Source organism: Monomorium pharaonis, chromosome 1, assembly GCF_013373865.1.
Source record: "Monomorium pharaonis isolate MP-MQ-018 chromosome 1, ASM1337386v2, whole genome shotgun sequence".
NCBI lineage: Eukaryota > Metazoa > Arthropoda > Insecta > Hymenoptera > Formicidae > Monomorium > Monomorium pharaonis.
In genome coordinates, this window is record NC_050467.1 from 25841054 (window position 1) to 26857800 (window position 1016747).

General features: G+C 35.6%; 33 protein-coding genes, 7 long non-coding RNA genes, 4 other non-coding genes and 1 pseudogene across 87 annotated transcripts; 23 read left to right on the top strand and 22 right to left on the bottom strand.

Moving 5' to 3' along the window:
* The first annotated feature begins 3231 nt into the window (after positions 1-3231).
* On the top strand, positions 3232-154995 carry LOC105836206. 4 transcript variants are annotated; one of them, XM_036282983.1, is made up of 8 exons: positions 3246-3309; positions 30424-30559; positions 31964-32215; positions 145402-145879; positions 150721-151011; positions 151241-151391; positions 152082-152322; positions 152402-154711. In XM_036282983.1, exons 3-8 carry the CDS (start codon positions 32120-32122, stop codon positions 154709-154711), a joined length of 3567 nt encoding a protein of 1188 aa, XP_036138876.1. In that variant the 5' UTR covers positions 3246-3309; positions 30424-30559; positions 31964-32119. The 4 variants fall into 4 exon arrangements, with proteins under 4 accessions (XP_012535539.1, XP_012535541.1, XP_036138876.1 ...); XM_012680085.3 differs by lacking the exon at positions 30424-30559 and having other exon boundaries at positions 3232-3309; positions 152402-154995; XM_012680087.3 differs by lacking the exon at positions 30424-30559 and having other exon boundaries at positions 3232-3309; positions 150721-150969; positions 152402-154995.
* Positions 65369-73641, bottom strand: LOC105836207. The gene is made up of 2 exons (XR_003626139.2): positions 72450-73641; positions 65369-71807 (listed from the first exon to the last, which is right to left on the bottom strand). It is a non-coding gene; the product is annotated as an uncharacterized LOC105836207 (long non-coding RNA).
* A 1135-nt stretch (positions 154996-156130) lies between the features above and the next one.
* Positions 156131-167981, bottom strand: LOC118644485. The gene is made up of 2 exons (XR_004962262.1): positions 167893-167981; positions 156131-161856 (listed from the first exon to the last, which is right to left on the bottom strand). It is a non-coding gene; the product is annotated as an uncharacterized LOC118644485 (long non-coding RNA).
* Positions 164227-320985, top strand: LOC105837396 (LIM domain-binding protein 2). Of its 7 annotated transcripts, none has more exons than XM_036283018.1 (10): positions 164227-168527; positions 169036-169684; positions 278180-278279; positions 297720-297822; positions 298858-299030; positions 299600-299803; positions 301356-301488; positions 302302-302426; positions 302527-302766; positions 303167-303300. In XM_036283018.1, exons 1-10 carry the CDS (start codon positions 168503-168505, stop codon positions 303266-303268), a joined length of 1854 nt encoding a protein of 617 aa, XP_036138911.1. In that variant the 5' UTR covers positions 164227-168502; the 3' UTR covers positions 303269-303300. The 7 variants fall into 7 exon arrangements, 6 of the variants coding, with proteins under 6 accessions (XP_036138911.1, XP_036138915.1, XP_036138906.1 ...); XM_036283022.1 differs by having other exon boundaries at positions 278198-278279; XM_036283013.1 differs by lacking the exons at positions 164227-168527; positions 169036-169684; positions 303167-303300 and adding exons at positions 226519-231201; positions 302916-303032.
* LOC114253986 lies at positions 250691-258315 on the bottom strand. Its single transcript, XR_003625414.2, has 2 exons — positions 256755-258315; positions 250691-256558 (listed from the first exon to the last, which is right to left on the bottom strand). It is a non-coding gene; the product is annotated as an uncharacterized LOC114253986 (long non-coding RNA).
* Positions 303398-305034, top strand: LOC114254516. The gene has a single exon (XM_028191036.2). The coding sequence runs from the start codon at positions 303398-303400 to the stop codon at positions 303836-303838; it is 441 nt and encodes a 146-aa protein (XP_028046837.1). The 3' UTR covers positions 303839-305034.
* Positions 315931-317592, bottom strand: LOC105828310. Its single transcript, XM_036289917.1, has 4 exons — positions 317375-317592; positions 317131-317197; positions 316314-316371; positions 315931-316205 (listed from the first exon to the last, which is right to left on the bottom strand). The coding sequence occupies exons 2-4, from the start codon at positions 317161-317163 to the stop codon at positions 315931-315933; spliced, it is 366 nt and encodes a 121-aa protein (XP_036145810.1). The 5' UTR covers positions 317164-317197; positions 317375-317592.
* On the top strand, positions 317935-322398 carry LOC105828487 (stAR-related lipid transfer protein 7, mitochondrial). 7 transcript variants are annotated; one of them, XM_036283053.1, is made up of 7 exons: positions 317958-318778; positions 318850-318998; positions 319105-319373; positions 319450-319577; positions 320481-320620; positions 320699-320968; positions 322236-322398. In XM_036283053.1, the coding sequence occupies exons 1-7, from the start codon at positions 318372-318374 to the stop codon at positions 322262-322264; spliced, it is 1392 nt and encodes a 463-aa protein (XP_036138946.1). In that variant the 5' UTR covers positions 317958-318371; the 3' UTR covers positions 322265-322398. The 7 variants fall into 7 exon arrangements, with proteins under 7 accessions (XP_012522288.1, XP_012522287.1, XP_036138946.1 ...); XM_012666835.3 differs by lacking the exon at positions 322236-322398 and adding an exon at positions 321090-322089 and having other exon boundaries at positions 317960-318778; positions 320699-321004; XM_012666838.3 differs by lacking the exon at positions 322236-322398 and adding an exon at positions 321090-322089 and having other exon boundaries at positions 317970-318778.
* On the bottom strand, positions 322228-331719 carry LOC105840931 (DNA-directed primase/polymerase protein). The gene is made up of 4 exons (XM_036283062.1): positions 331107-331719; positions 323890-324148; positions 322687-323471; positions 322228-322527 (listed from the first exon to the last, which is right to left on the bottom strand). Exons 1-4 carry the CDS (start codon positions 331163-331165, stop codon positions 322305-322307), a joined length of 1326 nt encoding a protein of 441 aa, XP_036138955.1. The 5' UTR covers positions 331166-331719; the 3' UTR covers positions 322228-322304.
* A 789-nt stretch (positions 331720-332508) lies between these two features.
* Positions 332509-336158, bottom strand: LOC105840930 (cuticle protein 16.5). 2 transcript variants are annotated; one of them, XM_036284771.1, is made up of 3 exons: positions 335045-336158; positions 334102-334640; positions 332509-333643 (listed from the first exon to the last, which is right to left on the bottom strand). In XM_036284771.1, the coding sequence occupies exons 2-3, from the start codon at positions 334111-334113 to the stop codon at positions 332843-332845; spliced, it is 813 nt and encodes a 270-aa protein (XP_036140664.1). In that variant the 5' UTR covers positions 334114-334640; positions 335045-336158; the 3' UTR covers positions 332509-332842. The 2 variants fall into 2 exon arrangements, with proteins under 2 accessions (XP_036140664.1, XP_012543474.1); XM_012688020.3 differs by having other exon boundaries at positions 334102-336158.
* Positions 336159-336567: 409 nt separating this feature from the next.
* On the bottom strand, positions 336568-336649 carry Trnas-gcu. Its single transcript has one exon. It is a non-coding gene; the product is annotated as a tRNA-Ser (tRNA).
* Positions 336650-338377: 1728 nt separating this feature from the next.
* LOC105829433 (serine-rich adhesin for platelets) lies at positions 338378-351607 on the top strand. 6 transcript variants are annotated; one of them, XM_012668273.3, is made up of 18 exons: positions 338378-338866; positions 339833-340029; positions 340100-340276; positions 340356-340492; positions 340576-340757; positions 340854-340984; positions 341110-341229; positions 341342-341635; positions 341717-341813; positions 342121-342196; positions 342271-342540; positions 342651-342833; positions 342966-343121; positions 343256-343392; positions 343466-343810; positions 343891-345601; positions 346308-347114; positions 350434-351607. In XM_012668273.3, the coding sequence occupies exons 1-18, from the start codon at positions 338528-338530 to the stop codon at positions 350724-350726; spliced, it is 5652 nt and encodes a 1883-aa protein (XP_012523727.2). In that variant the 5' UTR covers positions 338378-338527; the 3' UTR covers positions 350727-351607. The 6 variants fall into 6 exon arrangements, with proteins under 6 accessions (XP_012523727.2, XP_012523729.2, XP_012523730.2 ...); XM_012668275.3 differs by having other exon boundaries at positions 342651-342827; XM_012668276.3 differs by having other exon boundaries at positions 341717-341801.
* An 818-nt stretch (positions 351608-352425) lies between these two features.
* Positions 352426-358970, bottom strand: LOC105841133 (cell death specification protein 2). Its single transcript, XM_012688263.3, has 4 exons — positions 357494-358970; positions 354888-355115; positions 353930-354108; positions 352426-353674 (listed from the first exon to the last, which is right to left on the bottom strand). Exons 1-4 carry the CDS (start codon positions 357600-357602, stop codon positions 353471-353473), a joined length of 720 nt encoding a protein of 239 aa, XP_012543717.1. The 5' UTR covers positions 357603-358970; the 3' UTR covers positions 352426-353470.
* On the bottom strand, positions 354200-354272 carry Trnam-cau. The gene has a single exon. It is a non-coding gene; the product is annotated as a tRNA-Met (tRNA).
* Positions 355273-355345, top strand: Trnar-ccu. Its single transcript has one exon. It is a non-coding gene; the product is annotated as a tRNA-Arg (tRNA).
* Trnah-gug lies at positions 356417-356488 on the bottom strand. The gene has a single exon. It is a non-coding gene; the product is annotated as a tRNA-His (tRNA).
* An 8853-nt stretch (positions 358971-367823) lies between the features above and the next one.
* Positions 367824-369463, bottom strand: LOC118648909. The gene is made up of 3 exons (XM_036295483.1): positions 369095-369463; positions 368535-368884; positions 367824-368149 (listed from the first exon to the last, which is right to left on the bottom strand). The coding sequence occupies exons 1-3, from the start codon at positions 369166-369168 to the stop codon at positions 367944-367946; spliced, it is 630 nt and encodes a 209-aa protein (XP_036151376.1). The 5' UTR covers positions 369169-369463; the 3' UTR covers positions 367824-367943.
* Positions 369464-369664: 201 nt separating this feature from the next.
* Positions 369665-375524, top strand: LOC105841132 (WD repeat-containing protein 60). 2 transcript variants are annotated; one of them, XM_012688262.3, is made up of 16 exons: positions 369665-369761; positions 370511-371266; positions 371474-371593; positions 371662-371828; positions 372027-372177; positions 372253-372396; positions 372456-372596; positions 372998-373309; positions 373456-373628; positions 373707-373920; positions 373999-374150; positions 374236-374375; positions 374463-374521; positions 374585-374739; positions 374812-374944; positions 375026-375166. In XM_012688262.3, the coding sequence occupies exons 1-16, from the start codon at positions 369750-369752 to the stop codon at positions 375146-375148; spliced, it is 2952 nt and encodes a 983-aa protein (XP_012543716.1). In that variant the 5' UTR covers positions 369665-369749; the 3' UTR covers positions 375149-375166. The 2 variants fall into 2 exon arrangements, with proteins under 2 accessions (XP_012543716.1, XP_036151371.1); XM_036295478.1 differs by lacking the exon at positions 369665-369761 and adding an exon at positions 369768-370000 and having other exon boundaries at positions 375026-375524.
* A 2327-nt stretch (positions 375525-377851) lies between these two features.
* Positions 377852-396488, bottom strand: LOC105828284 (transferrin). 5 transcript variants are annotated; one of them, XM_036295479.1, is made up of 18 exons: positions 395969-396488; positions 392697-392788; positions 388208-388455; positions 387237-387463; positions 386619-386721; positions 386096-386229; positions 385729-385856; positions 385509-385653; positions 385018-385175; positions 384287-384408; positions 384036-384187; positions 383048-383294; positions 382818-382966; positions 382554-382721; positions 382246-382353; positions 382035-382165; positions 381806-381961; positions 378753-378941 (listed from the first exon to the last, which is right to left on the bottom strand). In XM_036295479.1, exons 4-18 carry the CDS (start codon positions 387346-387348, stop codon positions 378753-378755), a joined length of 2202 nt encoding a protein of 733 aa, XP_036151372.1. In that variant the 5' UTR covers positions 387349-387463; positions 388208-388455; positions 392697-392788; positions 395969-396488. The 5 variants fall into 5 exon arrangements, with proteins under 5 accessions (XP_036151373.1, XP_028044688.1, XP_036151372.1 ...); XM_012666534.3 differs by lacking the exons at positions 392697-392788; positions 395969-396488 and adding an exon at positions 388540-388682; XM_028188886.2 differs by lacking the exons at positions 392697-392788; positions 395969-396488 and having other exon boundaries at positions 388208-388684.
* LOC105834551 lies at positions 381368-395934 on the top strand. Of its 2 annotated transcripts, XM_036295482.1 has the most exons (10): positions 381368-381480; positions 391230-391568; positions 391835-391868; positions 393000-393126; positions 393337-393430; positions 393693-393808; positions 394053-394286; positions 394450-394652; positions 395308-395373; positions 395463-395934. In XM_036295482.1, the coding sequence occupies exons 3-10, from the start codon at positions 391853-391855 to the stop codon at positions 395606-395608; spliced, it is 1002 nt and encodes a 333-aa protein (XP_036151375.1). In that variant the 5' UTR covers positions 381368-381480; positions 391230-391568; positions 391835-391852; the 3' UTR covers positions 395609-395934. The 2 variants fall into 2 exon arrangements, with proteins under 2 accessions (XP_036151375.1, XP_036151374.1); XM_036295481.1 differs by lacking the exon at positions 391835-391868.
* Positions 396489-398397: 1909 nt separating the features above from the next.
* LOC105835052 (nicalin) lies at positions 398398-401767 on the top strand. The gene is made up of 7 exons (XM_012677997.3): positions 398398-398714; positions 398789-398976; positions 399107-399436; positions 399909-400118; positions 400251-400655; positions 400989-401209; positions 401297-401767. Exons 1-7 carry the CDS (start codon positions 398540-398542, stop codon positions 401433-401435), a joined length of 1668 nt encoding a protein of 555 aa, XP_012533451.1. The 5' UTR covers positions 398398-398539; the 3' UTR covers positions 401436-401767.
* A 369-nt stretch (positions 401768-402136) lies between these two features.
* On the top strand, positions 402137-404923 carry LOC105835050 (2-amino-3-ketobutyrate coenzyme A ligase, mitochondrial). The gene is made up of 7 exons (XM_012677995.3): positions 402137-402443; positions 402517-402722; positions 403236-403522; positions 403711-403917; positions 404004-404196; positions 404340-404517; positions 404665-404923. The coding sequence occupies exons 1-7, from the start codon at positions 402425-402427 to the stop codon at positions 404817-404819; spliced, it is 1245 nt and encodes a 414-aa protein (XP_012533449.1). The 5' UTR covers positions 402137-402424; the 3' UTR covers positions 404820-404923.
* A 4-nt stretch (positions 404924-404927) lies between these two features.
* Positions 404928-407831, bottom strand: LOC105835051 (ATPase ASNA1 homolog). Its single transcript, XM_012677996.3, has 6 exons — positions 407448-407831; positions 406759-406967; positions 406419-406521; positions 406119-406269; positions 405700-406008; positions 404928-405289 (listed from the first exon to the last, which is right to left on the bottom strand). Exons 1-6 carry the CDS (start codon positions 407570-407572, stop codon positions 405170-405172), a joined length of 1017 nt encoding a protein of 338 aa, XP_012533450.1. The 5' UTR covers positions 407573-407831; the 3' UTR covers positions 404928-405169.
* Positions 407832-408265: 434 nt separating this feature from the next.
* LOC105835049 (mitogen-activated protein kinase p38b) lies at positions 408266-413943 on the top strand. 5 transcript variants are annotated; one of them, XM_012677992.3, is made up of 10 exons: positions 408271-408849; positions 410040-410169; positions 410242-410300; positions 410372-410513; positions 410582-410744; positions 410863-410934; positions 412132-412211; positions 412873-412951; positions 413027-413200; positions 413269-413943. In XM_012677992.3, exons 1-10 carry the CDS (start codon positions 408746-408748, stop codon positions 413355-413357), a joined length of 1092 nt encoding a protein of 363 aa, XP_012533446.1. In that variant the 5' UTR covers positions 408271-408745; the 3' UTR covers positions 413358-413943. The 5 variants fall into 5 exon arrangements, with proteins under 5 accessions (XP_028046291.1, XP_028046290.1, XP_012533446.1 ...); XM_012677991.3 differs by lacking the exon at positions 412132-412211 and adding an exon at positions 411425-411504 and having other exon boundaries at positions 408272-408849; XM_012677994.3 differs by lacking the exons at positions 408271-408849; positions 412132-412211 and adding exons at positions 408900-409104; positions 411425-411504.
* A 191-nt stretch (positions 413944-414134) lies between these two features.
* Positions 414135-416152, top strand: LOC105835047. The gene is made up of 6 exons (XM_036295484.1): positions 414135-414897; positions 415143-415291; positions 415394-415517; positions 415605-415643; positions 415724-415841; positions 415908-416152. The coding sequence occupies exons 1-6, from the start codon at positions 414562-414564 to the stop codon at positions 416138-416140; spliced, it is 999 nt and encodes a 332-aa protein (XP_036151377.1). The 5' UTR covers positions 414135-414561; the 3' UTR covers positions 416141-416152.
* A 1227-nt stretch (positions 416153-417379) lies between these two features.
* LOC105835046 lies at positions 417380-419380 on the top strand. Its single transcript, XM_036284980.1, has 3 exons — positions 417380-417431; positions 417887-418616; positions 418917-419380. Exon 2 carries the CDS (start codon positions 417913-417915, stop codon positions 418510-418512), a length of 600 nt encoding a protein of 199 aa, XP_036140873.1. The 5' UTR covers positions 417380-417431; positions 417887-417912; the 3' UTR covers positions 418513-418616; positions 418917-419380.
* Positions 418636-424715, bottom strand: LOC105835048 (trimeric intracellular cation channel type 1B.1). The gene is made up of 8 exons (XM_036284962.1): positions 424324-424715; positions 421120-421276; positions 420833-420928; positions 420513-420601; positions 420274-420361; positions 420040-420160; positions 419794-419955; positions 418636-419705 (listed from the first exon to the last, which is right to left on the bottom strand). The coding sequence occupies exons 1-7, from the start codon at positions 424442-424444 to the stop codon at positions 419800-419802; spliced, it is 828 nt and encodes a 275-aa protein (XP_036140855.1). The 5' UTR covers positions 424445-424715; the 3' UTR covers positions 418636-419705; positions 419794-419799.
* A 2953-nt stretch (positions 424716-427668) lies between these two features.
* Positions 427669-430726, bottom strand: LOC118644973. Its single transcript, XR_004962740.1, has 8 exons — positions 430712-430726; positions 430243-430482; positions 430063-430167; positions 429843-429977; positions 429492-429701; positions 429334-429400; positions 428409-428593; positions 427669-428338 (listed from the first exon to the last, which is right to left on the bottom strand). It is a non-coding gene; the product is annotated as an uncharacterized LOC118644973 (long non-coding RNA).
* A 2052-nt stretch (positions 430727-432778) lies between these two features.
* LOC118644964 lies at positions 432779-434774 on the bottom strand. Of its 2 annotated transcripts, none has more exons than XM_036284974.1 (5): positions 434549-434774; positions 434375-434475; positions 433926-434134; positions 433596-433664; positions 432779-433415 (listed from the first exon to the last, which is right to left on the bottom strand). In XM_036284974.1, the coding sequence occupies exons 1-4, from the start codon at positions 434559-434561 to the stop codon at positions 433661-433663; spliced, it is 327 nt and encodes a 108-aa protein (XP_036140867.1). In that variant the 5' UTR covers positions 434562-434774; the 3' UTR covers positions 432779-433415; positions 433596-433660. The 2 variants fall into 2 exon arrangements, with proteins under 2 accessions (XP_036140867.1, XP_036140868.1); XM_036284975.1 differs by having other exon boundaries at positions 434375-434472; positions 434549-434772.
* A 1725-nt stretch (positions 434775-436499) lies between these two features.
* Positions 436500-444117, top strand: LOC118644974. The gene is made up of 4 exons (XR_004962741.1): positions 436500-436562; positions 440950-441037; positions 441610-441699; positions 441980-444117. It is a non-coding gene; the product is annotated as an uncharacterized LOC118644974 (long non-coding RNA).
* A 2351-nt stretch (positions 444118-446468) lies between these two features.
* Positions 446469-451677, top strand: LOC105833950 (UDP-glycosyltransferase UGT5). Its single transcript, XM_012676079.3, has 6 exons — positions 446469-447127; positions 448009-448245; positions 448934-449347; positions 450016-450238; positions 450721-450940; positions 451180-451677. The coding sequence occupies exons 1-6, from the start codon at positions 446894-446896 to the stop codon at positions 451466-451468; spliced, it is 1617 nt and encodes a 538-aa protein (XP_012531533.2). The 5' UTR covers positions 446469-446893; the 3' UTR covers positions 451469-451677.
* A 144-nt stretch (positions 451678-451821) lies between these two features.
* On the top strand, positions 451822-456945 carry LOC105833954 (UDP-glycosyltransferase UGT5-like). The gene is made up of 6 exons (XM_036283210.1): positions 451822-452878; positions 452949-453179; positions 454436-454849; positions 455226-455448; positions 456044-456263; positions 456540-456945. Exons 1-6 carry the CDS (start codon positions 452648-452650, stop codon positions 456832-456834), a joined length of 1614 nt encoding a protein of 537 aa, XP_036139103.1. The 5' UTR covers positions 451822-452647; the 3' UTR covers positions 456835-456945.
* Positions 456946-459015: 2070 nt separating this feature from the next.
* LOC118644526 (UDP-glycosyltransferase UGT5-like) lies at positions 459016-463836 on the top strand. Its single transcript, XM_036283205.1, has 6 exons — positions 459016-459320; positions 459569-459802; positions 461256-461669; positions 462240-462462; positions 462945-463164; positions 463429-463836. The coding sequence occupies exons 1-6, from the start codon at positions 459087-459089 to the stop codon at positions 463718-463720; spliced, it is 1617 nt and encodes a 538-aa protein (XP_036139098.1). The 5' UTR covers positions 459016-459086; the 3' UTR covers positions 463721-463836.
* Positions 463837-464275: 439 nt separating this feature from the next.
* On the top strand, positions 464276-473943 carry LOC105833218. Its single transcript, XM_012674779.3, has 12 exons — positions 464276-464694; positions 464879-465115; positions 465281-465697; positions 465794-466016; positions 466207-466426; positions 467199-467490; positions 468737-468994; positions 469388-469624; positions 470473-470883; positions 471337-471559; positions 471904-472123; positions 472591-473943. Exons 1-12 carry the CDS (start codon positions 464461-464463, stop codon positions 472883-472885), a joined length of 3267 nt encoding a protein of 1088 aa, XP_012530233.3. The 5' UTR covers positions 464276-464460; the 3' UTR covers positions 472886-473943.
* Positions 473944-477712: 3769 nt separating this feature from the next.
* On the top strand, positions 477713-531293 carry LOC105833215 (tachykinins). Of its 4 annotated transcripts, XM_028192281.2 has the most exons (8): positions 477713-477882; positions 512877-513020; positions 523654-523846; positions 523967-524233; positions 525349-525621; positions 525812-526037; positions 526766-526999; positions 528694-531293. In XM_028192281.2, exons 3-8 carry the CDS (start codon positions 523655-523657, stop codon positions 528702-528704), a joined length of 1203 nt encoding a protein of 400 aa, XP_028048082.1. In that variant the 5' UTR covers positions 477713-477882; positions 512877-513020; position 523654; the 3' UTR covers positions 528705-531293. The 4 variants fall into 4 exon arrangements, with proteins under 4 accessions (XP_028048082.1, XP_012530225.1, XP_012530226.1 ...); XM_012674771.3 differs by lacking the exon at positions 512877-513020 and having other exon boundaries at positions 477714-477882; XM_012674772.3 differs by lacking the exon at positions 512877-513020 and having other exon boundaries at positions 477715-477882; positions 525364-525621.
* Positions 508839-512722, bottom strand: LOC118644716. Of its 2 annotated transcripts, none has more exons than XR_004962460.1 (4): positions 512344-512722; positions 512104-512264; positions 510398-510609; positions 508839-510251 (listed from the first exon to the last, which is right to left on the bottom strand). XR_004962460.1 is itself a non-coding variant. In XM_036283879.1 (4 exons), exons 1-4 carry the CDS (start codon positions 512430-512432, stop codon positions 510170-510172), a joined length of 525 nt encoding a protein of 174 aa, XP_036139772.1. In that variant the 5' UTR covers positions 512433-512722; the 3' UTR covers positions 508840-510169. The 2 variants fall into 2 exon arrangements, 1 of the variants encoding a protein (XP_036139772.1); XM_036283879.1 differs by having other exon boundaries at positions 508840-510251; positions 512123-512264.
* A 728-nt stretch (positions 531294-532021) lies between the features above and the next one.
* LOC105833217 (COMM domain-containing protein 4) lies at positions 532022-539525 on the top strand. 3 transcript variants are annotated; one of them, XM_012674778.3, is made up of 9 exons: positions 532026-532225; positions 537264-537314; positions 537573-537644; positions 537837-537902; positions 538049-538088; positions 538189-538389; positions 538579-538725; positions 538863-538935; positions 539028-539525. In XM_012674778.3, the coding sequence occupies exons 2-8, from the start codon at positions 537312-537314 to the stop codon at positions 538898-538900; spliced, it is 567 nt and encodes a 188-aa protein (XP_012530232.1). In that variant the 5' UTR covers positions 532026-532225; positions 537264-537311; the 3' UTR covers positions 538901-538935; positions 539028-539525. The 3 variants fall into 3 exon arrangements, with proteins under 3 accessions (XP_028048084.1, XP_012530232.1, XP_012530231.1); XM_012674777.3 differs by lacking the exon at positions 539028-539525 and having other exon boundaries at positions 532028-532225; positions 538863-539007; XM_028192283.2 differs by lacking the exons at positions 537837-537902; positions 539028-539525 and having other exon boundaries at positions 532022-532225; positions 538863-539007.
* On the bottom strand, positions 532700-536474 carry LOC105833216. Of its 2 annotated transcripts, XM_012674776.3 has the most exons (5): positions 536350-536474; positions 535559-535626; positions 535177-535376; positions 534493-534711; positions 532700-534399 (listed from the first exon to the last, which is right to left on the bottom strand). In XM_012674776.3, exons 2-5 carry the CDS (start codon positions 535622-535624, stop codon positions 533127-533129), a joined length of 1758 nt encoding a protein of 585 aa, XP_012530230.1. In that variant the 5' UTR covers positions 535625-535626; positions 536350-536474; the 3' UTR covers positions 532700-533126. The 2 variants fall into 2 exon arrangements, with proteins under 2 accessions (XP_012530230.1, XP_012530228.1); XM_012674774.3 differs by having other exon boundaries at positions 532700-534711.
* Positions 539526-543905: 4380 nt separating the features above from the next.
* Positions 543906-665144, bottom strand: LOC105837171 (protein tincar). 5 transcript variants are annotated; one of them, XM_012681720.3, is made up of 17 exons: positions 664219-665144; positions 641859-641907; positions 627714-627749; positions 603924-603969; positions 578487-578574; positions 574804-575083; positions 573447-573671; positions 573148-573279; positions 555041-555556; positions 553868-554055; positions 553029-553222; positions 550701-551203; positions 550254-550455; positions 549402-549534; positions 549031-549081; positions 547878-548084; positions 543906-547418 (listed from the first exon to the last, which is right to left on the bottom strand). In XM_012681720.3, the coding sequence occupies exons 6-17, from the start codon at positions 575075-575077 to the stop codon at positions 546342-546344; spliced, it is 3702 nt and encodes a 1233-aa protein (XP_012537174.1). In that variant the 5' UTR covers positions 575078-575083; positions 578487-578574; positions 603924-603969; positions 627714-627749; positions 641859-641907; positions 664219-665144; the 3' UTR covers positions 543906-546341. The 5 variants fall into 5 exon arrangements, with proteins under 5 accessions (XP_012537174.1, XP_012537172.1, XP_012537173.1 ...); XM_012681718.3 differs by having other exon boundaries at positions 554969-555556; XM_012681719.3 differs by lacking the exon at positions 549031-549081 and having other exon boundaries at positions 554969-555556.
* On the top strand, positions 569925-588640 carry LOC118648908. Its single transcript, XR_004965499.1, has 4 exons — positions 569925-569936; positions 572173-572176; positions 578322-578325; positions 586841-588640. It is a non-coding gene; the product is annotated as an uncharacterized LOC118648908 (long non-coding RNA).
* Positions 627763-628596, top strand: LOC118648910. The gene is made up of 2 exons (XR_004965500.1): positions 627763-628206; positions 628272-628596. It is a non-coding gene; the product is annotated as an uncharacterized LOC118648910 (long non-coding RNA).
* Positions 665145-670124: 4980 nt separating the features above from the next.
* On the bottom strand, positions 670125-713018 carry LOC105829148 (dynein heavy chain 2, axonemal). The gene is made up of 64 exons (XM_036289930.1): positions 711469-713018; positions 710478-710935; positions 707306-707515; positions 706626-707078; positions 705672-706188; positions 704902-705044; positions 704506-704651; positions 704266-704404; positions 703587-703597; positions 703240-703450; positions 702820-703012; positions 702414-702510; positions 701764-702015; positions 701024-701151; positions 700612-700730; positions 700047-700161; positions 699128-699261; positions 698849-699042; positions 697447-697675; positions 697213-697364; positions 696880-697130; positions 695613-695833; positions 695419-695533; positions 694558-694729; positions 693295-693470; positions 692067-692223; positions 689679-689903; positions 688886-689174; positions 688511-688648; positions 688113-688283; positions 687506-687797; positions 686896-686987; positions 686600-686803; positions 686320-686525; positions 685835-686020; positions 684918-685137; positions 684673-684839; positions 684326-684546; positions 684144-684253; positions 683934-684049; positions 683760-683860; positions 683262-683440; positions 682720-683019; positions 681560-681847; positions 680410-680600; positions 680097-680272; positions 679765-679916; positions 679175-679339; positions 678937-679103; positions 678285-678456; positions 677274-677486; positions 676834-677049; positions 676484-676634; positions 676025-676174; positions 675820-675952; positions 675333-675677; positions 674545-674817; positions 673661-674005; positions 673341-673475; positions 672741-673017; positions 672131-672541; positions 671387-671905; positions 670652-670802; positions 670125-670523 (listed from the first exon to the last, which is right to left on the bottom strand). The coding sequence occupies exons 1-64, from the start codon at positions 711677-711679 to the stop codon at positions 670369-670371; spliced, it is 13206 nt and encodes a 4401-aa protein (XP_036145823.1). The 5' UTR covers positions 711680-713018; the 3' UTR covers positions 670125-670368.
* Positions 713019-713842: 824 nt separating this feature from the next.
* LOC105839556 (dynein heavy chain 2, axonemal-like) lies at positions 713843-715133 on the bottom strand. Its single transcript, XM_028192149.2, has 2 exons — positions 714617-715133; positions 713843-714329 (listed from the first exon to the last, which is right to left on the bottom strand). The coding sequence occupies exons 1-2, from the start codon at positions 714692-714694 to the stop codon at positions 713916-713918; spliced, it is 492 nt and encodes a 163-aa protein (XP_028047950.1). The 5' UTR covers positions 714695-715133; the 3' UTR covers positions 713843-713915.
* A 10955-nt stretch (positions 715134-726088) lies between these two features.
* Positions 726089-728853, bottom strand: LOC105839544 (annotated as a pseudogene).
* A 13381-nt stretch (positions 728854-742234) lies between these two features.
* LOC105834776 lies at positions 742235-842953 on the top strand. The gene is made up of 6 exons (XM_036295099.1): positions 742235-742684; positions 805494-805708; positions 811969-812104; positions 812938-813071; positions 820695-820938; positions 842046-842953. Exons 1-6 carry the CDS (start codon positions 742612-742614, stop codon positions 842213-842215), a joined length of 972 nt encoding a protein of 323 aa, XP_036150992.1. The 5' UTR covers positions 742235-742611; the 3' UTR covers positions 842216-842953.
* Positions 842954-1016747: the final 173794 nt, after the last annotated feature.

Below are 1016747 nucleotides of genomic sequence, written 5' to 3' on the forward strand. Positions count from 1 at the left end.
CCTTCTTTTTTAAACTGGAGAACTTCCTTAGGAAAGAATCCTTTTTAACTTTCTCTTGTTTCAGCTGCAATTTCTAAATCGATTAATCTTCTCTAAAACGAGAGAGAGAAAGAGAGAGAGAGAGAGAGAGAGAGAGAGAGAGAGAGAGAGAGAGAGAGAGAAAAAGAGAGAAATTTTATTATTACGCACAATATTAATACAATTAATTTAATAGAGATATTAACTCTAAAAACAATCCCGAAAGACTTCCCAAAGACAAAGATCCTTTTTAAAGATCCACTTTTTTCAGGTTTAAAAAGATTTAGTTGTCAGCGTTTAATAGCATTAGTGTACCTATTTTGTCCACTATCAAATTGCCGACAGAAAGTTATGGAGGGATATTATGAAGAGATCATTACAAACGCAAAAGAGAAAAAAAAAACAACGAACTTATTACTACACGCTACTAAAGCTTGTACGTAGTATGCTAATATAGCGCTGTGTTAATCAGTGTCTCGCAAATTAGGCCTAAATCTAAAATTCACCTCAAGAGAGGCATACAATACGTATTATAAATATAATACATATGTTACACTGAGAGAAAAGTAGTTTGTATTTGTGACTGGATTGTGTTAAGATAATTATTTTTTATTCAGAGAGTTCTATTTTTATAGTTATTACTATAATATTAGTAATAATAACAAGCAATTTTTACACTGACAAAAGAAATTACAATTATTACAATTTAAATATGATTGGCATTAAAAATAATTATAAATTATAATTATTTCCCGAAGTTATATAACTAACTATATATATTTAAATTATAGTACTGGCAACGTGTTTTTTATGACACGTTGCATGTTATTATCCTTATTACTGAAAAAATGGAACATCTAATTATAATTATTTTAATATTCAATTATAGTCACAATACTTTTCTCTCTCGATACATTCTTTTCTCCTTCTCGTGCACGTTGCGCCTTTTCTTGCAAAAAAAGACCTTTACAACAACCGCAATTAAATCTTAGTCCTGCGAAAATTGCGAAGAACGAAATAATTGTGCTACCGATGTAAAACATCTCAGATCTACCTGTTATACAGAGCGATTACACGAAGAGGAGAATAATGTTCGACGTAATATCCTCTTCCTTTTTTTTGTCAACGAGCGAGAGGAAATCAATTACGAGAACCGATTTTTGTGAGAAATGGACGATTGGAAACTGGATAAAAGAGCTTTGGATAATAAATGGGACAAACAAATATGATTTTTCTAATGGCAGTGTCGTTTATTATGCGTCTGAGCAGCATACAACATTCTTTCATATCGCTTAAGTTCATCGTAGTATTTGCAAACAATTTGCAAACAATGCACTGTGCATATTTTTCGCAGGAATATCAATTTCATTTCGTTTTTGCGAGAATATCAACTCGGCTGAATAAATTACCGGATGGAACGTTTTCAATGAATCCGACGTTAATTTAATTCGAATTTAATTCAAATTTTTCTTTACCTTGCTGCCTGAATTGACTTAATGAAAAATTGAAGTCTCTGTGTTTTCAATATTCTTTTTTTATACACACATCTGCCATAAACGTCGAATCGAGAATCACTCCGGTGTCGGTGAAAATCGGGAAGCAAAACTAATCACGATTTAAATTTACATATGCAACACGTTACTTGGGAAAGCGGAAATTTGACTTTCAAATACAGGAGATTCCTATCGCGATCGACGGACAGGACGGTTACGTTAACGTGATAAGAAACATTCGCGCACTGTCACACGTCGCTAAACGTGTCTGCTTTTATTTTCGGCAAAACTTGCGCATTAGTTGGCGTGTAATACAACCATCACAATACAGTAATGTGTTTTCTTTGATGCACCGGCATTTTTTTTTAATTCCGAACGAAGGGAGAAACAAACGCACAGATGAAATCACTTTTCAGTAACAATTATTGCACACTTAATGCGCGTTATCTTAACGCCTACCCACATAGTATATAATATCACTATGATATCATTATAATATTACTGTGACATTGAAATATTATTGATACTACTGTAATATTACGTGCTATGTAGGTAATACCGCAACTTGGGCTTGTTTGCACCAATATAAATTTAGATAAATTTTGATTTCTTATATATTTTTTAATTCTCTCACTCTCACTCTCTCTCTCTATCTCAGAACAAGAAAAAGATAGAAAGCGAGTTAAACCAAGATAGAAATTAATTTATATTGATGCAAACGAGCCTTGCTCACGAATTTCATAGAAACCTTTGTGCACCTTCGCCTAAAGATAGCCCAACGGACACGAGAACGTAGAACTACGTAGTTTCACAGTTTACAACACAGCAGCTTTAAACTCGTCGATACGTGAATTCGAACGACAGACATTTCGCGTGAAAAATTAATCGTAAAGGTGAAAATATCAACCGGATACACGCGTGTGCGCACTGTAAGAGAAACGACACGAGATTCACTCACGCTCGAGACGTCACACGGCAAGTCGCAGAAGATCCTCGCCGCCATCATGTCGAAAAATGCTTCGGACGGCACGATTTGCACGCGCCGCTGTTCACGAATAGAGAGGTACAAAAATCAGAGACCGGCTCGTCTCTGCGATAATATCGTCGGCGTACGAACCTGCGAACGGGAAAGGAAACGGTGCGCGTTTGATCGCTACGCGAAAGCTGGAGTAACGAGCGACACGATCATGCGTGGCTGTGCAGGAACGAGCAACGACCAACGACTGCGAGCGGAGAGGCAGAACGAGGAGGAACGAGGACTACTGGCACTGGCTGGCACTACTGGCAGCAGAAAGCGCCGCGCCGCGCCGCGCCGCGCGCGCACAACGATGCGCGAGGCGAAACGACAGGTGACTAGTCGGCGAGTCCGACCGAGTCCGACGCTACGCCATGCGCGCCGGACCGGACGCCACGCTCTCGGGCGTGCTCGGCGCCTTTCGGCCGCCTTCGCCGGCCTATGGTGGGGCGAACAGTGTATCCGTGACGTCACATAATTAGAGTAAATACAAAGTAGTCTTGATGGGACAGCGGCGTGCGCCGCACCGTGAGTCGCTGGTCCGAGCGCGTCAAACCTATATCGCTCCGATACACGCACACCGCGTTCTCGCGAGTAGCTCATAATATATATATATATATATATTTTTATTTATATATATATATATATATATATATATATATATATATATATATATGCCCGCGCGCACTATGTGTCGTCAGTGTGTATGTGCATCAAAGCATCCTAGATGACTGTGGGAATAGTGAGCAACACTCGTGCTGCGAAGAAATGGAAAAGATAGAGGTGAGAGAACCGAATGGAAGCCGGGTATATATACAAGAGACACACGAATTTTCCGTGTCGCCACTGTTAATTTTGTACCACAAATAAATTTCGCGCTTAACGTTCTCTTCTACTACTCCCTCTTCTCTCTCTCTCTCTCATTTTTTCTTCTTTCATTTTTTTCTCTCTTTTTTTTCCCCTTTATAATCACCGCGCTCCCCCCTCCCGCGCTGCTCCGTTCACCCTCACCCTCTCGTTCCTTCTCCTCCTACATAACCGTCAGATTTACCTCGGCAAATACTCGCTCGACCGTAATGCAGAAGTGACAGCGTGGTGACGAATGGGGTGGGGGAGGGAAGGGATAGCCGACAGAGTGGGGAGATGATCGTGTAGTTAGACATCTGGCAACGAATACCATTGTATGTATCTTCGGTGTGTACCATACTATTAGATGGACTGGTTACTTCTCGTTCTCTTCCCCACTCTCTCTCTCTCTCTCTCTCGCTCTTTCTCTCTCTCTCTCTCTTCTCTCTCTTCTTTAAGCCCCGTCATCGTCTATCCGTTCATCTCCGTTTCATTTTCGATCTTCTCTGTCAAGTTTATGATTCCGTCCTTATCTCGCGCGCGCGTCTCCTGACTCTGCCTTTTGCTCCCTCTCTTCGTCGCACTCGGTACTTCTCTTTCTCTCTCTCTCTCTCTCTCTCTCTCTCTCTCTCTCTCTCTCTCTCTCTCTCTCTCTCTCTCTCTCTCTCTCTCTCTCTCACTCCGTCTTTCCCCTCTTGTATCTTTCTCCGTTTGTCTCGCGATCCTTCTCCGTTTACTTCATTTTGTGCATCTCTCTCTCTCTCTCTCTCTCTCTCTCTCTCTGCGTCTGTTTTCTGTCTTCATCTCTCTCGCGCACCGGCTCTACTCCATACCGTCCTTCCTCTCGTTCCCTCTCATTCTCAGTTAGTGAGGTATTTATAGATGTGCCTTAACCCGATTTAACGCAGCCACCTCAACTGGTATTGTCCTAACGACTATTTAATGAGAAATTGCATTGTTTTCGGTTTCTCATTTCCTTCACCACAAATCAGCTTTCACTGAACGGTAATATCGCATCCCGCCGGTGACAAATGTCCACGCGCGATATAAAAGAATAGAAACGAAAGAAAGAAAAACAAAAGGTAATAGAGAGCGGAAGCATTATCCGTCATATGTCCAAGAAACGAATCGATAGAAGGTTACATTGTTATCGCTGATGGAATAATATCGACGCGTTTCGCGTACCATGCCGAATTGGACAAATCCAATTTCGATGCTTTTAAGATCATCTCGCGAATAAAATCGTGGTTACGGCTACGAGTGCTATGAGGACTACGAGGACGAGGACGAGGACGACGACGAGGACGACGACGACGACGACGGCGACGGCGACGGCGATGGCGACGACGGCGGTGGTGGTGGCGGTGGGAGGCGGGAGGTGACGGCGTCGGAAGAGAGAGAAGGAGGCGGGGGTGGGAAAAAAGAAATGTTTTCGTAGTGCTTTGTCGAAAAAGGCATGTACAGTCCACGGAGAAAATTGATCGCAAGGAAAGTGTTATTTTCGCGACATCGTTTTCCTCTCCGTGCGTCGGAAGAGCGCACGGAACTTGTTTATTTACTCTGCGAGAGAGGAATATCGCCGGTCCAGCTATTCGCTTGCAATACGCGCGTGGCGAGTCATTGACAATATACGGATGTTATACCGATAAATACTCTGTGTGTGTGTGTGTGTGTGTATGTTGGCGCGCGCGCGTGACATGATTTTCTGGCGAATGCAGTTTTTTCAGCGAGCTCTCCCTTCCTCCCCCGTGCGTGTGGTGGTGCTCTGGTTGAACTCTTTCCGCCCCCTTCCTTCTTCCCGTAGGTCTCTCCCTCCCCCGTCCCTCCTCGTCATTCGTCCGGCTCCCCCTTCCCGCATATCGCTCGCATTCTAGCGGATGAATTCTAAGTATACGTTTGAGAATTAAATCGATAAACGAGGACTCGCGGAATTGTAGCAATTATTGTATCGGTGGTCTGCATTTAATTCCGTTGTCGTTTATTTTATCTATTTCGAGAGTGCGGGTAGTGAAATTTTGGGAATCTTGCCAGAATAGATATGCATTACGTAAATTAAATTGCATTAGATGAAATATGAAAAATGAAATATTGTTTTAAGTCGAAATAAACGACTTGTGAGGTAACGTGTATGACTTTTAACGATTTCTATATTCATCGCTGATGTGGGTTACATTCGTCTGTTTCACTCGCGCTCGAACAATGGAGCAGCGCCGTGCCGGCCTGAAACCGTCTCCCGCGAACGAATTCTACGACGAAATCAAATTCCAAGGTGGAAGACGATCGCCGCGATTCCGAGTTGTCCTTGCTTTCGCCTCAGAGTTTTGCGCGATCGGAACTGCAAACGAATCGCGCTCGCACGCGCACATACGCGAAAATAAAATTCACGCGTCGAAAACAATGGGTGGTGATTTATGTCGTTCGTGCGCGCCTAATTCTCCCTCGAATTCTCTTCGTGCCACAAACAAATTTTTCGACCAAAAACGGATTTTTAAGTGCGTAGTGGGATTTTTATGCGTCGACCTTCTTTACGATTATTTTTACATTTAGCTCACGAAAGGATTGCAAGACACATGAAATAAAATGTCGCGAAGAAGGTCACGCAGCTGCATTTATAATGTCACGTATTTACTAACGCGAGATGCATCGTTTCATAAGCAGATCGGAAAACTGATGCGTAGAAAATAATAACGCGCGGGCGTGTGCGCGATTTGCCTTCTACCTTGTATTTTTTCGCATTTAGCAAAAATCGAGTTTCTACAGAAAAACGATTATATTCTATTCAATCATTGTCTCGCAATAATCAAGAATATAAAATTTTCTTTAAAGAATTTCATAATCGTAAACAGACGTGTAATTTGTTCGCGTAAAGAAATTTTGTATAGGTTTATGAAGAAACATACATAGTCATCTTTATCTATTAATAAATTTTCATGAGTGAAGAGGAAAAAATATCGATTAAGAGAAAAATAGTAATATTCCCAAATTAAAGAATTGAATCTTTTTAGTATTATTATTAAAATCATATTCTTCTCTTTAGATTATTATGGAAGTAAAAATATATTTTATTAAAATGTAAGATTATAAAATTTTTTATATATTCTTGCTTATATATAAGACAATGATTGTTGAATAGAATATTATAGAAAGAATAGATTCTCTCTCTCTCTCTCTCTTTCTCTCTGTGCGCGCGCGCGCGCGCGTGTGTGTGTGTGTGTGTGTGTGTGTGTGTGTGTGTGTGTGTGTGTGTGAAAAATGGTAAATTTATCATATTGTGTATTTTGACGTACGCGGTAAATGTGACACTGGCGAATTACGTCGTGATAAAAATGGACATTTTTCCGGACGATCGACGAGAAGAGGGGATCGCGCGCGACCGGTTCGCACTCGCAATAGAAAATACATGTGTTTCGAAATTCGCGCAATGACGCGGCCGTTCTCTCTTCGAGAGTAAAGAATAAAGCCACCGCGAGCGTTTTCTCGCGCATTTATTTACGCGCAAGGTTACCTAACTCTACTTTAATCACCACGTCGATTCTGTTTTTGAAATGGTATCGAGCACCAAGAGCTCTGGAACGATATCACAACATTAAACGCTCGAATATCACGGTTCGTCGCGCGTAAACGGAGACACTGTACGCGAGTTTAATATTTTCGTTACGCTAATCATGCGGAAAAAGCGTAACTTTTAATTCTCTTTGAGTCTTTTTTTTAATCGCATCGCGTGTTCCACGTTAAATATCATCACATTATCTTTACTAATATTATCGTTATTTAAACAATGCAAATGTAGCGTGTTTATATTTATTCATTTATTCATGAATTATTATTGGTTTTGTCAAAGAATGATAAATTTCTTTGCTTCTATATTTCTATATAAATTGAAATTATAATGTATAATTAAATGTTGTTCATTTAGCGTGCACGACGGCCGACAATATTCCGTTTCAGCTAGAAAATTGCTAATTCTCGCTTAAATTTGTAATTATAATATATCTGAAGACACATACACACATGCAGGCGCGCATGTACCTATATTCACGCGGTGTATTTGCACCTGCATACGGAAATTGTCCTTCCTATTAGCCGCGAAGGCGGAGCACGTAGACGAGTTTCTTTTTGTCTCGCTGTTTTCCAAGTATCTTTTTTTATATTAATTTATCCAGTAATCGCGCGTGCATACATGCGCCTGTTACGTGGAGTCGCATATCCGACATGTTTACACGCCTGTATCTCTGTGTGAAATCATCGGGATCGCGTTCGTGTGCGTGTTGTGTGTATGCGCCCGCGCACAACACGCGCCCGTACAGGCCGAGTTGTACAGGACGAATCAAATTTGGCCGACCGAGTGACTAGGACAGGTGTCCCCTCCCCTTCCCTCCTCTCCCCAGGTGCTGACAATAGCCAGGGCGAACAAAAGTACGCTCTGTACGTAATAGGGGATTATATGACGAAGAGCGCTCTTTTTCATTGCAGAAAAATGCTTTCTCTGAAATGTGACCGCGTGCAGGTACTTCTATCTATTACTTTATTATTATGTGTTTAAAAACGCACATTTTTCATCGTTTATCGCAAAACTTGACTTTGTGAGAAGATATTGGTCTCATTTAAATTTAATTTTAATTTATATGTGTGTGATGTTGTGTTTCAAAAGTAAGTCTTGCTCATCTTGTTACCTTGAACATGTATATATACCTATATACTTGTGTGCGCGCACGTGTGCGTGCATGCGTGTATTTGCATGCGCGTGTGTGTGCGTGCGAGCGTGCATGCGCAATTTTATGATATATATTAAATAATATATATTATGTACACGTTACGAAGCTGTTACTTTTTGATTAAAATATAAAATAAGTCTGGCAACGAGTAAAATAAAAACAAAATTAATCACGTTGATGGAAAAAGTTTCACCGTATTTATTCGAATTTATAGCTCGGGCGGACGTGCGTGCATTTATTGATCTTTTTGTGCCACCCATTATCCATCCATAGAATCTACCTTGCTCTCCCCACTCTCTCCCTACTCTGTTCTCTCTCGCCTATCTCTCCAACCTTTTCATCGTAGCACCGCGTCAATGTCTGTAAATATTAACGGCGTTAATCTAAATCCTCGACGTTGACTTGACCCATCTCGTTTCTTTTTCGACCTCTTTTATTTTTCATTTCTCTTAGCTAACGACATTTAAACAGAAGTACCCGTTGCAGCCTTAATAAAATTTACTTTTCAAGTTTCGTAGAGAGCTCAAGTGGCTTGGATTGCATTATGTGAGTTTGAGAGAGAGAGAGCAATGACAAGTCGTCTGTCGACACTAGTTAATTAATCGAAAATTAGGTATCGTTTATTCGTGAAATTACATATTGTCGTTTGGACGGCATTTGATTGTGCAAATCTGGCGCGTCACATCCGACGTAATTTTAGCTGATGTGTAAATGCTGAATTTTTGGTAAGCCGTATCATGCTCTTCATCAAATTGTCGCCTCAACCGCGACGTCAAGGTTATCCCTTCCCTGTCCCGCCCTCCCTGTCCCTCTCTAAACTGTTTAATCGGTGTAAAGCTCAGATTTCTCCTTCTAAACTCTCATTCGAGCGCACGCTAGATTCTCGTCGAAATAAGGAGCGGGCGATAAGAATCTTTTATTCAACTGAATGATAACGTGCGCTAGTGCGAAACAAGGCGGCCAATGAGCGTGCGATGATTCATTCGAATCCATTACCGTTGAAAAATTCCGTAAACCCGAACTATGTATATAACTTTTTAATTGAGCCACATGGTGCATCTCGACCTTACGATCGTACATTGTTGTCCGCAAAATTGCATTTAAATTTAAGTTCCACAGAAAAAAACATTTGTATCAAATTAAAATGAATATATTTTATTTAACAACTATTGTTTTATATGAGCAGGAAATTATATTGTTTTGCTTAGATATTTAATCTATTATTTTTTAAAGAAGTTTAAATTTTAACAGCATATATTTTTCCATTAAAATTATTATCTCTAAAGAATATATGCTTATTTTGATAATTATAGTATTAAAAAATTTCAATTTCTGATTTAAAAATTGATATCTTTTTTTTACACTTTCCTCTCAACTTATGAAAATTATTGTTCAATAATAACAATATATTTTTCTCAATAAAACTATACGCAAAATTTCTTTATATAAACAAGTTATGTCTGTTTAACGCTATACAATCTTATTTTAAGATTTAGCATTTCAAAAACAAAGAGAATTTTCGAAACAATCAAGTTTTTCTGTATACTCCGTGCTCTGCTCTCCTCGCGCGTTGAATCGCGCTCGTCGTGACATTTGAGTTAATGTAATAGAGTTAATGAATATATATGATTAGATATTGTGTCGCATTGCATAGAGAAAAATACTAACCGACGAAGCTTGTTAAGCGCTCGAAAATTCTGCGACGGACTGTACATCATGCTAAAATTCTAATCGGTAAAATTAGTCGGGAGGGGGTACAGTCACGCCAGAAAGTCTGACTGACCGCGATTCTATGCAAGAAAGTTAGGAAATCAATTTAACGTAGGCGCGACTTATATTATATACATATACGTTGTTTTCCAGAGGTATAAATAATGAATAGATTAACAAGCTTAATACTATTAATTAATGAAAATTTTGCTTTTGTAATTAACAATAATTTCGAGAGTAACGAAGATTAATTGTAAATATTGTCGATCTGAATTAATATTATTTAATAAATAGAAAATTGCAAGTTGTTTTTTAATAAATTTGTGTCAAAGAAGCGAGTATAAATTAAATACTAGATATCACAATGTAAAATATCTATACCGATAAATGCGTTGATAAATGCACGAGTACTTTGCTCTTGACTCTACAAATATTTATATAGTGGTTTACATAAATGTCCTTCTCTAATAAGCGCGTTATCACGCGTATCATGTTTTTCTTTTCTCTCTTCCCCCCCCCCTCTCTCTCTCCCCCCCCCCCCTCTCTCTCTCTCTCTCTCTTTCTTTTTTATCGATTCTCCTCGCGCCGCGTTGAAATAATTCGCTGTTCATTTAGTTTCGCGGATATAGCGCGCAAGGTCAACATTCGCAAGTGCAGTTATCGTGATTATGGCCGCAAACATAACGGCGGCGCTATGAATTTTACTGCGATACAATTGCAGCGCTAGATGAATAATCGTGAAAGCGCGTATGAACATCGGTCATTTTGTTAACAGGCGGTAATCTAGATTCGGACCGTGTTGTAGAAATTTTGTCATTACGGAGATAAAGGTACCAAATGCTTTTCCACTTTGAGTCATTAGTCACGTTAACTCGCCATGATCGTCCTCGCAATTACACGGACACGTCACTGCTATTTAAAGTCCGTAGCGCTGTTATTAGAGAATTATTATTTCCATTATTTATTGCTTCGTATATCCGATTCTATCGGTATCTCGATAATATTCACGTCAGTTTGAATCGTAATGCGGCACCAGATTGAATAATATTTCGTCATTAACGTTGCGTCAAATTGTTCTTTCCTTTTTTTTCAATGAGACAATTAACATATAATTTTTTCCTGTGCGATCGATAGTCGTTCACCGAAATGAGAATGTCACCTTCCATTTCTGTTCCGTATTGATATTCCATGGTTATAATCGTAATATAATTCCTTTTACATTTCTCGTTAAATCTTTTTACATTTCGTTTCGTATTACTTACCATTCTACCTTCCTTTTCCGATTCGTTTGCTGCGTACCTGCATTAGCGCGCTTATACGTTTCATAAAAGATCTTATTTCAAAAAGTGTAATACATATATACTCATTTTATTGTGCAGTAAAATCCATACGCTCTCTTTTTATCTACATTCATGAAATTGCGTTCTGTAATTCAAGAATATGTTGACATCTCTCCGTTATGATTTATCACGAGCAAATATTTAATATTATTTTATTAAAATTATAATTAATTTCCTCAAATATTATACCTAGGTTGTATAAAGTTCACCTAATTTATTTATTTTTTAATCTATCAAAGAGAGAGCTTTTTTTAAATTTAGACAGTGTTTTAAAAAAGTGAAATGAATTATAAGTAGAATTTTATTTAGCCTTAGCACCATAGTTATTTGAATCCTCGTTTATCATACTTGTATTACAATGACTGCTACAGTCTTCGTCAAGGGACGGACGCTGCCCTGTGGTGCTTTTTATTTACGATATCCCTCTTATCGATCAATAACAAATTACAGTTCTCTCGTACGTACCGTTTACTTGCTGATGGGACTGTACATCTATACGCGAGTATACGTTCGATTACATTACTCGTTTCAATCGTCCGAAATGAAAAAGTAAAAAAAAAAGGGAAAAGACAAAAACCACGATACATATGTAAGGAAAGAACACGATCATATATTGACGTAATTCTTTTATATCTACGTAAATTATGATGGTGTGTTTGTGAAAGTTTCCAACTGCATTATCGCGAGTGCCGAATCACCGATAAATAATATAAGATCTAATTCCGTAGTTATGTGCTATACGTATAATCATTCTCTCGTCAGGTGATTTAAATGAATAAATTTTCCCACTGTACCCCGCCTGTAACGCCTTCAATATGAATTGGATACAAACATACATTATGTAACAAACTAAATTGAAAAAGGTAAAGTGTAACTTCAAACTTTCTCTCGTTGCGGCAACAAGCGTTTTTAAATTATCTTGTCATATTTAAATTTTATATTTTACTTTTTATCTTAAGACAAAAAACGACACACACACACACACACACACACACACACACACACACACACACACATGTATATATATACATATATATGAAGATGCTGCACCTTTATATAGTTGTAGCTATAAAACATTTATACTGCTATCGATCCCTAGGCATCTAACACTTGTATCTTCTCCCTTGTACGTGCTATCCACATACAGTCGATTCAGAACCAATCGATGGCCTGCTACTCGCAGAGTTTGGCTAAATCATATATCTCGCTTTTGTAGAAAAGAGTGAAACTTGGCCGATTTCTACAATTAGATCTGTTTGTCCGCTTAAAACGGCGATAAAGCGTGATTTGTTCTTTATTCTTTTTCGCCTGACGTAGTCACGTCGGGCAACGCATTGTACAGTTGAATTAATGTTTATTCAGCCTTGACACGTACGCTCTTATCGAGCTGCTCTCTCTCTCTCTCCTCTCTCTCCTCTCTCTCTCTCTCTCTTTCTCTCTCTCCTCTGCTTCGAGTATCGTCACCCGCTCTAAAACGGCTTTAATGAGTCTCGGCAACATTCTCTCCTCGCGCGCTTTCTCACGAAATTCGTCGGTGAACCTTCCGTGTGTATATATATATACATACATATATATATATATATATATATATATATATATATACATACACACATACGAAAGACTTCGCTATACGATTATGCGCTTCAGAATCGAAGTATAATTTAATGCGGATACAAAATGGATATTAGAACTTTCAATAAAACGCAGCATACCTATATATTGGCACGTAATTTTAATAACTAATGTTTTGATACAAAATAGTATGTATAAAATTATAATTTTTTAATATTAATATATTAAGCAAGTAAATAGTTAAGTATACTTGATTAATAATATATAACGATTATTATTATTAGTATTATTATTATATAATTAATATATCGCTTTGTTATACCCATATTTTTTCACAACACACATAATTAACATTGTCCTCGTTTCTCAGTTCTCAAAATTGAAATCAATGATGGATAAAGATTAGAAATGTGTGCTTAAATGATGATGCTGTTGTGAAATTCTTTTGTTATCTGTCCCACAAAGCGCGAAGAAATTGCATTTGCGTAATGCCTCTAAACTCTAAATGTAAAATCAAGCGTTTCGCACCAACATACTAAATGAAACCTGAATAGCTCCTAGTGTTTTGCGATTTAATCAATATCTTTTGTACATGTCGTGAACCAAGAGAAATCAATGGAAACCGTGAGAAATTTAAGAAAGATCTTTAGATTATTGTTTGAGTTTTGCAAGATTCGCCATTTTGCAAAATGCGATATAAATAATATATACGTATATATAATATATACGTATACATATATGTATTTATAGTGTAATTATAATAATATTGGTATATATTTTTATTTACGTATTTATTTATACTTGTACAAAATATTCAGAATCTATAATACGCGATATAAAATCTCTCTTTATGTTTATCTCTTTTTATATATAATTACAAATTATGAATTTTTTCAAAATAATTTTTAGTAAGAAACTTATAAATAGAGCAAATTTTTTTCTTTGACTTTTATTTACTTTTACTTTATAACAAATTTGATTTTCTCTTTCTCTCTCTTTTTCTCAGTTATTTAAATATTTTATATATTTATAAAATGTGTAAATAGAAAAAAGTTATTTTACATTTTTTTCTTATCGAGTGAATTTCAAGTTACTTATTAATAATAACTTAACTTAATTATTTAAATTGTTGAGATTTCTATGCGCATTTATATGGTTACCTAGGCGTGTCGATCCAATTCTTTATTTTTAGTATGCGAGAAAGACGCGCCAATATGAAGAAAGTGCGGTACATGCAATGTTTAGTTGCCGAATATAATCTAGCCGTTAAGCATTACATCGTCGTCTCATTGGGCTTTTCCTTTGCTCTCGGTTTCTCTCTGTCCTCGTTCGTTCGCTGCCGCCTTCCTCATCAACAGTTTCCAACGTAGTCTGGCAGGTAGTCACAGGGGAACGAGGTATCCGTATACAAGGCAAAAAGTAATTGGTAGTAAATTTCCTCGATTCTCGAACTGGATATTACATTGATGCTAAACCGTTATATCTATCAATTCGCGACTGAAGAGATTGTATAAACAACCGAATGCACGCGTCTAATTGATATTTTTAGACATGACTCAAAATCGACGGCTATGCGCGATTGAGAGATGCGCGGATGAATACGTCGTGTTCCATTGTAACGGAATATTAGTTATGTAAGCCGGTCGGGGGAGAATACTGCGCGTTGTGTCCTGATTGTGCGGTATCGACCTGCGACACTGTATCCATTATCTGGTTCCATTTTCAACGAACAGCTCTGTATGATATTTAATTGGTAAAGTGAAAACGCGATGAGTGGCTTTTCAGGAAAACAGATTAATTCTGCGTTCACCGAGCATGCCGATGTGGCCAAGTTTTCGAAATTCCCATTTATTTACTCACGATTTATAAAGAACGGATTTTTTTGCATCGGTTTTATTGCAAATCTTATTAATTGTTTCGGAAAATTGTATCATATATTTTACATTGCATACATCATTACTTTGTGATATATCTACAACATGTAATAACTTATTTTGTATATTTAACGTTTAGCATTCCCCTTTCCCCTCCCACTTTAATGTAAAAAAATTTGAAAATTTTTACTACCGAGTTATATATTAAATTGTTAGTCACAAAAACTTTTTATTTAAAGGAATTATTTAATTAAAGGAATTATTTAAAGGAATCCGTAAAATCCGATAAAAGTAGATAAGCATTCAAAGGTCTTAAAATAATCTTATAACCGAAAAATTTTAACCGTTTATTTAATTAAAAATAACAAAGAAATTGCTTGAAAAATAAGAATATTAATTTTTTAAGATTAATATATAATATTAATTACAAAATTATTAAAATGTTTTATTAAAACATACATAATATCTTGAAAAATGCTGTCGATAAAACACTTTAATATACTATTTTTGAATAATTTGAGATTCTTTGAAATATAACTCATTAATGAAAATATATTTTTCTTGAACATAAAATCTTACAATTGTGACATTCTTCAATCATCTATTACGAAATGATCTAATAAATTGTTTAAAGCGGCTTTGTCTATCTTGTTAACATAATTATGGAAACGAAGCCTAGAAAGAGAGAGACTTTGTGCAGTTGAATTGAATAATTTCAAGCTTCCCGGATTTGCATACAATTACAAAATTGCTCCGCAGTCAATTACCCGAACTGCATTGTGATCGCGACAATGCCGATTCTATCCGTCTCACTATTTTTCTTACTCATTTTCAGAGCGTTCTTCACGTAAAGAATTGAAGTCCTAAAGCCTCGCCGAATCGGGTCAAGTGGGAAAATTGTTCAACCGACGATAAGCATTTCGTTCACGAGGGATCGACGAAGTCCCTCTCGCGCGTGCCGCTAAAATCGATACGCTGCGCGTCAATGAAACTGCCATTTTTCTCCATATTGCTTATTAAATATTGTTTTTGAAAACTTATTGATCTTAGTTATCATTCCAACTTCAGTTTCACAGTTACACAGAAAAAAATATTAATATGAAATTAAAACTAATCTATTCTATTTAACGATTATTATCATTGCTGCTTTATATATAAACAAGAAATTATATTTGTGAAACAATATGACAATTTTGTTTCTATATAAATTAATTTTCTGTAAAAAGTTTGGTAATTTTAAATTTCAACAAAATATTATATTTTTATTTCAATACTACAGTCATCTAAAGAGCACAAAATATAATGTTATGATGATAATAATATTAAAAAATTGTAAATCTTGGATTGAAGATATTTTCTGTCCAATATTGTGTCTTCTTAATTCACGAAAATTATTGAATATTTTATATTCAGAACATTATAGAAGAAATTTTTCTTAATAAAATTATACAAGATTTCTTCAGGTACACAAGTTACGTCTACTTAACGTTACGTAATCTCACTTCAATATTTAACACTTTCAAAATAGATTCTCGAAATAAAAATGTTTTTTGTATGAAAAAAATTGTATTGTGTTTTTGCTTATTGATATAATTTCGTTATCGGTTTCAATTTTGCTTTTATTGATTTTAATTGCATTTTTATTTTGCAATCTTGCAGCAACGGACTTAATAATAATGCTATCTATCTCGTTGACTGAATGTTTTAGTAATTCGAAAGTACAGCTTTTGATTTGCGCTCGAAACAAATCTTTATTTTTATAACGAGCCTCATTGCTCGCGCGCGAGCAAAGAGTGCGAGAATTCACCAAAAATGTGTACAGAAGCAATTTTTGCTTTGACGGCAATGTTCGGGGACTCGGCGGAAGGCGAGACTGGGGCGAGAACGGTATAGTGAGGGAGGATGAGAGAGAGAGAGAGAAAGAGAGAGAGAGAGAGAGAGAGAGAGGGGGGGGGGGGAGGACGGAAACGACGTACGGTGGCACAGCCGATAGAAAGGCCCGATGTAATTACTGTTGGGAATTGGACCAATGGAAAATGTATTCTATTATTGTGCCAAGCTTCTTCGAAAAGGCAGAAGCCGGCCACTAGAAATGTGTGTTCGTCTTCGTTCTCGCATGTACAGACTTTTGTTAATGGATTTACAATTCACGAATCAATTCGTGAGCTTGATAAATAATTCAGATGCGATAAATCCGATAAACGATGCTACACAAAAAAAATTATTAGTATTAAAATTAACAATTATCATTATTTTCACATATACATGTGTGTAAAAATATAAAATTTTCGTTAAAGAGTTTGATATTATCTTATTTATCTAAATGATTCATGGACCATGTGGTTAGAGATTATAATGATTAACTTATTAAATAATGCATTTTTCTCTTAATAACAATAATATTATAACTGAAACTTTAGTGGCGTTTCCAGACTACATTTTCATCTTTGAAGAAGCAACGCATTGATACGTGTTAATATGTATATTGCAAGAAATCTATATCTCAATAAAAATGCGCGCGTAACTAATTAACCGCGATTTATCGGACTTTACGTCACGAATTGAATACGTATATTCTTGCTGATACAGCGACAATCATTTATTTAAAAATAATGATAACGCAATATGCATGCTTAATATCATCCGCAAATATAAATCAATCGAAGCAAGATAATAATTTTAGAATATATTTCATATTCCAAAATTATTTCAACGCTACGAGCAATGAATTGCGACACGAATCGCCGTGTCTTCTAGCTGATGCAACTATATGTATACGCGTCAGGTATGCTTAACCTTGCCGCGAAATGATGTGATTTATAATAATGTTGATTTATAGGTATTGTAAAAGCGAATCTGTTATCTTTTCTTAGATTTTTAATCGTGCAAATGCGAATTTTCGGTGACGGGAATGATGATGAAATATGTTGTTACGCTTGATAACATTTGATCTCTTGTATCTTTTTTCGTTGCTACTATTAATTGTCGCGTTGTAAAAAATTGTTTGCCCACCTTTCGCGTACGGATGAATCGAGGTATAATCGGCGATAACGTATCTATTATACCTTCGTGACAGTTATGATAATCATTCTGTACCGCGCGTCGCAACGGAACACGAGTGACGACGACTCTATTTTCGGGATAATAAAACGTTCAATCGCATTGCATTATTGCGTGCCTCCGAAAATTCCTGTCCGCCATTCGCGCACATTCTATCGATCGTCCGCTCCTCCTATCTGCTGCGGGACCTGGCAAAACAAGCAAACAAAAAAGTGATAAAATATCCCCGTCGTTTATTATTAAAAAAAAGAGAGCGAGAGAAAGAGAGTGAGGGAGAGAAATGGTAAATTGAACTATTCTGAAAAATAATACGCGCCTTCCGAGGAGGGGTAGGTAGGTTTTTATCGATCGAGTCGCTTTTTTACAAAATGTAATATAAACGTTAACCGCTTCTCTCTCTCTCTCTCTCTCTCTCTCTCTCTGTGCGAGTATATCGCGCGTGTTTGCATATACATATGCACGTGTGTGTGTAAAAAGTCACCTCTCTAAAATTTTCATATTAAAATATTTGAATTTTTGAAACCTGTTTGTTTTATATTAAAAATAAGACAAAATTTTAATTTTTTAAATTATCTTTTTACATTTTTTTAATTATTTGCTAGTCACAATTTTGTTGAAAGAAAAAATTTGTTTCTTTTAATATAAAGTCACGTCTTGTATTTTGTGTACAGTAGGACACCCTGTATAAACAAGAATATATGGTAATTTCTCGTTTACATATGAAACAATGATTATTTCACATGTAATAGAATATATTAGTTTTAATTTAATACTAATGTTTGATATACTGTTTTTGTTCTGTGTATATACGCGTGCATAACATTCTGTGAATGCAGTGCGCGCGCAGCAACAAAATAGAATGGTCGTATAGCATCTATAAGGCAGAAAATTAAACCACCTCTCCCATTCTCTCCTTTTTCCTTCTGTCATAACATTAATGCATAAAAAAATTGAAGATCGCAAACAGCTTCGCGTTATTTTTTCAATCTAGTAGAAACTGAGTGTATACAAAATCTTGTGATTTCCCAAATTATTATTGATGTTGGATGGAGTTATGAAAAACGAAATGCGTTCGATTGTGTTCGCACGGCGCTGGCTACGCCTAGCGAGTACATTAACTCACTGCACAAATATCGTCTTGATAGAACGCGAAGAGAATAAACAGCGCGTCAATTACTCCTCGGCGAGTTAAGATTCGAATTGAGACTTTCAGTATTCGCCCGCGTGCTAAATACTTTGCGCTCTTTCAAAATGCGCTAGAATCGCGTCAAAACTCATTACAAAGGAAACCTTCTGAGATTTGTGATTTTCGTTTGCCTTCGAACTGTCAGTCCGTTTGCTTTTTGAGTGTCAGTTTATTTAACGCGATGTCCCTGGGGTGTCGCCTGGGATGCGCGTATACAGTCGCCATCCATGGAAGAGCTTTTTGTCTTCAACAGTCCCTTCGTATTCACATTTCCTCTACTTTTAGTTCTGCTTTCTTGTTCTTTCTTTTTTTCTACACATTTTTCAATATGTTTTAACATATTTCCCAAAAAGAAAATAATATTTCTCAACGTTATTGTTTTAATCTTAAATCTTTTGCATACATACTTCCGCAAATTTGTTTCTTGTGTGTGTGTGTGTGTGTGTGTGTGCGCGCATGTGCGCGCGCGCATTTTTAATTAAACTATTAAAATTAAAATTAATTTAAATAATTATTATACAGAATAAAATTAGGAAATTAATATTTTAAACAATTCTAATTTTTTTGTATTTTATAAAATATAAATATATAGAGGCCAGTGTTAATAAATATTAATACTTAAGAAACACAGTATTGTTTGCAGAGGTAATATAATATGATATAAAATTTATTATTAAAATTTTACTTTGGAATTACTTTTAATTTTTTTTTTTAATATTATTCATAATTATTGTTATATCTCTTTATTAATTTTAATTCTAATTTTAAGAGATAAATTTAAAGAATATGCATACAATTTTGTTAATAAATTCGCGATGCGTGCAAAACTTAAAAGAGATTTATTTTCAATTATCATATTATATTTACTCTTATTGTCAAACGTGAATTTGCTCGTATTTCGGAATATCTAATGCAAGCCGAAAATAAATAAACGAAGCGAGAAGTCATGCAGCGAGAGTTGCTTTTCGGAGAAAAGTGAATTGAATCCAGTCGATGGAGTAGATACGTAGGTGAGAGGAAAGATGTCTCGGAAAGAGTCGGATCTGTGTCGTGGGAAGAAGAGAAACGAGAGAAAGAGAGAGAGAGAGAGAGAGAGAGAGAGAGAGAGAGAGAAAGAGAGAGAGTGATGGGGACAGAGAGGAGGAAGCAGTAGAGGAAAAGGTTGTGTGCACGGAGACGGTGCGGGCAAAATTAATCTCTTCATGAAGAGCAGAATGAAAAATAACGAAGAATAATATAAATTAACCAACGCGCGGCGCGACAGAGTTGGCGAGACTACTCACACAAAATGGAATTTATAAAATTACATTTCTTTTTTGTAATTTTTAAAATTTCTTTCTTTTTCTCTTTCGCGTTACATGGTAACGCGTGAACGTCATTATGTCGAGAGTGTTGTCAGCAGCGTTGTCGTTAATGGCGTGGATTAATTCGAGTCCGTGAGGCACGTAACACTAGTTAAACAGTATTTTAAATTAATAAAAACGTCGAATTTACATTTTACATACAGAAAATTCATGAGTGAGGTAGGCTTGAAAGAAAAAGAAATGGAAGAGATAATAATTCACCTTGTAAGGGAAGTTTCTCAATCATTGTGCCTATCGTAATCTGTTAATTTTATAATTCGAGCTTGCTTCCCCCCCCTGTGTGTGTGTGTGTGTATGTGTGTGTGTGTGCGGGCGGAGTGAGTGTGAGTGAGAAAACGACGCGTTCTGATTTAATTTTACGCGAGATAAAGAGGAATAAATGCAATTCGAGAGCGCACGCTCGTGGCAGTTCAATAATGTTTTTCTTGTCTCTTTTCTTTCTTTGTTTTAGGATTTAATAATGCTATATCAAAATGTATGACGTGTGTATGTGTGTGTGTGTTTATCTATGCGTATGTATGCGCATGCGTGGGTCGCGTGCGATCATGGATAGCCCTGCTTGTCTGTCTTCTTTCCCTCTATTCCCCTTCCCCACACGTGCGCACGAAGAGAGAGAACTTGGTAGACAGAGTATATCTCTTCTCCTCTCCTCTCTTCTCCGCACATTCACTTCTTCAACCATGCGCGATTGGGAAATCGTAACTGCAATAGCACATTGCATTATCTGCGCGGAACTGCATGTAAATGCAAAAATGAATCTGATGAGGCTGTATGTACTCAATTGGTAATATTGATTAATATTATTGCAACTTTCAATTTTGCTATTGTGATGCACGACAGTAATGCAAACACGATGCTAAATTAGCTTTTCTTTTTTTCTATACGGAAAAAAACATTAATAATTATGTCTGTTCAATGCTACGTAATCTCATTTCCATATTTAACATTTCGAAAATAAAGATTTTCGAAACAAAAATGTTCTTGTTTTTTATTTATGATTTTGAAATTAAATGTTTTGAAGCTGTGATTCTTCCGATTTTTAATTGGTAATTGCATTTTAACGTAATTGTGTATTTATTTATTCTCGACGCGTTTTGTACCTCGTATCTTATCATTATTTTCATTGCGCATAAAATCAGAATGCATGCTGTCCAAACCGCAAAATCATTTCGCAATATTTTTTGCCATCGATAATTTCGTCTTTCTTCATATAATGTATCTTGGTTGGTATTACTTTCTCTCTATTAATGTTGCTGGTAATTTTTGACATTCCACATACTCGTGCCGTAATTGGTTTTCTATATTTAAGCACGAGCATCGTAAATTTTAACAAAGATCGCAATTTGCGATTTACGAACTTACGAATTATTACGTCGAAGTCGCTTTGTAACGTTGATTATTGTTAGACGCGACTTGAAAAATTCCGTCCAGGAAATATGAAACCTTGATCATGTCAGGAATCGCATTGTTTGAAAATTCCAAGAATGACGGACAATATATCAAAGGAACTCATAAATATTAATTATTTATTTTTATATGTTTCTAATTATTTATTCTTATTATTCATATATATGGTAACTCACAAATTGCTTTTCACAAGATTACATTGGTATATTCTTTTATTTACAGGTTATTATAAATTATTTACAATATTTTAAAATTTGATATATTTTTATTATGCAATTATTGACTTTATAATTTATTCTCTTTGCAAAAAAAGATATTTTTTCTCGATTTGCGTTAATTGTTCAGTTTATTCTGACTCGCTGTAAACGCTATCACGTGCAACATCGTTAAAACGAGTATTACGTAAATGAGAGAGAAACAGTTCGTCCGCTTTTATAACTGTTTTACAAGCGTTGACAACATAAAGAACATGCAAATTGGAAACGCAACAACAATTTTACGTAAAATTTTATTTTCGAGTCGCAAACGAGGAGGGAAGCATCGTATTTAATGTAAAATAAATTAACGGTCGACGAGTTGAAAAGTTAAATGTTTTGAAGAACGTGTATTATTTTTTAATAAAAGAATATTTTCCTGTGTCTACACACAATTATATTATAAGCTAGTTGGTCGAGATCATATTAAACTCGTTTATCATACACTTATCGCTGCGTCAAAGTATGTATTGTAGATAATCAGCGGACCATAATCTAAATGCGCTGATAATACTACATAATGACATTGCATTTTTCTCGTGCCTGATAAATGTGGAAATAAACATTGATTGAGAGGCCCCCGACCAAAATAAGGACCCAATTTCATATATTTCGAGAACCGGTTTTATTTTGCTTGCCATCGTCAAGGTGACTTCTGATCTGCAAAATGGGAACTCATCTCTTTCTCTCTCTTTCTTTCTCTCAATTTTATTTGCCGAAGTTTAGATATCTTTTATTGACGATCGACGCGATGTGCCTTTCGCGAATGAGAACCTTCCATAGGAATAACGACGATAGTGACCCTATGCCGTGTAATAATAACTCGATGAGAACGATGCCAAGGGACTTTAGTGAGGAAACGAGAAAGAACGGAATAAGAGGAGGCAGGAAGAGGGACGACGATACGGTCGCAGTAAGAAAACGAACGCTACAAGCGCAACGCGTGCTTTTGAAGGGTTCGATATACATACTCTCGCACGTTTTTTTTTTTTTCATGTATGAATACTTGTTGTACGTAGTTTTTTTTTATTGAGAAGTTAATGATTAATTTTTAATTTAAATTTAAATTGATTTATTTGTAAAATTTTATTATTTTGTTTAACATTTATAAATATTTAAGCACACACACAACGATATTGATAATAAATGTTTAATTAAAACAGCAGGAAAAACAGATAACGTAGTGATTGACACCATTGTTTAAATATATTAAATACAGCTGATAATTTCGCTAAACAACTGCCGATTCCGAATTAAAGGATCTGTAGATTCCGAAAGAAAAGTACAGGGAAGCTTGAGGCATCTTGAGATTCTAGATTTGACATGTACTAATATTATACGTCCTTGGTAGCTTTCAGCGAATGAGCTTTCATGATAACAATCTTGATATTAAGAGATACGTGTCTAATAGCTTCATTTCACATCTAATCTTTCGATGTCTCTGATATTTATTTTCTTTTTTAAATAACAATACAATTTAGAGTATGCTGCTTACAGAACCAAAGGAGTTTTGCTATTTCAATAATTTATTAAATAAATGTACAAGCGTTTCGGCACTGTTTTCGGCCATTCTCAGTGTACAAAAAAATTTCAGTATACAAAAAAGTTTTAAACTTTCTTTTTTTTAATTAAAAGAGTCAATTTTGTTATTGACAAATGATTTATTTATGCGATTTAGTGAATAATTCAGCTTGTCAACAGACACAAGAGTTAGACGTGTGCATCGAGACGTACGCATCGAAGGGATATATTTGCCGGGTTTACAATCGATTTCTAGATGTACTATGTCTGCATATCATTGAAATATATTGTGGTTGGAACTATAGCAGTTTTCTTTGCTATTAAAATTGTTATTAAATCCATAATATCTTCAAATTAAGAATTGCAAATTATTAATATTATTCAACAAAACAATTATATATTATATATTGTGTTCTTTAAATAAAAATATGTAATAAGATATAATATTTTGATGAATTATAAGATTGCCAAATTCTTTAAGAAAGGTTAATTTATATATATATATATATATATATATATATACAAGTAAAGTTACCATTGTTTCATATATAAGAGATGAATATAATTTCTTTATATGAAACAATGATTGTTGTTGTTAAATACAACAATATTAGTTTTAATTTGATACTAAAATTTTTTTGTGATAATACATAGTGTACCAACATCAATTTAACCAAGTGTGTCAAAAACAAGTATAATCATTTAAATTTGTACGGCGTGTGCATCGTTCGTATACGCACTCTTCGCAAACGCACATTACATTTGTTAGTAATATCGTATTATATTCGCTCCTCTATCTTCTACATGTGTGCTCTACTCGCTCAGAATATCTAATGCAGCACATTTCTTTGCGGTATATCGTTTAGCGGCGCGTAATTGATTCATAGCACGCACGAAGGATGAGGTATGGATCAGTAACGGACATAGATAAGCAAAAATCCGGCGATCCGTTTTACGAGACGCAAATCGATAGACTTATTTCGCTATCGCGATGCAACGCGAGGCGAGTAGCGAGTATTCGTTCAAATGAAATCTTTAAATGCCTACGAGCGCTTTGTGAGGTTGACGAGTCAAGTGTGCCTATCCGTTGATTCATGGGCGTCCGTTTTGTCTGTGTGTGTGTATGTGTGTGTGTGTGATGTACCTAAGTCAAATTCCACGTATATTGTGTTTGACCGGTCTATATGCGTTCGTGTGTACGTGTGTCGACGACGGCTACTGACACGCACACGAGAGGGGGACACATATGGGATTCTCCACGTTGACGTGTGTGCATCGTTCAGGGTTAAAGGTTCTTTCACACGTTGCACCGCACAATGCAGTTGAAAGTTTTTAATTAAAAGCTAGCAGGGCAAGATATCAATTTTCTACATTTTAAAAAATTATAATGAAAACAGGACACACACACTCGCGCGCGCGCCGCGCGCACACACCTCGCATTTTAGTCTCAAAGTCTTATCTTTCGGTTTGTTACGTTTAATTTATGAAGCGCTAATTTAATCCGAAGAAACATAAACGCAAATAAAATATATCGCCGATGAGAGAAATATTATATTCGTATTAGTATTTAGCTTCGATATCACAAAAAATAGTTACATATCTAATCGTTGTATAATCAAAAGATGACTTTTATTTTTATTTTACTGCGACTTATACTATTATTTATCTTTAAAAGAAAAAATGTAGAGATGATAAAATAAAAAAGAAGTTTTAAAATATTAACTCTCCTGCGCGCGGCATATAATATTATCATGGAGAATAAACGAATAATGTATTGTCATCTTAACGTTAGTCCGATTATTTTCTGTTCGCTGGATTCTTGAATCTCGGTATTATCGGACGACGTCATTCCGCGCGTTTCTTAATCTCCTGACCGCGGTGATTCATGCGATGTGATGAACGCTTTAGAGAGCGGTTAGTAAAACTCATTCGCTGCGAATGAAAGAGGCGAGAGGAGGAGGACACAGTGAGGCGAAGTCGTGCGAGGGTGAGAAAGACAGCTCGACACGGGTTCTGAAGGAATATCATCGGAAAGCGAGACAGATGGGCAGAAATATAGACATGGTAACAAGGAAGGGAAATAGAAAAGGGGGGAGGAGAGAGAGAGAGAGAGAGAGAGAGAGAGAGAGAGAGAGAGAGAGAGAGAGAGAGAGAGAGAGAGAGAGAGAGAGAGAGAGAGAGAGAGAGAGAGAGAGAGAGAGAGAGAGAGAGAGAGCGAAAAAGTGAGGGACAACACGGCGCGGAAGGCTTACGGGATAGCTTCGTATATATGCGATTACATGCGGCAAGGGTATACAATGGCGGAGGGTAAGCGGGAGAGATGGGGAGCATTGCCCTATATCCCGTCCTTTTTTTTTTTCAATCTTGCCGGGTGTGCGACCACTTTTTTCCGCGCGCTGACCGTAAGCGCGTGCGAGTATCTCTTTCCGCTCTGGGGGATGAGGATACCTACTCGATTCATGCGACGAGAAAGGTTAATTACATAATGCCAACGTCATTTCGCGCAATCACGATCGTCTTAAATGTCAGTCGACGTGGAATATTAAATATTTTAATTTTTAGCGATTTTTTGAGCTGAGAAAATAAATGAGTGACGCCTTCTCAAGATAGTGGAGCGCTCTCGTGTATGAATGGCTCCGATTGCAATTTACAGTTGCTTGTCGTGCGATTCTATTTTTCTCTTTCCTTTTTTTCCTCTCATTTCATTCTTCTTATTCGGTCGTGTTTACCCTGCCGATAAAAGTATTTTGACGATCAACATTTATATTTGTACGTAATACGCGAAGATTGTGCGATGTTTTTCTTAACATATTATATTGTATTACCGATGGTATATACGTGTTACATAAAAACTAATGATCTCGCGGCAAATTATTCTGATTGTGTGGATTTGTTTTAATTTCGTGCCGCAGGATCTCACTCATCATCGTTTCTTTGTAAACATTTTCTTCTTTTTCTCACACAATGTGTTTTTATGATGTGTTCTTATGATACGGTAAGAGTGCTCAACATCTTTTGATCAAATGGTCAATGAACAAAACGTTAATTATTTATAATATTTATTTGTTCTCATTCGTATGTCTGCTTAGTTGAATTTCATTAGCTTTGTATTGTTTTGTTGTTTTTTATCTTTTTTCCCCACACGTTTGTTCCGTATATATTTACTCGGTTCAAATAAAGCAAGATGTAAGTAATAAGATATAAACTTCATGAAAGAGGACAAGATGCAGAATAAACATGATATGAGCATAAATTATAGATATTATTTCATTAATTATGAGCGATTTTTAAATATTATGTGATATTTTAAAATCGCTCATAATTCTACCTTTTTTGTATTTAGTTATTTTGGATTCGATCAATATCATAATATTGTTATTCTTATTGATTCATTTCATATACTTTTTTATTACTATACTAATTTTTATTATTGTACAAATAGATTTAAAACATTAAAACATGAGATTCTCTCTTTCTTCGTTCTTTCTCCGTCTCCTTTTTTCCCTTTCTCTCTTTCTTTTCTCCTCTTCTAATTTTTGTTATCTCTCCTTCTCTCTCATTCTTCTCTTCCTTCCCTTCCCTCCTTCAGTTGCTCTAGAGTTCCGAGTGTTTCTGTTACAAGAGGAAAACAGACAACGATCATTATATAAAGCTGCAGAAGTTTCAGGCGTAATATTACAGTATCCCCGACGGAGAAACGGATAATGCATTATTAAGAAAGATAACAATTATTTCTCCGCGTCATATATATGCAGAAAATAAGAACGTTTTAAATGTTTTTTGTTTTTAATGTTCTTTGAAGAAGGGTTTTAATCTCAATGTATAAATATTGATAGTAATATTATATAGCATTAAACAGATATAACTTGCTTACATGGCAGCATTTTATAGTTAGCTACAAGAAAATATATTTTCAATATCTAAGAATTTTTATGGAAAGGAATATCTATTTTAACAGAGAACAATATAACTTTACACAAACTGAAAATTATAATATTTTTAATTTATAATATTTTTAATTTTATTAACAATTATTTCAATTTGATTATATCTGACTTTTTAAAATGTAGCTGAAGCTAGCAGCCAAACGGCCAGTGCCGAACGTCATATAGGCGTTTCCAGGGGGCACCATTCAATCAAACGTTAAAAATTTCCTGGTTATGAGTTTTTAACAAACTTTGAAAAATTTGCATAAGGTTTAGTCATTATAATACATAATCGATCATTTGCGACAAGACTTGTAATTTACCAATTGTTATAAATTTTTTAAACTAATTTTTATCGTTTTTTGCGCCTCACGCCTAAACGCAAAATACGATTTCCACCAAATTTGGTGGAAATTTTGACTGCTAGCTTCAGCTACATTTTTTTAAAGTCGATTTTTGTATTATTAAAATAAAAGTTTTAATAATTAAAAACATTAATGTAAACTGTAATGTATTGTTGTTTATACATGAAGCAATAATTGCGGTAACTAAATTATATTAGTTTTACGTTGGTACTAATTTGTTTTCTGCATATAGCGACAGAAAAGAAACATTTCTTCAAACATTTTGAATTATGCACGCCTTTAAGGAATGAAAAATATACCTCTCTGCTTTGTTTTTTCGCGCTATTAGCGTTGTCCTGTTTCGAAGGGTAAATACCCCAAACTGTAATTGTAGAAACGAAAGACGTGTTCTACTCGTTGTTAACGCAACACGACATAAACGTCCGGTTGCGCTTCAATACGTTGTTCCTCTTATTTTTAAACAATTCGCATCGACATGTGGCAGCATTTTACATAAAATTTATGCTCGACATGCTTAGCCGCTATTTCGCTCCTCCCTACAGCATCGAAAAATAATTAATAGCAAGTGAATTGGCTCAGAAACACGACGCCACATCTGCGCATTGCGACAGATATTTATTTATGTAAAAGTGTTTTTAACGAAAGGAAAGAACGCACGTATGTCATCCTCTGAATAATGCATGACGCACCATTGTGCATTCGTGCGTGGAGAAAAATATTTGGTGACTTCTAATAGGACATCTAATTGGCACGTTCCAATAAATGATAACGGTAACAGTAGGATTGAAAAATCGGTGCGCGTGCGCGTGTGCTTCACGGATATACACGAAAAATTTTTCTCTTAGAATTTACCGCATCATGATAATCATGGCTCAATATAAACATCGAAGAATTTTACTGTAATTTTTATAAATAAAGAAAAAATTATATTATGGGTACAGATTTATAATATAATTAATAATTACAAAGGCTTAATGAATAAATTATTATAATTTTTGTAAATAAATTATAGTAAAATTGAAAATTTTTAATATTTTTTAACTTTAATTCAATGAAACTTTACTAAAATTTCCATAAAATTTTTCAATGTTATGTTGTCTTACGATTACTATGATTTTAAGGATAATTATTAAAAGAAAATTTTCTCCATGTGTATGTATATATGCGTTTGTCTCGCGCCAATGCACTTGTCCATGTAGATAAAAGAGCGTCGTAGATGCAATCGCGATATCAATGGCGGTAAGTTTCGCGTGTTGTGTAGCGCGCGCGCGGTGGCGGAGAGAAACGAGATTAACTACTATAAATACCATCGCCGGCTGATCTCTCTCTCTCTCTCTCTCTCTCTCTCTCTCTCTCTCTCTCTCTCTCTCTCTTTCTCTTTCTCTTTCTCTCTCTCTTTCTCTCTTTCTCTTTCTCTTTCTCTCGGTCGGCGGGCCGCGCGGCCGTCCTTAAGCGGAACTCTTGGCTGCGACTGTACTCTTAAAACATTGGAAATAGTTATGGCAGTGGTGCTCACTCAATGTTGGAATCATCCGGTGCCATTATTGATTCAATTATGTAATGCGAACGTGATTGATAGTGCGACGCGCGACACGCTCGTCGATTTGTGCGCGGTAATAAGCGACTTTACGACAGTTTTGCATCGAAACGCGCGCACTCGCTCGTTTTCATCGAGCTTCGATTGGCCAACCCGCTCACGCCTGAAGACTAAACGTGACCCAATATCGGATTCACTTAGTCGGCAATTAAAGGACTTTGTTATTCGAGACATGCCTTTCGGAATCATCTTTCTCCGTGAAATCGATACATCGCCGGAACCGCGCCACGCTCGCGTTACGCTACAATATAAAACGTTAAAGCAATAAAAAATCGCGCGAGAGAGAGGATTTCTATATTGATTTGGTTAAAAATATGGGGCATTTTCACGTGAATATTGTAGCATCGATCTTTGCACGGCTGTCTCTTTTACATCCAAATCCGATCCATTTGAAATTTCGCCCGGATAAATAAAGCAAAGAGAGTAATGGACAAGTCTCCGCTGCAAAGCAGCAGACGCCCGTACAGTCCGCGCTACAAAGCACCACTGAATCTCCCATCTCATGTTTTCATCTTCACCCTTCATAGATCAGTTTGAGCTGTATCGAGTACATATTCTCAATTACGACAGACCGATCGATCTCACAACCACGAAAAAGCTTGCACCGGTATTGCGTCATATTGACATCTGCAACCGTTCTATCGCGTACTTGACACATAGAAAAATAAAATATTAATGACGAATTATTATCTCATATGAAAGAATATAAAATCTTGTTTAAAGAGTTTGATTTTTATTTTTAATTTTAACAAGATATAATTTTTATTTCAATATTATAACAGTCGTCTAAAGAGTGCAAAGAATATGATGTTTTGATAATAATTTAAAAAATTCTATTTCTTTGGTTTTCAACTATTGTTATTTGTTATCCGATATTTTTTTGTTTTCTCTCGGTTCATGAAAAACTTTATTAAATCAAATATTATTGAATAAAGATGAATATATTATTCTTAATAAAATGTACAAAAAATTTTTGTATGTAAGCAAGACAATCCATTTAAGGTCATAATTTTGATGGTCCAACAATGAAATTATTGATAAATTCTGTATTTAGTTAAATTTTTAAATACTTTAGTGAAACCATTTTTTCCGTGTATGCAAAATTGAAACGGCGCATCTGAAGCCGGCGTTGTACTCTTCACGTACTTTGTTAATTACAGACACACTGACAATCTTGAATCTAAACGAAAAGAAAAGGCAGCGGAACAACATGAAAGATCCAAGCGAGTCATCGTTGAGCATCGAAAGGGCCATTCATCGGAAATTATGTGATGGACTGTACGCGCCGCGTGCACGGTTCGTTTGCTCTTTCGTTTGCGGAATTTTTTTCAGCAGCCGGATAATAAACATTTTTCTCATTGAATAATAAATAGTTTTTCTAGGGCACAACGGGGAAAGAAAACTGCAACGTAAAATCAACGTCACGTATATTGTTCGAATCTTTGTTTATATCTTTATCATTTATTTACTTCTTTCCTCGCGAAATGCGAATTAATCGCATTCCTCTGCCAAGTGCGAGAGTCATTCTTATCGGATGCCTCGCATATGGACAGCACTTCGACAGGCAGTTAATTAATTTTTTATACGCACCATTTATTATATTTTCGGTCACGCTCTATCAATTTTAATTGCACGCATTCCAACACAAAAGACATTCATGTCTTGAGAATATCTTTATTTTTAAAATGTTAAATATTGAAATAAAATTATATAGCGTTAAAGACATAGACATAATTGCTTACTTGAAAAAATTTTGTATGGTTTTATCAAGAAAAATGTATTTTTATTATTTAAAAATAATTTTCATAAGTTGAGAGGAAAAATTATTGAATAAAAAATAGCATTATCTTTAAACCTTTAAGAATTAAAATTGTTTTTAATAATATCAATATCAATACAATCACATAATGTGCTCATATATATATTTTTTTTTGCATCAATGTGAAATAATGATTGTTAAATAGAATATATTAGTTTTAATTTAATGCTAATGTGTCTCTAATACGGTCTTTATGTGGTTCGAGTTGCGGATACCTGCGTCACTTTTAATGCGAAGATTTTCTCTCGTTCCGCGAACATGTCCGGATTTTATCTCACGTTACGTATGTGCGTGCATGAATGCGTGCGAACGTCGCCTTGATGTGCACGTGTTTCGTGTTCCGTGGTACGCTGCAAATACCCTTTGGGGAGCCGTACCCTCGTCTGTCCGCAGTCTCACCCCCCACACCGCCACCGAATCCCTCGTGACGATCCCCCGCGATTTCTGGAGGAAGGAAAATGGTATTTTAAAAATCGACTTGAACGAGCTCTTGTCGGTTCGAAAAAAAAGGAAAGCAAGAAGGAAAATATTTTGTAATCAAATATTTTTTGAAATTTATCTTTTGTTGTCCCGATTTTTCTCATTTTAACGCGCATATCCTGTCTGTTTATTATTCGATTAATATTGTATCGTAATACATTCTAATATTCAAACGCATATTTCTCGTTAAATATTAATATATGTTAATTATAATATATTAATAACACGATACGAGAATAACTATTAAATGGCATGTACCGCGAGCGTGTTATTATAATAGGAGCGACGTTGCGGGAAATTATATAGAGGGAACATATTTTCTTTGTATATGAAACTTATTTTTTCGTTAAATTCAAACGTTGAATTTATTTCTAATGTTGAATTTATTATTATTCTTTCAGTTATTAGGCAGTGCTTGCTTCAGCCACGGCCCTTACACATTTTATAAAGCAGTAAGGATAAGTAATGGTCGCGTCCTTCGTCTCGGCAGTTTCTTCCTCACGAAATTGTGGAGCGATGCCGATCTCGTCAGTATCGGCGAGCTTCAGCTACTGTGGATGGATAGTCGCGGACCGAATCAGCCTCTGGCATCGTTGCGGCTCTATTTCTTACCTGAAAACACGCCGGATGGAAGGAGGGACACGCACGGAGAGGTATGTTTCTTGAAAAATAACTAAACGAGCGGAAAACGAACTCGAGAGAGAAATTTTAACAAAAATTCTGGTCAAATAAAATGCAGACTCACGTTAAGGGTGGACGTCGTTTCATCTCATTGTGAGTTTACTTAATCCTTCTTAATTCTAAAACGACACGGTAGGTAGAACCAAACGTTTCTTTCAAAGGTTGACACTCCTTTAATTTTGAAGGATTGCTAATCTACTTTGTAAATTTAAATATGTTGGAACACTTTTTTTAAATAAAGATCGGCACAAATCTCGGTTAATTGGCAAATAATCTTTAAATAATACCCCCAAAAAGTACATTCTCGTTTTGAGAATATATTAATTTTTGAAATATTAAATATTTAAATGAGTTTAAGAAAAACATAACTTGCTTACATGAAGAATTTTGTATAGTTTTATCAAGGTAAATATATTTTATTATTCAATAATAATTTCCATTGAGTCGAGAGGAAAAAATATTGAATAAGATTGTATAGCAATCTCTTTAAACTCTAAGAGCGTGCTCTTTATACATGATATTATAATATTAAAATACAAACATATTATTTTATATTATTTAAAAAATTTTATTTTAAAAAAATTGAGAAATTTGGTAACTAAAAGACTTCTTAAAACAAAATCTCGAAGAAATTAATTTTTAAATCAAAGATAGAATCCAATCTGGCTTACATCGATTTTAACTTAATTTAAATTTAACATTTTATGAACGTTGTAAAATTTTGATGAACACTTGATAAGAAGTTAAGCAATATAAATAATAATGATAATGATGATTTTAGTGATTTTTTTAATGATCTAATAAAACTTTAAGAAAAATATTTTACTCAGGCGACATTATATTTTATAAAAGAGCGCTCGCAAAATCGTCGATGAATGAGAAACAGATTAATATAACACTGTCAAAACGGGGTTTAAATAAATATTCCATATTTGAATGGGACTTGTTAAAATCACTTCATCGGCGTATATTCATCACTGCGATACGTGTAAACAGCTTCACTGCTATAATTTCTGCTTTACCGACTATCGTTGATAACGAATCTTCGCGTGACACTTTTGGCCTTATCATTTTTCCATCGTCTCGTATTATTTCATCAATGCCGTTTCGATGCATATGACTCTATGGAAATTTTATAGAACGCCGCTCGCCATTTTCATAGTCGAATATATCGACTTCTTTATCCGTTTAGAATACACGCGGGCATATATGCACCCAAATTATTTATCTTGTTCTAATATAAATTCAAATATATTGTTGTGTATCTACCGTGCAATGCACATTGTATCGTCACATGTATCATTAATTCAGTCGCATTATAATGCAATCGAAATGATTACGTAATCGCGCATTGTCGCGCATCATTGTAACTATTTTCGTGTGTGAGATGAAATCGAACGATTACGCGAATCACGAAGGAGGCATTATTCAAATATGCGGAAACACGTTGAGCGCCCCGGGGCGAATAAGTGAGCGGAAAGGCCGGGCAAACGAAACTCGTGAAATATTGGCATGGTCTTAAAGCCACTTCGAAGGCTGAAAGGATACGACCTACGTTCGACTAACCCCTCGCCTCGTCGATGTTAGGGTGGGCTTTTGGGGTCGTCATGCTCTACGCCCTGTTGTTCCATTGAGACATCGTCAATTAAGCGCACCCCTTCGCCTCGTCATTTTCACTGTTTGCAGGGCCGATTATTTCGGAAGGGACAGCCAATGCTCGACTGTAATCAGTATCCGCCCCTCGAAAACTGCCGTCTTTGATCCTTTGCTTCCACTTTTATTTATTAACTATAAACGCGTGTGTTCTTGGCTGTTTATCAAATTTAATTTTTTTCTATTTTTTTCTCCTCGTTTGAATTCCGCGAAATAAAATGTTTTTGTTGCTCCCTTAAGGCGATCGATACGCGTTTAGTGTGCGATGAGGGAACAAATCTATATACAACGGAGAAAAATGTTGTTTCTCTTATTCGTAGCGTGTAGGAGAAAAATAATGCTGACGAGAGAGAGAGAGAGAAAGCCTAGTGAGAAGGGTGCGCGCGGGTTCTTCTTTGATGAGAATATTATTACGGACGTCGATAGCACGAGTATCTCTCCCTTCACCGTCGCGTCGTCGTTGTTTCGAGTTTGCGTGCGAGTTCAGAAACTGTTCGTAATGACCACTTTTTTAAAAAACAACAGGGTAGAATATAATCCACAGAGAGAGAGAGAGAGAGAGAGAGAGAGAGAGAGAGAGAGAGAGAGAGAGAGAGAGGGGGAGGGAGGGACAGCGAACGACTAGAGATAGAACCTGTAATTGTGGCTGTTACTTTTGACCCCTTTGTTCTTCGTAATTGCTCCAGAAAGGAACAGAACATTTTCTCGCCGATAATCATGTCGAACAACGCGATAGAACAGCATTGTCTCGAATCGGCGCCATTGTAGTACTTTCTTTGTCTCATCTTCAAAACGATATCATGATAAATTAGGTATTTTACTTTTTTAACTCTAATATATATACGTTTTATATACAAAAGTGTATGTATACACACACACACACACACACATACACACATATATACACATATCTTGTCCTTTTATTCTCTCTTGTGCGCAAGCGTGATATCCCGAATCGACTATGTCGTATGTAATTGACGTGATTGATGAGCTCGACTGGGATAGGGACTTTACTTCATCTTGACTATCGAAGTAAAATATTTGTCCAACAACTGCTGGTAATCCGGTTTTTCAGTTACTTTGCAATAAAGAGAAGATTTTTTATGAAATTTTTCGATAAGTCGCGTAACAATCAAAAACTATTTTGTTTTTTTTTTACAAAAATATTATATTGTAAATAATGAAATGTTAAAAATTGGAAAGTGCATAATATGAATTATTATTTTAAACAAAATAAATCAATCACGTTAATTAAATATCTCGTGCGCATGTTTAACATAACAATAATTTATATTGATTCGCTATTCTAAATAATATACCACATTGTCTTTTCTGTCACAACATTAATGTATATTTGCAAAAATAAAATTCACTTTTATTGTCACAATTTGTACAAAATTAAAATATATTGTAATTTCTGCAAAATATTTTAATTACCTCGTTTAATTATTTCGTAATAATATTTCTTATATTAATTTAATTATATATTTTTTAAATTTCAATAGTTTGTAATTCGAATAAATTTTGTAACTAATGAATTTGTATACTAATCTCGAACGGAGAGGAATGTTAGTGCAGGTGCAATATTCGCATGATACAGTTGATTATTGGAACGGAACCTGTGTGGTTGCATTAGCCAATAATTATACCTCGTATTATCGCAATCGGCATTTGCGCTGCAATAATACTTTTATATTATTCCATCAGTTTGGCTCTAATTAAAATTTTATCGAGATTGTTTACTCCGCAATTCAAAGTTGATTACATTGCATTCTCTATTTTTACTCCACGATGCTGCCAATCGAAAGTTGGCGCAAACTCAACGAGAATCCGTTTCACGAAACTTGCTATTCGAGTAACCGCTATTAGTTTGCATGAAGTCATGAGAAGTTTCACTATGGTTAACATTTATTTACAACATTACTAATCTGCGAATATATATAAATCGGAACAAATTCAGAAGTATTGAAAGGAGTATTAACCTTCTTCTTCTTCTCCTCTCTCTCTCTCTCTCTCTCTCTCTCTCTCTCTCTCTCTCTCTCTCTCTCTCTCTCTCTCTCTCTCTCTCATACAAATGGATTTTTATTCGTTAATACAATCCTTTAACAATAAATTTGAATGAAAAGTGATTTTACATTAATTATTTTATTGTATTATATTATTGACCTGTCTCGATAGTTTATAGTGCAACACTTAAAACATTTCTATTACAAAGCTGTCTGAAGCTGCAGTTAATCGACTTTAAAATCTAGAATTACGGGATAAGATTTTATTAAATTCTGCAAGAAAGCGAATATTTAATTAAATCGTCCAAAATAAAAGTAAAACATATTATCTCGCTGAATCGCCGTCGTGTTTGTTTCATAAACATTTTGTTGCGATGAAAAATTTCTTCGCTACCAGTTTAGCCAGTTTAGAATGGCGAGACGTTTTTAACTCTGTCTAAAGTAATGCAGAATAAGCTAATTAATTATTCGAGCGTGATTACGTGCAGCAGATACACCTAGTCCGCGTGGAATGCGACAGACTTGTTTACGTGTGTCCAACACCGACACGCGCGCTTGCGCGCGCGTGCACCCGCCTGGCTTTTATCAGATGCAGCAACGATTTTACTTTCCTACCAACGAAAAAAAAGATAGCGCGCGCGCGTCCCGCCTCGTTACTTTGTAATAGTTCAAAGAACACCGCGTGCGCCCACACTCCTCCCGTAATTTTCGTAATTTTAATTAGCCTGCTCGGTACGTGCGCGCGCGGCCGAAAGTATCTACATTTTTATCCGTCGTGCAAAATTTTAATTAAAATTCTCGTTCTTTTGCTCGCCCGATTCGTTCGATAAAGCAATTATGCGTGTCATTATCTCGGCCGTACGTGCAGTAGCAGGCGAACGTGTAGAGGAAGAAAGTTCAATCCCCCGAAGTAAATCCGAGAGATAAGATAATTTTTCGCCCCGAGTTCACTCGCGAAAAAAAGCAAACGCGTTATTTTTTCGGCTCTGTCCCTCTTTCGTTCCCTTCCTTTCTTCATCGATTCGAGTTTACGATGTACCTCTTCATCATGCTATGAACAATGTGTTTATCGCTCTATTGTTTTTTTTTTGGCCCCGCACACATGAGTATGTAAGCGCAAACTCGTCACGTTAGAATAATTCGATGTTCTAAATAAAACTCGTGGAATTCGCGTGCACATGCGGTTGTTCGGTCGCTGGAGGATGGTGGAGAATCCACGATAGGTGAATGTACCCTTAAGCCCGTCACACAATGAAAGATCGTATGATTAAGACCCATTGCTCGGGCGGTCCGTCTTGACAAATGTCGAAAATTTAACAAGGTTCTCCAATCCTTTCACATGATATAAAAAGGAAATCTTGAGAAAACTTAAAGATTAGTTTACGATCATTTATATAGATATTCCTGAATTTTTTCAAATTTTAATCCGTAAAGATTCTTTTAAATAACTTTGTAAAAAAGTAGCATTGAGAGGGTCTTATGAGAAGGAAAGAGAGTTTAAAATAATTTATTTGCCAACATTTTTCCTTATATAAATTGCGATTGTCGTTACGTATTTTCTTTTTCGTTGCAAAATCGCGATATTGAATCTTCCTGTTTAAATTGGAGTTAGCTTTACATGCGAAAAATATATTAAATTTCTTCCTGAAATACATATTTATTGAAATATAATTATTCTATACGCCGTACATTAAATCCACTCGAATGGAATAGCTAGAATTAATAGAATCATCGAATATTTCATAGCGATTCAATTAAATGGTAAAACGTACGTCTATATATGTACGTTATACGGATTAAATTGCAATCCATGAAATTATATTACATTTATATACATTGCTGCTTCTATGATTTCAATCTCGTAAAAATTTCATTTTTAGAGATTTCATTTTATGCGCGCAAAAACAAGCAGAAAAACAAGTTTTTTCACGAGACATGTTATGTTTCCTGCATTACAAATAGCAAAGTAATTACATTAAGGATAAGGCAATCTGAAAATCTACACTAATTGAAGCTAAAAATTAAACTACGAGAGCATACTTATCGTGATTATTTTTTCCATTATCTGTCAATTAAAATCAGATATTCTCATGTATTGCGCGCGCTTTTCTCGCAGTGAAAACACTGGAAATAGAATCCGATATCTAATTTCATATTCCATTGAGATAATTTAGTTTCCCGAATGCAAGGCGGAAAACGTAGGTACGCGGAGGTATTAAATACGATATACGGGGAATAAGTCAACATTATATAACGCTCCTCCTTGCGACATTATCATTAGCAAAGCTCTTCTCATTAACGACAACAATGTCGACGTAGTTACCAGTATTATCATTATTATTGTCGCAACTTTCCTCATTAACGAGAAAATTGAAATACTTCGTTTATGTGCAGCAACGTAATATTATAGAGAAAAAACGGATCTCTCAAAGAACAATTTAATACGTAATAAAACGATTATTCTTTTTTTTTTAAAGAAAGGTTTGAAGTAAAGGAAATGTTAACTATTGACACTTTGATGGGAATCGATAATCGATTGAGCAAAATAAATGATTTCCATGACATACCTATGTAAAGGCAGTTTTCGTACGCGCGTGGAAAAACACAACTATTTGAATTTTTCAGTTGGTTAACTGTAAATTAATTCTAGAATCATACTAAAAAGGGACAGAACTCTTAACTTGACGAGCGCATCTTAATATTAAACAATTTGTCTGGTATATTTAATTAATCGATCAATTCAAGAAGCACGTTGTGTTTGCATCGGGAAAGCACAATAGAGTAGTGCACGTCGATAGAAGGTCAATGAACGCGTAATTTCATCAGTCAGCCGCCGTTGTGTTACAACAAGGCAATTAATATATTCATCGAGTCGATTTGATGAATTAGCAAAGCAACGAGTGGTCGATCGTTGCCGAAGTTCGGATTTGGACGACATGCCGGACATGTCGGCCATCGATTTTCGGCCGCGCCGCATAGCAATGTCTCTCCCATTTTAATAATTTGCATCTCTCTCTCTCTCTTCATATATTAATATTGAAAATATTAATTGCGACTTATAGTTTCCTTTATTACATTGCATCTCGCCAACGAGGATTAAATCGCCGAAGATAATAAAATAAAGCATAGATTCTCGCTTTTCTCTGGCGACTGGTATTTGGCGGGTATTAGGCATTCGAGTGGATTTATGCGAATGCAGTTCGGCGTGTACGCTTTGCTATGATACAGTAGAGCGCGGCGCTCGCAGTAGTATTAGTGCGTTGCCGTTGCAACGTGGTTGGCATGGTTGGCGGAGTGGGCGACCGTGGGCATGGAAACTGGGGAAGGGAAACGAGGACAGGGGGATAGGCCACGGGGGTGTCGAAGAGAACCTATAGAACCGGGGGAGGTGAGGTAGTCCGAGCCACCGTGCTGTACCGGGTAACTCTGTGAGAGAGCGAGGGAGAACGAGGGAGAGGTAGTGTTATTGGTTTTTGTTGCGCATGCCTACTGCTGGCGCCAATCTGGCGAATTATTAGCCAAGTTTAACCGGCCGGAGGTGAGATAGATTATGACAGGAGCTGGCAATTTAATACCTTCCTCCCACTTCGTGCAAACCTCGAATCTGGAATCGGGAAAGAATCATTCGATAAGTTCTCGATACGATGGGAATGGGCAAGAATTCTACTCGTCCCTCCATTCTTTCTACGATATTTCCTTCCTGTACAAGTAGCAATACTTTTATAGAGTCTTAACAGGTTTCGCAATCATTTCACGAGTTTTACGATACATTAATCATTACATTTGAATGTACAAATTGCTTTTTATAACAAATAAATAATTAAATACACTGACAGAAAAGGATGCTTGATTTAAATCAATAATTTTTTGAATAGTACCAATGACATATGGTATTTTATTAAAAAATCAATAATTATTTCAATCAGGTAATATTTTAAATTGTATAAAGTATTACTTGTTTGAAATAATTATTATTAATTTTTTTATAAAATATTATTGGTATTATTGTTATTAGTACTATTCAAATAACCATTTATTTGAATAAAATATCTTTTTCTGTCATATATTAAAAGAATTAAGCTATATGTGATATTTCCTATTTTATTTTCAAGCACCATAATTATTTACGTTTTATCAGTGTTCTTGATAAATTCATTTAATTTACACGTCATTACGAGTCACAAGCTAATGCACTCTGCTAATGCAGAGTCACAAAAGTTTATCTCAAATGTGGTTTTGTGTAATTAGACTATAAAGTAATAATAATTATTATAATACAACAATAATAATAATAATAATAGACACACGTAACACATTCATAAGAAGCAATAAATAATTTTAAATCAAAAGATCCTTAAAATATCTTTGAAAATTAAAAATTTATTTGAGCCTACTGCTACATTGAGATGTAGCAGTGATATCAATGATGATGATGATAATGATACAGAAGAAAGCGTTGCCCCTAACAGTGACATTAGCCTTTAAATTGCTGCAGGTTGCATCCAAACGATTCAGACGAGGAACATCTTGACAATAAATGCGCGTGCATGTGTACATAAGCCAGTGCTGTACGCTCGTGCGTGTACGCATACATATATGATGCGTCTTAACCACTTTCACGGTGTGCATTTGATACCTGCAGCGGTTCTTTAAGGCGCATTCACAAGCATCTCGAGCGTATTTTGCTTACTTACGATCAACGAGATGAGATCCTCGTGGAATTGTCGAGACTTGCTCTACTAACAGTATATCCGCTCGCGTTTGAATATGCAACATGTTTCCCACGAACACTGAAATGTAGATGGAGTAAAAAGCTTTTAATGCTACACAAGAAAAAGAACATATCTTTCTTTTTGAAATGTAAATATTGAAATAAAATTAATATATGTTAAACACAGATATAAATTTTATAAAGAAATTTGGTATAATTTTATCAAGAAAAATATATTCATCTTTACTCAGTAATAATTTTCATGAAAAAATGTCGAATAAAAACTAGCAGTACTCTCAAACTAAGAAGATTAGAATTTGTTAAATACTATTATTATTAAAATAATTATCACATGCATATTTTAATGCTATTTAAGGCTATTAGAATATTGAAATAAAGAGATTTTTTGTTGAAATGTAAGATCAAATGCTATAAAGATTATTCTTATATGTGAGACAATATTATTATGTTAGATATAGAATATATTAGTACTGTTTTTTGTAGTAAAAATTTTTTAATTTTCTATTTTACATCTACACACACACACACACACACACACACACACACATTTTGTGCTTTCTTTTATTCTTTTCTATTCTTAGGGCTAAGGAAAAATTTGTGATTAATTTTGAAATTAATTTACATAATAAATTTGATGCTTTTTTGCCATTTTTAATGACAATGACGAATTTGTTTAACATATGCGAAATTTCTCGTTGGTAAACATTGTTTTTAAATCGTTTGTAACGTGCGTGTTTGATTCATAGGTACGATTAAATGGAGACATGTATTTTGATGCTAGCGATCGGTAATTTTCGCAAGATGGACTAAAGTTTATATATACCGTGTACATTCTCCCGAGCGGGAAGGGTCGGAGGACGTGGCGTTTCCTCGAAACGTAACGTAACTCCATCGAAGTTTGCGCGTAACATTACGCTAATAGCTTTATTACGTTGCCGCACCGCGAGCGACTTGCTTGCCCAAACTGTTTCCATCATTTTCAAGATTGTCTGATCGGCTAATTCCAACGTGATACGATATAACCGTAGAGATACGTCAGCGTATTCCGACATGTATTATAATTCTTCGATCGATCGGCGCGATTTTGCCAACTCGTACGTTGCGCGTAATACTCTTTGCTTATGACATCTCATTAAAATTCACAGCTATAATAATTACAATTAAAAATCGCATTTATATAATTGGTTTTATGTTTACGATTTTTTTTTCAATGGAGACTACGAACCTGTGCAGTTTTGTTTTATGCATTTTCTCGTTTTTGCCTGCAGTTGAAAATTGCAATTACTTTGTTTGCCATTTCTCGACGATAACAAAAATGTGATTTATTGATAAATTGATTTATACATCTATTGACATTTTGCATGTAACAAATTTATTCTTTTACATTTTAGCTTTTAAATTTATTATTGTTTGGATTATTTGATATCGACATAAAAATAAAGTTTAAAATTGCGAAAAAAGATGGGCGATACGTGGTTTAAAAAATGATTTTTACGCACCGAAATGTCACTCTTCACAAATGCACTCATGCAGCTCAATGCGTATCGCACGGGCGTGGTAATAATTATTATACTAATATCATTAGCGCGGTGCTTGTTTAAAATTCGAATTTACAGCTCCCCGTGCGGCCCGGCGATCGATGCAGCATTAAATTACCCCCGGAGTCGGGGCTAAAATTCCGCGCTGAACGAGTCTCGCGGAGTGCTTGGCTCCGTAATAAAGTCCGGCGTTGTAACAAAACATTAAGCTCGCCGTTGCTCGACCAAATTGTTACGCCCAGACTGACAAACGGAAGAGGCGCGTTTCTTCGTGGTTTTTTGACGCTTCTTGATACGCTGTTGACTACGAGTCTTATTGATTGAGGTATTAATCGAAGCGCAATTCGCTTCGATATTAAGATGGAGGAAAAGAGGAAGCAATGAGGGGGGGGGGGCGTAGAAATAGCACGAAAGAAGCAATATAATTTTACATGCTGCCTGTACATTCCGTGTGTATGGCTCACGCAGTCCTTTGACGAGATTGGATAATTCTAATACAGAGTCACGCGCACACTTGCTTGTATAGCTTGTATAGCTTGTATGCTTTGACCAACTCCAACAACTGTACGGATTCTCCCTACAGGAATGTGGCAGGGATTTCTCCTTGCTGCCCTCTTCGTGCCCACTTCTCTCTTCATCTCTCTTCTCCCCCTTCTCTCTCTCTCTCTCTCTCTCTCTCTCTCTCTCTCTCTCTCTCTCTCTCTCTCTCTCTTGCTCGCTCACTCGCTCTTTCTATCCACTTTCTCATCATCCTCAGCTTCTTCTATTTTTATCTTAAATAAATTTGAAAGAAAAACTTTGAGCTTTTCTGAACTCTTTCTAGCTTTGTTCTCTCTATCTATATTTTATATGTATATCTAGCATACATGTATGTATATAGATGCGTATATGTACAGGTATATATACAATTGTACATGTATATACATTTGTAAAAAAATCCAATTTATATTCATTGAATAGAAAATTTTTTAATTAAATCTATTACTTTCATAAAAATCATAACCTTTGTCACTTTAATGAGAGATAAGGATAAAGATAAGATTATCGCCCACCGAAAATATTTCAAAAGTTTTTGTTATCAAAAAAAGCAGTTACATTTTTCTAATTATTTAAGATAATAACACTTAAAAAACGTTATACTATACTCGTTTTATAAATCAATTAGCTATGAATAGGTATTTAAAATATGAATAATTGTCCTCTAATGAAAATGTAATGAGTTTTTTTATGAGAAATATTAATTATTACACCAAAATTCACACAGTACCTGTACAAAACAAATATTATATTTTTTATATCTTTTAGATCTGAAATTGTTTAAGAATGTTATGAAATAACGTAATATCATCGTAAGATCTTTTCCGGACATTTATATGCGGTAAATTAATTTCGTTATTTATCGCTCGCACAGATTACGTACATTCGCGCTCTAATTGTGACAAACGCATAAATACTCGAAATGGTGCGTTTTTTCATCGTTTTTAACCGCGCTACAAAATATATTTGCCGATTCCCTTAATCCTCGACTGGCGGATCGACCGCCGCGCCGCAACATTTTCGCGGTTGCAATTTTTCTCGCGCGGAGATTTTATTTAAAGCTCCGGGTCGCAAGAGAGTACCGGTTATTTTCGTTTCTCCCGGTATTTTTAAAGCCGATGCTCTCTCCTTTACAGCGAACTGATTACTTGTAGCAGCGGGTATGGGCGGAGTGATAACAAATTCCGAAAGTCTATACCAACATCGGTGTCGCCGGTTTACTCTGCGTATTATCGGCGAAGAGAGTTACACGCTCACTATTACATATACACGTATATACACACCACATACCAACTATCCTCGTTTGTGAAGATCGTTACCTTGTGTGCTCGCCGAAGAAACGGCTTTCCTCCGTCTTTATATTTTTTCCCCCTTAAAAGTATTGCTAGTACTGCCGTTACACCTATTATTTCGAAATAACGTCTAATCGATCGAGAGAACCACATCGTGCAATCGTTACAGTTTCTTGCTATCTTATGAATAAATTTTGCCGAGCAAAATTTTATTTTTATCATGTACCTGACGCAGATTTAGCTACTTTTTTCCTTCTTTTAAAGTTGATTGCAATCTCGTGATAAATTGTTTTTTGCTCATTGTTTTTAACGTCACGTTTGAAGCGTATGTACGCGCATGGTGGAATATTCAGTCACCGAACACTATCCGGCGAAATGGAGCAATTGGATCTGTATTATTTTATATCGCAGAGTGTCCCGCCCGGGTGTGGCCTCATTTTCGTATTGAACCATTTGGACGAGCCCGAACACGCAAACGTGTTTCGAGCTTTGCTTTCGATAATCATCTGCCGAATGAAAAGCACGTACGCGCCGTTGCGTATCAGCTTACTGTCCATTTATTTTATACCGATCTTTACTGAAAAATGTTTACTAACAAATGTCTAGAAATTACAAACATAAACCGATTATTTAACAGACAGAACAACGAAAATTTTCAACGGTAAATTGAGTTTGCTGCACTGATTTTATAACATGTGTTTTTCCGTAAATCGGGATTTCTGCGCACATTACTTTCGAAACAGAGATTTTTTATAAATTTGACAATCTTAACATTTCTTAATGTTTTTTATAATGCACGTTTTTATAAGATAAATTAATTATACTCCAATATTTGTAGGTACGCACGTATGTATTCAAAAAATATTTTTTAGCCAAAGATATTAGAATAAATGTTAAGATATCAAATAGATATGTTATATATTATATAATAAATCTTTCTTTGGTATAACTCGTATATTAAATAAATATATAAGTTATATCAAAGAGAAGAATCTTCTAAACTGATATTCGTAATAACACGAAAATTATTATTTCTGTAACTCTTTTATTTGCTCAAGAATAACATTTCCATTTCATTTTTGTTGTTGAGACTGAATTGATGCGCCCTAGAAAGTTTCATTTAATTTTCTAGTCGTGATATATCTATATATCTATATCTATACACACACACACACAAACCATATATATATATATATATATATAACTTTATATCTTTTCCTTTGAATTTCACTTTATTGAAAGATTGCATTTATTTCTCTGGCACAATGTATTATTGAGATAAACTGAATGTCGACGTATATGTACGTCTAAACATTAATTCCGAAATAGAAACGTTTGTCAATTATGAAATAAATTTATAATAATCTATAATATATGATATCTATATCTAATATAATTACTAATATAATATCTATAATATATAATAATATACAATATATAATCTATAATAATCACAAACGCACGCGTTTAAACGAAATTGAAACAAATCACGGAACAAAAAGAAAAGAATTTTCTACAATAGCAATAAATCTATTTTAATGACACAAGTGTTATTATTATTATTATAATTAATAATGAAACATGCTCTATCATTCCATAAGTGAAGATAAAATCACGGTTTACGCCTATGCGGCTTGCCCTGTCGTCCATTAAAAGTCGTCGGCCCTTGTCTCCCTCTGTGAGGAGCACAAAAACCAGAAAACGTAAATGGCATGGCACTCGTTCGAAACCAGTTCACGCTCCGGGGGAAGCTGTGCGTAGCACAGAGCGAAATAGACGATTGTTAACGAATAAGATGCGGGGGAAGGGGAAAGCTTGACATTAACACGTGCAGGGGAAACAATCACATCTCGTTAATGATGCGTTCATAGGGATACCGATAATTATCGAGTGTCTCGAAACGCGGTCTCTTAATCTATTTAAAGAATGGAAAATGTTATAAAGCATTGTATTTTATAACTAATGACAATTCTTGTATTAATAACAAGAAGAAGAAAGTGTAAAGAAAGCAGCAATTTTTTAATTTAAATAATAATAACAACAATAAAAGCTATTGTGCTATTAGAGATGGTAAATAGATAAGTAGAGAGAGAGAGAGAGAGAGAGAGAGAGAGAGAGAGAGAGAGAGAGAGAGAGAACATATAGGTATTAATACAAATAAAAATATTCGCAAATGTGTGAAACAGATTCACGAAATAACGAAAGTTGTAACAAATTAACGATTGACAATGTATGAAACTTTTTGTGGTTGTAAATAATACTTAATTTTTTATACTCTTAGTAATTTTTTATACTTATTTTTTTATTTGCAATTTCTTCATAATTACTTGTATCGTTTGTGTATATTTACGACAAAAATTTGATATTCCGTTAAATTTCTTAAAGTTAAGTCGCCATTCAGCCTTCATTCGATGGGTCTATAGAGCATTTTTTGGTTGTATCACTTGTTTTCTTTGCTTTGACTTGAGAGATCGATACATATATTTACACACATACACACATAGGCGCGCGCGCGTTGGGTATTCAACGAATTGGAATATTATGGCAAGCTTTTCTGCATGCCTCACTCGTACATTTACGAGTAAGTATTTTTAGGTTGAAAATATTCATAAATATTTATGAATTTAAATTTAACGTATATTAATCAGATAAATTGTTATTTAACGTTGTATAATTATATATATATTATTCGAAATACAGTTAAAACATCGTTTTAAGATATGCTTTTTGATTTTTTCCAAATTTCTCGAGCATGAAAAATTAAAATAATTTTATAACATCAGATTTTTCGTTAATAAACTTTCACATATTGTATTAATTTTATGATAAATTTTTAATCAAGTTATAGACTAATTTGAGTTTTATAATATAAGTGCAAAAGGTATTCACGCGAAAAATCATGATTTGCATTGAGCGGCATTCGCGGCTGTTGACTCTTAGTCCATATGACACATCGAGCAGGCAATTCACGTCGGCGTGTGTCACATAATCGCTTTTAAATTTATTGAATTTCTATTTTCGTCGACGTTGGTCTACGCCAATGTGCTCTCCTGGAGTCCGGCGTGCGCGCGCGCGGCCGGAAGACATGAGAACGTGGTATTCCTCCTCGGAGTATCCCTAAGGCCCCATTGACCTACGAATCGTTCATCTTTACACGCGACGCCTTAGATTTCCACCTTTGACAGGTAAATGAAGGGCTGATGAGATTCGTCTTGAAAATTTTCGCGAGCAAACCGGATTACCTTATAGCACTCGTAGCAATTAACGCAATATAATTTCGGTGCAGGAGGGCTACGTTTTGGTTTTCTTTTTGTCCAGCGCTGACTTGACTGTCTTAATGACAATCTTAATCCGCAGGACTAGAGTAATAATTGCTCTTGAAAATGTACAATTGTAACTTTTACAACTGTTATTGCTAAACAAATGCCACCTTTCTGTGTCGTTTTGTTATTTTACTTCCCTCTTTTTTTTTCGCTCTGACGCTGCAAAATTTTCTCGAGTTTTTAGTAAACGAATAATTATGCCAGAGTAATTTCGATTTTGCCATGACTCGAAAGCATTATGAAAATGAGGAAGGTTAATTTAATATAAATGCTAAGTAGTATCGGTGTGCACACTCCACCGTGTTCAACGCGTCGCAATCTGCTACACGTTTGCTCAAAGCGAATGACTCGAAACTCAAAAGGCGGATAGAAGAAATCTCGGAAATACGATCATTTCTTTGAATTGTCAATTTATTCACGATGGATCTTCCTTATATTACGCTACCGCGCTGGATACGTAGAAAAAGAAATTAGTATTAAATTAACAATTATTATTTCATGTATAGGTAAGAAAATAAATAAAATCTTTAAAAAGTTTAATCTTGAATTTCAGAATATTATATTGCAAAATATTATATTTTTATTTCAATACTATAATAGTCATTTAAAGAGCGCACGATATAATATTGTTTTGTCATTTCCTAGCAAATATTTTCTCTTTTCAAATCATAAAATTATTATTAAATAAACATGTAAATTTATTTTCTCTCTTGATGAAATTATCAAATTTTTTCATGTAAGCAAGCTGTCTCTCTGTTTAAGATTGTGAAATTCTTCAAAAAAGATTTTAGATTCTTGCTTGTATATGAGACAATGATTGTTGATTTGATGCTAATTTTTTTCTCTGTGGATGAATTCAACGTACATCTAGAGAATCATGATTAATAATTCTCTTTCTCTTTCTATCTCCTGAAAAAAATGCAAATTAAATCCCACAACACGTTGTAACGCAATCCCGAACGAGAAATCGCTTTATAAAATATGACCTCTCCCATACGAATGCTTGCCACTTACACTATATTACGGTCCAACGTATGTATATAATACAAGCGTGTGTAAACATGTACACCTATATATCCTTATTCGAGTTGGATGGGAGAGAACGACGCGTTTCCATGGTAACTCACCCCTCCTATCAAATTTCTCTCTTTCTCTCTCCATCCTTTACTCTCCCGTTTCTATCTTTTCCTCTCTTCTCTTGCTTGCTCTCCGTTTATTCTCGTCTACCAGTCTCATCTCCTACTCCTCACATCCCTCTCTCTCTCTTTATCTTCTCTCTCTTCGTGCTCACCCTCTCCAGCTTTTCGCTGCGGAAGAAAACTATTCATTGTCAATACTCCAAGCCCGACATTCTCCGACCGTGAAACCAACTTTCTCTTTTTCTGTTTCTTTTCACGGCGACGAATTCCCTGGCTAAAGGCATCCTTCCTCTCGCCTTCTTCTTTCTACCATCGTTCTTTCTTTCCTTTTTCTAACGGCCCTACCCTAAGGTCGATGATCTTTTATCATACTTTGAAGAGAATTATTGGGGAGAGCAGAGGAGAGGGAGGAATAGGAGAGGGAGACCTCGAATACGAGATCTTCTCGTGATTACGCACTACGAGCATTGAGCGAGATAAACTCACTCTCCTGGATTGATTTACCTCCAAGTAATTACGAGAACACGATTACGGCTACGTAATTGTAAACGATCTGGGGCTCTATTCTTGAATTCATTCACAAGAAAACGTATGCGCAAATACCCGCTCTAACAGAAAAGTTGCAAGTTTATTGGTTAATAGCCATACGATAGCCAATAAATTTCCAACTTTTCTGTAAGATCAGAATTTGCGAATACGTTTCTCTTGCAAATGAATTCAAGAATCGAGCCCCTGGCGCGTTGCATGCGTGCATTATCCCATCATGATTTTCCGCTATGCAATCATTCATAAATTGACACCGAGAAATTTATTAGATTGGTGGAATATCCCGGTAGGGGCAGTAAGTATGAGAAAATACCTAATCTACAAAAAAGGAAGGAATCAGAAAGAATGACAGAGAAAGAGACAGAGAGAGAGAGAGAGAGAGAGAGAGAGAGAGAGAGAATATGACAGTTATGGTTTCGAATTTCACGTATCCACGTAATTCATATTAATTGGTATTCAGAAGGGTCAGCCATTGGTGTATCTTTCAAAAACAGCCTGGATCTGTCCGCCCGTCGACAGCTTCTAAACCTGACCCTCGACATCCCTCTCGGGAGTTGGGAGTACAATCAGCGGCTTCCCCCCTTCCACTTTAGTCAATGCGGAAATCTTTCGCTTCGCGACTGATTTCGATAGCTGACTTCGAGAACCGACTTGCATTGAGAATCGCATTGAAAAACCGGAGTAATAATTATACGCGTTCACTTGGACCGTGTCCATGAGATGCATATTTCGAGAATCACCTTTATTAAAGCCGCAGAAGATGGAGGGAGATAGAAGCGAATCTTTCGCGCGCTACGAGGGTCGCATTCAGTCATCGTTCAGCTTAATAACTGGCGTTGACAGAATTGCGAGTCATTCCGCTTTTAGGACTTTAAATATGTAGATAATTGTATTATTTTTAACTTGTTAAATAAATTTGCATACACGACATTTCCTCATGCAATACATTGTATTTAATATTCACATCTTTGAGAGAAACCCCGGAATATTTTATTGCATATGTGGGTTTATCAAACGTTTTTATTTGGTCGTATATGATCCAAATATTTAAATATTGAAATCAAATTGTAATATTTAAATATGCTAATTGACGAATAATAAATCAACATATATTCAATAACCGAATGCTTTAAATATTTCGAACGTTCGGATATTACTTCAATTTGATTGTAAAATGATTCTCAATGTTCTGAAACTAAATGCTATTTGCCAAATTAAATGAAGGCTGCGTTACGATTAGCGCTACACAATGTTTATCAAATACACTCGTATGTTCAAACTTTGAAACATACGAGTCTGTTTAAACTCCTACAAGTGAATCGACCGCGAGGATGAATTTGCGTGTCACGGTTATGATCTCGCGCATTTATGCGGATAAACGGCAGAGTCATTCAATCTTGAGATTAAAACAGTACAATTATGAAGATTGAATGTGATTCGACGTGCGATTTTCTTTGTCGAGGTTTACACAGTCGAGAAACAATTCAGTCAGTACATTTTGATTCCTCGGAACATCATTTGCTATTTTAAAGTATCTGTAAAAGCTCGAAGAATTGCTCCCATGAGACTCTAACACGAGAGTATCCAAATTATTAAGTATGTATGTGTCACATCTCACACAAAGTATTACTAAAGGTATATAAATTTTTTAATTTTTTAGATTGTTCTATTATTATTTTTGATTTAGAAATTACTTATTTACAAATTTGACGAGAAAATAGCATTACGAATTAAATCTTCTTATATATGTTAATAAAACTCTAATAAATATTCATACAAAAGTTTATTTAAATCCATTCATTTAAAAGTTATCTCTCTAAAACCGCAGCAAAATATAGTTATTTTTTATGTGTAAGCCAATATAAGTCAAATTATTGGTTGTTTTGTTATTTGCAATTAGTTTCAGAATATTCAAAGTTCGAATATTCACGATTAAAACTTTTTGTTATCGATTATGAAAAAACAGAATAAGAAAATTAATAAATTTTTACAGATTTATTAATATATACTATAAACACCCTGCAGACACTCAATATTATTAATCTGGGAACTGTGTTGGTTTTTTTTTTCCCCCGAATGTCTGAATGAGAGGAATAATGTAAAATATTATTTTACAATATTATTGATCATCTAAAGACTAGAAGTCTGCAGTTTTCAAATTTTGATAACTTTCTGCTGATAATTAAAACATCCTAAGGCGAAAAAAAGAACGTTATTTGGGTAACTTATAATTAGCCACGGAGGCGACGATCGATAATAAATCTCGTCCGTGTGTACATAGAAAAAGAGGCATACATGTAACATTTTCTTTCGCGTATCAAAATCGCGTGATTTCCCACTGGATTACGGTAAATAACTTTCATTGTTGGTTTATTAGTTCGCCGCTTGCATAATCTCGGTCAAGTGAAACGATGGATTAAATACTCCAGCGTGAGCGTAAAGTGGCGCGGCGTGTCCCTGTCGCGAAATGTTTTGCATATGAATACATAAAGATGACCATCAAGAAACGTCTTTTTCGGCGATTGTTCTTTATTCGGATGTAAATTTCAAACGAAACTGTATACCCAAGAATACATTTCACGGAACATATTATCGTAGAAATATTTCCTACGGAAATTTTTATACACTGTCACGAAGAGATAAACGAAATTTTAACATCTAGTTTATCTTGCGCGCGTCGTCTTTTCGTTTTGCGAAATATCCTGTATGCCCTCTCCCTATGCGATCTTTTAAAATATTTAAACGACCACACCAATATATTGTTTCCACTGTGAGAGAGCAAAAAAAAGAACTGAGAACGTAGAATACGTTCATTTAGGTAGCTTGCCAACGAAATGGCGGCGCCACATCGATGATACAGATCTTCTTCATATTGCGTAAGCTTAATTTCAAACTGAGAAAATTACTGTAAAATCTGATGTCCTTCCCTCTTTCCTGATATCACGCAAGACGAAACATGTATACCAAGTAATATCTAATGAATATTTTAAAATCGAAACGTCGATTGTACATTGTTTTATCCGCGCAACTTTTTTTCATTTATAACGATGGCGAACGTTAGCGAAACATTCTTCGTGTTTTAGTAAAAATTCTCGGGCGAAGTATATGCGTCATTAAAAATACTATGAAATTTACCCGTCCGTTACGCGCCGGAAATATAACTTGCGCGCGTACGAGGCAGAATAAATATGCCGGCTAAAGAGATAACAGTTATGATAACGAAAATATGGAAAATGTAGAATACCGCACTGGGCTTAATGTGGAGTGCTTCGTCGAAAATATGAGTGTATTTCTCTATATATTATTTTATATGTTATTTATGATTTACATATTCGTCCGCGGTGGATTTAATTAAGCAGTCATATGAAATATTCTCGTATTAATATACATGCTGCAAAAATATGAGAATAATGGAAAATAAAATGACAAACTTTTTATTAACAGTGATTAAACTTTATGAATGTTGTTTTGTCTCTAATCGTAAATAACGCGAGAGAACGTTTGCGCAATTTTATTTCAGAAATAACAATTTCAAACAAAAAGAGAGATAATTAAACATTTTAATTATTTATTTTAAAAATGGTATTTTTTTTCATTCAATTTTGCGAGTCAAAGCTAAAAACAATATAAGTTGTAAGTTGTGTTTATAGAGATTTTGATTTATTTTAAAATGCGCTACACTAAAACTCGATTAGTTTTGGAAATTTCATATTTGGTCACAAGCACATAATAGTTAAACGAAAACAACGATTTCGATAGGAAATGATTGTGGTAAACGGGTAACGTGTTACGCCGGCAAACACAGTAACGATTAGCGGGACGTTATACGCCAATGGTGATACAGGCGAGGCTGCAGTCTGTTTAAAATCATTGGCGTGGCAGCACGCATTTTGGTGCTCTGCATCGTAATCACATGTTTTTTTTTTTATTTACGAATTGACAACTCGTCGTTGATAATCAACGCCTTGGTCTTCCGTTAAAATATTCTTATTGCGCAAATAACTCGCATTAATTTTTTAATCTTACAATCGATCGACTGGGAACGAACGAATCGGCGCAGAGTTAGTTTTGAAATATTTTACGATCAACATTTATTATTGCAAAAGAATAGAAATGTATATGTCATAAAGGGCTTATTAACGATCTTCGAACCGTGGCGAAATAGCCCGTTTAATAAATCTTGAAGGTACCTGCGCTTTACCATTAGTAAATACAGTGGTAACGCGCGCGCTCAAAGGAATATCTCGTTGCCTATTGCAAGGTATGTGTATTGTATGAATCACCGTTCCGGTGTGCATTCTTTCTATATTTTATAAGCGTTCCAGCAGAAGTTGGGCTCTTATATCGATAAAAAAGAAAGTTTATGAAATAATATATTTTTGCAAATGTATTTTAGTTATTTGAAAGATACATTATTCCTCATCTATTTTGTAATTACTTGACGCGCACATACATGTACAATTGGTATTGGGTGATCGATAAATGCAATTTCCGTTGCTTCTCCCATCGCCGATAACGCTGCAACGTTGCAAAACTTGCGTAAAACAAATGTTTCCAATGTTAAGAAAAACATTTTTCTACACTTAAATATAATCTGTCGAGTAATCGCTGGCGGTGTTTGTTTTTCTTTCCGATGCGTGTATTTCTGTAGCACAAGCAGTTTCTAAAGGCTCGGCTTTTCTCGCGCGAATTAAACGTAATCTGTGCCCAGCCAGCTTCTCATCTCCGAGTTTTTTGATTTTATACGTGTAAAATATAAAATCGGTTGAAAAATAGAAAAAGCACGACCGGACTCGCAGCCACTAATGCAGACGCCTATGTACCGTCCTTGGTACTCGGCCACGCCGATCAAGTATTGTCCTCACGTAAACTACTCAACGTGATCGTCGACGGACGAAACATCGCCAACACGCTCGCCGAGGGTTTCACAATAATAGGAAAAAAAGACGACCCTCGCTATTCAGACCCAAAGCGGTTATTTCTCACTATAATTTAATAACGATCTGTATTTTGATAACGATATTATTTCACATTGTTGGAAAGAGGATCACTTTCAAAATTTTATAAATGATTTATACAGCACGAATAATTATATTACGATGTAAAGAAATACTCGAATTCATAAAGGATTTCAACGAAAAAACTTATAATCTTTCCAGTTATCTAAAACCAATTAATACAAACGATACGATAATGCGACTATTTTTGAGACTTTTCATCAACATTATTCATGTTTTCGCAGAGCAAGATATCGGGTCACGCGAATAAAAGTGGAGCGAAATGCTTCTAGCAGAAGATAAAAGTAAAAGCAGTGTTGTTTTGAAGTAAAAGCATGAAGCGAGAGCGTATCCTACATTTCGCATGAATAATCTCTTGCTTTTACTGCGAAGAATTTGTCTCGTATTTTAAAGTACGTACGCACCGATATCAAAAAGTTAGTTATAATAACTAACTTTAATAAACATAATGATATAATATCCAATTTTTTATTCTTTGTACCTTTTATGTATACAATATTTTCTGCAAACTTTTATGTATATGTATATCCAATATAATATCCAATTTTTTTATTATTTGTACTTTTTATGTATACAATATTTCCTGGAAACTTTTATGTATATGCGAGTCTTTTCATCGCAATTGCAAGAATATCGTTATTTATATTTTTCAAAAGCATTTGCTCTAGAATAGCAATACACTAAGGGAAAAACTGATTGTAATTGCTATAATTTAACTGTAATTTTGTCGCCATTTCCGATGTCAACTAGGTGTTAATTTATATATTTGTAGCTGTTTTAATCTTGCAAATAATAACTATTAGTTATCATTGTTACGTAAATAGTAGGCGAATGTTTGAATAGTTATATACATTATGGTTGAATTTCTTACAAAAAAATGTTTTATCGTCTATATTTTACTATATTTAAAATTATTATAATTTATAAATTTTTTTACAATTGACAGAACTATAAAATTCTTGTTACTAACATTATGTAGTAGTGGCTACATAACTGTAAAAATGGGAACAATTCTAGCCACAAATACTAAACATCGTTCTTTTACATCGGTGCATCCGATCCATTTTATTATCTACATGGCCGGTTATTTGAGAAATATTCTTATTAATTTCCGTTTGTGTTCGTCTAATCAATTCCTTTATTATATCATAGATCATCGTCGATGATTGAAAAAGTTTTTCACGACCGACTGCAAAAGCAGTTTAGCGTCTCTCGCACACGCAACTGTAAATGTAGACGCACACTTAAGCGAGCCATCTCGCCGACGATGACACATTTTGCATGTGCGTCGTGCGTATAGTGCCAGAGGCTTACAGGTGTCGCGATGTATCGTTCACACACGGCGCGCGCTCACACGGCCGCATGTGACAGTGACAAAACGGACAGTGACGCATTTACGCGTACGTCGTCCGCGTGTGTACGCTATGGTATATAGATGTAGACACGCATCTTCCCCCTCCGTGTGGGATAAAACGAAGAAAGTAGCGAGCGATCTGGCCGCCCGAGAGTAAGAGTTCGAAGATCTCTAAGCGGTTTCTCTACATCCGCGAGAGAGAAGCGCGATCATTACCGCACATCGTGATTATGCGTGAACACGGAAAAAAGGAACAAAACTGCCGGGAGACGAGAACCGTGGCGTGTAATTAAAGTAGGAAAGAGGGGGAAAAGAGCAAATAGCGAGCGACGGTTTAATTAATGCGCGGAGCTTTGTGTACGGCGCGTTTCTGTGTGTTAATTAAAATTAACTGATTAAACAATTCGATGTTCTCTCTCTCTCTCTCTCTCTCTCTCGATTTACCTCTGATAACGGGTGACACCATCTTGCCAACTACTTGATTCGTATAAGAACGACGTATTATCTGGGTGAGAAAATAACTAATTAGTAATGCACTATTGTTGTCAATTGGCGACAGCTGTTGCAATCATTTTTCGACGAGTTACTCGACACAGCATGGCCGCGCGAGCGTATCGCTCAAAGGAAAGCGTCGGTCATATTAGAGTAAAAGACTATTATTTAGCGTCAATTCTCAGGAATGTATATCTAATTGAGCCGTGGCGGCGTCATATATCCTTACCTCGACGATCGGGTACACGCGAGCTAAAAACTTTCTCGCGCGTTACTTATTCAAGCAGGATGACTTAAATAACACTTACTTGTGTAAAATTTTGTATTTCTAGTTTATTCTTTTTCTAACATGCATAATTCAAACTGAAAGTCTCTCATACCCGATTTCATATCAAAAGTTGTTTTTTTTTGTTACGCTATGTAAAATCATCAAATCGTTATGTTAATTCTTTTGCCTCTATTATTATTCATATTAATTTATACTAAATACAATTATGTTATTAAATTCTATATTAAATTATATGTTGAATTATATACTCAGGTTAGAAATCAAATTAGTATTTGCTGTGACCTCACCTCTTGTCTGCAATTAATATCTGTATTTATACTACATATATAATACATATGTATTATTCAACAAGCCTGCTTATTATCATTATTTGCATTCTATAAGGTTATTATTATTTTAATTAAAAAGTTAAATTAAACTTTAAATTATTTAAAATTCTAGTATTTCTGGATATCTCTCTTAACGCGTAAAGCCACGCTTGCATTTATATTTTTGCAATTTTCTACTTGTATTTTTTAATTCTGTATTAAATTTAACGATGTGTACGCGCGCGTGCGGAATACCGTTCGCATTGCACAAAAACTTTCGCGAAGAAAAAAAAAATTTGTCGACGCTCCAGTTGCACGTCGCGCGTAATCTCGCGATCGCACACACTTTCGCAAATAAATATTATACCATGCCGTTTGAGAGAAAAACATTCAGGCATTCTGAAAATGCGCTAGCTCACAACGAGAAACGACTAATTACTTGTTTTTGATCATTATTGCACTATTGGAGTTTCTCTATGTACTCCCCCCCCCCCCCTCACTTTGTACGCGATACGCGTTAATCTCGTATATCCGGAACACGAAAACATAAATATAAACGAGAATAAGATATAAAATTATCAAATTTAATAATCAAGATATTACATGGAAAAAGATACGGCAAATGCATATAATCAGGAATTGCGAGAGAGAGGGAGAGAGAGAGAGAGAGAGAGAGAGAGAGAGAGAGAGAGAGAGAGAGAGAGAGAGAGAGAGAGAGAGAGAGAGAGAGAGAAAGGGAGAGAGAGATTAACAATATGACTCTTATTAGTTCAAATTTTTACAATAGCACAGAATGCAATGAAAAATTTGATTGTACACATATATAGTTGCAAAAATTTGTGTTAAATTTAACATCGATATATCGCATGTCTACTCCATTTTGTTGTTCAATAGTAATTTAACACAAGATGAATATGTTAGAAAGTAATAGAAATATTGCACTTTGACATAATTTGAGACAAATTTTGGAAACATATTTCTTAAAATTAACATTTATAATATGTTGACGCGCATACTTACATACTTATTTATTTTAAAATGTCAAAACTTTATTATTTTGTTATTTGTTTGTTTTATTTAGTTAAATGACATTTTAATACTAAAATGCTGAATTATCAATTTAACATAAAATTTTTAAATAACAATTACGTTATGTAAAATTAATATTTGAGCGTGTCAAAAATTTAACGCGAAAATTTTAACAAGGATTAGTTTTAATATAAAACTTTATGTATTATATAATTATTTATTGCAATTCTGAATTATAATTTATGAAGTGGAAATGTTACAATTCAGTATTGTTATATTACAAGTATTGAAATCTTAAAATTATAGTTAAGAAGAATATGATATGGTATAAATTTTAGTTTTTTATTTTTGTTTCGTGAATTATTACGTTCTTACTGGAATTCCATTTTGTGCTCGCGCTGAACCTCGAAAGAATCATTATTCGCGCATATTACGCACACGGGCACGTTTGCACGCGTGCGTATATGCTCTGGCGAATGGGCAGAGGGGATAGAGGCAGACCGAGAAAGGTGGATAGGAACGAGATAGAACGAGAAGGAAGAGAGATACCGTGGGATCGGAATTTCTCGAGAACATTATTATCATTGGAAATAACGCGCGTCAATTTGATCCAGTCGAAACGCGGTCGCATATGTATCTCCACGAGTACGCGCCAATCACTTTGCACACGCGTTTGTATGTGACGTATCGTAGTAAAAATTCACCATATTATGTTAATCCCAGACGGAAAGAGACATGAAATCGAAAATGCCTGACATTCTCAGTATATATAATGTTTTGTTACGATACTTTCGACATTTAACTTTATAATAATATCATTTTTAAATTATTTTCTGATTTTACATTTTTAGAATATATATCACTATAAATGTAGCATATTTTTGCGTTCTTACTCAAATAATGAATTTAAAAATTATTCCAGCGTTTGCTTGATTTTATTTTTTTTCCTCTTTCTTTTTTACTTTGCTACTTCAGTCCTTTGTTTCACGGTTGAGATAATTTTGCGGGAATTAAACGTTTATCGTGCATATATATAGAAATACATCGAAGGGATAGCTTCGTATTAGCTGGTGGGCGTAGGTCAGGAACGAAAATTATTTTCAGAAGTTATTCACGATCAGAGAAGCATGGGCGCGTTATTTCGCAAGTTATTTCATGTTGCATATCAAGATAAAGTTATTTTCGCTTTGATTGATCCATGATCAATGCGAGTCGCGGTATCACGGCCATTAGCTTCACAGATACTGTTTTCGTGATTACGTGGTGAACGAACAAGTGGAGGATGTAAATGGAAACAAAGAGGAAAAGAACGTTTCTCTCTTACATTTTAATTGAAAATAGTGTTCCATATGGGTCGCGTGATGCTTCTGTCATTTTTTTTTCTCTATTTTTCTCCGCCCACAACGTTTACATATTCTTTCGTCTCACTTTCTATTTGATATGCGAACAAGAATCACATACCTAATCTGCGCCGCCCGAGCCATTTGAATAAATTGAAAAAATAAGATTGACGAGTTTATCGCTGCTTGAAAATTAGAGCACCTCTTTTTCTATCTTTCTTTTTTTTCTTTTCTTCTCTTTTCGTTTCTTTTCTTTTCTTCTCTTCTCTTCTCTCTCTTATCTGTCCCTGTCTATTTACTTTACCGCATAGCCATAATTTGGTTACGCGCGCAACGCATGAGGAACTTATGAGGAGAGACTGCGGTTTGTTGCGCGCAGCGCGAGCAGCTGTTCTTCGAGTGGTTGAACATGATGATATCAAAAGTTATTTATAATGCGTCATTGCTCTCGATCTGTATATAATGGAATGGTGTGCGATCATGATAGATCACCATCGCGCAATACTATCGTCCGTAAAAATACACAGAAAACATTAAGTATTAAATTAAAATTAATACAATTGATTTAACAATCATGAATTGTTTTATATATAAGCAAGGAATTATATTCTAAAACAATAATGATCTTGTTGATATATATTTTTATTTTATTCAAAAAAATTTGATATATAATCTTAATTTCAGCAAAATATTATATTTTTATTTAAATATTATAATAAACTCATCAAAGAACACAATATGATTATATGATAATTGTAATAATAATAATGTTAACATTAAAAATATTAATTCTTAGCTTGAAGGTATTGTTGATATTTTTTCTCTCAACTCATAAAAATTATTATTGAGTAATAACAACATATTTTTCTTAATAAAACAATACAATTTTTTAATATAAGCAAGTTATGTCTATTTAATGCTTTAGAATTTCATTTTAATATTTAAAATTTTGCCGCGATAAATCGGACGCAAAAAAGGTAGAAGGACATTGGAAGAAGCGCATCTTTCTCTCGTCATGGTTGACGAGAGCAATACATTACTGAGAATCAAGCGTCGATTGTCGATTTCTATTAGGCAGGAACGTGAACAGAGAGAGAAAGAGAGAGAGAGAGAGGAGAGAAAGAGAAAGTTGATAGTATTTGTTATGTGCTTGAATACTATGTATGATGTGTCGTGTGCAAGTACGTGCCTATACACGTTGCACTTCGCATAAAGCGCAGTTAGGTCGAATCAATAATCCGTTTAACGCAAAAAATATCACGCCCCCAATGAGAAAGAAGCCACAAATGCTAAAAGTTAGTTTTCCTGAAGTTGTGATTGGAAGAGAAAAGCAAAATTACGTTAAATTATGCATTGAACCTTTTTTTTCGCCAGCCATTGTTAAATTATGCATGTGGTCGTTATGCATGAGTTAACCGATTTGGAATGCTCGTTTTATAAAATGTTTCCATAAAGCAATATACATAAAACGTAACGTATTCATAATATGCGCAAATAAATTTTTTAATTTTTATCATCTATTTGTTTTTTAAAATTAATAAATCAAAGCCGAATAATATTTTATATTATTTTATTTTATTTTCTTCTTTCCCTCCCTCCCTTCCTCCCTCTCTTTCTCTCTCTCTCTCTTTTTAAGACAAAATAAATAATATTCTTGAAATTAATGCAATTAAAAATGTATTTAATTTCTATCGAATTTATCTAAAGGTTAATAACTATCTAATAAATAACAGCCATTCCACGCGCCTGATAAATAGCTCGAGAAAATGGCACTATTACTCTCCCGAGCCCAGTAATGGCGTCATATTCATGTTTCTAGTCGAAAGCTCGATCGTTGCCAATGTTCACGATACCTTTTTCTGTGTAACAACGATTTTGCAATTGTGATTCGTTTTGAAATGCACCCAAAAATGCTAATCGATGATCTTTGAGCAGTTAACCGAAATTGAAATGTCAGGGTGCGACGTTCGATTTATACGATCGATTTCCGGATGATAAATATCGAGGGAAATGCTCGGTTGTTTAAACGAATTCTCTTCCTTCGCTTCCATGCTCCATATCTCTCTTTCTTTCTCTCTCTCGAATTTCTCTTTCCTCCATCAGTTCTACGCGTCCGAGTTAAACAAGCGAAACCACCTAGTGTCGAGCAGCAATGCGGCTGATTTGTGAGGAACAACTTCGAGACCAGATCGGAAACTCGCAGAGAAGTCTAAACGATTCTCTCTGCTCGTGGTTGTCCCACGATTTTACAGCGCATACGAAGATCAGCAACGCGTAACAGTGACGTTTACAGGAAATTTGGTTAAACTATTCTCACGTAAAGCTGGAGTCAGGAAAAACTTCAAATCGGATTTTTGTCATGACAAAGCCGCGAAATAAACTAAACTTTTGACCGTCAACGCAAAAATCTTTTCTTTTAATCTTTGTAACATCAACATTACGTGAACTAAAACAAAATACGTTTATAAAAACGAAGTTGTGTGTGTGTACACGCACGCAAACACACACACACACACACAATTTCATTTTTCAAATGTTCTCCGTGCTTTGCAGACAAAGGTAAAGCGACGAAGAAATATTCGAAAGTAATATTTCAATCTGTAGTTAAATTACACGATTTTGCATGATGCACATGCATTGATATGTACATATATTCGGTTAAGAAATTAAAGTTTAGTTTAAAACCGGGACAGGGTTAAATGCATTCAAGGTTTGTCCATCATTCACGTTGATTGCACGCGAACGCTAAATTCGTCTAGCCGGAGAATCGCGCAAGATCACTCGAATCAACTTCGCTCTGAGGAGAACAAACGTGTAGCAGCGGCGTTTGCAATCTCACGGACGTATTAATCGAACGTATTAACTTAATTAGGCGTCCGGTCAGCTCTTCCATATGTGTTTGTTGTCACGGAGCTTCGCAGATCGATAGAGCTCGCGCGTAGAATTCTTCCGCGCGTTTTCTCAACTTCGCCTCAAAGCTCTCTTTTACTGATTCGGAAGAACTTTCATAACTTTGAGCACGGTCACTGCTTGTCGTTTCACCTCAAAAACAACAATATACAATGGACAATAATAAAGTAGCATAAAAATGTGAAGTAGATATCAATATACTACCAAAATCGAATACCGTCACACAATACAAGATAAAGATACAAAATGAAAAAATATTAATAATTAACTTTTATTATAGAATGCATTAATTCTCTAAAATGCTTAATTATGTCGTGGAATAAATAATCTATTTAATTTTTAATAAGAACATTGTTCATTAAAAGTTATACTTTAAAATATTTTCTGAGCAATATTTAATTGTTCAGAAGTAACTGAAAGAATAATATATGTTATTTTATCACTTCCAAACGACTAAACTTTGTGCTATTGACAGAAACAAACAGCAATATTAAAATTTTTTTATTAAAATAATAGCGCTTGCAAGGTAACGATTTTCTAAAATTACTCTCATAACATGAAAACGCGGAAGTGTTATAAAGAGGAAAAAAGCTGAAAGTTACTTCTGAATAAGATTTTCTGGTAGTAAAGCTTGACTTTTTAACGAGTCCCTGTTGTGAATACCGTCAGAATCGATATTCTCGGAACGTTCTTATTAAGAGGACGACATAAAAAACCAACTATGTTTATTTGTAGTACAAATTTTGCACTCGTATTATAATTAATTCTCCATAAATCATATTTAATTTATTTAGAAATTTATTATTTTATAAATCCATATATAACCTTTTACGAATATTTTTAAGTGACGGAATGTTTGAACAATTACTTACCACGACAAAAAACACGAATTATACTGCAAAAACTTGCCCCAAATAATTTCATAATGAAGTCGAATTAAGAAAAAGAGGAATAGAAACGAGAGACGAATTGTTGATTATACGATATAAAATATAAAGGGGAGAGAGAGAGAGAAAGAGATGAAGAAGAAAAGAAAAGAAAAAGGAAAAACGAAACGGAGAAGAGGATGAAAGATAAAGAGGATAGAGCACAAGCGGAAAGTCGAAATGAATGGCGCGAGAATTTTCTTTCGCATAAGCAATATACGAAACATTACAAGCGTTGCAGATGTATGCTCGTTTATTCGATTCTTGGGGAAGGTTCACGAAGCAATTGGGCCACAGAAGTCTCGTGTCTACTATTAAATGTTCACAAATTTGTATAGAGATGGAATTCGCGAATCGGGACAAGCGTGCACGTTTACTTCGAAATATGAAATATAACTGAGAATGGAAAGAAGGGCGAAAAATTAAATTTAAGCATTTATTGTAATTAAAAATCTTAATCATAAGCGGAATGTTACAGTGCTACAGTAATTGCCTCTACATACACAACCGCATACTTAGAAATTTTATTTTAAATTTAACATATATTACATGTTTTAAATCATTTACTCAAATTTTTGTGCTAATTTAGCACAAGTTGAATATATTAGAAAGTGACATAAATACTATAAATTATGAAAGTATATTTCTTCGTTGAAATTAACCTTTATATGTCGAAACACATACATTTTATTCATTTATCTTAGAATTATATTTCAAAATTACATTAGTTTAACGTTATTTATTCATTTAGTAAAATTGTATTAGGAAAAATTGATTATCAATTTTTTAACACAAATAACAATTACATTATATTAAAGTAACATTAAGGTATGTAAAAAATTGAAGACAAAAATTTTAATAAAGACTGGTTTAATACAAAATGTTTTCTACTGTATAATATACACGCGGTTTTTAAGTCATATTATAAATATTACGATGGGCGAGACACGTCGATCTCGAAGATTTATTACGCGCGACGAAACATAAAACCGCGGGTGACACACGCTGTAATTTACGCAATGGGAAATATAATTCTTTGTGGCTCGTCTGGACTTGCGGCTGGTCGCAATCTAATTTGAAAATTCTAATTCTCGTTATTATACCGAAGTCGACAAGGAATATTTACCGTGAAAACAACTAGGAACGGTCAATAGCGAATGATATAATGCGGCGCGGCCCAGTAGCGCGCGCACGCCCGGCTTGTTCTAAATCTGAATTTCATGTTGCACGAGAGGACACTAAATTTGCACGTAATAATCTGAAAGTCAACTATCCCGTTAAAGGCGAAATAGAACAACAACAACGAACGCGGCGACACACTGCGTCTGGCTAGTTACGACGGTGTAACATTTACGGAGAAATTGTAGAAACGTTTGCGCGACACAATACCCGTTCGATAATTTTATCTAAATTGCAAAAATAGCTTGCCATTTAACATGTACCGAACGTATTCTCGTATACGCGTGTTACAACTTGGATGATTCTCGATCGAGTGACTTATCCTTCTCGAAATCGATGCGATCGTTTGATGCTACAATGTGATTGTGCGTTTGTTATTTCGCGACTACACACTACATCATTGACACTAAGATCTTTCTTCTTTTTCTGTTTCAGGTAAGACGCATCAAGTTGATACTTAAAAAAAAAAATAGATCGTTTCCTTCTATACCGAGAGGTAATGGGATCGACATAAATCAGCAGCGTGATGTTTACGGGAAGTTGAGATACGTACGTTTTGTTAGACCGCAATTTCGCAGGCTTTAGGTCACTTCAATTAGGTCGCTTTAATGTTTTATCATACCACTGGAATATTCATGTTGGAAACCTGACTTTGTCGATATGCTTAATTTTGCAAATTGCGGAATTACTACGACTAATAAAATAAAAATTCTTGCGGATTTTAGTGCACTAATTGTATTCATCATAATAATCATACATCAGGAATATTAAGAGCCAATTAAACAGAATAGAATATTATAATAATATAGAACGCAGGTAGAATTTATTCGCGCGAAATAATTAATTTATTAGTCATCGAAATGTTTGCATAATTTAAACGGACGTTCGGGCACAATCGCAGCGAGGTCGAAGTAAAGATTAAATACAAGCAATTGCATCATTCTCGATTAGTCACGTTAGTGTCGACGTCGACAAGCTGGAATTTTAATTACATCCATCAAAATTATTATCAATCTATTATACTTTTTGGAATACATGTAACGATTTAGCACTAATTTCGTATTAACTTCGATTTGCAAAATATACACGCGCGCGCAGTAATAATTTCCCTAAATACAAATTAATTATTCCATCTACATGGCGCCATTTCCGCGGAATATTCGCTGTATCGAGCAAGTTTATTCACAGACTGGCAGTATTATCAGCCCGGGAATAGTGCACTACTGTTGATTGCATGTTGAATTTAAACTACATTCAAGCGGTATCTTATTCGATTTTGAAAATGAATTGCGTGGCAACAATGTTATTCTTATAAAGGAAAATATAGAATGCATAATAATGCAATAGACGTCCGTATCTTTTTTCTTTTAATTATTAAGGAGGATATTAATGTCCGTTATCGCATCCATTATTATTCAAGCATGTTCAACCTTCATTACAATTCTTCCGCGAACGGTCTTCGCCAAGACTAACCGATAAATTCTTTCACGATGCGGTTTGAGATAACAGTTTCCTTTTTTTTATCGTACACTATTAAATTTATTAATTGTATCCAATTCGAATTATTTGTTGATCATTCCTATAGTTATCATTGTCATTGTTGATACTCAATATGTCATTGTATTAATTTAAGATTAAACAAATGCAATTAATTAATTTAATCTGAAAAATTTATTAAATTTAATTAAAATTGAAAATTTAGTTATTTTATTATTTACATTAGGTATATATGTTAATATAAAATAAATACCACTTACTTTGAAATTAAACAATTCAATCACAAAAATGGATTGATTATACGAGTTGTTTTTTTAACTACATTTGCTTTTATTAAAATAATAAATCTTGATATATATGACGGTTAAAAATAACAAAATATGTCATTTGATTTATGGAATTGATTATTAAATTGGACTTTTTAATATTTAATATTGCAAAATTGTATTTACGAGGAAAAAAGAAAGAGAAGCAGCCGTGATCGACATTGTGTATTAGACAGTGGATGCTTGATGCGACGACATCGCGCTTTTTATCGCCCCGGCGCACTCGGGAAATAGCTCTTTGGCTTCCGTACGTGATTGCATTTACAAGCGCACAAGTCGCACATACAGCCGCGCGAGTGCAAACGTACGTGCGAGCCTCTGTTCTTGCATTTGTCCTCTTTTATTTCACTGTGTGCTTTCATACAGCGAGCACAAGCGTACGATCCTATTCGCAAGATATCGTAATTTACATACACGTTTCGGCCGAACACGTTAGCCCGTGCGCGCGGATATAACGAGCGGATCATTATTTAATATGACGGAACTTACGTCATATTTATTTCAATCTATCGCCACGTAGCGTGCGTCGCGTGTATACTCGGCTTTTCGCTAGCGAATCTGAAACGAGTCACGGAGTTGACGCTGATTATACTGACGAGCGTATGAGTAATTCCCAGAGCGAAATTTTCCAAGTAAAAGTAATTTTCTGGTTGCGTAACCATTTTGACGATACTCGTAATTATCAATCTCGCGTTTCTCTCACATCTCGACTAAATTGAATAAATCTGTCTAACAGAAAGAATGAGAAAAAGCAAAAGAGGAGGAGGGAGTGTGGGAGAGGCAGTAATAAATGTCAACTTGTTTACCGGGAATGGCATCGATTGCTACACGTTGATTGGGTGGATAATTGTAAATTACAACATTTCCTATAACTTTTATATGTATACGAACGATATATATCTTTTATAAAGAATTAATTTATATGATGTTACTAATTAAACTTATTGAATCGTGATGTTAATATGTTACACTATATCGCGATTCAACTCCGTCGGCAGCTAGCAATCTAAAATGAGCAGCAAAAACCTGTTTCCTACGTATGCGTATCAAAAGGTGTTAAGTATTCCAACAAGCGAATGAACGAGCTCGCGAATGCAAAGCAAGCAAAACGAAAACGGACTGCATGTCGCTATAATGGCTACGAGAGATCTTATTTCGTTCTTCTTCGTATTTTGCCATAAATATTCATAAGCGGGTATCACACTGCCGCGATTCTCTCGCATTTTACAATCGCGCTGCATAAAAACTAATGCCAGATAATTTATCATTTGCAACGATTTGTGTATATAAAATTAATAGCATTAGAGAGAAAGCGGATCTTTTTCAATATTTTATAATATTTTCACGCGGTTTAAAAACTTTTTTGTCTAAAGGACATGGCAAATTTTCTTAATCAAAAAGCGAGAATAAGATAGTAAAAAAACTTGTAATATTAATAATTTATTAAAAAAATTAATTACGAGGATAAATTCTATATGTTAATAGAAAAATATTTTTAACCTATGTAAAATAATTAATCATAAGAAGTGTGTGTGTGTGTGTATGTGTGTGCTTTTAATAGATAATACACGTCAGGTGTTTTTAACTGGTGAAACATTTTTGATCCAATTTATTTACACTATTTATATTTTAAAAAATATGCAATCATACTTTTATGATTAAAAAAAATATACAATGTAAAAGTAATTTTAATTGGTTATTTCAAACTGCTAAAAAACACAATATGAAATTCATGCTATAGCCTGAATCAACATGTATAATTACGCATTTGTGTACATAAGAAATATATGTATTCTTCCTATCAACTTTTATGATAGCCACAATGATTTATCGCGTCTCCACTTTCCTGATTAGGAATGTCTAACGTGCGTATGTGTATATCGCGCATCGGTATCGGCACACATGTATCTGTTTGTGCGTGTACACGATATTAAAAGAAGAGTAAAAATGAATGTAACAGCGATATGCTCGTTTCTTTGTGCCGTAAACGCATTAATTATGCAAGTGCGTTACGTCCACAAGAAGATTAAAATCAACGAAATTGCACAACGGAGCGGACACGCATATCTCAAATACGGCAAACAAACTCTGCTGATCATCACTTTCGATCGCGTATCGGTTATATCGTATAAATAACGCAACCGCACATCGTAAATATTCTACAGTCATCAATTGTCGATGTTACGTTTTTCTTCTACTATTGTTGTCTTTTAATGCAAACAAGAAATAAAAATGGAGCATACGGAACATACCACGTATTTCGCGATATTTTCTCTTTTATCGATGCATCGTTGGAGATTAGTATTATTACAATATTTTTTATATCGTTATTTTATAATTTTACTCCGTAACGTTTTATTCCATTTATTTTTGTTAGTTATTTTAATTTTATTTTTAAATTATTAATCTCAATATTTTTGTTATAGCATGTACATATACGTATAATTAATATAAATAGTTTACAACACGTGTTGAATGATAGAATGACGTAGATTTTACGAGATACGTTATTTTTACATTATAAAATTTATTTAAAAGGTAAATAACGACCGTGTGATATTTTCATTTTATTTGGAATGCCATTATTTAATTATTTGACAAGATAAAATAAAAATTAACGTCGATTGATGTTATCGATCTCTTTTCCATGAATTCGTCTTTCATTGTGAACTTGTTAATCCTTCTCTAAGCGGCTAACATTTATAAGTCACGCTTGTTCCCACTCGCTCTTTATCATTCACGGTTCTTATTAATTTACAGCGTGAAATTAAACGGCAAAGCACAAGAGTCTTTGAAAAAAATTCGCAGGAAGAGTGTGAAAGAGGATAAAATAAAAGTGAAGACACTAAGGGAAGACAGCGAAAAAACTTGCAAGAAGGAAAGAGACATGCAAAGAAATTGCTATCGGTTGATTATTGGCGAAAAAAAGCAAAAAAGATAGAGATGAGGATAGCATAAAAAAATAAAGGTGATGAGGATGGAACTCAAATTTATCGAGTTTTTCTTTGCTGTGGTTCATTATTCTTTGTATTACTTTGTCGCAAGCGCGCGCGCACACACACACACACATCATTATTCTTTGTCCCATCTCGATGCCAGAACATTGCATTTGTTTTTACGATCAATATATTTGCATCTGCAAGTTAAACACAGGCGTTCTTTAAAACGATGACTCTTCATCTTTCCTTCATGTTGTTTTCTATAACTTCTTCCGGTCGATTATCTCGTCGTTAATTTGGTTTCGACATTGTCTCTATATCGATCGATGTCGAGTCAGCGTTTCCGCGCGTGGCGGTAATCGCGCGTGAGCGAACCAAACGTCGTGCAAACTTAACAAAGTCGCATTTCAAGGCAGCTCTTCATTTTCCTAAGTGTCATCGGCCTGATCGATGGGCCTACTGTCGAGCGCGCGCGCCAAAATAATTGCTATTACAGATTCTTGGAACACAGATTGCGTGTTCTACTGATACAAATATTTTCTATTTTTCTATTTTCTATTTTGAGAGATAATTATTAAAAATAATATTTTTTGCACACACATATGCGCGAAAAAAACATTCATTTTAAGTTAACTCATTTTGAACAACAATCTTTTCGTGAAATATTATCTCTTAAAAGAAATAATTACTTGCAATATTTTTTTTTAGTAATAATAAAATATTATCCTTTAAATAAATAATTTTGCAATAAATTAGAAATTTTACTATAGAAGAGAGAAAGAGAGAGAGAGAGAGAGAGAGAGAGAGAGAGAGAGAGAGAGAGAGAGAGAGAGAGAAAGAGAGAGAGAGAGAGAGAGAGAGAATCTTTTCTTGAAGCAAGAGAACTATCATTTTCTTTTCCGGAAAAATAATTTAATTAAAAGTAATAAATCTATATACCTAAATCTAAAAATGATGAATAAGTAAATATGTTTTTTTAAATTAAATTTCAGTATTAAAAATAATTTTTATAAGGACATATTTTTACTCTAAGATATGTACAATAATAACACAAAGATTATGCTCTTGAATACCTTAAATATTTTTTAAGGATTATTAGGGTTTCTTTGAAATAAAGTAATATTATTAAAAAGTAATACATTTTTCTACCATATATGATTATTAGACAAAATTAATGGATCAACTAAGATGATTAAGTGATATGGAAACTTGGATAGGTTACTTAAAATAAATATATGAGAACATAAAAAGTTTGGAAGTGATCATTTATTTATCACGGAAAGAAATAAAATTTCTCGCCACGCTTTCTAAAAATTGAATTTAACCTTATTATATGCGCACTGATCTACTGCTTTTTAACGGTCGTTAATTAGGTTTTCATCTTTCACAAGCTGAATTAGCAAAATGCACATAGTCGCTATTTTGGAAAACTCTAAAAAAAATTCTAAGAAAAATTCAAAATTTCTAAAACAATGGCGAATTAATAAAGAAAATAGCGTAAATAAATGATCCCATCAGAAAAGCTGAGCTAAATCGCAGTATCAATACGATAGGCACGCGTTTGATCATTTGTATAACATGGATGCAACGCTTTATCGATATATATATCGCGCGTTTGATGCGTTTGTTTCAAGTGCAAATGCTTGTTCTTCTCCCCTTATTTCTGTTATTATAAATTTTTGAAATAAGAGAAACAATTTAATGTTTTTTAACAAAATATATCCTGCTTAAAGACGTATTGAATTGCCTGTACAACGCTTAACGCAATACAGTAACACAGTACAATGCCTTCATTACAAATGCATCGTGTCTAAACAAAGTTTACAATCACTATTCTTATCAGCGTTTTTCGCTACGCTCTCCGACATTATTTATACTAACATCTCACTCCTTGCTCAAACGGCACTCGCGTTTCTCGAGATAGTTGCACAACTTTACGAATGCATTAAGTCTTGCGAGTGTTATATGCAGACGAAACTACTCGACATACTCGACGTACTGTGCGATTTAATAATGCGCGGAGTACACTTGGGCGCGAGAGATAAAATCCGACCAGCACGATAAGAGCGATAAAAGCGTCGAATATCATTATTTTCGTATGCTATTGCGGGATACGGACGTGCCAGAATAAATCACCTCGTGGTGCCGCGCAGGATTAAAATAAAATTAACGGAAGCTGAAAATACATTGCGGCATATCAATCTGAATATTCACTATTACGTTCTAATGCACTGTTTTCGCGCGCGTAGAAAAAAAAACAATTTGACCGATAATTACATATTCAATCGCGTGGCATTCGCAATTAACATTGTACAATAACATTTTTTTGGGCGTCTTTCATCCTTCAATTATGATCTAACGTAACGTTCCACAGGATAATACGTAATTAAAAAATTATATATATATATATATGTGTGTATATAAAACCGTAAGGTAACACAATCAAAATCTAGATAAGATAGGTCAACAAAGAATTTTGGTAGAGTACTCAATAATATATTTCGTATGTGATATTTGTTTTTTTTTAATGATTATAATAGATGCTTGTTAGCATTAATATTATTAAATCAATTATCAATTTAATATTGTGATAGTATACTATTCTGATTCAATTTAAGAACGTTTTAAAATTGAAAGCGCGCTAATGGCGTGCAGAAGAAGAATTAGAAAAACTAGAAAATGTATATAAAAATTACATATGAAATATATTCTTCGGTACTCTGCTAAAATCGCTGCTGACTGGCTTCATCCAGTTTTTAATCGTAATATGTAATTTGTTTTGCAAAACTCGAGATAATCGAAGAATCCGATCTTTTCCTTCATTATTCCGTCCGCGGAAATACATTTTATGAACTGACACAGATCGTTAAATTTTAGATCCTTGCATTTACCTACATGTATCTTCGTATAGTGAACAATTTCTTCAAGTTATCTCTCGACGAACAAGTAAACGAACGAACTCAATGAGTTGTAATATTTTTATATTTTTATATTTGCGATGTGCGACACGTCTTTTTCTGTGAATCCTGTACATTCGATTACAAACTAGTAAAGGATGAGCTCGTCGTGACTAAACATGAGTGTGTTCTATATTTTATCTTCAATACGCGATAAACATGTTGTTGAAATAAAAAATTTTTACGCTGTTTCCAAACGTCAATTTTAAAAAGCGGTTCTTCCATCTCTTCACTCTGCGAAGTTAAAATTAAACATATGTTAATATTTGTACTTAAAAAAACTATATATATAAGAAAGTTGTTTTGATTATATTTTTATCTTAAATAACATATTTTGCTTTATTTGATATTAAACATATTAAATTATTTTTTTAATATTGCACATATAAAAAATCTCGCTTTTTTTGTATAAGTACTTAGACAATTTAATTTTAGCAAAGTTCTATTGCAATTTTGAGTTGTTTTGTAAACAAATCTTGTTTATTTGCAGAGCAACTAATCTCTGCATCGCAATAAGATTGATCATCATAATGTTAGATTTCTAGTTCTTATTAAAATAATTTTTAATCTATAAAATCATCGTCAAATATTTATTATTTTCAAATATAAAATAATGCAATTTTTTCATTTATATTTTGTAAGAAAATTTTGTAAATGAGAATAACAGATTCTTAAATAACATTTTGTTATCTTTAACTTCTATGTGTGTAAAAATAATATTTTAACACAAAAAATGTCGCTAAAAATTACATCTAATCTAAACTCATTTAACTAAATTGCTTTCAAAGTAACCAGTTTTTATATTATATTGATAAATAATAAACTAAATTTCAAATTTAGTATACATTTGTTGATTTAAATTGTTTAACCACTTACTTTAGTTAAATTAATGGTGTGAGGAGAAGCAGTGGTTATATAAAAATGATTAAAGAATAACTCAAATTAGATGCCATTCAACATTAGGAATTTACAGTATGATGAATCTCGGTTCCCTCCAACCACCGTTAGTTATTCCTACAATTGTTTGAGAAATGTAACACCAGCTAACACGCGTTACTTTATATCGCGCGTTGTATTAAAAATTATGACGAAATGGACGTGCGCGTAACGATAACACAAAAAAGCGCGGCTGCTCGAAGAATTACCGCGACGTACGTCGTGATGCAACTGGGGCTGAGACCCTCAGGGAGGAAGAAGGAGAAATGCATCGCGCGAACGAATCGTGACTGTATCAGACAGATTATCCGGTCGCGACGGATTATTCGTCCGGACTGCGTACGGACTGCTGTACAACTCGATTAAATTTCATCGGGACTTCCGTCGCGCTACGGTATAATTAGTATCGCGAATGTTACACTAGAAATTGTGTACGCGCGACGACCTCGCCCATCTCGCCATTCTATCTATTATTAACGAATGATCGAGCAGCGTCGAAACTACGTGATATTATTAAGTATGACAATACGGGCGTGGTTTTACGTGGAGCAGCGACTAATGTGCTGTCGCAGAATGTTTCGCTACTACTAAAGTTGCATTTATATAGAAGCTGTGCTGTAATTACATCAGGGTATATATAATCATGAGACACTATTTGCTACAAATTTAAATATTTAACGTTATGCATTTTGACGATGACGGTATTAAGATTGAAATTAAATTTCGACGCTATAATTTGTTTAAGATTAACTGTACATTCTTAAGTGATAAAAGATTAAATTTTTAAAAATTTCTCGAGTTAAATAACAGTTTGTTATTTTTAAAACGTCCATATATAAAATATAACTATAATACAAATAATACAAAACAATGTGCTTAAAAAAACAATCTCATCTTACCAATGCATTTCTGATTTTCATTTATTTTAAAACTAGCGATCATTTTAATATATAATACCGTTAATAAATAATGAATTAAATTAGAGTTAAACGTAATTTTTTAATTGTTATATTTTATTGTTTTTAATTAAATTATGTAGCTGAAGCTAGCAGCCAAACGCCGAGCGGCCAAAGCCGAATGTCATATAGGCGTTTCCAGGGGGCACCATTCAATCAAACGTTAAAAATTCCCTGGTTATGAAATTTTTAACGAACTTTGAAAAATTTGCATAGAGTTTAGTCATTATAATACATAATCGATCATTTGCGACAAGACTTGTAATTTACCAATTGTTATAAATTTTTTAAACTAATTTTTATCGTTTTTTGCGCCTCACGCCTAAACGCAATGTACGATTTTTTTCAAATTTGGCTGGAAATATCTTTCCGTAACGTACAATCGACTGATCGATCATTCGCGAGAGAACGTTCATTTTCCTAATTGTTATAAATAATTAAAAAATTAATTTGTATCTTTCTTTGCGCCTCACGCCTAAACGCAATCTACGATTTCCTTCAAATTTGACTGGAAATATCTTTCCGTAACGTACAATCGACTGATCGATCATTCGCGAGAGGACGTGCATTTTTCTAATTGTTATAAACATTTAATTAATTAATTCTTATCGTCTTGTGCACCTCACGCCTAAACGCAATGTACGATTTCCTTCAAATTTGGCTGGAAATATCTTTCCGGAACGGACAATCGACTGATCGATCATTCGCGAGAGGACGTGCATTTTTCTAATTGTTATAAACATTTAATTAATTAATTCTTATCGTCTTGTGCACCTCACGCCTAAACGCAATGTACGATTTCCTTCAAATTTGGCTGGAAATATCTTTCCGGAACGGACAATCGACTGATCGATCATTCGCGAGAGAACGTTCATTTTCCTAATTGTTATAAATAATTAAAAAATTAATTTGTATCTTTCTTTGCGCCTCACGCCTAAACGCAATGTACGATTTCTTTCAAATTTGACTGGAAATATCTTTCCGTAACGTACAATCGACTGATCGATCATTCGCGAGAGAACGTTCATTTTCCTAATTGTTATAAATAATTAAAAAATTAATTTGTATCTTTCTTTGCGCCTCTCGCCTAAACGCAATGTACGATTTCCTTCAAATTTGACTGGAAATATCTTTCCGTAACGTACAATCGACTGATCGATCATTCGCGAGAGGACGTGCATTTTTCTAATTGTTATAAACATTTAATTAATTAATTCTTATCGTCTTGTGCACCTCACGCCTAAACGCAATGTACGATTTCCTTCAAATTTGGCTGGAAATATCTTTCCGGAACGGACAATCGACTGATCGATCATTCGCGAGAGGACGTGCATTTTTCTATTTGTTATAAATATTTAAATAATTAATTTGTATCTTTCTTTGCGCCTCACGCCTAAACGCAATGTACGATTTCCTTCAAATTTGACTGGAAATATCTTTCCGTAACGTACAATCGACTGATCGATCATTCGCAAGAGGACGTGCATTTTTCTAATTGTTATAAACATTTAATTAATTAATTCTTATCGTCTTGTGCACCTCACGCCTAAACGCAATGTACGATTTCCTTCAAATTTGGCTGGAAATATCTTTCCGGAACGGACAATCGACTGATCGATCATTCGCGAGAGGACGTGCATTTTTCTATTTGTTATAAATATTTAAATAATTAATTTGTATCTTTCTTTGCGCCTCACGCCTAAACGCAATGTACGATTTCCTTCAAATTTGACTGGAAATATCTTTCCTTAACGTACAATCGACTGATCGATCATTCGCGAGAGAACGTTCATTTTCCTAATTGTTATAAATAATTAAAAAATTAATTTGTATCTTTCTTTGCGCCTCACGCCTAAACGCAATGTACGATTTCCTTCAAATTTGACTGGAAATATCTTTCCGTAACGTACAATCGACTGATCGATCATTCGCGAGAGAACGTTCATTTTCCTAATTGTTATAAATAATTAAAAAATTAATTTGTATCTTTCTTTGCGCCTCACGCCTAAACGCAATCTACGATTTCCTTCAAATTTGACTGGAAATATCTTTCCGTAACGTACAATCGACTGATCGATCATTCGCGAGAGGACGTGCATTTTTCTAATTGTTATAAACATTTAATTAATTAATTCTTATCGTCTTGTGCACCTCACGCCTAAACGCAATGTACGATTTCCTTCAAATTTGGCTGGAAATATCTTTCCGGAACGGACAATCGACTGATCGATCATTCGCGAGAGGACGTGCATTTTTCTAATTGTTATAAACATTTAATTAATTAATTCTTATCGTCTTGTGCACCTCACGCCTAAACGCAATGTACGATTTCCTTCAAATTTGGCTGGAAATATCTTTCCGGAACGGACAATCGACTGATCGATCATTCGCGAGAGAACGTTCATTTTCCTAATTGTTATAAATAATTAAAAAATTAATTTGTATCTTTCTTTGCGCCTCACGCCTAAACGCAATGTACGATTTCTTTCAAATTTGACTGGAAATATCTTTTCGTAACGTACAATCGACTGATCGATCATTCGCGAGAGAACGTTCATTTTCCTAATTGTTATAAATAATTAAAAAATTAATTTGTATCTTTCTTTGCGCCTCTCGCCTAAACGCAATGTACGATTTCCTTCAAATTTGACTGGAAATATCTTTCCGTAACGTACAATCGACTGATCGATCATTCGCGAGAGGACGTGCATTTTTCTAATTGTTATAAACATTTAATTAATTAATTCTTATCGTCTTGTGCACCTCACGCCTAAACGCAATGTACGATTTCCTTCAAATTTGGCTGGAAATATCTTTCCGGAACGGACAATCGACTGATCGATCATTCGCGAGAGAACGTTCATTTTCCTAATTGTTATAAATAATTAAAAAATTAATTTGTATCTTTCTTTGCGCCTCACGCCTAAACGCAATGTACGATTTCCTTCAAATTTGACTGGAAATATCTTTCCGTAACGTACAATCGACTGATCGATCATTCGCGAGAGAACGTTCATTTTCCTAATTGTTATAAATAATTAAAAAATTAATTTGTATCTTTCTTTGCGCCTCACGCCTAAACGCAATCTACGATTTCCTTCAAATTTGACTGGAAATATCTTTCCGTAACGTACAATCGACTGATCGATCATTCGCGAGAGGACGTGCATTTTTCTAATTGTTATAAACATTTAATTAATTAATTCTTATCGTCTTGTGCACCTCACGCCTAAACGCAATGTACGATTTTCTTCAAATTTGGCTGGAAATATCTTTCCGGAACGGACAATCGACTGATCGATCATTCGCGAGAGGACGTGCATTTTTCTAATTGTTATAAACATTTAATTAATTAATTCTTATCGTCTTGTGCACCTCACGCCTAAACGCAATGTACGATTTCCTTCAAATTTGACTGGAAATATCTTTCCGTAACGTACAATCGACTGATCGATCATTCGCGAGAGGACGTGCATTTTTCTAATTGTTATAAACATTTAATTAATTAATTCTTATCGTCTTGTGCACCTCACGCCTAAACGCACAGGACGATTTCTTTCAAATTTGGCTGGAAATATCTTTCCAGAACGGACAATCGACTGATCGATCATTCGCGAGAGGACGTGCGTTTTTCTAATTGTTATAAACATTTAATTAATTAATTCTTATCGTCTTGTGCACCTCACGCCTAAACGCACAGGACGATTTCTTTAAAATTTGGCTGGAAATATCTTTCCAGAACGGACAATCGACTGATCGATCATTCGCGAGAGAACGTTCATTTTCCTAATTGTTATAAATAATTAAAAAATTAATTTGTATCTTTCTTTGCGCCTCACGCCTAAACGCAATGTACGATTTCCTTCAAATTTGACTGGAAATATCTTTCCGTAACGTACAATCGACTGATCGATCATTCGCGAGAGAACGTTCATTTTCCTAATTGTTATAAATAATTAAAAAATTAATTTGTATCTTTCTTTGCGCCTCACGCCTAAACGCAATCTACGATTTCCTTCAAATTTGACTGGAAATATCTTTCCGTAACGTACAATCGACTGATCGATCATTCGCGAGAGGACGTGCATTTTTCTAATTGTTATAAACATTTAATTAATTAATTCTTATCGTCTTGTGCACCTCACGCCTAAACGCAATGTACGATTTTCTTCAAATTTGGCTGGAAATATCTTTCCGGAACGGACAATCGACTGATCGATCATTCGCGAGAGGACGTGCATTTTTCTAATTGTTATAAACATTTAATTAATTAATTCTTATCGTCTTGTGCACCTCACGCCTAAACGCAATGTACGATTTCCTTCAAATTTGACTGGAAATATCTTTCCGTAACGTACAATCGACTGATCGATCATTCGCGAGAGGACGTGCATTTTTCTAATTGTTATAAACATTTAATTAATTAATTCTTATCGTCTTGTGCACCTCACGCCTAAACGCACAGGACGATTTCTTTCAAATTTGGCTGGAAATATCTTTCCAGAACGGACAATCGACTGATCGATCATTCGCGAGAGGACGTGCGTTTTTCTAATTGTTATAAACATTTAATTAATTAATTCTTATCGTCTTGTGCACCTCACGCCTAAACGCACAGGACGATTTCTTTAAAATTTGGCTGGAAATATCTTTCCAGAACGGACAATCGACTGATCGATCATTCGCGAGAAGACATGCATTTTTCTATTTGTTATAAATATTTAAATAATTAATTTGTATCTTTCTTTGCACCTCACGCCTAAACGCAATGTACGATTTCCTTCGAATTTGACTGGAAATATCTTTCCGTAACGTACAATCGACTGATCAATCATTCGCGAGAGGACGTGCATTTTTCTAATTGTTATAAACATTTAATTAATTAATTCTTATCGTCTTGTGCACCTCACGCCTAAACGCAATGTACGATTTCCTTCAAATTTGGCTGGAAATATCTTTCCGGAACGGACAATCGACTGATCGATCATTCGCGAGAGAACGTTCATTTTCCTAATTGTTATAAATAATTAAAAAATTAATTTGTATCTTTCTTTGCGCCTCACGCCTAAACGCAATGTACGATTTCTTTCAAATTTGACTGGAAATATCTTTCCGTAACGTACAATCGACTGATCGATCATTCGCGAGAGAACGTTCATTTTCCTAATTGTTATAAATAATTAAAAAATTAATTTGTATCTTTCTTTGCGCCTCTCGCCTAAACGCAATGTACGATTTCCTTCAAATTTGACTGGAAATATCTTTCCGTAACGTACAATCGACTGATCGATCATTCGCGAGAGGACGTGCATTTTTCTAATTGTTATAAACATTTAATTAATTAATTCTTATCGTCTTGTGCACCTCACGCCTAAACGCAATGTACGATTTCCTTCAAATTTGGCTGGAAATATCTTTCCGGAACGGACAATCGACTGATCGATCATTCGCGAGAGGACGTGCATTTTTCTATTTGTTATAAATATTTAAATAATTAATTTGTATCTTTCTTTGCGCCTCACGCCTAAACGCAATGTACGATTTCCTTCAAATTTGACTGGAAATATCTTTCCCTAACGTACAATCGACTGATCGATCATTCGCGAGAGAACGTTCATTTTCCTAATTGTTATAAATAATTAAAAAATTAATTTGTATCTTTCTTTGCGCCTCACGCCTAAACGCAATGTACGATTTTCTTCAAATTTGACTGGAAATATCTTTCCGTAACGTACAATCGACTGATCGATCATTCGCGAGAGAACGTTCATTTTCCTAATTGTTATAAATAATTAAAAAATTAATTTGTATCTTTCTTTGCGCCTCACGCCTAAACGCAATCTACGATTTCCTTCAAATTTGACTGGAAATATCTTTCCGTAACGTACAATCGACTGATCGATCATTCGCGAGAGGACGTGCATTTTTCTAATTGTTATAAACATTTAATTAATTAATTCTTATCGTCTTGTGCACCTCACGCCTAAACGCAATATACGATTTCCTTCAAATTTGGCTGGAAATATCTTTCCGGAACGGACAATCGACTGATCGATCATTCGCGAGAGAACGTTCATTTTCCTAATTGTTATAAATAATTAAAAAATTAATTTGTATCTTTCTTTGCGCCTCACGCCTAAACGCAATGTACGATTTCTTTCAAATTTGACTGGAAATATCTTTCCGTAACGTACAATCGACTGATCGATCATTCGCGAGAGAACGTTCATTTTCCTAATTGTTATAAATAATTAAAAAATTAATTTGTATCTTTCTTTGCGCCTCTCGCCTAAACGCAATGTACGATTTCCTTCAAATTTGACTGGAAATATCTTTCCGTAACGTACAATCGACTGATCGATCATTCGCGAGAGGACGTGCATTTTTCTAATTGTTATAAACATTTAATTAATTAATTCTTATCGTCTTGTGCACCTCACGCCTAAACGCACAGGACGATTTCTTTCAAATTTGGCTGGAAATATCTTTCCAGAACGGACAATCGACTGATCGATCATTCGCGAGAGGACGTGCGTTTTTCTAATTGTTATAAACATTTAATTAATTAATTCTTATCGTCTTGTGCACCTCACGCCTAAACGCACAGGACGATTTCTTTAAAATTTGGCTGGAAATATCTTTCCAGAACGGACAATCGACTGATCGATCATTCGCGAGAAGACGTGCATTTTTCTATTTGTTATAAATATTTAAATAATTAATTTGTATCTTTCTTTGCGCCTCACGCCTAAACGCAATGTACGATTTCCTTCAAATTTGACTGGAAATATCTTTCCGTAACGTACAATCGACTAATCGATCATTCGTGGGAGGACGTGCATTTTTTTTATTGTTATAAATTTTTTAAATTAATTTTTATCATTTTTTGTGCCTCACGCCTAAACGCTAAGCGTGAGGCACAAAAATACGATTTTCTTCAAATTTGGCTGGAAATATCAAATAATCGATTATGTATTGTAATAACTAAACCCAAATTTTTCAGAGTTTGTTAAAAATCTCATAACCAGGGAATTTTTAACGTTTGATTGAATGGTGCCCCCTAGAAACGCCTGTATGACGTTCAGCCCTCTGCCGCTCGGCGTTTGGCTGCTGCTTTTGGCTGCTAGCTTCAGCTACATCTAAATTTTATTTAAAAATTATAGCAAATAATTATTTGATGTTTATATGGTTTTATGATTATTATAATGTTAAAAGTAAATTCTGGAAGAAAATTCTTTCTATGTGAGAACAATAGCAACTTACAGAAATAATTAAATATGAGTCAAATTCAATATATTATAATTTGACGTTTCGAATTTAACAATGTTTATCGCAGCACGACATTGATGACTGAATTGAATTCTTATACGTTTATACAAATATGCTTTAATAAAAAAAAAGTTGGATCATGTGCCAACACGTTAATGAATAATTAAATAACAACGATATCAGATCCAACTGTCGTCAAAATATATTTTGTGAACGCATACGTATACGTGATTATTACGCGTTACGCTGCCTGTTCGTCTGTAATCGCAACGTAGTCTGTATCGATTCAATATATTTCATTTATTTGCAACATATATGATTCTGTATACCGCATGCTACATCAGCAAGTAATTCGTAGGTTTTAAACTCGATAAATAAATGAGGAGCACCTCGTTTTCGGGATGTAATGGATGTGACTTGTTTTGAATTCACACGGAAACTTGACTGCAGTAAATGATGATCCGTGCAGTAGTAACATGTTACACATATGGTCGCAGATTTATGTATACCGGAAGTGTTTATTAATTTCGTTAAAGATGGATAAATATATATATATATATATATATATATATATATATATAGAGAGAGAGAGAGAGAGAGAGAGAGAGAGAGAGAGAGAGAGAGAGAGAGAGAGAGAGAGAGAGAGAGAGGGGAGAAAGGGAGGGAGAGAAAGAGATCAAATTACAATAAGGCACAAGTCTAACATTTGTCGGTAATAAAACAGTTGATCGTTAAACATTTAGGGCCGGTTCCAACTTTTTGATAAACTTACTTATTAGGTAAATATATGTCTGTATTTATTTAAGAAAGAAAAAATGAAGATAGACACGTGGTTACCTAATAGGTAAGTTTACCAAAATGTTGTAATAATTTAAAACTTTTAAATTATTAATTTTTACGCGCTAATATATCAATAATTGTTATTGTAATATCAAGAACCTCGATAAAACAGATATCATGCTTGTCGACGGTCTTCCGATATCTTTTTTTCTTCTTGAGGTCATTGGTATCAATATTTCATAGTGTATTGTAGAGAGAGGATAATATTTTTCATATAGACGTTTATCATATTTTTCTAACGTCAATAAACATATTAATTATTAATTAATCCAATTAACTTAACGTGTAGTTTTTATAAACATGTATTTTTTTATAATTGGATATCTCAACTTCTATAAACGTGTAATGCTTTTAGTTTTCGATGTTTACATTGAGAGAAAAAAATGATTGCAATTATAATAATTTAACTACTAATTCATTTTCAGTGATTTAATTATTTTCAATAATTATATATTTGCTAGTTATACTTACAGTTATAGTTATATTTATGGTTGTTTTAACTACCCAATTTATAGCTTATTATTGCAATGTAAAAGGAGAGGAAATAAATGTTTAAAAATTTAATATTCTAGCTAATACTATAAAAATTGACTCTTAACCATAATTATTTTAACTTGGATTTCATGCAATTATAATTACAAAATATCAAACTTTCTTCTCAGTGTAGGACATATTTTAATAAGAACATTTCTTGATAAATATTTGCATTATATTGAAATTTGCATAATAAAATGATAAATGGATGTTGTACAAAAGATCACGATGAATAATAAAGTCATTTGTATTTTACACGAATCAATGCATGTGTTGTCTGAACGTTTAACCGTGAAGCAAATATTGTCATGATTTACGATAAATCTCATAAATAAAAAGTATTGCAAAGCAATCGTATGAAATGGAATGAGTTTCATTCTATTGAAACGAAAGCGCACGCATGCAAAAACAATGTGGCAAACGACAAAACGGTATCCCTAAAAATACGTTCCCTCATCAGCCCTGTGTCGCCTCAATTAAAATTTGAATTTTGCACAACGCCTCTCTCCTTTCATACCGACGATTGACGTATTGCAATATTAATTTACTGTATCGAAACAACGCATCAAGCACGAGAATGCGATGTGTCGGACATGAACAGCAATCATTTGATGATCTCAATGACTTCTCTGTCCGATCTTCATCACAGCTATTCAGCGAAATGCATTATTGATTATCGATATGAAAAACGAAAAAAGTAACTTTTAAATGGGATAGAAAGGAAGTCAAATAATTCAAGCAACAGCAGTTTAATGATAAAATATAGCATTTTATGAAACTTCTTTTCGAATAATTTTACTGCAGATATTACAAAAAGAAATTCCAATTTCATTTTATGCATATAGCTTAACAAAATTATTTTTAGATCTGTGTTCCTCCCCTCTCCCCCCACACTCACACAGAGAATGAGAGGGGGGGCATACATACATATATAGAGCTAATTTTTTAGATATTTGAGTAAAAGCTTCTTTTTTAATACAGATTTCATAATTCGTTTTTCTGTACATTTTTGTAGTAATTGCGATGTTTGTGATATCGCAAATTGCAGTCCTCTATGCAATAGCATAGAGTAAACGAAAAAAATTGACACGTGACAAATCGAAGGAGTGCCTTTTCGGTAAGAGACAAATATTATGAGCGGTCAATAGTTTCGCGATGGCAGGCGAGAGACTCATATTTTCGGTGAACGTAGAAGATTTAGGTCACGTTGGAAAATTATCGACCGAAGTGAGGTAAAACGGAGAGATGGCAGAGAAGAGAGAATACCGGTGTGTACGCGTGCGTTCACGTGCTTACCGAATCGAAATTAAGTTGGTTTAGTGTAGTGTTAGTTTGACAAAAATATAGGTAAGAACGAAAGAAATGATATTGTGCGCGCTATATTGACGGAATCGTAATTTTTTACCACACGATTAGCCAACGCATATGTTAATAATTATAAGAACTCAAACGAATTAGATTCTAACGAATTGTCTCGTGACTGATTAATGTTCAGAAATGGAAAGTAATACGTTGTAAGTAAAGAGAAGGAGGAAGAAATATTACTTTTAATTTTTAATAATAACGATTTAGTAATGACATCTCAATTTTTCATAATGATAACGAATTACTTGTCAAAAGTTGACCATTTCATCCCTAGTTTCACTATTACTGTTATGAAATACTGTAAATCAAATCGTTATTACAAAAAGTAACGATAAGTAAGCGTTACTTTTTATAATTTTATTAATGTTAATTCGTTACTTTTCATCTTTATGAATGATGTATTTGTTCGTTACGATGACATGTATTGTTACAATGACTTTAAAATTATTCTTTATATTTATTCTTTATTTGCAAAAATATATATCTCTCTGTTGGTATATAACCAAATAAATTCTGTAGTAAAAGAATAATTTATAGAAAAACAGATTCTATTTATATTTTATTTACTTTCGAAAATTAAATTCTATTTAATTTGATAGAATATTGATAGAGAAATTTTTGTTTTCAAAACGACTTTATTTTTGAAACATAAAAATATTGAAATAAGATTATATAGCGCAATAAACACAATTTGCTTAAATAAAGATATATCCAGTTATAGTTATAGTATTAGCAAGAAAAATAGAAATTCTCATTATAATATTTTTTATGAGTTAAGAGAAAAAAATATCGAATAGGAAAAAAATATTTTTAACTCAAGAAATTAAAAATTTTTAACTATTTAATTATTTAAATAAAATCACATTGTCATTCTCTCTTTAGATAACTATTGTAATCTATTGAAATAAAATTATAATATTGCTGCAAAATTATAATATTGATAAATTTAAAATTATCAAATTCATTAAAGATTTATGTTATTACTTATACATGAAACAATGCGTAAAATATAATATGTTGGTTTTTTAATTTATTGAATTTTATTTCTATGAAAACAACAAGAAGGGAAAATAAATATTTTAAATTTATTATAATTATTATATATATAGAATCTTCCTTTTTAATAGTAATTATAAAAACAAATGTGCACAGTATGTGTAATTAATGATATTTATATTTCTAAATGATGATTAGTAATATATTTCGTTAATCATGCCTTTAATCATTGTCGCGCAACCTGTTATGTCTTCACTTCCGTGTCGACATTTTTTGCATAGATCCACATAGTCTAGTGTCAACGTCACTGATGAAATAAAAGACACAGGCGCGACGCAACGATAGTGAAACACAGATGGTTCATGACCAAAATTAATTCTAATGATTCATTCAATCTCGTTACGACAAAGCAGTGGCTGCGCCTAATCGATTAGTGATTGGAATAATGGTTAGCAGTTGGACTAATTCGCATAGTCAATCGCGCGATCGGTAATTCGACTTGTTTGATTGTATCTGTATTGTATCTTCTTAATGCCATGGCATATATTCAATTCAGATACGTAACAGTTTCATTTATTAACTTTAAAAGTATTAAAATTTATGCCTTTATTTCAATGAGCTTTGAAATTGAAGTCGTTGTTAGAAATAGCAGTGGATTTTAAGAAAATTAAATTAATTAAACATCACAAAAATAACTTTTTGACATAATTAATTTAACCGCGTACGATGTTCAAAGAATAATGCCGTATAAATTATATGACAAATTTCTCCATGATATGGTAGCTCCTCATTTAAATGAAAATTAAAACTGAGAAATTATACTAAATTATCACGTAGATTTTTTAGATAAAGAAATAAATAAATCTAACGTTACTTTTTCATACTCTTGAATCGATATCGCGCTAAAACTTGTCTAGAAATAAATCTATTCAATTTTCACGTAATTCCGATATTGGCATTTATACACGATAAATGTTGTAATAATATTCCATGCGCGCTCGCGTTGAGAGCCTTCGGCAAAATCGTAACTTTAATGAGATTGCGTGTACCAGTTACGAAGGTTCATATTAAAACAATAATATTCAGAGATATTCATCATGGCAAAGGTTAAGCGTCGTTAGCGCATTCGACTTTTAATATCGAATATAATGGGAGAGTACTAAATGGTATATTTGTTCGATTTCTGAATTTTCCGCGAGAGGAAAGGCAAACCGCACGCGTGGAGGCCGGTGGCGTGCGAATTTCCGATAAAGCGTATAACACTTAGAGCGCGAGATAACGTCGCGAGACGAGAGAGGAACAGCTAGGTTTTTTATCGTCAGGCCGCGGCGCTGCGCTTTATTGTCGTTGCACTCGGAGAGAGTGCAACCTAGCTCTCGTATGGCTGATTAATCACCGCACCAAAAAAGCGTGTTGTACCGCGCGCCTCGCGTTGGCGTGTGATGATGCGCGTGACAAACAAGCGCGCTTTACATAATATATTTTCATTCCGCGGCTTTTTAGTTTTCGTCCCGGAAACAACTCTCTTCCTGAGTACTTGAAGAGCTTATTTAATAGCCGCGTGTATATACGCGTGTATATATTTGCCGGTTACGCGCGTAATTACGTCGCGTTAGCGCAACGGGAGTGCGCGCAGGCCATGTTTGAGTAAACGCATTAATCCGCGCCGTCGAGTCCCCATTTTGATTATTTCCAAATGAACGGTGGGCGAATAATTACTTCCAACGTTGGCAGTTTACCTATTGGGGAGCAAACAACTATTCCTAATCAGGGCGTAAATGTTGCCGGCTGGAATGGCGGTGACGTAGCTTTCGATTACGACTCAAGTGGACGTTATTGCAATATTAAATCCGCGCGGTGTCGTCGGGTTCATATTACTTTTTAACGAATAAAAGAGTACCCACGCGCACGGCGCGCGATGCGGCGCGGCGGAGCTTTGATATTTCGCGAATTTATTTCTCTCGACTGTGCAGTTACCCGGTGAAAAATAACCGTTTCGAAGAAGAACGGGAGAGAAAAGGAGAGAGAAAGAGTCGCTTCTGCTTTAGTTCCAAAGTTCTGACAATGATATTCGCGAAGGAAAAAGAAAATCTCCCTGAGATGCATCAGCGGCAGTAGCAAGTGCGAATTGATAATATAAAATTTGTAATCTTGTACATGGAAATAAGAACGGTCTTGGTTTGAGAATATCTTTATTTTCAAAATATTGAATATTGATGATGAAATGATAGATTATACAGACGTTAAACAGACATAATTTGCTTAAGAAGAAAAATTTTGTCTAATCTTATCAAGATAAAAATATATATATTCTCATTATTTAATAATAATTTTTATAACTTGAGAGGAAGAAATATTGAATAGAAGAAAACAATATAATAGCTTTAAGTCGACAATTGGAATTTTTTAATATTACATTGATATTTTTGTAATAGGATATTATTATGTTACCATAATTATTATCAAAACAATTATATTGTACTTTTTAGATAGAATGTTATAATGACTGTTATATTGAAATATAAAGTAACATCAAATTCTTTAAAAAAGATGAAGTAAAATATACGAGCAAGATTATCATATTATTTATAAATAGAAAGTAAACAGTAACAGCAAATTAAAATTAATATATTTTCTCTAATAATCATTATTTTACGTATAAACAAGAATCAAGAATATAATTTTTCGTTTGTCTTTGTTGTATATAATTTCTCAAACTCTATCTTATTGTGAGGTGCTTTTATTCGCTCGCGCGAAAGGACATGTTGAGCAAGGCACATACTATTCTATTCAACCACGATACTCTGGGAAATTGATAGGTGTGGCTCCGCTCTAGCTTTATTACATTCTGATATAAACTCATGAAACGCGATATCGACAAAAATGGAGGTAGAAATGCTCGCCAATATTACCTCTAAAAAAAGATCGTATATGCATATAAACAAGAGTGCAAACTGTGGCTTGCGATAAGGGATGAGAAATCAAATTATAAGCAGATAACGATGCGCGGGGAAGAGGAGGGGGAGGGGGGATCGTTGATTCACGCATTACGCATTGGCCGGTGGAGGATTTTACCGCAGGCAAACGCAAAATTATTTTTGGCGTTTATCTGCCATCGGCAGAAGCAGCTGGATATCTATCCAATTAATTTTTACGCGGCACACGTTGTGTGCCGCGCGCGACCCTCTTTGCGAAGATGCTTCTAATGAATCCGATTGTGTGAGCTTTAAAAAAAAATGTCCCTCCCCGCGCGCGATCAATCGCGCCGCAGCGCCGATTACATTTTCGGTAAATGACACGCTCGTGGAGGTCGGGGGATCGCGAAGTGTACGACAAAGGGGACGGATCGGTTCGGCTGTGCTCGTAAAAGCGATTTACCGTCCGTTCTGTCCCTGTGTTTGACATATGCATACAGATGCGCGTCATCGGCCACGGTGCGCGGCGCTCAAAAGTGTATACGCGCGATATGCCGATCGAACTGGCCGTGTTACGCGTGCATACACGGTTACGTCGCGGCCAGAAACCCGTTTTGCACGCTTAATAAAACAAGTAATAATAGTCTCGGCACATCCAATATTTGTTCGTCCGTGCAGACGGGCATAAAATTGCGAGACGCCGTAAAAAAAAGATCACTTGCATTTGTGTGTTTACGCAATATTATTGATAGATAGTTGTTTATTCGCCGTTAAATATCACGTAATATTTTTTTGTCCGTTTTGTATAATGCATGTTTACCGCTTTAGCATATCGAATATTCTTGTGCATGGTGCGCGCCGATTTGTGTTGTGCAAATTACAGCTTAACGAGAAAAACATTGATAATGCGACAGTACGTGAAATAAATAATAAATAATAAAAGACGATCGCGCGTAAAATGCATTATTTTGCAATAAATCTATCAGGAGATTTCTTCGCTTTCTTAATTATGATTATCTCTTAATTATGCTAATAAATCCTAGTTTTTAATATCTCTCGTCAATTGTGTATACATATTACTTAATAAATAAAATGTGTTTCAATTCTGCACAACAAACATGACAAATTCATAGTCTATAAGTAAATTACACGATACACACTGCGTGATAACGACAATCGCTAATAAGTCGCTCCGCGGACGATTTAAATCTCTCAATACTCGCAGAAACGTAGATCGCGATATGATCGCATCGCGAAATGTTGTTGCGCGAAAGCGCTTAGAGATAAACTCGATAAACAGGTTTGCGGACGGCTATGCAGATCGTTAAGGAGCCATTGAAATGTATATCGCATTGTTATCCGTCACGCCGAGTATTACCAACGGCCGTTCGCCCACACCTGTGGAACTTCATTTTTAACTCGATGGAGACGCGCGCTCACGGGAAAATCTGCGCGCTTCGCAGAACAGATAGTTGAATAAACTGTTAATTACGTCCCGCTGACGTGGCATATGACGCCTTTCCAGACTTAACATTTTAAAAGATCATCTTTTAATTACTGTTATTTTAAACAGGCTCCAACTAATTATTGGAAAGCGCAGCCAAAATATTTATTTATATAATATAATGTTATTCTATTAATTATAATTATAATATATAATAATTATATTATAATATTCCATAATATAATAATTATAATATTATAATGTTATTGTAATATTTAGCCGTTTTGAATAAATAAACAGGTATATTAATTATAACAACATAATTACATATTAAATTCGATAAATAATTAATTTTCCTTTTTATAATTATATATATTTTTATATTATACTATCTCTACATTTCTCACGCGATATATATATATATATATATATACACCCTTATCAAATATTGTTTATTTTATTATAAATATAACTCTGATATTAATATCTCAAGCCTTGGTGTAAATCGATTATTATATTTAACTAAAGAAAACGGTGCTAAATCCAATAATGTAATTTCTAGCATCAACAGCAAATTAGTGATTCTCGGATATTATATTACCTTTTATTGAATTTAAACGAAAATTGAATTAATCTAAGATTTGAAAGTTAATTTGGGATTTTGGTTGTCATGATGAAATTTTATGCCTGTGACATCTCTCTATATGTTTTAATAAAATTTTAGAATGTGCTACCAAGAGCTACCTAGCTCGTGTATGCGTCGATCTCTACCCCAGCAATAATTATTTTGCATTGTATGCATAATAAGCAATAGCAGCACAACAGTCCCGCCATCGCGCAATTTGAACTACCGACGCACACGTGGCACACGTGTGTGCTTGTGCCCGCGCACAACGGACGCGGTTACACTCGAGAGCATGATTCATATGCCAATTATCCTGCACACACTTAAACGGGTTTCGATGCACGCGCGCACGCACGGATTGCAGCGGTTTATCTCTTTTCGATTATCTACATATCTCTCTTCCCTCGCACCCCTTCTTTCTTCAATAACATTGTCATTATCTGTTATTCTTTTTTAATTTAACTAAAATTAGAAAATTTAACGATAATTGAAGAAATTGATCTGCACGACAGGTATTCGCGATTTAATATAAAATCCACTTTATTGATTTTGTTTCTTTTAACATTTTGTTTAATAGAATTTTTAAAAATGGAATCTTTAATACTTCCACTTAATAAAATTTCTTAAAAATGAAGTAAATTAAGTGAACCTTCTTCAGCCCAGATATCTTACATAGAATATTTCATCGATATTTTCTTCTATTTCCCGTATTACCTTTTTATATTTATAGATCCAAACTTGATTAAATATCAATAAATGGGAAGATTAAGATAATAAGATGTTTCTAAGAAAGAGAGATATATCTCAGAAAAGAACAGATAGATATACTCCAATTTATTTATCGGAGTTGTGTCGTCTGACGCAGCGTGACTCATACACAACGATGACGAGAATTTCACGAAAAGCGACTGACACAAATAGCTACATAAATGTGATTGTGCGCGTCAAAATATTGGACTCTTCACCGTCGATATGGCATTTATTTTAAAACGCTACAGAGATCCGAGAAAATTCCGCCGAGAAATATTGCTGCCGAGATATCTGGTGATTTTGCTATTACGCTAGCTATTGCGGATTTTATGGATAATGCATGAGCGTGCGCGAGATCAAAGTTCGCGTCCTCACGTGTATTTATTATATGTTCGCAGTTTTTCTTGGACTCATATTTAATCATTTAATACATGTATTTCGCTTTAAACATTATTATTAATACTACAAAACTACATTGTTATATCTTCCGAAGGATAAATAAAACAAAGAGAAAAAAAGAGATAAATTTTACGTAGTTCTAAAGAGTTTATATTCTTCGCTTATATATTGATTCGCTTCAGAAAGGACACCTGCAGAATTTAAAAAGAATTTACAGAGTATTTTGCTGCAGCTGCCATGACGGAATTTAAATACCAAGCGTCTAAAGGACCCCGCCAAGACACGAAGACAGTCTGAAGAGTGATCAGCTAAGCTTTATAAGAATAAAGATTTAAAAAAGTAATTTGTAATCCTCTCCCATAAGAAAAGTTTACAGGCGCGCAATTGAAGAGTCTGAAAAGTAATCTGAAACCTTACATCGCAGATATCTCGACGTCGAGATAACTTTTAATTAATTGATCATGCGGGGTCATGGTCATTCGCTTGTACATCGAGCAAAAAATATGCTGAGTGAGAAAAAAGTTATGAATATATAATATCTTTTCTTATGTGAAAAATGATAATTTCAACAAAATATTACTATATTTTTATTTCAATATTATAATAATTATCTAAAAGGAGCAATATACATATATTTGTTTTGTAATAATAATAATAATAAGTTTTTGGTTGAAAAACGTTGCTATCTTTTATTCAAAATATTTTTCCTCTCAACTCAATAAAAATTATTGAATAATAAAAATATATCTTTTTTCTCGATAAAAGTGTATAAAATTCTTCATGTAATGCAAATTATATTTATTAACGCTTTGTAATTTCATTTCAATATTTAATATTTTGAAAATAAAAATATGCTTAAAACAAGAATGTTCTTTTTATGTGTAGCGACTATGACATAGTAAAAGAAATGTAATACCGTGAGTAATGACTTGATACGACTAATTGTGCTACACGAGCTGACCGCGAGTAAAAGTTAAATGATGAGCAAAATTCGGGATTTATTCGCGACGCGGCCGCACGCTTTGTCACGCATGACGCGATAAATCGCAGCCGTCGTTCGTGCGACTATCATCCTCGAATATCGGACGTATGACGCCGGAAAATAAATCTAAACGGATCCGATTTTTTCTCCACGGTATCCAACGTTTATTTCGGAAATTTTACGAAATTCCACGGATTTGCTATGTTACTTTATCCGTCGGAAGAAGGCGGCCGTCTGTTCATTCGGGAGCAATTACGGAATTTTCGCATAATCGAAACTCTCGGAAGGGCTGTTGCTCCATTATTTCCGATAAATTACGGGGCATCGCGGCGATTGACGGCCGTAGATTTATCACAACGATAACTTTCGCGATAGTCATCACGTGGAAGGACGAAATTAACCGGATGCTTCGTAGCATTCCAAGAACACTTGCGAGTTGCAGATAAATATAGAAATTGCATGCTTCTTACAACGTTTTTCGGTTTTTCAATGCTACAAAATTTTTAATGTAAGTCTGAAAATGCAAAGAGTCGTGTAAAAACGGAAGAAATGAAAAGTATAGAAAGGCAGTTGAAATATATCCTTTTATGGACATAAATAATGAAAAGATAATTCACACGGCACACATTAAAAGAAAACGAGTGAATCGTTCGTTCTATCGAAACCACATAAAAATTGCCTTTATCTCCGACGATGAATAATCTTTCAAGGCCACTTTTTCAATCTGTAATACATCGGTTTACCATCTGTTTCCTCAGTTTAATGCCCTCTAAATCCTGCACACTTGTGTTTCATATTCTGTGCATCACCATCTCTACACTGTGAAGAGGTATAACATCGGCGAAATAATTAATTCTAGGTCTATATAAAGTATAAGCTATGAATAAAGTATAATCGGAAAATTATACATACTCAAATACACTCGGAATTAGTAGTGTTGTTTTTAACACCTGATTTGAAATATTTCACTGAAAGTGAAACGAGTATATTATAGGCTCATGTATGTAATTAAACCGTCCAATTAAAAGCCACGCAGCCGCTAATCACCGTTTCGTTTTAATGGACGTTCTTGCCATATAAAGCCGCTTAGAAATACAGAATCGAGTCGCACGCGCGATCGACTCGCATTTTTACCGCTCACATGAGAAATTCATCGAGCATTAAGTGGAGTTTCGCGGAACGCCCCGTAGGAAAGTAAAATGCTCCATTGTTTTACGCAAAATCGCCTCGTAAACGGAACACAACGCAAATTTCCCGCCTATTTGTCCGTACTAATGGTAATTTGCGTTCATGCTTTCACTCTAGTTGATACAACTCTTGTTCGATTTCGTAAGTCGTACAATTAAGAAGATCATGGTAAATGTAGTGTTGTGTATGTGTGTTTGTGAGTGAATATATAATAACTGTATGTACGCGATATAATAATTAATAAATTTTATGAACTTTGAGAAAAAATGACATATAAAAAATGACTCGTACTCTACGTAGAAAGAAAAGAACGTTCTTGTTTTCTAAGAATATCTTGGAAAATTTTTGAAAATATGTTTCTTTAATGTTGAAATATTCACTGAAATATTCACACAACTTGAAAAAATTTTGTACGTGTGTATAGTTTTATCAAGAAAAATATTTATTGAAGAGAAATGAGTCGAACGTCTGCGTTCTAAATGTATATACATGCGTTATAGAATTTGAGTAACAGCCTTGTTAATTTATTTAACTATTTAAGTCATATATTCTCATACATAAATCCGCGACTGTGCCGGCTGTGCTTGGCATTTTTATTCATTGATTGAATTTAATTCGTAGCCTATGATGTTATACTAATGTAAAAAATGTTTACATTACATTGTTCATTATATTAAAAACGGGTGGAATTAGGACAGTCTATATATATTCATGTTTATTTAATAATAATTTTCATGAATCGAGAGAAAAAATATTCGATAGAAAATAATAATTTTTTAAACCAAGAATTAAAATTTTTTAATATTATTAATAAAAGCAATCATATTATGCAGAAAAGAACCGTTAATATCAAATTAAAATTAATATATTCTATTTAACAATTATTGTTTCATATAAAAGCAAGAAAATAATATTTTCTTTCTGTGGGATATGAAACAATAATTGAATAGAAGAGATTAGTTTTACTTTGATAATAATGTTCTTTTCTGATATAATAATTAATAAATTTTATGAACTTTTTTTTAGGAATAATCCTTTCAAGACTGATTTGTTGATAAATACCGTAATGTTGGTGTGCTCGATGAAATTCAAATAGAAACGTTTATTCCGAGATAAACGACTCACGGTTGCTTTTATTGGCTCTCCGCAGAGAAATCTATCGCTATCTGGAAATACATCCTGAGTAGTTAATCGCTCGTAATCCACTTTGGCGTGATCTATGCCGCTCAGTCGTCGGTAGGTAATGCTGCTGTTTAGAACGCTGTCGTGCCGACCATCGCACGGCCGGCAAGCTCGGCTGGCTACAGTTTCGCCGCTATCGATTCGCGCTGGCTTTACTCAATAACACACTATTCGGGAGCTTTGTATGTATTTGATAAGCCAAATTGCTTGAATCTTTTCAATTTGTTACTTTATTTTATTTCTGCGTGTGCATATTAAATAATAAATATGTCAAATACCTCCAATTCAACAAACGTGTAGACACAATTAAATTAGATAGATAATTAAATGTGCGTTGATTGTTACGCGGGATATGGCAAAATCGATAGATTCCGACCTCATTTTGCTATCCCTTGGAATACAGCCTGAGGAAACTAAATGTTGCCATTTGAAATCTTGAATATCGTGTGGCTTGAAAACCACTGGGATACGCAGACAGTGCCGCGCGTAACATACACGCGCACACGCACACGCACACGTACACGTAGTACAAATTTACGGAGGAAGCCGCACGATCTTGACGCACGTTCTTAAGCTTCTAATTAAAAGCCACGATGCCTGGCTTTAATTTGGCGTGCTTTCATTCACGGTTTCTCGCGATAAGTAAACCGGAACATAGTTCGCGCACTCGCGCTAGCATCTCGAAAACTAATCTCACCTAACAATTTCATGATTCATGTTAACGAGAATTTCATTTCTTGCGTTTCATTGTCTTCTATCCATCGTGCCGAAAATAAATAATACCGTAACCACGATCGTTTTTTTTTTCAAACTCGCGCAAAAATGTGCAGAACTTGTACATGTATTTGTAATTCTATGTAGAAGAAAGAAATTTATTAAAATTGCGATTTTAGCCATTTACCTTCCGGTGACTTTGATAAACGTACTTTATTAAAGATTTAAAGCGTGCGCCTCTTTTTTAAGTAATTACGATTTAACTTGGAAGGATTAAGGAGATTCTCAACGACTCATTACTCTTGCTTTTGTAATAGCACGCTGATCGTGATCGATTCGAAACATCTTTCATTCGCGATGACACATCGGGCGTCTTTTGCTGATTAATTATGTGGAGACGTTTCCGTGGCTTTTGTTCCGTCGGAGTGATTTATCGCTCGGTGTTAAATGATGAGCGGGGTCATGCTAAATATCGGAGGTTTCATCGGCCGCGTATTTTAAACTAAACAACATTGCGAGTGACATTAAACACCGTCCAGATCGATACTTGCATCGAGGCCTCCACGCTCGTGTTGTATAATGAAATAAATCCGAGAATAGCAAATGGCTGCTGTGTATACAAAAGCTACATATTATATAATTAAGATTTATATAATTAAGATACTCTTGTGTTGAGAGATTAATTATTAGAGCTGTTGTTTATTTCACATATATCTTCTCAGCGTTTGTCATTATTTATGGACTTATATAAAAGGGTTCATATACATGTATATGCTGAAAAAAGTATATTTTTCGAAATATATCTTCAAAATAATTATATTCTGTATTTTGCAAGTATTTTCGAGCGAATAAAAAATGAAAGATCAAGGGATGAAAAGCTCTAAAAGCTTCTTCATAAAACAGCACATTTTTCAGCGTGACTAATTTTATTCTGCGAAAATCGCTTTGCAAATGTTGTACCCCATGTTATTACACATGTTTCTACATGGTTGAGAAAATCTGAGCACAAAAGAGACACACGTGTATGTTCCGCATTTCGCCAATTTATTTTCGTCATAATGACAGCTTGAAGATGCATTGGTTCGATCTACTTTCAGCGATAGACACCCGGTAGATTGAATACATCACACACTATCAGACGTAACACACTCGAGTGCAGCGCGGACTGCGGTTAGGGGGAAGTGCTATCGGTGTGGGAGACCCTAGGAGACGAACGGGAAAGCATGCGGGGCATCTGTTTTGTATGTGCAACGTGAATTTGAACACGTGTTTTATTTAAATATTTGTACCTGAAACTCTTATACCACCACTACCACTCGTCGCCAATTTACACAAACGGAATCCTACGTGTGTGTATTATCGCACGGATCTGTCTCTAGTAGCAATGACGCCTATAAAAACTGACACGACCTGAATTTTATCCGAGAATGATGACAAGTATACAATCGCCTTCGTGGAAAACGAGTCACCAATTGTACCGATCCTCTACGTCGCGTCGCGTGGCTTTTCATTTCGTTTCGTTTTGTTTTGTGCGGGAATCTGATGTCACTCTCGGCTAACAACCAGGAGAAGTCGTCAGAGAAATTAAATGTAACACTTACTTTTCGAGATCTACAAATACGCGGTATACGTGTACGGTATTGTCAACTTAGATTTGCGAGTCAATTTGAATTAAAATTTTAAATTAAAATTTATCTATTGGTCTCTACGTGCTTTATTTCGCATTTTGTCTTGTCATGATTTTGACAAACAATAGAGAAGAGAAATTACGTTCTCTTTGCAACAGAATACACATAAGAGTTAATAAATAACAGAAAAATAACAGTAAATTCAATTGTTAAAAAAATTTCAGTTGTTTCCAAATGGTTTGCGAAGTAAAATAATTATTTCAAAGATTCATTTTTTTTCATTCATTGTTTTTAAATAGGCACACTGATTGATTTATAATTTTTCTGATGTAAACGATAATATAAGTTTTATAGATTTAGTAATTAAAAAAAGAATGCCTAACTAATAATAGATATTGAAGGAATTTGTGTGTCTGTCTCTCTTAATTTTAAATCCCCTAATTTCAATTTTGATAAGAAATGACTTATGTTATTTTTTAAATGACCAATTTAAATATTTAGGTATAATGTGTATACGTGCCTAATATGTAATCAATTTGATACATATATACTATATTGTACATATATATATACCATAGATATATGTATATAAAATTATATATATTACATATATAAATTTTTAATACTTTAAATAAAAAAGAATTTTAAATTATGCAGTCCTATGATATATTATAAAAAATCACTGCATTTTTGTAGTTGGATGTAACATTGTTTCCTTTGTCACGAAAATTAATTCCGCGTCTGCGATGCATCTGATATCATCGCCATGACTGGTATATAAGAGAGTTGAATTGGAACTACGCCAGCTGCTGGCAGGTCCCGGATTTGTTCCGTCGAATAAAATAGGTATGAATGAGCGATGAATTTAAAGAGTGGATGGCGCGCAGAAATCGTCGACTCTGTGGCGAAAAAAACAAGATTTTTTTACGAGCGTCCGTCGTTGTTGCTGCTGTTGCCTCGTTTCGTTAGCCTTGAATGGAAGTCGTCCAACGTGACTAACGCAAAACCATTGTGCGCGAATTTTCGATCCGTTGTGTAAAAGTTTACTCGTTTACGTGTCGTTGAACACGAAGATATTGAACCGAAATCGTTACTTTGTATCAAACTATATTTGAATGTTGTAAAATAATTTTTTTACTGTTATAAATTTTTTTCTTAGATCAATTTTATTCTTTCTTTTGTATCTTTGCACATATATATTTGCAAGAGATATTTTACTTAAAATTATTGTACTTTTAACGAAAGAAAAAGATAATAAATTAATTCAAGTGCACATAAATAATTTCCACACAAATTGCTGTCTCGGCTTCCCATGTTTTTTATTTTTATCGATTTATTTCGACGACAATGACAACTATCTTGAAATAATAGACATTATAGGCTTTCTCTTTTCCTTTTCCTTACATGTGTTAATGCGACCCATATGCCTGTTTAAACACGCTTGGATGGATAAAAGGAGAGAGAGAGAGAGAGAGAGAGAGAGAAAGAGAGAGAGAGAGAGAGAACTTTTGTCCTTAAAAGTTATAAATTGAACACAAAACTTGTGCGGATATATTTCGATTTTTTATTTATTTTTACACATTACACGATTATTATATAAAAGAATTTTTATAACTGTTTATTATAGAAAATTCTTTGTTATTTTATAATAATATTATTGTACATCTTATATAAGTAAAACATTTAATTCATTATTCGTGATGCTCAAACTGAATAATTAATACCTGTCGCTTTGTGACGATGCATTGATGTAATTAATAAACGCAACGGACCGTGGAGTTGTTTATCGTGCAATATTATTTGGCTTCCGATACGAGAAAATATCGTATGCACAAAATTTTCATCGCATAATAACGCTTTATTTTCCACAAAAACAAACTACCTATAGATCTAAAATTACTGTGCAATATTTAATAACTACGGCGCTGGTTTGGAACAAAATTGTCGTTATTAAAATTCACTAACTTTGAAAAGAAACACTTTGAAAATTATATGGAATAAAAATATATAAATATCTTATGTGGAAAATAATAATTTATTAATAATTACTAAATGAATTTAACCTGTGATATTTGCGGTAATACAAATATATATTTGTATATAATATATATTTTATTTTACAAATATTTAAAATTAAAAAAATAATAAGTTTCATATTATAACAAATACAAATGATTTTAATACAATGAGATTAAAATCATTCGTTCATGCAACACGCTTTTTCTCATTTGCAATTTTGTTATTTTGTCCATCTTGAACGTGAGTGAGAGAGAGAAAGAAAAGGGGAAGGAGAAATAAATTTTCACTCAAAACGCCTCAAGCTTAATTGTATGTATTTTGGTACGTGCACATTCGCATTCCGCGCGAAGAAACGAAATCGCGAGATATTATTGCGGTATGCTGCTTTGTATCATCCTGATATTAAATTTCCATCGTAAACCAAAACGTTTGCGTAGAATATCGGCGGCGATATTCCATATCCCGAGATATTCTACACTTGCATAAACATACCGTCGAATGTTATTACGCGTCACGTTCGCCCCGTTGCGCTCCCCCCCCCCTCTCTCTTTCTCTCTTTCTCTCTCTCTTCCCCTCCCGCTATCGTCCGTTATTATCTGCGCGCGATAAAAGCTTTTAGTTGTCCTGCATTGACCCAAATAATCAACAGATACAAATTAGTTTATTCATAGTGACTGATAATGCCAAGTGAATATCCCCGCCCTTTCTCCGCGTCCCATACACGTCTCTTGATTTCAGATTATCGAATTCTTTAAGGAAAGTTTTACATTATATAATAATTATTAAATCAAATAAATATAATTTTTATTTGATTTAATTTGTATTTGAATATTTAATTTGATATTAATTTTTCCAGTGATTTTTGTTGCCGTTATTGAAATTTGTCCATGTATGCATTATCTATGCATACCAATTAAATGAACATATTTTACGTAACTCCTCTTTTCTTCTGCATGCTCCCTCAGCCCTTGATCTACTCCGGTCTTTCATACCTTGGTATCGCCTTCTCGCCACCACCGCGCCGTTTCCTCGGCATCGGCGGCATCCAACTCGTCGGAGGACAATATTTTATCGGTTCTTCTAACATGTTACTATAGCAACCCTCTTGGCGACTACCGAGTTCCCAAAAGCTCGAACTCTCTGGCTCCTTTTTCACTTGCGAAATTCATATTCCGACCGATTTCTTACGGCCATTATGCGACTATTTGTCTCTATCATTGATATTCGTCGACAAAATTTGTACGAAATACTGGAAACCGAAAGTGCTTTCGAAGCACGGGCCTGATCTTAAAAGAATCATAGATAATCCCGAAATTTTGTCGAATCTCGTACACGCTAAACCGCGCGCGCGGCCGATACATATTTATCAGAAAAACTACTACTTGTCATGAAGATTTTCACTTAATTTTTTCGATTTCCCTGCTGCGACATTCCTTTTAATGTTTTTAACATATACAGCGAGAAAAGGCAAATTAAAAAAAAAACATACGGAATTTTTGCATTATTCTATATAAAAACTCGGAATAAATTGTATATTCTGTCTGATACAGAATCTCATTTGCTTTGATATATTTTGTTATGTTTTGCTTGGTAAAACGACATCACAAACACATTAATAAATGCAAAAATCAAATTTAAATTATTGTTGTTCGTTTGGGAACGGGTTTGCCCGCTCATTTTTATTAATCACAATTTATTTCTGTTAAAAAAAAAACCGCTCGCATTCACCGGGCGTGCAAACGAATGAATGCAACGCGCCATATTTTATTTATGCCGAGAAACAATACGTAAACAGAAGGAAAGAGATCGAGCGGGAAGATGGATGAAGAGTTCCCGTTCGACACATCGATTTGACATATGTTTGTATAACCGTATTAAACTTTCAACAGTCGCTGGTTTGCATATGCACGGTCAAATGGTAAATTATTCACAAGTTATAAATTTGTTGTTGATAAATTTCATATTAATATGTATATCAGCGAGAGAGAATCGAGTGCATAAATTATTTATGCGCGTTACGCGCGTTATGTGACCATTAATGTCCGTTGCGATTGGCCGCATATAATAAACGCATTATTCGCGATCAACGTTATATTAATACGTATGCGTGTACGATTTCATTTGGTCGGTTTCCCTGCGCCGCTACGCTTGAATCGGCGACGGTTTAAATTTTTCGGAGGAACGCGTCAAGACAATAATAACTCTGTATCCTCGCGAATCTGTCGAAATAGAGTTGCTATGTTGAAGGATTTTCCACCAAATTCGGGTTTTGTTATCATCAGATTTAAAGAAATTTTTAAGAGGGAAAATATGAAAATCTTTATTGTGAAATAATTTAAATTGCGAACATTTAAAATGCCTGTAAAGCACGCTCGATCGTATCGTAGCATTTTATTTCGAGGAACGATCAGCTCTCTTGAAATAATTACAGGGATTTTAAAGGTAACATATATATCTCTCTGTCGTAAAAATACCGCCGGAGATTGCCATATCTTTCCAAAAATTTTCTTGTAACAATAACGAAATCTAAATTTGAGAAAAATTTCTTAATTTAATAACTCTGTGACTCGAAATCACAGTTGATCAGCGTGTCGTGTCCACCTCCACTCGTCAACTCTTCCATCCATCCGAATCCGCGCTTCTGTGACCTGGTCTCTCACGCAGTCTGCACACAAGTGTCTGCAGCCATAATGCCCTCTGGCTCTCCATTCGACATTATTTTGTACAGGTCAAATCAAGTTAAACCGAAGTTCGTGCTGTTGTAATGAGGAACATTCCGCTAATGTGCTGGCGCCACTAATGACACAGCCGACGGACAAATTTTCCGCCTTCTTGTACGTATGTACGATGTAATTGAATTCCGTATAATGAGCGTTATTATGCGTTTGACGTTGAACCGAAGAATTTGTGTTTTATCTGATAACGCGAATTAACAAACGTAGATATCGGTTAAAAATCTGGGAGACGTGCAAGGAGCTTCTTTTAAATATCATGGAAGAAGAATAATGCTGTGTTAAGTCAAAAGCAGTCTAATTAAAAATAATCTTCTCTAATTAAAAGTAATGTAGGTATATAAAATATTTTCAAACTAATGAAAAAATTACAAATTTTTTTCTGTATTGTATTTGAAAGTAATATAAAAAATTTGACAGCAATTTTACATCTGGATCAAAAATTATTTCAATAGGAAGTAGAAATGTGCTCTAAGAAATTCAATTTTAAAAATAATGATAAAAATCTGAATTTTTTAATACATATATATAATATATATATTTTTTTAAAGTATATTCAATACTAATTTATATAAAGTTTTGTAACAGTTATAAATAACAGTAATAATAGTAATTAATTCAAAAACTATTAATAATAGACATACAACATTTTATTCGAACAAAAGATGATGTGTTTGTTTTATTAATATTATTATTTAATTAACAAGATTATTTCCAATTAGAAGATGCTGTTGACTAATACTGTTAATACAACGTCACTTTCTCTTGTGTAGCAATTATTTTTTTCTCACATTTCCTATATTTTCAATTGAATTTTTTCTTTCTGATAATTAATGGGATATTCTTGATCCTTTCCCGATCCTCAGGGGGAACATCATAAATTTCTTTTTGCCCTATTCAATCCTCAATCGGACATCATAAATTTCTTCCTGCTTCTGATGTCGGAAATGTCGCGACATGTCTCCTTATGTGATCTCCCCGCTTTTTAAGTTTCACAGTAATTTATAGATTACATAATTTGTTTATTTTTCAACCATATTTCATGTCGTTCAAACCTCATTTAACGCAGATGTAATAGGGATGGAGTTGTAGAAGAAAGAAACGGGAGAGAAAACTTAAAAACCATCTTTCTGAAGTACACTCGATTGAATAACTCGAAACTTCTGAGAATCATTTCTCACTTGTTACAGCTTCCGTGAGTCTTCATTGCGAGACTGAGTTCTACGGTTAACACTAAGGAATAAGAGCTATCTGTGCTTAGAGAACGTCATCTCTCTCTCCCTCTCTCTTTCTCTCTCTCTCTCTCTCTCTCTCTCTCTCTTGATTATGTTTAAATCAATCGCAGACGTTGTTAAACAGAGAATCTCTTCAAGAAGCCGTGCAACGAGCTACCAGCTATTTGATCACGTTTTTTTAAGATTATCGATTACCAACATCTCGATTAATCCACGACGACTCCACAAAAGAAAAATTCAAAGTGACAGCCGCGTAATATTGTTCTTAATTTTCTAGAAAAATAAAATTGAAGAAGAAAGGAAAAGAGAAAATTGAATTATCTGTCCCACCTTTTCTTCTCTCCTCTCTCTCTCTCTCTCTCTCTCGCGGGCGCGCGCGCGTAAAAAAACCAAAGCTCTTTTCCGCCTCGTGTAATCGGGGCTTTACGCGTCGGTTATTCATATGTTCCAACGCGTATACGTATGTACGTACGAGCGTCCGCGCATTCTCGCGATCGCCATTCATACACAGTGAAAGAGGTATAAATACTACGTGCGCTGCGCGCACGCGTACGCATGCACACACGCACACGAACGAGACATCTAACGACCCCGTAAATTCCCGCCCTCCCCTGCTCTCATCCCCGCTACCCGTCATAGCTTTGTTGCCACTCGAGGGGCTTTTATTTATTTACGGAATACATCCCGAGATTCAATTTGGTACATGTGCATGCTCGCTCCGCTAGTTGCCCGTTTGTTTGTCCATTTTATTCGTCATTCTCTCTCCGCGACATTTTTTCCTTTTTTTCTTCCTTTTATTTATAATATTCGCAACGACGATTATGAAATATCTTCTTGAATCAACGGAATACCTTGTGTGTTTTCATTCGCTATTTATTACAGCTGTAAAATAAAGAAGTCGTGCGAAGAAAATCCAATAGCGTATAACGAAAATTTATGATACAACAGTAAATTGTACATAAGTATAAAAATTATGATAGAACAGAAAATTATATATAAATGGCGAAGCATCTAACGTTTTCCAACGTTTGAGCGGGTTGGGTTGAAAAATTTAAATTTTTTTTGTTTGGGCAAAATAATGTTATTAAAATGTTTTTTATTGACATTGAATATGAGTTGTTATAAATCACGAGTCAAATATTTTTAACATTAGTCATTGGCTAATTTCTCTCAATTGTGAGAAAATGTGATTCCTTGTACTTTGTCTCTTAATAAGTCTTCTGTTATAAAATTACTTAATAAATTTCACAAAACGTTTTGTCATCATAAACTAACTCACTAAGTAATAAAAATTTTTTTTAATCGGGTATTTATTTTGAGGATGATCTTTGAACTCGATTGAATGTCACATCTTTGTACAAGCTTTTCACATCGAGATAGATTTCTCCGTTTTCTTACAACGATCTCATCCCCCTTTTGATCTGCGCTTTCTCATCCTCGTAACTCCAACGATAGCTTCTCTTTTTGCGGTTCCACGCTCGTACAACTTGGTCGAATTTCCGTTCCCACGTCCCCCCGTCGTTTCGTACTTAGTTTCCACTAATACGTTTCCATCCCTTCTTTCTCTACGTACGATGAGAATTCTTCTACTTTGAAAGTCTTGAATTTTGACACGGACATAGAAAGATCATTACAAGTGCGACACGTATCGAAAGTACTTTTATACTAATCATACATTTGAGCCGTAAGATTAATGTCCTAATATCTGTATATATCCCTATATACAAAAAATACAGAGAGAAACATTATATTACATTAATCTTAAATGTGTCATTTATTATGACATTAAAATGTAATTGTAATCTTTAAAGGTTTAAAGATATTTATAAAGTAAAATATTTTAAATAGAAAAAAACGTAGCAAAAAAAAAAATTGAAAAAAACGTAGCATAAGAATAGAGAGCCACAGCAACGCGTGGCAGGGAATAGTTAGTATATATATAAAACTTAATTTCATAATAAGATTACTTTATATTGTAAATCTTAATACAAATTTAACAATTTTATCTTTGAGATTATTAAATGTCCGGTTACATTTACCTTAATCACTTGACGAAATTTCTCGTTCTAAATGTTCGAATCGATAGAAATCGTATTGCGATTATCTTGACTGACTTAGTTTCAGAATTAGTTTCACGATAGATACGACGAATATACATTGCTTTCGGCTAATGCGAGTAATATACTCTATCGATTATCTCTCCTTTGTTTCATCCATGATCCAATGCGTGTATTAATGTGCGAATGGATAGAAAGGGAACGATAAAGGGTATGCGCGCGGCCTTCGGGAAATGCAGAAAATAGGATAGAGCAATTTGCGAGTGAAATGTAATTTCAGAATGATTTCTCCAGGGCGGCGCGCGCGGAACAAAATTATAGACGAGTCATGACGACACGTATATAGTAATATATATTTTCTGTTGCGTTTTTCCGTTATCCGACGCTTATACACCGAATCTTTTTTATCCTGAAGTCTGTTTTATGTAAACGTCCGGTTTACCCGGAGCACCCGCGACAGGTGCGGATAATTGTGTAACGTTGCAGTCAATGGGCGTTCCCACAGAGAATATCCTCTCTTCTCGCGTAAGACTTATTTTTGTAACGTTAGATGCGGAAGAATGTGACTATAGCATAAAAGAAGCTGCGTACAACATAGACTTTGATGCGATTTCACGATCCCTCAAATCGCACGATATTATTTTTATAAATCTAAGTTTATTTTTCATTTTCGTTTTAGCAAGATTCTAAATATTTGAAACACATTGAAACTAGATAAATGATCCATCTATTGATAGTGTCCTAAATATTAGAAATCACATTTTAAATACTTTTTTAATTAAAAGAGATTGAAGTTTCATTTTTAATGAAATGTTATAACTATAAGTAGATTCCTTAAGAATTTAAATAACGTTACATAATATAATTCATATATGTATATTACATATATTTTTTAAAAATTCGATATTAAAAAATCTAGTATTTGAAACTGTCAGTAATTGGGTCATTTATCTAACTGTCTATATTCTACTCGAATTTTCTTTAGCGGTAATGTTAGTCAGAGTTTATTTAATCAGCGGAATTTGATAATCAAAAATTTATAAATTTACGTTACCGAGGTTGCCAACGTGTTGAACAACGTAACTTAAGTAACAAGCTTTTCATAATTTTATATTATATTTGGTTCGGAGTTCGAGATTACCTGTACTAAGGCGACGGATTAAAGACAACGCGCGCAGGGCTTTATAAAGTTTTCCTACTATTCAAGATTATTTTCCGCCTGGTATTACGGTACCGGTATCTAACGATGCAAACGCAAACTCGCAACGTAATTAAAGTTCGTTTCGCGTCGGCCGAATGTCCTTTTATATGCAAAGCAAGTCAATTAGAATATCAAACGTGACCTCAAACGGGGACATACGACGCCTGTAGTAGAACGGCACGGACACCCTCCATCGCAGTCACCTCCGCACCCCCTTTATGACCCACCGTAATCATAGCTCTGTTTAAAGCGATTTTTAAATTTATTCGCCCTGATAGACAAAATGAACGGCGTTGAGGGCTTGATGCATAAACTGCAGATGTCGGTCGATAATTGACTTTGTTGCGTTTCGATACACTCGCTCTTCATTATGTAAACGGAACAGAATTATGAATAAGAAAAATGTAAATTTACGAACCATTGATTAAGGAAGTTCTCATCGGTGATTTTAGTATTCATCGTTGTTTTAAATTGCTTATAATATTGGCCATATGGCTATATCACGTCATCAATTTCAGCGCTCCAACGTAAATGAGAGATTAATAATTGTTTGTAATATCAGTTTTGTGATATCACTTTGATTACAGAGGAGAGATTAATTTATCAGTCAAATAATTATTTTGTATTCATAACAAGTCAATCGAAGTAACGTCGCTGATGAAGAACAATAGTTAATTAAATCACGAAACAGTTGCAATCAATGAGTTAATTAATGAGAGATGTCGAATGATTTGCAAAATTATTTGACAATTGTCGAAAAGTCAAGATAATTTTCATCCTTTTTGCTTAAAACTTTCAACCGGGCTGATTTAGGACGGTCGATCAAAGCAATCACGTTTAGCGGTCTAAGTTAAAGCGTCATACTTAAGGTCCTCTAATGTATGAACATAATGTATAAACTTGACAAAATTTTGAAAACAAGTTTGATTATTATGTAGACATTTTAGAATTTGTTCAAATTTCTCAATAGTTTTTATTAAATAATTTTTTAAAATAGTATTGAAAGAGAGAGTCCTGAAACTACAACAAAATATCGTCATTTACGCTACATATAAGCCATTATAAGCCAAATTATTTGCAATTTTTTCAAGGATCCATATTCAGGTATTTTATGACGAAAATACTTGTCGTTGATGAAGAAAAACAAAAGAATAAATCTAGAAGAAGCCTATAGTTAATAAATTTCAATAACGTTTAGCTGATATTGTATCGTTAAAAGCATGCACGTGTTTAAAAATGACATATCCTTACAAAGTTGCGTGGTATAATGAGGCATATATTATAATTTACGAAAAAGTACAGGACGACGGAAAATGGCCGGCGGTGACTCTCGATCAGATCGCTGATAAAGTTAGTTAAACGCGGGGAGTAAAATGTTGGTAGCGCGCGGCTTTATGCTTTGTCGCTTAAGCCGAACACGTGCCGGTTCCTCGTTGCAATTTGCATACTTTTATCCGGCGTGGCGCGAAGTTTACGACACGCACGTACGCGTGCCATGCCGCGTCACTCGGCGGCGAAACTCGTTGCTTTTCTTCCGGCTGCTCGCGCGCAACCAAACTGATCCTAAATCGCGTGACACGAGATTCACGGCCAAGAGGAATCTCGGTCGGACGTAGACCTGTATATCTCGGCGCGCGATACGACGCGTAGATGTGTCGTGTCTCTGGCTGTTCCAAATTCCCGACTGTTAGAATCAATCCATTAGCCCGACTTAGAGATTATTTCCATTTGCTCTAATTATTTCGCTTGACAGATTTAAATGAAAAATCTGTGACTCTATATCCGCGGCACGTGCCGCGCGGAAAGAGGTACTCTTCGTAATTAAACTTGTCAAACGCTAACTCGATCTCAGAGCGAGTTTCCAGTTTGTTCGCGCGGAATAAATAACGACGTGCAACGGAGACAGCGGGGGTGATTTATACGATTTGATACTCGATATATATGAGACAGCATTACGAGCGTATTATTAATATTATTCCCGTGTTATATATCGAACGTTCGTCGAAAGGCAAAATTTCCTCATTTGTTCTCGATAGTGCTCGACATGCTAACGGTGCCTCCACACCATCACACATCAAAGCCGCGATGCCGACTGTCCCAGCCCTGTTCGCATTAATTATTGCTATTGTGACTAATAACCTTTCGTTAATCTCGCGGTAATTAGCAGCCGCACAGTCCCCAATCTGTCTCTGGCTCGTTCGAGCCAAACGTGATTTCGTGTGGCATAAATGCCGTTGACAATGCGCGTAGAGTGCGTAATTTTGCGTAATTACACGTTATCGTCGGGACACGAAATCGAGACAATTCGCGTAAATGTTCATTCGTCATTCGTTTGAGAGCCTCTGTCTGCGATCGATCGGCACATAAAGAAAAAAAATTAAGCACCTCTGTAGGCAAACAACTTTGGATAGATTTAATTTCGGAACAAATGCCAAGTGAGAAATTATTTACTGTTAGGTATCGAATAACGATTATTACGCTCAAAAATGAATTTTACAAAGACGCGATAATGAATATCGCGATAATGAATAAAATTCAGATACTTAATATAAATAAGAATTTCACTAACGTTTAGTTGCAAAAGTTCAAGCGTCATACTTTTTTCATGAGAAAATTTAATTAATCCGTAATCTTGATCTAATTATATCATAAAAATAAGCTGCGCGGATACGTGGAGGATAAAAGTATAAGTTAAGTAAATTGTGAATTAAGCGACGTACGCTCTGAAAAACATGTAAAATAAACGAAGGCGAGTATTGACAGAATATCCATGTCGAGAAAACAGTCGTCTTGTTTGAGAAACAAGAAGATTATTGATTCTTATATAGTCAATTCAGGTCTCTCGGGTTCTGTGTGTATGCAGAGACAGTCGGACAAGTTTTAAGAGAAGGTGATGTGCTTCGAGGAGCGGGAGGGGAGAAGGTGGAAAGAAGTTGCAGTAAAATAAATTATGCAAAATACTTTCCTTCCTCGGAATATGAAATCGTGGCAGCGAGTTCGCTTTACACGAGGCGGAAGCTGAATTTACTTTCCCACTGCAAATTATATAGTTTGCGTAAAAAGATTACTTCATTCTGTTTAATGAATATTTCACTAAACCAAGTAAATTGCAGCGGAGCTACGACAAACACGCATTAATGCTATTGTTTCATTTTATTTTGGATTATTTATTACTAAATTTAATTAAGTAATGTTTTTACTCCGTAATTTCTCAGCGAAATTTACTCGAAATTCGTCTGTATATGGTCGGAAATATTTTAGTAAAATTTTAAATCAAGAAATTATCGATATTTTATGGGAATATTCTAGATTTTTTCTTTTTTATATTACTAGCATATTATATAATATCTAATACTGATGATAAACGATGCTTGAATATCAAACATTCAACTACAGACAAGATCTTAGCAATTCATTATGTCGGAAAATGTGTTGGCAAAATATATTTTTCACCACAGATGATATTTGTTTTTGCACTCGCAAATACAAGTTTCATATATACATAAGATATACAACATAAGTTCTTTCAATCGAGTTTTTAGAATATTTACATAGACTTCCGTGACTACCTACATTCCCACATAAATTTTCTGTCGACTTACGGGAACGGAAGCGTCAACGCGTTCGTCGTGACTCAACGAAGGAATCAGCGTGTGGAATTCTTTCAAACATCATGCAGGAGCGTATCAACAGTACAAGAATAATATCATTATTTTTTCAACGGAGGAGAGTGAAATAGGAAACAAACCGGTTTCGATCGAATCAGAGATATCAATAAAACATAACAAAACGGAGTCGATTATTTTCCTACATATTTTTGAAAGTTTTTAATGAGTACCAAATATTTTTTTAAGTTTTCTATGGAATTTACGAAAAAGTAATTTATCGATCGTGCCGGCATTGTAAAAAGTTTTTATTTTACGTAACATTTATTATGTTGAAAATTTATCAAATTTATTTTGCACAGACATTCATATAAAAAACAATAACGAAAAAATACAAATTATAAATTTTAAGACTTACCCCTATCCCTCTCCCTCTCTCCCTTCTCCTCTTTCCTCCTTCTCTCCTTTTTACTCAACTGAACCAGAAATGTCAAAAATATCACAAATCACCCTACGTGTGTACTTGGCGATTTCTTCATTTGTGGTAAAATGACAATTGATTTCGCCTGACGAAAAGATGTAAGTTTTTGTAATCAAAAAGCAAGAAATTGTCTTGTCTCTTTTCTCAATTGCAGAGTAAGATTCTTAGGGTAATAAATGTCGGAAAAGAGAGATGGCAAGGGGAAGTTCTCAGAATGAAACGAAGCGCGCCGTGTGGGTGGAGAAAATTGGCGATTAATAATGCCAACAGTCGGTCGCAATTGGCTCTCACGAGGGAATGATATTCCTTATTATTAGAGGCGTATTCAGTTCTACTGTTATTTTCACTGGTTATACCTCTAAAAGCCTCTATTGCGTCTCATTCATGAGTGATGAAGGAACAGCTTATTTGCAAAGCGAAAATGCAAACTTCGCAATTAATAAGACTTAGAAATGTATGATTGCCGACCGAAGTTTATATTTCGAAATGAGACTCAGCTCTCTCTCTCTCTCTCTCTTTCTCTCTTCCTCTCTCCTCCTCCCCCCCCTCTCTCTCTCTCTCTCTCTCTCTCTCTCTCTCTCTCTCTCTCTCTCTCTCTCTCTCTCTCCCCCTCCTTCCCTCTCACTTCTTAACATCAATGTTTGTATTTTACAGAGGAAACTTTCGTCGCTTTGGAAAATTTATGAACTTTTCCCGCGTCTCTGTTCGCTTGCGTAAGCTCCTCTATGTGAAATCATGAATTGGGCATTGGGAGAGTTTACGATCACTTCGACGGAACTATTCGAGCGGAACAGCAGTCGTGGATTGAACTTTCGCTAAGTTCGACAATTATTTTTATATGTCGGACGCGTGGAAATCAATATGCTGGGACGAGATGGCCGAGAACGCGACGGTCGGCAACGATCGATACATCCTCTTCTTGTAATGCTTATTTTTTTCTCTCATCCATTATCCTCATTCAGTTTCCGGGTTCTCAAAAATCTCGAATATCGTCGAGGTAATCGTATAACGAATCTCGCTATTGGTTTATTAGCGAACACTAAATATATGTTATATAATGCATATTTCTTTCAAGACATTCGTACATCTGGATATTATATAATACTATAATAAAAAAAATTTTTACATTTTATAACCAAGTCCAACATTTTTTTTACAACAAATAAATTTTTACAATCAATTTTTTTAAAGGCATATTTTTGTATGAAGAAAATATTTTTCTTTTTTTGTTTTTTTTATTACACGCTATAAAAATGTATAAAATTACATAAATAATATGCAAAAATTATACAATTTATAATAGAAACACATAAAACTGTGCGTTTTTACAATGATAGTAACAATAGGTTTTTATATAACATCATGTAAAAATAATATTATGTATATTATATTTGCATTTTTATGTTTATACATATAGTTTACGAAACAAATTCATTGGTAAATTATTCATTGGGAAGTTAATAATATTATTAATCGAATAATATTAGCATGGAATAATAAATATTAATGTAAATTTCTATAAACTCAATTTTAATTGTAAATGTACTTTGCAAATTGTTTAATTATTATAAAGAAGAATAATTTTATTTGTTAATTATAATTTTCGCGTGTGTAAATATACATCTTTAATAACAGATTTCGAAATTACTCACTATAACAATTGTAAATTGGATATGGTTTTTTAACTTATATATTCTTTGATCTTTTTTAGATCAGTTATATCACGTGTCGATCAATTATCATTGTTTCTCAAGAGACGATAAAAAGTATATTGTTCGAGAATGAGGAATTCTCTCATCTTATCCTCCCATGAGATTTTTCGTCGCAAAGAGACTAGATATGGCTCGCAAACGAGCTGGAAAATACTGCTACTCGCCGCTGAAACTCGTTACTGCCGAAGCAGAGTGGGCGGAGCGGGATACAATGCTGTCCTTGCAACGAGATACGTCGTTAAAACTGTTTAGTAGTCGCTGAGATAAATTATAAATTTCTCGTTACCCGCAAAGGTGTGCCGTAATATGATATTGCCTACCAAAATGTAACGCGGGAGTACAGCTGATATGATAAGTTTAACAAGGTATATCACGGAGGAAAAGTACCTGTTACCCAGCGATAAAAATGTTAATACAATTCGCACCAGAAAACCTCATCGCACATTATACGTACATATACATATATAGGCCTTGGTCCCAAATATTTGGATGCTCTTAATTTATGAAGCACATCTTTATAAAAATGTAATACCAGGCAGTATTAAGTTAGTTAATAATTGTTTATTTTGAGCATTAAAAGTAGTAACAACAGTTTTTAGTACTTAAAATGAATATTAATTTAATACTGCTCGGTATTACAGTATTTTTATAAGGACATTCAAGTTGTAAGGTCCTATTTCTTCTTAATTTTTTTCTTGGAAATAAAAACAGGTAAAAATATTCACATATTTCAAAAGACGCAGTTAATGAGGAGATAAATAAAAGAATTGGCAGCATCATTCGATTCAGAGAATATTTGTCGCTTTCTAAGAATACTGAAAAAATTTCGTCATTTGCAATGTGTGTTGTGTGTGTCTAAAATTTCGAACTTTAAGCGGCCTCACAAATATTCTACGACAATGTTGCCAATTTATTTTACTTATCCTCAACTAATATCTGCATATGTTAAAACGCATCGAATATTTTTGTCTATTTTCATTCCCGAGAAAAAAGTTAAGAGACTTTATAACTTGAATGTACATAAAGTGAAGATGTCTAATACTTTTGGTCAAGACTGTGCATATATATCACTATTATTCTCTGATTAGAGATTGCCTTTGATTAATTAATGTAGCCGCAAGGATACTTGCGTATATTATACGTTATGATTATAGTGGAATATATCACATAAGATAATATGATACAAGGTCAATTCTATAAATCGAGAGAAGCCAATCTCATTTCATAATAAAGATAAAGGAACATCTTATAATAATTCCTGTCCAAATCGCGAAATGGCAATGACGTTGTTCATTTCAAATATATTTCAGTCTTATGTATAAAGGTACTCCAATAAAATTCTCATCTTTAATATAAATTTATATACGCTGTTATAATTCAGACTTACTTTGAACGTTGGCTATCCATGACAAGTCTGGATGAATTCTCCATCTGTGATAAGAACCCCAAAGCAATATCGAAATTCCATTCGGCTTCAAAGTGTCTCATTTGCATACGTAGTGAGCTTTGCTCGTTGCCGCATTGGCACACGTATATGGTATACGCACACGCAAAATGCATGCACGTGTGACGAATCCTCGAGGAGACGGTGACCACTCCGCACGCACACACGCAACGCGACCAATCTTTACACATACACACCGCCTTCATCTTATTTATCACAGTAATTCTTAATAAACTACTCGCTTCCCTTGTCTCTCGCTTACTCATGAAGCAATGGAAGCTAATTTACGCCATTCTACACATCATTCATTCGCGCGTTTGTCTTCTTCTTTCTTTCTTTCTTGCTCTTTGTTTGCTTCGTTTCTAAACTTTTTACACTCGAATAATTCAACGATATATTATACTTGGTCCAACAGAATTCAACGATATATTATACTTGTTCCTCGATTATGTTAAAAAAATCGTATCAAAATATGTATTTTTATCAACAGAATCTTTTTGAATTTATATTATTACATCATTTTTATATTATATTATATTACATTGTGTGATATTGTAATTTATTATTTTTATAATTATCACGAGAGACTATAATTTGTTCATTAATTTATAGCTCAGTTTTGATCGAGTTAATGTTATATCTTAATTTTTAATAGTCGCATGTAATAATAACAATAAAATAATTGTCTTCATCACTTTGCTGTTTAACGAGCAAGAATTATCCTAATGTATGGCTCATGAGAGCAACTAACGCTAATGACGCACTATCGATGCGGAGAATATCATTAATGATTCATATTTCTCAATTACACGATGATGTCGCAACCATAAAAAGTATTGAAGGCAGTGGATAATAGTTGACGACTGCACTCAGGGAATCTCGCGAATCCGAAAATTCTGATTTTAATGAAACTTGGCATAAATGTAGAGGAAGGTAAATACATGAATTTAGAAATTTTTCGTTTGGGCTTATAAACTGTTTAAAGGATTGAAACCACCCTTCAAAGGTAAAGACATTTTTGCTTTTTCTCGATACATCTCGTAAATCAAACGAGATATCAAAAAATATTTACAAAATTTTAACAGTATAAATACCTTTATTTAACTATACTGTTTATTAAAAAAAAAAATTGTTTCCAAAAAACAATTTTCTTCAAAAAATGATTAGCATAGTTAAATAGAGGTATTTATGCTGTGAAACTTTTGTATAAAACATCTTTTAATATTTTGTTTAGTTTACATCGAGAAAAGGCAAAACTCCTTCAACTTTTGAAGGGTAGTTTCAATCCTTTAAACCGCTTATAAGCCCAAACAAAAAGTTTCTAAATTCACAAATTGTATTTACCCCCTCTACATTTATGTCAAGTTTCATTAAAAACAGAATTTTCGGGTTTGCGAGGTTCCCTTATCAGTCGAAAAATTTTAAATTACTCATTAATAACTACGACAGTTTTGCTACAATCATAAATGTATAATATTTTATAGTATAAGGACTATATAGTTACAAATCACAGTATTAAATAAAATTTAATATTTTTATTTAAAAAAACTGAACAAACAATGAAATATTTAATGATTATATGTAATTATGATAATTAATCAATCAAAGAGAGTAGATAATTTTGTATCATTTTATTACTGTCTTATATTTTTTATATAATGATTTTATTCGCGAATCTGTTTAACCTCACATCGTTCGGGTTCTATTCGACCTCATTTTCGCTCGACGCCGTAATACCTTCTCATATACATGACCTCGGACAAGCGAGCTCGACGAAGTGAAATCTGCGTTACGATGAAATCAAAACGCGTATCGCTTTGTGTTTTTGTGAGAAGATCAAAACGTACAAATGCTAATGTCGAAAGTATCAAATTCTTTCGAAGAAAAATTATCACAGACAAAATGGTAGAAACAAAAAAGGTAATTAAATAAAAATGGTAGTTTACAATTAATAATAGTTTTATAAATAATATTAAGTTATAATTTTAAACAGTTAATAATTATAAAAATTATAACGATTATAATTTATTTCTGAAATTGAAAATGGAATTTTCCGAATAAAGCCGAATGAAATTTTCAGTCATGTCCATATACGTAAACGAAGAAAGAAATTGAAACTGTATCAAACTATGTCATATTTCTTTTTTATTTTGCCTCGGAGATATTCTTCAAAAAAAGTATTTCTCGATAAGGAAATTGAATAAACTTCAAACCCTTGTATAACAACGTAATGTCTTTTAGGAAAATGGAAATTTCCAAAGCTAACATGTGAAAGAGAGAGAGGGAGAGAAAGAGAGAGCCGTTGTTGCCTATCGATCATTGGCACCCGCGTTTGGCCCACAAACAGATACATTTCACGTTCATCGATTGCTATTGCATACACTATGCTTGCATGTCATCACAAGGCGGAAACGCCACGTTGCAGACCGACCATCAATATCGGAAAGGTTAAACGGTAGGAAAGGATAAACACAAACGCTCGTAAAAAGATAAAAAATAATGAGACAGAAAGTACTTTGAAATGTCGAAATGTTTTCCTTCTTGTCTTCAATTTTCCCTCTTTGAAAACGATTCACTTTCTCCGCGTTCCCATAATTTTTTACACGTTTTATTCGACTTTCTTCGAGGTCAGAATAATTTATCCGCAGTTATCTAAAGATCATTGCGGGAGTAAACTGTTGTGGAAAATTGCGTAGGAGGAAATATAGAATGCTCGGAAATTATCATATGCTTTGTAGCGACAAATATCTCAATAATTTTAGTAGATGAAAGTAATTTTTTATTATGAAATAAAAAGAATATATATTATAGAGTATAATAGAATTATATTATTATATTATAGAATTATTAAACTTATAATCAATACTAAATAAGGTTGCTTAATAAAACCTATATTCCATGTATGGCAGTAAAAACTTGAAATAGATTTCATGTATATATTTGTGTGTGTGTGTGTGTAAAAAATCAATGATGTAACCAATAGAATATACAACAAGAGATTCTCAGTATTTAAAAAATTAAATAATGACATAAAGTCGTCTTTCATTTTCCAATTTATTTCTTTCGCGTTAAATATTGATAAATAAATTATTTCGTATCTAACTTAAAGTTTAAACATCGGGTAAACCAATAGAGAAACCATTCAATTAAAGGAAAGATCGAATAAATCAATAGAAAAGCTTTTCAATTAGAGAGGAAAGCTTATATTGAAATCATTATTTATTTTCTTCTATAAAAGGGAAAATGCGTCACGAAGAGTTCTGCGAATTTTCATTATAGATATCCATTAATAGTGAAGTTTCTACGCGGAATTCACTGTCGGATTATTTTATGTATTGAGCAATAATTGCAAGCTTGATTACATTGATATCGATGTGCACGCACACGCACGCACGCAGTGTTGTATGTCGGATGTCGAATAAATATTTATAATAGATAAAAAATAATGTGTTAATAAATTAATAAATAATTTAATAAAGTAATAGAATTTCTAAAAAATACTGCAGAGATCTTTATATTCTTTTCCCTTAAAAAAAATACTCCTAAATTTTTTTTCAAAAACTTTCATGTGATAATACAAAATCCAAAATCTTCCAATCTGACAACTTTATGTATAAATGTATAAGATTATGGAAATACAAAAATCTTTTTGATAATTCGAGAAGCGAATATACCGCGAACGAAAGTTCTGAGTAATCGGGAACATTCGCAATCGATTAAAACCCAAATATGTCCGCCGTTAGAATTGATCACGGCAATTTCTCGAATGATGCCTTCGCAATTCATGTGCTAATATTGAGGTCGACGCGGTCGACGATAACGTATAGCGACATTTCTGTGTTATATTGTGGTTGATACATAGCTATCTAGAACATCGTAGTCGATAACAAGGAGATCCGTGCAACTCACAGTCGGTTAATTTAATCATATAATTTTCTCTGCTTGTATACATTTGAACCATTTGAAAAACAACATAAATCACTTTTTGTAAAAAATGAGATATTTGAAGGAAATTGTGTATCTATCTCCCTTGATTCTGAATCCTCTAATATTTCAATTTCGACAAAAATCAACTTGTGTTGTTTTTCAAATAACTGATTTATTTGTTTACCAGACTGCATTGCGTATAAGATATCGGCTTTTGTATGAATCATCAAATGATACAACGAAATACGACGTGTGTGTGTGTATGTATGTTTGTAAAATTAAGAACCTCAGTAATCTATTTCACAATTCTCAGAAAAGGTTATTTAATTAGTGTTCTATAAAACACTATAACTTTCAAACTGCGACATTTCATGCGCAACGATCCAACATTAATAATATATGTAGAAACTTCTTAATTATAATACTTAGACGATATCAATATTAATTTTGACATTTATGAAATTTATCGCATTCTTTTTTAATCTTATTCAAATGCATTCGCGATCCATCCGTCGGACGACTCCAGTTATTTATTTTTGGAACGTGACGGCAGTATTTATTTAACAATATAACGACGAGACAATTATATGTTTTATATAACGCCGGAGATATTTTTAGTTGATGAAAAGGAATATACGAATACACGCTGCGTTCCGCTTTCTCCGCTTTTACGAAGTGAGCCTGATTTTAAGGTCATCGTTTTACCTGGTAATCGATACTATTATCTTTTTCGAGGAGCGCGAGAAAATACGTAGGTGATAATTGTACAGAAATCCTAACTTACAACTCGCCCATGAAGGCCGTTGCTTTTATTATCGTTAATCGTTGATAACGCGTTAAGTATTGTTTTATAGTTCAAGGCTAGCGATGCATCGTCGTTGAACTGTTAGTAAGCTTTTAGCAAATAATAATGACCACGACACTCTTCACATAAAACTCGAATAGATTATGACTTCCTTTTTGCACTCGAGAAAAAATTAAAATCAATATTAAAAAATTACAAGGTTACCAAGCGAAAGAGCGAAGAGCCACATTGAATTAGATTAATACGAGAAACGCACAAATATTCCGTACGAAGGCATTCGCTCGTCCGTTAGTTTATTTTAAATGAAGCTGTGGGCGTCGTGTTATAAATTCCACGCGGCTTAATACAACGCTGGCACACAAGAGGGTTCGCACTTACATGGATGAAAGTATTTATGGAAACGTGGTGTATATAACGGTTGTGTAATTAATCACGAGAACTTAATTCCGGACACGAACGTGCGTCGCGACGAGTATTACGGAACGGCGGGGTATGTATACATATACACATAATATATGTATTTTTTTTCTCCCCAATATACAAAGATCCAATTAAAGTTTAGGGCATCTTGAAATTGAATATGTACGGTCGTATTATCGTTGTGCCAGTCAACATTTGACTGGCAGCGGTAGATATAATTGACTCTGATAGAGAGACTTAAGGTATGCCATTGAACGTTGTTTGTTCGGTGAGACTTTCTCGCAAAATTTTACGATTCATTGGCCATGGCTCGCGCTTATATAACGAGATACACAATGAGAGGAAAAATGCAATTCGCTGTGCCGCGCTGAATGAGAACCGCTGCAACGAGCAGGTTGACTGTCCCCTCTTCCCCTTTCCCCCCTTTAGTCCATGAAAGAGCGCAGACCACGTTACACGTTGCGCGGCGAATCTTGCATCTTCTCGCCGGTCGATACGCATTTAATTAATTAAGTCCGTAATCCAGCGCACATTATTACTAATTACTAGTTTGTTGGCAAATGCCGTCTTTTCCCTTCCTCCTCCCGGTATAAATTTTCGCCGCTGTTTAACGGTTATTTAAACGCGAAAGTACAGAGTGTCGTGAAAATCAACGAGGCTCCTTTTCAAAAAAATCGGAAGCTGAATTTTTTAAATGTAATTTACGTGATGCCACGTATAACGACACACTCGTAGTGGATATTGCACTCTCGTGTTGCGTGCTCGCCGCCGGTATTTCTTTAACGTAAACGCTTTAGCGTACAAATAACTTCGTTTTGCGAGTAATTTGAAGTCTATTGCGGAGTTTGTCTTCATTGTTGGACGAGTTTAACTTTCTATCGAACTTCGCTTTAAAGAGCTCCGCGCAGCATTAAAGAGCCCGGGTTTGCTTGTAAATCTTGCTTGTATCTTTTTTGTTCTTTCTCTCTTTATTTCTCTTTCTCTCTCTCTCTCTCTCTCTCTCTCTCTCTCTCTCTCTCTCTTCCCACTCTTTTTCCTCCTCACTCTTCTTCATTCAATTTCAAGAAGGACGGATCGTGCCATTTGCTCACTCTTCTCCACTGGAAACGACCATTTCCAAGCAGCATTCTTAATGAAGCGTTATTATACAGATCACGGGACAGTACACGTACATTTTGCAAATTTATATTTTCCAGCTAATGGACCGTATCGCTGAACGCGGCTTTCGTTAATAAACAGACATTAAAAATTGTAATCGAAGATTATAGCTATAAAAAAGAATATTTTATAAAGAATTGACTCTCGTTGAAAATTTTGTCGCGTTATTTCGTTAATAAAACTGCAAAGTAAACTTAATTTAAATAACGCTTATGAGTATAAGGTAGCTGAGTAAAAATGAAATAAAAATGAAAAATAATGACGGCGCTCTTTTTAATTTTATCGTAAGATGCAAGCTATTAAAACTAATGATTGTTCTCGGATCCTTCGCAAACACGAGTTTATAGATTTTTCCAAGTTATTTCTGCAAATTCTATAAATTATATAATAACAAAGAGTACATCTACGATTCGAAAAAAAATAGTATAGTAGAAAGACATCTTATTTTAGAGCTTGTCCATATAATACATCTTGAAAAGCATATATCACGGATATTTCTTAGTGGGAAAAAAATCTGACAAAAATGGTCGTTTCTCTTGATATTTTATCCGAGAGAGAGAGAGAGAGAGAGAGAGAGAGAGAGAGAGAGAGAGAGAGAGTCCCTCTCCTTTTTCTCACAGTGAAGGAAAAAGATGTATCAGAGATAGCAATATTTATAGTCGGAGCATTAGACGCGCGTGTATGGAAATCATCCGTGTACGTGCAGCAACTTGGAAAAGTTTCACACGAAATCGTGGACGTGGTGTTAACGTTACCACGATGAACTCGATTTGGGTCAAATCGTGCCGACGCGCTGCCGCCGGCTAACCCTTTTCTTGTGTCACTGGCGTCTACTGGGTGATTATGCAGCGTGAGAGATGTTGCCTCACGATACAGCTTCGTTCGTAAATTCGGTCCCGGCAAGATACGATAGCCTTATTCATATCACATTCAGAGACATATTATACATCGCCTTACGTATTTCGGAACGTCTGTGAGAAATATTGAATTTCAAAAGTATCGTGTTCCCGTATTCCATTCTCGACCGATTCTTTTTCGGCTTTTAGACTCTTATCGTAATTACGTTTTGCGATTACAATTTATGAAGTTAATTAATAAAAGATACCCTCGCGAAGAAACGAACCCGTCAAGTTTACCAGTCCGCGAGAGGTTGCTGGAAATTGCGATGTCAATTAATTTAAATTACTCTCGCGTGTATACAGATTATTATAATTTCGATGTAATGACGATGTACAACTAATTCGCACGGCGCGTAGTAGACGGCGTTGAAAAGTTTAAAGGCCACGATATCGTTGCGACAAGAATAAACGAATTATGCTATCCAGCGCTTTGCCGCGCGATGTGCGAGGCTATAATTAGTCACGAGTTATAAATAGCCCTACGCATGTAATTCGAATTTCGAACTTTCCCGACGAGACCGCTGATTTTTCTCTCCCTTCCTTTCTCTACGTTCGACAAATTGAAACTGTCTACTTCTCGTTAGAAATACGACGATGAAGTTAAACTTCGTTAAATCGGACGAGTCGATGGTGATTCTATTCCCGTAATCAAAGACAATGTTATTCGCCGGCGTGACGGCGTGCCGGTTATTAAAACTTTAATAATTTGTATCTCTGTCTCTCTCTCTCTCTCTCTCTCTCTCTCTCTCTCTCTCTCTCTCTCTCTCTCTCTCTCATCTTCTCTCTCGAGATACAGTCTGCATGATAAGCCAGCCGCCGACTTGCAACGAGTACAGTCGACCGCAATAGTTTCGCCTTGCTTTCAGTTTCATCGATCCAGGTTTCATTCGCGTCTGTTTTCTCCTCTACGTGCCTAAACTACGTGAAAAATATGTTTGACGATATACACGACAAGCATGATGATATATTCTGCCCTTACGAGCTACGAGATAAGCATAGAAATAATAAAAAAGCATGAAAAATGTATATCATAAACCAAGTATTATTTCGGGTCGTGTGCAGTTAATAAAACGTAGCTATCTCCGTTATACATTTTTAAAATATTTATTCGTGAAATTTGGTCGAAGAGCATTTGCAATAAAATCGTAATAATATTCTCTTCGAGTTATTTTTACAGAGATAACTGGAAGATGTGCGATGTAACATTTTCATGCTTATCCCGAGGCTAAATAGTCGATTAAATATAAATTTATCCGTGTGCGTGAGCGCGCGCGTGCTTTATTCTCTCTTATAAAACGACGCGAAGGTCACGCTTAAAGGCACTTTTTCTTCGTTATGCCGTCGCAACTTTGTTGCACTATTTATATGGAGCTGAATGCATTTTATACGCCGTCTCTTACACTTCTCATAAATCATTCCCGTCTGCCAAGGCGGCCCGGTTAGGCTCCTAACGCAGTCACCTTAATGTTAACGACTATCGATCACAGTTTGCGCATTAAGTAGTCCCTCCTCCTGTATTCGAGTGCGCGCTCGCTTACGTAATTACTAATTAGCACGTGAGTACACGAGGAGGAGGGACAAACCTCGGTGAAATTCGAGCCTGTGACTCTGCAATCTCTTCCGTGGAGCCACCGCGACTTTAATTAACCCATCCGGTTACTTTTTCGCGAATAAACTCGTTAAGAATGCTCCACTCCTGTCGTTCTCCTCCTCCTCCTCCTCCTGCTCCGCTTCTCTCTGTCCTCTTCTCGTCGAGGCACGCGACCGCCAACGGGTGGGTGATTACAGTCCCGTTTTATCGATGGTCCCCTTCCTCCTCGACAATGTCGCCAATCACTATGAATTTAGTAACGCTTAATTAATTAATCACGGATCTATCGACGGACCGTCACGGCGTTTGTGGAATGCAGCGGTTGGTCGCTCATGATAGTTTTATCGAGCTCTTCATTAAAGACATCTAACGATGTCGTCGATGACTAATTTCGCTAGATCGAATAACGAAGGACTCGCTCCCTGAGTTTAATAAGCGTCGAAAGAAACGCAATGATTCAACTTTTGCTGGACGTTTTTTTTTTATAACGTGCATTGATAATGTTAATGATATGCTGCAGCCTAGCAGTGCGAGTAATTGCGGACAACTTTTTTTCAGTGGCCACTCGGCCTGATTGCTTCGTAAAATCGGACAGCGCCAATTCCGCGTCTGCCAATATTAACGTCTCCCGTCGCGAGTCTATCCCATTTGTCAGTATATGTCGTCCGCAATGGGGAACGACACTCGTTAACAATCCATTGTGACAGGTACAGCGCGAGGCTGTGCACACGAAACACGTTTAAAACTACATTTCGGATAACGTCATCAAAGATACTTACGATACTTCGAATCGAATGGATATGTGATCAATCTATGATAGATGAATTTCGCGACGCCAAATTCGATCGTGCATTTCATGATAAATCGCATGTACGTCGCGTTTCAATCTCGCATTCAACATAATATAGTAACTTGATCATATTTTGAAAATATGAATTTATGATAAATAAAATATATATAGGCATTTCTGCCTAAATTGTTTTCAGATTTTTTGACCGTACAGTTTTCTTTAAATAATTTTCTAAAATAGTATTGAGAGTCTTATGGGAAAGAGAGTTTTGAGTAATTTATTCGCAAGTAAAATGTAAGAATGTTCAAAAACTATATTTATAAAAAGTGAAGTTTAAAGAACATTTTGAAATAAAAAAAATGAAATTTTACCGTATAATTTTCGTGCAAGAATATGAAATGTTTCCAAATATACAATTCTCCTTAAATGTGACGTTATATTAATGAAAATGTGACGACGTATTTTGCACATTATTGCTTTTAAATCTTTATTATAAAGAATTTTCTTCCAATTTTTTCCCATGTCAATATTTATTACGTTACGATATTATGAAAAATATTTTTAAATAACAAATTATTATTTTTAACACTTAAATTTCATTTATTATTTATAATTTTAAAAATTTATTGCTAAAAATTCCTTTATTAAGAGATATGTGTGAATAAAAAGTGATATGACCTTCCTCCATTTTTTGAAGTTGGAGAATCTTTTTAAACCCCTGAAGTTATCATCTTTAAGATTAATTTTATTCTACCGAATAAAATCAAACAATGAGTTGGTTTTATTGTGTGATAAAACGCGCATCTATTGTACAACGTAAAATTACGTTTTACAATTAAAATTTCTAGAATTAACATTTGAATTACGTTTGTAATACAATGAAAATTAAATATTGTATTTCAGTGGAAATGAGAATTTTTCTTCACAAAGAAAAATATGGTACCGTCGAGCATCGCGGGGTACAGTCCGAATCACTTTCCTCAATCGTAGTCTTAGTACTACCAGGTATATTCATAAAAACGTTGTTTCATATTTCGCTTGATCGTACGTTGCATCAGATTCCATTAGAATTTGCTTCGCGAAACGCTATTGTTTGTAGTTCACTCCTTTCGAAACTACCAAGTTAATTAATTAGTTGGTAGATTACCGTTTACTAGATACTACTTGCTATTTGGCAAATAGTAGTTTTGAACAAATACCTAAAACTCAAAATGTAAAATTTTACTTGCGCAACTTGCCTTTGGCAATTTTTTTTTCTTTCCTTTAATTCTATGCATTAATTCACTTTACCGTAACGCGCTGTCCAATTATACCGCTTTTATTGCGGTCGGTATTGAAAGGGAGGAGGGCATCAACCACACGAGTGCGCACGCGTGAGCCCTCTCGGGGTTGTGAGTAAGGCTGCCCCTGCACTGCTGCTCGTCAGACACGACGAAGGGCAAAGTCCCTTATGATTAATCTGCGCCTCGCATCGCGATGTCAGAATTACCTCCGACTTTGTTCCCGTCTACTATCTGAACAGATAATCTGTGTAATTTGTAATAAGGGCCGCTCAAAAGGCGTCAAGCTCGTCTCGCGCGGACTGCGCAACGGTACTGCTTTGAAATCGCGTGAGTCTGCTCACAGACTTTACAAACTACCGGCGAATCACGAAATATTTCGTAATAATATGCAGCGCGGGATCGCGCGGCATATATGAATATCCTGCAGCATGGCAGAAAGGCACGGGAATTTTGAAATAAACCATTATCGAAGGAAGGAGAAAACATGCTCGTTTCAGTAGGTTCTCGATTGGCGACAAATTGTCACTGTGGCAGCGTTTCGGCATTCATTCTCGCGAAAATGAAAAATCCATTATTCACTATGCGCGGCAAGGTACACATTATAATCAATTTAAAGCGCATAAAAGTCTTTCGCGCGCCGTGTGATTTATTTACGTTCTGTTACCGGCGAATGAAATATAGAGCGTAGAAATTTTTTTTATGTAAAAACCTCAATTCCTACCTTTTCCCATCGGCTTCGAGTGTATGTGGCGCGGATACGGAAAAGCTGCCATTTATAAACAAAACCGTCAACGCGATATAAATATTTGTCCATGGGAACGTGCTCTTGACGCACGCCTGCTCGCCCGCTCGCCCGCTCTCTGAAATACAATACAATTTTCCAATTTTGTTGTACCATTTTGAAGGACTGGTAAACGCGTCCGGCGATTCTTTTTTCATCTCGCCTCGCACGCGGTCGCAGTTTCGACCGAGGCCCTCAAAAGCAACGTTTGTCGCTGTCGTGACAAAAATTCTCCAATTTCCATTGAAAATCGATCGGCCATCACTCATCGCTTTTGAACGAGCTTACTGGGTGAATTTAAGCTTCGGAATATTTGATGGAAACTCATTTCGGTTGTTGCACGGTGATGTTAATTATTTTACCGATCTAACTGGATACTTGTCTAACTGAACCTCATCTCGACAGATTTGTGCGCAAAAGGATAAGCCACAATCCTGGTTAGCGATTCGCCATTTCTCTCTACCAATATAGCATCAGCTATAAAATAGATTAGGAATGAACGACTCACGTTACTCATGGTTAGCTTTAACCGGGATTGGTGTAACTGGCGCTGAAACGACGCGTCTCTTGCTTGCGTGTTATCGACCCAGCGTGGCGCGGCGGAGAGCTACATCAAGGTGATTTCATAGATTAGCATGTTCTCACAAAGGCGCGGGGTAAGTTAGCGCTGGCTACGAGTGTTTTGACAGCAACAGATGTCAACCTAGCTCTCGCAGCGCCAGCCAGCCTCGGTTAATCAATGACCTAAATGGACATGTTGCTCGCCTCATCGTGACGCTCCAAACGAAACACTCCGTATGATCGATCCGCGCGAGAAGAAATTTTTTCCACCGTGGATGAAAAACACACATCACTGACTGAATATTCAAAAGAATGTATTACATCTATTTTCTAAATAATTTCATTGCGATGCAGAGATTTATTTAAATAGACAATATTTATTTATTTATTTATTCATTTATTTAGAGAGAACGACTAAGCTCAGAATCGCAATAAAATTTCGCATAAATTATCTTGAATATTTTAAGTACTTGTACTTAATTATTATACTAAAAAATGATTGAGATTTGAAATTCATTATTTTAAAAAATGTTAATATTACAACACTACATTAATAACACATAAAGTAGATAAATTATAAAAATACGTTATTTAATAAAAATAGAATGTTATAAATACAACTTTCATATGTATAAATATGTCATTTAAAGTATAAATATTAGCATATTTATAAAAATAGGTGTAATACATCGTTAATAATTAAAGCGCGCGGCTTTAATTACACGTTTTCCTTCTCGTCATGTCGTGTAGTCTTAATTCGACAGATTCTCTTGAATAAGCTTTATGGCAACGTGCCAGGTCAAGTCGCGCTCCTCCGCGTGTCGAGCGCCGTGGAAAATTGTTGGATTCAGCAGGTATAATTGAATGAAGAACGTGTTAAATGTTAAAACGCTCACAATTACGTGAACGAAACCAACGAATTTTACGGAAATGTATACACGGGTGCACTAAAATCACCTGGCATACATGCGCAAATTTTAATGCCCGTCAGTATATAAAGATGTAAATGCGCCCGCGCACTTTACCCCTTATTTCTTATACTAGGGAAAATTGTATTTCGAGCATAATTATACTCGAAGCGTGAAGATGTAGAGTTGTACGGAACGATATTCTGTGACATTCCGTAATGTAACTAGATTGATTCGCTTAACCAATTTGATTAATTTGCAATTTCCTTCTTAGTACGCAACAGTAAATAACAACATCAACTAAGATAACCTAGTTACGCTGACATGTTTCAAATACGTTTTACGTTTAATTTACATTTAATAGCTTCACGGTTTATTCTCATTCTGATTTATTACGACTATTGATTCGTTTCTTCTTACAATTATAATAATATCATTACTTTATTATTATTATTATTATTATTATTATTATTACCGCTAATTAAAATATTTTTCACGGCATCACATGCATTCATCTTTTAAATTTCCATTTTAATAGCTCGTATCAGGAACGCATATAAAGTATGGAATATGCGAGGTGGATTTCAACAATATCTTTCGCAGCGCGACGCCGCCGTACCGCGAATCCTATCTCGCTGAAGAATTTAATATGACCAGAATAATCTTGGAAGGTCTTCGGTTTCGCTGTCGACGAAAAAGAGAACGATTCTACGCACGATGGAAAATCGCTCGTCTAAAAGTTTCTCAAGCAAACAAATTTCTAACTCCATATTGGTCTTGTTCTGCCACCCCGGGTAATTCCTCAACTATCGCCCTCCATTATACATATGTATATTTTCCTTCATACTATACCTAAACCAACGTATATAATAAATTTCTTTCCCTTGTTTCTCTCTCTCTCTCTCTCTCTCTCTCTCTCTCTCTCTCTCTACTTTATAATCGCTAGATTTTAAATACGTTATATTGTCAGTCATTGTTTGCCAGCTTTTTTTCGTTTTTCGAGATTGTTCCGCACTCTTTTTGCAATATCACGCTATAAAATACATGTAGCATTACATATTTTAATATATAATAGTAGGTAAATTTAAGACCCAGTATTAGTGATGTATACATTTATACACATATGAGAATAAAGTTACAACTTACAAATAAAATTAATCTTCTTCATAATAATTAAAAAATTTGCAATTAGAGGTAGAGAAGTACTAATTTTTATAAAAATGTACGATTTAATATTTTCGCTGTAAATTATATTATTTTTACATATATTATTTATGTAAGTTTATATACTACTTTTTACAGTGCAAAACTTTTTTATAGTACTTTGATTCACTAGTCTTTTCGAGGATATCGAATGTCGGGAATGTAGATTTTGCTGCAAATAGGATTCAGAAACTTTTGACATTTCTCTTTTGAATGTTACAATAGATTTTTTTAAGTTAAATATGCAAACATTTTTATGTAATGAATAAATACTTTTCTTTTATTACAAAAATATTAACATTTAAAAAACATCTAGTACAAACGATGTTTATTTCAAAGAATATATATTAATTATTGTATCGGGTTTAATTACGTATTGTAAGGATTTGTTTACTGGTCCGCAATATACATGAACGAATATTTATTATACATAGGTAAATATTTCGTCGTACAGTAATTATAAACGCATATTTAATGAAGTAACGTAATATCAATATTTTTGAATTAATTCTCTCGTTACGGAGAATTAATTACCAGATTAAATCGTGCGTCAATTTCTACATTTCTGTGAACTGCAATATTTATTTTCTTTTTTTTAAATATCAATTTATATATAGATATTATACATGGATTCGGTTATTTGGGGCAAAACACAATATTAATATAACAGCAACAGCATTAACGAATTATTAATCAGTGTAGTATTAATATTATATAGTCAATAAAATATTAGATGATATCGCATATTACTCTGTAAAAGAGACGCTATTTCAATTTATGCTATTTTAATTATTTCAAATGTGTATGTTCGAATTATTTGGAAATATAATATAATAATATATTTAACTTATTATAAAATTATATTGTCGTTATTAATGAATTTTTAAACATAAAAAAGTTAATGGAACTAAAATGCTTTGATTTTTAGTATTGATTTTAAGTTACGTTCGGTCACGTAACGCAGTTGAAATTAATACGAAACGTAAGGTTCGTTTGTAACGCGTCTGGGCTTCTCGCTGTTCGCAGAGTTGTTCGTGATATTTAGGAGAGAAAGATGTGTGTATTTAATACCGTACGCTTTGTACGTTAGTCGACACGACTATGCTAAGCTATTTCATTTGGACGAGCTCTTTAACGAGTGACTCGTGCGCTATAACAGCAACTATAATAGCCAGGCTTCTTCGTCGCTCCTATCTGAATTTCGCCGTGATGCGGTATCGCCAGTGGCTCTGCGGTATTAACTGACCGACATAATCGGATCGAAAACAGTCTAAAGTACCTTTAGCGCCTTCCTCCATCTCCACCTTCCCTCCCACTCGCTCTTCCCCCTCGTCTCGCGCAATATTACGGCAATAAAACATTAGCAATTTATAGCCGGGTAAAGATCCTTTAGATCTTTCCTTTCATCGCTACGGCATAGCCCGGTGGAATCTTTTATGCGAACACGTCTTCGTCATCAATCAACGTCGCGAAAGAATAACTCGGGAGCGTTTGAAAAATGATAGCGGCCGCGAGGCCGGTAGGCGACTGCTGCTTCACCGAATGCTCCTCTTCCAACTGCGGCGGCAGCGGCAACGGCAGTCCGTTGACTGATAATGGGATAGAACTAACAATCGAGCCGCACGCTTCACGCAAAGTGCAACGAGCGATCGCTGTAACGTGCTGTTTGATGCGGTGCAGCGGGATAATTTGGCAAATTTATGTCGCGTGTGTGTCGCGCCGCGTGTTAAAACCCACGCGGAGAAGGGAAAATCTGCGAGACGTCTCTCTCTTTCTCTCTCTCTCTCTCTCTCTCTCTCTCTCTCTCTCTCTCTCTCTCTCTCTCTCTCTCTCTCTCTCTCTCTCTCTCTTTCTATCACTGGAAAATCATAATGTCCCTATATAGCCTACATCACCGCGCAAGATATCTCGAGAATATTTTTACTTTTATAAAACTACCATCATATCTATCGGTGTATATTCTAGTATCCGATAGATACTTTCAAAATGTCGCATGAATTTCTTTCGTATAGCCGTAATTTCATATAGCGTGTCTTACTGAAATGTTTTCTGAATACTTCTTCTATACGAAATACTTTCTACATTTTGATAATCAACGTAATATTTTAAGAAAATTTAAAACATTTACAAATATAATATACATGCGAGATAATTTCCGAGATACATTCCCACTGCTGTGAGAAAATCTGCATGAAATCACATACGTAGTATTTCTCTTGCATTTTTAAATAACGTAGTGATTATACAAAGTAAAAAAATTAATACATTTATATTTGTGTTAAAATTATTATGTTAATGATGCAATTGCGTTATTTGAATATTTTACGTTAAATTAATATTCAACATTTCTTAGAATTATGTTACATACCTTATGGATCAATGAACAAATAACAAATAAAAATAATATAATTTTAAAATGTTATACACATTTTATTTTAAAATAAATGAATAAAATTTACGTATTTTAATTTAACATATTATAAATGTTGATTTTATTGAAGAAATAAACTTTTACAATTTATTTCCAAATTGTATCAAAGTATAATTACCTTTTGTGTAATTGTGTTAATTTTCTACATAATATTTCTATTCAGTGCCACATTAATTTCTTTACTTTTCACGTATGGGCTGAAAGATTTCTCAAGTGTTTTCCTTTTATATGATACGATATCATCTGGGTAAAATTTTTTTCAGACATTATGTTAGATTATCAGAAATTGTTAAAATTATTATTATTATTTACATATTTCATAAGCCTAACGTTTTATCAAGTAGCCATCAAAATTTTATAAAATTCATAGTTTTTAAAAATTAATTTTCTCGAGATCTTGTTTTAAGAAATTCTTCATTTATGTTAAATTTAATATATTTTTGGATATATATTTCTTTTTTCTTTCGATATTTTCTAATTTTCTAAATACTGTTCAATTCTTTACTGAAAAGAATTCTTTCTAAAATTTGCCGCCTTGGAGTATAACCCATTCAGCCTATGTCTTAATACGACACTCTATTACTTTCTAACATATTTATCTTATGATATATTAAATAAACACAAAAATTTGGGACATGTGAAATGTATTGAGTTTAACGCAAAATTTTTGCACACATAAGGACGATATGTATTTTTCTAACATTAAGCTTCCCTCGTTATCACGAGAACTAAAGACGATGCGTGTAGCTCGTTATCCTTTATCGGCCAGCGTAATTTCAAACCGTGATTCTGCGATTTTCGATTGTGCTTACAAAACCTATCCGCGATTAACGCAAATAACTGCTTGAGAGCGTTTACGTGTAATAATCATACATTTGTATGATTACGGCAATACACAAAGTATCTAAGAACTGACATTTAATTTCGATAATATAATCGTTGATAAAAGTATTGAATTCTTTGAAAAATTAAAATAAAGTTCGCCAATTTCTAAGGCTTCGTTCCCTTTGGCTTGTAAGCGTTATTTATCCTTGTTTAATCATGATGAACAACAAGGATAAAATAATGCGCCAAATGGAACCCATTCTAAATATATTTATATAATTCTGAATACATTTATTATATAATTCAACGATAGATTTACGCGTAACAGCTTACATAAATATTTACAGACACATACATTTTACGTTCTGTTTCCTCATGTATTCTTGACTCGATGAGAGTGCTTCGAAATTGTGGGGAAGGCGGGAAGGAGTCACGACAGCGACTTTAATGCGAATTTGCGACCCTTTTTGCCGCGCTTTGTACAGCATAAGGGGACTGCGGCGGCATAGGAATTGTCCGAGGTGTGCTCAAAGGGTGGATGAAGTAACTGAGGATAAAGAGGAGGCGAGTCAAACCAGAATTTGCTTATTACTTTTACATCGCTACAAAGGACTGACGCGCGCGATCTTCCATCTTATTTAGGTAAAATATTTTCTCCTTCGTCCTCTGCGGTTGACGTGTTATTAGCGATAAAACTTTCCCATTTTGAATAGTTCAAGTTTTTTTTTTATAGAAATAATTAATGTAATTTAAAATCAGTAATAAATACACGAAAGTATTTAAGAATTCCTGTTATATATTTTTTCTTTCACTTAATTTTGGAATATAAGTGAGCTAGACGAATTGAATTAATCGAATTTGTTTTAGAGCCGGTAGAGAACCGCTGGAACGAATTATAGCGCGGGAATAACATCGCGCCCGCCAATGTTGCATGACTACGTTATGCATGTAATCTATTATGTTTTTGAGACTTATAGAATTAGCTTTCAGTTTAATGGCGAACATAAAGGTCCGGTCACAAGAACTTGCCTCATCTTGCGTTCGAGACATGTTACTCTGATATTCCGATTGAGCATTAGCCTCATTAATTCCCACGCTCATTAACCGCTTCCTAATTGGCATCCGACGAAACGCGTCCATCGGTTATACAATTGAAGCTTCATTATGAAGAGACGTGATTATACATTCAAAATGTTTTCTATTATTATCATTATCAATTATTTCTTTACAAACACACAAGAGTATTCATGTTTTAGAATATCTGTATTTCCTTTTTTTTTTATTTATTACTAGCTATGCCCTGCCACGCGTTGCTGTGGCTCTCTATTCTTATGCTACGTTTTTTTCAAATTTTCTTTACTTTGCTTGTTTAACTTTCAAGAGCCTTGCTTTACTGTTGCTCTTTTTATTTTATTTTTGAATAAGCGTTTATCTATCTTTAATAAATCTAATATTCATTTATTCACGTACTTCTAACTTTTTTTTCTAAAAGCTGCCATGGATAGAAATCCATTCAAAAGACTGTTTTAAATAAGTTCCTTTTTTTCAATAAAATAACAGCCATCTTTATTTTTCTTATTACCTTAATTTAAACGCAATAGAAACATTCTTCGTCTCTCCCGGTCTCTCCCCGTCTCTCCCGGTCTCTCCCCGTCTCTCCCCGTCTCAATGTGTCAAAATTTCAATAATATTAATGAAAAACTATTTTTTACACTTAAATTATGGCTATCATTTTTGAAACACCGGTATATCCAAAATCAAACCCCATAAGAACACTCCCGGTTACGAATGCAACGTTGTGTCAAAATTTCAAAGCAATCGGTGAAAAACTTACGGAGATCTTAGATAAGGAACAAACATTTACATTTTTATTTATATAGATTTAATAATAATATTTAATAAACTTTTATGAATTAAGAGAAAAAATATCAAATGGAAAAAATACTATTTTCAAATTAATATTTTGAATATTTTAATACTATTATTAAATCAAAACAATTATATGTATGTATATATAAAAAAAAAATATATATATATATATACATTTATATATACTGCTTTTTAGATGACTATTGAAATAAAAATATAATATTTTACTGAAATTTAAGATTATTAAATTACTTCAAAAACATTAAATATAATGTAAATAAAATTATTATTGTTTCATGTATAAATAAGAGAGAGAGAGAGAGAGAAATTATATCCCTGCTGATAAAAAATATATATATATATATACATTTATATATACTGCTTTTTAGATGACTATTGAAATAAAAATATAATATTTTACTGAAATTTAAGATTATTAAATTACTTCAAAAACATTAAATATAATGTAAATAAAATTATTATTGTTTCATGTATAAATAAGAGAGAGAGAGAGAGAGAAATTATATCCCTGCTGATATATACAATTATAATTATTTAATAGAATATATCAGTTTTAATTTGATAATAGTTTTCCTATACACGTATATCTAGATTCATGTATAAAGAGATAAATAGATCAATTTTTTGTTGCGCATTTAATTTGTCAATAAATTTATTATTTTTATGCATATAAAACTTTTCGATTCTCGTAAATTGTGAAAAATGTGGGTATATAAGAGTCTTATCATTATTTTATTAGCAAAACTTCCGTGCACATTAACAATTGAGTCGTGCCGATTCGCCTTTCGTGGAATCTAAAACAGGAAACAAAATGGTTCTCACGCGGCCTGCTGAGCTTTCCGCATGCAACAACGTGGCCGCTGAACCATTTTTAATTGCCCCGAAGATCGAGACGAGACATCCTGGCATTACGTCGTTTCCGGCATTGCTCACAATGGGATGATTATCGCGCATATATACGGGTGAAAAGGGCGAGCTGCGGTAATGGCGTCACGTCGAGCATTGTTTCACAACTGGAGACAAGATTTTTAATTTAAATAAGCGGCACGATCGCACATCCTTGGAAGGAATTTTTTTTATCAGTTTTTCACGCGAGTTATTCACCTTTCTTTTTCCATAATAGCCATAGGCGTAATGCAATTTATGTGTGAGGTTGTTAAATAATTTTTCCTATTGAAGAGATGTAAAATTATTATATAGCTACAACGGAAAATCCTATAAGCAGTAACGAGCGCCTGGTATATTTCTCGATTTTTTTTTTTCATTAATCGAACATTGAAAAACAGTTTGGTAATGATAATAATAAAGCTTTATAGACGTGATAGTTATTACATAAATTTTGATGAAATTATTTTACCAAAATGCAGTAGTAATTATCACACACGTTTAGACTTGATCATTTTACAGGCTCTTTTCCTTTTCAATGTGATAACGCCTTGCATAACTTTTATTACGATTATAATTTCTAGTACATACAAATAATAATTTTACATGAGAAGATTGGAACAGGCGAGATACTCCACGTTCTCCCGTAACGCTTTCATACACTTTCATAAATATTCATGGAATTGCTCGTCGCTGAGACAATTCGACTGTCGTAGATAAAATATCTCCTGTTGAGATATGACTGTTGCATAATTTACATAATTCTTTATTTAACAGTGATAATTATCAAATGGTAAAATATTAATAATATTATTTGTTAATTCAAATTTCTTATCTTATACGATGCAATTTATACTTTTAAATTTCTTTGCTAATAAGATTCTGTATCAAACAAAACACGCAACTAAAATAACAATCATCTTTATGTTACCTTATTCTCAAGTCAGAAAGGAATATTGTTTTCAAGATGAAAAGCATTATTCTCGGACAATCGTCCTGTACGTTTCACTGATTCTTACATTGTTAGTGCTTCAATTCTTTTCGCATTACACATCCCTTCCCCCCTCCCATATAATATCGTTTATTAAAATATTCTCGGCACCTTCGCGGGAAGAAAACGAAAAACATGCGCGCCTCTCGTCGAAACTCGTTCTGAACGGCCTTACAATGTTGAGATTACCGAGCGAGATGAATTCCGCGATCGGCAAAACAACTACACCCGATTTGATGTACGTACCGGTTTACATTAATCCCACGTAAAACCTGGCTACACGACGGAGATACGTATCGAAAAACGTTCTGTGAATAACCCGAAAAGTCGCGTTTAAGGACGTCGCTCGCAAATCACAACGCGTTTTTTTGCGTGCGTAAATTCGCCCTTGGACGTTTCACAATAATGTGACGGTAACAAGAGCCGTAAAAGAATATGATCAATCGGATGCACGAATCATCTTGACCTTGCGTGAACACCAACACACGTGCATGGGTAAATGTATATGTGCATCGACCGCAACACGCTTTCTCATCCGGCTCTGTAGGCGAAACCTTCGCGCGTTTATATCGTCGTTTCAAGTCTCGCCAATAACAACGATAATGTTATACGAAATACATAAAATGCGTATTCCGAAATATTTCGTATGGATTTATTGCAGTTTCAAAAATATAATATAATTCTAATCAAAATATAATTTCAAAAATATAATTGTAGCCAAAAAGTAAAAAATAAGTAGAGTTATTCGCAATTTTTTCTCTTCTGTTCCGTCAAAAATCTCATTTAATAGTTGCATGCTATTTTTCCGTAGAAACTTTTCTCCACTGAGCATGTTTTCTCGTTAAAAAATCTCATGCTGCCCTTATATCCAGTTTTATTTTTAATTTGTTTCAAGAGAGAGAATTCCCCCTTTTTTTCGCATAAACTTAAGCTATAATTTTATTCAAAACTTATCGTTTAAAAATTGCATTGGAGAATTGTATTCGGTGCCCTGAATTAATCTGTACACTTGCCAAGGTAAACGTATTCCAGCATGAAAATAATATACTTTGATGTGGATAATTAAAGCGTTAGTACGATAATTCATTCGCTCTCAGAAGTCCCATGGTTACGACAATTTACAGCGAAGAAGGGGACGAAAGGACGACGGTCGACAATCGCTGCGCGCAGTTGAATATACTCGTTTGCATTTGATATAGTCAGACATTTCGCCGGAGCGCAAATTCAAAGATATTCTGACTAAATTTACTTTCAAACGAAATCCTCACTTAAAATCATCTTTTATTTTCATCTGAATAACCGATGCCGCGCGATCTAGTCGTATGGATCGTCGTTAATAACAATTTATATTCAGAGACGCATATGTATGTGCATGTGGGTGTACGTGTGCATGTATTTGTTGCTGCAAAATGATAAAATCTTGATATATCTTTTTATTTTTATAATATATTTTCTTCATTAAGACTGGAATTCACAAAATGAATTAAAGCGATATGTGTTCTATGGATATATTTCATTTTTCTACCGCTTTTTCAAAAACATATAAATTCTACACATAATTTTTGAAAAATCTATTATTAAATTAGTCGAGTGAACGTAAAAAAAAAATCGCTGTCTGTTTTAATCTGAAATGCCGCGCACGAGTATCGATCGCCGAGAGCGCCGCTGCAATTTCCAATGTGGACGTTTCGTATCAGTTTCACGAGGTTATTGAATTAAAGAAGCAACTGCTCGACCCTCTGTTATTGCAGTTGTCAAGACTTATGATTATCTATGAGTAGAAAGATCGAACGAAAAAAATTTACACATACGTACAATTTTGTCATTATTCAAATAGTATATATGTATATATATATATATATATATATATATATATATATATATATATATATATATATATATACACGTATGTATGTATGTATTTAATTATAGTCTGAGTATAATTTGACTATAATAGTTTGACTATATAATTTGACTACAATAGTTGTAATTAAACGTATGTAACAGTTTATTAATTAATGATAAAATTGTACGTATCTGTAAATTTTATTTGATCTCTTATAGACGCAGTCCAAACGATGTTTTTTTTTCTATATAAGTCTCATTGGAAACTGTAATAACCAACGGTTCGGGGAGTTACTACAAAAACTGAAATAGTATAACGCAAGTAACGGATACATTTTGTTTCATTGCTACGTATCTCTATCACGTTATATTAGCATTGCATAATATTCCAATAAATATTAATTTAATTAATTTCGAATGCGCGAGCTGATTATTCTGAAAGCTTATTAGCAAATGTCTGATTTTAATAATTTGATGGCGTGCTATAAACTGGCCTTTGTGACGTGATATTACGTATGCGAATGAATCGATAGAGCTCGGTTTAAGGGCATGGGCGAAGGACTGCAATCAATTATATTTAATCGTCCAACATTTCCTACTGGTTTAATGAAATACATCTCCAGTTACTTCGTTAATCCCTTGCATTATACAATGTAGAGGATTGCATGTGTATCACATGTTAAAATGCATATCTCAGGAAAGAAATGGCGTTTCTCTTATAATAGCGTAATTTTCCTATAGCATACTACAAAATCGTGTTTGCCGTTTAATGTTTATTGGATCACTAACGGGAATGATGTTGTAGCGTTATCTACACGTAGAAAACGACATTGTATAAATTTAAATTAAAATAAAAATATAGTAAAATATTTTTGTGTGCATGTCCGCGCGCATATTTGCATACCACGCAGCAATACACGGTAATACTTGGAGCTATATAATATGCAACGGACGAAAAAGGCAAAAGGGCAAATGGTGCGAAGGAGAGGAGCGGAGACGAAGAGAGGATGATGAGGGAGAGAGGGAGAAGGATAGAGATAGAATGAGAAGGATGGAAGGGAGAAGGGGGGGGAGAAAGAGGAAGAGGAGGGAGCACGAGGCTGCATCGATCCAGAAGCACCGTGTGTAAACCATCGAGCATAATCAAATTCCTTTTAGCCCGAGCTCGTGCACGATACACCAAGGTAGTTCTGTTTTTATTCAGAATTGTCAAATTGTGCAAAAACCCATTTATCGCTCTCGAATTAAGATTCAAATTAAAGTTTGACTTTTGACTCTGGCAAAAGAAGTCTCCGTTATGCACATTCTAATTATCTGCCTAGTTTTAATTGCCCCGTTTAATAGTAATTTTGTAATTTTTATAATATGTCCCGCACAAGCGTGAAAAATTAGAAAACGGTAGTGATGCATATAATAAAGTTGATTGTTAATTCATGATTTATACATTGTTTCACAAATTTCAGGTTATCTTTCGAACAAGATTCCTGACTTTAAATTCTGACGTACAAATTTCTGACAGAGATATTTTGGAGAAATATTTTAAATACTTTTCTTTACCTTTATCTAATACATTTTAAAAATATTATCAAATTAAAACTGATTATATTCAATTTACCGATTATTATTTTATACATAACAATCAAATAACCAAGAAATTATATACAGAAGCAGTAATAATCTTGTTGCTATTACATATAATTTAATCTTCCTTAAAAAAATTTGATATTCTTAAATTTCAACAAACTATTACGTTTTTATTTCTATATGTAATATTGCAATAACTTTCTAAAGAAATGAAATATGTATGATTATTTTAATAATAGTATTAAAGGATTCTAATGCTCGTTTTGAAGATATTACTATTATTTTTTCTTTATATTTTTTCCTCTCAAATCATGAAAATTATTATCGAGTAAAGAAAATATATTTTTGTTGATAAAACTATACGAAATTCTTCAAGCAAGATATAAATTTAATATTATATATTTCATTTTATTGTATTAATTAACATAATATTTCATTAGATTTATGTTTGAAAAAAATATATTCTGAAAATAAAAGTTCTTTTTTTTGTGCAGATTTCCAACTCAATGACAGATTAATAATCAGTATTTGAGCACCTAACATAATTAATCATAAAATTATTTAATAATTATTGGCGTATATAAAAATAATTTATAAAATATTGTGTGTGTGTGTGTGTGTGTGTGTGTGTGTGTGTGTGTGTGTGTGTGTGTGTGTGTGTGTATGTGTGAACAAGTCTCATATATTTACTATTTTGGCAATTTAAGACAATAGTCTATTAATAGATCGATAGATATTCGTTTTGACCTGGCCTCGGTTAATAGAAACTATCTCGTAGATCGATAAAGTATGGATCGGATCTTTTGGGTCACCCTATATTTCCTGAAAGCATACCATTGGCCCATCTACTACTACTGCGTGCTCCAGGGTTTAATCTAACAGTGATTTATGTTTCTCAGCGGCTCTCAATAACGCTGATTCACATTACTTGCCGTTGATTCTGATTAATTCTATCGATCCTGTCAACGCGTTTATTTTTTCAATTTTGCGACAAACGCATTTCGCTCGACAACGGTTTATTATTATCTCTAATTGTGTTTGCTCGTCTCTGCGCGCAGTGCATTGAAATCACGCTGGTATTGTTGCGATCGTATTGCAAAAGTGCTCGGTTTACATTTTGCCTCGTATTGTTAGCTTTTAAAAGAACAAACGTGCGATAGGAATAAATACATGCAAACTTTCAACATTTGTACTCGCGTATTGTCGAAAAATACATTGCACCGAGCACGTTATTTGTCTCTTACTTTCATTCGATTCGATATAACAATCTATCAAAATTCAAAAAATTCACAACAGTGAAAATTGTAAAATTTTTTAAAAATTCCATCACTTATATTATTTATAATTTTCCCATTTTTATTGGATTTAACAAAGTTGATTTTTTTAATCGTAAATACATTTGCATATAATAATTGTGTATATTTTCTAATACACAAATTTCGTCAAAAATGGATGTCCTCATATTTTATCTAAAAACTCAATTTTCTACAGTATGTAGCATTTATAGAAGAAATTGACCACCACTGCGCCGAGACGCTACATATCCCGTTCTGTGTATGAATGTGTTATGTACGCTCGACGAATATGTCAACTGCAGTTTCACGGATTTAGCCTGCGACTCTGATTCTCCATCTGCTTTTTCTTTTTTCCGTTATTTTACAATTAGTCGCACTTGTACAGTGAATTTTATGTGGTTCGTAACGGAGGACGTCGGGACGTAATTCAAGCGGCAAAAAGGACACAAAGACGTTATCTAATCAATAACGCTTCGCAAGAATGTATTCATTATCGGCGATCAAGCGGCTGACGTGAATTTTAATCGACGGTTATTATTTTGTAATTATGCCTTACATTTACATGACTAACTTTAGATAACTCGAAAGCGATAAGAGTTATGACTGACAAAAATATTTTTTATCATGTCGCGCTTAAATTTCAATTTAAACTAAAATTTTCTCAGTACACACAGCTATCTCTTTTTCCTTTTCACTCGCACAACACGTTTCTCTCTTGGAATCTATTTTCATTTAAGTTACAAAAGCCCATTTAAGAAGTTTGGTGAGAGGCGCGAGATAAAGAAGTCCTGGATACGAGATGATATTACGCAGTAGAAACTTTCGCGGCTATGCTAATAATATGCTGGACATGTTCTTCGTCTTTATTTATACTTGATGTAACATACGTTTGTAAAATTATATCCAGCAGCTACGTTTAATGCAAAAGGTCATTTATAAAGTGGAAGGTTGCATTTTTCAATAAAGATTTTATTACTATATACATACATACATATATATATATATATATATATATATATATATGTATTAGATATCAATTTATATACGTGTGAGAAGCCGTACTATAATAATAATACTGACCGTTAATAAATATATGGTAATATTTCATAATATAAATATATGGTAATATATAAAATAACAACAAATTTGTCACACAATTTCCATATATCGATTACAAGTTTTACAAGTGTTTGTATAACGTTATAAATTTTCTTCAACTTCTACATAAATCTCTCGGTTTCTCTTAAAATTTTTAGCTTCCTTTGAAAGTCTTGAAACGCAATGTAGTTTGCATCCTTCTGCTCGCCCCATCCGCTCTTCTCATATTGATAATTAGCCCCACCCAAACCTTGGCCTAAGCCCTCCGACTTTATCCCCACTCTTTACTGCGTCTAGCAGTATGAAATATTGTCGTTTGTGATATCTCATCTATTACATAGTTCTAGTGGAGATACACATATATATGTATATACCTATATCTCATTTATTATCAACGTTAGTAAATCATAATGACGTACGTGATTAGTATTTTAAGGAAACTCTTCGTTAAGTCTTTTTATTCTCGTTATTTGTATTTTCATACAATGGTGAGAAAAGTAGTTGAAAGAGAAAATAGTAATAGATACATTCAGTGCTGGGGAAAAATTAAAACAGATTTAATAAAAATATTTATCTCTAGAAAATGCAGTTTAAAATAAATTATTTTGTGATATAAAAAAGTAAACAGTATATGGTTTATTTATTATTTTATTTTGCAGTTTTAAAAAATAGAAAAAAATAAGAACTTATTTATCCACAATATATTGAAATGTGAAGATAAAGATTTTATTTCAAATAGTGTCGTTTATAGATACGTCCTTTAAATAAATATTTCTGTTAAATCTATTTCAATTTGCCCCTAGCAATGTTCGTTTGATTGCATATTTTTCTACTCATAGAGCAATATTATTACATTTATTGTATGATAACTTGAACCAAATTCAAACAACAGAATTTAAAAAGTATAAAAAGTATATAAGATAATGAAATTTTCCCTGGCAGTTTAATAATTATCACAATAATTATTGAGATTCTTGCAAGCTAATCTTTTGGTTTCTCTTTCTACGCCGAAGAAAAGCATCTGAATTAACCGTGCGCTAGTTGCATACCGAAGGCTTGCAAATTGATAGGTTATCGGTGTGTTTAGGACGCATACGAATCGGCCGCGCCGTAGCAACGTCGGAATACATTATCACTCCGATTCGACACGCAGTGTGGTGCATCGACTCGATGTCGCGGCGTATCCGTGTGCGTGCATCGCCGCGAGGTTGAACCGTAGCGTCCGTACCCGTAGCCGGTGCGTCGCGCGTCGTCGCAATTCGCATTCGACCGCGCACGGCTGCAGCCGCGTCAGAACAATCGCGATGATGCTACACGCGCGTGTCTACACCGCTCATCCCTTACCCCTTACCCCTCATCTCTCACTCCGTTTCTCTGGTGATACACGCGAGTCAGAGCGAGATATATTGCTATATATTGTAATTTCGCGTTTCATCGAAATTCATTACGGTTATCGCGGCAGAAGTTTTTTGACGCGGAGGAGCACGAGAGATTTTATTAAAGAACGCCATTTTATGAGATGAAATTCCCTTTTTACATGTCGTAAACTTCATACGATATGTGCAACTTTTCTCTTGCCAAGTACTCTAACTTCAAGCCGATATATTTGTTTCGCATACATCGTTTTGCCGCTGACAATGCCGTTTTCCGTTAAATCTGCGACTTTGCGAACTTTAAAATTGAATTACACGTGCTTGCGGCGAAAACTCATGGTCGCCTGGCGCCGCAAGTGCGAACAAAAACAATCGATCAGCGGAATCGTGCTCGGCAAGTCGAATAACCGTCTCGTAAAATTCGGAATCCCCGACGGACACTCCTGGGAAATCGCTCACATAACAAATCCACTAAAAGTCGAGAGAATTTGCCTTTGAGTCAATCGGAATAATGAACTTCCCTTTAAAACACAAATTTTCCTATCCAATGAAAATTATTTCAGAGCAAGGAAAAGATAACGTAAAAAGAGAAATGTTTGAATATTCTACAAACTTTCAAGAGGAGTTTGCAAAATGTTTAATAAAATTTTAAGACGGTTTAAATTGGAAGAATGCGCTATGAATAAATAAAGACCAAGAATTCTAAAAATCCTTTCATGACAATTTTATTTCATGTCGAGATACGACATATTCTATGATATATTCCATATTTAATCATGGTTTTCCGTCCTCGCACGGAGGTTTATTTTCAGCATTGAATATTTGCCCGGAGAAAAGAGAGGGGGGCGGGGGGAGAGAGAGAGAGAGAAAAAGGGAGAAAGGGAAAGAGAAACGGAACAAATTGGCACGCGCGGACACGTAGGACCACGCAGCGATAGGATCAAGCGTGATCCAAACGGTACCGATATTTTTTTCGTCGAGGTATCTCAATACGGGAGGTTAATCGCAGCCTCTCCGAGGTCGCAACCTTCTCTTCCGTAGAATTAACCTCTTGCATTCGGAATTGCTTCGTAGAGTAAAACCTACTGCGAGTTATTCTGACTTGAACAACATACATTGTGCCTCGCTAATAATTTTGCTTGCGATTATTAACTCGTGTGCTTCAACGATCGTAAGAGTATCGAAGAATTATCATTTTCAAAATCTGCTTTTTGCAGGATGATATTTAAATAACAACGTGGATATAATATTTTTAACGTTGTCTTGTATTTAAAAATTGGACATGTTAAAATGTGTAAAATAGTGTAACAATGAATGCATAAAGATAAAAAAACACGAAAAAAAATACGAGATTTTATATTTTTTCAATTGTTATAAAAGAAATAGATTTTATAGAATTATTTTAATGGAATTATTATAGTCAACGGTTAGAATCAAGTCGGGGCAAAATTAACGTTACCGTATTGTACTATAAAAGAATTTCCATTGCCCGTGTCTTAAATGGAAATTATATTTGAAATTATTTTTAAAGCTTTTACAACATTTTTTCAACGCAACGTCGCGCAGGGAATTAACGAAGCGGGGTAACGAAACGCGATGCGAGCGTTGATTCAATTATTAGATCGGACAGCGATTATTCTAATGTCCGTCGATGGCTTTCGACGACGAGAGCCGCTTGTGAATCGATTGAAAATTACAGCTCGGGAATTGGATCGGGCCCATCGCTAGCGCCGGTGCCGCCGGTTGCGAGCCGAAGGGAGAAGAGACGAGAAACACACGTCGGGGAGTACCGCGGGCGAATAAGTGGGGACGACGGAATGAGGTGCATGGTAGGAGGAGGAGGAGGAGGCGAGATGAGCGAGCGAGAAAGGGGTTGAGGGGAAAAGACCGAAAGGGAGGATGGCGAGAGAGAAAGAGAGAGACGACAGAAGCCGACCGGTAGAAAGGTTATAGTAGAAGGGAAACTACTATTGGAAGAACTCTCGGATGAGGGTGGGAAGGAAGAAGAAGGGCGAAGGGGAAAGACGAGGAGAGGCGAGCGGGGAGTTAACAGAGAGGGAATACGGCGAATACACACACAGAGAGAGAGAGAGAGAGAGAGAGCTAAAAGATGAAAGTATAACCCGAGCAACACACAGTGGCTCCCAAGCCAAATAGAACATTATGTCACGTATAAATAAAGTCGTTTCCGAACTTCAGCCCGATAGATATTGCAACGCCAATAAATTATCTTCCGTTAACCACTATATAAAATCGCCCCGGGCGTGTACGAGGTAAATCACGCTCCGCTTGGCGCGTTGCACAATTACCGAAAGAGTGTGTGTCTTTCTTACGGCGCGCGGATTTTCACTCGTGTGGAAAATTTATCGAATTACATGGAGTCACTGGCCATAGAAGCCACGCTCGGAAACGCGAGGAAAATTATTTTTGTTCCTGTCAAAGCTGAAAGCTCTTCGAAATAAACTTGTACATACCTGTATAATTTCAGTGGACCGCTATCGTTTCTTTGCTAAAGGTGCTAAAAAGAAATCGAGAAATCAAACATATCGTTAGTTAGAGAATTTTTATCTACATTAAGAACAGATAATGGACGTATAATATTGTGTATATGCAATTGGCGCTGTTAGAAGTAAACAATGGGACAATGCGTTATATAATAATGATCAATAATACAAATTTATGTATACATAACGCGCGCGCGCAGTTATGACAGAGTCATTCGATTACATGCGGTATCGTTGAGGTTGCATAAGCGTTTGAACTCTGCTCGAATGGGCAATAATAATTTATGCGTCTAATGCGGAAAGAGCAGAGGCATACGGGGCAAGTAATAAGTCAAACTTGGCGAAAATGACGTCGCGCTGCAAGCACCGGCGAACAATTAAATTATCGTGGAGGCGGAGCAGATAACGATGCACTCGAGATGCAGCATAAACCACAGTTTATACCGCGTGGATTATGTACGTACATAACGTATCACACATAGTAGAGAAAGGAGAGACTATTACACATACTCTCGTCTTTCTCTCCCCTTTCTTCTCCCTCTTCAGTTCCCCCTCGACAGTTACATCTCTCCGCGAAAGCTCTCGCTCGCGAGTTCCTGGGATTCCCATGTAGAGTCGCTAGTTCTCAATTGAAAGTCGATATAAATACGACGGAGCCACGTAGGTAAATGAGAATTCTATCGGGAAAATTTCTTCCCGTTAATTCAAATCGCGAATTTGACGCACGTAATTTTTATTCACATGCTAATTTACTCTCTTGATGACAATTTTTTTTATTATTTGCGCAATTATTGCGTTAAAATAGTAGAACAAATTAAAACATTATAGTTTTTCCTCCTATTATGAAATAGCAAATTTATGAAATTTATGAAATAGCAAAAATATTTTAATTGGATGGCAAATACTCCACGTATTTGGAGAAGACAAAATTATTCTAATAATGTAACAGTCAATTATAATGTAATGACTCTGAAATATGTATATTTAAGTAACACTGCAACTAGTTTTTTTTTTTTTTTTTTTGTAAAGTCACGAGAACGAAAATCAAAACATAATCATAGCAAGGGAAATAACGTTAGATATTAATTATCATTTGATTAGGTTTATATAAACAACAATCAAAATATAATGGCAACAAATATGACGTTTTGGAATATGGACGTTAATATTATTTCGTTAATTTTATATAACTAATATAACATGAATGAAATAGCAGAATAATACGACATGTAATATGTTTTAATATGTTGTAATTTCATGCATATTGTAATTTATGTAAGTTTTGTATAATAAGGTTGTAATCATCATATTGAATTATAATGGACAAACATTTATCTAAAATAAATTACGCCGTAATGATATACCTATGATATACCGTTTTCCATAACAGTAATATATTTTTCGTTAAAAAACTAGTTATCATTTGCCATTTTTAGTGATTAATTATAAAAAAATTAAAAAGAAATCACAGTTTTATGTAAATAATGAGTTAAAAATAAATTTTTTTTGGACAATTCAATTATTTATAATTCACACGAGTTATATAATATTTCGCAATATTTTTGTTTGCAGGACGAGGTGCTGACGATTTCAGAAAAAGTAGTCGTCCGCGTGCACGACCTAGTCACATGGCTCTCACCTACGTTAGAATGGTCGTGGGGCCGGGAGGTGTCCTATCCGACAACCCCGACGTCGTCCCCGGAGACCAGTCCGCTCAGATACGAGATGCCACAACCGCAGGTGCTGACGGACCCGGGGATCGACTTCTCGGACGTGGACAAGCACCAGAAGGACTACGAGACTAACCTGAACTCGTCGAAAAAATTGGACGGCTTCCAGACGAAGGTAGTGGTACTCTCGTATCCCAGGTACTGCCGTTACCGGGCGCTCCTACGTAGACTCGAGGGTGCCGAGCCGTCCTGGCTGTGCTCGTCCATCGCCGCCGCCTTAGGGGGCTTTACCGCGACCCCCGGCACCAGGGTGCTCTTCTGCAGGGACACATTTGACTATCCGGATCTCGAGACTCACGAATTGCTGTGCAATCACTTGGGTATGTATGATGTCGGTTTCGACTTGATTCGTAAAAGAAACCTTGCGTAAAGAATTAATCTCACGTCATCGTATGGTTATGTATACTTGTTGTTCACTACTCGCACGGAGTAAGAGTAGAGGAGTATGATCTTCGTACCGTGCGAATAGCAATATTTATGTGATCACAGTAAAAGTAAAAGTGATCTCGTTTTTAAATCCCTAATTGGAAGGAAATCCGATGAAATTCATATTCACGGTCGCCATTTGTAAAGACAGAGAGGGAGAAATAATGTCAGCTTTCTGAAAATGCAACTCACAGATGCGACTTATTTTCCCTCTCTCTCTTTCTCTCTCTCTTTACTAAATGACGACCATGGATATGAATCCATTCCTTTCAGCAAATTCCCTCCCAATTAAGGGTCTAAAAACGGTATCACTTTTGTTTCACGGAGATCGCCCTCCTTCTCTCTTACTCCGTGACTGCCCGACAATGACTCATCGTATTTCGATCCTATCGAAACCTCTCGCTAGGTAAGAGGGGCGTTGATCTTTATCGACCTAGCGACTATTTCGCAGCGATCGATAATTAGATCGATAAATGTGTCCAGTCAGTCACCATGCCGGCTGATGTCATAGTTACTTTCTTTCTATGTTTCCCTTACTCCGCGAGGGATGCTTAAGAACGAATCATTGTCGAGCAGTGTATATGTACATCTGTTTACAATTTTATGCTATAACGGATATAGTGCGAGATGTCTGACAAATCATAATACACGTACCAATCAAGAGATAATTTCTCTTCTTCAAAAAAAAAAAAAGAAAGTGTAGAAGAAACTTTTCTTATTATCTACATAGAAATATTTTTAAATATAAATTATTTTTATTATCAAATTATTAAATATTACTTTATTGATTGCATGAGAAATTTAAAAAAAAAATTTAAATAAATGTGTCGTATGTTTTTAAACATTAATAAGAATTTCTTTTCTTTGATTTCTTTTGCAAAATTCACAATTTTCTTTAAAAAATTGAAAGAAATTATTTTGCGAAAATATTTTTATTCATGTGTACGTTTAACTGGATGCTGATGGCATTTACGTACATGCGTTTGACTTGTAGACGTTTGTAACATACGACCTTAGAGTTTGTTTTGATACGAATGTATATTATATTATGTATAACATGTTACTATACATAGTATGTTATCTATTAATACTAAGCACTGACATCGTTATTAACTTTTACTTATCTCTCGAAAAAATGGCAATATATAGCAATTGCGAAAATACTGATATATTTTTAATACTGGAAGGTTATGGCAATAATATCTTAATTGCGGTTATTTATTACCAGTAACAGTAATCTCTCAGCACAAGATATAATTAAGCATACAAACATGCAGCATAATATTTTCGCATCTAAATTAATTACTCTTGAAAAATGCGCAATCATTAAAAAGCTTTGTTCCCCTTTTCTTTTGTCTTCAACAATGCGCATTGCTTTCTATCAGCCTTATTATGATTCATTAAACATCCTTTATAACTTTTATTTGACAGATTTTTTGAATCGGCATTATTTTATCGTAAATAATTGGCAACTATGCGGACAATAAATTTGTGAAGGAAATATTAGAACGTTTCGATTATTAAAACTATACAATTAATATTTTGCAGCTTCGATAAGAAATTAATAAATCTATAATCTCGATTTTGCGATGCAATTAGCAATGTTAACGTAGCGCTTTTTTTTAACGATAGATTTTAAGGTTTCGCGCGATAACAAATTGATTTTACGCATCGATATATAGACGCGTCGAGAAAAATCTGGACATGTATGAAACATGAATTGAGTGATATTGTTTTCGATTCTCCCTCTCGGATGTTTCCCTCTTTGTATTCGTTTGATGAAACGCAGAGATAATACGAAGATACCGATCGGCAAAACATAACAGCTCGCTCGTTTAACGATGTGTACGAGAGAGACAGAGAGAGAGAGAGAGAGAGAGAGAGAGAGAGAGAGAGAGAAAGAGAAAAAGAGAATGCAGACTAGCTCGCGCCGGCGCCAGGAAAAAAACAATTTGCGATGTGGCGCGTTTCATTGGGCTGCGCACGCTCGATGCGAGAACGATCCCGAGGGATATAATAGACGACGAGAGATAAGGCCCAACAAACTTAGAATCTATTGTACGCTCTCGTCCGTTTGTCGTCGTTTTTCGACGCAACGTCGGTCGCGCGCGTAATCCGGACAGGACGGACGGGGAGCGGGAGAGCAGGGAAACGGGTGCCGAGCGTGCACGCATGATCCTGCACGCTCGCATGCATTCGTCCGGTGTTCGTCGCGTGCCTGTAGTCAACCGATCGAGAAAAATCGACGGCCCTTCTACCCCCTTCCTTTTTCCTCCGCCACGTGATATACGTATGTATTGATGTTCGTGTCCGAAAATCCGATTGTCGACTACGCCGGTTAGTGGTGGCGCCGCTCATTGCCCAGCTTCTATTGGCCGCGATCAAAATTGCGGTTTTTTGTCGCGATAGTGCGGGTTTTTTTTTTGTCGCACGCGCGATCTGGTTTGTCGCCACCGAGACGTTTTATCGCGTGTATGTATATGTAGTATCACGTGCATCGCGATTCGACGAGCGTAACGAGTATCCTGTACGTGTATATGTGCTAGGTGGACAGTCGTGCAAATTGTACAGTTCTAACGAACTTGTATCTCGTACGCGGACCACGGATCCTAGTCCCAATCGTCGTCGACTGCAGGACCGTATGTACGCCGTGTTGCGGAAAATATCGCTTCTGGAATGAACTGATTGAGTGACTAGCCGCTGTAAGAGGATCGGAAGAGAGGCTTGCGCGCCCGAATTCGTCGCTTCGTGACGCAACCCGCAACTCGAATTGACGACGAATCTTGTGACTCGTTTGTTTTGTCTGTTGCGTGCCCCCCGTCACATTTTCGCCAAGTTCCTTTACGTCGTACGTGAGAGGGAAAACAAAAAATCACGTGCGACTGTCGGTGGACCTGTAATCGTGAGTGCCTGCCGAACCTTCACGACGAAAACGATGGCCATTGTGATGCGAATTCAAAATAATAAAGTGGTTTATCTGAATATATGTGGTAAGGCCGGTAAATATATTTGTAATAACTTTAGAAAGAAGTTAGGAAAAGTTTAGATCCCACGTTCGAAAATCGATTCCGTCGCCCGTCGTGTCGCGCGCCCGCACCTGTTGCCAGCATAATACGCATAATTTTACTATCGAGTCGAAATAAGTTAACTGACAATTGATTAATCATAAATGAAACACGAGCCATCGTTGTCGAACCTTTTCGTGAAGCACTTGTCAAGCGCAGTGCACTACATTTCTTTTATTTTCCTGAACTATTGTTATTAATAAGCAAACAATTTATTCAATACTTCAGCTTGCAGTTATTGCACAATTGAAAATGATTGCTGCAATGTTACATAAATTTCTGTTCAAATTATCATACACAAACATATATATCAGATATCAATAGAGATCAAAGCTCTATGTTACGATGATTGCTGTGTAGTATTCGTGCGATATATTAAACAAATGAAAAAAAGACATTACCTGGAAATCAATTGAATTTTACAAGGTATAAAGTGTTACACAAGGAATATTGCTTAAATTAATAAAGTTAAATGAATAAAGCCACAAATGGTTGATCGTATTATTGCATTCTACAAACATTTTGAATCATTTAGACATTCAAGTCGACTTATTGATTGTTTCATATGAAAATAAATGAATACTTTCTCGACCTTGTAATCCATACACAAGATATTCAACAGGTTACATGTGCCTATCCTATTCATAAGTCTTACTACATATTGTGCTTACGACATTAGTGCTGGAACAATTGTTTTACATAAAATACGTTTATTTTATTTGTTTCAACATTTGCATACATTATGACATACATGAGTATATATCTTGATCTTAACCCTTATGATACACACTTATTTTTTTCTGTCGATTCATACACCTGAAGTTTAGGAAACCCTACTAACGGTTTTTGATGCACATGCCAAAGGGCCATATATCGGATACATTTCTTAAAACTTTAAATCTTTTAAAATATGTTTGCACTAGATTGCATTGAGGATGCAAAGTTTATTTACGAAAAAGGCTTTATGCCTCAGGCTATTTTTATAGATGATATATAAAACAGGTATCATTGGGGTACTGTGAATCTCAGTGTGTTGTATTGTAAGGATTAAAAAATGCATTACAGAAAAATTAATTTTTTGTAGACTTTATAAATAACTTGCAATGTACACAAAAACTTTTTGTTTTTTCTGTACCACACACATTTTACAATTCCATCTCTTATTCTTCTATATAGAAATAATGCATGAAAAAAACATTAGTATCAAATTAAAACTAATGTGTATATTATTAAAATTTATTATTTTATATAGCGAGATATATTATATGGAGCAATGATAATTTTTGCTTATATGAAAAATTTGGTAAATCCAAATTTCAACAAAATGTATTTTTATTTCAATATTGCAATAGTCATTCAAAAACAATAGATGATTGTTTTGATAATAACAGTATTGGAAAAAAAATCCAATTCTTAGCTTGAAGATATTGTTATTTTCCATCCGATATTGGTTTCTTCTCAATTTATGAAAATTATTGAATATATTGAATAAAGATAAATATATTTTTCTTACATACTACAAAATGCTTTTATATAAACAAATTACGTTTGTTTATAATAGAGAATTTTTTCTATGTGATATGTTTCTAGTCGAAACATGAAAATTACATGCAAAATTTAGATGAAATTGACATTGCGCAATGATTGAGCAATATGTTTGTGATTTTCAGCGCCAAAGTTAAAGGGCAGACCACGAAGAAAGCGTAAAAAGCGCAGCGCTTCGCCAGGCGAATCTTCGAACGAGAGCGAAGCATCAGTAGCGTCGACGTCGAAGAGCACGTCGGCGGCCAGCAACACCAGCTTGGTGATTCCCACAGTTGGGAGGCCGCCTTCGTCCGGGGTACGGCGGAGTGATAGGAAGATCAGCGTGGAAGAAAAGAAGTTTATCACCGACGTGCACAATTTTATGAACTCTCGGGGTAGGCCGATCGGAAAGATGCCACTGCTGGGCTACAGGCAGAGTCAGTATCTTGTTATTTTTCCTCGGATTTCCTATCCGATGACCGGTCTTGCCACCGGAAGGGCAAGACCGATTTCTCTCATTTTTCCAATTTCTATCCGCGCAATTCCGGCGACGATTTGGTCGTCAGACTGCAAAGAGCTAAGACACAGCAGGGTTTCCTTCTTGCTCAATTTAAATCGCATTCGTCCTGTGATTATGATTCTAACGATCTTGTTCTTTCTCCGCAGTTGATCTGTTCCTGTTTTACACGAAAGTGCAAATGCTCGGTGGTTACGATTCCGTCACTGCTGGACGTCTTTGGAAAACTATCTACGATGACATCGGTGGCAACACGGGTTCCACTAACGCGGCGACTATTACACGTCAACACTATGAAAAGTGAAGTATTTCCAGCAAATTCTTATCACGATTGTCTTTATCTAATTAAGTTTTAACATCTTTACAGTATCTGTATCTAGTTGTGTTTAAAATTATTAACCACCTTCTAATATTGCGTCTGCTTCTTAACATCTGTATGTAAAAATAAATAGAACCAAAGTTATAATTTGAAACAGGTGAATGCCAATAAGAGCCAACATAGATTCGTCGTGTATAAATTTATGTATAAATAAAGTACAATAATATACATATATAAATATAGATGTTTCGGTTCTACGTTTGGATCATTAGTACAATTTCAAATTAGTGGAATCTAGCTAAGTACGAATTAATCAATCTTTATGGTATTCGAAGTTCAAGTAGTGAGTTTAATTATTAAAATTAACCGAATTGGATGTCATAATCACGCCAATTAAAAAGACCGAAAATATTGAGTCCAACATGAACAATTATAAATTTCTTTTGATTATAAACGGACGGAGCATATGACAAGTCTATGAAGTTATAAATAAATTATAAATAAAAATCTTAAAATCCACGTAAAATCTCAACATTTCTTTCTACATATTTAGATGTTAACTTGCTGAAAAACATATTCCTTAATAACTTTGAACGTAGCTCCATTTAGAGATTTTTTATGCACATAGATTATTCAAATTACATCCAAATTATAACAAAATTTTGTTACAGATTATTATTATTGTATGAAAAGTATCAGCGAGGCGAAGAGACAAAAGTGAGACTGAATCATGGACGACGTACTAAGAGTATGAGTATGTCCGAGGATTTAGATATCAAGGAGGAACCGAACGATATGTATACGTCGGAAACACCTCCGCCTATAGATGCAATTCCTATGACTACAACATCGCCGTTGCAACCAATAATAGCAGCAGCAGTAACAACAACAACAACAACAACAACAACAACGGTAAATGGCACTAATTTAATTAATCCGAAACAATACTTAATGCAGTTTAGATTATTCATGTATTTTTTCTTGTGCGCAGACTTTATTCTCGAGTGAGAAACCCAAAGCCGAAACCGGTGGCAAGACATCCTCGTTACGTAGCGTGCGAGTAAAACCGGAACGCCTGAAGTCCTTGAATACAATAATCGCCAATAATGCGACACCTTCCAGCCAGCAAGCTAGCCAACTGCCAAGTCCACCGCCATCCTCCAATGCGTCTATCTCAACGCCCAATAGCACACCCTCCACCACGCCGACGAATGGTACCAGTAACAATCAGAGCGTCTTGGAGCGGCAGCTCAACAGTCCTTTAATATCCCAACAAGTTCCACCGTCGTGTTCGCCACCAGGCTTGCCCGTGACTAGTGTACCGACGAACGCGTCGACGGTTGTCACTTTAACGCCTCCGCCGGAAAAGGATATGAAGGAGATCAAATTGGATCCCAAGCAGACGACTCTACTAGCACAGGGGAAGGAAAACATACCACTGTTCAGCGGCGAGAAATTTGCGGAGAAGACGACGGTACCGCCGGTTTCTAGTAGATCGCCCGAGGTGATCGACCTTGAAAACGAGAGTGACACAAGTCGAGACAAGATAATCATTCCCAGCTTCAAGAAACGTAAACTCGAAATTTTGCGAGAAGGCGGTCTTGAGGTCACCGCCGTCGAACTGGAAGCACGACCAAGCGTGATTCAAAGCAACGTCGGCATGTCGCCGCAGCATCACCATCACCAGCACCACTATCAGCAGCAGCAACCGTCCCCCTTACCGGCTACAATGAAGTCTACTGAAGAGAGACAACCATCGATCTCGCCGTATCCGCTTCCAGTCACACCCAACTCCATTCCTAAATTAATATCCGTCACTGTTACACCCGACATAGGACACATGCTATCGTCACCGCAAGACCATCAAAATCATCAGCCGCCGCGAATACCAGCGATCAAACAACTACCGGCTCATCATAATAATAACAACATTAACATGATGAATAACAATAACGTGACGAATAGTCGGGTGATAAACCTCGGTAGCTCGAACAATGCCGCGCTGTTACAGTTGTACGCGAATGCGAATGTTGTACCGTCTACACAGCAACCAAACCGTTTCGTTCCACCAAATATTCCAAACGGCAGATTATTTCCACCGAAAGTGACGCAATCACGATCGATATTTGTCCATAATGAAAAGACAGTTTATGGAAATCCCAAGGATATTCTTGTTTCTCCACCAAAATACCATTTGTCGCATTTACATTCACATCCGCAGCAGCAGCAACAACGCTCGCAGCATCCGCACATGAGCTCTAACGATATCGGGCAAGGAGGAGCTGTTCTCGATCTGACACAAAAGTCTAGCGAAAAACTGTCGTTCCCTAGGCCCAGTCTAGAAATAGTCAGAGTACCTGTAGTGCAGAGGCCTAATCCGTTAAATCTCGACGTGCGAAATTCACCCGCCAAGGATAAACCGTCGGATAGGCCTGCTGTCGACTGTCCAAAGCAAGTACCTTTTCCCGCCTACCAAAACGTAATCGACAGTCGAACTATTGCGTCGAATAATCTCGAGATTACGTTAGTGAATCCGAAGCACAAAAACAATCACCACCTAAGTATACCGTCTCACGTCCAAATACCAAGTCCACCTAACAAAAGCGGTGCGATAGGAACGATAAATAGCACGCAAAGGAGGCAACCACCACCGCAACAAATAAATGGAAAGTATACGGTGAGAAGCGAGCCGGTTTCGCCATATACACCGAGGAAACCCAGTCACCCTATTATACCGAATGTACCCAATTTAAATCATCTGAATCATCACAGTGCGAGTTCGTGTCCTAGAATGCAAGCAACGACGTTACAACAACAGCAACAAATGAACATCGATAGGAGGAAAGCAACTGCGGAGGTTAGCAGGGATCATCAACATCGTAGGATCAGCGAGGGCGAGAAATTATCCTTGACAGCACAACAACAACAACAACAACAGCAGCAGCATCAGCATCAGGAATCCGTCAGGCAGAGCGAGACTGGACGGCGGCATAGTTTACCCAGCATACCATCGGGATTTGTGCCGCAAAACAACTCTACCCCCTTCCCGTTGCCGCAACTGCCAAACGTGTCTGGCAAGTTCCTACCCTCGACAATCCTGAATCCTATGTATTATCCCGCGTTCTACAACGGTTTGTTCCCACCGCCGATTCCGCCCACGACCGCCGCTGCTGCGTCGTCGTTTCTACCGCCGGAGTTTACATATTATAAGGAGTATCTCGCTTCCTCGCAACCAAGACTGACGGGGATGACGGGGCAGCCGCCACCGCATCAACAGCCGGCCGCCCCAACATCTAAATAGACAATGAGATCTCAACATGTAGGGTTTCCGGCATAGCGAGAGATGTTTTGATAGAAAAGACTATAGAAAAAGACAAGGATCCGTCGGACTTCTTCGCTGCCGAAATGTATATCAGCGAATGAAGCGATATAACGATAAGAGTATGCGGTTCGTTCAAATTACTTATGTTCAGTTATATATTGTTTTTATTCGATTAGAGCAACAGAATTACAAAATTATTCACAGTTTATTCATGATAGAACAAAGACCATCCCACGGAGTCTCGTGCAAAAAATAGAATAAAATATCTAACCGTAGATTTTAAATAAAGATATTTCAAGTTACATCATACGTTCCACATTATGAATATTTTGACAACCAAGATTACAAAGATATTCATAGTACGTTTGATGAACAATGCAATAATTTGTTGATTTTGTTGCTTGAGATAAAATGCGCAGATTTAATATAATTAATATTAATAGTATGTTATACACACACACACACACATACATATATATATATATATATATATATATATATATATATATATATATATAGTGTCTAATATATGCGGATATATTACAAGTTTTCTCTTCGAAATCGAACACGTTCCTGCACGAGACTCTAAAGGATTATCAATTATTAAGAAAAAGATCCTGTGATAAAAATGCGACAAAATGTGTTGCTATTTAAGGAGACGGTCGATGGAATCCACAGAAAAAATCGTTATTTTTATATGTTTATTTTATATAAATTGTTTACGCGCGTTTTTTTGAGTTTCAATGGATGTTACGAGACATTCAATATTCTGCTTTCGAAGCTCGCACTGTGCCATGCTAAGAGCTTTCGAACGTTCGAACGAATTTTGTTCCCTGAGCTCCCTAAGAGAATAATAATTTTTTTTTCCTCACGCATGTTCAGATACGTATTTTAGTAATCGTTAATCTCAAGTTCGTCCGATTCTTTATTTTCGAATTTTGTTTTGCAATTCCACATTTTGATTTATTTTTAATGCACATGTGATAAATCCGATGCAAGGAAAAAGAAAAGAGTAGCAAACATTTGACCGGCGGATTATCGGAATGTATAATTGTTTACTGTGTGTAACGGAATAAATCTTATGTAGTAACGCTCGCGAAAACCCTATGTATTGTATAAGCTAGACAATTTTCATTAATAATAAAAGAAAAAGAAACACTCATACACAATCACATACATCGCTCTGTAGTCACTTCTAATACGATATAAGCGCACGCATGCAATGTTATAGCAGCGACATGTATATAATGTATATAATCACGTAAATCATTAAGCTAGGCAAATCCAACATTATCTTTCAACATTTACGTAAGGAAGTTAAGTTTAGTAAGTGTACACAGGCTGTCTTGCTCGCGTGGCCAACGATTGTCGTATCGCTGTTTTTTTATTTTTTTTTTATTTTTGGAGAAATGAAAAGAGGGTATTTTACAGAAATATTTCCGATGGTCTTTTTTTTCGCTCGAAAGACATTTGTAACGATCTTTCGTTTTCTAACGCCGTGTCGATGAAGCAACGCAAAGCAAACTTCCGTTTTGTCTTGGGGTAAAAAGAAACAACGGCAACCATACAGTCGAACTAATTGTTACGCTATTGCTACCAAATGTGATCGAACATCGCGGGCCACCAAAATATTTGAAAACAGATTTTAAAAAATTTACTGACGGTATATTCATGTTAAATGTAGACATATTGATAGAATTTGTTCGTTTTAGGATACTCTGATTAAAAAAATTCTAATAAATATGAGAGTAACGTTAAAACATTCGTAATCCTAAGACGTACAAGAGAAAGAAAGATCCGCTTCGGATCGTTCGGCGAAAAAAAAGAAAATCAGATTTCTATATTGATGTCTTTCAAGAATAATGAATTGTTCACGTTTTTTCGGATGGTTCTTTCGTGATAACAGGCGTTCCGGCGCCGATTGCGAGACCGCGGCAATTGATTAACAATAGCCTTCCAGTGGTATTCAACGAGTCGTGAAACGGAATTATCGACAACGCGCACGAAATGACGATGACTATGACGATAACATAAAAGAATGTTCTACCACTGTTGTTATTTTTGTAAGACCGCGGCTGATTTCCGGCGACCCGGGCGCGTTGCGACCACATCGATCGCATCGCGTCGCTTTTCGACATGGTGCTATGCGACGAGAAATTCTATTGTAAGTCTTTTTCGAGAATTTTAACGGGCGTTGTTGGGTACCAGTGGATCTCTGGCGCGATCGCCCGAAAGAACTAAACTACACATACAGGCAGACACAAATACACGTGTACACATACACACACACACACATACACACACATATAAAATCTTAAGATAGATCTTCACGTCCAAGTCTGATAAACGTATACAGAAGCGAAAAGTTGAAGGGACTCCACGGGTTCTAGCGTATGTGTAAAAAATTAATAAGAAAAGAGGCAAAGATAGTCGAGTATACGGATCCGTTATGATTGCGATTCGATATAATATCGCGAGGTTCATGTAGTGACGAAGAAGACTAATATTATCGAGTCTTCACGAAAGGAAGGGCTCTTACGAAAATACGTGCCATAAAAAGAAAAATTGATTAGATAGCGAGTACGAAATTGAACAATGGCGATAGTCATTTGTACGTGCTTTTGCGAGCCCCTCGACAGTTCGAGAAACTAAGAAGATAGACGTGAATCGCGTGAAATGATAAAAAGATAAGGGAGAATAATAAACAATGTGCAAAGAATTCCACGTGGAAGATTTTATATGATTTTTCGTTTATATATATTCTGTTACCGCGATTATTTTATAAATCTCGAGTCCTTTTTTAACGCGTGCGAGCGAGTGCGACGAAATGAATGAGTGAGTGAGAACTTTGGAGAGTGTTTCGAGGAAGAGTCTACGATTGTTTTCGTTTTTTTTTTCCGAAGTTTTCTCTTCATTTTGTAAACTTAGTAGAAACGATTTTAGCATAACCCTCGTTTTCCCACTTCAATAATAGTAATTATTACGATACAAAATATTTTTTATTATATGGGCATTTCAGTTCCTAAGTTGGAAATAAAATATCTACTTCAAATGGAGTTTCTTATTACGAATTCAACACGCACCGAGTGAGAGCGAGCTATCCATGTGTATTCGCAAGCTTAAGAACGCATTTTTGCTCTTTACGTCTTTCCCAAAACATCTTAAAAGACGCATTTGTAGATTTTATTCTGAGAAGATTTTTACCGATATCTTTTTCTCTACAATAAACCTATTTATAATCGTAGATAAATATCCTTAAATTTATTTCCTCTTTTGGGAAAATAATCATTTACCATTTTTCTTATGTCTTATTATTATTGATATAATACGAAAATGTTTATCTGTAAAATATTCGAATAAGGCTCACTTAATTTATTTGAATTTTTAAAAATTATTTATGGAGATATTGAGATCTAGCATTCTTATAAATGAGAGAATTTTCTTTTACAATTTATTCTTAAAATTATGGTAGTCGCAGAATATGGACTTCAAAGAATTTTACTAGTAAATTTTAGTAAAATTTAATCAAATTAATTTCTACTAAAATCACAATAAAATTCTTTAAAGTCTACGACAGTAATTTAGAAGAGTGAACTCAAAGAAAATTTTCCGTGTAGAATTGAAATAAAGTATATTAAAAAATATATATATTTCTATATTTTGAAAAATAAAATTAATTACGTGGAATTTATTTAATGCAGAAAATATCGTATATTAAAAAGTTCAGCAATAATTTGAATGAGCTCTCTCTCCCCCTCCCTCTCCCCGTCTCTGTCTTCGTTTCAATAATACTTTTTATTAGTAATTTTATATAATTGCATCTTACATATTGGCAACTTACATATGCATGTTAAAATCACAAATGCAAATTGCTAATTATGCGCAAGATACGACGTCAAAGCTGCAGCAAGGCTGCACATTGTGAATGAGATTCGTAAGAAATGAAGATACCAGAATAAAGTTTTACTTATGAGAAAGTATATACGCTTCTCCATGAATACGCTTGTCATGATCGGAAAACTGCTTGCCATTGGCCCTGACCGTCAACGCGTGACGTTATGAACTCGATAAAACGACTGAAAAACGAAGGAAAAAGTATATGTAAAGTACCGTGGTGAGGAATGCAACGGGCACATGTGCCGCGAAATTTAAAATCTCTTTACAGCAGCCATAAACCGATAACCTGTTTAACCAGTTCGGCGATGGTAAACCGCGCGGATATACATTTTACCATCGCAAAATTATTCCTATTCCTATTTTTTACATTGTTCTTTCCCTTTTCTTGCTCCTCTTTTTGTTCTCCTGCTCCTGGAACAATCTTTGTTTTACAATTACATTGTTCTATGTATTGTACATAAAAAAGAGATTTTTCGAAGTCATGCGTTTATGAGCTCGTCCGATTGTAAGCAATTCACAAACTGAGAAACAACAGCTCTTCGACTAATCATTTCTAATAGGAAAGATTAATACACGCAAAGTATGTGACACAACTTAGCTCATGTAAACGTTCTTTCGTCAATTAACTTTGGATGTGTAGTACTATTGAAGAGCAAGTGAAATAACAGTCTCTCTCTCTCTCTCTCTCTCTCTCTGTCTCGACTTGTTGAAATTTTCGACTTGGCGTTTGCTACAATAGTCAAAGTATATGTGAACGGTTGGTATCTGGGATGCAGGCGGGTGTCGATCCTCGCACTCGTATCTACAGATGTGCACGTCGAGCGAGGCAAAATTGTATTTACCTCTCCATCCTCCCCCAGTGACAATCGGCAAACACGCGCGGTCGCTGTGCAGTATTGTTGCGCATCGCCGCATGCCAAACCGCCCCTATGTACATACAGTACGGAATCGCAGGTAGATCCGCATTTGTCAATCGGGAATCTACTGGAGCATTCGCGGAGCGTCATCGTTGTCGAAGTGACGGCAAGTCGCGGCGAGCGGAATTTCTTCGTCGAGGAGAGGAGCGAGTTTGCGCGGGTGGTCAGGCGGGAGCGAACTTGGGTGGTCGCGCCGATCGTCGGTGACATCGACGTTCGCGCAGGAAAGCTATTTACGCCGCGGCCGCCGATTGTTAACCCGTTGCAGACGTAAATTTTTTTTAAAAAGGATTAATGACGTGAAATTATGCGAGAGCGCATTCTTACCACCATTTTAATCGCAAGGGGTACGCAACGACGCTACGATACAAACTTTTACGACTCTTGCATGCGCGCGCGCGCGCGCGGAGAGACGAATGTTTAACAGTCGAACGTTTAATCATCCGCGTGGAGAAAAATAAAACAATTGCGCGAATCGAAATCGAAAATAACAAGTCGAATTACGTATAAAGAAAACCACGTACGCGATTGTATGCGCGAGTAAAAAACGAATACCTGCGTTTCAAGTGCAAATAAAGCTGAAGACATCTTTCAGTTTATTCTCTAAGTGGAACATTAAAATCAGAGTGCGTCATATGACGCAAGTTTAATTTAAAATGATAGCGGTGCTCGTTCAACTAAAATATTGTAGCTAGCGAGTCGGATAAACAAACGTCCCGCGATATTCTTCGATGTTATGACGTCATCCAACCTACGTAATCTTTATTTTCTATTCGTGTAATCGGAACTTGCGATAAAGCTAAACGTCTGTCGAATATGTCTGACGCATATCGGATATATCTCTCGTTCTCGTGTTCAAGATGTAACATGCACAGAGTATCGGAACCATCGCTGTCGAGAAAGAAAGACAGTGCCAACTTGATCGCCGTACAGAAAAAAAAACATTCTTGTTTCAGAATATCTTTATTTTCATAATGTAAATATTGTAATAAAATAATATAACGTTAAACGTACACAACTTGCTTACATGAAGAAATTTTGTGTAGTTTTATTAAGCAAAATATAGTATAATCCTCCAATAATAATAATTATGAATTGAGCAAAAGTATCATATAGGAAATAATGACATCTTTGAATCATTCTTTAAAGATTAATTAAATTATATGTGCAAGCAAAATATTATCTGCAAAATTATCTACGAAAATCACTTGCGACATTTATAGGCTTTGAGCGATGTATATAGTTCAATATTCAAATATGAGAATATTTTATATTATCTAATGACATGATAATTCCAATCATAATCTCATCATTATAGTTCTCTTTACACATATTATGTTTAATAAATTTTTTAATATAGGAATAAAAAAGAGTATTTTTATACTCAAATTGCGAAAATACGAACGCAAAACTACGCAAAAAAATATGTTAATTAATAAAACAACAAATGTATCGAGCTCCACGAATAAATTCTGCTAACATCTCGACTTCTCAATATATTATAATGCAGGGGATATGGCTGAAAACAATTTTATTAATTTATATAATAAAAATAAAATTTAAAAGTTATTATGTAGTTATGAATTTTATTTGTAAAAACGTCTAATTCTGCAATATAAGGTCAAAGAGATACATTAGATAGACAAAATGTTTGAAGGGTCGATTATTCGTCTTTGTCTATCTAATCCACCTCATTCCTGATTTAGCACGGAAGTGAACCGTAAAATCGACATCTGTCTACTAGATTCATAAACATTGACGACGGTTTAATGTGCACATTTTATGACATAGAAGATATAGAAGCACTCTAAACTAAAATCAACATGATTGTGATCGTTTGTAAACTGCGGACCGTTTGTAATCGACAAGATTGTAAATGTGGCGATATCGATTGAAAGGCGACACAAATGTCGCGTGGACATAGGGGTAGGTTTCTTAATTGCGTGAAATAACGAGTCTTCGGATTTCGTGTGAAATTGGTGGACTGCTGTGGACTGCGTATGAAGCCGAAGTCGTCTCTTTCGCCCGGTTTTCTCACGAGCACTTCACCCTCCAGACAATAGTTTACCGTATCGACCTATTCCCCACTCCTCTTCCTCTTCCTCCTCCTCCTCCTCTTCCTCCTCCTTTTCCCTCTCCTGTCTCTCGACTCTGCCGTGCTTGTTCACATCTACTTCCAAGTGCCACTCCGCTCAGCCAACCACGAACCTGCTTCTTCTGGTCTTCCCTTCGTGCCTTTCCACGAATTCAACTTGCTTCTGTGTATCGTGAACTCCGAGGCTTCCGAGTTCAGTTAGGAATGGCTGCGAGCTGCTCTTGGAATCAAGAAGTTTTTCTTATTTTAACGCAACGGGCTGTACTTTTGCGAACCTCTTTGTACAAAACGTACGAAACACGATATAATTTTATTAGTATGAATTGCGCTTTCATGAAATTGATAATTTGATGATGAATTTGTTTTTACGTTGAAAATATTTCGGCCGAAAAGAAAGTACAACCTTACAAATTATTATCAAAAATAACGACTACGATTGTACATATAACTTAAATTCAAAATCTCCCATGACGTTCATTATCATGTTTACTGTAATTCTACGGCAATCGTTACAATTCTTCTCGCAACGCTACTTTTATGCGATTATCGAGCTTGGAGGCTTGGACACACGTTGAAATGACGGTTGTTCATTTCGAGCTCGAGAGTCGTTCGCGCACTTTGCCAAGAGCGCGTGGCCGACAGTTTCCGAAGGTCGAGATTTGTTCCAAAGTTTGTATGAATGAAACTTATCCTAATATCTCTGAACGGCGTGCGGTTTTCTTCGGCCATTCCGTTGGTAGGGTAGCGCGCGGCCACGAGAGGCGGCAAGTCGACGAGAGAGCGAGAGAGAGAGCACGTGCGAGCTCGCGAGGATCGACCACCGGCGCCGTCCTATCGCCCGCCGTTCGAGCAGGGTCACTGGAACGTGCTTGTGTACGAACTGTCTGCAACTGTCATTCACCTCGCGGTACACCACGCGTGTGTATGTGTACGTGCGACAAAACGCGAGAGGTAAAAGGATGCTGTCGACGAACAACTGGCAAACTTTTCGCCACGCGGAACACGCGCGGGGGTGAATGTCGAGGAGTCGCTTCACGATCCGAGATCAAGCTGAATCTTCTACCTGGTCTTTTCCGATTGATCGATACACGTACCGATATAGGTATCGTGTTCACTCCAATTTTAGACTCATCTTATCATTCTTTCAATTAGAAAAATCTAAAGAGCAACAAAGGTAGGATCAAAATTAATCTACGTTGATAGAAATAAACATTCATTTTGGATCGTTTTGAGCCAGAGATAAATCGCGAATCGATTGTGTCACGATGAAGTGCAGCAATCGGAATCAATTCGCAACGACGAAAACGAACAAAGTTTGAGTTTAAACCTCGGATCGGTAATGTTTATCGAAACTAGGTTTATAGAAGCCTAGTAACCTTAACTAAGAAGACTCATAGTCTTTCGCGTGATTCGTTATACGTCGAGAAAATTGTATCGAAAAGCCGAATGAATTATTCTCTTTATCCCGACGTGCTTGCGCGAAAGATCATTTTCGCGATAAATAAGTGGACGAGGGTGAGGGGAATCTCGGCGTCGATGTCACTCGCCGCCGACTATACGATCGTTTTATCGCGATGTAATCGTCCAAGTCGAGCGAATGGCTGACGCATCGACCATCGTCGGAGGCGACTTCCCTTCGTCTCCGACGCGTATGAAAGGCAATCGCGCTGACCCCGAATCACGCGGGTTATCGAGTCGCGCCTCCACGCGCGCGACGGTAGGCGACGCATGGCGCCTCGTCGGCAGATACGCATCGAGATGCTGCCGCTGTATTCACTCCTGCTGTATTCTTAATGCGACCTTGAACGAATCCCATGCGGCACCGATGGCCGCCAAAGCGGAAGCTGAATGCCAAGACGAGACGTCGATCGATCATTTTTTCAACTCTTGCAGATTTTCGCTGTCTACTTACTGGATAAATATGTTCTTATCGAATCGTATATAGAATCGTTTTTTAATAATGTAACAATCATTAATGTCACGTTTCTACAGTTCTGAAACGGCTTAGTTTCAAAGATACAGATTGTCAAGGTTGAAGAAAAATTTTTTTTATAATTAGTTTTTTCTGTCCAGATAATAAATCTCTTTTGTGCTGATTTGTCTCATTTATTATAGAACATTTTTAAATCGAACAGAATCAGTGGTGTATAATTTTCCTTGTAAAAAGAGCAGGTCATCTTTGAGTCTGTCCTTAATTGAATAAAAAATTATATATATATATATATATATATATATATATATATATATATATATAAAAGTCCTGAAAGATTAGCTTTCGTGCCTTTGAAACATACACAAAGTTTTATCAAAACAATTCGAGTGGATTTTGAAAAGACAAAATTTTTCTTTCAGTTTGGCACTTTGTATTTTTTAAATTAAGTCGGACGTATAATCACATAAAGTTTTCGTCTTGAATTAATATGAGGAATCATCCCTTAAACACCTTTAGAATACGTAAAAATATATAATTTGCAGCATAATTCTAAACATACTGAAATCTTTCTATATAATATTTGTTTTCTTCTTAAATGTAAATCTTTTTTTTTAAGTATAATTTCTCATTTAAGAGCGAAAAATCCATTTCGAACGATTATAACGATCGTGACATAATACTTCATAATTGCGCCTTAGCGACGTAACTTCCGCAGGGTAATTCTCCTAATTTCCTAGGCAGTGAGGTAGGTCGGTATAATCTTCCGTAGCGTCGTGTTTCTATACGAACTACTCGCGGAAGGAGCAAGGAACCACAACAGCGCGACAGAGTGGTGCCTCGACGTGACGTACTCACATGCACGGGTAAATCGTAGGAAAAAGAACCTCTCTTCTCACACATATGGCATATATTTTCGATAATTTTACTCTGCACAAGCGGGCGGACTAAATCTTTCAGAAGAAGCAGCAACATTGAGTTTTCGTAATTTAACGTGAAAGCAGTTCGAGTGCGTCGCCGTCGGAATCTTACAGAATATCCTTTTTTTCATCGTGATAAAATCTCATCAAGTAGATTTGAACGGGTAGTCGAAAGAATCTTTTCGAGAAATAGCTTTTCCAAATGGTTTTTATTTAAAAGACGAAAAATGTCAACAATATTGCGCAGCGTAAACTTAATCCGAAAGCAATAAGATAGATTCGATTGTGTCTACAAAATACACGCGTCTCTGGCTGGGATACACGCGATACTCGAATCCTTTTATTACATTGACAAGCGTTGATGTTATCGTTTTCGCGAATCACTTTTGGATTCCTATATTTCCAAGAAAAGAAATACTCGTAAGACAATAATCGTCTTTACGCGGTCTCGCCCGTTGCCATCTCGTAAATTTAAAGAGAATAGCGCTTCCTTGCACCGTCGCTTAATAGAATGACGTGCTGCCGTCCAGTCGCCATAACTTCCGCGACCGGTCGACTCCCCCTCCTCCGCTGTCGACGTTCCTGGGACACGGGGGGTAGGAAGCGAGAGAGCGGAGAGGAGTCGCGTGGAGGAGAAAAACGAGGAGGAGGAAAACGAGGAGGACGAGGCGACGGAGGAGGAGGAGAAGGAGGAGGAGGAGGAAGAGGGCGACGGGCAGAGTGAACCCCTTATTGATTTTTAGGGTGACACTGTCAACCGGCGGCGTGTCCCGCGCGACGGGCGACTTTCAAACGACGGGGCGAGGGAAAAAAATGCACCGGCCGGCGACGCGCCGTTGCATGCTCGCGTAGAGAAAAGTCTCTCGATCTGTGGTGACGGGCAGAGAGAGAGAGAGAGAGAGAGAGAGAGAGAGAGAGAGAGAGAGAGAGAGAGAGAGAGAGAGAGAGAGAGAGAGAGAGATAAAGAAAGAGAGAAGACACGCTCCGTCGACGGGCCAACGATAAACCGTCCTCCGCCTTGGTTGGTACGCGCGCCGGGCGAGGCCGTGCGACGTTTTTTCGCCGTGCGTCGCGGTGGTTGGCGGCAGCGACAACGACGACGACGACGACGGTGGCGGCGGCTGCGGCTGCGGCGGCACCGACGGGAGGAAAGAGTAACCGCGGCGCAGTCCCGTTGCGGTCGAGGGTGCGCAGCTCGGCGCGCAGGGCCGTACGCAGACAACGTTCGTGGGCAGCCGATCCACGTGGGGTGATCTCGCGGCCGCCTTTCGCACGCGTTCATCTTTGACGTCTTCGTCGTGGCGCGCGGCATATACGTATACACATATAGATATATATACATCTCGTACACCCCCATCTGCCGAGGACGGGGACGGGGGTGGTTGCCACCTTGGAAACGCGAGGGGAGCGTTACACGTTACACAGGGGGAGGGAGTACGCGAGTCTCCGCGAGCGAACGGCGAGTCCGTAGTAGTGATCGTCGTTGCCCTCTTTTACGCTATCTCTTTCTCTCCTTCTCTCACCTTTTTTATTTCTTCCGTTCCCACCCCGAGCGTTTTTCCGCTCTCCTCAACTCTCCTGGCCTCGAGGTAGGCGTCGCGCGCTAGCGAGTGACGCACGACGAGTCGCATGGGGAAACGTGCGCTCCCCGGATTCGCGCGACGCGTGGGATCGTTCGCTCGGGAGGTAAACGTGTGTGATTCGACGTAAGAGCACCGGCACGCGCGGGATTGTAATTATGAGGCATTGGAATGATCTTACGTGCTGCGTGCCCGAAGTGAAGTGCGCGAGGAAGGAAGCGGCGCCGTCGTTACGTAAGCCTCTCCGGGAACCGGTCGCCGCGATTTAACGTTACGTGTGCAAACACAATTTCGACGTGGCTGTCGCACGCACGGCGTTGCGCTCACATGCAACAGGCGACACCGCGCTGCCAAAGTTTCCTCTCGCGATTAATCGATCGTAGAAATTATCGCTGGTCCAAGTAGTAGAAGAGAAAGCGAGGAAAATTTCGCGCGCGCGTCCATCGTTTCTGTCTGCCTGCCTGCCTGCCTTCCTTCCTTCCTTCCTTCCTTCCTTCCTTTCTTCCTTCCTTCCTTCCTTCCTTCCCTCTTTCCGTCCGCGGTCGGGAAAGTCATTCGTTCGCGAGCGGAGAAGGGCGACGTGGTCGTCGTGCAGGCGCCGCCGAGAGCGTTATAGCTGCGAAATTACGCGTGCGGCGCACGCGAGTGACAATCGATACCGGTGTATGAGAGCGCGAGGTGTGTAGCAGCGACTTGGACAGCGTTTCGCAAAGGTGCCGTTGTACGTCACGATCGAGCGCGGAGCGACAAAACAACAAACTACACGGGACTGAGAAGGGGCAGACAACCAGAGAGAGAGAGAGAGAGCGAGCGAGAGGCGAGGAGGTGCGTGCGAGTGTCCGTGCACCCCGTCAACGTCATGAGAACGCGGCGCGGGTGTGAACGCGATCAAGTTTCAGTCGTCACCACGCTATCCGCGCTCGGCAGAGGGAGGAAAAGAGCGGAAAAATGGCAACCCTCCTCGGAGTTCGCGCGTGGGATAGCAATTATTGTCTGCGGTCGAGGAAGAAATCCAGTTGACACTCGGGCGTGAGCGGCGGCGGCGGCGGCGCCGACGACCCCGACCGACACCGGCTGGTGGAAGGAAGGCGAGAGAGAGAGAGAGAGAGAGAGAGAGAGAGAGAGAGAGAGAGAGAGAGAGAGAGAGAGAGAGAGAGAGAGAGAGAGAGAGATAGATAGATAGATAGATAGATAGATAGAAATAGAAAGAGGGAGAGAAAAGGAGAGCGGAGGTGGAACACGTGGTCCGAGAAGAGGAGCAGTTACGAGGTGCGTGCGTGGTTTAGTTACGCCCCTGGCGCACGTGTGTACGTGCACATCCGCAGCAGCCGCCTTCGCGGTGGCGGCACGCGGTGTGAGGTGTGAGTGACACGAGTCGGTGAGTGTCGACGAGAAACGCGCGCGGCGCTGCCGAGCTTGGCGATTTCGTGTGCCTGTGTGACCGCGTACTGTGCACGTAGCTTTCGTGACCCAGGGAGACGCGAGAAATTTTTCAACGACCGCCTCGCGCGCCGCGATCTCGCAGGCGAGTCAGTCTGTTGACTCCGGTAGTGACGATTCGCGCTCCGCGTCTCCCTTCCATCCTCTCTCAGAGGTAAGAGAGAGAGAGAGAGAGAGAGAGAGAAAGGGAGCACGCGCGCGCGCTCGCGCGGGCAACGAGTGCACTCGCGACTCTCGCGAGGTCGCTCTTGTGTTTGGAACGTCGTGAACTTTTCTGCAATGTGACGACGCGGGGATCGCGGGGAATGAATGGCCGCACTAGCGTCATGTCGCAACGGTGCACGCGCCTGAGAGCGGGTGCAGAGCGACCGGAGTACGTACGAGCACCGCCGGCCGTGGCCTCCTCCTCCTCCTCCTCCTCCTCTTCCTGAGTCGCGGCGACACGCGCGGCCGGAGCGGACAGCGGAGCGGAGCGACGACCGTTGGAAAGATGCCGGCGGCGGCGACGCGACCGCCGCACCACCACCGTCACCACCACCACCACCATCATCATCATCACTACCACGACGACGACGACGGGCTCTTGTTGTTGATGTTGTTGTTGTTGTTGTTGCCGCTGCCGCTGTTTCGTCGAGACGACGTCGACGACGACGACGAGGAGCTCGCGCCGCGGCGACCAACGATCGACTCCTGAAGCGCGGCGGTCGAGTGTGTGCCTTCGCCGCGCGGCGCGAGTACGTCTCTCTCTCTCGCGTCTCTACTGGTGCGTGTACTGGTTTAGGTTAGGTGTGCCGGCACATAACCTTCAAGCGCGAGCGGCACCGAGAGAACCTGAGGGCCTCCGAGCCGCCTTACCGTCCTGAAATCGGGCACCACTCGCGAGAACGATCGGCCAACGAGTTTCCGCTGCTCTCGCGTCTACTGTTTTCGTTGCGAATTTCTACGCAGTTGATGATCGCTCCGGTGGAATGAATTGGGTGACCACGGGACAATGAAGGCCAATGGGACAAACAATGGTGATTTTCTTTTACATATGTTCACGTCTGGCAGTGCACTCTTCGATTCTCTCTTCGTATTCTCTCCATATATAATTAATGTACAAAACTTTGTGATAACATATCCAAGTTTGATTGTTGTTTACCTTGGATGAATCCTTCGACGCCGTCATAATTGTCCAAAATGTGAAATATAAGAGTTTTTGTCACGTATGCAAGGTACATTTTTAGGACAGTTCGTGAGAGCTGCTTTCCATCACTTTTTCTGTCATGAATGCGATACAAAATGGGATACTTTTGACTGTCGATGGATCATCTACCCTAAACGTGATCATTCAATCTCGATACTATATAATTTGCACATATTATTAGTCTACTGTAAATGAAGAAATGTTTGTCTTGCGTATAATATCACATTGTATTTTTTGTTACATACATCTTCCACCTGTCTATATTTTAATTATTCATTTTCTATCTTATCGAGTTGTGTTGCAGTTAGCATGTTAACAATTATGTCGTGTGGTTGCAGGCTGTAGCCGCCTAAACACGCCATTGGCAGCCACCACGCTGGAGGATCCCGGTACCCCAGCCTCCTGGAAGGGCCCGCCGCCCGGTTCGGAGGCATCGCCCTTCACACCCAATTCCGTCAGCCAGGGTGGTGGTCCTGGCTCGGGTCCATACAACAGCACGGGTGGTCCACCGAGTAATGCGGGCTTCCAAGGACCGAGTCCATTTCCCGGGAGTGCCGGCAGTCCAGCCGGGGCCCCGCCGTATCAGGGCCCGCCGCCCGGCTCGGCGACGCCGCAGTACACCGCCTCCCCCGCACCGAGCGGCTCCTCGACGCCCGGTCCTGGACCGCCGCCTAATTCCACCGGTTTTCCACCACCTCCGAACAATTCCGGTCCACCGTACAACGGGCCCGGGCCCAGTCCGTTCGGCTCACCTTCCGGTGCGCCACCGCAATTTGTCGGGCGACCCGGCTCCTCGGGACCACCGTTCGTTCCACCGGGTGCCGGTAATCCGCATTTTCCCTCGCACGGCCAGCCATTTGGCGGTCCACAGTACGGCATACCGCCTGGGAGTCCGTTTGGACCGGGAGGACATCCTATGGCTGGACCTATGGGACCTGGACACCCGATGATGGGACCTGCCGGCCCTGTCGACAGACTGGATCAAGGGTAAGTTTTTACTTTGACTTGTCCTTTACAATACATTCGTTACAAAGCAAGTATTTCTTCTATATCAATATCCAAGTATGCTATCTAAGTCGTTAATAAACCATTAAAGATCCAACAATATGTTTTATATTCTACGTAACATTCATAGGAAGGGAGTGCTGTTTCCACGCATACACGCCGACAGCATCATAGATATTGAAATGAAGCTTTACTTGCTCTGTTTTGCATGTATAATTCGGATCACCGACGTTCGACATTACGCTCGCAGATCGAGACAAATGGTTTACTGCAAACGATAATATTTTTAAAATATGGTTCCTGCCACAAATCGGGGTAAACTCTGGTATCCGGGTTACGGATACTCGCGGGCGTATTACTTAAAATTAAGCTGCAGTTTCTAATTACATAGAAAACTTTGGAAAGATTTTATGCACTGAGAAATGGAGCGCGATTTGTAGAGAAAGTTGCACGCAGTAGCGGTTACGCTAATGATTATTAATCGCAGTGAAAGTTGCTATTATTCTGATTTGCAGTAATTTTAGGTCAGAGAATGTGGAATATTTAGGAAATATGAACGTAAAGTTTTACGATCTACGTTTTTACGTGGCGAGTCAACGGAAACGCATATCTTTTTGTAATCGCAGTATATCGGTAGAAAAATCTCTTTTACATATATTTCTATATTAATTAAATTACACGTCTAGTTTTACTATTATTTCGTTTGTTTAACGTTTTTTTTTATTTTCAACCATTCTAATATGTCACGATAAGAAGAGAAACTCATTCCTGTATCATATCATATCTTTAGAAAAATTATACATTTTTAAATTTAATTTATCTCCATATTTTGTCTCTATGTCTTTTATGTTATTGTGCTTTCTTTTAAAATTTCAAAACAGAGAAAGCTGAAACGTGAAAAGAAAAGAAAACGTCGCTCTATTAAACGACCAGAGCTTGAATACAATAAAGATATAACTGAAAAGTGTACAGGCAGATAAATAAAATCTGCCGAACAAATGTCTCGTTAGATTTTTAGCATAGGACTGAAATTTTAATCACGTATGAGATGAATATTATTATACACTGAGGATGGTCGAAGAAAATGTGCCGAAACGTTTGTAATAGGATTTTCCTGTAGAAGAAATATATTATATAGCAAACACCAACCAGCTTTGGCTCTATCAGCATTTCTATCACACTAACTCGTATTAAATTAATACCAAGTGCCTTTATACACATTGTCATTATTTGAATTGTAAATAAAATCTGTAGATTAGAAATATTTTTGGGAGGTTTGGAAAAAACGTTGCATCGTCAAAGCGCACTTTTTTCTTAACGATGCAAAAGCGACACGACGCGCGAGAATGTAAGAGAATAGGGAGTTTACACGTCGGGTGTGTTGACATTCCTAGATAACGCGGACCACAGGTAGCTAACGTTATTTACCGCTCGTCTTCCAGTCGGTCCGCATTCTTACTGATAGTCCCGCTCACAGGTACGCTCACATTTACACCCCTCGGATCCGTCTTAATCGCCTTTTCATCGAGTCGTCGTGATTGTCGTTGTCGGAGACAAACACGTGGAGCGCCCGACTAACTTATCACGTGCTTCGGGCGTTGCACGCAGCAGCTAGCTTGAGGAGACTCCTCTTACTACATTTCTCTCTTCACGCGCACGTATTACGTACGCGGTGAGGCACGCGGGGTTGCTTGGTCGAGCAGCGGAAACCAGTTTTTCGAATAGTTTTGTAACAAGCATTCGGGGCTGTTACGCGTCCCGGATTCGATCGGTCGAATCGGGGAATGAGGCGGAACGTATTATTCGAAACTTGCACGATGCGCGCGATGTGCCGGGAATGCGAGATGGATCGGAGCGGAAAAAATCCGTTACGGTTCTAATAGTTCTCAGTTAGGTACATATGCATGTGGCACTACGGGGGAGGGGTAATACCCGCGATATATAATCGAGGTCAATTTTAGGCGCGGACACGTTCGGCGGTAACATAGGTATAATATCCGTCAAATATGAGCGGGAAGAAGGATGCATTTGCACGTGTATGCGCGCGCGCCCACGTGCGTTGTGTGGGTGCGAACACGCGCGGTCGCGTCGGTGTGTGGAATATTCTAAATTCCGCCAAACCGCCGAACCGATTGCGTCAAACATGCGGACAGACGCGGTACGCGAGTAACGCGAAGGAACTTTGCGCATTTTTAAACGCGACAATGAAATTGCATAAAGGAAACCCTTGATATATGTATATGTCGCTCGATACTCGGAGAGAGAAAACAATGGTAACTTTATAAGAGCAAATGCTCCAGAATGGTAAAGTGTTAACTTTCAATGGCGGATTTTTAAAAGAAATCGGAGTTGCTTATTATCAAGATACTTAAAGTAAAAAAGTTTGACACTTTTGGAGCATCTACCCGGGAATATGGTCGTTTACTTTTTTATCGCGTAAAAAATTATTGCATTTTTACACTCCAATTAAAATCACTGTTATTAATATATGTTGTATATATTATTGATTGTTCTATAATTTGAGATTATTACGTATATAAATCTATGCAGTATTTTCTAAGAAAAGAACCAAAAGGATATTAAAAAATAGGTGTCAATTTTTTTATTAGTAAAGACAATTCTTGCCAAGCTTTATTTTCTCATTGAGTGTGTATAAAAGCATGTAAAGACAATTTTATGTGAATCATCCTGCATTTCCAAATTAAATTTTAAAAGAGCATAAATCGAGTTATTGCGCGAGCTTAAGGAGTTTCGTAGAAAGAAGCGCTCTAGTTTGCTGTTTAATTGATAAATAGCCTAAAAACTCAATCGAGCTTTTATACAAATTTCCCCGAAAGGAAAAGTCTACTTGAAATTCGCGAGAGACTCGAAAGAACGATACAGTCGGGAAATATACTGTACATTAACACGGTATTTTTTAACCTTTGACATTTTGTAAATGTATCCATACGTATCGTACTCGTAACGTATTCGATATCGGCGCGTTTCAAAAACTCGATTTTAAGAGATCGAGTTTAGCGGTACGTCGATGAGGAATGCGTGGGAAGTAGAACAACATCATTAGCGAACAGTGCTATAAGCTCTCCGCTGTTCTCCCGAGGGAGTTGAAACGAGGTGAGCCGCGAATAAACGTAACTTAAAAAGGAAGTTTTGCTAGCAAGGCGCGCCACGTGGGTGGGTGACGACGTACACATTCATTTCTATCGTGCCATCGAGCGGCCTTAGAAAATTAATATTGCGAGTCAAATGCCGTTTGTTCTTTCCGTATTAAAATGCTCTCGGTATGGCCGACCGATCGCGTCCGATGGAAATTAATATCTCCTATTTCAACTCCTACTCCGGCGCTATTATGCGAGACAAATAACGCTCGTATTTCAAATGAAAGTTGCGAGACGCGCAACAATTATCGATACCTTCTTAGTGAAATGCATGTGAAAAGAAGGCGAATTGATAATGGTGAAATTTACGATAAGAAATTGTTTCGCATTTCTCTCGGAGATTCTAATTTTTCCCATTTTACAGCTTTGTTTGGCGTTGCACAAATTTATAGCGGTAACGATGGAAGATCGTTCAATTGAGCGACGTATTGAATTACTTGAATATTTTTCAGAGAACAAGGATTAATGCACTGGCACGCGAGCATAATCGGCGCGGATGTGCATCTAGATGGAATTTATTATAGCCTCGCGGTACGCGGAAGTCGCGCATGTCATTAATCAGCTCCGCCGCATCTCGGAGACACGATAGATTGCCTTTAATCAGTCTAATTAGTGATATATACGAAGATTATAAAGTAGCCACGGGCCGAGACGGTGGCGCGGCGCGTTACCGCGGACGATTTATGAAATTGAAATGACAAAGTCGAGCGAGATGCAGTTTCGCTAACATGAATTTTAATTCCTGTCCACTCTTAATTAACTTACATAAATTATAGGGTAACCCTATAATTTCGTCGACATTGAATAATCGTCCACCTGTCACAACTTTGTTAACACTTTCCCGAGAGAATACATACACGCGCTCGGCCGGAGAAATTGCAGTAAGATAAATTAGCCGGGATAAAGTATGTGTTTCTCTCTCTCTCTCTCTCTCTCTCTCTCTCTCTTTCTCTTCTTTTTCCCGTTATAAGTATCCCCGGCGCATTGTTCGCTAGCAAGACCGAAATAAAATAATGGACACGAGCTTTTGGCACGGATTGTACCGCGCGAGGTGACGTCAACTTTTGTACGGTGTTGTACGCGACCCACCTCCTCCCTCTTCCTTTCCTACTCTCCCCCCTTTCACCCTAAACCCTCCTAGTCACCCCGGAGGGGTTACAGAGGGTGAGTTGGGGTTTGAGGGTGGCGGAGGGGACAGAGAGGGGGAAGAGTGAACGGAGGTTCTCATATTTCCAGTGTTTTAATTTTTCACGATATCTCTCCGCACTGCTGTCTGCAAATTATTTGTCATCCTCCGTTCTACGCCCTTCGCCTTCTAACGCGCTTGCGGATGCCGTTCTTTTGTCGATTCCTTCAGAGAATGAGATGCACGACGGACGCGCGCAAGAACTTGATTGTCGTAACCATGACGCATGGATCGATAGTTAGCGCGTGTTAAAGGTGGTACAAAAATTGCAGCAATTTCACAAATCTCGCGAAAGCGCTCCTTTTTTTCCGCCTCGTTGTCCTTTTTGTACGGCGTGTGAAAGATGGAGGAAAACTGTATTTTTTAATATGCTCGCAGGTAATATCGCCAAGAAAAAGAAATTCTCACAATTGCAATGATATATGATATCACAAATCTTTATTTCAATTTTTTAATATTTATACAAAATATATAAAAAACATCTTACTGGAACAACGTAAAAAATTGACGCTACAATTTTGTTGTCGATCATTACATGTTGGACAAGGAGCAATATAGTAATATAAATGTTGCTAGACTTGTTTAAAGATTAGCAGCTATTCTATTTTAATGACGAATTATCGTTCAACAGAAATCGATAATAGAAACATCAATTGCATGTATACGTTGAAGATGTCCTGATGTCCAATACTCGTGCCAGGATCCTCAATAATCTCGATAGGGCAGGAAAAGAATTATTTTTCTATAAGGCACTCGTTGAGAACCACTTGGATCCCTTCTCCTTTTTACTTCTCCTTCGGTGGTAGGGACACAGAGAAGAGAGAGGAAAAGCGCCGATAGTAGGAGGAGGTTGGTTGGAGGTTGGTTGGTTGGTTGGATGGTGGTTGGTTGGATGGTTGGGTAGTTAATTGATTAGTCAGTTGTTTGGTTGATTGGTTGATTGGTTGGTCGATCGAAATCTCGGTCTCGGATCGAGGCAGTTCTCGCTCGTGCGTTCACCATTGTCGTTTACACTTTCACGTGCAAAGGGATCCCTCGGAACGTTGGGGATCCTCGGCGTCGGCGGTGACGGCATCGATTTCGTTACCGTTTGTCTCAGGTCGTGGTCGAGTTCGCGATTCCATGCCGTTACTTCCGCTGCATTTCGGAGAAAGACGAGCGGAAATTCGTATGAAGCGATCTTTCTCCTGTTCTTCTCTCTTTTTCCTTCCTTCATTTCTCACTCGAAAATACAGCGAGCGAGGCAAGTCGCCTCGGTTCTGTATCGCGCTGGTCGCTACGACGACACGTAAATCGCGTCGGCACTCGAAAAAGTATCAAATCTACGGCCGGGAAAACATTCGCGTGTGCGACACGCGAAATGGATTTTCTTCGAGAGATTTACGCGGAAGACGCGAAGGTAGTTCGCTGATGGACCTCCGGCGTAATCTTTGGTATTTTAGTTGTGCAAGGTTCTAGGCGGACTACAGTTTGAACTAGATTCCTTTGGTAAGACGAGCCTGGGACTCGTCTTTGGCTATTGCGGAAATTCAATTGTCGCAGGAAAATATAGGTAGTAATCGATAGTTTTTGTGAGAACGGATATTTATATTTATTTTTATTGCTGTGAAGCCAAAAGTAATGTTAATAAAGATAAGCAAAGTATATTTTGGACAAGAATAAATGTATTTTTATCCACGCGTGTATTCAGAAAATCTGAGTAAAATTCTTAATACAATTTGCAGTAGATTAATAGAAACATTTTGTGAAATAATGTATATTAACATACTTGATATATAAAAGATGAAATCTCTAAATGTAAAATACCGGATGGATAACGTTTTTATGGAGTCATTTAATACGCTACGGCGTAGAGATGCAGCTGCATAGAAAACACGTATAAGTTGCATTGCACTTGGAAATGGCAACGAGGCGCCATGTATCAGACACTGTCTCGACCTGCCTTGAATTTATGGTTGATAATTTTCTCGGGCTGCAACTTGTTTCCCCTGACTCGAATATCTTGCCCTTCTTACGCGAGTATTTCCTCGCTACCTTGGTAGCAACTTGCTCGTACTATACGACAGTCGTATTGGTATTCGTCCGCTTACGACCAACTTCCTTCGCTGCATTGAAATCACTCCCAAACTGTCGTGTTACGGAGAAAGTTGATAAAGATTACCTCACGTTTACGTAAAAACGTTTAATCAACACGGATAATATCCATATCATATTTGTATCATAATCTTTTCAATTCCTGAAAGATATATTTTTATATATCGAATATATGTATATATTAATTAATATACAATTTCTTTCTCTCTCTCTTTTTCTCCCTTTATCTGTCTGTCTCTTTCTGTCCAGAGAAATTATTTTGCGGAATAGCAACGTAAATTTCTATTTCTATAATTTCGCCGATGACGAATGTTTTCGTCGATTGTAGAACGTTATCCAGAAATGCATTTCACACGAGGGAATTCTCGCGATGGAAGCACGCGCACCGCGCGATCGATGCGCGGAAAATCGTTGAGAAATGATTTATTGATCGTCCTTTAGAGTTGCGCTCTTTGCGTGCATTATTAGCTACGACGGCAGTGCGTCGAGAAAAAGAGATAGTATTGATTTTTACCGATATTTAGCCGTGGAATTATCCCCTCTCCCCCTCCCCTTTTCTCTCTGTCTGTCTCTCTTTCCCGTTTGCTCTTTATGGCTACCGCTTTCTTTTCCCTTACTCCCCTACAGCCGCTTTCTACCCGTCCCGTCCTGCCCCCGTCGCGTTCCGTTCACCTTCCCTTCCGTTTCGCGCGTTCTGGCTCTATCGTTTCTTTCGAGCCACCCTCCGCGAGCAGCACCCTTCACGTATCCCGAAGGAGAAAGAATCCTCGCTGTCAGGGATAGAAAATCTGAATACCTATGACCCGGAAGGGGTCACCGTTTCTATGCTAAATGCACGTTTTGAACAACGGCAAAAAAAAGATTCTTTTCCTTTCCTTGCGTGAACGCGTGGCCTTGTTAACTAAAAACTACTTTCTGGAATTTCCGATTCTCCGAAACACTTATGAAATAAATTTATCCCGACGAAATTATGAATAATAAAAATCATTTGTACAAATTTTGCATTCTGATTTTTTTACTTTTGCATCTCTTGCATGCGTTATCGCGACTTTTCCATGGTACCGCGCCTATGTCCAGCGATTCCAATGGAATTTTGGCTTATCGCATATTTAACACGAAAATTAATTATTGATTGACGTGATACGTCATTATTGTTAAACTATCAATCTGCAATTTAAAAGCAGTTCCGTGCCTAATCTGCCTAATCAAATGTTTCAATATCGTAATGCCCTATATATTTTGGCAAAGATGCTAAATTGACGCTCCAAACTCATCAACACATCGATGCTCGCGCGTTATCAATAAATTATTGACTTATCGCGCTTTCGCATTATATCGTCACTTGGGGGAGACTTACCCCTTTGGGACCGTATTTCTTTCTTCCTGTTTTTTCTTACTTATCTCTCTCTCTCTCTCGTTCTGGCGACCTCTGCCGTCTTCGATGAGGAACTCTACGAAGATCTCCAAGGATATGTTAGCTCGCTACGATGTTCCCTTAATCGGCGCTGGTGTGCGAGCGTAGGTAGCACAGTCGCAGCCGGGTAGGAACGGGATCCCCCTAATTTATAGAACTGAAGCGCACGCGCGCGAGAGAGAGAGAGAGAGAAAGAGAGAGAGAGAGAGTGATGAGAGGGGGAAGAAGTGGTGCCGGCCGAAATCGGGGTGAGAAAGGAAGGGTGGGCAGAGAAGGAGAGCACCTCTTACTAAAATTCAAAAGTTTCTCGCCAGAGTTTACGATGCCGTCTAGCCGGCGCGTCGCTGAGATTCTCCGTCTCCGGCCGTTTCCTCCGTCTGCTACCCTGCTCGCTTCTGTCGCCTCCGTCCTTTTTCTACCCATGTTCTTCCTAAATGTTCTTCTCGTATACGTGTACACTGTATGTAACTATATGAGTAGATCTTAATTTTCGGAGCACATCGCTCAAGCGAGCTTTTCCTCAGAAGCGAAGGTTCGATGACTCGGGAAATTTTCAGGAAGCACGTGATTTTTCCGGATTTTTCAGTTAGAAAGCTTTATTTACAGGAATTGTGCTTTATTTACAGGACCGCTTTTGTCGCATTTCACACGGTTATGGTTTATCGTGGGAATTCTGCGCGTAACTTGTGGCTCTCATCGAGGTGGTCTGTGGTGATTTCGAAAAATCCGTTTCAATTCATTTATTGTATGGAAAAGCTATTTTTTGTAATAATATATACAGTTTTAGTTCCGAAGTTATTTCAATTGTGCTCGAAACTACATCAGTTTCGAGTATAGCTATATATTCTAGCAACTGTACTAGTTCAGGTTACACAAGCCAACTGTTTTGTCCTCTAAGATGGAACTGTAAATAGATGTTAAAGAGTGAGAAACATCTTCAATATTTTATTTTTATTCAATATCTTAATTCTACTTTGCAATCGATATCTTCTTACTATAAAATAAATAGAGAAATTTTTCCGAAATCTAAAATCGTCGATTTACAAATTTTATTTATTGTCACGACGATGGCTGCTAGGCAATGTCTACGCATTGATACTCGCCGTGGAATAATTTAATTGTTATAAAATTATTGCCTGTAATCATCGGGTGTTTTACTAAAAAAGTTTATATTCACGTTACCATTATATTCGCTATTACATTAGGTTAGGTACTTTACAAGAAAAAGATTAATCGTCCTTGTTGATTGAAGAGTTGACTGGAGACGTGCAAAGTATGCGCCTAGCATACGTTTAAATCGAGCATTCCTAAAAGAGAAAATTACGCGATTGATCCACCGAGATCCCCGCGACTGACACGACGTCGTCGGAAGACGATCAGTTACGATCAGCTACATGCAATACCTGTGCGGTAATGCGTGTGCGCCGATAGGTAGGAGGTGGTCATGCGCGTATCACAGGTCTTCCGACGTCTGTGGCTCCCTTATGTCGACACCATCGCTCGGGGCATGAGTCACACTCCACGATTCCGCGCACAATCGGACATCTGGTCACGCACGGGTTGTCCCCGACTGCCGGGGGGATCGTATGGATGCTGCGACACCGACCGGCTTCTTACTTCCGCACACGGTGCACCAAGGTGTCTCGCTGCGCGCGACACGTGTATCTCGTTACGTCAGTTATCCCTTAGATACTCGCTCCGATGAAAAGTTACACGGATATCCGCGTCTATAAGCCAAAATGTTTGTCTATTATTTTAATCTGGAGTGATTTGTTGGATTGCATTTTATTGCATCACATACGATTTAGCTATTTAGTCTATGTTATCTTTATTTTAAGTAATTTAAAAAAAATTTTTTGTTGTCCACACCTGCGATTTCTTATTGTGTTCTTGCTATTTTCTTAATTAGGAATTTTTTGTTCCGTAAGCTAAATAATGTTCGATTAAATGCGTCGACATGGACCCATGAGCGGATAATTTAAGAATAATAATTGATACTTATTAAATAGTAAATAATAATGAGAAAGTAATGATGAATTTTACATCTAGATAACATGCCTCCTTCTTTCCGCTGTAATTTTTTTCACAGAGCGCTATTTGTTCCGGCACTTTTAGAAAAATACAGACTACTCGCTTTAATTGCTGCGCCTTTCACGAGGAATTACGCGCTTGCTTAAAAATTTCCCTATTCTATCTAATAATTAGTAATTCTCACGGGACATTGGGTGGGATCAAGTGCGTACCAAGTGTGTAACCCTTGTAATATTTTCAACCTTTTCGTAATCTGTTAATCTATTTCTGATTTATTGAATTTCTGCCAGTATATCCATTAATGTATTATATTTGAAACTGACAAATTTAGAAATGGAAATAGAAAAAAAAGACACGTTTTAAATTTACGTATTACGTTTGATGTAATGCAAGTGCGATACTTGTGCTAATTGCAATGTCAAAAGTCGATCGATAGGATAATCTCGAGGGAAGAAGAAAATGCAAATGTGAGACAAATGACAACGGCAAAAGTGGAAACTCGTTCGCGCATCTCTGATCTGGGGAAACGTAAGCATATTTGTTGCATAACTTTTTGAGCCACGTACTTGAAGAACAACGTTCACAATGAAACGTTATGCACGTTTCATCGGCTTTTCGATTCTTCAGGTATTTAGAATGCGCAAAGTTCTCTCGATCCTCTTCATTGAGCGCTTGTCGTCTCCCTTTCCTGACGAATGCGACGTGAGTCATTAGCGCAGGTCACGGCGTTATTAAAGACAATGAAGCAAACTTTATACGAGCGGGGGTACGGGGCCAATTACTTGGCAATTAGTCGAGCGAGCAACAAGTGAGCATCGCCACGGACCTCTCTCTTTCTCTCTCTCCTTCTTGCGCCTCCCTTCTCTGCCCTCTTCGTCTTCTCGGCCCACCTCCGTTCGTTTCTCCGTCGTGGACCGACGTCATCTTCCCCGAGATAGGTCGCGAAATACGCGGAAGAGCGTGTTTTCCGATTGTCGATCGATTTGTCTGACCTTAATGCTCTTTTCGTTACTCTGCACTAAGAGAAAAGTATTTGATACTTGTGTATCACTATAAATGTTAAAATAATTATGATTAAAAGCGTTATATTTTCATATGTTATTATTGATATAATTTTAGTAATAATGACGCACAATGTGTTGCAATAACCAAAAATTATTGTAATTTTTATACTTTAAATATGGATTATATTTTTATTATGGTATATAAACTATATATTTTCTATACCTCATATTCTGCCAGAAAAATATATAATAGAGTTTTACGTAGGAAAACGCTGGAAGTTAAAGGAATAAATGAATAATCAATTGAGGACACATGTCTCTTCTCAAGTAAAGGTAACGTACCAAAATCCAGATACAAATAAAACGAGGTCATGGTCTTTTTCATCGAGCAAAATGGTTGCGCGTAGCGGCAAGCTGAGGGCACATAATTCTAATTATAATTTTTAACAAGTCGCACCTACACTTCCTACATGGTGCTTGACGAGGTGGCCAAGCGCGAGAGTCGTGGTACAGGAAATTCATCCCTGCGCACTTTCGCGTTTGCGATTTTTGACTCACACTCCGACTACCGCGTTATGTACACCCTTGAGCATTCAGGTAGTTGTAAGAGGGAGGGAGGGGAGTGTGGTAAAAAGTACACTCCAACTCAGAAGTTGACTTGTCCTCTAATTAGAGAGAGGTAGTTGTATTTAGAACTAATTTTAAAATTATTTTTTTACTAGTTGCCACTCTTTCAGAAAAAAGTTGTAAGAATTTACATTCCTTCCTTTTTTTTCAAGGATACATGAGTAAATAATATGAATGTTTTGTATCTTGGGTTTTGTGTTAACTTCTAGATTTGTTTGTTACGTGTATTTGAAAATTGCCTCAGGAAATTTTGGTGCGAGAAAATCTTGGCAGCAAAATAGAATATGTATATTTTAATAAAGTTTTTCATAGGTGCAGGAAATTTTTTCCAGATTGAAACAGGTGCAAAGAAAAAAAAATATATATATATCTCGGCGAATCGTTAAATTCCGTATGCTGCACGAGCGATAATAATTGCATTCGTGTAGGTAGCAGTCGTTTTAATATCATTACGATTGATTACAAGCATGTGGCGGATTTATATTGCGCGCGGTACGCGTATATTATATACTCGTATATTATAAACGATAAAATGGTTAAATCCAAGAACGCCATTGTAATAATCGTCGAGTGGATTTCGTTCGTCACATTCCAATCACATATCTACCGGAAAAGGCTAGAATCCGAAGCGCACAAGCGTATGTGCGTGCATACGCCGCAGTTAAACCGCTGAACCGATCGCCAGGAAAATTGGCCGAAAAATTCAGAATCCAATACGGGCGCGATACGCGGATTTACGGATTGCCACATTGTGGATCTCGCGGCCGAATCCCCGCGAGTTGAATTTTCGCCCGAAAATAGTCGCTACTCTCGACGGATCCCCCGTGGAGATCGCAAAAAATTTGCGACTAAAATTTCGCTATCTCAAAAAGCGGTGAGAAATTTCGCATTTAATTATTTCGAGCGAACCAATTTACGAAGCGGAAGCCCGCATATTTATTGTACAGTCCGCGACAGAATCCGGAAGTCGGTGTCCAACGGTGCTCCCTGCGATAAAAAGTTCTTACGCAATAGTTACTTCCGGACAGTGCATGTTGTAACGGAAATTGATAGATCGTTTTGCCGTTTTGAATTGACTCGGCTGGACAACGTCCTTCCTCGGAAATTTTTTGTTGATTTGGTGTGCTATTCGAACACGAGCTGGATCTCATGTAGGTGATGACATTGATCATAGCCCAGCATACGGATGCAAAAGTCTACCCGACTACTTTTGCATCACTCTGTACCTGGGGGGTGGCGGGTGGAGGGTTGGGGCTGCGGCGGGCGTTTTTCAAATAATTACATCGGGCTGCGGTGGTGGTGGGTCGCCATGGCAACCGCAGTGCCTTCAGCATCCTACGACTGAAGGCAACCGAGCAACCGAGCGGCGCAACCCGGTTCTCTTGCTGCGGACTTTGGAATCCGGGTGCGCGCGCGAATGGAAACGGTTTCCGCGGCGGGCATCGGCTAACACCGACGTTCGCACCCCGTTGCTGATGGAATTGAATAAACAACCACGGATTGGTAATCCGCGAATGTACTTTCCATTTTTTTTTGCTAGATCTTATAATAAAATACCTTCTCTCTCTCTCTCTCTCTCTCTCTCTCTCTCTCTCTCTCTCTCTCTCTCTCTCTCTCTCTCTCTCTCTCTCTCTCTCTCCTCTCTCTCCTCCTCCTCCTCCTCCTCCTCCTCCTCCTCCTCCTCCTCCTCCTCTCCTCCTCCTCTCCTCCTCCTCCTCCTCCTCCTCCTCCTCCTCCTCCTCCTCCTCCTCCTCCTCCTCCTCCTCCTCCTCCTCCTCCTCCTCCTCCTCCTCCTCCTCTTCCTCCTCCCCCCGCTTCCTTCTGTGATTATTTCATTTCATGCTAACATTTTTTGTTTGTCAAACGTTTCTTGATTAATTAATGATTGAGGGAGAGCAAGATATATAGCCGTGATAGTATCTTTTATACTTCATTATCGACTTTAAAGTTTAGTTGATGATCGTGCTATGACGTAATATTGTAGAAAGAGATCTTTCATCCACAAGTTAATTTTATTGATTATCATAGAATTAAAATTTATAATACTAGATATTCGAAAATTGTTCATGAATTTCAAGTTTCTCTTGCGAATATTTTTTGAACAAACCGTTTGAAATAGCAAACTTCAATATCTTGGTAATTTTGTTTTGTTCAAATTTCCATTATAAATTAAAATATATTTTTCCTACTCCATTAAATAAGAAACAAATATTACAACACAAAATAGCAGTTTTTTACTTAATTGTAACTGTAAACGTGATTTTTAATATTACAGAAAAATATTATATTTCCGTATGAAATTTGTAATTATTACAATTTTAATACAAACGAGAAATATTGGAGAGTAATTATTGTTAATATTCATATTAAATTGATATAATAAAATTTTATTAATACGAGAATAATTATTGTTAATGTTAATGTGAAATCGATATAATAAAATTTTATCAATTGTAAAATTCTTATTACAACACATTCGTTCTCCAAAAATTTCCCCTTGTATCTGTATATTTTACCGAGTATGTCAGAAGATCTTTTTTGACGAATCGCTCTTACACCGTCTAGCGCGAGACGGAATATATATCTGAAGCTTTGACATAACGCGGCCTTGAGTTCCTCGTGAAGTTTGCCAGGCTACTTGACGCAACTCGTGCCGACACAAGAGCCTCGTGGCTATTTCACGATCATAAATACTAAACACTGACTGACTCACAAAGGCAACGCGAAGATAACTTTTATCTACCGGATAACCGAAATTAGGTCGTGCGAAAACTACGGTTGGACGGATTTTTTTCTGTGAGGAAGTGTCTCGAGTTGGAAAAAAACTTATTCGCAGTATGATAGTCAAATATGTATACATTGGTTTCGTCGATTTTTAATAAGCTGTGCTATCTATAAACAAAATAATTTTTTTTGCATTCAAATGTTGCACTTGATATGTTTGATTATAAATTTTTTTCCATTGTTTCCCGTCGAAGAGGTTACATAGAATCTTGTCTTTGAACTAAATTGTATAAAAATTATTCGATTTATTTTTATTACGTTTTCTGGTTAGTGGTTCAAAGATATTCAAACGTCCTTGCTATGGAAGACAGAAAATCAGGGCTTTCTTACTTCAAACGCAAACTAGTCGAAATGTTGGGAGGACTTTAAGGATGGTAGGTTCTCTCGGCATCACCCTCTCCTTCACTCGACTATTACGTACTTGCTTACCTACACATCTAGCATAACATGCCACGGGTCAGCAAGAGCGAAAGAGAAGAACAAAGAAATAAGAGAACAAAGAGAAAAAGGAAACGAGGGCTTTGGGACAAGAACGCGAGGAAGGAATAGCAACAGAGGAACATAGAAGAAGTAACCGGGAGAAAGAATCTTTCTCTCTCTCTCTCTCTCTCTCTCTCTCTCTCTCTCTCTCTCTCTCTCTCTTTCGCATGAGGAAGGAAATGCGAAGGCGCGAGGGAGAGAGAAAGAGGAATAAAAGGAGAGAAAAAGAGAGATTAGAGTAAGTGAGAAAGAAGGAGGGAGGGAGGGAGAAAGAGCGAGAGAGAGAGAGAGACATGGGCCGGTGGAGTGGGGTCAGTTCGTGACCCGACCACCTGTGGAAGCAGCCAGTAGCTACTTCTTGTTTGCCGTTTGCGCATACCTCTACCCACCACTTATACGTAGTACGTATTACGTAGGCGAACCGCCAACCGATGACCGCGGTCACGGCTATCTCCGAAATTACGTTCTTGGTTCCCTCTGAATCCGCGCTTCGCGCCGTAATCCTGACGAGACACCGCGGTATTCGGCGCGTCGGGCAGCTTAGGTGTTACAGGCGCATAGATAACATAACAGTCTCTCTCCTGGATTTCAATCTTCAAGATATATAATTTAACGGCTGTCCGCATCGATCATTAGACACACCTCGTTGTCAAAATTTTTATGTTTTAATATTATAATATTGTTGATTTTTTGCAAAAAAAGCAATGTTTTGAAAATTGAAAACGTTATCTGTGCTCTGGGGTTGTAAAAGAACATTTAAAAGATTTAATTTTAATTATTTTTAAAAAATGGAAATTTTTACAAAATTAAACATTACTGCTTATATGAGTGCAATTGCTTTTTTAATTGACAAAAAGAAAAATCGAATCAGATTTATCGTTTTATAAAGCATATTTATTTTAATCACAGATTGATTATTAATTTTGTTTAGATGTAGTTTTAGAAGCGCGGTTAATTCAACAGCGTGACAGAGGGCCACACGAAATCAGCCTACGTAATTGTGTATAATTTAGGGTGTACAATTATTAATTTCATGATAAGTAAATGTGTATACGTCTTGCAGATCGGCTAACGTTCGAATTCACGCGACGCGATACGATGCGATGCGACAGATCAGATAATGGTCGGACGTGCATCTACGGAATCTCGTCACGCCGACAAAATTAGCCGTGTGCTCCGATACACAACACCGCGCGCCCGGGCTCTACGCTTACCTCGTATCACCGTAGGTGTAATATAGCCAGCCGTTTAATAGTACTACGGCCATTCATGCGGCGGGCGCGCCATCGCTATGCCGCCGTTGGCTTAGCACTCTATTAATCACGGATTATTATTCACGCGGCCGCGTGGCGCTTTTAGCGTCGGCCGTCTCTTAGCGACTTTTGTCGCGTCTCTCTTTCTCTCCCTCTCTCTCTCTTTTTCTCTCTCTCTCTCTCTCTCTCTCTCTCCGCCGCTTTCTTCCTTCCTTCGTCCTTTCCCCTTGAAAAACCAGACCTCCGATTCTTTCCGGTTCCTCTCCCCGTCGCGCCTCATTAATCGGCACGTGGGTAGTGGCACGAGATCGAGTGGCGCGCATGTCGTCGGCAAAAAGAAGGAAGAAAAAAAGATGAACGATAAAAGCGCTGCGCTGCGCGCGGTCCGGTTAATTGGTTCCACGGCGGTATTTATCGCGCAACATTGTCGGAGATAATAGCCGGTATGAATAAGGAAAAGCGTTTGCTCTCTCGTCTTGCCTCGCCTCCGGGAGTATTTCCTTCCGAGTGAGAGAGACTCGCTGGGTGAGCGCGAAAAAATGGAGCAGCGAGTGTGAGTCACGGATGAAGGCTATAGCGGGAATTAAGTTTCTTGACCGCGACCACGTGTTTGCTAATTGACACCGCTGTTGGACGCACATATATGTCTTGTGTTCAGAAAATATTTAAGATAAAATTTAAAAATGTATTTAGATCGCGCAGTTTATCATTACGTTTTATTTATATATGGTATTACACAGACACTACCACACGGGTATTAATGCAGAATATTACGCCAGGTGATTTCTCTGCGATACATATTATATTTATACATATTTTTTTATTGAAATATATACGGACAGCTTTTTGATCCGATAATATATTATTTCGCAACATTTGCAACATTTTATGTCAAAAGTATTAACGATTTTTATTGGTGCACTCTTCGAGCGTGGATATTTAGAGTACAGCTATACTCTATACAGGATTTCTACCTTTGGACCATTTGGTTTATTTATCACATGATTTTCACTTGAGTTTTTGCTGCTTATCCGTCAGAATGTTTTTCTACTTTCGATTTGGAAACTTTGGTATTGAAGGATACATGTTATTTCTTGAGACAGAATTTTTGGGGCAGTTTCCATCTATTTCGAAAACTCCTGATTTCTGTAAAAAGTTAGCCAATGAATCGAAAAACTACAGCCGCCACTTCAAATTGACCGATTGGTTTTCGCACGTTTATCACCTCGTAATTTCTTCTCGACTCGAAATGTTCTTTCGAGCGACGCTCGAACGGATCTCGTTGTTATTCAGGGTATCTGTTTTGTTCCGGCATCTTAATTCGGCTAATTGGCGCGTATTTTTATCTTCCGTTTATTATTCAAGACGCGTTATCCGGTACCTACTTTAAACGAACACGGATGACAGCTTTATTTCTGGAACGACGTGTAGCGTCCGCATTCTGTTCTCTCGGCAGAACGATTCAACTTTTTGCGAAAGGTGCGGCGAGTATCATTAATTATTGTGGTGACTCGTCGTCTTACGAGTGCCGCCAATACTTATGTAGAAGAAAAGAAAAGGTTGTCGCCCTGATGGTGAATAATATCGACGCGCCGTGTTTCTAAATAAATACACAATTAAATTAAATTACAAAAACTCTTAGATATGAGTTATATCTATTTACAAGAATGTGTATGTATCTCGTTGCAATAGAATATTGCTGGACACGTGTTCTATAAATTCTTCAAGGTGTTCTTCTTCAGTTTTTTTCACACATAAGACGACTATATTTTGAGAGTAAGTTTATAATTAATATGTATATTTTTTATTCATGAATATTTTTTATTATTTTAATTGTACAGTTTTCTTAAAGCTTTCTGAAGTAGCATAAAGTTCGAGAAGAACAAATTTGTGTAATTAATCGTAAACCAAATGTAAGAATTGGAAAATATGTTTCTACTTGTTAATATTTATACAAATGAATAATTTATATGAATAAAGTTTAAAGAACATTTAACATTAAAAAATAAATATTTACTGGTATTAATTTCGTGTAAAAGTATGAAATGTTTACCTATACCATTTTTTTTAATATAATGTTATACTAATGAAAACTTGACAATATTGCTTTACAAATCAAAAATTTGAATAGTTCATAATTTATTATTTAAAAGATAGCAATGGCCAAAAGGTATGTTAAAAAATTTGAAAGTCACGTGGCTACTCCTATTTAAGGAGAATTTTATTATTTTCGATAAGTGCATAGCATACGTAACGATGTCAACAGATACAGGTGCCAAGAATAGTTTCTCTCCTCTTTCCCATTGACGTTCACCTTAAAAAACTGTATCGCTGTGAAGAATACCTACCTTTCGCCACTTTATTATCAAGCCAGGAGGACCGATTGTGACGTGTTGTGTGATCGTTGAATCACGTTAGGCATCTTGAGATGATCGTGCCGCGTCTCGTTAATCTGACAAACACAGTCGTGCATACGTACGTATAGTACGGAAGATCGCTAGCGCGTATACGCGCATGCCATTCAGTTAATTGACGCTTAATTGACCGTAATTAAGTTAACTCCGGCGGCACGTGGGCGCGGTCCCCACGGAGATTGGTCGCGCGCGTACTCAGACAGACTTAAGCAATTAGCGCGAGCAAAACTGAAACACGGTGAAGTTTCTGTGCCACGTGAATACGATTCGGCGATAGCCTCGATACTTGGGTCATCTCCTTCGTCTTTTTCTTTATTGGCACGTTGCGATTGCTCACGTTGTCGTTCAACACTTTCTGGAAGTTGTGATCAGAAGAATTGGATTTGTTTTCCAATTTTTGTAATAACGGCATGCATTAGAAATATAAGTAGTTAAGTGAAAAAAAAATGTTGTGAATCTATAACTATTTAAATAATATCTCTCGAGTATGCAAGTTTTTCATAAATTTTTTATTTTATTTTTACGAGTGAAAGAATCTCTCATAGAGCCATACTGAATCGATTGCCGAATACTTTACTTTGGCGAAACGCGCGCGCGTCGCATCGATCAAGGATACGAATATATCGATAGGATACTCGACGGGGACAGAGAGAAGGAAGCTCGACAAGTCAGGGCCACTCGGGAAGGTGGCGACCTAGCCTTAAATCCCGGCCAGGTAATTCACCTCCACCTTGAATTCCGTCTTCGTGCGTATATGTGATCACCTGTCTCTGACAGAGACTGACCTTCTGCGCACTTTCGCCCCGTTGACTTCGCCATGAAGCGAATATATTTGCATCTCGTTCGCCATTTTTCTCATCTCTCGTTTTTTTACGTCTTTTCAACAAAAGGCCGGGTATTCGATGTCCTTGAGATCCCGTCGGCTCTCATGGAGAATATAGCTGCGCGAAATAATTCGTGTCCTTGCGCGTACGGAATCTGCGTTCTTTCTCATCTCTTTTTTCAAGGCACCGCTGTCGGCTGTCGATCCTAGCTCGATTTCGCTTCTTTCATTTATTTTTAACACAGTTTCCTGGATGATCGCGGCCATTCTATGTGACGTAACTTAGCGTATATTGATTAAATTGGTACCGTCTTGTTTCTTTCATCTTTTTAAAGCTAGTTTACTTCAGCCGAATAATACGTCACCGATGTGATCAAGAAAATTTCCAGGAAAAATTGAAATTTTTCTGGAAAACTAATTGCATCCGAACGTAATGTTAACAGGGTTTAATTATCATATCTGCATATTTAACGTAACGTTGAGGATGACGTATAAATTGTAATAAAAATATTAAAAATAAAAATTGTAAAAATGAAATTTCTTGTGAATTTAAAACGTAATTTCCATATTTTGATTATTTTAATTTGAAGTTTTTGAGCCTTATTACCATGACCTGGCGCGTATGAAGAACCACATTAAATTAAGGTTAAAATTACAAAAGCAGAAAGAAATGAGTTATTAGTCGATGCTATCTCCTAGCAATGAATCTTTAATACGGCGCATTGTTCTTGTGCGCCTATGATAAGGAGAACGCTCGCGATTTGATTCGCGCACGTCAGCGGCACGTCTAGCAGGAGCGAGGTGGAAATTCGCGGTGAAGTACCGGAAGGCTGTTCGTTATACTCGGCCGCTTTTCGGCAGAACCGACGGAAACTCGCGTTTCCTCGTTATACGCGAATACGTTGGATAAAACTCGCGAATAATGTCCCTTTGCAACTATTTAATGTGGTCGGCTGTGCCGTCAGCCGTATCCAAAGAGGATTTAATCAGCATTTCTCGCTGCTTTCACTCCTTGGAGGGGGGGTTCCTTTTAGATCCCTCCGACAGCTAACCGAACCCTCTCTCTTCTCGGCAATGTGTACACATAAACGCGGGAGATCATCAGGCCGTCTTCGCCGTCGCCGTTGCCGCTGTCGCAAAAGTCGAGTAGTACGCTGAGTCGAGATTCTTGGCTGGAAATTTCCAACGGATGCCGGATTATTACTTCGCCTAGTGGCGAAAGGGAGGGAGGTTCGCTACCCGTGTCAACCTTGTCTTCATCTTCAAAGAGACGGGAATCCGACGCCGCTGAACTCTCGTTGCTTTGCCCGATTCGCGTGGATCGAGAGACCGCGGCCGCGAACGCGCGGGAGAGGATTCTTAAATCCGCTTAAAGACGATAATCGCGGCCGCCACTTCCGTCCCGAAACTTGTGCAACACCTTCCGACTGATTCGCCATCTTCTCTTTTCCTATTTCTCTGTTGTTGACGCGATAAATCCACACATGTTCTCACGAGGAAGAACACCTTCTTCTTCTTCTTTTTCTTCTTCTCTCTCTCTTTTTCGGACTGTTTGTCTTCTCGCCGACTAACCTCCGCCTCCGTGACTTCGTTTCCGATAATTGGCAGCAGACGTTTTGTTTTCGGGTTTGTATCGTCTGGCGGTATAAAAATTCCGTCGGTTTCTCGAGATATAGATGCGTTCTCGGAAGCAGGCTAGGCTTCGGACATTGGTATACCGGGCCCAGGTGAGGAGGTGGCAGTTTGGCAGCGCGCGGAGGCGGGTAAAGAAAGGGATCTTGCGTGGAGGACCAGTCGATCCTCCTATAAAACCGGACAAAGTTTTGTCGCGCGACGCTCTGCGTCCGGCGGCGATAGCATTGTCCGACGGCGCAAAAGTTCACGTTGCCCTCCAGCAGGGTAACTATTGTCCTTTGTTGCGGCATTGCCTGCCTGCCTCCCTCTTTTCCCCTCTTTCTCGTCGGCAGAGAGAGAGAGAGAGAGAGAGAGAGAGAGAGAGAGAGAGAGAGAGAGAGAGAGAGAGAGAGAGAGAGAGAGGGGGGGGGTCTTCCTCTACATCTCCTTCTCCCTTTCTTCTCACAGCGCTTCTTTTTCTTCTCCCTCGTCTCTTTCCGTATTCTCTATCTGCCTACACTCGACTCTTACACTTGTTTGTTTCCACGCGTTTTAACGAATTCCGACCTTCGCGAAACGTAACGGCGTTGTTACATCGCTTTCCATCGCCTTACGTGGTCTCCATCGATTTCACGGATACTGTCTTGAATCCAGACACATTCCGAATGACCCGTGGCCGATTTTTCGGGCGTCGCACCGACGCGCGACGTGGCGCCATCCGTGATCATGACGTTTCGTCGGCGGACGTCGCCGCGAGAAAATATAATTATCAGGGGCGCTTAATGTGCGCGGAAAGCGTGACCTACATTCGAATATGGGTTCGGCATTATCGGGAAAGTCGTGTAGAGCTCCGTGAAGCGTTGGTCGCGTGGAAACGTACACGCGATCTATGTATTGCGATAGCGCTAGAGCTGGGCGCGGACATTTTAATCTGCCCGCTTGCAATAATAATAATAATGAAAATTTACGTTTCCAACAACGATGGCAAAACTTATCGACAAATCATATATGATACGAAGATACCCATAATTTGGGTTTATGAAATCTTGATTTTACAAATTAATTTCTTCTTTTTTACTACGTTTTTCTTTACTTTTCCTCTCTTAATTTTCATGTATGCTGGTGCTATCTGGTAGAAATTTCTTAATGCAATTTATGTGATTGAATTAAAAACATACGCACTTACACGTAGCACCCATAAGAAACACGATCATTTTTCGAAGCCAAAATACATCCCGACAAAATATTAAAATTAATATACGTTATAGGACACGAGTTCTCGTGCCGTGAGAAATGTGACAATACCGGTGAGAAGGCTCACGAGGGACTCTTGAGAATCTCGATATCGCTCTTTCGAAGCTTTAATTTCGTCTCTGCGGTACCGCTGGTAAGGAAAATATGGAAAATCGTTATAAGAAACGCGGGAAATATAGGACTTCCATCTCGCTTGGACCGCGATGGAATTGTCCGCTCTCGCGAACTGACCGTAAAACTATTGCCCCACGCGATCTTTCGTTCTCTTCGTAGTGGTTTCTATCGTTTGTGTGCCGTTTGCGTCCGTCGCAATATTTTATCCGCCTCCGTTAAAGGGCAACGGGCAGCGCCCTCGTCCGACCGGATTCGCATCGTGCGCGACCCCCAGATAAATAGATGAAAAATGGAAATAATTAAAAAACCCTTTTAACATTCGCAAAGGATTCTCGGCCGTGTCTTTTGATTACTCGATCGCGTATCCGCTCGCGAGTTTTATTTTCGCGACGTACGACACCCCGCCGTGCGCGATTCGTAGAATAAACTATTTTCCCTCCGTCTCTTCTTTTCTCTTCTCCTGCTATTCTATTTTAATATTTCGTTCGTTTTCAATTCCGCGCTTGTTCCGCGAGACGAGAAAAAGTTGCGTCAAAGGGTACGGCCGCATCGGCAGAGTTCATTTTTTTGCGATAATTAGCAGCGAATGACCTTTTACAATGCTGGTCACACGTATATTCGCGTCGAGGACAGAAACGTACTTGTATGTGAAAATAACATATATGTATACATGATTTTTATTTTCTCGTGCAACGGTTGTTACAGTTTGGTAGCCATCTTTTTAGAAACGCTGCAATTGAACTAATCTCATTACTATTTTTGTGTTCTCCGCAAGAACTTGAATGTATTTATAAAATTTATCTGTTTTATCCTTTCTCTACGCATTCAAGAAGAAATGGAATTGCGCATGAGAGAAAGTTTCTAAAATATGTAACATTTGTTTTAGGATATTTCCAATCTTCAATTCCTTCTATAATAATTTTCTTACTTTTACTGTCACACGGTTTGACGTTCGAATTACGTGAATGGGGATTGATTCGGCTCTCTCTTTACCCTTTCTCGTTACAATGACGCCCCCGTTTTTTTCCACGAAGAAATTCGGTCAACCGTATTCATGTCCGCGCTTTTTCGATGCCTCCGAGGATCTATTGCGTCGCCGGCAGTTTTTTGTTTCCCTTTTTCTCGATGTTCGGACCGATCTCTTGTCAATAGCATTGCTGCTCGTTAATACCTCGTCCGGCCAATAGTTTCCCTGCGGCTTTTCGCCCTCTCTTCTTCTCCTCTCCCCCCGCCCTTCTCTCTCTCTCTCTCTCTCTCTCTCTCTCTCTCTCTCTCTCTCTCTTCCCCTTCTCCAATCTCTTCTGTCTCCCTGTGTTTCTCCTGCTTTCCTCCCTCTCTCTCTCATCCACACCTACGCGCTGGCACTGTGTACATATCCCGCCGAATACATGTGTTTATATCACATTATGTATAGGCGCGTGTTGGTCCACATATCTACGGTTTATATATATGTATATATATATATGTGTGTATATATGTACATGAAATACACAAGTTACTCGTGCGATACATACGATATACGGTGTACTTGCCTCGGATGTACGCGGTGGTGGCGAAGAAAGTAAATGACACGCGTACTTCGATTTCGTGGCCCGTACGCAGAAACACGTTGGAGAGATTCTTGGGGTGTACCCGATTGAATTTAATTGCGAGCTTTATATTGGGCGAAATGAACGTAATTTAGGAGAACGTACCCCCGAGTTACGAGTTTTTTGCTTCTACATGTCTCTTATCGTCATCTGGTACTTGACTTATCATAATTACTTGATCGAATCAGGTTATCTCACGATTATTTTTACGGAACGCGATTTTTTATGACTCGGGCGTGTCCACAGAAATGTGTCTAAAGGAGGGGGCGAGAAAGAGGGGGGGAGAGAAAAACCGAAATAATCAGAGACAGAGGTCGAATTTTTTTCGGAGACACCCTGTTTGTGAACGCTCTTCCCCTTTATTACCTCCTCTTCCTTCTCCTCTTCTATGTAACGAGCTTATGTATTACATTATGTGCAGGATACTTTCGTACATGGCCAGTTAGGTATATACGAACGGAAGGAGGACGCGGGCGGAGCTGTCGGTGACTACACGTTCACGCTCGCGCGTTCACGTGCACGAAAACGACGTTGACGACGTATATAAGCGTTCGTACACGCGCATATATATGTGTACACACACACACACACACACACACACACACACACACACACACACACACACACACACACACACACACACACACACACACACACACACACACACACGTGTACATATACACGCGTCGATCGGTGCACTTGTCCGTGCTCCGCGCGTCCCTCAGTGACACTCAACCGATTTAATTCCATCCGCGAGATAATATAAAGAACTTTTTTTCGGCAATTTTACATTGTCGTTAAAAAATTTTAATTAATTTTAACTTTTACAAAATCCATTTTAAAGAAGACAAACTAAATATTTAAAAAATAAACAGTAAATATAGTGTGTGATGAACTTGGGACGGATATAAGACCCCGGATTGATTTTATCTTGGAAAAAAATTCCTTTTTTGTAATGTTATACGCCAAATATAAATATTTTGATATACTTTTTAAAAACTTTACTTTGAAATGCTCTCTCTCGAGACATTGACTTTAAATTTGCTTGAAATATAAACGTATTAATTTAACGTAAATAAAATATTGTATCATTATACCTTTAACCTTATGATTTTCTATAAGTAAGTTAATACTTATTCAATGAATCTTCGCGACTACGTTTGTGTATCGCGCATAAAAAGCTAAAACATTTACATCTAAGTACTTTTTCTGTGATAATTTTTTCCACGTGCCTTGCGATATACGATTACGTAATGCGTGGTTTATCGCTTACGCTGGTGGACGCGTGTGTGTGTGCGTGTAAAAATACTTTGGCCGTCGTGAAAAAATACTTGGATGGCAAATATTGTACCGCGGCAGATAAACAATTGATGTTGATTTATACCGTATCGGCTCCTACCTAAATATTACTCGAGCGTAACACACACACATACAGACACACACACACACACGCGCGCGCGCCTATATGTGCAATTGTACATACCGTAGCATTTAAAATTCAGTGAAAGACTAGCGAAGCACGCGCGCAAAGAAAACGCTCGCGTTGTCGTTGCTTTTTTTATTATCGTTTCCGCGAATACGGTAAAATAATATCGTTTTGTTATCAGGTCCGCCTTAATTGTAACAACTTTTCTCCTGAAAGCCGTTAGGTCCAGTTTCGTCGTAGTTAGCTATCGCTCCGGGCGGGGCGGCACCCCGCGCGCTTACGATCCTGTTATCCGCAAACTCGAATCGAGATTTAAGCAATGTATGCTAATACGAGACTTAGTATGCGCCGTGATGGCTCTGCATTATAAAGATTTTCAATTTTACGCTGCCGCAATAATGATGAATAAATATTTACTATGGCACAACGGCATTAGTTTTCCCGTTACAACTTCGATCTAGCCATTGATCATTTTGGTTGATGTTGTTTCGCCTTTTTTCGTTCTTCTTTCCGAACAACAGCGACACGAGATTGATGATCGCTTCTCTCCTCTGTAGATTTAATTTATTACACCGTTCGTAAAATTGTAAATAAATTTGTCTTTCTGCGTTACAAAAGGTCTACTTAAAAATTTACAAGATATTTTACCAGCAATTGCTAAACTTTGTTACACTTATATTAAACTGTGTGACCGAATTATAAGATTATGGTATTTCTTGCTTGATATATAAATGAGCTCTGGTTGACAGTGCGCGACGACGCGTGTCGTTGATGACGATGAAGGCGGAAAATAATGTCCTTGGTCGAGGATTGACTTTACCAGCGTTATATAATATCGTGCAGTGTCGCGTGTTGTTGCACAAGTTGGTTTATGTTAATTATTCATCGAATATGTTTCTATTTCTTGCTGTCGATTGAGACGAGATTTTTTCGTTCACATTACTCAAGGAGATCGCACGAGTCATTCAGTTTAACTTTTCATAATTACCCTCATTAAAATCATGAAATTATTTCATCGAATTGATCTAACGTTCCTTGTAAACTTGTTAGTCGACGTTTGTCATTAAACCTTTGTCATAAATATTGCTATTCTTTCGCTTAGAAGTGAAAGCATTCTGACATCACTTCTATTTTAGTAGATATTTGTACAAAATAAAAATTTTGTAATCATTCAATTGACCTTTACATTGGAAACGAGATAATTCGAGATAGAGGAGCATTTGCGAACGTTTGATCGAGAAGGAGTAAATTTCTGGCTCGATAAAATCTTTGAGATGGAAAATGTATACACTTCGGTTCCATTTGATTTTATCATTGAGTATACCTGCTCGTTAGAACCGTAGCGCGCTAAACAACATCCTCGGGAAACAATGTGACTTAACAATGGAGAATCCACGCACGCCAGTAATATCGCCTGAGAGAACTCATCATTCACCTCAGTGCGACCTTGACGAGGGCGTTTCCGTGGAAATGGTCCGTCTTCTCTGTCGTATCCCTTCTCGCGTCCGCTGTCCTTTCCCTAGGGACACTTGCTCGTGTATACAACGCGAGATATCTATCTCGACGGCGAATCTATTGCCTAAGAAAGTCAGGGTACAGATGTGGCGCAAGTTGTAAAACCGCAACGACAGAGCCGCGTTCGTTGGACCGCGTGTTTTATGAAGGGCATCTGAGATCGACATCTCGTTATCATTTATCATTATATGCAATTCTACGCTCGATTGACCTACCTTTCACCCATGTATAAATTAACTCTGTCAAATCGTGTCAAATCACCAGGTTTATAGCACACACGATGTCTTATCGATTTCACATAGGTCGTTGAGTTGTGCATCTTTGTGCGGCCTTTAATTTAGCTACGCAAGTTTTTACTTTATCTCGATATGCACCAATGAAAGCGACATTCAAGTCGCACTTTGATCGTCACGTATGTAAAAGTTGCACGTACACGTGCAAATATATTTATCAACGACGAATTATATGACACGAATTGATTTATCGCAAGTTCAACTATACAAATGTGATGAATTTTTACCGAGTTTTACTTGTTGATATCATCATATTCCGTCTCCGCTGGCTGATAATATTATCGGGTGCCGCGTAACGCTGATACGGTCAATCGACGTGGACCCAAATTAGGGGGTTGTGACATCCTCGTTATCATTACTGCGAAGCGGTAACTTAGTTAGTCTTCGCAATTACGCGCGATGCCGATGAAAAGGCCGGTCTTCTCGCTGTACACCCGGACCTCTTTTGCCTACGCGAATACATTGGACGTTATTACATTAAAGCTCCCTTTGCGAAATGCCACGGATGTTGCGCTTTGCAATTACGAAAAACTTGCCGCCTTTATGACGACGACTCGTAACTCGCGTAATAGAGATGACTCAAAAATATATCGAGAGTCTTCAGCCCTGAATCACGAAAACGATGCTTCGAAATATTCAACTTTATTTCAAATTATGTACAAGACGATGAAAAATGTTCTTAATATGGTGTCAATAATTTTGATGGCAATATAAAGTATGCCGCTAAAAAGAGATATCGCAGAATACTGAATAGAAAACGGTAAAGGAAAAAGTGGTGTGTGCGCCCTTAAATTAGGTATTTCCAAGTTGTTTATTCTCTCGAGTTCCGAGTCGACAAAGTTGGATATTAATTTCTGAGTAATCGATCAATATCTCAATGACGCGCTACGCTTTCACTTTTGTTTTACGAAGCTGAATGAGAGAGAGAGAGAGAGAGAGAGAGAGAGAGAGAGAGAGAGAGAGAGAGAGAGAGAGGGCTAGAAAAATGTTTCGCGAGCTTTCGCCGCAAATTGATTTTGGATAAGTCGCTCGCTCGTTCGCTCGTACTCGGGGGTTACACTTTGCGCCGCGACCGGTTCTAATTAAGAAACAGAACGGCACGGTAATTGGCTTCCGCGATGTACTCGTGATGAATGGAATGTTTTTATTCTGAACGAAAGGAACAGCCATAAGTACCACGGTCGTAAGTGCCTTTGATTCTTGAGGATGCGCGCTGGCTGCCGTAGCCTCTCTTTCCGCGAAGCAAGCTAGTGGCCTGTTGCATGCCACTGCTTCGCGCTGCTTACCGGCCCTCCGGCTATGCACCGGGCGTGTTTCTTAAGCCGCTCCTGCGCTCACGATGATCAATTTAAGCCCGGTTTACACTCGTCAGGCCGCTCAATGCAACGCGTGTGTCCCGCAGCCGCCTCTCCCAGACGTCGACAAAGTACTCTCAACAAGTCACCGCGTCTTCCTCGCGCCTTGTCTACCACGCGCGCTCGTAATCCGTCATGCAGCGACGAAATTGATTAATCGAACATTTCGCCGATATTCCCTTCTAACGAACATGTAACACGAGCGTGAGACGGATTACCTCCGAGAGGCTTACCTGCTTACGTATCAGCGCCAGTGTATTACGTGATCAAACTGAATGCTAATACGAATTTATATATTTCCTAGTGATTAACTGGTTTTGTTATATTTTTGCTGCTATTTTTTTAGCACGTGTTAAATAGGTATTTAAAAACTCTGTATTTTGACAGAATGATTGAACAAGAACCTTTAGCTTGAGAATAAGCGGGTCTCTATTTCTGATAAGACCGACTTTTATATGGAAATGATGATTTGGGTACTTGAAACTTTTATGGAATATAATTTCATCGATGGCTATCTTTTTCGCTAACACCTTCGTGTATCTATATTGATATTTTCGTGAATAATTTTTGGTTTTTGCAAAGACAGCTTCGAAAGCATCAAAAAGTAAAGGAAGACTGAAATTTATGTACAATACTTGTGAGGAATGGATGCCGCGATCGTGGATTGCGAGAGGAAGAGCCTAGGTTCTGCAGCTAGCTTTAAATATCGTCGTCGTGCACCTACAGCGCGTGAGGTAAACGTGGAACGGCAACGACGAAGGTATACACTCGCTCGAGATTGTAACACAGGGTGTTCTATTAAAATCATTCGTCGGTTGGAAAGTTTGGGGAACATTTCGACACGCCGTACCTTACGGGCGCTCGATTCGCAGCCACGGATAACTCGGGTGATTTATGTACCTCGCAAATCTCGGACAAGACTTTACGAGCCGCCACGATTTTACGAAGGATAGAATTTTTTGGAATTGAATTTCAAAGGACTGAAAAGTGCAATGATCAGTATTTACGTTTGCGAAAATGTTATGTTAATTTACATTACGACATCGTAATGCACGACACAGAAAATCCTCATTTCCTCGGCGTATAATGTCGGTCAAGGGTCGTAGGAACCATTTAAACTCGCGCGGAGTCTGGCAGAATCTTGCTCCAAATATAACAAAGTTCTAGCGACAACGACATGTACTACACGATAGTTGCATGGCGTCATCTCTCCCTCTCTTGGTTTTCGTCTCCTTCCGCCCTTTTCCGCTCGCCGAGTCGCGTCGGGGCATCGTGAGGTGGTTCAGACTCTGTGGGGAATGAGACGAGGGATGAAAAGGGGTACAGCGGCCAGAAGGGAAACGCGGGACAATACTATTCCCGCTGATTCAGTTTATAGCTGATCATTCGACCCTGGATTCTCTCTGTCTCTCCCTCTCCCCTCATTCGTCCTCCTCTCGTTCTTCCTCCCGCGTTATCTCCATCTCTCCGTATGTATATATGAACGATGTACGACGCGCGAGTGCGCGCGCGCGCGCACATACACACGCATACGTACATTCGGTGTATATATGTAAATACTCGGGTGTGCGGGCAAATATGTAGATATCCCCCCGTGTGCACATAGCTGGGCATGTACGCGGGATACCTAGCTCTATATGCTACTCTCGCCGGTGTACGCGGACACGGGCCGTGTGCGCGCATACGATGCTTCGCGCTGTTACACGCGCGCGCACGCCACATCTCTTCTGTCGTGCTCAACGCACGATGCACGTGCTTCTCTCGCGCTCGCTCGCGTGTCCCGCGCGCAAAAGCCGCGTGCACGCGCTTCTTCGCGCTCGCTCGCGTATGCTCGGTATGCGTTTACCGCGTTCCGAAACGAACCGAGAGGGAGAAAGAGAGCGAGAGATACGCACTCCGCTCGGTTTCGTTTCGAGATGATGCTTCTGTAATCTGCTCGTTATCCCGCTCGAGAGAACAGCGGAGGATTCGCCCGATACCGGACCATACGCGATCATACGCGAATAAATTACGCGGCGCGCTTTATCGGCCAGCAGACCGTCGCGCGCGTCTCGCTCGCGCGGAATTACGTTACTTTCATCAAGTCCCGAGAGCGTAGAACCGGTTTCCCCTCGCGTGTCTCCACGTCAAATTTCAGCGAAACACCAGGGTGTAAATTCACCCGCGCTTTGACGTTAAGCCGTACTTTAAATTCCATTTCGATCTTAACTAGCGACAAATGCATACGCCTTGTGACAAGGACAATCGAATATCTGCTTCGTGCGTTTGTATTTACCAATTGATAACTACGCTCCGCAGTCATGTTCCAGGTTTCTCGTATCTTGCTAATTATATTCAAAAGTGGTATCGAGGGGGAACATAATTAGACTAAGATTTTACCTCGGACTTGACGCAAATTTACTTTATGTTTGGATAATTTAACAAATTCTTTTTATACACTGAATCTTAACCTTAGAATATCCGGTTCTTGATAAAGACGTCCGAAAATAACTAGGAAATAAATTGTGGCTATGTCAAACAGATAGTTAATAGGGAATACTGATAAAGACATCATTAGACATCGTGGACATTACCATTGTAACGTGAAATGTAGCAAAGATTTTATTCCGGATTAGTGTTGGCATAATATTTACGAGACCATGTCGTCTCGTGTACGCAACAATTTATGTGCATCCTATGTATGTGTAACGTCTCTTTTTACTTAAACCGCTGATATCCCGCGGCGAATTGTCTCAGAGCGAGAGGGTTCCAATCCTGTCGGCGTATGTTCCGCGTAACGGAGCTTCTTTCTGTTTCCTTCATTCCGTTTCCTTTTTCGCATTGCACACGAACATAGGTCAAAATATTCCGCTGGATTAGATCGGACTAAACTGACTGATGATGCCGCCACCGGCTTAAACGTAGAGTGTCCCGCTCCCTCTGTATTAAATCTTAATGACGAATCTTCTTAACGTTATCTCATATATAAATTTAGCTCAATTGTTCTGTAGAATTCTATACTTTGAAGATATTCAACATTTAATATTACCAATTTGTATTATAATAAGTAAATAAATTTTACAAGTTACAAGTGCGATAAAATAAAGAAGTTTTATGATTGCATCAGAATATGAAAATTAATTGAAATAATAGAATATTTCAGTTTTGACTCGTCTCGTATTTCGGTTGATCTAAAAATTTAAATCGAGATAATATACATATAACTCGTGGAATATTTTCAATTAATTTTAATCTTTGGGCCCAAATTATATCAATATAAAAATTTAGTAAACTACAAAATTATTTTAAATAATTATTACACACATACAATGACGAATACACAGTAAATATAAAAATATAGCCATGTTGTACTTAGAGTTGTCATTTTCAGTGTTATGGTAACGTCGAGTTAAGGATAACAGTCTATCAAAATTTTTACTGGCAACAATTTTTACGTCAAAGCCATTAAAATTGAATGCGGGATGGAAGGGGCGTTTCCTGTGTACGTGGATCTCGTCGATCTCTGTTTTTCTCTCGGTTCTTCCTACCTCCTCGACCTCCGTGGCGACGTGACGCGTCGCGTCGCGACGCGCCGCACCGCGCGTCCGTTGCGGGCGGCCGCTCACAATCCGGCGTTAATCCGGTTGATCGCCACGGCGACACGGAGATCCGTCAAAGGGAACACGTCGTTCTCATTTTCAGGATCTCTCTCTGTGGCTATCCTCGCTCTTTTTTAGCCGCCTTTTTCCCGTTTTTCGAAATAGCGCTCTCGATGCCGCCGCGTCCGCGAGCGAAATAATTTGCGTTGGGGCACTATACACTTAGTTTTCTATCTGGCGATTCTTTGATGTATCTCAAATTCATTTTTCATCGGTAAAAGCGCTAAGGTACCGATAGTACTTAAGTAGCAGAGAGTCTGCACTTTTGAGTACGTAAATGTAAAATTAACTTAAAACTCTGGCATTTTTATAAATTAAGTTTTAATAAGTTTAAGCGAATGAATAATGGAAACCGTTACTTTATAACGCTGATAACTTAATGTTGCGATTTGTGTTCAGATTAAGGATGCTAATTATTTGCAGTTGCCGAATGTAAACTTGGATCACGTTATTCCGTGTTGATTTACGCCGGCTGGCGCCGTAATAATTATTGCTAATGCATCCACGAGAAGATACGAATGGTATCGCTAAAAGCCAGTGAAACATTGATATCGTATACGCGGAATACGCTTAATATCGACACAGGCGGATCGAGAATAACTTACGAAACATGACTGATGATAATGAAATATCGTATGTAAAACAACACGTAATAACAAAAAATTTTAAAAATGGTCATATATAATTGTATACGTAAGGCTCCAGAAAAATTGTCGCCGGTGTGTTTCATTTCATAACACACGCGGATGCGCGTTTTCATTTCCTTTACGCGCGCACGCGCGCTCTATCTAATTTAGTTGCTCGGATCTCACGAAACTAGAATACGGTTTATCCGGGCGCGTCAAAGGCTAATGAGCCGTTTCTCTAAAATACTTAGCGGTTCTTATTTACATTTCTCGCCTTTCGCGGGCGAGCGGTGTCGCGCACTCGCGCGAACTACAATTACCAACTCTCGCAGGACTCATCCGCGAACTTGTTAAGGACACTTTACTCATTCGGGACTCGACAGGAGATCCCGTGCTACTTCTTTCCTTCTCTCACGTTGTAACAACAATTTCTTTTTGGATCGCTAAATATACTGATTCGTCATTAGCGCGACGCGCTAGAAAAGTAATTATTAGGCAAACGAAACTATGGTTTTTTGCAGTATCCTTGGCGTTCCTTAATCTTGGGACTTTTCTTCTTGCATAGCCCCAAGGATTAAACGTGGATACCCTCGGATATAGAAGATACGCGAAATTTCCAACCGTTTTTCCTTCTCTTTCTCTCTCTCTCTCTCTCTCTCTCTCTCTCTCTCTCTCTCGTCTGTCTGTGTGCTCTTTACGTTCCTTTCTCGACGGCGCGTTACTCTCCGTCCTCTTTCCCTCTTTCTTTCTAGCTCGCGCCCCTCGCCTTCCATCCTCCTCTTATTTTTTTCTCCCACTCCCCGACGCCCACCCTCTTGCTCTTGCATTTTTTGTTGCCTTCTACAACCGCGTACAACGGTGCGACGCGAGTCAATTCCATCGCGGTCGTGGCATCCGCGCGTCTCCGTCGCTACGCACAGTTGCTACGGGCAACTCTCTGCCACGACTGCAAAAGTGCTGTCCGCGGGATAACGGAGGGACGGGACGGTAGCGGGCGGATGGAGGCTGGGAGAACTGCTGGAACCCGGGTATGGGTTACGCGCGGAAGGGGGAAAGCGTGGCGGTACGGGGGAAGGGGAGGGGAGGGGTGGCGGCAGAGTCGTGCGCACCCTGTGCCAGGAGCTCTCCGCGTCGGGGAAAAATTCAATCCCCCCGGTTAAAGGGGATGACGCGCTCTTCAGGGCCGTACAGCCGAGGCGGTAATTTTCGCGGGACTCTTCTTGTCGTGCTTGTGCTCCTTCCCCTTATCCTTCTCTCTCCCGTTGATTCCCCGCCGCTTCTATGTACGGCGTAGGAAGGAATGAATGGGCACGGATATCGTACGACTTTGGTGCCTTCCTCGAGAAGGATGCATGCCGCCTGCTTCTAGCCCCTCACCATGCGGACATCCCCAGTTTGTTATTACACAGTCCGCGTGTCATAAAACTAATGTAGTTCAGAATTACGCGAAAATTTGGAGAGAGTTTCCTCTCTCGAATCAAGATTTGTGAGATTCCCGAAGGGCAGATTTTCCAGTGAAATTCATTTATCCGTTATTACGCACGAAACACTTACAAATGCCTTTTCCTAGTACAACGTAGTTTATATGGTTTTTGATAACGAAAAGATTTCGCCTTTGTTCGTCTTTAATTGTATTTACATCTCTGTGTGACATAGACGTGTACATCTTTCAAGAGCAGATTGATTAAATTGTTGCCGACGTAGGTTTCAACGTAGCAAGAATTTGCGTGTTGATGCCAGATTGGAATGCCCCTTCTATTTTTCTAATTGTTAATTACTATCGTACACACGCTCACGAATCAGTAATAATCACTAAATAAAAACTGCGGACCAAGTTATCAATTCCGAACGTTAAAACTATTTTCGTGCGAAAAATTGATCGCGTATGCGGCCAACATGAGGTCGACGATCTCGACGCGATATTTTATGCCGTTTGTTGTGCTGTTTCAAGATTACGGATACGGCATGGGCCACGGGAGCCGAGATTAATCGGAGGAACGCGGCGAAAAGGTCTTGGGAGAGAGTCTGATTCAACCTGTGTCGTTCTTAATGTTTAATCGCGATTTCAAGCCGATGCGGAGCCACGCGGGATTCCGTAGGGGCAGCCCGCTGCCGCCCGCACGACAGTAAAACGAACGACCGAGCCGGCGGGTTTACGATGCCGCTGCTCCCCGTTTCAGGGTCGGACACTGACGAGCACCTGGGGTGAATCCGTGGGATGAGTTAAAGGGGTCAATCTCCATCGGCGCTTAATTCGCAGTCTTGCCCCGCTGACACCCTTCCGCGATTGTCCACCGGCCATTAGCTGTCCCTCGCATCTCACATATCTACGTGTACGATAATTTGATTACATTATGATACCCCCTATATTAACGAATTGCTTATTATTAATATCAATTATAGACTTTGCGGTTACACTGTAATTAATTTTACATCTGTGATATTTATGTATGAGGTATGGAGAAATGCCAAAATAATCAGAGCAAATATGTCGCACGTAAAAGGAAAATGTTTACATTTATGCAATGCTATTCGTAACTTTGTTACGAATACACTTTGTGCGTGTTGATACTAAAATAAGCTAATTTCGAAACTGTACGAGACTCGTATCTTTCGACACCTAGCTCTGAGAAATTTTTCCTCGATAATCTACTTGATAAATCTTGTCCAATTAGTCTATGTTTCGTCAACTACTAAATGTTGCATATTATTTATTAATATTATTTAAAAAGAAGCTTTATACAATTAAAGCGCACATTTTGTATGCTACTTTGTTGAGTCGCTCAAGGATTCGCACAAGTAACAAGTAATTTTAAATCTCTTTCGTTACAATTCCGTTATACGTTGGGTCTAACTGTTTATGCATCGCGCGCACGAGTGTACTGTGGTCGTATCTTATCGCCGATAAATAACTACACATTCGCGAGTGTATATGCATTCTCCTACATACTGACATTTCCTTCTCTGTCTTATCGCTTTTGCCTTCCTATCACGCTTGTTCCTTCTGCCACATTCGCCCCAAGGCTACTTTGATAACACCTTTGACTCGATGGGGCACGGTAAACCGAAATGTTGCTAATGCTCGTTATATCACTACTGACCTTTCGTTGAATATCTCTCATTCGTCAGTGCCTAAAATTATTTGAGATGATAATTGATTGTCACGTCTCCCCATGGAAAATAAAGAACTGGAGGAAAATAAATAGCTAATAAAAAGCGTTGAAGTATAAAAATAAATATGAAAAATATATGAGGTATTTATCGTGTGAAACGTTGGGTACTCATTATGTAACTATTTTCAATTTCGATCGAAAGTGCAATTGGGTTATTATGGCTTTTGTCGAATACGAATAAAATCGATTTTCCACGCTTTTCACTAAGTATGAAATAAAAATAAGTGGGATGGTCGGAACGGGTATTTAATCACCAATTATATAATCAGTTACAATGACCAATCACAATGCTTGAAAGATGTGTTGTTTTAAACATCACATATAGTAGCCGAATGGCGGATAATGTAAATAAAATATTCGTATTTAAATCATTTTCATTTTATATATATTTATGTACAATATAATAAAAATAATAAATTATATGCTGTAACGAAATAAAATAACCATAAATCGATTTGTCGTATACTTCTCTCTCTCTCTCTCTCTCTCTCTCTCTCTCTCTCTCTCTCTCTCTCTCTCTCTCTCTCTCTCTCTCTCTCTCTCTTTGAGTGTTGTTGACGTTATGAGATAATATTTAATATGCTACATGAAGAAAATGAAGAAATGATAAGTATTTTTCAAATGATCCAATGAAAAAAATAAAGTGTCTTAATATTTTTAGATTTGGTTGCACATTTGATGACATTAACTTCTACCACAGCTATTGCATTTATCTAGAGTTACTCATATTTTCAAAGGTTCGGATAGTCAAGCTTTGATATCCGTACCGTAAATAACGCACATGTACATTTGAGTATTATGAATAGTACACATTTTCTGTTAGAGGGAGATACAATGGCCGCGCGCGTACACAGTACAACAAAATTAGAATGTTTAACCGGCTACAAATGCAGAATTTGAATACGTAGAACGTTGACGATCCTACAATAATTGTTTTCACTGTATTCGTCGTAGCCGTCATGCAAAATTATATTATATATTTCAGGTTTGTTATACACCTCCGTTTGTTATGCAAATTACATTATGAATAATTGCGTGCGTGCATATAGTTATGTGAATTTACTTGTTATTTATATTAGGGAACAAGCACAATATTTGCTTATATTTTTGCATTTTTTGTAATCGTAGAGTTTATTTTAGGATAGAATTGTAAACATTTTTATCTTTTTTCAAAAATTTGACATGTCGCTCATTTGCTATAACAGCGGCATAATTCAAAAAACAGTTTTTCAGTTTAAATGTTTTAAATCATCAAAATTTTGTAATATTTAAAATGCAATTCTAGCGTAATAATATATGGTAATTGTATAAAGGACTAAAAAGGACTATTATTTTATTAGCTCTTCACTTAGCGTGTTGAATTCATATTAAAAAAAATTTTTTTTTTTTAGAGAGAATTAGAAAAGGGTGATGTTTTCGTTATTACTGTAACCAAACAATTTATGTCATTGCTGTAGCAAATGAACGATCGATGTATGAAAAATTACACAATTGGAAGATCGTTTCTAATGAATATTTGTATATTCTTTATTATACAAAGAAGAGTCTCGCTTCAAGATGTGAGTTCGATTTTTGTGCTGTACACCCGAAAGAAATATAGCAGTAAGAAACGGTAGCGCGATGCATCTCCGCCATGCAACAGGTACAATTTTTGCATCCGCGGAATGCCGATGCTAGTTATCGTTTTATTATCCTCGTAAATCGGCGATCTCGCTTGCGCGCGCGTCATCCTCGTGTCACCGGGATGACTCGTCGCGGTAACCGCGCGCGATCACCGCGCGAGAAGCGGGTCGGAAGAGCGTAGAGGGCAGAGAATGCAGAGATATGCGCGGGAGAGATCGTAGATGTACAAAGAGGACGAGAGGTTTGTGAGGCAAAAAACCAGAGGAAAATGCGGCGCGGTCATCTCGCTCGAGCCTCCCTTCGCTTCGCGCCTCCTCGACCTGCTTGGCTTCGACTTCTTCTTCGCCTTCTTCATCGTCATCTTCTTGTTCTTATCGTATTCCTTTTCTTCTTCTTCTTCTTGTTCGTTCGTCTTATCGTTTTCTTCTTTACGTCCCGCGAGTTGCTTGCACGATCCTGTCTCTCTTTCTCTCTCCCTTTTCTGTCTCCTCTTCTCCCGCCGCGAATCCCGCCAGCTTCGACGCTCTCGAATACGTCCATCCATTGGCGCCAAACAAGCGCACCCGCTCAAAAGATACGCGACAAGCTTATCGACACACGGCGAACGCGAACGCTTTACATCCCAACAATATTGGTCGAATGTAAAACCAGTTTGAAAGCCGGTGCGAAAAAGAGAAGGTTTTCTCCACTCTGCGTACGTGTTTGCTCCTCTGCGAAAGGGCCGTACTCCCGCGTTCCGGTCACGCATTTAATGCCAAACGTGGACGACAAACTGTTACTTGCCTTTAGATCGCACGCTAGGCGTCAAAGAGAGATGAGAATCGCGCGTACGCATTTACCGTCGAATGTAGCCATCCGGTTCTGAGTTTCCACTTGCTTGCAACATGAAACTCGTGATGTAAATGTGTCATGTTTAGCGATAAATGTATGAAGCGGTGAATACTACGGACCTTGGTGTCTTGGAGTCGAAAGAGATGAGTCTGCGTCTCTACGGCGCGGAGAGCGAAGCGTATGAAAACTGGTTTACAAGATGCATCTACGTAGACGAAAAGAAGCGATATTCTTCTCCGTCATTCTCCCCGTATCCTTGTAGCTTTTCTGACGATTTATCGCAAATCTCAGAATTGTGAATTATTTTCGCCGAAATCTGGAAAAAATTGCCCTTGCAATTTTAGCCAAAATTTTGAAAAGTCGCATGGTCCAAGGAATACGATCGATCGATCAAAACTCATTTGAAATTTCTCAAAGTTGCTCAGCGTGTGGCCAAGTTTTAGAAAAGTCATCTAAAAAGTTTCAATGATTTGAACGATTCGAAAGATGTAATCGATCGATTTTGAGATTCATTAAAAATTTTCCGAAGCCGCTTCCGAGTCGGAAACACGCGTACAAAACAAAATTGCGAATACGGTCTCGTCTCGTGTCGGTGGATCGATCGACGGACCGGGAGAAAAAATCCTACCGGAGATCATCGTCCTGGTAACGTCTCTCCTTGGCATCGAATCTCCCGTAGCGTCGGCGAGAACAACGAGGGAGGGTAAACGAGGGAGAACGAAAGAGTAGCGCGAGGGGACGCGCATCGGAAAGGCCGGGAGGAGAAGGGGGGGCCGGGTGCTGCATCCGCGGACGAGGGACAGAAGCTGAGAGGGGCACAAAAGGACAGGAGCAGAGACACGTTGGGTACGTTATGGACAAAAAGCACAACGTCTTCGCAAGAAAGGTCGCGCGCGCGAGGAGCCTCGGGATTTCTCTCTCCGGGAGGATCATCGCCCTAGTTACGTCCTTCTTCCAGTAACCTTGCTTCCTCCCACTCAGCGCCGCATCTTGCTTGCCTCCTGTCTGACCCCCCCCCCCCCCCGATCTATCGGTACTCTTTTTTTTTCTTTTTTATTGTTAGTTTTCGCGATTCGTAAGTGATGAGAAAAAATGAAAGACAGAGAACTGCTCTCGGAATCGATTATAAAGATTTCGTAGTTGCATGTGAAGAACGCGACAAAAATTGCACCGATTCGAAAAAGGGACCTGCAGCGGCGCTGCGAGATGGCAGGGATGAAAGTGTGCAAGGGAAAAAATCGAGAGTCGAATGCGAAGAGAGAGAGAGAGAGAGAGAGAGGGGGGGGAGAAGATAGAAGGAGAAAGAAATCGAGATACGGGAAGAAGTGACGAGGAGAACGACAAAAGGGAAGGAGAGATGCGTAGGAGAGACACACGCTGCAAACAATGGAAGCGCGTGCACGATGTGTCTTTCTCTTTTCTCGTTGTTTCTCATCTCTGTCTCTCTTTTATTATCTCTCTCTTCATCTTCTGCTCGGCACTTTTCTTTCTCTTTCTCCTCTTTTCTCTGTCACTCGTCACATATACATATATATACGCGCGCGCGCATACGCTCGCATATATACTCGTTTATCTTTCTCTCTCTCACTCTTTACCTCTTCCTTCTCTGTTTTTCTCTTTCTCTTCGTGCCTCTCATTCCATCTTTGTCTCTCTTTCCATCGCACACGTCAGAGAAATACAGTCGAGGTAGCAGTCGCAGCAGCAGCGGCAGCAGCAGCGGCGGCAGCAGCAGCAGCAGCAGCCAGATACGTGAGCGAAAGAGAAAGAGAAAGGGAGAAAGAGGGAGAGAGATAGATGGAAAAAGAGCGAGAGGGACGTAGAGCTAGAGAACGACAGGAGAGGTGAGAGAGGAAGGACGGAACAGGTTCCAGCTAGAGGTGGGTGGGGTTGCCGGAGGGCGCGGGGTTTGGACCTGGAATCAGAGGGGGGTAGAAGGGAAGGGGATGGTGGCTCGCAGGGAAAGGGGCGAGGGGATGGGAGAACTGGAATCCTGAGTAGCAACGGCGTAGCCGCGAACCATCGTACCTGGGCTCAACCTTAAAGCGATGGATCACTTATGGTCGTCACCGCAGTACCAAAACGCTACCTGGAGAACGTGTTTTTCAGGGTAATTGAAGGTAATTCGAGCTTTTGCGCCAAGTCGGTTGAAGAAACCGTGTTCAAGTTGTTACACGGGATCGCGCGCGATCGAATTCCGCGGTCGTGATCGTTCTTTATGTTATCTCGATGAGAGAGATTTACTTGACGATCGATTGGTCGCATGTGACACCTCGAGCGATCTTACAAATCGACTAAAAGGACTGTTGGCTTTAATAATTTTGCGGGAGTTGTTATACGAATCATCTATGCGAATAGCTTTTTATTAATTTTATTATTTAAACATTGAAAGAAAAAAGATCTCTGCCCTGAATATACAATCAGTTAGCGTTTATGCGGAAGACTGGTTTTCAATTAATTTAGTCTCAACATTTTTGTTTTTAATTTACTATAGTATATCTTTGAAAAAGCATTTTTGCGTCAGATAATTTAAGAGGCAAAAACTATTATTGGATTAGTCGAAAGTATCAAACGTATGTAGCATTCAATTGAAAGACATTCTTATCATGAAACAAGTGATTTCAAAATTGCAAAATATATTAATTATAATTTGACTTGTTCTAATAAATTATTTCTAACAACTTAAAAACTATTTCTTTCTTAGAGAGAAGTTAATATAATAAAAATTTCCCGAATTTGCAATGAATTATGAAAGAAATCTCTTCAAAGATAGCCCATAATGAAATAAAAAAATTTCTTGACACATCTCTAGGAAGTAAAATAATCATTCATGTTGCGGTTTGAACAATCAGAAGCTAACTCGTCCAGAGTCAATTTTCAGAGAATTGACTGTGAAATTTGGCGCGCATCTAAGCAAAATTGATATTGTTGGATTATTTATTCAATCGTGTATACCATTTAACTATCGCCCTCAGTATCCGATCGCAAATACTTGTTGGAACAAGTACGGATGAAGTATTCCAATAATCGTATACAAACTAACAATAAGTCAGGTCGATCAAAGGTTGGCAACCCAAGACGTCAAGAATTTCGTACAGTGACCGGCAACTGAACACAAACTGACAATATCTTCGCGATTAATTCTAGATGAAAAATTATTTACAATTTTCGTCAAACTTGGAGCATATTTATACGTTGCAATCATTTTTGGTTTGTCCACGTTCAGTCTCGATACAAATTGTGTATTAATATCGAATAGAAATCTTTCGGTTGCAGACCTCATTGTGAGTTTTTTGGTCAATAAAAATCAAATTTTTCTACTATTTAGATTTCCATCGCCTTTTACTACTATTCAGAGTATGAATTTTTCATTTTTATTTTCTCAGTTTGTTGCGGCAATTGTCTTGTAAAGCGTACTATCTGTTATCGATTACGAGCGATCTATGAAAAATTACAGGAAAACTTTCATCTGGAATAAATTGTGGCCTTCCCTCCCCAGAGATGGTCTCTACTCGTTAATGCTCGGACACTTACGCTCGACGCCGGTAGTAGATTACAGGCTAACGGCGGGGGCAGCGCGCTTCATTAGTTTCGAAGATGATAACAAACGGCATTATCACTTAGCACACAGGGTCAGACGGATAACAGAAACGGTGTCGCTCCACGTGTCGATAGCGTAAATACGCACGTTAGATAGCAAAAACCATATCGTCGCTCATAGTAATTAACATTGGCGCTCGTGCCGCTATTCATTGAAATGCTAATACTTAGTACACATTGTTCATAGTTGATTTATGCCTGCGAACGAGCCGACCGTGGCGTACCTCGCGATCCGCCCGTTCGCCGCCGCGCGTTCACGTGCGTTGCTATCACGCGTATGATACGTAAAACGAGTCATTGCTACGGCAACGCAAGACTTCCTTCCCCCCCCCCCTCGTTTCTCGCGGCGAAGAAACGAAAAAAATCCGAAAATAACTTTAGGAAGTACTTACAATTGGATCCTGAAACGTGCCTCGCATCAATTCGATCCGGCTGCCCGCGGTTTCGGACAGGAAGATAGACGCGTGACGCGAGGACGATGCCAGCCGTACGTCCATCGATGCCGTAAATATGTTCACGCGCGTACATTCTCGGCTTAGCATAACATTCGTATTTTCCGACCGTCCATTTCTCTATGGCGGAAATTCTGTTTGCCTCGTGTAGCATATTTTTGCTGCGCGATAAAAGTGCCCTGCGGCTCGCGCGAGCGGCAATACGGCGCGGAGCTGTGCGGCGCGGAGATTGTTTTTAAATCCGCGAACAAAAAAAAGACAAACGTCCGCGCGCCACGGCTTTGCGGTTTTAATAGTAAGTCGAATCGGTCGTATTTTAGGTAAATATTGCGGAGGATTTATGTGACGTGAATAAATTGATTGTTAGGAACGTATTAGTAACGTATTCGGCACGATGCATCCATTCTTTCTTGAGTACTTGATTTTCCATGGAATTGGAAAAAGGTGAGCTGCATCCTCTTTCTTTTTATATCTCTAAAGTTGTATTTAAATTGATTTTGTGCGAATGTATATTTAATTAACTATATTGTTTTCATGATTTTTTTCGAAAAGATAATCTTTTTAAATTTTAAATTTAAAAACATACTCGCTTTTACATGCGAATGTTCCGTATAGCGTTATCTTTCTTTTACATTTCAAGGATGCGGAAAAGTAATAAAGTAACAGCTCTCGATCTCGGGCTAACCTAAGGAACGTGTACAAAGTTGGAGAAAACCAAATCGAGGTCTCGCTCGGTTTCCCGCTTGCCTCAATTGGGACCTCAAAGAAGCTACGATGTAGCGAGTCAGGACCAGTATCGTCCCTCGAGACCCCTTTCGTTCCTCGCAACCCTGCGTAGCTTACAACTAAATTAACGCCTAATAGCGAACTGTCGAGCCGCCGACCCGACACGCATAACCGATTATTTTCAGATCCTAGGGTTTATCACGTTGTCTCAAACTATTGCGATTTCACGTACACAATTTTCAACGCTATATGTTACACGCGCAAGAAACGCGAGTTTTGATATTTCCATTTCTTCAAATGAGTACACATTTCATTTTTATATAATTATTGGTTTTTTGACTAATTAGGTCAGTCGTTTTCGATTTCTATCTTTTTCTCGAATCGACATATCAATTTAGAGACGCAGATCGCACCGTCTCCTCACCGGCGAGGTAATCGCGCGTTGCGCGTGCTATTTTAGTCTTCTCTTTTTTTTTCCTCTCTTGTCGCAACGGCAAAGGATTCGTTCACGATCGGCGGTGTTGCAAAACGCTCCCCGGGGGGACGTTGTCCTTGTACGGTTGTATGAGAAGGTCTCGCGGGAAAACGTGAGATCGGAATGCAGTGGAAAAGGGGGTTTTCCGTGCACACACGTACAGCCAAGTTACACACGACATTCACCCCCGCTCCCAATAGTCTCTCTCTCTTTCTCTCTCTGTCTCTCTCTTCTTCGTCTACCCCTTTCAGGCCGGTGGTGCGGCAAATCAGTCGTTCTTACGGGAACACGATGGTCGACGACGTTGAAAGCGGTGGTGGCTGTTAAAGAGGAGGTTGTAGGTTGGAGGGAAAGAGATGGGCGGATAGGGTACACGAGGGAGGAGGGGGTGGTTTGATCGTATGGTACCACGATGTATTTAATCTGCAGGCCGCTATATGGTCTTGGTTATTCATGGTGGTCGGGTGATGGGGTTCTAGTGGGGGCATGGTGTACCGCTACGAAGGGTGGTGGTGCGGTGGTGTGGGGTGGGGGCGAGATATTGATCAAAACCTACCCTGGCACCAACCCCTGCCGCCTCTCCCCCTCACTCCCTCGCTTCATCCAACCCCACGGCACCCCCTCCTCTTCTTCCTCCTCCTCCTCTTCCTCCTCCTCCTCCTCCTCCTCCTCCTCCTCCTCCCTCTATACCTCCCTTGCCTCCTCTCTCGACTGAGCCGAGCGCAGCCAGTGACTCTCACGCGGGAATATTTCGACCGATATTTTGTTCATTACAAATTACATTGTCGGTATGTAATTTTGTATTCTCTGCTAAATAATTTTTTCTAACAAAGTTCTTGCAAAATGACCCACAACCGAAGCGCTTGTCCAGTTTTTAAGGATCCAGATGATTCGGTGAAAACGGAATTTTCATATAAAATTTGCTTGAGAAGAACGAAAATAATAATATTAAATTATAATGTAATATTGAGAATAATAACGGAATAATGATATTTGATGTGATAAAGATGCATTATTGCGTATGCGTAAATCAATTTGTATTAAAATAAGGCATATTAATTAATTACTAAAATAGACACATTAATTGATTTACAATTCTTTTTTAATGTCTACTTGTATTTTTATTTAGCAGCGTCGGAGCTGGAATAGTAAATTGTTATTAATTTGTGAAAATCCGGCTATCCCGAGAACGCAGTTTGCTTTCGCTTGAATTTTTCAAAGGTATTTTACCTTCTATAACGACTGCGTTAATTTACCATTAACGCGTTCGAACATGGTTTTAGGCGGTGTTAGTATGTGAATCCGCGAACTACATTTACATTGGTTTCGCTACGGCCCACGCGACGGTGTTCATATATTTACATTTAAGTTTAACTTTGACGATATCTACGAGTTTTGATAACTTTTATCCAAATGCCATAAAATTATGTGTTTTCCTAGTATCACGATTCCGCCAAATTCACGTAATTCATGTATGAAATTCTCAACAAAAATATATTTCAACAGAAAAATTTAATGATTTAATTTAAGAAATTTTTAAATTAGCTGTGATTTATTATTATTTTTATATTGGGAATTGCAATAATATATCGCATATACATAAAACGTTTCAAGAAATATTCGACTCTTTCAAAAATATTTTTATTTAAATGTAAAGATTATTTGTACATGGCAATCCCCTTGATTCTTTCAATATAAAATAGGAAAATTAATTGCCACTTAATTTCTATAGTATCAGATATCTAAATATTCGGAATAACGAAGACAAGAATTCGAGACATTGATCTCCGGCCGACAAATTTTAACTCGGTTCACAGTTGCTCGCGCAAAACCTCGAAATTACAGGCAAGCCCACGTATCGTGCACGCCCGTGTGTGTGGGCGGATATTCGAGTGGATTTACCGGCGCAATGGCGGGATTTTTTTCATCCGCGGAACGATTTTTAAAGGCTGAGCAAAAAGAGATACGAAGTGCGGAGCGAAGAGAGGGAGAGCAGCGCGGCGAGCGGGGCAGGACGAAATAAAAGAGATAGGCGTGATTTCGGCGTGATATCCCGGCCGACGCGACGTGCTGGTTTTAATCCGACCTTATTCGATCGCTACGAAGATGTATCCGTTGACTACGAAATTTCATGCAGACTCCAACTACCTTGCTCTCCTTCTCTCTCTCTCTCTCTCTCTCTCTCTCTCTCTCTCTCTCTCTCTCTCTTTCTCTCTCTCAACACCATCTTGGCAATTCTAACGGAATGATTGTGCGATCGCGCGTTTAATGGAAAAATGAAAAGTCTCAATTGAAAAACAAATCGCAATTTTTTGCAACTGTCATAAACATTTTGTTTAACATTTTGTTTAATAATTAATATTCTTGTGTTTGGATACTTTTTTTCTGTGAATTATTTGCATAGTTAACGATAATAATTTTTCTATTTACAATTTCTGAAAAACTGACTTTTAGCTTTAATTAATTCAATGTTTTCTTTAGAATAAAAGTTAGATGCATTTAGCATTAATATGAATGAGTTGTGAAACAAAACTTTGAGTTGTTCTTCCGTAGATGAATGACTCATATTTGTCATGTTAGAGTTTATTTGACGATTTTGTCGATTTGCAAAATCGAGATCCCTGTGACATTCTTGAGGCGACGCGGTGCCATAAAGCGCGCAAATGTCACCTTTGTCGCTTGTCGGTGACGATTGATCATGCCGATGGACATTGGCTACGCGCTAATGGCCGGGAATGTTAATTACGATTCCGGGACGCGTGCGTGCCTGATTTCGCGGTTCGAGGCTCCCGCGATTCTGGAAACGCTTTCGTGAGGGCGAGAGAAGCGTCGCGCGTCGGCTCGCTCGCCACTCGCCTTTACGTGTAAGGGCCATACGTGACCTCGCATCCCCCGGGAGACGAAGGGCCGACGGCAATCGCAACCCCAAATCTCCCAAAAGAGACGTCTTCGTCGTGTCGTTCGCCATGTTCGCACCGTGCATCACGGTAATCTACGTCGCTTAGGGGATACGTCGCGCGGAAAATTAAAACAAATGTACGCGAACCCTCCGCGATACTCTTCCCGTTCCTGATTCTCTTAAATTACGATAATGCGACGCGCGAAATTATCGCGGAATACTTTTTATTTATTCCATCAAGCAAGTAACTAGATGAATTTGTGAAATCTCGCGCTGTAATTGCTTTTAGTTGCTAAGAAAGGAAATTTTCTTTAAGCCATTCCTTTTTTTTAAGTTTTGAGATTAAATTATTGGCTGGATTTTGTTTGACAGTCATCAATAAGAATCTGCGAATCTATCGATTTTATTTTTTGCAGGTGTAATCTGAGTTGAGAACTAACACAGTATTATCTTTTTTAGAATGTGTAAAAAGACTTGAGGATTATTTTTAATAATTTTTAATAATTTATTAGTAGACAAAGATGACAAGATGATATTTATTCCATTTCTGTATGTCTTTTTTGCATTAACTAGAGGAAATAGAGAGTTTGTTGCCTTAAATATTTATTAGTATGGAATCTTGAAACGACGTCATCAAATATTTTAATTTCTCTGTGCATATGTCGATATTTTAATATATTTGCAAACTAGCATTATAGATTGAGTATTTTGAGATAATTAATTCTTAATAACGTTGATTATTTAATCACACATACATATTTTACTTAATTATTTTATTTTGTAAAATGATGTAAGAATATTCATATTGTTTGGAGTTAAAGATTACTCCGTTCGACATTAACGAAAAGTTTACAACGAGGCTTTATAGCTTGATTGCACGCTCGTTCCAAGGTACACATGCCCTTTTTGTATAATTTCAGTTGTAGTCATTTTCACAAATTGACAAAAATTCTTTTCTTTTGATATATAACATGTTTGTCGTATGGAATGTTAGAGCAATCACAAAACTAGCAAGACTAAATTTGCGAAGAATGGTAAATTGGAGAAACAAAATAATCCAGAGATACAATTTGTAAGGGCAATTTGCATAAATGCATAATAAATCTTTCAATGTAAATTAAACGTTGAAAGTTAACTTGCATTACTTTTTTTTCTCAAATTATGCCAAATATGATTGTACATGTTAATTTTTTATACCCTAAGAAAAAATATTTGATATTTGCAATTATAATTGCATAGCAAAATAATTATAGTTAGGAATATTATTTTTATAGTAATCATTGCTATAATAATGGTAATAATAACTATATGATGGATGTTTATAGTAATTGTTTTATGGTACAGTTTATTATATTACTATTTTTAAAATCCCCATTTGGTTATGGCAATCATATCATAAGTTGTATAGACCAATATTATAATTATGAGACCTTTAATAAATTTAAACAAAGTCTAAAATTTAAACAAACTATAATTTATATTGTGGAATACCTATAAAACTATGATTGGGTTTAAAAATGAGTATATATAAATTATAGTGATATTATGGTTACTGTAATTATTTTTTTTCTTTCGGTGTATACTCACAAATTTCAGTAGTCAATATTTCTATTAATATAGACGATTCTTGCGTTGTAAAGTCTACAAAATTGTTGTACAAACGGAAGATAAAGTTGGCAGTCTTAGTTGTAGGTCTGTCGGCCGTGAGTGAATTGCGCCCTTGTAGCGCTCGGCGGAACGGCGCGCGCGCGCGGTAAATAAGATTCATAACGCCAGTCGCATCTATTATTTCCGGAATTTCCGGCGAGAAGCAGAGGCGGAGGCGCGTTGTATAGGAAGTTTGGTCGGAGGGAAGTTTTTCATCCGTTTCTCGCTACGCCACGTTGACTGTGACTAATTGGACCGCCGCGCCGCGCTGCGCCGCACGGATAAGGATGAGACCTACTCCGCGCGTGGGCGTGTGCACGCGTGTGCGTACAAACATACGGCTTAACGGTACGCGATTTTCGTTCGGTGCTGATGATGATTTGTACCAAAATTATGCGGCATACCGAGGGGATTCGGCATACGCGATTATGCCATTTTAGGATATGTTCCAGCGTTGAATACGAGCCGTTAAGGACTGAAAAAGAAATTAAGACTTTCTTTATTATAAAAGTTTTTATTTTTTATTATTTTTTAATATATAAGAAAGGGTAGTATCGTTATATTATTTTTATTAATTTATTGTGACACTTGAAATTCTCTTAGTGCAACATTTTTATCTTTGCTTTCGATTCATAGTTTCATATTTTCCGTCACGTACGTGTGCGAGAGCAATTTTAATCGTCCGGATCTTATTTCAGGCGGATTAGCATCACGCTTTCTTTGAATCAGCTGGTCAAGTGACCTCTTCCCCTTGCGCCGCCGTGGGTTTTAATTATGCGCCAATTAATTAACACAGCTTTCGCCTTTTTTTTTTACTTACCCACCCACTGGGCACTCGGACGTAGCCACGTGGAGCCATTAGAGGTTCTAACGCAACCGCGGCACGATGTTGCCTCCTCCCCTTCCGTCCTTTACCTTAGCGGGTGGTGGTGTTATCTCGTTAAGAAATTAACCGCGAATTAACGCTGTTTTGCCGCATAATTGGATGACCTCTAAAGATAAGATTACGAGTTTTTAAGTTAATTCCCCGAACACTGTCACCTTTGGGCGTAAGACTATCCCATTGCCTTATCGTCAACGATCATTGGCTTGTCAATTTTCTTTCTCGCTATATACATAAAAATTTAGTATAACACTGTAGTGTCTCTTTAAAAAATGAGACTATTTACGAAAAGTTTGATTCGCGTATATTCAGAAAAAAGATAAGTGGCAACTATAAATGTGACAATCATACAGTTATGTGTAACATTCTTTTTTTTCATAGTATCAAAGAGGAATAGGATTGATAATAATGTAGCTATTATTTAAGTATAAATTGTGACGATGTGATCGTTGAAGTGAGGTAACGAGATATTTCCAGGAGTCTCACTCGTCAAAGTAACCTAATGGATTAAGTAGCTTCCACCGTCCGCAAATGTCGGCAATTAATTTATGTGGAAAGGAACGTCATCGCGCGGAGTATTAATCGTGGACAGAGGATAAGCGCAAGTTTTTCATTCTGTCAGATATCCATTTAAAAATCCTCTGATACTCTTTGAAACTTTTATTTCTAATATCATGAACTTCCTTACTGTTAATACACACGATCGTAAAATAAGGTAAAGGATAAAGGGCAAGCAATTACTTGTCAAATTACCACGCTTTTACAATAGATACCTTTCAATATTCTTTTAAGAGAAATATACGTTTATAATGCAAATCTGACGCATCTGTCTGGCTATCATTCTATTCCATAAAAGCCGAAGTGACTACGTACTAAACAGTTTCAGAAACAGAGCAGGAATATTGCCGATTAGAAGATATCTATTACAAACCGAGATGAATGAAAGCAAAACACACGTATGCGTGGAATTGGATCACATTTAACGAAATTTAATCCGGCCCACAGATCGATCAACTAATTGGCGTTTGTTGTAGAAATCCGGGTCGTGGTACCGCGTGACTATCGTCGATAATATCATTGTTCCGCCGTAACTGCAGATGTAACTGCATTCATCGGCGGTGGCGCGCATCAATTTCGCGCTGTCGTGGATCCGTTCATCGCCAAAGATGCGGCTGATCTATCGTCCGACGCGAGGCACCACAGTTGTCACAGATAAAAACAAAAGCGACTCTTGAGATCACGCGCGCATGTTAATGTTAACTCCGATCAATTATCTCATTGGGTTCATCAATTAGGACTTAAGACTAGGGACACATTTGTCGAATGATACAGCTCGTTCCGCGCGGTACCTTCAAGAATCGAAAGTGCAAACTACACGAATACGCAATACAGGAAGAGGCGCGTCAGAAAGGGACGCTGGACCGTTTCAATGAACGACGTTACATAAATTAATTAGCGGAGCGCTTGATGTACTCCCATAAGAGAGCGCATATCTTTGGTCAGGCGCGCGCGGAATGCTTTATTACGTTCGCTCGCGGGAATGATGAGGTTGTTTATGTTCCGACAGTAGCAGGAAAGGCTTCATAATGTTGCAGGCACGTATGTTGTATACAAAAAACAATTCTTCCTGTCTTTCTGCAAGCTAGTTTTTCATCACGGCTGTAGCATATTTATATAACATCTTTTCAAGTTTTTTGATGCGTTTAAAAAGACGATTTTTCTTTGATGAAAATTATATTAGTGCGTGTCACGTATTCATCGAACTTTACAGTTTTTATTTTTAATTAAATTATTAATTAAAAGTGTGTATTTTTTAAATATCTCTTTGGTTTTTAAGTCGCACGATTAAATATTATGATCGATTAAATGTAAAAATATAATACACAGCACTCGCTCTTTGACGTCCGTACGGCTTTGAAATCTTCGACGGTGCGACAAACCAATCGCTTGTCTGTCCGCAAAGAAGCAAGTTGGAATCTATAATGAGATCGCCTTCAGCGTCGCGACCATGAACTCCAAGTTCGGTTGCATCCTTTACGGATACACCCGACGCAACGCGTGCGACGGTGTCACGGAGGAGTTAGTAGATAGTTGTGGGCTAGATTGAGGGTGATTGGGTAACCGCTAAGTATATCGAACTTAGAGTACTTCTCGTCCTTTGGACAAGGACGTGGTACTTGTTTGCTCAATGACGACGCGCCACAGAAGTCTACAATTTACTAACGGAATAGACGAGAGAGCGCTTACCGGTTGTCGCGTAAATTACGTTAAATTATTTTACGAATTAAGATTTATTTATTTCTTAAATTATTTCTAACAGGAATTTTTAATTAACATCACCGATTGAAAAGTACCAGGATATCAAATTAAAATGCAAATTTGAATACACATTGAATGTATTATTCAAGTTAAATGATACTTGATACTTGATGGTGACGCGCGAAGTATATTACTGTTTTTGTAACCTTTATCCACTCGGTCTTGCCGATATTTGAACGATTTCGGTTCAACGTTGGCACGCGGATGTATGATGCAGCGGAGAGCGATTTTTTTTTTGATTATTTGATTCGAGCCGACCGCCAAGTTATACGTCACACGTCACTGCGAATTGTTATCGTATACCTTGTTAAAAGTGCACAGAGCTTTATTTTCATCGATTCGATGACGCAATGATGCGCCAACGAACGAAAAAAAAACAAAACTTGTCACGTTAACAAGGAACCTGCGATCGTGTCGGTAAAGGAAGGAAAAGAGAGACGATAACGAACGGCAATGTGAAAAGATTTACGTCCGTATTTTTAGTATCGCGCTTTATTTGCGAGGGTAACCGATCGTAGCCAACACGCGAGGACCTTCTGAAGGTAAACGGAGCGAACCGCGATGTCTTGATAAAAGGGAATATTTTCGTACGTTGACTCGGCATCGATGCGTGTAATCATTCGGTAATGCCGCAAGCCGCGTACCGGTCTGCTTCTTACGACGATGCTGTGTTGCGATCTCGCATTCTTTCTCGCTGCTTCATCAACGGTGATGCAATACAATTTTCTAACGCGGCATTCACACAGTACCTCGTAAAAATTATCCATTGGTAGCAAAGAAATTTTTTCGTCACCTCTCTCTCTTTCTCTCTTGTATTAATTATTAATTATTTATTAATTATACAAACGTTAATATAGCTGTCTTGAAAAATAATTCTTTAAAAAATTACCTGCTCGTTTATTACTACAGTGTTGTATGAATCGTGCGTTACTAAAACGACTACGATCTGCTCGCAAGAAAATGATTGTCCCGTCCGTATCTTAGTCTTCGAAGAGAGGAGAACGTTGCTATTAGCGACACGGTTTCCGTGCAATCTTGCTAAGCATGCGCGCGTTTTCCGAGAGCACCGACTCCTTTGGCTGAAATTTCATTTCACTGTGAGACTTTCACGAGATTCGTCTCCGCGTAAACAATCTTGGCCAGTTATGGTACATTATTTTTCAACGGCCACGTGACGCGGCCGTAACGACCGCTTTTCCGGCAGTGGCAACAAAGTTTCTCCGGGTGTTCACGGATGTACATCATCGAATACGGCGAATGAGTTTCTCTCTTTCTGTTTCTTTTACCTGCGTACACACGCAGAGACGTGTATACCTTCGGTCTTTCGAGAAGTGAGTTCTCAGCCTCCACGACGTATCTCTCTGACCGCTCTCTCGCGCCGCTCGGCTCTCTTCGGTCTCTCCCCCTCTCATAGTCTTTCTATCTCTTTTTCACATTATCTCTTTGTCTTTTCCCTCAAACGTGTCCGCGTTCCATCTCCTTTCTTTGGCCTGTTTCTCCAATGGTGGCAACGAGTTCGAATCGAGGCGAGTCGAAGGGCTTTCTCGACTGGGGGGGTGGGGACGAACGTTGAGTAAATGCTATCCTCACAGTCCCTCCTTACCTCTTTCCCTTCTTTCTTCCTCTCTTTCGTTATGCCGTGTCGTCTCCTTTTCTCTTCCTTCTTCGGAGATTTCTCTCTCTCTCTCTTTCTATTTCTCCTGTCGAGCGGAGGTCAACGTACAGGCGCACGGCGTGACCGAAATCACACACACGCTCGTTGCGAACTCACTCGACTGTGACTCTCCTCGTCTTTATTTGGCCTCTAATTGTTCCTTCTTCTGTGACGCCCGCTGGTCTACTTGGCGGTCCCAATCGTGCAACCGTACGGCCCTGAACGACAAACTTTCGAGAAGTCGCGTAAGGATTTACTTCTCGCTGAGCCTTCGATAGCTCCGAGGAGACTTGGCGCGTGGCATTTTGATGGATTCGAGGTGAAACACGCGCCCACGCGCGCGTGTGTGTGTGTGTGTGTGTGTGTGTGTGTGTGTGTGTGTGTGTGTGTGTGTGTGTGTGTGTGTGTGTGTGTGCACGCGCGCGCGTACGTGTGCATGTAGCGTCCACAGAGAGATCCATTCTTTTGAAGTAAAACCGAACTTTGATTTTGGATTCTGCAGATAACCTTGAAATGATCTTTTAACTTGAAACAAGTTTAGCTTTGTTGAATAGTTATCACCTACGATTATTATAGTTAATATTATTTTTATTAACTCTTCAATATATCGTGTCTATCATCTTGTTAATATACTTGTACGTAATCTAGAAATATCAGAGATTCAAGAATATTAAAAACGTCATGCATTTTTTCCATATATGCGAAAATGAGATCATCTTGTCTGTAAAAGAAGTACTCGTTAATATTTCCAACGCAAAAAATACGATTCTCGTATCGATTGACATTCACACAGTTCCTTCGCGGGCTGTCCTACAATCGCGTCGGCCAACTCTTTTTCAACTGCGTATACATATTCGCGCGGCTGCCGAAGAAGCCGTCAGGCATTAACTCGCCGCGAAGCGCGAAGGTAAATACACACCGTACGTCATGTATAGACGTGATACGTGAGCGGTTCGCTCCGCGAAGGGAGAGATAATCGACTCCCACCGCTCACTCGGCCGGCCTGCGTGCCGTGCCGGGGTGCAAACCACAAATCAGCGTGAAAGAGGCACAAAGTACCACATCGCTCTTACGCAGGCGCTCGCTCGCCGTCCGTGATCAATTATGCCGGGTGTATAGATCCACCGAGGTCGATCTACCGCAAGGAAAAAGGAGCCCCTTTCGCGCGAGCGTTTTTGCGAGCCCGGGTGAAACAGGTGCCATTTCCTATCCACTGGAAATCAATGCGATCGACGACATAATATGCCCTTCCTTCTCTGCAGCTATTTATCATCGTGTCTGCTGACATATCCATCCAGCTTCGTTTGTTTTCGAGAACAACGAGTAAATAAATAAGTACTGAATATTATTGCATTAAAACTATTTCGTTACAAATTATCGTATAAGAATGTCGTTTGCTTTCCTTGGATCAAGACAGACTTGGGTTAGGTGCCTACCTGTTTCGAATACGAGACCTTGAATAACGGGGGTGCGAGGGACAAAAGGGAGGAGGAAGGTAGGGGGACAAAAGGGAAAGTTGAGGGAGAGAAGACCTCGGGTGTCACACTGAAACAGATTAATGGTTCTGAAAAATTCCTGGTAGTTCGTCCGGACACCGGTTCTTTCTCTCAATACATTCACATAGGCCATCGAAAGCCGTACGTGATGTGTAAGCTAGAAATATCACTATGTTTAAAAAATTTTATTTTTAAATCTTGCAAGTGTTATCTCGTTCATTCGCTCATTTGCGACTGCCAAAAATGAGAAAAAAAAAATGAAAAAAAGATTACCGAGATTGAAGTCGTTGCTCTTTAGAGAATTAAAGAGCCTAATGTCAAAATTTTTTGTCAATCTATTAAGCTAATTGTTGTTGGAGATTATGAAGCAACTTGTAGAACTAAACGAAAGAAAATCAGTGAGGGAACGTAGAGGTTCGATGAACTCAGGATGGAGAAGTAGAATGTTATTATGGTAACGGGTTCTAGACTTCTCTGGCGCGATTCTGACTTTGAAAAAAAGAACGCTTGTGATCGCGTTTTGTACCTGAATGCCGAGTCATTCTATTTTTGATTCTTATACGTTTTGCTGAAGACAGTTAAATATGTGTTAAATATATCAATGTTTCTCTTCGATCCCCCTCCTCACTCCCTCCCTCTCTTTCTCTTCAACAATAGACGAATAAATTTTGAGGCGAGAAGGTGAAGGTCAAAAAGGATTACAGCGTACTTTCCGTTAAACGGTAGAAGATAACCGGAATTTCCCCAGCGCTTTGTAAGCGGTCGACTTGCGGCCTCTCCGCACGGACAATGATACCTCTTATCTCAAACTCTACCTACGTAGCCAAGCACCGAGTTACTTGAGTCTTTACTCTCCGATCGACTTAGATCGCCAAGCCTGGTTGTTGATTCAATACTGTTTCAAACTTGTTTAGTCGCGTTTTATACCATGCTATTTCAGAATTTTGAAAATACAGATATAGATTAGCTACAGATACAGATGAGCAAATAATTTGATTGAATCATCAAAATAATTATGAAAAGCGTGATGAGTTATATTGAAAAAAATATGACATTCTAGCAATTAACTCGAGCGTTCTTGAGATAATTATTTTAATGGTTTAACAATATTATTTTCAAATCTGTATCTAGCTAAATTTCTAGATATTTCAACAAAACCGTCATTTCAGGATACAGCTCTTGTCCACCTACTTCTGAAATCACAAGATACATTGTAATTAAATTCTTTTTTAAGGAGGATATAAAATTCTTTCATTATATTTAATTCTTAATTAGTATACAATTCCACGTAATTTTTATTGCAAAACAGTGTATCTTACTTTTTGCCAGATAAACCAATTGTTTATTAATATAAGTAATTAATAGTAAGTATTAAATCGCGTGTTAGATGGCGAAAGAAGAAATATAATCGAATAATTCCAGTGGCATTTAAATTTCTGCGGATTTTAAAAATTTTCCGTCTTTTCTCTATCTTTCTTCATCTACCTTAATTTGCTGTCCGCTTGGCGACGATACGCAGGCTATTCCCTTAACCCGCAGCCACGAGAACAGCGACGTGGCGAGTCGATTACTTTTTAATCCGAAATTACTTCATCGGTAATCCAGTTAGTAAGCTGCCACGGTTCTTTTGACACGGCGTTCAGAAAAAAGCGGCGTAGAGAGAACGATTGTCGCGGATAAGGCTTACGTTAGTATTCGCTGCATCACTGAATTTCAAATCTGCGGACATTTCTTATTTATTAAAAATTTGGTCGACACTTATTATACATACAATTTAATATAAGATATATATATATTTAAAAACTGTTGCTACGTGTTGGATATGCAACGCGTTTAAATCAGTAGTCGAATCCAGAGAATTTTGTATCACATTAATTTTGACGTGTCAGTTTAATGTGTGCTATAAATACCGAATTTATTTATTCTACATCGCGCTGTGCGCATGAATTAACATCAATTTTGGTACTTGCGAGACTTCTCCCGTGGTAACCACGGAGAAAGAAATCAAGATCGCGCACGGGTGCGGAAATCGATTCGTGTTTTCGAGAAAACGACCTTCCGGTTTGCAGATGACATGGCTTGTCGGTAGCGACAAAAATATTTCACTGTATCGGAAAAATATCCTAGTGCTTACCTGCTCCAAAATGCGATTTTTCTACCGTAAATCAGTAGATTTCTGCATTAAATCTCCCTCTCGCGCATCGAATGCGTGGTACGTATCGATAGGATTAACCCTCTCTCTCTCTCTCTCTCTCTCTCTCTCTCTCTCTCTCTCTCTCTCTCTCTCTCTCTCTCTCTCTCTCTCTCTCTCTCTCTCTCTCTCTCTCTCTCAATCTGTCCAGTTTCTAAAAATGATTGAAAAAATATATATTTCCAAGATTTTTCATTTTACATTAAAAAAAAGTGATTCTGAACTATTATATGATTAATAGAACAAAAATATAAATTCCACATGAATTACGTAAAAAAAATTATGTAAGAAAACATCGCATATAGATTCTTGAAAGTGTGATAAGATACGCGTGAAAAAGTTGCTCGTACAATTAGGATTCTTTCTTTATTATTTTTTTTCTTTATACCAATGTCATTCGAAAGAATGGCGAATGAATGAAACAATGTTAGAACGGTGAGGAATTTTCGGATAAGCGCAGTTGCGTGGGTGTTTACGCTTATCGATCGATTGGTCAATTCGGCACGTCGCGTCGGTGCACGTCAAGACAACGAAGGGTGATTCTTCTTCCTCCGTGCGGTACAAATACGTTCAACTTGACCTCGATTACGATGAATCGGATTTCCGGACTACGGTGATCCTAGCGGACACCCTCGAATCAATCCTTACGAGAAGGTGGGCGGAAAGGGGAGAGTTGGGAGAAGTCGAGCGATTCGAATCGCACGGAAAGTGAAACTTGGTATCCTACCGCCGACTTTGGCCGTAGATACCGACTTCCTTCTTCACTTGCAATAATTTACCAAACGGAATCGGACACTGGCGTTTCCGGATCTCGTTACGCGTCGTACATACGTTCGAATTTCCTAAACACGGCCGCGTTAAATGTAACTCGCGACGGAAATCCTTTATATCCTGCGATACGCGAATTTTATCTACGTTCGAGAAAGAAAAAATAGATATATCCATGTAGTCTTTATATAGGCGGGCATTACGTTACGAGCGAGTCGAAACACGCGATACGACGAGACTGCTTAGACATAGTGCGATATCCCTGAATTAAACAATAATTTAATTTTAAGAAAAAAACAAGAACATAGATAATTTGATTATTAATCATATCATTAAATCAAATTACCTATGTTCTTGCTTATAAATTATTATTTTGACACATCAAAACTATATAAATTATCTTCTTGCTTATATGAGAACCAATGATAATTTTGTTTATATACATAAGTTAATTCTCTTTAAAGAGAATTTGATAATAATATTAAAAATGCTAATTTTTAATTTGAAGATATCATTAGTTTCTATCCGATATTTTTTCCTTTCGACTAACATGAATATTGTTTCTTTTCTGTAAAAAAAAGGCAAAGGCAAAATTATGCCAGTCACCTACGCAATTTCTATCAAATTCACCTGATCGGCTGTAAATTAATTTCAAACACGACTCGCATAGCATAGCACCGATATTTCCTATCTCCTCGAAATTTCATATCAGCATTATCAAACTCCGGTCGGTGTTGGCAAGTAGAAGAACAGCTTGCGCTGCTCTCTCGAGTTGGCGAAATCCTCGAAAGGGTTCGCCGGGCACATGACACGTGAGGTTGGAACCGTGTCCGCTTGCGTGGACGCCGGGCGTCGCGTCGGACGCTCACGTGGCACCCCTCTCCACCTCTCTTTCATTCTCGGGAGCGTCGTGCATGAGGTTTCCTCGCCGCCCGGCGTCCTCTCCTCTCCTCTCCTTCGTACGGAACAGTGCGGTGCGGTGCGGTGCGGTGCGGCGGTCCCACGATCTTCCATCCCCTCTCTCCTCACTCTCTCGCGCGTCGCTCCCCCTTCCCTCACTTCCTTGCCTCACCCCGCTACTCGCTACTCGCTACTCGCAGCGTCCTCGGCAGCAGCCGAAGAGAGCCGAGAGCTGCGCCGTCGCACTCGTCGCCGCCGCCACCGCGCCACGCCGCGCCGCTCCTCAGTAACGCGAGCGCCTTCGTGGAGTTTGGTATTTCGTTTCTCTATCGCTCGTGCCGCGCGTCATCGTCGTCGTCGTCGTCGTCGTCGTGGTAACGCGTAACGCGGCGGCAACGCGCGTTTCTCGTTTCGTCTTTCTTTGTCCGTAACAATCGCGTGTTCCATACGTTTACAGTGTACTACAGCTTTACTCATCGTCGGGAGTACAGTGTTTCTCGAGCACATTCTTCGTTAATAATTGTAGCGTCGAGACGAGTGGTTTGATAATTGAGAAAGAGAGGTAGAGAGCCTTGCTGCTTGCGCGCGCACGCGCGCGCGCGGGTGCGACGTCTTTTGCTCGGTTGAGAATTCGGAGCCTGTCGCGCGAGGTAAACAAAGCGCCACGCCGGGGCGGAATCGAACGAGTCAACATTTGGAAACGGCGCGTCTAACTCAAAGTCTCTAATCTCGCAGTGTGTGCGGTGTGTGTGTGTGTGTGTATGTGTATGTGTGCGTGTGTATGTGTGTCTCGCGGGTGACGACGAGTAGTAGTGTGACACCGGTGGTGTAAGTCGGTGTCGTAGCCGCGCGCGGCAAACGAGAATGCCGGGACGGCGCGTGACGCGGTCAGTCGGGGAGCAGCGGCGTGCTCGCGCCGGTTTGATTTTCGGGTCGCCGAGCGGCGACTGAGAGGAGGGGGAGTGAGGGGAGAAGGGATGCGAGAAGGATCATCCCGCGGGAGCAGCAGCCGGCGCGGTGTGTTGAGTAGCAGCGGCGTGCCGCGCGCGTGTAGGTGCCGGGCGAGTTGTAAGAGTGCTTGGTAGAGGTGGAGGTGGTGGAGGAGGAGGAGGAGGAGGCGGAGGAGGAGGAGAAGAAAAAGAAGAGGGTGATCTCTCTCGGATGGCCGGCGAGGATGGCCGGCCGGCTGGCGGCGAGTGGCGCTGATCCGCAACGACGTAGGTGCTGCTGTTGCTGCTGCTGCTGCTGCGCGCCTCCGCGACTCCGACGACACGACGACGTGACGGCCACGTGCCGTAGCGGACGCGTCGTCGTTGCTCAGTGGCGTTAACTCTCCCCCTCTTGTCCTAACCGCCGTGGAGATTGCGTGCCGAGCGTGTCGTAACCAAGCGCGTTTCAGAACACGCGATCGGAGTGTATTCGCCCGTTTCATCCATCTATTTATTAAGTAAAACCGGCATCCCCCGAATCTACGAGAAGGCGAAGGAGGAGAAAGAGTTGGAGTAGGAACACCGAGTGGCCGGCGAATCGAGTGCAATCGCAGGAAACGCAACGAGAAAAGAGGGAGATTCGTCGCTGTGCTCTTTTGGAAGGATTTTCGCAGTTTCTCAAAGGACGAGAACAGAAAAAAGTGTGTCTCTCTCTCTCTCTCTCTCTCTCTCTTTTAGAAGTTAGGATAGTACATGAAGGATTCTTGTTTGCGTGACTGTGTATACGTGTGTGTATTTGTGTGCGGAAAAAGTTGATCCAACGCTTCGATATGAAAATAGTGAACCGCGCGACGCGATACCTTCCGTCCGAAGTGCAGCCTGGGGTAAGCGCGCGCCAAATCCAAGTGCAGTGATACGTAACGTCGACGTCCCTTCGCAGTGATCGTTCAATGACAGAGAGAAGTTTTAGCGACGTCGCGTCGCTATTTCGAGTTTGAGAAATGTAATCAATTTTAAAACCGTGAAAGTTTCAATTGTCAAGGAAGGTGGAAAAGGCCTGGGGTGATTCGCGCGTGTTGTTGACGCGTCGCCGCACGTGTGTCTCTGAGGAAAATTGCTGTTTGAACTTGACGTCGTCGAGGGTTAGCTAAACTAAGATTCGAAAGATAGGACAGTGGAGAAAGTGAAGAAGGCAGGGAAGGCGTTTGATCCTCTCTAGTCCAAAGCCCAGCGGGAGTTCTCGGGCGAGAGAAAGAGAGAGAGAGTGTGTGCGTGCGTGTGTGTGTGTCTGCGCGCGAAAGAGAGAGAGAGAGAGAGGAGGGTGAAGAGCGACGTGGAGGGGAGGAAGTGATGCCGGCGGTGAGCGTGGCACAGCGCCCTCCAGGTGGAATCCCACTCCACGCCGGCGTGCCGGTAGCGCCCAGCAGCGTAACCGCCCCCGGTCCGTCGGGCCGGTGCCTCGGGGGCCCGGCAGCACCCCCCGCCGGCTCGCCACCGCTGCCGCCGTCCTTGCAATCCCTTGGCGGCGCGGGCCAACTCGCCACTAACAGCAACAACAGCACAAATCCCAATCCCAACGGCAACAGCAACAACAACAGCGCGTTCGGTGGCGGCAACCCCAACGGTCACCATCTCGGCAACAACTCGGCCCTAGGTATCAACACGGCGAGCGGCGCCACGAATCCCTTGCAGGCGATGGCGTCGGCGGCGGCGTCGCTCACGCAACTCAACAACATGGCGAACGGGCCGCTGCCGCCACTCGCGGGCACCGGCCCGGGCGGACCGCCGAGTCTGCCGCCGCCGCAGCCAGCGACGACGCCGACGCACGGCGGCCCACCGACCCCGCACGGCGGGGTTAGCGCGGCGCCTCATCTTAACGGCGCCTCTCCGAGTCCCCATCCAATGCCGCCTCATGGCATGATGAGCGGCTCCCCGCATACGCCTCACCCTCACATGGGAGGCGGCGGACCCTCGCCTCATCCCCATCACCCGGGGCCTCACATGGTCGGCTCGCCGCATCATCCAGCGGCGCCGCCCGGCCATCCGGCGACGATGGGCCCGGCCGGCATGATGGGCCCGGCCGGGATGCAGCCCCAAGCCGCGCCCGGAATGTGCGGACCCGGACCTACCGGGCCCATGGGTCCGCACGCGCATCCCCAGGGACCGGGAGTACCTGGACAGCCGCATTTGCACAATGACCCCTTCTTCAACTGCCAGCCTTTCCCCTCGCACTACTATAACAGGTAATTTTCATCGTTTTCGCGGTTTGCTCGCGCATTTTACGAAGAAGCGGAGAAAAGATCCTAATAAGAATCGCTGGACTAGACCGATTCATTCGTTTCATGTTTCCGAGAGGCGATGCAACCTGTTGTAATAAATCTGCATTTTTCAATCATAATTCTATCGATTGTAATTTTTTACATATGCCATTCAATTTCAAGTTATTTCAATTTCAAGTTATGTATGAATATGCTTAATAACTTTTATATGTTAGGTACATGCATGTGTGATTTGATAATATATCTTTCTTAAACTGTATTGCTCTTATTATACTTTTTGTGAGAAATTTTGTGTACTTCATAATCGAAAACATTAACATCTATTACAACACATTGATTCTTGGTCTCTCTTTGTGTGTGTGTGTGTGTGTGTGTGTGTAACATTTAATAAGAACTGAAGATGCATGCTGGGCACATATATGCCATAAAACATAACGATTACCTCTAACAAACATAATTTTCTTCTGTCACACGCGAATGTGACACCTCCTGGATTTTTAGAGCAAAATTCGAATTAAATAATTGAATTTATTATTTAATTTTTTTCTCTAAAAATCCTGATTTTCTTCTCATTATTGGTTAACATTATTAGATACAAATAAAATTTTATGACTGTTTTGACGACAGATATAAACGGTATAGCCGACAATTCTTTTTAAATATCTGCTCTTTTTTTTAATTATCGCATACTTTAAGTTGCAAAATTGGATTGCTATAATGCTGGAAGAAGCGTGATTCAACGGTTTTAGCACCTAAAATCGACGTTACGTTCTAGCCGCCAACAAATTTTTTGTCGCGTTTGGGAGGCGTGATTTTCATAAGATCGATACGGTTAATAGTATTTTCTTGCCGCGGCGACTATAACGAATGCGTCATAAACGTCAAAATTACGACAGAAGGAATAATTTGCATACTCAATCATACGTGAAAATAAATACTTACGTCGCCAATATCTCGCTCGACATCGAGAAAGCGTCGAGTGTTTCCGCTTATTTTTCTTCAAAGAAAAGATCTTTGATATTTCAAAGCAATTTCGCGGATTGCTTTGAGGGAGGAATAGAATTATACAGAATTTATTAAACATTACACATTTTCTTTCTATTATTGTTTTTTTAATAATTTAAACTTTATTTTTACGTAACGAAAATATCATTAATTGTCAATACTTTGATTTAAATTTTTGAAACAAAATTTTACGAAGGTAATGGTTAGACTTAAGATAAATTAAAGTTTTGTTACTTATTGGCATTTTGAAGTTAGAATTATGTCATCGGATAGTTTTTTTGCTATTAAACTTCCTTAAGCCATTTAAAGGCTTGTTATACCTCGATAATGTATATATTTTTTTAAATTTTATTTCTATTCTTTGTGTATAGAGAAAATATCAAGTTTCTGAGACGCCCCGTACAATGATATAAATAGGTAATCTGTCGTCATACCGGCCATAACAGTCCACCGTCACGCGAAAGAACACTCGCACGTGCGTCCCGCCAGTTGGGGTTGGAACTTTGCGTGAAGGCGTATGTAAACTTTTTCTTGGGCCCGCGCGAGGAAGCGAGAAAAGAGTAGAGGAGGGAAAAGAGAAGGGTTGCCGGGTAGTCACGCGAGGTTTTACGAAAAACTGTATCGCGTGGCCGAAGAAATCTCCCGCGAAGCTTAGCTCTTGCCATGCGCTTACGCGCTGTCTTTAGTTCTGTGCTTCGTGCCGTCGATAATCGCGACATACTCCAACATTCGCACAAAATTGTTTTCCAATCAACGATAAACTTGTCTACGTGTCGAGTTTTTTTATTCTTTCGCGCGTTGTCTCGAGCTCGTGCTTTTAAGCTAGAGACTAACTGCTGATAAAATAATCTTTCGATCCGTAATCGATACTATCGGTCATGAACAGTCATAGAGTTGCACATTCATTGACCATTCGTTCTTTTTGTATCTCTTTTTCTGAATAGGATCATAATTTATAATTTTATGTAAGAACACAATAGCATTACATTGTATAAATTATTAGATAAAAAGTGTAAAGGTGCACGGTCACACTTGCGACTAACGTGCGATAATATTTCTTAACGATTAAAGTAATGGCTGTTCAATGTTCTTTCTGAAATGATTTCTGAATGAGTGTGATTATTTTAATATTAGTGAAATTTACTGTCGAAAAATATTCCAGTTACGACATACACAGTTTACATATATACGGGAAAATAAATGAGAAGAGTAGCGGATAGAAACTTTCGGGCAATGTTAAGTTGAGATTATTCACGGCTTGTCTTCGATTGGTTCGAGATTATTCCGTGACTCGGTCACGGACCGACGAGTTTTTTTCTACCGCGAGTATTTTTAGACAATTGTTTTACGGCTCGATACTTCGTTCCGTGCCAATCGTCCGGTAGTCGCTCACTAGTACGTTCTCTCAGGCGTAGTAACAGTATACCACGAGAATCCGTTACCTCGGCTAGGATCTTCCTGGTCACCGTTGTACAGTTGGCTCCTTGCAATGCGATTGAAAATAATATAGCTTGAAAAGTCTGTAAAGATTTATCGAATATCGCCATGATGGCCAAATTGTCAATTTCAACGCAGGGTTGTCAAAACCGTATCGACTCGTCAAAATTTCACTCGTTTACACAACGCGTTTATAATGAGACACGCGTAATAAAAATTATCCCATCTGCTTTCCGCGATAATAGAATTTGTTGTTTGTATTTGTACGTGAATAGTAGCAGTTTTCTTTGATGGTAAAAAACGCTACGCGTGAGATTGGAGAAAGACGATTATCGGTTTTACTACAGAGATACCCGAGTGCCTGTCGTCGTCTGTCAGGTGTGTCGAAAAATCGTCTTCGTCGCGGTATCTCTCGATATCTCAGGTGCCCCGCAGGTGGGAGGTGCCCCCGGCGCAGGTGTACGTTCCGTCCACGACTTCCTCCTTCGTCGTCAGGGCTCGTTCTGTCAGGAAAGGTAGTCAGGAGTTAAGAACGTCGATACCTGGTAATGTGCATGACTACGATTATCCGGTACTTCTCCTTCTCGGCCTTCTCCGTATCCGGTCTGGACGTCTCTATCACCTCGACATCATCTCTACGCTCACCGTCCCCGTCTGGTAATCGCACGGGCTCATTAACATAAGCGTTCCACCCTGCTACATTCGTACGAATGACGATGCTACTTTGCTCGCAAAGTTGTGCCCGAAGATTTCTGTTTGATGCGCTTGACAATCCCATTTAACGTACGCGTTTAAGTACACTATCGCTCGTGTAATGTTTCTTATTAACGTCACCTTGACAAAAGTTCTGTCTCAGTGGAGGCTTCATCATACGAAGCTTTTTCACAACAAAATTTCATGTGGGACATAAAAAAGTTCCCAAGTGTGTGGCGATTAAAGTATCTTTCGACCGTTCTAACGGTCCTCTATTACTACTCTTTGTTATATTTGTAAATGATAAATTTTTCAAGCATGATAGTTGGCTGCTTGGAAGATTTGTTCTACGGCAAATATACAGTATTAGCCTAAACTCGTGTCTTTTCGAGCGAATTTGCTTTTAATCGAGTTAAGCTCGGCTTATATCATCTCGCAAGATTATTATCGCGATATGTAATGCGGATAAGAAAACCCGCGTTTATGTACTGTCGCCGAGTTGCTTTGACTAGTTTGCGACACTCTTGACTGATCTCCTTAGCATACGTGTAACTTTGTAACTTGGGAAAACCCAAACGTTGTCGCATCTATATAGTAAATATTGCTTCAATATCGTTGCATTATATTCTATATATCTCTAATCATTTCTCTGAATGAACTTTGAGTCGTTGATTTTTCTGTTAAAGTCGAGATTGTACAATCTTGAGATTTGTCTGAGGATCGGAATTGTCATAGACGATACGGTTACAGTTAACTAGAATGATTTGATAATTTATGAAAGAAGATACAGTTATAAAATTTCGCGTTACTACATACGTAAATTCCATAACTTTTAAACTTGAATTCTTTATTTTATAACAAGACGTTACGTGAAGATAAGTACTGGTTTGTCGTTCTTACGAACAGAAAGCACAGCTCTGATAATCTGCGCAAGGCGCAACCTTGACGTTCTGCTTCTAAAATTCGCTAGGTATAATGTACGTTGTTACATCATTCAAATATTTGCACTGGCTGCATACCGAGATTACGCGTACATACGCGCAAGACGGGGTTTCAAATTTGCTTGAAAGAAAAATACACAACGTTATCGCGAGACGAGCGATGACGCATCGGATAGTTTAACCGATCTAACCGAGTTCTCGAAATTTGTAATCGTTGCCGCAAAACAGTGGTCTGCTGGAGCACGTGTGTGCAATGTGTTGTAAAACATTTACGAAGCACGGACGGACAGCATGGAGCCTCGCTGTGACAGTTTCGCGCGTCGATATCGCGCGTTGATGTCGTCGTAAAAAAAAATACTTTATCGTTAGATTTGCGATGCGGAGTAAGTAAAAAAATTAATCGCGAGTAGGTCGAAGAATATCGAAGCGCAGGCGAAGTGTTTAAAGCACGATCGGAAGTACGAACACCGTCGGTGGCCTTATCTTATCGCGGGCTTCTCGGTAGGATAAGAAGAACCTTGATCGCCTCGCAACAAAAGCGAATCGACACCTTGCCTCTCTTTCAGGGTCTCGAAACGATAATTTTGTCATGATTTTTAAAATTTACGAGATGCTTCGTCAGATTCAATTACGAATCCTTCTTTCACAGACTTTTAAGTTTAATCTAACGCTATGATTTAATATCGCGTATCAAATGATAGACCTTATTCCTATGCTTTTAAATACGCTTTCAAAGTTGTAATTTGTTGATCTTTTCTCTTTTGCAAATATTTAATTTTTAATTTTCGTCAATTAAAAGAAATAACGCTGAAGGAATTTTCACGGGAGAAGAAAGACTTTTCCCCACGTATGTATTTATCGAAGCGTACGTACTCAACTTTGATGCAAATTTTATGACATAATTTATATGTGAGGAAGGGGGAAATTGCAAGGATAGATTGTCATTGGATGCAGACTCATTATAGATAACATGCATGAGATTATGTTATTTGGTATCAGCAGCTATCTCCAGTTACCAGAACACACTCCTTACAATTAAGCGCGTACAATAATAATAGTCCTGCCTGCTGTTCGATGCAGGGCTCGATTCTGCTCTTGTTTTTGCAACGTAGTCGTTTCTCGTTTCAAACGAGACAGCCGCGAGTTGTCTTTCTAGTGGCTTTCCGCTAGCGCGACTAGAACGGGATTAGCGTGTGGCACGTACGTCGCACGGTGTTCTTAGTTACAGGATATATAAAGTAAGCGTTGGTGCGATGTAACCGGCGCACGTGCAAATCATTTAGAGTATCTGCAAAAACTCAGTACGATCGCGATCTTGCTTTTACATCGGCAAGAAACTATCACTGAGTGGAATTGTAGATTTATTGCGGTCTGATTCATTAATTCGTTATTCAATCGAGACTTTTTTCCGTTATCGATAACACTCGCATATAGTAACATATTAGATACGTAAAGATATTTTAAGCATTGTACTTCCAGCAAGAAATGATTAATTTAACATATCTTTACTGTACTTTTTGAATCTTGTATTCTATGTCATCCTGTTGAAATTGTCTATAAATTTTTAATCGTTGTCTGTCTAGACAATTGAATATTTTTGTTGAATCTCTTGTGTGCACAATATGGTCGATTTAGCTACCTTCTTTTGAAATATAGGTACCGTCTTTCGAAATGTTAAAAAAAATGCAGAAAGTATATCGATATGCATCTACAAAACTGTACCAGACTGTGCATTGAAGATTGAAAAAATTGCGAATTGCAAATATTTTAAGATTTTATTAATCAAAATGAAACGGATTAAAATTAAAAATATTTGATTAATCAAATTCTAATCTTTAATTTACAATTCTCACTCCCCGATGCATAATCTGATGCGGTGACATCTACTTTGTCAAGGAATAAAGGTATCTCTTTTGAATAAAACGCTGCTAAAAATCTTTGCAATTCACATTTATTGAATCAGGTATACAACGTTTTTATAAATACAATATATGTCCCATTTACACAGTTAAATCGGCGCTTTAGCGGATGCTCTGCCATTATAGATTCTATGATTAGCATAAGGGGAGAGGAAAAATTTGGTAGCTTTTTCCTTCGCAAGTCTGGGGCACGTGAAAGAGGGAAGGGCTCGTTTTGCCGCGGAGAGATACGCGAGGAGAGAGATGCACCGGTCGCCGTTGTTGTGCATAAAGTCGTGCGCAGGGAGCGTATCAGGCCGGTATCGTTGGTCGGTTCCAGTTTCTCGTGAAACTTCTTCGCGCAGCCCAGCAGGTTCAAGGCGAGCATTCGCGGAGACGCGCACCTCCATCGCCTAGCAAGGGGGAACGTGTACACGTACGCGCATACACATACGCACACGCACGTGCATGATGCATATGGATCGCGCGCCGGAAGTCGTCGAGGCGGCGAAAAAATTATCGAACCGGTGAAATGATTTTGTTGCTACAATGTTACACTCCAAGATTTCTTCCAGTTATTCCATCGAAACTGATTTCCATGCAATCAGCAATTCGTATCGGTTACATAGATGTTAATCTTTTTAATAAACAGTTAGTTCGTCCGTCTGTCAGGAGTAAGGCTCAATCTTTATAATTGGGTGACCAATTACGGATGCGAAACATGGTACGAACTTTGTGCCGCACGTAAATCATTGGATCGTGTCTTACATTGCATGGTGATGAAAGAAGATATAGATGTTACAATTTTTCAGACTAAATTGCGGTTTAAAAGTTATCATGAAAAGTAACATTTTACTCCTTTACATTTTAGCCAATTATTCGCGTACTGACGTAAATGTAACAAGTAGATTGTACAAACAATTCAGTCTTGAATTTCTTTTTGGTGCAAGCATATAATTTAATTTCTTTTTCTTCATTCGTTGTATAGATATTTGCACTGAATTACACCGATTAGTCGTTACAGAAAGGGAGATTCTTCAAGCTATCAAAAAAAGCCGGGGTTCTTTTTTAAACAGACAAATGTATGAATTGATACAAGAGTTCCTTGAACTTTGAGTGGCAGACAGTATTGTTAGAGCACGGCGAATGATCGAAAGGAGAAAAAAATGGCAGAGGTACAGACAATAAAGAGGAGAAAGATCTCCCTGAGTCACGGTTTACCTAGAAACATCGATGCAGGTGTCTCTCGGGACAGGTGTAATTTGGCAAACGTCTCCCCGGATTGTCAAGCTTTCCTCCTCGCAGGGCCGCATCCGTCCCAGCACCATTCGCTGAACTTAGCAAACGAGGCTATGTTTATTTTAATTAGAAACCTCGGTGTAATAGCACACCAAATGTAAATTACTAGGGTTTGCTGGGTAATGAGTTTTAATTTAATTAACACGATCGTGGCCAAAATTTCTGTTGGAGCTATGAATTTCTTAAGCGTACAACGTTCCGCTATTAAAAAATCCTCGTTGATAAAATGACGAAATATTTTAGCAGGCTATATTTTTGCGCGCGCGCGCGCGAGGGAGAGAGAGAGAGAGAGAATTGCGTTTCGTAACCAATTTCGCAATCACGCGTGCGTTCCTTTCACAATTTTCCCAAATTAATAAAACGTAATTATCCAGTACCGTGGTAGATGTACAACCGACAGAATTAATATGGGTGAATTAATTCCGGGGTCGATAAAACTCGTGATCGATGCTCAGCCTCTGCTCAGCGAGCCGATTAGGCTTTACGAATCGATATTCACCGAACGATTATGATTTCAACGCGCATAATCGCTTCGCGTGTGGAGATTCGCCGTGAAACGACGATAGCCTGGCTCTCGTACTCGTGCCGAGTTGCGCCGAGATGCGCCGCGAGATCAATGGCGCCACGAGATTCCCTTGATTTACCCGACCCGCTCATTTACCCCCTTATCTGAGCTCGATACCCGATAGTCGATCTATACACACGTACGTCGTACCCGTTAAGTTTTATGGGTCAGGTTGCCTCGAAAGGTTCCTCGATTACACCCACTTAAAGAAGATCTCTTACGAATCACTGCAGCGCAGCGGCGGCGGCGCGTGTTTACACGTAGGCTGCATTTCTCGGACGTCACTGTAAACATCCCTTATCTCCGAGCGTTCACGAATCCCCGCTGTCGGATGTCGCCGACGCGCGAAGGGACTCACCTCCGCCTCCTCTCCCCGAGATGCACGATTGGCTTGACTGCAGGCCCGTTAGGATCTCGTGAACGTGCCCGATGACGCGTAACGATACGCTCGATATTGTTCGCTTGATTATTTTTCGACACCACTGTTGGTTCTTCACGCTATCTCGTTTCAATTTAGATCGATTATACGAGAATAAATAAACTAAGACAATTACTTGCTTGTTTAAAATATTTGCAGTGCTGAACAATAAGATTTTTACGAGCAGAAGTATAAAACTAATTAAAATTTACAGAGAAATGATAACGTAATATTGAGATAACTGTACGACACGGAGGAAAATATACGTATGAAAATATTGATGATAAGGTAAAGAAGGCTAAGGTACTTTCCCGCGACTAGGCAATCAACCAAAAACACTTTGTTCTATGAGGAGCCTGATAGAGAATGTTGTAAAAGAAATATATCAATAAGCAAGACTAAATTGAAAAGTAATGATTTTGCTAGCACTTGTTGAATAAGACAAAAACAATTGCCCTTAGCTTTTCGTTTAATCTCGTATTCATCTCATATTCGAAGCTTCGTTTATTCAAAGTTAAATATGGCATAATTATATAGAAGTAAGGATATCGGTGGTTTGTCTTCATTTTGTTACGATTCGTTGTGTGCAACTTTGTGCGCGCGTGAATAAGCCCAAGCAAGAATTTATTCTCGAAATCTTTTGGACGAGTTCGAAACAGTGTTTACACGGGACCGCCAATGTTGCGAAAGCATGTTGGCGTCTCCTCGGAGACTCGCATGGATTTGATAATCGGGCCAGAAACTAAGCTAAACATTGACTAACTCGTCGTGACAGTTTCTCTTTTGTCTTGCTGTTAACGGCAAACGTGCGACGCGTGTGCCGCGCACGCTTATTTATAAAATGTCGTGTAGGTACGCTCGCGCGTCACAAGCTTCGTTAGCTCACTCGAGCTTGTTGCGACAAAGCGCCCGTGTTTAATTCATTCGCTCGTTCATTCACAGTTTCGACAGCAACGTTTATCCAGATCCTGGCCACGCGAATGTGCCTAACGACCTGTCTCCGGCTCGCGCGATTAACATCGTCACCTGGCATTGGTACGCGACAGAAAGAAACGGCAAACGAGCTCTCGTGGTCGTTCAACAACCAACACTCTCACGACCTCGACAATTCGGATGGTTTATTTTTACGCGCGCGCCGCTATTTCAACTTGATGGTCTCCCGTAAATAAAGAAGCACTTATGTGCCTGCTCTTTCATCTCCGAACGAATAATTCATTCTCGAATAAGTCGGCAGTATGTCCGCTATTCTCGTATTACGCCTATCAATGGTTGTTTACTTAATGGAAAAATTCTTCAGCAAACAAGGAATTATCTGTACAATCAATTATACAGTCCATACTACTATAGACAAAAATTAGAATCAAATTGATAATAACTCTTTCATATGTAATATGTAAGCAAGAATATAGTCATCTTTAAAGAATTCGATAATCTTAAGTTTCAGCAAGATATAACTTTATTTTAATATTACATCAGTCTAAAAAGGACAATATGATTATTTTCATAAAATAGATTAACAAATTCTAATATTCGATTTCAAGCTAGATTGTTATTTTTTACTACTTTTATTTTTTTCCCAATATTTTTTTCTCCCGACTTATGATAAGCATTATTGAATAAAGATGACTATATTTTCTCTTGATGAAACTATATAAAAATTTTTTATCTGAGAAAGTTATGCTTGTTTGTCAAATTTTTTTACAAGATTGTATATTATTGCTTATATATGAGATATAGTAAGTGTTGATTTTATATTAATGATTTGTTTCTGCGTATAATCATTTATTCACAAATTAGGAAATAAATAGCATATCTTGCATCACATATATGTCGATTTAACTCAACATTCGGTGAATAATTGTCAAAAGTTTCAGGATATACGTCGTAAATTTTATACATCATGAGGACGAATAGGAATTTTAAGTATCGAGACCGGTAAATACTTTCGGCGTCAAGAAGTATGCGGGTGTAGTCAGTGTCGTTACGCTGAAATAACGACCAATCGACTGAAATCAAACATTGAGCTATAAATAATAGGATTAGCGCTGCCTGTCCAAATGCAGCGCACGCGACCTCGCGAACCTCGCCAAGTGTCCGTATATTCCGTAGAGAGCCGTGGGTTCAAGCGACCTACCTGCGCCGAGAGCGCGCGCTCTGCTTCGCTTCAGCGGTTCTCATCGCGAAGACGCCAAGTCGAACGAAGGTATCCTTTAACCAGGAATCGCTAATATCGCGTCTCACAAACTTCATATACGTCAAATTTTGCTTATTCTAGCGCTTCCTATAACTTGTGTTCTGTAGTTTTGGTTATGTAATAAAGTGGGAGAGATAAATTTAATCGGCGCTGGCAAAATCTATCTGATATTTATATAATTTATAATCTCGTAAGTTGTCCGCAGCTTGTTGGCTATCCGACAAATTTGTTGTATAACACGAGAGATATTAGCCTAAATTGTCGGCTTCTCGCGCGTCATGCAGCAGGACGTAAGTCGACTTGCATCGATGCGCGTTTGCCGTGTCGCCATTGTTGCATCATCTCGATTGCGTAACGCGCGCGTTGCGTCGGTGCGCGAGATTTTAAAATGTCAAGAATTTACCGCTGGCGCGTCCAGATCGATCGGAGTGTATCTTCGAGCAATCGTCGTTCGATTCGATCCCACCCTTTCGCGGTACTCGGGGAGAGATCCTCGGAATATCGCGCGACCATAGATTTCGAAGCCGGACCTCCGATGGCTCGGGGATTTCTTCGCCCCATCTTCGCCCTTTCTCTCCTCACTGCTCGATTTTCAAAAGAATCGCGAGGCAGGATGAGAACCGCGAATGATTTGCCAGTGAAGCAGTTCGTTCGCGTTGAAGTTGGCTCGGCTGGTCTCTCCCGTCTCTGACTCCCCGCCCGTTCCGTTTCTTTCTCCGTCTTCCCCTCTGTGTGCGTTTCCCTTCCTCTCCCTCTCGCGCTTTGCCTCCGCACTCTGGTCTCTCCGTGTTCTCAAGGCCGCCTCCTCGAATCCTCCTCCCTCGCCTCCTTCTCTCCACGTTCTCTCGTCTCCTCCTGCTCCTCCACACCTTCAACTCGGTCTCTTCTTCCTCTCCGTCGGTCTCTCGCGTCTCGTCTCCTTCGTCGCTTCCATCTCACCTCAATCTACCTACCTCTATCTTTCGATGCTTCGCCTCCTCTCTCGCTCTTTGCCCTCCCCCCTCACACTCTCTCTCTCTCTCTTCTCCCGGCTTCTGTGAGAGAACTTAGCTACACGCGCTACGGCACATCGAAGTTTCGAGTGAGCTCAAAGTCGATCGTAGTTTGAGTTTGCCGCCGAGGCACCGAGGCATTGGCGGGATGCATCTCTCCCGTAGAAATTGCAGGCACCTTGCAACGTGGAAAATGTCGTTTGACCAGTTCGCGCTCTACGACCGGGTTGCTCGCGTCGGATCTGGTAGTAGGTCCGGTTGCGAATCTTCCGAATGAATTCGAAAGTTGCTTCACTTCGTTTTTCTCTTTGTTTTTTTAAGGTCTCTTCATTTTTTTAAGGTATGACGTTGGAGATAATAAAGTTTTGGTATTTACGATCTTTTCGTGCCTTTCCGTCAACTTTATGATTGATTTCGAGCAGATCGATATTTTTGTAATCGTGGGAATTTATATTTTTTAAATTGATATTTTGTAAAAAAACAGTTGTATTTTTATGCGAGAGATATTGTAACTTTGATAATTTTTCTTGTTTTGTAATTTATGTACGAAGGAACCAGAGGGGCTATTGAATATTTACGTAGAAACTAAATTATTTAAGATTTTTACAACGTATGAGATTTAGGATAAATTATGAGTAAAGGAAACAAGTTAAAATATAATTGTGCTTCTATTTCATAACAAGACGCGTTACGCGCGTGTATATTTACGTTCGTTTCTTACTGTTCCTCGCTTTTACAATGAAACGAAGGCAAGTATCTCCCCTTCTTCCTGTTGAGCACATATCATTTTACATATCGCGATTCACAATTCCTATACCGTGAAAGACTTGGTGGTAGGCTCTCGCAGAACTTTTTCTTTTTACCGGACGAGCGATCTCGACCGTCGAGATAAGAGCTGTCGCATTAACAATGCAATCAGAACGTTGAATCACGTTGCATTTCAGCCAGAATTAAATCGGGACTACTTAGTGTAGAAAAGTTATGAGATACGAGGTTACGAACCATAACCGTTCAAATTAGAATTTCTATACGCGGTATTCTCGCGTGAGATCCCCATTTTTCTGTTCGCTGCTTTTATCGAGGAGTTATTTATTACAAGACATAAAAATCTTATATTTTGCCCGATAAAAATTTCATATGCGTGGATGTCTAGAGCTACTTGAAAAAGAGGAGAGCGAGAGAGAGAGAGAAAGAGAGAGAGAGTGAGTGTGTGAGAGACCTCCGCCGGTCCATTCGTCGATGTTTTTTTTCGGAAGACGAATCCCGCTCACCTTGAAAGGTACGTCGCGTGGCTCGTCGTTCGGCCATTCGTCGGATAAAGCCCTTCAAGCGACGCGCGCAGGAAACTTTGAAAAGTCAGTCCCGGGTTTCGTGTCTCGATGCACTTTTCCCCGGCGTGAGGTGAGGAGACGCGCGCGTGCATTTTCAAGGAGATCGCTCGAGCCGCCGCCTGTATGCACCTTCGCGCATAAATTTTAGAGACACTGACTCTCATATAAATTATAAGCCGCGCAAATTATTCTTGCAGAACCGTCAGTGGGCTCACGAAAGATATGAGAGAGATGGGAGAGAGGATTTTCGGGTGCTCAGGCCGAATGTCGTTTTCAACTATAACTGCAATCGGAACTACAACTGCAACTGCAACTGGCGTGTTTTGTTCGATCGTAATTTTTTTTCGAGTCCGGCGCTTTTTCCCGTTCCGAAACTAATAACCACGATACGTCGTTATTTGATGCTCAGGCATATTTGATCTAAAACTTCACATTGTGCTTATTAATCGATCTTTTTTTTTTACGTATTGCTCATATATCACGATTCCGTTAGAAAAAAAAGTTACAATCGCTAAAATGTGAATTAGAAATGTTTCTGCAAAGTGATTAGTTTCGATCGGAAAAACAATCATAGTGGAAGCGCAGCGGGAACACATGTGTTCATCTTTCCAATATTTTTCCGGCCGTCTTTTAAGGTGAATCAATTTTTGATTGTGGTGATACTTTAATAATTTGTGACGATCATGATGCACATCGCTATTTAAGCAAAAGCTCTTTCTTCGAAAAAGAATATGTTTTGTTACCCCGTACGTTTCGGAGAGGGGTCAATTCCAACGTTACGTTTCTTCACCCTAAATCAGATTTATTGGACGGCTTTTATTCGTGAAATTGTAGCACGCGAGTCGCGTATTCTATGTGGGACTGGCGCGAGGGTAGAGCTCTTTCTCCGCGCGCGAGAAGTGCTCGCGTCCGCGTCATCGCAGGAGCGTAAGGCGGGATAGTATCTTGCCGTCGTGTTGTGTGGGTCGAGTCGGGGATCATTTCGGAAACCAGTTCCGAGCGGTCCACAGTGCACAGGTCGAAGCGCCTCGTTGTTAGGTCCCGCCGTGTGTGATCATCCAGCAAGGATTAATCCTTCCAGCGTGCTTGGGGTCACGGCGAAGCGATTCACGAGGCTCTACATCTTCATTCTGCTTTTCGCGTTCGATCGCCATTCTGCCCGCGAACATAGCAGCAAAGTTTCTCCGTTTTCCGAACATCGCGCGACTCGCTCCTCGCGAAATTAGAAAATATCGATTTCCACAGGTTTTATATCACATCGAACACATTTGCGTGAGACACGGATTGATTTTCCGAAAAATAGATGTACGTTCCGAATAGATAATTGGGTACCGATAAATGATATTGAATTTGTCAACACGACTACAGTAAAGTATCTCCATCGATAAAGTTAATTATTTCATACTGCTGAATTAAAGTAAATAAATGAAAAGTAAAATGTATCTTTAAAAATATTCTGTATAGCTTATAGGATGAAAATAGTAAATGCTTACTATTTTTGTATTACGCACGATATGATTTGTCATTATCACATTATAGTATTCGAATTTTTTGTTATAAGAAATCGTATTTACATTTGGTGTATTTTCCTCGATCGAATAATTATAAACAAATCTGAGAGTGAGCGCCACACAATTGAAAATATTCCCTGGAAATTAATACGCGCGACGCGGACGCGGAAAGTTTATAAACTTTATGACAGCCGAGTCCATCCTATTGTACCAATTAGAACGTATTTCCATTGGAAGCGTGTACCGTGATTGGCCCAACGATGGAACGAACCTATCGAGAGATGGAACGACCGGATTCTAGTCATGCAAATTTATTCCAATAATTACGTTTGTAGCTAACTCGCGGAATACCGCGGTACACAATTTTGATATTATTGACAGGTCGATGGGCGTCAGCCGTTTAAACACGGGCGAGTCGACGATACGTCTGCACGAAAATGCGACGCGAGCGAATGGACGAACGGACGGACAGACGGACGGATGAACGTATTAAACGGCTCCTGATAAAATGCCGATGGATTCTCTTTTCTCATTACAAAGTAATCGGGACTCTCGGGTCAATTGCGTTCATTCCACTTACGTACTTGACAAATGGCGAGACTTTACGCGATCATTTGTCTTCACTCGATCGACTTTGCCGTGCTCGCGCCTACAACTTCAGAAATCATATCGAACTCGATTCATTAGCAATTACAATTTGTTATATAATTATACAAGTATTGTATAATGTTTTGTTTCCGCAATCATGTAGACACGGCGTATCGTTTGTCGATGGGTGTTGTTCGAATCGGACGGAATTTAACGTTGATGCTGAAATCCATAAGAAATGACATACACACACGTGAAAATTAAAAATAACAAAACGTTATTTAATTTAAGAAATTGATTTAATTTAATCTTCTAATTTTTAAAAATAAACTACTTTACTTGATTTTGAATTTTTTAAGAACTTTTTAGGGATTTTACGTTTCGATAAAGTATTCTCATAATAAAACTAATTAAAATGTAACCGAGCTGGCACACATCTTGAACGTTAAAACTAAGCGTAACTCCTGGATGCAGCTTTTGTGCATTACACCGTCGTCGTACATATAACAATAAGATTTTAACTAGGCGGTTATGCCCGCCGCATTTTTCTCAACGCGCAACATCCCGGTGTAGTACACGCTAAAAGCACAAGATCGTTTCAAGTGCTCCACGAGTTCCGCACGTGTACTAGTCTACTCCTTCACTTCCTCCGTTATAGGGATTAAAGCTTCTAGCGGAGGAGGTGGGGTCACGTGGAACTAGTACACGCGGAATAGTTCTCTAAGTGCGGCCAGCTTTTCAAACTTTCATACCCTCGAAGCCCCAGTCATATTTTGTTTCCGGTTATCTTCTGTCGGAGACGAATTGTCTTATATTATGCGTGTGGTTGTTTCTGTCACATTAACCTTTATTAATTATTCTCATTACTGCAAAGAAAAGTCATTTGCATCCGATGTGTTGCAGATTGCTGACTAATTTACTTATTATCGTCACAAATTGTAACTTTATTTCTTGTTGCAATGTACATTGTCGTCGACAAATCCAGAAACAGCTTGTGAAAGCAATTGTAATAAATATCGCGATATTACTTATTATAAGTGGAAATTAAAGGAGTTCTCATATTTGCAATTGAATACAATGCTAATTTTACTTATTTGTGATGCAATCGACTTATCGAACTTTCATAATCTTGTTAAACATTTTTTAAGTTAACTTTTCGTGAATTTTGAAACTGTTAAATCTTAAATTTCTTTATTATCTTCTACCTAATATTTTTATTTTATTTCATCTGTCAAAATGGAAGAAGAGAAGGACTTATCGATTACTTGAAAAAGTTCAATTCACTCCTTTATGACTTGTCAGTATCGTTTCGTGATTGTACTTACAAGACGAGCCTGATGATAACTCTTGCACAAGACCGTACGGGAAACAAAAAAAACTGCTTTGAGAAAAAATTGGTTTATTGTAAATTTCGCGGTCAAAGCAGAAAGCGACCAAAGAAGAAATTTCCGTGGGGACGATGATATTTTTCGCGTTAACTCGTATAAAACGGGCGAGGCGTGGCGGATGAAAAAACGGCGGGATTTTATCGAACCCTTCACACGGACGTGTCTATCGCCTTGCCGCTCGCTACCTGCGTCGCGTACCACGCGAGATTACGCCCGCGCGAGTGCAAAGCTATTTTTTATGCAGCAGCAAGCTGCCGCGCCAGGTTTATTCTGGATTTGTAGGAGCTTTGCGCCCGCTCCGAATCGATTACCTGTGTCCTCGACATCGGACAGTTCGACAGTAATTTTCGCCGATCTGTTTATGCATTCTTCCTTATAGCTTGGAATAAACACAGCAACCAAGAAAAAACTTTTCTTTCTAAGACAAAGATTTTTTTCTAGAATCTGTGGCGAATTTCTTAAAATAAAAAAAATATATGAACTTAAATACTTGAAAAAAAATTTACTTTTTTAATATAACAAATAGTATACTAAAAATTAATATGATATATAGAGCCAAATATATATTTTCTACAATATATTAATATTATAATGCATATAAAAGCAATTGTATGTTTTATTTTTTATTGAGGGTATATTATTTTCTGTAATGTGTATTAACATTAAATATATACAAAAACAGTATTACGCGATCTCGCAAGGAATCAAGTCTCGGACGAATCCTGTTGTGCAATTAAAATCCCCCGAAAAAGTTTAATCCTCGGTTGCGCTTGGGACGATCGTGTAGGCGGGCGATCGACGGATTTTTCACGATCGAAGGACGACGATTTCCACGTACCGTTGTAAAGCGACGTCCCCGGAGCCCCGCGTAGGAGGAAAAACACGGAAGAAGAAGGGATTTATCGGGGTGGCAGGGGCCCACGTACCGGGATGGATCACTTTTGTGCCGTTCTTCGCATCCTTCTGTCCCTCTTCTCTTTGCGCGGTATAGATTCCCACGGGACGTTGGCGCACACACGATGCAACGCCGTCACACGTATGCACGCGCGCACCCGCCGATACGCACAAAGGCAGAGGAACCTCCTCTCCCTCGGGTTCCCACGTGTTTCCGACCGCAAGCCGCAGTTATAACGGCGCAGTCGCGAGTCGTCGACCAAGAGGACGACGTGAACGAGCGAGCGAACTGCCGCTCCTGCCACTCCCGAGTTCGTCGTCCTGTACCAAGCGGGACCGTCTCCTGCAATGTGCCTTCCAGCGCGCGTTGTTCTCCCGGAAGCGACTGGGAACGTCGGCCGCGACCTCGAGGTCGAAGAAGACGCCAATACTTGGCGATTCTCTTCTCCTCATGTATAGACTCCTTCGTCTCGACTCGCTCTCGTTTGCTTCGCGATCAATTACTGTTCTTCTTTCCGCAAAAACATATTTGATTATTTGATATATTAGGAGACAGCGTACGTTTTGTTGTATATATATTTATTTAATTAGACGATATTTGGTCGCGATAGCATGTATGTGAATATTCAAAAATATGAAATTCTTATTTGTTTCACTCTTATTTAATAATCCTCGACAAAATTAATCTTATTTATAAAATTAAATAGTTGACGAGATTATCATGAAATGTCTGAATTTTAAAAGATAATCTTCATAATAATTCTGACATTCTCTTTTAGATATGTTGTGCTAGGTGATCACTAAGATAAACATACATTTTTTCAAAGTTTGCATACCTTATTTAATATGATTGATCGATATTTAATTTAAACCTCGTGTATTTGCGCAATATATTTCTCATGCTTGATAAATGGTTTCTTAACTCATTAATTAAATATCCTATCTTGTATATTGTCGTGTCACTTTCGAATCTATGCATATTAGCATTTACTAATCGAGAAATATTCCCCCAGAACAAATTGCCCTCTTTCTCTCTCCTGTGCATTCTCACGCGTATCGACGCGTATACGCAGGCACGTATCCATTCTCTTATTCTTTGCGAGGAGGTGGCTTGAAATGACTCACTCTTGCCTCACATGGGTGAGTTCTCGCATGTACCGCGTGCCGGGCAAGGCCGTGTTTTTACGTCGCCTCTCCTTCATGAGATAGAGAAAGAAAGAGAGGAGGAAGAGAGAAGATTGGTAAACGTTTGCACTTAGGACGCTGTTATACGGACATTCTATTTTTATTGTCGCGTCTGGCGCGCGCGAACATGTCGATTTTCGTGTTGGTCACGCGGTGGCGGTACGCGCGAGGGATGCGTTCACGTAAAATAAACGTCACGATGCTGCACCGAACATTCACCCGTGTCGAATTTATGACGATCGAACGATCCTCGTTGGCGGTCGTCGTTCAATCGTGTTTGTAGCGTTCCCTCGCTAACTGGAATTAATTCTAGAAACAGCTAACCGTTGCAAAAATTGCCCCCCTAACTGCTTTTATACATCTTGAAAAAAAGAAAATAATTAAAAAAGAACATGCGTTCAATGCATTTCGATGCGATTAAAAATACATCGTTGGTAGCAGTATTTGATATAAATACGTGGCTAAAAAAGTCAAAGTAGAAGAAGAATTGCGCGTCTTATTTGTGCATACGTCACGTTTGTTTTTGGCCGACGAACCGAGTTACATCTTGTCAGAAGAGAATCGAAAATTATAACAGATCATCGTTTAACATCACGATCATGATATTATCTATCCAAGCCGAATGAATAAGAGCAGCGATGCGAAATGTTCATCCAACTCAATTCCGTATCTGATGCATCTTGTGCGTGCACACTTTTCAGCGCGCGTTGATTCGCGATCTGCTCTGCGGCGGGACGATGGTCGAAAGTCTCGCGAGGGGATCTTATCGGCACGTTACGCTGCCGCACCGCTGGTATCGCGTGGTAATATCACGACGTAGGAAACGCGACGGGACACTTGGATTCGCGGAGTAACGGAACATCCGGCCCGATCAGACCGCCGATCAGATTAAGAACAAGTCGTTCTTCTTGATCTTGACATTGCGGTAGCTTGTCTGGGAATCTAGCACGACGGTGATAGAGAAGTCCGGTCGGAGTGACAGCAGGTCGATCAAATCCCGAACATTACGACGTGTGAAATTATCACAGTTTTAACGACGCATGCGATGACACATTTCTTTTTTTTTTTTCTTATTCTCGGATTTTACTTTGCTCTCTTCTTTTTCTTGGAGGGGTTTTTTTTTTAAAGAAACCATTTGTTATCACCAGCCGGAAACGCAGTGATGGGCCACTCTGAAATCACAGAGAGACCGCGATAGCGGAGTCTTGATTAGGCGACATACTTTAACATCTTGTACGTGTGTCGTGACGACCGTGTTACAAGTGTAAAAGCCTGCATTTTTCTACAATTCCCTTTTTTCGACCGAATTATCATCAAACTGCCTTTTACTGCGTTAATAATTAAATTGCGATTATTCTCGCTAATGAAACGAAAAAATGTTAATGGAAAATACTGATATTCTACAATGCGACATATCGGGCACTTGTATTTTGTGTAGGAAAAATCGTAATACGTAAAATTGACAGTTGCATAACAATGGGAATGTTTAATGTTGCTTTAGTATCTTTAATTTAGCCAATTACATATTTTTATCAATCAATGTGAGCATTTAAATTATGAACCATCAAGTATCAAGTTTTACTTGACCGTACATTTAGTAATTATTCGTAAATGAAAAAGTTTATAATTTATTATTTCTACTTATTTTTGTAATAATTTTCATGAGTCGATAATATATTCAAATACTGCCTATTTATTTTATGGATGTAAAAAATGGAAGAATTCACGTACTTTAATGACTTTTTCCATGTGCTTCAACCGCTTTTTAATTCAAAATTAAAGTTTTAAGGATAGCCTGCCCGCAGACGAAGTCGAAGAGACGAAAGCTTTGATTGCAGCGATGATTTGTTGCGATTTAACGTCGTCCGAAAGAAAGAAAGAAAGACACCTAACGTTATATATTCAATGTTATATTTACGATTTCTGTGTACTTCTAAGTACTTCTAAGTAGAGAAGAAGAAAGTAATAGAAAAAGAGATTTAGGATTTAAGAAATCAAATCGCACAAATCGCGCGAGTTTCTTTTTTCATATAAATGTAGAAAAATAAATTATCTCGTATCTTTATAATCGATTAAATTACTATAAAATTGATTCACGTACCGTCCTTCATTCGATCACTTTGTTGCTGTACGATGTGATATCGCTCGTGATAGAGAAAATGCATAATTAGTATGTTTGTTTAGAAGCGAGGGGCAAAGGTGAAACGATACGTATATATTATGCTATAAGTATGTAGGAGTGGTATAATGAATGCGGAATAAATGAATGGCTATGTCTCGAAGTGAAATACTACGATCTTTCTTGGTAACTGAACAGAGTAGTACGGTGCATCGTTGCTATTCGGGAAACACCTGACCACCCACTAGGCTAGACGTTTCCTAGAAGGTCGTATTCCCGGTTTTCTTGAGGCCGTTAGGCCATAGATTCCGCTTGAATGTAAGTCTGGAATACCTCGATTATACTTTATAAAGATTCTTTATACAAAAAAAAAATAGAAAACATTCTTCGTTAAGAAAATCTTAAATTATCACAGCTAACGAATATTAGCGATTTATCAAGTGAAAAATAATCCCGGATTATTAATTAGGATGTAACATTATTTAACATAAAAGACTTTTTTTATTCAAAACTTCTATATAACGTTGAACTGAACAAGCGTATTTTAGCGCTATGTCCGTAGCGATATTCAGAAAGCAATATTTAGAGCCAATGCGACTACGAATGTCCGCGGTTGTAGCGAAAGAGGAAACAGGTTGGCAGAACACGGGAGTTTTTATGCGAATCTGTGTCGAGCAGCAACGGCGATAGTGGAGCTTTACTACCCCGTGCGTCTGTCGGGTGATTCGCCCTCGAATCGAATTCAAATTACATTCCCTCCATCTCCCTCTGCGGAAGCTCTTTGCGGTCATGGGACACCGCCCTATGGTAGTACGATTATATTGTACGGTCCGCTAAAAGCGGCTAGGAGCTGAACCGTTCGTCCGAAAAATGTCCGCGTTATCGCCGCAATACAAACGATTGGTGTAAACAAGGGCGAGCGCTATTAACAAAGCACCACGTGAAGCAGCAATAAGCGGTGCATCTAAACGGCTCATTTCGGTTACGCACAATATGTGCGTTTAATGTACGTTTCTAATGTACAATACAAATCATCAAAAGTAAAGTCCTCTGTTTCTCATATTTCGCGAGATATAAGATATCCTTAGCAAAAATTCTCCGCAAGATACTTGATAATCAGATAATCTAGCACGTTGTCTGATTTATGAAACCGTCACATCTCAATTACGATTTGACAAACGACACATACATACATCATAATTTTGGATTGGGAAGTTTCTAAACACACATTCCTCTATGCGTACATACTATATGTCTGTGTTCTTTTCACGCAGTCATTTTCTCGATAAACGTCTGCGAATGTCTGCGTGTCTCAGGTATCGAGGATGATTAAATGTTATTACGGCTTACGCCTCGTAGCAATTAAGATACAGCGCTTGCCTCAAGGATCGTACGTCGATCACACTGCTAGAATAACGCGACTTCGCGGGAGGAAAGCTATTCATTTCTACGGTATTAATCAAGGGATCTCTCGCCCACCTCTCTTTTTCCACGAGTGCTCCTTTGCGGTTACGGGACACCCTGGGGTATCCCGAAGAAGAGCCAGCCGGTGCGGCCCGTTAACGAGTAGTTACGCCCCGGATCTCCTCTTTCTTCCTCTTGCTTCTTCTCTCGCGATTCTCTTCGGTAGCCACCGGAGCGACGGCGGCGGCGGCGGCGGCGACTGGTATGGCGTTCCGTATAGGAGGTTTACCTATATTTAACCCGATAAAAATACCATCGCGCCTCCCGCATGACGGCCTCCCGGCCCGCCATTCCCGATTTAACTTATACCGATGACTGCGCGACCGAGAGAGGAAGAGAGTCTCAGAGCTCCCTGGCTCGTGCCTTGCCGACCGTAAATCCACGAAACAAATCGGTGCAGCCGTGACAAAAGGCCTAAATGCCCGTGGCGACTGGCTGAGATAGCTGTCTAAACCTTTCCTGGATGGACGGATTCGCGAACTGGCTGAGAAACGTTTTTGTCGGAGGCATCTCTGATCGAGTCGATTAGTGACAAAAAAACAATGTCAATTAAACTCTTACAGACACTCTTGCAGAACATCCGTAAAAACCCATCTTTATTCTCTGGAATTTTTTAAAAATAATTTACATAATCTTATTGTAATTGTAACTCAAAAGAATAATTAATTGATATAAATAATTCTCTCATTTTCGCGTGAAAACTAATTTTTACCCGAATACAAAACAGTTAACATCGTAACAAACTGTACAGATTTTGAAATTATGTGTGGAAGTGTATTCATTTCTACCAATTTATTTTCTCTTGTAGCCATTGGGCGATAAACTGGCTCGAGATAAACGGGGCGCCGTGTCTTAGAGGATAAAGATACAGTTATATTTTCAGAAATGTCACGGTTGAAAGATGACTATTTACCATTTCCTTGACTGGAATTTAGTATCAACTTCGACCGAATTGGTTCGTGTTTCAACATTGTAAATCTGCGGGAAAAGACAGATTATTATCTCCATAATAAAATACCCAAAGAGGCTCTCGATGTAACATTCAACAAATACGATCAACGAATGATCATTAATCTCACGCGGCGGGACGAAAGATTCGCGACGAAATTGTTAGACGCCATCCCACCCGCTCGCACTCTCCTCCGTTTAACTTTAAACACTGAATCACAATTTCAATGTATCGATTATTTTAACAGCGTGAAGGATAAGTGCGATTCTCGATTGAGTGACGTATCTGTCGGAGACAATTGCTACGCGTCAGCTACGTTGTTGATTGATGTATCGAATTCTCGAATTAGACATTGACTTGGAGCATCGATCGTCGTGGGGCTTTTCTTACCGAAACAACCGTAAATCCGCGAAGCGGATTGCTGCGAGATAAAGTGTGCCGCGACGCGATCACTTTGCCTGACGCGTTGTAAACCGGCAATTGTTGGTTTGTCGTTTACGATACTTGTAAATATTTGTACAGATTTTTGGGAAAATCTAGTAAGAAGATGAGTATAAAAATCAACGATTCCTTATCAAATCAGTACAAATTTTGAGCGCGGAAACATAATACATCGCCGTTTCGTTGATTCAAATTTAAAGCGAGAGGAGCAGCGAATACTTCCGAGTCATCTTCTTGGCGCGTGCCGCTCCGATCATAAATCCACGAAACAAATCGGTGCTTCCACGACAAAAGGGCTAAAGACCCTGCTGGCGATCTACCGTGGAAAGCGAAAGATTTCCGGACCTCTATAAGGAAGAGAGAGTCGTGATATAGCGGACAGTAATTTATTTCATATTCTTCGGACAAAGAATTTCTTTCAAGGTCTTTTTCACGAAATAAAAGGTAGGCAAGAGACGAATGATAAACAATAAATATCAATGAAAAAGTTTTATTAGTAAGTGAATTAATGTTTACATGTCATTAACGTACGCAGTAATGAATATACGTTTTCAAAGCACTAAGGGTAAAGAGAAAGAGAGAGAAGAGAGACTTTAATTGGCGGACATCGATCCACGGTTGATCGCAACCACGAATCGAAATGATAATAATATATTTTATGTCATTATCTAGAAATAATTACACGTCGGTAACTTCTATTAGCGAAATTAATGGAACAATTGGCGTATTCTGCGGCCACTATCGCATCAGAAATCGATTATCGAAATACTAAAGTATTTCGTATCAATTATAATTAAAATGAGGCTATTTACAGCTCTCATCCTGTAGCTTGAATAAATGAGAACCTACCGAAATATTGACCGTATAGAAATTTGTGATTTTTTTTTGTAAATGTTAATAGAACGTGTACACTTTTTTTTAATTTTTATACCTCTTCTCTTTTAGAGAGGAGAGAAATGCTATAAACTGTTAAACCTAGAATACCTGGCTGCTGTAATGGAATTTTCGCCCAAGCGGTAATTCAAGTTCTGGTATAATTTCTGATATTAAAAATTTGATAGCTTAAAATGACATTTATTATAATAAGATTTTTGTACATTAAAAGAGTTAGTTGAAAGAACTAATTATTTTAACAATCTGTAATATATAAAAAAAAGACATGACAAATTCTTAATTATGTTGGATTTTCATCCAGTTATCGTTGATTCAAGAATATGAGAAGTATTCTAAGGTTAATTAAGATAATTCTTCTGGTATCTAATTGTAGTGTCATTACAGTTCTCGTTAATATAGTCACCGTTATTTTTTTTTTTTTTAATATTACGAACGCTAAACATTTTAAGGTGTCAGTTGTAACTTTTTGTGAAACTTAAATTAGCGTGAAAGTTCGTAAAGATACGCGAGCTGCTCTCACTCGCGTGGAGATCGCGCGTCGCCACGACGATTACGCGCAAATGCGTCCCCGGTGGTCTGAGAGTTGCGCAATGATAACGATGACAAAGACTCCAGCGACACAACAGCGCGATAATGACGGTGGTAATGAGCGACGCTCTTTCGCCGCGAACCGAGACAGGATCGTACAATCTCGTCTTTCACGTTTAGAACTCGACTATCGGCGACTTATGCAGCGTATTTTCTTAGGCGTGCCCGCAGCACCTTAGTCGTGTGGCACAAGAATTTGCCGCATATCTATTTCTCGTTGTACGTACGTCGGTTTTACGCGTGCTGAAGCTTCTTCTTCCGCAGAGTGCCACGTGGGAAAAGAGAAATTTCTCACGTACACGTAACAACGCGCGGTGTAACGTCGTGTGCGCACCGATCCGCGCTGTCGTGTATTGCGTAAACGAATGATTGACGTGCTGCTGTTTACGCCGACATTTCGCCGTCCGCACCTATGCCGCTTACATGACAAACGTAATGAGCCACTACGCTTCCAGCCGAGAACCAAGTCACGGAACGTGATCGAGATTCGTGCGGGTATCGTTGAGTATCTTCCTTCATGTTACGTTCTGTAAATTCGCAGTACGTCAAAAAACCAAAAATATATTTAAAAAGAAACACTTTCATTATTATGAGCTATTATTAGTATTTAACACGTCTATCACATTGAATCACTCTGTTGTACTACACTACGTAATTTTATTTACATTTTTAAGTAAGTGATGTAAATATCAAAGCAGATGCGTATTGTCGCAACGTGGTTACCTCAATCTGAAATTAATGGCTCCAATTTTTTCGTATCGTGTCTCGTAACCGCTTGCTCTCGCGTTCACGTTCGTAAATGTGCGCGTGGCTGACATACGTTCGCACATATAGCGGAACTCGAGATTTCTGTTCGAAGATTGCGTAAACGATTGACTGACGTTCTAGGAACGGTGTTTTCTAAAGTAAGTTGTCTGCGGCAGGCTTGTAGCGATATTACACCACGGTGAACGTCTGCTCGTGTGTAGCTGCTTCGCGTACGTAATTTTGCGCGCGCGCGTTGTGTGCGTGCTGTTTATGCATTCGTGTACAAGTGTGTGTGTGTGTGTATACACGCGCGTCATCAGTGCCGATAAGCGTAGCGCTCGAAACTTTACCTATTTTTCAGTACGGCGCACACTTCCAAGTTGGTTCGATTCGTTTGGCTCGATTCGGTTAAGTGCGATCCCGTCGTGCGAGTTCCGTCAAGCGTACATTCTCATGTTGGCTGAATTAGTCAGAATTGAATTAATTCATAACCCTAACTGTCCATGATTCGATTACATCTCGGTTGCGTCACATTCCGATTTATCGAGATCATATGTCATGATACGAGCGAGACGAGTAGAGTACAGCTCGAAGAAGTCGAATATCCGTATCAGCAAGTAATACACGTGTGGGAAAAATCTATACTATTATTACATTGATATTTGCAGTGGAAAATTACAGCGTGAAAAGAAGGTGTTTTGTCGATCTGTCTTTTAAATATTTAAAAAGGCTTTTTCGCGAAATATTTTTCTCGTTCGCTTTTACAAACATCTTCTTTTCACGCGCAATGTGAAAGATATAGGATTGCTGTGAAAGCGGTCGCGTGACTTGGCCGTTGAGTTTCATTGTGGCCTGCGAGAGAGAAAAAAATCTGTCGCTCGATGACGATTGCGTATAACTCTCGGCGTCGAAATTAAATTCAGCGAACGAATCCGCGACGTTTGGGAATGTGAAAGTATCCCTTATGCTCTAAGACGATCGCGGATGAGTCGCATAACGGTCGCTCATTGCTCGCCGCTGTGAAATTTTCAAGCATTCATCACCAGTCGACCCGTCTCGTGGCACAAAGGAGTGAGAGATGACCGCGCAAGGAGAGAAAGAGAGAGAATGTGCGAAGCTTATCTTAGCATCACGTACGCATTGGCGTGTTGTATGTATATTGAAGATTACGCGTGTATAGGTGGAGTACCAGTGAAACACACTACGTATATACAGGGGATTATTTTTAGATTCGCCCCGCGCGCGGTCCGGCCGGCGATTATTCCTCGCTAAATCATAACTTTCGCTACGCGATCTCGTATAGCTCGCGCGAGCCGGTCCGAATAAATCGTTTCGCAAATCCGCCGCTCTTCGATGTGCTTTCAGGGCCAGGCCCCATCCATTTTAATCATTAATTGCCGACAAACAAGAAGAGAATAAATAACAGTCTCTTAAAGTCACAAAAAGTTTTATAATTAATTGAAATTGTTGATTAAATTAACGTCTTAATTGACATTTTTAATATCAAAGAAGAAAGAAAAGAGTATATATATATATATATGAATGTGTAATGAAGAAAAAATAATATTATAAGTTATCGAATGAAATTTTATTTTTAATTAGACACAAATGCGATCTCTTTTCTCTATATCTCTATTTCTATGCATTTTTCTCAACTGAGCGTCACATGTGTCACAAATCGATAATGGAATGCCTTTCGACAACGACGTCAAAAGTTTCCTACGTTTTATTTAGCTTATTCTTCTCTCTTTCTCTTTTGGCCTATATCTTACTGGTATAATAACTTTGTGTTCGGTTTACACCGCTCAAGTGTAACGACATACTTGAATTAGGTGCGAAATGCGCGCAGCAGATCTTTCTACGCGCTTCCGGGATCACGATGTCATTTCCGCGTGTACACACCAACGGGATGACCGAGTGGAGGGAAGCCGTGGTGTCGCACCTGCTACACACGTGTTCGTGAAAGGCACGTGTCTCTTGGCGCGGCGGCGTCTCAGCCACGTCTCATGTTCCAACGGTGTCGGGTGAGGCAGCGGCGGCGCTCTTGTTGTTCACTTTATCATCGAGATCTCGGCGGAATTAATCGCACGACACGATTATTCGATCATGATCAACATACGCGCATCCTTCAAGTGAATTCGTTATATCGCGTTACATTGTAATCGAAACGTTTAACTTTTTGATTATGCGAAGGAACATATATATGAATTTATAGAGAGAAAGCTGTCGTGAGCTTAATTTTAAAAACAATTTTTTTATAAATACATTTTTTACAATATGGTTGTTCCGTATAATATTACATCTATCGTTGCTTTTTTTATTCAGAATTATCGTTAATTCCATGGAACCATTGCATTGTAAATGTACTGAAAATTTTAAATTAAGTACATTCCTTGATAAAAAATCTCTAACCAGTTACGTGTGGATGAAATGTTAAAATAAAAGATTAATCAAGAGAATATTTTATAAAATTACAGATAATTTTATAACCAAATATTTCAATTTTTTACACTAACATAGCCAATTATTTTTGGCAGGGTTATTGAATTGTCGAATTATTGAATTCAATAATTTTATTATAATGTATTTATATTAATTCGATTGCCTTTATTCTCGCGCTAGTAATAACTATAACGTTTATAATACTAGTAATAATTATAACGTTTTGTAACGTATCTTTATCTTTATCACGTAATATGTACTAAACGATTGTTGACATAAAATTGTAATGAATACTTATCAAGGGGAAAAACTAGTAGAAAGGTTTTCCGTTCAAGATTTTGTATACGAAGTAATTTGGTCGACTCGCATCTTCCAGCCTCTTTCCGACTTCTTTGATCGACGCTCGTTTCCGTCCAGCGAGAGAGAAACGATCAGCGCTCGGCGGTCACGAGCCGCGATCGATAAATCAGTCGCGACGACGTTTACAAGTGCCGCGCGCGAAATCTCCTCGCTACCGATCTCGCGCGCGCACGTGGCACGCGCGGCGGCCACGTGGCACGCGCCCGAGCGAGCGCGATATCAGGCACGAAGCGCCTTCTCTTTCGTCTCATCTTCCAGGAGACGACGACGACGACGTCACCTTGTCTCGCCTTAACGGCGGATCGCGTCTTCTTCACGCCTGTCATGTCTCGCTACGGCACGGATAATGTAAAGCAGCCGGTCTCCTATCGTTCAAGCGATTCTACGTTTTTCAGTCTCCGATTTCTCGCGATCGTCACTTCCAAGGATCAATGACGATGGACTGTGGTAGCGTCGGTGTGGCACACACACAGCGACCTTTTTTCTTTCTCTCTCTCTCTCTCTCTCTCTCTCTCTCTCTCTCTCTCTCTCTCTCTCTCTTTCTCTCTCTCTCCCTCTTTCTCTCATTGCTGGCTAGATTCCGCTCTCGTCTGCCTCCTCCTCTTTTTTTCTCACGCACCTTCTTACGTCCGTACCTCGCGGCCGTTCCTATTACCTGAGGACACGTGTCGACCGATCTTCTTCTGGACGGCGATGCGCTCGGAATAAGGAGGGCTTTCTTGCGAAACCGAAGAGGATAATGAGGCGCGACAGGACGCCAATCGACCGATGTGATTTTACGGAGGTGCGTGTCGATTGCGAAACGTGTTCTTCTCTTTTATTTACCATTGAGTACGGTTGTCTCGATTACTTGAGTTTACATCAAGACGCATTCTTGAAATAATGTGAACCAAACTTATCGTTAAATTTGTGATATTTCTACCTTTGTCGCGCATCATTAGCTTTGTTTTATGTCATAATCCACTCAGAATTAGACAGGTCTTTTTTCAAAACCTTGAGTTAATGTTTTATAATTATTAATTCTGCAATTTTATTTTTTAATGAAATATGAAAAACATTTAAGATTTTTATAGGAAAAACTTTAATAACAAACTATATAAACTAAAATAAAAAGAGACAAAAAGACAAAGAGAAATATTGAATATGAAAAATGTGGCAAACACTTTGTTTCATTGTTGTTCCAATACAATCAAGATAAATTTCCTGGAAAGATTTAATCGTTTTAGAAAGAAAATAGGATACAATAGGGGAAAGCAGGTAGGAACGTTATACCTTAAATTCTCTCTAATATCTATTGTATATATCGTGTCACCGAAGGGACTATCAGTAGGAGGAAAAGAAGTATTTTATGACCTATGGTCGTCGGCTTATGGTATAAGAAATATTGTTGAAATAGTTTAGGTACGGCTAAAATGATACAAAATTGAAATAAAATCTAAATAAAATTAAAATTGATTTTTTAATTCTTTTAGCTGTTGTTTTTTTTTTTTAGGATTTTCTGTGAATAAATTAATTTTATATATGTGAGAAATAGTTACAGATATTGAAATATTTTACAAATATACAAAATACACGAATATAGAACTCTACTGTAGAAATACACGAAACTTGTATGGGACGGATGTCTTGAGAAATTTCAACGCAAGTGGATGGAGCTGACTCACTGTTTGTTATGCAAAGTAACCGGAAGTCTTTGCTTTGTATTTTTCAGCAAGTCGAATATCTATCGCCGCATTATATTTAGGTTCATACAACAGCACGTGCTTCTCTCAGAAATAGGGAATATAAAATGTGTTCCTGAAACATCCTTGCTATTAGAATTAAACATGAGATTCTTCCTTTTAGAATTTCAATTTGTCTCGTAAATAATCATATTCTCTAAAGGAATTTAACCCTTGAATGGCTGTGACTGAAAAGTGTAATTTTATGAGTATTATTTTTATTGAAACCCTGTCTATAAAATTTTCTAAAATAAATCTTTCGTACATTTATTTGTACATACATTTGATCGTTAAACGTTAAATTATATGTGTGTGTGCTAGTTTATTAAAGTTTTAGTTTTATATAGATTTTATCGGCAAAACGAAATATTAAATAGAATAATTTCAAGTAATGTCGGCTACGCGCCCGCTCTAGAATGAAGGATATCGTAATGAATTTCTTTAGGCAATTGCATCTCTTTTAACGTCGGGAATATTCAATAATTGCGCGTCAAAGCGATACTATGCAGAATTGTTGGAATTAATGGAGCACCCTGGGCAAATGGGATTGGTAACAGCTGCGACGGAAATCATTCTCTCTCTTCTTCCTGGCCTTTTTTTCTTTTCCACACCCCCTCGATTTTCACCCTCGAAGTTTCCGACAGACGACTGATAGAGACATCTTAAACCGCGCGAGACAAAACGTCGTTTCTAAAATTGGTCTCATGTGCGCCATGCACGACCTATGTTTACACGCATCATCGGGAGAGAGGGAGACTGATAGGCAGGAGGAGTGCGGTGCGGAGGAGAAGAAAAGGAAAACGGCAAAAGAACGACTTCCATAGCCTGGACGCGGTTCGGGAAACCGACGAAAAAGGGAAGAGTAGAAAAGGAGGAGGAAGAGATGGTGGCGATGAAGGAGGCTGAAGAGAGGAAGAGGGGTATCGGCGGCTAATTTCATCTTCGCACGTGCGTACGACGCCTAACAGCAGCAGCAGCAACGGAGGCAGCGAGTAAGCCAGCGAGCAAACAGGCAGACTCCTTACGCAATGCGTACGCACGCGCACGGATAATCCCAAAATTTACGCGTGGCGACACACGCGATTTTACACACGTGTGGGGTGTACTGCTCAGTAGAAGGCGATGGTTAACCGATCATTATTAATAATAGAACTAACCGGCCGAAATCATGGGCGCGTTCTGGCGTATCGCGGTTCCCCACGTTCGAAGGTTTTTAACCATCCGGGAACACGCGTCTGTCGCGCCGTCGATGCGCGGCGACATTCCCGATCAGGCTGAGCACCTCATTAATTTCGCATTGGTTTCCATGTAGAAAATATATATAAATGTACATACATATGTATATAGAGAGGCAGTGGGACCTAATACAGACATAGAAAGACTTTGAAAACTTGGAAAACTCTTTCATAACGATGGCATTGCCACTGTTATCGGTATGAGGGGGTGGCTTGTTTGAGACGAAGAAGAAAGGACAGAAGTACCTCTTGACAATACGTTGAACACGAGAGCGATTGAAGGATTCCCGAGGCGGAGGAAGTTGCATTTATGAATGCGTGTACAAGGCGTCTCAACATTATTCGATGTACATTTTACAATTACTATAATGGTCTGCAATAGATTCTTTGATCATTTTGAAGTCAATTTTTTTCATCGTGAAGACGTCGAGAAAAGTCATCCTTTTTGCATATATCTTTGCAAAGAAGTCGGAATAACAATTTTGTTAAATTTTGCTTAACATTATGTGAAGAAACGAATATGAAATTTTTTTTTTGTCCATCCAAATTCATTGAACAGAAAAGTTCTTTTTTTTCAATTATTGATAACTTGAACATTACTTTGACAATTTTCATTATTAAGAGATTCTGTTTTAAGACACCCTATATATAAATGGAATGCCGACGAAGGGCAGAGGGATCCTGCAAGAGCAAAGTTATAGAAGCGCCTGGAGGCGTATTGCGCGAGAATAGACGAAGGGATGGCGATGTGGAGAGAGAGAGGGAGGAGGAAGGGAAGAAGAAGAGAGAGGGGAGAGAGAGAATTACCGCCATCTCTTCCTTCCTCTCTCATGTGATATATACGAGAGAATCCATGTCCTCGACCATTGCATTGCCTGCGACATCGTGAAACGATATCCTCGAATGATAATCGGTTCTTGGCGTTGATAATCTTCGCTCAGACGGCTGAATCTATTGCATAAATTAAAAATTATCACATAAAATACAGAAACAAATAACTATACAGAATTTTTCATCTATTTTTTGTTAGTTTATTTAATTTGTATGCTGTTACGTTTTATTTTATTTATTTTTACTTGTCTGCATTTTTGGTTGCAAATATTTTTTGATTTAATTTTTTAATTAGTCTCCGATTTATCTTGTATCTTCCGATATTGGTTAACATTAGAGATAAATAGTAGTAAATTTAGTATTTAGTTACACCTTTAGTCAAGTCATTTTGGGTTTATGCATATTGCACGTTTCAAAACGCGCATCCTTTCCATTTCGACGGTAAACCTAAATTAACTTAATGGAATTGACTCGCTTCTGGCGTCGTATCGTATTTCGACGATACGTCGAGCAGTAACAACTGCTTGCGTCTTGCGTCACTGATCGCCACAGATGTTCTCGATTTCTAGTTTCGTCGTTTGCGGATTGTTGATCTTGGCTGCAGTTTGCGAATTCGGCGTTTCGGACGCGAGTTTGTGTCGCGATCGTTCAGCGATCCGTTTATCTATCCTCGAGTAACGCGTAGACGCACGCGGTATCGCGAGCGATAACGAATAGCGAGCTATCTAATGGTGCCATCAAAAGAGGCACCGACAAAGTCGCGGGAACTCGACAAGTTGCATTGTGCATAGGTGCTTGCAACAAAATGCAACTTTTTTCTGCAATAATAATAACTTTGGCCTTGCGTTTACGTATCGACAACATATTTACGCTTTGCCGCTTTTCCATCCTCGAATTATATTACCCTTTCGCGAACAGAAGAAAAGATAGGAGATAGAATCGCCTATCCGCCATTTGGTTTCTCTCTCTCTCTCTCTCTCTCTCTCTCTCTCTCTCTCTCTCTCTCTCTCTCTCTCTCTCTCCTCTCTCTCTCTCTCTCCTCTCTCTCTCTCTCTCTCTCTCTCTCTCTCTCTCTCTCTCTCTCTCTCTCTCTCTCTCTCTCTCTCTCTCTCTCTCTCTCTCTCGATGATCCATCTTTTCATCTTATTGCATCGGAAAGCAATAAAGGTTAGTTTGAAAGTTATGCAGTCGATAGAGGATATCATATCATGGTATTAAATTCTTGCTTGTGTACTATATATAATAAATTTTCATTCGTATATTTATATGTATCTGCTAACTATATATATAAAATTCTGTACTTTCGAAAACGTATGATAGCTTGGTAACTGCCAAATTAGCATAATTAAAATTTTATTTTGATTTCTGTTATATATCTGTAAATAAAACACAAAAGACATATCACTGAATGATTCGTAAGCCGCGTATAATGCGGATTTTTACGTTTAAAATTTTTTAAAATTAAACGCGCGGTATTTAAATTAGACGACCCTAAAAATTTTTCTAAACACCGGTAAATGACTCCGATATCCCGTAACGCGTCCACCTCGCATCAGCTTATCCGAGGTAAGCCGACGGAGATGTAGCTTGCTCTCGGGGACGCGGCTTTGCGCTTTAAGTGCCGTAGGCAAGGCCTTGCCCTCTTTAAGGCAATTAATGACTCAATCGGGATCAGACTGATTGAGCCTTTATAAGGGCCCGCTGGGATAAGCGCGCACAGCGCGTGGCTGGACTTCGCGATGCGTAGAATGCACTTGCCTGGCCGCATTTATTAACGCGGCGGCGACGGTAATGGTGGTGGTGGTGCACGAACCCAATTAAGGACGACGGAGAGTGTGGCTGAGGAAGAGCCGGGGATTCCTCGTTGTCATTGCGTGCTTTGCCGCGCTCACTTTTAACAGACTAGGCAGAACGATACCGAAACGCAAGCGCGGAGCGAGAGCGCGCGATTTTCCTCGCGATCGCATCAAAAGTCACGAACCGCGTCCGGCGAAACGGTTGCCTTTGGTGCCAACCTTCTTCCCGTCCTTCGTCCCGAATTATCACGCCAAGAATAGCGGGGCATACAATAGCGAGACGCGCTAACCTGTACCGCGTACGCGAAATTTCAACTTTGTTATTTTCACGCTGATGCATTATCGTTAGACTTGCACCGGGCGAAACCAGCACGAATATCCGGCTCAGATGGCTGTTTTGTGCATAATGATGTGTACAACATAATGGTAAGCAACGCGGTCACTTTTTGATATTAATTCAATTACAGACTTATCAATTGCACAAGTTCGTTGAAGGCGGTGATCTCTCTGACATAGTTGCCGCACGTAAGAACGTGCGAGGAGCACTGAAATCAGGGTTCGGAGCCGATTTAATTTCAGCAAGTTCGTATTTCGATGCCACGGTAAATTCCGTGTCCGTTCGCAACAATGAAATCTGAATATCTGGCGTAAAGCTCGTCTTCCCATATCTACGTGGCAATCGCACCTGTATGGAAATTGAACTCGATTGCGTTCCTTGCCTCGAAGCTTGTCTTTTAGCGGCGATCGATCGATAATGTAACTGTGTCATGCGTCTTACGACAATTTTCGAAGTCACGTTTCGGTGACTAGGCGCGTTCGCGACATATCATCACGGGACGACGGATTAATACGGTAATAGAATGATTCACCTCCTCTCGTTTGCGTGTGTCGCTCTGGCATCGGCGCATCTTTTCTCGATAGTTTAGGCAATTTCACGTGTCGCCTGTGCGTTGACTGACTCTCTAGCTCGTGCGCGAAGACGTGGTTTCCCCGCGCTCGCATTTGTTCGCTTGCTCGCTCGTCAGAAGCAAGTGACGTTAATGTGCAATAAATTAGCAGCCTCCCACGCACATGGCGCGAAGTCCGAGCATTCGCGTCGTCCGACTCGTCGCGTTTTACGGCGTGGTGCTCTCAACTATGGAAAAAGTCGTGGGGATGCCGTGTGCCCTTTCTCTCTCTCTCTCTCTCTCTCTCTATTCCTATCCCTATCTCTTTCCTTCTACACGGTCGGTTTTCGTTTTATTATTCCTTCGTGCCAGAGATACACATCCGGCTCTCTCTTGCTGTTAAATTGCAAGTTGCATTTCTAATACGGATTTATTTTCGGATCGATTTGGCATCAACAACGTTTTACAAAATTTTACCAAAGCATCCGGCGAGAATTTTTGATTAAATTAAATTTTTTTACATATACTAGTAAAATTCTAATAAATAATTTGTGCAAAGTTAATTGAGATCCATTTATTCGGGTAAAAATTATTTATCTAAGACTGCATTAAAATATGATCATTTGCGTTACGTAAGTCATTATACGTCAAATTATTCGCTACTTTATTCTTTGCAACTAGTTTCAAGGAAAAAAAATGTAAGTATTTGCAAGCAAAATTCATGTTGATTAGGAAAAAAAGAATAAAAAATACAATTAAGAAATCTGCAATGTTTAAATTTTGATAATCTTTAGCTGGTACAGTCAAAACATCCTTGAAAAGCAACTTTTAAAAAGCATCACTATACTTAATTCGGTGATATTCTCATTTAAATTGACAATCGTTCTTTAACGCTCTTTCAACGGCTACGTCGTTGGACGTAGAGTTCGAAGCCGCGCGTTAATCCTAATCCCTCGCGATGTTGTCAGGTGATAATTATTTTATCAATAATAGAGCGACAGGTACGCGCAATTATCGCTCGTCCGTACGCGCGGTAATCATACCGCGCGGAAACACATAAATTTATTCGCGAATCAATCTCGGCGGTTGATTGGGTACGTCTAAATCGACCGAGGATAGCCGAATAAACACCGGAGGAGGTAGTTTATCGGCGTAAAGCCGACGGGCCCGCCTACCATAAACCGGTATAAGCCTTCCAGCCCCGTGGACAACGATGGACCGTGACACCACGGATTTATCGCGCCGTCATTTCCGTGTAAACAGACGCTAACGCGCCGGTAATAAGAGAGACGAGCGCGGCACGCGGTGCCTTTCGTTTTGCATTTCCTTTGTCGCGCGCGCGCGGTTCTACTTTACGACGATAAATTACTCGTGCCGTTTTAATCGTGCGATATGTCGCGTGCGCGCCGAACGATCCCGCACCGCGAAATCGTGTCGTTCCGTTCGAATGACGAGCCGCTTGAGTGGATTTAAAGCCGTGACTATCCGCGACACGCGTTTGTTCATTCTATGACTACTGTTGACCGATCGAATCGCTGTACTCAATCTCTGATGTCTCTCTCTCTCTCTCTCTACTACGATAGCGAGAAACGAGAATCAAGTGTACGATACATCAAAGTATCGAATTGATAATGTGCAGTTTTATATCACGTTTGCCCACAGACTAACAACTAGACTAACGAGAAGTCGAGATCGAGCGATGATAATAATATGTTTGCAATGATGAAATTTAATACTGCAATTACATGGCGGATCTTCGTTTCTCCGTGGATTGTAGAGATTATCCCAATCGTTGACCGCGCCACATAACCTGCCATTTATTTCAATAAGAGCGTAGGGGGTTACATGCGAAACATTCTGTTAGGTGTTTGGCGCAACGATTGTTGATTCTCGTACATTTATGTTAACATGGATTTTTAACTTACGTTTGCGTGCACACACACACAAGTGTATTCGCGAAAACTGGTCGTAGAAGTGTCCAGACTAGAAACGAAGGCGAAAACGAAGGTTGAAACGAGGTTGACACGAAAGGGGACAAACGATCCACGAGGTCCTTTTTCGCTCGTATGACTGAACCGGTTCAGCTCAAGATCGTGTAACATCTTTAAACCCGGTAATCCCACGGCAATTTAGCCCGAACAGATGTGTCACCGTCATTTTGTCCGCACGCGTAGATCACTGCCTCGACAATCGTGCTCTCGCTTTCTTATTACGAGGATACACGGTAAATGAAACCGATATTGTTACAAACTATTTATTACAAATCAATTACTTTATCGTTAGCGCGTCTCGTATTTAGAATTATACCGGTATTTGCTATTATCCCGTAAACCGAATTTTAAAAAATGTGTCATCGCGGCCAAGTTAAAAGGCGCCGTCCGGCGATTTCGCGGAGCACAAGCGGTAACGCAATTTTCGATGTACGTTGCGAAAATCTCATTAGTAGCAAAAATTCAATCTAACACGCTCGCCAAACACTACTTGCGTCGTGTATATTTACTACAGTTAAAATATCGCGTCTACCAATTTTCGCGGAGCAAAGCAAGCGATAATGCGATTTTCAATGTGCGCCAGTAAAACCTTGTTACTAGCAGCAGAAATTTAATCTAATATTTTCATTAAACTACTTATATATACGGTATATATCTGTGCTCGATATTGTTTTGTATGCCGACCGTAATTATAACGTGCTCTCTCCGAATTTTATGATGCGACGTAAGCGACAAAACGAATTTCGATGCGTGTCGCAAAAATTTTGATTAAAGTCGAGAGTTATTTGAGGTAAAAATATTTGCCGCGTGTATTTCACTATCATTTCGGGGACTTGAAAATATAGAGCCTGTGTGACCTTTCGTCAAAGTACATTGATATCGATAAATTTTAACATAAGTGCGGTAGTAATTAAATAACCATTACCTATGTTGTAGTTTAAATATGGTAAATATAATGGATGGTTATTTAACACATTTATCATTCGTACATATATTCATCAATCACGAAGACACGATCGCGAGAAATTCCACGGCAAAGGTTAAAATCACGGGATCACGGACCGTCTTTTTTATCGTTTAGTATTAATTTTGCGGCCTGTCTTTTAGACTTTCATTAAAAGAGGGCTCGCACCGCGCTAATTGATACCTAATCGCCGTGGGTCAAGGAGCAATCGGGGTAGCAAAACAGTAGCGAACGAACTGTAAAATTTGCTATCTTTTTCCCGTTTCTCGGTGCATCTTGCTTGTATCGAGGAACATTTGCCTTATCGAGTTGCGCATAAATCACGAAAGGCGTCTGCTTATATCTCACGGCATATGCGATCGAATATAAATTTCATTTTTCTCTTTCGTGTTGTCGTCACGTCGACAACTCGCGTTTCGTTATTGTTTGCAACAATATTGAGACAATAACTATAAAATATAGCCATTCGAGAGTATAATGTTGAACGCATTCGCGTTTCTTTATAGTTCCGCAATTCTAAAATCGATGTGACGAGCGAATACAACGCGAGATTTGCTCGTATTAAAATTACGAAAATAATTAAATGTGCACTTTATAAACGGCCAAAAGAAGAATATTGTTCGATGCAATGAAGATGCTTCGATCATTTCTAAAGCCGCGTGTAAGCGCACACACTTACGTTCTACGTAAGTGAAGAAATAAGAATTCCTCCTTTCCGTCTCTCCTTAGAGGACAGTTTCACCTGCCTCTATAGATTTCTACATAATATGTGACGAAACATCCAACGTCGAGCATCAAGTATTTTGCATTACTGAACAATACCGTGAATATTCATAACGTTAGCCATCTTGTAGTTGAATATTTTTTACAATTTTTTTTTACGAATTGAATATTCCGATGAGTATTCCAATTTTATTAATTGAGAAATCGCCGATAATATTTGTTACAAAATCATGTAATCAAACTTCCTCCAAAGAACAATCTATTAATCTCTTGTACAATCGTCGGCATTTAAAGAATAATTTTTTCTCTGAATGTAGTGTTTGTAAATATCCCACGCGATTCGGAGTCGTTTCTTCCTGTTCGATGGTGCAACTCTATAGCCTGCTGCTGTTCGCGCGCGATTTCATCACAGAGAGGCGCACGCCGCTCACTTTTCCAGCAACGGCCAGTCGGAGTTCGAAGCGAGCCTCGTGTCGCGATTATTGCTCTTTTATGGCGCTGCGGCGAAACGATGGTGCGACGCGGTTCTCTTCAGTCGACCGAACGACCGCTTTTCGTCCTTTCCCACGACACGTTTGTCCATCAATCCGGTCAGTATCTGCGAGAAACTCACAATTGCGAGGCTCGCACTATAACTTCAGAGATTATATTGGCCATAGCGGTCAGGCCAAGGTGCCAACAAAATATGCCGGAGGAAGAATCGTCCGCTCCTCATCTATCTCCGTGTAGGAGGAGGAAGAGGAGGAAGGAGGAGCGAGAGTAGTCTGGATTGCCGGGTCCAGGTGAATTATCCAGGGTCCGGGCGGAAAAAGGGACGAATATCGCCGATAAAACGCCGTCATGAGCAGCGATAAATTGCTGGCGTGGCGGCACGATTACTGCTGCGCCAGCGACGGAAAGTCCTTGCGAGAGTATAAGGTGGTGGCTCAACGGTCGTCGTTGCTGCTTCTGCTTCTGCTGCGGCTGCGGCTGCTGCTGCTACGGCGGCGGCGTCGGCGGCGAAGCTGAGTCAGCTGTTATCACGAACCTAGACCAGCGAGTGAATTTCTGCGTGTAATTAAGAGCAAAAGGGGCCACACGTTATCCGCGATCTGAAAGATTTTATTTATTGTACTTGCTCACGGGATGGCATCCAAAGTACTTGGCAGTTGGAAAAAGTACTCTAGTATTTGTTTCTAAGAAATGATGATAACGACGATCGTGTTTATTATTTAATTTTATTTCACTAAATCTTAATGCAAGGAATTAGACATTAGATTTAATAACGTTTTTTTTTATTGCAAAAAAATGTCCTTTCTTTGCTTTTTCAACTTCAATATTTCCTTTTTATATATATTTATCCATTATAATTTTGAAGATGACAATGTGTCAAAAGCTCCTTCGTCGAAAGATATATACGAATGAAAAGTTACGTGTAACTTTCTTCAACTTTTTTCAAGTTGAAGAACCTTTTTAACATAATTCAATTGCTTTTTTCTTTAAATGACTTCTTGATCCTACGCTATATCATAATCACATCGCGTATATATTTGACAAGAAGATATTCTTACGCTAAATGCCATTATTTGTATTTGAACGAATTTCTCTCTTCTCTCTCTCCCTCTCTCTCTCTCGTATGAGCGCGACAGTAACTACGCGATTTTAGATTCGGCAGAACCGTCCCTTCGATCAATACGAAAGGTTCGTTAATAGCGAATGAAAGCTACGTCGCGCCGTCCTTCGATAGTTAGGCCATCCCGGATTGTCGCGCCATGCGTATGCCATGATAAAGCTAAAGCTCGTGATAACATCCCTGAACGAGCTTGCTCGTGCCTTTCTCCATTATTATCCTTATGATATGCAGATTGCGCATTACACGCGGTGCATCACTTTGAAGCGCATAATGCACTGTGTATACGCGAGTGCCCGTCGGCAAAGCATCGCGCATTTCTCCCCGGGTCAATTTAACGTTTTATCTACAGCAATTAGCTCTACCATCCTTTCTCTCTAAAAAGATGACAAGGAAACCGTTAAAGAATGTTACGACACACGTGCAGATTATATCATAACTCGTGCTTTCTCTCTATATTGCAGAAAGACTATTACGTTCCAGAGGCGAACAAAACAACTGAAAATAACATCAAGTTTCTTACGATAAGACAAAAGAAATACTCTTTTACGTTACTGACGATTACAAGTTAAAAAAAACCGTGATGCGTAAGGTGAATGTGGCAAATAAACAAGCAGCGTTTAGTTAATCGTTTTCCCAGTCGTGAATTAATTTGAAGCCAAAGTCTGCTACAACTAACCGATCTCACTCTTCCGCTCGAAGCTCGATAATATAATTGATGGAGGTAGTGCGAGCGATTTGCACGCAAAATATCACCGCGCGAGACACTATTCCGGCGCCGAACAATCCGGCGGATCCGCGCGCATATCAATGGATTCGATCGTTGTTGTAGTAAATCTGCTCGTCGAACTCGCTCGCGACGTACACGCGGAAAACACGCCGCGCGCGCGCGACGTGGATAATGCCCCCGAGTCCGCGAGAGAGTTGAAAATATCCGGTCTGTGCACGTGCGTTTCATTCTTCCTCCCCGCTTTCGTCTCGTCTCTCTCCTCTCTTTCTCTAGTTAGTAGAAACTAACCCCGTGCGTACACACGCACGACGCGTACACCCTCGTGACGCTTTCGACATACTCCGGCTACGTGCGAACTTGCATACATGTGTGTACTCGCACGCTATATATAGACTTCGGGGGAGGGGTTTGGGGACTAGCATGACTCCCTGGCATTGATCGTACCGCCACCCCATGAGCAACCCCTAATAACACCCTCCTGCTGTCCCCCGTTTCCCCGGTTCCCGCGTCTACCTCTCTCTCACTCTCTTTCTCCCTTCCTCTGTCTCTTTCTCACTCCTCTCCCTCGGCGCCGCCGCCCCCTCGCTCCAAACTGCGCCCTTTCTGCTAACCCAATCTGAGACCCCTGCAGGCGGCGGCTCTCAACCGGCGGTTCCGTGCGACGCGCGACGTGCCGAGCTGAGCCACGCGGGCCAGCTGGCTGGTCAGCTGATTCCCAGCGGCGCGGCACGACGCGTCGCTCCGCTCCGCGCCGCGTCGGGACGCCCATTAGCCACGCGAACTAAACTAAAGCCATTAACTCCCGCGGCTTAATAACGGGCGAAGCCACCCACGGCGACCTGTTTGCAAATCCCGCGGACTCCGACGAGATATCGGCCACGCCGCGCCGATGCCGCGCTTCCGGCACGAGCACGTGGGGCGTCGTGCCGAAGTAATCGGACACGGTCTGACCCCTTACCTTAACCCTTTCGAGCACTCGGCAGTTAGCGCGGTCGATAAACATGCGTCAAAAGTGGAAGGTGTAGAGAAACATAATTCTGTTAGAAAAACACAATCTTATTTTTATTCTAAAGAAATTGAAAGTATTACGTATATAATTTTCAATAAATTAATTAGAGAATGTCTTTTCACAAAATCGAGAATTTCTCTCGAATGTTCGTAATTACATGTATATTTGCGAACTTGGGAAGAGAACTGGCTTAATGACTGTTTCACGTGCTATAATCTAAAATATTTTCGCGTTGGAGAAGTAAACAGATTCTCGAAAACTTGGAATGTCTAAACTTTCAGAAAGGGTCGTGGACTTGTCGACGTAACCGTGTTCGATGCCATAACCGAGTATCGATGAGGAACGAGTCGTCGCACAAGATAATCGTACGGCGATCGATATCCGTGCCAATGTTATTTTAGTAACTAACGATGAATTATGTCTGTCCTTTGCAATCGAAAGAAGTAACTCGTGTTACCTCAACGAATGCGTTAAGTTCATATAAGACTTACACGATATCATACAGTGTGTACACAAATTTTACAAGTTGCCAAATTATAGCTCAAAAAAAGTTTATTTTCTTTAATGAGCATGAAATTCTTAGGAAAGCTCAAGTTACTTTCATTAGGAAAGAGAAATTACGTAGAGTTGAATATTATTATATCCAACACGAACCGCGACAACTTTCAAAATCGATCAATGCTCTGATTAATGGCTCTATCTTATCTGTGTTGAGTGTTTACGGTAGCCTAGCAGTATTAGACGCGCACTGAATAAATTCATATTAAACTAGTCACCTCAAGTGCAAGGTTTTCTCTTATAGAACCTAAAAAGATAAAAAATTTCAGAACAGAGCGAAACTTGTAAACATTCAGTATAGTAAAATATAGTGATACACATCTGCTTTCTGTGTCAAAGATTCATGTTCAAATCCATCTAGAACATATTAGATTGTTTTAATTGATCGAGAGTACCTTTGCCAAGTCACGCATGCATTAAATGGAGATCACGGTCTTCAGTAATGACTTGAGAAAGAGAGAGAGAGAGAAAGAGAGAGGCTACAATAAAATATAAGGTTTTAAAATTAAAATTATGGTAAAATTCTCCGAAATACCATGCTATCTTACGACTACCACAATTTTAAAGATAAATTCTAAGGGGAAAAAACTCGTCTCTGTGATAGAGAATTAATCAATTCCTTTTGGTTGTTTTATTACAAGGTCTTACAAGCGTATACTTGCCGTTTTTGGAGGAACAGCCTTGAAAAATTCCAGGCCGCGTGCCTACTCGAGCGCGCGCGTGCGAGGCGCAAGTTTTTCACTCGGCGGATTAGTTCCGTATCGGCGGAATGATCTGTCACGGATTTGATAGACGAACGCAGGGATGCAGGAAAGGCGAGCAAAAATTCTCTGGCAGGCTCGCGCGTCACCCATACGCCGCGGTGCCGTGCAACGAATTAATTAGTTTGATCGTGCGGCACGTCTTGAATGAAAAGCCGGGCGTTACATGCGCGCACGCCGGGGTTATTGCACGACGGCACTCTACGACCGCTACGTGCCTCGCGTGAAATTACGTTATCGGACTAAATTAGCGCGATTCAATTTCGTCTTACGAAGTCGCGACCGATCTGTCAAGCGACGATACGCACTCGTTTCCGATTCGTGTCCGCTAATCCCGGAAACGATCGCGTCCCGTTACATCAGAGTTTACGTACGATTACTATTCGATGTGACCAATTGCGAGCGATACTAAATGAAGCAACGGTCTAGGATATTTTTTAAGAGAAAACAAGGTTTCTATTCCATTCTCAACTAAACTTTTTACGACTAGTTACTATTTTATCTAAAAGAATAATAATTTGGCGATTTGTTAAATACGTGTTTTAAAATAACTCGAATGATTAAGTTTATAAAAATTTTTAATTTTGATGTGTGATGTTCATCAATTAATTTCCTAACTTAATTTCTATCTTTTTCCTAAGTTTTAAGAATTAGAAAAAGATTATGGCCCACATACTTAATGTACTTTTATCAATGTAAATTTATTTCTAAGATTTTCTAATATATGTAACGTAAATGATATGTTTAAAAGTGAATTTATCGATAAAAATGAGTTGAGAATATAAGCCAAAGAGAGTAAATTAAACCTAAAGTAATCACAATCGATAGAAATGAACATTAGTGTTTTATTTAATAATGCTTTTTTTTTTAATATTCAGTTTATTATTCGTAATACGCCGTGTCGGGCGATCGTTCTTGATCGAGCGATACAACAAACGGGACGAAAGATTTGTCCACGCGTCCCGTCACTCCCCAATAAACCGTACACGACTAGTGGGTTACCCCTGCAACCCTTGAGATCTTGACTCACCCCTTGGTAAATCTGCCCCGCACACATACACACGCGTATATGCGCGTGCGACAGTGACGTGTCGCGCCGAGGTCCCATGGCGTCGATTCTCTAGAGAAAGTCCAACTTCTTTCCCGACACGATCGATCTTAGGATGAGATGTATTTTCTCGCACGTGAAAAAAAGAAAATCATGTCGAACTTCTTGTCGCGTCTCGACCCGATCTGTCAGCCATTCACAATTATTCATTCCATTAGTTGATATATTTGTCAGCTTCATTCAATTTGTTATCGACCATTTCTCAATTTATTCAATTGCGCTGCTTTTATTTTCGTACGTGAATAAAGTGTATTCGCATATCTGTTTGTCTATATATATTTATCCATCATGTAGATCACAAAGTTGGACACTTATCTACCTGTATGCAGTTTTCAAAGCTTTTTCGCGACATAGATTTCGAAGAATCTTTGCTCGAGTGATTTATCGATTATCTTATCGATCGCGTCGAAGTAAAGATTCAAAGGAACCGTCTTATCTCTTGTTCATTCGCCGAAAGCCAACTTTTCTTTTTTCTTTTCTTTCTAATACTGAAATCTTGATTTATCGAAACCCATTTAAGTGCGTTTGTATTAAGGGTAAAATTAGCTTAGTGGAAAAAATGATCGTTCCTTCTCGTATTATTATTCACGTTACACCGGATGTCATGGTGATATCACGAGTCCGATGGAAAATCACAGAAATTCCACAATGGAATCCATAGAATCTGAATAAGACAATACTGTATACCTTTTTTGCGACGTCAGTTAAGGAATAAGTCCGTCTCTCAATCTCTAAAACACATATACGTTAGCAGTCCGCGTAATTATCATTCTCGCATTATCGCAACGTCTTATGTCTACTCTGTTTATCTTTGTCTCTCGCTGCAACTATGCGCGTTATAATTAGCATACCGATTTTATCAAGGTTACCAATATGCGAAGAAATCTACGTGGCACGTGCATCATGAAGGTCGATATCACGAGTTCGGGGGAAAGTCCGACTTCATTCGACTTGCACAAAGCAACAGTTAGATCTCTCGAGCTCTCGATGATTTTACGTCCGACAAAATTCGATGTTTACAACTTTTTTTCCGAAAAGATTATCGATTCGATCTTTAGTCTCTCTTCTCTTTGTTGTAGGCTAGAATGCGACGCGTCATCATGCGAAATACCGCGAGTGAACGCGTAGTATGCTAAATGCAATATCGATCGTGAGTCGAACGCAGTAGTCCCGAAATTCGTTACCGGAAATGCGGCATGCTCGGACTCTGTGCCACTGGAATATTCTGCGTACTCTTGTTATTAATCACCACACCGCGCCCGCTTCTTAATGATCGCTCGTCCGGCCTCGGGGCGCGAATATGCGCGCGGTACGCTCCAGCCCGGGCATTCCGAGCACTAAATATTATCAACGCGACGTTAATTACCCGCCGGTTAACCAACCGCTACTCCATGGGCGACCGGCAGCCGAGGGCTTGATCCTCGATGATTTGGAAGCCGTCAATTAAGGCATCCAACAACATCCTCTCTATCTTTCTGCGTCAAAAACTATCATCCATATTCTCAACTCACTTTTATCGATAAATTTATTTTCGCGATTCTACAGTACACAAGGCAAACTGTTATATATGCTTAAAGGCGCATTGATCTATAAAAGTGAGTTGAGAATACGAACTTGTATGTACGAATGAAAAAGAAAGCCGCCGAATGAATGTTTTAGATGCTTTTAATTTTAAGCTTTAATCTCATACAGACAAAGAGATAAATCGTCCAATTAAATAAATTATCAATAAATTTCAATAATAAAGCGATAAATATAACAACACTTGTGTAAGAGTAAGTAAAATATAGACTAAATTAGCGTTTATGTTCGTCATAGTAAAATTATTGCAATCAGTTTGACGTTGTACCAGCTAATTCGTGAAAATTGGATACACTGTGTAATATGTTTGATTATGTTATAATTAATTCGTGACATTAAATTATTGGTGTCTGGATGATCGCCGACAATTGGACTGACAGTATAAATACGATGACCTTCGCGTCAGTATTGATTTTGATTTGTAGCAACATTTTGTCAAACAGCTGAGTGACCACATACTCTTGTCATTACATACATAATTATAGCGTACTTACATGCATATATAAGAGGAATATTTTAGTAACGTCTACAAATTATTCAGTTATTGGAACATTTATCTTATGTTTGAAAAATATTTACTAGCAGTTCCACTAAAATAAATTTTCAACTTTTGGAATATTTGAATATCGGAATACGGCCATTTAACATTCTACAACTTTGAAAAATTAATTTTGATAATATTGCGCAAACAAAGAAAGAAAAAAAGGAATCCAATTTTTTCGAAGAAACCAGTGTTGCGCCGGCTCCTTCGGGTACTCTGTGCCGTTGAAATCTCCGCTTCCGTAACGCGGCGCAGCGTGGTGAAAGTCGTAAACTACATTTCGCGAATTTGTGTCGTGTCCGAGCGCGCGTTTTGCGGCGTACATGCCTGCACCCGGAAAGGGTCAATCGGTAGTGTAGTCGCACCCCTCGGGGCGCCTTACGAAAATTCGCGCAATGTGGCGACGCGACGCGATGCGACTCGATGGGGATGATGGAAAGATGGGAGGGCGGGAGAAAGCGTGTCGCATGCATGAAACATTCGCGACGCACACACGCGAAAGTAACGCGCTATACACAGCACACCTAACATGAGCGATCGGTCTGATCTGACAGATCGTTGCCTGTCCCCAGGAGGCATACTCCAGCCTTTGGCTTCAGCCAACCGGACTACAGGCTCCACGAGTTGAACAAGAGGTTATCGCAGCGTACGGAGGTGAGTACACTTTTAAATTCATTTCACTTTTCTCTACATTTTTATATATTATACACAAAGAGAAAAGTTTCTTTGGATTTAATAAATTTTTTTTACGTCAAACAAATTTGATCATTGATATACGCCAATGAAACTGATGTTTGAACTAACAAATACAATTGTTTGGACTTTTAAACAAAGTAATTGTTTCTTTTAAATAAAATATTTTTTGAAAGAATTTAGTTTTTTCTTTGATTCAAATTCTAGTGTTATTCAACGATAAAACACTATTTGAGCACATATTTTTCTTGCAAGGAGACAGAAGCTCGTGACCGAATAGGTGATTACTACTACATGCAGAAAAAATATTCGTTATCGAAGTAGGCCCAAAGAGCTCACCACGATGTCATAAGTTGATGCGTTTTTTGTCATCGTGGGTGGTCTGCTTATATAGCCTTTGGAGTGTAAATTGCATTACGAGAAAGGTGTCACGTGCATCGTCGCCTAGTGGCGGTCCGCGAGCTACATCGCGGCTGCTGCGACCATATAAGATTGAATCTTATTTGAATCAAATAATGTTTTTATTTAAATTAAATATTTAAATTAAATTGTTTCAAATAATAGTAATTATTCCGCCAAACAATATGATTTAATGTAACGAAACAATCAAATTTTTATTCAATAAAACAATATTTTGTAAGAAATAAATTTTTTCCAGTGAAACAAATATAATTCAAACAAATACATATATTAAATTCAAAGAAACAGTTCTCTCTGTGTACATGTGTTATTGCGAATGTGTAATCGGAAACAGATTTATCAGATTTTCTCTCAAAGTTGGACTTGTAATTACGGAGAATTTTTTTTAGGAGAATAAAAATTTAAGGGGAAAATGTTAAGGAAAGAATATAAGGATATTTATATCTATATAGTATTTTTTAAGAAATTGTATTGATTTACATTTTAAATATTTATAATCTGACAGTATTGCTAGAGAGTCCCTTTTACCCTTCGTCGGTCTTTCAGCCGCTCATACGATTCATCTGCCGCGTCACGCACGCACGAATGTGTTCGTATGTTCAACGCGATCGATTCGATAAATTATTCACGAAACAAGCAGGTCTTAAAATCAGTCCCAAAAATGAAGTAAAAGGTTGCTTTAACAAGATTAGATATATCAAAAAATTAACTTAATATCGTTTAAATAAAATTTATAATTATAAAATTTATCATTCCTACAATTAAATTAAAAATCTTGTCAGTTTGCAACGTAATCTAAAATTATTGATACTTAATAGATTACAATTATTACGCGATATTTTTGTCAATTTTCCTATTATCGCGCAAACAAAGGGAATGTTTTTTTTTTTTGAAAACCTGGAAAATAAATATTCCTTTGAACGATAAAAAAATATATTCGTAGTACTGAAATGGTCAGCGCGACGAAATTTACGGTATGCTTAATCGAACACGCTATTTATCGCAATTCGAGATGTGTCGTTATTTTGATAAAGGTTATTGCACGCCGTTTTGTTTAATCGCGTTTACTAAATCGTTCGCAATTTTCATTCCCTTCTGGCGTTTGTGTTGCGATTTGTGTTGCGAATAAGCTTACATGACTTTAAAATCAACTTTTTTGTCATGTTTACGCGAGAAACGTAGCGGAAAAGATTCTAAGTTTTACATTCGTATATTTTAATGGAATTATTTACAAAGCATGTATAATTCGCGAAGAGATTAATAAATGAAAACAATAGAATTAAGTGCTATGTGTCTATCTTTAATCAGCTTTCACAATTATTTTGCTTTTAACAGAGCCATGACGAACTATTTGCTCGGGAAATACTTTTGTCCGAAAAACGTAGTATACAGGAAATCTTTTTCTCCAAAGCCCCATGCGACTTTTTGTTACATTATAAAATTATCTGGCCCATATTTCGCCAGCAGATAAACTCGAGCTCTTTTGAGAGATCCGCGATAATGGCGATAAGATATGATCCAGGGAACGCATTGTTGTTCGCGCACATGTCGTTCTATTCGTCGGGTCGATTTTCAGCCGTTGAAGATTAATAGAGGCTACATGCAAAAGAAAACTGTTTCCATTATTACATATATAGTGTCGCAAACTTATCCTCGATTTTTTATGAATGTTGAGAATAAATTACAGTTGCATTATATATATATTTATTGAATATATAATAATATTTTTATTGAATGATAGAGTAATTGAAAGGGATTACATGATAACAACTATTTAATTAAGGTTAGCAAAAAAAGAGAAGAGAATAATACAAGAATAAAGCTACACAGAATATTCCTTTTTTTATACATATTTGTAAGTGTAGGACGGATGTGCACGTCGAAGAATATTCCCCGCCAATGATATGCAATTTATAACAGGCTTCAGTGGCCATATTGGTATATTGATATTCTTTTTTGAAGGTTTGATACTTCGCGGAGTAGTGGTCAATATGTCATTAGGATTGAATAATGTGAAAGAAAAAAAAAAGAAAGTGCCCGGGGTTAATGCGTTCTAATGAGCCTTCGCTTCTAGCACCGTGTTCATTAATCTTCAAGTCGCGGATGGACAACCGGTCTTCTTCACTGGGAGGTCTCGATAAACGGCCCCGAATAAATTCTTCGGTTTCTGTCGTTAGCGTCGCATAAGAGAAGCGGCAAAGTGGTGGGCTGTCAGCGTCTCTCGAGATTGTACGCGTGCCAACACGAAAAACTTTACCGCATGTTTAGCTCTTGTACGACGAGTTTTCGGAGCAAATTCTCGTAACGGACGCTTGATGGAGGTTTCTTTTTGAACGGAGGCTTTTTAAGTTTTTACTTTTTGACTTTTTCGATTTGTAGTTTCATTACAAATATTATTATTGCGCCAAACCAGCTAAAGCAACTGTCCGAGTAAAGTACTTATCGAGCTGCCATTTTTTGACATCTTTTAATGACATCCGTCAGTTTCAAAATTCTGATAAATTACACATCCTACGAGAGAAAGATACAGATTCTTTTTCTATACGTCTTTTGTGTTTAACAAATATATAACAAATATATAACGTAATTGTAACATAGGTTATCTAATCCACAAAATCCGCCGTGCATATAATATGTCATTCTTTATCTCTACCCTATTTAACACAACTGTCCAATTGCTTCAATCTATTCTCCTCTTTATTCTTATCTTTATCTTTCTTCCTCTTAGAAATATATAACGTATAATATTTTGATGGAGCAGAAGACGGAACGAATTGGTTCCAATGTCTTCGATTTTTTGAAAAATTTTTTCCATTGCTCTCTTTTGCGATTGTAAATGCGTAAGTCATTTCGTCCAGCTGTATTTGAAAACGTACCTACGAGAACTTGCAATTCGTAACGAAAGGAGACATTTTTTACCTGACCGCGTTCATACACCACAACAATCATCTCGGCGAGTGCAGTGCTATTCGGGAAATTTTGCTTTTCTCTCTTTGGTCATTCTCGTGCGCGGCGCACAGGGGACTGGGCGTGTGCGAATTATATTTCGCTGGCACAAGCATATATGAGGACGAGAGAGAGAAAGAGAGAGCGCATACATGTCAATTTGTACGCATGTATACATGCGGTCCGCATCGATCGTTACGATGGAAGAAAGAAAAGGGCAGAATCGAATAGGCATATTGCAATTGTTTTTACTTATGCATATTCAAGCTATATGTATATTCTGCGTACTCGACCCGAATTCTCTACTTAAATTGTCCATCTAAATAATTATCAGTTTTTCTTTCCTTCTTTCCCTTACAAAGAAAAAAAATCTTTTACTTTTTTTTGTTTGTTTTTACCAATTTTATTGGTCTTTCTTGAGCTAAAAACCGGTTTTATCCCAAATAGATGATGCGATCGGCGGTCGAAATTCAGCGATCCGCGTTTGCGTGCGTTCAACAAGCAGAACGAAAGTTCGGGTAGTGTGCGTTGATAGATCAAAGCAAAATAAATTTTTCATTAAAAAAACATTTACGTATACTATCAGAATATTAGCGCGCGCGTGAAAGTGGCGCCTCTCGGTGAAATTACGGTGTGTCGTATGGCAGTTAAAATGAGCGCAAAAGAGAGTTAACATGCCCGCTTGTAAGCCCGCGTTTATTTCGCCTTTTAATGCTACGGCGCATTTCGACAGGCCAATCGGACACTTTTGCACGCGCTGCTAGTTTTATTTTACGAATCGCGCCAGTGGCAATTTCAAATGAGAAGCATAAAAAGCATTTTTTCACCGCGGCGATGTAACCGAAGTACCATTACGTCGTGGTCATCGGCCAAAGATTGCAACCCCCCTTGTACAATCTCTTTGCTCGAACAAACCACTGGTGATCGTTTTTGCAGTAAACGTGTTGTTTAATTGTAAACCGGAGGCTGCGGTCAAACGCGTCTGTAGGGAAAAATACAGGGGAAATCGGTCAACGACGCAACGCGTTAACTCGAGAACCGCGCAAAAATTGTTCCCTCCCCAAAAAATACATTTCAAAGAAAACTTATTGATATGTAAAAAATACGTTGCAATTAAACGTAACGATAGCGAGTTATCGCAATGGAGAACAAAACATTTTTAATTTTTATCAAGCTCGCGTACCAAGATTAAAGGAAAAGAAAATAATATATGAATTTTTCTCGGAAATATTGCGAGTCGTTTGATCTAGCACGCGATCACAACGAGCGACTCCATAAACTGCAGTTGTACACGTGAGTCGCACGGTGCTCATGTGTTTTAATCTGTGCGTTTCACGACGACAGGTGTAGGTACGAGACGCTTTTAAACACGACCACGTAAAGTCGACAGGAGTAAACGAGGCGTGAAGCATCGCAAAGACAGCAGTCCAAATTTCAATGTTACAATTCTCTCGAACCGTGGCGGGATTGCTTTTCGTTATCACCCTTTGTTTTGTCTCGGTCCCACTTGGTTAACAATGTATGTAGAATATTTTCCAAAATTGGATAAAATTTAATTCTTTGATTGACTCTGTGTCGAGATTTTTTAAATAAAAATTTTATTTGGCCAGCTTTCTTTCGTTTTTTTTATATGCAAAATTAGATGTCTTTGTAGCTGTTTTAAATTAAATTTCTGTTCAAGAAAAGTTCACTTATTAAAATTTTAACACTTGTTTAATTTTAATTGAAAACTTGTTAGGAGCCCCACGTATTAAACTTATAAATGGTTGTGCGTTCATGTATATTAAGAGTTGATTCTGGTTTAGCCTCGATCATTGGGCAGCTATTCCATTTTTTGCATAGTAACATGATGCTACATTCTTAACTTAGTCACACAACGTATGTTTTTTTCATTTTACACTACTTTCTTGTAGATAACATACGTTGTTATCTATCTTTCTTTTTTCTCTTTGTAAGTTTTTCTTTGTATTTACTATTTGTCATGTATACTCATATATCATGTATAGTATCCTGAGAAGGTTTATTGCTTTTCATCCCTCTCTCTTTCTCTCTTTGGAATACGAAATAAATTCTACTTTAGTCTTTCTCTCTCTCTCTCTCTCTCTCTCTCTCTGCTCTCCAATTCTACCTCGTTCTCTCCCTACTCTTCGTGTTTTTCGTCCAGTCTGTCTATTCTCCTGTGCACGTGGACACACGCGTGCACACGCACACGTCCTCGCGCCCGTTCGCGAAGTTTAGCAAACGACATGGCGTGTCCCACGGTCATAAATCATCTTTCCTCGCGCTATCGTCGCATCTCATGCGTTGTCAGCATGCGTTTGCAAGGTTCACCGCCGTTTCTTCCGTTGCTTCCGTCAGCTCCGTGCTAACACCGCCACAGAGATATTCCTATATATAAAAGAATATCCGAAGTCTCGAACCGTCATTGGTCACTCTTCGATTTCTAACGATACTGAAGTAATAAAGAATCGATCGGTTCGCGCGTTTGATTAAAATCCAATCTAAAAGAGAGAAGAGATTGACGAGCATTGCAAATGCTATCGCGCAAAATATTGTACGTATACATAGACATAGTATAGCAAGGTACGCTGTTTGATTATGTCGAAGTTAAGTCAGTGATTAAATATATTTACCGTTTACCCTTGCTTCATCAAATGTATATTTAAGAGTGATTGATGGAGGGCAAGTAAAGAATAACACTGTTAAGAAGAAGGAAGTGAAAATGAAAAACGTAGATTATCTAAAACTATTGTACTTGGTAAAAAGTCTATTATAAATGTACATATAGGAAATCACAATGATCAGCAAATGAAAGAGGAGAAATTAATGGTGTTCCTACTGGAAAATGATAAAAAAAGGATCATATTCTACATACGAATGTAAGAAAATTTATATGGATGCAAAGACGTGTAACTTATATGGAGACAAATTATTGATCAGCTAACTTGTAATAAATCTTTGTTATAGCTATCCGATATACTCATAACTGCATGCATAATTAGCATCCTGCATAATTGGAATATACGTAGGCAAAATTTTCGCGTTAATATAAATGTAAAATGACATCCAATTCAAGAATCACTGATCGTTCGTCTTGAACTGCTTATAAAACGAATCGACGGTGATTCAACACTTGATTCTAATCCAACCACATAAACTTTACTGCTGAACTTTATATATATGCGCTGCGTATTAATAGTAACAACATTATAAATATAGTAGTGGTATTAATAATATGATGTTAATAATAATAATACTAAAATTATTGTAATTGTTTGCTCGCAACGCCTTATAATATATTTAGGTATTATTAACGATCGTCAATCAATAGATGGAACATATTAATTTCGATGAGCAAGGGATTGCTAATGATCATTGATAATATTATTCGCAGCATCTTTACATTATAGTCGACAGAAAGCGCGAGGAATAGGTGGGGGAGAGAGCGATGGCCGAAGAGCTGCCAAGTGTACCGTAACTACAAGGTTTGGCGTAGTTCTGCCTACGCCGAAAGTTACCTAGACGAAGGCGAGGAGAAAGAGAGAAAAGCGGGGGAAGAGAAAGAGAGATCGACCGATTTAGCCGAGAACGAGAAAGCCGGTTAAAACAAAACAAAGAAAAAGAGCTGGTTGGCACGGATATAGGAAGACGCAACTACTAGTCAGCAACGACCGCTTCGGTGTGTCGCGAATATGTGCCCAAGAATTCATATTCCTTCGTTCTTTTTGCGCGGTAAAGAAAAGGTCTCCGTTAATCTAATATAGAACGAGCAGAATCGCGATCGATTTAATAAATACTTGGTTGTACATATACGTAAGAACTTTCAACGAATTAAGTTTTCAATTAACGTTAAACAAGTATTAACATTTTAGTAAGTAAATTTTTCTTGAACGCAGAAATTTAATTTAAGACAGTTATATCAAGACAACTAATTTTGCATGTCCAAAAGAGCGAAAGAAAATTGGCCGAATCGTGATCGTGATGTAAATATTATAGTACTCGGACCAAGCAGAAATCGAAAGATCGAATAAAACTTGCGTTAGCAATTGGCTGTTTTTCTAAATAGCCTCTCTATGCTATCTTTTACTTATAATGTGAACAATGAAAAAGATTAAAGTTGTTGCTGGTGTTGGTTAAAGCTAGTGTTAAGCCATCGGCGCATCCGGGCTCAACTTACCCTCGCGAATTCTCGATATTCTCAATTTAAAGTATTGGTGAATCTCAGCTTGCGACTTTGCTTTAACGGAAATTTCATTTGAGACTTACTTGCCAGGAGGAAAGTTAAAGCCTGAGAGGTTCCGAGACACTTGGTGCAGAGAAAACTTCAAATTCATCAAACAGAATACTTCTGAAATATTTTAGGTTTCTCAAGACGCCTACAAGACAAATACTTTCGAATACGTACAAGACGTATTATTAATTGCTAAAAATAGTTCTTAATTGAGGGATTCAAGAATGTATCAAAACAAAAGACGAGCAATAAAGTAAATGTTCGAGAGACGATCGAGATATCTGCAAAGAGAAGCGAAGATATATAGAGATCGATGAAATTTGAATCAAAGTGGATGAGTCTATTCTTCCGGACAAATACGATAGCACATAGGAAGAGATTCTAGCTTCTCTCTCTGCCCTTTCTCTCTCTCTCTCTCTCTCTCTCTCTCTCTCTCTCTGTTCTTGTTCGTCAGTACCGGTTAGGGCTAAATCGATTTCCGAACGCGCTGCTTCGAATCGGTAGGATCTAAGCTTGAAAGAAGCTTATAGCACAATCGGATAGAACACGGCGTCACTAGGAAGCGTGGGCGTGTAGTTGACGACGGCTCGGACCACAATTAATGCGTGTGGCGGTTGCGTTAAACGCGGGATGACTGAAACGAGTCTCTGTATGCGATAGACAGAATTAATTATAGATATTTTCAATCTCCTCAGAGATAATAAAAATATCTTTTGCACTGCGCGGGTCATAGGTGCGCGGTCAAACGAAGAGTCTTATGCAAAGGCGAATCCAGTCAAAATATGCGATTTTCATGTATTTTCTAAAAGTTGGTTTACATTGAGATAAAAAAAGAACTTTGAACAATCGTAACGGACCAAATTCCAAAGTGTGATCCGAGAGGAAGTAAAAATATCTAATAATAAAATCGGAAAAAGATCTTAACGGAAGCGGATGAGAACTCGAAGCAATATAATGACGTACTAGGGAGGCTCTGGAGATGCACTGGTGGTACTTGGATTCAATAGGAAACACTATCTTTACGATAAGGTTGGTTTCGATGTATATTACATCGATTTTATCTTAGGACCTGAGAAAAAGATTTAATAGACGGAGGGGGAGGAATGCGGCTGCGAGAGAGTTAGGACCGAATGCACGTAATGACTTAATAGAGGGAATGCGTTGCTTGGGAAATTGGAACGAAATAATTATTTCGAGTTCTGAATATACAACGTTGGCACATAGTTACCGACATACTGTGAATTTCGCGTTTTGAATACGTTTATTGTGTATTTGATATTTCCGATAGTACAAGTTAATTACTTTGCAAAAAATTATGACAAATATATGGCGTACATAGAAGAAAAATATTGATGATATTAAATTGTATCTATTTGCATCCAAAGATTTACAAAGATTCGAATGCAATAGCCAAGATTTTGAAATCGAAAAAAAGAAGATGAAGTAAAAGTAAAATTCGCGACAGACGTGACAGACGAAATAAAGATTCTCGCATAAATCGTTCAAATTAAATTAGACGAACGAACAGATGTGCCGAAAGTACGTAAGTTGCTGCCAAATCGGCAATCTTAAAGTGGATTGACCCTCGCATGCGGCGGTCGTACTTCCTATGCAATTTTTCACTGTCCCTCTTTCTCTCCGTCTCTCTTTTTCTTTGCTAGCCGTTCGTTGGTCGCGTTCACGATCGTCACGTTTGCGTCGGAACCACTACCCAGTTCCAAAGTACGTATTACGTCGGAGAATGTGTAACAATGAGGCCGATGGAACCTTAATGGACGCGCGAGAGCACATCGAAGGGAAGCTTCCGAGGACGGTCAGGCTCGAGACGAAAGAAAGGGCTTCGAGCGTGCGCGTTCTCCGCTCGCGTCTTGGAACCGAGCGGAAACTTGACGTGCTTTCTCTTCGATACTTTCTCGGGACCGTCCGTCGTTTCTTCACTGCGAGGCGCGACGTGCTGCCTTTCCCGATGAACCGAATACGCGGAAACTACCTTCATATCTACTCGTTACCATTAATTGATATAAGTTACAGTCTTTGCGGTATATATTTTTTTATATTTACGATCGCAAATAGACGATTTTGATATTTTTTAAAAATATTATGTAGTAGAAAACGAAATAGCCTTCCATTACGGCAAAGACTTGGTTTAACGATTGACAAATGATCTCACGGACATTTCAAATATCAATTAGCCCCAATCAATTGGCCAGAGAATCGGGGCGTGAAGCAAGAAAATGACACACATTTATTCGCCATGGCCGCGATCTTAGCGTTGCGTTACACCGGCGGCCGGTCGGTTTGCGTAAAGCCAAGACGATAAACGTAAATAAGAGTGAATGGCGGGGAGTATTAAGGAAAAAAGGAGGATGGAAGATAATAAAGGAAGGACGGGAACGTATTATCTCGTCTCGCGCGCGGGAATGATACAAGCGAGTGGAATAGCGGGTAAAAATGAGAAGAACGAGAGAAGAAAGAGAGGGAGAGGAACCGCGCGTGTAAGGAAGATGCGCTACAAAAATGGAGATGATGACTGTAGCTGCGAGACAAAAGACGAGAATCGCCACACGCACAATATGAGAGAACGTTTAAACGAGTTCCAATACATTGTAAAGGCAAATGGCGCATTCGCGTATACTGAATGATAATTAACAGTGCAAGAAGAAGAAAAAGAAGAAGAAGAAGAAGAAGAAGAAGAAGAAGAGGTTTCTTAACCGGTTCGCCACCGATATGAAAACGAGTTTCTCGGGATTATGTGTATTTTCTCTGTGTAACTCTTTACATAGTTTATCGAGGTGATACACAGCCCGGTCGTAATAATACGGAGATTTTTTACCATCTCGCTGAATTAATGAAGCAATCGGGGATATTTATATGCGTTTCTGACCGTTGTAAATTTTGCGGCAAAGTAATCTCGTTACCATTAATCGTAATATATTCGTTACGACATATCAATATCTTGGAGTGATTACAATCTCCGCGTGAGTGGAGTTCCGTGACTCGAATATGAAAAATGTCTTACATCTCTGCATATAGATAACGCACATCTTTCTATAGTACTTCCAGAGTTTGTCCTCGGAATTAAGAAGCCGTAAATATCGGGATTTCGCGTATCTTCGATATGACTTATATTTTGACAGTGGAACAATTAGTCCGACTAGTTTGTAATGTCTGTGTGTCTGTGCGATTTTGCTGAAAATCACCTACGGGATAGGAATGAAATAAAGTAAAAATGTACGAATAAATTGTACTGTCAAAGGGCCACCACGCATCGATACTACGTACGTTATAAAGATATTCGCGAGATTATCGTTTCTTCACGACTCGAAATATTGATGTCGTGTCGCACAGTTGTGTTTAGATATGTTTTTGTGGACCGAGCGTTTCGTGGTTCTTCGTTATGATATAAAGAAAAAAAACTATAAGAACAGAATACGCGACATGCTTGAAGAAAACCTGTCCACGGTACCACGTATTCCGAAGTAGCTTAACGTAGAAGCGCAGAAGTGTTTTACATGTAAACATGACGAATTGGAGCTTAAAAGGATGGGGGTGCCGCGAGCGGATCTCTTTTTCGCGCGATCTCGCGGGCATCTATCGTTTTGGCACTCGCTACTCGATGAAAGAAAGCGCATTAATTTCTATCGCTGGACTTTGACGTACGCGAGAGAGATCCACTCCCGGCTATGACGTGAAGCGTTTTGACTGTGACTGATGACACCTCATTTACCCCTGCCCGCAGTTTCCTGCTGCACACTCGCTACGCGATTCTATCCGCACACGCGTTTCTTTCGCTAACGCGCCCTTTTTTCCCCTCGATTTTTACACATTTCGGCACAATAATTTCACAATTACGATAAGAGCGAGGAATAACGCTGGTGAAGTAGCGTCATGGCTCGTTAACGATTTATACGGACATGAATTCTGGATTTCTCGAGTAAATTTTTTTTAATAGAGAAATTAGTTTAAGTCTATCTTAATTTCAAGTAACTCGGTTCACTTAAACATTCAAGAACGTTTTGATATATATGTATAAACTTTTGCACAAATATTAGAGTTTTATTAGTACATATAAAAAAATTTGATTGATTTGTAATGCTACTTAACAAATTTATAATTAAGTATTATAAAACGACATAAAAATAAAGAACAAACAAGAAATTAAATTAAAACTCTTAAACCGTTAAGAAAATTGTGCTAAAATTTTATACAGATAATCACGCTTAATAATGCGACAATTTGTGAAGTTATTATATTTTTGATAATAAAAAATTGAGATATATGACACATTCTTAAGGTTGTCAAATTTATCGTATATCTTGATTTATATAAAATTTTTAGAACAATTACATTGTTAATATCACGTGAAAATAATTATATTTGAACAAGTAACTTTTAACGAGGGAACTCAGGAAAATTAATTTGGATTTTCATGTATTTACGATTGAAAATGAAAACTCGTATAATCATATCCTGCATTTACAGAAAATAGATGAAAGAGAAATGGCAAAGGCGATTATAAACCGTATCAACGATATATTTCAAACTTAATTTCAAAGAAACATTTTTACAAATTGTTTACAAATTTTATAATGAATTTTACTTTTGTTAGGAAAAACATTGATAAAAATTATTATTTATTACATGAATTTTTAATGTCTTTGGTATCAGTACTGAATACGGCCAGTCGCTGAATAATATCACAGTAAATAATTGTTTAAGAAAAATATTAAAATAATAAGACTTGAAAATGTAATTGCATCAAATTGTTTTTCTTTGTTTATCGAATTGATACAATTTCTTACTTATTCATTGACTAATACGGTAACCCTATCAAATTTCATTTTTATATATAGACATGTCTCAGATAGAATATCTTAAAGTCGATTTAAAATATTTTGCTTGAAGAGTAATTAGTCTGTAATTCGTGCCTTTCTATACTTGAGCTTTATAGAGAGAAAACGGCTGTGAAAATTTTGTTTTGAGAAAAATTTCTCTCTAAGCGAGTTCTCCTCTAAATCTAATTTTCTCGGTACATCCGGAATAGCCGCGAACGCGAACTAATAAGCACCGTCAATACATTATCGCGTCTCGCGTATTACAAGAGACGGCGAAACCTTTTGTAGAAATGACGGATTTCTACGGAAAAATTGGTTTTTTCCGTGAGGGAAACTTGAGACCCCGAGGGAGAGAGAGCAAGTCCGCGCGTAGCGTGTGCGGGTGTCGGCGCGGTGACGTCGTTGCGCGAGATGACGTTATCGAATGCAAAAGCCTCCGTTACACGGTTATCGAACACTTTTCACATTTTCCATCGCGCGCATCCGTCACGTCGCCCGCTCGCTCGTCGTGCTACTGTACTCTCTCGTAGGATAAAAATAGAGGCAAATATCGTCGCGGTTGTTCTTCCGCCGCGGCGTGCCCGCTCGCCCGCACGCACGCACGCACGCACGTTTACGCGTGCATACGGCAATTCGACGCACACCTTCTCGACCTGACCGAGATGAGTAGAGGTCGGTTTTGCGCGGATGTTTACGCTGAAACTTAGGCGCGAGTGCGAACGTGCGAGACTCCGCTACCAGCAGACGCTCGAGAGGACGAAGATCAAGTTCGGCCAAGGTTGAGAACCGTCATGGGAGCCTGGGTAATAAAATGAGGGCCCCTGCTCTCCCCTGGGGGTGGGGCCCCCTCGATAACCCATATTGTACCCCCCATCCCCTCGTTCTTCCCCCCTACGTTCGTCCCTCGCGCCGCCGCCCCTGGCCGTATATACTCCGATCGGCCGGAAGAGTTTTGTCCGGGCTCGTCGCGCCAGAGAGAAATCCTACCGAATCTATCTGCGGGCGAGCTGACTGTCCGAAATTTCTCAAAAATGATGGTTGTACGGCGGGGAATTTTTGCGAATTTTCGATATAGCGCGCGGTCACCTGCGCCGCGGACTTGCCCGCGAAAAGGATTTTCGCGAGAAAATCGAGAGGTGGAGCGCGCCGACAATACTTTCACGGCGGCGTATATACACGATCATATACCACCCCTAGTCTCCCCACACCCCCCTAACAACAGTGGGGTGGTACAGTCCCGGCGAAGAACCGACGGCAACCCCGGCGTATAGTCCGCGCTGCCAGTCGGGACGCGCGAAAAATCACAAATGTGAAGAATGGACGCGCGGGATGAAAAAGGCGGATTTCGACGGTCGATTCGCGACGAGCAGGTTGGAAAAAATTAGAAATTTTTACCGACGCACTTCTCCCTTCCACCCGGCAAACGAGCGAGAACCCCTCTACGTTTATTTCCGAGTAAACGCCACTGTTGAACGGTAATATGTATACAAATATTAATTAATTTACGAAAAACAGTACTTTTGATTATTTTTAAAAATATATAATTTGATATTGCACACGTAGCTATACGTATAATTTCTTTCTCTTTTCTCTTACATTCCCTAAATTGATTTACTTTTGTGTAAATTTCACAATCGTGAAAACATTTTTCCCAAATTATAAGAGTTGGTTCATTAAATTGATCTACATCCATTAACTAATGTTAATTACACACACACACACACACACACACACACACACACACACACACACACACACACACACACACACACACACACACTCGTTAAATGCTTTTCGTTTTTTTTATATTCCGTGAATTAAATAATTTTTATAAAATATTATCCGTGAAACTGTTATGTAGCACCAAAAATATTTTTTTCAAAATTATAAGAATCACAATTAAATTGATTGACTTGGAATCGTTAACCGTTTCGTTAGCTTGAGAAAAATTGCGAGCAAGTCCAGTATCCGTAGAGGCAAGATCAAGAGAGAGCTGTGTATTCATCGTTAAATGTGACTATTCAGTTTCTGTACCTCGTCGATTTAACGCGGGTTAAACGCGAAGACGTTTGGTGCTAATGCGAGACGAGAATCAAAACGCAATGTTAAGTTACAAGCGCGCTTAGCCGGCGAGAATACGGGGGCAAGGGCGAGAATTTTTGGGAGACCGAGGACAGAAGGGAAAGGGGGCAAAGATACATCGGTCGTGGGCAGTCTCGAGAATGGTCGGCACGGTCGAATCGATGGAAAGAAATTTATTCGTCGCGAGCGCCGGCGGCGGGTTTAAAGTACGGCGTCAACGTTGAGACGTCGCCGTCGCCGCCACCACCGCCACCGCCACCGCCACCGCCGCGTTCTCGGGGTAACACCGCGTTGCGACGCGACGCGACGTGACGCGCGCTACCTGGTAACACCGTGGAATTACAACGGATTCTTTCTCGTCGCGCCGGTATGCCGGAATCGGATTGGAATTCGCGGAGACTCGATGCCAAGCATTTTTTTCAACGACGGCGACGTCGAGCTGAGTCGTGCCCGACGATGGAAGCGTAGCTTCGCGCCGACCATTCGATTATTACGACGCGCGTCCAAACGAACGGACATAGGACGACTCGGCACTAGCGTGCTGGATCTTTGCTCCTCTCCCCACTGCCCTTTTTTATCTTTCCTGACCCTAGACAAATTGAATTTAACTCCACCACTAATACGGTCGCTCCGAAAAACGCGCAAAAATCACGCCGCGATTTGTTTTCGTGTTCTTTTTCCTCCTTCACGGAATCTGCGTCGATTTCTTTCTACGTGAAATTATAAATGCCCTGGTGCGTTAATATCGCGACGAACGTGAGGGGATGTTGCATAAAATGTCCTTCTATTTTTCGCAATTTTTTGAAATAATCTCTGGAAAACTAGAAATATGTTAAAAATGCAGGGACACTGAATTTCGTACAATTATTTGTTAATAATGTTGAAAATATATTTTGAATATTATTAATGTTTTAATATTCAAAACACTGCGGAATATGTATAATACTGTATGCCTTTTTTCGCGAGTTTTTTTTTATCGGCGGGGATTCAAGCGTTGTACTCGTCGTACTTTTCTGTATGTTGCTCCGCGACCATCGCAATTTTCGCTGTTATTAACTTGGGTGAATGAAAGTATACGGTACCGTATGTATGAACGTCGCTTTTTGTTATTTCCTTGTCACTCGCGCGGCATATAGTTTATAGCGGAGGGAGCCAATTTTTATTGCGGGAATAATATTGAATTTCGACAGTACGCCGCGAAGCGAGAACGGCGCAAATGCGAATTTCTTGCATATCGTCGGGGATAGAGTGTGGTTTTTGTTCAAGACGAAAGAATTATCGGACAGAATATGTAGAATCGGATAGAATGGCCAAAACGTGGGTCAAATTGTAAAAAAAATTGCAAATATATTATTTTGTGTATATCGTACATCATTCGTTCGATTGCATGACTGGTTAATTGATACACAGTTGAACAATTTATTGAATTTAACATATGTCGTACGTTCCAAACGATCCAAATTTGTGTTCACTTAATACAAGATGAATGTGTTAGAAAGTTACATATTGATTAATTTCATTAAATAGTGAATGTAAAATATTGCGTAAAGATTTTATTTTATTATTAGGTCTTAACCAATTGGACTGTAAGCGTTCGATAATACCGTTTCTGACATGCTAAAAAAATACACCAACGTCATCGGACTATTAAGAAAAAAATGTCAGATCCGTATTGTGTCGGTCGAAGGTTCGAATGATTAACGAGCAGTTAATTACCGTACTGAAATATGTATGACAAACGTTAAACTTTCGCGATATTCGACAGTTTTGAGAATCGCGAGAAGCTAACCGAGAAAGGCATTAATTATATGACTCGTAAAACTTCCTCGATTTTTCATTCGCGACAAGCTTGAAGTTAATTCAAGGTAAATTTGATTCTCATTCGTTGACAAGATTAGCGTGAACAAGAAAACATTGATTATGAAATGCGTCTGCGAAGTTTGTTCATTTTACGCGTTCATAGAGACTGTTTGCGATTGAAGTAATTATCGTGCCGCATTATCGGCACGATATTTGCTGTATATGTGAATGTCAAAATAGTATAGAATTAAATTTTTAGCAGAAAATATACTAAACGCGATATTCTTTTTATTAATTTAACATAATGTGATTATGTTATTTGAATATTTTATGTTAAATTTATATTCAATATTTTCTTAGTTAAAATTTGTTAAAATAACATTATTTATGAGTAAATGAGCAAATAACAAAAATAATATACTCTTGAAACGTCAATTCTCAGATAAATGAGTAAAATAAAGAAAATTTATGTATCAACACATTATAAACGTTAATCTTTCTGAAGAATCTGTTTCCATAACTTGTTTAAAAATTATATAGAGAGTGTTGCATTTTTAAGTTAATTTTTTAATATAATATCAGTGTTACGTCCAAACAGGCATCTTGTATTAAATTAACGTAATTTTGAGTTGACCGTTTGGGGCACATGTGATATATATTAAATTTAATATAAATTTTTAAATTATGTAATATGAAAATTGCCATCTTGTATAAACCTGCATTGCGCATATTGCACGTGCGCCGGAACAGATTACACATATTACACATGTATCGAAGCGCGTGTCATTTACATTAGACTTATGACAGAATTCATATCGCGTACGCAAATGCGGATCTCTCGTTGCGTTACTATACAGTGATTTCGCGAAATATATATACTCATGGCGATCGAGTTGCGGCTCGTACCCCCAGGAGGCATTTTTCTCCCCCGGTCGCTTCCACACATTATTGAATATCGTCTATTTGTCGAGCAACGTCTTCTTGCTTGTTCCGCCACGCTTATCGCGTCACTGTTTCGCCGACTTTTCCTTCTTCCTCTATCTCGGCGTCCCTCCGCCCGGGCCAGAGGCGCGCTTGCCAGAAATATCAATTTGCGCGGGAGTGGTAACAGTTTGCTTGATTTGGCACGGCGTAGCTTATGTCCGAAATAAATCTTCGCGAGTGCAGAGTGTCGGTGCCCGCCCCGGAAACCGATTGTCTATGCGAATTTGACATGAGTAGCGCACTCGTCCTGACCTCGCGGACGATATCTCATTCCCGCGTTTCGATTCGCATCTTATTTATCTCCGATCGATCGATGTTCCGGTAGAAAAAAAAATATGGATACGCGCTACAGAGACTTTGCAGTTTTATTAGATCGTCTTCTTTAAACTCGCTAATGACATAGCGCGCGATTCTGTCATTACGCTAAGGCCGAGTTTGTCCCCCGATGTAAAATTAAAAGTTGCCCATTGACAAGCGCGGCAGTAGAAGTGCATAATAAATTAAAATGGCAAACACAGTAATTGTTGTTGCGACAATGAACGTTCTGTCACGAGGAAGTAAACGTGCTCAGAAAACAATCCACATTGCAACGCGTATTGATATTTTGGAATGTATAGCAATGTCATTTTCATACTACTTTTTCATTTATACTTTTTAAATTACTTTTGCACTTACTTGATCATCGAGTTTTCTTATAAAATTACTTATTAATTCATCTTTAATACAATGTATCTAATTTCAGCACGTTGAAAAAATAAACAGAAAAAGAGATAGACATAATTCTATACAAATCTTTTACAGTTGCAAGTAATCAAGCGAAAAATTGTTGTAATTGAAAAAATTTTGTAAGAAATTTTATTGATCTTTATTTTTACAGTTCCTCTGACTTGTATTTTATCTCGGTGAAGCTAAGAATCTTGGACATCTATTGATGAAAATAAATTGAAAAAGTTGAACCATTTTTTAGAAATTTGTCTTGCAGACGAATAGAAACGGACAAGTAGACAAATAGACGGCTAGACCAACATTGTAAAATAATAAAATAGTTTGCTACGTTGAAGTAATTAACAATTACAAAATGATATCTACTTTGTATCATTTTTATTTTAGTAACCTATCACACAAAAAAAAATAAAACGTGAGACGTTTATTTTTGAATTTATATTGTTCTTATTGTATTATTTAGGAATGCAATTATCTTTCGGAATAATGCTACCAAGGATTTTCCTGTACATATTGAAAGAATATTATTTTACTATAAGAATTTTACTTACAACTATAATTAACTGTAATAGAATCATATCTTATGACACATGAATGAATATTATTCTAAATCATATTACGCAATGCATTTGCAATTAAATTAGATTGAAATTGCGCATCCAAAGAATTCTCGATTCGTTATTCGTCAAACGAATAATCTCGACCGATCGTGAAGTAATTCGCAAGACACGTAGCCTTCCTTGGAATCACGGTCGTCGACAAAAGCAATTGATGACGGCAGTTTTTCGTGCGTAAGAAAAGCCGACGAGAGACCAAGCCACACGCGGGGAAATAATAACAAGAGGAGTGCCCGCGGGGTTTGGGTGTAGGTAGACCAGGCGCGGAGACGCGAGGGAGATAGTGGTAGATGCATAATTGAATGAAAGCGTGGCGAACAGAGCCAAGGGGTAGTTCCTACGACTGGGAGGGGGTGGAATGCTATAATTTCAAGCCAGACAGTCATGCGTTATTCAGCATTGAGGTACAAGCTCTCTCTCGCTCGCTCTCTCTCTCTCTCTCTCTCTCTCTCTCTCTCTCTTCTCTTTACCTCCATCCCTTTTCTCATCTTTGCCTTTTCTATGTGATTCTCTGAAGGAGAGAAAGTGCCTCTTCATTCTCTTCTCTCCTTTTCATTTTGTCGCACTTAGGTCCCTGTCCTCTGCTTAATCCTTAATCGTTTGTTCATTATCTACGATCGTTTTCGACTCACAAGTGCAAAATACATCGGCGCAATAGTAATAATCAGTGCAATGATATTAAAACACACATGCTCAGGACTAAGTTTACAAAATCCTCTCATCACACAAGCTAATTCTTTCTCCATTTATCTGTTACATTCAGGAAAGCGACAACGTCTGGTGGGACTCCTTCGCGAGCGAATTCTTCGAAGAAGACGCTACTCTCACCCTTCATGTCTGCTTGGAGGATGGACCGAAAAGATATTGTGAGTATCACAGTGATTTGACCGTACATTTACGTTTCTTGCAATCGGCGACGATGTGGATCGAAAAATATTAAAAAATGTTATAATGAAATCATGGACGGAATCCTATTGTTACATTTTATTTTTAAAATTAATAAGAAGTTATTTATTTCTAATCAATAAAAGAAGTTGATTTCTGTCAACCAATAGATCTGTCTACAAATAATGCAGCATAGACGAGTGAGAAGCATGTTTATTTTTGTGAAAAAAGAAAATGCAAAAAGAAAAGATTAAATTGCAAATGAAATATTTTTCAAGAGTAATGTGATAAGATCTCGAATAGAATTTCTATCACATCGTTATCTGTATTAATATAATTGATCTCTGTCAATGCGAGATAATTTCTTATATCTTTGCAATATCACGGTTCGCAAATTGTCACCAATACTTAATCGCCGGTAAACTCGTGTCGTACCATCTCTATTCTAAATAATGACGTGCCACCGCGTGGCAATCTTGCAGTCGGTGGATTTTAATGTCTGTTCCGCACACCGTCTCGAAAATATACGACGACAACGTGATTACATGTCGTGCGGATGCATGTCGTCGTCATCCGGGTATAAATGATGAGGCATCCACCATTCGCGCGGTAAGATGCGTGCGAAACAACGATCGATGATGCGAAATGTGTCTTGTAATTAAAGTTGAAAAAAAAATTCTCGTGTGTTTTTCCGTTATCACTACGTTTTAATTTATTTATATTTGTATTGTTTCTTAATGAAAGTTTATTCATTCTTTTGCGGCAAGGAGTTTGTGTTATCGAATAAAATTTAAACATTGAAAATAATTGCGACAATATTTTACTTGGCGATAGTTATTCAAGAAAACGCCAATTTTGTAGAAGTGTCACATATATATTCGCGGAAAATATTCATCACGCTCAATCATCAATATCGATCAACTTAACAGACTTGTTGATCTTAATCGTCACCTTCTGCATCTCTTTCAAGTATTTGTGGTATTTATTTCTGATTGTTCCCATCTTTATTTTTTTAGCGATAGGAAGGACGTTAATACCCAGGTACTTCCGTTCGATATTCGATGGTGGTGTGACGGAATTGTACTACACTCTAAAGAACCAGAAAGAGTCGTTCCACAACACCACCATCACGCTTGACTGCGATCAGTGCACTATGGTCACGCAATACGGAAAGCCAATGTACACCAAGGTACGAACATTTTGTAGAATGGATCGAACTTGTAATAAAAAAGTGAATTTTGATTGATTTACCGAAAGAGAGAGAATAAAAAAAGTGACAGTATGTTACTCTTTTTGAAGAATCTTGCTTATACTTGCCTTATGGCTAGATTTTGATTATAACTATCTCTATATCTCTAGCCCGATCAGAATTAAACTCAAGTTTTATAGTTTAAATAAATAATGACCACAAAAAAGTTTATTACTAAAGTTTAGTAAAATTGTATAGAACATATAATTTTAATATAAATAAATTATATTGCCTTAAGGACTGCTGCTGCGTGCCGTATCTTGGGTTGATACAATTGGAAAAGTCGATTGTTCTTTTCTTGAAGAAAAGAGAGAGAGAGAGAGAGAGAGAGAGAGAGAGAGATATCATAAAGATAGGAAGGATTAAAGTTTAATTGGATCTTCGTAATTTTGGTAAAACTGTTTCCTAGCAGGAAGCTCAAGTTCCGCGAACTCTCTTTCGGGCGACGTGCGAAATCAAATGCCCTCGAAATAATTGGAGCTGATATTGTCATTTGAAACTTATTTTAGGTGTTAACGGAGGGTAGGTTAATATTGGAGTTCACCTTTGACGACCTCATGAGGATAAAGTCGTGGCATATGTCGGTAAGGACGCATCGGGAGCTCGTACCGAGGAGTGTTGTCAGTATGCAGCAGGACCCAACGATGCTTGAGCAGATTAGCAAAAACATCACCAGGCAGGGCATGTCCAACTTTACTCTCAACTACCTTAGAGTATGTATTCTCCGCTCTACCAGCACTTGTCTTAATTCTACATTGATGCATCAGTGTGTCAAATTAATCGCGTCCAAATTGAATTGAGATTTTTTGTCTTGTTAAATTATCTTGACGATAAAATTTGTTAGCGAAGCGGTCGAGTCTGAAAGACTCACGGACTAAAAATAAATATAAATCAAGTTGTATTTTTAATTATTGCAGTGAGGTACTGTAGGAAAATGGATTAAATAAAGAAAATAAATTCAATGAATTTATTTTTTATAAATTTTATTGAATAATAAAAGTGGACCTTATTCATTCTAAATATTTATAAATAAATATACAAAGATCTCTGAAACATATCTTTACACCGTTTGAAAATGTTTCAGATAAAAAGAGAAAAACGCATGCGAAATCATCAGGTTGTTAAAATATCAGGAAAAAGTACTCGTTGTATATTGATTTTTATAACGGGAGAAAAAGTATCGATCACAAACGTGATAGTTGGACAATTGTTGCAGTAGGAAGGTGTGTCGATGCGCGGCTAGTAGTCGGAGAACACGGCGTGTGTACGCCTGTCTTCTCGAAAGTATCTCTGACTATCCGGGTTACAAGCCACCTTCTTTCTGCGCTCGGAAGCGCTTTCACCGGGGTGAAGGGGAGAAGGGAAATCGCCGCGCATTCCACATGTATCGTCTCGAGCCACTTAAAAAGCCCGTCAATTGTTACGTCGAGAAAGTCTTCGCCCATTGTTGAATTGGTACACGATGTTCGGAAACGCGTAAGAACGACCGCGTCTTGAATAATTTTTTCACACGAGCGAAAAATCACCGATGATGAAACGATCTTCAGCTAGGATTTATGGATAAAATGTATTGATATCGTGCGAAACTCAAACTCATTCCTCAAGTGATAGTTATGTTATTTACCTTCCACACCCGCCGCATAATTAATGATGATCACACAAAAATAAGGATATACTCAAATATAGTTTTTAGATTAAGAATGTGTACAGAACGAATCGATAAATTTGTACATTTACAAGAACTTTTTTAAAAAATTTATCTTTTTACACAATGCAAGTACACAATAACAAGTTAATCTAACTTTGAAAATAGTTTATGATTAATATGTAAGCATTTCTTAATTATTTCAAAGTATTTGACTGTATTTAAAACATTTTTCTATATCTTAATATTATACAAAATGTTTTTTAAGAACAAATTATTTTTTTATTGCTTCAATTTTATATATTATTATTTATTATTTTGAAGAGATTATAGCAATGGCAAGAGCTTTATTAAAAGGCATATACATACATATGAGTGAAAAATCATGTAATTCTTCTCTACACTTTTTCAAGCTGAAAAATCTTAAGTCTTTAATTCAAAGAAATTTTAATTTATATTAAATATGTTAGGATGTTGTAGAAACGTTTAGAATCACTTAAATTTTTCTCTACACATTTGCTGGTACACTCAGGATCCCCGCAAGAGATTTTGTACCTTACCAATGGTTTAGTAATTTTACATCAAATTAAACTGATGTTTATACAGCGATTTTTTTACAGTTATGCGTGATTCTGGAGCCAATGCAGGAACTGATGTCGAGGCATAAAGCGTATGCTTTATCACCCCGCGATTGTCTGAAGACGACCTTGTTCCAGAAATGGCAGAGGATAGTTGCCCCGCCGGGTAAGAGAGGTAGACGAACAGTTGCTTTACATGAGAAGCACCAGCCAGTGGACGAATGATCGTCGATCTTAATAAACAATGTGAAATCGATTCTTGCTATCCGCGAAATGGCGCATGACAATTTATTGTCGCCATCTTTTTTATCACTTTATGTCGTGATTCTTGGTTCCGCCGGTTTTTCTCTTGTTGAGCATGAGACTTGGCAATTTTCTATTTGAAATCTTCTAGTAGTTAGACTTTCCTATGAACAATTTTGCTTGCTTGATCGAATTCAAGCCAAATGTTCGAGTTATTCTGCGATCAAATTACTTGAGTCATGATTAAAATTTCCATTTTCTCTTAATTTTGCAAATTACATTAATTGATATTAATAACTCGGTTATTTTTCGTTTAAAATTGTGTGATACTTCTAGCGTCCGCTTATTGTACCTGTACTTGTGCGTAAAGCGCGTTTCTTATTTTACTTTTAATTCACATCTCACATGCAATTATTCGATATTCATTCAAACTCAATAAAACCGTGGAACCAAGCTTTGTATAACGTCAAATAGTCTGATGTCAAACGTGTTTCTCTGTAAACATCGCTTGAGAGTGCAAAGTAGTTCGTGAAAGAAGAATAGAAATAAACTTGACACATATGCCTATGTGTTTGTTTGTCCATCAATGCATGCTTGTGCTTGTGCGTGTCAGAGACCTTTGATAATGATAAAGGTCCACAGCTGGATAGTGCTCTTAAGTTTATCAGTGTGTAGTTACACACGTGGCCGAGCGTGGCCGACAAGTGTGCGCGGCATCATATTCATGACGCGTCTTCTTTTCTAGAGTCTCAGCGGCCAGCTAGTAAAAGAAGAAAGCGGAAGGGCAGCACATCCGGACCAGGCAACAATGCACCTCCTGCACCTAGCAAAAAGCGTTCACCAGGACCAAATTTTTCTCTAGCATCGCAGGTAGGTTTTTTGATTGGTTTTCTCAGTCAAGTCAGCATATCGATCGTGCAACGTTGCCGAGAAGTAAACGCTAACTAAATGTCTGTTTATTTCGATCTAGGATGTGATGGTCGTGGGTGAACCATCTTTGATGGGCGGAGAATTCGGGGACGAAGACGAACGGTTAATCACAAGGTTAGAAAATACACAGTACGATGCCGCAAATAACCTGGACCCTCATAGTCACGATGCGTCCGGTGGACCGCCACCTCATCCGCATCAATTCCACTCGGAGCCAACACCAGGCAATTCCTGGCCACCAGATCGCGGTCCTGGTCCACCACAGGGAGGTCCCTCTCAGGTAAACCTGTTTTTCTACAGCAAATTAGTTTCAGTTTAAAGAATGTACCTATACATGCCCACAATTTATTTGAATAAATAAAAATATTTCAACAAGTTTCAAATTTTGTTAAATTAATTGAACTAATTTATTAAAATAACTGATATCAGATATTGAAACAATACTTACTTTCCAACTCAATTTGGAGATCGATCGGTTGATGTATTCAGTTGCTATCTCGGAAAAACCAAAAACTAAAGAAAGATGCTCTTGGCTCGAAAGAAGATTAAAGAAAAGAAAAATAAAATTTAAGAAAACGGTATTAATAAAAGGTATATCAAAGGAAAGGTCAGTTATCAGAATACTCTTCAAAGCGCGTCGTAATGAGGTACTAATGCACCCTTATGTGTTGCTGCTTTAGGGAGTCCAAGGTGGTCAGACGGGCGCGGCCGCGGGTGTACAAGGGACGCAGGATGCCAGTCAGCAGCAGCAAGACAAGAAGAGCCCCGCGGTGAGCCAGTGAGGCCAGGAGTCCCCGCGCCCCCCCACCAGGGGGCGACGGGGGCGCAGGCCCAAGAACGTGGCTCCCTAGCGGGGCGAGAATCCTAGCCTCCCCACTGCCGCCGCCTATTTGGCCTCCGCGGCTGGCTCCATGACTGGCAGGTTGTCACACGTTGGCATGCTCCCGACGTTGGCCTGCCAGCCCGGTGGCTTGCCAGCGATAGCACCACCACCGGGTCATCATCATCCGGAGCAGCATTCGCAGTTGGGTCACGTGGCCGCCGCCGCCGCCGCCGCCGCTGCCGCCGCCTCGATGGGCATGGAGTCCTCGGAATTAATGGCGGTGGCTCATTATCAAGCGCAGCAATTGCAACGACAGTTGTTGGCCGAGCAGTCGGGTCCGGGCACTGCAATGCTGCCGCCTACGTCTGCTCAACCTACTGGTGGAGGTTTGATGCAGCCGCAGGGGCTCCAAGGGCAACAGCAACCAGGCCAACTCCAGCCAGGCCAGGACCCGCTACAGAGCTTGGTGCAGCAACTGCTCTGTCTACAGCAGATAGAGTATTTCCTCGCGCAGCGCGGTCACAAATGATTATATTTTAACAGAACGTAATTAACGGTCATTTTGCGCGGAAAAATGAGAGGATCGGACCAAAAAACGACGTTTAGAACTCTTGATGTGAGCAGGAAACGTGGTTTGTGCTGGCGCAAAAGTGCTCCGATTCACCGATAGGTAAATTTTACGCCAGATTGTACGACCCGCTGATGTCGTTGTTGGTGCTGCGATACTGTCGAGGATGAAAACGAGGACGGATAATACGCGGCGGTATCTGCTCGAGTTTTTATGGTTTTTCTAATTCTCGAACGGAGGGGAGGTGACGCGCGGTGTTTCCGAATCCGGCACGACACAGGAAGATTGCTAAGAAACTGGATGACGAGGTCTACAAATAGGAGAAAGTGAGAATGGCGGTCGCATCCGTTTATTGTGTGGATCGCTATATCGCTTCGAAGCACCGTGCGGACAGATGACGATCTCTAGGATAGAGGAGATCGAATGTTTTAGTGTGTGATACAAAAACTTTATGTCAAAAATTATGTTAAATATAAAAGATGGAACGATGTAACTGGGCGGTTGAAGAATATTGCTTGCAGATGAAGAAGATGACAAAGCAAGCAAAAGGAATATTAACGCCACGTTACGCGTCAGAGACGATTGTTCGCTCTGATGCGATCTGTGAATGAATCTCTATCCGTCAACAGTATTGATATAATTAATAGAGTAAATGAATATATATATATATATAAATATATATATAAAATATTGTAAGAACTATATCGTAAGTACGTATTTGTGCAAACGTCGGTGTGCAAGTTAGGCAGAATGCGTGTTGTGACAGTAAATTCGGGGTATATGGAAGAGAAAACGAGAGAGAAAGAGACCTATGAATGCAAGAGGGTATGAATGAGTAAAACGGAGACAGAGAAAAAGTGAAGAGGAAAAAGTGATAGAGTCAACTTCGACTTGAAGATTTTTAAGCGCGGGGACCGAACACTATTGCGCAGCCTCGTTGATTGTCCCGAAGACTCCTTATAGAATTTTATCCTTTATTACTACTATATATAATAATAATTATTTGATGAACCACGGGAAGAATATTTTGCACACTAAATATAAGAGAGACTTCGTTCCAAAGGTTCAAACCACGGTTGGAATATAAGAATAAAGCTTTCTTTTAAAATTGAGACGAGATGCGGAATCGATCCCCACGGTGCAGGAAAGAAAAAAAATGTAAAAATGTTTTTTCAAATATTTGTAAACACAAGCCTCGTGTTTTACGTTTAGAATATGTTGCGGTACGACACACATAGCACAGCACGTACCCACGTCTTACAAGTTATATGTGAATTCTAACTTTATATACCTAAGTGAATATTTTACGTTCACTAATCCGATTATACTTTTCGATTTTTAATGAGACTTTTAAACGACAACATTAGGACCGTATCGTTTTATTTGATAGATAAGTAATGCGCGTGATGATTCGATACTTCATATATCAATGTATATCAGGCACATGAATGCACACACAAAAACGTACAATATATACACGTAAATCCGGACCAAGTTCCTTGCGTGTTACTTTTAAACATCATGTCTATGTTCCTCATTTTGTTTATATTCGCATATGTTCCTATTTTTATATTGCTGCTTGTGATTCATTATGTTCCCTTCTTTTAACATTCTCAGATGATTTTTGTAAGAATTTTAAAAAGAAACTTTTTATTTGAATCATCGATAAAATCATCGACTTGATGATTAATTCATAAAATATTTAATTTTAAAATATTAAAATGTTAATTTCTCGTCTCTGTTTTTTAAATACTTAAAACTTTTAAATTATATAATTAGTTGGAAAAAATATTAAAGCATTTTAAATATCTATTATTTGTAAACATTTGTTTTGGGGAAAAAAAAAACTTTAACTTATGTATAAACTTATATATAAACATTTAAAAATATTTGTACACGTAAAAAAGAAGTGTTTAATTTTTAGACGTTAAAACGCTTTATTTCTGTCTTTTTTATTTGTTAAAAATTTCAACTTTAAACGTTTTAGTGTTTTAAACATTCTAAATATCATTTGAAACTAAAACATTTTTAAATATTAATATGCGGAGACAGATATAAAACATTTTAATATCTTAAAATTAAATACTTGTTTAATGCAAGCATTTAAAAAAATGGAACCGAGAAATAGCCATATTGTTATCTTGAAATTAAATACTTCTTTTATGAGTGAATGTGGCTCTTCGGGTCTTGAATCATTTATTTTATTGTCATTTATGCACTGACTCATTGCAAATGATTTGTTCCAATTTTAGAGAATTAACGAGAAATCGAATAGTTTTAAATTGTATTCATACGCATCTTGTATTCTGATATATCGTATCTTTCTGATATATGTATGATGATGTCTCTCATTGTATTGTGGAAGAAAAAATGTTTGACGAGATTCGAAGTTACACATGCGTCGAAATGTAAGAAAGGGGAACATCATTTTAGTTATAATTACTATACATCACATGAATTGCGATTTGTCAGTGTTTTCCCGCGTGACTGACGTAAATTGCTTGGGGCATGACGTAGGTACGAGCTCTGCTTCGATTTTGGAATATAAGCTCTTTGTATGTAACATGGTACACAATACATGGACATAAGTAAATAAGTAATTTGTCTCTCAAAAATGTTGCTTTGATCTCGCAAATCACTCCGCGTTAACAAATCGCGAAGCCTATTCGTGGATTGTGGCGCACACCGTTTTCATATCATTGTTATTAACTAATTTAACGAATCCACGCCTCGTCGCAGTTGGAGAGAAAGTTTCCTTAGCTTTCGATTTTTTCTGTTTCATAGAAGTTTAAGCCTGAATTACGGTTTGTCCAGTTACTGTTGGATTTAGTGTTCAAAAAACGAGCAATAAGCGGCATTTTGAGGCTTAAATCAAACTATTCTTGGGAATCTTTAAACGGACGGATTATAGTTTGTCCTACATTCGTCGGATTTTATTGAGGGAACAATAGGAGGAAAAAGACGACGAGGGAGCGATATATTTTACATAGAAACACCGACGTTTCGTTACTTTTGCACTAAACAAAAATGTTTAATTTTAAAATAAAATGTTTCATTTTTTTCCGTTTTTAAATGTATTAATTTTAAACGATAATTAAATTTAAAACACTAAAACGTTTAAAGTTAAAATTTTCAGTTTTAAACGTTTTAATGTTTTATATGTAAATACCATTTAAAATTAAAATATTTTAAGTGTTTAAAAAATGGAAGGAGAAATAAAATAATTTTTTCATATCTTAAAATTGAACATTTTTTTTTTGAACGCATGACCTCGACGTCTTCCTAAGACGAGAGCATCTTTCGCATCCTCGTTATGTCAATATCGCGCGGGAATACATTTGAAAATATGTACAAAGATCATTATTTCACAAAATACACACACATGCACACACACACACACACACACATGCGCGCGCGCGTACTCATACATGTACACGTACATACGACATAAAAGGATTATTTGTATTATTTTTGTTTCTCTCTCCTTTTAAAGAAGGAAATGTCATGCTTTCTTGTTGTTTCCTCAGTTTTTGCCACACATTAATTTCATACCTTTTTTCTTCTTTTGCAACAAAAGGTTACACATATGAATATATACTTACATGTAGAATGTATCGAGAGACAAGAATACGCTTGTAATTGTAATAAATTTTCAAAGAAAAAAAAATACGTGTGCATGTCAATGTGCACGAATTTATACATATATACGTACGAGTACATGTTTACATACAGATACACACACACACACACATCTAAATCACACTTGAATCATGAATTAGTTAGATAAGCCACGCGTGAAGCCAGTACAGTCCCACGGCGTGATAGTGTGCGAAAGTAGCAGAAAGATATACTTGGTGAAATATACTTGAACGTATAGAGAAAGAATGAAAAAGAGCTCAATTGAGATCGCATAAAAGGAGCGAGAGAGATAGAGATAGATAGATAGATAGACAGAGAGAGAGAGAGAGAGATAAGTGCACGTGTTAAAAGAGCGTATGTGTATGCATGTCGGCGCATGTATGTACGCACGGTATGCACACGTGCATGCGCGAGAGAGTGTGGGAGAGAATGCAAGTAACTTCGACACGAGCATGCAGTGGGTTTTAGCATAAATGATCTATTGAAAAATGTTGTATATTATTACGAATTATAATGACACTATTATAATTAATTAATTAATTAATTAATTATTATACCCTAATATGTGAATTGAATTTACGACAAAAAATACACGAAATGATAAGTAATAGGCGAACAAATTTTTAATTGTTAGCGCAGCACACGAAGGCTCCGGAAATTATAACACTCCACGGGCTTAGAGCCGAACTCGAAAGTAGTAGACCTATCTACACGATGAGGTCGAAAATAAACTAATAACGTGATAAAGCGCGGCAGCGTAACGTTGCGGCGAAGTCGCGCGGGGAGGCGGCAAACGTATGGGACTTTTAAGATCATATGCCGGGAGAAAGTGCATCGCCCAGCCTCGAGCGGCACGACTACTCGCTCTCCATATAAGGAAAGGACGTACTCTCGACGATCTCCTCGTTCCTATCTGTAACGCGTCCATGAGGTACGATTAAAGGCGCCTCGTCTCAACGCAAAGCGAAATCTTTCTAAACATTCCGCAGTGTCGAACTAGTCACATTATTCACAGGGAAGCAAGCAATCGCAAGATGTGAACTAATGAACATTTACGGCCGGTTTTATCGATTACTATTGATTCTAATCGATGAGTACTTTATCGGTTCCTCGTCTCTTTTTATGTAGCTTCGAAAAGATATAAAGAACCGTTCAAAACGAATTAGCTACTAGTTGGCTCTGGTGAGATTGGTCCTCGGACATTGGAACAGACCGATGAAAATTTAAAACAAATATCTCGTTTCTGTTAAATTTTTTTCTCTTAAAGTTATTACCAGCATTAATCATCTTTTTTGCATTTTGGTTGTTAGCTAAATCTCTATTGCTTTTTTCATATCTTTACTAAAAGTTATTTTAGCCTGAAACAAAAAAGTTTTGCGATAGAGTCATCATCTTCGTGATTGAAAGACTTAATTTTGAAATTATTCCGTTTTTTAATTATGCGCAAGGAGAGTTGAATGGATTGTACAAAGAGAGAATTTTCTCTTAGAATTTATCCTCAAAATCAGTAATTGTATGACAACACAGTCTTTAAAGAACTTTATTATAATTTTAGTAATACTTTATTAAAATACAATTAAAATAAATATACGTTTCATATATTAATTATACTTTATAATTATATGAAAATTTTTTTTACTATATTTTTTTCTAAAAGTTTAATAAATACAATTAAGTTTTACTACCATTATAATAAAATTTTTTCAAGACCACGTTATATATAAAATCTATTTCGGAAAAAGATGAATTGCTTAAAGCGAATTAAGACTCTGATTGGCCCTCGAACATTGGAACAATTCCATGACTGTCATAATTTTGACGATGAATTCTAAGAGAAAATTCTTTTCGTACAGGTTCTTGACAAACTCGGTGAAAGTATCCATCACGAATGACAGTTGATCATAAACGGATGACTTACGAGGTCACGTGCGTTTTGCTTCTTTTTTTGTGCATTTCTTGGAACATATGCATCTACGAGGTATGAAAAACGCATTTTTTTTTGGAAAAAAGGAACATATTTCGATTTTATTGTAGTAATATACGAGTTTTCGCTGTGGCAATCAGGGGAATTGTCAGGATGATATTTAAACGCTTTTGCCTTTGAAGTCGCGCTTTTTATTTTCACGCGAAATGCGCAGCTAACTACTTGTAAAGGTCCACGAAAACGAAAGATACGCGTAACATACTTGAAAAAGTCATCGACATACGCATAATACTTTTAATTATTTAACGCAAATTCGCACTAATTGCGGTCTTTGTTGCATAATCCTCGGTATTCGGAGCAATCAAAGAGCCGTTTGCAATTTCATTGATGAGTCATTCTATTTTCATCTAATTCGGTTGAAATTACCTTTGATTCGTACATGGCGCAATATAATGCAGCTTCGAGGCACGAGTATAGCACTCCTCACATATTTTCTGATTAGCATTTCTTTTCGGAAATTTTTTATCTATAATTTATTATATACATAATTATTAATTTCTGATCTCAAGCACATATTTATCTTTTTCAAACAATCATTTAAGAGTGTAAGTGGAATAAATTGAATGATTTACATTATAATATATGTCAATAAAAATTGTAAAATTCTCTCTAGACTAATAGAAATCAAGTTAAACTGAAGTTATGTACTCAGAATCGATTTTAATTTTTAGATAAATTTAATTGATAAATTCAAGACGATTAACATGCATTGAGTCTTGAATCTTTATTTCATTTAATAATACATAATTGGAAGTATCCTACTTCGTGGTTACTACAGGATGCTACAAAATCACGACAGAGAAATTTAATGTATTCACGCCAGATTTACATGGTAAGCTGCATCATTAAACGTACTAAAACGATAACGTTCAATTAAACCTTTTGCGAACGCGCATATCACGTGCGATTCACGAAGCCGCCGGTTGATAAACAGCAAGCGCTCGATTAGCTTAATTTCTATTCATCAACAAGATTTAGCACGAATGACATTTGCCAGCCGTATTATCGCGATGTCGTTGCAATTCGCGATTAATAGATATTTGATAGACTGTTAATAAACGAACTGTTCATCTAGCGTTCATCAGCAAATGCCGCGAGTACCATGTTCATTTAATTGACTCATTCACTCCCGTCGTACCATACGCTTGATTAATGATACATGAGCTATGGTATGTGAAACGATTACTATTTTGTCAGAAAATGAGAAATTGTAAAGGAAAATAGAATTATTTGTCGAGTCCAAACATTTATCTTTTTTTTCGCCGTAATCAGTATTGTTGTTTTTTATCCAAACAAAAGTATAATTCTGCGCATTCTCTTTTTAAATAGTTGATTAATTTGAACTAAAATTTTACTAACATCATATTATTGTAACATTCTTCAAAAATTATATTGTCTCACAATTATGATTTTAATGGTAAATTTTAAGAGAAAATTCTATATATACAAAATTACTTTCCGAGAATGTAATTATGCACATGTGAATTTCAAATTTTACTATCACAATAGTTCGGTTTTTAAATCAAAAAGATCTCGAGTACATGTTGGCTCAGGGAGAAGAGTATGTCGTATTCAAAAGTAATATTCGCGAGTTTTAGATGGAGCAACTGAACGACTATCGCAATTATTTTTTTTACTTTCGCCGTCTCAATTGTACATTGACCAAATCTCGAAGTCGTTGGACTAATCTTTAAAATTAAAACATTTTTTAATATTTAAAAAGACAAGAAATAAACTTTTTAATATTTTTAAATTGAATTAAACTTTTTTTTAAATGTAATTAATATTAATTTTTTTTCTATGTATGTTCACACAATTTAAAACTTTTTACAAATCAAATTGCATATCACACTCACCAACCGGAAGAAATAGGATTAGCATTATGGAAGTCGCGTATCGCGTCCACAATCCTGGACCGATTAGCTTCGTCACTCTTTTGTGCATCTTGATACTGTTTAAGGGATGTTCTTAAAGGATAATATTCGAAATAATTATTGATGATAATTAATTATATTTATAATGATAAAGGGAGAAAGAACAAGAGATAACGTGCCACTCGTTGCTAAGTGCAATGTACACGTGCATAAAGGCAAACTGCCGTTGTTGTTCCAAGTTCAGAGGACCTCTTCTCAAACGCGTCATCGATTATTTGGTATTTCCCTAAGTTTCACTTTGTCTTTGCAGATCCGAGTACACATGTCAACAACGGCTATCAAATTCGAATCGTTTGATCACACGAAAGGAAAATGTGATTTTGAGAATTGTGAAGCGGACATTTTTGAACGACTTTTCATCAAATTACAATTACACACAGAAAAATGTTGTAAATTACTTGAATCAAGTAATTATTACTTGTTTCAAGTATTAGTTTCACAAGTTTATATATTTGCAAACCTATCATGCATTTATCATAAGCATCCAATTTATTCAAAATATATTCTAAATCTTGATAATTTAGTACTTTAATCTCAAGAATATTAAATTAATAAAACTATAATACGATTTGCTTATTTATTCCAATTCTTTTTTTCAATAAAATTTTATGATATTCTCTGAAAGTATATAAATCTTTTTTTTTAGTTTGAAAAGACAAAAAGTTGTTTTTTGAAATTTGCGTGTGATAACATCAAGAAAATATTCTTTGTTAAAGATAACCGTTGCTGAAGAATAAAACTTAATTGAGTAAAAAAAACTTGTTTTTTTGTAAGTAGCAAAACTGATATTTTTCTGTGTGTGCAGTTTCAGATACACACGTTTCATATTGACAACAAAACTCTAAGGAACTGTACGTCAAGAAGAGAGTGTTATTTACAGAGGCTGCTTAATCGAGAATGTTGATACAGCTACCTTCCATTGAATGTAACTATTAGTTTAGATAGAAAATTCTTTGATTTGCATTAGCTGGAGCCGAATTGAAATTAATTGATAACAAGATCGTTGGTGCACGAAATTCCGAAAAGACGCCTCGGCCTTCTAGATATTCCTCGGACGTCTTTTGGACTGGCGTATTGTTTCCTCGACATCTACAAGCGAGAGACGAGGAGTTGTTCCGTGTAAATGTAATATCCCTCGCGGCGAGACGCGTTTGCCGGCCTCGACCCGCTATATTCCGTAAATTCCCTCTGTAAATACCGTCCTCTGAATTTGGCACCCGGAGGCTCTCGGTAGCCTCTCTCCGTGGTCTCGGTGTAGGAAACGTGATCCCGAGATTGGGGCTGGGTCGATCGGACTCGTCTAACGCCGGGCCAGTCTTGAGCGATGATGTCGCGCACCGACATTGCGTGTAAAATATTAGTGAATTAGGGACGATTTAATTGCGATCAAGGATATCATACCTACCTACCCTGTACTCTAGTGGACATGGGCCAAAAACTCGGTATATTATATTAATATACGTTCAAGGTTGGCCCATCGCCATGACCAATGAAGTAGCAAAAAGGAGAAGTGGCGAAAATACGGGGGTGGAAGGGAGGGAGAAAAGGAGGGAGAGAGGAGCAAAAGAGCGAATTGTCATCCAATCACATTTTTACGCACTCCAAATTTTTATCCTCGTCATTTGTATCATAGCAGCCGTGTGTTTAAAGACGACTCCACATTATGTGTATGTAATCAAAATTGTAACTGATAAAACGTTAATAAAAAAACGATATCCGAAATCCCGCCTATTGTGTCATCGTTGTCCCTGATCTTCTGGCAATTCCGACTGCTACAATTAAAAGTATCCGCGTGATTCGATTTTGGTCCAATTTATTATTATTTCTAACATTAATTAATTTTTTTCGCACGACTTTGTTTAAACATAACGCTAGTGGAAATCGATGACTAGAGTTTCTCAAGTAAGATTTTGAAAATTGTTCGCCTTTTTGAGACTAATAAGAATCTTTTCAAAAACGTTTATCAATTTAAATCTACAATTAAAAGTAAACATTACAAGTAAAACGATTAATTCAATAGTTTACATGTGTATACATCACTTTTCTTCATCTTTTTGGATTTGGAAATAGATAAAACACGTTAAATCATGTCTAAAACTATTATAAAGTATAAATCTAACAATGTCACCAAATTGGCCTACCAGTGACGTGGTCACAGGCTGTAATATCGGAAATATGTTTATATGGAGAAAGATTATCTCTACGTCTGTCTATTTAGTAACTGTCATGCATTCTATGCGAGCTGGGCATACGGATAAGGCACAGAAATATACAGATAAGGCTTTTAATCAAATCGAAAACTAAAAAGTAAGTATTTAAATACTTTGTTCCCAAAATAATTTATTCTAATTAAGACAATTCTTTTCATACATTTACGAAGATCACATTCAAAATTATATTTTTGATTTTTTAACTTATTTTTTGTAAATGGTACAATACGTCATCCCATAGTTTATTTTTTATTTTCTGTACATTAATTTAATATAGCATTGTATTTATTGCTATTTTACAGTTAAGATTGTAGTTTAATTGTAATGGTACATTTATAATTATATTGATTGATTTTTTTCACGGTTGTTGATAATAAATCTACTTTGCCCATGTTTTAATTAATGCTCTTGGAACATATAATCATGTGCCGGCTTGTAATGGGAAATAAAAGCGTGGCTCTTACGGAAATTTCTCAGATTTATTAACTTTGCAGGTGACAGCCTATGTTACTTAAAGACTATAGACCACATTCACAATTTCCATAAAAGCCCCGCTTTTTCCCATTACAAGCTGGCACATAAATGTATATTTCAAAAACATTAAGTGAAACACGGACAAAATAGGTTTATTATCAATAACTGTAAAAGAAAATAAACATAATTATAAACGTACAATTATAATTTAGCTACAAATAACAAATTTTTTTAATGTGATCTTTGTGAATGTATGAAAAGAATTGTATTAATTATAATAAATTGTTTCGGAAACAACAAAGTACTTAAATAATTACTTTAAACAATTAATTTTTCAATTTAACTAAGAGCCATATCGGTATATTTCTGTGTCTTATCCATATATCCGGCTTACATAGAATGACAATTACTAAATATATTAAGACAATTCTTACAAATAATCCTTAACCATCTATATAAACATATTTCCAATATTGCAGCTTGTGATCATGTCATCGACAGGGTATCGATCATGTAATTTTTCCTCTAGGGCGGAAAAACGAAAAGTTTCAAATTACTATCTCTTTCTATTTAACACTAATAGAAAGAGATAGTTACATGAAACTTTTCACGTTTCCGCCCTAAGGAAAAAGTTACATGATTGCTGCCCTGATCAGCGTGGCATTATAGTCTGGAAACTTTGTTGTGTTTCAGACAATTTCAATATATTGCAAAAAAATAATAAACCGTACACTTTATCCTATTATTTTTATTTAACTACGTTATATTTGGTACCTTCAAGTAGACACGTTCAGTCAGCCACACTGTTAATTCCGAGCTTTGAAGTTAATTATGTTATATAATATTCAAGCGAGAATATCCGATAAAAAATACAATAATAATAATACTTAAATACAAAATTATTTATAAAAAATACATTGTGACACTTACTCGTAGTAAACATTTAACAATTAAGACATTTTCTATATTGCATATGCATTGCTGTTGAACAATATTTTATTTAAGAAAAATTATTGTAAAGAAAAAAGTTTGATCATATTATTTAATCCTGAATATGAAGGTATAAGTTAACAATTTTAACTTATTTCTATTTGATAGATTAAAATATATAGATTGCACAAGTAAAATTAATTTTCGTTGTAAATATTTTATTTTCTTATGATTAATAACTAAATTATTTGAAATAATATAATGAATAAATTTCTTTAAATGAATTGCTTTTGAAAAAAAGTAACTTAAAAAATTTATTCGTAGACTTTATAAAAAGAAATCCCTTTATATTAACTTACTTAAGCCTTGATAAAAAATATAAACATATTCTTTTTTCTTTGATAAATTAAAATTCTTAATTGATATTTTTACAACAATCAGATTTTTAGCAATTATAATAACGCAAATATCTGCTTGTAATATTAAGTTACACACTCTAATATTACAATATGAGATAATAATTATCAAAAATAAAAGACAGGTCTATTATTTACTGTTCAATATACGGAAAAAAATATGTGAAATTAAAAGCGCAATGCTTTTGTCATATATTATCGGCTGATCAAGTACTGCAATGTAAATGCTACTTACCAAATAAATATCGCAATGTCATCCGCCCCGGAAGCGATCTATATCAAGATTGTCACGATCTGCAAATGAGAAAAGAACGCACATTAAGATAGCGAAAAAATTCCTTTCCCGCGCGATTAACGTTGCACGTCACAATTGATCGAGTGTCGCGCAATCGGGCGATCTTCACTTGAACGAATATTAATAAATACCGAATTATAACGTAAAATTGATATGTGTTACACTTACCAATTAAGTGATTCGCGATGCCACTTGTTCCGGAATCAGTCCATTCTGCGTTCGTCGCGATCTGAAAGTGATACGCAAATTAAGCTGACGTGAATGACTTCGTCTCTTTCGCGCGATCAACTGCAAGCGAGTGACGCCGCGACGCGCGATACGCCGAATCTTTTTGCAGCATCCATCCTCTCCGTGTAATACGACGATGGAAAGTTTCGATACTGGCATCGCTAGATACGCGTCTCTACATGTCGATTGCCCACATGAATAATCGATGATGTGACCGTCTTTTTCCGATATTACGAGTAACGCGTATTGTCCAATATATAGAAAATGCATAAACAGAAAGTTAAGATTGGGAACATAGCTCAAGTTACAATGCAGATATGACTTACCGAGTAGATATGGCGCGACATTTGCCCCGGCACCGATCCATGTCAGACTTGCCGCGACCTGCAAATGAGAAAGAAATACGATTAAGATGGCGGAGGGATTCCTTCCCGCGCAATCGACTTCGCAATATCACCTATTGACATGTCGCTACGAGTCGCGATCTTCGCTCGAACAAGCGTTCACAGATACGCGTTCGAACGAATTACAATGCAAGCTTGATGCGTGTTATATTTACCAATTAAAAGATTCGCGATGGTTTCCGGAGCCGATCCACCTTGCGTCCGTTACGTTCTAACAGCGACACGCAAAAAGGTGGAGTGAAACGGCTTCGTCACTCTCGCGCGGTCAACTTCACGCGTCAAAAGTGACGCCGCGTCGCGCGATTAACTTCACGCGCCAAAAGTAACGCCGCCCCGCGGGGTCGGTACGCCGAATCTTTTTACAGCAACCTTGCTGCCAGTCATCCTCTCCGTGCAGCACGATGGTGCAAAAAGATTCGATACTGGCGTCGTTGAGTACGCGTCCTTATATGTCGATTGCCCACACGAATAATTGATGATGCGACAACTGTCTTTTCGATATTACGGGCAATACGTATTATTGTCCAATATATGGAAAATGCATGATGCCTCGTCTACAAAAGTCGCAAGCAGCCAGTTGCGACTTGCGACAGCCAATGAACGTCTAGTTTTTAGTTCAAGCTTCGACAGTCATTGGCTGTCGCGAGTCGCAACTGGCTGCTTGCGACCATTGTAGACGAGGCTTGAGTGCAAATTAAAACTGGAAACTTAGGATCAAGTACGATTTGACTGTACTTACAGAATAGATATGGCGCGACATTGGCACCGGCATCGGTCCACATTCCACATATCAGACTTGCCGCGATCTGCAAATGAGAAAGGAATGCGATTAAGATGGCGAAGGGATTTCTTCCCGCGCAATCACCTTCGCGTATCACGATTGACATGTCGCTACGAATCGAGTTTGATCTTCGCTCAAACAAGTGTTGACAGATACGCGTTTGAATGAATTACAAGGCAAGAATGATACGTGTTATATTTACCAATAAGAGATTCGCGATGCCGCTTGTTCCGGAGCCAATCCACCTTGCGCCCGTTACGTTCTCACAGCGATATGCAAAAGGATGGAATGAAACGACGTCATTCTCGCGCGCGGTCCGGATTTACTACTTCAACAGTGTTACCAACCTGCGGAAATTGAAATTGCATTGCCTAGAGAATTTTGTTAGTACCAACATTTTCTCATCTAGGGTGCGTTCCACTTAATGCCCGCAACGCTCGCGAGCGTTGCTTATATCCTTGTTTAATATTTGATAACCAACAAGGATGAAATGATTCCACGGTCGTTGCGAGCTTTAAGTGGAACGCACCCTTAGTTTTCGGGAAAATGTCGTGTAAAATAATATATATCTAAAAAATAATATTGTAAAGGTTTAGAGAAATTAACAACATATATATTTATATAATATTTATATTTAAATAATAACTGATGGTTTATCATACACATTCTATTATACATACATATATATGTATATATATCTGGCAGTTTTCTAGCAATATATTTTATACATAATATATCTGGCGCGATTTTTTTCTAGCGGTATTTTAAATCGAATTTAGCGGATTATTTTTTCAGGAGTTGGGAACACTGCATCGAGCACATGCTCGCGCAATTGCTCCGCTCCTTCGCCGTGTCCTCGACTCCTCGTCCTCTTGCGATCAATGGTTATGTATGCGCGGTTATGTGTCGCGGACGACGACGACGACGGTCGCAGATACCTGGTATAATTAGCTTCACGACGACTGATCAGGTATGTCCTGATCTGGGGAAAAAAGACGACACTTCTCGTGTGATATTTCTTTTATCGGCGACGGTGAATAGAAAAAAATCGAGGTCGGGAACCGGAGCATAAGAAGGTGTTACGCAGCAATCGTCGTCACGAGTTCGCGACACTTATCTATAGATCCCGAGATTCGTAAATGAGACGACGGATGAACTGATCGCTCTCCGTGCGAGGAATTCGTAGTCGAGAACGAACGATGTACACGTGGAAGCTGACCGGTCATGTTCTCAGGAAATTTAGTCCCAGCAGTAACAACAGCAGGTTAGCACTTGTTTTGCAGCACTGCGGTCCGAAGACGCAAGGTCGCGGCAAGCTGCTCGGCAATTATCGCAAGAAGATAAGCTCGTGGTTCCGGGAGCAGGGCACGCAGGTAGCCCAGGCCTGCAAGAGGCAGTTTGAATTTGTGGCGGCTCAGCGAATTAGAAGGTGCATACAGGTGTTTCACCTTTACACAAGGATATGGGACGAGGTGGCACTAAGAGAGTTCATGCGGCTATGGAGGCTCAGACTCGCCAAGAACGCCAAGAGTTTTCTAATAAGCGCAGCTGGCATCAGCGTTTACAATTGGGATTGTAATAGAATAAGCGACGAAGAAATTTATAGGTGATTGCTTGTTAGAAAACAAAATATGCAAATAATCTAAAAATAATCCTTTTCGATATTTTATATTGCAGGTATAATTGTGAAATTGAAGGTATTTATAGATTAAGAGATTCTACAGTAGTCTGTGCAAAGTGTCATTTGCGCATTATTATTGATACCATACAGCCTGATGTAAAATATTGTAAATGTGGAGTTCAGCCTTCTGCTTCTAATGAAGATTGTAAGTTTTTATTTGGTAAATTATTTAATATTGAAATATTTTTTGTTTATATATAAGATATCTCTGTATTTATGTTAAATTTATATGTGATACAAAATGTGTGCAGTAGATGGCTGGCAACCTTTTATTGAGCGACAGGATATGTTAATATGGAGGAAAATAGAGCCTGATTCGGGTGGATTATTTGCCTACAAAGTATACGGTTCATTTTCCGACGTTACTGCCGAGGATTTTCTGCAAGTACAAATTGATGTAGATTACAGAAAGCAATGGGATCCTACTGCTCAAGAATTACAAATTATCGAGACTGATCCAAAGTCTGAATCATCTGTTAATCGCAGCACTGATGTTATCCATTGGGAAATGATTTGGCCTGTAGGTGTAGCATAATATATAGTCTTTTTTAATGAGTTTTTTTCACTTAATGATTTATTAATTTGATTTTGTGCAGAAATTATTTTCTAACAGAGATTATGTATATCAACGACGATGGGTGGTGGATAAAGAGAAGGGTCTTGTAGTCATTGTCAGTCGAGTGACAGAACATCCTGATGTACCAGAAAGACGAGGAATTTATAGGTATATAAGACAGTCGACATACAACATTCAAGAGTCTATCTACATTATGTGTTTACACTGCAGGCAAAAAAAGTTTGGAAATGTACTATGTAATTTTTTAGCACCTTACAAAAGATGTTTGTAAATTTGTTATACCTTTCATGAAATGCAAGAAAAATGCAAGCGTGTCCTAACTTTTGATTTGTGAATATATAAAGAAATTTTTAATGTTTTTTTCTACCGAAGTATATTAATTTTAATCTCGGTTTATTCTATTCTTTTCTAGTTTTAAAAATTAAAAATTGATAAAAATGGACATAAGTTGATTGATTCAATTCTTGACTCAATATTTTTTAGTATTTTATCATTAAATTATTTACCTCAATAATTAATTTAGTAACTAATAGAGTAGATTCCCAATGTGGGAATTTTTAAAAAATATAAAACTTTATCATAGCAATACATAAAAAATATCTTAATATGTACTAAAAAATTGTATTTTTTGCTGGCCAAATTCAGTCTGAAAAAAAAAATTACTCTAAAATTTGACCCATTTTTGTTACTGTTTTATTATTAATTACGATTTTATAAGTTTTGTTGACAAATTAGTCGTTAAATCTTGTTTAAAAAAAATGAACTTTTTCCATGAAATTTTGTTCCATCTCCTTTTTTGTAAATAAAACAAAAATAACTAATTTTTATAAGTTGATGTTATCCCTTCAAGATGAATTCAGGTAGCAAAAAAATAGTTTATTACACATTAGTATATTCTCTTTGTATTGCTCAAGCTTCATAATTTTCGAATTGAGGATCTTCTCTTGTAAGTAGTTGAAAAGAGTGTAGTAAAATTAAACATTAAAATAAGAGAAAATTATTTCTTTTTTATTAATAAATAATTAATAAGTTAATATTTTTATGTAACAGAGTCAAGACATATTGGTCATACATGGTGATAAAGCCTTACACAAATTTCCATGAGCCAGGTATAGAGTTTGGACTCACTTACTTTGACGATCCTGGTGTTGCTGTACCATCTGCTGTCACTGCATGGGTAGCATTGAGAGGTTTGTCACAATAGTGAAATAAATTGAAAAACTTTCAATGCATTTATAATATATCACTAATTCTAACAATTATTTTAGGTTTACCAGATTTTCTCATTCGTATGAGACAGGCCTCAAAGGATTACAAAAAATATAAACTGATAAAAAAGAATACATCCGACAGTAATCTTACTTTGTCTGAAGAGAACGTTTCCAAAGAGCAAATCAAACTTGATATAGAAGATAAATTAAAGAGCAATAAAAAATCAATGAGAGACTATAAAGATCAACAGGACGATCCTACTAACAGTACTAACCAATTAGATTTAACGCATGGCGCACAAGATCCTGATTTGACGGAAAATGAAAGTAAGGATACCACTGCTACACCCAAAGAAGAGCAAGGTTTATTGCATTATTTCTATCTTACAAAATTATTTGCATTTTTGGATTTTTGACATATAGATTTAACGTAGTAACTTTTGACTAGTAGATGTTTTAACGTGATTTCGCATGGAGGAAACAATAATCTGCTGATAAAGCTATTGAACATATTCACCGATGACATTGTGGAACAAGTGACATTTTATTAACGTATATTGGATAATATGTGATTTCACACATGGATAGATAATAAGAATGAAATTATGAATACGTTAACTATTTACCTTCCGTTTTTAAAAAGTATGGTTTCCATTTTTTATAAAAAAAAGAAACAAAAATATTAATCAAGAAATGAGACTGATTAAACATGTCATCATCTTTAGTTCATTTGTTCATCAAATTTGTATTGTGTCGTAAGATAATTAATAAGAGTAAGCAGAATGTAATCTAATTTTTAGACTGTGGAATGCAACATGTCGAGAGCTCTGCTTAATTGATATAATTTATGTAGTATAAAAGTATATTGTACAAAGCAAACTTGAATTTATGGTATCACTAAACACAAAATACATGTAAGATGTATTTGTATATGTGTATATCTATATATTCTTTAACTCATTTATTCACTGTGTTTGTGTGTCTGTGTGTGTGTGTGTGTGTGTGTGTGTGTGTGTGTGTGTGTGTTACAAGTGCAATTTATCATAATAAAAATTTTAGTCTCTTTTTAATCTTATATTTTTTCAAATTTTTTAATTAATTAATAAAGTTTTTTTATTGCTATTAAATTCCAGACTTGATTCTAAGAAACATTAGTAAAATTTTGTTATTATAGCTGAGCAAACTTTTGTCTTTGTCATTTTGGAGGCATAAAAAGTATATATGTATATAGTATACAAATATATCTTAGTGTTTTGTATTGTATATATAATATATAATATAAACATGTACACATAGTGTAAATACATATAAATATATTTAACATATATTTATACACATATAAAAATAATGTTGTTACACTTTTTGAACTGTGTAATAATGATTACAAAAATTATAATTATGTCATGTAAATAAATTATATACGTTAACCATTTGAAGGTAATAATAAATAATGAACTTTATATCTACTTTTCATATATATATATATATATATATATATATATATATATATATATATATATTTACATATCATTTTTTAATCATTTATCAAGGGGCATTACAGAAAGATATGCTAAAAAATAAATTTATTTTGCAGGACAAATAAAAACGTTTATATATTTTTAAAAAAATACAAGTTATATATTTATAAAAACGTATATAATCTTTATATCCTTTTTATATTATTTTCATCTATTATTGCATGAGACATAAAAGTGTCACCTTCTATGTCTAATTGAAATAAAATCTCTTCTGGTAAATTCTTCGGTGTAGATGTAAAACCTGAGCAATCCTCATCGTGACATTTCTGAAATATCTGTTTTGTATTTAAATCCACAATCCAATATACATTATTGCTTTTATGATACCTGCCAATGTTTTCACAGTACCTGTTAAATAATGTAAGTATTATACTATGTGCTGTCTGTTTAACAAGATGCATATATATATATATATATATATATATACATATGTATATATGTATATACATATTATAGAAAAATAAGAGATTTTGTAAGTATTTGATTATAGATTACAGTTATAATTACCTGTTGCCGTAAATTTCATATCTCAGTGTTTTTTCCAAATACCTAACAATACGTATCTTGCCAGGGTCAATGAGACTGCGAATGTACCTATCTATCTCAGGATATGGTGAGGTCTGGTCGTTTTCCTCGCTTTTAATGGATCGCATTGGTGTTTTCAAGTAAAGTTGAGCTTTTACGTCGCTTCGATTAACAAATTCGAGTAGAATTAAATTCTGCTTGTTTGGAAAATACGATATCAGAGAATCCAGGAAGATTCCTAGCTCCTTCTCTTTGCACTTGTTCACTGCGTTGTGCACACAATCTGCAGAGACTGTTAGGTATGATTGTTTTCCCCATTTGGTAGATAGATACAGTCTGAAATGTCTATTCTTCGTATAAACGCCATTATCAATAAACAATTTTTCACCATGTTGTGTCATCACTAACATCTCCTGAATATCTGCCTTGTTAAAGTGATTCAGAATTCCATGTATTGGCATGTCTGACCTCAAGTAAAGCAGAATATCGTTGCATATGGTTTTAATAAACTTTCCAACATGTGAGTTGTCCTTAAATGCCATATCTTTCATAGTAAAAATCACGTGCCTGCTGAATTTCTTAATGGACGTAGAATCCAATATTAGAAAGTTACTTCTGTCGCATAACAGATGATAATGATTGAGCAAGTACGCTCGTATGATATCTATCAGCGTCTTGGTCATGCGTGGTCCATTACAAAGTGGATTTAGCTCAAGTGGATATTCTAAGTCCAAGTATAACCAACATGGTGAATTCTTTGGTATTATCTGTTGGAGTTATAATAATTTTCTGTAAGGTGCTATGCATTTTTAATTCTTTATATGTGTACATAAAAAATATAAAGTATAAATACACATTTATATATTAAAATATATCACTTATATTAACACTTATTGTCAAATAATTCACAATATTTTAGAATTGATTGTACACGATACAATTAAAATTTTGAATAGAAAAAAAACTTTATGCATATTAGAATAAATTCTCTCAAACTTTACTTAAATTAAGCATAATTACATAAATATATTTATGTTCGATAAATAAAGACTAGAATTCTAATAATACTTAAAAGGTGATTAAAGTGGAAAGGGATTATTATCCTTGGAATCTAAAGCAGATGTCTCTTTTACATCCAAGATAAACATTTAAATGTTCTTCTACACTGTTGTTCGGCATGCTCACCTCGTACGAGCATCTCTCTTCTTGTGGCTTGATTTTGTAATACCACCAATAGACCTCCGGATGCACAACGACGAATCTGCGACCACCGTCACTGGGCCGCTCGTACACGAAGGTGCATAGCGTGTCCGTTCTGGTGCTGTGTTCGGCAGCCGCAGCCAGTGCATCAGCCTGTTTGTAAAACTCCTGCCAATACTGAGTCGGGCCTAATATGTGCGAAGGCATAACCCGATACTGTTTCACCCAGCAAATGTTAGACCTGGTGTAAGAATCGTCGTTTTTCTTCTTATAAAAAAAAAACTTTATTTCACAAATTTTTACAATTATTACTTATAACTACGTGATTCTGAGTACTACGTACTGTGAACTGTTAACTGAGAGAACTGACTCTGTCGTCGAAGGGTGCCCTATTTATATGGGTAGAATGACGTATTATGTTTACTAGAAAAAAAGGGAAATTCCATACACTCAGAGGAGAACAATGTAAAGTATTTCTTAAAAACAGAATAATGGAAAATATACATTAGGAGTATATCTCTAATCCTCTGTAAGTGCATTCCGTAGATGATAAGTAGTTTTATGCTTAATAACAATATATCTTAATTCTGTCTAAGTGCATTCCTAAAATACGTGGACGATGCTCACACCTCCCTCCTTATAAAGAAATTTGAGGTTTATTCAAATTTTGGTTCGGACTAATCGTCTAATTGCTGGTTCTAGTTCATTATTAACATGTAGAGCATGAGGCGTGTAATGTACATGTTGCGTAGGTGCGCGATTTCCAAAGCTGCACTGATTATAGCAATTTCCACACAGCTGTTTCAATAGATAAATAATGCTTGAAAATAATCCGATTTTATAAAGAAATACAAACAGGACAGAGCCAAGGGCTATATATCCTGCCAATTGAAGATAATACATAAATTTTTCTTTCCATGTAATGGTTCTTTGATGTGTTGATATTCGTTCCGCTATGTTATCTAATTCTTCTAAAGTTTTGCCTAAAGTTTGCAATCGTTCCGGTTCAATATGAGTTTCTTTTATTAAGTCCATAGGTATATCTGTTAATTGATATTGAAAGAGTGTCTCATTAATTGATTTTTGATCTATTAAATGAATAGTCTTGTGTATTTCGATTTCGTCTACAGCTATATTGTCAGGTTTTAAAGTAGCTGTATTGGAAATTACTGTACAATCTGGTTCTAAATGAAGTATAAAATTTCGAAAGACTCGTGCGCTACGAGGTATTTTATCGGAACAAAGTACATGCACCAGCTCTTCTTTTGGAGCTATACCAATCCAATCCCGATTTGTATGGAGTTGGATCCATAAAGTGTTTTGAATTTGCATGTACTTAGTTGTACATTTTTCTGATTCGCATACAATTTATCTAGCTCGTTATTATAATAGGTCGCGTCGGTATCATCTAAAGTTCCAAATAATGTTTTGCTGACTTCACCTATAAAATTAAATAATCCGCGCTTGGTTCTATTTAACTTTTGAAATCCGGCTAAATATTGAACGTTCTCTACTTCGTTTTCTATTTCGCTTAGTTGATCTAATCGCTTAGTTATTCGTTTTTGGGAGGAACATATCCATTTCCTTTCACTAACACAATAATGGTTAAGTAAATCAGTATACGCTTTTTTAAGTATAGCAAAGTTTTTCTCTAAATCCGATAAATCATATCCTACTACAATCTTCCATTGTTCGTGGTATAATTTTACTTTATCTAAAGTTTCAAGGTAAATTACTTCACTATCATCTAGCTGAGCGATCTTGAACTTCTCTCTCTCTACATTGTCAGTAAGATGACCCTGGGGAATCAGGAGAAGAAGTATCGGAATGATTCGTATCAGATCCATTCCCGTTGCCTGAAACGAAAGGTTTAATATCACTTCTGTGATATTGTTTAATTTCTCCGTTTTCTCTAATATGATATGTTATGAATTTGTCATGTCGAACAACAGGAAAAGGACCTTTCCATTGTGGCTCGAATGACTTGGCATTGAAATTCTTTACAAGAATCAACTCATTGCTTTCAATTGGTACGTAATTTTTGATAGGAATATTGGAATTTTGATAGTCGCGTATGCTCCTACGCGCTTCTTCCAATTTATTTTCGTGTTGAAAACGTGAGTCTTCAATTTGTTTTTGAAGGGTTACCCTTTCATCTTCTTCACTGAAGATGTGATTTGGTTCCCTACCGAATTGTAACTCGTAAGGCGTATAGCCTGTATTTTTATTAACTGTGCAATTGTATGTGAGCATTGCTTGGGGTAGTATCATATCCCATTGCTCTTGTTCGTTAATGTAATGTCTAATATATTCGGTTAGTATTAAGTGTGATCTCTCATTTTTTCCGTTCGATTGCGGGTGATAAACTGAAGTTAGTACGTGTTTTACATGCAATTTATCACAAAGTGTCTTAAATTCGTTAGAAGTAAATTCTAAAGCGTTATCGGAAAGTAGTTCTTTAGGTTTTCCGAAATATCTGAGCCAGGAGTACCACAAGGCTCTAATAATCGCGGCCGTAGATTTATCTACTAGAGGTTCTACGAGAATATATCGTGTCAGGTAGTCTTGGGTAACAAGGATATACCGGTTTCCTCTGTTTGTTATTTCAAACGGTCCCATGATATCGATGGATATTTTGTCATTTGGAGTTTGTGGGATATCAGGAGAAGAATAGATGTAAGGTTTTTGAGTACCTGGCTTGTTGAGTTGACATAATTCACACTTGTCAATGAATTCTTTGACGTCAACAGTTATGTTTGGCCAATTGTATTTTTGTCTAATCTTTTGAAGCGTCTTTTCTGTTGAATAATGACCGCCTAATATGCCGGAATGTGCATCCGATATAATTTCATTTTTATTTTTAATTTCTGGAAGATACTGAGAAACGTAAATGTATAATTTGTCTCCAAGATAATATTCGTCGATAACTGAAATCAATTTACTAACTTCCTTCTGATCGTGTATTATATTTAGATGATGATCGTTCTCAGTTAAAAAGTCATGTAGTTGAATACTTAATTGTCTGTGAGTTGCGTGAGGAGATACATAAACTTCGTTTTCTCTAGTAATTTCAGGAGGGGTTTCGATAAATAGTATTGTTTTATTGGTTTGCCTACCGACTTGATTTCTTACTATTATTTGTTTATTCATTTTTGGTTTGGATGAGGATGGAATTGAGGGAGAAGATGATGGTCCCTTTTGTATTTCGTAATCGTTTTCAGGTAAGTATTCGTTCGTTGGAGTTGGTAGTGGAAACTTATCTTCAAACCATTGAGACGGTCGTTCTTCTATTATCGTCTTAGTTTTAGACTGCAAGTTGTACGTGTTAATTAAAGCGTCTATAGTGTTTCGTGTCTTGGTATTAATAGGTCCTATGAAATATAACGTCCATTTGTCAGGATCAGCATTTGTATCCTCAATGATTGGTGATATTAAAGTTAAGAGATTTTCCAAGGAGACAGATTTCGGATCAATATTTAACCATCCCGGAACTGGATCTTTGTTAAAAGCAATCTTAATTTCGCGTTTCTCTTTTATTATGTCTGATAATATGTGTTCGATATCTTCATCGGAAAGATAGGAATCGATTGCATTTACTGGAATTCGTGACAGTCCGTCGGCGTTAGTATTAGTTTTTCCCGGTTTATAAACAATTTCGTAATCGAATTCTTCTAATTTAAGTCTCCATCTCATTAATCTGGAGTTAGGATCTTTCACGTTCATTAGCCAGACTAAAGGTTTATGGTCCGTTACGATTGTAAATTTTTTTCCGTATAAATATTGTCTAAAATGTTTTGTCGCCCATACAATCGCGAGTAATTCTTTTTCCGTAGTGCTATATCGAGTCTCTGCTTTATTAAGCGTTCTAGAGGCAAAAGCCAATGGCTTGTCTTTGCCTATTGTTCCTTGTGAGAGTATTGCCCCGATGGCCTCATTAGATGCGTCAGTGGTCAAAACAAACGGTCTGTTCCAGTCAGGATAAGATAATACAGGTTGCGTTATTAACTTGGATTTGAGAGATTCAAAAGAATGTTGTTGTTCGTTAGTCCATTGAAAGGTTGAGGATTTTTGGAGTAATCGTGTTAACGGTTTCGCTATCTTGGAAAAGTCTTTGATAAATTTACGGTAGTAACCGACTAGCCCAAGGAATTGTTTGATTTCTTTCGGATTTCTTGGTACTGGGTAAGTTTTTACCTTCTCGATTCGATTAGGGTTAGGTTGTATGCCTTGTTCCGAAATAACGTGCCCTAAATATTCAAGTTCCGGTTTGAGGTATTCGCACTTATCGGGTTGTAATTTTAGCCCGACCTGTCTAAGTCTTTCAAATAATATTCTTAAATTTTTGTTATGCTCTTCGATTGTTTTTCCATAAACTATTATGTCGTCTATATAAACTAAGCAATTATTACCAATTAATCCCTTTAAGCCCCGATTCATCATTCTTTGAAAGGTAGGAGGTGCATTTTTTAAACCGAAGGGCATTCGAGTGTATTCATAATGTCCGTTTGGAGTAGAAAAGGCTGTTTTCTGAATGTCTTTGGGATGCATGCCGATTTGATGGAAACCCGATGCCAGATCAAAAGCAGAAAAATATCGCGCATTACCTAACTGATCTAATATTTCGTCTATATTTGGAAGCGGATAAGCGTCTTGAATGGTCTTTTCATTAAGTTTTCTAAAATCTATTACTAATCTCCATTTGGGTTTACCAGAAGCATCCTGCTTTTTAGGTACAATCCAAAGGGGTGAATTATAAGGTGAATCTGATTCCTGTATAATTCCCTTTGCAAGCATGTCTTTAATCTGTTTCTTAATTTCCTCTTGGTGTATTGGAGGATAACGATATTGTTTTGTGTTAACAGGAATTTCGTCCGAGGTTTTAATTTCGTGTTCAATTAATTTAGTAAGAGGAAGAGGGTCTCCTGGTAAGGTAAAAATATCATGGAATTCCGTTATGATATCCCAGATCTCGCTGGAATGTTCTTGAATATGTGAAAGACGGGTATTTTCCTTCAATAGTTCTAAACGCGTGTTATCTAATATCTTTTCTGAAATGGGATAGATTGATGTCTCGTAAAAACTTTCAATGCCTTTTATCTCAGAATGTAAGTGTGACGGCAATATAGGTTTGTTAGAGTCATTCATTCTCGTGATCGCTCCAGTGTCATCTTTGAATATTACTAACACGTCTTGTTTTCTTTTCACGTTATCGGGATGCGGTTTATCGCACCTTTTAAATTCTTTTCCGCTTAGAATTAGTCGCTCGTTTGAAAATATAAAATTGTTTGCTGTGAGAAAATCAATACCTAGTATTCCCTGATGCTGTACTGGCGAATGATCATCTAATACATGAAATGTATGTTTCTTTTCAAATACCTCTACTACTACCGCGTATTTAGTTTTTATGGAGTGCGTAGTGACTCCAGATACAATTATTGCGTCTAACTTTAGTAAGTTATGATTTTCAATAAACATTTCATGTATTAAAGATATGTCTGAACCTGTATCTACTAAGAAAATAGTATCTTTGAAACCTGGAATCTTCAATTTAATTCTGGGTGCTCTGACGTACGTGCCGCCGGGTCCTTGGTAGACTTCTCGTCGTTGCTGTTGTTTAGGTCCTGATTGGCTGCATACAAATGATGCGATGCTCGGTCCGGTGGTTGATTGGGATGTTGGCGCTCGCGAAAATTTTGCTGTCCCTTTTGCAGGTGGAATGCCTTCGTTCTGCACTCCTTTTCTTCATGTCCACGCTTCTTACAATAGCTGCATTCCTTGGGTTGAAACCGTGTTTTTTCTTGAGAGAATCTTTTTGAAGATTCATAGCGTTGCATTCGCATTTTTCTTAGTCGGAGCTCTCCCTCGAAGGCTCTCGCTTTGGAGAATGCCTCGTTGAGCAGGCTGAACTCAAAACAATACAAATGATCACCAATCTCAGGTTTTACGTTGCGGCGAAACACTTCCACAGCTTTCTGCTGGTATAGCTGTTCCTGTACACAAATAGTTGCGATGCCAGTGCCCTGTGAATTTACTGCGTGAATGATTTCATCATGTATGCGAAGAAATCTATTTATGAATTCATCGATGGACTCGCTCTGACGTTGGATGCAGGTGTCTCTTTGCACTTCTAAAGCGGAGATATTCTGTGCTTTGCCGTAAAGATATCTCAGTTTTTCGTAAAACTGTGGAAAGTTTGGCGTAGTGTCTGTTCTAATTGAGTTTTTTGCTCTTCCCGTGAGTTTCTGTGCCACAATGCTACAGAGAAGCAGCTCATGTTGATCGACTGCTAATCGTTTTACTGCTGTTTGTATGTGGTTTATAAAGGTTTCCACATTATTTCCATCAAATTCCGGAATTAGTTGCATAACTTTATTGTAATTTTTTATAATGTTTTCAGGTTCAACAGTCTCTTCTCTTGTCGTTTGCAATGGAATTTGATTCGCATGTCCGTTTATTTTAATTTCCGTTATTTGATTTTTGAGTTCTCTTATTGCGTCTGTCATTTCGAGCATTTTGTCGGTTAATATGTTGAAAGTGAGCGTTTGCTCGCGGTTAGGACTCTGTGCGCGCGACATTGGAGCGGTAACGAAAATTCTTGATTCTAGAATATTGCTACCCTCGCTTGATTCCGTTTCAGAGGCAATTATTTCTCTTACCCCTCTGTACTCTGTCCACGCCAGTCTGTCCCCGTTGAGTTCGATACAGCAGGATAATCTTCGGGTCCTCCTCGGAGGTAACTAGTGCAACTAGTATATTGTCCTCGAAGTAAAAGCACTTTTCACTATTTGCTAATTATCCCGCACCGCTGCCACCAATTGTAAGAATCGTCGTTTTTCTTCTTATAAAAAAAAAACTTTATTTCACAAATTTTTACAATTATTACTTATAACTACGTGATTCTGAGTACTACGTACTGTGAACTGTTAACTGAGAGAACTGACTCTGTCGTCGAAGGGTGCCCTATTTATATGGGTAGAATGACGTATTATGTTTACTAGAAAAAAAGGGAAATTCCATACACTCAGAGGAGAACAATGTAAAGTATTTCTTAAAAACAGAATAATGGAAAATATACATTAGGAGTATATCTCTAATCCTCTGTAAGTGCATTCCGTAGATGATAAGTAGTTTTATGCTTAATAACAATATATCTTAATTCTGTCTAAGTGCATTCCTAAAATACGTGGACGATGCTCACACTGGATAGTGATCGCTTGTGTTGTATCTTGCCGTAAAATCTGTTCGGGGAAATTGGAACCATTTCGATCGGAATAAAATTGATGCGATTGTAACGAAATTTGCGCGATTACTGTCCACGTTCTGTCACGACTTCAAGCGTGCAGTGTATTGTCTTTCACGATCACGATATGTAAATATACCGTAGAAGCGGAACAGCTGATCGTGGCGTTTCCCGCCAATTTCAGCTAATGTCCACACATGTTCACGTGAGAGTCGAATGGAAGGAAAGCGCAGAAAGCGCTTTTACATATAAAAATATTCTATGCGCTTTCCCTCCATTCGATTTTTATATGAACAGTATCTTCAATCTGGAAACCCCGGTCTCTATGATGGTCTCTTGTGACAATCGCAATTAATAGGCTCGAATCTTGAAATCAGTTTACCCTTATTGTTATGAAATATTAAACAAGGATTAATATGCTCGTAAGCGTTGCAAGCATAGAGTTTCTGGTGGACAAATTTTAATAAAATTTTAAAGATGCATACATGAGTTAATCTTAAACTATTACTATTTATATTATTACGTTTAAATATTTATTTTATATATAGTAAACAAATATTTATATAAAAGAGAGAATTCTTAAAATATTGTTAACGTGTATATGTATTTTTCAAAGGTTTGCGTTATTTTTTGTTATTTAAATTGTTTACTTGCACAGGAAATTACATGTTATATATTAATTAAAAAGTAAAAGCGATTTTATTATGTTATACTTTATTCGCTTTCACAATTTTATAAACCTGCAGTTATTGATTTGCAACTGAGATATCTTTCATCACTCAATAAATATAAACGTCATTAGATGAAATTATAAATTTATTATCAGAAAATTTATCGTTGTAGCGGAACTTATTTTATGAATTAACGTAATTTGAACGTTGGCTATGAATTTTGAATAAGAAACTAAATCGCATCGATCATTTCAACATCGCGTCTGTTGTGAGAAAACCGGTCATACGTGAAAGTTTGGCTGTCGAGCCAACTATTCAAGTGAATTCGTGTAGCAATATTGCACGACAATCGACGTATAATTTTTAATCATCCATTGTATGCAAATTCTTTCAAACTTCAATTGAAAATTAGGCGACACGTTCATTCTCTTATACTCCGAATGTTTTCAGCTAGTTTTATTTCCTAGCCTTTTGTGCTCGCTGCTCAATCGTGTGTGGCTTTTTCCTGTATATACATCCCGGATTAATGATATTCATATAGATAAAGAATATATAAATGGGAAAATAAAACAAAACTACTTGTGTCGATTTCATAAAAAAGGATACTAATCGAAAAATCACTTTCCATTGCTTAATTAAACCGTCTGCTTATTCGTGTGAGAAACCATGCGTAAATTAAAAAAGTAAAGGTGTTTTGTGTGTTAACAAATTCGTTTTATTAATATTCTAATACAGCACGATTCCTATTGGCTAATATATAAAAATGTAGGTATTTTAAGAAATATGTTTTACGTGAAAGTTTTGTGTGAGGAATTCTGTTGAAGATTTTTTTGTTTCCGTTGAAGATAGAATAGGGTAGAATATGTACGTGTATAAAATGTGAGAGATATAAATATAAAAAAATTATATAATATAAATATATTATATACACATCTACGTAGAAAATGTTTCGCGTGTACCAGTGGGGAAAATACGATAACTATCGAGGCGGTCGTGGCGAGAATGATATGTCTTTTCGAAATCGCGTTTACCAGGCATAGCTAGTGCCGAAGCCGCTGAAGGTGGCGTGTGCGACCACGGGTGCGACGGCCGTTTCGTACGAGTAAGGGGCGGCATAGGTCTTGGCGATGAGCGGCGCGGGGGAATAAGTCTTGGCGACGAGGGGAGCGGCGTAAGCGGCCTTGGCGACGAGGGGAGTTGCCGCCGGTGCGGCGTAGGTGGTGTACGCGGCGGTCTTAGCAATGAGCGGGAGCGGGGCCGGGGCGGCGTAACCGTAGGTCTTGGTCAGGAGCGGGCTGGCGTAGCCGTAGGCAGCGGGTGCGGCGTAGGCCGCCTTCGCGGCCAAGATCGGCGCGGGCGCGGCGGCGTATCCGTAAGCGGGTGCGGCGGCGTATCCGTAAGCTGGTGCGGCGGCGGCGGCGGCGTAGCTGTAAGCGGGTGCAGCGTACGCGGTTTTGGCGAGTACCGGGGCAGGGTGAGTGGCGTACGTCGCCAAGGCCGGCGCGGCGGCGGCGTAAGCTGCTTTGGCGATCACCGGCTGCGCGGCGATCAGGGGCTTGGCCAAGGCTGGCGCGGCATAGCCGTAGCCGATCGCGGGATGCCCCAGCAGGGCGTCGTTGCTCACGTGGCTGTTGCTCACGCGTACCGACGAGTGCGCGGAATCCTCCGCGCGACTGTACGTCGACACCACGTTCTGACCAGCGTAACCCTTCTGCGTCGATTCCTGGCTGTAACCGATGCTGCCGAGGTCGGCGGACACCGTGCCGATGTCGTAGGCTGCTGGCCCACCGGCACTTGCTGCCGCAACGAAGGCTGCGAGTAATACCAACTACAGAGGAATTACGAGCGATTATTCAGGACACATCAAATTTAATGTATCAAATATAAATGTGAAAACGAAGGAAATTTAATGAATGTATTTTGTGCTACTTTATTTACAGGTTTAACTTTTAAAGAAATAATATTGCTCAATTGCAACATAATAAAAAATCAGAATTTATTTACTTGCCTATTTTATTTTACTCTAAAATAAAATAGTAACTATAAAAATATCTTATATATAAATATCAGATCTGTGTAAAATTATGATAAGTATAAATGAATGCAGAGTATACGAAATAGATGCTTTAATTAATATGTGATCAATATATGAATTGTGAAGTTTTTTCGTAAACTTTTATTTCTGTATTTTTTTTACACAAAATGCTATTGCTCAAATTTTTAAATTTGCATTTTTTGCGCTTGATGCTAAATACAGAAATAATTTTCCGAAATTAACATGCTTACCTTGAATACCATTTTGCTTGTTTGAAGTGGAACAACTACTGGGTTTCTGCCGAAATGGGCAGCCGTCTGCCACTATTTATATGCAGGTAAAGTTGTAGGGGGTTCAATCGAATTTTGGGCACCTACCTTGCTCGAGGTGATTGGGCATGGTCGATGGGAGAGGGAGATGTATATGGGACTTCTTTGTGGGAAATCATTAAGAAAGGAGCATGCGAAAGGAGAGGTAAAATAGTCGCTCGAGGGGAAATACGAACGAATTGCGGGCGTGGCTCTCTACGAAAAATTCAGATCGCGGATCTAAATTACACGGTTTATTAAAAAATATCTCGAAGGTACGACATTGCCAATAATTACTCTTCATTCTTGATAATCCGACCAATATACAGTGTTAACAAATAAGATAAACACACACTGGTAACACACTGGTGATGCACTTGTACTTTCGGTTTCATCATCGATTCTGTTATTGTCGTTTCTCCATGTGTTTCTCTGAATAATTTTAGTCGTAATAAGTGAAATATTAGAATATCTTTCTTGCGCTAAAAAATATAAATACTCACATAATTAAATCCTGTATGCAATCAATAACTTTTTCTTGCACTGAGTGCAGACATTATGATATTTTTTATGAGTTACGTAAATCTTAAACTGTTTTGGATATAATTGCTACAATTGGATGATTGTTTATCTCTTATATTTATTTCTATAAATATAAATTAACTTTAATCTTATTTTAACTTCTTTTATCAAATTATTATTAAGAAAATAAAAAGTGAGATTAAAGTTAATTACTGCTGCATGTTGTTTTAATATTATATATAAATACGCAACATGAGATTAATCTAATTCGTTTGAAAAAAAGGAACCTATAAGGTGGTGCGATTTTCATGTATCGCTTTGCAAGTCTCTCCTTACGTAATATGATACATTTATATAAACTCACCATGATATTGTACTGACTCGCCAAGGCCGCACTTTCTCCAAGTTTTCGTATCGGCATAAGCGATGTCATATGTGTAACAGCGAAGATACGTAATACTTTTTGCTCTTGTTATGTTATTAGATACAAAAAATATGGGCGTGATTGCCCGTGGGCAATTTCGCAGTGTTGAGAATTATGTAGATTTTAATTTGAACTCGAATTATATGTCGTATACTTTTTGAGAAAACGATTGTTTCCGTTATAAATTAAAGTGAAGCAAAGCGAGTCTCGTGTTGTAAATTCGCTCTTTGACAATTTTAAGGATCGAGCATTATCTAATCAAATCAAATGAGCGCGACTAATCTTAAATTAAAAATGTTGAACAAATGAAAAATTTTTAATAAATTTGCAAAAGAACTTAATCTCTCTTCTTCGAAAATACACAGACAGTATCGGTGCGGTTATGTCAGGGGACAAATTAAAATTAATGAATGATAAATGGAATGAGAAAATAAATGATTAAGATATCGATGCGATTGGCTTTTTGTCATAAAGTTGATCACCACTGCGCTTTAGGTGATGGTGCTAGGTCACGGACAGGCGTACCCCTTCACATAAGTTGTCGAATTTTTTCCTTTGTAAAAGTACACCGCTCGGAGATTATATATTTGTCCGTCTTTCCGTCCGTGACCCAATATCATCCTAAAAATTGGTTATTTTCTATAAAGGTAACGTCACTAAAACTTGAATTCCTACAAAAATATAAAAATATTTTATATGAAGCAGTTTAATGTTCTCATTGTTATATATAATATGTCTCTGTATATATGTACATATATACATATATATTTGATAATGACTTGTAAGTGATTTAATAATGACTGTGAAGTAACTTATAAACGAGTTATCATTGACAGAATCTCTTACGTGATTAATTTACAAGAGCACTTTAAACGTGCCTGAATGAATTGGTATAATTTACGTATAAACAACACTTCTACTTGATATAAATTTGTTTTAGAATTCTTGAAATATTTTTTTAGAATTTTTGAATAGTTTTATAATTTTTAGAAAATTCCTTAAATTTTGGTTTACAATTTGGAACATTCTTCAAAAGTATTGAGAAAAAAATCTTTAAAAATTCTTTTATATAAGTAAAAAATTTCTTAGTTTATAATTTATGAAGAAAACTTGTAAAATTTGGAAAAAATTATTTGAAAAATATATATAAATTTAAAATACAAGGAACTTGAAAAAATTTTATTAGAATTTTATAATGAGATTTTTACAATAGAAAAGCAAAAATTTATCGAATTACTTTATTTATTATAAAGTTTTGATTGTTTATGTATACAGTTATGTTTATGCCGATTATTTTAGATATAGTTTTATGTAACATTTAGATTGCGTTTGTCTTAATCGCTCGTAATGCTTTAAGCACTCATTTTCATTGTTTATAAAATATTAAACAAGAACAAATAATGGTTATAAACGCTGATAAACCTTAAAGCAAATGCACCCTAAATTTGAGTAAAAAAATATGACGACGAGGATGGGATTCGAACCCACGCGTGCAGAGCACATTGGATTAGCAGTCCAACGCCTTAACCACTCGGCCACCTCGTCGCTCGAACTGAGATATCAATATGTTTGTAGTAAGTCATAGCTTCTCATATAATTCCATTGCTCTGTAACTTTCATAAATTACATAAGATCTGAGTAATAAAAACTCTACTCTCCGGTGTAAAATATATTAATATTGGTCTGCAGATCTGCAAGTGTATCTCGTAGCGTGTACATTTCAACAAGTGATTCCGGGCAATCAGCTGACGTGTTATAAAAAAAATATCAAAAATCACTTTTATTTTTATTGAATTAAATAACGCAATTTCCCAACGCGGTTTTGTTAATATCTGCAAATATCATGATATCGTGCGTCGAATCTTTTATACAAAATTCGACAAACACATCAGTCAAAAGAAAATATTTATTAATCATAAATTTAAATTAAAAAATACTATTTATTTAAATTCCTTTAAATGTATATATATATATATATATATATATATATATATATATATATTCACTACATTTGCTGATATTAACAAAACTACGTTGTAAAATCACATATCATATATATATATATATATGATATGTGATTTTATATATATATATATATATATATATATATATATATATATATTTATATATATATTTATATATATATATATATATATGATATGTGATTTTACAACGTAGTTTTGTTAATATCAGCAAATGTAGTGAATCTGCACACGAAATATCTTTACATTGAATCGCTTCGTGTTTGTCGTCACTGGTTGTTGTTACTTGAGAGGGAGACGACTCTGGCGAGAAACATCTAACCCCGAAGGGAACCTCTTATTTTTAATTACAGACTTATTTGCTCATTCTTATGTCAGAAATGTCGAGAGACGCGGAGCGCCGAATCGAATCATAGGAACGTGATTCGATATATTTTGCATTTTTCTCTTTTGTGATAGAAAGAAAAACGCGGTCGTGGGCAGTGCTGCCAGACCCCCCGCCATGGGTCAAGCCGCGCATGTGTAATGGATGGCAAATACAGTTATGTGTATTATGGGCGCTTAATTTTGGCGGGCCCAGTACTCTCAGTACAGAGGATATCTCAGTAGTATTTTTGCCAAATAAAATATTTTTCTTAATTACAGAAAAATGTGTATTTTTTATCATTATGTGAACATTCTACTCTCTACTTATCCACGCACACCTGAGTGTGTAGTCACAAGAGTCTACAGATTTGTGATACGTTACTGTATTTCAACTCGTAAGCGCATGCGTCGGCCTACCGTGCCGGGCAACCCGGCAAAATCTGGCAGCTCTGGTCGTGGGGTGTTTCACTCCGATGTGAGAGAAGCATGCAATGCGTGCAAGTGAAACCTCGTTATGCCTGCGTTATAAACATAATACGCTCTTCACGTAAATTTCTTATAAATATATATAAAATACATACAAGCAATATGATGTACAACACGATGCACAAGTGCACCATGTACAGTGACGCGCGAGGAATCCTGCTCTTCTTTCGCGACAAACAAGGAAGAAGATAGAGGGGAAAAAGTTCAAAATGTTCAATCCTGTTATCCATAGAGTACAAAATAAAAAAATCTCTATTATAATTTCGAGGCGACTTACTTTACCGACTGCCAATAATATCCAAAGGACTTGTAGTTTTAAACTTTGCCGTGGTGTTACGCCACCATATCACATGGTCGATGTCGCGGTTGCGTAGATAGGACGGTCGCACGCGAGACGCCATATTGAGAAAGGGGTTGCGAGTTGTGGCGAGTTGCGAGTGTCGAGCCGAGTGTGTGAGCTGTGGTGTTTACGCGGTTCCGCGGTTAAAAGCCGTGATACAGTTTGCGCATCGATTCCGTGGCCATTATCTGCGGAGTACGGTGCGTCGTGACGCGTGTGCCATCGGAACGGCCGTGTAGCGATATTGTCATGAGCGGCAGCGACGGCGAGGACGGTCGACGCGAGGAGAGTACCGCCGCCGCCGCCGCCGCCGCCGCCATCGCCACCGCCACCGCCACCACTACCACCACTATCATCACCACCGCCACCACTGTCACTACTATCACTGGGGAAAGCGACGGCATAGCCGGAGCAATGGGTGACGAGTGTGACGGTCCAACGGCGATTGCGACGGAACGATGCTGTAACCAGGATTCCATCGGTGTCGCCAATCGGAATGAGTCCGCAACGTGGACACACCGGGATACGGACGCGCCGAACGACCACGAAAATGTGTTCCCCACGGTCACAGATTATGATCCCACCGGGGTATGTCGTCTCCGTTTTTGCCAATTTCGACGCAAATGTCGGCAATGTGGTCGAATGATTCAATTTCAATGAGATTTTTGTATACTTTTCGCCGCAGTTTGAAATCTGCGAAGAGATTTCACTGTAATCATCTTTTATTAAAAAACTTGATCATAGACTTAGTTTAGGAGAATACGGAGACTTCTTTTTTTTCTTGAAAATCTATTATAAAAAAAATATGCTATCAATATTATAATCCTATATATTGTTATAACTTTGTTAATAATACGAAGTAAAGTAAAAAATGTGATAATGATAATTAAATATGAAGAATTTTATATTCAATTATAATTTTAATATTGTAATGCATATAGATATTTGTTCGTGTTGTACAGCAATTTTTTTGTGTTATTTATTTTGGAATCAGAGTTGCAGCGAGCTCAGAAATCATGTATCAATCATTACTGTTTTAAAGATAAGTGATTTAAATGACTCCAAAGAAAAAGTTGACAAAATAAAACTTGTGCTGATAAAGAAATCTGTCTTGTTTACACAACAAAAGTATATATCACATTATTATTATATTATTTTCAAAACAATACATTCCTGTTTTACATTCAATGAACAGCAAGGTTAAAATAATGTGATAACATTGCTAATCACAACCTTTAGATGATGACACATTCTTGATATATATATATATATTTTTATAGTGTCATGCAGAGACACATACAAGATTAGTCTATTTAATAATCTTTTGATTAAGTATTTTCACAATAGAAATTTTTCAATATTCTCTCAAACTATTAATACAATATTCAATTGATTTCATAAATAAAATAAAATAAATCTATTGCAATTTTGTTGTATAAAAGTTATATTTGCACATATGCAACTCATCATTTAATGAATAAAAATATATCAGCCTTTATACCATTATTAATAAGTTTACTACTTTATTTATAATGTTAAATACTTTATTTGTAGTGTGGGACAACTGATCAGCGTGTGATTGATGCGTTTATCAGAGGCGCAAGGGCGGCTGATGAGGATCGTCGTAAGTCGTCTCGAAACAGTGATGCACTCGCCAAATTGTACTCCTCTGCGGCAGCTATAGATAGTCAGTCACGTTTCGGAAAAGAATCGTGTTCGTGTGATAGCACAGCTGATTACAAAGCTAAACGGTAAAAAGACAACAGTTAGATTTTTGAGAAAGAAGAATGCGTAATATTAATTGATAATGTCTATGTGCAGAGACATGTTTAGAGATGAGCTGCAAAAGGCTATGAACTTTCAAAATCTGTGGACGGAATTGCGGCAGTACATACGTACTGACTTTAATGTCGCTCTAGAAACGACTCATATATTTGATTCCCTGCAGTCTTCTCATCGTGACAAATTTCCTTCCGATATGCATGAGACTGTTATCCAGTAAGAAACTTCTACGTGTGGAAATTCTTTGCATCATTATTGTAAAACAAACTGTTATGCAATATGTCTTTTGTTATAGATTATGCAAAAGAGATTCCCATCAACTGTTTATGAGATTAGTGAGCCAGGCGCAAGAGTTTGTGATAGAAGTAAAAATCCGTTTGTTTGCTCTTCTACATGATCATAGTGTGAATTTAGCTGAAATTTTTCTCACTGGTTAATATTCTACTTTTCATAAACAGAAATTTCGAAATGTTTACTATAGGATAAGATATAAAATTTATCTGTGCCTTTTACAGGTCTTTTGAATGACTATGATGCCCTTGTATCAACGGCGATTTTAATTTCTGAATTAGTAAAACCATTAAAAAAGTGCCTCAATTTTAATTTAACGTGGGATTGCTTTATCAAAAAATTATACCAGATTTATGTATATAATGACGCATTAGTGCAAAACAATTTACCTACGTTTATTGGCCAGGTAAAATTAAATTATATTTTTCTGAGAAAAATATCTAATGGCGTTTGTAATTTTGAATTTAAACATTTCTGGATTTGTTTTCTTTTTTTTTTTAAGCTGAGGAAACTTCTACCATTGAAGGGCTCCAAATATCAAGCTCTTGTTCATAGATATTTATCTTTTGATGATGAGATGACTAGGATTGGTAATTTATGGCCTGAGACTGAATCATGGATGGATAAATATAAGTAAGCGAAAGAACATGCTTTTCAAAATTTAATAACTCCTTTTGCTGTTTAAAATAATTTTTAAACAATTTGATGGAGTTGACTAGATTGAAAAATAGGATTTTATAAACGAAGTATGATTTTAGTGCAGAACAAGCTGTTCGTATGGCAAGACTTAGACAAATTAGAGAAGCTTGGGAATTGTTTACAGCAACACGTAAATTTATGGAGCGCAGTATGTTGAATAAAACATCTGATATTGGAAAGTAAGAATACATACATATACATACATATGTGTTTGTGTTATATATATACAATTCTGATAAAATTTCTTTTTTGTAATTTTCTCTTTCTAATCTATTGCGATCAATATTTCAGTGAAATGCAAGAGATTCATGGACAGTTTTCGTCGCTCATCGCGCATACATCTGGAAATGACAGTCCTCCTTTAAATCCAGTATTAGATTTTAATTCGGATTCTATGCCATCGAGTATAGAGATAGTTCAAATATTGTTAGACGATTGGAATAAAGCTCAGCATCAAAAATTAGCGGACATAGCCGGGGCATTGACTGCCACTGAAGCAGATGTCACTGGACAAGGTGATTCTAATTGTTATGATTACACACGTACAACGTGTCAATTGGCGCAATACGCCATCAGATCAGTGAGGTATGTAGATGTTTGAAGAAAGTATATTTTAATTTTTATTTATTGTTTTAGTATATATGTTAATGGTCTGATTTATTTTAGGTCTCACAGTGATGACTCCGGCGATACGGAGAACGGACTTGAGAATGGAAAAGCGTGTGAATATTCTACATGCAATGAAATTGGAGTAAGTTGTATGGTAAAAAAAATTCAAATCTTAACGATTTATTAATTGTTGTAAAACAACGATTGTTTTATTTTTCATTTTTAACTTTAATATTTTTTTCCAAATATATTAAAATATATTAAAATAGAACAAAATAAAAATACATTATTTATTTAATGTTGTGTTTCTTACGTTACTTTATAAACGTCAGCATATAAACTTATTCAAAATAAAAATAATGGCTATATCTTTTTAGATTATGATTTATATATTATGCCTTGTAAAAACTTTTCTTGAAAGTAATTTACATTAATAAATACCATATACTTTTTTTCTGCAGGATATACAATATAAAAACGAAACTATTGAGAAGGTCGAGGCAAATTCATTTTCATCTCTTAGTAATGGATTTCCAGGTAATATTGAATAACAAAAAATTAACAATGAAGGAAGTGTCTTAGAGAAATAAAACAGCAATAAATATTTACAGAAATACCTACAAATTGTACAATAAATCAAGTTAAAAAGAAATTAGATAATTCAAATGGTGAGGACAGAAAAAAAAAAGAATTGGACATGCGGGACGCTTTGCACAAATATACCGGTTCGAAGACGGCCGAATCGGATACTTGTCTGTGTGTTTATCAACATGCGCAAGAAATAGCGGAGAGAAAGAAAGAAATTCTAGAAAGTCCGCCCTGTCCATGTTTGCTCAATTCGAGACGCAAGTGGGATGGAAAATGTCCTTGCCTGCCTAAATGTGAGCGATATAAAATGTCTCTATTGGATTGTTACTTAATTTGTTATTTAATTTAGCTATTCAATTAAAGCTTTTGTTTAAATAATATAATATTTCTCTATAAAAAACAGCTATACCTGAAACGATTGTGGCGAATGGCCGTCCTAAAGCGACGTCACCGACTTCTATTGTAAAGACTAATCCAGAATCGAATCAGAAACCTGCTGTAAAAGCTGGTTCCACACAATCCGCCCAAACACAAACGAGACATTCTACAACGCAAACTCATAATCACAGCATGCATCAGGGTAGGTGTAAGTAATGAGTCGTTCCTAGAGATTGTGTCGGCGTCATCGTCGTCATCACAAATCTCTTTTCTGTGCGACTTTGTCATTTTTATTACGTGCGCATGTTTTCACATACATCTTTTCTTCACGCGACTCCAGGTAACACTCATTCGCACGCTCACGGACCGCTACCAGATCTGACGAAAAACACAGGTCCGTGTTCTCACCCCAGACTTCGTCCACTTAATCATACACCGCATGCGTGCCACAAGCAAGCCAACGTCGAACATATCAAGAGAATGTCTTGTAACGATTGTTAGTAAAAAAAAATACACACACACACACACACACACACACACACACATATATATATATATATACACACACATCAAAGTTATATCTATTATTTATGTATTACGTTATATATACTTTAATCTAATTTATTTCAGTAAGTTCAGGAGATGGGGACTGTTCGGATTCAGGGAGCAGTCAGGGAGACTCATGCTCAACTAGCAGCTCCGCACAAAGAGATACCAACATGAGACATTGCGACTGTTGCTACTGTGAGGTTTTTGGTCATGGGATGGTAAGTATGATCTTTAAAGAAATTAGATTTACTTGGAAGAAACGATGAGTATTAACGAATACATTATTTCTAGCCATCGGTCGCGCCAGTGAGTCGAAACTATAAGGAAATGCGGGAACGGCTACGGCAACTTCTGACGAAGAAAAAAGCTAAAAAATGCAAGACTGTTACATCTGGATGTAGCCCGCAGAAAAGTCCGTCGCAATCGTCGATTTCTAACGTCAACTCCGAATCCAAACCCGTGACAAATTCGATTGTCAGATCAAATACTCCAATTTCGACGACGCCCACAATTCAGTATGATCAACAACGAGATCAGCGAGATTTAGAAGAATTATTAGAATTTATTGAAGGTAATCAAAGTGGGAAAAAAGACAACAAAAAGGCCGAGAAGAAAGCAAGGCAGAAACAACGAAAGGTTTGTTTAATTATAAATTATGCTTGTGTGCTATATTTAATTTTATGTAGACTATAATAATTAGGTTGATTTTTTTATAGCTCGAAGAAAAATTAAAAAAGGACAGACAAGAAGCAGAGAAACAAAAATTAATAGAATTACAAAAAAAGACACCAGAAGTGACGATCACTGTTGTTGATCCTCAAAAGCCCATGCCTCAAAGATTATTGCCTCAATGTAATTTACCGGAAGTTTCTATTTTACCAACATCGCCATCAGTATCTTTGCCCGTGGTAAAACAGTTAAATAATAGAAAAAAAGATAAGCAAGACGTTTGTAGTAATAGTAACTGTGGTAATAATAGTATTACTAATCTGAGTAACAAGATAAAGATGACGTCAATGAATTCAAATGCAAAAAATAAGACTATTAATAGCGCAGAAAAGTGTGACGTACGAAATACGAATTCTAGCCAAGGGAGTAAGAATAATGTGAAAAACGAAAAAGTTGAGAGCAATAATAAAGGTAGCAAGCCACTAACAAGTATTAATAATATTACAAAAAATAGTTCGATTAATAATGTGAATAATAAGTTATCCGACGTCGATTTACTCGACAAAAAGTTGACGAAAAAGGAGCGAAAAAAATTGAAGAAAGAAATGAAAAAATTGGAAGAAGCAAAGGCAAAGGAAGCCGAAAATGCAGCACAAACCGAATCTCAACCACAAATAGTTACTATTAGGAGGGAGATAAATTCGAATAGCGCTGAACCTACAGTCACGATCACTCTGAAAGGCCAAACGCCGGCTGAGGACAAGGTGCTATTTACATTGGTGAATGGACAGACTAAGGAACCTCATAAGTCAGAACAAGAACAAAACCAAAGTAACAACGGAAAAAAGAAGAAAATTAAAGCGATTAACAACAATAATTCCTTACAACAGGGAAATAAGTTACAGCAGTCAAATAATTCGAAGCAACAGACTCAAACTAAAGCAAATGACAGTAAAAATTTGAAGCAACAAGGAAGTAGCGACAAATCGAAAAATAGTAAACAGACAGAAGAAAGAAAAGTCCAGCAGAACGTCAATGAAGGCAAAAATTCCAAATCGAAGAGAGAAAAGAGAAATACAGAAAATAAGGAAAATGTGCTGCAGCAACAAAATATAGTAAACAAAAGTAAGAATCAACAAAGTGCGACCAGCAAAAAGCAAAATAAAGCGAATACTCCTCCTCAGACACCGGTATCGCAGAAGAAGCAGCAGCAGAGTCAGATTATAAATGAATCCACGATTAATAAGAAAGCAAAGAAACAACAGCAACAGCAAGATAAAAATTTGCAATTGAACACCAGTAAGAGCAATAAAAATAATAACAACAATGCGAATAATAAGAATGTATCAAATAAGAGCGATTCTCAAAAAAATAATAATATAAATAAAACGAATCAAACTACCGTCAGTAAGCAACGTGTGCCCGCGGAGGTCCAAAATACATGTTCTGAACGAGTTAGTTCGCCATCGCTTAGTAGTCAGTTTAAGGACATTGGGCCGAATTCCAAAATTAATATTGAAAATCTTAAGTTGCCACCGGGCATCACGATCACGAAAGTTGACGCGCCGCCAAAACCGCTTCCAATCAAAACTGCTCCTTTGCCCAAACCAGTGAATCCGCCCAAACAAACTACCATTATTGCCGCCCCGATGAGTGGCGTTCAATCGAGCTATGCGAGTCCACAGGCAGGTGGAAATGTTATTGTGGTGGACACGGGCAAGCTCAAGCAAGATCTGCTGCCAAAAGACAATGAGAAAGGTAAGTTTTTCAATTAATATAGATAAACTGAGATAATAGGAGAAGCAGCAGCAGAAGTACAATGAATCTAATATTTAATTTATTACCAGGAAACTTTGAAGTTTTGGGGGGATTTTTTTAATCTTGAAAATCAGGGATTTTATTGAAAAAGGAATATTTGTCTCAGGATTTTTTTTTATTTTAAATTATATCTCTAATAAATTTATTTTAAATTATATCTCTAATAAAAATGTTTTTTCGATTATTTTTTTTAATAATACAAAACGTCATAATTGATCAGCAATAAATATAGTATACATATTTACATACATTTTTAGGTGAATAACTCTTGAGATTTTAAAAAAGAATCAGTGATAGAAAAAACATCATTCTAAATTAGTGTTGTATGTTTAATCATTTTTCGAATTTTACATTTTTGGTGAGTTAATGTGTACAAACAATGCCATTTAGATTATATTATTTTTGTAAGTACTTTCTGAAATTTAATATTTAAAACTCTTAAGTGATATTAATGGCAAATCTGCCGCAGCAATGAAAAATTTCAAACAATTAAAAATTTATTAATGCTTACTGGAACTATAGTTGTCTCCAAAGACTATAAGTTTTTAAACGCACCCTTTTTAATATAAAAATTGTCTTTTAGTCAATTAGTTTTATTTTTATTAATAATTTATATGAATGATTTTTTGTTCTTTTCATAAAACAGATTCGTCGAAGGATTCGCAGCATCAAAATACCGTTACCGGTAAAAAGAAGAAGAAAAAAAATAAGAATTCAACTAATTCGGGCAACACGGCAGCCACACCAGTGCAAAACAGCGACACATTTGTGAATGACCATATGGACGAGCCAGCGAGGATACTGCATAATCCTGGGACGAATATGGTGACTATAAGGAATCCATCATTCGGACCGATGAAAGTGCCGCCGACACAGCAAGCTGCGATCATTAAGGTTTCAGAGAACGGTATGGTGACAATTCGAAGTCCAGCTTTGCAGCAAGCGATCAATGCGGGTTTGACGTCACCGCCTAAGCCGGACTACATAGTCAAGGGCGATTTGTCGTCATCGGCAGGCAGAGCGACGACGACTGATTGTGGTCAGCTGAGCGTGAAACACGCGAACGGCGTCATATCATCTAGCTTGGCGGAATTACGCAGCCGATTGAGCAGCGCGCAGCCGGATTGCGCGTCGTCTCTGTCCGAGCTCGCCAATATGCAAATCAACCAGATGACGAACGGTCAACCGATACCGGAGAACGGTATCAATCTCAAGGGTACCAGTGTCACCTTGACGAAAGTGAGATCCGAAGCAACGAACATGGAGGATGCACGACAAGCATCAGCCAAGTATGCTTCGGTAAAGGAGGCGACAATAAACGCCACCTCAGTGGCCAATGGTGGCAGCGGCATCAGTGGTGGTGGCGTTAACGGTAGCGGTAGCGGAAAGAGCAAGAAAAAGAAAAAACGCGGAAGCGGCACGGGACAGTGTGGAGATGACTTGGACCTCGTTGGTGAGAAACAACAATAATCAAACTTTAACATGTAAATCTGCTTCTTTCATTTTGTTTGTTTTCTTTAACACACGTTATACATTATCACAGGCACGCATCCTTTTTCGGTTGCTTTTCACGTTTGCAGCGGCTAGATTTTGTGTCTTTCTTTTAGGAAAAAAATTACTATACACACTATGTGTATCTCTCTCTCTTTCTCAGACGTCTAGGTTCATCGCATTAAGGATAACTTTTTGTTTTTTTCGCTTATCAGGAGAAGGCACTGCACCGCGTTAAGATGCTTGCTCTCGTCTGCTAGGTCGAGAGATTTTTGAGAAACCGTATTTTCAAATGAAAGAAAGAATGTGAGAAACAGAGAAAGATGCCCTTGAGAGTAACTTCCGCGAATTTCTTGAGGAAAGAAATTCTTTCTTTAAAAAGGAAAAAAGGCAAACGATTAGTGATCTTCATCTTTTCTTTATTTTTTTCTAGTTATGGTTTTTCATCCAAGATTTGTTCTGAATCATTTTCTTTTCTTTTTTTGAAAGTTGTGCGAAGTAATCGATTGTTTCTGGATTTAAGTGCGGATTTTTACCGATATTTGTTTTATTTTCCACTCGAACGCAAGGCAGTGCCGTCTCGATAAGATATCGCACAAATATGGACAGGACGAAAGAGTAATAATGAAAATGCATGATAATGAAAAAAGGAGGAAATCTGTACACGATACAAGATTATCTTAAATCAAGGATTGAATGCTGAAAATAATTTCATTGGGTGACTACATTGCGTGCACCTCTATTTTGATAAAATCGAAATTAAAAACTTGTAATTATATTGGGTTAATTATTCCGAATATTCTATAATTAAATTAGAATTTTATAAAATAACTATATAGAAAGTTCCGGGTTTATTCAGGTTCTTGTTATTTCGTTTTTTACTTAAATGTAGAATCTGTTGCACAGTCTTACATGAACATTAAATTATATTGATATTATCAAAAAATTATTCGCACATTAGTATATACATTGTATCGATTATTTTTTTATTATATGAAAAATAATGATGATACAAAAACAAAATGTATATAGGTAATTTCATCTCAGATCGACTATCACCCAATTAATAGTGAATTCGATTGGACGCACTACGTGTAATACTGATGCACATTAAAACCGTCATATACTGTAAATAGTGTATAGACATGTAATATGTGATATGTTATTTTTGTACATATTTGGATTAGATTAGTACACAGTAGTTTTAATGTAGTGCGTTAGTGCCCGCTAGTTCAGTCCAATCAAATTTGCTATTTAAACGCTAATTAAACGTTTTATAATTTAATTAAGTGCAACCTGTTAGATATTAAAATTTAGGTTAAAGCTTTTAGTTTTTGATGCTATTTATTTAAAAATATCAATATCAATGATTTCGATTTTAAACAGAAAAAGTTAATTTTTTCTTCATTATTTCCTTATTTAAATTTTCAATATTGCTTGCAGATAAAGTACAATAGCCATTTTCAACGTAATTTTTGCGAAATTATTTTTCTAAATCAAAATCACATTTGATATTTTTCAAAATCGCCAAACGGCATCAAAACTAGAAGCTTTAATCTAAATTTTGATACTCTATAGATTACATTTAGTTAAATGCAATTTTAGTCAGGAAGATCGATTTGACATGGAATAACTATATATAATTGTAAATTTTATAATACACACATATCATACATATATATATATATTATACGTATGTATACATATATAAAATTATTTTTATTGATTAAAAAATGTGTTACAATAAAATAAATACAAATAAAACATTACTATTATATGTATGTATGTACATGTGTGTGTGTGAAAATACCAGATTATTTTATAACAGACATTTTCATCTTTTTCAATTTCTGTTTTAAATGCAATCAACGAAAATATGAATGGAAAACTGCTTGACTAAATTTATATCGACTATGTAGGGGTCATCTTATTGTGATGAATGATAAACGAATGTGATATAGTATACGATGTTTTTTAATCTGCTAACAACATTTAAATAAAAGAGTAAGCTACTTTTTTAAAATGTTATACTCTCTTTTCCCCTGTATCGAAGTAGACGTTTCCTGAAATGCTGCACGAGTATGAGTAGTCACGCTCTTCACGGTCACTTTTTTTTGTTTCTTTTTTACCTTTTAACATATGATTTTACTGCCTTGCAATAAATTTTGAAAAGACGAATTCCTAGGAGAATTTTTTGGAAAAAAGTTTTGAGCACTGTTTTATTAATTGTAACGGCAATAAAAATTAAGAAGGAGAAAGAACGGTAACAATTGTAATAAGCATAACAATCCGAAACAGAGCACAGTTACTCGTATTGATTGTTCCTCCTGCGTAGATGAGTAGGATTGACAAATTTTTATTTCTTGTAGATAATGTCCATATAATAAAAATCGATATTTTCCGCGAAAAATCGGAAAAAATTGATTGTTTTTTTAATATTACTAAAAATGCTTTTTTATTAAAAAGATAAGTAGCAAACAACGAGAGAGTGCAGTATCAATGGAAAGGCTTTTTTAATTTAAACTTTATTTAAAATAAAATTTGTAATAAAAAATTTTTGTAATCAAAAATTCGTAATTATTTTAAGAATCAAAGTAGCAAATAAATTTTTTATTGTATAAGATTTGAAAGTAAATGCGAAACAGACTATACGGGTAAACATGTTTAATTTTGTTATATTTTTTAAATTAAAATTAATATAAAATTTTGTAACATTTATATCTCTAAAATTTTTTAATTTTAGTAAAATTAAATTAAATTTTAGTTAAAGTTAGAAAAAGTATTTTTCATATCTAGAATTTCATAACTAAAATAAAAAACTTTATTATTATAAGATTTCATTATTATTAATTATTGGTCGATTTTATTTTTCTTTAAACTACAGTGATAATATGATTTAGTAATTAAAAATATCTTTGTATATAAAGTCGTATAGACATCTTTTAGTGTTATATTGGACATTATTACAGTTTTTGCCAGTTTATTCCATTGAATAAAATTTGGGATAGTAAAAATAAGAATTTACCATGGTTTTTTTTCATTGAACTTCCCAATCAAGTGGCGGAAGGCCTCGATGATTTTCCGGACGATATTTGAGTCATTACAATACAATATGTCGGCGCAATCGTCCTGCTTTTTTCTTTTTATCTCTTTATACTTCTACCCATACCCACACAGTAGACAAGAGAAAAAGAAGTAATGCACAGCAGATTTTGCTAATCATTGCCGCGCTCGCAGGCGGGTTGTCGGTGTATCCAGTATTCAGAGCGTGTCTTTTACAGAGGTATTCACGCCCAAAGATATAGACCTCGAGAATGATGAGGAGATGGACGATGATGAGCGCGAACTGGAGGCCTTTAAGCGATTCTGCCTGCAATCGGTGCCGCCGCTGCACAAAGAAAAAGTCAACCTCAATATCAAGGACATCGTGTTGAAGAAGAAATCGTCGTCGTCATCATCCTCGTCATCTTCGTCAACATCATCATCATCATCATCGTCGTCGTCATCGTCGTCGTCGTCGGCGACAGCAGCGGCGGCGACGGCCGCAGCGGCTGCTGTAATAGCGGCCAATTAATTTGTATAATGATAATTTAAATAGTTCTGTGTTACCATCTGTGTGCCCTGGCACGCGATTACTGCCATTTTCGATGATTTGACGTGTGGTTTGAGAACGCGATCGTATTGCGAACAATTTGCGAGTCTTTGCCAATATTATTGTCGTCATCGATTCCGGGTTTTTACAGAAAGACAAGTATGTATGCCTTCGTATATAAATATTTAAATGTTAATGTATTAGAGTGAAAAAAACGAAGGTCGGAACTCTGAATGACAGAATTGATCGTATAACGATTAGACGATAATGATCATTGTATATGTGTATCGTTAAATGTAATTATAGATATAAGTTTCTTTCGAAATGATGACGAAACGATGAGTTCTCTTGCAAGACGTCGTTTCGAAGCGTTATTTTGGACGAGATCAACGATATTTGTAAAAATTCAATCTCGCCGGCATTTTAAAGATGATTGTAAAGACCCTTAGGGTTGTAAAGTTAAAGTTATGATAAATTGTTAAAATAATTGTCACGAGAGGATACATGCTGCGTCTGCAGCTTTGCAAAGTTTTGCATCGGCGAGGGGTTAGAGAATTTGATGTAAAAGCATACAGATGTAGATGTGCGTGATGACAGATGGACGTACACATTGTTCTTTTTTTTTCTTTTTTTCCTTAATAAACGTAGTTGCGCGTTTCTTCTTCACTTAAAGCGTCTGCGTATCATCTTTATGTGTCTCTGTATTTACATTCTTGTAGGAGTAGCCTGTATACTCGTATAAGTCTCTATACTAACATAGGGCGCACACCGAGAAGGTTTATATATACATAATTCAACAAATGTACGTCGCAATGTTTCTTATTGTATTATAATTAAAGTACTTTTTATACGGTAAACCGGACTATAGTCGTGTGAGATGAATTTCTTATTTTTAAATGTGTATACCTTTTATTCTCCTATATATACTGCGAAAAAGAATTGAGAATATTAGTACGCACACACACACACATACACACGTGCGCGCGCGCCCATATATGTATATATATGTAGTATCCGAGATTTGCTAATCAAAATACCATAGCAAAAAAGTAACTGAAATATTAAGTAAAATAGTTACTTGTAGATTTTTAATTTAAATAGTAATTTTTAAGATATAAGAACTTAAAGCTGGCCAATATAAATATAAACTATGTTTAGATGATTGTCATGTGATCACTTGCTTGACTCGTGAACATATTACTAAATTTGACTAACTTTGAATCTTTTTATCTTAAAACGTAGTTTGGCTAATTTTGAATCCTTTTTAAATTTTATCTTAAAAACTTAAAATAAACAATTATGTGTCGGTAATTTTTCTATAGAAACAAAAAATATTTAAAAAAATTTGAATTTGGATTAATTGTACAATATTATAATTAAACATTTTAAAAATTGTTTACAAACAGCGTGTCTCCTTGTGAAAGTATACGCGCATCGTAAATATTTTTTGTCTAATGTTATCTAGATTTTTATCTGTTCTTAAATTATACATATATATTCATTCCTTTCAAATACAAAGACGCAAGAAGATATTAAAATGTCATCTTTCAAGTACATACTGATTGTTGATTACTTTACTATAGTTTTAATGTTTTACTATGTCGATAGATAACTTGCAAATATATATATATATATATATATATATATATATATATTATATATGTATATTTCTTTTTTTTTTATTACGAAACACGACATTGATTTCACGCACAATTGTTTTCCGTGAGATATTGGATTAATTAAACTTCTTGAAACATATTTTTTTCTTTTTCTATTGAAAAGATAAAAAAAAGATGAATTTTATAAATTTAATTAAAAAGAACAGATCTACTTATGAGATAACTAACTTTCGACATGATTTCATATAAAAGCATATGGGTTTTTGTTTATGTATCTTAAATTATCTTTTTTTATTAGTATTCAAGCAACAATTATATATTACACTTAAAATGAGTAATAATATAATTCCAACAATAATTAAATTAAAAAAAATTTGTTATACAAATTTTTATATATTAACATTTGATTCCTTTACAATAAATTGATTTGACTTATATTTTGTTTCGGTGGAGTTAAGATTTGGATATCTATGGACGTAAACAAAGTTTGAAAAATTAAACTGTTTCTACAAAATTTTGCAGGTGAACAGACCAATACTATAAAATTATAAAGTTTTAAAATTCTAAATTGCACTACTTAATAATAAAATCTTCGAAATCTTTGGATATTATTCTAATTTCTCCCGAAATTTCTTGCTTGACTAAAATCGGTCTTTTGTTTGCGTAATGTAGAGAGAGACTTGGTAGAGATGTGTGAATAACGTAAATTCGAGTCGAATCGCAGTGGATTTGTTTTCTAAATTGAAAAGTTTGAATTGGTATAGTTAGATCTAACTCTCGAATCGATCATCTATTAATTATTTTAATTATTTCTTTGGCGAAACTACTTTTGTATTAGCGTGTATCAATTCTTGTACCTGATTGTTGGTCTTCAAGTTTTCTATTTTTTAAATTCTCGATTTAATTCAATTTTGAATACGTCATCAAAGATTTGATTCGATCTCACAAATGTTTAATTCGCACAATTCTAGTACTTGGCAATTCGAGATGCTTTCCAAATTATCGTACTTTTTTCATATTTCTACGTAAAAATGGTTTTATTTTGCATGAATTTAAACTTCCCATTTCTGAACATTCGTACACGATTTTCGAAGAAATTTTCGGGAATTAACAATCTAAACTCGCAGTCGTTTGCGGAGGAGAAAGCGTCACGGGTGTTATCGACGAGAGCGATCGTTCGATTGATTGTATCGCCGGAGCGTGTTGTTTGATCAACATATGTCGCAATGATTGTGCCTCCTCTCGAAGGGTCACTATCTGTGCCTTTAGGATCGCGTTCTCGTGTTCCAGCATTGTCGCTCTTAGTGCGATCTGTGAATAAAGAAAACTGTCTATTTTTTCCTTTGGGAAAAAAGGCCAATATTGAATTCAGTCTACCGCTATTATTAACTTGAACCATAAGAGAATTGACAATTCATTAATACTTTGTTAACAGTCAATTAACAATTAGTTACATTGACACTTTTGTTTGATTGGTGAAAAAAAGATAATAATGACATAGCTTGAAATTGCCAATTAAATAAATTAGAGAGAACTTTCATAATTTAGTTAAAATTGTGTCTTTACGTGATCCTCTCTGATTTTGCGAGCATCCCGCGATTTTTTCGCTGCTTGATTATTTCGTTTACGTCTTTCGTAATATTTTTCATCCTTCTGCTCGTCCGGAATAGGTTTCTTCTCGCTTCTAGGTCTTCTGTGGAGAGCGGTTATGCCATTTGTAGTGACGAAATGACGGCTCATAGTACCTATTTTGGTCACCGACGATACAACATACGCATTATTACCGTGTATTATTACAAAATGCAACAATTGATATGATTTGTTAGGAAAAAAAATTGCCCCGGGTGAGGATCGAACTCACGACCTTAAGATTATGAGACTTACGCGCTGCCTACTGCGCTACCGAGGCAGTTGAGATCCTGACTTTAATCAGAGTGTTATAAAGAAAGCACTTCTGTGCAAATGAATGTAAGATTGAGAATAGTTAATTAAAAAGTCAAGTGTTAAATAATAAAATTAAAAAGTTAATAATTTTCATCTAATTACTTTTAAAGCGCAAACGTTAATTATTTTTTTTCTAAGTTGAAACTCAATCAACTATTTAGAAGCAATTGTGAAAAAATATATTTCTATATAAAATGCAATATATTTCTTTGTTATCTTATATAAGATAATATCGTATAAATTTAACAGATAAATAAACTTCACAAATAGAATATTTTTATTTGTCGATTCATAATTGTAATAGTTTTGTTGTAGAATAACTTGATTTCAAAAGATTATGACACTTTAATTTAATATAAATAAAATTAACTTTTAATATAACTTAATTTAATCCTAACACAACTTTTAACTATATAGGTTTTTTAAGTTTTTTAGTGTAACTAAATTAATTGTATAAGCCATTAACTTTATTTTAATTTAGTTTAAGAAAATATTAACATGCTGAAACCTGAATAAATTAGAAATGGGAAGGTTGTGTGAAGCGAGAATCGATTTTTAAAATGAAAAGAGATTAGCTTACCTGTGGAAGGAGTCGAAAAGGATTGCGGCATACTGAGAGATTGCACTAGGGGTGGCATTGTCGCTAGAAAGGGTGGCTGAAGCAGAGTTCCCGGAAGCGAAAACGTCGCCGATAACGAGGAAGATGTTAACGGCGAAGAGGGAGAATCCGCCGGCGCGGAACTAGACAAAATATCCGGCTCGACAAAACTGTAGTCCCGAGACGGATATGCATCGTACCTGCACAGATCTACTAATAAAAACAACAACTTTTTATTGATTAATCATACAAATGGATCGCACATTTAATCGACCGCATCTTATCTCGTATCTTATATTACAAAATAAAAAAGAAATAAATTTCTAAGTAGAAAGGTTTATAAGATTTAGAGACGCTTCCATCGACTGCCCCTGTGGCCTAATGGATAAGGCATCGGTCTCCTAAACCGGGGATTGTGGGTTCGAGTCCCACCAGGGGTACATTAATTTTTTTTGCATTATTTCTAACAATATATTACATATGTATCGTTGGCGTAAAATGTATGTAGAAAAAATCAAAATAGAAATAAAATTTTGTCGACAAAATGTTAATTTTTTTATGTAAAATTATTTTTTTTATTATAATAATAAATATTGTCTAAATATTTTCTTGAATAACGTTATGTTTCATTAATTTCTAGTTTTATTTACAACTTTTCACACAAATAAGTTCTTATGTAGATAAATTGTAATGAACAGTTCGCTTCTCTCCCTCCTTTTTCTCCACGGTTAATTAGCTGCATGTGAAATGCAGTTTGTTCGCTTGGCTTGATCGATGGAAGATTTATTTGACACTTGGATACTTTTCCGCCGGTTCAGAGCTGAAACTTTTACTCCGTCCGGCTAATCACACGACTAGGTGCATGTTACCGGCGATGAAATATCGGGGTCCGAAATGTGATGAAAATGCAACGATTCGTCGTGGTTCGTGCGAAACTGCAAAAACATTAGCATTCGCGCGAATTGCCACAGCTATTAAGTTCGAGTCGTAAAACTCGTTCAAATGTTAACTGGTCGAACGGTAGTTACAACTTTAGGGAAGAAAATATTGATGTAATGGGAAAGCTACGAATATGATGGTCGTTTCCAACTATAGAATGCGCAATCACAAAAATCAGTAGACTTAACAAGATAAATGATTCGTTTTACATCTTTTTTAACTAATATGCAAATAACAAATAATATTACTATCTAATAATAGTATAAAATTCATGGATACTTTTAATTTAAAAAATAATTATTTTTAAATTAAAATTATTTTATTTTACAATAAAAATTATATCATTATTTTATATATTTTATATAAATACCGTAATAAATAAATTAATTAATCGGCTTGTCTCGAGCCTGAATTTATTATTCCAAGATTTATTTTTTCATTGTTAAAATTTAATATAATAAAACTTTTTTATTAATATATATTATTTTAATAATTATAGGTATTAATAAAAAACACGAAAAATAAAATTTGTTAAAAAAAAAAAAACCTCCACCGTGACAATGTTTTCACATTGCCGTGACCAGGATTCGAACCTGGGTTACTACGGCCACAACGTAGGGTCCTAACCACTAGACGATCACGGCTACTGGAGGACTTGGAACAAGGTTGCAAAATATTGAACATTAATAGAGATATCGGTCAACTTGTTCACTTAAGCATAGCAAAAACTAATAAATGATAAATAAAAATTATAATATACGTGCTTAAAAAATTTAGTGTAATATTGGGAGAATATATATTAAGTAAAAATATAAAGTATAAATAAAAAAGCTTAAGTAAGTTATAATTTTTGTTAAGATAAAATTAATTAAAGTTAAAATAAAAATTAATTTTGAGAACCATTATTCATATTAAAATGTTGCAATTTTTTAAAATTATGTTTTACTTTAAATAATAGAATATATATAAATTATCAAATCAATTTAATATTTTATTTATAAATTAAGTTTATAGAATAACAAAAAAAAATTTTTCTTATGAGAATGTATTTTTCTTTTACAAACAAAAATTTTTAACTTAGAGAAAAGTTAGTAAGTTAAAGTTTGTATATTTAAAGAATAACTACTTGAAGTTAAAAATAAAGTTATTTGAAATTAATTAAGTTAAGTTAATTAACTTAGTTAATAATTTATGAAAGATAATTAACTTTATTATTTCAGTTTCAGTCACTATGCAATCTTAAAAAATATAAAAATATATAACATGCAAAGTTAAAATTTAATAAAACACAATATAAAATTATTAATTTTTATTATTTTTAATTATTTTATTATTTAAATTAAAATAAATTGATTTAAAAGATATTCATACGATTCAAGGTAAAATTTTAACTACTCACATAGGATAATAGCAGAAATATAAAGTAAGAAAAATATAATGAGAATTTTTTCAACTTTTCGTGACATAAACGAAAAAAATATTCCATGTTGAGTGCCAAACATTTACAAAGTAATACAAATGAATACAAGACACTTAATTTTTAATTAATTTTAAAATTCTTAAAAACAAAAAAAATGTATGATACTTTTCAAATCATGTTTTTCTTTTTCTTCCCTCCGGTAAAGAAACTTCATGTACAATTTACAAACCTGAGTTTGGAGCGAAGAGGCTGTAACTCCGCAGGAGATGCAGCGCCGAAAATGCACCAGAGACTGCGTTTCCGGTGCACAACGTCCTCGCATGAGAGTGCGAACTCATTTCTCAAAAAATATCTCTCTTAACGCGCGAGATCAAGATAGATTTTATGCATTTTCGAACGATGTGCTTTTAATTATCAAGAAAAGTACAGGCGTTACAATTTAAGTTACAAATAAATAAACTTTAAAATCAGTCAAACCATAAGAGTCGCTTCAGGCATAATTTGTGCCGCAGTTGCCGAAGACAGTTACATCTTTCATGAAATCGAAAGGTTCTGTTCAACGAACGATGCTTGATCACGGCGAGAAAATCTCTTCTCGGCAACATGTACTTGTTTTTCCGTTTTATGATATATATTTCACTATTTATATGCGTGTTTTACATGTTAAACTGTTAAGACATATGAAGATATGAAACAATGTTTGAATAGAAAACTTTGAATTCGACGTTTCATACATTATTGACAATATCTACGCAGAATTTCTTCGGCGACGACTTGCAAGAGAATTTAAACTTTCTTTCACTATTTATATGTGTTTCATACGTATGATTAAAGAATTCTTTCAATGCGAAAATTAGGCGTTCTGCTTATATCCTTCGCGTAGCGACGTTCACATATAAATCACTCATCATGTCTCAATTAAAATTAACAATATTAAGAATTAATCAAAATTACTGCGGTTCCACAAAAAGTCGGACTTTCTCACGACAAAGTTTCTATCTTTCGTAACGAATTCTCTGCTGCGTTCGGTCTAGCAGTTTATCCAGACTATTAGATATTCACCTCATCAAGTGCGATAACGCGCTGTGTCACGTCACGTGTTGCAGCATTGTACGAAGCACACACGGGGGCCACTCGATTCGTTGAAGACGATTAAACACCCCGCCCCCAAGTGCATGCGCATTATCATGCCGCCAGTTGATTCGTTACCGTTGTCGATGCGATCACTGGTCATTGGTCAAGACAAAACACGGGCGCGGATCTTTCTAACGAATCGCAACATGCCTACCTACTCTTCCCCTTCACCGCTCTATCGCTGTATCGTGAAGTTAATCTGCAATCCGCGGCACATAATAGGTCACGTGAGAGTACGATGTGCGAAAGAACGCGCATAGATAATCCGCGGCAAGAGCTCTATATAATGTTCTCGTGCTCTTCAATACTAATGGATATTAATGCGTTACTATTTATTTCGCTGTCACGTCGTTACTACCAGAGAAATTACGTCGAGAGATGATCGAGTCTGTAATTTGTAAAACCTCGTTTTAAATTTATACAAATTTAAAATTTAAATTCTATTTTACCTAATTAATTTATTTTATATAAATCGTAGAGGAGAAATTTTTATATATTGAATAATACTACAGTAAGCAGTAAGCGTGGAACAAGAAAGAAATTATAATTTGTACTATGTTTTTCATCAAATTGCTATAGTATTTATATTATTTATAGTATTCTTTGAAATTTCTTCTCGTGGCCTTATTACTATACATAGTAATTTTTTATATAAAATTTTTTTTCCGTGTAATTAGGTTATAATTTAATCATATACTAAGTAAACGGAAAAAAAGTTAATCTTATTCTTTCAGAATAAACAGATTTAGAAACTGTCAAATTTATTTCGATAAATGTAACACAAGTATTCAAAATTGATTCTACACAGACTATACAGATTTAGCTCGTAATAAAGGTGCGCTGTAGCGTAATATAAAATATTTATTGTCGCAAAAGAATAACGATCAGTACCGCAATTTCAGGTAACCGGAGAGATTTTGATCTTCCAATCATTATGCTTCTATTATCTGCGATTCGTGTGGTTCATCGCTCGACGGAACACGTCGCGGCCTCACAATGACTGATTGTCGGCGCTTATCATACATACACATCTTACACGGCCTCGATCTGTAATTCTTATGACATGCATAATTTTTAAAGTCATTCGTCATTTATTTCTCATCATACTTCGTCGCATTTAATATGAAAAAAGAAGGAGAGAAGAAAAATCGGTTTATCTTAGTCCTAAAGCAGTAAATTTTTTAAGAAGAGAGGAAAAAGCGGATGGTAAAATAAAGGTAAGAAAAAAAGAGGAAGAGAAAATAAAAATATACTAAAAGAATATTGCACGCGTTAATCGACTTCAGAGTTCCGAGAATTACGGATGCATAAAACATCGTAAGTGATAGAAAAAAAATCTTCTGAATTATTTAGCTGTAACTTTGGACTTTCGCAAAAATATGAGGAAAAATCACGAGAGATCGCGCGAGGCCGAAAGTAAGTTTGATCGAATTGGTACGGAAATTCAAGAAACTTTCGCACGCGGATGGGCGGACGAGCGAGGTTAACGCGATTCTTCGGCTCTATTTTCAGAGAAATTACGATCTTCTTCCCTCATCCTTCTGGGAGACCTCGGGCGGCAATGCAGGTGCGAGTCTTACACATGCCAGGCGGAAAGGCACGTTTATACGTTATACACGCTCGCCTCGCAATAGACCCACCATATAGCTACAACGTACGTACGTAGCTTCGTTGCCTTCTAATGTTGCCTCTGGGACAGTCAGCACCTGACACTTTCATGTTACCTACGTACGAATGTTTAATGCGCCGGTAATTATTATGAAGTAAATTAGCTGGTGGCGCGTGCTGTACTAGATCGCTCCTCCCCTCCTCTTCCCTTCCCATCTCATCGTTCTCATTAATGTTGCAACTCGGCTGTCCTGTAATTATTCTCTAGCCCGCGATTAACGGTCAAGAGATCGATTGCTTTACTGCCTCGCGATCGTGTTCTGCGTCCTTTGACCTTCGCGATTATTTCCACGTGTGCGTTTATACTATAGCTTGGTTCGCGTTTATCTATCTTGATATAATGTCGACAAGAATCTACGAAACATCTCAAACTTGCGAAAAAAAAAAAACGCCGCCCCTCTTAGCAGTCTCTGAGTCATGTTTTAGGCTCTCGCGCCGATTGGCCGAATTGCATTTTTTTCTATACGTACGAGCGCTCAAATGTCAAATGGGAGTCGTGTTAATCGGTACGGTAAGGATCAGGGCGATGAGCTATCTCCGTTGTACACCTGCGCGCAACAATGTCATAGACCCCGCATAAATTCAACTCCCAGTACAGCGCACGCACGAGCGGGTTAAATAACGTCATTTAGTATCGTAATATCTAATTTACTGCGGAAGGGAGTGACGAGCCTCGGATGGACACGCCGGAAGGGAAGAGCGAGACGAGGAACCGAGAACCGAGGCCGAGGGCTGGGGCCACGTGGTCGTGATCCCACGGCGCCGCAATTACAGGCGCCTTCGAAACAATCGGTGTGTCCCTCCTGTCCATGTGAGTTCAGCGTGTGCTATGAAGAGAAGAAATTAAACGCACGTTTTCGAGTATCTAACGCCGCGCGTCGCCTCCGTGGAATTTTTCCCTTCCAGGAAATACTCCGAGATCTTTTCGCTTTTTTCTCTTAGAGAAGTCTGAGCTCGAGAGTCTTTTCGGGACGGACTGAAAGGCGTTCGCATTTTTTTTGTTGACAACAAAAAGTTTTTTTTTCTTTTTGTAAAAAAGCCAACCCTTGTAAAAACAGATCGATCGAAAGCATTAATGTTAGGAGCGCGCTTCTTGTCGCCCGTCCGCTCGGATGTGCTCATTACCATTATGTGGCTGGATTTGTTGCCGATAACGGGCCCCGCTTCTGCACCTAGTTCTTGTTCGCGATCGGACCTGGCCGTGCGAATCCGAACATCTGTCAACGACCATCAGGTAACGTGACATCACGTCACGTGATGAGCCAGCAAACTGGCGGACGTACGCCCGAACCCACCCCCCCTACGACCCTGGCGGTAATCGGTCTAATCGAAGTCCCCCGCTCGTGACGTACGTGTAGTACGTATCCTTTGTACATGTATCGAGGATTCGCGCGATTTTTCATTTCGCGTAGGTCGTTTGCCGCACTCAAGTATGCATTCCCTTCTTTAAAGGGACATTAATATTATAATATCTTAAAAGATAGTACACGGAACGAACGATTTTGTTGAAGTGTCTAAAAGTTTAACTGGATACAGATCTGACAATAATTTTATCAGGCCATGAAAATAATTATGTAGAATGTTCTAGCTAATGTGAATGCTTTTTCATTTATAATTTTTTTCTTTTAGGTACATAGATATATTTTCAACTTTATAAAAAATTTAATAAGTTAAAATCTATGTATTTTACAAATAAATAGTTAAAGTTAACAATTAATTTATTTAAAATTAACTAAATTAAATTTAAAGTTTTATTTTTTAACTTTATTATTTAAATTTTAACTTTTTAACTAGTTATTACTCAAATCTAATTGCTAGAATATCAAAACTTGTTTCAGCATTGCTCATCTTGCTTAAACGTTCTTTAAAATTATTTTAATAGTCCAACAAAGGTATTTTCAGATTTATATCCGGCTAAATGTTTAGATTTTGTAACGTCCTATTTATTTTAACGCTTGTATATTGGTATTTCGTGTCAAACACGTTCGCGATAATTTGCCAAAACTTTATGCGAAAATATCATGTGGACTGTTGTGTTAACATTTCGTACCAACGCGGAAGGATTTATAGGCATTTTCTCACGCAAAAATGCGCTTCGTTTTCTCGCACGAAACGAGAAGAAACCGCTTCTCACGCAGTGTAAACGCCATATACGATTGTCGTCATTACACATACATCTCAGGAACAAGACAGGACGGTATCCAAGGTGGTCGCGTGTCTGGCCCCTTAGTCTCGTTCCGCCATTGTTCCCCTCTGCACCTGCAGGGAGCACGGATTCTCCTTTCACCCTCGCATGAAGTCACGTGTATCGTGACGCCCGTTGTTTCACAACTTGGGCAAAGTTATCTCATCAAGTCGTCACGAGGACGCTCCCCTTCCCTCCTTCTTTCCCTCTTTAGCCCACCTGCTCTTCCTCCAAGTCCTGATTAAACTTTTCTTACTTCTGCGGCTCCGGGAGACGGAGAAGGGGGTGGGTATTTAGAATCCAGCGCCCGTAATTCAGCACCGTAGAATTGTTATCAGGACTTAACTAATTAGCGTTGTTTCGGCGGAAAAATTCATCAAAGTGTATGGTACGATTCTCTTAATACTCTTATTACTTGATATTTAAATCTCGAAATGTTATGGAACCAACAAAAATTTGGTTTTGATCATAAAGAAGTCATCCACTTATTTCATAATTATATTTAATCTTATAAAGTTGTAAAAGATTATGAAAAGAAAACATTTAAGAATATATAGAAGATTAATATTATAATACAACAAATTTTAAAAAAAATTTTTTTAACGTTTCTTTCGTTTTTCTCTTGGAAAAAAAAACTACTAGTTGCAATTTCAATCGGAACATCAGCATCGAGTTGATACATGCTTTCGCGCAAATAGACTTCAATGCTCACGTTTAACATGGCAGGCGTGATACTTGCTATCCAAGAAAAAAAAAGACTTATCGGAGTTTAGACAAAAACTGGAGAATGCCATTTTGAGAAGAAATAATTTTCCAGATGAAAGCATGCATCAGCGATGTAATCAAGTGCAGATTGCGGCCGCGAAGAGGTAACTAATAAACGATAGAGAATTCACCTGATTTCTCGAGCGAACGACGTGCTCCAAGCTACAGTTCACAAGAGCGGCACCGGGGGATTTAATCATTTAGACTATTTGCCCCCGGTGGAGCACGCCAGACCATCTACAGCCCTTCGGTTCCCAGGCCGTCGGCAAATTGCGGCGGCTTACCGCGCCGGCACCGGTATTCTTATCCTCCCGCACGTTCGTTCAGGTAATTCTTGGCGGGCCTCGGGTATGTCGTTCTTATCGGAAACGGCGCGAAACAACAAGCAAAATCGCTCACACCACCGCCGTGGCGCGCGGCGTCGTTTCTCCGTTGGCCGAACGAGGAAAAAGTGGAGCGTGGTACCTGTTCAAGCCCGATTTGCCCTTTACTTCTCCTGACTCATGTAAACTTCGTTCGGATAATTTTATTTTTACCGCGAGATCTTTCCCGAGGCATTGATGGTTGTTATCACAAGCCCGAAAGATACAATTCGTAAATCTTTTTGCAAAATATAAGTATTATTAAATGAATATATTGAATAAACGTATAATTTGGTAAAATGGACGATTTTTATAATGCATTACAATTGTACCGGTAATCGCAAAAATAGACACAAGCCAATTTTCTTTAGATAACTTGGAAAATTATTTGCTTCTAAAGTTTTTCTTTCTAATTTATGAAGCCCTAGACATAGTTAGCGGAATAAGGAACAGTTCAATATATTGGATAAACGCGCGCGCGCGAATGTGAAAAATTCTTCACTTGACATATTAAATTATTCTTTATTCGTTATTTTTTATTCTCGATCCCTTATTCTGTTTGTTGTGTTTGGAGCTTAATCGTGGTTTCTGCTAGACTATCTTTCTTTTCTATATAAAATTATAAAAGACAATATTATCTGTATAATAATAAAATATCAGTTAACAATAATAAAATGTTATATTATTACAGGGATCTCTTTTTACTTTCGAATTTTTACTCTCACTCTTTTAGTTCTTCACAAGAGATACAAATAATAGTGCGTCAATATGTGCGGATCAACGGGGAACAAATGGAAAGTTTTTTGAGTTGAAATAAGATGGCAGGGGGGGAAGGGAGAAATTTTCCATGTTATAAAAAACAGTATTAATACATATAATTTTATTATTATCGAATCTATCGTGCTAGTGAACGTGCATCCGTGCTATACACGGAATTTTATATTAGTGATTTGTACACAACAATAAACATATCTAATCTTTAGTTGAGGAAGTCGAGAGGTATATATCAATCCATGTATACAAGATGTGCAAAAACACTTCCGCGTGCAGTTCAGTCACGCGTTCCGCCGACTATTCTCTCTATTAATATTTTACGTATGTGCTTGTTCCAATCACCTACGCCATGTCGACTGCTCCTCCTACTTTTTTCTCTTTACACACCTATTTACGCCCCTTGACCGTAGCACATTCTCGTGGCGTTTCGATTGCAAATTGGTAAATATGGGGATTGCGAGTCTTCATTCTTCAATAAGCAAAAAGATAAAATTTGTTTTTAAAATCCACTTCGAAATTAAGCCATGGGATACATGTAAGATCGTCGCATTGATTTCGATAAGAAATCTTTAATTTCAGCACACGTAATTTATATATTAAAGTATTAGATATTAAATTTATAAAGTGTATCATACATTATACGTATATTGTATTATGTATAGTTTATAATATATAAACATACTATATAGTATAATTGTATATCGAGGAGAAATTTTATTAGTTAGGCGTTATTTAAATGGATATTCTTGTTTTTAGTAAAAGAGAAGGTATTATGGGCTATATAAGAATGATCATTTGTATTATATTCTCCATTATTGAGTGAGGAACTCTAATAAATACTTATGTTCATTTGTAATAGCCTGCCTTTATGTAGTGGCACTAATATGTTAATACACATACAATATACTAACATTTGTTATAAGGCATTATTATTAAGATACATTTTAATATTTAATTATATGCTTCTTCATTCTTTTTAAACTTGAGCATATTATTACATATTTGCATGTATATTTAAGTATATCAACATTTTGTTATTTAATTTTTTATTCGGCTGTACATTTTATGTATACCTATATTTCAATTTTTAATGACATTTTCACTAACCTTTTGAATAAGTTAAATTAATAATAAAATGACTAAACATATGGAAAGAAAGATTAATACGATAGTTGAAAACATTCTTGACGAAGATCAGGAAAACGATTTCGGTGTGACACGAGCTGAAATTTGTCCAGAAGATTGCGAGGACTTAAATAATACTTCTAAAGAAGAAAGCCATGCTCAAAAAGTATCATTTTTCAGTCACGTAATTATTTTAATTAATCTTTTTCATCATTTGAGCATTAACTTTATCTTAAGTCTTTATTAATATGAAAAAACAATTATATCACAAATACAATTTGTTGTATTTGGTTGTACAACGAAGAAGATTTAAGACCCGAATAAAAAAAATTTCTTTCTACACAGACACCGCGGCAATGCAAATGCGGCGTGGAAAACTCATCGAGGTTCTCGTTGCGCGTGATGGAGGCGATGCGCTCGTTGCAGCGCGACGTGGACCAGCCATCTACGTCCAGCGCCGAGGAGATTGCCGATTATATTCGGTCGCATTATCGTTACGACGGTGATCTTTACGCTCAGGTGCGGACCGCGCTGAGACAGGTCTGTTCTCAAGGGTTAGTTTCTGGTGTCGCTTTGTCGCAAAATTAGACAGGCGGTATCAGATGAAAGGCATTTCTCGCAAGCAAAGTCATGTGCATACTTGTACAATTCTTATGCACCAATTTATTTTTCTTTAATTTTTATCCTTTTTTTTAACAACACACACACAATATCGTTATATTTTGCAATATACTTTAGAACAATGTATGAAAATATTTGAAAGAATTCTAGGGCGAACAAATAACGATATTTCTATCTTTATCTTGGATATAGAAAGACGCAATCATGATTTGTTCAAGGTAACAGTTCTACTTGCGCGACTTATCTCGTTTCCAAGTTATACATCTATCGACCGATATTTCGATGCTAATTGGACAAAGATTGCTTAAAGCTTGCTGCTTAAATCATCCCGAAAAAACATATAGTAATAAAAATATGAAATGAATAAAAAACGAGTGATATAGACAAAAATTTAATAAGTCACAGCTTGTGCGTGCTAACAATGTTTTAAGAAATCAGATACAATTAATGTTAATTTTTAATCAATAATGTAGCTAATAATTACTTAATATATATAATTATATCAGCTAGAAATATTAAATTAATAGAAAATATTCAGTTAATTCGCATTCTATGGCTACAAGAGTTCTATGATGTTAAGACACTTTAATGATATTAAGATAAAAGCAAACGCTCTGAGTAAATCCGACATTTTTTCTCTTTTCCTTTAATATATATTCTAATAGATAACACACACTCTTCTTTAGTTTTAATAATCTATTAACAAATTAAAAATACAAATATTTCTTGCCTTGTCTAAAATTTCCATTTTCTTCACTTAATTTTCTTAAAAAGACTTTGCTGTTTACTCACAAGTTAATAACACCGACGGCGTTGTAAACAGATTTGTCATGGAATTATTGAGCAACGAGTATCACTTGGTCGGCCCCATTGCTAGCCAGACGAAACGGAATGGCTGTTCCTTGGATTGTACTGGTCGCACGATAGACGACACGTCGAGAAGACGAAAAATCGTCAACGATCAAAAAAACGGTGCACGATTTCCCAAAAGTCGCCAAGGTCCAAGAATGCCGCGTGCAGAATTTTTTAGGACTTCCATTATCGATCGCCCTGAGGATTTGGAACCGGTTTTTCATTCGACCGACATAGTCGACGAAAGGGATAACGCGGACCATCGCGACACTATCGGGATGGAACGTGACGCTTACGCAGAATCGATCCCCGGACCTTTCAGAGAATTCTCAAGGGCTCCTTCGCCAGTTCCAGCCAGAAATATGAAGAAAGCGCGAATTGAAGATCGAGGAGCGCAACCCGCGAACGAGAAAGATGATAATGATATCACGATGGAGGAGGATGTGGACTGTACTTGTGCGAGTATTCGACCTCTCGATCGTCCTCGTGCTGTCAGGAATCAGCGGAACGGACGTCGTCGTAATGACGCCGAAGAAGACGAAGAAGACGTAAGGGAAAGAATGGAAGAAGAGAACGAAGACGCGGAAGAAGATAGCGCATACGAAGAACTGAGGGCGCGAGTTCCTCGCAGAACTGCGACGCGCGAACGAGAATTGAAAAGGTGGATCCGACGATGTCGTCGCGAATGCGAACGACGTGGACGGAGAAGGCGATAACGCAAATAAAAAATTCTGGAAAGTCAACTAAATATATGCTTAAGAATATCAATCTGGTTATTATTTTCTTAACTTGATAATTAACTTTCATAATTTAAAACAATAAATAAAATTAATATAAATTTGCGATTCTAATAGGATTCTATTTTTCTCTAAATTCTTAAATTTAAAATAAAAAAAATATTATGTACACTTCTTTACCTAATTTAAAAGAACTTTGCATCCTTGGTTGAATAAAATGATTTTTTGTCATTTAAAATACGCTCATATTAAATTTTAAATTAAAATTTACAGAAATAAAATATAATATAATATATCTTTTCTAATGCCGGTTTTATTACTTACATTTTTATATTATTTAATTATTTTTATTTAAATAATTTAATTATAAAATTATAAGAAATATCAGTGTAAAAATTGCAAACCATTGTTACATTATTCTTTTGACGATTGAATTTGTGATCAAGTTTGTCAATTCTAAATAGAATAGTCAGTGTCGCTAGTCGCGATATTTAATGAATCTTCATTGGCCTCTCTTGTATTTTTCGACAAAAACATTCCCAACTTTCGGGAAACGCGTAACTCATTCTTTCGTCGATCAATCGGGATTAACAATCCGGATTGTAAACCATACAAAAGCGCTTTTCGCAATTCCCGCGCATAGAATTTCGCGCGTCTTCGCCCTGAACAAAAGGAATCAATGCACGTTATAACAATCCACGTTTATAAAAATTACGCTTGTAATCTTTAAACGTCCCAAACTAGCTTCCCTTTAATAAATAAATATTTGACATTTTTAATAGCTATTAAACTGTTAAAATATATTTAGAAACAAAGACAAATAATTAATGAAATAAAAAATTTTTTAGATAAAAAGCGCCCGTGGCATCGAAGACCATAGATAAATGAAACGCTACTAATAATAATTAACTCTATTCATTTATACATTTATCTCTTTTTTTCTTCATCCTGGAAAACTTTGGAAGATTATACTTTACAAATCTATAGTTCTTTGATCGGTCGAGCTAGATTCGATCTCTAAGCATCTTTAAGTGAATTTGTGTGTACCATAACGGACAGCTCTCGTATAATCGGCAATACATTCTCTCGACGAATTTGAAGACACTCTCTTAGCAAGTATATTTTTATCCGCGCGTAATCGAGACCACTTGCTACTGTTATCGAAAATTCCTTTGTCGAGATTTGTACGAATTGTCGCTACGTCACGTCCATGAACGTCTTTCTTCCTCGCGTGTTGTTTATTGAATTTGTTACACGCGCAGTTTCGCTGCCTCCATTTCATGTTCTTGTCAGCGCATTTACTCAAATATGCGTACACCAAATCAAATACCGTCGACTCCTCAATGTCCTGCTGGGGAAAATGCTCTTCGTTGTGTCGCGCCAAGACAGCTGACTTTCTTAGTCGAGAATAACGCAAATTACAATGAATAAAGTTATTTCTTGCCTTCTAACTCTATGCGTTATTTTATTTCACAATTGTTTAATGCCGTGGCACAATTATCGACACGACTGGTCGGTTGGCGCGAATTTTGTAAAAAAGAAACAAATAAGAAGTCTTTTGATCAATCTAATATTTTCATGTTAGAAAAATTGGTGTGCAACTTAACCTGTGTACATGATCGGGCGCAGCGTAATATCGGCGCACGTTTCTTGGACTACACAATTTTCGATCTTTCGTCATAATAAACCGACAGAATATGTACGATCGTTATAAAATTAGGAATTAATCTATTCGTAAAACCTGTGTAGAAGAAAGACCAAAATTTAACGGTTTAACCAAGGGTAACGGTTTAAGTGAAATTGTGGAATAGTATTTTATTTTATTTTGTTTTTTATATAGTCGGTTCATATAACGCAGCGTAATTGCTAATTGCCATAAATAATGTTTCGCCATTACCCAGACATCACATAATAGTAATAATAAATATTTATTTCAATGCGCGAATATTATAGAATGAAAAAGAAGAAAATAAAAACATAAAAAATTATGAAAACCAATAGGTTTTATATTTTATTCACTTGAGTTGTGTTTTATCACCATCGATAAAAGAGAATCTTTGCATACAACGCCAATGCGTGAAATTTACTACGGCCGGTAAAGAAGTAAAGAAAGAACGTTATCGTTTGTCGGTAAAACAAAGTGCATTTCCGTTCGCAAGTACAAGCAAATTCCTCTCAAAGCGTTGCAGTCGTTGTGTTAGTTTACATCATGGTTGCCTTAGGATCCTATGTAACTGTCAACGCCGATCAATTAGCGGTATAATGTCCAATAAAGTGAGTGTCTCGATAATTTTTAACATATTAATCGGATTGTGTAATGACGTGTCGCGTATTGCATTCTATTGCGGAGATGCAAGCCTGCGAATTTCACTCTTTTTCGATTCGCATTAGTTAATCGCGTAAATTTGACATTTGACACGTCAAGGGTCTACTTCACCTACACGTCAACCTCGAAACTATTGACATTTTTCTACGTAAAGAACGTTATGATGATAATGCACAAAAGAGAAAAAGAAAGTATCGATTTCGTATAATTCATTGTCATTAATATAAAAAGATTTTGTTATGCGCATTCTTTATTAATTATGAAAAACAGTTTTGTATTATTTTTATTTATAAGTTTCAACGACGTAAAATCCAGACTCTAGAAATTCGAACGTTGCTTGTAATTTATTTCATACTCTAAAAATGCACAAGTAAAGTAATCTCATATGACAATGCCTGATATTAATGAAATTTTTCCTTTCAAAATGATGCCTAATTAATTTCATTAATTTTATTTAATTTACCAGTTGTTTATTAGTTATTGTATTAGTTATTGTTCTTTAATATACTAGTTAAATATTTATTAGTAGTACAATAATTAGATTATTATGTTGTCAGATATGTGATATTTATTACAACATTACAAAATTATATTTTGACAGACTATTTATCTTAATTTAATTTTATTAAGTATGTATAAATTTTATATTGCATCAATAATAATTTCTCTCTTTTCCCCCCTCTCTTTCCCTTTTTAGGGAGCAACTAAAAAAACTACACCTAAAGATGAACTCAAGACACGAGTGCGATTGAAACCAAAAACATCATCCAGTAATGAAGGCAATGTGGAAATGTTGAAAAAATTAAATTCTAATTTTTCAAGGAAGTTTCAAACTGTCGAGCATAAAGGAGATGGAGATAGAGGATCTAAATTATTACAGAATACCCTAACAAGAACACAATTGACTAAAAATATTACCAAGTCGTCCATCAGACCTTCTCAAGTTAAAACCGTGAAACAAGTATCTTCAACATCAAAATCTAGCTCGCTTAATACTTCATCCAATTATTTATTAACGAAAAACAGTACAACATCAAAAATAAGACCCGAAAATGCTACTAAGTTGAGCGATGATAGTATAGTCAAGAAGAGAAAATCTAGAGAACAAGTAGGATATTCAGAGAAGAGAGGTCAGAGTACAATATATAAACCAAAAACAAACGTGAGCAAGCTCAATACTAAATCTTCCGAAAAGATTACATGTCGAACGTCAAAAGATGAGGAAAAATCGCAAAATCCTCCTGTATCTGATCAAACTAAGCCACGAATATCATCTTCTGAACGTAGGAAATCCAGAACACTAAGTCCAAGCGAGATAAGAATGTTGCACAGTGCTGTAAACAGACTAAATGTTGAGGAGAAAACAGAGCAGAAAAAGAACATGGTAACAGTCGGTCCTGATATGCAAGCCGATTCGGATGACGCGAATTATGATTACGAAGACGATTTTGAAGTAAGAAAGTAAAAGAAGGGAAAGGACAATGAGTAAAATGGGCCTCAATTTTGACCCCCAGAGTGGCAAATAAAAGTAGTATGTTATTTCTGAGCTGCATGCTATTTTTATTTACCACTCTAAGGGCCAAAATCACTTTGAGATCCATCGTTCTTTAAATAAAGATACACTTATACTACAATTATGCTATTTTGTATCGTTTTTTAGGATTACGAGTCGGACTTTCAAGAATGCACTGACAGTGATACTCCTTCAATTAGCGAAAAATCAGATAGCAGTGGAAGCAATTCTCACTTAGAACCTATCGAATTACACACCCGAGAGAAGGTATCACTCGTTTAACGCTTATTTTACATGTCGAGATGTATATTTTCACAAAAACGACTTTCTTGCAGAGAAATACAGAACAGGTAAAGGTCGAAGAGGAACGTATGCTTGATTCGGGACATTACGATCTCACAGAAGCAAAAAAACGAGCAGCGCGAGTAGAATCTATGCTTTTAACACAAACCAACACACCGCCATTACCTGAATTAAGAGAACCGGTTGGCAAAACGTTTAGGTTTGTGATAACTAAGATCAAGTATCAGGAAGAATAAATGGATATTTGCTTGCAGACTTATTGTTACTCGTTTTTTATCATATATGATTGTTATGCTTTTCTAATTGGCATCCTTTGATCTCTAAAGCATTTTGTTTTAAAAAGAATAAAGTAAATTACGTGGATAAAATTTAATGTGTTTGTACTTATTTGAAACAGCGACGACAGACCGGCGGAAAATAAATCTTTGCCATTGTCTACCGATGAGGGCTTTGAGGATGATCGCTCGGGGGACTTTACTAGATCTCCGCCACTGTCGCAAATACCATTAATTGATTTTCGTAAATCAAAAGAAAATCGACATGAAGAGGTAATCCACCCTTCTACAAGAATATATTATAGTGTTAAATACATTGTTAAATATTTAAATCGATATCTTTTGCAGAACGCTTTACGAAAGCCTCGAAACAGAGGCGAAGAATTGTTGGAAATGATAAAACTGGACTTTATGGAATGGTCATTATTAGAATGCAATCCTATACCCTATGATGAATTTATAAAAAATTACGGAAAATTAAATACACAACAAGTATGTAACGTGGTAAATTATAGCGCGATCGACTGTTCATTGTATAAAGTATTTTATAGGTTTTTACTCAAACTGGCGACGATAATATAGACATTGAGATACAAACGGATGAGGTATCCTGTAAAAACAAATGGACACAGTTTCCCATAACTTGCAGAAAAGAGCTGCGTGATAAACAAGATATAAACTTATTTAAAATGGTAATAGTTTATGTATGCCTATGCAATATCCAAATATTAAGAAATAGCATTACTTCTGATGTTACCATAGGTTTGTTTCTTGGTAGCTGTACTGCTGTACTGGTGCAATAAGTTAGAATGAGAAAAAAAATATTTGTCTCATTCTAACTTATTGCACCAGTGCAGCAGTGCAACGACGAAGAACAGGCCTCATGTCATTATCGTTACTTAAAGCGTTTTCGATTGCAATGGTTTTAAACCGACAGTGTTCTATTTGAGTTTTAGCATGTGATATCATTAATCCACTCGAAAATGCTTTGAGTAATACTAATGGTAATGGAAACACGTTATTTTTATGCAGTAATATTCTAATTCTAGAAACGTCGATAAATGTAATTCTGAACTTTTTAAAAAATTTGTAGGAACAAGTTGGTGTTGGAAGTGATTTAGATGAAATAAACGATATAAATTTTTTGCCACCGCCGTCGTATGATATATTGCAGTTAAACGAGTTTCTTAATTGCGCGGGCGCAGTTGTGTTGTCGTTGCTGGAAGAAAAAGAACACGGTGGTACCGTTTTTCAAAACGACGTAGGTGAATTATCGTTCAGTGACGGTTTCGTGGAGCTCTCTGTGAATACAGTAACATTCTTAGCTACCAGACCGGTTAAGATTGTACATTATTCGAGTGTCTTGAACAAAGTTTTGCTCACTATACATGCTTCTGTGGAAGAGGTACGTGACAGCTATACTATTTAATTGGAATGTTTACCGGGAAAACCTGTAATTTTCTTTTAGGGAATTTTTTTACAAAATTTTAGTAAACATTCTGTTAATTTAGGTCGAAATAAAGCGTAATTATAATTTGTTACATTAAACAGGAAATAGAAACCATCAGCAAACAGGATTATATCACTGATTGTTGCATCGGATGCGTTTGGAATATTTGCGAACCCTCGATGCCAAAAAAATTATTCTACTCACAATGTCCTATTACCGCTTGTTGTTTTCACTTAACAAATTGCAATATAATATTCGCCGGACTTGAAGATGGGTATGCAATTTGAATTTAAAATTTCTTTAAAACTTTTGCGATTTTTACACTAATTTAAAAATGTAATATTGAAACTAGATCATTAAGTTTATGGGATCTAAAAGAAGACGAAATGTGGCATCAGAAAATTACTGATAAAGCTAACGAGTTAGATTGGGTGATTAGAACGCCTACTTACACGACAACGGCGGAGCTGGATGCACATATGTCGCAAGTTATTACAATACGTGTGGTGTCTAAGATTGAAACTGCCTTCGCTAAAGAAAGAAGCAACAAGTTTGTCCCTATTCAGGTTGCGATTATTACATTATTAACATTGACCTATTAAAATATAATTTTACCTACATCTTTTAATCTTTAAATTTGACAGATATGTAGTTTAGACGAGGATGGTTGCCTTATAATATGGAGTATTGTGCATAACATGGGTATAAATATCGATGACTTGGGACTCTCTCACTGGGGTGACATAAGACTCATAAAAAATCAGAAAATGTTTCTAATGAAAAAAGATGTTGAAACGTAAATACAATAGATTTAAGTGATTTTTTGTGGAAAGCATGATATATAGTCTGAGAATCCCTCCTAATTGTTCGTTTTCTTTTAGAATGAACATGTTTGTCGATATGCATGTAGACAGTGCGAATACAAATAACATTTATATCGCGACTAACAGTACTAATATCTTACATGCTACTTATATCAGTAATAGAACTAATCCACTAACATACAAACCAGCTGAGATAAGTTAGTGAAAATAGTCTTATCACTTCGATGTATGTATTAAACGTAATAATGTTTCAAAATTTTAATTATTTCAATTAAATATTACAGGTGAATGCGGTACGTCAACTTGCATTGAAGTTTGTCCTTTCGGTCAATCTTTTTTCTGGGTAAGATTTTTTTGGAGCTTTAAAATTTTATTTTATTATTTATTTAATTTTTATGTTCATTAGGTTGGCTGTAATGATGGAACGATTCGACTTCATTATTTAAATGTGGAGAGACCTATCGTGCAACTGAAAAACGAACAGTATATGGATGAGATTAAAGCCTTGCAATGGTCGAAAACAAAACCATTGACTGTATTTGCTTTGGACAACAAATCTCGGTAAGAACTTCTCATAAAATAAACAAAATTTCAAATGAAAATGGCGCAATAACGAAATTATTAATTTAACAGAGTTCATGTGTGGGATTTAAGTAAGAGTGATATCTGTCCTACGTATACATTCTCTATGAGAAAGTGGGGAAAGATAAGTAGCATGCAACTGTCCCCTTGCATAACAGATCAAGATATGACGAATCAATATCTAGTGAGTTTAAAAAGTTGAATATAATTTTAAGGCTCAAAAGAGATTTTTATACGTTATAAATTTCAAAATATCTTTTTTTAGGCTGTTGGTATGGAATCTGGCTATGTGGAAGTGCACAAGTTGAAAAAAGGCTTTTACAATTCAAAGAACGAGGAATTTTTGCAAGAACTGGACATATTTTCGCGATACGTTTCAGTATCTTAAGTAAAAATAGATTGTCAACAAAAAGAATTGCATAGACACTAATAGTTTTCCAAGAATTACAATTGTTATTTTGAGGAATTTGAAAAATTTACATAGGTATAGAAAGATTTACAGATTTTATATTTTTTGTGTATACATGCACTTACAATTATTACAATACATAATTGAGATACTAGTCATAGGAAATAATACTTAAAAACGAGTTAAAATTCATGCACTTATTGATAAGGGATATAAGTTTTATATTATCCTGAAATTATAACTCATAAGATTTTTGCAAAATAACAGTGATAATCTTTGATAACTTTGAATAATATTGGATTTTTTAAATGTACAATCTAGTTGTTACAAATACATCTAAGTTGTTAAAATTTTATATACTTTACGCGCTAAGTATAATTAGAGAGGGTCATCGTTTTAGGTGTTTTCATCCATCAGTGCCTCTATGTGTACAAAATGTGCACATTGAACTATGTAGTCAAATCTATGAATCCCGTAGGTAATGCGCATGACTTTTTGGGTCTCTTCTATAGACCTGTTTTTTGTCGCTGCATTGCTGCACTGGTGCAATAAGTTAGAATAAGACAAATATATTTTTTCTCATTCTAACTTGTTGCACCAGTACAGCAGTGCAGCGACAAAGAACAGGCCTTATGTTATGTCCACGTTTATTTAGTTCTGTTTCATGCTATACCCGTAAATTTTATAATTATATGCATTCATATTTTAAATGTTTTATGCAAATGTGCATAATCGTGTTCTATAAATGTGCAATATTGACACTACTGATATAGCATGGAACAGAACCAATATTTTATCTCGCATCACGTTTATTACATATTATTTTGTTCCACATATACATGATAAAAATTCACTCACCGATTGTTGTCGCTGCTCCTGCTGCTGCTGCTGTTACTGTTACATTCCTTTTCCGGAATACCGAGTCGCTCCATGGATGCCACTTTCTGCTGACATCATCCTGCTATTCTCGAACCGCACATTAATAACGATCGCCCGATACTTTATTCGGCAATCCCGATATTATATCACACGGCAATCCGGATAACATATCACACGCGAGTAAAACGTAAACCGCGCGCGAGAATTTCACTTGGCACGACCGTTACATTTGAAAAAATACGTGAAAAAGATGGCTCGTCTGATTGGCGGCCAAAAAATAAACATGGCACGAAAGTGGCGTGACGTCACGTAACTTCGTGGAAACGCAGGCCGAGGAAAGCGGTTGAATGAAAATTACGCGCCGAGATACAACAAACGGAGACAAATTCGTTTCCAGAATTTTCTATTTCGTATGCTCGCACGACGACTAGTAGCACTTCACTTAATTGGCACTCGCGATATTCTACCGAACGTATTCTCTTCACACTTTGCTCGAATACGCACGCGAACACTTCACTCGAAACTGAAGGCAAACGCACGATGCCGCGCTTTAAGCCTCGTCTACAGAAGTCGCAAGCAGCCAGTTGCGACTTGCGACAGCCAATGATTGTCGAGCTTTAACTAGAAACTAGGCGCTCATTGGCTGTCGCAAGTCGCAACTGGCTGCTTACGACTTCTGTAGACAAGGCTTTACACATGAATACGACCTCTGTTGCGTACGATCTCACATGGGTCGCGTATCGTTTGCTAGCACGACGGCACTCTAAACACAACACCGTAGACCGTACCTGCGCACAATGAATTCTGAACACGCACGGAGTCGACAGAACGTCTGACCGGCGCTGGAGTGGCGTACGTGACTGCTGGCAGGCAGACTCGGCGGTACTCGGCGCTAGTCGGCGCCACTCGCCGCGCCTGCGCCGCTGTCGCCATGTTGCTCCGTTGCTCCGCGCTCCAGTCACGTACGCCACTCTAGCAGCGCCGGTCGGACGTTCTATTGACTCCGGCGTGTCTCGTGTATTCATTTGTGCGCAGGTACGGTGTTGAGTGGTTTTGAGAATGCCGTCGCGCTAACAGACGAGCCGTCCTTTTCACGTATTTTTTCAAATGTATAACGGTCGCGCCAAGTGAAATTCTCGCGCGCGGTTTACGTTTTACTCGTGTGTGATATATCATCCATAATATCGGGATTGCCGAATAAAGTATCGGGCGATCGTTATTAATGTGCAGTTCGAGAATAGCAGGATGATGTCAGCAGAAAGTGGCATTCATGGAGCGACTCGGTATTCCAGAAAAGGAATGTAACAGTAGCAGCAGCATCAGCAGCAGGAGCAGCGACAACAATCGGTGAGTGAATTTTTATCATGTATATGTGGAACAAAATGATATGTAATAAACGTGATGCGAGATAAAATATTGGTTCTGTTCCATGCTATATCAGTGTCAGTATTGCATATTTATAGAACACGATTATGCACATTTGCATAAAACAGATTTAAAATATGAATGCATGTAATTATAAATTTTACGGGTATAGCATGAAACAGAACTAAATAAATGTGGACATAGCATAGAAGAGACCCAAAAAGTTATACACATTACCTACGAGATATTTGACTATTACATAGTTCAATGTGCACATAGAAGCACTGTGGAGATGAAAACGCCTAAAACAACGCGATGACCACTCTCAGGTATAACGAATAAGACAATGAAACTTTTGTGCACTTATTCATATCTTTCTATAGTCTAAATCTTATAATATATACATTACGATATTCCATCCAGGGATAAGTCAAGATGTAGGTAAAAATGGTGTGTATTCATATATCATTTATATATACATTTATATAGCATATGGTATACAACATATATAAATAAGGACAAATGAAAAGATTATACAATTAAATTATATATTATAGAATTTTTTACATAGCTCAGCCAATTTGATATCGCGCTTTGAATGTAGGCGGTCCATTATTGATGATATAACTAAGATCGTATATAACTTTATCTTGAAAATGAATGTGGAAAACTTTTTATAAAAACTTTGTTTAATAACTTCAATATAATTATTCAACATCATGACGTAATTGTTCAACGATTTCAATAATAACTTCGTTTTTGAGTTCTATTATTAAACAATTGTTTGTCATCGAGCTTAGATAATTTTTTTAATTATCTTTCTACATAATCATAATATAACAATTATACAAATAAGAGAAATTAACTCATATTCAAAGAAATATAGGAAAATTATTGAGACGTTGAACAAGATACATATAATACATATATGCGAGATTAGTGCACATATAATGTATATAAAGAATAGAGATGTACATGTATGTATATTATATTTACATATATACACATATACATATAAAATATATATACAATACAAATACTCGAAGCAAACGCATGTATCAAAATTGTCAAATAGAAAATATACGTTATAAGAATTTTTATATTTATATAGCGTGAAAATTTTACTGTCGAATCATTTTTTCATATGTAACACCACGTTGCTAAAAAATATGCAAACATAATTGTTATTAATTTGGCATTTTCCTAATTTTATTTTCTTAAAAATTAAATTTGCTTAAGAGAAAGAAGATTCATCCTTTTATACGAAATTACCACCAATAATGAACTACCTTATATTACACGACATTGTATTTTTACAGAAAGCATAGTTTATCCATTGTCAGCATTTCAATAATTGATCTAGAATAAAGATTACAATTATGCATAGGAAAAAAGTCTCTGATAAAGGAGAGATCCGTCTATTAGTGGCATTGCAAGCTTCCTGCTTCATAAACTCTTCCACGATTTGATTGTAATTGCGTCCCTTTAATGTCTGATGACCGTGTAACTCTAAATAGCGTGTGCCTTCCTGTAACAATGAAACTTTCATTTATTATCATTCGCAATCGTGTTATAACGCTTGTTATGTGGTAACAACATATTTCTCTGTCAAAAATAAAATAGCATCATTACATTTTTTCATATGTTGACACATACATAAAAAAGATACACTTTTGTGCAATCCTAATTTGAGCAAAATTCGTCGGTATTTGACTCTTGTTTAATAGACACTTTAAAAGATTTTCGCAACAAAATGTTAAGTAATAAAAATTCTGAAAATGATAAGATATGCGTTAGCGTTAGTAATATAACATGTGACTATTGCTCCTGGATTAGTGAGATTTTGGCCAGAATTAGTGCTGAGACACGGATCAAGAAGAAAAAAAAGCGAGTGGATCCGGTTATTATTGTTCATGGAGGTGCCGGGAGGATTCCTCGATATGCACGAAAATTTGTACTCAATGAGGTTATTCGTTATTTACATTAAATAATTTAATTTTAGAAAATTATGTAAAGCAAGCAAAATATGGTATTTATTACTTTTACTCACAGATACATACATTACGTTTAAAATTTTAAATGAATCAATATAGTATCCGAATATCAGTATAACCCTCAAATTTTCGAAATAATAATGCTTTCTTAAATATCGTATTCGGGAAAATCAGAAAGAAAAGATTCTTTTTCGGAACGATAAAAATGTCATTTGTAACAATGTTGATGGTTAATGTATGCAGGTGAAGAATGCCGCAGTAATGGCATATCGCGACCTAATTAAAGGATGTTGTTCGCTAGACGCGGTCGAGCGTGCGATTTGTCATATGGAGAGCAAGAAATACTTTAATTGTGCGTACGGAGGATCCTTGGATGCCAATGGGGAAGTCGTGATGGATGCTGCAATAATGACAAACGATTTTCGCGCGGGTTGTGTGGGTGCCGTTCGTAATATAGCACATCCCATAACGTTAGGTCTATGCCTTTTTTAGTAGAACAGATATCAGATATTTATCTAACTGCTAAAAGCTCAAGAACGCTTAATACTCTTGTAGCTAAAATGGTCTTACAGCAAACGGAACATGTGCTGATAGTCGAAGATGGTGCACAAAAACTTGCCTTGGAGTTAGGTATTCCTACTTTGTCACCTGACCAATTAATCGTTGCATCCGATTCGAAGACATTGCACGAAGAAGAAACTGATGGTAAAGAATAAAAAATAAGAAAAATCATTTTAAAGATTCTAATGGCGATACTAATAATAAACATTAAGAAGGACAAAGTATGAAACAGAAGCAAGAGCTTCTACAAGATGGGGACAAACCATGTGGTAAAAAGAAATGTATACCGGAATGTGTGATCGAAAGGCACAGAGATAAGGAACAAGGCGCTATCTTTGAAGTACCTGGATTAGATGCATCTTTGGAAATCGAACCTAATTTTGTTCAGGTTGATAAATTTATCACGATATTTAATACATATGAAATATTCAAGTAAAAATTTGATAAAATCCAAATTTTGAAAGCTTTTTTTTAATTTTTAATCAAGATTTCTCAAGTTTAAATTTAAAATATGAAAAATTCTTAAAAATATTATATATCATGAGAAAAATTTTTTCTAGGGAAATATTTTTAAAAAATTTTGAATTTATATTTTTTTCTCGCCCTAAATACAATAAGTCACAATAATGTCAAAATGACATAAAATGAATCGTGATTATTATACAAAAAGTGTCTTAAAGTCACTTTAAAATTATTGTAATGGGCGCATTCGGTAGACAGAGCTGATTAGTGAGCTGATCAGTGATTCTCTAATTACTTTAATATGATTGATTCTTGCCTTTAGTTCTTTGTTGGATTTAGAAGCAGAAACCAATCATAGTAAAGAATCACTGAGCGCTCTGTCTGCTACTGGACGCGCCCAATATCATTTTGTGTATGATAATTTTTTATTCTGTTTGAGGTTTTTCTTTTTTTATCGACCTAAAATATTTTTGTCCTGAATGCTTCATGCATTTGGAATATTTTTATATTATAACTACTGTTATGAATATAAGACTAAAAAAACTGCATTAGCTCGGCGCGGTTGGAGCAGTAGCGTATGACCGGAAAAAACGTCTCGCTAGCGGAACTTCGACGGCCGGAGAACCAGGAAAACTAGATGGAATCGTGAGTGCGACTGGCACGGCGATCGGTTGTGGTATTTATGTTGATCAATGCGGCTCCGTGTCTGTCTCGGGTTACGATAAGGCTATCTACAAATACGCGCCAGCCCAACGAATTTTACGGCGACTGCGGCAAAAGGCGATGTTGATCGACGAAGCGATCGCTGAGGTATTGAAGGATTTCGAAGAGGAAACATCCAGCGAAACATTTTCGCCGGAGTCCAACGTGGGTGTGATCGCGTTGACCGATAAAGGAATACCGTCGATAGCCTTCAAGTGCGTGCACTTTCCTTGGGCTTATTGCGACAAGGGCTACGTGTACTATGGATGCACGAGGAATGAGAAGTTCTCGGAGAAGATCAATGTCCCCGAACAACCGTCGGATTGCAAGTGCGAAGATTCCAATTAGGTAAAAATGACTCTTCAATTAAAGAACCAGTATCAAGTCAAGATCAGAACTGCAGCAAACAGTTTCCGGATCTCTGGCTAAATGTACCTTTTGTACTTCAATTTACTTATATGTTTAACATTCAAGCAATAATTTAACACTTTTTTCTTTTATATTATATGTATATACCTTTCTATTGCATTCTGAATCATTTTTAGTATCGATTAAAAACTCCTCTACTATTTTTTTTTATGATACTGTCTTTACTTTGATTTTGTCTCGCTGAGTTTCCTAGATTGAGCTATAAAAATTTTTTCATGATAGAATTGTTCTGTGTTCAACTTACGGGAAAGATAACGCCATGGTTTTCTTCGTAAGGCCCATATAACAAGAATGTTGGCGCTTGTCCATTGAACTTTCTTCCAAATATCTTGTCCATTTCGAGCAACATTGCATAGATTTCCTGGCGCCTCAGATCCGTGATATTCTCATGTGCCATTATCTGTTAAAATAAAAAAAAATCGCAATACACATTTAACATTAGCTAAATCACATTAAGGTGGAAAGAATTGTACCGAGCCAAGAGGCGTCCAAGCAAGCAAATATGGAACTTTTTTAATAGCTTCTGCCAAAGTTGGGCCTAATATTCTGTATCTAGGTAACCGATTTATATTCTTAGTATCAATCCTCTCGTAATAAAAATCACCTGTGACATCAGGAAGTATTAGATACACAGAAACATAATACATAGAAGACAGTCAAATTGGAACAATCAATGCAATTTACCAGGTTCTGTTTTATTTTCTATGATTTTTAGATTGACAAAGGCAACATCTACAACTCCAGAGGCCAAATATTCAAAAGCGCTTAGATCGTCGTCCTTATGCTCCGCACCTGCAAAAAATCGTAGTTTTGATATACTCATATTTTTCTTGCAATAGTATCCCGTTGTATATCATACATCTCTTTTGCATGCATTGTTTTTAGCAAGTCGTAAGAATTTAAACCGTCTATTACACAAGTTTGTATTATATAATGCATCTACATCTTTATAATAGTTTATTTACAACTGTCACGTGTTCGTCATGTCTCACCTTCCTTGCATAACGAGTGTAAATTAGCTGGGAGCTCGTTGCCATTATTTTTGTTGTTCCAGCCGAGGACACAGCTATCTTTGAAGAATTTCGAAACAGCCTGCGCATCCGAGCAATCCCAATTTCCATCCAATTCGTTTTTCATTAACGTTACAAAAGCGTTCCAACCTAGGGCCAACAGAGACCATACGGCAAAATGAATTAGAAGCAATTCAGAACTAAAACTGCGAAATACAAAATTATATCGCATTTATATAATCTCACCAACACTTCTGTAGCCCGTAAAGACTGCTTTGGCACCTTTGAGATCTTTTATAACTTTAAATCTAGAATTCCTCTTGACAACTGCAGCGATCCTGTTTAATTCTTGCCGGTTGTTCGCCATGGCGTGGATAATAGGCTTCAAACCCCTCCTGTAAGAAAGAAATAATTTGAGAAACATTAGAAAAACAGTTGAATTTTTAATTGTTGCGTTCAGTACGCTCTTCACTTACATTCTATTCTTGAGAAGCTCTTCAGGACGCGCCAAGAAGATATCCACCTTTCTGTTCCGTACAGCTTCCACGCACACTTCTCTACTATCTTCCTGGAGGCAGGAGATTAATGGTTCCACACCATAAACGATGGAAGCATCTCTTAGCCAACTGCACTTGCGCTTCTCCAGATTGGATACAAGACACCAACGTACGTCTCTTGATGGCTGACAACCCGTCCGAACATTGGCGCTTAGAAAGTTTGGATCTTTAATTAGAACATCCAATTGTTATTAGAACATGGGACTATTATTATATCTATTGTCTGAGTCATGTAGAATGCAGAAAAATTATTCGAAAGTTAATTTCGACTCTCTATAGAAATGAATTTTTACTTTATAAAAGTGAGTTTTTAAATAAATAATATCACTATTTTCCCGATCAAAATATTTTTAGATGTTTTGTAAAACTTCTATCGATTCTAATTTCTACTTTATTTCATCGAATTTCATGCAATCTTATTATTAGTTAATAATCTTATTGTTAATTAAATTAGTAATTAATTTGTTAACAGAATTAGTCTTAATAACTGATATTGATGAATTGGATATTTTAAATTTATGTAGTTTAAAAAGCTACATTAAAAAATTGACATCGTTGTTATAATAATGTTATTTAGTGTGAAAAAAGTTTATGAAATTAGTTTACAAATAATTATCAACATTTACCATTGTTCAGCTATTAGTAAAAAATAAGTTACACATTTTAGATAAATAGATTAGTTTTTACAGTGCCTTGTTATAAGAAGTTATAAGAAGAAAAATACATGTTCAACAACATGCATGTCCTTAAGATAATTTCTGTCGATTTTTTTAAGCATTGCGTGTTTAGAAAACAGTGTGCAATATATATGTGTGTATATATATATGTGTGTGTGTGTGTGTGTGTGTGTGTGTGTGTGTGTGTGTGTGTGTGTGTGTGTGTGTGTGTGTGTGTGTGTATATATTACATCGGCGTAAATAATCGTCGGGTGTTTGCAATTCTTTTACGTCAGTCGAGGTGATGTAATAGTTCTCCATCAGCTGTAAGGCGTTCGATTCCCAATTGTATGTTCTGTTCATCATAGAGTTCATCATTTGGGCGATATTCTCGGCATTCATTCTAGTAAGAAGGAAGTAGATCTTTTCAATCTTTCAATCAATTCTATACATTTCGATATTACAAGGCAACTTTGCTGAAAAAGTGACACATAGTTCTTACGGTTTAGCTACGACGACCGGCCACGGTTTTGATATCCAGACACAGGGTTCGTTGAAATTGAGCGGTTTTGTGGTGCCATCCGGGCATAGAAACTTGTAATCTTGCATACCGATCGTCTGGACCTGTGTCAAATCACGGCCTAGTCAGAAATTGTTCTTCGATGTCGTTTTTACGTCAAAAAGTTGTAGATTCGAAATTTGCGTCGAAATGTTAACGTCTTAGAGTAACAAAAAGTTACGTGTATAGAGAGTGTATTGGGAATTTGCAATGTATTAGTTTGCTCAATATTGCTTGATTATCTGAATGTATTCCAGTAAACACTAAGTAACAGCAACATAATATCAACGTTATAATTTCACTCAATATAATTGTTACATATGTGTTGGTTGGTGTTTACTGGAATATGACAGAATTTTAGCAATATTTTTTCAATGTTGTTTTGAAAGATTGATTTAAGAATTTATTTCTAACTTGAAAATTAGTCAAAATTAGATAAAAAATCTATTAAAATAAACAGAAATTTCGAAAATTTGTTATTCAGTTTCGATATCAAAAAACATTTTTTCGAAGAATTATTTTTGACCGGAGATAGCTGAATAATACGCAAATTGCGTTGCAATTTGTTTTAATTATCTTTGAGTTCGACTTAAAGCAAGATAAATTCCTTCTGACCAGTTCGTTATTTCAAGAACATCGTTATCAAATTAATCATAAGCTAATTTAATAATTACTTTGAAATGTACGCGAGCATCTCCTAATCTAACCCAGGCAACATCGCCCATGCCATCGGTAAGACACATTAGAGCACCTTCCCGTCCATAGTATTTATCAGTATTGTAACAGCCAGCCGGTTTTTCGCAAGCAGTACACAGATTTCTATACCTCGATTCTGCAAATACATAATAAGAACTTTTGATTTCTGATACGATAGTGTTTATTCGTGCTGCACTATGAAATAGAAATTTTTATGCCGTCTAAATCGTAATTAAAAATAAATCTTGAACATACGTAGAATGAAACATCACTCTAAAAGAGTGAAAATTGAGTTTGTACAATTTTTCAAATGATTTGTTTTAGTAAGAAAAATTCACTCCTACATAAAATAAAAAATTGGTCTTGTGCAAGTTTCATGTAATTTTTTATTCTACAAGATTTAGAAATTATATGTAGGCATCTAAAATATAGTTTGCATTCGCATATGTTTGTATAATTAAATACGTACTCAATTGATAATCAAATACTGTGTCTGCCGACCAGGGGCCAGCGATACAAGCAGTTTCGAAGTAATTAGACAGAGCATGCATTCTATTCTCGAACAGTGTCATGTTCGCGTTGCATTCTTTTTTAATTATCAGGTTCTCGAAGTACTAAAACACGAGAGATCGATGGATAAGCATAATCATTTTAACGAAGAAGATTGTAATAAAAAAAAGCTTACCAACCATCGAGAAAATTTTAGTCCAATCATCGATAGTGTCCAGCCCAGGATGACATAATCGCTTGCCTTTAACATCCCATATACGTTGCACATTTTTGTGCGCTATGGCTACTATTTCAAAACGATGATCATCTGAAAAAAAGTCTTCTTTAAGGTTATTTAAATGTGTTTCTTCGATGTCAAATTGGTTTCGAGTAATTCAAAAAATAATTGGTAATTATTTTTGGCAATTATAATAAATTATAATTAATTTTTAAGTGAACAGAGATTCCTTAATTAACTATAATTCAAATTTATAAAAATTATTCGTTGAAATTTAATCCGACAAAGACTTTATGTGTTTCTGTTGCGTAATCTTTTATCTTGATTACCGTCTGAGAAGAGTCTTAATTCGTTCGTGACTAGTACACTGTATAGTTTGTAGTTTCTTATCGCTACGAGTTCTTCTGGCTCCAGTACAGTGATATCGACATCACCATTGGCTACGCGACGTAAACAGCCAAATCTATAAATCAGAATTACTTTTATATAAGAAATATATTTTTAATGTATTTGAAAATATATTTCAATTGTATTTGAAATAAGTCAATCGCTATTGAATCAATCCCCCCCCCCAAAAAAAACAACTTTTTTTACTGGATCTTTTACAAATAGAGAACTACTTTTTAAACGATTTACATATACATATATGATATATATGTATAATATGCATTATTACTATTATATTTATAAAGTGTAATTTTTTACCTTTTGGTAACGAGTGTAAGTTCGTACTTGATAGAAAGGAAGAATAAAAATATAGCTTTTTTGAAAAGAAAATATAACTTCTAAGCGTTAAAGTTGAAAGAAACATTTATTATATCAGAAAAATACGTCATTACGCATTATACTTGCCTATCAGTTTCTATGACACATTCTATCGGACTCGTAGCTAGTTTCGGGCAGAGCGAAAGAATTCTTTGCGTAGTATGCACACTGTCGACTAAACATAATGTCCCTAAAATATACTAAATTTTATTTTACCAGTTTTCAAAAAATGGACACAAAATATTTTGATATTTCAGACTGTATGTATATTTTATATTAATTAATTATTTATCATTTTTTACACGAAAACAAATCCGGCAACGTAATTCGTAAAAATTTATTATTTATAATACTATTTTTATCTTTATTTGTTATGTTTAATAAATACACACACACACATCTTGCTATATTTTTTGTGATAAAACTTGCATGTTTTAATTAATATATATTTTAGCAATTTAACCGAGAAATGGAGAACTATCTTTTTCTCCAGTGATATACATTTTTTACTAACACAGATTAATATTCACTTTGTTAGATTATTGTAAATAATTATTTTACTTAAACAATAAATTTAAAAAGTAAATTAATATATTGTAAAAATAATATTTTACTTTATATTTTATTTTTATAGAGTTTGACACTAATAGAATAAATTAATTAAAATAAGTTGTTCAACGAGAGATTGTTGCGATTCCTACTTACACTTGTTAGCAGCATTGATGTATTCGTAGTTGTCTACGAAAGTTGTCACGATAGAAAGAATAAGCCAATAAGAGATACGAAGATTAACGATTGATCTTCGGCCCGTTGCCATTTTTTTTTAATAGAATCTTCTATTTAAATTCTCAGAATTCTACGAAAAGAAATCTTTCGAACTAACATCGTCGCACTTGCATGATTTATTTAATACGGTCACTGTTATCGCACGTCTAGAACAAAGTATGTTATAATTGTGTTATGCTGTGATACAGATGTCATTAAATAATAGCGCAATCAAAATTGCCGGTTTTCCAAGCGTCACGTATAATTGCAATAAATTATTATAGATTTAATTTAATGTAGACTTATATGTGACTGAAAATTGACGCTTTAGTTTTAAAATTGAGAAATATAAAGTATATATCTAGAAAGGACGTCCGGAATAATAACGATCATTTCTAAATACACATTCTCACACGATATCTAATCACCAGACAAAAAGTTTCAAGTCATTTTCAAACGTAATTGTTTTTAAGGACAACAGAAACGACCAAATATAAGACACAAATATATACGTATAAAGTAAATAAATAATATATGGCGTGAAGAATGTATTTTTCTCTCTTGAGAGAATATATACAGAGAGAAGCCTGCAATAATTGATTGTCGAGGCTACTTTTATTTGAAAAAGAATTCAATTTTTTTATGATGTATCATTTCATACGTGTAATTTTCGCAGAGCAAGTTAGATCGACAATGTGATTTCTTTCACCGGTGCCGAAATATAGTTGGTGGAACTGTACACTTTCATTTTCTGTCCTTGAAACTTTTTGCCGACACAAGGAATGCCTTTTTGTAGAACCGGCCGGACCGCTCATATTACCGAATCCACGCTCAATCCGTTACCAACCGATTATAATTAAAAACTAGGATTAGCTTTGCATCAAGCTATTTACCATCAGTTCAACACTCACATTGATTAAAAACTTGAAAATACATTCCTCGGGTGAATTTCCAAATATTGTCGATCGCTTGAACTGCTCCGAAAATTCTTGAATTTAAATGTCTGAAGTTCTTCTATTCGGTAGAACACTGATCTGATTCACGTTGGATCTTCTCTTCCATCGCGAATCTTTATACCAAGATTCTCGCCATGCTTCTCGCTCGTCTTCTTGTTTATCCGCGGCGCTCCGTGGGCAGGCAAACGCGAGAGACGCGTGTTCTGCTAAGAATACGCTCGTGAGAAGACCGTGAGAACTCACTATTGAAAATACCATCTGACATGCGAATATGAATATAAAACAACCGCAATGAACATGAAAACCCGGGAATCGGTGAATAAGACGGATGGACAATGGTTGATTCAAGCTTCCGACTGTCCAGCGGTATCACGCGTAGCTGATGATGATACCCGGCGCCAATTTGACGGAAAGTCCAAGTATGCGGGGAGTTGGAATCATCAAATCTGGTGGGAGAGAAAGAGAAAGAGAAAGAGAGAGAGAGAGAGAGAGAGAGAGAGAGAGAGAGAGAGAGAGAGAGAGAGAGAGAGATCATCAAGCAACGAGAAACTTCTGCGTAATACGCGCGCGCAATGCGTGTAGCGTTACGAAAGCACTAGATCATATTGAGAAGAAAAGAGATAGAGAGAAGTAGAGAGAGAGAGATAGAAAAAAAATTAAGATAGAATTGCTTTTAACAGAAGAAATGTTGCGAAGAATTCTTATAAAATAAGAAAATAATGCTGAAGAAATCTTCAAATCGTTAAAATTATTTTGTTTTTAATTACATGTATATTTGTTCTCTATTTTTTGAGACTTAATTTTTCCTTAGAATTTCTAGTTTCTTATAATGTCTATTCTCTAGATATATCAGATTTCCTAGGAATTCGCAGAAATTAACAATTAGAAGCACATACAGTGCGTTTCATGTTATTAAAATGCTGGTGAATTGACGAATATTAGATAATAAATTTACTATCATACATGATTAATTTCAATTATTCACTATAAATATCGATGTGTATCTCACTTATAAATAAAGATCGCCTATTAAAAAACTTCTTATTAAAGTAGTCTCTTATTCGTACATCATGATCAATTCGTTTATGGATGACAGAAGTATAATTTATTTGCTTTATCTTTTCCTACGTATCTTTTTAACCGAATAATTCATTTCAACGTTCGATCACAATGTCTGGGAAATTCATATACAACACGTGCAAGCGAGTCATACTATTCATTAGTAATGCTGCAATAATTTTTATCATGTCTTGTCCTCTTTCTTTGTATTAATGCAATGATTATTAATTTAAATTGTCAGGAATATTATTAAATCGACAAACGTCCTTGTGTCAATATTACAATCAATGAGGATTGATTGTAATATTGATAGACGATGAAATGGTAACAGTTACACAAATGTATTACAATTAATTGTGTAGCGAGATAAGATTTTATCTTGTCGCCAGCATTCAAATTTACATTATGCATAAATGTGTTTTATTCACCGAGATTCATATTTTGTAGCAATTTCTCATCGTTCAGGGAAGAAATTCATAAATATGATACTCGCCGTCGTCAATAATACAATCATATACATATATTGCGCATTGTTTTAAAATTAGGATGCTATATATAGAGAAGTGTTTCTGTAAAATGTGGTATAATATATATGTTATGGTTAAAGCCCGTAGCGCGGGCGTTCCTAGGATTGACTGGTCAATGCGCGGAACAACCAAGCGTTTTGGTCAAAGTCCGAAATAGTTTTGTATTTCGGCTTTTGACTGATGTGTTTTTAGTCCATCCTAGGAGTGACTAACATGGTTGGCTAAAGTTAGAAACTAAAAAAATTACTTCGGATTTTGACCAAAACGCTTGATTGTTCCGCGCATTGACCAGTCAATCCTAGGAACGCCCGCGCTACGGGCTTTGACCATAATATATACATTATTCAAGAAAATTAAATAGAGACAAGTTGCTAAATACATATTGCTTCAATTATTTTTTATTATATTTTTTATTTGATACGTCTGGTATCAGTTGTTTGATAAGTCTGGTAAAAAGTAAGTAAAACACATTTTTTTGGAAAAAATTTTTCACTTCTCAACATAGTCTTCACATTTCGTTCAGCAAATTTTTATTCTTTTTAAATCGTTTGAAAAAAAGTAGGCTGTCTTAAAGCCTATAAAATATCATTGACGACGGCGCGAGTGATGACTTTCTCATTTGACGATAATTTTTTCCGCCGAGTCAGATTTTTTCAAATTTGGGAATTTGAACAGGAAAAAGTCGTATGGGATCAAATCTGGAGAATTGGATAGATGAGGAATCAATTCTAAGTCCAATTCGTGGAATTTTGCCATTGCAACGATTGAAAGTTTTTTTTTCATTTTTGTGGCAACTGCTAAACCACTTATTTCAAATGATTACCAAACGTAAACAACGTCACTTCTGGGTTCTACTATATAAAATCAAATTCGATAACATTAAATTTACAATTTTAAATAAAAATCAAGTATTGTTGAGTTCTACATACATATGTATATGAAACATTGGAATAATAATATATCATAAAATTAATATTATATTATCAATATCTTACTTTTAATTATTTAAATTTTAATAGATAACTTTCGTTGATGTTCTTTTAAAATCAAGCTTCTGGAAAATTATTTTTTCTTGTCAGTAGTAAAATTTTTTTACGTTTACGCTGGTATTTATATAGTCCATTCTTATATTTAAGATTGTCTTAAGTACAGTCTTCTTTGGAGTTTTACTAAGGGTGAAATTCGCAATTCGTTCTTTGTAATAAAACTAATATTTCTCATTCTTGAGAAATGTTAGTTTTATTACAAAGAACGAATTGCGAATTTCGCCTTTAGTAAACCTCCAAACAATTAATGTTATGATTTTAGGTATAATTTCTGACAAAATGTTTCACTTTTTTATTTTTTCCTAATAAATTTAGTGATTTTGTATTTTAATTTTGACCTTATAGCGAATCGAGCGAAAGGTGAATGATCTCACTTGAATTGACAGAATCGGGAATCTTCTGAACGCAAACCACTCTTGGATCAAAGGAGTAGAGGGGAGAAGGTAGAAGATCAGGAGAAAGGAAAGCGAACAGCACAATATACCTGTTCGCAGTGTCTGAAGAGAATATCGTGAAAAAGGCTTCATAAGTATCATTTCAGTATCAAGTTAGTTGCTCAATTAGTAAGAACACATGTGCTCTAATCTGCACATTTCTATATATATAACACGCGTTTTAATACCACAAAATCTTTCGTTATTTGTACATATAAAATAAAAATGAAGAAACAACATATTGACGAAGGTAAGCCAAGACTTTAAATTTAATCATAGATGAGTGCTATATATGTGAAGGACGAATAGTTTTTAATCAGCAATGGATTTGAGTTTAAAGATTAAAGCTAGTTTCTGTCAAATTTGCGTTAATACAGAGTTTAACAAAACTTCAATTAGAATTAAATGTTAGTTTAATCTATTAATTGGTTTTTACAAACATCACGTACATACATTGGAAAAAAAATTTTTTAGCTAAACTTATAACCTGTATAATATAATTTCAAAAATTTTTAGAAATAGGACTGTGGTCAAATGTCTGTTCTAACAGGTAACGTAAAAGTTTGTCTTTTTAATAGTAGTCATAATAATAATTAAGTGACTATATTATTAAATATTATCATGAACCTTGTCGACAAGCAATTATGTAAATTATTTCTAACTTGCTGTTATACATTATTTAAGTATTTAAAGAAAAATAATTTTTCATTAGAAAACAGTTTAACAGTTTTCCAGTTGCAATAATAAACAAATTTTTAATAATAAAAAATATAATACATTATAGACAACAATAAAAAAATAGTATAATAATAATAATACATTGTAAAAGTAATAATTTCACATAAAATTAATTTAAACGATTAAACATACAGATATACTATGTACAATCTATATAGCTAATTATTTTTGGAAAATTTGCAATATTATAAAATTGCAATTGTTTATGTCTTATCTGTTTTTCCACATTTGAAAAATGAATATAACTGTAATCAAGCAATAGCTAACTTTATGTACAATATAATATGCTGAAAGTCATAAAAGTTTTAAATTGTTATGAAAAATGATCGTGTAGCATAAATGTGTAGCTTGAATAATACTTGTTCCAGGAGATTTGCTCTGTTCCAGAACAGAGCAATATCTCCTAGAACATAAAAGTTTTAAATTGTTATGAAAAATGATCGTGTAGCATAAATATGTAGCTTGAATAATACTTGTTCCAGGAGATATTGCTCTGTTCTGGAACAGAGCATAACATCATAACACCATTTTTCATAACAATTTAAAACTTTTTATGAGAATTTCGATTCAGTATATTATATTCAGTACACACGCGTGCGTGCGTGTGTGGTGTATATATAAGGATACATATTCCTCTCACCAATTCTGTCAGCTCCTCCGTCACCTCTCTCATTCCTTTCATTTCTCTCTTTATCTCCCTCAGCTCTTCCGTCTCCTCTCTCAAATAATAAACTATAAGAAATAAATAATAAAATTTAAAACATAAATATATGTATAAATTTATAAGTATAAACGATTTATTTAAAAATAAATTTTTATATACATACAAATATATGTGTAATATAAATACATACACATTTTACAATTTATTTTCGGTATACTTTATGTATATAAATTTGTATGTATAAATGTATAATGTATACAATATGTAAATGCATTGCAGTTCAAACGCAAACAGTGGATGAACATTTTAAATTACTCCTTAAAGATAATAGTGTGATTGATTCAGAAGCGACTGACGTAACATCCAATGATCTTCCAGATTGGTACAATGAAAAATTGTACAAAGAGTAAATATTTATATTAATTTAAGATGTTAAAATTTATATATAATTCATAAAGTAAGCGAGAAAATTATTCTTTATTTTCATTAAACTTTAAAAAAACACATTTTATTAAAAAAAGGTTTAATAAATCATTAAATATTTATTTTCAATTATACAATAATTTTTTTAGCACTGTCCTATTTTATATTTATAAAAATTAATATTTAATTTTAGAGCTCAAAACTATTTTAAACGAAACATGATGTCGATAATATCGGCAAGTACAATAGGACTTATTATAGTATTTTCAGTGGAGACAATATTAAAGGTAATGAAATTCTTATTAAAAGGTATTAATATTTGTATTAACAAATTAATATATACATTTGTAAAAATAAAATAAAAATATTTTTTAAATAATTAATTTTTTATTTTTAGACGTTTTAATTAACATAAATTTAACATTAAAAAAATTGTCATACAAACTACTGCTATTTGAGAATTTATTATGTTAAATATATAATTTATTGTAATAAAAGGTAATAAAATATTATTTACCATAAAATAATTTATTTTTTAATTTTTAATAGGTACTCATATGCACAAAACGAAGTAATTCAACTTGCTTGGCTTTTAAAAGATATATAGAAACTATATTACATTTGTATAATCTATTTATATGCGATCCAAAAGATAGCGACTCCAAGTGAGTTTTTCCAAATTATATAATTTGTTTACTTGTATTTTTATTGCTAAGTTATTTATTATTTATGATACAAATATCATAAGTCATTTATTCGAAAATACATAAAGTCAAACAAAAAAGTTCCTACATAAAATCAAACAAAAAAGCTACAATTAATATCATAAAATTGCAAATTATCTGAGCTGTTTGGTTTCATGTATACATAAAGTCAAACAAAAAAAATTCATACATAAACATTTACTAGGTGGTACAAATCAATAAACACCATTCGTTGGCATCACAAAATAGGATCCAAGAAATCAAAGAATGCTAATATTGGAGAAATTTCTCAAAGAGATATGGTTCTCACCCAATACGGTTTCCTCGCATTTATCTACATTGCACCTAAATCTTTTGGACTATGCAATACACCAGAAGAAAACGAGGCATTTAATCATTTGTGGCGTGTAAATGGCCACATGTTAGGAATTTTTGATAGGTAATGCATAAAATGATATTGAAAGATAATTTTTATTAAATAGGTTTGGCACAAGTTTAATATATTCTATTATACAATCTACTAGTTTATGAATTTGACAAGAATATGTGTACATACATCAATTTTACAATTTTAATTTTATTAGATATTTGTTTTTATACAGATTTAATGTGTGTCGTAAAAATGCAAAAGAAACCACTGAATTATGTCAAAAAATCAAAGATCTATATAAAACTTGTTTGAGTAAACCTTCACCTGAGTTTAATAATATAACGTCATATGTACTAGATGCATTATGGTACCTTGATATCACCGTAAATAAAGATGCTTTCATGGCATTCACCTATGAATTACATGATCTCCCATGTAAGTATTCATTTTTAAAATCAAATTTTTTAATCAAGAAAATTAGTAGTATTACAATATTAAATAATATTATAATATTAAATTTAATATTACAATATTAAATTGACAATCAATTTAATAAAATTGATACTAACAAGTTTTCTGTTATCTGTTTTCCTTTTTCTCCTAAATACTAGTAAATAATTCTGTTGTAAAAAAAATAACACACTTGAGCCAGCAATTGACTACTCAGTTATTGACATTAAATGAAAAATTTTTTGCCAAATGATTATATATGATTATATGTTTGAAGTGGCTTACAATTACTTTAAAAAATATTCGAGTATTAAAATTGAAAGAAAAATTTCAAAAGCTATGCAGGTTATGAATATCACTTTTTTATACTGATTTATTCTACTTATTATTAAAAAGGTAGCATATTTGAAAAAGGGCATACTATTTTTTTTGCAACAAGATACCTGCTTATCCTTTGATTCATTCCTAATTGAATAAAAAATAACGTATAACCCCATTTTGTTCTTGAAATTTTTTTTAATTTTTCAATGTATGTTATAACAATTGTTATCTAAAACAAAATTAGCTGTTTTTTATTTATCTAATTTTCAACAATAAATATATTATATAAAATTTTTATTAAAGATATTTTACGTTTTAGACAAAAAGCTTGGATGGTATAGTTGGTTAAATATGAAATATCGTGCAGGAATGTTTTATCTGTTTCGTAAGTATATAGATATATATATATATATTTGTGTGACATTACATTGTATCACACAGATGCTAATAATTTGATCTGTGTCTTTTTGTCAGTTGTTCCTTATGTTGGAGGAATAGTCAGAACATGCAATAATTATTTAGTTTTATTTATTCTTTGGAATTCACAACATTTTCCTCTACTTGCGTGGCTGAAATTTGGGAAAGATAATGTTTGGCTCAATCTATATCCCAAACATTAAAGCTTAAAAAAGTATAAATAATGTATGTTTATACAAATGAAATAAATATTACTTAATTTTAACATTATTTTTTTATTATATATGTATTAAGCCTTCGGTACACGATTTTTTTTAATACATCTTAATACGTGTCCTGGTTGGCTTGGATGATTATGTCACTAATCGTAAGCCAATGAGGATACGTAGTAAGACGCCTCGTATGCGATCTAGCATGAAAAATCATATCGTGTGCCGAAGGCTTTAGTTTATACATATATTTAAAAAATTTTTATATATTTAAATTTATTTTTAACTAATAAAGACAAGCCTTACTCAGGCATAGCTAATTTTTCATGTGTTATTTCTTGTGATTTTATATACCTTTCACAGTTTCTCAACCGTTTTATACAGCAGTCTATCTATCTCCGACGCATATTAATCGTGTATGACCGTGATCCGATTCACGCTCAAAGCGCTTTTGGCATCATTCCATCTTTATCATTCTATCTTGGTAAATAAAGATAGAATAATACTAACAGCGCTTTGAACCTAAATCGGACTGCGGCCTGTAAGTATGCATACTTTATAAATATAGCATGAAATAGAATAAAAAAATTGTGGAGATAGCACAGATGAGACTAAAAAAAATTGTGTACGTTATCTACGGATTTCTGTAGACGTTGGTTATGTAGTTTAAAGGTGTACGTTTTTACCATAGACATAAGGCTTGTTCTTGGTAGCTATACTGCTGTACTGATGCAATAAGTTAGAATGAGAAAAAATATATTTGTCTCATTCTAACTTAATTATTGCACTAGTGTAGCGACGAAGAATAGGCCTATAGCAAGTTATAGACCGAGCATGCACTGTATAAGGCTGCGTTTCGATATTCACTGTCAGTACTGAAATTCTACAGTGTATGTGACGTAAACTATAGATTTTCAGTACTGGCAGTGAATATCGGAACGCAGCCGAAAAGAAACTCATCTGGGGCTCGATTCTTGAATTCATTCGCAAGAAAACGTATGCGCAAATACTCGCTCTAACAGAAAGTTGTAAGTTTATTGGTTAATAGCCATACGATAGCCAATAAATTTCTAACTTTTCTGTAAGAACAGAATTTGCGAATACGTTTCTCTTGCAAATAAATTCAAGAATCGAGCCCCTGATATCTTTTGTCTTTCTTTTCGTATGCATCAACGCTTATACAGTGGATGCTCGGTCTATACTTACTTGTCTATGGAATTATGGATACTACTGATACCTAATCCAATCTGATAAGAGGAAAAGTGGGGTTTGTCTAGGTTCGTCAGCCTTCGTTTAATCGTCTGTTCGTGTCGTCACCTTATAGACCTTATAGATATGGACTAGCAATACCAAGCGAAACAGTGTCCATACTACTCTCTCTAAAGAGTCCGGAAATATGTTTCGCATGCTTGCACCAGAGAGAAGGCTGAGAGACGACACGGCCCGGTTTTAGGTGATTCTCAAACGCGATACGCCCTCTGTGGACGTTGAAAATTATGTGCACATAAACTACGTAGCCAATGTGCACGTTTGGTAAAGCGGGTAATGCTAAAATTCCATGTCTGCGGTGAGCTCCGGCAAACACATGCGGTGACCAATCAGCAATTAGGCGCAGGTCGGGTTCCGGCAAGTCACAGCAAGCGCTTGAATTCTGATTGGTCACCGCATGTGACCGCATGCGTTTGCCAGAGCTCACCGCATACATGGAGTCTTAGGGTGCAGTATCGATGAAGCGTAGTCCTCTGTTAAAGGACCCTATTAAGCACGGATCGGAATGACGGAACGGATTCTGCTAGAGATTTCTAGTGAATTCTTGACCCGGCTGTTCCGTCCGATCGGAACGTGTATATTTTCTCAATTCCGGACGGATCGGGCGAGTGTTTCTGACCGCACAAGTTTTAAAACATCATTGTATTGGAAAAACATCATTAGTAGACCTATTCTGTAACTCTTAACAACAGTTCGGTATCGTTTTATATTGTTATAACGATACAAATACGATACAATACGATACGTATCGTTATATTGTTATGTTGAATACAGCTTTCGCACTCTCTCGAACACCGATACAGCATGTTAAGTTGACAAATTCTTCGCCGTTTGCAGTTTTTTAAACATAATTAATAAGATTGTTTTTTCATTCATCGTTTTATGTGTTTCAAAATATATTTTCATACAAGCTCCAGTAAGCTGATGTTCGGCAATATCCAGATATAAATGTAAAATTATCCAAACAATACGACTTCGCCAAAAATATGTAGTTGAAATCATAAACTTTGGGTCCAAAGAGCACGCACTCCCACGTTAAAATTAAACCTGTCTAATAATACAAAGTATTGTTTACGTTTCTTACAATTTCTTATCTCATGTTCCGTTCACGCATGTTCCGTTCCGTAAAAAATTTCTCTACCCGTCCCATATAGCAAAAACGGAACGGAATCTGGTTATAAAATATATTTTATTCTTACAATTCAGTATTTTAGAGTACTCACATTAATGTTATTGGCAAGATAATTAAACAAATTATGTATGTGATCGCTTCAGTCGCATCAAAATAACAAAATATCGGTGAATTATGCATATTAACCTGCGACCGATGTGACATTCCGTTCCGTTTTGGCTACATGGGACTGGTAGAGCAAACTTTTACGGAACGGAACTGGAACGGATCGCTCAATTCCAGTGAGAAATCCGATCCGTCATTCCGATCCGTGCTTAATGGGACTGCACCCTTAGCATAACTCATATGTGTACAATAGTACAATTCTGGTTGCGTGGGTCCATATCTATAAGGTCTATGCAGGTCTATGGTCGTCACACGATTGAGGCCAGACATTGAATTGGATCCACGGTGGACTTAGGTTAATGAAACTGCGAAAGCTGTATTTTCGTTTGAGTCGGTCATAAAATTCTCTCGTGAAAAACATGTGGCTAGAGGAATGCGACAGCTTTGCCGAGCTCTGCCGGGGATACTTACCGTATTATCTGCTAATAGTTCTGCCGATCTTCATCATCATCTCCCCGGTGAACCCGGTGACTGCCTCCAACGAGTTTCCTGTGTATCGTATGCACCAGTATGATTTGCACGGGGTTCCACACGGTAAGACATCGGAATTGTCTGTAATGATCTGCCGGAGATCGATGTCTCATCGGTCTTTAATCGTGATGTATCAGGTTGCCGAAGCGCGCCCATTTCTTTGGAGGCGAGATCTCTAGCTGGATGGAGCACTTCCAGGCACTGCGTCGTTGCGAGAGCATTGGATATCACACCGTCTGTCTTCCAGTCAATTAGAAGTAAGGCTGGTGCATTGATAATCATTCTACCTAAGAAGATAAACGAACTTATAGCAGAGGAAAAACAAGTTGGTATAATAGATTGGATTAAAACTATTGTAGTTCAAAATATTTCTTCTAAAATAAGACTGATGTAAACAAACTAGATTTGTTTGTTGGAAATTAGAATAAATTGACAATACTTGATATTGATTTTAGCACATTATGAGTCTAGAAGAGTCCATGATGTATGGTTCTGAGACATTAATACCAGTGTACTTTGCCCTGTGGCATCCAGAACTTCAAATGATTCTGGATGATATTGCAAGTGGTTTTATTACAGATGACAAGACTGGCTCAGCAGCAGAGGCTATATATAATTCAATTTCAGCTAGCGGTTACCAAGTGGTAGTAACCACTGGACAAGCGCTTCCTAAAACAGATGTTAAAGTTGCCACCCTACATGGCAAACTAACTGGAACTGGCACTGAAGAGAAATTACCTACCATAGCGATAGTGACATATTACGATAGTACTGGTGTGGCACCTGTAAGTCCATTAGTGTCCTGTGTCATTTATAATATAAAAATGTTTACTACTAGGAAAACTTAGAATTTTCAGGCAATTCTTTAATTTTTTACTCTTAAAAATTATAAATTTTTATGGAATTTTACTGGTATTTGGTGAAATTTTTAGAATTTTACTTTTAAATTTATGTCTATTTTAAATAGTTTTTAAAATTATTTTTCTTGATAAAAATTGATTATTAATAAGTATGGGATCCACATACATTCTCGTTAAGACTTGTGAAAAAGATTCATATAAAAGATTTATATAAATAAAACTAAATAAAAAATAGATTGATTAAGGAACATTAAAAAGTATAATAAAATTAATTTACTTCAAGGATGTGTTAAAAAATTCTTTAATCTTACTTAGAGTATCAGATTTTTAATTTGAGTAAACACACTGAGTCAACATAGATAAGTCATGATTCATGTTTAAATATATGGTATTACAGGAATTATCATTTGGTGCGGACAGTAATGCTTCCGGTGTAGCTATGCTATTAGAAATAGCAAGACTATTCTCCGCTTTATATTCCACTAGTCGAACAAGACCACAATATAATCTCGTTTTTATCGTGACTGGAGCTGGTAAATTAAATTATCAAGGTAGTAAGAAGTGGTTAGAGGATCAATTGGATGGGGTTGAAGGCTCTGTTATACAGGTAATACAATATTTACGACTAATTCTATTCTATTTCCTATATAATAAATTCTTTTTTATATTTTTGTTTTTTTACATTACACTATATAGAGATTTTCTGTAATGTAATTAATGTTTGGAAATATATTTATAGGATGCAGCTTATGTAATATGTCTTGATACAGTTTCCGCTAGCAATAATTTATATGTACATGTGTCAAAGCCACCTAAAGAAAATTCTTCGGGTGGTTTGTTCTATAAGGAACTTAAAACTGTTTCGCAAATATTCAACACTGTCACTGTTGACGGCGTGCATAAGAAAATAAATCTTGCGGAAGAGACATTAGCTTGGGAACACGAGAGATACAGCATTCGGAGATTACCAGCTGCTACATTATCTACGTTAAAAAGTCATGAAGATTCAACTAGAACTACTATATTAGACGTTTCTAGAGAAGGACAAGTAGACAGATTATACAAACATACCCAAATTGTAGCAGAAGCATTGGCACGTCATGTATATAACTTAAGTTCTAGTCAAATCTTTGCTGGACCATTGGTATGTTTATTGCTATAACTTACTAACTTTTACATTCTTGATTGTATTATCTCTTTTTATTTTATATATATTTAGAAAATATAAGAAAATGTAAGAGTAAGAGAACTATTAGATTATATTAGAAGATAATTTTAATCTATGTTACATACATTTAATAATATAAGAAATGTAAGAGTATAAGAGAACTATTAGATTATATTAGAAGATAATTTTAATCTATGTTATATAAATTTGATAATTAAATATATTATAGTAAATAATATTTAGACAAAGCGCATGAAAATGTATATAACATCTTCATAAATCATACTTTAGATGAAATTCTTTTTATAGGATGTGTCAAAAGAATCACTCTCCTTATGGTTTAATTACTTTGCTTCTCAACCAAGAGCAGCATCATTACTAGTGGATAAAAATAATTTATTAGTCGGTACTTTGAAGGAAGCAATGGCAAGATATTTAGGAGAAGTAAAAATCACTCTCCATACTCCTGATAAACAAGATCCAGAATTTGTATTCTATGATGTTACAAAAGCATCTCTGAATGTATATAGGTAAAGTATATATATTTTATATGTATATTTGTAATACACAGCATACGATATTGATTACATGTGTAATTATTTTTATTTTATTTACAGTGTAAAGCCGGCTGTGTTTGATCTTTTTCTTACTATTGGTATAGTTTTGTATTTGGGGATATTGTATATAATTGTGCATAATTTTCCACATGCCTATGCTCTGGCAACTAGACTTTCTGCGAAGAGTAAGACGACATAAATCTTATTCTTTATGTTTACATGCAAAAATACCTGAGCTTTTTTTAATATCAATTTTCAATAATGTTGAATAATCTATATTGTAAAAAAGTTGACTAGTTCTTAGATAATGTATTTCTCCTAAAGTACTCCAAAACTATGTATACTGATACATATATATTGTATTTAGATATTTAAAAGCAAATGAAATCCAGTACATATTTGTTGTGTGTGTATGTATATATATTTATTTCATGAATTTTTAATTATAAAATAATTATGAAATACTTATAATGTTCAACAATATGTTACCATCATTAATCTCTTCCAATAAAATTCAGAACATTGAGAAAATTAGCTTTTTTAACTTTTAATTAGCTTTAGATAGTTTATTTTTTAGAAATTTGCTTATGAGAAGGAATGCGTGCGCGCGCGCGTGTGTGTGTGCGTGCGTGCGCGTGCCTGTGTGTGTAAAAAGTAATTTAATTTCAGTAATTTTAACAAATTTTAATTATTATTAAGAATAAAATGAGAAAATGTTAAAGTTTTCTTTTTAATATTTTCCATACGGGAATATTTTTTTCTTTTATAATTTTTTAAATATTGGCAAATTGTTAATTTAGGAAAAAGTAAATAAGTTAATGTGTTTTAAAAATAACTACATAATTAAAGTTAAAAATTAATTTATTTAAAATTAACTTACATAATTAAAGTTAAAAATTAATTTATTTAAAATTAACTAAGTTAAATCAAACGTTTTTAACTTTTTAACAAATAATTTTACTTATTTTAGTAAATTTATATTGCAAACATTTTACGAATGTTTTTAATCATGAATATTATAGTTGCATAATAATTGTTTGGAAAGTGTGTTTGGCGCGACAAGGATATCTTACATCTCTAAGTGTGAAACTGGTTTGACTACTTTAGACTCACTCAGGTATGCTACTATATTTTCATCTATAAGTTATCTGTCTGCTGTATTCAGGTCTAAATAATACTGCGCGTAAAATGTATAGAAATATAAAAAGTATATTTATTTTGTGATTATCATATTTATAAAGTAAATAAAACTATTATGTAACTTAATATTTTTTATACAGTTTTTAAATATCAAGATGTTAAATGGAATATCAGTCGGACAGTGAATTCTTTAGTTGCTTGCATTGAGCCTCAATTAGCAGTTATAGTGAAAGCTGGTACATGGAAAAACGAACGCATAATTGTTTCACCTCAACGAACGGAGATCGTATTATCAAATGGGAGAAAAGCACTTAATTTTTGTGCCAACAATTACCTGGGTCTAGCGGTAAGATAAGAATAATAAACTTAGCAATGTATTTGTATTGCTGCTAGCATATTGCTCATTATATCACGTGTTACTATCAAAACTGCAGTAACTTTTGCATCTATTGGTAAATTGATGCCTTTACGATAGAAAAATTTTACGATAGAAAAATTTTGGATAGTAATTTGTCAAGCAACTTTAAAATCATTATCAAAATTTGTGCTATTACCGTTATATTGCCATGATAATTTATAGAATTACACTTTGTTGTTATATTGCTGACAACATGAGGTAACTTTAATGCTATCTTGCTGTTAAATTGTTGACGATACTTACAATGTTGCCTGTGTGTTGTTTTAATGTTAATATATTCCAAATCGTTGAAAACGAATATAAAAGCAAGTTATCAACATAAGCAATCACAGATTTGGACGATTTTGCTTAGACATATTTTATCTGAATATCAAATGCGTAATAGAATATTATACGACATGATTTTATAAAAATTGAATAATGAAATTTTTTTAAGTGCAGGATAATAAGGACGTTATTAATGCAGCAAAGATTGCACTCGATAGATACGGTGTAGGTTTAAGTTCCGTCAGATTTATATGTGGAACACAGGAAATACATGTCGAATTGGAAAGGATGCTTGCCAAGTTCCATGGTAGGGAAGACACGATACTCTATGGGTCCTGTTTCGACGCAAATGCTGGTATCTTTGAAACTTTGTTAACTACCGACGATGCGGTGGTGAGCGATGAGCTAAATCATGCATCTATCATCGATGGAATACGATTGTGTAAAGCAAAAAAATACAGGTGGCTTTTTTTGTGATTGCACGATTAAGAAACATTAAAAGATATAACGAAATAAATTTCAAAGCTGCATTAAAAAACTACCTCTTACCTAGAAATTTTGAATAAAATTGTTAGAAAATCTGTTGTAAAAATTTGTCGAGAATTTTTACAAAATTTGTATACTTTCTCTTCTCATTTGTAATGTTAAGGTACAAACATAGAGATGTGATGGATTTGGAAAATAAGCTTCAAGAAACCAAGTCAGCACGTTTACGCCTTATTGCAACCGACGGAGTATTTTCTATGGATGGTACCGTCGCACCGTTGTCGAAGATAATCGAGCTCGCTAAGAAGTACGATGCTATCACATTCGTAGATGATTGCCATGCCACTGGATTTTTTGGCAAAACCGGCAGGTATATCTGTAAAATTACTCTATCTGTTAACAAGCATTGTACAACTATTTCTCTATTTAATTTCTTTCAATTTCATTCCAATCTAGAGGTACAGAAGAGTATTTTGATCATCTAGGAGACATTGACATTATTAACTCTACATTAGGAAAAGCTCTTGGAGGTGCGGCTGGTGGCTATACGACCAGCAAGAAAGAGATTATAAGTTTGCTAAGACAAAGAAGCAGACCATATCTGTTCTCGAATTCGGTACCCCCGCCTGTTGTTGCATCAGCAATTAAGGAAGTATTATATTATAGTTATTATACTTAAGCGTTTCTATAAAAAGTGTATATTATTTTAAAATAGGAAAAAAAGGAAATAATATATTAGGCTTATTCTATTTAAATTTTTTAAATTTAAATTACTTTAAACGTTACTAATAGGTGATGGATCTTATAACGGACAGTACAAAATTTTTGGATCGTTTAGCAGGCAATACTGAGCATTTCAGGAATGCGATGATCTCTGCTGGCTTCACTATCAGCGGTGATAATCATCCTATCTGTCCTGTTATGCTAGGTGATGCAAAATTAGCAACAACATTTGCAGATAAAATGATGGGTATGTGTATATGTGTATAAATTATAAAATTCCCCCTCCCCAAAAACAAAACTAAATGATAAAATATACAGCGGCTGTACCATGTTGCGTTCATCAAAGTTTTACGATTTGTTTTGCTGCATTATATGAAAATGTTTGTTCTTATAGAAAAAGGAATTTATGTCATTGGGTTTAGCTATCCTGTAGTGCCGAAAGATAAAGCAAGAATACGTGTTCAGATTAGCGCAGCGCACACAACTGAAGATATAGATCGTGCTGTGAATGCTTTCATACAGATTGGAAAAGAACTTGCAGTAATTTAATAAATATATTTTCGATAACGGCACAAAAACTGAGTAATCCAATCTATCTTCAATATGTATAATTTTATTTCATTATATAAATAAATAAATTATAATGTTAACGCTATATATATTTATATTGATTTGTATTATACAAATTAGATACAAATTAAATTGTAAGTATATAATGCATGCGAATGAACATTGAGTTTATTAACACGTGCAATAACAAATATCTTAAAATCAAGTAGTATATTAAAGGTGTACCTCTTCTTTTTATACAAATTTTCAACGCACCAGGTTGCAAATGTATAAAACCTTGAATTAGATGTAAAGTATTATATTGTTATTTAACATTTATTACATCGATGCTAAGGTTTATATGGCTTAACGAGATTTTCCGAAAATTCTTTGACTTGTTGAACTCCACGCACTTCCCTTTCTAGTAATGGAAGTTGTGTGACGTGAAAATCTTCATAAAGATCCAATATCTTAAAATAAAAAAAATTTATCCTTAAAAAATTTATAATATATATATATATAATATATATATATATATATATATATATATATATATATATATGTATGTATGTATAGAATATTATATATGTATATATATAGATGTGTATAATTAAAAAAAAATTACAATTAAGAAGGTATTCTCTTTCGAAAGGTTAAAAAAACGTTTAAATTTAATTTTATTAATATTTGATGTTTTAAAAATACAGCAGGAATAGCATAAATAGCGACATACATTTTTTTAATATAAAACAATTATCAAGATTTTTACAATAAATCATAAGATTTTTAAAAGGACTGTCATTTATCAAGTTTATTCATTTGTCAATCTTTCAAAAGAGAACATTCTTCAAACATTAGTCATAAATTCAATATTCATTACCTGATCTAGATATTTATCTTGAATTTTATGCCTTGCAAGACACAACCGACAAGGAGTATCTCCCTCTTTCAAAAATAACAGTTGATTCACGATAATGTTATGGGTATCAATACCATATTTTGTTAATTCTTGTACAAGTCGTTCTGTCTCATAAAGCGACAAAAATTCTGCTATGCAGACACATATAAATGTCGTCTGATCGGGATTTCTGAACTGTTCGTTGACTTGTCGAATGACAGCAAGCATCTCCTCCATCTTATTAGAGAATGTATCTACATTGAAATCTGTTAATCCCAATAATGAACTTATCTGTAATAGAAAAATCTTTTTTGAATTATATAATTAGGGTAAAATATTTGATATAATTAATTTACGTATTAATCTAGATCAAATAAATTATTATTTATTTTAATTCTAACTTGTGTGATAAAGGGGCTAATCTTCATTTTTAAACGCATCAATTTTCCCAATCCTTTTTCAACCACTTGTGGAAACGATAGTAGCCTCAATGTATGCCCAGTAGGTGCAGTATCAAATACCACAACGGAAAAATTCATTCCTTTTACAAGCCTATTATCAAGTAAATATTAATTAGTATAAAAAAAAGATAGGAAATCGAATAGATCTTATATATCTGTAATTTTATTTGATCACAGAAAGAAATTGTTCTATTGGTAAATTTGAGAAAAATTAGAAAAATATAAAAATTATAAATTTACTTCATAACTTCTGCATAGCTCATTGCTTCATCTATACCAGGAAATGCACCAACAATTTCTTGCATAACATTTTTACTTAATCTCATTGCTTCTCCTCCTGAAACTTTAGTATTTGTCTAGTAAGTTTACTATGATAAAAATTGTACAATTGCTTATGACATAAAAGATATTTAGAAATTAACAGCATATTATGTATAGTTTTCTTTATTATTTATTTTAATTACATTTATTTTATGTTATAATTATGTACTTTTAATTATCATATTGATAATTCTTAATGAAAATTATTTGTTTTGAATGTAGACTCAAATAGTTGAATAGAAGTGTTTTAAAGACAAACCTGCTTCACTATCAAAGTATTCCTCTGGTAATTCTGTAATGCCAACATTAGGATCGATCTCCATTGCAAATAAATTGTCAAAACCTTTAACTTTAGTGGGTACTTTGCTAAATTTCTGATCAAATGCATCAGAGATATTGTGTGCTGGGTCTGTGGAAATTATAAGTACACTCTCCCGAACTTTGGACAGCTGTACTGCCAATGAACAACTGTAAAACAGAGATTTAGATTAGTTTAATTTATTTATTTAGTGCAAAGCAGATAGAGTATGTGACACAAAAACTTTTTTTATTTCAAGAAAAACTTGTAAAAAATAAATTCAAAGAAAAACACAGATGGTTCAGAAATTTTTAGTTTTGTTAAAAAAGAGAATTTTTTAAGATTGTGTGATAATGACAAAAAATAATTATATTATTTAATATTATATCTTTTTATGATTATTTTCTAATATAAATATTATAAATAGAAAAAACAAAGTTATTTAATTATATGTAATAAAGTGATAATAATTTTAAATATAATATGACAAAAAAATAAAGTAGAAAGTGGAAACTAATGGACGCGCACAGGAAGGCGAGGTTGCAGGTGATACGCCGATTCGATGAGAACGTCAAACGAGATCTTTTTACTGATTCCCATCACCGCGGTAGGTATAATTGACAGGATGATAACTTTCAGGTTATGTGTACCTGCAAGTCGTCTTTCCGACTCCGCCTTTGCCGCCCACAAATATCCACCGCAAGGAACGTTGCTCGATCACGTTCTTGATGGAGGGTTCGTACTCCTCCATCGCCTCGTTTTCGGCAGTACTCATTTATTTGCTGTTGATAATGCGTAACACACCGGAGAAAATTTAGCGCATACCTCTAAAAAATCGTTGCGTCACCGTGTATGTATTGGATAAAATGTAAAAAGCACGCACAATGACACGATCTCGGACCTCGGACTGAAGCTTCGCGCACAACGTGGCGCGTCATTAAATGCCAAGATCTGTTTGCAGTTACACCTTCTGTACCTCGACGTCCTCGACTTGTGTGTTCTCTCTCTCTCTCTCTCTCTCTCTCTCTCTCTCTCTCTCTCTCTCTCTCTCTCTCTCTCTCTCTCTCGTAACACTTGTATTATTTTATTAACATGGATAAAATTATTAATTTATTAATTATTTGTTGCTTAATATACGAGAAAAATTAGATTAAGAATAATGAATTATATTATATTATAGTTACAAATTTTACTACGCGCATATTAAAAAAAAATCTTTTAGAAAGCAACGTTAAATAAATTAAATTCCCTTTTTCCATTAAAAAACTTGTATTGTAACGTTTAAAAGAACATTAATCTGCATTGATTGATTTATATATATGTATAAAACTTCTTTTGTATTAATAAAATAAAAATATTTAACATTAGAAAATTTTTATTATTTTAGATAAAACATAGTTTACACAGTATGTATGTAATATAGATTATTTATATTTTATACCTAAACGCTTAATCCTGACTTTTATACGTATATATAAACTCGAAGTATGAATACTTAAAATATTTATCTGACGAATAATTAAAAAATGTTCCTTTAATTGCGTTTTAATCGCGCGCTTTTCTTTCATTCGATATATCGAACGAAGAAAAATATCGAATAATCGATAATGGCTAGTGTCGAGAAAGTACACTACGCCTCAACCTCACGCGATTCTCTCGCGGATGAGTTCCGAGTTCCGAGAGAGTCCGAGAAACTCCACCGAAAGCGAGTAGCACTGTAGCACTGTGTAGCACTGGAACACTCGCACTGTCTGTACCGTGCAATGAATTCGTAGTGATTTGTACTATTTGTAGTGCTGGCGATTACAACCTAAAGGAGAAATGTGGTGTTGTGCGTGGTAAGCGAGTAAGACCGAATCGGTGAACGAGATAACGAAGGGACGCGCCGTTTCTACATCGCCGTGTTCCTCGCCGGAGCGAGCGTGACGCGTCGCCGCAGGAAGGAGGCATGCCGCAGTTTCACAAGATCGAGATTAACAGAACGGAATGGGAGGTACCGGAGCGGTACCAGTTGCTTACTCCGGTGGGCTCGGGTGCCTATGGCCAAGTCTGGTAAGTGCGACAACACCCATCAACGGCAATGAACGACGTTGGCAAGATCATCGTGCGATGTTTCTTCCGCGCGCGCGCAACGATCATCCGAGATGGAGAACCTTGGCGATACATGCGACGGGGACTTTGCCAAGAAGCCGTCGACTAAGTCGCAAAACAAGTTTTCCGGTCTCGTAGATCTTGTCTTTTGGACATTTCGCAATGCAACATGTGATTCTCAGACATCTTTATTTTATTGTTCTATTTAATGCTAATGTAATTTGTAATTTAATGTATAATAATCCAATGATTTAGGTATAAGTTTTATTATTTTGTCACAAAAAAGTTTCTTTTAAACTCATACTTGTCTTGCGTTTTGTTCAACTTGTTAATTATTAGTGCTCAATCGACAACTAGATTGAAAATTGTTAGAACCAGTGACGTCCCGCGCTACCGAGATCGTGAACCAATTGTAACCTTGACATTTACATCTTTGGGTTTTAGAGCGGCAAAAGCGTCGCCGTGTGATTGTTCTCTATCATACGGAAAAAGTTCTGGATATAATTGTTGCGGTAGTTGTGCGCGCATTCTGCATTTTTACGAAAATAGAATGAATTACATATTTGGAACGATGCGCGATGTTTGTCAATGTAAAATGATTAAAAAATAATGTAAATAAATACGAAATCTCATATGATAGATTAAGGTTTGAGTTAAACATTTATTTTTCTTGTATTTTTTAAATCAAATAGTTGTATTTTGAGTTTGAAAGAAAAAAGATGAAAGGAACAATCTGTAAAATTATTATTAATATTAGTACATATTTATAAAGTTACATACAACATCAATTGGTACAGAAAATTTCAATCTTTCATATTTCATTGTAACAATTCTGAAAATGTCATGTGAAATATTGCAACAGAAATGTTTTTAAAGTCTACTACATACAGTAAATTTAAAAATATACCCAAGCAGAATAAAAATCATGATATTTAATTCATTAATATGGTTGTTACCATATTATAGTTTAATTATATAAAATTATAAAATGTAATTTATGTTGCATTGAAACACTATAGATAAATAAATATAAGTGTCAAAGTGTTATAATAATCAGATATGAATATAATACAATATAATAATAGTTTTAAATTGTGCCAATGAAGAATGTAATCAGAATTGTGTGAAAAAATTTATATTTTGCTTTTCAGTTCAGCAGTGGATACAACTACTGGGCAAAAGGTAGCGATTAAAAAGTTAGCTAGACCATTTCAGTCAGCTGTGCATGCAAAACGCACATACAGAGAGCTGCGTATGCTAAAACATATGAATCATGAAAATGTGGGTAAACGCAATCGTCGAGGTATATTACATTTACAGTTAATCTTAAAGACATATGGTTTTTTCTTGTAGGTCATAGGACTGTTAGATGTATTTCATCCATCTTCATCTTTGGAAGATTTTCAACAAGTGTAGGTATCGCATTTGTTATGTGAAATTAGTCTTACTTTATCCATATTAATTGTGTTATTCATTTATGAAGATATCTAGTCACACATTTAATGGGCGCCGATCTGAATAACATTGTCAGAACTCAAAAGCTTTCCGATGATCACGTGCAATTTCTTGTCTATCAGATCCTCCGTGGTTTGAAATACATTCATTCTGCAGGAATTATACACAGGGTACGATAGTGCGTTTATGTATGAAATACAAAGAAATATAGGAAGTTTTTCAAAGATTTAATTAATAGGACTTGAAGCCATCTAATATAGCGGTTAATGAGGATTGCGAATTGAAAATACTAGACTTTGGCTTAGCTAGGCCCACGGAGAATGAAATGACTGGTTATGTTGCTACTAGATGGTATAGGGCACCTGAAATTATGCTTAATTGGATGCATTACAATCAAACAGGTTGGTAATTACAGCAAAGAAGAATTAGTGAAAAGCGATATCTTATCTGTTTTATCTTTGAGGTACCGAAATCTTATCAATAAAGTACTGTAATATACTTTATTATTATACATTTTAGTTGATATTTGGTCAGTAGGATGCATTATGGCAGAACTATTAACTGGAAGAACACTTTTTCCCGGAACAGATCGTATCCTTTGTTATTATTGATGAATTTTTGTTGTATGTCACTTCAATTTCCAATATTTTTTTACACACTTGATTTTTTTCTCGTAAGTCACATAATTGATATTTTACGTTTTTAACGCAAATTATTAATCAGTTTTGATAAATGTTTCTATTTGTTTTATTTAATTGCATTGTATTTTAATAAATATGCTTTTTGCTAAGGATCTATTGTAACTGATATCCCTTAGTTGCACTCTTATAGTTGAATTCTTAAATCTATTGCATATATTTTACTTAACATGCTTTTAGAAAGCATCTGCTTACATTTTGCATCGTCAGACTAAGTTAACTGCAGATTCAGCATGAATAAAATATAATAAAGATAGTATATATAAAAGCATTAATTAATGATATATTTAAAATACGCACATGTTGCTTTTAAAATTAGTAAATAATAAAGGGGATATTTAATGTCTTCAAAGAAAAATGTAGTGGAGCCTTAGCAAGAGCAGATATTCATCAACTGAATTTAATTATGGAAATTTTGGGTACTCCACGAGACGAGTTTATGAAAAAAATATCGTCAGAATCGGTAAGTTGTTTAAATTATTTTAAAGTAGTTATTTTATTTATAGAGCATGAAATGCATGTTTTATATAATTTACATTTTTTTTTCATGAAATATGCACTATGCTTAATCTTTTTTTTTTGTGTTTATATGTAAAATAAACAATAAAAATGAGTATTACATCTTGGCAAATTCGTGGGTTCAGTATATTATTGATACGATATTTAATGTAATATTCTATTAAAAAGTAATCTGTATTTTGATCAATTATATTTATAGATAACACAATATAGATAATAATTAAAAATAGTATATATTTATATTATTATGAAATTCATAAAAATTTAAGAAAAATTTAAGCAGTATAGATTTTTGAAGTTGTAATATATCTCAATTAAAAAAGGTTTAAATTTTAGATGAAATTTTATTTATGGAAATACAACATATTAAAATATACCACATAAAATTAAATCTTTTTCGCATTTGATATTTAATTAAAGCTTTAATTCATGCTGCTTGATAACATGTATGCAGCTTGCCTTCGATATTATCACTTACAATGGGAATGGTTTTATGTATTTAGCATTAATAAAAACACTTTTTGTTATTTAATTAATACTGCTTTTTCAAACATACCTTAACTATAAGCAGACATTGATCATCTAACACGAGTGTTAGTACTCTGTGGGACACCCACAGAAGGAACATTAAGTAAAATTACTAGCCAAGAGGTAAATTTGTTTTTTTAGTTAAAACACACATATATATTAAATTTTATGTTAAAGAAAATCTAAAGTGACCGATATTATAGGAATAATTAAATTTTTAATTCTGTAAAGTCAATTTGAAGAAAATTTGAATCTGTAATGTTGATAATACTATTACTTTAGGATCCCCTTAAGAGTCTCTATCCACTATGCTAGATTTCTAGTTTGAATTGAATGCTAAATATAAAAACTACTAAAAAATGACTGTAAATGTTAAAATAAAAATATTAATAAAAATAGTAGAAAATTATTGACAGTATATTTTTCAAATATTTGCAATATTTTTCTAGTAGCTTTTATATTTGATATCCAACTCAGATCAAAATCTAAAATTGTAGACACAGGCTGTAAGTGTACACAGGCTGTAAATGTATATATTTACTTTTAAACAATAGCTTTTTTAAAAATATTTTAATTTGATATATAATTTATATCGTTTATGTTTTATAATAAGTATTTCATACTTATAAGTTTCATGATTTTATTGTTAAAATTTTTTAACTTTTTACGAAATTTATATAAAGATAAAGATTATAAAACATACAGAGAAAAACAATATAGTATATGTATATAAAAGTTTAATAAATAATTCTATATAATTTTTAAACCATAATTTTTGTTATAGGCCAGAAATTATATTCAGAGCTTACCACCGTTGAAGAAAAAAAATTTTAAAGACGTATTTCGTGGAGCTAATCCTTTAGGTAAAATAGCAAAATGTAACTTATTATTGGTGAATATCAATTGATGCATGCAGAATTATATGAATTTTTGTTTAGCTATTGATTTGTTGGAACTGATGTTAGAGTTGGATGCAGAAAAAAGAATTACAGCAGAACAGGCTTTAGCACATGCGTATCTTGCACAATATGCAGATCCAACTGATGAACCTGTGTCTTTACCATACGATCAGAGTTTTGAGGATATGGATCTTCCAGTAGAGAAATGGAAAGGTATTCATTTATACCAATTCATAATTCGAAGTTTGTCACATTATGAATATGAATATTTTTACTTGTAGAACTTGTGTACCATGAGGTTGTAAATTTCATCCCACAGCAGCTACCTACATTGTCATCGACAATTGAAACGACAATTGAAACTTCTTAAGAATAATTATAATACGCGTAATATAGATTTAAGCACAGTAAGATACAATAATATAGAGTAACAATAGGCAATTGTGAGTGAAGATATATATAAGATTATTTACAAAAATATTGTACATAATTTATAAATAATATAGTATACTGTTGATTAATCAAGCTAATCTGTTCAAAAAACGAGATATATATTTTTGTCGAAGAAAAAACTAAACTCACTATTTAATTATGTAAATCTGTTATTAATTGATTATCAGGTATGCATGTTACGCAACACTCTCGTTGTGTATAAATTTGTATATTTTTTAGTCATTTTATTAAGTATCAGTTCTCTCTTAGCTGTGAGAGAGAGAGAGAGAGAGAGAGAGAAAGAGAGAGAGAGAGAGAGAGAGAGGAGAGCATCATGCAATTTAGATTTTATAATATAATTATATATAAATTATGATGAACTTGCCATATGATGTACAATCAAAGTACGTAATATTAGATATATATGTAACTTTAGACTTAAACACATAGTAATATAACACATGTAGTACTTATTATTTTTAAATTATACTAAATCAAAAATGCAATATATTTCTAACTATAAATCCGCCCGTGTTTGCAAACTTAACCAATATATACTGAAACGACCAATATTTGCTGAATTTTAAGAAAATATCAAATTTCTACTGCAATAGAGCAAAAAAATTGTAGCAATAAAGTAGAATTAAATATAGCCATTGTTATAAATTTGGAATTGCATACTTCATATAAAGTAAAGAATATATTGCCATATAAATATAAGATTATGAAATTTACAAAATAAATGTACAATTTATATTTATAACTCCTAATAATTGTGTGATAGAAAAAAAGAAATATGAAAATATATTTGAAAAATTGATAAATGAGATTTTAATACCTCATTTCCTTCCAAACTTTTCATTTATTTTCCAATGGTACATACAATGTATCATTTTTCATCTTTTTCTTTATATCATTTCTACATTTCTGTATATTTGTAGTCTAACAGTACAATAAATAGGCATGATAAAACATTTGTGAAAATTTTTTCTCAGCAGTTTCACCCGTACTTAAAAAAATATATATCCACTGCATGCAAATCTTGTGATTAAATTTATATTGAAATGTATTTTTTGATCTGGATCTTAAAAGTGATTGAGAAGGTTAAATAACCTAATTAGTTTATCGAAATATTCTTTAATATGACATGGACCGAAGATGATACTGAGAAATTAATAGCACTTTATGGACGATATCAGTGTTTATGGAACCCATTTCATCCTGAATTTAATAACAAATCGTTGTATTATAAAGCGTATAAGGAGATAAAGAATTCCATCAATATTCCTGGATTAACAATATGCGATTGTATTCAGAGAATTGCAAACGTAAAAAAGGAATATTGTTATGAATTATCAAAAATTGCTGCAGCTATATTTTGCGAAAAATTATACGCGCCAAAAGTGAAATGGTTTAAAAGGATGCATATACTCTTCTTTCCATACATATCAATATCTCGTTACAATAATTCTAGAGAGGTATGGTGTAATAGAAGTAATAAGGAAATAATGAAAAAGAAAAATAAGAAATTATTATCAGATTTTTGAGAGTTAAATTATACATATGATAAGAGATATTAGTAATTATAAAGACATAGAATTATTTGCTTTTAAAATTACTATTGTAACTTTTATTTATGTTTATGTGTGTATGTTGTTCTTTGTATTACATTTATGATATGTTAATTCAATATATACAATAAATAATATGAATGTATTTTTAGCAAGATAATAGCTCACCAAAATTTAATGACAGCAATATTCAAGATAAATTTTCATATTCTGTTGAAAAATTAAAAGGCGAACATATTTGCTCAAATAATACCTGTGGAATGTGTCAACTCCAAGAAATCGAATTGTGTTTAAAATTGAGGTCATTTACTATTTATATTGAATATATATAAATATATAAATTTCTTATAGTAATTTTATAGGCGTTAAGAAATAAAATTATAACAATATTTCTTAAGCGCAGAGATAACGCTCCAAAATTGCAAGATGCCTTTGTACCTTCTGAAACAATTCAAGTGATTGATGTAGCGACAGAAATGAGTAATAGTTTTAACATAGAACACGAAACGCAAACGGATTTGCTTCATGTTAGAAATGAATATGAGAGAGATATATTAAGTATATACAAGTATTATTGATAATATTGTATTGTTAAACAATTATTATGTTAATAGGAACGAAAATATGTCGCGGACGATAATGACGGAAAAAAGGTTTATACTAAATAACAGCAAGTAATTTATATCGTTAATTTTATAAGGGGAACTGGGAAAAATATAAATCTTTTGAATAGGATCGTTCTACATGCACGGATGATATTCCTGTAGAAGTGCACGATAGAAAAAAAATTGAAAATAAGTTCGAAATATTTGGGAAATGTGTAGCGTTCCAATTACAAACTATTGATATTCGTAAGTAAAATCTGTTGCTGATAATAATTGTCACTATGAATTTAATTAATATGACTTGTTTTTTAGAGACTGCTGTGGAATTGGAAAAAAAAATACAAAGTTTGATAACAAAAGCGCGATTGAAAATCTTAGAATCTAAATTAGCAAATCAGAGTAGCCACTCAATTTGCTGTTGCGATTGTAATAATTGTAAAGTAATGTATAAAGATGAAACTTGTAGCTGTGGTCTAACATTAAAGGAATGTTTATTGCTCACTAAAATTAAAGAGAGCAAAAATTATGGATTTTATTACAAATAAAAAGTAAAAAAAGAGGAAATAATATTGATAATATGAGGTACTAATGTAATTGCAATTCATATTTTTAGTACATATTGTTATTTAAATTTAAATTTATATATAATGATATTATACATTAATATATTAATAAAATTCTTTGCGTTAATCAATAAATATATAATAGTATTTATTTTTTGGTGACAATACTTTTATTAATGTATAGACCAAATATGAAGAAAAAATATATTCGGCAAAAAATTTAGTTAATTATATACATACATATTATTTAATAAATTAAGTAGTAATCTTATGCGGATTACTCATTATTTTCGAACAATAGAAAACTCGTTGTATCGAATATTGATGTGAGGATTGCAGTTTCCTTCATGGGGCTGTCATACAAAATTATTCAAGTTCATAGAACATGTAAATTTTAATTTTGTATTATACTACTAAATAAATAATTATGTCTTTTAAGTAGAACGAAAATTTCATTCTCATTTTTTTAAATGCATCTTGAAAGTATTCGTGTCTTCGGAATCCATATTATGTGAAATATTACGTTTAGCCAAACATGAAGTACTGCTGAACATCGTTAAAAAATTTGACATACCTAAATTGAATATATCTGATTGTTTAGAATGCAGATTCCAAAAGCATAAGTACTTTTGATATATATTTAAATAAACGAGAAATTTGTTTCATTGAAAAGGCATAGTTATTTAATAAGATTTAATTTGTATAATTATATAAATATATTTTTTCTCTGTATATGTTATAACACTTTTTATATAGGATGATGTTTGTGAGCAAAATCCATGCAAATTTATAAATGAGAATATATAAGTGTATGTACTGCTGTTGAATTAACAATTTCAAGTTATTAACTGTTGTTTGAAAAAAATAGAGTAGAATAATGCTGTAGCATTTACCGAAACTTTCTTAACGCTAAGGAAGCATACATTAAATAGTAAGAATGGTCGACACTTTTGGACATTTTATAAACAGTGAATGTATATAATTAATGTATAGCTTACAAGAATTGTTAATATTTTTTATTTTTTTCAGTGCAAGAGAACTGTGTAAAAAAAGAAGATGCAATAGATAGATTTATCGTTTTAAGTCAAATAAAAGAATGTGCAGACGAAATTTTAAAGATATGTACACTTGTAGATTATTCAAAAAAATTGTTATTAAATAAATTATATTCTAGAACCAACTCGAAAAATAAATGTTTTTCGAAGCAAAACTTTGCTTTAAATTCAACTCATTGTGAGATTCAAGATACTACATCGAAAAATAGCAGGATTGAGTAAGTCAATGTCTCTATTATATAAATTGAGTTAAAATTAATAGCTCATCCCGATCAAAAATTTTTCGAATACGAAAAACTAAATTCAATTATAAAAATTGCGTTAAGATTAAATTAATTAGAAAGTTAATTTTGAAGAGCATTGTATTAAATTTAAATGTAATTTTTAAAAATTTACTCTAAATAACAAAATAATTACAATATTATCAAATAAATTTATTGTATTATTTATAAATTAAGTGTATATAAATTAAAAGAAATATTATTTTTTATATAAAAATGCATCTTACTTTTTTTTAACGTAAGTAAACGTTGAACTTAGGAAAAGAATTAATAAGTTAAAGATAAAAATTAACAAGAAAAAATAAACTAAGTTAATAATTTATTATTTATAACTTTTAATTTTTTAACTAGTAATTATTCAACTCTGAAAATTAGACATCACAGTTTTTCAGAAAATGGCATTACATACGCAGAAACGATGAAAAAGCCTTTCGTTAAGGATAAAGATATTACCGCACGTACAGAGAATCATGATATTGGTTTGAATGTATCATTACCGCAGGTATCGCTTCGTGATTCAGGAACGCAATACACTTCGAAAAAATTGCAAGATATAGGCGTCGTAACTGATTGCAGTTTTGAGGAAAAGATAAGCGTTGCCACTCAAAATCGCGAGCCTATTTTCATTCGCGTTATCAAGTCTAATCATAGTGAAGATATTCTAAAATTGGATAAGGAGACATGCGTTCGCGATGCCCACATTCTACGAATGATGAGGATCGAGAAGTGCTCAAAAAACAGATATCAGAAGTACTCGGTTCGAGAATATGATGAAGAGTTGCATCCTGGAATTTATCATTTATGCGAGAGAGAAGTGAATTGCATAGATTATTATATGTCCCTATTGTCAAATGGAATTTATGGATACAGTAAAAGTTTATTGTCACGCAATTATGACTGGACCAAAGCAAATATTCCAAACCTTGGATTACCATCGAATCAAGGCGTCTCTAAAATTCCATTGTATGCGAAATCACGCAAGTATACACGGAGGATTGATTTGTATAAAATGTCCTAGTCAAATGTATAAACAGTATCTTTAATTCGTGTTAATGCAATATGAGATTATCAAATGTGAGTCATTTCATACAAATAAATTTTAGCTCGACAAGTAGTATCAAGGTAATAAAATAAATTATGATTTTTACTTCAAATACCATTTTATTACATGAAAACGTATATTTTCACAATTAGAATATGGGTATTCCTAATTGTAAAGGATACATGTCTATTAATAAGATTAAAGCAAATTCTCATATGTGTAATATACAGTTTCAATATTTATATTCAGTATTTAAATTTCAGTATTTAAATTTAATAAAATAGTATAAAAAACACATTTTTCTCTATTTTTTCATTATTGTTCGTTTTACATAAATGTTATTGTATTTTTAATATCTTATATATTTTATTTCTTTACAGAATTCACAAATTAGTAATGCAGTAATTTAACAGTAATGTTAATAAAATTTTTCCTAAGTATTTATTACTTCTCTAAATGGAAAAAAATATTATACAATGAATAAATAAAAATAATTCCATTAATTTAAGATGCATGCTACAAATTGCTAAAATGTATTCTAATATGTATTTATATAATAATAAAAGCTACATATTGTACTATAAATTTGGTAACAACTTGGTAATAAATTTCAAAATTAGTTATTGACAAGTTTTATATGATTATCAAAATTGGCAAGAAGAATACACTTTTGGTACTTGCTAATTAAATCATATATCTTTTATTGTTTTTAATGATAATTTAAATTAAAGATAAATAATTCACAAACATAACGTTGTTATAATTGGTAATGAACAGCAAAAGTTTTTATGTATATATTTGAAAAAAAAATTTTTATTTATTTAAAAGTGTATTATGAAAAAAATTAAAAGTATCGTTTACGAGTCTATTGTGATTTGTATTACTTGAAATAATACTGTTGATATTTTTATAAGACACACTTTTTAACAATTCAATAAATTTCACTCCTAAAGTATGTACACATCTGTATATATGTAGAGATGTGTGTAAAATTACCTTTTTTCAATATTTAATGATTTGTCAAGAATCACGCATATTTTTTAATATGTTGACTAGTTTTTATTAGTTTTACTTGATCGTTTGTTAAGTAGCCGATGCTAACTTTTAATGAAGTTGTGACATATAATATAAATTATAGCTCATGGCTGAAGATAAAAACATAATGTTTTCTGAAAAAAGATAAGATTGGATTTGTTTTAACATTTTATTTTGTAACAATTTTATTTTGTAATATTTAAAAATAAATATCGTATTTACTGTTGTTTAATTTGTTTTCTTTGTATCCGCCTTTTCATCTTTAGCTTGACCACGACCAAACAATCTAGCTGCTGCGTCCCAAATTCCTCCCAGGAATAAGGCACAGAATAAATTTTCAAATGGTACAAATGGATCATGAATACCAAGCAAAATTGATGATAACTGAAAAGTTTTATTATTATTGTTAATATTAATCTTGTTTTGTATGCATATAAAATGTTTAAAGGATACATATATAGATTTTACCTTAAAGTATACGAAAAAGATGACAATGCCAAAGTACACAAGAGCATGGGGTGCAGAAATGAGATCAGTCTTCTTATCTAACACAAAGATAATTGATGCAACCATGGATGCTTTTGTGGGACTACAAAAAAAAATAATTTGTTACCACATTTATGTGTCAGTTCAAAATAATTGTATGTAATAATTTTATAATTTAAGTATTTATTCACATAAAAATAATGATGAATTACGTACAAACTAGGTTGCATAAATTCCATCGCGGTCGGTGTCCATACGCCACGTATAAGACGCTCAAATAATTTTGTGAATCCAGCTCCATTACCTGCATAAATGTTATGACACTTTATAATGTAACAACACATGCGTCAATTGTTACAAATATATTAATTTCTATTTTTCAGCACGCGTTACACGTTTCTTGTTGTAAAGGCAATGGAATATATATTCCATTTAATATTCCATATTTTACTAACCTTTGAGCGTTCCAATCAATATCATAATAAGATATGCATTTGGATAAAGTTTTCCTGCGTGAGTCACTCCATCATATACCTTTTTACACCTAAAAAAAAAACAAGGATTATTTAATTTATATACTGACAACTGAAACCCATTCTACAATAACATAGTTATAAATTATAAAGTACTGTAAGGCATAGTTGTTTATTCATGTAAATTAATTTCTCGATATATATATATATATATATATATATATATATATATATATATATATATAAGTTTGTAAGTATATAATGAAATAAAAGATATCTTAACAAGTAATAACGATACTTACCTATAAACTTCCTTCATAGCAGCACATACTAATTTTACTGGTAAAAATTTGGCTACTTTATAACCAATATCAAATGGTAAATAAAATATCACATACCTGAAACATTTAGAAAGATTCTTTTAAATGTAAGTAATTTTCTTATTAATATTATTAATGTCTCGAACTTTAAAAGAGAATTCTATAATTACTTCTTGAATAATTCTTATGAAGTCAACACATTATCGTAAATAAATAACGAATTTTATAAAATACAAAGCACTACAACGAGTCATACAGATATTACTGACCAAACAATAGTTGCGACTACCACTTGGGGTGTATTTTTCAAAGGTGCAAGAATTGATTCCCCTAATAATCCATTGCACAGCATTCCGCTTGCAAAAACGACCAACATTGTAGACAGCCAACATGATAAAGGATGCTTGCGAGAAAATGCCTGTGCACCTAAATATTAGATATTATAATTATTTTCCAAAAATATTTTATCATACTATGTATGATTAAAATTTTTTGCATATTCTAATCTATAAACAAAATATAACAATATATATTTTAAGTAAAAAAATAAAAAAAAGATAATTATTTGAAATTATATTTACATTAGACAGATTGGGGGACAGAGAGAGAGAGAAAGAGAGAGAGAGAGAGAGAGAGAGAGAGAGAGAGAGAGAGAGAGAGAGAGAGAGAGAGAGAGAGAGAGAGAGAGAGAGAGAGAGAGGGGGGGGGGGAGCTTAGGTGAGTGAAAAATTCATTTGTAAAATATTTTTCAGAAATGTAACACATAAAATTTTATTACAGTGTAGAATGTAGAAGATATATCGAAGATACTGATCAAGATAAGTCAGTTAAAGAATCCTTACAAGTAATACATTTCACATATGCAGACTCAGAGATATTACTATTAATAAAGTAATGATACATTACATCAAATATATTTAAATAAAGTAATTTAAAATGTTAAAAAAATCAATGAATCGGTTTTTATTTAATTTCAATTCTGTACCCTTTACTGCGTTAAAAAGATAGCTTGCAATCTATTCAAGATCTTTCATGACACCAACATGGTATTAAATTAATTAAAAACAAAAATAATCTAATTATCTAATAATATTATCTAATTAAAGAGAAAACTTTGTTGCTATTCTTATTTATTGTTATTGTAAGTTTTATTCAAATTTTATTTGAATAAAAAGGCATAAGAACATTTCTATATAAAATAATCAATCTTAAAGTTTATGATAAGAATAACAGTTTATAATAGAAAAAGAGAAAGACTTGAAATAATAAATAAACAAATAATTTTCTATTTAACAGCAAAAAGCATGTTTTTCTTAGAGAAACTGATTCCGAAAGAGCCTATATTTTGAATCCCTCTGGATCTAGCTGTGTACGCGGGCACGGAAAATACTGAAATAGATCAGCTGGGTTGTTTGTGTCATTTGCTTTGAGAGATAGAATTATATGATAATTGTGCCAGAAAACAGTAAAATCTGCTCTTGATTTTTGGTTAATTTTGATCTTGTCTCTTAATAATGCATTATTTTTCTTATCTCTTTTTTGCATATACTATTTTCTATTATCATTTATCATGTTCTCTTTCCTCAAATAGATACAGGATCCAATGAATTATGGAAACCAAATAGCTATCAAATTCTATAACAAAAATGGATAGAATGAAATAAATTAAATACTGTTTTATAGAAAAGTCAGTTAATTTTATTACTAGCATATACTATAAAAAAACTACATAAATTTGTGTCTACATTGTATCTACATAAATACATTTGTGAAAATAAACATTATAAAATTCAAAAAATGTAATATAAAATTTAAAATATTATTTAGTTATTAAATATTATATATTAAAATATTTTAAAATATTATCAATATTATTTAAAAAATAACTATAAAAAAGAATCAATTTGACTGAATAATATATTTTCAGATTTACAGTACCATATATTTTCAAAATAATAATCATATAAACTTGTATAATAATTGGGACATTTTCGAAAATTATACATACTTTATCATTAATAAATGTAATTATTTCTTTGAAGAAATCAAAGAAATAGTTATCAAGATTATCTGACATATTATTGAGCAGTCAATTGTATATTTAATTTTTTTATAATATTAATTTTTATAAATATATGAATATGTATTTATGTGAATTTTTTTACATTGTGTAACAATAAAAATGACGAGTTTCTTCTATGGAGTTAAATTACTTTACTCTTTAGTTAGCTCATTCGTTAGAGAATTATAGCTATATTTAATTTCAGCTACTTTCCAATTATTACTCTGCAGATATATAAATAGCTGTTCAAATTATGTAACAGCGATTACGACACGGCAAATCGAATATCATATGTAATTCGTGCGGTAATATATTTACATAAACGAGAGATTTTTCCTATTATCATCATTAGTGTATAATTTGATCGAAATTAATTACTTATGAGACGCTCGAAAGCTGTCGAAAGCGATCGATTATTGTATTGTATTATCACAATAAACAGCTAGGTCTTTTATAACTTCGAGAAATGGACGGACAATAAATATCTCTTTCCAACTGTTATCAACATTACGTAATAACATGAATAACTGTCATTTGTCGTTTCATGAAATTTCATAGAATACAATCTTTCATTATTTATCAGTCCTTCAGTGTTTGTCAGTTTATTACTTATTCAGAGTGTGTCTAGTGTTTATACTGATATGTGTAGTACAGTTTATGCCAACTGTGTATTCCAGTGAGAATGTGATCTTGTGATATTTTTAAGAATTTTTCATATTTCAACTTTATGAAGCTTTATAAAGATTTCTGAAGAAAACTTAAATTTTTTCGGATAAGTTTCTTTTTTTGGAAATTATAGAATAAAAAATCCTAAATATCTTAGAATATTTTGGATATATTTATGTATATAAAGAATTCTAGGGGGAAAAAAAAGACACTTTCAGCACTAATGAAGTGTCCCAATTCACATAAAAAGTCCGAGTTTTCTAGAAACTCACGTAATTAATATAGAGAAATTTTGAAATATTATATAAAGAATTCTAAGTTAAATTTTCAACAGGATATTCTTGCCTATTTTATTTTGACATAAAATAAACAAATTATTTTATGTTTGTCTGAGATCAATGAAATATTATCATAAGAATCTCTCTATCTATATTTCACACTAACGTGAAAAAAAATTCGACATAGTGAAAGAAAAATGTAAGGTAATGGGGGCGGGAGAAGGGAGGAGAGAGAGAGAGAGAGAGAGAGAGAGAGATCAGAGCGTAAATATAAAAATATTCGCGGTTGAGCGTGGGATGTGGTCGCTGTATGGTGTCACAGGAATAGCGAGGTCGCAGGGAAACTGTTCCACCGCGAGTCACGGTGCGCCGGAGATGTCCGGGCCGGGCGGTCCGGGGGGACAGCATCGTCAAGGGAATGCTACAAATTTAGAAATGCGGCCGAAGCGCGGGCTGGCGTAGCTCACCGGGTCCTAGATCCTCCCTGACGTGTAGCGCGCACAGCACGCAGTGCGCTATGTCGAAATACGGGTACATTTTCAACTTGATGACCTGATTGGCCATGTCCAGGAACGCTTCCGGATCCATCGTCGCGGTAGCGCCGATCACCCGTTCGCTATCTATCCGATCGTATCACGGCGTTCACGCGCACACACCTCGACGCACAAGCCGCACGAGCACTACGACGCGTATGCGGAATGCTCTTATTTTGAGTTCTCCGATTCAAACGCGAGCGACCGAGCGCCCGCGAGCGACGCCAGTTACGTGCTGTCTGCTAACAGTCCGTCGTCTGCTAGGATAACCGGACTAACCCAACCGGTCCCAACCTCGTGTCTCGTGGTCGACAGAAATTAAAAAAAGAAATCGATTTTTTGTCTTATCGATAAAGTAGAATGCTTATCTGCGCTGTTGTTTGTTAAACTGCATGCAGATGGCAATGAGAGACTACATAGTTGTAGCGTATTCGCAGGGTAAGATAAAACGAATGGATTTTCATAAAACACTTTACTTCTTACTTTATTCGTGAATATTGTTACAGAAGATTTCTTTTAACTCGCCTTACTTAAAACCTACTACTGAAACTCAAGACTAGCTACTCTATCTATACTCTTTCTAGGGGGATTTCGCCTTGGCCAATCAGGCCCGTGGACAAGTTGATTGAGCGCTGCAACGCCACAACACTCCCTCCTAATTTTCTTGGAATGTTACTCGTTTATTCGTCTTTTTTGCAGATGTGTAAGTACGAATTGGTGGTGGTGGTGCAGCGTCTGTCAAATTTGTTGCGTTTTCGGTTTCCTCGGTAGGTAGATATGCCGGTTTTAGTCTTTCTGTTGAAATATTGCATGGTCTTCCGTTAACTAGAACAGTATATAATTTTTCATTAATTTTAGCCAATACTTCATACGGTCCTTGGTAAGGTGGTTGTATGGGGCGTCTTACTGTATCATCTCTAAGAAAAACATGTGTTGCTATTTTTAGATCCTGGTGTACAAACGGTTTTGGAGAACAGTGATGTGCGACTGGTTTGGCTCGAATTTTTCTAATTCTTTCTCTTAGTTCTTGGACGAAGATTTCGGGCTTAACTGGCTGCTCCGGGTCTTCAAAAAATTCTCCTGGAACTCTTAACGTTGTTCCATATAGTAGCTCTGCTGTAGAACATTTTAAATCGTCTTTGAAAGCTGTGCGTAAACCTAAAAGTACTGTTGGTAAAGCTGTCATCCAGTCCTGATCGTTTTGGAGGTGACATGAGAGGGCGGACTTCAGAGTGCGGTGCCAACGCTCTAATATGCCATTAGAGGCGGGATGATATGGTGAAGTTCTCGTTCGTTTGCATCCTATGAGATTAGTTAGGACTCTAAAAAGCTCTGCTTCAAACTGAGTACCCTGGTCAGTTGTGATAATTCTTGGAGCGCCAAACCTTGAAATCCACGCTGAGAAAAAGGCTTTTGCAACAGATTCGGCCGTTGCTTCAACAAGTGGAACTGCTTCTGGCCATCTGGTGTATCGGTCCATCATAGTGAGACAATACCTGTAATTACTAACTATAGGTAAGGGTCCAATGATGTCTAAATGTACCTGATTGAATCTTTCATCCGGAATTGCGATTTTGTCGGTTACTGCAATCATCGAATGTTCGTCAAGATGTCTGACGACTGCACTATATTTGATCTCGTCTGAGCGTATGCGGTAGGCAGTAAATTCGCATTCAATGGCCGCGAACCATAATTTTGGCCGATTTCGCCAGAATGCAGCCAATTTCACGTTGCGAAATTCATTTGCTTGAATTTCAACGGGTGTGATTATGTTATCTTGCATATCCTCCGTAGTTTGCTTGTCCCCTGGAGAGGTATTACCCGATTTTTCACTTCCCGAGGCTTGCTTGGGCGAATGGTCGACCGGCATGTTTACTTGCAAAATTTTTTTGAGGCGAGAAAGATGTTCGTGTCAATCGTTATCTCATTCGAATTACTTTCGTCGCGGTCACCAGTTTTATGTAGCGTATTCGCAGGGTAAGATAAAACGAATGGATTTTCATAAAACACTTTACTTCTTACTTTATTCGTGAATATTGTTACAGAAGATTTCTTTTAACTCGCCTTACTTAAAACCTACTACTGAAACTCAAGACTAGCTACTCTATCTATACTCTTTCTAGGGGGATTTCGCCTTGGCCAATCAGGCCCGTGGACAAGTTGATTGAGCGCTGCAACGCCACATAGTTATTGTCAGGTAACCGAGCGGCCACCGCGACCCCTTTTTCGTGCGACCGAAATGTGGATGTGTAGCATCAGCGCCAAACGTAGATGTAGACAGATGTATAACTACGTACCACGTCCACTTTTCGACACTGTCAATAAAAGCGTTCCGTGCTATATTCACGTTTGGGCCAAAGGGTAGAAATATAAGCTATAGAAATACAATTTCGTAGAAATGCAAGATCTATAAATGCGAAAATTCAAAGCTAAAAACAAGACAAATTACCTTAGCCATGTCCTGTGTTGTTATCCATTGGCTGAGATATCGCTCTCCCCTTAGCCACCTAAAAAAAAAAAAAGTTGAAAAGAAACGAATTGATTAATCGACAAAACAAAGTTAAAAAAAAAATTAAAAGTACAAATTATGAGAAATGCATATTATGTAAGATATATGTCTTAATTACTAAGTTGCTTTTAACAACTTAATTTGTTTGACATTCCTGCTGCTCACCCAAAACCACTCCTCAAATTTTCTCGCTAGCTTGCATCTGTTTCCTACACCATTTTTTTAAATACAACTACTTCCACAAAGTCTAGCTGTTTCCTACATCTATTTTTTTATACAACTATAGTTGTATACTTCCACGAAGTCTCTACCTATAAATATCAACTGAAAGTCCAATTCTTCAAATATTTCAAAAATCAAATTCCATTGTTTTTTATTTGATATTTATAAAAATATTGCAATAGCCATCTGTAATAAAATATATACCTATTTATTATAAAATTTGTAAACCATAAAAATATGAACCTTACTATAATATAAGTAGCAATTCAAAATTAATAAAAAATTTTACTGAAATATATTGTAGCATATAATATATAGATTATTAAGAATATATTAATTCAGATACTTATATATATATATATATTTTTTGTTGTTTAAGCTAAATTGTAAGTTAAATTTTTCATTGTTTTCTTCTTTATATCTATTCATTTTAATTAAAAAAATTCGAATATTTACAACCAAAAATAACAATAAGCAAGCAAGCAAGACTATCTAAATCTAAAGAGATAACGAGAGATACTATTGTGTTAAAAGTTGCAGAGCAAAGCTTACTGGAATGCACATAATTTAATGGATGCCTCTCGATGGATGATATATATAATATATATATGCGAATAGAAATAAAATTATCGTAATATTGTATTGTTTTTTTTGTTTCTTGATTCTTAAATTTAAATTACAATTACAAAATTAAAGTATCGAACAGAAGAAATCACAGTAATTAATTACATTGGCATTGAGTACGCAATCGCACCTTTTCCATCATGCATGTAGAATAATGATTACGAGATGACAGTTGTTGCTACCAACAAGGAACCAAGAAATCTCAATCGCAGCACTTACGGTTGCAAAGTGACAACATTTAAAAGGTGAAATAAACTCTGCAATTATATTCAGCCTTTCCGTAATTGACATACGTTACAATATACACATAATCTTGCTACTTATTTTAATGATACAGCTAGATCAGGCGAACAAGAAAATCACATAGGGTGAGAAGTCGCTTTCTTCATCTGTATCTCTTGATAATACGGTATCTCTTGATAATATAGTCGATTAGCTTGTTTAATCGCTGATTTTGACAAACATGAATTACTATGTGGTTCGTTACCACGAATCACTTGAAAGAGGAGAAAGAAAAATAGAATACTCAGTATTATAGGCCATATTAGTCTTCTTCTTCGTCGTTTTAATTGAAAAGAATGTGACGATTTTGTGCTGAAAAAAAAATTACGTTAACAATCTTATGTAATTTAATAAAAAAGAAATTAAACAAAAAATTGATTACCTTAATCTTCTCTCAGAATATTTTCATTATCAAAAATTTCGGAAGAAACTGCTTCCATCTCTTCCTTTCTTTCCTTTATGTCCGCCAAACGCTGTCTAGATGCCATTTCGTTATCGCTTGTTGCATAATTTATTGTATTTTGGTTGTTTGAATAACTCAGTCGCGTGTTATTCTCTTCCCTCAAACTACGACAAGATTGAGTTTGTTCGAAAATAGTCCATAATTCATTAATGCTATTGAAGATTCAATTAAAGAATATTTTTTAAATATTCAATAGATTTCTTTTAAATTTTTTAATAGACATTTGGTAGTTATAGATTCTTACAGTACTAATATGTAAAAAAGAATACCTTAATGGTATAATCATATAAATATGTATCTCGTATACGATCAATGTTTCATCTATTTAAAGTAATTTAAAAAACGTAAAAATTTATAAACATACACTTTTAAGTTTTTAGAACAAATATACGTTTTTGAAAAAAAAAGTAAAATTATATTTATAATTTATAATAATTTAATTATCGAAGTTTATATCATATAATGATTGTATCGTAAGAATTAATAGATATTTTAAATACTAGTGCAAGATATTTATAAAAAGAAATCTAAGTCCACAATAATATTACTAACTCGGTACGTATCTAGGTTTTCAATCTCTCACTTCAGCGATTTGGAGCTAAAAAATAGCCTTTTGCGAATCATACATTTGGAAATAGAATTTCACTGCCTCACAGTGTTCTATATACAGCACAAGACATAAAATGTAGACAATGTAAAGAGAACAAAAATAAAGACAGGTAATCTTTATGCATCACTGTGTTAGTAGGGTGGAATGTAAGAGAATATAATCACATTGAAAAATTCAATAGAAATAAAAGCTCTATAAAAGTAAAAATTCAAAGCTAAAAACAAGACAATTTACCTTTGTCATATCCTGTGTGCTATTTATTGGGCGACATCGTGACTACACTGGCTTCCTTCCTAGCTACCTAAAAAAATTTGATGAAAAAAAGTTAAAAAATAAATAAAAAGGCAATTTATGAGAGCTGCATATTATACATATTAGGTAAGATATCTTACCAAGTTACTGTTAACAAGGTAATTCGCCCAACATTCCTGCTCCTAGACCAAAATCACTCCTCAAATTTTCTCGCTTAACTTGCATCTAGTATTGTACGCAATGCTGTTTCCTCTAGCAAGCAATATGATCCTTTATCATTATTCGTACTATTCATTGCATCATTATTATTTTTACTCTTACACTTCGACAATTCTTCTACATAATTGACCCTGTAATTAGAAATAGTTACATAAAAATATGAGACATGTAAATGCAACAATTAATAATTCCAGTAAAATACATTCTTTTATCGCTGATTAAATGTCGATAATAAACGTAAGCGAGAAAGAATCAAACGTCGTCGTACGTACATTTCTTCGTCGCATTTATTGGTCTCCATATTAAATTGAGTTCTAATGCTGGTGTCCTACGAGTCATTCAGCTTATATTTTGTATTCTTCAGCACAGTCATATTTTCCTCCAGTTTTCATATTAAAAGGATCCGACTAAATTAACATAGACCTCGCGTTACTTCTCTGATCTATCGTGAATTTCACTTTTATTACATGTACATATATGTGTTTTACTGACAACACATTGGATACAACACTTTCTCCGAGCGCCAAACCGATAATATTGACGCCAGGCGGTCTCTCGCGGAGTTTCTGAATAATCTTTGTTTCCTCGACTTTCTCCCTGAAATAAGTTTCCTCTTAATCTAAGTTCTACGCTACACAATTAATTAAAAACAGAATAATGTGCAATCCTAACCTGACGAACATTTTCTCTCCCTCGCTGTCAATGTCTTTTGCTTCGTATTTCCTTAAAGTTTTTGTCTTCTTTTTCTTTTTAAACTGGATATCAGGTGCTTCGTCGTCGCTGCACCCTAATATCCCACCTAATCACCCTCCACGTAAAATCAACATAAACCTCGACAAACGGATTAACGTTTAATCACCGAATTCTAGAGACTCTAGGTGGCGTCGCGACAGATTCAGTCCCCAAAAACAACTGCAAAAAAAATATTGTAAAAAAAAGTATATATTTTTATTAAAAAAAAATATATATTTTTATTAAAAAAAAATTTTTTTTTATAATTTTATATAAATTTAATGTATAGATAAAATAATTCATTTAATAATATAATATTTAATGATATATTATTGTTCTCATAATATATTGAATCAATAATCGATCGATGTGGGAAATCGATTTGACTTATATTTTAATTTACACATACTTTCTATTTTTATGGAAAAGTAATTACAATTTGTGAAACATAATTTAAACACAAATTAATAATAATTAGCTTTATTAGTGTAAAAAACGCAAAGTTCAAAACGGTATATATTGCAGAAGCACTCATCTTGACGCGTGAAGTTAGCACTAGAGATGATCATCTCTGGCTCGAGCCAACTTAATACAGTTCTCTGTTATAGGGGTTCACATGCCTTCCGGAACGGAACGGGACGCTGGGTTCACTTTCTTTCCAGAACGGGAGGGGGCACGGGACAGATCAACTCCCGATCGAGTGGCATCGCAATTTGTCTAATTGGTAATTATAACGTATATTCATCTTGTACTGTGTTCCGTTTGAACGCGTATCCTCGTTCGTAACGTAAATCGCGACGTGTGGAGCGGTCGCGCGATTGTAACATGCGATAATAATTCCGTGCAAAAGTCGATCGCGCGGGAAAGGCCGCGAGTGATATCGCATCGCTAAAAATCGCTTCATCGGTAATTAATCTTGCATTGTCCGAAGTGTATTCCTCATTTAAACGTAGATCGCGATGCGTGGAGCGGTCGCATGCAACCGTAATATCCGATATTCGCATATTCGTGCGAAAGTCGATTACGCGGGAAAAGTATCTCATTCCTTCGCCATGTTAATTAACAGAGTTCCTTTTTCACTTGCAGAATCCGTAACAATCCTGAGATGCATTGGCCCTGGGAGCGGATATCGTTGCGACGTTCGATTGGTAAGTAAAATTTACATTTAATTCGATATTGTAACAAAAGTCATTGAACGGTCGAATAAGTCTCATCGCGCTTCACGTCTCGACACATTTTATTTCACATTTTGATATTTTTTGTATAAATTATTCTCGCGAGCGATTGGAGCGATTAACGTGATAATCGCATTTTCGCGATAATGCGACAATTGTTGACTTATATACAAGTTAAAATTTCTTTTGTTATTTTTATAAATAATGTAATTTTTATTAATATAAACCATCTATAAAAATATGTTGCTAAATATATTATTCAGATAACTTATATATGTATGTAATTTAATAAAGTATAGATAATAATATAATTTTATCTTAATTTACTTTGCAGGAACAATATGTGTAATACATCCTTAAACTATTTCATAATTTATTTAAAAAATTGTTTATTATATATTGTTCTTACAGAAATTTAATACTGACAGTATTAAATTAGCCAATGATTATAATAATTACTTATTATTTGAGTATTAAAACAGTATTAAAATAGTTGTAATTTTAATATTTAAAATAAATCACTGGTCGTCAATATTTAATACTGCCAATATCAAATTTCTGGGTGTATCATAAAGATATTTTGCATCTAAACTAGTGTGAAGATCCTTATTCCAAGGAAACTGATCGTCACTGCATCCCGTGGGCATTCCATGTTGTATCCAATTCCAACAATTTTTTTGTCACTATTAAAGATACACGCACTGACCTGGGTGCAAGGATCTTTGCTCCGTTTTGCAGAAAGGAACGCAATAGCCATGAAATATTCATCCCAATCAATGTATGACGTTCTCTTAAAATTATTTCTATATTTACAAAACAGAGATAGGTATCAATAATAAATCAGCATCTAAAATACATGTATTTCTGTACATTTATTACAGGAATATTTTTCAGATTGAAATAAAAACATACCGTTCGCACATTGTTTTCACCATGAGTAATTAAGCCTTTACTTGAATTTCTCACAAAAACACAGATCTAATATTTACATATTTATATATTTGAATAAATAGCGCTATGATAACGAAATCTTAACTTATATGCAGAACAGAAAGGTAGAATTCCCGCCAATTCTTGTTCAAAACTGAGAATCGTTTATCACAAGAGCTAAAAAAGAGGAGTTTTAACAGAGCAGCTCAAAGCAGCTAGCTAGTTTATCGAGTGAACGTTGCGTGGCTAATAATCAGCAGCATCGTTGAACATGTATATATTTTGAATTATAAACTATAATTTTTCTTAGTAAAAAGTTTAGAAATTTTAGAATTTTTTAGAATTTATAGATTTTTTGTATAATTTTACAATTAAAAATAAATTTCTCATATTTATTTATACGAATTGAAATATTTTTCATACATGTTAAGGAAATCGCATCTTTTCTGAAATTCTTCATATAAACTATTGATTTTTACATCTATATAATAAAGTGTACATTACAATTATACATCAAATATTTTTATAATTATGCATAATCATGTGTAATTATATATACTATAAAAAAATTTTACCAAACAGTTATCTATATTCATAATCTATCACTTAATTTTTATTACTCAGCAATCCTGACAGAAAAATTCTATAAATATATAAAAATATTTACTGAAAGCAAAAATTTGTAGGAGTTTTTAATGTTTTATATAAATATTAATTTTTTGTAAAAATTTTCAAAAAATAATCAAATTACAATGTTCTCAATTAAATATAAAAAAATATCTTCCAATTTTTATTTTTTTATGAAAACATAATGATTGTATCATAAGGATCAGTAGATATTTTAAATACTAGTGCAAGATATTTATAAAAAGAGATCTAAGTCTACAATAATATTACTAACTCAGTATGATTTAGTTTTTCGATCTCCCATTTCGGAGATTCGCAGCTGAAAGATGGCCTTCTGCGAATCATACGTCCAGAAACAGAATTTCACTGCCTCACGGTGTTCTGTATAAAGACAAATGTAGAAAAATGTAGACAACATAAAAAGAACAAAAATAAAAAATAAATACAGATAATCATTGTGTTGGTAGTGCGGAACGTAAGGGAACAATCGCATTGAAAAATCTCATAGAAATACAAGCTCTATAAAAGTGAAAATTCAAAGCTAAAAACAAGATAATTTACCTTTGTCATATCCTGTGTGCTGCTCATTGGCCGAGATATCGTGGCTACACTGGCTTTCCTCCTAGTCACCTAAAAAAAAATTGACAAAAAAACGAAATGATTAATCGAGCGAACAAAATTATATCTAACATGAAGAAGTTATATGTATAAAAACAAAAAATGCGTAGTTAGTAAATGTCAATGTAGTTAATAAATTTTTGATAACTTAAGAATACTACATGTATCATGTGTATTTCATATTTTGACAAATTAATTCTACACATTTGCATGTAATATACATTTAACATTTTAAAAATATTTATTGTATAATTGTAATACAAATGTACTCACTCTATGCCAAGATTGACTTCTGGACCAGATAACATTTGATTCAAAAGCATTTCCTCGCTACAATTGGTTGAGCTCTGCCTCAAATGTTGCAGTACCACACGCAACACTGTTTTCTCTGGTGAACAATGTGATCCCGTATCATTACTCATACTATTCGCTGCATCGTTATTATTTTGCGCTTTGACAATTCTTCTTTCATATACTTGACCCTGTACAGAAATAATTACAAGATATACAAATGCAACGATTAATAATTTCAGCGATATACATTCTCAATGTCAGTGTCGTGCATCATTGAGCTTATGTTTTGTATTCTTTAGCGCAGCCATATTCATTATTCCTCCGGTTTTCATTAAAGGGATCCGACTAAATTAACATAGATCTCGCGTTATCTTTCCTATCTATCGTGTATTTTACTTTTATTACGTATACATATAAAATTATCTTACCGTCAACGTATTGGACGAGACGTTTTCCCCGAGCGCCAAACAATATCGACGCCAGCCAGTCGCTTGTGGAGTTTTTGAATAATCTTCATCTCTCCTTTCTCCTTGAAATAAATTTCTTAATCTAAGTTATATGCTACACATTTAATTAAAAACAAATTAATGTGCAATCCGAACCTGACATTGTCATCCGAGAGAGTTTCACGTTTCCTCAAAGGTTTCGTCTTCTTCTTTTTAAATTGAATATTAGGCGCTTCGTTATCACCGCTCCTCATTCTTTCTAAATTAATAAAACCTAATATCTCCTCACAAATAAAATCAACACACAAACCTCGAAAGATAGGTTAACGTTTAATCGTTAAGAAGGTTAAGACAGATGCACTATTCAATGTCCTCAAAAACAACTGCAAAAAAATATTGTAAATAAAAAAATACATTTTCATTAAAAAAAAAACAATATTTTTCTATTATTTAATATAAATTTATGCATAGATAAAATAATTCATTTAATAATATAATATTAAATGATATATTATTGTTTCGATAATGTATCGAATCAATTATCGATCGATGTGGGATATCGATTGGACTTATATTTTAATTTACACATACTTTCTTTTTTTATGGAAAGTAATTATAATTTATGAAACATAATTTAAACATGAATTAATAATAATTAGTCTTATTAGTGCGAAAACGCAAAGTTCAAAATGATATATATCGCAGAGGCACTCGACTTGACGCGTGAAGTTAGCGCCAGAAATCATCATCTCTGGCTCGAGCCAACTTAATATAGTTGTCTGTGTCCCGTTCCGTTCCGGAAGGAAAGTGAACCCCTATAATAGTATATTTCTTTCCGGAACGGAACGGGGCACGGGACAGATCAGCTCTCGATCGAGTCTTCTTGGCAAATCATCTAATCGGTAAATATGACGCATATTTATCTTCTACTGTGTTTCGTTCGAACGCGTATTCCTCGTAGCGTAAATCGCGACGCGTGGAGCGGTCGCGCGATTGTAGCATGCGACAACAATTCCGTGCAAAAGCCGATCGCGCGGGAAAGGTAACCCCTTCTCCATTTTAACAGCTTCCTCTGTTTATTTCACTCGCGGAATCCGTGACAATCAATGGCAATCCCGAGACGTATCGGCTCTGCGACGTGTAATTGGCAATAAATGATGTTTACATTAATGCTATATTGTAATATTTTAACGGTCGAAAAAGTATTTCGTCTTTTTCTTTTCGTAAGTAACGTTTCGAAAAGTAACGGACGCCGGGACAGTTCTCGATCAAGTGACATCGCATCATTAATAATCGCTTCATCGGTAATTAATATTACATTGTCTGAAGTATATTCCTCATTTAAATGTAGATCGCGATGCGTGGAGCGGTCGCATGCAACCGTAATATCCGATATTTGCATATTCGTGCAAAAGTCGATTACACGGGAAAAGTATCTCATTCCTTCGCCATGTTAATTAACAGAGTTCCTTTTTCACTTGCAGAATCCGTAACAATCCTGAGATGCATTGGCCCTGGGAGCGGATATCGTTGCGACGTTCGATTGGTAAGTGAAATTTACATTTAATTCTATATTGTAACAAAAGTCATTGAACGGTCGAATAAGTCTCACCGCGCTCCACGTCTCGACACATATTTTATTTCACATTTCGATATTTCTTGGATAATTATTCTCGCGAGCGATCGGAGCGATTGACGTGATAATCGCATTTTCGCGATAATGCGACAATTGTTACAAAAAAGTGTCGTTCAAAAAAATTACGTTGGTCGGTATACGGAAAATTCGTGTACGCGCATAGAGTTGTATCAGGTGATAATGAAATATTTTAATCATTTTAAATCACATTTATCTGTTATTTTCAGAACGCAACGAATGTGGAACGACTCGCCGTTGCTAGAACAAGTGCTATCGCAAAGTTTTTAATCGTCTTATTACGGTAAGTCTTATTACGTTAAATTTGTGTCGCAATTCGCTCGAACGTGTATCTATACATTTATACTCGTTCGAACGCAAATCGCGACACGTTAATCGTGGCCCACGAAGTTGACTGTGGGCAGAAAAAAAACTTCTATCGCCATTCTTAATTACATTTTTTTCTCATTTTCAGAACGTGACGGATGTGAAACGACCCGGCGCTATATAGAACGGCATCGCAAATCATCATAAGTGGTAAGTGTAACGTACACATCCCAGTAAGCAAGAAATTATTTAAGATTTTGTAAATCATAAACTAATATTAAGATTTTATTTAATTATAACTTTATCGTAGTTTATTATAATATTAAAATAATATTAATATGTATCAAATTTGTTAATTCCTTTTATGAATTGTGATAATGATTTATTTGATGTTTTCAACATCATTTTAATTTTATACATATAGCTTTCAAATAGAAGACAACTAAATTTATCCAGTGAACCAAATTTTCTTTACATCTTTTGTTAAATGAATGAGATTATGAACATTATGATTTATAAATTCTTATCCATATAAGTCACCAAATTTTTTTACAAAATATTATAATAATTTATTTGCCTAAATACATTTTGTTATTAAATCGTCACATATTAGTATCTGAATTGCGCAATGTAAAAATAGAAAATGCAGATAATAATGCTTTTTAAAATATGGTTTTATCATCCATGGACCATAATGTAACAAAAAGTTCTAAATTTAACCGCATGCCATCTGTCATATTCTGTTATTAGTCTAGGTTTTCTTGTAAACTTATGACGAGTTGAATTGTATATTAATTTTAGTTTTTTATTAATAGCAACGATTTTTTTTTATTAGACGAGTTTCGTGAATGCCTTTAATCCAAAAACTTAACAAGCGTTTCATAATTTCTAATAGTACAAAATGCATAGTTTAAAGAAAAATTTGTGACAATTTTTAAATTACATAAAATAGACTTTTCTTTGTGATAATCTTTATTAGTCCGTAAATAAAATTCATTTGTTCCTAGTTCTGACTTTAATTCTGGGAAAGTCATTAAATTGTTTATAAACAGACTTTGGTTAAATAATTAATACAGCTATGATAAGAGTTAAAAATTTTACACACATACAAAGGCATCGCAAAGAATCTTACTAATGTTTACTTTTAAAACTCGATTATTTAACTGCAAACATTCTGTTTGAAAAATTTACATTTTTTAAATGAATTAAAAAAAATTAAATGTTAAAAAGATATAATAGTTTTTAAGCTTATATCCATAACAAACAATTGGGAAGAACCTGAGAAAAGCAATTGGGAAGAACCTGAGTTGCTTTAATTCACCAATTTTAATTAAAATAGGCCAAAATTGAATACCACTACTTTTTGTTAGAGGAAATCCGCAGGAAAAGATTATACAAAAATTAATGCACAAGAAATTGCATACTTTTGTGCATGAATTTCTGCAGTTTTTATACATTTTTGTACAAAGATTTTGCCTTAAAAATTTTTCTGCAGAAAATTTTGCAGAAATTTATGTAACCTTTTCAGAAAGCAAGAAATTTCAGAAAACATATATAAAATTCTGCAAAATATTGTGCAGAAAAATTCGGAAGGCGAAAACTATGTACAAAAATCTGTAAAAGCCAAAGAGATTCATGCACAAATATATACAATTTTTGGTGCAATAATTTTTGCATAATTTTTCCTACAGAAATCTATCAATATTAATTGATATGTTAACTCCATTTCTTGAAAAATTACGTTGAATTAATTGTAATAATAAATTTGATTTAATCTAAAGTGACGTGTTGGATAGTTATAACAATTTTAGCGATAAATATCAAAAGTTCTTGTATAATTTTGTGCTTTAATATCGTTTCTAAACAAAGTTCTGACTTTTAAACGTGTGCACATAATGCCCGAAATCAGCACGATACTCGAATAAAAGTGTCGTGCTAGGTAGACATATTTGGCGACAATTCTCGGTAGTTCTCGTATATTGCTGTGTTTTTCAATAATTTTTCAACAGAGTTCTATCGTTTAAAATTGTGCACATAATTTTAAATGATCGAAAACAGCACGACACACGAATTAAACTGTCGTGCTGGATAGTTTTTACATATCTGGCGACAATTCTCGACAGTTCTGGTATACTGCTGTGTTTTTCTATAATTTTTAAACAGAGTTCTAACGTTTAAACTTGCGTACACAATTTTAAATGGTTGAAATTAGCACGAAACTTAAATTTAATTGTCGTGCTGGATAGTTTTTACATATCTGCCGACAATTCTCGACAGTTCTCGTATATTGCTGTGTTTTTCTATAATTTTTAAACAGAGTTTTATTCTTCAAACTTGTGTACACAATTTTAAAAGGCTGAAATCAGCACGAAACTCGAATTTAATTGTCGTGCTGGATAGTTTTTACATATCTGGCGACAATTCTCGTCTGGTTTTGTATAGTTCTGTGTTTTTCTATTTTATTTAAACAGAGTTTTATCGTTTAAATGTGTGCACATAATTTTAAATGCGCGAAATCAGCACGACCCTTGAAAAAATTTGTCGTTCTTGGTAGTTATGACAATCTTACCGACAAATCTCCGTAGTTATTTACAGCTCTGTGCCTTAATTTTATTTTTAAATAGAGTTTTTGCGATTAAACATATTTAAAAATTTTTTCATTTCCGTAATCAGCACGACACTCGGGTAAAGGTGTCGTGCTGAATAGTTATAACAATTCTATCAACATTTTTTGATATTTCTGGTATAGTTCTTTGCTTTCATACCATTTTTAAACAGAGAATACATTCTTGAATGGAAAATTTCCAGTGGCTCTTTTCAATTAGTCTTCCCTTTGGTGGTAAAATATAACAGAATTATAAACTGTTTTACAACTTTAGTATTTGTCACAAAAGAGATACGTTACATTTTACACAATTGTACTAATGTAGAATATTTATTAAATCTTTTATCATATTTGCATTAAAACCTATTCTTATAACTACAGTTTATATTGTATGTTTGTAAAAATTAACTAAGATTGAGAAATAATGAGAAAATATTGTGATATGTATATGTACCATATTACAATAAACAGTACAAACATGTGCAGAGAGATTTTGATTTACACTTACTTTATTCCCTTCAGTTTTTTTGTGAGCAAAAACATAATATTTATTTATCTGTAGAGCCCTTAATTTGTTCGAGACTAGTTGTTTTTAGTTTATAAGATAAAGACATTAAGAAACTTCTTTTAATACGTAATCTGTTTGTTATTTTTTATCTTATGAATTAATTCACTAGTATACAAAATATATTTCAAATTTATTAGACAATTTTTTTTTCAGTTATTGCTAAATATAAATTATAAGGAAACTGCGTGTTAATGTGTATTAGACTTTAGCATCTTTTTGACGGATAGACAGATTAAGGTCTATATAAAAAAATAAATGTTACATTTTTTTCACAAAAAAACCAAAGGGATTGTCAACTCTAAATCAAAATTACTTAAACATGTGGATAGTGTTCATTGTTACTTAATTCAACCGGCAAAACAGAAATTACAAATACTATATATAACAGTAAAAAATCGAATACATAAAAAAATTAAAGAATAAATTTTCGTCATGACATTGAGAAATAGATCAATATTAGCGGAACATTTTTTTTCGTTACAATGTAAACGTTTTTTATTCGGTTTAATATAAGTATATAATATGTATTCACTTTCGGAAAGTGAGTTTAAATCTTCAATGTCAATTTGTATATTTTCTTTGTTACGAGTACTTTTTTTGTAATTGACTCTGTCATGAAAAATAAATTCTAATAATTGTACAGATTACAAAAACGATTTGTAAACAGCTGTTTAAAATTATAATTTATTTGTAATAAAATATATTATTAGCAACTTTGAGGGAGAGAAATCAGAATTTTAATAATTATTATTTTACCAGAATGTCAACATTAGATCGATTTAAAATAGGCCATTTTTCGATAAAATGTGCAGTGATAGCTTCTGATTCTTGCCTCAATTAATAGATATTTTTTCAATAGATAAAAACTTCTTCCTAAGGATTATTTTTTATGTTTAACCATCATACATAGGAATCATTTAAGAATAAATCTGAAAATATTACATTAATGTAATATAATTTTTTTATTTCGTTCTTCATTTCTAATTTTATCTATTATTTTTTGGTTGGTATTTCGTTTACGTTTTCTGTTGGTTTAATATTTTGTGGTTTTATGCAACTACTTTAAAACATTAAATTATTGGCTTTATCAACTAATTTTCCCTTTGCTGCAATTATCCAGTTGAAGATTTCTGTTTTTGAAACGTACAGATATAGTAGACCGTTGTAGATTTGTCAGAAAATAAGTTCTTTTTTATTTTTACAATGGTTTGATAATTTTGTCTTATTAATTGTTTTATAGTAATACATTAAAGTTTGTTTTTAATTATTTAAGTAAAATGTGAAATTTATTATTAATATAATATACATTATCGTACTGTTTGCAGTGACAACTAAATAAATGACTCATTATATTCCATTAATGTGTATAAAATTGATTATTTTAAACACTATTTTAATGTAAATTTTATATTTGTGTGTTACAGTATCATCGTTGCTAACTAACGATCCGCAGTTTCTGAGAGGAGGAGGAGGCCTAGGAGAGGCATCGGGCATCAGTGGAGCAACTTAGCGGTAAGCATTATTATTTATTTCTGTAAAGTAAAATTAATATTTTCTTTGTATTTGTCAGTTTTATTTCGATTTATCTTTTGATTTATCTTCCAATGTTTTATTGTTTGACGCAATATTTCCTATCTTATCATTGTGTGAAGGGATGCAATCGCGGAGCAAAATTTTGTATTTTGGTTAGAATCGGATATGTTTATCTCTATTGTGTGTATAGTTGGAACATTTACTAATTTTTTAAAATATTTATCAAGCTCATAAGTAAAAATGTGTTTTATAAAATTACCTTTTCTGTGAAAGGTTCGAAATCAATTATTAATATAACAAATAAAATATCTTGTTTATGAATATACTTTAAATGACATATATATTTATGAATGTTTTTAAATATTATATTATCAGAATAAGGACAATTCGTTGTTAAAAAATAATAATTTGGCTGTTCATATACATCATATACATTATCGTACTGTTTGCAGTGATAATTAAATAAATGTTTTGTTATAATCTATTAATTTGTATCAAATTGATTATTTTAAACACCATTTTAATTTAAATTGTATGTTTGTGTGTTGCAGTATCATCGTTGCTAACTAACGATTCGCAGTTTCTGAAAGGAGGAGGAGGCCTATAGGAGAGGCATCGGGTATCAGTGGAGCAACTTAGCGGTAAGCATTATTATTTATTTCCGTAAAATTAATATTTCCTTTGTATTTATCAGTTTTATTTCAATGATTAAAAAATATCAATTAAAGAATTAAAATTTAATTTAAAATTTAAAAAAATAAAATAAAATTTTATTTTTATATAGATCTTAAAAATTGCATAATTATTTTAATAGATATTTAATTAAAAAGCAATTATAAAATTATGTGTAGAGTAAAAGTTAAGAATTATTGATTCTTTTGAACGCTAATTTTATTTTAACATTATGTTTCTATGTTGCAGAATCATCGTAGCGACGCTGCTGCTGATAACTCCACTGCTGCGCATCGGTCGGTGAGAGATAAAGATTGTATATTAATAATTAATTGCATGTTGCATGAATTAGATTTATATAAAAAATTATGTGATATGAGAGTTTATAAATTGTTTTTTTTACAAAAAGAATGTGTATATAAAGTTTAGGAATTTTAACGCATTAAGTTTGATAAAACGCAACGTCTCTTGCAACCAAGAAGAGGCTGAAGAGGAAATTTAAATAAGAGACGAATAATTAATTATTCTAAGATGTAAGATGAAACATTGAAAAGGGAGAGACGTCCTCGATTAATGGCTGATCATTTTTAATTATCCTGAATTATTAATCACTCAATTTGTAATATTTAATTGTAATTATTAATTAAACAATTAATTAAATTTTATCTGATACTGCTGTATATGATTTTAAATCTTATAAACTTTTCATCTTAATCTTGATTTGTTGTTACTTATTATGTTTATTCTCAAACGCATTTTATATAAATGTTTAGAAATAGTGATGTGAGATTCAAAGAGAATAAATAATTTTTATTTTAATTAATAATTTTAGCTTATTTATATATTTAAGTTTTAATGACGTTTCTTTACATGTAAAAATATATACTTTTTATAAATTACATTATTGCTTTATTTGGTCTTCAGCAAGAGAATCTTGGTGTTAAATAATAATTTTTCTTTGAACTTAATATTTGTAGCGTACATAATTCTCGCCGACAAAGAACAATTTATAGAAATAATATTTTTTAAATTATATATTTTTTAGTGAATTTAATATTTCCAGTTTATGAACTATTCGCCACTTTTTTAAATCTTGAAATACCATTACTACCTAGATATCGGTACTCGGGAGCATCTATAAAATTTCTTTCTTTTTCTAAACTATTGGCAATAATTATTGCGAAAAACTAATACCTCAATCAGGACTGGCCATTCTAATTGAGATATTATTTTTCGCAAAAGCCGTAAATAAATTATTGGGGAAATAATACATACCTTAGCCAGGACTGACCATCCTGGTTGAGGAATTATTTCTCGCAATAAACTATTTACAGTATTGCAAAAAATAATATCTCAGGACTGGTCATCCCGACTAAGAAATTATTTCTAGCAATAAATTATTTGCAGTAATTCGGGAAAGGGGGAACTTACAGATGCATCACAGCACCGAGCTAATCCAGTGCATCATAGTATTTAGCTAATAACTGTTTCAAGACTAATAAATCGGCGCGGATTATATACGCTACAAATATTAAGTTTACAGAAAAATTATTATTTAGCACCAAGATTCTCTCGCTGTAGACCAAGATAAAGCAATAATGTAATTTAAAAAAGTATATATTTCTACATGTGAAGAAATGTCATTAAAACTTAAGTATATAAATAAGATAAAATTATCATATTAATTTAAATAAAAATTATTTAAGTATTCCCTTTGAATCTCACATCGCTATTTCTGAACATTTACATGAAATACGTTTGAGTATAAACATAATAAGTAACAACAAATCAAGATTGAGATGAAAATTTTATAAGATTTAAAATCATATACAGCAGTATTAGACAAAATTCAATTAATTGCTTAATTAATAATTACAATTAATTATTACAAATTAAGTGATTAATAATTAGGGGTAATTAAAAATAATCAGCGATTAATCGAGGACGTCTCTGCCTTTTCCATCTTTCATCTTATAATCGTGATTGATTATTTGTCTGTTACTTAAATTTTCTCTTTATGGCCTTTTCCTGGTTGCAAAGAGGCCATAAAAAAATTGCGTTTTATCGCACTGCCTCTTAATGCGTTAAAATTCCTGAACTTTATATATTACACATTCTTATTTGATTTGCCATCGGGGCATTACGAGGCAGTACGCAACCATTTCCTGCTTCTGTTGGTAACGTTAAAAACAGAAACTTTTTAGCTTCTTTTTTTGCTTAATATTTTCGTACTGGGGCGCGTGAGCGATTCTCAATGTAAGGGCGCGTAAGCGAGTTGTAATGGCACCGTTTGCCATTACTTAAATTATCTGGCTGTCGTGCAGCCAGAATTGATTTAGCCAGGATCAACGAAAGGTGAGTCCAATCTGGCCGGAAGAAAGAAGAAATTTATTAAAAGTTGGGTGTCAAAAATTAACGTAAATATATTCAGTGATTTTTCTCGCATTTTTTTGTAATGATATACTTGATCGCATGGTGGAAGTAATAAGGTATGCTATTACCTCGAACGAATTTTCGTCACATTCTGCGCAGCACCAAGTTTCTGCCATCTTGCAAAATTACCAGAGCAACCGATTGACAGATTATTGTAGGTGATGCGCAATTTTGCAGCAGTAAAATGTAATATAAAGAACAATTATTTAAAAAATGTCGTCGTGTTTATTTATAAACATGTAGAAATACGTCACAAAAGAATAAAAATATAAAATATTTTTCATTTTCAAAAAATACAGAAATGATTAAGAAATGGAAAATATTTTGCAAAGAAAACGTCAATCCAAACAACGATATGTACAATAATATTGACAGCTCGTAAATGGAATTTTACAAATAATAAAATATAATAAAATTGATAAAATACATTATTTAAAATTTGTTTATCTAGCTCGGATTTGTTTCCAACATTTCCATTCTTCACAATACAAAGATCGATCTTTGTTACGTGAAAGATATATATTTTATTATATCATATATTGTTTCTCTGTGTTTATCTGTATTTATGTCTGTGTTATATTTGTATTTATGTGTTTGTATTTTGTTTATTAATATATCCACTATAATTACAATTACATACAAAAAATCTTTCATTATAATAATAACTCTTTTTTGCCCGATTTTTCGTTTAATATCTATTTAAATTATACAAGATGGCGGAATCTTGGTACGCTTTTTTATTGGTTAGTAGAAATGCTTGCGCAATAGCACACCTTATTACTTTCACCATGCTCGATCGTAATGTTCGCGTTACCCGTTAAAATTTCTTGTCATTTTCATTAAAACATGTATAAGTGTATATAAATTATATACGAATTATGTTCATGTATAATTTTGTTCATTGCTTCTTTTGTAAAATTTCTGTTTGATGTAAAAAAATGACAATCATACTGAAAAGACAAGAGTTAATTAACAATATAATTTTTGCATTGCTTTTTTTTACAAAAGTATAAGAAATGAAAAAATTATACACCGATGATTTTTAATCGTTATTTATATTTAATTTTGTAAAAGAAACAATGCGAAAATTATGTTTTTATTAACTTTTGTCTTTTTAATATAATTATTAAAAATTAATTGTAGAGGAAAACTGATTACATCAATTAATTCTACAGGTAAAATTATTAAAGAAACATGTGTAATTTTTTCTTAAATCGTACTTTGTTTAAGTAAGAGAAATAAAAATAGTATACATTATTGAAAATTGTTTTCTTGGAAAATTGGAATTCGCGATTAGATTGACTTGTAACATTATCTAAACAACAGAAACGAAACATTAAAAATCATTTTTGCCTATTTAAAAATACATTCTTTGCAACTACAGAATAAAAACATGTTATTTAATACTCATAGCTAGATTTGGAAACGCTTGGTTTCTCTGTTGAAATTTTTTTCTAATAATTTATTTAATAGGCGCACGTTAAATTGTTTTTGTTTAAAATGTTTGGAAATATATATATATATATATATATATATATATATATATACACACACACACACACGCGTACGTTAGTGAATTTAGTTAATTACACATCCTCTGGACCAACTCATTTTATTTGCAAAGCTTGTATTTGTGCTTTTAATAGGTATTTTTTATGCGATTCCGCAGATTTTTTGTGACATAGATTTAATACTTCTTAAAAGCACTGTTATCAATATTTTTAATACTTAAAATAAATATTAAATAATTATTGATTAATTTAGTCAAATTAGACGGATTTGTATTTAACAAAAAAAAAAAAACATTTGAAAATAACTATTTACACTCAATATTACAAGAAAGTCAAATTTCAAACAATAATTTGTTGTCATAGTCACTATAAATTAGAAATCTGAATATTGTATATCTAAAGATGAAAAAAAAACATTAACATATTTATTACATAACATTGAAATTCTGCGATATTTTAAGATTTTAGACATGATAAAAAATCATTTATTTCGTATTCATCAGCGTCGATAAGCTGTCTGCTATAACTTTTAAATGTAACGGCAGAATCCCATTACATTTAAAAGTTATAGCAGACAGCTTATCGACACTGATGAATACAAAATAAATGATTTTTCGTCGTGTCTAAAACGTTTTTTTTTTGTTAAACACAAATTTGTCTAAATTTGGCTAAATTAATCAATAATTATTTATTTTAAGTATTAAAAATATTGATAACAGTGCTTTTAAGAAGTATTAAACCTATGTCACAAAAAATTTGCAAAACCGCATAAAAAATTATCCAGGTTATATAAATTGCGTGCCTACATGCTCCTTGTCACTCTTGAAGTATAACTTATTATTGTATGCATATAATACACGTTGTTTAAAAAAGAATTTTTTTTAATATTAATTATTGCAATGAATAATATCATATGCCTCAGTATTTGAATTAATAATTTTTGTTATTTATAATTTTTTTTCTTGAAGTGCGCATATTTTTTATTTGCCTTAAATGTCAAAATATCTAGTTTCGGTTCTAGATGTTACGATACCGCAACGTTTTAAAATAAGAATGAATACTGGCCTGTGATTGGTTATGAAAACATGAAAGTTACTTAAGACTACGGTTTCAAATATAAGAACTGATTGTGAACGGATGTGAGACAAACTGTGTAAGACATTCGGTCTCTTGGGATGTGAGTGAAAGGACAGAAGATTCTTGCTTATTTATTACAACAATGTCGAATTTTTTTACTTTGTTGTTTTATCTTGTTTTCTGTTTATTAATCGGTTTTGTGACAATGTCGAAACCATTATCGATTTTAGTAATAGAGCCTTTACTATCAACTAGTCATCATATCTGGACGGTAAATTTGATTAAAGGACTGCTTCGTAAAGGTCATCATATACACGCAGTGAGCATTCATGATATCAATGTTGAAGGTAAACTCGCGCAGAACTTAACATACACTGTAAGTATATATTATAAATTATTTATGAAGGCCTTTTATGTAAATAAATAATTTTCAATTTATAAAACAAATAAGAAAGAATATAATTTTATAATCTGTTAAGGAATAATAAACTACGATACATTATGTTGTTATAAATAAAACTTAATTTGAAAACAAAGTCATACGCTTTGATTTATAAGTTGGTCATCTTCAGTGGACATATAATAATAACAATTCGACAAAAACAAAAGAATGAAATTTAAATTATAAACATAATAAATAATTAAATAATACTGTAAGAGAAACAAAGTTTTTTAAATAAAAATTTTATAGAGACTGTGACTTAATATTTACATGCGAAGATATCGTTCTGTCCAAATATTATAAAATAAAACAATAATTAAAAATATCAGAAACCTCTGGATAAACCTCTGGATAAACCTCTGGATAAAATTCACCCGTCATCTTGACATATCAGATATTACTTCTAATCAATTAGGTTTATGTACAATTTAATAGAATAGATATATCTTATATGTAATATTTGGCAGTAACAAAACGAGAATTTTTTGTCTCAGATGTATAATATTTTGCAAGTTTGTTTTTGAATTGATAGTTTTATTTATAATAGCATCTAGCGTGACTCGTTAACCTTTGACATATTAATTTTTAAATTTACTGAGCCTATGCAATAATTTTGTAATTTTTAAACATTAATTATAATTTTTCTATTTTAGAATATTATTTCTTTTAATTAAAAATTAATATGTTTCCAAAAAACCCAAATTTATATTTTATATATTCCAACTTCTCATATTTGATATATCTTTTTATACATATTTTTTTTTATATATAAAAAGGTACTTATTACAGATTTTTGATGAACACTTTATTATCAGGTTTTTGAAGATGTGATAAAAACTTATGAAAATTCTGACAATTATAATCCGGTTGAATGGAAAGAGCACAGTGCATTTTATATGACGTATTTCGTACATGAGTGGGGCATTCAAACATGTGACTCAGTAATAAAAACTAAAGGAGCGAAAGAGCTTTTGGAAATGATCAAAACTGTTGAGTTTGATGTTATAGTGCAGGACATTAGTATAAATCTATGTTTCTTTGGATTGTGGGAGGTAAGGATAAAGTAACAGTCTATTACCTGTGGACTAAATTTTGATCTTTTTTGTAACATGAATATGAATAATTATTTCTGATGTATTTTTGTCCGTTTTACACAAATCTGTTGGACAAATTTGATTATTACACAATTTAGTCACAATTTATAAATTGTTCTGTTGTTTTGTTTACATTAAGTAATAAAGTATGTTTACTATAAATATTTATTAATGATAACATTTAATTAAAAATTAATGATAACATTTACAATTTTTTTTACTTTTAAACGGCACTGAAATGAGCAATTTTATTATACTTTTAATATATTAGGCGTAAAAATAAAAAATTTTGTGATACTTTTTATAGCAAAAATTATTGAAATTTTAATTGTTTTTAAAATCCTTTTTTACTCGCGCAATTCTTTTTAACGTAATTTCCTCGCACAGAACGTTTCTGACACTCCAATATTATGTCTTAATTATTTTTAATGATATATAATTAAATAAAAAGTGATAATGTTCTGATCTGTACATTCTTTACGTATAAATAAATTCAAAAATGTCTATAAATACAAAAAATAAAAATAATGAGTCTTTCTTGCAATATAATACTTAATTTATTTTATTTTGTTTTTTATTATAAAATAACTGTTTTTCAAAACTCTCGCGCTATTTCCATTGTTACTCGATAGATATTGTTTTTCAGGTTGCTAAAGGTAAACCACCTGTAGTAGGATATATTCCGTATGGTTCTGCACCTTGGCTTAAAGATTATATTGGTGGTTTAAGTTATCCGACAGTACGACATTATCCTGCAACTATTATGAAACCTGTAGGTTTGTGGCAGAGAACATGCAATGTTCTATATTACATTTTAAATGATTTTATACGATATTACTATTTCTTGCCTGTTGTTCAACAACTTGCCGAGAATTACATGGGCCATGCAATCAGGCCATTACGTGAAATAGAAAAAGACAGTATTAATATAGTATTAATTAATACTCATGCTACACTCGAATCTGGAATCCCTTTGCCACCAAACACTTTAGAAATTGCAGGACTAAATGCTCAAACTGTAGAACCGGTTGCTGGCGAAGTAGTTGTAACATGTCCTGAGGTAAGAAAATTTATTTTCTTTATTTGAAAATTAACGAAAATTAGTAGAGGAATATCACTAATACTAGCATATCATACGTACAGAAATTTCATACTGGCAGTATTAAATTACCTTTTAATTAATTACATATTTTGAATATTAAAAGCACAGTTGCATGTATATTACATGACTTTACGTACTTTACATATGTATGTAAAGTTTTTCCTTCTTTTTTTTTATAATGTTCTGTCATATCCTATAAGTTCTATTGCATTTAAATTTTATTATATTCTATAAATTTTAAGTTTTATTGCATTTAAGTCCGGATCCATTGGAGAATATGAAAATAACGAGATGTTGTTTTCTGACAGAAATCTTCTGCTCATGCTGCTGCTATAGCAGACTTAGAAGAGGCACTGTGTTAATTTTGAAATAAAATTCTCAATCTGTAGGCTTATTTTGTAACTATCTTACAAAACCTTCTTAAAAAATGTTTTATGTTAATTATTTGCTGAATAATTATGACTTAAAAATTTATTGAGGAAAAATGATCTTCTAATTTTTTTGAATAAATGTATTTAATTATTAATATCTATCACAATTACTGAATTACTTAGCACTAATTGTTTTGCAGTTAAATACATATTTTTGTACATTATTCAAATGTTTAATTAATTATTATTTTGTAGAGTATATGTGTATTTCTTGACGAAGCAAAGAATGGAGCCATTGTAATATCGTTTGGAACAAACGTAAAATGGAAATCTATCGGGCTAGATAAGATTAAGACTGTTATATCGGTTTTATCGAAACTGAAGCAACGAGTGCTATGGAAATTAGATATTGAAGTGCCATTTCAAATACCGGACAATCTAATGATTGTGAAATGGATGCCACAAAACGAAGTTATGTGTAGGTCTTCTAATTTAAAAAAACGAAAACATGAAAATTAATATATATATTTTAATTTATTATTTATTAATTAGTTTACAAGAATGTATAAAAATTATGTTTTTATACATTTTTGTATCAGGATAAGAAATTCGCATTTCTTTATTTATATAGTCCAAAAATTCTAAATTTGTGCCTCAAGTTTTCTTTATTAATAATTTAAATCTATAAAATTAGATTTAGACATTAATAACATTCTTTTATTAAAGCACAGAAAGTTGTGTTTATTAGTTGCTGGTTTCTATGCTTAAGACTCGGGTTTATTAATTTAATTGGTAGAGATATTTTACAATAAAGTGTTTATATATTAATATAAGATTTTTTTAATTCTTTCTCTTTCTCTCTCTCTTTATATATATATATATATATATATATATATAAACCTAAATTATATATATGTATATAACCCAAAATTAAAATTTATTATAAATTTTTGTGTTTAGCTCATAAAAACGTAAAAGCAGTTTGGACGCATGGTGGTCTTCTCAGCATGCATGAAGTCATTTGGAAGGGTATACCAATGATCATTACGCCTTTCTTTATGGATCAAAAATATAATTCACAAATATTAGTATCTAAAGGCGTTGCCATTCGTGTGGATATTGACACTTTGTCTATGCAAACTATATTATACGCAGTTGAAGAAATACTTTACAATGAGAGGTGTTAAACTTTGATTATATTTTAGAATTGCAATTGAGTTAACATATAATTATTTAAAATGTTTAAATTAATATAGTACAAACAATACAATATAAATACTTAAAATGTTCCTGTTAAAACAATGTCCAGAAAATGAAATTATAAAATTTGATTTCCGTGTTTATGAGTTTTGCCTTTTTCTTTACTTCAAATGTATAAGTTTATTTTACATTTTTAATTGTAAAACATTTTTGGTGCAGTTATACAAGAAACATGAAACAATTATCCAGTGAATTCCGAGATCGACCAGTACCGCCGTTAGATTTAGCTATTTGGAGCATCGAATACACTGTCCGTCATCCAAATGGAACTTTAGCAACGCCGCTTAGATCTCAGAGCTGGGTGGAACAGAATTTAATAGATATTTATGCATTTTTATTTTTTATTATTGCCACAACGTTGTTAAGTTTATTCTTTATAATAAAGATACTAATTGATTTTTATTGTAACTATACTGCATTTACATTGCATAAGCGGAAACAAGCATAAGCTGTTAAAACATTAACATGTATGCGTATAATTATTACAGTTAATAAATCTGAGGAAATAAAATTCATGTACAAATGTAAAAAATGTGATGTAATACAAATACAATTAATATATTAATTGTATTAATGTTATTTCTATAATTGATACTATGTTGTATTGCATTTAATTGTAAAAATAATCTGATTAATATAGAGATAGATATATATTTATATCTTTTTGTCTTTATTATAATCATTATGTCGAATTTATTTCTCTCTGCGTTTTTATTGCTAAGATGCTAAGACGAGATATGTTTAAATTTTATTTCTCTTTGCGTTTTTCACAGAAATTATTGTACTACTTGTACACGCGTGACTTTATTAGTATTTTCTTTTTAAAGTGTGCACTTAGTCTACATAGAATTTTTACGACTTTAATACAAGAAACTTGATAACGAAACTTGATAACGAAACTTGATAACGAAACGTTACGCAACAATATTCGATATGATCTGTTTGAACATAATGATTACAGAAATATCTAAGGAGCCATAACTATCTGTATTTCAATATGCATTTTTAGTACTGAAAATAGTTTATGTTACATATAATGTAGTATAAGTAAACGTTTTTTTATTCTCAATATAATTTTTAACACAGTTTCTTACATATGTATGATAGTAGAGAATTATCTTATTGTTATGTATTATATTATATAATGAATGATACTAAATCGAATGACATTCTGCATGTAAATGCACGAAATTTTGTAGTAAAAATTATTATGTACGATAGTAGCTATGGACTATAAGAAAAAATTTCAGAGAGTTATACCGTAAGTACTGTAATTACCATATCAATTTGATGAACACATAGTAACAATTTTTATAATTCTTTCTTCTGCGCTTACTATTTACCATAGTGATTTTTACTATAAAATTTTCTCCATGTGTTTTTATTCAATTTTAACAATGATAATAGTACAGAATAAATAGGTACTGCAATTTATCCACACGAGATAAGAAAACGTAGATAGCAAACCGTGCCTAAGCAAAATAGCGATAGTTGGAAGTCTTTGACGTAATGTTACGAAAACTGCAATTCATTTTAAAATAAGGAGAGGAGGGCTGTGTTATCAGATACATTACTACACTTAGTCCGAGTAACTGATTAAATAGCTTCTTAGTTATTCGTTACAACAATGTCGTATTATTTTATTTTACCGTTTCTTGTTTGTTGTATTTTAATAGGATTTGTGACAGCGTCGAAATCATTGTCGATTTTAGTGATAGAACCTCTTGCATCTTCAAGTCATCATGTTTGGACAGTGAATTTAATTAAAGGATTACTTCGCAAAAGCCATCATGTACACGTAGTGAGCATACATGAGACCAAGATCGATGGCAAACTCTCGCAGAACTTGACATCCGCTGTAAGTATAGATTACAAATTACTTAAATAGATATCATGTATATACAAATTATTTTACATTTTATTATTAGGTTTTTGATGGTTTAATGGAATCTTATGAAGAATCCGAGGATCGTTCTGAATGGGAAGACTACAGTGTACTTTATATGACGTATTTTATATATGAGTGGAGCATTCATAAATGTAACACAATAATAAAAACTAAAGCAGCAGAAGAGCTTTTGGAAACGATTAAAACTGTTGAATTTGACGTTATAGTGCATGACATTACTCTAGATCAATGTTTCTACGGATTATGGGAAGTAAGATTAAAGTAATCCATTATTAGTAAACTGTAATGTTTTCTAGTCTATTTTTAAATTATAAGTAATTACGTTATAACTTAAATTGTGTCGCATAATATTGTAAACTATAAGTTTGCAATTATTATTCATATTAGGGACAATTGTTTCTTACATCAAAACAGCATTTAGTAAAAGTTTAAAAAGAATGAGAAAGTATGTCTAACTAGATGTTAAAATGTACCTTAAAAAGGTTCAAAATTGAGACTAAAAATTTTTATCTAACAAATATTGGCTATTGTGTACTGCTACGTCATATGTATATATGTAACAGCAGGTTACTAGATAAATGATTCTATAAGTAATTACTAGAATTTGTCACCTAATAACGGAGATAACACAAGTGACTATAATTTTTCATGACTTAGGGCCGGTTGTTCCAACTTCTTGGTAAACTTACCTATTAGGTAAGCATGTGTTTATCTTCATTTCTTTTCTTAAATAAATAAAGACGAACATATATTTATCTGATAGATAAGTTTACCAAGAAGTTGGAACAACCGACACTTATACCTATAATACTATCTTTTACTCTAATTTTATAATTTTAATATTTTTATCTTTTAGTATATACTTATCTTTACAGAAATTTTGATTATTTTTAAACGCAATTTTTATTAAATTTTATGTAAAATTTTCATAGTTTTTAAATATTAATATATATTGTTATTAAAAATGTTTGATGTTTATTATCAGTATTAACAATTTATAATTTACATTAATATTGAACAAGTTAATATTATTATTATTATTACTTGTATACTATGTGACTTTTAGATCTGACAATGACTAACGGAATACATTTAATATAATTTATATTTAATGTAAGGCATTTAATGTACGTAATCTTTGATTTAATACGTCGATTATGTATGTATTTACATAGTAAAGAGATGTGCGAATCTCTTTCTCTCTCTCTCTCTTTTTCTCTATTGAATAGATAATTATAAAGATAATCTTTTACTTAATCCCTAAGAAATTAAAATAACAAGAATAGTAACTTCTAAATTTGTTACTATTATTGTAAAAATATAAAAATGTTATTGTTATTATTACGGATAGAAGAAAGTAACAATAACAGTAATAGTAATTTATCTAATTTCCAATCCTGTTGACCACTACAGTGTAATCTTTGCATTATTTGCTAATACAAAATAACAATTGTGTTTTTACTTTTAAATTTTTTAATTATTGCTCCATTAGGTATTGCTTTTCAGATTGCTAAAGGTAAACCACCTGTAGTAGGATTTATTCCGTATGGCTCTGCACCTTGGCTTAAAGATTATATCGGTGGTTTTCATTATCCAACTGTCCGGACTTATCCAATAATCTCGACAAAACCCGTTAATTTGTGGCAGAGAACATTAAATGTTTTATATTACATTGCGGATGATCTTATGCGATATTATTATTATATGCCCATTATTCAACGGCTCGCTGAGGAATACGTAGGCCATGCGATTAGGCCATTACGTGAAATAGAAAAAGACAGTATTAATATGGTATTAATTAATACTCATTCTTCATTTGAGCCTGGGATTCCCTTGCCGCCAAACACTCTAGAAATTGCAGGATTGAATGCCCAAACTGTGGAATCGATTGCCAATGAAATAGTTGTAATGTATCCTGAGGTAAGAGAAATTGTTTTTCTTATTTATGATCTAGCAAAAATTAATAAGTATAAGAATATTAAGTTATATACGTACATATATTAATGATACATATGTACGTAATAATATATACGTATATAATATGTATATAATAATATATTATTAAGTTTAGAAGTACGAAAACATTTCTTTATACAATAATACTTAATTTTAAACAATAATTTATAAAAACTTAAAAAAGTTTGTACAATTTTTATTTAATTACTTTCTGCTTAAATATAATTCTTTTGAAAATGTATCAGTTATTTAGAGTTAGTTATAATGATTATTCAATTTTTGTCAATAAAATATATTTTTTTACATAATATGTATCAAAATGTTTTACATTATTTCATAGAATATACGCGTGTTTCTTGATGAAGCAAAGAATGGAGCCATTATAATATCGTTAGGAACAAATGTGAAATGGAAATTTATCGGGCTAGACAAGATTAAAGTTGTTATATTGGCTTTGGCAAAATTGAAGCAACGAGTACTATGGAAATTAGATATTGAAGTGCCGTTTCAAATACCGAACAATTTAATGATTATGAAATGGATACCACAAAATGAAGTTTTATGTACGTCTTCTGATTTATTAAAAAAATATAAAGAAATACCAAAAATAATATATATTTTCTGGTGCTTATTTAATTAATCATTTTATTTATATTCTTAATCTTAATATAAAACATTTTTATGATTAAGTTTATAATTTAAACTTTCCTTCTTTATTAACTATTAGATGGAAAAAACAATTTTGCCAAACATCTAAAGATTTAGCTTGGTACAGATCTAAAAATAATTTTGTTAGATTATTAAAATAATTATGTAAAATTAAAGTGATCGCTAAAATGCCGGAATTTTTGCAGCATATTCATCATGTTCTTTTATAACTGTTTTGCTAATCTAACAAAATTATTTTTACATCTGTATCTAACTAAATTTTTTGATATAGTAAAACAGTTCTTTTGGTATAAAAAGTCTATAAAATTTCAATTTTACATGTCACTGTAATACCATTATCTTAAAAATAGCATTGAGCAAGATAAAATTGAAATCAATTGAATGACATTTTTAATTGTAAGAATGACATTTATATAGTATTGATTAAAATTGTTATTTTAATTTAGTATAATATATGGTAAACATTATTTTATAACTTTGTATGTTTAGCTCATAAAAATGTAAAAGCAATTTGGACACACGGTGGTCTTCTCAGCACGCAGGAAGCCATTTGGAAAGGTATACCACTAATCGTAATGCCTTTTTTTATGGATCAAAAATCCAATGCACAAATGTTAGTAGCTAAAGGCGTTGGTATATATTTGGATATTAAAACTTTGTCCATGCAAACTATAATACACGCAATTGAAGAAATAATTTACAATGAAAGGTATTATATCTCAATTATGTTTCAATATTACAATTATTATTTAGACACAAAATTAACAGTTCTTATTTTATAATTATTTCAAATAATGTCTAATATGGTATATGGTCAGTTTTAAAGGTTTTTGTTAAAACAATTATTTTTAAAATAACTAATTAAAAAATTTTTTTCTATATCTTGCTATATCTTCTATATTTTGCTATATCTTTTATAGCTTTTTTTTCAGTTAAGATGTGTAAGTTTGTATTATATTATTAATAATAAACCATTTTATTGCAGTTATACGAGAAACATGAAACAATTATCCACCGAATTTCGGGATCGTCCAATACCGCCGTTAGATTTAGCTATTTGGAGTATCGAATACTCTGTTCGTTATCCAAATGGAAGTTTAGCAACACCTCTTAGATCTCAGAGCTGGATGGAACAAAATCTAATCGACGTTTATGCATTTTTATTTTTTAATATTATCATAATATTGTTAAGTGTATTTTTTATTATAAAGATACTAATCAATTTTTGTTTTAATTATATATACATGACATCTAAATTAAGTAAAAAGAAACAAGCATAAGTCTTTGAAAATTAACAGTCGCATACAACTATTTTTACACCGTAAAAGACATCCTCATTGGCGCCTTTTTTATTAATAAATAAATACAATAAAGTAATAAATATAAATAAACGTAGTATTATTAATGATCTACACGGCGTGGTAGTTAAATTACTAAGTTAAAATTGGCTAAAATTGATTAAAAGCCGATTTATAATTGCCATAAAGTCAATTTCTAAATCGACTTATTGACTGATTGAAAATCGGCACTTGTCGAGTCATTTTTCTGCTAGTCAACTATAAATTGACATTTAATTTGACTTTGAAGCCAGAATAAAGTCGACTTTTTATGCTGACAACAGTTAAGGGTGTATCGGACATACAATCTTAGACAAAAGTGCATGAAATTTGAAATACTTAAATATCTATGCCTAACACATAGTAAATTTAGATATAAGAAACTTGAACGATAGTTGGAGTCTTATTTTTACTTTTACAAAGATATTTTTTACGTATTTGCGATTTTTTTTACTTATGAGTTTAAACTTTTGACAGTGAAAATGCACAATTATCTCAAGTTATATTTTATTTCTTTAAAACGGTGTAGTGAAGACAATTGAAACTTGGCAGATATTTTCATCTATTCATATACTAGATGTACAAAAAAATTCAAAACACTAGTACTACTTCTTCTATATTTTTTTAGCTGTTTCATTCGTCAAGATCGTCCTTTTCCATAAGATAGAAAAGGATACCATGTAAAATCAGTGAAAATTAAAATAGTTATAACTCAGCAACCGTTTAGTGGATGCGTTTTCAATTTTTTGTAGTACATTAGGGAAACTAACACAACAATTTCACAAATTTTTAACAACTTTGTACCATTTTGAACTTCAGTCCGATACATCCTTAACTAATAGTTAACTTGATACTGTGAAATTGATGATATATAGGATATCCTGTTTTAATAGTAAAATATATTTAAAAATATAGAAAATACGGAAAAATATTTCAGATAAAAATTATGTTTTAAAGGGGAACAAATAATAATAAAATTGTTTTTTTGTAAAAAATTACTTTTTCAAAATTTTATATAAACAATGTTTTTAAAATAAATTTTTTTAACATAACGTAATTTTTTAATTATTTTGTATATAAAAATATTAAAATAGAGTTATTAAAAAGTTGTAGTTTACAAGATTTTTAATATTTTATTTTACATTTTTCCATAAAGTATAAAGTATATAAAATATCTTCTAAAACATTAATTTTTTGACAATTATATCTCAAGTGTTTTTATACACAAAATAATAAAATAAATCAATTAGTTTAAAGAAAACATTATTTTTTTTTAAACATATGTAATTGTAAATTGCATATTTATACATTCTAATTTCATAAAATAGACCTTTAGTAGTTTTAATTTTATCAAAAAGAATATTTGTTACACTGACTACGTATATTAGAACACTGTGTACATCGTGAGAAGACATTCTCACATCTTATTCGGTGTAATCACATATAACAGACTTAATTTGCATCTATACATAAAGAAATCTTATTTATATTTAAAATATCCACATATTCTATTCTTTTTATTATTCATTTGTACATTTTTATACATTATGTAATACAATATTAAGTTTTTTATACATGATAATAATTATTCTATTATCTCATGTGTTATGTAATGATCAATTGCATGATTATTCTGCATGCAAATGATTTCATTTAATTCAATAATGATAAACGATGACAGGAGCTGTGATTAATGCACTTATACAGAGTGTCCCTAACTTATCGCAATATATCAATGGTAGATCTTTAAGATCACCCAAAATAATTTCAAGCATCTATCTTAATAGATATCATGATAAGTCTGGGACATTCTAGATATTATTAATAATTTATTATTCTCTAGACTATAATTTGTACAGTTTTTCTGTTTTTTTTTTTTAAATTGTGTATCTCAAACACGTATTCAGAACGTATTTATAAAGGCGTTTTTTCGTTATTTTATCTTTATCATTCGTTAGACAAAGATAAAGTAAAAAAACTGCGTGTTATTATCTTCTTAAATGTGTTCTGAATATGAATTTGAGTTGACAAGAAAATATCGTTGTGATGGTACTGATAGGCTATGACGTAGAGCTATATCATGATAAATGGTGTTCACCTTGAAATAAGAAGAGAGGGAATGATTATACTAGACGTTACTGATACATTCAGTTCTGTGATATCTTTGAAAGACTTGCGAGAGGTTTTATGGAACAATGTTACGCTGGTTTATTTTATTGTATTATTTTGTTTGTTATATGTTAATGAGCTTTGTGACAGCATCGAAACCATTGTCGATTTTACTGATAGAGCCTGTCGCATCTCCAAGCCATCATGTCTGGACGATGGCTTTAATTAAAGAACTACTTCGTAAGGGCCACCATGTACACGCAGCAAGTATATATAAGCCTAAAGTTGAGGGTAAACTTGCGCAAAACTTGACATACACTGTAAGTATATTAAATTATTTGAAGACATTACGCAAATAAATTATTTATTTTTAATTTATAACACATGTTAGATAAAACATTTGAAAATATCTTTTCTGTTTTGTAATATTGTTTTGTACAATAATTTTTGTAATTGGTTGTATTATCTCATTGTGTTTTTGGAAATAATTTATCACATTTTTTAATGCCTTTTCTTGTATGATAATAAGTATTTATTATCAAGTTTTTGCTGGGTATTTTATTATTAGGTTTTTGAAGAATTGATGAAAACTTTTGACAAAGAGGAATATAATCCAGCTGAGTGGGAAACCTATAGCACACTTTACATGACTTATTTTATATATGAGTGGGGTATTGAATCATGTAAATCAATGATAAAAAGTAAAGAGGCGAAAGAGCTTTTGGAAACCATTAAGACTGTCGAATTTGATGTTATAGTGCATGACATTTCTCTAAATGAATATTTGTATGGATTGTGGGAGGTAAGAATAAAGCAATATCTATTATTAATAAACTGGAAGAATTAAGTAAATTTAATAAAAAATAGTTTACGAGATATTTATACACTTTATATTAAAATACATTAGAATAAATTATAATATATCTCTTAAACTACTAATTTTTTATTAACTTTTTTAAACTTTTTTAACCTTTATATTTTTATATGTATAGAAGAGCGTCATTTTTTGGTTGAGGCAAAAATCTAGTGCATAGTAATATTTGTGTGAATTGATAAATATTGTTATAGGCCTAGGTTGCGGTATTTATATCAATGATGTATTGTACCTCGGATATTCACACTTGTAAACTAAGTTAAACGATCATAAAATTGAGTATTATTGATTCTCAGGGCCACTTCAATCAACTTTGATTGACTCTAATTTATTGGAAAAATTGCTAACATGAAGAGTAAAACTAGTTTATTATTAGAACAAAGTAAAAATTCTCTTATTTTTTAAATATTCTATATTTGATTGATTTTTGCATTTGATATTATGCTTTTAATATATAAATAAAATTATAATTTTATTATTATTTGACAAATTATTGGTAACACTAATGTCTAATCGCTGATTAATATTAATCGAAGTTGATTAAAATTATAATTTTGAACATAAAATAATATACAGAACTATGTAATAGTCTCAGGAAATAATATATAGTGTCAGAATTAATCACAATATCTTTGTATATACAACATTATAAAAACTCTTACAAATCTATATAATATTTCATTAATAAATTTTATGTAATATTTCTTTCAGTTACTACATATTTCTTTGAGTTACTAAAAAAGTGATTTTATAAGTAATCACTAGAATTCCTTATTTAATAACAGAGCTATTATGATACCTGTGATTATAATACCTGTAAGAGCCATGATACTATTTTCTCATTTAATAAATTATGTTATTTATAAAGTACACTTTCAAATAATCTCGTGCAGTCATGAAGGCATTGTATATGAGCATGTAAATGCATTAGGTTGTTGCTTTTTGCTAAAACTGATTTGTTTTTATTAATTAATTTCTTATTAAATATTGAGAACTTTGCAAAACGTTTTTATTTTAATTTGCTCTACTTGGTAATATAAAAAGTAGGACACTTAGAAGTAATGGCACTACTTTTTGTTTTACCAAGTAGAGCAAATTAAAATAAAAACGTTTTGCAAAGTTCTCAATATTTAATAAAAAATTAATTAATAAAAACAAATCAGTTTTAGCAAAAAGCGACAACCTAATACATTTACATGCTCATATACAATGCCTTCATGACTGCACGAGATTATTTGAAAGTGTACTTTATAAATAACATAATTTATTCTGCTAATAAAAATAACTTTTTAACTAATTTTTGTTTACCTTATTTTTTATAAAATAACAATTGTTTACTTTTATATTTTCTATTGTCACTTTATTAGGAATTGTTTTTTAGATTGCTAAAGGTAAACCACCTGTAGTAGGATATGTTCCGTTTGGTCCTGCACCATGGCTCAAAGATTACATTGGTGGTCCAAATTATCCGTCTGTTCGACCATTTCCAGCAAGCATGATAAAACCCGTAAATTTGTGGCAAAGAACATGGAATGTTTTATATTACATTTCAAGTGATGTCTTACGACATTACTATTATTTTCCAACTCTTCAACAGTTTGCTGAGAAATTTATAGGTCACGCGATCAGACCATTACATGAAATAGAAAAAGACAGAATTAATATTTTATTACTTAATACTCATGCTGCATTTCCGCCTGGAATTCCCTTACCACCAAACACTCTGGAAATTGCAGGATTGAATGTCCAGGCCGTACAACCAATTGCTGGTGAGGTAGTTGAATCGCTTCCCGAGGTAAGAGAAATTATTTTTTTTTTATTTGAAAACTAGCAAAAATTAAAAAGTATAAAAATATTTTAGCAAAGAAAAAATTGTATATTCTAAGAAAACGGAATTTCTCAGAAATGGAATGAAATGGAAGCCTATAAACCGAATTATGAATTATCTATATTCAAAGATTTCAGAGAACTTACCTTTCCTTTTTAAGCTAAGATATATAATTAAATAAATAGAGCAATTAAATAAAAAATATTATAATTTTTATTTAATAATAAATTATTAATTAATCACACATAATGAGAACATCAAGTAGAAGATAAATTTTACACGGTATATATTATTCAAATAAGAAATACAATACAATAGAATTTAATTTTTAACGATAACTTATAAGAAATGTATAAATTTTATTTAAATAAATTTGATGATGACTTTCTACTTACAATTAGACATCCACTTGAAAATGTATTATTTACGACTGGTTATAACAGTTACTTAGATGTTTTAACTATAAAATACATATTTTTATATATTATCGATTATTTTTATTACGTATCGAATGTTCACTTTATTATTATTTTGCAGGATATACGTGTATTTCTTGATGGAGCAAACAATGGAGCTATTGTAATATCTTTAGGAACAAATGTAAAATGGAAATCTATTGGGTTAGACAAAATCAAGGTCGTTATGCAGGCTTTATCGAAATTGAAGCAACGAGTGCTATGGAAACTGGAGATTGAAGTGCCATTTCAAATACCGAACAATACAATGATTGTGAAATGGATGCCACAAAGCAAAGTTTTAAGTATATTCTTTGATTCTTTACATAAGAATTGAGAGTGACCAAAAAATTAAACAACTTTTAAATTAATAAGAAAATTATGTTAAAATTTGAGATAATTTAGAAGTAATTAAATATAATGATACAGCAATCTGTAAAAGTTTAAAACTTTTTAAATAATATTTTGAACTATGTCACATATATTCAATAATTTTGTTTTTGCTTACAGTTTTTCTATCTAAGCTAACTTTAGCTTTTAATTATAAATAAAAAATTTAAATTGGTCTTTTACTTTTAACCTGTTTGTTTATAATAAAAGAGCTTTTTATTAAAACAAAGATTTTTAATAATTTACTTGTGGCAAAGTTGTTGACTGAAAAATATTATTTTGTTACGTTAATCAGGATATTTACAATTAATAAAATGTTTATATTAATATAAGATTTACATGATATTATAATAGCTGAAAGTTAAAATTTTATATTATGATAAATTTTTACATCTAGCTCATAAAAATATAAGAACAATTTGGACGCATGGTGGTCTTCTCAGTACGCATGAAGCCATATGGCATGGTGTACCGATAATTGTAATGCCTTTCTTCATGGATCAAAAATCCAATGCACAAATATTATTATCTAAAGGTATTGCCGTGTATCTGGATTTTAACACTTTGTCTACGCAAACTATATTATACGCAGTTGAAGAAATACTTTATAATGAAAGGTATTATACTTCGATTACGTTTTAATATTATAATTATTATTTAAGCACTAAATTAATAGTATAATTATTTAAAAAATTGTGTAAACTAATATGGTAAATAATTGGTTCAAAACGGTTTAAAATAATTATCTATTGGTTTAAAATAATTATCTATAAAATGATTAATTTTTGAAATTTGAATTTTGTTTTGTCTTGTTATGTATAGCTATTTCTTTAGTTATGTGTAAGTATTATATTATTAATAATAAAACATTTTTGTTGTAGTTATATGAAAAACATGAAACAATTATCTAGTGAATTCCGAGATCGGCCAGTACCGCCATTAGATTTAGCAGTTTGGGGTATCGAATACTCTGTTCGTCATCCAAATGGAAGCTTAGCAACACCTCTTAGATCTCAGAGTTGGATGGAACAGAATCTGATCGACGTTTATGCATTTTTATTTCTTAATTTTAGTATAATATTATTAACTATGTTCTTTGTAATAAAAATACTGATTAGTTTTTTTTGTAATCAAATATACGCATTAAAATTGCGTAAAAGCAAACAGGCATAAGCGATTTAAATATTAACAGATTTTGGATGTAATTACGGCAATTCATATTAATTAATCTAAAAAATGAAAATTAATGAACAAATTTAGAAAATTTAATATTAATTGTACCAATGTTATATATCCCTTTCTTTCTTTCTCTTTTAGAAAACAATTATAAGAGATATTATAATAAAAAAATATATATTAGCATGTAATTTTATAAAAAAATATTTTTAAAAATTTGTCTTTTTTTATGTTTTAACTAGCTCGTTTATTGATTGTTTCCATAACTTAATTGCATTTCTACATATCAAACTTATTAATTATTTAATTATATTTTATATCACTTAAATATTTTTGCTAAATTTGCTAGTAAAGATTCTGTATTCGATACCATAATAAATAATTACAATTTTCTGTGTAAAATAAGAATGATTTTGTTCTTATATATTACATAATGATCTACATTGATTAAATGATCTTTTGCATGCAAATGTTTTCGTTTTTAATGACAGTAGTAGGGCATGAATAGATACTGAATATTATGTACACAGTATTTGTGCATTTTTTGCATTTTTTAATAATAATTATTTAGCTAAGTAAATCGAGAAAATGTCAATGTGTCATTTTGCTATTCTGTTACGTGAAACGATATTATACTATTATCTTGAAATGAGAAGAGGAGGGTACTCTATTAGATGTATTGATATATTTGGCCCTGGGATTTGATTGAAAGACAACGCGAGAGGTTTTTTGCAACAATGTTAAGTTATTTTATTTTATTGTTTCATCTTGTTTTTTGTATTTTAATCGGTTTTGTAACAACGTCGAAGCCATTATCGATTTTATTGCTGGAACCTATTCCATCAACTAGTCATCATATTTGGGCAGTGAATTTGGTTAAAGGATTGCTTCGTAAAGGTCATCATGTACACGTAGTAAGCATACACGAAGTTAAGATCGAAGGTAAACTCACGCAAAACTTAACATACGCCGTAAGTAGATATTATGTAACTTAAAGATGTTCTAGATAAATTATTATTTTCAATTAAGAAAAAAATAAGGGAGAATATAATTTTCCTCCGTTTCTCTTGTTTTAAAATATTATTTTAAATTTTACACACGTAAGATCACAGTTTTCTTCCGAACTGTAATAAAGAGTATTTATTATTATTTCAGGTTTTTGATGGTATGATGGAAAGTTACGAAGAAGCTGAAGATTATAATCCGTCTGAGTGGGAACGGTATAGCGTACTTTATACGGCATATTTTACATATCAGTGGGGTATCGATGGATGTAACGCAATGATAAAAACTAAAGGAGCGCAGGAGCTTTTAGAAATAATCAAGACAGTCGAATTTGATGTTATAGTGCAGGACATTACTTTAACTCAATGCCTTTATGGATTGTGGGAGGTAAAAGTGAAACAGCTTACTATTAGTAAACTGAAATTGTAAGATTAATTTTTTAATTGCTAGCGATTAAAATATTTTAATTTATTTATTCTATTTTGTCTATTTATTATAAAAAACTGTTTTGTCTAAGCTTTTTCCATTGTCACTTTATAGATGTTTTTTTAGGTTGCTAAAGGTAAACCATCCATAGTGGGATATATTCCGTTTGGTCCTGCACCTTGGCTCAAGGATTTTACTGGTGGTCCAAGTTATCCGACTGTTCGACCTTACACGCATGCAGCCATTGCTAAACCAATAGGTTTATGGCTGAGAACATTGAACACTCTATATTATATTGCGGATAATTTTATACGACATTATTATTTCTTGCCTATTCTTCAACGGTTTGCTGAGGAATACGTGGGCCACGTAATCAGACCTTTACACGAAATAGAAAAAGACAGAATTAATATTGTATTAATTAATACTCACTCTGCATTTGAGCCTGGGATTCCATTGCCGCCGAATACCTTGGAAATTGCAGGACTGAATGCCCAGGCCGTGCAACCAATTGCTGGTGAAGTAGTTGAATCGCTTCCCGAGGTAAGAGAAATTGTTCTTTCAAATTATTTGAGAGAACTGTTGAATATTAAAAATACTTTAGAGTGTAGAAATGTTTAAATTATCACTATTTTGCAGGATATGCGCGTATTTCTTGATGAAGCAAAGAATGGAGCTATTGTAATATCGTTAGGAACAAATGTGAAATGGAAACCAATCGGACTAGAAAAGATCAAGGCTGTTATAGTGGCTTTATCAAAATTAAAGCAACGAGTGTTATGGAAACTAGATGTTGAAATGTTATTTCAAATACCGGACAATATAATGATTGTGAAATGGATACCACAAAGCGAAGTTCTATGTACATTTTTCGATTCTTAGTAAAATACTTAGTAAAATACAATAAATATCCCATACATACCTACATGATTATATGCACAAAGAAAATTATCCAATAACAATTTTTATGCACATTCTTATAACAGAAATGCAAATTAGATGCACCTTATAGTTGATGAGAGTTAAAATTATAATAAATTTTTTATTTTTAGCCCATAAAAATGTAAAAGCAATTTGGACACACGGTGGTCTTCTCAGTACGCAGGAAGCCATTTGGAAAGGTATACCACTAATCGTAATGCCTTTTTTTATGGATCAAAAATCCAATGCACAAATGTTAGTAGCTAAAGGCGTTGGTATTTATTTGGATATTAAAACTTTGTCCAAGCAATCCATATTACACGCAGTTGAAGAAATATTTTATAATGAAAGGTATGTCATATTTTGATTATGTTTTATTATTACAAGTTATTATTTAAACACTGAATTAACATAATTATTTTAAATAATTTGTAAACCAATATAATCTTATTAATTAAAAAAGTTTAATTAAAACAATTATTTATAAAAGAAAGAAATAAAAAGAAGAATGTTATGAAAAGATTTGTTTTTGCTTTAGAGTAAAAAAAACATTTCAAATAAACATTTCTTATAATTTTTGAGGTAAAAATCTGATAATGTTAATTAAAATTATGTCGTATAATAGAAACACATAAAAAATTAATTTAAAATGATCATACACGTAGCGTTGCAGTCATTCGCGATACAAGATAACTATGTTTTATATATTATATTTATATATATATACTGATGATTCATAGTATGATATATTACATGTGAGTGTGTGTATGTGTATTCTGACATTAAAAATATAGATATCTTATAATAATGTTATATTTAATAGCAAGAATATCAGGCAGAATTGAAATTTTCCGTGCGTTTGCATAACGGTCTTGTAGGTGAGGGAAGTTGTTTCGTGCACATGCATTACATTTGATATTTTTGCTATTAAATATAATATTTTTATGAGATATTTATGCTTTTAGTATCAAAATACACACACACACACATACACACATCTATGGTATAATCTATACTATTAAAAGAGGAAAGGGTGACATTATAGCACCTCATTTATCTTTTGTACAATAACTTTGTGAATAATAATTTGTATTGAATTATTAACAATAAAAAATTTTTACAGTTATACAAAAAACATGAAGCAATTATCCAGCGAATTCCGAGATCGGCCATTACCGCCGTTGGATTTAGCTATTTGGAGCATTGAATACACTGTCCGTCATCCGAATGGAAGTTTAGTAACACCGCTTAGGTTTCAAAGCTGGATAGAACAAAATCTAATCGACGTCTATGTATTTTTATTCCTCAATTTTATAATAATATCGTTAAGTATATTCTTTGGAATAAAAATATTGATTAATTTTTATTATGATCGTATACATATTACGTCAAAATTGCGCAAAAACAAACAAGTGTAAGTGGCAAAATATTAATACAGATTATACTTTGACACTAAATAAAATAACTCATTAATACGTAGCAAAGTTTTTATTCAAAGTAATATAAGTAGATACAGACATATTTAAAAAATTCTGTTAAATATAACGACAGAGGTATATGCACGTTTAGTCGTAATCTACTACAATTGATACGAAATAAAATGAGGAATATTTTCACAGAAAAAAATAATGGTGTCGTTGATAACGTGATTATTATAAATAAGACTAAATTACAACTTTCACTGCGAAAATATGTAAATGTAAATTTAAATTTGGACATTCATATTATTGTTAACAATAAGTTATAATATGTTTATTATTGGGAATTGTCTATATTTTTCGTGTTTTTTTAATCTCGTTTCACGATTCTGTTCTAAGTTTTTGCACAAATCAGTTATTATAATTAAATTACAAGGCAAAGATAATAATTATTACATGTATAAGTACGAAATATTATTTACACAGCTTTAAAATATTGTAGTTATTAATTAAATTTTTAAGTTCATTAATTTGCGATAAAACAGATTTTTTATTTGATTGTTTGTTTTTCTTATTACTTTTTTAAATATTTTTAATATCTATACTAAGATTTAAAACGTGAATTTTTTATAGTTATTATAAAATAATGAGTAGATTGGGAACAATACATATAGACATCTTTATATTTTTCAACAGTGTAGAAAATAATTATGTTATACAATAAACACATTAAAAATTTTTTTTAAATAAAAGTTTTAAATTTTTTCTAAAAATATATTTTACAGTTTTTAAAGATGATGGTAAATGTATAAAATTTACCAAAATTTAAATACACGCGTAAAAATTTTATAAGTCTTATTTAACACATTTTTGCATATTTTTTATCGTAAGTTCTTATCATAAGTTCCATTTTAATTATTAATGAATTACATTTAGAAATGTAAAAGTCGACTTTGTTAAGTAATTAGTCTTCATATTTGTATTTTTAAGTATTTTAATTCGTTAACGTGAATAAGAGCACTTATAAATAAATTTACCATTTTTAATATACTAGAACATATCCAAGGCTAATAAAAATTGGAAAGAATTTTTAAGTTTATTTTCTTGTAAAATATCGGCATGTCAATATTATCAGTTAGTTACGTGTCGTTGAGTTTATCGTTTTTTTAACGTTAAAAGTTATTTATGTACTAGAGGCGTTGGAGTGCTTTCGGTTTTAGTATCTAATTGAAAGACTATGTAAGAGACTTGCGCGTCTGTTTCCACAATGTCAAGTTATATCATTATATTGTTTTACGTTGTTTGTTACATTTTAATAAATTTCGTGACAGTGTCAAAACCACTGTCAATTTTATTGATTCAGCCTCTTCCGTCACCTAGCCATGATATCTGGATGAATAGTATAATTAAAGAACTGCTTCGCAAAGGTCATTATGTACACGTAGTGAGCACAATCGAGACTAAGATTGAAAATAAACTTGCTCAAAACTTAACATATGCCGTAAGTATATTGGATATTACAAGACTCGAGGACACATTTTGAATGTACAATATGTTCAATAAGAGTCAATTTTGGATGGAAACATACATTTATTTTTTATAATAAATAAGTATTAATTCTTTACAACACATAATAATTAACATTTTGACCCAATTTTAACTATGCGTCTATTTTTAGTCATTCGACGTGTTTAACTGTAAAGTTTTTATTATAAAATAATATCTTCATTAATATTTTTCTTTTTGCATTAAAATATTTTTTCAACAATATTTTTATTAATATTTTATTTTTACAAAAATTAAGAAAAACTGATACCTTATAGTTCTCATCTTGCCTCTTTTTCTCTTATTGAATTTTCTAGATTTACAAAATTTACAAGATTAGATTTTATAGATTTTTGAAAATGAGATGACCCCGAGTGACGAATTTGCGGATTATGGTCCTGACGAGTGGGAAAAACTCAACGAATTTTATACGGCTTATGCTGTATATGTATGGGCCATCGTAAAATGTGATAAATTGACACAAACTAATGCAGCGAAAGAACTTTTGGAAATGATCAAGACTGTCAAGTTTGATGTAATAGTGACGGATATTACTTTAAGTCAATGTTTCTATGGATTGTGGGAGGTATATAACGATATGCAATACTTAATAATTTATAATTATTAGCAAGTAAAGGTTTTTGGGCATAACAATATATTACTGATTATATTGCAGTTATAGTATATAATACAGATTATACTACAGTCAGTTAGATTTTCGGATCTTCTTTATAACACTTATTTTTACAAATTTATACATGCTTCTTACATTTTAAATTTCTTTTTCAAGTTGCAAGCGACCAAAGTAGTTTTGTAAGTCAAATTTTGTTAACAAGATATTGCGTAGCTTTGAAAATGTTTAATTATAGTCAGCGATACAAATAATTATTTACGCTTGTTACTTAAAAATACATTGAAATATAAGTCGTTCAGAAAAAAATTTAAGAAAAATTTTGGAAAAATATATAGATAATAATTAATTTTTCTACTTGTTAAATTTATATACCAATTATTTAAAAAGAGAATTCTTACAACATAAATTATAACGCATTTTAAAACAATCTGTATTTGATCTTATTCTTGCATAAAAAGATACCTTTTTAATGGTAATTATGCCTTGAGAGAAATTTAGATAAATTTTTTTTATGTACACCGTGCATATCTATACTGAGATTTTTTAAATTTATCAATGCGTTATATAGCTAGCCAAAATTATAGTACAGTATTTATTGAAAAATACGATTATAATTTTATATTTTTAAATACGTATGTTTGTTATACGAAATGTATAACTGTATTGTTTGCTAATAAAAATGACCAATTTTTTTTTGTAAAACAGCATTTAATTATCTTAATTTTATTTATTCATTATAAAATAACAATTATTTAATTGTAGCAATTTTGCCATTATTATCTCATAAATGTTTTTTACAGATTGCCAAAGGTAACCCACCTATAGTAGGTCTTATTCCGTTAGGTACTCCACCATGGTTGAAGGATTTTATCGGTGGTTCAAGTTATCCAACTATTTATCCTTATATAAGTGCAAACATTGCAAAACCTATAGGTTTGTGGCAGAAAACATGCAATACTCTCTATTATATCGTGGATGATCTCTTGCGCCATTATTATTATTTGCCTATTGTTCAACGGACTGCTGAAAAATACATAGGCCACACGATCAGGCCATTACATGAAATAGAAAAAGATAGATTTAATATCCTATTAATAAATAGTCATTCTGCATTTCAACATGCGATTCTATTGCCACCGAACGCTCTGGAGACTGGAGGATTGCATATTCAAGCTGCACAACTATCTACTGGAGATTTAACGTATCCTGAGGTAAGTCAAATAGAGTTTTAGTTAAAAAATAGTGAAAATAACAATAAAGATAATATATTAGCAAAAAGACTACGCGTCTTTAAGAAAATGCAATTTGAATAAAATTATGTTGAAATACTATTCAAAGATCGTTAAAATCTTATTATCTTTTTCCTTGCATCGGATATAAATGAAGTTCAAATTTCTACAAATATTTATTTTCTATTTAGAATATTATAATAAAGAAATGTTCTTTATTATATATTAAATAATGAACAATTAATAAGATTTAACATAAATAATAAAATAAAAAAAATCTGATTAAGACAAATCTTATATGTGTAAATGAATTGAAAATATATCCGTTTATAAATAATTTGGTTTGTAAATGTATCGGTTACTAATAACTAGTTGTTTTGATATTATATTGTATATTTTATATGTCATCAAAATGTTTTAATTATTATTTTGTAGGGCATGCGTATGTTTCTTGACGAAGCAAAGAGTGGTGCCATCGTAATATCGTTAGGAACAAATGTAAAATGGAAAACTTTCAGGCAAGACAAGATAAAAGCGGTTCTACTGGCTTTTTCAAAATTGAAGCAACGAGTACTTTGGAAGTTAGATAATGAAATATCATTTCAAATACCAAATAACGTAATGGTTATGAAATGGATACCACAAAGAGAGGTTTTGTGTATGTAATTTTATCATTTGATTCTTAAAAGAAACATGAGACTCGATATATTTTTTATAAGACTTTAATAATCGACATATACATTTTACGTTTATTTAATTAGCTATTACTATTTATACATTCTAAAACATTTTTATATTTAAGTTAATGTGTTTGACCTATTCTTTTATTGACGATTGGAATCTGTAATATCTAATTTTTTGGATATTATTGTGATATGTTCTCTTATATGCATGTAAATGTATGCGTAGTATTATATGTGTGTGTGTGTATATATATATATATATATATATATATATAGATAGATAATAAATTGAAATTTTTTGTAATAAATTTTTTTTTAGTTCATAGAAATGTAAAAGCAATTTGGACACATGGTGGTCTTCTTAGTACACAAGAAGCAATCTGGGAAGGTATACCAATGATTATTACACCTTTCTTTTATGATCAAAAATCTAATGCGGAAATATTAGTAGCTAAAGGTGTTGGCATACGTTTGGATTTTAAAACTTTATCTACACAGTCCATACTACATGCGATAGAAGAAGTACTATACAATGAAAGGTATATTTTAATTAATATTTCAAAATAATTAAATAAATTATTATTTGATAAGTAAACAATATAATCTTTTCAAGTAACATCTATCTAAACAAATCATATAATAAATTGATAATATATGTATTATATAATAAATATAATATATAATTATTATATATATACAAAGAATAATATTTTATAAAATTTTCTTTTTGTTTATGCGTATTTTATATTTAGGCTTATTTTATAATATTCTGTTATTTATAAAATTATTGATATTATTGATATATTATTAACCTTCGGTGGTCACACTTTGGATTTGCAACAAGTTGGTCACCGTAAGGTGTGTCACACCTCACTGACATTTTTGGGGTTTTATTATAATTACTTTGCATTTTTTAATTTTTGGTGTTAACACATTATTAAGGGGTTTAAAAATATGTTCCGACAATTAAAATAGTGACCATAAAGGTTTAATATCTTTTGTGTAGTTATACAAAAAACATGAAACAATTATCCAGTGAATTCCGAGATCGGCCATTACCGCCATTAGATTTAGCTATTTGGAGCATCGAATACGTCGTCCGTCATCCAAATGGAAGTTTAGCAACGGCGCTTAGATCTCAGAGTTGGGTGGAACAAAACTTGATTGATGTTTATGCATTTCTGTTTCTTAATCTTTTCATAATAATATTTAGCATATTCTTTGCAATAAAACTATTGATAAAGTTTTGTTATAATTATATATACATTGCGTCTAAATTGCGCAAGAAAAAGCAGATGTAACATATTAACAGATATGATGAGTAGTTTAATATTGTAAGTAATATTAATTCAATCGTTTAAATATGGATGAGTTGAATGCGTACCACTGTTTATGTTGCTCGAGTGTGGAATTTATGTAATTATTTATAGACGTAAAAAGTAATATTTAAATATTTTACTACATAAATTATATACTCTTTTTTTGTTTTATTTGAAACCTTTCTCTGTTTTTCGGGATTATGTGAAAACAATTTTTTGACATATTGATACGCATACTGAGGATTGGTCTGATTCCATTATATCTATGTGACCTATTCTTTAGAATTTTCACAATCGTATCCTTTACCCTTTGCTTCCGTTTACGAGAAAAAGCCGATTGAACGATCCTGCTAAAACGGCCTTGTTTAGAAGATGTACTTTGTATCTAACGCGATAGCTTAAGAAAAGACCAGATCGAAGTGGTATGATATTTTTCGCACTAAACTATGAGTATCGAAATGTAAGGAGACAATTGTATGAAGATTAAAGTAATAAAATAATGTTATATATTTCAACAAATAAGTGGCTGTACAAATGTATTAAAAAAGCATTGTAATTTTTATTAAGTGAAAGAAGTATAAGCAGAGATACAAAGTAGAAACAAAAATAAAAAAAGTTTAAAGAGAAAATATAAATAATTTTCGTTTCTATTGTCGATTAATTTTTGCCATTTTGATAAAAGAATATAAAAAAATTTCAATTTAGTTTAAAAATATCTTAATCCGTAAAGTATGTGAAGAGTTTTTTAGAAAGTTTAAATTTTACTTTTTATTTTTTGTTTATAAGGATAAATAATTAAAGTTATCAATATAACATTTTTTTAATTAATTATACAATTAAAAAGAATATTTTATTAACAATATTTTATTAACAAAAATGGACATATCTGTTACCTGTTTAAGAACTTTTAATACGATATAAATTGTATTAATTAACTGTGTAACTTTTTAGCGTATGATTCGTAAGAAATATTTTATTATATGTAAACGCCATATGAATTTTAGCGAAAAAATATGGAAATAAAATGTCTGCGAGAAAAACAGTAGTGGTAATACATTTTTAGTTTCGACGTTAATTAAATTTACGATATAAATCTAGCGGACGTTTGCATTGTGTGATGGGCCACCTGCTCGTTTGTATAGTACATAAAACAAAAGGATGGTGCAGCAATACGTAAAAAAAGATATTTTAAAATTAATAAATAGATATGCTTAAATGAGATGAAATAATAAAAAGAAATTTACTTCAAATAATTTGAAATAATATCAAGAAATTCTGTAACAGTATACATCTCTCTAAATTCAATATAAAATTATATATTGTTAATTCCAATTAGCGAAATTTTTAAACATATTTTATACATTTAAAATTAAACAAAAATACAAAAAAGTAATTACAATAACAATAAAAGTACAAAATTTAATATACACATATATGTATACACAAACAGACAGATAACAAACAGATAGAACAGGTATTATGAAAACAATTCGATAAAAATTTAGAAAATATTCTATGTATAGATTACATGTGTCACATAATATTCGCGAAGAAGAGCATTGGAGACAATCACTCAAGGATATTTTCTTCCGAACGCTAGTAACAGTTCTTGTAACAGATCGTCTGTGAAACTGAAGCCATTTTATTTTCTTGCAAATGTCGCAATCGCATCTCTCAAACTCCTTACAAGCTATCGTTACTTTTTTAATCGGAAAATTTTGTAATGTGTATAACACATAAATTTTTCGATTTTAACATGATATGTAACTTATCAATCTGTTTTTAAGAATTTTAATTGTAAAAAGATAACTTATATCTTAAAAGATTTGTAAATTAAAGAACTTGAATAATTGATAAAATTTGTTTCTTGATTAACTGCAGCTATAACTTTACTTTAATAACTTTACTTTAATTACATTGTTATTTTGGATTCACTTGTTAAGAAATTTAACGATAAGAAATTAAAAAATTATAACAGAAGAAGAGAGTTATTTCTTTTCTAAAGTTTCTTAATATAATATAAATAATGTTATTTTATAGTATAATACTTTGTAAAAAGCGACAACTGGTTTCTTTTCACGATTCGACAGAAAAGATGGAACACCGAAGATAATGCCTCTATCGACTTCTTTTCTATAAACACACAGCTACAGATACACACACACACACACACACACACACACACACACCAATTTAAGGATGCTACATACAAACTGTTATGTATGCGTTCGTAAACCGCACATGACACGTTTTTCTCAAAGGTCAGTATAATGGCGTCGACTACCTTCTCTTGTCTTTTATGTAATACATCAGCTCTTATAAAAATACTCTACAAGAGTGTTATAAGGTAACTTTTTCTTCGTTCACGAAGAACTCTTCTTCGTTCGCGGTTAAAGGCGTAAATCGCGAGTGATCGATCGGATACACTTCTGTTGCTTTCTTCTGTTTGAAAAGTAAAATAAACGATGTTTTTGTTAAAACTGCAGAATAATATAATTCTAATTAGCTACTCTTACCTTTTTGATAAAATATGTTTTTAAACCATCAAATGTTTTAGAACTTTGTAACCAAATATTATTTTTTATCTTTTTTAATTAAAATTGACTAAAAAAATACATTACTTTCTTTCCAACTTAATATATATAAGTGACATATATTTTTGTGCACTTTTATATTTACTTTTTATTTTATCGCGGCAGTTTTGTAACAGTTGGATAACAAGATATATTGTAATTGCGTAATGGGAGAATCTTGTTAATCGATAATGACGAACATATGACACGTTTGATTAGCAAATGCTTTTTTCTTCATTCAAAATGTGCCATTAAAATTTACATGTCAACGCATTAAAATAACATTTATCTTTAAAGGGTACTTTTGATGTAAGACAGATGCTGCTGAATGTTACTATATATAATAATTAAAAATAACAGATCAATAAAAGTCAAAGCACTTGGTATAAAAGTTAGTACAAATGCTACAAATGTCTGTGCTTATTAAATTTTCAATGCAAACTTCAGAACAATAAAGTTACTTACTCAAGTTGTATTCTATAAATCTTTATAAAAATTTCCATAAAGATTTAAGATAACAGAGATAGAAAAGAAAGCGATTAGCACGAGCTTTGCGATTCTAATTTGGTTATCACATCTATTTTTTCGAGCGACATTTATATCTCTGCATTTACAGCGTTATTACGATTTTAGACTAGTATTACAAAAATATTACGCACAAATGTTACACATTTTATTATTGATCACGTATCATTACTAAAAAGAACCGTGTTGGGAATTTGTTTGCACCAATATAATTCAACTTTAAACTCGATTTCACTTCCTTTTCATTTTCTTAGAACTGCTTTAATACTAAGAACTTGAAAAAGATAGAAAGTTAAATTGAGTTTAAAGTTAAGCTACATTGGTCTGGCAAATAGGCCTAATTTATATTTTTGCTTGTCTGCTTTAGAGAAGCATAATAAAAAGTGTCTGATAGTTCGAAGTTTAATGCGAAGATGAGAACAGTGTCTTTCTAGATACATATATCTCTTCATAAATAATTCTGGTGAAATTCTCTCTCGGTTGGTAATATCGAGAATAATTACATGGCTCGGTTGCTCAATGTATTCTGATTAATAGAAAAAAGGACATTTGCAAACATTTATTGTTTTTGGTTGCAAAACTTAATGAGCCAGTAGACTTTTATAGGGACTTTATAATGACTGTGGCTTGCTATAAAAACTGTACTCCTTTATAGTGGTTTTTTTTTATAGTATCTGTTTCATGTCCTGTTACATCATGATCACTCTTGTGTACATAATTTTATGTGTGAAGTATTAATAACAGTAATTTTTTTTTACGTAAGAATCTGTTGAAATATGATGACATTTATCTATTTGCTCGCATATAATCGATTTTAATTAAATTAAAACGTAAAGATAAGATTAAATATAAGATATATAATCTTTTAAATGTTTTTTTATATGTGTTTATTGTCATTTTTTATTATATTTTTAAATTGTAGCATAAGCAGAAAGAGAAGAATAATTTAAATACTTTTTCTTATTTTTTAAATTCTGAATTAATAAAATGTTGACAGTCGGCTTTTCCTAGTCAAGTTCTCTTATTATAAACATTGAAACTACAATTTCATAAAATATGAGGAGAATCTCATTTTCTCCGTTTTTTCGACAAGTTTAAGAAAAAGATTAATTTACGTTAAAGTGCGAAAGAAAAAAACGTCTTTGAGTGTAAAAGCTATATTGTTTGATCGTCAATTATTTTAACATTAACTGGCATTTATTGTGCAAGGTAATTAGAGTGTATATTTTTCTTACTTTGTTTAATTTGTAAAACGTAAAAAATTGTAACTAATTCGTTTTTTTTTTTTTTTAGATAAGTCGGGCGACGATCATCAATCGAGACGTAAACGACGAGGATAGCAGAGATAGCAAAGTAAACTCATCACACCAAATGCGATATCGTGTGCCATCCGTTTAATAACGACAATTGGTTTTATAACGCCTTTTCATTCACCAGCGTGCGACGGCACGTCATCGACGCTACGGTTGAATATTTTTCACGTGGGCGAAGTACGCGATCGAGGATGTGAGCAAAAAGAGAGGGAGGGGGGGAGATCGCACGCAAAAAAGGAGAACAGGCAATCGCCGTTCGAATCACCGTTCATGTCCAGGTGCAAGCTCCCCTTGAACCGATCGGTGGGGGCCGTCCTACCCCTGTTTAAGGCGCAAGCTCAGCCTCCGATTGGTCTCTGTGTTCCATGACGTCATCGCGCCGCTGGCGTTACGTATAACTTCAAGCACGCGGAGCTTTGAATTGAGTCAGTTGACGGGTATTTGCCATACCGAGCAGGTCTCCCTTTGAGATATTGAGGATTGTCGAATTTAAACGGATTGTCAAGCTCCTGAACTTACTCTCACTGATCGCCGTATTTTTTGACGTCTTTGGTCTTATTTCCGAAAGGTAAGTGATTTTAATTTTTAATTTTGTAGGCATGTATTGTTTAAGTGCTGTTATTAATTTTTCTAAAAAGTAATATGGTTTATAGGATTTATAATTAATTGCTAATGTATTTCTTTTTATCTCTTTCATATATTTTTGTAATATATTCTTATATTCAGTTTTACTTAAAAAATACATGAAGACAAATATAAAAATTATAAATTTTATTATGACAGTCTAAATAATGTAATTTATAGGCTAAATTAATAAAACTTATATTTTATAAAAGGTCTAAATATAAATTGTTAAAATTAGAAATATATGTAAATTTGTATTACAAATATAAGAAAATGTTTAAATTATTGACAACTATAATATGTATATGTTACGAAAAAAAATTTTTTAGTGAAATAGAAGTAATTTTGATTTCTTTTAAACAGAATTAATTTATAAGAAGAAATTGCGGAGATAATAATTTTTATTACTGAATAAATTATAATAAAGTAAATTTATATATTAGTCTCTTCTTAAGATCAAAAGTTCAAGTAAATATTCGCGTCCAGTTGATAGATTTAATATTAATTTTCCTAGAGTCTTTAATTTTCTTGCTTTTCGTAGATTAAGAGTTTATGAGTTGTGTGTATCTTATAAATTTGACTATTATACTCATAAACTACACAAAATGTATGGTTATTAAGACGAAACTGCTTGAAGAACTTTCATGAAAAGTTAATTATTTCTTATGTGAATTTTCGAACACAAAGTCAAGGAAGAAGGGAAATAATGAGATTAATAAAAAATAAATAAATATACGATAGATAAGTTATGTACAAATGATCAGAGTAATTTCTTGAAACTAACGATGTACAGTTAATATAATTGTAGTCTTTTAGCATAATATTCTTAGATTTGGCTTAGATATTCATATATCTACACACTCTTTCCCTATTGCTTAAATTATTTCTTTAATTGTTATTACCAAATATTTATTATTTTTATGGAAAGATAAGGGTTTCTCTTTGACTAAAGTGAAGTTTGTATTGGCTCGGTAAATTATTGACACATTACAAGTGTTACTTCATTTTTTTATCTTATTTTTGGGGAGAATAAACTGTAAGGCCTTTTCAAATATTAAAGTATATACAAACTATACTTTGTTGTAATAACAAAAATTTATTGTTCCTTTAATTTAGTTTTGTGCAAAGTTAATTCAACATCTCGTTTAATCCGCAGACAAAAGTCGAGTTTCGTGCCAATGTTCGATTATATCATAGAAGCAACAGGCTTCCGATGTAATATGTAGCCTTATATCAAAGAGACAGATTTCTTTTTATATAAAGTTGATTAAGAGCGTTACATTAATTTTATTTTGATATTCTTTACTGCGTAAATTATCTCTTAAAATTTAATTTTAAATATCTATTAAATCTTATGAAAGAATAAGTCTTTCTTGAGTTGAGGTAATAGTTAGTGTATTGAACCGATAGAAATCATTGATATTAGTATTATTGTATTATTGTAGTCATACCGTTTTGAAACAGAAACTACCAAAAGCTTGTTTAAATATCAAATTACATGTACAAGTTACACTTTGTTCAAAATTGATTGGGAGAATTATTCTATATTGACATCATTTTTATGATTTAACTATGCTTTATTTTTACATGATATAAAACTTAAATTACAATTTTTTAGAAATTTATGTTACTGTGTTATATTATGTCATAAAAATATTGCTTAACAAAGTTTAAATGTTTTATATTATTTTATGTTGGAATATACAAAGTTTAATTTATCACATATTTTAGCATATTTTAATATGTGATGAAAAGTACAATATCAAACAGATTCCTTCACAAGGTCATGTCTGAATTTATCGGAAGCTTTTGAATTTTATCTGTGTCAGTTGTGAGGACTCAATTTCTTAGACGTTTTTTTTGGATTATGTTATGAAAATATTAATTACTACAAAATACGAAATAGTATTATAAAACTATATTAACTAATAAAAGACACTTTTGAGTTTGCATTTATTTTTCACAGTTTTATTTTTTGGCTTTTGTTTAGGAAATATAGTCTAAAAACAAAGTGACGTACTGGTATTGATATTTTTACACACACACACACACACACACACACACACACACACACACACACACACACACACACACACACACACACACAAAGATAAAAAGACAAAAAATGTTATTTTATATAGTTATAGAAATATAATACATGCAACATAATATTAAAGTATTTTTAACATTTTTATTTAATATATCTTTTATTTCTGTGCATTGACTTTTTGTGCATTAATATATCGTTTCGCATTTTCTACGTCAACCTTTTCTGTCTTTCCAGTTGGTACAAATATTCTCTAACATTTTAATGCAGCTGTTTTTCAATTAACGTATGACCTTTAAATAATAAAAAGAATAACCAACTATTTAACTAGTATTTTTTTTTAAGATTTGCTTTTATCATATTTCAACTATAAAAATATTTTGCAAAATAAATTTTTTAATCAAATCTTCTAAATTTAAAACTTATATTTCTTTGCAATTTAATGACTGTTGAAATTTATTTGAGTTCTCTATGTTCTTTAATCTTTAGTAATCAACATAACTATATGTCTTTAATATTCTAAATCGGTTTCTCTCTCTTTTTTCCCCTCTCTCTCTCTCTCTCTCTCTCTCTCTCTCTCTCTCTCTCTCTCTCTCTCTATTTGAAGCTATTCTGAAAACTGCTCATTTATTATTATTGCAATACACAGATAGCTTTACGCAAGATCACAATTTCTTTATTCACACAAAAAATAAAAACACGGAAAGAATCCTGAATTGCATGTCGCAATTTTATGTTTTATACGGCGCAAGAAGCGATCGAAAGCAATTTTGACATGCGCCGGAATGCCGCTCTGTTTGGGGAGCATGGAACAATCTCACACGGAGACAGTCTTAATTCCCAATGCTTTACGATTGCGATACCTATTCCCGCGCGGTCACTTCAAATGCGGTTTTACACCAACGTCGATGAGATATACCTTACGTCACGAAGTTAACGCCGCTACTGTTGCTCGTTAGCGCGAGACCGAGTCATCTGCTACAATAAACCAATATTCTCCGAGGGGAACGCACATTGTATTTATCGGACTCTGCAGGACATGAACGGTATAAGTGCCGAAGTTTCTATCGAATGGAAGTATATCCTGGGACGTGGAAAAACTTTTAAATTTCATCGTACTTGTCCATTCCGCGGACCTTTCTCATGTTTTTATCAATTCGAAAATCGGCGAGTAAACTTGCTCTCTCACTGATTCTACGTATGCAACTCACGATATTTTTTCATGGTGAAAATTTTTATTCGGGGAAGTGGTCATCTGTCTAGGAGTTTGTAGACAGATCTTAAGATAAGAAATCTTTTGAGCATTGGAGCATTATTTCGATCTTATCGTTGGAGCGTTAAAATTTTTTAATATTTGGTATTTTGCGGAAGAAAAACGCTTAAAAGTTAATTTTCAGGCTTTTTATTTAAATCGTGATTATGTGTAAATATGACTAATTCTATTAAAAGCATTATTGCTGCTTTTAAAGAGAATAACAAGAGAAATATAATGCTCTTGTTTATATATTAAGTAAATATATAAATTTCTTTTCTTTTCTTTTTTTTAATATTTTGTGTGTGTGTGTGTGTGTGGAAATAAAGAAAGTAATTAGCAAGTTTTATATAATATAATCTCTTACAATAATCTCTCTAGTAATCCAATTAAGTCAGAAGATTAATTACAAACTTATAATTTATTCAAATGTTTTATTATCCAGCTAATTCTTATGCAATATGCGCGCTCTCTCATGATCAACTGTTTTAATTATTTGATTACGCAATTATGTCTGTGATCTGTGCGATTTGCCAACTTTGCTGTAATCATGACTTGATTACAATATTTTAACAATAAACAACGTTGTCGTATTTTTAGTAAATATTTGATACAGCAAATATTTAACATAATTATTTTTATAAAATACTAAAATATTTTAATAATTTTAAAGTAAATTTTAAGAGTAAATTAAAATTACTGGATTACTTAACTTATTTATCATTTACTGTTTCACAGGACTTTTATCTTTAAAGTTTACATAATATTAAACTGTTTATATATATATATATGTATGTATAAGATTTTACATAGAATTTTTTTAAGCTACTTGTTATGACATTTTGAAATAATTAATTGATTTAATTAACAGAATAATTCATTAAAATAATGCCAAAGTGTAATCAAACCGTAACGTTAATGAAATTTGCAAATTTTAATATTCATGAGGATAAATAAATGTTATTTTAAGCTTAATCGTAATTCAGTTGAGAAATCAAGATTCATAATCCATTAAAGTATCTTTATTTTGTAATGTTAAACTGTAAAGAATTGCAAAAATTACAAATTTATATCTTTGTAATATCTGCATACAAAAGTTATATTTTATAGAATTTTCTAGTTTTTAGAATTATTATTCTTATAAATACAAGTTTGCTAATTGCTAGTAAACTTTTATTTTTTACTTTATTTTAATTTTGTAATTTTATGTATTATTTTTTTATCTTTGTTCTGTTTATTTTTGCATATCTATACCTAAATTATTGAATAATTTTCTTAAAACAAAAAAACAATTTATTTTAACATTTAACATTTAACATTTTTTAATTATTTAATTTATTTAATTAATACATTATTGCAATGCGCATATAAATTAGTGAGAAAGAAAATAATGTTATTAATCCTACTACATATCCTTTGTTTATTTGTTATTTTTGCATAGAAAATAGCAGACATAGAAAGGCAATTGGATGAGTTTTCAGAACAACTTACTAAAGAAATTACAGCTTAAGGAATGATAAAGATAAGGCAAGGAATGCAAGAGAATAGCGAATTATAGACTCAATTTCTGGAACTTCTCCTTATGAGAGAATTAGTAATCCTCATCGGGATACATTCGTTGAATCTAATTAAAATTGTGATTAGTTGCGTAGTCAATAATGTTAAATACTTTTCTATAAGTTTTATTAGTGTAGAAATTAGAATAACTAATGTTTCTTCTTGCTTTAAAAGCTGATAAAATATTATGTGCACAGATTTAGTGTTGTATATATTTATTATTTTATCTTTAAGTCATAAAATTAAATAAGTAATTTAATTTTGTGATATTGATTATGCATTTTTTTTGATACTTGATACAGATGATACTTAAGCTTTCTTTCTTTCTCTCTCTCTTCCCTCCCCCCTCTCTCTCTTTCTTTCTTGATATAATAACGTTATGTTTCACTGCAATAGGCAGAGAAATATTTCAGATTTTGAATATTAAAACTCTATTAATGATAATCACTGATAACAAATCATTGAACACCTCGTTTTGACATATTCAGGGATTTCTCGTCCCATTGAGTCCATGTAACCATAGATTGGGTATTTCAAACAATAGAATGAAAATGGCTTTACATTCCTAAGCGCATTATAATGCTCCGTCAACTGATTAAACTTTCTAAAACAGAAATAATATTTTGAAATCTTGTATTCTGATGTTCGAAATTACGTAATATAAAGGGATAAAATGATGAATAAGAATTCCACGTTATGCATACATATTACGTGACTTAATACGACGTTCCGAGATGTTACCGGCAATATGCACGGGAATACACGAGCTTTTTTGTTATAATAATAAGCTTTATATTTAAAATATCAAGACTGATGTTATTAATTTGATTAAAGTTCAATAAGGTTGTATTTCCACTGTTTATTGCGGATCAAATTTGTATGTTATATTATTTAATCTTTAGTAAAAGTTCTGTTAATGTACAAAATTTATAATGTATATACCAGCAATATGCAAATGTTTATATCGAGTGTTTGCATTGTATAATGCTTTTGTTTCAAATCTTCGTGATTGCAAATTGATTCTTTAATTTTAATTGGCTTTTGTTTCATATTCTATTCGTACAAACAAAATGCTATATTGTACATACACTATTATACAACAAATTTTATTACAAATTATTACATTTAATTGACAATTTAAGATTCTATTTTTTAAAATAAAGACTGTTTATTATTAATATTTTAAAAATATGATTTGTCTTTTTATATCGTGACTATCTTGTGACATTTAGCAATTTTAATAAATTATTTTATAATTAACTCATTCAATAAAGATTTGGTATTTGGATAATATGTCAGAGTGCCTTTTTTTTGAAAAATATCATTTGTATTATTCTTCGATCAAATTGACATGAATGTGCGATGTTGTGGGAAACATTCGTTATAAAAGCTGTAAAACAATCTATGCCGCACTCACAGATTAGCATTGATTTCCATGTAACTTTAATCTAACCTTCACATAGAGAACTCGAGCTTAATTAAATTAAAAAAATAAAAAATAAAAAAAATAAAAACGTTTCTACCAGCAGACAAATTTGTAAATTGCTATTTCCACATGTGCGCACAAGAGATTACTTATCCATAGATATATCAAATTTAACCGCAGAACGCAAAATATCAATAAATGTCAAAGTTAAAACTATTTACATTGGTTCGTATATATTGCAGTATTCGCTTATTTTGCGTAAATAGTACGTATATTACAACTAGTGCATTTATACTTTATTGTCCATTTGTTCATTTTTATCCAAGTAGCTAAATTCAAATCGCAATTTTATGCTGTAGAGCAAATGTACCGAGTTATTCGGTGACGGCAAATGCTTTGTCGACATATTTGTCTTCTGATGTATTTGTCTAAAAGCTCTTATGAGGCTATTTCTTTGTGCAAATATGACAGATTTTATTAGTTTTATATATCGTTCTTTGTTTTAAGTTGAAATTCTTTTTACTTATTCCTAATTCAGTTTATAATTAATCCTTCTTTACCGAAAATTTTTGATAACGTGCAATACCATTCTCATGCGTATAATTTTGTATATTACGTACATCTAACAAAACAATAAATTAGAATTTTGCTAAAGCCGTATATTGTGAGACGAGATAATAAAAATTGTTGGGGTACTTTACATTCGCTAGTCTTTCTCTCATAAATTTATTAATTGTTCCTATTTGTTTAAACGTGTTTAAACTGTCACGTTGTTGTCAATAATACGGGAATAAATTCACAATTATGTACATAATTTTCAGTTATATTGAAAATTGGACATAGTTAATTGGATGAATTCGTATAAGACAATTTATCTGTTTAAAAAGTACGAAAAATGCTAATTATGTTCTGACTGTAAAGATGGGTAGTTAATTAAAATTTTTTTGCTGCGATATATATATATATATATATATATATATATATATATATATATATAAAACGCCTAACGAACTTGGTGAAAATCGTGAAATATCAGTAATAATTAAGATGATAATTATCGTCGCTCTTTTTGCAAAAATTCTATTTAAAATTATATAAAATTACGTGATAAGTAACAATTAATTTTGGATATTGCTTAGTATGTCTGATATATATATCTCAGACATACTGACTTGCTCGTACTACTTGCTTGCTAATACTTCTGTCGTACGATCTACATTATTTCATAGAATGTAAAATTAATAAACATTTTTTAAATAAAACATTTTCAGCAAAATTATGTTGTCTTACTGTAAAATTTATATAATTTCTATATAAAATTAATTTATATTTTTATATGTTACACAGTTTTTTAATGTGCGCAATGATAATTAATATACATATACGTTACAGTAGTTTATCACACGCTTTTCTTTTTTAAAAATTTAGTTAATTTTTAATCTCTTTTTTATAAATTCTTTAATAAAATGCCCAAATATTTAAGATTAAAAATTAATAAAATAAGCAAATTTTTTTTTATTAATTTTGATCGCTAACAAATTTTCTCTTTCTGTCGTATAATTTTAAATGGATCTAACTAGTAGAGAAATTTAATTTAAAATTTTTGATTGCAAATCTATTCAATTATTTACTATAATTATAATTGTAAATTTTTATGTCAGTATATTCTTTGAAATAAAATTTTTTTCGGTTTAATAAATTTTTTAAAACGTTTTTTGGATTGCATAGTATTTTATATGTTTAATGAATTATATTTTTAACAAATGTTTTAACGGAATTAATTTTTATTATAAATGTGAAAAAATAAACATTGAGCGATATTGTTTGACGTTTGATGCTGATTCTGAGGGACAAAGGAAAAATAGTAGTACACTTGTTGAGCCTGCTGAGTCTCACACTTTGCATTGTGTACGTGGATGTGTAAAGTTTCGCAACAGTGTTGTCCATTACGCACGATGTGTTACAGGATTTTTAATTATAGAACTACATAAAAATATTAAAATGTTGAAATTTATTACGCTGAAATATCGATTGTATTTATTGATACTTTTATTATTTTAGTTTATTATAAGCACATAGTCAATTATTATTATGTTAAATAATAAATTAATCAAATTTGATAAAGGCACGTAAAACAATAGTAGGGATAGAACAAAGTATAAATAATTAATTTGATATACTGTATTCATCATACAGTATTACTGTTTATTAATTTGATGCAATATAGCACGTATGTTTTCTACAATGAACTATTAAACACGTAAGTTCTATTGCATTGACCACAATTGTTAAATAATTATTAATAGATGTGCAAGATATTTGACGCATTACATTTGTGTCACAGCCATTAATACAAGCATTTATAACTACAAAGTGTGTTCTTTTCTAATTACATTATGACACTGCTTTACATTGCATATTATATTAAACAGTGTATTGAGAGAGAAAGAGAGAGAGAGAGAGAGAGAGAGAGAGAGAGAGAGAGAGAGAGAGAGAGAGTGTGTGTGTGTGTGTATTTTAAAATTCTATATAATACGCATATTATTTTATATTTCGCGGATTAAGACATTTTTATTTTATAGTTAATACGATAAATCGTGGTTCATCAAATTTTGCATTTGAGTCTTTTTTAGTATCAATGCTGAGTGGTATAGCAACCGTCGATGGGAATACAGATGAATTCGGTTTCTCTACGGTGAGGCAGATAATTTAAAAAACATTTTAAATCTCAATAGACTAGGTACAATTTAGATATGAGTATATTCTTATAAGATACACGAGAGAGAGAGAGAGAGAGAGAGAGAGAGAGAGAGAGAGAGAGAGAGAGAGAGAGAGACGTCAGATAAATATCTCGCGGTATGACGAAGGTAGGTCCTCGGAGGATCTGCACGAAAACTTCATAAATCACTCTTTTGAGGAGAAGAGAAAGAAAAAGCAGGCATGTTTTTCTTGAGACAGACATATAAAAGAATATATTCGTTTTCTCGTATCGAATGACAATGATGTGACTGAAAAGAAAGATTTGTAGCACTTAAGAGTAAATAAAGACATTGCTTTAACTTAACAGTTGTGTCTGATTCTGTCATTAATTAACGGAAAGATCTATGCTAACTACTTCGCTACATTTAATTAATTAATTTAAAAAAGAATAAATTAAGTGGAAATAACAGTCAATTTCTTTTGCATTTAACAGATGACAAAAGAAAGCAATTAAATTCTTATTATTAAATAAATTATTATTAATATATAAAAATACATTATTTATATATTTTATATTTTTATCTAAATTTTTATCAAATAGTCTTTCTCTCTCTCGTTCTCTATCTCTATATTATTTTATTATTATATATTTTTTATTATTGTAACTAAACCTTTAATAAATATAAAAAAAGGTTTTATTAAAAATATCATTTCTTGTATTATTTAGAATAAAGAAATGAAATTTTATGTAATAATAATAATGTAGGTAATGTAATTGAAACAAGAAATCAGAAAAGATATTGCAATTTAATAAAATTATTTAAAATTTTTTTAAAAACTTAATTTGCAATAATATTATTTGATTAGAGAATTAAATAATTAATATATTAATTTAATTGCAGTTATAAAATGTTTGTATATCAAATATATATATATGTATGTATATATATATTTTATATGAATAAGAATTTTTACGTACTTTATATAAAGTATATGAATATTCTTACTTTTATAGTAAAAGAGTATTTAAAACAAGCAACACTCTTGGGGTGCATAAATGCATCACAAACAAATGGATCGTTTCATATACGTGATTTTTCATTGCACTATTTTGCTTCAGTTTTGATTAGGTTGTTATCATCAGAATAACTGTTGCTAAGAAAGTAGGCAATTTTCGTGGTGGTTCTGTTATTTTATAACTAAAAGAATAAATAAAAGCGCAGAACGTATTATCGATTTTGAAGTTTTCGCGTATTTCATGGCACGCAACAGCTTTGCATATTTAGAGCTTCGCGTTCACAGACTGTTGGATATAATCGCGCATTACTTCTTACTCCCTTTCTTGGGAAAGCACAAGTTTTCGTTCGCTGAGGCTATAACTTTAAGAAACCAGCGCATTCCGTTACGTCTAGGAGTGGTCGCATCGCGATGCAAGATATGCGATGGCCAAACACTTGCAATCCCAACATCGACAAACATGATGCTTGTGCCGCGGAAATGCCTCATTGATCTATTTTGCGTGTGAGCATCAGCATCCTACAGATAGATTGCGAGATAAGTTCTGGAATTCCAGAAACTTTCGTATTTTTACAATAAGTTTGTTCATAATAATATCATTTTGTCATTCAACTATAATTTATGCATTTGATTCTCATTTGCATATGCGCTAATGTGCAAGATCGCTCGCGTGATTATCGAATGTTAATGAAGGAAATGGGAGGAAAAGTAGGAGAAGAAATACTCTTGCGTTAGTACTGCGAGAGGGAAGGCTACATTAACTTAATAGATAATATTGACCTTTAAAATAAATTTAAACATTTATTTAAATATATAGATTATCCTTTTCTTTATATTATAGAAATATTTATTTTAATTTATTTATATTTGTAATTAATACTTTTGATATTTATAACAAAAAAGTAACGCACTACTTCATTATTCTATCACTTTAAACTGTAATTAGTAAACTTTAACAGTTATGATTGTGACATTTTATCAGTGATATATACATCGACAGTTAAATGTTGATGGTATGAAATGTATTCATACAGAAAGACATTGGGCTTGAAAGATAGCTGATCGTAGAATGAAATGATGATACCAGGGAGATTTCAACGCATCATATGATGATGTACAAGCGGGGTGTTATGTCGCGCGTCAAATGCTCAACATTTCTGAGTTATATGACAAATAAAGAACAGATAAAAACAAATGATAAACATTTGAATTTCTCGAAAAATTTTAAAAGACGATTTTACTTGGTAAATAATGTCAAAAATTAATTTTAGGAAATAAAACTTCTGTAAGTAAACACAAAGAGAAGAAAATATAAAAAGTATATACGGATTTATATCTGTATATGAAACAAAGATGTTTTAGAATATTTTTTTATTACGTATTTAAAGTGAATTATAATAGGTTTGTTTGCTTGCATTTTTTATGTTTAGCTTCTATTTTTTTTTTAGTGTCCAATATAATATAATAAATATATGTAAATGTTGTTTTATTTTAAGTGTAAAAATTTTGGGAGTTTTGAAACAACGCGAATTAAATATTTTCTTACGTATTTAAAATTACATCACAGATTTATAATGTATAAATAATAGATATATAAAAATTATTATCGTCATATTTATTTCTAAAACCCACGCGTACATTGCAACAGATAAAGTGAGCAGGATGTTGCGGTAAGATGAGATTCTGATTGGAAGCTTGTTAGAAATTTACTCGCAGTAAATCGTGGATTACGAAGCTCGGAGTAAATATAATTTGGAGGCTCTTAAGCGGTAATCGTCCTAAGCAGACAAGTTTTCTCATTGCCAACTAACTGGACGCTAATCCGACGGTAATTGGATAGCACTCTGTTATTGCTTAAACTTAATTAGCTTCGTAAACACAAAGATGTAATTAAAAAAATAAGACTTTTGTATTCATCAATCGTAAAATACAGTTTTTGATATAAAATAATTTAATAATAAATATTTAAATATTTTAACCTATAGTCATATAATAATAATTGTATAATAAAATTAAAAGGATGTTAAAATATTATACGATATAATATGTAATAAAATTTTATTTTTTAGCAATATTGCAAAAATTTTCAAAGTTTCTGCGATATTATTACAACGTTTTATATGAGTATATAGAATATATATAGAATTGGAAACTTTAAAGTTATTATAATTAAAGTTTTTAAATTACATTTTCTTTAAATAAAATATAAAGTTTTTTCTATACTTACATAAAATTCTATTTGATGTAAGTACAAAAGAAGTTTTATTAAAAATACATTTATACATTTATACATTTATGTAATACACAATATATATATATATATTAAAATTATAATTACCATACATAATTAGAAGCATTTAATAATATAACAATTGTAAAGTTTTTAATTATGTACATATATATAAATATAATTTTTTTGGAAAGATTTTCGAGGAAGCAACTTAAAGTTTAATCGAAACCTACCGAGAGATAAAAGGTCGCGATAAGTAAAAGCGGAGTATCGTGCGCGCGCTTTTGCGGCTTAGAGAAGTGTGTATAAATTTAGCGTACAGAAATGGACGCTTTATCCCATACGCAATAAAATGTAACAAGTTGAATCGTATTTTCTTCTCTAAATATGAGAAGATTTATATCATGTCAGTCAATATTATAAATTGTTTAATGAGTTCACAATGAATGATTATAATAAACGTTATTATTAGTACTAATATTAAAAGATATCTCTCACGTACAAATTATAAATATTAACATGATATTCTTAACTGTTTAATAATAAAATTTTTAAAAGTTTATAATATATAAAATAAATTATTCTATTCTTTTTGAAGCTAAATTTAAATAAATATTTGTATAAAACTTTTATATTATTTATTATTTAAAAAAGTATTTAAAAAATTTAGATGCATTTGTCCAAAGATGTGCTTAGCTTACAGATATATAGTTTACAGGTTCATCAATAAGAATTTTTAAGTAATGACGAACATTTGTTTTGCATTATTTGATTATATAAATTTTAAATACATAAATCTTTGAATATTATACATATACATATAATTGAGCACAATATCTTTATATCTTGTTCCAAAAGCAATTCAAATATCCTAGATTGAGAACCATGCAATCATGCATTTGAAAAGATCGAAAGAGCTACAACGACGAGGTTCATGAAATTGCTTTGTGATACTTAAGAAAGGCATTGTAATTGTAAATTGCTCTCCGAATCTCAATAGTTTTCTTCTAGTTCACGATATCTTGAAGCAAATATGAAATTTTCTCTAGAAAACGGAATATTAACAATTCACACAATTTGCATGGTTTAAAAATATTACCATTCATTGTTGAATAAATTTATTTGTTTTATTATATTTAAATAAGAGTGGAATAATATATAGAAAAAAGTACATAGAGTAATCACATATTAAGTCGAAAAGTTTTTGACATGAATTAAAATTGTGTTGTGCTTGTGATTCGTAATAATATATATAATAAGAGCATATAATTGTATAATTATTGCAATATGTATGTATTAATGTAGTAATTCTTAATTCTAAAACTCAATAACACATATGTTATAATAATTAACACTAGATTGCATAATATCAGCAAAAGCAGTAAACTAGCAGTTTATTGTGCAGAATTAGTTTACTGATCTATCAGTGAAGCATAGTAAGATCGAATAAAATTTCATGTTTCAAAAAAGACTACAGACTAATTTATTTTAATGCGGTTTTTAAAAAATAAAATCTAATGAAATGAAGAACAAAACAACTTTTTAAGCTAAATAACTAAATCTTTGTTTTCTTCTTTTCTTTTTTATAAAATCAGGCGTAATAAATAAATTTCGAGACTGCAACTCTTTTTAAAAAAACATGAAGTTTTATTCAAGCTTACTGTACGACGGTTGTCTCATGCTAATTTCCCTAAAATTGCCATTTCTGCAGTTTGCGTGGGCACTTATGAAGCGCATCAGCAATTAAGGTCACAACATTAAATGTTCAAAGGAGATGTAATAAAGTTGACATTTTCAAGTGTAAAGAATAAATATGCGATTGAATATAATGTAAATAATATTGTATAAGTTTGATAATTTTATTTTGATTAAATATTTATCAAAGCATTTATTAACTCGAATTTTATTTACTTGTTCACCATGCGTAGCTTAAATTTATAGCAAATATTGCTTGTTTAATAGAATGGATTAGACTTTACGCCCTTATTAAGAGATACGTAATTTCTGGGAGTAACACTGATAGTTCTTTTGAAAATCGTTTTATGACAATAGACAAAAAGATACGACGATAAGGCTTCTTTAAATTTGATATCGATTTACATTGAAGTGTGATCAGACGCGTGTGTCTCTTAGGAGCTATTCTGCAGATTTATGTAGCGCCGAGAGAGAAATGAATATTCTATAAAATCACGTATGAAAACGTATATAAATACGCGGCACAAGGGAGACAGATAGGAATGAGACGTAGATAGGTTGACACTTATAAAACCGCTATATTTTTAGTGTGTCTTAACTTTTTCAGTTTTTAATTTATTGTTTTTCATATAACCCTATATGTTTTAAATGACAATGCATAACATATTCGCGTCTATTTAACGTGGTGTGTGTGTGTGTGTGTGTGTATGTGTTATGTTTTATATATAACAAATACACTTAAAATAATGTTAAATTACATAAAATTATTATATTTCGTAAAAGGATAGATGAGAATGAATTTCAATATTAAATTAACGTTATTTATTATTATACTTTTATACTTTCTATTTTGCTTGGATAATTTATGATTTATTTATCTTTCTCATCTAATAAATCACATGGAATGTCAAAGCAACCAATAAGTAAACACTATTTAATAGCAAAATTGCGAAAAGGTATTAGCGATAAGAATATGAATTTGACAAATTGCTGTTTCTGAAAATTAGCTTTATAAATTATTTTTGCCTTTTTTTTAAGGTATGTGTGTGTGTGTGTGTGTGTGTGTGTGTGTGTGTGTGTGTTTGCAATATTAATACTTTTATCAATCAGCTTAAGATGAAAATGTAGTTGCTATTTAAATATAAAATATTTAAATTTAAATTACTATACATATTTATATGGAGAGAGATATAAAGATTTTTTGTAACTTGTTATAACAGGTAAAGACAGAGTAGTATACAAATTAAATATAACAAAAAGGAATAAAAATATTTTGACAAAATTGTTTCAATTTCTATGATTGAATAGCTCTACTGTACGAATGTGTTCGAATCAAGATTCACGTTTGGAATGTTTCTTCGCGAAGAAAAAGCTGTGGATTGTACCTTATCGTTATATTGAAACATTACGGTTTTTGTGTGCCTACTCAGGATTGTAAGCAAGATAAACACAATTGACGAGCGCAGAGGTTGAAACCAAACACACAATCAAAACGGTAAAAGCTTTGTGACGCTACCCAAGCTAAACATTGGATAGCGAAAAATTACAATTGTAATTTCGAAATACTTTGGTATCTTGCATCCTGATAGTGTATCCACCTCTGACTCAATAAGTAGGAAACTGAAATAGTCGTGAAATTTGTATATTAGGGCAATGCCGCTTTCTGACATTTAGCGAATCCTGAAAGCTGTTTGCATGCTCTTTCTGCGTTACTTAATGGAAGCGAAGGTGTAAAGCGGTGCAAAAGGCAATGTATGATGTTATAACAGTACCGGTCCAATCTTTATGATTACTACGTAAAGCTTTCGTAATTACTGAGTAGAACGTTTCGCGCTGCTTATCTCACGTTGTTAAATTCTGACTATACCACTAATTACATGTGTGCGACGTGTGCGTCGAATCTCTCTGAATGAATAATTGGCTAAAAATAGAAGTAACTGTTAATAATAATTTTAAAATATTATCGAAGGTTACTGAATTTAATTTTGTTCTAGAAATTTATTCTAGAATTCTGTTAAAGGCTACACTGAATTTAATTTTATTTAAGTAAGTCTTTTTTTGTCACATAATTAGTTCTCCATAAAATTCAATCTATTTTTCACTACTTAACTAGATCAATCAGTTCATTGATAAGTAGTTGTATTCTCAAAAAGTTTTTGAGCTCTAAAAAATCTAAAAGATTCTAGTATACTCTTTAAATATCTTGGAATACTATTATATGGATTCGAAACTTTTTACTTCTTTTGTATACATTCAAAAATTTGAGACAATCGGCAAAATGCATTGTTACAATAAAAAATTTATAACTTTTGCTTGTGCTGAATAATTAACAAGCAGATCTTGAGAATATAAATATGAATGAATTATCAAAGGACATACAAACAAAGCAATAAAGTTTAATTGACGTCCTGTAAATGGGCTTAAAATGAAAAACATTATATGTTGTATATTTAATTAAAAAGAGATTAATGTTCAGGTAATTAAATCTCTCTCGCAAGAGCAGTTAAAATTATTAAATACTTATATATCGAATATCTATATATTGTATATCTATACTGACAACAGTTAAGCACAAGTTAACCCTTTTTTACAAACCTGGATACCCTGGATAACATTTGTGCCTGATTAATTGTATTCATGAAAATTTCTCTTAAAGAATCCTTTACTTTTATCTCATCGTAAAAAAGTTTGGAGGGGTTTTTTTTACGCGGTCGAGTGATCGAAGCCAATTTCTTTGCAAACAGCATCAAATTGATTTCTGCATCAGACATTAGTATCCAGGATTAAGACAACCTGTTGCCTTTTTGTAAAAGGTAAAAATTTGATGAAAATTATTATAAATTATCTACTTTTATTGTAGATTAATGTTTGAATAACTATATTTATTTAAAAGTTTATTGAAAAGTTATTTTTCTTAAAAAAGGTATGTATTTTAAAAAAACTAGCAAATATTAGCAAACAAAATTGAAGTGTCAAATTGCATTATGTGTAAAAATTTTTTTGGTAAAAACATAATTTTTGCATAAAACAAAATCTTGTTACTTAATTTTTCCTATTTGTCTTGTATGAAAAATGACTTGTTTCTATGTGCTTGAATAATTTTTAATAACTTTTATAGAATTTGAAATTTATGTATTTTTTCAAAGTTTTTAATCATTTAAACTAAAAAACTCTTAAATTAATTATTTTTTACATACATTTATTATAATAAATATAGTTTCTTTAATTAATTCTTTTATCCCATTTGTAATTAATCTTTGGCAATTAAAAAGTTATACATATTTTATTTTCTAAAATAATGCACAAACATGTGTTCTAGAAATTTAAAAAATGTTTATAAATATTTAAAGATTTTTTGAATTATTTGAAATAGATAAATAATAATTGGATGCAAGTTACCCAGCTTTGTAAAAATAAGGTGTTTTATATCATATTGTAAGCGTTAAAAAAAGAAATTTATTTAAACGTAATTTATAAAAACAAAGTAATGGAAATAAACATACAGTTATTATTATTAAATAATCTTTCATGATTTTAATGCTACTCAGTGCATTTGAATTGTTTTTCTTTTAGTATCGAACTTTTTTTAGCGTTTTCTATATTATTAACGCGATATACAAAGTTGTTTTATATTGAAATTGGAGAATATTCAATTTCAAAGACTCGGCAACTCTGTCGTATGTACTCGGGTATCTATTAATTAATGCGCATTCAACCTTTGTGCGTAGCATTTTAAGTAGAAAATTATAATAAATGCGTATAATGCTTTATTACACCATTAATATCATTACATTGTTACATTTTTTTATTTAAATCGCTACACAAAGCGCTCGGTTCTATTTGTAGAACCGTTGAATTCTCATAATTTGTGCCGAATATAGAAATGATATTTTCCTAGATTATTAATCTTAACAATTGTCAACACTACGCGCGTGTAACGAATATATTGTCTTTATGAATAGAATTTACAGAAATTTGTAAATAGAAATGCTCTTTTATCGCGCGTTTTTATTGCGTAACGTTGGATGCAAAAATCTACGGATGTTCGTCAGTCTTTTCACACCTTTTTGCATCATGTTTGTACCTGTTATACAGTGTTAGAATAAAAAGGAGCAATATTCTGTACCACTGTACATCTATTTCTAAAAGCTTATATGCATTAAGCAACCTCCACTGGCGAACGAAGCTTTTCTATTTCCAATGTTTTGTCGACGGAGCAGTGACTAAAAGGCTTCAGATGAAAAAAGCAAGAATAGAGAAAAATAATATGTACCCTTTATTGTTACGAGTTTCATGGATAAAGCGCGTTATGCTTAAAAGAATTTCACTTTAAAAAGTGCAATAGAGAAAGCGAGTTAAGCTCTTTAACATTTTCAATAATAAGCTGAAGTTTTCTTTAACTTGCGGTTTTAATGAATGTCGAGTCATAATGGATGGATAAATGATTTTACGCTAATTAACTAAAAAATGATGGTGTTGTAATTTATCCCGTTGTTAGATAACATGGCGTAATTGTGTGTCTTGGTGAATAACAATGGGACAATTATACTAATTTCTTGTTTCTGTTGATAATCTTGGGAAAATACAGATATCATTATTCATACAAATTTTATAGGTAAACTTTTCATTAATTATTGACTTAGACTGAATTGGGAAAGTAAGCCTCTTAAAACTTACAAGAAGCTGTTACTTTAAAACGATGTCTTTTTAGATCATATGTACATTTAGGCTCTTTCGTAATTATGACAGCGAGTACGATTGAAATGAATTGATCAATTACAAAAAAAATTACAAAAAAAAATTTGATTGAACTTTAATTTCACATTTTTAATCCATTAAGTTAACAGCAATAAATAAATATGTAGTATTAATTGTTTGATTACTAGATTATAGTTAACTAAATTATAGTTTTATTTAAATAAATAGTTATTTGTAAATTTTTATTTCAAACAATAGTTTGCAAGATACAACTTTAAAACTGGTCAATCACAAGCTACATTTAAACAGTTACATGTTTGTGAGTAAATTATTATACGAGCGGCATTATTAGTTGCCTTTTTTCCATTTTTTGGTACATATAAAAACTTAATAAAAATAATAAGTTAAAGAAAGTAAAAAAAGGGGAAAAAATAAAGGGGAGTAACAAGATTATTTTTATTAACTATTACGTTTTTTGAATTACTGAAAATTTTCTTCTTAATTATTATTTAGTTATATGTATTATTTAATTAATATGTGTAAAAGTACTACATATTTTGATCAAGATGATTGAGATCAACTATTGGATTAATGATTATTTCAAATACAGTGAAGAATAGATCCGTATTCATAACTCGTACTCAGTACCGAGTGCGGTCGCTTAATTCCGTGTTTGCTTGCCTCATGAAAAGTGCATGCAATGTCACCTCGGGTTGAGAATCTCGTTACATTTAATTGTTAAATGAAGCAAAGTGCAGAATGCGAACGCGGCCCTTAGAATTTTAAATCCTATTCGAAAAGGCGAATCTGCAAGTGACGTGGCAGAGAAGGAGTGGAATTTGAAGATTACTCGAATTTCACTTTGAAGGCTCACCAATCACTGTTAATTACCTTTAATGCGCGTTAAAACAAACGGAAATCAATTATACTCGTCTATAGATCGTCTAGATAGTTATTTCTTCGCCCAACCTTGGGTAGAATTGCTTGATATTGATCTGATTCATCCTCCAATCGTGCGTATTTACCATGTCCGACGTTACCTCCTTCGATGCGCGCGGGAAGTTACGATGCATTTTACGATGCACGTTAGTCTGATGTAACGACGAGAGCTACTCGTATGTGCGTTTTCCGGGGAGGTAATGTGTTCTTCTTCGTGTTTTATTTTTATATCGTATCGCGGACCAGCAAACGGTGTGTTTTTATACATCAACCGGTAATACGGTTCACGTTGCTTTCCGGACATCTGAATTATGTCCCCTTGCTTTAGATAGCAGGCGATCAGTTTCCAACGCTTTCCCGCACCGCGGCGGAAGCTAAGTGACGTCACAATTTAATCTTGCGAAATTGCGCGAACCGACAAATTAGAATCGGGCGGTTATGGATGATTAGATCGGACTTGCAATTGCGCACGCACGGTTTCCGTAGGCGCCTGCGATAAGTGACTCTTGATGAATCCTCGCCGCGGTTGTAAGCGTCGCCTAAAGTGATTATGGCATTTACTGTTGAGCTAATGTCGTTCGAAGGCAATTATCGTTGCATTGCACATGTTTCGTTACCAAACTGCAAGTAAAATTTCCTTTCGAGATCGTGCGCGCAACACATACGTGTCTGTTTTCCTCTAATATTTTCCGCTAAAATGGTGTTCCAAAATCCATTATCAGACATCATACACACGCAGAGTACACTTTAAATTTAACGCGTATTTCATCTCTTATTATATATATACACACACATACATATTGGGGAAGAGGATTAATACGTGATCGGTTTAGAGTGTCGCCTATTATTTAGTGGTCATTCATTAACGGCTAACAAAATGGCGATTCAATTTACAATAAATATTTTTACGTCACTGTTACTTGATACGTGCTCGCTCATTCTAATCTTTAATGTGAAAAAAAATATTGATTAGATGTAAATGAAAAATGAATAATTTAATGAAAACAGAAAATAAAAGTAGCCTAATATATAACAGAATTTAGATTGAGAAGTTAATAATTTTTAACTTAGTTAATATTAAATAATTTAATTTTTAATTTTAACTAGTTGTTTTTAAAATATTTATATTTTACCTTATTTTATTGTTGAGAATTGAAGACGATTGCAGATAATTGTGTGAAAATGCTAAGAAATTGCTTTAATTACTAGCGCTTTCATGTTTGGAGTAAGCGGAGCTGTGTATCTCACGATACATCTTATATATAAATAGGAATAACTTATAGATAACAGTCTCCGGTCATAAATAGTTTAAACATTCTACTAAAAATATATAACCGCACTTTTATTTGATTTAAGCGCAGATGACTCTCTGATTATTTACAAAGTAATATTTCTTACAATCCGTAGACAATTAATTATTTATAATTAATAACAACGGTTGATTCTTGTAGGGAATGACGCATGAGATGCGTTCTGGCATGCCGTGATACAATGACGTCCGTGTATCTGACATGTGTCGTCACAGAGTTAAAGAAGGAAGAGTCAATATGTTTCATGCTAAGCACGCGCGGGGTACCGCACGTTGTTCTTTGCAAGAAAATCCACTTATACTTTCTAAATACGATTTGACTTCAAAAATGTGAACACTGGTATATGTATCTTTTTTTCTCCAACGTGACAATAATCGAGAAGATACAAATTTCGAGACGAAGAAATGTATTTCTTTTCCCGTAAAAATTGTATTTAACATTTTCTCTTAACTTATTATGTCGTTTTTCTCTTCAATTCGATTCGATGCAACACGTAGTTGTTTTAAGAATCGAAGATAGACAGCAAACTTAGAGAGTGGAAGTGGTTCTCGTTGTAGCTAGAGGATCGCTGAGAGAGTCATTCTGCAGGCGATTTTTCTAACTCCTTTGAAAGCTTTCCGCACCATTTCGTAATGACTGGAAAAGAAAAATAAGTCTATTATCTCTTTGAATAATAGGAAGCCTAGCACAATCCTGATTTTTTTATCGCTTCAATTTTTCTTTTCTCATTAAGCAAGCTTTATATCATTTTTGCATTTTTAATAAAAAAGTATGATTATAATGTAAGAGAATTTTTTCTTGGGATAAAACAAGCGAATATTATACTTACAATACTTTTACTTTTGATATGCTAAATGCTCAATTAAAATGTTTCTCATTCATTATGTTTTATTTATACAGTTATATATAAATTTTGTTTTAAATTAATTATTATTTGTATAAAATTTTCTAAAATTAGAAGCGTTTTGATGACGTAAACGTGTAATTGTTCAGTGGAATGTTACGAGGAACAACATTTTCAGCGTTTAATGATTTTTTATTGCTGCCTTAAAAGCCTCATGAACACTTTCACGCCCGAAAGGTAGTTGAAATGAAATACTATCCTGAAGGTAAAAAGAAGAAACAAAGAGAAGTATGATTTTAATCCATATAAATCCATATTAATCCTTAAAAGTGAAATTAAAACTGAAAATCTTGTATACCTATAATGGATTATGATATATATCTAACACTTAGATATCATATATCTAACACTTGCTAATTTACTCTAATTTTTTAAGATTTGAAATTGGTAACATTTGTCACCAATATTATGACGGATTGTTTAAGATGAGAAAGTAAGATGCCAAGCGTTCATATATATTAGCGTGAAGATTAGATGAAGACTAATAGACTATAGTAATTAGAGCAATTTGATTTATTATCACCATCTCAGCTAGTCTTGAATAATTTTTATGTCAAAAAAATTATATTTAAATTCAACAAGATGAAATCGATCTATTAATCATCGTTTAGCCCTGTTACGTAAATTTATGAAATGATAGAATTCTGGATATTAGTTAAGTATTTTTGCTGTGCATGGCACTGAATTGGCGCGTTTTATCATATTCATAAAAAATTTCATATTTTATGTGACAAACAGCATTTTATTCTGGCAAAGCGTAAAAGTATATTACCAGGACTGTATAAATGTATATCTGCAAAAAAACATTATATGCGTTTGTAACAATTGTGTGTTATAGAATGTAGAATTGTGCATTGTAGTGCATTGTCTTCCTTTGTTAAGTCAGAAAGAATGCAACGGTATACGTAAAATATAATTCTTTTGTTGAAAGAAGAAAGAAAATTAAATGTTTTAAATATTTGATTTCTAATCTTTAACTGTATAAATGTTATTGATGTATGTGAATATAAATCAGAGAAGTTAGAGATGTAATTTAGGGAGGTGTAGCATTATACAAGATAGAAGATAACGATTATTCTAAATCCCTCTGTGTGCAAATGTGAAAATTTCCTTAAGCTTGAGCGTCTTTTTCTGATAGATCATAATGTCTTTGTCATTTGAGATTACTGTTCACATTTCTTGTTTTTTTCCAATTTCGTTTTACAGTTGTATCTTAAGTTTTATGCAAATCAATGATCATAATTACAGTATGAGGCGAAAATGATAATCAGAAGGAACGCGTACTAGGATTTAATTATAAGTACGTAGAAAACGCCGTTTACACGTTAATTAAATTGTTGTCATTAATTAAGATTTAACATTTAATTAATTTATAATAGGAATGTTTTCTTTGGAAAATACCTGCTTTCTTACTTCTTTAAATTTTAATATTTAATATCTAATATTCAAAAAGCAATAAGAAATGTGAAACTTCTTATAACGGAAGAAAACAACAAGAGCTTTTAAAACATCCTTAAATGTTTCGAATATATAAAAAGAAATCTCATTTGGCTATAAATAAATCATAAAGCAAAGTTAATAAATGTTTACTATTTAAATAGTTAGATTAATATAACGTTATCGCGTATGTGCTTTAAAATCGTAGAGTCTTGTCAACATGAATCATTTATAGCAGACATTTATATACTGTCAGAGCGCAAATATTGTAATGGTACATTATTCATTATTTAATATTACAGAAATACACTTTTATTGTATTTGCAATATGTAATATTAAAATTTGAAAGTAGTTAATTAAATTCTCGAAGGTATGTTTATATTAAAGTAAACCTTATATTTAAAAAATGGAACTGTATATGTGTGTGTGTGTATATATATATATATATATATATATATATATGTTTTAAATATATTTTAAACAATTAACATATTATGAGGAAAATAATTTAAATTGAAAATTTTTATTGATATATTAGTTTTTAACTATATTGAAGATTATATAAAATTAAAAAATATAATAATCTGGTAATAATCTGTTTTAAAAGCGACGATATTCGATTCTTTTCAAACTTTGAAATCAACTTATGCTTATGATATTAAGCCAGGTAGAGTTGAGAATTCTCAGGAAATATTGTTTTATCTTGATACATTCAGTATAACACAAATATTTTGAAGAAAGAGGAGAAATTCTTACGAGGCAATCGAAGAAGTTTCTTAGGTTTTTAGTCCATAATTTCTGCAATTTCTCGTAGCTTTTATTACATTTATGTATATTTGCAGTTGTTGTTAGTCGATTCTCTACCATTCATTTTCGAGTCAATCTATTTCCGCTTATCTATTTTCTTTTTGCTTCTATTTATTGTGTGTTAAATATTTTTCCATTTTTTTAGAAATACATTTTTAATCACGCTTTACTAAATAATTTTAATAATATCAACAGTTTTAATAATATACATAGTTATCCTTTTAATAATTTATGTTTATATCATGTTGTTATACATTTTTATTAATATACAAAGAGAATTGTACCATACATATTGACTTTTTTTATTGATTAAATTTGAAGTGACCTTTTATTTGCGTTTTATCTTCAGTGATGTTAGTCAGGAGTAAAACGAAGGCGTACGAAGTAAAAACAGTGAAATAACAGACTTCTACACGCGTATGTAAGCATTGACATTGTGCGAAAAGGCATTATGTGTATATAATTTGAAAGCAAAAACTCGTTCAAAAAGTTTCGGGCAAAAATGCCAAATTATTGTCGACGGGAAAAGTGCAGAGCGCATTTACGCTAAAAACGTATAAAAAAAACCGTATCGGGTGCTAACAGTCTTTTGCACTGAAGAAAAGCATATATGGCACCAATGTATGTATGTACGTACATATAAGGTGTTCGAGGTTGCCCACGTATTTTTAAGAATAGATCCTTTAAGTCAAAATTAATTATTGCTAAATATTGCTAAATAAAATTGCAAAGTAATAACCATTTTTTAATTACAAGCGATTGACATTTTCGAGTTTTATGCATATTGTGTTTATAAACATGAGAAATACATTTAATTATTTTTTATTTAGAATAAATCTTGTGTACAAAAAAATATTTTATTTATTTATAAATATTAAATGCTAAATAATAATAATTTGTAATAATAATATGTATAATTTTTGTGTATTTACAATTTAAATTTTGGTGACAAAAATTAAAAATTAATTTTTAATAAATGAGATAAATTATTATTTAAAAACGTAAAATAAATTTTATTGTCTAAAAGTATACTACTATCACAATTTACGAAAATTGGTGCATGCCTTCGTAGTATTTCATTGTTCACTGCACAAGCCATTTTGTATTTGTTTATAGGTATGCTGTATATAATCAAAAGAAAATATTTCTTTAAGATTTATGCTCCAGTTGAAAGAAATAATAGCGTAAGCTAAAATACATTTTTGATTTTATCATTAAAGATATTTAAAAAATGCTAAACGCATTTTTTGACAGTTACAGAAATATTGCAATTTTAAAGTTGCACTTTTTCAAAAGTTTTATTTTTGTACAATAAACTCTACCTAAAATATTTATTAAAAAATATAACAAAGAGATGAAATATTAAATAAATATCATATGTGGGTGCTAGAGTTATAACATATATAATACTAAATAAATAAAGAATGAAACATATATTTGAAAAATGGACAAGTGATCAATTTTTCTCCAAAATATTTTATTTTAATTTGAGTTCTATTAGTGAAATTTAAAACGAGATATCACTTCAACCGTAAACAATGGTAAGATCCCACTAGCTATCGATCTTTTTTATTGCGGGTGCACTGTGTACATATGTATTCATCACTGTCGATTTTATCGTAGTATACCTTTTTCTCTAGTTTCAGGACGATTGTAGCACGCAATGCACGGACATATTACCGGAAATCTAATTTATTGTGCGACGTGAATTTAAAGTTGCCTATCGCGATTCCAGCAAGAAATAATCCACCGAATCGATGTCTAAACGACGTTGAAATTATTGATATTACATCCAATTCAATCGACATCATTTTAACTCAATTTAATTATTATTTTTCGCTGGGATATTACAAAATTGATTGATCAATTTGTTTTGTACAATCATGCTAATATAATCAAAAATTGTTAAAATAATTATAAATATAAAAACAAATTTAACATAAATTTTGAATTTATTTTATATCAAATAAATTATTTCAATTATATTAAACGTAATTTTTTAAATGTTTGGCTAGTGTTTTAACTTTTTTAAAAGTGTATCTGAAATGTAATTGCACTTAAATGTTTTACTAAAATATTCATAATAATTTAAAATTTTTTAATTTTGTTTATTGTTTGTTGTTTATTTGTTAATAAAAAAAATAATTTTTGCGTAAAAACACAACGATAATCTGTCTGTATTATATTAGATTATAGTTTTAGCTGCGGTTTATCTTTAAAAGGCAGGAAATTGAATACACGTACGTAAAAGCACTGTTTATTCGTTTATCGGCCGTTTATAGACGAAAAAGTTTGGCACGATCTCATTAGTGGTTAACTCTTTTATGCCAGTCGTCGTTTGCCTCGCTCGGATTTCTTTTACAAAATCATTGTTACGCGCGGAACCGTGATGGAAAGAACAACGGTGGGTGGGAGGGTGGAGAGTAGGATTGAATATGGTACTGTGAAATAATCCCGTCTGAAAATCAACATGCGTGAAATTTTTTTTGCTTGGTCCAACAACAATAAAAAAAGCCTCAAAGTGGTTTGCGCATTGATTGTGGTAAGTCGTGCTAAATGAAGTTGATCAAAGGATTCTAGTTTTTATAAATGAAACTATCTAAAACTATTTTGTTGAACTTTCGTCTTTTGAATCTCTACTATATAATAACGTTGGGATAGTGAGAGAATAATATAATTAAAAATACAAAAAAAGAATAGTCTTATAAATTTTTAAAAAGATTTTGATCAGATTGTAAGATTATGCAGATTATATTTAATTAAGAAATTTGAACGATGGCTGTTTTCTTTTCGCTATCTTAAGTATCTTGTTTTGAATATCTTTGAGAAAAACTTTTCTACATAATACCCCGATTGTCTCCCCAAAATTGCGAAACAGCTAAATATAAACAATAGTAGCGGCTTGAGATTTGTCCCTAGAAAATTCGTTTTACGTTAATGCTCTTGTAAGTCGATTCTTTTGAAAACACCTGTGCACCCAATTGACATAGTCAGTGCTTAAGCTGAGCGGATAACATGATACAATATACATATATTAGACTTTATAATGCATGTAATTGGATACTTGTAATACAAATTAATCAATTTACGCGCACATTTTAAGTACCACCGTACTTTTCTATAAGCAAATATTTATGAATACACTATTCTGCTGATTATATAATATTAAAGTATATACATTTTTCGTCTAGATTATATATTTTATATCCAATTTTTTTGTGACTCAAAAAATTTATTTATTGAAGAATTGCATATGTAAAACGTTTTGTCTATTTTTTAAAATAATTTGTTCTTATAAATTCGTATGAAAAGAACAGTTTTGGTAAAGTGTTTAAAAATTTGGTTAAAGATATAAATTTAAAATAATTATGTAAGGTGTTTAAACTGATAAAATGTCAAAATCTATTACAGCATTATCATGTTCAAACGTTGTTCATTATTTTGATAATTCCAATAAAATTATTTTTAGAGATTTGTTTCTAAAGCTAAATTGTTAAGTATTTTAGCAAAATTGTTCTGTACAGCTTTCTTACACTGACCGATTTGATTTATGCATGCGACTGTCTAACTAAGTAAAACGAATTTTACGAACGAGCGGCGCGAAAGTGCGTCCATACTACTTCCATTAATGCAATTGCTCCGTGTGATTACAACTTGAGCAAATTCATCTTCGAATGGAAACGAAATCGATCGGGTCCACCGCCGCGCCGATTCAGCCGTGATCGACGGCACAGCCGCATACCTCGTCGGTTTCCCGCGGAAGGACTCCCGGCGACAAGCTAGGCATCCACATTGGACTTATGAATTTTTGTACATATGTTACGTTATAGCGAAATCCAGTATCGTCGTCGCCTTTCACGCGACAACTAATATTCGACGATCTTTTGTAGAGCGTCAAAGGCGGACCGTCCTCTCCTCGCGGCGGATAAACAAGAATCTTCTCCAGGTTTGCTCCGCTGTGACTGTGCTTTGGCTTTTCAAGCCTCAGGCGGACGGGATTCGCCAATCGTTCTCTCTGGACGGGTCTTGCTCTTCTGACGGCCCTCTGGATGTCAAACGCGGATTGATTTTGCTTGTAGCTATCGCCGTGAGCGTATTTCTGGGCATTGATCCTTGCCGCGTTGCGACAAGTGGATTTCGATGGCTTGTGAAACATGTCTTGGTTTACCGCTTTCACCTTCTCACAGAATGACTCAAGTTTCTTTACCGGATCGTTTTCTTCGTGTGAAGTAGATGACGAGCAGGAGCAGGAGCAGCAGCAGCAGTCGTAAACCGTATCGAATATCTTTCCCAGTGAATCGCCGTTGTTTCTTTCCGCGTTCTCATCATTCCCGATGCAGGTGCAAGAACCAGTTAAGCACGCCGCTGGAAGATCGTGGAAGGGCTCCTTGCACTCACATCTGGATCCTGCTGCGTCGTATCTTAATCCTGAAGAATTCCCAGAGGACATGGGTTTTCTAAAAGTTCTTGTCGCATAGGAGAATTCCTTATCCGCAGGATATCTTGCGATAATCTTTTTTCCTAATGCCGTCCGCGCTTCCATCGCTTCTCCCTGGTTGCTCTTTAGATCGTCGCTCAATTTCTTATGAGATATTTTGTTTGAGCCACAGCGCCAAGTCCGTTCATTCAAAAATGACACGCACATCTTTAAGTCTTCCGCTAAGTCGTCGTAGTTATTTGTTTTCACGTCATCGTCGAATACATAATTATCACACACTGCCTCTTCATTCTTCGGATCTTCTACCATGGATAAAGTACTCTCAGATTCTCCTTCGTCGTTATCTTCTGGCTGTACCAATTTGGGCGGTGTACCGCGAAGTGTTGCCACCGTGTAATTGGCTCGTCTGCTCATTGTAAAGGGTCGACGTGTGCTCTCACGCTGTAGGCGAATTGGATCGTTCGTGTTTTCTGAGCAACGGTAGTGTCTCGAGCAGTCTACCGTCTCGTCTCGCTCAGCGTTCTCGCAACAGCACTCGAGCCATTGCTTATCTTCGCAGGTGTATACCAGCTTCCCAGATTCCTTTAAGAGGCCGGGCCTACGATAACACCACGGCTCTCGTTCCCTTAAAACGTTCAGCCTTCGTCGTGGATCCGTGTTGTTCTTGCGTCTCGTCTCTTGGTAGCTTCTATCGATTGATGTCCCAATAATGGAGCTGGTCGCTTTTAGCGGAGGTCCCATTTTATTCTCCCATTGCGAAGTTTGCTTTTGCAGTAACGAGCTTGTTTCGGACAATCTCGCTGACGCTGTCAACCTGTTGGAATGCGATCTCAAACCCAAAGAAGTCGGTTGTCTAGATCTCCTTACAGGATACCCTGAAGTGTAACATTCTTTGTAGTCTCCATTCTGCATTGAAGTCTGATAAGAGAAAGCAGCACCTCGACTGGAATAAATTTTATTAAGCGACTGTTGATTTACAAAGTCATTGACGTCACTTTCTTCATTCAATTTCCTCATCTGCATTTCTCCTCTCTGTTTGCGGGTACAATGAGAATCTTTTTCCGTTGTCTTCTCGTTAGGTATAACATTTGAGTAAATATCCGTATAAGTTGAATCACTAAGTTTTTTCTTATGCAGCGATTTAAATGTATGAACCTTTGTAGATTTTCTATCTGTAAGTTTTAATCTGTTAATTCTAAAATTGCAGTCTGAAGTGGTGTTTTGATATCGGTCTTTGTTAATTTCATGACTGGCTATTTTTGTAACTGCCGGCCATATTTTGTGATTCTTTTTAGAATACCAACCATAGAATGTCGGTGAAGATTCATGGCACTTGTAGGAGTTTCTTGTTTTTGGCTGATAAATATACGTGGTGGAAGTATTTAGTTTTTTTCTAGAATTTTTTTTAATGATGAAATCAGGACTGTCGCGAAAATAAAATTTTCGCGCCGAACAGCAATAATTGCAAGTATCTGTGACATTATGGCAGAAAAATTGCTTTGGTTTTCTTTTTAAAGCGATACTTTTATTTTTCTTCGACGTTACTCTAGATTTGATTTTTTTAAATCGTGTACCTGAACATTTTACGCTGCAGCTGCTGGACTTATTTGTGCTGGCATAATCCTCATCACCACTGTTCACTTCGAGACGACAATTTTGTTTGACATCTTTAATATAATTCAATATATCTTCGTTCTTTAGTTTTTTAAGATGTTTGGTTTTGCTGTGTTTTTCATAATTTTCAAACCATTGGATGTCTTCCTGATCCTTGATACCATCAGGACAATCTGTTTTCCCATTTTTTGACATACTTTATGTTTAGTATGTGAATCACATCTTAGAATGTAACCTCGGTATACCGGAGTACTAGTATAAATCACTCGGATTAGGTAGTGATGCATCACATTTCTTCACATTGTGATTTGAATACACCTTGTTTATTGACATGTCAGCACTGATGTTAGTACGCAAAATCCACGGGTCTGCACCAGCGTATGGTTTAAAGAATCGTCGACAACGTTTGATATTCTTAATACGATTTAGTCGTGAATATGGTCACAGATGATAGATGATTGATTTCACACAATTTAATGTAAATCCATATAATCCATATAAAAATTTACAAAAAATTTTAAAATGTTCTGCGTGGTACGAGAAATAGCAATATGTATGTATAATAATAGATCGACAACTAAACAAATTAAACTTTTTTAAATGCAAATATAAATTTGCATTTAAACAAACTAAATATTTCTTTATATTTAAATTGTTTTTATTGTAATTATTAAATTTTTTTGTCAAAGAAATATTTTTTAATTTAAACACATTTTTTAATTTAAAAAATATTTCTTTTAATTAACAAAATGTATTAATTTGTTTTAATTAAATATTTGAAAGTATGCAAGTAAATCATTTTTTTTAATAAAGTAATATTTTTTATTTAAAATAATTCTTTCAGTGCATGTGCATTTTATATCAAATTATGTTTTTTAAGAACAACTTACAAAATAGGTTTTTTATTATTCGATAGCTTTAAAAGAGAGAGGTTATTTCCGCGTAATGCTTTACAAAGAAAAGAATAAAGATATATGACGGGGCAATATGTCTTTTCTTTCTGAAATCTCCATTTACTCGGATAATCGCGAAATAGCGACATTTTTAAATCTAAATAATTCCAAGAATAAAGTTACGTTAATGTTAATCCAATAATGCAATTTTCTTTTTTTTTCCGAGAATTATAAATTTCTCCCTCGTTAGGACAGAGCGTCAAAGAAATGTTGCATTTTTACCAGCTTTAAAGTCAACAGACAATTAAAGTGCAACGTAGTAATTTTTATTAGCACGTTTACACTTTAGCTTGTTTTAATAACTAGTTTCCACTCTCCACTTATATGGTTTTTCTGATTGGTAAAAGTAATTTGAAGTAATAAATAAGTAACATACAAATGAAAATAAACGCCAGTTCCGTTGACTATACTTCACGTAATGTTAGAAGTGATTTTACGTTATTAATTTTCATTAACTTTTGACTGTTATAGTCCTACGACATTTTATTTTTTATACAACATTTATTAATCACTTTCGTTAGTTTATATTTTACGATTTTACGTAATTGATATATTTTGTAGAAGTTTGATGGAGCGTTTTCGCACTATGTCGGTAAAAATATTACTCCAATTTAACAGATGTTTTAATTCCCATCCAGTCAGTGCTCATGGAGACATTACTTTTCATTCAGTCCATGTTTAGTCGACAAACAATTTATTCACGTTGATGTAGATATAGATATATTTGGATTTTTTATACGTACGCATGAAGAAAGTCGTGAAATAGAAAACAAAGATTGAAGGATAATCAGATACAACGTAAAATTTTGAAAAATTGTAATTAATTTATTAATTTTTAGCATCAAACGCAGATTGAGATTATGCATTACAAAAAAAGCGTAAGAGAACAATGTTATCAAAGTATACGCTGAAATAGTAATCTTCTACTATGCTTTTGAATCCTTGTAGAAGAATTATAAGTTTATATATTTCTATTCTTGTAAAATATTTACTTTAAATATTAATTATTTACGTTACATTTTATAATCCATGTTTTTTTATTAATTTTTTAGTTAAAATTACATAAATATAATGTTGAAAGATAACGCTTCTTGGCTTCTTCTAATGGTTTGGTTTTTCTTGGAAATGCTCAATGTTAAAAATTTATAATTTGAGAAAAGGACGATATTGTAAATTTTTTTATTTTTACGAACAAAAAAGTAATTGTTATCCATTTACAAACATACGTCTTCGCTTCAGAATGCTTGCTTTCTTTTGTTGAGTATCCATTTCTATACGATAACACGGTCTGTAATAGATTTAATTTAATTGTATACTAATTTATTTATTACATTGCAAGAACTAATTTTTGATGAATAAAGCTATTTATAAACTTTTATTTAAATCGGAAATAAAATTTATGTATTTAAATTTTAGAATAATTGTAATTTTAACCGTAATTCCATTTCCACATCGGTGATGGTTTCTCGTAATCGTTCGATAAATGAACGCCACAATGCCACTAGACTGTCGTCAATGATGTCTTCTTTACACTCATATCCAATCCATGTTCTCATAGTAAAAATTACAATTACTATTATAATTCCTTGTAACGCTAATAGCCATTGATTACAAAGCACGTTCTTCCAGTATTCGCTCGTGTTAATCTGTTTATTACAAGTTAGGAAACATACAAGAGTAGGAAACATAGAAGTACGCACAAATAGTATTTTATTTTGTAATTTTAGTTTACTAAATGCATTATTAATTTAAATTATAATCTGTAAAAAATTGCGTTTGATTGAATTTATTACAGTAATCTTGAGAGTTAAAAAAGCGTGGTAAAAACTAACGAAATAGCTAGCGAAGCAGCATTTTTAGTTAATTCTACATAAAAGAAATAAACTTTAATATAATTAAATTTTATTTAATATCAAAAATATACTTTAAAAATATTCTTCTTAATATTAAAAATTTTAATATTAAAAAAGCATTTTGTTAAGTTAATAGAAATAAAAATTAATTTTGAAAAGAATATCTGTTGAAATTAGGATGTTCTGTATAGTCCTTCTCATTTTTCATCAGGTAAGTTGATTGCCAAGAAAATATCTTATAACATAGGACCTTTTCTCCGATACCAGATCTCTCTTACGTAATAACGCTATTACCAAAATACAAACTAAGAAAGGTTTGTTTAGTTTTCATTATAGTAAGCTCTCTCGACAAACGGTCTACGTAAACTTTTTTCATCTTCAAAATTTTGGAAAGCGCCCTGAGCGTCATTGAACCCGAAAGTTTAAAAGCCTCTCATTGTGTACGCAGGAGTGCGCTGACACTTTATAGAAATCGTAACACGACGACATTGTGCCGCAGAAATTCTATTTATTGAGTTTCTCAGCAGCCATTCAATTGCTCAGCTGTCGTTAAAACTTTTAAACCTGTCAACGTATTTCCACGCGACGGTAGGTGAACTATTACTCGTAAACTGTATAAAATTCATTCTTTGCAGTGACGAACTCTTTTCTTTTTCCGTTAATCATGGAAACAAATACTAGACGTATACAGTCAACGAATTGATGTCACATGTGTCGGATACATCAGGCAATGAATATAGTACAGTAGGATATAAATGAAAAGTATATTATTTCATTATACATTATTAATTTATTTCTAATATTAACGCAATAGACAGATATTCTTGAATCATTTGTCGACAGTATTGAAACATTTTAACAATAAAAAAATATGGAATTATGAAAAATATCTATAATATAAAATATCAAAGCAATAGAAAATTTCAATATTTTTTCGTTCGTTATAAATTTATCTTATTATGTTGAAACCTGTCTGCTTTTGTTAAAAAAAACATGTTTTAATAAAAATTTGTCAAAAATTAATAAAATTTTATAAACTTCAATGATAATAAGAAACATCTCGATAATATTTTAATATTGAAACTTTGTGATAAGTGCATTAAATAAAGAATAGTGAATTGATTAAAAATTGATTGCGAAAGATTGTTCCGACCAGAAATCTTGAAGCTGGATAGCCTTGCAATTTTCGCGACATCTTTTAAGGCTATTACAGCCTATCGTTACTAAAGAGTTTCGAAGTTACAACTATAAGAGGTATATTAGAAAGAAATTGCGAACAAAAATTACAGCGAACGAAGAGAGTAACCTTTAATTTATTCTTGTAAGAATCTTCATTTCTTTGCACTTTCAGGTCATTTATACTTTTATTGTTGAAATTACCATCTTTAGGATTCACTTGTAACCTTAAAGCTTTTGAAATACTGTTTGATTTGTCAAACTTGGCTATACTAAAAAAAAATTATTATTATTGCTACTTTTTATGTAAACGAAATAAAAGCGGCGCTATTATGTAAAAAATAGTTTTACGTAATGTGTGAGTTAGAATAATTCTTGAACGTTTTTCGTTTTGTTCCATGGAATATATCAAACGGCGAATGGGCTACGAATTTTACCATACTGTTATAACCAAAAATTTAGCGAAGACAAAAAATTAAACCAAATATTTAATCTATACGCTATCGATTTATTTCTTTTATCGAGAGAAGACTATGAGGAAACTTCATAAAGTTAAAATTAGTAATGTATTTATGTATGTATGTACATACATATAATACATACTTATGTTATAATAATTTATAGCGAATTTGACTAGCAACACTAGTGCGGACTGGTACATTAAAGTTTAATTTAAATTCTATCAATGAATTTGTAAAATGTACATGGAAAATTTAAATAGTAAATTTGAAATAAATTAGATAGAATTAATTTACTTTTTATATTGTACATTTTCTAATTTTACACAATTTTTTAATCTATTGTAAAACGAAGAATTATCAATTTAATTTTATAAAAAAAAAACAAAGATTCAATCTGTATAAATATAATTGTTAAATTTACAGTTGTGATACCCAAAGATTAAAGTCTCAAATAACGATCAATGTAACACTATTGCTATTCAAGAGATGATCATCATCTATTCTGATTAAACTGGGCAGCTATCATCAACCTCAAGGTTTCCTATCGGAAATGTTGGTTTCCGACTGGTGAGTTTCCGACAACACTATCGCATATATGCCTTATCACGGATCTCATTTGAAATCAAGTCCACTATCGTCGCGAAACAAAACGGACGATAACAACCTCGTTCAATCACAGGGTGGAAGCTTTCCGATCGGAAAGCCGTAGTCTCGGAAACGATATTTCCCTCTTCCTGAAAATGTCGGGAAACTTAAGCCTTTTTTAGATATAGCGGGCGATATTTCTAACTCATTTCTTCGCGTTTCTCCTTTCTTCGTGGTTACGCTAAAATTTTCTCACTTGCGCTCGTACAACTTTGATCGAACTTTTTAAAAGCGATTTATTACCTTTATATTTAAGGCCAAATTGTTAAGTTTAGTAGAAACTGACTTTTTTTGTGATGCATATATTTGTTTCTGTTTTATTACAATTACTTGACAATCAGCTTGCAAAATTTAATTACAATAATTAAAACTATTGTTTAAAATATCAATGTTAAAAAAACATTGAACAACACAAATTATTCTCATTCTGAATTGCAAATGTAAATGTAGTATTAGCGCAATTCGTATGTTAGATTTATTTTCTCAAGGATTAGCACTCATCACTTTGTCATATCCAAGAATTTATTACTCAATGTCATTTATAATCCCCTATCAGAGTATTAAAGGTTAACACTGGTATTAGCCATGGCTATTAATGTATCATTATATTATTGTTGGCTTCTACAATAGCTGTTTGCAACGTCATAATGCACATTATCCCAACCTAATATACATAGCACATCTAACACTCTTGTGTGTATAGTTTACCGAAAATAATTTAATTTATGATACTCAATGTAACACAGCTTGGATTCTATATATATATATAATTTATTATAACAATAAAACTTTTTATAGAGTTAGTGTTAACTATAAAGTTAGAGTTCTAATTACATAATTACACAAAATAGTTTTTATTAATTTGCCATAATAACAGAAAACTAAATTGGAAGTTAATAATGCTTTGAATTGTCTCGTATATTAAGGTAATGTAATTTTATCGTCAAACACATGTATAATTAAATAAATTTTATTTTTTGTATAATATTGTTTAAACTAGTATTTATTTAATTTTTGTCTCTCACGCGCGAAAATATTATTTTCATTTTAACAATTTCGCATTAAGTCATTGATCGATCTCACGTATCCATTGAAAAATAAAATTAGACTACTAGCGTTTCAATGTAATTCGTGCAATATGCGTGATGAGCATCAGAATGAGTATAACATGGGAGGCAAAGGTCATCTTTAACTCTCTGGCGACGTGGGCAGGAATCCCAGAGGAAGTGGCGTAAGATTGATTGCAGGTGTGAGAAAGGTACGAGAAACGAGTCGGAACGGTGGTTAACTGTTTTTGTACCAACCAAGCGCACTGACACATGCTTGTCTAACACACAAGTTACTATTTACTCAATGTTGCGTGGTATAATCACCTGCATTCCATTTTCACAAAGCACAAATGTAAAATTACGATTTTGTCCTACATTTTTAGGACAAGGAAAAAGATGTTTTACAAATTACAATAATTTTTTTCAATAACTTTTACTTAATTTTGACGAGTAACAACTTTTTTATGTTAATTGAGACTCAAAATTTTTCAGATTGCTTATGTACTTACTTATATTGATGCATATAAAATTATGATTAAAATTTAATAGAAAAGATGTAAGCAACAAATAAAATTTGCAAATTATATTTAAAAAGCTTTTAGAAAAGTTTTATTTTGAAATTCAAAAAGACGTACAAATAGAAGTAAATTAATTATAAACTTTTATAGAAAGTTAAAATTATTTATCCCTTCTCGTTGCAACTGTTGATACAAATCTTTAAGTTGTCGGGAACTAACTTCTTGAGGCTTTAGCTAACTCAGAATATTTTAAGAAGTACTCTCGTGTGGGGCGTAATGTCGGTTCAAATGTCAAGATATCCGGTATAATATAAGATCCGGTCTTATATAATATAAGATCCGGTCTTATATAATATAAGATCCGGTAAAGAATTGATTCTTCGACGAGAAATATGTCATTTCCAACAGCAAAAATGTAACATATCTTCTTGAAATATATTATGAGCCATATTGTAAGTTCTTTTTTTAAAATATTATATATTTACATGTGGGAGAATCGCCGGTATACAGAGAGACTGTTGTGTCCAATTCTGAAAATGATGTAAATATTTGACAAACTGGATGTTTCTCCAAACATACAATTTGCACTTTAGAGGAAAAGTTGAAAAGTTGAAAGCATAGGGAAATAAAATAAAACTAAAAGGAAAAAGAGTTAGAAACATTGTTTATAAAAAGATAGAAATAAAAATATAAAAACAAAGTCATTTGTAATAATAGATAGGTACGTTACTTTTAATTATAATTGTGAACAATTTATTCATTAAATCTTTGATATTATATTTTATGCTAAATCTTGATAATAATACAAAGATTATATGTCATAATTAAACAATAATGAAACAATTATAAAAATTGGAAGGATAAATTATATATGTAATTACGTTAAAAAATAAGGTTACAAATTAATAATTAATAGGTATAATAGGTAGATAAATATTGCCTTTTTGGAAAACAATTATATCAGAATGTAAAAAAAATCTTTGTTAATTAGAATTCAAATTTCTCCATCATGCTAGAAATTTTAATCCCAAAAGCAGTCACGATCGTGAAATTTCTGTTATATACAGAATGATATAACATTGTATGTCCGACTATCAGAGTTACTTGATATATATGAAACTATTCAACAAGTTCTTTACCATTATCGAATCATGTGTTCCAGGAATGGATGAATTGTTCATGAGGAAGCTTTGTTCTCATAGGAATATATACTCAGTGTCATCACAGTCTCTTCTCTTTTTGTATCTTTCGATACTGAACGAGAAAGTTGTATAAATTTACTACTATTTTAATATCTTATCATATTATACTTTTTAAAACATTATATAATGCTTATGTCGCATAATAGAAGTACGATAATAAATGAGGTAAAGTTATATAACTCAAAATAAAGTAGATATACCTTTATTTATAAAAAAGTACTTTTTAAACAATAATTAATATAAAGAGGATTTTATACTATTTGCTTGTTTTTCTTATTTTATATAAATATTCTACAATAAGAATTTTCTACAAAAAGAGTTGTAGACTTGTAGACATGTAAATTACACAAACTGAAAAAATCTGCAAAATTTTTAAATCTAATTATTTTTGGTTACAATAATGTAGAACGGTACAAAAAATTGATTGCAGGTTGAGATGTAAATGTATCTGATTTAGACTATTTTATCTCTTTTTGTTATAATTTTAAGTAAAGTAAATAAAATATATCATAATTTTTTATTTAAAACTAGATTTAAATTTCTGCGAATTACATTATATATATATATATATATATATATATATATATATATATATGTGTGTGTGTGTGTGTGTGTGTGTGTGTATATATGCGCGAAATATTTATAATAAATATTGACGTGCGGTGATTTTTAAAAAATATATATATTGTAAATATTACGCATACGCGCGCATATTTATAATATTAACAAATCAATTGCAGTCTATAAAAAGAATATATTTATTTTGAATTTACATGCATCTAATGATATTATTAAAAAAGATCTTTTCCGTATGTTATAATACTCTTAGCATATTTCTAAAATCTCCATTACAATGAGAAGCATGTAAAAAAGCTCAATTTTAAAAGCTTATTGTTAAATTAATTAAATTTTTAGTTTTTAATTACGTTTTTAAGATATTCGTTTATAATAAGTATTTGATGATAATCCGAGAGATCTTACGATTTTGCTTGAATTTCATTCACATTCGTGACGCACGTGGGAAGATTCTGCTTCCTCTACCATATTTACTCGATAACTCGATGTCCTCCAAAACTCCTAATATTTGAATAATGAAGTTAGCGAAGTCAAACTGCTTTCGACAATCTTGAGAACTGCATATCCCAAATGATTAAGTAATACAGAAATGGCTAGCAATGAGCATCCACGTACATTGGATGTCTTCTTGAAAAACATTTAATTTTTTTAAATAAAACCAACGTTAATTTAGTCTTAAAAGACTTATTTATACTTAATGTTAATTAAATTAGAAATAAGGTAATGAAACCTCTGGAAATATTGTGCTTTTATCGATTTGATATAATTTTACTTCGTACATACTTGCTTCGTATAACAATTCTTTGCGTGGTTCTGATTCAATATTCGTTCAAAATTATAGAGTTTATTGCTTCTAATTGAGACTTATTTCCTGCAGCGAGCATTTCATTTGTTTTACTGAATAAAGTATTCATGATGATTGCCTGATTTGAATAAAAATTGAAATCTGCAAGATAAATTAGGACACGTGTTTAATAACAAATGTTTTATGATTTATAGCGATAAAAATATAAATTGTCAATTAAGAACATTGTTAATATTTTTAAAAAAATCCGAATGTTCTTTTAATCCAATTTAGAGGAAATTGAATTTGTGATGATGCGAATATTATTTTTTACTCAATTATGCATGGTACACAAATTCGGGGAAAATTGAATATTACACGAACTGTATGAAAACGTTAATTTTTAACACATGTTATATTAGTAGTATGCGAGATACATTCAAAACTAATGAATAGGAACGGTTATTTGATTAAAGAAAAAAAGCTCTGCTGTATAAAATAAATTTCCTTCTGTTACACCTTCGCATGTGCAATGACCGAAGTAGTAGACCAGTGTGCGTAGGCGAACAAAGAACGAAGCCTCTTTCTTACATATTTAAAAAAAGATATTTATTTAATGACATACACAATTTTACATCACATTATAATATTTTTACGTCATTATATCATACCTTTACAACGTTTTCTTGATATATAGATATATAAATCAAAATGCTTATTGCAAAATGCTTTTATATTAAATAATAATTTAATAAAATAAGAAGGTAATATTATTATTACTGCTGCATATATTTTTATTCTTAATTTTTTATATTATATACGTTTATTAGGTAAAATAAAATGCGTCATTTTGAAATGGAAAGTCATATGGCGCGTTTAGTTTATTAAAAGATATTAAGAATTTATAATTTCTGATACAAATCACGGTTCTTATATAGCGAGAAAACTAGAACACGCGATTCACAATGCGGGTATCTTATAGGCAAATCTCAGCGTGCATGTTTTACATTATGTACTTCATTATATATTACACTACTTTGAAGAGATAAATACAATTTCGCAGAAACATAGAGGGATTCCTCTATCCAAGTGATTTCTTCTCGTGCATTGTTTAGATTTATCTTAGCTTTTCTACTGCTCCATCTCTTTTATGAAAATTTATCGTTCAAGTAAAGCGCCACTCTATTTCGTGTAGACTGTACGTATTAATCGATGTGTGCTAAGTTTTTCTGCACTATATATGACACAAACGTCAATGTTCGCCCCGTTTTAAAGGTCAGTAGAGTTTTAAAGTAAACATTCTCACGTATTTCAATCGTTTTTTTAATATTTTTTCTAAGCAAAAGTTAATCATTGTATGTCATTATTCCGTGCAATAATTTTTCATTAAAATACCCAATTACAAAATATAATTTTTTACACCTTTTTATTATATCTTATTTTTATTTTTATTTGATACATTTTTTCTCATAAATTGTATAATTAGTATACAATAATATATTAATTAGTAATCGATTTGTAGATATAAATTTTGGGAATTAAAATTCTAGATTTTTAACTTAATTTAATAAATTATTATTTTATAATTTGTCTTTTTGCATATCATTTACATAACATTTAGTTTGCACTAAAAATAGTTATATAATTAGTTCGTCTTATAATATCTAATATTATCTGTACAAGTATCGTTGATGATCTTTGATACGATGGTTGGAATTTCAACAAGTTCCGTAATTTTATGTGTTACACGAAAACGAGAGTATTTGGACTCTCGATCATCGACTTTAAGAGAGTAAATCGCGTAGGATTTGCTTGGACGTAGCTTGCTTGGAACTATTACACGAGTAACTGGTCAGTGGTGAGGAACAGACTCGCCATCCAGTCATCCGCCGCAGTCTCTCACGTATTTGCTACCCTCTCACCCCTTTCTCCTCTTTTATCATGTTGCTCCTTTTCTCATCTTCTCTGCCCGACATGGCACGTTTCCACCGTCGCATGCCCCTTCGTCGAGCTAGAATTCTCGCTCCGTTTACTTTGCGACGAAGAGGCCGACCTCGGCAGTTTACAACGTTTGCACATTAACACGTCCCACGTTGTCAGAACACGTCTTTTATACGACACAATTCCAAAATGTGATTGACATTTGTGGATTAATTGTCATTTTTATTTCTCTATTGTGATATTATTATAATTACCTTGTTAAAAGAAAGGGATAGAAAATAATAGAATACGATCTGCCAAAAATTTTATTGTTATTTATTTCATTGTTACTATTGCTTTATTTTTATATTTTAATATAAAATGTTATTGTTTCCTAGCATTATACTTAATACAAATTGATTAAATCTATTTGTGAAATACTTTAGAATTCTTATATTATACTCATTCTTTATTTTGATATAGAATCATGAATAAGATCACCGAATCATTCGCTGAATAAGTCATTAGCAAATGACTATTTAAAAAATATATAAAAATAATAAATTGTGTATACGCCTTACAAATAAATATTACTTCCATAATTACCTGTAAATTGTATTTTAATTAATTTTTTAATTAATTTTCTTAATTAATGTTTTCTTAATTAATTTTTTCTAGAAATTTTTAATATCGGAGATAGTGTTTATCTTATTTTTTTCGAGCAGACATGAGACCAAGACGAAAAAAAACAAATGACAGTTAATAATAATCTTGGAAATATCGTCTTGAACAAAACAAAAAAATTCTGAAATAAGATTCTCGTACCAAAAAGCATTACTAAGCCTTTTTTATTTTTATTAATTTTTAAAAAGTTAATTATTATATAAAGCTATCTTTAAATTAAAGTACTTTTTTATATTTAAATTCTTTTTTTTATAAAAACTTGTACGCTGGTTATTTGCTAGCATACACATACATTGGTCATTAATCAGAGTTTTTGCATTATTTTACTCTTTTATATTAAAACTTTTTCCTAACTTACTTTTTTCTAATTAAAAATAACACATATTATTTTTAAAGAATAAATATACAATTATTAATGTTTAGAGATTGGTTATATATATGTATAGTAATTTACAATATATATCGTGAATTTCTTATTTGTTTATTGACTGAAACACATTGCTCTAAGGGTCGGTTCCAACTTCTTGGTAAATTTACCTATGAGGTAAATATATTATAATATATAGAGATTTGTCTTTATTTATTTAAGAAAAGAAATGAAGATAGACACATGCTTACCTAGTAGATAAGTTTACCAAAAAGTTGGAACAACCGACTCTAAATGATTAAAACATTATCGTAATCAATCATATATTTATGCTGTTAATTTCTATTTTATAACTACAATTAAAAATAATTGAAAATTTTCTATTATTGATTCTTTTAACAAGATAAAATCAATGGAATTAAACTAAGTTAATGTCAATGCGCGGGCTGTTATTATTACAGAACTCTAAAGTAAGAATGTAGTTCTATTATAAAAGTAAAATTCTTACAATGGCTTATATGTTTATAAGAAAATGATTTACGTTGTTGAATAAATTACATTGAAAATGCGATATGTAATCTAATCAATTAGGATTTAGTGGGACAAATCGTTAACATATTAACGTTAACCTTTACGGTGATATTGCACACATTTAAGCGAATTGGCTAGCCCATGGGACAAACTATGCATTTAAGGCTTTAGAGTTTACGCTCACTATATTTACTCACATAATTACATCCGATTGCAACACTTGATTAAAAGTTAATGCACGTTAATGAATGGCATATATTTCTTATAATATACAATAGAAAGCATAACATTTAAAAAAAGGAGAATTTACATATAAGAATTAAGAGATTGCATAGCAAAGAAAATAAGTAAAAAATATACAAATTTTAATATACAAATATCAAGACCCATTCTTACAGGAATATTTCAGAATCGAACGAATTTAATAGATAATATAATTGCGGTTTTAACAATTTTTACGAATTTAATCAATTGTTTTTAATTATTTGTTTACAATAAAAAACAAAAAAAATTAAGTTTGTTTTATTACAAGTAAGAGTATTATTAAATATAAAAAAATTATTAAATTTTTATAATTTATTTGCATATTTATGAACATACAATATGCTAATGTCACATGTTTACGCACGAATATCGTATCGCATTGAACAGAAATTTAACCTATTAAACTGAAATCGATCAACGCGCTACAATGCGACGACAAATATAATATACATGCTTTAAAAGATTAAAAAGTAATAGCAAAACAGCGTTGCTTTTCCAGGCCATAACTGTAATGAAGTTTTATATATATATAAAAGACTTAGAAAAGAAGTAAAATTTTATTAGATATGTGGGACAATTTGTTCCATACAGTACAAGATTAACAGAAAAAAGCTTTAAATTAAAATATATAATATAGCAAACAGAATCGTTTGTGTATTTAAAAGTTTCTACTCAATCGCAAAAGACCGTCAGACAAATCTACAAGCAAGCAGTTTTATAAGAATTTAAAACATGTTCTCGATTTACAGCGGGAACGAACTTTTCCCATTTCTCGATAGCCGCTTATATTGATATTCTTTGGTCTCGCTGTAGCAGGAGATACTTTGAGAAAAGCAAGCCTTTATCCTATCCTTCGCTAATTATAGCTTCTGCTTTGAAGGGTAGCGACACTTTTAAATCTTATAAAATTGAATAATTTGTCGAGAAACACTGGGCAAGAACAGATTTACGAGCAAAATTTACTGTTTTTTCCGTTGTATTTATGTTTGGCGCAAGTTAAATATATCATAAAAAAGATATTTGATTATTTTTATGGGACATTTTCTTCCAAATTAATCAAGCGTTTTCTTGTACGTCCTGATTTATTATTTCTTTTAATATGCTTCTTTAAATGTTTCCTCTATTCAACACATGGGTACTTTCTTTTAATATCGCAAAAGCGATTTTACCTTCTGTAAAGATAAACGTACCAATTTTTGAACAATTTGAAAGAACAGCATTAATTAAAAATTGTACAATAAATGTATCTTTAAAAAAACTTGTGCAATTATTTTAAAATAATTTTAAACTGTCTATTTTTTAAATAATATTGTAAAAGTTAATTTTATTTATTTGAAATAAAATAATTAAAAAGAATATCTAAAAACATGCATATGAGATCATAATCTACTATACCTGTGTTAGCAGTTCGCATATTTGACGTCTTCTCAGTAAATGAAACTTTTTACCTCGAGGTAACAGTATTACATTTTTGTACCATAATCACACTGCGAACATGTTGAAAAATGATTTGAAAGAAAGAAGCGAAACGTTTTATATATTTTAATTTAAATATCTAATAATTGATATTAATTTATTTTTGCGCGTAATAAAAATTAAATTTTTTTGCAATTGTTTAAAATAAATTTTAATTGTTAAATTTTTTAATTTTTAAAATGTTTATATATTAATCTATAGATTAAACATAAGTTCGGTATTGAGTATAATATTTTAAAATAATTAAAAATCCTTTAGAAACATTATTTTGTATTTTTACGAATAAGAACTATTCTTAAAAAATACACATAATATTCTATGTACAACATGTTACATCTATAAAAATCTAAATGTTTTATTTAATATACATATATATATATATATTTACATATTTTAAAAAATCTAAATTAATAGAAGCCTAATATCAAGTAAAATGTCTTTATTCAGAAATAGATCTAGTTTAGAAATAAATACGTTTTATTTTTCGTCCGCTTTCATTTTACATATGTTCCGCCTCGCATAAATATTATCTTCTTTCAAAACGATTTTCTGGCATGATAAATTCTTGCGTGTAACATAATATATGGTATGAAGAGTATGTTGCAAGCTCTTTATATTTTCTCTCTAGTAGTAAAATATTTCAATTTATATTTCTATTGTAGTGACGCTAGATTTATTATAATAGATTCTTATGTAAATAGAAAAATTAGTTATTTATTTAAAACATAATTTCTTTTTTTCCTTTAACTAATTTGCGATAAATAATAACAAAGTTTCTTTACAATTAATAAATTAAAATGATCTTTGAAATGCATTATCTGTTTATTCTTGTGTTGTGCTGTAAACGCTAACGGGTATTAAGTATGCGGTTGAAATTAGTATCATTTGAGTATTGGAAGCCTGTACCCAACTGATTGTTAGTGCCGGCTGGATTCCTGATGAACAATCAAATGTGGTTACGTGACACGTAGATAAATTAGTTCAGCGTGATGTAGGTTGATTTTGGTGTTTGTACATACTATAATATAACAACGTTAGCGTAACATATGACGCATATCCTATTACTCGAGAATTTGACTACTTGCCTATACCTTTAAGATTTTCGAAATATAAACTAGAGAAAAATAATTGCATTAGTTAATATTTTTTATAAATACTAACTATTTATTTTTTATATGTTTTAGAATGCTTATTAGCTCAGTTCTCTTTCTGGTAGTCTGGACTAGTTCATCATTCGCAGAGGAATCGTCTTCCAGCGATGCCGCATCCGTTAAACGGACACCCATGGGATTTCAAAGTATGCACGGGAACAAGAACCTTATCCCCACGGTCGCGGAACACAATGAAGTTTCCAAAAGAACGTTAGTGGATTTCCAAGTAAGCTACTACATTCAGTTTTTCTAATAAAATTAATGTAAAGATGAAAAAGAAGAAAAATATAATTTTGCTTTGTTCTTTGTATTATTTATGAGAAAGTAATTTTTTTTATGACTACAGGATAAGGATTTGAGTGCACCTGATATTGAAGACAATCTTCTGCACGATGAGTTTGACAAACGAGCGCCGATGGGATTTCAGGGTATGAGGGGGAAGAAAGACTATTTGATACCTGATTTTGAAGATTCCTACTTTCGTGAAGATTATGAGAAAAGAGCGCCAATGGGTTTTCAGGGTATGAGAGGCAAGAAGATATTAGAAGATGATTACTATAAACGCGCACCCATGGGATTTCAAGGAATGAGAGGGAAAAAATCTTTGGAGGAGGTAAGCTCAAACATTTAATGTTTAATTGAATTATTCTACTGACAGAGCTCAGAGTGATAATATGTATATATCAATGTCTATTACTTGTTAAATATTTTAAAAATTGATTTGTCTACAAAGTGTCTTAATAGGTTTAATAACCTAGTCTCTTTTGATTGCAGTTCCATTGATAATCTATATTTTACATTTTAAATGTATTATAGATTTTCAGTACTGCAGTTTATATGCAAAAAAGTTATTAAACATACATGTACATATATTCTGCAATATTTTCTCTTTATTTTGAATAAACATAAAATTTTATATTAAAACACCGTATTTTTACGAAAGTATTTGTTTCAATTTATTTTTGTTGCGGAGTCACATTGTTACCTCTGTTTTTCTTTTAACTATGTAGTGTTAATACGTTTTTAAATAAAATTCTAAGTAATTAATGTTTTATAACTTTGAATCTAATATCGATTGGAACACATTTATAAATATAATTGCACGTGTTAAATTTTTAAATAAAAATATTAATTATTACAAAGTTATCGTAAAAAATGTAAATGAGAGCGGAATATCACACGGAAAGAACAATTTTGCTGAAGTCTTTAAAAATTTAGTTGAACAGATGCAAATCTAAAAATAATTTTTTGGACAATTAAAATAATTATAAAGTACATTAAGTATGAACAATGCTGTTTCGTCATTTTAGTAACCAGTTTAAGCGTTCTAATTATTTTAATATTGTAACAAAATTATTTTCAGATCTGTATCTAGCTAAATTTTTTAGATATTTTAGCAAACTGTTCTTTAGATGCACTTTTTTTTTAATATCTTGAAATGTACTTACGTCTTGAAATACGACTTTATGTTTGGGTTATATTTATTTAAAACAGTATTTTTAGGATAGTTTTAAATGTAAGAATCGTTTATATAAATGTAGCCTTAGTTTACTTTCTCTTCTTTAGTATTCTTTTTCTACTGAGTTAGTTAATTCTTCTTAAAGCAAACGTAACCATTAAAAAAAGATTATTGGACATTTAAGCGTTTTAAATAGCTATTATCTCTTATGTTAGCAGATTTTTGCCAGAAATTTAATCATCGTCGTTTACATTCTATTTTTATTAAAGAGTATCGAACTGCAGGTGCTGAACGAAATTGAAAAGAGGAAAGCGATGGGCTTTTACGGTACTAGAGGGAAAAAAACGTACGTTTTCGAATATCCACAAGATTACGAAAAGAGACTTCTCGCGACGGGATTCCAAGGTATGCACGATAAGATGAAAGAATTTCCGGCAGATTGGGAGAAAAGGGCTCCCATGGGATTTCAAGGGATGAGAGGCAAAAAGGCATTGCTCGACGAAATAGAGGAACTTGAAAAACGAGCCCTTATGGGTTTCCAGGTAAATTAATTGCTGATTAATAAATTTTGAATATACGTCTAACAGATTTTTTTTATTACGGTATGTAACTTTGTAATGTGATTATTGTGAAAGAATACAATAATCTATTTTTAATACAATTAATAAACAACATCGATAGAAAATTTAAAAAATTTTTTTTAAATTTTGTTGATCTGTTCAATTGTTTCAGGGTATGAGAGGCAAAAAAGACAACTTTGAGAATTATGTGGATTACACAGATTCTGACATGGATTTTGACAAGAGAGCACCAATGGGTTTTCAAGGTATGAGAGGCAAGAAAGATACCGATAAAAGGGCACTGATGGGTTTTCAAGGTATGAGAGGCAAAAGGAGTATAGGACAAAGATTTGGGACTGATATGGATTTTGGAACTCGATCGTTGCACGAATATCAAGGTAAAGTTAATACTGTTCATAATGTGCAGTTTATATTAATTGAGAAAGAGAGAAATATTATGAAAATGAATAATTGTTATTAATATTATTTCTTGTAAAAATATTTATATGGTAAAATTGTTGATGACTTATAAAAAGTAATTTATGAAATAATTAATCAAACCCACTTATTTTAAAACTCGAGTCTAGTCTTATAAATCTCGTTACACAATTATAATAATATATTGAAACTTATATTATCTTTAGTATAGATTTTAATATGAAAAGTGAGTAATGCAGAAAGTTAGCAGAAGTTTCTCCTTTTATATGAGAAGTTTATACGAAAACTTGAACACATGGTTGTTCGAGATTTCGAAACAAAATAAAAACTGCGTGTCTAATTTTATTGCGGTATATATTTAATTACTTAATGTGTTGTAGCTTGACAAGAAATATTTTCTCTTGTTTTTATCGTGCACTCTAAAGTATTCTGCAAAATAGCTCAGTGCTTTTCAAATTCTTCTCGCTACTAGACGATATAATCGATCGAGTCCGTCTCCGAGTGGAGAAAACGCGTAACGAAGGCTTCTCAAATATTTGTCTTATTATTCATATACCTCCGAACAAATTCAAGTAGACAGACGGCAGACTATTCTTTTATTATTTTTTATTTTTGTTCGTTTGCATATCTCGTGTTGTTTTGAGCTCGAAATGGTCACACTGGCCAACGTTGTATTTCCCCCGAGCAGGAATGGGCGATAGGAGACACTCTCTAGCCTCGTGCCAAGTCGAAAAACGATCGCCTTTCCGATATTTTGAGATGCGCGGTAAGAAAAATCCACGATGGGAGTTACGGGGGATGTTTGTAGGGGTGAGAGGCAAAAAGTGGGCAAAAGCCCCATACGAAGACAACAGCCCATTCATAAGGTTGTTTGATAACATCGAGAGGATCGGCGTGGATGGAGACTCGCCGGCAACATTAGGTAAAGGTTCAGCTGACAGCCAATTGGTAGCAAACATTTATTTATCGGTTCTCTTCTTGTCGTTTCGTTTATCTTTTATGCGTATCTAATGGCTGAATGTGTGCTTCTAATATTTATCGAGTATCAAGCAGACTATCAGAACGTTCGCAAAGAAAGAGAAGAAAAATTAAAATATTGTTTCTTTTCATAAAATTATCTTTTAAAATATCTTTTATAACGCATAAGTGCGACTATTCTCAGGGATCTTAAATACTTCAACTAAAGGAATTCAGTAAAAAAATTTATTTAAATTAATTATTCTTTTTTTAGTGTTTCTTATCAGTTTTGAGCCCTAATTTTTCAAACGTTTATTTCAGTTATATTGTGGAAATAGTGTTCATAATTTTTTAAAATAAATATTTACAAAAATGTACGATTATTTCTAAATTATAAAAATATGACAATATAAAATGTTATACATTTAAACACGACAACATTTTAAATAAAAGAACTCAAAACGATTTTTTAAATAATTATAAAATATTTCTACTTTAAAATTAAATTTGTTTAATTTATCTTTTCTAGAAATATTATTCAAAAATTGTGTCCTTATAACTGTTATGTTATAGCGTATTACAATTATTGTAAAATTTTTGTTAATTTACAATGACATTTTTGTATGACATTTGCACAATGTGCTTTTCGGGATTGATATGTATTATGCTAAATATGTTTCTTATATTTTTCCATTTCTTGCATGCAACATCGAGCATTTAAGTATACTTACAATTAGTATAATTGTAGCATTGATATACTTGCTCTAATAAGGTTTATTTGTGCTTCTGAATACTATATTTCTATGTTCTATGATTAACACTTATGATCACTCGTTTACAAATTATTCCGCACGGTTAATGCTGTGAAAATATTTTTTCCTTGCATATAGGTACCAAGTGACATTTAAAACAAAGCTATGGATTACCTTTCTCGTAGCGTACTATGAAACAATGACGATGCAAGGGTCCGCTTTAAAAGTTTCTCCGCGATACATATTGTCATCGAAAAGTTTCTCACTATTGTGTACACACGATTGCACGAAATAGCGATAAATTCTGCATTCTAACTTTTTGATGACAGTTTGACTGGTTATAAAGACAGTTATCTACGCACAATTCAATTATAACTCGTTTAATTGAAATGCATAAATATTGCGATTTTTTAAATCTTTTTAATTTATTTATTTTAATTTATATTAAAAAGATATAGTAACACAGGATCAAACAGTAAATTTAAAAAAGTGCACTTTAAATATCCTTTATTTAAGTAATTTATTTATAAGTGTATGTATATAACTTCTTATTGTTATGTTTATATGCATACGTGTGTGCGTGTGTGCGTGCGTTTATTAGATATCGTTATATATAATATATTGTATTATATACTTAAGTGTATAGGTGTGTATAAGTGAATAGGTACATATATTTTATTTTAACGAGAAATGTTAAGTAAATAGATAATGTAGAGACTTTCTTTCACTAATAAATATAAAATTAGGAGTGAGTTACTCTATTTATACATCGTATAGCGATAAGAGCTGTTCTTTAGATAAAATTTCGTTTTTAGTATTCTTCGTGTTATTACAATTAGAATGTAATGTCGATTTTTCCAAATATTTCATTGGTGTCGTAAACATTATTGTCTGTTTTATGTTTCAGATTCACAATAATACAGCAGCTCTTAGAAACGGTAACGCAACTGTTACAAAATGTCTCCTCCAAATAATTAAACGATGTAGCTAAATCTAAAAACGAGAAAAGAAGAGGAAGAAAACGCGTTTATTAGTTATGATAAAGAATGCAAATATACTGTCGTTTGTTGATTTATCAATGCGTTAATTAAGACTTTGTTATTATAATTATTTTACATATAACAAGCCGATCTTGATCTAGTCAATGTATATAATTTGCTGTGTGTACACTATCACTTATATTTTGCCGCTATTATAAGATTCAAAATTGCGTGCGTTGGACGCAGGTCGCAAGCCGCAAGTCTCGCAATCAGATACAATCGCAGTTGAGGGTGTAAATTCAAAGTGTATACAATGAACGTGAGAGAAGAGTTTTACTGCAGTAGTGTAGTCATAAAATAGTATTTTGTGAAACTCTTGCTGCGATTCCATAAATAACTCTCCCGTTCCGTAAAAAAATTAGATTTGCATGTAATTACATTGTCTGAATATGTTACTCTATACTCCTTATCTGCGACTAAGATATTTTGAGAGATTTTACATAGAAAAAAAGGAATACTGATATCTTCATATCAAACATATAATTCTTAAAACTATATATGTTACATCTCAAAATATTATCAAAAATTTAAATATTTTATAAATTATTCTACTAAAGAGAATAATTCTTATTAATTTTAAAGTTATTTAATTTTTATTCCTAATTCTTATTTAAAATCGTGTTTTGTAGTATTTATTTGCGAATTTGACAGAAAATAGCATTCCAAATTAAATTAAATTTTTATCTATTTTAATAAAACTTTAACAGATATAGTGTACAGTTTATTTACATTTATTTACCCACTTAAAAATTATTTACTTAAACTGCAGCAAAATGAAATCATCTTCAGCACATAAGCTATTATAAATCAAATTTTTGTTTGTTTTTTTTTTAGATGGATTGATTTCATAAAACATCAGATATTTGCAATCAAAATTTTTATTGTTATTTGTGAGATAAAAGAAAATGAACCTACAAAAAAAATCTGCTATTATTGAATTTTTTCAATAATGACTTTTAGCTATTGTATGGAAAAAATCCTTAAGTAATTTATCAAATTATTTAGAGAATTTCTTTAAAAAAATCTAAATAACTTACGTTACAAAACTTAAGTACTTAATGTATTTTAATTTTTAAATTTAAATTTTTGTAAGAAAAAATTGTTCTTAAATTAAAACAAGAGCTTAATGCTTAAAATTAAGTGTATGAAAAATGTCTAAATTTCTAAATGTTAAATAAACTTACTGTATTTAAATAGATATATTTACGTACAATGCTAATAAAAATTATGTATCTCTCAAGTAAAGACTGCGCATCAGAAACGAAGAAGTTTGTTAATAATTAAAAACAGAAGTAGGTTCTCTTTTTAGGTTGCTATTTAACATAGTTACATTTTTACTTACATAAGTGTATTTACGATTTGTGTCCTCCGACCTATGGTGCAAAAGACATGTTATACTGACGATATGTAATTAGCGAGATTAAATAAGTCAAAGATATCTTTCGTCGATTACAACTGTACATGTCAGCAAAATCTTTCGAAAAATGCCTATATCAACATTATTGTTAATTTGTACAGGATATACAGAATAACAATCGATAGTAGTGATATATTCTTGAATGAATTTATAGAAACGATTTTTCCTTAATATAAAATGGATTTGTATAAACATTAAATCTCTTGGACATTTTAACTAAATTTTCTATAAAAAATATTATTTCTGAATTAACAATAAAATAAAAGTTTAACGCATACTCAAATTGGATTCATAAAAAGTACTTAAGTTTGTAAATGTTAAACGAGCAGTTTTTAAAACAACGCACAAACAAGATAATTTAACCATTACGGAAAAATCGACTTAAAATTCTTGAAAAAATGCATTTCTACTATTAATCTTTCATGAAACATTAACTCTACAATTTATAAATTCTCTGCAGAATTTATTTTATTTTAATTTATGGACACATATCGGCGCAATATTATGACAAAGTAATTTCACGTTCTCGAGTTCGAGAAATAAGATGTAAACGGGGAATAGGTGGTGTGTAAGCTAAGATTGAATAGTGTATAAATATCTAGCATATCTCGTGACATAGATAGGAATTATATTTTTCTCTGGATGTTAATCGGTAATTGTTACCGTGTATAAAATTACGTTTTTAATAGTCTAGATTGTTTTATTTTCGTCTTCAAATAAGAGGCAGAATTAAGTAACGTTGAAGAGTGACCATTTTTGTGGCCATTGGTTGCGTTCAACGAAATAAAAATTTAATTCTGATCCTACTGAGACGCTTTTCAGTATTCTTGAACTAAAACATCTTTCTTATGTGTTTAATTTTTACATATTTCCTTTAAAATATGTAATGCGATGTTATGATAACAGTATGTAATAAATTTCTTGTTGAGAAATTATAAGTTAATAATTTTAATCACGCAGAAAATAAAATTTACGTTGTGTCTTGTACTTATGTTCGTTGCATATCTTGTTATAAAATAATAAATTGCTTCAGGCTCTAATATTTCTATAGCCCTTAATGTTTTATTCTTATCCTTTCTTAATTTATAAATATATAAATACAAAGCACAATTAACTGTGCACAATTAGTTGAAAGTTATAATTTCTTTTCTATTATGTAAGTTTTCTGTGAATTTGTCACGAATAGAATGAGAAATATATAAAAAGACTCAATAATAATCCAAATTGCAAATCCTGATTGTAATTAGCACAAAGAATAATCAATAAATGGTTGTCATGAATAATTTTGTAACATATTTTTTAAACATTTTAAGCATCCATTTATGTTTATTTAACACATATATTAAATAGAAATATAAATTTTTTTTAAATGGCAGAAATACCCATCACTTTACAAATTATAAGTACTAATTAGTATTATATATGCATATATATATATATATATATATCAAGGATAATTTGCAATTGTAATATTTTATACATACATAAGATATATTTATGTAAAAGTTCAAAGCTTCGAAGTTTGAAGTTTATTATTATTTCGAAGATTTAACAATACAAAATTTAAAATTTTTTGAATCTTTGAATATTCAAAATTGTCAAAAGTAAGCCCTAGTATAATTTTTAAATAGATTAAAACATTTTGAATTTTAAATATATTTCCTTTTTGCATCAAGTTTTCTTACCTTCAGCTGACAACGTTCATTTTCCAACGTAAAATACAAAACCAAATTCAAAATAATTTTTGTTATTAGATTCATAGATTTCTTTTTCATATTATTTTTATTGCAATATAAACATAAATAACATAGATTAATATGAATAATATATGTTTTTAATTTTTACCGATAACAGATTAAAAGGATGTTTTCTCATTTATTTTAGTTAACTTATCGACTGGATAGAAATGTCACAATCTTAACCTTCTCCGCTTCGGCAAGTGTTGGTCAGTGTTAATTTTCACAGTTGTCATTGTTTACCAGGTAACCATTTTTTGCTTTGCTCCATTTTTACAAATAAATCATTGTGATAATACAATTTAACAAGTTACGACGTGGAATAATTCACAATATGTGAAACAACAGAATGTTTTTTTCAACAGTTGTGCTTTTATAGGTTATGTACAGTTGTACACAATGTACAGTTTTAATGGAAAAAAGGGAGAAAATGAGGAAAAGAATAAATTGTTAATGTAAGAAATTAGCATAGAGCGTAATGGACAGAAGAATAAAATATTCTTCATACTTACACATTTAATTTTTACATGTTTATAGCTAGTCTTTTTAATAGTAACAGGCTATAACTTTTATCAATTTTTCAATTATTTGCTCATAAACGTTAGCATCTAAAGCATTAATTACAAGAATTAAGCTAAAAAATCAAATAAAATATTACAAAAGTTTCTCCACTTTTTTAAACTTATTTTTGTACACATATGAAGAACGTTATTACATTTACTCTCAATTAACTCCTTTTTAATGTACATTACAAATTACATTTTCATAATTTACAATCAAAAGTCATCTTCTTCATACATCTTTTGTATATATTTCGAATTCGTGATGCATAAAATTATTTATTGAATTTAAATGTAAATAAGTTAAGTACACTAATGTGGATTTTAGTATCATACATAGAAAAAAAATTGGAAAAGCTTTCAATTGACTCTCTCATTGCTTCTATTTAACGTTATTAATATAAAAAATTAAATTTGCAGTTTTTTTTAAGATACCACTAGCATAGATTTTATAAAAAAAAGGTGGAATTTTGTCAACCCTGTCTACAATGTTCCTGCTCTTCTCATCAGTCAGCAATTATACCTTACGTGTGCCATAAGGTCTATTGCCTCACATCTGTTTCGAATGAGATCTTGTCCTTTTGACTTCAATTCGTTCGTTTTCCTCTGGCTACATAGTACGGATCGTATGCTGCGAAGATTTCATCAAGTGTCCCGCGTCGATCTCTCGGTGACAGTTGTTCGTCCGACAACCAGTTCTCGATAATGTCACAGTTATTGTTGTTACATCTAGACGTCCTCATTAATAGCATTCTCAGAAGACCCTCCTCGATCGGAAGAGTCATCATTTTAGCGTAACTCTCATCATTGTTCGCATATCGTGAATTCGACATCAGGGAGAAGTTGTCCTTTTCGAAATCTTGCGGCGCTTTCTTACCACGGGAAATAATGTAAGGTTCACTTTGGCTCAGGCGCTCTAAAATATCACTGTGCTTATCTCTTCGCTCTAAAGACAGTGATTCTCGAATTTTCTTTTCAATATTTTTTAACCATTCGTCTTGTTGATACTGTAACTTAACGAGCTTGCAGTTTTTGCAAACATTTCGTTTCTCTCGATTTCTTGAGATCTTTGTTTCGGAGTTTTTCGAATTGGATTCACTTGTTAATTGTGAATCTCCTATGTGATCTTTATTACTTTCAAATTTATCTTCTTCATTCTTCGTCTCCTCTTTGGTTTCCAATTTCATACCAGGTATATTCTGTTTATATGTTTCATTTTTTTCAACATCTGTCTTAGAATTTGCATCATCTTTATAGATGCCGTAGAGTTCTTGATTCTTTGATAATATTGATCTTTTGTTTCTTTTATTAATAACATAATGACTTTTGTTATTGTTGAATTTCTCAACTTGAGCGATTTTTGCAATTTTGCTGCTGCCATTTTCAATATCATTGGAAATATCTTTGCGCTGTATTTCCTGTTTTTCTTCAACAAAATCTGTCATTATATCGTTTGCGGAGATTTGATTCTCATTTATAGATTTGGATCCACGTAATAATCTTTTTGCTAAATTCTTTACATTTTTTCCATAGTTTTCAATAAAGATTGTATCTTTCGTCGTTCCATCTTTCGATATAGTATTGATTTCAGAATTTTTTTTGCTTCTATTTTTTATTTCGATAGTTGATGTGTTATTTATAACTCTGTCCATATCTTGAAGAAAATTATAGTAATTTCTTTCCTTTATCTGACTGTCCTTTTCATCGACTTCACTCTGAGATCCTTCGTTCGTCATGATTCTTCGTTCGTCAGATCTTCTTACTCGAATTTTTATCGGCAGTCCTTTCTCTTTGTTTAGATATTCGAGAGTTGCCTTGTAATCCTCGATCATTTTGCTCAATTGTTCTGGGTCCTCAATTCTGAAAATTTTCTTTCCTCGTGTCAATATGTAAGGATCGCCATTGTCCGCGTGATGAGAAGAGTCTATATAGTCGACATCGATATCAACCCACCTTGGCTCCTCCACGTAGAATGGTTGTTGAATCTGCCAACCTTGATTGTGCGTATTACCATTTTTTCTTGAACAGTCTTCTTGTATGTCCGATTGTAGATTGCTTGCATTCTCATCTTCTTGTATGCCGATGGAGATTAAAACTCTCGGCTTAGCACTGTTAACTTTTGGCTTATTGGAAGATAAATCTCTCTGTGAAAATTGCGCCAAATCATGCTGCCTGCAATGAAATTATATATTATATCTAATTATATATATATATATATATATGTGTGTGTGTGTGTGTGTGTGTGTGTGTGTGTGTGTTTGTGTGTGTGTGTGTGTCGTTATATTTTAAATATTTTAGCAAAACAATAATTTTCATGAGTAATTTGCCGCATTAATTTCAATTCGATCTTTTCTAATTTTTTATGAAAATTTTATTATTACATATACACCATTTTTAGTATTACGTTGGTAAAGAATTAAATTACAAATTTTAAACAAAAATGGAATATAATTAAAGATGAATAGGATTATTAAGGATATTTCGTTATCTTTTTACGATTATCAAACGTATATTACACGATTCTTTACTTTTATATGCTGTGTGAATTTCCGATATTTGATTTTTGTAACAGTATTATAAAGTTAGAAATTCAGATATGTGTATAAATATCGATTTTATTAATTATTGCTAAGTTACCTGATGACAGCCATTGGTAACTTTCTTGACTCACTAATAAATCGTGTGTCCGAAATTCGAGGAAATTGTCTGCTGTCATCATAACTTAAAGACTCCTCCACTTTGGAAGAAATATCTTTCCATGGTATTCGCTTTACTTTTCTATTCCATAGTTGCTTGTCGCAAAGCCATGTTGTCTTCATTCTTGGATGATTTTCCATCTTAAAGTAAAATTATTTTTAATATGTATATTTTGTAACATTTATTATTTTATCTTTGATTAAGAATCTTTTTTTAACAGTTAATTATTAATTATTAAATCTTAATAAAACACAAAAGCATACGAGAACAATTGTAATATATTACTCTACAATAAATCAATTATAAACGATATTTTATTTACCAGAATATTTTCAGACACTGCTATTGATATTGCTAGCAAGATTATGGCTAGTAATATTTTCTTCATTGCTGAAAGATAAAAAATTTAATTTTTACGTAGTTTACATTTTTACTCAACATTTTAATTTAACACAATGTGTAAAAAAGTCATGATAGTTATGTCACAGCAATCTTATCATTCTAAGAGTTTCTATTTATAGTAATAGTATATAAAAAATATTTAATGTTGTTATAGTGTCTAAACAGTTATCCAATTAATAAATTATATAAATATCGATTATGAGGAGATCTAATTTTGTTCTATTCTATTTTGTTAATTATTGCGTATGAAAAGGTATACAAAGTATTTTGTTACATTCAGTTAATGATAAGTTATTTTGAAATTCTAATATAGAAATTTTCTAACAAATAATTTAAAAAAAATTTTCAATTGATTTTACCAAATTAGCATCTTATGCGTTGTACAGACATAAAATGTATATTAATTAGAGATTTAACATTAAAAAAAAATTGCTAATAGCTTTGCAATTGTAATTGACATATGTTTTGGGCTATTATTATCGAAATGGATTTTCAATCGATAAATATTTGTTGATAAAAATAGTGAAAATTATAATTGCTTATCTTGTCTTGTCTTGGCTTGACTTTTCTTAAAGAAACTGTTAATTAAGAGTCTTAAAAAGTATCTCTAGTTGAATTGTTTATAATATAATTGAAAATCACAATTTGTTGAAGAGTTACAAATTGCGAAAAAATTCACTGCTTTCTAAGCTAATTATTGGCATTCCTTACCTGTTGCGTTGTTCACCTGTTGGCGAGCGTTTTCGACGTTTACGAGTTTTCCGACTAGAATGGCGGTGAGCCGACTCTTGCCCAGATATTTATGTCCACTGGACGAAACTCCCGTGGGCCATCCCGTTGCGGTCGAAGGATTAGGCGGATTGCATGGGGAATTCGTTCACCTGGCGCGGATGCCCTCGCCAATCTACTCCGCCAACGAACGCAAACATCCTGACGTCCACGTCTCCTCGAGTCGTCGTCATAACGTTATGATACTTATTGTTAGAAATATTATCGGTGCGAGAGAGGTAGTAGTCATAGAAGCAGCGCGGCAGAAAAAACTTACCCTGTTTTCTGTCCCGAGGGCACGTGGCAAACCCGAGGTTCGCAGTAGACGTAGTGTGTGATTGACTGACGTAGATATCTTCACGGTTGCACGAAAACACGACGGTGAATTCCAAATTGATTAAACGTTTCGTTGAATTGCATAGGATAAATCAGCAGGATTTGATAATTTAACAAATAATTAATTACATTAGGCGTAAGCGAAATGATTGTGACTTTTTTGTATATCCCTTTGGTCTTTTATTTTCAAATTTATCTTAATTGTGGAAAAATCTTTATACATAAAATTACATACAAAATCTTAGTATCCTTACACTGAGATAAAAAAATAGTTGCAGTAATTGATAATATTACTGTAATTTATAGTCATTTTCGGACTCAATCATATTTTTATAGTTATTCAACAATATAAATTAGTTTGTTTAAACTAGTTATTATTACACATAATATAGTAATAATTACTATAAAAATTATATTTTTAACTATAATTATTTTACTGCAATTATAGTTGAAATTGTTACATATTTTTACTCATTGTATTTTTATATTTGTAATTTCTAAACGTTATGCGTAATTTTTAGGTGCAAGAAGCGGAGCTAGTGTGAATACGAACTAACAAGTTAACAAAAATGGTATGAACTTGCAAGAATGCATTACGACGCATAAGTTTTTTTGTTCTTATACTATCTTGAATAAATAAAATATTGCTAAACAGAGCAAATGTATAAGCTTTTAGGATATGTAAAATATGTATATATTTGTGTTTTTTTAATTTATTCTAATTTTTTAATATATCTTTTAAAGAATTTAAATTATTTGTTATTAATAAACAATTGAACATACATATTACAATTAATTTTAACATCTCTAAATCTACTTATTTTATATAGAGATTCAGATTTCTCGGCGATGGCGATTGTCCAGACTGGTTGCTGGCGGAAATTAATACGCTTTCACGAATGGTATTGTTTTATTTTATTTCTCTCTATGGATTATGTTTCTATACAATACTTGTAATAATGTTATGTTAGAATTCTTGATATAATAATTATATAACAATATAATTAACATAAAATATCTTAATATTTCTTTTCTTACACAAGGAATGATATTGGGATATTAAAGAAAAGAGTCGTTTAACATTTTGTTTCTAGACTTCAATTAAAATGAAAATGCTAGGTCAAGCAGTGGCTAAATATTTGACCGAAGGGGAACTTGATGTAAGTTCAAATCGCGATCTGTCGCTAAAAATAATTCGGTTTGATAATTCTTTATTTTTATTGCCTACATTAATATAAAGTCAATTTTCTATTTCATGTATACAATAATTCTCTTTAATTGAATTATCTGTACACAATTTTTTTAGGAGGAAAAAGTAAAAAAAATCACGCAAGACACCAAACTTGGTGCGTGTAACTTCATATTACTACTTCATAATTACCAAATTAAATGACGCAATAAATAGTTAATAAGGGAAAAGAAAATATAGGCATCTATCTTATTTAGATGTAAGCGACGCGAAGGCAATGGTAGCTGCCCTCGAATTAATATTCACGTCTTCCGCCCGATATGGCGTTTCCGCCGCTGACTTGAGCAGCGAACTGCAACAATTGGGACTTCCACGAGAACATAGTACAGCTGTAGCGAGGCTTCATACAGATCACTGTTCCCAAATCACGATTGTTCTTTCATCTCAATCTTTAAGAGGTGTAAACTCTAGATTTTTATAAGACTAATTTGAAAAATATGTATGGAATAAGATAACAATTTTTGAAAAAATCTTAGCTGATCAAAATCTGTTAAAACTATATTTTTATATTTATTATTTCTGACAATATTTTATTTATTGAATGTTTTGGTTTACGCAAAAATTTACTTGCAACTTTTACATTTTAGTCAATCGCTTATCCTCTATCGAAGTTCTACCTTGCGACAGCTCGTCGCCTGTTTCTGCCATAACATTAAAACTGAAGAAAATAGATGGAAAAGAGGAAGATACCACTATAAATATATCTAAAGATGATGTGCAAATGTTATTAAAGGGTATAAAAATTTAGTTTTAAAAAATTTGTAGCAGTGGCTAGTAGCTTTTTTTCTGAGATTACTTTATTATAAGAAATCTATTATGAATTTTCAACTTGGTTATACATTTTATAACCAAAGATGTTTTTTTTTTTCAGAATTGAAAAGAGCACGTGCGCTAATGGAAAATCTGTGAAATATTAAATAGAATAACAATAGTTGCATTATTTTGTAATATAATTATTACTGATTTACTAATGTGAAAATATTTGCTATTTATAAATGAACATGCCTTATTGAAAGTAAAATTTTATTCTTTTCAGGCCCTTCTAATTTCTGTTTCCTAAATTGATCAGAGGAATTGAGGAAAATCAAGCGCAGATTAAGCTGATCATCGAATAATTTACTTTTATTCTCTTAGTAAATGAATATACAAAGTTTACATTTAGTTTAGTGGTTTATATGATGCATTGAATAATATTGATACGTTATGACGATAATAATGTCGCAGTTAATAATCACGCTTGTCATTCTTCCCTCTGCCTTTGTTGCGTTTATACACGTATTTGAGCACGATGTGTTCAAAGAGAACATATTGAATCTAAAGTATCGAAGTTAAAGCGTGCGCAAAGAATAATGCAGAATCATTCAAAATTCGAATTTTCCATCCATATATTAATCTTCATTCTTTTACTTTTTTTCGATCCGCTGTGAGGCCGCATTTCGAAGATACACATCCAATTGAACGAAATCATGATGATATGAAGAAACGAACATTTTGTAGACGAAGGGAGGAGAAAACATGTTTAAATAAACAAAAACAAGAAACTTTAGGCCAGCATGGATTTCTCGGAAAAAAATTGTCATGAAGCTGAATTCGAGCTTTGAGCTGGAAAATGAACTGTAACAATGAAAACATTTTCCTCGATCGCAATCAATGAAAAGTCGATTCTTTGACGAAAAAACGAAGTTTGTTGGCGAATATTTTGGACATCGTGCTCCGTGAATTCTTTTAGGGCGCGCGCAAAGCGGTAGCGTTTATTAATCGTTAAATTCGAATAAATACCAAAGCTAATCTAATCAGTCTTTATACAATTATTCGTACACACATTCGCTGTATATGTGTCAGTCTCTCGCTCGTGCTCTCTCATACATGCATTCACGCACACACTCTTTTTTGCGGTTTTCTTCACTTGACGCAACTCTTAATTATTTACAAGTGTTTCGGAGGAGCCGTCGATATAATGACACATTGATTAAGCGCTCTCTCTCGCGGTTATACACACGTTCCTGGGACGCGCTCTTTGGAGGGTTCTGATCGGTTCTTTTTTCAATGCTCTTGCTGAGATGGAACCAAGAATTTCGCGCGATCAATGATTAAATAATAAGAAAAAAAAGGTTTTGATTAGCCGATTTCTCTCGCTCTCTTCTCTTTCTCTCGACCGTGAAATTCTCTACTTCGTTACCTCAACTCTATGCAGACAACTTTATGTAAAATATTAAAATGTTTAAATAAATTCTAAGGTTTATATATATATATATATATATATATATATATATATATATATAAAAGGACAGTAAGTAAAAGCAACTGATTTTGGCTTTTTGAAATAACAAGTAAAAACTATTTTTCCAAATAGTAAAAACTATTTTTACTTGTTACTTTGGGAATCAAAATCGACCCATGTTATCTATTTCTTTCTTACTCTGATTTTAGTATATTTAATTTTATATGTCTGAATGTCATCATTTTTCCCTTCTAAATAAATAAAAGCCTATATAAAATTAGAGAACATTGATTAAAAATTAAAAATGTCTTTAATTTAGGACGAGTATATGACAAATAAGGATGAGAAATATAACGATTCGATTTTGCTGTTAAGTAACTTAGAAATTTACACAATATTATAGTTAATGTCACTTTCGCTATTAGATTGAGGTACAAGAAATTCAGGGCTATGTGTCACATGGCAATAGAGATTTTGCTCCTTGCTTCCGAAACGCTTCCGGTGCGGAGCTTTCCTTGATTGCATTACATGATCACACCTACGTCTAGGTTCTAGCTGGATCTAAAACGAATTGGAGTACGATCGCTGACGCTAGACGGTAAAAAAATATTCCTGCGAGAGGTAATTTTTCTTTTGTCTCGTCACCGCGCTCGTTTCTTGCGAATGTCGACTATTATCTGATATTTTAATTTCACGCAAGTGTAACGAAGCAAAATCATCGTCGAGAATGGAGCAGGCATCCCTACAAAACATTTACAGTTAATTAGGCGTAGAAATAAATAAATTTGTGTGTGTGTGTGTGTGTGTATGCGCGCGCGCGCGCGTGCAAGAAATGAATATGAATAAAATAAGGAATAAATTTTGTTCATATATATAGAATACTTTAAAGAAAAGAATATAAAATTATATGAACGTAATTTTTTTGTCAAATCTTTTTTTAATTTTTCTTTTTTTCTTTGTGAATAAGTTCTCTATTTAATTTCAAATAAACGACGATGTATGCATTTAATTCCAGAATTTAAATTTAATTTTATGAAAAAGATTCGATTGTCTCTAGAACACACTCTAGAATGTAAATTCGCGAAAATATTATGTCTTGAATACGATTTCGAGATACGTGCCCCATTGTTAACAATTAACTATTTTCTATGATGGTCGTTGCGATTACGCCGCAGCAATATCCGCCATTTATAGTGCAGTTATCAAAAGATAGATTTTTTTCTTTGTGCTACTACAGTTGTTGTGTACATTAAAAAAAAATTGTTTCAGTGGCGATTGCAACGGCGCGATCAATAATGCATCGATTGTATATACACGAGCTAGCACTATCAGAAATCTCTGTTGAACGCTTGATAAATTATTAATACTGTTCGCAAGGGAATTATGGTCCTTAAAAACATATAATATTAAATAACATACTCGACTTAACATTTAATTTTTTAATGTAGACAATTTAGAATAATTATATATATAGATCATTCAAGTAAATTAAAAATATTAAATAATTAAAAAGATAAAAAAGAAATGAAAAAAATTGATTTACGAAATGAATAACTTTTCTTAAATTTATACAGCGAAAAGAAAGAAATGTAGCAAATAAGTTTTAACAAGCAACATAAAAATTAATCATTAAATCTAAATGAATTGAATTATTAAAGAGTCGCATATTCTTAAGGTGAAAATTTATATTACTTGAATTAGATGTTGCAATAAGATTTCTTGATAACGCATGCTCGTAAATGTGTGGAAGAAGTCATGCCGAAGCATTTGCATTGAGAAAAATACGTGATTCTAGCGTTAAGTATCTACTTCGAAACAGAATCAAGGGTAGCGTTATTGGACTATGTAAGACTACGAAGAGGAGAGACAGAATAAATTTTTCCAAATTTAAATTTCAAGTTCTTTCTCTCTACAAAAATTCTTCTATCTCTTCATCTACTAGCGTATTGAAAATAGCCATTAAAAAATATGTTCGCACTACGTTGGATATTATTAGAGCTCATTTGATCATTAAGAAATCTGGTCCAGCCCTTGATCGATGCTTCGTGCTATTGCTTGAATATCCTCGTAAAGTGTCTTCGCGAAATGCATGGTCCTTGCGAGATGATATGTACGATGACAAAGCGCTCGATAAGTCGTATAAAAGTGACTTGCCGTTTGCGATCAATTGGTCAATCTCTTGTGCTTTAGTATATGCTTCCCATAGTTCACAAGACACTATGGTTTATTCACGGTTCACAAAGAATTGGAATCCAAAGTTTAAATCTGCACTACGAATCTTGTGAACAGTTGCAAGCCTACATGAATATCCAAATGCTGTTATTGTATTGTTACTGGATGAAATGTCATCTTGATATACATATAGTATCAAGATCAATCATTACAACCCATTGAATTTGCAGTTGGATTATTTTCATCACATATCTCGTGTAATACCTTCAGTAAATGGAAAGCGTAGAATTTTTTTCAGAGTAAATCTCCCACGATATTTCGTGAGCTATTATTAATTACTTTTGTTCAGTATAACAATTCGTAACAGAAATATTCTATGAACAAGGCAGAGAATACCACTATTTCTAATACTGGAAGATATTGAAAAATACAGGTATATCTGATTTCATATCGCATTGTCTCATGAAAAGTATGAGTTTTGAACAATGCCATACATGAACGCTCGCACTTTCTTTTTATTGTTGTAGTTATTATCTTTACGGAATGCGTAAAAATCTTTTCAATCATAGTCACATGTCACACTGGTATACAATCATAATACTAATTGCTTATCATTGCGTTCGTTAATTTTATATCCATTGTTACAAAAAAAATGTTTTTTACGCTCACCACACGTGCACACAAATTAGTGCAATATTTGCTTGAAAAATGATACGTGCAACTTTACACAAAGTTGATAATATATTATAAAATATTTGATGACAACAGTAATGGAAACAGTAATAATAGTAATAGATAAGCAATTATACGAAATAATAATAACAAATTTAAAAAGATTATATCAATTGACGTAAATTGCAAATTAGTAAACTCATTTACTAATTTTAATTGAAGCAAAATAAATCTATTTAATCATTTTTTTAAATGTATATTAGAGTTTCGAATATTCCTCTTTAGTTTATCGTAATCTAATGAAAAATCAATTCGCCGATTTGCACATGTAATTAAATTATTTCTATTAAAATACGTATTTAATTACATTGTCGCGAACAGTTACAAATCAGTAATATGCAATATCATCCATGGAATTCGAGGTATTTCTATAATGTTGGCATATCGTTAGGCGAACGAACTGATTTGTAACATTGATTTTCGGAAGATTTATCGAAAAACAAAGAAAATGAAACAAACGTTCTGTATATTATGCAATGTCGATCTTGCATTAAATTGCAAGGAAGATTTGAGATTGTGATGCATTTTTGCGAAACCAGTCTGTACTGTCACACGCGTCTCTAGAGCGATATATAGTCGCGAAAGAATACAACTTAGCAAGAACGTATGCTTTATATATATATATATATATATATATATATATATATATATATTATATATATATATATGTATTTGTATATATGTATATGTACGCACATTACATACTCATAAGTAAATGCTTAGGTACGAGTAAACGATTACGGTGATTATTTATATTGAAAGGACGAAATAACATGGCAGTCGATGAAATAAGTAAATATAATAGAGATCTTCTCTTTTTTATAATTGAGTGGCAGTAATCGGTTCTTAATCCACTTATCATAGGTGACTCTTTCTCTTCTTACACCAATATGACTCATTTGAATATATATTGCAATCATTAAATATAAATACACTCGTTGTATTGTTATAAATAATGTAAATAAAAAGCAGGCAAAAATGTTATTTTATGTTTTTCTCCCGGAGAGAAGCAATATAAAATAAAATATATAAGATTTCGCGTATATATGCATTTTGCGCGTATTTTGTGTAGTATTAATAAATGATAGAATAGTAGACTATAAAGGTGTGCTGAAACTACACATTCGCAAATAAATAAATAGCACGTCTTATCTTCGCGGTCTAAATCTTTATCTTTATCTTCAGCACTTATTTATGAGTTTTAATTCCACAAGTAATGAAACAGTCCCTTTCTCATTCTTCTTCTGATTATATGTGCTTATATTAATTTCGATGGCACTGCTATATCTCTCAAATCTTACGCACGATTACAATCAAAGTGGTAAATCATGGTATATCAGGCCATAAAAAGATTAAACGTAACGGTATATTTGTATACCGGAAATCTTATCAAGGCCGAAAATCTTATGACTACAATCTGCGCTTGTGTATTTTACAGTGACTCATATCAAAATCGCCTGCGAATTCATCTCGCATGTATAATTCCTAATTATTCAAACATAAAATTCATAGAAGTTTTCGAAAAAGCTTTCTTGATAAATCTATTTAAAAAAAAAACAAAGAAAGAAAAGAAGAAAGTCCAAAAGCAAACAGAAGAAGAAACGTATTGCGCGTAGTTTGAACACTTTGAACATGCATTCCGATGTGGGAATACTTTTCTTCTTTTTCGTCTTATTACTTATGAGTAACTCATCGCGGAGTCGCAATATAAATAAACAATTAGCAATGTACAAATTATGTTGTTTAACAAAATTTACAGTTATCGGTGGAAAAATGATCTTAATTATTAATGCAAAAGCGTACACTATACGGAGGGGAAGAAACAACCCGAGTTTTTCCACATTCCTCTTTTCTTAATTGATTATCCTTAATTCATTCTATACACGAATTTTATTTAGGACAACATAATAACTTTTTTCCATACCTAAAACGGGATAACTATGTTATTCTCACTCTCGTTTGCCGTCTCCTTGCGGCATTAAATGCAACGAAGTGCTGATTTTCTTCACATTCACATATTCGATTTGCCTTTGAATATCTCTGCTCTATAATATAAGAAAATGAGAAAGATGATATAAGCATGCGTCGACACGTACTGAAAGATGTTTGCGCAAACTCGAGAGAGAAAGAGAGAGAGAGAGAGAACAGAGATCTATTATTACTTACACACGTATTTTTAATTGTAATGTTTTTCTTTTCTTTAAACTGTGATATATGTGCATTGCTTGTATTTTGGAATAACTTTATTGTTGCGTAATTTAGAACTATTTCGCATTAATCAGAATAAAGACTCTTTAACCGAGTCATCTATTGTTTTACTGTTTATATCACTATCCGTTTCAGATATCTCCCTTTATTGCTGTGAGATTAAAGATAAAATCGGACATATGTAATCACAACGTATAGGATATGTATGTAACGGAACTGATGCCTTCTAACTACAATTTATTAATTACCGCCATAACCTATTTCTGTGAGATATAATATAATCTATAGTCGATTTGTCTTTTTTCTTACGTGTTTATGTAGACGCTCATTCAAATGAATAGAATTTTGCTCATTTGTACACGATTTATGCAATAAAATCTATGTTAGTATCATAGACATATACTTACATAAATAATCGGGTAAAATCTGATCGACATATCGTGATCAGATTGTAAAAAAATAGAGGTAATCCGTATTTTACATGCTACACATTTATTACGTTAATAAACAGCAGAGAAATTGATATGTCGTTTTAATCTTAATCTGATTTTCTTTAAAATTTCGGCGTTTTTGAGCGTACGATATAAAATCTGTAAAAGTCTCCGCCTTGATAATCCGTACTGAATTAATGTAGCTACGTACTAAATACGTATTATAATTTAGAGTGAATTCTAGAGATTTATCGATTTCAAAGCAAGATATTCGCAGCTCGTCTCAAATTCGCGCGAAAAGCTTCTCTCTTACCCTTTCTTACCCTTCTCTCTCTCTCTCTCTCTCTCTCTCTCTCTCTCTCTCTCTCTCTCTCTCTCTCTCTCTCTCCCTCTTTACCTATTACGTTTTTATCACTCACATTCATCGAAGTAAACATTTATAGAGGAGATCACGACATCGGTATACCAGGAAAGAGCAATTCCCTCCGATGTCATTTGTCATTACGAAAATGTTATTACGAAAATACCAGGTATCACCTAACGTAATTCGAATTTATAACTACCAGCACTACTTCTCGTAGGAGTTTTAATGTGGCAAACACGTGTCGGAGTCCCCGCTGCTAGCCATGGAGAAGTTTGCGGAATCCCTATCACTCTGTCTAATCTGCGCGGTAACCGTCAGCTTGTTGTTGCTTTGCGGCATCTGTGGGAAGGTGTGATGGCCTTGTAAGGCCCAAGGTTGAGTATGCAGCTGCACCGGTGGGAATCTTTTGACAAAGGGATTGCTAGGACCAACAGCATTAGCGTGGAGCAACCTGACACCGTTATGATGTGACGGGAGCGTCGTGTGCGCCGGCATGGTTGTCTGAACTTGCGGCACAAAGGTGTGTCTCGGCACAGATCCGCAGCTGCCGGTAGAGCCGCCGCTCATGTTCGCTGCGGCTACACTGTGAGAAGCGTGCGGCAGCGGCATAGTGGAGCAGTGAGGATAGGTGACGATAGGCTGCGTGGGATAATGCGGCAGTGTCGCCGAAGAGGCCTGAATACGGATGTCGTTGCTCTCGGTGAAGGAGGTCATCCTCATGTTGGTAGATCGGCCGAATGGTTCCTCGTTCGGGTTCAACGGATCTGTGGCTTTCGTTCTCGAAAGCTTGCGGCGGATCACAACCGTCGCCTCGCTCGGGTTCTCCAAGATAACCGCTGGACAGCCGGTGCCGATCTCATTACTGGCGTTGCTATATGGCGGCACGTGGTTCACGTATTGTGGCGAGGAAAAGGATTGACTGGTGCCGGGACGACTGTTGGGCGGCGAGAAGGTCATGTTCGCTGTGGGTGGCTGCGTGCCACGTTGCAGGGAGCAGCTGCGCCACTGCTCACGCGGTTCTTCGCGTGCTTCTCCAGTCAGGTCGTCTACGCTGGTCGCCCGACGCTGGGAGCTACTATGGCTGGTGTTACTGCCATTGCTCGCGTTACTGTGCACGCCGCTCGACGTCTCGCTGTTGCTGCTGGTGTTGCTGTGACCGGTCACTGAACCAGCACCGCCACCGCTGCCCACCGCGTCCAAAGGCGGCGAGTTCGAAGAGTCCGAGCGTGGTGTCAGCTCATCGTGCGGCATTCCCGAATCCGCACGGCGTAGGCACCGCGGTGTCTGTCCGCCGTTCATCTGAAATGTTCCATTTGGCCGAATTACAATTACAGTATTGTAAAAGCGGCGAGAACATATATAGCGAAAATACATAGGGAAGGACGAAGCACAAAGACACGTTGAAATAACTACGTGTAATCTTCTTTAATAAACTGCACTTCCTTTTCTTTTTGGCTACATAGGACACAGGGATAATATGGAATTGCGTGCAAAGTCTTGAACATTGCATACGATAAACGAGATTATCGTTGCATTAATCTGTAAGGTCTATTCTAGTTATATCAAAGAACTATTCTAAGGTAGACTATTCTAGTCATATCAAAAGAACTAAATTTAAAGACTGTCTCGTTATTCGACAATAAGCGTGGTTTTCTCAATCGTCGATTGATTCGCAGATGGACCGTGAGTATTCAGTGCAACGACAACCTCGTGTCTTCGTCTACGTGAACCAGACAATACGCAGTTGGTTGTTAGTACCTGGGCACTTGTAGTTAGTGGCGCCGTGACAATATCAATGGTTGGTGCGGATGTTGGAGTCGGAGGTGGCAGTGGAAGCGGTTCTTCCGCGGGATCGGGTAGGGGATCGGGAGTCAGAAGAGGCGAAGGATCACCTTCCGACGGTTGTAGGTCGCGACTCGCACTCGCGTAGTAAGTCACTTGATCGTCGTTCACGCACTCGAGCAACTGTCAAAAGACGGTACCGTTAATATTCGAAAGCGGACGTTTTAATTTCATGCGTAACGATAAAAATATTAGTAGACATAAATCATTTATAAAACTAAAGTTGCGACAAGATAGCCAGGCTTTAAGCTGCGACAAATTTGCGTGGTTATGTATATATTTATCTATAAATTTTTATTATATATTTAAAAAACATGTCCTCTATTTTGCATACATTAACATATGTTAATTAAAAACAAATGAAAAAAGGTCGTCAATACTGACATAGGATTTTTAAAGCGACACTTCTTTATAGAAATATCAGTTTATATAGCATAAACTAGCAGAGTTATTTTACTCCTTAGATTGCTTACTTTTAAAATATTCAGTTTTAGTCTTTTTATTTTATAAAATGTTAAATTCTTGTCTTTTTATTTTATAAACTTTATTGTTTAATATATATCTAATAGAAGATACTTTCAAGTTTACATTTACGTTTTTAAATTTTATTTTACGTTTTATTTTGTTTAAAATTATCAAAAAATAAAATAATATGCCAGTATTGATTTTCCTTTATGTTAATTAAAAACATATTAAAAAATAAAAATTTGATGCAAAATAATCAGATTATATAGATATCTATTACATATATCAAACACTTTCATATATTTATATTTATTTATTTCAAATTTTTATATTTTTGTATGTTACATGTCAAGTATATGAGCTACTTTATACAGTAATTATATGTATATATATATATATATATATATATATATATATATTATTCTATATAATTATAAATTAGTAAGAATATTTAAATCATGCTTATCGTCCATTGTAATTCTTTAGTAAATTTCACATATAATTACATCTACATTACAAAAATTAGTTAGTACACAATTAAAAAGACACACGTAGTTAATTAATGTTACGTGAAAGTACAGAAATACTTTTGTGTGTATCTTACATTCCTGAATTTAGGTATACCGTCCCTATGACTTATCGGCCATCTTTGCCACTGTCAAAAGCAAAGAAATCTCTAAATTAAAAGCAATTGAAGTGCAATGAAAGTGTATTTGGTGCAATCAAATAGAACATAATAAAATAATGATTCTTGAAAAAACAATATTGACTTCTAGATAACATAATTCTAGATAACATAATGTCCAAAATCGGGGTGTAAGAATTTAAGAAATATCTTTAGACGCTATGTCAACAAGATGACTTACTGATATCTTTAAGACACTTTATGTACCAATTTTGAAAAATTAAAAAAAAAAATAATTCTTTTTCTCTACGAATTAAGAATAACTTCATCAATGTACACATATAGTTTACCTTATTTTCTTCGGAGGTAGAATCATCGGCGAGGTCCATGGAAGTGATTAACGGTAATTCGCGTAACGTGGCGTAATCTCCGTCATCGTCAGGCCCACCGTCAGCGACGCCTCGTCTGGCTTTTCCCTTATTACTAGAAATCAGATCCAATAATCATAAAGACATCCTATATCTTCGAGCACACAATAATTGCCGAAAAAATTAAAGAAGGATGGAGAAATAATGACAAAATGATTGGTTTGGATAAAGTATACGAGGTAGAATAAATAAGGGTATACAGACAGATAGAAAGTGAAATACGAAGAAATTTTTGAAAGCTTTGAAATCTGTATGCTAGCACATATAACAATGATAAGATACTATTTTCAGAAAAAGAATATCCCAGATTTGAAAATTCAAGATATTTGAATATTGATAACAATTACAGATAACAAATAAAAAGCAAATAATTGTGTGTGTGTGTGTGTGTGTGTGTGTAAAAACAACGTGAACCATATACATTTAAAGTGAATATTGTACGCAGCAAAGATAAAGAGACATCACGTTTTAGAATTTAATAGTTTCAATACATCGTGCTTTACCGACATGAAACCCAAGCTAGCTTATATATAAAAATATTATGCTACATAATATTGTTTTACTTAGGAAATACTTTTTTCCCATAAAGATAAGAGAAAATACTACAAAGAGAAGAGAAAATGCTACTACAATCTAATTGATTTAATATTTCAAACGTTGCGGTAAGGAACGTGAATAAAGTATTACTTATATTACAAGTATAACGTAAGCAGATTGATAAAAGCGCAGAAACAGATACACAAAGACACCAAGAGGAGGGACGAGGGTAGTTACCGCGAGCCTGACGTACTAGGCAGGTCGTTAAAGGTGACCTTATGCTTGAGCTTCTTGTTCAGCCAACCCTTGTCGGACGTCGGTGCACTGCCGGTGTCGCTCGGGGATTGTGTAGGCGAGGGACGTAATTTCGGCCTAAGCCAGTAGATCTGTTCATCACCGTCAGCCGTCGATTCGCCGTCGACTCCATCGACGTTTCCACCTGTAACCGGCGCGGAAAAAGATAAATCGCTTTCAAGTATTAACCGCACATCCTTTCATTCATCAAAGGTTCAAGACATTAAGAAAAATACCGTTATTTGGCGGAAAAGTGTAATCAGATATAAAACAATTCAATCTTTTAAAAATGTCCTTTATCTATATCGGAACAAACTGGCGGAAAAGATGACGTACATAGTGTCCGATAAGAGTAAAAATCTGATTACCGGAAGGCGTTTTCGTACTTACCTTGTGATCGGGCTTTTCTCTCCATAGCGGCCTTCTGTATTACGCTCATGATGGCCCTCTTTGGCGAAGTGTCGGCGATGGTGTAAGTCCTGCCGTTACCGACGACGAGCAAAGGTGCGTTGATGCTGTCATCGTCGTCCCTCGCCGAGAGCAAGTCGACGTCGGTCACGAGTTTGACCGACCTCGCGGATCTCACAGCGGCCCGTCCGATGGTCACGCGCAGTTTGAATGTCCATCGTTGCTTGATGGTAAGGAATATCCAGAGCAGCAGCCAGAGGAAAAGATGCAGGATCATGCCGATGATGCAGGCGAGGATGGCGCCATCCAGGCTACCGCGATACACCACCGTGAAGTCGTAGAGCAACGGCGCACCACATATCACGATCGCCAGGAAGACGACGAACGAAGCGCAATGCGGCAGATAGACCCAACTGTTGCCTTCACGGCCATCCTTCAACAGGATCACGCGACGTTCACGCTCCTGATTCAAGAACGCCGTGAACCTGTACATCGTACCATCATTGTGCGATAAAGTATTCGTAATATATATGCATATACTATGTTAAATAGAGTTTTTGAATAAAAACTCTCGTATTTTCTCTTATTTTCTTCACATAAGCCAATTATAATACCTAATATATATATATATATATACATGTGTGTGTGTGTGTGTGTGTGTGTGTGTGTGTGTGTGTGTGTGTGTGTGTGTGTGTGTGTGTATTATAATTGGCTTATGTGAAACAAAGAAAATAAGAGAAAATACGAGAGTTTTTATTCAAAAACTCTATTCTGCTAAATATCATGCAGGTTGATTTCAATTTAAAAAAAATTAAATTCCAATAAATTTTTATTATACGCCCTCTCATACGATAATATAAAAAACTGTAAATTACATTGTTTCCTAAATATTTCTTTCTTCAAATATTGAAATAGATATGTGTAACCACAGTACAGTGACTCAACTAATTATTCGTAAGTGCGTTTACTGGCGAACAATAGCCTATCCGCACATGTTGCACACAATATTTTTTGTTACCTGTGCATCGAAATGTTGATCCTTGAGTGTAAAGTGACAGGTGAGAAAAGGACCATTTTCGATGTATAAATAATGAAAAGACTTATTCAGTTTTATATTAAATCTATTTTTTTATTTACTTGTACATTTTGAATGTAATTAAAACGATTGTATTTTCGACTTTTCCGTCTAATACAAACACGCTACTTTTTTTTTTTTTTTAACAAATTAAATGGAATTAAGTAAAAATATTTTGTATTTCTTAAAGATACTTTTAAAGTTGATGAAAGATGCTACAAAGCCAACAAGAGTTAATTGGTATCCTTTGTTGCTAGAGGAGACTGAGAAGAAGATTGGATCGTATTGAGGAAACCATTGAGTTTCATACTGAATAATAACAGTATCGGGGAGCACGCCTGTCTGTCTTACGCATACAAGTACTGTTTTAAATTAGCGAATTAGCAAGTCAGATAAAAACTGGATAAATGGAAAGTAAAACGTACAGGGTACTTATCGAATTCTACAATAAAAATATTGTTGTGTTTAATAAAAAAAAGATAAGTTATACACAGAAAATAGAAATTAGACTAATATAAAAAAATTGAATTTAATATTGTACATCCCATACAGCACAACATCTTTCAGAAAGGTTTCTGAAAGATATCTGACAGAAGATATCTTTCCGAAAGCTTTCTGAAAGATGTGTGCAGTATGGGATATGTTCGATCTGTTTGAACAGTTCGAATTAAAAATGGAACATCCAATTTAAATATTTTAAACAATTTGAACTTAGGCAGTGATTGGTCTGTAATTTGTACCAATGTAGATCAATTAACTTTGATTTAGTTAAACTTATTCTCCGTCTTTTTCTAATTCTTAGAACTAGAAAAAGATAAAAAGTAAGTTAAATCAAAGTTAATCTAACGTCAAAATTAACCGAGATCAAAATTAATCTGCATTAGTGGAAATGGACATTAATGTGACCGTTTGACAATTGTCACATTTTAATAAATAATTTTAAAAAATAATTGAGTATAAACATGTATGTAAAAAAATAATTCTTACAGCTTCAAGTTTTGAAACCAAGCATTAAAAACATTCTATAAAAAAATTAATTGACAAGTATCTGGTATAACGCTCTTGCACGATGATCCTAATCTAAAGAGTAAAAGTTTCTCTTATCTGTTAATGGCGGATAGGCCAGATAATTTTCTTCACAAAAGAAAGTCTGGCGAACAAGTAATGTCAGCTAGAGTTTATAATCGAGGTACAAGCAGAATAAGCTCGTTGTATACAACATGCTAAATATTTACCTGCCATGAGCATAGAAGTACATAACCATGCTGGAGCAGAGCACTAGAAAGGACAACAGAGCGAAAAGTACAAGAGTTACGGGAGGATCTAGTAGAAAGTAGGAGTCGCCAAATATTGTCGAAATTGTACTGGTTGTTGGCACGGTGCGATGCCGAAGATGCGGCAGGACCTTCAAAGCACCCACTACCTGGACCTAAAATACACATATACTTGAAGAAAAATTATTAACGGTTTAAAACAAGGGAAAAATACAAGTGTTTAAACTAGCTATTATTAATAAAAATAAAATTTTTCTTCAGAACGTAAACGATAATATTTTATTCAGATATACACAAAATTAAAAGCAGGATTAGATACATTACTTTATAAAAGTAACACATTATTGATATATTACTTAGAAAGTAATAATTCGTAACTTTTGTGTAATGTTAAAAAATAAGATGTTTGATTTGATAATTATTTTATATTTTATTATTTTAAATTTGTTTTATGCAATATATTTTTTATGCAAAACTTTAGATTGCATATTATTACTCCAATTGTAATGGCTTTATATTTGCTTTTTGAATATTTAAAGAATCCCCTTTTTGACTTATGCTTTTTTCGACTATTATATAACAAATTTCTGAGATTTTTTCGAATAAAACGCAGACGCCGTATTTTCCGATGTATTTCTTGAAGATTTCCGACGTTTCTTAGATTCTTTATTCCCGTTTTATTAAGTTTTATTAAGTTTTCTTGTATCCACAAGAGTATCCCGTATACGCAGGAGCGACTGAGACGTTGCCGAAGTTTTCCCGTGAGTTTTAACTGGTATCGAATACTTTGCATTGCTTACCTTGTAAAGGACGGACATTCCAGCGTAAGCCAGTAGACTCTGCGCTGAATTTACGACCAGCTGCAGACTGAAAATCGTACCCAATGCTTTGTTGCACGACCAGAAGACGGCGGGATATCTTACCGAGTAAACCCCAAGCGCGGCAGCGTAATTTAGATATTCCAGCGTAGTCGGACCGTATGACTCGGCTGAAAAATGAAGTACGCGTGTAAATAATCCAGTTTTCAACGAGCATCTATTTTCATACATTTTATATATCGATATTTATCCTACCACGGTGTAGAATCAAATTTAATTAGAGCAATTATTTTGCAAGATATTACAAAAAATACTACCCTTTTTAATTATAAAGCAAAACTTACTGATTTATTTTATAATTTTATGTGATCGCGTGATGATATATGTATGTGACTTGTGATGATATGATTTGTGATAACAGAATAAAATGTGATGAAATAATGCTTCTTTGTTTCCTTAATGTGCTTAGTAATTATTTTTGTTTTCATAGTGTCTGTAATTTTATTGATTTTTGTTCTTATAATTTTTAAATTATATCACAACAATTGAAATATTTTTCTTGTTATTAAACCCGTATTGTGTCTTTCAAAAAATTATTGTAATATAAATTTTTATTTTAATTAGCTACTATCTAACTTAAAACTGTATTTTGATGTATTTTACAACTTTTCGGTAACATAGAACATTTTTTATTGCTATTAAAAATCGGAGATTATGTAAAATGTAATTGTATATAAATACAAGAGTTTGTAGAATTATAATTTACTTAAAATAATTTAGAGATACATTTACATAGATTTTATTAAAAGTAAAAAAGATTTTTATTACGTGTAATAATTGTATACAAATATACATAGTTGCAATAAAATAATACTATATAATACTATAATAATAGAAAAGTATTTAAAATAAATATTTCTTGTGCACATTATATGACAAATAAACAATTTATAGAAATATTTTGACATTTTACAAATGTTTAAAAATTTTTCTATGTGTTATTTTTATTGTACTTGCTGTTAAATAATTTGAAAATAAAATAATTAAAAATGTTGCAATGCAGATGCGGTCGATGCGGTTTACCTGTTTGAAGTTCTAGATTCATGTTTTCGGGATGATCAAGATCAGCTAAACTATTCATTGTTAACGACATACTCTGGGCCGTCATGTTTCCACCAACAGCTCTGACAGGTTTCGCCGTGGTGGATATCCTCGTGAGATTTTTCGCCTTCGATCTGCCCTTTGAACTGTAGTTCCTGATAATAGGTCTCGTGGTTGGACGTCTCACGGTGTTATTTTTCGAGAGCAATGTCGTTTTCGAAGTTGTTGAAATTGCTTCGGTGTTCGTCGTAGACTTGCCGGGAATCGTACTAGAGATCGAAGTAGTGTGGGATAAAGATGAATCTGTGACGATCGGATGGAGAATGGTCGAAAACCTAGTGGTTGCTTCGATACTGGTTTCGACAGAAAGCGCCATGTTTGTTAAACTAGGCATCGAGGTGGTAAGTTCATCGACGTTCTCGTTAATGCCTTCCTCCAGGGTTACGAAAGGTTGAGGAGTTACTGAACCAGTCATGGTACTCAAGTTCCCGATTGGGTTCATGAAGCTTAGCAGTACCAAGCGATCGCGATGTATCACCATCCAATCTAGATCGGTTCGCCATATAGCATCTGTAATAATATAACAAATATTTCTTTGAGAAAAATAATAAATTATATTAAAAGACTCTAAATTTTGTTTTTGTTAGTTATAATTATTTTTTAATTAAGTTGTAAATATATTTAAAGCTTTCAATATTTAAATATATATATTACATAACATATTTATATCTCGTATACTCTTGTTTGCAAATTTCATTTTGTTAGTATCTTTTAAAAATCCTTTTAAAGAAAAAAATATGCCCACAATCCGACAAATGTAATTAAAATTTTTAATAATACTACTGTTAGTAATTAATAATAATACAGTTTTTAATGTTAACAATATATTTAATCTTATAGTATGTATATTTGTATATTTGTATCGAAGCTAATGAATGACTGTCATTTTCCAAGCTTTTTAATTTTTTTACGAGACGTAATTCGATTCGATTATCCTCCAACCACTTGTCTGAACGACCTTTTTTGCGATATCTTCTGCTTTATAACTGGTTTTATTGCATACAGCAAAGCGGTGGTGAGCTCGAAAAGGGACAATGGCAGCACGAAACGTTTCTTCGATCGAGTGACCCTCGAAGAATCTCGTGGCAGAGTGTTCCAGAAAAGATAAGTGTCGTCATGGTACCGATCATCGGTTTACATTATATTTAGTCAACATTAGATAGTCTGTTTATTCGTGAGAAAATAAAAATTTACAACGATATATTTAACATAATTATTATAATTTTTTTTATAATTCATAAAAGTTATATTATTATATAAAATATTAATTAATACTTATATAGTTGTGATACGATTATAAAGATAAAATTATAAATAGAAATTTGTATTATAATTAATTTATATTATAATTATAAATAAGTAAAAGTTAAAAGTTATTCAATTAATTTTTTAAAGCATACTTGTTTAATTTTTATTTAAAATAAAATAAAATTTGCAATTAAATATAATATAAATACATTTTAGTGTAATGCTATGAAACTTGCAACTTAAGTTTTTTTCTCACGTGTTCCAGTTCGGAAATTAAGCTTTCACTTCCAACATCTTTTACGGAAGTTTTAAAAAAAGCTCTGAATATATAAAGCGCGAAAAAAATACCAATATATCGATCCACTGTCCGGAACAATTCACTCCCCTTCTGGCTTCAGCAATGGTAAGTTCTTTTTTTCTTCACCATGATTTATCGTAAGGCGCTTTTGAGGTCTTCTTAAGTTTCGTTTTTGCCTTGATCTGTTTCTTATTGGCTCCGCTTTCTTTCCTACTGTTTTTAGTCGCCTTTGAACTTCGCGTGAAACGTTATCGATTCAATTGAGCACAATCAAGAATAAGATTTTATTGTTTTTGTAATATTAAAATTGTAATTATAATTGTATAACTGTAATATCATAAAATATTAGAATATTTATCGGCGCCTTAATTTGTTATTATATGTATAAGCTAGGATCAAGAGCACTTCTATTATAGACTGCTTCTATAATAGATAGCTACTAGATATACAAATATACAATTTTATATATGTATATTTAAAAGATAGATAAAAATGATTATTAGTTGAAGCCATTATAATGATTTTCCGACTCTCTAAAGATTAAGATAATATCATTAGATGTGTGACCGTATATTGTAAGTTGATCTTTTTTTGCACAAAATTTACCGTGCTAATATCCAATACTAGATAAATACTACATTAAATTAATTTTATCGTCGACACAATTAAATCTGTCCGTCTCAGTAATTGATTTTAGTTAATGAGTTCCCTCGACGAAACTTTACCGTCTGACATAATATTCACTCGGATATAATATCGCAATAATATCGACAATTCATGCTCAATGATCAAATTTTAATTAGAATAATTTTCGACAATGTCATTAAATAATGAAATTAAAAAATTCGTTTGCAATGTGAATGTAATTTAATTAGATTTGGGAAAAGAAAAATCATGATTATCGATTCTTTATGACATCGTGTTATTATTTTAATTGATTTTAAACATTTTATAGAAAAAGCTTCCATTTATTTTTATACAATAACTTTGTTAATAACTAATATTTTAAATTAAAAATTAAACTAAACAAATAATTTCGTAAGTAATCATGAGGATTCGTCACTTAATAATGAAAATGTCACGAGTTATAATACCATCTTTGATATAATACAAATAAACATTTTAATTTAAGTTCATGATATTTTGCTCTTTTGTAGTTTATAATACATTAAACTATTATATTTCATATTGCGAAAACATTTAAATACATCAAGCTGAATTTAGCGAATCAAAACAAGCGTAAATCGAGATCTGACGTGATGTGTCTTGATTCTCTCGTAAATGAACAACACAGAGCAATGAACACTGAGATAGCGAAAATCACACGGGAAATCCAGACGAAGGCACAAAGTCGCGCTTAATTGACCGTCCTTCACATCCTGACCATTTATCCTTTCCTCGGGATTCGAAATATTTTTAGCCTTGGAATACGGCGTAATTACAGCCGGGGAATTAAACTTGTCTCAACCTCCAACTGCCCTCACACTGAGGTTCCGCATTGTCAGTATCTTTAATCCCGCCGGGGATGACGTAGAAGAGGTTAAGCCGCGAGAAAAATAAAAATGCAGATATTCGGCAATCTTAAGTCAAATTATGTCGCTTTCAGTCGCTTTCTTTTTTTGCAAACGCCTGGCAATGTTTAATTGCACAAAATTGCATCTAAACAAATTATAAATGTAAAATGAACACAGATACATTATAGTCAAGCGATAATAATAAAAGTAGCAATGTTGCAATAAAAAACCTTGCATATACAAATGTATTTTTAAAATAATAACCTCTCTTTTTCTAATTTCTGTTTTTTTTAAATATAATTTATATAATTTAAAAAAAACTGATACATTCACTTTAGTTTAAAAGGTTGTTTCAACTTCCCAACTTGCAGTAAGGTACATGTATAGAAGAAACTGTCTCTTATTCGAAGTTGTTCTACTACATCCGAGGTGCGTCAATAGCAACCTCTAAGAGGAACAACTGTGCTTCCTTTTGAAGACTTGTGAAGAGAAAGAACAATTCTGTTCTTCCAGACAGACTCCTTCTTCTTCTTCTTCTTTTTCTAGACAGACTTCACAACGATTTTCTAAGAGCTACAATTGTTGAATATCGAACGTGTGTTACATGAAAATACAATCGCTTGAATCTGAAGAAAAGTTTAATGAACAGGAAAATTACAGTTTATTAGTGTTTCAATTATGATATATGTGAGGTAAAGGATTTGGTTAATTAAAATGTGTAGATATTGATTGACATTGTGCGCTTAATGAACATGTACAAAAACATTTCTGAGTAAACTAATTGCATGCGCATATTTACAAATTTACCAATTCGTATAATTGTATTATATAACGGCTACAGTCAATGAAATTTGCATTCTTGGATAGACATATTTAATCGGTTTATTTTGCATGTTTAATGGTTTATAAAACTACCGCGCGTTTCGAGTACCTGCCTGGCTTTGTGTCATACAGTTTTCATTGTTTTAAGCAGTCTGTCTCGTTGTTTGGATGATAGCATATAACATATCGCAGCATTAATTCCATGTGTTCTCTTCGTTTTTATAGGATAGATATATTTATAGGAAGCTTGGAAAAATATAGATGCTAACGTTACCCAAACTTCTCATAATAATAAAAATTATTAGATCAACGCATTCTATACATTCTGAGAGAGAGAGAGAGAGAGAGAGAGAGAGAGAGAGAGAGAGAGAGAGAGAGAGAGAGAGAGAGAGAGAAAGGAATTCCATGTTTCAATTTGTATTAATTTAATATTTGCACTACTCAAAAATTGCTACATAGAATAGTCTGTACTACTAGTCTGTACTATGTAGTTAAAAATGTACTTCATAACCGTTCTGAAGATACAATATATAACGTACAATTCGACTCCCAAAGATGAAAAATTTTTTCATCGCAGATAAAGCTGATCGAGCGAGTCGAGAGAAGTAGATTCCGGTCGTGCAGATAATCTTTCTTCCGCGCGTATGCAAGTCGCGCGGATGCAACTCATCGAGTCGCTAACAGTCACGTCCAAGTTCATGAATACAGGAAAGAGCGATGTCGAGACCGTCGAGCAGGAGGGTAACTGCCGGCAGATTGCAGCAACCCCTGACCCCCAACCAACTACTCACTTCTCTCTCGCTGTCGAAGGGGAGGAAAGAGGGAGAGGGGGAGTCACGACAGTGACCTTTGTAATGACGTTATCACGCCGACTTGATATTCCAGCTTGGCAGACAAAACTGCCATGCTGTTCGCATTAATGTATAACGGACCGATCGTGCGGCATCCCCGTGGAAATATGACTTTTGTAAGTGATGCGAGTTAACCCTTCGCGCGAAAGTTATTCCTAATATAAGGGCGAAGGGCGTGAGATAGTAGCATTTATTTCTTATATATCGTTAATAAAGCATCATACTTCGAACTTTAAGATCAAATGGAGCTAACCTTTCTGTAAAATAACAATAGAGAGGTCATGCTTTTGCACTCTCGTTATGGAAAATTGCACACATGGATATAATATCCATTATGTTCTTAACCCAGACAAATCTCACAATGGACGTAAGCCGAACGGTTATACGTATTTGCAAAGAGAAAGGAATAGAGAGAATACTATTTCGCGTCTATTTCGGTAATATTTTGTTTCTAAATTGGAATCATACAGTGTACTATTTATTGAAAGGTAATATTAACAGTAAATAATTTCATTCTAGTGCTATACTCAAGATTAAAAAATAATGTGTAACTTGCAGTGTTTTTGCCGTTATCTATTTATAAGCGCAACACTCAATGATACATATATTGTTAGATAATATATTGATTCTGATCAGTGAGAGAATTTCTTTTCTCTTCTTAATTAGAATAATTGAGACAATGAATTTGTTATTAATTGATGATGACGGTTCTAAATATGGCAAATCAGTAAGCTTTCACTGAGTCTGGTTTAGAGAGTAAATCTAAAGTTAAATAAATCTATGATTTATAGACTGCAACATGTTGTCCAAGCGCAAACAGCGATTTTTCGTGACCCGATCACGCTCGCGATTTAAAAATTATTCATGTCGAAGCGTATGCGCGGGTAATGTATCGTTGAAGCGTGTTATTGGCATTATCGTCCGTATGATGCCTCCGCGCGAGAACGATGCCCCACGTAGAGCGGTAATGATAACACGCATGCATATTTTACAGGATATCGGATGCCGGAGGAATTGCCCATGAAACATGTTGCGCTGCGCGTTTGAGTCTATGAATATGAGATGCGCGTCGGGAGATGCACTTGCGCCGTGCAAATGCGCGCGTGACAAACATTTTGCACCCACTTTCTCGATGGAAAAGATATGCAAGTTATGCATTGCATTATGATTATACATAAATATGGAAAAACAATTTATATGACCTTAAATGATACAAATTTCAGCTGTTGATGAAATATATTATGGGTTTGACATTTAATGATTCATATTTTTTAATTAAAAGCATTTGATTGGTTTTTATAATAAACTTCGAAGAGTATAGTAAGCGTAGAAATTAATTATATTAAGTATCAATCACCCCAAAACAAGAATGAATAAATACCATGTAAAAGAAAATGTAGACCGATACATATCAATTAATTAAAGACAAGCCTTATAAGATTTTTGTGCTGATATTTCGCGTTTGATTGATATCTTTTCAAATTCATCAAACTGCGCGCTGAATAAATTATTAGTCTTGCAATACAGACTAACTCTCAGTCAGAGATATAAAAAATTTATTTAATCTTGATATAAAGATAAAGAATCGATGTAGCTACGTTGTTGTTACTACTTCTTTTTACTTATAAAAGTATAAATACATTTATACATATATACATATATTAATTTCTACATATATATGCCACAAAGTTCCGAAGAAAAAACTAGAATTCTTATAAAAGTCGCAGACATTGTTATTTCGCGACGCGCAGGTTCGGTCGCGATTGCCGACAATTACATTTCCGATTTTGCCGCTTGCGCGTGTGAGCGAGCATCACACAGCTCATAAACCACCGGCACATCCCGGCACTTCCGGCGCGCGGCGCAACGCCCTGTGCGGGATGCGTTCAACTAAATCACCGATAATGAAATTGCGTAGCAAGCTGGGCGATAGGCTTTCGAGCGTGTTGGCGTGTCGACCGCGATAGACAGGTGCTCCGTAGGTGTAATCGACCGAGCGGTCGATCCGCAAGACGAAGGGGTTGGAGAAATAGGTGCAAGAGCGCGTGGAGGAGGAGAAAAGGGCGGAGTCGGTCGTCGTAATTTTATGTAAACTAATTACCCGTTAATTCGGTTATGGTCAACGTGCGCGGAATAGAGCCGTCAGGCGATGCGCTGCAATCAACCCCACAAGGGACAGCGCAGGGCAAACAGAATCAGCGGCTTATAGAGAGGACGGAAGTAAAGGAAAGCGAGAGAGAAGTTGCGAGGATAGAGAACGATGAGAAAATCCTGCTGTTTTTCCCTGTTCGTCCTTCTTGCGCGGCTATCCCTTTGCTCGCACGCGTCATTTCCGCCCTGTGAATGCAGGAGAATAAGAAGAGTGAAGTCGTTCATAATTCTTGACAGCTGTAGTTGCTCATTCAAATTTTTCTTCCACGTCTCTCGCACTCTTTGATGTCTTGTGAGAAAATTCTTTAGTACGTATGTATACCATAAGTGATATATATTGAAAATTTTCGGAATTGTTCGAGCTTTCATCGCTTTATTTAGATAGATTTCAAAGTATTTAACGCGCACTTTATTCTGGTACTTTAATTAACACGAATATATGTGCTTCTGAATTCGTATTAATAGAATTTAATTGTAAGTAAAAATTTATTCTTTTTTGTGAATTAATATATTATATATCTATTTATATTCTGTAAAAAGATAATTAAATAATATATGTCAATATGGAAAGTGAATCAAGTCACATTTTCCATAAGTATTAGCATATACTGTAGCAATTATCTTCTTACGAAGTATAACAAATAGATATAATATATTAATTTAGAAAAAAACAGAAAAATTTTAATTACAATTGCATTTTATTAATATAAATTTAGAAGCATATATTATCCAGTTTCTTGTTAATTGAAGAGTATTAGAATACATTTATATTAAAATGTATTTCTTTTTTAATAAAATTTGACTAATTTGGTTCGCTTTCCATAGTACGTAACTGTTTCGTTTCAGTTACAATTATTATACTTCGTTTGTTCAAAACAAAAAAGATGAGACTATAAACGTAAATAAATTTACATAAAGGAATTAACGCTATTTTAATGCTAAACTAAATATATGCGCATTAAAACAATGCTCCTTTGTTTCTTCGTTAGGATTTTATGTTCTTCCGGCTCTGTATAAAATATCATAACACCTTGTTAACCGGTCACTGCAAATATATTCTTAATTGAAAATTACACCGCTATTATTATGTGATAAAAGACTGCCTCTCTCTCTCTCTCTCTCTCTCTCTCTCTCTCTCTCTCTCTCTCTCTCTCTCTCTCTTTCTCGTGAAACGTATCCGAGAGAAAAAGCAGCTCGTCGCTCTGGTGCAAGTTGCGTTGTGAAATTGCATCAATTCTCAACGAGGGAAAGGGGACAGAAATCGCCGCGAGCTTTCAAAGGTTTAAACGAGACGGGGACGGTTCAAGGAGGAGGGATTTTACGAACGGGAAATCCTGCAGCAAACTGTATGCACACACCTGACCGATCAATACACGAGCGAGGACGCAGCCAGGACGAAGTTACCCTGTTACATGCCCGTCTGCCCCTTCATCCCGCCGTGCGAAACTTTCGCGGCGATAACGCAGTTAAAATTGGAAGCTACTTTATTGTCGGTGTTATCATTAAAAAAAGAGTAAAAGAGATTTATCTTCGGCGGCTTATTAGCGGAAGGGCGGGATTGTAAGTGTAACTTGCGGAAACTTGGCGACAGAGGGAGATTAATGAATTTTTGCTGAAATTACGTCTTTACCGTGCAAAATCTACGTACGTGTTCGGGTAATACGATTTGAATAATTGTATGTAAAAAAATAATATACTTTTGATTATAATTTTAAATTTGTTTTAAAAGTCCCTGCATATTTCCGTATTGCATGACTTAAACGCATTTCGGTCTGTGTCAACAGTTTTCAGTATTAGGGATGTTGTGACGTACTCGCGTTTTTTCCTTCAATACAATTTTTTTACAGTAGAATATAAAATAACTTCAACAAAATATAAAAATCTTCTGTATTGTCAGTAATTAATACAGATAAAATTACTATTAGTCGACCAATCTAATAAAACTTGCCAGTTTGATCGATCAAAAGGTATTTTATCTGAGATAAAATGGGCTCTGAGATAAAATTCTTTTACAGCGCAAAACTTAATCAGTGATTGAAGAATTTTTTCCCGTTGCATACTATGACTTCACTTTCACTTGATCGATTTCCGTATTGTTTCGCGCTCATCGCATATAAATATTATAAAACAAAATGTGCTGTCAGATATTATCCGACAACTTCTTTATTTATAAAATCAACAGACGGCTTCCCCCCCCCCCTTCAGTGATTTCAAAAGTTTCATAGCGCGCGATGTTTCATCCATACATTTACGAGAAAAGGGGTTCGAGGCGCTTAAATATTTATGACTGTCGAGGAATATCCACGACCGTCATTCCACCCGCGCTTCATTTTATTCTGATATTCAAACATACTATCCGTATGATTGCAAGAGTTCAGAATGGCATCTCCGTAGCCGCAGATCTATAGACCTCGGTTATGATTTTGTTTGCAATCACTAAGTAATATAATAAGATTTCTTTATTTAAAAGTTAAATGCTCTGAAATAGCACGAAAAATTATTTCCATACATTTTCGTGTATGATTGTGCGCCAATACGCGTACCGTCTTAAATAATAAAAAGATTAAATTATCAAAATAACATGTCTTTTTCATCGAGTTACACACCGTAAGGATAATATGTTATAGTTGATAAACTTGAAAGTATACGACATTAGATTTCTTTATCGCGCAATTCCGCATTTTTATACTATAAAAAATTGCATCGTGTCCCCTATCAAAAATTAAATTGGCAATCTATTAAAAATGCATTAACGCGACGATGACCAACTGTGATTTGCATACTTGTGAAGTGATGCAGTTTAGAAGGGTGTAGCATGTTATTAATAATGTTTTCAGTAATTTATTATGCACTGGATTTTACGTAAAATCGTTATATAGTTATTAATAAAACGTTTAGTTAAATCACATTCGTTAAAAATAAAATATCTTTATTTAAAACAGAGCTATGTAGATTGAAACGGATAATAAACGCATTTGATATATGCAGGAGCGTAATTATTTTTCTTCACATCTCTGCAGATTCGTTTTCCAACTAATTATGAGTACGATTAAAATTCCTGCTTAATGAACGATGCTTCATGCGCGAATAAACACTTTAAGGAAGTTTTCAAATTATTCTGATGCGTTTGATCCACGCAGTTATACCAATTCTATTTCGCTTTCTTTCTCTGTCTCTCTCTCTCTCTCTCTCTCTCTCTCTCTCTCTCTCTCTCTCTCCCCTCTGTCTAGCCGACCTCGTGGAAACGGAAAGGAATTTCACATTTCACGGTCCTTTAAAGTTCATAGCAGGCGAATCATTAGCGCGTGATCCCCATTAGCAACAGGTATAATGAGCGAACTTTGACGCCACTCCGCCGCGAAGGTTTACGTTCGAGAAATCCTCTCTCGAGTCTCACCGGGATCAATCAATGCGTTAGTCGATATTCGCGCAGAAAATTGGATACGCCACGAAGAGCCGGCCAGAGGTCGTCAATTGTGAGATTCCAAGCGCGGAAAAGCGCGTCGAAAGTTTTCCTACGATGCGAGTGTGCGGGAAAGGGATCGGACATAATGATAACACGGGTTTTCACTTCGGCGGACGGAATTGCTGCGATACGGATGTCCATGCAAAAGCAACAGCCGTCGTTTATCTGCCTGTCTGCCTTCTGATATATAGAAAAATCAAGGCAGGTGTAGCTGCTTTCACTGGTTGAATAAACGATTTGATTTCCTTTCAAATTTTTACCGTTACTTGAGTATTTAGCATTAAGTAATACAGCGTCGTGCAATTAAAGTAAAAATTTTTTCTTCTTATCTTGTATTATGCAATAATCTTGTTAATAATAAATAGAAATATAAAGAGAATTGTCTATGTTTCTTTGTAATTCTTTCTTATATTATATGTTTCAAATGTTTCAGATTTATAATATATTCTTTCTCGAAAACGTGAAAATTTTATTCTTCGTCGTTAGATTTTAATCTTTAGTGTTTGATTAATAAGATAATGGCTGATAAAAATTTAAGAAAATTACAAAATATATTTTCTGTTAAAAATGCAAATTTATAATATGCTTTATATTTAACGCGGAAGACTTCACGACCTGGCGAAGATGTTATAATGACAGATAATACTGGGAAGCGACACCAAGGAAGTGTCGCTATTACAGAATACGGGCGGATGCGGAGGAAAATATTTACTTTTCATTCTGACTTCTCGAACAACTTTGTACATAGCTTGCACGACACTCTAATGAATGTCAACGCAGTTGTTACGAGAGCATGTCGCCTGTCTCTTCCCGACACAGATATTTTTCTAAGCACTTTTCAAGACAGACTTGGAAAAAATAATCTTAATACGTCAAATAAGAAATTTTCGCGAGCAATGAAGGGCCTTCGGGTGATCTTTGCAAATTAAAATGATAGTAATTCCATTATAGCGCAAAGAGATACGATTCTTTAAACCTTAATTTGATCGGGTAGGTACTTTGAAGTCTCGCAGCAAAGTATCTTATCATTACCACAGCAACGGACAGTCCTGAATTATCGATGATTAAGGGGTTGCACAAGATTTCAATGATAAAAAACGCCTCTTTTAAAAGAAATGTTGAAAAAAGTGATATTAAATTATAAAGTATAAAATTTATATATATATATATATATATATATATATATATATATATATATACACATATATATAGATATTTACATGAATTTTGAATTTCTATATCCACAATGTGCAGGTAAATTTGTTAGTTATGTGCAAAAGTAAAGGATCAAAATACAAAAATAAATAATCTGTGAAATTTATTTTAAATATTAAATCTGAAATTAAATTAATTAAGTACGAAAATTAATCTTTATAAATCGTACATTTAATTCACGCTCATTTTGTAAATCTCGTAAATAAGATTATAAAAATATTTTCTCTATTACTTTATACGTTTATGAGAAACATTTTATTTTAACAACTTGAGATTTCTGCATATCAATACGCAGCCATTGAAAATAGATAAAATACGGATTAGCCATTTCTTTTGTGGCCTTTCAGTTAATTTGTATGATTTACGAGATCACTGCCAAGCGTGTTTTGTCATCTGATCGATCCGACGTGTACCTTGTACCTACTCTCGTATCTCAAACGCGGATTTAGTCTCAAGTATTTAACGGGACGGTTTTAACGAAGCATAAAATCTATCAGCGTTTATAGCAGCCACCAGACCAGCAGTCTACGCGAGCGACGTTATTAGCAATTTCATTATGCGGGCTTTTCGTGTCGTCATGCGACGCAGGCAGGTGGAATGTTCAAAGGGAAAGGGGCAGTTTTCATCAAACTCTCTCGTAAATCCTGATTGCGTAATGCGTGTATAGCAATTTAAAGTGCAACGGATTCAAGCACCGCTCGTCCTATTTTTCAAGTACGAGCGAGAGCTATTTTGTGTCGCGTCCAGACACTCGAATTCGCTACGTCGTAAATGGCCTATGCAAACTTGTTGACTTGTACTACTGCGGAACCGACATCGACTTTAATCCGCACACTGTTCGCGAAAACGTATGCGTTTTTCAATGTATATGTATGTAGCAATTAATGTAATATAACTCACGTAAAAACAACAGCGACTCAAATAGACACGATTTTTGAATTTAATTATTATTCCCAGAGCTTTATTTAATTAATTCGTTCAATTTTCATTTCATAGCAACCGCAATTGTCCTTTCGCGGTAGTTTCACCTGCTCTACGTATTTACCCTAGACACGCTGGAGTGCTTACGAAAACATGATTTTGGAAGTTCATAGTTTCGTGGCACGTACAAGCAACTTTGCGTCAACAACTTTGGAGTCGCATACCTTGATAAATCGTATTGCTTTGACGAGTAATAACCAAGTTCGTAATGCGCGCTATTCGCGGTTCGTATTTAGCAAAATAAGTGCACACGCGCACGGAATTCACATCTCCGAATTTAATTCTAAGGATCGAAGAGGAGAAGACAAACCAGATAAGGGACGGATAGTTTCTTCGAGCGACCCGACAATGTATGCAATATATTACATGCCGAGCGGCGTGAACAAGGGTTCGTCGAGACACTCCGAGCTTTTCCCATACTAAACTACCGTAAACATAAACATGGCCTTGTGTAATACGAGCATTAAACTAGCACAAACTCGCGATGGCCGAAGTTTTAATCGCGCCAGACCAGAGGTTCTCATAGTTTTCTACTCTAACTTCCACTTCGCTGCCCCTGTATTTTTCACGCATCTTCTACGAGAGTCCGCCAACACTGAAGTACATACTCTCTGGCAACGATATTTACTCTGCTCTTCTAAAATTTCTAAATCATTCAAACTTTATGCTTCATTAAGAACAAAATTTACTCAACTATAAAAAATTTCGCTCATGATACAATTTCATTGCTTGATGATCTTACAATATGACAATATGTAATGTAAATATTCTAGTGGAAAAAATCCCAAAATCACGTCTTCAATAAGGATTAACTTTTAAATATCTAGTTACGAGAATATTTAATTTAACAATATATTATTTATGTTATTCTGTCAATTTTACTTTTTGAAAATTTCAAAAAATTTTATTTCATGAGTTATATGAGTTACTCATAAAGATATTTTTTTATGCAAGAAATAATTTTAAAGCTAGAGAAGAATAAGATCGATCAATAATTAATTTGTCAACTAAATAATAATTATATTTTTGGAGTAAGAACTTCTGTGCTCTGTAATTATTACTTGTAGCTCTACTTTGATTAACGTACGCCGAGGAAAAGTACAAAAACTTATGATCTATGTGTCCAACTTTCTAGGTTTCTCGCTCTTGAATTTCTTTGGATGTTGTACGTACGATTAATTACGGGAACAACGAGTTAAATGGAGCAATGCAATTTATCCCGCTATTCTTCAGACCGTCGCAATTTGCTCTTTTCGCGAAATAGTCGTTATTTTTTGACGCTCTTGAGCATCAAATCGTAATAAATTACATTTATACATGCAACACCGGTTAAAATATAAGATACAGATATGTAATCATTTAGGACCTCGACAAAAATAATATAAATTTATAAATTACGTAATTTCTTGTTAAAAAATGTCAGAATATTTAGCTATACTTTCCTGTTTATAATTATTGCACTATTAAAATTCAGACGGTTTCTATAATCATGTGTGTAAAGGTTCAATTTAAAATATAAAAATCAGGTTGTCAAATTTAAAAAGTAAATAGTATGCAGTGGTGGAAGTTTCACAAATATTTGTGTAGAAGACAACAATAGATTTGCACACCGCTGAGCGATTTTGTTGTGAGAAGAAAAAGAATAGAGGAATATGAAAAATGTTCTTGCCACTTGACATCGTTTGCATTTCAGTCTATAATTAATTAAACCCGACTCGTAGAAAGAGTCTGCTGCAGATGTCGAGAACGAAAAGCACACAGCACCCAGTTTGTACAACCGGTCTCCGTCGGATTAAAGATTTTAATTTCGTGAACAATTCCGCCGGATGAGACATTGCTGGTAATTAAGCGGCGGAACCCGGTAGAAAAACCTGAAAGTATCTCTCGGTCGAATCGAGCCTTCACAGACTTCTCGCGAGCGTGTGCATCAGCGCGTTGTGTTGCGGAGGCAAATACGCGCGGACGAGCATTTACGAGCAACGTTACCACCGGCGTCCGTCCGAGCAGACTACGTACGTCACTTTACTGTAATTACGAGCGAGCTTAATGCGCGCTGCGAATGATACCTATTTGCAAGCGCCGGCGGTGCATTACGTCGAATATCTTCCGACCTGCGCGCGCGTGTATACATATACACATATATTGACTCCCCGTATTAATGCGGCTAAAGTCCGAAACACCGCTCTGTCTGCGTCGATATTTCAAAATCGGCTCAGGGATTGGAGAACGTAGAAACGCGATTAAATTTGATTTTCCGGCATTTAATTAACAACCTGGTGGAAAACTCGTTTCGACATACCGCGCTACGAAAACACTATTGCTATTATACATTTATAAACGCAGAGTTTAAAATTGTTGTAAAAATATATAATCCCCCACAGTTTACTATGCAAAACACGTCGGTTATAAAAGTATTAATGTGTGTAAGTAACAAAAGGTGGGATTGATATGATTAATTTAATAATAGCGCTATTAGAAAGCACTACTTTTAAAATAACCGATAATTCCATACTTATATAAAAAATGTAATAATATTATATACTATAGTGTTTAACAAAAAAATTACATTAGAAAATGACTTTGCGTGATGCGGTATTGTCGCAAAATAAATTTAGAAAATATTTTCTATAACACCTCCTGAAATAATTTTTCTACCAAGAAAGCAAACTTAGTTTACGGTTACAGACTAACATAGTTCAGATATGTGGAGATGAATAATGTTCACTGCGCACCTTCGCCTGTGTGACATCGACGAGTTTACTACCGTGTGTGTTATCGCCAAGCGTCGAAGCTGAAACTGCCACACTTACTGCTGCATCTGCTTGAAAATTTCTCTTCGCAACATGATATATTGCGCGATCACACGCAATAGAGAGATTAAATAAGCAAAGTGACAACAATATTGCCATATGCATACATTCATGCATAACTTTAATCAACAAATTGTATGTTTGGATTTGAAATCTCGAAAATCAATCCAAAAAAACATTTTCCATCTCTCGTTATCTTTCTTCGTAATCGATGCATGCATTAAAAATTAAAAAACTGATCGTTGATGTTCATATTTGCCAAATATACTATGAAATTCTTTATAATATCAACTAATATTTATACAAAAAATTAGTATTAATTCAACACTCATTATTTCATATACAAATAAAGATATAAAATTTTCTGTAAAAGTTTGATTAATTTAAATTTCAGCAAAATATTATATTTTATATTAATATTATAATCATTTAAAAAGCACAATATGATAATAATACCAATAATACTAATAATACTAATAATACTAATAATAAAAAAGATTCTAATTTTTTGTTTCTTTATAATGTTATCTTTATTCAATATTTTTTCTTCTCAATTCAATGGAAATCTCAATATCTGTCTGCGTCAAAACATCACGATGTCGCCACATGTTAGATATGACAGCTCGCCTATAGATAACTGTTAAATTTCTCATTTTATGCGTCAAGGAACCTCGCCGTAAATCGCGGCTTATCGAGTTTAGCCTTCGACGTAGAAATGCATTTATTCAGGTCGGCGCAACTGTACGCTAGCGAGATGTGGACGAAGCCATGTAGAAACTTTCCTTCTGCTCGGCGGCTGATGATATTTCCGGAACCGAGAAACTGACTCGGTATTATCGCCGGCACAGGCAGGAAACGTGGAAACTTTGAACGTGTGACGAGACAGCGCAATTTTTGAGACGCGTGAACGCTCGCGTTAATACGTCAGACAAAATGCTCCCTTTCAACGTATTTGCGGCGTGTGTATTTAGCAATTTTGATAATAATAACCTACCGCATCGGACGCGAACATTGTATTTGTCCGAACGAACGTGACTTTACGGCGACGCTTTAATTATGGAGATTATTACCTGCCGGCTAGGTATACGCCAAAATTTATGAGATTAACGTACATTCGCCAAATTAGCTGTTGCTCATCATCTGCCGGACAATTTAAAGTTTGCGAGATGGTAATATAACATTGTAGCGATTAACATTGTACACAAATAATTTTTAAATTCTTACTAAATAAGAATAATTCAAAAAGTAAATTTATCTTAAGCTTTGTGAGAGAGAGAAAAAAGTAAAGTCACCAGCTTGATGAAATAAAGTTTTTGAAAATCTCAAGGCATTTCGAAGGCTACCTTTCCTTTTTTATGTAGCCCTATAAATTATTATAGCGGTTCTTTTCTATATGCGTGGAAGTGTGTAATTATTTGATCAAAATTCAGGTGATTTTGTTTTAACAAAAAAGAAAAATATAAAATACAAAAATTTAGTGAGCAAATTTAAAAAAAGCAAATGTTAGACAAAATATAAAATAAATGCAAAAAAATTTTTAAATATAAAAAAGAAATTGCAATATAAATCACAATAGGATGCTTCAATAAAATAAAATGTAAAGTTCTTTCATTGCATTTATCTAACAATTTCATTGATTCATTCTGAGACAACGGGATTTATCAAATTATCACTCTTATTTAGAGATTTCGTTTAGTTTAAATATCAAATGACATTTGCAGATCGGTAGAGCGAAAGTACTTTCGTGCGTACTGCATTAACAAACAGTAGGTACGTTCCCTCGCTGCGAACCCTCTTATCCCATTGTTTGCACAAGCGAGGGTGCGTACGTGAAATGGAAAGCTCCGGAAAAGTGATCGCGGAAAGATGCTCGGTCTCGCACGTGGATCTCATTGTTTTCCTTTGCGCTCTATATATATATCTTCCGCGATGTCCCCGCGAAAATTCAGTGAGCGTAGAATCATGGTACGTCAAACGTATGCCTTCTGTCGACACCGTTGAGCTCGACTATTACTCATATTGTCCGAAAAGGGTAGCCGCGCGCTTTTAAAGTGAGATGAAAGGATGGAACACGCTACTGTTTGACGGGAAGCTCGATTTACGGGCAAAATCACCAGACTGGCCTTATCACAAAACGTAAAAGTAATATTAAAAAATTTTTTTATCTCGTCAGTATGCTACGTGTCATACTGGAGAAGGAGGCAGAAGACTCGAAATGTATTTTAAATACGATAGGAATATTTTATTAAAGCTTTTATGGAATAATAAGCTTATAGACTGCATGTGTTAAAGAGAAAGCGGTTGTTTTATTATCTAAAACGTAGCATAAAGTCAGTTTACTTTTTTCTTACGTTTAATTTTCAGTGTACAAAAAAACTGAGCCTTTAATATCGAAACTTTGAAGTAAATTTCTGACATCAAAAGAAAATTGAACCTTTAATAAAAAAATAAAGTATGTGAAAGAAGGGTGTGACGAGTTTGCACTTTCCCAATCTAAAGTAGCATAATACATTTAAGATCGTTTGAAGATAAATCTTTTTTAAATTACTTGAGAAAGTATGGATTCTTTTTTATTTTACACAAACACTCGCGTGCAGCATTGATAATTTGTTTAGTATGATAAAAATGGCAACTGTGTGTAATATAAAATTATTTAGTTTACATCTTTTTTCGAAAAAGTTGTATGTGTTCCCTTTAGGTATAGAAAAAACATAACGAGTAGCAATGCAGAGACATTTATATTACCTTTTGGCAGAAATCCAGCGTGTATTAGCCTCGCTTCCATGAGCAGAGAGGGTAGGAGGAAGCACATGGCCGTGCAGAGATGCACGAAGGCTGCCGTAGGGCCACCATGTCTCCATAAATTATTCACCAGACCTAAAAAAGAGTAGTTATCACCTTGCTCAGCATCTTTCCCAAAGTTATACATTGTAATTAGGATCAGTCAATCATCTTTACAAGTGAAACAGATGTAAGTCCTACATCATTCGGTTTTTAAAGTCTTATTTAAATAAATGTATTCCGAAATTACTTGATTTACTTACTGTTATCGGGATTATTAGTGAGAAGCGAGGATGGTGGGTCGCGCGAACAAGCGCTCAAATGTCGGCCTAGTTTTATTCCGTCGTTCGCGAGATTGCCGAGCTTTAAGAATGCCGCACCAAGTAGCACCGGCAGTAGAACGACCCCGGTGCCAGCTAGCACCAAGCAGGCGTACAATTCGATTTTAGGAGGTGGTGCGTCCGCTGGCCATGGTAATGATAGGTAAGCTAGAGAAATGATTAAAGAAAACACACAAATTGAATACATTAAATAATTATATATACAACATATTTAAGAAGTGCAAATCAATATTGATGTATTAAAAAAAAAAACAAAGTATCTCTCGATTTAAACTCCTAGCTTTTTCTTATTATTAATTGCAAAAAGTGTGTCAACTGCGGTATAGATTTTTGTAAGTATGGTATGGGTTTTTGTAAGAAAATTGTATCAGTTTTTGTTTCAAATCTAATTACGATAAGAGAAGTTTCTTTTTCGAAGAACAGATAATCTCGCCTTAGGACGATTAAATCGGTTTCTTGATATCACAAGTGATTAAATGGAAAGAGATAATGGAAGAAAGGAGGATCATTCGTTAACTTTCCTAAACTTATGGCCAATTAAAGAATTATCAGGGAGCACCGTTACATCCTGTTAATAGAATGTTAATTCGTTTACAATTTCTTAAATCTATACTCAGTTAACAGTTTACTGATTTTTTTCTTAATCCCATCAAAATGGGCGGAATTAAGACTTCTTTTTAGTTTAAAAAAGAGATAAAGAATACTAAAAATTGCGTTGGCAGTTCTGTCTCTACCATGTGTCCTTTACGTAACGACCTCCAATAACAGAAACCTTGTACCAGTTGCCAAGAAAAGAAATTTACGTAAAACCGCCATCGGAAACAGGCGGAAAATAAGAAAAGGCAACAAACCATTTGAGACTTTACCCAAAAGTTTTACTGAATAAAGCAACAATCAAAGAAGGGAAAAAACTCTTCCAAGTTATTAATGTAATTTCGTAATCGTTATTTTTCCCTCGCATCATAAATTATTGATTAAAATTACGGATCAAATAATTTTACAGATATTAAAAAACGGCACATTGATGATGCAATTTTGTATTAATATGAAAAAGAGATCAAAGGTATTGTGAAAGTTCCATAAAAAGAAATTTTACAGTATTGACAAGAGATTATCATCTATCGAATTCGATTCAGTTGTACGTGACAGTAAATAGGTAATTTATTCGGAGGCGAAATCACTGGTCCAATAAAAGATTTTCCGGTATGTTGTTAACGTAATCGATCTCGTGGAGAGTGGTATTTTAGCGGGATAAAACGAGAGGTAGCGCTTATCTTACCGGCGAATCGTCTGGCGTATCTCATTGCTATGTACGCTTGAAAAGCGACAGCCAGGATGCCGTACCAAACGGACCAGAGGCTGTTCACATGACCGCGTATACATGATTCTTTCCTCGTAGATCTTCGTACCCTCTTCGACTTGCCCGTGCTCGTGGTAACCCCACCCGAGCTTATGCTCGACACAACTGGCAGCGGCTTCAACGGCTTTTTACATTTGGCCTGGTTCACATCGTTATTGTTTTCGTATCCCATTAAACTCCCAGTCATCGACATTTTGTCCTAAAACATATAATTGAGAGACATGAACTTAATGCAATTTAATATAAATACTGTATAATATTTTGTAGACTTTTCATCACATTATTGAATCTTCAAGCCGAAGCCTGACGCGATGCAATATTTAATTAATAGCCTTATTTCTAAAGTAAAAATGTCCAATATAATATGCACAACTGCTTGATAAAATTTTCATAATTTTTGTAATAGAAAATTGATACTGTCCTTTTGCAAGATTTTAATTCGTGGTATCAAATTCCTACATAAATGTAATAAATCTTAAATCAAAATTATGTTTTAAAAAATTATACAATATTAAATAAAAAGTCTTTTTTTAATGACTCGCTTATGCAACTAAACACGATCGTAAAAGTAAATATAATAAATAAAGCACTTGTAAAAATTTCTAATATTTCATAAAACTGAAATTGCAATTCTTAAAATATAAATAGTTCAAATAATGTTTTCCGTTGAGTTTTGCTATTTAACTCGGTCTAACTGAGATTAATTGTTTGATAATATTTTCACTTGATTTATCGCTTCATTAAAATTTTTTGCACTTTTAATCGCATTTCAATTTTTATTTAGTAATTATTCGAACGGTGACGCTTTATCTCGCGACCAGCTCGAGTCATTTCCATTTTGCTCGACAACGCGAGAGTTTCAGTGCATTCCGACGGTTTATCTCTTGTGCGCCATTGAGCCTCCTGGGAGGCTCTTTTCTCCTGTTGTATCTTTCCCTGCTGCATGCGCTGAAGAGAGCGCACGGTTCGCCTCATTTGCGCTTCCTCTTTTCTCAGTATTTCACAGTCACGTTGTGCGGAAGCGAGAAAACTTGCGTATGTGGTTATGCTAAAATATTAGAACGGCACGAAGCTTTGTGTTTCCCATTTTTATATATTAAGAGAGGCCTGATGTATGAAACTGAATTTAGAATAATTCTTTCTTTTTATTCCATATATTTTACTCCGTGTAAATTTCCTACAATATTGGCTATAGTATATACATATATATATATATATACAATATTACAAAGGCTTGCTACATGTTAAAATTTTAAGCGTACTGTCTTAATAAATATCTTTCTTTTCGGAACAGCCTTGACAATATAAATTTTATGAATAAACAAGAAATTACTCTGTCGATTCCTTCTCATAAGAAAACTTAATTAAAAATTATAGAAATTATAATGTGCAAAAGCTCTTTAATTAAGAACAATTAAGAAATGTATGTTTCATCGTCTCATATTTTTACTATTAAATTATCGGTTTTAATTAAGTGGACCGCGCGCTACATTTGTGAAATGAGATGCCATTTGTCTCTCGTTCGTGAACGTGAATTCAGAATAATTAAAATATAAATGCGTGCAATTTCCAGTTTAGGAGTTCATAGAAGAAAGTATTGGGCATGCCTATACCTGTTCGGTTACGATCCGGGTTTTCAGCCCCTCGCGCTTGACTTCCCTGAGTCGGGGGGGTTGTAAAGTGCAAAGTTTTATGATCGTTTTCGTTGGATTCGTTCCGCGATAAAATTTCAAGGAGGGAACAACGGTGCGTGCGAAGAAGCACGTGCGTGACCGTATCAGGGACCTGAGGCGTGTACTCGCCTTCCTGTTTCACGATCTGAAAATTTATAGTCCCCCCGCGTACAACCAGCCACGAAATCCTCGTGCCACAATAGCAGGCCTTTCCTTCTGCTTCCGCTTTCCTTCGCGAGCATATTCAATATCTGTGCGATTCTTAACGACATAATTATTAAATAAAGTGGAGATATGATTAGGTCGACATAATGGAAAATTATTTTAAAATGCATTGTGTTTATAATAACCTATCTAATTAAAATACAAGAATAAAATCATATAAAATAGGATCGTATAAAATATTGTGTATAAAATCGTTATTTTTAGAAAAATTTTGTGAATAATTACAACGTAATTCTCTAAAGCATAAACATTGGATATCTGTACAGGGATCCATAACGCAGTCTAGAAATTTTCATGGTTTTCACCTGCTCGTTGAGTTGCTCTTATGCGGAAATATTAATTAGCAGACGAGTCTACATTACAAACATTAAAGGAAATGTCTGAAGAGAGTTAAGTTTTATACAGACCTTTATAGACGAGTATTCACAAGAGTGCGTTTCAATAATTGATAAGATTTTCTTAGAAAACATCATGCAATTAACTTAAATAAAGTCTACTTAAGAAAAAAGAGATTTTAATTAGCTTTAATCACACATTATTTTATAATTTACAGTTTATATTAGAAGGAACTTTTTGACAAATAAATTATTATCTAGCAAAATAATTTTCCTCTACTTTCTTTTCTTCTATTTATATTTCTTTTTCTCAGACAGTATATTTTACATTTTCAAATCAATGTTTTATAACTAATATCCTAATTTCATAGTACAAAACGTATGAAGAATGACATGGACTACTAGAATATTATTACAAAATTTTATTTTGAATGCATATGAAATATGGATCATCGAATTAATAGGGATAAGTTAGGAAACTTTACGAACGTTTTCCACTTTAAATATTCAGTAAAATATTGGCTCTTCAACTTCCGTGATATTATCAAAGTGATAGAAGCCGCTTAAAATTAGCTTTTATGCTTGAAGGATTATGCTTGAAAGTCGCTAGCAGATTTTGAAAATCTTTTGCTAAGTCCACTGAATCGTCGTGGAAGCGTAAAATCCTCGCGCACTCGGCGGAAACTTTCGTTCAAGCACGGAGCCCAGTCGGACAAAAAAAATTTGCAATTATAGTATATTTAAACCGTACTTGCAATTTAATTGCATATCATACGTGTTTCAGAAAAAAATATGCTTTAACATTTCTTTCATAGATTTACTCTTTCGCAGATTATATTTGGCGCGAGCCACTACTGCTCATCTTAATAAACTGATAAACCGCTTAAAATAATATGTAATTATCTTTGTAAAAGAATGAAGGCGTCCCAGTAAATTAAACTTTTGGAATTACAAATTAAAAAATAAAACAATTTTTAAATTTCATTTTCAATAACCGTAAGAACAAAACAAAAAAAGTAATTTAATAATTTTTTGTAATGTTTCAGTTTTCATATAAAATTTCGCTTTTATTAAAATTCTAATATATATTAGTTTGTGTAATTTTTGAATAAATAAGTTTGTTATACATTATAAAAAACCACCATGTCTTATTTAATTTATTTATTTTTGTTTATTTTGTCGTTTATTGATACTTTTGGTACAGATGGGTCTCACACAATCCAATTACAGTGTATCGATTTACAACTCAACCTTGCAGCGAAAACTTCACTTGAAAACTTTTTTTATCAAAAGATTTAACCGATCGGTAGTGTAGGTAATTTAGATTCTCTTCAAGCATGAAATCGATATTTAAGTTACGGGAACTTACCAGATTTCTGTCGAGTCTTCTAAAGTCTCGAGTACGCTTCTCCGCTATAACCAACTTGAAGATGTAGCATCTTTGGCAGTGGCAACGCCTGAAACAGTTAAAGATAAGAAGGTATTTAGCAAAATTTTAACAAAAAATTAAAATAAGTTATTAGTATAGAAAAATGTCACAGATATAACAAAATTATTATATTACATCAAAATATTTAAGAATTAATGTGGGATTGAAACAATTCATCAAGATCACTGTGTATGATCTCTTGTCCACAATGTTCGTCCCGACATCTATATTTACACATACGTGCATATTAATTCTTGCATAATATTTACATTGTAAGTACATAGACGAGTAGCGGCTTCATTAATCAGATTGTCTTTGCGATGTTGTTTGCATGGGATTAGATAATGTTTACCGGCTGGTTCTGTTTATCCTGGAGCAAGAATGCTCGAGGAGAATCAACGTGATTCGCGTGAATCCTTTGTTGATCAATAAAATTTGGTGCTTACATAAGCGTCAGATAATGAGCTTGTACGCGCTCGGACAGACTGCGTTAATTACGTTCCATACACTCGCATTTATAGCTACGTATGGTTTACATAACCCGTGCTTCGCATTCGCTTTTATTGTACCCCAAATGAGTTGCTTTGTGCACATATCATGACGCGCGTAAATGCGTCTTAAACTTCACCGCATGGAAAGCGTAGCGTTGGATTTTAACGTATTGACCCTACCCTCCTCCTCTATCTTGTACAAAGAGTAATTGACCATATAAAGCCTTTTTAATCCTTCCGTAGATTACTGTAGATTACGTTACAAACACAGAGAAGGATTAATGCTTCCTGTTCCTTTCTATTAAAGAACACAATGGACAAATGTGCAGATCGTTCGAAAGAAAGAGAGAAAGAGAGGTTTCACAACAAAATTAATCTCTAAAATTTAGAAATAACTTTTAAAACTAATTTCAATTGCTTTAAAAGCAAAGAATATAAAAAGAACACCTAAATTGTTGTCCATTATAAATACAATTATTAAAATATTTGGTCTTTTAAATTACCTGGCACTCGACGAGTACTTTGATCTTATTAATATTATGATTCAAAACTGAAACGATTCTATTTATCTCTTTCCATTCATGTTTTTTCTTTTCGATGATTATATGGTTGATTTCGCAAAGAGAGTAAGATAACATAGTGCCATTAGTCTGATTACGGTTTCGTATTACGCGGTCTGAACACCACCTGAGCTTTTCTAGGATGGCGTTTGGCCATTGTGTCCCGGTAGCTCGGGCCGAGAAAGGTAAGCTCGTGTAGCTAGTATAAGAAGGCAAAACCACAAGTTCATTAATTTTATCCCTCAAGGCAAACCTCGGGCTACACAAAGCATGCCCGCGCATTAACACAGTGCACAATACGAATAAATACGCTTAGAAGTGAGCGAGCTTTAAAGATATATTATGCAATAACAGTTCTATTCAAGTACAGTAGGAATAATTTTTAATCACGTTTTGAAAGAAACATTTTATACTGCATTAATTAGTTAAATCAATCAACCCTACGTCAAATTAATTCTATAAAATGATATAATTTAGTACAAGTTCGTTATCATATTGATATAAATGAATTGGTATGTGTAATTTATAAAAGTATGAAAAAAACTAATCCGTCCTATTGATTAACTATTTATTTCATAATTATTATAATTATCATTATTACAATTATTATAATAATTGTAATTATTGTAATATTATGCTAATTATTATAATAAAATTTAATGATTATAATATATTATCTTTATTCCGCATAAAGAACAGGAATAAATGTATATGATAGTTATCGATTATTTTCCCTAAATCTTTGTCTTGTTCATCGACCAATCCTTCCCACTTCTATTAGTGCTAAACAATATTAAATATTATCTATATAAATAAAAATGTAAATGTTTGTTCCTCATCTAAGATCTCCATAAGTTTTTCACCGATTGTTTTGAAATTTTGACACAACATTGCATTCGTAACCGGAAGTGTTCTTATGAGGTCTGATTTTGGAAATACGTGTGTTTCAAAAATAATGGCTATAATTTAATTTTAAACAATATTTTTTAAATGATATTTTTTTGTAATTTTGACACAACGTTGTATTGAATTTAATTAGAAGTACGTGAATAAATGAATATTAGATTTATTACTGGTCGTTTCATAAATGCAGGCCTTTAATTTGAGAATGTTTCTTTTAGCGTGTATATGACAATTTAGAATCAATGGCAGGATTTGAAATTTTGACACAATGTTGCATTCGAAAACGGGAGTGTTCTTATGGGGTTTGATTTTGGATATACCGGTGTTTCAAAAATGATGGCCATAATTTAAGTGTAAAAAATAGTTTTTCATTAATATTATTGAAATTTTGACACATTGAGACGGGGAGAGACCGGGAGAGACGAGGAGAGACCGGGAGAGACGGGGAGAGACGGGTAGAGATGGGAAGAGACCGGGAGAGATGGGGAGAGACGGGAAGAGACCGGGAGAGACGGGGAGAGACGGGGAGAAACCGGGAGAGACGGAGAGAAACGGGGAAAGACCGGGAGAGACGGAAAGAGACAGGGAGAGACCAGAAGAGACGGGGAGAGACCGGGAGTAACGGAGAGAAACGGGGAGAGACCGGGAGAGACGGGGAGAGACCAGAAGAGACGGGGAGAGACGGGAGAGACTGGGAGAGGCGAAGAATGTTTCTATTGTGTTTAAATTAAGGTAATAAAAAAAATAAAGATGGCTGTTATTTTATTGAAAAAAAGGAACTTATTTAAAACAGTCTTTTGAATGGATTTCTAAATCCATGGCAGCTTTTAGAAAAAAAAGTTAGAAGTACATGAATAAATAAATATTAGATTTATTAAAGATAGATAAACGCTTATTCAAAAATAAAATAAAAAGAGCAACAGTAAAGCAAGGCTCTTGAAAGTTAAACAACAAAAGCAAAGAAAATTTGAAAAAAACGTAGCATAAGAATAGAGAGCCACAGCAACGCGTGACAGGGCATAGCTAGTTATATATAAAACTTAATAATGTCATTTTATTTTGTCACTCTATTTTATTTAAAAAATTAAAGTCTGAACTAAGCAAAACATTAATAAATAAAATTACTTATTAATTTGTTTTTTATGAGGAATATAATAAAAGACAAAATTTAATGACGTTTATTTGAAAGAAGACGGAGCTTAAATTAAGCAGAGAATGTATTAATTTGATGTTAATTTCTATCTTTTGTATTATATATACTTCAGAAAAAAAATTAAATTAACAATAATATTAATAGATTTTCTACTAAAAAAATTCGAATTTCTTCTTTAAAATAAAATAAAATAATGACACTATGTTTTAATATAACAATAATTAAATTTTTCATAAAATTAAATTGAATTACTATTTTTTAAATGCAGATTCAAAATGGATGAATTCATTAATTATGCAATTTATTTATTAATGATATTAATACAATTAAGTAAATATTAATATTGACTTCTAATATTTCTACCAGAGATTCTAATCAACATAATCAAAGCAATTCAGTAAATAAAAAAATAAAGCAAGGATAAAAATATTATTCAATAACAGTAATGGTAACGGATTATTTTATTAATCATGCAAGAAATTATTGTGACTCTTCAAGTTCCACCCTCTGTAAAATTCTTGCGTACCGCAAGTTCAAACGCACCAATAATTACATCACTCGTAATAAATCAGGGCCGCGCGCCGCTTGGCATTAATTATCCGTGTAACTGAACGGTGCAGCCACGCAGAGTGGCAAAAACTTCCATCCACGGGGAAAAGAATACCTACTTCAATAAAATGCTTGCACGACGCTGATTTATCATCTGCGGCTTCCGTTACAACACGCGTATTCATACGGATCCGACAAAAGTCATCAAAATAAAAAAAAACCGCTTTATAAAAAAAATTATAGTGCAATAGGTCTCGAGAAACTTCTTATTAGTGTTTTCGTGTGTAAATGAAGTAATTTTAGATACATTAAAGACGTTTTTTAACTGAAAAAATAAGCTGAATTATTAGAGAATAATTTTCTATAGAGATTATAATCTTGTCATGAAGATTACCATAAAAAATTTTCTATAAAAACACATTCTTGGTATCTTTCTCACTGTCTACCTTTTCCCTTTCATCGTTTTAAGGTCAGTATAAATATTTAACTAAACAAGTTCGATTATTAGATATGACTATAAATATAAGTCAAGTTGCGTTCGTCACTATTCATAATGTTGATTAATTCGATAGATAAAATTTATTTTCATAGTAAGTTTGAAACACCGCACAGAATTCCGAAGTTTAGTTAAATCGCATAGCTTAGTGCAATCTGGTGTAAATAGAGTTTGAATACCGATAAAATAGTCTCGTAGGAATAATTAAGCGTGTACAACATTAATGCAAAGTGCGTCCCCAAAAGATTATACTCAGATAATTGTTTATACATGCATTTTTGCGTACAAAATTGATGTCACTACTCGGTAACGTTGTTAGTATAAAAACGCAAAAGTTATGATTTTATTATGCGTATGTTCTATAATAATTAATATAAAAATAATCAATAAATAATAATTTAAGGCTGAGCTTAAAAAATACTTCTAAAAAAAATGTTGCAAGATATGGTCAGATAAAATCCTATTATTTCACTACAAAGACTGAAGATTCAAAGACATAAGATCGAGATGGATTTCGGACTTCTTCGTCATTTTGCCGAGTTTGCGGCTTTCTTTCGAGAGTTATAACATCTTCCTCCTACTCTCTGTATGTCTCCTATTCCGAAAGTCATTTCGGTTGTTTCGGTTCTCTCAGGCTATTGTTTGTCAGGTCTAGTAATAATAGATATAAATAATACAGTATATAACAACCTGTCAATAATATACGGATCTAACTTATAATGATTAAATATACAACACCAATTTAAAACAATGTATTATCTCTATTGTTACTAATTTTTAAAATAAAAACTTTCGAGTAAACAATTTTACACGAAAATGTACGTAAATGTGTATGCCACATTTGTTAAAAATCAATTTTGCATTAAAGGAAAAAAAATTAAACAATTTTGTTAGAAAAAGAGAGATAAAATTTAAATTTAAAGGTAAAATTTTCACAATTTTACTGAATACCAATAAAATTCCATGAAATTCCACGATTTTCAAGGATAAAGAATAAATTTCCTGACAATTCCAGGTTTCCCCGGTAGTACCACTCTGATTTATACATATAAGAGAAGATAACGAATATTCAAAGAGAAACGATACGATCCAAGTAATTTAGCTTTCTCTTACTATTATCGTTATTTATCGTAATATACAAAGTAATATACATATTTCAAAGGATTATTTTTTTATCGTGAAGTATTATTACCATTGCGTAACGTCTGCACGTGCAATGCTTACGTTTCAGCTGATATATTTCCCGAGGGAAACGATAACTCAAAGGTCCATTATCTCGTTGGAAAGCGTGAAAATTCGAAAGCGGAAATCAAAATGAGTTTCGGACTTTCGCCGAGCTTGCGGTTCCGCGGTTCTCGTTTTCGTTCTTCTCTTTCTTCCTCTCCTCGTCTGTTTTTCGTGATGTCTGTCTTTCAATGCGGGTGCGCCGAATTCAACATCGGCACAATTAAAAAAAAAAAAAACGTCCGGAAAAGGGAGACTGATTTCGAAAGATTTCCCAAAGTTGGCGGAGAGAGACTTAAAGCTCCCGCAGACGGGAGATGCTGATTCGGAATTCTCTCGGTGGGAACACGAACGCGGCGGGGCGATGCGGTTAGAAGTTTTCGAGATTGTTTGCTATGCTAGCCGGAATATAAATCGGGCTTAACTCGTCGGTTCCCTTTTCGTATGGTTAGGCAAATGTGGCTTTTACGAGCGCCGGCAAGAAAACGAACGTTTTTAATTCACTCGGCTCTTCATCTCTCCGCATTGCTTAAATTCAACGGAAGCAAAACCACTGTCTACCGCCCCGGTTGCCAATGTCGTTTATGGAACATTATTTTTTAACTTGTGAACTAAGAGGTAATATATTCATGTGCTTCTTTAAAATACTGCAGGACATAAACTTTTTTCGTGTGTTTATTCTTTTCAATTGTGTTAATACCTCAACAAAACTTATACACACATTTCTTCACACTGCACATTTTTAAATAAAACACTTAATAATTATACGCTTTAAACCAAGTTTGATTATTGAGAAATTTATATATGTGTGAAAATTGGATATCAAGCTATCGCTGTTACTAAGAATTAAAATAACAACGATTTTTCAACTATGCAGTCGTCAATCGTAGAAATTATTTAATACTATTTAAGAAATATAAAAACATTGCAATAATATTAATTGAATGTTAACGCATTAAGCAAAATATTCTTTCGTATGGACATAATCTCAAGTATCCAAATAATTTATACAAAATAAATTAATTGTTATTTTCGATTTATCTGATAAATATTTGGTACGCATATTACATTCGACATTCGGCGAGATCGAAAGTGCACTTTGTACCGAAAGTGCCTTCTAGAAAGAACGAAAGATCGTCGTGAAACGAAGAATAGGCAGGAAGAAGGGTGCCTGTTGATGGAGAAATGTGTATTGTCTGGGCCGGAGAGATAGTTACTTATGGTATCCATTTGTGGGAATCCCGATGCGTCGTCGTTCTATTCGGTATATTCGCGCAAATGATCATGCATGTGCACACGTACACGGACCCGAAGAAAGGAGACGCTTGAAAGGGTCCCGAGATGAAGGCGAGAAGGCTGCACTGTGATAATTCTAGAGCCCTCGCCGTCACGACCCATCGTTTGGAGCCCTTCTCTCGACGCCCTCGAGTGCCCCTCGCTGAGGTTAACTGTTGCCTCTTTCTCGTACGGCAATGCACATCGTTTGACACGTGATGGACTTGCGTTAATTGGGTTCGATGAAACCCAACAGCAACGAGAACAACCGATCAGGAGTAATTTCACTTTCTCTCGCACATGTTTGATGATGCTGATGCGAATGGAAGCATTTGCGTATAATAATAAAATATCGACGATAAAAAAAAGACATTTTAACACACACACAACAAATAATGAAAGTAAAAAACATAGTAATCTAGATAGAAGATTAAAATATATATAACATGTGTAATTGTGTATATATGTATAATCTGTATAATATGTATGTGTTACAAAACAATATTTTTTAAAAAATAATTTAGAACACAACAATTCTTGATTTTTCTAATTTGCATATTAAATCAATTCTGATCAAAGAATTAATTATTAATTCTTTAATTAATTATTAATCGATGCATTTCAAATGCTTTATAAAATTATTAACACTTGGGTCATTAATAATTTCGCTAATTTGGTTTTGGCGTAATAAAGCTTTATAAAATATGTGCGTCGTTCTTTCCTTTAATTAAAAATCCAGGAGATATACCTTCTCCGATGTAAGGATAATAACGCGCGACCCTACTCGTTAAGGAACGGCAGCTCTGACGTTAATTTATCTCGCGAGAGTGATACCAACATCATTATGAAATAATGGCATGATACGACTCTATCTGAAATAGACTTTGTTACAGAAGTTGCTCATAATCATTTCAATTCGTCCATCAATACAATCATTGAGAATGTTTTCAAAGATTTTTTTCTAATTTTTATTTTTATGTATATATTCTGACATAATTATTAGTTAAAGTTCTTTTAATAAAATATCACTCACATATTCACTTGTATACATTCTAGATACGTCGTCTTTCAGTTTCTAGAGAACCGAACAATTGATTGATGTATTTCACAAAACGATCAAACGCATTAACCCCTATAACGTTGTTCACACGTGCACACGATCAATACAGGAGGGTAGGGCCGGCGAAATATGAGGAGAAAACTGGGAGCAAAAAGAGAGAAAGAGAGATGTAGAGGAAAAAAGAGAGACACACGGATTATAAGGGCAAGCTGGCGATATTGTACGTCGGAAAGTTAAAGTTGAAAAGCAAAATGAAAATTAGTCCTGCAGATCTCATTAACGTTGTTCTCTACAGACGTGTATGCCAAAATTACGCTCAAACTGCAGCAACTGGAGAAGAATCCCTAGAACGAAATAATCCCGCGTGTCGTATCAAGTCGGAAAGATAGAAATTGAGGAAGCGTAATATGGCTCGAATTCAACTGTTTTTAGGCGTAAAAGGATTAAGAAAAGGTAAAAAGGGGGGAAGGAGAAGACTACGAGGGATGACACGATAGCAAGACGATGGGGTTGAAGTCATAGGACTTGGAAGTTCAAGCGATCAATTACGTTAAGTTGTTACCCTAATCCTGAGCTCCGTAAGTTACACGGTAATAGTGGGATAGATATCTTACGAAATTTACGTGCTTTGACTAATTCTTGGGATTTATGAATATTCTCAACTTCAGCAAGTCTACATGTACGGTATAAATAATGGAGTTTAGCAAATAAAGAAAACTTTTATACAATTTATGCTATAATTGCTAAATAAAGAAAATTAATTAAAGTGATTTAGTTACATTTTCTCGCTATAGAAATGTTAAAACTCACTCTATGATTTAACGATAAATCATAGTTAGTAATTATAACTTTTTTTATATTCGATAAGACATTAACGCTGAGTAGCGATATACGTCAATCCGTTTGATGGGAAAATCAGATGTACGAGAATTTCATTCGTACTGTATAAAAGAAGTTAATAGATATTTGACCTCGTGGTTTTGGCACGGCCAGCAGTAACCACCGTAGCCATCCGACTCTCCATTTGCTTCGTGAAAGAGCGTAAAGAGTTGGAAGATCGACGCCTATCGATTTGTATCGTCAGCGCCTAATTTACATTTACTCAGTGCTCTCAGAGAACAAGAAGATTCAAATTCTTGATTAATGTAAGATCAAGAATCTTTACTAAAATAAAAAAAAAAGTAATTCATAATATTACGTTGATTTACCTAGAGTAATAAGTAAATACCTTTAATATCTAAATTCTTAGAAATAAATCTCTTTAGTGATTGAATTATACGATTATACAAAACTTTCACCAAAAATTTTCTCATCCCATGGATCATTTAGTTAAGTTCCCCAAAAATCTAGTTTGGTAGTTCCGGCGTGCAAATATTTGTTTCCTATTCTCTAAGTAAAATATAACAGGTTGTGTTGAATTAGTTAGCATTATATAAAAAAAATCCATGTAACACAAATACATGTAACTTATTGTTGTTTGGCGTGGTAAAATGTAGCAATGTAACAAAACCGTGTCTACAAGGATGTATTTGAGCTTATACTTAGTGGTTAGTTGTTAGAGAAGGGTTTGACCTGTTGTATTGGTCTTTCCAGTTCGGGTCTAATCCCTGGGCTAGCATTAAACGAAACGTGTCTAAATTCAGCCATTGTCAGAATCAGATTCATCGATCAGTTTGCTGATGTAAACAGTCGAGACAATTCTACTTGAACACGAGTATCGAATAAAAAAAAAAAAAAGAAATTTCTAAAGAAAAAGTACAAAAGTTGCAAAAACAAAAAAAATATCGCGCTCATCATCTCTTTCGGTGCACGCAAACGTTGAAATCATCGCAGAGAAAAGTTTTTCACTAAACAAAGCGTGTCTATTAAAAAGTTTTGCAGCGACATTTACTACACTGGTTAACTTCCACCTCTGACGAATGTAAACGCTAATTATTCAACTAAACCGGACGATGTTAACGAGCGGCCATAATTTCAGGAAAATTAGAGAGGGAGATAGAGTGGCAGGATTTTTTCTCCGCTGTGAGTAAAAATTAAAACCGGAGCAAAATGAGTGGCGACTACGCAGGAAGGAAAAAAAAGAGACGCATGCAACTTGCTGGCGCATATAGTCGCGCAAAGCCTGCCAGTAGGCAGTGTTTTCAGTTGTGCACGGGGGTTGTGCGTTCCGCGGGTTCTCGATTTTTCCCGTCTCTTTTCCTTGCGCGCGGGAGTGGCTTAGGGCGACCTGCCACGGGGATGAGCCAGGTCAAGTTCACTCCAACGTTCGAGAACCCTCGGACGGCGAGCATTTTCCGCCCTGGACTTTCTTTCCCTCTTCTCCTATTTCCTCTCGCTTTTCCTTTTTCTTTTTCGCCTTTTTTTTTCTAAAAAATGTCCAAAATAAAATAGTCGCCGAGAAAAAAGTTTATTCTGAATTAAAAGTAAAGAGAAGAAATTCAAACGACCTCAAAAATCGAACCGAGTGTTCGTTTGCGATATGGTCATGGTTAAAACATGAAAGAAAAAAGTAACTCCAAAGTCGGGCTGCTATCCTTAGCATCGCGTCGCAATGCAGTATTCCCAATTTCCACCGATACGGTCTCGTAAAAAAGTCAAATAGTCTAAATATATTCGAATAATTTGATACTTTTAACAATAATGTTCCTCGTTTCAAATGCTGCATATATTGCGCAATTAAATGGCGCTTTCGTAATTGTTGTTGCGTATCGATCCGTTCCGGCGGCACATTTCTCGCGAGAAGAAGTTTCTCCCTCATCGCGAGTCCTGAATGCTGAGTAAGTGCCTTACTTGGTGAATACCTAACTTCGCTTCAGCTTTCCACTTTGCGCTTTGCACTTTACCTTCATCGTGTTATAAATAAAATTCGCAAAAAGAGAGAAAAGAAAGAGAGAGAGAGAGAGAGATAAGATGCGAAGTGTCGGGCGAAGAACAACAGGGCTTCGTTCCACGAAGAAGTGAGATGAAACGCGCAAGTGTGCGTATGTCGAATTGTCGCCGATCGTGAATCATCTGCACGAAGTGAAGCTGCGCGAATGAAAGTGTTCTCGTGATAGAGATCGGCAACGACGAAGGACCGAAGTAATCCCGGCGAAGGGGAGAGAAAGCCTGCACTTGACATTCAATAGATTACCGTACATCCGCGCGCGGCGACAACGAAATCGCATTTGCGCGATGACGAAGGCGACGACAAATCGAGAGCCGCGTAATGCCGGTCGAATCGCATTAAGGCGATAAGATGAGAGTCAGAAACCGCCGCCGTCGTCACCGCTGCTTCTGAAGCACTTCGCTGCCGACTAACGAGAGCTACTCCCGCGGGAGGAGAAGGAAACGTGGATGTGATCTGACGTCGATAAAGTTCGTCCCCGTTTGTGTTGGACAGCCGTACTCTCGATACTGCGAGAAACGGGAAACACGCCGCGCCGCTGACAATGACGACGACGATGGTGGAGAGGGATGCGCATCGAAATCGATGCACACGACCACGGTCCGAAACACGCGTTGGTCATGCGAGTTGTGGCTCACCCTCGGCTCGTCAACGGACCGTCCGTCCTCGGTTCGCGGACTACTACATGACGATAATATGATTACCGGTGCTCTTGGCCCGCGCAATATTCACTTCGGAAGGGTCGGCTATTGAGTTGTAAGTTTCGCAGAACGATACGTTTTAGTCACGTGATTTCAGGCACAATGCGCCAGCATGAATCACTCGTGAAGGCACGTGGTGATTCGTTTGTTCGCACTCGTCCCGACACCGATCGGAATGTATGTATTTCCAGATAAAGCTGCCAGAGTAGTACCGAGTCATTTTAAGAATTGAATTGATTATTTGCAACTTGATGATTTCTGGTATTGAATGGATTCTCTTCACTGATAAGGAAACCCCGCGAACTCGAAAATTCAGATTTTAATGAAACTTAACATAAATGTAGAGGGGGTGAATACATGAATTTAGAACTTTTTTGACTGGTATAGCCCAAAACGGTTTTGGGCCGATTTTTTACAAAACGTTAAAAATTCGATATTTTCTGCAATGTCAGCCTATTGCAAAAATCAATTGTAAAAATTGATGCAATTGTCAGCATTGTAACCTATTGCTATTTTCTGCAACACTCTGTGTATTGTAAAAATTCGATATTTTCTGCAATTGTCAGCCTATTGCAGAAAATAATTTTTACAATGCTCTGTGTATTGTAAAAATTCGATATTTTCTGCAACACTCTGTGCATTGTAAAAATTCGATATTTTCTGCAATTGTCAGCCTATTGCATTAATTATTTTTTACAACACTCTGTGTATTGTAAAAATTCGATATTTTCTGCAACACTCTGTGTATTGTAAAAATTCGATATTTTATGCAATTGTCAGCCTATTGCATTAATTATTTTTTACAACACTCTGTGTATTGTAAAAATTCGATATTTTCTGCAACACTCTGTGTATTGTAAAAATTCGATATTTTATGCAATTGTCAGCCTATTGCAGAAATTATTTTTTACAATCCTCTGTGTATTGTAAAAATTCGATATTTTCTGCAACACTCTGTGTATTGTAAAAATTCGATATTTTCTGCAATTGTCAGCCTATTGCATTAATTAAATTATTTTTACAATCCTCTGTTGTATTGTAAAAATTCGATATTTTCTGCAATTGTCAGCCTATTGCATTAATTATTTTTTACAACACTCTGTGTATTTTATTTCTACTTTATATTGCAATTCTGTGGCGAGTAAAAAAAAAGAAAATTGTATTTTTCGGAATTTGCATATCTACATTATATCTTTCCTAAATTAGTAAAATGTTTCTTAGTAATTATTACTCATGATACATAAATATTAATAAATTAAGATGTAAATAAAAAAACTAAAAATACAGCAAATTAACCTGGTCACGCTCTTGAATTTACGATAAAGTATCATAACCAAAATAGGAATTATATTGATCATCCGGATCGATCTCGCGGCATATATTCCGAGAAATTCTTGCACATGCAACTGCAATTTATCACCGCTTATCAGAGCGTTACACGTACAAATGTTCCTGGATTATACTTGACATTTACCAAGTACAGCACTTTTTAAAATTGTGTATTCAATTTTACGAATAGCATTTGAATAATATAAAATCTTGAATTACGGCTAAACGTCAGAATAAATAGCTTAATTATTTATTTATTAATATTAAACTTATTTATTGTATCGGTCGATATATAGTATCAAAATTAATAACATTTTAATAAATCACCAAGGAAAAATATGCGTGTACGTTTCTTTTGCGTAAACTAGGGCACGTATTCCATTTGCATGCAATCGATCGCAGGCTGCAAACATCTGTTGCGAGTACGATTTATCCGTTGGCGTCGTGCAATCACGCCGCAACGTATTGCGAATTACGAGCGTAGTTGTGAGCGTTGTATTTGCGAACTTTTGGAATACTTCGCATCGCGATCACAATGGCCTGAGGGCTGTTACGGCTCGTTTTCGAAATCGGCCCGACATGATTTTCATGAATTTGATAAGCGACGTTAGCGTGACATATTTGCGCAACACGCGGTTTTACAATGAAATCGTTGCTGATAAGCTTTATATGCTTTCAGAATAATTGTTGCATGACGGAAACAAACAAAAAAAGTATAATCGTGATTAATGTCTGAAAAGCAAGAGGTAATTTCTGCATTGCACAAGGCTGTTTCTGGAATAGATGTGGATTTCAGATAGTGGCACAGCAATTAATTTGGTATTTCTTAAGTAGTTTAAATCTGATTTGCCTGAAAATGTAATCTAAAGCTTGTTATCGAGACCTCACGGCAAGTTCAAGTCTCTTATGTCGGAAGTTCAAGTGTAATGTACAAGAGCGGTGTTATTAAACCGCAGGGAACGAAGATGATTGCCTGCGAGCAGAGAAAAATGATAAAAGAAACATATAAAGTCGAGTATGCGGAGTGCCCGAGAAGAGGCATCCAGTTTATAAACCCCATGATAGTCGTCAGAATAAATGCACGTTTACAGTGTACAAAGTATCGCACAATGTTAAGACAAAAATATGAAAAGATATAAAGATGAAAAGATGAAATTAAAAATTTCTTCAAACATATAACGTAAAATGTATATTTTTGAATCAACGAGAGAGTATATGTCTCTTTTTCGAAATAATGTTTATATTCGACGTGTATATTTAGCTTTAGATTAACGTTAGTTGTTTACACCTAATTAAAGAGATAATCTACGTGTAAAGTATCTAAGTTACAAGTCGGTGGGCAAGCTAAGTAGACGAACAGTAACGAATTACTTCCGCCACTCATTAATCATCGGTTAAGTTGGTATAAAGTGGCAGTTTCTGTATTCCAAGCGTAGAGGCTGGGGCGTAAACCCGAACGCGCCTGGCTGGTTGGTGTTCAGGTGGGCAACTTTAAACCCGCCTCACGCCGTCGCTGATGGACTCATTAGCAAGGGATTCTTCGTTTACTTCCACCCTATCGATTCTCCCGCGCCCGCAGCGGCGCGAGGCGTCCGTTGCGTCGCGCGGTGGCGCCTTCTTAATTGATTATAAAATTGCGACGCGGTCTCTCGTCATCGGTGGATTATCTATCGGGGATTAAATCGCCGATGATTCATCGCCGGGGCTCAAACCTCCCGTGAGCTCGGTAGCCCTTTGTTCCAACCAAATCGATTTCCGCTGTCTATATAACCCGGTAGAATCGAGCAAGTTTCCTTCTACGTTTTCCTGTAGGCAGGCACGTAAAATGTCGATTCATTTTCCACGGCAAAAGTACGCGCGTCGACGAGACATTCCAGACCTTTTACCGCGACATTGCATTTCTCGGATATTCGCTCCGCGAAAACGTGCACGCGTACTTCGCGATCCGCTTCGAATGCAGACCGATACATAGAGGTAATTGTAGTTTTCGACATGTCGAGGTGCACACAGGAGAGAGCGCGAAATGATGATTGATCGCGCGCGCGCGTTTGCACGTGGAAGGAAATTTCTGGTTGTATCTGAAAAGCGAATTTACGTCACTTTTGATCATTCCGAAATAAATTATTCAAGAAAAACGTGAGCAAAAGTCATGAGTTTTGAGAGAGAAAAATAGAACTCAACCTCAATAAATTGTTTGTTTTTTCCTATATAAAAATAAAACCATTAGGTTTATTTAATCATTAATAATTTATGAATTAAGTAATTTATGAATTAAAAAGATACAAATAAAAGAAAAATAATTATATTTATTATTTATTTATTAACTTTTATTTATTTATTAATAGAAAGGTATTATCAACTCATTAAATACTGCGATAACGCAAAAATGTTTTCGTCTCGATTTCAAATTATAAAAACAAAAAATATTAAATATCAGGATGAGTCTTTAAAACAATCGATCTTAAATACCGTCAAATCTGCGTTAGCCTTGTCAGAATATAGGGAAGTGGATGGGGAAATCATCCTTTCGAAATGCGTGGCTCGTTTTCCACAAAATTTCAAGTCTCGAGTTGAAGTTTTGCGCGCGAGAAGGGTTAAACGTTTATCCCTCTTTTGTGACATGCCTCGTCTCTTCACCACGCTCTGTCACCCCCGCGTGAATAAGCTAAGGTAGTAGAGGGATGGAATGACGAGAAGGAGGTAGAGTAGCGGAGGCGCAGCAAGAAGAGAGGGCGACCTCCTAGGATCTTGAACGTTACGAGAGAGAATTGCCGGAGCGTGAGGGGCTGTAAAGTGCGTGACACGCGTGACAAACGCACCCGGATTAAATGCCGGCGCTCGAACTGCTTTTCTGCTTCTAGAGGATGCCTGGAAGTCATCACGCTCAATACAAATGATTCTCTGTGTTGACAAGGAGCTCGAGATTTTAGGATTGAAATGTAGGTGCCCGTAAATCGTCTTCATTTGAATATAAAAGCTTTAATTTAGATATAAAAGGTTCAATTATAAGTTTTTAAAAAATTTTAAAATATAATACATTTTATATTATATTTTTACATTACATTTTTAATCTAAGATGTCATGTCAAATTTTGATGCAACTTTTGATAATTTGTCATCGTTTAATCTATCAATTATATTTTTAAGAAAAAACAATCAGATATATTTTCGAAACATTGCTAAAACTTGCTGAAAAAGAGCAAAACTATTGCTTTGTACTAGATTCTCAAAAACTCGTATAATGTAAGTATAATGTAAATTTGTATAATGTAAGTTCAACTACAATAATTGTAGAATTTTATTTTTTGTCAGATTGATATAATAGTAATTTGTTAAATCAATACATTTGCATTGTTCACTTTCATTAATTAGCTTTCATAATAAATAACAAAATTTACATATAACTATTACTATCAAAACCAAAACAATTTGTAAATTGTTAGTAAATTGCAATGTAGAAATCAGGCAATCATACAAAAATTTCGATTTACTTGTTCTTTATGTTTTATTCTTTGAAAGCAAACGGATATCGCTCCTTCTTTGCTTTTGTGCACTGTTATTTCAATGTTATTTCGACAGAAAGACAAAAAAGAAATATCCGACGATACCTCAAAATTCGAGAGCATGAACTCGAGAGAATGTTAAGAACAGATAGATACGAGTTTTTTGGCTCACGTTCCTCTTTTTTGTTTGTTCTCTATTGCAAAAACATCGTATTGCCCGTATCCAACATGCTATGATAATCTCAACATCGGCGTCCCATATTTCACAAAGGGACGTTTAATAAGGGTATATTAGAGTGTCCATTCTCTTCCGAGGTAATCAGCTCCATCGAACTTACGCCCTACTTACTGCAAAAGCATCTCGGTTCACGAAGATAGAGATCCTTTACTGGCTTCAATGATTTTAATGATTTACCAATCATACTGATAAATCAGGAGAATATGTGCCAACAATAAAGCTTTGCAGAAAGGATGAAAATGACGTCTTTAATTTTCGATAAGGCAACGAAAACGAGATTTTTCGATAATTCTTTTATCCACCAGTAAAATAAACGTTATCTGTACATTCCTAATAATTTATTTATAACTTATATATTGATAGAGAACCGAGAATTCTCATGCCCACAGATTATCACTCTTCATAAGATGCAACGAAGATGTATTTTCCAAATCGTTAGTACATACCTCGCGTGACTGTGGAGATCAGACAAGACCCTTCACAAGCCACAGTACTTTATCTTCGTTACGTCGCTACCGAAAGAATCTCCGACTTTAAGGCCATCTTCTATCATCCCCACTTTCTCTCCGTCTCGTATATGTCGCACGTAATATGTAGTGCATATATTTAAAAAATATGTATAAGCCCGTATCACATTGGCAATATATGAAAGATTATTTTTCTATTATACATATATTTCTTAATACCGTTTCTTCTAGTTACTGTTAGAATTAAAACAAATTCTTTAAATAATGTAATAAGAAAGGCCCTAAGAATAACAATTAATTTTGAAAAATATATGCTTTTCTGAACTGACACTGCTATCCAAAAACAAAGTGGTATACCAATATATTGACTTCCCTCGACATATAAATATTTATTGGACGTATTTTACACAAACTAAACTTAGTAACTCACGCACAATTAATGACGCCAATTAAAAAATTCTTATTTTTTATATAAATTTTAAATTTTAAGTTAAAATCTTATCGTGTAAAATGCAAAGCGCAATTAGAGGGCTTATCGCAAAATGATCCAATTGCCAAAATTCGGTTTTCTCATTTAAACCGTTAATGGTTCATAAGTTAATAATTTATGGAATAAACTTATTATATAAAATTAACTTATTATAAGTCATTGACTCATAAAATCATTAACGCTTTAAAATAGAGAACCCAATTATAGCAGTTAGACCACTTTTGCGGTATATTAGCTGGCAACCTCAATTTATTCTAGGTTTCTGAATTTTGACAATATCATTGACATATTTTAACAGCTTGCATTGTTATATACGTAAATAGATATTTCTTATTTTTAATTAAATCAAAATAATATTTAATTGGCTTTCACTTAATGGAAGTCAATACGACTTATTTGCTATAATCTTAAATAATCTTAAACATATAAAATATAAAATACAAAAAATATGTATAAAATATATAAAAAGTATAATAAAAATTTTTTTGTTTGTGAATTCAAGATACGCTATATAAATATCTATTAATAATTAAAAACAAATTTATATTACATATTTTAAATATATTTCCCATACTTAAAATAAAATTTTAAGTTTTCTATTATTCCTTTAGAGTTCACTTTGAAGCTTTTAATAATAATGTGAAATGCATCAGTAAAGAGTTATATATCGACCATAATTTTGCAGAAAGTTAATAAACGTATAAGCACACGGACGAATATAAAAAGCGTTACATATCTTCGTACACTCGGGAGACATATCTTCATGTGCTCGGTTATAAAAGCGAAGGCCGAGAAAAAAAGGGCAAAGAGAGCTTCCCCTCGAGCTTGTGATGTAGTTTTCTCGAGGTTATAGGACATTGCCAAGGTCATTGCACGGATCACAGTCGCCCACGCCCGTCGCGCGGAATAATAGATCAAGCTGCAAGGAATCCTTCGAAGGATTTTCCGCCCAGCCCTCCCGCGAACCATCTTCTTCCGGCGTCAGTGGTCCGTCCTATGAGTCAGCGTGTCACCATGGCTACAGGACATCCCTCGCCCCGGAACGACGGATATAGGTGCATGTACACAATTTTCACCCTCTCTCCTTCCCCCTCCCCTTTCTCCTCTCTCTCTCTCTCTCTCTCTCTCTCTCTCTCTCTCTCTCTCTCTCTCTCTGCATCTCCGACGTCCCGACGTTTTCGGTCGCCAGAGTCGTCTGACCCTTCGATACCCCCCGACAATCTCATAAATGCGGGATTAATTGCGAGCGTATTTAATTTTAACGCGGAACGGTACGCTGGTCATGCCCGCTGAGAATTGTCCGAGATAATTCTCCGTCCGATAGCGAGAATTGTCAATGCACATCGTAATTGCTTTCGGGCTCTCGTCCAGTCTCGTCTGCCGCGTGATCAATATTATCGGAAAGAAAAGCGATTTGTTATATTCGTTATTTCAATGGATTAAAAGTATTTGAGGTTCACCTAGATAAAAATAACTAAAAAAAAGCTAGAAGCTTTAAGTAAAAAAAGTTATTCTAGTCTTGGAAATTTTTTACTTATTGTTAGATATGTACTATCTTTCAATGTTTGATACCATGTTATTTGTTTTATCAAAGTAACGTAAATAACAAATGTTTTAATAATAGGTATAAAAAAATAAACTCTGTATCTCATTTTCAGTATTTAAAATTTTTTACTCGAAAATTTACTCAAAATTAAAAAATACCTGCTTTTTTCTCTAGAGAAAACACGATAGTTGTTGAAATTACAATTCTGAAATACGACATGATTGTAATGTAAGAAATATATCACATCTTGGATATTGTGATAAGTTAAAACACTTCTATGACACGAGGTTACGATGTATATGTATAAAGAAACATTTTGTTTCGATGGCACTCCGATGTCCTTTATAAATAACGTCTTAATAAATGTAACATCGAGATCGATCGTAATGCCGATCTCGCTGTACCAATCTCGTTTCCAGCGAAAACTTATTGCCGTCGTATAACAAATCGAGCGTAGAGTATCGTGTTCGAGAATACATTTCCCCTTGATAGAGAAAGTGTCCGTTTCCTGTATCCTACGAAACGACTCCGAAGACCAAATGGAACGCAATAAAGTCATCGAGCATTACGACACCCTCGTAGAGATGCAGCTCAGTACTCTGTGATCCGTCGCATTCGCACAGATGGGCAGCTTAATAACTGCCAGATCTTGTTTAATATTTAACTAATATTGCAATAATTTTGGTAATAATATTGTCCTTGGAAATTGTACAGAAGATCTTCCTTTCTTCCCATTGGAAAATACTTAAAAGACGGATTTTAATAAAGTAATAAAGAAAGCTTTTGCAACAGCAAACAGAAACAAACAATTCGCAACGCAACAAAAAATGTCTCTCTCATTAGACCGTAATTTCACAAAGAGACGTTTACAAAGAGTCTCAATTTATGTAGCTACGTTATTCTTAAGAATCGTTGAAAAAATGCATAAATTGCAACTATTTGCCTCTCTTGCGAATAAAAGAGTGAAGATTTACGTATAAAAATCTTTCCTCGTAATAATAAGGCCCCAGAGAATAGTTTTTAACGCGAACGATATTACATTCTTGAACGCACACATTTTGATGAGTAAAAGAACGCTATGCGGTGGAATATGTTATTAGAATCGATGCTGTACCCTAGCTCATAAAAAAAAGAAGTTAATGCAATGGGGTGCCGGCTTAGACCCTAATCTCAAGAAAATCGATCTAGATAGGTAGACTGAATTGCGAATCCTCTTGACAAGTGACGTGCACAAGATAGAAATCCTTCCCACGAAAAAAGATGTCTAGGGTGATGAGTGCGACATCGAGAAAATTTGTCAAAAAGTCTTCAAAAAGCTGAAGAAATAAATAACATAAAATTAAAAAAAAAACACATATTAAGAAATTATTTATACAACTCAGATAAAAAAGCAAATTGTGAATAGAAGATAATATAATACTAAGTATATAAGTTTTCTGTGGTTTATACGCGATATATATCTACGACGTTAGCTCTAAAATCAAGAGACTATGTCGCATCGCTCGATAGCATTCACCGACTCTGTTGGGAGTCGTTAGAATAAATGCGACTAGCTATTTTGCGCGGACCCCGTGTCATTCCCCTAGATGGAAGGAAATCGATTTCTTCGATGGTAAGAGAAAAGATGAGGGAGAAGAATAAGGTGGAGTAAATAGAGGGGTTCTCTACTTCGCGGATCGCCAGAACCGGAAAGATGGGAGCCTTTCCTATGGGGAGGATAAGACGCTCTCTTGCTACACCTAGAACCGCCTGTTTCCGCAAAAACTATACGATCGTCAAAGGTCATCCACAGATCAATCGATTTTACATCTTACTTTTCGCCCACGTAGTAGCGCATCTGTGTCAGCGATATTTTCCGTATTGCAGGACATCCAATGATATTACATGTCATATGACTGTGAAAGTGATTCACATTCGGGCGTACGCTGAAACAGAAAACGGGCTCTGCCTTCTTCCGTCTTGACTGTCTCCAGAGAAAGTGCTAAATGTTCACAATGTGTCTGGTTATGATTATGACAAACAGTCCGCAATAATGAATCGTAATATAATAAGTCTGCAAATTACTGGCAGAGAGTAAATTTCAAGAGGAAAATTATGTTTAAATTGGAAGCAATATCAACGTTGCCGTATCTATATCTTCCCATTTAGAAATGCCTTGAATAAATATCTGATAAAAACAGATTGCTTTAAGGGAGCGCTTGCGGGAAAAGAATAGTTGATATCTTCTTGAGATAAATTCAGTAATCCAGTAGATACGCTTGATTTATGATTAAAAATATAGCAGAAAAAACGTAAAGAAATTATTATTTAAAACTTTACGCAGTAATTACTATTAGTATTACACTGTATAGATTTTTTGGCTCTTTGCGATGGCTCGATAACTTGTAATATGTTTTAAACGCATCTCAGTTCAAGTTCAGTTATTGTCTCGTACAGCAAAACATGTAGCTGAAGCTAGCAGCCAAATGCCGAGCGGCCAGTGTCGAACGTCATATAATCGTTCCCAGAAAGCATCATTCAATCAAACGTTAAAAATTCCATGGTTATGAAATTTTTAAAAAACTTTGAAAAATTTGCATAAGGTTTAGTCATTATAATACATAATCGATCATTTGCGACAAGACTTGTAATTTACGAAATGTTATACATTTTTTAAACTAATTTTTATCGATTGTACGTTATGGAAAGATATTTCCAGTCAAATTTGAAGGAAATCGTACATTGCGTTTAAACTTGAGGCGCAAAGAAAGATACAAATTAATTTTTTAAATATTTATAACAATTAGGGAAATGCACGTCCTCTCGCGAATGATCGATCAGTCGATTGTACGTTACGGAAAGATATTTCCAGCCAAATTTGAAGGAAATCGTACATTGCGTTTAGGCGTGAGGCGCAAAGAAAGATACAAATTAATTTTTTAAATATTTATAACAATTAGGGAAATGCACGTCCTCTCGCGAATGATCGATCAGTCGATTGTACGTTACGGATAGATATTTCCAGCCAAATTTGAAGGAAATCGTACATTGCGTTTAAACTTGAGGCGCAAAGAAAGATACAAATTAATTTTTTAAATATTTATAACAATTAGGGAAATGCACGTCCTCTCGCGAATGATCGATCAGTCGATTGTACGTTACGGAAAGATATTTCCAGCCAAATTTGAAGGAAATCGTACATTGCGTTTAAACTTGAGGCGCAAAGAAAGATACAAATTAATTTTTTAAATATTTATAACAATTAGGGAAATGCACGTCCTCTCGCGAATGATCGATCAGTCGATTGTACGTTACGGAAAGATATTTCCAGCCAAATTTGAAGGAAATCGTACATTGCGTTTAGGCGTGAGGCGCAAAGAAAGATACAAATTAATTTTTTAAATATTTATAACAATTAGGGAAATGCACGTCCTCTCGCGAATGATCGATCAGTCGATTGTACGTTACGGATAGATATTTCTAGCCAAATTTGAAGGAAATCGTATTTTGTGTTTAGACGTGAGGCGCAGAAAACGAAAAAATTAGTTTAAAAAATGTATAACAATTGGTAAATTAAAGTCCTGTCGCAAATGATCGATTATGTATTATAATGACTAAACCCTATGCAAATTTTTCAAAGTTCGTTAAAAATCTCATAACCAGGGAACTTTTAAGGTTTGATTGAATGGTGTCCCCTGGAAACGGCTATATGACGTTCGGCCCTGGCCGTTCGGCGTTTGGCTGCTGCCTTTAGCTGCTAGCTTCAGCTATATCAGCAAAACATATTCTCAATGTAATAATCTGTTGCGTTTCATGTAATTTAATATCCGAGCGATTTGGCGAAACAATAAGCGTATCGGAAATGCTTTTCTCATTTTCCTCTTTTTTTATTAGAAGAAGTATTAGCTTACGAATAAGACGTATTGTTACTGAAGAGAGCAGTCTTCACAATTCAATAATCCGCCTCAGGCACCGTCTTACGTTAGATTAAGGGAGCAAATGTTTCGCGACTGCTGCTGCCATATTGCTACTCTGTGAGCATTAGGTCTGCTTGTCTTACATTCTCAAGGGAATAGCGGGAGTCTTGGATAATGTGGCACAGCATGCGACCCTTCCACCATTTTTACAGATTCTTAACTCGAAAGAGAAAATAATGTTTGCCGAAGAAAAAGAACTGACATTTCAAACACAGCAGAAAATTGTAAATTATTTCGATTATAATGCAGACAAAAATTATTCTCTGGTGCGAATGAATGTATTCACATTCTATTGGAAGCAATATATTCACATGATTTAATACTGTTAATATTGAAAGATTAGGTACTGTTAATATTGAATTAACATTAATCATAGAAATATGCGATCCATGCAATCTGTTACTGGAATTTAATATCGCAGAAATTTAAAACACAAACTTAGAAAATTGTTACTGTCAAAATAATTTGTACCTTGATTATTTTTAATTTAAATATTTAAAAATATGGAAAGACACAATACGTATCACTAACTATCTATTAAGTTTATAATTGTTTGTGCATAGATATTTTTCTTACAAACGCAAATTACTTGTAGTTTCATCATTATCTTAAAAGGTAGAAGCAGCACGTAACCTAAGCACGTACGCCGTACGCATTAAGAAATATGTAATTGCGTCTTTCGAGGTAGTTGGAAGCACTAAGAGGTTTTCTACTTACGTGCTCATGTACTTACATCGGATCGCAAGCTTAATAGACAAAGTTTCGCCGTCCCTTCCTACTATATTTTTCGCAGAATTTAATGGTGAAAAATCACAGTCGAGAACAAACACGATGACAGTGCTCGAAAATATATTTCTAAATGCATGTAAACTGTTAAATTAATTTGGAAAGAATGTATCTTAAAAATTATATTGTGTTTATGTGAATAAATTTGCCAATAATTGCCAGTTCCTTAAAAAGAATCTAAAATATTTATGTTGCAGTACTATAAAAAAAAATTAAGCAATTTATACTATTAAATTTAAATTTTTTATAAAGCAAACATTAATGAGCTCTTACGGGAACGGAGAAGGAAACTATTCATCTTCGTAAGAGCAACGTTTCGATAGGGAACGCAATTATCTAACTCCGGCTGGGAAAAGAATCGACGTATACAACTGCCACGGGGGAAAAGAAATGGACGAGCAGGGAGAGTAAAACGGATTTGGCCGAAATTAGAACCTCGGAGCCTATTTCGGCTGTGTCGGCAGGTTATGTGCGTGATTCGAAGAAGGAAATCACCCGGATAACTTCAACAACAACGCGGACGTGTGCTAACTTGCTCGATTGCTGGAAACGGTGCAATAACTTTTTTTCTATTGTAAAAATTGAACCGCTTGTCGAAATTTATACACGGCGGATACTAGATTTATATACGACGAGATTAAAAGACTAGAAATTGCACGGAGAATTGTACGGAAAAATTTTGCAATGGCATATAATTGTTATTTAATTTAGAAAAGGAAAACGACACAAGTATACACACGTTACATATGTGTAATATTTACATCCAAAGTTTAAATTTTGAACACATAGAGATTTTAACTGTGGATGTAAACAATACTAAATAAGAGACGCCGTTTAATTAAATTTTATCAAGCTAAAACATTTCTAATATTTAGAGTTAAGAAATTATGAAAAAGAAAATCAATATCGTCTATAAAATTTTCATCAAACGGCAAATATAAAATTTCTTAAGTTGGAAAACGTTGCGCAGATGATGAGACAAAAAGAGACGCTTAGAAATAGATGATCGATAAGGAAGGAGGATGTTTTTTCACCGCAAGGAAAAAACAGAACATCTTGAGATTAATTGAGTTTTCGCGCGGAATAAAAAGCAGTCGCGGATGATGGTGCAGTATCGAGGATAACAGCGTGCATTAGTATATTAGAGGAGAGGGAAAAGCGATAGAAAAAGGGAGAAGCGGAAAGCGAAGCGATTGAAGCTCGGAGGATCGGACTCGCTCGCGAAGTAGATTAAAAGTTTGCCGAGGAATTTCCCTCGGATAAGGGAGGCAATTCAGCACGATCGCGCGCGATCGTGCTATCGATTCGACAACGGATCGGGACGAAGCGAGAAAGGTATGCGATTCAAGCTGTGTCTCTGCAACTCGACTGTTTCGCCGGGTTCTCTGATTCGAGAACTTCCTCGTATTTTCCTACGAATGACGATGCTCGGGTTACGAACGATTGCGTCAGTAAATAGCTGCGCCAGGCTATGAGTTAACTCGGTTTCGTCCGTATCTCTGTATTTGTCGGGCTACCCCCTCGTGCACAGGCTCGTGTGGAGGCTCGTATGCCCGAGCTCGAGGCTCCGCGTTTGTACGCGACTCGGATTACAGTTGCGCAACGCATCTATCCCTTGCAATTTTCATTGCCTTCGAAACAGATGAGGCGGGGTGATTATCGTGCGGATACGTAGCAAATACACGGATGGAGGCTATGTCTCTCGGCGACACAAGGACCATAGACGGAAAGGAAATCATATCATTGTTTGGTTGATGGACTTACCAGGTACTGAACTATCTTCGTACGAGGATTGGACACCGAATCAGATCTGAAACGGAAAATGAAGTTTTTATTAGATTGGAAGGAAACACATCCGGCTATTTTTTGTGGACTTGAAGGATAACCGGCAAAAATTCGGTTTTCCAAAGAGAGCAATTCTATAAATGGCCTTCCAACGCAAAAAGTCATAAAAATTTAATTGTACATCATTACGTAACTGAAACATCTTTTCCTGACTCTAACCAAATATCGCGTACGTGTGTTGGTGTTGTTGCAAGAAACGTCTGCTACGCTTGAATGTAAGTGTATTCATAAATGCATGAGAAACACCGTGCTATAGTTATATCAAAACCCAAGGCACCACGGCAACTTGATTGCTACGTCGTGTTAGGCATGATACACCAGCACATCACTCGCAATCAGTTTAAAGTACCTCGTTCCACAGGCCTCAGAAGTTGCAAACTCACGAATGAGACTGATACATACGCGCAACATTTCTGAAATGAAGGCGAGAAAATTGAGCAAGACAACTCCGGCCTGCGGATGGAGTTATTGATCTTATAATAAGTTAAATACGAAATGAAAGAGTCTCTTGCCAATCAATCTTACACCTTCATATGACAGATAAAGAAAATATAAGGAGAAAATTAATTAGAAAGTAAATTCCAAGCCTTCAGATAATTTAGATAATCTCGTCTCATAATAAATTCCATTAATTAAATGTAGCTATTTTAGCTTCAAGTTTTAATGGATAAATATGTCAATGTCTAAAGATATGAAATTCATTTGCAATTCAATGTTAAAGATAATTGTATGTGTTATATTAAATATTATTAAAAAATATTGTGCATATGTAGGTATGTAAAACGCACAGCATAATAAAAAAGCACTGTTTTATAATTTTACTACACTATAAAACTACAATATATAAATTGTGAAGAATACGTATATACTGTCTCTCAAATTATATATTATAAGATATTATACATAATTTATATTATATAGGTATATTAATTTAATATAAATCCAATAAACTTTAATAATACCAGTTTAATTTTAGCAACATTTTAGCAAAAATGCTTGATAACTTCTAAATAGATTTTTGTATAGTTTGCTTACAATTATCTTATGTTACACGCAAACTAGTCTCCACGCCCTCCTAAATTTATCGATCTGGTCCTGTCTCACGACGCAAATACCCGAGAACATTAATTAACCGCCGCGGCGGGCACATCGATCGAGGAAGTCGCTTCTTATCGAGGTTGAAGTTCATGCGGCATCGCGATTATTAGCGGCTGGCCGGCTACACTGTCAGTGTTAATCAATTAGCGATGCATCTAGTCTCGTGATTCGTGGATCTTGTACGCGCGGATATTGCGAGATAATTATATATTGATTGCACAAAATGTACTAAAACATATCTAGCATAACTAAATATATTTTAGCAAAAATTAATATAAAAGTATTATATTATATTTTGTGTTTTCGACAATTTTAATTTGAAAAGTGTGTTTCTCTGATATGTGATGTCTACCATCGCTACCACAATTCCTCTTAAAGATTATTTTAGGATAAATTTTATTCTTTTACATTTTTAATTTTTCCTGCTATCAATTTACAAATAAATTTTATTTTGTCTAATTATAAAATTTATGTGCTTTCCTCTGGTATAATTAGCCAAATTTTCCAATTATGAGAATCAAATTTAGAAGCTGTGGTCCCATGTACATTGTTGAAGCACGAAGAGAAACAGAGAGAAAGAGATAGGAATGAGAATGTGCGGGAATAAGGCATGCAGCCGTGTCGTCGAATTATCCACACGGGCGCATTTCCAAAGTTCTCGTTTGTAATGACAAAGTAGACGACGACCGAGCTTCCGTTCGGCTAGAATGCCTCTCGAAGTATAACGTTAACGCGAATCTAATTGTGGCACATTATATTTCTATGAGCGAGAAGATGTGGCTTTGTATTGCATTTCTCTATGTGACGCGCCGAGACGATGTTTTCCGTTATATCGCTCGAATAACTCGTGAAAATGTCTATCTCCTAAGAAAGAAATCGTTAATCTTGATTATCCGAATTGGAGAGGTATATGTTTTCTTTATGTGGATCCAAGCATTATTGCGAATTCTAAATAGTCGAGATTTCCAACGCGGTAATCTTATTGATGCTCATCTAATTAGTGCTAGATTATATACATATATAGAATATTACAAAATTTGCGAAATAAAATATTATAACAAACAAGTTTTCAAAGAATTGAGTAAACTTAAAAAAAATCGACATAAAAACATAACTAATTAAACAAGAGCCGATCACTAAACTAATACATATTTAGTCGCAAACATGCAAACACACTTTTGAAAATAAAAATTTATAAATAAATATTTTACTTAATTTTTTTAAATCTTTCTTACTGTAGTATTTTGATTCGCAAATTTTATATGCACCCTGTGTACAAATATACTTTAAAGAAAACGTCTCTACCGAGTACAGAAAAATCAGGGAAGATTTTTTTCCTTTTTCGTGTCTATTCCTGTCAAATCTTACGCTACAGCATGCACGATTTCCACGATGTTTCGACATTACAACCAGTGAGATTACTCTCGCGGGAACATCATGATGGATGGTATCCCGAAGGAAACATCAGAGATTATCCATTAATTACTGTTTTGCTATATTACTCGCTGCATATTTATTGGATGATGCGGACTTTCCGTCAAACGCGAAAACGATTCAGGCTATAATTACATTGATGGATCGTAGCAATTCATATAAAACGTACAATTATGTTTATCACAATATAAATGAGTGTTTGAGTAAAGGGAAAAGCTTCCTGCAGTATCCTTTTTTATAGTATATCTTGATATAATTTGAAAAAAATCTTATTATTCATACATTTCTAACTTTTTATTTTTAATTGAAATCTTTTAATTTATGATTTATTTTATTTACGTACAACTAATGATATGCAATCAATTTAAAATAAAATTAGTAAAACATTAAAGTTGAATGTAACTCCTGATTTACGTAGAAAAGTTTTGTATTAATCTCACGATTCAACTTTACATAAATATAGTTACGGAGAATTTTCTTCTATTGTACGCATTCGCGATGGATATCAATTATTCGCGTCAAATTTACAAAAACATGATCCCCTCGATTGTCGCATGTAACGCCTGTACTGGTGTCAGGCATCGATAATACCGAGCATTTTTCATGCATCGAGCGATGTATCGGTCGCTCTTGTGCGGCACATTCGACGTCGTGCAAATAAAAATATCAATATCGTATTAAATTCCGCACATCCCCGCGCAGTTGCAATCCCGGTGATTGTATACCGGCGCACGTGTGTCGACGGACAGGCACACGTGGCTCGCCCGAACGGGTTTGACACGTTCGCAGGTCGAGCGAATCTCGTCAAGCTGCCCGTTGCGCTCGCATTGCTATTTGCGTTTCGCTGAGAGCACACACGCCGTACATCGTTAATTCCCGTACGTTCGTGCCTCCATTTTCGCCTCCTGTTTGGACGGTCACTCGCGTACATCGAGAATAGCCCGATACGCGGCGACCGTAAATTCGCGCTTCGAATTATACCGACGCGTAATTTGCGAATTCGTGAAACCGCGACGCGTAGGGTGCCGGCGACGCGTGAGATTACCATCGAAGGACACCGTATCGAATCCCAAATATGAAGTTCACGAGTTACGTATCGGCTGATCCGTGTTTGACGCACGAATACCTCGCGGCGAATACGAATTACGTACACGAGCTACAATACGCCGAGTTTGAGCTTCAATACGCCCCGTAAATGTCTTTCTCTTCTTGTGTCTGTTACATCGGAACAATTGGCTTTACCGGTATTACGTCGGATTGAATTTCCGGTTACGGAATAAAAAAAAGTGCTCCTAGCCCGAGATTGAATTTATGGAAATTATATATTCCTCTCGCTTCGAACGAAATTCTGCGCAACTTTTATTTTTGACTCCTTTTTCGCATAAGTCTGCCGAGATAAGTTCCCATGTTCTCCAGGTGGTTGTTTTGGTATTTACCAGGTAAAATCAGCAGCGGCACATTGTATTGGTAAGTGTGCCACGTACACACGAAGAAACGTCGGAGACGTTACATAAACCGCTTTCCCGCCGACGTAGGTAATTCGCGAGGACGACAAGAGGCGGCGGCGAGACGATTTTTCATCTCAGTCACGTTTGCGGGAGTCTGGGGCTTTCGGTGGAAAAAAGAAGCTCGTGTCTCCGTCATCCGCTTCTCTCGCGTTCACACGTATACGCGTGACGACCGAGCGTTCTTTCGCGCGCTCTTTTTACCACCGCCCGACGCCAAACTGTACGTGTAAAGGCAACGTTCTTTCACTCGGCTTGCAAGCACTCTGACTCTTTTTCGCTGCTTTCCTTCATGTGCCACGCCAACTGCGTTCTCGTCAATTGCGAAAGACAACAAAGGAACAAGCTGATACCAAGACGTACTGAAACATAAATTGCCTTCGTCGATTCCTCTTAGATTATCAATTTTTCCGTCAAAAGATATAAGATTGTCATAAAGTTAAATCTAAGAATTAAACAAAAAACTTTGTAAATGTATACGCATTATAAATTTGCATTTACTCTGCTTGCAGACGCAATACGCCTGATATGCACAGAGCTATTGACGAGGAATATCGAGACCGAATATTGAAACCATTATGAAATGATATGGAAAATAACTATTTGCAACCTGTAGACATGTAGGTTACACATCTGCATATAGATCGTCATTAAACATTGCTTCCGTATAATAAAGTAGTCATATAGAGAGAGAGAGAGAGAGGGGGGGGGGAGAATCTGGCCAAGTGCAATCGAAACACACGTCAACTCTCGTGGCTTCATCCAAGCGGTCCACACACTCGTCGACTGGAAACGAGTTACCACAGGAAAACTCGACCGCGACTCGTCGAACTTTCGTTCGCCGGGAAACGCGAATTGGAAGCCGTGTGTCAGCGATAGCTTTCGATCGCCGGAGCATTCAATGTGCCGATCTATTTTCGATTAATCGAACGGCTGCACGCGCGCGCTCGCACGTCCTCTGCTTTCTGCCAACGGGAGAGCTCCTGGTAATGGAATTGTCAAGTAAACGCGCACAGCGAGACCGATTCTCCAGAAAGCGAGACACATCCGGGGGAAAAATGTACTTGGAGAGCGGTAGGCAAGGCAATATCGACGAGCCGACGTGCGCCAGTTTCCATTTAACAGGCGAAATATGAATGAAAATAACGCAATGCGTCCTTTGTAGTGTCTAGCTTGTGTTACAACGCGATAGTTTCTATTGTGCACAAAAATTAAGCGGTAGCAAGAGTCGAGAGAAAAAGTTTCTTGATTTGCGCGTTTATACAAAACGCTCTGATGCAGAATTAATTGCTACAGTTAGGACAAAAGAAATATCAGCGTTATACACTCACGCGTCCGTATCTAGACAATGTGGAGATTCAACAGTAGTAAGAAAGATCCAACAGCTTCCATGCCGAATAGCTTGCTGGAACTTTAGATACTCGAAGTTACAGCATAGAAACGATATCTTCTTAGGTCATGTGTACATATTTGGAAACAATATTGCAACGTTATGTGCAATATTATAAATTAAGGCAGAAAATCCTCACATGTATTATAATGCAAAATAAATACATAGCTTAAAAAAATAAATTAGTCGTTCAATAAAAGATTATATAAAAAAAATAACAATATAAATAATTTTTGTTTTACTAAAATTAATTTATTATGAATTAATAAGAAATCTTTTTTTAATTCATCATCAGTCGAATATATTTTTCCATTTATATTTCCTCAATACGTAAAGAAAAATTTTCCAAAAATTCTTTCCTTCTTTCAGAATAATTAATTTCATTTGTAATGTCTTACATATTATTACACCCCCTATATTTAATATACATTCAACTCCAAACATGAGGTACTGCGTGAGATTTAAACGCTGTCAGCTAAAGATTAATTTTATTATAATTAATATTGCAAACACACATTATGATAATCACACTGCATTCATGCTGAAAATGAGTCGACTAGATATCATTGTTGATATTACGCAATTTCGTTTATGCATTATATAAGTTATGTATGGTCTGTTTCATATCGTTATGCAATATTGAGTAACCTAATTCGCTATGCTTCAACAAGTTTTAACCCTGCTATTTGGGATCTACGTGATCCAAAATAGCTGTCAAAACAAAAGTATAGATTTTTATCAAAAATTTTCATTGATAGGCTGCCATTTTTTAATTTTTACACTTTGAACCATTTTAGTGATTAATTGCTTTAAAACGTTATTTTTGAACGACAAATAAAACAAACTTTGTTTTTTTATTTCAGGCTTATAGGACGAAAATGAAAAATATCACGAAAAAAAAAATTCAGAGAGATATTAAAAAAGAGAGATTTAAAATTAAAATAAATTTAATTAAATAGTAGTTTACATTTTTTGTTGCTTGCATCTTCCGTTTTTTCCATTCGCATGGATATTCATTTCTATCATATCGGCAAAAAAACTAATGCATAATCAAAAAGTCACGACTTAACTCCTATATGTATCATTATACATTAATACATATATCGTGTTATCAATTAAAAAAAAAGTAAGTTTTTAATTTTAAAAAAGTAAATCAAAATCTCAGTTTAATAATCAAATAATACACTGCAATATCACTGCAATATAATGTTGTAATTTTAATTATACAGATAAGTTCTAATTTTTTTATCGTTCTACATATACCTACATGTAGCTTTAATAATAGCAAGAATCTGGATTTCATGATAAAATATGGAGATCACAGTAATACCAGTAATAAAATCAATCGTGACTTGGATATAGACTGGGATATACATATAGATAAACAGGTGCATATGACAAGTACTTGTTCACTTTGCTTGTTGTTAACGTAACATGCAATTTTACGACTAATGTATCAACTTTCTGATAAACTTCTGATATAATTTACTAATTGCTTTATAAATTACTTATTAATTGAATATCGCCAATTGGAATTTTCTTTACATCAACATATTAATTTGTTGTTATAACGTCTCATGTAATCTTTAAAATTGTACTAGGTAGTTCTGTATATAAATGCCGTGTTTTAGTTATAAAAAATATACGAAATATTATTGCAATTGTATTATTAAATAATAATTTGCATATATGTTCACAAAAAATGCGGAAAGTTGTGTTTTTAGCATGGTTTTGAAACGTGTCAATCTTGAATTTGCTCATTTTTGCATATCGCCAAAAATGATTCGTTTCATCGATTTTATAACGTGTCGCAGAGTGACCATTACACATCTATATGTACATTTTGAAACATGCAAGATATGTTACGTGTTATTGATAATCGTTGTCGACGTATCACATATCGTGAAGCGTTCGACACATTGTTGAATATGTATATAAATATAAACGAAACGCGTCTGTAAAGCAATCACAATGGAAATTTATGCAAATCTACGCGTTTCAAAGAAGCTATATATCGCGAAAATTGTACATAAGAATATCATCAATATGTTTATTTATATTATCAATTTAAAAAACCAAGAACAGAAATATTTTAATATAGCGCTCGATAATTCTAAAAATAAATATCCACAATAGGCGTAAAATATGGAATAACGAGTCAATCAACAAATATTGATCGGCCATTGGCCCTTCTATCTAAATCATGTCTAATAAACACTCCTTTATTTACATTTCTCGTGCTATTGTTTAAACTATTGTTTAAACAGTCAAACAAGACAGATTTTATTCGTAGTCTAAGCGACATTCGCTACCTTGATAGGGGAAACGTAGAAAATGCAAAGTAGGAACATTACAGAGCTCTTCCTGGTATCGGCGCGAGGCTTCGTAGAACTTGTTCTACTTTTCGTATCGATCGCCACGGTTGTGCGGCTAAACAATGAAACCCACGAATAGCAGTATTCACGTTGCAACCTGTTTTAGGAATATCGATTTTCCATCGAATTACTCGGAATAATGAACGAAGCTATGCGGCGGCACAGACTCGTCACGCGGAGTTTCGCGTGGTCGACGGGGGATTTTTTATCCGTAACGACACGGCATAATCACGCTTTTCGCGGGTAATGTGCGAGAAATATAAACGCGGTGAATGTATTTTGCAACGATTCACACGGTCGACCGTACGCAGACGAATTTAAACGAATTGTCTGTGGCGCGACGGCGACGGCGCGGCGGCACGGACCGCCGCGAGCGCACTTTCAGCATCGTAATACCGGTGGAATCATGGGTGTCAGACTTTCGCAATGTCATCTTGACTCGGGTCGAAGGAAAAAGTTTCCGCCGCTCGACGCGTCGTAATGGGAGCGGAACGCGGAATTTTATGATTGACAGCGCTGGAAATGTGCATTTTCGTACGCGCCGCTACAAAACGGATTTCGCCTTCGCGTTGCGAAGCTGATAACTTATTGGCAGATATGTCGGGAACTGTTATTTCCGCCGATATGTGTACGGGGTGCCTCAGATCAACACCGATTTGCTTTCCAGTAATAAGTACTACGCGGTGAATCCTATTGGGAAATGCGTGAAAATGCTGTGACATGTAAATAAAATGGCTCCCCGCGAGGAGAGAGGCAGAAAGAAAAATTTATTAAGAGGAAGAGACTGAAGAAAGGTAGCATTCTATGCATTCGCGGAGCACAGTCGTCGCTGTTATAAACTTCGCGGTGCTTGTATTTCAATGATGCTGGCGCCGCGGCCGGCGCTGCCGTGGTCTCTCACGCAGCTTTGCACCTGCGCGAATCCGATATCTTTACTACATCGTAATTACTCGCGCGTGTAATAAGCAACTAGAGTAGGACTCGGCGTTCGGCGCGACGACCAGTTCTTACGACCGGGATTATATTTAGAGTGGCAGGTTCAGTGAAGCTGGCGCCTTAGCTGCGACCAAGTACGTCGGTTTCGTCACGTCAACACCCCTCGCGAGCGGTCTCTGTTTAGTCTGTTTTTTTTCCCCAGAAAGCACGCACACTTCGTGCGTGGTTAATAATTCCGTGGAAAGCAATGATCACGCTGATGCAAACGGGTTAAAGACCTCATTCAAGCGCTTGCGCATTCATCAATACGGAGAAATGTCACTGTCGATGCGCTGTATGAACGCTAACGAATCTTAACTCGTTGCAAGAAAATTCTTGGATATGCAATGTACGCAAAGTTCTGAAACACGAAATGCGGAAACCCTAATAATTGACAGCTAATAGCAAACAGACTGCAAAATCACATTCAGTTAATTTTCAGCAAAACTCTTATTTTAGACTTAGCGAAATATTAAGAGAAGGCCAGAAATGGAAATGCCAATAAATTTGTACTTTATTTCTTGTCATATTTATTCTTAAAACAATTGACCGATATTTTATATTATTTTTTAGATATATACTCTAATTTCCCACTTTTTACTTTTCTTCATTAATACTAAAGTTGAATTTAAGTTTTGGAGACTTTCATTAATTATATAGACGTTATAGCTAACATGTTTTTTAAGAATCCTAATTAAATTACAAATTTTTTACATTTACATCGGAATAATGTTAATTAAAAAATTTAGTGTTCTATTACATATTTTTATCTATATGTATAAAAAAGAATTGGTTGTTTCTGGAATATATCATAAAATACTTAATATTTTCCCCCTTTCTCTGAGTTCTCCTACCAAGTGATAATCAATTTGTTTTCAAAATTGTTATATTTATTGTCAATTTTTAAAAAAATTAAGGAACTTTCTAAAAGCTAAGACAAAACTTGAGATGTGCTTCGTAAAATAATAGTAAAGCGTCCTTTTCTATAAAGTAACTGGCTTTAATGCACATATTCTAAAGGACAAGCAGCAATGTTCCTTCTTCTACGCAATAAAATGTAAGTCTTTTAATAGAGAGTGAACAAAGAAACATTATCGCAAAGTGATGTTACCCCCACAACGAGAATGAGATAGTGGAATAATGTCGGTTAACCCAAAATCATTTCGCGCACGTGTTTCCGTGGCATTGCAACGTGAAACGAAGTCTCGTTGGAATGTCTGTTTCCTGCTCCGCCCTACGATGCCGATCGATGCGAGAGAATACCGTGAAACGTAGTAGAGACCGTGGATATACTAGCGAAAAAAAAGAGTAGGACGAGTATCTTTCGAATCGGCTAAATATGGAAATGCATACCATTTTTAAGCACACACGTGCTATTCCAGAAGACATTAAATTCTCCAATGTATCATTTCTTAATTCGGCGGAATGAGAATTTAATCTTTAATCGGTTGTTATTTGAAACCATTCGTCAGCGTCGAGTCATTCATCAACTGCCATTCCTTAAACCTCCGATGCCTCTTGATGCGTCTTCTTGTACAAAAGCAACTCCTGCATGTCATTTCGGGTATATCGCCGAGAAACAGAAATTTATGTATACACATATAAGGAAGAGAGAACGGCAAAGTTTTGTGTCAGCTGGGAGGGTGCGCGAGGGTGAGTCATCCCTTAAACTTCCCCCAATTCCATCCTGCGGGCGTTTCTAGGGATAGATTCGATATGCGCTCGCGTATCTTCCCGGCCGATACAAACCCCAAGTGCTTCGGATCTCGATATATAATCGCGGATCGCGATGTTATTTCGACGCGCGACGTGGAGAGTGGAAAGATGTGTTATCGAGGATATTTGATGATTATGAAAGAGGGATTGATCGCATAGCGAGTTTTTCACGCTCCGTTGAACTATATGCGGCTGGGATCATATGCGGTCGTTCATACAACTTTACGATATGCCGACGTAAAATGCGAGAGCATCAAAATTAAAAAAACACTTTCAGTCCTTTTTTTTAACAACGCGCATCGTTAAAGCTTAATTACGACGCTGCACTAAAAGTTTGAACCGTCACGGTGCAGTCGGCAATAAAAGCGTACATAACGCGGATTATGTCTTCCTCCGATTTAAAACAGTCGCGTTGCCTGCATCAAGTTGCAGAAATTAAACCCGGTCACTTTGTGGAAAAGAGTGTGCTACTATTATTTTACAAAACACCATAGCGTTTCATCATAATATAATCGAGAAATATAATTGTAATACGGATTTTGTTGAATGCAATTTTATGAAATTCTATGAATTTCAGAAAAGTATAAATTATAAATATGTTTAATTAATTTTATTATATAATTTTATTACTCTTTTTTTCAAGTGCATGCGCTAATATTGCCGTTAAACTCACAACAATCTACAAGTAATAAAAAAATAATCTGTAGAGAAATGGGAAATTTCCTCATATATCTTGTTTAATGTCTACGAAATTGTTTGAATAACATCCTATTAAGTTATCGGCCAATTAATCCCGTTGCCCGTACTCGGAAGCTCAGAACCAAGAACTAACTACCCACGTAACAGCTACGATAACTAACAACCAATTATAACTTTAGCATAATAGGTATACTGCCCAATCACTCCTGGTGCGTTTGAGCAATCGCAGTCAATGTTGGTTCCAGGTGTACAGTCACCGCATATGGAAACCAACGACAAGCTTTACGGTAGTAAGCTCAGTGTTTATGCTTAATCACCGGGAATGTGGGATTGTATTAAGATCGTTCCTCCATATGTGATTTCAGATTCGCAAATACTATACCGAAATGCAACGGTGAGTTTTTCATCATCCAAGTATTGCAGGGTATGTTTCTACCATTATTTTCATTTAGTAAACACAGATTTTTTCATTAAAACTCAAAGATTGATAAAGATTGAAAAAAATATTTTACAATCTTTTTTTATCACGTACAAGATCACGTATAAGTAAATTAAACATCAAGATTGCATTGTGAGTAACTGTAAGTGCAATAACTTCTTTTTAAAGTAAAATTTACGAACAAAATAGCTTTTCTTAAATTTTTATGCAAAATATTCGAGATTGAAAAAAATGGGAGACAATGCGACGTTCTGGAAAATCTACCGCGTCGAATTTTTCCACGTAAATATTTCGAACGTGACTAGGAGCATAATGTAGCATGGGTAAGGCGCTCCTCTCGCGGGCGTATTCGCCGATACCTTAGCTCGTGAATTTAGCAGTCACGTATTTATGGTCCAGTCGTATTGGATTGGAGATTTCAAGTCGAGAATGAGAGACCATTTTCTGGAATTAAGCAGCAGCCAACCATTTCCGGATAACTTTGCGGTCTTTCAGACGGTTGGAAATGGATACCGCTTTAATGAATATAAACGCAGACGCGTATATACCTTTCCGGTGAGCCAGTTCCGGAATTAAGGACGACCAGACAGTTTGGTTTCATTGACTGACCGGAATCCGCTTCGCAATCAAGCTCCGATAAATCACCGACCGTTTGACTCGTGAATTCTACAAAAATGATTTGAACAAAACGAGAAAGAGGAGATGCCCGACACAAAGAAACATAGGGTTATTGCATTAGTCAATTAATAAGAAATCCACGATATATTGTAAATTATAGTGTACATATAAAAATCAATCACTAAATACTGTGCATTTATTATTTAAAAATATACGTTACTTTTAAAAGGTAAGAAAAACAAGTTTTAATTAAAAGTGAAAACATAAGCAAAAAGTATATATCAATAAATGACCGATGACTTTATCTTAATGATACTACCAATTTAATAAAAAAACATGTCTCGGTGCAACGGTGGCGAGTGGCGATTACTAATATAAAAGCATCGTCATAATAATCCAGTAGTATGTATAAATTTTTTTCGTTTTTTATTATAACAAATGGATTTGGAGTTATGCCGGTTACGCTTTTATTAGACAAACTGTAAATTTCAATTTGATCAGTTTTTTTTATGTATACATATATAGGCTGATTGCAAAAAGAATTAGTCACAGAATTTCGCAAAAAAACCAAAGGTACAAAGAAGAGTTAGCAAAAAATATAAAAAAATATATATATATTCCCACACTATCGCGTGCAATTTTCATTTACATACACGTCGTCGGTGTACGCAGAAAAGCATCGCAATCTTGAGGGCTTTACGTGACGCTGTATATGCGTGCGTGACCATATTTTCATGAGCGCACCGAAATTTCACGTCGCAACGCGACGGAGCCGCTCGTTAATTTAGAGCTCTCGCCGTTATCGCGTTTGTGTTTTACGCGCCGAGGACCGCCGCGCTGGCCATGGCGGTTTTTCACGGCATTACCCGGAGCGGCACGCAGCTTAATACATTCGACGCGTGCTTTCCCGAGCGAGCCACGCGTTTAAGCGCAACAGCGCGATATGAATAAGCGGATTTCGCTCTGACGCGCGTGTTGCGCCACGGCCTCGAGCTTTAAACGATTTCTTCTTTCGTTCGCAAACTGCACTAACCAGGCTCCGGCTGGACAGCGCGAAAACGTACCGTAGCATATACTCATTCTATTTTTACGCGCGAACGAGGAGAGTGATTTGTGTGAATGATTTGTATGTCGTCTGCATGTCATGAGAAGAGAAACGGGCGATGCATTCAAAGCTGCTCTTGAAATATATCGGAGATTCTCTTTAGATATATTCCCCTCTCGGTCGTAAAATCTTAAAAATATATGCGTGCGCATGCATTCGCGTGTGACGGGAGCGTGCGCGCGGGGTAATTTTGGAAAAAAAAAAAAAATGCTTATCTCAAAAAATCCTTGGCGAGATAATCCGTCGACGCTCCAGACGTCGTGTAGGTCAATCAGCATATGTCGGGTAAGAGGCCATAATCAGGCAAGCAGGTGTTTCGATGCAAATTACATGTGACGAAGACTGGGTTATGGCTTCTGCGATATCAAACTCTTACAATCGCTGATTTAACATATTCTCTTTAAACACGTTTTTTCAACGTTTTGGGAGTCTTCAACATTAAAACTTAATTATTTCTAAAATAAACTTTGAACTTTTAAATAATTTTTATCTTTATAAAAAAATTGTCTAAATACGCTGTTAAAAATATTAATGTCATTAATCGTGTTTTATCTCACTAAACTTGGAAACATTTATCACCATACAACCAACAAGAGAAAACAAAATAGTTTTGGCAACTCTGAAATTTTAATACCTGCCATTAATTTTATTAAATAATAAGAACAAATGTAGCAAAAAAACAGACTCACTGTAATAATTTATAAGCACTATTATTTTTGATAGTAAAAGAACAACTCGATTTACACAGTTATATAAAGTTTGTACAAATAAGATATAACAATTACGTTTTTCCAGTTTAGATAATTGCTTTTTAAGGCAATAATGCCAATAATAATAACTAATTAATATTTTTAAAGGGGATATATCACGTTAAATAAGTCAAGTATATGTCGTGTTCTTCAAGTAAATGATAATACCGAATAGGTATCCCGGCTAAAGTGGTAGTAGTCATTTTCACCCCTTCCTTCGCACCCTTTCGCCACAACCCTACAGTTTCCAAACGCCCCCGCCTTACCTCCCGTTCAATCAATACCCAATGGCGCACACCACGGTGCGGATCTACAGCAGCCTGTAGGATACGGCCATCTCCATCCAGGATTCGACATTTATCCTCTTATAAGCCGATAACGGTTCCCCGGCAACTGAGCTACCTATGTGCAATCTGTAATAGCAAATGGTATGGATTCGCGTTGCCGACGGTCGTCGAACGTTCCTCGAATTTTTCCTCGAATTTCCCTGAAAGTCGTCCGCGGGAAGCGATAATAGCGATATAATATTGAATTGTTAATATCATGAGCTAATATTACATTTACATTATAATCGCACTGCTTGCTTTGCATTAATTGCTTGAAAAGAATGCAATGAGGAATTTTTAATAAAAGATTGCTTGTAAAATAAATTTTTAAAAACGTAAACGTTTTTAAAAGTATATAAATTTTTTAGAATAGTAAACGTTTGACTAAATCTTGAACAAATAATTATTTCGAGTAACATGACCGTAACCGTCGTTTCTCATCCTTTTTTTTTTTTTGCAAAAACGGATGCGCGCGTGTCAAAAAAAGATTGGAGATTATCGCAATCGTGAGACCTAACAAAGGACATGACTTGGGCTCTGCGCGACGATTAAGGTGATGCCGATAAAACCGCTTGGTCATTTATCTCGTGCGTGGCGAATCATCGCTTCCACGGAACTCTCTAGTATAATCCTCATAATCCTCAAACAAGATTAGATCAACATCAAGATACAATGCACGAGTATACCTTCTCGTCGAATTCGCCGCGATACTTCCAACTGACATCACGCCGTCACGCCCAATGGTCGGATAGGAATCTCGTAATTACGCAAGAAAAACTGGTGGAGGGATTAATCAGATTTATACAGGGTATTGTCGCATCGTCCATACTGCGCTAATCATCGATTCTCATCCGCGTGCCGTCAACTCACATTAGATACCTTAATTACGTCAGCTCGCTGTTTTCTCTCCCGAAGATTGGTGAAATTACGGGGAACGTCAAAAACCGTTAATTAAAAACAACTCGCCGAGAGAAAATCAATACATTTTTAATTTTTCGATACGATGCGCGGGTTTCGAAATCAACGCGTTTGGTTCTAATACGGATTCAACGGCCGGACGAACATTGACGATTTAATCATCGCTCACGTCGGGACAAGGTTTGTTAATGGGTTTGCAGAATAATCTAGTAATTGATTTTGATATTCCGCGTGGATATTCTGCGAGGGGCTGCGCGTCAATGTTCTAGCCAGCCGACTAAAGACTAGTAGGCGACATTCCATTAAATGGCCGATACACGTTCATCCCCCGTCCTAGATGCTCAACGGCGCGCTACCATTACATTGTCAGCGTAGATTCTGCAGGGGTATAATTACTGGCGCGAGCCTAATGTACAAAGCCCTCGTTTCGTAGGGTTTACGCCGCGCCCACGAATATACGCGCAAATATCACCCCGCGCCCGCGCGCCACCATTGCCACCGTCACCGCCGCCGGGCACTTACCCCAAGATCAAACGATATTCGATAGGTAAACGGCTTCGGATAGCGCAACCGATGGTGCATCACCCCTTTGATTTCGCGGAGTCAACGATCCGATACTTCGATTATTCTAAATCTAAATCTAAATCTTCGAGAATATATATTGTATTACAAAGACACTAGAAAATTTTTAAGAATTTTATCGCTCAGCGATATTATGTCTTCCTCCACTTTGAATTATTAACACTTACATAGTATTTTTAATAGCCGCCTTTAAATAAATTTTGGTCGGTGATGTTTAGAATAAGTATGGGTCAATAAACAAGTGCACGATCAAACGTGATTACAAAAGTGAAATAAAAAGCTTAGTATGGATAATTTATTCATATCTGTTAATGTTTTAAAAAGTTCAATATAGCGATATAATAAATAAAATTGTTTTTACGACAGTGTCTTTTTCGTATGAGTTTTCGACCTAAATTTGCGTAATATCCGCGAGTCAAGTTAGCAAATCGTCATAACGACGTTAAAACATTTCAGCGACGTGGCATATTAAGGAAAGGAAAAAAATCTCGGAAGCATAATTTCAAGAAACTCGTCTGCAAATATTAGACAGCGCCACGATTAACAAGTATACGCGTAGCCGATGTCAGATTCCCCGTCAGTTTCATCCAGCAAAGTGACGGACGGAAGGATGCGATAATTATCTATTGGGAATTTGAATGTCAGAAGGGGAGAGCAATGTCAAGAGACTAATAGGAGGATAAGACGTGTATCCAGTAGTAGATACTCGATCTTACCCGATCCGACGTATAACATTGCGTGCGTTCTGAGAGTTTTCATACGAAGTTTCGACGGCAATTAGAGATTCGTGTAATCACGCATTCTTGTACTTTATACTTTCTGTATCGTCTGTAACAAGTCTATAGCGTATCTTAAATTATAGTAATTGTCTTTTTTTCTCATAATATATTGCCTATTGATTTGTAAGTAATCGCTATGCAATTGTTCAGAACTAATCGTCAATAACAATCTCAAAACAAGTTTCGTGTTAACTTTACGTGAGTCAACTTTATGTGAGTCTAGTCTTGAAATGTCTCTGATAATTAGATTTCATCGTAGAACGACGCTGCTAACAGAAATGGTGACGATACCCGATGAAGTCACAATGGGACATTGGTTCGCTCGTCGGATCAATTACGAGGGAGCGTTTCCGCACCTGAGTAGCGATAAAAAAACACTTATCGTGTGAAGTCTCATCGCGTTATCACTCCGCCCAATTTCGATCATTCCGTCGCAATGCTCGCATTATGCAAATTACACGCGCGAACGCTTTGTAGTCCCGCCTCTTGAAAGGATATCTTCCGACTGATTCTCTTGCCACGTCACGTTGCACGTGAGTGTGCGAAGTGGCGTGTGTGGTCCGGAGAGAGTAGCGCAGAAATGCAGGGTGAATGTATGCATTGATTTTCGATACTTGCCGATTCGTTTTCTATTCGAGAGAAATTGCGAACACTCGATGCGAAAAAACCGACTCATGCGTACAGATGATATTTTAAGAGGACCCCAATAATATAAGAAAAATTTTTTCGAATAATAATTAAGTGGGACAACTAGGGGAATTGACAATCTAAGCATGAGATAATGCTTTGAAAGACTCCTCTTATATTTATTTATAACATTATGCGGATAAAACACAAAGTGTAATCTAGAATAAATAATCATTGTATTTCTCTAATTTCAATTTTAACGATTATATAGCAAAGGATAAATTTAAATTATCCGTCAAATCTCTTTAATACTCTAATTTTTTCAGATATTTTTTGTATGATAAACTTTTACATTTAATATTTCTTCTTATGTTAATCTCTTCGTATTTTCTAATATTTATTTGCAGCACAATAATATTTATTAAATCGCAAAAGCAAAACCTAATCGTAAAGCAAAATCTGCTTGATATAAATACGTGTTATATAATTCTACATATTAATGCTTGGTATAAATACATGTTGTATAATTCTACATATTAATAATATCAAATTTAATTTAACGTAAAAGATTATCTTGATGGCTCAACAAAATAAATATGTAATATGCACTCATTAGCTACATGTAAAGGTAAATAATGGTTTACAATGGTTTACAAATAATAACAACAAAAAATAGTAACATTTCAACGTTCAGTGTTAAACTTACTTTTTCTCTAACTTAGTACTTGATTTCGTTATTATTTATGTAGTCTGAAGAAAAAACTATTTTACTTACTTTGTTTTTCTGTTCGTCAAAAATTTACTTCGTTATACGAGTTCGTTGTCGCTGCCGGGTCAAGTATAACTTGCGGTCAAAGTTTCTGACACACGTACACGCCAACCACCGAGAAAATCGATAGAATGGGTCACTTGGCGTGCGACAATGTAATTTCCGTACGCACCGACGAAATTCCAACACACGCAACGCGGTGTTGACCACTCGTCGCCTATCCCGCCACATTTCCACACTTTCTTCACCTCTTCGTATTTACTGCGTATATATCTGACAATATAAACGCAAACCACGTGATCATTGCAAATGCCGTTGTGTAAAAGCCGATAACATCAACAAACACGTACAGAGGGAATCGCAGATATCTGGTTAATATTATTAACTTCAAATACCCCGTTTTTTTTTTATAATTTAAGAAATAATACGTACAAAATGCCAAGTTTTATCTTTCGATTTTCCGAAGAAATTCAAATGCCTTAATCTCTAAAACTACAATATACTGAAACGTGCAGTAAAACGTTTCTAGCGTTTTCTCTTTCCCTAATTCGTTCCCGAGGCACCTGAAAACCCGAGGCATGGAAATCAAGCCAAAGAGGCGCCTCAGCCTCTGAGTTAACTGCATCAGAAATCCAACTACCCCAATAATCCATTCGGAAACCCGAGCTTCCTTCCCCTCCTGGTACAATTCAGCCGGGGGTATTAATACCTTTATGAATGCAATTAGTTTTGTGGCAGCGCGAAGAAGGGGATTCGAATTTAATCTTGTCTGTTTCCGTAAGAGCTATTTCAATACCGACAGGCATAGATTATGAAGTGGAGACAGAGCTAGAGATTGTTGGTTGAAGATTAAAGCTGCCGATGAACACTGTCAAAAGCATAATCCCGTACACTCGCTCAATGGCCGTGTGTCCTTGTGCAACGATTCGGGAAAGGGAGAGAGGGAGGAAGGTTTGCCGTTGTAACACCCCAAGGATAGTGAGATGCCATCTACAACACCAGCGAAGCGACAAACTTGCAGGATCTCCGCAATAAGATCACAGCTGGATGCGCATTGCTAGTTACCCAGGCACTAAGTTGGCACGGCAAGAAATAGATGTCATACCATCTGGACGGCCTGTATTTGATAAATCGCAGTGTATATTAAAATAAATTACATATGCATGTAAATTATTTTCTAAATCCCACTGTAGCAATCTCGAATGCGCTGGAAAATTATATTTCTTCTTCAAAGGTATAGAATAAAAGAATTCATTCATCAGAAGAATCCATCATGTCACTTGCGCTTGATTAAGCCATTTAATTATGTTTAATAACAACTTATTTTTTATTTTTGTAAGATAAATGAAAGACACATTTGTTGTAAATACACGTATAGTAAGTAAATGTATATTTTATCCGCTAATCGATTAAAAGTTAAATTTATTTCTCTTGAATTTATGAATAATTCCAAAAGAGATTCTCAAGGGTATCTCAAGTAAGATTTCTTTAATCAAATTGTTCCTCTTTTGAGAAACCAATATGGTACATGCTCAGCCTCAGCGTTCGAATGCAGAAAAACAAAGTGAGCCGTTTTAACCAAGCGTGCTTCCGACGAAACAGAAATAACGCGCAGAGAAACAATAAAACGTACGTAGCAACGACCTTATTACTTCGGTGTATATGTATATAATATAACGCAGCACAAAGCTTACGTTTGTATTTGCACGAAAACGAAAACCGCAAGCTATGGTTCTATAAAATTTTTAGTATACACAAATAAGTATCAAAATACATGAACCTATTATTTGCATATTCCGGTGAGAGATTTTTAAGAAGACTCATTGGCAAATAGCAAAAACAAAAAGAAAAGGTACTCGAGAAACTACCATGGCAAGTTGGTAACAATATTATAATCTTTTAATGTCTATTTCCATCATTTTAAATTAACTTTGACTTGGGTTTAATTTATTCTGTATCTTTCTTTGGTTCTACAAATAAGAAAAGACCAAAAGAAAATTTTTAACCGAGATCAAGGTTAATCAATTGGGGTGGAATGGACATAAATGTTGAAAATACATTATAAAAAGTTTCAATATTTTATGAAAAGTTTTTACATACACATAAAAAACATTTAATAGCATTTAGTAACATATTTTAATGCAATTATGAATAATTTTCACTTTATTGTAATTTTTTTTAAATTCTTTAATTTTGAAATTACTTTTTAATAAAACACTTTATAAAAATTACAAGAAAGTTTATTTACTATGATCTTTCAGTCTTTATATTTTCACTTAATTTGATATTATTGTTGAAGACAATAGAGCATGTATCTATGTATATTAAGGAATCCGTTGTTAAAAAAACATTCGCCCATTTTAGGAAAAAGTACCTACGTAAACCATTCTATCGAGTAAAGTACCATTATATAAACATTGAGCTCAGGTACTACTGTCATAGAGAAATATTATTCTAGCAAACCACTTCGTATATACATGTGACTAAATGCGCGTATTTGTTAAGTAAATGCCGCAACTTCTGATTAGAGAACGTTAATAAAATTTAGTAAAGGGAAAATTAAATGGTATATCATCTAAATAATAATTTGACGGAAATAAATATATAATTGTCAAATGCATACTTTACAAAATTGAAGTAGACACATTTTTTAAATATACTAAATATACTATATGTATACAGAGTTCTCTATATTAAATTAACGAAGTTTAAATCAATTTTATGCAGAAAGAAAAAAATTAGTAAAAGAGTGTAGAGATAATCTCATTGCTTTTGTACTTTTGTATATAAATGCGTTCATTCTAAAAATATTTTTTTAAACTAAAAATAGTAGCTTAATAGAAATCTTAATAGAAAATGTACAAAAGATGATATTACAGAATTTTAAGAATTTTACAGAAAAGTTATACTTTCCTTTCTTGTTAATCGTCACAGAACAATAATTCAATCATAATATGAGAATAATCTCATATATAAAACTATTTTAAGTCTAATCTCAGATAATCTGAAGACCTCATCCCGTCAGTGTAAAATAAAAGTATAGTTAATCATACTTCAGTTGATCTTTTAAGATATTCTAAATATAAAATCGGATTATATATAAACAAGTTGTTTATAGTCATAAGAAAAAAAGCTCTCTTTTTCTTTTTCTTTTTTCTTCTTATTCCCTATCTCTTTCAACTTATAATTTTCGACATCAAATAAGATCGATTTCAAGATACAAAATAATAAATCACCATGAGAGGAAATAAGAAAACGCGATCATATTTAATAACTGCTAACCCATATCAAATCGTGCGTTTTACTTTAAATCGCGCCGAGCTCTTCAATTTGCGAACTGAACGGCTCCGTTCCTTTTTTTTTTGGTCCTTTTAATATCTTGCGGCAAGACTCACAAGAAAAGGCGACGCCGCAAGCCTCTCTGGAATTTCGTGATTATCGAATATTGATTTTCGCAGACGCTATATTACCACTGCGGGGGAAACTTTGCCAGCTTTCCACAAATATCGGGACATTCCCACCTCAACCCCCATATAACCAACCTATCCGATAACTTCGTTCATCTGGCTCGATGCAAGCCGCGGAATTATACCACACAACGCCAGAAATCAAATCGACTGTCGAGTTCGATGTACCGATTGATCTTCTGCAGTAGAAATATTTTTACCTCCCTCCCTCATGTCATTACGAGATATCATATTAAATCGCACCGTATGGGTGAAAGCTGTCGCGAGATTATTTCATATTAAATTGATTCAAATTAATTGACTGAAGGAGTGCCGCGTTTTATGTTACCTGTTTTATTATTTTTCTTCTAATTTTTAATCTGCAAATAATTTGTCGGTTCATCAAAAATCAACGGTGCGTCTCAACATTTTTTGTCTTTATATACTAATTTCTATTCCCTCTGACTGCGAATTAAACGTTTTCTAATAATCGACTTGTGTACTGGAATATTTATGATAACAGCCACAAGCCATGCTATATTGTACAGACAAGATATTATACGCTATAATATATATTGATGCATACCGGTATGCTTGTGGATGTAGCTACGTGAATCGTTCATCTTCGATGAAGTATGTTTTCCTATCGCGTGGAGCAATCTTGCTCGGTATCGAACCGCACGAAGCTGCCACGAGTACCGTGGTTACGGGGAGATCGGTTAATAATGCCTATACGCATTCACCACTCTGGGTTTCGCAACTTGCAGGTAGGCATTTACACTCGCTTGCAATAATAATTCCGCGGTTAGCTGTCGCGTCCGTCCTGGTAGCAATGTGTTGGCAGTACGTCGCAGATGTCGGATGTCCGGACGTCACGTAGTCGGAAAAGCGCATCGGAAGTCCCGACTAGCACCGCGCACGTTGTCGTTGACACACACGGGAATGCACATTTACAACTGATGTGTGTGTGTGTGTGTGTGTGTGTGTGTGTGTGTGAGCGAGAGATTGCATGCAACTAAAAATTTTTACACGTGTATTTAAAGATTTTCTGTTAAACTATTTGTCAATATAAAAAAAACACACTATTTATATTTCTTACGAAGAGAAACACTTGTTAAATATATGAGATAATTTTAAAAATATATACATCTACGCACATACAAGACGCGCGATTCTTTAATTGAAATTCAGGTGATACCTTTTGGATAAAATATCGATAAGTATTAAATGGGTAAAAATTAAAAATGTAATTCAAAATAAAAAATATAATTTTTAATAAATATATCACTCAATATCAATAATAACACTCAATTGAATAAAGTACAAAACTTGTATTGTCATTCTACGTAGACGTTTCACGACGATAAGACGTTGATACGGCTGATCTTTCGTGATTGGGAGGAATTGCGACACATGCTAGAGAGAATTCTCGCAGCCTCTCAACTCACAACAAACTGAAATTTATCGCCGCGTTCAAATATAGTGAATCGACGTCGCGAGCGTGATAATATTTGCATCGATGTACGCACTTTCGATCGATCCTGCCGAAACTCGAGACGCGACGCAAGCGCACCGGCCAGACGTGTTTGTATGCCCGGATGTGTCAATGTGCGTCATATGTTGCCCTCAGTTGGGCAATTTAAATTTCAAATCGACGCTAAAAAGCGATCTGAGAGCGTCAACGCTAATCGATACACATTGATCAGTCATCGAATCCGAGGTAAGCCTCCCGGCTGTCAATACCGCGAACAATACGCAATCACGTGTACGGCGAAATTGGAGTTTCTTCGCGAGTTACTCGATCATACGGTTTTTCATGCAATACATTTCATTCAATCGATATATATTCCCGTTGAAAGGAAGAAAATATTTAGTAATTTGTTATATGGAATTTAAATTTTCTTTTCTCAACAAACACATCGTTCAATGTTTATCTCACATAGGAGCAGAAATGTTACTTGCATTCGCAACTTTCCAATATGATCCATTACGGTATAAAAATAAGTCTCTTGAAATAATGGATCATACATCTTTTATGTCTTTAACTATTCCAGCGTGCATCATGCTGGATCATCCAATTCTGTAATGCTACGGATTGCCGTACCGTTGACAGAGTAACGTCGCCTAAGAAAAGAAGTTGTTAAAATTGCACGACTTACCGATGTGTCGAGCGCCAGAAGGATCGAGCGTAAATTCTGAAACACAAAAGAAGAGAACTTTTAGAACCGTAAGGTAAAAGAGAAGTGGCGGCCTCCCCACCAATCGTTAATCTTCCATGAGAGAAACATTCGTCCCGGCTCACGAGTGTTCGAAACTTGAGACCAAAGCCTCCACCAACCCCCTGGCATACGTATAAGGCATTGGGAATTCCCGCCTGCCCCCTCCCCTTTCTCCGAAGTACCCAGCATTTATCGTTTGAAGAAGACGAATACGATTCAGTCGGGAAATTCTCGTCGAAGCTCTCGGAATGCTGGATATGTTGAAAGCCTCGAAACCTCGGAAGAGGACAAATCCCATCTTATTTGGAAATTTTGTGCGTGTGCGACAGAAAGAGAAAGAAGGAAAATAAAAAGAAAAGAAGCATCGGGATATTGATTAAGAGTGTTATTCTTTTAACGTGACGTTACGTTATAATATAAGGAATATAAAAAAGTGAGTGCTATCAACGTAAAGATTGAATTTATATGTGTCAACGGGGAGATTAAATCTCGTTTTAGATCGCGGGAAATCTGCAGTCGGCAAATTACATTTCATTTTCCTAAAGGAACAATACGTATTGTTGATGGATGCTGATAATAGCTCCATCACGTTCGAAGATTCACGGTGTTTTCACAGCTCGGCAGATTTCGTCGCCATGTGAAAACGACAGATTTTCCTTCGTCATTGATCACAGCCAGCCAAATCGGAAGACAAACGAGGCAAACACGGTCGACAGATCCGGCTGTCGCAGCCACCCTGTTTTGAGCAAAAGAGAGAACGAGAACACAGATTTGGTTCGCCCGCTGGCAATTACAGGCCATGGATTTGCATGAAAAAAAAAAAGCTTTTTTCCGTTAGGCGTTATCTCCTTTTCATCTGTTTCCCCCCCCCCCTCTCTCTCTCTCTCTCTCTCTCTCTCTCTCTCTCTCTCTCTCTCTCTCTCTCTCTCCCTCCCTCTCTCGTTCTCTCATCACTCTTGATATGCAATTTTTGGCACCCCGACAGCTATTTGAACATGAACAGCCATTGTCACTTGCGATAACAATTAAAAAAGTCAAAACAAAAAGGTTAAATACTTTAACAATTCAAAGAAAATGTGTAACAAATATAAAATTTAAAATTACGAATGCTGTAACACTATCAACTATCAATTACCCGTGTGGAAATTCAACCTAGGTTGTAATCAGGGCCAAGTTAGATTTCCTTACTTTTATTGAGGCCCAAGTTAAAACTACCTTGGTCCAATATCGATTTGTCCCGCTTTTTAATCTAGGGCCTACATTGGTTTTCAAACTTGGACCAATATAAAAATTTAGCTTGAGCCAAACTAAAATTGTTTAGTATTATAATAAAATAAAAATTTTATTTTTATTATTTTTATCAACAGTACATACTAAATTTAGGACAAATTTTTATTAATTATTTAAATTAAATTAAATTAAATTTATTTTATTTTATTTTATTTTATTTTATTTTATTTTATTTTATTTTATTTTAATTTTAATTTTAATTTTAATTTTAATTTTAATTTTAATTTTATTTTATTTTATTTTATTTTATTTTATTTTAATCTCGCTGTAATCTCGGGCAAACCTAACTGTGAGTCTTGGGGGGAAAAAGTTGTAAATTTAAACCAGGCCCAATTCAGGCAAGCTCAAATTCAAATATGCTAAATAGACCCTGAATAGGCCCTGAATAGGTTTCAGTCCAAAAAGCCTTTATTTTGGATGCCTAAGTAACGCTCGTATGGGGCCAATATTAAATAGGGCATGCCTAGATGAATTTCCACACGGGTATTGACAATGTTTTGTGCCAGATTTAAGATATTGAGAAAAATAGCTCTCAGACATAGATACATATAATTAATTTTAAGCTTCTTATTCCTTTGCATCATCATCAATGTAGCTTAACTTCAAACTTGGTTTAACTCATTTTCTATATTTTTCTAATTTTACAAATTAGAAAAATAATTTAATAAAAACAAGTTCCTTTAATGTGCATCGCAAAATCAAAAAGAAAATGCGTGCAATTCAATTAAAACGGCTTCCTACTTTTCAACAAAATAGACATTCTGTTTCGTCAAATCACTTTATTTCATTTACTTTTCGTATAAACATACTGATTCAATTGTACAGAAGTAATTCATTAATTACTGGAAAAAACGGTTCTTGTGAGAAATGTATTATTAAAGTGTGCATTGGAAGCGATAGCAAATGGCATCGTAACAACCTGCAGCGCTGTTAAAGAGCGTGTATTCGATACATTAGATCGCAAACAAAGCTTGACTCGGTTGAATTCCACTTCGATGGCAGATAACACGCGAAGCGCAGTTCACAAGAGTGTACAGTTTACACCTTAAACGATGCCGCTCTCCCACGCCCACATACACATCATTAGGTCTACAAAGCGACCACATAGAGAATTTTCCAAAATTAAAGCGCGTTATTATCGGGAGCGCGCTCTCACGTGTGAACGGACGCGCGCGCGGGTCTGATTTCACGGGCCCGTAGCTTCGGTATCGCGCAAAAGTGTCCGAAAAGTGTGTACAGGCTGACACACATACAACCATCCAGGAAAATATCACGGCACTTCCGCGTTCCTTCTTTTTCAAAGGGTTCCCCATGGGTTTCGTGTAGAAAGAAACCATGAATGTATGTATTTTCGACCCCGCTTCCGAATATTTTTTCCCGCAAAAAATTAGATTAAAAAGAATAAAAATAAATTGTGTTAGTTGAAATGGAAATTAAATAGCATGCTAAAAGTAAATAATAAAGTTCTATGAATGTCTATCAATGGCTATATACATACGTAGAAGGTTGATTAAAATTTTACAAAATCAACGTCGAATATTTAACTTTGATAACGATCTTGATTTATTTCATCTATTTGATCGGGCTAAAGAGTACCGCTAAAAATATAGCAAGTATATTAAGCGCGAGTAAAATTATCGGGTATACGTGAAATTTGAATAAAGGCGAGAAACTGAATTTTCCGACTCAATTGAAAATTACGAGTGACAATGTCAATGTTAGTTACAGCGACTCAGTGTCAATGTCAGTCTGTGTAACTCAACGTCAGTATCAATTACTATGAAATCCAAGATAGCGCTTTGCTATTTCGACTGGTTGAATTACGTATAAGGATTGACTTCATATAATTCTTGCAAATTTCATTAATTTACATTCAACGTATTTAATTAACTTTTCTCAACCTAAAACAACTCTATAAGCAATTTTATTCTTTATGACATTTCAAAACTTTATTATCATTTTAAATAGATAGAGAAAAAGAAAAAATTACATCTTATATTACTTAAAAAATCATTTTTTTATGTATTATTAACATCAATATTTCTCACACATTGAAATGATAACTCAAGACTATTATAAATAAAAGAAATAGGTTTTTTGATATAGTCGAGAAATAAAAATAATAATATAAAATAAAATATATTTAGTGATGATTTCATTTTATTTGGAATAAATATTAGGAATCTAGTTGATAGCACAAATAAGAGTTGAATCTGTATCACTGTATTGAACAAATTTATATGTTAACTTCGTTTTCTGTTGCCTTTGGAGATCCATGCACTTTGCTATGTGTAGTGTAAAATAGTACTCTGGTGCAGGTGCATAACGTATGAAACAAATTGCAGTACATGTAGTAAAACCTGCATTTAAACACGCGAATGCGCGCACATATGCGCATTCACAGACGCATATATCTGGTGCAATCCGCGATTTATTACAGACAGTATAATATGTATTTTTTGTTCAATCTACAGTAGTTGTACGTAAAATATATATACTTATAAGAAAGACAGATATTAGTAGTTCATTAATGTTTAGACATCTAATTAATCTGTAGACGTAAGTAATTTCAAACAATAAGAATTGACATTAAAACGATATTAGAAGATCTTACAACGAAGAATACTCCGCTCAAAATGAAACTTGATTAAACTTGGGGGTGTGCTGTTCGACGACTATCTCTTTACTCGGATATAACCCTAGAACAGGAGATCTAATTAGGAATATATATATATGTATATATATATATATAAGAACCGTCGTCACGTGTCTGTCTATATTACCATGTCGCGTTTTACAGACCCAAGATTTCATTTCGCACTCAGACTTTACGTTTAGGCGAATTGTTAATTCACACACGGATTCGTTAAACTTTATTACTCGGAACCTCCCTTACGTTTCATTCCGAGAAATGAAACTACGGACGACAGCATAATTTTGTTTTAACTCTGCATATCAGCAAAATTTATTCGGCAAATATTATCCTGTATGAAAAGTGTGGCATTTACAGCTGACAAAACTGATAGTGAAAAAAAGATCGGATGAGATCTGCCAAGTTACTTTCTGCTATGAAGTAAAATCGCACGAATCGAAATGGATGTTCATGATACTCCCGGCGATATATCTGGTAACCGCGTCTAGCCGCTGTCACCTGTCGTCTCGACTTTTGATGTTCAGGCAAGATAAGGGGCAACCGGCAGCAGCACAACATTCCAAAACCGGATAACTCCGCGATAAATTGACACATACAATATTTTTCAAGTGAAAATAGATTAGTGTCAGTTTTGTCACATTTCAACTTAAAACTTAACTTTTAGTTTCATATAATAACGTTATTTCCTTGCAATAGAGTAAATAACAACTCTCAGATAAAATGAAAAAAAAAAATGTAAATATTATTCGAAAGTATTAAAAAATTAATCTTAGTAATTCGTAATCATATAAAAAGTAACAAATTTAAATTAATATATTCAACTTTTATTAATATTAATTTTTTATTTATATTAATGTTTTACTTTTTCTTTTAATTAATTTAAAGTAAAATTTTAGATATTTTACAATTACGAAGTCACAGTAGCAAATAATTTCTGCTGCATATAACGGCATAAACAAAATAGAGAGGAGACTTTGAGTTAACATAGATTGACAAACACTAACATCTCCTTTCATGACATTTCTATCGATTTTGCAATTATGGGAACAATTGTACATACGTTTCCTATAAAATGTCAACTACATTCTTAAAAATATTAAAGTTATTGTCAATGAAATTTATGTTTAGTTATAAGATTTGACGGATACACAAGGTAAATACAAGGAATATTACAAGAAGTAATTTGGCTATGAAAATACAGTGTATTATTTGACATGCCTCCATGTCTAGAATTACATGCCAAATTTAGAACGTCCGCAATTAGAAACACTATTTTCCAGAGCGATGCGATCGAATACGAGGCGGTCAGAATTGTTTGTACGACTTCCCCTCGAAGTCGAGGCGGGTTTGCATCGCTCTTTACAACATCCGGCTGGAAACATATGTATGAGCAGGACGGATCGATGAGACATGAATTGACTCATCTGAACTAAAAAAATCCTAGTTAATTGCAATGTATTTACCTGGTGACGCAAAAAACAAAATGTATCCGTTAAACCGATAACATTAAATAATACATGTAATTAACATTAGTCAAGTATTACTTACACATAGCAATCGAAATTAATAGAATAAATTTTCATATTATAATTTCTTGATCGTTGATAACTGCAACAGCTTCTTCCATAATTTACATATTTAACAAGATATGTCTTTAAAATTAGATAATAGTGTCTCATACTCGAGAAGATCGTAGTTGCTATTAGTGTAACGTCGCCGGAAATTCAAGAAACGTGACCACGAATGGCACACTATGTCAATGGAACATGCGACAATACTTCGCCCGGCTGGACATCTCATCAACCAAACTGTCAATGCGATGAAGCACTTCGGTCATCGTATCCCGGACGAATCATAGCCGAAGAGAGACAATCAATGCCGCGATTGTTGCCATTAATCCGAATCAATACGAATAGGGTGCGAGCTCGATCTCGGCTGTACTTCTCCACGTGGAAAATCCACGCTGTAAATGTACTCAATCCTCTGCCGGAGTCTTTCTGAGAGGAGAGGCACGCGGAAGACGGTATATCGGAAGAGGAACGTGGTGGCGGTGGCGGCGGCGGCGGAGAAACGAGTCGATGGAAAAGGCGAAGTCTCCGTTTAATCCGTCGCAATCGAAGAGTCCTCCGCGTTTCCACCGAGTCGTCTCCGCCGCGTCGCCTTCCTTTTCACTCGCTTATTCGCTACGCTTCGTACGCTCCTCCCGCTCTCGGCGTCGCGCTGGTAATCCCGGATAAAATCCCAAAGTGATTGCCTCGCTTTTTCCGCGGCACAGCCGAAGGATAGAAACGGTCGGTTCTCTTCCTGCGCGCGGGATACGTACGTAGGCAACGAGGCGGCTGAATTGCAAAGTCTCCAAGTATTCGCGCCGGGCGAAAATCTCGGCGAGGACTGGACGGACGTCTGGTAATCCGCATCGAAGAGCAAATCAAACAGAATCGCGAGCAGCAGACTATCGTGAATAGATTCGCGGCGACGAAAAAGGAGAGAGAGAGAGAGAGAGAGAGAGAAAGAAATTTAAAAAATGTTGGGATATTCGGCGGATAAAAGGGGAGCGGCTTGTAATATCTCTTCCTTGGCAATTTCGTCTGACTCGCTTTTCATACGTAAAACGACGCGTATCAACCTTTCGCGCTTTCGCGGGGACGAACTGTTTGATCGCCAACGTAGTCGACGTTTATAGGGATGAGAGAAATAAAATGATCTCCGCATGGTGGACAGAGAAAATATTTCTATTGCACGGAAATGGATTCTGCGTGCCGTGTAAATCGAACAATAAAGCGAACGATGGCGCGGCAATGTGTATGGAATAAACGTTATCCGCAAAATGCGCTTTGCGTCAAACAATCGGCGTGCGTGCCCGCATTCCGCCAGGCGAGAAAGAGCCGCGCGCTACCGACATCGACGCTGCGTGTCGCGCCGTTGCCTCCGCTGTTTCGCATCACTACTAATCCGACTTGCGCATAAAATCCAAACGACGTTTAAATCGAGTTGACACTATCCTCTCGGTCTGGCTTAAATGCCCGGCTCGCGTATCTCGCGTTAAGTAAGCGGCGCATCGTCAACGATGTGCATTCAGCCGTAAATTACTGAAAATGGGAGCGAGACGTACCGCCCACGACGGCCGGTCAACGCGCCGTGGTTTAAAAGGCTCCTGAGATTTCAATGCGGCATAGAGTAAGCGTTGGAAACGTTGGCACATTTCACATAAGCGCGCGTCCTTACACGAGCCCACGCACAATAGCCTCGCGCACACGCACGTGTGTTCATTCATCCGCGCTCTCACGTATGTATAATAATATATGATATATGAAGATCGTACGCGCTGAGATCTATGTGGAGCTGGTCGGTGCTGGTTATATACAAATACATCCCTACGCTAAAAAAAAAAAGAGGAATTGCATGACATTTTACTCCGTACCGTAGATTGACACTTCGGGATAAATACAGTCATTTCGATATTATTCTAGTCACAGTGTCAATCTGTGATTTATACCGTTATTTATATGCGTGAAACAATAAATAATGATGAATAAACGTACTCTCTAAATCGTATAATCAGTGGATATTCACTGATTCGCAGTGGCATACTTATAACTGTGATAATCAGTGAATATTCACTGTCTTTCAGTCTATTCACTTCTGATTTAGTGTATAGTCACTGAAAGATCAATGTATTTATTTCATTGATAATCAGTAAATGATTATAAGTATATCACTGAAAGTCAATACATTTCCACTAATTTTGTCAAGTTTTCACTGATTGTGATTTAAAAAGTAAAATAATGGAAACATAAAACGAATATTTCAATACCGTTATTTGAAATTCGGACAAAAAGATTGCTGGAATGTGACAAAATGCTTGTCATTATGACACTGTGCAATATCTCGCCTGGTATCAATGAAAGCTGAAGCTAGCTAGTTAATAATGTGGTGGATTAATTGTTATCCTACACGAGAGCAGATGTGAAACAGATGTTTCCGTATTGTCCCAATTAAAGCTTGATGGTTCAGAGAGTGTAACGGAAGACTAATTGTCTTAAATAAATAAAACATTACAATTAGAACAATAAGCGAGTTGTTTACTTGGAGCCAACGCACGAATCTCCTTTCAGACGAATTAATTTGATATTACAGTAAAATTAAATTCTACATCTAAAATTAAATATTTATATGAGACATGCATAACAGTCATGAAACTTGCATGTTCCGCACAGCGCACGTATTAGCAGCAAAGATGCAATTTTAAGTCGACCGGCATTTCGTGATTCTCAACTGACGAGATAATAGATTAAATGAGGTACGTCGAAGGAATTATGATCGGATGCAAGGCAAGAAGGGAACGATAACAATGGACGGAGTTGACGACGCCGTTTTTCGACCACTTTCACAGATTTACGTAATCGGCTTCCGCCTCTTCCGACCGCGGTGAAAACCATCACAGCTTTTCTCAGCCTAATGAAAAGATCTTTGTCACCCAAGAAAGAGAGAGAGAGAGAGAGAGAGAGAGCGAGAGAGAGAGAGAAATTAATATATTTTCATTCAGAGTCATATCAAATAACAAAAAAATCAAAGTTAGAACTTGTATAAAATTAAGGAAATTTTTTCCTTGAGATTATAAATTTAATATCAAAATATTTGCTGATTGGATAGATAATTGCATATTTACTGCATAAAGGAAAGTAAGTATCAATTTCCAATCAATGTAAGATTCAATCTTTGACTAGAAAAGACTTCTAATATTTTCCGCTATTAAAATAAAGTCAAAGTTTTCTTTTCAAGTACATGTTTTAATGCTTGGTTGTAAAAAAAGTATTCATAAGTACACTGTATTCTATAAAAGTATAAAACATAGAACATTAAAAGAAATCTTTTTTAAATTTAAATTTGGAATTTCAAAGATTTGTTAGAATCTCTCGTTTAACATCTGTCGAAACATGTATTGAAGTAAATTCTCAAACACCATTGTATGAAAATCAGTTATCGTTAATGACTTTTAGGGATGTCCGTGTATCCGATCACATATCACGATTCCCTATGTCGCGTGCATATGAATAACAACAGATTGCCATCTAATCGTCGCCCCTAATTTCGAGGCAGGCTTCGTTCCGCAAGATGCGTTTCTGCACGGCCGGCATAACGCGCCGATTCCCAAAAATCGTTGCATATATGCATGAAAAATTGCGCGTATGCGCGCTCAGCGAGACCGATCGACGGCACTGATCTCCGACGGTACGATCGGCTGCTCCGGCGTGTTTATGTGCACGACCGGAAGTGATCGCTCGTCGGCGAGATAACGATAATCAAGCAGACGCAACAAGAGCGCGTCGTGTTCTTAAATAAAATTGCACGTCCTGCCGTGCACATAAACTTACACAGCGAAAAGCCTAGATGAAACGGATAAAGGAAAGGGGGAGCGATGGAATTGTCGTATTAAATCCTATATATACTGCCTCTTTAATTTTCTGCTTTCTTTACTTTAACCTGTCCCTTCTTGTCTCGGCCAACTTATGATCTTGATGACACGCGTGGACTTGCATAACCTGAACGGATGATATCTCTCACCGATTATAAAGTATATTTTAAGAATGAGATTGCTATTCGATGATACGCTTTTTCTTAACGAGAAGTACAACGTAGATTATAGATTATTTCTTAATAATTAAGAATTTCATTTTGTTTTAATTAACTAAAAGTCTCTTAAAACATCTCTTAAAATAATATTATAATAAATATTATAATAAAGAATTGAATTAAGTCCTTAAATTACATACATCTTAATTTTTACAATACTATTTTTCATACTCAAAATTAACTCTTGTATTCTATAAATATCGCTATTGCAAACAACTTTATATGATGGTATAATTAGAATGTTTTATAAGAACATTCAGAATTATCAATATGTATCAATATGTCACTCATATCAAAGTTATCATTAATCATTCATTATGTATCAACATAAAATACAATACGATTTGTCGTCCCAACATGGCGCATTAACAAAGTGAGAGAGAGAGAGAGAGAGAGAGAGAGAGAGAGAAATAAGGGCATCAAAAACGAAAGGATGGAGAAACAGGAAATGACTAGATGAGTAGCATGAGCGGTTATCGTATAACACCAAGCTCGTATCTTATCCACCCGAGCTTGCCTCCTCGCAATTGCAATCTCATGCACGCCGCGGCTCGCGCGGCTCACCAACGCATGATTAACGCAGAGTCGCCACGGATAATTCTGTTTGCAAGTTAAATGAGAAACAGCCCCTTTTTCCATACGAGGCACGAGGAGAGGAGAGAAAGGTGAAAATCGCGAAAAGGGAAAATACGTATACGACAAAGGGCGGAATGGAGTAATAAACAAAAATTAACGGAAGGGCGTTGCTGTAATGTGTATAGTGGCAAAGGATGCGTTAATAGAACGATCATAGCGTCTCAATTTGCATTAAAAATATATAACCGAATATGTGATATGAGACTGAGATAAAAATTCGCAAGATAACAGTTAATGAGAAAAGTAGCGACGTAGAGAGACGCTGAAGGGGTTTACCGTCAACGGTACCACGATCGCTTACGACGGGGTCAGGAGCCTCTATCGCTCGTAATTCGTTTCCTTCGTAGGGATTTTGGTAGAACCATAATAAACTTGTTGCTGGCGAAACGAATTTGCGTTAGAAGACCGAGCGGCGAGATCGAGCCGAAAGAAAAGCAGAAAAACGACGAGAAACAACGTAATGCGGGTAATAGCGTATTCAAAGCGGGGTGGGTAAAGCAACCGAGGCCGCACTTAAATCATTGCTCACGTACATACACATATATCCGTGCACCGATAGCAGCTAGTGAAGGTACATGGAGCATCTTTTGTGCGGAGATAATGAGAAGGATTCAATTAGTCTGCGGCTGGCACTTAATGTTCCCCTCCCAATTATAGTTTGAGCACGAAGTGACGTGAACGCACCAATAAAATGTAAAGTGTAGAAAAGAGTTTGCGTTGCTTAGATGAATCATATTAAAATCACAAAAAATACATGTAACGATTCTACAAAAGGTACTCTCGAATATTTCAACTAAGACTCTTTTACTTTAATTAATTATTGACAAAATTATCGTTCTCATAAAGTTTAACATATTTTAATATAGAACTTTACTGTGTATCACTTTTTTAATAAAAAAATAACTTATTAGAAAAAATAAATTGAAATAAACTTCTAATAATTGTAAACTTTTAATTAAAGCAAAATCTTTGAAGTTCTTCCAGTTCTTATTTCGCTGTAGAATGCGCCAGACAAAATTTAATGACCTATGGCTGACGTTGCCCGTAAATTACGAAACGTACGACCAACGGAATATGCGCTGCTCGTTTGTCGCACGTGCTGTCCTGGTAGAAATTATGGCTTCAGAAAATAGTAAGTTCCGAGACGTCGGTAGAAATACGACCACCGACCATTAAATAATTGATTAAAAAAACAATTTTTGTTGCCTGTGGTCATGGCAATAACGATATTTATAAATATACGTAAAATTCTATTGTGAAAAGCATACTTTTACTAGTAAATAATAAACAATAAATTATAAAGGGAAACCATTTTTAAGAAATACTTATTTTTACGAAATACTTATTTATTGTATATATATATATATATATATATATATATATATATATATACACTATATATATTCGGTGCTAAAAGAGTTAATTTTTATTTAATAACTACATGATTCACATTTTATTATTTCTACATTTAATTTTAATCTAACTTTATAATCTCGAAATTTGATGCTTCCAAATTCCGACGACGATCTTGAAAAGTTAAAAGATTGTGCGAGAGTTTGAAATGTCTTCAACAGCTCTACAAAAGAGCGACAAAATTCCTTAGTGTCACGCGGTAAAGTGCGTGCAATCACGCGTGGCTCTCAGTTAGTTCGATCGCCGGAATTTAATTATGGGAGGACCGGATAAAGGCCGACGGATAGCCCTCCGATGACATTAGCTGTAGGCTATGCGATCTCATATCGTCAAACCGACCCACCGTACTGACATTCTGTATGCACAGTAAAGCACTAAAATCTCTTTTTCAATGTCTTTTTTTTCCTGTGACACAAGCAAAAATACGATATTGCCTCGTGAACCAATGCTTGCGACTGTTATCAAATATCTTTCAAAGTGCAATAAAAGTGATATTATCGCGTGTCCAACGTAGAAAAAATTAAGAGAGTGCAAGTGAGTAGATTCTAGCAAATGAACTTCAATAATTTAAAATTTATACTTCAATTTCTCTCTTTAATAATAAACCTTTTGTAATAAGAGAAGGAAATTTAAAAAAATAATAATAATATATATTCTCTGTTTCCAAACATGGCATAATTTCAAAGTATTCATGAAAATTAACAAAAAAATTTACAATTATCTCTCAAATTTTAATAGTAAAACTTTAATATTATTTCATTCAAAGTTACATCTTACTAATCGCAATGTACTGCAATAATATGAAAGTTTCTCTCTTTTAAATCTGTCTTAGTAAAATTAATATTAAATTTAATTAGATCTAATTAAAAACAACCGATTAACTAAATATATAATAATATAACCGATTTTAATTAAAAATCTTTCTTCATTGACATATGTTGTCAATTGACATTGGAACAATTCAGATTAGTAATCACAAACATCGGGTTTTAAAATAATTTTTACTACTTAGGGTCGGTTGTTCCAACTTCTTGGTAAACTTACCTATCAGATAAATATATGTTCGTCTTTATTTATTTCAGAAAAGAAATGAAGATAGACACATGCTTACCTGGTAGGTAAATTTACCAAGAAGTTGAAACAACCGGCCCTTAGATGAATAAATGTGGGACAACAAAAAAGAATGTTAATTAATGACCAAAAAACCAAGATCTATATACTTTCGACCTCCTAAATTTTCAAAAGAAACAATCCAATGTTTATATTTAAAAAACCGCAGGTGTCGATTGCGCGGTTGCCATTTATATTACGTGTTCGTGTGTTCGTGCTATCGTATGTTGCATTTTTGGGGGATTTACTTCTTCCCTTGTTTTGCTTCGCATTTTGCTTTCGTTTTGGCAAAATACCAGAGTGCGTCAACAGTTTGCCTTTGACGCGCACCAGTCGAAAACACAGTTTCTCATAATTTCATAATCCAGTAGACTGAATGCGGACGAGATCTGATTGAACGTGATGTAGAATACAATAATATTGAGATATTACAAGTCAACATGGAATGATATACGGTGTACATATGTGTTCTATTTTCTATTCTTTAATTTATTGTTCGCTGAAATAAATATATGTTTAATCTCATTAAATAAGTTAATGCAAATTAATAAAAGATTAAGACCAGCAAATTAAAACTACACGCAGAACACAAGAATTTTTTTACTCATTCTAACTTTTTAACTGCTTTTGACTTTTACCCGGTTAATTTTTTTTAACATTTTTTATCTTCTGCACGTATAAAATGTTGCTAGACAATCACATGTACTAGTTCTCTCTCTCTCTCTCTCTCTCTCTCTCTCTCTCTCTCTCTCTCTCTCTCTCTCTCTGTCTGTCTGTCTGTCTGTCTGTCTGCCTGTCTCTCCTTTCTGACAGCGGTTAAACTGCCATACTAAATTTTTTGTTGCTGCGTCAGCGGCCAATGGAGAATATTTCGCCCGCAGATGATGCATGAGGTTATTAACGCCACAGGCGCCTCCACCTCGCAAACTTTCACGGGATCACAAAGTTCAAGAAGCTTTTTCCGGTTCTTACATCTAACTTTTTTAAGTCTACCTCATGCCATGCGATTTACAAGGAAAGTGTGACACGAAGGTAAACTGTGAATGCTATTTTTGTAAACTGCTTTGCATTTTTATAACACTGTCCTTTTCGATGTTTCAATAACATTACATTGTCGTAGAAATTAATTTTACCTTGACAATGTTGATTAATATTTTATCCACGTATCGTAATTTATAATTCAATTAATATCAACTATGTCACGTCGTTCAAAAATTTTGAGAAGTTTTTTCATTTAATATGTAAAAGAGGGCCAAAGAAGATTTTATTTTTATATTCTTTATCGTTACATATACGCATACAATCTATTTTTGAAAAAATTTTAAAAGAAAATAGTAATAATTACTCACTGGATATGATGCGCCTTTTATGATTGGAGATGCAATATTCTTCCGATACCTGCAATTAAAATCCAGATCAATTATATATTTAAATGAATTAAGGATAAAAATAAATATTTAGTTAATAAATTATATCAGAATGGTAAATTATAAAGCATAATCCATGAAACGCAGCAATTTTGATGGTAGCAATTCTGATTCATAAGGATTAAAGTTAACACATCAGAAAAGCTCTTTGCGTAATTTAATCAATCTCATTAAACCACGGCGAGCATTTAGATTCAGATTGAATGAACAATATGCAATATGCTCACACATCTATAAATGTGTGTGTGTGTGGGGGGGGGATCAGCCAGTCGACTTGTAAACTGATAATCAGACTACCAATATCTGTTATTAGTCTGCATATATTCGTATTGCTCGATAAGATCTAGCAAGAACATATATTTAACACAATATCAAATAAATACATTTATTCACTCATTCTTTCACGTAACCACGCGATCTGGATATGTGTAAAATACATAATATCTTTTTCTGACAAATATATTGTTTTTTTAAAAAAGTTCTATCTCATATTAAAATTGTTCTTAACTGAAAAAGAGACAAATGTTAAAACTTGCTGTATAATTTATATAATCACGAGTACTATTCACTCGACTGCTTTGTTACACACCGCAGCCGACTATCGAATAATCCCTTCAAAGAGATTCGAACGTTCGGCGCGCTCGTATTGGTGGTTAGATTAGGTAGAGAATTTCGCAGAATTTCGCAAAGCGGCAGAAAGTTTGCACAATGGCAAAACCGGTCTTAAATGCAGCTTCGAACTTGCATCGTCGTGACGTTTAAGAGCAGTATGCTTTGAGAAGTGCACAATATAATAATAATGAGTCACTTTGCGCGGCGCACGTTGACGCGATACGTGTCACTTGTACGTAATTAAATACGGGCGTATCAAGTTAAGAGTAAGTCAGGTGTGAACACGCACGCAAATACATAGAAACGAACGCGGAGAGAAGCGTAGAAGACTGAAAATCGAGGAAGGTACTCCTGTACCGTGCGAGATGCTGTCGGTTTTGCGGTTTCGCTTCTCAGTCGTGGCAGCTGCCAATCCAGAGACACCAGTCGTTTTTCGAAAGACATTTTAATGAGATTACACCTGTTGTGGTTTTCTCAAATTTCGAAACGCGCACGAGGCGCGACGTTCCATTTTCGGCAAGCGTTAACATTACACATGTTGTAATTGCACTCCAGTAATGTTACCGTCTGCTAAAAAAAATGTCTCCTCTATTTACGGTTCTCATTTATTCCGTGCTACGAGATACTGTATTTCGTGTAGCTTAAAAAAATATTACAAAATATATGAAAATTATGACAAAAATTTAAAAAATATAAATAAACTGTTAAAACTGGTATTCAAAAATACCAAAAACATACAGATGTGTGCATATTTATTTTATGCTTGAATTATTATATATCTCTTGTAACTTTGCATATTTATATGAAACAAATATCAAAATAAAAGATATAAATAAAAAGAATATATTTTATTCACAATCTGGCATTTTAATGTAACGTTATATGTATATTAAAACTAATTTTCTAATTAATTATTACATTCCATTAGACTGGATCCACTAATTTAATAATCGAAGTTAATTACTTCTCAGTTCTCTGCACGTGTGATTCACGTGAAACTAATCGGAATTCCTGAAGGGTTTCATGGCCTGGATGGCTAAATCAATGGAATTCGTCCCAAGATATTGACCTTCTTAGACATATATTGAACTGCTCAGAGGTTGGAATACAATTTCTGAGATTAGCTCCTAGACATATGAATTTACTTCTTTTGATTAAAAAACATATGATATGGAATAACAGCTTATAAATCAGAATATGTATAAATCGTGTATCATTTTTCCATTAACCACAATAATTAAATAATTAAATAACATTAAGAATCAAATATAATTTAATTAAGAAAAAAATATTATCTGAAACAATTTTAAAAATGTAATAAAATATAGTTTTATAGTTTAAAATAATAGATTACATATTGAGTCATCAATAATTAATGTTTTTTTAGTACAATAAAAATTTCTTATAATAAAATAAATGTGAAAAGAATATCAATTTTCTCATCTAATCCATAACCAGGAAGGAAAGGGATTAATATACTACGCGTAGAGCAGCATGACTATAAATTCACACCAATATATATCGAACACTACATGCAGGCGATGTTCTCAGGTACTTTCTAGTAGATCGATACCAGGAGATGAAGGAAATTCCACGATGCACGCCGTAAGCGGAATCCTGAGAGAACCTCCCGTCCGCAAACGGAATAAGTTGGTCGGTTCTCAGACGCAAAGACAAATTCCTATCCAAAAAATGTTCGTGACACCAAAAATTTCCACGTAAACGTTTGTGCAAGATATACCATGTGTTATCAGAGAACATATAATATTTATAGTCATCATTTTGCAATGTGCAATACAAAAGTGAAATGCAATACATAATAAAATTTTTTTTTTAATTTTTAGAACAAGAATTATTACTACTTTCTGTCATTTCATAAATAGTTTAAAATGACATAAATATCCATTAACATAAAACCGAAAATGTGCTTCAGTCTACACGTTATTTACATAATTAACTCTTTTCTCATTGTTATTAATAATTATATTCCATTAGATATAATCATATCAACTACTTAAATAATTAAAATTAATCACGTATATAACTATATCATCGTGATAAAGATATAGTTACAGATCTTTAAAAATTTATATGAGATTTGCAGCATTTTATAACTATACAGTTTACGGTTTCTATTTTCTTCTTAGAAGATAACTGACAGATATATTACATTGCTTAAAAAGCAATTTGCGAGAATAAGAAGCTCACTATAGCTAGGTAGGCACGAAAGGCTCATTTCCTATCAATGTATATCTGCAAATTTACGGCGCAAACAGGAAGCAAGTTATGCGTTACGATCCTGTCGCTGCGAAATATAGAACCTGATACATTTCGAACAGTTACGGATCAATGCGCAAGGAGATGAAGGAAGTTCCAATGAATCAGTATAAAAGCGAGAATATCAACGATCAAAGTAAATGCATTAAAGCAAATTATGTCTCATTATTGAGAAAATCTGAACTTAGAAAGAAATTCTATACAAGCATAAAAATACATATGTAAATATATGTCGTAATAAATATATAAATCTCACGTATATATAAATTCGAATACAAAATGTCGAATGCAAAAATATTTAAAAAATATTTAAAAAATAATTCAAAATAAGCATTTTTCGAAAAAGTATTTACTTGTTAAAAATTGTTAATATTATTTATCGAATAAAATTTTATTCGATATAAAGTAATTAAATTAGTTTCATGTAATCTTCTACATTACATGCGGAAGATATCATGCAACGTTAATTAAATTATTAATGTAATTAAGATACGAGATGATAAGCTTTAGGAAGATAAGCTTTCATTCGTATTTGGCAGTATCAGATACACGCGTTTATTCGCGTGTATCCGATTATAAAAGTGCTTTACAAAAACAGCTACGATCGTATATAAATCTCAACACGATCGATTCAAATGTAACATATACGAAAATTTTTATCGCGACGCGATATATCAATGTCAAGCGGATATCCGGCAGAATAAACCCGAGGAGCGAACCGGCAAATGATCCACCGATTAATCTCCAACACCCGCGGGAAAAATTCAATTAAATTCGAATTGTGACCGTGAGGAAGAAAAAAAAAACATAATCCGCCTCATTGTCTGCGTACGAGGATTAAATCTGTCGATATAACTCGAAATAAAACTTTAGTGTTATTTTTCCTTCTGTGACAAACACTTATGTAAAATTTACATGTATGCTGTATGCAACTTTTGTTTAAATATACGAACAAGTTTTTAGTATATGTATCGTATAAAAAACATCGTATATGTTTGATGTAAAACATCGCCCCTTCAATGTCTCTCCATTAGTCGTTATATCGTCATCAACAATCTCGCAATAAAAACGAGGCTGATATTTTTACACGAAAATTTACGCAAAAGCGGCGTATTTTTATGAAAAAAATAACCTGAACAGTTTATGAAATAGTGGCAAAACATTTCGTAAAACGTTAAATAAATACAAAAGTAAAACTCATCAGTCATCGTATTCCAATGTGAATCATTGTGCTTCTCATATTTTTGATTGGCTGACAACAATTTACCCATACAGCACTTTGTGTTAATAGAATCAAAAATCGCGATTCTTATACGGAGATACATCGTTTTAAGAAATAAGATTCTACGTTTCTGTCGTGCCGAATAAAAATTAAGGCAATGCGTTCGCGATAGTGAAAGACGCACCGTCATTTGTACGAAATGGAGGAAGCGAGGAAGTAATTTGTGCTTGTCCCGCGCGCGCTTGTCGAATCCTGTCGGGAGTAATAATTCATGTCAGTGGCCCCTAGCTACCACTGTCGGGTATTCTTTACCTGATATACAGCGCAGAGTAGAATATATCGACCCGTTAGAAATAGCCTTGCAGGTCAGCACGCAAGTTTTTACATTAACTACCATCGACCCTTCGCGTGGCAAAGGTTTGCTTATGGCGTATGGTATCGTAACTAGCATAAACATCGTGTATTACATTACCTCACTAAAAACGCCTCGTTGATACTGGATGAAAAGATTTTTTTAATTAAAAAAATCGGAAAAAAAAGCTTGAAAATATTAAATATTTTTAATCAATTTTGCGCTTTTTAATCTCTTTCTGTCATAGAAAAATCGATCTCAAAAGATTTATTTTACAAATATTTTCAAGCATGGCTTTAAAGTTCTGTATTATTGAACACATTCTGCATTATTGAGCTATTATGTCCAACGATTTTAAATTCTTTCACAACGTGTCATTATGTATAAAAGGTCTATAAAATATTAAAGAAGTTTGTGTTCGGACATCGGTGCGCAAATGGACATGAAACAGTTATAATATAATATTTTCTTTCACTGTTGAAAATATTTGGGAAAATTTTGATAATCACCAGCAAATTACACGGAATTAGATTAGAAATAAAAGTAAACTTCTTGCTTCTTGACGCGTTGTCTGATAAGTATTCTAGTTGCTAACGGAGAAACTCGGACATGATGGGAGATGCACAATAAGTGTTGGGTTACGACACAAACTTGCGCAGGACAATGGACTAACGAAACTATGGTCTTGCGAAGACACAGCTAAACGCGGGTTATCGGGTTACCAGCAGTGCCGAGTTACCGAGAATCGTATAGCTTGAGGGTGGCTTGAAGATAAAGGACTGCCTGAAAAGTGCCTGCGGAACCCGTGGGAAATTTCGTCTCACGCAAATGCGTTCTTTGTATTACACCGTGTCGCTGTTGTGATCAATATAGCGCGAGAGGCTGGCGTGGCACACGTTTGCGCACGTTCGTTCGAGAGAGAAAACGAGATGAAAAAAAAAAAAAAAGAAAAGCATTGGTATGATGCATCAAAAGCCCCCCGACGAGACGCGCGCGTAATCGAGTGCACTCGCGATGATTACAACGATGACCAACGCGCGTCTCGCGATAATTAATCTTGGAAACGCTGACAGCGTTTATGGGTAACCGCAAGGCAGATACGGTTTCTATGATGCGCCAATTTCTCGCTTCTACATATATCAATATATTCCACGGGCTTGAAGCTTGGAATAGAGCAGTCTAATATAGACCAAACGCATGAAGCTATGGTGCGAGGGTAATAGGAGAGTCCGGCGAGGCGTTTGACAGGCAAACAACCTTCAACCATCTTGTTCGGCGACAACGATGCTATTATCTAGTCAACAACGTTATTGTAAACTGCTACAACCTCAAGTTCTATCGAGTGCAAAGTGATTTAACAACAGTTTAGCCAAGTATTATGTTTTGTCGTATCATGCGCGAACAACTTTATAATTTCTGATGGCATTAGCCCTGAGGGATTTCTAAAATTTATGTCAATCGCTTTATAATAACCTTAGATGGCAGACTGCATCTCCAAACTATCACGTTATACACGTGATGAGATATTATGCGAGTTTAGACAGCGATATCAGCGATGATAATGCCGGGGCAAGAATTGACCCGGCAGGATGGAATAATCGCGAGCTGCCCACGATGAATGAAAACAATAGGCGGCGCAGTAAACGTCATCACGAGAGAGCGCAAGCCGCGAAATGGCCTCTCCAAGAGGTTCTCTCACGTCCTGATGAAAGCTCGAAAAGTTCCATCCGTACCATCACGCCGACGTCCATGTCGTAGGCCAAGCTTTTGAGGAATTTCATAAACTTTTGTCGTCTGGAAAGTTAGAGGCTCGCCTGTGAATAGAGATCGCTTCTGCTCTCTTCTGGTTGCCTATACCGAGATAGGTGGAAAGCACACGATAGCGCCACTGTACATTTCGTTCGCCAGTTGACGATGGAACCGGTTGAATACAAGGAGTATTACGCTCCGAAGCCGTCTCTTTATGCTGGCTATCAATGGTTCTTGGAAACGGAGCAATAGGTGTAAACGTTGCATTGTCCATTCGCATTCAGGATAAGCGCTGTGAGTACATGCTCGCAGCAATCGGTTCCTAGTTTTTCATTGAACAATCCGAACAATCCTCCCTGACTCTCATGCGGCATCGTTCAATGACATTGCCACTCCAAACAAGTAAACGCGCATATCAACATTTAAATCAAATGTTAAACAAGATAAAGAGTGATGTATATATTTATATCTATTTGTATAAATTTAAAATTATTTTTTTCTGATTAAGACATAAATTTATGGTATTAATAATAATTAATAATAAATGTTGTAAATTGCATATCGTCAATAAATACTCAATGGAAAACAATTTTTTTGTAACGATATTGACTTTTCTCAGACTTTCAGACAGCTTGCGTTACAATTGCATTTCGATGCAAAACAGAACATACTTGCCGCACACGTGTGAGCAATGTCGCAGCACGTGTCGGGAGATGCAGGCACGCTCGCCAGTAATGCGCTGCACATGTAAGAAATGTATAGTCCGTGGCATTAATTATCATATTTTAGAGTGCTCGATACTCGTGGGAATTAACTTAAATAATTTGATTACTTAAATAATACGATTAACTTAAATAATATAATCAATATATCAATATATAACGTTTCGAGATTTAGTGCAAAATCTTACAATGAAAAAGTATATATTAGTATTGTATATTGTATAACAACATGCATATTGCAATTGTAATTTTAATTTAAAAAATAAAACAATATTTCTATTAACTATTAAGTATTAACAGAATTTGACATAAACGATTGTAAATAATCTGTTTGAATGCTCTTGAATATAAAGCATAATATATTCTTTGAGAACTTTCTGACGTAATAAAAACATCATGAATCTATGCCAACGAATTTAAATTGCTTCTTCCACATTCGTAACACGCGATCGTCTTGTTTGGCACTCGTCTATAATATCTTAGTCTAGATTATATATATACCTTTTATAATCGATAACACCACGGACGTTGTAAATTTAAACTCGTATCTAATCTCGTAAAACATGGATGCGGAGGCCATGAATGTATGTGTACGTCTACTAACTTCCGTGGTAATGTGATTAACATATACTACAAGCTTTTCCACTTGAGAAAGTAGCGCTATAATAGTAATTGTCGATATTTATAGTTTCGCTTGGACAGTGCGGTAAAAAGTATCTCAATGATAAAAAAAGCGAATATATCCGCATTAGCACGTCTCTAACAATTAACTTATCTACAAAATCTCTCACGCAATTTCATCACAATATTTTCTTTTTGTGTCTTACTTTTAGTTCATTTAATAGTTGTATTATATAACAAACTGTTGTAAAAATAAACCTCAAGATTTATATAAAAAAATGTTAAATAAGAAACTTTGTTGCTAATAATTTTATTTTCCAATGTAAAATATGTAATTTAAGTTTTACTATCTCGTATCATCAATATCATCAATTCAAGCGCCATGTGCATCACCGAAACCGCATCACTGTAAATCTGTCGTATCCAGAGGCACACGGTACGGCATGTAAAACCCTCGCATGACCGCACCGTACGACAATCAACGAAAAATCGATCAGTCTGGAATTTTATTCTAACGAGCAATGACCCAGGTGCATACACGCGATATTAGAAAATTCCGTTATGCGACAGCGCGCATTTAATAGGATTTTACGAGAGATGCATTACGAACGCCTCCAGTATTTTTACGACGCGAGGATATCCATGATGCCTGGACTCGTTTATCACCACTGTTATCGCATTACTGTTTGTTTACGACGACATAAAGGATATAGTCCGCTCAAAGGGAGCGTCGAAGGTTGGCCAGTTGCATACGACAGCGTCTCATACCTTATACGCGGGACACACAGTGTCAGAATCAACGGAGAGAGAGAGAGAGAGAGGATGGGGGGGGGAAGGGTCGGTTAACATAAATACGTCCGGGGCAGGTGTTCCGTAGTGATTGCCCGGCTCTGCCACGTCATTAAGCAACTCTGTTGTGAAAGTTACTTGGTCCGAAATAATCGCAAGTGTTTTTAATAAAAATTACAACCAAACGCGATTGGAAATTCCTATCGTGTTTTACCAGCACAATCGCCACCTCCCGCGTAATCGACAGCGGTAGAACGGCGGAGCAAAAGTGCTAGGTAGAAGCGAGTACCGCTATCGGAGTACTAAAACGTCGTATTACGTTATAATTTTACGCAAATTTATACCTCGTGTGAGAATGTTTGAAAAGACGAAGGAGCCCGTTAGCCTTATTCCCATGCCTTAAGACAATGCAGCAATGTAGTAGAAGGACTGTTACTTACCCCTCGAGTAATTAACAATCCGTTTTCCTAACAAACGAAACTGCTTAACGTTGTAACATGTTGCCGGCGGGCTTCGAGAATTCTCCATGTTGTGTGATAGAGAATTCTGGTAGCTCTCGTCTGCAATGTGTTAAGGTACAAAAAGACGAGTGATGCAGCTGCAAGATTCGCTGCAAGCAGCACAAGGTTAAGGAACGAGGCAGATTATAGACGATCGAACAACTTTTACTCCGCAAAGAAGAAAAGTATTAGTAGAATATTAGCAAAACGTAAACGACACGTACTATTTTTTTACATTATTTATAGAAAGTTTTGTTTTGGCACGTATATACTTTCATCTTATTATCATTATTATTATTTATAATTATATTAATTGTATCAGGAGTCTTCTAAGTATTATTGCTAATATTTCTTGGAATTCTTGGAATACATATATTTTTCTTTATATATGATATCTCATATTTTCCGTACTTCAATAAGATTATTATCAATAATAAATTTTAATGGAATAACAGTATAATGTACAAACTACTAAATCCTTTTGTTAAACATTTCATTATAACATGTATTTTGCAAACTGTTATTCATATTTTATGTCATCTAATTAGAATAAAATAATTGATGCTTAAATATCGGCTAATTATCATTTCGGTTATCGATTAAAAAATGCAAGAACCGAGAAAATAGAGATGCGCATTCATGAATAATGAGCTGCAGTGCCAACTAAATACGCGCAATGCAAATAAGAATTACATTGGAATAACGGGACAACGGAAACTAATAAGAGACTTCATTAAACGGAGCGAGTGGCAGAAAAGCGCGGTAGACGTATCACACGGAATACAAAGGGAAAATTCAAAGAAGAATTCAAGCATCGATGATAATGATATAAACACTGAAAAATGAAATTTTCAGTGCAGATGAAAAACTGGTTGATTAATTCAACCGTAGACAAATCGTTATAACAGAATATATTTTGTTTAATATAAAAACACTCCAACGTTTAATATGAAATCATTCAATTTTGTACATTTATATGACTTTCCAATACATGGGTACTTATATAATTTTCAAATATAACGTACAACGATTGTTACAGAGTGTTTAATGAAAAATTATTTGAACAATATCTTTCGTATATTGTTCAATGATTGAGAGGCTAACAGGTTATATCGAAACGAGGCACATACATAAAAAATTGTTAAAAAATGATTATAAAATACATTTATTCATAAATTCTGTTAGATTCAAGTAAACAAAAATTTCAAACTTCTTTCAGAGATGATTCGTTAAAAAATAATTGAGAAATTATAGTTTTATACTACATACTAAATCTCATTAATGATTTAATGGCCTTTCTCAATTCCCTGCCTGTCAAAATTGCTCCATGTGGTTTAGCAAGTCTGTGGTCTTGTAGTGCCCCAAGTCCTTCAAATATTGTATGGGTACGCAAGAACAAGCCGAACACCCGGCAAACAGGTTTCCTGCAGGCGACGCTATTGTGCGGTAATTTAAATCAGTATGCTCCTTTCGTGTCCGTTCGATAATATATCGTGAAGATTGTGGATATCGCGGATTATTTCTTTTATAAAAGCCATCAAACTTCTTTATACGGTTTGAATTTTGAAATATATAATGTGGTTTTGTAAACTTTGTATTAATTTCTTTGATAAAAATTACAGCTTAATATAGCAGTAAGACAGCAATAAAAAAATGCAGCAATGCTGTAATAAAGTTTTATATTACTACATCAAGATGGAATAAGTATTATTCAAGGTATAACACTTAAAAATAAAATTTATTATTACATCTTGATGCTGTAATATAAAACTTTATAACACTGGTGTATTATTCACTTAAACAATTTTAATGAAAGATATAGCAATGACACTATTAAATTTCTCTATAATAAACTTACATTTTAGCGTCAATTATACATAATTGCATTTTTTCCTTAGAGTAATCAGCTCGGAAAAATGAAAAGATTTATAAATTCTTGAGTCTAGTTATCGATGTGACTAAGATTAATTTCATGCAACACGTTCGATGAAGTTGTCCTATAATTTTCATTCCACAAGTTAAATTTTTGATCACCGTCAGTCTTGAATTGATCGCGAGATTGAGCGAGATGGAAGAATATTGGAAGGCATATACGCGGCGAATGGGCGCGAAGAACAGTGGCGAGGATCGCATACCTATGGAGCAGGTGTTCTACCAAGGACCGGCTTTTCGTTCTCCTTCGCCTCGCGCATACATCTGCACAGTGCTCTTCCGATCACAGTATTTACTTACGAATACGACACTCGCGCACAGATTTTCTGAGTAAGACCAATATCGAATATACGCTTCATTCGCTTCGAAAGGTTTTCTATGTAGAAATCCGATTTTCTTCGATTTTGCATTAAACATAATTGCAACTGCAAAATTCTCACTGATCGTCTTGCATCTTGGAAAATCGCGTAAGTCGATCCATTAATTTTATCCAATGACAAATTAACTTTATACACATCGTTGAGGCTCACCTTATAAATTCATAAATCTTTCAATTTTCTTCGGATTGATTAAATAAAGGAAGGCAAATTAAGAAGAAAGAGTAGCAAATTAAATGTAGAAAAGTAAAATCGAGGATAATCCAACTAATAGAGAAAAACTGAAAGAGAGAAACATATTGTAAAACAGAGTCATTATTATAAAAAACAAAATCGCAGGAAGTAAAGAAAGTTAACACGTTCACACAGCATCTGCTTATCGAGTATCAAAAACTGAAATCTCTCTAATAACAAAATATCGATGAAAATCGATAGGCCACCTGATAATTAGAATTAAAACACAGAGACCAATGCAAATTCCGGAAACATAACCATCGTTATAACTATGGCACGACGTGTGACGAATTCGTTGATTGAATTACATGTTTGCGATTGTACGGACACCCGGAGATTCTGCTGTGCAATTAATCGCCGACAATGAGCGAGGTAGGATCGATACGCGAGGCCGTAGGAAACATCCGAGTATTTCGCTTGCGCACGCTAAAATTTACTGCGTTTTAATTACGCTCTCTGGAGCCCCGCATTAATTGTTCCGGCCAATGCACTACGCTCTGCGACTGTTTATTGCAATAAATCGCCGTAAAATTTGAGTAGAACCGATTATCGATTGTTATAAACGCATTTCGCCTCTCGGACAGACTGAGTCGCGCTAGCAACAAAATAAAGTTAATATCACATTTCCAATTCAGACTAGTAATTTCTAATACAGAAAACAACGAATGTTTTAATCTGCGAAACATAACATTTTTTAATTTTTCATTAATAGAAATTAAAAATAATTATTACTGATGTATTCGTTTCAGCACTTTGAATATCGTCATGAGTTGATTGTATATATAAGATTCTTATTTCACTTCAATCCTTTTCCGTTACAATTTACACAGATACATGCGACCTACAGTTTAAACGCCGGCGGTTTCGAGCCATCTAATTACAAGGGTTTACATACATGGCATACATGGCAAGAGACTTTCAATGATTTGCCATTATCTTCTGAGAAGTAGCGATCGAATAAAAATGAGATGTTTCTGATCGGTTAGATGAATGAAGTCTAGGTCTTTGATACACAGACCAGACGCACCCTGCGTCATGATCACTAAGATTTTATCGGTAAGATTAATTTTATTAATTAATTTAATCAATAAGATCTTATTTTACCTAAATAAAGAAATAAGTATTTGAAAATATTCGTAACTGTTTATTAAATCGCTTTTGGATTTTGTTGAACCGAGACATGTCTCTGAAACGTTCCGTTTGTTTTATCGCAGAGTGAAACAGAAATAGTATAACAAGTACAGGCGAGTATTGAATAGTCCATTGAGCCGAGTCCTATTTCCGTATGCGCGCGCGTTAACTCACATCACAAATGGGAATGGTTTACGAGAAAAGAAGAGAAAGAAGGCGGGAAACAGGACGTTGACGCAAGACAACAGTATGGACCGGCCGTCTACCGCCAGGCGACAATCGCGATGCAACAACTGTCGATCGTGACTCTCGAGTCGCGAGCAATCGAAGAAACAACACGTGGCGGTCGATACGCGATACCACACCGCGCCGTCCTTTCTCTTCTCGTACCTTCATTGCTCGCGATATGTCCGGACGCTCTTTCACACACAACCTCTCCAACTCCTCCATCCTCCACCTCTTGCTTCTCCTTCGTCTTGGATACGATCGGCTCCGGGGTATCCGGAACGACTTACGGCAGCGTACAACAAAAGGCGGACGCGTACGTGCACCGTAACACAAAAGCCGGTGTGCTGCGGTTCGCGCCACGCCCATTGCTTATACCAACTTATACAACGAAGAAGAATATAATGCCGTTTATTGTTAAAGCTCCTGGCGCTGGCTTGATTGTCAAGTCCGCGTTGACAATGATGACTTAAAACGGAGGGAAAAAGAATCTTATTCCATACATTGATACAAAATATACATATATAGTACATTCAATGTATATACGTAAAAAGTGAGATGTAAAATGTTAGAAAGCTATTTTTTCATCGTTTCGAATTAACTCGCTACTGTCAGTGTGGTCTTGGCAGTCGAGCCAGCAGAAGATAAATATGTGTTTTCTTTCAATATATATATATATATATATATATATATATATATATATATATATATATACATATATGTCAGAAGTACGATAGTGTGACATATAAGTAAAAGATAAAGACTTTAATAGTCTACAGCTCTTTTATTAGCGAGTATATAATCAAAATCGATAAATGTAATGCCGAAATAATGTTCAGCATTAATCAATTAATTAATTTTGTTTTAACTAAAATAAAATTAAACTTATCAAACACTTTTGTATAATTAATCGATTGAGTATTTACTTAACGAAAATAATCGACCAAAAATTAATAAACATAACTATAATTGATTTAATTGAAATAAGTTAAACACGGTTGAAAAAAAATAATTATCAATCATTAATCGGTAATTTTCACATAATTTAAAAAAATAATATTTTTAACTTTTACGAATTTAAAGAATGTATTTAATATTAAACAAGTATTCAAATTGATATTAATTAATAATAAATTATTTAATTTCTTACATTAATCAATTCACTATTCAATTAATCATTATTAAATTAATAATAAATTAACAATTAATAATTAATAATTGATTTTGTAATCAGCAGTAGTTAATTATTTTCAATCAATCAATTAAATTAATCACAATTATATACAACAATTTATTTTAAACGATTTATTTTGTTGGTTAAAAATTTAATTGGTTAGCTAAGATTTGCTTCAAGATAACTAAAACATTTAAATAATAAAATTTTAATAATAATTTTATTATAAAATTAAGAATGAAAGTAATTATTAATAAATAAATTGATTAAATTTGTTCACTCTCCAAAAGAAAATTCAAATTTATTCGACATATATATAAGTATCATTTTATTGAAGTCGACCGATGTCACGAAAACTGATGCTACAATTCGCGCCACGCCCATTGCTTACTGAGCCATATAATAAAGAAGAATATAATGCTGCTCATTGTTAAGTATACTCATTTACAGCGTATGCACAACGGATTAAACGCGATAGATTGACGTACAAGCACAATAATTCGCTCTTAATCGAACTTTATCGAGCGCATCGATATCCAATATACCTATTAAAAGGTAGATAATCAAACTTGATTTGTATTTCAATAAGTATACAATCAAGCTCTTAATATTTTATCAAAATTAATTCAATATGTATCGTATCAGCGAAATTAAGAGATATCTATAAAAAGAGAATAACTTTTTCCGGATTACACTCATGGTGAATCCTGATTAGTTCGTAAAAGTTTTTATTCTTCTAAAAGAGTAAATTTTTTCAAAGTAAATTTAATATAAATACAATTTAATAAATTAAAATAGTAAATTTTAAATTATTAAAGCAAACATTACTTTTTCCATTATATTAAACACTACTACAATAGATTGTTATTAATATTTGAGACATACATGAAAAATAAAAAAGCAAACAGATAAACTCTGATTTACAGTTTTTGATTTTACAATAAAAAGAGTTGAAAAGTAATTATTACATAACTTTCGTAATAAACCTTTTGTCTCAGGTGTCATGTTAGTTTTAGAATACCTTAAAAAGACTCATAGATTTATGGCTACTAACTTTTCATCATGTTGATAAGATATACAATACTGGCGCGTTTTTGTCTGGGAAATGTTGACGATGTTGCGTGTCGCTGTCTAGAAACTGTCATAAACTATACGATAACAAATTTCGTTTACTACGGTAACCGCGGTCTTTACTCGTTATCTCGCCGTTGTCACAGAAATGAGACTCATTCAAGAGAAGTGTGTGCTCACCGTTAAATATACAGTAAATTATCTAAAACATCCCGACAACCCTCATATCCTTTCGGGTTTGCGTCCTACAGACATCGAGCTCGGGAATAATTGTGTACTTTAGACTTAAGCGGAGAGGGAATTTACTGTTCTTCTTTCGCGTGAAGATTAAATTTCCTTAAAGTTTTCCTCAATTCAGGCAAAAACGCGAATTTACTTTAACATCCTACTTGCTCAATAATGCTTCAGCGTTAAACAGCAAGGGCAAGAGTAAGGATTTATCTCATTAAATAATAAAATCAGCAAGTTTCTTCTAATCAATCAATCGGTACCTTCTCCTCTTCGGATATTACACAATTATTTGTAAATAATATTGTGCACAATTATATGAAAGTTTTCTCTAAAATTTTGTTAAAATAAGGCATATCGCTTAGGCTGCGGTACGATAATTTGCTACGTGTCGGCATAGTGGAGGGCACAATTTCGCAGGCGTCTTCAAACGACGTAAAATCGATCAGGAAACGCTCAGTCGAAAATCTTTTCGCAAAAGGAACGGCTTCAACAAACAGGATATGAAGTCATAACCTACATCCGTTGTGGCATACGTGCAAGGTAAAAGGTGGAAGCTCTCGCGGATTTTATTCAGATGTATGTCCGTAACGTCAATCTGTTTTCACGTCACGACCGTAGTTGGTAAATATATTCTGTAAGGCGATGTCGATTAGTTTACCTCTTCGGTCATGAATTATGGAGCTTACATAACTTTAATGCGATATAACGCGATGTTACGTCAACCGGCTTTAACTCCATGCGTACAATTTCGCCTCACGCCACGCGACGCAAGCGAGAGTAAATTCGCTCTCTTTTTCGCGTGTGCAGCGACAGTTAAATTATTGCCCTCCCTTTACAAAATTATATATCGTGGCGATTTACAGCACGGTGTTCAATTAAATGTACCAATATCTGGATGCAAAAGACACGGAAAGAACGGTTTTGTTCGTATCTAGGTATCTAAAAATTTAGCTAGGTATAGATCTCGAAATAATTTTGTTAGACGTTCAAGCACAATGAGCAAAAAGTTTTGACAATCTAGCAATCAGTTTGAACGTACATAATTACTTTGATGGTTTAACAAAATTATTTTTAAATCTACACAAACACACACATACACAGCTAAATTTTTTAATACTCTAACAAATCTTTCTTTCCGTGAAGTAATTTTAAAAAAGACTAAAATTCTAGATATACAAATGAGAATTTTTTTGAGCGTCCTTCAATCTCATGATAAGCTTTACGAGTAACGGTTGAGGGGAAAGTCTAGTTTTACAAATTTTCATTTTGTAAGGTCAGATGCTTCACGATCCGTGGAGTGTTGGGCGTCCTCCACGATGAAGCTGTGTAGTAGCTCTCATATTCGGGAAAGTCGCCTTTCATCAGAGAAAGTCGCAGCGCTATGAAACGAACCACCAGATTTTCAACCCTTCACAAGTAGCGGTAAAGTCCACCTATCAACAAGCCGCCACGGGTGTTCGTTAAAGCGTCCGCGCGCGCGCCTGTGTACGTCGAGATAGCAAAAAGGATGGTAAATATTATCTACGGGGAAGCGAAGAGCGCCGGTACTCTCTCGCCACCGCGTCGTCTACCCCTCATTCAAGTCTGCTGGTATCTTACGATATTGAGGGGATAGGAGCATGCGTGCTAGGGATCGCTCACTTTCGCCAGGTCGACCACCCTTGGAACGTATGACGGCGGTAACGTATTTTCGCAGGGCACGCAGTTTATTCTCGTGTTTTCCACGTGATTGAAACGAACCGTCCTCGCAACGGAAGAACAATAACTGAAACAATTGTTCCTACGCTACACGTACTTTGGACTGAATTGCAGAGATATGCGAAGCAAGCATTCGCAAGGTCGAATCGAATATGAAACTTTCACGTCGAATCGAACTGAATTGAATCAAATTTTCCCGAATTACGTCATATGATAACTTAAACGCAACAAAGTATTTTCAATGACGGTACGAAAACGATTGTCTATCGTGAAACACATGTTTTAATAATTATAACCCTTAAGAAACGTAGAAAAATTTTAGAAATCGACAAACAATCAGACAGAGAAATGGCACGCGTAATATAAATGATTTGAAATTCTCAAACTATTCTAATTCAAACACTATTCGCACACTTCTGAACTGTTTTTGTTTTCATCAATAAAAATCTACAATGCGTAAAAAAAAATCATTCTTGCAGTTTGTATTTTGTTATTATTATTATAAAATTTGTAAATAATGTTCTAAAATTGTCTATATAAATCAAGACACATATAAATGGTAATATACTTTATATATCTTTCAAAATCAAATACTTGAGCGCATAAGTTACGCAACAAAAAAGAAGCAGACGTTTCTGATGGATGCCTATTCATAAATAGATTGAGTCAGTTGTGGAATTACACGCCTGAGCGAATCGATATACTTGAAAAGAGTGGTTTTCCTCTCCGGCCGTTTTACGCTACTCCAAGACACGCGAGTGTATTGTAGTACCGACCCTTGCACCCGACAGCGCATCTAAAGTGATCAATCAGTGAGAGATTTCCATGAATGTGCACCACTCGACGCATTTCCTCAACTATACTTTGCCCTACGTGTGTAAAGTTAGCATCTCAATGTTTAGCATCTCATAAAAATACTACAGAATTACTTGCATCCAGCATAGTTCTACAGTTCTTAATAGGTTTCAACAATAGTTCCGTTGAATTACGTATTTTAATTAACTTTTTATAAATGAGATGCTAACTTCCAAAATCACATAATAGCATCTCACCGTATTTCGAATATACGACCACAGAGAAGACTAAATCTATAGAGTTCTATCGTTTAAAGACGTCCTATCAATAGTTCTGATGATTAAATTAATTTAAAAAGAAATTTTTGTTACAAAACATACGTATATATGCGTATACGTCTGCGCACGTAGATTTGGTGTAACTGGCATCTCAGACAGACAAAATTAATTAATTTAAAAAATTGAGAAAGTATTTTTCAACAACTATCTTGATGGAAAACTTGTATTTATAGGTCTAGACATGAGATGCTGGTCGAATATCGACAGTTCTATTTATTTTAACGCAGTTCTCATATAGTTCCGGACGCGTACAATAATTTTTTAAAAAGTTACGGTGATATAATTAATTAAAACATTTTTTAAACAATTATTTTGCCCGGAAAACTTGAATTTTGATGACTGGACGTGAGATGCTGGTCAAATATCAACAGTTCTATTTCTTTTAACGCAGTTTTCATATAGATACGGACGCGTACATTAATTTTCTAAAGAGTTCCGGTGGTATAAATAATTAAAACATTTTATAAACATTTATTTTGCCCTTAATTTTTCGGGTGAGACCGGGAGAGACGGGGAGAGACAGGGAGAGACCGGGAAAGACGGGGAGAGACGGGTAGAGATAGGGAGAGATGGGGAGAGACGGGGAGAGACCGGGAGAGACGGGGAGAGACCGGGAGAGACCGGGAGAGACGGGGAGAGACCGGAGAGACGGGGAGTGACGGAGAGAGACCGGGAGAGACGAGGAGAGACCGGGAGAGACGGGGAGAGACGGGGAGAGACCAGAAGAGACCGGGAGAGACTTAAAGAGACCGGGAGAGACGGGAAGAGACCCAGAGAGACAGCATCTCACGTCTAGCCCTCAAAATTCAAATTTTTCGGGCAAAATAATTGTTTAAAAAATGTTTTAATTAATTATATCACCGGAACTTTTTAGAAAATTATTGTACGCGTCCGGAACTATATGAGAACTGCGTTAAAATAAATAGAACTGTCGATATTCGACCAGCATCTCATGTCTAGACCTATAAATACAAGTTTTCCATCAAGATAGTTGTTGAAAAATACTTTCTCAATTTTTTAAATTAATTGATTTTGTCTATCTGAGATGCCAGTTACACCAAATCTACGTGCGCAGACGTATACGCATATATACGTATGTTTTGTAACAAAAATTTTTTTTAAATTAATTTAATCATCAGAACTATTGATAGGACGTCTTTAAACGATAGAACTCTATAGATTTAGTCTTCTCTGTGGTCGTATATTCGAAATACGGTGAGATGCTATTATGTGATTTTGGAAGTTAGCATCTCATTTATAAAAAGTTAATTAAAATACGTAATTCAACGGAACTATTGTTGAAACCTATCAAGGGGTACGTTCCGTTTCACGCATGATACGCATGATGCATCGTTCATCCTTGTTGTTTGTCAAACGTTAAACAAGGATGAACAATGCATTATGCGCATTATGCGTTGAAACGGAACGCAGCCAAGAACTGTAGAACTATGCTGGATGCAAGTAATTCTGCAGTATTTTATGAGATGCTAAACTTTGAGATGCTAACTTCACACACGTCTTTGCCCTTACCGCGGCGCGCGGCGTAGCGAGCTAAGCGCTCACGCCTTCTCAGTTTCTCAGTCGCAAGGAAGAGACAACAATAACGAAATCCGGACTGTTTACAGTGACGAAAGGTACACGTACGCGTCACGGCGCCGACGGTAGGATCTAAATCCGGATGGAGAGGACGACGACGGTACCGTTGTACACGATTTGGAAACACGCGCTCGCTCGGTCGGTCCCCACTCTCCCTCCTACCCTCTCTCACGCCTCCCCCAGAGCGTAATAATCCTTCCTACAATGAGGCGCGTGCGACACGTGTGCGCACGGATAACCCTGTGTCGCCTGTAGTCTCACGCTCACGACAAAAATCCCGAGACTATCGATCTTAATTACAGTCGATTGACGACGGTCCATGTCGAATGTGCGGGACACCTCGGAACCGCGCAAAAAGCACAGCGCAAAAAGTAATGAGGTAGTTGGAAATGTAACGGGCGGTCACGTCTCGCTGAGAATCAATATCGCGTTATACGAGTCTCGTTAATATGACTCTTTTAATTAAATCTTTCACTGTCGAAAACGTTGAAAATCGAGGGGTTCCGACGCACAATGGCAAGGAAAGCTTTACGATCTCGCCGTCGCTCATTATTTATGACATTGTTATTTCTCATAATAATCCGTATTGAAATATATAGAGAAAAAGTATATTTTCTATTTTATTTAACGAATGAATTAATCGTGATATGAAAAGATAGTATTTTTATCGCATTGACATTTCATATAAAAAAAATATATTGCACGCGAAAAATTCTCTCCAGTCTACCTTTCAAGATTAATTGAAACGCAAAGCAATATGAATGTAATAAGTTACTACATTCTAATTATTTTCAAGAATGGTTTTTTATATAAATAACAAGTATTTTTGTTAATTTAAATCTAGAATCGACTGAATAATATATTGGCAGATGGAAATGTTAAGTTTTCAATTTAAAATATTGATTATTAAATGGGGTCATAATACCACCTTCTCCTCTAATATCACACACACACACACACACACACACACACACACACACACACACACACACACACACACACACACACACACACACACACACACACAGAGCGCCATGTTTAAAGTTATGAGACGTCTTAAAGACGTCATTTAGATATTTTTAGACATCATAAGACATCTTTAAAACATCATATATCTCAATTTTGTCGGATACGTATTGCGTGAGATGCATACGTTGCATTTACATTACGTTTATCCTATATCTGGAATTTATTTGCCTGACCCATTGTGAGCGAATTAAACGACTCATTGTCAGTCGTGACGTGGTCATGAGTATTTCACAATTGGATATGCTCCGGGCGTTCGTCAAATATATCTGAAGTTACGGCATTTCGCGCAACATTCTCTTCGCGAAATTAAACCTGGTTTCAAAACAAAATGTAAAAAAAAATTGATATCGTCGCAACGCGAATGCAGACGTAATACTTTGGAAAAATATTTGCATGGTTTATCACGTACGTGAGCGCTAAGCAAACATTTCTTACGCCAAATAAATTCTAAAATGTAAACAAGCGTGTGCAGACCGTTCGGCGCCATATGGGTTCAGTGCACTCTGCATTTCGTCAATATTTTTGTATTGTCCCATGAGACCCCGTAGATCCCGCATACAGTTGTTCGATCTGTCTGCTATTCATATGCGAATTTATCTAACGTTACGCATGAAATCTCGCGTACTCGGCAAAAATTGTGGAGCATCCGAAACTCCAACAGAAGATTTGTCAGAGATCTTTTCTCAATTACATTTTCCAAATTAATTATATAATCGTAACAGTGCTTGAAAAACACTACTGTCAAAGTTTCGGAGTAAATTACAATCTGTACGTTACTATTTTCAAAGTGGAAATTAATATTTTCCAACAAGAGATCAGATTTTGATCATTAGATATTATTTTTAGCAATCAATATAAAATTTACTAAGCAAAAGCTGAGTCTTAAGCAATATGAAGCTGCTTTGAAACTAGTAACATATAAATCTCCTTGATTCTAAACTCTCTGACGATACTGTAGACATGTTATTACATCTAGCAAATGGGTCATGTGTGATGCGTACGCTCGCTCAAGAAAACGTTTCTGCTGGAAAATCGAGCGGTAAACCGCAAACTACGAGTTTGTATAGTCATTCATCTCGTTTTAGCTATAGCTATCAATTTCTGCTATTACATTGACCTTGTTGAATAAAATTTTTTAGCGGTTTATCCGCGGTATGTAACACTACAAGCTATTACAGAAAAAAGAAATAAAATGACGCTACAACCACAAATATTACGCATTTTAATTTCGTACACCTCAATTCTTCCTCAATAAGTATTTTATACAAGACATCAGTGTACACAACAAATTCGATAATTTGCCTCTTTTTTTTCAATTGACAGAATCTCCGATCGATCCAGAGCCGTTTCTTTAATATCGTAATATCAAAGCGCTAATAAAAGGAAACACAGTTTTTACAAATTGAATTACTCTATCGTAACAAAATATAAAAATTTTAACGTCTCAAATTTACACGCAAGTTATTCCATCGAAGGTGAGCTTAAATTTCAATTCAACATATTTACAGTATTGAATACCGAAGTCTTGTATTAAAGCTCGGCTCCGGATTGATCGATCTGCGATTAAAGGCGATTTGAATTGGAAGGTATAACAACGATTGTAATACCTCTTGAGCGAAGGAGTCCCGAAGGCGTCTCCGGTGTGAAGTTGCCGTTGTATGAAGCGGGCGGATAAAGTCAGGACGTCCAGGAAGCTGTCGTTGAACGGCGCCAAAAGCGTTGGCTGGCACTCCGAAATCACCACTGCGAAACTCGATTCCCGAATTCCATCGAGCAAGTAATCCGACAATAACTCCGACCGCGGTGGGTTGCGGGCGAGCGCGCGCGCGCGCGCGCGTATTTACATTCCGCGACTGCTGCTAGCAACGGACGAGGTGGTGCTGCTCCCCGCACGCTCACGCACTCGGATCTCGGATGCCCGCGAGCCACGACTCTCACGTGCCCGCCCGATCACGCCGTGTAACGCACGTCGCCGTGTCGTTTTCCGAACGCGAAACAACAAAAACAACAACAACAACAACGCCACTGTTTTCACACTGCACTGTCACGCCGAGAATCGAGATTCGATCGAGGTGTCCCGATTCCCGCGGCGAGTGTTATCGCGACAGTCGCGGCGCGACAGCCTTTACCTCCTTCGTTTCCGCTTTTTCAACGACGTATTCCTCTCCCTCTCTCTCTCTCTCTCTCTCTTCTCGTTCGAGACGGCGCGATCCGATCTCCAAGTCGCGGAGCAGTCGCGGATGCTGCTGCCTACCGTCGTCGATCGTCAAGCTGCGGAGAGGAGAGATGAACTAGCGGCGCGCGAACTCGAAGGGGGGAAGGGAAGAGGGGACGGAGGCGGAGAGCGGGAAAAGCGACACTGGCGCTCGCGAACTCGCGCGAAATCCAACTCCCACGACCCGACGGTTCGCGGTGGCGCGATGGCACAGGCACGCGAAGGGAGAGACGCCAAGAATCCGGAGTACGGAAGCACCGGAGCAGGTGTGCCTCGACGGACGTCCACGCTCGCTCTGAGAGGGTGCTCGGCAGCCGCCGGGCTCGCGCGCATCCGCGCCGCGCATTACGCTCACATCATTGGCCCGACGCGTACCGACACCAATCTCCCCCACCATTGGCCCTCGGCCCGGCAGGACTCTCGGGGCAGTCTCGGCGGCTGAGGCGGTTCTCCCCTGCTCCTGACTCTTTCTCGACAGGATTCCGCGACGTCTAGGGACCTTCAACTCTGAGGACGCGTTCTCGTAGTATCTCGTAGTATTAACTCGGATACTTCGATTACGATGTCGTTAACGAGCATCGTCGCGGTAGCGATCAGCGGTCTGCCTCCGCGACCAATCACAGTTCTTATTTTCTCTTTATGAGCGAGAGTGATGCCTCCGCTGTTAACTCGAAAATGATCGCGCTCCGATTTTGCCGCATTTTTACACAAAAGTAGGAGTACTCTGGTTTTGACAATATTATTTTAGAAATATTAAAATGAGATCACAGCGTTAAACAGACACAATTAGGCTATTTAGACGACTTATATAACTATATAACTAATGTTAGTAAAATTCATGTGCTTTATCTTCCGAGTTAAGAACAGTACCACTGTTTCGTGACAAGCCGTCTTTAATTGAGCAATAAATACTTGGATTCATAATGCAGGAATATTTGTTATGACGGTCACGTAAATGGAAACCTTTCATTATTGTGGAATTACGCAGCGAGACTTTCCACCGAAAAATATTTTCCCGGCTGTCTAGTTACTACCCGACTATTACTCATTCCGTCTTCATCTATTATTCTTCTGTGCCAGACAGCATTGCACGCAAAATGCGCGATGCAATATAAATTCATTTAGCAGAGATATTCATTTCTATCTTTGAAATCAAATACAAATAGATTTTTTATCTTTTAAGTAATTTCTAAAAATTTCAAAACCAGGATATTATTTGTCACTTAGCTCTTTTTTGTGTTTATATACATATATAATTTAGTTGAAAAAATTAATAAGTTTAAAAAAAAAGAATAGCATAGAAGAATATATAGCATTGTGTAGATTTTTAAATACGAGAGTAAAGAACGCGAAAAGAACTGTGTCAGCAGAAAAATTCATCCAAAGATATAAATCGCGATAAGAAAAGAATCTAACTTTGAGCTTGAGTAGTTCCGCGTTAGCAATGTCGGGGAAGAAAAGTAGACAAATGGGAGACATTGCAGAAACGTAGCAGCACCTAAGGCGAGAAAGAAGAAGTAATGTTCGTACTATTAACCCGGGGTAGTAGAGAAGAGACCCTGTGCTGCTCCAGGATCTTCGTTGAGCGCCATTACGCCGAGAATAAGAAATAATTGCATGGTACAGAGGGTCAAAGTCGTGAGAGCGACCTGCTGCTTGTGATTCGGCGACCTTTAATCTCGTTTCGTCCGTCCCTATTTCTCTTCTTCAGTTCGCGACTCATCTATCTTACATCCTTGTGTACTGACCGTAAATACGAAAGCTCCAAACCGATTTTATCGTAATGAACTGAGCCGAATCAATTACTTTCTTTTGTATATCACGATAAATTGAAAGGTCCGACGATGGTGTTACCGGTATAAGCCCTGTTAACTTTCAATATAGTTTTATATATATCATTCGATATATAGTATATAAAACTCGCTGAATCACATCGCCGAAAATATCCTTATTAAATACATTTTCTCTCATACAAGTTCACCACTATAAGATTGAGTTATATTATGTAATTGTTTTGATAACTTTTAAATAACTGTAAATTTTTATTTTTATTTGTAAAATTAATTTCTCTAAAAAAATATATAGATGTGCTGCAAAGAAAATATTTTTTACAAGTTTAAATATTAAATTTTTTTTCATGATTTTGATACTTGTATATACATAAATGTGATATATACATATAATATATATTTTTTCATTTTATTCGACAATATATTTTATAGATTTATCTTTTATTGGTAAATCACAATTAGTATTACCAGAGAAGAACCTGAGAGCGGTCATCGCATCGTTTTAAATGTTTTCATCCATCAGCGCCTCTATGTGCACCAAATGTGCACATTGAACTATGATGTAGTCAAATATCTATAAATCCCGTAGGTAATGTGCGTGACTTTCTGGGTCTCGTCTATACTATGTCCACGAATACTTGGTTCTGCTATACCCGTAAATTTTACAATATTTTAAATCTGTTTTATGCAAATATGCATAATTGTGTTCTATAAATGTGCAATACCACATACCTATACATGATATAAATTCAAATAATTGATTTGATAAAAATTCACTCACCGATTGCTGTCGCTGCTCCTGCTGCTGATGCTGCTGCTACTGTTACATTCCTTTTCCGGAATACCGAGTCGCTCCATGGATGCCACTTTCTGCTGACATCATCCTGCTATTCTCGAACCGCACATTAATAACGATCGCCCGATACTTTACTCGGCAATCCCGATATTATGGATGATATATCACACACGAGTAAAACGTAAACCGCGCGCGAGAATTTCACTTGGCGCGACCGTTATACATTTGAAAAAATACGTGAAAAGGACGGCTCGTCTGTTAGCGCGACGGCATTCTCAAAACCACTCAACACCGTACCTGCGCACAAATGAATACGCGAGACACGCCGGAGTCAACAGAACGTCCGACCGGCGCTGCTGGAGCGGCGTACGTGACTGGGAAGCGCGGAGCAACGGAGCAACATGGCGGCAGCGGCGCAGGCGCGGCGAGTCAACAAGTCGGTCGCCTAGCAACGTCGAGTGGCGCCGACTAGCGCCGAGTCCGCCTGCCAGCGGTCACGTACGCCATGTTACCTCGCGTTCCAGCGCCGGTCGGACGCTCTGTCGACTCCGTGCGTGTTCAGAATTGAATTGTCCGGTGTTGTGTTGAGAGTGCCGTCGTGCTAGCAAACGATACGCGAGCCATGTGAAGCCTCATCTACAGAAGTCGCGAACAGCCATTTGCGACTTGCGATAGCCAATGAGCGCCTAGTTTCTAGTTAAAGCTCGACAATCATTGGCTGTCGCAAGTCGCAACTGGCTGCTTGCGACTTCTGTAGACGAGGCTTTACAGAGGTCGTATTCATTTGTAAAACGCGACATCGTGCGTTTGTCTTCAGTTTCGTGGTTTCGAGTGAAGTGTTTGCGTGTGCATTCGAGTAAAGTGTGAAGAGGATACGATCGGTAGGATATCGCGAGTGCCAATTAAGTGAAGTGCTACTAGTCGTCGTGCGAGCATACGAAATTCTCGAAACGAATTTGTTTCTGTTCGTTGTATCCCGGCGCGTAATTTTCATTCAAACGGTTTCCTCAGCCTGCGTTTCCACGAAGTTACGTGATGTCACGCCACTTTCATGCCGTGTTGATTTTCGTTCCGGGCAAAGTTTTCGTATGCGCGTATTCGCTCGAGGAGGGTACGCATTTACGTATTTTTTTTAATGTAACGGTCGCGCCAAGTGAAATTCTCGCGTGCGGTTTACGTTTTACTCGTGTGTGTGATATATTATCCGCAATATCGGGATTGCCGAATAAAGTATCGGGCGATCGTTATTAATGTGCGATTCGATTCGAAATAGCAGGATGATATCAGCAAAAAGTGGCATCCATGGAGCGACTCGGTATTCCAGAAAAGGAATGTAGCAGCAGCAGGAGCAGCGACAGCAATTGGTGAGTGAATTTTTATCAAGTCAATTATTTGAATTTATATCATATATAGGTATGTGGTATTGCACATTTATAGAACACGATTATGCACATTTGCATAAAACATTTAAAATATTGTAAAATTTACGGGTCTAGCAGAACCAAATAATCGTGGACATAGCATAGACGAGACCCAAAAAGTCATGCACATTACCTACGGGATTCATAGATATTCGACTACAGTTCAATGTGCACATTTGGTGCACATAGAGGCGCTGGATGAAAATACCTAAAATGACGCTCTCAGGTTTCTCTCTGGTATTATGCAAGACCTACAATGTCAGCAGAAGTAATGGAGTGAGGAGTAAGAGTAACAATTGACCAATTAAAAACTGGGAGTGAACAAAATGGGCAAATCTCATTTCATATTTCTTACTTCTTACTCCTATTCCATTACTCCTGCTGACATTGTAGACCTTGCATTACAAATAATACAAATTTTTAATATTGCTATAGATATTGACAACAGTTAAGTATATTATACTGTAAAGTATTTAATACTGGATGTCAATAATGCTTACCTGCTGCAAGTACTTCAAAATATTACCAGCATTTATGCTCCATGGATAAAGAAAAAGTACATATGTATAATCGTCAATATACCAAATGCAAAGTCTACAATGTCAGCAGGAGTAATGGAGTAGGAGTAAGAAGTAAGAAATATGAAATGAGATTTGCCCATTTTGTTCACTCCCAGTTTTTAATTGGTCAATTGTTACTCTTACTCCTTACTCCATTACTCCTGCTGACATAGGGTGCTTTCCATTTAGTGACACAAATTGACACAAGTATCATTATATCTTTGTTACTCATTGAACATGAAAAAAGATAGAACGATGCTTGTGTCGACTTGTGTTACTAAATGGAAAGCACCCATTGTAGACCTTGCAAAATACTAAAGGATATCACTACTTGGTATTTTTGTACCGACTGAGTAAAGTCAATGATGAATACTGACAATTACAAATACTACTTATTTTATATAAATAATGTATTTATTAAATAGAATTAATATGTAATCCGAATAATACGGCAAAATATTTTTATTTATCATATGATTAATATACCATCCATCCATCGTACAATTGGATCACACGAGATGGTGCTAATTATTTTATTCAATATGCTATTGTCCCTTTATTACATTTGCCACATATGATTTTCATAATTTTTCAATTTTAGTATTGAAACAAAATATTAGATATGAAAAAATGAAAAGTAAAAGATATTTGTTTTTATTTTTATTATTAGTTATTTAATGTGTTAAATAGGTTTTAATTTATAAATAAATCTGACTTTTTTATAAATATTATTTTGTGTACATAATATATTTCATCTTCCACGCATATATAATTCATATAATCAATCTGTATTAATTGGTATATTAACAATTGGTATATATTAATACAAATAAAAAGAAAAACGAAAGAATATGAAAATATGTAACAAAGACTATTTATTTTAAATGGAAATTGCTCAATATTATACGTTTATATTATTGCTAAAATTAAAACTAAGACTTATAAATTACGAATTAATGTACATACTTGAAAACTTTATACCGCCAAGCTCAGTAAAAGCGCAGTGCCGCGTTTCACCCAGAAGTCCGAACCTTGTGTTCCAGCTCTGAGATCTACAGCAACTACGAACGCAGATCTCATTTGGTCGCCGCTTCTCTGGGGGTAATAATAACAAGGACAGCTGTAGAACTCTGTGAAAGTTAAGCGAATGTTAGTTGTAATTGAAAGTCTGTTTCTTCCAGTAACCGCAGGCGTATTTGCGTGCGAAGACCATTTAGAATGCGATAAAATAATTTTGATATTTGCATGGTTATTTTACCTTTGACTTTCTTCTTAACTTGTTCGACGGGTCGAAAATGAATTACCGGCATGTCGCATATAAGTTGCATGGGTGTGGGTTCAATAAGAATGCCATTCTCCTTATCCCAACCGGCACCCTCCAAAAAAATGGATCGCATGTATACGCCGTCCTAAAATTGATAAGTCAAATACACAATTGCTCACACATTTACGATTGTTACGATATCAGCATTCACACGGAAAGAACAATTTTACTGTAGTATGTAAAAATTTAGATACAGATCAGAAAATAATTTTCAGATTAGAAAATAATGTTGAGTTATGCTGCATTAAATAAATTATATAGGAAGTTCGAGCATGATAATGTCGCTACAAAAAGTTTTGGCATTTTAACAGTTTAAGTTTTATGTAATTATTTTTAGATCTATATTTCAATAAAAATGTTTTTTCCGTGTAAAATAATATGCTTTTCACAAACAATTTTTCAATTTTCCGCTTTGGATAAGATTGATAGAAAGAATACAACGAGAACTATTTACAGTAAACAAATTTCTCGCTCTTAATTTTATACAGGAAAGCAATATATTTTTATACGTAATTTTAAAATAGATAATTTATATAAACGAGATATTCGTATTAGCCAATAAGCAATATTATTCAAGGAATGTAAGCTTCTTATAGTAAAACGGTGCTCGATATTAGTTGTCCTGGACTTAAACTGGTCTGATGAGCAATTAGTCTAATCGCTAGTTACCACGGGCGGCTCGATTATATCAGATTCGTCCGTTGAGAAGACAGTAAACTCCCATGACAACGAATCGATAGATACGTTCCACAGTCTCGCCGAAGTTTGTAGTACCGCAGTAAGGAATCCGGTTGGAAATGTATACGCAGCTAGCCAGAAGAGCAATGGCGGATGAGTGGTTTGAGCCCAATTGGCGAAGTGCTCGACTCGATTGATTAGATCCCTCGTCCAAGCGCCAAGCAGTTTCAAAGACGGATACGCGGTTAGCCATAGTGACGGTACTCTCCCGTCGTATATGCACGCGAAGATTTCTTCTAGCTCTCGCGACATCAGCACCGTTCCCCTAATTCCACGTTGAAGTTCCTCGAGACTGTCACGAGTTTTTGTCAACAGCACGTTGTACCGTCCGATCTCTTGAAGAAGCACCACATCTAACGGCGTTTTATGCGGTCCTATCAGTTTCTCCGTTGTCTCGTAATCGATCGTTTCCGGTATTTTCGAGAGAATATCGCTCGCGAGTTGCATTACCTGCAAGACACGACGAGATTGATATAATCCCATCGATTATAGACTCGGCTCGAGATTACTCAAGATAAAATTAATAAAGTTACAATAACAGAATGTCAATAAAATAGAGAAATATTAATATTATTTGCATTAAATTTAATAATACACAATTTATTATATTTTTTTACTATTCGTTAATCTTTGTTAATTTTCTACAAACAGAAAAGATAAGCTTCATTTACTTACCTTTTGCTCTTTGTTTTCATCCATTTCGGTGCTTGCCACTTGTACCTGAAGACTCACTAGAGTTTTAAACATGTTTCTGGCCTCCATTATTTGACAACTGATATCCGCATTTGGATGTTGACCAAACGCCTCCGGCCTGTCGATGTTTGGCAGAATCGCGATAAAGTCGCGGTAGGACTCCAAGGAACCGTCGTGAGGCACATAATAGGTGGGCAGTGATGACAAACGATAATGGGGGGTAGTCAGGACGTCCTCCGTGAAATATTGCTGGATGTATGTCATCAACAACCGGCGATCCCAGTCGTCGGTCACGTGACCACCATAACAAACACCTGCTATGAGATATTTCAAAGATTCCCACGGTGTGACTGGATATTCATCCAGGTAAACTTGCAGCAGGTTCTCGGAAACCTGGAACAGATATCTTGCTATTATGACAATTGTGCTTCTTTATCAATGGATGTCATTTTAACGAGACGAATTTAAATGATATAAGAAGCATTATTGCTTGAGATTTCCCCAAGAGAGATACTATCTTCCTAAATAAATTGCAGATAAATAAAAAGCTTTCTACGTTCGTGCTACTCTCGCAACTTTTGCTCGAAAATACCTCAAAATCGGAATCGTTAAAGCTATAGACCACGTTCCAACCGAGTTGCTGAAATTTCTTCCGTTCTAGAAGAATAGAGTGGAAGAAGATCAGCGTGAACAGCAGCTTTTTATATTTAGACTTTTCTTGGCACAAGTCGAACTGCGTTTCGGTGATTAAACTGTAAAGGCGGTTCATGTTCGCTTTTAATCCCTTTGGCGGTTCGGTAGTCATTTTTATCCCGGCTTGAAGGATTGATATGGGAAACTGAGGAGTCGGACTTGAACTAAGCCATAATCTGTAAAAGAATTAAACGCTCAACTTTTGAAATATTCACATCGTTACATTTGATTGCGTACATAAATACTTGGATTTCCATAATTACATTCTTTGTTATAAATTTTCTTAAAAATATTTATTTTAATTAATAATATAACAGTCTAAACATTTTTTTGAGAAAAAAGATTAAATTGAACCATAAATATATTTTCATAATCCCATCATTAGCAACGTTTTTTAAATTATTAATGCTTTTTACGATTACTTTTGGTATATACTACAACGTGTGAAAAATAGCATTGCATGAAAAATGTAAGACAATATTTCATAAGTTTGGCATACCTAAATCTTGGATGTAAAGTTTGGCTGGAACTGAGTGTTTCCACGATTTTATCGAGCTTGGGCATCCAACTGAGCGAGAGGTGGCAATTCGCAAGAAATACCCAAGACCCTTCTTTGGCACCGATCTCTATCATGCTGTGTTGGAGAATAAAGTAATATGAAAATCACTAGAAAATTTTGTACTGAATATTGATTCAATCTTTAAACAATAATATTATTAAACTGCCATATTAAAAATTTGATTAAATTTTAGTCATACTAAAAAATAAAATACAGCCTTAAGTTTCTTATATAATGTGTAAGCTTTTTATTATTAATACCTAGTAGCAATAAGAGCCTGCCCCTGGCCTAGTGATAAAGTCAAGAAATTAGCAGTCATTCCCTGAGTATCTGCTAGCTGCGTTAAAAGACTAGCAGGATCCGCGCCGGGCGAAAGAATGAATATCAATGGGGTTCGCGCCACAGAATCATTTAACACTGCTTTTAGATTGAGTACAGGAGGCTCCACGAAATTCTGACCGAGATTGCGCACAATATAGGTTATGATACAGAAAGATATTCTATCAGGTCGGCAACAACGAATAAATAACATTTTCTGGAATTCAGTGCACCCTTTCTCCCATTTGCCGACTAGCAATGTAGCTTCTGGCTCCATGCTGATGTACCTGTGGATGTTAAACGAGTTTAAAAAGAGGAAGATATTATATAGAAATATATTCGGCGAAAATATTTTTAATAATGACGGACAATAAAAGGACATCCAAAAAGAAAAGGGAAAAAATGTATTATCCTAGTCGAGTTTTGGAGAAAAATTCTCAGACGTTTATATTTGATTATGATACAAACACATTAATTATTAAAAATATGAAACAGTACTATAAAAACTGCTATATCATTTAATAGAAAACATTTTCTGGTTTATTTCTAATACATTTATGTTTTAAAGTTTTATTTTCAATTTTTGAGAAAGATTATCCAAAATTCAAGTAATATGTCAACATTCTTTTAATAAAATCTGAAATTTCCTTGAATCAATATTTGGCAAAAATAAATTGATTTCTTTTTGTGGGCTTTGTTAACACAATTACAATTATAAAACTCACGTACCAAGACATTAAAAAAAAAAGAACCATAAAAATAATTCATTAAAGGAGGCCAAAGCGTCGAAATACAATGATGTGACATTGTATAAAGTTTTACGTACCAATTGTGCCAATCTCGCGGGAGCTGTTCGAAAGAAGAAACGAGTCCGTGAAATCCGGGCAGCTTGTCGAGTTCCGTGATGTTGTCCCAAGTTTCATCCGGCAGCCATCGCACGGGTTTGTCCGGCTGATTTTCCCGGTCCAACACGATCCCCCCGCGGAGCAGAAATGCGTATTCTCCCGGGATGATCTTATCTTGCGCATCCAATATCTTGACACACATGTGGAACGAGAAGAGTAGCTTGTGCTGCTCGAACAGACCTCGGCAGGTGTTTCTATTCGCAAAAATAAAACCAGCTTTTTTTTTCTCTAAAACTGCCTATTACTCTTCTACGTATATCAAGATATCCGCAAAGTAGAAGAACTATAACGGCGTCACATTGAGCGTGCACGCGCGTTTCTCAAGCTCAACATTTTCCAACGAAACATTGATTTATGATACTGTGTAAGAGATAAGAGACTGGCAAAACAAAATACATTTTTCATTAAAAAAGTTTTCTCACCAAGAGATTATATATTATGTTATTATACATTCTCATTTAAATTAACGTTGAAAAATCCTTTTGAAAGATTATCCATTCCAAACGATATTATACAGTATTTTATGAAAAGGGAAGCTTTATTTATATATTCTACTTATTACTTTTTAATGCAAATTAGCAATGGCAGTCAAACGTTACAGAATAAAAGAAGACAAAGTATTCTAATCGCAATTCTTATTTATCAATAAAAAGCGGAAACATAAGATTTTGTAATTAGAAGATTAAAGAAATAAATTACAACTATATACCTGTAAACCGCATATGTATGATATTCATTTAAACTATTGATCCTCTCGGACAAGTTTGTTTTCTTAGGGCTTTTGTCAATGGAAAGCATAAACAATGCGTTATATGCATCGAGGGAGAACTGATACATGGGATCGATAACGTTCATGTCGTTGAGGACGAAGAAGAGAATCGAAGCACGCTTCGAGCATGGTTGATATCCTTCTCTCGCTAGATCGATCTCTTTTTCTGTCTGTTCAGCAACAGTCAGAGATTGTTGTATGGAGATATATGTTGCCTTTGATGACTGCAAAGTATTCAGCAAGGCCAAATCATCTAGAAGAGCTTCTCCCGCCACGCTCAGCAAACTAATAAGAAAATATGACATATTTTGTTATCTAATTATCTTAGGTAATTACTTGTAAATGGTGTTAAGAGATTTAAAAAAATTAGTATATTTAAGCAGAAAATGTTTGAACTTAAAACTTATGGCAATATCATCGATCTCACTGAAGTATTCTATCCTCCAATTCTTTGAGAGTCCGTTTATCGGATGCAATTGTGAGAACCAGATTGTCTTTCTGTTCTTCGAGCTGCGGCTTCTCTTTTCTGACCACAATTGCTAGAAGCTGCGCTTCAAGCCCTATAGAACAGAGTTATATTCCCTAATCTTGTTCCATCTTTCTCTAAAGTATATGGTAAGACTATTAGTTACCCTGCTCCTTAATGGTAAAGTTGCATAATGTCGTTTTAGTTGAAATCTCTGGAGCATAGTGGGGATTCGAGAGTTTCGTAGTCATAAACAGCCGGAACTGCTCATTGTAAGTGATCATTTTGTCGTTAAATCGGATTATCACCTGATCACCTGCAGCATCAGAGAGATGCAGAATAATGAAAGTTAGGGACAAAATAAAACAAAATTGGTGTACGTATTTTATGCCGAATGTTATCTGTGTTTCTCAATACATTAATTTCACCTAAATTTTAAATGTAAAAAATAAAATATTTTTTAATTATTATTTTTTTTCTTTAATAATATAATAGACTTTTTCATATCATTATTAATATATCAATATGTATTTTAATTACTAAATAAATTTTTTAAAATAATTTCTGCACAAACGTAATGCAATTACGCATAATGCAATTATATAATAACGACATTAAATTTTACCAGATTTAATGAAAGCCTTTTGGAGAATCGGGTTCAAACTCGGATCGAGAGTCTCTGCGATATTTTCGAGCAGTACTGGATTCCCGAACTGAATTGCTTTTTCTAGAACTCTCATAAAGTCCGCTTGGCCAAAGTCGATTACTTTTAGTGACTGCGATTATAATTGTTACATTAAAATGACAAAGTAAATTCTCTGATTTTACCGATCTGATTAAAAATCTCTCTCTTTCATCTCTCAAATTAGTTGTTTAATTTTACAATAAATTCGATATTAATGGCATATATGTGATGCTGGAGGGGTATTATAGTTTCTTTGATAGATATCGGCACCGCGAATACTGGACATTTACGTTTTTCGCCTCCATATTTTTGATCCACTTCACCGCCTGACATTGAGGATCAATTACGAGGGGCCAACGTGTTCCTCGTGTCACTATGATGCCATTCTCGGTGCTGAATCCATCGAACGGTAATCCCTGAATGTTCCACTCTCTGATTGTCGATGGATCAACTAGAAACTCCTTCACATCTAGATTTGGCGAGGTCGGTATTCCTCTATCATATACCTTAACCATTCGATAAATTACAGTACAAAAATATTAATTTGCCATTTAAAAAGAGAAACTATAAAATAATGACTTCTATAATAAAATAAAATTTTGTTTTTGTTGCTGCAAAAGTATAATTGTAAAAATTGTGTCCGTAACATGTTATTTATTTAAAAATTAACAAAAAATGTTTACACAGCTTGATAGAAAATTAAAAAAAAAACTTATATGCTCGAAATTACCTCCTTAGACCAAATGCTTAATAATTCCTGTCTATAATTAGATACAAACGGACCAAGGTAAGACACAAATCCAGTGGATATCAAACAATCACCCGGCAACCAGTCGAAACATTCGGTTAATGATGCTACTGTGTTCTCCCACAGTATTCGTTCATCGGAAAGGCTGTCCACCAGCATCCCAGCACGCTCTAATTTCAGCTTTAATAGTTCAGCCTGAGAGCAAGGGAATGTAATTATACAAAATTACATTTATATGAAAATAAATTTCATCAAATGGAAATGGAAACGTTCAAAAATAAAAGAAATATACAAGTAAAATATTTATTAACTCTTCACAAACTAATTTATTTTTCATTGCTCAGTCAGACTAACTAGGTCACTGGTAAATGATTGCATTTTCAAAGGACTTTGTATTCTAAAAAATATTTAAAAAATTCTAGTATACTTTTTTAACATTTAAAAATACAATTGTGTAATTATATTGTACAATCCCAAAACGTTCTCTTTTTACCTTTTTTTAATGCATATTCGAATTTGAAACAGAATCGATAAAATGAGAAAAAATATCTGGTTCAATATGACTCATATTGATCTGTAAAGCTTTTACATACATATTTATTTCATTAAGTAATAATACGCCCGTTGTAACGGCTTATCTAGCTTTGTCGACAATGTATTAAAACATTATATTATTACGCGTATGAGAAATCAGAGTTTCATTATAAAAATAACTGTTAATTAATCTGCGTGTAACATTGCAGAATAGACTTCGTTTTCTCCGTACATCAATATGGATTCGCTCAAAGGAATACATCTTGTCAATAGAAATTCGAGCAAACCCCGGCTTCTGCAGTTACTAAGGTACAAGTTCGCACAACTGTAAGTGTTACTGGTGGACGGAGTCGGATTGGACCCAACCGACTTCCTTTACCACCCTTTACTCACTCGGCTTTATGCGAGGTCATTTTCGGTGTTCTAAAGCACAAGAAAACATGGGTGTGTGGTACTTGCCAGGCTAATCAAATCCTCCTTTTCTTTCATCTTCGCGTCGTACATCCGCTGTAATCTCTCGAGATGTTCGCGTGAGTTTTGCAGCTGCTGCATTGCCTCCTTTAGGGCCATTTCCTTCTGTTTCAGCGACTCCAACGCGATCTGCAGTTTTTCCCGCTTCGGTGCCACGATTCTGTAATGCATCGTGGAAAGTATAATCAAATTATTTACAATGACTAAATGGCATATTTGATGGATTAATTAATACACAGAAAAAAATATTGTGTTAAAATATTTAAAAATTTTGCAAAATAAATACAAAAACGTACAGAAAATAACTTTGTTTAAAACAATTATGTATAACATTCAAGCTGGTTGCTGCAATGCAAAAACTTTCATTGTATATCATGCTTTTATTTTTCATAATTATTTATTTTTAATAGTCAAATAAAATTATTTTTAGATCTATCTATAATATATATGACTTAGTTTTCAGATATTTCAGCTAAATCGTTAGCTTTCTGTGTAATAATTATTATTATTTACAAGAATTTTAAAGATCTGTTTTATTATATAATATAAATATATAAAGTAAATATTTGGTTCAGAAATACTTATGAGAAAAAGAAAAGAGAAACCTGACAGATATAAAATTTTGTTTTAGATGAGTTACCTGTATAGCTTGCCATAGTTTTCCATAGCTATCACCCACATACAAAGTGACTTGGCTGCAGCAGACACCACACCGACCTTTATAGGATCGAACTCGGGATTGGACGTATACTTGGCTATTGTTCGTAGAACTCTGTCCGATATATGATCTTTGTCGAAGTCACGAAGCTAGAAATCAGATCAGAGCGAGTTAGCTCGTGAAAATGAATGGATTTGTCAGTCGCAATATTGTCGCTCACTGTATTAATGAAGTTCACGTCGCTAAGTTGGCGTTTCGCTTCCGTCCACGTAGGTTCCGAGTTCTTCAGGATCATCACCGCCTCCATCACCATTTCAACTTTCGGCGGCGGACGCGTGAAGGATTTTATTTCAGATAAATCTTTCTTACTCAAAGTTTCCAAAGCCTAAAATAATTCGCCATTTCTCTTTGTTATTTATAATGACAAATAAAATAAAATCTTTGGAGGTTTACATTAAGATTTTTAATGAAATGATACTCTTTGATAATTCTTTGATAAAACATTTTTCTAGAAAAGATGTTTATCTTACTCCCATCTTATATTCTCGATTGAAGACGTGTATTTTTCAACAATAAAGATTTAATTGCCAAGTAAACTCCATTTATTCTTGACCGTGTATGATCCAAAATTGTTATCATAATGTTGTATACTTTTAATGTCATAATACTGAATGATTGAATGGCTTAATTAAACTTTACGTAAATTAACAGTTACATTTATAAAGATGTATGAAGAAAGAAAATTGAAGGAAAGAACGATCAGGAATTCTAAATTGTTTAAAATTAAATAAGAGGTAATTCGATAATAACCTTGATGGCCTCATTCAAGGCAGGTTCGACGGTCTCCAGATCAGCCCTCGCAAGCTTCTCGAGGTTCTTGCATTCTTTTTGCTCCTCGGCGATACGAAGCGATTTAGCGGTGATCTGTTTTTGCGTCTCATCAGCGTCGCGGCTTTGCTTTACTACGCGCGTTGCAAGCGTATCACAGTTAAAGGCGGCGAACGATGCAGGCGGATACCATATGATTAATTAAGTGCGCAAGGAAAGTTAGAAACCAGCGGGAGCGTTAAAAGCAATAAGTTTTTATAGATTAATCTGATAAACGCCGCTGATAATATATCACTGTCGCGTGCGCCGTGTACCTATCGTTACGAGGAATTCTTCGCACTCTCTCGTAGATTTATGAACTTGCTGCTGAGTGACTTCGAGCTCCGCCGCCATTTCTTTAACTTTCGCCCGAGTATCGTCGATCTTCGAGAGGCCGCCGCGAAGTTTACTCGCGTGATCTGCTAAATCTTGCCTCTTTTTCGCCAGCATGCTGTGTGATTCGAATACGACCACCAAGTTTTACTTTTATCGCGGTAAATACCGTACTATTTGTATCAAGTGTAATTATGTTGTCCGGTCTTAAAATATTTAAGATGTTTGACGGTAATACGTTTGTTCACTGCTTACTCTTTGTAACCGACCACCAGCTCGATAAAATTTACGGGAGTCACGTAATTGTAACGCTTCATTTCAACGGCCATTCTGCGAGAGAACTGGGACACGGTGTCGTGGATCAAAGAGAATGATGCTGCAATTCCATCGCGTATTCGGTCCTGTAACGGCGGCAATGGAAGGGCCGTCGCGGATTGTCGCGGTTCCTGCAGGAAAAGTGCATCCTAGTAACGCTTCGCGTTCATTACGGTCCCAGTGTAAATTTTTTAACCAACTGTACTACCCCATTTCCCATATCTCTATCCTCGCGCTTCGCGCTCACGTTGGACGTAATAAAATAGTTCCACATTCATATAATGTTCGGGATTAACAGCGATCCCTTCTGATACGCTTTATTCACTTCATCTAATATCCTCTAAATTAAAGCCAACTGCATTTAATACATGATTATTTCACACGCGTGATTAACCATTCCACTCGAAATTTTTACTCGATGATATGACGAGAAAATATCTTCGTTTGTGACATAAAAGAAGGGAGGGAGGATAGGGATGTAATAGCACTAAGAGTCATAAATGCATTAAGACTAAAAGCTGCATGAATAATAAATAATCTAGAAATAGAACACCGTTTAAGAAGAAATTTTCTTGTGTAGAAACGAAGGGAACGTATATCACGATAATTACACATATTAAAAGTGTGAAAGAATTTTATAAATTTATCAATGGTGAATGGAACAAATATTCCTTTGATGCCGATTGAAGCATTTGTCTAATTGTGACAATGCTTTTGGGCATCTTTGGTGCACCGCGGATACTTCTTGATACAATTTTATTCGAGAAACCTGGAATAGAACAAGTACGAAGCGTTCCATTTCCTAGCACTTGGCAAATTATGAATATCAAAAGTATTTTCAAAGAATTCAAGCGACCAATCTCGGCCTCGGCCGACAGAAAGAAACGTGCCAGACGTCCGTATCATCAGGGGCAAACCTAGATGGGAAAATAATCGGATTCGTTGAAATGGTCGGCAAGAAGAACGGAAGCGGGATGGGCGTGGGAGGGGGAAAAAGGGGGATAGAAGATTGGTGGTAGGAAACGCGCGTTGATCGTAAGAATCGAATCGAATGGAATCGATCGCGCGGAAAGGGGAAGGGCGTACCTACCACTTTATTTTCGCCGGTGATAGTGAGCGTCAGATTGAGATTCATGAGGAACTTGTTGCCAACTTCGAGGAGAGCTTCTCTCGGCCATTCCAAGAACCAATCGATGGTCGTGCAATTGATCAGGGAAGGGTACTGCCGTAATCTGTTCCTGAAGGCATCGCCGATCGGGCTCATGCACAGAATCAAATGCATATTGGCACGCGCCCTCTCGATCAAGAAGGAATATACCGTTGCAGTCGTTGGTGTCTTTCCAGTCTTCGTTACTTCCTTTGATAATCTATTTTTAATCTAGAAAATGTAATATATGCTAGGATCCTGCTGAGCTAGCCTGCTTCTGTATCCTATTTTCGCTGAACTGAATTGTTAGACAAACGCAATTTATAGCAATATCAGAGTATTTAAGCTGTTTGTTTGCTGTCGGTTGTACGTAAATCTATGTCATATTAAACATTTTCACTCTTAAATTACTGTTGACATGTGCAGTTTGCATTATTCGTGGAAATCTATTTGTACTTCTCATTTACACAATTTACGATATTTACAATGTAACAGTTTACACAATTTAAAAAAGAATTATCTCTGATATATCATTAAAAATTGTCGAAAAAATTGCTTCATGTTTGTTTTAAAAACGGTACATGTGAAAACATTAGTGTAAATAGTTTTTTAAATATATATAATCTTTGAAATTTTATTTTAAAAAATTTTTATAATATTTAAAGAGTGCTTTATAAAGTGATTAATTTGCTAATTTAATTGAAAATGTTTTCAAGATATTTATTCCTGTGTGATAATTTTGGCAATCTAATGGGATCAATATTATATTAAGCAGTGCAATATAGATTTATACAATATTGAATAATATTAAATATAGTATTTAATCAAATTATTTTGTTTTTAATAGTACAAAAATATCTTTCAAAAATATACTTCATATTAATAAAAATAACAAAAACAATACAAGACAGAGAATAATTAAACAAGATATAAATTTCACATGGAATTGAAAATGATACTTTCTGTTATGTTTTTAAGTTTTCGCTGATTCTCTTTTTCAAGAGAAAACACTCTTTAATGTAGCGTCGTGAATTATATATTAGATGTATATATACAAATGAAGATGAAATGACATGGCGTGCGGAGCATATTAACCGACTTACGTCCTCCATTTCGTCGCTCTTGTAGAGATTAGCCACTTCGCCAGTACTCAGCATATTGTTGACAATCTCCAGAAACTGCTCTTCGACTACTTGGGTATCGTTGAAGAGGAAACTGGTTGGTTTGTTCTCCACTCCGGTTATTGAGTATAGAGTCTTGAGATCTTCACGAAATTCTGGTGTCCTATATTGCCCCGTAACGACAATTTGATAGGTGGACAGATCGCACATGTAACTGCCGATACGCGAAAGTGATTCTCTACCGCAGCCACTAATTCCAATCAGAAGGACATTACCGCGAGGCTGCAAAAAGATAAATTTTCGACTTATGACGCTCACTCTTAAATTAAAAATCAAACATTAATAAAAAATCAATTTCAATAATTTTATAAAAAATTTAATTTCGATTTCTAATTAATAAATTAAAAATCGAAGTTTTATAAAGAATATTGGGACAACTTGTAAAGTTGCAATAGCACGACTGTATTTTTAACAACGTACCGGATAAAATGTTACTGTTATGAGGCACCACGTGAATTACTAACCTGTGATATTACACGAACGATGCGACATACATGTTCGATCGCGTCGCGAAACAAGACGAGATCGAGGCTCACCACGCCAGGAGAAACATTGTACTCATCCATCTGTTCTTCCACGTAGCGCCTTACGGCACCGATATCAAGAAGATCTTCGTATATATCCCAGACATTCATGAAACTGCCTGTAGATATTCATTGAGTTTAAAAAAGCGTCTCAATACCCAAAATGTAACAAAACCAAATAAAGTATATAAAGTTAATAATTATAGATATATATTTGTTATTAATATTAATAAATAATAATTATTATTGTTTATATAGGTATTACTTGCTAAAGAAAAAGATGTTAGAATCATACAGAATATAAATGAGAGTCTATAATATACTAATATATATATATATATATATATATATATATATATATATATATATATATATATATAACAATAAATAGTGAGCAGGATACATTTAATGTTAATGGTAAAGATATTGTGCGTTTACCGAAAACAGGGGATTTCTTCTCCGGACAGACGTTATGGAAGGTCAGCTGGAAGTACTTCCCGAGCTGATCGTTCAGCTGAGTCACGAACCACTCTCTGTCCCTGAAAGAAATTGCTCAGCATTTTTTTCTCCATATCCCAAGCCAAATTAAGTTAATGCCTCTTGAGCGCTTACTTCTCGTCAATAAGCCGATCGCAGAAAACTCGGAAACTCTCGTGGACCCACAATCGCAGAAAAGTCTGTCTCGAATACTGATAGTCCTTATGACTGCGCAGCAGCCCTTGGAAGACCTGGGGATCGATAGTAATTTTTGTATCCGTTATCACATTTACTTTCGTGCAATTACCGCCAGTTGCTATTTTTAATTTCGATAATATTTTTTACCTTTGAAATATCCCGCAGGTTAAATAAGTAATGCATTTTTGTTGGAGTGGGAAGCATCTTCTGGATCACATGATTATATAGATCGATCGAGGCAAACGTTATCTCATTTGCTGAAACGGATAAGAAAACGCCATTTTACATAATAGTCAATTACATTTGATCAGAGGTCACTTTGCACTTACATATCCCTTTCACGTCAGTATGAAACTCGGAAAGTTGTTGCTTCAACATCGTGCCGTAAATCCTTACAATCTGCTTTTCGTTTGGAAAGGTCATGTTAATAACGTTAAATTTTGTAACTAATCGATTCGTAATGACGTTACGGCCTCCACCAGGTGGTCCCATCGCAGCTATTAATTGTATTTTCTCAATATATTTCCTCGTTTGCTTTTGACGATTGTACCTGTTAATATTTTACACATTTATGCAATAGAATATTTTAGCATACACTTTTTGTGATGTTTCTGCTACGTTTGCTATACTTTTTTTCTCCTAGTTTTTTATTTTTGTTAAATTTTGCAAATAATACCAAAATCCATAGTCAATCCATTGCCGAATCAGCTCCAACGGTGGTTGCGATCCGTATTTTTCCTTCATAGGCATATTAAAATCATCCATGAAAATGATCATAGTCTTACCGCCCGTGGGAATATAAACTCCCTTCTTTCGTTTCTCTAGTCTGCTTTCTATTGCATCCTGAACCAAGAGGTCAATGTAAAATGTTCATTCAATATTTAAGACTATTATCCTTTCGATATATGTTCAAAGCCTTACTTGTAAGTTACCGGATGTAGTTTGGGCCGACATATTTACAAGCAGAACTGCGTATTTCGTGTCGTCTAGGAGCTCAAGTACCGAATGGATAGTGGACGTTTTTCCAGTACCTACTGGACCCACTACAAGCACCGGAAAACCATTCGATAGAAGAGAACTTACGATGTAATCGTATCGTACCATGTCTACGGTAGGTACTATTATCTTGTAGAATGGTAGGCTATAAATTGAGTTAAGGATATATTAGATTCCATTTTAAGAGATAGTATAATTAATCGTCAGCAATCAATCAATTTTCCACAGCCTAAAGGATATCATTAATACATTATAATGTAACTTGAATTATTAGAGTATATCTATATAAAATGAAAAAATTACGTCAAATTCAGAACATCCCAATTTTGAAATTCAAAATATTCTAATTCTAAAATTAATTAAATTTGTGTGCTGCTATAATTAAACAATTTAATTATAAATTGCAATCGACCGAAAATTATCAGCACTTGTAACAAATTCAATTGGACTGCAATAGTGCGCACTGATGCACATTAAAGCTAATACACTAATTCAATCTAAGTGTAAAAATGGTATCACATATCTTTACATTGCCTTGCGTACGACAATTTTAATATGCACTAGTGCATCCCATCGAATTCGCTAATATTCAAATTGATGATATAATTAAATATGATAAAATATAACTTGAATTATTTGACTATTTATATAAAATGTTGCGTTAAATTAAAAAAATCTTAATTCTAATCTAATTTTAAAATTAATTAAATTTGTGTATTGTAATAATTAAGCAGTTTATAAATTGCAGTCGATTGAACATTTTGAAAAAGATTGTAATGTTTGCTGGAAGAAATTGGAATTTTTGTGACTCACTAATTGAATGATATTACTCTTACGCTTACCCGGCTTGAAATTTCCACCCGGGCGATAATTTTTCCTCCCATGAAATGAAAGTGCGCAGACGCGCGTCCACGTAGTACTCGTAGACTGTGTCCCGTAATGGAAAGAAACTTTCAATTTCCCTTATAAATTTATCTATTTTCTGGCGACCGTCCTCGTTGACCGAGGCGCACAATGACCATATCATGCTACAACATGCATAACTGAATGTAGTTATTTAGTGCTCTCGAACACTATTACCATGTCATTAACTCGGAACTTATAGTTTAATATGACTTGCAAACCGCCAGAGAACTACAATATATATGTATATAGTGTCACTTGGAAATATCCGGGAGCAACGGTTAATATTCGCACTTGTACCGTTTGCGAATGGCGGTTGCGAATTTGTAACTTCATCTTGTCTAAACGCGGTCGTCGCACGTTCGATGTGGCTCGCCATTGAAACGAACGTATATTAAACAATAATTCAAGGGGTTAGACGTACCAGAAGAAAAACCACATTTTACATATGTTGGAGAAAGCGTCACGATCCTCGCCTAATTCCACGCCGTTTTGCGGTGTCGCGAGTACTTCGAGGAGGTTGCAAAACGACTGAACGGCGTTCAATTCAGGAACAGGCACGAGTTCCTCGCAATTCCGTCGCTTAAAATCCAACGTGACGTTGACGCGATCTTCAAACAGTTGGTTCATCTAATTGAAAAGTAATGAAACTGTAACGCTTCACCGGGCCGTGGATTATGTGTTTCGCAGAGGCATCTTCTCACCTCTTCCACGAACTCCGGTTTGGCGCTGTACTTTTGCAGCCACGAATCGACGTACGGACGCCAACCAAGGTTTTTGTAATCATTGTAAATTATGCCCGCTCTGGAGATCGACGCGGGAGAGGCGGCAGCCAAGTCTTGCATCTCGAAGAGCAACGAAACTTGATCGAGCATAACGATACGATCGTTATTTACCAACGTTAATACCTTAAAAATTTTTTTTATATTTAGGAAACGCGCCAGCCAATTAGCCTTACACAATTTCGTCCCGAGGAAAAGCAAGGAGCAACGAAGTATACCTTGTTGTCATCCATGACACTGTTCATGTTCTCAATCCAATCAACGTCCACGGGTCCGTCAAAGAGGATCCACTTTTCGTCGGCGGTATCTTCTGTCAAAAGAGAGCATGGACTATAAGTAGCATGTTTTCCAAGTATAAATCGCGTTAACAAAACGGATTTCTTAATGATCTCGCTTATATACTTCTTCCTTTTATTTTTATTTATTATTTACAATTATTCTCACCATGCTAATATTTTTATATTACTCAATTGATACGTGATAATTATAATATTTTCACAATTATTCCAATTTCTTTCTGGTAATATTTTAATATTACTCAATTGATCGTGACATAACACTGATATATTATTTTATACACATACTTATGTCATCTTTATAATGAGTATGTCTCGCAAAATTTGCAAATTTGCATATTTATAATTGTTGGCAGCTTTTCAAAAATTTTATACATAAAATATATTTTCTAATTATAATTATAAAACAGATCTTAATGCATGACAGACGCACGTTAAATATTTCGTACAAACGATTGAACTCATTGCTTTTCAGCGCCTAACATTGTTATTACATCACACGTATTACATTGTAATCAATCAAGCGCTTTACCGGAACAAGTTTTCCGCATGATGGACGATATCACTCCGTCGAGCCATTCTCCGGTGGAAAGATTGTACTCGCCGTAGAGTTCACCGAGACTCAATGCCTTAGGATTAATGGGATGTACGTGAACGGTGTTAAAGCCCGGCTTTCCATCGCTCTTCATTGTCGTCATCGTATTCTGTAAAATCTTCCACGTTACGGTTTTTGCGGTGTTTGACGCGCCGACAATCATCGTTGAATGACGCGAGCTCTTCGTCTCGTACAGCTCAATGACTTTCGTCACTATCATGGGAATTGGCTGTAATCCCGATAATTCAGGCGATTAATTAGTTCCGAGATAACTAAGTTAGGTGATTTATCCCAGCTATTATTCCGAACAGATTCCATAATTATATTTTTGCTAACGCCGGAGATTAAATTCTAAGAAGAATGATGATCCGAGGAAGATATCAGCTTGATGCACGCAAATTGATATTTGTAAGCGTCGGATCGGCATGAATAATTTCTCGATAAATGTTCGATAAATGTTCTTAGGGCCATGACATAAAAAATGCGAACGTCGGCCCCTTTCAGCACGCGAGGAGTTACGGTATATCCCTCCTAAGAAGATTACCTGCAGCTTCAACTTGATTGCCTCGCTGGTTATATAACTGATAATTTCTTCGTAATCCACAGTAGGCATGTCTACGTTGGGAAAAAGATCTGTGGTGATATCGAGGAATAGCGGTAGGTCGTCCGAGGTAAGCTTGGCGACATTCATATCTTTCATGGCAAGAATAATTATCTAGATAACATTTAACTTGGTTAATGCGAATTCACGGTAAACGTCCGCGTAGCACAAGAAACTGTTACGTTTCCATTGCTTGCTTCGTAAACATTTTATGTAAATGTAGTAGCATAAAATTTAACAAATAGCTTAAAAGTTATTCTACTGTAATTTCTAAGCGAATGTAGCCACTTAAAATTTCAAAATTCTTGTTAGAGATTAAATCATTTTACGAGAATAATTACTTCCTCGTCAGGCAAATTGGGATACTGCCGTTTCTTTTTGCCGGCATATCGAGTCAGCGTTACTATACCTCGTAAACCAAAGTCGTAATGGTATTGCTTACTAAGCTGCTGCTGGGCGAGAGAGTATAAAGTAAAAATCTACAAAGAGGAAAAGCATTATACAGAATTTTCAATAAATCTTGTCGTTAAAGTATTATTTTCTCCATAAATGAAATAAATACTTAAAAGTTACTGACAGTAAAGAGGAAAATATAAACATTGCTTTACAAACTGCATATACTGTACATATTGCACATTGTGTCATTATTATTTATATTTTATAAAATTATTTACGTTAAATTTTTCGTTAAAAAGTTGTTTAGAATTACGAATAACCTTTTTGGCCAGGGCGCGGGTGTCTCGAAAACCTTCACCGAACAGGTTGATTTCGGCAATCATGCTACTATCCGGCACCATCATTGAGATTGGTCGAAACATCGACTTTAAATTGTCTGGAAGCTCGGTACGTCCGGCGTAACCAGGATTCATTGTGATGAAGATGCCGCAGGTGTGTACCAAGGGTATATCGATGCCGTCGAGAATGAATCTCGTAAGTCTCTGAGCGAGAGCGGTCAGTATCGATAGGATCTGTTGCGCCACTACTGATAACACTTCGACGTTAATTCTACGATTAAGAAAAAGGTGTTTCTCTCCCTATCTCGTTTACCTGCGGCATTTTTTTCATTCGTGTCACATAGTAATAAAATTATTCGAGAAACTAAATTGACTTCGTGTAATAAAAAATAAAAGATAAAATTTTTTATAATAACACCAGTTTACAAATTTTACGTTAATGTTAGTGGGAGAAAAAGAAATAACTTTTTTAAATATTTTGAGACACGGAGTGTGAATTTGTTAAAAAGATTTTATCAAGTCAAATTAAAATTAGCATGTTGGTACAGTTTGAGACTTGATGGTGACAAAAATTACCCTGAAAACAATCTTCAAACAATCTACGCTCTTTCAAGAAAATCTTGTAAATTTGTATAATAAAATAAAAAATAAATTTTATTTTTTAAATATATACACGTTACTAGTTTTTCAAATGTTAATCACGCGTTTTGAAGAGATTCGATGAAATTTATGTTTTTATTTGCGGAAACAGCATTCGGATTTCAAGGGTATTCACCGGTTAAACTCGTCGAAGCATCCCCAGGCGCCGGTTTGCGACAGTCCAGAAAATAATCTACCCATACTTTTGTAGTCCAGTCCCTCCGAACAATTTTGCACGATTACGTTGAAACCCAGCGCTTTTCCCAGGTCTTTTACCGTTTCAGTTTTTCCAGTACCCGCGGGTCCCTTTGGGCTACCGCCGCGGTATAAATGAAGAGCCGTCGTCAACGTGATATAACATCTGCACAGGATATAAACGCCAAGAGTTATTTCATAATTTAATACGCAATAATACGTGACACACGTGGAAATGGAAAATTAACAGACGAGAACGTTTTAAATACTCCCGCGTATAATCCGCAATTACGAAATCATATCGATTATTGTATTACTTTGTACGTTTTAAAATGTTCAGGCAATAAGGTTGTAAATCGTTGCGCGTTTTATTGAACACGCGGATTATGTTTCTCGCCCGTACGGGCGCATACGAGGATCTTCGTGCGATTTACGGCGTATTGGCGAAATATCTCGACCATCAGACCCGTATTCCAGGAAACGCAGCTGCAATTCTGGCATCCGATTCGAGAAATGCGTCACAGAGTGTGTGCATATGCTCCGATGCGGTTTACGATTTAATGCGTCTATTCGATAAACAGCAGGACAGTTCGTCCACCTTCGAAGAAGGAAAGAGCGGGTAAGTACGGAGAAGATACGGAAGATTGAGAGCCTCCTGCATGCTCGGAGCGCCGCGGAAAGTGGAGCGCGCTGTCTTTTTTCCGCGAGAGACAAATTCTCGAGACCGGAAAAGCGGACAAACGTATCGAGAGATGGCAATCGCCGTCTATAAATTAGAGCAACGAGGGCGGTAGCCTTTTATCGCGATTAAATCGATACCACGTTAAGCAGCGTCGCTTGTCCCACGTGCACGTTACCCTTTGATGTCGCAGCAAGCCAAGTGTCCTCCTTTCGAGACCGCCCTTGAGATCGAATCGCATTGTCATCATTACACCGCATATTACATCGAGGGCCGCATCGAGTTATATTGGCGAAATTGTATGTATTTACGCGAACGCTAAGCGCGAGATACGCGTTTCGTGAACAACGATTCTGCGAGAGGCACATTCTCTTTTGCTAGATTACTTAGTCATCAATCTTTGATACTTTACTATGTTAAAATATTAAATATGTGTAGTAGATATTAATCAGAGAAAATCATATAAAATTTTTAAAAATATAACATTATCCTACGGCAACCATGATTTTCAAGTTAAACTTTATGAGAAAATTCTCTCTATGCACATGTGATAAATTAATTTCATTAATTATTATAAAATAGCTCTGTACATACACTTGTTCCTCTTACATTTTGTATGATTAAATTACCTTCTCTTATAAATGGGTTTAAGTCAGATTTAAGTATACGAAAGTTCTACCGGGTACAAGGAACATCTTGCAGCATACTTGAATTAAACGGTCATCGTATTACTCATACCACGACATGTGACATTGTTCCCGCACTAAGATATAACTAGTTACGTAAAGTATGATGCGCGATAAGTATATCATGAGTTTGCGACCTTGCCTTCATCATGTAACGTGAGCTATTTGGTGCGATCAGTATCGCGGTAAGTTCCCTCATTAAATACAACCGAGCACTTAAAACTTTACTTAATCGGACATGTGCGGAGCGACGCCAAGCAATCGCCGTAATCGTCAGCCTTGCTGACCTAACTAGGGTTGTATTACATCGCCAATGTGTCGAACAGTAAGCATTACCCGCGCCGTCGTGTGTTACCCACGCGCGTGACAGACGAAATTACGGCTGGCCACGATCTGGTGCCAACTACGTGACTAACTATAGCGTACGAGCGATAACCACTGAGAAACTTCTGTTTCAACATTGCTAAACGGAACGGAGTGCGGCGACCGACTAAATACGTCGCAGCGTAACGTCACAAAGTAATTTTGTAAATGGTTCCGAAATCGAGTGCACATACGTTGCCGTTATTTGTATTCACCATACAAATTCATACGAAATGATTTGAGCGACATATATTTCGTCGAGTATTTAGGGTATAAGAAGTCTAAATAAATTGGCGATGCAAAGTATTTCGATAAAATTATTGTCATTTGCTGTCCAACTTCGTAAAAATTCTTTTTTTTTCCAGATAAAATTGTACAGCTTTTATATTTTTAATTATGTTTAATTAATTATTAAAATAATTTGTATAAATATGTAAAGATTATTTATTTTTAAGTTAAAAGAATAAAATGTTAAAAAATAAATATCAATTTCTAAAAAAATTGTTAAGAAAAAGTGTAGGTATAATTAAAATTACGATTATAAAATAAACGTATTATCCAATTTCTTGCAATTGAGCAAAATATTTAGTAAAATACATACCGATCTGTCAGCGGAGTTATTACAAGTCTTCCGGTGTTACCCAAATATTCATATCCATATATAAAATGAGTGTTTGTTTGCCGAACAATGCAATTGTCGACATCCCAATAAAATCTTAACTGCGACAACCACTCAAAATCAGACACATCTTTACAATCTGAAAAATATTAAGACTTTATTTTTGTTTTGTTTAGCTTTTTCTCGAATTTCCATTTAAATTAAAAAATAATAATAAAGAAATAAATGTCAAGAACTCTTGAAATTTAAATGACAATTGAATTGATTTGCTTTCAACACTATCTCGCGCAGCGTACATGTATGAGATGAATCCGTTTCAATATGAAGAATCAAGTACGTGGACGGATGCAAATAGCAGTATACGTTTAGATAATTATTTTTCAAAAATAGTATGTCGGAAAATAACTTTATTATATATTGTTGCATATAAATTCGTATTAAAGTAAACTTTTATTATAATTTGGTCATACAAAGTTCTTAAAATTTTGAAAAAGTTTTAAGTAATGGAGTAAATAAAAAAATAAAAAAATTTTTAATATTTAATTAAAAAATGCTCTTGAAATTTTTAAATTTATCTTTTATTTAGAACATTTTTTCTATTTCTTATAGTTTCAATAATATTCGCTTTAAAAGAAAATAAGTATTTTTTTAAAAGGAATGTTCCACCCCTCTAACGTGCAAAAACATATATATATATATATATATATAAAATACGTTTTTTTTTTATTTTTGTATTCTATATTTCAGTCCATATTTTAACATATCCAAACCTTATTAAAATTGAAATGAAATACTTGGTTGTGTTCCCTTATTGAAAATTAAAGAATTATTATGTATTAAAAATGAACAAGAGCCTTTCAAAGTATATTTTTACTGTTTTTATGTTCTTGAAAAAAAAAAAGTAAATCTTCACTGTCGCATAGATATTTTTTACAGCGTCCTTTTTCGAGATACTACCAATATACAAATTTACGAGAGAAAACGTGCTGGCATTTTCCTCACTATGGCGCATCATATCGCCAACGATATAATGCCAGGACGTGATGCGGTTGCGTCGCATGGTCCTGTATAAAATCCGTAATTTGTTGGTTATACATCTGCGTGTACATTGAGTACACGTTGGCAAAACAAACACGTGGCGAACGAATATTGAATAATGATAAAAAGAACGATCGCAAAGATAGAGCATATGAATCAAATTCGTACTCACTCATTTTGTACAACTTCTCGATGACATCTCTCGCGTGTATCTCGATAACAATGATAGCCTTGAGTTTCAGTCGATCCAGTTTATTCAGATTGCTTCGTATAGTTTCCGAGTATTTGTCTAACGCCTGATTCTGCTTCTTTCTCAGCTTTCGCAATGGTTTCTTCGAGTCCGCCATTCTTAAGCAGTGCATCGGTAAATTAAATAAAATTAGACAGTGAAATAACTATTTGCACAGCCGCATTGTCTCTTACACAAAGTGTTCTGAGCATGCGAATTTCGAACAATTTGATTTAGTAATTTTTAATGTTTTTCATATGAAAACTTCTCTAACTTGGACATATTGGTATTAGGATTTTTATCTCAAAATAACTTCAGAAATCTATCCTTAGGCACTGCTACTGTCTTTACGTGAGGAGTACTTTCTATAATTTTATCTTTAACTGTCGATGTAAAAGACTCTAAAAAATCTTGAAAAAGATTGTCTTTAGCTGTAGAAACAATATCTTCGAAGATATTATTAAAGTAACGCGAGTATTTCGCCTTTCCTTTGCGAAATTATTAACATAAGGTTTCTCACGTTCTCGTAAAGTCACGCGTCAACTGAAATAAGAGTAGGATGACGACGTAGCATTGCGATGCACTTTTAGGAATATTGTTTCGCGCCGTCCAACGCACCTAGCACGACCCTATTTTCCCAACCGTGTGCGCGCGTCGTCTTCGGCGTTTTTTTTCCGAGGCGCCCGTGCAAAGAAAAGGCACATTGGGCCTCGCGTAACACAAGCGTTACATGGGAGAGACCTGAGACGGGAGGGATTTTATTCGGTAGGTAGGGATATACGGTCGTAGGTATGGGTTAAATTATTCGCGGTACGGCTAGTATATGCAGATGAGGGAGGAAGAGCGCTGCCCGAGGTGCCGTCGCCGGATCGCACGACGACGAGACGTAGAATATGCAAAATTTCTCTTATTAGAGTTGCCGTGTCTCCCTCCTGTCTCCCTCGACCATCCTTCCACCCCGTAGGGAAGGCCCTTTCTCGCCCCTATACGTCACCATCTCGTCGTCCTGTTCCCTCTAACCCGTCTCGGTGTCCATCAGTCCGCCCTCACGTTTGTCCCGTTTCCACCCTTTCCGAGCCGCCGCGTCGCGGTGCCGTTCAGCCGACTCGGTTTCCAGCTTCAAGCTCGAGTCAGCTCCAACGGCCCTGTCCGCCTCACGTTCCATAACTAACGTAGCTAAATTTCTCATAGGTAACGGGTACTCACTTGCAGTGCAGCAGGGCGCGCGTGCAGTCGCTCGTCCATTGGATTTGAGTGGACGTAATGCCCGGCTGACCCGGCCATTCTTTCACCCACCTGTCGCGTTTCACCAGCATTTTTCGCAGCGCTGTCCGACATTGCCTCAACACTTCGCGCAGGGTCACCCTCATCGCGGCCTCTGCAATTGCCATCCACGTTTATTCACCTACATCTACCCTAGTCTCTCCCTTCCGCCCTCCGTCCTCCGTCCTCCGTGTTATTTCGCTCGCGCATTTTTATCTCTCGCAAACAGAAATCGAAGTTGCACGCCGCCCCGAGTAATTTACGGCGAGCGACAGTTACGTCGGAATTGAGAGCATAAATTATGGCCAATTTCCACGTTGGCTTTTATTTACGCAAGGCCCAAACGTAACACCGTTGTAAACGCTACTCGGTGTCCGTACCGAGGATACAGCAGAATATTGTAAATATTTGATGAGTCCGTGTTCACACGTCGATGATCTTTCTCTTAGTTTTCTACGACGTGCACACAAAAGAAGTTTATCGCTTCCATATTTTAAACGGCGGAAACGCCATTTTCATTGATTTTACAAAAAACTATTTATGATCTTATTTCTCGTATGCATTTCTTCAATATGCGCACGCGTTCACTTCGACGAGATAATAGGAAATTGGATTTACGGGGATAATACCTAAGCTCGTAGAATAGTAATAACTATGCGTCATAGAAGATAATCGGATTTTAAGATTATTTTCGAGACGATTACAAGTCAGTTTTGACATATTGTATTTTATTCGGCTCTGATGATGCTCGTCCCGGCTTATATTACCGATATCTCAAGGAAGTTGCTGAAGAAACCGACTCACCGAGATCGCGCAACCAATGCTCGACTTGACCCTCCAAGAAAACCGGCTCGATAAACTCGATGTATTCTCCATCATTCGAGTACATGCCGTCAGTCACATGCTTTCCAGTCAGCGACTGAAGACGGAAGAGTTACGATATCGAGATTCTCGGGACTTACGCATTTATGCAGAGGAAACAAGAGCGCGGTGAATACCTTGGCGAGCTTCAAGGACTTGATGTTCGCGAAGAGCTTCCTGATGTGCGGCTGCACGAGGTCCGGTCGTTTAGAGTGGGCCAGGATCTCCAACGTATCGTCGTTCGAGACGAAGTAAAGTCTCGGAAATACGCGTCTTTTCGTCTCCAGGTACTGCTCGAGCGCCAGTTGCAACGCCTCCAACTTGTCGTTGAGTTTGTTCAGGACTTCCAGCAAGCCGGCTAACAGGATCGCCGTGATGGCGCGCCAGGAAAAAATGCAAATGGTTTCAATAGAATAGATTTACATTATTTTACAGTACGCGTACGCGTCGACTCGTCGCTCGATCTTGTATCCTCTTTTACCGTTTCTCTCTCTCTCTCTCTCTCCGAGATGAGCGGATGGATAGGAGCGAGAGAGAGAGCCAGAGAAGGGAAGTAGCTCTTAGAGAGCGAGCTGTGAGATGAAGATACGGAGTATAGACTAAGAGATCGCGAAGCCTCCTAGAGGATCGAATAGGAGAGCAGAGCGTAGAGAGAGTATCGAGGCGATGCGCCTTCTCGGCGTCGAGCTCTTCCGGCCTGAGCTATAGATTCCGCGCGATCTGCGAGCTAGTCTAGCTATAGCTCTCTCCTTCGCGCCGCTAGCCTGATCTTCCCGCTTCTCTCGCTCTCTCTCTCGTCGCTCTCGCGCTCTCTCTCTCTCTCTCTCTCCTCTCTCCTCTCTGCTCTCTCTCTCCTCTCTCTCTCTCTCTCTTCTCTCTCTCTCTGCTCTCTCTCTCTCTCTCTCTCTCTCTCTCTCTCTCTCTCTCTCTCTCTCTCTCTCTCTCTCCCTCCCCCTTTTCTTTTAGCACCGGAAACGGACAGACGATTTGCACGTATCCATTTACATTAATACCCAGGCTCAGTTCTAGCTTAATTTTAACTCTAATTTAACTTTCAGGATGATCGTACACGGTAAATATGAACCGCTTAATTTATTAATTTCTTCCTTCATGTTTATATGTACTTTATACTTATAAATGCTTTTTTTGTAAAAATATTGCTTTAATGTTTTTTGATTACTAAGTTCTTATACACAATATATAATTAAATTAGACAGATATTCTTGTAAAAAATTTTTTTTTTTCAAAAAATTAAATTACGTTACGAATGCTTATCAAATTTGTATTCACTCATAAGTGGAAAAACATGTAATTTGCACAAATTCTTTTTATAAAATTAGTTAGGCAAATTTTATATTATAATTAACAGTTTTTTGCGTAAAATGTCTCTTTGATAATACATACGTGGATTATGAGTGGCTGGCAACGCCAAACCATAGGAAGCCATTCTTGACGTGAGCTCAGCCAACTCGCTTGTCACTTTGTCAAAATCGTCCGTCTCCTTTGGGAGTTGTTTCCTGATGTCTTCAGTGGCGAATATATTGTCGAGATACATGTACTCTCTCTGTACTACCAACACCATTTCCAAAACTTCGCCGATCGTTGACAGTGCCCGCTCCCAGTATTCGACTTCCTGGGCAAATGATTCTGCAAACCTGAGAAAATCCAATATATCTTACTTAATTTGATATTATTAGAGATATGAACGTGAAAATTGGCTTAACAAGTCTAATGCACCTAGTTGATTTCATGGACGAAAGCTGCACCTGATGATCCTCCAAAGTCTGAATTATGTCATCCATAGATTTTAATTTGTATATTCCTCTATCTTTGTACGGGACCATCGTAATCGACATCTTCTCCCAAGTATCTTTAATATGTTGGAGTCCCTACAATGTTTGTCACATTAAATCCGTATGATCATTTTGCACAACCCTGTTCTATGACTCTTATCTTCATTAGACGACTTACTACTTCAATGACGAGTTCCATTGTAGCCGCGTTAGAAATTTCGCTAATTTGTTCCGCGAAATTATGCATTTGCATTCTAATAATGGCGTCTAAGGTAAAGTCCTCCGACGTCTCGTCAAAGTCTTGGGTGATCGTATTTTTTACTTGTTTCCAATGTCTCGGTCTCATCGCTGAATTTTTCAGTACTGTTATTAGCGGTAATGTATGTCGAAATTTATCCACCCTCGACCTGAACATACATTACATTCTTTAATATATAATAGTGTCATACAAACAAAACACATATATTTAATTTTTTAAATTTATGTATATATGAATATTATTTTAATAGATATTAAAAACAAAAATGTAAAGAACTCATTGTATACAATTTGTAAACGTGATTTAATTGCAGAATAATAATATTATCTAAAATATCTTACTATTCTCTTTAGTACAGATGTTGTGTAAAAAAAATTAGATATGTCACTTTTTATTATATACGTGCATATTAATTTACAAAATAAAAAAGTGAAATATAAAAAACATTACAATTAAAAATGTAATAATTACAAAATAATATTATTTGTTAGTGTATCAGTCTTATCTATGTTAATTGTAAAATGTTAACGTTTTTGAAAGTTTACATTAAGAGAATTGAAAATAGATTTTTTTCTATTTAAAACTTGTAGAAATAATCTATGTATTCTCCTTATATTTTTCCTTAGATACATACTAAGTGGATTCTTTGTTTCCTTTTCATTTTTCTTTGTATAATTGTATAAATTAAACTTTTGCTGCTAGAAATTACGCAGCCATTTACAAAACGTGCACTTCGTTAGTTTCAGAAAGTATCGTCGAAAGGAGTGGTACAAGTACACTCGGCAGTTCTCGTAAGCCGTGCGCTTTAGCGGTGCAAAGGTTAATAAGCGCTGCTGTGTAACACGTGGGATTAAGCATATTTTGTCCTCTATGTTATTTCTTGCGAGGTACTGCATTGCGTTGCTGCTTATGAGAAAAAGAATGACAAAAAAACGCATAATCATTTTTATCGGCGTTGTTAAATTGGCAGTACACTTATTCCTTCTATATCGATAGTTTTAAGGATTCCTCGCCAGACGCTGCAAAAAATAACTAACAAAATACTTAATTTGCTGTAACATTTTATAAGTATTTGATGTTGCAGCGTCCAATCATCTAGAATTACTGTCGATCACGCACTTTCTCATTTTGCTGTCATTTTGAAAAATGGCCATCTATCGTGCAGTTTATATGCGACCGACCAGTTTCTAGTTTTCGCGAACCGATAAATTGACATCCTCCTAAAGGATGGCTTGCAAACACTACTTTGCGCTTCGTGAAAAATGCACGGATCGGCACATATTTGCTGCGCGTTCGAAATTGGATTACAACTGGGTCGCACCTGGTATTCTCGACGATCTCCCAATTCTTTTCTTTGAGCTCCCTGCAGAGTTTCGTGAGTTTCCGGAGGAGGAGATTAGCGGTTGTGTCCATCTCTTCCAATTCTATCGTCCAGAAATTTCCGGTTTTGTAGCGTTCCCAAGCGTCGTTCCATTCGTCCGTCAATTGCCACACCAATTCGATCACTGCTACATCCTTCGCGTGTAGAAAAGCGTCGAAAAGTCGAATAAGCACATGGAAGTGCACGAAGATGGTACATATATATAGGAGCGACATTTACTTTATCGAGTTGTGCGAGTTCCCGGGAATCTGGATAATTTATGCCAAAAATTGTCACCTGTGACTTTAACAGACTTTCCCTGTCTCTCATGGAAAGTATTTCCTTCTGGAAGTTGGCTAGCCAATTAAAAGCACCTGTAACAGCAACGTAATAATAAAGAGTAAGATAATTGTATTATAGATAAAATAACATTCTAGACGAACAATACGCCTGGATAAAACCAATTTTATTTTTCACGATCAAGTTGCCGCATTAGTTTACTTAACGCTTGCGCCGAGTGTACGTGGGATTACCATTATAGTTGCATCGTGTATTTATAAAGGCAAAGTCCACGTGAAAAAAAAACCGATCCAGAATCAACAACGCATTTCAAACAGTTGGATGCGGTGTAAAAAGCGTGCTATGAATAGCACCCTTGCAATCTGCAGGAAAAAGTAAAAACATTTGTTGGGATTTTTGTTCCAATTTTTTTAAGTTTCTACATATATAGATAATATTATTATTGCATGGATATCATCAATATTAATGCGTATTTTCCTGAAACTGTTAACACACTATACAAATAAATTGTAAAATGTTTTCATGAAAACATTTTTGTCTAATATCTCGTGCATTTTATGTTATCAACTTTTTTATTTTACAATTTACTTCTTTTTCTTTCATTTTCTTCTTACTATTTATTAAATTGTACATTTTTATTTAATGTCGAAATTAAAAATAGTGAATGTTATTTCACGCCATTTACCGCCGCGCAAATCTGTTACAGATTGCAAGATATTATTTAACGCAAGATATATATTGTCTCGAGGGAAATGCTCGAAAAGATATGGTAGTTGATTTATGCGGCGGCTCGGCACATACTATATCTCACAACGAACACGGATTTACATATCGGATGAGAACGTGTGAACCAATTTACTTTTTGAATTCCAGTCGGAGGTGAAAGGCCCGGTGTCGTTAAATTTGCGCACCAACGAGGATGCATCTTCTTCGAACATTGTCGCGTCAGTCAGCAATATTTGCCTAAATTCTTCCTAAAATTATATTAAAATAATATTTTGATAGTATAAAAAAGTTATTATATAAATATTAATGCAGAAAATCTAAAAAGGTTTAACATTTAACCTATCCTTACATGCAAAAAGAATGTATCGTAATATATTAAACGTAAAATTTTAATTTTTTAAATGTATAAATAAAACAAAAAAGCAGAATAATTGCATTATTATTTCTCTTTTCTTTTTATTCACAAACTTTGACTTTATAATATAAACACTCAAATGTTTTTACTATGCGCGAAACCTAATTTTTCAAATTATATAAAAATTCCTGGTACGCGCGGTGAAGTAATGTCAAAAAATTGAGACGGTATTAATTGACATCTCATTTTCCTTTTTGTTGGCGTTGACGCCAACGTCGACGCGACTCAATTTTTTATTATAAAGTTTTCAGAAGTTTCCTTTTATACCAAGAGAATATCGTACCTTTTTTTCAAGCAAAGTAACTTCGCACGTGGCAAGTAACTCCAAGTAAGCTGTCCAGGAGCGGTCAATGTCTTTTAATTTTCTCTTGAACTCATAAGTCAGTGGTACTTCGTATTTTTCTGAAAATAATATATGAAGCGTTTCTTCATGACATAAGAAACTACTCATAATTACACGAATTTAAGTAGATTAAGGACCTTTAATGTTCTTTCAAAATTCACTTGCGAGTAAATTTCAAATTTCAAAGTTAAAATCCATGTCTCTAGTGCAAAGCAGTTAATACGTTTACAAAACTTGCAGATTGTATTGCAAATTCTTGAACAATAATACATGGATGTTAAACTCTGGCGATTTTACGGCGCATCAACCTCCTTATTTAGCACGAAGAAACATTTAGAATTTAGAGGTTTACCCAAAGTTTGGTACTGCTCCTGGATCTTGGAAAACTCTTCCTCCTCTTTCGGAATCTCGGCGATGAGCCTCTCGAACAATTGCAGCGCGGATTGCATGCTGATGAGATCCGTCGGTTCCTTCGTTATTCTGCAAACGAATGAATTCACGTACGATTCAGTTCGAAATTCAAAAAGGCCCCGCGACAGGATTTATGGGAGTAACGCCTCGCGAGCAACGCCTCTCCAATGTTCCGCTCGGCTTGAGGAAATTTACATTAATAGTATCGATCGAAAACTGAAAACGAAGGTATAACTGAAGGATTCAATTATGCAATAGTGCGGAATAGATGATTACGCGGGCCTTCTACGTAAGAATTTTTAACATAGTAATGAGCATAGAAATAATATGCAAGCGAACTGCAGTTAATCCTTTCAAATTGAAGAGCGAGGATGTTGTGTGCATGTTTTTCTCTCAAAATTTAGTTTCATACGATGAGTATTTAAATATGAAATTCATTAAAAATTTATGCTCTCGCTCTCTCTCTGAAATAATTGTCTGTAAAAACGACTTTATGTGATTTAAAATGTTTTAAATTCTTTTATCATGTTGCAAAAAATTGTTATCTAAAGATATGCGAATAAAAATCTCTGAGATATAAAATGTTTTTTTCCCTCAATCCTTTTTCCACATCGCATTTTTTTTCAATTCCGAACGCAATCTTCTTTTCACTTTGAATAACAACCCATGCGGGCAACTAACTTTGTGGAATTTTCAGCGATGTAATGATAAACGTGGTCGACCATTGCATCGGTCATGCGTAATAAAAGTGCGGCGAGCTTCTGTTGCCAGATTGAACAATGTTCGATGATAGTGGCTTTCACTCCATCAAAATTTATATCTAGAAAATGCACTGTCGCCATGGTTTCCTGTAGTTGAACACTATTCATCACATCGAGGTATTTACTTATGTCCGCGTCAAAAGATGCCGCCCTTGGCTTCAATTTCTCGTATCTAGTTTACACAAAATAGATAACAAGCAATAACATTTATGCGAAAACTTAAATTGCATAGATATTTCACGAATGAAAATTATGTTCTAAATATAAATTGTTAATACTCTCTTTGCTCAATACTATTTTAAAGAAATTTATGGAAAATTAAGTTATAACTTCTTTAAATAAACTTTTAGATCTGTAGTATAAACTGTATTAATTGTTTATTTAAATCAAGTATACCATAATAAAATTTAGATTTTGAGATAAGCTTTTTAAAGTATCATAAGCAAAAGGGGAACTATTTTAAATTTGGTATTTTATTACATTGCTTTTTTATCATATTGGTGTATTATTTTATTATAATTATTATATATAATAATATTTTCATATTTTAATCCCATTTTTTTACGTTACCTTTGAATGTATAGATCTTTATTTACTTCCCATACGTCTTTGAAAGGTTCCCATATCTTGATATAATTTTGCACTTGGATGAAGCAGGAATTCATTTCTGCACATTGATAGATTAATATCATTTTTATATTATTAAAACAACATAAAGTTAAAAGTAATACTGAATCAGAATTCATAAGTTACTAAATTAAAATTGTATATTAATAGAGTAACAAGCTTTTTCAATTAAATTTTAAAATTAGTTTAAAATGGAAATTTTATCTAAATTGACTGATTTTTTGATTGAAAATGGTCTAAAATTTATTAAAATTAAAAGATCAATTATATTATAATTAATATATTGCAAATAGAATTAAAAATAAAATCAGGCAAAAGAACATGTGAAAAGCTTCATTAATGACACAACCATTATTGATTTTTTGTTGGAGTTCAATCAATTCTTTGTCTTTCTTATACAACTTTGAAAAGGAGAAATCCTTATCTGGAACCATTTTAAACTTCTTAACTAGCCGCAAGACATCTTTCAAGGGTTCCAGCAAAATATTCAAAATGTTTCCTATCACCGTAGCCATCTCCAAGAGATTCGGCGTGAAGTTTATCTAGATAATGCGTAATATGCAGTAAGCGTTGAAATGTCATAGTTGTATGAAATGTATAATTATATGTACAATTGTTCACATTTTTTGAAGCAAATTTAAAAATATGCGTAAATAGTTAAATTATTGTTTAATTATGGTTATCACTCTATATGCGAGAATTTTATGATTAAATAATGTAATACTGTTGCATGGCATGTTATACGTGTTATGCATAGTTATGTACATACTTTGTTATCGATAATATCGGCTTGCATTAATAGGAGAGGTGAGGGTCCTGTCGTATCTGCGCCATGAAGAGCCTCAAACATGATGGTTAAAGAATTCTTTAAACACAATCTGATAGCTTCTTCAATTACCATATCGATTTTTATTAAATAATCTTTCCATTCCGTGCGACTCTGACAAGAAAAACACAATAATGACGTTAAATACATCAATCTATCGAGCGGATATTAGAGCAAACAGAGCAATTAGTACTTTTGTAGACAAGTTTTAGTTTTTTTCAAAAATAAATTAAAATAATCGAGTACTCAAGTATGTTATAGGAAAATACAATTATCTAAAAAAAACTAACATATTACTGTGCTTATTAAAAAAACACAATATGTATTGATTATTTTTCATCGGTTTATTTTTGTTCCAGATATAGTAACATTATCTTAATCACTTTATTGATAAATTTAGTAGTAAGTCAAACATGCTATTTTAGAAAATATCCGTTTAGCGAAGTTGCAACTCTTCGAAATTTTTTTGAATTAACTGAGAAGCTACGTGCGCAGTCACGTTATGGAACGAGCGACATATCATAACACGAATCTGCCATAAGTACGCTCCTTACTTCTCCAACTTTAGTTACACAAGAATTGCTTTGCGTAGCCCGAGGGTGCGTAAAATACACTGTTTCCACCGCTGATATTCTTTCGTCAAAGTTATTCGGTTATTTTTACGTTTGCGTACACTTTACAGAAAAAATTTTGATATAACTCGTCAGAAATTTGCTACAAACTAACAAGCGTGCCTCGCGGCACTTGCTCAAGTTTGCAGAAAATATTTAAAAAATTACTATCTTCTATAAATTTTTAGAGATGAATTACGAAGAGATTTGCTCAAGACATATCTTTAGATGTAAATATACAAAAAGATAGTAAAAAAGTAAATATGAGTAGGATGATGAAACAAGCTGTGATTTATAAAATACATAAAATATAAAAATAAAAATTGCATTTTTATTTCTAAAAAAAAAGAAAGATGGCATATTTTATCATGTTACATAGTTGCACCAAAGAAGCTATATACACCTCATGTATCACATTCTTGAAGCCCTCGTAAATCTCCATGACGTACAGAAATACCATATCGAGTCTTTGAGTCATAACTTGGAACGCCCTGTCTCTGGAAAGTGAGAAAGTTCGACCGATGCAGCGTTCGCCAAGCGTTAAGTTTCAGTCACGCGCCTGAATTTGCGACATCACAATGCGAAATGGAAATCCTACCTTTCGTGCAAAAGTTCCTTCTCCAATGCAGACAACGTGTACGTGTAATTAACTCTTATCTTGATCATTGGAGCGTCGCAGATGTTCTCGCAGATTCTTATAATTTCAAAGTTCGAATTCTTGTAAGTATCAACAAAGTCCTGAAACTAAAGGGATAAATCAATGAAAATCAATAAAATCTTGAAATTTTTGTATCTTTATATATGCGTTTATCGAAATGGTGATTATTTTGGTTTCGTATTATGCGGAACATCGTATTAATTGTTTAAATGCAGATAGAGCACGAGACTTCTCTTGGACAGCCTCAAAATTAAATTTTACCGCGAGGTTACCGTACGTATTGCATGAATTTATATGGATTTCGCGCATGGATGAGGTAAGAGACTCTAAGCGTACATTGGCCGTTTCGTTGAAACAATTCTCGATGTACGAGTCCACGTAATCCGTGTTCCACGTCAGCTTGGTTAAGCCGGGATTGATCTTCCGGTCGAGCTGCCGAATTAATTCGCGAAACAGCGCACGTTCTGTCAGCGACAATGCTGAAAAATAGAAGTTTCGCTACGTTGCAAGAATATTTCGCTACCATCGCGTGTGACTGCAAATACGGAGAATGTCGCTTTCATCGCGCGCATTACCAGGCATATACGCTGTTTGAATCGTGTCATCATGATATTTGTATAAGCTCTCACATTTTAGCCGGGGGACTCTTTTATCATAACTTAGGAAAAATAAATTTAATCGTTATATACTCCTTGTGCACGTATATTCAGGTATAAATTATAAAATGTAAAACGGTTTGCATAAGTTAATAAAATGTAACGTTTTTTAACGAATCTCATGTAGACGCATTTAAAAAATCGATTAGAGAGAATAACGTTTTTTATATCATATATGCTGAATATTTTTATTATAATTAAATATTGTACTTAAATACAAAATTTTTATTAAAGCAGTTTAAAAAGATTCAAAAATACTCTTTTTTTTTAATTTTTGCAACTTTATATTTTACCATAAAATTATGTTTATATATTAGGTCTGAAATAATTAAAATTTCGTTAATATATTATATTTTTATATAAAAAGGTCTTTTTAACTGTTTTCTTATTAACTTCTTCTTTAACAACTTACTATAATTATTTGATAAGTAATTATTAAAAACAGCGAACCTTCGATAACCCTGTTGTACGCCAGCGTGACGGCAAGGACACTTTCGTAGATAAAGTGTAGAGTATCCCATTTGTCGTGTATGAGTTTTATGTGCACGGGTATGTTGAATCTTAAGCTGATCCAATAGAAACATTCGCGGCAGAGATTCAGGATATTAGGGTCGATGTTGCACTCGAGCAGACTTGGTCTTGTTTCGCTTCGTCGCATCAGGTAGCGATCGAGTCGCGCGCGCGGGTTATCGCCGACGTCGTGTAGCCACTTTCCGTACAGATCCTTCATGGAGTCTTCGATGGATCTGATCACGATGTCTTCCTGATGATAGATCTCCTCGCTCATGCCGCAATAGGGCATCCACTCGGCCTTTTCCAGCATCTTTCGTGTCGATAACAGGCGGTCACCTTTCAGACGAAGATTCAACGCCCTACCAGCATAATAAGGTGTAATCGACGAATATTCTTCCGTCTCGAGAACCTCCTGCTTTGTCTGTTGGATATCGTCGGCTAGAATCTGCCACACCTTTGAAATTGTAGTTTAATTATTAGTGATTATTTTGACGATTTAAGATCTCCAAAATTTGGAAAGCTTTGAGGATTTAGATAGATTTATTTGACATTTTGAAGAACAGTGATAAATTTTCGAAAAAATAAGTTTGACATGTATAAATTCTTTCCCTTCCGTTTCTAATTCTTTTTTCATTATGTAGAACTGTAAAGTTATTACTTAATAAGATAATAGATTTTATGTATAAAACGTTCTTGTAAAATTTTTTCATGTTTTAAAAATTTATTTATAAATAAACAAATAAAGCTAAATTATTTTATTATTATTTTCTTCCCAGAGCTCATTTAAGATCTCTTTAATATTTTTAACTATTATAAATCGGATTAAATTTACAAATGTATAATTATTTATTAAAAGCAACTTTTATCTATGACTTATTAATTTCTGCTTACGCTGCTATTTTTGGTATCAAATAAGAACTTTAAATTCCTGCGATTCAGGTAATTGTAGAAGCTCCGCAAATTCTCGATCCCTTCTTGAATATTATTAACGTTCATAAAGACGATGGCTATCAAATTTTCGATCATTATCTCTAGGTCCCTCATTTCGGTACGAAATACGATCATATCATCGTGCCACGTAGATTCGTGAACGGCAAAGATCTTGTGTGAATTCGCTTGGATTTTATTCAAAGAATCATAAAAGAGTCTTTCGATCTTTTGACATACTCTTTCGTGCTCTTCGCCATTTGTACCACTGAATTTAGGTGTTAAAATTTGAGTGGTTTCGTCTAATCTGCGATAAAAAGTCATATTGTAATTTTCATACTTAGACACACACAAATACAAAACTGTTACTACTACAAAAATATTACTATTTCTATGAATAAATTTTATTCTAGCAATTAGTTATTTTAATTGCCAAGTTTTGTATAGAACATATCATAATTATTTATGTAATAATCTAATGCTTATTTAATGGCGGTATTTTATAGAATAACAGGTCTGTAAAAAAAGAACGTAAATGAAATTATTACTTTGTGTTTACTCAATCACGAAAAGAAGCATAAAGTGAATTATTCTGTATACGCGTCAACCAAAATTAAAAAGTGTTGTTTATGAACGGGGAATTAAAATAAAAGTAAAAAAATTGACATAGTGTGTGCATTTTCATTGATGCTTATATGCCGTGTACAATATTTGAACCTTGCAAAATCAATCATTGCTTGACAAATCTCGATCATATCCTGACACCTGCCGATGAAAACGTTGATGTAACGAAATATGCTCTTCGTGTCTAAGTCCCAGGAGTGATACGTGAGATTGATGTGGGCGTTCGCGATCTAAAACAGAATATATTGAAAACAATTTATTTTGTTAAATATTGATATTTACGCTAAATTGGTCAATCAATAATGCAAATTAAAATGTTATTTTCACGAGTCAGTACTGAAATAGAAGAATTCTCTTTAATAGGTAAAATTAGATTGATACTTAGCAGAAGAAAAAAATATCATTTTCGATGTTCAGGCAAATTTTGATTTTATTTTTACAAGTCAGAGAAAAATGTCCATTTCACAAGTCAGTGAAATGAGAAATACTCTCCTCAGTAAGCGATATAAGTTATATAATTCTAGATTGTATAGAATATATATTCTAGATTCCTTTATTAAATTGATAATCAATTTAAATTGTAATATTTCTAGCTTTACGATTATGTTTTAAATTTGACAATCCGTATTAGCACGCAATTTATATACTAAAAAATATATTCAAAAATTGATATAGAAATATTATTAAGCACTAAGATCTTCGAAAAATAGCATTTCTTTTCTTACTTTTAATATTCTATTTAATTTTTGGATTCTGCTCTAATTAATAAAGATACAAAGTAGAAACAAAGATTTTTTTTGTGTCGACGAATTTCGATGGAACTCAGAAAATGTGTGTGTCCGAAAACATTTTATTGTTACTATTCATTTTACATGAAGTATTGCACAAAAAATAAAAATGCAAACAATTGAACGCGCGTTAGCGATCCGTAAAATCCACTGTGTAACGCGATTGCACGGATTTCTGCACAAAAGTCTAAGAAGTCGTGTCACCTATCCCTTCGGGCACATGGCGTGCTAACCCCTAGCGCAACTCGAGAACAAGTAGTCGAGAGAGCCGTCGCGTCACATCGTTTCCCAATTCCCACCTCTATTCTGGCTTATCTGCCCACGGGAGAAGCGTAAGTCGGTGTTATATTGCGATCTCCACTTAAAGCGAAAGCTCTTTTTCGCTTTGCCGCTTTGTACTTGTAAGGAGCGTCCTTCACAGCAGAGATCGTCATACATAGGTATTCCGTTTCTCTCGCTAAGTTAATTCCATCAAGCGGTACCGCGAGCGATTATTTGCTCGACTCTAAGTTCCACAGAAAATGGCCGGCTGCCTCGTTTCACTTTGAATTATCATACCTAATCACAATTACCACTGAAAACCAAAATCACTTTGTAACTTCCGCATTAACGGAGAAATTCACCCTCGTGTTGTCCAACAAGGAGTCTAAGTAGCTAAAGTAGCTGTGCACACATAATTTAATGGGAGTTTAACTCACCGGCTGGAAGGTGAATTTGCAGACAGCATGAAGCACCATGTTTTGTACGCACTTTACGTATATACGATCCCAAACTGGCTTTTGAGCTTACAAGTACCTCACAGATGTACTTTTACTTATTAACTACTACAATAAGTATGTAGGTAAACAATACAAAGTTGTACGATTATCTTATCGTCATTATTATTACAAAACAATTTTTATTTATTCATAAAAGTTTAGCATACAATTCTGTTAAAAATATTTTCGCTTTTTATACAAAAATAAAAATTTTACTTAAATTAAACTTTTAATAGAACGTGTTATAATTAAATGTTAAGAAAGTAAGTCACTCTATACACTGAAAAAAAATTTACTCAATTAAAATAAATATTTTTTTCAAATAGTACCATGCAGAAGTGTAAAAAATAAATAATATTTATTTCAAACTAGCTATGCCCTGCCACGCGTTGCTGTGGCTCTCTATTCTTATGCTACGTTTTTTTCAAATTTTCTTTGCTTTCGTTGTTTAACTTTCAAGAGCCTTGCTTTACTGTTGCTCTTTTTATTTTATTTTTGAATAAGCATTATCTATCTTTAATAAATCTAATATTCATTTATTCACGTACTTCTAACTTTTTTTTCTAAAAGCTGCCATGGATTTAGAAATCCATTCAAAAGACTGTTTTAAATAAGTTTCTTTTTTTTTCAATAAAATAACAGCCATCTTTATTTTTCTTATTACCTTAATTTAAACACAATAGAAACATTCTTCGCTTCTCCCGGTCTCTCCCCGTCTCTTCTGGTCTCTCCCCGTCTCTCCTGGTCTCTCCCCGTCTCTTCCCGTCTCTCCCGGTCTCTCCCCGTCTCTCCCGATCTTTCCCCGTCTCTTCCCGTCTCTCCCGGTTTCTCCCCGTCTCTCCCGGTCTCTCCCCGTTTCTCCCCGTCTCTCCCGGTCTCTCCCCGTCTCTCCTGGTCTCTCCCCGTCTCTTCCCGTCTCTACTCGTCTCTCCCCGTCTCTCCCGGTCTCTCCCGGTCTCTCCCGGTCTCTCCCGGTCTCTCCCCGTCTCTCCCCATCTCTACCCGTCTCTCCCCGTCTCTCCCGTTATCTCCCCATCTCTCCCGGTCTCTCCCCGTCTCAATGTGTCAAAATTTCAATAATATTAATGAAAAACTATTTTTTACACTTAAATTATGGCTATCATTTTTGAAACACATTTTGGTATTTCCAAAATCAGACCCCATAAGAACACTCCCGGTTACGAATGCAACGTTGTGTCAAAATTTCAAAACAATCGGTGAAAAACTTACGGAGATCTTAGATGAGAAACAAACATTTACATTTTTATTTATATAGATAAGATAATATTTTCTATAATTTAAAAAATGTGTTATACATTTTGTATAAATTTAGAAAATGTATTATACATTTTCTAAATTGTAAAAAATATTATCTCATTTGAAATAAATATTATTTATTTTTTACAAAACTTCTGCATGGTACTATTTGAAAAAATATTTATTTCAATTCAGTAATTTTTTTTCAGTGTATATAAATAATTAGTGTTATTTTCAATTTTATGTTACAATAAGTAGTTTGCAAAATACTTCACAGAATGCTTTATGTTTTTGTAAAAATATTTCTCAAGACTTATATTATGTTCTTATACTTTTATATTTTTGGTATATAAAATGTATTATTGCAAGAAGTTTCCAACATGACTCACCTTATGATAGAGAGCCTCATAATCCTCGCATAGTTTGATGCACTCGTCAAAGAGCTTCATACTTTTCTTGACCTTCCCCGTAAATACATCTGCCAGATTGATAAAGCCTTTGCACATGATAACGATCTGATTGCTAAGCGCGCCGAAGAGATTGCTTAACCTCTCGTGGGTATTATAGTAAGGAGAGTTCAGCCAAATCGTCCTGAAGAGATGCATCATTTTTGGCAGATATTGAGCCACGCATGCAGGAGTTGTACAAGTCTTCAACTTGGCACAAGTGTCCTTCAGAAGGCTCAGGTACTCAATGTTCGATTCCGCTTCAGCTATACCGTTCTCGATCTCGTCTTTCAACATCACGAACTGACGTATGTAAGTGGACTGTGCAGCCAATAAGATGTCGATAATAAACTCTACTGTATTTTGCTGTAGCTGGTAGTTCAAACCGCAAAGATTGTCATCTGACATAAAGAAGAAAAACCACATATTTGAAATAAGTAATATTTACTTAAATCAAATAATTTATAGTAGAAATTTTTTATATACAGAAAAATTTTACTGCAAGTAAATGACGAGTGTATTTTAAAACTATTATCAAGGAAGTATTTTTTACGAAAATTATCACTATTTAATAAAAGAAAATTCAAATTAAGTATTCGCAATAGAATAATGTCTTTTTGCGTATATGTATGCACATACATATATGATGCGCGCGCGCGCACGCGCGCACGCACACACACACACACACAAAGAATTAAACGTAAACGAAAATCTTATGTTTATGTATGCTCCGAATATTGTATGATCGAAAGCTTCAGATAATGTTAAGTTTCTTCCTAACTCTATGAGATACAAAGGGGGTTCCGTCAAAATGTCGCGTTAAAGGAAACTTTAGTCTCTCCTAAGAAATTTCCGGACACATATTATCGAGAAACAATTCTATCTTCTCTTTTTCTCGTAGCCGCTATATCTTTTCTTAGGAGTAAGCACTTACATCGATAAGTCCAGAAATTATATTCATCGTCGAGGCACAGTAATTCGTGCGGGCTTGCTTGGTCCTGGTCAGAGAGGGCTATTTTGATTTGAGTGTTCCAATAGGCCACCACACCCTCCAGTCTCTTCACCAACTCCTTATCGGCGCTATCCTCCTCCGCGGTGAACTCCCTACTCTCCAGAGGTACATATATCACGGTTAAGCCCAGCATTTTGTACGTGAGGTCCGTTAAATTGCACAAGAAGGTGTCCAGTTGGGTGCAGAAGTCCGCTTTCACACATGTGTTTCGGTGCGATTAAGGAAAAGAAAATCCAGGAACGTGATACGGAACCGAACCTCGTTATCGCTGTTCCCGATACCGCCATTTTTTACACAAACTGTCCCGACGTCTATCACATGGAAATGTAGCATGTATCCTCGCGATACGTCCGCTGATGGAGATTTATTGAGTTGAATTGCCCGCTTTATATCGAAAGTGATCGACTACATTGTCATTGTCACATCGATTTACAACTGAAGTGTACAGTTGTAAATCTTATCGAATACAAAAGTCGGTAAAAGCCGAGAACATGACTGTTTCTACTTAAAGTGAAATAACGTTTGTACAAAACTTAACGATTAACACGAAACGTCATAGAGTTTTTGAATATTTTTAAAAACTGCAATTGTTTTAAAAAATTCATTACAGCTATCACTATTCGACTGGTACGTTTCATAGACGTTGCATTAATCGTTGTGCTAATCACGGTTATAAGAACAAAAGTTTAAGTCGTGATTCAATGAGAATGAATCCACGATCCAACGTGTATACGTCTAGGAAGATAAAAAGTTCGACGCGAACGAAGTTGTTGGGCGTCCTGTCACAATTAGCAAAGCGACGCTTCGATACGGTTAAAATCCGCTCAGGATCCATTAGAAATAATAAAGTGGCTCCCGTACGAATGCAACGCAATCGTTTCTAACTCGACGGCGGAGTAATCCTGTTCGCGTACGTGGGCAAACATCGACGCTGGATTTACCAGCGGCGGTGAGTTGTGCAGTGCATTTAGCCGAAAATTATGGTAATAATAACTTTCGTGCAATTCCCAGGCGTCCCCACTTTCCCGGCCCCCGTTTCCCCGCGGACGGGCCGGAACTTTGTGTCGTGCGTTGCGGTAACGGGATTGCAGCGCTAAAGTTGGAAATTCACTTGGTAATGTCATCACGTTAGATTGTTATGACCTTAAGCCGGAGCAACTATGGGTGATCGTGATGATCGCCCTTGGCATTGTGGCACTGGCCTGTGGCTCCTTTGTCACCGTTGTCGATTGAAACAACCACTCATCGATCGTCTTCAGCGCACGTGGAAATTATTCGGCGATGGATAGTACGATTGACACCTAAATTACGGTTAGACCGCAAATTTTTCATTATTCGTAACATCGATTGATAAAAATAATAAACGTTATCAGAAAAAAAAAACAGATACTAAAAATTTAAATTAACACTAGAAATCCCAACATTACTGAAAGGATCAAATTAGTTATTGCAAACAATTGATTAAAAAGAAAAAAAAGTAGTAAAAGATGGACTATTTTATTAAAATAAAACAACTAATTGATAAAAAGTTAAAAAATTTTTAAATTCTAGTTTTTGCGCAAAAGTTATTAATTTATTTGTCTATTTCCAGGTTAATAAAAACTTAATAAAAGAAATAGAAACACTCAATAATAATTTTTCCATACTTTAAGTAGGAAAAGTTAAAAATATAATAGTAAAAGGCATAATATATGAATAGAAATTAAAACGGTGATATGGAAATACAACATATAAGTTCAGAAAGTAGAAACGTACTAATTACACATGTTACTCGACAAGAAACAAAAAGACTAGGTTTCGCGCAATAAAAATTGACTATGGCAGAATGTTCGAAAACTCAGTTGGTTCGATTGGATTGAAATTGCATCGCAAAAATCGATCATATATCAGAACGGATATATCGGATTGAATCATGGATTCGGGCGAGAGATAAAATGCGCGATATCTCCCCTGGGCGTCCTTCGTCCGGTGAAGCTTTTTAAACGTACATTTAAATCCGCGAAAAACTTTAAATCACCACCCACTACAAAATCAACCAGTCGCGGGTGCGCGCGCGCGTGCTGTGTGGGATTTGAAAGTTAAACAGAATTTACATTGCACGACGAAGCCCAACCTCAAGTGGGTCACTCGGGGAGCCACCGGAAAGACCGACGGGATATCGTGTCTGGACCCAATTAAAGTTCCGTAACTCGCGATCTGTACACGTATATTATTTACTGAGACGATACGGAAAAAAAGGAAGGAGAGAAGACGAAAAAAAATGAAGAAACTTCGCTAAACTCTTCCTATTGGCCTATCGTTATGCAGTCGACTTTGCCCGTCCAGCAAATTCGTGCCGTTTGGCCCCGTGCCTCGTGAAACTTTTCGCGCTAGTTGCACGAATTAATTGGGTACTTTGGGAATGCGATAATAGAGACGAGAAGGGAGCAGCAAAGGATACTGTCGGGCCAGGTTTCGATTGTGAGGAAGATCGGCGCAAACACGTTCTGGATAACGCCCAGTATATGGCTCTCCACCATGTCGTTCATCGATCCGAAGAGAATGCGCTCGCGAAAGTTCTCCGAGCGGAGAATCTCGTTGGGCTGTCTCACGAAGTAGGTTAGCTCGCGCACGGGCACCGTAGGAAATGAAAATTCTGTGGTGAGGCTGCCGTTCACGTGATAAATGCAGAGGACCGGAATGCTCGGTTCGTGGAAGAACTCGCGGATGTCCATGTCGCATTTCCACGTCCAATCGTCATTCGTCAGACTGCTCAACGTCGTCATATCCTTAACACACTGAATCTGCGAAAAGGCATCCAATTTTTCTGAATACTTGCTTCCAATTCGAATACATAAATCGATTTTTATTTTTCAAACGCGTTATGTATTGTTTCTGAAAATATATCTTGATGTCAAACGCAATTGAAACTTTTAATACAAATAAGTAAATGTAATTATTATTTTTATTATTAGCATTATTTTATTAACATTTTTGAAACATATTACAAAACTGTAATTTAATTACGAAATAGTTTAGTTTATTTAAAATAATTTTAAAACTGTTATCTTGTAAAAACGCGAAAGCTTACCAATTCATCTAATTCATCCTGCTCGTATGTCGGACGCAGCTTGTCTTCTTCTGCCTCTTCTTCACCTGTAATATTCATCCCGCTCGATAATTTCGGTCGATCGCGGGCGATGCCACGGTTATACTGCGGCCAGTGAATCCGGAAAACGGGATCCGATCTCCCCGTGCATCGCGCGACGACGTTTATTGTCGTTGGAAAGGCGACCTCGTAACTATTATAAGGGGGATTGGAAAGAGGAAACAAATTCAACGGGACGCGCCGGCCGTTCGTTAGTCGTCAATTGGAATGGCGCGATGGGTCCTCCTAAATCCGCCAGTTGGGTTAAATAGAAGACATTCGTTCCAAAGAGGGTCACGATATCATTCCTCAGGCCTTCTCTGTCCCATCGGCCTGGGCCATCGCCGCCGCCCATGCTCTTGGCAATCTAATAGGAACTATAAATCGCGAGTAGCTAGTAAATCGACGGAAGAGGAAACACGTCGCGTCGCGATCGAGACGCTACCGTAGGCCACGTTGAGGCAATTTATCCCGCTATGATGGCGTACATTATGTAGATACGACGATGTCTTCTTTGGTGACATGCAACGACTTATCAATCTCGCATATATACTTTTCTCGAAAATCACTTTATTGTTATTAGGAAAATTATTAAGCATTCCCGTAGAGCATCGAACTTTTTCAGAGGTATTTCAAAAATATTTCAACGGAAAAGTGAAAAATTTCATAAAAGTTGCGAAATATCTTTGCAACATTTCTAAAACAATTTTGGAATAATAAAATGTCTGCAATCTTGCACTTGAAATTTTAATTGCTGAAAAAATTGCTGAAAAGTCTTTCTATAAAAAATATTACCAAAAAGTTATGGCTTAAATCTCTTTTATAAAAATATTATTGACTATAATTCTTGAAATATAATAAACTTAAACATTATTTCTTAATAAATTTAAAATACGATATCTTAAAAATAACATGTAAAGTTTTCGAGAGAATTACAAATATAGTGATAAGTTATGATAACAATTATACTTAAAATATTAATATTTTATATCCTTTCTATTATTTTAATATTAAAATATTCGTTCACTTCTCTTTGCATCACTGAGACTTATGAGACTTATGAGAGCAAGAAAAAATGTATATTTGATTTATATAAAAAGTTATAAATAGATATCAGATGTTTTTAAGACAAATATGCTTAAGATGCGATTAAAGGATAACGAGGCGCTGCAATTTCTCGTCTTTTTAATGCGTTGTCAAAGTACACGGTTGCTTTTGTAGTACGAATAATTGAAATCACTCGGTTCTATGAATTAATAAATACAAGATCAGACAGAGCATTTTACTGCAGCCGACCAATTACAAAATTGTCGTCCTCGATCATCCGTAGATAACGTGACGTGACGTTAATTGTTTACAAATTAAGGATTTGTAGATCCCACCGTGTCTAAATAGGAAGAATACGTTTTCAATAATAACGCTAGAATTTGTGTTAAGACGGATTGGCGGAAGTAGCTTATGTAGATTATATAGATTATCAGTTATTTAATTCATCTACTTTCGGATTTCGTGCAAGTACCGAGAACTCGCGAGAGGACAAATTAGGTTCATCTTCCAGCTAGTGGCGAATAGAGATCGAGGTCGAAGGGCAAATTGCCATAATCCGCTAGGGAACAAATTAGGAATCGGGCAACAGCGCCAGGACCTGTGAATGACCGATTAATCGTTGCAAGTGGTCGGCTTATGTGCGATTTGTCATAATTATTGAAATTGTTGAAATCAAAATGAGAATTGGCTCGTTAATGCTGAGTACCCTCGAGGTGCAATCACACATCTATTACATCTATTTCGTCTTTAAAGTTATCACGGAATTTACGGTTACCAAATGCACTCGCGAGAGCATACAAAACAGCCATTGTAATTGCAAATTGGACGCGACCATCGTCGAATCCGTGTTCAAATTCAAACGCGTCCCTCCCTGTCGGAGGAGGGGACTTGCTTCAAATTAGCCGCATTATGGCTAACGTGGTCGTTATTATTGCTGCCTTGTTAATATTTGCAGAAGTATCGAGGAAATTATGTTCATAGTAACGGCTTTAGTGCAAGCTCTAGAAAATGAATTAAATAAATTCGTGCTACTTAATTAATAAGCGCCACGCTGTAACAAAGTATTTGAAGATTTATCGATCGCACACATCAATCGCACAAATCGTGTACAGGTAATGAAGTAAGAGTGTCGCTATTTGTGGAAATTGGAAATTGCGGTATTTAGAAAAAATGAAGATTATAGAAAAACAAGTATGACGGAGAGATTATCTCTAGTCGAGAAAGCGTGGTAAAAAGCGAAAGTATTTAATATTCCCTTCACGGATGTGTTGCTCGTCGCGTGATCGATTCTGTGATATCTTCGGATTTAACGGCGGAATTGAAGGGCGCTCTGCGCGCGACGAGGCCGTACGAAACAGAGGTTGAAAACGACGGGCCCGAAAGTGTCGAAAATAGGGCAGGCGGAGCGAAGAACCGATGCCGGGAAAGGAGCGGAAAATCGGGAAAGTTGAAACGGAGAAGTGGGTGCGTTTAATATTTTTCTCGTAAATCTTACTGCGCCTTTCCGCTTCATCGCTGAGCTCGGCGTCCAAGTACTCTCGGCGTGGGTCCGGAGGCGGCTTATCTTTAACTTTATTTCTCCGTCTTTGCATTTTATTGACGGGGTGGTCTGCCGGCGTCGTCACCTCTCTCACACGAGTCTGTGCAACTGATTTATGCGCCCGGTCCAACTGTTACGGCAGCGAATCTTTCAGCGTTTTCGCCGTAGATATCCTAAAGCACCGTCGTGAAGTTGCTCGAGAGCAAGAGGAGTGGTCTCGGCAGTAGATCGGCTTTTGGAGACCGATCGTTCGTTGTCCAAGAGATTCTCAATATCTCCAAAAAGTATCACGCATCTTCGGTAGTTGTTTAAACTATAAGATAGACTACACAAAAGAGAAGTATTTGTAAAATATTTTTTCTAGTTTAATAATATTCGTTATTTACTGTAATATTAATTAATATGATGTGTTTTGTCAAGGATGTTAGGTTTTAAAGAAATATCTAAATATCACATTATTTATTCATTCACATATTTCTTTGATTTTAGATAGGTAATTTTTATATCTATATATATATATATATATAAAATGTGGGTCAAAAACATTTATATATTTATCTATATTAATTATCTTTCCCAATAAATTGAAGCTTTACAGAGCTAATGAAAACTTTCCACTTCGTTGCCATATATTACACGTCCCAGCGAGTAAATCGCGGAACTTCAGTTTATTAGGTTCATTGTGGTCGCTTATTCGTTAAAATTACGTACATTACCTCATTTCAAAGCTGCTACCTCATTTGCGCTAGAGAATAATCACTGCATTTTGTGCATGAATAGTTGTTGCACTTGTTATAAGACGCATTAAACGCGTATATATAAGGCAATCTCTCTTTACATAAAAACAATTTTATCATCTTAGACTTCACGTAAGACTAATTTTAGAGACACACACTAAAATTTTTAATTTCTAAACCAAAGATTATAAAAGTCTCTTATAAACAAATTTTACAAATATAAATAAATACGAAATAAATTATATACTTTAGTAAATTGTTATATATTTCTAAGTATGTTATCTTTCTAACTACGTTACCATTACCATTACTAATAAAAAATGTTACCATTAAAAATTGCTATTATAAATTTATTATTAAAACAAACTTACAAGTAACGCAGTACGTTTCAATAAATAATTCTTTTATAAACCGACAATTAGTTACCGTTCATATAAAAGTAATCATAAAGTATTGATTCAAATATATCGCGTGTATCGGCGAAATATCCTTACTTGGCTGTATGTCGTGTTCAGTGGAACGTAATTCTGCGTAGCGCATATAGCGTCCATCCGCGGATATCCTGTTAGATCGACGGACACGGAACGAAAGGAGAAATTGCAGGTTGGTTATGGAGGGGGCAGGTCGATGGAACGAGATTAAAAGAGGCGAAGCTACAAGATTAAAAGGCAAAGCGGGACCTACTCCGAATTGAACGGCGTCGGTTGGCTGCTCGCGGAGACATTTATATTCCCGGGAAATCGTTATTGACCGATCAGAGAATCCGAATGGCTTTGTCGCGCCGTTTCTCCCTTTCTTTATTTCGTGCACCCTTCCTCTGGAGAGGAACGAAACAGCACGTGAACACCGACATCTGTCCTGCCAAGGGTTTCATCGCAATATCCTCACGTACACTCGCTGCGAATCACAATCAGAAAACGTAACAGTTATTCAAGCGTAAATGTTTCGTGAAACAGATCGATAATATTCCGCAGTTTTTCCATGCGGCCTTTTGTAATGAGCAACACATGTAAAAATAAATACAGAATATAATTAATTAGGCAAGCGATCAAATATAAGGATTAGACTTAGTCATATTTAAATACAGTTATAACTAGAAATGAAAGGAAAATACGGTCCAATATTTTCGAAATTAGACGAGGGATTCACAATAGGAAACGTTCCGGGCTCTTCGTCACAATTTTCCTTGCCGATAGCTCAGCGGTAGTAATAGCTGTCTAAAGTTCTCTCAGAAATATGGGCCAAAACACCAAAACATACCTACAGACCATGTAGACCGGAAAACGGAAATTGAGGTAGAACAGTTTTGAGATGAGTTTTGCCAGGAAGAACTAGTTATGAAACACGGTACATTGGAACTGGCGCGATTCGAGGAGTTACGTAAAACTTAATCGAGCAAAATAGATATACATAAATATTTCAATATTACTGCAATGGCTACTAAAATAGATTTTAGTTTTTGGAAGTTTTTATATTGCAATTTCCTATTTAAACATTATATTAAATATCTGTATTTGAGAAAATATTGAAATATGAAATTTTAATTTAACCGTAAGAATCATCTGTTTCAATGTTTTTGTAGTTTATCAATAATTTTGTTAAAAACTTGTTCTTTTTAACATCACGGATAGCAAATGATTTAATAATATTGCTACAAAACAGTAACAAAAATGGTAAATTATATTTAGAATTTTTCAACAAAATGATTTATGTAACTCTTTTAAAATGAATTTAATGTTTGCTTTATTCTTCACATCTTTTATGTAGCAATTTATATTTATTCATATTTTTTTAATTTTTTATTCGAAATAAATTTGTAATTTAATAAATTACTAATTTATATCCATTAAATTTGGAGCATGTTTTTTTTTGCAGCAGCAGAGTAATATGCAGTATCATTTAATTTGTCACAATTACTCACAGATTGTACCATTTGCGACGTAGTAATAAGAGAACATCGATTTCTGGCAGTTAAAGTGAAAGTTAAGCGTGGATGCAATTGAACCGATGTAATAGGTTTGTCTGTTTAAATTATAGAAGGTAAAGTCGCGGGTTGAGTGATATACACAGATAAATTGCGTTCTCTCCATTAACTCGGTCTGCGGCACGCGCTCGAAAAATAATTAAAAAACATTCCGAGCAAAGTGTATCCCTGTTATTGTTCACCGAATTAATTAACATCCCGATATTTTTACTTCACAACGAAACTGGGTCAACTGACGAAGTAAAAGCAGCCATAGTTATCGTATATATGTATGCTAATTGAACGAGGAACAATCTCGAATGGAACCTGGTAGAATGCTTCTAGTTAATTGTCATCGCAAATACTCTCTATTAAGTTTCTTCATAAGCGGATAATCTGCTATAGTTCATCTGAAAGAAGATATTTTCTCGTTTGTATTTGTTTTTAAAGTTTTATTTTTAGTTTTTATTTAATATTCTTATCCAAAAACAAAGTAGCATGTGCCAATATTGGTGATCTCTTTCTAATTATGAAATGATATATATTTAATAAACTTTAACTAAACTGTTCTTTCCTTGTATATACATGTTTTCCATCGAGAGACGAGTACCTACAACCTACAACACGTAACGTCGATAATGAGAAATTTATTGAAGCGCGAAAAAGCGTGTGATCACGCTTGTCGATACATTTTGTGTTATGGTGCCGCGGTTTCCGCGCATTCTCCAGCAGCAGCACTTACGCTACCGGCGCGCACAGGATTTCGAATTTCGATTTAGCGTGCTTCCGTGAAAGAGCGAGTAATAGGTGTGCCTACGTACCGTGGCGAACCTCGCAGGTCCACGGTTGTTTGTCGACGAACGGCGGCGTTTCCCGCGAAAGCTTTTCTTCGGCAATCGATTGCTCGGCGGACGAACGAGAGATTTTCTCGAGTGCTTTCGCTGTCTCGTGCACGTTTGGGCTCTGGCGTCGGTTCGATCAGACACGAAAGAGGAACTAACTGCTTTTTCTCGCTCGTACGCGCGCGTTCGTATCCTGATGAAAAGCCGATTTAATCGTTCGCATCCCAACGCGACCTTGTTCTCCAAAAAATTACTTAAATAACAAACGACTTTTTAAAAACTGATAAAATTGTGTTAATTCGTTAAAAAAGAACGTTAATTTTTATACAGATTTTATCACTGTCAGGATCAACGCTTAAAATATCTAATTTATTTATACTTCTACACTAATTTTTTATATGAATTTTATATTAAAATAGTGTTAGTTTAATTATTCTAATATACACCTTACAAAGTAAAAAATTTTAAATATTTACAGAAATATGAAAAAAATTTTAATTATGTGGATAAATTTTCATTCAGATTAATACTACAGAAAAATAAGGTACACGTGGCATCCTAGGTTAATAACGACAAGTATAAAAAGTTCGTTAACACCACTATGCATTATTATTTTCTGTGACATTCTGTTGAGTAGCAATGGTTTGCTATTCGGTATGCATGGTTGATGAAGGTAACACTTTTGCACGCTCAAAAAAATGTCAGACGATCTGTCACGCGCTCTATTTCATATATTTAATACTGTAAGTTGAAGGTAGAATGTACCATGTATAAAGCATAGCGATCCATCATACAGACTGTCGCGTATCATTTGATAGATCGTTTGCTGAATATCTGTCAGTGATAATACTCCTTAAATGCGAAGAAGGTTTGACTCATTGTCAGTTCTGGTCAATTTGTCTATTGACGTATGCAACTGTTATTGCATATATATAGAATTAAGGTAATAAAATTCAACAGGATATTTCGTTCAACTGCCTAATTCTACCGAATGTTATTGGAAACAGAATTGTGTGCGCTTGAAATGCACGACGGAATAAATCAGAGTCCAAAATTTAGAATTAAACTTATAATTTCTGTAATTTTACATACACAAACGCGTATAATACAAAATTGCAAATATTTGTACTCTGTAAAGAACATGGTAATTATTTTTAAAAATATGTAACATTCTTCTTCCGTAAACACTTATATAATTCAATGAATATACCGTATTATTTCTGGCGCCGATATTTTTTCCCTCGCGATTCGACGGAGAAAATTTCAAGCGTGGAGCGTCGAAAAAATGTTTTCCGTTACGTTACGTACATGACGTACGTCTTTTTTTTTCCCCCTTACCTGACGCGTGTCAAAATTTCCTTCATGACCGCGGAAAGATTTTTCCCGGGGATGTTAAGCCGGTAATGTGCCGGACGGTGCATAAAGCACATCGTTTTACGCCGCGGCGGCGACGGCGGCAGCGGCACGTTGAAAGTGCCTGCGGGGCTGATACAGTAACGAAGGTGGAAAGACCGAAGGAACTTTGCGATCGCAGGAAATTGTGCCTGTGTAGAAAAGTTTGCACGCCCTGCCACGCCGGCGTCACGCGTAAATTCGCCATTATTGAATTCGACGCGAAAAATTTCGTCACAGCTCGCCCCTTTAGAAGATCGTGGATTACCCTTCCGAAGGTTGCAGAAAGTTTAAATAGGTGCGCCGTGCCGTGGTTTAAAAATAAATAACGTCCGGAAACTCTTTCAAGTGATTTCCCGACGTTTCTTGGCGCGACGTTTTTACCATCGACGTTAAGCAAATAAAATTCAAAATGCATTGTAATTTTGTCCGAGTCATGTACATTTCCGAAAAAGACTCAAAAATGTATGTAAAATATATTCATCTAGAAGCAAGAATTATTACATTTGATAACGATTAAATGCCATTTTATTAATATCCTTATTTTGAAATATTTACTTCGTGGCCGTTTAAGCTGTCAAGTTCCACTGTAGTCGTTTTCTAGACACAAAAAGAAAGGTTTAGCTAAAAAAATCTAAAAATTTATATAAATATACAAATAAAAGAATAATTTTATTAAATTATGAAAATAATTATGTACGATGTTCAAGTTGGTTGCTAGAATGTCAAAATCTTTTGCATTATTATTCATTGTGCTTGAATTTCTTTTATAATTATTTTGATAGGGTAACAAAATGATTTTTAGATCTGTATATATAATTAAATTTTTAGATGTTTCAGTAAAAAACCCGTTCTTTCATTGTATGAATAAAAAAGAAATGTAATTCTTTAACCAAAAGTTACGAATATGTTTGAAAAAAAGATACCAATATGCTGAATGTATTTTTATTCTAAAAGTGAGAATTATTACATTCAATAACGATATTAAATGTTATTTTATGATAATTATTCTATTTTGTGAGAGATATGTCACTTAAACTGTCGATTTCCATTTCAGTCATCTCCTATGAATTATCCAGCGATACGCGTGGACATCGATATTTATGATCAGGTCATTCGTTGTGGATTCACAGAGAAACTCTCCATAACGGCGTGGCGTGCGAGGGAAAGGTGCAAAGAGATAAAAGGGATGAAAGTGTCAAAGGAACGAGGGGTTGAAATCTTGTCACTTTTAGCGATGGCGCGCGGGATGGCGGATGCGAAGCGCGGGATGCAACGAAATAAATCCTCCCGGGATCTGCGTGATATCTCTCTTCGTTGTGGCGCGTTTCTTGCTGGCGTATGTGACAGTTTAAATTGAGTCCGCGTTATGCTTTTTCCATCACGCACGCGGTTTTCTAACGCTTTCCGTCGCGCCTGCTGTCGTAGGATCAAACGGAAGGAGCTGCGACGTCGTTCAATTGTTCACGGCGAAGCTTACGACAAAGCCCGGTATTATTTCATTAAACGCTTGATCTGGCGGGATTGCTTAGTTAGAGCCACCCCTTAGAGGAGAACACGTGTTCTCTTCGTCGGAATACAATGTCTCCGATAAGCCTGCATAAGAATCGCAGGAACGAGGTGATTTTCCTTTCCTCGGCATTTACGTGCTGCCATGTACCAATTCGACGTAGTTGAGCAGGAACACGGAATTTATATTAGATATCTAGATATTCACATCCTGCGCTATCGAATTCACCGATCTGAATCGGTGCGGATATCCGTTTATACAATTTTCGTGTATATGAGAATTGTATCGACCTTAGAAACGTGCGCCGCTTACATTTACGTTAATTTTTTAACACAATACATACCTCGGAGCCGTATGATACGTAAGATATGGATAAATCGATTATTAAACAATAGAAATAAAAAAATGTCACTTCTGAACAATTAAAAAGATGCTTTATTTTTATAGCTGTACAAAAATAATTAAAAATGCCTCGTTATCACATACATTAAGACTCTTGACGCCCATCGCAACTGTCTTGGAATAATGACGTCACGGGTAAAAAATATATACTATAAAAATTCTTGCAACGTACATTAAAATAGAAATAAATTTGAATAAAATACATTTACAACTAATTTCATTATGCATTTTTCATAATATAATGTAAAGAAAATGTATCTCCCCCAACTTTGAATACCTTTAATATATCTCAATTTCAATAAAAATTGACTTATAATGTTTGTCAAATAAATTCGATTTAAATATATAAATATCTCAAACGTTCCTCTGAATTATAATCTTCTTTATAATTCGGTTTATTCGGTTATTCGAAAAAAATGTTAGAGATAGCCGCAATTTTCTGTTTGCTTGGGCGCAGCGATAGTCGGTACCTCTACCATTATGTTGTCATTGCTTTTCGTGCGGTTTATATTTTGCATATCGCCTATGTTGACAGAATCGCATTGAGCCTTCGAGACCGTGCGCTCTTTTATCGCAATGCATCTCGCGATCTTTCACCGAGATGGCTGTTTGCAAAATTCATACGCGGGCTCTTCGCACAACACCGTGTACGCCCCGGCCTCACCGCCTTATTCCGTTGGAAATCGATGATGCGAGTTTGAATCGCAGTTGTTAGCATACGGCCGCCCCCGGTGCCGTTCCGTGTCGAATCGGCGCATCGTTCAATTCCTACAAAGTCTCATTCATTTCCGTCACGCGCCGTCCTGCCCGCAAGGACGGAGGAGATCCCAGCGAGCGCTCCGTGATCCTGAAATAAATCTGGTCGTATAAATCGCGCCAACTATAGAGCGACGTTCTGGCATGTTGCGCGTTAACGAGAATGTGTTGATCGCCGCGCGATTAAACGTCCTGTCTTCGACGTGATTTTTATCGTCGTCGGAAATGAAACGGGGAAATCGCCGCCGTCTCGAGGACCGCTCCATGCCTCGGCACAGCGCGCCGTAGAAGGACAAAACGATTTACGGCGCTTTACGCGATTCTGTATTCAGTCGTCATACTAGGTGTTCTATCTCTATCTTACGGATCGCATCGATTGGCAGCGGCTCTTCTACGAGAGGAGCTCGACGGTATTTTGTCAGCGGCGTGTTATCGACGTTTGTGTATCTTCAACTCCTTATTTATCACTCACGACTATCCTCGATAGTAGAATCCCGTATTTAGTGCACTTATCTAACTGGACGATCAATTATCCGAAGCGTTATCAAGAGATTTCAAGCCGATTTCCGAATTAATAATCGAACTTTTGTTCATTAAATCTTGGTGCTGCAAAACATTTTTTTGACAGATTAAATCTTTTTATGATGTGTGGATATCTATCAGTGATTATCGGTATTGTTTTTTATAGATATTTATTTTATATTTGCGTGAGAATTATGATGCGTGGATATATTCGCATGGATTACGCGGGTGTAATAGCGTAGCATTAAACTTAACACTGACGTTGGATCTCGTTATTGCGTATCGATATCAGGTATCAAAAGCTACCAATCGATCTCGGTCGGTCGTATACATATACCATCGACATGAAATGTATAAAAATTCATTTTACCGAATGCATATATATATATATATATATATATATATATATATATATAATATACATATATATATATATATACATGTATATATATGCAAAGATAAATTAAAAAGTTTTCACACGGAAATGAATTTGTACGCGGAATAGATGGAGCGAATAGACGAGGCAGAATAGATCAAGTGTTACAGACAGAAGTCTAGTTAAATTTTGGAAGTGGGAGATCGCGCGGCGATTACAATTAATCGACGGGAGAAACGGCATTCCCACTGTTCGATTAAAAAGGGTGGATTAACGCGCGATCGGTTATTCAAATCTATTTTCCGAATCACGTGCCCGAACTGGTACAGCTGGATCGACGCACTCTCTCTTCCGAAACGAGTGTAAGCAGAGAGATTGAGTTTTGCGGAATCGCTCCTCGTTTACCGCGCAAAATCTCCATCAAATTCCATCAAGTTCGGCGATCGAGCGCAACGACTCGATGGGCAACGTTATACGAAGCGCGCCGAAGACGAGGGGCCTCGTTCGTTCGCTCGCTCAGTCTATTTGTCACCGATTGATTTGATTCGCGGATGGTTGCGCCAGTGCTACTGGCTACCGCTCGATTTGCCAGAGATTAGGTCCGGTGGCATTCCCAAAATCCAGACGGCCGTAGAGCTATCCGGGCAATGCGACCCATCGAATCCAATCGAGCGTCGCTGCATTTCTCGCGGCAGTAAAATCGAGCGCGTCGTCGACAGTGCGGCTGGCCACGCCAACCTGGAGTACGCGAACGAATGTTTTACGCGTATCACCAGAGCGTGATGACGCGAAAGTGTGGAACAATGCCGCGGAATCTTTTAGCAAAGTCTTTTTCTATCCTCCTCCTCGTCGTTCCATCTCCGTGTCTGTATTTATCTGTTTTTCCGTTTATCCATCTTGTTTATTATTTTTGCCTCGAGTTCTCTCCTTACTTTTCTCCCCCCCCCCCTCCCCTCTTGATACGTTCACTTTATAATATTCTGTATAGATTATCGTTTATTCTTTCGTGACAAAGATAATTGTATATATTTTTTTAACCACTATTCTGTAACTCAAAGATTTAGGAATATTTTATCTCTGGCTTCGAGAGGAAAGACGAGCGCCCGTCATCAAGATGTGATGCAATATCCTTTTGTTTCGCAACCTGTCTCATTTAGTTTCTCTTTTCACCCTTCCTAACTTTCATCCGCCAGACTCACTTCGTCCGTTTCTGTTGTACTTCTCTTTTGTCATTCTTTTCTTTAATATACCCCATCGTTTTGTCTTTTCCTTTGTTTCGTCTCTTTCCTCGTACCAGCGCTGTATATTGTCTCTCTTACGGTTTCACAATCTCCGGTAAGGTAGTTTCTCTCGTAAAAACATAGGAATGTTACGGTACGCCAATCTATCAAGTCTCTTCTTCATTTGTCGGAAACGTTTCATTATATTTCGCTTCTAAGCCGCGCCGTAAAGGAAATGACAATTTTCTATCTATATTTGGACATTTTATGATTATCGTTTCAGTCAAAAGTAATGTATAAGTATGACACAGAAGAGAGACGAAAGGCCTAGGAAAGGATGGGGTTGATAAAATTATCTTGCTTTTTACAGGTGGCTAAAATAACGGCTACGTGCGGCGTCGTGCGTTAAATTAACCGCATCAAGTTAATGTCATCAAGATCGCGTTCGGGAACCTTACCCAAAGCGGAATTAAATTTGAGGGAGATGAAACGAGCCGCGAAGGATGTGAACTGGAAATGCCAGTGCATGCTGCTTTTTGCGCGCTGCGAGATGGCGAACACTCGCAAGTCAGATTAATCATGAGATTGCGTAAAAAATGTAAATACGGTGAGTATACAGAGAAACTGTCATAATATTTTAAACTTTTCTTGTATATATTAAATGAATACTCGGACTATATATTCCGTATATTCTCATAGTCATACAATGTACAAATAATTTACAATAGTTATATAATTTAATTCTTTGGCAAATATAAGAAAAATATGAAAGTTGTAAGGAAATACAGAATAAATAATTTTATAATAAATTGTTAAATTAAACTATAGAACGTCGTTTTATCTCAATTTTAGAAATCAAACGGCAATTTCAGAAATTGTTACTAAACAAAGATAATATCGTTACAAATTCAATACTAAATAAAAAATAAGAATAAGGACGTTATAAATAATGCATTACTTTTCAGTTCTGGTATAGAATTGTCCGTGTATTTATTGCATCAAATATCTGCAAGACGAAGAGCAGAGCGATTAGCGTAATCGAGGAATAGAGTGTCCCATTTACAATGGCTTTCATGGCCGCGAGACAGCCTCGAGTGTTGAGGCTCTCGCTAGGTGGGATCGTCCTCAGGATTTGGCAGTTGAAGGGGATCACGATAGCAAGACCCCTTTATGTCGATTCGACAACAGCTCCAGGGCTACCACTGGCGTCACACGATCGTCCTGCTCGGCATACCTGCATTAAATTCCGCGTAAGATGCGCCCGCATACCGACAGTCCGATGCACGTGCCGTAATATGAATACCGCCGTACTTTGACCATGAATTATGATTTTTCCATACTCCACTATGCATGAGCGTACGTCGTCTTCATCCTATACATCGATAAGGTATTTTATGGTACGTAAGGTATTTAATGTTACGCGAAGCGATATTTTGTGTCAAAAATATGGGTCTCTCAGGATATTTTGTGGTTGGAAATACCTACGTTACTTTGGGATTTCTGATCTTTGAATTGATGAAGAAAATCGAATTATTCATCAGTTAGAAAAGTCCTTGTCATTCCTGTCTGAGTTGATAAGATTTAATTCGCAATTCACAATTCGTTTTTTTTCTTTTTACTATTCCTTTTTATCGAAAAGACTCATAACTAGAAAATGAAATTTCCCCGGTTCTTGGGAGGGAGAGCTTGTTCTTTCGGCATGAGCAACGCAAATTCCGCGGGCGCGAATACCTTTCTACACCGGTCTCTTCCTCTCTTGGGGAGGCGTGCAGTGAAGCGAGCGACCACCAATCGGCATTCCGCAAGTTGGCGCACTTGCTAATTCGAACTTGTCCGCGGACATTGGCGAAGTGCGGAATGAGCTAGCAGTCATGTCGTATGTCCGTGTCCCGTGTTCTCCATCCTGACGCTTCCTCGGCGAAAGTTCTGGGAAACTTTCTCGCCCGAAAACACTTCGTCACACCGTCACATAGGGGCAGCCATGCTCGTGGCATGACATATGTAACGGTAAGCAAAGGTTCCACTCATCTGCGGTCCGTCGCGTTTATTGACCATGCCGTCTAATTCTCTGTTAAATGCTCTAGAAAATCACAGATATTGCAAGATATCGATTTAACTATCATTGTGTGTGTGTGTGTGTGTGCGCGCGCGTGTGTGTGTGTGTGTGTGTGTGTGTGTGTGTGTGTGTGTGTGTGTGTGTGTGTGTGTGTGTGTGTGTGTGGAAGAGACCGGGAGAGATGGGGAGAGACGGATAGAGACCGGGAGAGACGGGGAGAGACCGGGAGAGACGAGTAGAGATAGGGTGAGACGGGGAGAGACCGGGAGAGACGCAGAGGAACGGGGAGAGACCGAGAAAGATGGGGAGAGACCGGGAGAGACGAGGAGAGACGAGTAGAGACGGGGAGAGACCGGGAGAGACGAGGAGAAACCGGGAGAGACGGGGAGAGACCGGGAGAGACGGGGAGAGACCGGGAGAGACGGGGAGAGACGGGAGAGGCAAAGAATGTTTCTATTATGTTTAAATTAAGGTAATAAGAAAAATAAAGATGGCTTTTATTTTATTGAAAAAAAGAAACTTATTTAAAACAGTCTTTTGAATGGATTTCTAAATCCATGGCAGCTTTTAGAAAAAAAAGTTAGAAGTACGTGAAAGAATGAATATTAGATTTATTAAAGATAGATAAATGCTTATTCAAAAATAAAATAAAAAGAGCAACAGTAAAGCAAGGCTTTTGAAAGTTAAACAACGAAAGCAAAGAAAATTTGAAAAAAACGTAGCATAAGAATAGAGAGCCACAGCAACGCGTGGCAGGGCATAGCTAGTTTAGAATAAAGAAATAATTATGTTACGAGTAATAAATATTAATATTATTAAAGTCTTCTTTTCCTCCTTAAAAAGGCAAATTAATTTGTTTTTTAGAGAGAGAGAAGTGACATCAATAAAAGAAATAAAATAGATGTCAACGCCACGCTTTGGTTTTAGAGAATCGATTTGGTTTGTAAACTCTAAATTATTCATTCATAAAAGAACAATATTTTATCGTAGACATTTCAATGGTCAGCTTGCGGTTAAATCTACAGGTCCGGTAGTCCGGTGTATCAGGAAATTCATGCGCCATCGACGCGTTATTGGCGCTATGAGCGAATTTTCAGGTCTCCCGATGCCGGGGTATTGGTATTGGAACACCGAAACGAGTTAATCCTTAAGCCGATAGAGTACGCGAATCACGTCGCAATCCCGTATGGGGGAGGGGCTCTTTATGTATGTCGCGTCGGTGAAACCTGGTATTAGTTTTATTAATAACACGCATTATAGCTATTTCCATTACCGATTACACGCGCTTTAACTTTGAGCCTGTCCCCAAGCCGCTTTACATACGCTCTCCTATATTACCCAATTTAACTAACAGAAAGCTCATTAGATCCTCGCGTTTAGAGATCTATGAGAAATATAAATTAAAACAAAAATGACCGATTCTTCTCTTTTTATAAGTACACATTTTTTATTATTAGTGATAATATTAGTTCAGACGGTTCGAAGAGTTGATAATTTGAAAAAAAATATTTATTGCAATTTTATTAATGCTGGAATATGTTTAATTAATGAAGAAAACTTAAAAGCTATCTTTCTAACAACTATGTTTTTTCTAAGTTTTTTAAATTATGTACTGTGAAATATCTCTGAATAGATGAAAAGAAATTAAAAGAAAAGAAGGTATTATGGCTCTTATAGATATAATGGTCATAATATCTTCGTCATTAGGAATTTTAATAATTATTTATGGAACCATTTGCTTAATAGTCTACTATTATGCTAATACGCAGTAATCAACATTTGTTATAAGATATTTTGTTTTTTGAACATTTTAAACCAATTTTAAGGTATACCTTATATGTAATTATATAAGGTATATATTAAGGTATATATTAACATACGCAAAGTTATTGTACAATATGTAAATGAGCAACTGTAATATCATCTTCTTTAATATTAAAAATTGCAGAGAAATTTTATCGTAACAATGTAACTGCTATACCATTTTTTTACGTCTAAAAAGCAACGCAAGTAACTTTGTGGGTAAAAAATTTCAATTAGCCGGTAACAGATTATGTGTATACACACATTCTTAAACATTTAATTACATATCTTTCTCATTCGTTTTAAACTTGAATATATTGCCATAAATTATGTATATTTAAATATTATTTTGTTAACGGTTTATTTGGTTGTACATTTCGAATATATACACGCAAAGTATGGGATTTTTATTAATGCAGCCTCTTTACACGTTCCGATCGAATCAATTTTACATAATTCGCGTTCACCAAATAATAATAATGGTTTTATTAAATAAATATTTAATAAAGACATTTTGTTCTGCATTATGATTTGTACATTTGATCTTTTTCTCTTTAATAAACTTTTGTAATTCTTTAGTCATTATGCAATACATTTTTAAAATATAATAACTATGTGCATCGATGATAAAACTTAAAGTTACACTCAATAGGCTTAATACGATTTCTTTTCTAAAACTTTTATATAAAAGTTATTCGATAAGTTTACTGTAGTTCCACCGCTAATTTATAATTAGATTTTTTTATCTTTAACATTTTAGAGATTTTCGATATTGCAGTTCGTATCAGAAAAGATTATGTGTACGTATATACATTTGCGTATATATTCTGCAATATTTTCTCTTTATTTTAAATAAATATATAATTTCATAATAAAATATTTTTTTTAATAAAACCAATTTTTTATCTGTTTTTGTGCATCTGTTTTTGTGAGGGAGATCCACATTACTATCCTTCTTTTTCTTCTATTCCTTATGTAGTGTCGTCACATTTTTAAAGTAATAATAACTGTTAAAGTAATAAAATTTGATTACTTTGAATATAGAACCGATTAAAAAAACATATTAACGAATTGTAATCGTTATTGTTTTTAATTAAAAATTAATTGGTTATTAACATACACAAAGTTATTGTACAATATGTGAATGAGCAACCGTAATACTACCTCCTTTAATATTAAAAATTGCGAAGAAACTTTATCGTAACAATGTAACTGTTACCATTTTTTTTACGTCTAGGAAGCAACGCAAGTAACTTTGTAGGTAAAAAATTTCAATTAGCCGATAACAATGGCATGATCTACAAGTGATCGCACTTTAATGTCTGTGCTCGTTCTTGCGAAACCAGCGAAATGGAAAACACTTCACAGTGGGCGTTTACATGCCTTCACACCGTACGGAAGGTAAAAGAGCGAGTCCATGAACGCATAACTTACAAAAGAAGGCGGCTCGCGCGTCCTAGAAATTAGGGAGCGGAATAGCAGCGTAGGACTGGAACGAGGTTGGTTCGTGCTATCTATATTTTCCCCGTGCACATTTCGGAGGCTGATATTCCGCAAAGTATTCGCTACAACGCGAAGTAACGACGCGACGACAAATCGACTCGCGGCGATGTGTCTCCGCGTGAAGGTGAACGCGGCGTCAGAAACGGCATCTCGTCGAGAACAAACACTTCCCTGAGACGGTGGAAACTTCCCTCTGGAACGTTTCGCTACGCCATTGCAGCACTTTGCTCCCGAAAATGTCCGACATTTTAAACGCCGTGTCTCTTTCGAGTACACCGGCATTCGGAAAGAAATGTGATGCAGAATCTCGGAACGTCCTCCGTCTCCTTCGCCGACCGCGATGCTTCACCGCGAAGCCGGAAAATACCGCAGGATTTTAGGAGAGTTCCCAACTGCTCGATTACACATTTGCCATGAAGATCTTTCGGGTATAACACAAATACCTTATCCTGATATTTCTTAAAAGTCGAAAAATGTATGGAAGATTTAATAACTGAATCTTATACAACGATCGGACCTCATGTTAAATTTCTGTATGTCTCAAATTGAATTTTTAATTGTGTTATCTTGAAATTATCAGGAGAATATGGAATACAATTGTGACCTATCATTCAAGTATAAATATATATTAAATTCAATAAAAGATAAATTAAAATAAAATGATAAAATAATTAAAATAATACGAAACTAATTTGTTATTTAAATTCTATTTTCTTAGCAATTTATGAAGTAGTTCTTATTTTATGTAGAATATATTCTTTGTAAAAGTTTCAATTTTTTTAGTGACTCTTTCTTTATAGACGTAATTTATCTTCACAATTATTAATAAATTTATGCTTTTGTCATTAAGATATTTTTACATTAACAGATATTCATCAATTTTATATATTGGATAATAAATATTGGATATTTCTTCGCCGATACTACACCGATAAAGACTGAATCACTAGCGTCGAATTAATTGACTATTAATTGACCGTATTACGATTTTACGATGAAGAGCGCGGCAATTTAGACGACAAACGGTGCCAGATTATTAAGCGCCAATTATTCCAGGATAATTACTTGACAATTACTTGAGAGTCTAGAACTCGGCGAGAATCTAGAAGCCCGAGGTCGCACTGTAACGAATAGATCATGTCGTCGTCGTCGTCGTCGCACAAATCGATTCCGTTGCACTGCACGTACAGTTGGTCTCTATTGCACGCTTTCAGATTCCGTATCTCTTCACGCCTAATCATATTCCGTTTGACTCAAATCTTACGAGCTTGCAATATTTATTGCGGTTATTCGACTAACTATGCAACATTTCGCAAAGCAAAACAACGAGATGATTTTTTAAATATTAGGTAAACAGTACTTGATGTGCTACAAATGATCAAAAAAGCACACGATATAATTTTATAATTCAAGTTTTCTGGATACGACGAACTCTATGCTGCGACCGATACTTTCTGGAATTTCGTGACAATCCGATCATGCTGTAACTATATATTAATTAGATAGGTATCAAGGATTTTCATCAGTAATTTCCGCAACATTCTGGCGCATTGCGAGCGTCAGTCTGCTTGATTTGCATATTATTTCGCAGTAGCGTATCGTTATGCATCGTTTTCGCCACCTGGCTGCTTCGATATGATTATGTGTCAGATTAAAAATACCTATCGATGAAAAACTGAATTTCTTGCAGATTTCTATAATATTAATATTTATTATAGTTATTTATTACAAAATATTATAAAATATTTAATATATTGCTTTGTGTTTTAATCATAAAGCTAATATAACATAGGAAATATTTTAATTTTTTGTTTACATAATAAAATAAATCTCGAATTTTATTTTCTTTATGCATAAATTTTTTACAATATTTTTCTGTTCCCTTTGCATATCAATCCGGAGCAAAGTCAACGCAAACGATAGTCGGAAAACAATTTTTCCGAAAAAAATATAGAAATATAAAATGTTATATAGATGTAACAAATAGATACATGTCACAAATCATAATTTGTTATTAAATTGTAATGTATCTTAATAAATATGTGTATTATCGATTTTGAATTTACTTATATTTGCCGGTTTAGTTACTCTTTCCTATCTTAGTCTTTCTAAAGTGATCCGAAAAATTGAGGTACAGTTTCGGCGGTGCAGTAATGCACGGGTAGTTTTGGTGAAAAGTTTGCGCTTCAAGATTTCCTCCAGAAACTGTTTCGCAGTGTAAGGAGTTTTTGCAACTTCACAGATACGCGAGAAAAACGTTGGAACGTTTTGCGATTAAAACGTCCCGAGTTTTGAAACTTACTCCCGTCTAGCAATCGACAAATTTGAGACACGAGACGGTCGTTCGTCGAGACAATGGGATTTGTTATAAAACAGCGAATAGTTGTCGCGGAAAGACAGGTCGCTGACCACATGAAGAGTTTTAAGTTCATCCCTGATCTAAAGTATCACATTTACCGAGCTTCCGTTAAACTCTATAGTTACATGGACTTTTTATATCCGACATTGTTTTAATGTCTTCTCTAATATTAATAATAATCTTGTAGGATATAAAAGACAAAATTTTCTTTGTGGAATTCCTTTGTATATGTTTAAAAAATGTACCATAATACTATTTGTTATAGAGTACATTGATACAAATAATTAATAAGATTATTTTCGTTAACAAGATGTTACATTATTAAGATGTTTGCAATTATTTTTCAAAAATGCAATATCTTATTAATGCATTAGGTATTTGTGTTAACAATGTACGCTAGACTATAAGCAATGCATCAGCAAATCTATTTCCTGCATAGCATAGCGACAATAAGATATTACGTGACATGAATATATAAATCTTGATCAATAAAATATATTCGACTACGTTGACCATTACAATCAGTTATTTTATATAGTCAAAATTTAACAAAAACAATATTGTGTAAAGCAATATTAATTTCTTTATTCATAATTTGTTTGTAACTTCAATTTCAAAATGTTTCATTTAACGACTTTATGCTTAAATGTATCTCTTTTGAATATATGTATTTCAACATATCCAAAAAATCAAACATTATTTAAATCGGAGGAGAACACTTGATTGTGTTTCCTTATAAAAAGAAAATTATATAGTATCAATTATGTGCGTGTACATGTGTGCATATATGGGATTTATCTTTTAGTCATTGTTACAACATATTTATATTGATATTATTTATTTCCTTCAATTTTCTTCACTTTTATTATTAATTTATATCTCTCTTTCTTGTGTGTGTGTGTGTGTGTGTGTGTGTGTGTGTGTGTGTGTGTGTGTGTGTGTGTGTGTGTGTGTGTGTGTGTGTGTGTGTGTATGTGTGTGTGCGTGCGTGTGTAATGTAGTGTAATTCTTCCCATTTTACTGTCCACACTTTGTTCACACGAGATATCGGACGCATATCGAAGTGTCGATAGCTCGATAATCTCCTCTTCGCCTGTACTACCGTAAGTTACATTAACGAGCGTATGTATAATTAAAATAAATGAGTCTCTCTCGTTCTCCGGTCGTTCTCTGCTCGATACCATCCGGAAATTCTAAGAAATCGATTGGTCTTCGGTAATCTCTGCTTTCTGTATTCTCTGAGGTATATTTTCGAAACTTGTATAAATTGTCGGAAATATGGAAAGAAACACAGAGCAGCTAAATATTGCTTCCAATATATTCAAGTATTCACATTTTCATAATTATATTATAAAAAATATTTATCATGTATGTTTTTATTTTACAATATTAGCTACTTTCAATTTTTATCGGATAAAACACGATTATAAAGAAAAGATTACATGTTCTCTTTTATGACTTAATCAAATTTTAAAACAGTATTATAATAAAGTAAAATTTTAAAGCTTGTACTTTGACAGATATGAAATATTTATTAATTTATATCTTAACTTATATCTTAATTGTCTATCATTAAAACACGTGCTGTTTTATAGCAAATAAAGATATAAAAAACTTATCTCTTTTAATTATTAATACGCTTTGTACACTTTTTCTAGTTTCAGTTAAAATAACAATACACATAATTATTCTCTTTTCTTCTCTACTGCATTTCCTTGTGCTATTGGCTCATATACACGGTTAATTCTGTTTCTATATTTGATTGCATGGCGTGCAGTTAATTGCATTCATGCTTCCGTGCCATTGAATCCTTAACGAATGTTTCAATCGAGCCACGATACATCTCTGCGCTCAGTGTCCGTCGTAACGAACATAATGAATTTACCAAAAATGTGTCTGCAGCTTTAATTTCTGATTTGTCGTCAAGTTGAGTGGGTACTATCCACGTTAAAACATTTAAGCTGGAATTATCAAGCTCGAGCGAGGCTTGCGGCAATTAACGGTAAATTGCATTGAGTTCATCGCTCTCAGATTTCACGGTTAAATCCGTGAACAAATGTTTATTTTATGGAGATAAAGTATATTTATCTAGTGGTCTGTTGGAAAGAGGTGTTGTAATGTAAAGTAAATGTAAGTATGTGAATATAAATTACGATTTTATTATATTATTTTATTATAAGATTCAATCAGAAAATATTTTCAAATTTAACAGTCAGAAAGAAAGTGAAGAACAGCATCTTATGAGAATGGAATTTTTAAAGAATAAAAATATATAATTACTACTAAGTTGCAAAAAAATATTTTAATTAAATTAGACATTTGTGGGTTACTTAAAAATTATATTCTATAAACTTTAACTATAAATCAATTTTTTTTAGTACATAATTTTTGATGAAAATGTTGAAACTAATTATAATTTATCATAATTTTCATAATTTTCCATATTATATATTTTTATAAAATAATTAATTTAACACTTTATAAAAGCAAACGAAAGAGGGGGTTCTCTATTTAAATTAAAATTATATGAAATCTAATTTTATTATCTTCACTATTTTAACATTTTATTTGTAAAAGTGCGGAGACTAAATTTATATAATTGAGAAAAATATTGATCAAAAAATTCAGTTTTCAAAATAATTTTATCCTGTAATTTCCAGATATTTTGCTTAATAAGACAATAATGTTTACTATATTTAGATTAAATAAGCTTTAAAATATAAATTGTTGCAACAATTACAATAATGTTGCATACGGATTAATTATTTACAATGTTAGTCGCGTGAATTTTAGGGAGAAATAACATAAATTTTGAAAGATACTCCCAGCTTTTTCATCACCACCATTTATTAATTATTTATAGCCATATTTTATATAGATGCACTATTACATTGTTGCTTCCGAATAAAAGGACGTTAACTGAGAAGCCGGTTAGAAAAGGCGTTAACTGGGAAGCCGGTTGAAAAAAGCGTTAACTCGCGCGCTCAAATTTGTCGCTTCAATTTAAGTTGGCAGCACTGCCAATTCTGCATACAATCTCTTATTCAAAATAGCGTTTCGCATTTACGAGATTTTATCGTGAATTCTGCTTTGCAAAAATCTCGGATTAGATCGTGGCCAATACTTTTTAGTACTTTTTAGTACTTTTGAGAAAAGAACCATGAAAATCTTGTATGTCTCTGAATCCAATAACAATTAGCAGAAGAAGTGAATCTTTTTTAATGCGAGGGTTCGCATTTATTTGAATGCCTCTTATTGCGATTGAATGCGAAAAATGTTTAGAGTCAAGTGAATTCTTTTGAATGCAAAAGTTAATATTTGAAATAAATTGAATCCTCAAAAAACAGAATTCAGAAGAGATTCAATTGAATTCTGCTTTTTGCAAAATGTTAATATTTTTTAATTCTTTTCAATCTGACGTTTTATGCAGGGAAAATAATTTTGGTGTTTAATTTAAAACCTATTGAAAAAATTAATATGCACATATAGATAGAGCACCAAAATTATTTCGGCAGTGCTACCAACTTAAAATGAAGCGTAAAATTTGGGCGCGCGAATTAACGCCTTTTTCAACCGGCTTCCCAGTTAACATCTTTTCCAACTGGCTTTCGAGTTAACGCCCTTTTCAATCGACTTCCGAGTTAACGTCCTTTTATTATGACGACATGTTGTTGCCTCGTTAACACTTTCTGTTTTATATTCCCATTTAGACTTACCGCCTCGACTTCGTTTTAACTCTTTTACAGCCCGGTTACGCGCCGTTTGCTGTACAACTTTATTTCGGTAATACTAAAGTTATGTAGTTAAGGCGAAAAGTTAAGGCCAAAGCGAAACTTACCCACGCGGGCCGTGGCGCCACGTTATTCTGGAATTTCGCGCTGATTTGTTAGCAACTTTGTTACTAGAAACATATTATATGCGAACGAACGCGAGCGTAACTTCTCGCTCACATGGAAGTAATTTAACTTGGCAATTACACGTGCCCTTGAGCTCCGTTCGGCTAATCGAACTTCATTTCATTCAACTTAAAATCACGCGCAAGCGAGCATAGATTTGTACGATCGCACCTATTTCACCTCCGTGGTTCGTTACGCGTGCGGTTAGATTACTTAGTAATTCTATGCGCGTGTCAAACTTTCTTGGGGGAATTTTCTTCAATTTCACCAGGGCTTACAAAATCTCGCGCACATTCTACGATGACGCCAAGAAAGCTCTCTCGTGGTACTCCAATCCGAGCGTAACGCATCGCGAATAAAACGTGATTTTCCGTAGGCGCCAGCTTCCCACCGGATTCCATACGGTTGATCGATCCGCGCTTTGAGGACGCACCGTGTACCGTACGTAACTTCTCACGTGGGAGTAATTAAACTTTCTCCGCTCTTTGTACACATAATCCTCCTGGTGATACACGGAGTTCACCTCCCTGATGCGACACGTACTGTGTTGTCGCGGAATCAGCAACACCGCCCGACTAACTTCCCGAACGCACGGAGAGCCACAATTTTTTCAGTTAAAAGTTAACTATTACAAACGGCTTTTAAATATTTACGAGAAGCACCTGGGAAGTATAATATTATCTGATGGTATCCGTTCCTTTTTACAGCGAAGCAACAAGTAAAGACGCACACAATTCGCCAGTCACTTTTTTCTGTTTATACCGACGTAAAGAGAAAGGACCGTTAACACTCTCGATACATTGACACCTACCGCTGTGTCATCTACATCGAACAATTCGCCACGAGTAATTTGCGTAGATAGAATTATTCATGAGTTAATTTGCGTATGCCTCGCTAATCCAATGCATCAATGCTTTCGCAGCGGGGGAACCGCGGGTTGCATCGTTTCCCGGATGTCGCGGATGGCACGGAGAATTTCATTTGCCGCCGTCTAATGAGTCAACGAATTGATAGGATCCTCATCCTCCGGCCATCGTCACATTTTCCCGCGGCCTGTTTGCCAAAGTTACACGCGAGCGGACGACAACCTCGTCGTCCACGTCGTCCATCGTTCCATCGCGGAAAGCATCCGATTGGAACGCGGCGAGTGTTCGATCCTTCGTTACGTATGACGCATTGATGAAATTTGCGGATCCGTGCGCGCGTTACGGTGTCGCAGAGTTGCCCTGATGAACGACGCCAGCTCGTCATGGCAACACAAATTATGGAGTGGCTGCGGCATCACCGCGTTTCGACTGTTGTGCGAGGTAACGAGCTGACTTTCGCGAGGGCACCATATTAATTATCGCGTTGTCGGCGACGAAAGCATTGAGGCAAAGTGGCGTATGCTGATTAATAAGCGAGGATCGTCGATCGAATCACTTAATTGAAACGCTCCCCCGCAAATTTCTTACGTTTCGCGTCAAGGTTCTTATAAACCTTCATGGGATTTCGTTGTTGCGGAAAGTTCACTTCGCATCTATGCTGCTTGTATTTTTATGAGCTTAAACGCGTATTAGCGCGGAAAAAAAGATGTAATTTTCATTTGCATAGTACAACATAAGCGCAGAGTATTCCCTCAGAGAGATTGTTATTTTACGTGACGTTTTTTCATTAAGAATTTTTCATCCTTCAAACGTGTGTTCGTGTGCTGCTGCCTTATTATCCGATTAAGATACTTTGCATTTCGGACATACACCGCGAGATGTTATTATTATCATCATATAATTAAATAATAAAATGTAATCGATCCATTTAAGTTTAGGTAGAATTGTACAAGTGTGTCTAAATTTTTTTCTCTCTTGTATTAAAATAATTTAGATTGTTGTGTCTGCGTTGCTTCGTTAATGTATTTAAGACAATCCTTCTCCTTAAATAACGTTATGCTTACATCGTGTTATTACGCGACAGCGTCGTAAGTACAAAGTTACGAAAATTCATACGACTATACGAGTGCTAAACGAATGCCAAGCGATGTGATCAAAGTTTACTTTAACACGATGATGTCGCAGGATATTAAACTGAACTGTTGTCATACTGCAACGTAGTTCTCTGCGCTAACTTTATACACAAATTCAGCCGCTTCACGTTAGTTCTCGGAGAAACTAATTGCTTAGCGTGGAGCAAGCTCTTTTGTATTTCTCTGCTGAAAACAAAATCGCAAAATGAAAACATATACGGAATAATTGGATCTGATGAATAAAAATGTTTGCGTTTGTTTGTTAGTAGATTACAATAATGAAGTATCTCCTCCGCATTTCCTTTCCATTCATCCTTTCACGCGTATCTTTAAGATGTCAGAAAAAAGGATTAGCAGAGAAATTAGTAATACAATATTATGTAGGACTTGAGATTAATGTTTTCCGCTGTGCAGCATCATGGGAGCGATTCCGTTGCGAAACGTTGCTGAACGGCAAATAAAGTAGCGAACTGAAAGAGTTCGTTTTTGTTGGACAGTGCCGTCACTCGCGCCGTCATCTCCCGTCGTTATCTGGACCTCTCCTACGAAATCCCATTCCTTAAACGTATGCATGACTCTCGACCGATTCGAGCCTGTTAACATATAAATTGCCGCTTAACGGCGGGACAATCAGTTTCGCGGGAACTCTTGGGAAGAGGGTGACGACGGAGACGAAGACGGACGACATCGAGAATGAACGAGACAGAAAGACATGAAAAGACAAAGGGAGAGAAATAGATAGAGGAAGAGAGAGAGAGAAAGAGGGGGGGAGGGGGAGGAGCAACAAGAAGGGGACGAAGGGTGGCGAGGTCACCCTCCGAAAGTAACGGCAGAGAGCGCGTGAACAGTGGAAAAGACAGAGCGCGTAAAGAAGAACAAGAAGGAAGCGGGGAGTGACTCGCCGGCGAAGAGACAGAAACGGGGGGAAAAAGGGTGGCATTCAATTCAATTTCCTAAGAAACTCTTTAGTGTTTGAGATACAGCCGCCGAAAGGATGCGCGCGAGGTTAGATATGTGGTATAGATGGTGGATGCGATCGCGGTGGGGGATGGGAAGACAGACAAACGGCGCGAGCGAAGCGGTCGCGGAGAGGGGGAGGTAGAGTTGGATAGATAGAGGTGGGATAGAGAGAAATCCGGAGGATGGATGGGAGCACCATCGTTTGCCGCGCGCGCGAAAGGAAGAAAGAGGAGAGAAGAGGAGAGGAGAGGAGGGTAAGGGAGGAGAGAGAAGGGATGGCGACACGCCGCGCGGGAAGGACGGAGCCGAGCGACGGAAAAACTGTAATAGTGAGTGAGTCACAGAAGACAACTACAGCGATAGAGGAGGCGGGGGGAGGGGGCGCATAAAAGAGAAAGAAGTTCTCTCGTGTGAGTGCGGGGGCGGGAATAAGAGGGTTGAGTAGAGAGAGGCGGGGTAGGGACGGATTGATATCGCCGAAAGAGAAGGTAGACGGTAAGCCAGAGAACCAGAGGGAGGGGGCAGGGGGAGGCAGGGTACGAGGGAGAAGCGTGGACGGAAGAACGCGGGATAAACGGAGACGAGGGACGGGAGAGAGAGACTGACTAACTGACTGTGGCCGGCTAGGGGGCGAAGGGGAATAAGGATTCTGTGCGCGGGCGCGAGGTTGGCGCAAACTCTTCGTGCAGCATCCCTCGTCAGTTGCAAGTCAGGAACTATCGCGGCCGCGTGGCGCCCGCGCACCGGTGTCGCCAGTAGTTTTGTCGATTTCGAGCGCTCCCGCGGTTTCGGCCGATCGACGCGCGACCGATACCAAAGTAAACCGGCCGAGTACTCGCGAACACCCCGACTTGGTGTTCTTCCGCCGATGTTGCCGGCGCGCGCTCGCGCGTTTCCACGTTTCCGTTCGCGCGAATAGTTTTTCTCTCTTCTCTTTTTTATGGGAGACCGCGGAAACGGAAACGCCGCGGTACCGATCGGCGAGCGGGGGTACATGTAGACAGAAGGCGTGACGTGCACGTTACAGTGACACAGAGGATCTCTCACACGGCAGAATGGATAAAGACTCTCGCCGGAAGTATAAAAAAATGCGATGTGGTCTGCTTCACCTGCTGCTGATAGTGGGGGGTAAGTTTCATTGTACAGTGTTACGTGTTCGGCAAGAAGGGGGAGGAGAGTTTCTCGAGTGATTTGGATACCGATTACCGCGACGGCGATGCGTTCTCCGTTAATTTCGAACGGAAAAAAACGCATTAAAGTGAATCTTCCATTGCTCTTTCGCCCATTAATGCTAACGTAGATGAGCATGGGAGAGGAGAAAATGTTTCTCCGACTGATAATTTCAAACCCAGAGGTACTTTTCTTTAGTTTAAACAACACTTTACGCAGAAGAGAATGGTTTTTGACAAAAGTCCTGAAACAGCTTTATCAGCTTGAATTTATACGCTGGAGAACGTCGAGATACATAGAGGGAAGAGGTATAATGTTCGCTCTTCCGTATCGCCCTAAGAAGGAGAGACGTAAAACGGTTAAGTTCCCACTAAGTTGGGCCTGCGAAGAGTCGTTAAAGGAGTCGTTGGAGCTTTCGACCCTCTACGCGCATCCTTCGGGATGGCTCGTTGTCTCAACAAAGTTCCGGGATCCGCTAATCCACGGAAAGGACGTGGGATACCTACGTTTCTTGTAGAACGGGGAGTCGTTCGCAGCCGCTCTACGATCAGCGGGAACGACATCATTACAGTCCAAGTTCGGCTCGGTTAGATCACGATGGGATTGCAATCGATGCTTTCACTCGTCGACGCATTTCTCGAGTATTACTACTGCGATCCGCCGTACCCTTCCCATGCGTACCAAATAGTAATAACAAGAGTGCTTAAAGATATCGCGGATATTGTTCGCGCTAAACTTCATCATCGGACAGATAGCGATTTAAATCCTCCCTTCACAGACTGTAAATAACATTTAATTGATCATATCTGTTTGCGTTCCTCTTAAACAGGCCGAAGTATATTATACGTACTGCAAACTGGAGGAGGAGGACGAGGAGATTCGCAGTGCGAACGTTTTGCTCTGATTCACAGTACCTTGGACGTGTGCCATTTTATCAGGGGGAGGGGGGGGTGATTCTTATGGAATAACAGTTTTGATATCAGCCTCGTTATAGACGAGCTCACTAAAGTTTGGTTTTACTTTGTCAAAGTAGGTCGAGAGCTTTGCAATGCTTGTAGTTAGATGATATGCCGGAGAATGATAAGGGCTTCTCGCAGTTCTTAGACGTGAATCATTTTAAGCGAACTTTTGTTTTTATTCTTATTCAAAGCAAGTACTTCTTTTTAATATTGCTATGTTAACCATCGCAATTTTATATAAAGTAACGGTAAGTGGACAGAGTTGAAGGCTTAATCGGATCAAAGTCGAAATCTCACGTTTCAAAGAAAGTATAATTCCGGTGCGTAAGAGCAACTATTACATGACAATCTGAGAAGTTCGTAAAGTAAGTTAAAGTGAGTGGAAGTGAGTCAGTGAGCGAGTTTTTGGACACGTCCGAACGGAGTGACGTATGCATTCAATAACGTAAAAAACCTAACGGGCTAGAAGTTCCGAAACTATTTGAGATATTGAAAAACTATTTCCAATTTTCACGTTTGCAGAAATTTTCAAAGTTGTGTGTCTAGATTGACTAAACGGTCTGTATCAAAACGCGATCTATATGCTAAAAAAAAATTATACGTGTCTTTTATCACGCTACAAATAATTTGCTACTAATTATCACTCACGCTTTAGAAATGAGGAGCGTTTAAATCCTATTAAAATTTGATGCTGTGATACATTAAACTAATTATTTTTTATCGACTTTTTATAAACTATTAATAAAGTTTACAAAATAATAGTTGTTTGGATTTTTCAAAATATTTAACATGTATTAATTTTTTAATAAACAGATTCAACAAAATTTTATATGTATGCAGAAAATTTAAAAGAACTCTTAAAAATAATTAATCGAACTCTTAAAGAATAATTAATCAAAAGAGTAAAAATACATTTTCTTAATTGTTGTATAATAAATCATTTTTATACTTCATTCTTTTGAAAATCCTTTCGAAGGGCGGAGCCCATTGGATAATTTGCGATCTACTAAAGGCAGCGGCAAGCTAATTAATTTATGATATAATTGAACTTTTAGAGATCTCATTTACCTCCGCCGTTATTATACAATTTATAAATTTGTTAAAAATTCTGTCTAACGCATACTAAAACATGACACGCTTAGACATTTGCTTATTCTCTCTCTCTCTCTCTCTCTCTCTCTCTCTCTCTCTCTCTCTCTCTCTCTCTGTATCTCTCTCTCTCTCTCTCTCTATTTCTCTGAACTTTTTAAAACATAATATTTATCTTCACACGTCGCACAAATTGAAATTTTATAGACATATTGCGCATAGTTTTTAGTCTCCTCGAACAAAATCCGCGCTGTGTTCTCAGAAGTTTTTCGCGAAACAACGTGCTATTGTCGCGTTGTAGAATTGGGTTGTTTCCGATGAGACAAATTCTCTCGACTGAATATTTTGCTCTCCGCTGGACGGCTGCTTTTCCACACGATTGCGTCGTGCCGCGAAAAGGCGAACAGATACGTGAGAATTTTTCGAAGGGAGAGAGAAAGAGAGAGGGGGGGGGGAGAGAAGAAAGAAAGAGATAGAACAAATCGTGGCAAACGTGCACCGGAATGCAGACATATCCGAGATACACTCACCCGCTTCGCCATCTTTTCGCAGATACTTTACCATCGTGACGCAGTTTCCGCGAAACGCATTTCTAAACTCGCGTTCTCTCTTATTGGAAAAATACAGCGCTCAGTACGTCGATGACGCGATTTATCTCCGCTTTCGGGAACGTCGCTTTTAGGGGGTAGAAATTTCTGTACTCAACAATTTAGCGCGCTGCTACGTTGTCCTCTTGTATTTATTTTGTTTTTGGACAAAACCTTGCGTTTTACAAACGCGTACCGTCTGTTTTCTTATAATCGTTCTTCGGTTCTCCGGAAGAAAAGTAAGATCATCGTAAGAACAATATCCTAAGAATTTTCCTTTATTTCTATCCGGTACGATATTTTCAAAATGAGCGTGTTTGCTTCCGAGAGTGCACCATATTTTCGAATGCTTCTATAAACTCCGCTCACTCTGCGAGCAGTTTCAGCATAAAACGTTTGTTATCTTTCACAACTTTGTTTTACCGCTGTGCTGCTTAGTTCTTTTCGTGCTTTATTGCTATTGTTAAACATTTTTTAACAGTATGTACAAAGGAAAATTCGCGCTCGCGCACAGCGTATTATTCAGTTAAATATAAATACATACAGATATAATCATTATTATTAATCGTCCAAATATATTTGCATCGAATTGACGCGAGTGGAGGATGTTTTGAATATCCTAAATACTTTCTTTAACTTATGCGAATGCAATTATATTCTTTTAATACTAAATTAAATATTCTTGAAAGTATTCTTCATGTCCGACACAATTATGACCCAACAAGCTTCAATATCAATCTTCACCAATCAACTGCAATGTATTCATTCATTTTTCAATGTAAATTTTGAAAGCTATTCGGTGACAAGCAGATGAATTGATCTTCATCGGTCATCAGCGGCCGGGTTATTATTTGTTCAAATTTTTTAAACCATTTTTCCGCTGTCAGTTCATCATGTTACGTTTATAGAACATCGTTGACATTTCCACATTTAAGCTGACAGAACAAACATACGCGAACAATCTGCAATTGAAGTACCCACCTCTGACGAATTTTTTAATAATTTTTCAACTTGATTTTCAATGAAGCTTTATCATTTGCACGAAAACGCAACTGCATGTATAATGACGGTGTTACAATTTGCTAAAAAATCTATGTTATCCATTATAATAAATGTCGTTCGTATCGTGATTAAAGTAAAATACTGCAAGCATTTGGACGTTCTATTATATTAATGTCGACATTTTAAGAGTAAGAACGTAATAGGAAATGATAACGGTAACAATACTCGTTCTTCTATAGATTCTTTCTGCAATGTTATTACATTCCAAAACGTAACGGATTTAATTCATTCCGTATAAAAACAGCGCTAAGAGAAGAGACTTTCAAGCCGCTTTGTGTCTGATTGCCTTGTCCAATAATGTGAATCTCAATCTGCTAATTGCGCTTCTTTCTTAATTGATTGCCTCATCTCTTAATCTTCTTATTAAGAATTTGTCAAAAGAAGAAAAGAAAAATGCAACATATTAATAATCTTCCTTCCGTGCGCGAAGAAATTTGCCTCTGAGTCAGAATATCATCACGCAAATAGAAAAGATCGGTCGAAGCGATCATACTCTTTATTGATCGTGAATTAGCTAGCACCCCGCGCGCATTCACAATTACACATTATTACATTTGCATTGCGACTGAAGCACCGATGTCTTATCAAACTTGGCAACGCAATTCTGTCAGACATTACTTGTAATTACCTTATCAAATTAACCACCGTTCCTTTATTCCGCCCCGTAGCCCAATAGCTGCAGTTCGAGCGGCAGAAACATGGCTTGATGGTACGGATCAAATTTTGACCAATTACTTCCGCCAGCGCGTCGCTTTTATCGTTTACGACCGGCACTAATGAACGGAAACTTGGAGGCGCTTGTTATTCGGACACAAACTTTGGTCTTCGTTAACCAAATTCAGTCCACATTCGAATAATAAACACGAAATATCCACATTATTCCGCTCTCGCGTTCGTACGCGCGTCTGAGATTTCGTCTTTCTGTCGTTTAGACTTTTAATTTCGATGTCAATATTTAAGAAAAATGCTTAACGAAAATTGGATAAAATCGAAGAATTCTGTCATTAAAATACGGAGCACCTAATCCGCGTGCCCGCGTATTACGAATCCGATAATGATCTTACAAGTCAAACATTTTATTCACTCATCGTACCTCGATTCACTTCAGAAGACGTCTCCATTCTGACCCCCCCCCCTCTCTCTCTCTCTCTCTATCTCTATCTTTTTCGAGCGGGCTACAATTCGCGGCAGACAGCCCGAAAGATTTCCTCGAGACACGGTATTGGAGATGTTCCTTCCACTTCGTCTTCTTTTACCTCTCCGTCTTCCTCTCTTTTCCTTTTTTTTCTCCGGGAATCGGAATGCAAAGGATGCAGAAATGAAGAGGGTACTTCCGTCCACAATTCGAAGACCTCATCGCCTTCCGCCTCAGTCCGATTGTTCTGTCTTCGTCACGATCGTCGTTCTCCTTTGTTCCTCGAGTCTCCCGTTGCTCTCGTCACAGTTGGAACAAGGAGAAAAGGAATTCTCAGAGCGAGTCCTTGGCGGGCGGGCGGACGCTCTTGTCGGATATTACTTTTATTCTGTTTCGAGCCTCGTCGCTGCCTGGACGATGTCCCAGTTCGAGCGTCCCCTTTCATCTACGAGTCGTTTTGTATCATCGCGATTGTATCGCCCGCGTGTACGTGATCAGAATTGGTCCGAATCTCCACGGTACCTTCGTCCGGTACGACGGTATCCTTCCGTGGAGTACAATTTCCTCGACAAGAACGAGCTGTGTACATCCTCTTGTACCATCAGCACAAAGTTAGTCATTGCCACGAATTGAAAGACAAACGAAAACGCGTGGGATTGTGTGCTCTACGCGTTGACTTTCAATTTCAGGGCTCAAAGTATAAACTCGTAACTGTCTCTATTTGTTATATAACACACAGAAGTAAGTTACAAATATGTTTACTCAGAAATTGTAAAAATCTCTACGTGAATATCTTAAAATTATGTGCAAAATATCTGGACGAAAAAAAATATCTTCAAAAAGTCAAATATATATAAAAATAAATAGAAATAAATAGAAATAATTAACGAATTTGCTTTTCGACCGCCAGATATTCGCCACTCTCCTATTATTTTTTTCCCCTTGAAAAAGTTCTGATGTTACACATGCGGAAGTGTACGTGTCCGCGTGGCCTGACATTAACCCGAGTCACGCGATGTTCTCAATCGCTTCGGGATTACACCGCGCGAAGATCCGCAGGGCTGAAATTTATCCTGCCGGACGCGATCGGCCGGGAATCAACGGAGTGGGTGGTGGGCCATTTCGCCGCAGGACGAGCGAGAAAACAAGGATCAAAAGTCGATCGGAAAGGGCGAGCGCGCTTCCGGATGTAATTCCGCAAATACGTTCCGGCTTCCGCTCGAGCGAGCACGACCGCCGTCGAATCATCCGTGTGAAATTCGTGCGGGGAGGACGGCCGGCCACGCGCCATGTGTGGTCAACGATGCGCCTTTTTGCGGTTCGCGGAGCCAGAAAATGACGACGCGTGCGCCACGTTTCTTTTTATAAGCGAGAAAAAGGGCCGAGGATAATTTCATCAGGAAGCGCGACAAAGGGCGCCCGGTTAAAGATCGCTGGCCCCGCAAAGCAACCGAATTACCGTTCACCCCTTACGGGCCGTTAATTGCCATCATTCGCCATCACTCTTGTCGCGTACGTCACGTTTCGCGAAACGGAAAGCGCGTCGGATTGATTTAATTGTTTTCGCGATCGCAAACGACCGCGGCAACGGCTACGCAAATTCGGTCGAATTAATCGAATTGAGTCACGCGGGATTTATAGCTAATTGGAGCGTGCCGCTCGTTGTTTCAATAGGCAACTGTAAAATTCTGATAGCGTAATTACCGAGCGCGCTCTCCCGATTTCGCATTTGCGAATTCAAATTGCGACAGGGCGCATCGGTAAGGCAAAGAGCGCAATTTTGAGATTGGCACAAAATCCACCGGAGCATTATGCGCACCTGTTTATTTATTTTATTGTATTATAAATGGGAAATCGCTACATTTAAAATCATCAAATACGATCAACTGAAATATAATTAAAACCAATAATTGAATGAAACAGTCATATTATAAATTTTCGGTGTTAAAACATTATGATTTTATTATTCTTAGCATTATTCTTACACTCTGGAATAATTGTTAATTTCATCAGGAAAAGCAGTTATATAACATTATTCGATTTGTAACTTCGTGACAACGGGCTGTGGCTGTGTTTTCCTAATAATAATAAATATCCATGTTTAAATATAATATTATAGAATAGAGATATAGATATCCTTCAATGTAATCGAATTACACCAAAAATAAAAATTGTTCTTAGCACAAGGAATTCATTTGACTACAATCAAAACAGAGGGTACTCGTTCCTCCAAATGCGGGAATAGAAATAATCCGTGACAAAGTACGGCTCTTCGTAATGGGAAGCTGCGGATCGTTAACTGCAACTTGGAGTCTCGTTGTCCTGGTGAAAAAGGTCGAGCATACACATTCACCGTACTTTATATCACATTTAACGCACCTTTATAACGACTTCACCTCGCAGTGACGACAAAAGATTGGCCCGACGATAAAAGAGCCGTTAGGGCTTCGATATAGAGAGAAACAGGAAGGCAAGCAAGTAGATCAAGAGAGAAACGAGTAGCGAGTTAACAGTCAGGCCAGAGAAGCAAGAGAGATAGAGTGAGTGAGTGAGAGAGAGAGAGAGAGAGACTCGGACAAAATGAACAGAGAGAATCGTGATGATGCGTAGGAGGAAAGAGATAAAGCGGAAAGAGAAGAGAAGGAAGAAGAAGAAGGAAGCGAGAGAAAGAGGGAGGACAACTCACCTTCGACTCCAAAGTTTTTCAGAGAAGTGCGAGGCGTCGGCCATTACCGTGGATCACATACCTCTTTCACTTCGCTTCCACTACTTCGTCCGGGCTCACGTAAACCACAGCGCTCCTGGATGCCCGCCGGGCAAAACTTTCGGGCCACTACGTACGTCGAGAGTTAAAAATTTATCCGCTTTGAAACTGATTAGGCAGCGCGCGCGCGCACCCAAGTTCCGGGGTCCGAATGTCTCTAATTGAAAAGGAGATCTAAGATCGCGATATGCGCGGCGGCCCGTTTCGCCCGCGGTTATTTCATTTTCTTCCCCCGTGGAAGATGCGCCCGAGAAACCCCTCTTCGCCTGGAAGAAACCTCTCGTGAAAGAAAATTCGACGCGAATACGAGATCTCTTGGGTACATCCGAGAGTAGGTGGTGTTGTCCTTATACATTTAATGGATTCCGTGGGACCGGTTTAATCGGCCTTGCAAGCACGAGAGCGGCATCGGGGGAATGTACGGAGATGAGTGTTGGGATTACTCGACGAACGGTCGTGCCATTTTTGCTTAGTCCTTTTGAATGCATCTTAGAGAGAGAGAGAGAGAGAGAGAGAGAGAGAGAGAGAGAGAGAGAGAGAGAGAGATACGTAATCGAATATTTCATCGTTGCGCTTTTGCAGTTATCGCGACTTCTATCGAGAGATATGAAAATTGTACGTATAGCGCGCGTCGCTGTATAAGTTTTAGTTTAATAATTTCTTCCAAGAGGCACGGGGTCCTCGACGAATTACGCGATATATATAAAATTTTATTTTAATCTCTCTTTAATATATATATCTGTGTGTGTGTGTGTGTGTATGTGTGTGTGTGTGTTGTAAAATAAAATTTCGGCAGTACATACTAAATGTGCCTTTTAATGCATCGTTTAACGCATTGCTGACTTTTCCGTCACGGACAATTAACAATTCTCTATAGCCATTACTTCTCTCACTTACTGAAATATTTTACATTAAATACGCAGAGTAAAGATAATTTTGAAAGTGAGACGCTTACAATTACCCCATCAAAACGTGAATTAATAAGGGCAGTTATATTTTATATTAGCTGAAAGCAAAATTTGCTTTTGAACGGATATCATTTAGATTCTGCAGGGTCGAGAGAAAGGGTTTATATCCGTGCGCTCATGAGATTCCCTGTGCGAGGAAATTCGGGGGCGAACGCCTCGGATGCCTTCACGTTGTCTTAATATATTTCGTACTCGTAGACAGGGGTTGGGTGGTCTTTGTTGGAAAGCCACTTACGCTCTGCCGAGATACGTAATCTTGCCCGGTGGCCCCGGGGCTTACATCGATCTAGGATTTTAGCTAACGCGCACGGCGCAGAGAACCAAAGTTTATTAAGAAGCCTTCGAGAGTACGCCGGGGAGAATGACGGCGCGTCGGTTATTACGGAGGGAGAGGGAGCGCTCTCGAGCGTTCGGACCAGCTGCAAATAATTAATCTATCTGGCTTAAGTATTTGCATCGCGTTGGGAAAATCATCTTTACACCGAGTCAACCGAGGCTTAAAACTCGGCCAGATTTCGCACGTCGTTGATCGTGCACGAGTCGCTGTGACGAAGCAAATCGTGTTGACAATATAATAGACAACTTTTGTACTGGTAATAATTTCAAAACAATTATTATTAACGTCAATATTTCGCGTTTGTAAAAAAAGTCTCAATATTTTACTGATTGATTAAATAATTAAAGAAATGAGTTTTCAAATAAAGAGACAAATTCTTATAAATAATTGAGGAAAAATGTAGTAAGATATATCAACGAATCATTGCAATTGCCCGTTGTATCATGGCGGCTCATTAATTGTCATAAAATGGGTCACCCTTTTCACCCTACGACGACGATAAACGTGATAAACGAGTTAAAAATAGTTTTAACCTAACGCTGCGCGCGCGGGCAATGAACGAGCGAAAAAAAGAAGGATATTAACCGAGCTGGGAAGAGGGACTCTATCCGAGGATACTCGGAGGCTAACGTCGCCCTGGGTACGTAGTATCTCAAGCTAGCGTCTCACCGGCTGTTACTTGGCGGGACACTGGCTTTCGTTGCGATAACAAACGTTATTTCCGTGCACCGCGGAAAAAACTAACAACTTTAGTGGCCGGGGCGATATACGTCGCCGATTTTTGTCGCACGATTTATTCGGAGTCCAGTAAGCACTGTCGTTCTTTATGACAATGAGCTTCATAAGGTTACACTTTACACACTGGTATGTGCAAAGACGATAATTCTGAAGGCACAATAATTAGAAAATTATTTTATCGGAACAGATCTAAAGATTGAAATAAAATAATATTCAAAAATATTGATCGTTACTTACAGAACAATATCGAATAAAAGACAGAAACATAAAAGGGAAAAAAGAATAAAAGAAATATTGCTATAATTTTTTTTGTATTCAAAATAAATATATCTGTGTAAAAAAAATACAAGAATTTATTTTCTAATGTAACCTGCTTTTTAAAAAGATCATTTTCTAAATTAATCAAACTATCTTTTCTAGTAAAAATAGTTTAATAATAATGAAATAAAGAGAATCACATTAGAAAATAAACTAGATACATTTTAATATTTAAATTTAATTTAAAATAGCTTTTTAAATACTTTTTAAGAAAAATTTATGGAAGAATGAATTGTTATCTATTGCGTTTAAATGTGCTGCAAAACAAATTGCAAATGTTTCAATGATTAACATTGGTAAACCTTTGCGACAACATCTTAATTAAATTTATTCAGTTTGACAATGGAAGCAGGAAGTCACAACAAACTAACGTTCTTAAACGAAGAACAAATTCTCGACAAAACAATTCCCAAGTGCGGTTGAAGATAATACGTATGACCGAGGGATGAAGCGAGGGATCAGTCAAGAAGGGTGTCCTCCGTCGTTGCATCCTACGGGAGCTACATTTAAAAGTATAATTTAAAAATGGCGGCACAGAACACACGAAATGGCTCATAAGCATAATTTATGCGGCCGTTTCGCCAATCCCTCACCTCTCGCGGCGAGAGTCTCTGTCTCTCAGCACTTCCTCTCTCTCTCTCTCTCTCTCTCTCTCTCTCTCTCTCGCGCGCGCGCGTTTAATAAAGGGTCTTCGCCACGTAGCGAGGGAGGGATGCCGATCTTTTTGTTTTCGGAAACTGTCGCCCTTCCTCTTCCTTTTCTTACCTTTCATTTGAATTCGTTAACTCGACGATCGTCAAATCCGTCCCCTCCCCCCTCCGCTATCCGACGACCGCGATTCAGCTACGGGTGGAATCGATCTTCTTACGAATCGAGGCAGAATAATTCGCAAGAACCACCACGACGGCCTGCATCTCATCTGCGTCGAAATAAATTTCAGAGAAGAAACTCGGAAACACCAGAAGAAGGTGTTATTTGTTACCGTCGGAAGAGCGCTTGGGAAGAAGACCGCGGAAAAAGAGGGGCGGAAAGAGCGAGCGAGAGAGATATAATTTACCAGGACCAAGCTCTATGAGCACGGCATTGTTATAATTTATTCAACGCGACTGTGTCCGGATTGAATTTGTCAATTAATCGCGTTTCTGTGTGCGTGATAATTTCTCCTGCAATCATTAAAATTTAGACTCGTGCAACTTCCACTATACACCAATTAACCCTTTGCAGCGTAATTTGCATCGTGTCGCGCGACAGATTTTCAAGTGTATACCTCTTTATGTTCAGAACACGAAATTGTTTCGATATAACGAAGTTCCGTTGATTAGAATCGCTCTGCGCTAGTTTTTCAACGTAATTTCATATATGTATATACAATATATTATACATGTCACATATTATGTAATTTTTTTCACAGAAATGGCGGTAACACAACCCATTTAAATTTTAATCTGTCAATGGTAAATCTCTAAGTTATTTGTAGCATGCCAATATCAAACTATTTCCGTTTGAAAGCACTCTCGAGATATATTTACCGCTCTGTGCGACGTTTTCGGTTAGAACTCAGCAATTTACTAATTCCAGAAATAAATTGCTTCGTCTCTAGTTTGTTAATAAAATAGGCACTAGTAAACTTCTTCGTATATTCATTCAAAGAAAACTTACGAAATCCATCAGCTAGACAACCATTTAAATAAATTAATTTCTGCCATTTAATTTTGGGTTTACTTTAATAGGCTGTCATAGAACGATCTCTTTTCTCTCTTCTCTCTCTCTCTCTTTTTCTTTCTGCTTAACAAGTTAAACATTTTGAGTTGAACTTGTTTCCTCTCAGAAACAGGAGATAAATTCACAGATGGCAAGTACCATCATCATGTTTGAAGATGAAGTGTAGATTTCTCATTTCCTCAACTTCTTTCCGCACCTGAACTTTACTTTTTTTTTCGTAAGAGCTTCACTTGACAAATAACCAGTTTCCGACACATCTTATAGCTCAGTGCGGTAATAAACATAACTACCGAGTAAACTTTTGTGAAAGAATGCTTCGCGGAAGCGGATGCTGTATTGGGCACACGGAACGCTCAGTCGATTGCGATCGTTTAGTCTTTGATAGCGAAGAAGAGAGAGCACACAATTTGTCCGGAACTGAACGACAACTTTGGCGGATGTTTCCGCGATTGGCTGGTCCTTTGATCATCAAGTATCTTCTTGGCTTTGCCGTATGACGTCGTATTTTTCTTTGAATCAACTATTTGGAGTATAAGCTTCTAGCATGGAGAGACACATCTCTTTCTGAATCATCTTTAATAAGCTGATATATTACAGAAAACCAGCAATAGGTGTAGCAAATATATTCGATTATAAAAAGGAACATTCAATTATACGAGTAAAGAAAAGAATAAACTTATGACGCGATCATTTTTGCGTTGCTATTGAGAATAAAAATTAATTTTGCAAATCTCTTTGCTTTAATTAGTATAACGTAAATACTAATTACGGCGGAGACTTTAAATGCGAGTTTAATTCGATGCAATTATACTATATCGTGCAAATTGGCTGCAGTCCAAGAGATACACACGGGTGTCGTATGCGATTTCTCTTCCGTAAAGAGCAGTGTTAAAATTCTTAACAAGCTATATATAAACTTGTCGGAACGGAGATAGGAATAGAGTTATACACTAGTTCTGCATTAACGGATTATTTCCTAACGGTACGAATTTATAAACTTAATTCTTGATTTACAGAGAATTAAAAATACAAGATAAGCAAATTACAGTTAGGAGGGAATTTTTCTTATCAGTTTTGACAAATTTTGTGGCATTTCAAGTCGAATAGAAAGTTTTCTAAGCCAGTTTGATACTTTATGATCATGAACTACACGAATCCCTTTGCGGAAAATTTCGCGCGCGGAACAGATTGCTCCTTCTTTCGAGCTTCTATTCGGATTTAATGATGTATAACCGTGGTTCGCAATTTCGTCGGCCGGCGAAAGCTTTTATTTAATGACTTGACCTGTTTAAATAGCTTTCTCGCGAAAACTTTTGACCTTAGGATCTACGTAATATATTACGTCGTTAAAGTGCATAATTCCCGCGATCTTTCTCGCGTAATTTTATAAAGTATGCATGTATCTTGGCATGAAATATTTGCGGTTATACACTATTGATTACGGTCTAGGACGCCATCATTAATCGCGTCGCAATAATCGCGGTAATTGTTCCGTATGCCACGAGACATCGATTTTCACTCAAGAGGACATTACGCCGCACGCGATGCGTCTTCGGACGTGAGACGGGAAGTCTCTTTTCCCTTATCAACGAGACAAGTGAATGTAAATTGCAAAGAGCTCGGGACGTCCCGTCGAGAATTGCGCTGTTTGCGCCAATCGCATTAAGCAACTTTGTAATCGGAGTCGATGAAACGAGTTACTCTTGCAGAGAACTTCGGAAGACAAGTCGCACTTCCCCGCAAACTTCCCAATAGAGATCGCCGACTTCAACTTTGAATTTCATGGAGGGCACACAAAAATTTAATTGACTGAATTTACACGTCTGTTGATCTTACGAATAAATCACAGCGCGATTGAGTCTCTTGATATCTCTCGACCCCCCCCCCCCTTGGATCGTTAAGCGGGATTCTTCATGACGGGGGTTTTCTGCGCTGGACGCGCAGGTAATACCCCCTATATCCCGCTTTGCCGCGGCTACCGTAAAAAAATTTCAGCGAATGAGCTTCCCAGCTGAAACGAGGTTCTTTGTATCCACGGCTCATTAGGTGAAGCCCTTTATGGAAAAAGTCGAGAGCGGTATCCTCTTTCTTCGTTTTACGAGTTATTCAGCATGCTCTCTCGACTTTCGTAAAAAATTTGTATAAGTGGCTTTCGTCTTCAATTACACTAGTAGCGAGCTATTCTCTACAACGGGGGTTGTTCACGCAGTATACCTTCGGCCTATCCTGTTCACTTCATCGACCGCATACCTTCAACCGACAAGTCGAAGTCTCCGAATGCCCATTCCCGAGGCTTGAAATGTTTTACATACTTGCGTTTACTGCGCTATGTGCGAAATGTAAATGAGAAATATCGGATTAAACAATTCGGCGATATATTTTGTGTGCTATCGAGATCAATGGCTGTTCACGTGGAGTAGCTTCTGTATTTAATCGGGGGAAACGTGTGTAGCGATAAGTAAACGAAACTCTAAAGTGTATTATTCAAGTGTGTCATTCAAGTAATATAAAACTATATTCGAGCCCGAAGCCATCGTATTTTATACTCACGGTTGAAGTAACGAAGTAACACCAAGAAAGTATTGAAAAATTGGCTTTCGAGTTTATTCTATGCGGCGTATAATTACAACAAAGTTTGTGGTGTTTACGGAATCGTTAAAGTATTTATCAATATTGCTATTTGGAGAGAAAACAAAACGCGGGGCCCAAACGCGCGACGTATTAACGCGGCAGAATCGTTTAACGTGATAATCAGCAAGATCGTTCCCATCGGAATGGAAGCGAACGTAATTTCTCGTCACTTTTTGCCGCGTCAAATTGATCCATGTTTAGACAATGGCGGCGGGCCGACGCGGCTGCAAAAACGCCGCAGCGCCCGTCGTATCAGATTAAACGTTTAGACAATGGCGCGAACTTTGAAAGTCTTCCTTTCCGTCAGTATCGGCAAAAAGCGCGGAAAGCAAGACGAGACGTTTTATCTTCCATGGGGAAGTTTCCTGCCGGTGATGCGCGCGCGCAAGGGGATTTTATTCCTTCGCGCTTCGTACTTCCGCTACAGTCGCTACAATAAAGTCCCGCCGTTCGATAAAATGTCAAGCCACGAATTTCCGGCGACTTGCGAGGACGCCAACATCGAGGGGCGGCGGGTGGCGGAGCACTTGGAGAAAAAAAAACCCCCCTTTACAGAATCGGCGGAAAGCGTTGGGGATATTTGGTCCCGGTGCGGAAAACGCTCGAAAATTTTTCCCTTGCGCGAAAGAATCTCGTGCAGCACGGAGCGCGTCGGATTATCGCCCTTTTCGCAGCGATGACTGGAATATTTGACGGCCGGATTTCTTCGCGAAAGAGGTATTTGTCTTGCGTTTGACGTTTCTGTTAGGGCTAATGGAAATGCAAAACTGGAACGAGGTATTATTAATAGTAAAGTACGAGTGACAGCTATAACGGTATGAAAGATTCAGAGACAGAGACATAGACAGAGAGAGAGAAAGAGAGAGAGAGAGAAATTGGCATAAATCAAATACACGTACGATAAACTCGAAATGCTTAACCACTGAAATATCTGATTGATATTAAAGGATCTAGAAAAATGTTATAAAGTTATCTTATAAATTACAGTCATGTCATGTAACACATATGCAAATAAAAACGAGAAGATAAATTAAATTAACGATTAAATAAATATTATGATATTGAAAGTGTTTTAAAAATACACGAAAAAAATTTTATCTCAAAAATTACTATTCACGATAGTAGGATTATAAGAAGAAATTTCAGAGATTTATATCATAAGCAGTATATAAATACTATGGCAACTTGATGAAAAACATAGTAAAAATTGTTATAATTCCTTCCGCACTTAATAACTGTATATAATGATTTTTTATATAAAATTTTCTGTGTAATTTTACACAGGGAAAATTAATATCTTGTAAGTACTTTTCTTCAAGTTTCTTGTTCTCATAGCTCTATCTATTTGTGAAATTGTGAGATAGCTGCTTTTAAATATCAACGTAAAATGAACGATAGAAAAAAATTTTGTAGTAAGATGCTGTGCTCCTACGCTTCGTAATTTTTTATATTTTATTTGTTACTGAGAGGTGCTGGACTGGATCTTTTCGCGGCTTTTCGACTTCCCATGGGGACGACGATTCTCAACGATTCAATCAGCGCGGCCAATCGAATTCGACAATTGAGTAATCCGCTACTCCGTTCAGCGTTTCTTCTTTTCCTTTACTGCTTCCTCGTATTCGCCCTCTCATCCCTCCAGAAGATCCAAGGTGCCGCACCGATTACGTTTAGAGGGAGAGATCTCTCTACGTAGAACCGAACGTGCGGGTAGATGCAAGGATGGGAAATAACGAGAGGCCATTAAAGTGAAAAAAACTCACGCCTCCAATTTGCGTGAAATTTTAAGCGAAAACTTATCTCGATAATTTGATACAACTTTAAAGGAGTTGGATGACTTTAATAATTTAAGAAATTTTTGTTTAACTAGATAGGATAAAACTAGATAGGAAGGCGCAAGTAAAATGCAAACAAAGTATAAAACAAATTTACATAAAATTATTTTTAAAACTTAGTGTACTGAAAATATTGAAATAATCTTTTAATTGTAAATAAATTTACTTGTAAATAAAAGATATTAAATACTTAAAAATTAACTAAGTGATTAAATAGTGTTTAAAAAAATAAGTTATTAGAATATTTTAAATAAATATTATGCTGTGTGTATAGAAAAAATCAATGTTTTCAATATTTAACCTTTATACAATCAATAATAATAAATTAATAAATGTACTAAATAATGTAATAATGTAATAATGTAATATGTAAACATATGGCATGTTCAGTTAATAAATTTTGTCGGCAAATGATTATATGATAGATATATTTTATGCGATGGACAATTAAATTCAGAGAGACAATAATATAACACTTTTGTTATCATAAAATTGTTAAGTAGTGTATGTTAAAATTAATTAAAGTACAGAGCATAATTAGAAATTGCGTATTTACAGAAAATTGCGTAAATTTTGCATTTATGTTTATATTTGCGCATTTAGATTCGTTAAAGTTCGTTCTCGAAGCGTATACTACAAAGGGGGTGCAATACTACAATGCTATAATATGCCCAAGATTTCTCAAGCAAACGTATATTTCGCGTGTAGCTAAGCGAAATCTCTTGTGCTTGCATCCTATTTTAATAAGAGCAAGGAAGGAGGACCGAAATTTTCAACGAATAGCAACTGCCTGCTTTCTGCGGGATTGCATACCTACTCACAGAAAAGCCCGTAGCATGTGAAAACTGCAGCTAAGAAAATTACTAATCGCACGAGTACTAGAATTTACACACACACGCACACACGCGCGCGCGCGCGCACCGTTACATTTCCATATGTATTTTCAGAATTGGACTTTGTTTGCGGCTAGTAAATTCGTTCGCTCAGAATAATTTTATTCATTCACACAAATTATATAACTCATTTTAATAACTAGTGTGGCAAGAATCAGCACAAAGAGAGAAATTCATATAATATTTGTCAGCAAGCTTAGATATACCTTTCAATAAATCTTTTATAACACAAGAAGCTTATTGGATTCCTCTCTAGTACAATATGAAACGGTTTAAATGTTTTCATATAATATTTTTATGGATATTTAGTAATTTTATGCTTCAAATGTTTGAAATCGGACGTATTCGATTTATGGCAGAAAAAAGCCAAGAGGTTTTATAACTAGCTCAGAACGTATGGTTATGCGTTCCATATTTACGGTCTGATGGACTATAAACTTGATTTATAACTCCAAAAGAAATCTAAACGAAATTTAATGCGTAAGAAAAAAAAATTAAATGTAAAAACGATCTCCAAAAACAGACAGAAATTTTCAAACTGTTTCCATCATCGGCAAGATCGCTAAAAATGCGGAGAGATGCGTACATCTCTCGCGTTTCTCGTCCTTCTTTTATCGTGGGATTTGTCGATAAACGTCGACGAAAAGTTGCGGGCAACCCGTTTGAAGAGATAAACGGCTTTCCACAAATCGACGTTGCAGTTGAATCGCAAAGGTAGGAAAATCGTAGGTACGTCATCACGTTTCTACCTACATCAATCTTGACTTCGACTTGTCAACGTCAACGACAATCGCGGGTTCATCACTCGCGTGGAAAATATTTTCTCCGAGATCCGAGAAGCTCATCTTTTAAAACGTCGAGCGTGTAGGCAAAGTATGCTTTTCGCTTTCCAAGAAATAACAGTGAGCGATACCTCGATCATAAGTTTTCATTTAACTTATGAAAATCAATCGATAATTAGACATAGCACAATGTCTTCCCTAAATATAAAAAAATAAACTTTGACATTATAATGAAATGTATTTAATGATGATTATTTAAATAATAGAACACAAAATTAGGAAGGTTACTCTTTAAGAATAATTAGTTTAACCATTACTATATAGTTACAAAGTCTGAAATAACTCGTTATCATTATCTGTAATACTTTAAACAATGGTTCGTTACTACTTTTTAATCCTAAAACAAGATCAAATTAACAAAATTTATTTTTCTCTAAGTTTTGTTTTTTATTAATCTATATAAATAAAAATGTAAATGTTTGTTCCTCATCTAAGATCTCCGTAAGTTTTTCACCGATTGCTTTAAAATTTTGACACAACGTTGCATTCGTAACCGGGAGTGTTCTTATGGGATCTGATTTTGAAAATACGTGTGTTTCAAAAATGATGGCTATAATTTTATTTTAAACAATATTTTTTTAATGATATTTTTTTGTAATTTTGACACAACGTTGTATTGAATTTAGTTAGAAGTACGTGAATAAATGAATATTAGATTTATTATGGTCGTTTCATAAATGCAGGCCTTTAATTTGAGAATGTTTCTTTTAGCGTGTATATGACAATTTAGAATCAATGGCAGGATTTGAAATTTTGACACAATGTTGCATTCGAAAACGGGAGTGTTCTTATGGGGTTTGATTTTGGATATACCGGTGTTTCAAAAATGATGACCATAATTTAAGTGTAAAAAATAGTTTTTCATTAATATTATTGAAATTTTAACACATTGAGACGGGGAGAGACCGGGAGAGACGGGTAGAGATGGGGAGAGATGGGGAGAGACGGGGAGAGACGAGGAGAGACCGGGAGAGACGGGGAGAGACCGGGAGAGACGGGGAGAGACCGGGAGAGACCAGGAGAAACCGGGAGAGACCGAGAAAGACGGGGAGAGACCGGGGGAGACCAGGAAAAACGGGGAGAGACCGGGAGAAACGGGGAGAGACCGCGGGAGACCGGGAGAAACGGGGAGAGACCGGGAGAGACGGGGAGAGACGGGGAGAGACCGGGAGAGACGGGGAGAGACGAGGAGAGACGGGGAGAGATGCGGAGAGACCGGGAGAGACGGGGAGAGACGAAAAGAAACGGGGAGAAACCGGGAGAGACAGGGAGAGACCAGAAGAGATGGGGAGAGACCGGGAGTGACGGGGAGAAACCGGGAGAGACCGGGAGAGATGGGGAGAGACCAGGAGAGACGGAGAGAGACGGGAGAGACCGGGAGAAGCGAAGAATGTTTCTATTGTGTTTAAATTAAGGTAATAAAAAAAATTAAGATGGCTGTTATTTTATTGAAAAAAAGGAATTTACTTAAAATAGTCTTTTGAATGGATTTCTAAATCCATGGCAGCTTTTAGAAAAAAAAGTTAGAAGTACGTAAATAAATGAATATTAGATTTATTAAAGATAGATAAACGCTTATTCAAAAATAAAATAAAAAGAGCAACAGTAAAGCAAGGCTTTTGAAAGTTAAACAACCAAAGTAAAGAAAATTTGAAAAAAACGTAGCATAAGAATAGAGAGCCACAGCAACGCGTGGCAGGGCATAGCCAGTATATTAATAATAACAATATTAATTTGTATCTTAAATTCGCAAGACCAGAAAAAATTTAAAGAAAAAGATTATAAACGAAGTAGATTATATCATTATTCATACTTAATCAACTTTTTTTTCTACAAACGTTTGCTAGTTATAACTTAATGCACGATTATTATTTTAATTATTAAAGCAATTTTTCGTATTGTTTTTTTTTATTATTGAAATCTTTTGTATACAAATAGCTTTTAAACACTGTAGTAGGATGAGCACTGAGTAACGTTTGCAAAAAATAGTGGAGAAAAACTTTAGATCGGAGATGAGCCCTCTTTTCTTTAAATTGCTGCAGAATATCACATTTAGAAGCTGCGCGAGACTGCTATACCTTCATCGACGATTATTCGGCGTCGAACGTTTATATTCCCTCGCGGCAAATTTCGCTTATTTTAAATAAGAACAAAAGATGTGCTCTATTGCGGCTTACATATTTGATGCGTATTGCTTTTAATTTCGCTTTTAATTTTATTTCTCTTTAGAAAAGAATTTTTTCTATTAAAATGAAAATATCGACAAGTTTGAGGATAAATAAAAGTAATCCGAAATAAATCAACACTGATATTTCGAAATTACTTTATATAACAATAGTAATAATGATTTTTATCCTATATGTAATCAATACTAATTGTAAGAAAAAAGTGTTTGATATTTGATTATAATTGCATGTTACAATAATAATGATTAGATCTTCTATTTTTATAGCTGTGATAATATTCATAATAATAGCCTACTTATAATTTATGATTTTATTTTCTTATCTTATAGTTCTTTATATAATTCTATTAATTATGAATACGTTTTTATTATAAATTATGACAATTTAAAATATTAACATACTGTACAAAAATATTAAAATATGGATGCAAAAAATAAAATTAACATTTCTACATCGTAAATGTAATCACTTATAGTGAATAATAACTATTCCGTAATATTTACTTTCTATTTGCATAATAGTAATAATTAATAAGTACACTTTGCACGATTAAAATGACTATAGGTGAACATATAGTCAGCACTAAAAATGACTATAAACTATGGTTAAATTATGGTAATTCCAACCATTTTTTTTCTCTCAGTAAAGTTTCTTCGTATAATAATATACGCCAAACAACTTTTTATGTTTCATAGAAAAAGTATAAGAATATCTGAAACACGTCGTCTCGCGTCTGGCGGGATTCTTTGTACATCCTAGCAAAGGGCAACGAAGCGCGCGCATCCCATGTAACTTTATTTAATAAACCGCGTACACACGTGCACAGAGCGCAAACAGACGCCAGCGTATATGTGCGAATGCAATAGGGGAAGCGCGCCGTACTTTGATGCCTCAGGCAGTGGTGGTTTTCTCAATTTCTGACAATTTCTGTTTGGTTCTCCATTGAAGCAGCCTTCACTCCCTCGCCCGTCCGCTCAGTGTCTTCTTTTTATCGCCGCGCCGGTGGGGTTTTGCCGCGAGTACTTTTTGTCTCACGCTCAGCCTCGCGTCGATTCTCCGACGACGGTTGTCGCGGCACTGTCCGCGGTTTTTCGCCGCCGTTCTGGTGGAAACAATGCGCGCGCGGTTTCACAATATCGAGCAATCATTTATTTCCGAGACCGAGTGGGGCGGGATGCGTGCGGAGAGAGAAAGCAAAACGTGAGACAATTACTCAATGTTGCCGGAGCTGCTGCACCATGCTGGGTGGATTTTGCCAGTGGTGGTTATTGAAGATAATTGGGAGCAGTCACCGAGAGGAACCGCTTGCGCTGTAGGCTCTTTCTGCGCGTATGCGACGATGTCTGTGCATGTGTATGCGAGAGAGAAGAGACACATCCGTATGACAGTCGCACACTCATACATTGATTCATGTTCGTGACGTTTATGGATCAGCACGTGGGGAGAAAATACAGAGGAAATTCTTGGGCTTTGAGAGAATTGTTTAATGTACTTATTTACATAAACATTCGCTCCTAAGCCAGTGGACTACGCAGATTAGGCGTGGATGTACCACGGCAGATTCTAGTAAATAATAAAGCAAAGTATCAGAAAATATACATATAGTAGAAATTAAAAATATACATAGCTGTGGAAAAATTGATTTCTATGGGATTAAATAAAAATTTAGATTTAAGAGTTCGCGCGATTGTGAGGATTCAAACTAGAAAATAAAAAAAATTCCTCTCTTCTGCGGTCACAAAATTCTTATTCTATATTAACTTTTGTTCTTTATATATTATTATTGTAATCATAGATGTAAAGATAAAAAATGAGAGTTAGTAACTGCCTTTAAAACTGCTAAAATATCAATTTCTAACGTTTATGTGCGTACAAATTAATATCAAATGGGAAATACAATAAAAGGTAACTTATAAATGATGTGTGCATTTGACGACTCTCCCCTATATTTAAAATAATTACGCTAAATTAAAAGAGAGACTCCAAAGCGGCAAACTTTATGTGACTTTATGTGAACGTGATGAAAGGGGAAAAAAATACCTTTATGAAATTAAGCAACCCGTGGAATTAGTTAAACTTTTAGCGAGAGAGCTCAATGATTTCCGCTCTTTTTAGCGTTCGTTGCGCCGTAAAAAAAAATTTTTTTATCAAGTTTCATAAGCAAACGCTTGAGAAAATATTCTCATCAGCCTTACTTTGTTATAGGTAAGTAATTTTATGAAAACGAAACCCTTATTAAAGCTCTGTGAGTTGCGTAGAACATTTTTATCTTTTTAAACAGGAGATGTGTATGTACTTTTCCAACTGTAATCGAAATTTAATTTGATAATGGAGCGCACGAATCAAGTGAGATTTGTCAATAGATCTCAATGTTGTCTAAGTTTAAGTAGCCATGCATATGCCGTTGCACGCTGCTGCATCCAGCTCCTCGAGAAAGCCGCCTCGTATTCCCCCTAACAGTGTATATGTCCACAGGCTGTTACCTAAATCTACATTATGTTAGAGGCAAATGGCCTCTACGAGCGAGCGCAAACGAGCTGCTAAAAACGTTACGATTAAGAAGAAAAAATCGTCGCTTGCAATTGCGTGATTGTGACTTTATGATTATTGCCACCGTTTGCGAGATATTCGTGTAAATATACAATTCTGCGAAGCAATGCGGCGGAAAAAAGGCGTTTGTCGTTTTCGTTGATACGCAAATGTACCATTGATTTAGACAGATTGCTCAACATTACGTTTAATCTCGTCATTTCTTCAAATTTGATGTATGAAAAAGCTTTAGCGTCTTTTTTGTCACAATATTCTTACTTGTTATATAACTTGCGTGTTCTATTATTTTTTTTTAAAGCGGAAGAGCTGTAATACTTTTTTTTTCGATAATTTATTGAAGGGCCAATCAGTGCAATAAAGCGATTACGGCAATCACATCGGTTGGACCTCAATTCCGACGTCCTTGCTTCTTATCGGGATTTCCAGCTTTCTCTCGGCGACGCGACGCGACGCGACGCGACGCCGACGCCGGTCGTCCCACACACAGAGCGTTGTGTTTTCCATCGGCGAGGCGGTACACGTACGTTGCCACGGAAACGACAGTTGCCTCTAAAGTTTTTCGCCGTGACGAGAGATTTTTCGCGAGGATAAGTGAAAGACGCTATATCGTACGAAGTGCTGGTAGGGCTTCCTAACAACTTGGCCAATGTTATCACACACACACACACACACACACATCTCTCGTTTTATCCTCCCTCCCGCGCATTCGGCGCGTATGCGCGGGCCAACGTGTACACGCGGTCATGAGTGGTGCACACACCATCGCAGGGAAGAAAACTTAGGCACAACACGTGCGCATGTACACCATCCCGCGTACCCACAATTTTACACACACACACACACACACACACACGCGCGCGCGCGCGCGCGCGCGATTGCGCTTTCACCCCGAGTGGCTGTCGGTTTCATGGGAATACGGCCGATAGAGCGCGGTGTCGGGTCCCCGGGGATGTTCGTCGGACAAATTTCCCTCCAAGATAAACTGCTGCAACCCCTCCAGCAGGTAAGCCCCCGCATGTTTCTTAGAAAAATTTCCCGGTATCCACAAATAACCCGACCACGCGCTCCGACTGACCCTTCGTTCTCCTTCCACCCTAGTTTTATTTATCCCTCCGCGCTTCTCTTCGTTAGCTCGGCGAAAACTTCGGGGGATGAAGGAGGCGTGGTAGTCAGATTGAGTTTTACGCGATCGGCCACTTTCTGCAGAAACAAATTTCCATTTTGCTTGCCCAACAGGACTTTATGTTACCCATCGGTTTCCTTTTTCGGCGCTCTCGCCCTCCCTCGGGAAATCGCACGAGAAATTGAGGGGGACGAGACGAAATATAAATGCTACACACCGGATTCCAGAAAACCAAGTGGAATCGAGCAATATTATTTCTATCCATTCAAAAAGAGATAAGCATACATACGATAATAAAATATTCGATTTCTACATTATAAAACGCTTGCGACAGAAAAAAAAAAGATATGTATATAAGGTGTCTAATAATTATTGACTTGTAAAGATTAAGCATGCGATTTGGTGACAAAAGATGACGTTTACAATTTCTTGGCAACGACAATGCATACACTCATGCATACACCGAAAAAAAATTTAGTAATAAAAATTAAACTCTGGTGACACAACTTCAATTAAATATTTGATAAATTTAATCAAATATTTTATAATATTTATAGTAATTATATTATAATAATATCCAATTTCGGTTATTAAACGATTACTAAACGGCTACTTAATTTGGTTATGTGTAAGATATGTGTAAAGAGAAAAAGGAGGAGAGGAAGACAATCTCGAGTTCGGTCGTTTAGATCGATCGACTCTCGCGAGCACGCGTCTGTGACTACTGCGAGTTTCGGTATAATTACACGGCTCGCGTTTTATTGGCTTTTTTACGAGCACGTATCTACGTATCGTTACTGCACGGGACCAGATAGTTACGGATCCAATTTCTTTTTTTTTCTTCTTTTTATATTTTAGGTTAATTTTATCGGACCCTTCTTCCTGTCTTCAAACAAGAGCGCTTTTTCTATTTGTTTTCTCTGTACTTGAAAATTCTAAGCGCACAAAATTTATGATTTGATTAAAATGTTACAATCCTCAAGTTTAACAAATTGATCGGTTTTTTAATGTATCGAATGTTATGCCACAGAAAAGATTTATTTATTGTAAATCAATAATAAAAACTGAAGATAGATAAAGAATTTCATAAAATGCTAAAGGCTTTTATACCAGAAATAAATCAGAATAGCAGGGTGATTTCAGACAATTCACTGAAACAACTATGGCCTACGTATTTCACAAAGTACAAAGTTTGATAAAATGTATCTACAAAGAGAATAAAGGATCGCGCAAGGAAGAAACGTTCTGTAATCCCATATCAGCGCTTTACGATTGCACCATACGATCGTATCTTCACTGCCAGTGTACGAATTAAATGTATTTCAAGGCAATTTCAATAAATAACTGAATTTAAAATTAAACGATTCAATTTTCTGATAAATCTTCTTCTAATGGAGGTAGTCATATAAATGTATTCAATCATGCAATACACGTCGCGACATTTTTTCATTCCTATAATTGCCATTGATTCATTTCGCTAATGAATTATTTAATTAGACAGGGTGAGCTTAAGAATAATCCGTATAACTAATCATATCACGCAGAGCTTTCATTAATAAATGCACATATTATCGTACACAAAGCAGTATTTGTCTTTGAAAACTTAAACGCGAATCAATGATGGATCAATTAAATTACAGCAGATATGAAATTATTTCGATTTTCAACGAGTAATAATATTCCGCAAATGCGGCCATTTCCGAATATCGTGCATTAATTAATATTGTGCGTGTCGATTTAGTTTATGTTCTGTAGCTCTAACCGAAGAGAGAGAGAGAGAGAGAGAGAGAGGGATATCATTCAATATGCAGAAAAGAAGATTGCATACAGCGCAATATATGTACGACTAAAACTCCGCTTATAAGCTCAGCGTTCGTTGTAACCATTCGTGCGCAAATCGCGGCGAAGGCATGAGAATATCTCATTGTCAGAACACGGAATGTCTTACAAACTGTGTTTACGACTGCGTGTTTCATGCGTCCCGCATCTCGTAAATTCTGTGTCGGACGACGCATCTGAAATAATTCGGGTGGCAACGCGCGGCTTCGCGATATATCGGAATTATGGATATTAAGGGTGTAACTAATAACGCGCGAAGCGAGTGTATGGCTTAAGATAAACATACGGGACGATTTTTCTCACGCGGGGCGGCTCGACCTCGGAGACTATCGGCAAGACCATCCGAACGCCGGTGGCTCGTAAATTTCCACGAAATCGGGCGAGAAAAATCGCCCACCGTCGAAAGCCTCGGCGGAACTACGGATTGGCGAGGGTCGAGGATTGAAAGATGGCCAAGGGCTACGAAGTTGAGCGGGGGATAAGTGGAGGGATAAAGTCACAGTTAGTCGTACCACGTGAGGCCAGTCTTTAGTATAGTTGAGTGACCCTTTTTTTTTCTTCTTCCTCTTCTTCTTCTTCTTCTTCTTTTTCCCTGCGCAAGAAAGCCGACTGGAGGGGCCATTTTCGCGGGGACTTTTAGCCCTCCGATGGAAATATTTTTATCGCACCCCCGCCCTCCACAGCGTCGTCACTCTGTAGATTTTGTTTTATGCTTTATTTGGGGATCCGGTCCGAAGTTTAGCGCGGAATATCTGCCGGCTGTAACGAAGATAAGGCACAGGAAACAAATAAAGTGGCCATTCGAGCGCCGTGAAACTTTTAGTGCCGCCTCGCAACAGAATTACCACCGTCGTAACCTTAGATTTATCAAGCGACAAGTTTATAAACTGACTGGAAAAACAGTGCCTCTTTCCCACTTGAAGCAGGTGCGGCGCGGATAAACGGTTCATGAAGCTTACGGCACATGAAGATTGAGATTCCCGCTTGTACAACGTTATTGATCGTCACGCTTATACATAAAATGCAACTTTCAAAATAATTATTATCTTAATTTAACTACGTTAAATTTTTTACCGTTGCCGTACAGCCATGCGCGCGCGTGAGCTTAAAGATATTTAAAAGGCAAACGGGAAAAGGAGTTTGAACCTTTAAGCGTCAAATTGCGCGAGAACGTGTCCCGGGGGGTAACTCTCGGAAATCAAATCGAATCCCTTTTGAGCCGTCTGTCTGTGCATCGCCGGCGAGGAGAAAGCGGAGAGCGATACAAACTACGGTGAAAGAACCGAAAAATTCCGACGTCGACCGGCGAACAGAGGGAAGAAGAACCCGGGGCCTGTTAGTCGCTCTTTGTCCGGTCGGTCAGTCATGCGCGTCATCGGGGGTGCGTACGGTATCGTTGCAGTCGCGTTGCAACCGGTGCAATCACGTCGGCACGAGCGACGACGAACAAAGGGCCCGAGTCGCGCTGCGACACGCGAAACGTCGCGTGCGCTTTTGTACGCGCCGAATGTGCCGAAAGCCGACAGCGCGACGCTTCTTGAGAGGTGAAGCGGAGCGCGAAGGGAGAGGAGATGGGGGGGCGGGAGAGGAAAAAAGAAAGAAAACGACCGAATATATACGGCGTATCGACGAAAAGCGGAAAAGGAGCAAACGAGAACAGAGCGCGCGGCACGGAGCTCGAAATTCGCTCTGAATTCACAGATAATTGAAAATGCCGTGCCGGTCAGTGCACATAACGCGTATCGATCGCTCACGTCTCCGTCTGACCGGCTACTCTCGGGGATCCCTGCTGCGATGTGTTGCATTTAATTCGCTAAATCGCAAACACCATCCATCGAACATGGAACGGAAAGTTCAGCTCGTTAAAATTAGATTTGTATTTTTATTGTGCGCACTTTGAAGCTAGGTTATCTTTATAAAATTTTGACTGGCTCGTCGAGAATATCGAGTGCACACTTAAAGCTCGAACTTTGAGATTTAAGAAGCTTAAATTATTCGAAATAATCTAGTGCATACATCAATAAACAGAAAAGTATTTTTCATAATTATCTTAACCTTTTCGTTACAAACCTGGATAACTCGCGTCCGATAGATGGAAGTTTTTCAAAAAAATTCCTATCTCTTTTCTCTCTTTCTTTTTTTATTATCCCTTTAAAAGGGTCGCCTACAAAATCTTCGTAGTGAGGAAGACCATTGTGCGGTACGACGACCGAAATCACAATTCCCTACAAACAGCACCAAGTTTATTTTTATGTCAGATATCAGTGACTCAGGATTATAGAAACTATTGTTTTTTTGTAAAAAATGAAAATTTTATACAGATTATTGTAAGCATTTTGCTTTTACGTTAAATTAACATCCGTGTGAATGTTTTTTTTTTCGTATTCAAAAATTTCTCTTAAAATAAAATTACTTAGAAATAAAATGTTTTAATAAAATAACAGCATGAAAATAAAATATGTCTGAAATCAAATGGACCCAAACAGAACAGCAGAATAAAAGGCAATCAATAAGATAGAGACAATGAATAAAAGAGAGTGCAATCAAAGGCAAATAATTAAATACACTAGAAAGATACGCGGTTTTTACGTGCACACGTTTTAATTTTAATGAAACAACGGGGAAACGAGGAAGAGAGTTGCCGCGAGTAACGGCGAGTTGACTGTGTACTGCGGGATTGCAAAAGTTCGGCAAGCGGGTTAAATAAGCGATGTAATGTAAAGTTTCCACGCGTGCGAAATAGCGTGGCGAAATAAAACTGAAATGAAAAACGGCGCCGCGGCGGTACGGGAAAAGCGCGCGTTATTTTTCGCCCGAACCCGGCAAACCAGTGGAAACGCCGGAAGAAAGTCGTGCGAATTGCGAAAATTTACTGTTCACCGACTCAAGTGGCCCGGTAAAAGTTTGACAGAGCCAATCGGTCGGCGCGCGCGGTCCGCCCTCGTGCAATCGCGAGACGCAATATCGGGCGAGATCGCAAACCGCGCGGAATACCAAATTACGAGGGCGATATGAGAACACGGGAGAACGGAGAACGAACAAACGAAAAAAGGGAAGGAAAATAAATAAATAAATAGAAGTAAAGAGAGGGGAGAAAAAAATGTAAAAGCGCAATTGACGCTCGAGAGCATTGACGCCACGGCGGTGGCGGTGTACCGAGAGCATAAGCAAATATAATTAACAGAATAAATAGAGCGAGCAAATAGCAAATGATGTTGGTGTTCTGCGAACAGCGGAAGCACCGCGATAAATGGAAACGGAAACAGGATGGCGAAGGAAAACGTGTCGTCGCGTTCTCGTGCGGATATACACGCACCACTTAACGAACTCATGGGAGGAAAAATGTCACGCGGAATAATACGAATGCGTTTCTCTTTATTTTCCGGACCGCATGGAGCCCGCGCGCAGACGTAGTCCTCGGACCTTCGGTGTAAACTGGAAAAATAAGTCTTGTCAAACTCGCGCCGGTTGATAACGCAGCTGTTTACGAAAGTTTCACTGCCGTAATAAATGGACGAATAAATTTACCTAAGCCGTTCGGCGAAAATTAGATGACATAAAACAGCGACAGGATATAAACGACGGCCAACACACGCGGCCGTGTTTTCGTTCGCGCGCGTTCTCAGGCTGCATTTAAGAAGAATCAAGAATGCGGGCACCGTGCGCTCATACATTTTTATAACGCGCGCACACGCACGCACACACACACACACACACCGCTCAGATGCTGTTAATGGGCAAACGATGCAACAATTTTAATATATTGCTAGAAAATGTCACTGAACTCTAAAACCTTTAACCATTGATTTCCACACGTTTTATCGGCATAATTAAAGACAGTTATTCACATAAAATTACTGTAGAAGAATTAATCATGTATGGCGTAGAAAAAATGATAGATAGGAGAATGAGTGGTATTCTTCTTCTGACAATTCGTAAAATATTTGCGCGATAGATCAGCTTTATTTACAATAATAATACCGAAGGATTTAAAATCTCCGACACACATGATCACATTCGAGCGATATTCGTATTCGAGCGATGCAATTCGTACTTTAATAAATTGACACAATGGACCGAACGTTATGACTCATTTATCTTGAATACAACCATGCTCGATCTTGGGATTAAAAAAACAGACGGTTGTATTAAATCCAATTAGGAGGACTTGTGCTCGCTACAGATAATTAGCGAGAAAAAAATATTCTCTGCCCCCGTTGCACATTAAATTGGGCGTTGTTCATGGTTAGCGAATGCGCGATGGTGCTTGAATAATTCGCGAAAATTATCGGAAAAGTAAGAAACTCTCGCCGCCCGCCCTCTTCCCCCGTATGTTCGTGGAGAAAAGCGCGGCGTGGAACTCTGCTCTCTCTGGCATAGCTCGAGAAATACTTTCGGACGTTTTCGAGGATAGGGATGAGGTCGTGTCAGCAAAGTTTGACTTCGCCGGTACCACCTTTCCCGACCATTTATATTCGGCGCATGTCGGTGCGATATCGATTACACGATCGACTTGATAAATGTAAAGCAGCAGCGCGGAATCACGTAAGTAATTAAAATTGGCAGCTTGCAAAGTTGGCAAAACGCTGGCAAAGAGGACCCCGCGAGCGATGGCGCGTGTATCGGTGCAGGTACACCATGGTATAATGGTCTAATTACGGTTTGATAAACAGCTCCGTGTATTTTGGACCGATGTTATGTAAATGAGCTTCCCGAGGTGATTAACATCGAAGTGCTGTTTAGTAACAGCGAATACGTGAGGCATTCACCTTTCAAGTCAAATGTATTTTCTTCATATAATATTTATTGCGATGATTTACAGTCGATGTATGTTAATAACAATCTTTTTTTTCTCTCAGTGTAATAATACTTGTATGAATTTTTATAATTTCCTATTCGCGTAAACTGCGCGCTGATTATTTCTCGGTCTTGAAACACAATTCTACATTAAAGCTAGGATACATATCACAAGGATAATATATCACAAGTTAAATTTACAAGCAATTTAATAATACTTTGCCGACAAGCATTTTAAAATGCTGTAAAGGATTTATTGTGAGCAATATTGTCTCAGCCTAGAACTCCCTTCATATCATGTTATCAATCAAGGTTTAATTAATGCACAATATATATGAACTAGAAACTGTAAAAATTCACGCAAATATTATTGGGTCCATCAATCAAGATTGAAAAAATGGCATTTTTTTCGCTTAATTGTGTTGTAATATTTAAATTAATATACACACGAGCAATTCAATAATATAAAATTCATTTGTACACTAGCATTTTTCTCTGATAAGAAAGTCGTTAAGTAGAGTCGATCAGTCACAAGGCAAGCATTAAGATAGCACTTTTGTTGTGCTTACGGTCGTCAAATATCTTGCGTAAAACATGATGTCCGACGTTAACGTATGCGTATCTCGTCGACTTTCACAAAAGCAAGACTAACTCGTCGAGTTATTTTATTGTGTATCACGTTTATATGGAAATAGGAGGTATAACCTCGCGGAGATAAGGGTACGCGATAAAGTGCACGTGAATATTAAATCGACGCTGGCAGCCGAGCACAGATACGCATTCAGTTATGTTCGCAACGCCGTCGTCCAGAGATATAAAAGCGTTATCGCGAGTTGAAAGAGTAAACAATATATCGATATAATTTCGATATTCTTTTATGATCAAAATAAACCACAATATATTTTTTTATTTGTCCTTTCAAATTTCCTAGTTTAATAAATGAAACAGTATTTTATTTGCATCTCTTATTCTCGGTAGTTCTTAAAAAATACCATATCAATGGCATATTAATAAATATTGTAACAACAGTAATAATGTAATATGTGCATCGCGCCTACATGATACACAATGGTATGCTCGATTAAAATAAGTGATTATGTAATAACAGTTGAACTTTGTGTAAAACAATATTTATTGATTGTTAATAAGTAATGATATTAATACATTATACAAATCCGGATTTATGTTATTACTATTAATATTAATACCCGGCTTTAATTCACTTAATTGGTTTACTCTGTTTTGAATATATACATATTTGTTTTGATTTATTCTTATTTATCATAGATACATCACAACTTAAAAGATATATATGATTTTTATGTACTATTTTTGCAGAAAATTCCATTTTTTTTTAAATGTATTATACATAACAAAATATAATATGTTTAACTGGAATTTTTTCTAATAAAAAAGATCTTAATGTTTGAAATTATTAAAACTATAATAATAATGATAGCTTTTTAATATATGAATTGGCCAGCAATATGATTTGAAAATAAATTAGTAAAGAAAAGTCAATACTGGCATTTTGTTTTTAGATAATAATACAATAGAACCAGGGTTCTAAATAATGCATTACTTTTTGTAATGCATTACGGTTTCATTAAAGAATATTTTTTCAATAACCAATATGAAGGTGTTTAATTACGCATTACTTTTAAAATAAGCAATTTTTTTCATTACGCATTACTTTTAAAATAATTAATGCAATTTTTGTTCATTACGCATTACTTTTGAAATAATTAATGCAATTTTTGTCCATTACGCGTTATTTTTGAAATAATTAATGCCATTTTTTTCATTACGCATTACTTTTAAAATAATTATTGCGATTTTTTTCATTATGCATTACTGTTGAAATAATCAATGCAATTTTTTTTATTACGCATTACTTTTTAAATAATCAATGCGATTTTTTCCATTTCGGATTACTGTTTTAATAATTAATGAGTAAAGAAATAATTACTTATTAAAAATTTAATAAGTAATGCATTATTTTTTAATTTGCATTTTCATTACCCTGAATAGAATATAACACTGAAGAGCAATATAGACTGCTGATTGCTTGTGCGTTACAAGAATTTTCATAGAAAAACATTTGAAAAAATTTAATCTCCAGTAAATTCTGATTATCGTAGAATCTTTTGCATAAATATGCGCATAAAAATTAACGGTAGGAATAAAAAAGTAATTACCTATTCGCCGCGATTTGTAATGCACTGAGAGTGGGTTTATATTCGCACGCCGTTCAGCGCTCATGTTTCCCGGTATAGTCGACTGCCGTGCTTTTACATGAAATATTACCGATCGGTATAATGCGAACCTCTATTAGAATATTCTAACTAAGAGGATTCAATGCAAAAAAATCTCGTTACCATTTCATGCGATACGTGTTGCCTCTCGTATCGTTACCTAATCCTGTTCTGTTGCTTTGGAATTCTTTAAATTCAAATTACCATTGCCAAAGGTACGAACCGGAAAGCAGCTAGAAATTTCGAAACGTTGCACGTTCGATTGCACGTTCGATCGATACGATCTTTCGGTAAGTTACTCTTCGGTCTACCCTCTGCCCCCTCTTCTCTCTATCTCTCTTGCCTCTCTCTTCTATCTATCTATCTATCTATCCAGCTCTTTCTCTTTCCACCTACCGTTACTCTCAACCTCCCCAACAGCCTCATCCCCTACTGGTAAACCCTGTTATCACCGTGCCATGGCGCGTTATCGGAGCGATTGTGCAGGCCGAAAGCCCCTTTCGCGATAGATTACTATAGGTTGCACGGTCGTATCTACCTAACGTCTGGCCAAACCGTGAATCATGGCTTATGGTATAGTAAATCTAATTTCCAAAGCAATGAGTGTGTAGCCTGTAGAAATAATGACATTAATGATAATCACCGATTATGTGTGAACGATAACGTGGAATGATTCGAGATAACTTTATTGTCTACCACTTTAGAGAACATGTAGAAATAATTAAGTGAACTGGAAGCGTTTGTTATACAAAGTGCAAACTGTTTTTTTTTTTTATTGAAGCCTTTAAAAGATGTAGAAAAATTCATTTATCATAAATTTATTTCTGTTGTGTGTGTGTGTGTGTGTGTGTGTGTGTGTGTAAAAATTCAATAATAATTTACATCAAAATCACTGTTTCAAAATTATAAGTAAATTACATATCTTTAAAAAATTCAATATTTTTCTTAAATAAAAGAATACATAAATAAAAAATTTTACAAATGTAAATATATTTGTTTACTTTATTGGATAATTCATCGAATGGCATAATCAAATTGATCGCCCGAAATTTCCTAAGCACTGTATAATTATCAATGTTTATGAATATATATCACAGAGACAAATTTCACATCAACTCGTAGACCTGAGTTACCACTGATTTATATTTTCGTATTATCATTTATCCATATATGATGACCGTTATCTTCGAATTCGTTCTCTCAATCAGGACTTGACGTGCGCCTGACTTGTTTCACCATTAAATTACATCCGCATCGGAGCTGTGCTATCCTGGATTAGATTGTCAACTGAGAATTATTGTCCCTCGGCCTGTCCTAACATGACTGACGCATGGTAACGATTTACGATAATCGACTGTAACGGTTGGGCACGTAACGGGATTCAACTGATAAACCAATAATAGATCAGGATATTTCGCTGCGGTCAGACCGGCGTGTCTGCAGAAACGTATTCACCGACAGTGAAACAGCGTGATAATATGTATCTACAATGCCCTACGCAGTTCCGTCGAATTTATCGGGATTAAAAGTTTGATAAAAGTCCACTGAAATTGGTTGATCGTTGAAAGATAATTTCGCCGAGTTATCGTGAATTTGTAACAAGCATGAAGAGATTGATACGCCACATATCGAAACTTGCTTTTGCATTTTAGATAATTCATAAAATAATTAAAAAATTTTCAATTAATATCATAGGCCAGCTATTATTTCAAGTTTGTCTCAATTAATATCTAATATCTTACAGCACCATAATTTATGACATTTTAAGACCGAACTTAAGATGGTCTTAAATATAAAAATGTAAGACTATGAATATATTGGCCAATAAAAAATTATTTTAAAAAATAAAGAATTACGGATTGACAGTTTTAAAATTATATTCAGTAATATTTTTTATACACTGAAAAAAAAAGTAATATATCCAATAAGATATGTAATTGCGTGCTGCCAACTATAGATATACTCAATACAATAATATATGCTATTGCAGTATCAACAACGTACTTGCATCAACAGTAAATATTATTGCATTAAGTATTTCATGTAGTTGGCAATCCACAATTACATATGTTATTGGCTATATTACTTTTTTTCTGTTTCTTTATTTATAATTATACATGTAAGCATACATGTAGATATAACAGAACAATTTGAATTGTGTGTGTGTGTGTGTGTGTGTGTGTGTGTGTGTGTGTGTGTGTGTGTGTGTGTGTGTGTGTGTGTACCTATGAGTTTATAAGTATGAAATTAATAAAATCATAGATTTAGACAATTCTACACGAAACAATGAAATTATTTTTCAAATATTTGCATATGTTTTCAGCATAGATTTCAACTTTTTAGTAATTTCGTAATATCAAAGATAAGATTTTTTGCAAGTTGTTATTTTTTTTTATCTCACCAAAAATCCGATTATATATTAATCAAACAACCAACAGGCAACGTTACGTGCAAGGTATCAGATGAAGTTTCGCGGTGCAGAAAATTCCGAGCTTTCAGTAAAAGAGAGTTCTCGAGCGTGGAACGACGATCGAGGAAACGTAGGTGTATGTGGTGGGGCGTAAAAGACGACGAGAGAGTGTCGTGAATGGGGTTGAGAGGAAAGACGTGAGGGGTGAGTCTTCGGAGGAGGGCACCATATACGGAGGCGAAGATAGAGAATTTTAGTTGCGGAAAACTCGATGTACGGGGTGTTGCGCGAGAAAGCGATTCGATTGAAATGTCGAAGTAGGTGGTGCCAAAGCTAGGAAAGTTTTCAACCAGTTTACCATTCCCGTATCGATGCCGCTACGATGCTACGGCGATCACACAAATACACTTACATCCATGCGCCTGGTCTCAAACAGAAAACGCTCGTCGTCCGACCTGTTTTCCTAGCGAAACGCATCGTCCCACCCCTAAGAATCGCTCGTCGCGGCGAAGTAATCTTTCTCGGGTCACGGAATAATTTTCCAAATCCGCCTTTCCGAAGTTCGGTCCGCGAGTCGAACTTGTCTGTGCACGCCCGCCATCGTAAATTTGTAACAAGAGTACCAAGAACATGTTGCATGCTAGAAACGCGTAGTTGATCGTGAGGCGCTCTGCTGAAGTTGGCATGTGCACTCGAGTGTCGATATAACTTTCTAATTTTAAAACGATCACCGGATACATGATACTATTGTTTGGCATATCTGTACTAAAAAAAAAGATATCGTTGCCTGCGTAACGTATGCGTCGTGCTATGTTATCAAACTATCGACATGATTTCGTAACGACATGTACGATGATTGTTTTATTAACAAATTATTTCACGGGATACAGCTTATTGCACGGGAAGCAGGCCGTTACATTAAACTTTGTTTCCGCGATCGATGGCGTCGTATTGTCTAGCGAATTGGTCAAGCGTTGATTCGTGATTTTCTAATAAGGGAACAATGTCCGTGAAAAGTGATCGGCACTCGTGGGAATAATGTTCGGCGTACGATATTTAGCACGTACCTAGGAAAGGTCTGGCGTCGGGATCGATGAAGATTCTATTCTTCCTTGCCAACAAGAAGGAAAGATTACAAGGAAAAGTCTTTCACGACTGTCACATCTTTTTCCGACTATGGGTGTTCCAACATATTTGGCGATTTTTCCACGGCGAAAATTTCATAAAAAGCCGCCATTTATCATACAGTTCGAAATTTTTACATTGGCTGTATTTGTAGATACATTAGATCATAGAAAAGTAATAGTAAATGGTTCTGCATTCATAAATATATAATTCTTTTTTATTTGTCATAAACAGTATTGTAAAAATTTGTAAAAAAAAAGATTTTATATTTTCCTTAACAGAAATTTCACAGAAGATGTTTTATTATTATGCATTTCAAAATGTTCACGTCAAAGTTTTTGTAGATACATTAAATTATAGAGAAATAATACAAAATGACTGCATTTGTAGATACATGTAATTCTTGATTTTTAATTATAAGGAATATTGTAAACTCGCGAAGAAAAAAGTTATTCTGTCTTAAAAAATGAAATATTGTATAGTCATACATTCGTGTCGTGAACAATAGCAACAAACTGATATGTATTGTGTTAGGAGAGACTCTGATGTAATCGTCGATATGTTGCGTTGGGAAAATTCTGGCGGAAGCGCAAACATGAGTTGTGTAAATATTTCACGGGCGATTTTATTGCAAGAGAGAAATTCTGTTACTGGTAATGCGTCGAATTCGTGACTGTCGATTCGTGGATCTACCCAGCGGGAAACGCATTAAAGTCCAAATCCTATTTCGCCATCCAGACGAAGCAAACCCCGGGACGATAAGACGTGGTAACGACGAGACGACGATAGTTCCCGCGAAAATACATGAAAATCAATATGAACCGACGCTCCGCGAAATGGAACCGGTATAATGGATCATCGTATCTTATCGGAATAGTGCTTTCAAACGATTTCCAAAATCGTTTTCCGATTTTATGAGCTATGATGTTACAATCCGGGTACAATTTACCTTTTAAGCATTATTGGATTAACAAATACTTAAACATGCATTCATTATTTTCATCTATACAATTTTAAAATTATGTTTTCACTGAAATCGTACACCTTATACGTTAAATAGATGTTACATCTTTTCAAAAATGTTAAAAAATTATTTGAAGTATTAATAATTTATTAATTAATAACAAATAATTCAATACCGATTAGACTTTAAAGTTTAGTTTGAATTATTTTTCGCGTCAATTTAACATTTATTAATGCGGGCATTCGGTCGTAATCACCAATGTATTAAGAAACGCTGCCTGGCACTTAAATGCTTCGAGAGACGTACAAACTTTGTTATTAGCGACACCAGCTGTAGAGAGATTATCGCAAACTTAATCGGTACTTCGAGGCAAAGTTATCGCATCGTTTATCTTCCGATTCCATTTTTCTCGAAGCTCGTTAAAGCAGATTTGGAAGATGTCTATTTTCCAGTAACAAAAGCCACGCGGATAAGTCCGGCCGGTGAAAAAAGATTAAAAATTAAAAGTTTCGATTTGTTCGTCTAACTTGACGATAATCCTTCCTCAGTGATTCCAGAATCCAATGAAAGAGAGAGAGAGAGAGGAGAAGGAGAAGGAGAAGAAGAAGAAGAAGAAGAGAGAGAGAGAGAGAGAGAGAAGAGAGGAGGAAGGAGGAGGGGATGGGAGATAAGAGTGAAATAAATCAAGCTCCTCGTCTTGAAGATGTCCGCGGGACCCGAAGGAAGGATAACGAGGTGGAAGGATCGTTCCTCGAACAAGAACTCTCCGTCCCGTTCCCAACTCGTTATCCATCTCCACGCCGCACCATTTTAATTCTCACTTTTTCTCCGGACTTCGATTCCGCTTTTCTTTCGCTCTCGTTACTTTCAGCCCCGTGCCCGTAGATAGGCCAACCCGGTCGATCTGGAGAATGAGGATTAGTCGTTACGATGGCGAATCGCGAGGTGGACTAATTAATGAATGATAGGATCCGATCGACAGCTAATGCTATATCACGCCGTTCCCACTGCACGGAACTCAATCTTCCCGGAAAAAGAGATCTCCGCTTGCCTCAACCCTCCGCCACAACCAAATCTCAAAATAGCGTCGTGGATTAGATTAATCGCGACCGAAGCTCGCGTCTCTCTTTCGTGATCTGATTTGGCCCACGAAAATCAGAAAATGCTGAACAGTAGTGAATTAAAAGCGGAAAACGTACGACGCGCGGAGATACCGTTCGATCGTCAATCGGTTTTCTCATTGGAATATTTTTACACGAATACGCCAATTTTATTTGTTCACCGATAAATACGCAGTAAAAATAGCAAGAGTACATGAATGCATATTCAATGACTGTCGAAACAAGTCTCATGCACTTCAAAATCGATTAAAATGGTGCAAACATAATTTGTACCTGAAAGCTATTCTATCAACCGTGTACGTATAATATGACGCCAGTAGTTTAATATTTGAAAATAAATTAATAAGTTTCTGTAGCGCGCGCATAAATTTGTAACGTGTGCACCATTATTTTACTCTAATGAATAACTTAGCTTCACGTTCTATAAATTCTTACATTGCAATTGATGGAATACTATCATAAATGCGGTAACATTCAAGTCAAATATCATTAGAAAATACTACTGTTATTAAATTAATATTAAAGTAATATTTCCATTCTTTTTCGTTACGAATAAAACTTTGGCGCGGCAAATTTATTTATTTTATTCAACAAACTTTACGTAACATATATTATTGCCGCATTTACGTGACTGATGATGAGTCTAATTAAATATGCGCAAGATGCATCGGGTTTTGCAGATGTCCAATTATCCAGTCATCTCTCGTTTCAAGCGATGCAGCGAAGGGTAATTGAGTCGGCGGATGCAAAATCGGCGGAGTTGTCCCCTTCCTCCTCTCACTATTTCTTTCTTATTTCGTGGCTAGGAAAAAATTCAAGATCCCTCTTCATCTGATTTCTACTAGAAAGTTCCGAATAACCGCAGACATATATATACTTTCAGATACAAATTATGTTTGCACCATTTTAATTGATTTCGAAGTGCATGAGACTTGTTTCGACAGTCATTGAATATGCATTCATGTACTCTCGATATTTTTACTGCGTATAAAATTAATGGGGCACGCGGTTACATAATAACGCGATATTATCTTATCTCGACTACTTGAGGCGAACGAAGCCGGTCGACGAAGGGTTAAACATGGTAACGTCAATCCTTAACCTTTTATGCTATCGCGTCGCGATCAGTCTGACTGGTGGTAGCCAGCCCGATGCGGGGACTCATCGTCCGGCGAAACAATCTCCTAGCAAGCCACCTACGGCTCTTTCAGCGTGGTCGCACGCGAGACACGCACGAAAACAAATTAGAATCCGTTGGTGTTGTTTCATCTAGCACCGCGGGATAAATATCCTTTAACGGACCGATTATATTTCTCCCCCTCCCCCCTTCCTCTCAGTTTCATCACCACGAGACCTAGTTGGTCCGCCATGTAGTCATCGAACGAGCAACGAGTCGGTTGCACTTTCAGGTATTCGTTGTACGAATACAATACAATTCCCCCTCGGATACAATTTAACCTAACCGCGTGGGGCTTATCGTCGACGAATACATTCGCGCGCAACGGGGAACGCGCAACGCGTTTGTACTAGAGCGTGGAGAGTATCTACCAGTGTCTGCATACCTACACATCAATACACCATTCTCTCGCAAGGGGATAGGCCTACCTCCGCGCAGAGGGAAGGTACCGTTATCGTCCTCTGACCTCTCCAAGCGAGTGAACGAGGCCTTTTTCCACCGGCACCGGTGGTTTTGCTTCGCTCTCGGCTTCCTGGTGCTACCCAGATCTAGATTATCGAAAATCCGACTTTGCTCGTGACGCTCCGTCTCGTCTTTCTTTTTTATTCCAGCAATCGCACGATCGCGATTTCTACTTTCTTTCGAATCGGTCGCACGTACTACTCAATCCTTAAAATCTCTCTCTGGAGATCACTTGTACCCGTTTCACGTGTTGTATTTACGATAAATTAAAACGGCAAGTGCAAATATCGCGTAATAAACGAAAGAGACAAATAGATAAATAAATAAATCAATTACTCACCGGCGGCGACGGCTCCATCCGTTCGATGTGATGTCTCCCATGCCGCCGTCATTTCCTCCTCTTCCTCCTCCCCTCTCGTCCCTCCATGGCAGCTTCCTCGTTGCCCTCGCACTCACTCGCGAAAATCATACAACTTACGATCGCGCGATACTTTGTATGTACACGGCACTCCGGGCATCAATCGCGACAAAATAACATTGGAAAAGAACAATTAATAAAACTGTGAGACTCGCTCGGCGTGCCTGTCCCGGCACAGACTGTCCCTCCCTTGTCCATCAACTCGCACAAATAAGATTATGATAGCGCCCTGATAATCGAAACACGACGATCGTCGCGCGACGCACACCTCATCCCTGAAAAAGAGAGAGAGAGAGAGAGTTAAGTCATCTCGTAACACCTCGCGACGGATTTTCGACGCGAAAAGACTTGGATTTCCGCGATGTGACCTCGCGTTTCGACCTCGCGACGTAATTAGACTGACGAAGCTCGAGTGGCGCGTAGGAAAAACGCGGGACGCGACGCAACAGCGTGACGCGCGCCCAACTTCACTCAGCTACCGCGCGACTACGGGTGTGTTCTGTTTCGCGAATAATGCGCATAAGACATTATTCATCCTCGTTTAACGTTTGACGAATAACAAGGATAAACGATGCATCATGCGTGAAAGGGAACGCATCCTACGACGTTACTCTTGTCGCCCAACGAATGCATTTTTTTACATTTCCGGAATCTTAAGTACGCCCACGAGCAGTACATACATGATCGCGTTTAAACTCGAGTGCTACTTTGTGCTCGAACGAGTGTGCAAGTTAAATTCGATAGAGTAAATATCCGAAAACACGTAGGTGTGTCCGTTGCATTACTCGCAGTGCCAACGGATAGATATACTTTGACTGCGAACGAATCTCACGAGATACGCGGATTCCAATATAGCCGATATGTTAACGCTCAATTTATACCAATGGGTATCGAAGGGGATCAACTGTGACGATACTTATCTACTAATTAAGCGCATTTCGACACCCAAATTCCGAATTTTCTCTCGTTACAGCGACACACTCTGTGTCGTCTCAGTGACCGAGAAGTACTGAAATTGTTGCCACTTCGTTGATGCTATACGGTTCGACGCGAGTCGAATTATAATCTTACTTTTCATACGTCGCTGCGCTTTATAGAAAAGATTGATGTTTAACTAGAAAATGCAACAAACTGCCCAGTAATATGAATTAAAATTTAATATTTTCTCAATGACATTAACATATAATTACAAATTTAATTGCCACGATGACACGTAATCATATTGTAATTATCAACGATAGAAAATACGTTGTTGTTGCAAATGTAATCAATATACTTAATAATAATAATTATAACAAATGTTTAATCGATCATAACGTCATTTTTTACGTTAATATAGGTATTAATATATAATCATGGTAACTTTCACGCAAAGCTATATTGATAATTGGGCAAAAACGTAAACTGCTACGCAACTACTGTTCTTGCCTGTTGGCACGCCGAGGCTTTATTACTCCTCTACATAGAAACCGCCATTCTGCGTTGTAAGTGAATTAATTATCATAATCAAGAACTACACAAGTTCATAATCAACTTAGTTGTGTGCTCGAAATGAGCACCATGGTTAAACTGTTAAAGCGTCGCGCATTGCATTACACTTCTCGCCACCTTAGAGAAAAATAATAATTGCGGTTAATAACTGATCAATGAGTGGGATTAAAATGTAAATTAGATTCTTTCTCTTATAAGCATGAAAACAATAGATTTCAAAGAATGCAACACATCCCCTTGCTCCTATAACACGTTAGTTTGATTGAAAAAATAATATTTCCACATGAACAATCTCTATGATCCAAATATATATATATATATTGGTATATATATATATATATATATATATATATATATATATATCTTTTACCATAATTTTATATATATATCGATAATTATCGTAAAACGTGATTCGCACCATTTCGCACATTTTGCCATTTGCAAACTGACGCCTACGCAAAGTCCAACAAGCAACTACCGTCAAACGCGGGCACGACTCAAAATCAAAACGAACGCTGATTGCTAATTATGTTAGTTCTTGAGAGACACCGTAATTTTAAACGAGGCGGAGACTCGAGACTGGCACAGGGGAGGAAAGTACTTGTAATTAGACCCGTGAACGTGGAAAGAGCTTCATTTGCCCCTCGTTTTGCAACGCAAACGGAAGTGTAAGGAAAACCTGTATCGGATAGACGGATTTAAGACAGAAATTAAGAGAGGTATCCAAACATGTCCGTTTGAAGCTGCGCCATCTTTCAAAGTGACAGCGCACATAGTTTGCCTCTGCTCATTACTGCAACGATATGCCGCGTTCACATGAATGTGCTTGATACTGGCTTGCATGCAAACATCGGGCAATCAGTACGTGCATCTACTCATCGCAAATAGCGTCTAATCAAGTCTAGCATGCTAACAGCGTAATACGTAAGTCAACAAGTGCATGCCAAAGGTCTTCGTCCCTAATAAAGTCAGGGCAAAGTTCGCGGTATCGAACCGAAAATGGCCGAGTCATATCTCCTTTTCGCGCGAAATATTTTGCTCGTGCCTTTGCCGATGCGTGATGCGATAAAATCAATCCCAGAATGAAAATCAATCCCAATTTCCGACGAGTTATTGAGTATTCTTCGAACGTTTCCCGCGCGGCGCGTGGCGTACGCTCCCAACGAGCTTTTCCGTTAACTTCGCCGGACGAGGCTGTTAAAGTGCACTGCAGAGAAAACGCTGCACATTCCGGAGAGGCGTTAGCTTTCACCTCTGACGGATGGAACGTGGCTGATTCGACTACTTCCACGACTCTACTTTTCGCGATAAAGCCGTCGTCGTCGTTAGCGGCCACTTTGGCCGTGTCGGGACGAAGGGAGGGGAGAGAAAGAAATGGAACGAGACGAAAGGAAGGCGAACGAGCGTGCGCCTTATAAAAATGCAATATCTGCAGGCGGTACCTGCGCGAATTACACCCTTTTCCGCCGGCCCTTTATTCCTCCTCGTCCCTTTTTGCTCTTATCCTTCTTGGACGGCGCGTTCGATTCTCACCTCCGTCACCGTCGCGCCAACAGCTAATGGCGAAATCAAGCCGACTTCTTTTCGATAGAACAACGATAATTATCGCGTCGGTTGTTCGTGCATATTCAGATGCAGCATATAAGTATCTCGCGGGAACGGAAGGTGCGAAGCCGACGACTTAATCGCGCACATTTCCCCTTCTCCGTCCGAATATATATGCAAGCAGCTCCAATTTTCTAGGACTCTAGGAGGAAAAGACGGTAACGTTAATATCGCGTACACACTCAAATGTTCGTTCCGTTTAACGCGTCCTCGGCAACGAATGTATCGCGATACGACGTAACGATACAAAACAAAATTTTGTACGCCAGGAAAGTGGCGATTGAATATTTAAATGTTCCAATTAATACTGCACGTTACAGATTTTACAATATCATACATTAGCGTGCCGGATATTGACGGCAGAGGGATATAACGCAAATTAAACGCGGTGGAGAATTAACATCGGTTATTGTATTAATGTATAAGCACTTTAAAATATAACGCAAATAATAAAATATATATTTGCGGAAAATGTAGTGTTAAAAGTAAGTACACTTTTCGCAGAACTTTGCAAAATATTTTCATACTTTGCCACGAGATGACATATCGGGCGAAATGTTCACGATGATTTACCGGTCGACGTCATCTCCTTATTGAGGAAATTTTTCGAGCATTGCCTTGATGTCCATTTCGTTCGCGTCCCATTGATCTTTATCTACGCGCGCGCAAAAAGTAACCCACGACCGAAATACGCACGTTTTTCACGCCTCGTTCAATCTGCAGCCCCGCTGACCGCACAGAAATTCGAGAGTTTTTCCTTCCCTTTTATGACACCCATAAACTTTTCGTTGACCGGGAAACCGGATGGCTTCATGCAGCAGCCAACGGGGCGGTGCCCTATCACAGCGTTACCATGCCGGACTTATATTTCAAAATTAACTCGCAATAATTTTACAAAGTTTGTTCCCATAGGAAACATAACGGATAACAACACACGATTGTACTCTATTATCTCGGAACGCATGCAATAAACTTACTGTAAAAAAAATAGTTATAATATTTTTATAGATATCTCCGCACACATTATTTGTAATAAAAAAAACTGTTCCTCTATGTAACAGAAGATAAAAATGATGCTAAGTCACACTTGCGGGTTTTTTCCTAAAATTTTGCTTTCTTCGAGCTTAAAGATGCTATTATGCATAGTTGCTCAAAGAGCCACGAAATGGGACCTAATATTCTAAATTGCTTGCATTTTTATGTAAATCATAAGCATTCTGTGTTGAGACGCTTACTTTAGTTAATGTCACATAATTTCACACACACATACACACACACACACACGCACGCACGCGCGCGCGCGCACACACACACACACACACACACACACACACATTGTATATTTTATATAAAAGTATACGGAAGTCATTAATGTGTCGCTTTTACTGCTGGTTATTAAATATTATATGCGGACGCTTGAGTACCTACATCAATGATTTTTGTTACATAACGTGGATATAAAGTGCATCATATTATACGCGCATTCAGTAACTCATTTGCGATTACGGGAAAGTTTACATTACCGGTATGTTGCCGATTAGCGTGCGAGTTCTTTGAACCGTGAGTTTATTAACCCTCACATATTCTCAAAGTTTATTAACCCTCATGACTATAGAAATCAGAAAGCGCTCTCTCTCTCTCTCTCTCTCTCTCTCTCTCTCTCTCTCTCTCTCTCTCTCTATGAATATTTACTATGAATTTACAAAGTATATTCATTTAGTTAAATCCACTTTTTAAATAAAAACAAGGTAGTCATAACTAATAAGATATTATAGGTGTAGTTAAAAACATTTAAAAAATTGTGTCGGAAATTAAAATTTAGAATATCAGTACTTAAGTAATAAAACGTGTAAATTTCTCGTAATGTTATTAAATTGTTAAACATTAATGTACTAAAATATAAACATTATTATATCATGCGCCATCGTTATTACTTTGTCATTTAGTACGGGGCATAATTCTTTGCGCGGTATGCGGAAATGCTTGCGGTATTGTAATACTACGATGTACTGGCTAATTAGGCGATCAAGAGAATCGACAGGGGCACGATCGAAATACGAAACCCAGCCGCGGCAACCTCTATCCTACTCTACTCAATTTCCGCAGAACGACGCAGGACAATCTTGAAACGAGAACACTTCCTGACCTCCGGCAATTTATATCACCCAAGCTTGTTATACACTTATTGTGGAAGTGATTGGATGGCCAGGTCGACGCCGTATCATAGATGCTATCGCGTACCATAACAGCATGCATTTACATCCTAAAATCTGCGTTAAATGTCACTGTTTAGCACTGAAATTTGGACATATCCATAGCAGTCTAAATTTAAAACCCATAGTTGGATCTCCCATCTAATCTAAAGACACCGTTTCACACAAATTGAAGCGCATATTCTTAAATAATGGAAAAAGGACATAAAAGCATCTTCAGTGTAATGCAAGTGAATTTATTAAGGAATTGTTTCTATATAATAAAATATCTGTCTCTAATTTATGTTAATCCTTCTAATCTAATTTTTAATTCTTTTATGTCTATTATTATTTTTTCAAACGACGTGAATGTTTGTGTCAATTAATTTTTCTCAAACAAAATCGTTTGAGAATTAAAACCATTGTCTAAAAGATTTTACGAGAGAGAAGCGCTTTTTATATTCCTTCTACTTTCGAATCGCGATGAAAACAGAACGAAGACGTCGGGAAAGAAGTACCTTCGAATCAATCACGTGAAGCGCATCGCATTAAGAAGACGCGAGAAAAAATATTTCACCCTGGACCCGTGAAAGGATAATGAAAATGCGATCCTCAAGCGACTTCCCGCAGTGCGCCGAATATCGGAGATCACTTAAACCGAAAGTAATACGATCGTTACTGCCACGTCTCGATTTCCATAAAGCGGATAGTCCCGCGCTATCCTTACTGCTATTGACAATCATTGCGTCTGATAATAAAATAGCGCGCTCTTTGAGCTCCCCTTTGACCTGTCTGTGCCGTCTGGCTTCATAAGCTAGAGACCTGCGCTATCTCGATTCGTCTGGCCGTCGCGTTGAAAACGTGGCTCTTCCCCTTTACGGTAATTATAACGTTCAACTGGCGTAACCGTGAAGTACGTCACTGACAGGCCAGACGACGCGGTGATTACACCGCCGTTTATTCGGCCGGAAGCGCTCCCACGGCTTAATTCGAGCTGCTTTGTCGCTGACGTTGCTATTATCCGCTTATTCAGCGACTGCTCAGACTTACGTGTGCAGTACATCGAGGTACACCAATGGTCAAAAAGTTCGACCGGCCATACAATTAAGAGAGATTACAAATATTAATGGACGCACGTTTCAGGCAGGTGTGTCGGAAAGCCGACGTCAATGTTGCAAGTTAAAAAATCGATATTTATTACGTGTCCTTTTTTTATATGTCTACTGCTATCTTTATATATATATAAAGTCAATATATATTTTAATATTTTCACTTCTACAAGCAAATTACAAAAAACTTCTTGATTTTGTCATCATTCGTTAAACATCACAATGAAATATCATATAAAGAGTGCAAAACAGATATGGGTTTTAATCATCGGACGTGTCGCAAACAGAAGAGAACAATCATTACCTCATCAGAAATGAAAATGATATTCGAATTAAATTGACATTTCTAATTATCACTGTTATTACATCCATACAATTGTTCATATATACGTAATATATAAACAAGATAGTCCCCCTTCATTATATATAGTAAATTATATGTAATTGACAATTATATCTAATCAATCTATATAATTAATGAATATTGTAAGAGATAATGTTAAAGAATAAAGAAGCAGTATCGATTTTTCGTGACTATTTTTTCTTAATTTTTTTTTTTTTTTTCCTTTATATTGTACACACACGCCACTTTTCTGTACGCACTGTGCGCTGCATTTCTCTGGAATAAATAAATTTCGTTGACGTGATCGAAAAATTTGAACTTTTTATGGTAACATCCGGTAACATCGCAAACCACATGCACGGAAAAAATCTATGAAATTCGAAGAAGCCTAGAATAAACGCGGAAGTACGCGTAGCGGCATCGAGCCGAATACCATATAACAATCCGCGGCGATATGTGTCGTATTTAAAATCAATATTTCATCGAGGGCGGAAGCAATCCTGCGACGCAAGGATATACGAGAAGATTACAAATAAAGTATTATAGCGAGCTACGTCGCCCTCACGAGTCAATCGATCGACCATTTTCGCAAGGTAAATTTCTATCGCGAGAGCGAAACGGTGCTGTGCAATGTTTAAATCCTCTTGTGCGAACGTGCACGACGAATCTGCCACCGCAGGAGGGAAATGGAGGAAGAGAAGAAGAGGGGGAAACGAAAAAAAGGTAAATGGGGAGAAATATTCTTGCAAGGTAAGAGATTTCAGAGGGATAAAGGCGAGCTAGTGGATAGAGACGTAGAGACGTTCGTTCATATAGCAAGCGATACGGAAAAGCTTCGGTGTGCTCTCACAGGGAAACGATTTTCCTTCTTTCACCGGAGAAAATCAGTTAGGCACTACGGCACGTTTTCGCGGGAGTACGTCCGTAATATGTTCGTTGGTAACGTATTACGTTAACTCGATATGTACGTCGTTATTTTTATGACCATCTAACTGAAGCAAATAGTCGAAGGGATATCGTCGTGCAATACTGTTTAACTTTGAAAGACGTATTTCACAGAGAACGAGAAAGAAAAAGCCCCTCTTTTGCCCCGCTCATTAAATTCTTCGAACGCCTTTGATACTTTTAAATTATCTGTGAATTTACAAGGCGTAGTTCTACACGTAAATGCGTTGCTGAAACATCGTAAACGAAAAGCTACGACGGAAAACTTACGGATTAGAAATGTGTTGCAAAGTGAGTGTTTTAACATTTTATGACCCTTGCGATATTGAAGGTATTGGCGTGTGTGCACGGCCTAGTATTCACATTGGTTTGGAAAAACATGTAACAAACAAATATCTTCGGAGCTGCCGCAGATATCGAAAAACACTTTGGATCTTCATGTTTCATGCAAAAATATAAAAGGCCGTGAGTGGTGGCATATGTGTTCTCGATACCAACCAATCGGCTAAGCCGATTAAAGCGATCTGCGCGTCAAAAAATCGGTCTAGCCACGCTGCGAACGATTGGACAACATTATTGTTTTCCGCGTTGCAAACGGTAATTGCTTTAAATCTTTCAGAGATTGCCGACTGTGCGTGTCTTGTAATAGCTGCCGTTTTTCATTGAATTTCTTCCTTAATACGTATTCCCTGTAATGCCGGAGGTTAATATCAAAGCCAGGTATTTCACCCAGGTATTTTTCAGAGCCCGTTGTCGAATCCCATTTCCTCTTTTGCATTCACTCTTCAAGCTTCATTCCCGCTCGCCGAGTGACCGCTTTAATGAACAATTTATACTTCAACTTGCGCACTGAGCTTTCTCGCTTTTTCCACGACTCGCCTCAATTTTTCTCCATATTTCTTATAATTATTCCACTCTCAAAAACCGCAGGCTATTTTCTATCTTTCAGCCATCCGAGATGACATGCAATATATAACATCGAGCGTAATTCTTTTGCAACCATCGTGTTTTTTTTCTTCAAATTATAACTTTTATTATAAACTTTAATTAGCGTGAAAATTAAATTGTTTTGTCAGTAAAGTTTAGATAACAAATTCAATAAAATAAAAAACTACATTGCTCTTTTCTATTTATAGTACATATACACATTTTGTTTTTATCAAAAATACTCGTATAAAAACTGATTTTCTTCTTCATAATATTTAATAAATAGTATTGTTTTAAGATTCAATATACGTTGCTTTTCATTTTAGATTATAAATATAATAGCTCTAGTATATTATTTCGCTAATTTTATTACCATTTATTAGCAATTCGATAACTGTGTAATACGGTTGAATGATTTTCCGTCACGCCGGCAAAACAAACACGTTTGTTTAGTCGCTGTATCACTGTACATACGTCTGTCCCGATATAGATGTGTCAAGAGCAGAGCTATATTTACTTAAGCTTGATGATGTTCCACTTTGAGGATTAAGATCTGGATTGTATCTAACACGGATGCTAATTTAATCACAGCCAGCGTCGTGGAGAATCGAGACGCTGCAACTGAATTGTGCTCGGGACGAGGACCGATGCCGATGAAAAAGTTCAATTCGACATTTGTCGACGTGGCAGAAAATCGACATGACCTCACCTGTCCATCCTCTTCGCTACGTGATCCCGTCACGGAACAATCTCGTTCGGAAAAATTTCTCTAGGGTGCTACCTCCGAAAATTTTTCAACAAAGATTGTTCGCGAGTTTAATCGGCTTTATATTTTTCTTTATGATTGTACCATATCAAAAATGTTTTTAATAAAAATTAAATTTAACGCGCATCTAAGTTAAATGCTGATATAAGTGACTCGAAAATGTTATTTAAATCGGCAAACTGCTAGCTAAATTACATTTTAATATTAAAAATATATCGATGTGCCTTTTAAAAATAATTTATATGTAATCGATAAAGAGAATATGCTTTCAGAAGTAACAATTTATATTATTGTTTAATCTAATTGTGTATATCAGAAGCCAAGCGTATTAACAACACGCTGAATCCATCGATCCACTTGGTTGCTGAAATTTCCGCTAATATAACGCGCATCGAATCTGAAGGCGCAAACGCCGATCCCGCACGAGTGATTGCCGATGCATTTGCAGAGGAGTGCTATATACATATAGCGCAGTCTGATGTCGAGAACGAACTGCCAATACCAAACATTCCGAGCGTTACATCTTTGCCGCTCGATTGCAGACGCGTGTGGATTGTGAAGAAACGATAGGATGAATAGCATAGGCTGCAGCTTGCGCTGTTTCTTTCGCGCACCGCGTTCTTTCTTAAACCGAGCTCGCACGAAACAGCAAACAACGTCTTCATATCGCAAGAATTGTTTGTAAAAAGGGTATACTTGTGTATGTACATACGTCACAGTTCCATTTCTGACAGACGTTTAGAAGAAGATCGTTTGCGGTTTCTATGATTCTTTATTAGCGCTTGATATTAAACATATTTGTAATCAAGCCTGATTATCCAACCCATTAATAAAATTCGCCTGACAAATAAGACTTTATTGCGTCCTTTAATTTCCTGGGACACTTTAAACCCAATCGAGCTTATCTACTCGACGCTTCGGCATTGAACAATCCTTCTTACTCCGGGAACATTTCACATACCCTCCTCTTAAGACTCGGATTTTTCCACGACGGATGTATACTGCTGGCGAGACTCCAACATTTCCTCTTAACCTGATTAAACGACGTTTATTGCCACTAACAAAGAATGGTAGGAACGCAGCGTAGAAACTGGGGGAAGGAAAATAGAAAAGAGGAGGGGAAAGGGCGCGCGATGGACGCGGCCGTCTGCTTTCTAAACCGAGATGCGAAACGAAGCGAGAGGCGACCGGCTGGGATTAGGCGAGCGGAGAGAAAATGGAGAATACTCGATAACCACGATGAAATTTCTACCGGAGAGACGCCCACGAGACACTCAGACGGTACTTGGCACGAACGGGTTCAAGTTCTCCCCCCGAGAAGATCCCGAGATTCTCGAACGAAACGGAGACCGTCAGCGGAATGGTTCTGTTGACTTTGCGGGATGGCGTTACCGCGTGCCGCCGAAAATGTCGTTAATCTTACTTCGTTAGAGGCCCGTCCGATGAAATTGTCGGGCCACTTTGATTTATTGAATGAACGCCCGCGGCGCCCGGGATCGAGGGCAGGCGATTCAGGGGCGAATTTATCGGAAATACACCGGCGCGGTGTAGCAATCTTTCTCGGTTGTTCCTGTACGGCGGCTCGGGAAAATCGGATATTTATGCTAACGCGAACACGTCCGTGGGATTCGCCTAAGTTAGTGCGCGTGGCAGTCGGATATCTATGGACCGCTGTTAATAAAGCCCTATAGTACCGGCCCGGGCTACGGTGCACGCGCGAAACTTCGGGGAGATAAATAAATGTATAGCTAAATGTATAGCTAAGCTAAAGCCGGCCCGTTGCCGTGCCGCTGCTCGCCCGAGAACCCCCCTGGCATTAAATTCTGAAGCGCTTTTAAATTCAGTGCCGGTTGTGTTGGAAGTCACGCAATGATCGGCTGTATTTTCAGAGATTTCGCAGACCGAAGTCGCTTCGCGACTAGCAACACGTTCGAAAATGCTCTTTTGCGAAACGGAAGCATCTTGTTCTTTTTTATGTTGGCCGCTACAAAGCCAAGCAGCTCCTACCACTACATAAAATATAGAATAGCCATGCGCCTCGCAAATCGAATCGTAGCGCTTTTGATAACGTATTAGCCTTTAGATCAGAGAAGCGCGCGTTTGGACAAAACGCATCTTCTTTTAATATCGAATCAACGGATAAATCAAATTTTGCCGCTTTCGCGAAGTATATACCGTATAGATTGAAAAGATGGTACCTACCTCTGAGAAAAATGCCATGTTGTCAATCTATTTTATCGATTGGAAGTACATCGCCAGATATAAGGTTCAAGATAGATACATTGCGCCGCGGTGACTTCGTTTCGCCTCTATTCTTACTTTGTGAAATAGCTTCTGCATTACAATAGGGCAAGCCACATGAAATCCTTCAGCAAGACTGATTTTGAAAAATGTACGTCACTGGGATAAGAAAGAAGCAGAAAGAGATTGTATTTCTGCGTTATCATATAAGAAAGGATGGACAATTGAATTTTTCATTTGTCCACACAGTGGAGTGATGAGAGAATGAGCCTTCCTTTTCCAGAAGAAATTTCGCTGCTCTCCAGGCATTTCATTTATTGTCTGTTAATATTTTATTTTTCTCTCTGCAGAACTCTTTTATGAATCCACTTTGTTAAATACTTGTTACTGAGATTGAAAGCCTTGTAGAAATAAAGCGAGCTCGAAGTTTTGCTCGGAATATCTGCAAAAGAAATAAATCACATATTTATTAGTGATTAAAAAGATACATCTCATTTTTATTAACATCTTTGTTAAATATTTTACTTTAGTAAATTATTATTAAATTATTTAAAAATACGCAATCTTTTCTTGTCATTTGTTGCCATATTTTATATGATAAAATGTTAAAATTTATAATTAAATATAATATAATAAATTATTAAAAAAATTCAGTTTCTAATATAATATAGTTATAAACAGTTCCTCTATAACAATCTTTAATGAATAAAAAATTAAAATAATATTATATATGTTTCGCTGTATAAAATTATCATAAACACGCTTGCTATTCAACAATTTCACAGTTCGGGTAGTTCGTTGCAAAACTTTTGCTCGAGGATTATGTCTAAAACAGTCTACGAAGAAAGGAAAAAGCAAGGCAGGAAAGAAGAGACCGGTAGGTGATCGCTCTTTGCCAGCGGTATATTTAATGCCGCAGCCGGTGTAAATGCACATTTGCCTTGAACAGAAATCTTTCTGAACACAACCACCCGAGGACATTGCTGCACTTGCTACACCGGTGGAATGGTATTTTAAGCCACGTCGCGAAGAATAATGGCGTCGTTAGAAGCTTACGAAAGGGAACGAAAAAAAGAGATGCATTTTTGTAGAAAAATCGTGAGGGGGATAATTTCAAGAGACACGGTCGTGCCTCGCACCAAATGTACACGCGAGCAATGCACAAGCGACTTGTATTTCCTTACAAGTCGTCCAATTAAATCATCATTATAGCGCCATAACTGATTGAATCGATTAAATTCTTAATAAATTAAATTTTTAAACATATAGTATCATTTGAGAAATTTTAAAAGATCACAATTATTATTATGAAAATATATTCCGATATTATGTTAAATTAGAAAATGTAATGCATCTTTCAAATACATTCTAAGAGAGAAAGAGAGAGAGAGAGAGAGAGAGAGAGAGAGAGAGAGAGAGAGAAAGAATCAATTTCTCTTTAACCCTATATCGCAATAACCGTGCGTGCAAAATTTTGTTCTAATATACATTACCTATTTATTTTCTGCCGTGTTTACCAGTGTAAATTTTATTTTATATATCTTTTACTTAATTATATAAATTACTAAATAATTAATTGTAAATATAAGATTTAATATCTGTTATAATATATCTAATAAAATTTTACCTTTAACTGTGAGACAGACTCTGATTTTTGAATCGCGAGAAAAACATCGCGTTATCTTTGTATTTAGTAGATTACTGACTTAACAATTTTGACCAGATCAAGACCTCTCGAGCATTCTATGCCAGTTAATATTCGATATAAAGAGAGAAATAGTTCTCAAGACGGAGAAACTCAATGCGCTCTGCTTTTGTCGAATCTCACGAGATCAATCCGCGAAAGAAAGTTAAGCGTCGAACGTTAAGGCTCCCTTCCAGAAAGAAATAAATCCCAAACTTTACGAACTACTTTTGATAGCGATTATTTCGATACTAATTCAGCGACAGTCACAGTTTTTCTGAATTTTGCATAATGTTAATATTATATAATTCAGAAAAATATTTTTGCGATAAAAGAAAGTAAATGAAAGAAAAAAAAGTTTATATTATATGTATATTATATTTTAGACTACTTTTTTTCTAGTACATAATCTTTTTCTACCACTACTTTTGCAGAAAAGATACGTGTCAGCAATATAAAGTGATTCATTTTATATAACATTATTTTGTATAAAAAATAAAGTTAGAAGCAAGTTTAAATTAAAAATATATTAACGTGAAAGTATGTATTTCTTATATAATACGGTTAAGCATGACAAGCTTATCGACATTTATTGCAATGAGAACAGTCTGCCCTAGAAATAGTCCACGACAGTGCAAACTTTATTGGAAGAATGTTATTTTCATGAGCCCGAAAACTTTCCCGTATTCAGCCCGGTAGGAAAGTAGAATTTTAAATTATACTATTCTGGTGATAATTTGCGAGAGCTCCTTATTAAAGTATGCATCAAGAATTTAAGAAATTCGATCAATATAAGAATCGGATGAATTTTACATGAGACTCCCGGTAGCGATAAGTTGTATGAAAGACAGTTTGTATGGAGGTGCGCTGCCTTACGTAACAGAACTATCGTAGTGTGGCTTCAACGGAAGCGCTCAATGAATTTTCTAGCACTACGAAGTCGAGCGTCGAAGGAGGCGAAGAAACTTTTTCGTAACAGAGATGAGGGATACTTTCGAGGAATACTTTTTCCACTACACAAGAAAAGATTGGTTTTGCATCGTTCGCGGATCGTAGTCCTTCGCGTGATAAACGTAACTGCGGAAGTACTAACGAGAAAGATAGACCAACGATCCCACATTCAGATATTCTGCTGATCATAAGCACTCGCGAAAGAAACGTCTCGTAGAAATGTAATTCGAGTAGAGCTGCCATATTAAATTTTTTTAAACTAGAAGTTACAAGCCCCGGACATTTCTATTGCAACCCCGGACATATACAAGAATACGTTAATTACACATAATAAATATTACAAAAACCATTTAATAAGTGATCGTGCTATTGGAAAAAGCAGGGTAAAGGAAATAAATAATTAAAATATTTAAAACCCCGGACGCACATAATTTTTCCGGACAAATTTTTAACACTTTCAAAAATCTTCCCGGATGACCCCAAATGTTCTAAAAAAAAGAACAGTGTCCGGGGAAAAGAGGACGGATGGCAACCCTAAACTCGAAGCAACTCTTCTCTTGAAGCCATCACGGTAATCAAACGGCATTTTATAGCGCATAAAAAATTGTATCACTTTGGGAGCGATATTTCCTTATACAAGTGTCCCTTTACTTACGGCTCGACTTTACGAATTTTCTTACGATCGGCAATATATTGACTAAAAATTAACTAGTAAATTATAAGGAAGTTTAAGCACTCGATGTAAATATTAATTTTATAATAGCAAATATATTACATTAAAAAATATAATTATAATTTATATAACAAATTTTATTTGGTTATTTTCTGAATAGAAGTTACATGAAATTTAAATACCATTTGACTTACGATCAATTCGGTTTACGATCAAAACGTAACCTTATCATAAACAAAGTTGTATACCTATATTAGAAATACATATTGCAAAGGGAGATAAAAATAATCTATTTCATTATACGTGGCAGGGACAAGTACTTAATATTAAAATAACATTTTTTTTTACTTTTCGGATCTCTTTAATGTTACTGATAAACTTCTTCTATTTAAATTATATGTAGTATATACACACTTTAAATATGTCCCACACAGCATACTAACGTTTATCGAAACCACGGTGAACAGAAACTCCTTGAGATCTACACAATGGCGGCCACGTGTCGTAGTGCAAAACGTTAAAACGGAACGTGTATGGTTTCCACGCAGTAATCCGGCGCATCTGCGATAGTCCGGGCTAAATTCCATCCTCTAAGTTTAAGGCTTACCTGGCGCCACAAATTTCTGCCTGGGCGCCGATTGGAAGGCCCTTAAGACGCGTTAGAAGCGATACTACTGACTTCACGATCCGTTCCGATCTAGCCCGCGATTATGCCGTGTTATTTTACAACTTGCATTCTCGCTGCAGATACCGATTAAGCGAAATTGCAACGACCACTGACTTTTGTGAGCAATATAGCAGACAATTTGTACAAATTTGCCGATATATGCAGCTAATATGATGTGGTTACGATGACTTTTCTGAGTTAAATGGAATACGTTCATCCAACTATATCACGTTTAACTTTAGCTCTGGAATAAATAAACATTCAATCGTTCAAAACATACTTGTCAATTTAAATATAGATACTTGAGAAATAAGGCGTTAAAACTGTTAAGATTTATATTTGGAATTTGTATTTTGCCATCTAAAATTGACATGTAATACTGATATACCAATGTTAACATATGATTAATTTAAAATAATGAATAATAAAATCTGTTTAATAAATATTCATTAACAGAACTCTTAATCAAAAATTTTCGTTGCAGGAATCGTCATGACAGCCAACAAAATAAAATTTGAAAATTAGCATTTAATATGTGAGTTAAAATAATCATATTTTTGAATGTCATAATTAAAAAATTCTTTATATTGTAAATCTTTCAACATTTATTAAATGGAAATTAACAGCAATACACGAATTTACGAAGCCTCTTGCTTATTGATGAATAATTCACGTAGAAATCTAGCGTTCATTACTAAAAAGAGTAGTTTATGATATTAACAGTTCTGTGGTATATCAACGTAAAATATGCGCTTCCCAAATTTCCCATGCGACACACGAGTTTCTCATTACCAATAACGAAATTCGCGTGCCCGGTTCCGCTGGTAATCTGATGTCGGTGCTTACATATTAATGACATTTTCCCGAAACGAGAGAGAGAGAGAGAGAGAGAGAGAGAGAGAGAGAGAGAGAGAGAGAGAGAGAGAGAGAGAGAGAGAGAGAGAGAGCTGGCATGGAATACCTGTGCTCATTCTCGCGTCTCTAAATTCCGTATAACGCGTTTCCGCTGCGCGAATTTGTTTGGTGAAAATGATAATGGAAGCCGCACAATGTAGCTCCGAGCGCAAAGTTTCATAGGCACCAATAGTGACATAAAAATATCTCCTCCGTGATAACGTAGTTGACGATCAAACGAAAATTGGAATACACATATCCGTAAACCTCGCATAGCAAACAGTTAACGAATATGTGACGCAAAAATAAACAAAAACAAAAGAAAGAATTTTTGCGGCGCATATTTTTAGTCGACATTATTTTGTACATACATCATACTTTTTTATCTAACAGGGCAATATAAATGGGATTTATCAGCGGACATAATAGCTGTAAAAACAAGCAGATGTCAATCAATTTACGAGATTCAAAATTGACATGTAATAAGCTATACCTTTTATATCCCATTAATTGTCTGGCAAAGATGTTGTGCTGCGGGCATCGCGGAAATAACATCAATCGTGGCAAAATCAATAACGAACCGCTTATTATTTATCCATATTCATTATTAGCTCGTACCGTCACCACCTACCAATCAACTTCGATAATTACCCGCCTAATTAGCGCGCTCCATACTTAAATGTCACCACAAATTGTGCGATACATTTGCGCGATACATTAATAAATAAATCTTGTTCATTGCATTGAGTAGAATTTTTTATAATATTTCAAACACTTCGTAAAAACTCGTAAATTCTGCACAAAGAAAAATATTTTTCGTAATACTTATTATTATATAAAAACTTTTATCTTGAATTGTAAAAACTTTGCCTTAGAGTATATTTTACATTGTTGCACATGGTAATCTTATTAAGTTATAGTTTATAAAATATAGTTGTACATTTCAAAAATACCTATCGTTACTCATAATATTTGGCAGATTGCCAAGTTGTTTTAAGCCCGTCACAGCACGCGGTAAAATTTATAGCAAGAATTATGTGATAAAATATAACGGAAAATTCTCTACTTGTGGCATACTCGATAATGAAACGAAATAACGTTCTACAGTTCGCAGTACAGTTGCATTATTATCACTGCAGTATAACTGTTACGGTCAATAGTACGAGAATGCGTTTTTATTAGCGTCATAAATGGAACACGCAGAAAATATCGACGTATGAATATCCTCCCTATTCCTTCCCTACCTTCCCTCGTCGTCATTATATCCCCCCAAAGACCTATCCTCGAACGGAAGTTTGAAATAAAAGCGGCAAATAAAACAGCAATGCGCTTGACGGCCGAGTTATCCCCTTTATCGACCCCCGTATATCAGGTCCGGTCGTGGAAAAATGATGAATGCTCTTGGGTAACATGATCACGCGCGTACGCACACGCATCCCGACATTCAATTGCTTTTTTCATAAACCCACGCGGAAAGTATTCGTTCCCCGTTTACGTTTCATCGAACCTCGAACCTCGAACCTCGAACCTCGAACCTCGAACCGCGACCCGATCAAATTCGCTCGTCCACATTTGTTCCGTACCTATTTACCTGACCCGCGGAATTGTCCAGCCGCACATAACATCCACCATTACACCGGACATTGGGATCAAATGAAGTCTTGGAGTCTGTCACTAAACGTGATATCTCTGCGCAAAATTCGCCGGCGCCGTGAAAAGAGGGGGAAAAAAATAGAAGAGAAGAAAGTTAGTTAATATATTGCTTGAAATATTCGGCGCGTCATATTCGACACGTTAATTGCAACCATCCCCGTATAGTGATGCACATTAAATAATTTTCACCTCTCGACTCGACGTGCGCAACTTCACAACTAGTAATATTACGCACGCAACGGGACGACGAACTCCGACGTAACGCACAAGCGTAATCGTTCGGTGGCAAGCATTAAATTGCTCGCCGAAGTTGTCTAACGATCTGAGCCATCGCGCGTCGCTCTCCTCAGCAAAACTGTTCGCGCTAACGATGCATTATTGCATACGCCGCGAATACATCGTGAAGAAGAATCTCGACATTTCTGGAAGCGAATTGTGAACGCGCGCGTCCAATAAAAATGACAAAATCCCGGTTGCTGCGTTATAAACGAACCTTCGGTCGATCCGCTCCGGAATTATCATCGATTCCCTATGCCGGCATCCTGGCGCGAATGTTGCCCGGTACCTTGTTTATGATGTAACGTTATATCGACAATCGCGGCTGTAGCGCGCGAGTTTCATTTGTATTTTATGTCCGGTGCGCGTACTCCCGTCGCGCGTCGCGTCGCCGCGCCGCGGCGAGTGCAGAGGTGCGAAACCTTTGCCCGCGATCGGAATAATAACCAATAAAGCCCGTTATTTTGCAATCAACACGGACATCGCGAGGAAAATACTTATTTTCTTTTATGCCGGGGTTCGTTAGGTGAAACAGCGCGAATGCAGGTTTTATAAACGCTTATTGGGAATATAGGAATTGAGTCTATCGTAAGCAACGCGACGTAGATTGTAATATGCGAATAATAAAGAGACATGGAAATTTCTGCCTGCGAATTTTCTTTTCTGATAATTTATAAGTAATTGCATTCGAATTTCAACGAAACGTAATTATTAAATAAATTTCAAAGTGTACTTTAAATTGCGTGCATAATCGTGTTAATTGTTTTATCCACAGAATAAAATTTGCAAATTTTGATTACTAATTTTATGAACGCGCGAAGCAACTGCATGTGACTTTTCACGCATATATTCAAATTAACTCATGGCCACAAACGTTTAGAAAAAGAAATTTTCACAGTAGATATTATTTAATGCTAGACATTATTTGGCTCCGGTATGTTAGTACTAATCATTTCTCTCTCTCTCTCACACACACACACACACACACACACACACACACAACAAACAAACTTATTCTAATATAAAATTGTTTAGCTGTAAGTATATGTAGAAAAACCAATCAAGAAGATAAATTTCACAGGTATAACAAAAAGTTTTATGATTCTTTTTGACGTTAATTAAAGAGGACATTTATTGAGGGGAATTAGTATCGTGAAAGTTGTCCCTCCCCCCTCTGAGGGAAAAGGGAAAGAAGAAAAAAGAGAGATGGCGTCGCACCTGTGGCAGGCAGGTTAACTTCGCCGGTATATGAATCAATCTAGTTATCTGCCTGTACTTAGGTATCTCTTTTACGTGTATTTATACGCGCTCGCGCCTTTTTACGGACAATAAATTGCTACAGTATCGAGAGCATTCTGCGAAACGAGATGTCGCAGCATTTGCATGTTATCTCCTGCTCTTTCGCGAAATTACGCTCTCAAAAAGCACGGGATCGAGCGCACAATGGTGTTATCTGTGCGCAGCTTAGTGCGGCACTCCGTGCCACGGAATTATTTATTGCACTTAATCACCGATCTGCGGCCCTTGGGTAGCAGTTAACCCATATTTCTCTGGCTTAATGCCGAAAATAAACAGTGCTCGGGCCCGCCAAAATATCTCCTCGGGCAACTAAATGTCTCGCGGGCATCGTGCGCCATATGCAAAACGTCCAATCGTGACGTTCCGCCGTTTGCACGTTACGCCCCGCTATTTCGCGAAGATGCATTTCCATTTGCTCGGCCATGCAATTCCGCGTCTGAAATGTCGGACGCGTTGCTTGAGCGGCAATCCAACGTTATGCTAGAACGGCCGAAAACCGTGGCCGTAAACCCAAGACGTAATAATGAAATTTGTAAATGCAAAAATTAGATTCTTCTTTGTTTTATTCGAACGACCAACTAGTGGTAGATTTGTTCGGCGAGCTTCAGATTCATTTTGACAGCGCCACGTTTAAGATCCGCGTAAATCTCCATCTGATTAGCGAGCGCGAGATAAAGTGTCGCTAACTTAATCGCCGCGCAGTAACGCCGACGATCGTCCACCGGCAACATTATGAATCCATTTAAGGCTCGTAGGTACGGTTCCCCGAGCGGTGGAAAGCATTATGTTTCCGCGTCTCGCGAAAGCGCATCCTATGCGGCGCACGTTTCATGCATTTTTATCCCATTTCAAGGAGTGCTACGTTACATGCGGGATGCACCTACGTTATGTAAACGTTCCTATGTCTCCTTCCCGCTCTCTCTCTCTCTCTCTCTCTCTCTCTCTCTCTCTCTCTCTCTCTCTCTCGTACTAGATTATTTATTATACTAATTACGGAATTGCGGCCGCCAGAGTTCCACTTCCAGGTTGGCTTGACGGCGTGAATAAAGTTTACCTCGGGAATAAGTTGTACCGCAAACGCGCGGCCTTTACGAGGCACTCAGCAAAGTTTATCGAAGGCATTTAGCCCAATACTAACACATCGAATTAATTTAACTCGCGCGGCGCGCTTCCTTCTTTGTAATTGGTTTCTCCAGGGGTGGACAAAGAGGATCGTAGTTTCCTGCCTTGGAAGGTAATAGAGGCGGCGCCGACTGCCCTTTTGCTTTGATCGCTCCACCGGAATACGACTCAGAATCGACAGAAAGACGACGGCGAAAGTACCGATGACCGCAAGGGGTTTCGAGTGGAAATTATCAAAAGACAACCGTATTTCGACGCCGTCGGGATCTCGAAACACTCGTCGACTACGATAGCAGCCTCTGGGCGCGCGAGTTAACCGTTTTCCGATCGCGACAATCATGCTTCCGTCCCACTATTTTGCGTAAAGAAAACGAACGAATAAGACTCGAGAAAATTAGTTTGTTTTTCAAACGATGCAATCGTGATGTAACGCAAGCCTTCTTCTTTTGTCTATAAGCATGTAGTTCTCATCAGCATTCGTTACAAAGTATATAATCCCGGGAGATAATGCAACAAATAAAAGAAAGCCATCATTATTGACGTAGGTCTCCCAAAACGACATCTCTTTGGCAATCTTTTTTTTTGACTTAAATATAATTTTATCCCTCCCAAGTTCCATCACATCTATCGCTAATATCAAAGCGATTGCGCCAATAGAGTTTACACCGAAAATTACGTGTATTAGACTGCACTATTGTTTGATCGAGCACTTTAACAAATATTAACGAGATGCAATCAGTTATGCTAATTGAGTTAATTATGTACGATGATAGATTTGTCATCCTGCATAAGTAGATCACAGTGTCCACGTTAATGAAATTTTCAGTCAATTTCTACAAAATGTAATAATTAATATACATATTGTATGTCATTAAATAAGTTCAGACAGTAATCATCCCTGTTCACACATTTTTACTTTCGCCTTTTTTAGGTGATCTTAAGAAAATACATGATCAATATTACAATCATATTAAACTATTAATTACGCTTAATATCATAATCTTTTAACAATAAATACTTTTTGTTATTAAAAAACGTATAATTTATACAAATAATGTACATATTATATGATTATATAAAAATTTTTTTATAAGTTTTGTTTTTAATTACTGCTTGAATAAAAAATTATATATTTTTCTAAATAAATAAAAAATTAAGTAATACATATTTAAAGTTCTAACTTCGTGTTATTTATAAAAAATATTTAAATCTTTTTAGCTCGACATTTCTCATTGTATGGAAAATCGGCTAGCGGCAAAATATAGATTTGCAATCACTAATCGATAGAACATTAAATCACGTCGCAAAGTTTTAATTCATGACATAAAAAATTTACCTGAATTATTTATGATTGTCCCACTTTCCGACCGGCGCTTAATCCTAAAATCACATTCGGAAATAGCGTGTATCAATCAAGCGCGGCGCGACTATTAGCCGTACGTAAATGCATCGTTAGAATAATTTATAAACTATACTGTATGCACTTTGCGAATTCTAATCGCGATTGTTGTCCGTTATTATTTAATGTAAATAAATATTCCTCACACATGCAAACGAGATGACCTATTCTATGCATATCGATTGAACGTCTTTCACAGCCAAATGTTTTTTTTTATTGTTTGCAGGTGCAACAGGTTTGAAAGATCTGACGATAAATGTACCAACCATGGTGAGATCAGGCGATACCGTAACATTGTCATGTCATTACGATCTGGAAGGCTTACCTTTGTACACTATACAATGGTTTTTCAATGATCATGAATTTTATCGCTTTATACCCGACCGCAGACCACCATCGCCGCCCTATAGCACTTTCGACGTAGCTGGTATACAAGTTAACGTGAGTAATTTATTCTTAAATAAGTACAAATAAGTATGTGAAAATTCTCATTATTGGAAAATCAACTAATAGCAAACTAGATTTACGATCGCCAATCAATAAAGCATTAAATCAAAAAATTATATTGTGATATAAAAATTTATCTAAATTATTTATGGCTATACACAACATTTCTAAAAATATAAAATTTTTCAAAAAAAGTTTAAATTATTTAATTACAAATATAATAATACATTTTAGAAATTTCTTTCGTCTCTTTTCAAGAACGATAATCCTCGGTCATATTATTCTTTCTTTCATCGATCCAATTATGTGCGTTGCAATAAAAAAATTAATTAATCTTGTAAAGTACAAACATCACTTATATTTATTACGTGTTCGTAATGCAAGAAATTCACGATGTTCTTTTTATTTCCCTGTTTGCATTTCTCGTTCTGCAAATTTTTAAATATTTATTTCTCTGTAACTAATCTTTAATTAAACTTAAACTTCAATAAAATTGAAACTTGATTATCAAAATGTCTAGTATTGAAATTTAAAAATAAAGAAGGTTTACATATCGAATTATGAAATAGTCGATACCAATAATCAATAGAATAAAAGAAGCATCCCAAATGGCGACAATAATTCTGTAGCATCCTGCATATATTTTATATTGAGTATAACCAGTGTCTCTTTTAAAGTAATAACCGAGTCACCGACGTTTATCTTTATTACATCCAACTTCTCAATTAACTTGTAATAAAAAAATCTTATCTCTTTAATAACGCTTTTGTAAAAGTTTATTATATTAATCTCGGTAATAGCCGTGATGCTCATTACAAACGGAGTTTAGCCTATAAATCATTCTTAAATCCATCAAAAAAAAATTCTACGCGATACTAGAATAAATAAAGTTAAAGTTTCAAGTCAATCGCTGTTAATAATTTTACGTATGTATTATCATAGAATTTAATCATCGACATTCAAGTTTCGACGAAACAATCTGCGTGATTTAATACGAGGAAAGATTCGATTAGTTAATGTTTTAAACCGCTGTACTTTAAATCGCAACATGCTGCATCCTCCGCACGAAGTATATCATAAATTGTATTCCTTCGAGGGATGCGCATATCGATGCGCCGTTAGATCCATTTATCAAGCGAGCTCTCTCTTTCGAAGAGTCGTCGAGATAAGAACTAAAGCCCGATTTTTGCGCTCGCGAGTAAACGACGAGCTATCTTTTTGCGACTCGCGTCCGATCCGAGGCGTAATCTATTTTTCTACGGAAAACACAGCCTGCAAGTAGATTCGATAAGAGAGAAGATCTAGACCTCGCGCGCGCTCTCTCGCCAAGGGCAAAACTTCTTGTCGCTCCTTGGACAACTAGTCTCCCTTTCAACTTGCCCCTCCCCTCCCACCCCACGCACACATACACACATATCCGCCCTTTCTAATCTTCCATGCATCGGGGATGCTTCCACTTTTCCGCCGGTATGGTCGCGACGAAGGCAAAAGTTTCTCTACGCGGGTGCAGGGTGAGGAAAAGAATCGATAGACTGATTTATGGCATGTACTACGACCGCGACACGACTTGAACCTGGGTCAAGCGAGTTCCGTGTTTTACGGACGTCGATTCAACGTCGCCGCAATCGCGTCGCGAATCTCCCCCTCTCCCTCCACCTCTTGCTCGTCCCACTCGTCTTTCTGTCCCTTTTTCTCGCGTCCTCTTAAGGTGAGACTCTCCTTAAATTTTCCGACGCTCGAGAAAATGGAATCCCCCTTTCCGCAAGAGAGAGCACTCGGCGCGAAAGCAATATCCTGTAGGTTTGTATAACGTGCTCGCGGACGCGCAAGGGTGCGCGCGCGTCGGAGAAAAATGTTAGAAATTAATCCTAGATACATGTTTGCGCTTACTAAGTGTATATAAAAAACGCGAAGAGTTTCTGGCATTGCAATTAATTTAATAAATACGGAATAGCTCAAATCTAGTTTAGTGTTTAAGAATTAATTGTGTTAATTGTGTTAATTTAAAGAACCAATTTAGATTTTTTTAAATGTAAGAACATTCAAAGAGTTTGATCTTAATCGATATTCGAGAGATAGTGATGAAAAATTAATATCTTTAAGAAGAAAGTAGCCCAACAACTTCAACAAATCGTTCACTGGTATCTACTTTCTTCTTATAAATTTCGTAGTTTGCGAGATGATTTAGCTAATAAATATCTTAGGTGAAACACCGCACACGCAAGGAAGACGTATATAACTTTAGTAGCGTGTACATTTAATAGCGTCCAGCGCTGGCTTCCTTTTTGCTTCCTCTCCCGTTGCCCTTTGTCCGACAACTCAAAGGAAGCACACCGAAGTCCTGTAGGAAAATACTCTCGTGGGATCGGCGACGTGCTTTGCTGATAATTACGGCAAAAGCGCGGTTGGACAGACCGCGAAAATGAAACAGAATTTTAGAGGCAAGAGAATCATAACGCAGAGAAAGGATAGAAAAACGATATAGCAGATGATACTGATACAGAGTGAGAAATATGAGAGGGGGGGGGGGGCGATAGGAGGATGAAACGTGATCGAACAATCGGTAAAACATTGCAGAGAGTGAGAAACGTAATGTATGAGAATATAAATGAATTATCGATGATGAGAAAAACAAGGGGGGTCCCGCAAGATGGTGTACAGAGAAGATACGCGATCGAGAGGAACGGCAAGAAGCAATGGCGGAAATAACGATGGAAAAGCGAGATGGAATTCGCTTGAAAAGTGTCAGGTGACTTCTGGAGTTGCGAATACTTTTAGGCGTGAGACAAGCAGAGGGTGATGAAAGGAAGAAAATGATATGGGAAAGAGAAACTTATCGAGAGAAGCGTGTGACGAAGTGACGCTGACGTTACGGATACAGGGACTTTCGTCTGAGGTAAGACGACCTTCTCGATTTCTCCCGTCGAGTGCGACAGTGAGGATTCAATTTTTCCAACTGTCTGGAACTCTGCATGGATTCTGGAGTTATTTTACAAGATTTTCACTTTGCGCGCCCAGCAATACGTTTACAAAAGCGACACTGGAACATGATTTTTTCGCACTAATTTCCATTATCAATAGTCATTTCAGGAAGGCAATACCCAAATGCGGGATAGTTAGAAACTGTCGGCAATTTCCTACATAACGTGCAACTTCCTGGAACAATTTAACGAGTGAATATTAATTTAGAAAATGAGTGCACGGTGAATTACGATAGGACACGGGAGTGAGGGATAGAGCAAGTCGCGCGCAAGATTTAAGCTCGGCTCGAGCTGAGACAGATAGGAAGCCAGCCTGGGAATTTTCATGAGCGTATAAAGCATCCCAGGTCGGTAGATAGAATGGTGGCAGGTGGTATGACCACGTAATCTTTATACGGAGAATTTACAACGTACGCGCTCCGGCAAATAACCGGAAAATAACGCATGAACTCGAAAAGATCGTCTTCGCAATCAATCGTTTTCGCGGTGCAGTCACAACGGGGATTACCGTCGCTGCTTCACCGCGACCATGCGCGATTCTGCCGATAATCTCGTCTTTTTATAACCGCCACTTAACAATACCCCACTTGTCGATTATCACCGCGTTATCGTTGAGCTAAACTCGGCAGAGAAATGGTCTGGTACGTGGAACGTTCGTGGTACGTGAGATGCGATCACTGCTCTCTCGTGCGCGTCTGAAGATTTAGGATAATAATTTTTCACTATTCGATTAAGTTTCTATCGTCTATCCCGATTGGCTCGTATATCTCCAACCGAGTATTTTCAGCCGATATAAGAATAGGCGATATTTGTTCCACGTGAGTCATGGTCCGTAATACCATGTAACGGTATTGAGCTATTGTTACTGCAATGTAATCGATGAATCGGGAAAGAGAGAGAATAGTTCGCTTGTATCCCTCCTAGCGTTTTAACAAATACGTAGAATAAAATCTCGAATATTGCCGCTGCGGATTTTTATAGAAGAAAAGCGTATACCACTTTTTCTATAGTCGAGTATAATTCTACTTGAGTAAAACTCTATGAGCGAAAAAAAAGTTCGCCGACAACATTTTGTCGGTATGGTAAATGATACAACTGATGATAACGTGAAAAATTTATTCGTCGCTGATCATTTAAAACAAATAGCGTTAACGAGCACGTTAAGACGTCGTTTATATACCTTTCAAATTCGTATTTGAATTGATATTTAAAAGTAAAATCAACAATGCAACGTGAAAATCGAAATCTGTCGGCATTCATATTTAAATCGGTACAGGTTTATAACATGTGTTATGCGCGCGCGCGCGTGCACACATGCATGTATTCGCTCGCGTGAACTTCATTTAATCAAGAATGTAGGACGCAGACTGAAAAATGGGATGCATGTTCACACTTTTCATAAAGGAGGTAACGCGTGGCACCCGCAGTTTCCGCTCCGGCAAATTCGAATACTGCGCGGCGCAGCGCAGCGCGCAACCCTTTTCAATGATATTTTTCATCGAGCATCTCGTCCACGCCGATGCCAGAAGCGGAAGAAACGATGAAAAAGACCTGTCCCCTCATCCGATATAGTTTGTAAAGAAGGCGGAGACGCTCACCGCGATGAATATAAATGCCTGCGAAGAGGAAGAGTGCGGTGTCGCAAAAAGAAACGAGTGCGCGGGCGTAGGATCGTGGGATCCAGATTTAAACGTGGAAAGGCTCCGGATGTAAAATCGATCAGCGGTACAAAATGCCGAGCAATATCATGCTTAATACCGGAAGGATTTGTCGCGGACATCGAATGAGAAAAGAAAACTGGCGCTAGATTAATCCTCGCGAATTCAAAATTTTTCAGATAGCGACATTTTCTCGTAACATAAATCTCAACAATTTGAATTTATAATAATATGAGATAGTAATAATGGGCAATAATGTGAAAAAAAAGGGATTTAACAAATTCATAATTGCATAATCAAATAATCGAATTGCGTAGAAGTGTAGCTTATTACTATACGTTTCTATTATTTTGTATCCTTTAGATCATCATTTTTGCATTATCGCAAAATTATGCTTTACTTTAATTTTATTTTCGCGTGAAAAAACTTCCCTAGCACATTTTTATTTCAATGCTAAACTTTCTAAGGTAAAATTTTAGCGCTTTCGAAAAAAAATTTTACGTTGCCCTTAGTTTCCAAGTTTCTTGTGATAAGTATGCGCGTTTCCCCGAGAGCATATGAAGTCAAAGCACGCCGCTAAAATTTATTTTTGACGTAGACGCCATACACGTGTTTCGAATCAACGATATGTCACTGTGTGATATTGCAAGACGAGAAACTTTCGCCTTTTGTTTCCCAGCTCTAAGAGATAGCTAAGACTCGATGCCACCCTCCAAAGATGTTTCAATAAAAAATTCTTTCCCGCGCAGTAATCTATATCCAGAGCATCGTCGAGTCTTCTCTTCTCTTCCTCCCCCTTCTTAGTCCGCGCTTCTTCAAACGCCTGTAAAAGCATTCCAAAGAACGTCGTTTTGAAAGGAATCCTCGCGAACGTTACTCCTCAGTGACAGTTTCAACGGGATCCGCGCTTTTAGCGAAGTTGCCCGAATGCACGATCGATACTTATTATCGTCTCTTTCCTTCCCCATCCAGACCAATGGACGCGACGGGACTAACTAAGTGCAAGCACGACTGATAACCAATTTCAATGAAAATTTATAGTACTTTTCTGTCATCTTGCTATTTTGTAATCGCGACATCCTTATCGTAAGACAGAATAAAAGAAACGTTATAACTGTAGAAGCGGTGAACCGTTTGTAATGAATACTCCCTGGCGTCTTATTTGCTGCTTTCGACAAACTTTCTCCCGACCTCGGGATCGCCGGGCATGAAGTTTAATTGGTAAGCAACATTGGAAAATGTAGACGTTTGCTAAAGTTCCGTGTGAACTCTCGTATTACAAGATCACGCGAAAATAACTTTATGCCGGCAAAATTATCTGCGCGAGAATCGCTACTGCCGAGTGATGGAGGGATAAGGGATTATCGCAGCGTACATAAAGCGCCCCTGACTATCGACGCGTACCCTTACGTCGTGAAAAATGATGAAACTTTTCGTGACGGCGCAGCGAACCGTCGCAATGAAAATTTAAAAAAAAAAGGAGAGAGAGAGAGAGAGAGAGAGAGAGCGGCTGCGAGTGGAAGAGACGGATTCGCAGACCGGCGAATCTGGAAAATGGAGAGAGTGGAACGGGGCATAAGGTGGAGCACGGTACATCAAGCTTCGCGTTTTACAGGTCTCCAAATCGAACTCGCACGACGTAACATTGGTGGACGTGTCCAGGGAGCTTACCGGGACTTACAAGTGCGAGGTGTCTGCGGGCAGCCCTTCCTACCACACTATGATCGAAAGGGCCAGGATGGAAGTAGTCGGTAAGTACGCGCGCGTGTCGTTGAGTTTCTTTTCCGACTTTTTACTTCAGTCGAAGATAAATCGCTCTCGTCCCGGCGTTATCCGAAATGTACACGCGTTCTGCGTTTATCTCGCCTCTCGATTTCGCAAAACGGTGATACAACATTTCATAAGCACAATATGGAGGATTCAGCGATCGGCTGTAATCAGCCGGATTTAAGCAAAATCGATGTGCTCTGTAACGCTCCGATAAGATATATACCGTTCATTTCCAATAAGCAAACGTTCTATGCTTCGTCTCTATGTTTGTAATTCTTTGATACATAAATAAATTTTTGTTTTATTTTATTTTATTATTAAATAAGTATAGAAAAATAAAATGATGTACGATAAGAAAATTACACAAAAGAGTGTCAAATTACAAAGATGTTTAACAAAGGGCGTCTAAAAAGAACGAAGAAAAAACGTGTTTATCGAGTGTTAATAATCACGTTAAATGCTTTATCATGATTTCCTCAAGAATCGCGATATCTGAAGAAATATTGTTATTCATTAATTATTATACTCAATTGTCTTTGCGTGGGGGAAAACCTCGTGTAAATCAAATAAGCGCATGCAGCTTCTGCAGCGATATCACGACGTGACGTAGATTACAAATTAAACAAAACGCGGTGCCGGGGGACACGTTGGAAACACTAGCCGTAGTCGTCAGCAGCAAGCATGACGGGGTCGTTGTTCAAGTGTTTCCGGTGCGCTCTGTGACGCCCCCGGCGCCGTTGGCGTGTCGCCAGGTGTCGAGTTAGTGCCGTGGCAGCAGTCGCATGTGCTAAACGACATAATTATTATGCCTTAGACGCCCCAAAAACGGATCCTGCGATTCGTACCGAGAAGGAGCGCATAACGGTGGGCGAGACACTACGGGCGAACTGCACCTCAGGCAAATCCCGGCCCGCCCCCGCCGTTACATGGAAGCTCAACGGTGAAGTCGTAAGTATCGCCTCGACATCCCTCTCGCCTCCTTTCACCCTCCCCCTCTTATCCCATATACGTCTCGACGTAGTCGTAGCTACGTGACCCTACTGGATGATTAGAGTTGCACACGGCGGAAGACCCGAAGCTTGCGCCTATCCCATTCTGTTTCGCCCCGCTCCATTACGTCAATCCCGTCGTTCCTATCGCTTACTCGGGGCTTCTCTCCCCGAACTGCACTGATATCGAGGTACGGAGCCGCGGGATTTACATGAAAGAATCGACGCGCGCGTTCAGCACGCGGCACACCGTAGCGCTTCTACTGAATTTGGATAGCGCCCTTACGTGATATCGTATGCAAATTGATCGATTATCTCGAAGAGAGAAATAATCTTAGAATTAAAATAAAAAGAGACAGTTATTATATTATATAAAGAATCTCTTTGATAAAAATGTAGTCGAAAAGTTGCAAAATTCAAATGGCATAACTAAATGTCACAAACGCAAAAAAAAATACCTTGCAGAGGAGAAATTTTGACAAAAAATAGAGAAACGAAATTTTGCAGCCTCGGTATTTTTTCAATCTATAAAAGACCATCGAGATATGTTATTTGTATTTTATATAAACTTTGATATCCCCAGTTTACCGTCATAATTTAATATCGAAGTTTAATAAAGGATGAACTATAGTTACTGTCACTTTGAAACATTCTGTGCACGTTCGCATGGTCGACAGGATTGTCAATAAACTAAATCCGTGGATGGAATTTTGTTTCTGGGTTATTAATCTGCATCGACGTTAATTAGGATGACATGAGATGTGACCAATCATTTTGTCAGTGAATTATTTCTTGATAAATACAAATGCAAAAATCTCTCAATAACTACATACGAGTCATTTTAAGTGATATAAGTCCAATTAAAAAAAAAGAGTTAAAGCTTTTCTCTTACATAAACTTTTATCTTTTTTACTTCTTTCTATTTTTTACTTTTATGTTTAATATTAAAAACAAACTTGTAGCATTAAAAAAAAAACAGTTCGTATGTAAATTCTGCATTAATCTAATTCTAACGTAATAAGTTATTTGATAATCAATTCGTATAGTATAGAACGAGAGAAACTAAGTGAAATATGTTTTACGATACAGTGCATCAAAATCACGTATTCTCAATAAAGTTTTTTTTTTTTATTCAACGAAATGGATTATGAAGCATGCAAAATTAATTCGTAAAAAAAATTTAAATTCCGCGTTGCAACACGTCTGATTTTCGTCGTCGTTTTACAACGACCGCGCCAGCGAATTATCATTTGAATGTTCTGATATTTTGAATATGTTTCACATACGCGTGTAAATACCTTTTGTACCTCGCGCACAATAGTGTTTAACTTGTCGCATACATTTTTTCAATCACCATAAAGTTTCCAATATATTTTTCATCATGTTCATACGAAAAGTTCCACGCATAATTTCTCGCGTTTGATTGAATATATGTTCTATTGAATCGCCCTCATAACAAAACACACATACATTTTGTCATTAGTCAAATTATTGCTATAGGCACGAGATCGGGCTCGCTTTATCGCTATTCATTATTCATATATTTTCACCTAAAAAGTATTCATTTGCGAGAATTCCGATACGGATCAAATATTCAGAATCCGTATATATAACTATTATATATTTATTATACTACAAAATTTGACACAATAAAAATATTAATTAAAATAAAATTCGCAATATACGCACATATGTATACAGATATGTTCATATAGTACCGTGCACGATTGTAACAGCTTACTGGTGTTACTGGATGACTACCTGAGTAAGGCAAACGAGATACGTGCGTGTTATACGATCGCGTGATTAACTATAAAGACGTGCTGGGCCTTTCGTTCCATAAAGTAGATAAATCTCGTGGAACCTTCAAGTGGAAAAGCTCCGTACGCTAGTAATCTGTAGAGCTCTCCTGTTGAGTGCAACGTCAGACGAGCTACGAGCGCGTATCAAGGGAAACAAAAAAACAAAAAACGAAAGGGGTAGCAGAAGAGTGAAAGACAGGCCGTGAGAGGATTAAGTGTACAGTCGTTCATCCGTATTTCTGCAATTGTCGAGTGCTCTATGTATCGATCGAAGTTTCATTTTTAACGCCTCAATTAAGTGTTTTAAGTGTATCTGTCCCTCTTTCTCATTCTCCTTTTTCTGTCTATTATATTCTGTCTCCCTTCTTTCTATTACCCCTTTGTCTCTCTCTCTCTCTCTCTCTCTCTCTCTCTCTCTCTCTCTCTCTCTCTCTCTCTCTCTCTCTCTCTCTCTCTCTCTCTCTCTTTCTCTCTAAATTGCATCCCGTTGAATTTTCCTCGAGACCGGTATTAACTGCATTAACTAATTATGCCGTTATGTACTTTCATTCGCAATATTTTATGAACCTGCTTTTATGACTTAATTTAGCTTTAATCGCATCGGCACAACTGACGAGAAAATACCAACGCGTTTAAGAAAACGATATATGCTATATATATATAGGAAAAAGTCAATAACGTAGGCCTTTATCTTGACGAGCGGATCCATTGCTTTCGCAGAAAATACCATTGGTTTAAATAACCAGAGTACGGGAGGCGTGATATTTTCCACTGAATATTCGTTTTCAGAGGTCGGGGCGCTTTGTTTTTGAACGAGCAGATTTATGCCGTCCTTTGACACTTTTCATTCTGACGATTGAAACGGCGTAACTCACTTTCGGCCAGTGAAACTGGGAAAACGTCAGCGTGGCGAAACGGCGGCGCAGCGATTTAACGGAATAATTTAGTTGATTTAACGAAAGCCGCGAAATAACAATTTATTTGCATACCAGGCACTCGTACCCTTCAACCATGTGCGAATGTATCCGTACGAATCTTGCTGGATTTGATTTCTACTGCCTCGGATTTCAACGGTCTCGCTCAGAAAGATAACATTTTATATCGTGATGGACAAAAACATTGCAAATACATATCTTGTAAAAAATTGATATGATTCATTATTAATTTAATAATCCAGCCATGTAAATATGAATAATAAAATGGCTGATAGCTTTTTATTTAATACATTTCTCATAATATATATTTTACAAAATATCTATTCAACATGTATGTATTTGTATACTGATTTACTGTTTAATTCGTATAGATAAAATTTTAATTTCATATTGAAATTATATTATTTAGTAACTTTACACACTGTATAATGTTTAAAACTAATTTTTTTAAAATTATATAATAATATGGTGTCGAGAAAGATTCAAAATATCATTGATGGTTACATACACGATAATTATTTTACAAATAATATTATTTCTTTATTTTAAGTTATTTGTTAATTTACTCTTGTACTGCAATAAATTGCAAAGAAAAATATCCAAAGAAATATATATATATGTGTATATATGCATAATTTTAACGTATTATAATAAAGCAAAAGATTGTACTAATTTGAATTACAAATTAAAGTTATAACAAAAATTATAATATAAATTTATATTGAACATTATATATTAAGGACAAAATATTATCGAAGTGTTAAAACGAGTGTTGAAAAAATTTTCAATTTGATTCATGTAATAATAAACAAGCATAAGCAATTTTTAATAGAAGTTTGGAAGAGCGCGTGAAATTGAATCACTTGGCTTTTATAGAATAAAACGAGTAAGCAAGCGGAGTAAGCAACGACCGTGTTTGGACGAGCGTAAGTGAAAATTCGCATTTCCGGCGATGAGAGGAACAATGGTCCCACCCTGGTGAAAGCATCCCGGCCGAAAGTGCACAAGTCGCCCTTCTCTATTTTCGGTTTTCGCCCTCCACGTCATCCCCATGACGTGTATCACCCCACTTACTTTTCTTGGTTCTAAGCACCGTTAGAACCGTGTTGACAACTTCCTTCGTAGTTGTCCTAACTGGGTACTTTTCCTTTATTACGACTATATTTTTTGTTGATTCATCCGCAATTCAATTATTTTTTCATGCGGCAATATTTAAACACCTCTACATTTTGCTTGCGCACAACACGCGTTAATGTAATCAATAAATACATTAATGTTTTGATCGATGTACTTTGATGTATATTAACGAGATAATTTTCCAACCATAATTTGTATTTGATTACGTTGTTAAATCTCTGATTTGTTATGCTTTAATTATTTCAGTCTGACTTTTTCTCATATTAAGAAGGTATTAACAAATATTATAAAATAATATTATAAAAACAAACATTGTGTGAATTTTTGTACAAAAATGCCATGAAAAATTTATAATTTACTTTGTAACCGTAAAACTACATTTACTTATTTAATTTTTTTATGATCTGACTTGTTTATTACTAACACATCCCAAATTTCACCGAAATAAAATACTCACTACGTTCATGAACTTTAATGAACATGATTTCAAAAAAACCATTAGAAATTGATACTTAAAATACCATGAAGCGCAGTGTTAATTCGGAAACAACCGTGCGAGATGGAGATAATTAAACGACTTTTACGTTCGATAAGAGAAGCGAAATTAGAGAACAAAGATAAGAGCCGGGTATCTTCCTTTTCCTGGGAATTTCGTTCGAGACTTGTCCATTTAGAAAACGTAAAAAACTCTTATCACGCAACGATTTTATGTAATGCAGAGACCGGTGAGTTAGAAAATCGTTTTCATCGATTGATCACCTGCTTATCCTCTTTTAACCCTTCTCTTTCTCTTCTTTTGCTTCTTCTTTCTTCTTCTCTTTCTCTTTCGCAAGTACGTATATAACTAACACATACATTTGTCCGCGTAGATAGGTATATAAGTATGCGCTTGATCCGCTGCCAAGAAAACTCTACCTCGGTTCCACCTATCTCAAATCAAGTTTTCGCTCATATTTTCTCGCCGCCAATATTTCCGCCTTGCTTCCCGCGCTCTACCGGAAAGCTTTGCCCCGGCATATGAAACATCCACCAATATTTCGGGCAAATAATCCCTAGTCACACAGCACGTGCATTCTCGTAAATTCGAGACCCGAATGCAATTTTCGGACTTTTACTGCGTTTTCTATGCGCTTGATTTCCATTTCGAAAGTTCTCTTGCCCGGCCGGTTGGAAATATTCGTAAAACTGTTGCGTAATAAATTATACAGTCAATATATATACGTATGTACATTTATTAAAAAATTTTTAATATTAAATAATAGCAATAATAAATAATCTAATTACTATAACGAAAAACAAAGTAGACAAGAATAATTTGTTAGTTATACAATACTTTTTGTGGTGAATTAACTAATAGTGCAAATTTTAGATTTACAAATTAATAGTTTTGTTTCTCTATGTTGTATAAATCACAATGATTTATACAATAAAAATTAAACATTGTATGTATTCTCAAAATTAGATATATACAATCGTAAGCATAAATTTAGTTGCTACACGCAATATTAGATTCCATCCACATATACGCTTTCAGACATAGAGACAAATATAGTAGCTTTATTGTGGAATACAAGATCTACAATGCATCGTAGGAATGTATATGCTATGTGGAAAATGTACGCACGGCAAGCGGAGAATATTACGTTCGCAAGGACAATGAGAGAGGCGGAAGCAAACCGCAACCGAAACTCCATAGCACTAACAATGTGTCAATCAATCCCGCACTTCGGGGACACCTATGCGAGTAACGTCATCAAAACCCGCTTTTGGAGATATGAAGATTGCACGTAATGCACTTTAGACTCGCAGCTACACGTACGTAAGAATTTCACCACGGGTACTACCGTGACATATAGAAGAGGAAAAAAGAAGGTGCGAGAGAAGATGGCATCTGTGATGGCATCAGCTTTATGCTTTATGCTTTATGGATGTAGCCTGTATCCGCACGTGACACTGTACGCCCGCGGACATGATGTATGTCCTTGTTTGTTCTACAAATGATAACGTCGCCTTCGGAGTTCTCAGGGTGTTCTTGTTCTCTCATAACGTAGCGGACGATCGAAGACAAATTCGTTTCTTCTCGGTCATATATTCTTCTTGAAAGTAGTTCTTCGGTTATACATAAAATAAGGTCCCTTCATGTGTATTTATTACAGATCACACAACACATTTATATTTCTGCTACGACGCACAGCTGACATTGAGGTATATTAGTTCGAAAGCGACAAAAATGATACTTTCAGCAAACATCTTTTTCGAAACGTTTCAATTCCCTTAATTATTTTAGCCGTACGTTAGAGATGACATTAGTCTACATATTAATTTTAGTGCAAGATAAGAAACAACTTTATAGACGTATTTAAAACACTGAAGAGAAGTTAGAATGTCACCAGAAAAATTCCATCAAGTCAAATTTATAAGATTAAGCATGTTAGTAGTACTTTTTGATAGTTCATTAATCGTTTATTCTGCATATCTCTGTTTTGTATTATATTCTATTGTGCTTCATCATTAAATATTTTCAATTCAGAGTTTAAATTCCAATTTTCTGAATTTGAATTATTTGTGTATCAATAGAGGTCTGTTCTCTTTATTTCTTTGAGAAAGTATGTATTATAAAGAGATATACGTGCGCTTTAGTGTAAAATTGTAAATTGATGAACCACAAAACTATTTTGAAATGCTAACGGGCTGCCCTTCTTTGCGATACGTTGGAAAAGGTATACATAAAAAGTCAAAAGCACATCTCTCGAAAAGAGCCGTGTGTGTCGATGCTAACTTTATAGTCCATGAAATTTTATAGTGCACGTATCACATAGAATCACGTCACTGTAGCTAAACTCGATACGCATCCACGTTTGTTCCTCGGAGTAATAACACCGAGCGACTCCATTGCGTACCTCCTTTTTCCATCTTATCCTCGCTCATGAAGACAAAAGACACAGTCACGTTAAATGAGTAAGACAAAAGACAAAGCTACATTAAGGATAACGTAACCGCGTCATATCTTTAGCAGACAGCAATAATAATTCTCTTTGTGGAACACGATAGTAAATGTGGAAGATACTTCAATACCCGCACAGTTACATAGAATATACGATGAAAGGACTTTCCTTAAGCACTAAACGCGATCTATTAATTATTTAAGATGTGAACGATTATAGCTTTGGTTAAATTATGTACAAGGACGAAGTGCCTTTTGAATTGTGTACTTATCCCAAGAAGATTTATACCATATTTGAAAATAAAAGTTTAAATTCTATTCTAAAATGAAATCTCATCTAATTTCTATATCGCGTTGAAAATATCTCTTATGTAATTTGGCAATGAGAAAAATGTTTTGTATATAAATTGAAAAAAATAAAGAAAGTTGAGCACTAAAAACGATCTATTAATTATTGAGATATGAACGATTATATTATAGCTCGACAAAACGTAGAAACAAAGTACCTTTCGAATTGTATATTTATTCCAAGAATATTTACGTCATATTTGAAGATAAAAATTTTTATTTTAAGGTAATTTTTATATTATAAAAAGTTATATCTTACATAACTTGCCAGAAGAAAAAGATTTATATTATATGTAAATTGAAAAAATATTTTTCTGAAACTTTTATATTATTGTTATATTATGTGTCACTATAAAAATATCTTGTATATCAATATGAAACATTAATTTTTATCATGCCTCATTCTTGTGTTTCAGATCATAGAGAATAATGGGCCATATAAAATACGGCATCGTGAAAGTGTTCACGAAAACGAATCACTATCTGTAAGCTCGCTGATCGAGTTTAAAGTGACAAACAGTATGTTTCGTAAAGGACACTTACATTTGCGCTGCACGGTCTCCATTTCAGACGTTTATCGGAAATCGGCGGACATCGAAATCTCTGAGGACACGCCGCGTATCGCATCGATCACCGGCGAATCACCGCCGTACGGTCACGGTAAGTACTTGACTTCGCTGTACTTCTCTCTTAATTGTAAACTTATCAACCTGTAAGAATCACTTTTAATCGTTCGAGAAGAAAATAATAGTCTACGTCTCTTTTTCTACATAGAAAAATAAGTCTAATTATTTCCTGCCATCCAGTCTTACATTGTCCGTAATAATAAAATTATTATATCTATAAGTTTAACCCAAAATTGGATCTAATTTTATCGCTATTGAGTCTCAAAATATCAGTAATTTATTGCTTTAATTTAATTTCGCAACTTGTGAGAAATGTTGTATAGTATTACGACCTTATCACCCCGGCATACTCTGCGACATGCAATACGTTATGCCTTAGGAAATTATCAACATTAGACGAACTGTAGACGTTTCCTTTCTTTTCTCCGTGTATCTTCCCAAAAAGTTTTCGAGATACTCAGCGATCGTAAGCGAATAAATAGTTATCGTTAAACTTGTAACGAACACATAAGTTCGACTTATGTTACAACCGTGCTTCCGTAAAAACCGATGTTTTTCAAAGGAGAAACGAGGAGCGGTGGTAAACAGAAAGTCTTGTCACTGTAGCAAGAATACTTTCTAAGTCATATATCGGCGCTTTGTCACGATATCGAATCTATACAGCACCGAGATAGTAATACGATCAACCATCTCCGACGACAGCAGGAAATCGTGGAACTGGAACGAACATTAGTTCACTATATAGCTGCTACAATTGGTAGTCGTCAAGCATTGCTTATACGCGAGTCGCGCGCGATATTATTGAACTGAACAAAGTTCATTGATCAAACTAAATGGGAGCTGGTGCGAGCAGGCGTAAATACTCTTTCTGTATGCAAGCAACGCAACGCAACGACCTAGTTACGCAGTCAAAATTAACGGGTCACAAAGAATGCTTTTTTTTACCTTTTGTCTAACAATATATAGAAGAGGCTTTTGTCAAATGCAAAATCACTGAATCATAAGACGAGAAATGCACTCGAGAAATAAAACGAGAAGCGCATTTGACTGCGATATACAATGGCAACTCACACAAATACACGATACACGTGTGATATCGATATTGCAAGTTCAGCTTTTTGTATCGTTTTGATTTGCGGGCATTTCATAAAATATAGTATACGATTTCTCCACCCATCTCTAGCTCATGGCGAATATTTAATCTCGATAGTCGCAGTTTCGCGAGATAGGATCTTGCACGGGCAACAAAACACGGCGGATTCTTCGGGAAGAAACGTTTCTCAAGGCAAGAGTAATAAAGCTAACAGCGACAATAACATTTATGGTTCCGCGACCCTATGAATGTATCGGGCGTATACGCAATCTTTCACATAAATCACGCCGCCCAACGACAGTTATGCTCCTCGCAGCCGTATCAAGGGTACGGTCGCCGAGGAACCGTCGCGCGTCGTAGGGGGCTGTGATTGTTCCAGCTGAAAAAGCATAGCCGTTATCCAGTTACAGAAAATGGTCTCGCATCCGTCTTCCCGATCGGCATCACTCCACGCGACGCGCCTGTCACTTCGATTTAATGCGCCGTCTTACTTCCAACCCCCGTCGCGTATGCAGCCACACGTAAGCGTCGCGTCGTTGCCAGAGAGCAAATTCGTTCCCCCTCGAGTGGCGGGAGGGTGACTCACCGTAAACGTATAGGTCAGCGATCTCCACGGCTTTATGTGATAAAGTAATCAATAACGTAAAAGTGGCGGAGAGTCGGAGCCATCCTGAGAATTCTATTCGCGTAACGGGAATTGCCTAACTATGCCGTTACCGCTGTTAATTAAACCTAATTACCGTACAGGCCAATTATCGTCGCGTCTTGCGATTATTAATCGCGTCTAAGAAACCGTCACCTCCGGGATGAGTATCACCACGACGCGATATCAGGAAGTTCTCTTCAGGACGCGAGCTTTTCTGCCGGGAGAGATTTACTTAAGGCTGATAAAGAACCGCATTATTTTTCTACAGATTTGTAAATTATGAAGCGGTTTATAAATAGGGGATTATGAAGAGACGGTGGCGGGAGAGGAGAGAGGACGAGCGTGTTATACACACCATATTTCCTCCACGCGCGCGCACAAAGCAGCAAAACTTTCTGAAGATCCTTCGCCGCAAAACCATTAATCAATGACGGGAGGAGTAAGGCCGAGTTACCAAGTTATTTGATTGACACCATAAAGATCGTTAATAGCAAGAGTGCCATCGTATCAACGCGAGTGGCGTACACATTTATCACAATGTCGGTAACAGCAATTTACACAAACACAGGTACATGAGAAGGCGGGAGGGAAGGGGAAGGAAGAGCAGGCGGAGGATATCCCCCGTTCGCGTAATTCAACGATGATTAAACTGCGCCTCATTACAAGAGGTAACAAAATGTAATTGAAATCGCTTGTTGGCCGATATCGATCGCGCCTGTCAGCGCCTATTTATCCGCATAACAGACGAGGGCCATTCTTTGCAGAGCCATTTTTATGTAAAATATATCCAAGAGTGTTTGGGTATTAATTAAAACTCCAGCGAGAATGAAATATCTCGGTGGCGACGCATCATTTTATCCCGTGATGATATCGCGCGCGCGGAATATTAAATAATAAAATAAGAACAACGCGACCGATTATGACTCAGGATTATTTCCGCGGTGTAAAGATCCGCGGAGACCAGCTATTTCTCTCTGAAATTGTCGGCTCTTAGGTCCTGCTTTGCTCCAAAGACCCCGACGCTATTAATCAATGAGGAATTCAGCAATTAACGCTCCGGTTTTATTAACGTGTCACCGGAGCACCATCGCACGTGACGTGTTTGCATGTGCGTACGTACAAGCGGTATTTATGTGAAAATACTGAAATATTAAATATATTTCTTAAAAGTTCTACATAAATTAAACATATTATCTGTCTTTACTTACTATAAAGGTTTGAAATTTTTCAATCGTAAACGTTTAGACAGTCGTACGTTCATAAATCACAATTATTGTACAAACGTAGTCTCGACAATATTTTAAATTTGTCTCTATTTGTAATTTCTCTCTAAGCCTTTATATCTCAAAAATTACTTTTTTGAAATACATAAAACTCTACGAATCATTGTTTTACTTAATTTTTCGAAATTTGTTTGCTATAGTATTTTGATTTGCTATAGTATTTTGAATTTTCAAAACACACTGGGTAAGTCTCAAAATTCACGGACACCCTGTATGTTGAAAGCGTTTTCGTTTTCATCCTGTATACGACATCACCGTAATCCACCATGTGTTCAAAAAGTGTCAAGAATCGGCGAACATAGCGATGTCGGCGACTATGAATAATATAAAAGAGCAACGTCGAAAGCGGTACAACGTAAAGTTACGAAGACCGAATACACCTAAAAGTTTCTCACCGCCAGAAGTAAGATTTATCTCGCCTCCCCTCCTACTCCCTCCCGAAAGAGCTATTAAATAAACTTATGTCGATATCCTACGTCCTAGAGAAATCGGTCGTTGCTGGTAAATTCAATCCGTAACCGGGGGCACGCTCTCGTCACCGCTAATCGTAGATCAGCTCGATCGAACTCGGATCGAAACCTTCGTCCTGAATACACACCGAGGGAGGAAAAATCTCTATCTCGAAAGCTCGTGTAAGTCGCGACACGGGCGAATCGTTTACGAGCGGCCGGATAGTTCCTCCGGGAAGCGGCGGTTCTGCCGGTAATGCGTTCGCGCGGAGGGGCGAATGAAGGATTCGCGTTTACGATTTACGTCGTTACGATTACAGCGGGATTTCATGGGGTCGGAGTCGCTCAGCAATATCCGTACGAGGAGACGCGATAAAACTGCAACCTGGGCTATATCGCTCACAAGATCGGGGATTTCATCTGCGTCCACGGTGTCGGTGCCTACATCTGGTTCGTCGATATCATTACTTTGCACTAAAAGAAGCGTAAACGTGGCATTAGGACTAGCACGAGTCTACGCCTGCACCATTCGCCATCCCTTCGGCAATATACGCGCCGCGCCGCCCTGTTCTTCCTTTATACCATCACCGCGACGCTGACGTCGCTTTCTCTTGACAAAACGAGCTAAAATCCACTTAAATTCCGCGCCCTCAAGTCTTAACGTTATCCTCTCCCAAGACCCGATTATTGAACCGCGAAAAATAGAGGCTATATCTCAACACGAATTTTATTTGAGGTATTTTGCCTACAATTATTATCGAAAATATAACGTGACAAATTAACCATTAAAATTTATTTATCAAATTGTATTATACTAAAACAAAGAAATAATTGTAATTATCATAATTTATATATAATTTATAATTATTTTAAATGCCAATTATGTATTTATAGTTGCTGTAACCAGCATACGTTTTATATAATAATAAGGTTATATAAAAGTGAAGTGCCATAAATATTTTACCACGCAGTTATAGTTACAAATACCAATTTCCTCTTAGTATTCAAGTTTTTAATAATGTAAAATATGTATACGATCTTTTTAATGACAAATTTTTAATTACTAATTACACATATTTAAATTTACCTACATTCTGTAACATGTGTACGAATTAATTTGATTTAACACGATTTCTAAATACATACCTTACTTTTAGCTGAGATATATCACAAATCTGAGATGCGTTGGCGAGTGTATTTGGTCGACTCTAGTACATACTACAGGGTAGACTCTTCTCGTATCTCCGAGTTCGAAATAGTTGCTGTGTTGATACTGTTCGGCCGTGAAGATACGAGCAAATATAACGGAAATTGTACACGACGGCACGTGCGTACTTGAATTATTTATAAAGCAGCTGCAAAATTTCAAAAAAAAAAAAAAAAATTAAAATCTCAACCATTACAAACGGATAGTAGATAAAAAAAAGAAACCTACATACTTAGCAGTAAAATATGTCTCGTGAAATTGAAAATTATATTATCTTAAATAGAAAAAAAGATGTTAATTAAAAATTTTTTTAACATTAAATTTTTTAAATTAAATTAAATTATCTTTTTATGTCTTTCTGTTTTTATAAAATCATTTAATCATTGCAAATATTTTTTTTCTTAAATAAGAATTTTGAAATCGAAATTATATTTCTAACTGTACTGAAAAAAATTACAAAGTAGCTCTTGAAAGCGCGTCTAAAATATCAAAATATGCAGATGACATTTTCATAAATATAAGTTGATTAATAAGTCACAGTGAATCGATACGATTGAATAATTTTAAAATAGAGAGAGAAAGGAATGACCCTGTATGCGAATAAAAGAGAATATATTCGGAGCGATTATAATTCATAAATCGTAGTGAGTTTCGAATCGAGTCGAGCAATCGCACATATCCGTAGTTCCTTTTTTCCGATAAATTTGCATATCCGGTTGTGCTGCCGGCTCACAAAAATTTGCATGGCCGGCTGCGCAGCCAGGTAATGGAATTGGTATGGCAGTCTATAATCCGCATTGAGACCGACCGTCTGCTCAACCCGAAAATCAAGCGGTCTACCCTGCATGATCGATACCGATAATAACGTGCACGCGGTATGACAATATGGTGAGGTCAGGAGATTAGAAATTCCATTGGATCCGTATTCACTCAAGCAGAGAATCTGACGCATACATACGAGAAAAAGAGTTTTTATAAATAAGATCAACATGAAATTCAAAACAAATGAAAGAACAAAACCCAAGTATGTAGTAAAACAAGGAGGCTCAGTTTGCACTTTTTACATTGCAAATGTTATAGTTGCCGAAGTCTTTGTCGTTACATAAATAATAACCGATTCTCTCGTTCAATATTCCGTTTAATATTCCAGAAATCCCTTCATCCTACGAGAAGTAACTCGGAGAAAAAACTTGATTGCGTAATCAGAGAGGGTCGTACCCTCGAGAGAACCCAATATTCTACATTTCTCCGCGGAAATTCCAAGCGATATAAACAACGAGCAGATTAGAAATTCCACTGTATCCATGTCCAATCATTTTCATGAAAGCGAAATGCCGGCAGGTAGTCGTTAATATTCATCTTCGGCTGCCGGCGCTCTTTAGATTCGTCCTGTCCTCAGAATTGGAAAGGAATCGCAGCTCGATACGTCTCCAGTAAGAAGACAGCCCGTGCCTTTTTTTCGTCTTCGTGCTCCGAGAGCCCGCCCTCGTCCTTTTCCTGCAAGAAATCGGTTCGCCTCCACCCCATTGGTAGGATATACGTTTCGCATTATCGATGCGAAGCGAGTTCACAGCCGCGCTCTCGAAGGTACCCCGGAATAGTAAGAAGTAAGCACCCCCGGGCGTGCGCACGAATGTTGAAGTCTGCAAAGTGAGGAAAGGGCCACGAAGAAGTGGCGGAAGAGTGTGAAGCGAAAGTTGGACGCCGGAGGAAGGAAGGAAGGGCATTACTGGAGGAAAGGAGACGCGCGTGAGAGATTCGCTTCGATTAGTAAGTAAGTTGGCGACGTAAGTTCCATCTCGCCGCTTCGGATTTCTCCTCTTGGACATCTTCACGAGAAGTTCCTTCTTATTTCAATATCATTAGGTACACTAGAAATCGCGCGAGATACTGCGTTAGAGAAGTTCAGCGAGATGCGAGAGAGAGCGGTAAGCGTTACGCGTTCTTTCTTCCACGAGATATTGGGCCGGTGGAATGTAATGACGATGATAAGAAAGGGGAACAAGTGTTAAGGTATCTATTAATGATACGCGCACGTTACGGAAATTACTTGAAAATTCAAATTACCATCACGAAACGAGGAACCTCGTATCGCAGAGAAGCACGAAAATGTAGCCTTGTCATTATACCTCGATGAAATGTGCGCTAATACGAAACGCTTCGATGAGCACCATAGTTGCTCAATTTGCTAACTCGCACGGAAGCGAAGGAAAACAGACAAGGCGAAACTCTCCTGCTCATTATTTCGACGAGTTTCTGTACGTAGATTCTCTGAGACTTTCTGTTTACTTGTATATAAAGGATATCAAACAAATATCATTCATACTGTCGGCACAAAATAATAATTATTATAAATTTATATTAAAATGACTGACACATAAAAATGTCACATATAAAAATATATAAAAAACGAGTAAAAGGACTTCTAATTTTATGTAGAACGTTGTTTAAATATTTTATCAATTATCAGTTTCTCTAGTATTAGATAATACAAAGACTAGAAATAAGAAGTGCCCTATATTTTCAATTATGAATTTAAAATAGCTTTTATCTTTCACAATTAAATCAGTTGGATTCTTAATAAGATTTCTGAAACACGCGAGATCCTCGAAAAATCGAAGTTTCCAGAAAATTCTAATATCACGTTAAATAAAAAGGAAGATGTATTATGGCATTGCAATTGAATGTTCTTGGATTAAAATAAAATTAAAATGTTTGTAGTTTAACAAAATCATATCTGTAGTGCTATATTTAAAATTTTATTTTCAAACAGCAAATTTCTAGAATTCCTACGAACTCCTTTTTTCTTTTATTTTACTTTTTGTCAATTATTTACACTCTTATACTTTTCATATTAATTTATTTTACATCTAAATCCAATAAAACAATTGCAATTCAATATTTACTCACGTAAATATATGTGTATATTTGTATATTGTGTGTGTGTGTGTGTGTGTGCGCGCGCGCGCACGCACACACACACACACACACACACACATTCCTTCGTTAATATTAAATAATTCTCATTTTTATTTAAAAAAAAAATATTATTAAGTTTAATAATAAACACGTAATAACTTTCGAAAATTATAATATAATAAGAAACAATAGAAGTGACACACAACTAGGGGGAGGAACAGCTAGTTATAAAAAAAATCAATCAAATATAAAAAAGTAAAGACTTCTTTATATTTGATTGATTTTTTTATAACTAGCTGTTCTAGTACTTGAACTAAAAAAAATAAAAATATTAGAACACACAATCGTTAAACTAAACACCGTGAACAACACAACCTTATATATAATAGCGGCATTTTTTTCAAATTACATTATTACATTATTTGGTCTACAAGAGAATCCAAGAGAGAATCTTGATGGTAAATAATAATTTTTTTGTAAATTTAATATTTGTAGCATCTACAAACCGCGCCGACACATTTATCAGTTTTGAAACAATTACTAGCTAGATATTATGATGCACTGAACTAACTCGATGCTGTAACGCATCTGTAAGGTCCCCCCCTTCCCCTTCCTGAATTACTGCAAATAATTTATTACGAGAAATAATTCCTCGGCCAAGGTGGTCAGTCCTGGCTAAGGTATGTATTATTTTCGCAATAATTTATATATAGGTTTTGCGAAAAATAATATCTCAATTAGGATGGGCCAATCCTGATTCAGATATTAGTTTTCGCAAAAGCTAATTATTTCCAATAATTTAGGAAAAGGAAGAAATCTTATAGATGCTTGGTGAGTACAAATATCTAGCTAGTAACTGTATTTCAAGACTGAAAAAAGTGGCGCGTATTTCATAATGAATTGGAAATATTAAATTCACTGAAAAAATATTATGCAATAGTAACATTTGTTGCAGACCGGATAGACAATCTTATCTTTATCATTATAACATTTTTGTAGCCCTGTTTTTAAAGAGTTTCACATCGTATCTAAGAAAATATGAATTATTACGAATTATTTTCAATTGAAATTGAGATAAAATTTCTTTATTTAGTTAAAAAATTTAATAATTAAAATTAATACGAGTCATAAAATAATGTTTATTTTGGAAAATATATTATGAACTACATATGCGTACGAGCCATTTGTCAATAGTCCAAATAAAAAAAAATGTAAGAGTAAAATTAACTGATAAAGTGAAAAACCTGAAGTTTATGTTGAGGAGGTTTGGTGCAACTATAACAGACATTTAGATTCTAGACAATAATAAAAATGTGCCTAATACGAGTACATCTGAAAGTATTTAAATTTATTGATTTAGATAATAATTAATTATTGAGACATTTTTACTAGAATATTGGTAAACTAATTTGCCAAATTATATTTAGTAAAGAAAGACGAAGTGTAAACAGCCATTCGATGGCTGAAAATAAGTCGGGAACCATGGATGTATTAAGAAATTGGGACAAAACTTATAATTTTCGACAAAAAGCACTACTAGATCCGAAAAATGAAGGAGACAAACCATTTTCACTAACGGATTATTTTTTCCAATGGAAACTTTTGTCCTCGCCTCAAAGGTATACTCTTGTAAGTCTATTAAGTATTTTAATTTTATTATATTTAATTGTTACTCAGTCGCTCAATAAGTGATGCCATGGAAAAAGCACAGTAAAGGAAATTAATAATTATTAAAAACTCCGGACAAACATAATTCTCCCGGACAAATTCTTAACGCTTTCAAAAATCCCCCCGGACATCTCCGAATGCCTAAAAAAAAAAAAGAGAGAGAGAGAGAGAGAGAGAGAGAGAGAGAGAGGACGAATGGCAACTCTAACTGCGTCACACATGACCGTCACTGTGCACACGACGCGACGAAAATCTCACGCGATTTTTGCGCCCATTTCCCACAGACGGGAGGGGAGAAGGGCGAGGGGCGCGATCACTTTGCCCATCGATCTATGTCGTCGACTCTGTTCGACATCCCCGACGATGCCTTCCGTGGAGATACTCGCTCTCGACGAGAGGACGGCGAGGAACGCAACAAGATCTTACCTCGCAGCACTAAAAAGACGAAACAATGGCAGCGACGCGACGCAATACTTCGTTGCGTACTCCGGACACTGGGCGTCCTGGGACGACACTCCCGTCGACGAATCACAACACTTATGTGCACCGATGGCGTTTGCGAGCGATCCACGGTGATCGCGAACTCGCAAATCGCCAAGAAACGCGTGATGCGGAAGGATAACTGCGTGTCGAACGGAGATTGACCGCGACACGACGCGAACGCGGGCGACGGTCAAGTACAGCCTGAAGTACGACCGTTGTGCACCAACTACGTCACAACACGTCGTCACAACACGTCACAACACACGACGCGACGAAAATCTCACGCGATTTTTGCGCCCATTTCCCACAGACGGGAGGGGAGAAGGGCGAGGGGCGTGATCACTTTGCCCATCGATCTATGTCGTCGACTCTGTTCGACATCCCCGACGATGCCTTCCGCGGGGAAATTCGCTCTCGACCGACGAGAGGACGACGAGGAATGCGACGAGATCTCGTCTCGCGGCACTAAAAAGACGAGACAATTAATGACGGCGACGCGACACTTCCGTTGCGTACGCCGGACACCGGCATCCCCGGCGATGCCTTCCGCGGGGAAATTCACTCTCGATCGACGAGGACGCGAGGAACGCGACGATATCTCACCTCGCGGCACCAAAAAGACGACTTACCGAGTAGAAAAACGCACGATCGTGAAGCGCAAGCGACGTGACCTTCCGCTTGCGTGTTCGCGATGGTACTGAGTCGCCTGGCGAACCGTGGGAGGGGGCAAGTAGCCGATTGGCCTTGAGAATCGGAAGAAAAAATTTGTGGAAAAGAAAAAAACTCTAGTGTTTCGGCTTTCACATAAAAACATGAGCTCTGCTTCCAAGAAAAGATTAGCCACATACATGGGAAGGCTCGATGTTTTGATCTAAAAATTTTTCGCAACATACCGCATAATTTTCTAATAATTTGAAACTGTATTATTGGTTCGTCTGTATTAAAAAAAGCCAACTCTTGGTTTAAATATAAAATTGGTCCAAAATAATAAAAAATGAAACATACACAAACTTAATTTGAATAATTTTAATTAAAAAAAAAATTAAAAAGCACAATTAACGGAAGACACAAATTATATTGCACAAAATTAAATTTGTTTTCATAAAAATTTGCTCATTAGATACTGGAACGCTAATTTTCAGAAAAGAATTTGTGATACTATTTTTTAAATAATGAGTAAAATTAAAGTTTAAAAAATATTTAAATCTGCAGGATAGCTACTTGACATAAAGGACATATAGCATTTTATCTCTTCATATAATTTAATTTGGTTAGCACACATTGATGTGCAATGTGGAAGTTACGAATATTTTATCAGAAACGAGACAGAAGAGAAATATTTATTTATTTATTTATTTATTATTGTATACGTCCATATATTGAAAAAACTGGCTGAATCTAATAATTCTTTTCGCATATTAATTTATATAACATTTAATCCTAAAAGAATAAAAAAGAAAGAAGAAAAAAATAAATTCGATATTTTTACTGTAAAATATTAATTATTTCCTTCTTTGCCAAATTGTGTAAATAAATCAGATCTGTACTCAAATATATCTAGATTTCTTATCGTTTTAAATTATAATTCAATTTATTCACTCTTAAATTGACTGTAAATTCCACGAGAAAAATTAACTACAAATTTGAAATTAAAAATTAAACCAGTATTTTATTGTAAGTCTAATAAGATTTTAATTTTATTATATTTAATTGTTACTCAGCCGCTCAATAAGTGGTCGTGCCATTGAAAAAAGCACGGTAAAGGAAATAAATAATTAAAATATTTAAAACCCCAGTCGCATATAATATTTTTCCGGACAAATTTTCAATACTTTCAGAAATCTCCCAGGACGACCCCAAATGTCCTTAAAAAAAAGAGGACAATGTCCGAGGAAAAGAGGACGGATAGCAACCCTATCTAAGGGTAATAAAATATAAATACCCGTATTGTAGATCAATATATATATATATATATATATATATATATATATATATATATATATGAAAGCAAATAGTTTGCAGGTATCGATTGTTCAAAATGACTCAAAGCTAGTAACGAGATTTTGAAAAATGTTATAGTCAAATATTTAGCGATATATGAGATCTATCCGTTTTACAATTTTTTGAACAATTTTATAGACTTTTATGTAAAAATGTATCCAAGTATTAAATATGACTACCAAATAATTTAAATTGTCAACGTTTTTGTTAATATTTGAATATTTATTCAATCTATCTCAAATATTGCAAATACCTGTATAATTTTTATTACAATCAAATAATTATTTCAAGAAAAAATACAAAATTTTTAAATAAAATGGTATTAAATCGTTAAAAGCTAAAGAATTCATCAAATTAATTATTACAATTTGCATATATTTTATCATAAAATAATCCACATAATTTGATATTCTTTATAACCTGAAATGATAGAATCTGGAAATTATTAAAAAAAAAAAAAATTAAACAGTAATTTGTCATGGCAGCATTTTTTCAAAAAGTTGTCTGAAACGGATCAAGTTTAGCATTTATACTTCTACGTAATAGTTAACAATTTTGCACGAGAAATATAATACTAAAAAAATGTAATACAAAAATAACATAAATTATTCACTCATATAATTTGCCCGGTGGATTTTTCTTTTAAAGGAGTTTCTTTTTTCTTTCCGTTTTCTTGGACTTTTCAAGGATTTTAAATCTATCACGCTCATACATCACTCGTGAGAACTCTCGCGGGTAATTACGAGATCGCGTGTGAACTTATGAAAAAAAGTATCCCGCGCGATACTTTACGCGCGGTACTCTGAGAAATGCAGCATGACGAACCGATTCGCTTGTAGTACTCGATGGCAATTTGCCGGTGAAAACTGAATCACTATTCACTGGACAGTGTCCAGCACATGAAACGCGCAAGCCACACAAGAGCCATTGAACAACTCGTGGCACTGCTGCGTTTCTGATACGCTCGCTTCCCCATCGTCAAACTTTCAGACCCTCAGGGCCTGAAGCTCTTTGGCCACGCGCGTACCCGCGGGAAGATATGCAAGATATACGTATATGAATACAAACGTCGCTATAGAAACAATTATCACAGTAGTAATGTATAATTTTCATTCTCCGTCACTCCGATCTCTTCAAACGAGAATAAATAGAACGAAATGTACATGGGTATACTTCGATAAAGACACATCGACTCGATAGATATGCACGGTAAATGTTTTATTAACCAAATATATTCCTGTACCTAGACATTTACATAAATAATTTATATTAAAGGCCAAGGCCAAGATCGATTGTCATTGATTTGAATTATAATATTTTACATATAATATATAATGCTTTATGTTTATAAAATAAATTTTACTTCTGATGTATTTCTTTTGTTTTTTATGTTCCTTTGAGATTTCATATTAATTTCGAGCTATAAATTGCCGTATATTAAATCTAACAATTTAATAATTAAAATTTATCTTATTTAAAAATATATATTAATTGATTTATTATCTGCTTCATACCGAAAAATTCTAAAAGAAATATTAAAATTATGTAATTTTAATAACTAAAAAAAATTTTATTTTAATAAACATAACAATAAAATTCAATTGCCAATTAATCACGGCTATTAAATTCATTGCTAATTAAACACGCACTAATTGTCAAAACATGACTTGTATTAATTTTTCTTTGATACAATTACATGCTCTCATGTTTTTAAATTAAAAGCTCTTTGTCTGAAAATGTGTTTTGTAGATTCTACAATCATATTAAAATGCAAGTACGATACGCAGTCAAATGTAAAATGCATAATGCTTTTATTTTCATCAGTTGGAACATAATAAAAAGAATTAAATTTTATATTGTATCTACACGTAATAATTATAACAATATTAATCTATAAATACTGCATACTTAATTATTGACAGAAATCATATTAACGATAAATTCGTGACGCTTATCAATTATGTACCACGTGTTAATATGCATCTCGATTCATGATTATTTATATAAGTGTAAATAATGTCGCGCTTACCGGAAAATGTAAAAATTATCATATTAATGGCATACATTTCGCAGTAACTCTTTGTAATACAGATTAGCTGCAGTCCCTTTTGCGTAAGAGAACGCAATTAGTTTTTCGATTTCGGCGGGACACGCGCTCCAGAAACGTATTTCAAATTTACTTTCTTCGATACAGGAGTTAGTCATTATATTGATTCCCCGTTCCAATCAGCAGGATTTTTTCTTCTCGCATAAACGTTTCATTTGCATGCAAATAATGGCGTCTGTGGCGTAGTTTTAGTCCTTTGTCTTGCTTTACCATCGGTTCAGGTGCAAATTCGCGACAGTCTAATTCCATCAACTACAAATTGCATTGAGCCAGCAAGTACGGAAGCGTATGATATTCGTATATACAGATTACCTTCTATTTTTCTATACTTTCTTTTACATCTACCAATTTCAAGTCGATTCCTTTCCGACGAAAATAATCATCGTTACGTTACTCTTCTTCAGAATTCTTGAATATTCAACAATAATGTAATAATATTTATAAAATGTTGCCTTATGTGATGAAGAGAGAGTAATCTGTAAAAAATTTTACGTAACCCATTGCAATAGATCACTGTCAGAAAGAGAAGAAGAGGAAAATTTGATATAAACCGTGGGGGATGCACGATAAAATCTGCATGTTTTGACAATCAGAACGAAACAGTTTCAAGTACCTCGCGGATTGGCAATTTGATTGAACGTGGAAATGAGTTATCAGAAATGGAAATCAAATTTCGAAGCAGGCAAACGGTAGATACGATCCAAAATCGACTAGTAAGTTCGTTGCGAGTGTGATGCAATATATCCCGCTTTATCTGATGGTGTGATCATCCTTTGCGACAATCACATGTTGTAAGCACTAACTAGATCATACATATTCATGACGAAGTACTTCATTTGTTTGCTTTCATTACCCTTCATTCCATAAAAATCTTTTTTCGTTACGCTTTGTGAAGGTGCCCGTTGCGCTATGGATGTCTTTATTACGTGGCATACTGTATTAAGGTAATAAAAGGTGAATATTACTCATTTTAAAGCACAGTTTTCACAGAGTAAAAATATATGAAGAGTAAAAGCATTAATAGATAATATTTCATATGCCGATAAAACATTAATAAAGACTATGCAAAATGTAATACCTGCAGGACTGCTGTAAAAATATTATAATGTCGCGTACATTTTGCTTGTTTGATCTAAACAGAAGACTCGATATACGGTCACATAATTAATAAACTCAAAGTTAATAATGAAAAAAAAGTATTTAACGCAACTGAATATTCCGCTTAATCTAATAAGAGGAATGCTGTCGAAGAAAACAACTTGTTTTGCGTAGAAAAAGAAGAAAAGCAATTACGCACAGCCGTGGAAACTGTTATAAAGAGAACTATCGATGAGTGACATTGATAGAGAACGGTGCCATCCTCGTTCATTTCACCCGTGTCACGTCCCGGTTATAACTCCCCTTTTCCTTGCCCCTTTGATTCAACGTGTTTACCTAGGCGATTCACCGACGTATAACATTGTAATCTGTTATACGTGGCGTCGAATGCGTTATGACAGAGGAACGGCGACGGCGCATCCGATCTCCCCTTTAGCCGCATTCGAGAGGCGGTGGACGGCGCGCTAACGGCACTGGAGAAATTTCAGGCTTCGGAGAGCCGACGTTTCCGACTCGATGCGACCCGACAAATAATTGGCCATCCGCCAAATACCATCTCTACACGTGCTAAATGTCACCGCTCGGCGAAATCGCGCTTAGAGAAGAGAGAGAGAGAGAGAGAGAGAGAGAGAGAGAGAGAGAGAGAGAGAGAGAGAGAGAGAGAGAGAGAGAGAGAGAGAGAGAGAGAGAGAGAGAGAGAGAGAGGGAGAGAAACACTCCGTGAGACAACGAATTTCGCTTGTGATTTTCACCGCGCCGCGGTATGACAGTGGACATGTGGCGATGGACATGTAATTCACGCGATGACGTGCCGAAAGCAATAGTCAACGGTACAATAGTCAGCAATAGTTCACGCACAACTACTACTTTCAGCTCATCGTCACGCAGGGACCGCGGATCAATGGCCGATGTCGGTCGGTGTCCTCCACATCGTTGAAGTTACGTTGGAATGGACGTTGAAGTGGACGACCTTTCTTAAACTTGTATGTCACGTATCGTCGTAATAATTTGTGATTAGTCCCTGCTGTGCGCAAAATAATTATTTATAAATTTAAAACTGCAACAATATGTAGCGCGTGCATACTTGTAATCACACATCTGATTCAATTTGATTCTGTTATTTGAATTTTTTTATTTTCAATAATCATCAAATATCTTTTCCCATACTTGCAGTCTTCAAACGTTTAATATTTGTGAATTCTTACATGCGCAATTAATTTGTCGTCTATAGAGATGTTTACCAAATTGTAAATATTATAATTTTGCAAACTGCCTAATTCGCTATTATAACGCAATAATGATTAAATGGAGCAATGGTTTGCGGTTTAATTGGGTAACGGATTAAGCACACACAGGTGCAATTTACCACGAGCTAAGTGAACCGTAACGAAGGTAGCCCATCGAATGAAGTGCTCCAGAGGTCGATTGACGAGAGGAGAGCAAACGTGTCGTTAACAAAGTAATTTTTCAAACGAGCAAGCATTATTCTTGAGTTAAGCCGATGAAGGGGTTTATCGAACGTGCACGTCGGCAAAACAAATGGCTATTCGGCGTACGTAATTCTCCTATATTCTATTTGAGAGGCGCATTGTGTATATACTATACAAGTATATACATACACATCGGGCGGGAGAGACAGAAATTATATCCCGTATCCGGCATTGCAAATGAGATAATTTCCCGAGCGTGATGTGAGATGTCGTTATTCTCATAATTAAAAGTTGAACTCCTAACTTGCGGCTGCTCTATAATTATCTCAATTATTCCGGGAGGCGAGTATTTTTTTATGATCAGGCTCGATCCGCTGACCTCTCCCTTTTTAGTAATATTCAATACTTCATGCGTTTTGCAAATGACCCAGTCAGACGTCATAAAAACTTTATTCGCAGACGTGAACGTCGCAATGACGTCGTCCTATATCTCACTGAAAATAAGAAGGTAACATCCGTTCTCTTCGCAATTATAATGCGAAGAAAACTTGGACTTTTACTGGATATGCCTTCTTAAAAATTGATGTTTTTACCATGGACACGACAGAATCGGAGCTGGCGAAAACTTGTCTATTTCGTACCGAAATAATACCGTTAACCTGTTTTAATATCAACAGAGTTGTGACACTCTCAGAGATTATCTTCGTGAAGAAAAAGGAAAAGAAGATTAAATAAGAAAGACAGAATTTATAGAAATAGAATTAAATTTTTGCGCTTTTCTGTCGTTCTGTCTTTCTCTCTTTATTATTTTTAAAAGGCGCAGATCTGTCTTTAATTCTGTGCAATAAAATTCATTTCAGTAAATGCCTTACTTATGCTTTAGAGATGACTTAAAAACTTAGAAAGCTCGCTTTCGAAAGAGAAGTATCTAAATTATTTTTTATTTTCTATATATTATATAATATTTTCTGATTTATTAGTGACCGCTGCTCGGAGCAGAAGATTCGATGGCGTACGATGCATGACGAAAGCATGAGGAAAATACAAGTCGTGATGCACGTACGACCAAGAGTCGTAAACCATCAGTCGTAAAGCTCAAGCATTTACGGACGCGTCGCGCACTGAAATCAGAGTCTTTTCACGAGAAACTTTTTCACACCGCACTTGCAACATTTCATTCAGAAAAATCACAACTCTAGAGTGATGAATTAAGACTGAATTCATTACATGAAATCGTACAATGTATGCAAGGATAATACATATGAATAAAAAATATGTATGTACAAAAATTTTTAATTGCAATAAAATTTGTTTTATTTTTTGAAACATTTTTAATGTTGAAAGTTTCTTCGATCGTCCGCTGTCGAATGCGTGTGTTTTATTACAAAAAGGAAAATAACAAAACAAAACAAAACAAAATAATATCTAATTGGATTAAGAACCTATAGTGCAGATTGTGATGTCGCTTGCAGTAATCGGAAAAAAGTGGAGATCAAGTGGGATCTTATGAGTCGTTCTCTTGTCCAACGTAATAACGAAATATAATAAATAGCATGTTGTTACCAGCTCTGGCAAACCTCCAGACTGTTGCCGACATGAATCGTCGTCGAAGGCTATAAAAGGGATAAGAGCTCAGGGAACAATAATACTCGGTCTAATCGAAAATGTAATGCATAAAAAAATAATGCATAGTAAATTCTTATATTTACAAACAATTGGAATTTAAACACGTGTATGTACCTCCTTTTTGGAATGAAGTGCTGAATCGGCTAACGATGCAATGAAGATACTTGCTGTCAATGCTGTCATTTTATTTCAATTTGTACAGTTTTACGTAATTTTATGAGAGAGTTCAAATAATCTTAGAAATATTTTCTCAATTTCATAATGATGTATATAGTTAAATCGACTTCCCATTATTTGAGTAGACATATTAATCTCACAAGTGCCATTTTTTTCGTTTTCAAATGAACGCAACACCGTCCCCAACGAGTTTATTAATCCGATGAGCCATGAGTGTAAAAATACGCAGTTGAGTATCGGTAGATTTATCATGCCAGCGGACGGACGAAAACGAATGTCCCGTAACAATTAATGACTGCTACTCCTCCACGATAACGAAAGCATTCGAGGAAAAGCGTCATTGAAAACGGTCACAATATCGTGCAATCATTAATAAAAAAAGTCTAATTCGATATCAAATATTAAAATAAATGCAATTAGAGAATTTAAATAGAAAGGTACATATATCAATGACAGAACAATAAGAAACAAAATAATTAAAATAAGAAATTTTTTTTAAATCTTAAGTCCGATATAAACGTGAAAAAATATCGTTGATAAGAATATGTAATATAAAATATATTTAATAATTATAAATTGTGAACATAAAATTAACATAATTTTAACGTAGTTTTAATTTTTAAAATGTACGTTTGTTTCTCCTTATTCATATATTCTAATATATATTGTACAATTCGTTGTATAATTAAAATTATTGTTAGTGTACATGTATGTGGCTAAATAAGTCAAATATTACATTGTATAATGTTTGTATTACACATCCATTTTAATTTAATTGAATTCATAATAGGTCAAGCGTAAAAACTTTAAATTGCGAGATTATCCTTGAAATCCAGTCGTTGACTTAAATCCTGTAAAAAAGCCTTCTCATTTCCATTATAATTCGAGTAATTCTTTCGCCGCTTCGGTTATCTGTAAATTGATTAGCAAAGTCTGTTTAAAGTCGACTTTAACTGATGCGTAAAGCCGATTAAAATGCAACATCGGAAACTTGTTAATCTCGTTAGAAAAGTGCAGATAGTAGCAGTATAGCTGAATTATGATCCGCGAAAAGAAGGGGGCGAAATTACAACGACTATAACTAGAGTTCGCGCTCGTTTCAGGCTTCACAGGCGCAACCGTTCAAATTATTTCCTCGTTCCAGAGAAATTACTATCGTGCACTTTTTGCCGAGGTTCTTTGCATCTTCCTGCCAACGTTATCCGACGGCGACCGGCACGGCCCTTCCGGTAATTTGCTTTTTCCCCTCCCGGTTTGCTTGGCTCCTTTCTGCAGTGGTGCCCACCACTCTTCCTCTTTCTTGAAAATTTAATCGCGGAGCCGCGACGTCGCCTTTAATGCGATTCTTCGCCGCGTTCCTCCTTTTACCTTGCCTCGTTTTACCGAAGTTTTATTTCATGCCGTCGACATCCGCCGACGCGAGACTTTCTAAAAGAGCCATCCGCGTTCGTTGCGGTTAATAACGGCAACCTTTTCCGGAGGACACTCGCTAAATCTTAAAGAAAGAAAAAGAAACACATCGGGATGTTTCGCTATTGCGACATCGGTTAAATATCGCCAGCGCCACCGGAAAGGTCAGAATAAATCGGTTTTCAATATTAACGAATGCCATTCTGAGGGTTGGTTAGCGAAATTAAATACGTCCTCCTACGGTTTGGAACGGAATCACGGTCTAAATTTTGCAATCGTAGGCTAAGATCCAGGAACCAATTTCGACTCCTACATTCAATTTCATCTTACTTCAACTCTTCGTTCAAATACGTTAACGTTTTAAGAACCCTTACAACGACGAGCGAAGCGTATAATATAATACCCAGCCAGTCGTGAAATTACGAGATACTACAAGAGATTCTGAATCGTAATTTTTATGAAAAATCTCATCTTGGATAATCGTGGACGTAACATGACGAAAGCGTACTTGTCCTACGTGAGATCCCGCTTGACGTGAGATTCCTGCTTCGCGAAACGGAAAGTCAGCATTCATTATCAATTTTGTCCGTTCTAAAGAATAATTACTATATAATTACAAAACATAATTACCAATAATTATAGTACGAAAAAATACAGACCTTTTTTACAGATCAATGTTATAAATTTAAATCACAAACGTGTATGCAAAGATTTTGCTAAAATATCTAAAAATTTAGCTAGATAAGATCTAAAAACAATTTTGTTGGGCCGTTAAAATAATTATGTAGAACACTCAAGCTGATTGCTGGAATGTCAAAACTTTTTGCAGCTTGCTTGAATGTTCATCATAATTATTTTAATGATTCAAAAGAACTATTTGTGGATCTGTGTTCAACTAAGTTTTTAAGATACTTCAGTAAAATCGTTCTTTCCGCGTGTCGAAAATATTTAATATCGGTTATTTTTGTTTATGATCGTAAATAATATGTATGGAAAATGATAATGAAAATAATTGTGATTGCATTTACTATGTAAAAATGTTTAATTTATTTTTACCATCCATATCTTGATAAAAAAAATAACTGTCGAAATGAAGTCCTCATTCTGACTCGCATTTAGCAGTATTTCTAATGCTCACGGGCGAAATCAACAACTCAAATTACTGTCTGCCCCTTTCACTTCGAATCAAATTACTTAGCCGCCGGCGGTACATAAGGTCGTAATTGCGAAGGAAACTTCTCAAAAGATGCTTAAGTTCGGGAAAACTTTCTTAGGCTCGTTCTCAAATTTACATTTTCCGCGTTCTAGCGAAAGGAGACTTTGCCAGTCTACCGACGACTTTTACCGATGCAGCGCCATCACCCTGGTATAATTAAACTTGTCGCATATCCTTTCGGAACGTCGTCGTATCTATTACTCGAGAATGGAGCAGTCTCGGAGTACCTCGCCGCGAATCTATGTCGACACGTTTCATAAAATTTCATTACCTTTTCGCGGCAGTTATCCGCGGTTCGTTAACATAGGACTCACTTTCTGTTGAGCAGGAGCGAACGGATGCCCCGGACGGAATTGGCCCTGGAATGGTAATCGTGGCGCGGCGATAATAATGGCTATCATGGCGGCCACCCTGTTCCTGATGATGACATCGCTGACGATGACGGTACCCCCGATAACGAATGTACTATCGAGGTGCGAGCCGACGGTTAGCAGGTAGCTCGCGGGCATCCTCCATGAAGATATCGCTACCATTGTCTGATCCGATTACGTCGTCCATGTAAAACCTAGTAGTCTAGGGCTTCCAGTTATATATGTTACTATGTATAGAATAGATAGTCGAATAACGATGATTTTTATTCTTGAGGAGCCTAAATGAAATGGGGAGGAATTGGTGAAACGCTGGCGGATCGGCACGGGGCTACGCGTAATTCATAATATACCGTTACTTTCGAATGTTGTCTTTCGATGTAAATTGTTGATCATTAATAAGGAAGCGGAAAAAACTGACATAAGGAAATATTAAACAGCGTCCGTGTATCGAGACATAGGCAATATGGTTACTGAAAGCAACAAGGTGAACGTGAAATTGTTACCGAAGAATCAACTTCGTGAGCGATCAAGATTAGAGGGTGGCACAAATGTTTCAATATAACTGAGGAGAAGAAGATAATAATGTGATTTGATTTTCGTTTACGTTTTAATTTTAATTTTCTGACGGGACACACACGTCCGTTTCTGTAAGCGCGATATTTATTAGTGATCGGAGTGTTCACCAAGTGTCAAATATAGATTATACAGGGGTAACTATATGATAATTGATATGATAACGTTAGCGCAGTAACGAGCGGCGTTCTGCTCAATATTCGCTCCTTTTATGATGTCTAACAGAAAACGCATCATAGGTACTGATTTGTAATCTGTACAAATTGTAATAAATTATAATACGAACCGTAAACATGGCGTATCGTATTATTGACCACATTGTGAGCATAATATATTTTATACTGTTATTTTATTTTATTTCCTTATATTTAAGCGGATTTTCTCATCAAGGAATAAGATTAACTGAAGAGCTAGGTAAGTACATTTTATCTCTTTGTACTCTCTTTCTGTTATTGTTCTGTTATTTTTCAGCGCCTTTGTTGTATATGTATTTATATTATTTATACATTCTATTGCCGCGTTTTTCATGCAGCGTTTTATATTTGCACATGCAAACGCTCGCAATTGAAAAATAAATTGGTATAATTTTCAGACTCGTGAGCTCTTAAAATTAAACCTTAATCCAGAAGATACCTTTAAAACCTTTTAAATCTTCAAAGCGAGTTGGTATTGATCCACCCATCTCATGTGAGTACGCACGCGTTTGCACAAAATACTCTTCGGCACGACTTAGCATAAAAATAATTAACCGGCTGCACATCTCTCTCTCTCTCTAAAATGTTTCAGTATTCTTGCTTTCGCAGAAACGTTTTAACCTTTACGACTACCGGTGTCAATTCTACGGGAGAAATCTAATTGGACCAATCTCAGTTCGGATCGAAATGCCTGACATTTAAAAGCATTTCTCTCTCGTCAACCGAGAGTGCGCGAAGACTTGTTCATTATGCAATATGTTAATGTGGGGCTATCTGGTCAGTTTGGAAAGTCCTAAACCGGATTTAAGGGTTTCCAAACTGTGAATACGCCAACTTTCTCAATCATTTACAAAATCAAGTAAAAAGAGGCGAAATAAAAATAATAAACTTTTATATCTTTAAACATCACGAGATATTATTTCAAGATAATTTCAGTACAATTTTAGTGTAAATTTGTGTACTATTTTCTGACAATTTCGCTATACTCTTCTAAAGGAACGGTACCGAGGCGCGGCGAGTAGTTTAAGAAGTCTTGCTGAATACCGAATAGAGTCTCACAAATGAGGAGGGAAAAATAAAGAAGAATGAACAGGGGGAAAAGTAGCAAGAGTCATGAAAACAGTCGGATCAGCTGCTCCGAAGGGCTTGGCAAATTGCAGGAATTGCAGGAAACGTTTTATAAGCGTTTCCACCAGTAAATTAGATCGCTCGTAATTCCGCTTCTCGCGGAACAGGATATATTGTCCGTATATCGTCGCTTCCGAATAAAAAGGCGTTAACTCGGAAGCCAATTGAAAATGATGTTAACTCGGAAACCAGTTGGAAAAGGTGTTAACTGGGAAGCCGGTTGAAAAAAACGTTAAATCGCGCGCTTAAATTTTGCGTTTTATTTTAAGTTGGTAGCGCTGCCGAAATAATTTTGGTGCTCTATCTATATGTGCATATTAATTTTTCGTTTTAATGTTTTATTTTTCAATATGTTTTAAATTAAGCACCAAAATTATTTCCCCTGCATAAAACATCGGATTGAAAAAAATTTAAAAATATTGACATTTTACAAAGAGCAGAATTCAGAAGATATTCAATTAAATATTTTCTGAATTGTTTTTTTTAAAGGACTCAATTCATTTCAAATATTAACTCTCGCATTCAAAAGAATTCACTTTACTCTAAGCATTTTTCGCATTCGATCGCAATAAGAGGTATTCAAATAAATGCGAACCCTCGCATTAAAAAAGATTCACTTTTGCTAATTGTTATCGGATTCAGAGGCATACAAGATTTCATGATTCTATTCTCAATATCGCACTAAAAAGTATTGGCCACGATCCAATTCGAGATATTTGTAAAGCAGAATTCACAATAAAATCTCGTGAATGCGAAACACTATTTTTGAATAAGACATTTTATGCAGGAGCGGCAGTGTTGCCAACATAAATTGAAGCGGAAAATTGAGCGCGCGAGTTTTTCAAACGCCTTTTTCAACCGACTTCCCAGTTAACACCTTTTCCAACCGGCTTCCCAGTTAACGCCCTTTTTAATCGGCCTTCAAGTTAACGCCCTTTTCAATCGGCTTCCAAGTTAACGCCCTTTTATTCGAAAGAGACGAATGTGTCTATATATCAAAAGAAGAGTAGAGAAAGATCGCTAATGTTGATACAAGACTCCTAAAGCAGCATCCTTTTATATTTCTCGAAAACTAAACATTGTACTGCATCAGTACTGATAAAAACATAACCTAAGCAATCTGTTTAGATAATCACAAAATAAAACTCCGTCGTTTATAGATTTATAACTTTTTTCTATGTAAAATCTGATAAAAACAAATTTATTAAAAATGAAAATGAGATTGAAAATGCAATATTTTAAATTCGTTAACTAATTCCTTTTCTATGCAGCTGAAGCTAGCAGCCAAAGGTAGCAGCCAAACGCCGAGCGGCCAGGGCCGAAAGTCATATAGACGTTTCGAGAGGGGCACCATTAAATCAAAGGTTAACAATTCCCTGGTTATAAAATTTTTAACAAACTTTGAAAAATTTGCAAAAGGTTTAGTCATTATAATACATAATCAATCATTTGCGACAAGACTTTAATTTAACAATTGTTATAAATTTTTTAAACTAATTGTTATCGTTTTGTGCGCCTCACGCCTAAACGCGATGTACGATTTTCTTCGAATTTGGCTGAAATTATCTTTCCGTAACGTACAATCGACTGATCGATCATTCGCGAGAGGACGTGCATTTTCGTAATTGTTATAAATAATTAAATAATTGATTTTTATCGTTTTGTGCGCCTCACGCCTAAGCGCAATGTACGATTTCCTCCAAATTTGGCTGGAAATATCTTTCCGTAACGTACAATCGACTGATCGATCAATCGCGAGAGGACATGCATTTTCGTAATTGTTATAAACAATTAAAAAATTGATTTTTATCGTTTTGTGCGCCTCACGCCTAAGCGCAATGTACGATTTTCTCCAAATTTGGCTGGAAATATCTTTCTGTAACGTACAATAAACCGATCAATCATTCGCGAGAGGACGTGCATTTTCGTAATTGTTATAAACAATTAAAAAATTCATTTTTACCGTTTTGTGCGCCTCACGTTTAAACGCAATGTACGATTTTCTACAAATTTGACTGGAAATATCGTTCCGTAACGTACAATCGACTGATCAATCATTCGCGAAAGGACGTGCATTTTCCTAATTGTTATAAATAATTAAAAAATTGATTTTTATCGTTTTCTGCGCCTCACGTCTAAACGCAATGTACGATTTCCTCCAAATTTGGCTGGAAATATCTTTCCGTAACGTACAATCGACTGATCGATCAATCGCGAGAGGACGTGCATTTTCGTAATTGTTATAAATAATTAAATAATTGATTTTTATCGTTTTGTACGCCTCACGCCTAAGCGCAATGTACGATTTCCTCCAAATTTGGCTGAAAATATCTTTCCGTAACGTACAATCGACTGATAGATCATTCGCGAGAGGACGTGCATTTTCCTAATAGTTATAAATAATTAAATAATTGATTTTTATCGTGTTGTGCGCCTCACGCCTAAGCGCAATGTACGATTTCCTCCAAATTTGACTGAAAATATCTTTCCGTAACGTACAATCGACTGATTGATCATTCGCGAGAGGACGTGCATTTTCCTAATAGTTATAAATAATTAAATAATTGATTTTTATCGTTTTGTGCGCCTCACGCCTAAGCGCAATGTACGATTTCCTCCAAATTTGGCTGGAAATATGTTTCCGTAACGTACAATCGACTGATCAATCATTCGCGAGAGGACGTGCATTTTCGTAATTGTTATAAACAATTAAAAAATTGATTTTTATCGTTTTGTGCAACTCACGCCTAAACGCAATGTACGATTTTCTTCAAATTTGGCCGGAATTATCTATCCGTAACGTACAATCGACTGATCAATCATTCGCGAGAGGACGTGCATTTTCCTAATAGTTATAAATAATTAAATAATTGATTTTTATCGTTTTGTGCGCCTCACGCCTAAGCGCAATGTACGATTTCCTCCAAATTTGGCTGGAAATATGTTTCCGTAACGTACAATCGACTGATCAATCATTCGCGAGAGGACGTGCATTTTCGTAATTGTTATAAATAATTAAATAATTGATTTTTATCGTTTTGTGCGCCTCACGCCTAAGCGCAATGTACGATTTCCTCCAAATTTGGCTGGAAATATCTTTCCGTAACGTACAATCGACTGATCGATCAATCGCGAGAGGACATGCATTTTCGTAATTGTTATAAACAATTAAAAAATTGATTTTTATCGTTTTGTGCGCCTCACGCCTAAGCGCAATGTACGATTTTCTCCAAATTTGGCTGGAAATATCTTTCTGTAACGTACAATAAACCGATCAATCATTCGCAAGAGGACGTGCATTTTCGTAATTGTTATAAACAATTAAAAAATTCATTTTTACCGTTTTGTGCGCCTCACGTTTAAACGCAATGTACGATTTTCTACAAATTTGACTGGAAATATCGTTCCGTAACGTACAATCGACTGATCAATCATTCGCGAAAGGACGTGCATTTTCCTAATTGTTATAAATAATTAAAAAATTGATTTTTATCGTTTTCTGCGCCTCACGTCTAAACGCAATGTACGATTTCCTCCAAATTTGGCTGGAAATATCTTTCCGTAACGTACAATCGACTGATCGATCAATCGCGAGAGGACGTGCATTTTCGTAATTGTTATAAATAATTAAATAATTGATTTTTATCGTTTTGTACGCCTCACGCCTAAGCGCAATGTACGATTTCCTCCAAATTTGGCTGAAAATATCTTTCCGTAACGTACAATCGACTGATAGATCATTCGCGAGAGGACGTGCATTTTCCTAATAGTTATAAATAATTAAATAATTGATTTTTATCGTGTTGTGCGCCTCACGCCTAAGCGCAATGTACGATTTCCTCCAAATTTGACTGAAAATATCTTTCCGTAACGTACAATCGACTGATTGATCATTCGCGAGAGGACGTGCATTTTCCTAATAGTTATAAATAATTAAATAATTGATTTTTATCGTGTTGTGCGCCTCACGCCTAAGCGCAATGTACGATTTCCTCCAAATTTGGCTGGAAATATGTTTCCGTAACGTACAATCGACTGATCAATCATTCGCGAGAGGACGTGCATTTTCGTAATTGTTATAAACAATTAAAAAATTGATTTTTATCGTTTTGTGCAACTCACGCCTAAACGCAATGTACGATTTTCTTCAAATTTGGCCGGAATTATCTATCCGTAACGTACAATCGACTGATCAATCATTCGCGAGAGGACGTGCATTTTCCTAATAGTTATAAATAATTAAATAATTGATTTTTATCGTTTTGTGCGCCTCACGCCTAAGCGCAATGTACGATTTCCTCCAAATTTGGCTGGAAATATGTTTCCGTAACGTACAATCGACTGATCGATCATTCGCGAGAGGACGTGCATTTTCGTAATTGTTATAAACAATTAAAAAATTGATTTTTATCGTTTTGTGCGCCTCACGTTTAAACGCAATGTACGATTTTCTTCAAATTTGGCCGGAATTATCTATCCGTAACGTACAATCGACTGATCAATCATTCGCGAGAGGACGTGCATTTTCGTAATTGTTATAAACAATTAAAAAATTGATTTTTATCGTTTTGTGCGCCTCACGTTTAAACGCAATGTACGATTTTCTCCAAATTTGGCTGGAAATATCTTTCCGTAACGTACAATCGACTGATCAATCATTCGCGAGAGGACGTGCATTTTCGTAATTGTTATAAACAATTAAAAAATTGATTTTTATCGTTTTGTGCAACTCACGCCTAAACGCAATGTACGATTTTCTTCAAATTTGGCCGGAATTATCTATCCGTAACGTACAATCGACTGATCAATCATTCGCGAGAGGACGTGCATTTTCCTAATAGTTATAAATAATTAAATAATTGATTTTTATCGTTTTGTGCGCCTCACGCCTAAGCGCAATGTACGATTTCCTCCAAATTTGGCTGGAAATATGTTTCCGTAACGTACAATCGACTGATCGATCATTCGCGAGAGGACGTGCATTTTCGTAATTGTTATAAACAATTAAAAAATTGATTTTTATCGTTTTGTGCGCCTCACGTTTAAACGCAATGTACGATTTTCTTCAAATTTGGCTGAAAATATCTTTCCGTAACGTACAATCGACTAATAGATCATTCGCGAGAGGACGTGCATATTCCTAATAGTTATAAATAATTAAATAATTGATTTTTATCGTTTTGTGCGCCTCACGCCTAAGCGCAATGTACGATTTCCTCCAAATTTGACTGAAAATATCTTTCCGTAACGTACAATCGACTGATTGATCATTCGCGAGAAAACGTGCATTTTCCTAATAGTTATAAATAATTAAATAATTGATTTTTATCGTTTTGTGCAACTCACGCCTAAACGCAATGTACGATTTTCTTCAAATTTGGCCGGAATTATCTATCCGTAACGTACAATCGACTGATCAATCATTCGCGAGAGGACGTGCATTTTCCTAATAGTTATAAATAATTAAATAATTGATTTTTATCGTTTTGTGCGCCTCACGCCTAAGCGCAATGTACGATTTCCTCCAAATTTGGCTGGAAATATGTTTCCGTAACGTACAATCGACTGATCGATCATTCGCGAGAGGACGTGCATTTTCGTAATTGTTATAAACAATTAAAAAATTGATTTTTATCGTTTTGTGCAACTCACGCCTAAACGCAATGTACGATTTTCTTCAAATTTGGCCGGAATTATCTATCCGTAACGTACAATCGACTGATCAATCATTCGCGAGAGGACGTGCATTTTCCTAATAGTTATAAATAATTAAATAATTGATTTTTATCGTTTTGTGCGCCTCACGCCTAAGCGCAATGTACGATTTCCTCCAAATTTGGCTGGAAATATGTTTCCGTAACGTACAATCGACTGATCGATCATTCGCGAGAGGACGTGCATTTTCGTAATTGTTATAAACAATTAAAAAATTGATTTTTATCGTTTTGTGCAACTCACGCCTAAACGCAATGTACGATTTTCTTCAAATTTGGCCGGAATTATCTATCCGTAACGTACAATCGACTGATCAATCATTCGCGAGAGGACGTGCATTTTCCTAATAGTTATAAATAATTAAATAATTGATTTTTATCGTTTTGTGCGCCTCACGCCTAAGCGCAATGTACGATTTCCTCCAAATTTGGCTGGAAATATGTTTCCGTAACGTACAATCGACTGATCGATCATTCGCGAGAGGACGTGCATTTTCGTAATTGTTATAAACAATTAAAAAATTGATTTTTATCGTTTTGTGCAACTCACGCCTAAACGCAATGTACGATTTTCTTCAAATTTGGCCGGAATTATCTATCCGTAACGTACAATCGACTGATCAATCATTCGCGAGAGGACGTGCATTTTCCTAATAGTTATAAATAATTAAATAATTGATTTTTATCGTTTTGTGCGCCTCACGCCTAAGCGCAATGTACGATTTCCTCCAAATTTGGCTGGAAATATGTTTCCGTAACGTACAATCGACTGATCGATCATTCGCGAGAGGACGTGCATTTTCGTAATTGTTATAAACAATTAAAAAATTGATTTTTATCGTTTTGTGCAACTCACGCCTAAACGCAATGTACGATTTTCTTCAAATTTGGCCGGAATTATCTATCCGTAACGTACAATCGACTGATCAATCATTCGCGAGAGGACGTGCATTTTCCTAATAGTTATAAATAATTAAATAATTGATTTTTATCGTTTTGTGCGCCTCACGCCTAAGCGCAATGTACGATTTCCTCCAAATTTGGCTGGAAATATGTTTCCGTAACGTACAATCGACTGATCGATCATTCGCGAGAGGACGTGCATTTTCGTAATTGTTATAAACAATTAAAAAATTGATTTTTATCGTTTTGTGCAACTCACGCCTAAACGCAATGTACGATTTTCTTCAAATTTGGCCGGAATTATCTATCCGTAACGTACAATCGACTGATCAATCATTCGCGAGAGGACGTGCATTTTCCTAATAGTTATAAATAATTAAATAATTGATTTTTATCGTTTTGTGCGCCTCACGCCTAAGCGCAATGTACGATTTCCTCCAAATTTGGCTGGAAATATGTTTCCGTAACGTACAATCGACTGATCGATCATTCGCGAGAGGACGTGCATTTTCGTAATTGTTATAAACAATTAAAAAATTGATTTTTATCGTTTTGTGCGCCTCACGTTTAAACGCAATGTACAATTTTCTCCAAATTTGGCTGGAAATATCTTTCCGTAACGTACAATCGACTGATCAATCATTCGCGAGAGGACGTGCATTTTCGTAATTGTTATAAACAATTAAAAAATTGATTTTTATCGTTTTGTGCAACTCACGCCTAAACGCAGTGTACGATTTTCTTCAAATTTGGCCGGAATTATCTATCCGTAACGTACAATCGACTGATCAATCATTCGCGAGAGGACGTGCATTTTCCTAATAGTTATAAATAATTAAATAATTGATTTTTATCGTTTTGTGCGCCTCACGCCTAAGCGCAATGTACGATTTCCTCCAAATTTGGCTGGAAATATGTTTCCGTAACGTACAATCGACTGATCGATCATTCGCGAGAGGACGTGCATTTTCGTAATTGTTATAAACAATTAAAAAATTGATTTTTATCGTTTTGTGCGCCTCACGTTTAAACGCAATGTACGATTTTCTTCAAATTTGGCTGAAAATATCTTTCCGTAACGTACAATCGACTAATAGATCATTCGCGAGAGGACGTGCATTTTCCTAATAGTTATAAATAATTAAATAATTGATTTTTATCGTTTTGTGCGCCTCACGCCTAAGCGCAATGTACGATTTCCTCCAAATTTGGCTGGAAATATCTTTCCGTAACGTACAATCGACTGATTGATCATTCGCGGAAGGACGTGCATTTTCCTAATTGTTATAAATAATTAAACAATTGATTTTTATCGTTTTGTGCAACTCACGCCTAAACGCAATGTACGATTTTCTTCAAATTTGGCCGGAATTATCTATCCGTAACGTACAATCGACTGATCAATCATTCGCGAGAGGACGTGCATTTTCCTAATAGTTATAAATAATTAAATAATTGATTTTTATCGTTTTGTGCGCCTCACGCCTAAGCGCAATGTACGATTTCCTCCAAATTTGGCTGGAAATATGTTTCCGTAACGTACAATCGACTGATCAATCATTCGCGAGAGGACGTGCATTTTCGTAATTGTTATAAACAATTAAAAAATTGATTTTTATCGTTTTGTGCAACTCACGCCTAAACGCAATGTACGATTTTCTTCAAATTTGGCCGGAATTATCTATCCGTAACGTACAATCGACTGATCAATCATTCGCGAGAGGACGTGCATTTTCCTAATAGTTATAAATAATTAAATAATTGATTTTTATCGTTTTGTGCGCCTCACGCCTAAACGCAATGTACGATTTTCTTCAAATTTGGCCGGAATTATCTATCCGTAACGTACAATCGACTGATCAATCATTCGCGAGAGGACGTGCATTTTCCTAATAGTTATAAATAATTAAATAATTGATTTTTATCGTTTTGTGCGCCTCACGCCTAAGCGCAATGTACGATTTCCTCCAAATTTGGCTGGAAATATGTTTCCGTAACGTACAATCGACTGATCGATCATTCGCGAGAGGACGTGCATTTTCGTAATTGTTATAAACAATTAAAAAATTGATTTTTATCGTTTTGTGCGCCTCACGTTTAAACGCAATGTACGATTTTCTTCAAATTTGGCTGGAAATATCGTTCCGTAACATACAATCGACTGATCAATCATTCGCGAGAGGTCGTGCATTTTCCTAATAGTTATAAATAATTAAATAATTGATTTTTATCGTTTTGTGCGCCTCACGCCTAAGCGCAATGTACGATTTCCTCCAAATTTGGCTGGAAATATGTTTCCGTAACGTACAATCGACTGATCGATCATTCGCGAGAGGACGTGCATTTTCGTAATTGTTATAAACAATTAAAAAATTGATTTTTATCGTTTTGTGCAACTCACGCCTAAACGCAATGTACGATTTTCTTCAAATTTGGCCGGAATTATCTATCCGTAACGTACAATCGACTGATCAATCATTCGCGAGAGGACGTGCATTTTCCTAATAGTTATAAATAATTAAATAATTGATTTTTATCGTTTTGTGCGCCTCACGCCTAAGCGCAATGTACGATTTCCTCCAAATTTGGCTGGAAATATGTTTCCGTAACGTACAATCGACTGATCGATCATTCGCGAGAGGACGTGCATTTTCGTAATTGTTATAAACAATTAAAAAATTGATTTTTATCGTTTTGTGCAACTCACGCCTAAACGCAATGTACGATTTTCTTCAAATTTGGCCGGAATTATCTATCCGTAACGTACAATCGACTGATCAATCATTCGCGAGAGGACGTGCATTTTCCTAATAGTTATAAATAATTAAATAATTGATTTTTATCGTTTTGTGCGCCTCACGCCTAAGCGCAATGTACGATTTCCTCCAAATTTGGCTGGAAATATGTTTCCGTAACGTACAATCGACTGATCGATCATTCGCGAGAGGACGTGCATTTTCGTAATTGTTATAAACAATTAAAAAATTGATTTTTATCGTTTTGTGCGCCTCACGTTTAAACGCAATGTACAATTTTCTCCAAATTTGGCTGGAAATATCTTTCCGTAACGTACAATCGACTGATCAATCATTCGCGAGAGGACGTGCATTTTCGTAATTGTTATAAACAATTAAAAAATTGATTTTTATCGTTTTGTGCAACTCACGCCTAAACGCAGTGTACGATTTTCTTCAAATTTGGCCGGAATTATCTATCCGTAACGTACAATCGACTGATCAATCATTCGCGAGAGGACGTGCATTTTCCTAATAGTTATAAATAATTAAATAATTGATTTTTATCGTTTTGTGCGCCTCACGCCTAAGCGCAATGTACGATTTCCTCCAAATTTGGCTGGAAATATGTTTCCGTAACGTACAATCGACTGATCGATCATTCGCGAGAGGACGTGCATTTTCGTAATTGTTATAAACAATTAAAAAATTGATTTTTATCGTTTTGTGCGCCTCACGTTTAAACGCAATGTACGATTTTCTTCAAATTTGGCTGAAAATATCTTTCCGTAACGTACAATCGACTAATAGATCATTCGCGAGAGGACGTGCATTTTCCTAATAGTTATAAATAATTAAATAATTGATTTTTATCGTTTTGTGCGCCTCACGCCTAAGCGCAATGTATGATTTCCTCCAAATTTGGCTGGAAATATCTTTCCGTAACGTACAATCGACTGATTGATCATTCGCGGAAGGACGTGCATTTTCCTAATTGTTATAAATAATTAAACAATTGATTTTTATCGTTTTGTGCAACTCACGCCTAAACGCAATGTACGATTTTCTTCAAATTTGGCCGGAATTATCTATCCGTAACGTACAATCGACTGATCAATCATTCGCGAGAGGACGTGCATTTTCCTAATAGTTATAAATAATTAAATAATTGATTTTTATCGTTTTGTGCGCCTCACGCCTAAGCGCAATGTACGATTTCCTCCAAATTTGGCTGGAAATATGTTTCCGTAACGTACAATCGACTGATCAATCATTCGCGAGAGGACGTGCATTTTCGTAATTGTTATAAACAATTAAAAAATTGATTTTTATCGTTTTGTGCAACTCACGCCTAAACGCAATGTACGATTTTCTTCAAATTTGGCCGGAATTATCTATCCGTAACGTACAATCGACTGATCAATCATTCGCGAGAGGACGTGCATTTTCCTAATAGTTATAAATAATTAAATAATTGATTTTTATCGTTTTGTGCGCCTCACGCCTAAACGCAATGTACGATTTTCTTCAAATTTGGCCGGAATTATCTATCCGTAACGTACAATCGACTGATCAATCATTCGCGAGAGGACGTGCATTTTCCTAATAGTTATAAATAATTAAATAATTGATTTTTATCGTTTTGTGCGCCTCACGCCTAAGCGCAATGTACGATTTCCTCCAAATTTGGCTGGAAATATGTTTCCGTAACGTACAATCGACTGATCGATCATTCGCGAGAGGACGTGCATTTTCGTAATTGTTATAAACAATTAAAAAATTGATTTTTATCGTTTTGTGCGCCTCACGTTTAAACGCAATGTACGATTTTCTTCAAATTTGGCTGGAAATATCGTTCCGTAACATACAATCGACTGATCAATCATTCGCGAGAGGTCGTGCATTTTCCTAATAGTTATAAATAATTAAATAATTGATTTTTATCGTTTTGTGCGCCTCACGCCTAAGCGCAATGTACGATTTCCTCCAAATTTGGCTGGAAATATGTTTCCGTAACGTACAATCGACTGATCGATCATTCGCGAGAGGACGTGCATTTTCGTAATTGTTATAAACATTTAAATAATTAATTTTTATCGTTTTTTGTGCCTCACGCCTAAACGCAATGTACGATTTCCTTCAAATTTGGCTGGAAATATCTTGTCCTAACGCACAATCGACTGATCGATCATTCGCGAGAGGACGTGCATTTTCCTAATTGTTATAAATATTTTTTAAATTAATTTTTTTTGTCTTTTGCGCCTCACACCTAAACGCAAAATACGATTTCCTTCAAATTTGGCTGGAAATATCTTTCCGGAACGAACAATCGACTGATCCATCATTCGCGATCGTTATTAATTGTTTAGTAGTTTTTTAAATTGTTAATTACGTTCGTCAGATGAACACAAGGAACGCTGTTTTCAAATTTCTACGAAAATAATTTTTGAAGTCTAGAACGACTTAATTAACTGTATAAGAGAAATTTTTATGAAAATGCACTTTTGCAAAACATAGTTGATTATCAAAATAATGCAGTGTTTTTTTTTGTAAAGTACATTATTGCTTTTTGCCCCATTCAGAGCCGACGACGAGGACGTATCGGTTTAACGGCTCCATACTTTTTTTTTTTTAAATAAATTTTTTTATTTTTTAAATTTTTTCGTTAAAGTGCACGTCCTGCCGCGAATGGTCGATCAGTCTATTATGCGTTACGAAAGATATTTCCAACCAAATGTGAAGAAAATCCTACTTTGCGTTTAGACGTGAGGCGCCAAAAACGATAAAAAATAGTTTAAAAAATTTATAACAATTAATAAATTCCAAGTTGTGTCGCAAATGATCGGTTATGTATTATAAAACTAAACCCTATGCAAATTTTTCAAAGTTCGTTAAAAATCTCATAACCAGGGAATTTTTAACGTTTGATTGAATGGTGTCCCCTGGAAACGCTTATATGACTCTGGCCCTGGCCGCTCGGCGTTTGGCTGCTAGCTTCAGCTACATTCCTTTCCTGCATGTATTTCTACATAAAACAGCTAGGAAAAATCACGAAAATTGCACTGCATTATATGATTTATATTCGCAGGCTTGGCAATGTAGAATACACATGTGACACAATTTAAAAAGTAGCAAAATTAATAGAGGATTCTCTCTTGTTTTTTTTTACCGATCTAACATTAACATTCTGAGATTATCATGACGGTGATTCTAAGCGAGTGAAGCCCTCGGGGAAGAGAGGCATAGTTGTTTTATAACAATTTCAATCCTCCGAAACGCGTCACGAGCAGAATCAAGAGGCATACGCCCACATATAATTAGAAAGTTAAATTACTGCTACGGCAAATGTTATTCTCGTATGCGGACTGTGCGACACGGGGACGAGGGTGCGTCGCTTCTGCATCCTAAATTGTGCGATTTACCTAAAACGTTCCATTATTACCGCACGTTGTAGCAGCTAGAAGATACTCGGTGACGCGTAAAATAGAGCTGGACGTAATTCGAGAAATTATTTGGTTTCAGAGAGAGAGAAATGCAAAAATCATTTTATTAGGCAGATACTTGTCACAAATGCGAAACTCACGTAAATCGTCGGTGAATCGATCAAACGATTGGCGTTCACCTAAATTCAAATTACATTTATGAATAATAAAATTGTTATTTAACATGCGCATAAATTATAATATTACGAAATTATGATATTTCGCAAATTATACTGTGTAAGCCGTTGGAATAAATAGTCGGCGTCAATAAAGCGTGCATGATAATCGCGGAATATGTAATAATCATCACAAAATGTCACGGAGATATTCGCGGGTGGAAGAGAACGGAGCAGATTGCGTCCTTGACACACCTCGGACACGTCAAGGTGCGTGCTAATGCTGATACGTGTTGTAGATACACGGGGGTAGGAAAAGTGTAAAGAGTCGCGAGTAATGGTAACAAATGAAATTCCGTCGTTGTCGTCATCACACGACGGCACTCGGGCGAGTACATATACACGCTGCGAAATTACATCATTGTTGCGCTCAAGATGTTAGGTCCTGTACGTAACATGTATGCGACATTATGGGAAAAGCATAGGAGCGGAATCAGCACACCGCGTAGTGAGAGACATATCTGGTGCGAAGTAGAGCGGTTCGAGGGATATGCGATAGGGGTTGCGTGTGATACGTGGAGGAGAGTAGGTCACGTCACCTTTACATCCGGGTGCGGTGCTCAAATTGACCCTTAAACATTAACTCCGCCGGCTTTACGCCGCCCCTATGGTTTCAGCAGGGTAATACCCTCAACTTTTAACGACCCGAGTCTCCGGCGCGATGTTTCCTTTCTCTCTCCCTCTCTTTTTTTTTAACTCCTTCCTCACCGGATCCTTCCTGTTCTCTTCGCCTGCCGTCTCGCTGCGCGGTCGAGTGAAAATACCTGCTTTGTGGTTAACACTGTGGGGCAATTCGCGCGCCGTCGCGGCGGCGCGCGGCGCGGTGGTAAATCCCGCTTTTTCGCCGCTATCGCCACCGGATCAAAATTCATTCTCCACGCGAGAAGCAGAGCGATTGTGGATAATGCAATACGTCAGGAGGATTTTCGTTCTCCCGTCTCGTCAACGTGATCCGCGCGCGATTTACCGTGGCTCGGACACGAGAGCGCGGATTAAAAACGTGTACGAAGCTGCGCGTACCTATTATACAGGACGTCCGCGAGAAAATTTCGTTGTCTTCAACAGAATACACTTTCTCGTTGAGTAACGGTGCAAATGTCAAATCGCCTTTCCATAAACCGAATAACTCTCAATGAATTGAACTTGGAAGCGATTAATAAACAAAAATGTTTTATTATTTGTTTAATTTTTAATGGCTCTTCATTTGTAATTCAAGAATCAATTGCGAAGACCTTTTTCGGTCCTGATAAATAAAAATTTGTGCAAATACCAAATGTTCTACGACACTTTTGGTATGGACCTAATAATTCTCAATCAGCCGAAAAATATTTCGGTGAAGATTAATGTAGTGATGACGAGACACCCTTTATATATACTTTAAACCAATAATCGGATTAGGTATTAAACGGTATTTTCACCTGCGCGACACGCTGAACTTTATACGCGGCGGTATTTTAAAGCTACATATCGTTAATCTCTGTCCCCTTTGATGTGTTTTTCAATGTATTATTTTAACGAAGCGCAGGTATGCGTTAAAAAAATTTCAGATTTGTTAACACAGTTGAGAAATTTATGATATAGAGACAGAGAGATAATTCAGCATGAACGCGGGATAAAAAGAAACGGCACAAAAACCGGTTTAAATAGAAAACAATTTAAAAATGTAACTTCACTCATGGTCTACACTTCCCCATGAATTCAGCAAACATTCAATATATCCTGTCGATATACTTGCGGTCGCGGCTGGCATTATTACATTTTTAAATGTTGTCTTTTCTCAGTAATCAACGATTTGTTCGTATCATAAAATTTTACAATTACTTATCCTCGCTATTCTAATTTGGAGTTGATAATTTATGCAAGTTTAAGTAGTCGGAGACTATTACAAATCGCCATCATCAATTTAGCTTAACGAGTTTGGCGAATTTGAGAGATTATTTTATCTATACTTATTCTCATCCTCGAGGGGCGAAGAAAAGATAGGAGGATCACGCTTTGGTTGCTACTAAAGAATATGTTTTTCCGTCTTTATCGCGTTTTGATCAAATTTTTTATCGCGCATCGCTGAGAGCAAGCACGCCGGAGGGTCAGGGCTGCCCGGGCGGAATTTAACGCAATTCTGCGTTTAATCCGAACTTTCAAAGCTGTTAACGAGAACTGGCCGCATGTCCCGTCCGCTCGTCCTCTCTCGGCCCGCTCTCTCTTACGCTCTACCTCTTCGTGTGTTACCTCTGCGTTCGTTCGTGTGTGCGTGTGCGTGTGCGCGCGACCTCGAAAACGTGCTGGGCGTACGTACATGCAGCCGGAGCACTTATGGCGCAGAGCACGCCAAACGTATTCTACTCTATTACTATTAGTTCAGGGGAGAGGGGGGAAGCTGTAACTTATGCAAGATTAAGTAAAGTTGCCGGAGCATGCCAGTTCGACGAAGTTTGACGTCCATTAGAGCATTATTGCAACGATAAGATGAATCGGCGGTCGATATTATCTTCGTCTATTAACTGATATTACTGCGTGCATGTGCGCGTATATGTATATGTGTATGTACGTGCGTGCGTGCGTGCGTGTGTGTATGTGTGTGTGTGTGTGTGTGTGTGTGTGTGTGTGTGAATGTGAGCGAACGCTTATCTACACGTCCGCGAGATGAGGCGGAGTTTTGTTTGACGTGGTGAGATCGCTTTCGTAACTGCGTTACCTACCTACCTACCTACCTACCTACCTACCTACCTACCTACCTACCTACCTACCGGTAGAGACAGAAAAAAAAGAGGAAGCACTTTGGGTTATACGGTCTTGCGACCCGAGAAAATGATGCATCTACGTAGCTCGCTATCGCTGATAGCCTCACGGTTATTTTCACACTCCGTTAAGAGTTACGCGTGTTACGTAATCTCCTACCAGACGGAATATTCACACGATACATGGACACTTTCTTGCTCGAGCAAACCCGCAAATAGCACGTGCTAATTCAGTTATTGGACGGACACGCCGCGATGACTTTTCCCGAGATATAAAAGCCGGCTGTGTATTTATACACAGATATCTCGCGTGCGATATAAATATGGCGAATCTTCGCTTGACCAAAAAGCTCGCCGGTCGGAACGGAATTTAATCGAATCACCCGTTTAACCGGGACTTTTAAAGTTGTTAGCAGCGACCGGTTGAGTGGCGCGCGTTCTCCCTGTCCGCGCTTGTAAAATGCATATGTGCACGAATGGACGGTGATGATGTAAACGCGGCGAGGGGCACTTATGCACGGCGCGCGCGTAACGTGTATTCTACTCTGTTACTCTGCTAATTCGTACGCTACGGCAGCAGCTACAGTACAAGATAATGTAAAATTAACCTGCAAGCGCGCAGATGGGTGGCCCAGCTCGTATTTTGACGTTGTTTGGTTTGGCCGTTGTAACGAACGTGAGTGGGGAGAGCCGCCGTATAATTCCTGACGCATTGTCGTCAGTGCATAAATCGCGGGAAGAGGATGGTTTGGTTTGTAAGCAAAACCAGAAACGAACGAAGCGCGCGTCAACTCGCGCGCACGCAACGCGCAAGTTAAATATGATCCTGTTGCGATTGGATTCGCGCAAAGCTCAGTAGAAGCTCAGCGGACCTCGATGAAAGAATTCGACGCGTTTTCTATCTCCCGTGAGCGAACGGGCGGCACGAGTATAGCGGCGTCGCGCGGAATGACGATATAATCGCGATGCGACGTGGTTAATTACAAAGTGAAGAAAACCATCCTATCTTTCGACGGCAAAAGTTCGAGGAATGGAAAACACGCGACACGGAATAGCCTTCTTGAGGGCGGAGTACGCTTCAATTAGTCAGTGTATATGCAAGCAAGTCCTTTGCCTTTAGACGGCGATCTCGGGAACCCACGAGCAGCTACCGCTTTATGTAGCGTTACACTGAGGGGTTCCGCGACGCTGCTTGCAAGCAAATTGAAACGACGCCGTTATTCGTTACCGAGACGGTTAACGGGTGGGAAGCTTGGGGAGCATTGATCCCGCGGGAGATGTTACTCCCCGAAAGAATTTTCGCCTACAACCTCCCCCTAGCTGTCGCGCGATATCTTGCCCAAATGCAAATTTCAGATAATTCAGTTTTAAGCACAGCACTAAGTGAGTTTGTTAAAGGGAAAACTCCTGTAATTACTCGCAAAGACATTTTTTATGATCGCTCGCAGTTTTATTTAATCTCCTCGAGGAGAAAACGTGACAACGTCTTCGAAAGGAAGGAATTGTGTAACAGGATCGTATAACATACGAAATTTGACGATTATTAAACGCCGCGCGCCGTGTCTTTGTCAATAGATTTAGAAAATTCTTTTTACCGTTTTTGTCGCTGTCATCACATTTACGAACTTCAATATCTAAGCTTAAGCTGGCAATCTCGCGGGAGACGCCGCTCGTTAAAAGAGTTTTTGTCTCGCGCGCCCTCCGCCATTTCGTTCCTTTCACGTGACGTAAATTTTCTCGAATGTAAATTTTGGATAATTCAGTTTTAAGCCTGGAATTAAGCGAGTTCATTATACGCGAAAACTTTTATTACTCACGAGACCATTTGCTTTAATTAAGTCCTTGTAAACCCCTTGAAAGTTGCGGGGATAAAGTGGCTCGGGACTCGATCAGTTTGATTGATTCTTATGTTTTCTGACGCTAACGAGCCAGGAAAGTCCTTCCTCCTCTTTACACACTTTTATGACTTTACATTGCATCGTGTAATTTTCTAGCGCGCTCTTCTTTTTTTTTCTCGTTCGCGGAATCCTTGAATCAGCCCTTTAGCCGACGTGGTCGTGATCGTCGTGTTACAACTGAATGAATTTTCAAAGGCGCCCTTATCTGCCCGGATTTCCAGATGATCGCCTAATATGAAAGCTTTTTTTTGCTGTCGATCGATAGGCGTTCTTCGATTCGCCGTTTCAATATTCGTTATGAGGCGTGGCGCGAAATTCAATGAAAATTCCGGAAGCAGTTTGCGGCTCGCACAATTACTCCGCCTTTTGGTTTCACCTCTCCTCGATCCCGCCCTTTGTCTCCGTTTCTTTTTACATTTCGATAATTGAGCCATTTGCCGAGCCAATAGATGACATCGGTCGGATCTTGTTTTCTCAAGCGTTAAGAGTTGTAGACCGCGTCTTTGAAATTCCGATCAATCGGTCTTTTTGGAGCGGAACAAGATCGGCAGGATGCCGATCTCTCGGTGCTTTCGAAATGTGCTCACTCATCCTCCGCTGGAATTCTTCCTTTTTTTTCCACCCGGATTTAATCGATTGTTTGGTACGAACTCTGATTTTCGAATAACCGCCATGCACTTGCGTCACCGATCGACGAATCTACATTCTACGCGCGCGGATTATTGAACTGTGTAACATTCGATTTTATACAGCCGCGTAATTTATCGATCCGATGGCGATACCAGTATCCGTTATTACTCGTCGCGAATGCGCGCGAGCGCTTGTTTCTGAATGAAGTTATTAAGGGAAAAGGTAGAAAAAAGTGGCAATACCGGAGCAAAATTCGCAATTACGGCGCGATGTAACGTGGAAGTGTTCTGGAAATTATTCGCCGGATAATAACGAGAGCGAGCTTCATAAATATGAAGAAAAGGAAGTTTTGATGCTTTGTTTCGGCTAATTCAATCTTTAATTGGATAGAATTGCGAACGCTGCATATTAATGCTTTGAACAATCAATTGGCACGAAACGAGGAAGAAGGGAGAATTTCTCCGTTTATTTAAAAGCAAAGAAAAAAGTAAGGGAAAAGATAATAGCGGCTGTTATTGAAGAAAAATGTTAATTCTCTCGAGATCTCTGTATATAAAATTCTCTATTTATTATCTTTATTTAGCCCCACGCAACAATGTAATCGCATAATAAATCGCAATGTTAATCCGTAAAATTACACGCATTTATATTTACAATTACTAATTTATTATAAAACATTTCATACGTAATAACGTTTTAGTTTTTCTAACAACTTGAATGTCGTTATTGATATTATTAGCGAAACAAGTTCGAATATTACAATTACGGTGTAATAATGGTCTCGAGGAAATAAATTCGCGGACGTCTCTTGTCTTCGCTGACGTTACACGTGCATTACCCGTTTTTTCCCCGCGAAACAAAAGTTTCGCCGACAGTTTACGTCTCGGCTGTTACGCCCTTATTCCCATCATGCTGATATTGCGTGCGCGTAGCAGTGATAAGAAATTAGACGAGCGCGACAAGAACAGTCGTGACCTAGTTCGAGTAATAAACGTATACGCGTGGCAATCTTGTTTTGAAATACAGCTACGTAAAGTACAAAGTAAATAGAATGGGCGGAAAGAAAACGAAATAAAGCATGAAATATTCCTGACACTTGATATCCTTTTATGCCGCGGACATCCTCTTGTCGTAACAATGTCAAGGTATTTTTGTCCGTGCGTTACCACCCGAGCCACGAACCTTTTGAAACTTACCGGCGTATTTACGTTAAACGAAAAATTAAGTAAGGCCTTTTTTTCTACACCAACTTTACAATTTTGTATATTTTTGTACCACATTTTTGCACGCTCCCTCTTTCAAAAGACAACACACTCCGATGAACATCAGTTCTACTACGACAAGTTCGTGTCGCAGTCGCCTACGTTTGTAATAACTATTCTACCGCGAAAAAATGCAATAACGTACAATTTGGCCTTTCGAGATCTCGGAGCTTCGGTATTGCCGCAGTTAAACATGTGCGCCGCGAGACGGGTAATCTCCTATTCGCGATTTCTCTCCCCTCTCTCCTCGTTCGTGAGGCAACAGCGACATGAAGCGGGAAGCGATGGCGAAACTTGCGATTTCGCGACGCGCAGGGTGAACCTTCTCGCGGAGGACCGGCCGATTTATCTCGCGTAACGGGACAGGGGGCCGCAATAAAACTTGCGACGCGATTTCGCCGAGGTAGCCGAGCGTAGCGCGTACGTGGTGCTTAACGTAATTCTTGAGGCGAATCGCCAAGGCTCGCATACGTTTGCCAGGCCGCGCGCATTGTCTTCCGACGGCCGATAATCGTATACAACGGGCGCGGAAGACGCGCGCTCCTCTTCCCCGAGGTACGATAGTCTCCCGCGGAGGGAGTGCAAAGAATTCTGAGTGAGTGCGATCCAAGATGGCCATGGGCCAAACAATCCGCACGAGCTCGCCGGGGGTTTCCTCATCGAGTCAACGGGAAATGTAAAAGAGTCGCTTCCGCGAAACAGACGGACGGAAATGGCGGGACACGGGGAGGGCCAGGGGAATGGGAAAATACAGGACGCGGGATTGAAATCGATATCGGGGAGGGCGACGGGAGGACGAGACCGCCGACGCGACGGTGAGGAGGATAAAATGGACGTGCGATGGACAGAGCGAAACGAGAAGAAGAGGGATCGTTTGTGAGGGATGCATACTACTGAACGTGCAGGCAGAAATAGACCGTAATACCATATAAGATTATGTTACGATCGAAGGGACCAGACTGATAGAGTTCTCTTCTAAGTATCCAACCGGGGTAAAATTGCTGAAACCGACGAATACATTGAAACTTTTTTCATCGCGGCGACAATGTATTTTGGCAAAATTGGTCTAATTTTTCAAAAATTATTTATTATTTTATAATAAAATAAGTATCACGTTTCAATTATTCGTAGATAAGAATATGTATATACATGTATACTATTTCATAATATATATAATTATTTCAATCAAAGGTACAAGAGTGATTTTAGATATCAAGCTTCAAAAAACTATTGAATGTTGTCAATTTTTTTGGCCATCTAATTCTATTGAAGATCTATTTTTGTTATAATATTGCCAAATTTTTTAATTATCGTCTAGTAAAGTAAATGTGTGCGCGTGCGTTGTAGTGCGTTGCTTTGCGAAATATATTACATGTGTATATATTTATATTTTACATATTTCAGAGAATATAATAACTTTATTGACATGCAGGAAATATGATTTTATACATGAAGGTGAATATATTATAATAGAGACTAGAGACTCTCTCACGAAATAAGACATGAATAACAATGTTGCTTATTAGCTTAGATTTTCGACATTATATTAATATAATAATAATATTAAAAATAATAACAATAATAACTAGATATATGACTATGGATAAAAATAGTATAAAAAGATTATCATAGTTTTATGTATATTAATGTATGTACTATGTATGTATGTACATACAAAGATATAAAGATCCACGAACGGTTAGAGAAATTATTAATTTCTCGAACCATTAAAATTCGTGAATATAAAGATTTACACCAAATCGAAAAAAACACCGGAAAGTATACTTCCTTAGAATTCAACTATTATCCAAACGCATAGCGAAACATCAACAGGGAAATTGTATAGGGGCTTGAATATATTCTCGATATATAAATAATAAAAAAAAAAAAGGAAAAACAATGCGGTTTTCATCACCGACCACACGACGCAGCCGGATCGTCATGTTGTTTCTTGGTGGATTTTAACTGATAGACGTGACGACATGAACACGCATGAATACCGCAACGTGATTAATTTGTGCGATAAATACACGTGCGCGGCTCTCGGCCGTGTCGACATGCCGCGCACGATAATTACCAATTAATTTCTCCCAGGTGGGGTGTTTCGGACGAAAAATTTACACTCGGCGAGGAGAGCCTGCGATTTTTCGTGCAATAACAGTACATACGTGGAAGTGGAGCGCAATGACGGGACCAATTAAATTTTCCGATCGGTTTTATCGGAGTTTCAGTCGCGGTGAGGTGCTCACCTGCGTCGCCCAGGATTTAACAACAAGGTTTAACTAAGACCGCTTCGAGCGATATAACGCGATGCGCGCGCGCGTGCATATCCTAAAGCGGGGAAACCTCGATCCATTTCCAGCGAAAATTTTGTACGACAACGCGACGCTCACGTTTTCCCCGCGTCCGTCGGAATAATTTCGCGTAGTTGACAATAATTCGACTATGCTCCTCACCAGGCAGAACCAGGCAGAACCAGGCAGAACCAGGCAGAAAAATATCAATTTTCGGTCGAAAGGTACGCGAGCGGCCGATATTCGTGCAAAATCGCGAATCCAATTAATACGCGCTTTAATTGCTCCGCGAGCGCGAGTTTCCGCGATAGGTGATGATGATTATAATAACGGGTCGCGCGTGTTATAAAATCGAACAGCTATAATGTGCGGGGGCCGGCGCGCGTCGAAGGGGTTAGCGGGGAAAGAGGGCGGCACATCATAATCGCGCCTCGCGAAATAATTGCTTCGGCATTTATGCAAATGCATACCTAATAACAACCGCAGCGCGTGCGATTCATCGCAACGCTATTAGACTTAATGGACGAACGGTCGTCGGAGTCACGATCGCGACTCGAGGGGCGAAAACAAAGCGGTCCGAGTGGTGGCCGCCGCGCGCGCTTCATCGGGCACGACGAGCGGAAACGGAGGTGGCGGAGGTGGCGAAAAAAGCGAAAGAAATAACTGATGGGTTCGGAGAGTAGAGAGAGCAGAGGTTCGGCTAGATGGATGGAGAATGACTGCGCGCGTATGTACGATACAACCGTACGGCACCGACGGCATTCAACGGGGATGACAATGCACAGTCCGCTGCACTTGCCGCTTAATGTCATCCTCAAGCCGCGTCTAGTACCATTAATACATGCGACATATCACGTTACACAAACGCGCGCGACGCCGACGTATGTCGCCTATACTCGCGCGCACGTGCGGTATCCCTTTATCATTGCACTTGCACGCGTATCATTTAAGGTAAAGATCCTACAAATTCATAATCGACACGCGCGCGAATTTAACCAATACACAGATTTATCCAATTAATGTAAAAAAAAGTATTCAGTTTTTCAAACGGACGAAATAAATATTACAAATTGTTTACAAAGAACTTCAACAATCACGGTAATAATCGAATCTCTTTACGATTTGATAATTATGTTTGATAACTTCTAACGTAACAAAATTAATTTTATAAGCCGTTAACATAATTTACGTTTATTTTTTTTAAGCATTTAAGTGAATAAATTGACGTAACTATGACAATTATATTGTAAGCATTAGATATGTGACATTTGAGAAATGTTTCTATTAACAAATTTGCTCATGCGCACACTTCCTTTTTCCATTAATCACTTTTTGCAACATATCTTTTTCTCCCGCAAGGGTGATCGCTGGTCCAGAAGTGACGCTGAAGATGCGCGACGATGCAGGATGAGTGTTGGTTTGTCCTTTCCTGGGGACAATGACGATGCAGCAATTCTCGGCAGCTGCTCGTTCCCTCTTGCTACTCCAGTAGTGACAATTTTTGCAACAAGGCCTGCAGCGACAATGCCCAAGAATTCTTCTTCTCGCCCTATGCAATGTGCGTTGAGAAAAGGATGGAAAATCTCGGTGTAATTGTATTCTTCTCGTGGACGGACGTTGTTTTGCAGGAAGCGATGCTTTCGTTTGCGTTGAATGGATGCTACACGTAGTAATAACACGACAAATATTTGATGGGGATAAACGTAAAATTGAAGTTCTCGCACCCGAGGAGATTTTTCAAGCACATTTCTTTACACGAGGGAAAGGTGGGGCCGAGGCAGCGCGCGGAATAAATTCGCCGCGCTGAATAAATGTACCACGCGTTAAAGATGTCGTTTATAATATTTCATAAAGCGCATTAAAAATTTATTTCAACGCGTTAACGCGGATTCCGCATTTACTTAATGTCCACCTAAACAGACGCTAAAACAATTTTTTTAAAAGTTGGAGGTGACGTGTAAATTTACAAGTAAATCTACGTAAAATTAACCATAATACATTTGTAAAACACACAGACGTTCAATTATTACAATTTGTTACACATGTGGATTTTCTTTATTGCTAAAATAGCAGGTTAAGACAACACGTGTACGTTCATACATATTATAATTATGTTGCGCCATAATAATAGATGTGAGGGCAAGCACATGCTCAACTAAATGACAACAATATCGCGGGATTCTAATAACGTGCCATCATGTCAAAATCCCACAACGTAACTTGACGTGACAGGATGTGTAACAGCGGTTTCTACATTTCACACCTCTGCGGAGTGTCAGCATTGCGGCTCCTTCTCCAGGGGCGCGGGGCGCATTAATCTATGATGCGCGCGAAGCAAGCAAAAAATAATCCCCGGCCGTTGGTAGAAACAATGCAAAATCCGTAATTTAATTCCTGTTGCTGCAATGTATTCGTGCAATCGCATGAAGGAGGGGAGGGGACGGGAACGAAACTGAAGCGAATCGCCTCGGCCTGGCATTTATTTTCCGCCCCGGTCGTTTTCCGTGTTGCGTGTAGCTCGCGCAAAAACGGCGGCGGTGAAAATTGCGCGGGTATCGCCGAAAAAGTCGAGGGAGAGACGAAAAATGAATTTTTATTCCGCGGCCTCGGCGTGACTTAGCGGTAACAAACAGACGCGTTCGAGTGAAACGCGCACGATTATTCGTCGCCCTTCGATGCGAAACGGTGGGAGGAAACGCGAATGCGTTTTGCGCGTACGCGGAAAAACTCGCGGACGGAATTTGATCGAGAGGAGGAGGAGGGTGACCCAGCCTCGCTCGAACGGTTCGATGAGCAAGAGCGATCGGCGGCCGCCGGATGCATGTCCGCACGGTGGATGTCGCATGCCGACACCGCATGTTATTCAATTCCGCATTCATTACGCGGAAGACAACGTGGCGCTTCGCAATCGCCGCGCCGCGGGTGGTCGCGTCTCGTTAGGGACCGGCCTTTCACGCAGCCGAGCCGCGCGTACTGCACCATCACTAGCTTTAACGTCATCAGACACTCTGTGTGAACTCTGATTACACCACGATCGCGCTGTCCGCTAAATTACAATGATCTAATATCATAATTGACATGAAATTTAACCGGATTTAGATAATAACGGCTATCGCCGTTAAATACAGCTCGACACAACTCGATAATTTGCCCAAAATGGATTAAACATAGCGGTTTGCAGCTTTGTGCAGTATATCTTTCGGAAAGTTAAATATAGCTATAGCGCGTTCGTCTTTATTGTCTCTGCCTTTTTGCGAAAAACCACCTTTCGAATAACTTGCACGAGAAAGAGAGAGGAATTTTGCTGCCGCGGCGAAAGCACTAACTGCTACTGCATATTCGATGCGAAAGCGATCAAACTTGGCTGTTATAATCAATTATTTCATAGTACAGGACTGATTTTGTTGAAAAATCTTGCTGAGTAAATTTGTTCGCAGAAGAACGAACTTGCTGTTAAAGTAAGTTAAAGCGAAATAGAGAAAGTACCTGTTTTCAGCGAAATGTTTATCATCACAGTGAAATAATTTACGAATTCCGCTTTGCTTTAGAAAGTAAGACTTAGTTACTTTTTACAAATCTTATAGTGAAAATATTGTGTTTTAATGCTACATAAACTTCTATTTTCAATTCTTAAATGTAACTAAATTGATTTTATTGATATATTTTTATATTTATGCGTAAAAAATAAAAGTTGTATTATACATATAGTCCCAAAAAAAAAAAAAAAAACATTTGTCCCTAATACGTTACTACCTGCGATATTTTCCGCTTTAATATTGGATCTACTAAAACGGTTAAAAATTGGTTTCAAGTTTTTCATCAAATTTAGAACAATGCCTTTCTGCAACTTTTTTAAATTTTAAGTAATGCAATTTTAAAAACAACTAATTAATTGAATTAAAATTATATGTAACACTAATCTCTTCTACTTTTTAAGAAAAAGAGAAAAAACTTTGCATCTCTTTTACTACTTTTTTATATTTAAATTATTCTATTTTACACACACATACACACACACACACACAAATATTCTAAAAATATATTTACAACAAATTCTGCAAAAAATTTTAACTAGAAATGATTAAAGAATTCTACCGAGAATGCACAGGGATGTATTTCGTGCACATATGAACAGCAAGTGAAGAGGAGAATAACGTAAAGGGCGTTTGCCATGCCTTCGGCGACGATAATAACGATAATATCGATCGCGCGATGTTTATTCAGACAGGCGGTGAGCCCTCCGAGAAAAAATACAAAAAAATATATAAAGGCAATTCGTGGCACGGGACAGGATCGAAAATATCGAGAGACCTCCGTGCTATTGAAAGAAGTTGGCATGATATAATGGCAATCGGAAAAGATTTTCGATTCTTTTTCTTTTTCGTCCGAGTGACATTCGTGCGTGTTTCAACGCTCGCGTATCGGTGTAAACTAATTTCGGCGTGTCCGTTGCTTAATGAGTAAAAAGCACCTTGTATGTCTGCCGGCGTGTATGTCACACACGCTCAGTTACGGGAACTACCAATACGGAGTTAAACTCCCGTGTACTCGGGGCTTCGCGAATTGTACGAGGAGTTAGATGGCAGAAAGGGCGGAAGTCGTGAAAAACACCACGGACACCGAAATAAGCGTCTTTGTGTTTGTATCGGCAAAAAACTTGTACCGAAGCTGCGGTATGCCGCGGAAAATAGCTCGGCGAAGTATCCCATTTGCTAAATTCGCACCCTCGGTTAGTGAATTAGTCGGAACTGTTTCGCAAAGTTTTTATACGTCTATAAAGCTGGCACAGCCACTTTAGCACAATCGAATAAAACTTATATAAAAATTTAGTGCTCTTTTGTTGCTAATTAGTTGCTCCATTCCCAATTTTGTTGCTCCAGCCGATTCGGAGAAAATAGAGGCTGTGCCAACTTAAAATTTAGTTAGCACAACCGATAAAAATTTTTTTAAAAAATTAAACAAATGCGGTGGATTCCTTTAGATCTAATTAGTTGCTAATTAGTTGCTCTATTCCCAAATTTTTTGCTCTATTATTAAATTCCGAAAACCACCCCAAAATTACCCTAGAGCAACAAAACATTCTAAAATTATAAATAACCACATATATCGAATGATAACAGTTCCTCGGTTTTATTGCTCGAAATTTATAACAATTCCGATTTTGTTGCTCCACCTTTATTGATTAAAAACCACCCCCAGCCACTCCACATTAGCACAACACCTTAAAACTGAAAATAGTAGCTAAATCTCGACAGATAACGCTTCACAGATTTTGTTGCTCGCAGTTTATAACAATTCTGATTTTGTTGCTCCATCAATATCGATTAAAAACCACCCCTAACAACTCCACATTAGCATAACAATAAAACTGAAAATAGTAATTATATCTCGATACTGATAACGCTTCACCGATTTTGTTGCTTGCAGTTTATAACTTTATTGCAATAAACAATTGGCAACAAATTTAAAACTTGCATATCTTTTCAGAAACTAAATCGAGAAAGACTTTAATACCGAAATTAGTCTAGCAACAAATTCTATAAGAGTACTTTACTCTTGAACGCGTCCCAGCACAACCACTCTTTCAGCTAGTTTTTTGCAATAAACAATTAGCAACAAATTCGGAAACTGCATATCCTTTGAGCACCTAAATCGAGAAACATTTTAATACCGTAATTAGTCGAGCAACAAATTCTGTAAGGGTACTTTACTCTTGAACGCGTCCCAGCACAACCACTCTTTCAGCCAGTTTTTTGCAATAAACAATTAGCAACAAATTTGGAAACTGCAAATCCTTTGAGCACCTAAATCGAGAAACATTTTAATACCGTAATTAGTCGAGCAACAAATTCTGTAAGGGTACTTTACTCTTGAACGCGTCCCAGCACAACCACTCTTTCAGCCAGTTTTTTGCAATAAACAATTAGCAACAAATTTGGAAACTGCAAATCCTTTGAGCACCTAAATCGAGAAACATTTTAATACCGTAATTAGTCGAGCAACAAATTCTGTAAGAATTGTTTATTGCAAAAAACTTGCTGAAAGAGTGGTTGTGCTGGGACGCGTTCAAGAGTAAAGTACCCTTACAGAATTTGTTGCTCGACTAATTACGGTATTAAAATGTTTCTCGATTTAGGTGCTCAAAGGATATGCAGTTTCCGAATTTGTTGCTAATTGTTTATTGCAAAAAACTTGCTGAAAGAGTGGTTGTGCTGGGACGCGTTCAAGAGTAAAGTACCCTTACAGAATTTGTTGCTCGACTAATTACGGTATTAAAATGTTTCTCGATTTAGGTGCTCAAAGGATATGCAGTTTCCGAATTTGTTGCTAATTGTTTATTGCAAAAAACTGGCTGAAAGAGTGGTTGTGCTGGGACGCGTTCAAAAGTAAAGTACCCTTACAGAATTTGTTGCTCGACTAATTAGGGTATTAAAATGTTTCTCAATTTAGGTGCTCAAAGGATATGCAGTTTCCGAATTTGTTGCTAATTGTTTATTGCAAAAAACTGGCTGAAAGAGTGGTTGTGTTGGGACGCGTTCAAGAGTAAAGTACCCTTACAGAATTTGTTGCTCGACTAATTACGGTATTAAAATGTTTCTCGATTTAGGTGCTCAAAGGATTTGCAGTTTCCAAATTTGTTGCTAATTGTTTATTGCAAAAAACTGGCTGAAAGAGTGGTTGTGCTGGGACGCGTTCAAGAGTAAAGTACCCTTACAGAATTTGTTGCTCGACTAATTACGGTATTAAAATGTTTCTCGATTTAGGTGCTCAAAGGATATGCAGTTTCCGAATTTGTTGCTAATTGTTTATTGCAAAAAACTAGCTGAAAGAGTGGTTGTGCTGGGACGCGTTCAAGAGTAAAGTACTCTTATAGAATTTGTTGCTAGACTAATTTCGGTATTAAAGTCTTTCTCGATTTAGTTTCTGAAAAGATATGCAAGTTTTGAATTTGTTGCCAATTGTTTATTGCAATAAAGTTATAAACTGCAAGCAACAAAATCGGTGAAGCGTTATCAGTATCGAGATATAATTACTATTTTCAGTTTTATTGTTATGCTAATGTGGAGTTGTTAGGGGTGGTTTTTAATCGATATTGATGGAGCAACAAAATCAGAATTGTTATAAACTGCGAGCAACAAAATCTGTGAAGCGTTATCTGTCGAGATTTAGCTACTATTTTCAGTTTTAAGGTGTTGTGCTAATGTGGAGTGGCTGGGGGTGGTTTTTAATCAATAAAGGTGGAGCAACAAAATCGGAATTGTTATAAATTTCGAGCAATAAAACCGAGGAACTGTTATCATTCGATATATGTGGTTATTTATAATTTTAGAATGTTTTGTTGCTCTAGGGTAATTTTGGGGTGGTTTTCGGAATTTAATAATAGAGCAAAAAATTTGGGAATAGAGCAACTAATTAGCAACTAATTAGATCTAAAGGAATCCACCGCATTTGTTTAATTTTTTAAAAAAATTTTTATCGGTTGTGCTAACTAAATTTTAAGTTGGCACAGCCTCTATTTTCTCCGAATCGGCTGGAGCAACAAAATTGGGAATGGAGCAACTAATTAGCAACAAAAGAGCACTAAATTTTTATATAAGTTTTATTTGATTGTGCTAAAGTGGCTGTGCCAGCTTTATAGACGTAGTTTTTATTCGCGCGGATTGATATTATCCTAATTATTACTTGTACAAAATGAGAACAAGTCAACTTTTTTTTTAAAACATTTATTTAAAAAATATTTAAGTATATCTACGTATAAAATTGGGAAAAACGAGAGAAATAATTTGTTCGTAACATTGTTTAATTTATGTCTGTGCAACATTTCTGATTACTTTTTGCAACAAGTGCAAAAAGTGCAATTTCTCTCTTGAATACATATTACCCATTAATTCTTTTGTAGAGTTATTAAAATTAATTGAAATTGTTTAAATACTTGAGATGCATTAAAAGTTTTCACTGTTGGCCTAGTCTCTCGAGATTAGCTTCCAAATGTTTTTCGCGTAAATTAACAGAAAATCTGATAGGCGGCTTGCATTAGCATGAAGGGACGAGAGCAATAGGATAGAGAGGAAATCATCCTCTCCGTATAATTGATAGTATCAAAATCCGTTACGGTCCGAAAAGTGCATCGTTTTGAATGCATCGATTCGTGCTGATCGCGTGTACCGATATCATTGATTATGCTGTATGGACATCCGGCTCTTTTTCCCCACCGTTATTTTAACATTATATACACAGAATTTCGCAAAAGCGCACATATTGTGTCAATAGTCGACACGACAAGCCAAATTTAAAAAAGTAATGACTATTTAAACACTTCATGATGATAATCATATTACACTTGGGCTTTTTTTTCCGCTATTGATAATGCTGATTATATTGTTTATTGTCTCGATATTTTAATCATTGTATGTACGTATATGTATATACAGTAAGTGCGCGCGCATGAGTATGAAATAATAACATCTTTTTTAGCCTGTATATTTTTCATTTTGTTGAAATTGCACAACTATAAAGCAACTTTAGAATTGCTTATAGAATTTTATATTTCTATGGAATTCTAACTTGTTCGAGATCATATAATTCGTTGGAATTATTCATTACGTGAGAACTCGATGGTTAAAATTTTGTGCAGAAGATCTACATCACCTTCACGATATCAAATTTTAATGACAGATCTTATATAAGTTCTAAACGGGAGAATGAAAGTTTTATAAGTCTTATTTATCTAGGCAAGCAAATTAGTATTGTAATTTGTATAATAATCAAGATTATGAGAGTTAAATGAAAAAAATCTTACTATGTCGAAACTCTATATTAATATTCAAAGTTTAATTTGAGAAAACTGTTATAGTTTCAGTATTAAATATCTCTGTAATTGCATCTATTTTAAGATGGATAATTTAAAAAATAAAATCTTAACTTAAACAAAGGAGGGGGGAGAGAGAGAGAGAAAGAAGGAGGGAAAAAGGGAGAGAGAAAGAGAGAGAAGGAATGTGATTAAAAATAATTCTTTTATAAGCGTGATAATATAGATACATATTACAAGTGTAGTTAATCTATGAAAATATACATACATGCAATCTCTAGATAGAAACATATATGTATAACATAGTAAATTATATTTCGCGTCTTCTACAAAGTAGGAAAATGTCTGTTATTTCCCTTTTCATCTCTGTAGCGCTATTAACAGCACATTTCCATTACTTGCGTTTCCAGTGCCATGAGTAGTACATGCTGCGCTTTAATAATTTTCAACGTGGTCCTTGCTTTATTTTACGGTAATGCGAAGTTTCAGCCGGACGTCGTGGTTTTAATAATTTCTAAAACGAGGTGTGTATGTATTCTGTAGACGGTTTTCGAAACTTTATGCTATTATATACTGCCACAAATAGCAAAATGGTCACATTGTGACTGCTAATACAGTATCATAGAGTGTTTAGGTAACAAGTAACTTATAAGAAACTTTATATATGTATAATCGCTCTTTTCTGTACGTCGAACTTAACGCACAAATTTTTCGTATTTACTGTTAAATAAAATATTGTTAACAATTTAGCCATCGCGTAATTGCTTTAATTCTGTACACTACAATTATTATTATACTTACATATTATTATCTTTTTTGCTTATTATTGAAATTTGTTTATTTGTAATAATTTTCCTAATGTTCTAACGTGTATATGGCACGAGACTGAATGATGAATTTAGTTTATTCCTCGAGATTAGATGCACAACTTCCGCTAATGAAGCTAACGCTTTAATCACGTTGCAGAATGTTAACCAGCGATTACGTGAATTTGCACCCAACTTTCTGATGCACTTTTTGCAGTGAAATTCTCACCCATCGTGCCTTGGATCGTATGCACTTAAATGTACATCCGGCGTATTCTCTCTCTCTCTCTCTCTCTCTCTCTCTCTCTCTCTCTCTCTCTCTCTCTCTCTCTCTCTCTCTCTCCTCCCTCCTCTCGTGCGCTGGCGTACTATCTGCCCAAACGCCGCGAATAATTCTCAGTATAAACTAGAGAGACCGAGAAGGCTTTTAATCGTGCGCCCAGTTATTCCAGGCGCGGGAAATTACACGGGGCGCGGCGACGAGAGCGGCCGAAGAGAGGCAGGGTGAGATCTTGGTAATTGATGCAAGTTGAAATTGTAACGAACGCCCGGTCGCTTCGGCACCGTGAATTTAGTGAGCGTGGTGGATGCGCGCCTAGAGTGTCGCGCGCGACTCTTTTCTTCCTTCCTTTTGTTCCTTTTTTTGTGCAGTTTGCGATGACCCGCGCCACTCAACCCCCCAAACGCAGGATCGGGATCAGTCGGTTGTGTATCCCCGAAAGGTAAAGCTAAAAATCAAGTTGTCCTACATTATTGTTTAGTTATTATGCAAAATTTGTATTTCAAATATTTTTTATTTACCAAAATGATACACCTTTTATTATCATTATTATTATTATTTAACACGTTGTTTTTCTACTTTTCTACATAGGTTGACGTAATTTTAAATTAACTTTTATTATTTTTATAAGTATAAAAAAAGTTCTTCGATGACTATTAAAATGCTTTAACAGTTTTAGAATATATTTTTGGACGCTGTCTTTAAATATGTCTCTTTATACGTAATTACTAAAAATAACAAAATCTCGAGAGCAGCGTTAAAAATATCGTAAATTATTAAAAAGTATCTTTTTTTTTGAAGTCATTAAAGATATTTTTAACGCCTGAAACCGGCCCTGCCTCGATATCCCACGAGTCCACCTTCTCTTGCATTTCCCGGCGGCGTAGAAACCTACACCGTTGGCGAATCGAGAGCACCAAACTAGAACGTGCCCGGAATTTGCCGAGTGGATTCATTTACGGTCCGCCGAGTGATAAAAATTTAATCGCGTATTAACATAAGCCGAAGTTGCAGCTATCGAGAATCTGGAGGATCGTGTTATCGAGGACTCCGTGAGTTTGTGGGACATCCACGGCTGCGTGGAGACAACTCCGGCAACTTATTTCAGACGTTTTTCTCTTTTCGCTTATCGTTATTGGAAAATCGTTACAGGTTCCGAGTAGTGAATTTGTATGAAATATGATATACTTGTATAAAATATTATAAAACTTGTGACTTCAATTTTAATTTAATAACAGATTCTTTAATGAATCTCTGATCGATTTCGTATCACAGAGATATAGGTGGCTAGAATAATACAAGCGTAAATTGTAAAAAGCTAAAACTTGAACCGTGATTAATGTAATTGTTTTGATTCTGTTGTCTCTTTTGGTAAAATTTAAAAGAACTGAACAGAGGTTGTTATCTCGAAAGAACAATTTGCGCTATTTTTATAAACTAGAACACAACAATGCGCGCGCTTCGCGCGCGCCACTTAACATTTTTATATTGAACATTGCACTTTCTTTTCTTCAGTAATATTACTCTCACACACTTTATCATATTTAATGCCCTTCTCTATCTCACACTCCTTCTCGCCCTCTCTAAATTACTAATTATATTATTAATGATATTAATTATATTATTTTCATATTGTTCAATTTACTCTTACATTTTACTTTCTTATTTAATCCTCGTCTTTATCTTTCACGCTCTCCCACTCTCCACCCTACGCCCCTCTCTCTCTCTCTAAACACAAATTAGTAATTATATTATATTTTCATGTTTTTTAATATCACTCTTACATACTTTCACTCCATACTTAATCCCCTTTAAATAAATTAAAAATTATAATATATTATATGTAATGTTAGCCGTTAATTTTCAATCAATTTTCAAAACTTTCAATTTCTGGCGAATTCTTTAGAAAATTATTGTACGAGTCCGGAACTATATGAAAACTGCGTTAAAATAAATAAATCTGTCGATATTCGATTAGCATTTGACGTGTAGCCTTAGAAATTCAAGTTTTTCGGGCAAAATAACTGTTTAAAAAATGTTTTAATTAATTATAACACCGTAACTCTAAAAAAAACCATTCTACGCGTCCCGAACTATATGAGTATTACGTTAAAATAAATAGATCTGTCGATATTCGATTAGCACTTGACGTCCAGCCTTAGAAATTCAAGTTTTTCGGACAAAATAATTGTTTAAAAAATGTTTTAATTAATTATAACACCGTAACTCTTTAAAAAACTATTCTACGCGTCCAGAACTATATGAAAACTGCGTTGAAATAAATAGAATTGTCGATATTCGATTTGCATTACACGTCTAGCCCAAAAATTCAAGTTTTTCGGGCAAAATAATTGTTTAAAAAATGTTTTAATTAATTATATCACCTGAACTCTATAGAAACATATTGTACGCGTCCCGAACTATATGAATATTACGTTAAAAGAAATAGATCTGTCGATATTCGATTAGCACTTGACGTCCAGCCTTAGAAATTCAAGTTTTTCGGGCAAAATAATTGTTTAAAAAATGTTCTAATTAATTATATCACCTGAACTTTATAGAAACATATTGTACGAGTCCCGAACTATATGAAAATTGCGTTAAAATAAATAGATCTGTCGATATTCGATTAGCACTTGACGTGTAACCTTAGAAATTCAAGTTTTTTGGGCAAAATAATTGTTTAAAAAATGTTTTAATTAATTATAACACCTGAACTCTATAGAAACATATTGCACGCGTTCCGAACTATATGAGAATCACGTTAAAATAAATAAATCTGTCAAAATTCGATTAGCACTTGACGTGTAGCCTTAAAAACTCAAGTTTTTCGGGCAAAATAATTGTTTAAAAAATGTTTTAATTAATTATAACACCTGAACTCTATAGAAACATATTGTACGCGTCTCGAACAATATGAAAATTACGTTAAAATAAATAGATCTGTCGATATTCGATTAACACTTGACGTGTAGTCTTAGAAATTTAAGTTTTTCGGGCAAAATAAATGTTTAAAAAAGGTTTTAATTAATTATATCACCTGAACTCTATAGAAACATATTGTACGCGTCTCGAACTATATGAGAATTACGTTAAAATAAATAGATCTGTCGATATTCGATTAGCACTTGACGTTCAGCCTTAGAAATTCAAGTTTTTCGGGCAAAATAATTGTTTAAAAAATGTTTTAATTAATTATAACACCGTAACTCTTTAAAAAACCATTGTACGCGTCCAGAACTATATGAAAACTGCGTTGAAATAAATAGAATTGTCGATATTCGATTTGCATTACACGTCTAGCCCAAAAATTCAAGTTTTTCGGGCAAAATAATTGTTTAAAAAATGTTTTAATTAATTATATCACCTGAACTCTATAGAAACATATTGTACGCGTCCCGAACTATATGAGTATTACGTTAAAATAAATAGATCTGTCGATATTCGATTAGCACTTGACGTCCAGCCTTAGAAATTCAAGTTTTTCGGGCAAAATAATTGTTTAAAAAATGTTCTAATTAATTATATCACCTGAACTCTATAGAAACATATTGTACGCGTCCCGAACTATATGAATATTAGCGTTAAAATAAATAGATCTGTCGATATTCGATTAGCACTTGACGTCCAGCCTTAGAAATTCAAGTTTTTTGGGCAAAATAATTGTTTAAAAAATGTTCTAATTAATTATATCACCTGAACTTTATAGAAACATATTGTACGCGTCCCGAACTATATGAGAAATCACGTTAAAATAAATAAATCTGTCAAAATTCGATTAGCACTTGACGTGTAGCCTTAAAAACTCAAGTTTTTCGGGCAAAATAATTGTTTAAAAAATGTTTTAATTAATTATAACACCTGAACTCTATAGAAACATATTGTACGCGTCTCGAACAATATGAAATTACGTTAAAATAAATAGATCTGTCGATATTCGATTAACACTTGACGTGTAGTCTTAGAAATTTAAGTTTTTCGGGCAAAATAAATGTTTAAAAAAGGTTTTAATTAATTATATCACCTGAACTCTATAGAAACATATTGTACGCGTCTCGAACTATATGAGAATTACGTTAAAATAAATAGATCTGTCGATATTCGATTAGCACTTGACGTTCAGCCTTAGAAATTCAAGTTTTTCGGGCAAAATAATTGTTTAAAAAATGTTTTAATTAATTATAACACCGTAACTCTTTAAAAAACCATTGTACGCGTCCAGAACTATATGAAAACTGCGTTGAAATAAATAGAATTGTCGATATTCGATTTGCATTACACGTCTAGCCCAAAAATTCAAGTTTTTCGGGCAAAATAATTGTTTAAAAAATGTTTTAATTAATTATATCACCTGAACTCTATAGAAACATATTGTACGCGTCCCGAACTATATGAGTATTACGTTAAAATAAATAGATCTGTCGATATTCGATTAGCACTTGACGTCCAGCCTTAGAAATTCAAGTTTTTCGGGCAAAATAATTGTTTAAAAAATGTTCTAATTAATTATATCACCTGAACTCTATAGAAACATATTGTACGCGTCCCGAACTATATGAGTATTACGTTAAAAGAAATAGATCTGTCGATATTCGATTAGCACTTGACGTCCAGCCTTAGAAATTCAAGTTTTTCGGGCAAAATAATTGTTTAAAAAATGTTCTAATTAATTATATCACCTGAACTTTATAGAAACATATTGTACGAGTCCCGAACTATATGAAAATTGCGTTAAAATAAATAGATCTGTCGATATTCGATTAGCACTTGACGTGTAACCTTAGAAATTCAAGTTTTTTGGGCAAAAAAATTGTTTAAAAAATGTTTTAATTAATTATAACACCTGAACTCTATAGAAACATATTGCACGCGTTCCGAACTATATGAGAATCACGTTAAAATAAATAAATCTGTCGAAATTCGATTAGCACTTGACGTGTAGCCTTAAAAACTCAAGTTTTTCGGGCAAAATAATTGTTTAAAAAATGTTTTAATTAATTATAACACCTGAACTCTATAGAAACATATTGTACGCGTCTCGAACAATATGAGAATTACGTTAAAATAAATAGATCTGTCGATATTCGATTAGCACTTGACGTTCAGCCTTAGAAATTCAAGTTTTTCGGGCAAAATAATTGTTTAAAAAATGTTTTAATTAATTATAACACCGTAACTCTTTAAAAAACCATTGTACGCGTCCAGAACTATATGAAAACTGCGTTGAAATAAATAGAATTGTCGATATTCGATTTGCATTACACGTCTAGCCCAAAAATTCAAGTTTTTCGGGCAAAATAATTGTTTAAAAAATGTTTTAATTAATTATATCACCTGAACTCTATAGAAACATATTGTACGCGTCCCGAACTATATGAGTATTACGTTAAAATAAATAGATCTGTCGATATTCGATTAGCACTTGACGTCCAGCCTTAGAAATTCAAGTTTTTCGGGCAAAATAATTGTTTAAAAAATGTTCTAATTAATTATATCACCTGAACTCTATAGAAACATATTGTACGCGTCCCGAACTATATGAGTATTACGTTAAAAGAAATAGATCTGTCGATATTCGATTAGCACTTGACGTCCAGCCTTAGAAATTCAAGTTTTTCGGGCAAAATAATTGTTTAAAAAATGTTCTAATTAATTATATCACCTGAACTTTATAGAAACATATTGTACGAGTCCCGAACTATATGAAAATTGCGTTAAAATAAATAGATCTGTCGATATTCGATTAGCACTTGACGTGTAACCTTAGAAATTCAAGTTTTTAGGCAAAAAAATTGTTTAAAAAATGTTTTAATTAATTATAACCACCTGAACTCTATAGAAACATATTGCACGCGTTCCGAACTATATGAGAATCACGTTAAAATAATAAATCTGTCGAAATTCGATTAGCACTTGACGTGTAGCCTTAAAAACTCAAGTTTTTCGGGCAAAATAATTGTTTAAAAAATGTTTTAATTAATTATACACCTGAACTCTATAGAAACATATTGTACGCGTCTCGAACAATATGAGAATTACGTTAAAATAAATAGATCTGTCGATATTCGATTAGCACTTGACGTTCAGCCTTAGAAATTCAAGTTTTTCGGGCAAAATAATTGTTTAAAAAATGTTTAATTAATTATAACACCGTAACTCTTTAAAAACCATTGTACGCGTCCAGAACTATATGAAAACTGCGTTGAAATAAATAGAATTGTCGATATTCGATTTGCACTTACACGTCTAGCCCAAAAATTCAAGTTTTTTGGGCAAAAAAATTGTTTAAAAAATGTTTTAATTAATTATAACACCTGAACTCTATAGAAACATATTGCACGCGTTCCGAACTATATGAGAATCACGTTAAAATAAATAAATCTGTCGAAATTCGATTAGCACTTGACGTGTAGCCTTAAAAACTCAAGTTTTTCGGGCAAAATAATTGTTTAAAAAATGTTTTAATTAATTATAACACCTGAACTCTATAGAAACATATTGTACGCGTCTCGAACAATATGAGAATTACGTTAAAATAAATAGATCTGTCGATATTCGATTAGCACTTGACGTTCAGCCTTAGAAATTCAAGTTTTTCGGGCAAAATAATTGTTTAAAAAATGTTTTAATTAATTATAACACCGTAACTCTTTAAAAAACCATTGTACGCGTCCAGAACTATATGAAAACTGCGTTGAAATAAATAGAATTGTCGATATTCGATTTGCATTACACGTCTAGCCCAAAAATTCAAGTTTTTCGGGCAAAATAATTGTTTAAAAAATGTTTTAATTAATTATATCACCTGAACTCTATAGAAACATATTGTACGCGTCCCGAACTATATGAGTATTACGTTAAAATAAATAGATCTGTCGATATTCGATTAGCACTTGACGTCCAGCCTTAAAAATTCAAGTTTTTCGGGCAAAATAATTGTTTAAAAAATGTTCTAATTAATTATATCACCTGAACTCTATAGAAACATATTGTACGCGTCCCGAACTATATGAGTATTACGTTAAAAGAAATAGATCTGTCGATATTCGATTAGCACTTGACGTCCAGCCTTAGAAATTCAAGTTTTTCGGGCAAAATAATTGTTTAAAAAATGTTCTAATTAATTATATCACCTGAACTTTATAGAAACATATTGTACGAGTCCCGAACTATATGAAAATTGCGTTAAAATAAATAGATCTGTCGATATTCGATTAGCACTTGACGTGTAACCTTAGAAATTCAAGTTTTTGGGCAAAAAAATTGTTTAAAAAAATGTTTTAATTAATTATAACACCTGAACTCTATAGAAACATATTGCACGCGTTCCGAACTATATGAGAATCACGTTAAAATAAATAAATCTGTCGAAATTCGATTAGCACTTGACGTGTAGCCTTAAAAACTCAAGTTTTTCGGGCAAAATAATTGTTTAAAAAATGTTTTAATTAATTATAACACCTGAACTCTATAGAAACATATTGTACGCGTCTCGAACAATATGAGAATTACGTTAAAATAAATAGATCTGTCGATATTCGATTAGCACTTGACGTTCAGCCTTAGAAATTCAAGTTTTTCGGGCAAAATAATTGTTTAAAAAATGTTTTAATTAATTATAACACCGTAACTCTTTAAAAAAACCATTGTACGCGTCCAGAACTATATGAAAACTGCGTTGAAATAAATAGAATTGTCGATATTCGATTTGCATTACACGTCTAGCCCAAAAATTCAAGTTTTTCGGGCAAAATAATTGTTTAAAAAATGTTTTAATTATTATATCACCTGAACTCTATAGAAACATATTGTACGCGTCCCGAACTATATGAGTATTACGTTAAAATAAATAGATCTGTCGATATTCGATTAGCACTTGACGTCCAGCCTTAGAAATTCAAGTTTTTCGGGCAAAATAATTGTTTAAAAAATGTTCTAATTAATTATATCACCTGAACTCTATAGAAACATATTGTACGCGTCCCGAACTATATGAGTATTACGTTAAAAGAAATAGATCTGTCGATATTCGATTAGCACTTGACGTCCAGCCTTAGAATTCAAGTTTTTCGGGCAAAATAATTGTTTAAAAAATGTTCTAATTAATTATATCACCTGAACTTTATAGAAACATATTGTACGAGTCCCGAACTATATGAAAATTGCGTTAAAATAAATAGATCTGTCGATATTCGATTAGCACTTGACGTGTAACCTTAGAAATTCAAGTTTTTTAGGCAAAAAAATTGTTTAAAAAATGTTTTAATTAATTATAACACCTGAACTCTATAGAAACATATTGCACGCGTTCCGAACTATATGAGAATCACGTTAAAATAAATAAATCTGTCGAAATTCGATTAGCACTTGACGTGTAGCCTTAAAAACTCAAGTTTTTCGGGCAAAATAATTGTTTAAAAAATGTTTTAATTAATTATAACACCTGAACTCTATAGAAACATATTGTACGCGTCTCGAACAATATGAGAATTACGTTAAAATAAATAGATCTGTCGATATTCGATTAGCACTTGACGTGCAGCCTTAAAAATTCAAGTTTTTCGGGCAAAATAATTGTTTAAAAAATGTTCTAATTAATTATATCACCTGAACTTTATAGAAACATATTGTACGCGTCCCGAACTATATGAAAATTGCGTTAAAATAGATAGATCTGTCGATATTCGATTAGCACTTGACGTGTAGCCTTAGAAATTCAAGTTTTTTGGGCAAAATAATTGTTTAAAAAATGTTCCAATTAATTATATCATCTGAACTGTATAGATACATATTGTACGCGTCCCGAACTATATGAGAAATACGTTAAAATAAATAGATCTGTCGATATTCGATTAGCACTTGACGTCCAGCCTTAGAAATTCAAGTTTTTCGGACAAAATAATTGTTTAAAAAATGTTTTAATTAATTATAACACCGTAACTCTTTAAAAAACCATTCTACGCGTCCAGAACTATATGAAAACTGCGTTGAAATAAATAGAATTGTCGATATTCGATTTGCATTACACGTCTAGCCCAAAAATTCAAGTTTTTCGGGCAAAATAATTGTTTAAAAAATGTTTTAATTAATTATATCACCTGAACTCTATAGAAACATATTGTACGCGTCCCGAACTATATGAAAATTGCGTTAAAATAGATAGATCTGTCGATATTCGATTAGCACTTGACGTCCAGCCTTAGAAATTCAAGTTTTTCGGGCAAAATAATTGTTTAAAAAATGTTCTAATTAATTATATCACCTGAACTCTATAGAAACATATTGCACGCGTCCCGAACTATATGAGAATTACGTTAAAATAAATAGATCTGTCGATATTCAATTAGCACTTGACGTGTAACCTTAGAAATTCAAGTTTTTCGGGCAAAATAAATGTTTAAAAAATGTTCTAATTAATTATATCACCTAAACTTTATAGAAACATATTGCACGCGTCCCGAACTATATGAGAATTACGTTCAAATAAATAGATCTGTCGATATTCGAATAGCACTTTACGTCCAGCCTTAAAAATTCAAGTTTTTCGGGCAAAATAATTGTTTAAAAAATGTTTTAATTAATTATATCACCTGAACTCTATAGAAACATATTGTGCGCGTCCCGAACTATATGAGAATTAGGTTAAAATAAATAGATCTGTCGATATTCGATTAGCACTTGACGTGTAGCCTTAGAAATTCAAATTTTTCGGGCAAAATAATTGTTTAAAAAATGTTTTAATTAATTATATCACCTGAACTCTATAGAAACATATTGTACGCGTCCCGAACAATATGAGAATTACGTTAAAATAAATAGATCTGTCGATATTCAATTAGCACTTGACGTGCAGCCTTAAAAATTCAAGTTTTTCGGGCAAAATAATTGTTTAAAAAATGTTCTAATTAATTATATCACCTGAACTTTATAGAAACATATTGTACGCGTCCCGAACTATATGAAAATTGCGTTAAAATAGATAGATCTGTCGATATTCGATTAGCACTTGACGTGTAGCCTTAGAAATTCAAGTTTTTTGGGCAAAATAATTGTTTAAAAAATGTTCTAATTAATTATATCACCTGAACTTTATAGAAACATATTGTACGCGTCCCGAACTATATGAAAACTGCGTTAAAATAAATAAATCTGTCGATATTCTATTAGCACTTGACGTATAACCTTAGAAATTCAAGTTTTTCGGGCAAAATAATTGTTTAAAAAATGTTCTAATTAATTATATCACCTAAACTTTATAGAAACATATTGTACGCGTCCCGAACTATATGAGAATTACGTTAAAATAAATAGATCTGTCGATATTCGATTAGCACTTGACGTCCAGCCTTAGAAATTCAAGTTTTTCGGGCAAAATAATTGTTTAAAAAATGTTTTAATTAATTATAACACCGTAACTCTTTAAAAAACCATTGTACGCGTCCAGAACTATATGAAAACTGCGTTGAAATAAATAGAATTGTCGATATTCGATTTGCATTACACGTCTAGCCCAAAAATTCAAGTTTTTCGGGCAAAATAATTGTTTAAAAAATGTTTTAATTAATTATATCACCTGAACTCTATAGAAACATATTGTACGCGTCCCGAACTATATGAGTATTACGTTAAAAGAAATAGATCTGTCGATATTCGATTAGCACTTGACGTCCAGCCTTAGAAATTCAAGTTTTTCGGGCAAAATAATTGTTTAAAAAATGTTCTAATTAATTATATCACCTGAACTTTATAGAAACATATTGTACGAGTCCCGAACTATATGAAAATTGCGTTAAAATAAATAGATCTGTCGATATTCGATTAGCACTTGACGTGTAACCTTAGAAATTCAAGTTTTTTGGGCAAAAAAATTGTTTAAAAAATGTTTTAATTAATTATAACACCTGAACTCTATAGAAACATATTGCACGCGTTCCGAACTATATGAGAATCACGTTAAAATAAATAAATCTGTCGAAATTCGATTAGCACTTGACGTGTAGCCTTAAAAACTCAAGTTTTTCGGGCAAAATAATTGTTTAAAAAATGTTTTAATTAATTATAACACCTGAACTCTATAGAAACATATTGTACGCGTCTCGAACAATATGAGAATTACGTTAAAATAAATAGATCTGTCGATATTCGATTAACACTTGACGTGTAGCATTAGAAATTTAAGTTTTTCGGGCAAAATAATTGTTTAAAAAAGGTTTTAATTAATTATATCACCTGAACTCTATAGAAACATATTGTACGCGTCTCGAACTATATGAGAATTACGTTAAAATAAATAGATCTGTCGATATTCGATTAGCACTTAACGTCCAGCCTTAGAAATTCAAGTTTTTCGGGCAAAATAATTGTTTAAAAAATGTTTTAATTAATTATAACACCGTAACTCTTTAAAAAACCATTGTACGCGTCCAGAACTATATGAAAACTGCGTTCAAATAAATAGATCTGTCGATATTCGATTAGCACTTGACGTGTAGCCTTAGAAATTCAAGTTTTTCGGGTAAAATAATTGTTTAAAAAATGTTTTAATTAATTATATCACCTGAACTCTATAGAAACATATAGTACGCGTCCCGAACTATATGAGAATTAGGTTAAAATAAATAGATCTGTCGATATTAGATTAGCACTTGACGTGTAGGCTTAGAAATTCAAGTTTTTCGGGCAAAATAATTGTTTAAAAAATGTTTTAATTAATTATATCACCTGAACTCTATAGAAACATATTGCACGCGTCCCGAACTATATGAGAATTACGTTAAAATAAATAGATCTGTCGATATTCGATTAGCACTTGACGTGTAGCCTTAGAAATTCAAGTTTTTCGAGCAAAATAATTGTTTAAAAAATGTTCTAATTAATTATATCACCTGAACTTTATAGAAACATATTGAACGCGTCCCGAACTATATAAAAACTGCGTTAAAATAAATAAATTTGTCGATATTCTATTAGCACTTCACGTCTAGCCTTCAAAATTCATGTTTTTCGGGCAAAATAATTGTTTAAAAAATGTTTTAATTAATTATATCACCTGAACTCTATAGAAACATATTGTACGCGTCCCGAACTATATGAGAATTACGTTAAAATAAATAGATCTGTCGATATTCGATTAGCACTTGACGTGTAGCCTTAGAAATTTAAGTTTTTTGGGCAAAATAATTGTTTAAAAAATATTTTAATTAATTATATCACCTGAACTCTATAGAAACATATTGTACGCGTCCCGAACTATATGAGAATTAGGTTAAAATAAATAGATCTGTCGATATTCGATTAGCACTTGACGTGTAGCCTTAAAAATTCAAGTTTTTCGGGCAAAATAATTGTTTAAAAAATGTTTTAATTAATTATATCACCTGAACTCTATAGAAACATATTGCACGCGTCCCGAACTATATGAGAATTACGTTAAAATAAATAGATCTGTCGATATTCGATTAGCACTTGACATGTAGCCTTAGAAATTCAAGTTTTTCGGGCAAAATAATTGTTTAAAAAATGTTTTAATTAATTATATTACCGGAACTCTTTAGAAACTTATATAACGCGTCCGGAACGATATATGATTTGCGTTAAAATAAATAGAACTGTCGATATTTGAACAGCATCTCACCTTTAGCCCTCAAAAGTCATGTTTTTCGGCAAAATAATTGTTTAAAAAATGTTTTAACTAATTATATCACTGGAACTCTTTAGAAAATTATTGGGCGCGTCCGGAACTATATGAAAACTGCGTTAAAATAAATAAATCTGTTGATATTCAATTAGCTCTTCACGTCCAGCCTTCAAAATTCAAGTTTTCCGGGCAAAATAATTTTCAAAAAAATGTTTTTATTAATTATAACACCATAACTTTTTTAAAAACTATTGTACGCGTCCGTATCTATATGGGAACTGCGTTAAAAAAACAGAACTATCAATATTCAATCAGTATCTCATGTCTAGACCTATAAATATAAGTTTCCCATCTAGATAGTTGTTGAAAAATACTTTTAAAATTTTTAAATTAATTAATTTTGTCTATCTGAGATGCCAGTTACACCAAATCCACGTGCGCAGACGTTAACGCATATATACGTATGTTTTGTAACAAAAAATTATTTTTTCATTAATTTAATCAGAACTATTGATAGAACGTCTCTAAATGATAGGACTCTATAGATTTAGTCTTCTCTGTGGTCGTATATTCGAAATACGGTGAGATGCTATTATGTGATTTTGGAAGTTAGCATCTCATTTATAAAATTTTAATTAAAATAGATAATTCAACGGAACTATTGTTGATACCTATCAAGAACTGTAGAACTATGCTGGAGGCAAGTAATTCTGCAGTATTTTTATGAGATGCTAAACTTTGAGGTGCTAACTTCACACACGTTTAATCGGCATCGCGGAAAAGCGACAACAATACTTCGAGAGATGCGAGTATCGATGCCATGCCCTTTTTTAGAAAGGAATAGTGTCGCTGAACGAGTAATATTGTTTTATTTAAGTCTAATGGGATAAGAGAGAGAGAGTCGCAGGAACGAACCGTTCGTAACGTTCAATTACGAATAAAACTTTCTAGTACAATAGAGTCGTGGTCACATTTACCATCTGCCACGCGATAAGGGTTTAATCGCATATTAATATATGCCCAAGTTGCAAGCATTCGAACATCTGGAAAACAACTTGACAATGCGTAACTTCTCAAAATAGCTTAATAATCTACGAAGAATATAGGAATTATGAAGGGAAAACTTGCCTGATAATTTGTCTTCATTACCGCACGACGCACTGTTTTTAATCCGCTTACACTAAATCCAATAGGCGGCTCATCTTTATTAAATTAAAGCGGCTCTTGTAAAATTTGTCAATTAACTGTGGATCAGAATCATTGACACTGACGTCAATTTACACAATAGTCTTTTAAATTTTCAGATTATACGCCTTAAATAATTCTCATCTCCGTAATAAATAAAACCATCTCTCAATCTCTCTGCAGTTTTTAATTATAAAGAAACGCATTTATTACGTATCAACTATCTGCATTCATTATCTCCCGAGTAAAAACGTGTTTAGTTAATAAAATTCGTATCTGCCTGTACCAGCATTCGTTTAGTAACCACTTCCGTCAGCATTTATACGAGTGTCCTCTCTCTTGTGTCTATATTCTCTTTATGACATCCCTTCTTGCTGCCCCTCGTGTTTCCTCCCAGTTTGACTGCATGGACATTTAGATACGTTTCACAAGTTATCTTCATTTTCCCAGAATTTTACTTAACAAAATTGCATATTATCCCGCAGCAATTTCGCAAGCAAATCTCTTATTACTTTAATAGGTATATCACTCTACTCCGAATACGATTCTACTTTTGTTTATTCAGCTCCTTTTCTATCTAATTTGTCATTCGAATGACGCCGATTCTCTCTCTCTCTCTCTCTCTCTCTCTCTCTCTCTCTCTCTCTCTCTCTCTCTCTCTCTCTCTCTCTCTCTCTCTCTCTCTCTCTCTCTCTCTCTCTCTCTCTCTCTGGATATTCACATAGCTATTTTAAAGACATTTATCTTTAATCTGTTTGCAGCTTAATTTTTCATCTTCAGATATACCGTACTTCTTTCCATCGATAACAAAATAAAAGAAATTATTGTGAAAGTAACACAATAATGTGTTAAAAATTTTGATTTTGAATTTTTGATGAGATTATGACCTATAAAAGCGGTAATGATGCTAATTACTACTAATGATTGAATTAATGAAACCCATTTAATCTGCACGAGCAATTATTTTAATGTACGATATTAGGTTCATTAGTATGACCATTTCATATTCGATTATATTTTATAATCCTATTGTGGCTTTGATTGTGTTTCGCTTTGATTTCGTGCCTCATAATCGTGCAGATTATTGTTAAAATAATAATTAATAGAAATGCCATGCTATTTTGTTTTGTTAGATATTTTAATACAATATAAATTGAAACTTGCCAAGAAAAAGTTGTGCTAATTATTATTTTTAAATACTTAATTTTTTTGTTAAAGAGATCGAGACAGAAATTCCGGTATTGCTAGTTTGTTAAGTTTAAAATGCTAATGACGTTTGTATTACATTATCTACAATTCCCTTGCGCGTTTTCGATCAAAAAATTGAGAGCTAGTCACTAGGATATTGATAATTTAACATTTAATTAATTTTATGTCTTGAAAAATTCTTTTGTCGAGAAATGTACTTTCTAATTTCGATGCGTATGAATAAAAATTAATATCTACATTTATGTATTATTACTAATTATCTCTTGTCAGTAAAATATTTTTTGTAACTATTTGAAAAAAAATTATGTAAAAAATTGCTAAATTTTGGAGAGACTCTTTTATGTGCAAACTATCTTTCTCTTATACAATCTTTGTGTAGTACCATAATTTTGCAAAAATAACTTTGTCAATAAGATTATATTACTTTAATTTTCAAAGCTATTCCGTTTATTGTAAATTTCCTGCAATATTTCCAAACCATATTTTCCTACTGTATGCACGATTTCCTATAGAGCGCGTAGAAATGTTCATTCGTAGAAATGTTCTCATTACTTTAATTAAATTAATTATCAACGAAATCCGCAGGAAGAAGTGAATAATTCAATGAATTTAAACTATTTGTCTAACTCAAAACGTAAACTTATATAACAATCTTATTAATTTCATATAAATTTCATATACATATTAACAAATGTTTTAAATACAAATAAGTTTATAAAATTTCCAATATAAACTTTTAATTATGTAATAAATAACTTATCCGTCGTCTTTGTTACCAATTACAAATGATTATATTAAGTAAAATTTAATAAATGCAGTTAATAAATAAATATATTGCAATTATACGCACTATAAAAACAGGAGAAAATATTTTAATAAAATGTAATAAAAATATAGATAATACATATAAATAAAACAGATTAAAAAAGAAAAATATATATTATATGAATGTATTCATTATTATACGTGTGCTTATATAACATAAATTATTGTCATAAAAGAAATTCTAGTAAATAGAAAGAGAAAAATACAAATATTCACAAACGAACGAATAAAATTGCTTAACTAAGATCTTAATGAGCAGATCTTCTCTTTCAGCGCGCCGTCTCTGTACAGGACGGAAAATCGGAGATGAGATCCTTTAAACGAATCCCGACAGAGTGACGATGAAAAGCTAACGAAGGTTTGTCAAAGGATAAATTCGTTCCGCTCTCTTTGCGCTATACAAGTTATTCTGACATTCCGACACTCTCAAGTATCAAATATCAAATTGAATGTGCGACTTCAATAGAATAATATCTGGGAAACCAAGTAGTCTAGCTACGATATGTTATATGATGATAAAAATTGTACTTGATAATTTTTATTACACTTTCTTATTTTTTTAAATTATTTTTTATAAACTTTTAAAACTTTAAAAGCTTTTTGATACAGTTTCTATCTCAACGAATGTGAATTACAAAAATTAAATCTTTTCTTCGCGAGCTAACATTTTAATCGTGTGCAATTTATCTGATAAAACCTCAAGGAGATATAAAAAGAACTTTAGTTTTTCACGATAACGTCGGACAATACTCACATTCTCTTCGTTATAGTAGATACACTTAACCGTGAAGACTCTAACAAGCCAAAGTGGCGGAAACCCAGCTTAATCCGCGCTTAACTCTCCCATGACCTACAGAGTTATTGGTTGTTCTAAATCTTCATCCAATTTTACTAGGTTTTGCCTAGACACTTAATTCAATATTAAATTTTGTCGAACGTAGAAGAGGCGGAGAAAATAAAAATACCAAAATTTGTAATTCCGTTATCTCTTAGCTTTCTATTTTAAGATTAATTTTAAAATGTGCATGATTGAATTAAGTAATGCTTATAATAATACATAATAAAATATACTTAATTGTAATTAATTACTCTTGAAAATGGGGAAAAAATCAATTCCATCAAAATCTCAGTTTATAAATTATCAAGTTTCATAGATATCGTATATAAATTATTAATTTGGAAATTTCATTAATCACTCCAGTTTTTATAATATAAATACATAACTGTTATTTGCTTATCAAAATAAGTAAAAAATATCGATAGAAATACGAATAAATCGTATATTTATTAAATAATCTGTGTTTTGTTTGCAATAAAATATACGAAATTTCAATCTTTAAAAGGAAATAAAAGAAAAAATCTTTTTCTCGTCAAACGTGGTGATGAGGTAGACCGTTGGGCGGGGACCGAGAACAGAGAAATTTCGAGGAGAAAAGAAAATGTCAAAAAGCGAAAACTCGCGGAATTGTCCAGTTTCAGTTTGTTCGTTACACAAAGCTCAGTTTGTTTGTTACACAAAACTGGCGTGATATTCCAACGCCATCCGATGAAATAAAACGGTTCGGCGCTCTTTCATGTGACAACAATATTTTTGCAAGAAACTGGAAGTTCTTACATTGTCCTGCGCATTTGACTCGCTCTATTTTTACCAATATGTAAGACCAAAGTAGCGTCTTTTAATGCAGAGAACAAGAAAAGTCTGATAAAAGCTCAGATTAATCCTACGACGTGATTGCAAAGTCGCACATGTCTAACAATAAGATTAATGAATAAAATCGTAGAACTATTATACTGAATTGGATATGATAATATTTGCATTGTTTCTCGCATATTTTTTTCGAATATTATAATTGGTTCAAATCACGAGATAGTGATTTTTCGATCAATTAAATCGACACCGACACACAATCGGCGCGTCTACCTATCTACGTAATTCGCGTCAATGACTAAAATTCCGTATTCAAAACTCTACCTTTTCGCCGAAAGCAAGGCCGCCTGCGTCCGCGTCACGTTGTTAACGGTCTCGCTGTGTATCCCACGGGATTCCGAGATCCACGATACGGAATCAAATTACAGTTTGCTTGCGACTGACGCGCGGCTGGCTTGTACGGCATTAGTCGGACGAAAATTCATTGATCAGTCGGTTGCGACGTTATCCGCCTACATTTTCGGAGGTGTCGAACGGCGCGGCGGCAGCCAATTACGTGGAGGGGCTTTGAATCCAACGGAGAATGAATCAACCATACGTAAGCCGACAGTAATAATAAATACGGTTCTATGGAAACGCGCACGGTTTACCGTTTGTCTTAAACACCATATCGATTTCCGCGATCTTAACGGTAAGGATAGTAACAATGCCGAACGCGAGCGTATTGTGCTCTATGCAATTAGGAGTAAAATTAACGCAACATGAGCGGATAAATAATTCAATACAATAAACAACATAAGGGGAGTTATTCGAGCAAGCATCTCGTCGCTTGATTCATTATATTTAATCAACATTATGACGAGCAGATGGATTCAATATTTATGATTCAATATTATAGATGTACAAATAAATTCTGAAAAATTAATAGGTTTAATTTGATATTTTAGATATATATTTTAGATTATATATTTTTAGTGTATTTTTATAAATTACAACTTGGTGATGAGCTCTTTCGAGCTCGGTCGTAATGGCGTAACGTTTAGTTATAGTGCGACGCATCCTCTATTCGATCGCGTGTATTTACAGAAATTACATTAGGGAAGCGCGGAAACGCTAACATCGCTGTATTACACCACGACAGGGATACCATGACTCATGGTTGATTCACTTTCGTGAATAACGCTTCGACAAGCGTACCGCATAGAATCGAGCTATTGCAGATACGCTTGATCATCCTCACGCGCGATTCAGAGATGACGCACGTCGTTCGTTATGCCTTGAACTTCTCTGTGCATTCGGTCGTGGAATCCCCCGAGTATTTTTGCTCGCCGTGATTAAACCTTTGTGGTTCTCCACACTCGATATGAATTCAAGTAGTGACTCATATGCACGGTGACTAGATTTTTCTTAAAGAAAATGAAAGCTAAACCTAAAAATTTCATTTTGTTCCTACATGTTTCTAAATCAGTTTGCGAGTCTTTCACGAGTTTGCGTATTACAAAATTTTCTTGCGCAGATTTTCTATGGGGATAAGTTAATTTATTTTTTTAACTACTACAAAAAATATGAGAAATTTTTCGATAGAATGCCTAATAATAATTTTTGTGCAAATTTTACAATCCCAAACTCATATAAATTCCGTACGGTGGAAATATTTGTCGGTCTTGAAACGCAATCCTCGCATGAAGCCAAAATAATAAATTCACACATTAAATTGACGAATAATTTAATAGTTTTAATGCTAACAAGTGTTAAAACTACAAGAAAAATTGTAAAGAAATTACTTAGAAAAGTAATACCTCTTATACCATAGGACATTTCTTTAAAATATACTGGTTATACTTGGAATTAAATGCTCATCAATTTAATTTCTGAAATAATTATTCCGACTTCATGTAAGGATTGTGTATCAAGACCGACAAATATGCTGCGCACAATTTACATGAGAAGAGATTGTAAAATTCACACAAAAATTATTATTAGGCGCACCAAATCTACCTAAACCAAAAATGGCACTTCTCTTACTTCTTGTATTAATTATATGTTGGTCCAATATTCAACTTATTTTTTTAAACTAAATTAAAAATGCTCAAAAATAAGAAAATTAAAATTTTGTTTCGGTAAAAGGTGTAATATCTGTTATCTGACGATATTTTTCGACGGTTGTTTTATCTGCGAATTTAACTGTATAATTTCATTCGCTTAAGTCCATCCTGTCTATCGCTGCGCGCACCCTGTCAAAAAGCGGCGTAAAAAGATAGCCGGAAAATTGATTTCGTAAAATTGATAGGTGAAGTACAGTACACAAGTCTCGACGGCGTACCAATGCACATGCGTAAAAAGACATCGGAAGAATTGTTTACATAAGAGTGATAAACCTGAAATGTGAAGTATCCAACGGTCGGATCGAGAATGCATATCTCTCTCTCTCTCTCTCTCCCTCTTTACCTATCTCTTTCCTTTGGAAGTGGAAATATTCCGGCATACGTCCTCGGGGTGTCGTAGCCCGAGTACGATGCAGCGCCGCGATGTTTTACGAGGTGGCAAAGCCGTGTGCCAACTGTGTCTCGTTACGTTAGATTTTACTGTGCACTCCAGGCACCGCATAAATTCGTTAACCAATAAAATCCTCATCACGCGGTGTAATAATCGGGCCGAAAGGTAACCACCCTCGCGAATGAAACCGTAGACGGCACCCTCTTCGTCGTTCCCTCGCTTTTCTTCAAAGGCGACGGAACGCCTTTATATGTTTCAATGAATTTCTGCAATGAACTTTCCACACTGGAATTCTATAGACTGTTACGTCGCATACGTTGCTATTAGATTGAAATTTGTTATCAGGATTTCTTGAGAAGCGACTGATAGATTTGTGAGAATTTTAAAACACAATCAGAATAGTTAACTTTATATCGTTTATGCTGCTGTACATATATCATAGTACATGCTGTACATAGTGTGTAGCGAAATATTACAACATCTATTTTTATCATAATTAAATTAAATCGTTAATCTAAACCTAATGGATCAATTTTTAAGGGATTTACTATAATTACAAGAGAAACACGAAAACCATGGGATAAGTCCGATTACAGTTAAGCTCCAACTATGTAGATTAATAATTAACAAATAGTCGAGTCCTCTGCTGTGTTTCATGAATAATTTAACAAACTGGACAGTCATGAAAATTCATACTTCCCCCTAGCTTTGCATTCCTGCTTCCTAAACTAGAAATGGACCACCAAAATAAAGCAAGTACGTTGACACACAACAGTATTTTTTATCGGACTGAAACGTCGGCTGTTAAGTAAATAGCGCGGATGATAAAATCAGAGAGCAGAAGTAATAGAAACCAGTGGAACTATTATTTACGATCCTTTTAGTTTCTGTAAACATGTATAAAATTTATTTTGGTATTCGTTTAGTGAACGCAAATGGCTCGAAGCAATCTGCGAACACATCCTGCTTGGTCTCTGCAAATTGACATTTAGCTAGTTCAAACAAAAAAATAGGAGATTTGAGCTTTTTTCTTCAAAGATACATTTATCTACACACTTTTAGATGAAACGTCAATCAAACATCACCTACGTAACATTTTCATTTTTCTTCTCTGTGCCCTAAAGATAAAGATATTACAATTGTTAAAATATTGTTTCAAGAAACGTTAAGTTATTGTCGTTTTCTTCATACATTTTTTTATTATTTTTTGTTAACCGTCATGAATTCTGATATATATAAGAATTTTTTATAGTATATGGACAAGTACCATAATTATATATTTAATTTTACTAATAATTAAAAATTGGCAATAGATTTTGATATTAAATCTTTTGTGCGGAAGGCGTTATGTCGTGTTTTTAGCCTTTTTTAAAAATGTAATCTTGTATGACAACTACAAAGAAAATCTAAAAGAAAAATGTGACCTTTAATTTACTTTTTATTTAATATATAAGATCATTTTAAGAAATATCATTTTTTTACAATCACTCGTTAAACGTCTATGGAAAATATTCTCGCTCGCTGTGGAGCGACATTACATATTGATGTTTTGAAACAGCATATAACATCGCAAATGTCTCCTGACAAACGCAAACTTGTCTCCGATCTTGTGTGGCGCACTCGTTTCATAATTTACCGGGATGCATTTCACGCGTTCGCAATTCCCTCAAGATCGCATCGTCCGCCTTCATTGTCTGCCCGTGCGGGCACACCGTCCCCCGCACATCCGCGCGGGCGCTACCTTTGAAGTGCCTTGCATCTTGGGAAGAATAATATTGCTAAAGGAGAGACTGCCGCGCCGCGCGGCGGGGTAAGCGGCGAGACTTGTCGAAAGAAGGTTTAGAGTTTAGAGGAACAGTGGAAAATGTACAAGCGCACGGACGCGGGTCGATTTGTTTCTTGGAATGGCGTCGCGCCTTTTTCCGCCGTCGCTAAGAAATCAAGCCCGTACATCATGTATCTCCTTTTTTCCCATCCTTTCTTGGCAGAGTCACGTCCTACACACGAGAAACGCATACAGGATGACTCAAAACAGACCAATGAGAGAGAGAGAGAGAGAGAGAGAGAGAGAGAGAGAGAGAGAGAGAGAAGGGGGGAGAGAAGGAGAATGCATTATTTAATAAATCTCGAGATAACTTTTCCGCCCTGAAAATTTTAAATTGACATTTGGCTACGACATCAACAATTAAAAATTAAAGTATTAGTTTAAATAAAATATAAACAGTATAGCAATATATATATTTCTTTCCTAATTTAACTTAGTAAATGCAATTTAGTTTAAATAAATAACAATATTTTATTACAAATAAAAAAGTCCAATTAATTATGTACCCTTTAATAATCAAATATTTCTAGAGAAAACATTAAAATCTACAAGATTTCCAAAAGAGTGTACCCAAACGACAATGTTTTTTCATCAATTATCACACTTTCAACAATGATTGATCTCATATAAGAAGTTGCACATTTTTGCTCTCTAAATCGCAAAAGCTGAAGAAGTAAAAGTCTTCAAGTATCAATAAATGGTCACAGATTTGTATAAAAAATATAAAATTTTAGTGTACATCCAATTTAAAGAGAAAATAAAAAGATAAATAAAATTTTAATTAGATTTATTGTCGTAGAAATGCGGAGAAAAATGCCATTAGCTGCAGTACATGCAAACCTTTTTTTCTAACTTTAAAGCAAAGTTAATACGGAATTTGTCAAATCATTCGTGGTTGAAAGGAAGTGTAGCCGACTTCTGGGACGCTCTGTACGTACATAACGCGAGGACGCCGTATATATGATATACGGTGTGTTGGGTACAGCAGCATTGTTCTCCTCGGATAGTGGCAACGAACTAGGTCGCACCCGATATACATCGCGAATCTCATTTACTCGTTTGTTCGGTGGCTACAAAGCTTGACTGCGATCGATTTCGCGGATCATAGGAGATATGCAAAGTCGTGCCACGTGCGCGCACTGTCTATTAGTCTGTAGAGGACAAAGATAAATAGTTCAAGAGGACGGGTATGTTTAACGTGTAATTTTCCGATAGAAATTAGTGTGAGATTTATTTATCATACAGTAACGAATGTAGGGCAAAGTAATTTAAAATAATTAAACACTTGTGTGTCGTGATAAAAGAATCGAATTTCAACAAAGTTTACAATTTATTAACGCTTCTTATAAAAATAACTTCACAATATGATGCCTCAAAATTATTGATTCAAAACAATAAAATATAGTAATTGTCTTAATAAAAAATGCAATTGCACAATAGTACCGTATAATAATTAGTAGAACAATTATAGTGTTTATAATTATTACAATTTCTTAAATTAACAATAATTCTGTGTACAATAAGCATTTAATTTACAAATATGCGATCTATATTAATGATTCCTATATTGTATATAATTCTACTAATTGTCATATATAATTGTAAGTCTGATATTGATTTTCACATGATTAATCAGTAAAATTCATTATAAGTTAATATCATGGCGAACTACCAACACCAGAGCCACGAAACTGTACAGAATAAACCAATAAGAGAAAGAGAAAGAAAAAAAATATACGATAGCGTATAGCAAACGTGGAGCAATCTCGTAAATCAGTCGTGGCCAGCATAAACGGATTACCAAGTGGGAAAATTTACTGCGAGGCACACATAACTTTTCTTTCTATCGGCGATGGGAGGGAAAAAAACGTAAGACCAAGAGAGAGAGAGGGATAAAGACCTCGGTTTTCCTTGGTAAAAATAAATCATCGAAGCCAGTGAAATGCCTGAAGCAAAACAAAGCAAGCAAACCTCTGCAAAGGCTCCAGAAGCCAGGCCATTTTTTCATTCATTGCCGCGTAAATCACCCTTTTATTTTGTAAAATACATGGTTTAATTGGATCACATTTCGCGGGTGGAAATCAACTAACAATATTGCGATCGTTGGTTTGTTCCTTTCTGCAAAGTTCATTCCAATTATACCGTAACGATGCTCTACCATTAAATCACTCAAAAAGAGAAATTATTGTTTATATATGAAATATATCAATAAACAATATAATGTATTGTTCGCCTACTATTTTTTGGGAGTTGAGTATCTATAGAGAAAAGCGTAGTGATTATTGTAAATTCACGAAACTTTTTCCAATAAAGTACAATATATTGTATAAATAAAGATATATTTTTTATATCTGTAGTTGATACTAAAAAAATACATCAAACTGTATTTTTTAATAAAAAATTCAAACGTAACAGTAAAATCGCTTTACACGGTAATAAAAAATACATTTAAAGCTAATATGTAACATAATTAAATATAACTTAAACAAGTGCAATTTGAATAATTTAAATAACTTTCGTAATTATTCACTATTCATAAATGTAATTTATTTACATAAATCACACATAATATCACACATAATTACGTTTTAATACGTAAAGTAATAGAGTTGTTTTAATATTGCAAAGATTCAAAAATCGTTAAAAAAATTCCTTTAGATATCCAGTTGGACATGGGCTGTGGATTTTGTTGCATTGTCCGAGACGTAAAATCTGATATTTTCGGAACTTTTATATCACCTTATTCTAGTTATGTTGCACATAAAAGGAAACATCTCTACAAAATTTCGGCAATTCAATCCGCCTATGTATCGCATTTTCTCGCGCTGCTCGTTACGTGAAATTTCGGATAAACAATTCTCTGCGATATGTGATCCTAACGGTGCATATATTATATTTATGCTTGCTGTGTTCTATTTGTGTACTTAGTTTCGGTAAATATTTGCGTTTTGTCGCGATATACGGAAACCCCGTTTTCAATCTATAATCATTTTTTTTTTTTTTAATGAATTTTAAAATATTAAATTTGATATTGTGGGCGTGGATTCCTTAAATTCCTTAAAAAGAATTACGCCAATTTAACAAACGACATTTTCTCTATTGTTGAAAAACTTGATTACGAAAAAATCCAATGGGTAAAATATTTATGCGAAACGAATCAGTCGTTGTGCACTTACGGTTTTTACAATTTTACAATTTGTCTTATTGACAGTGCAAATAAGACTTTATGTAAATAAGAAAAACAAAATGTAAATAGTTTAGTAGGTAGTGTTTTTATTAGTATTAATAAAGTGAAGTATTTAATTTCCAAGAAATAAGAGGGAAAAGCTTAGGAAACTCACATCGGCGTTGGTGACGCGCTCCCCCTCCCCCCAAAAAACCAGGCGATCGTCATGCAAAATACCAGCACAGTTCGCAAAATAAAAAAAAGAGAAACAAAAAGTGAAAGAGAGACTTCCTACCAGACATTAACGCGTCGTCCCTGGGAAATTCAGGTCGCCACGGGCGACGACGATTTCAATCGTCAGGTGCACCAGGTCTGTGATGCGCTTTAAAGGATACAGCGACATGAAATCTGAATGTCCCGAAGCATTCTCTGCGCTGATCTCGTCACCCCGCTCGCTGTTGCGCTTCCGCGAAATCGAGGCGCGTACATATGACCGATCGCGAATCGAACTGCCGTCGTTTTTTTTTTTATCTCCTCTTGCATCGCCCCGCCCGTCGATAATCCGGGAAACAATGTTGCGTTCGAAGTCCGCGGCACGTACCTGTCGGAATGCATCGTCGGGCATGGCGAAGTACGTGACGCGCAAACCAGAATTATATTTTATAGTTTTCGGTGACCCTTTCCGCAACGCCCCCGCATTTCTCTTCCTTTTCGTATCTCTATCTCTCTTTTTTTTTTATATGTACACACATACACATGTATGTGTAGACGAAGAATAGAAGGTTTTACGGGCGAAACCCGCGACCCCGTACACATCCGCGAGATACGTCAAAGCATCTCACAGACGTTATTCAAGTGAGATTTTATATCTTCCCGGACATTAATATTTTTCGAAGCAGTAGCCGCGTATTGATTGCTACGTGTTGCAGCCAATTTTCCTAGCTCGTTCGCTTCGTAGTCAATTTTTGTTTTGTCCTAAAGCCGTAAATTATGTCCTCTTACACAAAAAAGCGAAGGAAACCTCTCGTAAAAGATAAAGAAAGAAGGGATTTCTCGTAATTAATAAAGTGGGAACTTAATATTCTGTTAATCAAAACGCAGTGTAGTACTCTCAGTGTACGGGGTGTGTTGTATATTTGTATGGCTGGCAGCGGAACAACGATTGGATAGCATAGCTCTGGCGAACTTTCGTCGGGGCATTTTATTTCTAGGACGGCAAAATATTTCCTGCGGAATCGTGTTCAGTGAATTATCCTCTATTTACGAGGGGAATGTGTAACCGAGTGAAACGCAGCCGACGTAAACAAGTAGGTATCTTACGACATATCGCGAAACATTAAGAATGTAGCGCATTCGAACTGGATCCATCCTTCTTAAAGATGTAAGAAGGCACTTGGCGAAAGGAGTTCGAAGAGAGGATATAGTCGGCAACACACAGCAGCAGCGGCAGAAACCGGCGAAAGTAATGGTCAGAAAAATATCCATGCGCGTTCCATATGTGAGTATTCAACTATGCCCGTATCTTTCCTACGCTCTCGCAGTCGGATCGCGAAACAAGGAGAGGATGAAAGCCCGTAAGATGAAACGATAAAGCGAGTGAGTGAGAGAGAGAGAGAGAGAGAGAGAGTGTGTGCGGGGAGAGGGGAAGGGTAGCGTGGAAAGAGCGACAGACACGCCGGGGGTGAGAGAGCAAGAAGGACAAGTGGCTGGAGAAGAAAAGTTTTCGAAGAACGAAGTAATTTAGAAAGTTTCTGCTCCATGACATCCCGCGATAACAAATTATCCCTACCCCATTATCCACAAATGCGATTATGATAAGAAAGAACTGGGATAAACTTTAATGCAGTGAGTTCCAGTTAGCGCCACGCGAGGAAGGGATTGCAGTTGGTGAGGTATCGCGTAACGTCTGCACCCTCGCAATTCACGCGGACACACGTATTCGCGTGCAACTCCACTCTCGTAGCGTCTATCAACCGAGAAACAAACGCCTTCCTCATCTACTAGATTTCGGTTTCCGAGTTAATTTCAATGTATTTTATAAGAGCCACGTTACAGGACCTCATCATTGTCCGCCGTTCATTTATTTGACGCAAAGCAAAATATTGTCTTTTATTCATTTTCGCATAGTTATTGATAAATATAATCTAACTATCCCATTTACTGTCACTTTAAGAGAATATAGCAATAGTTAACATTCTCATGTGGTAGTTTTTTAAATGTGTAATAAACATTTCTTTATTATTATTTTAAAAAAATTTAACATATAAAATAAAGTAGCTTCTTTTAATATTTTTTGTTAGTATAAGTAAAAATCCAATCGCAATTAAATTCTAAGTAAACTATAATTAATATTCTTTGTAATAATTTATATTCTTCGAATTTTATTATCAATTTATGAAGAAAAACAATTTTTAATAAACACTTAAATATTACATTATTGTTATAAGAATATATACAATGTTTTTTGTTAAAATAATTTTATTATTTATTGACTCGAGGTATTGCGAGGTACGATAAATATTGTTATTGATATTATTTGCTGCATTTATGCATGATGCACGTTCACTCATTTTGAAATTAGTTGTTTTGCACAGGACGAAAATTATAAATCGGTTGAGAAATACAATATATTTATTTAAATTTTAGCGGGATCACCAGCTCAAATAAGCTACGGTTGATTACAGCCATTATAAATGTCGTTATTGCCATCGATAAGCCACCGATCCATCTGTTTTATCCAAATATGCAAATATTGTGGGACGGCCGGATTGTCGGTCGTTAAAATCATCTTTTATTTACTACGTGTGATACGATATGCCATTACGGTACCGCGATTAACTTACTTGGTACAAATACAAAACACTGTTTACATTCGCGTTTATTTGTCGTCATATTTATCATCGTAAATCACGTTATAATTAAATTAATATAAAAAATATATGCATACATAATCACAAACGCAATATTTCAAAGTACATGACGCACGCGAGAAGCTAATAGTTCGCATACATCAATTAATTATGCACGCGCGAGTCAATACAAAACGCGTTAAGCAATAAGTTGACAACAATACCAGTTTAACACGTACGTTAGGCGTTCTCGTATTCGCTGATCAGTCGATATCCAACTTGAGAATTATCTCAAGCACGGAATATAATCTGGACTTCATGCACGATTTCGGCCGCGTCACGCATACAAATGTCTGACAACCGATTACACGTTGATCTTGTTTGCGTCACGTTCGGTACACATGCACGTGGTGATACGTGGGCTTTAAGCAGCAAGAGGCGATCCTACGTGGCATAAACCTATAACACCTACCACTATCGCTTGATGCTAAAGTGATCATCGAACGGAATATGGCGTCTGATAACCGAATATAAAGGTGATAATAGTTTTGTGTGCACACTATATGTATATGATTATTTCTTATCAATTTTACTTCATAGGATCTTGGCTTTATCAATCTACTTATACAATCCGGTAAATTTGTTACTTTCCAACAATATTTGATAAAACTGTGGACGAACGCAATCATTGAAAATATTGCCGGGTTAAATAAATAAAATGGTAAAATTTTTTGTGTTTAATATAAAACGAGATATTTGAAAGTCACGATTTGGCAAGGTTCTATTCGGCTATATTGAATTTGCGACGGATTTTTGTTTTATTTTATCTCTATTATAAAATGCTGCTAAATAGCAGAAATCCGTGTTATTCATCAGATGCTATTAAAAAAAAGATGAAATGAGTTAGTCGCGGTGCAATTTAATTTTTTACGGTGTAACGCTGCGCCCATGAAAAATTTCGTAATTTCCAAATTCCATCATTTATACAACGTTAAATTAAATCTATTTTTCCACAATTTTTATCTCATTATTTAGGCGTGCTCTATTAAACTCTCTTTTTTCGGAACACAATAATATCGTTCTTTACGGAAAGTTTTATTGCAACGCAATAAGTCTGTTTGATCAATTTTGACGTATCTATGTGTTTACGACTATCCTCAATTCTTCACTTTACGAAATGTTGTAAATATCGCCCACTCATATATATAACTTTCACAAAATACTCATATAACTTATTGGAAGTTATGAAATTTTATTACTTTTTCATTGATTACCTTAAAAGTGTGTGTGTGTGTGTGTGTGTGTGTGTGTGTGTGTGTGTGTGTGTGTGTGTGTGTGTGTGTGTGTGTGTGTGTGTGTGTGTGTGCACATTTTATATTACAAGAATGTATATTATGTTCGAACTAATTATGACTCTTCATCGTTATTATATCAAGCCTATCTTTTATATGAGATAATAAATTTTCTTGATAAGAAATTAAATAATAGTTAGACGTATTTTATTTCCTGTTACCGTTTATAGTGAAAAGAATAAATCCACCGTATCTGTGAAAACATTAAATAATTTTTAACGTAATAAATCGAATTACGAATCGACACATAATTTGATGAATAGCGTGCTGGATCTCCTCTTATCGAGAGCTCTCTCTCCCCCGATTCATACGAATGTAAACACTCCACCACGATTTACACCCTGACACCCAAGATAAAACAAATAGAGACGGAAAAAGATCGCCGACAGGACTGCAAAGAGTGGATGGGCAGACATCGTTGAATGTGATATCTTAAAATTTCCTCTATCTGCTAATTTATGTCGATGGCACGTCGAGATGGATCGGTCGGTACCGCTAGGACGAAGTTGGGAATAATCGAAGTTCCTCGGTGGATGCGGACAACCAATGGCAACCGCCGAGGGTGATACCATTCGAAACTTTACCATCAGCGCATTGGAGCCTCAAACCCGGCAACCAAGCGAGCGAGCGATGAAGCCCAAGTCATGCCGAAGCAAACTGAATTACTGCACGACAAGCAAATACCGCTTAAAAGCATGATTTAGGATTTAAATAAAGATCGGATGTTCAATGCAATGTGGAAGAAGATGAAGTGATCGGCAATGCTTCATTGATGCTGAAACAATTTAGACAATATAGCTTTGTTACGAGATTCCTTTCGATATTGACATCGTTGATTTATTTTATTACTAACAAATATTTATTTTTTACCAAATTATTATCTACATTATATTATCTACTGTAAGTTATCAATTAAATAATTTGTAATTATAAATTACACAATAATTCAGTAATAAAATTTTTATATATAAAAAACGCTTTAATAAGAAGCAATATATTAAAAACACGTAATGATAATATTAATATAATAACAATGATAATATAAAATGAGTGTAATATAAGTTATTTGTTAAAAAAAAAAAAAAAATCTGATCACTTGCATCTAAGAAAGTGTATCAGCTGAGGTTAAGGAAAAAAGTACAAAGTACAACTCAGAGATTCATTGTAGCTCATACATATATGCAGACAGTTTCACATATGTACATACCTAAACATTTTTAAGATCAGTAAAATTGTAACGCGAGCTAAAGTCCGATATATTCGTTGAAATATCATTCACAGTATCATAACCTTCGCCCTTATCTTTCACTGGCGTCGCAAATATGTCTCTCTTGACTGAGGAGAAATGAGAAGTGTGCTGTTGCTTTTCACGCGTATCGCCGCATGAGTACGCGCTTCGCGATTTTCCACTGAAAGGGGATGTCGACGAGGGTCGCGCCGCGCGCTGATACTCATATACAGAACTGCACAGCATGGGCCGTGAAATGCAACCGTACGACCCTCGCGTACTCATTCCGGAGAAAACGACAAATCTCTCCGTGCCGATATACATTTTATGCAAACAAAATGGGAATGATCATCTTTATCAATCAAGATTATCGAGGTGTGATGAATGCAAGGACCTAATATTTCGCGAAAGTTGCATGTGGCACTCGAAAGGCTATAAAACTCAAGGCTGCATAACTGGGGATTCATAGTTCAGCAATTTTAATTTCTGTCTAATAGAAGCACGGACACATCGGACCTAAATTTTCCAGAGTATGGGAAAAATTTTTGAGTGATAGTAGAAATTAAAATCCAATTTTAAAATAACTACAATTATCAAATCCCTGGTGCATGCGTAGAAAACAACGAGTCTCAAGTCTATACAAATCATTGTCTACAAATTATTGTCTCAAATATAAACAACAATATAAACCTTCTTTAAAAAATTTTTTAATTTTGAACAGATCTTGCGCTTATATGAAAAATTTTGTATAGTTTTATAAAGAAAAATATATTCTTATTATTGAATAATAATTTTCATTAAATTAAAAGGCGAAAATATTGAACAAAAAAATATCAATATCTATTCCCCCGCATTTTTTCATGTTCTTTAAAAGTTACATAAGTGGATCGTGGATGTTTGCCATTTTGGCAAAAATTAGATCGCTGTTCATACTAGTTTAAGAAATTTTGCTTTAGATATTCAATTAGGATTTCATTTATCTTTTTTTTTTTAAACATTCTCTTGATAATTATTACAATTATTATTATAGAAAAACGTGAAATGAGAGGAACTCTTATTGCGCGTTGTTAAATTAATAAAAGATGTTTTTATTTTCTCATTTTCTGATGCTGTTGTACAATCAATTTAACGAAAAGTAAATTGCCTCATTCGTTGGAAAATATCGTTATTATTGTCATTAGTATACACAAGAGCTTAATGTGAATCTCTGTATTAATTCTGTTATACATTCTGTTTTTCTATTTTTCGCTTTCCGTGCATCGCCACAAAAGCATATTTCCTGCTGAAAAAAGTCAGAAAATTATTTCTCTATCCATCCTGTTTTAAGCTGATCTCGTCATTAGATAGAACTAATCGACATAGAGTGAAAAGGATGGAAGAATAGGGAACGATTAACACTCACGCGTGCACATGCGTCGAGGGTTATTCGAGAGTATAGTGCATGCAAAAAACCGCGTATAAATGTAATGTAACATAATCTCCCAACTATTCCGGAATTCAAAATCCCGCGGCATTGCAGCGAATAAGATGAAATTTTCGCAAATCGTTAAAATACGCTTAGAGACAGAGAGAACTGAAATGATTAAGTGTAGATATAATTTTAAGCGACGATATTTTGTCAAAAAAGTTCTGAAATAAAGCTACATGTAAAGTTCAGTTCATTACTGTCCTCGTGACGGTATTTTCGACAAAAGGATAAATTGCATACGGCTGTACGGAGCATAGTAGCGGGAAACGTGACAAAGAGAGAGAAAGAGAGGGTGAAAGTGGAAGGTAGATATAGTAGTAACGCGGCAAGCGTCTCCGTAATTAAGACGAATAATATTCGTTACGCGAATTAAACCGTTTACATTAGCGCACTGTTCCGCGACCAAACACGTCTTGCGCCGCCTAACGAAACAGAGGGAAACGCGAAGATGGAAGGAGAGCGGCTGGAAAGACTCGGGTATTTAACTACCGAATTTCAGCGTCCTTGGAGCCGCGCGGAGATAATGCCGCGTCGGAGCTCCTCTCTTTCCCGTGTGTAGCAACTTCACGCGCGCGTCTCTTGCCGCGATGACGACGAACGAGGCGCGGGCGCCTCATCGAATTCACTCCTCCTCCCCTTGTATTATACGCGGAAACGTGAGAACGTCGACGAGCACGATCGCATTAAGGCCGCAACAAATTTCAACGCAAACTGAGTGCTCATTGCTTATGTGAGCATCCTAGGCGTGCCCGTAAAGAGAACCGCATTCGCCGGGAGAACCGCGCCGGTACAAACGATCAAACGAGGGAAACGGTATTTCCACTGATATTCACGACAAAGGATAAGGATTGCGTAATTGAGAATACGTACATCAAATTACGTTGATTCGTTGCTTGTGCGAATATTTACGAATATGTGTAATCTGTATACCTCGTGTATCTGTGTATCTGCGTTTCAATTTCATTTTACACTTCAATTTTTGTCATAAAAAATTTTAATTATTCTTTCTAATACGTATATGTAATTTAAAAATATATGTCACATATTAAAGTATTATTACTAAAAAATTTTTAATTCTAGAAATTGTTTTAGTATTGCATTTTAATATTTTTGTAAAATTTAAGCATTAACTTAATTCTCTTATTAATTCAAAAGTTATATGTATATAATATTTTATTTGCTCTTAATTTTTGTGTAAAGTCGTTCTATACTTATTTGCAAGTTTATTGAGAAAATAGCATTGCTAATTAAATCAAATTTTTTTTACATATATTAACAAAATTCTAAAAAATACTCATACAAAAGTTCATTTAGATTCACTTACTCGTTTAAAAGCTATTTGTTGCTCTAAAATTACCGCAAAATAGAATCATTTTTGCTGTGTAGCCAAATTTTTATAAGCTAAATTTTTTTATTTTTTCTGTGCTGATTTTAGGATAAAATTTAGATATTTGCGACAAAATTTGTTGCGACAAAAAGTTAAACCAAAATACTCTTTTAATTGCGTTTTTATAAAATTTATTTTGCTATTCAATAGTCTTCTGTAAGAATCGCACACGAATAACAGTAAAAATACAATAAACACTCTATCGATTAATTTTATTATAACAAACAATACCCATGTGTCTATCAAATAATATATCGAGAGGATACGTCGCTGATAGTATAATAAAGAAAAAAGGTGTTATTGTCCACTCGAATATCACAGATGTAGTCGAATAACGCAAAGTGTGAAATCCTGTTGTGAGCCAGGCTAAACCTTAAACAAACCAATGGAGATTTCCTCGGGGTATTGACGACAGTGTGTGTACAAGATATTGCAAACGCAACGACCAACGCAGTTGGCAACTCAAACAAACAAAGGGAACAAACGGTTCGCTTAAATTGTGCCAACACCGATCGATTCTGGTTAGCTATCGGATCTATGTGTTAAATGACACCTAATATAGATAGAATGCATAACATTCGTTGACATTCATGTTGCTTCGGATCTATAATAACAAGTTTTTGATAAAGAGATTTTTCTATCGGTTATTCATACAGTAATTCAAATTAAAGCAGTAAATTATACATTTTTTACTTTTATTTTTTGTAAATAATAATTTTTTTAAATTAATTATATATATGTGTGTGTGTGTGTGTATCCTTTACTTATAAATAAATCTGATTGTTAGTGAAGTAAACGTCAATAAGTATCTTCTATCTAGTTACAGTGAGTATCTACGTACGCGCAAAATACGTAACTGTGCTAGTTATGAATAAGAATCAATGGCGCACTTCTATAGAATGTCGAAATGGAAATGCTGGTATTCTCTCAAGAAGATACGGAAACTGTATGAGATCGTCGCACTAGAGAGACTCTCAAAATTATAGTCACGTTCAAACAGTATTCCTTTTGAAATGGTGAAGCAGGATTTCAATAGATATACAATAAAAGGCTTTGTCTTTTTTTTTACAACAGTTTTTGTATTTTTATCATGTGCGTAAATATTTTATTGCAAAAAATAAATTCAAAAACTCACTCGCGCTGTAGGAAATGAATACTAATCTATGATAATAATTTAGAATATAAAAGCCACATTTACCGACATGAATATTTACGAAACAAATGTACTATGCGGAATATTAAACTTGGTCCGTCAACAAACTAAGTGACAAATTGAAATGCATCACATTCTTGACTGATAAGTTATAAGTTTTAATAACATAACATTTGTGTGTATTTATACAGTATTATATTTTATACATTTATTTATTACTCTGCGTTATTAATTTTTACGTATAACTTTTTTTATCTACGAATATATCTTTCCTTTTACTTGTTAAAAAAATCACTGGCTTACTTTCGCGGGACGGTGAATTTACGCACATCTCATGCAATATTGCGACATAATGGAGTGGGGAGGGGGTGAAATGCGAGCGACACGGGATCATAAAAAGCACGTGGTCGCTCTCGCATCTTTATTCGACGTTCGGATAAGAAACTCGAGCACGAGGCGCGAGATCTGGTGTGAGCGTTCGTAAATTGTCTTCCTACGTACGCGCGAGCGGACCTCCGTGCTTACACGTGCGCGACCAAATGTAACAGGCGTTGCGACATTGCATTTACAGATCACCAAGAATGGAAGATATAATATTTGATCAGAAGTAGAGTGGCGCGCGAGAGAACACCGCTCTCTGTTCGTGACGGGAAGCAATCACAGGTCTAGGTCTAAAAGTGCGATTGCGTTCCCGTAACAATGGCGGTTCTGGGAACTGGCGTTTTTGGAGGAAGTTTCTTCGTTAAACCGATACACCAGGAAAACGGGTATTGTCCTGATCCCCTGAAACGGTGATCGATCGCGACAACGCCCGTGAACGGCGGTATCCGTAAAAGCCGTAAAAAGGATGTTACGAAGTGGCAAACACGTTTAATGTATTTTCTTGCGACCGACGTTCTTGAGACTGTTGTCCAGAGAAGATATATCTGTCATAATGAAAGACCGCATGTTTGACAGGGCAGCCTGGGGCACGTTAGCACAGTTTCTACAATTTCAATATTTGATATTTCAAACAATCAAGTAACTATTATGATTACATTATACTAATATGATAGCACTTTTTTCACACAAATAATTATGCAATATCATTTTTCAACGTTCAAAAATACCCTGAAATATCAAAATTGCTATATATTATTTATTATATAATATCTTTGCCTACCTGCATGGTTTTTCTTTTAATAAATAATACAAGACAAAAGATAGAAACGGGATATTCTTGGGATCGAAATTGTTTGTTTAAATTGTTTCGAACCAATATTTTTATTTTCCATCATTTTTCTTCGCTTGTTCTTCAAGCTAGAATTAATCTCACGTCTTTATGTACGTTAAATTCTGCCTTGTATACGTACTCAGTGAAACAATCGGTGCGGCTGCCAATTCGTTAGCTATAATCGCGCCGCGCCGGCAGTTCCACGCAAATCCCTTAAACAATATTGTAGAAACATCAAGTGTGTCTGCCCCGGTTATGTGTCGGCGTATATTTACCGATGATTTCCCGCGGATTTCCCGCGTTCCGGCGAAATCACCGGACTGGACGCGAGCGTAAACAAACGCGATAAATTGGCTGGTTAGCCGGGCAACACGGCCAACCGAAATACGAGCATAATGAAACGGTTTTCATTGGTCGTTGTTAACCAGCCGGGGATGCCTGTTGTACAGCGAGATTAAAAACAAAAACAAGCAACGCGGGGGGGAGGGGGGAGGGGGAGAGACAAGAAAAAGCGGGCGAATCACCACCGCACTCTCGCTCTCCGACGAAATTGCGATACGCATATACACAACATATACATTTCCTCCCTCTTCTCTCTCTCTCTCTCTCTCTCTCGCTCTTTGTTTATCTCTTTTCTCTTTCTCCTTCGCTAACGTTTACCCTCACTCGCACTCCACACCGACATCCCGTCCCTTCTGCTGCAACGTTGAACCGTTGCACTTTTGCGAGTTAATTAATGATCCTGCGGTAATTGATTATTCCGCTCGTTTCGACGGCCGCTCGCAAACGTACATTGGATTTATCGTGGTTATAAACTTGGCTTCTGCGTATCGTTTGAATGGGATATTACGGTCGTGTATATAGGAAAATAACGAATAGAGATAGCCGTCCACGTGATTAATCAGAGTGGTTCTTTTTATAAGGAGTTCCGCGCAAAACGGGTGAAAATTCCGACTCCAGAAATATTCACGTCGTTACTATCGGCGAAAGTAACTCTGAATTTATGCGCGCTAATTGGCCGCTTGAGTCTTAACGTCCGTGGATTTTCCAACTCTGATTAATTATGCAAATTTGCAAAAATAAGCATTAATTACGCGTCATAAGTTTTAGTTTATGTAATTCCCAACACTCGCTGAAGATTCTGACACAAGATTCTACACAAGATTATAATACAAAGGAAAGCATATAATACTCTAAAAAATTTCAAGGGGTAATTTCTTACATTAATTCGAGGTGAAAACGTTTATGTGACCATATATTCAAAACAGCTAGTTAGTTTCAAACCTCGTTACAAGGCACAGAGTTCTGAACCGTACTCTATTACGATGTTCCAGTATATTTTAATTAACAAAATTGCAAAAAAATTTTTATATTATTAAATTTTTTAATTATTGTAATATAAAATTGGGGCTTATACCTTAAACATTTTTTATGTCTCTCTAATATTATATTTACTGTTTAATTAACATTAACAACTTTTTAAATGTTATCTGTTGAATTTACACGAATTAATAAAAATCACTTTATATAAGTAACTCAATCTTAAATAATTCATAATTGGCACATTAAATCCTAATATTGTGGCAATTTATTTGAACAATGGCTGTTTTGACTTCGAGATCAGCAGTATCCCGCACTTTCTCGACCGAACTGTGCCTACGCATGCATTCGCTGGCCTGTATAGTTTCTATCTTGTTTCGAGTGTGTATCATTACGGTCGTGACTCTAGCAACGTATCATTCTAGCATACGGGATAACACTTGTCGCTATTCGCGTTGATTTTGTCGTGGATAAGAAGACAATAAAAGCGATTTTCCAGGATACAAATCGACTGAATAACAGAGCATTGTGCATAATCGTCCCCGATATATCTCGCAGAAATAATACGATTACAAGACAACTGAGGAGAATCGTATTACTAGTGAGACACCCCGTACAAATGCAGACACGTATCTGTATATGCATAGCTTGCTGGCTGCCGTGGAAATACCTCGGTAAGGATAGTTCCGTGGGAACGAGGAAATTCCAGGTCTGTTGTCAGAAACGGAGCACTCGATATATGTTGAAATGTTAAACATGTAAACGTCGCGCGGCATTATCCTGTATTTACTGGACGTGCGAGATACACGGAAAATCATCGTTTTGACAGTTTCGAGGAAACTAAAGGGCTGACCCAAATGTTGAATTAATTTTGACGCACATAACTACAATTTCGACAAAAAGTCATTTTTTTATACGTTACAATTATTTTTCGAATTTATATGCAGCATCGCTTTATTTTATATTTTTAATTCAATATACGCGCGTAAATCTACAATTTTTCGCCCGTGCAAATTGCAATGGACAGGAAGATTGAAATAGTCAAAACGTACGATAATGCCGTGTCTGTCACGCCGACGGAACGAGCTCGTCATGGAAATGTTTAAATGGAAGTTTATGGACGGGACCGTAGTCTACAAAATGGACAGCACATCGCATAGGTTTAGCAAGCCAGATTGTCAGCGCAATTAGACCTTGCGCGTCTTTCACGTCAAGTGTCACGATACAATAATTCCTGACATTCAATTCACGTGGAAGGAGAGAAATCATCTATCTATTGTTGCCGTTTTAATCAATAAATTGTTTTTAATTTATATACTTTTATTCTGAAATTTTCTCTTTTTTTTATAACAAAGATCATGAGCAAATATTACTAATCGCACGTTAATTAGACGTAAAAATATATTTTAGTCGCACAATTGTTTGATACGTAATAAATGCATAGTTTGCTCAAGTGAAATAACCCTTAAAAATCTGAATATACGTTAATGGTCCATAAATCTGTTTACATGGCCGTTTACAGCAAAAATTAACTGTGTCTGAGTAATTATTACGAGCAATTTGAATCAATTGTTAGGGCATTTAGTCGATGCAGCGGTTTATTTATTACGATAATAAAATATTAATCTCAAGATGGGAGAGATTTCTCGCGGAAATGGGTATTGTCTTATAAAGTACTGCTGCGCGATACGGAGCTAGAGAGTTCACTCTCGGTCGCTTCTTCAAAATAGATCGTCCCATTCGCGTTGTCCATTTAACCTGTTACTAACTTACCAACGCCCGAGGATGAGAACGGGATACAAGTTCGAGAAAGTGCTAACGCGAAACTTGGAATATCTTCGCCTGAAAAGCTTCTTGCTTGATTACGCCCTTCATGTCAGACATGAACGAACATTGTTGCTTATAATATGTATGACGACGCACAGAAACACGTGGCGCCATGAGAAAAGATAGGGGGAGGGAAGGGAGAGGCAAGGGGTGGCGAGGAAGATGAAAACGTAATTGCGATCGCCGTGAAATTGACATTAATTAAACGCACAACGAAGGGGAAACGTGTAACAAAGCCAGGTAGCCATTCGGTCCACTTGGTTTGCAGCCGAAATTAAAACTCAGCTACATGTAGTACGGGCAGTACGAACAGCACGTGTCTGACGTGCCGCGCGTGCAGGTCTACTCCTTAACGTCGCGTGACACATGGCTCGCAAAAGCCTTAATCCAAACCACTTGCAACGCTTGACACCTTATCGCTGCCTATGCGCTTATTCGAATTACCATTGCATTTTCTACACGTTACGTTTGCGGGCGTACCGATTACAGTAAAAGAAAAAAAAGAAAAAAAAATGGGTGTTTAAAATATAATTTAAATGTAGATTTAGATAATTATTGCAGTCGTATGCACAGAGATAAAATAGTAATTTTACTTAACAGAATTTGTAAAGTGAATTAAAAAACCGATGTGCTGTTTCTACGCGTTAAATACATTATATAAAAATTTTTAATGTTGTAATTACAAAATATTTATTAAACGATAATTTTAAGTAAGGTTTAAATTACAATAATACGATTAAACGATCCATTTCTTTCTCCCCCTCCTCCATTGCTAATAACAGAATATCTTGAAACTTGCATAAGGATTGTGTTGCCGTAGCGTAATATATAATCTGCATTGATAAACTGAATAGAGAGTTTATTACACCTCGGGCATTCTATCCCGATAATTGAAGAATTAATACCTCTCCAAGGGTATTAAGGACAACCGCGAATACCTCGAAGCAGGTCTTATCGTAAAGCCTTGGACATCTTATCCGGTGAAAGTTTATACCGAACTAAAACTATCTATTACTCTTAAAGTTCCTTGAATCGTGTTCCACAGAGGGGAAGAAGAACAAGAAGAACAAGAAGAAGAAGAAGAAGAAGAAGACGAAGAAGAAGACAAAGAGGAACAGAGAAAAGCTGCAGATCGCCATTCCGATACTTAATCCATTCGACTACGATGCATCAAATTACTCTTAAGAGAATCTAAAAGCATTATTTCCCAAGAATATCTTGTCATTTCGCGATATACCGTTACATTTACATTTCATAGATATTAATATACCGTTCACAGCATTTTTCACCATTCCGTTGACGGTATATATTTTTATCGTTATATCGTTTCACTGTGACAATCAATATAATTTTAGTACGGTAGATCACAATGTCTCTCAATGCAGAAGTTTATTTCCACAATGCAATAATCAAATTTCTCATTATTGTTGGTAAACATATCATAAATAAATAATATTTCAAAGTGTACGCGCGACATTAATCTTTTGTACACATAAATCATTACATTGGCCAATAAATGAGATGCAATCAGATAAACAGGCGGGCGTCTACCATATTTGTAAAGCCTTGTGGCCTACATGTATATTGAAACAAGAGCTGACGTCAATTTATTTCGTCATATTTCAAATACACATGGGAAAAGTCGAAAGACATCTCGTTAACGATTTCTGCAATTCAAGCACGCTTTCGGTAACCGAATGCATCGAAATTCATAACCAGCGACGATAGCTGGCCGTTCGTTACATTCGCGTTAGTTATCTCCAAGCGACCGGTTTCGTCCAATTAAAGTCTCGTAACAAGAGCGACTAAAGAATACAAATCGCAGCGTTTACGGCGAAAAATTCCGCGATGTTGTAGCATCCTAAAAGGGGATTGTCGACACTTTAATTGATATATAATTGAAGTATTGGTTGCTCGGATTCAATATGTCTTTGTAATAATACAAATATGCAATTTGTTATATTGCAGACGGTTCTCTTTTAGTCTTCTATCAATTGTTCCACGAGAGAATCCCGCGGCATAATACCATACTTTGTACCAAAGTTTCCTCCGTCAACAACACAACTTGAATTGCTAGTTTAAATCCCGATCCAGCACGAGTCTTAGGTCAGACTTGGTTAACGTGAGTTTCTATTGGCGAAGTTTAGTCGAGTTAAAGAGATCCAGTCCGCACTGGAACAAGGCGTTATGCACTCGAAACGCGATAGAGTATGCCTCGAAATAGCGAGAGAAGCGAGAAGAGATGACTCCACATATCATTCTCGCACGTAGAAATGGTAAGCAAGTAACTTGATTTGCCTCTCTAGCGGCTTCATTTAAATTCAGCTCCTAAGTCGATGTACAAGATAATAGGTACAAATTACATTAATTAATGCATTAAGGTAGATCTGTAGTATGTACGTAAATAATCACGAAACTAGACGCATTGAGTAGATACTGAATTAAATATTAATGACAAATGTAAATGTAAATAATAGTTTTCTGTCGAAAAAATCAATAAGCATTGTCAATTTATTAGAGTAAAGAAGTTGATAAAGAGGTTGAAAGAAAAGTGAAGTTGTCCGAAATGGGGCACGTAGCGAGGCAAAAAAAAAAAGAATTGTGGGGGGGGGCACGAAAGGAAAAGTAGCAAAAAGTGCGAGGAAAGGGTACGATGAGAGAGGTACGGACACGCGAGAGACTAGCATACTAGAAGCGAAAGGATATGGACCGTTTCCGTAAACTATCAAGAAATTGCATTAACATGGTTATCGCCGGCAGCAAAGGCAAAGAATTCCCTTAGGATTCGCACGGCTCTTCTGTTGCGGGAAAACTTTGGTGAGAAGAAAAAAGAAACGCACTACGATGAAAATTGCAAAGTTAACCGCTAATAAGTCTCCACCGAGAAAATTTACAACAAATATTTGTTTTCTCGCTACTTACTTGCATTTTTTCGTCGTCGTAAAGTCAAATAACGTAAAACATAAGTATCTCTTATAAGAAAAAATAGTGGAATTTAGCCGTTATTTGTCCTCTCTAACTCTTGCATAGTAAAATATCACACTAAAAAAAAAGTAAAAATTGGGCGATTTACCAGTCTAATAAGAATTAAAAAATCATTTTTATTAAGTCCTATAAAAGTGACTTTTGACCCCTATAAAATGACAAAGCATTCGAATAATTGCGCAAGTTTAATTTTCACTCTACGATATTTGTAGAATATGCAAGACTTTGAAAGAAAATTCTACTCTGTTTTAATAGAATCGCCATGTAATTCAGAAATAAAAGAATATTCGTCTTAAATTAGTATAAATTCAAATATAAAAACGTTGACTTTCAAAGAAAGACTAATATTGGAAAATCGTCTCAGTGAAGACAAAACTTTGTATTTATACGAGCACGTTAGTGCCATCAGCTGCGAAACAGTTAAAATGCAAACGTCCGCGATTTGTAACCGGCGATAAGTTGTTCGAGCGAGAAAACGAATAGAAAGGGATCGTGTGACTTTTCCTTTTTCGACCGCGATTCCGTCTACATTTTTCTTTTATGCGATTCTTTTTTCCCCCCCAAGTCAGAGAACAAATTAATCGTCCTTTCGGTAATTTCCGCTTTACGTATCCCCATCCTCGATTTTTGTAAAGTAGAGCGTGGACAGCAAACGACTGAATGCACGAGCAAAAAAAATTACGGATCGAATTAAAGCCAATTACGCAAAAGTTTTTGCTCTCCGTCTGATTCATGCGCGTCAGCATTCGAAATTCATTAATTAATTACGCAAAAGAGAGTGACCACGAGACGATTGTACGCGGAGAAAAAAGTTTGCTGGCAAAAACGGATTCCGGCATACAAAAGTGCGACGAACCGGACGACCTGATGAGCCTTGATGATACCAACCATTTGCACTTTTAATTAAACGCCGTGACAAAGCAATAAATTGGCGTAATAAATTGGTGCTGGCAGTTCGGATAATGGCGGCATAGAACGATATGAATTGCTTCAGCTATGCGGCATAAAAAGTAAGAGTAAAACGCGATTATGCGATGATTAAATTTAATGATGGACCGACGACTCGCTTTCCCCCATTTGGCATCGCGGCATTATCGTTATCATTATGTCACAATATATATATTCGCGAATCGACAAGAAAAGAAGAAAGAAGCGGTAGTCGGATTACCGCAACACAGTAATATGTAACACAGTAATATGAGAAATGGAAAGATATGGTTTAAATTTATCGGTTGCAACACACGGATGGAAATACCGGACGTATGTTATTCCAACATTACCGTAAACGCATAAATAACGAAAAGCACGACGTTTTCTGTAATCTTCGTTATATTTGTCGATACACGTCAGGTCTCAGTTGAGTAAAAAAGTTAGTTTCCCCGTTCTTAATTCCCCGTTCATTCAAACAAACATAGAAGAAGGAATAAACAAATATAGGAGAAGAAATAAATTAAGGAAATAATACCACACTTAAAACCACGCGCATAATACCTGTTTGATATGTTTGCACGCACACAATATTGAGTAAAATAAAACGCGGAAGAGTGCCCGGAATAAAAACGAGAAAAATAAGTATAATTTTAAAATAAAAATACTTTACTGAAATAAAATAATCCAAGTAGCACGTGTTGTTTCGCATACATATATTATTTTATGTGTGTTTTCTAAATGTTTCCAATATTTTACAACCGTTTACAACCGGGAAACGCATATAAAATCAACATGAGGTCTGCTTGAAACTGCAATCTTTAATATCTCCAACTCCACTGAATCTTTACAATACTTAAACTTCTTTTGCTTTTCAATTTTGATTCCATTAAAGCGACGGTGCGATACGTCGCGTCGCCGCAAGTCGGCGATGCTATTAGCATAATAATTTAACGTGCCGTCGGTTCGAGAAATAACTACTTAACAAGTTAGACAAGCTTAACCTGCGAGAGATAAGGCAGGGACGGACATTCTTGGCACAATAAATTGAATAATCGGAATTATCAATAACTTTATGGCCTTCTTCCTCTATTTTACGCTCGCAAAACTTTAGAAACGTATCGATCGGACAAGTGCGTCTGGAAGGTACATTCGGCTTGGCCATAATCGAGAACGCGTAAGCTCATGTGTCGGGATAACTTACGCGAGAATAGTACGTTTCCTCACACGCAACAAGATACATTACTAACACTCTTAAAATAGAGGAATGAAGGGGGCAGGTTGTTGACCCGCAAGCCGTGTTTGATCGTTTCGTTATATCGTTATGCCTCGAAATACGATCGTTCCGGAATGTGCGCGCAAGCCCGACAATTATAATTACTTAACAAATTATTCGAGCGACAGACGCTTAATTAAATCGCGGGAAGGCGGGACAGGACGTTACTCGCGCTAGAAGCTAATCCATCACGATTAGCAGTCACTGTTTCTAATTTGACGCTCTCGACGTTCCCCATATACATATGTCCGATAATGCCGGTGTGCATTTATCATCGGATTAATAGCGAAGCGCCTCCGCTATTGCGACTCCGCGACCGGATTCGCTGACGTTTATCATTGACCTATCAATTCGTATCCTACACGAGCTCAACGGTGCTCCAACGCGTTAGATATGTATCATCCTGAGACAGAGAGAGAGAGAGAGAGAGAGAGAGAGAGAGAGAGATCTTCAAAATTATACTTCCTACTAAATCTTCCCCACGCAACGTAAAAACTTGGTGTCTGAAGATGTCAGCGTGAAATGTATTTACGAAACAGCCATTTTTTGCGTAGAATATGGCGTAATCAAATAGAATTTCAATAAAGCCCTAATTACTATTACGGTCAAACGGATGGAACGACATGAAATTCAATTCTGTTTTATATCCCTGCTATTATACGATCCGATTAGCCTTAGCAATCTATTACTGACCCATCAATTCGTATCCTGACGGAGGTTCAGCGGTACGTCATCGGGCTGTACAATATGCATTTCAAGTAGACTTCCAAATTATATCGCTGCTATGTTACGTGGAAATTCATTATAGCGAATATTGTTACACAAATTCATCTCAGGATGAGAATATGGATATGTCATTATGGTGTATCACGATTATAATGCATACGCTGGAAATACCTTTAACATGTGATATATTGATTTAATAAGTACACATTAATCTCTGCATTGTCGGTAAACCGATATCTGCATTTGCGCTCTCGTTTAACAACAGTATCATTTATGCTGTAAAATAGTTCCATTTGCGTTATGTTAATTTGCGAATATTCATCAGAATATAGAGAATAATGAAATTAAATGATGGCGGTATAATGAGTTGCGCGTATACCGTGTAATATCACCGAATTGATACGCGCGTATCGGGAGGTCGACATTTCTAACAATATTTTGGTAGGTATTAATCATGTTATGACAATAGTGTATAAATTAATAACAATTATGTGTGATATTTTGCATAATGTGCATTATATATCCGTAATTTGACGTAAAACCTTCGAGCCTCTTAAAGACTCAAAGGCTTTAATAACGAATATCCTTTCGAGTCTCGAATACTTGATAGAGATATTTTTCATCGTTATTACTCATGTGGAAACTTTCGAAGATACGGTATTGCCGGACGGTGTCAGGTGTTATCGTGCGGAATTTTAGGTGAACGAGAGAGAATGTCCCGCGATCGTTCATACTTGCTCTCTTTATAGTCAAATTTAATTGGCGAATACGCTGCAATTTCATTCACCTAGAGTTCCGCGCGATAACGTGTGATACGCGATATGTCGAAGGGGGGTTTTATCGCGAACAAAACCTCTAAATACCTCTAAAGATAATATGACAATTAGATACAAGACACGGACAATTCTATTCTAATAAAAATTAAATGTTCTTTAATTATTATTAAGATGACGAAACGAAATAATGAATTAATTAGAGAATATTCAAGTAGCATCCATTTATCATTAATAGCCTATTTAGTACAACACGTGGGATTTATTCGAGCATCATTGCTCTTTGTGAAATTATAACCCTGTGGATAAATACATTCATAATGATCATGATTTTGCAGTAGAGAGAGATGTCATGAAAATATTAATTAATTATGCTATTACTAATCGTCACAAAATTCATGTATTATAATTATAATGTATATGAATTATAATTATAAGATATGAGAAATTGCTTTTATATTAATATATCTTTGATTATAATTATAATTCTGTTATTAGATATAATTATTTTAGCCTTCACCTTAAGAGGAAATAAACCAAATAAATTTAATCAAGTTGAAAAATTTAGTCGAATTAACAACTTTTTTCGATGTATTACTGTTACAACATCCAAACCTGTCTTAATATCGAAATCTTAACATCAAATTTCCAAAATTCACCAAATATACATTTGAATCTCCTCTTGCAAGTTTGAAAATATCCAATAAACGTTTTTCTTTTTCTTTTTTTTTTCAAATATGCATTTACGTTCCAGAAAAATGCAGAAAAGAGATAACTTGTCCTCAAAAGAGCTGCTAGAGAATATTTCAAAGAAAATATCCTTTAAGATAATAGAGTTAAATCATTAAAATAACTTTACATGTGCTTCCGAATATGCTCTTAATGTCATTATTCATGGGGATTAATTATGAATTAAATGCCCGACGAGAAAGAGCAGACGGAAGAGGATCGCGCGCTATAATCAGCTATCGGAGATATTTAATAGCGCGCGTCGGACAAGACGGTAATCTTAGTTAACTATATAAACGACCGTCGCCATAACCGTTATCATTATCATTCTGTACGCTATGCAGCAGACTATCTCGTCCTGTGTATGGGCGAGCGACGGCACCAGTTATATGGCAGTCGCGCGGGAAGAGCAGTCGGCTGCGACGTCGATGATGGGTATCGGCAATTAAAATTCATGCCGGCGTCGTTAACCTTCGGACGCGCATACACACAAGATTGGTTTAATGCGCATCCAACGCTCCGACGGGATCACGTACGTGCGGACGCACTTTGTATCGCACGTGATGAAGCAGTGGTGAGGTAAAGCGCAAGTCAGACGCGAAGTGGTATACAATAGAGAAAGACTGTCTCGTGAACGTAGCGCGCTCGCCAAAGAAAACATGCGAAACTATTCCTCTCTAATTCCGACGCGATCTCGGTACTCCAAGTACTTATAACAATTCTGTCAGATAACTCTGATGCCAATTTAGGATGGAACTTAAAAATTGAAACGTTTTCTCGGAGCAGTCACGAGAGATATTTGAAATTCGTCCGTTTTCATCGAAGGTGTAAAATGAGAAATGAGAGAAATTGTATTAGATAAGAATTCTATATATAGTTCAGTTAAATTTTATACGACTGAAGATCTTTAGTTTGCACTCCTGTTTGTGTGCCCGCCGGAGGAGTTCTCTAAGCAGCGGAGTTTACCGCAAGTGATTGCGGGATTGTGATAGTCTTAAGCCAATCCTGTTAGTTCTAGTCTTATCCCGTCTTATCTTATCTGTTTTATCCAACAGATAGGACTGGATACTTCTCAATATTTCTCAGTGAATACTTCTCTAGCAATCGGAAACAGTGCGCATAATAATATTATAATAACTGACCAAGAGAAAACAATCAAACTCTAGTTCAGCATATTGTTGTGCTCTTGCAAATAAAATATCAATAATAGTATTTTACATTCGTTCTTTTGATATTTCAACTCCCAAGCCACGTATTGCCACAATTGAAATTACAAATTTCTATTTCAACGTATCTCCAGTTTTTCCGATACACACTTAAGAGTATATTCTTATGTCTCTTGTAATCGCGTAAGGTTTTTATTTCAATATATATTACTTTAACTTTGGCGATAATAATTAATAAAAGTGTATGGATGTAATAAGAAGATTCTTTACACCACTTTTTCGCGATATTATCTCACCACGCCACGTAGGTAGTTAACGAGTAACGAATTAGCGAGCACAAACAACCGCTCACGTTTGATCGGGGCAATCATTCTTTGTGTCGCGATCGATCGCATAAATACCAAGAATCGCACATCGCGCGCGTAGGCCACTAACGCGAATCACGCTGCTAATATCACGCTATAGCACATGCGCGCTCCACTTGATAGACGGACATATTCCATTCCAAAACGCGTACACGAGCGAGCCCATACGTTAATTGGTTATTGCACAACAGTAACGCGCCGATTGATACGTAAATGGAGTGGGCAATTATGCGACGATGTAAACAATAATCTCTGCGCTACGATACTGCAAACGAAGCGACTGTGATGCACCATGCACTCCGCTCTCCTGTCTTCACTATCGCGATTTTATCGCCACGACACTGTGGACTTTAACGTAACGAAAGCAATGTTGAGCGGCGTTTTACACATGCTCTCTAAGAATTATATTCTTGTTACGCTCAAAAGAGAATACTTAATTTTAAGATATTAAAATGTTTTTGTCTCTGTTTTTGAAATACTTAAAAAATTTAGTTTTAATTTAGTTATTTAAATTTTAAACACTAAAACATTTGAAGCTGAAATATTGAAGATTTCTTAACTGAAACTTTAAACGTTTTAGTATTACAAATCTAAACATTGTTTAAAAGTAAAATATTTTTCAGTATTTAAAAAACAGAAACAGAAATAAAATAAAATTTTAATATCTTAAAATAAAGCACTTCTCTTTTTCGTGCATTCGCAAATTTTCCAAGTAATTTAGAATTGAGATTTTATTTAGCAATAAAAGATCTTAACAAACTATTATAATATGTGCATCAAATGTACAAAATTGTAACATTAAAAGGGAAAAATTAAAATTCTGTGTATACATTTAAAACTGTATCTATACATGCATATATAATTATAAATTGAAATTAAAGCTAATTTAATAGACTTTTTACTTTTGTGTCCGTTACTATACAAAAGGTTCACGAGTGACCTATTATTTTTCGAAATCCTATATCTATCGTAATAGTTAGCCATAACGATTTTATATTTTATCAGACTATTATATTTCAACAGACGAGAGCCTTTTTGATCAATTGATCTCGCTGAGAAACAGTATCACGACTCTCGATACTAGTCACAGCTGCACTGGTTCTCGAAAATGATGCCCGAAAATGAAACATCACGACGGAAAAAAATACCGGCAGCTGGGGTGCAAAATGTGCAGTAAATTGAACGGCGCCATTAAATTATCAGGACGTGAGGCGTTTTATCGTTGCTTCTTTTTTTTTTTTTTAGTTCTCCAGCCCCTTTAACGTGAAATTATATTTCCATTACGCACGACCGTATTTAAGCCATTATGCGTGATCGTTGCCGCACTTTTCACTGAAACGCGATTAACCCAGATTCGCCAGATGTTCCGCGCAGGGCACGATTCATATCTCAGTTTTCTCTGACATTTCTGAAAATACGGATAATTATGAAAATGCATAAATCATTTGAGATGCATGGGTGAAGATAGCCGAGCGCTCGCGACTACAAAGCGGAAATGAAAGTTGATGCTCAATAATTGCCGTAATCTTTAATTATTTCAAGATGCGATTTGTATTATTCGTCCTTTTTTTCACTGGATGACGTTATTAAACGCGATGAAATTACGTCTTCCGCCGTGCGTTGTAACTGCAATTTATAGAAAGGTGCCTTGCGTGCAACGGTATTCTCGCGTAGATTTTCACGATGCTGCGCACGGAGAAATAGCATCGTTACAAAAATAATCGCTGCTATGTATCACAAGGTAGTGAAAGGGAGAGAGAGAGAGAGAGAGAGAGAGAGAGAGAGAGAGAGAGAGAGAGAGAGAAAGAGAGGGAATAAATGCCACAGAGGAAAAAAGCTGAGAAGATATAGATCGGACCAAAGATAATTAAGTGTACTCTTAATTAATGTTACCGTTATAATTACGTTTTCCGTACAATTTACAAGTGGGATGGGAGAAAGAAGAGACAATGGTCGCCAATATCGAACCACCATTCGCTTGGTACCACACATTCCGGCAAGCGGAAGTGAGAAGCGCGCGTTCGCACTACATTAATTTCTGCTTGAAATTAAAACTCGGGGGAAACACGATTCTCTCACGCCAAATTAAATCTTTTCCATATCCGATCTGACGTATACATTACTTTCTTAGCGGATCATTTATCTTATTTAACACTTTTGCGTCTGTTATCATTCATTCTCAAGCAGAAATTAATCAATTAAAGCGCTGAGAGTAACATAGACTTAATTTCCCGACTGATAGCAATTTATGAATGTAAAACTATCTCATGCCACTTCCTGTTAAAAAATTAATTTCCTGTTTAAAAGATTCCTTGCTTCTTATTCATTCTATCAGTTTTCTCTTTAACATTATAAAGTATAAACTATCGTTAAAAGTAAAATTCTTTCTCCTTTTCTCGTTTTTTTTTCTTCTGTTATTCTTATTAAATGTATCGAATCGCTTCTTTGTTTTTTCGCAAGCACGGTGAATCGCCGCGCTGCTGTACGGGAAGTCGTCAAACAGCGGGGGACAACGGTATTCATGGCATACGTTAATCACGCGTACCAGCTCAGCCAAGATACGGAAGAGATCGTTCGCGAATCGAGACAAAAGAAACGGAGATAAACATACAAATGGGCGACACTCCTATCTCCAAGAGGGCGAATATTCTTAGGAAATCGTTGACATCGATGGCTGCCATCCAAAAATATTCCTGGACGAAATCTCCGCCGGGTTGCATCGGGAATAGTGAGGAAGGGAAGAAAAGACAAACAAGCAAGAAGAACGACTTTTCCGTTCATCCTTATGTACACACATAAGTATGCAGTTTTCGTCGAGAAGAAACGGGACTTGGGGAAGATTTATTCTCCATGTCCATCTCTTCGATTTTCGTATGCCGTGACTCGATTTTCGTAAACGTTGCGCGCGTCTATACCCTGCCGCAAGTGTGTACGTTTGTAAGTCTCGACAGCTTGTTAGCAACGTAGAATCTGCAACGGCGAAGAAAGTAAATTGAGGACTACAGAGAAAGTTGCGTGTAAGTCACTATTTATCTTGCTACGTAGAGAGAAGAAGGTAATTGAGAATCTTGTGTTACAAAAGACGGCATAATTAAAACAATATACAAACGTGGTAATTTATTAAAGATATTATTTTACAGTTTTTCTTATCAGATCTATTAATAAATTACATTTATTAATAGATCTATTTTTCTCTGAAAATGAACACTGTACTTTAATAATATTGATAAAAATATTACCTACTTAAAAAAAAATAAAAATCACATAATGAGTTTTATTTTTCATCAAATATTCCTGGCTTGTTTCTACGTGTACATCAAATCTGCTGAAAATAAATTCTTCAAGAGCAAGAATAAAATTTACACAATTTCTTTCGCAACTTGTATTAATTGTATATTCTTTTGCAAATGTCGGTACATTGGCGACTTTTCTCTCCACTTTTTCATTTTTTATTATAATAAATTAACTACATTATAAGGCTCTAATGAAATAAAATCAACTAGAAAAAGAACGGGCAAATGAGCCCGTTCTTTTCTAATGTTAACTACACCGTTTCACTTTAACTATTAATGAAAGAAAATTATTACATGTCTGCGTTGTCTCCGACTTTGATCTGACGTATTAATTATCTGCGTTCTATGATTATATTTAATATTAATTATAATCTGATTACAGATCAAAACGTTTATGTGATTTGTATAATTTATCCAGTATTGGCTCATTTGCCCGTTCTTTTTCTAGCTGACTTTATAATAAATTGTTTTGATGTTATGTCGATCACGGGTGGGGAGAAGAGGGAGGGGGCGCTCTTATTAGACAGATTGTAAGTTTCTATCAATTTATTAAAAACCGATTATTTTTCCCGAAACTACCGACACTTAGCAAATTTAGAGTAACCTAGGAAAAGTTTATTATTCTTTTTTTATATGCATATATGTATGTATTATATTGCAAAACGTAACTGTCGGATCATGGTATAAGAGACACGCAAAGCACACGAATTTTCAGAAAATATTCCAAATGGTTCACATATTTCTACGCGTCGGAAGAGAGTGAGATAATTATTTTTTCGAAATGCTTTTAAAGCATAGCGCATTTCATATGGTGTTAATATATCCTTGCGCTGGTGCATTGTGCACGGAATAACGAGATAATTAAACTTAATAATAATTTAAAAAACGTAATTTTAAATGCACATTCTCGTTTGACGACCGAGCGTAGTGCGAAAGTGCTAAATAATTTGCCCGTAATTGATACGCCGGGCAATGATCCGACTTCCCTTTGTATGCGTCTACATCGGGGTCTCCCTACTTCGAGTAGCAAATTATCAATTATCCGTGAAAAGTAGTTAAACTTTTCGCGACCGCGCGAAATGTACAGAAGCCCGACTATTTCCCGTCGAAATCGCGCACGTTAATCGACACGGTAGTGGCGGCAAACTCGTTTTGCATCTCAAAGTGCGAAATAACAGGTAAATGCACGACACGCCGAGGCAGCCGTGAGCGCGATATTGCTCGCATTAAGCGACGATTCCCGCGGCGCGCGGCGCCCCCGTCCCGCTCCGATCAATAACGAAATCTCAAACGTATCCTGTACTTCGAGAGGGTACGAGTACGCGCGCGCGCTCTGCTAAATTAGTAACGCGAAAATATATAAACGCCTTTCATTTCGAAGTTAGGGCAACGTTGTCGCGACGCCGCCGCGCCGGTCCTCTCTAAAGCGAATGGAAGTTTGATGCACGCAGATTAAATTCGCATTCCGGGGGTCGATGTACCGGGTGTGTACGGCATGCCGGATTCCTCCGGTGTACGGTGTTCCGACCCGGCCGTTCTCTCGCAAACCCCGCAAGCGCTCATACAAGTGCGCATCGACGGATCGTAGATACGCACTTATGCAGACACACCTGCGCTGCTGCGGATGCCTCAAGAGCGGAGCTACCACCGAACTATCCCCCGTGAGGTCCTTCAAACTCGGGAAACTCTACTTCTTCCTCCCGCCGACGACCCTTAGCATGGCAAACTCTCGTTACTCTCTGTATTCTCTTTCTCCCGCCACCTCTTCTTCGCCACCGCTTGTGCTCGCTTTCTATTTCTTCCTCCTCGCATACTGCATTCTGATCTCGTGTTTTTTTTTATCCATTTCACCCTCGGGCTCGCTGCTTATTTTAGCTCTCCCCGAAACGGCTACGCTCTATGAGACAATTTTCCGCTCCCTCGCCGTTTTTACTCTCGCCTCCGTCAGTCGTGTTTTCTTCCTGCGATCGAAGCCCCTCATCGTCGCGGCAATGTCTTTTGGCCACGTCGATGCATCAGCCGCACATAAATTCCATCGTTGCGTGTCGCGGACTGACTCGCAATTACCGTTTGGCGACAACCCCGTTCCTTCATTAAAATTACATCAACGTCGGTACAGAGAGGCGCGCGCGTATTCTCTATCTACCGCGGCCGCTATAATGCGCTTAGGGATTTCCGACAAGCATTTCGGGAGCCGCGTGGCATCTAACCGAAAGATAGTCCCACTCGGTGAACGCGATAAGACTGCCGATAAGCAGCTCACAGGAAAACGCACGGTCCGCACTTTCCGTGTCGATTCGCTAAATGATCGTTTAACTTTCAACGGCTCTTCAATTCTGAATCTCTCTAATATCAGGGAGAGGAATCAAAACGCGCTGGCATTCGCGGCAACACGGCTTACTCAAGTATGTATGCACTTCCGGCAAGAGGTTCAAGTACGTGACGTGACTATTTGAGACAAACATTTGTCGTTTGTACAGGGTGTCCCGGAAAGGTTGCGGCCAAACTATTCGACATGTTAATGAGATCGGGTGGGTGAGAAGAAGTTGACGTAAATTTCGGACTTACTTAAAAATTTATCATTTTACCTCTCTTTCCCTTACTAATTTAAAATAAAATTATCAATTTTTTAATTAATTTTCCAAAGATAAAAAAACATTTTCTTTCTATATATAAAGCTGTTTTTGACAAATTATTAAAATATCGGCGCTGATTGACAATAATAATCGAAACTACAGTCAAATTATTCGCAACCATTTCAAGAAGAGCGTCTACAACTCTCCGACTTCTCCACTCGCAGAACAAGATTAACCAGACAGGTAATAACCTTAACTTCTGCTACCTATTTTCCGAAGTGCAACGCGCGGCAAAGTGCGAATTAGAAACATCAAATTCAATGGAACTGCACGCCAATATGATACAAACGCTAGTTCTATTGAAAGGGAACATCAGATTCAATAGCACTGCTCGCGCCTACCAGATATGAATCCGACATAGCATGAACGCATATACTCTACTCTCTTCCTAGGAAAATTTTACATCGCTGAATTCTTTATACGTATGAAGATGTGATAGCTATCATCTTCAATTTACATATTCTGCATTACATATGATATTGTGAAGTAACGCATTGATAAATTTATCGTATTAAGAACCAAATCAATTATACAATAAAATCTTTTCTATATCAAATTTTTTACAAAAATCAAAATTTTCAGATGAAAATAATTAGTAATTAATATAATCCAATAAGATTATAATTCAATACATTTGAGTTTTCATATTACATTTTGATTTGTACTATATGCAAAATGTAAATAAATAAATAAATAAATTTGTTCTGTGTTACACAGAAATTTCGTCAAAGGAAATTCTATATCGTGAAAATACATCCAGGTATGCATATTAAATGTCCATCGTGTGGAAAGCAAAGAATCAACACGGCGTGACAACAGTAATTGTGAAATGCAAAGTTTAGCGAATGAAAATGCATAATAAGTTTGGCTGATATCGCACGTTATTTCACGGATGAAAAATCAGAAGCAAATTATTATTTTAATATCATATTTCGCCATGTGTCACATTAATAAACGCCGCAACATGAGTCGGAATCAAATTATCTTAAACGCAGAGCGTTATATCGAGCATTCCGATTGATCGGCAAAAGCGTCGTAGCGAGAATCATTGCGTCGGTGACTGGTAAAATAAATAAACGCTATTACGTCCGACGGTACGTAATTGCAATATCGGTGGAATCTCCCTGGTTCCCTACCTCCGGTTCCCTCGATCGAGGAAAAAAGAGTTATCTCGCCTTGATATTGGATCAGAGGAAAACGATAATTTTTCGGGAGACTTTCTCGCCGACTAGGAAGTATCCGACGGAAATGCGTGGTCACGGTCGATGTATCCCGAACTCTCGACTCAGCACCAACGAAATAATTTCATCCCGGCACTGCACGCCGGCCAATCCGAAGAGAAATGCCAAAGTAGAACGTTCTATCGATTCTTTTCCTACAGCTTTCCGCCGAATCTCCTATGACCCTTAAAGCGTCGCCTTCGAACGCACGAGCTTCCGTTCTTCGTTATATTACCGTCGCTCCACTTGATAAACGCCTTTGTAAAGAAAAAACACACCGACTATTTCCGAAGAAACGTCGCACTCATGACAAAGAGCAGATGCCTGCTTTTGTGCGCAATTTTGCCAGATTGCAATACCCTTTTTTTGTGGATTTGCCTAATCACATTGTGAGCTCCGCAAGATGAACTTAATTTTTATTCGAAGTCCACCCACGTAGTAAAAATTTTAATCACGGAGATCGTGAAACGCGTAAGTTTCGCTTTGCTCACGTGAAATCTAGTTACGATATTAAGAAAAATTCTGAAATTATAAAGTATCGAATTAGATTGTTTATTGAAACCACGTAAAAGAATATAAAAAACATAGTTTCACGATTCAAAATAAAAAATATCTTTTTTGTAAAAGCAGTGGAACATTATTGATTAACCAGTTCAACAAAGGACATCAGAATAGAACTAGACACTTCCTTTAGCTTTTGGACACTGAATACGAATTCCAAATTACTCCATCACAATTTTGAGAAATTTGCAATTAAAATTATAAAAAATAACTATTTTCATATACTTAGTTTTATTATAACAATAATCATTGATTTAATTTACAGCTTTTCCGCAATAAATTCTATAATATTTTATCATGAATATTTTATTTAATATATTAAACTTTAATTACAATAAAACTTCTCCATCACGGTACATATCGTAATTTATGATAAACTAAAATAACACATCTTTTGTGCACACTTAATTACAAATTTCTCAAAATCGTGACGATATGTGACATAATAAAGCAATTTAAAAACCAGATTCATATTCAATATTCAAAAAACTGTATAGAATTGCAAGTATCATTTTAGTGTTAAAAAAAGTTATATTTTGTTAAATCATATTATTAAAACTTCGAATTTAATTAGTAAATATTGAATTAAATCATAAAATGTATTTACGTAATCGAGCGTGATAAAAAATCGCTACCTTCATACAAGAAACTATCAACGTGGTGCTAAGTGCTGTAAACAATATAACGATAAACGACAGCGTCTGTAGAACACTAGCGTGGTACATGATACAACCTTTATCTTGCGAGTTCGTCGTCCCTCATGGATTTCCTATCGAATGGGCAATGATCGGGGAGCAATTACTGCAGCCTTACTCCCGGAAATTACGTTACGATCTTTTCTAACGGAGAAAGAGAGAGAGAGAGAGAGAGAGAGAGAGAGAGAGAGAGAGAGAGAGAGAGAGACAAATCGAGTCGGGTCGGCGCTGCATTAGCTGACCTCCGCTTCGCCGCCGTGTAAATCCGATTCGACCTCGCGCGCGCACACGCAATCCACGAAGGGAAGACAGTTAACACCCTCCGGAGAATTGGGTTAAGTCAACGTCATTGATAACGGGTTTCCGATATTTCGCGTCAAGATCTATCTTTCCGCAGCCCCCTCGTAATCGGGACTCACCCCCGCCTCTCGCCGCTGTCGCATACGTTGGTGTCGGGGTCCAATGCGCCTCGCCGCGAAAAAGTGAGATTTTACGATAGTAGGCAACTGACAAGAATTGCAATCGAAGTTCACTTTCGGCGGCAATCAACCGTAAAAATCTAGCGAAGAAAGTACACATCGATACTCGTTCACGATGAAAATCCATCGTCGACAGTGGCCTACATATTACTATCGATGTGCAGCCCGCAGGACTGTAGAGAAATTCCGGAAAAGCGTTTTTTTTATATCATATTATATATAGTTTCGTTGTTATAGTTTCTGGATGCGACGCAAGTATGCAATTTTTCTCCGACACTAGTTCGCGCATTCGCTGCACTCGTAAAGTGACAGTGTTGCTAATTATATTTAATTTAATTCACGTAAAAACGCCTCATCCGAATTACACAGTCCGCGTTAATATCCCCGATGATCATCTGTCACGCGAGGCAATAGCGCGCCGAGAAAAAAATAGAGACAATGGGATTTAATCTTTATCAAGCCTACGTTATGCCATTTTTGTGTGAGCGATACTAGATCCCGGGCACTGTCAAATTTCATTAGCGTAGCGGGTACGTCGAACTCGTTTCGCGGTGTTCGTTCCCGCGGCACAAAAAAGTGAGAGAAGCCGCGTGTCAGTTTTGCTGGCTTCCTCCGAGATCCTATATGACATTAAAGCTCCATCACGCCGCCGAAGCTAAAAGTCATATCCACCCCCCCCCGCCCCGCCCCACACACACATACACACACGTGCGCGCGCGCGCACGAGGAATAAACGCGTCATCTTCCGTATCTTTCGATTGAACTTGAAGGTTCCCAAGACGGATTATCCAGTCTTCTCCGTCACCGCGAAGTCGTACCGCAGCGGCTACGGAATTTAACCCTCCCGGCATACCTTCCTAGGAAGACATCGATATCGAGCAGTGTCACATCTTCAGCCGCGGTGTTTGCGGGTTCATGCTATTCGGAAATTCGAGCTAGCTGGAGAATCCTAACCAATAATGGAGATGCAATCAGATTGTATTAGAACACGCGTATATTAATCCTCTCTGCGGCAAACGGTCTACAGAACCGACTGAAATTGAAGGGCGTGATGATAAAAGGGCATCTTTAGCATACTTTATTCGATCGAATATTCTGTGCAAACAATAAATAAAACGGCCTGTAATTCCTTTCTCATTTACACGCAGCAGCAATGTGCAATAAAGATTCTATAATGGTTACCCAACTATTTGTGCTGTTACTTAACTTTTACTCTACTTGTCGTTTTTAGTCTTCTAGATTTTAAACTTTTTCTCTTTCCTCATGCTTAAATAAAAACATCAAAAACATACTCAACTTTCTGAATAACAAGATGAAACATTTTAGTCAATATTTTTTCATGTCTCCTTCTTACCTCTGTGTAAAAACTGTTCTCATAAATTGTTTTATTATTTATTTCATAAAAAGAAACTGTATTGCATATTATCAAAAATGATAGCAATACATATCCTCCATTAAATTAACTTTTTAAAATTAAATATAGAAGCTGAAAAGAGGGATAGTGAAGGGAAACATCTTGTACGTCTGGAAGCACAACAACAAAAGTGCACTGTCATGAATCCCGGTTATGCGAATTCCCGGAAAGTATGTCGCTTAACTTTGTCTACTGTCAGGCTCGTCGGACGTTGCCGCTGGAAGGAATTTTGCGCGACCGTCGCGGAAAGGAGTAACGGAAAATGACGACGGTGGAAAAAAGGAACGACGCGACCGTAAAAGGGCGACGTGCGGCATAAAGAGAGAGAGAGAGAGGGAGAGAGGGAGGGAGAGAGAGAGAGAGAGAGAGAGAGAGAGAGAGAGAGAGAGAGAGAGAGAGAGAGAGAGGAGAGCGGAGGGAGAGAGAGAGAGAGAGAGAGAGACCCTTGGCGTTGATGGAAATCGCAAATATCGCCGGGTGCAGTGAACCGCGGACCCGGACTGTCCGCCGATTATATTCGCCGATAATAATACATCAGTCGGAATAACTGAATGTCCCGGGTTATTGGTTTTTTGTCGGTGCAATAGATTCCACCGAAATATAAATCGCCCGATGGCGCGGTAAATTAGTCGTGACTGGAAAACCGATATATCCGCCCTTTAATGTGTACACGCGTGTGCCGGTGTGCTTGTACAACGAATCGTACTCGTGTGCGCGCGGGAAACCCGCGTATTTTCCCCGCATAGATACGCGTGTGCGTGTGTTCGCACGAGTGTACGGCGCACGCTCTTGTACGGCTTGTACGGGACGACTAAATCGGGATTGACGTAACGCTTCGAGGAACAAGCGCGAATAATAATGCCCTGTCGTTTTCCGCTTCGCGTATCACGGTCCGCTGTCGCGGATCAGCTCGTCGATTTGACGATTCGGCGATCGCTCATGTGTCGCAAGAAGAGAGACTGTTCGATATATACTTGAGACTGCCCGCATCGGCCTCGATCTAGCAATCCACGACACACGCTCCCGATTTATCGCTCGACTAAAGACAGATGAGTAGAAATACGGCCGAGGAGATGCGAATGGGATTTTTCCGCCGTAACTGGACCAACATAAGGGAATTTTACGACGCTGAATCCGTTGAATTTACGACCAATTCGTGCACATAGGGGAGACCGAGGCTTATTGACACAGTTTTCACAGTTTCAAGTATTCGGCATTTTAAATAATTATTATGATTATACTACTAAAAACTATACTAATGTGAGAGAAGGAATCTTTACGAAACATGTTGCTTCTTGTGCCATCCCGGTTGCGTCATGTGTAACGTAAAATTACATCTAAGTAACTTTACCGAATCTTTATCCGACAAACAACTGTTTAACGTTCTTTATCCACGATGCTGTAATGATGATTTCAACGAATCATTAAGAAGAATCCATCTACATGTATATGTTATTCGCTACTTAAATATGTAATATTGTTTACTATATTTAAAAACTAAAAATTTAAATGAGAGATATTTTGTGATGTGTTTGCGATATGACGCAAGTCAAATTTAACAGGAAAAATGATAGATTAAAAAGAGCTTGTAGATATGGACTTTTCATCGATTTAACTCTGTTAATTCAAGTTTTTTTAAACATTTTAGGATATACCTGTGATAGGATCTACCTGCTTTACAATTTGCGGCATAAATGAAGTTGAACTGCATGCCATGTGTCATGCTCGTGAAAAGGCAGCTTTTTCCGTTATAGCAGACTTTCATAATATTCAACTGGATAAGCGCGTCAAAACTGCAATCGCGGAAATCTATCGGCTTTCCGTTTTTTGTGCGCGTTTGCGGTGCTTGCTTTGACTTTTCGATTTCATCCCATCGCCGCCCGTCCAAAAATGTCGATGACTCGGCAACCCATAGATGACGAATGTACTGTTTTTTTTTTTTCCAGTCGTTTTACAAGCCGTTGCGCAGTCCCCATTGTTGCGCTGGTTACCTGCTACAGCGCACAACAATAACGCATCTTCGCCACGAAGTCAAAATTCCGCTTTAAAAAATATTCTAATAGCAAGATTATTTCCTTGTATCTTGCTGAAGTGATTCCATCGCGAATTTGATTTTAACATCGAATCACACGCCACAAACAAACAAAAATTACAATCTTAGTATCATCAATCCAATAGGGAAAAATGTGCTGTTATTTAAACTTCTTCTATTTCTCGATGATGAAATAAAGCATTAGACTTTGTCGCGAAATTATTTAAATAACACAAATCTATTTCTCGTAAAATATACATAATCCGTTTCTCAAATTCGTCGTAATCGCCGCCCACTTGCATTAACACTCGAAGATGTTATTATAATTTTTCCCATATCGATTTCCGATCAAAAGTAAGTAGCATAAGAGAGAGACGGCGCGCGCCGTTTCCTCGATGATCATGTTTGTCGGTAGACCGATCCGAACAGAATGGAATATGCGGTCGGCAAAGGAAAGGAATTTATTCTATGCGCCTCACCCGACACGGATTCTGCAGGATAAAGGTATCAGGACGAATTCAATGAAGAGAGCCTACCGTCCGTTATTAAGGAATTCACGGGACCCTTCGGACCGCTCGGCATAACAAATACCCACCGAGGGGATCTGAATGACGACACACGAAATCGATTATCGGGCAGGAAAAGGCTGGACCGTTGCTATACCTTTTTACGCTCGCCCCTCTCACATATCGAGAGACTCGATCTTGCTTCTCTTGCTAAATTGGATCCACTTGGCGAATAAATATTGCCGATTCTATATAACGAGAAATTAGATACTCGTACACCTCCTAAGTGCTGCGCCGCGATAACGAGTAGTCGGCGTCACCGTCACGCGAAACAGATGGACGTATTTTTATCCCCCGTTATAGCAGGGAGTATAATTAAATCGCGTCACACACTAATGATGTAATGTGATATAGACGTATGCCACATTTCACTCGCTTATGGTGTAAATGGTGTAAATCCGAGTTTTTCCGACATCATGAATTTTCATCAGAGACCGCGAGAGATACAGGCTCGCTTACGTATTAAACTGTCCTAACGCTTTAATGCAGTGTTATATTTAAATCTAATTCAAACCCTCTGTTAAATTCAGCGTCCAACAATTCTTCGCGAGTAGAGTCAACATAACTATCGCGGACGGCGGCATTTGCGTAGCGCCGGGGTCACGTTCTCGCCGTTCTTTCATGCTCGCTCTAAGAAAATAAAGGACGCGGACGTAACGAGCAAACACCGAAAAAGATATTATTACGAGTACGGCAAGTCGGATAGCGGAAGTAGGAGAAAAGGGCAACGTGACATACACAAAGAGCGAAATGGCGACGACCGACGTAGTCGCTGAGAGAACGGGACGGGATGGACAGACAATGCAAGGGTTGGGTAGAAGTTAGAGAGACGGCACCGCCGAGAGTTAAAACGGGTCGCTTATAATTAACACTGGCGTATTCGGGATTCGGGAACTACGACGACGGGGGTCAGGCCACAGAAATTTGATAAATCCAAACGCGGTCGTTTAAGGGACAAATTGGACGAAATGACGAAATGCGACCGGAACGTCTCGAAGACGTCGCCGTTGTCGTTCTCGGCGTCTTCTTCTTTGTCAATTTGCGATTGCGAATCGCAAGGAAACTCCCCGGGAACGTAATTGTCGCTAGAGGAGCCGAAAGGGTTCCCAGAACGAGTGCAAGCGAGAGGGATGATAAGTAGGAAAGAGGAGAATGAGGTAGATAAAGGGTATAGCAGTTGGGCGGAGATCGTTAAGAGGGTTGTCGAGCATCCTGGATATTGGCCCTGATAATGGACCATCCTCCTAAACGCTCGTTCGCGCTCGTCCCGAAAACTCTCAAGAGTGCGCATCCTTCTCCTCTGCTTTCCTCGTACTCGTCTATCCTTCAGGTAATTCGTCCATACCTTCGATTCCATTTATCAGACTCTTTCGTTAAGCCGTTACATGCAGTCAAATGCAGAATAAAGCAATTACAACAACGGCAACTGATAAAGAGGCGTAGTTTCCAGATAATTATAATCGTTAATTATAATTAATTATTAAATCATTTCGTATAATTAACTATTAAATTAAGCCATCGATCCTTTTAGACATTTAAGTTAATCTTTTACAATTTGAATAATTCGGTTTTTTCTTTATGTATTTTTCGTAACACATTCTTGAACGTCACTTGAGCTCAAATTGTAGAATAACATTGGACACGATCGATGGAATCGATAAATTTAAGTCGTTTATACACCTCATTTATCGTGAGAGATTCACTTTACGTGACGCGTATCTAAGCGCGTCGCTTCGGCGTGCAAGCTTAAAATTAATTCAAGATTAAAACCAACATTCAAGTGCGCCTGGCATCTCCCCTCTTGGTTGCGATCTGTGAGAATTAAATCCCGAATCACAAATTAATTTGACATGCGCCGGTTTAACGTCAACCAAAGCGACAAGAATGGCAGGAATCTGAAATTCCATTGGTCCAAATATATTCAGCCAGATTCGAGATTACATTCTGTATAGGTACTGAGCCAATATACATACGTATAGAACTGGCATTGCATTCGCGAGCGGTTTCCACCTTAATTATTTTCACAAAGACGAGAGATAGTTACCGCAATGAAAGCTGGATATATTCTTTAATTCTCTTTAATTGACAGAAAAGATATGTGATCTTAAATTAATTGATAACATGGAAATGTGTCAAATATAATTCATACAAGCGTTTCTATACCAACATCTTCAGTTAGCGCGCTATCTTTTTCTCCACTTCATCGTAATTATTTTTATCGATTGTAATTAATTATTTAATACTTTATAAGATAACTGCTTAAATTTTCTTGTAATAATCACGCTATGTTCAAATAGTCTCATTTTAAGAAAATTTGTTTTGTTTCTCTTTTTTAATCCTGCAACTGTTGAATCATAAGAATTGATATTATTCCTACATTTTAATAACATATTAAATGATTCTTTCTTTATGTATATATATATATATATATATATATATATATGTATATTTAATATAATATTTAAATGAATGAAAATAATAATAATAAATACTTGTCATAATACCGTATCTGTCTTAGAAACATATTCCAGATGAAAGATTTCCTTGGATGGATAAAGTGGAAAAAAGTAAAAATTCTTTTAACTCCATTTCGAAGCTATGACAGATTCGACTGGTTTTTCGTACCGCAATTTGTGATGTTAATCAAAATTACGAAAGAGCCACAGCGATGGAAAGTAAGGCTATCATGAAAAGCTACTTATGTAAATCTTTGGACAGCTGTCTCGCATAAGAAAAAGACTTTCTATGTAACAATGAGCGTATATATCTATCTATATAAATGATATGTATATAACGTTTCGACATTGAAATGGATCTAGCACAAAGTTCCTCCTTCGCTTTCTTTTTTCCGTTGGCGGACATCTTTGTCCGTGCGGACTCTTCAGCCTGTCAGTCTTTTCTACCGATAATTAACGATACGAGTTATTCTCCGTTAGTTTCTGGATTTAACGAGTCGCTTTTCGACGGTAAAGACACCCCTTTGAAAACTTACATGTAAAATATATATACGATTGAACGAACTATTAAATGCAATACTACAAAGTACTACGATCATTTCAAATCTTTAGCTACATTTTTTGAAGGGATCAAAGTTATTCTGATAAATAAAAATATTTATTTTTATATAAAAATAATTATTAAAATTTATAACAAAATAAAAAATTAAACTTGAAAAAATGTACTGCGCGTTAAGGTTAATATCTCAATAAATATCAGAATACAAGACAAAACAATAGACATTACAGGAGTCGGAACACTAATCATTTCGTACAATTGTCGATCTATATATTTAATTAACTTTCTGATTAACAATTTGTAAAAGCATATCAATGTGATAGTTAATTATCGAAGCTATATTTCTCACTTTCTTTCAATTTTAATATGTTTCGAGCAAAAACCAAAATAGTTTAAAGAAATAATGATAACTTCTTTAACACTCACATCCAGATACCTAATGTCTTGTACAGGATTTTAAATATCTCTTTAAATAGGTACAATACAGACAAATGATAAATCGATGAATTAAAAAACTCGCCTGACATTTGTCATTTTGATCAAATTGAAATTGCATGGAGATGCACAAATTCTTTAAATAATTTAAATAAAATTAAATAAAGAGCAGTGATAAATTATTTGTTAATACATACATTTTGTGGGATTTATGGATTCAAAACGTATGTGCGCATAATACCAAACTTCGATTATATGTTTTCGATTCCATTGTGTTCCTAATTAAACAATAATTCAACTTTATTAATCGTAAATTATAAATTGTATCGCGCTACGCGATTTCACGTCAGGCTGATATTTCACTGATATAAAAATTTGTAAACAACGTTTATTGTTAGATTATTCGTACTTTATTTAGTCATTTTTCTAGTCAATTTAAATATTTAAATTGTATTTCATTACTTTAGGTATTTCATTACCTTATTACTATTCAATTAAGAGAGCAAAATAATATGCAAATTGCGACGGATTCAGTCGTTTAATTAACAGATTATTTGTCAATATTCGGTTCAAAGTACAAAGAGCGAAACATTCGGCTTACGATCCATTTCACAGTAAGCGTTAAATATTTCAGAACGGTAAACCAATTAACGTTGCCTCTGTTATTATACCGTGCAATGCATTGACCACATCGTATTTACATAAGATCACCTCGTATGACTCGATCGAGAAGAACTGTGATCTCTTTGCTATTTCTCACATTTGATTCGAATAAATTTCGTATCGATATTTGAGTTCGTATTTGACGAGAAAGTATTAAATCATGATCATATTTTTCAAACAATTTAGTCATTAATTCAAATTCGATTTTACTAATCTTCTTATAAATTTTTCTAGTTGTTAACGTAAACGGTTGCAAAACATGCTTGTCAAATGTCGGAAATCATAATGTCGTACTGTTGTAATTTTTTCCATCGGAATGCAATAAAGTGCGTGTCGTGTGTCGGAAGTGCAATTATTGTATTATGATATAATTAGTACGCGCGATTACAATTAATTATGTTTTCACAAGTAAATATTGTGCGGATACGAGGAAGCAGCAATAAAGGATCAAGAGAGGTGGAGGAGAGTAGGAGACCAGAGAAGGTATCAGGCGAAGCAACCGAGATAATTCGCCATTCATTACTTGGGTTCATTATAAAATTTTATAAAAGAATTTTTGTACTCTTAAGAAAGAAAAATTTTGGAAATCTATTTCATAATTGTTATAACATAACATTACCGTGATAATCTTTGAAAATATTAATTATTTCGAGCGTTGCTCTAATCAGTATAAATTTGTATTTTTGCTGTTCAATGCAATTTGCACCGCAATTTTGCTGTTGCGTTTCGTATTGATGAGTGATTTTCTTCTATTTTAAACTGGGATAATAGATCCGTGAAGATAAATGAACACTGCAAAACCAAGTGTGTAATAAAAGTGTGTAAAATTACACATTTATATGTGTAAAATTACACATTTATGTTTGTAATTCAGTTTTCTGTGTAAAAATAACACATTATACTGCGTAAAGATAATGAATTTACACATTTGACCATTTAGAAGTATACGTTTTCACATTTAAATGTGAAAACGTGTACTTCCAAATAATTCAAATGTATAAAAGTACACGCAAAATATAACTTAACACATTTAAATCTTGTTATACATGAGTTTCATGTGTAACTAGCCACACAAAGTGTGTAATATAAATGTGTAAATGTGTAAACTTATTATGTGTGTGTATCTGATACTTTGACAGCGATTTTACGTAAACATTACTTTAACGACTTCTGGCTATTTTGAGACGTTCGTCAAAGTTTTACACGATCTTGTAAATTTTGACAATGTCGTCAAAATAACATATATATGTTATTTTGTACATTGGCGATTTTCATGACAGCAAAAAAATGATTTTAAAAAGTCAACAATGATTAAAAAGAAAAGCATTACATGAAATTTAATATATACATATGTGTTGATGCTGGTACAATCCCGCAGTATTGCTGACTGTTGAAACTGAGACAGGCGTCGAAACAGCTATGTGTTGATGCCGGTACGATCCCGCAGCACTGCTGACTGTTGAAACTGAGACGGGCATCGACACGACTATGTGTTGATGCCGGTACGATCCCGCAGCATTGCTGACTGTTGAAACTGAGACAAGCGTCAACATGGTTATGTGTTAATGCCGATACGATCCCGCAGTATTGCTGACTGCCGAAACTGAGACGGGCGTCGACACGGCTATATGTTGATGTCGATACGATCCCGCAGCACTGCTGACTGTTGAAACTGAGACAGGTGCCGACACTATATTGATGCCACTATGATCCCGCGTACATATTGCAACGCTAAAATTTTTCGCATAAGACTTTAACCACTTATATCTCGACAATCAATGGAGAGAGAAAAAATATTAACAAAAATAAAAACTATTCTATTCCTTCTAATCGGTGTTACAAAGAGATAAACGTATTAAATATTAAAAAATGTTAATTCTCAATTAGAAAGGCGTAACGATGTGTACACATTGCAATGTAAACGCTGAAATTATTCCCGTCAAAACTCTAACAGCTTATAATTCCAAAACTAATAAAAAATATTGTCGCATAATGAAAGGTTGATGCGCTCAATTCGTGTAAAATTAGATATTCTTTTATTCTTTTTAAAAAATTCTTTTATTTTTTTCCTTTTCTTCCTTTTCTTTTTTCTTTTATTCTTTTTTCTTCTTTTAAATATTTTTGTTTTTTTATCCTTTTTTAAATTTTTCTTTTATATTTTTTAATTCTTTTATTTTTTTACTTGCAAGAGAGAGAGAAAAAGATAAAATTTGAAACATTTTACCACATTTGTCAAAAACATAGTTAGGAATATTTTTTCAAAATCTCGCATCTCATTTATTCTTTCTCCTGTCTCTCTTTCTTTTTACAAGCATATGAAAGACAGTGTATTTTTTCGAATTATAATAACTGTTCCGCTACAGTATACATGGGTACATATTTTTCATTGCCTTTCTTTTTATATTTCCTATTGTGCACATATTAAGACACCATTGGACGCTATTTGTCGATTGTAAATGTATATGTGTCGATGTATATGTAATAAATATTATAACAACATAGAAAAGTGTCGTTATAATAATCGTTTTATATAAAATAAACATGTCATATTAATCATATTATAACATATTATAATATATATTATTGTGTAGGTTTGTACTATCGTCGAAGTAGCCCATCTGTAGTTAATTAGTTATGCATACTAGTGTATTAAATATAAAAAATATTGGTAATATATATACATCAGAATTTTAATGTACTAACTCTAATTTATGCAATAAAATATGGTAGTTTCTTGATGTCTGTCGTAGGACAATCTGAGACGCTGCGTTAAGTTAGCGTATCACTTTGCACTAAATGATTTTTTGCTTTAACGACCAGAACTATGAGTTCTGGTCCTTAAAGCGACTTATCAGAGACCTATCAGAAACCGTAGAACTATTGAAAAAGAACTCGCAATAATTAATGAGTTTCCACAAAATAATATGCCAACTTCACACACACCGTACAAATGCGTAAAAAGTGATTACATGAGTTTATACACTTAAGTGTGTGAAAACTGCACACTTGGTTTTGCAGTGAATGTGCAATAAATTGTATCAGATATAAGATTTACCATTTATACACAAAAATGTATGTAGGTATGTATTTTTTGGTATACATCAAATAAAGAATATAATATTACAAATAAATATAACACTTCAAAGATCCATTGTCTTATAATAGATATGCTATCTATTTCTAAAATTAGGTTCAATATATAATTCTAGAATTGTAGAATGTATATAGGTAAATGTATCTACATATATACCAAGTATTTTCAATAAAACAAGAAACATTTATACAAATTATCTCACAAATTTAATTAACTATTATTGAACTGTCTAATAATCTATCTCACAAGATGTGAATTTTTATTTCGATTGTCTCACTACTGTAAAAATAAACTTTATATGTTATTGATTTCTACCAATTCTTCTGTTTTCTGCAAGACACGCACATATGAATGATTTATTTACCATATAATTAATTCACGTTACATTAATTTACGATTATGAATTGGTGCTCTACTTTCATGTTGTGACGAATCGAGCGGTAGCATGCGATTAAGTTGCACAATAACGCGATATATTCGGGTCATAATAAGGGATTAATTTAAATGCATAACGCGCTATTGGCACGAACGTTATAAATTCTATCTCCTCGATTAATATTCGGTGCCGTCGGTGACTTGTTGATCCGTCCGTCGGATGTACATCATATTCAATCATAACCACACCCACGTAATGTAAATCCCATTATAACGAGTGTGCCGCAATCCAATATTGCCAGTACATCTGCCATCGATATTAGCAAGTTACATCTGTGTCGATTTAGTATAATGGATTTTCTATGTACCAACGTTGATATCAACGACAGGGGATGAATGTCACTGTGCTGTCGTGCTCGTACAAGCGAGAAGTTACACGCGTGTACCTTGGATATCGTTGACATCTGACAACTATTCAAAATTGGTTTGATTTTATCTTAATCACCGAGAAACGCACATGATTAATTAAATTACCGTTGGTAAAAAATCCGTCGCGAATAAAGTTAAATTACAATGCATGGAGAAATCGGAAAAACAGAATCAATTTGTATCGCATTTGTTTCAATAATATCTATTTACAATACTCACAAGACAACAAGAAAATAAAATACTATTTTCGATCACTTTTTTTTTCTATTTTTGGACGTGTAAGTCTATCATTACATTAATTATTTTTTTAATTCTCTCAAAACTCTGTGCGCGCGCGCGCGCGCGCGCGCGTGTGTGTGTGTGTGTAATAATTCTTTTATATTAAATTCCTTCACAAAGTCTATTATACACAAAGTAGATAAAAATTATTTTTTAAATAAAACTTTTACCAGTTGCATTTCAAAGACGAAAGAAAACTGGATACAAATATATTATACAGAAAATAGCACCACATATGACACATTAATTATACATATGTTTAAAAAAACGTGGAAATTGTCCGGCCAGATATTTTGAATACATTATGCTTATTAATTTCGCGTTAATGGAAGTCTACCGAGATTGAGAAAAAATACATCTATCTATGCATGTCGCAAAAAGAGGTATAGAGAGAACATACAAAAAAAAAAAAATAAAAACAAATTTAAAAAGCAAAGTTTACGAATATGATGTGAATCTGACTGTTCTCTGTAAAGTATTTCAGTGATAGAGAATTTTCATTTAGCGTTCGGAAGCTTTCATTTAGTGTAAATTTTTTCATGCAGTAAAAAATCTAGAGGGTTTTATTCTAAACGATTCCGAGACACTCATCCTTGAGATGCCAAACATATAAGCCATTTTCTTATCGATCGTGCCTAAATGTGACTTCCGCTATGAATTGTGAATCGTAAGAACGCTTTATAAGACAGATGCAAGTCGGTAAAACTGAATGATTGGAGCGGCGGATTTTATAAACGGCGCAGGTGTGTGTGTGTGTGGAGGTATTGGTGTGTCGATCACGGTGGGAAAAGTAGTCTCGAAAGTGCGAAACGCCGGCGTTCTTCCTCTTCGTATGCCGAGATGTGTCTCTATCGCGAATTCGAATATCCTGCTGAAACGAGAAACGCGGCGAATGATGAACCGCGATGAAATCCCGTTACCGTTGAGTGCGAGGCCCGAATAAAATTCGGCGTTCCGCGGGTGATAAACCACGATGACAAAAAATGATAAAGGAGAAAAGCAGGTATCGCGGCGATGCACGAATTTAGAATACAGGAGGCGTCGTAGAAATCACTCGACTGCATCTCGTGAAATAATAGAAACGAAACGCTGCTACGAGTCACTTTCCTTTCTCAATGAAGATAAATGACATTATTTCAATAAAATGAAAAAGATATTGTCTCCTACATTACTCCTTCGCTATCTCCGCTTATTTAATGTCACAAGAAAACTTGTCTCGTGATCGTTGGTCTTCTTTAAAAGCTGGACGCGAATTGGCTATCGGATCTAATATGAAAAACTGACTGCGATCGTTTGTGTACTGTAATTTCACTTATTTTCTTCGTCAATCCATCTCTCTGATTCTGATTCATTCCGATCCAACACAATTCAAGCTCGATTTCGAAAAATCCGATATCGTATAGATGTATTTTGGAACATTATTCATATATTAAACCCAAACTGAAACTGACCCAGTTTTTTAAATCAGTAAATTAACCGTGCGCACTCGTATATGCGGGAATGAAAAACGTCACGCTTCGATCGTCGCATTTTCTGCAGACGTTCGGGCGAGGTTTAAAATTATTGAAACAGTACATTTCCTCATTTAACGATCACTTCTGATTTTGTACTTTTAAAGTTTTCCCAAACGCAAAACTTCTTTCTAGTGCGCCAAGTGCTCGTCCCTTCTGACATCGAGTAAATTCATGATGCGGTACTGGTAGAAACGAAGTTGGAAACTTTCCTAACAAATTTTATATATGTATACACGATACATATATATGCGAAAGTCATAATCAACTAGCTTATCCTATCGCACAATTACGTATCTTTTATTAATTTAATTTAATTAATCACTACATTTTACACAAAAAATTTTATTTTATGCGTAGAGAATAAGAAACAAAGCAATGTTTTCATTTGGTTTGTGCAATAATTATATGAATTCATTAATTTTTATTTTTATTAGCGTATCTCCCTGATTATTATTGTATATATACGTATCTATAACACGTTGTGATATAAAGTTCTGTTTATATATCACAAAATGCGATATAACAATTTTAAATGATGATATCGTAACAATATCATGCGGAAAATGTGGTATAAATAGATAAATTGCTTTTGATGTATTGACGAGCGATGCAATTTACTCACAAACATAAACGCTGTGATATCTCATTACGCGTGTAAAATGCAAGCACGCGATATGAGATTCACCTTATATGATATAATTTAAAAACCGTGCGGGCGCGGAATAAACAGATTTAAACGCAAATAAAGCAGCTATATATTCATACTACGCATATGTTATTGTTCCATCGTGTATTGTCCATGCTCGGCAGGTGAATCTGCTTTACATATTTCACCGACTACCAACGTGTAGTACATTTCATGGTTGATGATATAGCCGCGAATGCGTTTACAAGTCTGACGGAAGCTTCAGTATACGCCGGACGCTCGAAAGATTCCTTCCCGGAAACGGAGGCTGTATAGGTCTCGTAAAAGGAGCAGACACCGTTCGGAATTCCAGAAGTGTGACATCCCGATTCCGGTTGCGCAAAAAGTACAAAGAATTTTTTTAATAATCTACATCCGTCACAACCTTCGAGCCCCAAAGATCAAATTTCATTCTGGTATTCAAAAAGTCTTCTTTCTTTAAACTATGCATTATCAATATTGACGCGACCGAAATTCATCGTGGAAGATTATTACTACGCTTTTTGCATGATATAATCCATAAAAATTGTATAAAAAAAAAGATTCCAATTATTCGCGTTACTAATGGGTACGTGATTTACGTTTGAATAAATTTTATATATGTGCAGCTTCATATATGTGATTATTGAAATAATTATCATAATGTTTAGTTCACCGTATCAATAATAATTATATAAAATTTGATGAAATTATTATCTCGAGACATGCCACGAGTTGCAATATATACAGTGTGTGTAATAAAACAATTAATACGTAACATATAATGAGAAATATTAATTTTTTAAAACAGTGATATCAGTGTATAATTTTTCTCTTAAAAATTAAATAACTTTAGAACATAATTATTCAATAATTAGCAATATATACGTAATAATAAGTAAATGTAATGCTAATATTCTGACTGTAAAGAAGTTGCTTTATTTCTGTGTTATCAAATGTTTTAATTATATGTAATATTTATAGTAAATGTTCGTTGCCGACTCTTTGATTATTTTTAATGTTAAAATTTAAGTTTGACTAGACACCTAGTATATTACAATAAATTAAACCATTGACTCGGCAATGAAACATCTATATTTTATATGCGTTCATCGATGATTCCGCATAAATTCAATGATATCCAATTAATTTCGCACGATTGATACAACTGCCATTCTATCATTAATTATTAAAAGGCTTTAATAAATTAAAGCTAAATATTTTTAATGAATAATAACTCTTTTAATTATTGATCAGTTGATTTCAACAAAGTCTCTTAAATGCTAAAATAACGACGTTTTGTATATAAAATGAAAACTATGGAAAAATCGGCATTACGATCTAGGAAAACTTTCGTTTAAATAAGCTTTTGTAATCTTAGAATAAATAGTTTGCATTTAAAATAAATTTATACAAATGTCTGCAATAAATCAAATTGAAAATCTCGCGCGTGTTAAGCAGTGTCTCTTTGAAACTCAAGAGATCTTCCTTAATGCGTAACGACAGATAAAAAAGCGAGCAGTCGCACGCAGGCAAATTATCCTTCTTATTAATGAGCCATAACCAACTATAGTAAGTAGAAAACGAATGCAGCGCACTGGGGCGACAATGAGAGCTGTCGAAAACAGGTCAGACTATTTATGGGTTTTTTTTCCCCTCACATAACCACATTTCAGGCTTTGCCACTATTCCGCGCTGCTTTTAAACCGCGGGAGAATCGTGGGTATCCGAACAGCGGGCGGGAGCAAAAAGAAGCGCTCGCTCGCTCTTTTCTTCCAAGCTTCTTGCGTATTTGACGGTATCCATCACCTTAGATTAAAACGCGTATATTTTTGGTCACCATAGAAAAAGCAAAGTTATCAAGTTCTTTCCGTAATGGAAGTAAAAACCGCAACAATTGATGTTAAATTAACAACTGTCGTCGATTTTATTTGGACAATAATCGACAGAAATGATTGTCTTTTTATCCTCTAGTCTAGAATAATAAATTACCCACAAAAATTGTACAATCTCATCTCTGTCAGGGCTCAGTATCGCGTCGTGTTATTAATATGTCAACATACGGCGCATGATACATGCCCGTAGATATGTATTTGAGAGTATTCTACATTCGACAGTCAACAATAATAGAATGTGTCCCCATATAATATGGAGCCGTAAACATGCTCTCTACCATTGGTTTAGTCTCTTTTGAGTAATTTTTTTTTTTTCAAATATCCATAAAAATTCTTGTCAAAATATCGACGTGCAATGAGTTTCGGTGTGACAAAACGTTTGCGAAAGTGCTGCAAAAATATCGAAATAGAAACTAGATGAATAATAAATGACAGCTAAAACGCCATTTCTATATAGCCAAGAAAAAATTGAAGGGTGGTAAAAATTATTTACAAGTTCGTGCAAAGATAATGCATTCTATTCACTGCAATAGAAACAGAATGAGAATATATTGAATTATGAGAATATATACTCTTTCTCGTTTCAAACTTTTCTTAATTATTATTTTGGCATTTGCTCAATGACAGATTAAAATCATTAACCCGCAATCGCGTAAAATAATTCACCGCGATCAATTCAGCATTTCCTTGCCGTCATGCAATAATTTTAGCTTTATAATGTTTCGCTTGTGCATTACGGTCGGTTAAATTAGCCGCGTCATTTTCTCGTGAAATCGACTATTACAGTTACAAGCGTATAATTTATTGATGACTGTATAACACGATACTGATCAATAATCGCGACGAATAAGCGGTTAAATGTAATAATCGCATCGATGTTAATTGCCCGCTTAATTATTTCTCGTTATGATAACCGCTCATACATCGATTACATATGCATATTCGTAGATGTTCTCATAGTCCCTCCGCGGAAAAGCTTCCGTGTCGTCGTGTGAAACGCTCACAGTTAAACGACACTTTGACATAATTGCTTATTGCGAAAGTGTCGTAAGCAGGTTAACCCGATCGTTATCATACTAGACTAAGCCGCCTACGTCGACGAGGCTTACTGCCTTCAAAGACGTAAAGGCGTAAAAGCTGATTACATGCCGATTAATTGGTTCAACATGGTAAATTGCTAATCTCGATCACGTGTATGAGCTAATAAAAGTTATAGTTATATTTGGGGCGGAGTTGCTAAACTGCGTACCAGTCAATTAAATCATATCTCATAAATATTTTTTGTATTTTTACTAGACACCACAAATAATGCGCGCTTTGCGTTAATTTTTTACCAATTAAAAAATGCAACTGATAATAATGTAATTATTTTACATTTAATCCTTTTTTTGATAAATTATTAACAAAATAAGTATTAATAATTCCTTATATTTTTAATCATTTTAATTAAAAAATTCAATACACTTTCAAAAGCGATGCGATTTAGAAGACCCACAGATAGGATTTGGCAATCGATTACAGCAAGTTCAAAAAAGCTTGTAATATAATTTGTTATTGGTGACCGGTTAAACATTGCGGTAATTTTCCTTCTTAAAAAAATATCAAACTAAACTTTCCAACGTTACTTTGCGATTGAAAAAAATCAAAAATAGAAATTAAAAAATACAAAGTAGAAAATATAAAAAATAAAAGAATTGACCTAAGTGATACGCATCCGGCAACTCATTTATTAATTTGTAAGTTTAAAATATTTGTGCAATTTAATACATACTGTACAATTTAATACATACATGTAATTGAAATGTAAACATAAATTTGGCACGGCATTTCCCTCATCTCGAACAGCTTACTTGAGCATTCGCGTTTCGCGTTTAGTGCTAATTGCAGCTGTTTAAATATGAGTTTTATTTGCCTAATACATTTGCAAGGTTGAAGAAAATCCGACCGTCATGTTTGGCGTTAAATGTTGAATGCGAATAAGCGACATCGCGGGTAAGCAGCGTCTGAACTTGCGCGAAATCGTACAAGAGGCACTGAGAGAGTTGCCACACAGGCACAATCCCGAGTGTTAAGCTCAGATACGTGGAAGTATATAACGCACGGTACGTGAAGAAAATTTCCATTGGTCCCCTGGCAAATCGATTCAGAGTACAATTTGGCAAGGAAATCGGATTTCCAATAACGATGCGACGCTGATTATCATGCGATTGCCACCTCGCCGATCGACGCCGAGACGGAACGAAGGAGGCGGATACCGGTGTGAGAACGCACGAGGGTATTTCTAGTCAGTCGGAATTTCCGCCGTTGCAATTCTTCGCGAAAGTTCGTAAAATACTTCCATAGAGTTTCCTCCTGACTACCGTCATCGCTTCGTTATTGCGAATAAATTATTATTTCGCAGATGGGTTTTATCGCGCGATCAATATAAAATTACGATATTTACACGTATCGCTTGCCTGCTACGTGTTGATTATATAACCATACTGGTTTAGGAAACATCGGCGCTATCATATTCACTATATATCGCAAAACGTAAATTCGCCATCGATAGTTAGTTTGATCGGTATTCTCGCGCCCATTATATGTAACATCCTCGCAGCAGATTTAAAGTCTTTAGTATCATTTACTTCTAGATCGTGCTTATTTCCGGCGAACGGCCGTCAACCAAATTAAGAACGTACAGTATACCATTCATTCCACTTGATAGAACGATCGCGCGAGATGTTCAAAGCCGGGGAGCCGCTTCGATCAACGCGTTCGGATAGGTAAAAATACACGCCTCAAAGTCTGCACGCGGAAGGGACTGATCGCGAGCGTCTCGGGCGAGGGATCGATTTTTAAGAACGGCATACGGAAATATTGGTTCGGGTAACGACTTCCGTTCCCCCGTGTGTTTACGCCCCGGTAGTCAAGGGTTAAGGCGCCCCGAGAGACGGGTTTCTTCCGTAGATACGCATGCATGAAAAGGAATATAAGACGAAGAAAGTGGCAGGAAAGAGAAGGAAGGCGAGGGATGCTGGATGCCGAACGAACGGCGAGACGCACGCAAATGCGAAAAAATATCTTTCTCCGTTCTCTCTCAGCTTTTTTCTGGCCCTACGGCTAAGTAGTAAGTAATATTTCATTCGCAATGTATGGACAAGATGTTGCAAAAACTGCTGGGTTTTATTGTTTTTTTCCGCCATCATCTTACACTCGTCGAATACTAACAAGAAAAGATCCCAGTATGTAACAAAAATTTTTTAAAATTGTAAAACTTAATAATACATAGGGGGCATCATGATGAAATTTATCGATTAGATGCTCTCTCTCTCTCTCTCTCTCTCTCTCTCTCTCTCTCTCTCTCTCTCTCTCTCTCTCTGTAGTATTAAAGTTTCTTAAATTTTAATTTTTTAAGTTGGGGATCCTTGTAAGTAGAAACAAAAGCTCGAATTTTTTATTGAAAATTTTCGTTACTAAAAATTTTTGTATTGTCACAATATAGGAGAGTTGTAAAAAAGATTGCGTTTTGAGCAAATTCTTGGGTATAACGATCAATTCATAAATTTTTGACAAAAAAACTACGGTCGAGATTCAACACGCAAATTGGGACGTTCTGTATAGAACTGCAGACTGAAAACCACAGAAGTATTTCCTAATTGAGTCGGCACAGTGCAATGATCCCCATGACGGTTCCAGTGGCATTCCTCTGTGGAAATCTCTCATTCGAGATACGCCGCGCAATAATAACGACGAAACTTCGCTTCCTGTGCCTCCATTAACATCGAGCACTGAAAACGAAGAATTATCCCATTCGAATCTTAACCGGCTTCTTTCGTGACTTTATTCATGAATTTAACACGTCCCTCCTATTCTCTATTCATGATCAGACTAATGTGCCATATATTCTCAAGCGTGAACATTATTATCACAATTTTCACCGGTGTACCTCGGGATTAAACTTGTAAATAGATAATCACGAGGCATAATCATTAGTTTCGAGAGTATAATAATTAACTATGGTAGATTGACGCGTTTATTAACTATTTGCAAATTGCTAATTGTAAATATAATCAGATGGAAACTAGGATGACGTTGATTCGACTAACTCAAGGTAATCTGCCCCGATAGCGGATCAGAAACCAATTAATTTTATTGGATATGATTTGAACTCATATCGACATATCGGATATGAGAAAATATCTCTCCATTAATATGATTAATAGACCAGTAAGAGTCGTTCCATTACCGTGATATATTTAGACGTGACTAGTTTCCGGGTCAGCAAACTATCATTTAAATCGATATAAGGTCCTTCTAATCGACATTCCGTTAAACCGACGTCGATTGAAAGTTGTACCCGTGAAGATGCCAACACTACAGGAATTCGGAAATAATTATCATCATGTGCAATCGTAAGGCGTTTGAGGATAACGGTGCGGCTTTACGGATTGCTTACGGCACGGGAGATCACACGCTTACCGCAATAAATAGATTTTACACGCCGGGTGGCAACAAAACTGGCTTCGGCGGGATAAGCCGTTACACTCTTTTCGATACTTCCTATACATGCGCCGCTGCATTCTGCAACTTTACTGCGCCGCGCAGCACCGTGACGTGGCCATAAATAACGCCGAAATAGCGTGTCCAACGTCCGACCAATAAATCTACATATAACCCCGGGAGGGTAAAATAAAGTTATGGGCCCGCTTCATGCACTGATACAGACCGATAGTTTATCCTGCTTTGACTGCCACAAGTAGTCGCGCTTCGCCCCCTCCGGCACCCTCTTTAGTTCTGCCTTTCGGCGTACCGGAAACTCGGCGCCCCCTTTCACTGCTCTTTTCACTCGCTGCGCTTCGTCCCTCCAGCTCCCCCTCTCCTCCATTCCTCACCGTCGTCGCCACGGATTCACGCATGCATCCACCCCCGGTTTGTTGCTACCCTCCCCCTGACCCCGCTCTTCTCACCACGGCGCGTCATGCATCCGCTATATACGAAAATGCATTATTACGTTGACACGTACACAAACTCGATTCCGCGAAAGCCCAGACACGTAACTTCGTGATACATGATCCGCGAAGCTCAAGGTAGGTGTGCACGTGTAACGAGTATACAGGCTACGCCAAGAAACGTATCTAACAGGAGCAGGAGTTCATTCTCTCGGGAGGATTTCAAAATCTATTTAGGAAACACTTAATCCAAGAAATTTTGTCTTTGGCGAATTTCTAGTTTTCGACATTAAATATTTCGATTCATAATTCTAGATATATATTTAAAGTTCACAACTGTGAAAATAGTCCTTTCATTATAGCTTATCTGATTAATAATTACGCTCCTCAAATTTAAGATAACTCGACAATAGATGATTCAGAGTAACAGAAAATAAATGTAATATTTCTTTAAAAAAAAAATTGTATGTTATAAACAAAAAATATAGCGCTGAATTTTATAAAATCAAAAAAATGTTACGTATTCCAATTTACATGATTAAATCACGCGTTGGCAAAAAAATACGTAAAGTACAAAAAAAAAAAAAAAAAAAAATTAGTAAAAATTGTATTCAACCTCCTTTACAGAGAGACAAAAATTACCATACTTAACGGATGGTTAATGCCTCGCTTTGGACCGCAAAAATAATTTTACTTCTCCAAGAAAAATGTGTACGGTTGGAAAGGGTAAGAACGACACCAACAGCGACAACGCGTTTCAGTTTCCTACCAGATGTTCAAGCTCACTGGCACGGCACGGCGGCATTCTCCCGACGGTCGCGAGCACTAAACAAGGTCACCGTAATTAAATTTTTGTCCGCCTCGTTTTTTTCCCCTCCCTTTATTTGTACTGGCGAGCGCTAGGCGGTGCAATTAGTGTCATTATAAAGCTACGGGGCGTCTCCTATTACGGTACCGCTACTTACGCAACCCGTTAAAATAAACGTGCTTCGTGCAAGTTTAACATTGATTTCCGTAGTGCGTACCAAAAATCTCTCAACTTGCGAGATCATGTTTTCCGAGAAACATGCTTGGCCGGGAAATGAAGATAGCAGAAATGCGCAAGAAGCGAATAAATAACAAACGCGACGGATGCTCTCAGAAAAGAATAAAGTGCGAAACGTCTACATCTCTTTTTTTAATAACTAAAAAGTCTCTAAATAATACGAATTGCAGAAAAGCATTAATGTGATATTTGAATATTGAAACTCCTATGAAAAATTCTAATATGTTTTTCATTCTTATGAATATTATATAAGATAAGATTTATAAAACCAATATATTACTTTTGCGCACTATTTAAATATAAATTTAACATTAATATTTCTCTTCCTGCATTATTAATGCATTTCTGCATGAATGTAAAAATATCGCACATTAAAGCATCTCTGAACACGGAATAATGCAAATATAGAATAAAAACGCGTGTTAAAGGTAGATAAAATAATGACGAGTGAAACAGACTGTAACATTATAAAAAGATTCGGTTTTCTTTCATTTTTGTTCTTCAATGGCATAATAATAACATTTATTGAGACATCTACATATCACTTACTGTGTTTACTTTATTTCTAAAAAGCAAAATTTTACAACGTATAAAAGAGTTAAAAAGCATCTTTTATCTCGCGAAACCAATTCTATTCTAGAGTTGCATACATATATTCTATTGAAATAAACATATTTCTCTCTTTCAAAATTTTAAATTGATTTTTTCTTTTTCTGGGAAAATATGTCTTTTATTCTCATGAGTTGTCTCTGAACATAAACGCTCAAGGAACAAATAAATAATAAACAAGAGCATCGTGAAAAATAAAGTTACAGTTATACAGTAAACTGCAGCTTTTTACTACAGAAGAATATGTCCCAGCATTTTTTTCCTTCACAAAATAATAACAATTATTAAGGCATCTCGTAGCATTTATCTTGAAATAATCTAAACATAATCTTTGAATGACTATATGTATATTAGCTTTGTAAGCTTGTATATCTCAAAAAATACTACTTGAAATAAAAATTTACAAACAACTATTTAATTTAATTTTTCGAATTTTCTTGCTATATAGTAATTGCTATTGTGGCTCGCAAATTTTGAGAAACCCCTTATAACGTTCTAAAATTCCCCGATTTAAATTTTTATAATTTTATTCACAATTTGACATTTAAGCATAAAGATTCAATTATGATTTGTAAACAAAACCCAAAAAAACTCTAGTTCTTTTCAATATTACCTACACTGAAAAAACAGTTACATTGTTTTATATAAAATGTGCGGAAAAAGTCAATCATTATTCGGATTCATTTACGGCTTAAGTAGACGACTAAAGTGCACGTTGCATTTTTCGTTATAATACTGTATATAAAATTAATCCAAGAAACGGCGCTACGTACGTACGCCATTTGAATAAACGTGTTCCTTATAAATTTAACGCTGACTTCTTCCTTCGTAACACAGTCCAAAAACCTCCCGGCATCGGGCTGTGCTCCTGAGTCGCCTCTGGGTACGCGATAAAAGAGGCAAAGTTGCGCAGGAAGCGAATAAATAATAAACGTGAATAACTAGCGGAATAAATTGCGCCAATGTAAAGCGGCGGTCGGTGAACCTACTTCTTCGCACTCCTTTGCATTGTATCAAGAGGCAACGCGTTTCGTTTACCGAAACATCTGCATGTTATCGATTATAAACTGGGCTACCAAGGTTGGTAGCAAGGCACGAACGTCATTTCAATATAGCGATACACGTTTATACTTTCGCGTCTTACCTTCGAAGACAAAGGGCGCTGAAGCTCCCGCCGCACCGTCGAGAGAAAACGGAATTTCTCCTTGGATTCTCGCGGGCGCTACGACGTTATTGTTCGAGAAACGGCTTCACCGAGGAGCGAGTGCCGTGTGTTACGTTACCGGTTATTGATGAAAGTTTTCGCGACTGTGACGCGTAACGTTATTAACCCGATTGTGTGTACATGGAGCGCCGCGCGTAAGTTCGCGCCCTCCGCGACGACACTGTCGGTTGCAAGAGCGGCGGGTATCGATCGCCGTTACATCTAGACTTCTAGAGCATCGCGCAACCTCCTATCGGATAGAGCGCGCGATTTCGCGAGCGGAGCCAAAGTCAACAACGAGCGCACGACAAAGTGCCTCGGTCCAGTCGCAGACAATCTGCGAATAATTATGCTCGCCGGCAAAACCGGGGTATTCCATTACCGGTCGTAATTACCGCGATAATCCTGCTGGTATCTTGATTCACACATTTTATACTAAATTTATGTGCTATTAGACGCGATCGAGGGAACTCTCTGTGGAAGAAGGCCTTCGTCGTTCGACAGAGGAAGCGATCGAGTCAGACGCGTCTAATTAAAAAAAAAATAAATAAATAAAAATAAATGGCAAAACTGCGCATGCACACTTTACATGCGCATCTGCGAGGTGCAACAGCGAGGTACCTTCAAAATAAATCGCATTAAAACGTTCAATTTTCTCCGGAGCTACTTTTTCCTATCTCTATCTCAAAAAAACGCACCTCGCTCGCTCCACTTCTGCGATCCATTCCTGCACACGAATAATGTAACACGCATTTTTCTCTCAGCTTATTGCTGCATAATCCCGGAATAAAGTAAATAAATGAATGCTGAAGTCATAAATAATATGGAAAACCTGAATGGCCTAGTTGAGGAACTTCAACCCGTTGAAGGGAATAAAATTATCATTACTGAATCTGTCAAACGTACATTTATAATGAGATTTCAGATACTCTTAACGAGCTGCAAGACTGCGAAAGAAAAAGAAATAACTTCCTTCTACAAAGGGATAGAAGCAGATTATTTATTTATAACTGTCTGCGTCCCTTGAAAACCAAATCTCGCTTATTATGTAATGCAATTATGTCGGACACGAACAATCAAGGATTAATGCCGCTATCTCTCGCGTCGTTATGTTTCAATACGCCGCTTCAGCATGATTTTAGTAATCGCTTTTCAGAGAGAAATTTAATCTTTGTTCCTTTAAAATATATATTTAAATCACGTGTAAAAATACGAATATACGCGTACAATATATGTATTACTACATTTTTGCCGTCAAACGCTGTTCGAAAGATTCGCGATCGTGTGATCGGTATCACATTTTATTCATGCTGATAATAAAACTTGTTTAAAGAACAACTTCATTAATCATTTAAACGGAAGCATATCAATGGCATAACAATACAAAAACGGCAGTTAATCGAATGCTACGCCTTCCTTTACTACGTCCACGTACAAATCCAACGTTACAGTTAATAATAAAGTCCCTGGCCCAACGCCAAATCAGATATTCCATGCACTGTCGACATAATTATCGTGAATTCTGCAAATGGATTATTAAATCCAACTGTACAATTTATATTACGTAAAATTCATATTACATGACGTGACATTTCCAATATCTGCGGATAATATCGACAATTGGGAAGAAGAGAATGAATAAAAATATAACGCTTTCTGAAAATTGGAAATATTTAAAAGCTAAAAAGATTATTGGCCTACAATGAAAAGTTTAATTATGTTGTGTAGGAAAATTGCGTATTTCCATTTGCTTAGAAAAAAAAGTCAATGTGCATAAGATAAAAATTGTTAGACCATAAACTTTAATAATCAAATTTCATAAAATTACACAATTTTATTCATTAACATATTTCCTTATTATTAATTTTTTTTATACAATTTCACAATCAAGAAGGGCAAAAAAACAAATACTGCAATTATTATTAATTTGTACAAACGATGGAGAAGATATTACGATAAGACCATTTTAAATTTCTTCTTATTAAGATCTGTGTATACAACGCGAAAATTATGAAATTAATTTAAGAAATTAATTTAAATTCCAAATGAGAATGTTGCTCATTATTCTCGGTATTGCTGGTTATACTAGCGGTAGTTCGCAAAATTTCATACGATATTCGAAAAGCGTGCAAGCGTCGATAAATTTGCTCGCCATTCGGCGGCAGTTACGTTTCTCGTGCGATTTTCACGGCTGTTTTCCGTTCGCGCCGGGTAATTAACACCGTCTTCGTTGGAGCAAGCTGCTGAAATGCTTGAATGGTCGCGCGATGTGCTTTTGAAATTGAAGCAGCTGCGATGGCAAGCGTTCTCGTTTACCGCTTAAAGACGTGTGTTAAAGTAGCGTGTGTGCCGTCTTCCAGCTCTTTCTTCCTCTTACTTGCTATCCTTATTTATTCGTTTCTTTTTTCCCTAACGCTTAAATGCCGGTATTCAACTAATATAACGCGCTATGACGAGCAGCAACGTTGCAAAAATTGCGTCGCGGAATTTTTAAATAAGAGAAAAACGTGAAAAGATAGCAAATGATTAAATGTCTCTCTCTGCGCATTACTAATGACTTTTCTACAGTCTGCCTTTTGCGTAGCATCCTATTCGTAATTATCGGACGAAGGATCTATCGGGCGAGAGATATTGTAAATATCTGACGAAGATATTTTCGGGGAGCGCAGATTTTAATAAGCATACAACGGATATACATACAGCGGAAGCATTCATCCGATAAGCATTGTTTGAATAATAAAGCGCTACGTGTTGAACTACGTCAAATATTTACCATAAAATTCATGCATTTTTAACAACAAGTTGTTTTATTAATCGTGATTCCGCTTTAAATATCTATCTCAAATTAATCACTGGAGAAAATCGCGTGCCATAAATTCACCAAAATCACCGTTTGATAAAATTTATAAATGTTAAACAGATTTATAGATGAGGAATGCGTATGTTTTAAAATGTAATACAAAAAATAATATGTGATATATGTCCATAATATTTTCGCACTTATTGTGTATAATATATTGCCAAATTTAAAATTAATTTTTATTCGGCAAAATTTTGATTGTGTGTACACACACAAAATTACTCTTAATTCCCTAGCTTGCTTATACGTTTTGTTTAATCACCAATATTAAGTATTGTGATTAATTATAAAATCAATTATTCTCAAAGTGTAGTTCTTTTAAAAGTAACTAAGAAACTCTATTATATACTCATCTCTCTCTCTCTCTCTCTCTCTCTCTCTCTCTCTCTCTCTCTCTCTCTCTCTCTCTCTCTCTCTCTCTCTCTCTCTCTCTCTCACACGCGCGCGCGCGCGCGCGCGCACACACACACACACACACACACACACACACACACACACATTAAATTCATAGATATTTCGAAAATCTGTTATAGTCTTTTACCAAACACGTGTAGTCTAGAAGAAATAGCGAATTCTACCGCATCGCATTGCATCGAGCGGTGCTAAGTCGCTCGCTTCAAAGGTCTCCGAGCCCGATAAGCGACTGTTTCGGATATAACAGCGAGCGCATGGTGTAACAAACCACGCGCATACGTTAAACTGCGTAGCATGATGCGCGTACAATCCGTTCAGATTTCACCTTTCAGTCAGTATCGATATGAAGGAGAGCTTATCCTGAATCCTGACAGCAACATAACAAAGAGAAAGAGAGATAGAGAGGAGAAGAGGGTGAGAGAGAAGGACTAGACCTTTATGCGCCACGTAGGAATAGAAAACAGAATGGTAGCTCATTAGTGGTAGCTGGTAACGGAGGAAGAGAGGAAGCTCGTTATCCATAGGTATACACAGCCTAGTACATATCTATTTCGTAATCCATACTTGTACAGCGCTCACTTGTAATACGCTCGGCCGCTGCTCAATCTGTCCCTCTCTTTCTCATCAGTATTCGCCAGTATTCTGACCTCTCTCTTCGTTTCGCGTCGCGAAAACATATCCGTCCCATAGAAACCATCGCATATACGATGTCACAAATATACGTACGGCTAAAATTTTCTGTTAAGCGCGCGTTCGTATTGGATGAAACTCGCGGTTACATTGCCGCGGCTGGATCTGCCGAGCAGAATTACACGTGTACGAAGAATAAACGGTAATGGGGGTGATGTCTACTTGTTTAACGGCACCTCCCCCGCGTTCGTCACGGTGTATGCGTGCCCGCGTGTATGTACGTGCAGCTCGCAATCCTATTACATCGCGTGGTTGCAGAGGTGCAAATGCAATCGCGGTATAATTTAAGCGGATCAAGAACTTGGATTAGCACGGACATAATGGACGATTCAATGGCCAGGAAGCTATTAAGTCTGTTACCTCCGGTGGCGTATTATCAATGATTGATCAAGACTTAAATATTCGCGAGTTTGATAATGTCTTATTAATAATAATAATAATGTATATTAATAATAATTAATAACAACTCTATCAACTGTACGCATGCGCTTGTGCGATATTTCGTCTGAAAGAACAATTTTGCTGAAATAGAGGATAGTTATCAATGTTGATTTACTTTCTTCTGAAAATAGTTATATTGGATGTTTAAGCTGGTTGCTAAGATTTCAAAGATTTTTTAGCAAACAATATATCATACTTGAGTATCCTACATAATAATCCGATGATTCAAAGTATAGTTATTTTCTGATCTGTAGTCAGCTAAATGTTTAAGTACGCAATTAAATTGTTCTCTTCTTGCATTTATTTTCTAATATAATTATTGTTGTCATTAATTTTCGTACTTAAACATACTTTCAAACCCCGCACGTACATGTTATTCGCGCGGTCATTGTTAATTGAATTTTGACACCGTTTTAACAGAACGTACTTTGAAACATTCCTTGTGTGGAGGCGTGATAACGAGATAGATTGCTTACACCTCATTTACCGGAGTTAATATCAACGCGCGAAATGAAGTCGCCGATGGGAAAGAGACATCCCCGTAAACTATGTATTAACAAGGGAAATTATTGGCTTTCAGGGGTGAAGGAGAGAGGAACGGACGGACTACCGCTACCATGACGTGGTGCGAGGCAGCCGTATCCGGCGGAATGCTCGTTCCCAGTAATGCAATAACTGTGGCATCATAAGGGCAGGATACCACGAACGGCTAGCATTCAGATTGGCTGAACCAATGAAATCGACGGTGTATACACGCGTGAGGATACGTAAAATCGTTACACACAACGAACGGAGAAAAAAACGTATATAAAATTCTTCAATTAATATGCAATAACATGCATAGAGACTTTCCCCGCAGTGCAATATGGTTGAAAAAGAAAAATCCATATAGCAGAATGCAATGTTTTTCCAGCGTAATCGAACGATTTTGTCTCTTTTTTTTTAAATATAAACTCATTTAAATTTTTTAGATTTGTTCAATTTTTGCACAACTACCACGCTGCGCTTCCGTAATGTAAATCATTTAGAGATTCCTATTCGCCGAATATTGTCCTATTACACTACAAACTCACGTTTGACGTTTTCATTCGGACATACAACATGTTATTTATCTGCGAACATTTCAACCTAAACAAAATCTAGAAAAATATAGGAAAATACGTTTTTTTATCGAATTCGTGAGCTTCATTAAATTTTCGAGACAAAAGTAAATGGCTGCTACTTGATTGTATCAGTTTATTTGCTATCCTGTACGATATATGTTCCACGTAGTTAGAATGGATTGGTATTGGTATTAACTTGGTGTTAGTAGGCAACCTCGTCTTATATGAAACACCATACTGAAACGGCCAAAAGATACATCCACGCAATCACGAAATCTCTCGGCACAGTACTGTGTTTTCTTGCTCTAGAAAGTTTCGCTAAACATTATCTCCGCTAAAAAATCTGTCGAATGAAACGAACCTGAAGTAATTTCGCCAGACTCTCGCAGATTTTATTGCGATGCTCTTGTTTACGGGGGAATCTCGTCGACATACGTTGCTTTAGATACTATTGGCGGTGAGATATGCGCTTGGTTGGTTGCGCTTTAAGAAACGCCAGACGAAAGACGGCATAAACCGTTCATCTGGCTTTTATCGCATCATTCTTATCCGATAAACTCAGACGGCACTTAACGAAAAACTTGCTGAACTTCTGCTGCTTCTGCATAATTATTATCCATAAAAATAAGTATGTCGATCGATGCCAAATACTAATAGAATAAGATATGAAGGTCTCTCATGTCTTCCGGCGGTTTTTTCTTCCCGCGAAAGAACCTTTATAAAAAATATATTTATTTATCACAATAAATAAAAATGAATGAGATACGCATTGAAAGATAATTTTTTTCCTCGCAATTATTTACACGATTATTTCGTCAGTACATATTATAAAATTTATAAAATATGAATGTTCAGAATAAATTTTATATATGGCTATAAAATTTATTATAATTCCAAAAAATAAATTAAATAGAGCGACTGGTAGCGGCGAACGGGTGTCTTAAGTTTTGTACCTTCTTATATATTGCCTGCACGCGGAATTTAACTTGTCCGAAATGCAATGCGAAGGGCGTCAGCTCGAGCGTGCAATGATCGCTGATGCAAAGTCTCTCTGGCTCACAGGATATTTTATTTCAATGTCCAAATGGAAAAAGGGGATAAGAATACAAAGTGTATATTCACTGGCAAAGTAGCCGGTGGTTGTGTGTGTGTGTGTGTGTGTGTGTGTGTGTGTGTGTGTGTGTGTGTGTGTGTGTGTGTGCGTGCGTGCGTGTCTGTTGAGTTAAATTGGATTTCAAACAGTTGATCCATTTTCAAAAAATACCAGCCAACAAAAATAACGCTGGTGACTTTTTACAATATATTATTGTCAGTAAATATAAAATAGTTTATTATATTTCGTTCTTATTAATATAATATAAAATTACTTTCTTTAAATTCCTTAAATAATAAGATATCTAAGATAAACTGAGTTAAATCCTACTTAATTTATTGTATTTTAAGAAAACTAAAATATTTTAAAATAAACTAAGTTATAAAATGATTATTAATCATAAAAACAAAATTTAAGTATACTCTATTGTTAAATATCACAATTATCGTTAATTTTGTCTTTAATTAATCTCTTAAGCTTTGCTTTCTAGCCATTCGAATGTAATTTTCGTTTGTCAGAACTTAGCAGTATTGAAAATCATTATCCTCTGATGTAAGCTTCATACATAACTAACAAATAACAATAGCCGTTGTGGTCATATAAATTAATTAGCTATATTTAATGAACACGTTGTTGTTGCCGTGTAAAAATATACTTATTAAAAAAAACCGATATATACATTTGTTATTTTTAGTTAAAAAATTAATATTATAATATATAATAATAAATCCATAAAAGAATAATATATACTTAATAAACCTTACAGCATATTTTTATAAAAACGGCTCATATGCGTCTATTTTGTCACAAGTTTTATAACACTAAACAGATATACGTTATCATCGATTGCTCAGTCCTTTTTTTATCCACTTCCTGTGACACATCTTTAAGATGGGTTATACCTAGTCTAGACGTAAAACTTTTTTAAATGGTAAATTCAAGAATAGGCCTTATTTAGTACTAAGCCTAATTTTTCTCGGATACCTTAATCATTAATTTAAAGAAAAATATATATTGCTCACTGTAACGCTTTCAATTAATAAGACAGTTTACTGAGAGAGAAATAGATTTTTTTAAGTCCATTAGAAGTAGAATTACAATAAATTTTTTATAAAAACAAAGACTGAAATGTTACGGGACCAATTAGCAATCAATTTGGTGATGGCGCGATTGTTGAAATATGATTATTATCCAAGGTAATCGTATTGTCGAATAGCACAATGGTACTAGACCACTTTGATTAACCGTATGTCAATACGTGCACGAAGATGGAAGGATAGCAGGCGACGTTAAGTGGTATTCTCATGTACAGCAAGTGTGCCCAATTGAATCTGTCGAGTAAGCTCGATCTAATACCTTGAGACGTGTTACTGTCCCAAGTTCCCTACAAGACCAGTTTGATGAGAAATTAACATTTGCATATTGTTGACAATACATGCGTATGGTTAATGCACATTTAGAATCAATATTATAACATTTGGAAATTGTACATTAATTAACTCTGTGAGAAGAATATATTTTAAATAAACTGTCTGTAAACTTATTCCTCTAAAAAAATAAGCCGTTAAAGTAATGACTCAAAATTATTTCTCCAAAATTAAAAATCTCGTTAAAGTGTAATTATGTTTAAAGTATAATTGTAATTCTTTCTAAAATAGAAGAAAAAAATAATAGAATATTTATCTTTTGGATTATAAATTAAACTTATTAAACTTTTATAATCATCTCCATCTTACGAAGTATCGCTTCATAGATACATATTCTAACTTTTGAGAGCAATGATTAATATTTAAATGAGATTATATACTCGTGTATTTGTACACGTGCGAATATTGACGCGCGTGTCTTTTACGTGTTTGCAATGCTATATTGTCGTGTATGTGTTTCCCTGCAACTTTCTAGAAAGAATTTTACAGCGTATTTGTATTTTTATATGAAGTTATTGAAGCACGGGGGTGTACGTGTTGTGCGTAGTTTCTGACCGAAAGCAGGGATGTTATGCGTTTGACCTGTAAAGATTAACGTGCCAGCGCATTGTGGACTTTTATACGCTCGATCGAATACAGCCGGATGAATGCACACTGATATTTCTACCAGAAAGAGCATTTCGATCGACGGGGACAATCCCGAAGTTCTATCCTTTTTTATGTGAGCATGACTAAATTGATTCTATTATTACGTTTTTGAGTAGTCTGCTAATATTTGAACATCATTTACAGAAACTCCGAGAAAGACGAAAAGAAAAACAGTATCAAGAGAATTTGTCTCACGATAGTAAGGTAATCAATAACTTTCCACAATATTGTTCCACAGTTTGGCTCATTAAGAAGTTTCTGTGCTATTTAAGATACTTGAAAGAAGAAAACATCGAATTCACTGCTTTATTTAAATTTATTACGTGTCGCTAGTTTCTATCGACGTTTCTATCGATGTCGCATTGCCAACTCGATCGGAACAATTCAGCAAAAACAGCTTGCTGACGTACGTCAAACTGTGGACTATTCCGAAACATTTTCCGTTGATATTCTCAAGATTTCGAGTAACCATGACACCGTGTATGTGATACGACGCGTGTGCGTACTCTCCCGAATGACCGAGCACGAGAGCAAGCAAAGTGGAACAACGTCAGTTACAGTTTCTCGAAACTGGTATGTTCACTCTAGGAAACAGTCTCTGTGCAAATGTATAAGGATAGCAAGGCTGCAAGCGCGCATGCAAGATTTTTCAAACTAGGTTGACACTCCGTCGTCAATTTGGAAAACAAAGCGTTTAACCTTCCATTTTGTGCAACAGAATGCATTAATATTTGTTAAAGCAAGGTACCAATTATTTGTGTCCAAAACAATATTTTTTTGGCTAAAACTAAAATATCCCATAGCATACAAATTGCAGAAAAAACATATAAAAAATAAAAAAATAAACCTATTCTTTCGTAAACATGCAAATAAATAAAACTATCACTTTTTTAATGAAATTCTAACAGTTGTTTTTATTACAAATGTTTACAGCTACTTTTATAATCACGTTTATATTTTCAAGATTAAAACGGAACAATGGTTAATGTAATCAATTAATTCAATTTCAATTAATAAACAAAACAAAGCAATCCTTTGTAAATAAAATTAATTGATAAAAGATTTATGGCGCAAACTTGTATAATCCCTTTTATTTTACATAAAATTTATCGTGTTTTCTAATGTATTACACTGTTTTTTAAATTTGTCTCCTATCTCACTTTATAATTTTAACAAAAAGAAATTTAATCGATGAGAGAGTGGAGGGTGTAGAGAAGAGACTGGTACCATACACATACACAACCTACCTAGATACGCGTCTACAGGAAGCGTGCTTGCGCATTCATAGGATTTATCGTAAAATGTAGGATTCCCTAGGAAGATTTTATACTTTGACAAGTTTGACATCGTTTTTTTCCATAGTAAAAATATGATTGAGAGCCATTTACTCATCACTCTTCAGAATTCAACATTAAATATCTTCGAAATCAAACTTACATTTTTGTCCAACGAAAGCTTATTGAAAATATCAATTGAAAACTAAAATGGTATGTTATTTTTCATATTCATTTATCAAAGCTTCACATTTATAATACCATATATTACTCCTTAATATATTATATTATATTAAATAAGTTCTTAGAGATTTCCCGACTGGCCTGAGGTATCATGAGGACCTTAACGGGTAATTTTAAGGCATGCCTTACTAAGGTCATCCCGATTTGGTCCTTATCATTACCTAATCGGGCTAACCGTAGCACAGTCGAAAGTATAAAGTTAAATCATGTAATGTAATCAGGTCCTGATAAGAATTTATTGACTTGTCAGAAAATGTTTTTTGACAGAAGATAATGACAACGAGTTGGATGCTGAGACTAGATCAAAAAATGATTTAGAGGAATATAAAAAACAAAATCCAAATGAAAACGGATTATTCGTCAAAGAAAGTTTAAATTCCGCAAAAATTGATTTAAAAAAAAGTAATCTTGATGAATCTTTAAGTAAGTATAAATTAAGGTAAGAAGGGAAACAGTGTTACATACTTACTCGGGTCCCGGTAAGGCAATAGTATCAGGTCCCGACAACTAACCCAGGCCAACGTTATAGGGACCTTATCGGGACCTTATTTTAATTTCTAGTCGGGTTTATTTTTTTTTTAAAGTTCCACATTCTTATCAAAAAATAAAATACTTGTTTTATTATCAGTTTTCACATTTGATATATACTGTACGTCACGGTCAGGAGAAACATCGTAGAACTTAATATCAGTAACCTCAAAACTCGCGACAAGCAATCCATAAAACTCGCGGAAGTCGCAGGCGAGAAATATCTCGATGATTTTGCAAATAGAATTGGACACTTTTCGCGTGATCTATAGATCTCGCGGCGATTTAGACTACGAGAGATTTCGAAATTACACTTTCTTACGACACGACGATCGAGAAATATACAACGAGTGTCGTTCCTCCCCGCATTTGTTTATCCGTGTCGCGAAACTTGTTGGTCGATTGGGTCACTGCCAAAACTTAGTATTGCTTCATAAATTCTTACCAGGGAACCGCTGCATCATCTCGCGCTGCGTTGCAAATAGCAGTGGCCCGCGAACCAATAATCGGATGTGTCCAAACCAGATTTATAACTGGCGTTGTCCCTTTCAAAACCAGCGCGGATCGCGCGAATTAAAGTTTGACGGGGCGACCTGTAAGGGTCGCGTAGGTTCGGCGTGGTGAAAATTGTCTGCGGTCTAACTGAGGGAAAATGGAATAAATCTGCGCATTTATGTCATCGGCTGTCGTGGTTGCGACGATCTCGCGGTATTATCATCAAAGCGTTCCATTACGTTCGATTTAATGCAAAAGTGATTGCGCTGCCTCAGAGCTGATATTTTTGTACGTTATGTAGCTATTGAATTTGCAATATATTTACATAAAACCGATGCCGCGGATAGAACAAATAACACGAGATAGAAATTTAGAAATGCTATATTGGTTAGAAGCTTCCATGTTGTATAACGATGTAATTCTAATTTAACGTATTAGATAGCAGAAATTTTTCTGGATTTTCAATCTCCAGTTATAATCTCGAGCAAAGAGACTCACGTCACGCGCCTGTCGTTGGCAGATAGGGACAGTGGTAGAATTTCATCTTGAACATGGTTTTTCAATTTGGTGTCCTTCATGTATGTTTTTGCTATTCAAACTAAATTATACATCAGGCCGCGTCGCAATATTTGTGACCCCATTCGAGGATCAGAAATCTTTAATATAGAAATATTGAAATATAGTTTTAGCTTTAAATTTTAAAATTTATTCATTGTAGCACATATGTAGAAAATGTTTCAAAAAAGCTACAAGAAAAATATCGCTCTTCAGTGTTATAGAGACATATATTCGACTAACCCCCCTCCCCCCCCCCAAAAGAGAAGAGATTTTTATTTATTTCTTCTTATCTATATTCTAAATTACTCTGATTAATATGTAATTATGAACGAGTTATTGCGAAAATCGAGATGGGACGACCGAGTTTTATCTCATTATCACGAGTATTGGATTAACGTCCAGCTGCGTATATGATTATAGCACATGAGAGGCATGAGGAAGATCGCATGCGATTTCGAGAATCACCTAGGAAGATGAGTATGGAAATGAGGTTCGCGAACGTGGAAGGACGGGGCAAACAGCCGATTCAACCCAAAACGCGGGCTCAGATTAGCCAGCGGGTTGGAGTGGCGGCTGCAGATAAAGTGATTACTTTCAGCATCCGTGGTCTCATTCAGATCCTTTCTTTTAATTTAGTCCGGTCCTTTTAGAGACGACGGTTCTTCTCCTAGTCGACGAACCTCCGTGACGGCGATAAAATTAAACTTCCACTGTGCCAAAGATTTATTTTCTAAAAGGAACTTTCTCGCCCGGCTGCATCACACGCACCGCGCCAAATTCAATGCAAAACCATCACCCTTCCCCTTCTCTTCCCTCTTTTCTCTTATGTAAAGACTTTAGCGGGAAAATAGTGCTCCACTTCCGACGATACTGCCAGGGCACACAAAATACGTGAGCTAGATTAAAAGTTTTATTATCTAATCATTTATTGTAAAGGAAAAGATTTCGTGGATGCATTTCATTCTAAAATTGTAACTTAATGTTTGCCAAGAGTTATTAAGCTTTAATAGCTGTAATTTTCTGTTAAAATGGCTGCAGGACGTTTACAAATATGAAATTAGTATTGATCACAAGTTTATACCTCGTAGCTGTGTTATTTGTAAAATTAGTATTAGTAATAAGGTAGCGATATTATTTCTTTATAGCCGTCATATAAATGAAATGTAATATTCGTAACATCGAGGTGCTCAGAAATCGTGAACTGATTATATTTACAATGTGCAATATATGTATACTCTATAAAAGGATTAGGACCTTTCTGTTAACGGTCACCTATAGATGCATATATATAGTCACAAGATAATTGCTTTCAAAGCGAACTAATAATGGTTCGAACATTGGATTTGCATTAAGAAAAGCACCAATCTACATTTAAGCTCTCTTGAAAATTACATACAGTAAACAGTGCAGGCTGTAATGTATGATGTAAAATGTAAAATTATAAAAAAGTCGAGTCACGATAAAGCTTCTTTGTAAAAATGCATTATATATAGAGATGGAAAATTTCATTGTTCGAGCGATCTTTAAGCCAAGTAAGAACATTGCTGCGATACTTGAAGAAATAAATGAAATTTCTATCGGCTACACGATATGTTATTATCGCGTGGTTTACCCTTATTTTATGTACAATAAAAATGTTTCTGGAAAAATTCTAATTTTTCTTGGCTATTAAATATAAGTGGGCAATCTGAATAAAAACTTCATAGTTGTACAATATAGAAATGTAAATAATTTTGCAAATTAAGCCCTAAATACTTGAGATAATCAGACGTCGTTTTTAAAATTTCGCACGGCTTTAAGTAAAAATTAATTTAAAATGTTATTAAACCACTTAAAATTAAAATTCAAAGATCGTGACATTATTACTCTCTCCTATTTGCGCTAACGAAAATTGATTTCATATTCACGAAATAACTTGTAGACGGAGGCAAGTCACGTATCTTTCCTAAAATGCAATGTGTACGGTTGTAATTTAAGTCAATATTGAATATACGGAAGAAAAATGTGCAGTAAAAATGCGCCAACAAGTGCAGTTTATAGAAGGATCTCTCTTATTCTACTTTGAGTAACTAAATAAGGTCACATAGCAAGAAATTCTTCTACTGTTATACTGTTTACTTAACCAACTACAACCAAGATTTATTCGTATTCTTATTAAAAATTAGATTTGTATTTCATTTTAATAGATTTGCAATCAAAACTCGAGATCTTTTCGTTCAAGCGTACGTCAGTTGTAATACATTGCTACGCTATTTAATCACAGCGTAGCAAAGAAAAATGAATTAAACTTTATATCTAAAAATATAATAAATAATAAATTAGCTAAATACAGATCAGAAAATAATTTTACATTAACTCGTAAAAATAATTATGTACGCTCAAGCATAATTTTGCTGCAAAAAGTTTTGACATACTAGCAAGCTTAAATGGTCCATATGAAACTTACACTAAACAGATATGTAAGAAGGAGGAAAGTTTAAACGGAGCTGAAATAAAATTTCTAAAACATATATTGTTAAATCTACAAACTGTAATTTACTAGAAAAGTTATGTAATTATTAAATCACATATAGATCTATAATAAATAAAATATTTGATCATTAGAATACATGATTATACATTATTATGTATGTAAGGCATATATTCGATAATTCCTATATTATTCCATAGTATTGACTCTCCTTGTCACATTTCCGTGTATTGATGATGAATAAATTTCCCGGTACAACATACGAGAACACTAATCATCGTGCTGAGAGAGTATATCCATCATCAATTATATTCATAAAATAATCCACCGTGTATGTACGTACTGGCTCAAGTGTGTTTGGTCGTGCGTTTGACAACGTGACGGACAACGTTGCCGGAACACGAATTAATAACCCGGCAATTTTCTTTTCTGCGGTTTGCAGTTTATGGTCGAAAATTAAAATATCGGTACCACACGATGTGCGTCCAGATGTATAGAATATACGATTCTCGTGAATATTCAAACGCATACGAAATATTTTTTTTTTTTGCAAATAATTTACTCGCAACGTTAAAAAACGGAATTCCGTCGCCCGATTAAACACCAACATTCTTTACAGAAAAGCACGTTGATTTTTTAAATTAACAAAGAATATATTTGCACAAAAAATTTACATATTTCCTCGTGACATCCCTTTACGATGTAGAAATCAACTTTTATTACAGGTAGATTTCATCGAACGTTATTTTTCTTATAATTCTCATATTTTTCATCAGAGCCGTCACGCGTTATCGGCTATCGAAACGATCTCCAGAAATTATTAACTATTTTGCTCCGTTTCCCTGTTTGCCGGAAACATTTATCGCATGACGAAGTGCAACGTTGCTGATCGATATTTAATTATTTCTATTAAAATTGAACGTCATTCGTTGAAATATATCACTATATTCGTGATAACGCATACTTTAAGCCGACGCGTGATATTACATAAATCCCCTAGCATTAAAGCGGAGACGTGCAGACCCCGAAATAAAATCCATAAATCTATAGATCCTATTCCAATACCTAACACACCCATTGGTAGTGGTATGCACGCGCGAGTCGCGCGATATTAATCAATTAGCTGCGCGTCAAGTGCCGGCAGTGGATATTGAACGAAACGTGGCGCCTGTTTAAGGATCACTTAGCCATTTATCTAACGGGCCCACGTTTGTCTGAAATACGTCAAGCCAAGAAACAATAATTGCTGTAATCGAGCGAACGTTCGCGTCATCCGTAAATCGACACCCGGGTAATTATAACGTCGTTTGTCAGTTACGACAGCCGTGAATGTGCGAAAATCGACATCTGCCCGCGGCAGCGGTGTTTTTCTAACTCAAAAAGGAGAAGAAGAGGAAGAAACAAAGAAAAATCCTTTTGAATAATAACGTCGCGGAGACTGGACAAAGAGATAGGGAAGGAGGAAAGAATTAATCTAACCACAATTTTCGAAAGGGGAAAGGGATGGACGTCACGGGAGGGGAAGGAAGAGGGCAGCGAGAAAGCCGAATAAAGTGGGTTGAGGTGGAGGATAGCTCGACGTCGTTTATGAAGGTCGATGTCAGAGGCGAGCCGCATTGTGGGACCAAGCGTTTCCATAGAAAAGCTCGAGCGAGCGAGCAAGCGAATGAGCGAGCGAGCTGTTGACATGTCGGCATATTATGGGCAGGCAGCTTTTATCCGACAAAAGAGGACATTTAAAGGAGGGGGACGAAATTGTAAATTCAATTTCCTGGAAGAAACCACAGCCTTCGCCATTCCCTTCAACATTTTTCAACATTTTTTCACCGGCAACCGCGGAGGTTTCGCGAGCCGACATTGTATTTTCACATGAGAGTCGCTACTCCACAGTTGCCATGCACCTGCTGCCCAGATAACGATAAACTTGCCTAGAAAAGCTGCATAAATCGGCATACGAATAGTCTTTGTTGACAATGCGGCTTTCCGAATATGAGTAATAATCGTTACATTGTTACGAGGGTTAAAATTGCAGAATTCGGTAACAAAGATGATAGATTAATATTTAAATTGCGCGTTCTATTATTACAATAATTAATTTACAACTCCCAAATTCTGAATTTCTCGGAAACAAATCAAAATTGAAGAAATTATTTGTTTAAACTTGCGAAATTATTCAATTAAGTAGAGAAATGGTTTTTTCCAATATTAAATTAAGTTAATTAAAAATAAACAGCAAGAGTGGAAAGCAGAATGTAAAAAATTTTAATTTAATTATTATTTAAACTTCAAGAATGACAAAAAAAAAAGACAAAATATAATTATCTTCGTGCGCGTTGAGAAAGTCACTTCTAAATTTGTCTACAAAATATGATACAAACATGAAACATCAAGGTAAACTATAATTACTCTTTAAAAGTATTTAATTTAGTCTATACGTTATATAAGTATATATAATAAGTATATATAATAAATGTTAAAATTTCATTAATAAACGATTGTAACATTAATTCAGCTCGCAGGTGTAACAAAAATAAGGAAAATACACATTACGTGCATAAATAAGCGTTTCCGTTTTGCGAGAAAATGATTATAAGATTACGGCCATACATCTTCCGCGATGGCCAATGTAAATTATTTGCTGTAGGAAGGAAATCAAACCTTTCTAAGGAGTCCGACCCTCCGCATTGGGCCGATCGGTTCTCACCCTCAATAGTCACGGCGGCGAATGACGACCCTCCAGAAATTTCGTGCCTCTTGAATATATTCATGATTTTCCGTGAATCATACCGAGTCTACCGCTATACCGTAGAACCGAGCGCAAACCGGCGAACCGACAGTAGCGTTTTAAAATCGTGTCGTGGAACGAGAAAGAGACGAGGCGAAGAAACGCGCCTAGAGAAATGGCTGCCTTCGAATTTATATAGTCGGCTGGCTCTGTCGTTGATGGTAAATCGCAATCGCTCTCGCAGGCTCTCGCAGGCTCGTTCTTCCACAAAACGTTATCTGGACGATTCATTCACACGCAGACTTTTTTTGAGCGATTTAAAACCGATTTTTTTACTTTTAACAAAAAATAATACAAGTGATTATAATCATCAATTGAGAAATGCTCGATTCGCGATAATCGAACGATACCATCTTCTCCTCTAATAAAATTAGATGTAATGAAATGAGATTTTATTTTTGCAATTTTTTTTGTTTTATTTTAAATGTAATTCACACACGAGGAAATCTGTCTGACTCGCAACGCATATCTCAGGAAAGTTGCAACTCTATATTTCTTCCTTTTCTTCTCTCTCTCTCTCTCTCTCTCTCTCTCTCTCTCTCTCTCTCTCTCTCTCTCTCTCTCTCTCTCTCTCTCTCTCTCTATCTCTCTCTCTCTCTCTCTCTCTCTCCCTCTCATTTTGCAAGGACATAAGGTTAGATTTTAACTAAGTTTATACGGTAGCAGCAACGGGACCCGGTTAGTAACTTATGTCAATGCGCGTAAAGTTGTTGCTGCCACTTACAACTAATAGGAATAGGGCGGAGTATATGCTGTAGCTCACTTCCTGGCCTATTTCGATAGTAAGCAATGTTACTCCGCTGCCGATTCTCTCAACCGATAACCGAGTCTACAACCCATAACATGCGAAAATATAAATTAAGCACTCAGACCTAGAACCTTACTCGATATCACGGTGTGAATTACATCGAATCTGTTGTCGAATTCCAACTGAACCTTGCAAAAAATGCGTCACTGAATGCGAACATAAATGCTACTTTACGAACAAACAATTATTGAATTTATTTTAAAATGTTACCTACATTCGAAGGTTTGCTGCTTCGATTCGCATAAAGATTAAATATGTTTCTTAAATTGCTTTCTAACAATTTGTTAAATAACCAATAAATAATTTTTAAGTTTTATCAAGATAATTATAATTTTATAACGTTAGCATATTCTAGGATTAATAATTCTATAAAGATGATTAGTAACCAGTGATATGCTTTAATCGCAGCATTACCGGGATTATCCACGACAGTGAAAACTTGTGACGTTGTCAACACCCTCTCCCCTCTTCCCCTTTAGTGCCATCTTCGTACATAACGGAACCACGAGAGGTTTTCCTAATGGTATAAAAACGGAGGGTGGTGTTTCTCGCTTGAATGGAGGCAAACATCAATTCGCGCTGACGCTGGCGAGGTGAGTCGTAGTCGAAATCGGGAATAGAATTGTCCGCCTGGTTAGAAACTTACATCATCCTTTACGCGCTTCCAGTCTCCCTTCTCGTCTTCCATTTCTTCATCTATAGGGCGTTCCTTAGCTATCGCATTATTTTTTTACGAGAAATTCTTTAACAAAAACTCAAAATCGAAACTTTTCAATAATAATATCTAGACAAAAACAAATAAACATTAAATTATAAAGGACAATAAAGGACAAAAAAGAGAACTTATAAGGACCTTAAATGATCAATATACTGATCAGCAATATTAAATCAGTAATACTGATACAGTATACAGCAATATTTTTACAACCTAAGGTTATTTCTGCAATCATGTTATACATAATTGTAAAAATATATTAACAGAAATACTAATAACCCGGTTTCTTACACAGTCAATATTACTGTCAATATCCCTATCACATAACGATACTAATGCTCGAGAATAAAGAAATTTAAATCAATCCATCAATATTAATCACACACGCTTAATAATATTATTAGTATTTCCTACTACTAATAATATTATTGATCGCGTAAGGTCCTTATTAGAGAGGGAATAAAAATGACATTCTTCATTTTTTAAATAAAGTTTACTTAAATAGAATTTTTATAATAAAAATACTTGCTATTAAGTAAAAAATTGTGACACATGACAATTTCCTATGATGACATACCGTTTTATGATAAAAAAATCGATTTTAAATTAAAGAAAGAATTTGTCATTAAAAGATAATGTAGTAGGAATGGAACACCCCGTATTTCCCTTCTTTTCATTCTCTGCTACAATTCGCTAGCCCTCGACCTTCCTTTTCTTTGGCCCGATCCCAACCCCTCGACCGACTTTTGCGTCAATTTCTTTCTTTCTCTCTTTGCTTCAAAGTAATGAAACCAATGTATTATCTCAATTAAAAATTTATTGAAAAATATATAGCGTAATATTTTGTGACAAAACTTCGAAATTCGTTCGAGCAAGACGTAGAAAATATGAAAACTTGTGGCAGAGATTACGAACAATTCGAGATACAAAAATTTTTGCTGTAACTATATCTGGAAAGAATGAGTAATCTGTATCGCACCACAATGAATGAAAGCAATTTAATAACTTTCAAAATTGAGTTCAAAGTGTCATTAAGGTAATAATTATATAATTTTATATTCTGTTTAATTTATCATGTTAATTATAATTATTAATTAAATTAAATTAATTAGTCCTTTATGAATAATTAAAAACTAATTGAAACTGGTAACTATCTCTAAAAATTGTATATTAGTTATCTTTGAGAAATTATTAATATGCCAAATAAATGTCGATTCCAATTAATAAATTTATCTTCGTTAGGTTTTTATTTTTGATAGGTTAAATACGCTACATTATGTGAAACTCATTAGGCTAAAGGCATTTAAAATTGAATTTGAAATGTTTGTCAAAGAGCTATAACTCTATTCAAATAATCAATCTCTAGAATCAAATCATATATTTCGCTTATCTAGGCACATCGGTCCTGTCGCGCCGGTTAATTCTGCAATTTCGTGATTCCTCTCTGCTTTTCTTATCGGATCATCAATGTCCTACTTGGGGGGGAAACGCGCCAGCAGGCTAGCCATCTCGATTTCACTGATACTCCAAACGAATCTCTATTTGCTAAAAACATAGCCATTTTTCACCCAAAGTATAATCCACGTTCTGCAATATTTTTCTTTACACCGTATGTGTAAATGTGTGTGTGTGTGTGTGTGTGCGTGCGCGCGCGCGTGCGTGTGTGTGTGCATATGTATTTTTTTTTTAGAGTATATCTGGCGCACTTTGTAAATTGATGATCCAGTTCGAGCGGCAGATCTGAATCGGCGTATTTGGAATTTGCCTTTTCAAAGTTTCACGCTTGTTAAAGTGCAGCCTCTCTCGTAGAATTATCGCCGCTTAACAGGCCACGATTGCTGATGCATTTATGTATGTGTACTCACGCGATTCCGCCCATTAGATCAACGAGGTGGCGCGGAGTTTGTGAAAGAAATAAATAATTGAAGCGCGATTAAAACGAGCTCAATCATTATTGACTTAACGTTTTGTGTCATACGTAAAGAGATCTGAGAACCACGGACGTAATTTATCGCACACATTTATCGATTTGCTTGCACCTTTCAAATTCACGTCCACATAGTAGTCACTCTCGCTTGTCTCTATTTTATTCACATAGATATACAGAAGTCGATATTTCGCCTTTGTGTTCTCCTCCGTCTTTTTTCCATCCCTAGTTTTTTGTTTATGAACAAGTAAGTCCACCAGAGAATTCGCAATGAGGCTCACAAATCCAGTTTAGCATTTAGTTACGCGACTAAATACTTACTTAAGAAAACACTTTCGACCGTTCGAACGAATCCTTAAATCTAATGGAATACGATGGCACCAACTATATGGTTGGATTAATCGTGCGCCAAACATTCGATAAATCGTGAGCGGAAAACTCCCGCGTCCCGTCGTCGTCGAATTTTACACGCGTAAACGACGCTCCTACATATTAAATATTAATCTGAAATTATGTTCCTATAGCAAATGGCTTGAATTACTGCAAGCAATTAACTCAGACGCAGCAAAATTTGCCAGGATCCATTATTACACAACGCCAAGCGCGAGATTACGTAATCCAATGATATACGATATGGCGCGCTAACTGCTCGCGGAATTTTGCGCAGCCACAATCGTTGTTTTATAATGTAGCTTTGCGTGCTCTTGTTGTTGCACTTTATTTTCCACTACAAACGCTTTCTAATTTTGGAGAATAAAATTAATTGCAGAGATGTGACTTTTACACTGCTAAAAGTAAACATGTTTAAAGTAAAGCTAAAGAAGAATAGAAAATATTATTCTTGTGTTAAAAGAAAGAATTCTATTAAGAACTCTTTATAATACCTTTACAGAAGAGTACTCTGCGAGCATCTTATTTATTAAATTCTACAACAATATATTTCAGAAATCTAAAAAAGATTAAGTTAATTGTGTTAGGTCGCATTACGTAATATGCAGGAACCAAATAATCATTGGTATAGTAATGCGTGGATATTTATTTTAATATCGTAGATCTATGCCCGAGCAGAAATTCGGTCAGGCATACCTGATGCACGATCAGGACCTAATATCAGGTATAAGTAAGGTCTGCCTAAAACGATTTTCCTGAAATCACCCTTATCAGGGTCTGAGCACATAATGACAGGATTCACCTGATAATAACTGCCTGATATCACCCTTACCAGGGCCTGCACGAATAATATTAAGGTACGCCTGATAGGGATTACCTGATATCATCCTTACTAGCGCCTGAACAAATAAACAAATAAACAAATACAAATAAACATACAAATATAACAAATAAATATAACAAATAAGGATAATAATTAGAATTAAAATATACACGATAAAGCAATAAAATATTATAATTTATGTAATATAGATAAACAATATAACTCTAATGACGTATTTATTACAGACAAATTTTATGTGCAGTTCAATAGATTCATCTAAACCAGTAATAAAAGCCATAACTACAATTCTGAAAAAATTTATGTCTCGTAATGTCGTTATCAGTTATACAGCTCAAAAGCCCAGATTGCAAAAAAAAAGCAATTAAAGATACTACTTTTGGGGAATGTATGAAAGGTAGATTTATATTTCGTAAGCAACTTTACACACACACGCGCGCGCACGCACGCACATACACACACATACATACACACATGTCTCATTATTATAAGTACTTTCGTTTTTAGTAATATACAATTATGTTATATTTTAGATGCTATTGTAACGGAATATAAAGCTCATGATGAGTTATCATCAGTTAAGGACAAATTTTTCCAAGCGCTAGGCAGTGTAATAAATAATGCCAAATATTGAAATGGAAAACGAAACAAAAGAAAATTAAAAGAATAAACACTTTAACACAATAAACATATATTTAGCATACATATATACATATATATATATATATATATATATATATATACATACACATAGAATGTTTAATAACCCTAAAACACCCTATATTTAATAATGTGTTTATTCTTATATATAATACATATATGTTATTCCTTCTCAAGTGTTTTCTTTTAAAATAAATAATACGTGCGTATAAAGTTAATTATTGTTAATATTCTTTAATAATAATTAAAGGGTGCAATAAGGTCTTTAGCAGGTTAGCCTTATTTAAATGCACCCTGATTCAATTTCTGCTCAGGTGCTCGTTATAGTAAGAAAGAAAAATAATGTTCGGCATTCTGAAAGAACGCAAAAGCTTTGCCAGTGTATTCAACGTACCGATGTGCACATATCCGTGTGTGTGTCTCAAGAAATCTACGCGTTCAATTTCACAGAGTGGTCTCGTCGGCAATCGTAAATTATGAAGAATGAAAAACAAATGCCGATCAATGGAGACTTTCGAGGTATCCAAGAAATTGATAACCAATCCGACTGAGCTCGAGCGATGAGGAAAGCTCTGTGGCACTTGAAAGAAATTAAAAATGCAAACGCAGCCCATTGTCCGCTGGATATGAAATCGCAATTTGCATCTCTTTGTCCAGCCACGAGGCGCAACTTCGTCCGGCATTATTCGCGTGCACTTGATAACTGGATTTTACGTTCGTGTACTGAAAACGAAGGTAGGTATAAAGTAATGCGCCGAGAACGTTGAAAATTGTTAATAACCATCCTGTATTTGCTATACGAATTGAATTAATTTCTAACACACATACACACACACACACACACACACACACACACAAATTGGTACAAATCAGGAGCACTTTTTCAGTCTTATGCAATCGAAGAAGATTTCAAATTAATACTAACAAGAGAGTGTACTTAACACTTATACTTAACAATTTACAACAGATTTTGAGTAAGACAATTATTTGTATTATTTTATAATAACGCAATTACATTGTGAGAACGATAGATAAATGAGCTAATTAAAAGATAAAAAAAAAGAATGCTTGTATAAGAATAAAAGAAGTGACATGGATTTCGAACTTTACTTGTCTTTTCTCATCATAATAACGTAAAAATATTAGTCAAACATTGTTTACATAGAGATATAAAAAGATTACAAAAGAAATTTTAAAGATACTAATACGCTTATTAATAATCTAACAATAAATTACAACAATTAGATAGAAAAAACCACGATAAAAAAATTAATGATATAAGTGCACAAGTAAAACTCTGTGTAAGGTATAGTGAATTATTTACATACTTGTACTTAGAACTTTACTGTTGAATATAATATTATATTAATAGTAATAATATAGAGATTTTACACACTTGAATTTATGTAATGTTTAATAAATTTAGTTAAGAAACAAAAATATATGTATAACGACTTTCTAACACGCGTTAAGGTGACAAAGAAAGATAAGGTAAATCTGAAACGTTTACAATGATGTAAAGCAGACGACACGCGTCGTGCAACAAATGGCATGTTTCTGAACTACACCTCAGAATACCAAGTATCTTCCGCAGTTAAATGACGCATCCAATTTCCTCGCGAAAACACGGAAGAACTAATGTTCATACTTAAGTAAGTTATCCCGCCATGGCGGCAGTAAATTAACCGTAATTTGATTTCGGAAATTTTCAAATTCATACCCCGTATTCCGAATGCAGAAGTTTAATATTCAGACATCGCGTATAATTCGGTCCGCTTTTCCAGTATCAAATTTAACGTGTCGCGTACCGTCGATTTAAACGGACTGACGGACACGCTGATTTTCCTGATGAGTTCAGACGCCGTCGGTGAAATTAATTTCGCTTCATTTCGTTCGAGTTTCATTTCAACCCGGAAATTTATTGGAAAAACAAATGTGATAAACGAGAAAGGAAAAAGAAAGCAAGGAGTTGAAGGGCGCGATAGAGCCAACAGTGATGACGGGACGAATCACGCACCGTACCAGCTGCAAATCAATCGACGATCTTTGTCACATTTCGTGTCACATTTCGCAGATATTTATGTGCGTATTTCGTTTACATTAATACGTACATACCTGTAGTGTATTTCATAAATTGATGGAATTTTAACGGCTCTATTTCACCGACAGAATCCGATATTCTTTGTAAACAAGTACATCCTCTTTAATCATTAAGGCTTGCGTTTTGCTAGTTTCGTTTAAGAATAAAAGTTACAATAATAATAAATTGGATATTAAATCGAGTGTGAATAATACAAGAAATAAGAAGAATGCTATTTTTTCGACCAAAGAGCTGATGCTTAATAATACTTTTGTAAATGATTAAACATATTTTTCAGTTTTATAAACTGCGTGCTTATTATCGAGCTCAAAACGCAATCGTAAACTAAAGCTAAAATAGAAGTTATTTCATTACGGCAATATAAAATTTTTAAAAATCCATATGATTGCCTTCTCGCATTGTGCGTTTTTCGTACGATTGTCAATTGTACATGTTACATAAAGAGAGCATATTATAAAAACGCGGTGAGCACACAAATTTTTTCCGTTACATAAATATTATGCATACCACATATGCAACTAATGAACTTTACTGCACGCATTGTTCTCGCAATTTTTGCCCCTCCCCCTCCTCTCTTTCTCTCTCTTTCCGAACTAATTAATACGTCGTGAAGTACGTAATTCTCGCGGCTTTTTAATAGGCGACCCACATTCAATAGCACACATCCAAGCCACGCCGAGAGAACAATGTCATAAAACTACACAAGCGAAGTTTCACATTCCTCAGTTAAATATCTGTGCACACCATTTCACGATTTACGTACTCCGCGCAAACGACGAAGTGTTTTTACGAATCAACGTTATTTCCGTAATCGGAAATTTTTAATGAATAAACGAGTTTTTTTTCGGACAAATAGAACGCGGAATATTTTGAGTACTTTATGCGAAGGAAAAATATAGAAAATATACGCGTTTCGGTGTGAACGGAAGAGAGAGACACAGAGGTGGGGGGGAGGGGGGGGGGGAGAGAGAGAGAGAGAGAGAGAGAGAGAGAGAGAGAGAGAGAGAGAGAGAGAGCTCGTTTTTTCAAACGTTTACGGCAAACAAAGTGTTTGCGACTGCAGCGTGTTACCAGTTAGAAATTTATTATTCGAACAAGATAGCGACATACGCGTGTCAAATCTGTTTGCGGGAATTCGGCGCGTTGTCGAGAGATGGAAAAAAAAAGCAGCACTTTGTACGGGCAATTTGAAAAATATAAGTGTCCTGTCATCCACAGCATACATCACGAAATTGAAACGCTTCTCGAGCGTTACCGTTACACGGTTACATAGAATTCTGAAAAATTCAGTCGGTTAATGAAAATGTTTCTCGCGCCCGTCAACCCGTACGCCCGCTGCGCGCCGTGCTTTAAGCAATTCATCAATTCCCGGTGTGACAGACCGGAACAATAATTTGTACACAATCCTCGCGCTCCTTTGAATATCGCGCCGCGCACGGTTCGATCGGCGCGAACCGATCCAGCTGAGTTTTTTCTCCCCTTCTTTCGCTCCGTGATCGGATTACTTGCGATATCTGGTATCGTCAGATAACAAAAGGAGGAGACGTGTGTAGCGCGGCTTTGTACCCGGGCTTGTACCGGGAATATTTAGCTTGTCGTCAAGGAGGAGACGAAAGAAAGGCGGCCCGTTTAGTGCTCTGGACACGCGAATGGATCAATAATGTAGGTTACGGAGGCTGTGAAAGGTTATGAGCGGGTGCGCACCTGACGCGTTATGAATGGCCTCGATCGTGTCACTTTCGCGTAAATCCGACTCGATGATGGTCGGACGTGCGAAAAGATCGAATCCCACCCCCGATGTACACCGGATTTGCCGAGTGTTCCTCCCTCCCCCCCCCCTTATCCACGAGGCTTCGCCGGTGCAGCTAATTCGAACGTAAAATTAGACTTTCGAGTCGACTTCTCGGGTACTCACCGTAAAGCGTTACAAGCCTCTCGCCGCGGCTGGCGAGATTAAAACTTTCTCGAGTTTCCACGCCGACCGCCCCTGCTCCGTTCCGCTCGACGTGTGCGCGAGAGACCCGTGCTGTCCGCGCTCGTTAAAAGTTCTTCCCGAGAAAGCTACGACGTCTTAACGCATATAAATGGATTCGCGTCTCGCGAATGAGGCATCTTAATAACGAGCCGGTCATTTGTATCAGTCAGACTATTTCTTTTTCTCAGTCTTCCGAGTTGTTTAGAGCGACATCGTCGGTTCTTAGTATTCTACTTGTGCAATTCCTTGCCTATACGAATCGAGATTAAAGTTCAGAGATGCTTCGAAGGCGAGGAGCGTTCTGCCGTTTGAAATAGACGGGCTCTAAACGGCCAAAGATTTCTCTCGTACAAACTCAAGCAATGATTAATCATAACCCTTATATTATAGTTACAAAACTATAATTGTCCAAACACAGAATATTAAAGTTAATATTATTTTGTGCTAGAAGTTTACTAAATATTAATATATTTTTAGGGAAAAAAAGAAATTTGAAAAATATTTTTAACTTTAATTTTTGCGTATTGATGCAAATCAAAAGGCAAATATTTTTTTGTTAAATTGATTTGTTAAATTATTAAAATAACTCTTGTTCTTAAAAAATAAAAATGTAGAAATAAAAATAGGAATGTTGTTTACAAATCTTTGTAATTGTTTTTATTATTATTAAAATGTTTTTATAAATAGATAAGATAAAATGGAATTAACGCCTAATATCTTGTGTCCAGACAATTAGTTTTTTCTGTAATAGAATAGAGTGTCTGCGATAAATGCTCACAGATCGCAGAGCATGGAATTTCTATCAATAAGTTATAAAAATTACTTAACCCGACTAGAAATTGGCCTGAGGTATCCATAAGGACCTTATCGGGTAATTTTAAGGCATGCCTTACTAAAGTCCTTATCATTACCTAATCGGGCTAACCATAGCACAGTCGAAAATAAAGTTAAATGTAATCTAGTCAGGTCTAATGTTATATCGCACATGTAAAAAAATCCGTGAAAAACCATAAATTGATATTTATTTATAAAATATTATTTATCTATACAAAATATGTATTCATAAACATCAAATGTTCATGGATCACGAAATATTTGGTTAACAATATTGCTATATTCTCGCTGCATGCACCATATGCAGATATCGTGTAAATTAGCCGAACGATTGTAGAAACTTTCCCTTCTCGAAATCACAATGCCAACCCGAGCAGAAATTCAATCAGGCATTAAATGTTATAAATTCTAATCTTATTTACAAGAGGCCAAATGTTTAATCGTTAAATTACAAGAAAAAGCCCGATATACGCACTAATGAAAAAATCATATCGATATGCTGAGTGGCTATCTCGATGCGTTTACTTCATGAATGTCTGTCATCGCTAAGATTGCGTGTTTTGACAGTTACGTTTGTGTTTTGACAATAAAAAGTGTGTATAATAATAATATATAAATGCATTTCTTACAAAAAATTTATATTTCAGATTTATCTTATAAAACGTTCAATTGATGAACGCCGTGTATTATCCCGTCATATTGGAACTGTAATACGTAAATATATGTCCCAAGATGTGGCAAAAAATTATACTGCTATTAAACAAGTAGTCAGTAAAAAAGTTTTTAAAGAAACGGAATTTTATAAATGTTTAGAAGGTGTGTTTATTACAATTATAATTTTTTAATATAATAATTTTGAAAATTAATGTTTATATTTATAAAAATTTGGTTATCTTTGTACATTAGATGCTGTATTATTACGATTTAAAAAAAGCAAGCAGATTGTATTAAATGAAAAACAATTTAAAGAAGCTATACAGAGCGTGTTAAACAATGTAAAAGATTGGAATGGCAAACGGACGGAACGTCGGAAAAATGCAAATTTAAACGATAACATGATAGAAGAGCAAAAAAAAAGAACAAAATAATGATGATAATAATACCTCTGAAGAGAAAGATAATAATATTAATTATGAATGAAAAAAACAATTAATTATAATGTCATGTAATATTTTAATAATATTTAAATATAAGTATTAAAATTTAATTATAAATTTAGTAATATAATACATATGTTTTTTTAATGTTATTAAACAGTTAATAATTAAATGTTTTAATAAATATAATAAATTATATAATAAAAATAATAAATATTTTACGTAATATAATAATACATTTAAGTATATTTTACTAATAACAGAGGCACACACAAAAAAAAAGTAGTTAGTCCGGCGGACCAGACTAGTCAATTCTTATGTTATTTTGACCCGCTGAGTCCGAATCCAACGTTAGAATTGCTGAATTGGATTCGGATTCAGCGGGTCAAAATACATAAGGATTGACTAGTCTAGTCCGCCGGACCAACCACTTTTTTTGTGTGGGCCTGTGTAATGTATTCATATAAGATCCTGTGAAGATTGCCTATTACATGACCCTATCTATTTTCCTTACAAGTACCTTGTACATTTTCCTATCCATGACCTTATATACTTTCCTTATAAGGACCTTGCAGGGAAACAGCGTTACATGCTTACTCGGGTCCCGGTAAGGCAATAGTATCAGGTTCCGACAACTAAATCAGGCCAACATTGTCAGGGACCTTATCAGGGCCTTATTTTAATTTCTAGTCGGATTAATACGCGCGATAATCGGAACAGGTCACATGAAACTCGTATTGCAAGCTTGTTCTACGCAACTACAAAGTTTATTTATGCTCTCGTGAGAAGTGAACCGAATGAGTAAGCGTGCTCGTGATAAAGCAGTAGAAGCGCATTTAATCAATGCTTTTTGCTTCGACACTACGGATTCAGCTTCAGCAGCGTGTGCTATTCGAGATATTGATAATCGACGCAATTGCGATTTGATGCTTGATCAAAATTCGCGTTATAAAAGAAAAATACGAAAATCATAAGAAAGCTTAAATCTTTTCTCGCGAGAGAACAATTATTATCGCTTTTCGATTTCAATGAACAATATTATTAAAGAAATAATTGCTTTAAATAATTTTTTAAGACTTTTATATGCTTTTTAAACTACTAATTGTTTTACAAAAAGAATAAAATTTATTTAGAACAGTTTTCTCATTATATATTTTAGTATTCAAAAAGATTATTTGCTTAATATTATACACAAAATATAATAAAAAAAAACTTATGTAAATAACACAAAAGTATTTAAAAATCAACATGTGCTCATTTTTGTTCTTGTTCTTTTCGTATCATGTAATCACAGAAATACATATAAAGTGCAAGAAGTGCAAGAACCATTAGCGTAATGTATAGAAAAATACAATCGCACTTGTCGAAAAAAAAAGAATCGGATCAATAGAAGTGAGTTTAAAATGAGATAAATGAGCATCGATCTTATAAGGAGCATATGTGTATGTACACAAATGGCAAGTGTGCATGTGCATTTACGGGTGCACGGTACCAGGTAATTAGTTTAAGTATTACGCTTCTGCCAACAATACGACAGCGCCGACGAAATCTTGGAAAGAGAAATGGTTATTGGAGAAACGTTAGGTCTGGGGTTGTGTAATACACTCGGTGCTCTGCGAGAAGAGATGTTTACCAAACGGCAGTGAAATATTGCAAGTTGCGGGGCAAGGCGCGCGGAACCGACTCCAAGCGGGCTGGTGGACCTAAGCCACCGCTTCCTTGGTTTCGACAATATTGGTTTTCGGACTTTCTCGAATCCGGACTTTCCCGAGCAAACAAATCTGCGCTGGCCGCGACCGCGCTATTTTTTTAAGCCAAGTGTCGATGCTTACTAACGGGCGCAACGGTATTTCAGCCTTCCGGAAGAAAATTCGGAACACATGCTAAATTGAAGGGAAAAAAACATTTATAAATCTGTGGATGTTAAATAAATGTGTTTTCAAATATTATTCTCTTACAAAAATTATGCGATGTATGTACAATACAGTCGTGTTTAAATTATTTATGCTAATTATACCCCATTGCATTAATAATTTAGATTCAAACTTGTAGTAACCACATTGAACGTGTACACGTCGTAGTAAACATTATATTCTGCGTAACGTCATTAAATTTATAATATTTCTAATTTTGAAATATTATAAATTTTGAAATATCCTATCTCTCTCTGAAAATGTTTGATAGAACGCTGACAAATCTTTTTCGATATTGCTTCCTTGCGTTATAATTCGCGTTTCAATCGAAGAAGGAAACAGTTATATAACTGAAAAGAGATATTGCACCATTCGACAGGATTTTAAGGTCTATGTAAGAACTCACTTCGAAATCTATGTTCAATCTTTATCCCGGCCGTTACCATCAAAATGTCGCGGTCAACAATGAAGAGGATGAGTCAATAAAGTGGGAGAACAAAAGGATGATAACAAAGGACTTTCTTGAAAGACAAATAACTTTAGTAATAAAATAGCGGCTCGTAACATGAAGGGCCATCTCTGTAAAGAATTCGCGTGTACTTAAATGAAAGACGACGAGAGGGCAAAAGTCTCGAGATATCAAATATAGTTGGAAGTGAAAAACACATACACGGGTAAACATCATCATTTTTATGATGTGCTACGTTTCATGTCAATGGCGACATTTTCCAATTAATTAAATTTTATACGGGAAAACATATATAGCAAAACGCGCCGCGCGCACACATACGCATACGCACGCGTAATATACAGTGTATATTGGCAAAATGATATTAATGTTTTATGATGGAGTTTTTGTACTTCGATTATTCATTCTCATTTATAGAGAGCCTGTTTCTTATATCCGCAAACTGTATAAAATAAATAATAGGGAATATCGTGAGCTATTGAAAATTTTAAACCTGCTTTCCCGCGCGAGATTGTCACGAGTCCATACCTCGATTAAAATAAATTGAATCGATTGAATCAACGAGTGGACGGACAATTTGCGTAGACAATGCAATTGGTAGGACAAAAGCGCGTTCAGAAAGAAACGAAATCGCGATGCAGGCATGTTATTAAAAGTGAAACGATATGGTATTCCTGAATTTCCATTGAATCAAACGCGTGTAATTTTTATTCTTTTTACGCAATCCACCAGCCGAGTGTCCACATTGTCGTTCGTTGAAACAAAACGAGGACGGAAATTATTCTATCAATGTGCTCTTCTTTCGTCTCCCCTCGAACTCTTTTTCTTTTACAATACCTCGATTTCCATATTTCCCTCGTCAGGCTCTCAATCCACATTCGATTGTAACAATACGAACAATAAATTTCAAGCTTCTTGCCCAAACTTGGTCACCATTAATCAACTAGACTATTAATCTCTCTTCTCCAATAAATTATAAAAACATTTAGATGCATCAAATTTGTGATATTTATTAAATTTTAAATAAATATATATGGCTCTCGTACAAAATGTGTTCCGTTTATCGCAAGAAAACGATAGATGTCTTAAATGTCCGTGTAATTGAGAACCGGTGAAGGAAAAAAAAAAAAAACAATAAAGTAGGAAAACGTATCTAATAATATAGTTGACACGGAGATGATAGCTCTACAATACTGGCGCGTGACATATTTTCAGTCGCAACAATTACCACCGTTATCGCAACATAAACGACGAGATTTACAGTCGAAGTACGAGAACAATACCATATTCGTGATTTAATAGGACGTATATCATCATCGCGTCGAGGCCCATTAGAGCGATCATGCGCTTCGAATCACTAATATTTTCGATAATTGCTCTAATTGTCTGGACAACCTGACACAATGCGTCATTACTTTCTGAAAAATTCAGACTAATGGCAGAAAACGGGAAAACTTGATAAGGAAAATAGAAAATCTTTCCCATGGGCAATGGAATGACCACTCCCCCCCCCCCCTCTCTCTCTCTCTCTCTCTCCTATTACGCTTACATTCCGACGCGAGTAGCCCGTGCCATCGGTGTCGAAAGCCTCTTAGGCCGCCTTATTCCAAAGTTAAACTACTACTCCTTCCGGCATTACGAGTCGAGTAAAGCTGTTTACAGCGTTTAGCAGCAGATGCTGCGCTAGTAACAGCTTGCAAATGAAAACGATTTTGTTTCGCCACTGCCTATCCTCACGCCGTGAGAGTGTCCTTTAACGAATCGCGCATAATCCCTTTTATTTACCTTTAGACACCCTTCTCGCGCTTACCGTGGTTCTTTCACACGCTTTTTGCCTCCTTCCTTGTTCTTTCCTTCCCTTCCCTTACCATCGTCATATTCTCTCTGTCTCATTAGCCGCATCTTTCCTCCGCGCGTGCACAAATTTAAACCTTCGCCGATTAACTCCGTATGTAAGGCCGCCGAGGTCATTATCGCGTCGTCCTTTCCACCGGGAAATTGTTTCACGATCGTCGCGCTAAAACGACACTCGAGCTTCCGCGCGACAGTCGATGAGATAAGAAGATAACTCAATTAAGCAAAATCACTCGACAGAGAGAGCGAGTGTTCATCGATTACGGCGACGTTGAAATATATTATTGGATATTTAGAGACATTAGAACCTTTGACGACAATTGCGCAATTAACACCGCCCCAAAAGGTTAATTCTTTCTGCGATACACTATAGTAACTAGTTGTATTGCATATGCGAGCATTTGTTCTCTTCTGCACATTTTATTTGGTTAATTTCCTAAAGTTATATAAGATTATTGACTTGTTTATTTTTCTTAATTTCCTAATTAGTTTTCCAAATGATAATTTCCTAATGTTAAAAAAGCATTTTTCTTTTAAGATATTCGCAACTAATGTAAGATAATGTGGTAGACGGTAAAAGCATGCTCTAATAAGCAGTAAAATATGCGACATTATAACTAGCTTATCGATCGCAGACCAACGGAATTTATCATAAGTTTATCCGCTAATTTATCGCGGTCTGATTTTATATCGCGCGCGTACCGCACTTAAAATTACCAATATCATTTTATTGCAAGTAGAATATTTCATTGGAATATAATTAGATGCGTATCAGTGGGTGTACCAATCCGTGTTTTATGCAAATGCGCAAATAAATCGAGTATCTGTTTCCGTATTTTAGTAAAAGCGCCGCGAAACACGACGTAATTCGCATTGTAATTGCACAGCGAGTGCATTTCGCGAACGGCCCGTCCGCTTTCTCGCAGACAGCCAACGAAAAACCGATGTTTTTATGCGCAATCGCGTTTTTATTCCATCCTGCCCTGAAACCGGGGGAATGGGCCGCTGAGGCTGCGAACTAAATAATGAAGAAGTGCAAAACACATTTAAATCTTCTTAAATCGAGTTTAACTAGTTAGACTAACTTCCGCGGAATAAACTCTTAAAGGCAGCTTGTTTCTTTTAGCCAACCCGTCAAGTAGGCGCATGTATATCTCATGGTGCGCAGCATATTTCTGACGAATAATGTTTTACGCGAAATTCCTAAAATACACCAAAGTGACTCGCCAAGGCAATCGCAAAATGTCGACTGTGGTACTTCCGTGGGGAACAAAAAAAGTAATAAAAACTTTGAGGAATGTTTAATGACGCCTAGTACAGCCTGGTATTCGTTTAATTTGTTCGAAACTTCCGTTAAGTGTTTAATTAGTTAACTTTACATACTGTGCAGGTAGGTTCGCAAACACTTAGTAGGTAAATTACAGGTCAAGCCCATTCCATAACTTTCCAACATCCCTGAGAGTAGGTATATTGTATCTCCGTGTACGGCAGTTAATGATATGTCGAGGCCTCAAGACTAGAGATGAGTCTCCTTTAAATTTTTTATTTCTTTTCTCCGGCCGGTTCATTCACAAAACTTATCTTCCCACGAATTAAAGCCTGATTATTTATGATAAATTATTGAATTATTTGAATATTGTCACGGAAAATAATTTGGATTATTAATAATCAAAATTACAGTGATATACATAAACTAAATTGAAAGTCTAAAAAAAAAAAAAAATAATCATGAATTTCACAATCAGTCATTTCGCATAATTCGACATGGTTCAATTCTTTTCACCGATGCATTTTATTAATACAGAATCCCGCACGTACGGTAATGTAACGGTTAATTAATTTATTAAATAACACATCTTTCTTTGTAATTCATAATATTATTTTATACACTACTATCTATATATAATACTATAGAACTTTGTTACGCCTCATATAGCATTTTTGTTAAACGTGTTATCGTCCTGAATAGTTATTAGTTATTCAGTTTTATTACAATCAGATAAAATTAAAATATATCACCGATCTAAAATAATATGCATTTTTAAAAAAGAATAACACAGTTACCTGGACATTTAAAATAGTAATTGCAAAATAAATTCAAAACGTCAAAATCTGCGCAATTATAATATAATTTAAAATTGTTCCTTTTGAAAAACGGATTTCTTACATGTATCTTACGACATTCAACTATATCACCGTAGCTCTAACTTTTCTCAATCCCTAGACGCGTTTTATCCAGTCACGTTCCGCATTCGTGCCGTCGAGTATTGTCAGCCCTAAATGTCAACCCTATTGTCTCAAAACTCATTTATCTTGAAAAGCCATCGCAGACGACAATGCCTGCTCGAGAACGAGACGGGTAATAGAAAAGTGAGGAGGAAGTCGCGGTATTATGGAGATCCGTTATCTGGCTTCAATAAAACAGATCCGGACGCGTCCATCAATACGGCATCCTCAACATCGGTCGGTTGTAAGTTACGTACAGACCTAGTCTTGCAAACTCGATAATATAAGATGTACGTCTGTTTTTCTCGAGATTCTCACGATTTTCTTTGCTTATACATATCAAAATGTGACCTAAATTTCTTGCAAAAAATTTCTTGCAAAATCACTTTAGCGAGCAAAAATTAATGGGACAGATGTGACACGCATTCTTAAATTACACATATTTTGTGAAATATATCTGTTCTAATTTATGTTTGTAAAACCCGATTATTTAATTCCAATATTTATCATAGTAGCTTATATCTGGACATTATATTCTGTAAGAGAGAAAAGCTGTTACAAAACAAAATTTTAATCTTGTGGTGTTATTTAATCAATTTCTACTGGAAAACTTGCTAACATTAATGACACCAATTGTTACGTATATCTTAATACAATTTAACAAAAATATTTCTTAAATTCATATTTATAAAGTTATACACTTAGAAACTTTTATATCTTATATATACATTCGTGCGCGTAAAATTAAAAAATCTAATAAATATTTTTATGAGATTTTCTATAAATTTTAAACATATACATATCAACTTAACTTTGACATTTAGAAGAGAATTTGCATGCCGATTTGTGTCGATTCATCGCGCGTGTATTCAAGATCGTGCTACGTGTATATATCGATGACAGTAGTAGAGCTCGAGCACGAGCGCGCCTCGAGAGGAAACCGAGGAAGTCAAGAACATCACAAATTGCCAACGCGTGCAACTCTTGGAAACTGGATTCGCTCTCCCTCGAGGTGCAATGCATCCGCAGCTAAAATAACAAGCAGGGAGTTAATACGTTAAATAACTTCCGCGATTCTCCACCGTGACAGCGGCACGGTGTCGTCCAATTTTGTGATGGAATCGGGTGCTGCGTTGCTACCCTCCCCCTCCCCCCCGTCTGGATTAGATCGTGTCACATCCGCTCTACGAACTTGCTATAACATCTGCCGTTACTTGTTTGGCTCTTCGATCGACGAACAGTATTAGATGATGGAGATATCATTTTTACACGACGCAGCAATTCTTCAAACTTTCCTTGTCCATGAAAGGCTCACAATAAAAATTCGATAAATAGTGCCACAAACTTTTAAAGTTACAAGATTTTTATTTTTTATAGATATAAATTAGTATCATTATACGTAAAGAAATCACGAAAAGAACAATTATTATTTTAGAATATTTTGACTATTTTTATTAAAAGATTAGATTCGTAATTTTTGTAATTTGCGGTGCTGTTGAGAACCTACAACTAAGTCTTAATTAAATTAGGGTATTCTTACGTAGAGAAAAAAGAAAAGGATAATGTTTCTCTTGATCAGCACGATACTATCCTGGAAATCCTTTGAAATGGAACTGCTACTTCTACTCGAACAGAAGATTCGATTATTTGGAGTTTGCGTAACTCGCTTTACCGCTCACCCTACTTTAATTACAAGTGATAATCAAATTCTTTCTCGAGTTTCATTTCACGATAAAGAAAAAAAAGACTACTTATCGATGAGACAAGGATCGAGTTCACATTAAAGTGGGCATTAAAGTCAGACAACAATCAATGCCAGCAATACTAGACGGAAACTTCACGGTTTAATCTTCGACGGGTTTAGGTCAATCAAAATTTCTTGAAAAAAGCGAGCCTATTAAAGAACTAGTGTCGAAAGAACGCGATCAATTACCTACGTTTGTGTACAGGGACCATAGAAGATTCTCGTCCGGTGAGGAAGCTCGCTACCAAATAGGATAGCATTAATCAACCGGTACTTCCGCAAGGAAGTTACCGTCTCCACATACAATAAACACCTACACCAAATTTGCATATTGCATACCATCTCCTAATTGATAGTACTAACCGTATCGTCTGGACAAGTTCGTGAACATGATTTCGGTTGAGAAATTATCTTGACATTCCAAAATAATTTAATTCAAATGTCAATAGATAACAAACAAAATAAAGTTATAATTTATACATTATTAAATATATTATTAAAACGATAAATTAAAGCGAGTATAGTTTAAATTAATTTTTCTATATTTATAATATTTGCTCGTAACTCGTAGAGAGCTAGATTACACAAATTAGAATTTTATTCATACAAAACATAATATATTTCTGCGTTCAAGTGAATATCCGATAGTTAAGGGAATAATTTTTTCATAAAACATTCTTATGTGTGCACACTAAAAAAAGGAAGGAATTTATTTTAGAATTCTTATTACATACCGATCAAAACTTAACTTATTTAAACATAAATTTACGATGTAATGAGTAGTTACTTCTCGTGTATATTTTACCGGCGCTCAACAGCATAATCGATAATCGAGCATTGACAAATCGAATGATTAATTACCTCAATCAATATCGATGCAACGACATGCAACCGATGCAAAGATCGGTTCCAAAAGCATTTATAGATTGGAATATGTACGGCTATGTTGCACCTAAGCCGCACCATCTAAGCCGTTGACAGCGATTAATTACGCAAATGTAATGTTAATTAAAGCGAAAATTAGTACCAACCGTGATAGTTCGGCTTAGCTTCCGCGGGCATGCGTCGCCCGATAATGATCAGTCCCCTATTTTTTGACGCTCAAATGTTTACTACCAATTCACACGCAAGCGACAAATGCGATGGAAGCGAGCAAAAAGAGCTGAAAAACGTTCAACTGTAAATACAAGAGGATGAAAGCTTCAGTTGAAAATCGACACGATCCCGTTTTCAATTCAGAATTTTGTGGAAACGCTTTGCAGGTGTCTCTGAAAATTTACTGATACGTTATGCCAAGCGCGTTGTATGCAACCAGTAAATAAATAGGACGTATAAATATTCTGCTATTGATGAGTTTTATCTATAAATACGATCAAAAAGTAATTTAATAAAAATGATATTATACATAATGAGTAAGATGAGTTATATAAATAGATATCATTATAAATGATAATAATAACGTAAATTAACGTTACGCTTATTTCTTTCAATTAATGATCAATAAGTAAATGTTTTATGCTCTCAATATTAGAAAAATATTATGTTCATCAATATTCAAATATATTAATCGCACAAACATTTCACAATAAAAATATAAATATATATTTCTATTACTATCTTACTATTTCAATTATTTTCTCCAGAACTGTGCATATCTTATGCTATCAAAATGTTTCTTCTTAAGACGCTAGTGCCATTTGATATTGTAAAGAATGTTTAATGTGCGACGATTCTAGGTACGTGTGGTTACTACATCATTAAAAGATATTTCCTGACCCTCTCTCGCATTCAAACTGGCTGTTAGAAATAAGTCGCAGAATGCGACGTCGTATTAACCGACTGTTAAAAATTAACGGCATTCTTCCTGCATGGAAATGAAATAAGGCTGAATACGGAAACGCTTGCGCTGTGACGGTCTTTGAGCGTCACGCAAACCTGCACGATCGATCGGATCATAAAATGTGGAAATGTTGCATCGGTTCCAGACACGAAACGTGAGTTCACAGTTCTACAAAAATCCGTGGTCCTCGCAAAATCAGTCTGTTATTTTTTTAATTGGCAAAAATATCCTTTTTGCGAGAATTAAATTGCGGAGAATTAGATCGAGAAAATGCGATTTATTTTTGCTGCTTAATTTCTTAATTACAAACGCGCGCTTTAAAGTGAGTTTTATGTCAAAATAGATTTCAACAAATAGTAAATAGATAAATTGCAATAGTTATCCAAATTTTACCACTCATCGGTAAAGGAACCAGACTTGAATTATAAAGTACATACAAATAGTTTTTTTTTTTTTTTTTGTTATTCCGTCCTTTTTCTGTTTTAATGATATATACGTGCAATAGTGAAAAAAAAATTCAGATATTTTTGCGCACCTGTATTTGAATCATTTTGAACTTGCGATTGGATGCAATCTGCCGGAAATACGATCCTTCACATTTCATCAAGATGGAAACAACAGACCAACCTTTCAAGCTATCACGTGACATTATTTGTAATTCCGCGGTTTTTTTTATGTTTTTGATGCGCTTTCTAAAAATAAAAAATGGAAAATAGAAAAAAATGTACAGAATTCATGTTGCGCATAATGAATTAAACCTCTAAATTGATTATCACTCTGTAAGAACCTTCAAATTTACATAAAATTAAAATATGTTAACCTATCTTTTTCACATCAATAAATGTGGAGCTCATAATTGAAAATTAACCTTTTTTTTTTTTAAGTTGACCAGCGAAGAAATTTTTACATAATTGGCTATGATCGTTCTACCTTTCATAACGAGAGTGGACGATTGTACAAACACGCATAATCAGCGAACACGCCGACACGGCTAACCGTTCATTATCAATGCATTGAAAAGCACTCGAAATGTGAGTCGAAATGTCTGCATTTTAAATGTACATATGCACTATAGCATTCGTGTAATATCCTTATCAACCATTGTTTAATAAAGTAATTTAATTCCTCAGTCAAAACTCCTCTACTAACCTCTTATTGATATTATTGTTTATATTAATTGAATTTTATTCGTAGAGTTTTTAATCAATTTATTAAGTTCAAATTAATTATTTGCGTTATAAATTAAAATATATTGTCCGTCGCGCTGTACATATTTCTTATAACATATTACCTCAATTACATATTTTTTTAATTCATACATTATCATATAAGGAAAATCACGTAAATGTAATTCAAAATAAATTAAATCTTAAATAAATTACAAATTCTTAGGATTGCACAATTTTTTCGCTCAAATGTTGCACATCGCTTATGTTTAATTCGTCACGTTTAATTCGCATGTGTTAGTACGACGCATAATTATATTCACTAAGACCGGCGGCAGCGATCAGCAAGAATTATATTGTTCAACGGGAAACGAGTAATTTCTTTCCTGCGATTACTGAGCTTTACGATTCTCGAAATACGATCGTGGTACTAAAAACCATAAGTACTGCGAAAATAAAACAATTCTACTGGCTTTTATTGGCGCGGACCAGCCGATTAATGGCTTCTAGCCGTCTCGTATGTTTCGCCATCGCGAGCACAACAGCGTCGAATGAGAGCATACAAATCAAAACGCGCTCGACACTGGATCCCCGATATGCGACTCTTAAGGCGCAAAAAATGTCATGACTCGATGTAAAGGTGATGTTGCACGATAGAACGACACGAGAGATTCGCGAATGGCAAGAGCATAAGTCATGTATCGACATGGCCAAATAAACTGCAATGCAGTACTGCAAAAATGTCGATCTAAAGTCGAATTTTACTGTTGTGCTGCGTAATCAAAATGAAAGAAATAGGGAAAAAGAAAAGGCTTTAGAGAATTTTCATGACGCAACTACGAATTGTTGTCGCCACATTTGAAGAAGAAATCAAACCGAAAATATCAACCTTAATAATACAGAATAAAATTCTTATCGTAATTTTATTTTCATACTCGAAGATAAAATGCAGGATGAGTCAAAATCACTCAACATAGTAACAAGAATATCGTACGTAATTATAAACTGCGCTGCAGAAATTACTGCTCAAGTTTAGCATAAAAAAAAATTATATAAAACTTCTTCTAGAAGTCTCATATAATTTTTTTTATGCTAAACTTGAGCAGTAATTTCAGGAATTTTAATTCATTAATGGTTTTAAAACAGTTAAACGTTTAAATCGGAAAGAACCCCCGAAAGAATGCGTTATATTGTGACGAGCACCACTCTATAGTCGCAAAATGAAATTCGAAGTTTGCCCGTGATATTCACGATCGAGCCTCTCGGTTCCGTTTTAAAGAGCCGCTTTGACTTTTATAGAATGTTTATGCTAATCGCTCTGGTTTAATCTCGCGAGAAGTATACAGACTAGATCTGGGGCAATAGCGCCGAGAAGTCGTGGGCGAATCGCTCGAGCGATGAATAAAAGACCGTATGCAATTGAGGTGCAAATTTCCCTCGAATATGGCCGAGTGGAATGAAGTGGTCGCGCTTGACCCACCGTTAAAATGATTAAACGGAGTGGATATCTGAACTACGCTATATCAACCATTTTAAGTATTGAAAGCAATTTACCGTGCTTTAGGCGACTGTTAATCGCATTTTCCGAGTCGGATTGAGTTTCGCGAAACTCGTTACATGTATAATCGTTTACTTGCCGATCTCTTCTACGCACGGAACTGTACTCAAGTTATGACAAGTCTTTCGTGATGAAGAACTAAATATTTCTGCGGAAGAAATATACATTCCAAATAATAAATATTAATAAGAACATATAAAGCATATTTTAGCCATTGTATTCTACACATAAATAATAGAAATATACATAACTAAATATATAAAATATACATAAATAAAATTTTTTTCTTGTAAAACAAGATAAGCTGGAGTTGAAGCAGACTATGATAAAACCATCATGAATGAAGTGAAAAGAAAATTATTCTTAAAACTTAATGATGAAAAGGGTTTGTAACAAGAATTATTATAAGAGAGTTATCCAAGTAGGTAAAGTAAGGTAAGACGTTAATGGAGAAAGTTAGACGCATATAATAAGACGTTCAGGAAAACAAATGGTAACAGTAAAGGGGAAGAATCTAAATAACTTCTATAGCTGTAAAGAGATATATTTTAATATAAATTCCGAAACAAACAAGCTCATTTAAGCATTTTATCTATTGTAAGCTGCGTAAGTTATACGAAAACGAACATTTTTTCACTCTCTACTGATACAATTGTACCGACTATTCTTCAGGCAATTGTATTATATCTTTACTATGATTCTCGTTTCCCATTAGGAAAAATTTATTTTATTATTATGTAACGTAAGTGTGCGTGTATTCTCATTTGATGATAAATTCCCGTGCGCGAGTTTAGTTCGCGTCAGCTTTGAAAACTGAAATTAACCGGCAAACAAAAAAGGTAAGCATAATTGCAGTACGAGTTGCTCTCAGTTTCTCACCGTTTCGCGCTTTTTCACGGCATCTCGAAGTTCTGCATGGCTTGCAGTTTTCTCCGTTTTCCCGATACACACCTCGTAAGCATTTACGCTGAACGTTCGGAATGCCGCGTTTTGCGCTGACAATTATCACTGAATGTGAAACAAATTCTATATTATGGAAAATAAATATAATCTCAGCAGATATTAGAATGTTCTAATGAAAAAGTATTCACATTCTTTTCATTTTTTTTTTAAATCTGTTACTACAGAAAGTGCATAGTATTCATACTTTATATTTCAATATAAAATCTTTCAAAAAAAACAAAGTTAATTCAAAGAGAAATTTAAGGTAATAGTTATTTAACTTTGAAAAGTGTATGATACAAAATCGGAAAAAGTATAAACCTTTTGTCGCATATTCTTCACTATTTTTTAAATCAAATAAAATTCTTCAAACCAAGTCAATGCTAAAAAGCAAGAGAAAATTAAAGAGAATTAAATTTAAAAAGAGAGAGAGATTTGCGTGACAATTTACGTCATCCGTCTCGGAAAGATAATCGGGTGAAAGCTTTCTGAATACCAAAATTGATGCAGCAATTACTATGCAACTTGTATATATATCGAGGTCGAGAAGAGATCGCCAACAGAATGCGAAAGAGCGGACAATCAAGACGCGATGTTTACTTGAGAACCTGCCAATGTTCCTCCTTCCCTTTCCTCTTGTTCTTTTTCTTTCTGTCTCTCATCTGCGGCATGCATTGAGCGTCGCATTGTCGGTAGGTCGCGTAAATCCGAGCGATGATTCTTTCAGACGGAAAGTTTACTATTTGCTCCAAAAAACTGAGGGGTATTAAAGGCCCATTCGTCCACGGTTTACTTATTATGATCAGGATGAAACTTATAAGGCCAGCAATTGCGTCATGTGTGGACAAAAAGGATTATATTAGCGACGACGTTTATTAGCCGTTATACAAAACCCGTCGGTTGCGTAAAGTTAAAGCTAAAGATGTTGCAAGATGAAACGCGAGAGCAAATTATACACAAATGAGGAGAGAGAGAAAGAAAGAGAGAAAGAGAGAGAGAGAGAGAGAGAGAGAGAGAGAGAGAGAGAGAAGAGCACAAGGCCGGAGCGTGAGAAGAGAGCGTGAGTGATGCAAGGATTGAATCGTCAAGCTGTGAGAATGCGATGGGCTTTAGGGAGAGGGATGGGACAGGAGAGCCGAGTGGTGTGTCGACGAGAAGCCGAGGGGCTCCGTCCGTGGCTGAAGTGGCATTAAGTTGACACACAAAGAGGGATGGACTTAACATCTGATAAGCTGACGAGCAAACAGGTTTTTTATCCTCGTGATACAAAGCCGAGTATAATATGTTAATATGCCGTGAAATATGTCGTGCGAGATAAGCGCATATGCGTGTTATCTTGCGCATCGCCCAAGACACGCGTGCCGAACCGAGAGAGAGCCGCTCAAGAAAACCTCAAAAAGAGAGGTGAAAGTTAAAAATGGAATCCGTCGGCCGTGGACGGTCTCACTCAACGGCTCAGAACACTCGTTGGATCAAACTGGCGCAATCTCGTAATAGAATTCCAGGCGGCTTTGGTTCTCGAAAGCCCTAACGCTTTTGAGTTTCAGACAAGCTCAGCGGCTGAAGCGCGGATATTTCTTGCACGAAAATGATTTTACAGGTTGGATTATTCCTGTATTTAGAGCTAGAAATATGACTGCGGCAGTAAAGTGAACGGCTTTGAGTTAACGTAAAATATGTTAAATAGAGTTCCCGCGAAATTTATTAACGGTTCAGCGTCAAGAAGTATGAAATTTTGCAAACTGTATGCAATTAGATTTAAAAAGAGTAAATCAAACATATTTTGAATTTAACTGCAAGTGTGATTATTTCAGAATTAAGGCAATTGTATATCCGATCATTAGAAGCGCGTAAAACGTTTCCACCTTAATATGGGATTTCTTCAATTAATAGTGTCGATACAGTCGATGTTTCTGAAAATCAGAATTTTAAAACAATACCCACATAATTCAAAAACATCAACTATTAAGTAAAGAAGTTCCGAGCCCTAAGAAATATCGATCCTTGCACGAACTCGCTAAATTTTATTCAGAATCATTTCTTTCTACTTCATGCATCTGCCCATTTCGTCTAACAAAACGCCGATCTTGAATTGCACAAAATTATCAAGCCTGACGTGGAGACGTTTAACGTGAGTTTAACAAGAAACGAGCAACATAGGGCATCACGAATCCGTTTAGAAAAGCCAAAATGTGTGCCAGAACAATTCCCGCGACGACGTACGCTAATGCGTTCAAACATGTCATTCGCAATTTCAGGTTTCTCTACGTACTGCACGCTAATTGGCATGATAATCATGCATCTTACGCCAAAACTGGCTAAGAGAATCTTATGGTGCGATAAACATGCTTGTACCCAGTTTTCGGCTGGTTTCTTGTCGAAACTGTTCAAGCGCAATTTAATTGTACCAAATATAGCGAGAATGCGCGTTAAGCAACGAGAGGAATTTATGAGAAATTCTAATGGAGGTCAAGATAAATTGGCAATACCGAAAGTTTAGAAGATTACGTTAATAAAAATAAGTCAGAGAGAAGTTTAGTTTTAATTGAATACTGAACAATATAATTTATTTTTCGTAGCAATCACAGAATACATAAAGTAACAAAATTATTAATTTCTAATTATAACACTGGATTGTAGGTATCTAATTTACGCTATTGAAACATAAATTTTATGAATTATAATTTTCCATTTTTTTTTTTACAGTAAAATTTTAAAAGCCAAATAATTTCAAAAACTATTCGCTATCGCGTAGCTCAAGTTCTATCTCGTGCGTATTAAAAAAAAATACAAAAAATTATATCAATTACCGAAAGTACCTAAAGTTCTTTCGTATCGAAAGCAGACCATGAGGGAAATTCGCATCTTCTACATCTTCCCATTCGTGACATTATTGCGTCAGAATGAACACATCGATCCTGGTCGTTAAAAAAAAATTTAACCACTATTTTCCTATCGTCCACGAATGTTGTACTCGATCGAACAGTCGTCGTCAACAATTTTATTACTTGGATTTTACGTCTAAACGAATCACCGAAGCGCGCATTCATCTTTGTACCCGATGAGAATATACGCGCATCGCATAGGCCGCCCCGCGGCATATTACTCGGGCAGGATGATAAATATGCGACGCAAGGAAGGAGGAATGTTTATGGGTTATTGTAGCAAAAGACACCTAATTCACTGTCATCCGCACAAATTCCGGGCAAGGGCGCATTTCTCGAGAGTCATAACCTGCCCTCCCATCCTCAGAGTTTCGCTTAAACGGATAATAATAATTGCAACATATATCATGCAATTTGATCTGTCTTATATCGTCTCTTGCAATATGATTAATAATGAGATAATCTCTTTGAAAATTATATTAGTCACAAGTATGCAAATATAATAAGATTTAATGGGTTTTTATATTTAAGAACGAATTAATTTTAAGGCTTATTATTTCTGCAATTCTTTTTTCTTTCTTTAAAAGAATTTTCTTTCTTTATTTATAAAAATTATATTAAATAATTAAATTATATAAATTACGAATTTAATCAGCATAAAGAAAGCATGCCATTTATCTCTAGTGTTCTCTCTACAGCGTTATTTTTCCCCAAATGTTGACAGATTAATGCAATAATTTTTACCGTATAATCTATACGCGTTTCATACATCATAATATCAACTGTTGAATGAAAAATAAAGACAAATATCGCGATATCACAATGACGAAATCGCCAAAGAGAGATTGATATTTCTCCAGGAATAGGTAATTCGAAGGTAGAACTGACCATCTCGAATTGCCGCGCCTTAAAGATCATAAATTCACGACGACGCGGCCACAGGAAAGAGTTCCCCATTTGATGCGGAAATCGGGAACTCGGTCCGGAAGCCTCATGCCAAGCGGCTTCCAAGTTGCGTTACCATAACAATAAATTCCAAGAAGAAGATAGCGCACGCGACCTCGGATTTGCTATGCTGATATTTTCGATTTCACGAATTGCATCGTACTGCCGTGGGATATCGCAGATGGCGAACAACCGGTTTGAATCTTGCAAACGCGAATGCTAATAACTTACCTCCCGGCACAAATGAAAATATAACTTTGAGGCGCGGTGAACTTCCCGTGGTGATTTTGATACGTCCGGAAAAGGTGCGCGCTGCGCAACTTTATTAACTAAAGATTTCGTTATCTTGTTACATGCTTGGTTTGACGAAGCAAATAAAATTTGTGCGGATATTCGGTTAGTATTTTCCCTCAATTCTTTATGTATTCTATGCTGCCTGCGGTCTATTTGGTGCTGCAAGCGCTACGAAGATTTCTTTCTTCTGATTGGTCAATCGAATGCTTCGCAGCATTTGTAGCGCTAACAAGTGGACTACAACCTTTGTCTGATATTAAATCTATTACTAAATCACAATTGATATTATTTTATAAGTCAGTCAAAAAATGTAATACAGATATACATAGTCATATCAGTGAGATTTCTCGCTCGTCTCGTGTTGATGTTGAAAATTGTTATTAACAAATAAGTTTAATCGGTTGTAAGTTTATCCTTGATTCTACAACTTGGGGTTTCTCGTGCTGTTCTGTAATACTCATAGCCGCAATCCCGAAAGTTAAAATCTCCAAGGTACAGAAACTCAAAAGGCATTATCTTCAAACCGCAAATCTCAGGAGAAGGTTAGGGTTTCAGAATTCGCGATGTTGATAGGAAATTCATGGCGCTACACAGCAGTGCTATATTTCAAGTACGCGGCTGTCACAAAAACTTCATCGAGTGATATCTTTTCTTGGCGCTTACTTTTTGAGATATTCTTCCGAACAAAAACTAATTCTATTGATCTTTCCTCCACACGGTGAAATTGTAAAATACTTCCGATATTGTTGAAAGTTAAAATCTACGATATTCATTACAGAATCAGACGTCAAAGTTTTCCTGTTTCTCGAGAGAATTTCTCAAACAAGAGTAGTAAAAATGTTTGCATACAGACAATATCACAGGATCATATCAGTTTCTCATAAAATGTCGCGCGTATTGTTACAGATACATTGTCTTTCATGGAGAATTGATGCAGCGATTTTTTTGCATTGAAAAAAAAGTTTGATAAAAATAATCAATGACGGTTTTACTAACCTTTGACAGAAGTTGCAGTTAATATATAACTAAATATTTAGTAACAGTTTGTTAATTGTATAATAAACAATTAATTACTATTATTACTAATATTTGATTACTATTAGCATAATTATTAATATTAAATATTTGATTGTATTAGTCAAACATTTAATTAAAATTTCACCAAAGCTTAATTATTATTACCAAACTCTGTTTTTTAGTGTGACAATGTGTTTATTGTTTATTCATTCCGACGACTGCAGGTATAAATTGTCTGCCAATACGATGGAAAAAGAGATGATAATAAAATTGCGTGAAACTCGAACTACGACTACTCGAATGCGACTGATCTGAACGGAGGAAAAAAATAACCGGTCGTGCGATCGGAGCGATTTCAATTCTCATTCCGTGGAGCCCGGTGAACGAACGGCGCCGCCTCGTCGACCATTGCGAAGAAACGGACCGCGCGCGTCTCTCAATATCCTTTCATTTCCGTCCACGCTGACGTAACAAGCGCCGTAACGCCGTGTTATATTATCGCAGCGGCCGTCATGGAAATTGCACGTTTTGTCACAACAACCGCAGGCACGGAGGACAGTTTACAGGACGACGCGCGTGCGGCGATCAACGATCATTTCCAGCAGCTCTTCGCCGGTGACGAATGCTATCCGCAAACACGCTTGATGCACGGACGAGGACGTAAGCGAGAAAGAGAACGAGAAAGAGCGAAGGGAGGATGGAAGGAAAGCGTAACCTGCACGCGTGATGTTATATAGTTACCCCTCCCTTTCCCCTTCCCATACCTTCCCGGTGCTGAGCAAAATTCCAAAACAAACTCCTTTATTCCGCGAGTATAGGCGGCGGTGCGCATCGCGCGAAACCACAATCCCCGCACATGTATCAAGCTGTCCGCGACCCGCGCTCTAATTTGCATTTCAACGCTTGCCTCTCGTCCATTATTACCAGCGGAACAGCTTGGTTGAATTTCACAGACGCATACCACGCCCTTGCCTCGCGCGCCGTTCCTCGCCCTCTCGCACGACATCGCCGTCTCGGCTTTATGCCCTTATACCACTTACCTTCTCCTCCTCTCTCTCTCTCTCTCTCTCTCTCTCTCTCTCTCTCTCTCTCTCTCTCTCTCTCTCTCTCTCTCTCTCTCTCTCTCTCTCTCTCTCTCGTTCCTGGGTTATTTGTCTCTTGCTCGTGTCCGAAAACCGCGTTTTGTCCTATCCAACTCCAAGTTCCGTTCAAAAAATTGCGGCCGGCTATATGCAAACGTAGATTTAATTACATTACGTGTAATTACATTACGAAAAGATATACTGTGTAATCTCCAAGAATTGTTCAGCTTTTTCAAATAAGACGAATTGCTTAATGACTGTCGCTAAAGAATTTCTGATTGACTTTATTTTAGCTTCTACTTGGAGAGATTCTCAGAATAATTTTAACATTTCTTCATTTATCGGAATCGTTTACGATTCGTCTTACGTTGAATATTACTGATGTTCTATTTCATATTGCATTTCAAAATACAATATAAAAGGAAGATCATCTAACGTTTACGCGTTTATTTCAGTGAGGGGTAAATACGATATGATATTTTGAGGCTTGTATGTAAGAGTCACAACAGAGTTATCAAGTCCACCCGCTTCCCTAAATTCCAAGTGTCGCGTAGTGAAATTTAATTCTCGTCATCTACGTTGCGTCTTTCAGGCTCCAACACGAGTCCCGCGCCTTTCGTGCGCTGTTATCGTAATATCCTCTATTAAATTTCTTTCGATCCCGAGGCGTCGGCTTTGTCATCGTGCTGAGGCAATTTAATGGAGGCTAACAACGTGGCGAAGGGCTAACGATATTTTGCCGCGTTAAAGCGGTACTATTATCGCAACCTTCCTCGAGTGATTTGCGAGACCACGATGGTAGCTGCAAAAGCACTTAAACCGGCTCTGCCATCACCACCGTTTTTCTCTCACTGATGTCTGGACTTGTTATATTATTAAACCGCTAGAAATCTACTCGTGTATTTTAATATGCAAAATAACTGCGTCTATAAAAGAAAACATTGTCCACAAAAAAATTTACAAAAGACCTGCCTATTCCACAATACTCGTATAGACGTAATCGATTAAACATCATGGAATTATGACAAATATTTAATTATTCGTTTAAGTTATTCGCAATTCATCATGTCTTTTAAATCAACAACCCTATTATCCTTGCAAAATTAAAATTGTAACATTATCGCGCAAATTAATGTCGAATTATCCGCTAATAGGAAAAATTTACGACTCGCATTCGCAGAGATAAGTTTCTTCCCGTGACCTTTATGACAACTCCTTTTATCCAAAGAAACTTCCGTTTATTTCCCGGAGAGATTCGAGAAATTATTGTCCTGTCGAGTTACAGGGGTGCAATTTCAGTCGTACCGTTACCGATCACGTGGTCAACGAACGCCTAGTGGATCGAAATGATTCGAACAGGGAGAAACAGCTACGATGCTTAAAAATCTGAGACGGTAAACGAACCAATCTTGAACGAGAGAGAACATACACGAACAAATGCGATACGATGTCCGTACATGTTGCACATTTATTCTATGAAACACGGATAAATTCCACAAGTAAATCATGATGGGCTTTGCGCCGCAACATCCGTAAAACAAACGGCCGAAATTATTCGAACGGCAAAACTGACTGTCGGTATACAACAAAAAGCGGCACGGTCGATCGAGCGCAAAAATGTTCCGATAAAGCGCGCGTCCTCGTAAAAAAAATATCTCCGTTTGTAATCCCTCCCCCCGTTTTAAATTTCATGAAAACGGCGTGGTCATCCATGCGAGCGCCACGCCGTGTCGTAGGATTTACGACTGATTCGTCGCTGCTCGTAATCCGCGCTCGTAATTTCAAGCGCCGTGCAGCGCTTTATTGATTAATCAAGAACGAACATCGCCGCCACCGCCGCGCCGCCGCCGTTATTTACTCGCGCGATGTGCAAGCCGCGAACTTCATCGAAAGGTAGCGTTTTTCAACACCACGCGGCCCCCGACACCTGTTTCCATTACGATTATTAAACCGAGAGCTATGGGCTAAAGTAAACGAAAGTTTGCGCACCGTGGCGCCCACCGCGTCGCGTCGCGGCGAACAATAGCGAAATGCACTGCATCCGCCGCGCGTAACGGTGACGCTCGCTACTTCCGATCGATGCGAAACCGAAATTCCAACGAAAATGCCGATGCGCCGTATATCTGGCGCGTATGTATTGTGCGGCCACACGCACAAAGAGGGATCGCGTCCCCGTACCTGGTCGCAGATCAAAGGGAGATCTGACTTCGTGCCCGGGATATGTCGATGTCACGTAAAGTGTGTGCGCGCTTGTAAATTAATTGGCCACCTGTGGATGTAGGTGTCATGGCGTACCTGCCGTTTTCATTATCCATCGTCCAAATCGGATATTAATCAGATTAGTTAGCGCTCGCGCGCGAATGGCAGAAGAGTGTACGAGATGGTGGCGGCAATGAGTTCCGACGCAATTTTCACGCCTAGCTTTCCGGCCACCAATCGATAAAATGATAGAATTCAAAGTACGGTCGATTCATATGCCGCGAAATCGATCTGAAATAAAAACAATTAATCCTTTAAAGCACACACAGTGCCTATCTTTTGCAATTGAAAAATAAAACATATTGCAAAATTTGATTAGGGTAAGTTAGGTTAGGTTAGGTTAGGTTAGGTTAGGTTAGGTTAGGTTAAAGCTTACAAATTTTCTATTTTCAGTAATTTTAGAAAATCTACTGTCATAAACTTTTTACATCATAAGATACACTAAAAAATTATATGTAAGGGTTATATAAGCCTTAAATTCAAATCTAAGGTTAGAAATATTAATTTGACATTTTTATTCGTTTTTTATTTTTAAAATAGCGAATTTTATAATCAATTGAAAGGAATAATCTATGGGTTCTTCAAAGGGTTAAAGAAGAGGACATAGAAAAGATTACGGCATCGATCGCGATGTAACCGAAAAGATTAGTGCTGCACTAAATCTAAATAAAGCAAAATTTCATTTGTGTGACTCTACGCATGGCAATCCGAAACTAGCACGAAATACATTCTAGTTGGCTTCCGTATGCACGTCTGACACAAAAGTGAAATATTGAAGTTACAAACGACGGAAAATAAATCTTTCTGCAAATTATTACGTTAACAAATGATAAAACTATCAATAGAAGCAGACGTTTCGACAGCCATATGCTGGCTTCGCTGAATATCCTCGTAAAAGGCTTTTCGACTTTCTGATGCGCGATGTGACGAGTCTGCATACAAAGTGTACCGATTGCACGAAGCGGCTTTAAAATACACCTGCATTACCGCTTACAATAACAGGTGCGATGCGGTGCTCTGGGAAAACGTTTACTACTAGTACATATAGTCCATACCGCGTAGACTGTTCATTTGCTGTGTATATGCCAGAGGGATTGCAAATATATCCCGCTAATGGCGTACGTCAGAGACAATATATGTCGCGTATCTTTTCGGAGACTTGTGTACTTCCCCACCTCGTCCCTAGTTGCGAGTTTTTCTTGTGGTATGAACCCTGACAAAGTCGGCCATTGTTTCCTTCAACATCGTTCTGTAACTTGTAAAAACAAATGCCCGTGGGGCACCCATAAATTTTTGAGGGCGCAAACCAGAAAAAAATCTTTTTGCGAGAATCGTTACATTTGCGTATGTAAAAATAACAATATTACAAAAAAAAAAACGAGATTACAAAACAAATCCTATGCTAGCAAAATAAAATCAACCCTTGTGAAAGTGTGTATTTAATTGGAAAGAAAGAAAACTGCTAACCCAATGCGATTAAGGTGCAGGGAAGCAATTTTGAAAATGCACGCTTACAAAATCGAGGTAACGTCTTTCTCGATGGAACACGCTACCAGTAATCTATCTAAAAGGTTACATACTCGCAGAGATATATAGAATTTACGGCACGTGATGGAAAGGGGCACTTTTTTATTTACAATTTTAAAATACATCGTCCAAATTTTTAACGAAAATTATATTTGTAATATATGGCATTTCTCGAGAAGCGATTTCCAATAGTGTAGCACATGCCTGATCTTTCTTCGGCTTCAAGAGACAGAGTCCGTTATGTCGCGATATAAATATCTCTGCAACAAGAATGCCGAAAGTATTGTTCGGTGTTCTAAACGCGCGCTGTCGGAAAGTTCCGACGAGCTTCTTCTTCCCCGCCCGCGTCGTAACAGAAAAAAATTTTGATAAGCCACGAATTGTAGCGTTATCGGGAAAGAATTTTGCGTCGGACACGAATTTTCCGCGGGGCAATACCGTGTTCTCCCTTCGCGTGGATGCGAATCGATAGCGGAAATTTGTTTATTTCAGCAATGCGCGCGAGTCGGGAGGGTAAAATGCGAAAACGCAAGTTTCGAGATAAATTGGCCCGTACTGATATCTCCTCCGAGGAAAGTGAGATGCTACATCTAAATCGCGACGTCGTCGCCCCGACTAATTTTAAGCGCTTCGTATGCGCCCGGTGAATACGCCCTTTCTCCGCGCGCGCAACTGCCCAATTAGAGTTGTCTGCAGGGAGGAAAAAGAAGGAGTTACAACCGCATCCTTTACCCGTGGTCTTTCTTGCAAATTTTCGCAGTCCAGCCAGCCATCCGATGACGGGCGCGCTGCGGTGGGATAAAGGCGCACACGGGTACATTCGTTAGCATAATAATTGCTGCAGAAACTCCACGCTACGTAAAGCCAGCGAGTAAACGGCCTCGGTTAAGAGATGTGACGATATCAAAGTGCTAAATGCCGTTCGAGAATTACATCGCTCGCTCGATCTTGCAGTTTCTGTGTCGTCGCAAAAACTCTTTCCGATTTTTATTCGGGTTCGAAAAATGCATATGTCTTTTCTTTTCTTTCTTTTTCTTTTAATCTCATTTCGTTTAATATATCGCGATCAATTCGCGTGGATCGATTTATATTTCACGAAACCACACATGACGCGACTGAATGTCCAGCCTCACTAGCAGAAAGCGAGCTACGCAATGAAAAGAACCACATACCAAAGTTAGAAAATGTCCATATACGAGAGAAGCAGACACGATATCCTGCCGGTAACTATATAGACTGGCATATCCCGAATACGATGCAAACGGTGGCAAGCACACAACCGTGAGAGAGTAAGCACAGAGCGAAAATGTGTGTGTGTGTGTGTGTGTGTGTGTGTGTGTGTGTGTGTGTGTGTGTGTGTGTGTGTGTGTGTGTGTGTGTGTGTGTGTGTGTGTGTGTGTGTGTGTGTGTGTGTGTGTGTGTGTGTGTGTGTGTGTGTGTGTGTGTGTGTGTGTGTGTGTGTGTGTGTGTGTGTGTGTGTGTGAAGAAAAGGAAGAAAAGAGAGCAAGACACGTGACGATTTCTGTGCAAAGGACGCGCACGTCGGCCACCAACGGACGTTGTCATGGGGTACATATATGCACAATGTTTGCGCATCCTCAACGGTACGATTATTGTCCCGAGCATACCGGCGGGACCGTCACGAGACGCATTCGCTGTTCTGAGACATGCATACGCGGGTAACGTGTTTGGTGACCGCGCATACCACGAAAACTGGAAGCTCTCTTCCCTCTCTCTCCCCCTCCCTCTCTCTTCAAGGCAACAGAGTCTCGGAGTTGGCCCAGAGATGGTGGTCACCGTCAGAATGGAGAGCCAGCCTCAAGGGTAACGTGGCGAACTCGAAACAAGAGGGTTGTTGCACGATCGGTCTCGTCCCGCATACGTAACGGTGCCCGGCCGCCTCTCTCTCGCACAGCGATTTATGGCACGCGCGGCTGGACCGACCACGAAGAAGATAAGATTCGCCCGCGATCGAGATAACGAGGGTGCTACGACAACTCTCTCTTTTCGGACAAAGAGTCGTCGACAGGATCTGGGCGATCTATTGTGATCGGGCACGATGCAATTAGGGCGCAATTGATACCGCACGACCAATGGAATATGCGCAATGCACGATGCCGCGCATTTAAATAAAAGAACAGACATCCACGTTATAACTCATTTACCACTGACAAACACGCGGTTATTCAAATTTATCCTTTTTAACCGTAAGTTCATGAATCTATTTAGTTTGGTTGATAAAACTTTACTTTTCTTCAACGAGATTTGTGACTTTCAGAACCACCCCCACCCCTCTCTCTCTCTCTCTCTCTCTCTCTCTCTCTCTCTCTCTCTCTCACTTTTCATAATTATTTCCTTAACCTGATGTAGCACTTCATATTTTAATACGTAATTTTAATACGTTATTGGATAAATTTTAATGTTATGTACTAGTATACAAAAAACTACATGATAAATGGGTTTGAATTTTTAGAAGGACATATGAAAAGATATTCTCTTTTCATATCATTTATATATATATATATATATATATATATATATATATATATATCACAGCATTTTAAAAAGCAACGCAATACATCAGTCGTTCGATGCATCTGTCATAAAATGCCATGTATATAACTCTAACTTAAACTTTTATTTTCTTAAAGTCAGTCAGTTTAAAATTTTATAATATTACTTTTATTTGTATAATATTTCATATAATTTTTAACAGTTTAAAGCATTTTGATTTTTTGATCACACTTAAATTAAAATTTGCTTTGAATTAAATGAGTCAAATATGATCATGATGTAAATGTCAGAGCGGAACATAGCATTTTCCAATATCCTAGCTCTATCCTAGTTCTATTCGTTTTGGCAACAAACAACTGAGATTCGAAGGCGTCCTCGAAGAGTCTTATCAAGCGTCACGCGGAACATTTTTCGAGTAAGCAATCGTAACGGTTACGGGGCATAAGACATCATCTCGGTAAACTGGTCTAATCCGAGAGCAGGTCTCGGAACTGCTACGGCTTCTTCATCTTCGCGGCGCCAACTTTCGCGAGAACATTCTCTCGACGGCCTTCAGACCAGTCATTTAGTTATATTAAGGAAAAGTTGCGATCTTCGCTAGAAGTAAATGCGACGAGTTGGGCGGCGGAGAAAAGAAACTTCCGAGCCTGTGAGCCGACCAACGATTAAGAGGAGTAGAAAACTTCTCCCAGACGCTCATGTGTCCTGCGCGAGATAACAAATGTCATCTCGGCTATACCACGTTTCGCGTCGACAGAATTATGGCCACCGCCATGTTCGCGACGTCGGCGTCGCCGTGGATCTTCATGCGGCGATACCTTTGGGTAAAAATACGAGACGCGATACCACGATACTAAATATTATTATTATGAATACTTTTGCGCTATACATTATATTTAAGCTAACACTAATGTCATGTCAAATTTTAATATTAACACTGATTTCTTTAAAATTGTAAAACATTCTTTGGAATATTGATTCGTAAATGCGCAATTTTTATCGCGCGTAATGTTAAATCTTTTCCGATAGAAGTTATGTATCATACGTTATAACGCGACACAATTATACAAATAAAAAAACTAAAGGCAAAACATTAAAAATGACACAAGAATGGGTTTTAAATATAACAAAGATAATTATGTCAAAAGAAGAACAAATAAATAATTATCTAACAGTAATAAATAACAAGTCTATTCAGAGAGAGAAGATTAGATTTCTTGTTTAATGATAAAAGCGATCCAATGGAAAAAGTAATTTAGAAATCCTTAATGGTGAGTATTTTGTACAAAAAATCCCTTAAAGTGTTATCACCTTCATGCGCTATTGGAAACGAAATATAATGTCTGCTGAATTCAATCCAGTTTACTTGACGAGTAAACAAAAATCACAAAAAAGACCTCTTTATTAGCTCAACGAAATTATTAAGAATAAAAGACTAAAACATTTTTGGAATGTTTAATCTAAGAATCAAATAGTCGCAACATCTAGTAAGTATTTTTGTGTATTTTTGAAAATATATGTACCTTATATAATAAAATACATATAAGATAATTATGAAAATTTTTAGACTGTGCCATTTTTATCGCTTAAAAATTTATTTATGGTAAAACTTTAAGCAAATAAGTAAAAACACAATACAAGCATAAAAGTTCTAGTTATGTCAAAAACAGAGAAAGATCTTGTATAATAATCAGCAACAAATTACCGAAATTATAAATATTTAAAAATACAGCAATTTTCAATACAACACGCCGTTTAAAAACTTAAATTAAAAGGATTGACAGCGATCCGTGCCGCGAAATTTAATTCATACTATGAATAATATTTCATAATGCGAGATTTAAATTCCGTCGGGTTGGTTTCCCGACTTTTAAATCCATTTCAATTCTTTCTTGCAAGACAGAATTTATTTTAATTCTCCTATTGGAATAATCCAGTCTTAAAAAAATTAACTTTTTTACAAAAATAAAATGTGTTAAAATTTTTCTTTCGTCCTCTACATTTGAGATTCAGATATTGCAGCTTAATCTTATAGTAAGAACAAAATAATTATATACCGTTTAATAATTATATCCGTTTAAATGTTAGAAATTCTAATGATTTAAATACAAATTACTCGTAACATCGAGAAAATTAAATTTCTGCACGTCGAGTACAATGCGGCTGCTAGTGGCCGCAGGAGTCGAACCTTGCCGCTTTCGTATAGAACAAGTAGACAAAGACGACTAGCGGTTGAAGTCATGGACGACAATTACCACGAGGGTGATTCGGTGCTATCGAAAATTAACTGCGCTGACTCGGACCAAACGTGATCCCTTGGCAATAGTACATTATTGTACTAGGCTCTAGCACACGTAGTTAGTACACATACATTAAGCTAGAGCCTGCATCGTAGATCTCCATTACCATAACGATCCTCAAATCAATGAATTAGACCAATAGAAGTTATTCTTGAAATTTTATTAAAATTTCATGGTATGTGATAAATATCTGTGTCCCAATAATAAAAGCTGTAGCGCGCATTTTATACAAAAATTTTAAAATTTTTGTAAAATGAAAGAAATACTTTAAACGCGACAGGATTGTAATCATAGATTACTATAAAAATCCGTCGCAAGCTATAATATATTCCATATGAAATATTTGCTGCCCCGCTGCCCCTCTCCTCCCCCCGTGTTTCGTCATTAAATTACATTAAAATAAAGTAGAAAATATTAAAAAAACTAAACGTTTCTGTTGCGTTGTACAAATTTATATTTTGTGAATTAACGTAATATTTATTTGCGCCAAGTAAAAAGCGTGTTACAGTGAAAATGGAAAAGTGGAATGTATTTTGTACGAAGAAATATGGTGTTGTTTGAGATATATATATATATATATATATATATATATATATATATATATATATATATTAGTGCTCGTTGCGTAATTTGTGCGACAGTAAATGTTTTACATATTTTAGACAGAGTGTCAATTTTGTGAATCAATACAGGCATTGCCGCGTACCAAGATATTCCAGGTAACAAAAGCAATTTGGACTATTCCCCGTGGCAAATGAGGCGCCTCTGATTAACACACATTGGCTCAATTACACGGGTTAGCCGAGGGAACACGAAATTGCCTGCTATTACGGTGGCGCAAGGGCGGATAGACATACGAGATATATCAGCCGGATAACACGACGATACGTTGAAAGCCATAGAACGTAATGGGATACTGCAGAATAAAATGTTTCACTATTTTCTTCCTTTGCGCTAATTTAGGCCCACCAACCGGTCGTTCGCGCGCACATTCCATTCGCCAAGGCAAACCGCTGAATTACTGCCGAGAGTGGCAACCCCCATAACGAGCTCGGCGAAGTATAAACGTCGATTGTAAAGCGGAAAAACTAATATAAAAGATAATTTCCAAAAATATGTGACCGTTTTTCTAATCGCAGAAGTTAAGCAATGCTAGACGTGACTATAATCTGTATTAAATTGGAAAATTTTTTTTATCGTAGTGTAGTAAGATAATTTTTTATATAAACATTTTAAATGTATAATTTAATGTATAAAAATAAGTAAGTGTAAAAATAAGCAGTAAAGTGTGTACAATTACACAGGTAAAGACGAATATACACGTACAAACGCGCAAAAAGTGACTACATAAATTTATATACTTAAGTGTGTAAAAACTACACACTTGGTTTTGCAGTGCGTCAAGAAGCCTTCAAGCGGATTGCAACGAGTGTCAATTGATCACTGACGAATGGCGATGTGTCATTAAATGTAACCCAAGTATAAGCGTTTTTAGGAATCGACAATGTGAGATTTCCAAGCGCAATAGAAAATCGAGGAGCAATAACGTTAGATAAAGAACGAGAGAAGCGTCGTGCATGCGCGCGTATGGCAATTATTGTTCATTATTCACGTTGATAAGCAACATATAAAGTCGCGCATTTTTCTCGCTAATATACTTCTTCGAGGCGCGCCCATATTTTCTTGCTAAATGCGTCCGTACAGACATAAAAATTGTCACGTCAGTATTGCGGAGTGTATACTCCTTTGCAGTTGCAGGCTTTCAAAGCAATTTGTCTTCAATTATCGAGATACATGTTCTCAAGACGCGGAGACAAGTGAAAAAATGTCGAGGAAAAAAATGTTCGTTTTGTTGAAGTATCTTCAGGAGAAGATACTTCTAAGCTCCGGGACTTCTCACCCCCGTGTCCCCGTCGAATTTTAATAAATATATCAACATCGAATACTAATTCAATTTCAGACGCAAAACAAAGAATGGTTAAACAGTAATTTTGTAAACCCTCAAAAAATTGTTGATAATTCGAAAAGAAAACAAATTGAGACAACAGCTTAACCATCTAAAGTTGGTCGTCCTGAAAAATTGTTTCAAGAAAAGTCTATGAGATCTAAGCGAAGAAATATAGCGCAGTTCTGTGAAGAAAACTATACGGCGAAATTTTTGATGACTGCTGAGTTTTCAGCAAAAAAACAGACAGCATGATTTAACAAAAATTATAAGTCAACTTCTGAAAAATCCTATAAGTATTATGTCAACTCTTGACAATCAGAAACATGTAATAGAAAAAGAAACGCCAGATAAAGCTCTTGCTTATTTATTCAGTAATAATTGATCAAAGCAACAATATATAAATTTAGAATGTAAACGTAAAAAAGCAGATATTTGGCCTAGGTATTGCTTCATATTTCCTATTATCATGATTTAAAAGTTTAGAAAGTGTATGAAACTGAACAAAAAAAAAATTTTTTTTAAGAGAAAAGCTTTAATTCGAGTCAGACTTAAGAGCAAATTTTGTATGTCAATAGATCAACCAAGATTTGGTGATGTTGGAACAAGTACTAACAGGAAATGTGTGCAGAAGAGCCTTCGAAAACCGGATCGTGAATTTTTATTTAAATTAATACGGTAATTTTATGACATTTCTTTACATGTCAAAATACGTATTTTTTAAAATTTCTTTTTGTAGCCCTACTTTTGAAAAGTTTAAAATCGTATCTAAGAAAATTTACGAATTATTTCCAACTGAGACTGAGGTAAAATTTCTTTATTTAGTTTTAAAATTTAATAATTAACATTAATTTTATTATATTTAATTGTTACTCAGTCGCTCAACAAGTGATCGTGCTATTGGAAAAAGCATGGTAAAAGAAATAAATAATTAAAATATTCAAAAACCCCGGACGCACATAATTTTCCCGGATAAATTTACACTTAAAAAAATCCCCTCCGGATGTCCCCGAATGCCCTAAAAAAGAGAACAGTGTCTGGGGAAAAGAGGATGGATGGTAACCCTATTTGAAAGAAACAAAATTTTCGAGGAAGCACAAGAGATTACCTTAAAAGCGCGGCTTCATCACCGATTCCCTTAACACGCAACTTAATGTGAGTAGATTTGACTTGGTAACAACCCTCGTATATAGGATTGCCATATTAAAATTTTTTAAAATAGAATTTACAGGCTAAAAACCCCGGACATATACGAGAATATGTTAATTATATATATAATTAGTTTGAATAAATGATATGACTACTGTCATCACTTACTCGAAACAATTTTTGTAAATTATATTACACGACTTAACTGACTGTTATTATAGTTATCGATATTAGCTACAAAATTTTCA

What these genes read in the sequence shown, in the direction of transcription:
- LOC105836206 (XM_012680085.3), top strand. An exon ending in ATTGCTGTGCAATCACTTGG is followed by an intron (nt 145,880 to 150,720) that starts GTATGTATGATG and finishes TGTGATTTTCAG; the next exon opens with CGCCAAAGTTAAAGGGCAGA. An exon ending in ACACGTCAACACTATGAAAA is followed by an intron (nt 151,392 to 152,081) that starts GTGAAGTATTTC and finishes ATTTTGTTACAG; the next exon opens with ATTATTATTATTGTATGAAA.
- LOC105837396 (XM_036282998.1), top strand. Translation starts at nt 230,309, where the DNA reads ATGCCGGCGGTGAGCGTGGCACAGCGCCCTCCAGGTGGAATCCCACTC. An exon ending in TGCCCCGCCGGGTAAGAGAG is followed by an intron (nt 301,489 to 302,301) that starts GTAGACGAACAG and finishes CTTCTTTTCTAG; the next exon opens with AGTCTCAGCGGCCAGCTAGT. An exon ending in CACAGGGAGGTCCCTCTCAG is followed by an intron (nt 302,767 to 303,166) that starts GTAAACCTGTTT and finishes TTGCTGCTTTAG; the next exon opens with GGAGTCCAAGGTGGTCAGAC.
- LOC114254516 (XM_028191036.2), top strand. Translation starts at nt 303,398, where the DNA reads ATGACTGGCAGGTTGTCACACGTTGGCATGCTCCCGACGTTGGCCTGC.
- LOC105828310 (XM_036289917.1), bottom strand. Translation starts at nt 317,163, where the DNA reads ATGCCGGTGCCAATGTCGCGCCATATCTATTCT. An exon ending in TGTCGCGCCATATCTATTCT is followed by an intron (nt 316,372 to 317,130) that starts GTAAGTACAGTC and finishes TCTCATTTGCAG; the next exon opens with GTCGCGGCAAGTCTGACATG. An exon ending in TGTCGCGCCATATCTACTCG is followed by an intron (nt 316,206 to 316,313) that starts GTAAGTCATATC and finishes TATCGGAAAAAG; the next exon opens with ACGGTCACATCATCGATTAT.
- LOC105828487 (XM_012666833.3), top strand. Translation starts at nt 318,372, where the DNA reads ATGTACACGTGGAAGCTGACCGGTCATGTTCTCAGGAAATTTAGTCCC. An exon ending in TTCTGCTTCTAATGAAGATT is followed by an intron (nt 318,999 to 319,104) that starts GTAAGTTTTTAT and finishes AAATGTGTGCAG; the next exon opens with TAGATGGCTGGCAACCTTTT. An exon ending in GAAAGACGAGGAATTTATAG is followed by an intron (nt 319,578 to 320,480) that starts GTATATAAGACA and finishes TTTATGTAACAG; the next exon opens with AGTCAAGACATATTGGTCAT.
- LOC105840931 (XM_036283062.1), bottom strand. Translation starts at nt 331,165, where the DNA reads ATGGTTCCAATTTCCCCGAACAGATTTTACGGCAAGATACAACACAAG. An exon ending in CAACACAAGCGATCACTATC is followed by an intron (nt 324,149 to 331,106) that starts CAGTGTGAGCAT and finishes CGATTCTTACAC; the next exon opens with CAGGTCTAACATTTGCTGGG. An exon ending in TATGAAATTTACGGCAACAG is followed by an intron (nt 322,528 to 322,686) that starts GTAATTATAACT and finishes ATTATTTAACAG; the next exon opens with GTACTGTGAAAACATTGGCA.
- LOC105829433 (XM_012668273.3), top strand. Translation starts at nt 338,528, where the DNA reads ATGAGCGGCAGCGACGGCGAGGACGGTCGACGCGAGGAGAGTACCGCC. An exon ending in AAAACATCTGATATTGGAAA is followed by an intron (nt 341,230 to 341,341) that starts GTAAGAATACAT and finishes TCAATATTTCAG; the next exon opens with TGAAATGCAAGAGATTCATG. An exon ending in TACGCCATCAGATCAGTGAG is followed by an intron (nt 341,636 to 341,716) that starts GTATGTAGATGT and finishes GATTTATTTTAG; the next exon opens with GTCTCACAGTGATGACTCCG.
- LOC105841133 (XM_012688263.3), bottom strand. Translation starts at nt 357,602, where the DNA reads ATGAGTTCGCACTCTCATGCGAGGACGTTGTGCACCGGAAACGCAGTC. An exon ending in CCTCTTCGCTCCAAACTCAG is followed by an intron (nt 355,116 to 357,493) that starts GTTTGTAAATTG and finishes TTTTATTAGTAG; the next exon opens with ATCTGTGCAGGTACGATGCA. An exon ending in CTTTTCGACTCCTTCCACAG is followed by an intron (nt 354,109 to 354,887) that starts GTAAGCTAATCT and finishes TGACCAAAATAG; the next exon opens with GTACTATGAGCCGTCATTTC.
- LOC118648909 (XM_036295483.1), bottom strand. Translation starts at nt 369,168, where the DNA reads ATGACGAAAGATCGAAAATTGTGTAGTCCAAGAAACGTGCGCCGATAT. An exon ending in GCGCCCGATCATGTACACAG is followed by an intron (nt 368,885 to 369,094) that starts GTTAAGTTGCAC and finishes TTCTCGACTAAG; the next exon opens with AAAGTCAGCTGTCTTGGCGC. An exon ending in TACGAGAGCTGTCCGTTATG is followed by an intron (nt 368,150 to 368,534) that starts GTACACACAAAT and finishes CCTTTTGTTCAG; the next exon opens with GGCGAAGACGCGCGAAATTC.
- LOC105841132 (XM_036295478.1), top strand. Translation starts at nt 369,974, where the DNA reads ATGATGATAATGCACAAAAGAGAAAAA. An exon ending in AATTACACACCCGAGAGAAG is followed by an intron (nt 371,594 to 371,661) that starts GTATCACTCGTT and finishes ACTTTCTTGCAG; the next exon opens with AGAAATACAGAACAGGTAAA. An exon ending in ATGAAAAAAGATGTTGAAAC is followed by an intron (nt 374,151 to 374,235) that starts GTAAATACAATA and finishes GTTTTCTTTTAG; the next exon opens with AATGAACATGTTTGTCGATA.
- LOC105828284 (XM_028188887.1), bottom strand. Translation starts at nt 387,348, where the DNA reads ATGGCAACGGGCCGAAGATCAATCGTTAATCTTCGTATCTCTTATTGG. An exon ending in TGTGTCATAGAAACTGATAG is followed by an intron (nt 386,230 to 386,618) that starts GCAAGTATAATG and finishes TCTGATTTATAG; the next exon opens with ATTTGGCTGTTTACGTCGCG. An exon ending in ATTAAGACTCTTCTCAGACG is followed by an intron (nt 385,857 to 386,095) that starts GTAATCAAGATA and finishes ACTTTTTTTCAG; the next exon opens with ATGATCATCGTTTTGAAATA.
- LOC105834551 (XM_036295481.1), top strand. Translation starts at nt 391,544, where the DNA reads ATGAAGAAACAACATATTGACGAAG. An exon ending in GAAACAACATATTGACGAAG is followed by an intron (nt 391,569 to 392,999) that starts GTAAGCCAAGAC and finishes AATGCATTGCAG; the next exon opens with TTCAAACGCAAACAGTGGAT. An exon ending in CAGTGGAGACAATATTAAAG is followed by an intron (nt 393,431 to 393,692) that starts GTAATGAAATTC and finishes AATTTTTAATAG; the next exon opens with GTACTCATATGCACAAAACG.
- LOC105835052 (XM_012677997.3), top strand. Translation starts at nt 398,540, where the DNA reads ATGTGGCTAGAGGAATGCGACAGCTTTGCCGAGCTCTGCCGGGGATAC. An exon ending in ATAGTACTGGTGTGGCACCT is followed by an intron (nt 399,437 to 399,908) that starts GTAAGTCCATTA and finishes ATGGTATTACAG; the next exon opens with GAATTATCATTTGGTGCGGA. An exon ending in AAATCTTTGCTGGACCATTG is followed by an intron (nt 400,656 to 400,988) that starts GTATGTTTATTG and finishes TTCTTTTTATAG; the next exon opens with GATGTGTCAAAAGAATCACT.
- LOC105835050 (XM_012677995.3), top strand. An exon ending in TGTAAAGCAAAAAAATACAG is followed by an intron (nt 403,523 to 403,710) that starts GTGGCTTTTTTT and finishes TGTAATGTTAAG; the next exon opens with GTACAAACATAGAGATGTGA. An exon ending in TTTTTTGGCAAAACCGGCAG is followed by an intron (nt 403,918 to 404,003) that starts GTATATCTGTAA and finishes ATTCCAATCTAG; the next exon opens with AGGTACAGAAGAGTATTTTG.
- LOC105835051 (XM_012677996.3), bottom strand. Translation starts at nt 407,572, where the DNA reads ATGAGTACTGCCGAAAACGAGGCGATGGAGGAGTACGAACCCTCCATC. An exon ending in TTAGCCCCTTTATCACACAA is followed by an intron (nt 406,009 to 406,118) that starts GTTAGAATTAAA and finishes TTTCTATTACAG; the next exon opens with ATAAGTTCATTATTGGGATT. An exon ending in AAGATAAATATCTAGATCAG is followed by an intron (nt 405,290 to 405,699) that starts GTAATGAATATT and finishes TTTTATTTTAAG; the next exon opens with ATATTGGATCTTTATGAAGA.
- LOC105835049 (XM_012677992.3), top strand. Translation starts at nt 408,746, where the DNA reads ATGCCGCAGTTTCACAAGATCGAGATTAACAGAACGGAATGGGAGGTA. An exon ending in TTGGAAGATTTTCAACAAGT is followed by an intron (nt 410,301 to 410,371) that starts GTAGGTATCGCA and finishes TCATTTATGAAG; the next exon opens with ATATCTAGTCACACATTTAA. An exon ending in GTAAAATTACTAGCCAAGAG is followed by an intron (nt 412,212 to 412,872) that starts GTAAATTTGTTT and finishes TTTTTGTTATAG; the next exon opens with GCCAGAAATTATATTCAGAG.
- LOC105835047 (XM_036295484.1), top strand. Translation starts at nt 414,562, where the DNA reads ATGACATGGACCGAAGATGATACTGAGAAATTAATAGCACTTTATGGA. An exon ending in GTTACAATAATTCTAGAGAG is followed by an intron (nt 414,898 to 415,142) that starts GTATGGTGTAAT and finishes ATGTATTTTTAG; the next exon opens with CAAGATAATAGCTCACCAAA. An exon ending in GAATTGTGTTTAAAATTGAG is followed by an intron (nt 415,292 to 415,393) that starts GTCATTTACTAT and finishes TCTTAAGCGCAG; the next exon opens with AGATAACGCTCCAAAATTGC.
- LOC105835046 (XM_036284980.1), top strand. Translation starts at nt 417,913, where the DNA reads ATGAAAAAGCCTTTCGTTAAGGATAAAGATATTACCGCACGTACAGAG.
- LOC105835048 (XM_036284962.1), bottom strand. Translation starts at nt 424,444, where the DNA reads ATGGATCCGGAAGCGTTCCTGGACATGGCCAATCAGGTCATCAAGTTG. An exon ending in CAGGGAGGATCTAGGACCCG is followed by an intron (nt 421,277 to 424,323) that starts GTGAGCTACGCC and finishes TCTAATATTTAG; the next exon opens with GTGCACAGGCATTTTCTCGC. An exon ending in GCTATGAAGGAAGTTTATAG is followed by an intron (nt 420,602 to 420,832) that starts GTAAGTATCGTT and finishes TTTTTTTTTTAG; the next exon opens with GTGTAAAAAGGTATATGATG.
- LOC118644964 (XM_036284974.1), bottom strand. An exon ending in TCTCGTCCAATACGTTGACG is followed by an intron (nt 434,135 to 434,374) that starts GTAAGATAATTT and finishes ATTTCTGTACAG; the next exon opens with GGTCAAGTATATGAAAGAAG.
- LOC105833950 (XM_012676079.3), top strand. Translation starts at nt 446,894, where the DNA reads ATGTCGAATTTTTTTACTTTGTTGTTTTATCTTGTTTTCTGTTTATTA. An exon ending in GTTTCTTTGGATTGTGGGAG is followed by an intron (nt 448,246 to 448,933) that starts GTAAGGATAAAG and finishes ATTGTTTTTCAG; the next exon opens with GTTGCTAAAGGTAAACCACC. An exon ending in GAAATACTTTACAATGAGAG is followed by an intron (nt 450,941 to 451,179) that starts GTGTTAAACTTT and finishes TTTTTGGTGCAG; the next exon opens with TTATACAAGAAACATGAAAC.
- LOC105833954 (XM_036283210.1), top strand. Translation starts at nt 452,648, where the DNA reads ATGTCGTATTATTTTATTTTACCGTTTCTTGTTTGTTGTATTTTAATA. An exon ending in ACCACAAAATGAAGTTTTAT is followed by an intron (nt 455,449 to 456,043) that starts GTACGTCTTCTG and finishes TTGTATGTTTAG; the next exon opens with CTCATAAAAATGTAAAAGCA. An exon ending in GAAATAATTTACAATGAAAG is followed by an intron (nt 456,264 to 456,539) that starts GTATTATATCTC and finishes ATTTTATTGCAG; the next exon opens with TTATACGAGAAACATGAAAC.
- LOC118644526 (XM_036283205.1), top strand. Translation starts at nt 459,087, where the DNA reads ATGTTACGCTGGTTTATTTTATTGTATTATTTTGTTTGTTATATGTTA. An exon ending in CGCAAAACTTGACATACACT is followed by an intron (nt 459,321 to 459,568) that starts GTAAGTATATTA and finishes TTTTATTATTAG; the next exon opens with GTTTTTGAAGAATTGATGAA. An exon ending in TAGTTGAATCGCTTCCCGAG is followed by an intron (nt 461,670 to 462,239) that starts GTAAGAGAAATT and finishes ATTATTTTGCAG; the next exon opens with GATATACGTGTATTTCTTGA.
- LOC105833218 (XM_012674779.3), top strand. Translation starts at nt 464,461, where the DNA reads ATGTTAAGTTATTTTATTTTATTGTTTCATCTTGTTTTTTGTATTTTA. An exon ending in ACCACAAAGCGAAGTTCTAT is followed by an intron (nt 466,017 to 466,206) that starts GTACATTTTTCG and finishes TTTTATTTTTAG; the next exon opens with CCCATAAAAATGTAAAAGCA. An exon ending in GAGATTTAACGTATCCTGAG is followed by an intron (nt 470,884 to 471,336) that starts GTAAGTCAAATA and finishes ATTATTTTGTAG; the next exon opens with GGCATGCGTATGTTTCTTGA.
- LOC118644716 (XM_036283879.1), bottom strand. Translation starts at nt 512,432, where the DNA reads ATGGTAAAATTCGTAGCCCATTCGCCGTTTGATATATTCCATGGAACA. An exon ending in TATTCTAACTCACACATTAC is followed by an intron (nt 512,265 to 512,343) that starts GTAAAACTATTT and finishes ATTTTTTTTTAG; the next exon opens with TATAGCCAAGTTTGACAAAT. An exon ending in GATGTGGAAATGGAATTACG is followed by an intron (nt 510,252 to 510,397) that starts GTTAAAATTACA and finishes AATCTATTACAG; the next exon opens with ACCGTGTTATCGTATAGAAA.
- LOC105833215 (XM_028192281.2), top strand. Translation starts at nt 523,655, where the DNA reads ATGCTTATTAGCTCAGTTCTCTTTCTGGTAGTCTGGACTAGTTCATCA. An exon ending in GAGCCCTTATGGGTTTCCAG is followed by an intron (nt 525,622 to 525,811) that starts GTAAATTAATTG and finishes CAATTGTTTCAG; the next exon opens with GGTATGAGAGGCAAAAAAGA. An exon ending in ATCGTTGCACGAATATCAAG is followed by an intron (nt 526,038 to 526,765) that starts GTAAAGTTAATA and finishes TCCCCCGAGCAG; the next exon opens with GAATGGGCGATAGGAGACAC.
- LOC105833216 (XM_012674774.3), bottom strand. Translation starts at nt 535,624, where the DNA reads ATGAAGAAAATATTACTAGCCATAATCTTGCTAGCAATATCAATAGCA. An exon ending in CAGTGTCTGAAAATATTCTG is followed by an intron (nt 535,377 to 535,558) that starts GTAAATAAAATA and finishes TTTTACTTTAAG; the next exon opens with ATGGAAAATCATCCAAGAAT. An exon ending in TTACCAATGGCTGTCATCAG is followed by an intron (nt 534,712 to 535,176) that starts GTAACTTAGCAA and finishes ATTTCATTGCAG; the next exon opens with GCAGCATGATTTGGCGCAAT.
- LOC105833217 (XM_012674778.3), top strand. An exon ending in TTCATCTCAATCTTTAAGAG is followed by an intron (nt 538,390 to 538,578) that starts GTGTAAACTCTA and finishes TTTACATTTTAG; the next exon opens with TCAATCGCTTATCCTCTATC. An exon ending in TGTGCAAATGTTATTAAAGG is followed by an intron (nt 538,726 to 538,862) that starts GTATAAAAATTT and finishes TTTTTTTTTCAG; the next exon opens with AATTGAAAAGAGCACGTGCG.
- LOC105837171 (XM_012681718.3), bottom strand. Translation starts at nt 575,077, where the DNA reads ATGTCGATGACTGGGAGTTTAATGGGATACGAAAACAATAACGATGTG. An exon ending in CGCTGGATTTCTGCCAAAAG is followed by an intron (nt 555,557 to 573,147) that starts GTAATATAAATG and finishes ATATTATTACAG; the next exon opens with ATGCTATATGGCGAACCGAT. An exon ending in TACTTCTATGCTCATGGCAG is followed by an intron (nt 551,204 to 553,028) that starts GTAAATATTTAG and finishes TACGATGTACAG; the next exon opens with GTTCACGGCGTTCTTGAATC.
- LOC105829148 (XM_036289930.1), bottom strand. Translation starts at nt 711,679, where the DNA reads ATGCTGGGCTTAACCGTGATATATGTACCTCTGGAGAGTAGGGAGTTC. An exon ending in GCATTGGTTGCGCGATCTCG is followed by an intron (nt 694,730 to 695,418) that starts GTGAGTCGGTTT and finishes TGGCAATTGCAG; the next exon opens with AGGCCGCGATGAGGGTGACC. An exon ending in CCTTGAATGAGGCCATCAAG is followed by an intron (nt 679,340 to 679,764) that starts GTTATTATCGAA and finishes GAATTATTTTAG; the next exon opens with GCTTTGGAAACTTTGAGTAA.
- LOC105839556 (XM_028192149.2), bottom strand. Translation starts at nt 714,694, where the DNA reads ATGAATATTACAGGTGAAGAAGAGGCAGAAGAAGACAAGCTGCGTCCG. An exon ending in AGGATGAATTAGATGAATTG is followed by an intron (nt 714,330 to 714,616) that starts GTAAGCTTTCGC and finishes GCCTTTTCGCAG; the next exon opens with ATTCAGTGTGTTAAGGATAT.
- LOC105834776 (XM_036295099.1), top strand. Translation starts at nt 742,612, where the DNA reads ATGGATAAAGACTCTCGCCGGAAGTATAAAAAAATGCGATGTGGTCTG. An exon ending in CCTGCTGCTGATAGTGGGGG is followed by an intron (nt 742,685 to 805,493) that starts GTAAGTTTCATT and finishes TATTGTTTGCAG; the next exon opens with GTGCAACAGGTTTGAAAGAT. An exon ending in GGCCAGGATGGAAGTAGTCG is followed by an intron (nt 812,105 to 812,937) that starts GTAAGTACGCGC and finishes ATTATGCCTTAG; the next exon opens with ACGCCCCAAAAACGGATCCT.